Raw genomic sequence first — 1,131,418 nt, 5'->3', positions numbered from 1 at the left:
ACTGTTCTTAGCTGTTTTTGCTTTTATCTCCCCTTACAGATTATAAGGTCCTTGAAGGAGGGTAGGAACTGGATCTTTGTAAAACAGAGACTACACCAATGCACAATATTTATGTACTGAATTGAATTGTGCTTTCATCATTTAAAATCAGCATTTTCAAGAAACGCATATTGAGCATTAGGTTGAAGAATTGTGCAAAGTTGTGAATTATAGCTTTTGTCTGCTGCAAGTTTAGAATCTACCTAAAGAAACAGAATATTAACATAATAATAATGTCTACCATTTGTTGCCTACTGCTCTAGGCTGGGAAAAGATGTGGTTATCTCTGATTCTCAGAACATCTAGGGGAGGAAGCAGTGGTATTATTCCCATTTTGCAGTTGAGAAGACGGAGGCTGACAGTGAATGTGAAATGCCCCAGGCCTGGCATGGGGTGGGACTGGTGAGTCTGTTCTCTTTGCCACGTGGGAAAACTAAAACCCAAATTTATGAACACCTTTCATACAGAGACACACACGCTTTCGTGGTGGAGCTCAGCTTGGTGGCAGATGCATTCCTGATAGTCAGCCCTGTGCTCCTGCCATGATCCCTGTTTCCTAAGGTATCAACTTTTTCTCCCACACTCTTGCACAAACTCATCACTGGAGTCCAGTGGCTCAACGCTCCTGGTATGAAGGTTAGGTTCATATGTCAACTTGGCCAGGTGGTGGTGTCCAGGTGTCTGGTCAAGCAAGCACTGGCCTAACTGTTACTGCAAGGACATTTGTGGCTGGTTAATAAACAGAAAGCTGGTTTATTAAATCATCAGTCAATTGACTGCATCTGTGGCTGATTACATCAACAAAGAGCGTGTCTTCTGCAATGAGAAAATTCAATCAGCTGGACTTAATCCAATCGGTTGAAGACTTCTGAGGGAGAAGAGAGAGAACTTTCACTTCTTCAGCCAGCCGGCCTCTCCTGGGGAGTTCATTGAAGACCTTTATTGGAGTTGCCAGCTTGCATTCTGCCCTACAGAATTTGGACTTATGCATCCTCACAGTTGCATGAGACACTTTTGTAAAATCTCATATTTACAGATGCCTCCTGTTGGTTCTGTTTCCCTAGAGAACCCTGACTAATACACCTGGGAATGCCCTTTGCTTTCATCTGACCATCTTCGTGAAGTCCCCTGAGTCAAATGGCTCTTCTACATTTCTTTGGCTTGAGAACCAGGGCAAAGGATGGATTAGACAAGCCAACCTACCTTCATTAAATGACCCAGTGTACACTAAGCATTTATCACACATTGGCACAAACCAACCACGCGGTAGGCATGAGTGGCTCATGGCTACTATTGCTCAGCCACTCCCTTTGCCCTTCCCAGGACCAGGAAGTCACTGGAAGGAAGGAAGGATCTGCTCAGTCCCTGGACGGTCATAGCATGGCCTCCTCGGTAACTGCTTCCCACTTCCGTTCTTGTCCCACTCACCCCTTCTGTTCACATTGGGCTCACAGTCATCGCCAAGACCCAGCTCAGGGGTCTTCCCTTCTGGGAAGCTCACTCTGACGCCCCCCAGCCTGGGTGAGGCATCCCTCCCTGACAGTCCCATGACAGCCTCCACAGGCCACCCTCCTGGTCACTTCACAGCACGTTGTGACCATCCATTTATTTCCCTGCCTCTCCCACCAGCTTGCAATGCTTGTGAGCTCAGGAACTATATTCTTCTTCCTCCTGATATCCCCAGGATGAGGAGCATAGTAGGTACACAGAAAATACGTAATGGCTGAATAAATAAGGGAAGTCACATCTCTGCTTAAAATCCTATACTGATCGAAGTCAGCTCTACTAGCCCCAAACACAGGCAAGAGCCGGGAGGTAAACCAGGCTGGCAGTGGGTGGCTGAAATAAAACAGCAGTGAGGGTAACTAAACTTTGGAGGGTCCACCTCTCCTGGGAAGACTTCCCCAGCCTCTTTTTCCCCACCTCTGGGTGGGGAGTCACCCTGTATGCTTGGGGAGTCCACCTTGACCATAGCTCTTAGAGCACCCTATCATAAAGCATCTGGAGGGGAGGGGCCATGTGCTTTTCCTCTTTATATTCCAAGCATCTGGGAGGTATTGGGGGCTTAACAAAAGTGTTTTGAATGAATCAGAGTGGCCTCCTCCAACTGCTTTCAGGGAGAGAAGGGACACGATGTAGAGAAGTAGAGCAGTGGGTTGTAGGCGGTCATTATCGGAATAACTTGAGGAACTTTTAAAAATACTGATGCTGGCAAAAGATGAAAGAAACCAAATGTCCACCAGCAAATGAATGGATAAACAAAATGTGGTATATACACACACAAGGGAATGTTACTCAGCCTCAAAAAGAAATGAAGTTCGGATCCATGCCCCTACATGGATGAACCTTGAAGACATCATGTGGAGTGAAATAATTCAGACACAAAACACTGCTCCCCTGATACTGCCTCTACCTGTGGGTCCTTGGAGGAAACTCAGGATTTGAGCCGTTCCACCCACCTGTACCCCTGTCCCTCCCAAGCCAATAATGGGGATGATTTGTCCTTGTTGGGGATTGTGGGAACAAAGGAGCAATCCCGAAATCGCCTGCCACTTAGATAGAGATCGATTTGTTCTTGTCGCCAGAGGGGTACCCCGGTGGAGATGGACTCCAGCTTGGGGTGCTCTAAGCAGATGTCCTGTGTGCCCATGGCCCTGGCTGGACCATTGTCACTTGTCTGGAGCACAGCCTGCTGGAGGGCAGCCAGCACCAGAACCCGCTCTGGAGGGCTTGGGCGAGCTGACGCAGCACAAGGATCGTTGTTTTCACTTCAGTTTCATGGTTTCTGAACAATGGGAAAGATGCCATTCAAAGTGGCAAATGGCCACATCTTAATTGGCTAAACCAAGCACCAGATCCAGTATTTTCTCCAGGAGTTATCAAGCAAAAGGGGGATGGTCAAGTCAGCCACTGGGGACCTCACACAGCAGGGCTAGTCTGGGATTGGTGCTTGTCCCCAGCAGGTGTGGGAACTGGGAGCAGAGATTCCCAAGGGAAAACTGGGGGGCAAGCAGCATCCCAAGTCCTTACCATTTTCTGAAATGGCCCTTCTGCGTTTCTTTGGCTTGAGAACCAGGGTCATTTCCCTGGTTACAAAAGCCCATTTTTCTAGGGCAAAGGATGGATTAGACAAGCCAACTTAGAAGTTTATGGAGGTCAGTGCCAAACCTGTGCATGTGAAGCCTTAGAAACACCTTTCGAGCTGCTACACTCCCTTATAAATACCATGAAAACTTCCTCTCCCCACTTCTCATCTAAAGTTTTCAAAACCACAGTTCACACTTGTCTCTCCACTTTTTTTTTTTTTAAATACTTATTTATTCTGCAACTTACTCTAATGGGCTCCGGAAGCTCCTCTCATTTGAGTCACCAATAGCATCACATTTTCCAATCCAATGGGTATTGTTCTGTCCCCAGCTTTCTAGACCTTTCTACTATGCTTGAACTAATGAATGCTCTCTTCTTGAAACACCCCCCTTGGTTTCAAGTACACTCTGTTTTTCTGGTTCTTTTGGTGCCCATGTAACATTCCTTCTCTGTCTCCTTGGCAGAGCCCTCTCTGTTCTCTGTTCTTGGCTGTTCTCATTCTACACCCTCTCCCCGAGTGAGCTCATTAAGTTCCACAGTGGCCACTGATTCCCAAACCTTCAAACCCAAGGTTTCTATCCCAAGCTTCAAACTCACATATCCACCTACCTGGGAAACATTCCCCAGGTACCTCCCTCAAGCTCACCTTGTCCCGATCATCCTCCTCCATAAGCAAATATCTATTCCAGGATTCACTGGCCAAGCAGCTGATAGCACCCCAGCACCCCAGGCTAGAGACCAGGGACTGCTCACCAAGTCCTTTGGAATTTCTCTCTTCCTGGTGGTTTTAATCCATCCCCTGTCCTTTGTTCCTTCAGAGGCAACAAAGTTTAATAGTTGAAGGCATGGGTTTGAAAACAAACAAAACTGTGTTCCAGGCCTGGCCTCCCTTTTGCAAGTTCCTTAACGTGTAAACTTCAGTATCATCATTTATAGATGGGGGTAGTGGTCAGACCGACCCTACAGGCCTTGTGAGAATTAAATGAGGACACGAGTCAAGTCCTTTCTACAATGACTGATAGACAGGAGACAATAAATGTTAGGGGTCATCATTGCTAGCATTGGAATCCCTGCCCCTGCTAACTGCTGACCTGGTCCGGCCCCTCATCATCTGTCCTCAGGCTCACCCAACAGGGCCCTGGAAGAATCATCTCGGTCCAAAACCCCGCCAGGAAGCTTGACCGGATGCCCCCTTTGGGTGCGCCTCACTCCTCCTCCAGCCCCTGGAATTTCCCCGGCGTTACACTCAGCACATTGTTTTATAATTACTCTGCTTGTTTATGTTTCTGTCCCTCCCACTGTGTTTGTGTTCATTTAAAAGGCAGATTTATGGGCTCTACTCCTTTGCCTTTTACGTTGGCATCTTTGGTGAGCCCCAGGAAATGGGCACTTCTAATGGGCACACTAGGTAATCATAATGCTTCCTGAAGTTTGGAAAGCAGTACTGCGCTAGACTTGCTGAGCTCCTGGAGGGGAGGGGCAAGCCTCATCATCTTTGTGGACCCAGGGTTTGTCCTAGACCCTGGCAAATAGTAGGCACTTAATGTTTGCTTGTTCAGTGAGTCAAGGATTACTCCCAGGAAGTCCTAACTCTGGGAGTGGCTCGGGCCAAGGTGGATGGGACTCCCTGCAGGACACCTGCTGACAGTGTTGTCCAGCCCACGGCCTCCCACAGTGTGTCCTGGGGAGCCTGTTGCCTTTGGGGACACCAGTGCGGTAAATGTAGAAATGCAATCAGCAGTCCAAATTTTTTTTTTTTTAATCTATTCAGAGTCCGTGTCAAAATCTCATTTTTACCAGAGTCTGCTGCTAAAAACAAGTAAACAAGTTTGAAAACTGCTGTACCAGAAGAGTTTTTGCTTTTTTTTTTTTTTAATGCAGAGAGTAAATCCAATCTCCCAGTTTTGAAGAACTGTTTTTGAGCTGCTCATTTCTCATTTGCCACCAATATCACCTCATTATCCCTGAGACTCTCTCAAAAATTAGGCTCCGATGTTGAATTGATCTTCAAATACAGTGGAAAGAAAGACCTGTCATTATTGAAATCCTAGGACACTTCTCACTAAATTCAGAACTACCCTGAGCCTCAAAACACCTGAGATGTATTAGCATGTAATTCAGAGTATGTCAGTGTGAGCTTCTACTTTTCATGGTAATTATAATTACCATAATTATAATTAATTATAATTAATTTATAATTAATTCCTCTTCCCAACCCTTATATTCAATTCCTGAAGTAAGTCTTACCAATACATAACCTAAATTTTGCTCCTTATTTCTTCTTCTAGCTACTTTCATTCTATCGAATAGAGCTTTCATGGCTTTTCATTAGAACTCTAATGAACCATTCCCTTCCTGGCTTGCAGATCCCCTTCTTAGAAACCCGTTTTCCTCCAAAATACAGATTCAGGTTCCTGCCATATTTCAGATCCTCTGTAGCCCAGACCCTCCCCCTCCTCTGACTGTCCCCAGAACCTCAAAGACCTTTACCATCTAAAGCCATCCGTCATCCATCCACCCACCTTCTCTCTCTCTTTTTTTTCTTTTTTTGTCTCTCCTGCCTCATAGAATTCTGCCAACAGCTTAAAAAACTTTCCCCCCAAGACCACACTACATGAATAATAGCAGGGAAAAGTCTAAATGTCTAGTTATCAAGGATTGGTTAAAAAAATTATGGTATGTTGATACAATCCAGAAATACACAGCCATTACAAACTATTCCATACTTATTGGAATATAAAAAAGTTTATAACTTATTAAGTGAGATAAGGAGTTTATAAAGCACTACATCAACTTCATTTTATATAAAACAGGGCATTGGGCTCTTAGGGATGACCTATGAGCAATAATATAATCATAACAATAAATTTTTTTTCAAGACCAGCCTTATGATCACATTTAAGTTTTGAAGCGCAGGATGCGTGCTTGACTTCTAGACCTCTGCTGACACCTAGTGGTAAACATTTGCAGTGCAGCCACAGTAAGTGAGGTAAGATACTATGTATTTGAAATTGTTTTTAAAAAGCAATTTGACAGGCTACAACAAGGATGAACCTTGATGACATCATGTTGAGTGACATAAGCCAGACACAAAAGCACAAATATTGTATGATTCTACTTACAAACTGACTAGATCTGCAAATTCATGGAGACAGAAAGTAGAGTAGAGGTGACCAGGCGTGGGGGACAGGGGAATGAGGAATTAACGCATAAGGTGATGGGAAAGTTGTGGCAGTGGATGGTGGTGAAGGTAGCACAATATGCTGTGATTAACTCCAGTGAAAGGTATGCTTGGGAGTAGTGGAAACGGGAATTTTGTATTGACTTTTCCACAGTTTAAAAAGAGAGAGAAAAACTAAAGAGATAAGAACGATTAAATACAATTCATGATCCTGGGCTGGATCTAATAATGGCAGAGAAAATGCCCAAAAGGATATTATTGAGCTAAGAGGTACCTCCAGAGAACCTCTTTTGCTGCTCAGATGTGGCCTTTCTCTCTCTAAGCCCAACTTGGCCAATAAATTCATTAATTTCCCCCTTCCCGCCATCCCTATACCCCCTGCTACAAGGGACATGATTCCCAGGGGAATGAATCTCCCTGGTGATGTGGGACATGACTCCCGGGAATGAGCCTGGCCCTGGCAGCAAGAAATTGAAAATGCTACTTGACCGAAAGGGAGAAAAAGAAAGGTAACAAGCTGAGGTCACAGTGGCTGAGAGATCCCAAGTAGAGTTAAGAGGCTATCCTAGAGGTTTGTCTTATGCAAGCTCCAACTAGACATTCCAAAAGTAGTCCCCAAATACCTAGGTCCCTACCTGAGATTCTATAAAAGATGCACTATTTTATCTCCCAGAAACTTAATCCACCAGAGTTTACCTATGCCAGACAAGTCCTGAAACCCCAAGGCTATAGCCTCTTTAAGAACAACAACCAGATGCAGCCCCCTTCCCCATAATGTCAACACCCCCTTTCAATTTTCTCACTGTCCAGACACCCCTGAAGATGGAGAAAGAGATTAAGTGAGAGGAAGGGGTAGCAACAAACAAGATAAGATTTAACAAAGGTCTATGAATACTGAAACTTTATACAAATATATACGTTTTTTAGATGCTGGGATATTGGAATAGCTTGAAGAAGGTAAATGAGATGGTGGAACTGTAGTCTATGGCATCCTTTGAAATTTACTCTATAGCTACTCGTTGAATTGTGCTTTGAAAGTTTTCACCTTTCTGTATATACCCTATATTTCATAATAAGGAAAGAACTGAAACTGAGGAACTATAACCCATAACAATTTTTGAAATTACCTATATAACTGCTCGTTGAGCTGTACAGTGAAAGTTAGCATCTTTCCATATGTATGTTATATTTTACAATAATGGAAATAACTGACGTTGTGGAACTGAGACCCATGACATTCTTTGAAATTTGTTCTCTAAGTACTTGTTAAATCATACTTTGAAAGTTATCACTGTTATGTATATACGTTAAAATTTACAATAAAATAATGCATTAAAAAGGGACATTATTGGGACACAATAAAATTGGAATGCAGATTGTGGGCTTTATATCAGTATTAAAGTTCTTGAAGTTGATAACTTAAGGTGGTTACCAAATTGGATTATCCTTGTTCTCATGAAAGGCACATGGAAGTACTGAGTGTTCATGGAGCATGAAGTCTACAACCTACCCTCAAGGGTTTAGAAAATAGGGAGACAAACAGACCGATGGATAGATGGATGGATGGATGGGTGGATGGATGGATGGATGGGTATATAGATAGAATGATGCAGCAGAGATGGCAAATGTTGAAAGTTGGTGGACCTGGGTATCTGGGTAGGGGGTATATTGGAGTTCTTTATGGGTTCTGTATTATTTTTACAACTGTCCTGTAAGTTTGAAATTATTTCAAACTAAAATTAAAAGGATTTGAACTCTCCAGCGCACAGCCATCCTGCACACCTTCCATTCCCACTGCTCCCGCCTTGTTCTTCTTGCATGACCCCGGACCCGGGCCCCCCAGCTCTCGCCCTGCGGGTCTCTGTTCAGACCCAGCCTCTCCCGGCCGGGCTTGGCGGTCCCGGGTGCCCTTGGCCGCACCCCCACGCTGCCTCGCACCCCCACCGTCCTCCCGCGAGCGCGCTTCCTTCTTGTCTTCTCAGGCCTTTTCCGCGTGGACGTCTGTGATCCTGTGGTTAACTAAGCAAAGCGATGCTCAGCAACGCACCAGCTGGTTTGATTTCTCTCCGAGGCTTTCAACCGTGTATTTTTTAAGTTTCTAGAATTCCTCATGGCTTTAATTTTTTTTTTCACCTTTTTTTGGTGGTAAACTCTACATAGAATAATCATTACAAGCGTTTAAAATTTTGTCGCAATGATCTATAGTCCTCTCCTGACACCTAGTGGGTAAATCTATTCAACACAGCCGCTTGTAAATTAAATATTTTTTTAAAATTTACAAACCTTGGGTTGTATGTTTATTTATTTATTATTTTTTAAATGCAATTTTATTGAGATATATTCACATACCATACAATCATCCGAAGTGTACAACCAATTGTTCACAGTATCATTATATAGTTGTGCATTCATCACCACAACTGTTGGACATTTTCATTAGTCCAAGAAATAAAAATGAAAATAAGAATAAAAATAAAAGTATGAAAGAGCACACAAAACATCTCATACTCCTACCCACCCATTATTCATTTACTTTTTGTCCCCCTTTTTTCTACTCATCTGTCCATACACTGGATAAAGGGAGTGTGAGCCACAAGGTTTTTGCAATCACACAGGCACACCATATAAGCTACATAGTTATGCAATCGTCTTCAAGAATCAAGGATCCTGAATTACAGTTCAACAGTTTCAGGTATTTCCTTCTAGCTATTCCAATATACTAATAACTGAAAAGGAATATCTATAAAATGTATAAGAATAATCTCCAGCATGACCTCTCAACTCCATTTGAAATCTCTCAGCCACTGAAACTTGATTTTGTTTCATTTCTCTTCCCCCTTTTGGTCAAGAAGGATTTCTCAATCCCACAATGCCGGGTCCAGTTTCATCCCTGGGAGTCATGTCCCACGTAGGGGGGAGGGCAGTGAGTTTACCTGCAGTGTTGGCTTAGAGAGGCCACATCTGAGCAATGAAAGAGGTTCTCTGGGGGTGACCCTTAGGCACAATTATAAATAGGCTTAGCCTCTCCTTTGCAGTAAAAGGCTTCATAAGGGCAAGCCTCAAGATCAAGAGCTTGACCTAATGTGGTAGTAATCCCCAAAATTTGTGAGAATATCAGGAATTTCCAGGTGGAGAAGTTTAATATTTCCAGTTTTCCCCCAGTCCCTCAAGGGGGCTTTGCAAATACATTTTTATTCTCTGCCCAAATTACTCTGGAATGCATTGGGACTTCATGCTAACCTGTACAAACCGACCAGATCTCACCCTCTATTCAAGTTTCCGTGTAATTATGGTGCTTAAATAAACTGACTGAATATACAAGTTAAATTATGTAGCATGCTACAGAAAATATAGATTTTCCACCAAATAAACATCAATTCCTTTGGTCTCACATACAAGTTGAAGTTTTAAAACACAGTCAGTATCATCCTTTTCCTTTTAGTCTGGTTTACCTTAGTCCTAATCAAGTCCATTTCGTTCATATTTCTAATTGAAGTCTGAACTCTTTTTCAGCTTCTGTAACATTTTCTACATGGGGTAATTCTGACATTCAAAGTGCCGAACTCTGGCTCTGAGTCTCAGGTGTCACACAGATACCTGAAGTTCCAGGGACTGACCAGGTTATACATAAACAGCTCATCCTCTCAGAATTTACAAATAACCATTACAACTTATGAATAGATGTGACTTCTGTAAGAGCTTACAATCTAGGAACCCTTATCGTGAGCCTTCCCCTGATAACCTATGTTCTCAGATTCAATTCTCAGGCTTTGCACAATACAGTTAGTCCATATTAGTGAGGCATTACAATGTTTATCTTTTTGCTTCTGGCTTATTTCACTCAACATATTGTCCTCAAGGTCCATTCACCTAGTTGCATACCTCACAACTTCATTTCTTCTTGCCACTGCTCAATATTCCATTGAGTGTATACACCACAGTTCACCATTCTGTTTATCAGTCGATGTACCCTTAGCTTACCTCCACCCATTGCGAATTGTGAATACTGCCACCATAAACACGAGTGTGCAATGTCCATTCATGTCCCTGCTCTCAGTTCTTCCAAGTACATACCCAATAATGGGGTTGCAGGATGTAATGGTTAGGTTTATGTGTCAACTTGGCAAGGTGATGATGTCCAGGTGACTGGTCAAGGAAGCACTGGCCTAACTGTTACTGCAAGGACATTTGTAGCTGGTTAATAAACCAAAGGCTGGTTTATTAAATCATCAGTCAATTGACGGCACCTGTGACTGATTACATCAACAAAGGGTGTGTCTTCCACAATGAGATGATTCAATTAGCTGGATTTAAAGTTGAAGACTTTTAAGGGGGAAGAGAGAGGATCTTCACTAGCCAGCAAAGCATCTCCTGAGGAGTTCATCAAACACCTTCATCGCAGTTGCCAGTTTGCTACCTGCCCTATGGAATTTGGACTCATGCATCCCTGCAGTTGCATGAGATACTTGTATAAAATCTTATATTTACAGCTATCTCTTATTGGTTTTGTTTCCCTAGAGAACTGTAACTAATGTGCAGGACCATATAGCAACACCGTAGTTAGCTTCCTGCGGAACCACCACACAGCCCTCTGGATGGGCTGCACCATTCTACTTCCCCACTAACAGTGAATAGGTACATCCCTCTCTCCACATTTTCTCCAGCACTTGTATCTCTCTGTTTATTTTTTAAACACTTTTATTCACATACCATACAATTCATCCAAAGTAAACAATCAGTGATTCTGGGTATAGTCACATAGTTATGCATTCACCTCCACAACCTATATGAGGACATTTCCATTTCTTCCACAAAGAAAGAGGGAAAGGAAGAAAATAATGAAGAATAAAAATATAAAAGATGGAATAAAAATAAAAATAAAGTAAAATACAATGGAAAGTTCAAACACCACCACCACCACCACCACCAAGAATCCCATATCACTTCCTTATAACCCCTTCTTATAGACATTTAGCTCTGTTATATTGCCTTTGTTACAATTAATGGAAGCATATTACAATGTTACTATTAACCATAGACTCTAGTTTGCATTGACTGTATTTTTCCCTTGTACCATCCAATTTCAACACCTTGCAATGTTGGCGTTCATTTGTTCTCTGTCTTTTAAAAGCAGTCTTATATTTGTTCTTTTAATCAACATCACTGACCACTCTAGGTTTCACTAAGTTACACAATCCCAGTCTTTATCTTTATATTTCCTTCTGGTGTCACACATGCCCCTAGCCTTCCTCTTTCAACCATATTCACACTTATCTTTGTTCAGAGTACTTACAATATTGTGCTACCATCACACAGCATTATGCTATCCATTTATGGATTTGTACAATCAATCCTGTTTATACTTATGTACTCCTTCTGCATCAGATGTCTAATTTCTAACCTCTTTTTATCTCCTAATAACCTGTGTTCTTCCCATTAACTCTCAATTTTCACTCATCAATGTTGGTTCATATTAGTGAGTCCATAGAGTCTCTATCCTTTTGTTTCTGGCTAATTTCACTCAACATAATGTCTACTGTCTACCATTTTGACTTTTGGAATTTGTATATCTTATTTTATTTCATTTTTTTAATTTTCCCTCCCTCTTTTTACTTTCACTGATAGACTTCATTTCTACTCTCTTCTGCAAACCTCTCTCTCCTGCCTTTTCCTATCTGCCTGTAGTGCTCTCTTTGCTATTTCTGGTAGAGCAGGTCTCTTGTTCACAAACTCTCTCAGTGTCTGTTTGAAAATATTTTAAACTCTCCCTCATTTTTTGAAGGACAGTTTTGCTGGATATAGAATTCTTGGTTGGCAGTTTTTCTTTCAGTATCTTAAATAGATCATGCCACTGCCTTCTTGCTTCCATGGTTTCTGCTGAGAGATCTGCACATAATCTTATAGAGCTTCCTTTGTATGTGATTGATCATTTTTCTCCTGCTTCTTTTAGAATTTTCTCTGTCTTTGACATTTGATAATCTGATTATTAAGTGTCTTGGCATGGGTCTATTCAGATCTATTCTGTTTGGGGTGCACTGTGCTTTTTGGATCTGTAAGTTCTGTCTTTCATAAGCAATGGGAAATTTTCATTGATTGTTTCCCCCATTATTGTTTCTGCCCCTTTTCCCTTCTCTTCTCCTTCTGGGAAACCCAAGACACATATAGTCCTGTGCTTCATGTTGTCATTCAATTCCTTGTGACCCGGCTCATATTTTTCCATTCTTTTCCCTATCTGTTCTTTTTTGTGTCAAATTTCAGATGTCTTATCCTCTAGCTCCTGAATCCTTTCTTCTGCCTCTTCAAATCTGCTGTTGTATGTCTCTATCGTGTTTTTCATCTCATCTATTGTGTCTTTCATTCCCATAAGTTCTGCCAATTGTTTTTGCAAACTTTTGAGTTCTTCCTTACGTGTGCCCAACGTATTCTTTACATCCTTCATCTCTTTTGTCATATCTTCCCTCAACTAATTAATTTGATTTTTGTATTGATTTAGCATATTTGAATATCTTTAATTAGTTGTTTCAACTCCTGTATCTTACATGAAGTGTAAGTTTGTTCCTTTGACTGGCCATATCTTCATTTTTCTAGTGTGATTTGTAATTTTTTGCCGTCTAGGCATCTCTTTCCTTGATTACCCCAATCAGATTTTCCCAGACCAGACAGGCCCCAGTCTCAGGAAGAGGGTGTAACCAGTATCAACTTTCCCTGAGGATGAGACCCAGAAGGTTGTCAGACTTTTCTGTGAGGCATATAGATGCTGTACTTTTCCTATCCTGCCCAGCAGGTGGCACTTGTCAGCCTGCAGCTCCCCACTGGCATAAAGAAGTGTGTTTAATTCTCAGTAGACCCTGTCCCTGCCAGGGGCTAAGAGTGTCAGAAGCCAAGATAAAGCTGTTTCTGGTTGTTTTTTTCCCCCAGGCCCTAGGGTCTGTGTTCTCTGAGGGATGGCAGCCACCTGAGCTGGGCCCCATCTCCCCCTTTTCTTAGGGAAGATAAGCCCTTTAGGGATTTACCTCCTGCATTTGGCTTTTTCCTTTGTCTCTCTAACTATCTTAACTCCATCCTTCCCTGGGTCAGTGCTGACAATTGAAAATGCCTGAGACTTTCTCTAATGAGCTACTTATAATGAAAGGGAAAAAAAGGAAAAAGATAGAAATCTCCTTTTCAGAGCCAGTTCCCAGCTCCCTAGTTACCAGTTAAGAACAGAGTTGGTGTCTGGTTCTATGTGCCCCTTTTCTTGGCACGTGGCCCTTTTTCAGTATTCTGAGCTCAGCCAACTCCAAAAGATTCTGTTTTTATTTATGTATCTTTTCCCCATCAGGCCTACCTCCACTCTGCCGGGAGAAAACTCGGGTTCTTTTCTGCTTGCTCCAGGCTTGTATTCTGTAGTCCAAATTTGTTAACTAAAACCACAGTTGGAGCTTGGTTGAGCTACCTTCCCTTCTTCCTGGTAGATTGTTTCTTTTTCTCATAGGGAAGTGTTTCAGCTCAGCTTGCCATGCCGGGGAGGGCGGGCACCAGTTCCACAGTTTTGGGTACTTTACTTACAGTTCTTATGCTGCAATCTCAGCCATTCCACTGATTCCAGACTCATATACAATGTGTGTCCAGTCACAGATGTCCACCAAGGGTTGCTCCAGCCTATTTACTAGTTGTTCCTGGCTATGTGCTAGTTGTTCCAGAGGACTAAGTAAATTCCACACCTCCCTATGCCACCATCTTGCCTCATCTCTCCCATAAGTTAATTTTTAAAAATGCTTATCAAGCAATCTCTCTGAATTGATAATGGCAAACATATATAAATATGCATCAAAATGAATGTTCATTTCAGCATTTGAAATAGAAATAAACAGGAAAATACCTCAAGAACCCTTGGTTGGAAATATGATGTTATATCTATATGATAAATGGAACTGATTAAAGAACGAGGTGGAATTATGGAATATGTTAAGCAAAAAAGCAAGGCTCATAACAGTACACTATCATTTATGTAAAAACAAGTTGTAAATGCATGCAAGTATATATAAAATTCATGGACAAATTCACCCAAAAGTACTATTTAGAAGGTTATCTTGAGGGAGTGAGGATGAGAGTTTGAGAGTCTTTTGTATTCCATTTCATAACTTTATACCTTTCTATACAGATGAAAAAACTTATCTCAAACTTTTTATATTTGTATTTTTTCTTGATTATAAAATTAACATGTATTCAATGTAGAATATTTGGAAAACATAAATAGGCTAAAAATTACTTTAAAGAATTACTTGTAATTTCAGCACCAAGAGAAATAACCACCCTTCTTAAATTTTATTATATTTTGTATGAATTGATAACATATCTACATGGTTCAAACAATTTATACAATAAGAAAAGGAAGTTCATGCTGAGAAGTCTCAGTTGATCTGGGTCACCCTGCCTCTCTTATTGGTCTCCTATACATTCTTCCAAGAGTTCCCCCAGCCTGGGGCAACCACTGCTCTGCTTTTTGTCTGTATAGATCTGCCTTTTCTGGACATTCCATCTAATTGGATGCATACAATATGTGGTCTTTGGTGCCTGACTTCTTTCACTTGCATAATGTTGTCAGGGTTCAGCCACATGGTAGGAAGTATCAGAATGTCATACCATTTATTGCTGAATAGTAATCCACTGTGTCAATAGACCACATTTTACTTATGCATTCATCAGTAGATGGACATCTGTGTTGCTTCCACCTTTTGGCTATTATGAATAGTGCTGCTAAAAACATTTGTGTCTAAGTTCCTGTGTGAATGTATGTTTTCATTTCTCTTAGGTATTTAACTGTCATGGGTTGGAGTGCATCCCCCCAAATAAGAGATGTTGAAGATCTGACCACCATGGCCTCAGAATGTGACCTTATTTGGAAATGGGTCATGCAGAATGTAATTAGTTAGGTCAAGGTCATACTGGAGAGGAGTGTGTCTTTAATTCAATACGACAGGTGTCCTTATGAGAAGAGAAGAAACTCAGGCCCAGGGACACAAAGAGAATGGCAGTCATGTGGAGACAGAGGCAGAATTGGAAGTGTGCTGCCACAAGCGAAGGAAGGCCTGGGGTAGCCAGAAGCTGGAAGAGCAAGGAAGGCTCCTCCCCTACAGTCTTCAGAGGGAGCAGGCCCCGCCAACTTCCAGCCTCCAGAACTGTGGGAGAATCAATATTGCTGTTTTAAGGCACCCAGTTTGAGGTAATTTGTTATGTAAGCTCTTTAAGAAAATACCTAAGAGTGAAAGTGCTGGGTCATATGATTTTTTGTGTTTGATATTTTGAGGAACTGCCAGACAGTTGTCCAAGCAACTGCACCATTTTAAAATAGCAGCATCAGTGTATGAGGGTTTCAAATTCTCCACATCCTCTCCAACACTTGCTATTATTTGTCTTTTTCATTATAGCGATCCCAGTGGGTATGAAGTGGTATCTCAGCGTGTGTGTGTGTGTGTGTGTGTGTGTGTGTGTGTGTGTGTGTGTGTGTTAGCTGTTTTAGTTGAACTCATGGCTATGATTTATTACAGTAACAGGATAATCAGCAAAGGAAAAAGGTGCATCGGGCAAAGTCTGGGGACAACAGGTGCAAGCTTCCAGAGTCCTCTCCCAGGAGGTCATACAGGACATGCTTAACTCCCTCAGCAGCCAGTTGTAATAGCATGTGAAAAATGTGGCAAACCAGGGAAGCTCATGAGAAACTAAGTGTCCAGGGTTTTAAAAAATGTTTTATTATGGTCACATATATGTAACATCAAATTTGCCATTTTAACCATTTTGAAGTGTGCAATTCAGTGGTATTAATTACATTTACATGGTTGGGCTACTGTTCTAGTTTGCTAATCCTGCAGAATGCAAAACACCAGAGATGGATAGGCTTTTGTAAAAGGGGGGTTTATTTGGCTACACAGTTACAGTCTTAAGGCCATAAAGTGTCCAAGGTAACACATCAGTAGTCGGGTACCTTCACTGGAGGATGGCCAATGGCGTCCGGAAAACCTCTGATAGCTGGGAAGGCAAGTGGCTGGCGTCTGCTCCAAAGTTCTGGTTTCAAAACGGCTTTCTCCCAGGACGTTCCTCTCTAGCAAACGTGCTCCTCTTCAAAACGTCACTCACAGCTGCACTCTGTTTCCTCTCCTTGAGCCAGCTCATTTATATGGCTCCACTGATCAAGGCCCACCCCGAATGGGTGGGGCCACACCTCCATGGGAGTATCCCACCAGAGTCACCTCCCACAGCTGGGTGGGGCACATCTCCATGCAAACAACCTAATCTAAACATTCCAACTTAATCCCCACTATTCTGTCTGCCCCACAAGATAGCACCAAAGAATATGGCTTTTTCTGGGGGACATAATACATTCAAACCGGCACATTCCACCCCCTGGACCCCAGAAAAACATATTTTGGTACCAGAGAAGTGGGGTGCTTTTGCTGCTGAGTTTGCAAATACCAAACATGTTGGAATGGCTTTTTAAATGGATAATGGGGAGTTTCTGGAAGAGTTGTGAGGAGCTTGATAGAAAAGGCCAAAACTGCTTTAAAGAGACTGTTTATGGAAATATGGACTCTAAAGATACTTTTGATGAGGCCCTGAGCAGAAATGATGAATGTGTTGTTGTAAACTGGAAGAAAGGCGATCCTTGTTTTAAAGTGGCAGAGAATTTGGCAAAATTGAGTCCTGGTGTCAGATGAAAGGAAGAATCTGGAAGCAACAACCTGGAATACTTGGCTGAGGAGATCTCCAGAATACATGTGGAGGATGTATCCTGGCTTCTCCTTGCAGCTTATAGTAAAATGCGAGTGGAGAGAGATAAACTTAGAACTGAACTCTTGGGTTCAAAGAAATTAGAAGCTGATGGCTTGGAAAACTATGAGCTTCCAGGGGGTGGAATCCAAGAAGCTACAGCCCAACGTGAGGACATAACCAAACATGGAACCCAGCCGCCATTTCAGTACAAGCCAAGATTGGAGATGGAATTATCCAGAAAGGATTTGTGGAAAGTCCTATTGTCTGATGGCTTTGACCCCTGCGTGCTTCATGCAAAGCCAACAGAATTTTTGCAAGATCTTTATAGACAGAGCCATTGCCGGTCTGGACTGGAGGAGACAGACAAGGAAAAAATTAAAGGAAAAATCTCTTCAAAGACACAGCCATGGAGGTTGAGGTCTGGAGTCAGGAGGTCTTGGGCTGGGAGAGTGGAGAAGCCCACATGCATGGAAAGGGTGAGTTTGCCCTGGAGGTCGAGGGCGGGCTTTCCGCCTCGATGTTCTGGAAGAGTTTTGCCATCTGAGGTCCCAAAGAGGGCGGAGCACATTCCCAGGGAATTGGGGAGAGCCTGGCTGCCACCACACTGTTCTGAAGGGGTTGAGCTTGTGCCCCGGAGATGGAAGGGAATCCGGGAGCTGCCCCGATATTTGAGGAGGGTGGGGCCGAGAAGGTGGTCTCCCCAATGTGTGGATATGTTGGAGCACTCACCTAAGCGTTTGGAGAGGAAAGGGCTGCTGAAAAGGCCCTTAGGAAGGGTAAGACTCCCGCTCTCTCAAGCCCCAAGGATGCAACATTGTTCTGTAAATGACTCTCGGACTTTGAAATCTAATGGAGTTTGTCCTGTGGGTTTTAGGAACTGTTTTGGTCCTGTTAACCCTGTTTTCCTTACTGTTTCTCCTTATGGCAATGGAAATGTTTATCCTATGAATGTCCCTCCTTTGTATATTGGAAGCATATAACTTGTTCTAAGTCCACAGATCCAAAGCTAAAGGAGAATTATGCCTTAGGACCCACCACGCCTGTAATTGATTTTGATAGGATCTTGTACTTAACTATTGTTACTGAAATGATTTAAGTTTCTGTGGTATTGTGGGATGAATGTATTTTGTATTTGGAAAGAATATGTTTTTCTGGTGTCCAGGGGGTGGAATGTGCCAGTTCGAATGTATTATGTCCCCCAGAAAAAGCCATATTCTTTGATGCAATCTTGTGGGGCAGACATAATAGTGGGGATTAAGTTGGAACGTTTGAATTAGGTTGTTTGCATGGAGATGCGCCCCACCCAACTGTGGACGATAACTGATGGGATATTTCTGTGGAGGCATGGCCCCACCCATTCAGGGTGGCCTTTGATCAGTGGAGCCTTATGAATGAGCTGGCTCAAGGAGAGGAAACTCAGTGCAGCTGTGAGTGATGTTTTGAATAGGAGCAAGCTTGCTAGAGAGGAACGTCCTGGGAGAAAGCCATTTTGAAACCAGAACTTTGGAGCAGACGCCAGCCACATGCTTTCCCAGCTAACAGAGGTTTTCCGGACGCCATTGGCCATCCTCCAGTGAAGGTACCTGATTACTGATGTGTTACCTTGGACACTTTATGGCCTTAAGACTGTAACTGTGTAGCAAAATAAACCCCAGTTTTATAAAAGCCTATCCATCTCTGGTGTTTTGCATTCTGCAGCATTAGCAAACTAGAACAGCTACCATTACCACCATCCATCACCAAAGCTTTTTCACTGCAAAAACTCTGTAGCTATTAAGCAATAACCCCATTCCTCCCTTCCTCCAGCCTCTGGATACCCGTACCCTATTTTGTCTCTCTATGAACTTGCTTATTCTAGATATTCATGTAAGAACATACATTTATCTTTTTGTGTCTGGCTTATTTCACTTAGCATAATGTTTTCTAGGTTCATCCATTGTAGCATATATCAGAATTTCATTCTTTTTTACAGTTGAATAATATTCTGTTGTATGTACATATTACATTAAATTTATCTGTTCATCATTTGATAGACATTTGGATTGTTTCAACCTTTCAGCTATTGTGAAAAATGCAGCTATGAACGTTTCTGTATGAAGTATCTGATTGGGTTCCTATTTTCAATTCTTTTGGGTATATACCTTGGAATGGAGGTGCCATGTCATATGGAAATTCTTTATTTCACTATGTGAGGAATGGCCAGACTTTTCCATAGTGGCAAGACCATTTTACATTCCCACAAGCAGTATATGAGGATTCCTATTTGTCTGCATACTAGTCAACATTTTTTTAAGTCATTCTAGTGGGTGTGAAATTGTATTTTGTTTTGCTTTGATTTGCACTTCTCTAATGGCTAATGATATTGAGAATCTTAATTGTGCTTATTGGCCATTTGTATGTCTTCTTTGAAGAAATGTCTATTCAAGCCCTTTATCCATTAAAATTTTTTTTTGTCTCTTTGTTATTTTGTTGAAGGATTTCTTTATGTATTCTGGACATTAAACCCTATTGAACATATGGATTCCAAATATTTCCTCCCATTCTGTAGTTTGTCTTTTTGCTTACTCAATAATGTCCTTAGATACACAAAAGTTTTTAATTTTGATGTCCTGCAGACATTTCTCTATATTTTCCTCTAAGAGTTTTATAGTTTTAATTCTTGTGTTAAGAATGTGATCCATTTTAAGTTAATTTTTGTAAGTGGTATATTATTTTTCTTGCCTAATTGCTCAGGCTAGAACTTCTATTACAATAATGAACAGCAGTGGGGAAAGCAGATATGTTTCTACCCTTTTCTTTCTTCTCCTTCTGGGACTCCTATTATCCATACATTGGTATCCTCGTCACGTTTTTTATCTTAGGGGGAAAGTGTTCAGTTTTTCACTGTTGAGTTATGTTTTGTTGTTGGCTATGCCTTTTTCATATATGAACTTCATCATGTTCAAGAAGTTCCCTTCTTTTCCTAGTTTTCTGAGTGTCTTTATGAAGAAATGATGTTGGATTTTGTCAAATGCCTTTTCTGTGCCAATTGAGATGATCATGTGAGTTTTTACCTTCATTCTATTAATGTGCTATATTATATTGATTGATTCTCTTGTGTTGAGACACTCTTGCATTCCTGGAATAAATCCTACTTCATTATGGCGTATAATTCTCTTTATGTGCTGTTGAGTTCAATTTGATAGAACTACATTGAGCATTTTTTCATCTACTTTCATAATGGTTATTGGTCTATAATTTTCTTTTCTTGTGATATCTTTATCCATGCTTGTTATTAGGGTGATGCTGGCTACATAGACTGAATTAGGAAGTGCTCCCCTCTCTTCAATTTTTTTGGAAGCGTTTGAGAAGAATGTTAATTCTTCTCTGAATGTTTGGTAAAAATTCACCAGCAAAGCCATCTGATCTTGGATTTTTCTCTGTTGAGAGGTTTTTGATTACTGATTCTGTCTCTTTACTTGTTATGGTCCCTTGAAATCTTCTATTTCTTCCTGAGTCCGCTTAGGTAGTTTGGGTGTTTCCAGGAATTTTGTCAATTTCATCTAAGTTGCATTCTCATTTGATTTGATATCAACTTACCTTCAAGAGCATACAGAAACTATGTTTCTATACCCCTCTCTCCCCCAACCTTTATGTTGTTCTTGTCACAAATTACATCTTTCTACATTTTGTGTCCAAAACTGTAGATTTATCATCGCTTTTTATGAATCTGCATTTTAGATCCTGTAAAAAGTAAAAAGTGGAGTTTCAAACTAAAAATACAATAGCACTGGCATTTATATTTAGCCATGTAGTTAAATATACCAGATATCTTTATTTCTTCATATGCCTTTGATCTATTGTCTACTGTCCTTTCCTTTCAACGTGCAGTGCTCCCTTTAGTATTTCATGTTGGGTCAGTCTAGTGGTGATAAACTCCCTCAGCTTTTGTTTATCTGGGAATGTCTTAATCACTCCTGGATCTATAATTCTTCATTGGCAGTTTTTTCTTTCAGCATTTTAAATGTTATCCCACTGCCTTCTTGTCTCCATGGTTTCCAATAAGAATTCCTCACTTAATCTTATTGATGTTCCCTTGTACGTGATGCATTGCTTCTTTCTTGAAGTTTTCAGGATTCTTTCTTTGTGCTTGGCATTCAACAGTTTTTTTAATCATTGTCTCAGTGTGGCTCTCTTTGAGTTTATCCTGTTTGGAGTTTTTTGAGTGTCTTGAATGTGTACATTCATGTCTTTCATTAAATTTAGGAAGTTTTCACTCATTATTTCTTCAAACATTCTTTCAACCCCTTTCTTCTCTGGGCCTCTCATAACTTATATACTGGTAGGCTTGTTGGTGTCCCACAGGTACTTTAGGCTATGTTCATTTTTCTTCAGGCTCTCTTCTTTCTGCTCCTCAGACTGAATAATTTCAGTTGTCTTATCTTCATATTCACTGCTTCTTTTTTCTTCCAAGTCCAATATGCTGTTGAACTCCTCTAGAGAATTTGGTATTTCAGATTTTGGGGTATTTTAGCACTCATATTTCTGTTTGGTTCCCCCCCCCACATTCTTTATTGTGAAATATAACATATTCAGAACAGTGATAACATTCAAAGTATGATTTAACAAGTAGTTATAGAACAAATTTCAAAGAATGTTATGGGTTACAGTTCCACAATTTCATTTATTTCCTTATTGTGAAATATGACATATACACAGAAAGGTGATCACTTTCAAAGTACAATTTAATGAGTAGCTATAGAGCAAACTTCAAGGAATATTATGGGTTACAGTTCCACAATTTCTATTATTTCCTTCTAGCTATTCTAATATCTTAGCCTCTAACAAATATATTTATATACAGATTTGGTATTTGTAATCCTCTGTTATATCGTATCTTATCAGTTGCTACCCCTTCCTCTCATTTAATCACTTCCTCAATCTTTATGGATGTCCAGGCAGTGATCAGTATAACTTGTTAGTATTTAAAATGGCTGTCAACATTTTGGGGAAGGGGGCTGTAAGCTGGAGCTTGCAAATGAGTAACCTCCAGGATAGTTTCTTGATTGTACTTGAAATCTCTTAGCCACTGTAACCTTATTTTGTTAGCTTTCTTTTACCCTTTTTTTTCAGGAAGGCATTTTCAATCCCTAAATGCCAGGGCCAGGCTTATTCCTGGGAGTCATGACCCAAAAATGGGGGAGGTTAATAAATTTATTTGCTGAGTTGGGCTTAGAGAGAGAAAGGCTACATCTGAGCAACAAAAGAAGTTCTCTGAAGGTGCTGCTTAGGCATAATATAGGTAGACTTACAATCACTTTTACATTCACAAGTTTCACAAGAGCAAGTCTTAAGACTGAGGGCTTGACATATTAAGTAGAAAGTTCCTAACTTCACATAGCATATATTCTGCCCAAGATTAAAAAATATCAATCTTACATTATCTTCCCTTAGTTATACAATCAGCATCACTCTCAATTTTAAATATTTATCATAACCAAAATCACCACAAATCTCTTATCAGCCTCCAGTTATTCTATCCTAATATTAGTGTAGTTCTGGTAAGGTATTCCTAATAAATACAGCCTATAATATGCAATGGTAGTTTTTCCAATATACCACTCCACTCTGTTAACTCTTTGTACTAATGTCTTACCTTAGAAGTGTATCATACAAACACGTATTTATATTTGTAGTGTTAATTTGTGGGATAAATTCCTTTAAAGAACCACTTTTGATCATGTTCACCTTCAATGCAGCACTGATACTTATAATCCCATTAACAAACATCACCCTTATCCATTCCCATACCTTTAAGTTCACCCTCATTAATATGTCTGCACATATTAGGTTATCATTCCCCCTTGACTACTATCTGTCCCTCTCTAGGTCCCCTATATTCTACATTATAAGACATTGATTTTACATTGTTCATAGTAGTGATAACACACAATATCTCTCCTTTTGTGTCAGACTTATTTCACTCAACATTATGTCTTCAAGGTTCACCCATGTTGTCATATGTTTTAGGGCTGCTTTCTTTCTTATGGCTGCATAGTATTCTGTCATATGTATATACCACATTTTGTTAATTTACTTGTCTGTTGGAGGAACTTGGATTGTTTCTGTCTCTTGGCAACTGTGAATAATGCCACTATGAACATTGGTGTGCAAATATCTGTTTGTGTCACTGTTTTCAGACCTGCTGGGTATATACTGCAGTGTGAAATTGCCAGTTCGTAGGGTAACTCAATATCTAGTTTTCTGAAGAACCACCAAACTGTCTTCCACAGTAGCTGTACCATTAAACATTCTCACCAGCAATGAATAAGAGCTTCAATTTCTCCACATCCTCTCCAGCATTTGTAATTTCCTGTTTGTTTAATGGCAGCCATACTTACTGGTGAGATGATATCTCATTTTGGTTTTGATTTAGATTCCCCTAATATCTAGTGAAGATAAACATTTTTTTTTTCATAGTTTTTAGCCATTTGTATTTCCTCTTCAGAAAAATGTCTTTTCATATCTTTTGCCCATTTTATAATTTGGCTGTTTGTATGATTGCTATTGAGTTGTAGAATTTCTTTGCATATGTAGTGTATTAGTCTCTTATCAGATACATGGTTTCCAAATATTCTCCCATTGAGTTGGCTGCCTCTTCAACTTTTTGAGAAGTCCAAGCTTTTTCTTTTGTTGCTTTTGCTTTGGGTGTATGGTCTAAGAATCTAACTTACAATACTAGGTTTTAAGATGTTTCCCTACATTATCTTCTAGGAGGTTTATGGTACTGCCCCTTATATTGAGGTCTTTCACCCAAATTGAGTTAATTTTTGTAAAGGGAGGTGAGATAAGGGTTCTCTTTCATTCGTTTAGATACCTTATAAAAAATCAGTTAGCCATAGATCTGGGGGTCTGTTTCTGAATTCTTGATTTGATTCCATTTATCAACATGTCTATCTTTGTGCCAGTACCATGCTCTTTGGACTATTGTGGTTTTATAGTAGGCTTTAAAGTCAGGAAGTGTAAGTCCTACTCCTTCAGTCTTCTTTTTTTAAGAATGTTTTGGCAATTTGCCACCCCTTTCCCTTCCAAATAAATTTGATAAATAGCTTTTCCAAGTCTGTAAACTAGGTGTTGGAATTCTGATTGGAATTGCATTGAACCTGTAGATCAATTTGGGTTGATTTGAAATCATAATGATGTTTAGCCTTCCTATTAATGAACATGGAATATCTTTCCACATAGTTACATTCTCTTTGATTTCTTTTAGTAAAGTTTTGTGATTTTCTGTGTAGAGGTCTTTTACACCTTTGGTTAAGTTTATTCCTAGGTACTTGATTTTTTTAGTTGCTATTGTGTATGGAATTTTTTCCTGAGTGTCTCTTCAGTTAAGTCATTTCTAGTGTATAGGACCATTACTGACTTTTGTATATTAATCTTGTATCCCACCAATTTGCTGAATTTATTAGCTCAAATAACTTTGTCATCAATTTTTCAGGATTTTCCAAATATACATCCATATCTTTGCAAATAATGACAGCTTTGCTTTTTCCTTTCCAATTTGGATGCCTTTTATTTCTTTGTCTTGCAAGATTGCTCTGGCTAGAGCTTTGAATAATAGTGTTGAATAATAGTGGAGAACATGGGCATCCTTGTCTCATGCCCAATTTAGGGGGAAGGCTTTCAGTCTCTCACCACTGAGTATTATGCTGGCTGTGTGTTTTACATGTATGCCCTTTATCATATTGAGGAAGTTTCCTTCAATTACTACTTTTGAATTCACTTTATCAAAAACAGATGCTGAGTTTTGTTTGTTTTATTTAATTTTTTTTATTAAATTCAGTTTTATTGAAATACATTCACACACCATACAATCATCCATGGTATACAATCCACTGTCCACAGTATGATAACATAGTTATACGTTCATCACCACAATCTATCTCTGAACATTTTCCTTACATCAGAAAGAACCAGAACAAGAATAAAAAATAAAAGTGAAAAAAGAACACCCAAATCATTCCCCCATCCCACCCCATTTGTCCTTTAGTTTTTATCCCCATTTTTCTACTCATCCATACACTAGATAAAGGGGGTGTGATCCACAAGGTCTTCACAATCACACTGTCACCCCTTGTAATCTACATTATTATATAATCATCTTCAGGAGTCCAGACTACTGGGTTGGAGTTTGGTAGTTTCAGATATTTACTTCTAGCTATTCCAACACATTAAAACCTAAGACGTGTTATCTATACAGTGCATAAGAATGTCCACCAGAGTGACCTCTCGACTCCATTTGAAATCTCTCAGCCACTGTAACTATTTCATCTCATTTTGCATCCCCCTTTTGGTCAAGAAGATACTCTCAGTCCCACGATGCCAGGTCCACATTCATCCCCGGGAGTCATATTCTGCATTGCCAGGGAGATTTACACCCCTGGGAGTCAGGTCCCACGTAGGGGGGAGGGCAGTGAGTTCACCTGCCGAGGTGGCTCATTTAGAGAGAGAGAGAGAGGGCCACATCTGAGCAACAAAGAGGTACTCAGGGGGAGACTCTTAGGCACAATTATATGCAAATTTAGCTTCTCCTTTGCAGTAACGAGCTTCATAAGGGGAAGTCCCATGATCGAGGGCTCAGCACATCAAATCGCCAGTCCCAATGTTTGTGACAAGGATGCTGAGTTTTGTAAAATGCCTTTTCACCATCTATTGAGATGATCATTTGATTTTCCCCTTTCAATTTGTTAATGCAGTTTATTACATTGATTTTCTTATGTGGAAAGGGTGGTTCCACACACCCTTGCATGCCTGGAGTGAACCCCACTTGGTCATTGTGTATGATTCTTTTAATGTGTCTTTGGATTCTATTTTCAAGTATTTTGTTGAAAATTTTTGCCTCTATATTCATTAGGGAGATTGACCTGTAGTTTTCCATTCTTGTAGCATTTTTATCTGGTTTTGATATTAGAGTGATGTTAGCTTCATAAAACAAGTTAGGTAGTATTTCTTTTTCTTCAATTTTTTGAAAGAATTTGTCAGCCTAAGGGTTCATCAATCTTGTTGATCTTCTCAAAGAACCTACTTTTGGTTTTATTTATTCTCTGACCATTATGGTCAGGGAATGTGCTGTGAATAATTTCAATCTTTCTCAGTTTCTCAAGGCTTGTCTTATGCCCCAGCATATGATGAATCCTGGAGAACATTCCATGACCACTAGAGAAAAATGTATATCCCAGTAATTTGGGATGTAACACACTACAGAAGTTTTCTAAGTCTAATTCGTTTATGACATTGTTTAAGTTCTCAGTTTCCTTATTGGTCCTGTGGTTGTTCTATCTATGGAATAGAGTGGTGTATTGAGATCTCCCACTATAATTGTAAAAATGTCTATTGCTCCTTTCAATTTTGCCAATGTTTTTCTCATGTACTTTGGAATTCTTTGATTGGATGCATAAAGATTTATGATTGTTATTTCCTCTTTGTGAATTGTCCCTTTTATTAACATATAGTGTTCTTTTTTGTCTCTTATGACATCTTTGTATTTAAAGTCTCTTTTGACTCATATTAGTATAGCTATCCCTGCTTTCTTTTGGCTGCAGCTTTTGTGGAATACTTTTTCCATCTCTTTGTGTCTACCGCTTTGTGACTCTGGGTCTAAGATGAGTCTCTGTTAAACAGCATGTTGATGGATCATACTCTTTAATCCAGTCTGCCAATCAGTATCTTTTAATTGAGGGGTTTATTCCATTCATGTTCAATGTTATTAACATGAAGGGAGCTCTTGAATCAATGACCTCATCCTTTGTTTTTTATTTGTCAGAAGCATTACCCCTCTCTTTTTTTTTCCTTTAAGTTACCCTTACTAATAGTCTTCAGTTCTGTACCCTCCTCTAGACCTCTCTCTCCTCTTTCTTTTTCAGCCTGTACAGCTCCCTTTCATATTTCTGACAGGGCAGTCTCTCAATAACAAAGCCTCTCAGCATTTGTTTGTGAAAATTTTAAACTCTCCCTCAATTTTGAAGGAGAGCTTTGCTGGATAAAGAATTCCTGCCTGGCAATTTTTCTCTTTCAGAATCTTAAATATATCATTCCACTGCCTTCTCAACTCCATGTTGCCTGCCGAGTAGTCAGGACATAGTCTTATGTTGTTTCCCTTGTATGTGGTGAATCACTTCTCTCTTACTGCTTTCAGAACTTTCTCCTTCTCTTCAGAATTTGACAATCTGATCAATATATGTCTCAGAGTGGGTTTGTTTGGGTTTATTTTATTTGGAGTTCATTGGGCAACTCTGACTGGCATATTTATGTCATTTAGCAAGGTTGGGAAATTTTCCCTATGTCTTGAAGCACTCTTCCTACCCCTTAAGTCTTCTCTTCTCCTTCAGGAACACCAGTGATTCTTATATTTGTCAACTTCATGCTGTCCATCATAACCCTGAGATCCATATCAAATTTTTCAATTTTTGTAACTATTTGGTCTTTTGTGTGTTTGCTTTCAATTGCGCTGTCCTCTAGTTCACCTATTCTTTCTTCTACTTCTTCAAATTTGCTGATGTGCACCTCTACTATATTTTTAATTTGATCAGCTGTATCTTTTATTTCTGTAAGATTGTCTAACTTTTTATTTATTCTCTTAAATGCTTCTTTATGCTCTTCTAGAGTCTTCTTGATGTCCTTTATGTCTTTAGCCATCTCGCTGACATTTCTGTGTAATTCTTTAATTAACTGCACCAAATTTTGTGTCTCCTCTGGCTTTTTAATTTGTTCATTTGACTTCCTCATATCTTCTAGATTTTTCAGGTGCTTCATGATTTTCTGTTGGCTTCAGTGGATTTGTTTGTCTTGATAAGAATATTTTGGGAAATGCAGGATTATTTGAGCATCTGTATATAATCTGGCAAAGCTATAGACAAGACTGGCAAGGGGGTAAACCCAATGTCACTGCTGCTTCCAGCACAGGAGATGGTGACTGTCCAGGAGCCCTGGACACTGAGGGAGGCTGAGTCAGTTTTGATTGAGCCCAGGATCCTCAGGTGTTCACTGAAACTTCTAAAGCACTTGAGATATTTTAGGCATAAGGTGACATCCCAACAGTCCTGGAGCTCGCACAAGGCCCTAGGTACTCCCCAGGTGAAGCCCACAGCAAGGACACCTCCTCAGGCCACAGTCCCACAGAAGCCCCTGAGGCCTTCACACAGGTGCCCACTGCAACCTCCAATTGACTGCCTGTCCCAGTGCATGGGGGCTGTTTGGTTCCTTTTTATGATCCCCATGACTTTATTAAAATTATTATTTTGTTCATCTATCATTTTCCTGACTTCCTTTAGTTCTTTAGTTCTTTGACCATGTTTTCTTTTAGCTCTTTGGGCATATTTAAGACAATTTTTAAAAAGCCGTTGTCTGGTATATCCAAAGTCTTGTCTTCCTCATTGACAGTTTCTTTGTTTTAGCCTGCTCCTTTGCATGGGTCATGGTTTCCTATTTCTCTGCATGCCTTGTAATCCTTCATTGCACACTGGGCATTTTAATATTTTAATGTGTTATCTCTGGAAATCAGTCAGTGAGATATCTGTTTCTTAAGCTTGTATCTAGCTAGTGATATGATTGAGATTTCCTTGAATTCCAAGAACTAACAGAAGGAAAAGAAAACAACTTTCCCAGTCTTTGTAGATCAGTTTATGCATGTGCTCTCCTTCACACTTAGCCACCTGTGATGGTTAGGTTCATGTGTCAACTTGGCCAGGTGATAGTACCCAGCTGTATGGTCATGCAAACATTGGCCTAACAATTGCTGTGAGGACGTTTGAGGCTGGTTAATAAACCAACAGGATGGTTTATTAAATCATCAGTCAATTGTCTGCAGCTGTGACTGATGACTCACCAAAGGGTGTGCCTTCCACAATGAGAGAATGCAATTGGTTGGATTTAATCCAATTAATCAGTTGAAGACTTACAAGCAAAACAGATAGAGGACCTTCACTTCTTCTTCGGCTGCCCAGTGAAGCGTTTCCTGAGGAGTTCGTTGAAGTTGCTGGTTCGTTTCCTGAGGAGTTCGTTGAACACATTTGTCGAAGATCCCAGTTCATTTCCTGAGGAGTTCGTCAAAGTTGCCAGTTTGTTTCCTGAGAAGTTCATCAGACATCTTCCTTGGAGTTGACAGTTTGCTGACTGCTCTACATAATTTGGACTCGTGCATACCTACAGTTGTGTGAGTCACTTTTACAAATCTGATAGTTAGAGACACCTCTCATTGATTCTGTTTCCCTAGAGAACCCTAATACACCACTCTAACAATGGGTTTAAAGAACAGCACAAGGCAAAAGCATAAGGTCCTCCTAGTGTTTTTAAACATTCACTTTTGACCTGGGAGTGAACACCTGACCTTAAGAATTCTCCCATTTTCACAGATCTGAAAGTCCCCATTTCCCCTAGGAAAGAGTCTTTCCTCCCAGTCTGTGTGCTATATTCTAAGTCTTTTAGCCAGTTATCCTTTGCCCTGGGCAGCTGTGATTTGATTGATTTTTACAGGTTATTAGTTGTTCCAAGGGCATGCTGGGCAAGTTCTGGCAGGAAGAGCCTGCAACAAATGTCCTGGTTCAGGCCTTTATGCTGCCACCAGATAGATTAGCAAATACATGTACCTTAATATGTGTGTAAGGGGTACTCTGCTCCCTCCAGAACATGGACTCACACTGGGAGCACAGACTGGCTTCACACTAAGCCAGAGACAGGGTGGGGGAAGGGCCAGCAAAGATATCATGATGTTTTCCTACTATTTTTAAGTTGCTTTTTTCTTTATTCATTGCCTGCCTAGTTACTAGAACCATTTAACTGTTTTCCAGAGCTCTGAGAAAGATGTTTCTGCCAACTCTTGCTTGTTGTTTAAAACTTCTGTGGGTGGACAGAAACCTGGAGCATCTTGCTCTGGCATTTTGGTGATGTCAGTCCCCATCCATGTTTTCTTCATATTTAGCTTGAGAGTTCTTTATATATTCTGGATACAAATCCTTTATCATATATGTGATTTGCTAATGTTTTCTCCTAATCTCTGGCTTGTCTTTTCACTCTCTTAAGAGTGTCTTTCAAAGATACTTTGATGAAGTTGAAATTATCATCTTTTCTTTTATGGATCAAACTTTTGGTGTTGTATCCAAGAAATCCTTGCCTAACCCAATATTAAAAAGAATTTCAAAAAATATATTTTCTTCTAGAAATTTTATAGTTTTGGATTTTACATTTAGGTTTCTGACGCATTTTGAGTTAGGTTTTGAATATGTTGGAGGTATTTTTCAAAATCCATTTGTTTCGCATAAAGAAATCTAATTGTTCTGTACCATTTGTTGAAGTCTATCCATTCTATACTGAAATACATTTATGTCTTTCTTAAAAAGCAACTGACCATGTATCTGTGGGTCTACTTCTCAACTCTACATTCCATTCTATTGATCCATTTGTCCATCTTGATGCCAATACTGCAATTTCTTGATTAACGAGGTTTTAATATCAGTAATACCAGTCTTGAAGTTAGGAAGTATAAGTCCTTAAACTTTGTTCTTCTCTTTCAAAGTTGTTTTGGCTATTCTAAGCCCTTCTCACTTCCAGATTAACTTTAGAATCAGCATGTAAATTTCTTTGAAAAATTCTACTGGGATTTTGATTGGGTTTCCATTAAATAGATATACTAAACTGTTGTGGCAGTTACATATTAACAATATTGATTTTCCCAATTCATGAGCCTAGCATATTTATTTAGGTCTTTCATTTCTTTGGCAGTGTTTTTTAGTCATCAGTGTTCAGGTTTTCCACCTTTTTTTTGCCAGATTTATGCATAGGTATTGTGCCGGTTTGAATGTATTGTGTCCCCCAAATGCCATTATCATTGTGGTCTTGTGGGACAGACGTTTTGGTGCTGGTTAGATTTGCTTGGAATGTGCCCCACTCAGCTGTGGGTGGTGACTTGGGTGGGATACTCCTATGGAGGTGTGACCCCACCCATTCAGGGTGGGCCTTGATCAGTGGAGCCATATAAAACATGCTGACTCAAAGAGACTGAACGCAGTGCAGCTGTGAGTGATGTTATTTGAAGAGGAGCAAGCTTGCTAGAGAGGAATGTCCTGGGAGAAGCCATTTTGAAACCAGAACTTTGGAGCAGACACCAGCCATGTGCCTCCCCAGCTAGCAGAGGTTTTCCGGACGCTATTTGCCATCCTCCAGTGAAGGTACCCGATTACTGATGTGTTACCTTGGACACTTTATGGCCTTAAGACTGTAACTGTATAGCCAAATAAACCCCCTTTTTATAAAAGCCAATCCATCTCTGGTGTTTTGCATTCTGCAGCATTAGCAAACTAAAACAGATTTTGGTACCGGAGAAGTGGGGTGCTTTTGCTGCTGAGTTTGCAAATACCAAACATGTTGGAACAGCTTTTTAAATGGATAATGGGGAGTTTCTGGAAGAATTGTGAGGAGCTTGATAGAAAAGGCCAAAACTGCTTTAAAGAGACTGTTTGTGGAAATATGGACTCTAAAGATACTTCTGATGAGGACTTGAGCAGAAATGATGAATATGTTGTAAACTGGAAGAAAGGCGATCCTTGTTTTAAAGTGGCAGAGAATTTGGCAAAATTGAGTCCTGGTGTCAGATGGAAGGAAGAATTTAAAAGTGACAACCTGGAGTACTTAGCTGAGGAGATCTCCAGACTACGTGTGGAGGACGTAACCTGGCTTCTCCTTGCAGCTTATAGTAAAATGCGAGCAGAAAGAGATAAACTTAGAACTAAACTCTTGGGTTCAAAGAGACCAGAAGCTGAAAATTACGAGCTCCCAGGGGGTGGAATCCCAGAAGCTACAGCCCAACGTGAGGATGTAACTGAACATGGAACCCAGCCGCCATTTCAGTACAAGCCAAGATTGGAGATGGAATTATCCAGAAAGGATTTGTGGAAACTCCTATTGTCTGATGGCTTTGACCCCTGTGTGCTTCATGCAAAGCCAACAGAATTTTTGCGAGAACTTTATAGACAGAGCAGCTGCCAGTCTGGACTGGAGGAGACAGACAAGGAACAAATTGCAGGAAAAATTTCTTCAAACACGGAGCCATGGAGGTTGAGGTCTGGAGTCAAGAGGCCTCGGGCTGGGAGAGCGGAGCAGCCCACACGCATGGAAAGGGTGAGTTTGCCCCGGAGGTCGAGGGTGGGCATTCCACCTCGATGCTCTGGAAGAGTTTTGCCACCCGAGGTCCCAAAGAGGGTGGAGCACATTCCCAGGGAATTGGGGAGAGCCTGGCTGCCACCACACTGTTCTGAAGGGGTTGAGCGTGTGCCCCAGAGATGGAAGGGAATCCGGGAGCAGCCCCAATGTTTGAGGAGGGTGGGGCCGAGAAGGTGGTCTCCCCAATGTGTGGGTATGTTGGAGCACTCACCTAAGCATTTGGAGAGGAAAGGGCTGCCGAAAAGGCCCTTAGGAAGGGTTAGGCTCCCGCTCTCTCAAGCCCCAAGGATGCAACGTTGTTCTGTAAATGACTCTCAGACTTTGAAATCTAATGGAGTTTGTCCTGCAGGTTTTAGGAACTGTTTTGGTCCTGTTAACCCTGTTTTCCTTACTCTTTCTCCTTATGGCAATGGGAATGTTTATCCTATGAATGTCCCTCCTTTGTATACTGGAAGCATATAACTTGTTCTAAGTCCACAGATCCAAGCTAAAGGAAAAGTATGCCTTAGGACTGACCACGCCTATATTTGATTTTGATGGGATTTTGTACTTAACTTTTGTTACTGAAATGGTTTAAGTTTTTATGATATTGTGATGAAATGAATGTATTTTGTATTTGGAAAGATAATGTCATTTTGGGGTCCAGGGGGTGGAATGTGCCGGTTTGAATGTATTGTGTCCCCCAAATGCCATTATCATTGTGGTCTTGTGGGACAGACGTTTTGGTGCTGGTTAGATTTGCTTGGAATGTGCCCCACCCAGCTGTGGGTGGTGACTTGGGTGGGATACTCCTATGGAGGTGTGACCCCACCCATTCAGGGTGGGCCTTGATCAGTGGAGCCATATAAAACATGCTGACTCAAAGAGACTGAACGCAGTGCAGCTGTGAGTGATGTTATTTGAAGAGGAGCAAGCTTGCTAGAGAGGAATGTCCTGGGAGAAGCCATTTTGAAACCAGAACTTTGGAGCAGACACCAGCCATGTGCCTCCCCAGCTAGCAGAGGTTTTCCGGACGCTATTTGCCATCCTCCAGTGAAGGTACCCGATTACTGATGTGTTACCTTGGACACTTTATGGCCTTAAGACTGTAACTGTATAGCCAAATAAACCCCCTTTTTATAAAAGCCAATCCATCTCTGGTGTTTTGCATTCTGCAGCATTAGCAAACTAGGACAGGTATTTTGTATTTTTTAATGAAATTGTTAATGGAATTGTTTTAAAATCTCAATGTTCAGTTGTTTTTTTTTTTTTTTTTGGTAGCTATAGAAATACAGTGATTTTTCATATTTATCTTCTATCTTGCAACCCTGCTAAACTCATGTATTAGTTCTAGTAAGCTTTGTGGAGATTTTATTGGATTTCCTATTTAGTTCATCATGTCATCAGCATATAAAGACAGTTTTACATCTTCCTTTTCAATCTGGATGCCTTTTATTTCTTTTTCTTGCCTAACACACTGGCTATATCCTATGGTACAATGTTGAATGAAGTGGTAAGGATGTACTCCATGCTTCATCCCTCATCTTAATGGGAAAACATGTAGTCTTTCACTGTTAAGTATGGTGATAGATGTACATTTTTTCATTGGTGATTTTATTAGTTTGAAAAAGTTTCCCTCTTAGTTTGTAGAGAGTGGTTTTTAATTCAAAATAGATGTTGATTTCATCAAATGTTTTTTTTTCTGCATCTATTCAGATGATGGTATGATTTTTAATATTATAGTCTATTACAATGTTGAATTACACTGATAATTTTTTAATGTTAAACCAACCTTTCATTCCTAGGATAGACCTATTTGGTTATGAGGTATTATGCTTTTAATATATATTGGACTCAATTTGTTAAAATTTAGTTAGGAATTTTTGCATCTATGTTCATAAGGGATATTGGTCTCTAGTTTTTTGTTTGTTTGTTTGTTTGTTTTCTTTCTAGTAGTGCTTTTGTCTGGTTTTGCTATCAGAGTACTATTGGCCTCAAAGAAATATTGAGATATATTTCCTCCCTTAAATTTTCTGGAAGACTCTCTGTAGAATCAGTATTATTTCTTTGTTAATATTTACTAGAATCTCCCAATTTTAGGCCACCTAGCCTTGTATATTCTTTGTGAAAAGGTTTACATCAAGTTGGTTGATAGTGTTCAAGTCTTCCATACACAGACTGATTTTCTGTCCAATTGTTCTATCAGTTATTGAAGAGGGATTTGAAATCTCAACTGTAAATGGAAGTTGTCTATTTATCCTTGCAGTTCTATCAGTCTTTGCCCCTTGTATTTTAAAGCTCTGTAAACAGGGTGCAGAGATGTTTAGGATTATCATGTCCTCTTGCTGAATTGACTTATCATATGAAATGATCCTCTTCATTATTGGGAACATTCTTGGCTCTGAAGTTGACTTTTTCTGTTACTCCTTTGTTCTTAAATCAACTTTGTCTACTCAGTTTTCTTTTGGTTAGTGATAGCATGACATATCTTTTTCCATTATTTTACTTTTAACCTATTTGTCTTTTTTATTTAAAGTTGGTTTCTTGCATGCAGCATATAGTTAAATCTTGCTTTCTTAGCAAATCTAAAAATTTCCACCTTTAAACTGGGGTATAGAGATGACTTAAATTTAATGTTATTATTGACATGGTTGGTTTTAAATCTACCATCTTGCTATTTGTTTTCTATTTGTCCCACCCATTCTTTATTCTCTCATTTATCCTTCCTTTGCCTTCTTATGGTTGAATATTCTTTTCTTATTCCATTCTACCTCCTCCATTGAGTTTTTAGCTATAACTGTTGTGCTATTTTAGTGGTTACTTTAGGTTTTACGGTATACATCTTTGATCAGAGCATACCATTGGGACATTATGCCTTTCCACATGTAGCATAAGAACCTTAAATCAGTGTCCTCCCACTTCTCCCCTGCTGGCCTTTCTTTACTAAAATGTCATGCATTTTACCTCTATGTATTATACAACTGACAATACATTGCTGTTATTTTTGCTTTTAACAGTAGAATATCTTTTAAAGAGACCTAACTAATAAGAAGAAAAGTCTTTATATTTATCCAGGCCGTCACCATTTCTGGTGCTCTTGGTTCCTTTGTGTAGATCCAGACTTCCATCTTGGGATCATTTTACCTTCTGCCTGAAGCACTTCTTTTATCATTTCTTATAGCAGATCTGCAAATGATGAATTCTTTCAGCTTCTGTATGTCAGAAAAAGTCTTTAATTTGCCTTTGTTATCTAAAGATATTTTTCACTGGGTAAAGAAGTCTAGGTTGGCTTTTTAAGCTAAATACTTTAGAGCTGTTGCTCCAGTCTTCTGACTTTAATTGTTTCCCATGAGCTATCAGCCTTATCTTTGTTCCTTTGAACATAGATCTTTTTTCGTCTGGCTGCTTTTAAGATTTCTTTCATCACTGGTATGAAGCAATTTGATTATGCTGTGCCTGGCTGTAGTTTCTTCATGTTCCTTGTGCTTGTGGTTTGTTGAGATTCTTAGATCTGTGGGATTATAGTTTTCATCAAGCTTGGAAAATTTTCTGGCCCTTATTTCTTCAAATTTTTTTTTTTTTTTTGGCTTGTGCCCTCTCTCTTCTCTCCTTTGAGAACTGCAATTATACATATATTAGGTCAGAAGTCTTACAGCTCACTGATGATGTGTTTTCTTTTCCTGTCTATGTTTTATATTGGATAGTTTCTATCATATGTCTTCAAGTTCACTAATCTTTTCTTCTGCAATAGAATCTTCCTTTAATCCCATTTCATGTCTTTCATCTCAGACATTGTAGTTTTCATCTGTAGAAGTTCAATTTAGTTGTTTTTTAAATGCTATATTCTGTATCTTTACTCAATATGTTCAATCTTTCTTCTTGTTTCTTGCAACATGGAAATTAGTCATAATAAGTGTCTTATTGTCTGTTTCAGTTTGCTAAAGCTGCCAGAATGCAATATACCAGAAACGGGTTGGCTTTTACAATGGGGATTTGTTAGCTTAAAAATTTACAGTTCTAACGCCATGAAAATGTCCCAATTAAGGCATCAAGAGGACAGTACCTTCTCTGAAGAAAGACTGTTGGCAGCCGAGGTTCCTTTCTCAGACAGCAAGGCACATGGCGACATCTGCTGGTCCTTCCCTCCCACATTTCACTGCTTCAACTTCTAGCTTCTCCATCTGTGGCTTTTTCTCTAAACTTCTCTGGGGCTTTTTTTTGTGGGCTTCTCTTGAATTTCATCTCTTTGCTTCTCTGTGTCTTCTATCTTCTTATAATGGACTCCAGCAGGAGGATTAAGACCCACCTTGAATGGGGGCAGGTGTCACATCTCAGCTGAAATAACTAACCATAGGCCTACACCCACAGGAATGGATTAAAAGAACATGGCCTTTTCTTGGATATATAACAGCTTCAAACTAACACAGTGTCCTTGTCTGTGAATTTTATCACCTGTGTCATTTCTGTTTCTGTTTCCATTGCTTAATTTTTCTCCTCTTATGGCTCTACCCAGATTTCCAGCTCATCTCTTTAACGCTGGATTATTCCTGGGTCCCCCCTCCCCATACCACACACAGCCTGGAGATGGTCTCCTATGGGAAGCTGGGGTTACCATAGGGCTCACCTCCTTGCTTCCTATCTTTCAGGGCCGCTATCCTTTGTTGCCCAGTGTCCAGTGTCTTCAGAATTGTATTTTATATACCTTTTTTGAAGTTGTTTTAGGCCCTGCTACTCCATCTTGTTGGGAGCAGAAGTTTCTTCCATTAAAAAAAAAAGCGTTGCATAGTTTTGCATGGTGTGGATTTTCAATAGTTTTCGCCAGTCCTCTATAGATGTTATTTGGGATATTTCCAATAATTGCTGCTACAAACAATGCTCCAATTATTAATCTTGCCCTCACTTCAGTTTTCATGTGTGCAGGTTTGTCATTGGGATACACTTTTAGAAATGGGGCGGCTGAGTTAAAGAATGTGTGCATCTGTAATTTAGGTAGGCATTGCCATAAGCTTGCAACATTTTGTATGCCCGCCAGTTATTTCTGAGAATGCCTTTTTCCCTCAGCCTGGCCAGCAGAGAGTTGTCCATATTTTGGATTTTTGCCATTCTGACAGGTGAGAAATTCAGCTAGCATTTTAATGTCTGTTCTTCCAGTTTTGTCCTATGTGTACACACACTGACTCACCCGTCCTGCAGCCTCATCTCCGGACTTTTTCATTCCTCCCCTCATCCATACTATCAGCTACCACTTACTTTATACATAACAGAGTTTTCATTGCCCAGAAGTCAATTTATAGTCTCCACTGCCTGCAGAACTCGGTTTACTCTCATTTCTCCTTGAAGCCGTTCCTGCTGGGTCCGCGCTGGCTGTCACAGTCCCAACACTTTCCTATGGCACTTAGTTCAGTGGTTTGTAATTATTTGCCTTACTCTCTTGGGGGTAGGGATGTGCGTTTTGCATTCTCAGAGTCTGGCACAATGCATAGATGCTAAAAACGCCAAAGATGCCCTCACGCCCTAAGAGGGAAAAGCACATTTCGGAGTCCCGACTCCACTCTCCTGACCACGCCCCGTGCTAGCCCCGCCCACCCCGCGCCCCATGCTCCTCCCCTTCGGTCCTGCCACCAGCCTAAGCAGTGGTGGGAGCCGCCGAGAAGCGCGAGCCGGGAAAGCAAAGGGGCGGTACTCCTGCTGAGTGTGCGCGCCCGCCTCAAGGATTGGCCGCTCCAGGACCCCAGCAGCACCATTGGTCTGGGACTCAGCCTTACGGCTGACGTCAGCACGCCGGGGCGGGGCTGGGGCCTGAGTCTGGCGCGCCTTGGTAGGTGGGCACCGGCGGAAGTGTGGCCTACGGCCGGAAGTGAGCCCGGCGTTCTGGGATCCGCGTCTTCCCGGGTCTTTGAGGCGCGGGGCCTGCGTTTGCGGCCGCCATGGCGCACCGCTGTCTGCTGTTGTCCGGCCGGGGCGGCGGCTGGCCCCGCGGCCTGCCCCCGCTCCTCCTGCCTGGAGGCGGTGCGGGCCCTAGCGGGCGAGCCTGCCTCCGCACGGTGAGTCCTCGGTTCCTGCCGGTCCTCAGTGCGTCAAGGTCAGCGGCCCCGCCGCGCCCCTGGGCTACGGGACCCCGGCGCCTCTGCAGGCCTGCGAGTCCCGCACACCCCGCGTCCCTGGTGTTTTATCCCGCTTCCCTGTGAGCATGCTCGTGCTCGTCAGTCCCTGGAAAACCCGCTTTTTGGTAGAATTACATCTCGGCCGCGAGGAGCTTCAGGAGACCACTCCTATTGCGACTTCATTCGGGGCGAATCGTTTCACGGAGATCCGACACGTTTAAGGCGCTGCCCTGTCGTATCTCAGGCACTTGCCTTCACGATGTCGGGAGACAGCATTGACGTGTTGTGTCTGCGTTTGCAGAGGCCGCAGCCTGAGCACAGTGTGGAGTCGAGCTCCTCAACCTCTCCAGCCTCGGTTTTCCTATCTGTACAGTGGGCTGTTGCTGGCATTCTGGGTCTGGCACATATTAACTGCTGTTATTGATAACCTCACCTCTTCAGAGTAGGGACTAAGGTTTCTGTTGTCCCAGGGGCCTGTTCTCAGTAAGAGGCCATTTCTCTTGGCTGCACAGAGCATAGGGGAATACATTTTTCAGAAGTGATGATAGGATATTCTGACAAGCACAGCAGTAATCCGTCTCCAGTCGAGGTTCGTGTATTGATGAGTCCATGTCAGCTATTTCTTTAGAGCGCAGCCTTGCAGCACTCCAGGTGCATACCTAACAGGCAGGATAGCCACGATGGTTTACACCCTGGGGTCGCTGCCTAGTTGGGTGCCCTTAAGGAAGTTAGCTCAGCCTCTTCACTTGAAAGGGGGGCAGTAATAGTACCTGCATTCTACTCTTTGACGCTCCTTCGCCAGTGTTGGACGAATTCCTTAACTGTGTTTTCATCTTTTATGCTCCAAACTGCCTTGCACTAGGTCCTTCTTCAGTTTCTTGTATTGTATCCATTTTCCCATCTTACTTTGCTCTAATTCTTTTCCTTTTGCCCCTACTGAATATTGGACTTCAGCATATATTGGGCAGATAGGAATCTGCCTTCTGAGTTTGCAGATTTTCTGTCAGGAATCTCATCCAAAAGGGCTTCCTGTTAAATGGTACAGATATCACTGTGAAGCACCGAAGAGAGATGCAAAGAAGTCCTCTGGACTGACAGCTGTAGCTGATTGGTTTGGTGACAGATAATCTCTGATACTGTTCTCAAGGTCTAGGTGGGGACCCTGGGGCAACACCTGTGAAGGGAGTCTGTGGGGAACAGGTTTTCCTTTAGGTTCCTGTTCCTGTTAAAGGTCAGACAGAAGCAGTGCTTCTCAGAGTGAGGTTCCTGGGGAAAAGGTTGTGAGGTGTTGAGATGTCAGTTCTCAGATATTGTGCTCAGAGGTATGAAACTGATTATAAAAGCAACTAAAAAGCACTCGTGTAGTCAAACAGGAAAGCTAATCCTCTTAAATGAGGTACTCTAAACTTAACTTTTGTGACTGGGTATCTTTTTGATTATTCTTTGAATGATAGACACCCAGGACTTGGATTAGATAAGCAAAGGAGAAAAGTTTCATTGATGATTCCTTTAGAGGAAATAAACTCAGCATTAAATGCAGTCACAGGGATTATTCTTAGTAGTATTCCAGGTAAACACAGTTTGAAAGTAGAACCTAAAGGGGGCAAATGTTTCGGAGTTCATTGATCTGCAGATGTGGATGGATTACAAACCATGTGCCTAGTTCTGTACTTAGTTATATGGTGATATAAAGCCTCGTTCTTGCCCTCAAAGAACTTTCAAAATTAATGGAAATGTTCATTAAAATTTAGGTAATGCTGTAGAATTTTAAAAGCACGTTTGCTTATCTTATTACATTTGATCCTCACATTAGTACCCTGGAAATGAGACAGGCAGAGCTCTATTCGCAAATTGTGGATGTGTCACTAGACATATTGTGGGTGTTGTTGAAGACTATCATACAGAAAAGTTCATATTGCCAGCTTCAAGGAAATTAGAAGTTCTGAATATACTTGTCCTGGATTTCACATGCAAATGTTAGCTGTAATTGGTTATCAACTTACCCCATTAGAAGGACATGCACATCCCTACCTCTCCATGTTATCTTCTCAAAACTGAATGATCTGCCTCTTCAAACGTAGCCTTCCTCTTAAATGGATGATAGCACTCACCTGCTGTCAACTGGTAGCCTGTCGGAAACATGGCATTTGTCCTCCCTACTCCCCACCCTCACATCCAGTTAAGTCCTTAGAATTTAACCTAAATATTTCTTACATCCATCTCCTCTGTAACCCTATTACTACTCTCTTTAAAAAGAAACTGGACATCTTCATCTCTTGCTTGTTTTATTAGGTAGCCTCTAAACTGATCTCCCTGGTTTAAATATTTCCCGTTGTACACTGTCTTGAATTCCAGGAAAACCAAATATGGTTTTCCTCTTAAAACAAAGACAAAGAAAAGAGCAAGCAAGCAAGCAAAGGAAACACTACTGGCTCCTGGTCACCTGTGGTAGCATTTTCCAAAGTGTGCTCATTTAAACATGAGTTCAAACATGTTTGCATAAAAAGAGGGCCTGTGATCAAATAAGCTTTGGGAAACTTTTGGTTTAACCAAAGTAAAAAGGCAGATTTCTCAGAACCTTTGATATGTTAATCCTTAAGAGGAGAATGTGGTATGATGCTTCCCAGACTTACCTGACTGTGGAACCCTAACCCTTTTTTCTTGTGATTATCTCACACCTTGGGAATTGTTGGCCCATTCTAAAGGAAGAAATCAGGCTTCTCTTTGGCATTGGATATGAATGTTTGTATGGACTCAGGTGCCTGACTTGCTCTCCGTGACACTACTGGGTTGGTTTCTTCATCTATAAAATAGGGAAAATATCTACCATAAACAAATGGAGGGTGCCTTCTGGTGAACCCTACATCCTTTAAGTCCCGGGCTATATGTCACTGTCTTGTGAATTTTTCCCTCGGAACTTAAGCATGTAATTTCTTCCTCCTCTTTGCTGCCTCTGTTCCTTACACTTACAAGTTTTATTTGGTTGCGCTTACCATACTACATTATCATTGATTTCTTCCATGACTTTCTTCCTTGCGTGTCTGAGTTTCTTAAGGGTAGGGGCTGGTTCTGATTCCCATTTTGACCTCCCCACTGCTTGGCAGCAGCTGGCCTGCACTGTATGCTCAATGGATAGTGTTTGCCTTGTCTAGGCTTGAATAATGTCATTTTAGTCTACACTTGTAATGGATTTGGCATTGGAAAAACTTTATTTGATCATAATAAATTCTCATCTATGGTTGGTGGGTATTTCATAGGCCAGTGTTCTGGGAGAGGGTGGGGGAAGGACTTCACCCAACATTAGCTCTAGATTCTCTCAGGCCAGTATTGCTGAAACTATGAACACGGTCAGTGTTTCCATCCTTTTATATTGTATAGAATTTTATATTTATTTGAAGTTAAGTAACCTTATCCTTTTTTATTTATTTTTTGAGTCATGATTCCCATACCATAAAATTCACTTTCTTAAAGTATACAGCTCTTTTATTTTTAGTGTATTCACAAGGCTGTGAAATCATCAACACTATCAAGCCCTAGAACATTTTATCACCCCAAAAGAAATCCTGTACACATTAGCAGTCACCCCGATTTCTCCCCAGCCCTAGTTTACCACTAATCTACTTTTTTTATCTCCAAGGGTTTGCCTGCTCTGGACATTTCATTTATATGGAATCATACAGTTCATGTGTTTAGCTTCTTTCATTAGGCATAATATTTTCAAGGTTCATCCATGTTGTAGCATGTATCAGCTCTTCATTCCTTCTTTTGACTGAATGATATCCCATTGTATGGGTATACCGCATTCTTTTTATGCATTCATTATCTGTTGAAGGACAGTTTGGTTATTTCCCCTTTTTGGCTATTATTTTTGCTGTGAACATTTATGTACAAGTTTTTGCTTGGACATAAGTTTTCATTTCTCTTGGATATATACTGGAGTGGAATTGCTGAATCATATGGTAACTGTTTGACTTTCTGAGGAGCTGCCAAATTGTTTTCCACGGTGGCTGCACCCTTTTACATTCCCACCAGTAACGTATGAGGGTTTTGGTTTCTCCGTCTCCTCCCCAGCGCTTGTCATTGCTATCTTTTTTATTATAGCTGTCCTAGTGGGTATGAAGTGGTTTTATTTGTTTTGCTTTATTTTACTCATGAAATCATAAAGGAGGCAAATGATGAGGGATGCTAATACAGATGAACTTTACTGTAAACATTCCTATCTGTTTAAAAACTTGCTCCCCAAAAAACGGTGAATTTTTTTCTTTGCAAAAGAATAGGATTACTTGAACTTTATCATTGCCAAATTTGGGTATATCCTCTCAGTGTGCCTTGGCATTGATTGCTTTTAATTGTACAGTTAAAAATTTAATAGGAAGCTTCTTTTGTTTATTTACAATACATTTCCAATTAAATAGACACCATTGCAGACAACTTTTTAGCAACATAAGTCATGTAAAGCAGAGATATATCTATAGTGGGACTTTTGTAACCAGGGTTCTCACCAGAATGGCAATGTATTAGATATCTTTAGCAAACATTCCTAATACAAGGGTTATCTGTGATGTTGGACCATAACTTTCCTATCTTTGAACAAAGATAAATTTAGTATTGTATTAACCAGCAGCGTTATCAATGTCAGCATGAAGCAGCAGTTTTTCTGTATCAGTTTCTTTTGAATGCTGCAAATTAAGTAAACAATACCGAAGTGAATGTGTCATCAGAGACTTGTAATTGGGCTGCAATTATAAGTTCTGAATGATGCTGAAGTATTCTTGTCTTCTGGATAATTATGTCATCTGGTGTTATTGCTAGAATAGTGTAGTGCTGAATGCAAACCAGTTCTTTAAAAACTGCTAATCATTCTGTGCTAATCTGTAACCACTTATGGAAAGGAGAAATGTTTCATCCACTTTATGATATTAGGAAATGAAACTTTTTAAAAACTTTTTATCTTACTGTAACCTTCATGCTTTTATTATTTGTCATGTTTCAGCTTTATCGATACGCTACAACTCAAGTAACAACCAGTAGAAATGCTCTTTTCTCAAATGTTATTGCTGTTTATCGAAGACTATGTTCTCGACCTCCGAAAGGTAAACATTTAGGCGTGACCATAATGCTCTACCTTCTTGTTAAAGAGGCGCATCATCTGCAGGCATTTGCCAAGCAGGAGCATAGCTCGTTTCTCAGGTTGCCTTGCCTCTTAACTCATCTTCTCCTGGGAGCACTCTCCCCTACCTCCTTCTCTCTGGTTGAATGATGAAAACAGGTCACTGTCCAATCTAATACTTTTATAGGTAATGAAGTTGGCATGCAAATGAGGCTTCTTCTTTAACACCTGTGTTGTGAATGATATTATTTAGATTGATTTATTCTTGCACAAGAAATGTACATTTAGCTCTACTTTTTAATGATGTATCAGCTGTTTTAAAAATAATTGAAACACACAAAAACTGGTGAATATTAATTTGAAGATATGTTTTTTTTTTCCTTTTCTAACAGGTTTTGAAAAATACTTTCCTAATGGAAAGAATGGAAAAGCTAATGAACCTAAAGAACTCATGGGAGAAAAAAAAGGTACCTTTTGAAAAGATCATGTTTGAATTTAGTGTTTTCCCCTATTATGATGTTGTTGATACTTTTCACTGAAAAAGAAACTATTATCTTAAGTCAGTTCTGAAACTGTAGGTTACAGTATATATAAAATTTTAAAGACCCTGTGTTTTTTTGCACCTTAATATTCTGTTCACATTTTTCAAGTCAAAGTAATTTAGGGTCATCTTAGAGATATTGATCAATCAAAGTAAAGCATGTTTGGTAGATATTTGGCATATCATTTAACCAATGAGAATGCTCTTAGAAGCCAGTACATGTGGTTTATTGACCATCTGTAGTGTGGCATGGCATGATGTAGTTTATTGACACGCACTGGTACAATGTGATGTCCTTGGAGCCTACTTGTAGGAGCTCTTAGAGTTGGTGGCTGCAGGGTGATAGCATTTAGCGTAACACTTGGCACATGTGAGCATTCACTTGGCATCCTTTCTTTTTAGGGAAATGTAAGGAAAATTACAATACAACCCTTGATTTTTTTTTTTTTTTACTTTGATTTTATTGAGATTGTTCACATACCATACAATAATCCAAAGATCCAAAGTACACAGTCAGTTGCCCACAGTACCATCATACAACTGTGCATCCATCACCACAATTAACTTTTTTTTCAATTTTTAGAACATTTTCATTACTCCAGAAAATAAAGACAAAAAAGGAAAACTCAAATCCTCCCATACCCCTAACCATCCCCCCTCCATTATTGACTCATAATATTGGTATAGTACATTTATTACTGTTGATGAAAGAATGTTGAAATACTACTAACTGTAGTACATAGTTTGCAATAGGTATATTTTTTTCCCTATATATACCTCTATTATTAACTTCTAGTTATAGTGTCATAAATTTGTTCCATTTCATGAAAGAGATTGCTAATATTTGTACAGTTAATCACAGACATTGTCCACCACAAGATTCACTGTTTTATACATTCCCTTCTTTTATTTTTTTATTTTTTTATTTTTTATTTTTTTTATTTTTTATTTTTTTTATTTTTTAACTTTCCCTTCTTTTTTAAATCAACTGTATGAAAAAAAAGTTAAAAAGAAAACAAACATACAATAAAAGAACATTTCAAAGAGACCATAACAAGGGAGTAAGAAAAAGACAACTAACCTAAGATAACTGCTTAACTTCCAACCTGTTCCTACTTTACCCCAAGAAAGTTACCTAATATAGCAACATTTCTGTGAACTTGCTCCTACTATATCCATCAGAAATTAACAGACCATAGTCATTCCTGGGCATCTCCAGAACGTTAAATAGCTTATCTGTTCTTCTTGGATTATTGTTCCCCCTTCCTTAATTGCTCTCTATTGCTAGTTCCCCTACATTCTACATTATAAGCCATTTGTTTTACATTTTTCAAAGTTCACATTAGTGGTAGCATATAATATTTCTCTTTTTGTGCCTGGCTTATTTCGCTTAGCATTATGTCGTCAAGGTTCATCCATGTTGTCATATGTTTCACGAGATCGTTCCTTCTTACTGCAGCGTAGTATTCCATCGTGTGTATATACCACATTTTATTTATCCTCTCATCTGTTGAAGGACATTTGGGTTGTTTCCATCTCTTGGCAATTGTGAATAATGCTGCTATGAACATTGGGGTGCAGATATCTGTTCGTGTCACTGCTTTCCGATCTTCTGGGTATATACCGAGAAGTGCAATCGCTGGATCGAATGGTAACTCTATATCTAGTTTTCTAAGGAACTGCCAGACTGACTTCCAGAGTGGCTGAACCATTATACAGTCCCACCAACAGTGAATAAGAGTCCCAATTTCTCCACATCCCCTCCAGCATTTGTAGTTTCCTGTTTGTTTAATGGCAGCCATTCTAACCGGTGTTAGATGGTATCTCATTGTGGTCTTAATTTGCATCTCTCTAATAGCTAGTGAAGCTGAACATTTTTTCGTGTGTTTCTTGGCCATTTGTATTTCCTCTTCAGAGAACTGTCTTTTCATATCTTTTGCCCATTTTATAATTGGGCTGTCTGTACTATTGTCATTGAGTTGTAGGATTTCTTTATATATGCAAGATATCAGTCTTTTGTCAGATACATGGTTTCCCAAAATTTTTTCCCATTGAGTTGGCTGCCTCTTTACCTTTTTGAGAAATTCCTTTGAGGTGCAGAAACTTCTAAGCTTGAGGAGTTCCCATTTATCTATTTTCTCTTTTGTTGCTTGTGCTTTGGGTGTGAAGTCTAGGAAGTGGCCGCCTAATACAAGGTCTTGAAGATGTTTTCCTACATTATCTTCTAGGAGTTTTATGGTACTTTCTTTTATATTGAGATCTTTGGTCCATTTTGAGTTAATTTTTGTGTAGGGGGTGAGGTAGGGGTCCTGTTTCATTCTTTTGGATATGGATATCCAACTCTCCCAGCCCCATTTGTTGAAAAGACCATTATGGCTCAGTTCAGTGACTTTGGGGGCCTTATCAAAGATCAGTCGGCCATAGATCTGAGGGTCTATCTCTGAATTCTCAATTCGATTCCATTGATCTATATGTCTATCTTTGTGCCAGTACCATGCTGTTTTGGCAACTGTGGCTTTATAATAAGCTTCAAAGTCAGGGAGTGTAAGTCCTCCCACTTCGTTTTTCTTTTTTAGAGTGTCTTTAGCAATTTGAGGCGTCTTCCCTTTCCAAATAAATTTGATAACTAGCTTTTCCAAGTCTGCAAAGTAGGTTGTTGGAATTTTGATTGGGATTGCATTGAATCTGTAGATGAGTTTGGGTAGAATTGACATCTTAATGACATATAGTCTTCCTATCCATGAACATGGAATATTTTTCCATCTTTTAAGGTCCCCTTCTATTTCTTTTAGTAGAGTTATGTAGTTTTCTTTGTATAGGTCTTTTACATCTTTGGTTAAGTTGATTCCTAGGTACTTGATTTTTTTAGTTGCTATTGAAAATGGTATCTTTTTCTTGAGTGTCTCTTCAGTTTGTTCATTTCTAGCATATAGAAACATTACTGACTTATGTGCATTAATCTTGTATCCCGCTACTTTGCTAAATTTGTTTATTAGCTCTAGTAGCTGTATCGTCGATTTCTCAGGGTTTTCTAGATATAAGATCATATCATCTGCAAACAATGACAGTTTTACTTCTTCTTTTCCAATTTGGATGCCTTTTATTTCTTTGTCTTGCCGGATTGCCCTGGCTAGCACTTCCAGCACAATGTTGAATAACAGTGGTGATAGCGGGCATCCTTGTCTTGTTCCTGATCTTAGAGGGAAGGCTTTCAGTCTCTCACCATTGAGTACTATGCTGGCTGTGGGTTTTTTCACATATGCCCTTTATCATGTTGAGGATGTTTCCCTCAATTCTTACCTTTGAAGTGTTTTTTATCAAAAAGGGATGTTGAGTTTTGTCAAATGCTTTTCCAGCATCTATTGAGATGATCATTTGATTTTTCTCTTTTGTTTTGTTAATGTGTTGTAATACATTGATTGATTTTCTTATGTTGAACCACCCTTGCATGCCAGAAATGAACCCCACTTGGTCATGGTGTATGATTTTTTTACTGTGTCTTTGGATTCGATTTGCAAGTATTTTGTTGAGGATTTTTGCATCTATATTCATTAGGGAGATTGGCCGGTAGTTTTCCTTTTTTGTAGCATCTTTGCCTGGTTTTGGTATTAGATTGATGTTAGCTTCATAAAATGAGTTAGGTAGTGTTCCATTTTCTTCAATGTTTTGAAAGAGTTTGAGTAAGATTGGTGTCATTTCTTTCTGGAAAGTTTGGTAGAATTCCCCTGTGAAGCCATCTGGCCCTGGGCATTTATTTGTGGGAAGATTTTTGATGACTGATTGGATCTCTTTGCTTGTGATGGGTTGGTTGAGGTCTTCTGTTTCTTCTCTGGTCAGTCTAGGTTGTTCATATGTTTCCAGGAAATTGTCCATTTCCTCTACATTATCCAGTTTGTTGCCATACAGTTGTTCATAGTATCCTCTTATAATTTTTTTAATTTCTTCAGGATCTGCAGTTATGTCACCTTTTTCATTCATTATTTTGTTTGTATGGGTCTTCTCTCTTTTTGATTTTGTCAGTCTAGTTAGGGGCTTGTCAATCTTGTTGATCTTCTCAAAGAACCAACTTTTGGTGATATTTATCCTCTCTATTGTTTTTTTGTTCTCTGTGTCATTTATTTCTGCTTTAATCCTTGTTATTTCTTTTCTTGTACTTGGTTTAGGATTGGTTTGCTGTTCATTTTCTAGCTTCTTCAGTTGATCCATTAGTTCTTTGATTTTGGCTCTTTCTTCCTTTTTAATATATGCGTTTAGTGCTATAAATTTCCCCCTTAGCACTGCTTTTGCTGCATCCCATAGGTTTTGGTATGTTGTGTTCTCATTTTCATTCGTCTCTATATATTTAGCAATTTCTCTTGCTATTTCTTCTTTAACCCACTGATTGTTTAGGAGTGTGTTGTTTAACCTCCAGGGATTTGTGAATTTTCTAAGTCTCTGATGGTTATTGACTTCTAATTGTATTCCATTGTGGTCAGAGAATGTGCTTTGAATAATTTCAATCTTTTTAAATTTATTGAGGCTTGTTTTATGTCCCAGCATATGATCTATTCTGGAGAAAGTTCCATGGGCACTAGAAAAGTATGTGTATCCTGGTGATTTGGGATGTAATGTCCTGTATATGTCTGTTAAATCTAATTCATTTATCGGATTGTTTAGGTTTTCAGTTTCCTTATTGGTCTTCTGTCTAGTTGATCTATCTATAGGAGAGAGTGATGTGTTGAAGTCTCCCACAATTATTGTGGAAACATCAATTGCTTCCTTTAGTTTTGCCAGTGTTTCTCTCATGTATTTTGTGGCACCTTGGTTGGGTGCATAGACATTTACGATTGTTATTTCTTCTTGCTGAATTGCCCCTTTTATTAGTACTTAGTGGCCTTCTTTGTCTCTCAAAACATCCCTGCATTTGAAGTCTATTTTATCTGAGATTAATATTGCTACACCTGCTTTCTTTTGGCTGTAGCTTGCATGAAATATTTTTTTTCCATCCTTTCACTTTCAGTTTCTTTGTGTCCCTGTGTCTAAGATGAGTCTCTTGTATGCAACATATTGATGGTTCATTTTTTTTGATCCATTCTGCGAATCTATATCTTTTAATTGGGGAGTTTAATCCATTTACATTCAACGTTATAACCGTGAAGGCATTTCTTGAATCAGCCATCTTATCCTTTGGTTTATGTTTGTCATATTTTTCCCCTCTGTCTATTAATATCCTTTATTGTACCCATACCGAATCTCTTTAGTACTGAACCTTTCTCCAAGTCTCTCTGTCCTTTCTTTGTTTCTCTGTCTGTAGGGCTCCCTTGAGTATCTCCGGTAGGGCAGGTCTCTTGTTAGCAAATTCTCTCAGCATTTGTTTGTCTGTGAAAAATTTAAGCTCTCCCTCAAATTTGAAGGAGAGCTTTGTTGGATAAAGTATTCTTGGCTGGAAATTTTTCTCACTCAGAATTTTAAATATATCGTGCCACTGCCTTCTCGCCTCCATGGTGGCTGCTGAGTAGTCACTACTTAGTCTTATGCTGTTTCCTTTGTATGTGGTGAATTGCTTTTCTCTTGCTGCTTTCAGAACTTGCTCCTTCTCTTCTGTGTTTGATAGTGTGATCAGTATATGTCTCGGAGTGGGTTTATTTGGATTTATTCTCTTTGGAGTTCGCTGAGCATTTATGATTTGTGTATTTATGTTGTTTAGAAGATTTGGGAAGTTTTCCCCAACAATTTCTTTGAATACTCTTCCTAGACCTTTACCCTTTTATTCCCCTTCTGGGACACCAATGAGTCTTATATTTGGATGTTTCATATTATCTATCATATCCCTGAGGTCCATTTCGATTTTTTCAATTTTTTTCCCCATTCTTTCTTTTATGCTTTCATTTTCCATTCTGTCATCTTTGAGGTCACTGATTCGTTGTTCAACTTCCTCTAGTCTTGTACTATGAGTGTCCAGAATCTTTTTAATTTGGTCAACAGTTTCTTTAATTTCCATAAGATCATCCATTTTTTTATTTAGTCTTGCAATGTCTTCTTTATGCTCTTCTAGGGTCTTCTTGATTTCCTTTATCTCCCGTACTATGGTCTCATTGTTCATCTTTAGTTCTTTGAGTAGCTGCTCTAGGTGCTGTGTCTCTTCTGGTCTTTTGATTTGGGTGCTTGGGCTTGGGTTATCCATATCGTCTGGTTTTTTCATATGCTTTATAATTTTCTGTTGTTTTTGGCCTCGTGGCATTTGCTGAACTTGATAGGGTTCTTTTAGGATTTGTAGACCAATTGAAGTCCTTATCTCTATAATTTATCAGATCTACAGCTTCGTGGAGTACACTTTCTCTAACTAACCAGCAGGTGGCGTCCACGAGCCACCTGTTCTCCACAAGCCAGTTCTCCCCTGCTTAGCCTTTTTGGTGAGTGGGGGAGTGAGTCTTGTGGGGTCCAATTGGTGTACCAAGCTTGCGTGTGTAGTTGGTGTTGCCTGCCCTGTATGTGGGGCATGTTACTGGGCAGTCGGGGAGGGGGGGGTGGCTCTAACAATCAAATCTCCCTGGTGATCCTAGAGTTTTAAAGCTGCTGCAATAGTCTAATCCTTCAGTTCAGTCCTGCCACAGTTTGTCTCTGCCACTGACCCACAAGTCCTTGGTATTGGTATATGGCTCCTGAGACTTGCAAGTGGGCCCCTCTTCCAGGCCGTGCACCCCGGGTCCTCTGTTGAGGGATGACTGTGCTATGTCACAGGTGAGTGCCGTCCCCCCAGGGCAGTTCTGGGCTGCTGGGCTGTGTAGGGAGGCTCCCAGTCTGCTGAAATGATGGCTGAGTGGGGCTTTGTTAATTCACACTGCTCTACCTTCCCAACTCTCACATTCCCTTCTTTTAACCTCCAACTTTCCTTCTGGTGACATACATGACTCTAAGCTTCCCCTTTCCACCACATTCACACACCACTCAGCACTGTCTCCTCTGTCCATTTCCAAACACTTAAGTTTAACCTAGTTGAACATTCTGCTCATAATAAGCAACTGCTCCCCATTCTTTAGCCTCATTCGATATCCTGGTACTTAAATTTCATGTCTGTGCATTTACATGTTATAGTTAGTTCGTATTAGTGAGACCCTGCAATATCTGTCCTTACATGTCTGACTTACTTTACTCAATAGAGTGCCCTCAAGGTTTCTTCATCAACCCTTTTTTTTTAATTAAGACAGTTTTGTTCACCCACCATACAGGCCATCCTAAGTAAGCAGTCGATGGTTCCCTGTATAGTCATGTATTTATGTGTTCATCACCACCACCACTATCTATATAAGGACATCTCCATTTCTTCTACAAAGAAGGAGGAAGAGTCAAAGAAGGTAGAGAGACAAAAGAAAAAGAAAAAGAAAGGAAAAAAACATGACAGCTAAAAAGCCACAAAAGGAAAGCTAGAATTAAACTAAAGTAGAATAAAAGAGTCAGACGACATCACCAATGCCAAGAGTCCCATACTCCTCCCTTATGTCCCCCTCTTATATGCATTTAGCTTTGTAATATTGCCTTCGTTACATTAAAGGAAGCATAATACAATGTTTCTGTTAACTTTAGTTTGCATTGGTTTCTCCCCCAATACCACCCTATTTGTAACACCTTGAAAGGCTGACATACATTTGTTCTCCACTATGTAAAAACATATTTATATTTTATCACAATTTTTGAGCACTCTAGGTTTCACTGAGTTATACAGTCCCGGTCTTTATCTTTCGTCTTTCCTTCTGGTGCCCCACATTCTCCTAACCTTCCTCTTTCAACCATGCTCACAGTCTTCTTTGTTCAGTGTACTTACGTTGCTGTGCTACCATCACCCAGAATTGTGTTCCAAACCTCTCACTCCTGTCTTTTCCTGTCTGTCTGTAGCGCTCCCTTTTGTATTTCCTGTAGCACAGGTATCTTGTTCACAAACTCTCTCATTGTTTGTCAGAGAATATTTTAAACTCTCCCTCATATTTGAAGGACAGTTTTGTCAGATATAGGATTCTTGGTTGGCGGTTTTTCTCTTTCAGTATCTTAACTATATCACACCACTTCCTTCTTGCCTCCATGGTTTCTACCGAGAAACCCACACACAGTCTTACCAAGCTTCCTTTGTATGTGATGGATCGCTTTTCTCTTGCTGCTTTCAGGATTCTCTCTTTATCTTTGATGTTTGATAATCTGATTATTAAGTGTCTTGGTGTAGGTCTATTCAGATCTATTCTGTTTGGGTTCACTGTGCTTCTTGGATCTGTAATTTTATATGTTTCATAAGAGATGGGAAATTTTCATTGATTATTTCCTCTATTATTGCTTCTTCCCCTTTTCTCCTGGGACACCCATGACACATACATTCGTGCGCTTCATGTTGTCGTTCAGTTCTATGAGATGTTGCTCGTATTTTTGCATTCTCTTCCCTGTCTGTTCTTTTGTATGTAGGATTTCAGTTGTCTTGTTCTCCAGTTCCTGAGTGTTTTCTTCTGCCTTTTGATATCTGCTGTTGTATGTCTCCATTGTGTTTTTCATCTCTTGTGTTGTGCCTTTCGTTTCCATAGATCTACCAGTTTTTTCAAACTTTCAGTTTCTACCTTATGTTCACCCAGTGTTTTCTTTCTAGCCTTCATCTCTTTTGCCATATCTTTCCTGAACTCGTTGATTTGGTTTTTTATTTGATTTAGCATATTTCTTTGAAAATTTTTAATAGATTATTTCATTAAAGTGAAACAATATCTCAACTGTATCTTGATTGAGATGTAAGTTTGTTCCTGTGACTGGGCCATATCTTCATTTTTTTCTAGTGTAGATTGTAGTTTTTTGCTGTCTAGGAATCTGGTTTCCTTGGTTACTCCAGATTTTCCCAGACCAGAACAGTTTCAGGTCTCAGAATGGGGTTATATTCAGTTTCAAGTCTCTCTGTGGGTGTGTCTTAGAGATTGACAGACGTCCCTGTGAGGTCTCTAGCCTCTGTGCTTTTCCTAACCTGCCCAGCCTGTGGCACCTGTCAGCATGTTGCTCCTGACTGGTATAGGGAGGTGTGGCCCCTTTAGTTTCTGTTTTGGCTGTTTTCCCCAGGCTCTGGGGTCTAGTTCTGAAGGGAAGACTGGTGGTAGAGCTGGGCTCCACCTCTTTCCTCTCAGGGAAGATATACCCCCTTGGGAGTTATCATCTGCATTTGAATAGCTCCTCTGTCTCTCTGACTCTGTTATCTCCTCCCCTGTCTGGGTCAGAGCACTGCAAGGTGAAAATGGCCAAGACTCTCTCCACTGAGCCCCTCAGGTTGAGAGAGAGAAAAAGGGACAGAAAGCCTCCTCTCAGGCACAGCCCCCCAGTTTCACCCCTTGGCCAGAGGTAACACTTGGTCTTCTGGGCTCCTCCTGCCAGGACAGAGTTCTCCAGCTCTTTAAGGTCAGTCATCACTAAAAGCCTCTGTCTGCTTGTTGGGGGTTTGTAGCTTGTATTCAGCAGTCTACATTTATTAATTAAAACTCTAGTTGGAGCTGGGCTGAGCTATATTTGCTTACTCAGAGAGTGCTGCTTTCTGCCACAGCGAGGTTTTGCAGCTTAGCCTGTCATGGGGGGAAGGGGCTCCCGGTGTGATTCTGCAGTTTTTACTTACAGATTTTATGCTGCGCTCTCAGGCATTCCTCCCAATCCAGGTTGTTGTACAATATGTGAACAGTCTCTGTTGTCCCCCAGCAATTATTCCACATTATTTAGTAGTTGTTCCTGGTTATTTGTTAGTTGCTCCAGGGGACTTAACTAAATTGCATTCCTCAATGCCACCATCTTGCCCCCTCTCCCAGCCCTTGAGGTTTTTTTTTTTTTTTAATTTTTTTTTTTAAATTTTATTTTGAAATAAATTCAAAGTTATAGGAACAGTTGCAAAAACAATACAAACCCCATACACAGAACTCCAGCATACCCTGACCCCCCTGCCCCGATACCCTGATCCACCAACTTTAACATCCTGTCACACCGCCATTTCTTTCTTTCCCTCTCTCCCTCCCTCCCTATCATCCATCATCTATTGCTTTGTCTTCTGAACCTATGAGAGCAAGCTGCACACATTCTTGAAGAAACACTATAATTCACGTATACAATTCCCATGAACAAGAACATTCTTTTATGCAATCCCATTAAGCGCAGCTAAGAAGTTCAAGAAATTTAACATTGGTATAAAGTTTACATTCTATATTTCCTTTTTTTTTCTTATGTCCCAACTGTGTCCCTTTGAGCCTCCTGTCCTGCCTCCTCAGATCCCATCCAGGACCATCCTTGGCATTCATTTGTCATCTATTTAGACTGTCTTTTTTTTTTTCAATTGTGGAAACATATATACAGCCTAAATCTTCCCATTCCACTGCCTCCCTAGCATTCCATTAGTGGGATTAATTACATTTAGAATGTTGTAATGCTTTCATCTTCCCACCATCCATTACTAGAAATTTCCCTTCACCTCAGACAGCAACCCTACACTCATTTCTTAATGCCCCATTGCCCCTTCCCCCACTTCTTGTAACCTATACTCTCCTTTTCATCTCTATGGTCATATTCTCTGATAATTTCTTTGTGTTTACTGTGGGGCTTAAATTTAACCTCTTAAATCCATAGCAATCTTGTTTTTCTTTGATACCAACTTAACTTCAATAGGACCCATAAACTATGTTCCTATACTCCTCCATTCCCCCACCTTTATATGGTTCTTGTCAAAAATTACAGATTTTACATTGAGTCCATAACCACTGATTGGTCATTAGAATTTATGTATTTTATAGCCTGTAGGAAATAAATAGTAGAGTTACAAATAAAAAATTATTAACTGCTATTTGTTTTCCATTGTGGTCAGAGAATGTGCTTTGAATATATTCAATTGTTTTTTTTTTTTTAATTTCTTGAGGCTTGTTTATGTCCCAGCCTATGGTCAGTTCTGGAGAAAGACCCAAGATCACTAGAGAAAAATGTGTGTCCTGGTGATTTGGGATGTAAGGTTCTATATATGTGTGTTAAAATTCTCTGTATCTCTCTCTCCTTTCTTTGTTTCTCTGTTGGTAGGGCTCTCTTTAGTATCTGAAGTAGGGCAGGTCTTTTATTGGCAAAATCTCTCAGCATCTGTTTGTGAAAAATTTACGCTCTCCCTCAGATTTGAAGGAGAGTTTTGCTGGATAAAGTATTCTTGGTTGGGAATTTTTCTCTCTCAGAATTTTAAATATGTCATGCCACTGCCTTCTCACCTCCATGGTGGCTGCTGAGTAGTCACTGCTTCGTGTTATGTTGTTTCCTTTGTATGTGGTGAATTGCTTTTCTCTTGCTGCTTTCAGAACTTGCTCCTTCTCTTCAGTATTTGAGAGTCTGATCAGAATATGTCTTGGAGTGGGTTTATTTGGATTTATTCTACTTGGAGTTCGCTGGGCAGGTATGCTTTGTGTATTTATATTGTGTAGAAGGTTTGGGAAGTTTTCCCCAACAATTTCTTTGAATACTCTTTCTAGACCTTTACCCTTCTCTTCCCCTTCTGGGATACCAATGAGTCTTAAATTTGGACGTTTTATTTTATCTGTCCTATCCCTGAGATGCATTCCGATTTTTTTGATTTTTTTCTCCATTCTTTCTTTTGTTCTTTCATTTTCTGTTCTGTGGTCCTCTAGGACACTGAGTCATTGTTCAACTTTCTATAATCTTGTATTATGAATATCTAGAGTCTTTTTAATTTGGCCAACCGTTTCTTTTATTTCCCTAAGATCTATTTTTTTTATTTGCTCTTGCAGTTTCTTCTTTATGCTCTTCTAAGGTCTTCTTTGCGTCCTTTATATCCTGTGCCATGTTCTTCTTCATGTCCTTTATATCCTGTGCCATGCTCTTGTTCTTTGATTGTAGTTCTTTGATTAATTGTGCCAAGTACTTTGTGTCTTCTGATGTTTTGATTTGGGTGTTTGGGATTGGGTTCTCCATATCGTCTGGTTTTATCAAATGCTCTAAGATTTTCTGTTGTTTTTGGCCTCTTGGGATTTGCTTTGCTTGATAGGGTTCTTTCAAGTTATAAAATATACCAATCTATGTGGTGATGAATGCATAACTATGTTATCATACTGTGGACAGTGGATTGTATACCATGGATGATTGTATGTTGTGTGAATGTATTTCAATAAAACTGCATTTAATAAAAAAAAAAAATACCAATCTCATTTTTCAGATCTACAACTTGGTGGTGTACACTTTCTCTAACTAACCAGCAGATGGCGTCTACGAGTCATATGTTCCCCTCGAGTCAGTTCTCCTCAACTTTGTCTTTGTGGTGTGTGGGGGTCTGATTCTTGGGGTCCAATTGGTGCACCCAGTTTGGATGTATTGTTGGTCTGTCCGCCCTGAATGTAGGGCGTGTGGGTGATTAGGGAGGCAGGGCAGCTTTAATAATCAAACCTCCCAGGTGTTCCCGGAGATTCAAGGCTGTTGCAAGAGTCTAAGCCTTCATTTCAGTTTTGCTCCAGATTGTCTCTGCTGCTGACCCACAAGGCCCCAGCATTGACATTGGGTCCCTGGGATTTCCATGCGGGCCCCCCTTCTCAGCTGAGATCTTCCAGGACCTCTGCTGATGGAAGGCTATGCTATGTCACAAGTGCACACTGTCCCTCAAGGGAAGCCCTGGGCCGCTGGGCCGTGCAGGGGCGCTCCCAGTCTGATGCAAAGATGGCTGAATGGGGCGTCTCAACCGCCCCCTCTTTTCACACAGCTCCGCGTTCCCAGCTCCGGGACAACTAGCTATGTGTGCACCCAAGGCCACTGTCCATGGCTGATATTGTGGCGTGTGCGCGGTGCCGTGGGATACGCTCCCCGTCACACTGGGTTTCCTGGCATGGCTCTGGGCTGTGGGTCCGACCCCAGGGAGTGTCTCCAGCCCACCGGGGAGCTGGCTGCAAGTGGTGTGGTTTCTTTCTCCTTTTGGCTCTCCCCTCTGCCCTCCTGGCCCCGAGGGAATCAGCCGCGGTTTATCCTCCATGCCAGATACTGAGAGGTTGGCAGAACCCGCTCCTGCCGTGCTTCACTGCGTGGTTCTCACCGTCGTAACTGTAGCCGCTTCTGGGTTTGTTTTTGTTTTTGTTTTTGTTTTTTTTTAAAAGAACTAGTCCGTCTCCAAACGCCAGCCCACGGTTTCCCCACACCACGGCGCAGCTGTGGGACTTTCAGCTGGCTTACTCACTTGTTTCAGAATGCAGACTCCCAGTTTCACCAAGTGCACGGTCCCTGTGGTTTTAGCAGACCTTGTCTCGCTGGTGCATTGCTGGGACTGGTGTTCTGGGTCACTTTCTGGTTTTTATCTCGTATTTTTCACGGAGGTGTTTTTTTGCCCTGTCTCACCTAGCCGCCATCTTAGGTTCTCCCCGCAACCTTTGAGTTTTAATGAACTTGTGATCTAGTTGGAGAGAGAAATAATAAGCTCAAAGAATGAAAGGAAAGTCAGGGGACAAGGGAATGGAGAAGCACTAACTGTGGACACATGATGGCCCCAAGATTCTAGATGGAAAACATTGGTGAAAGAGGCAGCTTCTGAAGATTTTTCCCAGGGGCCTGGTAGATAGATTTTAATCTTGGTTTAGGGGCAGATTAATAATAACAAGCTCGCTTTTTAAACACAACTGTATTATTACCTGTTCAATACCTTTTGCAGAAGTGTTACTTTGTTCCAAAGTAGTGTGGAATATTTATTGTCAGACAGCTTTAAGAATGTGCTTACTATATATTTCCAGTCCCGTCGTTGTTTGGGACTGGGGTTGAGGCATGTATACCTCATGTGTATCTCACATTCTCTGCTCCGCTTAAGGCAGAGGTGCAGAAGCTCCCGGTATGTGTTGCAGTGTGGTTGGTGAAACATGTCACAGAGCTGTAGGATCACGTAGCCATGGGGATGGCTGAGGGCTATAGCATCTCAGCCTCCTGCATTGTGGGAGTCTTGCATGGTGGTTGAAGTAGTTAGAATGGTGTTTGTGGGTCTTTGAGAGGAAAAGAAAGGAAGATGTTAGCAGCTTATTTCAGATTCTTGCAAACTAATTTTATGAGTGGGTTTTTTTTTTTAAACTAGTTATCAAAATCGTATTTTTTTCTGTGTGTTTCCAGGGTTTAATTTGTGTGCGTGGGAAAGGGACGTACTTCCTTCTTCACCATGAGTGGGGACCCAGGAATTCAGTTGCCTGGGTGCACATCCCAACTCGGGTCCCTTAACACCGTACCATGTTGCTTACCCCCTCCCTAAGCTACCATTTCTTTATTGTAAAATGGATATAATAGTATGCTTATTGTTATTGGGTTGTTGTGCAGATTTAATGAGATAATGTCTGTAAAACACTTGCAAGCCCTCCTCGAATGTTAACCATTCTTATTAGTGTCATCCTTCCTCATAGTATTTTATTTAGTAACTGATCAACTGTCATACTGTATTTTGCAATAAGTCTTTTATTAAACTGTATTAATAAAAACATTTTAGATAAAATCCTGCTACGCTTTTATATATGCTTTTTGTTTATGAACAGAATCAAAGCAAGCTAATGCACCACGTTCTTCTGGAGGAGGAGTTGGTGGTGGTGGAAAACGAGGTGGCAGGAAAGATGATTCTCACTGGTGGTCCAGGTTCCAGAAGGTTTGATTCCAAACTGTGTGTTAATTTTGAGGTTATGGGGTAACCACGGGAAAGGTTGGAGTGCATTAGTAGTATTGGGAGGGATTTGTATCTTCATATCTCAGAGGTCATATTTTGAAATTTCACTCTTCATGGAAACTTTCTCCTTTGTGCCCAGGGTGACTTTCCATGGGATGACAAGGAATTCAGAATGTACTTTATTTGGACTGCTTTATTTTGGGGTGGTGTCATGTTTTACTTCCTGTTCAAGAGCTCTGGGAGAGAAATTACCTGGAAGGACTTTGTCAATAACTATCTTTCCAAAGGAGTAGTAAGTATCTTTATGAAATTGGTGGTTGTAGTGGTTCAAGAGGTGGGATTTAGTAGATTAGATAATAGAGTAAAAACAGCAACCTAGCCAAATTTGTCCTTTTTGAAGTTACTGTGTTTTATGTTGGATTTTTTTTTTTTATATCTTCATTTTATTGAGATATATTCACATACCACTCAGTCATACAAAACAAATCGTACTTTCGATTGTTCACAGTACCATTACATAGTTGTACATTCATCACCTAAATCAATCCCTGACACCTTCATTAGCACACACACAAAAATAACAAGAATAATAATTAGAGTGAAAAAGAGCAATTGAAGTAAAAAAGAACACTGGGTGCCTTTGTCTGTTTGTTTCCTTCCCCTATTTTTCTACTTATCCATCCATAAACTAGACAAAGTGGAGTGTGGTCCTTATGGCTTTCCCAATCCCATTGTCACCCCTCATAAGCTACATTTTTATACAACTGTCTTCGAGATTCATGGGTTCTGGGTTGTAGTTTGATAGTTTCAGGTATCTACCACCAGCTACCCCAATTCTTTAGAACCTAAAAAGGGTTGTCTAAAGTGTGCGTAAGAGTGCCCACCAGAGTGACCTCTCGGCTCCTTTTGGAATCTCTCTGCTACTGAAGCTTATTTCATTTCCTTTCACATCCCCCTTTTGGTCAAGAAGATGTTCTCCGTCCCACGATGCCTGGTCTACATTCCTCCCCGGGAGTCATATTCCTGTTGGATGTTTTTTAATGCTGAAAAGTACTGCAACCAAGAAACCTGTTTGTTTTGACCCAACAGTCTGCAAATTTACAACAGAGTCCTTTTTTTCACTTCATACTATAACCCTGTTTAGGAAACACTGCTTCAGACCAGTTCTCGGTGGTCTCGGCCTACTTACCCTTTTTCTCATGTCCCTCCATGGCCTCTTCTCCCTGCTGTGTGTGCTCTTTTCATGTCTTTGCTGCTTTAAATCACCTTTGTACTTGGAAATCGGATTAGTAAGCCTACTAGGGTTGTTAAGTAAGACTAAATAGGCTCTAGGGAGGCCTGAGGAAGGCATGTGGACTTTGACAATCTGTTTTGTCTGCTCAGAAACCTTTTCTATTTATTTCTTAGGTCTTTCCCCCCATATAATACCATATTTAATGATATTTAAGATGTTGATTGTAAGACACACATTATTTTATGTCTCACTGAGAAAAGTTTTAAAAGCCGCCACTGAAACTATGACATGCTATCAATTGTTAAAATGTATCCCAATTTCTGACGTGTTAAAATGTTACATTCTGACATGTTAAAATGTGAAAAATGCATGTTAGAACTGATGAAATGTAGTTATACTAAGAGAACCAGGACTTGGCCTGCTGTATAATCTTGGGTAAATTACCTCTCGATACTTTGAGTTTTCATCAGTGAAATGGATAAATTAAGAGAAGACATTAATACTTACTGAGGTAGTATAAAGAATCCAAAATTCTTCTCAAAGGTTGTACAATAAGGTGAGGATGGAAAAAATGGAAATGATTATCTACTCAGTGTTTTGAAGAAAGTGTTTGTCTCATGAAAGCTAGTATACTCTATGTGTAATTCCCAGGTATAGTGGGGAACCTGCTTTCTAAGAAGTCACTTCTGTCCATGTATGGTTGGGGCTGCTGCAGTCCTTTCCAACTGTGATGGTTGGGACTGCGAGAGACCCACTGGCTTTTTTGGAATCGGTTTACTATTGTCCCAACCATTTTGTGGGCTTAGAGCTTTTCTAGTCACTCCTTTCCAGACAGATGACTTTTAAGAATAACCATTCCCCTGTTCAGCTCCTGGAAATATGCTGGGGCTCTCTCACTTTCCATTTTTGAATGAAACCTTCCAGACCCACTGATAGGCAGACTCTGTGTTAGCAGCTGTCTGTTGCTGAGGAAATCTGCACATTCCAGAGGGCTCATGCTCCAGAACTAGTCAAGGGCCTTGGATGTTGCTTTTAAGAGTGTTATTGAGGATCCTAGGTAGTTGGGACGTTTACAGGGAAAAGAAAAGAGTTTAAACGATTTTATACCCATGGAAGAGCAAAAATTAAAAAGTCTTGGAATACCAAGCATTGGTGAGGATATAGAGCAACGGGAATATTTTGCCATTGAATGTGAACTGGCACAGCCACTCTGGAGAGTAATTTGGCAATATCTAGTAAAGTTGAAGGTAAGTATGCCCTACAACCCAGCCTTACGAGACCTGGCTGCAGGTATATATCCTAGAGAAATTCTTGAAGATGTGCCCCAAAACGTGTGCACACAGATGTTCATAGCAGCATTGTTTGCAATAGTGGAAAATTAGTGACAACTTAAATGTCTGTTAACAGGAGGCTGGATAAATAACTTGGGTTAGTTCTTAAACAGATGATGTCAGCATGGACAAACCTCACAAATGCAACATCGAGAGAAAAAAAATTGTAAGAGAAAATATACAGAACCACACCATTTTTAAAGTGTAAAATTAAGCAAAAGAGGATGTATATGTTGTTTAGAGTTGCATGCATGTGTAGTAAAAGCCTAAGGATGTGCTTTGGGGTGTTTAGCACCAAACTCCGAGAGCGGCCTCTTGCTTTATTTCTTAAGCCAGATGGGGGAACATGGGGCATCCTCAAATTAGTCTTTATTCTTGGTCATATGTCTGAAATATATGTATTTTTATGAGCTTAAAAGAATATTTCAAGTATTTCTGTAAGTTTATATTTGAATATTTAACTTTTAAAATTCTAGGTAGATAGACTGGAAGTCGTCAACAAGCGTTTTGTTCGAGTGACTTTTACGCCAGGAAAGACACCTGTTGATGGGGTAAATTATTTTATTAGTTCAAAATTTGCTTTAAGTTAACTCATCCAATTTAAAGCTGAAAAGCAAACCTTTCCTTGCTTTGCAGTTGATATATGCCCCAGGTACCAGAATCGGGCAGGGCAGCTGTTGTGATATTCACCAAAGTTGGTGGAAATGTGAATGTTGTGGCATGTGTCAGTGATGCCTGGGTGGGTGGTTTTTTGTTTTGCTTTTGGTAATCATTTGGCTGTACATTTAGGAAACAGGGAGTGAAATCCCAGTTTTCAATGCTCCAGTCTGTGATTTAATATTGAGAAAATAATGTTTGCCTAGGGAAAAAAAAATCTAAATTGCTTATGTCTTTGATACTGCTTTATTTAAATCAGAATATGACGTGTTTTGATCTTATCTCTCCCAAGCCTTTTGTGATATATTATTTTAATCTCCATTTATTTTTTTTAAATAACTTGAATTTCTTGTCCAACCTGTTTAGACTCTTACCTACTTCCAGAGATCCCTGATCAATTTGAATGGGTTGAGGGGATTCTGGAGGAGAGGTGAGAGAGGTTCCCAGGAGGTTCCCTGTCCTTCCCCTGGGTCTGCTCCTCCCATCCCTCAGTGACCTATTGTCTTTTACTGCCCTCTGCCAGGACTGGATCTCTGCCAGGCAGGATCCCTTCTTCCTTAGGATAATTTTTTGTAACCATTTTCTAGTTGTCTTACCTGGGGCAACATTTGAGAACAAAGTAGACTGATGGTAACGCTGTCTCTCTTTTATTTTTTGAAATTTATTTAATTTTTATTTTAAAGCAGTCTTATTTAGATAAATTCACATAGCATACAATCCATCCAAGGTGTAACTTCACTGTCTTCTAGTATATTCACAGAGTTGGACATTCATTACCACTGTCAGTTCTAGAACATTTTCACCCTGAAGAGGGTTCACTATGTCTTACATTCCCATGTTTCATCCTCTGGGTTTCCTTCTAGTGCATGTCTCTCTTTTAATAACATATCAGTAAATAGAAGAATATCAGTAAAGTTGTATGGTTCTGGTATTCCAACCACTTTTAGGAATTTTAATTGTCTTGGGTCTCCTCTCCCAATTCTCTTTACTTTATGGTGTGTTGATTAATAACCATTTTACTTTCTTTCTGTCAGAACTATTTCTCAAATTTTTAGTGCTGGGAATTAAATTGGCACTCCCCTTTAAGAGGACAGTTTGGCAGTGTGTATATCAGCAGTTTTAAAAGTGTGCACACACCCAGTAATTCTTCCAGGAATATGTCCTAGGGAAGTAATTAAGGATGCATGGAAAAATGCCTATAGAAGGATGCTCTCCAAAAATTTTTCTAGCAAAAAATTAGTAATAAATACGTGTCCCAAATTAGAAACCTGGCTAGCATTGAGGGGAATCCTCATTTCCCTTGCTTGAAGTTTCCATGCTGGTCCAGTGGAGCTCTGTGAGGCAGTATTCCCAGGAGGGCGATTTTTAAATTTGGGGCAATGTTGTCTTCAAGTATTGGCGTGTATAAGCATTTACATATTGAAATTCATATTATTTTATTATAAGTTACTCTTTTTATTTTTCCTTTATATTGCAGTTCAGTTTTATATTGACTTTTTGAAATTATGCATACATTTCAAGATCATAAAGGGGGTATTACAAAATCTAGAACACTAGGCATCAAAATGCTGATAATGTTTATCTCTTAGTGTTGAGGTTATTTTCTTAATGTTTTTAAATTTCCTTAGTTTTCTACAGAGACTGTGTATTGCCTGTTTAAGACTTTTCATTTTGAGCTTTCAGAAATGGAGCTAAGATTTTCAGTGTCCTGCTTCTGGAGTAGCAATATTAGTTACTGTGCTGTGTTTCTGTCCAAGCCCAGGCCTGGACTGGCTGTAAGGCTCACCTTCCCTGAACCTTAGTCTCTTCATCTTTAAGTGGGAACAGCAGTAGTTCTGGGGCTTAGTGCAAAATTGAGCAAGTCAGCAGTGACTTTCAAACCTCAGCAGGCGTGGCTTATTATAACAGAGGCTGGGACCCTCTTCCAGCGATTTTGATTTAGTAGATCTTTTCCCGATAATCTTCATTTCTGACAAGCTTCTGGGTGGGACTGCTGGTGAATTATCTCATGCACACTGATTCTCACGGGTAAGGGATGTGCTTCCATGTTGCTTAAAGAGAAGTATGCAGAAGAGATGTGAGTTTTATTTAGTAAATTTACTGTTGATGAATGAAATTATTTTAAAAACTTCTTGTACTGTAAAATGGGGCCTGATACTTGCAAAGTGCTTAGAGCAGGGTCTAGTATGTGGTAAAACTCCATAAGTGTGAGGTGTCATTACTGGTGTCCTGGTTGTCTGAGAGGCAGTGTGGCATGGTGGTTGGGGGCATGGGCTCGAGCCTGCCTTCCTGGGGGCAGGTTCAGTCACCTCTGTAATTCTGTCATCCATGAAATGGGGTCAGTAAGGATCAGGAACACTGATCCATTATGGACTACTTCTGTACTGGTTGTAAAATAGCCCCCACCCCAAGCCCCTCAAGTGGCCAGGGCCTCAGAAATTCTTCTCCCTCTAGTGAGGAAAACGGTGATACCTTTTGTCTGACTGGACAGGGTGGTGCCTTCCTGAGTGGCCAGATTTCAAGGATCATCCCTGGAAATAGTACTTACCATTTAAGGTGGTTCTGAAAATTGAGTGAGTTAACATACCTAGAGCTTAGAACAATGCTTGGTATTTAGTAAGCATTCAATAAATTTTAGCAGTTATTGTTGTATCACATTTTTTTTTAATTTAGGAAAGGCATCTGAAAATACCTAGGAAATAGAGAGTAGAAAAAAGTGCATATTTAGTTGTAAAAGGATCATCTTTCCAAATAGAATTTTCATTCTGCTTATTGCTAATTTTAGAACCACTGGGAAAATACTTCTGATTCTAAGGAAATGCTCATTTGCCAGGGATTACTTGAGTGTTCTCACTCAGTGAAACTTCACCACCACCTCTTTAAAAACAATCTTTAGTTATTGTCATTGTTTTTTTAATTTTTAATTTGAAATTTTGCATTTCTGAAGTATTCTTAAAAAATTGAGCCCTTTATTGAATCAAATACTTTGTGCTCCTTGCATCCTTAGGATATTGTGTTTTTCTGTTTTTATAGCAGTACGTCTGGTTTAATATTGGCAGTGTGGACACCTTTGAGCGGAATCTAGAAACTTTCCAGCAAGAGTTGGGCATCGAAGGGGAAAATCGGGTACCTGTTGTCTACATTGCTGAAAGTGATGGGTAAGAATGAGTTAAAATAAAAAGTCAGCCTTTTGAAGCCTGTTGACTGTGCAGTTCATGGCTCACAGCGCAGTCTTGTCGCTAGGTGGCAGCCTTGTAAATTAAATTCTCAACAATTTGGCCGGAATTTTTTTTTCAGAAAACCATTAGTAACTGACCAGTCTTTACACGTGATTAGATTATTTCCAACACATTTGTATTTATCTTGATTAAGCAGTGCTTTTGGGGTATTAACGTCTAACGCACTGTCCTTTAGTAATAAGAGTTTAATATAAGGAGTCTCTCTGTATTAAAAAGTGATATTCTCATCTTTCACCTGTCATTTTCATATATTTCACATAGTTTCCCAGGAATTATATTTCACACAGTTTTCCAGGAATTGTAAGTAATTTTTTTCCTTCTCTTGTCAGAGCTGCTTCTTCGTCACTTAGGGCTTAGCTGTCTTTAACAAAGCCACTTGGATATCTGGGCAGATCCTCTATTCTGGTCTTTCAAGATGAGCCCATTTATTTCTAGAGTCAGTTGTCTTTGAGCTTGTATGGGAACTATATTGTGTTTGAGTGCTTCTAAATGTAAACGCAAGTAGAACCATGACAGTTTCCCCTTTTGCATTAAATGTGGATGCTTTGCTGTAGAGTTACTGGTTCTGGAGTGAAACTAGAGATAAAACTTATATTTTCTCCATATGTAAAAAGAACAGAAAAACTGATAGTGTGTTAATTGAGCTGACTGTGTTACTCAGATTTAGGGAATTTCTTGACTCTACAATCTACCTGCAGTATTTGAATCCAGATAGCTGTTATGCTTGTTTCATATGTGATATGTCCCCCGACTCCTGAGGCCATAACATAATGATTGAACTTTGTAAAGAGAAGGTACTGAAACATTAGAATGTCTTATCGTACCATTTTTCAAATGTTTATAGTCAGTGCATGTTCTGTTTTTGTTTTCAGAGATAAAACAGAAGTAAGTTTTTCAAGGTTCTTGCTGCCTGCTCTAGCAGCATTTAAAAATGTGTAGTAGCTAAAAAAATTAGAAAGCAAATCCTAGTTTTTGTTTTTGACCTAATCCATGTACAAGGTTTTGATCCAAATTTCTTGTGGTTAAGTAAACTAAATTGCATTATATTAAGCTATGTATGTACATATCTGTACCCATCATTACGTTGAAATAAACTTTATTAAGACACACAAGTAAACAAGGCAAAAGCCATCGCCAATCTTAAAGTTCTCCTGAGAGGCCCCCTCCAAAGCAGGCATGTTGTAAGAGGGCAAGCCGATCCCTTGCATCTCTCTTGAACCTGCAATGTAGCAGAGAATTGCTGTGCTAAATATCAAACTGAATGTTTTTTTTCTTAAGAGAAGGATTTAAATATCGAATGCATTACTTTTGAGAATGAAATGCTGTTAAATTAACAAGGATTTGGTTTTGGAAAACACTTCTTCAGAATAAGTTAATGCACCCCAGTAAGACAGCTGAAGTTTCTATTCAAACTAACATGTGTCATGTTGAAAATTTTTAAGTGAGTAATTTGAAAGACATTTCTTGGAAACACAGGTATAAGGTTAGCATATAAGAGTTAGGTCTGTACTGTGCATAAATGGTGATTATTGGGACAGGAGTAAAAAGACAGTAGCCAGCATATGTGTTGGGAACAGATTTTCTTTGGTCTTTTGTGATTCTCCCTTGGTGGTATTAATACACTAAAATTGTCTTTGTGCCTCAGATGAAATATTAGAATATGCAGATTTTTAAATAGAAAATGTGTGCATTTATAGTCCAAGCAATTACGAGAAATGCATATTTTGCAAAGCATTAAAAAGGCCTCAGATCACTAGTCAATCTTATCAACATTATTTTGTGTTGCTCCCTTTAGTTCGTTCCTCCTGAGCATGTTGCCTACAGTCCTCATAATTGCTTTTTTGCTGTACACTATAAGAAGAGGGCCTGCTGGCATTGGCCGGACAGGCCGGGGAATGGGCGGACTCTTCAGCGTGGGAGAGACCACTGCCAAGGTCCTAAAGGACGAGATAGATGTGAAGTTCAAAGATGTGGCCGGCTGTGAGGAGGCCAAATTAGAGATAATGGAATTTGTGAATTTCTTGAAAAACCCAAAGCAGTATCAAGATCTAGGAGCAAAAATCCCAAAGGTAAAAAGAACTTCGAGAAGATGATTTTCAACTTGTTAACTCAGAGTTTTTTGTGTATTTCTTGATCTACAAAGTTATAATTTTATGATGTTTGATTCCTTATAATACAGCTGTTTGCCTATTCTTCCTGTATTGTAACCTACTAATCGCTGTTTAACCCCAGAGTCATTTTGGGTCAGTTTTCTTCGCGTGTCTTCTGGCCTATAGTGTGTGTATTCCTGGAAGGGTTTGTGCTTTCTGCTCTTGGAAGCCTTCCCTGGTCTTCCTCCTCCTTCCTCCGGTCTGTTTCGATGCCCCGCCCAGCCTGGAGCACCTTGAGTTCATTGCCCTCTCATCCCATGGATGTGGTAGAAGGTCTGGCCTCTGGTGGGCACTGGTCACGGCCCCAGGATACAGTGGGGAGGAGAGCGGGCCACTCTGCTCCCACCTGCCCTCCTGCCAGCGTATCTGCCCATGCTGCTGCACCTGCAAACTCCCAGGCTCGGCACGGAAGAGTGCCTTAATGTTTGTGGCGTGGTTTTGTCTTTAAATAAATGAAATTCTTCCATTTTTCTTCTAACTGCATTCATCGTTGGCCATTAGTTTTTTACTTCGTTTGTGAAATTTTTAAAGGTAAGAAAATAAGCAACATTTTAAAAAGTTGAGCTTTGTCTTACAACATTGACCAAAATAGATTTTAGATGGAAGAAACAGTTAAAATGTGTAAAAACAAAACTATCAGAAAATATGAGTGACTAATAAACTTATTTCTTGAAAACACAGAAATTCAAAATATAAAAGTAATAGAGAAAAATCACTAAAGAAAAGACCCAATTTATCAACCAAAACCTTTAAAATTTCTGTGTATCGGTACACAGTAAGCATTAAAGACAAACCTTAAGCTGGGAATATTTTGTAACATATATGACAAAGAATTATTATCTGGTGTGTGTGTGTGTATATCCATATAAAAATGTTTCATGTGATGTAATTTTAAAATATAAGAAATAAAAATTGTAAGAAAATTTAAAAATGGTTAAATGTATCTTTAAGTTTTATAACAAAGTCTGGAAAAAATATCTTTTGACCGTGTTATCTATCTTCCCAGACCCCAGTATTAAAAAAGTACAGTAGTGTGTTATTATCTCTATTTCTGAAAAAGAGAGGACACTAATTATAACTGGTTACTTAATGAAAAATAAATATAAAAGCAAAATTCATAAGAGTTAGGTTTTAAGTTCCATGTCCATCCATGCTTAAAATGTACTAACCTGGCTTAATTATTTGGGTTCAGGAAACAATTTTGCTTGGAAAGAGTCTTAAAAGTATTAGGTAAATGTGGAATGTGTTGTTTATGTCTCCTTCAGTTATTTGAGTAAACCTCAACTGGTTTATTAGTACTTTCCTTACCTTAAGTCACCCTTTACATACTATTCAAGTAAAGTTCAGAAGCATCGTTAAAAATCCTATATAATAAGGGAATTATTTAAATTTTTGGTCTTACCTAATTCTTTGAAACAAAATTGTCTCTAATTCTCTAAGAATCCTTTTCTTATTCTTCTTACTAATAATATAAAAATGTTCTACCATAATGCAATATTTAGTGTATATCAATAAGATTTATAGGTCAACGTACACATTGGTATTTTATGGATTTGCAATTTACTTTTCTGAAATTCTAATTAAATATAATTTCTCTCTTTTACTTTTGAAGGGTGCCATTCTCACTGGTCCTCCAGGCACTGGGAAAACACTGCTGGCTAAAGCAACAGCTGGAGAAGCCAATGTCCCTTTCATTACAGTCAGTGGATCTGAGTTTTTGGAGATGTTTGTTGGTGTGGGTCCAGCCAGAGTAAGTCTTTTGTTCTATTCAGAGGGTGCAGCTTTTCCCCCTGCCACCCACTGGGGGCTTGGTAAAGATTGCCCTGTCTCTAGGAGTCCCTTGGAGGGACCTCTCACCACTCACTGCCTTGGGCCCTCTTTTCAGTACTAAGCCTACGGCAAGGGCTGTGATATCCACCCCTGCAACCAGGATCACAGGCCGTTGTTGTATAGTGTAATTTTACATTATTGAGGTGAGATTCACATAACATACAGTTAGCTATTTTAATGTATACAACTCAGTCATAATATTTCAAGAAGTGACTTTAATTTGTGGAATTTTTTTGTAACACATAATTCACATATGCCATGCAATTCACCCATTTAAAAGAGTACAGTTCAATGGTTTTTAGTATATTTGCACATTTGTACAGCCATCACAATTTATTTTTGAATATTTTCTTCACCTTAGAGAGAAATACCGTACCCTGAGTATCACCCCCTACTCCGTATATCCCACAGCCTTAAGCAATCACTAATCTACTTTCTGTCTCTGTAGATTGACTGTTCTGGACGTTTCCTATAAGTCATCCTCTATCCCTGTATCCCACAGCCTTAAACAAACGCTAATCTACTTTCTATCTCTATAGATTTGCTTTTTATGGACATTTCATATAAATAGAATCATAATAGGTGGCCTTTCGTGCTTGACTTCTTTCATTTATCGTAATATTTTCAAGGTTCATCTATGTTGTAGCTTTTATCAGTATTTCGTTCCTCTTTATGGTCAAATATTCTGTTTTCTACTTTGTCCATCCATTCATCAATTGATAACATTTGGGTTCCATCTTTGGCTATTATGAATAATGCCATTATAAACATTCATGTACAAGTTTCTGGGTGTACATATGTTTTCATTTTTCTTGGGTGTATAACTAGGAGTGGAGTGGTGGGTCAAATGATAACTGTGTGTTTAACTTTTTGAGGAACTGCCAAACTCTTTTCCAAAAATGGGCCATTTGACATCTCTGCCAACAATGTATGAGGGTTCTGATTTCTCCACATCCTCACCAACACTTGTTTTCTGACTTTTTGATTATAGCCACCCTAGAGTGTATGAAGTGGTATCTTATCGTGGTTTTAATTTGCATTTCCCTTATGACTGCTGATATTGAGCATCTTTTCATTGCTTATTGCAAATTCAAGTTCTTTGCCCATGTTTTAATTGAGTTGTTTATCTTTTTGTTGTTGAGTGGTAGGAGTTCTTTTTGTCGTAGACCCTATTTGGATTTGCAAATGTTTTCTCCCTTTCTGTGGGTTGTCTTTTCACTTTCTTTATAATGTCCTTTGATACACAAAAGTTTTTAATTTTGATGAACTCTAATTGTTTTCTCCTGTTTTTTATGCTTAGGGTGCCATATCTAAGAGTCAGTTGCTAAATCCAAGGTCATGAAGACTTATCCCTATGTTTTCTTGAGTTTTATAGTTTTTTTTAACTTTTACATTTAGTTTTTTTTTTCACTTTATTTATCGAAAAATTAAAAAACAAAAAAGAACATTTCAAACAAAACAAAGCAAAGGAATAAGAAAAACAAATAACCTAAAATCACCACTTTGCTTCCAACATGTTCCTGCCCTACCCAAGAAAATTTACAAACCATAATCATTCCTGAGCATTCCCATCACATTGACATTACCCTCAATAGCTTATCTGTTCTTATTAGATTATTGTTCCCCCTTCGCTAGTTGCTGTCTATCTCTAGGTTCCCTACATTCTGCAATATAAAATATTTATTTTACATTTTTCACAGAGTTCACGTTAGTGGTAACATACAATATCTCTCTTTTTGTGTCTGTCTTATTTCTCTCAGCATTATGTCTTCAGGGTTCAAACATGTCATACATTTCACGACCTCGTTCCTTCTTACTGCTGCATAGTATTCCATCGTATGTATGTACCACATTTTGTTTATCCACTCGTCTGTTGAAGGACATTTGGATTGTTTCCATTTCTTGGCAATTGTGAATAATGCTGCTATGAACTTTGGTGTGCATATATCTATTCATGTCACTGCTTTCAGATCTTCTGGGTATATACATTTATGTCTTTTATCCATTTTGAATTACTTTTTATATATGGATCTTCTGGGTATATACATTTATGTCTTATCCTTTTATCCATTTTGAATTAGTTTTTATATATGGTGTGAGATAAGGGTCTAGCTTCATTGTTTTGTATGTGGCTCTTCTTTTGCATGTAGTTATCTTTTGCATGTGTCCTGGCACCATTTGTTGAAAAGATCATTCTCTCCCCATTGAATGGTCTTGATTCTCTTATCAAAATCAATTGACCATATATAGATACATGAGTTTATTTATGGATTCTCAGTTCTATTCCATTCATCTTACATGCCTATCTCTTTTATGCCAGTATCTTACTGTCTTGATTTCTGTTGCTTTGCATTAGGTTTTGAAATCAGGAAGTTTGTGTGTGAATTAATTTTAAAAGAAACTCTGAATTGTTTTTATTCTTGTCCATTTTACTAACATGTAAACTGTTGACTTTTTCTGAATTGCTATGGAAATGCAAAGTGCCATCGCAGTTACTTTTCCAAACATCAGGATGCGAGGTACAGTCAATAAGAAAGCATTGTGTCATACATTGACAGCAGTTTTTCTGTAATGGTGGGTCTTCCAAATGATGGTGTCTTAGACCAGATGATATAAAGTAAGTGGGTTCATGTGGGTTTTGCCAGGCAAGTAAGTCTTAGAAGAAAAGGAGAGGATGGGGGAGCTGAATGTTTGTAATAATGGACCGTGGCATCTAATATGGGTGGAGAGGGAATTGGAACTGGGAGAGGAGCCGTGGTCGGTGGGAAACGCAGTGTGACTAATGGAGTGGAGAACTGAGAAATAGGTAAAGAATTGTTAGTGTGTGAAGCTCGAGTGTGGGGCTGGCCAGATTGATAGGAGATGGTCAGAGTGTGGAATGCTTGAAGCTGGTTTCTTAGAGGGAACTTAGTGGTGGCCAAGTTAGCGTAGAACAAAAGGTTGCTGAAGAGGTGGGTCCAGGAACTAAGACCAAGAACCATGCAGATGTGGAAATCACTAAGAAGATAGTTACTGGAGAGAAGGGTGGGGAGCCAGTGCCAGTGCTCAGGATGGGGAGAGCAGTAGGGAGTTTGGCCAAGGGTAACCATGGCGAGGAGGTGTTGAGGCCTGTTGGATGGCCTGGACCTCGAGGAGCTGGGGGTTTTTTCCAGCAGAATTATTTTGGCAGTAGTACAGGGGGTGTAAAAGGACCTCCATCCCACCTGGCTTTGAGGAAGAGACAAAAAGCCCTTCTGCTTGGGAGGGTGCAGGGACAGCCAAGATTGAGTCTAGGCAGGGAGGTGAAGGAGATACTCAGAGATGAGCTTGAGGCTCTAGGGAGTCTGGTGGTCACAGATCTAGAGTTCAGAGGTGGAGGCCAGAGAGGGACGTGAGTTGTATTCAGAGGTATGCTCAGATAGAGTGGTACAGGAATGGAACTCCAGAAACCTGGGTGGTAGAGGGTGATGGGAGAGACATGGCTTGCTAGGACTGAATTGAAAGAGACACGAGACCTTGTGGAGTTTGATACCCTGAGCTCGCAGCTGATGAGGAGGTGTGGGGATGGCTACTCCTTCCTAACCCACCTTAATAGTGGCCCAAGGGGAGGCACGCTTGGCAGGACCATATGCGGACCATGTGCTCCATGTTGCAGTAGGGTTGAGGGTAGGGATGCAACTGCTCACTTTAGGGTGGGTAGGGTGGTTCTTCTGTAGAACTGGAATATCATCAGGGTGCTTTGTGTGTATGCATTGCACACATCTGTTAGTAAGTTCCTACTTGTTAATGACCACATAAAATGTGAGCCCAGCGTATTTAAAACTTTCAAACCTAACGTCAAGTTGAGGGGGTCTACAGTGGTGTCTTTTAGTGGAGCAAAAAACATATATATGAATTTTTTGATGTTACAATTATAACATATTGTTTGTAATGATTGCATATACAATAATTTATGAGATGATGGAAGTAATCATTGCTTGCCATGAGTTAATTACCCAGCAAGTTACTCATCATTTGTCACTTCTTTGCCACTTGTAGAAGGCAATTGAACTAATATTTCATTCTTTTTAAATTTGTTCTGTATGGTGCATAGCACGGAACAAGGATTTTCTTCATGTGGGACAGCAAACTTGACAGTTTGTTTTTAGAAGGATAAATAGCATTCACCTGTCAAGCCTGATTCTAGGGTTCCTATTTTTTATTAAGGTCCGAGACTTATTTGCCCTTGCTCGGAAGAATGCCCCTTGCATTCTCTTCATTGATGAAATAGATGCAGTGGGAAGGAAGAGAGGAAGAGGCAACTTTGGAGGGCAGAGTGAACAGGAAAATACACTCAATCAACTGCTTGTGGAAATGGATGGTGAATATTCAAGTTGTTTGTATTTTAAACTACATTTTCTAAGTGTTTCTGTATCTCTAAAATGACAACCCATATGCTGATGGTTAATACCAAAAAAATACATATACAAAATAAATAAAGCATTCTTTGAAACAATCAGCTGTTTTAAAAGTGCTATATCTGTTACAGTATTACAGATAATAAATTATTCTTGCCTGGCAGCCTGCCGTAACTCAATATTTGTGTTAGATGATGTTTTTACCTGGTGTACAATAACGGGAAAATTTGTGAAATGATTCACAAAATAATTTTGGTTTCATTGTCAAAATCATTGATGATTCTGAAGCATCAGGAAAATCCACGTGTGTAACCAAGTCTGGATTTGGCAAATTTCAGGTACTCTTCTACTAGGAAAGCAGCAATCGATCCACGTTAGTCAGCTCTTTTCTTTTATTTCACAAAGTCATTTCTTCTGATGTGCCCCATCATCCTGTTGTAAGATATACAGGTTCCTATGCAGAAAGGAGAAGTGCAGTGCAGAGTGCTGGCCAGAAACAGATTCCCAAACAAGAAGGCAGAGCCCTTGCGCTCCAGATAGCCAGGCCACACTGAAGGGGTATGTTCAGACTGCACTGCACATTTAAGGGAAGGCAGCAGATGCGCTGTCTTAATGGGCAGTGCCTGAGGGTGCAGGGTCTGGAGCCCTGAGATTGACTTTTGAAAAATGGCCAATAAATTGAAGACCTGGAATGTGGAAGAGAGATGACCTAGGTGGAGGTTACCTGGCGTCAGACATGCAGTGGGTTATCCAGCGGCCCAGGGAGTTTAGATACATCATTTACTAATTAAATGGTACTGATTTTTACAAAGTATGTTTAATTGACATCTTCTGAATTTCTAGTTGAATAAATTAAATTCTTTGTTCATATATCTTTAGAAAATTGATTATTCAAGTTTCAAATCTAATAATGACTTATTAAGAACAAGATAATAGTAAAAAAAATGCAAGTTTGTGACTTAAAAAATCACTAGATAATAAATAGAAAAAAATTTATTATGGTAATATGTTTGCAGTGCTCAGAAATTCTTGACAGGCACGCTGCTTTCTGCCGTGTGTCATTTAATAACGATTGCATCTTTGTTACTAACTTTCCAGGTTTTAACACAACAACAAATGTGGTCATATTGGCAGGCACCAATCGACCAGACATCCTGGATCCTGCATTGCTGAGGCCAGGGCGCTTCGATCGGCAAATCTTTATTGGTGAGAGTATTTTCGTTGGGTCCAGTCCAGTTCTTATGGGGTATAGATACAACTAGTTCGCTGATTTTTTTTTTCCCTCAAAAATAATTTTTAAAGGACCACCAGATATAAAAGGAAGAGCTTCTATTTTCAAAGTTCACCTCAGACCACTAAAACTGGACAGTGCCCTGGAAAAGGAAAAACTGGCAAGAAAACTTGCATCCTTAACTCCAGGGTTTTCAGGTGAGTGGAAAACAACCTGCTGGACTGTTCATAAGTATTGTTAAATCAATGACAATTACCAGATACCAATTCACTTTATCACCTCTCCCCTGGGGGCTCCCTAAGTAAATATTTTCAACTTTTGTTATGGGAAATATCAAGGATATATAAAAGCTGAAAAACTAGTGTAAAAATCCCTCTGTTCACACCACCTATCTTCTGGAATAATTATTAATTCATATCCAAAATTCATCTGTATTCCCACCTATTGAGATAAAATTAATATACCATAAACTTCACCTATTTAAAGAGTACAGTCCAGTGGGGTTTTTTTTCCATTTTTTTTATTGTGAACTTTAACATATATACATAACAGTGATAACTTTCAATGTACAATTTCACATGTAGTTAGAGAGCAAATCTCCAAGTATGTCATGAGTCACAGTTCCACAACTTCAGCAATTTCCATTATTATAAAATATAACATACCTACAGAAAGGTGTCATCTCTTGATGTACAGCTCAACAAGCAGTCATATAGGTAATTTCAAAAATTGTTATGGGTTACAGTTCTACAATTTCAGTTCTTTCCTTATTGTGCAATACACAGTATATACAGAAAGGTAAAGACCTTCAAGACACAATTGAACAAGCAGCTATAGAGCAAATCCCAAGGGATGCTATAGGCTGCAGTTCTACCATGTCATTTACCTCCTTCCAGCCATTCCAACACCCAAGCAGCCAAAAATACATGTATAATTATATAAAGTTTCAGTATTTATAGACCTTTGTTCAATCTTATCTTATTTGTTGCTATTCCTTCCTCTCACTTAATCTCTTTCTCCATCTTCAGGGGTGTCTAGGCAATGAGCACCCTAACTTGTTTGTATTGAAAGGGGGTGTCGACAGTATGGGGAAGGGGGCCACATCTGATAGTTCTTAAAGAGGCTGTTGCCTCAGTTGTTTTTAATATATTCACAGAGTTGTGTGACCATCACTAAAATATAATTTTAGAACATTTTTATCATCCCAAAAGAAACCTGTTTCCATTAGCAGTCACTCCACATCCACTTCTCCCTCCCAGCCCCCGCACTCATCTACTTCTGTCTCCATGTATCTTCCTGTTCTGGGCATTTCATATGAGTGGAGTCATACAACATGTGGTCTTTTGTGCCTGGCTTCTTTAGTATAATGTTTTCACGTTTTATCCATGTTGTAGCATGTATCAGTTCTTCATTTCTTTTTTTTTTTCTTTTTCTTTTGAAATAAATTCAAACTTACAGTAACAGTTGCAAAAATAATACAAACCCCATACACAGAACTCCAGCATACCTCAACCCCCCTCCACCGATACCCCGATCTACCAACTTGAATATTTTGTCACTTTACCATTTCTTTCTTTCCCTCCCTGTCTATCATCCATCATCTATTGCTGTCTTCTGAACATATGAGAGCAAGTTGCACACATCCTTGAACAAATAGTATAATTCACATATACATTTCCTATGAACAAGAGTATTCATTTATGTAATCACATTAAGTGTAGTTAAGAAGTTCAAGAAATTTAACATTGATATAGAGCTTACATTCTATATTTCATTTTTTTCTTATGTCCCAATTATGTCCTTTTGAGCTTTTTCTCCTCTATTCTTAGATCTCATCCAGGATCATCTATGGCATTTAATTGTCATTGTCTATTTAGACTGTCTTTTTTTTCAATTGTGGAAACATACATACAGCATAAATCTCCCCATTCCAATCCCTCCCAAGCATTCCATTTAGGGGGATTAATCACATTCACAATGTTGCAATGCCATCACCTTCCCACCTTCCATTACTAGAAATTTCCCTTCACCGCAAACAGAAACCCTACACTCATTTCTTATTAACTCCCCATTGCCCCTTCCCCCACTTCTCGTAACCCATACTCTACTTTTCTTCTCTTATGATCATATTTTCTGATACTTTCTTTGTGTTTACTGTGGGGCTTAAATTTAACATCTTAAGTCTATAACAATCTTGCTTTCTTTGATACCAACTTAACTTCAATAGGACACATAAACTATGTTCCTATACTACTCCATTCCCCCACTTTTATATAGTTCTTTTCAAAAATTACATATTTTACATTGAGTCAAAAAGCACTGATTTATCATTACAGTTTATGTATTTTAGATCCTGTAGGAAGTAAATAGTGGAGTTACAAATGAAAAATACAGTAGTATTGGTATTTATATTTACCATGTGATCGTTACTGGAAATCTTTATTTCTTCATGTGGTTTCAGCCAATTGTTTAGTGTCCCTTCCTTTCAGCCTGCACAGTTCCCTTTAGCATTTCTTATAGGACTGATCTACTGGTGATGAAGTCCCTCAACTTTTGATTATCCGGGAATGTTTTCATCTCCCCCTCATTTTTAACCTCCAGGTGTTTGTGAATTTTCTAAGTCTCTGATGGTTATTGACTTCTGTTTGTATTCCATTATGGTCATAGAATGTGCTTTGAATAAATTCAGTTTTTTAAAATTTATTGAGGCTTGTTTTATGTCCCAGCCTATCGTCTGTTCTGGAGAAAGTTCCGTGATCACAAGAGAAGAATGTGTACCCTGGTGATAGGGAATGTAATGTTCTATATATGTGTGTTAAATTTCTCTGTATCTCTCTCTTCTTTCTTTGTTTCTCTGTCAGTAGGGCTCCCTTTAGTATCTGAAGTAGGGCAGGTCTTTTATTAGCAAAATCTCTCAGCATTTGTTTGTCTGTGAAAAATTTAAGTCCTCCCTCAAATTTGAAGGAGAGTTTTGCTGGATAAAGTATTCTTGGTTGGAAATTTTTCTCTTTTAGAATTTTAAATATGTCATGCCACTGCCTTCTTGCCTCCATGGTGGCGGCGGCTGAGTAGTCACTACTTAGTCTTATGTTGTTTCCTTTGTATGTGGTGAATTGCTTTTCTCTTGCTGCTTTCAGAACTCTTCGGTATTTGACAGTCTGATCAGAGTATGTCTTGGAGTGGGTTTATTTGGATTTATTCTGTTTGGAGTTCACTGGGTGTGTATGCTTTGTGTATTTATATTGTGTAGAAGATTTGGGAAGTTTTCCCCAACAATTTCTTTGAATATTCTTTCTAGACCTTTACCCTTCTCTTCCTCTTCTGGGACACCAGTGAGTCTAATATTTGGACGTTTTGTTTTATCTGTCATATCCCTGAGATCCATTTCAATTTTTTTTAATTTTTTTCCCCATTCTTTCTTTTGTTCTTTCATTTTCTGTTCTGTGGTTTTTGAGGTCTCTGAGTCGTCGTTCAGCTTCCTTTCCATAAGATCAGCTATTTTTTTATTTACTCTTGCAGTTTCTTCTTTATGCTCTAGGGTCTTCTTCATGTCGTTTATGTCCTGTGCCATGCTCTTCTTCATGTTGTTTATATCCTGTGCCATGCTCTCGTTGTTTGTCTTTAGTTCTTTGATTAATTGCTCCAAGTACTCTGTCTCCTCTGATCTTTTGATTTGGGTGTTTGGGTTTGGGTTATCCATATCATCTGGTTTTTTCATATGCTTTAAAATTTTCTGTTGTTTTTGGCCTCTTGGCATTTGCTTTACTTGATAGGGTTCTTTTAGGATATGAAGGATTATTCAGACACCAATCTCTAATTTGTCAGATCTACAGTTTGGTGGTGTACACTTTCTCTAACTAACCAGCAGATGGTGTCCGCGAGTCACCTATTCCCCTCAAGTCAGTTCTCCCCAACTTTGTCTTTGTGGTGTGTGGGTGTCTGGTTCTTGTGGAGTCCAATTGGTGCACCAAGTTTGGGTGTGTTTTTGGTGCTGTCTGCCCTGAATGTGGGGCGTGTGTCTGAGCGGTTAGGGAGGCAGGGCAGCTTTAATAATCAAACCTCCCAGGTGTTCCTGGAGATTTAAGGCTGTTGCAAGAGTCTAAACCTTCATTTCAGTCTTGCCACAGATTGTGTCTTCCGCTGACCCACAAGTCCTTGGTATTGGCGTAGGGTCCCTGGGATTTTCGGGTGGGTTCCTCTTCCAAGCCATGCCCTTCTAGGGCCTCTGCCAAGGGAAGGCTGTGCTACATCACAAGTGCGCACTATCCCTCAAGGGAAGCCCTGGGCCGCCGGGCCATGCAGGGGCATTCCCAGCCTGCTGCAAAGATGGATGAATGGGGCGTGTTAATTTCCCGCTTTTCACACAGCTCCGCCTTCCCAGCTCTGGAACAATTAGCGTGGGTGCGCTAAAGGCTATTGCCCATGCTCGATATTTTGGCGTGTGCGCGGTGTTGCCGGAAACACTTCCCGTCACACTGGGTCCCTTGGCACAGCTCTGGGCTGTAGCTCAGGCGCCGGGCAGGAGTGTTCCCAGCCCACCAGGAAAATGGCTGCAAGGGGTGTGGTTTTTTTCTCCTTTTGGCTGACCTCTGCCCTCCTCGCTCTGAGACAATTAGCAGTGGGTGCGTGAAAGGCTATCTTCCATGCCAGATATTGAGGGGCTCGCACAGCCCTTTCCTGCCGCACTTCACTGCGTGGTTCTCGCTGCCGTATCTGCAGCCGCTTTTGGTTTTTTTTTTAAAAAAGAACCGGTCCGCCTCCAAATGCCAACCCTCGGTTTCTCCACACTGCAGCATGGCTGCCGGACATTCAGCAGGCTCACTCACTCGTTTCAGAACACAGACTCCCAGTTTCACTAAGTGCACGTTCCCTGTGGATTTAGCAGACCTTGTCCAGCTGGGGTATCACTGGAACTGGTGTTCTGGGTCACTTTCTAGCCTCTATCTAGTATTTTTCACAGAGGTGTTGTTTTGCCCTGTCTTTCCTAGCCGCCATCTTAGGTTCTCCCTTCATTCTTTTTATTGCCAAATATTCCACATTTTTTCATTCATTAGTTGATGGACATTTGAGTTGGTTCTATATTCCATGAATAATGCTTCTATAAAAATTCAAGTGCAAGTTTCAGTGTGTACATGTTCTTGGGGATATAACTAGGAGTAGAATAGCTGGATCAAATAGTAACTCAAACTTTATGAGGAACCAGTTTGTTTTCCCACATGGCTGCACCATTTTATATTCCTGCCAGCAGTGTATGAGAGTTCAGTTTCTCCACATTTTCCAACACTTGTCATTTTCTTTTTGATGCTAACCATCCTTGTGGGTGTAAAGTGGTATCTCATTATGGTATTGATGTGCATTTCGTTGGCTAATGATGTTGAGCATCTTTTCATGGGCTTATTAAAAACATTTTAAATAAAAAATATGTTCTTTTCTTTCTCATGACCTGTCTCCCTCCTCCCTAAATCAAACTGACATAAAAACACTTGAAAAGTATGAGAAGATTATATAGAAGTGTTTTGTCAGAAAGAGATGGTTATTTTAAATTTCCCAGGTGTCCGAACTCCATATTTCTTTTTTGGGAGTCTGGTATTTTATAACATTTTAACATTTGTTTATTAAACACACACATTGTATGGTAGCTTATTTGCAGTACCATATACTTAATCTGGAAAGTAAATTTAAAGAGACTTATGGATCCAGAAAACATGTCAGGCTTCACATGTTTAAATTTAGTTGTTTACCAGAAGGCACCAGGTTATTGTAATGCTTATATTTTTCATTATATGTCCACCTTTTCCTCTAATAGCCACAAAAGCTATTTTCCCAACAGAGATAGGATAAATTAGTCAATGTGCATTTTTACATACTGTCTTATTTTGCTTTTACATGGGTCATGTTGACCATTAAGGTGAACAGTTGCCTATAATTCTCTATTACTAAAACTCTCAGTTCAGAGGATTGTACTAGGTTAGTAGCCAAATAGTGTAGGGTTGTCATGAATCAAGCCAAGTCACATTGACATAAAACCCTTATCCAACCTACTGCTGTTGGAGAAATTGGCTATTGATTTGGCCACCTACAGTGTGTACCTACAGTGTGTGACCAATTGGTTTGCATGTATTTTAGTGTGAAACTGTTCTGTGTGTTTGTTTTGCAGGTGCTGATGTAGCCAATGTCTGTAATGAAGCTGCTTTGATTGCTGCGAGACACCTTTCAGATTCCATCAACCAGAAGCACTTTGAACAAGCAATTGAACGAGTGATTGGTGGTAAGGCAGCTGACTGTAACTTAAGTGAAAGCCTGATAACATGAGTATAGGCAGGGGATTTCTCTGTTTTGGCAAGACCTCGAAGCAAAGGAAAGTATGCTCAGGCCACCCTGGGGCTCCCTGTGCCTGGTGGTGCGAGCACCTTCCCTTTGTCCTGCTCTGAGAACAGAGGTGAGTGGTGTTGGGTTGAGTCCAATAAGCAACCATGGGCCTCGAGGTGGTGGCACACATCCTGCTTTCTTGATGGCAGCAGCAAGCATTGAGTGTCCACCCCTGGACTGTAGCGATCTAGTTTAAAGAAAAGCTCCCAATCCTGTTGTTTCTCAGTGTCACAGTGTGAGTTAAATGTGCTCTATGCTAGATGCCAGTGGTGGGTATAAAAGAGCCATAACAATCAGTTAATTGATAAATGCTCACTCTCTGCCAGCATGGCAGGGGTGCACAGAGCACATTTTCCTTGCTTTCTGAGGAACTTAGAGTCTAATACCCATAAGAAGATAACTGACACTCCAGGCACTTGGTTGTTCAAAGGAGGGTGAAGCATTGGGGTTGCATTGCAAAGACAGCTCCACTGGGGTGAGTAGAGAAATGGACTAGGCACTATTGTGGCAAGAACAGAGGAGATACCTGTGGGAGGTGGGAATGTAAACCTGTCAGACTCAAATTCCTATGGGGAAGGTAGGGTAAAGCTGAACAAGTTATTTAAGTCTAGATTTTGGAAAGCCTTTAATGCTAACTTGGGGGCTTTTAAAATTTGACCTGTGGCCAGTATTGTAAATAATGAGGATTTTTTCCTGAGCCCACTGAGTAACATAGTAATCAGATATTTAGGAAAATGAACTTGGCTTTGAAGCAGGTGAAGCACCTGGAGGCAGAGACCCTTGCAGTCCTTAATGTTAAAAAAAAAACAAACAACATGCTGTAGTGTAGATACTGTCAGTGATAGCACGCAGGAAAAGACAGATGTAACGGCCAAAGGACAAATGGTTGCTCCAGGAGCAGCTGTTTGGGCAGAAAAGGAAATCAATTTAGTTTCAGACATGCCAGGTTTGAAGTGAGCAGGACAAGCTTTGGTCACCCTCCAGTGTACCACTGAAGCAGGCAAGGTAGATGACATCCCGGGGGCAGGCTCACAGTGAGGGGAAGGGGGGGGCCTGCAGAGTCCACGCTGCTGGGCGCCTCATTTGGTGTGGGGGTTAGGGGTGAGCGAATCGGCACAGTCCCTGAAGTGGGTGGTTTAGGCACTGCGGGTGGTCCGTGAGCAAGGCAAGGAAGAGGTGCCATCAAAGGAGACGGGCCACAAGGGCAAAGACAGGTCGTAAAGGAGAGTCGTCAGCAAGATCAAGTGCTGTGGGTTGCTAAGGAGAATGGATGTGACAGGAGGCTGTCTTTGGTGGCCTTTGACATGATAGTTTCAGTTGAGTGTAGAGAATGAAACCAGGTTAAGAGACTTCCCAGTGAGGATCCAGTATAGCCATGTGCTTAGGTGCTACTTAAACTTTAATTACTGAATTAATTAGTTTATAGACCACTTATTCTAGAAATTTGAATCGAAAAGAGAAAAATCTAAAATGATAGAATTGATGGAATTAAAATAATTCACTTGAGAGACAGATGAAATTTGCATAGTTGCACCCTTTTAGGTCAAGGGGAAACTGAGCTATCAGTGCTTGGTATACAAGTGAGACCGTGAAAGAGAATGGGAGTGGCCAGTAGAGTAGTGGCCCTTGCTCTGAGGTGGTGGAAGTCGGCACAAGCAATTGTTCTGGTAATAAGGGAGCATACTGAGAAACAAACAATTCCTGTGGTAAACCAGGAGGGAGAGTTCTTTGTTTTTTCAGATAAGCAAGAAAGGCCTATCTGTGGAAAACAGAGGATTTGTGAACTCATCTTCTAACTTCCAACCCATGCAGCTCTGTGGTATATGCTTGTCTCGGGTTCATGTCTTTGGGAACAGAGCTTTTTTTTTTTTTTCCTTTCCTCAAATCTTCCAGACTCCTTAATATGCTGTTAGTTGTGAAATTCTCTCAGATGAGTTATCTTGAACATAACAAAACTATTTTTGTCATGGCTGTGATGATTTGCATTAGGACAAACTGTGTAAAAGTCAGTTACAGGTACAAACTGGAGTCGGAGTATACCTTTAGTCAGGCCAGAGAAGAACCCTCAGTCCTCTCGGCAGCCGTTTAGCCCCCAGCGTGAGCTCCTCTGGACACTGCGTCTCCGAGGAGTTAGGTCTGCCCTGCTGCCTTCCTGGCTGGCTCTTTTGACCCCTTGGCTCATTGGCAGTTTGCTGGGAACTCCAGCATTGGCCTACCTGACGCTTCGCAGGTATTTCCACATCTTTAAATAGCTCACTACTTTCTCTAACTATCATCTGCCTCCATCAAGGACAAAGACCCGTTCGTCTTTTGTTGTGGCAGGCATCTTCATTTACCCAGGACTTGATAATTCTGAATTCCCAGGCTAAGCAGTGAGGACCTTTTCAGAGCTCTTTGTTTTTATGAATTTTATGTTTATTTTTTTTTATTTGAGCCATGTGCTGAATTTTATTTTGCATTTCTATTTGTTTTTCAAAATGGAATATGTGATTCAAGAGACTAGGAGAGTTAAGAGAAGAGTGGGTATGGGGCATAGGGTAGAGAATGTAGTTTTGCCTGTAGTTGTATGTATTTTGAAGTTGATCTTTTGCTTTTACTTTGACCTTGTATGGGAATTTTTGGATTGTCCTAGGAAGCTAGGTCTGTAAATCACATTTTAGATAAAGCAGTGTCAGTGTCACTAAAACACTGGTTTTGTTTTTGCTATTATTTTTTTAGGCTTAGAGAAGAAAACCCAGGTTCTGCAGCCAGAGGAGAAGAAAACAGTGGCATACCATGAGGCGGGCCACGCAGTTGCCGGCTGGTATCTGGAACATGCAGACCCACTTTTAAAGGTAAAGCAGTTTGTGTTAAACATCAGGAAAGCCACCAGACTGCGTGAACAGTTACTTGATTGTAATTGCTTGAGAAGAAAACTACCCCCACAAAGGATAAATACAAATTTAAAGGATAAGTTCAAAGGAATTTGGCAAAAACTTCTGATAATGGTGATGGAATGAAGTGGTTGTGTGACCCCCTCCCACAGATAAGTTACAAAATTTGGACAGAAAACTATTATTTAGAGGACCAAAAAGTGTCCAGAAGCAGACCAAAGCCGGAGGAATGATTACTCTTAAAAAGTGGCACCTGCAGTGGGTGAGAATTGGGAGGTTGTAGCTTTCTTGCATGAGGGTTTCCCTTACCCTCCATGACTACAGTGGTGGAAAACGTTGGCCTTACCATCTTGAGGTGGCAGAGGAGAGAGTTCAGGATTTGAAAAGTACACAAAGTTAAAAATCCTGGAAGTGAGTAAACTGCAGAAGGAGAGAGACCCAAATCTGCATAGAAAGTGCCCAAATTCCTGGCTGTATGCTAAGCTACATGTGCACAGGGGAGGCCCCAGGGACCCTGGCAGAAAAGTGAGCAGTCTGTCCTTGAAAGACAGAGATGTACCAAGTGACATGTTTAAGTTTTCTGCTTTGTCAGCTGGGTTCATTACCCAAAACTGTGCATCTTGGACAACAGAAATGTCATAGGACAGCTGAAAATTGAGGGGTTCCCCTGAAGCAAGGGGACCACAGAGAAGGCAACATTAAAAGTGTATGTAAAACATCCTAAGGAGTCTTCAAAGAAGTCTCTGGAATTAGTAAGTGAATTCAGCAAGGTTACAAGTTCCAAAGGTCAAGTGTATTTCTGTATATAAGCAAGGGACAATAGGAATTTTATAAATGTCATTTCATTTATGATAGCATCCAAAAATATGAAATATTTAGGGATAAATTTAACAAAATATAAGACCCGTACATTGAATTTAAAAAGACCTGAAAGAAATAGAGATATACCATGTTCACAGAATGTTAAATTGTCAGTTCTCCCCAAATTGATCTATAGTTTTCACTGCAATTTCTATCATAAATGCAGCAGGTTGTTTTTTTTTGTTTTTTTTTTAATAGAAACTGACGAGCTGAATCTAAAATTTATATGGAATTTTATATGGAAATTTATATGGAATGTATAGATGACCTAGTACAGCCAAAACAATTAAGTTGACGGGTTACCCTACCTGTCATTAGACTTTGTACAGAGCTAATGTAATTGAGACTGTTGTATAGGTGAAAGTGCTAGCATGTGGATCAGCGGAAAGAATCAAGTGCAGAAATAGACCCACACAGATACTTGATTAATTGATTTTCAACAGATGTGCCAGGGTAATTCAAGGGGAAAGGACTGTCATATTAATAAGTGGTTCTGAAGCATTTGACTATCCATATGAAAAAAAGTGAACACTGACCCTTACCTAACACCATACACAGAAAATTAATTTGAAATCAATCATAAAGCTAAAACTACAAAACTTTTAGAAAAAAAAATACAAAAAAAAAACCTTGTGATCTTGAAAGGCAAAAATTTCTCAGAATGCAAGAAAGCATGAACCATAAAAGAAAAAGTCAATAAATGGGATCCTGTCAAAATTAAAAAGCTTTTGCTCTTTGACAGATACCATTGAAAAAAATGAAAAGGCAAACCACACATGCTGAGAAGATACTTTCAATACATGTAGAAGTCTGGTATCTAGAATACATAACGCACTCTTGCAACTCAGTAAGAAAACAAGCAGCCTAGTAAAAGGATGGGCAGAAGATTTGAGCAGATACTTAACAAATGAAGATGTATGAATTGGCAGTAAGCATGTGAGGATACTCAACCTTATTAGTCAACAAGGAAATGCAAATTAGAACCCTAATGATATACCCCACACATCCATTGGCATTGTTAAAATCGAAAAAAACAGGACCACGTGTTGGTTAAAATTGAAAAGACAGGACTATGTGTTGGTTAAAATAAAAAAGACAGGACAACGTGTTGGTTAAAGTCGGAAAGATAGGACCACACGATGGTGAGATTGTGTTGTGGTTGGTACTTTCACATTGCTGATGGGAGTGTAAAGTAGATCAGCTGTTTTGGAAAACAGTTTGGCAATTTCTTGTAAACAAGCACCAAGCAATTCCACTTCTTGATATTTACTCAAGAGAAAGGAAAACATATGTCCCCAGATAGATTTTTGCAGCTTTATTCATAATAGCAAAAAATTGAGAACAACCCTGATGTCCATCAAAGATGAAATGAATAAATAAATTTTGGTAGATTCATACAGTGGAATACTTCACAGCAATAAAAATGAACTATCAGTACGCACAAAGTACAGATGAATCGCAGAAACATAGTGAAAGAAACCAGACACAACAAAGTACAACAAAATATGAATTCATTTATATGCAGTTATAGAAATTATGAACTAATCTGTAGGGGCAGAAAGCTTATCTCGGGTTGAGAAAGCTTATCTGGGGTTGCAGTGGAGGGAAAGGTAGACTACAGAGGAGTTTGAGGGAACTTTTGGGGAATGAAGACAATGTTTTATACCTTCATTGCAGTAGAGGGTTACCTACCTACACTGTACACTTAAAAGTCATTCCTCAGTAAAGTTGTTTTCTAAAAGAGGAGCAGATGAAGGTAGGTAAAAGCTATGAGGGCATGTTGGTCTGATTTATCCCTTCTTCCTCTACACGAGAGCGCAGCCATGTCAACAGCTGAGTTGAATCAAGCCTGCACGGGATTTGGGCTGTCAGAGGGGTTACCGTGTGGGTCAGGCATTGCTCACCAGTGGTCCTTTTGTCAAGACTGAATAATTAAAATTGAGTTTTATAAAAAGACAAGAAAATACTTGATAGGCCCCAAAGGAAAAGTTCTCCTAAGAGAAACTATTCCTCCAGAACAGTCACTCCTGCTAGATGTCATGTGGCCAGGTCCAAGGGGTTGCCCAGCTGGTGAGCTGCTTTTATTTTTCATCAATGAGTATCTTCCTGTAGACAAAGAAGATTTTGATAAAGTCTGCATTTGGTAGAGGAGTCTTCATTATCTCGTGTGTGTATTACCAGGTATCCATCATCCCACGGGGCAAAGGATTAGGATATGCTCAGTATTTACCAAAAGAGCAATACTTGTATACCAAAGAGCAGCTCCTGGACAGGATGTGTATGACTTTAGGTGGTCGAGTGTCAGAAGAAATCTTCTTTGGGAGAATTACAACTGGTGCCCAAGATGACTTGAGAAAAGTAACTCAGAGTGCATATGCCCAAGTAAGTGTGTGTAAATAGTGTTTATTCCTCATGTTCTCACATTTACATGGAAAGTTGACACTCGCGAAATGGTTCTGAAACAATGGCATTGTGTTTGGTTTATAGGTTTTTTGAGGCAGAGATTATTTCATAAAAGAAATCAATTTTAAAGCAATCAAAACCTTTAAAAACTGGGTTTTTTGTTTTTTGTTTTTTTTTGGTAGTGCTGCAGAGTTATTACCTAAAGCATATATGTAGAGTTTAAAGGTTAGTTATAAGCCTGCGTAATCCCACATGAGAACACTGCCTGTACCTCGGAATCCCCTGTCTTCCTTTCCTTTATCCTATGTGTTTTCCCTTCCTGCCTGAAGTAACTACTGATCTGACTTTTGTTGCAGTCGGCCCCGTTTTCTTTAGCACTGATGCACACATCCCTAAGCACTATCATTTCACTGTCTTTAGACTTGATATAATTGACTTTCTTTGGGAATGCCTCTTCTTGACATGTTAGCTCTTCTTTGTCTGTCTTGTATATCATATTATCACTTTTTCGATTCCTTTTTAATGCCTCATTTAAAAAAAAATGTTTTAATTGTCCGTCCTTTTCTTCTTCTCTTAAAGCATTATTTGCTGTGACTGTGTGCTCTTGTGTTCTTTCCAGTTTAATCTTCATTTCTAAATTCGGTTTTTCTTTAATATCTAATTTTTTTCCTGAGTTCTAATACTTCATCTATATTTTTTTCTAATTCTGGTTTCTGTTGTTCTTTCATATTGTCTATAATTTTCCTAATTTCTTTTAGCCTTTTTTGAAATAGTGGGCTACAGCTTTATGGACATGTCTTTCCATCTTGATTTCATTATCTATAGAGATATTCTGTGTCTTGGTGTGCCTGTTTGAATGTATTATGTCCCCCAGAAAAAGCCATATTCTTTGATGCAATCTTGTGGGGCAGACATAATAGTGGGGATTAAGTTGGAACGTTTGGATTAGGTTGTTTGCATGGAGATGCGCCCCACCCAACTGTAGATGATAACTGATGGGATATTTCCATGGAGGCGTGGCCCCACCCATTCAGGGTGGGCCTTGATCAGTGGAGCCATATAAACGTGCTGACTCAGGGAGATGGAACTCAGTGCAGCTGTGAGTGATGTTTTGAAGAGGAGCAAGCTTGCTAGAGAGGTTATGTCCTGGGAGAAAGCCATTTTGAAACCAGAACTTTGGAGCAGATGCCAGCCACGTGCCTTCCCAGCTAACAGAGGTTTTCCGGACGCCATCGGCCATCCTCCAGTGAAGGTACCCGATTACTGATGTGTTACCTTGGACACTTTATGGCTTTAAGACTGTAACTGTGTAGCCAAATAAACCCCCTTTTTATAAAAGCCAATCCATCTCTGGTGTTTTGCATTCCGCAGCATTAGCAGACTAGAACACTTGGTTTTTTTTGTTTGTTTGTTTTTTCCATAATAACTTCATGAGGGATTTTTCTGCTGCCCATTTTTACCTGAAGTTTGTTTTCCTGATCAGGATCTTAGGAGGGAAGAATGATTGGGACAGCATTCTCAGACTCGTGGCTCCACAGTTCCCTTTTCTGTTGTTTTCGTGATATGTTGGAAAACATGCTTTCCACTTTCTGAGATGTCCTGGCTGTGTTCCTGTTATTTTATCTAGACCTTCTCTTTTCTAGTCAGTTCTGATTTTACTTCCAGCAGCTTCTTCTTATGTGGCTTTATTTAGAAGGGAACTTTGGTTCATTTTTGAGAGTTCAAAGAGTGGCGACTGGGCCAGTCTCTTCAGTCCCATTACACTCACTTGTTCTCAGACTGTCATACCACACTGCCGGGAAGAGCCTATCAGTAGCTTAGGTCCTTCAGGTACCCCCTGCTCCTCTGCTTCCCCTTATACAGAGAGTGTTGTCACGCAGGTCTTCTGGCTGTTGGTGATTTGTCCCCACCTGTTTGTCACCTAATTTTGTCATAGATGTTGTCTGTATGTTCCTGGTTTTGCTTTCCTAGTGGAGGAGTTTTAAACATGCAGGTGCTGCCACTGTCTACACAGAATATCCTTATCCACTGAGCTGACCCAAGGCTACCCCTGTAGATTTTGCCACGTTAAAGAGTAGTATTACAGTGAGGTGTGTGAATTTGATGTCACTGTAAAAGACATATTGCCACTTTATATAAATATGTTAGCCTGTCAGCCTAAATGGATGCCCACCAATAATCATACATTCCTTTTCAGATTGTTCAGTTTGGCATGAATGAAAAGGTTGGGCAGATCTCCTTTGACCTTCCACGTCAGGGGGACATGGTATTGGAGAAACCTTATAGTGAAGCCACCGCAAGACTGATAGATGATGAAGTACGGATACTTATTAATGAGGCTTATAAAAGAACAGTAGCTCTTCTCACAGAAAAGAAAGCTGATGTGGAGAAGGTAGGTGCCAGTTGCATGAATAATTCTCTACAAAGTTTTGCAAACAAGATTATATGATGGATTGATTATTTTGGTTGGATTATAGACCTCAGAATTTTCTCTGGCTAACTCTTGGATTCATGTATTCTGGTGTCTCCGAGTGTACTCTGTCCATGAGATGGCTGGAAGACGGTGGTGAGCAGAAGCAGCCATGTCCCAGCTCTCATGGCTCCCTGTGTCTAATAGGACTGGGTGAGGGACTAATGAAGTCTGTTCATTTCTGCGAAATAAACAATTCGAACTTTTCCCCACCAAACAGTTTGCCACTGCTAGTAAATAAGGAGTATAGTGTATTGATTGGAACTTACCATTGTTTTCACCTCCAGAATAAACAGGTAGTAAAAGGTGAACTGGCAAATAAAAGAATTAACCACTAACTAGGTAATAGGGAAATCGGCACATGGGAATTAAATGGTCTGATTATGTACTTCCATGAATAAATGTGTGTTGTGGTCTTCATTGTTGGACTTCATTTGATAGCACCTACTAAGAGGGAAGGATCAGTTCTGAATTCAGTGGATTTCTTGTGTCCAGTAAACTCTGTTCAGAATCCATGCAACTAAAATTGGAAGTTTCTTTTCTTTGAACATTCCACACTCTAATGAGAAAAAAAAAAAGAAAAAGAAAATCCCTTTTATAAGGGACTGACTCAACTAAAAGCATATTCTAAGATATGTTATTCCATCAGCCAGTCTCCAGAGAAGCCCGTGAGCCTGCTTGTGCTAGGCAAGCTAAAAATTAAAGATGGCCCAAGAAGGAATCCAACAACTTGCTTCTCTAGCTCTTATATCTGCAAACAATACTTAAAAACCTGGAGCATTTTAGTATTCTGTTATGCTTTTTAACAGTCTTCCTCTCTTAGAGATATATACAAAATATTTATGGATAAATGATAGGATAATCTGGGATTTTCCTCAAAATAATCCAGGGAGTAGATCAAACACAAATGGTTCTGATAATTGTTGAAGCTAGGTGATGGTTACATGGGGGTTGGTTAGCCCTTCTTTCCACTTTGGAACATATTTTTAATATTCATTAATAAAAAGTTTTTAAAAATTGAAAAGACATAAAAATTATTTATATCTTTTAAAACATTTAATGTAAACTACAGGTATATTAAATTTCTAAGTAGGAAGCTTTCAGGAACTAAATCCATTTAATGAGAGCAATTCATAATTTAAACAGCTTCGTTTTCCTTATAATGGTCAGATAACCTGACATAAGCAGTATTACTTCCTCTCGATATACCCTTCACCTCCGTACACATGGTGGGGTCAGTTGTCCCTCTGGCTGCGGCCCGTGGAAATGAGCAGTCTCAGATTTGTAGTTCAACTGTGACAAATGAAGAATTTCAAGGTACATTTTCATATGAACCTTCTGGGCTTCATTTTGTATCAGGTATGTACATTTGGTGTATATGTTACAAAGAGAGATAGCTCTTTATTCTAGGGGACTAATCATTCAGTGTTAAACCAACATTTATTTAACCAGCGATTTGTTGTGTCCAGTATTTTGTACATCTTACTTTGAAATTGTGACCTTATTTATAAGGCATCTTTTTAAGTGTTCTTAAATCCCTTTTTGTACTTAAGTATGCTATAGATAAAGACATTATCTTTGAATGGATATGTATTTAATGGAAATTATTTATATTTCAGGTTGCTCTTCTCTTGTTAGAAAAAGAAGTATTAGATAAGAATGACATGGTTGAGCTTTTGGGCCCCAGACCATTTGCAGAGAAGTCTACCTATGAAGAATTTGTGGAAGGCACTGGCAGCTTGGATGAGGACACATCACTTCCCGAGGGGCTGAAGGACTGGAACAGAGAGCGGGAGAAGGAGAAGGAGAAGGAGAAGGAGGAGCCCACTGAGGAGAAGGTGGCCAGCCAGGTCACCGAGGGGGCGCCGCTCTGACACCCTGCGGTACTGCCACGGCTCTGTTGCCCAGCTGGTCATCACCCAGTGGGGGAAGGGTCCTCATCCCAGCCCCGGCAGCTGCCGGGGGGTGGCAGTGTGACTTTCTGAAAGTCCCAACGGAGAGCTGCAGGCCGCCCGCCCAGCACCAGGCTCTGCCCACAACCACACCACCCATAAGCTGCCCGTTGGCCCTGCCTGGGCTTATGCCACCTGCGGGGCCCAGGGTACGGTGTTTCAACAGTGTTGGAGAGGCCCTTTCTTTTTTCATCGCTCATTCTTCATTCCTGTTTTCCTCAGTTTCTCTCTGCAGAAGCAGGGGACAGATGGGCTGTGAAATTACATGGGAGTCCTGATAAGAATACTTTAATTTGACTTAATATTTTGAAGATTGAATCCAGATCACTTGTTGCTGTTTTAATGGAATGGTTTTCTACAGAGCTGTAATATATTTAAAAATGAATGTATTGTGTAAATACAGCTTCTTTGCATCAAAAATAAAAAGTAAGCTGTCTTTTTTTCTGAGCACATAAAGGGTCCCTGTTTAGGCTTGGGACACTTTATTTTAGAAAAATAATGGCAAGGATCAATGTTCTTACTTTTTAGAGGGGCTCCTTCATATAAAATCTCATTCTTCATGGTTCTCATCAACTCCTACAGGAGGGTTAGTGACCTCTACGTTTCTACTTCCTGGAACACTATGCTGGACTCTGGATGTAAATAAAGCACGTGGATAGCTAGAGTCGGACAGTTTGCGTCCCTGATGATGGAGCAGTAGCTGTTCCAGAGCTGACCTCAGTCTAGGAAGGAACATGGAACTAAGCTGCTGAGGCTCCTCGGCACTGGGTTTCCCAGGACTTCTCAGCAAAGACATCTGAGCCGTTAACTACCACTGTTCTCCATTTGAAGGAAGTTAGGTAGTTCTAGAAGAGCTGAAGTCTGCAATGCTGTAAACCTAGATCAGAATTACAAAAAGGTGCTACAAGGAAGAAGTACCAAATGTCTTTTGGACCACAGGTACTAAGAATTTTTGCATTGTTTAATATTTACTCTTCTTAGCTACCACCTCTACTGTGATTCCAGCTGCCTTCCATGTTCTTAAACTAATTCAACATCTTGTGGAAACACTGATTTTCCAGATTAAGGCATGAAATCCTGTGGTGTCCAGGGAGGGGTGGCTGGACTGATGGAGGTGGCCTGGGGATGCTCCGTCTCGCCCAGGATTAGAAGGATCGGAGCCCTCCTCGGCTTGCCATCCATCCTCCCCCAGCCCCTGGTCTGCAGACTGACTGACTGACTTCTCATACAATGTGCTGGAAAGTGGTTCAATGAACTGTTTTAAAGCTGTGAGATTCACTTAGAGGGCATTTAGTGTGCTTTTCTCCACATAAGCATTCTAAAATTCAGAATCGAAATGCCCTCTCCACCAGCTCTGAAGGAAGAAGAGGCCTGTGTGCACCAGGCCCTGGCAAGGAAGGGAGATGGGCCTGGCTGAGCCTTGTCTGCTCCACAAGAAAGTGACAGCTGCATGCGAGGCCTGGAGTCTTGGACTTAGTGTGGCCTGGGACAGCTGTTGAGGCACCCCGCAAGCCCCTTGTCCTGAGGAGCACCTGGCCCACACAAAATAAATTATTTTTACTGTAGTCTTAGAAAACAGTTCAGATTTGTACAAAATGAGATCTGTTCTCCCACAGTTTCCAGTCATGCTGCCATGTTGAGTGGTTCACTTTCAGTCCGCCCTAAGGCTGGGCCTGACATGATGATGCTCAACACGAAAAACGGCACAGGACCGAACAGGAGCTCTGTACAGAGACGCCACAGTGACGGGACTCCTAACCTCAGCGGCTGCCAGCTACACAAGTTCATCTCTCTCATTCCACAGCCAACAAAGGCCAGGGGGCTCTGCTCAGTGGAGACTGCTGCCATCTTTCAGGAGTCAGCAGTAGAGGGAATCTGCTCAACAGCAGTGTCTGATCAGTGAGAAAATGTGGTCCTGTACTGTGGAGTTTGACTTTGCATGGCCTTTTAAAGACGTTGTGGCTATTTATAGAAACTAGCCCAAACTAGCCCGAGATTAGTTGCAATAGAAAGAAACCCTCTGCCTCCTACCCTCTTGCGGGCTGGACTCCCGGCTCCCTCCCCTGTGGCTCCTCTGAGCTGTGGCTGGTCAGGTACTGACATGCAAAACAGGGGCACCTGTTGGGGGAAGTGACAGAAGATTGCAGCTGTTACCCGTAAGGCCTACAACCTGAGAAAAACCCTTTCCTGTTCTTTTAACCATCACACAGAATTGTACCCCAGGAAGAGACAAGTGACCCAGACAACAACAAAGTAACTCATCCACCAAACAAGCGTGGGCCCAAGAAACAGAGGAACAATGTTTAGTATTTTATTACCACAGATTGTTTCAGAGTCCAAGCCAGCACATTCAAATAAGGTAACACTGCACAGCTTCAGGTTCCACCACAAGGGATGAAATGTATTTATTTCTCTAACTCCCTCCCTGCTAATTCTCAGACATGGTAAACATTTCCTGGGAGCCAAGGTGTGTGTTGGGCCCGTTATGGCCCAAGGTCTTTCGAGTCCTCTGGGAGCAAATCTCCGTGGTCTGATGTTCGGGGTGGGAGCATGTCCTGTATTCCAGATGCCTGATGTTTGTGTGGGGCCCACGCTGACTCATTCAGACCTGCAGCGAGCCTTTCCAGCAGCAGGCAGGCCTAAGGAAAGAGCATCTGGGCTTTAGCATTTGAAACAGGGAGGCTCCTCTACTCATCCATCTCTTCCTCATCATCGTCAAAAGTTTCCTCTCCGTCGTTGGCGGTGGCTTCCTGGTACTGCTGGTACTCGGACACCAGGTCATTCATGTTGCTTTCTGCCTCAGTGAACTCCATCTCATCCATCCCCTCTCCTGTGAACCAGTGCAGGAAGGCCTTCCGGCGGAACATGGCAGAAAACTGCTCCGAGATGCGCTTGAAGAGCTCCTGGATGGCCGTGCTGTTGCCGATGAAGGTGGATGACATCTTGAGGCCCCTCGGCGGGATGTCACATACGGCCACCTTGACGTTGTTGGGGATCCACTCCACGAAGTAGCTGCTGTTCTTGTTCTGGATGGCCAGCATCTGCTCGTCCACCTCCTTCATGGACATGGGGCCCCGGAAGACGGTGGCCACGGTCAGGTAGCGGCCATGGCGTGGGTCACAGGCTGCCATCATGTTCTTGGCATCGAACATCTGCTGGGTGAGCTCAGGCACAGTCAGCGCCCGGTACTGCTGGCTGCCCCGGGCTGTGAGCGGGGCGAAGCCGGGCATGAAGAAGTGCAGGCGGGGGAAGGGCACCATGTTGACGGCCAGCTTGCGCAGGTCCGCGTTGAGCTGACCCGGGAAGCGCAGCGAGGTGGTGACGCCGCTCATGGTGGCCGACACCAGGTGGTTGAGGTCCCCGTAGGTGGGGGTAGTCAGCTTGAGGGTGCGGAAGCAGATGTCGTAGAGGGCCTCGTTGTCGATGCAGTAGGTCTCATCTGTGTTCTCCACCAGCTGGTGGACGGAGAGGGTGGCGTTGTAGGGCTCCACCACCGTGTCCGACACCTTGGGGGAGGGCATGACGCTGAAGGTGTTCATGATGCGGTCGGGGAACTCCTCGCGGATCTTGCTGATGAGCAGCGTGCCCATGCCGGAGCCCGTGCCGCCCCCCAGCGAGTGGGTCAGCTGGAAGCCCTGCAGGCAATCGCAGTGCTCGCACTCCTTCCGCACCACGTCCAGCACCGAGTCCACCAGCTCGGCCCCTTCCGTGTAGTGCCCCTTTGCCCAGTTGTTTCCCGCACCAGTTTGTCCTGGAATAAAGCAAGACAGGGCAGCTTTTACCTTAAACAGACACGCGAAGGAATGGCTCACTAGTAAAGACCTGAAATGGGAATGGAAATACCCTGTTGGCCAGAGTGAGGAGGGGCAGGCTCTTGCCAGCGTTGCTGGTGGACAAGTGAATTCATACATCTCTAGACAAGTAAAAGCATTTTTTAACAGGTAATTCTCACACCTGGTCAAATTGAAAGGGGACAAGTGATATACATTAAAAAATAAGTCACTCTCCCCTTTTTGCATTTTCTGAAGTGTATACTATGTACAAATATTTTCTATTCTAAACTAATTCTTTCATATTGATGGAGCCCTCATTCATCATCCAGAATTATTGCTGCAAAAGTTTCTGAGACTACTACCTCTTACTAAAGACTCAACACAAGAAGTGATTCCTGCCCTCAAATTATCTATATTCCAGATGTGGAAAGGACCTTAATATAGCCAGAAGGCTTTTACATTTTTATCCAATGAGTTTAAGAAACTAGAAAGAGACCATCTAGCTATCTGTTTTCTTCATGCTGCTGCATTTTCACAAGCATGCTTATTATACCATACTGTGAATCTGAAAGTTTGGCTCTTAAATATAAAATCCTATTTTTCAGTTTGTTTCATTATAAAATTGAAGGTATATCACTAAAGAAAGTTTTTTTCCAAACTGTAAAAATATAGGCCTCTGTGTATGAACAAAAGGTTGCATTAAAAAACAACTGGTAAAGAAGACTGGGAAGAATTTACTTTACTTTTGCTTCTCTGGATCTTGCAGAGTTCCTAATGCAGTGGGCTCAAACATTATCACTCTTGGACTCCTGAAAGCATTTTTAAACTACAAACCCCTCATGAATTTTTACGTTGACATCTTAATTTTTCTTCATAAGTTCAAATAGCTGCAAATGATGTAATTTTAATTTCTGGAGTACTATAAATGTTCTCTTTTAAAAACAAAACAGCATTCTGGGGTGACGAAAAAGTTTTGAAATGAGAGGTGGTGGGTGCACGACACTGTGAATATACTAAATACCACTGGTTCATTGTATGTTAGGTGAATTTCACCTCGATTTTTAAAAAAGTTATATCATTCTGTTAAATGTATCCAGTGGAGCCTAAATAGAAATCAGAAATTGAAGTTGAAATAGTTTTGACATTCCTGTGATCCCAAGATATTAAAACAACCGAAGTTTAGTGACTCTTCGGTACATTTTAAGTGTACTAAACTATTAGTAACTCACATCACATACAAAGGGATACCCTCCTTAAATATCTAGTCCTACAAATCAATAAGGAAAACAGCAGTAGCCACTGGGAAAATGGGCAAAGGATATAAACCGTTCATGATACAGGGAATTCAAATGACCCAAACATTTGAAATCATGCTCAATCTTCCTCAGAAGAGAAATGGAAATTAAGAAGATTTGGTTTTTCCCCTATGAAATTCTCAGAGACCAAAGTGTTTGACAATACTGTGTTGGGGAGCATTTGGGGAAAGAGACCCTTCCACTCACTGTTGCTAGAGATCTGAACAGGGGCAGCCTCTGTGGAGAACAACCTGGCAATATCTATCAAAATTAGTCCCCATAGACTCAGCAACTCTGCTTCCATAAGCTTTCCTAAAAATAGACACCTGCACAGGTACAAAATGACATACACAAATATTCAGTGAGGAACAGTCTGTAATAGGAAAGAAAAAAGGAAATAACCTAAGTACACATGAACAAAGGACTGGTTAAAGCAGTGATGATATCAAATCAGTAAGAATGAGGCAACACTAGTACTGAGAGAGACAGATTTTCAAAATTTTATTCCTAAGAGGAAACAAAAATGGTCCTAAGCAGTACATACAGCATGCTATCATTTTATGTGTAATATTTACATAACTTGCTTATATGTGCATAGACTGTATCAGAAAGGCACAATGTGCTGATTTGGATGTATTATGTTATTATGTCCCCCAATACACCATATTCTTTAAATGCAGTCTTGTTGGGGCAGATGTATTAGTGTTGATTAGGTTGGAACTTATTGACTGACTGTTTCCATGGAGATGTGACTCAATCAACGGTGCGCGAGACCTTTGATTGGGTAATTTCCATGGAGGTGTTACCGCACCTATTCAGGCTGGGTCTTAATTAAATCACTGGAGCCATATAAAAAAAGCTGACAAACAGAAGAAACTCAGTGCTGCAGCTGAGAGACATTTTGAAGATGGCCATTGAAAGCTGACACTGACATTTTGGAGAAAGCCATTTTGAAGCACAACCTGAGAGCAAGCAGACGCCAGCCATGTTGCCTTCCCAGCTAACAGAGGTTTTCCGGATGCCAATGGCCTTTCTCCAGTGAAGGTACCCTGTTGTTGATGCCTTACCTTGGACACTTTATGGCATTAAGACTGTAACTTTGTGACCAAATAAACCCCCTTTATAAAAGGCAATCCATTTCTGGTGTTCTGCATAACAGCAGCATTAGCAAACCAGAACGCACAAAAACGTTATAGAGGTTGCCTGGCGCAGGAAGTGATAGAACTCTGCAGTGAATACCATTTTGTTCCTTTTGAATCCTGTACCATGGCAAGTTTTACCTGGCTTCCTAGCAAAATGAAAATTGTCTAACCTAATGAAAACATTTTAAAATGAATTTCAGAAAGCAATTGGAGAAACAGACACCAAATTAATAACAAGGTTTGTCTTGGGAGGATGATTATGGAGAACTTAAGTTTCAAGGTTATATATGGCTTTTAAATTTTTAATTGTAACCAAACGTATTTTATGATAATTAAAAAGAGACAATAATAAAAAAAACATGGCCCCATTCAAAATGACAGAGTGAGACCCTTTAGGGGTCCACCCTCCACCCCCATAGGAGCTTTGAACCACCAGTAATAATTGGCAGAAACATCTTTCTAAAAGCTCCAGAAAACAGTTAAAGGACTGCAGTAACATGACAAATTAATAAAAAGGTCACTTAAAAGTGGTAGGATCTCCAAAGACCTAAATATAAGAACCAGGACCATAAAACTCCGAGAAGTATATATCTTGAAGATCTTGTGGTAAGCAGTGGTTTCTTAGACCAACAGCACAGCAACAAAACAAAAAACAGATAAACAGGACTTCCTCAACATTAAAAACTTTTGTGCTTCAAAGGACTTTGACAAGAAAGTGAAAAGGCAGCCTATTCAATGGGAGAAAATATTTGGAAACCACATATCTGATAAGAGTTTAATATCCATAATATATAAAGAAATCCTATAACTCAACAATAAAAAGACAAAATAACCAATTTAAAAATGGGCAAAAGACTTGAATAGGCATTTTTCAAAAAGAGGAATACAAATGGCCGAAAATCATGTGAAAAGATACTCAACTTCACTACTTCACTAGCTATTAGGGAACTGCAAAACAAAACCACAATGAGATATCATTTCAAGCCTACTAGAATGGCCCCTATTAAACAAATAGTGCCATATGGCCCAGCAAACCTGCTACTAGGTATATACTCAGAACCGAAAGCAGGGATGTGAACAGACATTTGCACACTGATGTTCATAGCAGCATTACTCACAATTGCCGAAAGACAGAAGCAACCCAAGTGTCCATCAACTGATGAATGGATAAGCTAATGTGGTATATACATACAATGGAATATTATTCAGCAGTAAGAAGAAATGAAATCCTGGTGCATGCAACAACATGGATGTGCTGGTTTGAGTGCATTGTGTCCCCCAGAAAAAGCCATGTTCTTTGATGCAGTCTTGTGGGGCAGACGTTTTGGTGCTGATTAAATTTGCATGGAAATGCGCCCCATCCAACTGTAGGTAATAACTCTGATGAGATATTTCCATGGAAGTGTGGCCCCACCCATTCAGGGTGGGCATTGATCAGTGGCGCCATATAAATGAGCTGATGGGCAGAGGGAATTCAATGCAGCTGTGAGTGACATTGTGAAGAGGAGCTACAGCCAAGAGGGACACTTTGAAGAAAGCACAGGAGCTGCAGATGAGAGACATTTTGAAGACGGCCGTTGAAAGCAGACTCTTGCTCCAGAGAAGCTGAGAGAGGACAAATATCCCAAGTGCAACTAAAAGTGACATTTTTGAGGAACTGCAGTCTAGAGAGGAACATCCTCGGAGAAAGCCATTTTGAAACCAGAACTTGGAGCAGATGCCAGCCACGTGCTTTCCCAGATAACAGAGTTTTTCCGGATGCCATTGGCCATCCTCCAGTGAAGGTACCCAATTGCTGATGTGTTACCTTGGATACTTTATGGCCTTCAGGCTGTAACTTTATAACCAAATAAATCCCCTTTTTATAAAAGCCCATCCATTTCTGGTGTTTTGCAGTACAGCAGCATTAGCAAACTAGAACAATGGATGAACCTGGAAGACACATTGAGTGAAATAAGCCAGGCACAAAAGGACAAATTGTATGATCTCACAAATATGAATTAAGTATAATAAGTAAACTCATCAAGTTAGAATCTAGAATACAGGTTACCAGGAGATAGAATGGGGGTAGAGAACAGGGGAGCTGATGCATACTTTGTGCAGAATTTCTATTTAGATTGATCATAAATGTTTGGAAATGGATAGTGGCGATGGCAGCACATTATTGTGAGTGTAGTTGACAGCGCTGAATTATGGGTGTGATTTTGATTGAAGGACTAAGTTCAGGGTCATGGTCATTAGAAGGAAAGTTAGAAGATGAAATATGGAACTGTGTGACACAGTGAACCCTGTGGTGGACGATGTCTGTGGTGACTGCTCAGTGTATGGGACTTTTCTTTATGGAGTAATGAAAATATTCTAAAATTGAGGTGATGAATGCACACCTCTGATTATACTAAAAGTCACCTTTTGTACACCTTGGATAGACTGTATGGTATGTGAATATATCTTCAGTAAAACTGCTTAAAAAAAAAAGGTAGCATGATCTCTTGGTGCCCTGGCTGGCCCCTCCCAGATCTCCTCACCTGCTTGGCTGCCAGCCCAGGCTCCCAGTGCGATCCCTTGTCCTGATTCTGGAGGGAGCAGTGTAACCCTCATGAGAGCATGTACGTCTGGCCCAACCTGTCTGGCGCTGGCCTGAGGGACTCGCCGTCCCAGAACTTGACCTGCCTGTCACAGTCTGTCACTGAGCTCTCCTACAGAATGACATGGGAGAGCAGTCAAGTCATGCTGCCTGGGGCAAGGGATTGCTGGCTACAGGATACACAGTGCAGTGCCTGGGACCTGTGAAAACAGGAAATCCTAGGGCCAAACATGCATACCCAAGAGAGAAAAAACAGGGAAGCCCCTACACTTTGGCCTGGAACTATTCTCTAAACTCACTGTATGGATAAGCCATGAAGGAGAGCACTTGCATAGGTCAATCTGCAAAGACTGGGAAAGGTATTTTTCTCTTCTCTCTCTCTTTTTTTCTTTTGGTTAGCTCGAGGAAGGCCCTGTCATAACACTAGCCATATACAAGGTTAAGGAAAAGATGCTTCAGAATCTAAATTCCAGTGATAAATTAAAATATAAAAATGTCCATATTTTCATATTTTAACAACAAAAGGTCACAAAACATACAAAGAAACAGGAAGCAGTGGTTCAGGAAAAAGAAGACTAAAGCAATTAGAAACAATCAACGAGGAGGACTAGAACTGGGACATACCAAAGATTTTTTTAAAATGGTCCTAAACATACTCAAAGAGCTGAAGGAAACATGGACAAAGAATTAAAGGAAATCAGGAAAATGATAGAGGAACAAAAGAGAGTATCAATAGAGAGATGGAAATTATGAAAAGGAACCAAACAGACTGAAGACCACAGTAATAGTAATTAAAAGTTCCCAAGAGGGGTTCAACAGCAGATTGGAGCTGGCAGAAGAACGAATCAGAGAGTTTGAAGATAAGACAATTGAAATCATCCAGTCTGAAGAGCAGAAGGAAAAAATAATGAAGAAAAGCGAACAGAGCCCAAGGAATGTATGAGTCAGCAACATATGTACCAGTAAGTATTGTGGGAGTACTAGAAGTAGAAGAAGGAAAGGGGCAGAGAGAATATTCAGAGAAACAGTGGTTGAAAACTTCCCAAATTTAACGAAAGACATGAATATACACATCCAAGATGCTCAACAAACTCCAAACAGGATAAATCCAAATAGAGCTACGGCACAGTATATTATAATTAGTCGAATGCCAAAGGTAAGGTGAGAATTCTGAAAACTGCAGAGAGAACAGGTCATATACAAGGGGATGGCCAAAAAAATTGTATCAATTTCTCATTGGAAACCATAGAGGAAAGAAGGCAGTGCGAAGACATATTTAAAGTGCTGAAGACACAAAAAGTACGAACCAACATTTGTTTTCTTACTTGTAGTATAGCAATAATCATACCTAGTTCACAGGATTATTGTGAGAGGCTCAATGAGTTAATACTTAGAACTGTGCCTGGTATTTAGTAAGCATTAAATAAACCTCAGCTGCTATTATTTCCCCATGTAAACCCCTCCATGTCAATGGGTATAGCACACATTCATTGTTTTTAAAGGCAGTATATTTCACAATTTATTTAGTTTCTCTAGCTTTAATTGATATTCACTTTATTTTCAGTTTTCCCCCCAGACAAACAGCATTGGAATAAACATCTGTGCATGTAAAAAAAAGAAAAAAAAAAGTACCAAGAATTCTACATCTGGCAAAACTGCCTTTAAAAAATGGAGAAATTAAGACATTCCCAGATAAACACCACTAGACCAGTCCTACATGAGATGCTAAAGGGATGTCTGCAAGTTGAAAGGAAAGGACAACAGACCATAGATTGAAGTCACATGAAGAAATAAAGATCTCTGGTAAGGGTAATGACATGGGTAAATAGAAAACTATTGTATTTTGGTTTGTAACTCCTCTTCTTACTTCCTACAGGATCTAAAATGCAAATGCATAAAATGTAATGAGACAATCAGTGGTTTTGAACTCATAATGCTTATAACCATGTAATTTGTGACAAGAACTACATAAAAGTAGGGGGATAGGAACATAGTTTATGTATGCTACTGAAGTTAAGTTGGTATCAAAGCAAACCTGTTCATTAAAAATTTAGGATGTTAAATTTAAGACCCCATGGTAACAACAAAGAAAATACCAGAGAATATGCAAGCTCACAGAGACAAAAATTAAGAATACAGGTTGCAAGGGGCAGGGCTAGATAAAATGGGGAGTTAATGCATAATGGGTGCAGGGTTTCTGTTTGGGGAGATGAGACAGTTTTAGTAATGGAAGGTGGTAAGGGTACTGCAATATTGTGAATGTGATTAATCCCACTGAATGGTACACTTGGGAGTGGTTGAGATAGGAAAGTATACGTTGTATGTTTCCACAATTAGAGAGAGAGAGAGAGAGAGCGCAACTAGAGACAATGACAATTAATGTGATACATGATCCTGGATGGGAAGAGAAAAGGCTCAAAAGGACATGAAAAAATTGGAATATAGACTGTAAGCTTTATATCCATGTTAAATTTCTTGAACTTGGTAACTGCACTTAAGGTCGTTACATAAGTGAATATCCCTGTTCTTAGGAAATGTACATGGCAGTATGAAGTGTTCAAGGAGCATGATATATGCAACCTACACTCAAGTGTTTAGAAAATAGATTGAAAAATAGGATGATACGGCAAATGTGGCAAAATGTTAAAATTGGTGGATCTGGGTGTCTAGGGAGGTAGGGGTATAATGGAGTTCTCTGTATGGGGCTTGTATTATTTTTCTAACTATCCTATCAGTTTGAAAAAATTTCAAAATAAAAATTTTTTAAAGTGAAAACATGCCTTTAAGGAAATTTAAAAAATATCTACCAAAAAGTGAGGAATCAAATTATGATTCATACATATTATAGCAAGGTACTCTGCCTGTCATGGAAAGATGTCCCATGTCTGTAAATGAACTTTAAAAAAGTTGCAATCAGTATGTGGATCCCATTTTCTAAAAACAAATTCAAGTGTGTGTGTGTGCATAACTGTGTGTACATGTGTGCACATACCTGTGTGCATATGTGTGCATTCCTGTGTTTGCATATGTATGCTTATACCTGTGTGTGCACATACCTATGTGTGTGCGCACACACAAAGCAAAAAGCCTGGCAGGGCACCCCTCTAAATTTGTACAGCAGTTAGCTGTCCCAGGGGAATAACATTCTAGGGACATCAGTAGACGGTAAGGGGGGGTCTCCATTTCTGTACTCTATACCTGTGGATTGTTGAAACAACAGGCTGAAGTGGTTTGCGTCAGTAATGACCACACTAACATCATTCCAGTATTAAATAGTAAAGTCTCCAGAGAGCGGAAGTGCCTGTCTGGAGCACCCTGCAGCTGGCCCTGCCTCCTTTCCCCTGGGCTCTGCTCACCTCTCCTCTCCATGAAGCCTCTGGCCAGGGCACAGCACCTGTGGCTGCAGAGGGGGCCCTGGGCTGGTCAGACCCCTGCCTCCCATGCTTCCGCCCAACCCCCCATGGTGCCAAGTGTCATTTCCTTGTTTTGTTTTCCAAGAGCCCTGGCCATTGTCTAGGATGGGTCAGTGTTCCCTGTAGAAGAGACGTCCCCTTCCCCTGCCAGCTGGGTGCATAGGAGCTTGGCTGCATTCTGCTCTCAGCGGGCTCCGGGTGGTCAGCCTCCCCTTGGCTCAGCAGGTGGCAGACTGGCCAGACTTCGAGCTCAGAGTGAACACCACCAAGGCTTTACAGAGGGGACAACCTGTGTGCAAGTGCAAGAAGGGGCCAGGAATTACTTCATTAAAACAGCAGGAACAACTGAGAACAAGCACTGGGCTTTCAGCAGACATGAAACCACAATAAATCAAACTAGCTTTAGCCCTAAGTGTACAGAGATTCTGAATGCAACGTCTGCCTTTCTCTGTCATACCAGTTACTCTGCTTCCTAAATATTTATAGCCACAGAGTTTTCTCTGTGCTCGGTGAAAGAAGGAAGCTGGTGACTTCTGAAAATATTTTGCCACTGTCTCATAGCAACAGACGTTCCCAGTTAAATATTTGGGGGTCATGAAGTGAACACTTCTGTAAGGATAGATAGGGTGTGATATTCATCAGCGACTCCAGACCGTAAACCATGAGCCTGTAATTTCCAAGCTTTGCCAGCCAGGCTGCAGCAGACCCCCAGGGGTTCCTCATGGCACCCGCCCTCTGGCTTGCCTCAGCTCACCCTAGACCATGGAGGAAATCTTAGCTCTGCCTGAGCTCCTGCCTCCTCGCTTACCCCTGATTCTGGAAGGAAAAGTTGCAAGTACAGAAAGAAGCTTCAGGGAACTTTTATTTATCTGGCTGTATGTTTCCACACAAAATTCTCTCCCCTAATCTTACAGGTACGACTGCCAAAATGCCCCCATTTGTTCAAAAATTCAAATGCGCGCAAGCTGCATTTTTAAAGTTACACATTATTCAAAGCAGTGTGTTTTAAACCATTTCAAACTATTATCTGAAAACAGGATGGCGACTCATTTACTCTAATTTCATCTCACTTTAAAACCAGTGGGGGAAGAACCATCTCCAGTCCATGGACATCTCTGCCTCTTATTAATCAGAAAAGGACTTAAAAACAATGGTTTAGCCAAACAACTAAGTATGTTTGTACCTTCTTGCTACCTCACCATTCCTCATAACAAACATGCTATTTCAACAAAACAAGCATATTCATTTAAATGATTTCCAATTCTTAACTAAAAATAGTGTCAATTTTTAAAATCACAATTAATTGAAGCTATTTCACATCTGTACAACTTATTAAAAACAAAATATTTTGAATCAAAAATAGGGATGCATATTCTGATGAAGCAAAGATGCAAGAAGCAATCTTACAGATGGTTTAAATATGTCATTTCTAACATGTTGACTGTTTATTGGGACAGTGAATAAATAAATGGTCACCATGGGTCTGTCTTAACTTGTTCTTAATCTTGTTGATCCCAGTTGTTCGCAGCTTAAAAACAAGACCAGAGCTTTCTTACACTCTCCCAATTTTCAGGTCAATAAAAATGTGTACAATTGAAGCTGCTACTGTGGGAAACCCACTGATCACCACTTAATAGCCCGCGATGGACCCAATTTCACAGTAATCAGTGCACGGATAGGACCATCTTCAAACCTCAACAGGAAGCTGCCCTGGGTTGGCACGTGGAGGAAGAGATGAAGATGGGGCACCCAGGTTGGCAGCAGCCAGCTCTTCTCCAGGGGCAAGGGCTAAACAAATGCAGAGCAGACACAGCCTCTGCGAGGAAACGAAGTGAGCCGAGGGCAGGTCTCCAGTGTCCTGCTAGAACCATTTCCAGGAGCTCCCAACAGCCACCTCTTCCCTGATGACACTTAAGATAGTTGGTGTTTTTCCTGTGATGGATTTAAGGCATGCAAAAGGATACAAAGAATATTATAGTATCTACATACCTACCACTCATTTAAAGCAAGAAAACACTACCATGTGCCCAGTGTTACAAATTTGAGTTTGAACATCTTGAACAATATAGAACCAAATTGTTTTTCATCTTTTCTCAAAATGCATTTTAAAAAAATGGCACATGTGCTCATCTGCGTGCGCTTCAGCTAATCACCCCTTCCCTGATAAAACAGTGTTCACTGAGTGGCATTTTAATATTGTCCTCAGATCTCCACATGGCTGTGCATGTGTGTGTATGGAAGTCTGTGCAACTTTTTCCTTTTTTGACAATTTCACACAGAGCGGCCAAATGAAGAATTGTTTTTACTTCTCCCCTAAAGCAGTTCTTAGAAGAGTGTCAATTTTATTGCTCAGAGTCCCTCATAGACTTAAGCATTCAGTTGATACTTTTCTTTAAAAATTTAATTCCCAGCAAAAGCACAGCAAAACCTGTAATCAGACTCTGCTGGTGGTACGTAAATTATACAATCCAACCGGAAGGAATATGGCAAACTGCATAGAGGATTTAAATAGGTTTACACCTTTTTTTTTTTTGCTTTTTTTACTTTTGAGAATCTATTCTGAGATCAGACTCATAAACACAGCCAAATTTATGTGAACCATATTTCTTTATATGAGTAAAAATTAGGAAAAACCTACTTCCTTGTTACTGGCCATTATCAGGTTAACTAAAAAATTAAGTATACATGTGGCTATTAAAAATTATCAATTTTAGAAACTATAGATTAACATGGAATCTGGTTCATAATAATGTTCAGTGGGGAAAAAAGATGCAGAATGATATAGTGTCATTACAACTAATGAAAATCAGCAAAAAGAAAAACATTATGGATGGAATCATCCCAAAACGCTACAAGTGGTTATATTAAAATGTGAGCATATGAAAAAATAACTTTTATTCTAGTTTTTAATTGTTTAGTAATGTGGGTATATTATTGGTTTTGTTGAAAAATAAGTAAAAATTAAAAATAAATAAATACAATTAATTTAGAAGGGGGGTGTGTGGTATCTTCCTTTTCAAAAGAGTTACAAATTCCCTTTTAAGAGATGACAACAACCGATTCGCCTATTGTGCCTGCTTTCTTGGATTTAGGTGCCAGAGACTCAAGAGCTAAAATGAATTCTCAGCCACAACTGAATTAACCCGCATGGCTGACTTTGTGTTTTAAAACTGCCAGCCACATAGTGTGCCTCTTTCTTTTACCATATGTTTTTTCATATCCTTCTTGGAAGCAGGGAAGGTAAGTATTTCAAATAAATAAAACTGTAGAAGAATCTTATATATACAAACACACACATTTGCTTATAAAAGCCTAAATATCTCTTGCAGGACACTCACAAAACTGGCACCACAGCTGCCTCCTGGAGAGAAAGTAGGTGGAGAGGGGAGACAAGGAGATTCACTCTCTCATGGTGTAACTGTAAGCACTTTTTGCATTTTATACTATGCACAAGTATTACCAATCAAAGAAGAAGTATAATTTTTAAAATGATGAAATATGTTAATTTTGTTTGGAAAAAGTTTACTGAGATTGAAGCAGACTCAGCTGACTGTAATTCAGATTCAAGAAACCTTAGCGAGCCTCTTAGATTCTGACCAGAAACCCACTGCACCTTCAAGGGAAGACACTGTGGGCAGAATTCTTCCTGCATGTGTATTTTGATGGAGGTGGGGAAACAGGGTTCTGTGACCTCAAGATGTCTGAGAGCCACTGAAATCTAAGCATTCATTTCAGACTGTAAACTGGAAGCCCCCCAGGTCACAGAGCTTAAGTTGGCTGCCAGCTGGGCCTAGTTCGGGGCTTTTTCTCCTTGGCTCCCTGTTCTAGTTTGCTAATGCTGCCGGGATGCAAAACACCAGAAATGGATTGGCTTTTATAAAGGGGGTTTATCTGGTTACACAGTTACAGTCTTAACGCCATAAAGAGTTCACGGTAACACATCAACAATTGGGTACCTTCACTGGAGGATGGCCAATGGCGTCCGGAAAAACTCTCTTATCTGGGAAAGCACGTGGCTGGCATCTGCTCCAAGTTCTGGTTTCAAAATGGCTTTCTCCCAGGACGTTCTTCTCTAGGCTGTCGCTCCTCTTCAAAATGTCACTCTCAGTTGCTCTTGGGGCGTTTGTCCTTTCTTAGTTTCTCCAGAGTAAGAGTCTGCTTTCAACAGCCGTCTTCAAACTGTCTCTCATCTGCAGCTCCTGTGCTTTCTTCCAAGTGTCCCTCTTGGCTGTAGCAAGCTCGCTCCTTCTGTCTGAGCTTATATAGTGCTCTAATCAAGGCCCACGCTGAATGGGTGGAGCAACACCTCCATGGAAGCTATCTAATTAGAGTCATCACCCACAGTTGGGTGGGTCACATCTCCATGGAAACACTCAAAGAATTAAAATCTAACCAACACTGATAAATCTGCCCACACAAGGTTACATCAAAGACAATGGCATTTTGGGGGCCATAATACACTACTCTAATACTATAATCCAGCAAAGTGGGCCAGAATCTGCTACTGCTCAAGGTTTTAAAATACTGGCCAATGTGATGGGAGGAAAATATTATCTTGTTTTAATTGCCTCCCTCTCCCCAATCCATTTACTGTTGAATTTTGTCCCTATGTATTTACAGCTTTTATTACTAGTGTGAATAGGGTATTTCCTCATATTTTATAATTGATTATTGCTCTTAAGGTGATCAATTTGTCCCAGTTTGCCTGGGACTTTTCCAGTTTGAGCACTGACAGTCCAGCCTCCTGGGAAAGCCCTCAGTCCTGGCCAAATCAGGATGACTGGTCACCTGAACTTTAAAATGGCAAAACTGTTGATTTCTGACTGTTTTCATCTTGTATCCAACTTGCTTACTGAACTCTTACATATGCTAGTCATTTTTCAGCTGATAGCCTATTTGGAAAATCCAGGAGAAATTTTCCATCTATGAATAACCATTTTGTCTTTTCCTTTCCATGACTTATCTCTCTTCTTTCTTTAGTCTTTCTGCCCTGACTAGAGTCTCCAAAACATGGAATGGTAGTAGAGTCAAAGGACATCTTTTTCTTAGAGCTGTCTTTGTTGGATATACTTGCAATGTTTCACCAGTGAGTGTGATGTTGGCTATGGGTTTCTGGTAGGTAATTCTCAGATAAAGGAGGTTTCTTGCTATTTCCAGTTTACATAGAAGTTTTTTGTCCTCTACAAATCAGGAACACATATTAAATTTTATCAAATAGTTTTGGGCATCTATTAAGATTTTAATCCATTAGCAGACTTATAGTTGAACCATCCTTGCCTTCCTGGCATGCTGCAAATGATAGAGCTACTATTTATCAAGCACGTACTGTGTATTAGGTATTCTAAATATTCTTTTAATCCTCACACCTCACTAAAAGGTAGATAGTTTCACTTATAGATGAGGAAATTAAATTACAAAGACATTAAATAGCATGTCCAAGGTTACACAGTAAGTGGAAAAGCCAAGATTTGAAACCAGGGGTAACCCCACAGCCAGAATCTTAACCGTTACACGATCTGCCTCTCAGTCTTACTTGGTCACATGTTGCTCTTCAAAGCACAACTGCATTGGATGTTCTAAATAGTTTCTCTTGGACTTTTTGCCTGTGTATTTTTAAGTGAGCTTTATCTATAGCTTTCACTTGTATATTCTAGTAGAAGCTGTGCTACCACAGGAGGAAATATTGGGGAGTGTTCCTTCATTTTCTATCTGGAATGGTTTAAGTAATGTAAGGATTATCTGTTACCTTTAAGTCAAACCATCTCTACTTGGTGCCTTTTGAGGAGGGGGTGGAATGTAGACCTTTGATGATAAATTCAATTTTTATACCACAGTTCCTTTAAGCCAGGGATCAGCTTTAAAATTCTTCTATTTTGTTTTAAGAGACTTTGCCTCCCCAGGTAATGAAAATACATTTGTTGATTGGTTGAGATATTTTTGTTGATAAGTAACATTTTTTTTTCCTCTAGGCTATTTCTTACCCTGTAGTTAAAGTAATTTCTGAGAAAGAAGGTAGATTGATGTTTGATATCTAACATTAAAACAATCAGATGGGAAACTTTCAAATGTGCCGGGCTTCTCAGAAATTGCTCCATGTTTGCATACTGGCTTTTCATTTTCTCATCTTTCCCCTAATTTGATAAACTGTTGAAGATTTGATATTATAATGTAGTCTGGTTGAACTTTATGCAATGATGGAAATATTCTATATCTGCCCAGTACAGTATGGTATCCACCAGCCACATTTAGCTATTGAGTGCTTGAAATGTAGGTAGTGCAACCAAGGAAATGAATTGTTAATTCCGTTTAATTTTACTGAATTTAAATGTAAACAGTCACATGTGGCTAATGACATTAGATCATACCGGGCAGCAGGGTCTAGAGTGTATCTGCTTGCAACCAATTATGGTCTCCAGTAAGGCAGGTCTAGTTCAATTAAAGGTAAAAAAGGTAAATGCCCCCATTTGTGGAATATAGAAATATTGGTGATTTAGGATTCTGATGCACAAAAAAGGGGGAACTGGGTCATGTGGGTTGCCAAAGTGATAGGGAGGAGGATGATACTCCTAGGATTTACAAAGTCTTTGTGAAAGTATAACTTGCTGGATCACCTTTACAACAGCTCATCGCCTAATCCCTCTACAAGACGATTCATCTTCCAATAAAATCTCTAAGATTCTCCCTCCTTGTGCATGCTTTGAAGCAACATTTGACCCTAGAAATGGATGGATGGAGAAATGGGTGATGGAGGCTGGTAACTGTACCAGGACCACTTCATTTCATTTTATAGTTTTCTTTAGGAGTCTGCAGGAGGGACAGGTGCAATCATCATTTTTTTTAGGTGGAAAAAGGGAGGGAAAAGGATTTGCCTGATTCTGATGAAACAAAATTTAGCAGATTACTGGTGCCACAGCCTTTAGAAAGTAAAGTAAAACTGTCCATAAATGATGGAAAAAGAAATATAACAGTCAAATACACACCAGTTAACAGATGATGAACATTTGACTCTTTAACCAAAAACAAACAGTGAAAGAACTTCATTATGAGGAGAAAGAAGTTAGTGTTTAAAATCGTTTCTTTTTTCAATTAAGAATCATCAGTATACCTTGAAGACAACATGTTTAATGAAATAAGTCAGATGCAAAAAGACAAATATTGTATGATCTCGCTTATATGAAATACCTAGAAAAAGCAAATTTCATAGGGACAGGTAGTAGGTTAAAGGTTACCAGGAGCAGGTGGAGAGGGGGATTTATTGTTTAATGGGTGTCAAGTTGGTTTGAGGGGATGTAAAAGTTGGGGTAATGGATGTTGATGACGGTAGCACAATACTGAGGATGTGATTAATACCACCATCTTATTTACTTGAAAGTGAATAAAATGGGAAATTTTGAGAGATATAAAGTTACTTGCTTTGAAGAAAAAGTCAAGACTATAGAAGCAACCAGTGAGAAGCCCAGGGGTATGGGAAGGGTGGGGCTGGAGCTGTCAGTTTCCATTCTAAGCTTTTTGAGGCCATGGGATGTTTTAAACTTGCACATACATTAGTTGTTGGAATGTTTCAGAAAAAAATAAAAGAGGAAGAAGCAAGCAGTTTAAAATGCAACCTACCAAAAATGAAGCTGTCAGGCCGGAAGAGCTGACCAAAAGGCCCGGAGCGTACACTGTCCATGGTTCCCGGCTCCAGGTCCACCAGGACAGCCCGGGGCACGTACTTCTGAGCTGGAGGAGGACAAAGCCCACCAACATGGGTTACTTCCGGTTTCTAGAGCTTCTCCGAGCAGTAAAACTTCCCATCAGCAAGTCCCACCAGCTACAGCTGCCTACAGCCTCTAAGCCGGGGAGGTACCAGGGCTCTCTTCGAGTCCCAGGATTTTAATCCCATCCCACTCCTGAGTTGTTCCAATGAGGAAAACTCATGAGAGGGCACAGAGGAGGTTCCCGGAAGAAGCAGGATGAAAAGGCAGGTCACCTGACTTCCTGCCCACTGTATTTTCCAGTTCACCCTGACACCTCTTTCCTATCAGGAAGCTTTACTTTTCCAGTTCCATGGAAATAAACCGAATTTGTTGCCCCAGTTGCCATGACTTTCTTTTGGCTTTTTGACACCTCCCCCCATGCACATACACATACCTGCACCCAAGTCAGGTCTACACACCTAATTACAGTTGCCATTTCACTGAGTGGTTCCCCCAGACACTCATTCAGCAATAGGAGTGCCCTGGGCAGCATTTTCACATCTGAGTCCACTTTCAAGCCAAATGGGCAAGAAATTATTCCCACTCATCCAGCAAATGTGGGGTTAAACAGGATTGCAAACAGAAACTGCCCTGAGACCCCTGTCCCACTGCACCAGCCCAGACTAGAGCTAGGGTGTATCCCTTGGCTGGAGTTAGGGCCAACGGAAGTGCAATGCATACTGCAATTTTCTTCAGTGGCATCTAAACTTTCCTCTCCGGTGCCCTGCTGCTTCCTTATGTCCCAGCTGCTCAATGAAGAATGAACCCTTCCCAGTTCTTGTGTGGACTCACAAACTCGGAGAAACGTGTGTATCTCCAGGAATACAGCTCATATGTGCGGAAGGCAGGAGCCCTCACTTTGTGTTTCCAATATTTTCAGTTTTGTTGTTTTGTGATAAGTATATATCACGTCTATAACAAAAACTATCACGGAAATAATGTGTGTATATAGATCTCCACTCGTGGCTAGGCAGAACAGGAGAGCTATTATTCTCAAACCCGGATAAACCAGAGCCTGGAATTCTTACAACACTCCCCTGGTTATGCGCAAATGCCTCTAGTTTCAGCTTCCAGGAGCATATATTTTGAGTTCTGCGAAGGACCAAAAAGATCATTTAACAGAACGTTTTTCAAATTCTTAACCAAGAATCCCCAATACGAGATACACCTTTAACTGAAACAAAAAAGTATGTTGCAATCTGCACTGTTCTCGCTAAGGGTCCCCCGGGGGCACGCTCATCTGTTCCACTCAGTTCTGTGTCACCCCAGGCTGGAGGGACCCCCTGAACTGCCCCGGGTTCGGTTCCCGAGCGCGGGCCGTGGGAGGAACTGAAGGGAAGGGGCGGGAGGCGCCAGCGCGCGCGCCGGGGCCCGGGGACTTTCTGGGGCGGGGCAGGGGCCGCGCGACTCACAGGACGACTCATTGTAGTAGACGCTGATTCTCTCCAGCTGCAGCGCCGCGTCGCCCGCGTAGCCTCCGGCGGGGTCGATGCCGTGCTCATCGCTGATCACTTCCCAAAACTGGGAAGAGCGCGGGGCCAACGTCAGAGCGCGGAGCCCGGCGCCCTTCCCGCCGCCAGCCCAGATCCCGGGGTGGGGGTGGGGGTGGGAGATCTTGGACCCGGCTGCCCCCAGCGGGTGGGGGGGAGGTGGGGCCCGAGACCCCAGGGGGCGGGGGATCCCGGGCTGCGGACCCGGGGGCGGGGTGAGGGTGGGGGTCCCGGGACCCGCCTGGGTTCCGAGGACCCCGGCTCCGCGCGGCGCGGGGCCGCAGGGCAGGGTGTGCCCACCCCGAGGCGGGGCGTCGGGCCCCCGCCTCGCGGTGCTCCCCAGCCCGCGCCCCGGTGGAGGACCCCGGCCCAGCCCACCTTGGTGCCGATCTGGTTCCCGCACTGGCCCGCCTGGATGTGCACGATCTCCCTCATCGCGGCCGCTCGTGCTGCGGGCACTGGCTGCGTCCCGACGGCGTCTGGCGCCCCGGCGCGCCCCTCCACCCCTTTCTACCCCCACCCGCCACCCGCCCGACCAATGGCCGCGGGCCTCGCCCTCCCGGGCGCGCTCCTCCCCCCGCGGCCCTCCGCTGGCCCCTCCCGCCCCCGCGTCCTCCCCCTGCGTCCCCAGCCTGCGCCACTCCCACTGGGATCACGGGCGGCCGGGATCGCTGAGCGCCCTGCACTGAGAGCCCGGAGGGGAAAGGCGCCGTCCAGGGGGACCTACCGGCCAGGACTTGGCAGGGACGTCCACGGGGGCCGGAAGAGAGGAAGGAAAAGCGGTTCCTGGTACCCCAACCCCAGAGGGACTCCCCGCCACAGAAGGAAAGCGGACTAGCTAGGGACTCCCCGGGGGCCCCAGGGCGTGGGGAGGGAGCGGCGCGGGGCGCGAGCTCTGGGGCTGCGGCTGCGCCCCCACCCATCCCCGTTCCCCGGCCCCACTGAAGCTCCTCTTTCCTCTCTTGTCGGGAAGTGCAGGTGCCCTTGCCCTCCGACGACTTGGGGTGGGTTTTGGTGGGATCTAGTTAAAATAAACACAAGGCTGCATCTGAGAATGGACATTCCGTCGCAGGTGACGTTAGCGATGCAGAGCGCAGAGGGCTGGGTCTAGCCGGCCGAAGTTCTCCCCTCTCTTACCCCCCACTCTTGGGCCGCTGGCTCCGCTGGTTGGGTTGGAGGGAGATGAGGATGTGTGGGTTCCTCCGTTTCGGGTGAGTGCAGCGCTTGGAGGTGAGGAAGGGGGAGGCGAGAGGGGAAAGTTAGCCGCACAGAGCTTCTCTCCCCTCAGAGTCAGGGCCACCCAAAGCACGGTGAACTCACCCTCCTCGATTCTGTTATGCAAGGCAGGCTTCCTGGTGCTGCTTTAAAATGGTTCCCAAATCTCTCAACCGAGCCCCGACCTTTCTTTGAACTCCAGCTTTCCCATTTCTGGATGTCTGATGGACTCACTCCTGGGAACCTGCCCCGGGCCAGCCCCTCCAACCAGGTAAACCAAGTCCTGTCTCATTACTGTGCGTGCAGGAGCCCTCGAGGTTCTGTCCCCCACTTCACCCTGGGGACCGTTTGCCCCCATAGCCTGGGGCTTTGCAGCTGCCAGCCCCCTTCACCCCAGCCTGCACAAGTCCTCTTCCAGGCCTTTCCGGGGGACAGAAAAGAATGGCCGCTGGCTGGTGAGTCAGGGTGACTCAAATTGTAATTCTGGTTCTGCTTCCACTTAGCTTTGCCTTAACTCACTTAAGTTCTCCGTGTTTTGTTTTCTCAACTGTAAAAGGAAAGGGTTACCCAAGTGACCACCAAGGGCCTTTCACACTCCAGAGTTCGAGGATTCTATGGCACCTTCGACGCTGAACAGGCATCCACCAAGATTTCCGGAGGAGTTCCCTTCTGGAACACCTCAGCCCCAGAGAATCTGGTACCAGGAATTGCAGTGCAGCTCTTGCCAGCCAAGCCTGCTCGCCACACGCTGAGGAAGCAACTAAGTTCTGTAACTTGCAACAGCAGTTTCTTTTTAGATATGTGAAAACTTGGGGAAAATCCTAAAATATGTGTGTGTGGTTGGTTGGAAGGGAGTGGAAGATTTTTAATTTTTTTTCTTGGGTTTTTCACATTTTTGTAATTTTAGAGATTAATTTTTTCACCACTGACCCCCTGCTTCTCCCTCCACCCCAGTGCTGCTTCTCTCATTTCTTGCAGGTCCTCACATCACAATTTCCTTTGTATCTAAGAATGCCGCATGCCATGTGTCTAAACGTGTGGAAGCTGTAGTCAGGCTTACAAACAGTCACAGGGAATACATTGTCTCTTCCTACCTTAAAAATGTACCATCGTCTCTGGAAGGCCAGGTTGCAAGTTAGAGTTCTCAGAACCTATGGTGATTATCACAGAATGGCTATGGGGACAGCTGGCCCTGAGCCCCCAGCCCCTTTTGTTCACCCCGTTCTCTTTCTTCCCTCCCGCCAACTCTGCCTTGCCCTGGAAATGGTGTCCCTCACACACAGGCCTGGGCAGCTGGGACCTCCCATTCTGACTGGTCCTCACTCTCCCCCAGCCTCACCCCTGGGTGCACATTGGCATTGCTGTCAACCATGTGGGGAGAGCCTGGAAGCTTCTGAGGTCCTGGTACCAAAACCTGGTCCAGAGGTGGTGCCGTGGGTGCCCCGGGTGAGGGCTGCAGCCTTTTATTTACACACAGCCAAGCTAACAGGACAACCTAAGGATTAATAATTGTGGGAGTAACTACTTCAGTACTTTCTTGCTATTGGAGCTTCTGAGGAATTAAGGAAGGAGTTGCTTCACCTCTCTTCAAATTCCTTAGAAGCAGTATTTTGTCTGGCATTGCTTAAGGCTGTTATCTTCATTCTCCTCCATGTGGCTTCTCCAGAAGGCTAGCTTAAGGATCTTTCACATGGTGACTGGATTTCAAGAGGTCAAGTGCAGTAGCTTTAAAGATCTCTTGATGGTTGGGCTCAGATGTTGCACACTGTTACTTCAGTCACATTCCTTATGTCAAAGCAAGTCGCAAGGTCAGCCCAGATTCAAGGTGTGGATAAATAAGCTGCACTGCTTGAGGGAAGGATCTGCAAATCAAATTTCAAAAAAAGGCCATAATAAAAAGGCCACCATTTTTTTCAATTTCAGCAGTTTCCATCAGAAGCTCAATTGCCTTTTTGTTCCAATTATCCTTACTACTCGGGCTATCAAATCTTTCTTTGGTTCCTATAATGATTATAGCCTTATTATAGTAAAAGGATCCAAATCAGAAGCCAAAAGGATGCACAGGGTGGGATCTGGGAGGGTCTCAAATGCAGGTTTCCATGTGCTCTCCGCATGAGTCAGAACTCACCCTCCTGGCATAGCAGCCATGTATCTTCTCAATCATGGAAGCTCAGTGGGGCTTCAAGTGTCCTGGGTTTATGTGGGGTCTTATTAGGTAGGCATGATTGATAGAATCAATGTCCCCAACCCCCTAATAACCTGTGTGATCTTTCAGAGTGCCCAGCTTCCACCCAAAGATCGGCTGCAGCATTTTGAGTGTTAAGCCGGGTCAGGCCCCTGCAGCGGCCTCATGCAAGGCCTTGGAGCTTTGCATAAGCCCAAGACCCAGGGCTGCCATCTCCACCTCCCCCAGTCCCCTGTCTGGCTTATTTCTTCCGTGCCTTTTATCAGTCTTTCTTCTCAGAATGCCCTCTTCTGTTGCGTCCATTTTTATCCTGGTCTCTGCCTAAGCACTGGTATTTAAGATACCCAGAACCCAGGAGAGGGCTACTGAAAGTCAACTCCATCCTGCCTGTTTCTGGATTGCCCGGGGGCAGGGAGCAGCAGCGGCTGACCCTCCCCAGGTGCCAGAGTTGCCGCTGGGGAAGGGACCACAGAGCTGGGGCTGCCATCGGCCACACAGGGCTTCATTTTCAGCTGAAACCCCAGATTCTGCAAAATGTGATGACATGGGCACATCACATCGTGCTTCTTTGAGATTTCACCCTTGCTGGGTAGAGGATGGGATTTCTTCAGAAGGGAGTGGACACCCACATGCCAGATGAGCAGGGAAGAGGTGGATCTGGGGGCAGGAGAAGGGGGTTTGAGGTGGCCAGAAAGGGCATTTCCTTCCCTTGGCCCTGGGGCCATTGCCACCTGCCATTGAGGTCTGCAGCAGGTGGAGGGCTCCCCTGTGGGGGGTCAGAAGGTGCCTCGGCTCCACAGCATGGTGGTGGGTCTTGGGTGTGGCCTCTGCATGGGCTCCTGAGAAATCCTGGTGTGTATCCGTGTCTGGGAACCATTGATTCATGTATTCCGTTTTAGGCAGCTCATGTTGATTAAGTGTCTACTGTATGCCGCCACTGCTCTAGGAATGCAAATTGGCTGAGCCTGGTCCCTGCTGTGAGTGGTGAGTGCTCCAGGGTCACAGGTGACGAGGCAGAGCAGGGACATGGCATAGCGGGATGGCCCCGGAGCTCAGCTGGGATACACTCAGAATTGGAAGGGAGAGAGAAAATTGTAAGGAAACAGCCTATGGGCTTGGGGATCTGAAAGTAATTCGGGGTGACCCAAGCCCTAATTGGAGGCCTCAAGTGCTGAAGGTGGGCTGCATCTTTGGGGGGCTCCACCAAGCAAAGGGTTCTGCATCCACTGAGGATGTGGAAAACAGTGAGAAGGCAGCACTCCAACCCCAACAACGAGAAAGAGCCAGAACATCTACACAGTCCTAACTTCTCCTGAGTCCATCAGAGCTGAAGTGGCTAGAGCCAGGCAAGCTGGGTTCCAGAGAGGGCCAGGCCTCTGAGGAGAGGGGGCTATGTACGCTGACCCACTTTGGGCCAAGCACAGGGGATGAGGCAGCTGCTGTGGAGGTGTATGAGTAAAGTTGCTGCAATTTTAACAAACCAGTTGACAAACCCCATCAGCTGCCATGGGAGGGGCAGGGATGCTGGGAAAGCCCAGCACTGAGTGACAAGCAAGAATGTGGAGGGTGGCCCCTCTGTGGCACAGCCCCCCAGGGTCAGGGAAAGCTGAGGATGGAGCAGAGGCACTGATGTAAACCCACTGGCATGTAGCCACATGATGGAATATTACTCAGCCATAAAAAAAAAATGAAGTACTGATACAGGACATGATGTGGATGAACCCCGAAAATGTTATGCTCAGTGAAAAAAGCCAGACACAAAAGACCACATATTGTGCAACCACAGTTTTGTGAAAAGTGCAGAATAGACAAATCCAGAGGACAGAAAGTTTATCAGGAGGTCTGGGGGATTGGGAGGGATTGGGATGATGAAAGGGAATAGGGCTTCTTTTGGAGATGACAAAAATGTTATAAAATTGATGGTGGTGATGGTTGCACAATTCTGTGACTATGCTGAAAGACAGTGAACTTGTACACATTAAATGGGTGAGTTATATGTTATGTGAATTATATCTCAGTGAAGCTCCTAACACATCCTCCGGCAGACCCCTCATCAGCCATCTATACCAGTAACCCCCCTGCTGGGGGAACTGGAAGTCTGGGGGGCCCTACAGGGCAACCTCTCCCAGATGTCCTGACTAAAGAAAGGGGTACCCAATTCCACATCAGTTACTCAGTCTCCACTGTTCTTCTAAACAAAAGTTATGCAGAAAGCAAGGAAAGCAACTCTTGTCAAGAGATAAAACAATCCAGGGCACCAGGCATAGGGATGACTTAACCATGGAAACTGTCAGATGTGGACCTACGATGACTGTGTCTAACACACCAAAGTTCACAGCAGCATGAGTCACGCTTGCCAAAAGGTGGGAACAACACAAGTGTCTGTCAGCAGACAGACAGATAAAGGAATTGTGGTCTACAGATGCTGTAAAAAGGAATGAAGTTCTGATACACACGACAACATGGACAACGTGGACGGACCCTGAAGGCATCATGTTGAGTGAAATAAGCCAGACACAGAAGGACAAGTGTTGTATGATCTGAGTCATATGGAATAATTAGAATATGCAGATCCGTAGAGTCAGAAATGAGAATGCAGTTTACCTGGGACAGGGCTAGGGGTGGGGAATAGAGTTTGTGGGTTATCAAAAACTCCTGCAACTTCCAATAACACCTCCTGACACCAACTGCACGTTTGATGATTTGCTGGAATGACTCACAGAACTCACTGAAAGGGTTATACTTAGGATTGTCATTTTATTATAGTAAAAGGATACAACATGAAGAAGCCAAAGGAGGAGATGCCTAGTGCGAAGAGGAGCATGGGGAGACTCTCAAATACAAGCTTTCGAGTCCTCTCCACATGGAGTCAGGACACATCACCCTCCCACGTGGAATCAGGAAGTATCACCCTCCCGTCATAGCAGTCATGTATTTTCTCGATCAGGGAATGCTCCATGACTTTGAGTCTCCTCAGTTTTTATGGGGTCTCATTATGTAGGCAGGATTGATAGAATCACACAGCAGAGTTCAATCTGCAGCCCCCCTGTCCTCCCAGACTTCGGGGTGATAGTGGGGGAAGCCGATATTACTTAACTGAAGCCCTAACCTCAATCTCTGGTTGGTCTTTCTGATGGGGCCAGCCCCACCCAAGGCTGCAGGTGTAGTTGGCCCCACCCACTTGCCTCATTAACATAGGAACTACCAGGTGGGGTCCTGGGCCCACCCTGAAGAACAAAAGACACTCCTATCACTGGAAATTCCAAAGATTCCCCAGGAACTGCGGACAAAGACCAGCTGAGTTTTTCGTTATACCACAGGGAGGTAATGCTTCATAGGTACAGAATTACTGTTTCGGATGATTGGAAAAGTCTTGGTCATGGAGAGTGGTGGTGGTAGCACATTGTGAAGGTAAATGACACCGTTGAATTGTGTACTCGAAAGTGATTAAAATGGGAAATTCTATGTTGCATATGTTACCATAATAATAATAAACCATAGCACTGTACGACAAGAAGAGTGGACCTTAATGTAAACTAAGGATTATAGTTAATAAGTAAACATAATAATTGTTTCACCAATTGTAACACAGTTACCATACTAATGCAAAATGTTAATAATAGGGAAAACTGTGTGTGTGGGGGGGTGTACATAGGAACTCTGTACTTTCTGCATGTTTTTTCTGTAAACCTACAACTGCTCTAATAAAAGATGATAACTAAATAAAAATAACTAGAATTAACTTTTAAAGATCTAGTGAAATGATAGAGGATATTCACGAACAGATGGGGAATTGCAGAGGAGATAGGAACTATAAAAAGCGTGAAGAAGAAATATGATCCCTGTTATATTTTAGAAAGGTGCCTGGTGGCAGTGGGTGGATAGGGAGGTGAGCAGGTGGTTAGGAAGTCACTGCAAGAGGTGAGAGGTGATGGTCTGGCCCATGGCTGGGGCATTCTCGTTTAGGGAGGGTCTTGACAATTACTTAGAGTTATGATCATCATGATAATAACTGTTAGTATTGAGCAGTAAGGCAGGCTCAAACTACAGAAATATGTTTTTAATTGTCTTTAACCCTTTATAATTAAGCACTCATTCTGGCAGCTCCAAAATCAGTCTGTGATGTTCTTGAGGTGCCTAAGCCCTTCCATTAAAACTGGCTGTGCCCAAGTGTGGGGGACTGAACTGTGCACCCCAGTTTAGACATTGGTCTTGATCCCCATTTATATGGGCGTGAACCCCTTATAAATAAGATCCCTGGAAGATATTATTTTAGTTAAGGTGGGCCCCAACTGAATAAAGTTTGACCTTATCAGAATCACTGGAGTCCTTTATAAACAGAAGAAATTCAGATAGATAGAAAGCCACAGGCAGGAGCCCGAAGAACCTGAAAGAGAAAGGAGAGGCATTGCCATGTGATGGGAAGGCCAAGGAGCTCAAGGATTGCCTGCCAGCCAGAAGGCTGCTGACCCTGGGAGGAAACAGTGAGCTGATAAACTCCTGCTGGTCAGCCAAGTCATGTGTTTGTCAGAGAAGCCAGGAAACAAAGACACTGAGCGTCCGGGCAGGTCCAGCCTTATCTGTGGCAGAGTGGGCTGGCTACTGGCTCTAATTTGAAGGGCACTATTCTAGTTTACTAATGCTGCTGGAATGCAAAACACCAGAGATGGATTGGCTTTTATAAAAGGGGGTTTATTTGGCTACACAGTTACAGTCTTAAGGCCATAAAGCGTCCAAAGTAATACATCAGCAATAGGGTACCTCCACTGGAGTGTGGCCAGTGGTGCCTGGAAAACCTCTGTTAGCTGGGAAGGCACGTGGCTGGCATCTGCTCCCAAGTTCTGGTTTCAAAATGGCTTTCTTCCAGGACGTTCCTCTCTAGGCTGCAGTTCCTCAAAATTGTCACTCTTAGTTGCACTCGGGGTATTTGTCCTCTCTTAGCTTCTCCAGAGCAAGAGTCTGCTTTCAATGGCCATCTTCAAACTGTCTCTCATCTGCAGCTCCTGTGCTTTCTTCAGTGTCCCGCTTGGCTGTAGCAGCTTGCTACTTCTGTCTGATTTTTTATAGTGCTCTAGTAATTCAACTCAGACCCACCCTGAATGGGTGGGCCAACTCCCCCATGGAAACTATCCAACCAGAGTCATCACCCACAGCTGGGTGGGGCACATCTCCATGGAAACACTCAAAGAATTACAATCCAACCAACACTGATAGGTCTGCCCACACAAGATTACATCAAAGATGATGGCGTTTGGGGGACATAATACATTCAAACTGGCACAAGCTCCAAGAGGGTCCCTGCTTCCAAACTCTTCCTGCCCCGAGTGTCACGGAGTCTTGACTTCTGCCATTAAAGCCAAGTTCCTCTGGTAAGGGAACCAAGGGAGAAAGGGGTTCTTCTCTCTGAAAAACTACTCATGCCAGTTTGTTCCGAGAATCAGTGGAAAAGAAATTCTAATGAGATGGGGCTGGGGTTGGAAGTCCCAGGGAGGCTGGAGAGTTAGGGGTGACTTGGAAGATTTGGGAAAAGAGGAGAAGAAAGAGAAAAATAGAAAGCAAACGATTGGGCTTTTCTAAGAAAATCAGCCTAAATCAGAGCCTTTCAAGCATATTTGTGCTGTGGGTTGAGGAGGTGCAGCACAGCTTCCCTGGGGCAGCTCCATTGTGTGAGTAGCTCAGCCAGAGGCTGGAAGGGCTGGTTAGAGGCTGAGCAAGCAGGGAGGAAGCAGGCAGGACTCTTCTGGGGTCTCTTCCCAGCAGCACTCATTGTGGTCTTTCTAGTGTAGATCTACTCACAGAAGATCTGGGAATGGAGGAGAGTCCAGAGTAAAGCCACAAAGATGGTTCAAGAACCGAATGCGATGCGCCAGCCCTGTCCCTATCCAGCTCAGGAAAAGAGCTCTACCGGGCATTTTAAGGACAATTTGAGAAATCAGGTGATAGCTAACTGAGTCATTTTTTAAAGTGTGATACCTAAGAAACTCAGAATCAGGTATTTTAGAATGAGTTCTCATAATGCATGCTACTTGCTGTCAAATACTTCCTGAAGGAGAGAAGAGAGAAATGTGGCAAAAAACGTCCGCAGTAGGTGAACGGAGATGAAAGGTTACCGGTGCACATTTTGTTCTAGTCTTAAGTTCTCCTACTTCCCTGTAGAGACGGAGGGACCTGTCGGTATCTTAGCCCAAGAACTAAATCTATGCCAGCCTGCAGTTTCCGTGGGGACCAAGCTGCCCCCAGAGGGAAGGTGCCGGGCTTGCCCCCTCCAGTGGGACCAGAGAAGCGCGCCTGGGTGCCGGGCGCCCTGTGTTTGGGGACCGAGTCTCCGCAGGAGGAGCGGGACTCCCTGAAGGCGTCCGAAAGGGGCCGAGGTGCTGCCCGGGGCTCGCCAATCCCTTCCGGAGCTCTGGAAGTTCTGGGCGCGGAGTCTCCGTCCTATTATGATTTAAGCGCAAAGAGGGAGGGACGTGGCGAGACCCTCTTGGTTCTAGATTGCACGGCGCCCCGAGAATTGTCCTCTGAAGCAGCTGGGGCGCACGGCTCCAGTGGGTGTAATACAACCTCACCTACAGCAGTGAGCATCTATTGTGTGCCTGGCACCCGGGGGGTTGGGAAACAGGCAGTAAACACCTGATACCGCCGAGAGGACGGTCAACTGCGGCCTCAGGGGACAGAGCGCACCTTCCAGAGAGCGCCGCGTGGCCAGAGCGCACAGACCCGGGCAAAAAAGCGCGCAGTCGCCGCCCAGGTTCCATTCCATTAGTGACCAAGGTCGGGGACGGGGACGCCTACCCCGCCCCCTCTGGACGCTCTGGGTAGGGTTGGAGACAAAAATAAAGATCCAGTTTTATTTTATTTTATTTTTTTTTGTAGATAAAAAATCAATTTTTAATTGAAGACGATTATTAATACATTTAAATTACAAAAAATAATCTTAAAAAATTATAATTAATAAAAGTTTTTAATTCAATGATATAAGATAAAATATACACAACCAAAGGCTTTTCTTTATTCTATCAGTAACATATAAAAATTAGAATTAAAAAAAACTCATTCACAATAACAATCAAACGATAAAATGTCTTGGAAAATTTTAACAAAAATGCACAGGAACCATATGAAGGAAATCACAAGACATTATATTGAAGAACATAAAATATAGCTTGCAGAAATTAGGTAAAACCACCCTGCTTCCTGGACAAGAAAATATAACATTATCAAAATATGTAAAAGATCCAGTTTTATATACCTGTCCTAGACAAGAGAGCCAGGCAGCAGAGTTGGGATGTTTGGTTAGAGGATACTTTTGTTTCCATGGAATTTCTAAATCCCCAGAGCTATGGAGGAAGTCCCATGTGAAGTCTGGCTGGCTGCAGCCCTTTGCCTCTGCATAGGAAATGAATCATAAATTGAACCGCAGCTCTTACTCTGCATCCAGGAAGTTCTAGGTTTGTCCCAAATCTGTTTCCTCATCAGTGCCTGAGTGAGAACAGAGGCTTTTAAATTCCCTCCCAGCTCCGCATCCTGTGAGTAACCAAGAGCTGCCCTAACAAATCAAATAAAAACTGGTCCACACAGGTCCCCTGTAAAATGCTACAAGTTCATGGTCCCATTTCATCCATCTCTAAGTAATGAGCCATGAAGTACACATGAAGTACTCATGAAGTACTCATGAAGTACCCATGAAGTACACAATGAAGAATAAATATTCGCAAATAGAGTGAAGAACTATAAATCACAATTATGACAAATTTGACCTGGCTCCTATTTGATGACAGACAGAATTGTTATTGTGTGTAAAGCAATTAAGCATAAATGGTTAGCATCAATAATTGTAATGAAAATGGAAAACAGGGACTTGGATAGATATTTGCACCCTGGTGTTAATAGCAGCTCTATCACAACAGCCAAAAGGCAAAAGCAACCCAAGTGTCCATCAGCAGAAGAATGTATAAACAAAATGTAGTGTATACACACAATGGAATATTAGTCAGCCATAAAAGGAATGAAGTTCTGATACATGCGACACCATGGATGAACCTGAAGGACATGAGGTTGAATGAAATAAGTCAGATACAAAGGGGAAGATTCTGTCTGATTCCACTTATATGAAATAACTCGAATATGCAAATGCATAGAGACAGTAATAGAGTGCAGGTTACCAGAGGCCAGGTGGGGGTGGGGAATGGAGAGTTAATGCACAATGGGTGTAGGGTTTCTGTTTGGGGTGATGGGAAAGTTCTGGAAATGGATGGCAGTGAGGGTAGCACAACATTGCAAGTGTGGTTAATTCCACTGAATGGTATGCTTGGGAGTGGCTGAGATGGGAAAGTTTATGTTGTACATGTTTGCACAATTAAAAAAAAAAAAAGAACAACTGAAGAGACAATGACAATTAAATGAAATTCATGATCCTGGACTGGACCTAATAATGGAGGAAAAAAGGCCCCAAAGGGCATTGTTGGGACATATAAAAAAATTGGAATGTAGACTGAAACTTTATGTGAATGCGAAACTTCTTGACCTTGATAACAACTTAGTTGGTCATGTAAGTGGTATCTTTGTTCTTAAGGAAGGTACATGGGAGTATCGTGTGTTCAAGAATCATGATGTGTACAACCTACTCTCAAACGTTTAGATAATCGATGGATAATTAGGTAAGTAGAATGATAGCGTAAATGTGACAAAATGTTAAAGCTGGTGGCTCAGTGTATCTGGGGGAGTGGCATGTTGGCATTCTCTGTATGGGTTTTGTATTATTTTTGCAATTGTCCTGTAATTTTGAAGTTATTTCAAAACAAAATGTTTAAGGAAAAAAAAAAAACTCTAATTGAATGACCTACCTAGCCAAGCCTAACTCTTAATTAATTTTCCTACAGTCATAGGATCACCTCCAGCACTGACCATTTTCTCTGAGACCACACACAACAGAACTGTCTTCGACATATTTTGGAGGAAGGGCTCTGAATGAGACAGGGAACCCTGGTTGTAGCCCCTGATGATGCCCTAACAAGACTTTGATGTCTCTGAGCCTGTCCCAGTCTCTCTCTCTTTTTTTTCTTTTTGATTTTTTTTTGTTATTAAATTCAGTTTTGTTGAGATATATTCACATATCATACAGTCATCTGTGGTGTACAATCAACTGTTAACAGTATCATCATATAGTTGTGCATTCATCACCCCAATCCATTTTTTGAACATTTTCCTTATTCCAGAAAGAGTAAAAATAAGAATAAAAAATAAAAGAAAAAAAGAGCACCCAAATCATCTCCCCCTCCACCGCCCTGCTCTATTTTTCATTTAGTCTTTGTCCCCATTTTTCCACTCATCCATCCATACACTGGATAAGGGGAGTGATATCCACAAGGTTTTCACAATCACACTGTCACCTCTTGTAAGCTACATTGTTATACAATTGTCCTCAAGAGTCAAAGCTACTGGGTTGCTGTTTGATAGTTTGAAGTATTTACTTCTAGCTATTCCAATACATTAAAACCTAAAAAGTGTTAGCTGTATAGTGCGTAAGAATGCCCACCAGAGTGACCTCTCAACTCCATTTGGAAACTCTCAGCCACTGAAACATTTTGTTTCATTTCTCTTTCCCCTTTTAGTCAAGATGTTCTCAATCCCATGATGTAGGGTCCAGATTCATCCTTGGGAGTCATATCCTGCGTTGCCAGGGGATTTACACCCCTGGAAGTCAGGTCCCACGTAGGGGAGAGGGCACACCCCAGGATTTTGAAGACCAGCTGAAGTAGGGTTACTTTCAGAGCTAGAAGTTGGTTGTGCCATTTGTAATTTTTAAAATAAACTTTATGTTTGTATTATTTTTCCATTAAAAAGTAATGGCTGAGCTACACAAAAATTGGAAAAGACTCAAAAGGAGAAAAAAAATCCAACCCCAAAACACCATTAATTAGTTAGTCAACATTCTGGTACATTTCTTGCCAGTCTTTCATTCTACAACTAGTTTTTTAAAACATAGTTGGGTTCACGTCACAGCAGTGCTTTTAAAAAATTAACTCTGCCAGGCTAACTTCCTCACGCTAGTATGCTATTTCATTGAAAACCATTTTTAGTGGCTCCGCATTTTGTCATGCATTTTAACTAGTCCCTTACAATTGGACATTTGGGCCATATCCAATTTTTTACTATAATCAGTAATGCTTCAACCAACCTCTCTGTGCATGATACATATTTTGAATTTGGAATTGAGGATTGGTTCCTAGAAATGGAAGCATCAGGTCAACTGGTATTGTAGGGTTTAGGTACATGTTGTCTAAACACGTCTCTCCAGAAAAGGCAGCACCAGTTCGGCGTAGGAGAGAGCTCTGGGTAATCTTTTTTTTTTTTTTTTAAATACAGTTTTATTGAGATATGGCCATATACCATACAGTCATCCATGGTGTACAATCAACTGTTCATGGTACCATCACATAGTTCTGTATTTATCACCCCAACGAATTTTTGAACATTTTCCTTAAACCTGAAAGAATAAAACTAAGAATAAAAAACAAAAGTAAAAAACACCCAAATCATTCCCCTATCCCACACTATTTTTCATTTAGTTTTTGTCCCCATTTTTCTACTCATCCATCTGTACCCTGGATAAAGGGAGTGTGATCCACAAGGTTTTCACAATCACGCTGTCACCCCATTGTAAGCTACATTGTTATACAACCATCTTCAAGAATCAAGGCTACTGAGTTGCAGTTTGATTTTTCAGGTATTTACTTCTAGCTATTCCAGTACACTAAAACGCAAAAAGGGATATCTATATTGCTCATAAGAATGCCCGCCAGAATGACCTCTCAACTCCATTTGAAATCTCTCAGCCACTGAAACTTTATTTTGTTTCATTTAGCTTCCCCCTTTTGGTCAAGAAGATGTTCTCAGTCCCACAATGCTGGGTCCAGGCTCATCCAAGCTCCAGGCACTCTTGAGGACAGGTTTTATTTAATGAGGAAGAAGACTGTCCAATTTCCCCAAATCTGCTTTCCTGACCTCCGATGTGTGAAATCCTTTGAAACAGAAAAAGCTCTTAGAGGCCTGAGTAGCAAGGGGAGCCTGAGTTCTGGCTGGTGTCATGATGGTGGCCGCTCTGCCCTGTTTGGAAGGGATGGGATTAGGAAGGAGTGCAGGTGTCTGGGTGATGGAGAGAGAAGGAAATGTGGATGCACCATGACCCTGATGGATGCTGGGCACACCCCCCACTCTTTTCCTTCTGGTAAGGCCCATCCCTGTCAGCTCCTTTCGCCAAGCGCTTTCTGTCCCTTCCGTGAGGCTTCCAGCATCTTCTCCCTGGGGGGCTGGGGTTCATGCCTCGTGGAGCTGTGGGGAAGACAGATCCAGTGTTTAATTTCAGTTCTGCCACCAGGGGAAATGGGGGAATCATTCCAACCCCCCAGCACCATCTTGAAGATCACAGGCTGTGTATGAAGAGTGCCTTTGCTTGTGGTGTCTGGCATACAGCAGGCACTCAGCACATTTGCTCTGTATAGGCGCCACCTGAATGCACCCTGATGTTGTACCTCAGCAGTAGCAGACAAGCTCATTTTGTTGAGAGCCATTGGCTATAAACAACTAAGTTATATTAAGTAAAATATAAATTGATCAAAGTGATCAAGCGAGGGCAGGGGAGGGAGAAAGGAGACAGAGAGATGCAGAGAGGGGCGGAGACTACCTCGCTCAAAGAGGATGGAGACTATGAGAAAATTGGCTTCTGTCTCCAGGAGCCTCCCTCGGGGACGCCCCTCTGGTCTGCCCCCAACTCTGCCCTCTGCCCTGCTGCCTGCTCAGCCCTCCGGCCAGCCAACCCGGTGCCTTCTGCCAGAGAGAAAGGCATTTTGGCCACAGCGCCCAAGCCCAGGATCTCATTAGCTTTGTTCCCTCCGGTTCTGTCCTGCGATGCTATTTGGAGTAATTGGTGATGATTCATCAATTTATTCACTCTTTTCTTCAACCAATATTGAGTGCTCACTATATCCCAGATGCAGTGCTAGGTGCTGATTGAAGCCTCTGGAATTCTATACCATCTGCAGCAGAAAAAATATTAGAATAATGTGCTATGTCAGGAGCAAATAGTGGTTCCCTTCATTTTTATTATTAAATGTTTTGCAAAGAATTTTCATGTTAATATTAAGGAGAAAAGTGGTGGAAATGAATGTGGATGCTGCCCACGCTTAAAATGTGTGAGGGGCAGTGTGGTGGTTTGAAGCTGTGTACACCCCAGGAAAACATGATCTTAAACTTAAACCCATTCCTGTGGTGTGAACCCATCCTAAGTAGGACCTTTTGAAGAGGCCACTTCAGTGAAGGTGTGGCCCATTTCAATCAGGATGGGTCTTAATCCTATTACTGGAGTCCTTTATAAGAGAATGAAATTCAGACAGAGAAAGAAAGCCACAGAGAGCAGCCAGAAGCTGAATTCAGCGGAACCCAGAAGAGAATGGAGAGGCCAGGAGAGGCCGCCATGTGCATTGCCGTGTGACAGAGGTGTCCAGGACCAAGGATCACAGGCAGCCAGCCCAGTACACCACAGTCTTCTGGAAGAAAGCATCGCCTTGATGACACCTTGACTTGAACATTTTCCAGGCTTCAAAACCATGAGCTAATAAATTCCCATTTGTTTAACCCAACCCATTTCATGGCATTTGCTTGGGCAGCCCAGGAAACTAAAGGCAGGTGGCTAGAAAAGAAGCTGAAGGAGAATTTCAATAGAAATCTGTAATGGTGGAGCCAGCTTCCCAGGAAAGCAAGAACATGACAGTCTGGATGCCTGGGACACAAAGGGCTCTTATGATAAGATGGGAAATCATTCATGGAGCCGGGAGGCCTGACAGGGAGGCCCAGAGGGGAGACCCAGAATGGGAGGCTCAGATGGGGAGGCCCAGAATGGGAGGCCCAGATGGGGAGGCTCAGATGGGGAGGCCCAGAGGGGGAGGCCCAGAAGGGAAGGCCCAGAGGGGAGGCTCAGACGGGGAGGCCCAGATGGGGAGGCTCAAAAGGGGAGGCCCAGAAGGGGAGGCTCAGATGGGGAGGCTCAGACGGGGAGGCCCAGAAGGGGAGGCCCAGAGGGGAGGCTCAGACAGGGAGGCCCAGGTGGGGAGGCTCAAAAGGGGAGGCCCAGAAGGGGAGGCTCAGATGGGGAGGCCCAGAAGGGAGGTTCAGACGGGGAGGCCCAAATGAGAGGTCCAGTCAGGGAAGCCCAGAAGGGGAAGCCTAGACAGAGAGGCCCAGAAGGGGCAGCTTAGAACAGGAGGCCCAGAAGGGGAGGCTAGACAGAGAGACCCAGAAGGGAAGGCCTGGACAGAGAGGCTCAGAAGAGGAGGCCCAGAAAGGGAGGCCCAGATGGGGAGTCCAATGCACTGCTGCTAAGCTGGTGAACAGAGAAGCCGTATGCAACCCAGCCCCACCGCACATGGGGGGGTCTGGGACTGCCAGCTGAACGGCACAGGAAGGTCCCAGGGCAAAGGGACTCCTCTGGGTTCACAACCCACCCACTGAGCGTTTGTGCGCGTGCCATGACAGACCTGTGGTCCATCTCTCCCAAGCCAGAACCTTGTCCATCGATGAGGTACCTCTGTCTTTTTCTGCTGATTTCACTTAGTGTGACACTGCCCGGCGCCTTGACCCCTGGTCCCAGTCCCTGGACTCATGCTTTCTTTCCCCGAGCTAAGAATCGTGTTGACCAGGTTTCAGGGATTGGGTCTCCCGGCCTGTCCTTGTGAAGTCCCCCATCCTCATTGACCCTTCTCAGGAATTAGACTTCTGACCCTGTAGCCAGTCCCCCACCCCTACCCTGCTTCTTTCCTGCTTTCTCCTCTGCCTTCTGCCCAGATGCTGACAGTACGTCCATCTGTCCTGGGGGCTCCCACCCGGGGCCTTGCCAGGTGCCCTCCTGCCACTTCCCTCAGCCTCCTGGGGCACCTGTGCTTGGCCTCCCACACCTGAAGGCCCCCTCTTGCAGTGCTTGCTCAGCCTCTAACCAGCCCTTCCTGCCTCCAGCTGAGCTATTCACACAACGGAGCTGCCCCAGGGAAGCCCTGCTGTACCTCCTCAACCCACAGCACAAAGGGGAATGCTGAATTTCTCCCCAAGTACCTCGTGGATGGGATAGATGTAAGTTTATCAGCATCTTCCCCAGCTCCAAGCTACAATGATTTGATAAGATCCTTTTCTGGTCCCAGACACCAGGCCACATGCCCTCCCCAATCAGGTAGGGTCAGGACAGAACACAGAATAACTCCTGTGAGTCTGCTCCCACCAATCACTAACTTGCTAAGTGGGGCCACGAGCAGATGACCCGGGTATTTTACCTCCCTGACTAGATAGACTCCTTGAGTTTAGAGACCTCTGTGCTCCATAACACTCAGCATAGAACTTAATATGAAAATACACTTAGTAAATGATGAATGACTGCGAAAGGAGAGAACAGAGCAGCATAAAATTGACCTGCTTTCCAGAACACAGAATGGGAAACAGAGAAAAATCTCATAATGCTTACCTAAGCAGAGGGTTCCACCAGGATTGTCTCTGATCTAGCCATAAATTCAGGCAATTTAATTTTTGTTGTTGTTCATTTGTTTTGTTTTTATTCTGGTAAGATACAAATAACACAAATTTACCATTTTAACTATTTTTAAGTGTGTGAATCAGTGGCATTAGTTACTTTTATAATGTTTACATTTTCAGAACCCAAAGCAGAAACCCTGTACCCATTAGACAATAACTCCCCATTCCCCTTTCCCCCAGTCCCTTGTAACCTCTGTCTGTATGGACTGTGAATTTACTTAGTCTAGATATTCCATATAAGTGAACTCATACAATGTTTGTCCTTTTGTGTCTGGCTTATTTCACTTAGTACAATGTTTCAAGGTCCGTCTGTGCTGTAGCATGTCTCAGAACTTTGTTTCTTTCTATGACTGAATGATATTCCATTGTATGAATGTACCACATTTTGTTTATCCATCATCTGTTGATGGAAGTTGTTTTTTTCCCCATCTTTTGGTTAATGTGAGTAATGCTGCTATGAACATTGGTTTACATCTGTTTGAGTCTCTGCTTTCAGTTTTTTGGGTGAACAAATACCAAGGAGTGAAATTGCTGGGTCATTGGGTCACTCTGTGTTCAGACAGCGTTTTTTTAAATAGTGGGAATGGTTCGACAACTCACTGTGACAGTTATTTGCCTGAATCCCATTCCTGATCAGCTTCCCATAGGAAGAGAGTTTTGTATCCAGGTGTCATCATCGGGTCCTGAATGTCCATTAGCAGGGTATCATAGTGCATGGGACATAGGGGTTGGGGGTCATGGGGGTTGTGGGGTGTGGGGGTCAGTGGGGCATGGGGGCATGAGGGTTGAGGGGTGTGGGGGTCATGGGGTGTTGGAGATGTGGGACATGGGGGTCGAGAGGTGTGGGGATTGGTGGGGCTTGGGGGTCATGGGGCATGGGGGTCGAGGGGCATGGGGGTCATCGGGTGTGGGGTCCACCCACCTTGTGGGGGTCAGCCCGCCCTCCCCTTTGCTTAGCCTGTGATCTGGCTTCTCCCCCATCAGGGACCTGTCTTTACCTTTCAAGCTTGCTGGGAGACCACCTGTGACAATGTGTATAAAAATGCCTCATAAGCCGTAAAGTGCTAGGCAAAAGTAGTGCTAAATTCTTATTACTTCTTCTCTCCGGTAGCAAGGTGGCTATTAGGAGAGTTTAACTCAGTTCAAGCTGAGACCCACCCCTTCCCCCCAGCTGTCTCAGGAATTCAGGGCAGCCCTCCCTCAGGCCCAGCTGGCCTGTGATTCAGAAAGCAGCCGTCTCCACCCGCCCAGACCACGCTTACCCCCTTCCTTAACCCTTTCCCACCAAGTCACAATGATGAGGAGCTCCCAAACATGTGCTCTGGGGCTCACTCGCTTATCACAGGAGACATAGAACAACCTGGCATTGAGCAGTCAGATGCTTCGTCATCCATAGGATTATCGTAACAGTCAGGCAGATATATTCACATTTCCACAAATGAGGAAACTGAGTCTTAGAGAGGGTGAGTTGTCTAGAACAACAAATAGATCCCTGGCACTGTGTGGGACGTTTACGCCTGGTAATGTTTCCACAGAACTGCTTCAGTGGCAGTGGAGTGGATTAGAAACTGATGGAACCAGAAGCTCTGTTTTGTCCAGTATTCATTCCAGAGAGGGGGACTTCTAGCAGGAAGGGTGTTTCTTCTGGTCCCTGCCCCTCCCAGACACCCCCTGGCAGCGGGGGCCTCCCTTCCACGTCCCTGACAGGTGATTCTGCCCAGGATCCCTCCCAGAGGCCACTCCTGCTTCCGCCCCTGCAGCAGCTGAGCAAGCAGCAGCTCAAGAGCTCCCAGACTATTTTGAGGGTGCCACCTGCCATGCCGACCAGGCCCGGTGGGCCCCAGGAGCGGCATACCGGGTGGGCGATGCCTCGACAGCTGGGGTGCTGCCTGGCTTTGGCCATCGTTCTATTTAGCAACCCTGGCTTCTTGGAGGGAGGACACCGGAAGCAGAGAGAATGCCTTCTAAAAGCATGACTAGGGGCTGAAGGGTGGCCTTCCTTCGTTTTCCACTTTTTGGAAAAGTGTGGAGGCAGGCTCTGCCCTACGCCTGCTGAGGCCTGGGTTTCTGGCCTGTGGAGATCAGTGCGGCCATCCTCATGACTGTCTGTCCATCTGTCTGAGTTCCAGGCTCTGGCGCTGAGCACAGCCTGCGGGTCAAATCCTGTGGTCCACTCATTGAAAGCTGACCCTGTAGCTGCCAACAAAGGCAAGGGCACAGGAAAAAGTCCCCTGCAGTGGAAATGCCTGCAAAGCCTGAGGTTCGGCTCGTGAGGTCCTGGAAGCAAGCTTGGCGGTTGGTTCTTCTGTCCAGAATCCCCAGTGGCCCCAGGTCTCTTGAGGGGTCCCCAGATAGCCCGTGGACAGGCAAAGCTCCCTTCCCTCACAGCCCACAGAGAGGGCACAAACACTAAAGACATAACAAAACAATGATAAAAACTTTTCCTGGTAGAAATTTTTCAACACACATAAAATGGAGACTAAAATAATGAAACCTCGTATACCCACTGCTCAGCTTACCTGCAGAAGCATTTTTTGGAATAAATCTCAGCCATATACCTGTTTCCCAATTTTTAAAGGAAAAGATTGTGTGAGATTTCTGGTAGATGTTTTAACTCGCCCCTTTCAGGAGGAAATGGGAAAATAAATGGGTCAGGTATTTTGAAGATGGTACATAAATTTCTATTACGCTTTTCTTCTTGGTGTAACCAGCATTTATTGAAGGAGAGGTCTAGCCATGAAAGCTCTGCTCTGACGTCTTGAGATACTGAGAGCAAGGCCCCCCCCAGTGGGAGCTGAGCCCCTGGTGTTTGTGTCAGCTCTACCACTGTGCGCTAGTGTGACTTTGGGTGAGTACCTTAAATTCTAGGTTCCTTGTTTGTAAAATAATAATGATAATTAAAATGTTTATCTTAACTGTGTTATTATGAAAATCAAATGCAATTATCGTCAAAATATAGAAATATTTTGTAAGGTTAAAAATATTAAAAAACTTAAAGGACTTACTCTGAACATGACTGGAACTCTCTTTGGGACCCTTAAAATTGCCCTCCTCCTAGATGGAGAGGCTGGGAAAATTAGACCACATTTCCCACACGTCCCTGCAGCCACGGATCTGGCTGCAAATCCCCACTTGCCAAATGTATGCTCTTGGGCGTGGCTTGGAAGTGGGATTCTGGAAGACTGTACTTTGTTCAGAGGCAGCCGTGTCACTGGGCAGCTTCTCGAAGGAGTTTGTGAGATGTGTGTTGAGAAGCAGTCGTGGGGGCAGGAGCTGCAGCCTCCTGACCTGCCCACCATCATCCATTCGCAGTCTGTGACTGCCACTCCTCCAGCCCGCCCAATGATTTCTTTAACTTTTTATTGTGAAACAATTTCTAACTCATAGGACAGTTACAAAAATGGTACAAACTCCATACCATACAGAGAATTCCAATATATCCTGCCCACCCCCAGAAACCTAGATTCATCAATTTTAACATTTTGCCATTTTGTCGTATTCTTTGATCCCTCCATCCATCTATCGATCTATCAATCTGCATGTCAGTCTATTTATCAATCCATTTTCTGAACACTGGAGTGTACGTTGGCTACATCATGCTCCTTGAACACATAATACTTCCAAGTACATTTCCTAAGAATGGGGATATTCACTTAGGTAACCACCTTAAGTGCAGTTATCAAGTTCAAGAAATTTAATGTGGATATAAGTTTTATAGTCTATATTCGAGTTTGTTCGTATGTCGCAATAATGTCCTTTGAGCCTCTTCCTCTCCCTTGATAGATCCCATCCTGGATCATGTGTTGCACTTAATTGTCATTGTCTCTTTTGTTGCTCTTTTTTTTTTAAATTGAGGGAACATATATGCAACATAAACTTTCCCATCTCAACCACTCCCAAGCGTTCTATTCAACGGAATTAGTCGCATTCATAATATTCTGGTACCCCCACCACCTTCCATTGCTAAAACTTTCCAATCTCCCCAAACAGAGTCACTACATCCATTATGCATTAATTCCCCATTCCCCCTGCCCCCCACGCCTTGCAATCTGTACTTTAATTTCTATCTCTATGAGCTTGCATATTCTCTGGTATTTTCTTTGTCATTACGAAGGGGCCTAAATTTAACATCCTAAATCTGTAACAATCTCATTTTTTTTGATACCAACTTAACTTCAATAGTCTACACAAACTATGTTCCTCTACCCCTCCACCCCTCACCTTTATGTAATCTTAACACAAATTACATATTTATACATTATGAATCCCAAACCACCAGCTTATCATTATATTTTATGTATTTGCCTTTTAGATCCTGTAGGAAGCAAAAAAAAAAAAGTAGAGTTACAAACCAAAAGACAATAATAAATGGCATTTCTATTTACCCGTGTCATTACCCTGACCAGAGAGCTTTATTTCTTCATGAAGCTTCTATCTATTGTCTGTTATCCTTTCCTTTCAACCTGCAGAACTCCCTTTAGCATCTCTTATAGGGCTGGTCTGATGGTGACAATTCCCTCAGCTTTTCTTTATCTGCGACTGTCTTAATCTCCCTCATTTTTGAATGGCAGTTTTGCCAGATATAGAGTTCTTGGTCAGTACTTTTTTTGCCTTCAGCATTTAAAGTATGTTATCCACTGCCTTCTTGCCCCTATGGTTTCTGAAGAGACAGTGACACAATCTTTTTTGAGTCTCCCTTGTATGTGACATGTTGCTTTTCTCTGTGGCCTGCAGGATCCTCTCTTCATCTTTGGCATTTGACAATTTGATTATGATACGTACTAGTGTGGGTCTATTTGGGTTTATCCTGTTTGGAGTACGTTGAGTATCTTGGATGTGTATATTCATGTGTTTTGTTAAGTTTAGGGAGTTTTTGGCCATTATGTCTTTGCATATTCTTAGTGCCCCTTTCTTTCTTCTCTTCTGGGTCTCTGATAATACTTATTGGAGCATTTGATGGTGTACCAAAATGTTCCTCAGACTGTTTACTTTTCTTTATTCTTTCTTCCTTCTATTCTTCAAACTGGATATTTCTTATCTTCAAGTTCACTGATTTTTTCTTCTGCATCTTCAGTCTGCTGTTGAGCCCTCTAGAGAACTTTTTTTTATTCATTTTATTGAGATATATTCACATACCATGCAGTCATACAAAACAAAGCATACATTCAATTGTTCACAGTACCACCACATAGTTGTGCATTCATCACCAAAATCAATCCCTGACACCTTCATTACCACACACACAAAAATAACAAGAATAAAAATTAAAGTGAAAAAGAGCAATTAAAGTAAAAAAGAAAACTGGGTGCCTTTTTTTGTTTGTTTGTTCGTCTGTTTGTTTGTTTGTTTCCTTCCCCCATTTTTCTACTCATCCATCCATAAATGAGACAAAGGGGAGTGTGGTCCATATGGCTTTCCAAATCACATTGTCACCCCTCATAAGCTACATTTTTATACAATCGTCTTCAAGATTCATGGGTTCTGGGTTGTAGTTTGATAGTTTCAGGTATTTACTGCTAACTACTCCAATTCACCAGAACCTAAAAAGGGTTGTCTATATTGTGTGTAAGAGTGCCCACCAGGGTGACCTCTCATCTCATTTTGGAATCTCTCTGCCACTGAAGCTTACTTCATTTCCTTTCACATCCCCCTTTTGGTCAAGAAGATGTTCTCCGTCCCACAATGCCAGGTCTAGATTCCTCCCTGGGAGTCATATTCCATGTTACCAGGTAGGTTCACTCCCCTGGGTGTCTGATCCCACGTAGGGGGGAGGGCAGTGATTTCACCTTTCAAGTTGGCTTAGCCAGAGAGAGAGGGCCACATCTGAGCAACAAAGAGGCATTCGGGAGGAGGCTCTTAGGCACAATTATAGGGAGGCCTAGCCTCTCCTTTGCAGTGACAGTCCTCCCAAGGGCAAGTCCTGTGGTAGAGAGCTCAGCCTATCAAACCACCAGTCCCCTCTAGGGAACTTTTAATTTCTTTTACTGTGGTCTTCATCTCTGTTTGGTTCCTTTTCATAATTTCCTTCTCTCTATTGATACTCCCTTTCTGTTCATCTATCACTTTCCTGATTTCCTTTAGGGTTTTTTCATGTTTTCCTTTAGCCCTTTGAGCATATTTAGGACCATTTTTAAAAAGTCTTTGCCTGGTATGTCACAGGTCTGGTCCTCCTCACTGATTGTTTCTAATGCTTTAAACTTCTCCTTTCGCTGGGGCATAGTTTCCTGTTTCTTTGTATGTTTTGTGATCTTTTGTTGAAATCTGGACATTTTGATATTTTAATTTGTTATCACTGAACTTTAGATTAAGTTCCTTAATCTTGTATCAAGCTAGTGTATGACAGAGCTTTCCTTGAATGCCAGGAGTGAACAGAAAGAAAAGGAAAAAAAAAAAAAAAAAAAAAAAAAAGGAAAGAAAAACAAAAAAAAAAGAAGAAGAGAAAAAAGAAAATATTTTTCTAGTCTTTGTAGATTGACCTGTGCAAGTGTTCTCCTTCAGAGCTCATCCATATAATGTGTCTAAAGAATAGCTCCAAGCCAAACCTAGGGGCTCCCCTGGTCCTTTCTGTGCATGCTTCTTGTCTTGGACATATGATTTGGCACTAGGAATTTCCCTGTTTACACAGACATGAATGTCTTATCTTTCCTCGGAATGGTTTTTTCACAGTCCCAGGTGCTGCCCTGCACAGCCCACAACCAGCAATCCCTCACCCCAGGCAGCTGTGATTTGACTGTTCCCCAAGAGCGTGCTGTAGGAGAGCTGGATGAGCCGCCTTCTGCATGCAGGGTACGTTCTAAAATGTTGATCCTATTATGGGAGCAGGTCATTACCAGACAGATTGGCATAGATATGCATGCACCTGTATGTGCATGGGAGTTCTCTGCTCCTTTCAAAACTGGGACCAGGGACCCTCAATGGGGGCATGGGTCAGCTCCATGCTGGGCCAGTGAGGGGTAGGGGAGGGGCCAGCCAGGGTGCCATGAGATTCTGCCACTTTTAAATTGTCTTTTATTTGATTTGGCAGTCACCCTGTTCCTGCAATCCTTTAATGGTTTTCTGGAGCTCTGAGAAAGATGATTCTGCTGGTTTTTGCTGGTTATTCCAAGTTTCTGTGGGGGGCTGACGGGGTGACCTGGAGGAGTACAAATGGGGACCCAGCACCACCAGGGCTCTCTCTCCTTCTCTGGGTTCCTAACTGGCTCTGATCTGTGTGTGGGTCTCACTCTCCTGGGCTTTTTTATGGCAGGGGACAAGGATGCTGACTGGATCACTCAGTTCTGGGGCCAGTGGGCAGTTCCCCTTTGGCAGACAGCCCAAAGACTGTTGTCTTGCCTGAGGAGGGGATGTGATGCAGAAACAGCATGCGGCACTGCGTGCAATTCCCAATACTATTATCCAAGAAAATTGAAACAAGTACTGACTCTGGTATATGGCTGTGTTTGCTATTGCTTAATAATATTGCACAAAAAAGCCCCCCCCCCACCCCCACCAATGCTTAGGATGACAAGCATCTATTTTCTAGCCCACAGGTTGCTGCTGGCTGGCAGCTCTGCCTGGTGCCGTCTGTCATCTGGGCTCAACTCGAGGCTGTGGGTCAGTTTCTGTCTGCTCCACGTTTCTCAATTTGGGGCTTACTACCTGGGCACAGAGAACCCACAAGCACATGTGAAGACTTGGTGGCCTCTTATTTGCTCATGTGCCAGGGCCGCATCTGGGTGGGGATTGTGCCAGTAAGACCCGATGCAAAGAGGGGAGTTGTAGCCCATCCACGTCAGGAAGGAAACTTTCTCATGTTGGATGAATGGAGTTAACCTGCATGTTTCTTTTAATAAAGATTTCCTCGACTAGTATAATCACGTGACCTGCTCTAGACCAAGCTTTTGTTGTTTACACAACTCTCGGGAACTGTACATACATCATCCAGTGATTTAATAAAACCCTCCTTTTTGTGTTTGTATTAAAAAGTTCAACTACCTTTAACATCCACTTACTCAACCCTTATAACACTGTGGGTGGAAAGGAAAACGAACTTTATACCCATTTTACAGATGTAGAGATACAATCTCAGAGATATTAAATTATTCCCCCAAGGTCACCCAGCTTGCAAAATAGCAGAACCAGGATTAGAATCTACATAATATATGAGCCTTGAAGAAACATCTACATGCAGCAAACACAGGGGGATATTTTAAGAAATCTCAAAAACTAATTCAGTAAGTAAGTTAAAATATCAATCAATAAAAATACAAAATAATTTCTTTTTATTCCCAGGTAAATGAAACTGTAAGTTATAAAGCTGTGAATCAAGTGGTATGTTGTAGCATGATTTTTCAAATTATTTTGATAATTCCCAATCATTTATTGATTTTTTACAAAATGTTGATGTGATCTCTTGATGACACATTGGCTTCTAGCTCAATGATGCTATGGTTCAAGTGCTCTGAGCTCTCCTAATGACTTCCCTACTAACCTGGAGGGCAGGAGAGGACTTTTATGGGGGAATTTAGTTCCACAAAACCACCAGCAATTCCACTCAAAAGACCTCTAGACTTCACAGCACTGTCTGAGGTTCTATTTTATTCAACATTTTTGCTATTAGCCTAGTCACAAAAACACCTTATTGAAAAGTCATATTTAATTATTTGGCTTCATCTCCCTAATTTTTATTCATTTCCAAGTCATTGGAGCTTCATATACACCATTTGGAAAAGTTTCAGGATTCAATCTTGACATGCTTTAAAATTTTATTATACTTTTCACTTTTGTCATCAAACCATGAAGATGCTCGTGTAATTAATTGGAAAATCTAGCAGTTTTTCTTTCGGAATTGAAATTTTATTTTGTTTATCTCCAAATGATATGCATTTCATATTCCTTGATGTCTACAATATCTTCTGCTTCTAGCTCATGGTTTGCTTTATTCTATTTTATGTGCTCAATCCCTTTTATCATTTGTGGAATTAATCTGAAATCTCTAATATCTGAAAAATTAATTTCTTATGAATCTGAAGGAAATAGCAGCACCTCTATTAGATTGTCATTTATAATTTCCCGATCTCTGAAATAAATTTTATTTCCAAGGTTTAACAACTCCTAATCCATAATTTGCTAGAGTGCACACCCAAGCATCATTTGGTTTTCATGCTGCCTTGTCACAACAAAGCCCAACTTTTCCTCTTATCCCAGTTCCTAACTCGACAGGTGGAGTATTTAATTCTCCATAATACTTATATGGTATTTGAAGGAAATAAAATGTTTAGAGCTGAAAGCTGTGGAGGGAGGGTAGGGGGAGGATGCGCATGGCAGGATGGTTTGCATGAGGCCAGCCTGGCCCGGAGGTAACAGCTTCTAAAACACCCCACTCCGGTGTCCTCGGTTCATGCCGCTCCCATATTTTGTCCCCCGTCCCCTGGCAGAGGTAGCCGCGGACTGCAGCCCCCTGAGGAGGTGGCAGAGAGCAGAGGTGGGCGTGAGGCCTGCAGGGAGCACCTTGTGGGGAGCGCAACAGGAATGGGGGCCTCAGGCACCTGCTGCTCCTAGAAATGCTTTCCCTGTTTCTGGAAGGACACAAAGAAAGCCCTGAGCCCTTTGGGAGGGATGGCAGCATCCCTGAGGGCTCAGCCAGGCCTTCGCTCCTTCAGTCCTTGCTGGCCCACCTGGAACACACCGTGCCTGAAGTCCACCAACTATCTCTGCTCAAAACTGTCATGCTCTTGCCTCTGAGTTGCTAGAGGCCAGATGTGGGCTGAAGAAAAGCTGAGATTAGGACAAGGAAGTATCATGTTTGGGATGCTTGTCACCTCCTCAGGACCAGAGCCAAGGGCCACCTGCCGAGACACTTCCCGTGCTTGGGGAGGCCTTACCTCAGTCCTGTTTCTCTGAGGTGCCCTGGGTTCTTTGAGGACCTCAAAACCAGACTTGGTCACCTTCTCTCCACAGGCCTCTCACATGGGGTCTCTCCTGAGTTTTCAAAGAGGGTGGCTGAGCAGCCCCATCAAACCATGGATATGCGAGATAAAAAAAAATACTAGTGTGGGGGGAAGGTCGCACGATTGTTCCAGAGATTCCCAAACCCCAAGTCACTCTTTTTTAAACTTCCATCCCTCTTCCAATGATGAGATGGTGGGGGCCTCCTCCTCCCACATTCTCCCTGTGCTTCACTGTTCCCCCAAAATGGAAGGGGGCTGGTCTCCAGGTCTGCCCAGGAAGAGGAAGCCACGGAGCCAGACGCCAGCGGCCCCAGCTGCTCGCTCTGCCCTCGCCCAGGCCGGCCCAGCCCACCCCACTTCGCCTGCAGAATGAGGCAGCGCTGAGTCAACAGGATCAGGCACTTCAGGGAAAATTCCTTTTTTGGAAACCGGGCATTGACTCTCCAGGGCTGCTGAATCCTTGGCAAGTGACGCAACCTGCAGTCTGCAAGGGGCCCTGGAAGGGCCTGGAAGGAAAGGGGGTGGAGCTGCCCTGGGTCCTGGGACAGAGGTGCCACTGTGGTTTCAGCGACATCCCTGGCCTTGCCCCTCAGACAGGCCTTGGGGGGAGCTCTCAGCAGAGCCTCTTACCTGGGACACTTTCTACAAAGGAGGCTCTTAAGGACAGCATGGGAATTACATTCTCAGTCCTGGTGCATCTTTGCAAAACTCCCTCCACCAGCAGCAGCAGCTCATTCTAGAAGAAGAGTAAACACAGAAAGGAGGAGGAATGCAGCCAAAAATCCTTTTATTTTTTCACTGTTAGAGAAGGCTGTGCTTTCAGGAACGCTGCTGATGTGGTGTCATTTCCTGGCCCAGTGCCCCACATCGGTTCTCACAAGCTCCAGACGTGGTGGGAACCCAGGATTAGGGGGATGTGAGGCTGGGAGTGAGCAAGGGGACTTTTGGTTGTGTCTGTAACAGACATTAAATTGGGAGCCCCATGGGGAGGGTTGGGCAGTGAGGAAGCAGGTGGGGTGGGGTGAGGGTTGTTCTCATGTCCAGGACAAGCTGTGTGTCCTCTTTTCACTGTGCCTTAATTGTCAGCTAGGAAGGGAGGCCCGTTTCTCAAGAGGAAAACCACAAGCAGCTCCCACCTTGGCATCACCTGCCAACACTGAGTCCCCCTTTTCTGGATCACAGGCCTCTGTGGGAGATTGAATTATGCACCCCAATTTAGACATGTTTATGGCATTAACCATCATTAATAGGACATCTTGAAGATGTCATTTTAGTTAGGGTGTAGCCCATCTGCATGAAGGTGGGTCTTAATTCAGATTACTGGATTAAGCAGAGAAATTCAGACATCGCCATGTGATGGGAAAGCCAAGGAGCCCAAGGATCGCTGGCTGGTCAAGAGGAAGCGAGCCTTCCAGCCTCTGAAACCCTGACACAATAAATGCCTGTTGCTTAAGCCAACTTGTTTTATGTTATTTGTCACAGCAGCATGGCAAACAAAGACATGTCCCTATTCCCCTTTGGGGAGTCACGTCGCCCCCACTCAACCCTGCTTCTATGTGCAAGAATGGGTGCATGGACCTGCCTGCCTGGAACATGTCATTCTGCATGATTGCAAGAGGGCCACGTGAGCCAAAGCACCTAGTGAGAGTGGCCCAGAACTTCCAGCTGTAGTGGGTGGGCATTCCTGAAAATGAAGCCTACCTAGAGGAAAGCAGAGCCAAAAGGAGGAGGGATGGATTCTCAACAGCTGGAGCCCCTGCAGCTTCCTTGACCATGTGAGGTGGTGGGGCTTCTTTCACCTAAGTGGACCTGAGCTGGGGGTTCTGTCACCTGCACATGCAACATCAGGACTTGGAATGCAGTTCCCCAGGGCCGTGTGCCAAGTTAGGGCTTCAGTGTATTTTGTTTTGTTTTAAGAAAGAGGCTGACAGTGCTTCTTGGAGAGCTCCAAAATGCAGGCTTTTAGGGCTTCTGGCCCCACTTTGCTCTTTATTTCTGGGACACCAAGTATTAACAAAGACCTAAAAGTGATTGTCAGCCAAACATTTCTGGCTGAGCTTTGCTTCCATATGAAGGTTTTGTCTACTTTTGGGGGAGAGGAAAGAGACACAGAGAAGCATAACACGTATGAGAAGTCGTTCTCGTGATTCCTTTATTGCCGTGAAGCGTAGGTGTGCCGCGCTGCGCACTGCGCCCAGCACGGCGACTGGTCCCTGCGACGGCCCACCGGGCCTGAGCGTCAGGACACCCTGACACGCAGCCCCATTCAGATGGCATGCACCGCACCCCCCCCCCTCCCTGGGCGCCACTGAGCAGAAGCGCCCGGGAGCTGAGGACACAGCAGCGTGCGCGTGGGGGACCAGGCAGCCCGCGCTCCCCCGGCGCGCCTCATCTGCAGGTGGGCTGCGCCTTGGCGTGACATCTGGGCGCAGGCAGCTCTTCGGCGTCGCCAAGCATCCGGAGCATGTACGCGCCCGCGTAGACGAGGAAGTGCCCGGCCACCTGGGCAGTGTAGGAGAGGAATCGCAGCAGGCTCCTGAGAGGGAGGAAACAGGTGCGTCAGACCCGGGGTTCGAGGCCAGCAAGGGACACACGGCGCAGTCGGCGAGTTCTGCTGCCTCTTGGGTCATCTGATCTGTCAGGTGACGAATTTGTATTTCAAGAAAGATTTTGCTGAGGTGGGATGTGGAGTGAGGTTTGCTTTTCTCATTGTACTTCTCTAAATTGTCATCCCCATGTCTGGCTTTTAAAAAAATCGAATCAAACAATAAAACTATTTCCTTCCATTTCAGCAAAAAGAGAAAGCTGTCCCTCTGCTGGCCTGGAGGCTGTGGTAGTGCAAACTCATTTCCCACAGCATTTTCCCTCCTGCTGCCTCGCTCCGGGAAGACTGCAACCCTCTTTAGAGGGGCAGCAGAGAGAAGGACCCAAAGAGGATTAATAGACAGCACTGGACTGTTAGCAGCTGCAAACTTCTTATGCTTTCTTCAAAGACCTTCCTGCCACTGCCAGCCGCTCCTTCCACCCACTGGTAAGTTTACTGGAGGACTGGAAGTAGATGCATTGAGAGTCTGTGCTACCCTGAAAGATTTGGAAGCAAGCTTCTCGTGATGGTGAATTTCATGGGTCAACTTGGCTAAGTTATGGTGTCCAGTTGTTTGGTCAAGCAAACTCTGGCCTGATTGTTACCCTGAGGGAGTTTCATAGATAGATTTTGGTTGTTAGTTGGTTGCATTTACAGCTGACTGCATCTACTATCAACAAAGGAGATTGTCCTTGGCAATGAGGGGAGTCTCCTCATCCCATCAGTTGGTGCTCTTAAAGCCAGAACTGAGGAGTTCAGAAATCAGAAGGGAGAATTTCTGTCTCTACTTTAGCTAGCTGACTTCTCCTGGGAAATTCAACATCACCTGCATCAGAGTTTCCAGCTTGAGGCCTGCCCTACAGAATTTGGACTTGCTAATTCCCATGGTCATGTGAACCAATTCCTTTATTAAATCTCTTAATATTTACACAGACACACACACATATATATTGTTGATTCTATTTCTCTGGGGAATCCTAACTAACACACATTTGTCATTTTAAAGATGATGAAACCAAAGCTCAGAGAAGTTAAGTAACCCATGAGGGTCACACAGCTGGTTGCTCGGAGGGGAGGCTAGGAAAAACTGTGGGTTCCGCTCAGCCCAGGGCTGGTAATGGAGCAGGAACACCCAGGGAGACTTTCATCCAAGCAACTAGGCCGGGGGTGTGGATTGGGAACCCGTTTTTCTTGAGACTCTCTGGTGAACTAGCCATGAAGTGATGGGCTATGGCCTCACACGAGAAGGAGCAGGTGGGCTACATCACCAGTGAGGTTAGAGTGAAGAGAAACATAGAAAAGATACAGCAAAAGGAGCATCTTCAAGGCCTGCGGGGGTGAGTTGGGGTGGGCAGTGGGGTTCCCCTATACATACCAGGTCAGACTCTCCTTGGTCCATTTTAGCTATCATTGCTTGGAAATAATGTTTTAAAATGTGTGGCCCTCAATTTTAAAAGAAATTTTGTTCTTAACATTTACTATTTTGTTTCTATTTCATATTTAATGGTCTTTGGAGAAATGAAAGATTATTTTTTGGCTCAAGATAGATTTGCTTGTTTTTGAAATAAGCCTGTGGCATAAAGGTTAAACAAGTTTAAGACAACGTAAAATAGAGTACAGTTAAACAACGATAACAGCACACTTGGTGGGGGCCTCCGCGTGATAAGCTGCCAGCCCCGTGAGGACACGCTCTTTCGGGGTGCCCTTTCAAGGTGCCTGTGGTTGACCCCGAGAAGCTCTTACCTCAGCAGGGCCTTGGCCCCCGAGCAGTGGATGTCGTAGGACACCGTGTACATCTCGTACATGGTGGCCTTCACGTTGAGGCTGCCGATGAAGTCCTTGGGGCTCAGCTTGTATAAATCGAAGGTGACTCTCGCTATTCCTGATTTCTTTGACTGCTGGTGCACTGGGACATACTTATTTCCCTATTGTAACGAATGGATATATAGGCTTTAGGAGCACTTCCTGTGACATTTAAATCTTATCCTTCTGGCTTTGGGCTAGTTTCAGACCCTTCTAAAAATCAGGCTAAACTTGGTTAGCAAATTATTTGCGGAATGTTTTTAGCAGAGCAATGTGCTTATCCCACCACTATGCGCAAATAAATAATGAAGGAGACCCTGGGTGAGTTTTATTGCATCTCATGGACCTTTGGGAACTTTGGGGTTGGGAGTGCTTGAAACTGCCTGTCAATGCTAAATTCATTGATGACCACTATGGAATATATTTAAAGTTAGAACATTAAGTTCCCGTAATGCTAAGGTTTTTTTCTCTTACTGTAGCCTCTCTTCTGTAGGCCACAGAACACCCAGCGCCTCCGGTCCTGCCCTACGATCCACACGCCTGATGCCCCATGGCCTCTGGATCCTATAATGACAACCAGGATTGCAGGAGTGCATGTCACCTTCACCTGCAGTCCTGCACCTTCTCATCGCCTCACGCCCCTTTCTGACTTGGGAAAGTTGCCCTCCTTCCCCTCGATGTCTTCATTAAGCATGACTGCTTAAATAAAAAAACCAACATGCCTGCACCAGGCTCACACCCTCATGAGCCCGCATCAGGGCACATGGGTTGCTGTGGCCCGTGGAGGCTGAGCAAGTGGGACCGGTTCCCTCCCGTCCGCCCCCTGGTGCTTCCAGGAACGGCTTCCCCTGGGCTCTTAAGTTGTTTGGACTGGAGAAGGGAGACACCTGGTGGCTGTTTCTTGGTGGGAAGTTCCCTTCCAAGGCACAGAAAATTGGCCTCACTGATAAAAAGGCCCATTTCAATCCTCAAAGGAAGATGGCTGAGAACAAATCAAGAGAAGACTCACGAGTCTGCTGCTGGTTAGGATGTTTGCAGCTTGAAGATTATAAACCCAAGCTCATAGTTCAACCAGGACGTTACCGGGCCCCCCTTTCAGCACGTCCCGGCACAATGTCACTCATATCAGGGGCGTCTTCTCACCCTGACTCTGTGGCAGCTTGTAATGACCCCTAACCCCAGGCCTGTCTTCAGTATGTCTCATTTAGGGAAACAGACAGATGTGGAATTTGTCTCCTATTGCTACTGTAAAAAATTACCATTACACTTGGTGGCTGAAAACAGCACAAACGTATTCTCTTACAGCTCCAGAGGTTATTTATGTTGACCTGCACTGGGTTATAATTTTTGGTGAATTAATATATAATTTGTAAATGTCTCCATTTTCATTTCTAATATGGTAAATATCTCTATATAGCAGGGTTTCTCAATTTGCAGCCCAATTGACATTTTGAGGCTGGATAATTCTTGGCTGTAGGGTGTTGTCCTGCCCTCCCCCAGTTGTAACAACCAAAAATGTCTTCAGGGAGCAAAATCACCCCTTGTTGAGAACATCTATAGATTCTATTGATATACATCAGCAAACGCTATTTGGAGTCCTCAATTTTTAATAGTCTAAACGGGTCCTGAGATCATCAAGTTTGAGGACTATTGTTTAAGGTATTCTTCTGCCAGAGATGCGGCTAAATATCCTACAATGCACAGGACAATGCAGGGTGACAAGATGCCATTGCATGAGTGACAGTCCATTGCCTTCATTTCAGCTGCTATATTTTTCATTTCTAGAAATTCTATTTGATTCTCTCAGATCTGCCTAGTTCTTGTTGATTACCTCTTGCTCCTTCTGATCTTTGATTACCTTTTATCTGTCTGCACATTTTAATGATCTTATTTCAGATTCTGTTTCTGATCCTTCCAATAGCTGATGTTTCTGCAAGTCTGACAGTTATTCTGTTTACTCTCACATACAGTGCCTTGTGTTCTTGGGCTTTGTTTCGATTGGGAGCTCCCATCTGTTGGCACTTTAGTAGTGGCTATTCTTTGAAGCCCAGCTCAACAGATCACTCAGAGCCAATCTGCATTTGCTTCTGCTAGTTACGTGGATGCTGTGAGCCCTGGACCATTGGGGCTGGGAGGAAAGGGCAAAGTAAGTAAAGAAAATTCAGTGTTTCTTCCCTGGATCTCTTCAAACGAAATTCTCAGCTTGGGTATTTTTACACTGAGGGCAGCATGTGGCCATGAATTCTCAGGAGGGGCTTTAGCACTCCTGCCCTTGTGTCTCTAACCTGACTACTCACTGTGTGTCACACACACTTTGTCCCCTGCCCTCCAAGCACTGTCGAGCCTGAGGCCCTGGGTCAGTGAGGGGACAACCACAGGGGAGAGACGCTGGCTTCAAGGCTTGCTTTCTTCTCTGCATTCTGCTCCCTTAAAAATCTTGGCTTCTGACAACTTCCCTATATTGAAGGCTCAGCTAGGCACATAAAAAGACATTTGAATATTTTGCTTTACGTTTTTAGGTGAATTTTAGTGGAAAGTTTTAAAAGATATATCATCTCTAGTTTTCCTAGAAATAGAAGACTTCATTCTACCTATTTGCTTTTCTAAATCAGAATTTTCTCTACCTCTCTCCCCCCTCCCTTTCTCTCTCTTTTTCACACACACACGCATGCTTACACACACAAACGCACAAATGCACACACCCCTACCTACCTTTGCTGGCTTGTCTGGCTTCCAAAGGACAGACATGGTGACTAGTCACTTTAACAGGCTCTGTAGCTACTCGTTGGCCAAAGTGTGTTCCTCGAAATTATTTGCTTCAAACCATGCCCACCAAGTTCATAGAGATATTAAGTTTCCAAGAAATACTTACAAGAATCCCTTTAAGGGCAGTAGATCAGGTATTAGGCAAATACAAAGTACATATCTGGAAAGTGGGCAGGTCTCCGTCCAAGGAGGGAACGCACTTTCGTAGGTAAAAGTTGACTGAGAACCTTGTTTGGATAACAGCCCTTTTGCTTACCGGTGTCCACTTCTGTCCTTCCTCCAGGATCATGAAGTGTGTGTTGTCCTCCAGGGTCTGAAAGAACTCCTCTGTGTCCACCACAGTGCCATCTTCCTCCAGCACCAAAGTGACCAGGCTGGTGGCGAGGATCAGGGCATCCAGCGTCTAAGGTTGCATCAGACACATGGAAGGAAGCGGGATCTTACAACTTGACTGTTAACGTTGTTAATTCTATTCGGGTGTTGGCCGATTCTGATCAAGTTTAAATGGTAAAGATAGACCTTAATGGATACCTGTTGTTCAGTCTTAAGTTTGGAAAAAGAGAAGCTAAGATTTTTAACAGACCTATCTTTTTACAGGATTTCAGCGATGGGAGATAAGTGATTAAATTGAATGCTATTTACAGTTTCTGAAAATACTAACTTATTTTGACAAATGAATGTATGTATTCATTTGAAGGAGACTTTGTCTCATTGGGCATAATCCAGATGCCTCTCTTGCTTCAGACGCTATGTGTCGGATGCTCGCTTCTTGTTTACTTATGTGTCTTTGTCTGATTTCTGCTTCTGTGAGAGCCAATGGCTCTTCCTTATTTGGTGATCTGGAAACTGTTTTAGATCAAGGACTATTCTTCCCTGGGCTTTATAACCAAAACCAGACTTCCAGAATCTGCTGGTTCCTGATCTTCTCCTTGTCGAAGAAAAGAAATGAAATGACATTACCAACTGATGCTATCCTTAAGGTTTTGTCTCTGTACCTAAATATTTTATAGTGCAGAGATGCAATAGTTTTTCATTTGATTCAACTCACTGTTGAACCACTAAAAATGGCCCCCCTCAGACTCAGAGGTCAAGAGAGGGTCTAACAGTTCAACATGCTCTTTATATTGACATTTCCATGTTTGTATGGGCTGACTCAAGACCCTGGTGTCTTGTGAGCTCAGGGAGTCTGTGTGGGTGGTCTCCGGGGACCTGTGTGGGTCGTCTCAGGGGAACCGAGTGGGTGGTTTCAGGGGACCCGAGTGGATGGTCTGAGTCAGTGTGGGTGGTCTCAGGGGACCTGCATGGGTGGTCTCAAGGGACCTGTAGGGGGGGCTTAGGGGACCCATATGGGTGGTCTTAGGGGACACAAGTGGGTCATCTCAGGGGACCCAAGTGGGTGGTCACAGGAGAGTCTGTGTGGGTAGTCTCAGGGGAGTCTGTGTGGGTGCTCTCAGGGGACCCGAGTGGGTGGTCTCAGGGGACCTGCATGGGTAGTCTCAGGGGAGTCTGCATGGGTGGTCTCAGGAGACCTGCATGGGTGGTCTCAGGGGACCTGTGTGGGTGGTCTCAGGGGAGTCTGCATGGGTGGTCTCAGGAGACCTGCATGGGTGGTCTCAGGGGACCTGCGTGGGTGGTCTCAGGGGACCTGCGTGGGTGGTCTCAGGGGACCTGCGTGGGTGGTCTCAGGGGAGTCTGCATGGGTGGTCTCAGGGGACCCGAGTGGGTGGTCTCGGGACTGCGTGGATGGTGGGAGGCGCGCCGCGGCCTGTGGTACCTTGCTGACGAGCTCCTTCAGGCTGCTGGCCGTCACCCCTCGCCGGCTGCTCCTGTCATGGTTGGAGACACGGAAAGGTCGGGGCAACTGCATGAGGGGAGTCAGCAGGGCTCTCTTAGTGTGTGATCCCATAAACGTCAAGGACCTGAAAACAGAGGAGAAAAGTGAAAAACATCTTTGACATTATTTTTAGAAAATCATCTTTGAAGAGAGAGTAGAGCAAGTTGCTATATGGTGTGTTGTAGGAACACAGGGTCAGGCACAGCAGGGACTTCCATAAATGACCATTTTATTGCTTACACAGCACAGAGGGTCCAAAATATCAGGGGACAATGATGCTATCCTTTGTCTCTGTACCTAAATCTTTTATACTGCAGAGATGCAATAATGTTTCATTTGATTATTTATACCCACTCTTTAACCACTAAAAATAGCTCCCCTCAGACTCAGAGGTCAAGAGCGGGTCTAACAGTTCAACACGCTCTTTATTTTGACATTTCCATGTTTGTATTGGCCAGTCCCCCAGGTGAGGGTTCGTGGATGGTGCCACTCACTCCCTCCGCATCAGAGATGAGGGACACCTGCTGACTGAGTGCTGAGCTTTTATACTCCAGGGGAGGGGATCTACTGGTGAGCAACCTTTGTGCCTTGGCAAGCAGCTGGGGCTGGTTAAGATTTAATGTCTCCCATGGCTTCCTGCAGCCACTTGTGAAATAGACACATACCAAACACCTGCACACAAACAATGGAAATATAACAAATACCTGCATGCAACCAAAAAAAAAAAGTAGGAACATAACAAGCACCTGCACATGAAGAAGCAAGAGGGTAAAAGAAGGGAGATGGGCAAGGTCTGGGAGATGGCCACCGTGTCCTTGACTTCCCCAACAGAGAGCTTTGAGGTACACAGAAATATGCAATTTTAATATTTGTGTCTAAAAAAAACGAAGAATTTGATGGATGGGGCTCTTAAAAATTGTATTTGTGAGCAAACAATTGTTACTGCTTTTTTACCTCAGCAGTGTCCCTGTGATACTAATTGAGAAGGCATGGTTAATGGTTAAGGGCAAAACTCAAAGAAGAAATAAGAATTATATTCTGCAGACATGGGTTTTATACCTAAAAAATCCACGGAAAGCATTTCTAGAGGCCATGAAGTAGCGAAGCAGAGTTAGAGAATTAGGTACACACACATACACAGACACATGCATTTACACAGAGTTACATATTTGTACAATAAGACTAACACAGATATTAACTTTAAAGTCACGTCTTTGTCACTAGAACAAACAAATTATTTAAAAGCAACCTCAGATAAACCAGGAACAATAGGACCACCGTGATAACTGTTGTTGGAATAACGAGATGGAAAAAGCACTTGAGGTAATATATCATATGACATTTTGGAGTGAGTTTTATATTTATAAAAGAATTAATTTTAAAATCCACCATAAAAAGGCACTAACATAGAAAAATAAACTACAGCAAAACCAAAACAAGACTTAAGGAGGGAAAAAAAATCCTCAACTCCTGATTATTAAATTTTGCTTACTTAGCAAGTACAAAAGAGCAAGAAAAATGGAGGATAAGTAAGAAATCACTGATAAGAAGCTTAATACGTTAGTATTAACAATTTCAATTTATACAACAAACAATACTAGTTATTCAACAGACAAATATTTTGCTTTATAGAGATTAACTCACTAAATCCTTGAAAAGCCCTGCTCAATGGTCCTACTTTTCTCAATTCACAGACAAGGGCTCAGAGGGTTTCCCACAGTTGCTAAGAACCAGCCTGGGATTCAACCCAGGCCCTTGTCACCATTTACCTCATTAAGGTCATCTGGATGTCATGAGCTGAACAACTAAAGAGGAAGACAAATTTGCATATCAGTAAATACATTAGCAGTGATTAAAGAAATGGGGAATCACCTTCCACACACTACCATGCCCTTTTGAAGTCAACCAGTAGGCAGATACTTAAAAAACCCCAAAGAGGGAAGCAGACAGACCTCGCTGGTGATCTATCAAGTGGTTGATCCTTTGGAGACTTGTCTAGCATTGCGTAAAAAAGTTTTACCCAGGATTGTGAGCTTTTCCACAATTAGGTTTGGATCCATAAAGAAATCACTCCAAATAATATAAATAGAGGAGAGAAGCATTTGTTTACTTGTTTTGTGCCCGTGCAGATGGCAACCTCATTCACTCCCAACAGCCCTCTTTGGAGCAATCCCTGGTGCACGGCCGCCTTCCCGATACCTAGAATTGTGCCAGCAAGAACAAGGATGGGGAGAGGGTCTTCTGGATGTGGGACTACTAGAACACTCAGAGAGGGCATGACTCTCCAGGGGGCAGAATTAAATAGACTAAAGGATGGCATTCCGTGAGGTGGTTGAATAATATGAACAAAAGTCTACAGAAAGGACACAGCAAGAAAACCAATAAGTCTAGATACTCAAATAGCAGAACTATAGCTAGAAAGATACAGCTTGGGAGGACCCTCCACTAGGTGATGAATCATTTATTGGTAAATTGGATAGGTTCATCATCCATTATCAAAGACCAAGGAGATCATTATATTACTAGGGTTTAAGTACTAGGCTTTACTCTAACATCAAGTTTTGCAGTGCCAGTTGAATATTTCCAAATGAAAACAGTTTTCAAGTAGATTCTAGTCCAATATATACCAGCAAGAAACCAGGAACTTTCGCCTATACATTGAAGTGATCTTAAGTAATTTATAACTGTCCAAGTGTGTCTCCAACAGAGGAAGGGGCAGCAGGGGGATCAGGACTGAGGGGGTACTGCCCAGGCACCCAGCCCCTCACCCAAAGCCTGAATAAAAGGTCTAGCTCTGCTAAAGGCTACAACTTGGACCTTGGAAATGTACCCAGTTCAGTAAAAATCTTACAGAGGATTTTCTTTTCAGTGAAAAAAAAAAAAAAGACAGCATCTAACACAGCAGGTACTCAGGAAAAATTAGTCTTTCCTTTCCTGGAAGCCTGCCTAGAAATAACACATTCATGCCCCAGAACTGCTCCTATTGAGCACTTGACCGTGGCTGGTGCTGTGCTAGCTCTTTAAATACACAGCTAATTATCACCATGCCTGACGAAGGAAGGGTCAGCCCATTCTGCAGACGAGAAAAGAGTGGCTTCACAAGGTTGCCCCGTTAATAAGAGAAAGAGGTGGGATCTGGGTCCAGTTCTGTCCAAATCAGGATTTTTCCTTTTTTTCTGATTTTTGGTGGGGGTGGGGGTTGTTTCAGCCTCACATTCTCTGGACTCCAAACTTCCAGCAATAATGATTGTTAGTCTTCTTCTGAGGGAGAGTGGCTTTAGGGATGAAGGGACAGCAATGTCTTGAGTTCACACTCTCAATTCCTGTTCCCTTCCAGGTGGACAAAGTCTCTACCCAGTTTGTTTCAATGCAGACACCAGAGCAGCAGTCCCTGACCCCAGCTACCCCTCAGAATGGCTGGGAAGCCTCCACAAGGGACCCACCAGGTAAATCAGAGCCTTGAACCTGCACAGCAATGCAGCAGCCAGACCGGCCCTGAGCTTCTGAACTTTGCCTTGGTTAAAAGGAGTTCCCCCAGGTTTCTCAGTTACACAAAGAGATGAACGAGATGTTCACATCTGTTGAGCTAACACAACAAAGAATTCACTCCTACCCGTCCCTGGTGGCCTGGGGACCGGGCGGCAAGGGTCACTTGCCTTGAACTTTATACTTAGAACCCTGGCTTGTTCTCAGCCCAGTCACAGCACCCAAACTTCAATCAGCAGATGAAGTCCCTCCAAGAAGGAGAGAAAGAAAGGTTCGAGTCTACTCTATGCCAAATATATGTGCACACTAGCATGAGGCCAATCAACTCGACAAGATAAGTATTACTGGTGACAGAAACAGGTTCGGGGAAGTTTGGAAATGAATACGGCTAGAGTTAGCAAATGATACCACAGGGCTTGAATCCAGCTCCAGCTTTCACACCAGAGTGACTGCCCTGCCGGATGAAAACCCTGCCGTAGAACAGGGGAGCCCCAGGCCCCCAAAGCAAAGTCCAGGTAGGAAACCTCATCACTGTTCACCAGGCTCTGTAGGATCTAAGCCCACGAGGCCAGGGACTTAACAACCCTGCCCACCCTCCACCACTGTTACACCCACTCTGCTTACCGAGTAAATGATATGCTGGGGCAAAGTCAGAGAAATGAGCTCAGGTCTCTGACTCTCGGGTGCAGCTCCTCCTGGCCAGCGGCACACCTCTTGGGAGTGAACAGCTGTGACTGAAGGAGCCGTGCCACCTCATCTCCACACTGGCAGCAAATGCTTGTGACTTGGTCAACCTTCTTCCAGTGACCTGGCCCAGGGATTAGCCCAAAGCCCTTATTGTCTTTTCACCTGTGACAGGTAAGCATTGGCAGTAATTTCTGGTCCTCCCTGTCTGCACACTGCCTCAGGGTGCTGTCCTTGATTATTAAAAAAGAACACACCATCTATTTTCTTTTTATCTACTGCATATTCAGTGATTGTATATTTTTTAATTCATTTTTATTGAGATATATCCACATACCATGCAGTCATACAAAGCATACATTCAATTGCTCACAGTACCATTATATAGTTGTGCATTCATCACCAAAATCAATTTTTGAACATTTTCATTACCACACACACACAAATTATAAGAATAAAAATTAAAGTGAAAAAGAGCAGTTAAAGTAAAAAAGAACACTGGGTGCCTTTTTTTTTTCTTCCCCCATTTTTCTACTCATCCATCCATACACTGGACAAAGGGGAGTGTGGTCCATATGGCTTTCCCAATCACATTGTCACCCCTCATAAGCTACATTTTTATACAATCATCTTCAAGATTCATGGGTTCTGGGTTATAGTTTGATAGTTTCAGGTATTTACTGCTAGCTATTCCAATTCATTAGAACCTAAAAAAGGGTTAGCTATATTGTGTATATGAGTGCCCCCCAGGGTGACCTCTCAGCTCTTTTTGGAACCTCTCAGCCACTGAAGCTTATTTCATTTCCTTTCACATCCCCCTTTTGGTCAAGAAGATGTTCTCCATCCCACGATGCCGGGTCTAGATTCCTCCCCAGGAGTCATATTCCACGTTGCCAGGGAGGTTCACTCCCCTGGGTGTCAGATCCCACGTAGGGAGAGTGATTGTATTTCTTAACCAGGAACAGTGGGACAATGATTTATAGGGTACACATAAAAAACCTTTTGAAGATGAACATTAAATTCCACCATTCTTTTCAATGAATAGGAAGAGTGTTTTGATGTGCCAAGTTATATAAAATCAAGAGTATCTTATACATATACAAAAAGGTGTTGAATGAATTTAATGTACAGAAAAGCCACTTAACAAATACTCTGTGAGCACTTGGTCCACTCCAGCTAAACAGCAGGTGACTGAAGAGTGGGGTTAAACAGCCAGCAAAAAGAGCAAATCGACAGAGAAATCCAACCCAGTTCTGGTCCACTGAATAGACGGAAGAATTATATCTCTGGCCATTAGCACAGTGCCTAAAATGTGTTGCTATTTCCCACTCCATATTTTAATAAATCAAAGTTTAAGCAGGACCGCTGAGAAGACTTAGGACTCTGCCTTTAACTCCACTGCACATGAGAAGAGTCACTGCCCAAGGATGTGGGAAAGTGGCTCAGACAATCATATGAAGCAGGAAGAGAAATACCCACTAACAGGAAAAATAAAAAAAAAAAATAAGGAAGCAGGTTGCTTAAGGAAATAGGTAGTTTCAGGGAAATGAGACCATAGAAGTTAGACTTCGTAGAATCCTTTTGAAAACTGCCAAGTGGCACATCTCCTGGAAGTGCGTGGAAACAGTCAAGTCTTTGTATTTTTCTCAGGGGGGAAGCAAGGAGTTACACACTTGCAAAAGTATATGAAATAAAGCAAGGAGCCATACCAGCAGTAGCCATGAACTTGTCTCCAAGGAAACTCATTTGCCCCTCTCCCACATCATAAAAAAGCAGGATATGCATCCAAGGGACTGATGTTTATTGTGAAGGTGCTGGAGGGAAAAGGCAGGCCCAGAAATAAGGTATTGGTTGGAGATAACTATTCTGGTGTCATTGGCGAGGAGGTAGCGGTACAAAACTTCCTAAGCCGTGGCCCAGGGGCTAAGCCGAGTGAAACGCTGGCTGTGGGAACACCACATTTCATTCTGAGGTGGAAAAAGAGGAGCCCACGAGAGAACAATGAAGAGCAGAGAGGAGCGGGATAAAAGCCAACAGCACTCTCATTGGAACCAGGGTGGGAGAAGGCAGGGTGAGGAAGGGAAGGGGCTGAGGTCAAATGTGGTCAGGCTTGGAGAGCATCACTGGATTTGGAAGGATGTTCAAGACATGCAGGGATGTGCCTGGCTCACGTTTATGTCTTTATCAACCCCTCCAAATGCTTGGTGTAAAAAGAGTATTCAATAGATGAACACTTTGAAATGTTATTAGAATAAGCATTTAGACCGACCACTGAAGGAATAAGCATACTAATCTGGGAGGCTTACATATAGAAAACTTAATTGCCTACTTACATCACTCATGAGACTGTGGTCAGATCTGTACCGAAATAGCAGTGATACAAAAAAGAGAGTTCCTTGTTCAACGGGAAAAAATGATGCACTAAATAGCTGTACAAGCCACCATTTTGCACAAAGTGTAACATATGTCAGCTTTATAACAACTTCAGAGTTTGACATGAACATTCTCATGGACAAAAAGTGAGACAAAGCAGGTCCTCTCTAGGCTACTACCCTTGATTTCCAGAGCTTGGCTAAGAGACCTTAGGTTGCTAAATCTCTAGGGATTACAGACTGTTGACAAACTAATGACTGGTTTAAGATTTTATAAATGCTCACAGGTGTCTATGTTTTTTTTTTGTTTTTTTCTGTTTGTTTTAAAGATGTGTGTACTAAGTTAGCTCCCTGACAAAATGCAGTTATTTCCTAACAAAAGCAAAGTTTTGACAGACTCTACCTGGTAGTTTAAGTTAAGGTGCGATGAGGTGGCAGAAATGCAGCAAGGCCACGATCAACTAATGTGCCAGCCACCTCACCGTCAGCTCACGCTGCGTCTTTAGCCTGGACACAGCTCTAAAGAAGGGCGGAAAAGCGTTTTCCTATCAGGAATTATTATGGGTTGCTTTCTTCCAGCTTAGTTTGTAAGCAGGTGGGTTTCAAAGAACTACAAGAACAATTTTGTCCATAACCCATATTAATTTACAGCAAGTCCAAAAGGAACGTCTTAGGAGATGAGGCATTTCGTTACATTTTGATTTGCCAACATTTCATAAGCAAGTCAATTCCACAGCCCTCTTGACCCAGATATAACTTAGGTTTTGGTATACTGTCGTCAGTGGTCAGACGCAAGCAGAGGTTCCAGTCACGGGCTAGTCCAGCTCTTACCCATCTTTAAAACCCAGCCTGCCAATAATGGGGGAGTTTGTCTATTCATAGGAAAGAAGTTTGGAAGGACCGCACTCCAAACTGTCAACAGCAGTTATGTCCTTGGAAGGGGATGGTAGGGTGGGTGGAGGTAGAGGGAAGAAGAAAAGAAAAAGAAAGAAAGAAACCAAGGACCTTAACTATATGCTTAAAAATGCTAGTGAAGAAACAGTAACATTCTGCTCCTGTTCTTCCTCCTGTCCCATTGCCACGATTTCCGGGTTTTTATTTTTATTTTTTGTTTGTGCACCATCCCAAGATCACCTGTACATTTTGGCAGCTAATTTTCTAACCTTGAGAACTGACACACAGCTCCCCTTTCAAGCCCCAGTTTAGAAGCTTAGAGATCCCGCTAGTTCTCCGAGGTGGATTCTCCCGCTCCCTTTGGCTTAATGCGCCCCGGTGCCTGCCGCCACCCGGATCCCCCATACAGAAGGGACCCTGTCACCTCTGCGACTTGCGTGCTAAAGTGCTCAAAGGCTTCTCCATTCTTTTTGAAGCACTTCTCAAAGATCTGACAGACACGCACGATCTCTCACTTCCATCTATACTTTAAAGTTTGCACCAGGCTCTTTAGGATTTTACCAAGAAGGACTGGGTTGGGTATGTCCGGATATGTAAGTGAACGCAAGTAGGAAAAGGGTGATGCCTGTCCTCTAACGTCGCCGCGGGCGGTCAGGCCACCGCGCGGGGGCAGGCGGCTCCTTCCTGGGACACCTGGCAGGCGCTTCCAGGCCTGGGTGGCATCAGAGAGGTGGGCGTCCGGGGATGGGATGGGGGTGGGTGCAGGGGCCCGATGCGCACAGCCGGGCGCAGGCCACCCTCTCCCCGGAGGTCCGCGCCAGCCGCCGGCCCTCGCCCCATCGCCGTCGCGCTCCCGAGGACGCCAGAAGCCCTTTCCCCGCGCACTGCGGAGCCGTTGCCCAGGGGTCCCGGGACGCGGCCTCAGTCTGGACGCGGCCGCAATAGAGCCTAGAAACGCGACTCCTCCCGCGCTCACCGCTGTCCCCTGTCCCGGACGCCCGCGCAGGTTCGGCGCGCCACACCTGGGGCCCCCCGACCCCCTGATGGCGGGGAGGGGATCGGGCGGGCGGACGCGGCGCGCGGGGGCACTCACCTGATGAGGGCTCCGGCGGAGTCGCGGGCGGTCTGCATGGCGCGCTCGCCTGTCGCGGGCAGCAGCTCCAGCGCCGCACTCCCGCCCCCGCGCGCCTCTTTAGAGCCCGACGCCCCGCCCCGCCCCGGGCCGGGTGAGGACTTGGGCGGACGTGGTCGCTCGCCCAGACTCCACCCGGGATTCCCCGCTCGGTGGAGCCTGCGCTCCTCCAGGGTCCGGTTGCCCCGGGGCTCCCTCCGCAGAGCATCGCATCAAGGACCAAGCGAAACCCAGGTTCCCGCGGCTCCCCTGCTGGTCTCTGGACGGCCTAAGTGGACACTCTGGACCTTCCCACGTGGCGGTTCAGGGTCATCGGCGACATCTCCAAACCAGCCGCATCCTTCAGGCCGGGGACAGGCGGAGGTCGTGCTTTAAAAGCCACGCCATAGCGGGGGAGAGTGAGCTGCCTCGGGTACCCTAGGGCCGCGGCTCAGTCCTAACTGGGGTGGGAACCCCCGAGCCTCCTGCTCTGAGCACAGGGCTGTCGGCTCTCTGTGAGATGAAGAGGTCCACTCGGACCGCGGCCCCGGCCCCCGGCGTGAACCCTGGTTTGGAGGTGCTTTGGCTCCCCTCCGGTTAATTTGCCTTCACGGCGACATCACGGATATTTGGGGGCAGTAAGAAGAGGTTTCAGAATAGAGGAGGTAAAGGAACCCGTTGTTAACTCATTAACAATCTTACTTCAGGGGCCTTCCCAGCTTAAGGAGGAAAGGAGAAAAATGGATCCAGAGCTGATGAAGGTTTTGTTTGTTTGTTTGTAAGTCCAGAGCCTGTTTGCATAGACATTCATATGGAGAAGATTCAATTGGCATGTTTCATTCTCTAAAGATGCAGCGGGAAGTTATAAGGGGTTCATTAGAGCTCTTCATTAAAACATGGACTAGAAATCTCTTGAGCACGTTAAAGAGTGGAACAGTAACAAATTCCAACCCTTTAAAAACGTGTAAATGCCCGGGGATAAAGATTTGCTAGTACATGCTCTGCTGTCTGTAGTCAAGTGACCCAATTCATAAATTACTAGTAACTGCTGACTGCTACATTGTGAACTGTGTTTCCAAAGAGCTGTGACTGGACCTGTACTTTGCTTCTCCAGACTCAGCTTGGTTTGAGCACGTTTCTGTGGTTATTTAAAATGTGGCCACTTTTGCCTGCCGTCTTCCTGAATTTAGCACACAGAAACAAACACTTCTTGGCTTTTGTGGTTGCTGGCATAAACAAGTCTCATCTGGCTTGAAGAATTGCTGGAAGCCAAAAGCATTTTCCTTCCAGAGTCACCAACCCTACACTGGGCCCAGCAGCCCCAGCGCACACTGAGGGAGGATTTCCTGGGTGTAGCGTAATGAAACCTTGTCTGATTCCCAACCCGTCAGACCAGTGACCTGCAGGTGGGGCCATGGGGTCTGCCTCTCCCCCATGCTTACCTGGCGTCAGCCACCACTTCCTTGTGGATCCTGGCTCCCACCGACTGACCTCCTCATGGTGGCCTGACACATGGCCGATGGCTCCGTCCCACCTCCACTTCCTTGAAGCTCAGGGCCAGCAGGAGTGGACTCCAGCAGCCTCCTGCACGGGCTGGGCCAGGTGTGAGTGTCCAAGCTCCACACGCTCCCACTCCCTGCCTAAGTCTGTGCTTGCTCCAAAGTCACCAGGTGGGCGGTGTAAACAGGCTTGAGGTTTGAGTTGCTATTACATGCTGGGTATGCTGAAATATTTAAAATACTTTCAGTAAAAAAAAAAAAAAAAAAAAAAAATTCTGGGGAGGTAAACTGCAAATCTTTGGACTGTCCTTTTAAAGGAGTATTTTTAAAAGTTCACATTGGCTCTTTTTGACCAAAAGGGGGATGTGAAATAATGAGTAGAAAAATGGGGACAAAACCCCAATGAAAAATAGGGTGGGATGGGTAGGGGATGATTTGGGTGTTCTTTTTTTATTTTCTATTTTGTATTCTGATTCTGATTCTTTCTGGTATAAAGAAAATGTTCAAAAATAGATTGGGGTGATGAATGCACAATTATAAGATGGCACTGTGAACAGTTGATTGTACACCATAGATGATTATATGGTATATGAATTTATCTCTATAAACTGAATTAAAAAAATAAATAAAGGGTACAGTTCAGTTAAAAAAAAATTCATGTTGGGCCTAGGAACATACCTGATAGTTCAGGTGACAAGGTAGGGCCAGGTACACCTGCAGCCCTTAGGGTGGTGCCTAGCCACAGCAGAAAGACCAACCAGGTGATTGGGGGGTGGGGCTTTGGGCCACTGTCATATCAGCCCACCTTCCCGACCTCTGGGAGGGGAGGGGTCTGCAGATTGAGTTCAACCACATGGACGCTGATTCTATCAATCACACCTACTTAACGAGACCCCATAGAAACTCAGAGCTCTCGAAGCCCAGGGAGCTCCCATGATGTGCCAGGAGGATGGTGCATTCCCAGTCCATGTGGAGAGGGCACGGAAGCTTGCATGTGAGATGCCCCCAGACCTTGCCATGTGTGTCGTTTCTTTTGGCTTCTTCTGATTTTTGACCTTTCATTATAATAAAACTATAGTCATATGTGGAGTGCTTTCAGGGAGTTCTGTGAGTCGTTCTAGTGAATTATCAGAACCCCCGAGTTTGTAGCCATTGGCTAGAAATGTGATGACCTGGGTCCCTAAGCTTGTGGCTGCTGCCTGCATGAGGGTGGTCCTGGTGGTTAGGGTCAGAATTGAATTGCATTGCAGTAGCTGATAGAAGTTTTTGTAACCCACATGGTTCATGTCAGAGGTGGGTTCCACTGGAAAGAACCTGACTCGTAGAAACAGGTGGTTTGGGAAGAGCAAGAATGAAAGGTTGGGGAGCGAAGAACCTTTGACCCCTCAAGGTCACCCACAGTGGTAACCAGCAGCAGCACTGCTGTCAGTGGTAACAGTGAAAGTTACCAATGGAGCTTAGCCGTGGCAGCAGATCTAACTCCCAAGTAGCAGACTCACTGGCCATGTAAGGAAGTGCAAAGTAATAAAAAAGGGAAATATGCAAAATCCTTGGTTATTGCTGTCTGTAACAGCTAACATGAGAGTAAGAGGGAGTGCCAGGGCAGGTCCAGAAGCTGGGCCAGGCTCAGCTTTCCATAGGTCTGAGCCATGACCGCCAGCACCGGGGCCAATCCTGAAGGGAAAAATTAGGCAAATGCAACAGGTAGCACCTCTGGGATGTCTGGAAGTCCAGGTGGGAGAAGGTGACCCCAGGAAACTGATGAAACAAGGGTGCATGGTGAGGAGTTGTCTCATTCTGTGGACTGTGTCATCAGCTTCCTGAGGAAGCTTTCCTAAAATGGATTGTGAGGGTGACTAACTGAGGAATGGCCTCCCTGGACTTGAGTGCTGCAGAGTGGAAGGGCAGGTTGGGGTGGGTGCGGGACCCACAGCTCACTAGGAACCAGTCATGGGGCAGCTGTGCAAGGTAGAGGCCCATGGCAGATCGCACCTGAGGGAACAGCTAGCCTGGTGGACTCAACAAAAGCCACCCAGGGGGTGATGGAAGAAGATGATGGCATAGAGAGGAGTGGAAGCTAGTTTGTCACCTGGAACAACTAACAAACAACCAGGAACAACTAGTAAATAATCTGGAATAACTGCGGGGCGACAAATGTGACTGTCCACTCATCAGACACCAGCCTGAATTGGGAGGAATACCTGAGATCGCAGCATAAAATCTGTAAGTAAAAACTGTGGATCCAAGCTGGGGGTCCCCTCCCCTCATGGCCTGAACTGCAAAGCCTCGCAGTGCTAGAGAGCAGCACTCTCTGAGCAAGCGAATATGGCTCAGTTGAGCTCCAGCTAGGGTTTTAATCAACAAATGTGAACTGCTCAATGCAAGCTACAAAGCCCCAACAAGCAGACAGAGGCTTTTGGTAACAACTGACCTTGGAGAGCTGTAGGGTGGTCGTGGACTGACCCTGAAGGGGGCTTTCTGTCCCTTTTTCAGATCAGTGGAGAAAGCCTAAACAATTTTCAGTTCTCAGTGCTCTGATCCAGACAATGGTGGAGATAGCACAGGCAGAGATACTATTCAAATGCTAATGACCTCTCCCTAGGGTGGGTATGCCAAACCTCTAAGAACACCCTCAGGGAAACCAGAGACTATTGCATCCTTCTAAGACCTGAGCCTGTTCTGGTCCGGGAAAACCTGATTGGAGTAACCAAGGAAACCAGATGCCTAGACAACAGAAAAATACAACCTACACTAAGATAAACAAAGTTATGGCCCAGTCAAAGGAACAAACTTATACTTCAACTGAGATGCAAGAATTTAAACAACTAATCAATTCAAAAAGTTTAGGGAAGATATGGTAAAAGAGGTGAAGTATATAATGAAAACTACTGGGCGTACAGAAGGTAGAAATCAAAAGTTCAAAGAAACAGCTGGCAGAATCTATGGAAATGAAAGGCACAACACAAAAGATGAAAGACACAATAGTAACATGCAACTGCAGGTCTCAAGAGGCAGAGGAAGACACTCAGGAACTGTAGAACAAGGCATCTGAAAGTCTACACACAAAAGAACAGATAGAGAAAAGAATGGAAAAATGTGAGCAACATCTCTGGGAACTTAAGAACAAAATGAAATGCAGGAATGTATGTGTCATTGGTTTCCCAGAAGGAGAAGAGAAGGGAAAAGGGGCAGAAGCAATAATAGAGGAAATAATCAATGAAAATTTCCCATCTCTTATGAAAGACATAAAATTATGGATCCAAGAAGCACAGCATACCCCAAACAGAATAGATCTGAATAGGTCTATGCCAAGACACTTAATAATCAGATTATCAAACATCAAAGATAAAGAGAGAATCCTGAAAGCAGCAAGAGAAAAGCAATCCATCACATACAAAGGAAGCTTGATAAGACTGTGTGCAGATTTCTCAATAGAAACCATGGAGGCAAGAAGGAAGTGAGGTGATATATTTAAGATACTGAAAGAGAAAAACCACCAACCATGAATCCTATATCCGGCAAACAGACAATGACAGAGTTTGAGAACAAGATACCTGCTCTAAAGGAAACACTAAAGGAAGCACTGCAGGCATAAAGGAAAAGACAGGAGTGAGAGGTTTGGAAAACAATTTTGGGAGATAGTAGCACAGCAATGTAAGTACACTGAACAAAGATGACTATGAGCATGGTTGAAAGGAAGGTTAGGAGCATGTGGGACACCAGAAGGAAAGACAGAAGATAAAGACTGGAACTGTATAACTCAGTGACACCTAGGATGTTCAACGATTGTGATAAATGGTGCAAATATGTTTTCATATGAGGGAGAACAAATGAATGTCAACATTGCAAAGTGTTAAAAGTAGGGTGGGATTGGGGGAAAATACAATCAATGCAAACTAGAGACTATAATTAATGGAAACATTGTATTATGCTTCCTTTAATATAACAAAGGCAATATACCAAAGCTAAATGCATATGGGCATGGGACATAGGGGAAAGGTATGGGACTCCTGGCTTGAGTGATGTTGTCTAACTCTTTATTCTACTTTAAGCTGTCATATTTTTTTTCTCTTTCTCTTTTTTTTTTTTTTTTTTTTTTTTTTTTTTTTTTTGTCTCTCTGCCTTCTTTGACTCTTCCTCCTTCCTTGTGGAAGAAATAGAGATGCCCTTATATAGGTATTGGCGATGGTGCTGAATACATAAGTAGGTTACTATATAGGGAACCAATGATTGTTTACTTAGGACAGAATGTATGGTGTGTGAACAAAACCGCCTTTAAAAAAAATGGGTTGATGGAGAAACCTTGAGAACACTCTATTGTGTCTTATTGAAATAAGACAGACACATAAGGACAAATATTGCAGGGTCTCACTGATATGAACTAATTATAATATGTAAACTCATAGACATGAAATAGAAGTTACCACGATATAGAATGAGGCTAAAGAATAGGGAGCAGTTGCTTATTATGAGCGGAATGTTCAACTAGAGTGAACTTAAACATTTGGAAATGGACAGAGGTGATGGTAGCATATTATGAGAATAACAGGGCTGAATGGTGTGTGAATGTGGTGGAAAGGGGAAGCTCTGAGTCATGTATGTCACCAGAAGGAAAGTTGGAGGTTAAAAGATGGGAATGTATTGTGCCTGTGTCTCCTCCCAAATGTCTCTGTGTTGCTCAGATGTGGCCCTCTCTCTCTAGCTAAGCCAACTTGGCAGATGAAACAACTGCCCTCCCTCCTACATGGGATCTGACACCCAGGGGTGTAAATACCCTTGGCTATGTGGAATGTGACTCCTGGGGAGGAATCTGGACCCGGCATCATGGGATGGAGAACATCTTCTTGACCAAAAGGGGGATGTGAAAGGAAATGAAATAAGCATCAGTGGCAGAGAGATTCCAAAAGGAGCCGAGAGGTCACTCTGGTGGGCACTCTTACACATAATATAGATAACCCTTCTTAGGTTCTAATGAATTGGAATAGGTAGCAGTAAATACCTGAAACTATCAAACTACAACCCAGAACCCTTGAATCTTGAAGACAATTGTATAACAATGTAGCTTATGAGGGGTGACAATGTGATTGGAAAAGCCATATGGACCACACTCCCCTTTGTCCAGTGTATGGATGGATGAGTAGAAAAACGAGGGCAAAAAAAAAAAAAAACACCCAGTGATCTTTTTTACTTTAATTGTTCTTTTTCACTTTAATTTTTGTTCTTATTACTTCTGTGTGTGTGGTAATGAAGGTGTTCAAAAATTGATTTTGGTGATGGACGCACAGCTGTATGGTGGTGCTGTGAACAATTGTGTGCTTTGTATGACTGTATGGTGTGTGAATATGTCTCAATAAAATTGAATTATAAAAAAGAAGATGGGAATGTATAAAACAGTGAATCTTGTGGCAGACAATGTCCATGATCAACTGTACAAATATTAGAAATCTTTCTCATGAACTAGAACAAATGTATGACAATATAACTAGAAGTTAATAATACAGGGGCATATAGGAAAAAAATATATAGCTAGTGAAACTATATACTGCAGTTAGTAGTATTTTAAATTCTTTCATCAAAAGTAACAAATTTACTATACCAAAACTATGACTCAATAATGGAGGGGGGGTGATTAGGGGTATGGGAGGATTTGAGTTTCCTTTTTCTCTGTCTTTATTTCTTTTCCGGAGTAATGAAAATGTTCTAAAAATTGAAAAAAATTAATTGTGGTGATGATGCACAGCTGCATGATAGTACCATGGGCAATTGATTGTATACTTTGGATCTTTGGATAATTGTATGGTGTGTGAACAATCTCAATAAAAAATAATAAATAAAATAGAAGCAAAAAAAAAAAAACAAAAAAAAAAACAGCCACCCAGAAGGAGATTGTTCTGGTCCTCCTGTAAATAGCATGGACCACTCCAGACAAAGTAGCCGATGTGCTTCATATGCGTCTGATGATCTGGAGAGTCACCCGCGGAATATGCCCCTCATGCTGTGATGCCTTTGGCATGGGCACCCTGTATTACCTTCCTGTTGCAAAATTGAACCACAGTCTTATCAGATTTGTGGTCTCAGCTTCCCCTTATAGGTCCTACAGATGCTAAGGAAAAATCAGAGTAATTCACAAGAAAATGTGGACAGAGAGAAGGGAGTGTCAAAGGACTTGCCCCAAAATGGTTGAAATCTTTAGGTGGTTATTAAGAAATGGGATGAATAAAGTGGACATTGTTGAGGTTGGAACAAAAGTCTTTGTGTAGCACTATCGTAGTGGGTGGACCAATGGGGGGCATTAAACAGCCCCGAGTAAGTCCTCTCTATTTACCCCAGTTTGGAGGAATTTGACAAGCATGAAGGCAAAGATGACAATGAGAAACTGGACCTGGAGTTGTCCGTGCAGTAGTCAGGCATGTTAATCGAGATAAAGATGGAAGGAGGGGCCAGGGGTCCTTGGCTCAACTCCCACTTGACCCAAAGCTGTAGGCATGTGAGAGGGTAAACTATTCATAAGTGGAGATAAAAGTTTCCGGGACTCTATGTCAAGGAAGCCCCATGTGCTGTGATTCCAAAACCTGCTGGTGAAGTTAGCAGGTTAGATCGGAAGATATGAGAGTGACAGTTGGAGTTATGAAAACTGGTATGTTTGAACAGGCTCTGTGTGGAGAGATTGTGTCTCCTTTACTTGAATGTTTCTTGGAATTGGATATTATGTCTGACTGGAGAACATGTCCCCTACCTAATATGGTAAAAACAAAATATGTTGGTGAAGCCCTGTATCAGTTTGCTAAAGCTGCAGGAATGCAACATACCAGGAATCGGTTGGCTTTTACAATGGGATTCATTTGCTTACAAATTTACAGTTCTGAGGCCATGAAAATGTCCCAGTTAAGGCATTAACAGGATGATACTTTCTCTGAGGACCACTTACTCCAAGACTGGGCTCCTCTGTCAGATAGCAAGGTACAAGGTGATGTCTGTTCTCCCTTCTCTGCTGGGTTTCTTTGCTTCAGCTTCTGGCTTCCTCATCTGTGGCTTTCTCTCTAAACTTCTGTGGATGTTTCTCTGAATTTCACCTCTTAGCTTCTGTGTGTGTTTTATCCTCTTATAAAGGACTCTGGCAAAAGGATCAAGACCCACCCTGATTGAGGTGGGTCACATCTCAATTGAAATAACCTAAGCAAAAGGTCCCATCCACAATAGGTCTGCCCCCACAGGAATGGATTAAAAGAACATGGCCCTTTCTGGGGTACATAACAGCTTCAAATCATCACACGCCCTAATAGGGGCTGGAACTAATTTGGGAAAGTATAGGAATGCCGTGGTTCTTGGGATGAAGGTGTTAATAGGCGTGTGAAATGACTGTGGCTTCCCCATCTGAATGCACTGGGAGGATGGAGGTTGTGTCTGACTGGGGAATGTTTTCCTTCACTAGTGTTGTGAAACAGAAGGCATGTAAACCCACCCTTCAGCCAGTATTAACTGCAAACACTAAGTGGGAACCAATAAGCTTCTCCGAGTTCACGCAGTTCATTAACCTTCAAACAGATAGGATGGAAGCTCGAGTGCTGTTCTGGACAAATTCTCTGTGTGGAGCATCGATGGCCGCCTATGGCAAGAGCTTGTGAGCGCCTCCCAGTGGCGATGGCTGGGACTTTGGACCACAAATTTCCCATTTGAGAGACAGTTAGTAGCTTTTGATTGAAGCTGTCTTTATCACTCAAGTTCATAAGATAATCTTGAAACCTGTATTGTGTATTGAAATGATATTCATGATTGTGAATCAAAAAAAAAAAAAAACAACACTGTAAACATGTTGACTGCAATTAGATTGTGAGCAAGTTGAAACAAAAACCCCATGTTGACACAAATGGAATGTAAGCAAATTGGGAAAAGCATGCTTTTGTAATGAGTGATAACCAGACATTTGTGTGAAGAACTGACTTCCTATAAGGGGCACTTCCTATAAGCCCCAGTGCAGATGCTTCAGTGGGTGGGGTATTGGGTTGGGGCAGACTGACTCCTGCTGGATCTGTCCCTGGCTCCAGTGCCCACTGTGCAGCAAAGAAGCTCTTTGTCACTCTCGCTGCTGCACTGCAGCATCTCCTGCTGTCGCTTTGGAATTTCTTCTGACGCTGTTTCAGTCACAGCTCCCAAGACCTCTCGTTAATGCTATAGAGACTCTGTATCCTCTGCCTTTAAATGTGTCATATGCTCTTCACCTAGTTATTGCAAATAAATTACACTGAGCATTCAAACTATAGCCATGTCAAATCTGCTTTCAAGTGCTGAATTTACTTTGATTTCAATCTGCTTTTGGTTTTTTAGAACAACTACATTTGTGTGATGACCTGCAGCACCCATATATCTTGGGTGATGTTGGGGTGGGCAATGCCCATGAGAGTCCACAGTAAGATGGAGATGGTTTCTACAGGGACTGGCCACTGGGAGAATATGGGAAGCCCCTGAGAAGGGAGCCTCTCTTCCCCGGGACCAGCTTTGGAAGCCCCTGAGGACCTGCCGGGTGCCATTGCTACTTGAGCAGCGCCCTGTAAACAGCTCTTGACTGACCAGCAAAGAGCCTCTTGGTTTATGGATGGATTCCAAGGTAAATGGAAAGTATTCTGTTTGGAAGTTGTGGCAATGAGGCTGGCAGATGGAAAGACTCTGATCGAAGAAGGTGAAATCCAAGCAGCTCAGTGGATTGAATTGCATGCCATGTGCCTATATGTTTGGGTTTTTACCAAGGCATAGTCCGTGGCCAGTGGCCTGCCCATATGGTCAAGGAGAAGGACGATGGGAAACTGGTCTATTAAAGGGATATCCATAGTGGGCATGGCCGTATGGAAACCACCATGGGGACTGGAGAGGGGCATTAAAATAGGACATGCCAATGCCCATCAGAAGAACCTCCTCCCAGGATTAGAAGGTGATCAGGAGCTGCAAGCAGGTATCCTGGTGTCCTCAATTTAGATGCCACCTGGGGCCATATAATGAGTGGACGCTGGGGGGGCCCAGCACTACAGAGATGGGTTGAGTCTACACCTATTCCTTTTGCCCCCTCTAAGGCACAAAATGCAGTAAGAAGTGTTCTGTTGCCAACCACAGGGACTGCAGAGGGCTGTGAGGCAGACCCCTGGGGGAAGGCCCTGCACACAGCTGGCAAATTGGCAGCAACTGGAGGCTATGAATGGATCCTGGCAGGAACAGACACTCAGGACTTTTCTGAATTGATACCACCTGCAAATGCTCAGTGTACTGTAAAAGAGCTGGAACAGCAGGTCCTGCCTCAATTTGGACTGCCAAGTCACTTTTCTCCAGACCAAGGAACATTCATCCTCCAAGTAGTGGTTTAGCAGAGAATTGGAACGGGCGTGGGGACTGGCTTCCACAGTTCATGAGTGTATGCTTGTGCTCAACAAGAGGGGAGCTGAGGGAGGGTCCCAATGGGTAGATTCTCCCACTTGTCTGGCTGATCCGGGGAAGAGGAGGGGAAGATGCTGATATGACTGTACATTTGTTGCCTGCATCACCTCAACTTTTTTCTTCTTTACTTTTTTTAAATTAAATTCAGTTTTACTGAGATATATTCACATACCATACAATCATCCATGGTGTACAATCAGCTGTTCCCACTACCATCATATAGTTATGCATACATCACCCCAATCTATATTTTTTCATTATTCATAAAAGCTTCATTTTTTAGAGGGCATTTTTAAAATTTGAGATTGTTCACATACCATACAATTATCCAAAGACCCAAAGTGTAAAATCAATTGCCCATGGTACTATTATATAGCTGTGCATCCATCACCACAATTAATTTTTTTCAATTTTTAGAACATTTTCATTACTACATAAAAGAAATAAAGGCTCACAAAAAAGGAAATTCAAATCCTTCCATAACCCTAACCACCCCCCCTCCATTATTAATTCATAATATTGGTATAGAACATTTGTTATTGTTGATGAAAGAATGTTAAACTACTAACTGTAGTATATAGCTTGCAATAGGTATATATTTTTTTCCTATATGCCCCTCTATTATTAACTTCTAGTTATAGTATCATACATTTGTTCTAGTTCATTAGAGAGATTTCTAATATATGTACAGTTAATCACATTCATTGTCCACCACAAGATTCACTGTTTTATACATTCCCATCTTTTAACCTCCAACTTTCCTTCTGGTGATATACGTGACCCTGAGCTTCCTTTTTCTACCACATTCACACACCATTCAGCACTGTTAGTTATTCTCACAATGTGTTACCATCGCTTTTGTCCATTTCCAAATGTTTAAGTTCACCCTAGCTGAACATTCTGCTCATAATAAGCAGAATGCTCCCCATTCTTTAGCCTCGTTCTATATCCTGATAACTTACATTTCATGTCTATGAGTTTACATATTATAATTAGTTCATATCAGTGAGACCCTGCAATATTTGTCCTTATGTGTCTGTCTTATTTCAGTCAATATAGTGCCCTCAAGGTTTCTTCATCAACCCATTTGTTTTAAAGATGATTTTGTTCTCACACCATACATTCCATCCTAAGTAAATAATCGATGGATTGCTGTATAGTCACATATTTATGTATTCACCACCATCGCCACTATCTATATAAGGATGTCTCCATTTCTTCCACAGAGGAGGAGGAAGAGTCAAAGAAGGTAGAGAGACAAGAGAAAAAGAAAAAAAAAAAAGAACAAAACAAAACAAAACACGACAGCTAGGAAGCAACAAAAGGAAAGATAGCATTAAACTAAAGTAGAATAAAGAGTCAGACAACATCACCAATGCCAAGAGCCCCATACCCTTCCCTTATGCACCCCCACATATGCATTTAGCTTTGGTATATTGCTTTTGTTATATTAAAGGAAGCATAATATAATGTTTCCATTAATTATAGTCTCTAGTTTGCATTGATTGTATTCCCCCCCAATCCCATCCTATTTTTAACACCTTACAATGTTGACATTCATTTGTTCTACCTAATGTAAAAACATATTTGTACCTTTTATCACAGTCATTGAGCACCCTAGGTTTCACTGAGTTATACAGTCCCAGTCTTTATTTTTCGTCTTTCCTTCTGGTGTCCCACATGCTCCTAACCTTCCTCTTTCAAACATGCTCACAGCCATCTTTGTTCAGCGTACTTACATTGTTGTGCTACTATCTCCCAAAATTGTTTTCCAAACCTCTCACTCCTGTCTTTTCCTTTCTGTTTGCAGTGCTTCCTTTAGTGTTTCCTGTAGAGCAGGTATCTTGTTCACAAACTCTGTCATTATCTATTTGTCAGAGATTATTTTAGGCTCTCCCTCATATTGGAAGGACAGTTTTGCTGGATATAGGATTCTTGGTCAGTGGTTTTTCTCTTTCAGTATCTTAAATATATCACCACACTTCCTTCTTGCCTCCATGGTTTCTATTGAGAAATCTGCACACAGTCTTATCAAGCTTCCTTTGTATGAGATGGATTGCTTTTCTCTTGCTGCTTTCAGGATTCTCTCTTTATCTTTGATGTTTGATAATCTGATTATTAAGTATCTTGGCATAGGCCTATTCAGATCTATTCTGTTTTTTTTTTTTTTTTAAATTTTTTTTTAATCATCATTTTATTGAGATAATTCACATACCACGCAGTCATACAAAACAAATTGTACTTTCGATTGTTTACAGTACCATTACATAGTTGTACATTCATCACCTAAATCAATCCCTGACACCTTCATTAGCACACACACAAAAATAACAAGAATAATAATTAGAGTGAAAAAGAGCAATTGAAGTAAAAAAGAACACTGGGTACCTTTGTCTGTTTGTTTCCTTCCCCTACTTTTCTACACATCCATCCATAAACTAGACACAGTGGAGTTTGGTCCTTATGGCATTCCCAGTCCCATTGTCACCCCTCATAAGCTACATTTTTATACAACTGTCTTCGAGATTCATGGGTTCTGGGTTGTAGTTTAATAGTTTCAGGTATCCACCACCAGCTACCCCAATTCTTTAGAACCTAAAAAAGGTTGTCTAAAGTGTGTGTAAGAGTGCCCACCAGAGTGATCTCTCGGCTCGTTTTGGAATCTCTCTGCCACTGAAGCTTATTTCATTTCCTTTCACATCCCCCTTTTGGTCAAGAAGATGTTCTCCATCCCATGATGCCGGGTCTACATTCCTCCCCGGGAGATCTATTCTGTTTTGAGTTCACTGAGCTTGGATTCATAATTTTATGTCTTTCATAAGAGATGGGAAATTTTCATTGATTATTTCCTCTATTATTGCTTCTACCCCTTTTCCCTTCTCTTCTCCTTCTGGAACACAAACAACATGTACATTCATGCATTTCATTTTGTCCTTAAGTTCCCAGAGATGTTGCTCATATTTTTCCATTCTTTTCTCTATCTGTCTTTTTTTGTGTGTGTAGGCTTTCAGGTGTTTTGTTCTCCAGTTCCTGAGTGTTTTCCTTTGCCTCTTGAGATCTGCTGTTGTATGTTTCCGTTATGTCTTTCATTTCTTGTGTTGTGCCTTTCATTTCCATAGATTCTGCCAGTTGTTTTTCAAACTTTTGATTTCTATCTTATATATGCCTAGTGTTTTCATTATACACTTCATCTCTTTTGCCATATCTTTCCTAAACTTTTTGAATTGATTTAGTATTAGTTGTTTAAATTTCTGTATCTCAGTTGAAGTGTAAGTTTGTTTCCTTGACTGGGCCATATCTTTGTTTTTCTTAGTGTAGGTTGTATTTTTCTGTTGTCTAGGCATCTGGTTTCTTTGGTTACCCCAATCAGGTTTTCCCAGACCAGAACGAGCTCAGGTCTTGGAAGGAGGGTATAGTATCCAGTTTCCTTGAGGGTGCCTTAGAAGATTGGTGCACCCTGTGAGGCCTCAAGCCACTGTGCTTTTCTGTCCAGTAGGTGGTGCCTGTCAGCCTGTCACTCCCAGTTGGTGTAAGGAAGTGTGGTCCATGGCTGTTTTCCCACAGGCTCTGGGGTAAAGTTCTGAATGGAAGGAGAGTAGTAGAGCTGGGCCCCACCTCTTTCTTCTTAGGGAAGATAAGCCCCCTAGGGGGAGGTCATTAGCATTTGAATAATCTCTCTGCCTGTGCTCTCTACACCCTTGTCTGGGTCAGAGTTCTAGGAACTGAAAATTGCTGAGGCTTTCTCCACTGAACCAAAAAAGGGACAGAAAGCCCACTTCAGGGCCAGTCTGCAGCCACCAACCAGCTCTCCAAGGTCAGTCATCACCAAAAGCTTCTGTTTGCTTCTTGGGGATTCATAGCTTGTATTGAGCAGTCCATGCTTGTTAATTAAAACCCCAGTTGGAGCTCAGCTGACCTATATTCACTTGCTGGGAGAGTGCTGCTCTCTAGCACCATGAGGCTTTGCACTTCAGGCCTTGGGGGGAGGGGGCTTCTGGCTTGGATCCGCAGTTTTTACTTACAGATTTTATGCTGCAATCTCAGGTATTCCTCTCAATTCAGCTTGATGTATGATGAGTGGACAGTCACTTTTTTTCCTTTTGAGGAGAAAAGAATTTATTCATGATCTTGCAAGAATGGATGCACAACCAGAAACATGGCAGGTGCACCAAAAAAAAGAACATCCCAATAGTTACATCTTACACATAATACATATGTCCCTCCCCTGTTTCCCCATTGGCTGGGTACTTCAGAGGTTACAGCCTATCCAAGAGAGCTAACTAGCCCATCTTTGAGATTTTGAATTGTACAGCCTATCTGAGAGAGCTCATCCAGTTTAAATTTCCCATCAAGAGTTCCCACCTTTGATTATAGCTAGCACCAACTCTGGACTTATATCAGGGGCTCTCTCCTTCCCTTTAACCATGGAGACTGTTTGAGGCAGTCTTGTTTAGTTTCCATTTTCCCTACTCCATGTTGCCTTTATGTGAAAGTTAAACTTAACCCTTTCTTACAGATTCCCTCCTCTTTCTTTTCAAACTCTTTTTAGTTTTTACGTCCTAGTTTCTCAAATTTGCTAAGAGCTTTTTCACATTCCTCATTATAGGGATCTTTTTCCTTAAAGGGGGTATAGATTGTTCTGCTGATATTCTTGGTTAGGGCGGTTTTGATGAGTCTCTGAATTTAATACCCAACCACTGTGAACACTCTGGCGGAAATGATAAGGGAAATTAAAGCAGACATTGCAGTTCCTTTCCATTTCCTGAACCAATTTTCCAACCACTCCTTGAGTGGGTTATTAATGACATATTTTTTTGCTAGTTCCTGAGATAAGGCTGTTAAGCCTTGTAAAGCCCTGATGATAGTTCCATTGGGTGCCATGTTATTGGGGATGAACCTGCAACAACTTCCCCCAATCATAACATAGACACTTCCCTTTTCAGCTAACATCATGTCCAGGGTCATTCGGTTTTCCCATGCCATTCGGCTAGTGGCATCTAATTGTTCTGCTATTCCCTTAATAGCATCCCTGGTATAGTTGGTAAATCATTGCTGACTATCCAATCCACATTTTTATTGATGGTAACCTACCAGAATAAGAATGATTCAAATCCTGCAGCCACTTGACTTCTAGTTTTAAAACTCATTTGAAACTTCTTGGGGAACCCTAAATAAATTCTTTCATCAAAGGAACCAGATATATTTCATACATTTCTTTTATCTCTTTTGCCTTAGGTTGGTACTTCTTCTTTACTTTCAAATGCCAGGGTGAATGGGATAGCCAATTGAACCAGAGTGCAAGTTCCTCACTACTTTTCAGGTAGTGTTGGCCAGAGAACGCCCTTCCCTCAGTACCATCAGGGGTCTGCTTGGGGTATAGCTAAGCTGGAGAAGTGCCAGTACTATTGTTACTCATGTTCCACACTCGTGTACACAAGACCATGGTTCCAAGATTCTGGAGCCCTTCTTCCCATCTGGAGAGACAGGAGGAGTGTTTTCTGGGACTAAGGCAAGAAGCTGGTATGGCCTTGACACTTTCCTTCCAGACTGGAGGGAAAAAGGAGGACAATGTACTACAACTTTCATAAGGAGAAGCATCTTGAAAGAGGAGTATTATACACTTAAACTCATTTTCATGTTTTCCCATACCCAAGGGGAAGGGCACAATTTGAGCAGCGGATTGGTCTGTTGCACGAGTGTAACAGTTGCTTTTGTTTAGACTTTGGATGGTATATTTGACCCATTTTACCCAGGCATTTGTATCTCCATAACCTGTCTCTATTTCTATGGTCTGCTTTAAGTTTCTGGCCTCTAGTACTCTATGACCTTGGGGTCATTTTGAACTGGAGAGTTGGACTACAGCCAAGTTTCCCCTCATGGTTCTTCCCTCTGATGTGGGTGAGACCCATCCCTTATACTACGCTGTTCACCAAACGGTGTTCCAAGAGTAACAGGTGACTCATAAGTTATACTCCCAAATGTTCGCTCCTCAACAGTCTTGCTTTCTGGACAGTCTGCACACATAAATACTTATGTTCCTTCCTCAGTTGTTGCTGATGTTCTAGAGTTCCACAGTTAATTACTTGACAAGCATCAAACTGTACCGTTTGGGACTCTAAGCCTTTGACTATGCTTATAACCAATTTAGCGGAACCTGTTACATCTTGAATATGGAACATTATGATCAGTACAAGCAATTTCATTATTAAGCTATACACAGAGCACAATGCAAACACAGGATTCAATCCAGCCCCTCTTCCCTTCCTAGTTTGCTCTTTCAACTATTGCCTTTTTAGAGTGATCTTTAGGGGATCAAAGGTGGGAGTCACTCTCCAGGATGGTTCGGGTTGAGTTGCTGGGTCTTATCATTAGGCTCAGGCACTGGTCCCTTTACTCATGTGTAATGAGTCCAGCCTCTTTCTGCTGTTCAGACTGCTGTCTCAGTTATCAGCAAGACTTTATAGGGTCCTCCCAGATTGGTTGAATTTTGGATTCTCTCCATGACTTGATTAGAACACAGCTGCCGGGCTGATGTTGATGGACAGCAAATTCAAGAGGCAGGGTTTAGGCCAGCAATCCACGGTGCCTTGGTCTATGCATAGAGTTACCTGGTTGCTGTGAGGCACATTTTTCCTTCCCCTTTTCTTGCCCACAATTGGCAGACCTCAGCTCCTGATCGTGGGTCTCACCAGCAGTCAGTGGTGGGCCCCCAGTGATGGAGTCTGAGACTGCTCAAACAGCAGGGTGTGCCTTCCCTTATTCTGTCCCGGAGGTCCCCTCGATGCTTCGGATCCCAGATAAGCCCCCAAGTTGTTAGAAACAAGCATTATACCTTAAAAATGCTTACCCAGTTGTGGAGGAGAAAATAATTTATTCATGATCTTGCAAGAATGGATGCACAGCCAGAAACATGGCAGGTGTTGACAGTCACTTTTGTCCCCCCGCAGTTATTCCAGATTATTTACTAGTTGTTTCTGGTTGTTTATTAGTTGTTCCTGTGGGACAAACTAGCTTCCACTCCTCTCTGTGCTGCCATCTTCTTCCATCTGTCCTCTTCTCCTTTTAAAACCTTCAACTGATTAGATGATACTTCCCTCATTGCTAAAGGCAATCTCTTCAGCTGATTGTAGAAGTAATCAGCCATAGATGGAATCAACTGACTGATGATTTAAGCTCAAGAAACACGCTCACAGTGACCAGCAGGCCAGTGCTTGCTTGACAAGACAACTGGACACCATCACCTGGCCACGTCAACATGTGAACTTCACCATAACAGTAATTAAAGCCATTTGTAATAGCAGAGTCACAGGGATCAGAGGTGTGGAAGACTGAATTATGTACCCCAATTTAGACATGTTCTTAATTTTAATCCATGTTCCTGTGGGTGTGAACCCATTATAAATAGGACCTCTTGAAGATGCTACTTTTAGTTCAAGTGTAGCCCACACCAATCAAATGAGTTTGCGTGTCAATCCAGAGTACTGGAGGCCTTTATACACAGAAGAAATTCAGACACAATCAAAGAAAGCCACAGGTAGAACCTGGAAATAAATGGAACTCAGAAGAGAAAGGAGATGGCATTGTCACATGACTACTGGGAAAGCCAAGGAACCCCGAGGACTGCTGGGTTCCAGCACTGACTCTTACAGACTCGGGGAAGAAAGCATGGCCTTGCTGAAGCCTCAGGGTTGGACTTCTCCTGGCCTCAAAACCTGAGCTGGTAAATCCCCATTGTTTAAGCCAACCCATTGGGTGGTATTTGTCATAGTAGCCTGGAAAATGAAGATAAGGGGAATAGATGATTTGCTTAACAGAGAGAAAAAAGTTCAGAAGCTCATTAATGAAAGTTGTCTAGAGAGAGCATTCATCACATTACATGTAATATTTTTTTGCTTTAGAAATGTATGCTAGTCACTCTCACCTTCCTGAGCCCCTCCACTTTTTCTCTATTAAATTTGCAATTTCTGAAACTCATTTAGTATATGGAATCCAATGGTTGGTCAAGAAAATATTGCCAAAAAAGAAAAAAAAATTAAGTGTCTCCTTCTATGTGCACTTTAAAATGATTGTAGAATAGTTCTCTTTATCTATGTAAGTTAGAAGGAGAGAACTAAAGTAAGGCAGTGTAAAAGGTTCTCAGGCACTACTTATAATGTCTCAGGTGAGTCCCTTTGAATGAGCTGGGAATTGTTTGCAATACCAGGCTCATACTTTGCACCTGTAATGCATACACACACACACACACACACACACACACACACACACAGAGCCAGGCACACACTCACACATGCACTCACAGGCCTCCATCAAAAAATATTTGCAAATCACATATCTGATAAAGAACTTGTATCCAGAATTTATAAATAACCCTCAAAACTCAATAATAAGATAAATAACCCAATAACAAATTGGCAAGAAATTTGAACATAAGATAATTGGATGGCAAATAGACACATGAAAAGATTATCTCAATGTTATTCATATTAGAGAAATACAAATTAAAACTGTAATAAGACATCAGCTATTGGAATGTGTAAAATTAAAAATGAAACACTGTTGTATTAATGATGGGAATGCAAATTGGACAAGAGTTTGGCTGTTTCTTATAAATTAACTTTACAATCCAGCAATCCCACTTCTGTGTATTTACCAAGTGAAATAAAACCTAAGTTCACACAAAACCACTATATGAATGTTTATAGCAGCTTTATTTCACACTGGCTCCAAATTGGAAACAACCCAAACATGGCTCAACTAGTGGATGGATAAACAAACTGTGGTACATCCATATGGATGAAATACTACCAGGCAGTAAAAGGAACAAATTACTGATACATGCAACAACATGGATGAACCTCAAATGCATTAAGCTAAGTGAAAGAAGCCAGAATCAAAGGACTAGCTACTGTAAAATTCCATTTATTTGGCATTCCAGAAAAGGCAAAAATATAGGAACAGAGGGAGGAGCTAAGATGTTGGCACAGAGAAGAGTGGAAGCCAGTTAGTCCCCCTGGAACAATTCATAAACTACAAAAAAACTAGTAAATAACCTGGAATAACTGTGGGGAGACAAACGTGACTGTTCGCTCATCATACACCAACCTGAATTGGGAGGAATGCCCGAGATCGCAGCATAAAATCTGTAAGTAAAAACTGCAGACCCACACCAAGAGCCGAGAGCCCCTCCCTCACAGAAGCCTCAGGTTGCTAGAGAGCAGCACTCTCTGAATAAGCTAGTGTACCTCAGCCCAGCTCCAACTGGGGTTTTAATGTTAACTGCTCAATACAGACTGCAAATCCCCAACAAGCAGACAGAGGCTTTTGGTGATGACTGACTTGGGAGAGTCAGGGAACATATCTGTCTCAGGGCAGGGAGCCCAGAGGATCAGGTGCTATCTCTGGCTGACGGGTGAATCTGGGAGCTTTCTGTCCCTTTCTCTCTCTCTCTCAATCTGGGCAGCTCAGAGGAAGAAGCCTCAGCCATTTTCAGCTTGCAGCTCTTAACAGTAGAGAAAGCCTCAGCTATTTTAAAATCTCAGCAGTCTGAGTCAGAGAAACAAAGAATCTATTTATATGCAAATGACCCCTCTGGAGGGGCATAGCTTCCCAAGAGGAAAGGGAGGGGCCCAGCTCTACTGCCTGCCTTACCAGAACCAGACCCCAAAGCCTGGGGGAGGAGAGCCATGGGCCACACCCCCTTACACTAGCCCTGACAGGCTGACAGGCGCACCTGCCAGGCAGAAAAGCACAGGTGTGTCAATCCTCTAAGAAAAACCATCACGGAAACTGGACACTGAATATTTCCTCCTTCTGTGATGTCAGCCTGTTCTCCTCTGGGAAAACCTGATTGGGGTGGCCTAGGAGGTCAGATGCCTAGACAACAAAAAAGTACAACCTACACTAGGAAAAATGAAGTTATGGCCCAGTCAAAGGAACAAACTTACACTTCAACTGAGATACAGGAATTTAAACAACTAATGCTAAATCAATTTAAAAAGTTTAGAGAAGATATGGCAAAAGAGATAAAGGCTATAATGAAAACACTAGGCATACATAAGGCAGAAATAGAAAGCTCAAAAAACAACCAGCAGAATCTGTGGAAATGAAAGGCACAACAGAAGAGATGAAAGACACCGTGGAAGCATACAGCAGCAGATCTCAAGAGGCAGAAGAAAACACTCAGGAACTGGAGAACAAAACACCTGAAAACTTACAAGCAAGGGAGCAGATGAAGAAAAGAATGAAAAATATAAGCAATGTCTCCAGGAACTTAAGGATGAAATGAGATACAAGAATGTAAGTATCATTGGTGTCCCAGAAGGAGAAGAGAAGGGAAAAGGAGCAGAAGCAATAATAGAGGAAATAATCAATGAAAATTTCCCATCTCTTATGAAAGACATAAAATTACAGATCCAAGAAGTGCAGTGTACTCCATACAGGATAGATCTGAATAGGCCTATGCCAAGACACTTAATAATCAGATTATCAAATGTCAAAGACAAAGAGAGAATCCTGAAAGCAGCAAGAGAAAAGCGATCCATCACATACAAAGGAAGCTTAATAAGACTATGTGTGGATCTCTTGGAAGAAACCATGGAGGCAAGAAGGAAGTGGTGTGATATATTTAAGATACTGAAAGAGAAAAACCACCAACCAAGAATCCTGTATCCAGCAAAGCCGTCCTTCAAATACGAGGGAGAGCTCAAAATATTTTCTGACAAAGAGACAATGAGAGACTTTGTGAACAAGACACCCGCCCTATGGAAAATACTAAAGGGAGCACTACAGGGTGACAGAAGACAGGATTGAGAGATTTGGAACACAATTTTTTTGGGAGATGGTAGCACAGCAAAGAGGACCCTAAGAATGACTCCCTGGCCGTGCTTCTGAGCATCATCTTTGTCTGCAATGGTGTGAGCACCATCAACCACCAGACCCTGGAGAGGCTGCAGGATCCTTCCTGGAAACACACAACCATTTTTGATTGAGTTTACAAGAATGACAATTTCCCATTACTCATGCACATGCTGCAGTCCACTGGCACAGGTGTATCTGTCCTAAGGAGTTAAGAACGTCCCAGAATACTTTTACTTTTAATTTTAGTAACTTCTTTGGGTACTTGGATTTGTTGATTGTAATGTCCAGCTTTAGTCATGTTTCAAGAAATGCTTTCTGCCTATGTTGACTTTGTCAAGCAGAGCCTAATACCCATTCTGAATTGTATACCTCTGGACTTATATGGAAGAGTTAAATAATTAAAAATAAATCTTTCATTTTCAAAATATATATATATATATATATATATAGGATCAGAAAACAGATCAGTGGTAATCAGAAGCTGGGCTTGGAGGCAAGGGCTGACTATAGAGGTGAATTCTGGGTGGCGATGGACTTGAGTTCCATCTTGATTGTGGTGGTGGCGGCTACACAACCGTAAACATTTGTCAAAATGTGCAGAAATGTATGTCAAAAAGAGTGAACTTTACCATATGTAAGTCCTACTTTAATCTAAAAAAAAAAGACTGGCAAGAGTGCAAAATAATGTAATCACTTTGGAGAACTCTTCAGCACCTCTTTTTTTTTTTTTAAATAGAGTTTATTTACCCCATTACCCAGAGATTCCACCCCTAGGGTTTTTGTTTGTTTGTTTTGTTTTTTTAAATGAAACCTTACAAACATTGATTTTGCATTTGATTTCACTGGTTCAAACGTCTACATGCAGGAGTAAATCCACTCGCCTCTCTTCGGGGTTTTGACTCTGAAGTGCACCAGCCCAACCAGGTGTGGCTCTACCTGCTGCCAGGTCCCGGTTCTCCAGGGCCCGGGAGGCTCAGCCCTCGACAGTGCCGGAACCACAGCAAACACAGAGGAAGGCCACAGGTATGGTTTCAGACTGCTCCAGACACGGTGGGGCTGATTCTCAGGGGTCTCTCGCACCCCCAGGACAGTGAGGCAGCAAGGGTGCGGCTAGTGGGTGAACAGCACCCCAGGCACAGCCCACTGGTCTGTAGCCCCTCCAGCAGCAGGGCCACCATGCTCCCCCACTGGCCTGGGACACCGGCCGGCTTCCTCTGGGCAGCATGCAAGAAAGGGCTCCCCGTGTTTTACCATTCAGGCTCCAAACCTTTCTTGCCACATCTGGACCTGAAAGTAAGAAAGAGCTCTGATTTTTAGAAGCCAGATTCTTGTTACATTTGGACAGAATGGATAATTTGTCTTTCATATTTTCAATAGTTTCTTGGCCCAACATCTTTCTGTCTGCTCTACACAATGAAAACACGAACGAAATGAGAGTAGAAAAAAATTATTAAACCAGTAAATTGTACAAATTACAAGTCTGTTCCAAAATATACTTACATTAAATAAAATACGCATTTCAGTGAGTGGGATACAGTAAATGATTCTAAGCATTCTGAAAAGCTTTGGGACATCTAAGTAGGGCCAACATTTCGGGAGGAAACTAAGAGAATTTGCAGCCGACCCCCATGTGTAGCGAGTTTCTTATGGCCAATCTGCAGTTACACTGAACACATCATAAGCATCACTTGCGTGGGAAACTGGCTTGCTTGGGAAAGGGTAAGTAAGCTCTAGCCTCAATTCTGAGTTCGCTGAAACTTTTTAAGAATGTCATCAACAGCCTATACAGTTTTGAAGAAGTAAACATGTTAAGGTAAGCAGACAATGCTCTAGAACCCAAAACCCATTATCCAGCTGTGTTTAAGTTGAATTCCCCATCACACATGGGTAGTTAGGTAGCGTTTCTTCCTCAGGACAACGTATACAATCCAGGGGGACTGAGGGGGGACGTCGGGTCCGGCAGAGGAGGGTCAACCTTGTTGTTTTAAGTTCGAGAGACACATCTATAGCACACAACCCATGGTCCTGTGGTCTTTTCCTCGTATCATCTGGCTTAACATTTAATGTAGTCTTCAACTTCATTCCGGAAGTCCTTCTTGTCCTGCAAATGATGCTCTGAAGCTTTAATATTCAGTGGATCATCGAAATTCAAGGGGTCAGTAAATAAAGAGTTTAATTGCCAAAACACATCCTTCAATGTCCTAGTGGGAGCTCAGCCAGTGCCTTCCATAGAGTGTTCAAACAGCAACCTTAGACATATCTCCCCTGTCTCTGTGATGTTGGGGTGCCAGACTCTGGTCAAGCACTTTACTCTGGGAGGCACCATGTTGTATGCATCAGGAGCTTCAGTTTCAAACTGAAATATTCCACCCTCATCTGGGGCTACCGTTACCTGAAAGCAATGAAGCTTGTTTGGATCAGGAAAATGCACTTTACATATACAAGGTAGATTAGCTTCAAGTTCTGCAACCTCTTGCATCAGGAGCTTGTCTCTCACAGAAACCCTCTGCGCGGAGTCTGAAGCTCTCACTGCCATTCGTGATCCTTTGAGACCATCATCTCGCTTTAATTTGCTTGCCAGAGTTAGCCTTACTGCTCCTTTACCTTGGGCCCCCAAGACGGGCGAGGCGGCTGGCGCACAACAGCACGCCCGGCGCACAACAGCATGCCCGGCTCACGGCGCTGCGCGAGACCCCGCCCCTGACACAGCCCCGGCTCCCGGGAAGTGGGACCAGAAGTCTCCTAGGTATTTTTACCCAAGAGAAATGAAACATTTGTTCACCAAAAGACTTGTACAAGAATGTTCACAGCACCTTCTTCATCAAAAGCCCCCAACTGGAAATAGCCCTATCATCCATTAACACAACGGAAAAACAAATTTTGGGATATTTATGCAATGGAATACTGTTCTGCAATAAGAAGCAGACTATTGAACATGAATGAATGAACCTTAAAAACGTCATGCCAAGCTAACGAAGCCAGGCATGAGCACACACACGGCATGCTTCCATTTACATGATGTTCAAGAACAGACAAAATCATCTATGGGAGAGAAGTCAGAGCAGTGGCTGCCTCTGGCTACGGGAGGCTACAGACTGGAAGGGAACAGAAGGTAACTTCCTACAGATAAGGTGCTGGTTACCTGAGCGCAGACATTTTGTTCTAACTCACAAACCGTCCACCTAAAAAGTGTGCATTTTAATGTATGTGATTATAACCTCAATTGTAAATAACATAGAGTGGTCGGAGACAGACTGGAAAAGGCCCGAGGGCGCGTTCAGGGGCAATTGGAACGGTTACTGCATGTAAATTATACCTCAATAAAAAGGAATGCAAAAACATAAAGTCAATACATAATGCTGTGTAAAAGAGACAAACAGTAAGACCAATAGGCATGGTACTAAAAAAAAATCGAAAAAGCCTGGGAGGCTTGGACTGACTGCCTCTTTGTCACCTTTTCCTTCCTATGGGCATTGACCTTGCTGCTGACTGGAAACCAGACAGGGGCCGGCGACTGTGACGCTCCCCTCCCCCCACCAGGCCTTGAACCATGGGTGCCCCTGTCATGCCCGTGCTTTTCACAAGGGCTGAAGTATGTCTTTGGGGGCAACATAGGTAATTCGAGCCGAAAGGCAGCGAAGCTCATCTTTTGTGCGTGCCCAGGGCAGGACCCCTGAGCTGAGGGCGGTGGAGGCTCTGATGCCCTGCGGCTTTCTGACTCTGCACACTCCGCTGTGCTCCCCTCGGGCTCCTGGGCACCCTCCACTCCCCTCGCCCGCAGGAGAGGAGGACGATCCGCGGCTCACCGCCAGGGGGCGGTCGAGACAAAGCTCCCCTGGGCCCTGGGGGGCGGGGCGCTGGCACCAGATGCACCTGCCTGGGTGGTTGCCGCCCTCCCTCGGGTCCATCAGCCATCTCCTCACACTCCGCGTTCTGCCGAGATTCCCAGCCGTACCTGTCAACAGGTGACTGGCGAAGCCCTGAGGTTTGTAAACACACGTGCTGCTCTGCAAGCGAGCCTCGTCTCCAAAGCTCTGGGGAAGGCGGCGCTGCGGCCGATGCAGTCAGTAGCTTGGCTCTCCGGGGCCTGCAGCAGCGGTTATTCCCGCGTGCCCTGTGCTCCCGCCGCAGACACGCACAGCCTCAGGGGAGCTCAGCAAACGGCTCACAAGTCAGCGTCGAGCCCGCCCCAGGCTGCGGGGCTGCACGCTGGGCGCCACGTGGAAACGCTCGCGGTCCCCCCAATCTTCACGCGGGAACGCAGCACGCCCTATTCTCCACCCTATCCTTCAGAGCCCAGTTATTAACCCACCGAGCCAATGGGAAACTATAGCCGGATGCTTTCTAATCGTTGGGATATCTGCAAGCTTTGTAGATTGGTGGGTCTGACAGAAACTCTTTCCCTACTTTTGCTTTACATTTTTCATTGATTCCAAAACAAGCCACCTGTCTTGAATGTTGTACCCTCCTCAGTTACTTCTAGTCATCAACTATGTGTGGACTACTCATTTCTAGAATGTCTATTTCACATTTTCTTATATTTATATGGGACCTGTCACCAGATACTCTTTTTAGCACAGTTTAACTCAATTTGCTGTGTGTTACTGTGCATTCCATCCATCTACAAATCGGGGTCTGCTCAGATATCCGTGATGGCCTCCTGCCATTAACAGGATACATCACAATGTCTCTAGCATGGCTTTTAAGTCTAAGAGAGGACAAAAAAGCCCCAAGAGCAATAATTTGAAGAATGTACAGGAGCTGAGAGAGGAGCTGGAACACAACCCAGTATCAGCAGATGCCAGCCACGTACCTTCCCAGACGCCATTGGCCTTCCTTCAGTGAAGGTATACTTTTGTTGATGTTTTAATCTGGACATTTTCATAGCCTGCAGACTGTAAATTTGTAACCAAATAAACCCCCTTTATAAAAGCCAATCCATTTCTGGTATTTTGCATAATGGCAGCATTAGCAAACCAGAACAGTGCATGAGGCCCTCTGAGTTGGCCCCGGTGTCTTTAACCACAACCCCCCTTCTCCTGAGCACCCATCCTTCCACCTTGCAGGGCATGCAGAACCCCACACATTTCCTCCCCGGTACCCCTGTGTCACCCCCTCTGCCTCCACCTGGAAGGCCCTCTCTGGACTCTACCTAACCCTACCTGCTCTCAAAACTCAGGTTCCTCACTGTGGCCCCGGGAAGCCTGGCCTGGCCCTTCTAGGTGTTTATGCCCCTCCTGGGGGTGCAGGGGCTCCCAGGGTCCTGGGCTAGCCTCAGCTCTTAGCCCTCCCCTGTTAACCCACGACATGCCAGGGACTATGTGAAGGGCTGGGGACCCTCAGTCCAGTGGGTTCCTTGAGGTCAGAGCCTGTGCTTTGATGCACGTTTGTGCTAAGATGAGATAGAGGAATAGTCATGAACACATCGCTGGATTCCGAGATGTGACTAAAAGGACCTATTCAAGGAAGCTGTTTTGCCTCCTACATAGGAACAAGTAAATTCTGAGTCATACCTAAAAATCCTCCCATTCCCAGCAGCCAAAACCATCTCCCTCCAATTTCACCCTCCTCCCCACCCACTGGATTCCTCAGTCCAGTGAACGGCAAGCCCAGGTTTTTGGCCTCCTGCAGCCCAGTTTATCAGGGGGACCCAGCCTCCCAGTGCTCCATGGGTTCTGTGGATGTTTACAACTAGCACTCCTGGTTGTGAAACTGCCATTTTGGATTGCTTACAATAGCCTTTCTCCTTTTGTCCACTAGGTCCAAACTTTCCTTTTCTGCCATCCTTCCCTCTTCCTCTCAGCTTTTGTTTTGGATCAATTGTGGGGCTGTTGCTGGTGTGTGTGCATGTAGGGGTATGGGATGTGTGTGTGTGGGGTCCATGGTGTGTGTGTGGGGGGTACAGGGTATGAGTGGGTATGGGCTGTGTGTGGAGGTGCAGGTGTGTGAGTGACTGCGTTTGCACATACATCGAGTAGTGCTTGGGGGAAAGGTCCACTCCAGAAACAGGGAGCTGTGTGGCTCACTGAGGTGTTTGGTGAACCTGGTTCAGGCACTCGGATGACATCGTACCTAAATACACAGACATGTAGGGTTTGGTCTTCCGATGTTCCGTCACAAGGGTCCTTTCCAAGATGATTTGGTTTTGCTCCACCCTGAATCCTTCTCCAAAAGAAGGTGCAGAGCTGGAACTGGTAAGCCCAAGGTCACTGGGCAGTCAGGGGTCAGCAGTAGCTGGGCGGGCAGCTCTGGTATCTCACCTTTGTCCCGCTGCTGCCCTGTCCGCCTCCCCTGGTGAGTGGCCCTGATGTAAACATGTCCACACATGCTGTTTCACTTCTTCTCCGTGATCCTGGGAGGAGCAGTTCAACCCCCTTCACAGAGAGGCCCAGGAAGGTTCTGGAAGTGGTTCATGTTCCCCAGCTGATGGGAGGCCCCCTGACCACAGCCCCTGCCCCCACCCTCTCCTGGGCACCAAAGCTGTGAATGGCCTCCTGATTCTGAAAACATCTGAGCTTTGAAGTCCTTGATTTAGTTCTCTGCTCATGCTTTTAAAAGCCTGCTCTATTTATGCCTCAGCTCCATGGAAAAAAGCAAGAAGGGTAAAGTGCATTTGCTTTGATGTCGTTATATCGAGAAAAGCTCTGGAAGGTATTTCCTGAGCCTGTGCCTAAATTCTTGGGTGCAGAGTAATTAAAGAACAAACTGTAAATAACTATTCTTTGTTAAAGCCAGGCTAAGCTGTGGTACAAACTGATTATTTCTCCAACAGCTGAATCATCTCACTTGGAAGACAACATGATCTTTTTCCTCTTGGATAATATTTAATTGTAAAAAAAGATACCACCCGATATTGCATAGCACTTGATACTGTCACGTAATTTTGCCCCGTGACATCCTCAAAACAGCTCCGGGAAGTAAGAAGGGCAGTTTCCAGCTGACACATCACCAAAGACCAAGAGACAGAAGTTATGTGATTTCTTGGGTGCCCGGCTGCTGTGAGGTGAGCAGAACCCATGCTTCCTGATGTCAAGTCTCTTTCGATAGTGCCATTCAGTGATGGACAAGGATGAATGCTTTATCTTTTATTTGGGGGTAGATTATGGGGGCACCAAAACATTTTGACAATCTTCATCCACAAGATACTTGAGGTAAAACTGTTTCCCTCTCTCTAGGTTCTCTCTGGCGGCTCCATTTTTCCAGGGCCTGGAGGGATGATGATTATGCTCACACCAAAAGCAAACCAAAGACAGCTTCAGAAAAGGAAGGAGAAAAACCCAAACCTACATGAAGGGGTGAGTCAGCTGGGCAGAAGTTACTGTATTTATGTTGTGTTCTCCTTGGTCTGCTTTCCTAGGACACTCTCAGAGGCTTTTCCTAGGGAGTTGCTATTTCTTTGAAGAGAACTTCCAGAAAACACTTGAGAACAAAAAAAAAAAAACATTGCCTAATTACTGAGCATGACACCTAAAAACACATGTTAATGTCCTGGGTGACTGGGTGATGTGGAGATATCCCAACTGACTATCCTCACCTTGCCTAAGTGAAAGGAAGCAAAACCCCTCAACTGAAGAGCCCTGTGGGCTTTGTTCTGTTCCTCCCTGAGTACTGAGTGGACATGGGGGTAACCTCAGCCCTGTGAAGCCACTGGCTGGCCATCCCTCCAGGGGGAGGTGAGAGGCTAGGAGAGAGGAGGATTTCACAAGCCATGAATGGGGGATTTCAGAGGCAATGTGGTGGTTCCAGGTGCTTTGCAGGCAGAGATAGGGTAAGGGTCAGGGCTTGTTTGCTTTTTGCCTACAGCCCTGGGGAACATTCAGCTTTTCCAATGGGTGGGGCCTGGAGGGTAGGAGAATTAAACCTTCTGTCCACCCTGGTACTGCGAGGGCCCCACCCACCTGAACAACCCCTGACAAAGCTGAGACACCCATAAGGGGCAGAGGAGAAATTTGATAGCACATTTTCTCAACTGGAAACCAGCACTCACTTCTTGTCCACTCCTTGTCCTCCCCTCTTCCCTTCCTAGTCCATAACATTGCACAGGGTTTTGTCCAGTGATCTGTCAGCAGTGACAGGACTCCGGTCCCTTGCACTGATCCATCTGAGTGACACCTGAGAAGCTCTTTAAATGGGGAAACAGGAAACTGGATAGGAACCTGGAATTTGTCCTTTTAGCCTCTGTCTTACATCACAGACATAAAGATTTGACCTTCTCTTGTCTTAATCAAGTACTTGGACACTTAGCTCCGTTCTACTGGCTCAACTTTGCATCCATCACTGAGATGACAAAAGAGCCTGGGATTGGATTTCAGGGCCCAAAACAGAATAGGTAAAGGATGTTGGGATGAATGGGGCAGATTCCAAGCTGGGACAGCTCAGCCCCTGCCCCTAGAGGATCAGGTTGGAAGTTTGCATAAGCACAGGTGTCAATCACACCAGGGCAGGTCAATGTTTTGTTTTCTCTGAAGCTTTAGTCATTAGGGAGGTATCAGCTTTTTGAAAATAATACAAAGTTATCATAAAAGGTTTTGCAACACCCCTTGCAGTGGGCTGCCTATTTATTAATCTTCATATCATTTCTTTATGTTCAATTGTCTCCCTCCCCTCTTTTGCATTCTGACATCATTACATGCCCTGTAAGACCTGCTGCAGGATATATTTGCTCATGTTGCCCACTTGTCTGGAATTCTATTCCTCCATGTCTGTCTCCTCACCTGGATAATTCCCAGGACTCCCTCCTATAATCATCTCCAGGAAGGCTGCTTGGATTTTTACACACTCCTGAGAAGAGGCCTTTCCCTGTCCTCAGAAGAGCTCTTCCTCACCCCCATGTCAGCATTTACCATGTTGATATGCCATCACTACTCCCACCCAGCTGTAAGCCCCAAGAAGTCATGGACGATGCCCCAGGTCCTCTCCATGTTGCTGGACATGAAGAAAGTGTTCTGAAAATTGTAGCTGAATGATTGCATGAATGTGAGCTGCTAAAAGGAAGGAGGCTTATATATGATTCCCAGAATCACCTCTGAGCTATTGGATATCAGACAGTTAACTCCATTCATCTTAACTCAGATGGGAGGATTCTGTGAAATTAGGGATGTGAGACCCATCAGGTTATTGTGTATTCTGAACAACTGCATTGACAAGTCATCAGCTCTGGTCCTCTGAGCCAGCATTCCCACCCTGGGAGGAGGCAGAGGGCCACCATAGTACACAGTGCATAGGGGGACACTGAGGCATGCCTCCTCACCCAGGGCTGATACTCAGGGATCCGGGCTTGGGTGGGGTTGGCCCTGTGCTCATTAGACTTCCTGCACCTCTGGGATGCTAAGGCTGTTATGAGACAGCCTGGACCATATCCCCTGGATCACCCTCTTTACACCCAGCCTGCAGTGTCCCAACTCCTCCAAATGGGATTCTTTTGTGTTCTTCTCATGAGAGGCTCACCCATATGCTGCCTCCACCCTGGGTTCCAGCATCAATGGAATATTCTACACTCTGGAAACAGGTCAAGACTTGGCCCATCTCAAAGCCACCCCATTCCCAGCCTGCCTTGCTCTTACCCTTCCTGTCCACATCCACACTGGATTCATCTTTGAGGCTGTGCCAAGAGAGCACCCACTAGGGGTTTCTATGAAGCCTCTACATTGGGGTCGGCATGACCTAGGCTGTCCAAAGCATGGGCCTATGTGAGCAATGTGGGCCTGATTCTCATTATAATGGGAAGCCATTGGAAGGTTTCGTGCCAGAGAGAAATCATATCTGAATTCCATTGAATTTTACCGTCTTCATGGTGCAGGCCTAGAAATGAGATCAAGGAGGAGTCTGACATTCCCATGATTACACAGTCAGCATCTCAACCTTCTGTGTGTGGTATTCCATGTTATGACAACCCCTAGCATACTTTCATCTTTGTTTTATTGCTAGCTACCGTGACAGCAGCACATGGTTTCTATACTGATTATTTCACATAGACTTGATGATCCAGGCTGTAGATGGGAGAATGACCCCCTTTGTATATATGTGGGGAGACTGCGGAGATGCTGAGATGAAGGTAACAATGACTATGCTCTGGTCATAAAACTGATAAGCAGGATTAGCTTGGTCTGAATCTAGATCTGCCTGCATCCAGGCCTGCGGTCGCGTGTATTACTTCGGGGGGGGGGGGGGGGGGGCGGCCGGTTGCTGAACCCTCGGCTCTCGGCGTTGCTCGGAGGGTACCGGCGGCGGGGGCTCTTTCCCAGAGGCGAGGGCGAGGTGGGGGACTTGGCCAGGTCCCCTGCGGTGGCGTGCAAGGTGTGGAGGGCGGCGAGAAGGGAAAGACAAGACACTCTTCCTCCAGTAGGGGTAGAACAAAAGGGCAAAAGGGAACTTTATTCAGGGGGGTAAAACCAAGAGCGTTTATTAGGGGTGAGCACAGGTTATATAGGCTGGCATAGAGGGCGGGGGTTGTTACAAGCCAATGCTGAGGGGATAAAGGCTAGGATTGGTTCTGAGAGGGTGCGGAGGTTAGGATTGGTTCTGAGAGGGTGCGGAGGTAGTTTGAAAAGGGGTGGGAGTTGCTCTGGCAACGGTGTCTGGCAACAGTGTATGCGCACTGGTGGTGGCGGGAGTTGCTCTGGCAACGGGGGGTGTGCGGGCAAGATAACGGGGTGGGGAAAAGGCGGTTCCCTCCGGCAAGCCTCCCCTAACGGTGGTATTTTGGGTGAGGAAATGGGGCCTGCCTCCGGCCTCACTTTCCCAGGCCTGGGGGGCTGTGGAGGGCGCTGTCGCCCGTGCCCACCACCCTCCCCAGGGGCGGATCCGGTCCCCTGGCCCAGGCCCGCCAAGTTGAAGCACGTAATCAGTATCCCGCATTTCCCCCTTCTGTTCAAATTAAAGGAAGAAGCTTACCGGAGAGGTCCACTAAGGGATGAGGGAAGGGGGAGGCCAGGGAGGGGAAAAGGGTTGACGGTGGCTCAGCGAGGTTGGAGCTTGACGTTGGTGTGGCGCCCGGGCTCTCGACAAGGGCCTCGCTGCTTGCGGGATAGACGAGGGTGGCGACGCTGCGGAGGGTTAGCTTCTTCAGTGGAGGCAAGTTGTTGATACTGGACTTGCACAAATGATGAGAGGACAGCATTGGTATTGGCCTGGCTTTTAGCAAGTTGGCGAAGTCTGCGGATAACCCAGGGTCCTAGGGTGAGAGCTAGAATAATTATTAGTAGGGGGCCTATGAGGGGGAGGAGGTAAGGGAGGAGGGAGGTAAAGATGTGGGACCAATAGTTGGCAGCTTCACGGTCCCTTTTGCGCTGTTCTAGTCCCTCTCGGACTTTCTTTAGGCTGTCTTCGGCGAGAGACCTGTGGGAATTGGCATAAACACAGCATTCTTCTCCTAGGGCGGCGCAAAGGCCTCCTTCTTTGAGGAGAAGAAGGTCGAGACCTCGGCGGTTTTGGAGCACTACCTCAGAGAGGGAGTTAACAGAATTTTTAAGATGGGAAATAGCGTTCTGTAGGTGACGAATGTCCTCGTCAACAGCCGCCCGGAGGTGAGTTAGGGCGGAACCTTGACTGGCTAACGCAGCGATTCCAGTGCCAGCGCCTGCAAGACCTAAGAGGGAGGCAATCGTGAGGGCGGTGATGGGCTCTCGCTTTTGCAGAGGGGCAGGAGCTGCAGTTCTTTCCAGGCGGAGGAAGAAGTCTTCCTCGCTGTGGTATAGGACCCTAGGGATAAGGACAATTAGGAGGCAAGTTTCATTAGTTGTATTGAGGTTTTGCACATTAAGGCAGGGGGTAAGTCCTGTAGAGGAGCAGAGCCATTGGGAGGAGTTGTGGGGAATAAGAAACTTGGCAGAGCTGCTGGGAGATGAATAGTTGGCACAAGCTGTGAGGTTGGGAGAGTTACTTGAGCGAGGGCAGATACACTTTCCTGTAGAGGAGACTGAATGAAAGGTTAGGGGGACGGCAGAGGTATTCTAATTGCATTCCGAGGGGCTGTCCTCTGTGTTTTCTGAAAAGGAGAGGTTGGAGGCAACTGGCTCATACAGGGGGGAGGAAGTGGAGAGGCAAAGCCAACAAGAGGAGGTAAGATTGGGGTTGGAGGAATTCACTGAGGCGAAGGCCACTTGGATAAGGCCGAGGAGGGGAGAGGAGTAACGAGAGGGGGGTAGGAAAGGTTGGGGTGGTGGGGTTGGCGATGCGTTGTTTGCAGCTGAGGTGCGGCTGGTTGGAGCTGAGGTGCGGCTGGAGGGCTGTGGAAAAAGGGGGTTCACTCGGACTGGGGTCCAGGCCCAGGTGTACTGTTGTCATCTGGTGCACCAGCTTGCGGAGACGACGGCGTTCTCGTCTCGTTAGACGCGTGGTTGCTGGTGGCGGGCCGGATTGCCCTTCCTGGGATCCAGATTGGTTGTGCTGCATCATCTGGGAAAACACAAGCAAACCCGTGCCCCTGGGCGAGGAGTGGGGAGGGACCCTTCCAGGCATTATTCTCTGGGTCCGTCCAGTAAACCATTGGGGCCTGGGTGGGCCTATACGAGGGCCCCCAATGTTTATGTAGGGGCGAAAGCCCATCCTTATTGAATGTGAGTAGATTAAGGTGAATAAGGGCTGCTATGATAAGGTCCCCTGGAGTTGCCTGGGGGAGCATTGCCCTTTCTTTTTCAATTTGTGTTTTTAAGCGGCGATGGACGGCTTCCACAACGGCTTGCCCCTGAGGATTATAGGGGATGCCGAAATGATGGGTGATGGTATATAACTGAAGGAAGGCCGCAAAGGAGGCACTGCGATAGGTAGGCCCAGTGTCTGTTTTTAGGTCCCAGGGGACTCCCATGAAGAGAATTCCTTGTCTTAGGGCCTTGATACAGTGTTTGGCCGTTTCCCCGGCGAGGGGGACTGCATAACACATGGCCGAGAAGGTGTCAATTATTACATGCACATATTTGAGGCGTCCAAAGGACGGAACGTGAGTTACATCCATTTGCCATCTAGAATTGGGTTTTAGGCCTCGTGGGTTGACTCCCTGAGGTTGCAGGGGGCCAAGCGGCGCAAAGGGCGCACAAGTTGCGCAATTGCGGACAAGATGTTTACAGGTGTCTAGGGGGAGGCCACATAAATGATGTAACGACATAGCCGAAAAGTGAAACCTGGAATGCAATAACTTGGCTTGGTTAACAGCATCCCCCGGAGGGGCTGCCGTGTGGGTTAGCATAGCTTGGGTATTCTGAGCTGAGACCGCTTGGTCTACTATACTATTGCCATTAGCCAAGGGCCCCGGAAGGCCTGAGTGACTACGAATGTGGCTAATGAACCAAGGATCCTGTCGATGCTCCAGGATGCTTCTGAGGTCAGAAAGTGCTTTATCAATGGCCGAGTCTCCCGGGAAAAAGGTGGAAAACGCGAGGACTCGGCAGACCTGATACGTGTAGAGGCTGTCTGTGAAAATGTTTACTGGGTGGTTACAGTGGGTGTTTAGCGCGTATGACACTGCCAAGATTTCCCCCACTTGGACTGAATGAAGGTTGACATAACTGAATAGGCGGGGTTCCGGGTGGTCCTGGGAATAAGAGAGGAAGGTGAAACGGGTTTTGGAGGCTTCAGTGAAGACGGTAGTGGCACCCGGGATGGGTGCAGAGGAGGGGAAAGGATGGAAGGGGCTGTGGAAGGGAAGCTTGGCGAGCCCCTGTAGCAGTCGATGGCTAGGATAGTGGCAGCTGAATTCTCCCTGAAATCCTTCTAAGAGGATTTGCATGTCCGGGTTATCACGTATAAGCAGGCGGGTTTGGCTTGCGTCCAGGGGCCAAACAATTTTTTCCGGCGGCTCTCCAAATACATGAACAGCCAGGGTGACTAGATCTGAAGCTAGGCTGATCCAGAGCCGCACTGCAGGGCAAATTTTCCTAAGCCGGCTTTTAGCAGGGTGCACCCAAAGTAGAGGGCCAGTTGCGGTCGTTGTTGACTCTTCTGGGGGGGGGGGGTCGTCTACTGAGCAAGGAGAATGAGGTAAACCGTGGCCGCGAGGCCGGAGGAGACGGCGAGAGCAGAAAGCAGGACCCTCTGGTAGCGGGAGCAGTCTAGGGGGGGCGGTCGCAAAGAGGCACACCGCGCCGAACAAAGAAACAAAGACACAGAGGACTACAGCAAAGTAATGGAGGGGAAGAGGGAGAGTGTCAGGAGGAATGGGGGACATAGGAAGAGAAGATGAAAGGTAGTCGGGGGCAATAGCCGGGTTAATTCGGGAAGGGAGGAGCGGCCCGGGTGCGGAGCGGCGAGGGAGAGGCGGCTCCGGACGTGGAGCGGCGAGGGAGAGGCGGCTCCGCGGGGCGGCGAGGGAGAGGCGGCCCTTACCTTGCAGGCGAGGAGAAGGGGAGTTGGAGAGGCGTCCGGGCGAGCGGGTGGTTTTACTGGACCGCTGTGTGGAGAGGACCAGCCTCACACGGGGCACCAGTTGCGGTCGCGTGTATTACTTCGGGGGGGGGGGGCGGCCGGTTGCTGAACCCTCGGCTCTCGGCGTTGCTCGGAGGGTACCGGCGGTGGGGGCTCTTTCCCGGAGGCGAGGGCGAGGCGGGGGACTTGGCCAGGTCCCCGGCGGTGGCGTGCAAGGTGTGGAGGGCGGCGAGAAGGGAAAGACAAGACACTCTTCCTCCAGTAGGGGTAGAACAAAAGGGCAAAAGGGAACTTTATTCAGGGGGGTAAAACCAAGAGCGTTTATTAGGGGTGAGCACAGGTTATATAGGCTGGCATAGAGGGCGGGGGTTGTTACAAGCCAATGCTGAGGGGATAAAGGCTAGGATTGGTTCTGAGAGGGTGCGGAGGTTAGGATTGGTTCTGAGAGGGTGCGGAGGTAGTTTGAAAAGGGGTGGGAGTTGCTCTGGCAACGGTGTCTGGCAACAGTGTATGCGCACTGGTGGTGGCGGGAGTTGCTCTGGCAACGGGGGGTGTGCGGGCAAGATAAGGGGGTGGGGAAAAGGCGGTTCCCTCCGGCAAGCCTCCCCTAACGGTGGTATTTTGGGTGAGGAAATGGGGCCTGCCTCCGGCCTCACTTTCCCAGGCCTGGGGGGCTGTGGAGGGCGCTGTCGCCCATGCCCACCACCCTCCCCAGGGGCGGATCCGGTCCCCTGGCCCAGGCCCGCCAAGTTGAAGCACGTAATCAGTATCCCGCACAGGCCTTGTCAGGGAACTGTGGGGAGGGATGTGCTTTGGAAGACTGGATGCAGTGAACAGATGACATGGTTGAAGTGGTTGGGACATCAGGAGTCCTAAGGGGCCTTCATGGAGGTCTTCTCTGTCGAGGAGTGACAGTTAGGGGACCCAAGTTGATGAGCTCACTTCCTTGGAGGGACAGTCATCGGAATTCGGAACCCTGGTAACCAGGCAGCCAGATTCTACCAACTGCCCCTTACCCAGCTCACTTAACCCGAGTCGCTTAAGAGAGCAAAATGTTTTCATGTTGCTTTGGTAGGCCCAGAGGTCCAGACCTCAGGGCATGTGATAATGAGAACCGTTTCAATCGATGTAGACATTGGCTGAGCCCTCCTCCACGACGCCGCTGTCCATTGGCCAGGAGGTTGTCAGGGGTAAGTCACAGTGGCTCAAGTACAGACAGTGTCAGCACTCGCATCCTCCATGGGCAGTCTGATATCACTCTTCCTGTCACTGTGCAGGAGGGAAGAGGAGCAGGACACTCTGGGTAAGGGCTGGGAAACCTGGTGGTCCCTTCATGTTCACACCTCAGGTCATGGGTGACTGGTGGGAAGTCAAGTGGAGATTGTGGGGCAACTGTCATTCAATCCTGGCTCCAAAAGTTGTTGTTTCCATTCCAAGTGGGCTGCAGTTGTGAGCAGACACCCATCTGTGTCTGGTCTGGGTCACAGGGGTAGCAGTGGGTTCCCCCATTCCAGCAATGACCAGGCAGCCTCCTGACCCTTCCTGCACGATGCTGGGTGCTGTATTTGCAGAGCTCCTTGCAGGGGATCAGTGAGGAGCTGCTCGAAGAAGTCAGCTAACCCATACCTCTGTGCAAGGTACACAGCCCTCCTGACCTCAACCCAGGCAGTGTTCTGTGTAGGTGAGAGTAGGCAGATTTGGCTTCTCCATCCCAGGGTCTGAGGCATCTGGGACATGCTGGAAGGTGCAGATTCAACTGTAGCGCCCTCCCCAGGCATCTTCCAATGGCTTTGCATCTTATTACACAAAATGCCACTTCCAAAGACATCTGGGCTCCAGTCCTCATGTCCATTCTGCACAGCCTTGTTCTTGGCCAGTTGGAAAGTCATTTTCCACACATATGTGTTAGCATCTGAGAAGGGATAACAATATTGTTTTCACTTCCTGATTAGACATGAACTCCTTTGACTTTGCTGCTTTTTTAGTGACACTTCTTGATCCTAGCTACACCTGGAGCAGTTGGCTGCACTGTCCTTCCACACTGTCTCCAAGCCTTACATATGTTCAGATTCTCAAGGGTGGTTTGACTCAAAAGGAAATAGACTGACCCAACCACATCATTTGGGGTGCAAATTGTGCACTTGTATAACATCCCCTTGAACCTCCAAGCCAGGACCTGTGGCCTGATCACCTGCATCATATTCCAGAAGGGAGGCTGCATGGAGCAGTGGTTCAGCCTCTCGCTGCTCTCCGGTCTGGAAGGGATTCTTTCCTGGGGCCATTTCAGCAGTGCTACAGGGAACATCCTTTGTGTCCTAATGGGCTGAAGGACATTGTGTCACTCGTTGAAGATCCCCCATCTCAAGGATAAGGGTGGTTTCTGAGGACTCATGGGATAAAGCCCTTTCCAGGTAGTGCTGCTGGGAGGTTCTACTGCGACTCAGCTCCCAGAATGATGGGAAGGGTCTCATCACTTCATAATTCCCTCACCTCAGTTCTCCATTGGCTGCCAGGCCCTTTTTCTGCTGGAAGCACTTGCACCCCCCTTATTGACCCACATCTCAGAGGGCCTCAGGGACACAGAGCTGCACCTCCCACCACCTACCCCTCCTGGTTCCCAGTGCAGCCACTGACCATCCACTCCTGCTCTGTCCTGTCCTGGCGTGCAAACACGTGGGCACTGAAGAGGACGCAGAAGAGACCGGAGGACACTGGCAAGGAGTGTGCATTTGAGGAGCTCATGGGGCTCCTGGTGCCGGCAGTCTGGAAGGGTGACGAAGGCTACGTGAACATCCTGCTAGAGATTTACCGGGCCTTCCTCTCGATCGAAGAGTTCCTGGAGCAGGTGAGCACCTGCCCCTCCGCCACCCCCGATTGCTCTGCCACCCATGAGCTGCTTGTCTGGGGAGGGTCACTGCAGCATCAGGCCTCAGTTTCCTCCACTAGAAACTGGGGTGGTAGAAGGACCAACCTCCTGAGGTCACCAACAGGACTCAACGGGAAAGTGCTTCCCCATGCTATGCCCACAGAAAGGGCTGTCAGTGTCAAAAGGTTATCAATATTTAGAATTTCCTCTCCATGTGAAGAATCTGTGCCTCACAGTCACTTTTGGACTCCTGTATTCCCATTCAGAGGAGGTTTGAGATCCCATCTACGTGGATCCCCTCCTTGATGGGCTGGGAATGCTGGGGGCTGGCAGAGAAGCCCCAGACGCACCAGTTATCTGGGAATGTGCAGCTCAGGCCTTACTCATTCCTCAAATATATATGAAGAGTCTACTGTGTGCAGGCAATTTTTAAGGCACATAATGTACTTCACCGAACAAAGTTGCAGATGTCCCTGTTTTCCTGGGCTTTGCTTCTATTAGAGGGTCAGACAGCAGCATGAAATGTCATCAGAAGGAGGTTCATCCAGAAAATTACATGTGACACCCTCATATCCCATCTAGATATGGTGATAACGGCAGATTTGATGCTGGTGATGGAGGAGGCCAGGAATGCTTGAAAAAGTGAGTGAGCTCTGGGTGAGGAGAGGGGGGCTCCTTCCTCACCACCCAGGATGGGGAGTGGGGGGCTGGTGGTAGGAGCAACTGGGCAGAAGCCTGGGTCTCTCTCATGATTCCCACTGGAGAGCAGAGTCAGGGCTCCATCCCTGGCAGGAGATCTGGACTCACAGAGACCCATGGGAGGGTTCCTGGGGCTGTGGGTGGAGAGGTCGCCTGAGGCTCAGTGTCCACCCAAGCCCCAGCCCCAGTCTGTTTGTCCCTCCAGCCCCCACCAGCCACAGTCCCAGATCAGGAGGTGTGGTGAGAATGCAACTCACAAATCTGCCTGGATGCTGAGGCCTGTGAGCTCAGCTGGTCAGGGTGGGGGTCTTGGCTGTGCTGTCCCTTGATTTTGGGGGACAGGGACAGTGCCTGAGAGTCCCTCACGTGGCTCACAAAGAAAGAGGCCTAACCTCAGTGCATGAACCCCAGATTAAGGTGCCACAAAGGCACAGGGAAGGCTGAGGAGGTAGGATAGGTTCTGTTAACTCATCAAGGAGAGATTTCTGAATTTCCCACTCTGTGCCAGGGTGTGCCATCAGCTGAGCAGACACAGCCCTGCCCTGTCCTCATGAAGTTTCCATTCCAGGGGGAGGCGGACCAGGGGAGACAGATGGAGAAGTCTGTCTGCTTCTCTGACCCAGGAGCCCCGGCCAGGGAGGGTGGTCATCGGAGGGCAGTGCGGACAGAGTGCCCATTCCCCTCACCCTGCTGCCCACCCTCCACCCCCAGCTCCATCTCCTGCTTCCTGCTGGCCTGGCTGGAAGAGCACCGGGCTGATGTGTGCCGGCACCCAGACTTTTCCAGCCTCAAGCACCTGCTGGCCTTTGCGCAGGTCGCCCTGCCCGGGTCTCCCCTGGAGAGACGTGCACATGTCCTCCTTTCTCAGTTGCAGAACTCGGAGCCCCATGAGACCGAGACAGAGGGTGAGGAGCACTGGGGGTGAGGGTATGTGAGTGGGTGGGAAGGGGGCTGGGTCCAGGCCTCACAATGGAAACACCAGGGGTTGCCTTTGTGTGCAGAATAAAGGGGAGCTTCAGACCATTCTTATGGGGGACTGCAGTCTGGGAAGGCTTCTTGTGGGTGGCGTTCTTGGGTGGGGCTGCATGTACAAGCAGTGCAGTCATTTGTGCCTCTGGAAAGGCCCATAGAAAGCCAGGCCTGTTGTTGCATCTTCCTCCTTGTCCAGCTCCCATGTCAGACCCAGAGTTGCAAAGAGCTGCAGTGCCCATCCCAGAGCCAGTTCCATCGACGGCAGGAGACATCATGCCAGCTCCAGAGCAGGAGGCACCTCTGGTACCACCTCCAGGGCCACATGCAGAAGTGGAGCCACTGTGCGATCCAGAGCTCCAGCCACCTACCCCAGCAACCTTCGTTCCACCTGTGGAGATGGAGGCAACTCTGATGTCACCAGTTGTGCCACCTCCTAAGGTTGCATCATCACCGGCTCAGGAGCCCAACCTGGATACATCACCTGCTGGAGTAGCCCTCACAGAGCTGGCAGTAAGTCTGATGCCACCTCTGCTGCCAGAGGCCAAATCATTTATGGTCCCTGATCTGGAGCCATCAACATCACCAGCAGCCACATCATCTCTGGAGGTGGCTTCATTACCACATACACATGTGGTGTCATTGCCAACTGTGGCATTGGAGGCTGTTAATTCACCACCAGAAGCATCAGAGCCACAGCAGGAAATGGCTCCCATGGCCAGGAGAAGCAGGTCCCTGGCAACCCCTGCTCCCTGAAGGCCCTTCCCCTGCCCTCCCCCACTTCAAGGTGCCCATGTTCCCCTCTCCACACACACATAAGGGGTCAAGGGATCCCAAATCTGAAACAGAGCTTCTAGAAGCCCCCTTGAACCCGCCGTTGAATGGAGGTATCCTGAAGGCTCGCGGGTTGCTTCTGACCTCACTGTCCCCCCCACAGTTTGGGGAGTCGACCTCCCCATCATCCCTGGAGCCGTCCACTGGCACCTCAACCTCCAGCACCACCAACCCCTCCTCGGCCTGTGCCCTGCCCAGGGCCCCTCTGAACATCCACAGACGCTCGGGCTCGCTGCCAATTTATAACGAGCTGATGGACAGTCAGTGCAAGGTCTTTATCAGACTGGAAGTGGATAACGGAAATGCATACAGCTGCCTCATGCTGGTGAGCTGGGTGGGCGGCCATCCCTAGGGACCCCTCACTCATTCAGGCAGTGAATGTGGAATAACTGACATGTTCCCTCCCTGCCCACCTGGAGGCGACAGATCTACTGAGTTGGGAGAGAGACAGACATGCAAACAGATCCAGAAGAAGCAAAGGCAGGGGTTCAGTGGCAGTCAGGGCTGAGGACAGTGGAAAGAGGTGTGAGGCTTCTGCTTGGAGGTTGGGCAGCCTGCGAGGACCTCACTGAGGCAGCCCCTGAGAAGGGGGAGGGAGGGGATGGACTGGAAAGGCCCAAGCTTGAAGTGTGCCTGACCCCCCTTTGGAGCAGTTGGGAGGCCAGAGGTGAAAGATCAGGGGTCAGGGGGCAGCAGTAAGGTTAGGAGGACTCAGGGGCTGGGACACATTGGGCCCTTGGTGGGGCAGACCCAGGGAAGCCAGTTAGGGGCTGCTGCTGCCACCCAGGCAGGGAGAGTCGGGCTGCCCCAGGGCAGTGGCCGTGAGGGGACCAGATCCTGGATAGATCTACTGATTGAGCCACCCCAGCCCCCAGCACACAGGCCTGATGAGGTGCCATGTTACACTCCTGCTCTGCTCTGCCCTTCTCCTGTTGCCTGGACCTCGGATGGTTGTAATTAAGTTGTCACTTGTGTGACCCTTCATGTGAGCCCAGCCTGTGCCCAGGCACTCGGGGTGAGGCAGCAGGGGTGTGTCCCCTGGACCAGCACAGGCTTGGTGCCTGGTAGGCCTCTGGGTGTCTGGATCCCCCTCCTCTCAGACACCCAGGCCTGGACTAGATGTCTTTCTTGGAGTTCACTCACATTGTTATCCTGGAAGGGCCTGTTCAGGAGGGCAGGTCCCGGGTCAAAGAGATGCCCGAGCGGTGGTAGAAGGAGCTGGTGGGGACAGTCCACATCCACGTCCAGCACCCTGCGGTGTGGAGGCCTCGGTCCCTAGAGACTTTGAGGCTGCAGGAGCTATGCAGGCTGAGGACCCAGAGGGAAGGGGCTCTGTCCTGGGGGAGGAGCTGTAAGACAGACGTGCAGTTCTTGTAGGTGTTGGGGAATAAATGATTGGAAAACCCCACCCTCATTTCATGGAGATCTCCCAGGGATGCAGAAGAAAGCAGTGGGGCCCCTGCACATCCAGACCTGACTAGAGGCTCAGAACCCTGTTCTCCCTGGTGACACAGCTCCAGGGAGATCCCAGCCATGGCCCATGGGGGAGCTGGCACCAGAGCCTATGCCCTGATGGCCTGTACCCCTGACATGCCCCAGCTCACCTATCAAGATGGGGCACCGGCCTTTATCCAGAAAGCCTTGGAGAAGTATAACCTGAAGGATGAGAAGCCTGAGGACTACAATCTTGTGCAAATTGTTTCATCAAATTCAAGTAAGTCAGGGGTCTTGTTACAGAAGTCTTCTGTGAGGGGTCCGGCCTCAGCACCCCACTCAAAGCCCCTGGGACTGATGCCATCTGCCCAGAAAACCTGATAAATGTGTGGTGGTCCACATCGCAGTGCCCTCGATGCTTGCAGAGACTGGTCCCTGCCAGCTCCTTCTCCTGGTCATCTGTCCTCCCTGGGAGTGCCCAGGCAGTGGTGGTCCTGGTGGAAGGCTGGCATCAGTGAGGTCCGAGAGAAAGGCCTCTCTCCTTCACCCAGTGTGCATGGAGCCTAGCTCACGGTCTCCATTTTGAGGGCACCACGTACCCAGCATGGGATCAGTTGTGCAACCCACGCAAACACGAGGCTGTGGACACCAGTATCAAATAGTATGATCCATGCTTTATGATGAGAAAACAGAACAAAATACCCTTGATCCCTTCAGAGGCTCCTGGAATCCCAGTCAGTCCTCACAGCAGTGATGCAGAGCCAGGCAGCCTGGGGTCTGGGTCTATGGAGCCGTTCCTCACACCCTCGCTGCCTGTTTCTCATCCCCAGTGGGACAGGAAACCACTCTGTGTGAGAGCACATAGCTGATCAATGCACCATAAAGGGTAACTGCATTTTCTTTTTGGTGAGCCAGTTACACCTTCTCAACCATTAGCCCAGGGAAAGAGTTCTGACACACTGGGTATTGTTTTCTAAATCCTCTCTCATCTTCCAGCACCATTTTGGTGAGATGGGCAGGTTGGGTGAGTCCCCATGTTTCAGAAAAGGGGGACTGAGGCCTAGAGAGGATGAGGACCTAGAGAAGGAGCCACACAGTCACACAAGAGCAGGGAGTCTGGCCCAGCCTTGGGTTCCAGCAGGATCTAGACCAGAGCAGACAGGTGGGAAAGAGGTTCAGAGAGGAAGTCAGAGCCGTGCTCAGGAGGCCTGGGCTTGGCCTCCCCTTCCTTGGTCCTTGCTCACCTTGTCCCGAGGACTGTGGGATTCAGGAGAGATGTCTGCATTCTGGAAGGCTTCTTCCAGCTCCAAGATTCCCATCAGGGAAGGCGTCTAGGATTGGTGACTGTGGTGTCCAGGTGGGGCAATTTTGACCACTCACACCTGGGGTTAACACTGCTGAAGTCAGAGTCCCCTTTTAACAAGATTTGTTGGTTTCAGTGTTTCTTGACTTTTGCCCTTGGGCAGGTGTCATTCAGGGGGGTCCTTGGTGGTCTTAGCCCTGGATTAGGATACTCATGTATCTTGCAAAGCCCTGTGCTTGTGGGGAACACAAGGGTGGGTTGTTTGGAGTCATCGAGACCACAGCTGACCCCCCTGTTTTCCTCCCCACCGGGGCTGAAGATTCCAGACAAAGCCAATGTCTTTTATGCCATGGACCATTCAGGCCATCATGCTTTCCTCCTAACTAAGAAAACCTCCCCCATCGGGACCAAGAGCAAGAAGAGAGGCCTGTTCTTCCTGAAAAGGAGGAAGTGATGCAGCTTCTAACTGTCCCTGATGCCAGCTGGCCTCAGGGTCACCCTTCTGGGACCTGGGTTGTTGGGTGACTCAGCCATGCCAGGTGGGCACTTTCCTCCCCAAAACCCAGCTGAGGCCTCCCCATCCCAACTTCCATTTGAGCCCTGAACCTCTCCTCCTGCCTGGCATCCTCCTGCCCCTTGACAGCCTAACCTGGATTCCTATGTAACACTCACTGCCTTAGGGGGCCCTGCACTCCCCTCCAGCCAGGGTTCACCACCCTTGAACGTCCCAGTGGTTCCAGCCCTGCCTCACCCCACTGCAGTGTTCCTCAGGCTGCACCAAAACTTCTACCTTCAGGACCTCCCGGGAGTGAAGGCTTCTCTACCAGCTCTCCCCTGGTCTTCTTCCCTGGGGGACAGAGAGGCCTTTTCACTCCACAAGGATTCACCCATTGAGGGAGGAAGGACCCAGCTGGGTGCCACAGACCTCAAGTGTCAACCTATGCAAGGGCCACACGCCACTGCTTCCTGGGTTTTCTGAGACCCCTGGGCTTAGACGCTGTGGGAGTGTATATTTTGGTTGATCAGGGGATTATTGAAATTTTCCTTAAGGGCAAAGAAAATGTACCACTGGAGAGGGGTAGTATTTATTTTTTGTATATAGCAAATGGTAGGCCTTAATATTATACTAAATCCTGTTTTCTTCAGCTTGGGAGTTTAGGATTGTTTCTTTCAGTACTGTGTTGAGATGAATGAGATCCTGGCTCTCACCTGGTCATCAAGTAAGAAGTCATGCAGAGTTGTCTATTTATTGTCTGAGAGGGAACCAAGAAGGGCCAGTGAACCTTCTGTAGCTTCCTGAAGGAAACACACAAGTCCCCTCTTCCCAGAGCAAATGCCAGAGCAGATGTGCCTTTCAGTGTCAGTCACCTGCCTGGGAGCTGAGTGTGACCATCTGAATTCCCTGGCAGTAGAGGTCAAAGGACCTTCCAGGGGTCACAGCTACTGCCTCAGAAACGTGGGGATCTTCCAAAATACCATTTGCAAGGACCTCATTTCCCACCAGGGTCCTTGCTAGGATTGCAACTATGTGAATCTTGTGAGAAAACCAAAACTACAGACTGTAACAAGATCTGAGTTTGTCAGAGGTCTGGGGATCAGGCAGGATGAAAAGGTGGAGCCCAGGGCATTTTCAGGGGAGTGAAAGTGTTCTGGAGTCTTCTGTCCTCCTGAGCCTGATATCAGGCATCTGTCAGACCATAGACCTGTGTATGCAAAGTGTGAACCCTAAGTTGCACCTTGGATTTGGGTTACTGAATCTGTATCGCCACTGGTTTGCTAATAAAAGATGTCAATGCCAGGAGAAACCGGGGATGGGGAAACAGTATATGAGAACTCTGAACTTTCTATGCTGTTCTTTTCTTGCAAAGTTAGAAGAGTTGTGTAAAGAAGTTTATTATTTAAAACACACCCAGAGAATTTCCTAGAAATTGATTTCCAGTCCTTCCATTTGATGGGAACTTGAGACTCATAGGGGCTAGGTGCTACTGCAGCTGGAAGGTGAATATTTTCTCTTGTGCAAACCTTGCTTCCACCCCTTCTTTCTGCCCTCCCCTTGTTTCCTGGGAACATTACAGAAGGTGTTCCGAGGGCCCTGGCCATGCCTCAAGGAAGGAGGGAATATTTACTCAATCAGAAGGCCCTGCACTGTGGGGCATATAACATTGGTAGGAACTCTGCCCCGGGTCCCTGAGGGAGGGATTGGTTTTAGAAAAAGCCCCAGTACACATGCACCAAAGGATCCTATTCACATTCCTGAGCACTGTAAATGAGTTTTGTCGTCTTGCATGGTTTGGCCCCATGTCTTCTTGGTTCTCCTCCTGTATGAAACACATGTAAGCTGTTGCACACTGCAGTGTGCTACTGGGAGTCTAGCTACTGCCCAGGGCCATGTCTCCTGTACATAAGCTTCCCTACATCACCGTTTGTAGGGTCCATGTCTTCCACAGACATTCTTTTGCCTCTGGAGCAAGGGTGGTAAGACCCTGTGAGCTGAGACTGTGCTCCTGTAGCAGCAAAATAGCATATAAAGAGAAAGAATAAATGACAGAATGTGTGTATGAATGGATGAGTGAATGAATTTTTGAAGAAAATGATTTTCATCTTTGCTTCCATAGAAATGGCTTTGATTATGCAGTACTCTGCTTAAAGAGTCCATGGTTTTAAACCAAGTGTTAACTAATAACATTTATAATTCTGAGATCTGTTTGCTCCCCAAAATTTCAAGCATTGTATTTATACAGTAACTTCTAACTATGTGACTAGCATTTGACTACCTCTTACTGCCCCCACTTGTACCTGAAGTTCTGTCAATGTGCAGGAACTTCCTGCACAGTAGCCTTGAACTCCCACTAGTACATTGGGCTACCCCTGTCATTACTACTGATCTTTCTAGGCTCTCTCTGGAGATGAGCCCTGAGCATCAGTGGAGGATGAGAAATCTGGCCCTCTGCTGCTGGTCCTCCTATGCAGTTCCACAAAAGGGGCAGGACCAGTGGTGCCAAGAGGGCAGGGCTCATTGGGGCTGGTGTCCTCCCCCTTTCTGCTGGCCCATTCTCTAGGATGGTCTTCCCGATGTGTGCAATCAGCCCTGAGCCCAGGATGCAACTGATGAACATCACAGAGAGGCTCACCCCAGACCCAGCAACACCTTTTAGAAAACAGAATGTGGTAGACCTTCAAGAACATTTTCCTGCAAGTGGAAGCCCACCAAGGGCAATACCTTTTCATCAGGACCTGGAGGCTCAGCAGGGAGCTCTGAAGTCTCCCAGATGCAGGGCCACAGCCTCCCCATCATATCTCCCAGCCTTGGGAGCTTGTGGGCACCAGGTACTGACTTCACCCTCTGCACAGCTTTGCATGACCATCAGCTCCACATTGTGCAGAGGACTCTGAGCACAGGGAAAGACCAGTGTTGGTGGTGATGGACCTTGTTGCATGGGATCATCGGGATCAGGTGTTTTCTATGTGATGAGAAACCTAGGGAAGCTGGAGGTCATGTTGTGGTTGCCACACTGGCTGTGTCTCTCCCACTGTCTGCAGCTGCAGTGGCTTGCATATAAGACTCTGAGGCTCCCAGAGGAGGTGATATTCTCCAGGCCACATGTTCAGGTAATATAATATACCACAGTAACAGAATGAAGGGCAAACACCACATGATCTTCTCAACTGATTCAGAGAATGCATCTGAGAAAATGCACCGTCCTTCTTGATTAAAACAGTAAGAACTCTAAGAATAAAAGAAACTTACTCAAAATAATAAATGGCATATATGAAAAGCCATAGCTAACATCCTACTTATTGGTGAAAGACTGAAAGCTTTACCTCTGAGATCAGGAACTGTCACCACTGTTATTCAACATTGTACTGGAAGTTCTTTCCAGAGCAGTTAGGCAAGATAAAGAAACAAAAGTCACTCAAATTAGAAAGGAACAGGGAAAATTCCCTAAATACAGATTATATGATCTTGTATGCAGAAAATCTTGAAAACTCCACGAGAGTGCTAGAGATAATAAATCAATTCAGCCAAGTGGTGGGGCACAAGAACCTCCCCCCAATCAGTAGAGTTGATATACACTAGCAATGAACAATCAGAGTAAGTAATCAAGAAAACAAATCTATTCACAATAGCAACTAAGAGAATAAATCTAGGAATAAATCTAACCAAGGATATAAAGGACTTATTTACAGAAAACTACAAAATATTGCCAAAAGAAATCAAAGAACACCTAAATAAATGGAAGGACATCCCATGTTCATGTATTGGAAGACTAAATATCATGAAGATGGCTTACTGTATTTGATCAAATCCATCAGAGCTGGACCAGGCCTTATCCCATAGCTGTCATCATGACATGATATCTATACAGAACTTAAAAATCATGATTTCACCAACTAAATTTTGATTTGATTTTTATCATCACCATGCACAGACCATTCTAAGCAATGTCGGTGATTTAAAATAAATATTTTAAAATATTCCTCCCTGGATTGCTTATGTCTTCTCCATTTTTGCAAAGGACAGCACTGGCTAAGCTGTCAATAACAAAACTAGTATATAATATGTGGGGGCAGAAGCAAAGAGCCCCAAGAGAACAAATAACAATTTAAACATTTCACTGGTTTCTAAGGTTCCTTTAGGTAACCATATAATTTATATCCAATCTGGGTTCCTCTTGAGAGTGAAGGGAGGGCTGTTAACAATTACATTTTGGGACTCTGTAGGACAAGGACTGTCCCCTGCAGACTGTCCCAAGCAAACCAGATTTGGGTCACCCTGTGTCACCTACAAACTATGCAAATATTATCACGGTCCCACCCCCATCCCATTATAACCATAAATTAGACCCACAGAGTTAAGGCAAACTAAGGCCTCCTTAGGCCGATGGTCTTGTAGACAATGGAAGTTGCTATCCTAGAGCTGATGTTTCAGATATGAAGGCAGGAAGACAGGAAGTCAGGCAGGCCAGCAGACAAGCACAAGAATTATGCTAAATATCTATACAAAATCCATTTGGTAATGACAATGGGTAAGGCACAAATTTTAGAGTATCTCAAGCCTATAAGGGGAGGGGTGGGTATGAGTACTTGGTCTTGATGTCAAGGCAAAATCCATGACATTAGTCTAGAATTAAATCTGACAGACACCCAGGAGATTCAGGACACCTTCCACTCCCTTACCTCACGTACACAACTGATCATGAAGTTCCCTTAATTCTCTCCCTTCTAGCCCAGTTTGTGTGCCCTCCCACATCTCCCCTACCCCTACCCCTTCATCTTCCCATGCCTTCAGTATCTCTTGCCTGATTATGACAATAACTTTCTAACAGGTCTTCCTGCACTGTCTCACCTCAAAACTGCTTAAAACATCTCAAAAGACTGTTTTAACCTACAGATTCTAATCTGAAGCCCTTAGCACAGCGTATAAAGCTCTGTATCTTCTGGCCCCTGCCTATCTACAGACTCAACTTTCTCCCATCCTCGATTGACCCTTAAGACTCAGCCAGGCCAAGTCCTGAGGCCTGCCAGCCTCTCCCCTCTCATTCACCCCATTTTCTCCCCATCCACTGCTGCTTCCTGCCCCTGCAAAAGCCTGTGAAACTCCTGTTTATCTTTCAGTACTCACTTCAGCAGCACCTCCTGCAGGGGGACAACCCTCACTATCCCATCTCAGCCTCCAGGCTCACCAGGTGTGCTCCTCCCCCTCCACCTGCACAGTGCTCAGGGTCACCTAGACAGTAGCACTAACTGCCTGCCTCTCTCCCTCAGTATCTGACTGTGTCGGAGATTCTCAGTCTTAGCTGTGAATCAGCATCACCCATGGAATTCCGTGAGCATATAGATCGTGTCCCACCCTAAGCCCACCAACTCAGAATTTCCCAGAGGGAACAGGTTTTCCTGATAAGTGAGGGTGGTAAGTGATGGCTTTCCTGCCCAGGAAAGCCTGATGCATATACACTATATAGTGAGGGGCTTAAATAGGTCTTAGATGGAAAGAATGAAGGAATGAGTGATAGAAACTTTCTAATTGATATTTTTTCATTTAACCACAAGACACCAAATAGAGAAATAGAGGCAAGAAATGTAATATTCAAGGATAATAAAAAATTACATTCTTCATTGATAATTTTACTCTCTCTTTCAGCTTATAAACTACCATCTGAAGTTTCCAGCAGCCATTAGATTGAAGAGCATGACTCTGACTGACTTCATTATGTGAAGGAAATTAGGGATTTGGAAGCTTTATTACTTCAAGTGCTTTACTTTGGTGGCCTGAATGCCTAAGTCATGCTTTGTAAATAAAGGAAGGAAAATGTATGCTCTTTCCAAAGGCAGGCTGTGTGCACCAGGATCCAGGAGGAGAGGCATCCTGCTGGGCTGGCTACTGGCTGAGAAAACCCCCAGCCAAGCCCCCCTCTCTTGTTCATTCTCATGTTGCCCCCAGCCCTGGTGCCTGGAGTGGATTATAGCGGGGGAGAAGTTAAAAGATGAAAACTGGATCAGAGTTGCAGAAAGCCATGCAATTCTTCCCCTTCTGTAAATAACCTGTATCACTACCAAGGAGAAAAACTAATATTTTATACTTTGGGGCCTGAGAATGTAAATTACAGGCTGATCTCTGTTCTGTGCTTTGTTCTGAACTGACGCAGAGAATTGACTGTAGACTCAGAAAAAGAATTTATGTTGTCTGCTCTTCCCCCCTTTTTTGGCAAAATGAAGCTTTGCTAGAAAGCCCGAGACATTAGTATAATTTTCTGGGATCTTAACAGTGGTGTGAAAAAGAAGCCAAAAGTATTGTGGTCGACCTGACTCGATAGATCAGTGCAGCTTATACTTATGACTTGGCTTGAGCATGACAGTCTTTCCCCCACTGGCCTTCTTGTTCGGAATAAAATATGCAAAAGGAAAGCCCACGATGGCTGTGTGGTGTGGTGGAGGCAGACAACAGGCACTGCTGACCCCAGAGAGACGGGGCAAGGTCTCAGACAGTGGGGTCTCTGCCCATCACCTGCCCCTGCTATTGCTCCTAAATGCCTTAGTTCACGAAGGGGTCACAGCAGTCACCTGTCAAGTGCATTGACGTACAGGTGCTCACATAAATATGCACGGTCCCTGAAATACTGGTTTGGAATCCAACGGGCCTCTCTCCTGAGGCCTCGCAGCAGCCGTGTGGCCCCTTGGGGTCAGTGAGAGCTCATGAAGAGGTTCTAGAGTCATTTAGCCCTGGTCACCCTTCTTGCCTCTGAGTAAAGTTCGATTAGGGCTGAGCGGGGTAAAGGGACCAGGAGCTGATGACCTTGCAGGCCCCTAGGACAGAGGTGACAATCCAGGGGCAGCAGAACACTTTCCGAGACAGAGGCCAGCAGCTAACAGAAGCGTAGCTAAGAGCTGGGTGGATTTTAGTGGGGAGGGGAATGGTTCTAGTGCCTGGCAGGGGAAACGTGCTTATCCTGGAATGGGGCAGAGGAGAGCATCATTGACAGGGATGCAAGCTCAGGAACTGGTGCTCCACAAACAGGGTGGGTAAGGCTGGAGCCCAGAGGGGCAGGCCCCCGGGTCAGAGCCAAGGCTGTGTCCCCACCAGGGCAGAGGTGACAGACCCTGTTTCTTCAGGTGTTTATTCAGGAATACTTACTGACTGCCTGTTAAGATATCAACCATGGTTCTTTGGCACTGGGGGTACAACAGTGAACAGACAGACAAGAAGTTCTTTTTTCATGCCATTTATATTCTAGAGACTGAAACAGGCAACAAATAAGGGAAACCAAAGTTCTGTACTCTGGACAGTGATAACTGCTAATGAGAGAAAACTGAAGCAGGTGATAAAATTGTAGAGTGGTGAGAAGATCAGGGGGGATGCACCTGAGAAAGTGACAACTGAGGAGGGGAGGGTGTGAGCCCCCGGAAGCCATCCAGGCGGAGACCCTGAGAGTGGGATGAGCTGGGCAGGGTCAGCTGCAGCAGGCGCTCAGTGACGGGGCAGAGCGAGAAGGGGGCTGTGCCCAGAGGGAAGGCGGGTGCTGGGCGACAGGTTTTGTTGGACCTCCCAGGCAATGCTTTGAAATTTGGCTTTTATAATGAGAGACAGAAAGGAAACGGAGGTTTCATTTTTTTTCCTCTTAATTTTACTGAGGTGTTCTTTACATTTTAAAACTGCACCCAATTTAATTATATAGTTCATGATATACTTTAAAATTAATATTTATTAACACCTTTATTGAGGTTTCATTGTAAATGCACAATTAGATGACTTAGTAATTTTATAGAGTTGTGTAATCATTACCACAATTTAATTTTTTTCACGTTAAATATGTTCAGTTTATTGTAATTCAAATATACTCAATGAAGATATTTCTTAAAAAAACACATGGCTGGGCTCTACCAACAGAGCCTCTGTCTATAACAATATTTACTCATTTTGTTAAAACAAAACCAATCATTTCAATAGTTTCCTACTGAAATCTAAAAATCCATTCACTTTAACAGCAAGTATTACATCTCTGGAATGAAGTTATATTTTCTAAAGAATTTCAATCAATCTAAAAACATTCTGTACTACATTGTTTTTTCACATTAGCTGTCATAGAACAAAACACAAGAGAACAGCAAAAAGATGTAGGATCCATGAAATTTAGATTTCTAATGGTTAAAGAGAAGTGGCAAACAATGAAAAAGAGAATGGGGAGGAAACCAAAATAAAATAATCCCAGCCTGGTAATGGAAAAAGAGAGATGGGATAAAAACCATTACCATTAGACAATAATCTTAATTTGGGGAAGCACCTCGTGTAGTATTCAAGCAATGAATGTCAGAAAAAAGTTGGTGTATAGTAGTCCAAAAGTAACACTGGAAAATAGGATGTAACTACCATCATTTTTCTCTCAATATCTGGGCATGAGGAGATAAGCAATGTTAGAATTGCAAAATAACCATCACAAACCTGTTTCACTAACCAACTACTGGCTTAAAACTTGTTTTTCCAAAAATTAATTAGATGTAGGATAAATTTTAGGAGCCATGACTCTGAATGTTGTATCAAATTGTTTCATCTATTTCAAACAAGCTGGGAGGTATAATTAGAAATCATTCTAGAGGCTCTATTTTATGAACAACTTCTAATTTCTAATGACATAATAGGAAAAGACACAAGTCAAAGAAGTTATAGATGGCAAATAATTAAAATCCATTTTATTGGATATCTGACGGAAAACTAAGTTATTTATGAAAATTCAGTCATTATTATGAGCTAATGTATTTTGTTATTTAAAAGATATTTATTCATAATTAAAGAGGCTTTTCAACTTCTCCAACTGTTTTTAGGGAAGTAATATATCACAGTTGGTACTTAATAAATAAAAATCACTTTTTCCCCAAGGTAAAAAAATAAGTAAAATCAAGGTTAATAAAAACAAATGAATTATGTTAAAACGCAGCAAATTTTAATGCCATTTCTTTTAAATCACTGGAAATATTTTGTAGAATGCTTAGAGAATATTTCCCAGTAACTTCTAAAAGGAGTAATGCAGAATATATTTTCTTATTAACAAACAATTTAGAATAGAAAGAATAATATTAAAATTTTTCTACTTTTAAAAAGAAGACAAAGTAATAAAAATAATTTGAGATTTAAAGTAAAAAGACAAAAAAGATTGAAAAGAAGGAGAATCTAACAAGAAGACCTAGGTTATTAAACTAAAATGATTTAATCAGATTAGTTCATATAATCAGTGATATTTTTTGTTTTGTTTTGTTTTTTTGCTTTTTTTGTTTGTTTGTTTTACCCCTGCTTTTCTACTCATCCATCCATACACTGGACAAAGGGCAGTGTGATCCACATGGCTTTCCCAATCACACTGAGTGATATCAAGGATAGAAAATCACTTAATTGATATGCATGTTACTAAACTGGACTATTTGCATATTCAAAGTGAAGTACACAGAAGGTTTTCATTTGAATTAAAAAATAAAAAACATTCAAGAAGTAAAAGGAGCCCAGAAATGCATAACCTTCATTTACAATGCAGTTTTTTAAAGAATTCCCACCCTACTAAAAAAATAACATTCCAGGAAAAAAGATAAAGACTATTTGGGGTAATTATTAGCATTTTACAAAGAGGATATCCTCTCTGATCTATAAACTGTTGGAAATACTGTTCTGTATCATGAATATTCTTCATAAGGAGTGATTCCTTTCTGATGAAATAAATGAATATGTTACTATTTAAACTTTGTGTTAGGTTCGGAGCCATTCAAGAACCCACACAATGCAGCGAGTCAAAGTTTAAGTATAAAGTTTAAGATTTATTAGAGGAAGAAAGCAAGTGGGAGCCAGCAGAAAAGAAGAAAAAGATAATGGCTCCCACTCTCTGAGAGCAGCATTTTTTAACGAGAAAAGGAACCCACGCTGGGTAGGGTGTCTGCTGTGATGTTCTGTGCCTCGATTGGGTAAGTTCTTATCTAGTTCTGGGCTAATTGGTTGCCAGAATTCTGAGACAATATTCTTTTTAGGAAAGCAGCTGCGTTATCTAGCTAGGGAGAGCAGGCCTTTTTGGTTGTTTGTCTTATGGGCATCTCTGACCTTGCCTTACCCGCCTTTGAGAGGTCACTGGGACAGGCTTGAGCAGCTTTGAACAGCCTTCATTCTTTAGTCTATGGGGCACCTGTTTTTTGTGAGGTAAGCTGCGGGGCCCCTGGGTTCGAAACTCCTTCTACATGTTAGTTTCTTCTTCTGGGATCTAACACTTTGTGTTTCCAAGTAATTTAAAAATTTGGATTTAGACTTGATATGAGTTTAGCTTGTTACATAAAATGCAGGGTGGGTTTCATTTAAATTAAAGTTTCTTAAAATAAAGGAAGTATATATAGCCCAGAACACTTGTGCTAAACATTATAATTGGCAGATTCTTTATAGTAGATGGCAATGAGAAGAAAATTTTTTGTTAAGCATCAGATAAACTTTTACCAGTTATTGGAAGAATGAAAGGCATTTTCTATGAGGATGTAACTTGGGGGGATTTGTAATTTATATGGAAAAGAAAGCAGCTATAAGATTTACATATAAAGTTGTGAAAATATATCTATTCCATTTTCCAATGAAAATTTAAAATAAGTAGTGTAATTTAGAACAAAACTGGCACCAATCTCAGAAGGAAGCAAGACTTCTAGCCTCTAAACCATGAGCCAATAAATTCCTGCCTTTTAAAGCCAAACCACCGTGTGGTATTTGTCATTGGAACCAGGAAACTCAGGCGCCTCCCATGTCCAATTCAGCATCAGGTTCTATCAATTTCCCCTTAGCTTTGCAAACACTTCTTTCACTGCCAACCTACTCCTTTGTACTCCCACTTGTGCTCCAAACACCTGACTTTTCTTGGGCTCTCTGTCCATGGCAGGGTTCATCAGAGTGAGGACACTGCGCACGCAGGTCTGTCTGCACACAGTGCTGGTCCTTGCTCTCTTTAGGGAGCTCCTGCTGCTTCCCCTCCAGCTCCCCTGCTGCCTTCTAGGGAGCAGCTTCCCTCCCTCTCTATTACGGTCTTCCTGGGAGGAATATTACATAGATCTCATTTGTAGCATTACAAGAGTGGCAATTTTACTCTTGTGTCTATTATTATTTGAAATTGTGCCTTTCCCTCACTATACATTAAACTCTAAATGGGCAGAGGCATTTCAATTTTTCCTACTTTCTATTGTTTTTGCAGCCCCAATGCCAAATAAATGCTGTTGAATGAATAAATAAATAAAATGAGATTAATAAGAACACCAAATGGGTGTTTGAGATTCAGAGCTGTTAATATTTTCCTTTAATCCGATTATTTAACACCAATAATAAGGTATTATTGCCTGGTGGATGTCATGACATTATCACTTTTCTGAATGGATTATGAGATTCACATGTTATCTTAAATTTGAAACTTGCTCACAATGAATTACAAAGCCTTCATTTACGAAAAAAATATTTTAATCCATTTTTAATAAATAGTCTTTGTCTAGGCTTCTGGTTTTTCAGAACATAGTGTTACTTTAACTTAATAATTTAAAACTAGGTAAGTTAGGGGTGGGGCAAGTTCCAAGATCATGCAGTGCTCTTGTTTCCTGACTATACATTTACACCTCCATGCAGAAATCATACTCATATTTCTACTACTACCAACCAGGTCTTACTGTTAGAAGCTAGATGACTACCTGACAACCAATGGAGTTAGTTCTGGATAATGGAAAGGAACAGTTTAACTTCAGCTTGGACAAACTGTGATTTTTATTGTCATCTAGAATGGCCTGGATTGTATATAATTTGAATTGCTGGTAACTAAAAGTTGAAAAATAAAAATGCCTTGGAACAAATACTATCTTTAATGTCTGTAACTTAATAGGATTTTTTTTTTTTTTTTAATTACTCTGGTTCAGCAGTAACTCTGATTGGCTGTTTTTGTGATTTCTGGCCAGAATCATGTCTGGCCAATGAGCTAAACTAAATTCACTTTAGTATGTGTGAAGACAGTTAAGCCAGAGGATAGGAACACAAGTGAGCTCTTACAGATATGCCCCAAACCAGAAAGTTGAAATAATTATGGGTGGAAACACATCGTCCTAAAGAGAAATAAGGAATTCTTTCATTCTGGGTGGAAGGGAACACCAAATCCCTTTCCCTGTCCCCCCACTTGGGGGTGGCCCTTTACCCTGCGCCTGAGGATGGGACCACCGCGGTCTCAAAGCCCAGGAGGAGCTCGGTGGCACAAGAGCATGCTGTGTACACAGGGTGTGGATTAGCTTAAGTGACTAGGAACTCGGGCATGGCCCGGCACATAACGGTTGCGCAGGAGGTAAAACCGAACATTCCCTAACCCCTGGAAGGAAGGCCACGTGCCATAGTCCACCAGACCCTTCCCAGGCTGCCCCGCGAGAAGCTGAATTCCCGCGAGAATCCTTCTTCCCACCTACTCACGGTGGCTGCTTCCGGCCATGGTGGACTCTTGGCGTTAGAGCGTGCTGTGCAAATCATGACGGGAAAACCAGTGATTTTTTAAAAGTGAAATCAATAAAGCTGTTTTATGCCCTTGGTACATTAACATGGTGTCCGCAGCTCGGCCTGTCCGACCCTCGCGGAGATGCCTGGAAGCATCTTCCCTCCTTGGGCGGGTGTGGGCTCTCCTTCTTCCACTCCTCATCTTGTCCAGAGGCTTATGTTATCCGCTCTGCGGCCTGGGTAGATGTGGAGAACTGGATTCCCCTTTATGTCCCGGCGTCCTGGGCGCTCCTGGTGCGCAGTGAGTGCTGAGACCTGTGGGCTGCCTGGTGCAGACGCCCGTGGGCGCGGGAGGGGGAGTTGTCCCCAGCAGCCGCCTCTGCTCCCCCAGAACCGTCACTGCAGGGTTTTAACGGTCGTTTTAGTCAGAGCTAAGCACAAGTGCAATGTATGGCTTAATACATTTGAACTAGTTTTGATCCAAATCACATTCATTTAAAAATAATTAAAATTTTTAAACCTCGCCAAGACGTAGAGATTAGTCATTTAAAATTGTCTAGCCTTTATGGTCTTACTATTTGGGATTCAAGACTTGACTAAATGACTCTACAAACAAATCAGGTTTGTATTTAAAAGAGCAAGAACATTAGACACCTTCATTATCTGCTGAAAGGTTTATAGACATATAAAATTGGTCGAGTATTTTAGGTTGTTTTTCCTTTCTTTTGTTAGGGTTTGTTACTTTTCTTGGGGTGTGTAGGGACATGTTGGAAGCAATACAGTTATTTTAGGTTATGTTTTTCTTAATTTGTTTGAATTTTTTTAATTTTTGATAAAGTAAAAAATGGTATTGCATTAAAAAAATAGCTTCGGTGTTAAAAAAATTGATCGAGTAATAAATACAGAAAATCTCTCTGCCACAGAAAAAGGAGCCAAGTAGTTAAGGGGATGTCTGGCTCCTTGATACCTGATGGAGAAAGAGAAGTAAAAACAAAATTTTCCCCAACCCAGAAGTCTCTCCACAAAGGTAGAAGAAAAAGAAAACAATGTTATTATTTAGTAAGCATTAAAGCAGAATGTGATGCATCACAGGCAATCTGTTACTGAGACTGCAAGGAGAAAGAAAACTCAATCTTTTTATGTAGCTAAGTGGATATGATCCATTACATAAATGTTCCCAAGGTATTTCTCATAGCTTTAGATTAGCTGGTCTCCTGCCAGAAAATTGGGAGATAGAGGCAATATCTTCCTTGATTATCAAAGAAATGGCCTCCTTACTTGGGAAACATTCTTGAGTGCTGAAGTTTGCAAGAGGCTAATTTAACTTCTATGTATATGCATTGCAAAATGACAGAGAAAGAATTATAATTAATTGCAAGTTTCTAAAGTAAATACTAAAAGAATTGGGAAGTAGGAGGAGTCTCTTCCTTTATTTTCAACAGGGAGAAGTAAGCCTTTTTCTTGAAATTTGCATTTGCCCTTACATACCACAGGGCAATGTATTTGTGAAAATTGAAGAGAAATGTTACATATTTTGTTTACTGATAACTTTAGGTTCATGTACATCAGAAGATGAAGATGCAGTGGTATCTTTAAGAAATAATAGTATTTCCTTTGATGATCTAACCTGGGAAAGTTATTAAAAACCTGACTTAAAATGTAGCAACTTTTTGGGTTTTTCATGATTGGTCTTGTTTCTAAAAGCTGAAAAACACCTTAAGGAAAATGGCAGTGGCTCCAAGCTGTTCTCGAAAAGACAAATGTCTCTTTGAACAGTCAACAAACAATGCAGCTATGCCTCCAGCAGAGGTGAAACTGTAGTTAATTAACTCTTTTAAAGCAAGTTTATCAGGAAGGCTCTTAATAGCTTGCTTGCTTTCTTGTATTCCTCAGAAAATACTAGGGAACATTTAGTGCTCTTCTCACACAGAGACTAAAATAGTAACAGGACTAGTAGAATCAATACTTTTGCTTATATAGTATCATTCCTGAAGAATACAATGTTGGTAAACTCTTGTTTAGCCTCACCCTAGCGTGGATTAGAATCAGGTTGTTGGAGGAAGCCTGATAGGCTTAAGCTGCCTTCCCTGCGCTAGATCACAGATAATAGTGCAAAGGCTTCATTCTGGAAGTAGGAAGCACATGACCTCCCATCATTGGGAGAGAGGATTTAATTCCCTGCTTCTGTAACAGAAAAGATGTGTTGGCTGAGACGCCTCTTATTTCCACAGCATTTACACCACAGAGTTGTCAGATTTCCTTCCTCTGTTGGGTCCCTTTATTGCCACTGGTCCAAGGGTACCACCTCAGTGGAGGGCTGGCTCCCAAATTGTGCTGCTTACCACTTAACAGCAAAGGTGATTTGTTTTATAGTAATATATGCTCATTTAGTCTCCTAGTATGAGAAGGCAGAAGGCAGACTTTCTTATTCCCAAAGAGAAGACATAATCAGGCCAAAAAGGAAAAATGTGAAAAACAAACAAACAAACAATGAAACCAATCCTGGAAAAGTTTTACTCCCCCCTTAGATGAAATGATGTTATATTTTCTAGACTTTCCTAGTGATAATAACATGAATTGATGACTCTGATTGTACAGCTAGGTTTTCAGAAGCGCAATTCCCAGAATGTAGATTGCCACCAATTTTAGTTCCCTAGACTGTAAGAAGAACTTTTCTCTGAAGGCATAATTAGCCATTGATGTGGTTTCCCTAGTTTTGACATCATATTTTTTTTACGTAAGAAAGATGGAAATGCTGTTTTTAGAAAATCCAGGAGCGTCTGTTTATTTCTCTGTTATTTAAAAATGCTGTTAAAAGAAGTTGGTTGCTGAGATTTATTTCCTGACCCACATATGACAAGAGAGGATAGAAAGAAACAAAAATTATTGAGTGGTCTAAATCACACAGCCTAAATTCATTATACCCATCACATCTCTGCCTATTCTCCTGTCTTAAGCACACATTAAGACTTAGGTTCCAGAAGCAAATTTTCTACTTAAGATTCAGAAGCAGCACAAGCAAGGATCTTATATTTACCAGGATAAAATTTTATTTTATTCCTGAATAAGCAATTTGCTGAAAATAAAGTCGTCTTTTCCTTGAAACTCTTTCCTAGTAAAGATATTAAGACAAGTGCTGTGGTCTGGAAAACAGCAATACAGCTTATCTACAAACAGATTTGTAAAAGACTTTTTCTCTCTTTTCAATGCAAATAACAAGGAAACAAATAACAGTTTTCTGAACACATTATTTTAGGTCTTTTCCCCTTAGATACAATTGGAAATTTCTATTATTTCCTTGTAGAGCCATGTATTTAACCACAATGACCATGGGACTATTCCGTGAGAAAATCTGCCTGTGGAAACCACAGTCTTCTTGTTGCTGAGTCTTAAAAAGCGAGTTATGAATCAATTTAGAGCCTCTTCAGGAAATGTGTGTTTGCGTGTGTGTGTATGTGTGTGTACATGTATTTCTTACTGTGGTAGTGTATATATACATAAAATTTTTCATTTTAACCATTTTTAAGTGTACAATCAGTGGTATCAATTGCATTCATATTGTTGTACTAACATGACCACCATCCTTTAGAAAACTTTTCATCACCCCAAACAGAAACTCTGTACACATTAATCAATATTCCCCAACCCCCTTACTCCAGCTCCTAGTAACCTCTAATCTATTTTCTGTCTCTATGATTTGCTTGTTCTAGATATTTAATTTAAGTGGAATGATACAATATTTGTCCCTTTGTGTCGGCCTTATTAAGGAACCACCATATTGCTTTCCGCAGTCATTGCATCGTTTTACATTCCCACCAGAATTACACGAGGAATCAGATTTCTCCACATCCTCCCCAATACATAATATTTTGATTTTTGAAAATAACAGCCATCCTAGTAGGTGTGAAATGTTTTTTCCTCGTTATTTTGATTTACATTAAGGAATGACTTTCTTATACAAATGAACTGGTAACAGAATTTTATCCTTTTATTTTAGCCAGTTTAGTTTAATTCTTTCTAATTATATTTCACATTATTTTAATAAAGACTCGGGATTGTCATTGTGGACAAACATCAGTGTACTCTGTTTTAACTTTGAATTTATCCATTCTCCCTCTTCACGTCACACTCTCTTTTGTACTCTTATTCTTCTCGGCCTTGAACCCCTTTTGGTTTAGTGATTTACTAATACGTGATGCCTCATTAACTGAGGAGGATGTAATATAGCTGGAATTCTTGGATGGCTATTTTTGGGTGTTGCTTGCTTGCTTGTTTGTTTGTGTTCTATTAAGTTTGATTTCTGGAGTATTAAACTTGTTAGAAATTCCTCCCAGGGTGAAAATAGGGTTCCTCTGTTATGAAGATTCCCTTCAGAGGATTGTGCTGATAGTCCAGTGCTTTAAATTATTCTGAAAAGGACTCTGTGATCAATAGAATTTTAATGCTAAGATACCACCTGGAGCATTTCTATCTGTGGTAGGATGCCCTGTGGTGGGTTGCTGGTGGGATGGCTGCCTGCTTGCAAGCCCCATTGCTATTTGGCTTTGCGGTTCTCCCCTCTAGCAATGGAGTCGACCCTCCCACTATGAGAACCTGGGCAAACCTTGTGACTTTCTTTGACTAACAGAACGCAGGGAAAGTGAAGGCAACCAGCTATGGCCTGGGCTTCAAGAGGCTTTGTGTGCTTATTCTTCCTCTCTGGGAACCCTGCTCAGCCACCATGAGAATAAACACAGGCTCCGCAGCAGACAATGGGAAATACATGGCCCAGTTTCCCTTCTTCTCTAGGTGACAATTCCCTGAAGCAGAGATACTTGCCGACCGACAGATGATCACTTTACATGAAGGAGTCTAGTTGAGGCCAGGATAACTGACCCCCAAAGCCCAGCCTAAATGCCAGCTCACAGAACCATAAAGTACACATGATTGTTGCTTTAATCCAGCTCTTTTGAGATTATCTATTTAAACCTTCTGTCCACCCTGGTACTGGCATGGCCCCACCCACCTGAACACCCCCTGGCAAAGCTGAGACCTCCCTATGGGGCACAGGAGAAGCTTGATAGCACATTTTCTCAACTGGAAACCAGCACTCACTTCTTGTCCACCCCTTGTCCTTCCCCTCTTCCCTCCCTAGTCCAGTGATCGCTCAGCAGTGACAGGACTCCCCTTCCTTGCACTGATCCATCTGACTGACACCTACCAAGCCTTTATATGGAGAAAAAGAAAGCAGGATGGGAACCCAGAGTTTTTCCATCCATCCTGGGGCTTACACCACAGGCATAAAAGTTTGACTGTTAGATTCACCTTGTCTTCTCTTAATCAAGTACTTCGACACTTAGCTCCATTCCACCAGCTCAACCTTGCATCCATCACTGGAAAGACAAAAGAGCTTGGGATTGGGTTTCAGGGCCCAAAAAGGGATAGGTAAGCAGTGTTGGGAGTGAATGGGGCAGATTCCAAGCTGGGAGAGCTCAACCCCTGCCCCTAGAGGAGCAGGTCGGAAGTTTGCATAAACACAGGTGTCAATCTTTTTCTTTTTTAAATTCAATTTTATTGAGATATATTCACATACCATACAATCATCCAAATTGTACAATCAATTATTCACATTACCATCACATAGTTGTGCATTCATCAGCTCAATCTATTTTTTGAACATTTTCCCTGTACCAGAAAAAGTGAAAATAAGAATGAAAAATTAAAGAATCACACCAAAAAAAAACACCCCCCACCCAATTTTTTATTTAGTTTTTTGTCCCCATTTTCCTCCTCATCCCTCCATACACTGGGTAAAGGGAGTGTGATCCACAAGGCTTTCACAATCACACTGCCATCTCTTGTATGCTACATTGTTATACAACTGACATCAAGAGTCAAGTCTACTGGGTTGCAGATTGAAAGTTTCAGTTATTTACTTCTAGCTATTCCAATGCATTAAAACCTAAAAAGGGTCATCTATATAGTGTGTACATATGCCCACCAGAGTGACCTCTCAGCTCCATTCGGAATCTTTCAGCTACTGAAATTTTAGTTTCATTTTGCATCCCCCTTTTGGTCAAGAAGATGTTCTCATTCCCATGATGTCAGCTCCAGGTTCATCCGCGGGAGACATATCCTGCGTTCTGCACATTTTTTTTTAAATAATGAAAGAAAAGTTGATGAATTACACTGGGTCATAATTCAGTGAGGGCAAAACTAACAAAACCGGCAAAATTTTGAGAAATGCTCCCTGACGGCAGAGACTGATTCACCTGCTGAAATGTGCAAGTTTCATGCTGGGGCCTGGGGAGGGTGCCAGTGTGGTTGAAGGGTTCTCACCGGTTTGAGCCCCTGACAGATCGGGTGGGGTAGAGCAGAACCTCGGAAGCAGCCCTGGCAGTCCCTACACCACAGCCTTCAGCCTGGGGTTTCCGTGGAGGCAAGTCTGCCATCACAGTGCTGGGCTCCGGAGCCATAGTGCAAACACAGAGCTGAAGCTATTTCGCTCTTTTATTTGCCTGATTTCTCACCGGAGCACGTCTCACAAGTGCTCTACCTCCAGAGACTCATGGGCAACAGCAGATGGGCAGGGCAGAGCCCGGCAGCCCCAAGAGCCAGGCCTGTCTAGCCCCACATGGCCAGTGATGGGGGCTGACCCCTCCTGAAGCAGCCTGATGCCAGAACTGACAGCTCCATTGCCTGGGCTTGGGGTGCAGAGAGCAACCTGAACCTGGGGAGTGGGCTTGACCCACGGTTCCCACAACTGGTCTGCAAATTCCAACTGGCCACTTGTGAATATTGTGCCCAGCCTCGGACACCTCTTTCCTCACCCCTTGTCCTGTCCACCCTGAACACATTTGTCTCCTGTTCCACAACACACCCAACTCACCCTCCCTGTATTAACCATGGTTCCAGTTTAAAGGTAAAGCAGTGACGCCAGTGAAATACATGGGATCACCTGTGAGTGTCGAGTCACCCCCTTTTCTCCCTTGGGAAGGAATAGCTTTCAGAGCTCATGTCCTTCCTACAACTGGTGTAAAATTGTCCATCTTCTGGTAAAATACCAGCCATAGGAGACAGAGGGTTTTTTTAAGTGTCCTCCCCTGGCAAAATTCATTGGTAGCTGTGGGTCTGCAGGATATTCTGGGAAAGCCTGTATGGTCTAAAATTTCAGCCTCTGGGACACTAGGTGACCCAACCCCAGCTGCTCAAGACCTTGTTCTCCCTGTCTCCATCACAGGTGACCCGTCCTATCTTTGTATTTTTTTCTGGAGCATTAAAACCCAGGCTGCCCTTCCAAGAAGGCTGAGGGGGGTACAGGAATTGATTATAAGCCCCTGATGCACACCAGGTGCTAGCAAGCCCAGGCCTAGGGGTGGAGAGATGGGGCGCCCCTCCAGAGGAAACGGCAACCTGAATAAGTTTTTCCCTGTTACATGTATTCTGACCTTTTATAAGAAGTAAAAAAAATTCCCCCACAGTACCCTGTATGGTTGGGAATGTTTGTTATTTTCCCTGAAGTTTCTGGTTATCAAAAGTTTGGTCTGGGTTTGGGGATTTTTTTTTTTTTTCTTTTTCTTTTTTTACCCCATTGGTCTGGTTGTTGTTCTATCTTTAAGCTGGAAGCATGATTCATACAGAAAGCTTGGGTCAAATGTGTCATGAGACAGGAGCTAAACGAGCCCAGTGTGCATGCCATGAGAGGTGAGAGAAGGGGCTGTGGAGAAAAGGGTGGGGAGGGCAGGAGGGCAAGGCTGAGTGGCCCTCCTGACCCCAAGAGGAGTTGGCATCAGCAATATGCCTGACAGAGGAGAGCGAAGTCATCAATGTCTCTTATGCCTAAGGTCATGGATTCTGGTCCAGTTTCTCTCTCCCCATCTTGGTGGACTCCTATTCATCCCTCAGAACCCAGAAAAATGGGGACTTGGGATCGGACCTGCCCTGAGAAGGTTGTGGTGAATGAGGATGTGCTCATACAGCTCTGAGCACATCATGTGCCCGCGGATGACAACAAACAAGTGGTTGAGGCAGCCATTGCTCAGCCATGGCTCACATAGCAGGAATTCTCCATCCATATGTGCACCTCCTTCCAGAACACGAGTTGTGCAAGGACAGGGGCTGAGTTGCAACTGTCCTTGTCCCTGACTGTGGATGGACCAGCTTGGGGCAGGCGGTGGAGGGACAAATGCCCACTCAGGCCCAGGTGGTCAGGAGAGGTCCACGGGGCCAGGATCCCCCACCCCACCTGCCCTTCCTCCCCTATTGTCAGCCCCACGGCTCCATCTCCCTCCTTGCTGTGCTGCATCTTGCTTCATCATTATGCAGATATTTTAATTATGCAGGTATGTTTTTAGACAGTTTTAAATATGTACATTATTTACTCATTAGACCATAACAGCTCTGGAAGCTGGAAATCTGAATTTGGTACCTATCAGTGCACAACGCAGAGTTAATACAGGGCCTTCGGGCCGGGAGGGAAGGAGGCTGCAATGAGCAGCACTGAGTTAGGCAGGGGCCTCTGGGCACCCTGGTGCTTGTCTCCTCCTAGGGCCTGGGCAGGTTGGGAGATGGGCTCGGAGCAGCCTCTGGGAGCCAGTCCCTGATCCCCCTCCTGGGGGTGGGGGGCTGTGTCTGGGAAGCCTGAGTCTAACCTGGCCAGACCTCTCTCCTTCCCTGGGACTTTCACCGTCCATCATCGCACTAAGTGGACAAGCAGACCCAGGCTTGATGCTCCCTCTGTCCCTTCCTTACCGGGACCTGAGACAGTGGCACAAATGTTCTGAGCTTCAGTCTCCTCACCTGTGAAAGGAGGGGGAGAACAGCACCCACCTCTAGGCACCTTGCTCAGGGGAAGGGGTGTCCTTACCTGGTCTGGGATTCACTGCACCAGTTGGTCCCTGGCCCAGGGGAGGTGCCAGGGGCAGTGCTTGGTGTCATCCTGTCACTGCTGCTTCCCTTGCAACCTGCCTGCAGAGCTCTCAAGGCATCTGCTTCATGCTGGTCCTGGCACTTTGCTCTGGGCTTGCTGCCCCCAGCCTCTGCCTCAGAAACCCCCACCCCCACCCCATCACAGCTTCTGCCCTGCTTGGCTCAGTGTCCAGATCTCAACATCCTGTGCCCCCATCGGTTCAGAGCATCATTATCCTAAGCCTCTCACAGCATCTTGGAAGCAGGGGTAGCTATAACTAAGACCCCAATCTCATATTCCTTCCCTCCAGGCTGAAGAGAACAAGTCCTGTTTGATGAGCAGTCACTCCCTGGGGCCCCTTCCATCCAGGCCAGTACTGGAGAGAGTCTCCCAGCTGAGGGGGAATGAGGGGAGTGGGAGCACCCAGCCTGGGGAGAGTTGCAGACCCTCCCAAGGCATAGGGAGGCCTCAGGGTGCAGCCCACCAGCACCTGGGCCCCTCCCCGCTCAGCAGGCAGTGGCACCTTACCTGCCCGTGCTGGCCTGTGGGGAGCCCACCTTGGCCCAGGCCCCTCCTCTCAGGCCACTGTCTGTCTCAGCTCCCCTGCAGTTGAATGATGTTGAACTTAGTGGAATTTGGAGGTGTCTGTGGACGTGGCAGCTCCTGAGCTTTGACCAAGCCTTTGCCCCCAGCCCTGCCCCATCGCACTCCTCTTTCTTGCCTTGGCCTGTGAGAACGGTTCCTGGAGCTGAGGGTAACGGGCAGTGAAGGGAAACTCTCTGATAATTGTTTCTGAAATGCCTGCTGTTATCATGATGGACTTGGCCATGAGCAGAGCAGCTTGGCTCAGTGATCCTGTGCAGATCCCTCCCACTCTGTGACAATGACAGGGACGTTGTGGGCAAGGCGCCATCAGTGGCTGTGTGGGCAGCACCAGCCTCCTAGGCAGCCTTCATCCCCGATGGGACGGTGGGGAAACAAACAGCCCAGAGAGGGTAAATAACATGCCTGGGTCACTCAGCCACCCTGGCAGGATCGTACTCGAGCCCAGACCTTGATCCAGGCCCAGAGATGCCCTGACGTTGTTGTAGCAGAAATTCATTGTGCACTTACTGTGTGTGAGGTGCCAGGATACTGTGAACACAACAGAGCTCAGACAGGGACAGGCGGGGGCTTAGCAGAGGGACCTTGGCAGGTGTCAGGGAGAGGTTGGGAGGAACCTGAGGCCTAAGCTAAGGTCTCCAGGGTGAGGGAGTGAACCGGGCAGAGGAGTCCTGGAGAGAGTGCACCGGGAAGGGAGCAGGCCGTGCAGGGTCTGGTGTCAAAGGAGAACGGGACCCAGGGAGCTCAGGGCCCCAGCAGGGAGCTGGTGCTAGAGGCAGAGACACTCAAGGCTGGGGACAGGGTCACAGCTCCCAGGGCAGGCAGATGCCCTGGAAACGGGACGAGCCCCGGCCCCAGCTCTGACCCTCTCCTGCATGGGGTCCTGGGTAGGTTCTCCCCTCACCTCTGGGCCTCAGCTTCCTTCCCCATCCTGCCTACCCCTGGTCAAGAAGACCCAGGAGAGGTGGGAGGGAAGCTTCAGAAGATGAAACTTGGGGCAGGATGGGGGACTGTGATCTGGGGCTCTGAGTCAGCCCTGAGCAGGCCTGACCCTTGTGTGCTCTCTGGGGACAGAAACCTGTGGCCAAGTAGGGGGCACCCAGCTTGGAGGTCACTGCCCTCAGCGCTGGTCCTGCCCAGCAGATGGGGGTCCTGGAGAGAGTGCACAGGGGCTGGGCAAGGGCAGAAGGGGGCTTTCAGAGGAGGTGGCATGGGCTGAGATGATGGAGAGGAAAGGGATGACAGAGGAAGGTCCAGAGGTGGAGGAAAGCCAGGCGTGCTAGGAGCCAGCAAGAGACACTCCAAGGATCTGGCCTCCTCTGGGCAGCTGCCAGGGTTGGGAGGTGCCCCGAACCTCCCTGCCCTTGGAGGGGGTTCAGTTCCTATTTCTGATTGACAGACGGGAAACTGAGGGCCAGAGGGGTGAAGCCACATTACCGAGGAAGCAAGTGACAGAGCTGGGGTTTGAACCCAGGCCAGGGCTCCAGGGTCCAGGCTCTGCTTCCCAATTGGAGCCCCTCGTGGACCATGCTGGGGGTGGTCCCGGACCTCTCGCCCTCTGCCATTCTTAGGCCTGATGGGACAGCCCGTGGCCCCAGCCCGCCCACTCCACGCTTTGTGCAGCTGCCTCGGCCATTCCTCCCGCCGCACCAGGTCTGTGTGGTTAGCAGTTTCCACACGTCCACTGCCCGAGATGGACTGATTGATCTGTAACAGTGAAAAATAATAATGGCTTGATCGTTACTGAGGATTCAAAGCAATCCTTTCACTGTGGCCATTGCTACTCCATTATTCTGCAAGCCCACGGGACCCCACAAGCTCAAGGAGGCTCAGGGTTGGAGGTGGTGGTGGGGTCTCCCTCACCTTGGGAGCTCAGTTAGGGAACCAGAGGGCCCTGCACCCTCATGAATCCCAGGGTCAGAGCTGACACCCTCTAACCAGGAGGGAAGTGGGAAGGGGCGGCTCCTCGAGGCCATGGTCTAGTTTGGATCCCACTAGTGTCAGCTTGGTGCCTTCAGCTCATCAGTCCCATGGCTTCTCCATGGTGAGGGACCTGATCTGGTTGTCCCTGCACCCTGCCCTTGAAGGGCAGTGGCCTCAGCAGGAGCCCTGTTGGGCTCCAAGCCTGCTCTGAAGAAGGTATGGGGTCCCGGAGAAGGTAGTGGGCCACTGGCTGAGGAAAGGAGGTGGGTGGTGGTGACTGCCCAAGCCCATGGCTGAAAGAGCTGAGCCAGGCCCTATCCCCATCCCTAGGTGGCCCCTTGTCCTTGCAGGGCTGCCTCCAGGGGCTGCTTCTCTAGGTTTCAGAGACCCTCCAGGCCAGGTGCTGAGCCTAGCTCCTGGTGCACAGCAGGTGCCCAGTTAATGCTAGTGACAAGTGTTGTTAACTGTGCATGTCACACAGTAATTTGTCCACACTAGAAGGCTGCGGTGGGCCTGTGACTCGAGGCCTCACCCGTCCAGGCAGTCAGAGTGGGCTATTTGTGGTTTAGGCCAAGAGGAGGCCCCAGGGTGGGGAGGGAGGCTCAGGAGTCAGGTACGGGTGAGCCCCTCGGGGCCTGGAGAGGGCCTTGCCTTGTGCACCCCAATCAACAGGAAGCTATTGAAGGGGTGGGGGTGGGGTGACATGGTCGGATCCCACCGGTCCCCTCCTGCCCTGCTGCTCGGTGCTGGGAAGGAAGAAGAGCTGTTCTCTCAGGTTCTCACCCCCGTAGCCCCCCATGGGGCAGTGGCCAGGCTTCATTAAACCCCCCTCTTGGGACCCATGTGCCACATAAGCAGTGGGCTGGTGAGTGGGGGCGCAGTGTCCTGAATACCGGTGCTCAGGATTCCGTAGTAGGGGCTGGAAGCCTGGAGGCTGGACCCCAGCTGACCCACCCTCAGAACAGGCTCCCAGGACCATTAGGGCATCTTGGGGAGCAGACAGGGAACTGGGGAACCAGAGACCCCTCCCCCACAAAGAGCCTCTCTATCTCTCTCCAGCACAGTGGACCTCACAGAGGGTGGTCTGTGGGCCTTGGTCGTGGCTGGGCAAGGTGCATTCAGGACCCCAGCCCACCCCCAGACTCACATGTGGCCTTGGGCAGCCACTGGCTGAATCTGTGCCTGGATGACCTCACTGGTGGCGGGGCCGGAAGAGCCCCACGTCAGACACATTGTAAATGGTAACACATGTGTCGCTGGTCTTGGGGAGGGCTTGGTAGGTGACCATTTCATGGTGACGGGTGTCATTATGATTGACAGGACTTCAGAGCACTCAGCTCTGCTGGAGGCCCAGGAGAGCCAGACTCAGCCCCAGCCTTGGGAGCCTCAAGACTTGCTGGAGGGATGGAATTCATAGGAGGCGCCAAACAAGACCCAGGTGGTGGTGGCTGGGTCTAAGTGCCTCCTCCAGGAAGCCTTCCCTGATGTCCTGAGTTCCCACATCCCTGAGCTTCCCATACCCTGGCTACCCCTGCCCTATGTCTTTCTGCCCACTTATGTCCATTTCCTCTCTGGACTGTAAAGTCTGCCCTGTGTCCACATACCAGCAAGGTGTGGCACTGGGTGCACCTGGGGACAATGACGAAAACATGCTGTGCTCTAAGGGTGAGGCGCTCTGTTCATAAGCACAGGGGCCTCACTGAGGCTGGAATAAACCCCAAAGATAGGCCAGGCTCCTGTGGATAGACAAGTTGAGGAGCCCTGCTGGGAAGGGGCTCAGGATGCTTGGGAAGGGGGTGGTGGGTATGGGCCCGGGTGGGTGAAGGTGGGATATGGGCACCTCCTGCTGGGCCCTGAGCAGACTGGGGGCCAAACGGGCATCTCTGAGGCTCTCTGTAACTTGTGGTGGATCATCCTTGGCTGGAGAGGGTTTTCCTCTTGGCCCTGGGGTAACATGGGTTTGTGGGAGTAGACAGCTCTGGCAGTGGGGCTTGACTCCAGAGCCTGGGACCTGCCCTGCCCTGGGAGTCCCCTGCCATCCGCTGGCAGTTGCCATTGCTGGACTAAAGTACAGGGAGTCCCCTGGCTATGCCACTTGGGTCATCTTGTCAGGCTTCCCCGTTTCTGTGTGAACCCAGCTGTTGGGGTGGGGGGCAGTCAGCGAGCAGGAGATGTCTGGGGCTGAGAAGCAGGGGTGGGGTGGGGGTTGGAGCCATCTAGCCCCGGGGAGTCAGGGAGAGCTTGAGGGGCAGGCTGTGGAGTGGGCATGGAGGAGATGGCCCTTCCTCAACCTCTGACCTCCATGCTTCGTCCTTCAGAGACTGGCCAGTGCTGCAGAGAACTTCCCATAGCTGGCAGGATAACATCAAAGTAAGAAACATAGTTCCCCTCCTAGCTCCTGGGATCTGTCCATCCCCAGCAAGGGTGGATGTGGGTGGGGGTGGGTGCCCACCCTCCCTGGAGGGGCTCTGGGGGGTCTCTGGAGTTGAGCCAGGAAACTTGATCCATCATTTCACAAGCATTTGAGGCTCCCCCTTAATGCTGGGACCTGGGGTGCAGACACACGCCTCCCATCCACCCCAGAGGAGCCGTGGTGTCACCTGTAAGTGGACTGGCTGCTCTGAAGTGGCATTGCCCAAAGCTGGTGTCACCTCAGTGGTTGAGGAGGTGGCGAGATTCCTTGGCGAGTTCCTGGATCAAAAAGGCCTCTTCACTGCAGGGCTTTTAAGAGCCTTTAATACACTAACCTGGGAGAGATGCTGCAAGATGTATCCTCCTCCCTGGGCCTCCATGAGCAGCAGCTGGACTTCCCAGGAGCCCCTCAGGCTGGGATCAGGGAAGAAGGCTGCCCCAGTCACAAAATGTCTCACCCTTCTCTCCTCAAGAGGGGACAGCTTTGGCCCATCCTCTTTTGTGGTTTCCATGAGTCCAAAATGAGAGGACAGGGATAGTCGTGTCCATGTTACAGTCAGGGAAGCTGAGGCCAGAGAGAGATGGGCTCCCCAAGGTCTCACCGCAAGCCAGGGTTATGGAGGGGGTCTCCCAGGAAGGAGGGCCCAGGTCTGAAGGACACTGGGGGGTGATGCTTAAAGACCTGCCCCCTGGGCACTGGGTCACAGTCCCTGGAGGACCCAGGCATGGGCCGGCCTCTCTCTGGGCTTCAGTGTCTCCGTTAGCAAAGGATTGCCTAGTGTAGATGCTTCTGTGGCAAGGTGTGTGAAAGGCTCAGTCCACACGTCAGGCCGTATGAGTGCCGTGCCGTGTCGGTGATGATGTGGGCACCCTTGGGTCCTGGGTGCTCCTGCCTGACATGCATCAGGTCTGGGCTCTAGCTGCACCCTCAGCTTCACCTGAGACATCCCCAGCCCTGGGTGGGGGACCCAGCAGTGACCGTGGGTCCAGCTGGGGCCAGCCTTGTTTGCCTGATGATCACTGCCTTTCTCCCCACAGTCCCTCAGTCTGCCCACCTGCCTGTCTGTCCAGCTGGTGTCTCAGGCAGTGTGGGCTGTAGTCGTCCCCTCCTTCCCTGGCAGCAGGGTCACTGCTCTTCCCAGGAAGCCCTGCAGCCACCACAGCTGCCAGGCTGAAAGGCATTAGCACTAATGGAGGGCCCATCAGCCGGCACCCCCAGCCCGCTCGCCCTGGGCTGCCAGGGAGAGGTGGCAGCAGGAGCAGGTGGGGGCTCTCTGTGCGGGGGGGATGTGGGCCCTGAGACTGGGGAAGGAATGGTGTTTTTCCTTGTAAGCATGTCACCCAGCTCTGAAACCAGGTCCTTCCCCACGATCTTTAGGAGCCATGTTCTTCCCCAGAACACAGGAAAGGCCCCTGGCCTGAACCATAACCAATTCACAGCTTTTGTCCCAGCCAGGCCTCCTCTCAGGAATGCCCTTACCCCTCCTTCAAAAGGGCAAAGACTCTCTCTCCAAATATCCACCCAGGGTTCCTCTTTCAGGCACCTACCCTAGGATTGGCCCTTGCTGCCCACAGTGTCTGCCTTTTGTGCCTTCATCACAGATGGCTCCTAGCTCAGGCCACCATAGGCCAGTGTCCCAGGGGCTCATCCATCTGCCGCACTCTCAGCTCCTCCAGCCCAGAAGCACCTGGTCCTGGCTCAGTGCTGACCACCACCTGTCCATGGGCCCAGCCGGGAGCAGCCAGGACTCAGTCTCCTTACCTGTGAGATGGGGAGGTGGCACCCAGCAGTGCTGGACACAGAGTTGACTCTTGGTCCCTGGGCCAGACTGGAGTCCACATCACACTCAGCAGGGCATGGCCCTCCCTGTGTTGACCGCACATGGTAGGTCTGCAGGCAAACCTCTGAGGAAACAGACTGCAAGGGGACAGCCACGGCTGCCGGTTGTCCCCATGAATTACGGGCAGAGTGGCATCAGACTGTCCATTTCTGAAACTTGGGAGCCAAGTCCTACTGCTCGCCCTCCATTGGCTCCTCCATCTGACCCCTTGAGCCTACAGCACCTACTGTCTGGGTCTCCAAGAAGCCTGCATCTTCTCCATCTGACCTAGGGTGCATTCGCTCCTGCTGGGGACCTTGTATTGTTCCCCCCCACCCCTGCATGCAAAGTTACCTCTTTCTCTTTCTCCCTTCAAGCTGGATTATCTGATTAAAGGGGAATTGTCCTGATTTAGCAACCCAGAGACACAGGTTTCAGATGGAAATACGCTCCTCCCCAACAGAGAGACAGGGACTTGGTTACATACAAAATATCAGACAGTGGGACCTTGGGAGCAGGGAAGACATTCCTCAATAAAATACTATAGGAGTTGGTGTTAGATTATATACTGCCCCAGCATCACATACGGACGGGCTTTCTAAAATGTTCCAACAAATTACCTTGACTTATGAGCTATAAGCAGAGACACAGAGAAAGAAGTTGAAAGGAGAGAGAGAGTGAGTGAGTGAGGCTTGCTTTAAGTAAGGTGAACACACCTGAAGGAAATAGAAGCCCTAAGAAGCATGCTGGTGACCAACCCCACACTTTTTTCATCTCAGCTCTGCTTGCCAGCATGTAGCATTTCTCAGGATGTGCCACAGATCATTATTCTCAGGAGATGCTCCTTGAAAACTCAGCTCCATTCTCAGAAATGTTTAAGAAACTCTATGTAATATATTCTGGAACTTCACAATGCGCAATAGCAAACTAAAGATACTGGGAAGTTCTATAGATAAGAGCTATAGACAGTGTTTTGTGGCTCAGTGATCCCCTAATGATTTTGACTGCAACTACATCTCTCATCTAACTCTCGTTTGCATACTGCACACTAGGTCCCTATAGACACACATTTATCCACCAGTCTCCTAGAGATCTGGTCCCAGCTTGGCCCCAGACTATGAATGCAATTATGTGATGTATTTCTGAGCTCAAACTGCCCCTTCAGGATGCCACCGTGCAGAGAAGTCAAGAAGAGCAATTTTTACTGGGGTGAGAAACATCTATTTAATAATCCTTGGAGTCCTAGTAAGAGAAGGTGTCTTACCATCATTGACACCCAAACAGCAAGGACAATAGCATAGCACTTTCCACTTGACAGAGGGCTTTATTGTTTTCAACATCTTACAATCCTGAGAGGGAGGAAGGACTTTTTCATGCACTTTATAGTTAGGGAGGAAGAGGAGGTCCAAGAGGTTAAATCATTGAACAGGTAAACCAGAAATTCAAATCTTCTAAGTCCTTGGCTCTTTCCTCTCTATGAAACTGTATTACGTATTTGCTTTCATGTTTCTTCTATTCATATGTCTCAGTTCCACTCTCTAGATTTATAGGATAAAAGTCTATTTCTATTCTTGTGATTAAAAGCAGAGATTTTGGAATCAGATACACCAGAATTTAAATTCCAAATCTGTCATTTACAGCTGTGGGTTCTTGGAAAAGTCACTAAACCCGCAGGAGCCTCAATGTACTCATCTGTGATAATTCCTGCTTTGGATAGTAGTTGCAGGACGTGTTCAAAGTGAAAGAGGCCATGGCATGTCTGTATGTCATGAAGCCTAAAAGTCCCTAAGGGAGTGAAATTGAACCCCACTCAACAGGCAGTAGAATGTTGTGGTTACTGGGGAGGGCTCCGAGCCAGATGCCAGGGGGCACATCCCTGATCCCCTCGCTGGTGGCCTTCACCAAGGACCTCTCCTCCCAGAGTTGTTGGGGTACTGAAGGAGTTAATATGTGGAAACCACCTACAACCAGGCGTGGCACAATTCGGTGAGTTGAAGTGGTGGGTGAGGGGCAATTTGAGGAAGGAGGGAGGAACTGAACCCATCAGCAAGGCAGGTGAAGGTGCAGTTTGGCAGGAACCAGCAGATTTATGGTGAGGCTAAAGCAGCTCTTTGAGTTTCAGGCTTCAAGTTCCTAATTTCTGAAGAAAAACATCTGGTCTCTCAAAGGAATGGATGATGAAGAAACAGCTGGTGTCTGCTCCAAATGGCAGTGGCAGGGGTGGCCCTCTGAAGCTACCCCTTGGCTGACTCTGCCTTTGCAAAGAAACCTTCATTTCCAGTGGAGTCATGGCAGCACCACGCGGAGCTCTGCCAGCACTGATCTCCGGTCACAGAGCGTGATTGCTTGTCCACTGTGAAGAAGAGAGGACCATGCATCCCTCAGGGGGGTTGGGCCCCAAGTGCTCAGGGGTCAACTGCTGGAAGCAGGTGTCAGATCCTTTTTGGTGGAGGTCATAGGGGACAATGCCAGCCCCTCTGGGCATTTCCACTTGGCCTCACTCCCACACTTAGCATTTTGCTCCTTTTGAGTAATATTCCATTGCACGGATACACCACACTTTCTTTATCCATTCATCTGCTGATGAAGACTTGGGCTGTGTCCACCTATTGACTGACTATGGTGAATAAGGCTTCTGTGAACACTGGTGTACAAATGTGATAGAGACCCCACTTTCAATTCTTTGGGGTATTTTTAAAATCTTTGTCTTCAACATGACTCTTCTCCAAAATGGCAGTCCTAATGGTATGCGGATGTGTCACCCCTCTGACCTGTTGCTCTGTAGCCCAAACTTCTTCCTATTTCCTCTTGAGCCCACTTGATTTCCTTCATTGCATGTTTGAATCTTCTCACCTCTCCTCGTCCCGCTGATCAAATTTCATCATTGTCAGCAGCACTGCTGTCACCACCAAGACCACCCTTTCAGCATGGCCACCATCATTCAGCTCATTTTATTGAGCCAAAATCCAGCTTCCCTGGCCAGGGAGACATGGCTTTCCATACTGCGACCCTGATTTGGTTTTCTTGTTCTAGTTCCCATTTAATTCTTCACACCATGTTCTTTGATCACATTCCCCACAGTCCCCCCCTTTGCCACACCTTCTATCTCATGGCTTTCCAGTCCCCTCAATTACTACCGATTCAACACCACCTGACCCTGAAGGTCTGCTTCTCATGCCACTTTTTCTGAATGCATTCCTGCTCTTCCTATTTGGAGGGAGCTCTTCCCGAGGTGTTCTCCTGGGGTACGCCACCTGGGCATGTGCTAATCCCACCCCAACCGATGGGAGCAGGAAGTGCTGTGCAGGGACCCATCTGTCCGTGACTTCTTTCTGGACTGTGTTTGTTGATGCTTGCATTATCTCCCCTACTATCTCATAAAGCCCCTCATGACCTTGCAAGCTCTTTGGAAAAGTGAGTTCAAGCACCCAGTTTTACACAAGCAGAGGAAAATGCCGAGGCCTTGGCATTTTTAGGTGAACCGTGCATAGCTCAAAAAGAAAATGCTGGCAGTGAGCCCCGCTCAACACAACTTCTGTGCTTCCTAATAATGGTATGAACACCAAATATTTGTGAATCAGAAGTTCCGTAAATGGAGGAACCTCAGCCTTTGAAGACGTCTTTCATGAGGAAAAGAAATAATCTTTATCTCAGGCTTAAGATAAATATAAACACTAAAATGAGGTTCAAATATATTTCTCAAATCCTCTTCACTTCTGTAAACATTTCCCTCATGTTTGGATGTGTGTGTGTGTGTGTGTGTGTGTGTGTGTGTGTGTGTGTATGCATATATATCTGTTTCTGACAAAAGTTAGCCAATACAGTTACCCTTTATTTATTTTACAAAAACCTATACAGGCTTTCCTCTGTGCTGACCACCATATGAAGAGCTTAATAAAGAATAATTCATTTGACCTGCGTAGCCATCTTGTAAAGTAGATACTGTTACCATTTCTGATTTGGCGATGAAGAAACTGAGGCACAGTTACCTTTCTGTTACCCAAGGCATTACTTATCGATCAATTATTAATTTAGAGAAATCTTCAGCTCACCTTCCTTTATATTCTGTTTTCCAACAAAGCATAAAAAGGAACATTTTGCAAGTTTAAGAAGTGTAAGCGAACAGTGTACCCAGGATTTTATTTTCCTGGCTGAAGATTCAGTAAGTCTGTGGCAGAGTTTCTTTACTATTATAATTTCCATTACTGAGCAAATTGTACTGTGATTCATCAGATGAAGACTCTTCTCATTGCATCTCACTGGATTTATACATTTAATCTTCTGTATCACTGGGAGAGAGTTTAATAATCAACTCGTACTGTTCATTGACAACGGAAAATAAAGCTAGGGGATGGCAACAAATAATGTCAAAATTACCCACCATCCTCGTTTGCCTGGAACTGAGGAGTTTCCTGGGACCTGGGATTTTCAGTTCTAAAACCAAGACAGTCCCAGACAAATGAAGGAATTGATCTCCCTCATTTTGGCATAAGGCTAATTACTGACAGTGGCAGATGCATCCTCAGTGGGGGTTTGTAACCTGGAAAAGAGGCCACTCAAGTTAAATAGGACCCTGCCTGTCACTAAAGAATGGTGCTGTGTTAAAGATGGAGTTGCTACCTTATACAAGACATTCCTGGCTTTTGCTTTTCCTTTATGTTTGCATTAATATAGCTACATTGCATTTCAGGTGGAACAGATTTTTTTCAGCTCTTCTCAATCTTTAAATCTCTTAGTATGCTTGCCTTACAATATATGATTCTTCTTAAAATTTCTGTTCACCCAGACCTCCCTCTTCATGAGGACTAAATAGATGGGCAGTGTGCTAGCTTGAGTCTTTTAAGTACCCCAGAAAAGCCATGTCCTTTTAATCCAATCTTGTGGGGACAGATCTATTGTTGGGTGGGACTTTTTGATTAGGTTGTTTCCATGGAGATGTGACCAGCCCATTCAAGGTGGGTCTTAATTCCATTGCTGGAGTCCTCTGTGAGAGGATAAAAGGCAGAGACATTTTGGAGAGAGCTCAGAGATGCTTAGAAGCTCAGAGACACTTCGGAGAAAGCCATTTTGAAACCAGAACCCAGGAGAGAAGGTCCAGAAGATGTCAGCATGTGCCTTCCCATGTGACAGAGGAACCTCAGATGCCATCAGCCTTTCCTCAGAGAAGGTATCTACCTCTTAATGCCATAATTTGGATATTGTCATGGCTTTAGATCTGTGAATTTGCACCTTAATAAATCCCCATTGAAAAAGCCAACCCATTCCTGGTATATTGCAATCCAGCAGCTTTAGCAAACTGGAACAGGCAGAACCAACTTGGGAGAATTTCTTTCAACTCTTTGGCTTGAAGCTTTTAATTTATTTATCCCAGGAACAACTGCGATTTTCATCTTTATGATAAGTTTTCATAGTAACTTCTTCGAATTTAGGTCTGCTCATCTCCATGAAACATATATGAACACAGTTTAATTAGTTTTTTCCCCTAGAAATAGAGCTTTTAGCTGCTCAAAGGGAGCCAGGAAAGTGAGCTGCAAAAACCCAGATGAAGGAATTTTCTCTGCCCCATGGATCCTGTCCCTTTTCACCAGTGTGTCCCTCTCTCCTCAACATTCATCTTTCTCCTCAACATCACCTGCTTAGGAAAAAGGCCAATACAATTCACTAGCAGTCCATGAGGTCAGAGCAGCCAATCTAGTAAGATAAAAAGTAGAGTTAAGAGACCTACTGTTGGCGGTGCCCTTGGCAGAGGGCCGATTTTGGTGTCTGATCTTCTACATCTCTACCAGTTGTTTTGGAAACTACTCCCATTCCCACCTCAGTTCCCCTGTCCTGGCCCCAATAGTGAAATTGAGCATTCCTGTTGTGAAAATACTTACATTATAGCCCAACCAGTGATATGAACAGAGAATTCAAGCTCTGTTTTCAGTGGGCCAGAGTAATTATTTTAAATGAGGACAGTTCAAATACGCCGATCGGAAAGAACTGATAGATTTTCTACCTTAGCTTTAAAAAAACTCCCTTGTGTGGTTATACCTTCCATGTTGCTTGACCGATCGATCTGTAAAGCTATTTCATTTAGGGGTAAATTAAGCTCAAAACTTATTATTTCTCCTCTGGAAAATCTGTATCAGTCAAAGCAATTATGTAATATTCCAGGACATGTGGAATCACATTTGCAGGCTACAGCAGTTTATCTGGGAACCAACATTTTGCCACAGCAAAGGAAGAATGCAGAATGGAAGTTGCTTTGGGGTTCTAGGGATGGCAAAGGGTTTCTATAGAAGTAGAAAGGAAGTTAACTCAACTCCTACAGATTGGAGGAGCGTTTGTCCATCCTACAGGGGCAGATTTAGGGCAGATAGGCAGGATTTATGTTGCATTGGGTCAAAAGTAATGAACTAGGGGCTTGATTGGCTGGCTGTGTCAGCTGCCTTGGTGGGGATTTCAAATTTCAAAAGATAACGAGGAAACTCAGAGGGCATGGGTTTTGTGTTTTTGTTTGTTTGTTTGTTTGTTTGCTTCTCTGGACTGTCCACTCCATCAGAACAGGGACTACATTTCACATTTGGATTTTTCTTTCCTTGATTCACTGATTCATCCATTCATTCACTCTAAGTATCTGTGCTTGTAGAGGAATACTTTGAAAAATGGCCTGGTAAGTTCTAATGGCCCAAATGCCTGACCCAGGGTCTGAGCTTTCCGTGGGTTGTGGCTGCAGGGCTCCCTGGCCTGCACCTGTCTCTTCTAGGACTATCCACACAGCTCTACATTTTTGTCAAACTTTCAAAGGTAAGACACTTTAAATGTAATGGGGTAGAGCTGTTTCTTTCCATTCAACCTCTTCTCTGTCACAAACCCCCTTGCGGGAATTGAGCATCTAGGCAAGTTTGGGATCCAGCTAAAGGGGGTGTCTGGGGTGGGTTCTCTGGGAGCTGACACTGAGGCGGAGCTTTCTGCACAGGAGGTTTTGGGGGAGGGCATAAGGAAGGAGGATGGAGCTGACTGAGATGAAAACCAAGTAAAGAGGAGTGAAGCACAGTAACGCACTGGAAAAAGATTTGGGTTTTTTTGATGATTTCTGGAAAGACTGACCCAAATGATGATAGCATAAAGTTCATAATACACCGTTACAGTGAGAACATCAGTAGCAAACTGATTACGGGTGTTGTCAGTTCAAAATGCACTTATGAGTAGTCACTTTGTAAGAAAACTTGAAATGTCCTGAAATCTTACAATTCATGTAGGAAAGAAACATGATAGAGCTGTCCCAAATGTGACAAAAAAAATTCAATGCCTGAAATTACCAATAATAAGCTGTTAAGCCAGAAGAAACTTTGCTAACATATTGATAATAGAAAACAACTTTTGATCTTACAAAACAACTTTTGATCTATCATGCCACAGAAAAGACTGAGCTACCTATTTTCTTTATAGAAAAATCATATAAAATCATTATCATATAAAGAGAGGAGCAAAGAGTATGAAACCAGAAAATGTAAGGGAAATAAAGTACTAAAGAATGGCAACAGGCAGTAAATTAGCAAAAAACATTTTTTTTTCTGGATGTCAAAATGTTAATGATTTGTCAGCTTTTTACAATTTTAGCATGTGATCTCTTTTCTCTTTCTAAATGAGTATGCACCTTATATCTAATTTTCATTGCTATTTTTGTATTTTTCTTAAAGAGGACCCCTCTACAAATTGTATAACCTTCAGGACCACCCACATCTGGGTCCACCCAGGTCCCTGGGTCCGTTTAGCCTAGATGGAGGGCAGGGAAGGCCCTTGGATCTGATCAACAGGCTGCCCAGTGGTGACAAGGGGGCAGAGCCCAGTCCTGGAAGTGTGGACAAGAGCAGAACTGCACATGGAATTTCCCTGGGATCATGCAAAGGATTCTCTTCTCCAGAAACCTCCCCAGCCTCATCAGACTCCCTCAACCAGAACCACCCAGCCAAGCTGCTCCCCAATTTCTGAGAAGCCATGAGATATAACAAATAATACCTTGGTTTAAGCCATTACTTTTGGGGGGGCTGATTTGTTACACAGCATTAGATAACTGATATATATTTTGTGGAGCAAATCTCCTGTTCCAAATTGTGTCTCATTTTGTGTTTGGGGTCCCAGAATAGTATCACTTGGGACTCAGCTTCCCTCAAAAAAAGTTTCTTCTGTCTGTTGCTCTACCCAACAGCTACATAAAATCATAAACACCCAACAGGTCAGAAGCTAGGCCATTCTCCTGGCCATTGCCAAGACTATGGGCACTTCCTTTCCTCCCTGCTGTGGTAGTTTGAAGCTGTTATGTACCCCAGAAAAGGCCATGTTCTTTTAATCCATTCCTGCAGGTGCAGACCTATTGTAGGTGGGACTTTTGCTTAGGTTATTTCTATTGAGATATGACCAAGCCATTGCAGGTGGGTCTTAATCTTTTTACTGGAGTCCATTATAAGAGGATAAAACACATACAGAAGCTAAGAGATGAAATTAAGAGAAGCTCACAGAGAAGAGCACCAGAGAAGCTGAGAGAGGACGCCACCGAAGCCAGAAGCTGAAAGCAATGAAACTCGGGAGAGAAGGACCAGCAGATGCTGCCCATTTACCCTCCATGTGACAGAGGTGTCCTGGAGGCTGGCAGCTTGTCTTCAGAGAAGGTATCATCCTACTGATGCCTCGATTTGGACATTTTCACAGCCTTAGAACTGTAAATTGTAAGTTAATAAATCCTCATTGTAAAATCCAACCCATTTCTGGTATATTGAATTCCAGCAGCTTTAGCAAACTAAAACAGCTGCTAATAAGGGCCCAAGTTGGTCCAGCTAGCAGCAGATATCACCTGATCTCAAGGAAAGCAGATCCTGCCTTAACCCTAGGGAATGGGTCAGGATTGGTTTAAACAAAACTTCGTCATCTTACTTCTTTTTGTCTAAGGGAGGATTGTTACCTAATTTAGCCAATCCTACATGAGGGAAGTCGGCTGGATAAAGCTTCCTTTCCCAAATAAAAATTAAAAGGAAGGCTTCCTAGAAGAAAGCTCGTTGCTCCCTCCCCTTTCAACTTCTTCCAGGCTTGAATGTGGAAGTGTTGTCTGAAGGCCCAGCAGGTGTCTTGTAGTCATGAGGCAACAAGGCAACACCTAAAGGATATCAGAGCAGAAAGGCAGAAGGGGCCCAAATCCTTTGAGTCGTCTTTAAACTACTGCAACGATTCAGTTCCCAACTATGCTCAGACAAAACCCATTTGTCTAAGACATTGTGCAACTTGTATTGCCTCATCTTTCCATTAATTCTGCTTCCCCTTCTCCCTTAGGCCCCAGACTACAATGCATGCTCATAGACCTGCTGAGCGATCACCTGCTTGCTAACTCTTTAAAGACCCTGGCATTGAATTCTGGTCCCAGCTCATCTGGGAAGTCCTGCTATAGAGTATGATAACCACCATATGTGAGGCAGGACAGAGCCTATGACAAGACCATCTTTTTCCTAGGGCATTGGGGAAGATTCTATGGGGGAGGGAAAATCTCACCTGATCTCAGGAGTAATTACCTTCAGAAGGAAAAGATAAATGTTCTTTCAAACTGGCACTCTTGAACAGGGTCTCTGTATGTTGGCATTTTCATAATTCATCCACTTTGTGTTCAATTTTTTTTTTAAGGTTTTATTTCTTTTTTTTTTTAATTAAATTCAGTTTTATTGAAATACATTCACACACAATACAATCATCCACGATATACAATCCACTGTCCACAGTATGATAACATAGTTATGCGTTCATCACCACAATCTATCTCTGAACATTTTCCTTACATCAGAAAGAACCAGAACAAGAATAAAAAATGAAAGTGAAAAAAGAACACCCAAATCATCCCCCCATCCCACCCCATTTGTCCTTTAGTTTTTATCCCCATTCCTCCACTCATCCATACATTAGATAAAGGGGGTGTGATCCACAAGGTCTTCACAATCACACTGTCACCCCCTATAATCTACATTATTATATAATTGTCTTCAGGAGTCCAGACTGCTGGGTTGGAGTTTGGTAGTTTCAGGTATTTACTTCTAGCTATTCCAATACATTAAAGCCTAAGAGGTGTTATCTATATAGTGCATAAGAATGTCCACCAGAGTGACCTCTCGACTCCATTTGGAATCTCTCAGTCACTGAAACTATTTCGTCTCATTTTGCATCCCCCTTTTGGTCAAGAAGATACTCTCAGTCCCACGATGCCGGGTCCACATTCATCCCTGGGAGTCATACTCTGCGTTGCCAGGGAGATTTACACCCCTGGGAGTCAGGTCCCACGTAGGGGGGAGGGCAGCGAGTTCACCTGTCAAGATGGCTCAGTTAGAGAGAGAGAGGGCCACATCTGAGCAACAATGAGGTACTCAGGGGGAGACTCTTAGGCACCATTACATGCAACTTTAGACTCTCCTTTGTGGTAATGAGCTTCATAAGGGCAAGTCCCTTGCTCGAGGGCTCAGCACATCAAACCGCCATCCCAATGTTTGTGACAACATCAACACCAGTCCAGGTGAGGATGTCCGACACATCCGCACCTTCCCCCGGATCCTCGGGGCTGGGGAGGGGGAGGCTGTAAATATGTTTTTTATTATCTGCCCAAATTACTCTAGGATGTGTCACTATTTCACTCCAGCCTATACTACCCTACCGTATCTCACTTCCTATTCAAAGTTCCATGCAATTGTGGTGTTTGAACAAATCGACTGTAGAGTTGTACCATTTAGAAAATTTAGATCCTGTACCAAATAGATATCGATTCCCTTGGTCTCATATGAAAGTTGAAGTTTTAAAACACAATCAGTTTCAACCTTTATCCTTTGGCCTGGCTTGCCCTGGTCTTAACCAGACCTGCTTCATTCATATCACTAATTGAAGTCTGGGCTCTTTTTCAGCTTTTTTTTTTTTTTTTTTTTTTTTACAGTGGCTGCATGCACTAATACTGACATTCATATCTGCCGAGCTCTAGCTCTGAGTTTCAGGTGTCTCAGAGATATGCATTGTTCCAGAGACCAATCAGATTACACGCTAGGGGATCAGCATCTCAAAGTTTAGAGACAGGACTTACAGTTCAGGGATAGAGTTAACTGCTGTAGGAGCTTACAATCTAGGGACTATTACAATTATTGTGTCCACATTAGGCTATGTTCTAAGATTCAATTCTGAGTTTACACATTGTAGTTAGTCCATATTGGTGAGGCATCATCCCTCTCACCATGTTTTCTCCAACACTTTTACTCCTATATATATATTTTCCTAAAATTTTATAGAGTTATATTCACATACCATACATTTATCCACAGTGTACAATCAGTTGTTCACGGTATCATCATAAAGTTGTACATTTGTCACCACAATCAGCACTTGAACATACTGATTACTACAAGAAAAATTGTTTTTTTTTTTTTTTTTTTTAGCAATAAGAAAAAATGATAACAAGAAAAATAACATGTCATACAATACAATATACTACTAAGGACAGCAAATAACACCACTATCAAGAATCCCATATTACTCCCCTATATCCCCCTCTCATATACATTTAGCATTGGCATATTGCCTTTATTACATTTAATGGAGGTGTATTACAGTGTTACTGTTGACCATAGACTCCAGTTTGCTTTGATTATGTTTTTTCCTGAATACCATCCCTTTTTCAAATTTCTACATGGTTGACATTCATTTGCTTTCCCACATGCAAAAACCTTTTTATATTTGTATATTTAGTAACAGTCATTGGCCACTCCAGTTTTTGCCACGTTATACAGTCCCAGTCTTTATCATCTATCTTTACCTCTGGTGTCATACATTCTCCTATCCCACCTCTTTCAGCTTTACTCACAGACATCTTTGTTCAGTGTACTTACAATACCGTGCTACCATCACACAGTATTATGCTATCTATTTCTGGATCTGTGCAATCAATCCTAAATATTCTGTAGTCCTTCAGCATCAAATGGCTGATCTCTGCCCTCTTTCTGTCTCCTGGTCGCCTGTGTTGTCAGCTTTTAACTCCCAAAGTTTGTTCATTAATGTCTGTTCATATTAGTGAGACCATACAGAATCTGTCCTTTTGTTTCTGGCTAACTTCACTCAACATAATGTCCTCAAGGTTCATCCACATTATTACATGATCCATGTCTTTGTTCTGTCTTACAGATGCATAATATTCCATCATGTGTATATACCACAGTTTGTTTATCCACTCGTCCTTTGATGGACATTTGGGCTGTTTCCATCTCTTGGCAATTGTGAATAATGCTGCAATAAACATTGGTTTACAAATGTCTGTTTGTGTCTTAAGTTTCAGTTCCTCTGAGTATATACCCAGCAATGGAATAGCTGGGTCATATGGCAAATCTATATTTAGCTTCCTGAGGAACCTCCATACTGTCTTCCAGAGTGGTTGCACCATTCTACATTTCCACCAACAATGAATAAGTGTGCCTCTTTCTCCACATCCTCTCCAGCACTTATCATTTTCTGTTTTTTGGATCATGGCCATTCTAGCAGGTGTGAGATGATATCTCATTGTGGTTTTGATTTTCATTTCCTTAATAGCCAGTGAAGTTGAGCATTTTTTCATATGCTTTTGAGCCATTTGTATTTCCTCTTCAGAAAAATGTCTGTTCATGTCTTTTGCCCATTTTTTAATTGGATTGTTTGTCTTTCTGTTATTGAGATGCAGGATTCCTTTATATATTCGGGATATTAAACCCTTATCTGATATGTGGTTTTCAAATATCATCTCCCATTGTGTAGGTTGCCTTTTGACTTTTCTGACAAAGTCCTTTGATGTACAAAAGTGTTTAATTTTGAGGAGATCCCATTTGTCTATTTGTTCTTTGGTTGCTCGTGCCTTGAGTGTGAGGTCTAAGAAACCACCTCCTTCCACAAGATCTTTAAGATATTGCCCTACATTTTCTTCTAAGAGTTTTATGGTCTTGGTGCTAATGTTTAGGTCTTTGATCCACTTTGAGTTAATTTTGGTATAAGGTGTGAGATGGGCATCCTCTTTCATTCTTTTGGAAATGGATATCCAGTTCTCCAAACATCATTTATTGAACAGGCTGCTCTTTCCCAGTTGCTTCGGCTTCACTGCCTTATCAAAGATCTTTGCATTCAATTTTGACCGACCATGTGGCATTCACTGCTCTGGATCTAGATGGAAAGCACCTTGTGTTCATCAAGTGAGAAAGCCTGAGACATGGCCAACGTGCAGAAGGCTTTAATTTCACACTCCCTAGGAAAATATTTTTTTTATGATGTGGTCATTTTCTTCCTTATTCTGATTAGAGAAGCACATATGTGAACCCAGGAGGAAGGGCAAGTTTCAGTTCTTTATTGCCCAAAGTTTTCTCTTTAGGACAGAATGATGGGTTCAAGCTCCAGGACAGGGAGAGAGAATCTCTTCTCCCCTCCCCTGAGGGAAAACTCTTCATTTTGAGCAACGGTCAAAATTCAAGGGATAAAGACAGACAGAGAGGAGGTGAGATATTTAAAAAAAAAAAAAAAAAAAGCTGATTTCATTTCTTTGACCTCCTGAGCACGTCCAGAGCTGAGAGGACATGAGTGAGCAGCTGGGCATGTGCTTGGGACTTGAAGAGTGCAGATTTCTTCAGCACCCTGCAGGGAGCTCTTTCTCCCTGCTACCAATTTCTAGTCACCAGGTGAGTGGGTGGTGCTGGCAGTGTCCCCTTGGTCTGAGCACCCCAAGTTTCCTTTATGCCTTAGTAACCCAGCTAAACAGAACACTGGCCATTACCCCTTCAATTTGTAGCTACTACAATTTTCTAAAAATTCCTCTTCATAAAATCAATCCAGTATAACCAAGTCGAATATCAGCATAACATTTTATTCAGATTGCTATGTTATAATTAATGAATTAGATAAATATTTTAATAAATAATACCACATTTTGGGCTATTTCGTCTCTTCCTGAGTTAGGTAATTTAGAACTTCCAGGAAATCTTCCTGCTTTTATTTTCTTTACTGAATGTGCTGGTTTGAATGTATTATGTCCCCCAGAAAAAGCCATATTCTTTGATGCAATCTTGTGGGGCAGACATATTAGTGGGGATTAAGTTGGAATGTTTGGATTAGGTTGTTTGCATGGAAATTTGCCCCACCCAACTGTAGGTGATAACTCAGATGAGATATTTCCATGGAGGCATGGCCCCACCCATTCAGGGTGGGCCTTCATCAGTGGAGCTATATAAATGAGCTGATGTGCAGAGGGAACTCAGTGCAGCTGTGAGTGACATTTGGAAGAGGAGCTACAGCCAAGAGGGACACTTTGAAGAAAGCACAGGAGCTGCAGATGAGAGGCAGTTTGAAGATGGCCGTTGAAAGCAGACTCTTGCTCCAGAGAAGCTAAGAGTGGACAAAGGCCCCAAGAGCAACATTTTTGAGGAACTGCAGCCTAGAGAGGAGTGTCCTGGGAGAAAGCCATTTGAAACCAAAGCTTTGGAGCAGGTGCCAGCCACATGCCTTCCCAGCTAACAGAGGTTTTCTGGACACCATTGGCCATCCTCCAGTGAAGGTACCCGATTGCTGATGTGTTATGCTGGACATTTTATGGCCTTAAGACTGTAACTGTGTAACTAAATAAACCCCCTTTTATAAAAGTCAATCCATCTCTGGTGTTTTGCATTCCGGTAGCATTAGCAAAGTAGAACACTGAACAAATCCGTGATATACCCAGAAACAAATGCAAGGTGTTCTGGTTATGAATTGCTGTAACTACCTGGCTGACTGTCTATTTTTTTGTCCATCATCTGTGTTGTTTATCCTCTATTTATCCCTATGCAGTAATTTCATCATTGTCATCATCATCGTCATCACCATCACCATCACCATCATCCCACCACATCAAGTTTCTTTCCAAATACAATGCAGAGGAGGCCATGTATAGTTGACTTTTGTAACTTTTTTCTCAGTGTCTTACAAAAAATTCCTATTCAGTAATATTTGTTTCTTTTTGTTATATAGAAATTATACAAATATAATTTTTGGCTTATTTAAAAAACAAAGCAGCCCTTTCCATTCAGAACCAGACCCCAGAGCCTGGGGGAACACGGCCGTACCTCCTCATACCAGTCAAGAATTACAGGCTAACAGGTGCCACCTGCTGGGCAGAAAAGCACAGTGACCTGAGGAATCACAGTTACCAATTTTTTAAGACACACCCTCAGGGAAACCAGATACTGAATATTTCTTCCCTCTGGGACCTGAGCCTGCTCCAGTCTTGGAAAACCTGATTGGGGTAACCAAGGAAACCATGCCTAGGCAACAGAAAATTACAACCTACACTAAGAAAAACGAAGTTACGGCTCAGTCAAAGGAACAAACGTACACTTCAACTGAGATACAAGAATTTAAACAACTAATGCTAAATCAATTCAAAAAGCTTAGAGAAGACATTGCAAAAGAGATAGAGGCTGTAAAGAAAACACTGGGCATACATAAGGCAGAAATCGAAAGTTCAAAAACAGCTAGTAGAATCTATGGAAATGAAAGGCACAGCACAAAAGACAAAAAAGACACAATGGAAACATACAACAGCAGATCTCAAGAGCAGAAGAAAACACTTAAGAACTGGAGAACAAAACACCTGAAAGCCTACATGCAAAGGAGCAGATAGAGAAAAGAATGAAAAAATATGAGCAACGTGTCCGGGAACTTAAGGATGAAACAAAGTACAAGAATGTACGTATCATTGGTGTCCCAGAAGGAGAAGAGAAGGAAAAAGGGGGCAGAAGCAATAACAGAGGAAATAATTAATGCAAATTTCCCATCTCTTATGAAAGACATAAAATTACAGATCCAAGAAGCACAGTGTACTCCAAACAGAATAGATCTGAATAGGCCTACGCCAAGACGCTTAATAATCAGATTATCAAATGTCAAAGACAAAGAGAGAATCCTGAAAGCAGCAAGAGAAAAGCAATCCATCACATACAAAGGAAGCTTAATAAGACTATGTGCAGATCTCTCAGCAGAAACTGTGGAGGCAAGAAGGAAGTGGTGTGATATATTTAAGATACTGAAAGAGAAAAACCACCACCAAAAATCCTATATCCAGCAAAGCTGTCCTTCAAATATGAGGGAGAGCTCAAAATATTTTCCAAAACTCAGACAATGAGAGACTTTGTGAACAAGACACCTGCCCTACAGGAAATACTAAAGGGAGCACTACAGAGTGATAGGAGAAGACAGGAGTGCATGGTTTGGAACACAATTTTGGGAGATTGTAGCACAGCAATGTAAGTACACTGAACAAAGATAACTATGAATATGGTGGAGAGAGGAAGGTTGGGAGCATGTGAGACACCAGAAGAAAGGAGGAAAGATAAAGACTGGGACTGTGTAACTTGGTGAAATCTAGAGTGTTCAACAATTGTGATAAAATGTACAAATGTGTTATTTTACGAGGGAGAACAAGCAAATGTCAACCTTGCAAAGTGTTAAAAATGGGGAGGCATTGGGGGAGGGATGCAATCAACGTAAACTTGAGACTGTAACTAACAGAATCATTGTATTATGCTTCCTTTAATATAACAAAGGCGATATACCAAGGTGAATGCAGATAAGAGGGGGGGACAGGGGAGGCATGTTAGACACTTGACATTGGTGGTATTGTCTGATTCTTTACTCTACTTTGATTTAAGGTTATTTTTCCTTTTGCTGCTTCCTAGCTGTCCTTTTTTTTTTCCTCTTTCTTTTGCCTCTCTACCTTCTTTGACTCTCCTTCCTGCCTTGTGGAAGAAATGTAGATGCCCTTATATAGATAGTGGTGAAGGTGGTGAATACATAAGTATGTGACCATACAGAGAACCATCGATTGTTTACTTAGGATGGAATGTATGGTGTGTGAACAAAACCATCTTAAAAAAAAAAAATGGGTTGATGACAAAACCTCAAGGGCAATATACTGAGTGAAATAAACCAGACACATAAGGACAAATATTGCAGGGTCTCACTGATAGGAACTAATTATAATATGTAAACTCACAGACATGAAATATAAGGTACCAAGATATAGGATGAGGCTTAAGAATGGGGAGTGGTTGCTTAGTATGAGCAGAATGTTCAACTAGGATGAGCTTAAATGTCTGGAAATGAACAGAGGTGTCAGTAGCAAGATGTGAGAATAACTAACAGCGCTGAATGGTGCATGAATGAGGTGGAAAGGGGAAGCTCAGAGTCATAGATGTCACCAGAAGGAAAGTTGGAGATCAAAAGATGGGAATGTATAAAACTGAATCCTATGGTGGGCAATGTCCATGATTAACTGTACGAATATTAGAAATCTTCCACGAACCAGAACAAATGTATGACAATACAATTAGAAGTTAATAATGGAGCATGTAGGGAAGAAATATATACCTATTGCAAACTATATATATACTACAGTTAGTAGTATTTCAACACTTTTTCATAAACAGTAACAAATGTACTATACCAACACTATGAGTCAACAATTGAGGGGCGTTGGTTCGGGATATGGGAGGATTCGAGTTTCCTTTTCTTTTTTTCTTTTTTCATCTTTCACTTTATTTCTTGTCTGGAGTAATGAAAAGTTTCTAAAAATTGAACAAAAATTAAGTGTGGTGATGGATGCACAGCTGTATGAGGGTACCAGGGGCAACTGATTGTACACTTTGGATCTTTGGATAATTGTATGTTATGTGAACAATCCCAATAAAAACTAAAAAGGAAAAAAAAAAAAAAAAGAATATGTTGGACCTTTACCCCCCAAAAAACAAAAACAAAAACAAAGCACATCAAACAGCCCAAAAGGCACAGAAGAAAACAAACAAAAAAATTGTTTAAATCTCATCAGTCAGAAATACACATTGCCTTTGTGAAAATCAGCCCAGTCTTCTCTCTGTACATATGCTGCTAAAAGAATTGATAGAGATACAATTTATTTTGCCAAATAGGAGCCTATTTACTATTTTAAAATAAAGTCATAACATTTAATCTTACTTGAATTTAACCAAAAAGAAGAAAAACTAAAAGAATTGTTGAAATTCAGGTAAGTGCTTTTCCACAAGAAGCAATCATTTCTAAAAGATTCTTCTCAAGTTTAAAATAGATTGCATCATTTATACTTTTAAACCTCACTATTTCAACTTTTGACATTTTCTGTTGATTTCCTGCTCTGAAATATGGGAAGACTGGCCTAATATTGGGTCTTTGCAACATTTTTTTTTTCCAATAAGTCCTGAGTTTCTAAAAATTATATTATTACTTTTCCATTTTCAAGATTTATGACATTTACTTTCTGTTCTTTGACCAAAATTTCCATAGTTTTTAGTCTTCATTTTATATCTAAGTGGATTTAGAGTTCACCACCCGTCATTCATCATTGTTTTTCCAATTTTTTGAGTTATTTATTTTGATTAATCCCTTTATTGGCTAAATTTCATCATTAGGTTTTTTTTTTTTCCAAGATTGGCTCATGGATTTCTTGAACTAATGCCTGTTTGACAGCAACTGCCTTTTGTCTTTTTACTTTATGTACATTTTGGCCAAGTGTAAGACTCTTGGGTGACAGTTTCCCCACTCAGATCCTTGTAGATATTGCTGCACTGACTTCTGGCACTAAACAGTGCATTGGAGAAATCTGAGCCCAAATCAATATTTTTTCCTTGCATGGAACTTGGATTTCCCCTCTGGATGAACATGTGAATCTTTTTGTACACTTGGAATTCAATAACTTCCTTGGAATAAGCTTGGGGTTGACATTTTTTTTTTTTTTATGGGGCAGGTTGTATTCTTTTAGGCTGTAGAATAAAGGATGTCATTATTTTGGTAATATTTAATTCTAAATGAATTTATTATTTTTATCAAAGTAATAAATGCACATAATTTAAGAGTCAACTAACTCTAAAAAGCTTATAATTAAACATTGAAATACTCTGTCCCACACTTCCCCAAGTCCTGATTCTATTTTGTAGGGGCAACCAAACTCAAACTTTCTGTTTCTTTTTATTCTTATTTCAGTATTTCTATGCAGCATGCTTATGATGCCTTTCTTGATTTTTAGATTTTAGACTTGATTTAATAACTTCCTCAGGTGAAAATTGAGATTTTTTTCTCTTATTCTTTGCATCCACCTTCAGCTAACTAATACAGGTAACACAATTTTGGTACAATGAATAGTATTGCTTATTGCTTACCAAATATTTCGATTCTTAACAGAGGTTGTTCCTGAGTATTCTAAGGCTCTCCCCATCTTCACCTTGCTTTATTTTCCCCCTAACCTTCCATTGTCTGTGCTTCCTTCAAGAAAGCAATTCAAGAACTTCATTTCTTTGTTCCTGCTTCATCCTGAGTTTAGAATAATGCCTAACTTGAAATCGTTCCTCATTAAATACTTACATACTTGTGAAGTGAACAAATGCTGACAGAATAAAGTGCTATGATTATACATTTTTTCTTGTGCAAATTTTTGTTTTTCCCCAAATTGTAATTGCCTGGAATTCCTAATTGCCTTGCTTTTTTATTTGTGTATGTTTCTTTGTAATTATAATCGGCTCTCTCCACAATCTCCAAAAGCATGGTGGGTGTCTTTTAGTACCCTGCCTCTCTTTTTGGAAGGCACATCGGGCCATGTCTCCTTCTAGCCCATGTGGATTCCCTGTCCCTGGGCCGGGTGTGGGGCTGGGTGCTGGGTGTTGTCACCACTGGAGAATTTTCTGCTCCCCTCCTTGGCTCCCTGTTTCCTGTACCCTGGTTTTTCTCTTTTTGGTTCCTCCCTCACTTTAGTGGAGCACATGTTTCAGTAATTTCCTGAAAAATGAGGGGAGATGTACTATTTTGAGCCCTTGTGTGTCTGAAATGTTTTTATTCTAATATATGTGATTTGGCTGAAGCTGGAATTCTAGGTTGGAAGTCCTGCTACCTCAGAGATTTGAACGGAACAATCTTCTGGCTTCCCACATTGCTGTTGAGAAGTCCACTGCCATTGTGATAATTTTTTTCCCTCTCTACCTCTACCCTACTCTCTCTCTCTCTCTCTGGAATTTTTAAGGGCGTTCTCTTGAATGCTGGTTATTCTGAAATTTCATGATGATGTGCCTCAGAGTAGTTCTTTACATTGATTATGCTGGGAAAACCAAGCTCTTCATTCTGTGACATTTTCCTGTATTTTAAAAAATCCTTTTATAGTAGCAACATATATACAACTCAAACATTTTCTTGTATTTAAAAAGAATAACACTTTCCCCCAAATAATTTCCTTTCTTCTGTTTTCTCTTTTTTGGATTTCATGTTAGTTGGATACTGTACCTCTTGATTGAATCATCTAATTTTTTTTTCTCTCCTATTTTTCATCTCTAAACTTTTTTGCTCTGCTTTTTTGAAGATTTTCTCAATTTTAACTTTCAAATATTTCATGCATTTTTACTTTCAGCAGTCATATTTTTAATTTCTACTTAGTCTTTCCTCTTACCTTCTTTTCTAGTTGTTCCTTTCCCCCTGGCATTAAACTGCTCCTATTTCTTGAACACAATATCATATATTGTCTTTGGAAGATGTTAATTATTGTGCCCTACAAATTCCACCCCTAATTTTCATTTTTGTGTGTTCTTCTAGCCTCTGTGTTGAAAGCACTCCTCAAATGCTGGTGAAAACTTTTGACTCCATATTTGAGAGGGAGGCACTAAAAAGCTAATGGAGGAGCTGTTTGCAGGCAGAGCTCTACTGAAGCATGGGCTTGGCCATAGGGTGATTTGGACAGGTATCCAGAAGTTTCTCCTGGGTCGCCCAAGATGCTCAGGATCTCCAGTCCCCTCAGTTTTTCCAGAGAAGACGTCTCCATTCTCTTGCAGCTACCAATGTTCTGGGAGCCGGCAGAAGGTGCCGGAAGGGGCACTCTCAGAACATCGACTTCCACTTAATCCTCCACTTTAGCTTCTCTCCTGCCTTCCTCTGCATCCCGAGCTCCAGTGGTGGAGAGTGAGTCACCCAACTGAGCACAGCAGGGTAGAGAATATGAGGTCTCTCTGTTCCTTAGCTAGAATTTTGACCATTTCTCCATTTTCTACCTCTTACCCCACTTCCCATGATTCCTAGCGCATCTACTTCTCAAGACTTTCTGGGGTTCTGTTGGGGATGAATTGGCTTCTTTCTTGCTTGTATTCCTTTCTGCAGCAGTTGAGGTTCCACTTTCTCTACGCTTCTTCTCCCTTTACTTTCCAACTTGCAAAATTTATCATTTCTCATCTGACATTGTCTCCTCATTATTCTCCTTTCCTTGGAGGTTTAACCCTGCTTTAACCTTCTACTCAGTTTTTAGTACAGTTTGGAAAGGGAGTAGTTCTAGAAGCACATATTATACCCACCAAATTTGATTGTTAACTTTTTCATAATTCTGAACATGTTTTTATTCCATTTGCATTGTTCTTTGAGAATACTGTATTTCCTTTTTTTCTGTATATCCTTTTATTTCCACCCATAATGTCTTCCATATGATAATCTTGATAACTATTTTTTTTACACTTTTTCAGTCCTGTCTACCTTGTCCCTGACTGTGGTTTGAATCATGTTTATGGTTTGTGTGTTTGTTACTTCCAATGCCATTTTTATCTTTTTGAATTTTAATTTTGCCTCTACTTCTTCTTTGAGAAGATTGCTTTGAACCTTAATATCTTTTTATTTTTGTGTCATAGTGCCTGTGTGTGTGCGTGTGTGTATGTGATTCCTTTAAGCCTGTGGAGAACTATTTGTCTAAGTTCTGCCTCCTTTTCTTAGACAGCACCTCCTATGATACACATTTATCATCTGCCTTTTGCTTATGTTAATTTTGTACTTAAAAATATTCCAGCAAAGGCAGAAATGAAATATCAGAGAAAAATGTGTGTGATCTTTTCTCACAGGATCACATAGGAAGAAATGTGTGAGCCTTTCTGACTATTTCTTACTCAAGAATTTGTGGGGAGGCCATTATCTCCTTCCAAGACCTCTTCTTTACTCCTGAGCATGATGTCTGTGTGTGCAAAGGAGAGGAGCTCGAGTTTCTATGTGCTCTGAAGTGTGCAAGCACTCAGCTCCTGCTTTCTCTGAATTCTGCTGCCAGCCACATCCATGGAATCTTGGGGCTGATTTATTCCATCAGCTCTGTATACTTGGCTGCCAATATTTCCAGAGATGTCTCAGGGATTTGGCTCATCCTCCTTGAACTCTGGTGAGAAAATCCTACAGGTTTCCAAGTGAGAGCAGACAGTGTGACAGTGGACTGGCTGACCAGCTAGCAACCCCGGAGCCTGGGAACTCACCCTCTGCCTCTCCATGTGGGCTTTATCCAAAGAAGAAGAATGTAGAAAGAGTCCTGCCTCACTGGAGAGAGAGAACATTCTTGCATTCTGTGGAAGGCTGCCTCAGGCACCCCAGATTACCGTGGGGGAAATTTGCTCCTGTTCGGTTGAAACCTGCATGGGCTTAAACTGAAGGGCAGTGCAAAGCTCGCTGGGAATTTCCAATACAGAATGGAGATGAGAAAGAAGCAAGGCTCCTCTCTAGGAGGCCAGCAAAAAGGGGGCATTGAGACAAGAAGAGCTCTTTGGTGGATGGGAATGTGCTCCCTCTGATCCAGCCAGCCCCAGAGAAGTTGTGGAGTTGGGGTTATGGAGGCCTATGTTTTGGTTACCTACAGCTGTGTATCAAGTCACCCCAACACCCAGGGGCTTAAACCATTGATTTCTTATTTTTGCTTATTCTCTGTGGTTTGACTGGATTCAACGAGTTGTTCTCCCTTGGGGTCTCCCTCATTGCAATTTGATGGAGTTGGGGAAACGTTGACTATCTGATGATGTCCCACTTGGCTAGTGGTTGGTGCTGGCTGTTGTCATGGTGCTCAGCCGGACTTGTCAATTGAGCAACTATGCACGGCCTCCCCCCATGGCTTGGGCTTCCTGCAAAGCAGCAGCTGGGTTCCAAGAGGGAGTGTCCCCCAAAACAGACCTTCCAAGGGACACAGGTGGAAACTGCAAGGTTTGTTAGGACCTAAGCTCAGAAGTCCCCAAATGTCATTTCCTCCTCATTCTGTTGACCAAGCAAATGACTGAGGCCAGCCCACATGGAAGGAGAGGGGACTTCCATTCCACTTTTAAATGGAGGAATGGTAAGGTCAGCTTGCAGAATAACATGTGGCTGCCACAGGGTGAGAGCAGGGGCCAGTGAGGGAAACCCAGGTAAGGTTGGCCTCCCAGCTCTTGTCCAAGAGGCAGCGAGGACAGCCAGACCGTGCCTACAGCTTCCATCCCACTGCCTTCCTTGCTGACAATGGCTTTTGGCCAAGAGGGTAGGCTTGCAGATGGACTGTGACACCTCAGCTCCCAAGATCAGTGTGTGCTTTGTTCCATGTCCCCAGCCCTGTGGATGCAGAGAGGAGGTGTGCTGGGGATGCCCCATCCTGGAACAGTGCAAGGCTGGGTCTCTGCTCTCTGGTCTGCTCTGGGTACACCAGAAGGACGCTCTTTGCCAGGTCCCAGGGAGGGGACCCGTTCTGCTTGGAGTTCACACAGAAGCCCTTCACGTGCTTCTCTGCCCTCGCTCCGCTCCAATATTTGTTTTGCCTCTTTCCCACCTCTCCAGTTTCACTGTCCAGGGAGAGCATTGGCCCAGTGAGGCTGCAGCAATGCTGCACTAGAAAGGGGCCTTTCTTCAACAAAATCAGTCAGTGTGAGAATCCAGAAGCAGCCCAGAGAGGCCCCTTCCCACAGAGTGGGCTGGTGGCAAATGTCTTGGGCTTATCTTCCCACCCTTGTTTTCAGGCTGTGCCTGAGACACCTGGATGTAGAGGTTTTATACTGGTTCTGCTGATCAATACTGGGATGAATTATGCCTTTGTCTTAGAGGTGGGCAGAGCAGGGTGCTGCATTCATAAACCAAGACCAACTGCCATCCTGGGGGTCATCCACGGGAGCAGGATAACTCCGTGGGCAGGGGCTGGCAAACCCAGGTCTGATGAGGGGAAATGGAGCTAAACGTCTTTCTGGAACAGGACTTTGGGCAGATGGGCACCGCATCTTGGGAGCTGAGCACACTCAGCGTTCAGGAGTCAGCACACAGGAGCCCCACTGGCCCATCAGGACTGGGGTGCTGGGTGTGGGGGTCCACAGGTGTGCTGGGGAGCAAGTGGCAGCCTTCAGGGGTGACTGAGGCACAGTGCAGAGCTCGGTGACCAACTCTGGGTCCTCCATTCCTGGGCCAGACTAACAAAGAGGATAAGCAATATCCAATGCCTATGGGGTGCCAGGGACATTCCCAAATGCTCTGCTAGTTAGCCAAGTTCCCTACTCTTCAGGGCGTTTTAATCTCAGTTGACCTTAAATCCAAAGGGGACAGAGAGGGAAAACAAAAAGTGTTCAGGACTTTACATTCATTGCCTCAATGAACACAATTACTTTTCCAAATCAAAAGTATTACTTCTATGTTTATAGAAGAGGAAACTGAGGCTCAGAGAGGCTGGGCTATTTGCTTATGATCACTCAGCTGAGAAGTGACAATGTTACAATTAAGAGCCAGGAGTCTATGGGTCCAGAGCGTCTGGCGTCTGTCCCCCTTCTCTGCTCCATCAACACCATCAATACTCAGCCTACCCTGACAGCAGACCAGAGCAGATTCATCCTTCTGGTCTACCTTCAGGACTGATTGGCCAACACCGGTGGCAAGGAGGTCTGTGAGCCTGGCTGTGGCTCCCTGGAAATGCAGACAAGGGAAGGGTGAGCAGGGTGGGCACATGGTGCCTAGCACCTGAAGAGGCCTCTGTGGGGTCCAGAATGTTCGTGGACTAGTTGTGTGTTGAGTCTCCTCACTGATCATAAAGTTGCCCTGAAGTTCTCTCCTTCTTTCTCACTCTCTCCCTTCCTGGCCTCAGGTAATAGGTAGGTAGGAGCCCAGATATCTGTGATGAGGCCAGAGTTACTGGGTGAGGCTAAGCCACTCCAGTTCCTTATTCTTTTTCACACATCAGGACCCATGGACAACACTGAGCACTGATTTAGTTCACTGTGGAGGGATGTTGGAAATCTATTAACCTTCCTATAGAAGCTCATAGGGTTCATCTTTGGCCATCACTTTGGGACTTACCTAAACATCTTGGGAAAATGAACCCATAACCAAGATGTAACCCCCCTGCCACTGTACTATGGAGCATTTCCTTTGGTTAATTTGGGAAAATATGAATCCTTTGTTCTCAAACTCAAAGCTAAATAACTCGAGCTGTGCTGTCCAGAAAATACAGTTTGGACTAAAATGAAAGCAAGTTAATGGGCTTTACTTTCATATCCCCAAAGTTTTTTGATGGCAGATCTTGAGTTGGGCTTAAGAAAACATGATTGATAGATGGAACAGGGCTGTGAATTATGTATGAATCCAGAGACACTGGGTTCACATATGGGAAAGTCGTAAGAAGGTGAAAAGAAATGACACCAATGAACAAATTGCAAGTTACTCTACAGAGCTTTTCATCTCCCAAGTGGGGACTGGCTGGAGATAACTTAGATGCCTGTTGGAGACGTCAGTGAGAATCTAGGACCACAGGTTGATTCATGGCCTTGGGACTGTAAAGATTAATCAAGCTTGCTTCTCTCCCTCCATCCCTTCCTCCCTCCTTCCCTTCCACCCTCCCTTCCCTCTCCTTCTGTTGCTCCCCTACTCCTACCTTCCTTCTTCTTTCCTTCCTTCCTTCCTTCCTTCCTGCTTTCCTTCCTTCCTTCCACCTTCCCTTTTCTTTTCTTTCCCTTCCCTTCCTCTCCTTTTCCCCTCCTTTCTTGCCTTCCTTCCTTTCCTTCTTTTTTTCTCTTTCTTCTCCCCATTGTTCCCCTTCTTCTCATTTCTGAGCCCCTTCTCTCCCTCCCTCTTTTTCTATTTCTCTCCTTTGTCGTGGCAACCAATGTTCTGGTTGGTGGGGAAAATCTGCCAAACTAATGCAAACAACTCAACCAACTGAGGCAGAAATACGTAACTCTGTATAGTCTCTCACTAAAGGGCAAAGCATTGACCCCATGTGTGTTTTATCAGAGGTAGACATGTGGTTCTAAACACGGGGAACACAGCTTCACCCTTTAGGATAAAAAGCCTTTGATGACATTAAGCCAGGTTTCCAGGCCATTGGCTTTCCTTGGGAAAGTGGAGAGTCATGCACATGCTTGGCAGCCCCAAGGCTGCAGATCCAGGTGCCTTGGGCTCAGCCCCTTTGCAGAACCTCTGCCCAGAGTAAGGGCGCAGAGCATTGCGGGAATCCAGAAATGCAAGGTTTTCCACGACTGCCAAAGTTGGATAAAGGGTGGAGTAATGAAAGAGAGGTTTGCTCCCCACGCCTCCCTTTCCTTTGGGCTGCTCTACTGCCACAACCTACAAAGTGAGGTGGATTACAAAGAGGGGGCAAAGAAGAGACCCAGAGAGAGTTCAGTGTGATTTGACAGGAGGATCTACTGAATTCTGCAGCTTGCACTGAGGTGAGGGAAGTAGGTTCCACTGAGCAACAGCTCAGCCATCATATATAAATATTTATTAACTACCTTCAGTTAAAGAAGAAAAAGCCCAAAGTTCAAAAGAAAATAAAACAGCATGATCAGGGAAGGCTTCACGGCTCAAGAATCATTGGAATGACACCTTTAGAGGCTGTGAAAGAAAGGGTTCCGGAGGTGTCCAAGGAGGAGGATTGACCCCACAGCCTCCCCCAGAGCCAGCCATGCCTTCTCCGACACGCCCCGACTGCCCCATGGCACCACACACCTTTTCCTGGTCTACCCTCCACCCACGCCCACACTAGACCTTCCTGTGGGCAGCAGTGCCTGTTTCTGTGTTTCTGACATGTAACGGTGTGTCTGCCGTGTCATGTTTGCAAAATGAATGGATGCAGAGAGAGGGAGAGAGAGAGAAGGGCAGTTGTGGGGGGAATCCAGGACACAGGAAATTTGATGACAAACACTCACTGAGGACCAGAAAAGTCTCGGGCCATGTGGAGGGGCCAAGGTCCACACAAAGCCTTAGGGTCCCCAGGTTATTTTCTCAGATGAAAAGAAAACATTCCTAGTCTCTGCACTCCCAGTACTGATTTATATTCTTCCACTAGGAGAACCTGTAAGAGTATTCGTGCAGACTATTGTCCTTACGTAGAATATTATACCAGAAGCTTCTTGGGACTTACCTTGAATGAGACAACCTACCAAGCACCCCTGTCATTTTATTTAATCCTCCCAGCAGCCCAGGGAGATCAGAGGGACATGTTTCAGTATCCACATTTTTTACATGACAAAATAGAAGCTCAGGGTTTGCATGCTCACCCCATACACCTATTGCAAATGAGCTCACCCAGCTTTGTCCTCAAAAAAGATATGGTCCCAATTAATGGTGGAACCAAACATCATTGGAGAGGCAGAAAAATGAAGGATAGAAAATGAGAAGGGAGCTGTCTGGGAGCTAGAAGATTCCACATGTTGCTGTGAGCTCCAGGGGAGTTTGGCGGGAAGCCCGGAGGAGGGAGTGGAATCACGGCTTAGACACTTAGGCTGTGTCTGCTCCAGCCTGAGTCCGCATGGTCAGACTATGACTTAGCCATGCACTTCAAGTTCCCTGGCCAACGAAGGCACACGGGATGCCCCTGCTTCATTCCCAATTTGCTCTGAAAGGACTCGGTTATATCGTTGGCTCTGATTGGAGCCCCACTGTCCCTCCCATTTGTATTCCATGTTGTAATCACTTTATCCCAGATTGGCTTTTATCTCTCCAGCCTAAAGCGTGCTTTGGTTTTTCTTGAATTGCATATTTCAACTTCCTTGCATCAGGAGCCTTGTAAAACTCTGTAAGAAGTGCTTTTGGGGAGAGGAAAACTTGACCTTGTCAATCATCGTTTAATCGCAGAATAATAAAGTTGCACGATATCCACTGTGGGTTGGAAATGTGTATGTACATCATGTATTGGTAATATATTTCCCCCTTGTATCAAAGGGGATCTGCCAACATTTGCTTTGTAATTAATTTAAAAATCTTAATTTGTGAAATTTCACCATGTCAGTAGAAACATTTAGGAAACATAAAATGTAGTGCCTGCAGAGTAATTCATCATTTGGATACTCCATACCTTGGTTTTTAAAATCACCCTATTGTTTATATTAAGGTTATTTTCAGCTGGCTGTGATTGTCTGTCTTCTCCGTGAATTTTCTTCCTAAAGGCAGGGATCGTGGTTGTCTTATTTATTCTTACATTCCCAACACTTATCACAGTGGATGCTGGAAAGTTTTTTAAAATGAATGAATATTGGGAAAGAGGGAAAGAGGACAAAGCTTGTCTCAATAATAAAACTTCAGTTTTTAGAAGGGAGAAACAATTCTTTAATTTTCCAATAATTAATTATGAAAATTTTTAAACATATAGCAAAGTTGAAAGAATTTTGCATAGAACACCACATCCCCACCATTTAGATCCAACATCTACTCCACGTTTTGTCACATATCTATCCATCATTCCATCCCTCTACCCTTCTGTCAACCCATATTACTTTTTGATGCATTTCTATGTAAATTGCAGACATTAGTAACTTAAGTTCAGTATTGGTTCAGAGTTTTTTTTTTTTAATTTTGAATGTAACGTGTACATTCACGTAGTTTTTACCAATGCATACACCAATGTCATCCAAAGTGTATAAAAATATAGAACATTGCCATCACCCAGGAAAATTCTTTTGGGTCCCTTCTTATCAATCCCCTCTCCCAACCACCCAGAGACAGTCTTCTTTGCTTTTGTTTAGTCCAGGTTGGCCAGATATATGGTCAGAGTTTATATACAGAACCTGTGACTCACTTTCTCTGGTCCTCTCCTCTCCAGGGTCCCTTTCTAGTTGCTTTAGTTACTATGAAACTTGTCCTCTGTTTCTGCAGAGCAGAAAGACAGTGGTTTTCTATCAGTTTTATCTGCTCTGACTTTGGCCTGACTTCAGGCTAAAAGCCATTAAAACAGGAAGCTTACTCATAACCTTTCCATTCTTCTGAATGACAATGCTTGCCCAGAATTTTCCTGTTTCTATTCATTTTTTAGTACCTTCAGGTTTCCTTCCTTCCTTCCTTCCTCCCTTCCTTCCTTCCTTCATTTCCTCCCTCTCTCCCTTTGTCCCTCTCTCTATCTCCTCCTCCTCTCCCCCTCCCTCCCTTCCTTTCTTTTCTTATTTCATTCATTCATTTGCTCATTCTTTTTCTTCCTTCTCTTCCTTCTTCTCCTCTTTCTTTTCCTTCTTGTATTGTGTCAGGTAGTTTATAATTGCTATCTGCAGATGGCTTTCCTGGAGGAAGCTTACTTGGACATATTAAAAGACAAAAGGGGCAATTCCAGTAAGGCATAGTCATTTCACCAATTTACTCATGGCCTTGCCTTTTCTGGATTTATATCTCAGTCTTAGAGAGAGGATGAACTCACACAAACCAACACACAAAACAAAACAAGAAGTTTGAACTGCATCTGTTCATGTTACACATTGGGTCACAAGGTAGAACTACATGTGACAATGTGTAATTGCACAAGGCCAAAGAGGCGTCTCTGCGTATCTCCCCAGAATGATGGGGCTTTGGGATATCAAGGAATCCAAATAATTCAGGGCTGCTTTGGTGCCTTGTAGATTTCTATCGGGGAAAGAGAGGACACTGGTAGATACCAAGAGGAAGTACAAATGCACCTTTATTCAAGAGAGCACAAATCCCCTTCTTGTGAGTCCTATAACTACATGGGCAAGACTTTGTGGTGGAACAGGGAGTTAAGACTGGAACAGCAAGGAATAAAAGAGACTGTTAATTGCTCTCAAGGTGACCACATTTTTTTTTAGTGTGGGTATAAAGAAATTGAAATTACATGCCATGATTGTGAACAAAGTCTCCAGTCCAGTCTGTGTTAAATAAAGGGATGCAATGTCCACTCTGCCCAGCCTTCCAACCAAGACAGGGTCTGTGAATGCAGAAATACTGGCAACATGTCTGAAAATGGAACCAGGTCTTTTTAAGTGGAAGCATAAAAATGCCAACCAAGGCTTTTGGATGGCTAAGGGAACAGCCCATAAGAGGTCAATGGCTCATTTTATTCCTTACAGGTAAGAGGGAGCACAATCTGAAAAGTGAGTGGCAGTGGGCAGGGATGAAGGAAAGAACAACACTAGAATGCATATCAATACCTACTCCCCTGGGGGCTGGGATGACCCTATAAATAATGAGGCAATCAAAATCATGGCTCTTTTTTTCTGAGATTAGCCTGAGAATTAACGTTTGTCTTTAAGGAGTGTGCATGTGTGTTTGGTTTCCTTAAGGGTGGGTGGAGCTACAAATACTGGATAGTTGAAGAAAGAAGATATTATTGAAGAGAAGGGAAAATCTGGAGACATGAAAGAAGGTCAAGTACCATATTGTCCCTTGGACTTTGTAAGTATAAGGTTGTATTCCCCCTTTCTCATGCCATAATTCTCTTGATTTGTCCTGACCTTTCAATAAAGACTTCTATGTGTGGTCCTAAGGAGAGAAGCGAGGAAGGTTGGTGTATCTATCAGTCAGGGGGCAACCAGAGAGGCAGAACCAATGTTGAGGAGATTTATTGCAGGGAATTGGCTTATGCAAATGGCGGGGACTGGCTAGCCAAGTCCAAACTCCACAGGGCAGGTGAGGAAGGGTAGGCTGGAACTCTGGGGAATACGCAGAAGCTACCGTCCACAGGCAGAATTTCTTCTTCTTCAAGGAAGTTTTGGATGTGCTTTTAAGGTCTTTTAACTGATCAAACCAGGCCAATCCAGATTATGTCTACTTTACTTAAAATCAGTTTATTGTGGACTTTAGTAACACCCACAAAATAGCTTCACTGCAACACCTAGATTAGTGTTTGAACAACTGGGCACTGTAGCCAAGTGAAGTGGACACGTCTAAGAGACCATCGTGGAAGGCAAGACCCGTTCCACATTTAAGGCTCTCCTTGACACCTCCTGCCCCCATCCCTTACCTCAGAAGCCTCTGCAGATGGAGAAACACCCCACAGAGGGTGACTCTTCCTGGGTTCCTGGCCTTGGCGAGGATGGGCGTGAGAGGTGACCCAACTCAGGTGGATGTGGGGTGAGCCTCCTCCCATTCCCACAGGGATGTGAGCTCTATAATGGGGAGGTCAGGGAGGGAGGAACAGATGCCGATTATCCTGGGGAGACTGAAGGATTCACTTTATCAATAGGATCTTGGCCACTGAGCAGTAAATGAAGTCCAAGTTCTGCTTTACACTTGGAGGTGAGCCATGGAACACGCAGCAAACCTGTGACCTTCAGAAATCCTCATCAAGTCACCATGACCTTTTCCCAATTGCTCCCGGAACCCTGACTCATCCCCACAGAAAGTCCTTTACCTCATGGTCCACAAGCCTCTCAAGGTGTGTGCAAAGACCATTTCTCAGAAACCACAGAGATCCGATCTCATTTGTGATGTGTTCTCTGCCAAAGTCAGGTTTACATTTGTAAACTAAATCATGATAAATCTCTTACCACAGTTCTCTGATGGCTGAAGGGGTAGTAAAATGTCTCATGAAATTTCATTTTGGAAATAATGATGTAAAAAATGAAATCATTTCCCTCTTGTCTGACGGCCCAGCTTCCATGTCTCTGAGTAGTTATTTTTACTACTTCCTGTACAGAGGGAAGGTTCTAGTGGTTACTTCTCTTGCCACACTGTGTCAAATTGACTGATCAGGCATCTAGATGGATGTAAATAGCGGAGGCCTGCAAGTTAGTAAAAAAAAAAGAAAACAAAGAGCCTGCCTTTAGCTTTCCTCCTTGACAGACTGTAAACTGACTTCAGCCAAGTTTCATCTTTCCACGGGAAAAGCATGAATAAAATTGTTTGTCCCATTAGCCCCTCACACGTCTGCTGGGGTCACAGCTCCCTGTATCAGTTACTCTCTCTTCTAGCTTCTCTGCCCTCTCTACAGCAGCCGGGTAGCTCTTCAGGAGCTCTGTCAGTGTCTGGCACAAAGGCCCAAAGGGGATGCAAAGAACAGTGCCACCTCTTTCTTCTAAAGACACCATCCTACTGCTGCCTGTGGGCCAAACCTGGCCTGCTGCTTATTTTTTTTCTTTACGCTTTTACATTTGAAACAATTTCAAATTTACAAGACAGTTGGGAATAAAAGTGCTAAACCCATACAGAGAACTCCAGAAAACTCCAACATACCAACCCCTCTTCTAGATACCCAGATTAACCAATTTTAACATTTTACCACATTTGCCGCATTCTATCTATCCATTTATATATCAGTCCATCATTTATCTATATCTATCATCTATCATCTATATTTCTATCCATCTATTAATGGTAGGTTGAATCATGTACCCCAGTAAAAAACACATGTTCTTAACCTTTTACCCATTCCTATAGGAGTGAACCCATTGTAAACAGGACCTTTCAAAGATGTTATTTTAGTCAAGGTGAGCCCCAACTGACTGAGGTTGGGCCTTAATCCTGTGACTGGAGGCTTTTTGAAGAGAAAGCCACATAGATGAGAAGAAGCCAGAAATCAGCAGAAACCCAGAAGAGAAAGGAGAGGGCATCACCATGCGACAGGAAAGCCAAGGAACCCCAAGGATTGCTGGCAGCCAGAAAATACTACCAATACTGGGAGGAAGCAAGGCTTCCAACCTCTGAAACCGTGAGCAAATACATTCCTTTTGTAGAAACCAAACCATTGTGCAGTATTTTTCACAGTGGCCAGGAAATCAAGACACTATCTATTATCTGTCGGTCTTTCTGTCTGTCTATCTATCTATCTATCCATCTATCATCTTCTAAACATTTGAAAGTAGATTGTTTACATCATGCTCCTTGAACACCTCATACTTCCATGTACATTTTCTAAGAAAGGGGGTAACATTTATGTAACCACCTTAAGTGCAGTTATCAAGTTCAAGAAATTTAATGTTGCTATAAAGCTCATAGTCTATTTTCCAAGTTTTTCACATGTCCCAATAATGTTCTTTTGAGCCTTTTCCCTTCTATTATTAGATCTCGTCCAGGGTCATGTATTGCATTTAATTGTCATTGTTTCTTTAGTTGTTCTTTTCCTTTTAATTGTTGAACATATGTACAACATAAACTTTCCTATCTCAGCCACTCCCAAGCATACTATTCGGTGGAATTGATCACATTCACAATGTTGTGCTACTTTCACCACCATCCATTACCAGAACTTTCCCATCACTCCAAACAGAAACCCTACGTCCATTATGTATTAACTCCCATTTCCCCGTATACAGCCCCCCACTCACCCAGCCCCTGGTAACCTGCCCTGTACTCTCTGTCTCCATGAGTTTGAAAATTCTAGCCACTTCATACAAGTGAAATAATACAATATCTGCCCCTTTGTGTTTGATTATTTTACTTAACATAAGGTCTTCAAGCTTCATCTGCGTAGTGGCATGTATCAGCTCATTTCTGTATTTAGTTGATCATTTTAGTGAACCCTTTAGAATCCCTTCTTAATTCCTTCTGTGCACACATTTCCAATATTTTCTTTGTGGTTACCATGTGACTTAAATTTAACATCCTAAATTTATAACAATCTTGTTTGGTTTGATAACTGCTTAACCTCAACAGCATATACACACTCTGTTTCTATACGCCCCTGTCCTCATCTTCATGTAGTTATTGTCAAAGATTGCATATTTATACATTACGAGTCCAAATAACTGATTTATAATTACTTTTTATGCATTTGCATTTTAGATCCTACAGGAAGCAAAAAGAGGAGTTACAAACCCCAAATCCAATGACACTGGCATATATATTCACCCATACGGCTACCTTTAACAGAGATCTTTATTTCTTCACATGGCTTTGATCTGTTTTCTAGTGTCCTTTCCTTTCAACCTGCAGAACTCCCTTTAGTATTTCTTGTAGGGATGGTCTAGTGGTGATGAACTCCTTCAGCTTTTATCTAGGAATGTCTTAAACTCTCCCTCATTTTGAAAGACAGTTTATAGAATTTTTGACTGGCAATTTTTCCCTTTCAGCACTTTAATTATGTCTTCCCACTGCCTTCTTGCTTCCATGGTTTCTGATGAGAAATTGGCACTTAACCTTATTGAGGCTCCTTTGTGTGTGACTCATTGCTGCTCTCTTGTTTTCAGAATTCTTTTTTTATCTTTGGCATTCAACAGTTTGGTTATAATATTTCTTGGAGTGTGTCTATTTGGGCTTATTCTATTTGGAGCTTGTTGAACTTCTTGGATGTGTATATTCATTTTTTTTTCTTTTGTAAAATTTAGGAAGCTCCCAATCATTATTCCTTCAAATATTCTTTCTGCCTCTTTCTCTCTTTCTTCTCTTTCCTGGATGCCCCAAAGGCACATATTGGTACTCTTGATAAGTATCTTACAGGTCTCTCAGTCTCTGTTCACTTTTCTTCATTCTTTTTTCTTTCTTCTCCTCAGACTTAGTGATTTCAACTGTCTTATTTTCAAGTTCACTGATTCTTCTACCAGTTCTATTCTGCAGTTGAACTCTTCTAGGGAATTTTTTATTTCTGTAACTGTGGTTTTCAGCTGTTTGGTTCCTTTTCATAATTTCTATTTGTTTATTAATATTACCATACAACATACTCCATATGCTTTCAATCCTTCTAAATCCATTCAGTCTTCTTTTATGGCCTGGCATATGGTCTGTTTTGGTGAAAGTTACACTTGATAGTAAATGTAGTTTCATTTTTGATCAGTTTTTTTTAAATTTGCATTTCATTTTTTTTAACTCATTATTTTTGCTGAAACATTTGTAATTTAATTTAATATTGGTTTAAGACATGTTAATTAAGATAGATTAGATCATGGTGACTTAATAAATAACCCCAAAATCCATATGGCTTAAAACAGCACAAGCTTATATCTTACCACACTATAACTGTCAAAGTTTGGTACGAGGTCTGCTCATTGTACTTATTCAAAGCCCAAGGTTTCTGGAGTAGTCTCCATTTCCAATGTGGCCCCTTGCCATGGCAGTGGTTAATAGATACAGGGAGAAAGAAAGCTCTGAAAGGTTTCCCACATGTAGTTAAGTGCTTCAGGTTAGAAGTGACATGCACGACACTTCTCCTCACAGCCCATCGGCCAGAAACCACCACAGAGCCCTCCCTCAGCCCTTCACAAGTGGGGTGGGGTTAGGAAATGCAGTCCTACCATGTGTCTGAAATGGGGGAGACCAGCCTTTGGCAAACAGCAGAGGATGACATCAAGTGCTAGCAATTTGCTGATACTTTCTTTCCTACCTGGTCAATTTTTGTAAATGTTCCAGGTATCCTTGAGAGCTTATCTATTCTCTATTTGGGTTTGATAAATAACTGACCTATCAAACTTCTGAGCTGAGTTGTTCAAATGTAACTTAAATTGTACCGAACTTGAGTTTCTGAGAAAGCTGTATTATAATTTCCTGCTATAACTGTCGCTCTGCTTCTGACAATCTCTCCTTGAAATTATGTTTATAAATCTTGGAAGGTTATACAGTTAGGTCCAATTATTTATTACATACTTTTGCTCTGAATCCCCACCTCTATCAAAAATGATGAAAACTATTGATCAAGAGCGTACATAGCTTTCCGAGAGTTGACCACGTTTACTAATTGATGAGAATTGACTCCAGGAGCTATTCGTAGCCAGATATACACGATTTCATTTCATTTCATTATTCTAGGTATGTTCAGATGTTGTTATTTATGATATCCTGTTGAGCACGTTGAGAACAGAAAAGCTGTGTAGCTGTGTCACAGGCCAAGATCCCAACCCCAGAATGTCCAAGTCTGGTCTCTTTTTTGTTGCCCAGGCTGCCCTCAGGGAAGGTGGGCCAACATTTTGAGAGCAAAAACATTTACAGAAGAAACAGTCTCCCCAGAAACCATTTTGATGGATTTCTATGGTGCAAATATTTGTAGCAGAAATCAGCTGCCCCAGTTCTACGTCCTGCTCTCTACTGAGTCGCAAGCGCCCAGAGGGTGGGTGATGAGGCTCACATTATTTGTCTGTTGCAGTAGCTAAGCAACACTTAACAGGCAGCTGAGGAAGAAAGGAACACCAGCTGTTTTTGCAGAAAAGTTTTCCTGGTTTGTAAAACTTTGCCCTCTGATTACGTCCCCAGAATGTGTGCTCTCTGTAGCTCGTTTCCCAGGCCCTTCTCAGGAGAAGCCACGTAAAGCAGTCCCTGAGTCTCATAATTCATGGCTATACGTTGTCTTGAAGCTTTTGGCCCAGTTTCTCTTTGGTATTTCTATGGCTCCTTCATCATTCCTGCGATCTCTCTGAACCCAGATCCAGAGCCTGGGGATGGGGGGTTGGGGTGGGGGGCAATGAGGCCCTCAGACGATTGCCCTCTGCAAGGGACATTCGGGGACCAGCCCCTGCTCCACTCATCATGCAGAGAGGCTTTGTCAAAGTATATTAACTGACACCAGAAGTTCAACTTTTTTTCTGTTTTTTTGACTTTATGTTTTCTGTTTTTTTGTTTTGTTTTAATGTTTTCTGAGTTTATTATTCAGCGCACAACACAAGACAAAGGCTGCTTGTTATTTGCACGCCATGGCGCTTCAGGCAGTGCTGAGCTGCAAGACAGAACCATCTGCAGCGCTCGTTAATATGTCATGGTTCGAGCCACGAAGCAGCATAATTCATACTTTAATATCACTAGTGTGCAGGTCCCCTATGGCCCATCAGTGTTTAGGAGGGCCTGGCCCATGAAATGCTCTGCACGTGTGCTCACCACCTCAGAGCCCAGGCTCTTGGCTGCCCCTTGGGGAGAGTAGTCGGGAGCCACAGGTACTGAGGAGTGAGGGAGTGCCCATAGCTCAACCCATCTCTGATGGCGGCGTGCTTTCCTATGTGGGAGCAACTTCCGTGGAAGTAAAACTTTCCCAGAAAGAACTGTGCTGTGATTGAGATTGTCCCCAAAGTACAAAAAAACAAGAACAAAAACAAAAGCAAAAAACAAAAACATGAATTATGACAAACAGCTAGTGGATGAAAACCAATTTTACCTAGTAAGATTTTACATGTCTGAATCTACACACTTGGAAGTGTGTGTGCATTTCTGGTTTGGCTCTGCTTTAGACTCGGTAAAAAGCTTTCGAGATCTCTAACTTTTGTGTCTTTAGTGGAATACTCCACCCTCTAGACAAATCAGGCCAGCCACCGGGCATAGAAGCAATCTGCTTTGGTCCAGCCCCTTGAGGCATCAGTGGCAGGAAAGGCATTTCCTGGGGTGACCCCAGTCTCCCTCACTCTCCACCATTCACAGTTCTCACCCGTCTGCCCTCCATACATCAAGCCAGCTCTGACAATTCCAGGGCACTCTGCTGCCAGTCTCAGGAATGCTGAATTAGGGATTCGCTCTAGCTAAAGGAGACAAAGCTTTCTTTTCAAAATCATTTCTGGAATATTCCAGTGGAAGTGGAACGATTCTATGTGAAGGCTCTAGGGTGAGCAGAGATCCCAAGCTTGGGGCCACAGTTTCTGCCTCGTTTATTATCATTTATTAACGAGGTTGACCAGTTACCGTCCTTATGGCTCTGAGCCCAGAGATTTCCCTTTCTCAGCTGTCAGTTTTATAAGGCTGCAGCAATTCTTTGCTTTTCTCAGTAAGCCTCGGCCTGGCTTCCCCATCAGGCATCTGACCAACACATGAGAAAGAGTTAATGATTAGGAGGTGAAGGCAGGGGAAGCGGGCAAGTATCTTCCATCTCTGGAGCATTCATCTCTCATTGTGTCAGACCTCCCTCTGGCCCTAGTTGGAGACACAGCTGGCTTGGCAGAGGAAGGAAGGAAAACCGTGACTATTGAACATCTTCCATGTGCTAAGCATGATGCCTTCTTACATACAGAGATAACCAGCAGGATCTTCTAGAGAGCAGTAGGTGAAGGGTCAATCACCCAGAGGGGTTTAAGTACACAGAGATCTGTGAGCCCTGACCCCCTAAATCAGAATCTTGGTGGTAAAGTGAAGCCCCCAAGTCTGTATTTTTTTTGATGATTCTGATGTTTAGCCCCTGGGCTAGAAATGCTGGTGTACTCAAACCCAGGCTGATGACAGGTTATTTCAGAATCAGCTGGGACATTGGTAAAGATACCTGGGACCTAGCTCCCTATGGTCTGATCAGTGCATGCTTGGGATTCTGGAATCTGTATTTTCTAAAACCTCTTCTAGTGTTTCTGATAACAAGGCTGGTGCAGGAAAGCCTGAAGTAGAAAGGCTGGAGAACAGAACCCGAGAGGCCCATTAGGGGCTGTTGCAAGAGGAAGTAAGTAAGAACAGCCTGCGTTGGTATGGCCAGGGGATGGGACAAGAGCAGAACCAGGGTCTGCTTGACTTCGTGGTCCAGGAGGGTCTCTGAGGACTCTGAGGTCCTCGGCCTGGGGGTGAAGGATTCCCATTAGCAAATGCAGGGCAAGAGGAGACAGGGGCCTTTGGAGGTGGTACTCCCAGTTTTGGACATTTTGGCTTTGAGGCACAATGGGCTAATGGTCTCAGATTCCAAGAGCAGTTGAAAAGAGCCGGGCTGAGAGAGTGATGAAGAAGGTCAGAGTGGACACCTGATACAGGATGCCCAGCAAGGCACTGGACCTGTGGCATGGATGGCACCCACTGTTAATGGTGCCACTCGTCCATGATGAAGCCAGGGGGTAAGAAGACAGAAGGGTCAGAGGAAAGAAGGATCCTCAGCAAAGCCTCTCGGGGCTTGTGTAAGTACCCCCAGAAGGGTGACATTCAGGGGTCTGGGGGAGCAGTTCTTGTCCTCTTTGATGATGACTCATCTCATCTAGACCCTGGGTCTTGTACTAAGAACATTTAACAACCATAGGTGGGCCTGAGACCTGGGGGCTCCTCCCTGAGTTAGGCTTGGGGACTGGTTATCAACTCTTTGCACAAAAGTCAGCAATGTCATTGATAAACCTAGGGCCTGAACCCTTCTGTATTAAAATATAACTCAACTGGGAAAGAGACAAAAACTCTCTTTAGTATGAGAGGACATGGGAGAAGTGCCAATCAGATGCAAATCCGACTGGGAACAGTTCTGTTATCCTTTAGAGTTTCTAACTGGAGGCTGATCACCTTGAGGTCTTCTTTCTAATGAGTCTTTTCTGATCCTGCACCCCCACTGCCATCCCTACTAGCCACTAAAACTGGACCTAGTGGAGGACAATGACAAGACATGCCAAAGCAAAAGCTGGGAGAAAATGAGGCAGTTCCCTGGTAAAGAGTAAAGGAACCAAAGGGCTGAGAGGCTATGGGGGCTGGTGGTGCTGGGGATGCCCCCCCCGCAGGAGGCTTCCTATGGGTGGGGAAGGGCTGCCTGGCATGCTCCAGGGCCCTGAGGCTGCACCCCTGGAGCAAGAGACAGCAACCCCTTCAAACAGACCTCTGGGTCCCCGTGGGCTGCATCTCTCACTGCTCAGACCTCATGCAACTGATGCGTCAAATGCCCTTCTGAGCCCACGTGTTTGCTGCCATTAGGCTCTGTCTGCAGAGGTCAAGCCAGAACTGTGTGGTGTGCCAGTCCACAGACAGAGCCCTTCAGCAAGTGGGAAGGTGAGCACGATGAGTGTTCAGGCTCTCTTGTGGACATGACCTTGGACATGTAGCTCTGCTTTTCTGGGCCTTAGTAGTTGTTATCTATGAAAAGGGGAATACTGGTCTAGAAAACTTCTCAACTCCCTTCCAGTTCTCAGTCTATGAGTCTATCCCCCATTTCTCATATAAAAAGGACACGCTAAGAAAAAAGAAAGGTAAACTGAAAACACGCACCAGGCCGTACTGTGGGCAAACATCGGATTCCTCAATCTCCTGGAATGAAGATTGAATGAGGAATTAATGGGAAGCAGGAGCTGCAAATGATCTCCACACTTCCTGGCAAACAAAATGGGACCCAAAGGGCACCTGGAGTTTGGTTATGACATGAGGGAATCTTCATCTTGCATCTGAGAGCCATGTCTCGGTTTCCTGACACCTGCCTGCCAGTTCCACGTTGCCTCCCTCAGGGAGTCCCCATAAGGATGGCCACCAGCTCGCAGGTTCATGGAGACGAGTGACTGAACCAACCCTCGGGTTCTTCCCACATTCTGCTCCCAGGTTTCAGCCACATGGGGACCCAGACGCATCTTCAGTGTCTCCTTCTTGACCACTGCCCCCTTTCCAGGTTTCTCACAGCCCTGTTAGCATAGACAGCAGGCGATAGAAATTCCTGGTTATTTCAAGCTTCTGGGGGATTTCAGAAGGCCCTTCCCAGACACCGGGGTGGGGGTGGGGCTTACCAGACAGTGTGCCCATCAGGGCTCAGAATGTTTAAATACCCTCTGCAACTTCCTTTCCATCTGGCCTGTCTTTATCTGGGATGGGTTAGCTTCAGTTCCTTCCTTTGGGCAAAGGATTAGAAGTTCATGTTTAGCTTTAGCTCCAAATCTTGGCTTCTTTCCCCCCTTGACTTCCTACATGTTGTACAAGATGATGGTGCTGCAGATCTGAAGATGTTTGGGAGACGGTGGAGATGGGCCCACAGCATAAAACCCCTGGGACGCTGTGTACAGCAACATGTACTGCTTTAAAACTGTGAGACAGCTGATTCTGTGGGCACCACTGGTATGCTAGTGAGGTTCACACCAGGCCCACATAGGGCAGCACTAGATCAGCTGCCCCCAAATTCCCTTCTGTGTTTATCACCAAGGAGCTGCCATGGGAAGGTGAAACTTGCCATCAGGTAGCTTGCCCACAAATTCAAGGGGCACCCCCTTCCCATGGTCTGGTTCATTAATTGCATGTGAGGAGGGAAACTTCCAAGTAACTCCATGACTAGGAACAGTGAGAACCTTTACCTCGGCTCACGACTAAAAATGCCACCATGCAATTCAGTAGAAACTACACTTGATCACGTTCTTATTCTCACATGCAGGGAACAAAGGGGGAATGGGAATTGGGAAGTTATTAATATATTGGGTGGGAAAGAAGAGCCTCACCACCCAGACCTTGTGATTGTGGATTTCTATCCTCTGTAGGAAGGCAGCTGGGGCTCCTGGTGGCAACACTTCTTAGAAGAGGGTGGGATGCAAATGTGGATGCCCCCCTATATGGTGAGTGCTTGATGCCAGAGTTAACCTCCTGCAGGGACAGTTGTGTCCACTGAGTTTAAGCTTGCAGCCACGGGCTATGTTTAACCAGTCTAGATGACCGGCTTCCTAGCAAGTCCAGGACCAGTGACATAGTCTCCATCCATCTTCACTCAAGCACCATGAGTTTCTGCTCTGGGATTCAGCAACACTCTTAATGCTTCCGAGAACCTGGGTTTGTCAGGTTGAGGAAAAGACTTTTCATGCCTTTAGTGTTCTGTGATATGGGCAGGTTACGTGGGTTCTATTAGCTTTTGGGATCTAAAAAATGAGGTACATTCAGACACTTGGTGTTGAGTTAGATTAGCATTTGAAGCACTGAAAGAACTACCCCTAACCCATGAAGACAACACAAGCCACATTCCAGAAGGAACCTCAAATTCCTCCAAGGTTTTGGGAATTCCTCTGGCTGAGGTGGACCCAGATAAGAAATTGAGTGAGGACCTGAATGCTTTTAGACTTTTCGCTCATGAAGGTAAGATAATTTAATGAATGTTCTTTGATTGCTGGACATTAACTTGATAAGGATTTAATATTTTAACTCTGATTTCTCCCTGAAACATTATGAGAGGAAGTTTATATTTCCAAGAGAAATGAGGTCCAGAGCTGGTTCCCCATCTCCCTGATGGGGCTGTCTGATGGTATGATGTTCAGATACACCATACTATCATTTTCTCTCATCCCTACAATTTAGATGAGCCATATTTATTTATTTCACCCACTGGCTTTTGTTCAGTAAAACACACCCATAGAAATCATGGCATCTTATTGTTCAGATATCAACATTTCTCAAATAGATTAATATTCCCATCTTGACCAATTCCTTTGATGAAAATATTAGATTCACATCAAATGCAATAGAAAAGTAGGCATGGCATGTAGGAATAAATGAGGAATGAGATAAGCATTTTATACTTTATCATGATATTAGTACCAGTACTTTATTTCACACTCAAAGAAATTACTTGGGAAAGATCTGCTTCCAGGTTTTCAGATGTTTTCCCTTGACTAGCTTCATAATGATTTTTTTGGAAATTGAAGATTGGACTTGGGGATCTGGTTACATAGTATGGTGACTACAAGTATGGTGGGAAGCAAGGATGGTTAGGAGGCCTGACTATGCTGTACTGGGGGAAATATCCAAGCTCTGTCTGACTCACTTTCCTCACCTATAAAATGAGAAAATAATACCTACCTTTGGGTGACTTGTGGTCATCAAAAGAGATGATCCATGTAAAGAACTTAGCAAGGGATCTGCCCCACAAACGAGTCCATACATGGCTGTAATTTTCTATAGCAAACATAGTCAAGGTGCATCCAAGTCAGAAAGGTCCTCAACCTCACTTCCAAATAGAAATGCTTTTCAGGCAACTCCATTATGGTCAGGAACAGAGAGATGACCTCTGTTTTAGAAAGTAATTTATCCCTTTTTTCCTTGTCCCTTGACTGATTCAAAATGTAGAATTTCCCAAGGGGTGGCTGGTGATCTTGGTGGCTTAGGAAAGCACTTCCGCTATCCTTGACTGATAACCAAAGGTACACCCCATGGGGGACACTGGGTGTCCTTTAAGCAGGGAACAGAGCACGGGAGCTCCCCCATGGCAGGGGGAGAGGAGGGCTGTCATTCCCTTTGAGGTTGTCCCCTCGGACAGGAATGGTTTGAAGCACATATGGTCATTGTGCCGGTTTGGATGTATTATGTTTCCTGAAATGCCATGTTCTTTAATGCAATCTTGTGGGAGCAGACATATTCGTGTTGATTAGGTTGGAATCTTTGGATTAGGTTGTTTCCAATGGAGATGTGACACACCCAACAGTGGGTGATAACTTTGAGTAGATTATTTCCATGGAGATGTGACTCTACCCATTCAGCCTGGGTCTTGTCTTAATCATTGGAGCCCTATGAAAGAGCTTACAAACAGAAGTAGCTAAGAGCAGCTGAGAGAGGCATTTTGGAGATGGCTGTTGAAAGCAGACTTTTGCTGATGCTTTGGAGATAGTAGACCAGAGTTTGCCTCGAGAAACTAAGCCCAGAATGCTGCCACGTAAGCCTTTGGAAAGGACCTGGGAGAAAGAACCAAGAATGCACAGGAGTTGGGAGGGGAGCTGGAACACAATCCAGGATCAGCAGATGCCAGACATGTGCCTTCCCAACTAACAGAGGTTTTCCGGATGCCACTGGCCATCCTTCAGCGAAGGTACCCTATTGTTGATGCCTTAGCTTGGACACTATTAAGGCCTTAAGACTGTAACTTTGTAACCAAATAAACTCCCTTTATAAAAGCCAATCCATTTCTGGTATTTTGCATAATGGCAGCATTAGCAAACTGTAACAGTAATGGTTAGTGCAAACAAAATGGGTTAGCTGGCGACCGGAAATAGAAGATGTAGCCACCTGTAAACACCAACTGGTGTTCCTCAAGTCTTATTTAGATGGAGATAAAAAAGTTTTAACATTAAAATTTAACCTATTAACTCTCTGAATTTACCAGCAATATTTTTCTGTATCACCCATATTCATTCATTCATTATTGTATTCCCCTGAGCTAATTTATGAGAATATCAAAGAATAAGGAAAGACCAGGTCATCAAACAAAAAGATCAGATTCTTAGGTTAAGAAAGGAAGTGGAGAGGACTTACGACTCCTAGGAGGGTGGTTCCATTACCCAGGTGTGATCCAGGCAGCACTTCAGATCAGAATGTTCTCTGGCTCTCTATGCCTATAAGAATAACCAGAGGCTTTGTGGCCACCCGGTCTTCATAAGTGGCTTGAGAAAAAACCGGGGTAGATGCAGAGCACAGCCAGCTCCACAGACCCCCTCTCCCTGTAATCAAGAAATGTAGAGATACCTCCAAGTGGAAAGGAGGCACCTCATTACCCATTTCCTCAGGAACTGGGGGCCTGAGAAAGATACATGTGGGAGCAGAGACATAGAAAGCAGAGATACATAGGGAGCAGAGATTAGAAATTACCTAATACTACCTGTTCAGAATTGAATCATCTCCTCCACAAAAGACATGTTCTTAATCTTAATCCACATTCCTGTGGGTGTGAACCCATTTATAAATAGGAAGTTTTGATGGTGCTTTTATTAGTTAAGGCGTGGCTAAGTTGAAGTGGAGTGGTTCTTAATTTGTATTACCGGAGGCTTTATAAAGAAAGGAAGCTGGGATGAATCAGAGAAGCCAGAAGTCAGAGAATGTCACAGGAGGCAACCATGTGATGGAGGCAGAGAAACAAGCCAAGAAACCCCAAGGATTGTGGCAAGCCAGCACCAGAATGCTCCAGATCCTGGGGAAGAAGTATGTATGGTCTGCTGAGAACTTGATGTTGTATTTCTAGCCTTCAGAGTGTGAGATAATAAATGTTGTTGAAGCCAATCCACTGCATGTGGTTTTTGTCATAGCAGCTCGGGCAAACTAAGACCCAACCTCACCTCACATCAAATATACCAAAAAGGCATTTGGGGATTTGGGGACTGCACAGGGGCAGGTCAGTGAGTTCTTGCCTTGGGGGAGCCATGGGAGGGCTGCCCAGGCTTGTCAGGCAGCGCAGAGGCTGAGGCAAGGATGATCTTACATGGAGAAGCTGGGTCGGCAGGGAGAAGCTGGGCCATGATCAACAGGAAGGCTGGAGGTACCAGGCTAAATTCTGGCTCCACTTCAGCTTTGGGTAAGTGTCTTAACTTTTTCATGTCTCCAGTTCTGCATGCTTCTGGTTCAGGATTTGGTACATAATAGTAAGAGCAGACACTAATTGAGCATTGCCCATTATTACTTTAGTTGTTATTGTTGTTATTATTCTAGCAGCTCCCCAAATCTATCTCTGGCAATCTTTCTCTGTCTCACCTGGATGGAGTAAGGGGTTAGAGGTGGGTGGGAAATGGTGACTGGGCCAGTTTGAATGTATTATATCTCCCAAAATGCCATTATCTTTGATACAAACTTGGGTGGGTAGACATATTAGTGTTGATTAGATTGTAATTTTTTGAGTGTTTCCATGGAGATGTGACCCACCCAACTGTGGCTGATGACTCTGGATGGTTTCTACCGAGGTGTGGCACTGTGCATTCAGCATGGGCCTTGATTAGTTTACTGGAGCACTATATAGGCTCAGACAGAAGGAGCAAGCTTGCTACAGCCAAGACGGACACTTTGAAGAATGCACAGGAGCTGAGAGAGGAGCTGCAGATGAGAGACACTTGGAAGATGCCCACTGAAAGCAGATTCTTGTTCCACAGAAGCTAAGAGAGGACAAATGCCCTGAGAACAACTAAGAGTGATATTTTTGAGGAACTGAAGCCTAGAGAGGAATGTCCTGGGAGAAAGCCATTCTGAAACCAGAACTCTGGAGCAGATGCCAGCCACGTGCCTTCCCAGCTAACAGAGGTTTTCCGGACACCATTGGCCATCCTCCAGTGAAGGTACCCGATTGCTGATGTGTTACCTTGGACACTTTATGGCCTTAAGACTGTAACTGTGTAACCAAATAAACCCCCTTTTATAAAAAGCCAATCCATTTCTGGTGTTTGGCTTAATGGCAGCATTAGCAAACTGAAACAGGGACCAGTTCATCTGGCTTTCTCTGCACACTTTTAATAAACTAAATCAGGGCCAGTTGAGGGATCCAAGTATGGTTCCAGAAGTTCCTGTCTCTTTCTAAATCTTCCCACCCAGAAGCCCCAAGGGCTTCCCTCCTCTGTCTTCACCATCTCTGACCACACTTTTGATGTGTGCCTATCTTCTGGATTACTACGAAAACACTACATGCTGCACTTCTGGTCTATAACCTAGTCTTATGCAGAAGAAAACATGGGATCCCCAAAGTCTCAATGCATATTTAAATGTTAATGATTTTGGAAGTATAAATCCTACACATTTACAGAAGGCAACATTGTAAAGGATAATAAATTAAAAAATTACAGTGCTAATATCTTTCTTCCTGGCATTCAAAATGACCACTGTCTTGTGCTAGTGGTTCTAGTCAATTTGCAACGTTTGCAAAAGCTGAGCCTCAGCAACTGAGAGAATGGCATTTGAAGATCACCCAAAGAACAGAGTTTTGATGGCTTCAGGACACTTTTTCCCTGATCCCTCAATCAAAAGTCTACTGGAGACAGAGCAGGCAAGTGAAGTGGACAAGCAGAGGACCTTCTCTACCAAGCCAGCCAGAAACCTCCACACACAAATACATATTAGCATGTAATATTCAAAATTCACAAAACCAAGGGAGTCAAGAGGATACTGAAGCAATTAAACTTTCAAATGCTGATTTCTGCAAGTTTGGAGCATGTACGCTTCTGATTTAGGATGCCCTCCCTGCATATATCCTTAAATGCTTATATTAGAAAAGAAAAATAATGAGCTATTTATCCAACTCAAGAAGTCAGAAAAAGTATACACAGTAACACAAAGACATAAAAAAGAAATAAGAACGATAGTAGCAAAAATTTATAAACTAGAAAGCAATGAACCATAAAGACGATCACCAAACCTTCTTTGAAAATATCCATAAAATAGACAAAAATATGAAAATTTGACCAATAAAAATATGTGAGAATACAACCAGATGCCTAGAACTTAAAAAAAAATACTTTGATTAAAAAGATTGCTTCATTAAAATAAATATCTCTCACTCAAAACAACGTAGACCCAGAGTATCAATCATTTGGGCCTACTAATTGTACAAAACCACTTTCACTCCAAATAATTGGTTAATGTGATTTAAAACTGTTATCTCTAAGTGTGAAATCAGTGTGTTTTTCCCTTGCGAAATGCTGCACCGAGATTGTGCCTGGAGGATTTCCGGCTGTTTAAGGTGGTGGAGCCTGGTGGCTGATGCTTCCTCAGTCACCTCCTATCCTTTCCCCATCCCCTCAAGAAATCAGCAGATGAGAGCTAGGGCACCCAGGGCCACCCGGAATCTGTGACAGCTGAGAGACGTGTGTGGTGGCAGCACCTGTGCAGGGGGAAGAAGAGCGAAGCAAAGGAACCAGGAGACAGCTCCACCTGGGAAGCTGGCAGGAGGTTTGCACATTCCCATCAGCAGTGGGGCCAGGAATACCTGGAGGGTCTGCAAGTGTGGGGCCAGGGTGGGCCCTGGGGACTCTACACTCCCCCACTGGAATCCCCTCCCAGGATAAGGCCCTGGAAGGAGGGGAGCCTCTGGGAATGGAGGGGAAAGAAGGCTGCGTTTCTCAACACATCAAAACAAGAAAGGCAGCTCCAGAGCCCCACCCCATCTGTCTCTGCAAAGTCCAGGAGAGCCCAAGTCACAATCAGGAGCCACAGAAAAAGGCTGTGTTTAAGCTCAGTGCAAATTTCTTATTAGTAATAAAATAAGAATAAAGAGCATGATCAAGTATGTGGAGATAATATAAGTATGCCAGAATGATATGTCCCCAAATGGATGAAAGTCAGAATCCAATTGTGCTGGTTTGGATGTATTATGTCCTCCAAGACATCATGTTCTTTAATGCAATCTTGTGGGGGCAGACGTATTAATGCTGATTAAATTGGAATCTTTGGATTAGGTTGTTTCCATGGAAATGTGACCCATCCAACTGTTTCATAACACTTTTGATTAGATTATCTCCATGGAGGTGTGGCCCCAACCATTCAGCATGGTCTTGATTTAGTTTACCAGGGCCCTAAAAAAAAGCTTACAGACAGAACCTCAGAGCTGCTGCAGCTTAGAGAGACCTTTTGGAGAACGCCATTTTGAAATGCAAGCTAGGAGCAAGCAGACACCAGCCACCTGCCTTCCCAGCTAAAAGAGTTTTTCCAGACACCATTGTGCTCTTCAGTGAAGGTACCCTGCTTTTGATGCCTGTGTTTGGATATGCATGGATGTAGAACCCTAACTTTGTAACCAAATAAACCTCCTTATTAAAAGTCAATCCATTTCTGGTGTTTTGCATGACGGCAGCATTAGCAAATGGGAACACCAATATTCCAAAGTGAGCTAAAATAAGTTAAGAAAATAATAGAAGACACAAAAGAGCAATATGAATTGGAATCAGAGAACTCTGAGATAAAGTGCTGGAATTCAGGAAGAAATCAGCATAAAAAACAAAATATTCCAGAAGGGACAGGAAAAGAGAAGGACAAGAAGAGTGAATAAATATGACACATTGGGCAGGGAAAGGAGATGTCACCACACTGACAGAGTACATTGGCCCAGGTGTCCAGAAAGAGGAGACCGCTGGTATTTGGAGGGGCAGGGGTCACGGGGGTGCTTCAGGGTGCTCCCCTGCCTGGTTTTAATGAGGAGCCATGAGTGGGTAGGACTTGGTCACCAGGGTATCAGATCCTTGGGTTGCCTTGGTGCCTGTTAAGAGAACAGGTCATGGAGGGAATGGCTATTGAGTGTTGTGCTTGGCCTGGAAGCCAGCTGCAGCAGCGGGGGATGTGGGTCATTTCATTTTACTCCTCTCTCATGAGGGAAAGGACCCCTCACAATCTAGTTATAAGGCCTGAGTGGCTCTGAGTGGCTGGATACGGCCACCCACTTGGCTACCTCCTCAGGACCAAGCTTGTACCCCACACAGCTCCAGCCTCCATGGGAATTACCATCAGCACAGGAACCTGTCTCACCCAAAGTGACGCTCCTCTCGGGGTGGCCCATGGCACTGACTCACTGAGACTAAGATGGGGGCCACAGGCTCAAGGCCTGCCTCAGCTTGGGACAGCAATTGGGCACGCCCAGCTCCCAAGCTGCCCTGACTGGAAGCTCGGCTGTGGTGGTGCTTCAGGGTAGCCTCTCCCTGCTCCTGCTGCCTTCCTCACTGACCAGGTAACCCCTGAGAGCACACCCCGAAACAGCCTCCTGCAACCCTCCACTTCAGAGTCCATTTCCAGAGAACCCAATCCAAGACGGCAGCAGTCGTTGTCCAAGGGGCAGCTACATGGTCAGGGGACACTCTCCTTGGAGGCCCAGGATGTTGCTGGTGAAAGTTGGACACTTGTTTCATGTTGTCAGAGAGGTGAGGCCTGGAGAGGGGCAGTGACCTTCTTGGCTGGGGGATCTCCTTCCCCACAGTGGCCCAGCCAGGCCCAGAGAGCAGGTTGTCCCATTCCCTCTGCCATTGTCACACTAGCATAGCCTCTAAAACGAGTGCTCTCTCGGGCCAGTAAGCTTTCTATCTACATTTTCCCCTCAGACACACTTGGAGGCTTTTTTAAGAATCCTGGAAATTAATTTCTTGAGGAATATTCCTATCCTGGTGTCCTTCCACTTTCACACTTGCATTTCATGAGCATTTTTTCTACTCTTTTCTAAAACTGTTATTTATGATGTGCCGCTTGGAAATTTCTTGTGTGGACTTTTTTTTTTTTTTAAAGAAAGAACTTGCAGCCAGAAATATGCACGATTCTCCCTGTTGCTGGGAAATCAGAATGTCATCCAAAGAGTTCCATTAAGTGGTTCGAGTTTGTTGTTACTATGATTGAAGCCGTTTATTTCGGCAGGGACTGAGGTATGTTGGCTTTCACAGTATATGAACAAATGTGCAATAATTCTTGGGCAGCACTTAACATTATGTGAGCTCAGCTATTTTCCAAAGCTCTGTATTCACTCTAATAGCTTCCTCTTTGGAAATTAATTTATCTGTTGTTTCCTGCTTACATTATTCATATAGAGTACCCGAAGGAGAGAAAAAAAAGAACAATAAAACCAACAAGAAGTGGACTCTTCATCTCTGTTAATTTTTAAAACTGCTTGTGCATGCTATTAAAAAGTCACTTCTCTCATTTCATGCAATAAAGCAGAATGAACACTATTCTTAAAATGACTTTGCAACATGTGTTTTATTTTAAGTCACCCCTGAACCCAAACTACACAGGGTCACTTTTTTTTTTTGCAACATATTCTAGCCCATTCAATGATTCTTCTCAGAAACTGTACTTTAATATGGAATGAAAACTACATTTCAATCATAAATTTGTCATGCTACATTGTTATTTAATGAAGAGCTTGTATTACCAATACTAATAATTTAAGAAAAGGCCATTTTTTTTTATTTCCCCGAGCTCAATATACATATTTCTTTCATAATTATGAACTTAAAAAACCCGTCTCAGATGTAAAAATGTGAATTGGAATATGTAAACTCTTTGGTATACCTGAAAAACAGGAAGGAAAATGTCACATACTGGAAAAAGCCTCGCCTTAAATCATCGAAATGGGAGAGTGAGTGTTGAAGGTTGGGGAAAGGTGGAACAGCAACCATGGCCTCGGTTATTAAAGAGTCAAAGTACTCCAAATATGACTGCATTGGCCCTTTGTTTTCTCTCCTGTCTCAAGTCTCTATTTCCTGGGGAGAAATAACTCGAAAGTGGAACAGTCACCATCACTGTGGTGAGCCCTCCAGCGGACCTCGACAAAGCAGGTGTCCACAGATTTATTTTGCTGCTTTTGGTTTTTTTTTTTCCTGAGAAGTCACTGGTGTTTAATGGAAAGATTTCTTATCAGTCTTCATTTAAGATAAGGCAGTAAGAGTATCACTAATATATTTTTGCTTAGAATGAGGCTTATTCCCCTACTGGTTCCTTGATGGATCTTTACGCTGCCTGTTCTCTCCCCCAGGGACATGTGGTAGGAGTTTTCAGCCTCCTATTGCTGATTCATATTTTAGGGTGTGCAGAAGGCTCATTTAGTTCCCATCACAGCCTTGTCACCACCAGTGACAGGCAGCTGTGTATTGCATCACGGTGTCTCTTCAGGAAAGGGGTTGGGGGTTCCCGGCAGAGTCAGACGTAACCGGGGTGGTCTTTCCTTCTTCCCCCTCTTCTGAGGGAGGGGGCCCACAAATGATTCCTTCACTCAAGTCAGTCATTGCGAGACGCCCTTGACTAAAACACAAAGCAAGCGACCCTGACGTCAGAGCAACGGGATTACAAGTAACTTCCTCAGCAGAGCTGAAACGCGCGAGGTGGCTTTTATTTCCAAAAGGCCACTTGTCAGAAGAGAAACCGTTTCCATCGAACTACAGGAGAATGTTGTGCTTTTTTTGCTTTTGTTTTTTTTTTTTCTTTTTGAAAATTCAATTCCTCTCTTTACGTGCAGTCCATGCCCTAAATCAGTTTGTCTTCTCTCTAGTCCACTTGATCATTGTTTCTGGAGAGCGGTACAGGAATATCAACTTGGCATAGAGGTCCTCCTCGAGTTCTAGCTCCCCGGTCTCTCGAACTAAAAAAATATCTGTGCAGAGCTTCAAGATTCGATCCACGTTTGGAAGCTCCTCGAACATGATGGAGTGAGAAATCCCACTGAAGAATTCACGGACAAATTTCCCAATTACGAGGACAACGGAAGCATATAATCCCATGATCCTGAAAAAAAGTTTAAGTAGAGAGTGTATCTAGCAGTTAAATATGGTTGATAAAACCTGTCCCCTCAAACTCCACAGAAGACATAATATTAGCTTATCAAAGCTTAAACTGCTTTCCCTTGGGTGAAAAATTTTACTTTTTTCTGATTAAAAAGGTAATTTATATTCTTTGAAAAAATTTACACTTTATAGAACTGTATGACTTGAAAAATGAAAGTCTTTTTAAATTTCACATTCTGGAAATAACCAATAACAGCTTCATGTATGAATGCAAGCTGATATTACTGCATATATTTTATGTATAACCTGCGTAGTATATTTGGTAGAAATGCAATTGTACTAAATCTGCCTTTCTGCAACTAGCTCTTTTCACTTTAGCAATATCATATGTCTTGGACATCTTTCAATGTAATAAATATCTTTCATAGATGCTCATTTTTATAATAAAATTCAGGGTGGAAAATACTTTCTTATGAGGTTAGTTCTAGGAAAACTGTATTTTTGGGTCCTGTAGGGGATGTGTATGTCTCCAGATTTAAGCATCAGAATGTGGTGATATGATAACACTGGAACTTCCAAAACTATGAGGTATCATTGATTTTGTCTGCTAAGTTTCCGAAGGCAATGTAAACACTGAATTATAAACAAATAATTATAATACCATAATTATATATAATTATAAATAAAATTTATATAATTATAACTACAATTATATAGAACTATAGCATTCATATAATTATAACTATAATTATATAGAAGCATAAATAAAATTTATATAATGTAATTATATAATTTATAAATAAATTATAAATTTAAATACTGAATTTTATGAAAAGGCATATGGTAGAGAAGTCAATAACTGGCCCTGCCATTAACAGAGTGCCTCAAACAAGGCATTCGAGCTCTTTGGGACTCTGGTTCCCACTTTTTAACATGAAGGGCATAATATTGCAGCTATAAAATCATAGCGTACTGAGAATATAACAGGCTTCCTATCTTCCCATCCTCCCCTTTATGGAATATAGGGTATGCCCTTGGAACCATTGATTGTAGAATGAGCCCTTACCCATAGCCGGCGAGGAACCCAAGACTGGGAGGGCTGACTTTGTCATTGAAAACCACCAATTCCAAGGCCTGGGCATGCTGGTTGTATATTCTATTTCCAATCAGGTTGAGAACCCACCACTCACTGTCAGATTGAGTTGTATTGTCTCTGGACAAAATGATGGTAATATTCATGAAATTATTTTCTGGAAGGGAAGAAAAATGAAATCAAGTTAGCATGAGAATTTTAGAATGTGACACATGCCAACAGTTCTCAGATGGCAGAACCTGGTTAGTATTTAGTGCATATGGTTCCAGGATGCAAAGGACCTATGGGCATGTCACCAACAAGAATGGAACAGGAAGGACGGGCCATAGGTTTGCAAGACCATGGACACAGGGACATCACAGGCCTGTGGCTACCACCCCAGGATGGGCATGGGCAGGTCTCTTAGCTTGGGGAGACCACTTCTGGTTGGGATGACCCATGACGGCTTCACAGAGGAGATGGCTTTTGAGCGGAGTTTGGCTAAGTGAGAACTTTGACAGGTGGAGACGGGGTGGGGAGAGGAGGTCTTTTCAGGAAAGACGGATGATATCAGGCTCTGCAAAATTCTGAAAACCCATACTGCACAGTCAATGATTCCTTTAGTCGGCGCATAAGGTGGACCTAAGAGAATAGTGAAAGATAGGGCAAACAAACAAGGTTACATTGCATAGGCCTTTCTAAATCAGGTTGAAGTGGTGGATGCTGAAACAACCCCAAGTGTGTCTAAAGAGGGAAGCAGTGCTGGGGGTGGTGTGGCTCCAGCATTCCCGACATCCTGCTGGGGACTTGGGGCTGAGAAGCCCCCAAAAGGTGGGTGGAACCAGGAGTTACACTGTAGGATAGGGATTCCTAACAGGGATGTTGGGGTATTGGTATATGCTTTTCAGATACCAGGAATTAATTTATACTCTGCTCCCACCACTTGGCTTGGCTTAGTGATTTTTAGGGCCAGGTTTAAACTCACTTCCACAAGGATGTTCTCCTGACCCCTCACGTTAGGGTGAGTGAGCCTCTGCCTCTTGGTCACCTGCTCTTAAGGCCTTCCTTCATAGCTCCACTGGAAGTTCACCACAAGCTCTCCTGGCACTTGGTTCATGGGCGACGAGGAGGTTAAATGTCCTGCAATGGGTATGACACTCCCTCTCAAAGATGATTCTGTAAACTCCACGAGGGTAGGGACTGTGTCAGCATTACTGCATGCTAAATTTCTAGGTAGGAGTCCAGGAAAGTGCCTGGCAATCGGTTGTCTGTTGGGTGGATGGACTGATGAGTGAAGAAGAGGGACGAACCTAAAGTCAGGATACCGGTAAAGCTCAAGACCCTGCCAAGGATCCAAGGGCCCACTGGAACACTCAAGAAGAGGAGGAACTTTGGTTCTCAAGTCCAGAGAGAGCTGTAAAGGAAAAACTAGCCCTGGGCCGAGAGAGACCCAGGTTCAGATCTAGTTCTACCGTATACTAGTCATATGACCTTGGCTGAGTATTTAATGCTGAACCTCAGTTTCCTCACCTGTAAAGTGGTGACAGTTTAGGCTAAATACACCTTGTGCTGAAGATTGGAAAGAACTCAGTGGAGCTCACCATATAAGCTGTTATTGTGGGAGGATCTCAGAGCCTCAGAGCAGTGAGGGCCAGCTGGCGTGGGGAGCAAGAGCTCATAGGCTTGGCCTTGCATCACTCACAGGTGGAGAAGCCATTGTGGTGAGACTAGAGAGGGAGAAGAGAGGGATAATGGGAGGCTACAAGACTGAGTGCGGTAGGGTCTGAGACTGAGGCCCAAGGAGCGGCTGACCTTGGAAAGGAGAGACCTGCCGTTTCTTGGAACCTGAGGGGAGGTGGAAGGGAGAGGTAAGACAGAGACATCTGCAAAGTAGAGGAAGGATGCTCAGGATGCCCCCGGATGGCACTGCTGCTCTCCAGAAGTCAAGGAGAAGAGTGTTTTCTGAGCCAAAGCAGCCAGGCCGAGTGTGCAGATCCCAGGACAGTTTCCTGGGAATGACTGACTTGCAGACAAAACCCTTTCTAGAACTATTTCTTAATGAGAAAGAAATACCAATTTCTCATGCATCTTGCAATGACCTTGCAAGATGTACTTATTTATTGTTGGGGAAGAAAAGGAGGTGGGTTATGGAGCCCAGCTTTGGGCTCATCTTCGAAGCCCCCCGATCAGTCCTCTGCTCTGGCAGTCTCCATGTGGTATTAGAACTGTTTATTTACACCTCCATCTTTCTGTCTCACCTGCGAGCAGCACAGAGCCTAGTCTCCAGCATCTAGCCTACTGCCCGGCACGCAGCAGATGACCAGGTTGGGGAATGTTTGTAATGAACATGCATTGGACAGCTGCCTTGTAATCTGCCCTTTATCAAATGGCTACGCCCACTGCTGGCCCAGCAACTGATTAAGTCAAACAGTTGTTGAACATCGAAGAGAATCCAAAAGGGTTCATTTACTACCATCTACTGTTGCACTGGAAAAATAAAGTCATCAGAGCACTTCTGTTGGTCATGAATAACCCCTGGGCTGATTCAGTCATTTCATGCCTCTGCTTCTTGTTCTTATTGGGAGGGCTTGTCATGTTTCACGCTGCAAAAAGTACGGTTGACAATAGAAACAAGTAAACAGTAGTAATGTAAGTCTCTAAATGTGGATTTATGTCAATCAGGTTCTACATCAATAAAAGAAAGAAAGTGAAGATTCGGGCTGCTGAGGGAGCAAATGGTTCCTTCTGACTCATGAAGGCCAAGGGGACTTTATCTTCCTTCAAGACATGCCAAACAGGGAAGGGCAACCAGAAAGCAGCTTGATAAAGGCTGGGGACACAAGCTGTGGGAATCGAATAAAAGTATGATTAAACAAGTACTGGAACAATGCCTTTTCGTCCTTACCAGACAGTAGTTGCTTTATAGGTTTTGAGTTAGAATCACTAGGTGCTTTCACATAATATGGGTAGATCCTTTCAATAGTCCTGTGCATGGAGAAAAAGAGAGATATAATTAAGGTTTAGTTGTTTTACCCACCCAAAATTTGAATTCCTTTTTTTGCTGATTTTGACCTTGTATCAAACAAATAATGAGGAAAGTCTTCATATAGCTAAACAATGTGTGTAGACATCATAATTTATGGTTTGTCATCATAATCAGAATTATCTGATTATGAACAAATTCACCAGGCAATCGGCCTCCCCAGATATGCGTGCAAACCTGGCAGACCAGCTAACTAAAGGCTAACATACGTCTGGAATTATGTCCCCATGTCTGTGACCTTTTGTGAAGCCAAGGGTTGTCATTCTTGCTGGGGTCCTATAGTGCTTATCTACAGCACTGAGCACTATTCTAATTTAACTTTTAGCATTTAAAATGTATAATATGTATATATAAAATCAAATGTTCTTCATGATCTGGTGAAAGGAATGAGGGATGAGCAGAGAACTGCTGACCTGACCTCATCTTCCTTCTGGCGCTAACGGCCATGACCTTGACCTTGACCTTGAGATAGGGATTTCACCTTTCTAGGTCTGTTTTCTTATCTGAGAAATGATGGGAGAGGATTTGACGATCTTTAAGGGTCCTCCCAACTTTAGTGATGAATAAAAGTGATGAATTTAATGACTAATAAAGGACATCTTAACCGTGGAACATTTCTAAGGACAGATATCCAACACATTAAAATGGGGCCTGGGAAGACTGGATGACAAAACTGGGGGAAAGGCTGGTGGGTGGCTGGAATAGTCCACTTAGACCAATATCATTTTTTTTTATCTTGCTTGTTCTTTTGGAACCTAAACAACCCAGCTTGGATTGTTTGAAGTGGAGTAGTTATAGGGCAGGATAATATTTTGAGATGGAGTTTTCCCCCCAAATTTCCTTTTACTCTTTCCTACCCCGGTCTCCATTCAGTCAGCCAGGCATCCAGTGACCCAAGGGCAGGAGTATTATAGAAAAAGGGCCTCCTTGGGTCTTTTTCGCCTTTTGGTGATGACGATCCAATAAGAGCATGGTTTGCTACCTGGAGACAAGATCATATTCTTGGGCATGGCAGACAGACTGAGGAGTAGAGAAGCAGCTGAGACACAGGTGGGCACCTAGGAAGATATCGTGAGCCTGCCTCCTCTGTCTAAGGGTGGATGGTGAAGTAGGCATCCAAGATGAGGGGGCTGACACGAATAACAAAAGCTGAGACTGCTTCAGAGCAGTATTGGGTCTGGTTGTCAAGGAGAACCCTGAGATTCTGGGTGCAGGAGGGATGGAGTCCTATGGGTCACATACTCTGCTTGGAAAGAGACCATGAGAGCCTCCCAGGGCCCCCATACCTGCAAATGGCATTGGCTTCACTATGCTCACTTCCAGTGAGCCCGGGAATGGGACCTAGATGGCTGAGAGTGGAAGCTAGACCTGGAAGCATTGTGGCGTGGACCGATGTCCAAGTCCCTGGGGGACTGACGTATGTCTTGATGGAGGCCCACCAGGATAGACTTACCCAGGACAGGCTGTCTCCCTGAAGCCTTGGCACCATGTAAGCACCCCCAGCCACCCTCAACCAAAGCTGGGACATAACCTCAGGGAAAGTGGAGAGAAGCAAAATGGGGCCTCCAAATTGAAATCCAGTTGGGTTATAGAAGAATGAAAAAAGTTGCATTTCTTGCACATATGGATTTGTCGATGGAGATTTTGTACCAATGGCATGTACCTATCAAAACGTTATTAATAGGAAAAGTAAACTTACACTGGTGTTTTAGAGCTTTCAGTGTTGTTGCCAGCTATCATTCTGGCTATACTCTCTCGCGTATTATTTTTAAGAGGAAAAGAAAGCTTATCTGTTGCTATTTCGGCTTTTGCACCCAGACTCATGTTTCTGTGAAGGAAAAAACACACACAAACAAGATCAATGTAGGTGCTTATTCAGAAGTCTGGAAGAGACATTTAAAAACTCACTTCACTCTTAATTTTTTAAATCTCACCAAGTTTGATTGGGCCCACAATTGTCTACCCCAGACCTTTCTGTCCACCTCAACTTTATGTCCTCTTTCTTAAACAACCAATTTGATAAAACCTGGGGAGACCACAAACACCTTTAAAGCAGAGTTGGAAGTCAAGAGGCAGTCTGCTGGCCCAGAGGGAAAGCAGTCTTAATGCTCTAATATCAATTTCAGAAACAGTCTTTTAAATCTACCCAAGGATGTTAATCTCTATGGAGCCTGACAGGCTTTTAAAAAGAATGTTCAATCGAAGGTTTGTTAATTTTGTTGTTGTTGTTTTGTTTTGTTCATTGGTAGTTTTTCAAAGAAAAGGGCAGATGCTTTTATTTTCTACATTATGCCCCTCCTCCTTTTCTCTATACCTCTCTCTCTTGCTCTGCAAACACTCTGCCAGCTTCCTTTAAAAACTGAAATTAGTAGAAGAAAGGAAAACTAAGATGTTCTTAGCTCCTTTTAGCTTTGTCAAGGATTACCGGGCCACTCATTTTTTAATGAACAAAAATGTCAGCTGTAACACTGAATGGACGTTCCCAAGGGTGAAATGATCAAGAAGGTCCCTATTAATCTAATTTCTCTATGCATTCATCCCTTCCACCCTCCACCCTGAGTCTGCATTAGGGAAAGGGGGAAATTATGCACGGAAATATAGTAACTACCTCTGAATACTCCAGGAAAAAACAACAGAGAAGCTACTATTGGGGTCCGTGAGTTCGTGTATCATTTTCTGCTTACTGGGAGGGCTGATGGTCCACAAAGAATTTGAGTTCCCTTCCAGTTCTGCTACTGTTATGTCTTCTTTTTCATAATTTTCCAGAAATTGCATAGCACCCTGGATACACACAAATACACGTGCAGAAATAGATCATAGACACGGTGATGCTTATAAGGAAAGCAATTACTCTTCCTTTCAACTGACTGTATGGAGAGGATTTCTTCCTATGAAAGGAAAAATTGCATTGTTGATTGTCTTGAGTATTCCACTGCGCTAACTGCTTCTTTACCCAAAGGTACGTGTGAATCCCAGTCACACTGCCCCGTTATGGAAGCATTCTCATCAAACAATGAAGAAAAAGAAGAGACTTCAGTGTCACTTTTCCTTCCCACTAAGAAGGACATTTATTAACTATCAGGGAAACTCCTTTTCATGAGAAAGACAAAATTGAATCTACCCAGGACACCCAGCCCCATCCTCATCACGCCGCATCCTTCAAGATTACTTTTGACAGTGTGCATTTTAGGCTGATCATTTTACAAAAGAGAAAAATGTCCATTTGCCTAATTGCTTTCTTTAAATGGAAAAGCATCACTTGTTAAAACAAATTTTAATTTTGAAAATCATGTATTCATATTATTAAGAGTTTGAAGCAGAGTGAAAAGGGTAACATCACACACAACTTACACCTCCAAAAAAATAAAAATATTTCTTCTTTTAGATCATTTAAAATGATGTATAAACATATTCTATATCACTTTTCATTTATGTTTTATCTTTAATTGTTATGTTATTTACAGGCTATGTAATGATTATCTTTTATTACAAATGAGGCTGTTTGGAAAAATATTCAGACAACATAGAGTATCAATAAAAAAGTGGAAGTCCCTTTCTCCTACCATATGACCACTCTAGGTAGCCAGTGATAATGAGCCTCATTTACTACAACTGTCATCATTTACTCAACCACTCCTTATTTATTGAGCCCCAAGTGGCTTCCAGTTTTCATTAATAGAGAGTATGCTTTAATAAACAAGTACCTACATATAGTTTTTCCCATTTGTTTGATTACTTCTGTAAGGTAGATCCTCAGTGTATACCTGCTAGTGGTCAAAGGGATCAATATTGGTTGAGTTTGCACTAAAATATTCTGAATTAAAATTACGCTGATTCACACTTAAGTCCAGTAGTACAGAAATAACTTCTTAGATTATCAAACAGGCCAGTGGCCAAGAATCTGCTGTATATAACTGAGACTCCCTGAAAAGTCTTCCTTCCCACCACCACTAGGCCATGGCAAAGTATCAAGTGATATGACATCCAGACAGCTCACCTAGATGAGAGGTCTTCAAGAGAGATCTACTACATGCATTTACTTACAGTGTCCTTAGAAAAAGAATGCAGAAAAGCTTGAAACTTTGACTGGTTCATGACTTTCAACTGGCTTTGTTGGGCACTCATTGTGAAAATGGGCTGAAAAAACAAAGGCACATAGTATTGTCAACATTGCCAAAGTCTTCTTGGCATCCTGCGTCAAGAGAAAAGTGTTAACATGGTGTATTGTCCACTGATTACCCTAAAATTAGGCAATTAGGCAATTGGCCTAAAAGATCTCTACTGGAAGTGGTTATCCCTGTGCTCAAAACCAGAACAGAATTATTCTTTTACTGTCTTCTGAGCTTTATTTAATAGGTCACATCTCTGTCGAAAAGTCAAAACTTAGAACAATAGGATGCGCAAAACACAACTGCTTATCCTGTAGGTGGTTATCATCAAAGAGAAGTGAGTTAGTTAGGGTGCCTGTAGGTCGGTGAAACCTAGAGGAAGGACACAGTGAAACCGAGGATGCCTTACCTGATACCCTCCCAGGGTGACGGTGACAGAGACGTCCAGGGGCTGGTTGATAACCCCCGCGACGGATTTGATCAAAGACATGAAGAGAAGAGGAAACCAGACTATGCAGATCAGCAGGACAATAATCATGCCTCCCATGCCATACTTGACTACTTTCTTCTTCTTCTGTCCCCGGGGCTGAGGATATCTCTGCAAGAGAAGCATTCAAATGAGGCTCACTGCTGAGCAGCAGGTGTCCCAGAGAGAAGCAGGCTGTGGAGAAGGGGCAAGAGCTCTTCACGAGGTGTCTGGAAATTGGATCTAGTCCCAATTTGACTTGGCTTGCTCTGAAATGGGGCTAGCAGGTGTGTCCCAACCTTGGAATGAAGTGAGGCAGTGAACCTGAAAGTGAAAGTGCTTTGTAAACTGTTGGGGACTCATAACCCATTGAAGGTGATTGCCATGGTGGGACCAATGCTCCCTGACCGGCTTTTCCTCAAAATTTTCTTGTGGGTGTCATGGACTGAATCGTGTCCCCCAAAAAGATACGTTAAAGCTCTAACCCCTAGTATCTCTGAATGTGACCTTATTTGAAAACAGGGCTGTTACAGATGGAATTAGTTAAGATGGGTCATGGTGGAGTATGGTGAGCCCCTAATCCAATATGACTGAGGTCCTACAAGAAAAGGAGAGGAGACAGACAGAGAAGATGCCATGTGACAATGGAGGCAGAGACTGAGTTATGCCACAACCCAAGTAACCCCAAGGATTGCCAGCTACCAACAGGAGAGTGGCATAAAAATAGACTCTCTCCTGGAGTCTTTGGAGGGGGCATGGCCCAGCTGACACCTTGGTTTCAGACCTCTGACTTCCCGGACTGTGAGACAACAAATTTCTGCTGGTTTAAGCCACCCTGTTTGTGGTATTATGTAACTAAGGAAACTAAGTCTGGGGTTTTGTTGGTAATGAGCTCATGCACCAATGGATCAACCGTCTGGTTTGAAGGGGTCATGTAGGAAAAAGAGATATTACTTCATATTTCTAAGTTCTCAAAATCTGTGCAGTTCAACTGACCCTTCTCCCCTTTGGATGGTGGGAAACATTATTTTTAATTTCATTTATGATACAGGTTGTCAAAGATAATGGCGTTCAAGAACTAAAATAAGATTCTTATGATCTGGAAGAACCAGCTCTAGGCTCCAGTGGGTCATTGTGGTCTCTGGCTTGGGTGCTGTGTCTGAGTGGGTTGGTGGTTGTCAGGGGTTGGGTCTGTGGGTCTCAGGGAGAGACCTGCCCTGTCCCCAGAACCAACGGGCAGTGAGGCTTGAGTCACTTCCGGTTACTTTCATGAATATTTTTGAAGGATCCACGAAGCACTGTACTCAGTGGTTATAGGAAGATATGCTCTCTGGTATTAAAAATCTTTGATTAAATGTTGCTCTTCTGCATATTTTTATTTTCTTTCAGGATTACCCTTCAGTTTGTGCTACATTTATAACACAGGGGATGCCCCCAAACTCTCCAACCCAATGTTACCATTTCTCTTCCGTTTCACACTCCCTCAGGAGGGTCAGTTCATTGAGATAAAGCAGGATAAGAACAACTGATGTAACTTCTACCTGTAGACACCAAGCCACATGAGCCACATGGTACAAACCAGGACAGAGGCCTGGGAGTCAGTGTGGACACCCTTGAGAACCTTTAAGGACACTGCCAAGATGGCTTCAAAGGCCTTGACAGTTGGTAACAGCCTGGGTTGGTCGTGGAAATGGGAGAATATGAGCTTGACCAGAGGATGGCTCTGAGCCAGCATGGAGAGTCCCATCCATCAGCACATACCAGAGAAGTACTTCCAAATGTTTCAGCACTGTGCAAACTGCATGGCGTTCAGGAAGCAGAGGTGGATTTTGACATCTCTGCATGGAATTTGATACTGTTGAGCATAATTTTATATTTTGAAAGGAAAAACTAAAGCCTAGTGGTTGAAATATATATCCACATGTATACTACATGTACATACACCAAAACATAGTTTTGCGTTTTTTTTTTTTTTTTTTTACTATTTTCTCAACAAGGCATGTTTAGACCATTTGCCACTCATCCTGCTCCCTAGAGCACTCTGGCATTAAACAATGAAGAAGTTGTGAGTTAAAGGAGATTTAGCCTCTCTCTGCCAAGAGCATTTTGGTCTCTTCTGCCTGAAATGGGACCCTAACAGTTCCTTTCCTGAAAGCCAGGTCTCTGAGGCTCTCATCTTGGAGGACCCAGAACCTTCTCCTTCTGTTCTTTTCACTCACCCCACTCACTTGTCATGCATGTCACAGGGGACAACAGAGAAAATACTCTTTTGTCCTCCCCTTAATTTTGAGATGACATTCCCACCTGCTTTTCAAGGAGATTGTCAAATTTCTTGTCCTGAGCAACTCTACCACCCCTTTCCTAAGTAACCCAAGTGTGCCAGTTTGAATCTATTATGTCTCCCACAAAAGCCATATTTTTTAATGCAATCTTGTGGGGGCAGATTGATTAGTCTGTTGATTAGGGTGGAACCTTTAATTGGATTATTTCCATGGAGGTGTGGACCCCACCCACTCAGGGTGGATCTTGACTAGTTCACTGGTGTCTGTAAGAGAGAAGCTAAGAGCTGACACAGACCCTAGATGCTTGCTGATGCTTAAAGATGCTTGCAGATACGGACAGAAGGATGTTTGGAGATGCTAAGCTAAGAGATGAAGCCTAGCGTTTTCCCCAGAGAAGTTAAGAGAGGACTCCCAGATGCTTAGAAAGAAAGCCACTGGAATCAGAAGTTGAAAGCAACACAACCCAGGAGCAATGGACCAGAAGATGCCAGCCCCGTGCCTTTCCCAGCTGACAGAAGTGTTGCAGATGCCATCGGCCATTCTTCACTGAGGGTATTCTCTTGTCTTAGTTTGGATACTTTTATGGCCTTTGGACTACAAATTTGTAACCAAATAATCCCCCTTTATAAAAGCCAATCCATTTCTGGTATTTTGCATAATGGCAGCATTAGCAAACTGGAACACCAAGTCTTCACCCGCTTTTTCATTTGACCCTCAAAGACACCTCCAATCAGGTCCCTAAAGTTCTGGGAGAAGTGGCTGCACAGAAATCATTGTCAAATATTTTTGGGAGTGCATACTCATACCTTTCAGGAAATTGTTCCACCAAATTCCAAAGCCCCCAGGAGCATAAGCTTGATATGAACTTAGTCCCCAAGAAAAGTTACTTTGAATGGAGCTTCATACTAGCCAAGGGATGGTCATTTGTAAGGTTTCAGTCTCTGATGAGATGCAGTAATAACTCGTGCCAGTAACTTCGACATTCACCTCATACACATCTATGCTTCTCAGGAAGGCTCAGCTCACCATGAATATTTCAAATATTTTGAAATAACCAGCAACTTAGAATAAAATACAAATATGTATTGAAGGACAGGTGAGACATTAGAATGAGGCTTTTCATTTTTTGAAAATAAAATAGGAAGGTAATTTCAAATCTTATGTCTGGCAGGAGTGCCTAATATTCTCAGTCAGAACTACCCTGTCCTTCATGGGGAAGAAAGCTGCCTCAGAGAGAGTGAGTGGTAGGAATGCTGTCACCTGTTGATTCAAAGGCACTGGAAGGCATGCTGTGAGCTGATGAAGGGGGTAGCTGTGGCTTTTCTCATGAATGTGGTCCTGGGTCCACGAGGGGCAGAGCCATGGCAGTGTTAGTGGGTGCTGATTCAGAAAATGGCTCTCCAGAGCCACCCTCTCTTTCAACCAGGTGATCTGGTAGCAGCCAGGCCCCTGGGGTGCTTTGGCTAGGCTCTGAACACCACAGCACCACCTCTCAGCCATGCTCTTGGCAGACAACCTCACCCACATTATGGAAAGACAGGTCATCAGGCATGAATATGTTCACTGTCTGTCTTTCTCCATTGTTCTGCAGGATGAACCCTCCTCTTTGCTGCTGTGAACTTGTTCATCTGTGCGTCTCATCCTACTCTCCCTAGACTCCTACCCAGATCTTCTTCTGTGGCTCTGCTACCAGAATTTTCACTATCCTCTTTTCTACTCGGTCTTTCCTTACCATCTACAGAGCGGTTCAGATCTTCTCCATTCTGGAGTTATCCTCCTGACTTGCCTCTCTCTGAATGGATTCTCTCTCTCTTCTTTCCCTTGCCTGTGCTTGGTCCCTCCAAGATGTTGCCTCCCCACCTGCTCCTAAACACCCTGCAGTCTGCAGGGTGGCCTCCTTTGTGCTTTGGAAGCTGGTATTTCCAAGATCACCAGTGACCTCATGAATATAAGATACAGCATCTATGCTTGGTGTTCATAGATCTCAAACTCTGTGTACTGGTCATGTAGAGAATGCCCTGAATTTAATTTCTCTCTCTAGGCCTAAAAATGTGGAAAGAATGAATAAATGGGGATAGAAGGGTAGTATAGAGGGTAAATTAGGAAAAACAGTAGCTTAAGTCCCAGACAGATAGGCCAGGAATGATGGTGTAGATTGGATTATGTACTACAATTTAGACATGTTTTAATCTTAATCCACAGTCTTGTGGGTGTGAACTAGTTGTGGGTGTGAACTAGTTGAATGAGGTGGATCTTAATCCCTATTGCTGGAGGCCTTATAAAGAGAAAAAACCAAAGCCAGAAATTAGAGAAGACCCACAGGAAGAAGCAGAAAGTCAGTGGAAACTGGAAGAGCAGACACAAGGAGAAAGACCTCACCACGTGACTGGAGGCAGAGATGTGAGCCAAGGAACCCCAAGAACTGCAGCAAGCCAGCACCAGAAATCCACAGGTTTTGTGGAAAAAGCAAGCCCCGCTGATACCTTCATTTTGGACTTCCCAAACATGACATGATAAATTCCTGTTGTTAAGTCAACCCATTGTGTGGTATTTGTCAAAGCAGCCTGGAAAACTAAAACAATAGGTTTATCTGTTGAAGATAGCCACGGATGGGACAAAGGGGCATGGCGATGCATGTTTGATGAAACCATCCCTTCTGTATTTTTTTTTTTAAATCATTGATCTCATCAACACATATGGTGAGGTACCTAGACTATAGTGTTCAGGCAAGCCTTGGGCACACATGGTGAACAATTCAGACAGCGGTCAAGCCATATGGAGTGGGTGCCTGGACTCATGGTATTCAGACAAGCCTTAGGCACACATGGTGAGCAACCCAGACAATGGCCGATCATGCCATCATGGAGCTTAGAATAGAGAAAAATAAAGAGACAGTGGATTTTCCATAGGTTAGGTAATAGATGGGCTAAGAGCAGAGGGTCATGGGGCTCATAGAGACAGACGTGCTCCAAACTTGGAGAGTCAGGGCAGGCCCACTGAGAAAGAGGTGCCTGAGTTGAGGCCTGGGGGTTGGGAAGGAGTTAGACAAATGAGAAGTCAGGGCAGGGTGCCTCAGACAGTGGGAAGAGTCTGCGTAAAGGCCTCATCTGGGTAATAAAATGGGTAAAACTAGCTTCAAATAAGACCCTGTGATAATGGAGGATGGGGGACAAGGATTAGGGTGAAGGGTCCAGGGGTAAACACAGAAACATAGATGCTCCCCTCTTCCTCTACCAACTTAGGAGCTTCCTTTAACACTCAGCTCCTCGTATACACCTCCCCTCCCTCCCTGACTGGGTCAGGTTCCCCTGCGATATGTCTCAGCATGTCATGGATCTCTCTGTCAAAGCATTTTTCATCTATTGCACTTATTTGTGTGATCATTTCATGATTAACATCTCTTTCCCCCAGCCAGCCCATCGGTTCCATGAAATAGGGGACCACTATCTCTTTGGCTCACTATTCTTAAGTTTCATACTTAGCAGAGTTCCTAGCACATAAGAGGTGCTTATTAAATGTTTGTGGTAGATTGCAAAAAATAAAAAGCTTCAAATTCTTCTTGTTCCTGTATAGAAGACCCTTTGCAACACGACTTTGCCACTTATCCCGCTGATTTCTCCATCTCCTTGAATCTAGGCTGGCCTCTGAACTCGCTTTGACCAGTAGAATGTGCTGGAATTAATGGGGTGGGAACTTTGAGCCGAGGCCCAGCAGGTTTTGCAGCTTCCCCCTGGCCACTTGGGAATGTGTTGACACCATGTGAAGGAGCCCAGGATGGCCTTCCTGGGGATGAAAAAGCCCATGGGACAGAGCCCCAGTCAAGAGCCACCAGACATTTGAGTGACACCCTCCAACAACATCCAGCCCCCACTGGGCTGCCAGACGACCCCAGCCACAGGAGTAACCCAGGCAAGATCAGCAGAAGGATGGCACAGGGGAGCCCAGGCCAAATTTCCGACCCACAGAATTGTGAGCAAATAGAATGGTTGTTATTTTTAAACCACTAAGTTTTTTTTTCTTCCTTTATTAGAGAAGTTGTAGGTTTACAGAACAATCATGCATAAAACACAGGGTTCCCATGTACTACCCAACCACCAACAACTTGCATTGGTGTGGAGCATTTGTTACAATGGATGCTAATACATTTTACAACTGTACTATTAATTAAAGTTCATGGTCTAACTTAGAGTTCAATGTGTAGTGTAGTTCCACGGATTTTTTAAATAATTTTTATTATGCAATCTAAAATTTCCCTTTTTAATCATATTCAGATATATATTTGAGTGCCATTAATTGCATTCACAATGTTGTGCTACCATCACCACCATGCATTACCAAAACATTTTTTCATTGTTCCAAATAGGAACCTTGTACATTTTAAGCCATGACTTCCCATTCCCTAACCCCATCTCATCCTCTGGTGACCTATATTCTAGATTCTGACTCTATAAATTTGCTTATTCTAATTGTTCCAAACCAGTAAGATCATATAATATTTTTCCTTCTGTGTCTGGCTCATTTCACTTGACATGATGTCTTCAGAGTTCATCCACATTGTTGCATGTATCAGGACTTTATTCCTTTCTACAGGTGAATAAAATTCTGTCATATTATATATACCACATTTTATTGGACACTTGGATTCCTTCTATCTTTTGACAATGGTGAATAATGTTGCTATGAAGATTGGTGTGCAAGTATCTGTTTGAGCATCTGCTTTCAATGCTTTTGGGCACATACCCAGAAGTGGGATTGCCAGCTGTGCTGGTTTGTATATATTACGTCCCCCAGAAAAAGCCATGTACTTCGATGCAATCTTGTGGGGGCAGACATATTAGTGTTGTTTAAGTTGGAACGTTTGGATTAGGTTGTTTCCATGGGGATGCGACCCACCTAACTGTGAGTGATAACTCTGATTGGATGATTTCCATGGGGGTGTGGCCCCACCCATTCAGCGTGGGCCTTGATTAGTTTACTAGAGCACTATATAAGCTCAGACAGAAGGAGCAAGCTTGCTACAGCCAAGAGGGACACTTTGAAGAATGCACAGGAGCTGAGAGAGGAACTGCAGATGACAGACAGTTTGAAGATGGCCACTGAAAGCAGACTCTTGCTCCAGAGAAGCTAAGAGAGGACAAATGTCCCAAGAGCAACTGAGACTCATTTTGAAGAGGAGCTGCACCTAGAGAGTAACGTCCTGGGAGAAAGCCATTTTGAAACCAGAACTTGGAGCAGATGCCAGCCACGTGCCTTCCCAGCTAACAGAGGTTTTCCGGACGCCATTGGCCATCCTCCAGTGAAGGTACCCGATTGTTGATGTATTACCTTGGACACTTTATGGCCTTAAGACTGTAACTGTGTAACCAAATAAACCCCCTTTATAAAAGCCAATCCATCTCTGGTGTTTTGCATTCCTGCAGCATTAGCAAACCAGAACACCAATCACATGGCAGTTCAAGTTTACTGATTCTTTATTCTGCCATCTCCAATCTACTCCTGAAACCCTCCTGGGCAGTTTTCATTTCAGTTGTTGTGATCTTCAACTCCAGTAGTTCTGTTTGGTTCCTTTTTAAAATGTCTATCTCTTTACACAGACATGCATTATTCATTCGTTGTTTTCCCATCCTGTAATTCTTTCCCTGTACTTTCTTTCATCTCCTTAAGCATTTTTAAGATCATTTTTTTAAAAGACTAGGTACATCCACATTCTAATCTTCATTGGTGTTTTGTGCATTTTTATCCTCTTCCTTTGGATGGACCATCATTTCCTTTTTCTTTCTTTATCTTGTATTTTTTTGTTGCACACTGTCCATTTGAATATTTTAAAGTGTTAACACTGAGATTTACTGTTTCCTGGTTTTGTAAGCAGCTGGTGATAAGACAGAGATTTTCCAGAGCTTCAGCCCTCCTTCTGGGACGGTCTGCCCAAGGTGAATGCAGTGTGCATGGTTTTCCCTGTCTTTCTGGGTCTCTGTTTTGTCCTGGGCTTTTGCTTGTCAGTTGTTTTACAGGTGTTTGGTTGTCCCTGCTGTTTCCCAGGGGACAACCCGCCCACTCCCAGGTATGTGAAGCTGGCAGGCCTTTGTCCAAGGCTGTCTGCCTCTAGAGATTTTTTACATTCCTTTCACTGTCTCACACTGCTTTTGCCTGGAGGGCAAATTCAGAGATGAGGGTCACCCAGGAGGACTTCCCAACTTGGTCTTTCCCAGTCAAAACCGGGTCAGGAACCCATGAAGGGGGCACAGATTGGCTCCAAAGTGCCCTGTGAGGCAGTCAGGAAGGGCACCAAAAACTTCTCCAACTGATTCCCAAAGCTGAGCTTTCCTGGCCCGCCCAGCAAATGCAGCCCTTCAGCTAACTTTCCCCCGCAGCCTTGAGGAAGCGCTGTGTCTTTAAACCTCCACCGCTTCCACCCCTGTCCAGGGAGGGCTGAACACAATGGCTGCCACCACCTTTCTCTGCAGTAGGTTGAAACAATAGCTGCCCTCAGAGCCAGGACCCAGCGATCCAAATTCACTAATCAAAAGCTGTGATCAGTAATCAGCCGTGCACACCCCTGTTCTTGGGGAAGAGGATTTTTACGTCCCTTTCTGTCAACATACACTAGTCAGAGACTGGACTGTGGCCTGCTGCAAGAGTGGGGATGGTAGCCACCATGCAGAGAAAACAATTTACAGTTCTCTACCATAATTTATCAGCCTCTTCCTCCTGCTCTCCTATTGAAGCTGTGCAGTGTTCTGGCCTCTGGAGCTTCAAAACAATTGTTCAGACAGTTCTTGTCAGCTTAATAGATATTTTGGTGGAGGGACTGATTCCTGGAGCACCCTACTCCACTATCTTTCCCAGAAGTCTTGATTAAGTCACTAAGTTTTGAGGTGTCTCTACACAGCAGTAGATATCTGGTATGTTATCTGTTGAATGAATGACCCAGGAGCTGGAGATTGACCTAGCTCAGGTGTTTCATGATGCAAATTCCCCTCTGTGAGCTCTTTTGTATGTGCACTTGGACACCTCTTGGCCATCACCTCCCGAGGCAGCCAATTCTGTGATGGTATAGCTTTGTTAGAAAGTTCTTTATATTCCATTGAAACTACTGGAGCTTTCCCCTACTTGTCTTAATTCTGTTTTCTTGAGTTTCACAAATCTAATTTCTCCTCCATCTGCCAACATTTCAAATGCTTGAAAACACTTCTGATTTCTGCCTCCCCCCATTCTTTCCTACTTCAGACCCCAGCATTCTTTGTCTTTCTTACTGTCCTCATATGCCATGATTTCCAGACCCTCTGATTCTGATCGTTATCCTCAGTGTCCCTTTGGTAGTGGGGCTCCCATATTCTGTCTTATCAACTCTCATGCTCCGAATCCACTAGCTTGTGGATTCTTTAAGATTCAGGACAAGCCAAGATGATTTCCAGTGTCCTGCTGACCTCCATCTCCTTCATTCCCACAAACTTCATAGACCCAGAGGCCACAGTACAAGGAGCTCCAAGACCAAAAAGCTGAGATTCCCAGGAGAAGCTGCAGACCTCAGCAGGGACCATATGGATGAGAGAATACTTTTCCAAAGAGGCTAATGTTAGATGAGAATAAAATACATTCCATCTCACCTTGGCTCTTGTTTTTTGGGTATCTCTACTGCTATTAGGCATGAGGCTCCTCTTTCATACATTAAACTTTTGGAAAATCCAATAAATGATAGTAATTCTGTTCATATTTAAACCTTGACATTCAACCTAGTGGAATAAATGAATATTTGGCACTTCATTTCCTTTGCAGAAAGGGGTCAAATTGTCCCTCATCAAAGAGCGAATAGGAGGGTGATCATGAAACCAAGCCATCTGGCCCCACTTTCCCCTACCATACCACATTCCCTCTTGCTCCCAGATGGGCCATTTAGGAGCTGTTGGGTCATAAAGCAATATATCATTTTGTCCTTTTAAAATAACTACTATATATAGTTGCCAAAAGAAGACAACATCTGGATGCTATTGCCGACAAAGACAACAGCAAGCCTAAAATCTCCAACTCCACTGACTGGAAATTCATAGCACGTTTATAGGTCCTGCTTGTTTTTGTTCGCTGCCTCCATTTGTTTGTCCACAGAACTTGCAGAACTTTGCATTAATCTTCTAACAAGCCTGTATCTAAGAGAAACTAACAGGAGTGTAGACAGTTTTATTGGTTTCTTACTTTCTCTGATTCCCGCCAACACTTCAGGATGAATATGTGAGCATAGATGTCCTCCACGCAAATCCAGCTGGAGAGGCTCAGGGTCGTGTCTGTCCACACCCAATCCATCACGGCCCTCAGTTCCGTCAAGAAGGGGACGAGGCGGAACCTGAGGGGAATCACAGTGTTGTAGAGACAATTGGGGTGTAGCCCTCGCCATCCGTCTGACCCCAGAAGGTCAAGCAATTCCTTAGTGTTTTATCCCTCATGACAAATAACAAATCCCTGACATGTTCCTTACAGTAAAATCAAACTGGGGAAACAACTGTTGATCACTGTAAGTCCAGTATATGGAGTGGTATTTTCCATTCCTTTTTCCCCCCAGTGGCTTTAACAAACTGGGATTTCCCCTTCAAATAAGGACTAAAATGAATCAGTTTCTTTCATATTTATTTGTTGCCATTATGAGAATGGATTTGATCATAGACTATTGAAAATGATTTTACTTAGGGAGGGCTGGGGCTTTGACATTATGAGAATGGATTTGATCATAGATTACTGAAAATGATTTCACTTAGGGAGGGCTGGGGCTTTGCTAAAGTACCCAGACCGTGCACCTTGTGGGTAAAAGATCAGGGCAGGTAAGTGAAGTTGACTGGAGCAGGAAATGGCCTTGGGTGCTGGGGCAGAAGATCCAAAGGCTGATGGTCTCACTAGAACGGAACATGGCTCTGGCTGAGCCACTGGCATTTCAGTTGGGTTGGTTTGGCCTGGGCTCCTGTAGGGGCTAAGGGACTGTCTCTTGTTCTTTGACTGCCACAGAGCTTCTCCCCAGGCTAGAGATCCTGGACTAGTCTCCTGGCTCTCACAGTCATTTGGGTTTACTTAGAAACTACCCCCTGGGCTACCTCAGATCTGCTGAATGAAAACTCATCCAACCCCTGGAAACAGTATCACACCTAGTCTCAGGTAGCACTGAGCAAAACATTGCTCTACACATGAGAGCTCATGGCCTCTGCTATCTCTTCCACAACCTGGATCCAGGACTGGTGCCATGAAGGACCAGTAGAGCTAAGGGCAGTCTTGCCTTCCAGACTGTGGGAACCAAGAGGAGATGCTACCACCAAAATCATGAGTGGAAGAGCAAATCAGCTTCTTTTGAGTAGCTCACTACAGGGAACAAGCAAGTCCCCTGTTAGTTTGGAACGATGTGGAACAGAGGCTCCTCTTCAGTGGATGAACTTCTTGTATGCAGGATGACCAGGTGTTTTAGAATAGCGGGAACTCCAAATATTCTGCTCCATTGTGCCCAGAAGTATATTGATATTTAGGTATCATGCATCTCTATGTTTTGTTCTAAAATATTATGGTGATAATTTTTGATGACACTAAAATTGAAAAGAAACCCACGAGAGTGGTTCTAGAACAACATCCTGGCCAGGCATGTGGCAACTCTGCACAGAGAGATGCTCAAAGAAGCATATTTATTCATTCGCCAGGCATTCTAAGAGTTACACAATGATTTAAATTGCTATATTTCAGCATGCTTCCTCTTCCCATTCCTTTATCTTTTGACAGCCATCCTCTCCTCTATCAGTCACAGTACAGAGTGTACTCACCCTTGAAACAAGAAGAGGTTGACATAGTTGTAGCTCTTTGTAAGGAAGTTTCCAAGCACTCGTGTTGGGTAGCCACACCGGATTTGGTAGGCAGATAATCCGAAGTAAACGCATTTCACAAAGTACCAGAGCTGAGCAACCAGATTCTGGCTGAATTTTCTAAATGTGAAAATACAAAAAATTGAAAGAATGGAACACTCTTCCTGGTTCAAAATGACATCAGGGGAGAACCTAAGATGGTGGCTAGGAGACACAGGGCAAAAACATCCCTGTGAAAAATACTAGATAAAAGCCAGAAAGGGACCCAGAACACCAGTTCCAGTGATGCACCATCTGGACAAGGTCTGCTAAAACCACAGGGACCATGAACTTGGTGAAACCGGGAGTCTGTGTTCTGAAATAAGTGAGTAAACCACTGAATATCTAGCAGCCACACTGCAGTGTGGGGAAACCAAGGGTTGGCATTTGGAGGCAGACTAGTTCTTTTTTTAAAAAAAACAAAAGTGGCTGCAGATATGGCAGTGAGAACTGCACAGGGAAGTGCGGCAGGAACAGGCTGTGTGAACGCCTCAATATCTGGCGTGGAAGATAGCCTTTTGTGCGCCCGCTGCTAATTGTCTCAGAGCAAGGCAAGCAGAGGTGAGCCAAAAGGGGGAAAAAAACCATGCTCCTTGCAGCCATCTTCCCAGTGGGCTGGGAATGCTCCTGCCCAGCGCTGGAGCCACAGCCCAGAGCTGCGCCAAAAAAACCCAGTGTGACAGGAAGTGTTTCCAGCAACACTGCACATACCACAATATCAGGCATGGACAATAGCCTTTCGTGCACCCACAGCTAATTGTCCTGGAGCTGGGAAGGTGGAGCTGTGAGAAAAGGGGGAAATTTAACACATCCCATTTGGCCATCCTTACAGCAGACTGGGAATGCACCTACATGGCCCGGCGGCCCAGAACTTCCCTTGGGGGATGGCATGCAATTGTAACGTAGCACAGCCTTCCCTCAGCGGAGGCCCTAGAAGGGCACGGCTTGGAAGAGGAACCCACTCGGAAATCCCAGGGACCCTACACCAATACCAAAGACTTGTGGGTCAGTGGCAGAGACAATCTGTGGTGAGACTGAAATGAAGGTTGAGACTCTTGCAATAGCATTAAATCTCCAGGAACACCTGGGAAGTTTAATTATTAAAGCTGCCCTGCCTCCCTAACCACTCAGACACATGCCCACATTCAGGGCGGATAGCACCAACAACACACCCAAACTTGGTGCACCAATTGGACCCCACAAGAATCAGACACCCACACACCACAAAGACAAAGTTGGGGAGAACTGACTTGAGGGGAATAGGTGACTCACGGACACCATTTGCAGGATAGTTAGAGAAAGTGTACGCCACCAAGCTGTGGATCTGACAAATTAGAGATTCATGCTTGAATAATCCTACATATCCTAAAAGAATCCTATCAAGTAAAGCAAATGCCAAGAGGCCAAAAACAACAGAAAATTGTAAAGCATATGAAAAAAAAACAGACAATATGGATAACCCAAACCCAAATACCCAAATCAAAAGATCAGAGGAGACAGTACTTGGAGCAATTAATCAAACAACTAAAGACAAACAATGAGAGCATGGCACAGGATATAAAGGACATGAAGAAGACCCTAGAAGAGCATAAGGAGGAAATTGCAAGAGTAAATAAAAAAATAGATGATCTTATGGAAATAAAAGAAACTGTTGACCAAATTAAAAAGATTCTGGATACTCATAGTACAAGACTAGAGGAAGCTGAACAACAAGTCAGTGACCTCGAGGACCACAGAATGGAAAATGAAAGAACAAAAGAAAGAACAAAAGAATGGGGAAAAAATAAAAAAAATTGAAATGGACCTCAGGGATACGATAGATAAAATAAAACATCTAAATATAAGACTCATTGGTGTCCCAGAAAGAGAAGAGAAGGGTAAAGGTCTAGAAAGAGTATTCAGAGAAATTGTTTGGGAAAACTTCCCAAACATTCTACACAATATAAATACACAAAGCATAAATGCCCAGTGAACTCCAAATAGAATAAATCCAAATAAACCCACTCCAAGACATATTCTGATCAGACTCTCAAATACTGAAGAGAAGGAGCAAGTTCTGAAAGCAGCAAGAGAAAAGCAATTCACCACATACAAAGGAAACAACATAAGACTAAGTAGTGACTACTCAGCAGCCACCATGGAGGCGAGAAGGCAGTGGCATGACATATTTAAAATTCTGAGAGAGAAAAATTTCCAACCAAGATTACTTTATCCAGCAAAGCTCTCCTTCAAATTTGAGGGAGAGCTTAAATTTTTTCACAGACAAACAAATGCTGAGAGACTGTGCTAATAAAAGACCTGTCGTACTTGAGAGACACAGTACTTGGAGTACAGGGAGCCCTACCGACAGAGAAACAAAGAAAGGAGAGAGAGATGTGGAGAAAGGTTAAGTACTAAAGAGATTCAATACTGGTTCATTAAAGGACATTAAAAGAGAGAGGAGAAAAAATATACCTGACAAACATAAACCAAAGGATAGTATGGCTGATTCAAGAAATGCCTTCACAGTAATAACATTGAATGTAAATAGATTAAACTCACCAATTAAAAGATACAGATTGGCAGAATGGATCAAAAAATATGAACCATCAATATGTTGCATACAAGAGACTCATCTTAGACACAGGGACACAAAGAAATTGAAAGCGAAAGGATGGAAAATAGTATTTCATGCAAGCTACAGCCAAAATAAAGCAGGAATAGCAATACTAATCTCAGATAAAATAGACTCTAAATGCAAGGATGTTAGGAGAGAGAAAGAAGGCCACTATATACTAATAAAAGGGACAATTCAACAAGAAGAAATATCATAAATGTTTAGGCACCCAACCACGGTGCCACAAAATACATGAGACAAACACTGCCAAAACTAAAGGATGCAATGGATGTTTCCACAATAATTGTGGGAGACTTCCACACATCACTCTCTCCTATAGATAGATCAACCAGATAGAAGACCAATAAGGAAACTGAAAACCTAAACAATCTGATAAATGAATCTGATTTAACAGATACATATAGAACACTACATCCCAAATCACCAGGATACACATTCTTTTCTAGTAATCACGGAACTTTCTCCAGAATAGATCATATGCTGGTACATACAACAAGCCTCAATAAATTAAAAAAAAAAAATTGAAATTATTCAAAGCACATTCTCTGACCAGAATGGAATACAGTTAGAAGTCAATAACCATGAGAACTTAGAAAATTCAAAAACACCTGGAGGTTAAACAACACACTCCTAAAATAAATGGTTTATAATGTAGAATGTAGGGGAACTAGCAATACAGAGCAATCAATGAAGGAAGAATGATAACCCGGTAAAACAGATAAGCTATCATGGGTAAATTTAACGTTCTGGGAATGCCCAGGAATGACTATGGTTTGTTAATTTCTGATGGGTATGGTAGGAACAAGTTCACAGAAATTCTGCTATATTAGGTTATTTTCTTGGGGTAGAGTAGGAACATGCTAGAAGTAAAGTAGTTATTTTAGGTTAGTTGTCTTTTTCTTACTCCCTTGTTATTGTTTGTTTGAAATTTTTTTTATTGTGTATCTTTAAAAAAAATTTTTTTTATATAGTTAATTAAAAAAAGTTAATTAAGAGTTAATGGCAGTCAATGCAATATATGATACTGGAGTGGATCTAAGAATGGAGGAGAAAAGCTCAAAGGGGGCATAAGAAAAAACTGGAATACAGAATTTAAGCTTTATATCCATATTAATTTTCTTGAATTAACTGCAATTAAGTTAATGACATAAGTTAATATCCTTGTTCATAGGAAAGGTACAAGGAGTTCAAGGAGTATGATACATGCAACCTGCTCTCAAATGTTCAGAAGATGAGAAATGGGCAGATAGATAATTTATAGGAAGATAACAGATATAGTTGAAGGAAAGAGAGGGGGAGAGGGCGAGAGGAAGGAAAGAAGGAAGGAGAAAGAAAGGTACTGCAAAGGTAGCAAAACGTAAAATTGGTAGATACAGATATCTGGGGGTGGGGGGGTTGGAGTTCTCTGTATGGGGTTTGTATTGTATTTGCAACTGTCCTGTATGTTTGAAATTATTTCAAAATAAAAGTTTAAAAAGATGCAATATACCAGAAATGGAAAAAAAAAATGACATCAGGTTAGGATTTAAAAAATATATATTTAATTGCCCCTCTGGTACTTGAAAGTCAATTCTTAGGTGCACTTGGAAGCCTGGGACTCCCATGTAATCGAGTATGAACTAGCTTGCTAAAGGATGAGAGGCTGTATCAGAATCCCAGCAGATGGACAGCCACTGGTCAACAGATATGAGAAAGAGCCCATTCTGGGTCATATGGACACCAGACAACTAGCCAAGTGACCAAGGATGCCAAAAAGGTACTAGCAGAAATTAGCTGAGCCAGTCCAGACCAGAAAAACTGTCCTACTAACCCAGACTCGTGAGCCAAATAAAATTATTGTTTCAAGTAAAAAAAAGAAAAAGAAGTCAATTCTAAGGAATTCTCTATATGTACTTGATCACTTCCAAGGCAAAGGTGGAGTAAGAAAATCCACTAATTGAAAAAGAAATTCCCATGAATGATGACTTTGATGCACTAGTGTATTATTTAGGTGTGTAGGCTTAATTAAAACAAATCATTTTTAAGTGAATTTCCTAATAACCACTTTCTCACAACATGAATAGTGCAGCTACCATAGAATGTCTGAATTAAAGCTTATAAAAGAAAAAAAAAAACAAAGTGACTTTTTGTTACTTAAAAGAACTCATAATTTGGAATATGCAGGATACACAGGAGAAAGAAACCTGAGGAGTGAGCTTCATTTTTTTTTTTTTTTTTTTTTTGGCTATACATCTATAAAAATAGGTAATAGATTAACACAATTTCAAAAAACCTGGATTTTGGTTCCCATTTTTTTGCAAGCTTTGGAACTTTGAAAAAGTCACTATTTCTCAAGAAATCGGTGTCTTTATTTGAAACTTCTCCCTATTTCTGAAAACCCTAACCTTCCTTTTTTTTTTTTTTTATGATATCCTGAACAATAGAGATGGGAGTCCCTTTTATCACAGCTGAATAGAACCATATTGATATACAGTTCATGAATGCTAGAGTAACTTTGAGTAAGAGTTAATGGAACTGAATTCCACACTAGAAAAAATGTAGAATACATTTCCAAAGAATGCAGAGCTCTGGGGCCATTTTTAACTTTGGATAAATGCAGAATTCTGCAACTGTTTTAAATCTGGTCAGTATAAATAATTAAAAAAAAAGAAGAAATAAAAAGTAAGACATTTGAGTTGGCGAGAGTTTAGGATAATCTTTCCTCTGCTTAAAATTAAGAGCAATACTTAAGAGGTTTTATGCAAGCAGTATCATTACTCTTTGTGCTGTATTTTAGATTTAATGCCTTATTAAACTTTAATTTTGTTATTAGAAGCCATGTTTAATTTATTTTAACTGAAGATTGGCATTCTTTAATTGACAGGCTCCAGAAGGAAGCCGGGAACATGTGAGCTGCTCATCTGGAGGGTCTGGTGGGAGGGGAGGGTGAGGAAATTCTTTCTGTGTCAAGCAAGGCTGGGCACGTCTTCTTCAGGCCTTTCCTAGGAAACAGAATCAACAACTAGACATCTCAAAAATATCCTTTAGAAAAGTCTCCTCTGCAGAGAAACCCAGCTTTGTCTCCTTTTGTTTCTTTGTGTGTGTGTGTGTGTGTGAGAGAGAGAGAGAGAGAGAGAGTAGAAAAGTCCTTAATTGTCAAAGGTAATCCTAAATTCATAATATCTCAGCTGGAACTCCATAGGACATCTAGTTGTTGACAAACTCCTTGACCCTTTTGTCCACTCTACCATCTGGTTATCTTGTTCATTTACACACAAAAAATGTGCCTTTATCTTCAGTGGGGAGTTGCACTAATGATATGTTGATTATTTTTCCTTTCTGGCTTCCTGACCTGAAATGGACATTTCGGAGCACTGAAGATGATCGCATCTTGCTAAAACTCAATAACTTCCCTCAATATTGCTAACCTTTCACCTGAACATGAACATGGCCGAATGATGATTTTAGGGGGATGACAGACTAATAGGAAATAAGTATCTATTCCCCAGTCACCTGGAGGATTATTTTATTCCACTCTAATTGTCAACAGGAGAGAGTTTTAAAAGACAAGCTAAACCTATCTTTGATGTCCCCAGGCTGGGCAATTAGAAGGAATTGATTTAATAAACATTCATGGGGCACTAAAAAGGAAAAAAAAATGGCAAACTAATCCTCTGCACATACTAGTGAATATATCCTTGGTGAGTTTACTTATTCCTGAGTTTAGTTTCCTCAGGCTAAACGGAGAGAAATGCACCCAACTTTCTTCTTCACAGAGAAAGTTATTGTGGGAGCTACACTTGATCTTAGCCAAAACGCTGAGAAGCGATATTATTAGGGGAATTAAATGCCATCTATAAGCTGCCTTGTGTGGTTCCTGCCACAGTCTGGATGCCATTAATCGTCTTCTTTCTCTTTTCAAATTGTTGTATGAAACTCAGAAGCAAAAATCGCATGCAAACTCAGGTTTTGAAAATGAGGAATTCCTTTTTTCAAATAAAAGGTCTATGGAGGTAAAATTGGTTTCTGGTAAAATGCACAAAATTAAAAACTTGTCACATTTTTACAAGTTTTGACCTATGTATAGACCCACAAAACTATCAAGACAATCAAGACATGAACATATCCATCACCCCCAAAAGTTGCCCCCCCCAGAGGTTTCTCATGCCCCTTTGGGACCCTTCCCCCCTCCCTTCCCTGTTCCACATCCCCAGGCAATCAATGATCTGTGCTGCCACTTCAGATTAATTGGTATGTTCTAGAATTTTGCATAAATGGAACAATGCAGTATGTACTCTTTTTCTGTCTGCTTCTTTACTCAGCATAATTATTCTGAGATTTATCCATCTTGTTGCATGCATCAGCAGTTCTTTCCTTTTTATGCTGAGTAGTCTTCCGTTGCATGGATATACCAAGATTTGTTTACCTTTCACCTGTTGAGGGACATTTGGCTTGTTTCCAGTTACAGACCTTGAAATATAAAGTGGCTATGAACATTCATGTGCAAGTCTTTGAATGGACATATGTTTACACTTCTTTTACAAAAGAATGGAATTGCCAGATCATATGTTAGGTGACTATTTCACCTTTCATGAAACTTTTAAACTGTTTCCCAAAGTGGTTGTACCATTGCAGATTCTCTCCATTGATGTGTGATTTCCAGTTGCTCTACACCCTTGCTAACATTTGGAATGATCAGTCTTTTAAATTTTAACCAGTTTAATGGTGCGCAGTGGTATCTCACTGTAATTGAATGGGTACTGGGTTTTGTCAAATGCTTTATCTGTATCCATTGAGATGATCAAAGTAGGTGGCAGCCAATAAATATTGTTGAATAAGTGAATGAATGAATAAAACACTAATTATAAGTGATCTTAAATAAAGGGCTGCTCTTCATGGCTAATTACTACTGGAAAAAAAGAGCTTAAAACCTGCTATGCTTAAGTTTTACTTGGGGGATTTCATCAGTGTGTGAATATACTAACTTAAATAAGCCTAATCAATCATATCAACTCATTCAATGACTTCAGGCTTGTTTTATGGTTTACTTATCCTTGTGAACCCATAGGAAGATGTAAAACAGAAGATTTCCTATTTAATGAGTTTAAGACCCCACTAGGAAGCATGTTAAAAATGCAGATTCTGGGATACTTCTCTTACTCTGGTCTCAGTTTCAGCAAGGTAAAGTAAACCAGGGTTTCTAATTTTGCCAGATCATTCAGGAATACAGAAACATATTGAATATCATTCATAATTGAGGTAATTTTTAAAGATTAAAATACTTTTTTTCATGTGCTATGGCCCCAAACATAAAAGTCTCATATAAATACTTGCAAAGTATCAACACCTTCAAGGCATTTTTTTGAAGATCATTTTCTTAATCTTGAAAATTACTGATGCATAGCCCCTTACAAGACAATTCCAAATTAATTATCTACATTTTTATAATAAGCTCACCTTCTGTGAACATGCTTGACATGTAAGTTTATGGGGAATCAATTTGTATTATCGCTACCCATATGTCTTTGCTCAACAGAAAAGAATGTTGGTATTTCAGGACCTGATGAGTTAATTTAACCATAATTGATCATGATCCAGCCTTTGACAAATTATCAATAAAAGTATCAGATACTTTCCAGCCAGCCCACATTAACTATCCACACCCTCACCTTTTCTAGGAACACCATTGGTAGAGCATGGGGAAAGCACCTTCTTTTAGCACTCCTTAGAAATGCTCTTGGGTTTTATGGATAATTAATATGAAAACTGGATTTGGAGGAATTCTATATGCCAAAATTAGAGCCAAGGACATTGTTAGGTATGTTGCCTGATTTCCCTTATATAAGGATCTAACTCATGCTTTGCCCATAAAAACAAACATTTTTACTCCTTACAATTTTTATATTAATCAGCTTGGAGTAAATAATAGTCCATCGATGGTGCTTTAAGCGATCATGTTGGATCTAATTGGGGACATAAAGGCTGTCTTATGCTGAAAAAATTCCTGGGTGGTCTCTATAGTTTATTGTTCCTAAAAGCTGGAATCTTGCCTTGCTTATCTCTGTGTCTCCCATGGTGCCTACAGCCACAATGCTTTTATACTGTTGGCAACCCCTGAATAAATAATTGAACTGAATAAATAATGTGCATGTACACAGAACAATTCCATTTATCAGATTAATTATTCAAGATATTGGAGCTCCTTGATGTTCAATATTATGACTAGTAGCTATAATTTCCCTCTGGATAGCTTAAAAGACTCCTAACTTATTGCTTCCTTTATTCTTTTCTTGATTTGAAAAGGATTTGTCCAACTCTGCCTGTGAGTAAACGTTTGCTCTTTGCACAATAATGAATTAGATACCCAGTAACAATATTTGAAGGAGGAAAAATCGGTTCTGAATGTTAACAAGTAAAGGCAGTATGGCTTGAAAAGACAAGAAATGTACTTTATGGATCTCTGATGTGCTGGCAATGAAGACAGGAGACTCATCTATACATCCTGAATTAAATACTCAAAAATAAAGACAGAATACACCCTGTTGTACTAGGAATGACCAGTAGGTGAGGCTCGAAGGGGAGAGGCAAAGAGATAGAAATGATCTCTGTGCCACTATTTTTACTGCTTTATCTAGTTGGCCTTGGACCCTGGGGAGCTCATTGTGTGGCCTTCCCACATGGGACAGGGGCCATGCTTTACTCATTTTGGTTTCGCACCCGTTTTTCCTAGCATTCCACTCTGGACATAGAAGGTGTTCTTTAAAGATGAACTTGAACTGAATATGCATGATTTCACAGCACAACAGAAGCTTTCATTCATTCAACCATCAACAAACACTTCCTGAGTATTTACTATGGATTACACCTGGGCTTCCCAAACTCTCTGATGAAGGACCAAGTTGTTCCATTGTTCGATTTATTTATTTTTAAAATTTCTTATCTGGAGCAAACCAACCAATACTTTTGTAAAATATAATAAACACAAATTACTAAAAAATAAAATAAAGACAAAGACATAAAAAATTCAATCTCATTTTTAAATTATTAGACTCAATAGTCTCATTAGATTACTTTGTTAAATTGCTATGAGTTTCTAAGCACTCACTCTCAATATCTGAATTTGTTTCATCACAGACCAGTAACAAACATTCTGTGGGTTGGTACGATCTACAGATCATACTTAGAAGGGCAGTCTGCAAGATCACCAGCCAGAGGCTGGGATGCAGAGACGGATGATGATCAGAGGGTGTTCAGAATTTATCAGAAGAGATGCATAAAAAAATTGGCAATTATAAAATAGTGAGAGAAGTGCTAAGACAGAATTACATAAAGAGCACCACAGGAACCCCAGAAAGGAACTCTAACTTGGACTGTGATGCCAGAGAAGGCCTCCTGGAGGAGGTGTTTCTTGAATCGGGTACTGAAGGACCTGCAAGGGTTAACCACATAAAGAAGCCAGGGATGCAAATCCCAGGATGTGGAAGAAAATCGTTTAAGTGGAAAACACAAGTAGCTCAAGGGAACAAGCTCAGCTTTTAAGAGGATAAAGGCTCACTTTTTAGAGCAAGCTATGAATTTAGATAACATAGGAGTAACTATTTTATGGGTTATGTAATATGGACACTCAGTGAACTAAAATGGTGGAATGAGTACAGTCTACAAGAAGGACCTGTGCTGGTTTGGATGTATTATGCCCCCCAAAACTCCATGTTCTTCAATGAAATCTTGTGGGGGCAGACATATTAATGTTGATTAGGTTGGAATATTGGATTAAGTTGTTTCCATGGAGACATGACCCACCCAACTGTTGGTGATAACTGTGATTAGATAATTTCCATGGAGATGTGGCCCTGCCCATTCAGGGTGGGTCATGATTGGATCACTGGAGTACTTTAAAAACAGCCACACAGGCCCAGATGCAGCGCAACTAAGAATAACATTTTGGAGGAGTTACAGCCAAAAGAGACATTTTGAAGACGGCCACTAAAAGTAGACTTTTGCTCATGCTTTGCTCTGGAGAAGCTAAAAGAGGGCAAACACCCCAAGAGCAACATTTTGAAGAATGCACAGGAGCTGAGAGAGGAGCTGGAACACAACCCGGGATCAGCAGATGCCAACCACGTGCCTTCCCAGCTAACAGAGGTTTTCCAGATGCCATCGGCCATCCTTCAGTGAAGGTACCCTATTGTCGACACTTTACCTTGGACACTTTATGGCCTTAAGACTGTAACTTTGTAACCAAATAAACCCCCTTTATAAAAGCCAACACATTTCTGGTGTTTTGCATAATGGCAGCACTAGCAAACTGGAACAGGACCCATTTTAAAATATCACCGTTATAACAAACGTTCTGGCTGTATTTGGTTAGGAAGGCATTGTGACTATGCTGATAATCTCCCCAAAAGCCTGGTAAAACAGTATGGGGGGGCAGAATAATGCCCCCCAAAGATGTCCACAGGGTCCTTGGCCCTGGAACCTGTAAATATATGTTACTTTACATGGCAAAGAAGATTTTTTAGGTGTGATTAGGGTTAAAGACTCTGCTAATGGGGAGATTATCCTGGATTATCTGTGATGTAATCCCAGGGTCCTTAAAAGGGGAGACTCTTCCCTGGTTGTGGTCAGGAGATGTGGGGCTGGAAAGGGGAGCAGAGGGGTGCAACCTGACAGGGCCCAGACCCACCACTGCTGGCTCTGAGGATGCAGGGAGGGGCCATAAGCCAAGGAAGGCAGGTAGGCTCTAGAAACCAGAAAAGGCAAGGGAACGGGTTCTCTTCTGGAGTCTCCAGAAGGAACACAGCCCTGCTGATAAACCTTGATTTTAGCCCAGTGAGACCGAATCGGGCTTCCAACCTAGAGGATGGGAAGATAATGAATTTGCATGTTTTAAACCACTGTATTTGTGGTAATTTGTTACAGCAGCCATGGAAAAATAACATAAGCAGGAATAATTGAATTATTTCATAATTTAGACCTGCTAGAGTGACACTACTTGGCCTTACCAATTCTTGGCCACATTTCTATAAATGCTAGTCTCTGGTGGTGGGTCCCATGGCTTGACACAGTAGAGACAATGCACTGGGGCTCTGGAGTTCTCTTCTGGGATTGGAATAAGCACCCTTTTGAATGCTGCACAATGAAATATGAGCGACTTTCATTTTTAAAAATCTGCTTGGAAGCAAGTATGGGAGACTTCCCATATTGGAGGTGGAATGCAATGGACAATACACTAGCCAAAGGGTCAAGAGGCCTGCAACTGTGGTTGATGTTCCCAATACCCAGGCTTGGGATTGTAGTTGGGCAACCTCAGTACCCAGGCCTGGGACAGGGATCTTGGATCCCCAATAACTAGCAGAATGACTCTGGGGAGATAACTTTTCTTTATGGAATTCAACTTAATTGTAAAGTTAGATGAGATGGTAGGCCTAGAAAATCTTTTTAAGGTCTTTTTCTTCTCTGAAATTGAGAATTTCTCTGAGGGCTGTGGAGAATGCCTTTGGATGCTTTTCAATTTCAAAGAAATTATCTAAATTCACCATCTACCTTTGAGTATTGAATTTGGTTTACTTCTCTGATTTGAAAGAGAGCTATAATTACATATTTGTAGGAAAATTATATTCATTCATTTTTAAAGTCCAACAAGTAAGATTCACAATGTTCTCATTAACAAATTCTAATACTTTACAGAGATTTCCTTTATCTGAACTATATTTTGCAATCTGAGTTATATTTTATTCTTCCAATATGCTCTATGGAATGGCAGGACTTTCTGGGTTATTAGGAGTTTTCTGCATAACAATGCTTTGTTTAGTTCCTTATTTCAGGAAAAATGATCCTAATTCCACTTTTCTTTTAAAAATACTTACAATGTCACCATTTATTATTATAAAGCAATAATCCTTATATTAAGATGAAAAAGTCAGAGCCTAAGTCTACAAGTAATAGCTTCCACTTAGCTTCAGTCATTGGAGGTAATTTCTATTTCCTCTTTAAGAATTATATTCTGAGTCGGTTCAGGAGCCACACAGGGAAAATCAGGCTTCACTATTTTATATTCACACCTCCAAAGGTGAATTAGCCAGCCTGACTGAATGTGCTATTTATTCATCAAGCTTGGCTACAAGGTGTGATAAAAATATCAAATTTACTGTTAAAACATGAAGACTTCCAATGATGACTGAGGATTTTAAAATAATATGTCACAGACTGGGAAAGTCTCTCTTAGAGCAACTCTCAAGGAAGGCTTTCCCACAGCTCACTAATCAGCACCATATCATTGGCCAGGCATATGGCCACCCAAGGCAATTACCGTGAGAGCTATAACTGTTTGTATCTACAAATTCATATATATTTATCAAAAATATCACTCTTATTACATTATGTGAACCCTTACATGTTCTCCTTCTCGGAACCCTTTACTTTCATACCCTAAGAAAGTGTTATTTCCCATTTACAGCAATATATTTTGCTTTTATTTTATTGACTGATTCTTGTTCATGCATTAAGCACTAACTAGGTTGCAAGTATGTTTTTAGGTGGAGTTGAGTGGTGGGGGGATTTCCTAGAAGAAGTGACATCTGCTTGGAGACATAAGAAGGAGGAAGGTTAGACTGTGGGTTGGAGGTGGGAGAGAAGGAGGGGAGGGGCAAGTATGAGCCAGAGAGCAGGGTGGGATCTGGGGGGTGGAAGGACATGGCTTCACGGAGGAGCTCACGGCTCTCGGTGACCGGGGGAAAGACAGTAATGACCTTTAGGGATCTTACCAGCCCTTTTCCTATCAACCTTCAGGCTGCTTTTTTTTTTTAAAATCCCTCCCCTCCAACTTGTAAGCCAAGGCAGAAGCTGCATTAGCTCCTCCTGGGTGGGATATCTGTCGGACATGCTCACCTTGCCAGGTGCTTTTCACATATCCTCACAGCCCTCCTGTGTGGCAGAAACTATTATCTCCATATTCTCTTTACCATTTAGGCAGCCCAAGCTTTTTCACCCACCTCCCCTGTGACATGGCTTTTCAGCTTCCTGATAGCACTCTTAGGACCCCATTCCAATGACCCTGTTGAAGGTGTCGTGACAAATACAGCTCAGAGGATGCTGGGTCTGCTTTGATCTCGGAGGCTATCATCTCCCTTATCCTAAAAACTCTATTGCTTCTAAGGCAAATCAAGACCCGATTCATTTTTTTGTTGAGGAATCAATTTGCCCTTGGCATTCACATTGAGGATAATATTGATTAAAATCCTTGACCTTCGCTATGAAGCCTGGGCCTGTGCCTGGCCGTCTGTTGTGCCAGGGCTGACCCAGCGATAACCTCACCAAATGGCCACTTTAGGGTGCCCCTGGGACTCCAGCTCCAAAGCCCTTACCTCTCCGTCACGCCAGGCAAGATGAAGAACATCCAGAAATGGATCCCAAAGACGAGAATGACCTGGAATACAACCTTCCCCAGCACGGTCTTCCTGAGGTACAGGGCTCGGTCCACCACCATGGTCCCGAACTGAATGAGCACCATGACCAGGAAGGGGCCTGGGACCTGGTCCTCCGAGAGTGACGAGGTGATGTCAGCCGCTGCCGAGTGTTTCTGGGGAGACACCACATGTTCAGTTTCCCCGGGGGCCCTCCCAGGAGTGGCATTCCTTTCAGCAAGCAGGTGTGTTGAGGCCATGGCCCCCAACCTACCCCAAAGGCCCAAAAGCCAAAGACGATGATGATGAAGTCCACAGTGTCAGCCAGGAACATGAGCACGTACACATCGGTCACCGCGCTGTAGTCGGGGTGGATGAGGTTGTAGAAGAACTGCCTGATGGGCACGTAGATTTGCAAGGTCCTGCAAGACAGAGCCCCCACCCACATTTTTCAGGCAGGGTGGTATGGGAGGAGTGGGATGCTGGGACTACTTGGAGCCATGTTCTCCCAACCCAGGCCCTGGGTTGGCTCAGCACTACATTTCACTGTACAGGCAGCTGCCTGGGCCCATTTGGGGGTCGTGCCACCAACCTCTTCTCTTGCTAGAAGCACAGTGTTGGAGAGCCCTGGAAATCAGATGCCTGGGTTTTGCAACCTGGCCCAATTACCTGTGGGACCTCCATCAAGCTACTCCACTTGCGGTGTTTTAGTTTCCTGTTTGTAAAATTGGGGTGGTTGTAATTCCTGACTCGTAGACGTGAGAATCCATGGGAAGTGCTCAGACTTGAGATAATGTGGCATGGCCACTTGGTAAATGTCAGGGATGCCCTCTCCTTTCAGAGTTGCAGGTCCACCCTGGTTCCTTGCTTGTCTCAGGCACTTGAACTCTGCCTCGCTCTGTTATGACCATGTCCTCCCGTCTGTCCCTGCCTTGCTCTCACTGTGTCCCAGGCTCACTGACTTCATTTGAGGCCATGCTCAATGTGGACCGCTGTCCAGTTGCAGGGCCTGGTGCTTCTGTGGCTGCACCCTGGACCCCTTAGGCTGCAGCCCAGTCCCAGCTCTGGGATCTGCTGTCCTTCCATGTCCTGACTCTTGGTGGGACCTGTGCTTGGTGCTGGCCACTGGTCCACGGGATGCTGGATGGACTCCTTCCCCATAGGCACCCTAGTCTCCCCTCTCCAGGATGAGCATGCATCCTGAAGGCCCTTCCCTCCTTCTGCCATATTGCTCTCTGCCTGGAAATAAACCCAGTAATACCTGGAAATGTATGCTGAGAGCACTTGCAATTACTTATTTATTCTGTTTAAACAGGAAAGGTGTTTTTGCAAATGCAATGGGTGTAAAACAAATTGCAATTATTGAATATTTTTTTTTACAAATACAATATGATCATGGGTCATTTTATCCTGCAATACATAGATGGCATCTTTCACATGAGAAGTCACCTCCCTTGCTCTTTACCTTGGGTTTACACGAACAAACAGGTATCAGTTCCCCGGCTCTGAAACAAAACCCACTACCCAAATACTTTCATGTGCTCACTTTTTTATGGTGAATGCTTTGGCTTTGATTAAATGTTCTTGAAGCTTTTCCATATACAGTTCCCTTTTGCTTTTGTGCTTAATGCTCAAAACGCTGCTTCCTTTTTGACTGCTGTTTCGGGTACTTGTGCTGCCTGGAAATAAAAAGAAACCAAGGTGTAGAGTAAGGAACAGGGTTTGTAAACCTAACTATGGCAGAAGCAGCCTGAATCCCCGTGGAATGAGGAATGTATATGCACAGATGCAGTTGAGAATGGTTCCTGAGCAATTTGGTATCGCTCACCAATTTGGAATCCATGGTCTCAACCCTGCTTCCACTGCAAGACGGATCTGTGGGTTTTTACACCCCTCAGTGGTTCCAACAGGGTTTTCTCAGATTGTTACCCAATCTTTGCCCCAGGAAGAGACGCAGTGGAAGAACTATTTTTATAGTGTTAAACTCGGTCCTGGGTGGTGGGTTCTCCAGATTGGGTCTGTGACTCCTGCCTGTTTTTATGTCTTGATTTCTCTAACTGCAAAGTATATATAACCTGACCTGGCTGTGGTTCTAGAGATGAAAGCACATCCAGTATTTGAGAGGCTTCAAACACGAGGAGCTAGGTACAAAAGCCCAATTACTCAAATAGTGGCCTGCTAGCAGAGCATATCTGCCTTCTAATTGTACTCACTGGCTACTAAGAAATTAACTGGTTTAGGAAACAGGTAGATATTTTGGCCCAAAGTTTCCACTGATTACATCTAAATGCATTTTCAAATATGTTGTGATTTGCAGCCCTCTGAACATACTGACTGGGATCTCTGGATATGGTTTAAAAGTGATTGTGGACCCAGCACTTACTAGGTGAGGAATCACTCATTTTGAGCAATGAGATGACTGCCCAGGTCACATGGCTAGGGTAGGATTTGAACTCAGATCTGCCAGATTTCAAAGCACCTCTTTTTAATACCAAAATACCAGTCTCCCCAAGAACACCACAGCATCCCCTTGCCCAAACCCATTGGCGCCAGAACAAAAAGACAATTTGGGGGTCCCCAGCCCAGGTATACGATGGCGGTGGTAGATACCTCTCCTGGACTTATTGGATGAGAAGCTGGACCTATGGGAGATCTGCGAGCTGCTGTTGGAGCCCTTTCGTCGGACGGCCGTCTGCTGCTCCGGGAAGTGCACGTGGACAGACTCCACTGAGGCTGCCAAGTTGATCGACTTCAGGGAATCCGAGGAATCTCTTCTGCCGTGACTCATGGAGAGCTCATCGTCTGACTCGTCCTTGTCTGTGCCACGCTCAACAATGTCATCTTCGTCCCACAGGCCATGGCACTAAGAGAGGACGGAAGGGGAAGCTCAGGCTCAGCTCCTGGGGAGGAGTCAGCATCCCTGACCTGGCATCTAATCAAAGTCTCCTTTGAGATTAAAGAAGCTGTGGAAGGCATTCTAGGAACACTCATGATCTAGAACTTTACAAGGGCCCTGTAGAGTGGAGAGCGGTGGGTGTAGATGATACGAGTTTGGCTAACCGTTTGGGATGGGGACAGATAATGCTTGGCTGATGGAGTAATGATGACAGGAAAATCACTTGACTTGCTCATTGAGCAAAGTGCTTTTATAACACTTTACACATCTATCTGCTCACAGCCAGCATTCCAAGCCTCAAGTGGGGGAGTTCAGCCCCAGCAGCCCAAATTCATTCAAATATCTTTAGGTGCATAACCTTGTTGTCCCTCCCTCAGGCTGCAGAGAAAGATGTGAATACTCAAATCACCCGCTGCTGAATCAGACCCAAAGCTGAATCAAACCACTTTGGCCCACACGAGACCAACTTTGGGATGCATTCTGCAGAGCCTGTTCTCTTCTCCAGGAAACTGATGAAGAGGTAGGAACACCTGGTAAGGGGGAGAATGAGAAGCCAGAGAGCCTACTGGAGCAACAGGCTGCCCAGGCCACAAGCCACCCTGTTGTTGTTGGATGAGGCTCTCCAATGAGCTCCTTGTCTCCAGAGCACTTGGGTGCCATGATGCCGATGCATTTGTCCCCCAAGACTTTACCCAGTTCTCCCTCTGACCAAGCTTTAGAGGTAAGAATCCCAAAATTAGGTGCTCAAAAGCCAACTCAGAGAATGATCAATTCATCGAGAGACAAAGTCGCCCAATTTACTGATTATTCTTAATTATTTATTTACAAATATATTATTTTTAAACATATTCAATGAATATATCCTTCTTATAAGCATCATAAACATTTAAGCTTTTCATAATGGGATTTTTCTGTTCATACTGATTTCTTTTAAATCATTTTAAACATTGTTTTTTATTTTGCCCCCATTTTAACATATCTCACCACTTCTCAGTAACCTTTTTCCCATTATTTATAAAATTTACAGCAAATCATACTAACTAGGATAGTTTTCATCACTTTTGAAATTTCTACATAGTTTTGGTTTGGTTTTCATAGCAGAATTTTTAAAAAAAGGTTGAATTTTTTTAAACCTGTAGGTTAGTTTTGTCTTCTTATGAAAAGACTAATTGTTCTGAAAAATAGTTTTCATATCATTAGCCAAAGTTTCAGCATGCTATTAGTATTGTAAATCTTATATAAGTCACCACACATATGAAATTTCTAGAGAAGAACCCAGAGTAAGTACCTCAATATGGAACACCAAAATTTTGCTTACTGTAAGCCATAAATAAAAAACTGTAGCTATTAAATCATTTGAGTAGTGGTGAGAAGTAGTAAAAATGCTGAAAGCTTTACACAATTTTTAAAAACAACATGTAAAAGGATGCAAAAGTTTGCAAAAGACCTCAGAATTGGCCCAAACAGTGCTATCACGTATTAAATGCTGAAATTTAAAACTCTTAATTTCTAGAACTAAAAAAAGTCAATATATTTAATACTATTTTCATAACAATTATCAGTAAATTTGATAAATTCTGATAATTAACTTAATTATTAGAAGAGTTGGAAAATTCAGGCAAATTTAATTTTGGCTAATTGGTTTCCTTGGATAACATGTCTTTGCAAACCCATCACACCCTACCCTAGTGGTCCAGATGAAGTTCCTGCAGAATGGAGAGGCAGGAGTTTTGGCACTTTGCAAGGTGATGGAAGATAAATGAAGACCTTGAGATGGCAAACACAGATGAAACCCAGTTACAAATAGCCCACTGAGCTGGGGCAGGGGCAGAACTTACTATTATATATATATGTATGCATGTTTATATATGTGCATGTGTGTTAACTCATGCCAAGCCTTGCTCTAAAAAGGATCCTGGGTTCTAATAAAGATGCCACATGATAAAATGAGCTTAACACATTTTATAAAAGGAGACCAGGCTAGAATAAGAGGGGGAAAGTAAGGTTGTGCCAATAGGGATAGTCATATATAAATTGTATGCTATGCAATAACTTTTGTGTTTTAGAGTTGAGTTGCAGATTTATAGGCACAGATTATAATTCAGAGTGTACAATAAGAAAAAGAGAACAACATATGATTGCTCAGAAGGACAGCAGTTATTGCACCTGAGACAAGGTTCGTCCTGTATAAAGGTCATCATGGTGCAGGGCAATGAAGGGCTTCCTCAATAATAAGCTGACAGAAAGCACAGAAGGCATAGCCCTGGGCTCTGCAGGACATTTGAATATACACTACCTCCTTAAAAATATGGTACATACATATGATGGAATATTATTCATCTGTAAGAAGGAATGAAGTCCTGATGCATGCGACAACATGGATGAACGCTGAAGACTTTATATTGAGTGAAACAAGCCAGCACAAGAGGACAAATATTGTATGATTTCACTGTTATGAACTAATTATAACTTGCAAACTCAAGGAGTTAGGGCCTAGAATGCAGATTACCAGGAGATAGACTGAAGTTAGGTTGTATAGATTTTCTATATAGGCTGATGGTAAAGGTTTAGAAATGGATGGTGGTGATGGAAGCACATTATAGCGAGTGTAATCAACAGCACTTAACTGTATGGTGAATGCGGTTAAAACGGGAAACTTGAAGATGTATATGTTACTAGAATAAATTAAAAGATAAAACTTAGGACTATACAACACAGTAAACCCTACTGTAGATGATGGACTATAGTTAATAGTATAGGAACGTTTGTTCATGAATTATAACAAATGTATGACACTAATGCAAGGTATATGGGAAAAATGGAAAGCTGGGAAAAAATATATAAACTTAATGTAAACTCTGGACAATTGTTTATAATACCATTTTAATAATCTTTTGTCAATTATAATAAATGTAACTGCTGCTAAAAAAAGCATAATTATAAAAACTTGCTATTAACATTTGTAACAAATATTCCACACTGGTGCAAGGTGTTGGTAGCGGGATGGTGTATGGGAATCCTGTATTTTATGCAGGATTGTTCTGTAAACCCACAACTTCTCTAATAAATTTTTTTAAAAAGTTGATGATTTCATGACAAGAAACTACCCAATAAAATAAATTGCAAGGGAATTTAGGAATTATCTTAAGAATAATGAAAACAAAAACACAACATACCAAAACATATGAGGTGCAGCCAAAGCAGTACTCAGAGGGAAATTTATAGCTATGAATGCCTATATTAAAAAAAGACAAAAAAGCTCAAATCCGCAACCTAACGTCACATCTTGACAAACTAGGAAAAATGAACAAATTAAACCTAAAGTAAGTAGAAGGAAAGAAATAAAATTTAAGAGTGGAGATAAATGAAATAGAGAATAGAAAAATCAGTAGAATCAATGAAACCAAAAGTTGGTTCTTTGAAAAAATCAAATTAACAAACCTTAGCTAGAAAGATAAAAAAAAAAAAAAAGAAGACACGAGTAACTAAAATCTAAAATGAAAAGGTAGATATTATCACTGATCTTACAGAAAATAAAATGATTAGAAAAGAATACTAATAATTGTATGCTAACAAATTAGACTATCTAGAGCAAATGAAACAATTCCTAGAAACTCCCAATTTAGTTCCAGCAGAATTTACTGTATCAGGACAAGAAGCCACTGCACACCATTCAAGCAATCCTTGGCATGTGTGGATTAGCTACAATATGTGTTCAGCCCAGGGTGAAACATGGGGACATTTTCCCTTGGATCTATTACACGTTCCACATTGGCACAGGTGCTGGAGACAATGTCCACCTAAATGAGCACGGCTGTCTGTTAAAAGAAAAAAAAAAAAAAAAGCAACATGCTGAAGGCATCCATGGTCCCATCTCTGGCCCTAAGTGAAGCTCTCCAGGAATAGTAAAGGAATGTGCTGGTTAATTGTTAACATGCAGTACCTTCAAAATGGATCGGTGGAAGAAGAGGGCCAGGAGCTGAATGAGATCGTAAAGAACGTAACCTTCCTTCTTTTCCACTCCGATGATATTTGGTGGGTGGTAAGGTTTATCCTTGTAAAATTCCAAGTTCTTGTTCCAGGGAAAGAACCCAAATTGGAAGAAATACTTGACCACAATCGCCACCTAAACACAAAGGACGGAAATCTCACAATCACTCCTTGTAGGTGCAGCAATATATGGGAAACACTGATATGACAATTAAGAAAAATGTCCCTTTTGCAGTTTTGGTGGCAGGAAGGTCCATGGTTATGTGGTGTATGAAAGTTACCATTCTCACAATCATTTTCTTTATAACAAGAGCAATATATCACTTTCGGGAGTGTTTTCAAATTGCCAGGCAGGTGACTCATGTCATTTTAAATGATCGCTCATTTCCTCTATTTTGGAGGAGATGACTAAGTTATACTGATTTCATTAGATAGTTGTATGATTTCATTAGATAGTGATATAAATACTCAGCTACTAAAACATGGTAGTTAGGAAAAACTTGAAACATGTATATTTACATCTTTGTGCTTCATGTACTGTTTTCATTTATCATCTTTATCAGCAGATCACACTGTTTTGATGTAGACGGTTTTCAGTTTCCACCAGTCTCCATTTTCTCACTATTTTATTGCTCACTGGAAGTTCCCCTCAAGAATAAATAAAAGCAAATGAAACAACAACTTGCCCATTGTGCTGGCAATTAGTTTGGGGTCTAAACATTGTACACAAGTGGTGTGCTGGACTGGAAGGGTTTCATTCAAGCAAACCTCTAACAACTGTATGATAATCACAATATACATAATCCAGCAGTAAAAATATTTTTTACACCTCCTCTCTTGAACTAGAATCTCCCTTTAGCTCTTCTCCTCTCTCCCATCTTTTTGTAGTCAAGCTTCCTCAAAGAATAGTCTAGACTTACTGATGCTTGCACTTCCTTACTCCCACAGCTGCCCTTTCCCTGTGTTCTTATCTTGGAGAAGAGCCTCCTCACCTACCTCACGTCAAAGCAGAAACCAAAAGACACTCTACCTCTCCTCTTCTCCTTCACACCCCAACTAGTTCTGGTCAATTACCAAAACTCTTGCCATCTACCTACTCATTTTCAGCCCCATCTCCACTGACTGCTCTGGGTCAGATCCTATTTCCTAACCAGACAATTAAAACAGTTTGCTCACTGGCCTCCGTGCCTCTACATGCAAAGCCTACCAGTTCCTTCTGCCTGTTCAAATCCTTTGCCAGCAGGACCGGGTCCTGTCAATGTGTCCAAGACAACATTTCTAAGTTCTCGTTCTGCTGGGTTCTCCATTCACAGCCTGCCTTCCTGCCACAACAAACCACCTGCAACTCCTGGCACGGGCCAGGCTGTCTTCTGCCTCAGTTTCCTTGTATTGACCATTCCCAGCACCTGGAGCACTGGGCAGGACAGAAAAGCAGCTCCCTATGACTATAGGGTGGAAACCATTTCCCTCATTCAGATTTTGAAATGCAAGCTTATATTACTTTGTGGAAATTGGCTTATTGGTTTAAAAATGGAAAAGATGTATACCGTACCAAACTGCATTCAAAGTGCTTTCCTGCACTGGCAGGCCCTGTGCGCAGCTATGAATTAGATAGATTTTTACTGTCTTAGTGGTTATCGTCATAGGTTAGCCCACTACTCTGCCAGTCACCAGTTGGGCAACTTCGGGCCAATTACTTAATCTCATTTATGCTGTTTCCTTTTTGGTTAAGATGGAATGGCAGAAGCACCCACCTTAAGGAGGATTAAATGCAAAATGATGGGTCAAACTGCCAGCACCAAGTGACTGCTAGCTATCATCACCTGCGCCTCTCAGCGTATCCCTCTAACTCTGTGTTCTGGGTGATGCTTCTGGGAGTCGAGGGAGCCCATGGGGACAGAGGGGGCGTGGGAGGCCCCGTCAGGAGCCTACCTCTGTGTAGACGATGGCCATCATCCAGAACCGCCGGCTGGGCCTGGGGACAGACAGCATGGCCCACAGGAAGATCAGGATGGGGAGCACGAGGGTGATCATGGAGGCGGAGACCATGTGGTTGAGGATGATGACGAAGTAGCACACCATCTCGGAGCGCGCCACGAGGGTGTTGTACATGGCGTAGAACAGCAGCAGGAAGCGAGGCTGGCCAACGTAGAACTTCTCTGATGCTTCAAGCTCATCATCACGGAACATCCTGTTCAAACAGACAGCCCGATCATGCATTCACCTTTAATGTCTCCGAATTACTCAGTCTGCATGAGCTTTTCTGCTGTCCCCCCACCCTCCTCTGCTTCCTAAGGCCCCATTTCTTTTGGAGACAACCTGTGGCTCTCATCCTTCCTAATATCAGACAAGCATGGAAAGATGCCTCAACACAGTGTCTATTGATGCTTTTTGCTAGTTCTATATAACTCGAGCTCTCTTATGGGAATTTTTCTTTATAGAAAGTGATGGTATACACTGAGAAACTCTTTCTAGATATGGCGCGGGCTCTGCTGACCGGCTCTTACTTGTTCAGAAGCAGCTCGCTGGCCGTCAGCTCGTGCGTCAGAGGAGGTAAGATGCTAGACTCCAGCTTGTCTGTGCGGCTGTCATCCGGGCTGACGGCCATGAGGTTCTTTCCTGTGGAGTCGTCCTGTGAGCCGAAGGACAGGCGCTCAAAGCTGACTGCTTTGCTGTAGGAAGGGGGAGCCTCCACGTCCCCGTCCATGGTGGAGTAGCGTGGCAGCTCATCCTCAGGCGTCAGGCTGATCGTCTCAGCCCCCACGTCGCCCCCAGCTTCCTCCTTGTCATCCGTGTCCTCGAGCTCGGGTCTCGGGGCCACGGTCTCCTCTTCTTGCTCAGCCTCCACCTCCTCGATGGTCTCAGTGGTGCCCTGGCGGGAGTATAGCAGGGTGCACTGCGTGGGCTCGCTGTCCGGAGAGAGGGGCAGAACCCGGGTCTTAGCATCCAGTCCGCGTTGAACATTTCCCAGTTCTGGAGAGACCTTATCTGTACCCCCACATCAAAACATCAAGGCATGTCAAAAAATGAAGCCCCCCACTTCCTTCTGCATCCCCACTGCTCTGTTCCTTCAGCATATCCATTACCCACTGGTCTGCAGAAACTACAGATGGCAGGTTCTCAAATGCAAGGGCTGATGGTGCTCGCACGCGGTTTAAACCATAGCCAGTCGTGTGGTTCATAAGGAGCAAAACCCACCTTTTGCACAGAGCCTTTTTTTTTAATAGTATCAAGATTCACAGCCAGGCATTCCAGATTTATTTTCAGATCAAGACATAGTTATCGTAGCATAGCTACCATTTTATGTATTTTAAAGAAGAGTGTGTATGGAAATGAGAAACCTTGCCTCTCTCATTTTGAAGGTTTTGACCAAGATGCATTCTACTTTTGACCCTACACAAAAGACCTACCGAGAGCCGTAGGGGCTGGCTGTCACATAGGAATGACAAAATATTGGCTGTATAACTGCGTGCCTTATTAAAAATGTCATACTTCAATGTTCGTTTCTTTTCCCATTTTTTCCCCATCCTCTCCCTTTTTCTCATAGGTTTTCTCCAACTATCCAACCATTTCCCACTGATTTCCTTTGCTCAAACACGGACACTCCAGTCAGGACTCTGCTGCCCAGTGTGCGTCTGTATGTGTGACCCATCCCCTTCGGCTGCTTGCCCCCATCCCTCCCAGGGAGCACTCCTGTTCTCTCTTTCCTCAACTGCTTCAACTTAGTTTTTTTTACCAGTCCCCCTTCTACCATTCATTTTTCATAAGCTTCTTTACTCTTCTCCAGTCCCTATTTTTGGCCTCTCATTCTTTCCTCTTGTATCTTTCCTCTGCTTCTAGTTCTTTCTCTTCTAATTTTTCCTATCAGGTCCATGCAGGGGAGGTTAGAAATGAAAATAGAGGGGCTGTACTGAGAGAAATTTGTGGCATGCTTTCAATTACTGTCTATCCTAGATACACCCCATTTCCACAGGGCAGAGGTGACAAAAATGATCTTGGGATTTGGAAAGCGGTAAATGCAGAAGTGAAATTTGCTGGACCCTAAACATATACTATTATTGAATAACACATGTGAACAGTGAGGCTCCACGATCTCTGAGATTTGTAAATGCACAGAGTATACCAATTTTTCTTGTTATAGGCATGTCAATGAAGGAATGAATGATTGAATGAATGAATGAGTCTATGACAGAACTCTCTGTGGTGTCCTGTGCCTGTGCAACCAGATCTACATGAGCCCAAGGTGCCCTCTCAGGAGTTCAGTGAGCCCAGTGCTCAAGCCCCAAGTATGTACATCAGGTAGAAGGGTCTTGGAACTCTAGGACAATTGGGATTTTTATGGAGACTTACCTCAGTTAGACATCATCTCCTAGGAAGGCAAGAAATTGACCCATTAGCCCAGGACACATTCAAACCACTGGAGCCAACACATACCAGGTCTAACTCCCAGTATGACTGGAACCAAGTAGAAGTACCTCCCCTATGGTTTGGGATCACATCTGGTCCTGGGAGCTGAAGGAACCTCCAAGGACTCAACCAAGTGGAGTGACATAGCATGTCTTGTCAGAGGCCATCTCACAGTGCCCAGCATTCCCAGCAAGGCACTCTCAGCAAGGATCAACAGCTGCCGGCAAAAAGAAGGTAACGCCCCCTCTGATTTGCCTCTATGAGTACTCAAAATTAACTGTGCTTTGGATTGGGTCATTTTGGTGTCAGGAAAAGCAGAATGGAGCTGATGCTTTTATGCTCCTGCTGACCATTCTAAGGTAATTCAAAAGAAGAGATTTTGGATTGTACGAAAATAATTTTATCTCTAGATGAATATTGTCATACAATAGGATTTAATGAGAAATAGTAAGCCCCAAAGTAATTCTTTTCCAAAATGAAGAATTTATGGTCTACAAAGGTGGTATATTCTACTGTATTCTACTGTATCATAATATTCTTTTTCAAAAGCAAATGGTAAAATATATTATGACTTTTATGTTCATTATGCACATAAAATATGGAGGGGGTTATTCCATATAAACTAAAAAGTGACCACATGTGGCAGAATTTCAGGGTTTTTTTTTTTTCTTTTTTTTTTTTTCCTGTTGCATTGACCTTTTGCTGAAATTGTAAAAAAAAAAAGTTTTCCACCTTTTCTGACAGATTTCCCCCTTTGGGGACTGCCTACATAAACTCCCAATCAAGGAGAGAATATGCTTATTTCTTTGAAAATGGAAAGTGTGAAACATTTTAAAAATGGAGGGCAATATTTATAACAAGGATTTTTAGGAAACTCCTAACAGACAAAATCTAATGAGCAGTTAAGCTTAATGTAATACTGTCAAGGAAACTACTAATTATGTCTCAGAAAGGGCGGTGGTTATGCTTTTGTTACTCATGCAAATCCTTAAAATAAAAATTAAAAAAAAACCACATACATCACAAGAACATATGTTTGCAATGACATAAAAGGGGAAAAGCAATAAAATTAAGGAACAAAGCATGCATGAGTTAAGCACCTTGATGCTAAACTGCCACTGTCAGCTGATGAAGAGGACACATCCATGCTGAACATTTTACGAAGCCTAGGTCGAGCACGCTCACTTGTTTTAGGAACAGTTTCTGGTCCATCTAAATCATCAAGGGTAGACTGCCTTGAGAGCAGCATGGTTGCTTCAGTGTAGCAGCTAGCAGCGCAAACAGTTACAGAGACACAGTGTTAAACTCCAGTGGTATACCAGTTTACACATGGATCATGTGATCGACATACTGGCCATGCAGCAAACCATATACAACACCAACACCAGTAACGATGACAACCACCACGACAAAGATTCCAAGACAGGAAAAGGACCTGTTTGGCAGGATAATGAAACACAAGATTACTGGAGTTTAAAAAAATGTATTGGCTGATGAGAAATGATAAAATGTCACTCTCCAATTGGGACAAGGAAATAGAATAATTCCAAGTCCCCAAATTTCTCATACAAATCAAAATTTACATCCTTATAACTTTGAAACAGAGTTTTTTTTTTTTCAATTGAAAAAAATATACTTTATTTGGAGCTCCTAATCCTGAGCTCATTGAGAACATTCTGTAACAAAATTCCTTAAGCAGAAATATCTGCTCATGTAAAACTTTATATACAATATTTCAATCTTTTTTGTTTTAAACACAATCTCCAGAATGAGAGGGAAGCTCAGGAATGATCACAACAAAATGAAATTTCTACCCCATTTTCTGGGTTATACTCAGGTAAGCCAAACTAGATGCCTTGTATGTAAAAGAGATGCTGGTTTGATATGCAACTGGATATAAACCAACATCAAAATGAAATAAAAGAAAATGCTACAAAGAAAATAACAAAGGAACCCTAGCAATGGCAGGGGTCATTTTGTCTGTTAACTTTTCATTTTGCCTAATTTTTCTTCTGAGTTATGTTTTAGTTCTTGAGCAGATGCCATTTGGGAGAGAACCTTCTGGCTAAAACCCACATCTCCTGTGACTCAGTGGAACAACAACTGGGGAGGAGGTAATGGCAGACTCAGGGACGAGATGCTACTGGGTGACACCACTAAATGAGAAGCAGCAAATCAGAGTTGAGAGAGACTGATTCAGTTCGGACATACAGTTTAACTATGAAGAGGGACAAATGAACCCAAACAGCTGATGTGGGAGGCTAGGAGATTATCTGTCTTCCGGCCTGAACACTCATGAGCTGTCTGAAACAGGTGAGCAGACCCTTGGTGACATAGGGTGGCTGATTTCCCAGCTGACACTGTTAGGCTGAGCATAACCATAAAGGACATACACTAGGAGGCCTCCTGCTTCCCAGCCAGCACAGCCACGCATGGTAGATCAGGTAGCCATATCCTACCATCCTGGATGTAACAGCTTTGGGCGTCTGAGAGCAGGGAATTCAAGTCATTCACTCCTGTGACTATGGAAAGCCCCACAAGTTCTTGTGCAGTTCACAATTAAGCAGACAAGATCAGGACAGGCAATAGGGAGGTGAGGATGCTCTCTAAGGAGTTAAGAGACTGGTGTGAAAGCAGGATGTAATGCCTTCAGCTGTCACTGTATGTGTGGATGGGATTCTCAGGACAAAATGGAGAGAAGACACCAGGATAAACTAGAAAAAGCCTGGAAAGGATCAGGCTTTAGTCCCAACTCTGGCATTAACTGGCTGTGGGGTTTTAGATAAATTATTTCCCTTTCTGGGGTCCCCAGTTGTATCATTTATGAGATGGGGGACTCATTCTTCCAGCTTCTGTATTTTAGTTCTTACTTTTACAGTTGCGATTTCATGGCCTTCTAAGAATTTGCAGACAGAAAGGTATAGTGCACGGCCCCTGCCGCACTTCTGGAACCTTCCCCATGGGAATTGGTGGGTCACATCCAAAGGCACATTTGTCCTGGGAATTCTTGGATGGAATTCTAGCATTACATCACCCCCTTTCAAAACCCACACAGTTCCAGAGGTTTCGGATTATTTATATGGTGACTAACTTTTCATCCAAACCAGGACACTTTTAAAGGTTCAAGGGAAGGGGAGGAGACTTCCAGGAATGTGACAAGAGGCCTAAATGGGGTTGTCTGTCATCACCTTAGTGACCTGCCTTGTCCACAGAGCTATGTCCCTTAGGGGACATTTCAAATGATGACCACCCCCTCCATAGCAGGGAATTCCCAGAGAATGTAGCTGTAGTGTTGGTTGCAGCACTTTAAGTCAATTTGTTGTTTGGGAAAATAGATACTATCTGATTTCATAAAACAACCATTTAAAAAAACATTTGCCATTCAACATCTGGATTTGACAAGCCAAAGGGAACACAGTTCCAATTTGTCAGGTTTCCTTCCCAGACTCCTAAGGTAAAAACGGAGCTGTGGGATAGTGGGGCTGCTCCCCAGAAGCTGTGTCCTCTGTGCCGGGAGGGGGGTGGGCACCCTGAGCATGCTGGGGGATGGCTCCTTCATTAATTCATGTCCTCCCTCACCAATGACACAGGTCTCCTGGAGAAGGCTCCTGCACCAGGAGTCTCATCTAGAGAAGATGCATTTCCAGAAATCAGCCTGGCTTCCCATAGACTCTGGTTTAGACAAATTATTGTTTGGAGATTTGAGTTTTCTAGAAGCAGAGCATCTAGGCACGTGGCTCCACTGTTTAGCAAAGGGTGAACTCATTAACTCACTCACGGACAGCATAACCCATCTTACTGTGTCTCCTCTTTATTTAGGTTGAGGGGAAAAAAAGTAAAAATACATTAAAAATAAATTTTATAAGTGTTAGTTTTCTACTAGTAAATTTTTTTTATTGATTGATCACTTTGTGATTTTTGGGATATTTGGATATTTTTGTTAGGAAGCAATCAATGAATTTAAATATTTTCTCCTTCACAATTTCTGATCATAGGTATAGTTTTATATTTGTAATCATGGGTCAAATTTAAAATCACTATCAAAAGAATCATACATGTTTATTCTGTGGAAAACTTTCAATTCACTTTCTAATAGTCTTTTTGATTTGTCTGATTTAGAGTTTAGTTCTAGAGCAGAATTTCTCAAGCCAGGGTCATGTATGATATTCAGGAGACCAATAAACTCTTGGAATTTTATGAGAAAAAATTGTAATTGTGTACATTTTTCATCTTTGGGAGATAGCATATAGCTTCATGGAATTTCAAGAGAGGTTCATGAAAAACATGTTAACAACCACTGATAGAAGCAACTGCAAATTAATGAACAAAGGTTTTTCTCTCTATTCCGCTTTCTACTTGCCAAGCTTGGAGATCCAGCGAAACAAACAAACAAAAAAAACTTCTGCGTTATGAAACAAGGCAAGAAGGAGGTCCAAATAAAAATAAAATACCATTTGTAAACAGATTTTATATCACATTATGTACAAAGATACAATAACCAAATTATATGACATCCTATGAGGGAGGAAACAATTCTAGTTGAATGTGGACATGATTATCAGTAAAGTTAATCTGATTTTATTTTGGATTTCAGGAAAATGAAAACACAGTTTGGATCAGACCAGTCCATATTCCATCTATGTAGACCAGCCTTATCCAAAGCTTAGTGCAATGGGACATTTGTAAATGTTAGGACAAAAATAAGTGAATAAAAGACACACATTTTGGAAAATGTCAATCTAGACTATTTCAGCACTTCTCTCTTCTTGCCATTCTCCTACCCTTAAAAAAAAAGTTTTTTTTTGTCATGACTAAGTTATAAAGTGGGTGGATCTGGAAACTTTTCAATTTCCCAATTCTCACCTTCATTAAACCTTTAACTAATGAGCAGCATTAGTCAGCAAATTTTGCCCCCTCAAGCACCACCTTGCCCCCTACACGTGTTTGTGAGGTCTTCACTTATCATTAAAGGAATAAAATAAATGGGAGTAATATCCTGGAAAGAATGGGGATAAAAATGGATTTTCAGTGTGAGTATTAAAATGAGTGAATGAGAAAATAATTGTTTAAATATATTGGCTTGTACAGAGAATTGTTGCAACAAGAAAAACTGAAGAAGGTTGGCAGCTTCCAAATAGGACAGTCACCATGCTTTTAAAAAATAAAAATAAAATACAAAAAAAGAAAACCCAATAACTTATTGTCTCAATGAAGCCTGTCAAAGGAGAAGACAAGCTCCTGTTTCAAAAATGTTAATTGTAGGAGACTCTTAAGAAGACACATAAGGAGGTACTTTTACTACTTGCTAGTTGAAGGACACTATTAAATTTTCGATTTATAGCTTTTGATATTACTAATGGTTTCAGAAATGAACGACTGAGAAATGTGTGCGTGCTTTAGAATATTACCATGACACATTATTAGAACAATTATTTTATTCCAGGAATGAAAAACATTGTAAACAGGATGTCAACTAGGCAATAAATGTTTAGTTTTGAAACTCTAAAGGGTTTCTATCCTAAATATTCTGCTCACAAAAATATGTAATGGCTGAAATATATGTTTCTTTGAAACTTAAAAATAAGCAAAGATTGCTCCAAAATTAAAGGAAAAATATCTCTTTCAATATCCCTCAAAGAACTTTAAAAGAATCAATACCTATATTTTAGAAGGCAAGGGAGGAGATATATCCATGCAGTTTTATCTGTATAAATATTACATTTAAACCAATATAGACGTAAAAACATATTTTTAATAAAAATGAGGTTTTAGGATGCATACTATTTTAGAACTTGAGTTTTTACTTTAAAATATATGCAATGAATATCTTTTCATACCAATAAATATAGATCTGAATAAACATAATTATTGGGTAGCCAAAGAAGATTAGAGAAGCTCCAATACAGCAATTCAGCAACTGTTTAAAACAGCACCTAAAAAATGTTTAAGGTACAAACATTTTTTTAACCAATCCTCCCTGTTCAGGTTGCAAATTCAATTCCCATTGACCTATTTTGTCAATACAATGGACTCAGTTCCTGCCCCTATTTTGCCTTGTAATTTAGCCAGTATTTGACAAGGACAAAGGCTTGTCCAAGCCAGTAGTTCTTGCTGAGTCTGTGAAGTGTGACTGTACAGATCTGGAAGCTGGTAGACCAGCAATCCCATCTCTATTCTCTTCACAAGAATCCTGGAGATTCTTCCAAGCCTCTGACCATTTCTAGGTCTACTCTTTGGGAATCATCTTTTTGTATCTATCCCAGAATCAAACCCAAGGCCTGGTGAGTAATTGCTGCTTTTTTTAGCATGTTTAATGGAAACAGTAACTGTGTGAATGTCCTCAGTGATACAATTCTTTATTATGAAGAGGGACAGTCTGCATAATTCATCTGGTCTAACTAATCAACCTAGGTAACAATTTCTCCTCCTAAGACAGGGACTTCTGCTTCAGAAGCTAGCTCTACAGTTGACAGTACATGTCCAGAACACCTGAGATGCAAGGTGTCAGGAGGTTTTCCTGGGAAGGGCAGTACCTCAGTCCTCAAAATCTGCCTGGAGTACAGGAGGAGGCTTTGAGGTGGCCATGCCGCAGAGATTAAGAGCTTAGGCTCTGACTGGGTCTACCTGACTTTGGATCCTGCGTCTGCTTTTATGCACCTCTTAGGCAGGTGACCTTGGGAGAGCTGCTCAACCTCTCTATAACTGAACCTTGTCTTCCGTAAAGCAGGGACAGTGACAGTATTTGCCTCATGCGGTCTTGAAAGGATAAAGGGCAGTAGCACCTGTCTTGGGGTTTGGGCTGGCTGTGGTGAATGATCAGTCGCGTTCCCTGTAGGACATCATAAAACTCAGAGAAGATGAAAGTTGGCACAATTGCTTCCCAAGTTTTATGACACACCTTCAAGAAGCAATTCTGAAAGGAAAAGATCAAGGAGGGAAAGAGATGGTGGAATGTACTTTCGTGTGGGGCAGCTATTTTAAAAAAGCACCAAAGGTGTAGCCCTGGACACAGAGAGTCATTCTGTGACGAGGAAAGATGACCCTTACTTGCCTCCAGCTTGGAAATCTCTACAGGGTGCCTGTGCATCATGCAAGCCTTTCTTATTACTACTGATTCCTGCTTTGTTCTGGTTCAGTCTAGAGGAGGACAGGGCTCCATTGACCTTGCTGTCCATCCAGAGAAAGCCCGAAGAGCGGGGGGACCCTGTGCCAGTTCTCAACAAACGATGACCTCATGCATTCATTTCTCATATTGGATGATGCTCTCCTCTTCCACCTTTGTAAAACGCAAACCCACTGTTTAGAGAAATGAAGTACCTGGAGATGCTGTCATGGGAATCGAGGCTGTCCATCCTGTGGGCCGCCTGTGGGTCCGAGGAGGTCCCGGGGTGCTCGTCGATGGTGTCCAGCCCCGACTCCCTGGAAAGTTTCATGATGTGGTTCTGATAGTACATGTGGATACTCTCCCGAGTGGGGACGTTGCCCTGAGGAGGAGGAGAAATGGCAGGGTTCTCAGTGACGCACGTGCATGAACAACCACCTGCCATGTTCCAGATTTCACCTCTCGCTACAGACAACTCTCAGCCATCATGTCTACCTTAGAGGAGGATTCAAACACAGCTGGTGAACTGGGGATCGATGTCAAATCATTTAATGAATGGTACCCAATATGAGTAGGTAATTCTAAACAGGAAGTTCTCTCTCTGTGTAGCTATCTTTGCTGAATCATAGTAACTTCTCCATAAAGGCACTACTATTATTTTTAAAATACAAAATACAAACTGTGTATGACTATACTTTTTTCTCCATATATATCCTAATTTTTCCTATGAGAAATTTCTCATCAAACTTCCCAGACCAAATATCACGGTCCTTTTTAGGACACTGGAGACTCTAGATCTGCAAGCTCTGGTAGGGAAAGGGACTAGAATAATAAACTAGTCATCATCTCAGGACCATGTGTGTGCACACAGGTGAGGGGTGGGTGTAGGGAGTTGGTTATTTTAATCCCAAGCACAGAAGAGATAAATCTCCTGAAAGGCAATGGGGCAATGCAAAACTGCCTCGAAAGAAGGAATCCTGTCTTATTCTACTTGGAGTTCTGGATATTGACTTTTAAAGTCTTTATAATGGGGGAAGAAGTAAAAAAAAAAAAAAAAAAAAAAAAAAAATATATATATATATATATATATATATATATACCAACAGTGTTACCTTTTTAATTTCTCTGGTCAGCATGCATCTTTCAATTCTCAGAACTGTAGATATATCAATATGTTCCCTTGAAATGGAATTAAGCCAAGTTGTGAAACTATCCACTGTTGCCAGAAACAGAACCCAGGTAAATTTCAAAATATTAAATATCCTCTTGATGATATTATCTGGGAGGAAGAAAAGCAATAAGACTTCAAAGGAACAAAAGAGCATCAACAATTTTGCTGCTGTGTAGCACCGGGCCATTTGACCAAGGTCAGATCTGGTTTTGACCCTCGTGTGGACTCAGCCGTGGGACCCTTGGTACTCACTGAGAGCACAGAGGAGCACTGGGTTTTAGGCAGCCGGCTCTGGCTCATTCTACACATGCAGTGGCAGAATTGAGCCAAGCTAGGATACAATTTTAACCTTTGGTTAAAAGATAGGTCAAAGTAGTTCCACATACAGATGCTAGGTTTGACTCAAAGCAGAAACTGCATTCAAAGATATTTTTGCCATTGACATAAGGACAGAAGAGTGTATCTATCCAGCTAACTGGGTCCTTTAATGCTTTTTGTACTGGTTTCTGCTTTTCTTAAGTGACAGTTATTATTGGAAACACATCTGTTGATTCAATAACACTTTGATGCTTCCCACTGTATTTGTGTTTCAGCTGAATCATCTTGAAATCTATTTTGTGAAGAGCTTAATACACATGCCACTTTTAGTTTAGTGTAGGTCTATATATTACACTGAATTCTATTCATCATACTTTCTATACTGCGCTCACAAGCACCAACGTTCCACACGTGGGATCAGTCTGCTCCAAATCAACAAAAAGCCCTGAGATTCAGGTGGATTTGGAAGGATCTGATTGTGGTCCTCCTCCTTAGTTGTGGCCATGACTGGGGAGTCTGGGAAAGCTGTCATGTGAGAAATTCTGCCCAGACTTCCATCACGCTCATCAGGTTGTCTTTACACAGTGCACATCCCTCCCCAGAACCCTTGAAGGACAAAACACAAGCTGTTTGACCATGGACAAAGGCTCGAGGAGGTTCCATAGCTGGGACCTCACTTTTTCTAGGTCAGAGCTAAAACAAGAGTGGGAAGACACCACACTCATGTCTGTCCGACTCATTAGGTAAGCTAATGGTTTTTCAACTGATCTGCAATGAACCCTTCAGGGCATACCATCAAATTTTGATCAGTGTGTTACTTTTTTATTTGGCATTTTAAAAATTTAGGATTATTAACTATTTCAAATACTGCCTGCAATAAAGGGAATGCTCAGTGAACATGACAATGCAATCAGAATTGCCTTTCTGTTCATTTAAGAAAAACACCAACCAACACCACCAAGAAAACTACTTGAGTATCTCACCTTCTCCCCACAATAAATAAATAAATAAATAAATAAATAAATAATAAATAAACAAAATAAAAGAGAAAAGCAGATTAAAGTGTCATAGTAAAAACTTAATGAATTTATGATTAACAATTACAGTTTGAAATTATTATAGTTTAAAATCATAATATAGCAAAAAAGGGCAAAATTCCCTGGCATAAGGCTTTGTGATCTTATGATCGTAAGAGTTCAACAAACTTTTTCTGTACAGGGTCCAAGAGGAAATACTTTTGACTTTACAGGATATTATTTTTGCAACTATTCAACTCTGCTGTTGTAGTCTGAAAGCAACCATAGACCACGAATGAACTGTCAGTTGATGAGCCAAGCTGAGTTGCCAATAAACTTTATCTATGAACATTGAAATCTGAATTTCATAATTTTCATACTCGATGACATAATATTCTTCTTTTCATTTTTTGCAACCATTTAAAAGTATAAAAATGATCCTTAGCTAATAGGCCATATAAAAACAGGTGTCAAGCTGAATTAGCCCCTGGCTGTAGAGTTTGTTAACCCTTAAACTAGTGCAATCAGATGTGGAATGACTCTCTAAAGTCACGAATGAGAGTTTGGATTTGTAATGGAAAAAAAAAAAATTTTTGAACCAACTGGCCTAGGAAGAAGGTGGAGTTTTTCTAGGGTAAAGGTTTGTTCTTTTTAAAAGGAAAACTGTCCAATCGACTTATTAGCCATGAATGGTATGACCTTCTGGTCCAAGTCTAGATAGAAAAGGCATAGATGAAGAAGAGTCAAACAGTTCAGGAATAAACTAACAGGAATTTGGGGGTTGCCAGCTGGAACCTGGGAAGAAAGCTGGTAATCTGGAAAAGGAGACTGGGGTTAGTCTACCGAGAAGCTTCCAGTTAGAAAGGCTCCAGGTTGCTTCGAGGTCAGCCAGGCCCTGGAGGAACCAGCTGTTAAGAAGCCCTGTTGGGACTGGGGATTACCATCAAGAACAGTGATGGCAGCCATCCTGTCTGAACTTGCACCCTGTTGATGCTGTAACTGCCCCCCAAGTGCTCAGTACAATTGGGTCACACCTAACAGTCTTACAAGAGCATGCTTTTAGGAAGGAAGGTTGCAAAAGAGTATCCATCACGGGCAAAGAAGTACAGGAAGAGAAGCTGCTTCAAGAAGCTGAATCAAGTACCATAAGAGTCGACAGAAGGACAAATACGAGCCAGAGATGAAAGTGAACATCTACAGTTCTCTTTCCATGCCAGCCCCCTATGTGGGTTTTGAAATTAAGTAAGTTATATGTTTCCCACAGCAGTTTAATTTGAACCTTGAGCTATTTATTTAGGCATGAAAAGGAAGGTTGACCTTAGAAGGCTACAGGTCTTGCGGTCACATCCATTAATACATTTTAGCAGCACCTTATTTTTTTGACAACATATTTTTTTTTCACACTTACAAATGTTGTCTTAGAGGTGGTGAAGATAAACATAAATATTTCATGTTTTGCTGATAGCGGTCCTGATTGGAAAAGTAAAATTTCTGCGTTGGAGACATGCATGCCATGCGCTTTATTACTTTGGGTTATCACGAACTAACCATGCAAAATCAGGATTTTTATTTCTATTTTTCTTAACCACAGAGGCAGCGGCACTTAATGGTTAAGAGCACAGACTCTGGTTTCAAACTCTTTGGTTTAAAAGCCCAACTCTACCCTGTGGCAACTGTAGAGACTCAGAAAAGCTAGTTAATCTCTACCCAATGCAGTTTCCTTATCTATTAAAGGGGAAAAGTTAACATGTCTAAAGCTCTTGGGCCAGTGGCTGGTGAACAACATGTGCAATCTAAAGTGTTAGCTGCTATGCCTGATCAAGCTTTGCAACAATAATATAATATTTAGCACCATATATATGTGAGTTAAACATTCTGGAAATGGTAGGCTTCGTTTCAGTAATCGTACTGCAGAGTGGGCTAAATAGCCTTCAATAAGTCTTATTTTGTGTCAGCTGATGTCATCCTTGGAAGTAACTGTGTCCAGGGTAAAAGAGCCTGACTACCTTGTCCACTCATAAACAATGTGCAAAGGAATTTACAGGGCCGTGAGGTAGAAGAAACTAAGGAGACACTGGATTTCATTTGATTGGGAGGTTTTTGTTTTTGCCTTTTTTCTTTTTTCTGCATGGAGACATCACCCCTCAATTATTATACATGAGTTCTAAATGGCACTGTGTGCTGGACCCGGAGTCCAGAGACGGGGTTCCTTCCCTGGCTCTGTAACATGGTAGCTGTGGAATCCTTGCAAGTTGCAAACTCACTGGGACTTGGTTTTCCCCTCTAAAATGAGGAGGTGGGCCCAAGCTTCTGGAGCACCCCCTCATTTCCCCAGCTCTGCCTGCTTCTCAATTCCTTCTCTCTACGTTCTTCAAAATAAGTTGTCGATACTTTTTTGCACCTTTATTCCTATGACTTCCCTGGGACTTGACGAATTTGCTCCCTAGGAGCCTGGATAGAGATATTTACAAATTGACTCTAATCTGACATTTCCTCCAATACGGAAAGGTCAGCTCTACACCCAGGAGACACTCCGCAGTCTCAGTAGAGATGAGATTCCAAGGGAACTGTGTTTTTTGGTTATGTTTCAGAAACAGTATTTGATTAATGATTTTTAGATAGCATTCCATTTTCTACCATCAGGGCAAGTATACAGTTTGAATTTCCTGAAGCTTCTACGTGTCCTTAATTTTCTTTTACCTGGTCCATCAGATTTCTTTTTGACCGGTTCCTGTTCTCGGTATTCCCATTCCACTGCACCTGCCAAGTTGTATTCAAGAAAGATGAGTTAAGTTTCTTTAAGGTTAAATTAAGCACCAACACATCTTCTGGATTAAAAGGAATTTTATAATTAAATTCAGGACATTGTGCCTATTGCAAGAGTCCCTGGGAAAAAGTTGTAAGAATTCATGGCTTTCAGCTTCTCCTTTCCTCCATGGGCCAGGGGTTGAGAAATGACAGCTACCGGGCCAAATCTGTTTTAGACAGCCTATGGGCTCAGAATGACTTTGGCATTTTAAATAAAAAAGAATAATATTTCATGCACATTAAAATTACATGAAATTCAAAGTTTAATGCCTATAAATGAAGTTTTATTGAAACACAGAATTTGTTTATGTATTTCTAAGGCTGCATTCACCATACAATGATAGCATTGGGTAGCCACCACAGAAACTTCAAAGCCTGCAAAGCTTAGGCTTTCTACTGTCTGGCACTTTACAGAAAGTTTGCTAACCCCTGATACATTCTATGAAATTTCAATTTTGAATATCTTGGGATAATGCTATAAATTTTAGTTAGTCACGCTAAACTGATATCATAGGATTTCATTTTATTTCTCATCCAGTTATTTAAGACTAAGTTTGCTGGATTTAGCAAATAAAAACACAGGACATCCAGTTTAATTTTAGTATTTGAGTATAAGTATGCAGTATGTCAAATAACATATCCATGCAACATGTCTGAATAATATTTTAGCATAAGTATGTACCATGCAATATGTCCAACTTATACTTGAGCTAAAAACTGCTTGTTTTTTTTTTTAATCTTAAAAGTCAAATTTAACTGGGTGTCTTGTATTTTATAGGTAACCCTACCTAGAACCATGCATGAGATGATCTTTTGAAACTTATTTCCACCACCCTTGTTTTTACCACTATTCACATATTCTACTCATCAGCTAAGCCAACAGACCTTTTATCTTATTAAGTTTTTAACTGAACATTTAATTTTGAGCTAAAATAAGAAAGAATACAAAGTACCCCCAGTGGTAACCTGACAACTAAGATACTGACACTGATACAAAGTACAAAGCACTTCTCTCACCCTTTTATAGCTACATGCCCTGGCTTTCTTCTGCTGGAATGTCAGTATCTATTCAAACAGAATGCTTTTTTTTTTTTTTTTTTTTTTTTTTACACAAAGCATTCCCTGATACTCTTTGCTGCAAGTAATTTTTCCTTCCTCTGATCCCACTGATTCTTTAAATGGAAGCTTGCAGTTCCTTTGCTATTAAGAGGACTGCTTTCTAAGCCTGCCTTCCTGCTCGGTGAAAAGGTGGCTCTGGGTGAACTTCTGGCCCCCCTGAAGGGTAATATAACCTTGGTTTCCTAACTCTCTGGGCTGCATATCCTCCTCTGGGGTGGCTGTGAGGATGAAATGGGTTAGCGTAGAGAAAGCACTCACAGCAGCACCTAGTTCTTCAGGAGAGCAGATTCCATGTGTGTCCTCTGTTTGTAAGAGAGCAAGAAGGGACGGCGCCTTGTTCCAAGAAGGTGCTGAATAAAGACTCAGTAAAGGAATGAAAAGAAATTTATTTCTATGCCCAATACCTTTAAATTAATGTTGGCCCTGTCCCTGGTTTGTAGGTAAACTGCGGTGTCACATGCAATAACCTGCATGATACAGGGGGTGAAATGTTTTCAAGACGATGAACGGACATACTTTTAGAACTGGTCACGTAATTCTGGAAGAACAAATGTCTGAGAATGCAAAGTCAATTTTGGGGGAAAGAAAGAGTAGTGAGGGGAGTTTGCTATATCAAATATTAAAACTAACTCCACAGCTACTGGACTCAAAAGTATACGGCACATCGTGAACGTAATCACCACCACTGACTTGTATACTTGAGGGTCGTTAAAATGGGAAATGCTATGTTGTGTAAATAAAAAATAATAATATATGGCATTGGACCAGAACTAGATAATAGCACAGCGGATTAGAATACTGAGTCCAGAAACATACCTAAGAATAAATGGGAGCTTAATATTGACAAAAGTAGCATTTAAATTCAATGGAAAAAGAAGAATCATTTAATATGTAGGGATAACATAATTGCCTATTCATCTAAAAGTAAACAAAATTATTTCTCTTTCACAGCCCAATAAAAAATTCAAGATGTAAATAAAATTAGCAGGAATGTAGGCAAATATTTGCATAGTATATGGGATAGACAATTTCTTAAGAAAGATGGAAATCTAGAAACTGCAAAGAGAAGTGTAGACCTATTTGACATTGGAAAAATTTAGAGATCATTTAGATAACATATACCATAGACTCATTCCAAAGATAAGCACTGGATTGAAATATTTGTCACACATGGAAAAAAGGATAATCCTAATAAAAAAAATAGGCCCTAAATTAATAAGAAAAAGACAACTCATAGAGTAATATTATGGAAAAAATGATATAAATGTTTAAATCTTAGAGTTGGAAATACAAATTACCAAAAATATGTGAAATAAAAAATGCTCACTCTCATTATTTGGAAATTCAAATGAAAATAAAAGCCCATGTTCTTCCTGACCCTCCTTATGCAATTAAACACAGGCACATGTCACCCTATACCTGACTATTTGTACAGGGTCATCTATTATAGAAATTTCACTGTGGCAAAAATCTGGAAGCAAACTTCATGTCCATTAGTGACTGAATAGTTAAATAAATTATGCATACCCACACTACAGAATGCTTTGTAGCTCTTTAAGAAGAATGTTATAGTCCTATAAATACTTAATTGGTGAAAAGTCCATGATATATCATTAATGAAAAAAAAAAAAACAGGAGTAATTCATATTGCATGAACTCATTTTTGAAAAACAAATGAAAAACAAAGGGAACTGGGTTCACCCACATACAAATGCACATGACTATATATATGAAAATATATATGAAAGCTAACATAGCACATGGTTGGGATTCTTTCCCTTAGGGATAGATTTTGAAGAGACGGGCCAGGGACAGATTGTGCATCTACCTTCTTTTTCCCTTGACTTGTTACAGTGAGTGTGTATTAATTTTGTCCTTTGAAATTAATAAAGTGAAAATAAAGTTGCCAGGAAGTGTCAGGGGGCACAATGGTCAAAAAGGAGAGAGGCTTTGCAATGAGCACTCTTTGAGCAATTATGTTTTCCTTTTCTTTTGTAGATAAAGTTTTAATTTCACAAGGAATTGATGCATACATTTTCTTTGTAAAGAACCAAAATATAACAGATACGCCTAAAATCTGCTTTGATTATACCACTTAACCTCCATCTCTCCACTCCCCAAAGCAATAATTTGCTAAGTATTCTTCCTCATGTTCTCTTGCATTTACTGAACTAGTAGAGGCACCCATCAAAAATGCAAAATACTGTCTTGAGGTGCTTTTGTTTCCTTTATTTCATAAGTGGTTTCATAACATGTGCACCATTTTGCAACTCCATGTTTTTCACTCAACAATATTTCAGGAATTGTTCTGAGTGTCAGTTCAAAGAAATTTATCTCACTTCTAAAGCTTAACGAAGAGGATTTCAGCTCGTGCTGGTAACATGGCTTATTTAACTCTACCTCTTTATATGAACATTTAGGATGTTTCTAAACTTTTGTTATTTACAAATAATATTTGATGATTATTCTGAGTCACGTGTCCTTGTACACATGTGCAAATGTTGCTTCAGGCTAAGCCACCCCTAGAAGTGGAACTGATCAGTTGTAGGATATGCACATTTGAATCTTTAATAGATATTGACATACCAATCCCAATGTAGATTTGCTAATTTACACCACCACCTGTAGAGCATGCAAGCACTTATTTTCTCATGAGCTCCTAAACAGCTGATGTTATCAAATATGTAAGATTTTGCTACTCTGATATGTTAAAAAACAGTATGTCAAATTATTTAATATTTGTTTCCCATATTACTTACTTGTGGGGCTGAGTCCCTCTTTGCCATTTCTATCTTCTGGTCTCTGAATTTCCTTTTCATTAGCCTTTCATCTATTGGGTGGAATATTTCTTTGCCTGATTTTTTGATGTTCTTTAACCACAATACTAATCCTTAACCTAATAAATATGATGAACAAATTTTTCCGGATTTCCACTTGCACGTTAACTCTGCTTTTGGTGCATTTTGATATAATTAGGATTTTTTCCCTTAGAAAATTTTCATATTATATGTTTTTCAAATATATTGGTATAATGATGAATATGGCATTCTCTTATAATTTATAAATTCCATCTGTTTCTGTAGGTATGTTCCAATTTCTGGTTTCTGATTATTGTTTAATTGCACTTTCCCTTTTCTCCTTGCTCAAAACTGCCAAAGGTTTGTCTTTCTTATGGCTTTCTCCAAGAACAGCTTTTAATTTAGTGATCAGATCTTGTCTTTTGTCTTTTATTTCTTCTCTACTGCTTAATTTCCAACTAAAAATGATTTTTTTTCTGTGAACACTTTATTGTGACTCTCTCTTTGCACCCCATTCTATAATATATGTCTTATCTTAAATTCATGCTTTATTGTATTTCAAACGTAAGATGAACAATGAAGGGCAAGTAAATTCTTTTTGCTCTTCAGAATTTAAGAATTATATCCCTATCAAGCTTCTGTCCTCTCCAATTTTTCCTTTAGATGATGGCACTGGCTATAAACTGCTATACCCAAGCAATACTCACCCTCTCTGGATCCCTTTCTCCTTCGTTTCTGTTCTTCTCTCGCAGACCTCTTTTTCTCTTTGCGTCTCTGTCGGAGTGCTGTTTTAGGATCAGTAATCCAGGCTTGATAAACAAACTGAAGAGAGTGAGTTCAATTATTTTCTGGCTTTGTAATACTTTGAAATTACAAGAAAAGGAACCTATAACTGAAAAGACACAAGGACAAACTTCCTGATTTGGGGAAAACTTTTCTTCCTTCCAACACAAATTAAACACCGCTCTCCCTCCTGGTTACGTTGCGCTGAACTGTGCCATTTTCATTATCATGAATAAAATATGCAAACAGATGCTGTAGGATTATACCTCGCTCTGGGTAGTACCAAACTACCATTGGTCCCAAATATCCAAATACTGCCCACCATTTGTGACACTTAGTTACAGATTCTTTTGCATTTCCCCTAATAAGAATAAGCCAGAAGTCTCACAACGTATTATTAGAGCAATTTCATCCTAACAAAAAATAAACTTTGAGTCAAAAAAACAAAACATCTGTAATAGCTTTATTTACTTTTGGAAATGGTTTTGCACATTGGATACTCTCCCCTTTGAATTATAGCTGAGTACCATCAGCAACTGGAGAGAGGGCTTTGTAGATGGATTACTACTTTGGGAGGAAAAAACTAGCATGATATTTTTATGTTTTCTTCCAATAAGTCAAGAAGAGTGAGCACTGGTGGTGAATGAATGGGTTAAGGAGTTAGTCCAGGATAGCATGGAAGGAAAAGTGTGGTGCTTTTTGTTGCCTTTTGTCATTTTCATTCAAGAGCTGAAAACAGTTGCAGTTAATAGCACATTATAACAGATGACCACAATGGAGCAACTCGGAACAGGCTGCCCATGCACAGTCCCCCTGGTCATGCAGAGGGGTAGAAAGGAAACCTGGAGCCACCAAGTCAGCCATCTCCACCCACAAAGCCAAGCTGGCATGCCCTCATGCACACACAGACACGCCTGGTCTCAGAGAAGCTGCAAGCTGGCTTTCCATTGTGAGGATAATGTTATATGAATGTGCTGTGGGGCTCTTACAAACCCAGGTGCTTTATTTTATTGCATATTATTTTCAGATTTCTGAAGTCTTTGCAAAACATAGTTTAGCAAACCATTGGCATGGTGATGTCAATAGATGAGGAATTTGACTTCTCCAATGTGGAAAGGTAAGGGTCAGAGGTTACAAAGGAAGAACATTTCTTTCTCGGCTTGTAGAAATCTGAATCTTAGGGGCACTTAACACAAATACAGTATTTTCTATTTCCAAATAACAAATCCAGGTGACAAAAAACATCTTGTTTTATATCAAAAATGTATTTTTAAAACTGAGAGATGAACACAGATTTGTAGGAGAAGGACCAACTAAAGGAATTTACAGTAGATGTTTACGGAGCATGTTAACTAGGAATTCTATTAAGAACATTTCTGAGGATTAGTATTAAGATAAGCAAATTTGCTTCAGCACAATATTGTTTCCTTGAAAAGAACCCAAGCTATTAAACTTAAGACATTTTCAGGCTTAAGAGCAACATATGGTGACTGTTCTTTCAAAAAAGGGTTGTTACAATATTGCTTTTAGATAATGCAAAAATTCTAAAGGTAGAAAATAAAAACATCATTCAGGATTTGTGAATAAGCAAAAGTAGAAGGAATTCTTTTGCTCTGAAGAAAAATGAAACTAGGAGGGGAAGAGCGAAGGAGAGAGGGAATGGGATGTTAAGGGTGGGATTGTAGAAGTCTTGTCGAAAGCAGGTACTATTAAAATTGTGAAGTATTAAAGGTGAATCCCTGCTTCTATCCATGATAACTAAAAGACTGAGCCTATGATTACTTTCTCATTGAGATGAGAATTTAGATAATGCAAATAAGAGGGAAAGGAGGAAGCAGGAGGGAACCACTTGAGAATTCCTTATTTGTAGGTAAATTACCCTAATGTTGATGTCTGAAATAAAAACACTTTTCAGTTCCAGGAACCTCTGATGGTGGGCCAGTTTGGGCTCAGTCTGACTCCTACAGGAAAATGTTGATAAAGGTGGAGGAGAAGGAAACTTCCCAATTCTTACTGAGTCACGAAACTGAGGTTTCTTACTGAAACTTCCCAATTCTTACTTTTGTAGCTGTATAATCTGTCTTGGTGGACACACACCCCTAATCATAAATAGAAAAATGCATGGCAGTGTATACAAATGACCTTTGGATTATCCAAACTGTCAGTGACACTAGTATGGGTTCTCAAGAGTAGATTTCACCTTAAATTTCATCCAATTGATTAGGGGAAAAAATGGGATTCATTTAACTGAAAATTTAGTGTCCAAAAATGCATTCTTTTTTAAATAGGGAGAATTGCATTTAAGTGGATATCCTTATCTTAATTGGTTACATTTCATAATCTGTCCTCTGATTCAGATGTGATCCAGGAGCTTCTTTCCGCTGTATGTAAGAAGATGATTTTTTACTGTTTAGAGTAAGATGGGGAATAGTTACTTTGTAACATTTATTTAAATAAATTCTTAAATAGGAATTGAGAGACTCCTATGGTAGTTACAGAAGAAAAAAAAGAAAAGAACCTTAGGGAAGCAGCAGCAGTGAATCGTAACTAAAAATCTGCATCCTTGTATTTTTAAAACTGGAAGGAACCTAGATGTCTTGAAGCTGCTTGCTACATACGTGGTCCAGCAGTTGTGCTTTACTTGGGAGCTTAAGAGAAATGCAGAACTTAAAGCCCCATGCCAGACCTGCTGAATCAGAATCTGCATTTAAATAAGATCTGCAGGTAAAATTTGAGAAGTATTGGTTGATCACTACTATCCAACCCATCTGTTTGAGGAGCTTAAAGACCAAAGGATTAAGTGCTTTGCCCCAGATAGAGTTCAAGAGAAAAAACTTTTATAAAACATAAGAATAGCTATTCATTATTTATGATTTTCAATAATGGGTTGACTATAGCACAGATAGCTGAATAATTTTTCTTTTGCCCTAAATTAATCAACAAATCATTTTTCAACTGTTTATTCCAAAGCACAGTCACTGATGACGTGGGAGTTAGGAGCTAAGCAGACTGTATAAGGCAGGAAAACAGCCTAGAGGGAGCTTTACTGAATTCACAGTATTAAATGGAAGGTGGGAGCCAATTTAGGAAAAAGGAGACTAAAAGGAATTTGGAAAAGAGATGGAGAAAATTGAGACTTTTATTAGCTTTTCCAGAATTGTACCTGCTTTCTGAGAAAAGTTATTATACTTTTTATTCATCATAACTGATGCATGCAATCGGATGTATCCAATTAAACGAGATGTGACTGGCAAAACTATGAGAAGGACAGAAAGTATACGTGTATCTGCATTTTCTCTTTCTATTTTTTGATAGTCTCAGGTATCAACTTAAAAACAAGAGTCAAATAATAAGAAATTTGGCTTCTAAGAACTCCTTTTGGAAAAGTTTGCCCAATCTTCTAAATTCTTCTAATTCCTCCAGTGTACAATCTATTGAGCAGAGAAAATGCAAATGCAGGACAATGCAGGCATGTTTCTATAACATTCTACAGAGTGATAGTGACACACTACACATCAGCAAAACATCAAATACCTTTGCAGCTCTGATTAAATACTGAAGAATAGTTTTGGGAAGTTTAATGACAGACTTTGGCAAGGCTAAAATGGCTGATGCAAACTTCCCAATAGCTCTCTACAAAGAAGGACAAAGCAAGAGTAATTAGTAGGAAAAATAACCAAAAACTAAAAATTTAATAGATGATGTCAGTATGAGGTTATCTCTATAATCACATGGATTAAAATGTACCAATCAGGGAAGCTAGAATAAAATGTGCTCTGCTTGTAAGTTAGGGATAAAAAAAATATCCAATCATTGCATGCAATCCATTAAAAAAAAAAACGGTGAGGATGGTCACGTGCTCTCCTTTGCTGCAAGATGAGTGATGGTTAGAAACATACCTCGTTAGAATAAAAATAAACAAGTTGAGTCATTAGCATTTTTGACAAGGCAGTCAGCTGCACACATGCACTCAGACATGTTAGTCAAGAAACATATAGGTAGCAATGGAGCTGATAAGGAAGTATAAGAGTAAGGTATCACCACGAATAATTTCATTCTTCATTCTCAACGGGAACCAGCGATGAATGTGACCAGGCAGCTTGAGACAATGGTTGACCATGAGCACAAACTACTACTAGTCCCACATCATGTGGCTTGATGGGTGCCACCCCATGTGGCCTGTGGTCTGACAAATGAGTTTATGGGAAACAATGACCCTAGTGTGTGGCTTATTCTTGAGAGAAATATATACTAAGTTCCCATCCCATGTGTAACTCTATTGACAAAGTCTCATCTTATTCAGCACTGAATATGCTGTATTAGGCTGGTGAGCTGTCAAGCTGAGAATGAAATAGCAGGTTCTGAACAAGAAAGGCAGTTATGCTGAAAAAAATTCAGGACTCTGCTAGATATTTTTACTATTAAATGCATTCTCAGTTCTTTACAAGTACAAAGGAAGCTGATTTTCAAATTTCAACATTTTCTTTTATCCCAAAGCAAGTATCTTATTTTCACAATCAACTAATTCACCTACTGCAACAGAAATGAACCCATTCAAGCAATATGAAGCAATGCCAGAGAAAAGAAGGCTGCTTCACCTCCTACTTGCAGCAAGAAAAGAAAATAAAGTCCACTGGACGAAGCTTTATTTTTTGCTTATAGCATCAGAAATCATCTTGATGGAAGTTAATGAAGACCTGCTCTCAACACTGTTTCTGCATTGTAAAGCTGAGAGCAAGCAGCGTTAAATGTTAATTAGAAGTAGACAAGTTCAGACATAGAGTGTAAGCTTTTCGGAGCTATATCACATATGAACAGAGTGGACGAAGTCTAGACCTACAGTGAACATCTGTCGAAAGGAAGGCTCTTCTGACTTGCGAAGGACATCATTTCCCCCACCCGTCATTACCTGGAAAGCTGACCTTCTTGGAGGCTCTTCATCTTCCTTTTTTAGCTCTTCCTCTTCCTCCTCTTCACTGTCCGTTTCAAACAAATAATAATCTCCACTCCTGACCACTAAGCAAAACGAAATACTTATTTATTTCTTGGAAGAGATGTGAGGTAATCAGGGGCTTATTAAGGAAACGGCCCCTAAAGATACACAGATTGTCCATAAAAGGACTGCAGCAAGAGATATTGGTAGAGACAGCTAGAACTCATCATAGGCTAAGGCCCCCGTTGGTGAGCCTTGTCCCCAGAGTATGAGGTCTTGTCTGTGCCATCAGCGTGAATTGGCCACCACAGCGTTCACCTGGCATTCTCTGCCTTCTTCACTGTAGGTTTTACACAGATGCATCAGATCAACTGTGTGGCAGCCGGCTGCTTTACCAAGATGGCCAAGAGAACCGAAATTGATGGTTTCACAATTTAGCAATCTGGTCCTTTAGACAAGACCAAAGTGAAGTGGAGGGCTTGCCATTGTCTGATTGGCTCCAATGAGGATGGTGTGCCAGTCAGGAAGATTCAAGACCAAGAATTGGGTCATCAACCTTCTACTTCACTTTATACTCTGCAGACTTGGCTTCTCCCCATCTAACATGAGGGATGCAGCACATATGGCAATATGTTTAGAAGAGTGTTAAAAAAATAACACATTGCCTTGAGGAGGAAATGGGCAGGTATCATTTAAACACACACACAAAATACAACAACTAAACACCACCACCACCACTCTGCCTATTGCTACATGTAGCCATTGGAGCAGGCAAATGTGGTCCATGGGGTTTAGCACTGCTAGTTTTGTGGCCAACAAGGAGCAACCCTACTTGCTCATTTAAATTTGGGGGGAATGATACCACAAGACACACAGCACAAAGAGTCTTGTCTCTGCCTTGTCTGATATTTTCCCTGCAAGAACGGGTTGCCTGCATTAAAAGAGTTTGGAGCAGAGAAGGCTGAAACGTCCAGCCATTTGAAGAAACTGGCAAAATTAAATTTATCAGTTTGATCATTATTTTATCAGAGAAAAGAGACCCCAGCATATGCATTTCTGATGCTACATGGCTTGTACTGTCATTTCAGGAAAACACGGTGATATTTTCGAATTGTATGCAGGCTGTCAAATGCTGAGGCATCTTTTGGATGATATAACATGATGTCGTGAGTTGTCTTTTGGACTTATACATTGGAAGGTAATGGAAAACCTTGGCTTTGTTTAAAATTAGTTGCTTGAATCATACTAAGCATGGTCAAAAGTAAAGCAATTTTGCCCATGATCTCAGACGATTCAGAAGCCTCCATTCATGAAGACGCAGAGTGAATGAATTGGGCCTTATATCCTTGAACAGAAGCATTGTAATTTGTTACTTCAATTTTGAAGAAAGAACCAGGCCTAGAGTAATGGGTCCAGGCCTGAGGAAATAAATGCGATACAGCATAAGGTAAGAATAAGCAAGAACAAACCAAAGTTACAGCATTACATTTGACAGTGGGAAAAACCATTAAAGTAATGCCTTCATGTAAGCTGTGAGATTGCAGGAAAATCACACAAGACTCTATGTCACACAATCATTTGGGAGAAACACAGAGTATCATAAGATTGAGCATTTTACCCTCATTATATGTTCTTAAATCAACAATAGCTTAAACTGTATTCAATCATACCTTCTACAATTTCTAATCATATGGACACAGAAAGCCCAAATGGTTTTAATCTCTAATAGTCAAAAAATTGATTTCATCATTGAAAGCTTCACCAGTTTGAATGTGAGCAAGGGGAACAAACACATTATAAAAGAAGGAAATATATATATATTTTAAGTCTCTTCTTCCCTTACTAAATATTCCTGTAATAAAACTGGGAAAATAACAATGAATACTTTCTTTGATGATATCTGCTAATACTGATAAGAAAAGTGATTGAACATATGTTTGCTACTATAGTTAAACTTCCTCCCTCCACTGGGTCTATGTATATATTATGGATCTAGGAGCTATGGCTGAATTACTGAGCATGAAATTAGCTCTTCCAATCCTACCATTTGTATCTCCCAAAACTTGGACCTTGATTTTAGGTATTTAACCATAAAGCAAGGCTTGGCATTGATTCAAGGAGTATTGAATTGATACAGAGATAGACAACACTGGAACAAATGGAAGGTATAATTGAACAGCAATAATGCAATGTATGTGTATACATAGGCATGGAAGTGGGAAGTTTGTTGCCTACACAGCATGCCAACATCTTCAATGTTTACCAATGATATTAACAGCATAACAATATCATATTGTCAATAGATTTCCACATGGATATTCCAACCACACTTATTCTTAGACTTGGCATCTCTAAGAAATATCTATTTGAAAGCCAGTCACTCAGCAGATCAGAATGAGGGCTTCCATAATGGGTTCCCGGATGTAAAGAGAAATTTAGGTACTCATCACAGTCTAAAAAGTAAACCACATATTCTTTCCCTTTCTTTCCTCACAAACTTGTGAAAGGAAATACACTTTGTAGAGAGAATTTAATACCACAATTGGAATCTGATTCCAAACTATGAGTTACACACATCTCTGCATTATTGCACCAGAAGGTATTGTAACCAGGCACATTTATTTTAATGCCAGTCTTCAAGAACTTGATATAATGAGGGTGAAATGAATCAGAATATCTAAAGTCAATAACCTTCATAAGAAATTCTTAAAATTATTACCGACTTGTAGGATGATTATCAAAGACCATATCCAATTCCTTCTCAAACTCATATTTAGATGAGAAAAAAACAATCAAAATAATTGCAGTGGGAATTTACCCCAGGTGAAATGATAAAACACTCAAAATGACAAAATGTTGAAATGGATAGGTCTCTCTAAACTGGCAGAGGGCCCTTTAAATACAAAAGGATTGGCACAGTTTACTTGTGACGTGATAGAAACAGGTATTCAATGTACTAAATCATCTCAGATGAATGCATGACTAAGATGCCAATGGGCAATAAATGACATAGTCACACAGAATTTCAACTTGAATCTTTGTCTTTTGACTTGGGCAGAAAACTAAATGAAACTCTTACTAACACATTTTTTTTATGTCATAAAGCTGAAATTCAATATTTGGGATTAAATTTAATTGCATCCAGATATACTGAGCACATTTCAATTATTGCCTCATTAAATTAGCCTGCTGATGTTAGAAAATAATTTGTTGGGTGAGAGGGATCTAGGTGACCCTAAGAATTAAGCATGGGGTCAGGGCTGACATTTTGGATTTTCTAGTGGGTCTCAATATTTATTAGCAGAGCCTTTTACAACACTGTGTGGCTTGGCTTACATTATGGGCTTTGGTGATATTCCTGATCTAATTAGATCAGCTACAGTTTTAAGACTGAAGACATTATAAGTCATTCACAAAATAATTAATAATTATTCCAAATTCTAACAAATCTAAGGAGGACTAGCTTGAGATGGGTCATTCCATTACAATGCCACTGACCAATAGGGAGTGCTATTTCCTTGGCTAAGAAAAGCAGTATCCATAATTCCTCATTCATTTTTGTGATCTGAAGAGATAAGCACCTACCATTCCATGTGGCTATCCAGCTCTGCCTTTCAGAAAGGTTTTCCGGTTTTTGCTTTTAATTGGTAAACATTGAGCATCAGATGGCTCAGAAACTTGACACATGCTCAGCTTTGGAAGTTTGAGTGCAACTTTAGAGCTTTTTTTTGGCAATGGGGTGGAGGCAAAGTGAGAAAGTAAATGAGTCTTATATCATCCCCATTTCTGTATTTCATAAATTGCCAAAAACCTTAAATGCAAATAAAATCTAAGTTCTGGGCAAGAGAGGAAAGGAAAGGAGGTCATTGGCTTCAATGCCAAGTACCTTACAAACAGGGTAATGAACACTTTTGAACATAACAATTACCCTTAAATTGGAGGCAAAGGAGCAGCCAAAGGTCATTGGTAATGACGGTTTTTAGCCGTAAAACAAAGAAAAACCAGCAGAGCTCTAGAACTCAGAACTGGATAATGTAATAATCTTCTTCCCTTTCCAAGCCCATAAATTGCCAGCATAGTCATCTGCAGATTTTTCCAGGAGAATCTGCCCATGGAGTTCAGAGAACCATTGTCACTGCAATTTTCCTACACTCAGATCCCCTATCAGGTCACAAGGATCAAACCATGCATGGGACACACAGGTCATGGGTTCGCCTGAATTCTGGTCAAGGATATAAGGGTTAAAATTGATGAAATTGTAAGAGGATCGAGAAACCTACTGGAAGCATGATCAACCCAAGGCCGCCACCACTGCTTTTTTTTGCCCTTGGCTTTCTGTTTGTCTGCTTCTCCTAAAATAAAATATGTCCACACATTAATTCTGACAAAGTGAGAAAACAAATTTCGAAAACCACGCTTTAACAACTCAATTGTCAAATCTAGATAAATCGCAAAAGTACATCAGAGGTCAGGAAAAGGAACTGTACTGAATCTGAAAGATATGCATGTATTAACAGTCGATTTCACAAAATAAACACTAATTGATTTATTAAATACTATGCCAAATTTTCACTTTCTTCTTAGCAACTGAGGGCATATAAAGAATTACAAAAAAGAAGGGATTATATGTCAAAATGCCTCTCCTATTGAATTTTCCACTGAATCATCAGAAAAGAAACATCCCCTAAATTTTATAAAACAATATAGGGGTAACTAATTCCAACAATCAGAAAACTCCCTTGGGGTAATTTTAATGCATGCTTGGAAACTATAAATTTACTGGTGATTAATAGATACTACGTATCTACTGAAGAAATATCATGCATTATTTCTCCACTCCCTACAAATAGAAAATCGTGCAAACATCTAAAAAAGACCTTTAATCTCAATAGATATCATATTTATATAATTTAATATACTAAATATATATTGCATGTTAAGTTTCATTAGAACAGGCAATGATTGATATTTTAACCACTAACATTCAGATGCACCATAAAATATGCACATGTACTTCATTCTGAAATAAAATTTATAGAAATAAAAAAACAACAGTAGACTGAGTATCTGAAATATATATTCCATAAAGGAACAAATTAAGCAAACTCATGTCCATTTCCTTCAGACACAGATGTCTTTGTGTTTGTTACAGCCTTTGCTGAAGAGTAGGTACCCTTAAAGGTAATGATTCATTGAAGTGTTTTATTTTATTAAACAAATAAATCTATCCCACTCACCATGGGAAGGTAAAAATTACTGAATTAAAAATGTATATATACACTAATAATATTGGCAGAATGAAGAGCATTGCCTATCAGCCCTATGAAATATCATGTTTCTATTCAATAGTGTCAAAATACTCAAATACGAAGAAATGTCTAGACGTACTTTCATCGTCGTCTTCCGAGAGTTTTTGTATGTCCTGGCCTTCCCCTGCCTCCTGGGTCAAGCTCAGCATCCTCTCTTTACCCTTTTTGTATTTCTGCTGTCTGGCCTTGATACGATCCATCCTATAAAAGGAAACAGCATCAGGAAAGGCAACAACACCATCCGTTGTTACCTTGAGGTTGGTATTTTGGACTGACTGGCACCATTGTGTCTAAAAGTAGAATCATGGGCAAAGTGGTCAATTACTTGGGAACTGTGGAAGGGCTGTTGATGAGCAACGAGAATCTCCTTGCTTTCTTTCCCCTATGCTCATCACAGTTAATACTATGTAGATGCTATTCTTAATAAATGATTAGTAATAATTATCATGCTAGAAATTAGGAACATGTTCTAGATGTGGGGCCAAATATTCCTCTAAATCTGATTTACATATCTAGAAACAATAGCAGTAACAGCTATGCCATATTGCATTTGCATTGTATTTCTTCATCTAACTTATCTCTTTGTGAAAATAACCATGCCATGGTTTATACAATAATTTATACTACCAATTATTTCTGCATGGGGAACAAAAGCTGGGAAATGAGGTCAGAATGGAATGAAGCTGCCCTAGCAAACTTGGGGAATTTTTTGGATGGGTGGACAGAGCATCCCTCTTTTCTCAGGGAAAGTGGCTAGGTTCTGAATTCTTTGGCCACCAGTTCTTAAACCTGGTCTTCAGACATTTTAGGTGTTACTAATTCACACAAATCCCCTTCACTGCTGAAAATTTTACTCTAAAAAATTATTTTCAATAGGCTAAAACAAAAAAATTCTAATTCTTTTGGGTGGAGTCAGTCCATCAGTTAGTTGGCTTACCCAGAATTGTATGGTAAGAAAAGCCTTGAATTGAATAAGCTGAATATAGGGAAATATGGGCTGAATTTCTAGTGCTGACTCTAGTTATTTATGGACATGAAGTCATCTAATATCATGGGCCATTGGTTTCTTCCCTAAAGGCAGGACTGGATTCTCTCAAATGGTCCCTCAAAAATTGGGACTTCTCATGTATTCCTTTAACCCATGGCTGGAATGAATGCTACTCCAAGACTGTCTCTCATTCATTAACTCCTTTAATCCACACAAATACCTGTGAGGGAAGCACTGTGGTGCTCATTTAAGAGCAGGCTTCCAAGGCAATGAGCTGGTCTCACTCTAGCACACTACAGCCATCTTCCTTTAAATTACGTTCGTTTTCAGTCCTGTGAGCATCTACAATTGCCTGGATAGCCAAGAGACTATACCTGGATAACCAAGAAAGTTGACATGGAAAGAATAGATTTCTCAAGGAGTTGGGGTCCCCATGATCTGAAAGCCAGTGGAACGTGGTCATTCGGACCAGAAAATAAAAGCAAAGGAGAACAGGAGTGAAATAAGGCATCCTCACTGTCTCTTCAGCTGATCCATCGACTTTTTCTCCTCCTCAATTCGTGCCTTCACAGCCTTTACAATCGTGGCCTGGAAAAGTTCCGCCCCTCTAAAGGAAAACCAGAAGCAGAGAACAAATTAGGATTTTTGTTGTGGCTGTTCACAGTTACTAAAACTTCCAAAACAAAACATCTCTGTTCCGGTAGTTTATAGAAGTTTCTCAGCTGGGACTGCGGGGGTCTCCAAGGCCAGTCTGTATGCCCTTTCCCAGTGGATGAACAAGGCAGGCCCTTCCGCCTGGAAGTTACTGGGCTACTCACCACCCCGTGTGGTCAGTGAAAAGAAAACTGTCCATGTTTTCCCAGACATTAAACCTGTCCACAACACGTCATTCTTCAGCCAAGTGTCACCTGGCCTGACTGCACTCGTACTATGAGGGGGGTTGACAAGGAGGAGAACGTTTAGCTTAGTTTTCTACACATCGAGCAGAAAGGGTATGGGATGAAGCCGGGGCTTCCTTAAGGAACTGTGGGGAGTTGGAATTCCTGCACTGCTGATGGGATTCCAGCTCCTCACCGCCTTAATTCTCTTCATCCCATCCTTCATATCCCTCTGTTCCTTCTGAGTTTTCAAGTCAATCTAAGGGTCCTCGTAAACCTCCTCTCCCTCTCTGAATAGACTCCACTCTGCCCCACTATCATTCCATCACATCTGCTGGCAAATTCCAAATTTGTGGGACCCCAGTGGGGCACCTGCGCTGCGCGTGAATGGAGCTGCTGTCAGCCATGGAAGAAACACACATCCGGGCCGACTGCTATCAGCTGAGCCCTCTGCCTTACCCTGCCTCTCTATGGCAGTTACTTTGAATGCTTTGTAGTTTTCTCAGATCTCAAATTCTGTCAAGTGACTTTTCACTCCTAGGAAATGAGCAAGCATCTCGCTTCCCAGAGATAATATAAGAGGCAACAATTCCCTTACTTCCTGCTACCCAGCCTGCAAACATTCTTTCCCCTGGGGACAGTGGGACAGGGTCATTCTCCCACCCAAGGGGATCGCTCCTCTCCCACAGCCAGAGGGATGTCCTCCTTCCAGTTATCCCACTTCCTGCAATGTCAACCTTTCCATCACATTCAGCTTCTCCTTAACAGGCAAACACACTTGAATCTTGCTCATCTTAAAAAAGTCAAAACTCTCTCCCACCACCCACAATTCTTCTGTGTGGCCCACATCCATGCTACCTTCCCAGGCCCATGTCCTCCTGTCACCTCATCTTCACCTTCCACCTGCTGCTCAGCTCACTGCTATTCAGCCTTGATTCCCACCTTCCGAGGTTCCTCATTCCACTGCTCAATTTTCAGTCTTTTCCTTATATTGGCCCTGGAAGTTACTGCTATTTTTGTTTTTCTAATACCTAGGACGTCATTTAGAGAGCAGAGTACAATGCCTCATCCCAAGAGTCACCCTGTTCTCTTGTACATAGCGGCTGGTATTTTTGTAAATACCCTGAACCATCTGGTCCTCAGAGGGCCAGAACACAATAGTAAGGCTGAATCTTTTTTCTAAAAATCGAGTCATTGTTCATCTACAAAATGAGGGCCGAGGGCTCCTTGTAGCAAATGTAGGTCTCATACTTGGTCTTCTTTCTGTTTGGCTCTAATTAGATAACAAGGGCCTGGAACTGACTTCGTGAAAGGGTTTTTGAAATAAACATTTTGGTTATCTTGGTAGGAGAGGAGAAGAGGTTGCAGGGAAACTGAGAGCAGAGACACAGATTCATGAGGTTAAACCATAAGTGAAAATGGTGGGATAATGGCAACGGCATATGATGCAACCTACTGTGTATCTGATCACTTAGCTCGTGACTCGGACGGGTTTAGGCATGGTGAGCAACTCCGAGCTGAGCACAGCAGGACAGAAGGCCACACACCTGTTCAGTGCCTCTCATGTCCCAACAGACAGGGAGGTCGCAACCCCCTCCCTGCACCTCATGTCCAACCAAAAGGAGGCCACACCCCTGCTCACTGCTCCCCACATCCAAAAAGACAGAAGTCCACACATCTGCTCACACACCCATGTGTTCAACAGACGAGGCCACACCTTGCTCACTGTTCCCCATGTCCCAGTTGGACAGGAGGCTGCACAACCCTCATTTCACCACCCATCTCAATGGCCCTCTGTTTACTACCTGTTCCTGTTTCCAGGCTTTTTCCTAAACCTGCCAGATCAGGCACAAAAGTGGAAGAGGGTGGAGTCTTAGGGAGAAGAAGGGATAATGCAAATAGAGCCAGAGGCCCAGAGAAGAACAAAATAAGTGGGTAGAGAGAAAGAGCTTAAGAGGAAGGAAAGGGAAAGGAAAGACAAATACGCATTTAGAATGAGGCTGGAGTAACACACTTCTCTATTTGACTTAAGATCTGAAAATAATAGGTAATTATGTTTTTCCCCATTCTGGGGGGTTTCTTCTTAAAATATTAGTGGAGAGTGGGGGAGAAAACAAACTAAACTCTAGATCACCCTGGCCCATGCTATTGTTTTGAAGGAGGCGGGAATGAGCCACTTTGAATGAGGTCACCTGACAGACAGGGGTCTAGAGCTGACCTTTGACCTGGAAAAGCACACCTGGCATAGCATCCCTAATCCTCGACAAGCGTGGTGTGGCCCCGTAGATCCTCTTGCCATGTTCTATTTTAGATCTTAAAAGCCTCATGCTAAAGACTTCTTGGATTAGTTTTCCCAGAAGGAATTCCTCAATCAGTATAAAAGAACGGTTCTACGGGCAAACTCAGATAGAAAGCACAGTGCAGTAAATGATACTTCCAGGCAGGCTTCCTAAGAGTGATCCCTGGATTCAACGGCCTTGACCCACCTCGATGCCAGGATCTGTGAAGCCTTTATATCAGCCACAACGTGTAGGAAATAGTAACTCATGAAAACTCTTCTTTGCAGCAGGAGGAAGGCAAAACATATGCTGTCCCAAATAATCCCTGCTTCACCACTGGGCAATTTACATGAGGCGTTACTATCAGCTAAGACAACAATGTAGGAGAAAAAAGCAAATTAAAATTGATAACCATTTCAATAGTTATGTTATAAAACCTTTGGTGCAGTCAGGTTTGGGATATCACACAAGCATAAGAGCAAAATTCTGATGCATAAATTATTTATGAGCTGATTTATTTACCAAAAAGGCCACGTACTTCAAATCTAATACCAACATTAACCCACAAGGTTGATAACTAGGTCTTATAGTGAAGTCTTGGCAATGGAAGGTACATGGGGACTTTTTTTCTTTTTTTTTATTTGCAAGGGAGGATTCCTAAGTATTTCTCTCCCTTGGGGAGGGGGTTCTCCTTCTCCCCAAACAAGAGCCATGGAGAAATGAAGTCTGTATGTCTCAATATGTGAGGAAATTCTATGATGCAAAAGAAAATATCCGTTCAAGTAGTGACCTCTACCCAGTGGTAACCAGTCTCACAGTTAACAGGGTAGCCTATTTGAACAAGGGTAGTAGCGGCACATTTTATCTTAAGTCAAAACAGTTCCTGGTGACTTTTCATCTTCAGCAAACTGTAGACTGGATTGGAAGCAGCAGTGGGGAGGAACATGGGGTTCAAGCAGCCCCGTTCTAGGCACACATGGAAGACACAGTGTGCTGTTGCCCTGCATTCTGAAGTGAGGGGTGAGAACAGTGGAAATGTGACGTCTGCCTCTGACCAATGGGGTATAACTCCAGAGACCTGGGGTTCCTCTCAAGTGCTCTCAGATTGAAGGTCCCTGAGCCTCCTGAGGAGAGAAGGCCCTGGATGTCAGAGTTGCCTTGATGACACAGGATTCTAAATGTGGTAGCCAGAAGGTTTAAGTGGCCTTAAACCCTTACTAAGGGACTTCTGAAACCCTTACTAAGCATAACTCAAAAAAGTTCAGGGAGTTACTAAAGCACCACACCCAATACCCACACCTGCTGGGGGTTGGGAAGTTTCTAGAAGATGATCAAAGATACCTAGATTACAGGCACTTAATGCTATGGGCAATAAATCCAAATGTACTATGGTTCTACAGTCACCATCTAGAAATGGGGTTGACCTTTACTTTGTCTCTTTTCTTTAGATACATTGGTCCAATTTTAAAATTAGAACAATACAACTGTCCTTCCTTTCCTCTCCTTCCACTCCCAAATTTGTTTTTTATACTCACGCATTTTATAGCCTTTGACTGTGCAGGCCAGGCTGAAAGCTTGGATCAACCAGCAACTGTTGTGCACCAAGTTCTCAATGTATCCACATGCTCCTATCTGAAAACAGAGTGGGGAGCCAAACTGTGAAACTCTGCACCCAGAAAAAAAAGGTTGGTGTTTTGTAATCCCAACTTGTGCAAGAGTTTACCAAGTCTCAGTGCCAAGGATTACAGGAGGTAGTGAATCAGATGCTTCAGGAGCACCATAATTTCTTGGAGAAAGTTAAACCCAATGAATAAAGAAAGGGTCCTTAGTTTAAGACTTTCTGCATTTGGAACTGACTCTCTTTTCAAAGAGGGAATCTTGGACTATTACAGTAACAAGCTGAATTTGTGATACTAAATGGGGGTGTGCTAAACTCCAGAACTTTGATTTTGGTAGTTATTTTCTTACAAGTCAGACAAATTAAACACACGCTCTTCCCCTGGAGAAAATCACAAACATAAGCTTCAGAGTATAGTTCTTAGAATGGAAACTAAGTATGTGCTTTGAGCCTAATTTGGCAATTCTCCATGTAAAGGAATCATCTCTGCTGAAAACATGTGGGTGTCTCAAAACAATGAGTTTTACATTATTGTTATGTTAAATTCAAATCCTGAGGTGGAAAAGTTTAAATCAAACATTAATCATTACAGACCAATGCACCAAGGTGATGGGTGAGTTGTATATGTTTCCTGCGAACCAGTGAGGTCAAAGAATACAATTAGAATTTCCTGTCAAATCAGTGGTTACCCAGCATGCTTCCCAAATGAAGATTGCAATCCTACACTGTCATGTCTTTGTTTCTATATTGGGAATTCCCTTCCCCAACTGTCTCTCTGAAGACCCTAACATCTATTTTTCAAGTTTTTCCAAGAAGTTCAAATGGCATTTTCTTTAGAAAGTCTGTTCCCAACTAATTTAGGCAAGATATTAGGCACTCTTTTTTTAATTTCCTAAAAGTGTTGTGATAATTAGCATTAACAGATCATAGTTTGATTGTATTCCCTTTGAGAATGTGAATTCCTTGCAGGTAAACCTAAGTACTATTTATCTTGAGTTCTTCAAGATTTAAAGAATATGTACACAGAATAGGTCTGCAATATGAGTTTGTGGAATGACTGAAGGAGTGAATGAATGAATGGACTGTCTCCATCCATTTCCCAGGAATGTCTGTAGGGATGGCATCAAGACTGTCATCCCCAGACTATCTTTAGAGTGAAATGATCTTCTGCTAACCTGTCTCATACCCACTCCAACAACTCTTAATATTACCCCCCAAAGTAAATTAATATTGGTGGGGTAAAAATGTTTAATAGAAGTTACATTTACCATTCACTGAAAAAATCAACATTACAATGGACTGTAAACAAAATAAATTATTCAAATACATATTCATAGTTACATGGACTTGGCTTCCCATGCCTCTAAACACAGTAATGCATGTGCAAAAAAAAAAAAAATATATATATGTATCAAATAGCTCTCCGAGTTAAATTGCCCAGTGAGCTCATCCTGAGTAGCTCGGAAGGGAGAGGCAGGAAATCATTACATCACTGCTCTTCCAAGGCACTGTCAGCTAGAGCCTGTGAGTAGCAGCCACAGGGGTTAACTGTAAGTTGGGCCAGGCAGAGAAGGATTAATTCCTTTAGCTCATGAAAGGAGGGTGTTTAATCTCCTGAAGCGATAAATAACTTAAATGGCATCCTTGTGATCTAGATTTTATGCAACTCTGGAATGGCTAGCAGGCAGTTGGAGACATCTGCTATGTCAGGGGAAAGGTTGTCCCCCTGGAACATGGCCATTTAGGAGTGGAGCAGCCAGACTCTGAAGGGGAAGGAGGTGCGTTTCTTCCCCCACCCTGATATTGTCTATGCTGTACCCTAATCTGGAAGCCTGGGCTGCGAGGCAACTGTAAAGCTGCATTTCCCCCCCATGTGTACGAACATCTTAGGGGTACATGTGCAGCGGAGAATTAAATTAACTTAACTTGGGGTCTGCCCTGCCCCACTCCTTGCTGGTAACCTTTAAACCTTTGGAATTTCCCCAGTGATTTCTGTTACTCATGGTGGGTCCCAGACCACACCTGATGGTCGACCTTAGGATGCAGGGTGGTCTGGACTCACTGGTGGTCTTAGAGTCAGGGCTGGACAGGCCAGAAAGGCCAACCGCATGACCACAGGGCTGGGGCTTCGAGCCAGGTTCTATCCGCTCAACCTCCAGGGAGGGGAAGGGGCTGGAGATGACGTTTGAAGAGCTGGGAGATGATTCAACCAACCATGCCTGTGAAACAGGGCCTGACAGAAGCTCCGGACACTGGAGCCTGGCAAGCTTCCTTGCTTGGCAATATTCTTTTGAGTTCTGTCACACTTTGGCATGATGGGACGGAGATGCTTCCTGACTTCCTGGAGAGTGAACAACGGGACTTCCTGTCTGAGATCCTCCCAGGCCTGCCTTATGCATCTCTTTTTCTGGTTGGTTCTTATTTGCATCCTTTTTGCTATAACAAAACTGTGATAATGACTAGCACTTTCCTGAGTTCTATTCTAGCTAATTATTGAATCTGAGGGGATGGTGGGAACCCCCAAATACATAGCCAGTTGGTGGGAAAGGAGTGTGGCCCTGGAAACCCCGGAATTTGCAGATGGTAAGTCCTTTATGGGATCACTCTTAACCTGTGGAGTTGGGCCTAACTCAGGATGGTCAGTGTCAGCTAAAACAACCTCTGCATTCAATAGCCCATTTCCCAGCCCCAACAGAGCTATAGAAAACTATGATCACTTTGTCAAGCGTAGAACTACATTTCTATTACTCTTTCTAAGTAAGAGAGTTGCTTTTAGCCAACATAACATGGCTTTCAGAGAAATTCAATGACTCTGACTCTGATTCAGCTCATATAGGGCTACTTCATAGCATATAGTATAAGTGATGACAAAATATTCTTCAGAAGAGATGAGATTTTAGAACTTATTCCTTTGAAAGTACATCCCCTTATCATGTGACCTGGAGATGGTGAAAATGAGCCAAACAGATTCTGCTTAATGTGGCAAAACAAAGAATAAGTGGTCATTTGAATTCTGAATTTGCAGCATGTCATGTGGGGCTTTTAAGAGCACTGTGACAGGCAATTTGGGATTTTCATAACCACTGAATGGACTGTTTGCTTTTACACGGAAACCACAAATGTGTTATATGGTGGGAGCCACTTACTGACAGTATGTTTTTCATCGTAATCACAAACACGTTGTATGCAATCAGCCAGTCCCAATAGCGCAGGATGCTCTTGATGGGTTTCAATAGCAAATCCCCTCCAAAGAGCAGGAAATAGAAGCAGGCCACTAAGTAACCCATGCAAAATATGCTGATCCTGGTGGTTCCAGTAATGAAGATGACAGTGAGGACGAACCAGAAGAGGTAGCTGAAGATGATTACTTTGGACATATCTAAGTAAGATCTGGAAGACAAAAGCAAACAATACAAGGACTACAGCAAACACAGGACCAGAGCAATTAACACTTCTGCTTTCCTAAGGGAAAACAGTATGCTCTACATTTGGCTACACGGGAAAGCACTTTGCAAGTCCTACTCAAGCTCCGTTTTCATCTCCCTTAAGAGTGCCTGGTCTGTGGGAAACACTCAAATAATTCATGATAGGTGCACAGATACACTGTGAAAACACTGGGTGTGTTTATCCTGTGTATGTTTGGGCCAAAGTTTTCACAAGCAGCAACTTTTTCTGCCTACCAGTTAAATATTCAAAATTCTTCTTTGTCTTTCTGTAGGAAGCATGAATAATTATGTAGCAAAAGAAATTCTAAGATACAGATGCCTCCTGGCTAGCAAGAGAACGGATTCTTTCCAGATGAAATAGAAACTAATAGATGGAAACAAATCCATATTCCAAATAGTGGTTTGGTCGGAGATGAAAATCTCTCCTTGTAGATGGAAAGTAATTCTGACAAAATGTCAGAACCTTAGTGGGGCTTTTAGCTCTTTTCAATGCTCTCTTTTTGGACATCCTTGGACCAAAGTCAGGTTTCCTTTTTTGGAGGGCATCCTTCCCCTAAGAAGTTCCTGGAAAAAGGTGAGACAGGCATTTGGGTCTCAGCAGCCATGCAACTGATAGTGGGTGGCTTGGAGTCTACACAGCAAAACACGACATCTCACTGAAGTTACACCCATAGATCCAAGTCCTCCCTGTTTTCCTAATTAGAGCTTTGTTTTTTTTGTTTTGATTGCTTCTCTACCCAGGTTTGGGGAGAAGGACAGAAGAACCAATTCTGGGTTAGTTCTTTGATTAATGGATTGTTATTTTGGAGATGTCAGTAATATCTTAATAAAATATACACTGCACTTTACATTGTTAGGGAATGACCTGTGCCCTATAAGCACATTTTTCAGATAAGTGAAACTTTGCTAGCTATTAATATTATTATGATTAATATTATTATCTGCACTGTAGGCCAAATACTATTTATGAAGTTGAGAGGAAGGGACAAGTACAAAAACAAGTTAAAAGTGGAACTTGCCCTAAGGTTCTTCACAATTTTAAATGTTTTCTACAATTTTTTTTTCTCAACTATATCACACCATTCTTCGACTTCACAAATGAAGGACAGTGAATACAATGTCAATATTCCTCAATATTCTAGGGCCCCACAGGTAACATGCATGGCTCAATTGCACTGTAATACAGGAGTGTCCACAGGGCCTTCTGAAGGGTGTGTGGTTTGAATTAAGTGGAATCGGGCTGCTGGTGTATTTGAGAGTGTGTAAGTGTGTGTGTGTGTGTGTGTGTGTGGACGTGCCAGTGCAGTGAGTACTGTTCGTAGATTTCCCTTCGGCTTCTGCAGTTCTTAATTCCCGTTCTAGGAGCCCTAGCATCTACCCCCACATAGCACTTAACCTGCTTTGGGTTTGGAAATCATAAAACCAGGCTTGTGAGGATGACATGGAAAACACGAGTAAACTTGCTCTGGGAGGAACCTGGGGGTCCCTGATGAGATGTTTGTGGTTATTAAGAACCACTTAACAGTAGGATCTCGGGCTGCTTTCTGGAGACCTGAGGTTGCTGAGGAGCCAGTTCCAGGAGAAGTGGGGACAGGGGACCAGGAGCTTGTCTGATGAGAGAACACGGTCCTCAGCCCCTTGTTCACTATCTTGGTATTGCACAGGTCACTCTTCTGGCAGTCCTAATGGAGAAACAGATCTCAAAATTTGAAATCATTCAATTAAAAAAAAAAAAGAAGATAGCGCTTTTAAAATCACTGACACGCACAGCTTTAATTTGAGTGGATAATTCAGTTTTTCCTTAGCACATTGTAGTTCAAGTACTTTTTTTTTTTCCTTTCGTGATAGAGAAAAGAATGAGCTGCAATGATTTTTCTCTTAGCATCACGAAGAGGTAAAAATGGGAGCTCTGCCTTATATTAGTGTTTACTTTGTATTCTATTCATAAAAGGAATCTTCAAACTTATAAAATGTGTTGTTTCAAAGCAAGCCCATTTATTGATTTATTTAGGACCTACTTAGTCTCTTCTGCTCCTGAGAGGCTGCAGGGCAAAGGGCTTTAGCACTCCGGTTTTGGAGATAGGTGGACTGGGTTCAAATCTTGCTCTTCTATTGCCTATGCTACAATTTTCTGCCTCAGTTTCTTCATCTATAAAATGGGGATGATAATGTTACCTATCCATAGGGCTGTTATTAGGGTAAATGGCTTAACATATGTAAAGCCCTTGGAGCAGAGGCTACCCCAGAGGGAGCCCTCAGTGACTGCTGCCCATCAGTGGCAGTATCCACCTTGTAGGTCAAATACTATTGATGAGGCCAGGGGGAGGGGACAAGTACAAAAACACGTTAGAAGGGGGCCTTGCCCTACACCTCAGAAGGGGGGATTTGATAGGTTCTGAAGATAACACCAGCTAGAAAGTGATTAATTCTAAGACAATAAGATACTATTATGATATTAAGATATTGAGCATTGATGGGAGGGACTCTTTTTCCAAGAAGGGATTTTCCAGAGGACAAAAAGTATTGATCTGCAGGAGATTTCTGAGAAAATGGATAAGCAACACCTGGTGGTAAGCCAGTTTTGGCCCAGTGGAGAGAGTTTGTCAGAATGGTCAAAAAGACCATGTCAACCAATGTATGTCTGCTCCCAATCTGTAAGACACCCCCCATGTGAAATGGAAAGTCAACATCAGCCAATAAGAACACTTCTTCGCTGGCTTGTGCATTTGCTCTCCACAAGCTCCTCCTTTCACCCCCCTCGGTGGAGCTCCCTTCTGCTTCCTTGAATGGGATGCTGCCCAGTTCATGAGTTGCTCAATAAAGCTGTAAGACCCTACAGTGCAGGAAAAGTTTCTCTTCTCACAATAGTATGGGATGTCAGAGGTTAGGGAGCTAATTTTAGGTGTGGGGAGTCAGCGCTGGCATGTGGATGACAGCCCGAGCCATGGCTGACTGGACACCAGGGTCCAAGGCTGCTCGTTGGCACCTCATTTGGTCTTCACCCTAACACCACAGGTAGATGCTAATTAGCCAGGCTCAGGAAAGTGAAGCAGTGAGGTCAGAGTGACACAGTTGCTCAGGAGCTGCAGAGAAACAAACTGGCTTTGCCAGACTCCTGCAGCTGGGGGTTGTATTGAGTCCCCAAGGCTTCAAAGGATGGATAAGATCTGGCTGGAATGGCAGAGGGGCAGCACCCTCCAAGAAGGGGGCATCAGGATGATGATGACTAGGGGGCATGAAAACGCAGAGAATGAGAAGGAACATGCAGCGGGAAGTTTAGTTTCACTTCACCACAAATTCTTGAAGAAAATGGTCAGGCTGCCATCTGACTGTGGAGGGGAGAGGGGGACAGAAAAGCTGCTACAGATGGAGCCTGGAAACTTCCATGACGGAAACGCTGTTGAGCATGGGAACTGGCCCAGGACACCCTGTGAATGCCAGGTGCTAGGGGAGGGGATCCCACCAGAGAACCATGGACAGGGGCTGCTAGGATCACAACAAGCCAGTTTTCTTCATGAAGAACACGAGGCAACAAAGCATGGGTTAACGCTGACAAAAGCAGAAGCAGAAATATAATGCCAGGCTACTGAGCCCCCGCTGTCCACTTCAGCTGGTCGATTTCCAAGTAAAGCAGAGAGAGAATCGTAAACAGAAGTGTAATGGAAGTGGAAATGTCTGTACCACAGCTGCTTTAGAAAAATATAAAGCGACTGTTACCTGCAGTGAATGAAATCTGGCACAGGGTTGTGTTGGCTAAACGAGGCTGCGTCGAGGTTCATGCAAATCTCCACGTTGTCCCCTGCCATGATGCGCACGGCGGCCTTGTTTTCATCCTCGAAGATCTGCCGTTGTAGGGAGGCACAGAGGAGCAGCATGAAGTCATCTGGCGAGACAGTTATAGGAGAATCGAACCACCTTCTCCTCTGATGAGACACAGTCATCAAACACTTTGAGCAGCTCCCCAACTCCTATGTGAGCGGCGTTCCCAGTGTTCATGGGAAAATTTATCCCGGATTCCAATGTCGGGGTCAGGCCACAGCTTGCCCCACCATGGGGGATATTCCAGGAACTCACATGGGGGAATCTCTGCATTTTGGTTTGCACTTTGGTGAGTGAAAGTATTAGGTGCTAATTACCAGCCTTCCTAGCTCTCTTATATGATGAGGTCTTGAGGAGGCTGTTTCCCTCATCTTTTCTGTTTTTCTTTATTCTCTCCATGCCCCCTGTGCATCTGCAATCTAAGGCTGTTCCCAGAAGGGAAGGGGTAATATGCCAGGGAAGGATGGGGGCCAGGCAGGGCAAGGAGGGGCCTGACGGCTGCAGACCGGCCTGCCTGAAGCAGCAAGCTTTAAGCCCCACCCTCACAGTGCCATGGCTTTGTAATTTATAAATCGGAATGCCACTGGGCGGGGTGTTCTCTTTCATTGTCCTGGGCACCCCGTGATCCCGGGGTCTCAGGTGGGGCTGCTTCAAGGCCCAGGGAAGGGTGGGGAGTTGCGGCCCGATGCTAGAGGTTCTGAAATTTGGGAAGCATCTCGCTAGTGTTCACAGTCATGTCTTTAATGGTTTGAACTGTCTGTAGCAGCAGCTAGAAACGACGACTTACAAAATACGAGACTTCCCTTTTTAATCTATCTTCCGAAAGGGATGGGTTGGGTTGTGGGCATTGGGAGGTGAAATTATATGGCAGTCAAGATGGTATCTCCTATGTTTACTTTTTAATTTTGCAAATGTAACAGGGGAAGTAGAAGCCATTAATGCAGCGATACAAGCACGAAAGGATATGCCCCGACACTATAAAGCTGCCACGGGAGAAGCAAGCACTAATGCACAACACGTGAAGAGTTATTAGCAAATATAAAACAAATACCCGGGTTCTGTGGCCCTGGGGGCTGAAACACTTACAGACGAGAAAGACAGGGTTTGGCCGCACGATGAAGTCCGGGAAGTACAGCCACTTGATGATGTTGTTGTTGAAACTGGCACCCTTGAATCGCCAGGGATAATCTGCAGGGAGGCGAGCGGAGAACAAGAGATCAGTACGGTCTCCGCGGCTCTGCTCCCCGTTGCCTACCCTCGGGAGAGCAGTGTCACCTCTGCAGGGAGCAGGCGGGATCCCAATGCAGATGAAGTACTGGAAGGTGATGATGCACGCCAGGAAGCAGCAGTACTTGGGCCAGACCTCGGCGATGGCTTTCCTCCTGCGTCGATACAACACGGCGATCAGCCAGCAGGCGTGGATCATGGCGTAGAAGTCCATTCGCTGACCGATCACGTTAACTGACATTAGGAAACAGGTCTGTGTAAGGATGGAAAGAGGCAAAAAGACAATCGGGTTTACAGGGAAGGGGAGTGGCGTCAGGGTCAGCCCCAGGCAGGTGCCAGGACGTCTGCATTTCTGAAGGTAGCTCTGCACGTTCTCACGTCTTTATAGACGTGAAATATTTACATGAAAATACCACACAAGTTGCTTACAAAGGGAAAGCCAACTATGTCGCTGTTAATAATGACCACTTCAAATAGAGAAGAGAAAAACAGCTACGAGCTCATTGTGAAACGTAACTGTTCCAAATTTCTTCTATTGAGGGACAGGCATGGCCACCAACAGTTCAGGTCAAAACAGTTCATTTGGGTAGAGGTGACACATTCAGAATGCCCAAAACAGGAAGATCAACACATTTATTCTTAATAAGAAATGAGTCAAAATGACAACTTATGGCCTTGAATTTATACAGCTCTAGAGATCCAGAGAAGCCAAATCAGTGACAAAGAGGAGGAGGAAGTTGGCACCTGCTCTTGGAAAACTTTTTGGCCACGCCAAAGTGACCCACCAGAAGTGCCTTCTTCAGTCCCCAAGAGAGGGTGAAAGCAGCCTGTGCAGCGACAGTGGGCAGTTGGCCCAAGGCAGGGATTTGAATTTTCACAGCAAAGAGGAAGGAAGCACATCACCAATGAACCTCACCTCCAAACCAAACTTGTAGAAGAAGTAATTTATGAAATATTTGGCACAATTAATAAGTCCATTATCTAGATGCAGCCTTGTGATGTCGTGAAAGATGGTTTTAGACACAGGGGCTGTCAGGCTGTTTCGACCTCGGTAGTATTCCTGGTGTCGGTAAATTGTAACTTCGAAGGCCAGAATGGCGAGCATCAGGAGGTTGTTCTACAGAGCAAGGAAACACAATGCTGAGAAGCCAAATGCTTGATGATTTGGTTATTTTAAGCTAAACCACTGTCGTGATCCTTGGTATCCAAAAGGACAATGTTTTCTAAAATTCCACCTCTATAAAATAAATACAGGATTGGGCTCAATGTTCATTTTCCCTGTTTTGTGGCAACAAGGGTGGATTTTTCTCCATTATTCAAATAAGACTAATTTCCACGATAGTAGGATCTAGAAACTCGAGTTAGAGACTCCTACTGCTCCTTCCTACAGCTGAAAAAGTGCACACCACCTACAAGGAAGCGGGGTCAGTTACCTGGTAAGGGTGACCTTACCTTGTTGGCCAGTAGAAGTGCAAAATAATACTGGGAAACAGACTAAAACTGGAGGAGTGGGAGGCTATTTACAAAGGAAATTTTTGAGCACCTCCAAAATTTTGCTAAAAAAGGCAGGAAATTGAGAAATAATGATAAAATAATGATAATAAGTATTGTTATAGTAATGAAAATAGTTAACATTTATTAAACCCTCATTATTTGCCACACACTATTCTAATCATCACTCATTTCAAATTCAATCCTTCTAACAATTCTTTATGGTAGATACCTGCCAAATGAGTAAAACCTAGACAGCGACACAAATAAAATGGATAAATATTTCACACAAAAATTCCAGACGCTGAGTATGAAGGTTTTGTTTTAAAGCGCAGACTGTTCAGAAAATCCATTAAGCAAAAAGTGAAGAATCTGAAGAATATGGCTTTTATTAAGTTTGTCATAACTATTTGCAATCAAAGTTCCTTTTTCAAAGATAATGGTTTTAATTTTATTGCTCCTGTGATATATACTCTATTTTAAAAATTATAGAGCTGCCCAAATTAGACAGCAAAAGTTTCTGGTAATGCTACACCTATAAGTCAGAAATAATCACTGTTGGCCATTGGTATATTTTATTCAACATTTTTCTTTGTGCCTAGAAGAGATCATACTGTACCCAGTGTTCTGAAATGGCTATTTCTCATTTAGCGTACTGATATCTTCCAGAGATCTTTCAATGTCTGACTTCTCAATCTGCCTCAATCTTTCAATGGTCACCTAGTATTTTAGTGAATGCATTTCTTATGCTTTACCCAGCCAATCTCCAACCAATTAATTTCTTTTCGGCACAGAGCAATCCTGGTTTGTTTGAAGGTAATGGTTTAGGCACTTCATGGTTTGTTTGAAGGTAATCCCAAATGCCACACACGAAGAGAAGATTACATATCAAATGCAACATCGTGAGACACAAGGGAAGGGATTCCAAACAGTAACTCAGCACAGGAAGCCGTTACCCTCAGGTAGACAAGCAGAGGGGAGGACTTCCTCAGGCCGACCCATTCTGTCGGATCGATAGGGGCACTGTAGAGAATAGATGCGTTCAACTGGTCAGCGTCAATGTTCGTTTGATTTTCATTTGGCTGAAAAGAAGAGAAAATGGGGTAAATGATGGCCACCCAGATTAGGGGAGTTCAGATTATTCTCCTCCAGCTATGAGCAAAGGGGCACTGGTGGGAGAGGGAGGGAAAAGCCCATTTCAAAGGGGGGAGGATCTCATCACAGGGAAGAAACTTAATTCCAGTGCCCAGGGCCAGGATATATCTAACCTGGGTGAGGTGGCTCAAGAGCCAGACTGATATGCTTGGGGATACCATTTCCCCAGATGCGTGCCTAACTTCCCAAAGGGCCATCAAGAAGGTTCCCCTGTCTTTGAAGCTCACCAAGGAACAGTTAACAGAAAAGTTCTCAGGCTTAATGGTTTGGAGCTGGTACAACATTTTGCAGACGATAATCACACACGTCCAGACGGTGCAGACACTTGAAGCCAGACGGCGTAGCTTGGCATATGGTAGGGCAAACGCCCAAGAAATCAAGAACACATAGTTGAGCAAAGACACCTGAAAACATAAAGTCAGAGAATGGGGACAACAATACATCACATGGCACAACGTCCAGAAAACATGGTGAATTGATTTATTCAGTTTACTGAGTTGCTAGTGTATGCAAGGCATTGCCCTCAGTGCTGGGGGTACTAAGATAAATGGGGTATGATCTCATTCCCCAAGGACATTATGCCTTATATGGTAGGCAGGTGCATAACCACATAATGTCAATATGATATAGTAATGGCTTAAGCTATTGCTGTGAACAGGCTCCTGTAAGAACCCCCAGAAGGGGTCTTTGGCCCAATCTGGAGGTTCAGGAAGCATTTCCTGGAAGAGATGGTGCCTGAGCTGAGCTGTGAGGGACTAATAAAAGTTACTCAGGTCAAGAAAAGTGAGACGGCATCCCAGGTAGGAAAGCATGACACAGTATGGTAGGAACAGGCCACGTGGGCTACTGGGAATTTTAGAGCATAAAGTAGGAAAGCACAGGAGGTAAGGTGAGAGACGCAGCTGGGAGCCAAGTCCAGACGGACCTTCATTCAAACCCTGCTATGGCACATGGATCCATTCTGCAGAGAACAGAGAGCTCTTGAAGGGTTTCGAGATGGGAAATCTGAAGGTCTGCATTTGATTCAGATAAAGGTAGCTGAAGAGTGGAAAGTGCAGTAAGGGAGTTGGACCAACTTGTCAGCTGCTGCAATAGCCCAGGAAAGCAAAGATGAGGATTTGGCCAGGCCACAGAGGTAGAGGTGGAAAGGAGTCATGGATTTGAAACAGGTGCTGAATTCAGCTTGGTTTGACGATTCATCGGCTTGGTGGGGTAAGGGAGAAAGTGGAAGGAGTGACTCCCAGGTTTCTGGCAGGGGACCCTGAGTGGATGACAGTGCCATTAACTGAGACAGGGATTGCTGGCAGGGCATGGGGCACAGGTTTGAGGAGGGAAGGTGATGAGTTCAATGTGAACACGTTGATCATAAGCTATATGCGAGCTTATCAATCAGGTGAGATGTCTGCCTATTTCTAGCCATACTCCTCATGCTAATAGCTCAATGAAGAGGACACCACCACCTTATCCAGCCATGCAAGATCTTCAGTTACACTGAATAGTGTTAGGAAGCCATCCTAGGAACATCTGGTATTATCAGGTGAAAATAACATCACGCCCTAATTTAAGAAAAATTTATTGAACATGTACCAAAAGTTAAGCACTGTGGGCAGTAAGAGGTGTGGTTATCTGTTTGGCTTCCAAATTAATAAAATAAAAAAATGCAGAGACTCCACGGTGGTACACAGTCTTGCAACTGGGTGCCTGCCACTCTTCTGACTACTTAACTATTGACTGTCCAAGGCAAGGAGCCTCTTTGAGACTAAGTGCTGAGATATTAGGGGTAGTAAAAGCTGTCTTAGAATTAGTTGAGGGTGAAAGAAAGATTGTATGTGGAAGTGTTCCGTAAACTACCTAGCGCCACATAAACATAATAAATGTTACACTTAACTGAGTATTTTGTTTTCCAGTCGACGCCTCCTCCCCCTTACTCCTTAGCAAGTGTCCTCTTAAGGTAGATGTTGAAAAAAGCAAATCCTATTAAAAATTCTTTGAAATTATCTTTGTTATTTCTTTTATTATGTAGTTACAACACAAAAACCAGACAATGAACTTAACGTAGAACTTTCCATTTTCTGGGTGATATGGGAAGAGACGAAAATAATGTTTATTAAGTTTTTACTAGGTTCAAGGTAACCAATATCATGTGGATTTCCAGCCGTCAAGAAACATATGAGGTGGTGGCAAGAGAGAAATCATCAATCAATTACAATATAATGAAATAAATGCTCTGCCTGGGGTAGCTGAGGCATCATGGGAGCACACGGCTGAGCTGCAAACCCAGGGTGAGGGAACGTGGTCGGAGGACGTTAGACCTATCCTGAGACCTGAGAACAAATAGGAGTCAGACTTGCAGGCAGGGGAGAACATAGGCTGAGATTCTTGGAAGAGCAAGGGGTTGAGCAGGAGAGAAGTGTGGCCATGAGGTCTAGTGTGCCTAGGGATGGCACCAGTGGGTGGCTGGGACCAGGTCATGAGGGTCTTCTACCACGCTCTCCAGAGGAATGTAGAGGATTAACATGATCATATTACATTTCTGGAAGATAATTCTGGCCCCAATATGAAATGTATCTTTGGAAGGAGAAAAGGTGGGAGGCAGAGAGGTGCATGGGAATCATTATGGCAATCTAAAGGGAAACTAATGCAGAGGCAGTGAGTTCTTTGAAGGTGCTTTGGGGGCATGTAAGAAGTGAGGTCATGTCCAGTTGCCCCTTGGGTGGGCTGGGTTATATAGAGAGGACTGGGTTGAAGATATGGATCTGTGACTCCTGGCATAGAGATGGGAACTGAAATCATAGGAGTTCATGAGGTGGCCCACGGAGAGGCTAGAATAAGAAAAGCGGCCTTGAGGAACCTGGAGAGAGAAGGTGGTTGCTGTACCGGTTTGTATGTATTGTGTCCCCTAGAAAAAGCCATATTCTTTGATGCAATCTTGTGAGGCAGACGTTTTAGTGCTGATTAGATTGGAATCCTTTGAGTGTTTCCATGGAGATGTGACCTACCCAATGGTAGGTAATAACTCTGATGAGATAATTTCCATGGAAGCATGGCCCCGCCCATTCAGGGTGGGCCTTGATTACTGGAGCACTATATAAGCTCAGACAGAAGGAGCGAGCTTGCTACAGCCAACAGGGACACTTTGAAGAATGCACAGGAGCTGAGAGAGGGACTGCAGTTTACAGAGACATTTTGGAGACAGCCTTTGAAAGCAGACTTTTGCTCCAGAGAACCTAAGAGAGGACAAACGCCCCAAGAGCAACTGAGAGTGACATTTTGGAGAGAAGCTGAAGCCTTGAGAGGAAAGTCCTGGGAGAAAGCCATTTTGAAACCAGAACTCTGGAGCAGATGCCAGCCATGTGCCTTCCCAGCTAACAGAGGTTTCCCGGACACCACTGGCCATTCTCCAGTGAAGGTACCCGATTGCTGATGCTACCTTGGACACGTTATGGCCTTAAGACTGTAACTGTGTAACCAAATAAACCTCCCTTTATAAAAGCCAATCTATTTCTGGTGTTTTGCATTCTGGTAGCATCAGCAAACTAGAGCAGTTGGGAAGAGAAAAACAAGGCCATGAATAGGACAGAAAAGGAATGGCCAAGCAGTAGACAAGTTTAGAAAACAAGAGAAGGCAGAGTTTCAAGATGTGCAAATGATCATCAACACCAAACATTGTGACAACAAGTCAAGTAAAATAAAGAGTGAAAAGCAACTGTGAGATGGGTATTTTCATTGTTCTCATTTTACAAATAGGAAAACTGAGGCTCAGAGGGGTGAGATACTTTGTTCAAAGGGACAAACCACAGTGTCTGGTTCTAAAACCTAGGCTCTCTCCCACTGCCATGATCTAAAGTCTCTCATCTCTTTACTCTGATAAATACTATGATCTCATAACTTCCCTGATGTTAAGTCTCCTGGAATGTTCATGAACAACAAAGAATGAGGAATCAGTATTTCTAGAGAAACAGCAGGTAATCCATGAGTCCAGGTGATTTTTTTATCAAGGACTTTTGGGGAATCATTTAATGCCATGATGTCTTCCCAACAAAACACTTTTACACACATTGTCCTCTTATGGTAGAAGAATACACCTGTGAGTCTGGGGCCTGGTGGGAACAGCTTTGAGGGAACTGTGGCTTTTCTGTTCTTGCATATTACTCACCTCCCTGCCCAGGGAGCCTCTGGCTTCAATCATCACCTTTCCGGCATGACTCCTGGAATGACAGCTCCTTCCCTTGAGCTCATTGTGGCCACCTCTAACACAGCACATAATGTCATGTTGGTTTTCTTTACCAGTCACAGCCATCAGATTGAGAACTGAGACAAGAAGTGGGTCTCATGCTCTTACACCAGCAAAGAGCACAGTGTTAAGTACTCACTTAATTGTAAGTACACAATGAAGTGCTAAGCGAATGCTTAGAGAGAGAAAACCATAATCATAATGAAACGCCAACTAACATCTAGGAGCAATTTCAAGTTGGCAAATTCTTTCATGCACTTCATTTGTTCAGTTAGTATATTTATATACTATATTTCCTGAGCATCTACAATTGGCCAGGCCTTCTTGAAGGAGCTGAGGGCACTAAAAGACAAAATGTATCTTTCTCACCCCTGCCTCCTCCTTCCGTTAGCTAACTTCTGGTATCACCTCCTGGACGGGACCGTAGAATCGAATGGGAGCCGTAGGGCGAGAGGATTTTCTGATTTGCCTGCTCCTATCATGAAATAGCTTCACATTAAATCTACCCATTCCTTCATGGAATAACCAGATCTCACAGAGCTCTTTTAGGAAGCTTTCAAAATTAGAAGTGTAGTTGCATATATAAAAAAAGGAGATGACAATATTATATATTTCAAAATCTAGATCCTTCCAAAGTGGCGTCATGCCTGAGTAAGAGAGGCTGGTGTAAGAGAAAAGCTTCTGTAACAAATTCTCTCCCAGTGGTCTCTTCTTCCTAGATGTCATATGATGATAACCTGGAAAGGGTTAATATTTGTGGAGAGACGACTCCAAACGTTTGTAAACATAGCGCCCTTGCTGGAGGCCCCAGACAAGCACATTGTCACACCTCCTGAAGATTTAAATGCGATTATTTTGCCTTTTTGCCATTGAGTGATCAGTGATTTCAGAGGAAGGGTATTTTCTGTATTGATCAAAATTAGCAAGCCGTGAGTGATAAATATGTATAGCAAATGCTGCTGCTGACAGGCATTTCCTGTTACAGATGAGTGAAGCCTTGAACAGAGAAGAACCCACTGCAGGTGTGAATTAGCACTTTGCAACTGCAAACTCCAGGACTGCTATTCAAAAAGAACACAACTTGACACACACACCCCATGCCCTGGAACTGGGGAGCAGTAATTAGATGGAATTCAGACCCAGGGGACACTGGATTGGTAGATCAGAACCTTACAGGAAATACAAAGAGTCACAAGTTGCTTCTCTTTTCCAACCGAACTTGTATAAAAAGATGTTAGGATCAAAGTGTGGTAGGGCACCAAGGAAGAATACTCCAAAACGAGGTGCTTGCCAGGCAGAAAGTTCAAAACAGTTTATCGGAAGCCACTTAGAGGACATTAAAACCCACCAGAAGGACAGGATGGAGTCAAGATGATTGTGACAGTGACATGTGGATGGGTGCAGACAGCTGCGGCTGTTTTGTCTGCCTGCCCCTGTCCCCAAGAAGATGAGGTGGGGGCATAAGGAATGCCACGTTCTTACCTAAATTCTGAGAGAGGGGTCTCAAGCAGGACCCCTCGGGGATCTTGACATGGGTACCTTGGAGTTTGGGCACAGTGAGCCGATGTCCAACCCCACCCAGGAAATCCAGCTGCTTGGGTGGTGCACCCCAGGGAGTTGCTGCATTGGGATTACTGTGCACCCATGGGCTTGATGTGGGAGGGACAGAGCATCCAGACCTGTTCTGATTCTGCTCCAGAGGGCAGACTGTCCAAAAGACTGAAAGACTCCAGCAAAAAGAGTCCGAGAGGAGCAGCCTGCTGGAAGCCCCAGGCTGGGGATGGGCAGCAGCTGGAGAAAGAGATTTCATCAAGCATACCCCCAGAATTGTAGCTGGAAGGCCCTACCGAGGAGCCTCCAAGAGGGAATGGGTAGATTTAATGTGAAGCTATTTCACGATAAGAGCAGGCAAATCAGAATATCCTCCTGCTCTACGGTTCCCACTCGATTCTACGGTCCAGTCCAGGAGGTAGTACCAGAAGTTAGTTAGCAGGAAGAAGAGGCAGGGGTGAGAAGGAAAGGAGCAGCCAGCCCAGGGTACCACCTAGCAGACAGCCTGCCTGTTCTCTGCCCTGGCTAGAAGGGGAGCAGCTTCTCTTGGATCAGACCTCCAAGTTCTGATTATTTTCTGTGGCTGGGCAATTTTTTTACTGAAGTGAGATTTTGCTTGCTTTTTAAAGTGATCATAGGATCAGACAGGTCAAGGGACATCCTGGATTTTGCATTCAGGGGAACAGAAAAACTTCCAACATAGAGCATATTTTATAAGGACAGTGGGGTTTGGCAATGAAGTTGTTTGCATTATCACACGGCCACATGCCCTGTTCCACGTGCCCCTTACAGTAAGAATCAGTGGTAAATCCACTGACTGGACCAAAGGCAGTGCAGAGAGTGAGAGCTCTGAGCAGGGGGCAACCAAGGATGGTTCAATAAACTAAGCCTTCAGGCTGGGGCCTCATCCAGGTGGGATGTCATCATGCCCAATGCAGATGCAACACTTGGGGTTAAAAAAAACTTTTTATCAATGGGATCTGGCACCTGCTAGTGGGCGTAAGAGCAGAATTCTTCTGCTTCATGAGCCTCTGATGTATTTTAAAATTATAGGTGAGAGAGATGGTATTAAGAACAAAAATTCTGCTCTCTAGAAGTCTGCTTCAGGTGCACAGAGAAGGAATTGGTCACGGTCTATCTGAAGGCCTTTTTCTAGCAGTGTAACAAGGTGAAGGGAACATGACTTGATTTCCTTGATGGTTTTATTAAGACTACATTCTCCAGGATCATTAAAGATGATCCAAAGAAAAATGAGGACTCTGTCTTTTGTTTATAATTTGTAGGAAAGCGGTATCATTTAACCCTTTCTTTCTCTTTCTGAACGACGGATTTCAGGTAGTGGATATTCTGTGTCCTACCCCCACTAATTTCTCTCTCATATAGCATCCCCCTCCCATGATGAAATGGCCTTGATATACCCCCACAACTCAATTTGGTACCATCAGAAGTCATGCATCAGTCAGGTTTGGTTAATCCAAAAATGGTCTTTGCTCATTTTTCATCAAATGCCTTCTCTTTTTCTTTTTCCTTTCTCTTTAACATTCTGACCTTACAATTCTGTCTGGATTGGTCCATTCAACTGTGGAGTCAAAATGCTTCAACTCTTTTGGTCTCAATTGATGGGCATATTAAGCTAGATTCTTGGTTCCTATTAAAACCTAGACTTGGTTATTTAACAACAGAGCACAGGTCATTTTCTGCCACAAATCTCACAGGGGAAACCACTTCTGTTCCGCCCTAGCAGTGCTCATCTGTCCATTAAAGATGATTGTGTGAAATGGGGGAACATTCTAGTTTAGACTGGAGAACTCCAGTTAACGGTTGTCCTTTGGTTATCCTGCAAGAACTTTTAGGTTGTATAGGTTGCAGACATATATTATTACTCAAATTTTTAAAATAATAGGAAATCGTTTCTTGACTTAATTATAAGTTTCTATACAGGAAACACTCTTTGTCAGCAAAAATAGTCTGGGGAAATTCAAAGTATGTGAACATCAGTTGTTGAGTTAATTGAAAGAAAGCTAAATCTCTATGGAGTAAACATTAAAAATTGTTGGCTAAATGATGACTCTCCTCTTTATAGATGAGAAGTGCGATTACAGTGTTCAAATGTTTTGTATCTTGTTTCATAAAATCCCAGTGATAAACAAGGTGAGCTATACTAAAGTTTTGATTAGATTTTGGAACCTGAGTTTACTCCTTGGTTACACAAACTAGAAGGTTATTATTTCCCTTATAGAAGCAGCTCTTGTACACTTGACTAAGGACTAGGTAAGAATTGTAATATAGCCAAACCAACTGGCAACAAAGCCATGAGCCTCTTTCTCCTCTGCTATCTTTCCCACCTATTCTCAGGACATTTGTCCTCTGGTTTTCTCTCTGTCAAAGCAAATATGCTTGCCTTAGAGCCTCTTTAGAAACATGGAAATGACATTACAAAACACCAGTGACCGTTGGAAAAGTGAAATGATGACGCACTGTGCCTCTATGCAACCTGGTGATACAACAAACGTTCACTTGCCTCTTTCACAGAAACCCAGATAATGTAGGACGAAACAATTTTGATGATGTGCAGTTCCAAAATCCACCACATGAACACCTGCAGCTTGTGGAAATACTCCAGGAATTTTAAGAAGAGCACAGTGAGACGGTCAATCACCAGATGCCATTTGTTCCTCAAATCTGCAAAAGAGTAAATCATCCAAGAGCAGAGAAGTTTTTTTTTTTTTTTGGCATTATTATTTAAAGCATATCTTGTAACTTTTAAATTGGACCAAGAAGCTGAAAAATAATAGTAGTGGATATACTCTTAAGAATATTAAAGAATATGGAGAACCATATTGTTTTACCAAAATTAGAGTAAGGGTGGTCTAAAAACTCTATGACATGATGATGATTCAGAAATGATATATCGTGACTTGGAGAGACAGTGTTACTTTTATTCAGCCTTAAAGTAAATTAGTGTAAAGAGGAATTTTGACCTTATTCACTCTTTAGGCTGAGTGGTAATTCCCTTATTTCCTGGGACTATTAAGTAACCCGAGCTCCCTCTGAATGACATCTTTCTTGCCAAACCAGTACTTCCTACGGTGGCCAGACTCCTTTGGTGGATAACGAGGCAGCAGATGAAGCTCTCCAGTCTTCCTGGAGGGGAGAACCATCGAGACACCTGTCACAGGTAGTCCCAACCTGCTCCTTCCTTGTAAGAACTAAACCCAACACCAAGAGTCAGTACGATCCAGACTAGAGTTTCACGAAAAGAGGTGAGAATCGTTGGAATCGTAATTGTCAATCAAATGAGTCATTATATTCTCTACCTGTGCTAAGGGGTAACATTTTGGAGACTCTGGGATCACGCTTCTGTCTAGAAGGACTGGGGACCTTGTGGGTTAATCTGGATGGTTGTGTGTCACCATTTTTGTAGATAAAAGCTCATAAGTACCTACAGAAGATAAGACCTACACATCTCATAAGGAGCTTCTTTACATGGCTTGGGTAGTTATAATAGTTACCACACTTGGTTCTGAAAGTTTGAGTAAGATTTTAGTTATTGTGAAAAATGCTCATTTCCTGAGTAACCCAGATGATAGTCAATCCAAATGTTTAGGTAATAAGTGAGGCCATCTGAAGGGGGAAAGGGGAGGATAGGCATGGATCACAGGGTACATGGGAGAATGCTGTAACAAGGTACAGGCCTAGTTTTGGTGAGATATTATTAGTAAAGCTCAAACCCTGTCTTATAGTAGCTTAATAAAACCCTAGTCTTAACTCATTGGTCCACAGAACTTGTTTCTCCCCTTCACACTGAGGAACACACGTTGCTCAAATATGGACAGAACCATTTCTGGGCTTCTCCTAGCATCTTCTGAGATCAGTGGGAGAAGGGGGCCAGGTCTTGAGGGAGCTTGCCTTTGGGTATGAACACCCATCTTGTGCTGCTTCTTTATTCCCTACTTTTGTAAAACAAGAGGACCAGCAAAGACAAATGCAGCATCTGTGCTGGTTAATTTCATGTGTCACATTGATTAGGTTATGGTGTCTAGTTGTTTGGTCAAGCAAGCACTGGCCTGATTGTTACTGTGAGAATATTTCGTGGAAGGATTAGCATCTATAGTCTATTGATTACATCTATGGCTAACTGCATCTATCATCATCAAAGGAGATTGCTCTCCGGAATGAGGGGAGTCTCCTCATCCAATTAGTTGGAAGTCTCAAAGCAGACCTGAGGAATTTAGAAGTCAGAAAGAAGAATTTCTGCTTCTTCAGACAGCCAGCTTCTCCTGGGGAATTCAACTTCACCTGCATCAGAGTTTACCGCTTGCGTCCTGCCCTGTGGAATTAGGACTTGCCAATTACCATGGTCATATGAGCCAATTCCTATAATAAATCTCTTTATGCATTTTATATATATAGTTTTGTTTCTCTGGAGAACTGCAAATACCATAGACTCTTCACATCGTAGCCCAGAAATATCACCCCAAAGGCTATGTTCTCTGGTTTCTCCCACAGTTTCTGGGAACTACTAAGAAGACTAAGATCTCTACCTTTTAATACCATCTATCATGTAACATTTCCTGATCAGCAAGGCTATGAATTCTCACCCTGCCATAGTAAAAGATCATTTCAAGTCTAGGATGAAAAATAGAAAAGAGAAGACTGAAGAACAAAGAGGGAAAACCCTAAAATAACAATCACCACCAAACATCTCTAGGTGTTTACTTGAAATAATTCTCCCATGGCCTCATTTTTTCCTCCAGTTCCAATGTCCTTAATCATTAGAATAGAACCAGAAACACTCGCTTCATTATCAATGTGCTGAGAAGGCCTCAGAATAATTTATAGAGCATGTGCTTGTAAAGGATGTGTCTAGAACATTCAGAAAGTCTACAGGGGGGCCTGTTTCTGATTCCAAGCGGGGAGGTTTTCGATTCAGTGAATGCTAAGTGCTATACCCAGATAAACAATTGATGACCCATGACCAACCATGGGCCCTCTTCTCCTCAGTCAGAATTAGAAGAAACTGGTTGGAGCAATTGGAACAGGCGTGCTGTAAATATAGCAGTTAAAAAAAAATGGATTTTTTTTAAGTGACTGGGTCAAAGACCCATCCTTCTGCAAGGGTACTTCAGTCACCCAGTCCTTCCCGTGGGCCGGCAGCATTTCCCGAGCGCACTCTGGCCCTGGGCCGATTACCGGAAGTTTCTTCTTCTCCTTCCGACTCCCCCTCGTCCTCGTCCTCGTCTTCCTCTGCGGACCCCTCGCTGTCTTTCCCGGCCTCGGCCTTCTCGGCGCCGTCGTAGGCCCCCTCTGGCGTCTCCTCCTGGGGCTCCTCCAGCATCCTGGACTCCTGCTTCTCCAAGGTGGCTGTCAGGTTCATCAAGGCGAGGTCGGGCAGGCTTCCTTCCGGGTGGGCCAACCTGCGGGCGGAGAGGGGCAGGTCAGGGGGCGGAGGGGCTCCAGGCGACAGGTGAGGAGGGGCAAGTGAGCGGAAGGACAAACGGAAATGAACCTCAGTGCCCGTACCAGGGCCTTTCAATGTGGGGTGTTAGCACCTAGCCACTTTATTTGTTTGCTTGTTTTTTTTTTTTAAAGCTCTTTCTAAAAACCGACTGTGAACTGGTTAGGTTCGGTTAGCGTTTCTAATTCAGGTTCTAGTGAGGAGTCAGCAGTGAGAGCTCTCAACACCTAAACTTGACATTTCTCCCGGAGGAGCAAATGGTCAGAGTTTAGGATGCAGAAGCATGAAATGGCATCGTGTGGAGCAAACATTTCATGGCTTCACGGGGGACTTACTCATTTTGGTGGATTGGTAATTTTTTCTTGATGCTGCTCAAAGTAATTGAAATAGAAAGAGGGGAAAAAAAGGAGGTGAGAACAGAAGAATTATAAGGAGTGTCAGATCATAGTCATGCAAGAGAACATCCACTGTGCATTCCTGCTTGCATTCCAGCGGCATCCACGCGTGCTCTGGAGCTTGGGCCTGGCGACTGATCTGGGAGTGGGCAGGACTGCGGAATTGTAATGGAGAAAACCCAGAGACCGCCAGGCTAATTACATCATGCTTTTTCAGTAAGGCCATAGACCATCTCACAAGAATCAAATTATTCACGTTTTAAGGAAGTGGTTTTGATTAGTAAATTGTGTGTGCTTCCCCTCAACCATTTCACGCCTATGCAACCCACTCTACCGTCTTTTAAAGCATATGCAGTAAAGCTAAATGCTTTCAGGAGGATGGAGTCTACAGCCTGTCCCCTTCTGAGGTTTTACTGGTGTGAGATGTTTGAATTAGTTGTGCGAGGACCACGTGTGAGAGCCGAGCCAGAGTGAAGTGACAGTGAGATGGTTTTCACTGCGACCAGGGGTGGGGGGGTAGTATTAATTTGCTTCACAGTGGAAAATAACAAGATGATCCCTCCTGTAAATTAAAAATATATATATACCTTTTTATTCAGAGTCAAATGAATGTTTAAGGAATATCTGTGCAGTAAAATATACATTAGGAAAAAGTCTACTGGAGATCCTGACAATTCTCTACATTTGTAATAATTCATCTGCAGATTTCAACTTGGTTGTAACAGTCAGGGCAATTAATATTATTCTGTATAATTCTTTATAATTCTGTATAATTGTGGGCTCAGAGCAAATTATTTACCCTTTCTGAAAGTTAATTTATTTCCTGAAAGATAAGTTTGACTAGATAAAATCTAAGGTTACTTTCAATTTACTGATTCTGTATTTGTATATATGTCTATTATTTTGGATAACTGTTGTAATGATTCTGCATGCCCTTAGACTTTTAAAAAGGTTATCACTCCAAAACAATTTCTTTTAATGGAGTGGGAAGCAGTTAAATTATAATATGCCAGAAGCTGATTATTTATTTAACATCCCAAGGCTCGTTCAATGTTGGTAGGAGAAACTATGTTGACATACAATCCTTCTGTTGTCTTCAGCTGCCAAGTCACCCTCTTGCCTTCAGGAAAGGTAACTGCTCTTGGAATTGCAAAAGCACATCTCATGTACCAGCACTGCATGCCCAATTGATGGTACACATTTGTTATTCCTGCTTCATTAGGACTCTACTTATTAACAGTTATTAAATGTAAAACCGGTTGGGGCTACACCACTGCCAGTGTTTATTTGTTCTCTCCAGCATTGCCAGAGAATTGCATGTCATAAGTGAGAATAGACTTTTTTTTTTAATTAAATTCAGTTGTATTGAAATATATTCACATACCATACAATCATCCATGGTGTACAGTCAGCTGTTCATAGTACGATCATATAGTTATGCATTCATCACCACAATCTATTTCTGAACATTTTCCTTACATCAGAAAGAATGAGAATAAGAATAAAAAATAAAAGTAAAAAAGAACACCCAAATCATCCCCTCCCATGCCACCCTATTTTTCATTTAGTTTTTGTCCCCATTTTTCTACTCATCCATCCATACACTAGATAAAGGGAGTGTGATCCACAAGGTTTTCACAATCACACTGGAAGAGACTTTTCATTATGAGAAGGAATTCAGTAGTTCTTAGTGTAGGAGTTTGGTGATTTCAGAGCGAATTTCAAATGTCTTCAGGAACTCTGCTACAACTTCATATTGGTAAGAAAATACCTAGCAATTACTACTATTAATAGAGATGAGATTATTTGCTATTCTGGAGACATAGCAGAGGTGCTTAGGCAGTGATGTTCCAAACCATTGTGCTGTAGACAAGGCATGGTGAGGACAAATTATCAAAGGAAGTAATCAAAGGAAAACAGTGGTGTGAGCAAGCTCAATTTTTAAAACACTAAAGAAAAAATTACTAAATACAAATACTAAAGGAAAAACAAACTCTAGTAAAAACCTGCCCCAAGGAGGAGGTGGGGCAAGATGGTGCATAAGAAAGTGTGGAATTTAGTTAGTCCTCTAGAGCAACTAGTAAATAGCCAGGAACAACTAGTAAACAGTCTGAAACAACTGTTGGGGGACATCCATAACTGGACATTGGGTGGAATGGCTGAGATTGCAGCATAGAACCATAAATAAAGCTCCCCAAACTGGGGAGCTGACGTCCCTCACCCACTGGCATGGCAGGCTGAGTTGGAACACTTCCCTTTGGAAAAAGAAGCAGGCTACTAGGAGCAGGGGGAAGTAACTCAACCAAGCTCCAATTGAGGTTTTAATTAACAAATTTGGACTACTGGATACAAGCTGTGAGTACAGATAAACCCAGAGCAAGGAGGAAAGGAATCCTGAAGTCTCCTCTAGTGAAGAGGAGGTTGGGTGGGGCTGACAGAAAAATAAATAAATAAATAAAAACAGAGGCTTTTGGAGAGGGTTAAGTGCAGAATACTGGAAAATGGCTGTGTCCCAAGAAACAGGCACATAGAACCAAGTACCAACACTGGTCGACTGGCGAAACTGGGGGGCTGAGGACTGGCTCTGAAACGGGGATATTTTTTCTTTTTTTTCTCTCATTGTAAGTAGCTCATTAGAGAAAGCCTTGGGCATTTTCAATTGTCAGCGCTGACCCAGGCAAGGGTGGAGTTAAGATAGTTAGAAAGACAAAGGAAGAAGTTATGAGAGGGAAATAATCCCCTAAAAGGCATATCTTCCCTAAGAAAAAGGGGGGCGGGGCCCAGCTCAAGTGGTTGCTCTCCTTCAGAGAATTTAGACCCCAGGGCCTGGCAGGGGAAAAAAAAACGAAACAGAAACAACTTAAGCTAGGCTTCTGATACCCTTGGCCCCTGGCTGGAACAGGGTCTGCTGAGAATTAAAAGCACCGCACCTCTTTACAGCAGTGGGGAGCTGCGGGCTGACAAGTGCCACCTGCTGGACGGGATAGGAAAAGCACCAAGTGTAGAGGCCTCACAGGAAAGTCTGACAACCTGCTGGGTCTCTTCCTCAGGGAAAGATGATACTGATCACACCCTCCTCCTGAAACCTGGGCCCGTCTGGTCTGGGAAAATCTGATTCTTCTATCTTTTTTTTATTCATTTTTTTTCCCTCCTCTTCCTCTCTCATTGTGGAAGAATTGGAAATGTCCTCATATAGACTCTGGTAGTAAATGCATAACTATGTGATTATACCAGGAATCACTGATTGTTTACTTAGGATGGATTGTATGGTGTGTGAATAAAACTGTTTACAGAATAAACAGAGGGATACAAGTGCTGGAGAAAATGTGGAGAGAGGGATGTACCTATTCACTGTTGGTGGGAAAGTGGAATGGTGTAGCCCATCTGGAGGGCAGTGTGTTGGTTCTACAGGGAGCTAAGTTTAGGGCTGCCATAGGGTACTGCAACCATGTTACTTGTTGTATACTTGGAAGAACTGAAAGTGGGGACATGAGTAGACATTTGCACACTGGTGTTTGTGGCGGCAATATTCACAATCTGCAATGGATGGAGGTGGCCTAGGGGTACATCGACTGGTAAACTGAAAGGTGAACTGTGGTGTATACATACAACGGAATACTGAGCAAGAAGGAATGAAGTTGTGAGGTATGCAACTAGGTGAATGGACCTTGAGGACAGTAGGTTGAGTGAAATAGGCCAGAGATGAAAAGACAAACATAATGCCTCACTAATATGGACTAACAGTAATGTGCAAACTCTGAAAGTTGAATCTGGGAGCATGAGTTACCAGGGGAAAGCTTATGATAAAGGTTCCTAGATTGTAAGGTCTTACAGCAGTCACATCTATTCATGAGTTATAATTATTATTTATAAATTCTGTGAGTGTCAGCTGCCATGCAGCAACTGTTAAAGAGGCTAAAAGATCTGACATCGATTGGAGATATAAACGAAATGGACTTGGTTGAGACTGGGTTAGATCAGAGTAAAGGGTAGAGGATGATATTAACTGTGTTTTATAACTTCGGCTTCTGTGTAGGACCAAGGGAGGAGATCTTTATTTGGTGCAAAATCAATATTTTCTGTAGCACACTATATAATTTAACTTGTATGGTCAGTTTACTCAAACACTGGGATTACAAAGAACCCCAAACAGGGAGAGATATGGTTGGTTTGTAAATGTTAGCGTGGAGCCCCAGTACACCCCAGAGTAATTTGGGCAGAGAATAAAAAGTATTTGCAAAGCCCCCTTGAGGGACTGGGGGAAAATGTGGAAATATTAAACTTCCCCAGCTTTGGAATTCCTGATATTCTGCAAGCACTGGGGACTACCAGTTTAGTAGGCCAAGCCCTCGATCTTGGGGCCTGCCCTTATGAAACTTGTCACTGCAAAGGAGACCGTAAACCTACCTTTAATTGTGCCTGAGAGTCACCCCCAGAGAACCTCTTTTGTTACTCATATTTGGCCTCTCTCTCTAAGCCAGCCCTGCAGGTAAACTCACTGCTCTCTCCTCTATGTGGGACATGACTCCCAGGGATGTAAATCTCCCTGGCAATGTGGGATGTAACTCCCAGGGATGAATGTGAGCCTGGCTTCATAGGATTGAGAAAGCCTTCTTGACCAAAAGGGGGAAGAGAAATGAAACTAAATAAAGCTTCAGTGGCTAAGAGATTTCAAATGGAGTAACTCTTATGCATTACATAGATATCCCTTTTTAGTTTTTAGTTTATGAAAATAGCTAGAAGGAAATATCTGAAACTGTTGAATTGCAATCCAGTAGCCTTGATTCTTGAAGACAATTATGTGACTATCGCTTATATGGTGTGACCATGTGACCGTGAAAACCTTGTGGCTCACACTCCCTTTACCCAGTATGGACAGATGAGTGGAAAAATGGGGACAAAAAGTAAGTGAATAATAGGTGGGGTGGAGGGGTATGGGATGTTTTGGGTGTTTCTTACTTTTATTTTTATTGTTATTTTTACTTTTTGAAGTAATGAAAACGTTCAAAAATTTATTGTGGCAGTGGGTGCACAACTATGAGATGGTACTGTGAACAATTGTTGTACACTTTGGATGATTGTATGGTGTGTGAATATATTTCAATTAAACTGCATTTTTAAAAAAAAAAACTGCCCCCAAACTGTAGGCTCATGAACTTACGATTCTCTACTAATCATCATATGCTAATCATCTAATCATCATAGGAAGCATTTTTTACTTTGGGCCCCCAAAGCAACCTCCTGATGACCTGGATTCTTGAAGCATACCATTTTGCATGCCTTTCCCCTTGCAAGTTCATTTTCTTCTCTTTGCATTTTCTTTACCCTTACCTATAACTTTGTTGCCTTGCTTCTAATATGATTCAGGCTTTGAGCTGTAACCTTCTCACTGACTGTTTCTTGAATAAAATTGTTCTCTCCTTTCACATTCTACTCCAAAGCAAATAATTTTTGTCTGTTTGTTTATTCATTCATTCTTTCTTTGTGCTTCTGCAGCTTTGAGCAGGCCTTAATTTGTGCATTTCTCTATTTGTTCCAACATCATTTCAGTCTATTTATTTGTATTCTCAGGAATCTTCCCATAAAGAGAGCAATCCAGTCTTATTCTACTCATCTGCCTTGCAAAATATAGCATAGTGCTTGATGTACACTATGATGCATTGAACATTTGGTAAATAGATTCTTTTCACTGGAAAGACATTCTTATTTGAAACAAGAAATAAATTATGCTACATGGAGAGCTGAAGAGGCTTAGTTCTGCACCAGGACTTGACTTTGAAAGGCCACATAGTAAGCTAGTTTCCATTTAAGAACATGGAAATTCTGTCATTATAAAATCTTATTAGTCTAAATTCCATTTATTTATAACTATTCTAATTTGGAATATGTGATCATTTAAACGGCACGCATCCCATTCTTTATATTAGAAAAAAGGAGATGCCTTGCAAATTTGTAGCATTCTTAAGTAATGTTTAAAGTAGAATACTAGCACACCTTGTTTTATTGAACTTCACTTTATTGTGCTTTGCAGATACTGTGTTTTTTACAAATTGAAGGTTTGTGGCAAACCTGGTTGACCAAATCTATCGGCGCCATTTTTTCCAACTGCATGTGCTCACTTCGTGCCTCAGTGTCACGTTGTTTTAGATGTAATGCTATTGCACTTAGTAGACTACAGTGGAGTATAGATATAAGCTTTTTATGCATTGGGAAACCAAAAACTCCATGTGATTGCTTTACTGCAATATTTGTTTTATTGCAGAAGTATCTCTGAGGTATGCTTATATTTATGTCATTTAAGACGAATTATTTTCTGGAACTTGTAAGCACCTTTAGGTAATTATATTCACATCTAAACAATTTATTTGCAAGTTTAATATCACATATTAAATGTGTATGATCGTAATTTCTCTAAAAAATTATCTACTGGGCACAGTTGTATATAATGACTCCGGTTTTCGTATACTTGGAAGCAATAAGGATGACTTCTGTTAAAATATTCTAACATTTCTTGAAAATATTTTTAAAGTATTTAATATATTTCAATTATTTTTAAAATATATGCTTAACTAATTCAGTTGAGACTTACCCACAATTATTCACATTATTAAAATTTTATCAAAGTTACCACCCTCCTCAATGTATTCTGCTTCATACAATGTAGGGTAATGTCTAAGTTTTAATCGACACAGAAGAAATATAATTGTGTGCACCCTTTCAGCTCAGAACTAATATTTATAAATACATTATTCTCCTTATAAAACATTATTCTCCTTATAACATTATTCTCCTTATAAAACAACACTGAACACAGAGAAATAAGTTATGGAAGAAAGAATTTTATTTATGTTCTAAAAGGCTTACTTCACCTTATTATTCCAGTAAAGAGTGGCCCCATTTAAAACTGGACACAACTCACAGACAGTACTTGAGAAGCAGAAGTTGTAAAGTGAGAGGGGGGTTTGTTTAGTGATGTTTCCCCTGGCATAGCTCTGGTCTTTCTTACCACCTCAACCTTCGCAGAAACACAAGCGATTTCACCAGAAAGAAAATGGTGCTAAGCTGGAATTCTTCGAGATTTTAATTATTTGGGGCAACCTCATGTTTTGATACACCTCTTTTCAGGTGAATTCACTGGCCCTGTGGTTTGGGGTAGTGGGCCGTAGGCTCCCTCTTATGAAGTAAATCTGGGACTATCAGGGAGGACTGGGATGGAAATATCGAACCTAACTCCTGCCTGATTTGATGTCCTACCCTCCCCTCATAAAGCAACTGGTAAATACTTTGTGAGAAACACACATACACGTGGAGCCTGAGATGAGGGATAAGATTAAATAGCTGCTCAAAATTTCTAGCAAGAGTCTCCATCTTACTTCTCTATCAGCTAAACACCTGAGGCGGACTTTTCTCCCTCAGAATTTGTCAATAAAAAGGCCCCCAAAGGAATCAGCCCTTGTTTCAACCTCCTTCAGCAAAATATGTTGTGGTACATTTTTCACATTTCCTTCTCCAAGTTCTGCCTCCCAGAGACTGCTATTTGGTTGTAAGTCTTACACCTTGACCCATGAGGAAAGCAAATGGACTAGAAAACCAACACATCTTTCTAAGATTATTTTGCAAATTTATTTGTTGCGAAATACATGTTTCCAACAACCAAATTATTGGCTGTATTACTAATGACAAGAAGTTGTGGGAGTGAGTATTTTAGTGTTGCCTATTTAATAAAGTAGGAGTCATTTTACTAAGTTAGATGTGAAAGGATCATTTTCTCTGTGCTTGAAGAGTACTTTGAAAATACATCTATACACTCCTCTTATCAAACGTTACTTTTCTTCCTGTGTTTTATCTTCCCAGCCTGGATGGGGGGCATTTTGAGGGTAAGGCCGTGTCTCAGTGCCAATCTTTGCATCTTTTGTGGCATGCAAGCATACTGTAAAATCTGGTGAGGTAAATAATTGATTATTCAATAATATGCTGATCTTTCAAGCAGAGACATATTTGAAGAAATTGATGTTTTAATGTTCTCTCAACCACATATTGTTGTGACTTTTCACTTCGGCCAATATCTACTGAATATTAGCAAGTTGGTAAGGCCTGTAGCAGGTGTTGTGGGGATATCCTGTGAATTACTCAGGGAGTGCAGCCCCGAGGAGCTTACGCCCAGCAAGGAGAGAAGACAAGCAGAGAGAAGACTGGGGCCACGCGTCCCGAGAGCAGCAGTGCTTAGTGCTATGGGGTGTCAGGAAGGGTGGGTGACTTCAGCAGGGGGTGTTAGCATTTTTGGGAAGGTTTGTGGAGGAGGTGGTTCTTGAGCTGAGCTCTGGATGATATGGTCAAGGAGGAGATTTCTCCGGCAAACCTCAGAATGAATTTTGCCAAAGAATGAAATTGATGGGCATCAGTTTGAACCCAAACCAAAAGCTGAGCACCAGCTGAAGACCCTTGAAAACCTCCAAGTCCACTGGACAGCACCATTTGGTGTCATCACCAAATGGCTCGGTGTGCAGATACATCCACGAGCATACCTGGAGACCACCATCCACTAGACAACGTGGTTTACAAAGCAGCAAAGAGTTTAACATGCTATGGCATAGTTTTTAACAGAAAGAAAAGCGAAAACATTGGAGTACCCACCTATTTATGATTAGATATACACGACCATTGACTTTAGCGTGGCTACAAGGCGAGAGATGGAAGCACGAGGACGCATGCGATAGCATGAGAGAGACAAGTTGGAGAGAAAGAGGAGACTGTTAGAGAAGAAGTTGATTAAAGGTTTATATCATCATTGACATGTATTTCATGCACAGAAGAGTTTAGGCAGTAAGATTCAGGAGCAACATGAAATTAAACATATGCAGGAAAATGCTTGAAGGGATCAAGTCTCCACTGTTGTCAGCCCTCCCCATCTCACACACTTTATTAAAAATGTATACTGTTTAAATTTTCAAAGTACATTTTATCAAATAAACTGCATTCTAAAAGATGAAAGCTTGCTCCTTTCCAAGAATAAAAAAAAAAACTACTACTACGTAACTATATTTACCACGTTCTTTAAGGTTGTCTAACACTGATGTTGGAAAAAATAAGTAGTTGTTTTATTTCTACATGCATATTCAATAATTTCTAAAACAAATCATTGACAAATTACAGGGGTATAAAAGAAATAGACATTCAAGTTTTTCTTAGTAAATTATTGCAAATTGTATATTATAATTGTCATAAGTGAAACATTTCTAAGAAGACCTACTTAGAAATAATAGATTCTCCTCCCACATACTATAAAGCTTTTTCATAATGCTAACTTTGAAAATTCTCTAAAGTGTGGAAACAGTTCTGACTCAAATACTAGTGGCATTTGCCTATACTACATATGGATACACATACTCATAAACATACACACACACAAAAAACAAACTGGGGACCAAACAGGGAAAGGAAGTTGGATATTTACAGAAACAATAGTGCATGAAATCAATTTAAGGAGTACAATGAATTGATTAATCCAATTTGTATGTCATTTTTTATAAAGCATCTACTTAGGAGGTGGGGGCAGAAAAAGGAAAGCATGACAGTCAACCGAACTCTGAAAGCATTTTTTTTTTCATTGTTTGATTTTAACATTGAGATGGATTAGGACGCCAAGGACAAAAAAAAAAAAAAGGTACCGTGAGGTAAAAATTGCTAATAAGGAACACACTACAATAGGAACAACATGCTAAAATGTTGAGATGTAAACCATATACTCAAAGTTAAAATTTTTGGCACTTTTCTATTAAACTCTTATACAAAATCCCATAATACCAAACTGGAGTTACTCTATCAAATTCTCATTCTCTTAGGTTCTAGAAAACTTTTTTTAATCACAGTTCAAAAAATGAAATCCCATTTACCACAACACTTTAGACTAGACAATGTGATATATTCTCATCACCCTTTAAATTTTTCTTGGTAAATTAACTGCTAAGGGGATGTTAGCTCTAGGTTACTGCTGAGAGGAGGAGCAAGTGGTGACCTTATATTGCTACAGATCATCAAGCTCTTTCTTCTCTAGCCATGGTCTGCAGGATAAAGGCTGCGACTGTAGCTGCCAGAGAAGCAGAGTACACAACTTAACATTAGAGGGACTTTCTGAGGCTGCAGCCCTTCCCCGGAGCCTGCCTAATTGCACACCGTTACATAAATTTAAGGGAAACTCTGTGGAACACATTCAGTTTTCATGTACCCTCGATCTCAAAGATTGTAATTCTTTAGGCTGGTAAAATATTTGCTGAGCCAGATTACCTTCTACATAGCAGTGGTTCTGAATATCTCTATTTTTCTGGACAAGTTCTGTCCTGTATCTCTATTTGATCGCATAACAGAAGACCCGGACACAAGACAATAAGAATGGTGGCAAGGAAAAGCTTCTATGCATTGGAGGAACTTTCAGTGAGAAGAAAATGAATATGGAAAGAAGAAAAAAATATATAAAAAGCTATTGGTTTAGCAATGATCAACAATTACATCTCTTTCAGAAACACACATGTACTCTGCTGACTAGACTTTTCTTGAATCATGAAAAAGACCTTTCTTATTTAATGAATATGAATTTTGGAAAAAAATGGTGAGGGTCTATAATTAAATAAAGTGTGTTACATGGTTGGTGTTAAATACCAAATCCAGTTTTGATTATAGATATGTTATACTTTTACCCACAAGTATCACAAGCAATGTAAAAGAATCATCAAATCTTCATTTCTCTAATTATTGACAATTCCCACTTTTCTATGCAGGCGTTACCTTTGTAAATTTAATCTTAGGATGATTCCCTTGAGAACAAGCTGGCCTATGAACAGGGTGTCCTAGGGATCCCCAGATTTCTAAATAGAAACAACTTTATTTTTCCCAATGTTTTATTATCACTGAAGGAAGAAGGAATAAGTATATGGATAAGATAAACCACTGACCCAGCCACGCTCTCCTCCCTGCTAAGGGGTGGGGACGAGATGCGTTTTAGCTGAGCTTCATTATTTATGGTAGCAAGATAGCATTAGAAATTATGAGATTATGTATTACCCATTAGTTCTACAGGTTAGGCAGCAGTGACTTATTGATCATCATTTGTAGTATACTCAGAGGTAAAACTAAATGTAATCTTATGCTAAACAAAACAGAATAAGGGAAATAAATCTGCTGATGGAAGAAAGAGAAAGAGAGAAAAAGGGAGGGAGGAGGAAGGAAGGAAATAAGGAAGGAAGGAAGAAAAGGAAAAGAGGAAAGGAGGAAAGGAAGGAAGGAAGGAGGGAAAGGAAGGAAGGGAGGAAGGGTGACTACAAAATGTGCATCATAAAATAAAAGTACTTTGGCAGTATCCATATTCCCAATCTCTATTACAACAGACAACTAAGTTTACAATTTTATAAAATGTGTATGATTATAAACTACTTTATCTTTTTATGAACGTACTCATTTTTTTCCCCTTGAAGTCATATAGTTAAGGGAAATTTTCAACTCTGGCATCTCTACCCCTCTTTATATAGCCCTTTGCTCCCTAGTTGCTTAATGCACTTCCTTTATTACAAGCAGCATCACCATTTTTACTCTCTTCAGTTGTACCATTTATTGCATCCCGGTCTTCCATACACTCCCTAATTGGCTTTTGTTTTTAAGAACTGAATCAGAGAAGACAGTGTTAGCATCCTTTTGAAGAATGCTTGTAATCTCCCTATGGAATAGACTGAGGGATGTGAGATAAACCACCCTGGTTTCTACAAACACAGGCAGGAAAAGCAATATGCCATCAGTTACTTGTAACCAATTTATATTTATAGATGAGAAGACGACGAAAGGAAATGAATAAAGGAAGACATTGTCTTCACTTTCTCTTCTTAAAAATTATTCTAGTTACTAGTAAATTTCGGACTGTCCCTTTAGCCAGGGTTCTTCCTTTGCAAAAGGGAAGGGAAAATTCGGCCTGTCATCTTTTGGTAAGCTCTCACTGTGACTTCATTCCTAGAGATTGTGCAATAGAAAACTCTTTCTCTGTCTTAAATATAACACCAGCCTAGACAGAAAATATACATCACCAACTCTAAAGTACTTTAGTCTGTACAGCTAGTACAAATCTGCTCATCTGACTGTCAGCATTTATATCAACCAATTGTTTCAGAAAGCATCATCAAACATTATACATTTTCTCCACTCTCAGATTGATACTCATGGAAAGTTCAAGTTTGAACCTCTACGTTCGATTACCAGCTTCCTGCAAAGTGGGCAACCAAAGGCCAGGTATCAAGCAATGTGTGCTTCTTTCATTCGCTCACCTGTAGACGGTGTTGTCTTCTTTGCTGGGAATGGACTTGAGGTCTGTGAGTTCCAGGAAGCGGTCGTGGAAATAGTGAAGATGTAAAATGCACACCAGAAGAAAGGAGGTTGGGATGAATATGCGAGTGAATAGCTCAGCCACAGTAAACTGTTTTAAGCCAAGATCCTCAAGCCTATAAGCCAAAACAAAATGAAAAGCAAGGACCTTTCTTGGGCAATGAAGATGTACTCTCTTTATTACAAGCTATATCACCATTTTTACTCTCTTCAGTTGTACGATTCATTGCATCCCGGGCTTCCACACACACTCATTTGGCTTTTGTTTCTACCTATCCAATTAACCTGCATTTACAATGGCCAATAACAACCTTAATATTGCTAAATTTAGTGACTATTTCTCTTTGCTTAATTCAACTACAAGCCCTTCTTGAAAGACTCTTGGCCTTGACGCCACCTTACTTTCCTGGCTTTCCTCTTCCCTCTCTAACTCTGCCTCTTCTTTTGGACCTCTAAGTGCTGAAATATCCCGAAGACTTGTTTTGAGTCCACTCTCTAGCAATACTTTCTCTAGCAGTAATTTCCCCTAGTTCCATGGATTTAGACACCATTTTAGGCAGATGATGCTAAAATGTGTACCAGCGGCACAGTCTTCTCCTGCGACTCTGAGGTCCAAATTTCTACCTGAAATGAGTTGTTCCAGTTATTTCATACTTAATGTTTTTAAAACAGTATTCTCGATTTCACCATTTTTCTTGGCAAAGTTGGGCTCCACCTCCCTCTCCACATCTAGGCTTCTTCCCTAGACCAATAAATGGTGCAACCATCTATCTTGTGCAAAATTCAGAAACCAGGAGGTCATCCTCGATTCTCTGGTTTCCACCACATCTAGCTCATCTACACTTCCTTTTACCCCCTATGCATCTTTTGACTTTCTCTAATCCCATCCATCTCCACGGCCCTCATTCCAGGCCCACTGCTACTGCTGCTCACTGGGCTTACTGTTTCTGCTCTGTTCCTCCACAAATTGCTTTTTAGCTGGTAGTCTTCAAAGACTCTTCAAAATGTCACCAAGACTAAAATGCCAACTTGTGCTGCCTGTGAGGGCAGGAGGCCACATATGCCTCAGTGCCTGGCTGGGTGCCCCCTCGTCCTCCCTTCCTTCTGCCCCCAGCTCCTGGCAGGGTCATTCCCTTCAGTTCCCCAGACACTCCAAATTCTGCTCTGCCTCCTAACCTTGGCATTTGCCTGGGGTGCCTTCTGCACCCCACCCCCCACTCCCACCCTTTTCCTAAGACAAGCTCCTTTAGCTCCCAGTTTGAGGGACCAGTCCTCAGTGAAGCCTGCCCGACCTCTCTATTCAGAGTTGATCTCTGTTATCGCTACCAAAGTGGCTGCTTGTTTCCTTCGCAGACCTGCCACAGTTTGTAATTTATTTATTGGTACATTAAGTAGTTTTTCGTTTGTTTCCTCTGCTAGAACAAGAGCCCCAGGCACAGAGGAGAGGTACATGGGAGGCACTCAACAAGCACTTGCTGAATAAACCCTGATCCTTTCCTTTTAAACTTTTTTCTTAGCCACTTCACTGCCTGCAGTTCTGCACCCAGTTCTGGTTGGCTTTTCAACTGAAGCAAATTAGAAAAGGTAGAACCCCACCTATTGCATGCACAGCAGAATGATCTCACCATCACTAGCCTATTAGCACTTACAGAAAGTTCTTTCTTTATGGAACTAACCACTCTTTGGAATATCAGTACCAGCTATAAATGAGGAAAGACTGCTGACTTCATAAATGAGTCCATGAGCCTACGGGTTCAATTGAAAAACAGAGCTCCGACTTGGAGAGCAGAAAAAGTGACTGGAAAAGAGCTAAGCAGGACTGCTTCACATGGAAATCACATTATAGATGGTCATTTCACTAAAATGGGGCAGAGAACTCTTTTTCTCTTTTTTAGTCAATATTCATTGAGGGCCTACTATGTGCCAACCCCAGGTGAGGTAAAGAGAAAACAAAGAGGATTAAGGATGTGAATCCTGCTTCTGAGAAGCTTTTAGACATCATCACCTCTTGACCATTTTTGCCAATAACCTCTTTAAAGATGTTTTGACCAATATGTATTCACTCTGCTTGCCATTTTCACGTCTCATCATAAACCAAAATTGCTTACTTTTCTTTCTTCAGTCCAGTCATATTTTGCCACAGGCCTGGGAAGTTTTCAAACTGATATGTGTATATAAAGATAAGCACCAGCATAGTGTAAATAACCACTGACATCCAAAAATATTTTAGAATTCGCCTCCACCATTCATAGTGCACCTGGGTATAAGGCGTTGAAAAACAAACAGGAAAAAAAAATCAGTTATCGGAAAATTCACGAAAATATTGGGTTATTCAACCAATACAGGTGATCATATTACAGATTTTTTTTTCGGGGGCAGGGAGGGGAGTTTCATTTTCAGTGTTTTCCACTCTGTTCCTAATGTATTTGGATGGCTCGGGGCTAGAAACTCTGTTCTACTACTCATTGCTAACTGTGTCCTTGGGTAAATTGCTAGACTTCACAAGCTTCAGTTTCCTCCCACATAAATGTCTACCTTGTGTAGTCATGAGGATGAAATGGATAATATCTACAAGGATCCCAGTATGGCACCTGGTATATGGGAGGATTCAAGGAATAGTAACAGTAACTGTTATAATGGCTGAGAGACAGAACCACATCAGTTTGAAATTCAAAGTGGCAGCATATAAATAAAAATGTGAAACAGCCACTTTAGAGAGGACACATCTCTCTTTTCACCATAAGTTTGTGGATAATCATCAGAGAGCACCTATCCTGAATTTTTATAAAGTATTCAAAAGTTTAATGGCTTCAGTTGAGACATATTTATTTCCATGTGCAATATACTATTGTTTATTATAGCCGTTTTATTTATTTTGTGTATTAACTGCACAAATATTTTATTGCTACACTTGTTTCTATTGTTGGGTTTCCTTACATCATCGGTAAAAACTGAGTTTGTGGAGAGGCTAATTCATTTTAATATAATATTTTACAAATTTTAGTTAATGAAATACTAAGCCACTGCTGCATTATAAATAAATGTGTGTATACATACAACCTATATTTAAATATATAGTTTTCCAATTCCAAAGCCCCAAGTGCGAGTTCAATATTTTAGATTATGCAGCCACAGCTTCTAAATTTACTCTTCAAAAATAGAATCCAATTATACAGGTTTCTTTTTTCAGTGGATCTTTTATTAAGAATTTTTGGAAAGTTTCTGAACCTTTTTTCTGACATCTTTAAGAACTGAAAGTTTTAAAATAGTGAACAAGCTGAAGATAGCCATCTCACCTTGGGACATACTGTTTGAATCCCATTTATCGCTTTATATGCTCATGGGATTACAGTAATTTAGATTCTCTTCAAACGAAGCTCTTGTACACTCCTGGGGCAGATGCAAGAATCAAGAAAATGTGGAGGACAGCTGTTTGACCCACCTGATACAAGGCCACGCAGAACAGAAACAGCACCATGTAGATGATTTTGTACATTACAATTTTACCCTCAAAGCTCACGAAGAAGAACATTCCTCCACAGACGTAAATCCAGTACTTGATGAACATGGCCATCACCAAGTTCCCCAGCACTTTCATGATGTCCTGCTCATCGTCGTCATCTTCTTCTTCAATTTCTTCCTCTTCTTTCTTTTTCTCTTTCTTCTCTTCCTTGGCCTCCTCTTCTTCCTCCTTCTCCTTGGGCTCACCTTCCGCTTGAGTATCTTGAAGTTCGTCATCTTCAAAATACCAAACTGCTGTTATACTTAACTAGTGACCTGAGCAAAACTACACTTTGACCAGGTGTGATCCTTGTGGGACATAGATGCATATCTTTTATGGATTCCTATAGGATTTGAGGGATTTTAAGATTGTCCCATACAAGGCAACATTCATAACTAATTTGTGGTCAATTTTCATAACCTTCTAGAAATACAGCTTAGAAGAAAATAAATGTGGTAATGTTTTTAAACGAATCGATTTATACCATCATTTTCATTTCCATTCTCCAAAGACAGCTGAAAGTACTTCAGGATTTAGAAAAATAAATAGGCAACAACAACAAAAAATCAAAACTATTAAATACATTTCAAATTCTAATTGTTTCCTGGCTATAAACAATCCAAGTAGTGCTTTACTGGTTGTGGTTAATGCTGACAATTTTAACCAAAAAGTATGCTTTTAAATGACTAAAAAAGGTAAGAGTTACAGCCAAATATAATTTCGTTTAAATTAGATTTAAATAATAAATGTGATTTAACTAAGTTTAAACAGGTTTATCCATTGTAATTAGAACCTTATTTAGTCTTTAAAAGAAGTTAATATATAGGGTCCTTGTTATGTTAAGCATGGCTTTTACCTAAAATTTGAATAATTTATTCAAACAACTGGTAGAGTCCCAGGATGAAGGGAATGAAAGGGAATTAATTGTTGATCTCAAATTAACCATTCTTTAAATTAGCTGGTTAATTAAATCATTCTGTTGATTGGAGATATCCAAAGGCATATAGGAGAGATTTAAATAGTATAGATTTTTTTGTTGTTGTTTGAAAATCAACTCATAGGTTAGGCCTAAATGAGAAAATGAGAAAGTAGAAAATAGAAATATTTCAGTTGCTCCTTGTAGTTTTCTTACGGTTGCCTAATGAAAGGGTTACTGGCCCAGCTTTTGTAAACAAAGAATGTGGCTTCATTAGAGCTCCTTCCAGTCCATTCTATGGATATTAAACTTATATTTATTTGTATCTCCAGGGAGACAGAGAGCAAGGTCATTCTCATTTTACTTCTACAGCGGGTCTAAAACTGTAGAGACAAAAATATCACCCTCTTTTCTTTGACTTAATGGTAAGTTATTTTTTAGAGAAGAAAAGGATTTGAATTTAAAAGATTTGAGTCCATTTCTTTGGTTCCGTCACTTACTAAAAAGTGATACCTTGGAGAAATTATTTAATTTCTATAATGCTGCTGCTTCTGAGGTTAAATGGGAATCCTTTAGTGAGGATCAAGTCACATACTATTTTTTAAGAGCTCACAAGTGCACTGGAAAAGTTCTGCAGTACCAATCTTGGGATGCATCTTTGCAATTACCACATGGCTTCCGTGTAGCTTAAGCAAGGGGGAATGGCTGCCACACACTTTGCATAGACACTAATTTACCTTTTTCTTCATTTTCCTGACCTCCGATTTTGACTTCAGATAGAAGAGCCTCCTTCTGTTGAAGAGCTTTTTGCTCCGTGAGGTGCTGCCTCAGCAGTAGCCAAAAAGTAATTGTGAAAAGAATCTGAAAGTAGAGAATTAGCAAAACAAGAATTAAGCTACTGTTGGAAATGGAAACACATATCCACAAATATAATGTTTTTCTTGACATTTCTGCAGGGTCGGGGGGGGAGACACAATAACTAAACCTTCTTATTTGAGATGGACTCACGTCATCCACGAGGTGTCAACAGGAAGTGTCTGGCCTTAACCCCTTTCCTAAGGTGACAGGATGCCTCTACTGGGTGCCAGAAGGACACTCAGCACCGGCAAAGACCCGGAGAAAGAGTTACTGGGAGTCCAGACGACTTCCATCTGGGCAGGAAATCAATTTGGTCTCACTCAAGGCACTTGTCCTAGATTGATTTCCTCTTCTGACCCCAACATCATTACAATTTTAGAAAGAAGAATATACTTCTTGGATACTACTCATTTGACTCTGCAATGTTACTGATTTTAAAGAATTATACAGATGGAAAAAGAAAATTTCATCGCAGAAAATAGAGTCCCTTATTATTCCCATCAGTCTTCCAAAATGGAATAAAGAATAGTTCCACCCTTTTGAACCGAACGTTTTCTTGAAGGCTAGGAAGAAAATTTACAATTTCAGGGGGTTCCATTCTTTAGAGAATGCAGTACCTGACATTAGCAGCTTTGTATTTGTGTGTGTGTGTGTGTGTGTGTGTGTGAGAGAGAGAGAGAGAGAGAGAGAGAGAGACAGTTTTATTGAGATATAATTCACCCACCATACAATTCATCCATTTAAAAAGCACAATTCAATGAGTCCCAGTATATTCACAGAGTTGTACAACCACCACCACAATCAATTTTAGAACATTTTTGTCTCCCTAGAAAGGAACCCCAAGCCAAAGTCATCCTCAAGTCATCTTCCCCCTTTAAACCCCTACCCCCAGCCCTACACAAGCACTAATTTTCTTTTTGTCAGTGCAGATTTGTCTATGGTGGACATTTCATATAAATGTAATCATACAATATGTAGTCCTTTCAACTGGCTTCTTCCACTTCACATAATGCTTTCAACAATAACCCATGTTCTAACATATATGAAATTCTTTCCTTTTTACAATTGAAGATATTTCATCATATGGACGTACCACATTTTATTTATCTATTAATCAGCTGATGGACACTGGATCATTTCTACTTTTTGGCTATTATGAACAAAGCTGCTACAAACATTCAGTACAAGTTTCTGCATGCACATATATTTTCAGCTCTCTTAGGTAATTCTATGATAAACATTTTGAAGAACTGCCAAACCCTTTTCCAAAGCAGCTGCACCATTTGACATTCGCACCGGCAATCTGTGAGGATTCCAGTTCCCCCAGATCCTCTCCAACACTTGCTGTTACCACTCTTTTGTATTACAGCCATCTTAGTGGGTGTGAAGTGTTAGTTCATTATGGTTCATAGTGGGCTTTAAGTAGATATTTGCCAAAGAAATGAAAAAAAAAATAGACGAATGGATAATTTTTCACTTTGAGTAACTTCCACTTAAATATCCATAAATATCCATGAACACAAACCAGTCATGCAAATAAGTCTTGGTAAAGAAGCCCAGGATCTAAGGAAATCAGGCCTGTAAGATGACAGTGCCTACACTTCTGAAAACCTGGCATTAAACTTCTGGAAACCGCAATGAGTTGGACTGTAGCTGCAAAGTGGAAGGAAATCCATGTTTCCTTCATGCATATGCAGTTAGGGGAGATTAGGGGCAGAAATTTTTCCTGGGAAAGGTGAGTTAAAAGCCAAGTTTTGGCGAAGACGGTTGAGAAGGTGACGGAGTCAGGGACGGAGAACTCCAGGAGCTTCAGGACACTCCAGGGCGAGGCCTGGCTGCAGGAGGTGTCCAGATCTTAGAGGTCTTGGGTCATATCCTTTCTCTCATTTTCTATCCCAGCAGCTCATACGTTACTCTGCAAGCACTGTGTGTGTTTAACTAACATGTTTTGAATAATGTCATTGCTATAGAGATTTTATGAGCCTGGAGTTGTGTCAGTGTTAATTATTATGACAAGGTCTTGTACTTTTTTTTTTTTCCCCCTTTTATTTATTTATTTATTTATTCATTTATTTTTTTGTGCTACTGGGTGCATTAAAAATAAATGCAGACCCCAGTTTCCCGAGAATCATGGTGTGTGTGTGTGTATAAATGAGTAGCACATTTATTTCCCAAATAATATTTTCCCCCAGACAAACAAAAGTTTAAAATTAGTCAGGAGGTAATTCAATTAGTTGGTTGGCATGCAGTGGTTGGCATCACTGATATTTCAAGTCAGGTGGTAACAGATTTCCACCGTCAAAGGATAAGGTTTTGAATTTCTCTTAAAGAAAAAGACTAACTCACCAATTTTTGTGTGTGCACCGAGCATGTATGTGTGAGTGTGTTTAAGAGGTAAGAGAAGGAGGGAGAGAATGAAAGAAAAGAAAGTCAGATGAAGTGACTCATGAATGACAGAGCTCTAACTTCAGCACGGAGTAAGGTTTGGGAGAGAAAGTGGGGGAGTGGGGGTGGGTAATGGAGTTTTGGATGAAAGAATAAATAAACGAATGAATGAAGTTGGCTTGGCCCATAAACACAGGCAATTATGGTCTAATCCCTAAATGCCATTAGCATTCGTCTGTTATGATTTTTTCCTCTACCCCAACAGCCTCCTACATGAGGACCAACTCTCCATCTGGACTCCCAGTTCCCCATTTATGCCTGGTGGCCTTGGGTGTGGGCGTCTGGTAACCTGTAAAGAAGGTGGCTGCTCCCAGGAAAAGTGGATTTCAGTGTTGTGGGTGGGGGTCTCCTTTGGAGATATGAATGACCCTCTGTGCCTAGAGAAGAAAAATGTCAAGACTCATCCAATGTGTACAGATAACTGCTTTCACTGTCTTAAAGTCATTGACACAAAGGACTCTGCACCTTGTCACAAAATAGGGAGTAGAGTCAGGGCACCTAATCTGAAATCAAAACTCTATTAAAATAGCCCTTGAAAATATAAGAGTAATGGAAGATTATAAAACAACTATGGATGAAAGCATATCATGTAATCAATAGAAGAACAAAAGCATGCAACTGTTATCCTCTATTTTTGTTGTAAAAATGTTTTTTAGGACATCATTGGAGAAAAAATTTTTTATTCAATATAATGATTATCTATAACAGCAACATACTAAGAATGCTTTACAGATTGATACCTATCAATGAAAGTCCTTTAACACCTTGATATGTTTTTACATTGTATTTTCTGATTTCCCCATCTAATTTATACTGGCTAATACCTTTTGTTCTTTGAGTGTAAAGCACTGTCATTTTAAAATAAAATCTAAAAGTATGGTATAATATCTGTTCCCATTTAAATTATTGAGACCTGTATGCAATGTAAATGACTTATTACAGTTTCATATCTGTTCATTTTTGAAAAACAGTTAATATTGAGAATATAGAGTTTTTTAAGTTTTTGCTTGGAGATTGTGATTATGATTATCGTGGTTTTGTACCATTGTTTTGTTTTCTTGTTTTCCTAGTGACTTACCTTTGAGGCAAGTTCTCCGGGGTCTTTCTTTTCTAAAAATCCTGGGACCTTTTTAATTTCAGGAAGTTCAAAACTCCATATATACTGTAATATCAGCAAGAGGTTTCCATAAACAACCATGAACGGAGAACTGATCATGGCATATTTTCTTCTGTTGCGGATCATCCAAAGGGTACAGGACCAAATCAATAACACAAAAGTCAACCAGCTATGGTAGGTTATGCTCCAGGCCTTGAAGAGAGAAGGGAAGAGAAAAGGACCACGGTCAAGGACATCTGAACAGGAAAGGTCAATGACATTCAGAGGACGGCAAGGAGGGACTCGTGGTGGATCTCTGGAGAAGGACCCCAACCCATGTCACGGAGAGGAAGACGAGGGAAACACTGATTCTACTGGGAGTTACCTTGCTTTTTGATTTTCTTTAGAGAATGCAGTCAAAGGTACAGGAGTTTTCATTCCAAGTCCTTTCCCCCCAGCCCCTCATCTCTTCAGCTTTTACCTGACTTTATAGTATTAAAACCAACTCCAATTTCATTCTCCCCCTCTTTTTCCAAAATGGCTTGGGGTCAGCTCTTATGTATGAGTGATAAGTGAGAGTGTGTCAACACTAGAGTTGAGAAATGGAAAATCTCAGAATCTCTAGGTGTGGCATAATAAAAACTTGGGACTTCTTCATATTTGTATACTTCTAGCAGTATAAACCTGTATTTGAAAGTAGAGCACTTCAAGTGAGTCATTCTAGTGAATTATCAAATCCAAGGGGGTGGTGGGAACCCCTGAATTTGTAGACAGTTGGCCAAAAACGCAAGTGGCCCGGAGCCCCCAAATTTGTGACTGGTGCCTGCCGGGCAATCTTGTAGAAGCCTGCCCTGAACCTGCAGAGTGTGGTCTAACTCCAGTTTAGTTAAGAGTCAGAAGTGAACTGATAAACAGCAGTATTTGCAGTTGGTTGCAGAAGCTATTGTGGAAGTTGCTGATAGAAAGAAGTTCCCGATTCTTACACTAGGTTAGGCATACAAGTTGGGATTCGGAGATTGTGCACAGTAGACTATCAAAGAAGATATAAGTTAGGAAATTTACACAAGAAAGTGGTGTGCTAGGCTTCTGCACACCCAAAATAATAACACTGAGTTAATGTAATATAAAGCCTCGCTTCAGCTTCTGCTATGTGAAAGAAATACTAGAGAGCCTGCACACCTTTGGTCAAAACAATAAATCTTCCATTCACACTAAACTTCCAAAGAATCACAAATGCATCTCAAATTGCAGCTACTAGAACAATCTGTAAATCAGGCTCATAAATTTTTAACTTCAGAAAACTTCTTACCCTAGTTCTGCTAGTATAATTTAGAAAAAAGACCTTTAAAAATATTTTCTAGATATATTTGGGGCTAGTTGAAATCAACCATATTCCTGATATCCCAAATGCTCAAGAAATAGTTGTGAAATGTTTCATGTGTCTGTTTACTTCTGGAAAGTAGACAGGTATTAAGATAAATCGAGCCAGCTTACAACAAATAAATATTTCCTCTTAGCAGTTTATTAATTTGCTCTAAAACAGAGCTCTCTTTTAAATAGCTTTTTAATGAGTTATTTAAAATTGTCAGTTAAAATTCATGATATTTATAAACTGAAAATTAAAATTGTTTTTATTAAAAATGTTAGTAACTGACAACCATTATCAAGTCTGAATTATTTTCATGAGAAATATTATGTCTTAGAGTATTTAAGGAAAGTTAGGTAACATTTAATGTGTTTGCATTAAATAATGCATTTAATGCAGGTACACCAATGTGAAATGCAGATATAACTTTGCTATTTTTTGTGATTCAGGCAATAATCTTTCCAGATATTAAGCTTCCAGCAGATTTTTTTCCCCATTCGCTATTCTTGTTTGAAAGGGTGAGAGTGGACGATGGAGGAAACCAAGTTTTGAAGATGTATTTTCCTTTCTTTTTCTTCTGTAAGTTACTTGTGCTTTTCAATTGTATTTGGGAAGTAGAATCTGCATTATTTTGTTTACTATGCTCCATTTCAGGATGTGTGACAGGTTGGAATACTCATACTTGGTATTTTTGAACACATACATCATCCTGACAAATTTGGCTCCTCAGGACTTGTGTTCCTGTCTGTGACAAAATGTTTGCTACAGAGTGGGGAGCTTTCGGGGAAAGCAGGAACTCTTAAAACACTAATCCCGTGGCTCAGTTAAAACAACCAATGGCACCAGAAAAGGGACATATTTTTATAATGAAGGATTTGCTCTATTATGTTGTTTATACAATAGATTTTTTTCTATTAAGAGAAAAATGTGTGCTAAATTTTTTTTAAGCTGTATTTCTTTACAAAGAAAGGTCAAAACTTATCTGACTTAAAGAGAAAAAAAAGTGTATGCTCTTTAGAGTTCAGAAGCAGAATTTTAAATTGTATTTATAAAAGTTCAATACTTAAAAATCAAAGATTGGCTAGAATTTAAGTAGAGTTTGGTATGCAGACTATGTCAAGAAGTAAACAAAAATATGCAGAATTAATTTTATTTAAAGAATAGAGTTGGCAATCCCCAAATGAACCAGCTTTAATTTAGAGGCGTTTTCTTATTTTAAACTCCTTGCAGATGGAGTTGTGATAGTTACAGAGACTGAAGTTGAGCTACACAAAGGTTAATTTGGGAAACATTTTGAATGTGTTGGGGAATGTGTTTATGTATTTGTCCTCCCCTCCCCCGCCCTGCGAGTTCTAGAACTTTTTGTTTCTTATCATCAAAGGTGCCCAAAAGTTCTCAACATGAGCCATGGAATTTGGAATTTTTTTTTTTTTAAAAGGAGTGTTAGGTTTCTCAAAATCAAATCGGGCTCCTCAATAGAGTTTGTTTCCTAAAGGGGAGAATTTAGACCTTCTTTTATGTACCATCTATAGACCATGCAACTATTATTGAAGCTGAGTCACTGAAGATGGAAGATAGATCTAGAAGCGAGGAGGCACTTGCACAAATCAAGGGCTCACAATTGGCAGAAGCTCTGGGTGACCCTGGCTGCCTGATGGCCATATTGGCGAACATTTATTGCTGCTACAATTGAACAAAATCTCACCCAAATTCAAGGTAAGATGTTCATGCAACTCTCATTATCTGAAAGCAATAAAAACAGCCTATGCTAATCTCAGAGATGCTTGATACTTCTGAGAAAAAGTCCAATATGCCCTCTTAAGTTGGCAAAATAGGGATGGTCTGACATGAGAAGTTAATTTGAGAGAAATGTATTACTCTTTAAAAGGAGCTGAAGTAGAATTGAAGAGGACATGGTTGCACAGTCTATAACATAGAAATCTTGTGAACAATTACCATGACCAACCATCCTCTGCCAAGGCACTGGGAGCTTAAGGCACTCATGCCAGCCAGGAGAGGACACCCCTGTGGCAGTGGGGTGGTGGCGTTGGTCTCCAGCAAGCTTGCCGTCACCCCCCACACCTACCATCATCGCGATAAGGGCACAGATGTAACTCTGTTTCATAATAAACTGGAACACAGAGGCCATGGCATGAACTTTAATGCTTCTTTTATCCTCGGGGCTCCGTTCATCTCCACAATCTTCTTTCTCGTCCTCTTCTTCTTTCTTTTCTAGATGGACAAATACCTTCCTTAAATGTGTGCATTTTGCATACATGTCTCAAGCAGGGCAGCGCATGTAAGCTTTTAACACTGCCTTTTATTTCAGACTTCAGGAATGTTTTCCAATTAATGTAACCCTTTAGAATTTAGTCCATTAAGTTCTGCCTGGTAAGTGCTGTGGGACTGAGCACTTAGCAATCACAGGCAGAAGACTTCTGTTTGAGACGGTGTGGAAGGCATTGGGGCTGTGGCACCCGTGGTCCCCGTTTCCAGGGGCTCTTGCCCTTGTGTGACCCTCTCCCACCCCCCAAGTGTGGATGGGACCAGTGACCAGCTTCTAACCAATCGAATATTTCAGAGCTGAAGGGCTGTCATTGCCAAGATAAGGTTAAAGAGTGTGGCTTTTCCCTTGGGTGCCTATTCTCATCCTGCCCCTCGCTCACTCTGAGGGAAGCCAGCTGTGGTGGTGTGAACTGCCCTGTGGAGAAGCCCAGGTGAAAGGAGCCAAGGCCTCTTCCCGAGCAGCCAGCAATAAACTGCCAGTGGCCACCTGAGTGTGCTGGGAGCACAGCCCTCCCCAGGCAGGCCTTTGGATGAGACTGCAGCCCCCGCTGACAGCTTGGCAGCAGCCTCATGGGAGCCCCTGGGCTGGGGAAACCCAGCTGAGTCACAGCCACTTCCCTGACCTGCTGAAAATGCGAGATAATAAACATTGTTTTAAGACATTAAGTTTGGGAGTAATTGTTGCTTGGTAATAGACAATGAATACAAAGAGTATATGGAGAATGGATAGAGCAAAAGTGCAGGAAACCAGAAAGCCAATCAACCAACCCCTCTGGCAGAGTGAGCTCTGCAGGCCACAATTTCCTCTTATGTCCTGGAAAGAGGGAGAGAAGTCATACTGAGGATGGAAAAATCAGGGGAAGGGGTTGCACCACTCCTGGGTCAGAGCCTCTGACCTCCACTCCTCCAACATTGTGGCTGGGCTTATGTGAGAAAGGTGAGTCAGGAAGAGATGGAATCTGGTGGGACTTACAGTGGTGTTGCGGATCGTGACACTTCTTGGGTATATACAGCCAATAAAAATAACATTCCTGCTTTTGTTTTACTTTTGAAAGTTCAATCTATAATTTGAGTGTATTTCAGTTTGCCTTGTCAACAGTCAAAATTCCACTTATCTCTTCTCCAGAAAATAATGTGTAAATAGAAAGATGTCTAGGTTGTGGCTGAAAAGTCTCAAACTTTAGAGGGCGTAAGAGTCACAAATGCTAATTCTCGGGCCCTGCCCTGTGCGATTCTGATTCAGAGGACTTAAAGGCTCCACTTTGAATGACATCATAGGAGTTCCTGGAGAGGGTCAGTAAGGGAAAACCTTCTTTTGAGCCTGGGTTGCAAACTAAAACGCATGTACGTAGGAAGCAGAACTGGGCAAGTACTAGTGGAGTCCTGCTCCCTGAAGATCCCTGGTGCCTTCTCAGGTGGGGCGGGTGTGTGTGGGAAACTGAGCTTCCTCTAAGCTTGCTGAGGAATGCTGGCAAGTGTATCTGACTAGATGCATTGTGAAGTAGTTGTGCCATCAAGGGCAGGAGTGGGAGGTGCTGATAAAAGATGAGGAAGAAGAGAGTCAGAATATGCCTGATGAAGAGTAATGAAAAAAGGACACTGGAGAAAGCTTAATGATGCAAACTGGATGGCTGCTGGCTGTTTACTAAAGGCAGGAAAATGAGAGACAACTGTCACTTTAGTGTCATCCATGTTCAAAGAGACAAAAATCCATTGCAGTTTTGTGTAGTCACTGTGCACGTATTCTGCTCTGTTTTTTTTCCCTTATCAACAATAAACTACCTAGTTCTGTTTTATGAATTGGCATGTTCCTTTGGGTCTCAATTTCTTATTTCCCCAGTGGGGCAGTGACAACAGAGGTTGAGCTAACTGCTGCCTTATAGAAACAAGGGACTAGTGTTGATAGATATTCACAATCTTCCAGGGATCCCAGAAATTTCCATTTCTAGGTCAGATCTGCAGCTTTTCAAATGCTGGCTACATTTAAATTCCTAAAAAAATGCTGTGCAGGCTGAAAAATAAGTTCAAAGGTAAGATCTTAGCTGCAGGCCACTAATTTGTCATCTCTAGTAATATAGTCTGTGTTCCTTCAACAAAAAAAACCAAAGGAAAGGACTAGAACAAGTTCTGACTCTCCTTTTTCCTAATAGGCAAAAACAAAACAAAACAAAAAACCAAAAAAACACACCTCTTTCTTAAAACACTTCTGCAATAACCAGCAAAACTGTTAACAATAATTACACTCCCTAGTTGTAGAAAGACTAAAGTACATGCAAGCACACAGATGTAACACTAAAAATAAGCTGGCATTTAAAATCATTGTTTACCTTTTATTTTCAAACTTTGCCCCGATTATGCCACTTATTTTGGCTACAAGGATAGAAGACAAATAGCACCATGTTGCAGCAAAATACATGCAGAAATTAAGGAAATTGGTTTTAATCAGAGTGATGATGGAAGATAACACCTGGGTTTACAAAAAAGAACAAAATCAAACAAACAAAAATACAGGATAAAAGAGGGATAGGCCAAGCTTCCGAAGGGGAGGGAGGGCCTGCATGGAGAGGCATGCACCTGCCCGGTGGGCTTATTACCTGTGGATCCCTCGGAGGGCTCCCAGCGGTACTGGGGGGTGGAGTACCTGTCGGCCTTGGGGCCATTCTCCAGGGGGAGGCTGGGGTGGAGGGTGTGGTAGTCCACGGGGGTGCAGTTCCCGGTCACCAGCAGGCTCTGTAGGGGGCAGGGGGAGTCTCTCAGGTGAGGCTGCAGGGGGTCTGAACCCCAGCTGCACCTACCTTCCCAGTTCCCCAAACATCTCAGCAACATGACCGGCGTGCACTGCTCTCCAAATCTATTCTCCACCGAGTGATGGCACCAAAATGTAAATCTGAGCTCGTGACATTCTGCTAAATACCACGCAACGCGCCCTCTGTCTGGAGCCCACCTCCCGGCCCCACACCTCAGCCTGCTCCACCCAGGTACTCAGGTAAACCTCTTCAGGTCTCAGGTGGGACTTCAGAGCCATGGAGAGTCTTGGCCTGGCCCCGCGAGGTAAGCGCCGAGTGTGCTAAGGAATGGTTGCCTGTTTTTTTTTTTTTTCCCTCTGTCTCTTTGACTTTACACTTTTTGAGATATACACACACACACACAATATATATATAGACATATACACACATATATATACATATATACTTATATATAAAGACTTAACACATATACATGTGTGTGTCCCTGGACATGCAAGACTTCCTATTCAAATTATGCAACAGGCATATCTGCTGAGCAAAATGCCTAAAAGAAACCCGCCAAGGTGGTTTTTTATTTAAGTTTAAATTAATTTTTGTGTGATTACACATGATCTTGTATTATATGTTAGTGTTTTACCAGCAACAAATAAGAGGAAATTTCTGCAAAAAAAATTATTCAAAACTTATGAAAGCTTTATAGATCACTAAAATATACTCAAAGGAGCTAATTCCACTTGTGTCACTTTTATGTCACTTCCACCACATGTACACATGGTAATTCTAATGATATACTAACATCAGATGCTTTGTAGTCGTCTTGGGTCATGGACAAAAGCTGCAAAAAGCAATGCAGGAGAGCATGTTAATATGTAAGCTGAAAGCATGGTGTTTATTTATATCTATAAAGTTTTACTAAACAGTTACCCATTCTCTTAAACAAGTCAGATGCTCATTTGTTAAAGATTGCCATGCAAAATACAGAGGAGAAAATGATTGAATTGGATATAATATGTTGCTATTATAATTTTCCAGCTTCTGCTGTTAACTCTTAATTATAACAACAAAGCAGCAGCCATAACCTCCTGACTACAAAATTTGTTTTGTTCTAAAAGAATAAGCTGGTTTTATACTCCTAGAAACTTTTAACCATCTGCAAAATTCTTTTCAAGAAATGAAATTTTCACACTAAAGAAAACAGATTTGTAGTGAGGTTCAAGATTATTTTTAAGATTTCCAAAATGTCTCCAACAAAATAATTATTATATGACTGTGCTATTTAACTATGTTAGTGCCACATGTCTTCCCCAAATAATAAGCATTTGCTGTGCTTAGGTAGCCAATGGTTCTCAAATTTTTCATCTAAGGGCTCCTTTACATTCTTAAAAATCATCGAGGATCCCACAGAGTTTTTGTTTATGTGGGTTTTATCAACAGCTACCATCCTAGAAATTAAAACCAAAGCATTTAAAAATATTTTAGTTCATTTAAAATAACAATAACCCATTATGTGTTAACATAAATAAATTTATTCAAACAGCCCATATTTGTCAAAAAATAGTGAAAAGAGAGGCATTATTTTAAATTTTTGCAAACGTCTCTAATGTCTGGCTTAACGGAAGACAGATGGATTCTCCTATCTGTTTCTGCATTCAATCTGTTGTGATATGTTTTTTTGGTTGATGTCTACAAAAAAAATCTGGCACAGAGATATATGGTTGGAAAAGGAAGTAATAGTTTAACAGCCTATGCAGAAATTGTGGGCAGTCTTTTCTGATACCACACAAAACTCGACCAGTGATTGTGTCTTGGAGACTAGTTGCAATGTGGAATCTGAAACCATGTTCCTATGGCTGTTACATTAAAACCCACTCACACAGCACATAGCATGTGCCTTGTGTGGATCTTTTGACCACATTTTGCAATATGATCCATTGCTGATTTTGAAACTGTTGGTTTACTGAGTTGGGCAGCTCCATCAAAAACTGATACCCCTCATTACACAATGCACATTTGTTAAAATCACCACCAATCCCATCAAATTCATCCTTAAATATTGGGAAGTTTTCAAGTTTACAGTGGTGGATACAATCTTCCAAAATTCTAATCTTTACTCCAAAGCTTGAATTTTATCATTGGCAATAAATGCTGTCAGGTGTTTTCCTTGAAATGACAGTTGTGCTTCATTTCTTTTCAAGTAAATGTCTGCCAAATACCCAAATGCTGAATAACCATCATTTGTCGCAACAGCATGCTGTGGGAGACACAGCTTGTTGAGCTTAAGGGACCATCCTCACCGAGGCAGGCATCTTACCTGCTCAGGTAGCACTTCATGTAAACTTCCCATTTGTCACTCAGGGTATTAAAATGGCATGTACTCAAGGTTGAGACCTAATAAAAGTAATAACTATTTCTGGTTCATCAAGGATATTCTAAACTTACATTTTTTTTTTTTCCAAGGGTGTGTCAGTGTCACCACTGAACACTTTGGTGCCACTGCCTTAATTCTTGCCAAAGCACTAGCAATCTTCTCTCACCACTGCATTATACCATCAAGGCAAATGTAAACACAGCAATAAAAGGCAAATAATATCTTACTATTATTATGGAAGTAGTTTTGAGCTTATAGATTTTCCTGCAAGGGTCTCTGGAAACTCCAGAGGTTCACTGACCATACCTTGAGCACTGCTGGGCTATCCTCTCTCTGTGTCTTTCCTTTAGTGAAATAGGCAAGATAATCAGAAATGTGGAGTCTCAGTTTGCCAGGGCTGCTATGACAAATACCACAGAATGGGCTGGCTTAAACTATGGGAATTTATTGTCTCATGGTTTTGAAGGCTAAAACTCCAAAATCAAGGTCTCGACAGGCTGGGCTTTCTTCTGAGTCTGTAAGTCTGTAGCCTTCTGGTGCTGGCTTGCTGGTGATCCTTGGGGGACGGGGTGGGGGGGGGTGTTGCCTTGCCCCTCTGCCTCTGTCTCATGGTGGTCTGCTTCATTCTATGGCTTCTTCTGACTTCTGGCTTCTTCCATGTTCAATTTCCTTTGCGTATAAGAACTTCAGCCATGTTGGGTTAAGGTTTGCCCTCATTCAGTTTGTCCACATCTTAACTGATAACAACATATTCAAAGATCCTATTTACAAATGAGCTCACACCCACAGGATGGGGGGGTAGACCCTGAACATGTCTTTGTGGAGGACATGATTTAATCCCTAACACATGGTGAGATAAGGGTCCCCGAAACTCCTCAGAGAGCTTGGAGCACCCTATCTCTTCATCACTGCTGTCAGCTCACCACCTCAGCTTATTCATCAACCCTCTGTCAGCACAGGATAGACGTGCTTAGAATGAGCATGTGTCACCTGTCACCAAATAATTCAGAAAATCTACTGAATTCTCCAAAACACGGGGAAGCAAAATGCTGGCTCCATACAATAATTATGAAAGTATTTCTCTTAAAGACATTATAAATAGAGAAGGATTTTAGTCAGTCACTGTATCACTGACTGAGCTGAGTTCAAAATGGTGAATAAACGAGCATGAGGTTATATGAATAATTACCCAAGTATGACTCACTTTTCCTTTTCAATACGCACCATTGCCTCAAAGTATCATGGGAGATAACTTTGTCATGTTCATGGAGATTGCTTGGTCTTCTTTTAGTAGTTCCATGGCTTATTATCATGGCTGCCTACCCAATAGAGTGCATTGTATTTCAACACTGTGCTAACAGATGAATGTGCTTTCTCCTTTTTTGTTTATTTGTTTCAAATACTAATCTTTTTTTTAATCAAAAAATTATTTTTAGGTTTAAGAGAATTCAGTAGAAAGCTTTGAAATAGAGAATTGTGTTTTCATAGTGTATGATGGAACTGTGGTGTTTCCTTTAGACAGAGTTGTCTACTACTAAGACTGCCAAATCAGGCTCTTTATAGAAACTGTGAGCTACCAGAATTTGTTATATGGGATTATATGGCTCAGAGTCAACAATAAAATACCTTGGAAATGGAAAACGAATTTAGGAAGTGTAGATTCCCTTCTTTGTGCCTTACTTTTCTCTCGTCGGTTGGGTAATGGGCTGCATACCACAGGCTGCGCCTCCTCTCGGCCGTTATTTGGATGGGGCTACAAGCCAAGGCTCTGTCTTCTTCCTTGGCCCCCTCCTCCTGTACCTGAAACACAGAATTACCCAGAGGACCAGCTCTGCTTCCCAGAGCAGCTCCCTTAGCAGCCTGGGGGCACCAGGATTCAGTGTTTCACTTTTGCCTGGCTGTGATTATGCTTTCAAGTTAATGTATAAATTTATGGGGCTTTCTCAAGACACTTTAGAAGTGATGCAAATGCTGCCCTGTACTTGGTAAGCAGATCAATTTTAAATGTTCCATTTCCCATTTAACCCCACAAATTGCAGAAATATGCTCTACTGTTAAAAATCAACAGTTTCTCAGCATGTATGCTACACTGCATTAGAAAGCAGCTATGCAAATAATTTTGGAGGAAGGCTTTCAAAAAAAGTGTATTTACACTTGTAACCTAGCCGATGGCAATCTTAACTTATGAAGAAATGGATTAAAGGCAGGATCATTTAGAGCTCACCTATAATATGAAGCAAGAGCATACGTACTCTACAAAACTTCTCTTGCCGAATGAGACATTAGCCAATTGGATTTGATCTGTGGTCTAGGAGAGATGCTGAAGATGGAGCATAAAGAACAGAATGGTCTCAGGTGCTTTAGATGGCTTCCCAATCTGGGTGTCCCAGAGAAAAGGGCAGTGAATGATCCTTGACATTGGCGTGGAGGGAGCGGAATTGTTTTTGCTTCCCAATTCTCAGTAAGCCAAGGTAAGGCAGGAAGAACTCACTTCCTTGGGTGGGAAGTCACACTGGCTGGGTGAAGGCCCATGGAGTATATTTCACTCTTAGTGGCTCCTTCTCTCTCTCTGATGGACCTGTGTCTCAGTGCTTATATTCGGTGGCTGACATTTTTTCATTAAACGTGCCTGGTCATCTGGACTGGGATGTCTTCACCTATCTGTCTCCCAGCATTGCCTCCATGAGATCACACTTCTGCCCCAGCCCACTTGAATAAAGACCATCAGCAATGTTGGCCCTCCCTGAATTAAGCTCTATTCTCCACTATCCCCTCCAGATGTTGGGATTTGTCATATTGCTGTTAACCATATGGCTGGTAGCCTGGTCTGTCTTCCTGGCTTTCTCTTTCCTCCTCTGCTTCCTGGACAGCCCACTGCTGAGGATGCCGAATGTCTCATGGGCCTAAGAGGTCATGGCTTAGCCTTCACCCTATATTCAAGCCCCACGTTATTTGAGAAATGACATGAGATTTCATGGAAAAACTAAAAGCACTGGGAACTTTTATTAACTTGAGCACTTCAAAGTCATTCCCATTATTTGTGAGACACTATTCAGGAACAGTTCCCACCATATATTTTAATTCCTTATGTATGTATTTGTGTGTCTATGTGTGTGTTGTGTGCATGCACGTATATGTATTTATACGTGTGCTGGTAGAGAAAGAGCATAACGAACACTTCAAAGGATTTTGCTGGTACACTCAAATTTTGGGAGAGAAATGGAGAAGAATGCAACACAAGAGGATTGGGACTCCTACTGATTGTATAAAGCATCTCATTACTAGGCACTTCCTTTCTGTGGGCCAAAGGGAAAGCTGGTATATGAGAACACAATCGGCAGGGATGGGCTCTGCTTATTGGGGTAGGGGCACCCCATCAGGGAGACAGCTCAGACCCCGTTTCTTCAGCTAAGGATGGAGGCAGGTGGGACATCTCACCCAGCTTTGCTGCTTCTGTCTGAATTTGTTCTTTCTGCTTTCTCTCCTGTCGAATGCACTATGCTTTTGAGCAGGGGCCTTGCCTGTTGTGGTCACTGGCTCTCTCCCTAAGATAGAGTACCACACACAGCTGGCCTTCAAGAAACATTTGTTGACTGACTGAATGAGTGAATGAATGAATGAGTGGATGAATGAGTGAATGTTTGCCACATCCCATTGGATGTGGGTGTGAAGACAGAAAAGGAGGAAACAAGAAACTACTCCAGGGTTTCGAGCTGAAGGTATTCCATGGAGATGGAACTGGAGGGGCAGAGATCCCACCCAGGGAGCAGAGACACAGCTCTCCTGCTGCTTGGGGTGGGCTCCTTCCCCTGCAGGTGGTGGTAAAAGGTGGGAAACCCTCCTCTCCAATACCTGCCTGGTCCCAGCCCAATAACATACCTTACAACTGAGTGTATTAAAGTCAGCTAGGGCAGGCAGTAAGAGCTGACCGGAGTTTTCTGCCACTGAGAGTAGAAAGAGAGAAGCCATCTGAAGGGACATGTACTTGTTAACCCTCCCATGGAATGATGAGCCCCAAATCATGTAGGAAGATGGAATGGGGGTGGTTTCCACCCTGTCCTGATCCCATCTCGCTCAAAGAAATGCTCAGGAGGCCACAGGAACGGCCATTGGCGTGGCTGCCCAGAGGATGGCAGAAGAATGGGCAAGCTCCAACCCCTGGGATCACGGGATTGTGTCGTCCTCAAGACCCTCGCTTTGCTGTCAAACAAACACGGATTTGAATCTGAAATCTACCCTTTGGGAAATGTGCAATTTCAGACTGATGACTTTATCTGTCCAGCCTGTTTCCTCATCTATAAGGTGATTAGCGAAATACCTGTTCTTCAGAGTTATGTGTATTAAATGAGATAGTGTGTGCAAATATCCCTGCAGAAAACCAACAAAACTGACAAAACCGACAAAACACAAGCTTTTCATTCTCCTCCCACCTACCCCTTTTGGCAGCCTATAGTGACATTAGCAGAGATGATCGCCTTAATTTTGCTAGGGTTTGTGTCCACTTAATACTCGTGGCTGAATTAAAACACTCTAAAGAGAACACTACAGTTATATTTGAATACAGAACTGATGACTCTGGCAATTGATCGAAATGAGTCATTTCACCTGGAGTTTCCAGGTTACTTTAAAGACAAGAGCATGAAAACCTTTGGATCCTTACAAGGGGCTCCTGAAGCCAGATGCGGATCAGCGTGGCCAGCGTGTAGTACATCACCAGCAGAAGGATGGGGTTGGCGTGATGGTACCAGGACAGCTCTGGATTGACTACTATCTTCCAAGTACTGGAGCAATCAGTCTGAATTACCGATTTGATGCCAAACAACCTGTTTAAAAATAAAGAAAAAACAGTAAAAAGATGCAATAAATTATTTGCTCCCAACACAGAATAAAAGCACCTTGTTTTAATATATTCATTCAACATATATTATATAGATATATACGTATATGCTTGAGGCCAACATTAGCTGGTTGATCTTTATGTTGGTTCAAAATATGGCTAACATTAAATATTTGCATATCTATTAGAAATTTACGTCTTAGTGTTCAATCAGTCCTATTAAAACTCTGCATCATTGAAATGCCAAGTGAATGGAAGACATGTTGCTAAGTCCAGGTAAATGAGCAAATATTTTGTTTTCGGCAAGACTAAGCATTAGCTCATCAGCTAGTGTTGATATTATTGGGCAAATATGGAAATTGGACACCGTTCTATAATATAGCCATAACTGCCAGACATTATAAACTGGAGTTTCTGTAAGATATATTTCTATCAGTAATTTTGTTTGTGGGCAATTTGATTTTTTCAGTGCTTTATAACTGATGACCATTTACTTAGAAATATGACTTTATGAGGCTTGTTAAATCTTGTAATGGTTTATTTTTCATGTTAATTTCTACTATATAGTCAGAATATAACTGATTATATCATAGAAATAGTGTAAAAATATGATCCATTTAAAATTCGTTTCATACCAAGTTTTTCTAAGAAAGGACTCTACTAAGTGAATAAACCTGTATATGCTGAGTTGCATATATTTCTGTTTTTGTGTCCATTATTTGGGAATTTCCTTTAGCCTTTGTGTTATAGTCTTCCTTCAGTCGAAAGATCCTCAAAAACTCCATCTTCTTCACTCCTAACACTTCTTAGTATGATTAGTTTATTTTCATGAAACAAGTGCAGCACTAATTGCTGAACACAGATTTTTAAAGTAGGCTAAACTGAAATCAAATTAACTTTGTTTTTTTTTTTTTTTTTTCAGGAAAAAAGTTATACTAGAACTTCCTCTTATTATAAATCTTTTCATCGAAGACCAGGCAGATTTTTGTTGTTAGCATTTAAAAGGAAAAATTTCTGAGTGCAAACAGAGTTATGTTCCATTTAGAATGGTGGAATGTTCTGGAAAACCTTATGAAGTCCTCATTAAAATGTCAATTTCTTGTGGCAATTACACAGAACTGAAAGCTTTTAGATTTAAAATCAGAAGAGTTTAATCATCTTTTGGATTAAGCTAAGCCATGGGTTTTCAGCTACCAAGTACTTCCTCTTCTGGCCTCACACTGTGCACATGTGCTAGAAATGACCTCATCCAAGGTCAATTTACAACCCCTCTTTTACCTCATCAAAAATTTAGTAGTTATTTCTCTACAGTTGACCCATGTGCCTCCTGAAAGACTTAATAGTGCATCAACACTCCATGCTTTTTTTCCCTTTAATCATTTTTTTATTGTAGAATATATAACATGTATACATAGAAGTAAAAAACTTTCCAACTGCAATTTCACAAGTAGTTAGAGAGCAAATTTCAAAGAATATGATGCGTTACAGTTTCACATATTTCCTTATTGTGAAATGTAATGCATATAGAGATAATATCTTTCAAAGTATGATTTAACAAGTAGTTATACAGGAAATTTCCAAAGTTGTTATGAGTTACAGTACCATAGTTTCAGTTATTTCCTTATTGTCTAATATAACATATATACAAAAAGGTGATAGCTTTCAAATTACAATTTAACAAGTAGCTATAGAACAAATTTCAAAGGATTCTATGGGTTAGAGTTCCACCATTTCAATTCTTTCCTTTTAGCTATTCTAATACCCTAGCAACTAAGAAAAAGAAAATTATATGGAGATTCAGTATTCATAATCCATTGTCAAATTCCATCTTGTCTGTTACTACACCTTCCTCTAGTTTAATCACTTTCCTGAGCTTCACGGATGTCTAGGCAATGACCACCCTAACTTGCTCATGTTGAAAAGGGGTGCCGGCATTATGGGATAACGGGACACATCTGGTTGATGTTCTTGAAGAGGCCATTGCCTCTGGATTTGGGGACTTAACTGGCATAGGAGCTCCCAGAAGGATTTATGTTTTTGAAGAATAAACTTGGTGAGTGGAACTTTTATAGTCTCAGATAGGGATCTGGGTATTCTTTAGGGTTTTGGGGACTACTGTTGACTTGGGCTTATCATACTGTGGTCATTTGACATATTTAGGTGAAGCTTACATAGGAGTAACCTCCAGGACAGCCTCTTGACTCCATTTGAATTCTCCCAGCCACTGAAACCTTAATTTGTTGCTTTTCTTTTCCCCCTTTTGGTCAAAAAGGCATTCTCAAACCCTCAATGCCAGGGTTAGGCTCATTCCTGGAATCCATGTCCCACGTTGCCAGGAAGACTCATTCATCTGGGGGATCCTTTCCCAAGTCGGGGAGAGGGAGGGCATGCTTTACCTTTTATAGAATAACTTATTCCAAACCAATTTTGCACATTTCCACACGAATACTGAAGAATTGGATGTCTATTTTGTTTTGCCAGTGCACAGAACTAACAAATATGGCTAGAAATTGTAGGATGGCAGATTACTGTCCCTTATAACGATGTTTCTTTCTAAAAGAGTATTGTGAATATTGCAAGATCTAAGATTCTCTCTCTTTTTTTAAGAGGCTAGATTCTGTAGAAAGAATTGCCAGATCAAATGGGAAATTTGTACTTTGAAGTTTCATATTCCTTCTGGCACTGCAGTCTTAGGATTTTATGCAATATTCACCTTTATTTAAAATACTTCATCTTTATTTTAGACCTCCTAGAGTCCAGGATTGCTTCTTGATGTTTGACATAACAAAAAGTGATGTAATAGTGCCAGCCTTCCAGAAACTCACTCTCTAACTGGGCTGATGTGATACACTAGTTTGGTGAGCACAGGTGTTCCGGAAACCCTTTCTGCCTGTGGGCATTTGGGACGGGCACTAGGAGAAGTAGGTGGTTAGAACAACCCTGGGTATTGAAGAAGTTAGTCCAAAAAGCCTCAGATGAGCAGATAGAAGAAAACCCTGGAGAACTGGTGAGATGTTGTCAGGTTGTGGGGGTGCCAGGTTAAAGAGATTCAGAGATTGGACATAGTGAGAGCAAAACTCTATTTAGTTATTGAGGCATCACTGGATATTTACAAATTTCATTCTATTTTGATGATTCCCAAATGACTGCTCATGTCTTTACGGTGGCCCTGAACTTAGATTTTCGAGCATTCAATCCAATTACATAAAAATATGTATATATTTTGAAATTTACTAGTCACTAAAAACATTTGAAATGACTATCTGAATTCTCTCCATAGAACTTTCTCTCTGCCTGAGAAGTATACAATGGTACAGCTATGGAGCAGTGCACTCCCATTGACTGCTGGTTTCAAAGCTGAAAAGTAAAGCTTTCTTCTACTATGCATTTTGGCATACCCCTTGTTTATCTCTGATCCAGGCCCAGATCTATCAATAAGATACACTGGCTTATTGGGTAAGTGACTTACCATTTCTGAACTGGGCTTCTTCATGACATTTAATAGAATTGGGGGTTGGTGTGGGCATGTAAGCATGTGGACCAAGAAAGGACATTTTCAAGAAGATCTTACGCTAAATGGCTTAAGACCTAACAACCTCTTTCCTATCCTAGCAGAGATTCCTGGAGGCAGGTTCCCGAGGGGTGGCTGGCTCCCAGAGGACACACCAAGCCTTTGGTACACTTGTCTGTAGCACAGGTTCTCCTCTTGGACAACAGTGATGCAAAGGAAGGTCCCAGGTCTCTGGTTTCTAGTTGTCTACTTCATTGTGCCCATTCCCTCAGTTACCTTCATAAAACTCAGGTAAGCATGCTGCTTTCCTACTCAAACACCACTTTAGGAGAATAATCCAAAGCCCCAAGCAAAGTATTCCCACAAGGCCTTTCTCCACCACCTGACCTCATCTTCACTCTCCTAGACACTGAGAATTTTGGTTACATGGAACTATTTGGTGTTTAACCTGACAGCTCTGTGACCTCAGTCTTGCTATTCCTTGTTTTACTAGGGTTGTTTCCAGGTAGTCGTGACTTTTCTGGGGTCACCTGATGAAGAAGTAAGGGCATATGTCCCAGGTGAGATTTTCCCACTCCTTGACAATCAAATCCAAGGCAGCAGACCACACAGGGCTTCCCAGACCCTCTGATTTCTCTCAGGACAACTCCAGCCCCACTCCCAACTGCATCATACAACATACCCATCTCAGTGCTCTCCTTCTAGGTGTGCACAACCATCCCAAAGTATAGTCGGGGTCACTGAGGAGGACATCAGCTTTATAGGAACAACTTCTGTGAGCAATCACTCAACCCTATGCTAATTCATAACTAGTTTTAGCTGCAAGCATCAATTCCTCTTCATTCTTATTTTTTGTCCAGATATTTTTTATAGTTACTATAAACCAAAAATCTAAAACCAATTCCCAACACTTCTTGGTTAGATTTCTTCTTCCTCTTCCTTGTTTTGTTGGACACCCTTGACACCCACAAGGCCTAGTTCCAATGCCACCGTCTCCGGGAAAGCATCTAAGGTTTTCCCAAATTGCAATCAATTTGTCTTCCACAACTGTGTTTTAAATTATAGTTTGTAATTCTATCATTGTTAGTTTACATGCTTCTCTCTTTGCCCAGTTTGATCTTAATTCTTTCAAAACAAGGTATGTGTCTTGACACTGGTATTTCTGGTGGTTCCCAATACACAGCAGGCTTTATAAGTAAGCTTATTTAACTGAATTAAATAATATCAGAATATACCACGCCATTAAGTTACAGTAGTTGATTGTGGTTAGATAGGAGTAGAAGCTAAACAATGGCAAATGTCCTACTTTTGAGAAAGAAGGAAAGAAAGGGCGAGGAGGAACTTCAGGTACACAAGAACATTCTGGAATATTTAGAGACACACTGCTGCAGGCTGGACTCCGACACTGATGATTTTAATCTCTTGGTTTGGGAAAGAAGAACACAGAATAAGAGCGCAACAAAGGCACTGCAAAGCCACTTTAATTTACCTAAAGTCTATTTTGGGTCACAAAAAGAAGGTACTCATTTTTGCTTTCTCCAAGGCTTCAAACAAGAATTTTGAACTTCACTTACTGGATGGACCAACAAATAAATGCATACAGTTAGGAAATAAGACAATTTCTTTTCAAACTGAAAATCCAAGTTTATATGTAGGAAATGATTAGGAATCAAATATCCAACAGGAAAAAAATGTGGAGCAGCCTGGGCGATTCCTTCAAGAACTTATGAATGCAATTCAGGAACTATATGCAACACCCCATCACGGGAACCAGAACGTTCTCTCATCACATTTGATTACCCTCCTTCTGTAGGCTCCAGAGAGCAGTTGATTCTCCAGGCTCTGCACTCGCTGTAGAAGCCTCTCCACCTTCCACAGAGAGCTTGATTTCCACTTTGTCCTCCCTCCCTGAAGCACTCACAACATCTGACAACATAGATGGTGATGATGATTTGGCAGGACATTTGTTTCTTCTTGCACATGTTGGCAGATTTACAAAATCTCCACCTGTTTCCAAGTCCTCTGCAGACCACATCTGCTCTGCCTCTTGTCATACAGGAACCCAGACATTTGCAAGAAATACGTAGCATGGCGAATGACACCACGCTTTTAATTTAGCCTTTCTTCTCAAGAGCTCAGAGTTCTTTACGATCCAGCCTTTTCATAGTAATACAGGGAGGCCTGGTTTTCAATTAAATAAGCACTAGCTGACTGGAATGCATGAATAAACGATTAGGTTGATGAGAGTCTAAGGCAGGTTTTAAATCCTCTTATGAAGCCAGGAAATATATTCTTTCCAACTGGGGTAAAATAATTATTTTGGAACAGATAATTCTCGAGAGGAAACATCTTTTAGCAATCTTCTCATTTTTAACCTCAGACCCTTTAACTAATTGAAAGAAATGGGAGATGAAATGGAAGGGAGAAATGAAGAGGAAGCAGTGCAGGAGAGCAGCTATTTCTCAAGGAAGTTTGAGAGCAAAACACCGGCTCTAGACCAGAAACCAGGCTCAAAAGAGATGAGGCCTGACAACACTCAGCTCAGGTAAATTGAGAGGGATATTCTTGAGCTGCCAGAGCTCTGTGATTTTTACTCTCATACCATTTTCCTGGAAAGTGGGTTGGCAACAGACTCCAAAAGACCCAAGACTCTTTGCAGGGAATTTCCGTGTTGCATCTTTCAGAAGTTCATAAAACAGAAGCTAATGGAATCAGCCACCCTTATCACTGACCAGTTAGAAGGACTTGTGACTCAGTTGAGTGTCCAGTAACAAACCATTTCACAGCTCCCTGAATCTCGCAAGCAGCCTCCAAAGAGTGTAGAGTGAGGCCCCATTTCTGGAGGCAAGCCGTGGTTCAGAGGAATGTGTATGGGCTTTAGGATTAATTGTGTTTGAAGGTGTAAACTAGCAGCAAGTGCAGCTGCCCATAGAAGGCCCTTGGTGATTTAACTTTTAAAGCAAATATGAGTACCACCAAGAAGCTTGTGGAACTGATTGTGGAAAAAAAAATCACCACCTAGCCTTTGACAACAAATCTAATGGTAAAAAATCATGGGTTTTATTTTTAAAGGTTAAAAGAATGATGAATAAACAAATGGCATAGATTCTATTTAATATTTTGATTTCCAAACATGTCTCTTGAATTAAATTGCCTGGGATGAAATCACAAGAAACTTGTGAAAATCAGAGTCTGTTGGGTTAAATGGAAAGAACAGAAATCCAAATACAGATTAAATTGTTGCCTATATTATTAGTTTTGTGGCATTGAATGTGGTATTTAATCTTCCTAAGCCTCAATCTCCCCATTTGGTAAATGAGGCTAGAAAATATGTACCACAAGGAGATATTGTGAGGATTAGAAATGATAGGCATAAAACTTTTGAAATTCTTCTCATGTCCATTCAACTGGAGTTTGGAACTGTCCTACGTAAAATACAGTTTGGGGTTGCAAGCTAGATGGTCCCCAAGTTTATTTTCTAACAAAATAGCTGCTAATTTCTCTTTCACCTAAAAACATAGATATAGCTACTTCAGACTGGAATGTTGTATTTTTTGTTTGGGCAGCTATGTACCTTGTTAATATTTGGAAATTCTGTTAATGAGGAACAAATGGAGAGCAGTCTCTTAGTGGTACACTCAGTGGATAATCTAAATACTTCTGTACTTTCTTCCCACATAGAACACAGTCTTTCCTCCCTGAGGAAAATAAGTCCATAATTCCACCTGGTTATACAACTTCCTGAAAAATCAGGGACTCGAGGAGATGCTTGGTTGTTTCTAACAGTTCAGAATGCAGCTCCTTTTGGTCCACAAAGTTTCACCCCATATTTTTCAGTGTAATAGTAACATTTAATAACTGCAGCAACAGTTCTCATTTAGAAACAGGGAGTGTGGGAAACACCACAGCAATTGGAGTGGGGGCGTGGGGGGGGGCACTTATTTCAAATTCTGCTAGATACGAATTTGGAAGACTTCTCTGGCAGATGAGAAAGCCTCATGCTTTGACTTGTCTGGTTCTCTCTGAGAGGAACTTTCTTGTCCATTGTCTCAAATGACCCTTTGCTTTGATCTCTGCCAAGTTGATTCCTTTCCTTTCTCCAGACCCATCTTCATCCACTGTGGCTGGTTGATATTTTGGTGTTATTAATATCTATATTTTTCTTTTAACCCCAAATCATAATGTCTTACATTATTAGTATTCTCTTTATATGCCTATGTCCTGTGTCTCAAATAGGATGTAAACTCTTTAAGAGCCCAAATTGTATTTTTTTGGCAGCTTTTTAGTACCTACAACAGTTTTCTGAAGATGACCCAGGCTCAGAATTATTATGGCCCTAGGCATATGCTTAATAATAATTTCTACAATGAGTAATTTGAGCTATTGATCAAGAATTGAAGATTTTAGAGCAGTCCTGTAGATCCAAAGAAATAGACTGAGGTCATAGGTGTAACAAATGCATTTCAAAAACCATGAGATGAATTGAAATCATCTGTTTCTTTGGTCATATTTTGACTTCAACTGCTCCATCACTATTTAACATTCATAGAACGTTTTCCCTTCTATTGTTATCAGTGCATTTTGGATTTCATTTTAGTTTTTTCTCTCAAGGTCACAAGATAACTGCTGCAGATTCAGACTTAACATATTCAAAAAACTTCATTTAGAGGTAGAGAAGAGGCAAATCTCATTTCAGGGACTTTTATTTGTACATCCAAGTTTTTACCTGGAATCACTTTGCTTTAATGTTTAGTGTGGTGCAGATCTGCTAGTGCCAAATTCTCTCTGTTTTCCTTTGACTAAAAATATCTTTATTTCATCTTCATTTTTAAAAAATATTTTTGGTTTTGGTTAGGTAAAGCTGCCAAAAAATGCAATATACCAGAAATGGGCTGGCTTTTAATAATGGGGATTTATTAGCTTATAAGCTTACAGTTTTGAGGCTGTGAAAACACCCAAATCACAGGTGACAGACAACGCTGGCCTCCTCTGTCACATGGCAAGGCACATGGTGGTGTCAGCTGTTTCTTCTCTCCTGAGTTTCGTTGCTTTCAGCTTCTGGCTGCACCATCTGTGGCTTTCTTTCTGGGCTTCTGTGTCTTTCTCTCTGTATTTCAGCCTCTTATAACGAATTCCAGTAAGAGGATTAAGATCCACCTGGGGCAGGCCTCAACCGAAATAACCTAATCTAAAGGTCCCACCCACAATAGGTCTACACCCACAGGAATGGATTAGATTTTAAGAACCTCATCTTCTGGGGTCTATAAAGCTTCAAACCATTACAGGATGGTTTCATAAAATATAGAATTATAGGTTGAGAAGTTTTGTTTTTTCTCCTTTAAAGGTATTGTCCCATTTTCTTTTGACTTGTATTGTTTCCAGTGAGAAGTCTGTGATAATTCTTTTTATTGTTTCCTTGTACTCAATGTGTCTTTTTATTCAGCTGCTTTTAATAATTTCTCTGTCACTGGTATTCAAAAATTGAATTATTTTATGCCTAGGTGGGATTCTTTAAGTTTGTTGAGATAACAGTTCATTAAGCTTCTTGATTCTATGTTTTAATATTCTTCATCAAATTCAGAAAATGTTTTGACATTATTTCTTAAATAGTTTTCCTGTGCACACCTTTGTAAGCCCCTGCTTAGGCTTATGTTAAACCTCTTTATGTTGTCTTACAGGTCATTACAGTTCTGTTTTTATCCCCCCAGTCCCTTGCCTCTCTGTTCTTCAATTTGGATAACAACTATCACCCTAGCTTCAAGTTCACTGATTGTTTCTTCTGTGGTGTCTAATCTGCTCTTAAGCCCACTCAAGCAGTTTTTCATTTCAGGTATGGTAATTTTTAGCTCTATTAGTTCCATTTGATTATTTTTTATAGTTTCAATTTCTGTCTTTATTATGTTCCTGTTTTCATGTAAACTTGAAAATATTCAAAAGAGCTGTGCTAGAATGTCTCTGTTATTTCTGAATCACTTTTTATTGATTGATTTCTCTCTTGCTTCATCATATGCCTAGTAATTTTTGATTGGATACTGGACATAGTGATTTTTTTTGTATTACTGAGTGTCTGGATTTTGTTGTTGAGTTTTGTTTTGGCATGCAGACTTATGGGTCAGCTTTATCTTATTAGGCTTGGTTTTAAGTTTTCTTAAGGTAGGTCTGGAGTAGCCTTTACATTATGACTAGTTTAGTCCAACTGCTAAAGAATTACCTTTCTGGGTTTTCTCCTGAAGCCCGAGGGTCCCTCCACTCTGGCCAGAATTAAAATATTTGCCAGCCCTATGTGAGATCCAGGAGTTGTTCAGCTACAGTTCCTCAATATTTATTCTTTCCCCAGTAGTTTCTCTTTACCTGGCCTCACTGAGTTTCACTGTAAGCATGCACAGCTTAGGATATGGGTTAGGTCTCTGGGAGGCCTCATGTAGATTTCTGGAGCTCTTTCTCTGCCTAATCTCTTCCTCTTTTTATTCTGTGCCAAAAATTTCAGCCCTGTCAGCCTCCCCAAATTCAGAAAGGCAACCATGCTCTGCTGAGTTTCCTTTCCTGTAACAGGTGCGGTAAATGCTACCAGATAATAAAAAGATGAAGTCGTAATGAAGCTCATCTAGCTTGTTTCTCTTCTTTCAGATATCATAATCCTGTACTGCAGGTTGGCTACTGTCTGAAAAAGTTGTTTCATATATGTTATCCAGTTCTCTGCTTGATTATGGAAAGAAGGCAGGTCCATTATACTTTATATTTAACACCTGACTTACTAATATACATGCATTTTTTGTACATTGCTGTCTACTTATCTACTCAACAAGACAGCCAGCTTCAGCTTATCCAGAATGTGAGAAATAGAGTGTTCTAATTAGAAGAGAAAAAAAAATGATCATAGATTTACCAAATATAAATACCTCCTGATTTGTGAATGGCCCATAAATAATAATACATGCCTGTTATCTTTCCTCATCTTCTCTCTTCTTATATCATTTCACTTCAGATGTAAACCAGAAATTTTCCAGATTGCTGGTACCAGGAAATATTATGTCTATATCACCACCACCTTGTTCATTGGAGACTGTAACATAGCATATTACTTATTCCTCTTTTGTCTTTCAAGATTCACAAGTGGACCCCATGCAAACACTCATCCTCTTTTATCTCAATTTTCCACATTTTCATCTTCCTGCAATTCTTACCAAAGAACCTCAGAGAAATTTCAAATTTTCTTTTGCCACTCTCTTCATATTATTTGTAAATTCAAAAGTGCTTTACTTTATAGATTATTAATGCCACCCATGGTGCTAGTGATAAGTATGTGCAGAGGAAATGAAAGTTATGAATTTTGTAATGAAGATAGATTTAAGAACAAGTCAGTCCCATCATCTTCTAAAATATCCTTCTGAAGGTAGCTGGAGGGCTATTTTTTTTTTTTTTAAGATTTTCCTATTCATTCGTACTGATATATTTTGAAAACACAATAAGAAGTAAGTGGTAGAAAAATGATCATATGCTTTGCTGCTACAGCAATTCCAAATTGCTATGTAAGTTTTAAATGCTTTCTCTCCATGTCTGTATTTAACTTATTGAGACCCTGCTTCAAACAGTTTGTGCATCACCAATGATCTACTCCTTTGAACAGCACTGACTCAGAATATCCAGGGGTCCCTTTCATAACATTGTCAACAGTGTCTTGCTAATGGCCTGCCTATCTCTAATAAATCTTTATCTCCAACTGCATCATTCAAAATAAACATTTAAAAACTTTTCTTCCCAACATAATTGATGGTCTTAAAATTACTGTATAACAAGTGATGGTGATTAAAATTCCCTTTTTGGGGGTGAGATGCTTAAAATATCTTTGATGAAATATTAAAATATATTTCCTACTGTATTTTGTGCCTTAAGAGTATTGTGAAACAAGCCTCCTGATTGAGCAGTTCAGAAGGAATGCTGCACACCAAAGAACTGATTTCTTCTTGTGGTGGTCTGAAGCTGTGTGCACCCCAGAAAAACATGTTCTTAAACCAAATCCATTCCTGTGGGTCTGACCTTATTGTAAGTAGGACCTTTTTAAGAGGCTACTCTGGTTGAGGTGTGGCCCATCTCAATCAGGATGAGTCTTAATCCTACTACAGGAATCCTTTATAAGAGAATGAAATTCAGACAGATAGAGAAAAAGCCAAGAGAAGCAAGAAGCAGAACATCAACAGAACCTGGAAGAGATAGGAGAGTCTGCGAGAGGCCACCATGTGCATTGTCATGTGACAGAGGAGCCCAGGACCAAGGATCACCGGCAGCCAGACCCAGAACGCCAGTCTTTGAAGAGAAAGCATCACTTTAATGATGCATTGATTTGGACTTGTTCCTGGCCTCAAAAACGTGAGCCATCAAATTCCCATTGTGACGTGGATGAACCTTGAGGACTTTACGTCGAGCGAAGTTAGCCAGAAACAAAAGGACAGATACTGTATGGTCTCACTAATATTAACTAACATTAATGAGCGAACTTTGAGAGTTAAAAGATGATAATACAGGCTACCAGGATATAGAAAGAGGGTAAAGATTGGGCATTTGATGCTGAAGGACTACAGAATGTTCAGCAGGATTGATTGTGTAGATCCAGAAATAGATAGCATAATACTGTGTGATGGTAGCACAATATTGTAAGTACATGGAACAAAGACATCTGTGAGTAAAGCTGAAAGAGGTGGGACAGGGGAATGTATGACACCAGAGGTAAAGATAGATGACGAAGACTGGGACTGTGTAACTTAGCAAAGCTGGAGTGGCCAGTGACTGTTACTAAATACACAAATATAAAAATTTTCTCACATGTGGGAGAACAAACGACTGTTAACCATGTAGAGTGTTGAAAAAGGGATGGGAAGAAAACATAATCAAAGCAAACTGGAGTCTGTGGTCAACAGTAACACTGTAATATGCTTCCATTAAATGTAACAAAGGCAATACACCAAAGCTAAATGTGTACGAGAGGGGGATATAAGGGAGGGATATGGGATTCTTGGTAGTGGTGGTGTCGTCTGATCTTACTATTATATTGTATTGTAAGATATTTTATTTTTCTTTTTATTATCTTTTTTATAATTTGTTTAAAAAGCACCTTTTTTTAGTAATCAATATGCTCAAGTGCTGTGGTGATAAATGCACAACTATATGATGATATTGTGAATAACTGATTGTACACTGTGGATAATTGTCTGTTATGTGAATATAGCTCTATAAAATTGCAGGAAAAAATATAAATAGGGATAAAAGTGCTGGAGAAAACATGGAGAGAGGGATGTACTGATTTACTGTTGTAGCCTTTCTGGAGGACAGTGTGATGGTTCCACAAGAAGCTAAGTATGTGGGTGCCATAAGGTCCTACAACCTCATTATGGGGTATATGCTTGGAGGATCTGAGAGCAGGGACATGGGTGGACATTTGCACACTGGTGTTTATGGAGGCAGTATTCATGCTTTGCAGTGGGTGGAGGTGGCCTAAGGGTACATTGACCGAGGAACAGAATGGTGAACTGTTGAGTGTGCATACAATGGAATATTGAGCAACTGCAAAAAGGAATGAAGCTGTGAGACACGCAATGAGGTGAATGGATCCTATAGACAGCATTTCGAGTGAAGTACATCAGAAAGAAAGGCAAACACTGTAATGCCGCACCAGTATGGACTAACTACAATGTGTAAACTCAGAATTGAACCTTAGGAGCACAGTTTATCAGGGGAACGCTTATTGTAACGGTCCCTAGATTATAAGCTCTTAAAGCAGTCACATCTATTCCTGATTGTAACGGCTATCTCCAGATTCTGAGATGCTGATCCCTTTGTGTATAACCTGATCAATCCCTGGAACTTGTGTATAACCTGATTGATCCCTGCGTATCTGTGTGACATCTGAAACTCAGAGTTAGAACTCAGCAGATATGAATGTCAGTATTAGCACATATAGCAACTGTTAAAAAAAGCTGAAAAAGAGTTGTGATGGTTAGGTGCATGTGTCAACTTGGCCAGGTGATAGTACGCAGCTGTCTGGTCAAGCAAACACTGGCCTAACAATTGCTCTGAGGATGTTTGTGGCTGGTTAATAAACCAACAGGCTGGTTTATTAGATCATCCGTCAATTGGCTGCAGCTGTGACTGATGACTCACCAAAGGGCATGCCTTCCACAATGAGAGAATGCAATTGGCTGGATTTAATCCAAGTAATCAGTTGAAGACTTATAAGCGAGACAGATAGAGGACCTTCACTTCCTCTTCGGCTGCCCAGTGAAGCGTTTCCTGAGGAGTTCGTCGAAGTTGCCAGTTCGTTTCCTGAGGAGTTCATTGGATATCTTCCTTGGACTTGACAGTCTGCTGACTGCTCTACAGAATTTGGACTCGTGCATACCCCCAGTTGCTTGAGTCACTTTTATAAAATTTATAGTCATAGACACCTCTCATTGATTCTGTTTCCCTAGAGAACCCTGACTAATACAAGAGTCCAGACTTCAATTAGAGATATGAATAAAGCAGATATGGTTAGGACTCAGGCAAATCAGGCCAAAGGGTACAGGATGATACTGACTCTGTTTTAAAACTTCAAATTCCAGGTGAGACCAAGGGAAGAGATGTTTAGTTGGTGCAGGATCTATATTTCCTAAACAATTTAACTCATACAGTTTGTTCAAATACCATAATTACATGGAACTTTGAATAGGAAGTGAGACTTGGTAGGTTTGCATAGGTTAGTGTGAAATAATGACACATCCCAAAGTAATCTGGGCAGAGAATAAAAATATATATGCAGGCCCCCCCTTGAGGAGCTGGGGGAGAATGCAGAAGTGTTGGACTTCCTCACCTGGATGGTTGCTGATGTTCTCACAAACATTGAGGACTGGCGGTTTGGTGTGCCAAGCCGGCTACCACAGGACATAAGAGGCTTGTTACTGCAAAGCAGAGGCTAAATCTGCTTGTAATTGTGCCTGAGAGTCTCCCCCTGAGTGCCTCTTTGTTGCTCAGATGTGGCCCTCTCTCTCTCTCTCTCTCTCTAGCTAAGTCAACTCGGCAGTTGAGCTCACTGCTTTCCCCCTTACGTGGGATCTGATTCCCAGGGGTGTAAATCTCCCTGGCAACACGGGATATGACCCCCGGGGATGAATCTGGACCTGACATCGTGGGATTGAGAACATCTTCTTGACCAAAAGGAGGATGTGAAATGAAATGAAATAAAGTGTCAGTGGCTGAGAGATTCCAAAAGGAGTTGAGAGGTCACTCTGGTGGACATTCTTATGCACTATATAGATAACCCTTTTTTAGGTTTTAATGCATTGGAATTGTTAGAAGTAAATACCTGAAACTATCAATCTCCAACCCAGTAGCCTTGACTTTTGAAGATGAGTGTATAACAATGTAGCTTACAAGGAGTGACAGTGTGATTGTGAAAGCCTTGCAGATCACACTCCCTTAATCCAGTGTATGGATGGATGAGTAGAAAACTGGAGACAAAAAACAAAATAAAAAATAGAGTGGAGGGGGACGATTTGAGTGTTCTTCTTTACTTTTATTTTTTATTCTTATTTCTCTGGTACAAGGAAAATGTTCAAAAATAGACTGGAGTGATGAATGCACAACTATTCGATGGTACTGTGAACAACTGATTGTACACTTTGGATGACTGTATGGTATGTGAATATAACTCAATGAAACTGAATAAAAAAAAATTCCCATGGTGTAGCCAACCCACTGCATTGGTATTTGCTTAACCAGCCAAGGAAACTAAAACACTTCCTGTTAAGACCCAGTCTCTGGTAAGTGTGGAAAGAACTAGGCTGGGATCTGCTGGTCTCTCATCGACCTAGTGGAATCAGCTCTCATGGGTGAAGGGGGAGTGAACCTAGTGGTCAAAGAGCATGCCAGCAGAAGCCAAGCTCACCACACCTCCTGCTGGATACATCAGCATTTCTCTTTGCAATTTTGTATTTAGTGTGTATCTTGGTTACGGGGCATTAGGCTGCTCATTAATGTCTACTTTCCAGGTTTGCAGGAGTGTATGCAAGCCAGAAGACTGCCCCCAAATAGAAACTTGATACTTTGCATTGAACCAGCTTTCATAAATTAAACCGGAAGTTAACATTTATGTCCCCCCAAAAAACAAATGGCTCAACTAATGAACTTTTGGAACTCAGCTAGATTGAGATCTGTGGGCTTCTTAGATGTTACATAGTGTAATATTTTTAAATAAATGGAATATATCTTATTAGTAATCTGTTTTTGAATATAACTTCTTTTTCAAGATACAGAATGTTGCAGTAGTTCCAAAAAGGACCAGCACACAGACATCTACCCCTCTCTCCTTTCTGGTCTCTAAAAACTCCACTCCTGTTTCAGCTCAGGGAGGCACCTTATGGTTAAACAAAGCTTTTAACCACTAGTTGAGTATTTTAACAATTTTTTTCCTTTATAATGTCAAAAGGAAAATTAATTTCTGGTAAAAAAAAATCTACCCTATGCAGATAAAAGTAAACAATTAAAACTCATGGGCAGAACTCACTCTCAGGGTACTAAGTAAACAGAGATTTTATAAGCAAAAGACAGAATAAAAGTATATAAAAAAAATTGCTACCCCAAGGCAAGCACAGCAAATGAAAAAAAAAGAAAAAAACTTGGGCAAACTAAATAATACCACAGCTCTTGATTAAAGTAAAACCAATCTTGTAAATGTTCATAAATGTCACTTAGCTTCAAATTAGAATAGACAGGATGTTGAAGTAGTACTTGATTCAAAACTGTTTCCCACCCTCTTATAAACTTGCAGATAAGGGGAAATTTCCTCACAACTTTACAATTTAAAGTTGTTAGAGTCTGGATGCCTACTGATTAAATTGGGTTTTGGATATAAAAAAATTAACCAAATTAAGAAATTGAACTGCTTCCCTGTAGAAATTCATATCTTAACATAAAGATCAGGGGTCTGGATGTATTTTAACTGCTCTCTACAGTTAAGGAGTTCATGTTTTCCTTCCCTTGTTTCCTAAATGACCCTGGAAGAGGTGGCCGACAGAAGGAAAACATACACAGAACTAGTTCCTGGTGGATCACAGAATAATTGCACAATGTGTGGGATACTGCTGCCCAGAAAGGATCCTGGAGCTCACGGTGATAAGCTGCAAACACTGATTCTCCCACCACCAAATACTTCCCCAGCATTGCCACCGTGCAGGTGACAGTACTGGATCAGATGTTCAGAGAAACTCCTCGTCTGTAAAATCATCAGAGCCTTCCAATCAATTTCCCTTCCTTAATAACTACGGCTTTCATCCCAACAAATCCTTCTCTGTGCAGAAGTGAGCACCTGATAGATGCTTCCTGATGCTTCTGTGAGTTTAATGTATGCTGAAATAAATGGAAGGGAAGCACATTGGCACAGGGGAGATCATTTTTTCAGGAACACACCACTCATGAGAGCTCCTTCTCTGCCTGGGTTGGGGGGTTCAGCCCCACCCTTTTCCTTCCTGCTGCTCCACACATACATGCTCTGTTCAGGAAGCTTCTTTACTACTCCCAAGAGCTCTCGCTCGGAGCCTTCTCGCGGCCCCTGCTCATGCCCTTTCCTCTCGCCTGAAATTCCTCCTCTCCCCAATAACCATCCTCGTGGTTCAACCTCCTCCACATCCACACTGGCCTCTCCGCCCCCAGGCTCCTCACCCCTAATTCACATCAGGGCTTGGGGCATGCCCTTGAACTTTTATGGCCCGTTATAATTTGCCAACTGAATTGTTTCATGTGCCTTTACTCATCTCATTATTAATTTAATACCTCCATGTGTACAGAACTCATCTTCTCAGTGATCAAGGAACAGCTTTATAACTTAAGAACAGCATTTGTAATTTACACTTCTTTATATCACTCCGAGGATGTAAATCAATGTGTGTTTTTTTTAAGATCATTTTGTGCTCGTTTAGGTTCATGTGTCAACTTGGCCACGTAACGGTGCCCAGATGTTTGGTCAAGCAAGCACTGGTCCATTTGTTACCAAGAGGACATTTCATGGACCTAAATCATCAGTAAGTTGATTGTGTCTATGGCTGATTACATCTACAATCAACTGAGAAGATTGCCGTCAGCAATGAGAGACGTTTAATCCAAACAGCTGAAGGCTTTAAAAGAAGAAGCAATGACTTCAGCAGTCAGAAGAGAGAATTTTCATCTCTACCTCAGCTAGCCAGCTTCTCCTGGGGTATTCATCAAAAATCTTTATCAGAGTTCCAAGTTTGCAGCCTGCCCTACGGACTTGGATTCATGCATTCTCATGGTTGCATGAGTCACGTTTATAAAATCTTGTAATATTTACAGCTATCTCCTGTTGTTTCTGTTTCCCTAGAGAACCCTGACTAATACATACCTGCAGAACTTTAAATGCAGTTCCCAGATCCCAGCTCTGGAAATTCCATATTCCTAAATCTGGGTGGGGTCCTGGGTAAGCATTTTATAAACACATCCCGTTATCCTCAATGCCAGTAATTCTTATGCCACCAAAGTTTGAAAAGCACTCGCTAGCTCAACACTGGTCGTACAACAATGCAGAACAGAAGCAAAATAAACTGAATTGGAAACCTTCTCATTGGACCTAATTTCTAACTAGAATTGAAGGGCAGGGAAAATGCATGTGAAGAGAAGGGTTATCCTAAGCAAGACATTTTATTAGGAGAAGCAATTTAGATATTTTATTTACCTTATTGCAGCTCACACGGGGCTACTCTCTGAGATCCACCTATTTTGGTGAATCCTATTGTTACACGGGACTGCTGGGGACTGAACCCTGTCCCTCCACAAAGCCAGGCTCAAGTCTTAGCCTGCATTCCTGCGGGCATGAACCCACTGGTAAAAAGGATCTTTGAGGATGTTATTATCCGTTAAGGTGTGCACTCATTTGTGAACAGCATCTTCAAAGACCCTACTTAGATGAGGCCAAAGCAAATCAGGGTGAGCCTTACTCCATGTGACTGGAGGTCTTATAAAGAGAGAAAAGCTGGATTCAGTGGGTCAGCAAGAAACAGCAGAAGCCAGAAGTTGGCAGAAACTAGAAGAGCAGACATAAGGAGAGAATGCTGAATGACACAGCTCTGCTGGAAAGCTGTCACCAGAATGTGACAGCCCTGCCAAGACTGTGATGTTGGACTTTCAGCCCTCAAACCACAAAAACAGAACTTGTGGTTTCAGCCCACCTGCTGTGTGCCACTTGTCATAGCAGCTCCAGCAAACTCAGACCAATGCACAGAGGAGTTAAGTAATTTACCCAATGCATACAGCTAATAGGAAGTAGTTGAGTCAAGATTTTAAAGACAGACCAAATTAGCTCTAGGAAGATGGAGGGGCCTTTGTTTTCTTCAGCAAGACTAGAGATAGTAGAGGCTTAATAATAGCATCTGTTTAGTTACTGAACAAAAGCAGGAAGGAATGATCTGGGGGATTTAGAGCTCTGTAACTCTATCAACACCGTCAACTTGGAGAACTTGTTAAAATGTCACCTCCCAGGCCCTAGCTCTGGAAATTCTGGATTCCCAAGTCTAGGTGGGGCCTAGGGGTAAGCATGATACTCCTGGGTACATCAAAAGATTGGGTAGATCCCTGGGCTGGAGGACCTGTTCTTCATCCCAGCAGCCTCCCTCCATGCCGTGTGTGTGTGTGTGCATGTGTGTGCATCCACAGGGAGCTGCACACTCCCATGAGTACACTTCTTAAGCTATATAACCCCAGCTTTGTTCTGGAAGAGGTGGGAGGATGGAGAAGAATGTTCCTTACAACTGGCTTACCAGCAGTTGTTGCCAGATTTGCCTCCTGTGAGATAACTTTCAGCCCAGATGGGACAGCTGTGGCTCTTCTTTGGCAGAGACGTGGCAACACCCAGGGTGTGCGATGGCAGGAGGATATGCAGTAGTCATGTGGCATGTGGTGAATGACCAAGGAATGAGAAAGCCCTGCTCCAGAAAAACAGCCCTGACATGCTTAAATATGGCACACAGTATGAAAGACACACTTCTGGAGCTCTGCAACCCACTTCTTCTGGCGTCTTTTCCTTCAGTACTTCCTGCCCACTGGGACAGCTGCACCTCTCCCCGGTCTCCTTTGGAATCACCTGGGAACTTTTAATGTAACAGCCCCTGGTGCATTAGAGCAACTGGGATTTCCTGGTTAGGGGGGAAGTTGCCAGAACACTTACAGTCCTCCCCAGGGGGTTCTTACTTGCAATCAGAGCTGAGAATCATGCAAGGATGAGAGGCTCTACAGCTAACCATTCACAAATGGAGCAAGTTGTAAAGGCATTGCATCACAGAACTTGGCTTCAAGTCCATTCTCATGGTTTCGATGTATTTCTACCCTCAGGCTTATCACATCTCCAGGTGACACCTCCTTCTTTTCCCACAGCTTCTGGTCAACTATGCTTTTGCTTCTCAGCCTGAAGCTTCAGGACTCTGCTGACAAAATGTATCTGCCAGTCCTTTCATTTGGAGAGTGCCTTGTTTTACTCTGCACATGAAGGTTCCCTTTGTAAACATATCCAGGGGGCTGGCCAATGTGCCTCTCCACTCCTTGGTTTTACTGCTTTTCTAGAAAGCTCATCACCTTTCTGGGCATTAGGAGAGTAGTACGGTGGAGTGAGGCAGAGTCTGGCTGCAGAGCTAGATTTGAGTTCCACCTCTGGCTCTGTGGTTCCTATCATAGGGTGTTGGGCACATCTCTTCACTTATCGACATTTCTGTTTCCTTTTCTTTAAAGTGAGGATGATAACAGAACCTACCTAGTAGGGTTTGGTGGAGGACTAAATGAATTAAGCAGCACCTGGCCCCAGTATGTACTCAACAAACCTGAACCGTCATAGTTACTCATCCAGCACACACCCAGTATACAAACCAGATGACTGGTTTTCCTTTCATATTTCTTCACAGTCATGGAGCCTTCCAAGGTGAATGCAACAAATAGTGATTGACTCCCTGTTTGATGCCAGGCACTTTAACTACACAGCTGCTTCAACGCTTCGTTGATTTCATGGTTCCATAAGGCGGGTATTATTCAACCAATCACAGGATGAAGAAACCCAAACTCCAAGAGCTTAAGTAACTGACAGTGTCAAAGTGAATAAGCCAAGGCTAAAGATGAGCCCATTCCTGAGAGAAAGCCAAAGTCCTTCCCTTGCCATGAAGCCAAGCTGCCTAAAAAATGCAGATCTTCTCTGGAACGGCAGCACATGGAGGCTCTTCCTTCGAGTTACTTTCCTTCTTGCATTAGCAGAAACATCAGCTTCGTTTTCTCCTCCTCCCCACCCCACTTCCACCGCTTTCGCCTTCTTGGATGCATCACCGGAAGCTCTTCCAGGCTCAAGGCCACCACTCAAATGACCTCAGTCCTTTCCACACGGAGGTGGAAGACAAAGGATAAGAAATAGGCATTCCAAATTTAGAATACTGAGCAACAAACCACTGAAGAGTGTTTGTTGTCAAATATATAACAGATCTTTCTATAAAGACAGAGAAACATTCCAGACATCCGTTCTATATTTTTCTAGCATTCTTTACGCCATTTCATTTACAAATGTACATAACGTTTTACTGGCATTACGCCTATGAGCAAAACTTAACTACACAGTAAAACTCCAGACCAAGTACTTGTGTTGATAATTTGCATTCCTAGTAATTCTCACTAACATCTAGTTCTGATTAGCAGTATCTTAGCGATGCTTCATTACTAAGATCCAGTCGGGGCATTTATTTTAATTTCCTTTGTGGGAAATGCTTACCTATTCTGTTGGTGTAATGTCACTGTCAGAAACTGACTTAACTGAGTCAAAATAAACCAACAAAATAAACCATCATCACTCATGTTTCAATTTTCTTCATATTAGGATATAAAAGCAAACTTCTGATTTTTTTTTAAATAGTCTGTGATGTTTCTCCCAGTTACTGGATTGCATGAACAAAGTCCAACAAAACAGAATAAAAGAACTCAGCCAGACTTAATTACTCTCTGGAATCACTCCCTTATATCAAAATTTAGGAACCCAGAGTTATACTAACCATTTTCCCCACTGACTGATTATTACTAGAATTGATAATGCTAAATCTTCATCTTGAGTGACAAAGCTGCTCCTCTTTATTCAAACAGTCCGAAGCTTATTTGCTCACTTATTTTATGGCTTAGGGACCTATTTCAAATCATAAATATATTTGAACTAAAAAAGATCTTAGCAGTCATTGACTTCTACTCCTCCATGCCTGTCTCTACCCTAATACCACCCCTCCCCTATTTTTGAGACCTAGACATGACTTGTGGAAGGTCACTTATTACATTTTAAAAAAGAGCTAGACTTAAAAGCCAGATCTCTTACAACTTGTTAATTGTCAATCTATTGTCAATTCCTACTTTATTCCTAAGGACCAGATTGAGATAATGTGGTTTATGATGCAATGCATCTAAAGCAAAATTATGTACCCCAGAAAAGACCATGTTCTTTTAATCCATTCCCATGGGTGCTGACCTGTTGTAGGTGGGACCTTTTGATTAGGTTGTTTCAGTTGAGATGTGACCCACCCAATTCAATGTGGGTCTTAATCCTTTACTGGAATCCTTTATGAGAGAATAACAGGCAAAAAGCCCAGGTTGCTTAGAGAGAAACACCCAGAGAAGTTTGGAGAGAGTTTATAGGAAGAAATCCTGGAGGAGCTGAGAGAGATAAGCCCTGGAGATGTAAACACAGCACCCACAGAAGCTCAGAGAGGAGGTCACTGGAAACAGAAGCCGAAAACAATGAAACCCTGGAGCAAACGACCAGCAGACGCTGACCATGTGCCTTGCTATCTGATGGAGGAAACCTGGATGCCAGCAGCCTTTCTTCAGAGGAGGTATCTCCTGTTGATGCCTTAACTGGGTCATTTTCACAGCTTTAGAACTGTAAATTTGTAAACTAGTAAACCCCCACTATGAAAGCCAACACATTTCTGGTATATGGCACTCTGGCAGCTTATATTTAGCAAACCAAAACACCAAACCTCACTGCTCAAGAAATTCTGCCTGCTGCTATAACAACCACCACTGTTGTTACTATTTAAAAGAACAACATGAACTTAGTTTATGCCAAGGCTGCAGGTTTTTAACAATTCCATATTGATGGCACTGGTAAACAAGAGTGTTATGTGTCCTCTTTAAGATAGAGTGGAAAGAACCACACCCCCTTAGGTTATATTTAGCATTGGTTGTGAGGTTTAGGTGAGGGGGAGGCAGGGAATGCAGAATTTGCAACATGTTATGTTTCTCTGTCAATAACAGGTTGTTCTTCAGGAAAACACATTCCTCTCATCTTGGTAATAAGATCCAGGAAAGGAGAAGGGAGCCCCTAAGCAAGCTGGCAATGGTGAATTGGTTTCTGCAAAGCACACACTCTTCTATCGTCACCACACACACACACACACACACACTCTTACACATCCATGGTCCACTGGTGGTTTCTTATATTAGACAAAGAAGTGCTCATTGCCCAGGAGTGACTGACAACTACTTTCCATGCCAAGAAGAAGGTTGTGCCAGTTTTTATATATTATGCCCCCCAGAAAAAGCCATATTCTTTAATTCATTCTTGTAGGGGCAGACATATTAGTGTTGGTTAGGTTGGAACCTTTGAATTGGGTTGTGTCCATGGAGATGTGACCCACCCAACTGTAGGTGATAATTCTGATTGGATACTTTCCTTGGAGGCATGGCCCTGCCATTCAGCTTTGGGCCTTGCTTGGTTCACTGGCACTCTATAACAGCTCAGACAGAAGGAGTTCACAGCTAGCTGTAGCTGAGACAGTTTTGAAGGTGGCCATTGGAAGCTGCTGCAGACATTTTGGAGAATGCCATTTTGAAACACAACCTGGGAGCAAGCAGACACCAGCCACATGCCCTCCCAGCTAACAGAGGTTTTCTGGATGCCAATGGCCTTTCTCCAGTGAAGGTACCCTTTATTGACGGACACTTTATGGCATTAAGACTGTAACTGTGTAACCAAATAAGCCCCCTTTATAAAAGCCAGTCCATTTCTGGTGTTTTGCATTGCAGCAGCATTAGCAAACCGGAACAAAGGTGAATGAGGGAGGGTGATGTGCAGTCTTGTTCTGGAAGGTAACAGAACATAGGAATTGATGCTATAGGTTGGCTTGATTTCAACAGCCATCACTAACTTTCTTTTTATAATTTTCCAAGTCTAGAATGGGGAAATTCTGTGAATTCATTGATTCTTAAAGATTAGAAGAGAAGTACTCTCTAGGAGGCAAAACATTATTATCTCCTGGGTTACTTTTTCAAACCGCATTCTTCTACCCCCTTCACTCTGATCGTTACCTGCAGACTGTGTGTTCCCTGCTCAATCACCCCAGAATCACTGGGGGTGGCAAGTGGATAGAGAAGGAGGACTCTGTCCATCACTGCTACCAGATGTGTTGCTTACCCATTAGATTGTTGGGGGAAGCAAGGAGGTTGAGAACCAGTGGGAGATGTCAAAATCCTTTCCTAATCCAAAATTCTATGGTTCAATTGATTTAAGCAAAGGGTTAAAATCTAACTGTTGGCAGGGGAACAGAATTAGTGTATATGTAAGAAGTAAAGCAATGACACACTTTCAAAAGACAAAGTAAGTCAGATAACCACAGAAAGCAATATTTGTGCTTCCAGCCATTTTTGTGAAATGTTCTAATGTTAGGCAAATGTCTCTGCTGGAACAATACTGAAACTCCCTTTGAATGAGCTTTCCAGCAGGATCATCTCTTTTTCTTGCAGCATTCTATCCATATGAATATAATACTGCCTTTTAACATTAATTTTTGCTACATTGGCCTCCAGTTCCCTTTTCCTCCCACATTGCATCATATGAAAAACACAGCCAATGTTTAACCGTCTTTTTTTCATTAGTTTCTTACTTATGCTTTAAACAAGTTTCCATGCCAAACCCATAGGCATTTTTGCGTGTGAGAAAACAGAAATCTGACAGGTTTCACACTACATTGTTTTTCTATGCATGGAAAAACTTTGCATTACATCCCCTGGGATCTGCATCATGGCTTTGAAGTCTTTTTTTTTTTTTTTTTTTTTTGGCATTTAACTGCTTGCCAATAGACTGAAATTGGGCTTTATACTATATGGGCAGAATAGCATCTTATAATGAAAGCATTCTGTCCAAAGGACAATTTTGTACCATATAGAAGGTATACTGTATTCAGAACCATGATTGTTGGTAGGATACACTGAGGTCATTTGGAAATTCCTTTCAACTGAACTATTATTAAAGGCACCCTAACCTTCTCTGATGTCCCATCTAGGGCTCATAAGAAAATGTTTATATTCTAAGAGTGTTTTAAATTTAAGGTCTATTTACCTTGCCTGAGCACATTTTCATCTTGGAGAAAAATGTAAGAAGTGAGTCAGAATTTACCTCCTAAGACTAATTGGTTTTCTGAGCTCCTGTCCTATTTTTATAACAATAAAATCTAGCTCAACATATAAGCCTTGCAATCTTTCATATTTGGGAGCACACAATAAGAGGTAGTTGATGTGGGTACTTCTATTAGACAGAAATATAATTTTTCCTAAATATAAATATGGGTTTAAATACCCTATCTTAATGTCCTAGATAATTAATAACCAATAAAGATACAAAGTGAGGGAGAAGAAACCAACATTAAGTGTCTCTCCCAATGAATTGGATACCTTGTTTAATCTTTACAAGAACACTACCAGGTTTTAGCTATTATTTCTATTATTAATGAAGAGCTGAGACTCAAGTGACTGGAAAAGCAGTAACGCCTCAGTGCCTAATTTCTAGTGCTAACACATTAAAATACCAAAACGTCTAGATTTCAACAAAAGATTATAAAACATACAAAGAGATAGGAAGTGATAGCCCAGGCAAAGCAGAAGATTAAAGACAAAGACTTTTTAAAAATGCTCCTAAATAAGTTCAAAGAGCTAAAGGAAAACGTGGACAAAGAATTAAAGGAAATCAGGAAAACACTAGATGAGCACAATGAGAATACCAGTAGAGAAATGGAAACTATGAAAAGGAACCAAACAGAATTGAAGACCACAGAAACAGAAACAAAATATTACCTAGAGGGTTCAACAGCAGATTGGAGCTGCAGAGGAAAGAATCGGTGAACTTGAAGGTAAGACAACTGAAATCACCTAGTCTGAGTAGCAGAAGGAAGAAAGAAAGAAGAAAAGCAAACAGAGCCTAAGGAACCATCAAGTGTAACAATAAAAATCACTGTCAGAGTTCCAGAAGGAGAAAAAAGAGCAAAAGGAGCTTAGAGAATATCCAAAGGAAAAAAATGGGTGAAAACTTCCCAAATTTAATGAAATACCTGAACATACACATCCAAGATTCTCAACCAACTCCAAAGCAGGATAAACCCAGAGACCCAAACCACAGCATGTATTGTAATCAGTTTGCAATCAAACGGTTTGTAATCAAGCTGTCAAATGCCAAAGATAAAGAGAGAATTCCGAAAGCCACAAGAGAGAAGTGATGAGTCACATACAAGGAAGGCTAAAAAAAGATTAAATGCTGATTTCTCATCAGAAGTCATGGAGGCAAGAAGGCAGTGGGAAGACATATTTTAAGTGCTGAAAGCAAAAAATTGCCAACTAAGGGATTCTATATTTGGAAAAACTGTCTTTAAAAAAAGAGGAGGGATTAAGAAATTCCAGATAAACAAAAGCTGAAGGAGTTCATCACCACTACACTGGCCCTTCAAGAAATGCTAAAGGGAATTCTGCAGGTTGAAAGGAAAGCACATTAGATAATTGACTGAAACCACAAGAAGAAAGTAAGATCTATGGTGGGGGCAATGACATGGGGGTAAATATAAATACAAGTACTATAGTATTTTTTTATTTGCAACTCCACCTTTTACAACCTACTGGATCTAAAAGGCAAATGGCATAAAATGTACCGATAAGTAAATGGTTCTGGACTCATAATGTATAGATATGTAACTTCTGATAAGAACTATATAAAAATGGGGGGGCAGAGGGGTACAGGAATAGTTTATGTATGTTATTGAAGTTAAGTTGGTATCGAAGCAAACAGAATTGTTTTAGATTTAGGATGTTAAAGTTTAATCCCCATGTAAACCAAAAGGAATAACAAAGACTACGCAAACTCACAGAAAGTAGAGTACAGGTTACCAGGGGTGAGATAATGCAAAATAAGTGTAGGGTTTCAGTTTAGGGTAAAGAGAAAGTTCTAGTAATGGATGGTGGTGAAGGTATCACAACACTGCGAATGTGAGTAATTCCACTAAATGGTATGCTTGGGAGGATCTGGGATGGGAAGATATATGTTGTATATACATTTCTACAATTCAAAAAATAAAAGAAAGAAATAGAAACTAAAGATATAATGACAATTAAATTCAATAAATCTTACTGGATGGGATCCAAGAATGGAGGAGAAAAGGGTTAAAATGGTTTTATTGGGACATAAGAAAAACTGGAATATAGAATGTAAGCTTTATATCAATGCCAAATTTCTTGGATTTGATAACTGCATTTAAGATGATTACATAAGTAAAATAAACTTTCATAGGAAATGTACATGGAAATATGTGTTTAAGGAGTATGATGTGTGAAACCCCCTCTCAAATGTTCAGAAAACAGACAGAAAGTGGACAGAATTTTATGGCAAAATGGGAAAATGTCAAAATGGTGGTGTCTGGCTATTGGGGTGGCTGTGTCGAAGTTATCTGTATGGGATCTGTATTATTTTTGAAACTGTCCTGTAAGTTTGAAGTTATTTCAAAATAAAAAGTTAAAATTAAAAAAAAAATTACCAGGCATATAGGATGCAACATTGAGAAGAAAAATCAATAACTGAAACTGACCCAGAGTTGACTGAGATGCTAAATTAGCAGCCAGAGTCAATCTAATTATTAGCTTTATTCTATATATACAAAATGTTAAGTAGAGACATAGAAGACTTAAAAATAAAACACCCAAACTAAATGTCTAGTGATAAAAACTATATTGTGTAGGAAGAAAAATACATTGGATGGGATTAACAGCAGATTAGATACTCAGAAAAATATAAACATCAAGCATAGAAATAGAAAATATACAGAATGTAACACAGAAAGAATAAATAATTACAAAAAGGTGCACAGAGCATCAGTGAGGTTTGGGACAATTTCAATTGGCCTAATATATGTGCTATCAGAGTCCTTAATTCAAATAGTCCTCTATTTGAATAAATAAAGGTGGAAGTTTTCCAAATTTGCTGAAAGCTAAACACAAACAGATTCAAGAAACTCGATCTCCAAGAACAAGGAAAATGATGAAAAATATATCAAGCTCAAAACCAGTGTTATATATGAACCTTAAAACCAATGTTAAAGAGAAAATGTTAAAAGTAGCCAGATGAGGGGAAACGTTACTTACAGAGGAGCAAAGACAAGGACAACTTGCATAAATGAGAAGACAATGAGACAACATCTTTCAAGTACCGAAAGAAAAAAAAAAATCACTATAAATTCTATACCTAGCAAAGGTATCATTCAAAAACAAAGTTGAAATGTAGACTTTCTCAAACATAGAAAACCTGATAGATTTTATCACTAGCAGACTTTCATTACAATAAATGTGAAAGAAATTTTTTCATGCAGAAAGAAAATAACAGGAATATGGATATCCACAAAGGAATGAAGAACATGAGAAACTGCAATATATGAATAAATATATAATTTCATTAATTAAAAATCCTGAAAAGATATTGACCCATTTAAACAAATATAATAACAGTGTAGTATGTGGTTTAAAACATGTAAAAGTAAAATGTATGACAACAATAGCACAAATGTCAGGAAGGGAAAAATTGCAGTTTACTATTGAATACTTCTTAAACTGTATATGAAATGGTGTAATATAACTTAAAGGTGAATTAAAGATGCCCTAAAGAAAGCAATAATTTAACAAAACAAAGAATTAAAGCTAAGGTGCTAAAAAGGAAAAAAAATAGAGTCATAAGACATTTTCATTTAATCCAGAAAAAGCAGAAAAGGAGAACAAATAACAGGCAAAGAAAATAGAAAAAATATAAAGATGGTAGATAGCATCTTTCTCTAAAAATAATCAAATTAAATGTAAATGGTCTATAAGCCCAAATGAAAAGATAGAGATTCAATAAAAAAAAAAAAATAAGACCCAACAATTTGTTGTGTACAAAAAACACAGTTTAAATATGAAGGCACAAATAGGTTAAAAGTAAAATCATGGAAAAATATAGATCACTCTAACCCTATGAAAAGAAAGCCAGAGGGGTTATATTTATATCAGACAAAGTAGATATGAGAGCAAAGAATATGACCAGAGATAAAAACAGGTTATTTCTTTATGATAAAAGGGTCAGTCCATCAAGAGGATATAACAAACTTAAAAATGTTTTTTGAACCTAATAACAGAGTTTCAAAATAATGAAGCAAACCTGGGCAGAACTGTAAGGAGAAGTAGACAAATCCACAATGATGGTTAGAAATTTCAACGATACTCTCTCAATAATCGCAGGAACAAATAGACAGAAATTCATCAAGTATATAGAAGATATGAAGAACTCGATCTAACAACCCGACCTAATATTCACACATTGAATATTCCATCCAATAACAGTAGACTATATATTTTTTCAAATAGGCCATATCCTGAACTATAAAACAAATTAGTTCTCTGACAATAGAATTAAATTAGAAAAAAAAAATAGATATATCTCTGGAAAACACCCAAATACTTGGAAACATTTCTAAATAACCAGCGAATTAAAGAAGAAAACAGAATGGAAATTATTAAGTATTTTAAACTGAATGAAAAATAAACATAACATATAAAAATTTGTGGAATCCTGCTAAAGCAGTACTTAGGGGAAAATCTGTAGTACTCAATACCTATATTAGAAAAGAACAAAACATGCAATTCAATGACTTCAGTTTCCACTTTTGGAAGAGCAAAAGAGAAAAGAAATTAAAAGAAGAGCAAATTAAACCCAAAGTTTAAATTAATTAGGTCAACCAAACACAAAGGAAGTAGAAGAAAGGAAATTAAAGACATGTGAGTGGAAATCAATGCATAGAAAACAAAATCAATAGAGAAAATCAGTGAATCAGAGGGTACTTCCTTGGGAGGATGCATAAAATTGATGAACTTTTAGTCACACTGATCAGGAAAAGAAGAGAAAAGAAACAACAAATTACCAATCTCTAAAATAAATAAGTGAGATAACATCACTATAGATTCTACATGTATTAAAAGAAAAATAAGTAAATATTATTAAAACTCTGTGCCAATAAATTCGGCACCTCACATGCAAAGGGAAAATTTCTTGAAAGACACAAACTACCAAAATTCACTCAGTAAAGAAATACATAACCTGAATAGGCTTATATTTATTAAAGAAACTGAATTTGTGGTTTAAACCTTCCTATTAAGTAAATTTTAGGTCTGTATGGTTTCACTGGTGAATTCCACAAAACATTTAAAGAAGAAATAATATCCACTGTAAAAATATTTTTCCAGAACACTGAAGAAGAGAAAATACTTCCCAAGTCACTTTACAAGGCCAGCATTACCCTGATAAAGCAAGCAAAGACATCCCAATGAAAGAAAAGTGTACACCATTATCTGTTATGAACATGGATGCAAATTTCTAAACCAAATTTTATCAATTCAAACTCAAAAATATATAAAGAGGATAATACCTCTTGACCAATTGAGAGTTATCCTTTAGGAATACAAGAATGGTTTAATATTTTAAAAAAATCAATTCACCATATTAACAGGCTAGAAAAGAAAAAAAAATGCTATTCTCAATAGATGCAAAACAGGTATTTGACAAAATTCAACATCCATTCTAGATAAAACTCTTAGCAAATTAAAAATAGATGGAGATTTTAAAACCTGATAAAGACCTTGTTTGAAAAACCTACAGCTAACTTCATACTTAATGATGAAAGACTATGCTTTCCCCTAAAAGGGAGAAAAAGACAAGGATGCCCTTTCTCACCACTTCAATTCAACATTGAACTGAGGTTTCTAGATGGTGCAGTAAGAAAACAATGAAAGAACAAACATATGAAATAAATAAAGAAAGAAAGGAAAGAAGGAAAGAAAGGAGAGAGGGAGGGAAAAAGGGAGGGAAGAAAGAATGAAGAACGAAAAGTATCCAGATTGGAAAGGATCAAGGAAAACTACCTTTATTTGTAGATAACATGGCCTCTATGTAGAAAATCTGACGGAATCTACAAACAAATGTTGTAGAACAAAACATGTTCTTGGTATGGTGGTAGAATATGAGATCAATATATAAAAAACACTGCATTTTTTCTGAACTAGCATTGAATAATCAGAAATTGAAATAAAATCACCGTTTACAATGGCATCAAAATTATGTCATATTTCAGTAATAACTTGGCAATAAAGTGGAAATTAAAAAAAAACACTGACGAGAGAAATTGGAAAAGACACAAATAAATGGAGAGCTATATTATGCTCATTGCATTAGAAGACCTAATTTTACTCAAATTAGTATAGACTCAATGCAATCCAAATCAAAATCACACTAGGCTTTGTTGCAGAAATTGACAAACAGGTTTTAAAATTCATATGAAAATTTATAGGACTTAGAATAGCCTAAACAACTTTGAATTTAAAAAATAGAGGACTGGTGCCCAATTTCAAGATATAGTCAGAAAAGGAAAAAATGAGAAATTAGGTGTCATCAAAAATTTAAAACTGTGTTCTAACAAAGACACTGTTAAAAGAATGATAAAAAAAAAAATCCACAGACTACAGAAATATTTCTGATAAATGACTTGAATCCAGACTCTCTCAACAACTCTTTAAACTCAATAAGGAGAAACGAACGGCTCCAATTTATTATTAAATGGGTAAAATATTTGAACAGACATTTCATCAAAGAAGATAAACAGAAGTAACATAAGCCCATGAAAACATTCTCAGCCTCATTAGTTATTAGGGAAATGTAAATTAAAGCCACAAGGAACCAACAGCACATGCCTATCAAAATTCCTAAAATTAAAAGACTGATGGTACCAGGTGTTAGTGAGGATGTAAAGAAACCAGAACTCTCACACACTGCGGGTGGGAATGTAACACGGTACAACCACTTTGGAAAACTGCCTGGCAGTTTTTTAAAAGTTAAACCTACACGTACCATATGATTCTGTTACTCCACTCATAAGTATTTACCCTAGAGGAATGAAAGCATACGTCCATACAAAGATTTCTCCATGGACGTTCATAGAAGTTTTATCCATAACATTCAAAACTGGAATCATACCAAATGTTCATCAACAGGAGAATGAATAAAAATATGGCTGAGTTTGCATACAATTAAATATTACTCGAAAAGAATGAAGTATTGATACGTGTAAAACATGGGTATATCTCAAAATAATTAGGCTGACTGAAAGAAGTCAGACTTGCTCCACTTCCCCCCAAAAGAGTATATAACGTGATTCCATTTAAATAAAACTCTAGAACATCCACACAAATCTGGTCACAAAAAGCAGATCAGTGGTTCCCTGGGGATGGGGTGGGGTGGGCGGGAAGGCAGAGAAAGAATTTTTACAAAGAGGCAAAGGATATTTTGGGGGGTGATGGATATGCTCATTGTCTTAATTGTGGAGATAGCATCACGGTCCATCATATGTTCATAAGTCAAAACTCATCAAACTGTACACTGTAAATATGTGCAGTTTAGGGCACATCCAGTATATCCCAATAACAGCGTTACAAGAAACAATTACACTAATTGCACCAATAATGAGTAACTAGTATGATTATAAAAACATTTGTCAAAATTTCTCAGCAGAATACTTTGCTAGAGAAGCTCTGAAGAAAAATCAAAGCATCTTGATTCTTATTTTCTGGGCTATTCTCTTATCCTGGATTCATGGATACTCAAGACTAAAAAAGGAGATACAACAGACAAAGACACTGCATAAGAATATTCTCAACTGGAACAACCCACATACTTATTAGGCAATAGCTTTCATTATATTTATTCTCAAAATACTTCACGAGTCAGCCAAATTGGCTTATCTACAGTCAAACTGAGAAATGAATGAAGTGTTGCTGCAATCGTTTAAAACCCAGAGGCTGGATGAAGCTCTCAGCTTTAGCAAACAAGCTGATCACGCGTTCCGATAAGTTTGATAGCTAAATAATAGTTTTGTTCCAAAATGCCTTTTCTCAAAAAGAGGTCTTCAGATGTAACTTTTTGTAAACAGTGATCTTAACTTGTCAGAACACCCAATCTTTCTACCATGAGAAATTCCACCATCATTAATTTGCTATTTATTTTCAAATTGGAAAGGACTTAAATGTACCATCCGGGCAGAGTTTGTGATGGGTTCATTAATTCCAATCATTGGTAGCAGGTTTAGAAAAAAAAACCATAATGGTGAGCTCTGCCTACTCTGTATTCCCTTCATAGTTAGAAGGATTTAATGTCAAAAAGAGTCATTTGTTTAGTGAGCGTTCGCTGGCGCCTGTGGCAAGATTGGTATTGGATACTGAGGCGACAGGAAGCTGAAGTAGCTTCCCGAGCTACCAGGCAAATCCTATAACTGCTCCTTGCTGGATCCAAATGTTATGCATCCAAAAGGACCAGCTCAGTCCACCCCCATAGGTCCAGAGGAATGGGCTGCTTCCTCTGGATAATAATGGCAATATTCCTATGGGAAAAGTACTATTATAATTCCCACTGCACTTTTATTTATATACATGTATGTCTGCATATATATACACACATCTATATGCACACATATATATTTATATATATGCATAAAACTTTAATATAGTTTCATTTTATACGGAGAATAGCAATAAATAGAATTGAATAGTACTAGATTTCCCAAGACAGATGACTGATTTTTTTTTTTGTATCAGTAATACAGTGATGGTGGTGAGACTTTTAAGAGAACATGAAAGAAGAGATCCATTGTTGGATTTAAGACATTGATTTTACTAAACTACTAAGATGTCACATAAATTGGAAATCAGCATAGACAGGAAAACATTATTACTTAACCCTCAAAATAACAATTTATTTTAAAAAACCACAGTGTATGCTTTCCGCCCACACAAAAACAACAGAAGGAAAAACGGAGCAGGCATTTCTTGATGGCCTTCAGTTTACATATTTTTGTGTATTATCTCATTAATACTCATCACAGGTAAACCATCTCCATTTCAAAGACAAGGCCTAAGAAATGAAAAAAATATTGCCCATGGTAATTCAATAGTAAGAGGTAAACAGGATCCCTGAGGAACCTACTGAATATGAAATGAAATCTTGAATTTCTTCAAAAATGAAAGCTACTTACTACTTCAACCATGTTTATTTTAACCAGCAGGGCTAAAGCTATTCTTGAGTTCTCTAAATAAATAACTTGAAAACCATCATTTTTCTAAAGCAGAAACCAAACATTTGCTAGCACCACACTTACAGACCCACGGCTACTTACACCACAGTCTCGCTCAGCTTCTGGGCTAATCTTGACAGCCCATTCCGGGTAAATATACCATGGAGCGTAGCAGGCGATTGCAGTGTGTACATTAAAATTGACAGTGACCTTTTGGAAAAGTAATTTTCCAATACATTCCAGTGGCCACATTTGGGGCTTGGAGTTGAGAAAAAACAGAAACAAATTTCACATTATTTTGAAACACTGGAGATAAAATGCAAGGGTTTAGAAGGAAAGAGAAGGAAAACAAGTTCATTCATTGAATGGAGACTTCCTGAGAGCCCAGGCCCTGATCAGCAGTTTTGGAGCCTGACAATCCTGAGGCCAGCAATGCACCATCGCAGCCCTTGGGAACCCTCAACTCATCTCCCTTGCTCTTACCCTTCCCACAAGAATAGTTTCTAATGGGGGAAACATATATATATAGACATAGCATTATGCCAACTCCTACCCTACCTTCAAGACCCAGCTCCGGGGCACCTCTTTCTGGGGCCACACAGAATAAGGCAGCTCCCTGATGAAAATGGAGGTGGTGACCCTTCCTGCGAGATGCCCTCACTAGACGAAGGGCAAAAAATCGGGTCCATAGCATGCAATGGAGGCTGAGACTGTAAGGTGAGGTAGTGAAGTGTTAGGTAGTAGGGGTTAAACAGACATCGTGGGAAGGTGTGTTGGCCTCGTGGGAAGCAGACATGCTTTTGTACACAGCAGGTATGGTGTCCTGTTTCCCAGGTGTTGGGGGGCCCACAGCACATCTATTTATGTATGCCCCACTGTGACTGCAGGAGCTGAGCATCACCCAAAGAGACTCAGGGGTTCAAGTATTTAAGTTCTATTGATTTTCCCTTTTAACTGTGGAAAGTCAATTAATTTCTCTCCGGGCTTCTATTTTTCCCCTTTCAGAAGGGCACCACTGTAAACTAAGACACATAGAATAAGAAGCCACTTAGTCATTGAAAATGCTTCCCTTTTTTAGTTTCTTGAGTACTAGAATAGCTAGAAGGAAATAACTGACATGATGGAACTGTGACATATAACATGCTTTGAAATTTGCTATATATACTTTGAAAGCTATCACATTTCTGTATATATGTTATATTTCACAGTAAGGAAATAACTGCAATTGTGGAACTGTCACCCATAATATTCTTTGAAATTTGCTCTCTACCTGTTTAAATTGTACTTTCAAAGTTACCACTTTTCTGTATATATGTTATATTTCACAATAAAAATGCAAAAAGTTTGGTCATAATTTTATCACCTACCAACTTTAAAAATTAAACAACTCTGTAAATTAACCACTGTCAGCGCCATCTTTTAATGAAAGGTAAAATGAAAGTGTTAATTTGGTTGGGTTCAGTTGCATTCCTTAGCATTAGAATGATGAGCATTACATGTATTTCTTACACACACACTGGACTGCTTTCAGATGAAGTCCTAGCCAACCAGTCTCCATTAAAAACTATTTAGTCTTTCTGTGCTGTTTCTATTTACTAAACCTCAGATCACGCTAATGCAAGAAAAACATGTAACAGCACCCATGGGCTAGGCTGCGAAAGTGTAGTGGTTTAAGTAGCCTGGATTACCAACAGCTTGCAAAGCAAACTGTGGCAAACAACAGAACTAATTGCATTCTTTCATTTCCTAAAGTGTCTACTGACTTCTCCAAACCAAAGAAAAGGGCAGATACCACTGAGGTTTTTATTGCTCCTTACATATGATTGATATCATTATGACTATTATAAAACCAGTACAAATATAACCAATGATCTGGTTCTTTAAATGTTTATTTTTGAACATTTTGCTCATTTGTCAGAGAATATTTAAACTCATAATGCTGGAGTTTTAGGCTTTTTTTTTTTTTTTTTATGTTGTCTTAACATTGAAATAAGTGGAAGCTCTTCCCTCACTAAACAATGTATTTTCTAATCATTGTGATTTATTGAAACAGGAGACAAAAAGTATAAGGAAAGGACAAATCACTGTATATTTATTTAAAAGAGAATGCTACTTTTGTAGAGATTAGCTAGAGGATCTTTCTCATTCCTTCCCACCCTTTCATTTTCAAACTTCACAATTTAAAGCTGAAAAAGCAGCAAAGTAACAAATTGAATTTGAGCAAACAGGTCTAACCCTGGCAGTGACATCTATGAATGTTCTAAAAGAAGTTCAGCGGTTGGAATAAAAGTAAGTCAAAGATTACAAGACACAACTGAGAGAATTGTTCAAAGTCACATTCATCTCCACGCTTAATATGAGTATTACCAGGGTTGAGAAATGAATTCATGGATTCCAACGGTCTACATCATGGTTAATAAAGTAATATGCATTTTGCTTTCCCACCGTGCTTACCACCCTCACCTACTTCACAAAATTTACTGGAATTATCTAGATAACACAAGAAAAAATAAAACAATAAACAGACAGAATCCCACTTTAAGTAGAGGATTGTTTTTAGGTGAATTAGCGTCAGGCTTATTTTAGGTATCTTCACAAGGGTATGTGGTCAAAGGTGTGCTGCCAAATTATTAAAATTGTCTTTTAATAGAAGTCACCAATGAGTAGAGACTGACAGAGTTTATAACATCCAAGTGCATGTTAGGATCTCTCGGGACATCGTATATTTTTGGTAGGCCAGCACAAATCAGGCTCATGTCTCCTTGACCCCATCCTGTTCTCCACACACCTGCTGCACTTGCAATACAGAAAGCCCACAAGACAGAAGCTGCTAAGACTCCCAACTCATTGGCTCGGCCAGCCTCCCAGGGAGGAACACTAGCGAGGACAAACACATGTATAATTGGAGGAGTCTGAATGCCAACCCTCATCTTTAAGGCTTGTTTCATTTCTTTCTAAATTTAAGGTGCTTGCTGTCTACAGAAGTTCCCTATGGAAATACAAAACCTTTGGAAGGCACTACATGTTGCATTAGCTAAGACAAATTGTGTTCAGTTCATTATTTTTCTTAGGGAAAAAGAGTTAGTTGTAATAGGGCTCTAGTTTGTTAAACAAACTATTTTTAAATCATGGGTCTTACATTTAATCACGTAGATTTGTTTTGAAGCTTTTTTTTTGCTGGAGCACTCCCAAAGTGTGGTCACTAACTTTTCAAATGGTCATAATGTACTACGACATTTCAGATTTGGGGAGAATATTCCTACTTCCAGACATTCTGTCTCAATCTTTCCACAAGCACCCTCACACCTGTGCAATGGTGGGTGCTGAACTTTGTTTCAGGAAATATGGTCACTCAGCTCCTGTGTGCACAAGCCGTGGGTGTCACAAATTCTCCCCCTCACACACCATCACTTCCCTGCTCCACTTAAAACTTCCAAGCAAACCTTGGTATCCCATCAGTCACATGTCCTTGCTGTCTCCTCACCTCCTCCACACCTCTCTTGGGCTACAAATCAGGGAGAAATTCCACCCACTGGCCTAAGTGAAGCTAGAAGGAAGCCTATAATCTTTTGGGGCTTTGGGTGGAAAGATCATTCTAGAGAAAAATGAAGTCCCAGCTCTAGCTCTGTGCCAACCCTAAGAATGGGATTCAATTAAAAACACGTGCATGGTGAGTCATCACAAACTGATCATTAACATAATATTGGCCAGGACCACTGATACCTTGGGGTCTTCAACAGAAGTACAGCCAAGTAGGAGCTCTTTCACTGCCTGGGGCACAAGAGGCTGTATTTCACTCATGTTGAGTTTCACTTAAACTCAGAAGAGACATGTATGCTTCCAAGAGCATTATTCACCAGACCAAAGGGGGTAAAATCCACATGGGCAAATTGGAGAGTAACTAAATTATAGTGTGCCTACACAATTGAACATGTTGAAGCCTATGAAAATCACCTTTTGGGAGAGCATTTAATGACATAGGACAATGCACAACTTGAGTGAGCAAACCCAGTTTTGAACAGTATTGCATTATGAGTCAATGTTTATTGAAATAAGCACATACATGCATGGGAAAAAGAGTGGAAGACAGAGACCACTTAATTAACAGTATTTATTTCTGGGTGCTGGGATTACATTTTAAAAACTGTTTTTCTTTATTCTTTTCTATGTTTTTCCAAATTTTCATCCAAAACTATGTATTGCACTAATGATTTAAAATAAATCATTTCAATGTTACTAAAAATAAAGACAATTCTCATGTATTTTCATGTTTAGGAAAAGATAAAAACTGGTTGGATTGTTTAAGTGCAGCCAGATCCAAAGGCTTGTATGTTATTAAATTTGTGACAAATGTCTCATACACGATGATTTTTTTTTCTTTTTTTGCTAATTTCTAGTTTGTTTTCTTCCAACTCAGACTTTGATGTTAATAACAAGACATTGAAATTATTGCCTTAGTAAAAAACAACGGATTTTAAAATTTCCAAGCCTTAACTGACGAAAATGGAATGTTCTATTGTCATCAATAGAACAGGGGGAAGGGAGATTTATAAGGAAGTTGATATATTCCATTCTTTAGCTCAAACTTTGTATACCCTGATAAGCAACTTAACTTCTAAGGACTTACTCTATGAGATGATACAACAGACTTTCAAAACTGTTAAAGGGCCTATCTCTAAGTGTATACCAAATTATACTTTTAATTCAAATTAAAAATAATGATGATAAGTCATTACACTACTAGAATGTTTTAATCCTGATCACAGGCAAACTATGGCCTGAGAATCAAATCTACTTGTTTTGGTACAGCTTACGAGAAAATGATGGTTTTTATGTTTTTAAATGGTTGGAAAAAATCAAAAGAAAAAGAATATCTCATGACATGAAAATCATATGAAATTTCAAATTTCAGTGTCCATAAATAAAATGTTACTGGAACACAATCACTCTCTCTTTGCATATTGACTTTGGCTGCTTTCACATTACAAGGCTTCTTGAAAGAATTGTGGCAGAGACCATATTGACCCGCAAAGTCTAAAATATTTACTAATTGATCCTATAAAGAAAAAGTTTGCCAGATCCATAGAAGTGTTTTCAAGGTAATATTCTTTGTATTTTCTCTCATCAGCCTCTAGATGGCACAAAAGATCCTTAAACAAGTAAAAACCCAAACCTGCCCTGAGGATATTTACATTTTCAATTTTCATTCCATAAATTAGCCCTTTCAACAGTACAAAACATTTTTTTTCTATATATGTTCAATAAACCAAAATTTAAATGTCTGAAAGAAAGTAAAGGACTCATGTAGTCTAGAGCTAATGTTTGTACTGAAATCTGGCATCTATTCATCCCTGCTTAAATCCAATAGTGTGCGATTATGCACTATTTAAGGGGCTCTTCAGATTTAAAAATGTGTCTATATAATGCTCTTCTATCTTTAGACTGAATTACATTTTTAGCCTTCAGGTTAATTCAATTGGTTGAGGCAACAGAATTTGGGATTCGTGTAGGTTTTGCAAATGTGTGCATTTTGTGTGCACACCTTTGTGTGTGTAGGCTGTTAACTTTTATTTTAATTAACTTCAGGAAGTTTTAAGACTTGATAGAGTAGCATTTTTTTTTTTAGCATAGTGTAGACCTAGCTACAAACCAGCGTTTATTGTGGCCAAATTTTACATGTGAATCAACAAAAGCAGGGGGAGTTGGTCTGTGCACTGACTCTTTCTTCATGTCTCCTATCTTATAAAAACCACATTAGAATATTCTAAAAGAAGGATGCAAACTCATATTATCCACACGATAATACTATCCCCTCCCTTTTATTTTTATTTTTTCATTTTTATTAACTTTATCAAAAAATTAAAAAAAAATAAAAAAACATTTCAAAAACCAAAACAAAGGAATAAAAAAAAACAAATAACCTAAAATAACTACATTGCTTCCAACATGTTCCTACCCTACCCCAAGAAAATAAACAGACCATAACTTAACAAAGGAATAAGAAAAACAACCTAAAATAACTACATTTCTGCAAACTCATTCCTACCATACTCCCCAGAAATTAACAAACCATAGTTGTTCCTCTGCATTCCCAGAACAGTAAGTTTACCTTCCATAACTTATCTGTTCTTATTATATTATCATTCCCTCCTCACTATTTGCTGTCTATCGCTAGGTCCCCTACATTCTACAATATAAACCGTTTATTTTACATTTTTCACAGTGTTTACATTAGTGGTAACATACAATATTTGTCTTTTTGTGCCTGGCTTATTTCACTCAGCATTATGTCGTCAAGGTTCATCCATGTTGTCATATGTTTCACGACCTCGTTCCTTCTTACTGCTGCCTAGTATTCCATCGTGTGTATATACCACATTTTGTTTATCCACTCATCTGTTGAAGGACATTTGGGTTGTTTCCATCTCTTGGCAATTGTGAATATTGCTGCTGTGAACATTGGCGTGCAGATATCTGTTCGTGTCACTGCTTTCAGATCTTCTGGGTATATACCAAGAAGTGCAATTGCTGGATTGAAGGGTAACTCTATATCTAGTTTTCTATGGAACTGCCAGATTGTCTTCCAGACTGGATGTACCCTTATACAGTCCCACCAACAATGAATAAGAGTTCCAATTTCTCCACATCCTCTCCAGAATTTGTAATTTCCTGTTTGTTTAATGGCAGCCATTCTAATTTGTTTGAGATGGTATCTCATAGTGGTCTTAATTTGCATCTCCCTAACAGCTAGTGAAGCTGAACATTTTTTCATGTGTTTTTTGGTCATTTGTATTTCTTCTTCAGAGAACTGTCTTTTCATATCTTTTGCCCATTTTATAATTGGGCTGTCTGTATTATTGTCATTGAGTTGTAGGGTTTCTTTATACATGCAAGATATCAGTCTTTTGTCAGATACATGGTTTCCAAATATTTTTTCCCATTGAGTTGGCTGCCCCTCCACCTTTTTGACAAATTCCTTTGAGGTACAGAAGCTTTTAAGTTTGAGGAGTTTCCATTTATCTATTTTTTTCTTTTGTTGTTTATGCTTTGGGTGTAAGGTCTAGGAAGTGACCTCCTAATACCAGGCTCTGAGGATGTTTCCCTACATTATCTTCTAGGAGTTTTACAGTACTATCTCTTATACTGAGGTCTTTAATCCATTTTGAGTTATTTTTTGTGTAGGGTATGAGGTAGGGGTCCTTTTTCACTCTTTTGGATATGGATATCCATCTCTCCCAGCTTCATTTGTTGAAAAGACTGTTCTGTCCCAGTTCAGTGGTTTTGGGGGCCTTATCAAAGATCAGTCGACATAGATCTGGGGGTCTGTTTCTGAATTCTTGGTTCTATTCCACTGATCAGTATGTCTATATTTGTGTCAGTACCATGCTGTTTTGACTACTGTGGCTTTATAATAGGCTTCAAAGTCAGGGAGTGGGAGTCCTCCACTTCATTCTTCTTTTTTAGAATGTTTGTAGCAATTCGAATTATCTTCTACCCTCCCTTTTAAAATACAGATTCCTTATTCTTCATCAAGAAAATAAAAGCACCTATATCACTTCCCAGATTGAATAAGCTCATCAAAAGTTCCCACCCACAATGGGTCCACACCCAGAGGAATGGTTTAGCTTCAAGAACATGATCTTTTGGGGTACAAAATCAGACAGGAGAATTCTGGATGAGCCTTCACCTCACACTCAACTCCTCTACTACCATTTCTGTTCCCCTTTCTTTTTTCTGCAACTTTCAATTATGAATTTTTCCAAAGACAAAGAAAAGTTTAAATAGAACAGTGGACAATCCCATATCATTTGTGATTGTTTGGAGCTGTATGTATCCAAGAAAAACATTCTTAATTCTAATCCATTTCTGGGGGTGTGAACCCACTGTAGGTAGGAATTTTGATGAGATTCCTTCAGTTAAGAAGGTATGGCCCACCTCAATCAGGATGGGTCTTAATTGTGCTAATGGAGTCCTTTATAAGCAGGGTGAAATTCAGACACAGAGAGAGAAAGCCACAGAGGGAACAAGAGGCTGGACATTAATGAAACTGAGAAGAGAATGGAGAGGCCGGGAGAGGCTGCCATGTCACAGGAGCCGAAGATCACCAGCAGCCAGACCCAGAACGCACCATTCCTTGGGAAGAAAGCATCACTTTGACGAAGCCTTGATTTGGACTTTCTTTTATTCTCAAAACTGTAAGGAAATTCTTAATACTTAAGCCAACCTAATTCATGGTATGTGCTGAGCAGCCTAGGAAATTAAAACACTGTTCACCCAGTTTAAATGACCATTAACATTTTGCCATATTTTCTTTATCTCTCCTCTATCATCTACCTATCTATCTATCTGTCTACCTACCTATCGTCTTCTGTGTTTTTCTACCATGCTTGTCGCTAAATCATTTGCAAGCTGCAGACTAAAGAGGCTCCATCCCTAAATAATTCACCACGTATTGCCTAAAAATGATAACATTTTCCTGTATAGCCACAATGCCACCATGTTCCTAAGAAATTAGCAATCACTCTATGCTGTTAATATCCAATCCATATTCAGCTTTCCCCATTCAATCCCCAAATGCCTGTTTTAGATTTGTTGTTGACCCAGGATCTGATCTAGAGTCATGCTTTACATTTTTTAGGCTTCTTTAGTCTCTAAACTAGAACAATTCTTATCTACCCCCTCCCCCTCTTTTACATGACACTGATTTCTGAAGAGAGCAGATCAATTTCCTTGTAGACTGCACAGTCTGGATTTTTCTGATTGTTTCCATGTGGAGCCATTTAAATTGTCTTTTCCTGTCCTTTACATTGCCTTTTGATTGGTGGTTAGGTCTAAAGACTTGAAAATGCAATGCTGTAGACCCCTTATTGCATCACGTGAAGATAGACAAGCTATCCCACTTTTGGTGATGTTAATTTCCATCGGTTGATGAGGGTAGTGACCACCTTTGTAAAGGTATGATGTTTTTTCTTTGCAATTAGCAAATACTCGGTGATGTTATGTTTTGTCATTGTGCAAACATCCTACATTCCAACAACCTTTTTAGGTAACAGCTCTAGGCTGTGGTCAGAATCCAATACTGACTTCTTCAATCAAGCATTGAATAATGGTAATTTTCTAATTCTACTATTCCTTTCCCATTCATTAGCTGGCATTCTCTAGTAAAGAAGAGTTTTCCCTCCTCAAATTAGAATGACCTAGAGTTCCTTCTAAAAAGTCAGAGCAAATGCTGAGTTCTTTCCTTTTGATTCCCATTTTCACAGCAAGGAGTCAACTCTGATAGACACCTCTAATGTAGACAAATTGTTAGATCTCTCTCCACCACCCACCCCCATCTGTCTCACCATGGCTCGTAGCTTTATTTCTAAATTTTACAATCAAGTAGTTATTATTATTTCCAATGCTCAAATTGTCCTATATTTAGCCTGTGAGGCTTCTTTCTAGCTGGATCCTTCTGACATGTCTTTATTCTTCTTTGATGTAATTTTCTTTCTGGATCTCTTTCTGTATCCTAAACCATGTGTCTGTTCCTTGTGCTGCAATCAGCAGGATCCCCATCTGTGGTATGTTGAATTATATCCCCCAACAAACACACACTCTTAATCTTAATCCACATCCCTGTAGGTGTGAACCCATTGCAAACAGGACCTTTCAAAGACGTTATTTTTAGTTAACCTTTGGCCCAACAGAAGCAGGGTGGGAACTAATCCAATACCTTGATTCTGGACTTCTCCAAGCTTCAAAACTATAAGCCAATAAGTTCATATCATTTAAGCCAACCCTTTGTATGGTATTTGTCATAGCAGCTCAGGTCAACTAAGACACCTCGTTTTCCATGTCCCAGCTGGACCTCCATCCGAGGAGACCCTCTACTTTCTTCTAGACTGTCTCATTCAGTAGATTCAAGCCCTGGACTGCTTCTTCCACTACCACCAAATACATGCTTAACACATCAATTACCATCCACAATCCTAAAAGAAGACCATAAAAGGAGGGGAAAGAACTCTGCTTGAAATGCCGCAGCATTTCTCTTACCTTGCATAGTAGTCATTGGGTGGAACTGCCTCTTGAAAGAACTGGAACTGGTATAAATAGAGTCCAATCAGGTGCCCGGCAGTGAAAATAGCCAGCAGGACACACAGACAGCTGAAGAGCAGAGGGTCAAATGTCCGGCACCAGGACCACCAGGTACACAGACCCAAAAACACAAAGAAATACACCGATGAGGTCAAAGACGGCAGCATCATACCTGTGGAGAAAGAAATGCAACCATCAAAAACTGCACAGAACCTGGAAATCACCTGACAGCTGATGAATGTAACTAATAGAAATTGCGTGAATTTCTTTTATATGTTTTTGGATATTGATTAGGGCTTTAAGATTTTAGTCACATGTTATTTATATAACAGAATTAATGCTATGTTTAATATGAAAAAGTCATGAAGAAAGTGTTAATTTTGTAAATACAGGGAAATACCAGAAGAAGAAAAAATTCTAGTTGTCTGTTTGAGTAGAGCCCACATCTACTTTTCACACCAGTAGAATTTAGCACATTTACTTGCCCGCTTCCAACTTTCTACTTCTTCGCCCAGACATGTTTTGGGAATTCAGTATGTCTTCCAGCTTTCCCTGACACCATTTTCTGTATGATCATGTGATTTATTTTTGGTTAACCAAGATGCATAATACTATTACATCCCATGGCAGTTAAGCTCACTAAAACTTGGTCCGATCTGATAAAACTTGGTTTTCACTCTCACCAAGAGAAGCAATGCAAAATGAGTTAACGCCTTGACAAGTATTTGAAAACAATTTTATTGGGCATTTTGAAGCAACTTCTCATTAAAATACTGGGTTATGTTTCTTGAAAAATTCAATTTTCTTTTCCCCTTTTCTTTATCCCTTTTAAAACTAGTCAATTTGTTTCCTCTTGTGTGTTTTCAATGACGAAGCCTAATAAACTCTACTCTAATAAACTTCATAGTCTGGAACACTGGTGAAAAGTTCAATGCAGAAGGAGGTAGATGATCAAGATAACATTTTTATGGAATAAGCAGTTGTTGGCCAAAATTTAAAGGAAGTGAGTGCCTCTGCTGGAAGATTACAATCTAACTTAGGAAGAAATATATCCTGTAGAGTTAAATTACGATGGACTAATGACTCAATGTAAACATGCATGCCTTCAGAATGACATGTGTGGGTCAGGATGGCTACACCCAAATTGTTAAATGGTAGTAGGTTACAGTTCAAAATCTCTACAGAAGAAGAATAGCTGTTATTCTAACCTAAAAATGGAAAATGAAGTCACTTAACAGATATGGGAAGACGCTGTTTTACTGAGGTTAACAGAAACCATCTAAAAACACCCAAACTAGAACTTAGAAAAAAATTATGTTTTTTTTTTTTTTTAAATTTTTTGTGGTTTGAACAAGAGGTCAGTTTTACAAGAGCTGCAGTTATTATTGTGGTTTCATGGACTAGAATTGTTTCCTTTTTTCGTTTTCTCTTGGACCATTTCCTTCATTATTTGCCTAAGTGCTACTTACGGCTTCTCACTACGCTCAGTCAAATATCATCAACACTCACCTGATGAACCAAGTAAAATCGTCACAACAACCTTCCCAGCGGTGGTGATCATGTTGCCAATGAACTCCTTAAGCTTGGAAGCCACTGAGGCAAGCCTGCGGAACATTTTTAATTTTGTGCTTTCTTCCAACTCGCCTTCTTCACCGTCTCCTCCCTCTAAATCCTCTTCATATATGAGTGCTTCCTCTGGGTCTATTTTTTCTCCTCCAGTCTAAATAAATGGAAAACAGAAAACACTGCAGTCCAGAACTCTGCCTACCCACCTGGCAGAGTCTACACTTTGTTATTTATGGCTCAAATTGGTGCATTCCGCAAACAAAGACAAAGAACAGCAAACAACCCACCAGGTCTCAGATCTACATCCCTGTAGAAGCCCAAGTAACTTAGATCTTTCCCAAAGAAGTAAACTGGGAAAACATCCCTAATCACAGGGTCCCTAATGATGTCATCATACCCTCAGGTTCACGTCTTCAAATTTGCACCATATGTCACCAAGGTTATAGGAGGTTTTGATAAAAACTGTCCATGACTTTACCCAAAAGGGTGGGCCCCCATCTGCGCTTAGGAAATCCCCTTTTTTTCTGAAGTTTATGTTTGTTCACTATTTCAGTATTTCCTGAGCATGGGAGGAGATGAGTTCTCGGGCTATTTAGCTAAATATACTGTCACTTCCTATTATCCCTTTAAAGACTGATATAGTGGGAACCACTCCCCAGTAATCCAACCTCTCAGTACTTCCATTAGAAATTTAGGTAAGAAACCACAGGTACCAACATATACACATATTTTTCCATGTGCTTTTTAAAACTAGGGTCTGCTAAGTTGGTTTTTGCTTACTTGTTTTGTTTTTAAAGAATAGATAGGAAAGTTCATTGGTTCTTAAGCATCTTTCCCTGAAATCATAACTATAAATCCTCACCTTAAGACAAAAAGAGTCGGTATTAGATGCAGACTTTGTTTGCATTTGTACCCAGGCTGACAGATTTCCCGTCTTCAGTCTGATTGAAAAGCCGGCAGCTGGCTGCCTGGCCATCTATTCAGCCTTAAAGAGTAGAACCTGGATGCTCCATTTTCCCTTTTGCAAGGTTCTTTCTCAATATACTTAGTTTAGATATTTACATGATATTCACTGGTAGTGTCTGAGCCCTTTACAGCCCCCAGTTTCTCTGGAGGGAGGTAGGTGCAACGGGGCTGTACAAAGCTTCAAATCTGCAGCTGACTGTCCTTGAGGACACAGAGTCCTGTTTGCCAAGGACAACAGAGACCAGTGGTGACTCGAGCTGGCCACTGATGAAGTCAAGACCACAGAAGTCCTCCTCCCCCACTCCCAGTCCCCAGCACACAAGTGGATTATAAATGAATTTAATCCCGGGTCTATCCAAGTTGACCGACCAAGACTGGGTTCTACTGTATTCCATCATAACATACTTGTATTTCTTCCTGACACAGAAGGAATGTCTAGTTCTTGTTCATTACGATTTTTTTAGTGAGAGACACAACAAAAAATATGTTGAAAAGAGCTTGCAAGCAAATTAAATCACATTTATAAGTGCTATATGAACAATTAAGACAGGGCAGAGTGACTGAGTGACTGGGTGTCAGATTCTGCGAAGGCAGACCCTGTCTGAGGAGGTGGTGTGCAAGCCAAGATCTGAGTGTTCCAGGGGGTGGTGGCTGGGAGGCCCCGTGGTGCGTCCAGGTGGACAGCTCGTGAGGGGCAGTGCTGCCCGCTGTCCTGCCACGCCGCTCCCTTCTCGTCCTCAGCTGAGGACCTGTACCCCATGGATACAGGCCAACTCCCACCAGCGCATCAGACCCATCTGCATCCACAGGTTGACCTGTCGCCCGCCAGCACTGGACAGTGCTGCCCACGCTCCCATCCGAGGCCAACCCCACAGGGGCTCGAGACTGTCTTCCGTTCTGGACACAAGGGAGGACGGCCCCAGCCTTGCTCTACCCCATCTCCTGTATCCCAGAAGCCTCCCTTTCTCCCGGGTCATCCCCACAACACACAAATGAGCCACCTCAGAATAGACTAATAAACCCCCACATCAGGACAAAGGAGCCAAACCCCTCACCTTAGAAATACACACCTTTTCCAACCCCACATTTACCTTTCAAACAAAAACTTTCCAGAAGAGTTGGCTAGACTCCCTGTTCCACCTGCTCTATTCCGAATTCTTCTTGAACCCTTTCCCTTCAGACCTCCATCCCCAACCACTCTGCCTCCTTAAGGTTACAGTTTTCAACGATAATCCCAGTTGCTGATGGGGAGGAGCAGAGAGTGGCCACAGCAGGAGGTCATGGCTGAGGCAGTGGAGCTGAGAAGAGGTTCCTGACCTTGGGCCTGTCTGGGTGGCAGACTCCACAGGACTGGCTGGTAAACTTGATGTGGGAGGAAGGCAAGAAGACACTCAAAGCAGTGTCTGCATTTTTGCCTTTATTGAGGATATGAGAACCAGTGGTGGAGCAGGCTGGGGGTTCACTCCCAAGATGGAAATTCCCTTCTGAGGGGGCTTTCGGACACTCCTGTCACAGGTGTTGACCAGGATCCAGCAGAGGAGTCTAGGTGCTGGAGAGAGCCAGGAGCTGCAGGTGACTATTTGGGACTCCCTGATAGACGGACGGTACTTCAGGCCAGGGGTCAGATGTGGTTGTGGGGGGCAGGCAGCCATCACCCACCTTTCAGGCCCCACCACACTTGACTCCCCTTGGCCTTCCCTCACCCTGTCTGGCCGCTCTGTTCGAGCCTCCCACACGGAGAGCCCTTGGAGCACCAGAGATGGACACACTCTCCCTGCCCGTGAACACGCTCCTCCCATGGGTGGGGTGCCTGCCGCGGTACCCGAGACACCCTCGCCACAGTGCCCACACCACCACATGCCCACAGAGTCACTCCTCAAGTGTCTGCTGCTCCCAGCTCCTTCCAAATGGGAGCAGCACATCAAACTGCTTCCTCTAGGCAGGAAGTTTGGCCAAAACCTCCAGTTACTGTACTTGAGAATGAAGACAGAGAGAGAACGCAGCTAGGCCCGGGACCTCGTGAGAGACACACTTGTACCTTTCTTTCATCAGGAAGGACTTGCTGTTCAGTTATAGAATCACACGGATGTAGATTACATCAAACAGAACTCTTCGGTCAAGAAGCCTCTGTGAGGTTACAAAAATGCTTTCCTTGGCTGCTCTTAGGCAAGACAGGGGCCCCTGTGATTTTTTTATAAACACGCCACTGTGCTTTAGGTGTTCCAGGATGTTTGCACCAGAATCTCTCGGGCCCTCAGTGGGAAGTGCTTTTCACAACCACCAAGCCGAGCAGGAGTGGGGAGGAGGCAGGCTAGACTGTGAGGTCTTTCCATCCAGGCCGGGCCAGAACCCTCATTTTTCATATCTGGGCTGTGTCCCTGATATGCAAGGCTTGTCCCCAAGGGTTCCTCTCGCGAAGCATAAACACTGTCTTTCTGGGATAGTATCAACTCACTGACATGTTTACTAACAAGCAGCCTTGCTCCCTAGAGTTGTGACCCACCCCTGCATCCAAACGTAACCTGGTTCTGGCCTAGAAGCCGAGACAGAAGAGCTGTCAAGAAAGATTTTGCTCCCCTGGATCCTGAGCTATCCTAGAACTAAAAGAGAAAGGGAATCCTTTACAGTTTAAAAAGCCAAATAAAATATCACATCTAATAATTGTCGGGGTCCAAAGTTGAAAATTTATTTGAAGACACTGAAATCCTTTACCTCGCTGTCTTCAAAAGTTCCTGATTTCAAAATTCAACAAGCATTAGAGCATCACCTCTCAGTTCACGTGGTGAAGCTCTAAGCACTGTGGAGTCACCTTTTACAAGGTCATACCAGCCTCTGTGTCTGGATAAAGCCTGAGCGCAAACAACCTCCCTGCCCACCATCTGCAACTGAGTCTTAGCCATGTGAAGTCACTTAGAAACCTTGGGCATTCAGTCTTATACCAAGAAGACACAGTCACTTTTGATCAGACCGGAGCATCCATTTTTCTTCACCTCCAAGCACTTTAAGAGTCAACCTGGGTTGGAATAAATCATGAGGATCACCTGGGAAATTTCAAGAGTACAGGTTGCCAGGTGCTACCTCAGCTGTACTAAGTTGGAACTTTGGGGAGTGAACCCCGGGAATTTGTATTAATGAAGAGCTCCTCTGAGCAATTCTGAAGTAGCCGGTGGCTTAGTGCCAGGAAGGCACTGACCTTTACAAACCACTGATAAAATCTTTCTACAATAGGGTTCACCGGAATAGGCAAAATTTGATATTACTTTGTTGGGATCCTATCCTGGAAAATACATTGAAATAACTTATCTCTGGAACCTCCTTTAGGTCTCAATCAAGCTTCAGATACAAGACCAGGGCTACTTAAGCATCTGAATCCCTTTTCCTCTCCTTCGTGGTTAAAACCCAGCTTTTACAAACATTTCTCTGGGAGTGTATCAAAGTCACATACAATGAGCCAAAAGGTCTGGGAAGCAGAGGCGGCATTTTTCTAGAGTGTCAGGCATTGTTTATCCACTGTTTATTATGAAAAGTTAACAATTTATCTTAACAGAATGGGTTCATCTCAGCAGAAGAGCTCGAGGAAGGAACAGGCAAGAGCTGTGACTCACGGTGGAAGATAAATATCATCCACATTTGTCCCCACTGAGAGCAAAAAGCAAGACAAAGAAGAGAGGCTGGTTTGTGCAGTGCCATGTATGTTGGGGAAACCAAACATGGTGGCATTTTACAGATAAAGCAAATATTTTATTCTGCTGCTGGACTTGTTTAAAGAAGATTATTTTTGCAGATTATGAGAGCAGTTTAAATAGTCCCCTACTTCATTTGGGAAAGTGAGTAGGCAAATGTAGGTTTCCAGCCACTGTTTAGTAAAGGACAGGTAAAAGGCTGATTCAGCTGATGGAACCCAAACAAGGACAGTTAAGGTAGTAGTTTTCATACAGAGCCACAGAATTTGTGGAGCTTTATTAAAAAAAAAAAAAAAGTTCATTTCCCCTCTCCCCACCCAAAAAAGACTGTGATTTCATGGATCTGGAAGGTTCTCTGAATTAGTATATTAACCGCCCCCCCCCCCAGGTTAATTCACTCAGTTAGAGATTGTGGCAGTTTTTAAAAATCATTTGAACCATTATTTGAAAGGTAAATGAACAATGGAGATTAGGCAACATGGATTAGCTGCTCATTTTAAAGGTTTTTCCCTAAAAATTTTTCAAAAAATCACTTAATGTACAACATAAAATCAAATCAGCATAAACACACACACACATCCACAGATGCACATACGTATACACACACAGAGATGCACACATTTACATATATGCAAATATGCACACAACATACACATATATACATACACACATGCAATACAACACAACACAGATGTGCACATACAAATATATGCATGTACGCATACACATATGTAAATGCACATACATGCACACATGCACACACAACACACATACACACGCACAGACATACAACATATACACAGATGTACACATATACACACACATACACAAATGCACACATAAGCAAATACACACACATACACATATATACATATACACACACAACACACATATACACATGCACAGACAGAACACACAGATGCACACACAACATACACATATGTACATGCACAATGCACACACAACATGCATACACATGCACAGACATAGAACACACAGATGCACACAACATACACATATGTACATGCAGACATACACATACAACATGCATACACACATGCACAGACATAAACCACACACATGCACATGCACATATACGTACTAACACACATACATACACATACACCTATGCACATTTACACACATACTCACACAGCACACACACACACCCCTATCTCATCCACTCAGTCTGTCTTTGGTTTCCAAGATTGTTAGTGACCCTGAACCATCCCTTTTCTTTTCTAGGAACCAGCTAAGTTCAGCTCTTGTAACTGCACATGCTGGTGCTTGATGACAAAGCAGCATTTGGAGTTCACACAACCCTTCTTGGTGCCCCCAAGTTGCCTAAAAGGTTCGGGACCTGCAAAACGACTTGTGAGGGACTGACGTGCAAACAAAAACACATGGTGGCTATGAAAATGTCAAAAGGTGGAGCAGCATTGTGGTTGCTTGGGAATGGGTGGCACTGAGCATGGGATCTGCCCCAAGCACCATGCCAGGTCTGGGCAGGACACAGGCAGGAACCCATCAAGGTCTCCCCAGAGACTTTGCAGCCCCTCTCGAGGAACCAGTTACATATAATGGGAACATAACACCCATTATGTCTTATGTGGCATCTGACCATAGGGATTTGGAATGCCCCATTCCAGTCTTCCCCAAGGCAAATATGATGGGGAAAGAGAGAAAATGGCAAAGGTAATCAGTGCAATCAGTGCAGGAAAATGGGTAATCAATGATAGATAGTTTTTGGCCATCCTGGCACGTCATAGGCCCTCAGTAAAGGGGGATTGTATAAACATAAGTGCCCACAGACAAATCAGCATCCCCCTCTGCAGCAGCAGCAAGGAGGGTGCAATCGAGACAGAGTCAACTCCAGGCCAATCCTGGCTCGAGGCTCCTACATTTGTCTTTAGCTCTGTAATTTGGGTGGTGGTATGGAACCATCCACATTAGTCAGGTAGTGCCTAATTAATTAATCCAAAGAATACATGAGTGTTACTAGGTGAACAATATTAAGTCATTTGCTTTATTCCCAGAGACCACAGAGAACAAGACCCAAGGGATCCTTGCCCTCTTGGAGGTTACATTCAGGGGTGCAGGGGTGCGGTGACAGAGAATAGCCTCAAAGCCCCCTTTGGGTGGCCAGGGAGGTGTCCCAGGAGTGGGAAGCAAACAGCCATGCAAAGAGCAGGGGGTGAGGGTTGGAGCCAGAGGGGTGCAGAGCTGGGCAGTGTGAGTTACACAGGACACAGCAGAGAGGGCTGGGCCCAGGACCCAGGGGAGGATGGAGAGGGCCTGAGCGGCTGAAGCCATGGATGTCATGGTCCCATCCTGAATCTCATCCTAGTTTGATGGGAATCTGGTGAAGTGTTTCACCTGGGTAAGTGACATAATTAGATTTCCAAGTTTTACAAGAACTGCCGGGCCTGGAGAGGGTGAGCATGGGAACAGGAGGTGGGAGGTTCATTGGGAGGTTATTTCGGTATCTCATGGAGAGGTGGGGGCTGGGAGGGATGAGAATCCCAGTGCTGGAGGTGGAGACAAGTGAACCGATTTCCAACAAAATGTAAGAGTAGAACCCGTGGGACCCCTTGCCGGTAATGGGTAAGGGGCCGGGGAATTCAGCATATGCCCAAGGCCTCTGGTGTTTCTGTTGACCTCGAGGGGGAACCAGCAGGAAGAATGGCCAGAGGCAGGGGTGGCGGCTCCATCTCCTGCCCCCAAACACATCGCCAACATTTTGAAAGCAATTTGGGGAACATACTTATATTAAGTTGGTGATGATTCCATTTGGGGGAGATTTTCAGGTTAAGGATGGACAGATGGTGTGGTCAAAGGAGTGAAGGCTGCCTGTGGGAGAATTGGGCAAGGGACGTGAGTGGGGTGGGCACGCAGGGACCCCTTGGCACAAGAGGACCTGCTTACCCTGTCCCCAACCAATGACCCAAGGCTGTGCCACTGCCAGTTACAAGTTTCCTGTTTAGGTGCTTTTTCTTTTTTTTTTAAAAATAAAGTTGCATTGAGATATATTCACATACCATACAATCATCTGTGGTGTACAATCATCTGTTCACAGAACCATTATATAGCTGTACATTCATCACCCTAATCTATGTTTTGAACATTTTCCTTATACCAGAAAAAGCAAGAATAGGAATAAAAAATAAAAGTAAAAAAGAACACCCAAATCATCCTCCCCTCCCACCCTATTTTTCACCCAGTTTTCATCCCCATTTTTCTACTCATCCATCCATACACTGGATAAAGGGAGTGCGATCCACAAGGTTTTCACAATCACACTGTCACCCCTTGTAAGCTACATTGTTATACAATTGTCTTCAAGAGTGAAGGCTACTGGGTTGCAGTTTGATAGTTTCAAGTATTTACTTCTAGCAATTCCAGTGCATCAAACCTAAAAAGGCTTATCTATATAGTGCATAAGAATGTCCACTAGAGTGACCTCTTGACTCCATTTGGAATCTCTCAGTCACTGACACCTTATTTTGTTTCATTTCACATCCCCCTTTTGTCAATAAGATGTTCTCAATCCCATGATGTTGGGTCCAGATTCATCACCGGGAGTCATATCCTGCATTGCCAGGGAGATTTGCACCCCTGGGAGTCAGGTCCCACCTAGGGGGGAGGGCAGTGAGTTCACCTGCCAAGTTGGCTTAGCTAGAGAGAGAGGGGGCCACATCTGAGCAACAAAGAGGTACCCAGGGGAAGACTCTTAGGCACAATTATAGGCAGGTTTAGCCTTTTCTTTGCAGTAACGAGTTTCATAAGGGCAAGTTCTGAGCTACAGGGCTTGGCACACCAAACAACCAGTCCTCAATGTTTGTGAGAACATCAGCAACAATCCAGGTGAGGAAGCCCAACACCTCCGCATCTTCCACCAGCTCCTCAGGGTGGAGGCCTGCATACATATTTTTATTCTCTGCCCAAATTACTTTGGAATGTTCACTATTTCACACTAATCTATACATACCTATGTTTGGGTGTTTTTTATTCTTAACTTGCATCTTGCATGTTAGAAATCACCTATCAAAAGAAAATATCGAAAGACTTTCTGAAAATACCCATCTAGGGGTATCATTAAAGGTAAAAGTTTCCTTTAGAACTTGGGTTCCTTGCTACTAAATGTTGCTAAGTGGAGTAATCTGTGGGTAAAACAAATATTCAGTTAATTTTAAGAGTTTCATTTTTAAGAGTTTCAAGGTATTTTAGCCAATTCCCTAATCGCTAGTTCTTTAAATTAATTAAACCATCAGTCACATTTTCAAGTCCACTCTAGGCAAAGTTCATGCAATTAATGTATCGTCAATAACCCTGGCACTACATTTTTGTGTGGTGCTGCTCCAACCGCCTGGGCCAAGGGTGCCCCCAGGGGGTTTCCATCAGAGGAAAGAAGGTGCAGCCATCCATTGCTCCCCACCTGTCTGGTAAAGGTAGCTGGGAGATCCCTGGTGGCACAATGGGACCCAAAGGTCCAAAACTTGCTAGTGTGGTAGTAAACACCCTATATCTGAATTTCTCCTGAGAAGACAGTCCCATTGTTCCTTCCAATGGCAAACGATTCTTTCTCTTTCATTTAAACCAATGACATCTAAAACCTCTAGCATGAAGAGCTTCACCCAAACTCTGAGTGTGGTTGAGCCCAGAGAAAGAAGACCAGGGGTGCTGCATTTGGAGGTACACGATAGAGGGGTCCTTGCCCCATTCTAAGAGTGACCACAAGGGTGTCACCCCACTGCACGGGGATGGCGTGGCTGGGGCAGCCACGTGGAGGGGCCTTAACGTGCTCTGAGTCATGCAGTGCCGGGTTTGCAGGGTAATTGGGCAGCCATCCAGCTCATTACTAACCCAAGTGGTGACACCTTTCAAAGGATCATGTCTACATACTTAAAAAAAAACAGGATTTAGAAAATTTAAAGCAGGAGAATCTGGACGAAGTCTGAGGTTAGAATACACCAAATGCTGCATGCTCAACTAGAAGGTGGAAATAAAAAGCTTTCTTTCTCCCATTCTTTCTTTCTTCCTCTTTAAAAAGGACTAACTTGAACCTCACGGCTGGAACTGGGAAGCCAGATGTTCCAGAACACAGATGGCATAACTAACTGCCGAATGGGCATGAGGTATCAGAAAGGAGAGCAGATTTTCAGGCTCAAAATGAATTTCCAAATAACCTTAGCAGCCTAAATGTTGCATCCCTGAATTTTTAGCAGATGGGAGATGAGTTTTATTGAAATACTCATTTTATCCTTGACATTTGATTTATCACATTTTTAAGATTTCTCCTTAAGCTGACAAAATCATGATTGCAATTCCTGTTTAATAGATATTTAACTGATCAGAAATGTAGCTCAATACTCCATTAAAATATTATTTACTTAAAAAAAAGAGGCCTCAAATCCCATGAAATGGCCAGAAAGAGTCAAAAGTAAGGAATTATACATGATAATATTAGTTTTGTGAAATAATATATTGCTTTATTGCATAGATACCTCTTTTCTCCACAATATAATTACCCTAAAAAACGTAGACATTTAAAAGTATTTCAGAATAGGAGTCTTTCTCCCAGTTATGCTTTTTGATCTGCTTCTGAGTTAAAATGAGCAAATAAACAAGACCACAGACGTGTCAGTGGAGAAAGCAGCTTTTATGGCATTCAAGGGAGTGGGTTTTCCTACGTGAGATCTGGTCTCTGCAAAATATGAAAGCAATGCGAAGGCTTACACGGTGGGAATCCTCTCTGTGTCCCGTGGGAAGCTTAAAAGGGAACCCCGGAATTGTGATCACCTTTCAAAGAGCAAACCTCAAGGCCATAAAGGTCAGGGAAGCCTCCTGGCTTTCTCCAGGGATTAGTTGTTCCTTTCCTAAACCAATGTGAATTTGTAGAAGAGCTCCCCCAGGCACCAGTGGATAAACCTTGCCATTTCCCCATGGAGATAAATGACTGAAGAAACAATGCCAGCAGACACTGCTCTTTCAGAGTGTTCTCGAAACCCAAACATTCTAGATTGCAAAACTCAAGATTCAGAAGCAGCAGGACATAGGTCAGAACCTTCAAAAATAAAAGAAATGGAAGCAAATTCCCCAGCTTATTTTGGGCACACACTGACGTTCTTTTCAGACTCGAGCCCAGATTGTTCCCTCGTAAGAAATATTTCCTCATGGGTTAATCTCAGAGGATTCACCCCCCACCCTGCTCCTCCTGGGCCTCCTGGTGGACTGGAGCATGTAAAGAGAATGGAAACTGAAATCTAAGTTAACCTAAAGCAAATTTAACTGAGAAGACAATCAACCCCATAATTACGACATTTAGTTGTTTTAAAGTCTCAAAAATAATACTTAGTGTATCTAACCATCTTTTTATCCTTAAATAATTTGGGCAATAATATATAGGTCTTAGGTATATAAACGGATTTCACTTGGGAGAGAGGTAGCATAGTTTATCTCCGAAAACTGAGCAAAGGAAGGAAATGAATGACTTTGGAAGGCACACAGGTAACTCGACTGTGCTCTCTTCCTCACCAGAAGCATGAACCATGATGATGCTTTTACAAGGTGACTTTTGGTAGAGCAAGGCTGGCTCTGCCACAGCAAATGTCTTAGGGCCCACTTAGTCATGCTTTGCAAGAGGCTTTGCCATTCATTCACGATTGCCTGTTACGAATATTGTGCAACGGATTCCTTTCCCGAGTGGGCTGGCCTCAAATGCACTGGCTAACTTAAGTTTCTATAATTCTAATATGACCCTGAGTTTCAAATGGCTCCACTACCTCTCAAATTGGAGGAGAGCAGGAGGAGGGCAGCAAGCAGCGTTTTAATAAGCAACCAAAATGAGCAGATACTGTGCCAGGAATTTTTCACCTGATATTTCATTAGGTGCTCACAGCGACTCTGTGATGTAGAGTTATTATTATTATAATCTCCATTTTGTAGAAGAAGCAACAGAATAAATAATTTTTGCAACATCATACAGCCACTACATGGCAGCTGCCAAGTATGACTTCAAAGTCCACTCACTTTACCCTCGATCTATACTATGAGGAGAATTTAAAAGCAATGTTGCCTTGATAAAGAATAATCATGGAAAAAACAAAAAATAAAAAATAAAAAAGAATAAAAGAAAAGAATAATCATGGAAAAATCCTAAGCCTGGAAAGCTTGAGTAAATTGAGTTTACTTTCACCCAACTTGGACAGTTTTTGTAATGATTATTTAAGCCAAATGATTTTTTAAAACTGAAAATAGTATCAAGTAAAATTCAAAAGTAAAAACAGATATTTGAAATGTAAATTCCCTGCCTTAAGGTTGTGAAGTCAACCAGAAGAAAAAGAACTTTCATTGTCTTATCCATTTTTAGGATGCTGACAAGTCTTGTACAGTTTTGTGACTTCACTACATTATTTTTTATTCCGAGTACCTTTTTCATGTTTGCCTTAAAAATAATAGACTATTGATATGCCACATGATTGTGTATCTTGTATGCATAAGAACTAAAGCAATAATATAATTTCTACTTTGCATAGGTATATTGTATAATATCCTTTCTATATTGGTTTGTTTCTAATAAGAATCCATGGCAACACGCTGCCCATTTGTGAGACATGATAGAGTCATTTGTCCTAACTAAGAATTTTCTTCCCTTGATATCTTTGTGGTGAACATTCTCATTTAATTAATTTCCATTACCTTCAGTTTTACAGGTCTAATTTTCGCCACAGCTTATGACTGAAAACACTTGGTCGTTGTGAGCATCTTGTGTGCAATGTCTTAGCTGAGTTTTTTCGTTGTGAATTTCAGTGGTCAATTGTTAATCCAGTTACTTTTGGAATTAATGTCACCTAAATTCACAACACAGGGTGCAGAGACTGAATGTAGGAATGTCCCCTGGCAGTTCAGGAGAAGTGTATGGAGTTTTTGGACATACTCCCATCCACTAAGGAATGAAATGTGACAAATCCCCTCATCCAATGCTTATCCTGAAACCCTTTCCACTAGATAAAAAATGCAGAATTTACTCCATTTTTATCTTTTTCAACTCATATACTTTTCCAAATATAGCTTTTCTCCAGCCTGCTTTAAATGCCCATGAACAAAGCATGCAGAGTTAGTGCAACTGCCTTTTGAAGAGAAGGTACACACATCTAAAGGCTTCTCCTCAAGGAGGAAGCAATTTTTTTTCTCTTGAAACTTCCAGGTGTTACTTCTTCTCTAAGTATTTTGCAATAAATAAGGCATCTGGACCAATTAAAGCGCAATACCCTGACTTCCAAAGTTTCACCATTTAAGACACTCGTAGGTGACAGTTTGGATGGTGATGAGAACACTGGGCTCAAGTCCAGGCCTGGTCCCTTACCTGATGGAGGACAATCAAGTTCCGTGAACCTGTTTCCTCATCACTCAGAAACATCAGGAGCACTGGGCAAGCCCCCGTGCATTGTAGCTGTTCACACTCTTGCCAAGCACTGTGAACCTAAGTGCCACGCATATCTAGTTACCACTGTTAGAGTTCCACCATCTAGTGAGGGTCAAGGGCCCCGGAAATCAAAGAAGGAAAATGCAGGTAGTCAGATTTACCAGTTCTTCATTTTCAAACTCCGGGTTATACTGTGCAGCTTCTTCTGTCACTGGTTTCTGAACAATGTTTCTACAGATGAGCCAGATGGCCAGACTGGCAACGAACATCCCGATGTCAGGCACAAACACTCGGATCCCATTGCCAGCATCAGCTCCTTTCAAGCTATGGGGAAAATAAAGAGGAGGAGGGGGAGAGAAATTTAGTTGTTCTTGTATTGCTAGGGTTAAACCATCTTAAAATATGTTTGTGTCTTCTTAACGATTTAAAATAAAGGATGTCCAGTTTCTCCTGAAAAGGTACCAGAAAGCTTTTCATTAACCTCCCAGAGGAATCAGGAAGACATCAGTGTTTCACACGAGTTTGAGAAATATTGTAGAGCCCTAAACTAATCCTCATTCCCAAAAGAGGTTCACAAATTCTATTGTTATTAAATAAACCAAAAGCCCAGTATAAACACAATGGCTTGCAATCTAGCTAAAGCACTTACAAACCAGACATATATAAGCATCTAGAATATATTTTACTTGAGATGTAAATCAAAGCCGGAGGGGAAAAACAGAACATTTCAAAAGCAATCCTTGAATCCAGGACTTCTTCATTATTTACTATACTTAGTTGATCTGTGTTCTGTGCTGCTCCAAGAATGGCAGATTGAATATGTTTCTTCTTTTAATCATAGTAACATTGAACTTAAGAGTCAGAAGATGTGGATTCCAATTTCTGTCTGACATTTACTAGCTCATTTGCTGGATGGCTTCCCACAGCCATAATTTGCTCTGTGCCAAAGAGATGACATCTGCCTTCCCTATCTCATGTGAGTCAAATGGGATAATAGGTCATGATTTTGGGGAAAAAAATGAATAAATACGTATGAAATAATATATGTGAAAGTCTTTGTACATTATGGAGACATTCTGGCTCATGTTCCCACTCAAGCTTACTTTTTGAGATAGCAGCATCAACTGATGTTCAGATAATTTTCACACTTAGATGGCATTTTGCTGTTACAACTGAGATCTTGAAACAGATACGGCACAGCAGGCAGCAAAGGCTGGAGGGTGAGTGGGGAGAACGGGCTTCAACGGGACGTGGGGGAGGTATGTCTGCAAAAGTAATACAGACACCATCTGTGAACTTGGGAGACGTCCAAGGGTAACGAACATGGGAACAAGAGGCAGGGCCCTGAATTGGCAGCAGGGCTGCCAGCGCCTCTCACCTGCACTGACACGTGTGCTGGCTAAGCTCACTGCACCCCGAGTGTGAGACAGCAGAGGTCTAACAGCCACTGTCAGAGCAAGCATCACCCCATTTGGCATCTGACTTGCGCAAGTCACATCCTTGTTGCAACAACAAAACAACAACAACAAAAATCCAAGAAACAACCACTGTCAACATTTTGGTAAATAACAAAGCTATTAATAACATCTACCATTAACCGATCACTTACTTGGTGTTCAGCAGTATGTTACAAGCTTTACACATATTACTTAATCTCTCCAACAACCATGTAAAACCAGGCATTAGCATTATATGCCATTAGCGTTATATGGAAAGACTGAAGTTTCTAAGGCCAACCAACTTCCCTAAAGTCACACAGCAAGAAAACAGAATTGCACTCAAGTCTCTTTAAGTCCAGATTTTACGCCCTTGACCACCACGTTCTCACGTATGTATCCACGTGGCCTTCCACTCATTGTTCTCGGCGTTGACGTGCATACTTACATTTAACAAAACTGATTTGCTCATTTAATACATTGCTAACATTTTCATGACCCACAGAGATTTGTTATACATCATCATGGTCATGGTTGCATAGGATTTATTTAATTAGTCCACACTATTGTACAATTAGAATGTTTCCATTTATTTGTTAGCATAATATACATAAAAGGTACACCTTAAGGAAATAAAGGGTCTTTTAACCTATGATCTTCTAGGAATCAACCCTCAGATCAGTCTAATTTGCTTTTGAAAAATGAACTGGAAGAGGAAATGCTCCATGAAATCTTCATTTTTACAAGTGGCTCTGAACTCTTCTAAACAGCGAAATAGGAAATCGATGTCACTCCCTTGCCCCCATTAACAAAAAACAAAGCATTATCGTGCCAAAGGTTAAAAAACGGCAATCATTTAATTTGAGTAAGAATAAGAAAATTCAATGACGAAAACTTCATCCAGACTAAATGTATAATACTGAATTCTGATGATTGATTTTGTCATAGAAAAGCAATACAGACGTTCACTGTATACTTTAAAAGATGCCTAATGTGATTAAACAGAACAAACTAAGATTAATCATCATTACAATGAGAAAGAAAGGAGATCAAGGAAAGAGATCAGAAAACAAAAGCCAGGCCAGGGAGGTTGTTTCCTGTGGGGCCTGGGTCAGGAGAGCTTGCTGGTATACTCTGGTGGGTTTTGGCAATAAAGATTATTATAGCTCTTTCATGGGAAGCAAATTGGCTGTGGTTTTATGAAAAGCACCAACCCAGTGGAGTTCAGGGGAAAAGAGTTCTTAAAGGAAATGTAACAAGAGCTCTAGCTGTGGCCTCAGCGGCTCCTTGCACCACAACAGAGAGACTCAGAAAACCTTAGCTACAAGCATTTCCCACCTGAGAACTGTACTCAGGTCTCAGTTTGCAAACAGCGGCTTTGAGGCAACAGCCTCAGCTTTGTGCTTCTTGGTCCCAAAGGAGACATTTCATAGCATACATATATTAAGGCACAAACGAATGCAGTTTGCAACAGCAATCGCTCCATCTGCTGTAACAGAATTCAATTACTAGATCTGGGACTGGGCTGTGATCCCTATTTAGAATGGGGCCGTTCAGCTGTGGAGGCGCTAAAGTATTAACTACTACTCTTGGCTTTCTGAGTTAACAAAGCAGTGCATTCATAAAAGTGCACACAGTAGCAATGAGACTTTTTTTTTAAATTTTTATTGGGGTTGTTCAGATACCATACAATTATCCAAAGATCTACAATCAGTTGCCCCTGGTACTGTACTCTCAAACAGCTGTGCATCCATCACTGCACTTAATTTTCGTTCAATTTTTAGAATCTTTTCATTACTCCAGACAAGAAATAAAGTGAAAGATGTAAAAAGAAAAAAAAAAAAAAAGATAAGGAAATGCAAATCCTTCCATATCCCTAACCAACCCCCCTCAATTGTTGGCTCGTAGTGTTGGTATAGTACATTTGTTACTGTTTATGAAAGAATATTGACATACCACTAACTGTAGTATACAGTTTGCAATAGGTATATATTTCTTCCCTATATGCCCCTCTATTATTAACTTCTGGTTGTATTGTCATTCATTTGTTCTGGTTCATGGAAGAGTTTTCTAATATTTGTTCAGTTAATCACAGACATTGCCCACCATAGGATTCAGTTTTATACATTCCCATCTTTTGACCTCCAACTTTCCTTCTGGTGACATATATGACTCTGAGCTTCCCCTTTCCACCTCATTCACGCGCCATTCGGCACTGTTTGTTATTCTCACATTTTGCTACCGACACCTCTGTTCATTTCCAAACATTTAAGTTCATCCTAGTTGAACATTCTGCTCATACTAAGCAACCACTCCCCATTCTTAAGCCTTGTCCTATATCTTGGTACCTTATATTTCATGTCTATGAGTTTACATATTATAATTAGTTCCTATCAGTGAGACCCTGCAATAATTGTCCTTATGTGTCTGGCTTATTTCACTCAGTATATTGCCCTTGAGGTTTTGTCATCAACTCATTTTTTTTTTTTTTTAAGATGGTTTTGTTCACACACCATACATTCCTTCCTAAGTAAACAATCGATGGTTCTCTGTATGGTCACATATCGATGTGTTTACCACCTTCACCACTATCTATATAAGGGCATCTACATTTCTTCCACAAGGCAGGAGGGAGAGTCAAAGAAGGTAGAGAGGCAAAAGAAAGAGGAAAAAAAAATGACAGCTAGGAAGTAGCAAAAGGAAAAGTAACCTTAAATCAAAGTAAAGAGTCAGATAACACCACCAATGTCAAGTGTCTAACACGCCTCCCCTATCCCCCCCTCTTATCTGCATTTACCTTGGCATATCGCCTTTGTTACATTAAAGGAAGCATAATACAATGATTCTGTTAGTTACAGTCTCTAGTTTACATTGACTGCATCCCTCCCCCAATGCCTCCCCATTTTTAACACCTTGCAAGGTTGACATTTGCTTGTTCTCCCTCATAAAAGAACATATTTGTACATTTTATCACAATTGTTGAACACGCTCGATTTCACCAAGTTACACAGACCCGTTCTTTATCTTTCCTCCTTTCTTCTGGTGTGTCATATGCTCCCAACCTTCCTCTCTCAACCGTATGCATAGTTATCTTTGTTCAGTGTACTTACATTGCTGTGCTACCATCTCCCAAAATTGTGTTCCAAACCTCTCACTCCTGTCTTCTATCACTCTGCAGTGCTTCCTTTAGTATTTCCTGTAGGGCGGGTGTCTTGTTCACAAAGTCTCTCATTGTCTGTTAGAAAATATTTTGAGCTCTCCCTCATATTTGAAGGGCAGCTTTGCTGGATATAGGATTCTTGGTTGCCGGTTTTCCTCTTTCAGTATCTTAAATACATCACACCACTTCCTTCCTGCCTCCATGGTTTCTGCTGAGAGATCTGCACATAGTCTTATTAAGCTTCCTTTGTATGTGATGGATTGCTTTTCTCTTGCTGCTTTCAGGATTCTCTCTTTGTCTTTGACATTTCATAATCTGATTATTAAGGGTCTTGGCATAGGCCAATTCAGATCTATTCTGTTTGGAGTATGCTGCACTTCTTGGATCTGTAATTTTATGTCTTTCATTACAGATGGGAAATTTTCATTGATTATTTCCTCTATTATTGCCTCTGCCCCTTTTCCTTTCTCTTCTCCTTCTGGGACACCATTGATACATACATTCTTGTACTTTGTTTCATCTTTAAGTTCCCAGAGATGTTGCTCATATTTTTTCATTCTTTTCTCCATCTGCTCCTTTGCCTGTAGGCTTTCAGGTGTTTTGTTCTCCAGTACTTGAGTGTTTTCTTCTGCTTCTTGAGATCTGCTGTTGTATGTTTCCATTGTGTCTTTCGTCTCTTGTGTTGTGCCTTTCATTTCCATAGATTCTACTAGTTGTTTTTTTGAACTTTCGATTTCTGCCTTATGTATGCCCAGTGTTTCCTTTACAGCCTCTATCTCTTTTGTGAAATATTCTCTAAACTTTTTGAATTGATTTAGCATTAGTTGTTTAAATTCCTGTATCTCAGTTGAAGTGTACATTTGTTCCTCGACTGGGCCAGAGCTTTGTTTTTCTTAATGAAAGTTGTAGTTTTCTGTTGTCTAGGCATCTGATCTCCTAGGCCACCCCAATCAGGTTTTCCCAGACGAGAACAGGCTCAGGTCACAGAAGGAGGTAATATTCAGTATCTGGTTTCCCTGATGGTTTTTCTTAGAGGATTGATACACCTGTGCTTTTCTGCCTGGCAGGTGCACCTGTCAGCCTGTCACCACCTGTGTAAGAGGGTGTGGCCTGTGGCTCTCCTCCCCCAGGTTTTGGGGTCTGGTTCTGGAAAGGCAGGTGGTAGAGCTGGGTCCCTCCCTTTCCTCTTGGGAAGCTATGACCCTTCCAGAGAGGTCACTGCATATCAATAAGTTCTTTGTTTCTCTGACTCTGCTGATCAAAGTGTTTTGATTTTAAAATGGCTGAGGCTATCTTTACTGCAAAGCACTGCAGGCTGAAAATGGCTGAGGTTTTCCCCACAGAGAGAGAAAGGGACAGAAAAGCTCCCAGGTTCACCTGTCAGCCAGAGATAGCACCCGATCCTCTGGGCTCCCCGTCCTGAGACAGATATGTCCCCTGACGCTCCCAAGGTCAGTTGTCACCAAAAGCCTCTGTCTGCTTGTTGAGGATTCGCTGTCTGTTTTGAGCAGTTAACATTAAAACCCCAGTTGGAGCTGGGCTGAGACAGAGCTGCTCTCTAGCACCGTGAGGCTTCCGTGAGGGAGGGGCTCTCAGCTCTAGGCTTCAGCATGGGTCCGCAGTTTTATGCTGCAATCTCGGCATTCCTCCCAATTCAGATTGGTGGATGATGAGTCGACAGTCACGTTTGTCTCCCCACAGTTATTCCAGGTTATTTGCTAGTTTTTTGGTCATTTATGAATTGTTCCAGAGGGGGACTAACAGAATTCCACTCCTCTCTATGCCACCATCTTAGCTCCTCCCACAATGAGACTTTTGAAGGAACATAAGGAAGAGCACGAAACTTAGTCATTGCTGATAAGACTTTAATGATGTAAGTAAGATGAACAGGCTGTAGTCGGATTGATATGTCATCTACGGACCATCTCAACCACAAATGAAGTTTCCTTCTTCCCTATGTAGACCAGTGTTTCCTAAAGTATATTCATCAGAATGCTGGTGCCCAGAAATGCTATGAATTAAACTAAACTAAAGCAAAACAAAAAAAAACAGTCCCTGGCCAGATGTACAATGCATATTACTATACTAAAGAACTTGAGAAGTTCTGTAGTGAAATAGTTGTTTTGCACTGAAGCCTGTTTCCGAAATTTATTTGACCATAAAAGCATTTTTTAAAAATTGCATCTACTACTTATTAACAACTAATTCATGGAACAGATTTTGGGAAATGCTGGTTTAGAGTGTGCTCATTGGTTTAGGTTTCAGATTGAAAAGAATACATAATCTAGAAACTATACCGATTTGTAGCTCATCTCTAATAATTTTCAAAATGCAGAGACTTCTCATTCCATTCTCACAGCCATTTGACCAGCTATCCATCCATCTACTCCTTAAAGTAAATCATTGACTATTAGGAGCTGGAAGAGAATTTAAAATAACCTAGTCCATTTCCCTCATCCTACAGACTGTGGAAACCAGTGAGTGGAAAGATTAAACAGTTTGCTCCACTGCACAGTTGGTGGCAGAGGCTGAAGTTGAGCTCAGGCTTTCTGAAGTCTCGCTTCCCATCAGAGCCAGTCCTCCTGAGTACAGCCAACCTCATCGCCTGCTGGTCCTGCCTTCCATCCACTTTCCAACTACTGCAACAGGCTTTCTCACCCACCCATGCTCTGTCAGGGATTACCAGTAGTCTCCTGACAGAAATGTCCAAATCTCCCAATTTAATTCCCATTATATTCCACCTCTATGCTTCACTTGACAAGGAAAATCAACGCTTCTGGCTCTCAAATCTCTTCTCCTTGGTTTCCTTATATCTCTTCCAGTTTTCAACCAGTATATCCTTGAAAACTCATGCTGTTGGGAACTCCCACTAAGAAATGCTGAGTTGGGTTGTGCCCAGCAGACTCTTCTTCTCTACCTCCTTCTCAAATACTGATGAGATGACAAGGTTCTGTTCTTCCCTTATTATTTTTGCTAACTCTGCATGGTCAATATAGATAACTGATCCATCCCCAAGGCTCTAACTGGCATCTACATGATGACTTACAAATCTAACACTCTTTCGTAATTGAAAAACACTCAACAAACTAGGACTATAAGGGGACTTCCTCACCCTGTTGAAGGGTCTCTACAAAACACTCACAGCTAACATCATACTTAATGGTGAAAGATATATGCTTTCACCCTAAGATCAGGAATAAGATGAGAATGTCCACTCTTACCACTTCTACTCGACATTGTACTGGAGGTTCTAGCCATGGCAATTAAGCATGAAGAAGAAATACAAGATATCCAGACAGAAAGGAAGAAATAAAGCTATCTCCGTTTGCAGATAACATGACCTTACCTATAGAAAATCCTAAGGAATCCACTAAAGAAAGAATAGAACCAATAAATGAGTTCATCAAGGTTGCAGAGCACAAGATCAATATATAAAAATCAATTTTATTCTATATACTTGTAATGAACAACCCAAAATTGAAATTAAGAAAATGATTCCATTCATAGATTGCATCAGAAAGAATTAAATGATTAGCAATAAATTTTTTAAAGAAAGTGCAAAGTTCATATTCTGAAAACTACAGAACATTGTTGAAAGAAATTAAAGAAGATCTAAATAAATGTAAAAACATCGCATGTTCATGGTTCAGAAAACTTAACATGGTTAGGATGGTAATAATCCCCAAACTGATCCATGAATGCAACACAATCTTCATCAGAATCTCAGCCAATTTCTTTGTACAAATATACAAGCTGATTCTAAAATTCATATGGTGTTGAAAGGTTCTAAGAATAGCCAGAACAATCCTGAAAAAGAACATATACAGTAGGACGATTCACATGTTCCAATTTCAACACTCAACAAATTTCAACAAAGCTACAGTAATTAAGCCAGTGTGCTACTGGCACAAGAATAAGCACATAGATCAATGAAACAGAATTAAGAATTCAGAAATAATCCCACATATCTACGGTGAACTGATTTTTGACAAGGGTGCCAAGACCATTTGTATTAGGATTCTCTAGGAATACAGAACCAACAGGAGATATCTGTAAATATAAGATTATATAAGTGTCTCCCGAAACTGTGGGGATGCATGAGTCCAAATTCCATAGGGCAGGTAGCAAACTGGTAACTCTGATGAAGGTGTTCAATGAACTCTTCAGGAGACACTGTCTAGCTGAAGAAGTGAAGGTTCTCTCTCTTCTCCCTTAAAAGCCTTCAGCTGATTGGATTAACTCCAGCAGATTGAATTCTCTCATTGCAGGAGACACGCCCTTCATTGACGTAATCAGTCACAGGGCAGTCAATTGACTGATGATTTAATAAACCAGCCTTCTGGTTTATTAACCAGCCACAAATGTCCTTCCAGTAACGGTTAGGCCAGTGTTTATTTGATCAGACACCTGGGCATCATCACCTGGCCAGGTTGACACATGAAACTAACCATCACACATAAACCTAACCATCACACCATTCAATAGAGAAACAATAGTCTTTTCAACAAATGGTGCTGAAACAACTGGAGAATCCCATACAAAAGAATGAAGTTAGATCTTTACCTCATACCATGCACAAAAATTAATTCAAAATGGATCAAAGCACTAAATGTAAGAAAAAAAAAAAAAAACTCTTAAGGGAAAACATAGGGGTGAATCTTCCTGACCTTGGATTTGGCAAAGGATTCTTAGATTTGACACCAAAAGCACAAGCAAAAAAAGAAAATATAGATAAATTGGACTTCACCAAGATTAAAAACGTTTGTGCTTCCAAGAACACCATCAAGAAAGTGAAAAGCCCACCCACGGAATGGGAGAAAATATTTGCAAAGCATAAATCTAACCTAATTTTTTAAATGGACAAAGGATTTAAAAAGACATTTCTCCAAAGAATATTAAAAGGCCAATAAGCACATGAAAAGATGTTTGACAACATTCGTCATCAGGGCAATGCAAATGAAAACCACAATGAAACACCACCCACCAAGATGGCCAGTATCAAAAAGTCAGAAAATTACAAAGATTAGCAAAGATGTGGAGAAATTAGAGCTCTCATACACTGCTGGGCAGAATATAAACAGACGAGCAGTTTGTTTCTCAAATGATTGAACATAGAATTACCCTATGCCCCAGTAATTCCAATTATACCCAAGGGGAATAAAAATATATGTGCACCTAGCAACTTGTACATGAATATTTATTGCTGCATTATTCATAGTAGCCAACAGGTGGAAACAACTCAAATCTCCATCAATAGATGAACAGATAAAGAATATATGGTATTTCCATGCAACAGAATATTATTGGCCATAAAAAGAATGATGCACTGATACATGCTAAAGGATGAACCTTAAAAACATTACGCTAAGTGAAAGAAGCCAGTCACAATGACCACACGCTATACTCTTCATCTCAAATCAAAGTCCAGAATAAAGAAATCTCCAGAGACAGAAAGTGATTGCTTAGAGTTTGGGGCAGTTAGCATAGGGACAAGGCCAAGGAGATGACAGCTAAAGGATATGGGGTTTCTTCTTGAGGTGATGAAACTGTTCTAAAATTGACTGCAGTATGGTTGTGCGCATCTGTGAATATACCAAAAACCAAAGAATTGTACACTTTATGTGGACAAATTTTATGGTATGTGAACTGTATCTCAAGCTATTTTTTAAAAAAGAAAGACATACCATCACACATGAGGCCCTCCATGTCCTGGGTCCTGTTTGCCTCATCTCTTATTATGATTTCCTTGTACCCCAAATTGCAGCCATATGAGTGCTGGCCGTAACAGAAAATGCAAGTGTCCCCCTTTTCCCACAATGCTTTAATCCCTGCCGGGGTCGAGCAAGGATGTGGTACAGTGTGCACTATTACAAAAGGTTGCCTCAATGAAAGCTCTCTCCAGAACACGCCTCTTCTTTTCTCTTTAAGACAATACTTTGTGCAAAGTACTGTTGAAGAATTGGACTGCACCCTTACCACATAATTAAGTTCAGGGGCGAGAAAACACCAAGAAAGAGGAGGAAAAATTACCACGGTCTTGGGAGTGGCATGGAGATTGGGGGTGTTCGTGGATAAAGTCTTGCTTATTTGGATGTGCAGATTAAATAGTCAAAATGTGTAAATTATAAATTCTTAAAAATATATTCAGATGTATTTGAATAACTATGGTGGTGAAAACAGTTCAAAGACAGGAGATATGAAGTATATCTAAAGAGCATTTGACAGTTCATTTTGGCAGAACTGTTCACTCATTCATTCGAAAATATCTATGAAGCACCCACTGTGTACCAGGTGCCAGTTCTAAGCAATGAGTTTCAGTTGTATGAAGATATAGAAGGGAAATAAAGTATGAAAGACTGGAGCAGAAAGCTGAGGAGTTTGAGCTTTTATTTTATAGGGGAGCCACTGGCAGTTTTTTGGCTATGAATTACCATAACCAGAACCACCGAAGGACTGGGAGTAAAGGATGAATATAGTCTCAGGGGAAGCTGAGCCTCGAGGAGAGTTAGCGATTTGGGCGCAGGAAATGGGGACTGGGGGTGGCGTCTGCTCAGTGTAAGGACACAGAGAACCTTCTGAAGCAGATGCAACAATTCCGGCTGGAGGGCACATGGGATTTGAGCCTGGGAGAGAAGTCAGGGCTGGAGAAGTAGACTGGAGAGCTTTCTTCTTACACATGTTGGCAAAAATCAAAAGAGAAATCTAGATTCTCCAGGGACTGTGGACAACATGGAAAAAATATATATGTACGTCTCTCTAAACTAATCTAAGTATAAATTCACAAGATGTTCAAAAAAATTAAATTTTATTTCAAGTAAATCTTGCACTTGGAATCAGGATAGCCAGGTTTTCTCTAGAAGAAGACCTGTTTTAATAGAACAATGCCAACCTAAACAGTGCTGTTTTCCAGTCACATGGAAACTATATTTTTTGTATATAAAAACATATATTAAACTGCTCAAAGCATCATGTTCTCTCAAACAGGCAAACACTGCCTTTAATCTCGCTACATTCATATTGGTCTTATTTGTTCAGAGTGATTATACACTCTGAAAGCAGGTTGAGGAAGTTGGAAATTGGGAATAGCCTAAATATCTGTGTTCTAGTTTGCTAATGCTGCTGGAATGCAAAATACAAGAAATGGATTGACTTTTATAAAAGGGGTTTATTTGATCACACAGTTACAGTCTTAAGGCCATAAAGTGTCCAAGGTAATGCATCAACAATCAGGTACCTTCACTGGAGGCTGGCCAATGGTGTCCGGAAAACCTCTGTTAGCTGGAAAGGCATGTGGCTGGCGTTTGCTCCGGAGTTCTGGTTTCAAAATGGCTTTCTCCCAGGACATTCCTCTCTAGGCTTCAGCTTCTCTCCAAAATGTCACTCTCAGTTACTCTTGGGGCATTTGCCCTCTCTTAGCTTCTCCAGAGCAAAAGTCTGCTTTCAAAGGCTGTCTCCAAAATGTCTCTCATCTGCAGCTCCTCTCTCAGCTCCTGTGCATTCTTCAAAGTGTCCTTCTTGGCTGTAGCAAGCTTGCTCTTCTGTCTGAGCTTATATAGTGCTCTAGTAAACTAATCAAGGCCCACACTGAATGGGTAGGGCCACAACTCCATGGAAATTATGCAGAGTTATCACCCACGGTTGGGTAGGGCGCATCTCCATGGAAACTACCTAATCCAAACGTTCCAACTTAATCAACAATAATATGTCTGCCCCCACAAGATTGCATGAAAGAACATAGCTTTTTCTGGGGGACATAATATATACAAACTGGTACAATCTGTAAAGAGGAGAATGGATAGACTAAATTACCGTCTATCCATAAAACAAAATACTATAAAGCAATCCATGAGTGCAAATGAATGTCTGATCTAGGTCTACATCTATAAACATGAGTGAATGTCACAAACACAATGTTGAACAGAAAAAAGGGAAGTAGCAAAGGTTCAAAATATCTACATATTGCTTAGGAATGCATGTGGAAGGAACTACATGAAAATGACACACACCCGATGCAGGGGAGAGGAGGGGGTGCAATCAACTCTTGGTTGTGTTTAATTTCTTAGGCTGGTTGAAAGCTGGTTGGTAGGTTCAAAAGTGTATCTTTAAAGTTTCACATTTATTTTAAAAGCCTGATCAGCCAGGTCAGCCTGATCAGAATGCTCAGAATTCCCTGTGTAGAAAATATCTGAAGGACATTAAGTCAATTACCTTGCCTGGGAAAGATGCACTAATGGCCATGATTATGTTTAGTCTGATTGACTTATTAATCAAACCCAATTCCATCATCCGGTCAAAGTCCAAGGAAGACGACGGGTGGATATTCTTGGACAAACCACTTTATGTTTCTAAGCTTCCATTTTCTCATTTAAAACATGGCTTTGCAAGGTCTTCCCAACTCTAAGAATTGATTTTCACTATGAAACTCCAAAATAAGGAGACAGTGAAATGTAGACAGGACTGGAAAAGAAGAAAAATATCTAGTTTCAGATATTGCTGAGAAGAAATACCCAGGTAAGCACATGATCATAAGAATCTTCAGAATTTCAGTACGAACAACTCCATTTATGCAACTTATTTTGGGGGACAGGTCCTTTGGTCAAGAGTTGGCAGAAAGGTCAACGTCAATCAGACTAAAATAAAATGATTTAACAGATCAAATGAGCAGTTTAAGCAAATAAGAACTATTGAAATGGTTGTACATAATTCTCGGTGGCCTCTGAAGTTTACACTTCTGTTTCTCTACAACTTAGGCATGGCTCTGTCCAATTCATTTTCTGTCTGTCACTCATTTTAAAAAACTAACTTTAAGAGGAAACAAATTAAGTGAACATATATCTAATAGTAAAACCTTAATGAAAGAGATGGGACCACGGATTTCAACTACTTCCCCCATATGTCTTAAAAATATAGATGGAGGCTTTTTATTTGATATCTGATTTATATGTAGCAAGTCACTTAGGGCTAATGCATTTGATGTAAATGCAGAAGAGTTCAGATGAGAAACTTTGGATAGAAATGTAACATTTATTGAAAACACTTTTGAGACTCAAATCAAGGGATTCCATGACGAATGACACATAAGAGAATGTAAAGGATTAGCTCATTTCTGTGAATTTAGAAACCTTTGTTACCATTAAAACAGCAAGTAAATGCCAATTTCTAATCACCTAAAGGTATGATTTCGTGCTGGATGGTCACAATTTTTTTTTTTTTTTAAACATTAGTGGCTGGATTTGTGTGAGCATGTGAAAGCTAAAAACATTACTTGCATATTTAAATCCACTTACCTCATTGTGATAAGGGTGAGTGCTATTTCCATTTGGAATACACAGCACTTTACACTCATACCCAGTATGGCTGGGTTTTCACTTTTGTTATTTGTGAGGCAGAGTGTAGCGTCAGTTACAAGAATCCTACCACCCGGGCTTTGCTGGAGGGTGTCTGCAGAAGTGAAGGGGAGACCCAAGAGCTCTGAGGGACTGGTAAATATCTGTCCTGATGTATATTTTGGCAGCCTCAGATTTAAACTCTTTACATTCTTTAAACTCCTCTGAGTTTAAGTGAGCCTTTTCTGCTCACTCCTGGCATGGTCCTTGACTCTTGCGAGAGCCTCAAGCTCGGCTGCCCATGCAGAGTTATCCCGACCCTGGAATGCTGTGGGTGGGTTCTGAGGGGTGCACAGATGAAGGACAAGGCAGGAAAATCCAGATGATGACTGCACAGATCCTCTTCTGTCAGACGAAGAGAGCATTTCCTTACAGCCAGGAAAGAGAAATAGCTCCTTACGGTGATGCAGCCCAGTGATCGCCAACTTACTCACCGTTGCTCTGAGAGACGCCCTTGATCTTGATCCCAAATGCTAAGCAGCTAACTGGGGAGTGGGCAGCCCAAGATCTCGCCTGAGTGTGGTTTGCACCAGACCAGGTCTGGGAACCCCGGCCCCAGCCCTCATCCTCTCTCTGAAATACAATGAAAGCCACCAGCTTTTTTGGCATTCTCACTTGGTCACAGGTACTGATAAAATGATTTTTCATAGGCTACTTCCTGTGAAACAGGAATGACTAGCACTATTTTATGGATGAAAAAAAACTGAGGCTCAGGGGTGTTTATATAAACGGCCAAGTCTTTGAAGCTGGTAGTTGCTGAGCGGGAATTCTAGCTCAGCTCCGGTCCAAAGCCTGTGCCTTTGAGTATATGACCAGGTGTGATGCCAAATTCCACAAGAGTCAAGTTCCAGCTCCACCGCTTGCCAGTTGTGTAATCTTGGGCTAGTTATTTAACTTTGAAATGGGGTTTTCAAGAGGGTGGTGCCGTTTTGAATGTATTAGGTCCCCCTAAATGCCATTATCTTTGATGCAGTCTTGTGTGGGCACACCTATTAGTGTTGATTAGATTGTCATTCTTTGACTGAGTGTTTCCATGGAGATGTGACCCACCCAACTGTAGGTGATAATTCTGACCGCATAATTTCCTTGCAGGTGTGGCCCCGCACAATCAGCGTGGGCCTTGTTTGGTTCACTAGAGCCCTATAAAGGCTCAGACAGAAGAAGCGAGCTTGCTACAGCCAAGAGGGACACTTTGAAGAATGCACAGGACCTGAGAGAGAAGCTGCAGATGAGAGACAGTTTGAAGACGGCCATTGAAAGCAGGCTTTTGCTCTGGAGAAGCTAAGAGAGGACAAATGCCCCAAGAGCAACTAAGAGTGACATTTTGGAGAGAAGCTGAAGCCTTGGGAGGATGTCCTGGGAGAAAGCCATTTTGAAACCAGAACTCCAGAGCAGACACCAGCCACATGCCTTCCCAGCTAACAGAGGTTTTCTGGACACCATTGGCCATCCTCCAGAGAAGGTACCCTCTTACCTTTGACACTTTATGGGCTTAAGACTGTAACTTTGTAACCAAATAAACCCCTTTATAAATCCTTTTCTAGTATTTTGCAAAATGGCAGCATTAGCAAACCAGAACAAGGGCTGAATATACTTAATGCACTTAGAATGACTAAGAAATAATAAAATAACTGTAATTAAGGTGACCTTATAATTTACCTTCCAATCTGGGACACTTGTGAGGGGGAAAGAGGCCACCATAAATAGTTATATTGGTTCAAAAGATATAAGCTCAGGCTGTCCAGCCAAGCTATGACACACTGCCCCCAGCAATATCATTTTATTAGTTATTATAAGCCATTTATCAATATGCCTCTCAATATAGTGCCAATAATTAGTTGTATGATGTAGTTATTTTAGGTTATTTGTTTTTCTTATTCCTTTGTTTTGTTAAGGTTTGTTAATTTTCTTGGGCTATGGTAGGGACATGTTGGAAGCAATACAGTTATTTTAGGCTACCTGTTTTTCTTAGTCCTTTGTTCTGTTTGAATTGGGTTTTTTTTAATATAAAGTTAAAAAAAGCTATTGCATTAAAAAATTAGCTTCAATATAGTTATTTTAGGTTATTTGGTTTTTCTCATACTTTTGATTATGGTTTGTTAATTTTCTTGGGGTGTGGTAGGAACATGCTGGAAGCAATGTAGTTATTTTAGATTATTTGTTTTTCTTATTCCTTTGTTTGGATATGGTTTTTTAATTTTCTTGGGGTATGGTATGAACAAGTTGGAAGCAAAGTAGTTACTTTAGGCTATTTGTTTTTCTTAATCTTTTTGCTTTGTTTTGTTTGAAATGTTTTTTGTTGTTTGTTTTAATTTTTCAATAAATAAAGTTTAAAAAAGATAAATGAAAGAATAATTAGTTGTATGATGTGCAAATCAGTTTCCTTACATTTAAAAGTTAGGGACTGGGTGATCTCTAAGGCATCATCCAGCATTTTCTACCTCCACTATCATCTCTTCTACTCCTCCAGATAAGGACGAAAATCAAGGTTCAGCTCAGCAATTATGCAAATGACCAGAAACATAAATGTTACCCAAACCTAAGGATATTTCAGCAGCAAACAATTATGAAAGTTTTCCTTTGACTTGTCTCTAGTCAGCAATATAGACCTCTAAGGAAAGCTGGAATGAGTTAGTTTGTTATCAAATCTATTAAAAAATGCCCATTTGTTTTCTTCTCCCTACATGGAGACTCATTCTCACCCGAGGGTCCATGTTTCACTTCCGGCACCATCACTGGCATGCTATGAAGCCTTGGGCAAGTGCCTGACAACTGACATTTTTACACTTGAGAATCGTTAGTCCGAAAGCTCCATGGAGACAGTAACCATGTCCATCTTTTATTCTAGGATATCCCCGATGCCCCTGCTACATAATAAATACCACAAATATTTGTTGAGTAAGTGAATGAATCAAGCTAAGAGTGCAAAACATACTTTTCAATTGCTCTGCAAAAATAATTTTCTGGCAGAATTGAGGGATGTGCATTAATCAAAAGACTAAAGAAAGCTCTTTGTCTCAAACATTGTTTGCTGATCTTCCTTTGTCTCTCAAAAAACACAAAGAAATTCTCAAAAGCTCAGGTAAGGGTCTCCTGATTAACTGAAAGTGAAATTCCATATCCCACATGGCAGCCGTTCATGTATTTTCAATTATGTGGATACCTCACCAAGGCATAGACATTAATGCTTATATGCAATCTAACTATTACTCAACCATGGCTTCTTCACCTACAAACCAGGGATAAAAAAATGAGCATTACTTAATTGGTCCAATTAATTTTTTTTTTAGCAATTATTATTGGAATGAAAGAATGTGCCAGAATAGGAAATAATTTTGCAAAATATAAAGTACTATACGTAAGTGTAAGGCAATATTATTAGCACCCTTATCATTCATATATTCCATAATACTTTATATTTTATTTTGTAAGCTTATTCTTGATAATAATTGAAATGAATTAGAATTTTAGCCAAATTTATTTGATATTCTATATAGTACAAAAAATGTGCTTTTTTATTGATGATTGTGTGTAAATATGTGACTCTCTTGCCCAAGAATCCTAATATCACCCTAATGCATCAAATCTGAAGTCTCCTTAGTTTTCAGGCCCGCTTCTTCATTCCTCAGTCTTCCTTCTTTGCTTCATGATTGCACCCCCTCTTCTAGACCTCTCACCATCCTATGATGGTGACATATCCGTTTCTCCTTCTGGGTCTTTACCTTTGTAGTCCTGTCACTTTGAATTTTCACCCTTATCCGAACCAAAACCAGCATGTGTGCTTTTCCTAACTTGGTGGACAGTAACATTTGTGTAAAAGGACATGCCCACATGTTCATCCATTGTTCTCCCCTCTTGTGAACTTCTCTAGATATTCGAGAACTCCTCATTTGCTTCATTTGTGTTAATTTTGTGAGCACAAGACTATCACCAAGGGAAGTCTATGATGGCCTCTCTCTATTTTGAAATCCCCTTGGAAATACTTTCTTATTACTTATGAAAAATAATAATAAAAATGCAGTGACCCCAAGAATTCCTCTAGTTGCCCTCCAACCCATTCTGGGGAACTGCATTTGCCTGCTTTGCATCTGTCTGATTCTTACTTACTTACTCTGAGTTTGCAAAGGATCTCCCGTCTTCCCCCCACAATGCTAATTCCTATAGATTTGAAGTCTCCAAATCATTTATTGATAAAAAGGAGAAAATTCCAGTATAACATGCATAAAAGCAAAGCCACACAATTAGGGGTGCATCCAAGATGGATAGCTGTTCCAGTTTGCTAATACTGCCCTTTTGCAAAACGCTAGAAATGAATTGGCTTTTATAAAAGGGGTTTATTTGGTTACAAAGTTACCATCCTAAGGCCATAAAGTGTCCAAGGTAACGCATCAGCAATCGGGTACCTTCACTGAAGGATGGCCAATGGCATCCGGAAAACCTCTGTTAGCTGGGAAGGCATGTGGCTGGCATCTGCTGAACCCAGGTTGTGTTCTAGCTCCACTCTCAGCTCCTATGAATTCTTCACAGTGTCTCTCTTGGCTGCAGCACCTCCTTCTGTCTGTGAACACTCTCAGAGGACTCCAGTGATTCAATCCCAAGACATACCCTGAATGTGGGGTAACACCTCCATGGAAATTATCCAATCAAAGTATCACCCACAGTTCATTGAGTCACATCTCCATGGAAACAATCAAAGGATTCCAACCTAATCAACACTAATACATCTGTCCCAAGATTGCATCAAAGAACATGGTGTTTTGGGGTACACAATACATCCAAACTGGCACAACGGCCTTCCCAGTTACAAAATGTTGATCACACTCTCCAGCTGCAGAACTACTGGGCTTCCCTGGAGGGAAGTTACAAGGCCAACATTGAAAACCTTCAGAAACCTCCATCATCCATAAACCACACTGGCAATGAAGCACAATGCATCACGTCAAATGCTCCCTACTGCTTGAATTACTGCATTGAACAGCTTGAGGAAAATGAACTGAAATTAATTTTCCTAAAAAGAAAATATGATACATAGTTCATATGGCAACTGGAAGAGAGCAGCACATTGTTCCTCTTCATAAACACTGGTTCTGTGAGCAGCTCTGGGCAGAAAGAGGCCAGAGCTTTGTATGTCACTATTGGAAGGAGCATGGGGTAAAGCAGGGGACATGAACTTTGGACTTGGAGACCTCAAACTGAACTCCAAGTCTCCTAATGAATTCAACAGTAGACATGAGTGTCCCCCACCTCATAGGCACTTTGCCAGGGCCTAGGCAGAGAGTGCTGAGAAAGACACTGTCCTTCACAAGATCACTGTCTGGTGGGAGAGGCTGATGTGCAAGCAAATGGATCCCTGGATGACATAAAGATGATGCTACTCATGGGTGGAAAGCTCAGCTCACAAGACGGAATGACTAGCTCCATTTGCCCAGGACAGGATGGCGAGCAGTTCCATGAGTTGGCGAATGATGTTGAAAACAGCCTGGTGTGGCCAAGGAATTATATGGCAATGGATTTTGCTATTATATGAGAAAGAGAACAAGTGGCAGAGGGTGGCTGAGGAATTTTCTGAGTATTAGTGAACAGTTATAAGCCACTCACTTAATATGCGAGAATAGGGTGAGTAGTTGGACTTCTCAGTTTCCTAAAATGTAAAAGCAAGAAAGTAATATATCCCTCGTAACATTGTGACAATAAACCGAGATGTGTACTGTGCTCCTACCTGCCCTGCCAGGGAAATTCTGGGTGAGCGGCAGGAACTAGGTTTGAGAACGGGCAGGGCTGTGGCTTAGGATGAGAAATGTCTGCCGGTGTTTGCTCTTATTTGAGTCAGGTGCTCGAGTTTTGGAGCAGGGAGAAAACAAAACATCAAGTCCAAGAAAGCCTTTGGGGAATAAATCCAGGATCTGAAGAAACTTCTAAGCAGGTGAGATCGTGTGAGTACAGAATCAGTTTGAGAGACTGGTTCTCCCAGAAAGGGAGAGGGCCTGGTGGAGCAGGACATTTCAGAGCAAGGGTAGCAGAGCAACGGGGAGCTATGAGGGGTCCAGGCCTTCTGCAGTTGTGCCCGAGGGATGGGAGGAAGCCACGGAAGCCCTTCCCATAGAAAATGCAACCCTTGGATGGCTGCAATTTATGAAAGCAATGATAAAATTATACACATATGTGTGTTGTATGTACACACATACACTATAAGTGTGTTAAGTCAAACAAGCAGCAGCTCAGTCTATGCACGGGGCTGGATGCCAATGGCCTTTTGGGCACTTTTGTAAGATAAGTCAATGCAGGAAAGCTCCATTTGTTTCTTCCTCCCCCTCTCTGTACCAGTGTGTCCCCCTTAAACATAAGGACGCTCTCCTGGATTCCACCACGCATCTTCCCAATCAGGAAGTCAACACCCATATGGCACTAGCATCCAATGTGCTGACTCGGCGCATATTTCACCAAACATCCCCCTGTATCTCTTACGCCTTGGTGGCCCAGGGACACACTTTGCACTTAGTTGTCACACCTCCTCAATCTCCTTCCTTCATACAATGCCTCAGTCTCTCCCTGTCTTTCACATTCTTAACAGTTTTAAGGAGCATGGTCTTTCACGTAGGATGCCCCTTGCACTCTGGGCCAAGCGTTCCTGGTGGGAATATCACAGAAATGATGCTGTGTTTTTCTTGGTGCCTCCTACCCCAGCCCATGTGGGTGGTGATAACCTTTGGCACTTGCTCAAGTTGGTTCCACCACCTTTTGCCATGATGGGCAGCATTGGTTCCTTTTAATTTGACCAGCATTTGTGGGATGATAGTCCAGAAGTACCTCACTGGCCTACTCAGCGCCAAGCCTCCATCCACTAACCTTAACAGGTCCTGATGACCCCCAACTGTATCAATCATCAACTGCATCATGACAGATGCCAGTGGTGAGGACCACATCCATCATTCTCCTCTACTGGATTCCTTTTTTATTGGATTGGTTGCATTTTAAAACAATGATTAAGCTGATGCTCTGATTGCCGCTGATAGGTGAGAGGCCCTTCAAGCTGGCTTCTGTGACATGTTCCCACCATTCAAGAAGCATTTTCCCACCATCTGACTTAATAGAATACTTTTGGCCTGTCTTCTATTATTCCTCTTCCCCCTTCCACTTTTTGTGTCCCATTACTCCAAGGATCCCTGCTTTCTTTTAGTGGAGGGTGGTATTTAGAACAGGGCACTTGGAGAGTGGGATGTAGAGCATGGGGTCCTCATTATTACTGGGATATCATTGCCCCTTGGCTCTCCTGCTGGACAGATGAAGGGAACAGATATTTGTATATGTTTTCATACACATGCAGTTACATATATATATATATATATATATATATATATATATATATATTTCTATCTCCTTCTGTGTATCTGTATTTATGTGTCTTTTAGAAACCCAAGAGTTCATTTTGATACTTTCAATTTCAATTTAACACATCAGGATTCTTTCTAGCTTCCCCCTCCATGTTTATACATCTTTCTCAGGTAGTGAGAAACCTGCTGTGGTGGTTTGGGACTGTATGTTCCCCAGAAAAACATGTTCTTAAACTTAATCCATTTTTGTGGGTGTGAACCCATTGTAAGTAGGACCTTTTGATGAGGCTCCTTCAGTTAAGGTGTGGCCCATCTTAATCAGGATGGGTATTAATGCTGTTACCAGAGTCCTTTATAAGAGAATGAAATTCAGACAAAGAGAGAGAAAGCCACAGAGGGAGCAGCCAGAATCTGAAAATCAATGGAACCTGGAAGAGAAGGGAGAGGTCAGGAGAAGCCACCATGTGCATTGCCATGTGACAAAACAAAGAGCCAAGGATCGCCAACAGCCAGCTCCGGCACACCCGTCTTCAGGAAGAAAGCATCGTCATGATGATGCCTTGATTTGGACATTTTCCAGGCCTCCAAACCATGAGCAAATAAATTCCCATTTTTAAGCTGAATCATTTTATGGCCTATGTTTGAGCAGCCTAAGTAACTAAAACATCTGGCTTTCATTATCCTTTATATATTTAGTTACATGCCCAATCAATAAACTTACTTGTTTAATGCTACTAATTTCCAAACCACTCCAGCTGCCTGGTCCACTGGACACTTCTGCAATGTCTGCTCCTGAGCCACTTTCTCATACCATGTACCCTTCCACCACTACCTCCATGACACCATCCCTGCCAACCATAACATGCTTCCCTCGAAGCCCGGACATGCCGCTGCAAATATTCAAGCTGGAACTTCATCCCTTCTAATTACAGCACCCTTTGGGCACCAATATCTAAATGCTTGATGCAAAAAGGGAAGGAAAGAAGAAATGGGAAGATAAGAACAGATGGGAAGGGACTCCACAGGTTCCTGATAACAGGAAGGAGTACAAAGAGGAGACGTAGAGAAGAGACAAGAACTCAACGGGGAATCCTTATGGACACAGGTGCTTCTGTCACCTGCAAAGTTCCAGGCTCCAAATTCAGCTTTTCACTCCTCCCTAGTAGTACTGGTTTTTCTAAATCTGTGACTTGTCTTTTGAATGAAGACAAATATTCAAAGATCAGCAAAACAGCAGCAGATTTGTCTGAACCACTCCCCATTTAATAGAAGTAAAAGTGTGTTGATGTGATTAGATTGGGAAACTTTTGATTTAGATTATGAATTATTATGAGGCCTTCATCCACATTTGACCCTTCTAAACTAGGGCATGACTCTAATATCTTTGGAGATCTGAGAAGTGAATCACAAGTGCTGACAATGTGTTTTTTAAGAGAATGGTTAAAAGTATATAGAAGAATAATCTGTGCATTTTAGCGTCACCTCCTGCATGCTGGGTTTGCTGTATCAACTTGGTTAAACTAGGGATCATTTCCCAGAATCTCTGCCCCATGTGCTGCTGAATTAGGAATAGCCAAAAGAGACACTTGGGCATGATTGTGGAAGGTGGCAGAGAAGTAGAGATGGTGGTTTTCTGAAGGTTTTTTCACCATTTGAAATAGTGACAGACTCACATAGCGTCCTCTTGAGCCTCACCAGCTTGCTTCCTTGTTCCTACCTCAAGTCTAGATCTTCTTCCTTCACCTTCCTTGGCTGACCAACAGCAGACCCCGGCCCACCGCCAGAGGCTTGGCCTTGGGCCCGCAGAAGTGTCAACCACGCTGAGGAAACAGCTTCCCAAAGACCTCTCCATGAGCTCGCAGTCCCAGGTCCCACTTCAACCTTGGATGTGTGTGACGCCTGCAATCAAGTGGCTACCCTGGAACTTTCCTCTCCGAGCCACACGTCCCCAGTGTCTACATAATTGTGTGTGGTCCAATTCCTATAAAAAATGCTGCATCTCATCCCTCAGCGACTCTGCTCCCCAACTGCACCCCAACTGATGTGCTCCTATTATCACTCATACACTCTTCAAAAAGTAGCTTGCAGAGCTCTTGTGAATTGTTGCAAAATGAGAAGCAAGAAGAATCTGCTCTGTCTGAACTACAGCCTCCCACAGAAGCCTGTGCTTTACTGTGGTTTATGGGAGGGCTGCACAATCTCTGAGTATCCATTTGCTTGATCTGAAGGGTGAGGTCTAAGCATCTAATCCACAGGACATATATTGGAGGGACAGCATCCTGCATCTGTCAGTGAAGCTCAGTCTGCAAATGCTACAAAATATAAGGGCTGATCACCAGTGCCGGGAATGGCCCACGGTAAGCAATGCTGATAGGAATATACTCCTAATTTGCTTTCTTGTTGACTGGGCATCATGCCCCAGACCATTGGTTACCCCAACTGCCGGTCATAACTAATTAGTTTACTAAAAATTAAATGTAGCAGGCATCAACCAGCATTTTCTTTTTCACGAAACTCAGCAGAAAAAACATGGAACAAAAAAATATCAGAAAGCATCACCTGTGATAAAGAGTAGCTATTGTTTCTAAAACCTTATATATTTGCATTATTTTGGATCTTGACATAAGGCGTATTTCTTAGTGTGGTCACAGTAAAAAAGTAAAAAAATAAAAAAGTTTGAAAGCTGTTCTCTAGCAGTATTCTGTTCTATCAAAAAAGGTAGAGCAGTTACGTTAAAATAGCAAAGATCAATAAAGATCCCCAGTCTTTTATCCAGAACTCTTGGCCAAAGAAAAGTATTACAAAATTCATAATTTTTTAGACTTTAGAAAGGTACAAAGGTACATATTCCAAATAGTATGTGATTCTCCCAGCAGGCACAAGGGCAGTGTTCCCATTCAAACACACAAACTTACGAATATTCACATTAACTGGAAGAGACACTATAAATAGTCCCTGTCAGCTCAGGATGCAGCAACGCGTTTGCTGCCAAATGAGTTCAAGTCTGGTCAGGCTTGGCAATCAAAAAGATGTTACATTTCCAGAGCAGTTTTGATTTTGGAATGTAGGTGAGGGATGCAGGTCTGTATTCAAGTAATTTATAATAGACTAGCAGTAATTTATAATAGACTAGAAGTGCTAAGCTGTAAAATGTTTTTAAAAGTTGTTCTAGAAATAAAATGAGTGAACTACAACTAATTAAATGAGTGAAAGGCCATCTCTGAATTCTTAACTGTCAACAGGTAAACTCTATGAACAAATCCAAGAAATGAAAATATAAATTTGTAAAGCACAAATTATAGTGCTTTACACTACATGTAAAGCCTACACTGTGAATAGATTCACCAAAGAATAGCTCTAAATATACAGAGCTATAGAGAGGTGAATATACAGAGCTATAGCTCTAAATACAGGTGCAGTAAAAATGCGAATTGGTTTTCAAAAGCTAATCCAATAGGCACTTAGGGGAAAGCAGATTGACTCACAGACAGACTGAAGGCAGGAAAGGCAATTTAGAGCTTCTTAGAGTAAGAAAAATAAAAATATATACACACCAGGTCCTGTAGGCAAATGTTCACAGTAGCTTTTTTCATAATCACCAAAAATTGAAAATAACCCAACCATCTGCTAACTGGTCAACAGATAATTGTGGCTCATATGTACCGTGGAATACTATTGGCTAATGATGGAAAGAAGTACCTACATTTGCCAATGCATGGATAAATCTAGAAAGCATTTTCCTAAGTGAAAGAAGCTGGAACAAAAGGTCACAGACTGTATGTTACATTTACAGGACAATGTGGTAAAGGTAAAACCATAAAAACAAAAATCAGATCCATGCTTGTCTGAGCCTGAAGGAAGGGGAGGGGATTGACTACAGGACAGGAAGAAATCTGGGAGAATGATGAAAATATATATTTTGTTGTGGTGCTGGTCACATGAGTGTATATGGTTGCCAAACTCATAGAGCTACACATCTAAAGAAGAATTTTACCAGATGTAAATTACACCTCAGTAAACCCAACATAAACACCAGAGGGAGGGAGACAGCTGGGATAATCAGCATGAAATGAAAAAGGCAGTCTTGGGTGATGGAGCAAGATTAGAAAGGAATGAGAAAATCTGAGACAATGTAAATGAAGAGAAAACAGCAACCTAAAACTAACAAGCACTCGATACCGTGCAATGTTTTAAACAAGAAACATCTGTAAATTAATATGCAACTGTTAAAAATAACACAAGAATGTACTAAATGGTAGAAATTGTTCTAAGACATCTCAACATTCAAATAGAAATACAGTCATAAAGCTCCTTTTTTCTCTGTGATATTTCAGCAGAAGCTACTTTAGTGGCGTCTTCTGCCTGGGGATTTCCCTAATAGTAACATTTATGGCAAGGATAAAATTAACAAAGCAGGATCCAGAGGAAACTGTTTCTTTGGTAAATCCCTCTGCTTGAAATTCTGGGAAATTATGTTTTAATAGTTTAAGACCTACTACAACATCGCTGATTTATGGGATTACAGCTAGGTTATTGAGAGCCTTTCTCCTAAACAAGGATTTGTTATTTTCATAAATAAAATAAAACAAACACTCCCACAGAGAGCTGTGGCCACTGGGATATGTGTGCCTGCAAAACTGCACAGTGCATACTTCTAATCCTGTTTTTGAGATCCAAACTTTCTGCTCTGGACAGGCCAGGTTTCTCAGTGATGCTGAGGAAGGCCATGCCCATCCGTTCTCCTTCCTGTCACCATCCCCCACAAACTCTTCCTTCTTGCTACAGCAAACACTCCCCACTTTTGGTTCCTCGTGGGAAATCTGGCTTCCACACTGGTGTTTTCCTGCTAATCCAGCCCCTGGGTCACTACTTGGAGCTCCTCAAAAGTTAGAGCAAACCCTGTCCACATGGACAGGGGTTGCTGGTGTCTAACCGAGATGGGTAAGCATTTCAGGAGGGAGCTACTTCATTTGCTTCCTCCCTGCCCTTTCCAAGCCTCCAAAGTTGTTATTTTAAAAATGCCTGATAATTGAGAATAAAAATATATATGCAGGGACTCCCTGAGGAGCTGGGGGAAAATACAGAGATGTTGGGCTTCCTCACCTGGATTGTTGCTGATGTTCTCGCAAACACTGAGGACTGGCGGTTTCATGTGCTGAGCCCTCTATCACGGGACTTGCCCTTACGAAGCTCGTTACTCCAAAGGAGAGGCTAAACCTGCTAATAATTGTATCTAAGAGTCTCCCCCTGAGTACCTCTTTGCTGCCCTAATGTGGCCCTCTCTCTCTAGCTAAGCCAACTCGGCAGGTGAACTCACTGCCCTCCCCACTACGTGGAACCTGACTCCCAGGGGTGTAAATCTCCCTGGCAACACAGGATATGACTCCAGGGGATGAATCTGGATCCGACATCGTGGGATTGAGAACATCTTCTTAACCAAAGGGGTTGCGAAATGAAATGAAATGAAGTTTCCAAATGGAGTTGAGAGTTCACTCTGGTGGGCATCTTATACACTATATCAATAACCCTTTTTAGGTTTTAATGCATTGGAATAGCTAGAAGTAAATACCTGAAACTATCAAACTGCAACCCAGTAGCCTTGACTCTTGAAGACGACTGTATAGCAATGTAGCTTACAAGAGGTGACAGTGTGATTGTGAAAACTTGTGGATCGCACTCCCTTTATCCAGTGTATGGATGGATGAGTAGAATAATGGGGACAAAAAACTAAGTGAAAAATAGGGTGGGGGTGTTTTGGGTGTTCTTTACTTTTATTTTTTGTTCTTATTTTCACTCTTTCTGGTACAAGGAAAACGTTCAAAAAATAGATTGGGGTGATCAATGCACAACTATATGATGGTACTGTGAACAGTTGATTGTACACTTTGGATGACTGTATGGTATGTCAATATATCTCAATAAAATTGAATAAAAAAATAAAGCCATAAAAGTACTAAAATTTTTTTTTAAAATGCCTGTTAATTGAATTGTAGAAGTCATAATTTATCCCAGCTTATGAATCTGGTGGGACCATGACAGGTGAATGGAAGGGCAAATTGTGGTGTAGACATACAATGGAATATTGAACAACTGCAAGAAGGAATGAAGTCATGAGGCATGCAACTAGGTGAATGAACCTTGAGGACAGCATGTTGAATGAAATAACCCAGAAACAAAAGGACAAATATTGTAAGCCCTCACTAATATAAACTAACTGTAATGAGCAAATGCTGAGAATTGAATTTGAGAGCACAGGTCATCCAGGGATAGAGTGGAGGCAGAGATTGGGCAATCGATGATACAGGAGTACAGAATGTTCAATAAGGCTTATTGTAAAGGTTCCTAGATTGTAAGTTCTTACAGCTGTCACATCTATTCCTGAGTTTTAACTGTTATCTCTAAATTCTGAGACACTGAGCTCTTTGTGTATAATCTGGTAGTTCCCTGGAACTTTGGTTATCGGTTTGACACCTGAGACTCAGAGATAGAGTTCTGCAGCTCTGCAAGTCGGCATTATTCCATACAACTGCTAAAGAAGCTGAAAAAGAGATCAGACTTCAATTAGAGATATAAATGAAATGGACTTGGTTAGGAATAAGGTAAATCAGAACACAGGGTAAAGGATGATATATTTTAAAACTTCAGCTTCTGTGTGAGGACAAAGGATGAGAGGTTTATTTGGTACCAAATTCAAATGTTTTGTAGCACATTATCTAATTTAACCTGTATGGTCAGTTTATTTAAACAACCTAATTACATGGAACTTAGAATAGGGAATGAGAGCTTGTTATTCTGTACAGGTTAATGTAATTCCCTGATACATCCCAGAGTATTCAGGGCAACAAATAAAAAAAAAAAAAAGTATTTTGCTAAGTACCCTTGAGGCACTGGGGGAAAATAGGGAAATAATAAACTTTTCCACCTGTGGAATTTCTAATATTGTCTCAAGCATTAGAGACTCCCAATTTAATAAGCCAAGCCCTCAATCTTGGGGCTTCCCCTTAAGAAACTTATTCCTGCAAAGGAGAAGCTAAACTTACTTATAATTATGCCTAAGTGTCTCCCACAGAGAACCCCTTTTGTTGTTCAGATGTGGCCTGTATCTCTAAGCCAACTCTTCAAATAAATTCACTACTCTCCCCTCTACGTGGGACATGACTCCCAGAGGTGTATATCTCCCTACAACATGGAACATGACTCCTGGGGATGAGCCTTGCCCTGGCATTATGGGATTGAGAGAGTCTTCTTGACCAAAAAGGGGAAGAGAAAAGAAACAAAAATAAAGTTTTGGTGGCTGAGAGATTTCAAATGGAGTCAAGAGGTCATTGGAGGTTATTCTTACGCATTATATAAATATTTCTTTTACATTTCCAGTGTGTTAGAATAGCTAGGAGGAAATACCTGAAACTGTTGAATTGTAATCCAGTAGCCTTGATTCTTGACGATGATTGCATAACTATATAGCTTTTATCGTGTGACCATGTGATTGTGAAACTCTTGTGACTAACACTGCATTTATCCAGAGTATGGGCAGATGAGTAATAAAATAAAGACTAAAAAAAAAAATATATAAAAATAATGGGGTGGGGGATAAGGGGTATGTGGTGTTTTGGGTGTTCTTTTTTAATTTTTTTGGAGTAATGAAAATGCTCAAAAATTGATTGTGGCAGTAAATGCACAACTATATGATGATACTGTGAGCCACTGATTGTATACTTTAGATGGATTATATGGTGTGTGAGTGTATCTCAATAAAATTGCATTACAATTATTTGGTGGGACTGAATGTTCTGAAATGGCTATCTCATTTTACCATGCCATTTATCAAGCATTTCACCTAAATATTCTTTGAGTGTCTACTGAGCTCCAGGTGATGGAATGGCCCAATGGTTTCCTACCGATACACAGGTGTTTTAATGTAATGTCTGTAGATGTCCAATCCCTCTGATTCCTTACTAAGGAGAATTTCTCTAACAAAGAAAAAGGTTTGGTCCATGTTTCTTCATGGTTATTCTTGCCCCTGCAATCCCAATCATCTGTTGGCTTTCCCAGAGAGAAGGCATGTCCTCTCAGGCACTTTGCACACTGTTCCCCTCACTCTCATCCCAGCTGGTTCAGGAGAAAAGGGACAGTGATGCCCCAAGGCTGCTCAGCTCAAACCCCAGAGCCCCTGACAGGGCATCGTGCTTAGCCGGTTGCTCTCTTGGCTCGGCTTCAGTGCCTTTGGAGGCTTTGGTGGTAGCTAACTCTCAGGTTTGCTCATGGGGAAGGCGTATGTTCTCCTTGCCCACTGGTTGTATTTCTACCCCAAGCCTCTCACCAACAAGGGCAATTGTTTGGCTTCATCCCCGTAAAGGGAATTTGAACATTGTGTGGAAGGTTCAGAAAGCACACCAGCATTCCTGGGAAAAAAGGAAACAGACACTAATCACTCAGACCATGTATTCTGTTGCCAATAAATAGGTCAAAAGGAGCAACATTATTATCTCCCGCCATCTTTCTTCAAGAAGCTAAACACCTGTTGTCTAGAAAATGCCAGTGACCACTCAACTATCTGGGTCAGAGCCTGGGCAGCCAGCTCCCAGTTTCTGTGGATCAGGGTCCCCTTACACTCCTGCAAGGCAGCCCATATCCATTAGTGCACACATACAAAAATACTGGCAAAACACCGAAATCAAATTCAATCCAATACAGAATTAGACTATCTTTGTGGATTTCCAAATAAATATATAACTGGCCAGAACAAAAGCCAGAGAACTTTTTCAAACCCCAAAATCTCTCCTGATGACTAAGTGAAAACAATTTTCCCTCTGTGTATGGCAAACGGGTCAATGAACAGCATCTAGTATGAGCACTACTTCTCTATGCTATTGACCTGTTAATTGATTGTTGTTTTCCATTTGCTATGCAAACAACATCCTCTCAGATGCTTCATTGCTCACAAATTACCAGATCATGGTAGAAAGACATCGTGTTGGCTAACTACTTTTTTCTGTGTTTGTGCTTTTCATCACCAGCCTTCATCTCACATTTGAGGAGCAGGTTAATGATGGTTTGTTTCTGCTTACAGGCAGCTACGCCAAAAAGGGCAAGGGGAAAGTGTCCAGAATTGTTTGCTTCTCTGGTATGACCCTCAACATAATTTTGGTGGAAAAAAACCACAGAACTTCCTTTCAGGAGAAGGCAAGACACTCCTAATTCATTGGAGCAAGAGAATGATACAGTTTTGATTTTCAAATTCCAAGATCCTCAGATGGAACAATAAAAATAGTAAATATTACCTGGAATCAGTTCAGTCACTGCTTACTCTTTTAGCAATGATCACTGGTATGTTTGCTACTAGAATAATAGTAGTAAACTAAATGGTTTGTTTAGTTTCCAATAATTTTAAATGTATGTTTAAATATGTATGGATGACTTTTGAATTGCACCCTTAGGGTTAAAGGAAAAGATAATCCATGTTATCAACGAATTGTAGTTATTTTATACAATCCTTCTGGAAGAGGAATGACAACTCTTTGATACAATAAAATGCTTTGAACATTTTCTAAATTACTCTTGTCATAGGAAGTGATCCCTCCATTTCAAGGAAACACTTGGCCTCCATAAGCTTTCTCTGCTGTAGCATGCTATCCAGGTAGGCTGATACAAACTCTGCAAGCTCTCCTTAGCTATACAGCCAAAACACTTTTGAGATAAAATCCCAGCTTACAAATTGCCAATGAAATTCAATGCAATAAAACTCTTTATTTTGTACCTACTTTGTATAAGGAACTGTATTAAGCACAGTCACTGAACATAATAGAATGCTCTCTGCCCTTCCATGGGTGTTATCCGAAAGGTAAACCGTTGCTGGAGAGAAAGAATATATTAAACTATATACATAGAATGAAGGCAGGAAGGGGTCCAAAGACGCTTCAGGGCTTGGTGATAAAAGGGAGCGAGCCATAAGAAGGCACGGTTTGAGAAGCAAAGGGTATTCTAACAGAAATAGAGGTGGAGGATTGTAGGCTGAGTTCAGACTCCAATTACCAGGAACTTAAAGTTTGTGTAGAAAGAGCTAGTGAGAGAAGATGTGACCAGAAAGGTGGGTGGGGACTGCAGGAGGGAGGATTTGGATATTGGGTCGGGGACTTGAAAATTAATTCAGCAGTGGGTGAATTACTTCATTATAGCTGTGTGTAGATAAACATAATTTAGTTTTCTTGGAGAGGGGTATTGGAATAACAGTGGGTGGAGAAAATAAGGGGGTCACCACTCTACATTTCCTGGGAAAAGTAAGATGGGTTTAAACTTAAGGAATGAGAGCAGCAAGTGGGGAGAAAGGAGGAAGTGTGCATGGGAGCCATTTCAGAAGTAGAGAACAGTTTCTCTCAGAGATGCAAACCAGAGAGGCATAGGAGTGATGCCAAGAGTGAGGCCAAGAGGGAAAGAAAAGGATTCCACAGATGTATGAAGTCTGGGAGTCCACCTTCACCAAAGCTTCTCTGAGTCCTTCACCTCAAGGATGTGTTAAACTGAGGCCAAGAAAGGGAGTCACAGAGAACACAACAAAAGATATTTGGGCAGAATCACTGTTCTGTTACCTTTGAAGGTCCTCCTGACGTCTGCAGAAATTATCACAGGGGAGGATCCCTGGCTTTACACCCATAGAGACCTAATCTTGCCACTTGCTCTCTCTATAAAGATGTCACTTAAGCTCTTTGAATCTCTGTTCACACAACACCTATGTGAATGAAAGGACTAGGCTGTGGAAATGGCATAATCCTGAAATTGTGTGCTACTTTGGATATTTTGTGTAAATTTAGAAAGCTTGTGCTCAATTGTATGTGTGCAGGCATTTGCAGAAGTAGATCAGAAAAAAAGAGCTAGGATTGAATTGCTTTCACTTTGTTCAACTAGGATGATGCATTTCCCAGGATCTTTATGGAAAACTCAGAAAGTTCCTATGGAATCTGCCAAACGTAATCTACCCTTTTACCCAAGTGATGATGTCTTTGTTCCCAGCAAAGGTGTTTAACTGGCTGAGGTATGGAAAAGACATTTCAGAGTAGCTGGAGCTGGGACAGAGCCAATTTCAGGCTGGTCAGTAAGATACAGAACAACTAAGAAATATGAACCTTATTCTTGTGTCTATTAGCACAATTCTCCAAAACATTCCATTTTATAGACTCAACACCCAAATCATGCCTCCATATCAAGCAGCATGAATTTCCTGTCTGCTATTCATCATACTGTCTACACCAAGGCTTGAAATCTTTACATGATATATTACACGGATTATTTGTTTATGTCGCTAATGAAATCTAAATGGTCTGTGCCTATACCTCTAATTTTGGATAGAATAAGATGCCAAGCTAACCACAAGGGAAATCAAGTTTGCAGGTCAAGAATTCAGCATCCCCTGCAGACCTGACCTCTGTCATTCCTTAGCACAGAGACTGTTTATAATATTCATAATGATCTGAGCTAAGTAGAGAAGATGGAGATTACATGGGAGAGGAGCTTTTCTTTCAGCCATGTTTAGAAAGAAAGGGAAGAAGTTTTCATGATTACATCTGTTTTTTTTTTCCTAGAAGAAAAATAGATCTGTTCACCAAACACTTAATTAAGTGATGTCACTAGGCTTGAATAAAGGAAGGGTAAGTTAATTACTTAGTCTGTAGTTGGAAATCTGGAAAGTCAGTCTTAAGTGTAGCTCTCAGCAGCCTAAGAAGTGTAAATCATCCACTTTTATTAACACACTCACACACACACATGCTTGGACATTAATCTGTGGCCTTCAGTCTGTGTTTACAGTATACACAAGGTATTTTGACTGAACAAAGCAATCGGTGCATTCAATTAATTGCATGAGAAAAGTTTAATGCAAGTGATGATATAGTATCACCTCGACCTAAAAATCTGACGTAAGGTCTTCTTACTTTCCCTTGGAGTGTGTGGACGCTACAGGCACTTACTAAGTGCCTATCTCAAGAAGTAACGAGAGCTCTATATCTTACGGTGACAAGTTGCACTCATGACAATGAGAACCTAGGTTGGAATTACAGTCATATTACAGGTGTGTTTTGGCAGCCTGCACTTCATCTGGGCTAAAGATAAAACCATCAGTTGATCCTTGTCAAAGCATGGCAGTGTTCTCTAACAGTGCCTGATGACCACGATGCTGATCAATTCATTTTGACCCCAAATGTTGGTTACTCCCTTGGCCAGGCAGGGGATATCAGGATGTGGACCTGGACAAGTTCCCAGACTCATCAGGAATGGCAACTGGGGGGTGCAAGTGCTTCCACTCCTGCCTCCACACCCAGGGCAGGCAGCACTCCAGCCAGACTGCAGCATTTTTTGTTTTTTCGTTTTTACTTATTTATTTTTGCCTAGAACCCTTTTCAGTTGAGGGCTCCAGCCAGTCACAACCAACGTATGAGTTCTGTGGACACGTGCTTATGGAAAACCATCTTAGTGCTTACTCAGTCCTGTGCTTGGTAATTGGTTTAAAATAAAATTTTGAAAGGAAAGAAGAAAGGGAGAAGGGGGAAGGAAACATTTATTTGAAAACAAAACAAAACAAAACAAATTCCATCAGTGCCAAGGAAGATGTTAGTGTGTGCACATCACCCTCATCTAAGACAACTGAATTCTGTGACTTTAATAAAAAAGCTCAGCAAATGTCAAAGAATGACGGTGGGACACGGGAAGACTTCAACCGATCTGATTCTCTGGTGTTTTTCCAAACTTGCCTCATTGTATCAAGACAAAAGTGGTCTAGACCTTTGCTTTACTTTCTAAGGGGAGTATAGCAATGGGATTACTGCCCAAATCCCCACAATGAAGTGCTCCTCTTTGAGCCACTATGTTCTCTATTTAGCTTTTCTAGGAGGTGACATTAAGAGTGAAGGAAAACAGAGTCCAAGCTGGTAATTGCCACTGTGGCCTCAGCCAAGAGAGCAGGTTGGATGGGGGTGTACTCCAGTGCACACCCTCTGGGGTGATTGCGGCGAGAGGCCCCTGCCCTGAGCCTCAGTTCAAGGTCTGTGAACTGGTCTGATGACAGCCACTTCAGAGTGGTGTGAAGTTTAATGAGAACATGCAGGCGTGACACTTCCGACAGTGCTTGCTTGAATATTATTATTGTCTTACTGCTAACATCCTCTGTATTAAATGGTGGCTAAGCAAATTCACCATCTCATTAAACATATTAAAGGCAAACTCAGCTCTGGATTTCGACCAGATCCTGATAAAAATCACATTTTTGGCTCCTTGGCTTAATCTCTTGGTGTCTCAGTGTAGCCATGTAGCCAGATGTGAAAAGTCCTCAGAGCTTCTTGAATGGCATAAATGTAATGACCCATTTGCTTCTAGATAATTGAAGGGGAAAAAGGGAACATTTGTAGAGTTTATCACTTGAGAAAGAAATATGAGGTCTGCCTGAAAAAAACAGAGATTTTTCAATGAGGTTCATGGACCATGGTGTGAATCCCATGAAATTACATGTAGAATTTTCTATTTATGTGAGTGCATACCTTTTTTCTAGAAAGCACATCTATTATTTTCACTAGATTCCCTAGGGATCTGTGATAACTCCCCCACCTCTGTCCCCAAGATAAGTTATGAACCAACAACTTCTAAAGGTCCATAATATTATAAATGATATTATTTTGTATTTTTATAGACTAAATCCATACTAAAGATAAAATCAGAATCTGAGCTTTTCAGTTTAGTATTCATTAATACAGTTTAGCCTTGATATCTTAATTCAGGTCCTCCAAACATCAGACCCTGAGAAGAGAGCTTGAGAAGTCCTCCTGGAGGCACAAGTGAGAAAATGGGAAGGTTAGTGATAGGAATCAGAGAGAAGGCAATAGTGTGTTGTAAAGCAGGTTTCTGCTGTAAAGGAGCTCCTGGGAAGCTTCTGCAGAACCCTATGGTGTGTGCCTTGCATTGTCCATGGGGTGACTGGGGAAGCTGGAGCTATTATCCACTTACTTCTCTTGCTCATCGATGCTACTGGGGCTGCAATCCCAAACCCTCCAGGCTGTCCTGCTTGGGTGTAGAACCAGCTTCCCTAGTGCTGGACAAAGCCTTCCAGCAGAGAAGGAGAGATGCACGCATGCAACCAATTGACGGTGACCCATTCCAGAACATTCCAGAATCCTTCTTCTCCCTCACATCCCACATCTAATTATTCACCAAGTTGTGACTTCTAATTTCACTTCATAAAACATGTCTGGCGCACATCACCTCTTACCTCAGTTGAGATATTTACAACCAACCTCCTGACCTCCGTTCTCCTGTAACCCATCTCTAGTCTACACTGCTACCCAAGTGATATGTCTAGAAGCCTAAGTTCCATTTCTAACCAAGTCTTTCTTTAGCTTTATACCCTTAGCTCCCAGGGCTAGCAGATAAGATCCAAACTTTTTGCCACTGCCTATAAACTATTTCCTTTTGTGGTCTTCACCAGTTCTCATTTTCAATCTCTGACCATTTGTGGCCCTGCGCCTCATCTCTAGCTGGTCTGCCAGGAGAAGTCCAAGGCAATCGTGTCCCTGAAATCAGGGGATCCTGAAATCAGGTTTTCTCAGATTAACTCCCTCCCCAACTATGCAGCCAGGGCTCACCTCAACTCCCCACCCACAACATTGACTTTACTCACTTCTACTTCTCTACCACATATATAATTATAATGGTACCTGGCAAATGTAGCTGTTCACAACACATTTTTGGAATGATTGAACTAAACAGTAGCATGCAACTTGCTATATTATATTTTATGTTTATCTGTTTATATCCTTCCATAAGACCAAAACCATGTCTTTTTTTTTTTTTCCTCTCCTGAATAGTTATCACAGTGGGTGCTCATCAGGTGCTTATGTTCACCAAACATAATAAATACCAGCATGGAGGCTTGTGAATGAGAAGGGAGGGGCACATATAAATTCATTCACATCTTCCTTTTGAATGGCTCCATCTGTGTGATCTGGAGTTAAATATGCAACCTGTCTGATTCTACAGTGATTGATTATAAAAGTTAGCAGATGTGCCTGACCACTGCCCTGTGACTTAGGATCAGTCTATGAGGCAGTTTGCTCCTTGGTGCACAGACCACAGACTGGGCCACGTGACCTGTCTGAGCCAATGAAAGTGCACAGACCTCGAATGGGGCCATGTGACCTGCTGGAGCCAATGAAAGTGCACAGACGTCAGATGGGCCATGTGACCTGCCTGAGCCAATGAAAGTGAGCAGAAGGGGGTGTCATACGCTCCTCCTGGCAGCAGGAGAGGCAGAGCCATAAGAAAGGGTCTTTTCTTAACTTGAGTCCGAAAGGAAGAAGGGATTTGGTGAAGAGCAAGAAGTAGACTTTGGCTTTGGAGGTTACTGAGATTTGTGGTCATGAGTTACCCCAGCATAACCCAGCAGAATCCGACTCCAGAATGTTGTGAGGATTCAATAAATCATATAAGCAGTACACTTAACAGAGCAGTCAGCACACAATAGGTTTTAAACACATCTTACTTCCATTCCCCAGTCATGTTCACTTGAAACTCTTAAATCGGGCATAGTACGGGACACAAAGTAGATGTTTGAAAAAATCTTCCAACCAAAAATGCATTTTTTTTTCTGCTGCTTATTTCTTGAATATAAACTGCTTTGAAAAAACTTTATATCATAATTGCAAAACAGTCTGCAAAACTTTCCAGAAGTGGTTTATACACAGTCTGAAGTGATTAAAGAACTTAGAAGCCCCATCTTTCAAGAAGCCAACACAAGAACAAGGTAAATCCTTTAGTTAAGAACTGTGGATTGTGTACCTCTATATGCCAAGTACTGTTGGCTTATGAAGCTACCAGGTTAACAACCAGTTACTAAATCCCAACTAAGATGACCTGGTCTTCCCTCATAGACCACAAGATTATACTAATGATATGTGAGTTGAGTTTAATGTTTTTTTTTCCTTTCTGTATATTTCTCAGAGAAGCAATACAACAAAGGACCTGTCTTGGAGCTAAATGAATAGATATTCAAATTATATATTTTATTCTACAGAATTATAACCTTAACTTTAAAACTTCAGGAAACTACAGCAGTAATTTTAGAAATCAATATATTTGTTTCTATCACCATTGCTGGTTTTCATTGAGCCATCTCATTTCTTGAGTATAAGGTTTCCATAAACAAAAATATATCATAAAACCTTCCTTGGGGTCTGCTATTCCACTATTTCTCAACATTTTTCATAGTATTACATGAAACTTAATTTCTATGGGACAGTCCATGACTTATATGCTAAGTTATAGGATAAAAAAAAATTTTTAATTCAGCCTTAAATTTCCCAAGGAATCTATTCATTCTACAAAGAAAAACACCAATAGACTTATATTTAATGACAAAGGCAGATTCCATGAAAATAGGTCAAGAGAGCAAAGAAACACTAATATTTATTTAAAAGGCCTTCTGTTTGTTTCTCAAACATTAACAAAATGCCTAGCATTTGCCAGTCCCTTGGCCAGCACTAGGGGTTTCAAGATGGCAAGAATATTTCCTGCTGTCAGGCAGCACAGAGTCAAGGGTAAGACACAAAAATCATTGTTGGGGATTGAACAAAAGACAAGTTCAAGTCTTAATCTGCCTTTTTGTGGGTGGGAACCCATCTGTATGTAGGGTCTTTTGAAGATATTAGTTGAAGTGTGGCCACATTGAATCAGGGTGGGTCTTAATCAGTCTTTCTGGAGGCCTTTTAAAGAGAAGAAATGTGGACACAGTCAGTCAGAGAAAGCCATACAAAGAAGCCCAAAGTCAAGAAGAAGCCAGGGAGGAGAGAGAGAGATGGCCAGTGGACACTAGACCACCATCACCAGAGCACTACTGACCCTGGGAGAAAGCACGGCCTTGCCAACATCTTGGTTTTGGACCACAGCCTTCAAAACAGTGAGCCAAAAAACGCTGATTGTTTGAGCCAACCCATTGTGCGGTATTTGCCGAAGCAGCTCTTACGCATGTGTAAGCCTATAAGCATGGCTCGTTGCTCTATATTAAAAGAAATGATAGGATATGATGGAGAGAAAGGGGCTGCTCACACTGATGCTGGAGGTTTGTGGGGTAAAGGGAAGATTCTGGGAGGATCTGGGATCAGGCATGAACAACTGAAGTGTCCTGAGGGAACCCCAAGGTGGGATGAGGGAAGCCAGGGAAACCAGGTACAAAGACTGATGCTTGCTGAGCCCTTCCCTGATTATGCTGCAGCAGAAGCAGATGCTCACTCATTTTCTCATGTAACAGTTACCGCTACCTCTGTGAACACAACCGGCATGGTCCTCCCCCAATGGAACTCTGAATCTTTCTTAGCACCTAATGGTGCTCTGAATCTTTCTTAGCACCTAATGGTGCTCTGAACCTTTCTTAGCACCTAAATGGCACTCTGAATTTTATTCGGCAGGGGGAGTTACCAGAGCCAAGCTCAGACCAAGAGCATTAGACTTGGTAGCTTGAGAAGAGAGATTTGGGAATACTCCCTTGTGGATCTGATGGTCAGAGGAATTGAGCAATTTTTCACACCGTCAGGTCCTTCTCCTTGGCATCCTCAGAAGCCCACTGTTTGATAAGCAGTCTCCAACCAAATTCCCAGGGACTTCCCTATCAGAGGGCCATCATTTATTCAGCCTATGTCATTTATTCATCCTGGGGCTTTGATGCACCAGGGCACCAGGGTATTAAAACTGTCTCTTCCTGACACCTCAAGGACTCCACAGTCCAAAGGAGGAGGAGCCCAGGAAAAAGTTTTCAGTTCTGCCTGTCCAGTAATGAAAAAAGAATATAAACATGATCAAAGAAGGGCCTGGGAATAAGCCATAAGGAAAGGCTTCACAGAAGCAATGGCACCTCAGAGGTGAAGTTTCCCCATGGCATCGATGCAAGGGGAAGAGTGGTACAGGCAGCAAGCTGGGAAATGCCATGGGGCAACCCCCAAAAGAAAGCCATGCCCTTTGCATTACGTCTACATTGGAAAAAGAACTCTGAGAATAGTTGTGTTTCTGCAAAGTAGGCTATTTTCTCCATGATTTATGTTTTCAGATGTTCTTTGTAGGGCCCACATATTTCATTCCACAATCCAAGTAAAGCATTAAGTAAAATCATGCAGAATCATCTAAATAATAATGTAATCTGAAGGGCTGTGTCAATGATATAAATGTGTTCAGAATAACTTCTTTGCTTTTTTAGTGAAAGTGGGTGAGCGATCAGTAAAAGATAGTTATTTAAAAATAGACAGCAATAAATTCTCCCAGAAAGCAGAAACTTTCATTTCTGCTGGAAGATTACTATGCATGAGCATATTTACTTAATGAAATATATTTTTCCTATGGAAAGTGCAGTTTTGGAAGGAAAAGGCCCCATTTAGGCCTTTGTCAGACTTCACTGTAGCATGTAGTCCTGGTGCTTCCTAACATCCCCCTTGTCATTTCCTTCTTGGAATCATGGATTAGAATGCAGCCAAGTGGCTGGCTCTGGGCAGAGAACTGCAAGCTTCAATGACACATGCCACTTCCACGTGGAAACACTGAAGAGCCAGTGTGCAATTCTCAAGCTGTCTTTACATGCCTAAGCAAACCCGGGAGCATCATGTCAAGACAGAGCCAGAAGACTGAAGCAGACCAGAGTGCCACCCATGGAGGACAGCTGCCTTGTGGTGTTGTCTGATCTCCTCACCAGATTCTGCATGAGTGAGACTTGAGCCTTGGCTGTAAGAAGCCACTGAGAATTTGTGTGTTTTTTATTATGAAGCTACCCTCACTAAAACACTCATTTAGAACATGCAGAGCCTCAAGGAATCTCTTCTGTAGCTGTCACCCTTGCAGTTCCAGAAGTTGGGGGCAGAACAGAAGATACAGGAGTCCATGTCACAGCATTGTCCGCCTCTATCACAACACAGTCCTACAATGAAGTCCTAAAATAAAGACCTGATATTCCACGGGGTGGGGGAAAGAGGAGTGAATATTTGCAAGGTGAACAAGACCTATCATCATGAATTCAGCCACATAAACTGGGACAGTGTATATTTATTCTGAGACAAGGTACCTCACCACAATTTTCAGCAACAGAGAGGTTGACCGCCGTCTTGTACCTCCACGCTGCTCTGTTACCGCAAGGCGGGCATGTGGGGCCAAGCCCTGGCAGCTTCCCCATCAAGGATAATTTGCACAGCAGAGGACATCTTTGCTTTCTTACTCTTGAAGACAGCTTTGAAGCATTAGCTGACTCAGTAACTTCTTTACTCTTAGATGTGGCCACTTAAAAATAAAATCTGCCGGCAAGCAAAGCGATAGGCAAACTTCAAAGAAGGACACAGCAACGAAAGGATCAATATCTCTTACAATTACTCTAAAGAACCAGATAGGCTCATTTGAGATATAATTGGAATTTCTTTTAAGAGAAAAAGCAGGTTAAGCTTGAGAAAAAAAAGAAGCAAAGCCATAATTAACAGTTTAGCCTGACAAAACTAGTCCTTGCAACTCTAAATGCACAATCACTCCAAGGGATCCATATCCCTTCTATATTTTAAGACACTTTATATAATGTAGAAAATGCTGTCTGCCCTTAGATGAGAAAACATGGGGTGACGTGGGAAAGCATGGGATTGCATTTTAAGACACCATCTTAAGATGGGGTGATGTGGGAAAGCGTGGGATGGCATTTTAAGACAGCATCTTAAAATAAGAATGATCATCAGTTTTCTCAGTGGACCAGGATAAATACTGGAAAGCAATGAGTGGGACTACAGTTCAAAAATAAAGCATACCTCTTGATATATTCCTTAACAACATTTTTATTCACACATCTATTTAGAAGCATAACAATTATAGGAAGGCATCGTATTATGAAATTGATATGACCTGGCTTTATTCAAAATATTCATAACGTGAGAACAGCAAGCAAAGCTTGTGACTTAAGACTGTGTCTACAGGACTTACTGGGCAAGGAAAAATAAAACAACACAAAATGAAAGAAAATGGTAATTTGAGAATTAAGTGTAGTAAAGTGAAAAAGCGCTATCTCTGGAACCCAGCAGACCTGGATCCGAATGCAGGGCAATATGAATGGCTCTGACTTTATGAGTAGACAACTTAAATTTCTTTGAGTTTCTTTACCTGTGTAGTGGCAACCACAGTTTATGGTAGAGATTGGCAAATGATAGCTGTATGCCAAACCCTGCCAGCCTCCTATTTTGTAAATAAAGTTTTATTGGGATACAGCTGTACCCCTTGTCTATGGCTGCCTTCTGCTAGAAAGGCAGAGTCGAGTGGTTGCATCATAGATCATATGACCTGCAAAGTCAAAATGGTTACTAGCTGGTCCTTTACAGTGGAAGTTTACAACTCCTGGCCTCCGGGGTGGTTGTAAGAACTAGAAGTGATTTAATAAGGTGCTTGGCACATGGTAGCTGTTCTCATTAGATTATCATTCAAATAAGCCAAAGGTGAAGGCCCTGTAAGCTGGGAAGAAAATGCAGATTCAATTGCCTAGTCCTGTCAATCAGTGAATCCTTAACCATTCTAGAAGTTCTTGCTCAAAGTGCTTCACTTAAGAGAAAACAGATCTTAACCAGTTCTTCACTCTATGGAAAAATGACCCAAGATATATGCAAATTAAAAGGACACTGAGATGCCTTGCACCTATTAGATTGGCAGAACTCTCAAGTTTGATAGCATGCCCTTTTGACGAAGCTCTGGGGAAACAGTCACTCTCATGCATTGCTGGTGGAAGTGAAAATTGTTGGTACTCTATGGAGGGAACTTTGGTAATATTTAGCAAAATTCCACATGAATTCATCTTTTGACTGTGCTTGGGATTCTATCCCTATGATATCTGGCAAAAACACAAGTATTTACAAAGTAATTATGACAGCATCAAAAGACTATAAAGAGCCTAAAAGTCCATCCATAGGTTGAATGGATTATATTGTATCAACTGGAAACGAAGAAGTCAAAGCAGCTAATCTGCGACCCATGTTTCCCTGATTACTAAAGGGACACCAAGTGGGGGGCAGAAGGTAGGTGACCTGGTTTAATCTTTTTGTAAACACAGTAACTAGACCTCTGGACAAAGAGATGAATGATTTTGCTAGGGAGAGGGTCCTCATCTACGGACTGCTTCAAGCAGAACAACCCTGGTTTAGGATGGTTACCATAAACAAATCTTCCATCCATAGATTTACGAGGCAGGACTCCCTAGAGAAAGTCACACGAGCTATTGAAATCTCTTGGGTATAAAACTGGGGATATTGCCAAACTTAAATGTTCCTTGCTATGTGAGGTGACCTGCAAACCTCACTAGAAACCTCACTTTTCACTCTGGTCTGGAAAGCATGGATCTGATGTGGAAAAGGAGGACCTGGGTTAGGTCCTGGAATAGCCTGGATCTCTCCCTGGGTCACACGTGCCCCTTGATCACTTGCATCCTTGAAATCATTAGTAAAGCTTAATACTGATTTGAGAGTCTAACCTTTTGTGTTAGCTCATCCACATAAAGGAAGACCGTCTGCAGGTTAATGGAATAAATATCTATATACACTTAGGTAGAATGATCTCCAGGATATACTCTTCAGGAGAAGAAAAAAAAGTGCAGAATAGCATATAATATGCCACTCTTCGTGCAAGAATAGAGCAAGGATTATATATATAATGATCTTATATATTTATGCTTATATTTGCAAAATAAACATTGGGAGGTTAAATCAAAAACTAATGAAAATGATGACTATCAGTAGATGGGAGGGAACAGGGCACAAGGGAAAGGGATGGTAGTGAGATTTTTTGAAGAAACTTTGATATATAATTTGAACTTGGAAGCACATAAATGTTTATATATTCAAAAATTAAATTAAATCAAAAGGAAAAATATCTCTTGAAATTAAAAAGATTCTGAAACAAATGAACCAAGTTATATTTAAAATTTGAGCTATGACCACATAGAGAGAGAGAAAATACTTCAAGCTACTTTAGTTCTCAGTCTTTTATTTGTACCTCCTTAATGGAATATAAAACAAGGACAGAGCTGAAAAATTTTAAAACTTCACTAATCTCTTTGATTAGTGGTAATATTAGTATTAATAGCATTTTTAAACATGTTATATATATGTTAAGATGAAACAAATAAGTGTAATGTTGTTAAGAACCAAGATTTTCAGTGATAAAATAAATACAAATGTAAAATCAGAAAAGTTAAATAAAAAAGTCTGTAAGGCTACATTTGAATTAGATATACTGTATAACCCAGGATTTATTTTTCTTAAAAAAAAAATGGTGTTTCCTAGCTCCATCAATTGAAGAGGCCCAGAAGCAGTGACACCTCATAATTCATAAGCACCCCCAGTCTCTGGATTACAGTTTAAAATACCATTCCCCATATGGAAAAATGGCGGATTCCACGTCTAGAATACTAGAGAAGCTCGGTACAGCTAGATGTGCTAGAACATAGAAACCATAAGAGATAATGGGGCTGTGTCAAAGGGCGAGAATTCAGCATGAAGTTGTTCCCAGTTTGAGAACCCAAAAGAGCAACTACAAATTGAATATTTTAAGAATTGAATTCGTAATATACTTAAAACCAGAGAAAGGTAAACCAATAAAAGTCACTGATTGTCCCTGAAAATACTGAAGGTACCAACTCCTGAAATTGAAAATTGTTAATCAAGGAAAATAATTAGGCATTTTTTCCTGCCTTTTGGTACAAATTGTATTAAGGATAAGCAAAGAGCCCCCAAACTAAGGGAAAATTCATCTTGAAGAAGGCTTCCTGTTGATGAATGTGGTAGAAGGGATAGAAATTTAAAAATCACGATTTTGCAACCTCCTATCAAACACTTGATCCCGATGATGATCATGGATGGACGAAACCATTTCCTGGAGGGTTTGTGTGATGTCATGAACTCGGGGACAGTTTCAGCCCTACCGAAAGTGTACCTCCTGGTGTGACAAAATATGAAGTAAGAGGGCTCCCTTCCAGCCTTGCAGGCATCCTGTGGAAGTGCCTCACCACACCTTTAAAACTAGCTTGAGCATACATGAAGCAGAGGGAAAAAACAGCGAGATAAATAGCACCTCAGAGAAGCAAACGGACACATCCAGAATGAGAGATATTCTACAGGACAACTGACTTGGCTTCTTCAGCAGCCAAGGGGGTGAAAACAAATGAAATGAAGCAGGAAAAAGAGTTGCGAGGACAGATCTAAATAAGGAGGCTTGAGAGATGTAACAACACAATGGAATGCGGGGGCTTTGGTCACAGGCTGATTCAAACCAATATCTGTAAAATGACATTTAAGAGGCAATCAGGAAATTAAAATATAGATTATTAGAGGAAGCTAAGGACTTATTATTTGTATTAGGCATGAAAACAGCATTATGGTTATAGAAGAAAGTGTCCATTTTTTTACGGAGATGTATATTGACCTAAGTAGGGGCAAAATGACATGATGTCTGAGATTTTCTTTAAAATATTTCAGAAAAAAAAAATACAGGAAGCAAATGTGGCAAAATTTTGTTGAAGCTGGGTGATAGATACGTGATATTCATTTCACGATTCTTTCCACTTCTATATATGCCTGAAATTTTTGGTTATACAGAAGGAGAAATAAGAGAAAGAGGCCTTACAGGGGAGAAGACCATTTGAAGACAGAGGCAAGAGTGGAGTTCAGTTACCACAAGGCAAGGAGCACCAGGAATTGCCAGAAACTACCAGAAGCTAGGAGAGGTAAGAAGGATCCTCTCCAAGAGCCATCAGAGAGGACAAGCCCCAGCTGATACCTTGATTTCAGACTTCTAGCTTCCAGAACTATGGGAGAAGGAAGGAAGGAAGGAAGGAGAGAGGGAGGAAGGGAGGGAGGGAGAAGGAAAAGGAAGGGAGGGAGGGAGGAGGGAAAGAGAAAGAAAGAAAAGGAAAGATGCTTTGGGAAAAAAATTCACATTGAAATGAAGCTGTGCATGATTAAGCCAACCTCTCCCAATATCCTTAAGAACTATGAGAACTTACTGTGAGACCTAAAAGTGATTTTGCTGGTAGGAGAGAAACTGTATGCAGAAAAAGAAATAAATGTTTAAGTCAATTAAAAAATGATAAAGGAAGTTCTGTCACACTGAGCCTGGTAACAAACTATTGCTACTGGGGAAATAATGCATTTTAACGGATTTTATTTCTTCCATACGTTCTAAGTACTTTTTCAGTTTGGTCAATATACAGAAAAACAAAACAAACAAACAAACAAAAAAACACATTTTCAATATGATGAAAAGAACTAGTCAAAATCTAATTTAGAGTAAAAAAAAGTTTAAAATTGCTTTTCTCTCTTTGAATAACTATATTTATATTGAAAGTTCAATATAAGCCCCCAACGCTCCTGGGAGAGAACTACCCAAGATGCTGGCCATTAAATTACAGGGGAGAGTTGGTTACTGGCTTTTTTGACTCTGCCTTGACATCTTTTGATGTTATAATGATTCAGTTAATTTGTTTTCTTTGGGGGAGATGCTGGTATAGAAATGCTTTTAGCTAACAGTGACATGATCTCAGCTTTCATTTATGGCTAATAAGATCTAAGGATTTTAATAATTGGGAAAATATCAATATAAATATAACATTTCCATACTAAAACCACAGAACTAACATGACATAGGAGGTGAATGAAAATAAGGGATGGTTAACTCTAGTTATAAGCAGTCCTGGCTATTTCCTCTAATTAAACAACTTACCTTTTACACTGTTTTATAGTTTATAAAACATTTTCACATCAATTGCCCCATTTAATCTCTGTGTAAATCAGCTCTATTTTACAAAGAGGTTCAGAGGAACAAAATGGTTTGCTCGAGGTCACGCTATTACTGAAATGGTGGTGGCAAGACCATTGATTTAGAAAGCTCCATTAATTACATTGAATAAAATCAGATATTAGTAGCTAAAAGCGGAGATGTGCTAAACACTGCTTACCTTTCAAAGCCAATCTGCCGAAATGTCTTTTCCCACGTTGAGCCTAGAAGAGAAGACACAAAATTAGTGCACGTCAAGCATCCAGATGACTTCATTCTGCTTTTGCATATCCATCTAGATATTTAGTATTACACTTAGGTGGATTACTTGGTTTTTCCTCAAATGCATCACTCTCTACCTCTGGCTCCCAATGGGACTTTTTAGAGAATATTCCACATAAGGATGTTAGAGCATACAACCTGCAAGGAGATGTTTTCTCTGGTAAATCAGAAGGCCGTTACAATAATTTCCAAAAATCTAAATGTGTCTGGCACAGAATAATATGAATAAAATGCTCCTTTCAAAAATAAAAAATAATGAAAGAGCCTATTGTAAGTTGTACATTCTAAAATTCAACTTTTAATTTTGTGTAACCTATTGAAAGCTAGAATACACTCCAAGGTTCCAGCTCATATATAATGCCTTAATTTTTGTCAATACTGAAGCACAGCACTAACATTTCCTTTTTTTCTTGTTTGTTTTTTTTTTTTTTTGTAAGCCAAAAATATTTTCAATCAGAAGTCTCCTGAATGCAAAAATGCTGTTTCAAGTGACATGGTTTGAAGAGTAGATTACTAAAATTCACAAAAAAGAATAGCTTGGTATAAAAAATTTTTCTACAGTTTTTCCATTACTCACAAGTAATATCTTCCCTACAATTGTTGAACTGTAATAATTTTTTGAGTACTTGATATAAGGAAAAGTAATTTTTATTCAACAGTACATTAATAAAAATTCTGCATTCACCAAAGTTCTTTGTGCTAGCCAGCCCATTTCATTTTCATTTCCCTGATACTGCTAATGGCAAAAGTATTTTCATTTCAGTAACTGTCACAAGTAAATATCCACCCAGCCCTAAATTAATAATTTGTGTTGCACATCAGTAGCTTAATAATCACAGCAGATAATTACTATTTCTGTAAAAGTTAATTCTGCAAACAGGAAGGGGTGGATTCAGAATTGGGTCTTCAGAGGCAGGTAAAATATTACTTTGCTCCTTTTCCTAAAATCACAATAAACTGGGATGGTTTCTTTCTGGAGAACTCTGCCTCACATGTTTTATCTTCAGGTGATCTTCAGGGTCTCCCTCATAGTTAGATGGACTCCTGGAATTTTGGGAGATTAGAGAGTTGTCGGAGTTCAAGGCAGATCCCCTGGCCAGGTCCGAGGACTGAACTAGACCCAGGGAAGCTGGTGTTTCACCACCAGGTTTGGATTCACACTGGTTAATTATGATGAAACATTTAAAATGATTTCTATAAATAATAAAATACTGAATTTGGAGTATGAATGATCATATATATATATATACACACACACACACACGTAGATATACATGTATGTTTATATATATATGGATGACGTCACCCTTGTCCAATTAAATTCCAGTATGCTTTGCTGAATAGGAGAAAAAGACATGGAATTTTAGCTAACCAGCCCAGGAATTTCATCTGTCCTGTGAGTCACACACAAAATAACTAAGGAATCCTATTTCAGGAATTCTTGAAGGCGATTATTCTGCTCCTGGAGTACTAGCAAGTAAGACACTGGTATCAAGAAGAGAAGAGGAACGGGAGGGGCAGGGAGAGGTGGGGGAGGGAGAAAGGGCAGAAAAAAAAAAAAAACCCGAATACATTGAACTTCCCTGGGTTGAGCGCCATGGATTCAAGGATGGTTGACAACCACCTGACTCAAAGTAAGAGGGAGAGGCTGAGAGCCTTCTCTCTGCTGAAGTGAAAACCAGATGGTCTGAGCACCCACCAGGTGAGAAAGGGGGAGGATGGGAGAGAGGGGTGAGCGGTGAGGGCTTTAGATCTTCTTCTCGACTTCTCTTGCTTCCAGTGAGAAACAAAGCACATTTACAGTAGTCTATATTTTCATCATTTTCCCAGATCTTCACAGTATAGTCCTAATTTTTTTAATTGTTAAGAAAATCCTATTATTTTCAATAGACTCAATTTAATCCCAAGCTAAAATAAATGATTTTTGCCATACTGTACTATCAGGCTTCTTTCTCAAAATGGGAGCTTTAACTAAGACATAGACACAAGTTCTTATTTCTGAGAATTGTAAATGCTTATTCAAACAGGCAGGACAACTTATAAATTCTCAGTGCAAGATTTCCAACATGTCTTAGAACAAACATTCTTAAGCAACTCAACCAAGCACAATAGAGCACGACTTCCTTACATTCACTAGAAATCACCTGCTTAAAAAATTGAGCATCTCCCTGTAGGCATTTGTCATTGTTTGTTGTTCAGATAAAATAACCATTGTGATATGTTAGGGATGGGACTGAATATGTTAAAATATGGTTTCTGCCCTCAAATGCCATATACCCTAGAGGTTTGGGGTTTCATGCCTTTAGTGAGCTCTTAGTCACGATGAAACAAGAGACACACAATAAATGAAACAGACATACCCAGATCCTTTGGCACCAAAAATGCTTTTGGCAGCCCATTATTCAGTTGCTGGGGAATTCTTTTAAAGCCATTAACCATGTTTTACATGGTAAGGTAATAATATTCTCCTTTGCCAAAGCAATCCAATGTGGAGAGAGGAAAGTAGAGAAAACAAAAGTGGCTGGCAGATTTCCTTGATTCAACATTTTAAAACGAGAGTTATAATACAGAGAAGTCGCAAACATGTTTCAGGCTTCAGAAGAAAAAAAAAAAAAAAGAGCCAACAATAGCACTACCACCACAAAGGACATATATACATAGAGAAATGGATACAATTCATAAGGGAAGTTTTCCTTTCTGTACTTAGATGAAGTAGATAGAAACAATGAATGATGAGTCTTTGTTTTTGAAAATGGCACCTTATCTGATTGACAGAACTGCAGTCTAGAGGAAGGAGCACCGAGTACAGGGGCTGGAAACAAATCCTGGACAGAATGCCATTCAGTCTGCAGAGCAAGTGTCAATATCTGATTTTTCAAGGGTGGCAAGACATCCTCTAAAATTCATCAATGCTAACACTCAGAGGAAACCACTACACTGAGGTGAATGGCATGTTCTCCCTGAAAAAATGAAACACTTCCTCCTTTATCCATAGCTCCATCTATCCCTTCTCGTTCTCTCTCTCCTGCCCTCCTCCAGCCTCTCTGCCTACCTTCCCTGCCAGTGCTACTTTCCCTTCTCCTTTGGATTAAACAGCGATTTCCCTTCTTTGGGTGGTTATGCCCCAGGCCATCTGTTTCTTCCAGTGGGGTTCTCCTCACGTCCCTCTCCCTCCCTGGCCAGTGGATCAGGAATGGGCTGGAGATCAACTAGATCAAGCCACAAAGGGAACCATTCTCTGGTATGTGTGCTCATTTGCTCCTTCGCTTGCTTGCTTGACCTAACCTGTAAGAAGTTCTTTCTCCTCACTTGTCAGAGAAATGGGGTGATGGGAGTTAGCTCTGATGAGGCCATGTTGGCTGCACCCCCACCCCCAGAAAGCTGTCCACAAAAGGAAGGGAAGAGTCACCCTTCCCTTCCCATGTAGAGGGAAGCAGGGACAAGATTGCCAAGAGAGGGCCCCTGGTTCTAGCCGGTCCTGAAGCCCTCACCTTTCCTGCATTTGCTAGTTAGAGGAGGGAAAATCGCCTGTGTGGCTTACTCTCATTTCAGGTGTGGCTCTGGCACTTGTGTCTCAAAGAGCACCAAACATGAAAAAAGACAAATGAAATTTGACAAGTGCCTTCAGTATTCACATTTTGATGGAAGTGAAAACAGTTTTAATAAATGCTAACCACTTTAACCATATTTTAAATCCAGAGAGTGAACATCTATCTCAATATCAGGAATGGTGATAAATATAGCTTACACGTATTAATCACTTACCAGATGCGACCTTCATATGTACTGGCTAATTTCATCCTCCCAAATGCTCTCTGCTGTCAGAACTAGCACATCTCATTTTCAGGTGAGGAACAGGGCTAGAGAAATTAAGGCCTCAAGAAGCAACATTGTTCTTAACTACTCATTCTTTGTGATATAGGGGGTTCTGGATTTTTGTCTTCCCTTTCTTCTCCATTCTCCTTTCCTTTTTCTCCTTCCTATCATAGGTCTCCCAACCTAATCTGGCCATACTATGGAATTAAAAGATGTTTTGTTCATTCTACAAGGTTTCAGGTGCCTGATTATTAATTTTACAGCATATGAGTACCTAGAGCAGAAGCTACCTGACACCAAACACCTTTCCTAGGACCTATGAGTTTTCCTAAGTTAATTTTGTGTAACCATCAGCATGTATAGAGGGAGTTCAATATTTTAAAATATACATCGATACAAGATCATATATCAATACATTATCTGTAGATGGTGAAATGAAGGGTGATTTTTTTTTTATCTCTGCTAATTTTTTGTAGTAATGTTTTAAACCACAGAGCTTTGCCTGGTACTTGAAACCAGACATCTGAAATTTAATCACAGCTCTCCTTCTGTATTTTCTTAGACACGGAACTCTTGGGTCTTTTACTTTTTTTAATATAACATTAAGGGATTTTCGGAAGGCTCCTTTCAGTTTGTGATTTTGTTTTTGAAGAAATGCTATCATTGGAAAGGTAAAAACTTTTATGCTGTAATTTATGTTGTAAATCGCTTACTCTATTATCATGTTTTTGTGTTGATTGCTTTTATCAATCATTCCTTTAATGAATTGGTTGCCCAATTTCTAATACAATAAAAGAGTAAAATGATATTTAGTGGCGGTCAAATGAACATAGATTTTCAATGAATTTGGTTTTCTCCAAGTACATCTCAGCAGTTAAAAGCCCCTTGAACTTGGCCCTGCACTGCTACATCTTCAAAATAATTGGCAGAAAAGTACTAAAAATTCATGGAAATGGTGGGTGTCTGCCAGCATATTCCCATAAAAATGGAAGTATTCTCACTTATGGTAGGGGCTGACAGCCACTAAACATGAAGCCTGGCCTAGAACTCGGTGGCAAACCACTCAAATGTCAGGAAATTATACCTCTGGTACCGTTTCTCCAGAAGCTTCATTGACATGATTTTTAACTCTTGAAAATATTTCCGCACACAACGAAAGGAGCCAAGATTTTAACCACACATTGAACATAATGTGAACTCCTAATAGACTCTTCTTCTCAACTGACCAGTAACATTTTATTTTACAAATATTAAGATGCTCTTGTGCTGAATTTTAGCTGAAATATATTTAACCCCAGAGATGGATTAACAAGATCCTATTTTATATAATGGCTGACATGCACCCAAGTAATGTGGTTTCCTCAGCCAAGGAGCAATTACATTTGGGTGAAATGGTGAGTTCTGTAAAATTTTCCAAGCCCTACTTCCCAGATGAGACTTGTCATCAATGGATTCTTTTCCATCCCTTAATGAATCATTTTCATATTAAATGGCCTATATTATATTTTTGAAATGTCGTTCTTACTTCTAACCTAATACTCTTGTTTTGTAAGATCCATTTCCCTCTGGTATGGTCATGTATGGTCATTAATATCCAGAAGGCACCCTTTTATGTTTACAACGGTCAAGTACATAGACTTGGTTTTTATCTCACTTATCCTTTTCTGGTTCTTTCCATGATATGCCTTAATTTTCCATCTCAGCTTGATACCGTCATAAAAGATAAGGGTCAGGATACACCAGGGTCACTAACAATACGGTACAGTATATACAATGTAAGTTCAAACATCCATTTTTTCAAAATAAACAACTTTATCCTTTTCCTTATTTATAAAATAACATATCATTACAGAAGACAAAAATTCAGTCATATATTTTTGCATAGACACCCACACACAGTTTTGCTATTATATATAACCATATGATGAACATCTTTTACATATATCTTTGAGCATTTGTTCAATTATTGCTTTACAATAAATTCCTATAAATAGAATCACCAAGTCAAGATATAACGTATGTAAAATTTTGATTGATACTATCAAAATTCCATACCAAAACGTTATTCAAATTTACCTTTGCTTGATTGAATGGAGTTTGATAAATCATTTCACCTTCTACAAATTATTTTATATTTTCATAGCTAGTAATGAAATAAAACATTTTCATAGGTTTGTAAGCAGTTTCAAGTTTCTCTTGTGAATTGCCTATTCATGCTCATTGCTCTTTATTTTTAATTAGGTGCTTGTTTTTTGTTCTACTGATTTGTAGGAACACTTTATGGTCCTTCTGCAGCAAAAACTTTTGTCCATTAGATTCAAAACTTCAATACTCAATTATTTTATTTGCTGAATAAAAATGCTACATGTTTATATTACTAGCCAATTGATATCATTTTAGCACTTCAATTTTTTAATTTACATGTTTGTTGCTCCAGTAAATGGGAACAAATATTACATTTGTTTTGTTGATCCTCATGTATCCCTTAAAACCTCTCAATATCTCAACTCTAACAGCTACTGAATGGATGTGATATATGTTCTCTGCTATCACTCTAAGCTGACTAGTCAGGCTGAAAAAACCCTATGGCCACTGTTCACTCTTTGTAAAGACTAGGACAAGTTCATTCACAAATATGCATATTTCAACTCTCTCATCTAAAAATGGGAGATGCTACTAATTTCTTAAAGGATTATCTTTTTAAAAATTCTTTTCAAATTATTCTACCATGAAATGTAAATCCTAAGTGGTTAATTCCTTCATCAGATAATAGATTTTTAAAACTGATCCTTGATTATAAAATTTCTGGTCTAAAATTGGATACAGTTGGCCATCTGCAATGCTTCCTCTACTGACTTTCCACTAGAATAGCCATGGGCACATTGAAAGAGAGAAAACACACACACACACACACACACACACTGAGAACAAGTCTATTTTCAACAGTCTTAGAGGGATGTTCACTAGTAGGTCAATTTAACTGAAATGTGAAACTCAAATTGTAGTGTTCTATGCATAAGTCTAATGGACACCAAGCAAACCAGCAAGGCTTAAAGCTGATAAAAGTATGTTTCAGTTTTTCCCCTTGCATTACCCCAGCTCAGAAACACAAACTCCATACTTAGCAGAAAGTGGGCAATTATGCCTTCTCTGCAAAGGCACTCCTTTCTGAGGAAGTCAGACTTCCCATCTCCGTCTTCATCATCATCATCATTCTACCTTCCCATGCCCTCCCTGCCTTCAATATCTTTCTTCCACATTCAGTCCAACTCTTAGAAACAACGGGAAAGTAAGTGCATGTGTATGTATGTATGAGTAGGTGAAGAACAGTAGGGGACAGAGTTAGCTCCCAAAGGCACAATGTCTTTTAGAAGACACAGTACTTATCAGTAAAAAGTTATAGGAATAGTTAGGAACTGAAAATCCTGGCATTGGGCACATCCTGAGCATTGGAAACTGCCTAAATATGCAATAATTAGGACATGTTTAAATGCATTATTTAAATATAGTGGAAGAGTGTGTGACATTAAAATTGGGTTTTTGATGAAGAGTGATGAGATAACTGAGCCTCAGAGTCTTTATGTAAGTTATCTGAGATTATAGTTGGTGTGGTGTCATAACTCATTTAAATCCAGGTCACCCTGACCCCAAATTTTATATTCCTTTTTTTCTTGCTTCATTAGCAAGAGTGTTTAAAGAGATGAGATGGTCAAGAATAGAATCTGAGGAAAACAAACACTATCTAAAGTTCAGATCAAGAGAGAAGATCCAGTTAGGAGCAAAAGAAGGTCCAAGAATGTGAATGGAGGAGTTTTAAGAGAGTCCCAGCTTGCATGGAAGGTGATGCAGGCACTGTAGGCGATTAGCAGGAGATGGTGAGGTGAGATTATAGCAAAGGGAGTGAATGAGGAGTGAGTACAGAATGAAAGGGAAGGTCAGGAAATGCGGGCAGCAAGGCAAGCTTGTCAATCAGAAAGGCTGGCCCTGTTGGGATGGAGAGGGTGGGAAAGGAGGCGGAGATGAGAGTAAGAGCTGGAAGAAGACGAGCCTGGGGCCAAAGGAGGACACTGCCTCTTGGGGATGAGACACCTGCAAGTCTGTTCATAAAGCAAAGGGCAGAAGCAGGGAGGTGAGGCGAGAGAAAGGACATTTCAAGACAAGATTCCTTAAAAGAGGAGAAGGCACTGCATGGATGGAAGAGTCTGCTGGAGCAAGCAGGGGACTCTGGGTCCAGAGGCAACAGATGGGAAAAAGCAGCAACTGGCAGGGGTGGGCAGGGAGGTGGGGTTGTTGAAGAGGAATACTTCACTCTAAAGAGGGCAGGGGAGGTCCCCCGTAATAGAGGATTGCAAGCAATAGGTATGCGGAGTGATGTCCTGGTTCACTGTATAAACCGGACAGATACAGTTGTTATACCATCCATACATAAGTTAGGCTTTTCAAGGAATTGTAATATATGGTCCACCAAAATTATACAAGATCAAGCCATCTGTTTTAGGTAACTCAGAAGACACGTAAGGATTTTGCCATGTTCTTCATGGTGCAGAATTAATCTTCACTATATGAGTTTGGAATGCTGGGCTGCCCCTGACTTGGCCTCATGATATGCTCTGAAAGCTATTTTAAAAAATAAAACTCTGATATCCCTTTGTTTATTTGTTCTCTGTCTCCTTCTCATAAATGTTGACTATGGCAGAAATTTACAGTAACTATAGTTTCAGCTGTTTGGAAGCCAGATGAATGTGCGTTTCCTGCAGTCTCAGAAGCATAATACAGTCTCCCCAGAAACTGCTTAAACTCAAGACTTCAGATTTTACAATGAAAGTCTATAATTTACCAGTTCCTTAGTTTACTCGACATCCTACGACACTTGTATAAGATTCCATCCTGTTTGTTCTTACAGGAAGTTCACACTAGGACTTGAGATAAAAGCTTGAGACAAAAACCTAAGAATCTATGAGAAAATTGATTTGTGAAGTGGCTAAGCACTATGAAACGTTGATTTTTGAAGTTTATGGTCTGCAGTCAATCTCTGTTGGCCCTCAGCCTCCTGGCACACAGGTGGGACAAGGTGCCTGACTGCTCAGGCTCAAGGGGTACAGTGGCCCGGCCATGGGAGGCAAGAGGCTCAGTTAAAGAATCACCTTACTGAAGTCAGCAGGAGCCCGACAAAGCTGGCCATTATATCATATCTCCGTAAGCAAGTACGTAATTCATACGCCAAATGAATTTCCAGGCCTCAAATACAAATGTTTGCATTTCATTGGGCATCAACGATAGGCAGGTTTTATCCTTCCTTAAACTGTCTTGCTACTGCAAATGCTTGGAGTGACTGTCCTACAGATGCTAATTCCCTTTGATTTCAGGGCATCCTTTTTTCTCTCAAAACCCAAACTGGAGACCCCAATATTTCAACACGATGAACAGTCCTGACTCCAGTCTTGCAGGGAAGTAAGTGTGGCTTTGAATTGCCACTTCACTGTTTTCCATGGCTCAGATATCACGTTGGGATGTCACTTTATGTCTGTGAGTCAAGGCATCTCGAAAATGAGGATACAACAGCTGTTTCACATAAATACATCAAGAACATGTATTCGAAACATCTTGTGCAGGGTCTGGCTCAAAGTAGGAAGTAGCTAAATGGAGCTGCTACAAACATAAGGTTCTCAACTTGTGCTTTAAATGAACAGTGCTGCAGTTTATGTAACACACTGCAGTCTAAGTATATTACTTGAATGCAAGAACCACAGCCCAATTTCCTTCCATCTCCTGTTCACGCATGTGCACACACACTCACACAGGTCAGCAAAAGGCACGCACTAAAATGTATAGAAATAAGCTTTAGCATCTCTCCTCTTTTTGATTCGGCACATCTTTTTGTTTGTGGTTGTTTCAGTTAATCCATGTTGAATTATATAATTTTCCTTTCAGTGCATTTTGGCCAAAACTCTCCTAAAATTATGTTGGAGGAAAGGCAGAGCTTACATATCAAGCAAAAAGAAATACCTTTTCATTCCTATAACTTAAATCCTTCAAAAAGAGCTTCCAAGCAGATAGAAGTATCCGCTGGCATTTAGGATGTCCTCCCATAAAGATACAAGTGGGAACATGAATTGAGGGACCTGGTTGTTTCTGCAGATGCTGAGAGTAGAATCCTACTCTGCTGGCCCGGAAGACACGCAGCGAGGAGGAAGTGATCACGTGCAACATATTCTTTTGAGAGAAGGGAGAGCATAGTCATTTCATTTTTTTTTTTTTTTTTAATTTGCCAGTTTTTATGGAGTACTGGTAGCATTTCAGTGGAGAATTCTTAATGTGGCTAGGATGAGAATCTTCGCTTTCAGGTTCCCTTGGACATCTTGGAAGGTATTACAGCTCCTTTGCACAGTTTGAGGATATAGTTTTCTTTATACTAACTGTAAACTTCACATTTGCCAGAGTGTGTGCCAAACAGCAACGCTCACTCGTAAAAATTAAATACAAGCACTAGTGGACACTTTGAGGGCTGGAGATTTTATGAAAAGGAAAAAAATTATGAAATACATTTAGTGCTAACTTCCAATAGCACTTCTTCTTTTACTTGAACATGGGTCAAACATAAAGCTCAGATGAAAGCTCACAATACTTATTTATCATCTGAAGGTCAAGGTGGTTTGGATTTCTTCATTTTTAATATAATTGACAAAATATATAACCTGATACATAATAAAAAATTAAATGTATATAGAAAAATCTTCTCTCATATGTCACACATTTTAAAATGTGGACTTCAAGATTACCTTATTTCCGGGAATACTATGTATTTCTGAATGATTAATTCTGTAATTATTTTAATTAGCTTTACTCTTAAATGCTAGGTGTTATTTTTGTATTAATTTCTTGGAAACAAAATGGACTCATTATTTTAAAACATCCATAAAACAGGTTAAAGTAAGACACACGTTCAATTTATTCAATAAATAGTTACTGAGCCCTAGGCAATGGGAATCAAGCAGTGAACAAATACATGAAAATCCTGCTTTCTTGGATCTACAGTTTAGTAGGCAAAAGGCAAAGAAAAAAAAAAAAAACAGGTGAATATACATATACTATGGAGAAAATAAAGAAGAAAGGGGGCTAGAAGATAAAAGTTAGAGTGTGAGGATTTATATCAAAAGAGAAACTTCCAAATATTTTAAAGTTTTTTTTTTTTTTGTTTGTTTGTTTGTTTGAGCCACATTTCAGGTGGATGATGAACTGCAATCTGAGCGGTGGCTTTTATGGTGTCCTTCACCCATTCAAATGCCACCATTACTTAGAGAGTATTAATTCCTTCATTTCACACATGCAACCAGATGATAGGAAAAGACTCCCAGGCTTCCCTCTCTGGCTTGGTTTGTGTTCCACGGTAGACAGCTGAATGCTGGGAAGGCACAGAGCCTGCAACCCCAGAAGATGCAGCAGGACATACACATCCTTCCGGGTCTTAGCCTTGAACATTTTGGGTGGCTGCCTGGGAACATGGGGGTGCTGCAGGTGGTGACAGCTGCCAGGGCCTCCCCAGTTTCACACCTGCGGGTGTCAAGTTAGTACCCTGGAGTCAGTTGTAACTGTAGTTTCCACACCATGGAAATAGGTCAATGCCACAAACGAGGGCTTGCTCCCAGGGACACCTGGCTGCTCAGTGTTTGACAGAGCACCCTGGATGGGTGTCTTTGTGGTAGATACCTCGATAGCCAGGAGGGCCGAGCTCAATCAGGCACACATGAGAGCCTAAAATAGGAGACTAAGAAAATCTGGGCCCAGTACACCAACAACAGAGAAAAGTGGGTTAAAATGAACCAAACCAGGTAGATACCTCAATCAACCAGACTTCCATGTTATGCTGCTTTTAGGAAAAAGGAATAGTTGAAAATGAAATACACTGGCAGCAAGATTTAACAACAAAGATCACGTCCAGGTGATTTTCTGCACGTTCAGCAGATACTCTAACCATTTAAGTGTTCCATTCTGCAAAGATTAATGCCAATCAGGGAGCCCCTGAGACATTTCCTGTCGGAGGAGGAAGGTGAGGGCATAGTACAGAGATCTTCACCAGCTGGGATTTCAAAAGCAAGCTGTCAGTTCACTAAGAAAGGCAATTCAAATGATCACTCCATTGAACTAGTAATCATTTTCACTGAGGGTTTTCTGTAAATGATCAAGTCGTTGTGTAGTCCAACAGCCAAATGATTCATCCAATCTGCTTTTATGAAAGAAAAAATAAAGCAGCTTCATTTGTTGCCATTTTTCCCTAGGAGCATAAGGAGTTAGGAAGAGATGTTGCTGTGACTTGCCTCCTGGAGTCTCTCCTTTGCTTTCCTTGGGGCTCCCCGAGGATCAAGGTGTGGCTGCAGGAGGGCCTTTCAACTCTCACGGGTCACAGTTGCTCTTTACTGGATTGTTTATTTATGTTTTTTTAGGGAGACCTATGAGAAGTTTGAGTTCTTGGCTCCAAATGCATCCAAGGGAGAATCTGATTTATATACAGAAACTTGAAATTAGTTAGACTCAGGGACACAGAATATTGGCCCATAAAGGGAGGTGCCCAGGCTGCTGAACCCCCAACAGGCTGAGGGGAATAAGGGCATCCCGCTCCAGGCTGGCCAGTGCCTGGGAGCCCACAGGGCACCAATACCATGATGGCCAACCTTCTCCTTTACAATCATTCCTTTTACTGATAAATACTGCAAGCATTACATTCACACAGAAGAATGTCTGACTAATCTCTTGGCACAGAGCTGAAACTCCAAGTTTTAAATTTGAACCAGTTGAAAAGCAGTCAATATACATTTAAAAAGTACAGCAAGTAGGCTTTTTAAAAGCATGTGTATATGTATAAGTGTATGTGTGTGCTAAAATTTGGGAGACTTAGCAGTACCTAAAATGAAGGGTAAAGCTTTCTTGGACAAATGACAGAATTTTCCTCTTTCTTTGTGGTTTTCCAGCAGCCCAGCTCCAATCAAGCCAGGCAAGCACTGCACACATCTCACAAGCTTTCCTGGAGCTGGTAACCGTAGCAGGCCCCACGTAGGTTAAATTGGAGATATATAAGCTGTATTTTTAGGGGGCTAAAATGTTTATGAAGAAGGCAGGAGACCAAATCCCAGAGAACTTAGACTGGATTAGTGTATTTAGTCTAGGGAAGCTTCCAGATGTCCTCAGCACACACTTCCTTGATAATACCATACACGTGTGTGGCGACAAAACATTCATTCCCAAAGCCACCGTTCGTAAGTGATCTCACGTGGAAGCCATAATCGCTGGCACCTGCAAAGACGCAGAGTCCTCCAAAGTCCACAGCTGTGAAACAAGTACTAGTACTTCCATCTTCCAGAAAGGAGAAGAGGGGCTGTGGGGGAATACAGAAAGTCTTCCAATCAAAGGCAGATGCGCCAATTCTGATGTACAGAAGCTTTTCCCAAAGCTTGGAAGGCACAGCCCCTCCAAGCAGGGAGAAGCCACGTGGACCTTTACTCTAACCACATGCAAAGCTGACTTTCCACAAAATGCTACAATAAACTCATATGCATGATTTGTTATATTGCCATTTTCTTGCTTCACCAAGAATTCCGCACTTCCTTCCCTTTAGAGGGGAGGGAGCCACAGATTTATTTATATTTTTATTCCCTGGTCTTAAGCTGGGTCTGGCACATAAATTATATACATATAAAAATTATAAAGGTTCATTGTAAATGAATAAATGCAATAAATACGGGACAAACAATTCAGCTAATCAAGTCCCTGGCCACAAGTTTTCCACAAGAGCTTTTTCTGGATTCAGCAATTACAATAGCCACAGGTTCCCCTTATTTATTAGTGACCTCAAGAGATTTGTGTCCACTTTTCTTAGAGCATCCGTTTCACCCCCATTTTACAGGCTAAAACATCCCCATCTGTAATTCAAAGCAGAGGAAACAGCCTGTGAAGCCATTTGGGATGAAAGGTGCTGGGTGAGGCATAATGTCCCAAAGCTAAACATTCCCCTTTCCTATTTGAGCAAAACTTTTACACCACTTCATCTTCATCCCCATTTAATGGTTTAATTCAGCTGCATTAATGGGAAGGGAAAAAAAAAAGATCCTCCGTGTCTCCGTGCTGGCTCGAAAAGATCTACAAGGCTTTGCTGAGGTTTTGGCTGACTGCAGCCTCCCAGCTGCTGCTCCAAAGGTGTCCATGCAACAGCCTTTATGTAAACATTCACTGCATTAGGCACAGCTGCAAGGTAAATCAGAGCCCCAGAAAAATAGTCTCGTTTATGTTGAGCGGGACCATCTCAACCGCAATCCCCTGCCCTTCTGAAATCCAGAGCTCAATAAACAAAGCTGGAAAAAATAAAAAGAGTGAATGGATGGCAAATGTTCACAGATAACGCTGGGACATCTCCATGCTGTATGAATGCGGGCATCCCAAATCACACTGTCCTCACCAAAGTAATTCCGGACAGGCTCAAAGAAGCTGCTGAATTGTTTGGGCCAGACTCCAACACCCTTTCCTGTATCTTCAAGTAAAACTGAGATGATGGAACAAAAGAACAAAAGAAGAAAGTTTGCTAACTGCCAACCATAAGCGATAGTTTTGGATTTCAGAAGTTTCACAGGTCTGCGCTGTAGCAAGTGAGGCAGGAGATGGAATTGAATCTACAGTCTTGCGTCTTGCTTTTGGGGGGCTGGGAAGGAGATGGCCACTAGCCATTCCCTTGACCCCATTCTCTATCTACCCTGAGATCAGACACTGTGATTCCCTTTATCCCTTCCGCAGTATTTTATGGAGTTTGACACAACAGAGCCGATGGGTGAAATGTTAAGAGTGTACATCCTTGATCCAAGGGAGAACCTGAGTTCACAAAAGCACTCTGGGGGGGGGGGGGGAGGGGAGCAGGCGGTGGACAGGGTTCCTATTTATTGAGTCCTTAGTATGTTGCCAGAGATGAAGCCTCCATTATCTGATCACAGCTGCTCTATGACGTTCTCATTATACCTTAAAGAGAATGAAATGTTTCTAAAATATTTTTCCAAAACCAAATATGTAAAGAGCTACTAAAGAAACAATTTTAAAAATTCTATTATAAAGGGCCAATGTGCCTTAAACTCAGACAAAGAAGTACTGGATGTCCCTACATGTGACCTCCTATGACTTGTCTAAAAGCATCAAAGAATGAGAGCAGGGATATGTCACTTGGTTTTTCTCAGCCTTTTTAGTTTGAAATGAATAAGGAATAACTTACTTTAAACTGCATATCTTTACACTTAACTATACTAGCCTTCAATCACATACTGAGGGACTCTGATATGAAGCTATAGTAAATACAAGCTGTTCATGAGTTGGTAGGGTCTGAAGTATAGATCTCAATTGAATTATAATTGTATCTCCTCTTTTTTTCCTCCTATCTATTTATCTGTTGTCTAGGTATCAAAATTTGTATCTACCTCTCATTTTAATAGGCTCTAAATTTAATTTCTCAAAGGAATCTTTCTTATTACATAAGTAATATGCATTCATTTAAATCACGAGTGAGCCCATCATGCAGAAGATAACTCCTGTTAAGGTTGGTGTATATTCTTCCACACTTCTTTTCGTTTAGTGTGTGCATGTCTTTTTTACAAAGTGGAATCATACCTTAGTTACGCAATGGGCTTCTTCTCTTAATTTCACGTGAGGACATGTTTCCCGTCAACTCACATTCTTAAAAAGCCAGTTCTTGAGTGTCACAAAGCAGCCCAATGTGGGCTGTACCTTAATTTAACTGGCCAGTCCCTCTGTCTGGGCACTTAGGCTGGTTCCTTCTTTTTAAAAAGTGATCAGCAATGGTTTGGGTGTGGCAACTGCACCTTTGCTAAAGAAGTGCCAACAGCATGGCACGCTCGTGTCTTTCAATACTCGTAACTAAAAGTGTCCTCTGGAAAGCCTGTGTTAATTTATAAGTTGAGCCTTATGAAACTGGTGACATTTGACCAGTTTTGCCTAAGAAAACAATTTCATGTGATTCAGCATAATATCAGCAAGACACTTTTTGAGATTCTTAGTATTCCCACAGCATTATAGGGCCATTGATTCGTTCACTCATTTGGAACCTATTATAGAGCAGCTGTTACAGGAGTGCTATGTAAACATTGCTGAACAAACCATCCATGGTCCCTGCCCTTTTGTAGTTTATAGTCCATAGCAAAAGACATGCAATAAAGACAAGCAATTACATGACAAAAAAAAAAAAAAATAGAATATGTGTTAGGAAGTAAAATAAATGGATGGAGAGAACAATTTAGATTGGAGAGAACAATTTAGATTGGAAAGTGGTCTCAGGGAGGGAGGATTTAATCACAGCAGACAAAGGGTAAGGGGGAAGACATCCCAGGCAGAGGGAAATCATTTGTAAAGGCCCCGGAGGCAAAATGGCTTATAAGCACAGTTGAGAACTAACGGAAAACGAGGTTGAAATGGCCGGAAAATTGCAATCAGGGAACAAAGCTGCAGGAGAGAAGATTGGAGAGAAGAAAGGGGCCGTAACTTTTAAAATCTTTACCAACTTTATAGGTAAAAAAATGACATCTGATTTTTCATTTAACTACCATGTCTTTGATCCAAGTGATACTGAGTTTTTTTTTTCTTTTTACAGTTAAATTACATAAGTTATATTAATTGCCTATCTATGTCTTTTCTCCACTTTTCTATTAGTTTCATCTTTTTTTCCCATTAATTTCTAAGATTAAGTATTCAGAATAGTAACAATTTGTCATTTGTTTTGCCATTTTTTTTCTCCACCTGATATTGGTCTTTCAACAGGTATTTTATTAGTGTCGACTTTGTGAAAGTTACTGCGCTCCAAGGACCTCCACTGTCATGGGAACAAAATATGTCCATCGAGCACCCTTCTTGGAGGAAATTAAGAAACCCACGATACACACGGTTTGTCATGCAGACATGCGGCAAAGAATCCTCTAGAGGGCTCTAAGTAGGGAGTGGTAATTAAGGTGAACGGACGGCATGATGTAAACTATTTTTTAAAGTCTGAAACAACCTCAACCTGTTAAAGTCTTCATGACCTCATGAGCTGTTACACACCACTATCAAGGTTCCACGAAAGTGTTTGTATAAGAAAAATTATTGAGTGTTCATTTAAACATGTCACGTTGTGAGTCCTGCAGCAGTGCTCACTACCGTGACTTCCCAGGGACATGAACGGGGATTGGCAGGCTGACGGTGCCTCTGTCTCCAGAAGAGAGCCTGAGTCACGCTCGGAGCGTGCCCTCCAAGGGAGCCAGACCCGGTCTATAACTCGGCAGCAGGACTTCTGGCTCCCAGGTGTGCACTCAACCTCCACGTTCCTCTCCTGGTAAACACATTTCAGGGAAAAGGTATGAAAAGGGGCTTTTGTGGTCCCACTCCCACCCCAAATCAGGCAGAAAACCCATTTTAATTCCTTCTCTTAAATTACATGGCACATTTGCTGCCATGCTTAGGAACTCTGACCCACTTCCCTGGGTAACTTGATTCTTAATGCAAAAAAATTAGAAACCAGTGTTAGAAAGCAGTGTTGGGAACTGTTGGTGCTATCTATCTACCTATATTTTTTCCAGACCATATATTACTTTTGGAAAACATACACTGCCCTCACTGAGAATGCTCTTAAAAAGTCTATGTGTTAACGCCACTAGACGTACTAAAGGGCAACTAAATACCCAGCATAAATGGCCTCATTCAGTGTCCTATTTTGCACTCCTCTTGAGATCTGATCCAATAGGACAACTTTCCTCCATGGTTATGGGCCCATTGTGTAACTGTTCCTCTTTCTTCTTAAATTTATTCCTTTCCTTATTTATTTATTCTTATTTAATAAATAATTATATAGCACTTGCCATGTGTCAGTTGCTATTTTAAGCCTTTACAAATACTAATGCATTTTATTTAATCGTCATGTCTACCTTATGAGTTAGGGACTACTGTTATACACATTTTACAGATATGGGAAGTGGTGCAACAGAGAGGTTAAATAATTTTCCCAAAGCCACACAGCTCTGAAGTGGAAAAGCCAGGATTCCTAGGCAGGCAGTCTGTCTTTGCTAATGTCTGGACCCTAAAAATTATACCACCGTTGATGTCTTGCTCATTACCTAATCCAATAAGCTCTACGTAAACTGTTACTATGAACAAAATGTTTCTTACTTTCTGCATCTGAGAAGAAGATCACGGTAGAATTCCTGGTTTTCTTCTTGGGGACCCTACACTGTAGGGGGTCTCAGCAAATGCTTGCCATAATGCCACCAATACTTACAAATATGAGCATGTGCTTAGCTGGAAGTAAATTGGGTTCTTTAGCCTGCGGTGGACAGAGGAAGGAAAGCTTAGTGACTGCTTTCCAATATTCTAATGCTGTCCCATCCAGGAGAGGGTCAGGTTGTTTTGTGTAATTACTCCCAGCATGGAAATAGCAGTAGTGGATGCAAGTGACAGATGTTGACCCTGTTCACTCTAAAGAAGTGCTCCCGGGCAAACAGAATTGTACACAATCCTCAATTATTTGAGAAAAGACTCTGGGAATAGATCAAATTCCACATCAAGGTGAAAGAGATGATGCTCAAGTACTCTTTCAAGTCATCAGAATCTGAGACCTATGAAAAGCAATTTTAGAGCACACAGAAGAAACCTGCCCAATTAGCACTATGAACAAATCTTGGCTTCCATTAAGGAAGCCTTCAATTAATGTGGCTTCTCAAGAGCCAGGAATCCTAATTCTATTGCTGGTAAAGCAAACCTCATTGTTTACTGAGCTTTCTCTCAGCCCCAACACAACTATGGCCACTGTCTATCCCCCTTGACAGTTACAATGTCCCCACTGGCAGCAGTCTGAAATAACAGCCATCTGCCTAATGTTTAGCTCTTTTGAATCCATATTTACTTGGAAGGAGAGTCCAACTTGTCCAACTTTCATTACTTTCTTTTTTTTTTTTTTTTCCTATCACTTTTCAGGAAAGATCTGGCAGTGTGTCTTAATGGGAAGGCATGCATTTAAAACGGTAGCCTTAAGAACTTTATCTTTTGCACATCATCACCGGTTGTTATATTTGAAGACACCAAGGGTGCTCTTTGAATGGGAACTAAAATTCCAATCACTTTTTACAGCAAGAGAAGTGACTTTCTGTCGAGGTGGGCTCAGTTCCATAAGCTGGTGTTTGCCTGTCCAGCAGTTTTCTACAGCTAACATGATGCTTTCTTTCTTAGAGCATAAATGCCTCTCCCTGGGCTTGGCTTACTTTCTGTCTGACTAGTTTTGGGATCAGAGCTCTGAAATAGCAATGTCTCAATCCCCCCACCCACCCAAGCTTTTTTTTTTTTCTTTTCTTTTAATAGTATAAACTTTACAGCTCATAAACCTTCATTGGCTTTATAAAGGTGGAGCTTGCTTTGGAATGTCTCCTGGACTCTACTCATTGAATTGCTTTTTTAGCATACTCCTCGAACAAGAAAAAAAAAGAAAGTCAGGAAATCACAGAAGGCAGGCTTTATAAGCAACTAGACTGTAAGCTATGTGGGCAGTTCCGACTGATACAAAAATCTTTCCCACCGCTAGGGAAGTGGCCAATTAATTACTTGCAGATTGGCCTTTCCAACCTCATCCCTTCACTTCTGCTGATGTGCTGATCAGCTCTCCTGGTCAGCGGAAGTTAAAGGCTTGGAGCTAAGCGGTAGAAGTTTTGCCAAGACTAAAATGGCTTGGGGATGGAATTTCAGTCCTTGCATGGAGGAAGGAAACAGTCAGATGTCATCACTACCGGCCAAGCAGGCAAGTGCTTAACCAAGTGGAATATGTCTCAGCTAGAGATAAGAGCATCAGAATGTCACAAGCTACAGTTCACTGGGTTCTGCTTTGAAGACAAACGGCAGGACTGTGAAGACACATGCCAGCAAGCACTCTTATCATTGCTACTGCTGATCTGGCATGCATCCTGAAATGAACAAGGTCTCCTCTCTAGCTTTGCACTAGAAGCCGGGTGCCAATCCCCCATTCCTTCTCCCTTTACATTCTAGGGACCTGGGAAGATTCTAACCTTGTTTAGTATTTTTATTTTAATCCACTCTGGCTTCTCCACAATGACAACTCCTAAAACAGACAATCCAGCTTACTGTCATCAAGAGGAATGAATATTTAGTTTATGAAGAGTAAACTACTTGTTAAAAATTACATGTAATGACCAGGGGAAGGCACAAAATTAAACACCGCTCCTCGAAATAGCTAAAAAGAGGCGATAATACCCAGAGGACTATTTGAATGAATGAAAGGTCACGTCCCTTCCGTTTATACTTTACAGATCTCATCATTCTTCCATAACAAACAGAAGAAGATGTGACTCGTCCTTTCTTGATTTTGAGTTTGGCAACTTAACTAGAGTATCCTAGATCTTCGGAGATAACACTTTTTGGACTAGCTCATGCACGTGACCACATCGTCACATGTCCTCAGCCTGTCATGCTGGTGGGGAGTCTCATGGAGGGAGGAAGTAGTTGACGTTTTTCTACTCTGGCTGATACTAGGCAAAATTCAGGCAAGTTTGCCTCGATTTTTATATGCCGTTTCCCCCAAGTATGCACCTTCCTCATTAAAATGATGTCCGTAAGATAGGTGAAAGTGATTCAAAATAGTCCTGTAGTAAAGAGTGAAAACTGGGTTTTCATAAAATGGAATTCTGTCCTCTATTCCTCTCATTTTACTGGTGCCCCATCCCTCCAATTTGGGGAACTTCTCCCAAGTACCTAATCCTCTAGTTCCACTGCTGTCTCCCCTGAGCAACTCATGATGCATCTTTCTCTTCATCATTGTCATTGATATTTTCCTGATTTATAATCCATATGCTCAGAGCCTATGCCTGAGCTTGCATTTCTCTAGGAATGCTGGTTGTTGAATTAAGTCATCTGAAAGCAGTCCTTGAAGAAGCTGCTTTAGCTCAATCGGCTGTGACTCAAACAGTGAGTTTTCAGGAAACCAAATGGAGATGTGAGACAGAAGGTTTCCAGCAGGAAATCATGCAGGTAACAAATAAATCTTATCCATACAAGGCTTGTTTTGCTTTATTATGCAAATAACTTAGCCATCTTCAAGGGCGTGTTAGGGTCTTGTTTATAATCTGTCACAATGGGAAGCGAAGCATCAGAAAGAAACAGAAAGAACGTTGGATTTGGGTGTCTTAATTCTCCCCATTGACATCTGCTAATTGCCTGACCTTGGCTACTGGCCTTGGCTTTCTCATCTGTAAATAGGGTTAATAATACTTGCCTTGCATGGTTCTTAGTAGTAAACTGAGATATTAATGGAAGAGTGCTTTGCAAACAGCAAAGTGCTGCAGAAATATAAAATACCAAATAAAAGTGAATATACTGGGCATCTGATAGGTATTAATAGCAGTAAGTTCTAATCACAGGCAAATACCTATTTTAAGCTCTGACTTGTGCCAGAAATCCTGGGCTTAGATGGAGGAAGGAAAGGCCCATAAAACAGTCTCTGTAAGACGCCTCCTTATGAAGTCAGCAAAGAGCTCAACATTTCTAGCTTTCAGTTTTAATTAGTACTGAACAATTCAAGAAAGTTACTAAAAATGAATTATTTAGGTCTCAAGTGTCATGAGTAAACCATATCATTCTAACAGATAACAATAAACTTATTTTGAAAAATTCTTAAAGACCAAAAGAAAAGGGAACATTCAATGAATTTTAAAATTTAATTCATTCTGAGCAATGAAGATGATTTCCCAAAAGGCCAAAAACCAACACACAAAACAAACAGTTAGGTAGTGACTGTTCACATTTCAAAAGCGAGTTTGAATTCTTAATGACAATTCAAGAAAAGACCCTTTAAAAAGTGGGAACTTGAGTGAATCTCATATGATAGGTTTTACCAAAAACTTAATTATGAGCAACTTTTCAGCTCATGGATACATGGACATTTACACCAGTAGAAAATAGCTGGAGCTGACAGTATGGAGACAAAAAATAATGCATGTTGTTTACTACAAGACTGGTTGTTAGGAGGCCTGTAATTTACTTCAAAAACATTTCAGCATGGGCAGTGTGAGATATGCATGTATTAGCTGATTTTCATCTACAGCCCAGAGACAGTCAGTTGCCCTCACCAGACACACAAATTCCAGGAGTTAGCCAGTGTTTCCTATAAAAAACCTGACTCCAGAGGAGGCTGCTTATGTTTCAATGGTCTTTGTCTCTGATTTACACAAGGGATTTGTTATTTAGCAAAATAAGCAATAAAGGAGTATGCCCTGGTGAAATTGGTGGTGGAAAAGGTCATGAAAACCTAGTGTGCTCTTTGACCTTTGCCCTACAGATTGGCATCTGAGATCTGATCCTGAAACAAGGTTGAGTCTGGCTACCAGTTGCACAGGAATAGTTCAGCACTGACGCCATCTATAGGCAGGACCAACTCCTGAATCCCACCTGTAGAGTATCGCAGTTTGCCTCTGGTGAGTTTTCATGCAAGGGGTGCTCAAAGCCCCTTCCAGGATCAGGAACTGGGGCTTTGCAGAGAATGTAGAACAGGATGCATTACTAGCTCTTGTGCCTGGTTGAAAACAAATGTTTGCACATTTAGGAGGATTCAGCCTGCTGTGCATTCTCACTGTTACCCACTAGCAAGGATGTGAAGAGCAGATATCTGGCTGTAACCTGCTTCTAAATATCAAGGACTATTGATATTTATTAAAAACAACCTAACAGTCGTACATGCCTGTTCCTAGTTTGCTAATGCTGCCAGAATGCAAAACACCAGAGATGGATTGGCTTCTACAAAAGGGGGTTTATTTGGTTACACGGTTACAGTCTTAAGGTCGTAAAGTGTCCAAGGTAACACATCAGCAATTGGGTACCTTCACTGGAGGGTAGCCAATGGTGTCCGGAAAACCTCTGTTAGCTGGGAAGGCATGTGGCTGGCATCTGCTCCAAAGTTCTGGTTTCAAACTGGCTTTCTCCCAGGACATTTCTCTCTAGGCTGCAGTTCCTCAAAATGTCACCCTTAGTTGCTCTTAGGGTGTTTGTCCTCTCTTAGCTTCTCCGGAGCAAGAGTCTGCTTTCAACAGCTGTCTTCAAACTGTCTCTCATCTGCAGCTACTCTCTAAGCTTCTGTGCATTCTTCAAAGTGTCCCTCTTGGCTGTAGCAAGCTCACTTTTGTCTGAGCGTATGTAGTGCTCCAGTAAACTAATCAAGGCCCACGCTGAATGGGCGGGGCCACACCTCCATGGAAATTATCCAATCAGAGTTATCACCCACAGTTGGGTGGGGCACATTTCCATGGAAACAACCTAATCCAACTGTTCCAACTTAATCCCCACTAATATGTCTGCCCCACAAGATTGCATCAAAGAATATGGCTTTTTCTGGGGGATATAACACATTCCAACCAGCACAATGCCCCAATTTATTTGTACCCATTTACAACACTGTCACAATTGATTTCAAAATAGCAATTATCTCAAAATGTAAAAATCTAAACATGGGGACTTCCATCTTTGATAAAATGGCTGACTAGATATTCTAAAAAAAATTCTTCAAACTGAGACATAGAAGACAAAACATGTCAGCCAAAATATATTTTCAGACATTTACATGGATTTCAGACCTGAAAAGAAAGTAAGGAATCCCTAGGAGCCAAAAACTAAGTGAAAGCAAGAATCCAGGGAGGTAAGTGAAAAATCAAGCAGGCTTGCATGCTGGAAGTGGCTGCTTCATCCTTTCAATATTGAATCATCACAGAGAGCACCATGAAATGGTAATCAATCCTGCTCTCACCCAGAGTAGGGAGTCTGAATGCAGACATCTAGATAAAGTTGTGTCCTAACTATTTACAACTTTAGTGTCAATTTTAACCAGAAATAAACCCAGCACAGCAGGAAATGACAAGGTAATTTGATGGCCTCTACCAAGAGGGAGAAAAACACCTTTCCTGAGACTTCATACCCACCAGCGGGGCCACACACAGGTTTGCTGCCTAAATTCACATAAGTCAGGTCTGAAAAGCTTTCACCTGAGAATCTACTCTAACATGATATCAGGTTGGTATGGACCCTACCTGCCTGGTAAAAGCAACCAGAAATTCTCTTCGAAAGGGGCACACTTTCTTCCAAACCACAAAGTGGTCCTTTAAAACAAATATTCAAGGAATAGATGCTGAGAGTAAAATTAACAAAACACTCGAACACCCAAAGCATCATGAATGAAAAGCAAAAGCAACTACTACGAAGAACTGAAATATCAGAATTATCAGACACAGAATATAAAAATGAGTTAGTTTAACATGTTTAAACAAACAAAAGCAAAGACTGAAAATGTGAGAAGAGAGCAAAAGATGAAAATATCAAAGCAGAGGATTTTAAAAAGAACCACAAATTAGAAGAGAATGGAAACATAAAAACTAAATGAAACAAAACGAAACAAACAAACAACAACAACAAAAAACCCAGTCAGTAGATGGGTTATCAGCTTGGGCACATATAAAGAGGGGATTAGGAAAATGAAAGAGCAAAAGAAAATAATGAAAATACAACAAAGAGAGTCAAACTTATAAAAAAATATAAGACACAAAGGACAGAGTGAGAAGGTCTACCGTTAACCTGAGAGTTCCAGAAGGAACTAAAAAATTAAAAAGAACAGGAAAGAAGCAATGAGTAAGGGGATAATTCTAAAAGCCTTCCAGATCTGACTAGAGATATCAATGCTTGAATTGTATTATGAAAGTCCACTGAAACCCAAACCAGAATGAATAAGGTTTATACAGATGTACATCATGGTGAAAATACAGAACACCAAAGACAAAGAAGAGATCTTTAAATCAGCCATAGAGAAAAAAGAGCTTCCTCATAAAGGATCAACAATTGGCCAGAGCACAACATCAGAGGCAGAGAAGGTGGAATACATGAGTGAGTTTCCACTTCCTGCCAAAATGAGCTTACAAGAACCACCCGACTTTCACTTCTGAGGCAACCAAAAACAAAACAGACAAACAAAAACAAACCAAAGACAAATTTATGGAACAACAATTTCTCAGGCAACAAAGGACAGTGATCCCCGAGGCAGGGAAAAAAACTAAAGGAATCCAACAATTGCTCCCAGATTATTGCCATGAGAGTGTTCATGTGCAGTTCCAGATGGGAACCAGAAGCCAGGACAGCTCAGAGGACTCCCAGGGTAGAGGAGGCAGGGCTGAGAGTCCAGGAGAGTTATCAGGGCAGAGTCTCAGATAGAGCACCGGAAAAGGAACCTGCATATCTTCAGAGTGTTCTAGTTAGTGTATCCATCTAGCACATATGTGTGGGGACACTACCTGAGTTCAAGGAATAGCCATCTGAAAGGGCTGCAGGGAACAGTACCCACCTTTCCCATGGGGCCAGGAATAGTGTCCCTTCCCCCCCACCTAGTCTTGAGTAGAATAATCAAAAGAGCCTTGCCTCAGTTGTAGGGAAAAATTAGCCCTAGACTGAACACCACACTGGCCCTGCCTAACAAATCTTAAAAACAAGACCCACAGGGATCAAAATGTTTCCAAATAATTGCATCCCAGAAGAGAGCTTAAGAATATTTATAGGAGTATAAAAATACCCAGTACTCAGCAAGATAAAATTCACGAGATAAGTATCAAATAAAAAATTATCAGGTGTACAAAGAGGCATGACAATACGACCCATAATTAGGACAAAATCAAGCAAACCCCCCCCAGGACTGACACAGATCAGCAGAAAAGTAAAACATAATTGGATTTCATTTATGTGAAAAGTAGAGAAATAAGATATGTAAAAAAGACAAAAATCAAACTTCTTGAGACAAAAACTATTATGTCTGAGATGAAAAATACACTGAATGGGATTAATGGCAGATTAGACATTGCAGAAGAAAAGTTTAGTGAGCATGGGTATACAGCACTGGACACTAACCAAAATGAAGCACAGAGAGAAAAAAGCTATCAGTAAAAATGAAAAGAGCGTCAGTGAACTCGGGGCAATTTCAGGTAGCCTAATATGCATGTAATTGGACTCTAAACCAATGGCCACTTCCAAAATTGGATAAAAACCTTAAACTCACAGATCCAAGAATACCAATTCAATGAACAAGGAATATAAAGAATATTACCCTATGGAATATTATAACTATATTGCTCAAAATCAATGAAAAAGAGAAAACCTTAAAGACAACCAGAGAAAATAGTCATATTATATAAAGAGAAACAGAGGTAGGGATGATGGCAGATTTCTTATTGGAAACAATGAAGTGAGAAGAGGGCAGAGCAACATTTTTTTTAAGGGCTTGGGGGTTAAACCCATCACGTTGTAATTCTATACCCTGGAAAAATACCTTTCAAAACTGAAGGTGAAATCCATTGGGGATGCACGATTCTGCCCCATTCTACAGCAACAAAGCAGTGCAGTCAGCCTTCCACTTCTCCCCTCCCTAGGGTTAGCAGGGTTCAACAATGAGCTGTGCTTACACTCGTCTTGGAGGCAATGAAGAGGTTGAGTCAGTGCCCTGATTTCCCTAGGAAAGGGTCAGCAGGGCCGATGGGTAGTGAACTTCACCTCACCCATCACCAACAGAGCAACAGGAGTCAGTGCTCCACTTTTGCTAAGTTGGTGGCAGCCAGGCTCAGTGGGAGGCTGAGCATGTACAGTCAGCTGGCCTTTGCACTATAATGTAATAGGGGACTGCCTGATTAAAAAATAAGATAAAATAAGATCCAGAATTACATAATATAACATCCACAATGCCTAGGATACAACTGAAAATTTTATCATACCAAGAACCAGGAAAATCACAATTTGAAAGAAAAAGACCATAAACATATGAATCAGATGTTTGAATTACCTGAAAAGGAATTTTAAGCAGACATCATAATATACTTCAACAAACAATTAGGAATTATTGTGAAACAAATGAAAAAAAATAGCAAACTAGCAAAGAAATAGAAGTAATAAAAAAGATACAAATAGCAACTATAAAGGAAAAATAGATATATCCAAAATTTTAAAAATTTGCTAGATGGGCTCACTAATAGAATGAAGAAGATAGAGGATAGAATTCACAAGATAAACTTGAGGACAAATCTACAGAATGTACCTAATCTGAAAAACAGAAAAATAGACTGAAAACAAAAGAAAAACAGATCTCAAGGACCTTTGGGCAAAGAACAAGAGAATTAGCATTCCTATCATCAGAGTCCCAGAAGAAGAAGAGAGAGAGTTGGAATGAAAAAAAGCATTTGAGGAAATAATGACTGAAAACTTTACATTTGACAAAGGCAAACCCTAAATAAGACCAACCCAAAGAAAACTATAGCACAGCACATCATAAATAAGCATCTGAAAACTGAAGACAAAGAAAAAGCCCTCAAAGCAGCTAGAGAAAAATGACACACTATTTAGGGGGCAAACCAATTTGAATTAGAATGAATTATCTCATCTGAAACCAGGGAGGATGGAAGGAAATGGCACAACATTTTCAAATACTGCTGGAAAGGAACTGTAAACCATGAATTGTATGTACAACAAAAAACATGTTTCAGGAATAAAGGGGAAATCAAGACATTCTCAGGTGAAGGAACACTAAGAGAATTTATTGCTAGCAAACCTATCTTTTAAGAATGGCTAAACACATAACAGAAAGGAAATGGTAACAGAAGAAGGCTTGGAACTTCAGAAAGGAAGGAACATTGAATGGGTAAAAATGGGTAAATATAATAGACTATCCTTCTCATGAGTTTATTAAATCATATATGAGGATTGAGGCAAAAGTTATAACACTATTTGAACATGGTACTCAATATATGGAGGGGAAATAATTAAGATAATTATATTTTTAAAATGGGGAGGTTAAAGGGAAGTGGAAGTAATATTTCTACACTTCATCTAGGTATTAAAACATCAATGCCAGTAGGCTGTGAAAAGTTGCATAAGTATATTGTAATACCTAGGACAGCCACCAAGTATAAAAAGTGATAATGTTCAAAAACACTATAAATAAGTCAAGATGTTCAAGTGTCTCAAATGAAGGTAAGCAATAAAAAACAGAGGAAACAGAAAACACATAATAAGATGGCAGACTTAGGCCCAAACATAGCAATAAACACCCTAAATATAAATGGTCTAAATACACAAACTAAAGGATACAGATTGGCAGAATGGGTTAAAAAAATAAAACAGAAACAAGTGATCCAACAGTATGCTGTGTACAAGCGACTCATTTCAAATAAAACAGCATAGGGAGGCTGAGGGTAAAAGGATGGACAAAGACATATTGTGTAAACATTGACCAATAATAAACGCAAAATAATACTTGTTCAGACACATAAAAGCAAAATCATTCAACAGTGAAGCCTCACTACAAGAAACATGAAAGGGAGTCCTTCAAGTAGAAGGAAAATAGTAACAGATGAAAATACGATCTACAAAAAAGGAAGGCATTGGAAATGGTAACTACATGGGTAATATATAATATTCTATGAATTAAATAATCCTTGAAAGATGGCCAAATGTGAAACAAAAATAACAAGGTCCTGCGGGGTTTATAACATATATAAGTAAAATATTTGACAAGAATTAGCATAAAGGCTAGGAGAAAGTAAATGCTAGCACTCTATTGCTTGGCTTATAAGATGTGAAATGGTGCAGTGAAGGCAGACCCCATTCTACATTCACGCAGGTACACTGTGACAAAGTTAGGATGAATTGTAAGCCCTAAAACAAACATTAAAATAACAAAACAAAGACTTGTAGCTAGTAAGTAAAAAAAGTGGGATAAAATTGAATAAAAAATAATCAATCCAAAAGAAGGCATAAAATGAAGAAAAGGAGGAAAAGGACAGATAGTACTAATAGACCAAAAAAAAAAAGAAGTCAATTGACAGACATACCAATTATTGCATTAAATGTAAATGGTTGCAAGATCCTAGAGGGACACACTGGGATTTCCAAGATACTGTTATTTGAATAGTTAATCTTTGTACCTTAAACATGATTTCAATAGATAATAAAAATTAAAATATACATATGTGTTAATAGAATATCATATTAAAAGAATCACTATAACAATACTTGTGTGGGTACAATTGAGCTATTCTTATATTCTGACCAATAGTTTCTACTAAAGCTTCTTTATGAGATCTAATTAATTTTGTAAATTAGAAGACATTTCTGTAAGAAATGTGCTCTCAAAAACTCCCATGCACCTCTTGGATTAATGAAGCTAACTTTTCATAAGATAATATGTACTCTCAGTCTTTGAACTCCAGCAAATATCAAATAATGCTAATGAAATCTGAACTGGTTTTCAAATTGTATTGATTATGTTTTAAGACTTACACCTTTCATTTTTTTTTTTTAAATTGGAATGGGTGCTGAGAGGCTCTGAGTGTGTTCACCAGTGAGGGCAAAAATTATAGAAATTATAGAAATCAGTGTGGCACAGTCCAGATGTACATGTTAGAGTGCTGGGAGGTGCTGTGTGAAGGGTTAAAGCTCCCAATGGGAGAGATGTCTAGAAGCAGCTACAAAGCACAGTAAATTCTTTTCCCAAACTGCCATATCACTTTATAATAATAATTCACAAAGCTGTGGGCTCTCTGTCATATTTAACTGATGGAGAATTTGACCTTAAATTGATTTTAAATGCTGTGTGTATATTTGTGTGTGTCACAACAATTCAATGTATGCAAATAAATAGTGTGTTGTATAAAGATGCATACATTCTCACATGGAATTTATAGGTGAAGGTGTTATAGCCTCTTTGCAAAAGCCAACTTTTTTGTTACCAAGCTGATTTTATGGAAACACCAACTGACCCTTCCAGAATATAGATGAATTGTGTTCATCTCAATGATAGGTTAAAAGTCCTTAAAAAAAAAAGGCTCTATATTAGGAGTCCGGGAATTAACAGATAATCATTTATTGGTTAGTGGAAATGGTAGTTACATCTATTTTTGAGATAAAAATTTTCCAGGAAGTAATAGCATACATTTTTATGTTGTTAATTGCCCATTACTGAGGGAAAAAAAAAGATTTTTTTTTCTCATTTCCTGTCAGTTTTTAGCAGTCTAAATCAATACTAACGCAGGATATGAGTGGTGAGCCCACATATATTTGTCCTTCATATAAGCAACACAGCACACACTAAAAGAACAAGGAATATCAAACAAATTACCTTAATACCAATTTGAAATATGCCTGAATAAGATTTTGAAAAGGGCGGTTGAACAAGACCCTTAGGGGGCCAAAGGTATGACACTTCCTCTCAAACCCTCTTTCTAGGAATTGCCCAATGGCTTTATTCTCTAACCTGGGGATCAGAGAAGAACTCTCAGAACCCCAGTGCTCACCTTCCTTGAGTCCAAGAGTACAGGATGGATTCAGAGAGAACAGATCCAGCCCCTGGGTCCCACAGCTGCAGTCTTGCACCACCATTTACAGGAAAGTGTGGAATTTGGCAGCGACAATGGCTAAAATTAGCAGGAAAATGACCACATTTGCAGTGCTGAAGCAGAGTATCTGAGAAGAATGTCGAGAGGGTGCTTTTTCTTCCCAAGGAGACAAAGAAGGTCTGATCACAGACTTCAAACCAGGAAGGGGAAACTGTTCAGGGGATGGACAGCCTGGAGTGGTGAAAATCGTGGCCCTGATTGCTTCATCAGAAATCACCAAAGTTCCTTACCCCCTTCTCTGCTCCTCGACTTACATCCTCCCCACTGAGTGCAATAGATAAAGGAATTAATAAGCAGAAGGAGGCAGCGAACTCTGGGCCAGGAGCTTCCCACCAGCATCCTTGCAGGGCAGCACTAAATTTTGAAAGATTTCTTGAAAAATCAGATTGACACAGTAGCAATGGTTTTTATCAAATCGTACGAAGACAAAGTAAACCAAATATTACTTATTTACTTTTTAACATTGAGGACTCAAGGACTGAACTCAATTCACATTGTCAGGAGTTTCTAAAAATGTTGGCTTCTTGTTATATATTTTAATGAGGGTTAAAATTGAAAATAAAATGATAATTTATGGTTTTAACTGCAGCCAGGGGGTTAGCACAAATAAACCCATTTTGTTTCAGATGCAAATTAGCATGCTCTAAATAATGAGACTGAAGGAAGATGAATGGATAGTGTACCAGTTACGTCATCACTTAAAAAACTTGAATTTCTACTGTGTGCCAAACATCATGCTTAAAACTGAAGGTCAGAGAGAAGTAAGCATCTCTGAAGGAGTTCCCAACCTAGAGTAAGAAGCAGGCACAAAAACACATAAAAGATATGCCTGAAAGACAGAAAGGAAAATGAGGACTGATAGAATATACATTGAAGCAAACTAACTCATGATATTTTGTCATTTGGGCTGAGCTCTCTGATCACAAATGGAATATTGCTTATGTCCTTCAGATACTTTTTTTTTTTCCCAACTACAGGGCAGGAAATGTAAGTTACTGTAAATGTAGCTTTATTGACTCCTGGAACCCTGATAATAGCAACACTTGTGTCTCCAAGAACATGCCTTGTCTGAACCCTACATCCATTTACCCAGTGACCTATTGGGCATTTCCACTTACCTTCCCCACAGACACATCGATCTCAGGATTTCAAAAACTAAACTGGCATCCGTCTTCCCTGCTTCCTCCTTCTTTTCCCCTCCTCTCCAACAATCCTGAGCTTCCTCTTATGTTCCTTAGGCTGTTAAATGGTATCTCCAGCCACTGACTCACCCAGATCAGAAATCTAGTTATCTTTAACCTCTTCTCTTTCCCGTTCCTCCAAATGGAATTAGACAATAAATCTTGTCTATTTTATTCTCAAAATACTCTTGAAGTCTGTCTCCTCTTCTAAAGTTCCCCTGCAATTGCTGTAGTTCAGGTTCTCGCTATTTTTTACAAAAAAGTTCCCTGACTGGACTTTCTGCCTGCATTGCCACAATCTGTGAGTCCTGCACACACACACACACACACACACACACACACACACACACACACACACACACACACACACAAACACCCATGAGTGCATGTTTCCCACACACTGTTTCCAGAACAATCTTTCTAAAACATCATGTATTCATTTCTGCATCTGCTTAAAACCCTCAGTGGCTTCCTGTCACCACAGGCCAAGTCCTAAACTCCTATAAGGGATATATATCCAGACCTCCCAAGCAACTGGATTACTTTCCATGACCCACAGTGGTAGGAGTTTTTCAATCATTCTTTTGGGCACCACTTTACCTCATATTTATCTGTTACGGCTTCAGGCTTCATCATACATCACGGCAGGGATTTGTTTATGTGTCTATTGTCATCTCAGATATGAACTCCCCAAGGGTGGGGGACTGTAGCTTTCTTATCTGTGATTCCCTGAGGCTAGCATGCTTTTTGAGACTCGTTATGTCCAAATATTCAGTAACTATTTGTTAAGTAAATGAATAATGAAAATATAAAATACAAAACAGGAAGGCGCTATTAAGATTTATCATAGTTCTTGTATTATGATAAGATAAACATATAAATAATTATATTTCGCAGGGATGGGGCTTCTTAAATCTGTGAAATTGTTTCAAAAAACACTACCAAATTTGGCCTTCACAATAGCCCTGGGTAAAATTAAGCATGACCTTGAGGAAATTGCCTCATTATAGTGGTAGAGCCAGAACCAGATTCTACTGCTCAGATCTCTCCATTTTTCATTAAAGTCCCCCAAACAAATAAGAAGCTTCAACTTGTTTCAACTACGTTCACTGACTTTTTTTTTTCACATTTTTTCTTATTAAAGTACAATTTACTTGGAGTAAAATTCACTGTTTTTTATGTATAATTTTTCAAGTTTTGATAAATATATACAATCATGGGACCAGCACTGCACTTAAGACATAAAACATTTCCATCTGCCCCCAAAACCTTTGTAGTCAACCCCTTCCCAACTGCTCCCCTCAACCCAGTGGCAACCACTGAGCTGTTTTCTGTCCTTAGTTTGGACTTTTTCCAGAATATCATCTGAATAGTCATACAGTATGCAGCCTCATCTACATTGTTGCCTTTATCAGTAGTTTGTTATTTTTCATTGTTGACTGATAATCCATTGAGAGACCACATTTTGTTTATCCATTCCGCAGTTGAAAGATGTCTGGATTGCTTCCAGTTTGGGGCAATTACAAATAAAGCTGCTGTAGACATGTGGTTAGAGATTTTTTTGTGAACATAAACTTTCATTTCAAGAGCACAATTGATGAGTTGAATACTAAGTGAATGTTTAATTTTATAATATATTCTAGACTCTCTTTCAAAGTAGCTGTACAATTTTGCTTTCCCACCGGCAATGTATGTATCTGTGTCCCAGTTGTTCTACCTCCACATCAGCACTTGAAATTGTCTGTTTTTTGTTTCGTTTTGCCATTCTAATAAGTATATAGTGGTAATCTCATTGAGGTTTTAAACTGCATTTCCTTAATGACTTAATGATATTGTGCACCTTGTCATGTGATTTACTAATGATTTTGAACATCTCTTCATGTGTTTATCTGATGTCTGTGTGTCTTCTTTGGTGAAGTATCTTCACATTTTCTGACCATTTTTTAATATTGTGATGTAAGTTTTGTTACTATCGAGTTTTGAGAGTTCTTTACATATTCTGGAAACAAGTCCGTCATCAGATATGTAATTGGTAAATATTTTCTTCCAGTTTGTGACTTCCCTTTTTTTCTCTTAATGGTGGATTTCAAAGAGTGGAAATTCTTAATTTTGATAAAGTCCAACTGAGCATTTTGTTGTTTCATGGATCAGACTCCTGGCATTGCATATAAGAAAAGTTTGCATAAGACAATAACAAAATGATTTTTCCTGTTTTTTTTTTTTTTTCTTACCATTTTATGATTTTAACTTTTACACTTAGGTCCACAATCCCTTTTGAGTTAATTTTTGTATAGGGTGAAAGGTTAGACTGAAGTTCTTTTCCTTTCCTTCCTTCCTTCCTTCTTTCTTTCCTTCCTTCCTCCCTCCCTTCCTCATTCCCTCCCTCCCTCACTTCCCCCTCCCTCCCTTCCTTTCTTTTTTGGCATATGGATGTCAAATTTTTCCTCCACCATTTGTTGAAAAGTTTTGTCTTTCTCTATGAAATTGCCTTCACAGCTCTGTTGAAAATCAATTTGCCATACATATGTGGGTCTATTTCTGGACTCTCTTATTCTACTATGTAGATGGATATGTCTATCCTTTCATCAATAGCAAACTGACTTGATTCTGTCATTTTATAGTATATTGTAATCAAACAGTATAAATCTTCAATCTTGCCTTTGTCTTTCACAAAATTATTTTTGCTTGACTAGTTCTTTGGCTTTTCCACACATATTTTACTATCAGTTTGTTGATTTCTACAAAAATATCCTGCCATGATTCACACTGGAATTGTGTTGAATCTATAGATCAGTTCAGAAGAAATGAAATCTTAACAATATTGAGTCTTCCAATCCATTAACATGATTCATCTCCCCATTTAGTTAGATTTTGTTTGATTTGTTTCAGTAGCATACAGATCTTGTACATATTTTGTTAGATTTACATCAAAATATCTCATGTTTTTTGGTATTATTATGAGTGGCACTGTTATTTTTTTTAAATGCCATTTCCACTTATTGATTGATAGTATATAGAAATACAATTGATTTTTGTATGGTGACCTTGTATTCCATGGTCCTGACTCTTCTTTGGAATTTTCTACCTATATAGGATCCTTGACTTAGTTTGCCAGAGCTTCTATGACAAATACTACACAGTGGTTGGCTTAAACAACAAAAATTTATCATCTCACAGTTTTGAAGTCTAGAAGTCCAACATCAAGGTATTGACAAGGCTTGCTTTCTCCCACGTTTGTCATATCTGGATGATGGCTTTCCAATAACCCTGTCACATGATGATCTCCCACCCCCCATGTCTGCTCTATTGGTTTCTGCTGATTTCTGGCTTCTGGTCTCTTCTGACTGCATTTGAATGCCCTCTCTTTAGAAGGCCTCCAGACATACAGATTAAGGTCCAACCAGAGTCAGTGTGGCCTCATCTAAACAGGCACTTCGAAGATCCTACTTACAAATGAGTCCACACCTTAATTGATAACAACATCTTCAAAGGTCCTATTTATGAATGGGTTCACACCTGCAGGAGTGTGGATTAGAAATGGACTTGTCTTTTGTGGGGCATGATTTGATCCCCAACACTGCCTTTTTATGTATTTATATGGGCATTTGTATGGGCATGGGAATCACTCATCCATACACTGCATGACGATGGTGCTACTTAATGAGAAAACAAAAACAAACAATAGGAAAGCAATGACATACCAACCTCAATGAGTTGTCATCAGGTTTCTCTGAACTGCTGCTTGGAGATTGGTTTTTGTGTTGACTACTAACTAGCAATAGCAGGAATGCCAATCCCATCCATGGAAACACAACACAGCCACAGTGTATTCAGAGCATGGGGAGCAGTGACCATGGGGCACCAACTGCATGCAGAGCTGGTGGCTTACTAAGAGCACTATGAGACAGCTAGAGCAACCTGGAATCAAGTGGGTCTCTTTCTGACATCCTGGAAAGAAGCCCATCCTGCAATTTAGAAGCCATGCGTTAGATGCCACTGAGGCTGAACCAATTGCTCACATTTCCTATTCAACACCCTGTTCTGCAGGTAGCTACTTACTGGAAGGCATGGGGCCAGCCTCTTGCCATCTGTAGAGAGAATTCTCTCAAGAGAGTTAGGCCACTAAATAAAGAAGATGAAGGAGGAAGAAGAGAGGAGGAGGTAGAGGAGGAGGAGGAAGAGAGGCGAAGACTTTTTATCCCATTCTATATTTATTCAATTACTTTCAAGAAATAAAAGTAATGCATGGCTCTTTTCCAAATCTTCAAAAACTATCAAATATTCATGACATTAGTTTTGTGACAGACATTAAAGCTGGTTGGTGAGTCACAAGAGCAACTAAACAGTCTAACAGAAAGCCTACTCTATGAATTATTTGGCAAACCAGATCATGCAATATGAAACAAATTAACTCTCCTCTCCCACTCCATTCTCTGCAAGATAAACTGGCAGAAATACCCCTTTGTTTGGCTTAAGTGACCAAACATGGAAGCTGGGTTAAGAGTTTCTGGGGATGGCTTACATCCACAAATGAATATAAAGGAACAATTCTTGAAAAGAAGGTTTGGCTGTAAATATCTGAATCTGGTGACAAAGAAGAAAGAAGTAATCTTCAGAAGCACTAGGATCTGGAAGAGTGAACTTCAGTGTGTTTGTCTTAGCCTAGGTTCTCCAGAAAGTAGACCCCAAGGGATTCTACTAGAGAGCATAATCTCAAGGAGAAAGAATGAAAAAGAGGAAAGTGAAGCAGGGAAGTCAGGACAGGGGTGCTTTACAGAGCTAGCTGTCCATCACCTGGCGCAAGTAATTGCTTGATGTTACATGACTCTCTTCCAAGAGGTCATACAAGTAACAGCTTGTCAGGATAACCCATCTTGGGGAGAAAGAGAGAAGAATCTTATCTTCCCATTCCCTACTCCCACTGATCAAAAGTTTGCCTCAGGAGGTATCACTTCCCCTGACTTTTAGGTTTGGTGTTCCTGACCTCCAAAGCCTTCTCAGCATCTCATTCCTCAACACCAACAGAACAGCACCAAGGAGGAAGGCAGGAAGTGTGAGGTTCAGACCTGAGTGATGTTGCCTGCATAAAGCAAGTTGCTCTCTACCTAGAATCGGTTTCAATGGTGGTGGCTGTGGCTGAAACAAGTGACCAAAGACCCAGAGGCAGGAAAGCTGAGGAACTAAAGTAACACGTCAGGGGTGTCCAAGGGGACAGAAAGGACAGATCACAGAACACCACTGCCTTTCTCTCTGGCTGCTCTCTCCTTATGATTAGTTGCTGATAACATTTTCCTTTATCTCCCCTGAAAAGTACAACTTCATGAGATTAAATACATTTGCTCATTTATTTAAAATTATTCTAGTTCCTAATATAATGACTCTTCAATATATAGAAAAGAAGAGAAGTAGAAAGAGAAGAGAGAAGGAAAAAGGAGGAAAAATAGAAAGAGAAGGGAGTGGAGAAGAAGAAGAGATGCAAAACAAGGAGAAACTGGAAGTAAAGGAGAGCTGAAAAGCACCATAGAGCTTGTTTGGCTTTAAAAGCTGTAGGAGAGCAAATGTTTCCTTTCATCATACTTTGTAGTGGTATTGGAATATGCAGGCTTCAACAGAAAAGATGTTCTAGAAATTGAGTCTAAATTACATTCAGACTGAGACCTGCCTTAACCCCCACGAACAAAGGGGACTTGAAGAAAGGAGACAAGGGAAGTTGGCATCCAGCAGGAGAGAGGACGGTGGAGTAGAAGATGACCACGGAACATTCTGTCTCCTGACAGAGCATATGTCAGGGGTGCTAGATAGCATTTATTTGGTCTAAAGGTGTGAACACATGGTCCTTAGAACAGAATTGCTCACACTTGAGTGTTTTTCTTTGATTGACTTAACATTTCAGCTCTCTGCAAACAACTTTAGAAAATGTGTGCTTTGAAATTACCATTAGCCTATTAGAAAGTGTACTGATTTAACTGTTTTCCACTATAGAATATCTGCTCCCCAAGAACATGTCAAATCTCGTCCCTCAAAAAGTCATGTTCAACTTCTAACCCCTTGTTCTGTGTATGTGACCTGATTTGGAAACAGGGTCTTTAAAGATGCTATTGATTAAGATGAGGCCAAACAGGATGGGGGGGGGCAACATCCAACATGACCTGTGTCTTAAAAAGGGGGAACTGGACACAGACAGAGGTGAGAATGGCATGCAAGAGGCAAGAAAGGATTCTTCCCTACAAATTTCAGACATATCATGGCCCTTCTGACACCCGGATTGTGAACTTTCAGAATCCAGACCATAAGATGATAGATGTCCATTGTTTTAAGTTGCCTACTTTGTGGTACTTTGCTATGGCAGTTACAGGAAACCAAGGAAGTAGGGAGTTACACTTGGGGTTTGTTTTATGCCACTTAAACTTCAGCACCTAGTTGAGGGACCAACATGGGTGCATACACATGAATTGTGGTGTCCATGACTCCTCACTCTGCCTGCTTTTAAATCCAGTTCCCACATTATTCCACAGAGTCAGCCATGAGGCTGTGAGGGACTCAGCTCCCTGGGAATGGGTTTTCACCTGGAGAGTCTCACCAGACTCCAGTTCTGTGGTTCCCAGGCAATCCCAGCTATTGTCCTAATAATAGCATCCCTTAGGATTCCCTATACAGAAATAAAAAGCTCACTTTTCCCAAAGTGTGATCTTGTACCTCAGGCAGCCTACCATTTTAAATAAGTTAAAAACAAATTTTTTAATTTAATTTTTCCAAATACTCTCCCTTCTTCCATCCCCTGGTAACCCCTCATCTACCTTCTATCACTATGAATTTGCCATTTCTAGTCATCTCTTATAAGAGAAAGCACACTTTATTTGTCCTTAGGTGCCTTGATTTTTTCAGTGAACATAATATTTTCAAGATTCATCTATATTGTAGCATAGAACTTACTTCCTTCTTAAGGCCAAACAATATTCCATCGTGTGCATGCACCACCTTTTGTTCATCCATTCATTTGTTAATGGATACTTGGGTTGTTTCCTCCTTTTGGCTGTTTTGGATAATGCTGCTATAAACACATTTGTACAAGCATCTGTTTACCACCTTGTTTTCATTTTCTTTGGGTATATACCTAGAAGTGGAATTGCCGGGTCATATGCAATTCTATATTCAACTTTTTCAGGAACTTCCATATTGCTTTCCACAGTGGCTGCACCATTTTACATTTCTACCAACAATGCACTGGAGTTCAAATTTTCCCTCATTCTCTCCAACATGCTCCATTTTCCATTACATAGAGGCAGATTCTTAAATAATATTTTAAATTTTGTGTTACTTAATCATTAGGATTGATAGAAATATCACATGTCCAAGCTCATCATCACTATGTCAAAAGATGACAAATCAATAATCCATTGCAGAGAGGGCTGACATGAGATGTCTGGTAACACCCCCTAGCAGATAGAATTAGTTCTTAAAATTTATTATGAACACTCACCCTTTATTTCATGAAATCACAATGTCCAGCTAAGGAACAGTAACTTTTCCAAAGGCAGAGAGACAGAAGATTTTCAGACCTAGACAAGAGACTCCAATCTAAAGTATAACTCCAATATAACAAATGTCTACATTTCTTTTAAGTAAAATATTCATTTGGCATACCATTAATCAAGTCAAATACATGAAATAAACTTTAATCTTATCACAAAGTATTTATATATAATATAAATATTTATTTTATCCTAGATATTTAGAAATAATAAAGGGATAGAGATAACTCTCTTATCAGAAAAACCTAAGGTTTCCTGAATAACAGTTAAGGTATCCATATTTCTAGTTTCAGAGAATCTTATTTTATTGTTGGTACACATTTATTTATATATTTTTTGAGAGTCCAAAATTCAGCAAGCTGAAATCAATCCAGCTTTACATTAGTTTTGGACTTTCAGACAATAGACTCTGAGCTTGATCTCATAGTAATGCAGCTACTGCTTTTCATATTTCTGTTGAAATTGGGAAGTCCCCAAAATGCCAAGCCAATATGCCCATGTATTTTTAATAACAACATTGGTTTCATTCAACCAAATGAGCCAAAATTCACTTAAAATTAACCTAAAATTTCAAAATAAAGATTTTGAAAACAAGACAAGATGAAATATATTTTGAATGAAAATTTCATTTAAAACTCATTTTTAAATAGGTTGACAAGATTTAGCCATATGACAGCAAGGACCAAAACGTCTAATATTTTTCATTTCTAAGATTTTTTTCAAGAAGTGCTTATTGTCAGACTCTGAAACAGAGGTAGGAATTTTTGTCCTAAAAGCTATTGTTTATCTTCCTTTCAAGTCTAAGAATTAACTAAAAACGTGAAGGGTAGCATTTCCAACCCAAAAAACATCATATGCCTACACAGTATACTGTAATACATTCGATGACACCAAGAATAATAGAGTAGAAGCAAGACACTGCTATAGCCAAAAAATGAGTTTTCTAACCTTATGTTGAGCATCTATTTTTACTTGATTGATTTTTATGGATCAATTGGGTGTGTTTGTGTATGTGTGTGTGTGTGTTTATTTTCCTGAGTTGATGATTCAGATTAGAAAAAGCCTCCCAATCCTAATTTTAAAGTTATATTATAGATTTTCTCAAAAAGATGATTAAATGACTAGGTGTTCTGGCCCAATCTTTGCCATCAGCTCTCTTTGTGTCCTTGGGAAAGTCACAGAACTATTATGTCTCTGTTTCCTTATCCTTGGAATGAAAAGATTGGACTGGATAATCTGTAACATTCCAATTGGTGGGAGAGTCCATTATTCTGTGGATATGGAAATCACAAAATGAGTCCTCATATATAAATACTTAAATACTGATAAATATATTTATTTTTATATATTCATGTAAATATTAAGCATCCCATTTATAAAGCTACTTCCAAGTATCCTCTTAAGTTAACATGGAACAATGTCACTTTTGCATTCTTTACTCAAATAGCTAGAAATCCAACTCCTCAAAGGGAATCCAAGTTTAGTAGAAAAGGATTTTTTCGTAAGTGTTCCAAGGCCACACTTATCCAATTTTAAATGTGAAAGTCAATGTAGCCAGAAGGCTGTTATGTCTAAGAGGAAATAGATTTAAACAAACAGCACAAAGAAATAAGACATGAGACCTTCCCTAGAGATCCACTAATGAAAACATCTCACAACCAAACACCAGCATGGAAGAGTGTCAGCTTTCCTTGGAAGATGTGTATAAATTCTGGGGTTTTGCCTATGTGCAAAACCCCAGAAATGCACACATCATGCTCATAAGGTCCACAGTGGTTTCCTCTGAGAATCTGGGCCCAAAGACTACCTACCATCAACGACATCAGCAAGACAACAAGCTCTTTATATTATGGGACTATACTGACTACCCCCCCCCCCACACACACACCCCAAATTACCACTGAATTAAAATTATTTCCAGATGCTCTGTTCAATGAAAGAGTTGCAAAAAGAATGCAAACAAAACAAACAATACCCAAAGGCAATCCCAGGCTAAATATGCAACAGGTAAAATATTTAGTTGTTGCCCTCTGTCCATCCACTCTGCATCTCCTTTCTGCTGCCCTCAGCTTTTTCCTGGGACCCTCCCTTTGCTCCCATACCCCACCCCATAACCTCATGCTGACAGTTGTCATTTTCTTCCCAAGCATTCTCAATTTTCCCACAGCACTTGTGTGAGTGGGGAGTTTTAAAGACTGGGCGTCTGGGAGCTGTATGCAGGGCCCATTCTTTGCTCCTCTGTTTGGGTTTCATGGCTAATTTTCATCCCACTTCTGCAGTTGCAATGGTTTCTATTTCAATCTTTCCATCCATTCAGGAAGCAGACTTCTTTGCTTCATTCCACTGTGTACTATTTCCCCTCCTTCTCCTATTTTCCTTTTACCAAGTACAATTACTTTCTCTATAAATAAACTTTCAATAGTCATCCTAAGGTGCATGTATCATCTCAGTTTTTGGACTGTTATACTTGTAATTCCATCTCCAAGATAAACGGTCAGTCATTTAATGTCTTTAAATGGAAGGTCATGATTCCTAAGGTCCATTCCAGTGACAAAGTTCTAGAAATTCCTGCTGGGAACTCAAGGGATCACTGAGCTATAAACTGATAACTACCTGTCATAACAACCAGGAATTTTGATTCTACCATGAAATGCATAACCCCTATCAACTTAGGAACACAAAAAGTGTAGAGTTGTCTTGGGTGCCAATCAGGATTAAATAGAAATATCCTTAGAAAGAATCGGTTTACTGTGAGACACTGGGCAGCTTTTACACCACAGCGGCATTTATCTTCTGGATAGCAGTCACATTTCTCTAGTTCTGTCTGGGTCTAATTGAAAAGGTTTGTCAAATACCTATTGAATTTAACGTCCAGATATTAACCAGGTGTATGACACCTGTAAAAAAGTCAAAGATGGTTTTTCAAGTTCACTGATTACACTAGATAACAATACAGAAAAATTGCAATCTCTTTTCTGCATTTATCTTCTGTTTCCCCAAATAGATTGTAGTAGTTATCCTCACTGTGAGTCAATTCATGATGACAAAATGAAAGATAAGGAATGCCTATAAAATAAGGTTCAGCTATGTCTAAAAATATATGGTATCACATCACCTTTCACCAGAAGCTTCTCATCAGTTCTACATCATGGTTTGCTCTTGAGATATACATACATAGTTTATATCTTACCCTGAGATGAAGATGATTGAGCCTATCAACAGACACCAGTTAAGGCTGTTAATATCCACAAGTAAGTCCTCCAAGACCCACATTTTCTACTTGAATTTTCTTTTTTCAGATGTATTCAGAATCTTCTTTAAACAGAATCTCAAGCTTCACAGTGAAGAGAAATAGGGGACGGGGTTGGGAAAAAGCAGGAGAGAGTGGAGGGGGACAAGAAATTGATGCATCACAGAAGCTGGATCTGTGAAGTACCCAAGAAACAACTTCCTTCCAGACTTTAGAGAAGACTGCATCGTGGATGAGTGGAGGGCAACTACTGGTATCAAAGGAAGGATTATTTGATCAACAGTGATGGGAAAACTTGTTAGCCATTTGGGAAAAAAAAAATATTCTGTTAGACCCACTCTTCAAAGTTTCTATGCAGATGAATTAAAGAGTTAATAATAACAGTGGACTGTAGTAATGAAAATGAAAAACTCAGTGCAAAGAGAATGAACAAAAACAATTTTTAAAAAAATCAGCCCTGTCAAATATATATACAGAGGATAATATGAGCAATTATATGAGCAAATCTTCCACAAAAGAATAAATACAAACAGTAAACACATTGAAAAATGCTGCTTTTCACTAACAATTACTTTTAAAAGGAGCACTGAGAATTTTTAAAATCTACCAAAGTAGAAAAAATGTTTACTCCAATGCTGATGAGATTTCAGTGAATGTTGAACTCATTATAAAATATTGATTGATTGATTGTTGGTAGCATTCCAAGAAGTACACACATGCCAATGAGCAATATGGTACAATGGAAGAAGAGTGAAAATAATATTCGATTTTTGACCTAATAAATCCACTCTTAGAAATTTATCCCAAGGACATAAACAGTAGACTTGCATGCTATTCTAGTTTGCTAATGCTGCCAGAATGCAAAACACCAGAGATGAATTGGCTTTTATAAAAGGGGGTTTATTTGGTTACACAGTTACAGTCTTAAGGCCAAAAAGTGTCCAAGGTAACACATCAGCAATCAGGTACCTTCACTGGAGGATGGCCAATGGTGTCTGGAAAACCTCTGTTAGCTGGGAAGGCATGTGGCTGGCATCTGCTCCAAGTTCTGGTTTCAAAACGGCTTTCTTCAAGGATGTTCCTCTCTAGGCCACAGCTCCTCTTCAAAATGTCACTCTTGGTTACTCTTGGGGCATTTGTCCTCTCTTAGCTTTTCCAGAGCAAAAGTCTGCTTTCAAAGGCCATCTCCAAAATGTCTCTGTAAACCGCAGTTCCTCTCTCAACTCTTGTGCATTCTTCAAAGTGTCCCTCTTGGCTGTGGCTCCTCTTCAAAACATCACTCTCAGCTGCACTGAGTTCCTTCTGTTTGTCAGCTCATTTATATGACTCCACTGATCAAGGCCCACCCTGAATGGGTGGGGCCACGCCTCCATGGAAATTATCTCATCAGAGTTATCACCTACAGTTGGGTGGGGTGCATTTCCATGCAAACAACCTAATCCAAATGTTCCAACTTAATCCCCACTAATATGTCTGTCCCACAAGATTGCATCAAAGAATATGGCTTTTTCTGGGGGACATAATACATTCAAATTAGCACACATGCAAAACTGCTAAATACATTATTAAGCCACCTGAAGCAAGGTTTGAAACATTCTTATCTATAAGTGTGGGGGAAGATTATGCCAGAAATTAAGTATTTATGAAGACTATACAGAAATGTGGAAACATGAGGTGTAGCAATGAAGAGTTCTACTTTTCACCCTGTTAACCTAGGTTTGTCCCCCTCAGCCACAGGGACAGAGATTCAATGGAATACCTCGTCCAGGGGGCAAGGATCCTCGATTTGTTCACTGAAGTATTCCAAATCCCAACCATGTCCAGTACATGATAGATACTCAAGAAATGGATAAATTAATGGAAGAAACAACAAATACCAAATGCAAACCAAAGTGTATATGGCATTTGAGATGTAATATACAAATCTGGAAATATCTAACTTCGTCTCTCACCGACATCTCAGATTTGACCCAAAACCTGCTTCTTCACTCTGGATTACATTATTCCCTTCACCAGATTCTCAAGACAAAAACTTGAGTGTCACTTTAGACCCCTCTCTCTTCCTCATTAGCCCTGAACACCACTTCCAAGCCATGCATTCACCAAATCTTTGATTCTCCCTCCTAAATATCTTGCCATCACCTTTGCTTCTCTCCTCCATCACTACCTTAGCTAAAGAAACTACCATCTCTTGTCCCGAGGACCTCTACAGCCGACAAAATGGCTTCCTGCTTCCAGTCTTGTCCACTTTCAATCCTTCCTCCAAACACATGACCAGTATGAACTTTTCTAAAACACAAATCTTAACGTTTCCCTTCTCTGCTTAAAAGTATCCAAAGCATTCCTGTTGTTCAGAATATGAATCCGTATTTCTTAACGTCATTCACATTAAGAACCCTCAATTTTGACTGCACATTAAATCACATTAAATACTAATGCCCAGTGCCTGTCCCCAGGAATCAGCTTCGGTGGCTCGGGGTGAAGCCTAGGCAAGGGTGTTTTTCAGAAACACCCTCAGGTGCTTCTGCCAATCAACTAGGGTTAGAGGCCCCTGGTTCACGTGGCTTTTCTGCTCTGGCTCCTACTTAACTCTCTGTGCCACCATCTCTCTTGCTTCTGAATCACTGCACTTCATTGCCTTCTGTGGGGAATGTTCTCCCTACTTTTCAGCAAGACTACATACCCTCATCCTTCAGAACGACTTCCTCTCGGTAGGTACTGATAATCTCTATTACCATAGTTCATTGCACATCCTCCATGACAACACCGTGTCAAAATGTGTTGTGGCTGTTCACATATTTCCTTGCTTCTAACACACCAATAGATTGTATAGTTTGCAATGCCTGTTGGCTGATACTAAGCACCAAACACAGTGAATGCATGCACCAGGTGTTCAATAAATACTTGTTAAATAAATTAATATGGGACAAGACTATGGATGATAAAGAGCCTGAATTATTTAAAAATAATTTTCTGTAAGGTCATTGTAGCACCTATTTTGTAGAAAAACATTTTCAACATTAACAATGTAAGGTATCATAATTATCATTATTATAATTTGAATACAATATTCTCCCCAAATTCCCAATTAAGGAAATAAATACAGAATAATATTTTCTAAGGAATCTGTAAAGGAAAACATGGCACTGCAAATGAAAAGGTTATCTTCTAGATTCTGCAAAACTAAAAACAAGGAAATCTGTGTGTGTTCTATCCTGATTAGATGAATGTACTTGATATGTCATGGATGCCTTAATTTTTGTTTTAAGCCATTGGCAGTGGGGAAGATACAACTGACATGTAAGAATTTTTGAATTTCAGCCATCAACTCTTACTTCACTGAACTGCTTCATAACAATGGTTTGGGGCTCTTTGGAAATTTAAAATTACGGATTATATACTAAATAATAATGCAAGGTTATGGTAGAAAAGTATTTGAAACAATGATCATCAACAACATAAAACAAATGTTTGCAAAGCAGACACTTTATTTTTCCGAAAATAAATACTAAAGGAATATGCAAAATATTTGTCTATAATTATAACATGTTCTTAGTAATATCATTAATGTTAAAATATTCTTTGTACACCCATATTCTACAATGGGAATCTACAGGAAGCTTTTACATGTCTCTAAAACGAGTGTAAGAGATAAATTATATTTGCAACTTCTTTGCCAGTCTTCTACACCTTAAATATGTGTTCTTAAAATCTACATGATCAAGAGGAATTTTGTAAATTCAAACTTCTGTTTACAAAGAAAAATGGGTTTTCTTTAGGAATCCACACACCTTGAACCGAAATTATACACTGGTTTTGTATGTCTGAAGGTCAATAACCCTTGGGCCAGAGAGTTAGTATTTTCTGGAATGTCATGACTATACTTAGCCCGACATTGCTGCTTCCATCACACACTAGAAATATCCTCCCATTATCCATGAATTTGGAAGTAGAGAGTTATATCGTTTTATGTTGTCCATCTATAATTTTGAGGTCAAGTTCACTCCCATATCACACAGACTCGTCTTGGTGCTTTTGTTGTAAATAATTTACACTAGAAATGCTGCATCATGAGGTGGAGGCTGGGGAAATTGTTATTTAAGCAAACAAAATCGATGCAAAATCATTTCACATTTCCTGCTCTATGATTTGTCTTACAACAAGGATGGGGGGGGGGGTTGTGAGCAGATGAGTCTGAAGGGGACAACGTGAATATTAGTCACTGTAGACTTTTCTTCTACTCCCTAATCATTAACGAGGCCACCTTAAGTGTACCTCCCAAAATCCCTTTCCCTCCGTCCTTCCTTGCTACTTCTAACTCTAGCTCCCTCTTTTATATTTTCCCCTCCTAATTCCCCCCAATCGAAATGGAAACCCAAGTTTCTGTTTGCCAAGGAAATAAATACCAAGTAACTTTATTTGATGACAAATTTTAAAGGGCAATGAAAGCTCTCCAATGAACAGGTCGTTCTCATATTTCCTCCTGAACAAGGAGAGGAGAAATGGAAGCTTTAGAGTAAAGTTTTCAGTATACAGCAGGAATGCAGGAGTGAGTGGACAATGAAGAGTGACAAGCCAAGAGAGAACATGTGGCTGCTGTACTCATCCATGGCTCGGACACAGCCATAGCAGGAAGGACATCACTGAGAATGGTCACAAAACAAGAGGGCTGTCACTTTCATTTCCTTTTTGGATGCTATGAATTCAATTATTCATTCTTCACCCAATTATTGGGCAACATACATACGCCAATGATTCTGGTAGGTACTGGGGTTACAAAAATGAATGAGACATGGTAATCTCTGTCCTCAATTTGCTCATAGTCTAATGGGAGAATAAACATCTGAAATCAGTAATTATACTTGATATGCTAAGTGCAATGACTTAGAGTATTGCGGGAGTGAACTACTTTGAGAATACTTGCTTTTAGAATATCTTAGCTAAAAAGAAAATTAGACTATCATGTCTTAATCCTTGCACAGATGGCCAGAGTAAGAATGACCTCTTGACCCAGTCAGTCCGGGGGTTTAGCTCAAGGTCCCTGGTGGCAGTGGCCAGTTCTAAGCATGGACCTGCAGAAAGAGTGAGAGGGTGATGGTGTGGGTGAGGACATTCTTCCAGGGAGTAGCACAAGCAAAGGCATGCAGTGGAGAATGGAAGACTCATGGGGATTGTGGGTGGGATGTGGGAAAGGCTAACCATGGAGCAGAAGAAATAAGGCAGCAGGTGGAGCGGGAGAAATAAGGCAGCAGGCTTCATCCTCCTCTCTGTCCAGCTGATTTAGATCAAAACTTGGAACCAAAAAGATGTTAATAAAAGAGAAAGTTGGGTATGAAATACAGTGAGGCAGAAGAAAAGGAGAGAGCAACTAAGATTTGTGCAGTGCTTTCTTGGTTCCTGCCAGAATCTATAAAACTTTTATCTCATTTAGGGCTGAAATTTTAAGATGATGGTACATGGTATAGAAAGATGCTGTCCCTACAGGTAGACTCAAGATCACACATGCAGGATGGAGCATGATCTGCCTTAAGAGAAACAGAAATGGAATTTCATAAGAAATAGCTCTGGTGTTTTAGGGAAGAAGAGATCCACATAAATCCACCATCTGATATGCCTGTAATTTCAGCTGTGGCCAGAATGAGCGAAACTGCAGCTTGCCATGGTTTGCATGAATCCAGCCACAGCTATTCTACCTGATAAGACACCAAGACTAACCTACTTATCAACCACAAGAGACACCTGCCAAGCCAAGCAGGCCAGAGAGGGCTAGAGACTTGAGATGGACCTGAAGAAACATTTAGAGGTGATGTCGTGGTTGTCTTCAAATATCTGAAAGACCATTTGTGGTGTAGGGAAAGGATTAGACTAGAGATGCGTAGGTTTAGAAATAGGACCAGGGTCCCAGGGGAAGTAAGGTTCAGCCCACTGAAAGCATCCAATACGTTCTTGTTGGGTTTATCAACTTGACTTATACCTTTAGGAAAAAAGTGTCTAACTTTCTTGGGCTTCAGAAATAGAGATCAGAGTCACAGACCAGAGAGCTTCTGTTGGCAAGTCAACATGGGGCCTGTGGCAGGACCCACCGGGAGTGAGGTAGAGTGGGGTCAAGGAGGTGAGAAGACATGCATCCCTGAGAGTAACGCTGCCCCAACCTGCCACCCATGTCCACCCCACTCTCGCTATGGGATGAAGTTATCCTTAAAGGCCAGCATCAGAGCTATCCTATTAGATCAACTATCCTCTCACACAGCCTGTCCTCCCAAATTTACCTAATTAGTCTCACCTATTCCTCCAAATCCAATTAATTCTATCTAGAGCCTCCCCATAAAGCCTTCCCCAGCTGACTTATGCAGCTGCAAGGTGCAAGCCCCAGCTCAAATTCCAGCTTGGCCACTTGCTGCCTTGAGAATTCCTTTCCCTGCCAGTCACGTGGTGGCGAGAGGTGCTCCTCATAGGAGATAGAGTAAGAGGTAACTTGAGATGAAGCAGGTACAGTGTTGGTACAAGTTACAGGCAATGTTAGCTCCCTTTCTTCCTAACACTTCCACCCTTTGTATCTTTTCCTTTTAAAAAAGGGTGCAATGAATGGTGAAGACTATATTTACTACAAACTCCTCTGTGCTGGAGGACATGGGGTGGAGGTTAAGCTTCCAGGTAGATGAGGGGGCGAGGAAGGGACCACAAGTCCAGGCTGGTGACATGGCAGTGCCGGGACAGCTGGAGGAGGGTGCCCAGGAGGAGGTGCTGGTGACGAGAATGGAATGCCACAAGGGAGACACAAGACACAGACTTGCTTCACTGGCAATCCCCCTGTTCCAGTTTGCTAATGCTGCAAGAATGCAAAATACCAGAAATGGATTGGCTTTTATAAGGTGGGTTTATTTGGTTACAAATTTACAGTCGTAAGGCCATAAGAGTGTCCAAACAAAGGCATCAACAGTAGGATACCTTCACTGAAGAACGCTGATGGCATCTGGAAAACCTGTTAGCTTGAAAGGCACATGGCTGGTGTCTGCTTGCTCCCAGCTTGTGTTTCAAAATGGCTTTCTCCCAGGACATTTCTTTCTAGGTGTCTGGGGGTGTTCTCTTAGTTTCTCCCAGGCAAACTCTGGAGTAGCAAAAGTCTACTTTTAACAGCCATCTTCAAAATACCTCTCTTGGCTGCAGCACCATGGAGCTCCTTCTGTTTGAGCTTTTTTATAGGACTCCAGCCATTAAATCAAGACCACCCTGAATGGGCAGGATTCATACTCAATCAAGAGGATACACTCTAATCAAAGGTGTCACTCACGGTTGGGTAGGTCACATCTCCATGGAAACAGTCAATCAAAAGGTTCCAACCTCATCAACATTAATACATCTGCCCCCACAAGATTGCATCAAGGAACATGGTGTTTTGGGGGACATAGTACATCCAAAATGGCACACCTCCCACAGCCTGCTCCAGGTGAGCCCTGCTATCTGGAATTCCAAGCACAGCGGAGAAAAGGTGTGAACCCCGATGCAGCAGAAGGAATAAGAAACTTCGGTAAAGACTGCGATAGTTGGTACCACAGGAGCCTCATGATTTCCAAGTTTTATCCATGTGACTATGTATAATTTGAGGGGCAGGGATGGTGGTTCTGAGTTCTGTTTCTACTTTGTAATTGGGTGCGACCTTGGGCAAGAACTATGACTTCTCTAGTAATAATAATAATAACATCATCAAACACTTAGTATGGCCTGTATTAACTCACAGAACCCTCACAGCCCTAGAGATTGCTACTCTAATTATCAACTCTTATTATCTTTATTTTACAATTGAGGAAACTGAGGCACCGAGATGTGTGATTTGCCCGTGGTCATCCAAGATCCTGAATTTACTCATATACTAGATAATATAAACAATCCTCTCACAATAATATGTGACACTCTATTTGAGAAAACACTGTCTTGACTGAAAATCACAATGTGATTATAACATGCAGACATATTGAGACATTGGTAAGCACCGGGCTAAGAGTTTTCACCATGATGGTGTTTTCTGATCACCTGCTATTTTTCCCCACTAAAAGCCGCTTCCATGGCTCATTTTCCTGCTTGTGGCTGGCATATGGCAGTAAAACCTGACTGCAGTCATTGTTCCAAGAACATCAGCTCTATCTGACACCAGGTGACATGCGTCCTTCAGCTGTGCTTGCCAGGCAGGAATAAACCAGCTGGAATCACCTGGCCCAGGAGGCTCAGCCTTAGCCCATGACAGGTGGCAGGTGCTAAGTGAGCCAGCGAACAAGAAAAGCTATCTGCCTCAGCCATCAGGGCCGGTGGGAAATAACTCTCCAGGTGGACTTCTATTATATATGTGATTTGCAGATTTCAATATGACCCACACACTTTTAGAACACCTTCCTTAAGAGAAAATTAGACCATGGAGTCCTATCCTTGCACAGGTGGCCAAAAAAAGAATGACAACTTGGCCCAGGGTTTTCTTTGCCCGTTTGTCCTTAAATTGTTTTATTAGGCGACAGTTTACCTGCTTTCAGGAAGCTCTCTCCAGGAGCGAGGAGGGGGCTGTCAGGGTGCCCACGTGAGTCAGTTTGGGGGAAAAGCAGGGAAAGATGCACAGTCCTTCCAGATTCTTCCTCCGTGAGCCCCCAGATTATGGTCATAAGAAAGTGGGCAGTGGAGAATGATTTTAAAAATTACTCTTAAGGCAAGTAAGGCATTCGTTTCCTTTGATGTATTTCTGTCTCCCAGTTCCTAAATATTAACTCTTTCTTCCACGGGATGGTCTCAGATATGACACATAAAGATGAAGAATTTACTGAAGTGGTGAAATCATGGCTGTGAGTCTGGACCCCCAGGTGACGGTCAATCGAGGGTCCATCTCTGATTAACCCAGTTCATTAGCAGCAACTCCCTGGGATGAAGCTGACAGCTATGTGTGCAAAATGGCACCTGAGTACCAGGATCTCTGCAACTTGGGGAGACCATGTGGCCATCCTCAGGAAGGAAAGGTGGCTTCCAGGCCACCCTCTGCTCCCCTAGTCTTCTTGTCACATGCCGATGTTGTACGCATTGGATCTCACCATTGGGAGCGTCCTCTGTCTTCAGGATGGAAGGGCATCAGGGAAAAAAGTACTCTTACGGTCTGTACTAAATTCTTAGCCAGTGGGCTTCTGTGCTTCTTGGACCTCATGTGCTCTTTGAATTAAAAACAATAGAACCCTAGATGCCCCGCCTTCCACAGGAAGGGAAAGCAGGTGACCTGAAGATCTGATCTTTAGGAGAAATGAATCCATCTCTGAGTGCTGCAACTGAATTAAGCAAAGGAAATATCCAGTTGAATTATTAAGGACACATATGCAAACCAGAGAAGATCATGGACTAAACACAAGAAACTCTTATTCAAGTTCTTGGAAACTAGACTTATCTAAACTCCTAGGAAGGGCAATGGACAAAACAATCCTAAAAGTCTCACAAATAAGGAGTTACATGGAGAGGAAAAGCTGGTGGAGAGGCAGACCCCAGCACAGGACATCTGGAGGTTCTGAGAATTCCCACGACCGGTTCCTCCACCGGGGATACTGGCTCTCAGCTCATCTAGACACGCAAAAGGCACCATCCTGGAGAAGAGGAGCTACAAGTGGCCCAGCCCTACAGGGCTACAGTTCAGCCAGCAGACAGGGTTCTGTGTGTGGATGGAAAAACTGCCTGCACCACATGGTGCAGCTCCTTGTATCTCCCTGCCCTAGGCCTGTACACAAGCCACAGGCTAAAACTACACCTCTGTGCATGTCTACCCACCTGAAAGATCATTTTGAAAATGAAATGAGATAATGTCTATAATGTGCTCTATTTAAAGAAGATTGGAGCCATTAATTTGAAAAGGTACAGAAAGATCTCTGGTTCTCACAGCTAGGAGGTGCTCTGTAAGTATTATCAGGGATTTTTCCCAATATTATTCATAGTTTTGAGTTTCTCTGAATCAGTAGCATGCTTTGGCACAGCTCAAAACTCCAGGCTGATTTTGGAATTTCACTGGCATTGCCACACATCTACCGCCGAGTCAAACAAACTACCTCTATGTAATGTGTAATGACATAATTGAAACCGGGTTTACATTTGTTTAAATAGCGTACTTCTGATGGAGTGAAAATATTTTCATAGGAGGCACAAGACATGTTTGAGGAAAAGTTACAGAGGGGTCCCGCACCCCATCGGTTTCGTCTCTTACCTGTAAGAGCACCGTTTTGGAAATGGAGGGAAAAAAAATGGAAATAGGGAGAGACAGAGAAGGAGACAGGGAGGGTATAAAGTTTTAGGTCTACAAAATTGCACCATTAACAAACCTGCCAGCTCGTCAAAAACTAAATAATGTGGTTTGAAAATATCTTTACGACTGCCAATTAATATCCACAGGACTCTAGGGAAACAACTTTCAATGACTCAATATTTATAAATGCTACTGTTGTCCCCCAAACATGTATCCTAAATTCTTGGGGATGCTGGGAACTTTGGCTCTAATGAGGGTGAAGGTGTCTGATCTTTAAATGGGGAGAGATGTAGTTAGGGAAACAAACTGAAACACACACACATGCACACACATAAACAAGCACTTGATGGTCTTGATTTTGTATATCAGATACCATTGGGAACCTGGCCTATTGGGTTACTGCATTTTGATTGACAGACATTTTGAACATTGAGAAAAATTTCAAAATGCACAACACTGCCAACCAAGACAGTTTTGTGTTTTTTTATTTGAACACTGGGTACTTCATAAGTGTAGACACAAAAAGAGGCTACACTGCCGATTTGGGATACCAAAATAACTTGAGTTTGTGTTTACAGTTCTTATGGTATAACCGTTAGCTCCAAATGCTCAAGAAACAATAACATTAGTGAGATGAAGTCAACTCTAAATTAAATGTCAGTATTTCCATTACCCACCCTAACAGCATTTTTTCAGGAATTTATATAACTTGATCACTAAATACTGCTCCAGGCTGAAAACCTGCTCTGTGTCAATCTTGGACCAAGCTAGTTTGCAAAGCTCTGAGGTTTGTTTGTCCTTCTCTTTCATCCTTTTTCAAGAATGTATTGGTTGTAAATGCTCTGCATGAAACTGAACAACAACAAAAAATCTGTAGTACCTGACTGGCCGGTGCTGTGGCGTGCACCACTAGTTTTTCAGAAGGAAGCTATGATTTTTGGAAACACACATTCACGGTGCTCAGGGCTGGAAGTAAATAGCTTTTCCTATCTCAGTCATTTAGCACATCTCTGCTCTACTGGTTACTTCATCACAAATACTGGAACTACAAATTGGAACTTTAACTTGGTAGAAATTAAGTTGACTGTTATGACTTCCATGAAATTGGCTCTTTGTGGAACAGAGTAGAGCTTTCATTTGGGGAACCAGAAAAGGAAAAGAAGGACAATATATTAGGTTCTGCCATGTTTAATGTATACTGCAGTAAAGAATACCAGTACAGGGTATTTGAGAATGAATAAAAATCTCTCTGACAGGGACCTGGAAATATCATGCTATCTGGAAGCCTAAATTTTTAGGCTTGAGGATAGAAGAGGCAGCCCTAACTCCACAAGTTTGGGTTGTCAAGGAGAGCAGAGGATACGGCATGCCAACAGGTTAGCTTCTGATGACACATGAAACAGCCTCCTCCCTTCACTTTTTCATGATAGTCAAATGGGACTCAGCCCAAGTCACTAGGTGATTTGGATCCTTGCGCCTTGGAGGAGGAACCAAGCAAGAACAAACGTGTGCATGTGTGCGTGTGTGCATGAGTGTGTTAGGTCTGTATGTCTTTCTGTCTGTCTCTGTCCACATGCTATCATACACAGGGGAGATCATACACAGAGTAAAGACATTTATAAACGTGGACAAGGGAATGTGGTTTTAAACATTTCCTATTACGTTTTGATTTGGGCCTGTGTGGATTGTGGAAAACCATCATATTGAATAAAAATAGAAATCTCCAAACTCTTTGGGTCAGAAGAGATCACAAATTTCATTTCCTAATCTAGATACCCTTCCGCACAGCGCTTCTGGCAACATCACTCAGCAAACGAAATTATTTGCTGTAATGGGCAAGATATATATTTATAAAATCAACTTTTTAAAATTCAATTTTATTGAGATACATTCACATACCATACAGTCATCCAAAATGTATAATTAATTGTTCACAGTACCATCATCTAGTTCTGCATTCATCACCCCAATCTATTTTTTGAACATTTTCCTTGTACCAGAAAAAGTGAAAATAAGAAAAAACTAAAAGTAAAAAAGAACACCCAAATCATCCCCCCCACCCTATTTTTCATTTAGTTTTTTGTCCCCATTATACTACTCATCCATCCATACACTGGATAAAGGGAGTGTGATCCATAAGGTTTTCACAATCATACTATCACCCATTGTTAGCTACATTGTCATACAATCATCTTCAAGAGTCAAGGCTACTGGGTTGCAGCTTGATAGTTTCAGGTATTTACTTCTAGCTATTCCAATGCATAAAATCAACTTTTAAACATCTGATAAGTTGCAATGCATCCTGTGATGAAGAACTCATTATTCATGAAATAGACTTTTTATGAACAACACTTGTGGCTATAAAATCCTTCCTTAAGGTTCTAGAGGCCCCTATTAAGAAATAGCCAAATGAATTTTGGTTAAGAAACACTCTAAAATACTGCTGCTAACATTCCTACTAAGTCCAAAAAGATGGGAACCTGGCCAAATATAATAAATGCTCTTTTTCATTATAAGATATCCAAAACACTATTATTTAAACATAGCATTTTATCCTGCTTTTAATAACAGGATGACATTTGGCTTTTACTAAACATTCAAACCACATCTTAACAATGGAGCAATATTCAGCCCTAAAAAGGAATCAAGTTCTGATTCACGCCACCACATGGCTGAATGTTGAGAACATTAAGCTAAAGGAAAGAAGCCAGACACAAAAGACCAAATAGTGCATGATTCCATTTTTATGAAATGTCCAGAATAAGTACATCTAATAGAGACGAAAAGTGAATTAACGGTTGCCCAGGGGTGCATGGGTAGGGAATGGCTATACTAATGGAAATGGGCTTTCTGCTTTGGGGTAATGAAAATGTTGTCATTTTAGACAGTGGTGGTAATTACAAAACTTTGTGAATATACTAACAACCACTAATTGTACACTTTAAAAGGGTGAATTTTATGGTATGTGAATTATATCCCAATTTTATAAAAACATATCTTAAAATTTTATATAGGTATTATTATCAAAGGGACGCTGAACTCAATAAAATGGCCAAAATGAGTACTAACTTTAGCTCTGTGTACATCCAAAAGGTAGACAGTGAAGGATCATGGGCAATTCATGACTACAAACTCTACTAAAACATCCCTCACTACATTCGAGTTAAAACTTCTTGGCCCACGAAGAATTTTGTTCTCCTTTTTATTTTACAGGGAAAGGTCGGTTTACTTCAAATTACTTGAACTTGCACTTAGGGAAGTTCAGGAAATTTCAAAACCACAAATGTGTTCATGAAAGAAAAACTGACAAGTTAAAACTGTTATTATAGCCTATTCAAATGCCCTCAAGCTTGTTTAGTGTTAACGTAAAACATGGATTGTATTCCATCTACTTAAAGTATTTCTGTATACTCAAGTGACAATGGCAACATCCTACAAAAAGCTAAAGTAGGATTTATCTAATGGCAGGTAAAGTTTGGAAAGATGGCACTACCTGGAGGGCTAGGGTTAGGGTCATAGCACAAATATGTGTTGACTTTTTCAGATCATAAATTCAAAATATAATAAGCATGAGACATTATTTCCCTATGAGTACCAATAAAAAATCCCAATTTGAAAAAAAAAATTTATCTTTACATTTTTCTCATAAAGGCGTATGAAAGCTGACACTTTGCTTTATAACAGGAGGGACGCCAGTGCCATATAATGTTATTCAACTTTGTTGACTATTTACCATGTTAGATATTTTACACGTTCGATCTCACCAGCTGTGCTGTAAGCTCCACAGGCTGTATGTAAATCCTGGTTTCTTAGGTTGAGTCCATGATAATATCTTATACACTGATAGGGGCCTGATATCTAATATATGTTGAAGACTCATTAAATGGCTCTTGTTGTCAAATTTTCCATGGCAAAATTCCTATATATATACATATACTACATTAGATTGCCAAAGGACCACAAAATGACCATGCACAACACAATGCGATTATCCCACAGATTCTTTTAGTGCTTTGTTATGCATGGACACAATATAGAAATAAATACCATAATACTCACAGTTGTAACCAGGTGCGATACGGTGCTGAGCTTCAAGGCTAGCCAAGGCGATGTGAAAAATGATGTGCAGTAACAGGAAGGAAAGACTGGTGAAGCACAGTGACTTTAGTAGCCGTCCTGTGTGTCCTAGGGAATAGAAGGCACAGGGGCTGTGAGAGAACTGGAGATGCGACATGCCCAGCATGCCCTGCATGCAACGTGACATTCTTCTATGTAAACTTTCATGCAAACTGACCCAGAGGCATATGAAGTGTAACAATTACTCTTTTAATTACTAGTCTATGGCTAAAAGCTACCTCATTCCCTCTAAAATTGTTCAATTGGCTGCACATTGATTAAATTTTTTCCAAAAAAAGATGCTTTCCTGTTTATCATATAATATGTTACAGTGAAACCACGAAAAGCTCTTGGCCTGGAAAATTTTATAAGGGAGTTCAGCCAACTTTGAGGGAACAGATAATCCCTATCTTATACAAGTAGTTCCAGAGACTAAGAAGATAGGGAAAGTTACCCAAAACATTTTCTGAAGTTAGAATAACTTGATTTTCAAAATTAAATGAGAAAATTATAAGCTCATTTTACTTATGAACATAAATAGATGCAGAATTTTTTTAAAAAGATATTTGCTAACCAAATGAAATAGCTAAGTAAAATTATAATGTGTTATCATCAACTAGGTTTTATTGCAGAAATGCAAGTGTGGTTTAACATTTGTAAATCCATTAGGTTTAATTCACATGCCGATGAGCTGATGATAGATACCCAAGAAGAATTTCATGAAGTTCAAAACCTACTTATGATTTTAAAAATAATTCAGAAAACTCAGAATAGAAGGAAGCATCTGTAGCATGATACATGCTTTAGACCATAACTAAAGTAAACATCCATTAAAGGGAGAATTTAAGACCGGATCCCAGTGATGTCAGAGAAAGGCAAGGAGATTTGATATCATTGCCACCATTTAACATATCACTGAGTGTCACTGGCCAATGCTGTTAAATAAGAAATATAATTAATAGTTGTAATTACTGGAACTATTTGCAGGGAATGTGATAAAATGGAATTAACACCACTTAAATTAGCAACAAAACTATAAAGCATTATGGTTTTGTTAACATGTCAATTTGACTAGTCCACAGTCCCTAGTTATTTAATCAAAACTTAATCTAAGTGTTGCTGTAAGGGGAGTTTACTAATGTGATTAAAGTCCATAATCAGCTCACTTTAAGTAATGAAGATTATACTGGATAATCTGGGTAGGCCGGATTCCATCAGTGGGAAGATCTTGAAACCAGGCTGAGGATCCCCAGAGAGCAACAGAGAGAAAGAGCCAGGGAAGAAATTCTACCTGTGGACGGCAGCTTCAGCCTGTGCCTGTGGACTCCAGCTTGCCCATGACTCTCATTTCCTGAAAACTCACCCTGTGGGTTTTGAATTTGTTTAGCCAGCTCCCATAATCATTTACATATCCAATTTCTTGTAATGTCAATATTCCAAATTTAATATGTGAGTTCAATGCAATTTCAATTAAAATGCCAATAGAAACTTTCAACAAACATGGTTTAAAATATGTATGAAAGGATTTTTGGAAGACCTCAATAAATCTATGTTTAAAATATATTTGGGAGAATAAAAGGTCAAATTAGAAATTTGGAAAATTAAGATCATAGTGGGAGAAGTTTGTTTTTCTGAAAAGACATTAAGGCATACCATAAACTCATAAGCTAAACAAAAGCATCAGAAACTTAATATTATTTATGGAGAGAAAAAAAATTAAATAGAACCCCCTATAGAGCATGGCAACAAAATGGTTTATTTTTATGAACTTGATACATGTCAAAGTTGACCCCTTAAATCAAGAGGAAAGGAGAGGCTAGCTAGCAGATATAAATTGGCTCAATAAACAGAGAAAAAAGTTAATGCTAGATCTCTACCATATGTAAGGTCATCACCAGATGAATAAAGATCTAAATGTGAAAGATAAGCCTCTAAAGTTAATAAATGAGGGGGATCCAGGATGGTGGATTAGGAGAAACAGCAAAATTGTTCTCAGTGAAAAACATATAGGACAGAAAGCACTCCAGAACAGCAGTTCCAGGGTTCCACTGGCTGGGCATGAACTTCTACACCTGTAGTGAGTGTACACTTGGAGAAACCAAAAGACTGCATTCAAGATGGGTGAGTGTTTGGCCCGGAATGCCACCAGGGAACAGGTGGCTGGATCCAGTGGATGGCATGGTGGGGAGTAGCCTTCCACTCCCCGGGCACCCTCCTCAGTACCTAGCATGGGTGATAACCCTTCACAGACCTGCAGCCAAGAGCCCTGTGTCGGAGACTAGTGTTTGGAGCAGGCAGACAAATGCAGAAGGGACAGTTTTCCATGCCCTGTGCAGCCATCTTTGCAGCTGGTTGGGAGACAACCCTTCACAGCCCCATAGCAAAGAGCTTCCTTGAGGAAATTCGGGATTTGGCGGGCTTGTGACAGTGTCCACCCTTCCTCCACAGGAACCCATGGTGTGCACAGCCTAGAGGCAGGGGTGCTGCATGGAAGTGCCAGGAGCTCTCCCCCAATCCCAGGGATACATGGGCCCATGGCAGAGAGGGGCTGTGGGGCATTTGAGCTGAAAAGTGAGATGCACAGCTCTGAAGCCCCAGAGTCCCCCACCCACAGCCCCAGGAATGTCCAGGACCACTGTGAACTGGAGTGGACTCCCTGCCAAACTGCACAGGGCCCACAGGGCTGATGGTCCCGACACAGATATTTGGTGCACTGATTGGAACTCCATGTGGTGTGGTCCCCCAGTCAGTGCAGAGACAAAGTAGGGGAGAACTGGCTTGAGTGTAAGAGGATGCTCAGGAGCACCATCTGCTGGTAGGTCAGGTAACGTTCACTCCACCAAGCTGTAGCTCTGCCAAATTATAGATAAATGTTCAAATAATCCTGCATTTACTAAAAGAACCCTATCAAGACAAGCAAATGCCAAGAGGCCAAAAGCAACAGAAAATTATAAAGCATATGAAGAAACCAGAAAACATGGATAACCGAAATGTCCAAATTAAAAAGCCAGAGGAGACACAGAACTGGCTCAGGATATAGAGGACATGAAGAAGAACCTAGAAGAGTATAAAGAAGAATTTGCAAGAATAAATTAAAAAACAGAGGATCTTATGGAAATAAAAGATACTCTTGATCAAATAAAAAAGAGTTTTGAGACACAAAACATCAGATATGAAGAGGTAGAGGAAGGAATTAGTGAATTCGAAGATATGGTGATGCAAAGTGAAAGCACAAAAGAACGAATGGTGGAAAAAAATAAAAAAATTTGAAATGGATCTCAGGGAAATGATGGACAACATGAAGCACACAAATACAAGAATCACTGGTGTTCCAGAAGGGGAAGAGGAGAGTAAAGGGCCAGGAAGAGTATTTGAAGACATTGTTGGGGAAAACTTCCTAACCCTTCCAAACAATATTAATATGCAAATCAAAGATGGCAAATTAACTCCAAATGGAATAAATCCAAATAAAGTTAATAAATGAAAATATAGAATAAATATCTTTGTGACTGTGCAGTGGGGATTGCCATCTAAAACCAGACCCCAAAACATAAACTTATGAGACCAGAAAAAAAAGAAAGATGTATTTGACTACATTAAAATTAAAGATTCTACAAAGACCCTCATAAACAAAGTTAATAGCAGATGATTAGCTGCGTCACCTATATGAGATTAATGTCTGTGAAATTAATTTTTAGAATAAATAAAGAACTCCTGCATGTCAACTGATAGAGAAGCGGGCAAAATGTATAAATACACATCTTACAAGGGGAAACCTGAGAAGGCAATCTGTTTACACAGAGAAGCTAAAGGCCATTAGTAATCAAAGAAATGGTAATTAGAACAAGCATGAACTACCATTTATACACATCAGTTTGGCAAAAATTAGAAAAAATCCTAACAGTAAATTAGAAGTATTCATAGTGGGAAATTGGCACAGTCTTTTTGGAGGTCAGAACTTAATAATATAAATCTGCCTGAATTCTCTAACTCAGTAATAACACGCCTAGTCATAATACCCAAAGAAATGTTTTACAACAGGTCTACATGGGAACACAAATAAAGATATTCCTTACCCCACTAGTGTTGTAGCAGAGAATGGGAGGTGTTCTCCTTTCCCACCGCTGAAGGAATGGTTATGCAAAAATGGGGGGATATGAGCATCTTCAAACGCTTGCAACAATGAAAGTAGAACATTGAACAACAGAACTAGTATTAAAAGACAATGCACTAAAAAGAGTAAGAAACAAAAAAAGCGCAAAATCACTCACATTAGCTAAGAGCACATAGACAGAATATATTTTATTTTACAAATATGGTTGTGCATATTTTAAAAATATATCAAAGACACTAGAGTAGTTTCATATAGGGAGGCAGGAAATAGGAATGAGAATTGGGTATGAACAAAGAAATGAATTACAAAACAAAACAAAACAAGAGAAGGCCCTTGACTACCTCTATAAGAAAGCTACTCCACGAATTGAAGAATAAATTGTTTCAATGTCCTTCAAGCAAGGATGGAGAGGTGCAGATAATATTGGACTGGATTATCAACATTCTGGTCCTTGAAATGTCACTGGCCATGTGATTTTGGGGAATTGATTAGACTACCTCCCAGGCCTTTAGAATGCTAAAATACTATGAATAAATAAAATGTATTGCTCTGACAAATTTACAAATGATAAATATATGTGATATACTTAAACCACGGTAAATATACATGATAAATACATGTATATTGTATGGACACACACATTTATTCTGTGAGGCTAGGCTTTGCAGAAAAATTTAATCTGACATTTATAATCTTTACCTAAATTTCATTCTGAATTCAAGGTTGGAAATTAATCTTAAAACGTAGGCCTTGAAATTTCCACCTTCAAATTTGTTTGTATTTAGCCAAGGGAAAGCATTGGATAATATTTATATGGGATATTGTACAACAATGAGTCTAACCCCTAATTTCTCAGATACACTCCTCTCTATTTTATCTAGATATCTGCATGAGGCCAGATTTTCTTCAAACACTTCAACCAAAACAACAAATTGCAGATTAAATGAAAAAACCAGATACGAGAAACCAGCTGTATTCTATGAAGCCAGCAAGTAAAGAGATTTGATGGAAGGAAGGAAGGAAAGAAGGAAGAAAGGAAGAAAAGAAGGGAGGAAGAAAGGAAGGGAGGAAGGGAGGGAAGGAGGAGGGAAAGCACAATGATCGCTATATTTTTATTGGGAAAACAGTTATTTTTCAAAAAAGGTGGTATTATATTAACATGTGGTGTGTGCTATTGTTATTTTTTAATTGAATTCATAAATAAACATTTTAAATATTTCACAGTTTTAATTTCTAATGTGGTAAATATTGATCAAAATAATCCATGAAGACAAAGCTCTTTGGGGTTCTCAATTTTTAAGAGTGTAAAGAGTTCCTGTGAACAAAAACTTGAGAACTGCTGATCTAGCTAATACTTAAGACTGGACTGGGACAGAACTTAAGGTATAAGAGATATAGAAGTGGTGTACAAAAAACCACTTTTGAAATTAATATCTAGAATAAATAAAGCATTATGTGTTTACAGCATTATAGGTGCTGCTTTACTCATTCTACATGGTATTTCATTTAACACAAAGACTCAGCAGAAATTATTAAAGAGATAGGAAACATGAGAACATTATTTGTATTGCCTGATGCTCTTATTGAAATTGCTCCCCATATCAATGTGGATTTCTTTAAGATCTAACCAGAAGTTACGTTATCTCATTTCAACATAAAATCTCACTTTAATGGCAAGTAAACTGCTTTAGATATTTTAAACGACTTGATTATTCATGCTCTGCTCAGGAGAGAAAACTCTGGGAAGTTCACTTAAAATATTGACAGACCATAAATTCAGTATCTCACAGGCCTATTCAACAAACCCATTCTGGAGAAAGTTATTTCTCAGCAGCCTAAGTTTCCATTAAAACCTGTCCAATATTTATCTGTTAGGCAAAGCAATATCATGAGAAACCACATATTGCACAGTTACTTCTCAACAACCTCGTTAACTGCCCCTCTTCTTATGGGAATGGCTGCTTTAGTGCTCCCATATTCTGGGCTCATGCATTTATTTTTTATGTTTTCCAGAGCTAACTGCGAAGTATCAGTGTAAGTTGCTCACATGTGCTTACAGTAGAGGGAAAACATGTAATTGCCACAAAAATGAGGCTCAAATGTCCAAAATGTCATTAAAATATTAAAAAAAACAACTAAATTATGTATGTATTCTTGCATTTTAAAATGCACTTTCCTTACATTTTTCTAACTTGAAAAAAATGTGCTTTTGGCATGTAGTCAATTACATAAATGAAAACACAACTTAATGAAATTGAATTTTATTAGCTTTTAAGAGAATCAGAAGTTTAAAATAAATGGAAGCAGAAGGCAGGGGAGTTTTGTTGTTTCTTCTCAATCCCACAGTAGTTTTCATTGCTCTGATGGGGGAGAACTAAGGATTAACACACAGAGATCAATTTTTTCTCAAGATCAATCAAATAATGTATAATTACGTGCTATAATGAAGTAGGGTTCACTTATTTGTGTTTTTCATTATAGTAACATTTCCTGAGTGCAGAATTATTTCAATATCTATATCTATCCATAGATAGATTTATACTGAGAAGAATTTCATGTAACATAAAATTAACCATTTTAAAATGAACAATGGCATTTAGTATATTCACACTGGTGTGTAACCACCACTTCCGTTGAATTCCAAAATATTTTCATCACCCCAAAAGGAAATCCTGTACCCATTAAGCAGTCACTTCTCATTCTCTTCTCCCCGAGACCCTGGCAACCAATGTTCTATTTTCTGCCTGTATGTATTATTCTGGATATTTCACACAAATGGAATCCTACAATATGTGAACTTTTGTGTCTGGTTTCTTTTACTAAGCATAATGTTTTTGAGGTTCATCCACAGTGTAGCATATATCAGTACTTCATTCCTTCTTACAGCTAAATAATATCCCACTGTATGCACAGATGAAAAGTTGTACACCCAGTCATTCAAATCAGGAACATTTGGGCTGCTTCCACCTATTGGCTATTGTGAATACTGCTGCTATGAACATGTGTGAACATGTTTATTTGGACACCTGCTTTCAGTTCCTTTAGGTACATACTCAGGAGTATGCTGTCAGAGCCATATGGCAATTCTATGTTTTACTTTTTGAGGAATCCACAAACTTTTTCCCACAGCAACTCAACCATTGTACATAACCACCAGCAATGTAGAAGGGTTCCAATTTCTCAACATCCTTGCCTCTTTTTTTTTTATTACAGAAATCTGCCTTAGTTTCCTTAACTGCTGAATTGAATACCATGAAATTGGTTGGGTTACACAATGGAAGTTTATTGCTCATGGTTTTGAAGTTAGGAGAAAGGTCCACATCAAGTCATCACCAAGGTGATGCTTTCTCCCTGAAGACTGTGGCTTTCTGGGGCTGACTGCTGGTGATCCTTGGTCCTTGGTTTGTCACATGGCAAAACACCTGGTAGTGTCTCCTGCTCTCTCCCTTCTCTCCCAGGTTCAGTTGATGTTCAGCTTCTTGCTTCCCATGACTTTATATCTCTGTCTGAATTTCATTCTGCTTATGAAGGACTCCAGTAATAGAATTAAGACCCATCCTGATTGAGATGAGCCACACCTTAACTGAAGTAGCCTCATCAAAAGGTCCTACTTACAATGGGTTCAAACCCACGAGAATGGATTAAATGTAAGAACATGTTTTTCTAAAATTCAGCTTCAAACCACCATACCATCCTAATTGGTGAAAAGTCATATCTCGTTGTTTTGATTTGCTTTGTCGTATTGATGTTGAACTTCTTCACATGTGCTTTTGCCCACTTATGTATCTTCATTGGAGAAATGTCAATTCAAGACCTTTCCCCATATTTTAATTGCATTGTTTGTTTCTTGTTGCATTTTGGAAGTCCTTGATATATTCTAGATATTAAACTCTTGTCAGATAAAATGATTTCCAAATATTTTTTCCCATTCTGTAGGTGTCTTTTCACTTTATTGATAATGTTTTTATGGTACTATAATGTTTTTATAACATCTTTATGTTGTTATGGGTTTATGGTTTATAATGTTTTATGGTTTCAATTCTTATATTTTGTTTTCTATCCATTTTGAGTTTTTTTTATATATATAGTGTGAAGTAGGAGGTTGTACTGGTTTGGATGTATTATGTCCCCCAAAATGCCATGTTCTTTAATGAAATCTTGTGGGGGCAGACATATTAGTATTGATTAGGTTGGAATCCTTTGACTGACTGTTTCCATGGAGATGTGACTCAATCAACTGCGAGTGAAATGGTTGATTAAATTATTTCCATGGTGATATGGACCCCATCAATTCAGGACTGGGTCCTTGATTTAATCACTGAAGTTCTATAAAACAGCAGCTGTGTGTGGCGTTTGGAAGAGCAACTGAGAGAAACATTTTGGAAATGGCCACTGACAGCAGACTTATGCTAGCCCAACTACTTGGTTTATAGTTCTATTTGATCCTCTATTTCTTTATTGATCTTTGTACAAGATAATACATCCATTATTGAAAGTGGAGTATTGAAGTCTAATTGTATTGAGGACCCCTTGTACATGACCAGTCACCTTTCCCTTGCTACTTTCAGGATTCTCTTTTTGTCCTTGGTTTTTGACAATTTGATTGGTTTGATATTCTTTGAATTTATCTTCTTGAAGGTTGTTGAGCAACTTGAATATGTATATCTGTGTCATTTATCAAATTTGGGTAGTTTTCAGCCATTATTTCTTCAAATATTCTTTCCATTAGTTTCTCCCCCCTCTCCTTCTAAGATTCCCATTGTGGTGGTATGTTTGATGATTATTTCAATTGGCATATCTTCAAGTTCACTTTCTTCTGCCTGGTCACATTCCTATTAAAACCCTCTAGTGAAATTTTTATTTCATTTGTTGTACTTTTCACCTCCAGAAATTCTGGTTAGTTTCTTTTCACAATTGCTTATAATTGATATTCTCTATTTTCCTAGTTTCTTTTAGCTCTTTCAGCATTTTTAAGTCATTTGTGTTAGAGTTTCAACTAGTAAGTCCAATGCTTCCTCGGGGACAGTTTTTGTTAACTTCTTCTGTGACTATGTCATATCTTCTTGTTTCTTTCCATGATCCACAATTCTTGTTGAAAACTGGACATTTTGAATACTACAATATGGTAATTCTAGAATCAGATTCTTCATCCCTCTTCCAAGTTTGTTTTTGTTGCTGTAGTAACTTTTTAAAAACACTTTAGTAAAGCCTGTATTTTTTTCCTAGTACACTCTCTGAAGTCTCTGTTTTGTAGCTTATATTCAGCTACTTTTTAATCAAAAATTTCTTTGAATGGTAGTAGATGGAGGAGGAAATAAGTAGATAGGGAGAGAGGGAGGAGAGAGAAGCAGGGGAGAGAGAAAAGTAGAAGAAGGAGAAGAAGAAGAAAGAGGAAGAGGGAAGAGGAGGAAGAGAAATTGGAGGAAGAGGAGGAGAAGAGGAGGAAGAAGGAGAAGGGAAAAGGAAGGGAATGGAAGGGAAGGGAAGGAAAAGAAAGGGAAGGGAAGAGAAGGGAAGGGAGGAAGGAAGTGAGGGAGGAAGGAGGAATGAGGAAGGAGGAAAGATGAAGCAGAGACCTCTCTCTTCACATACTGGCTCTATACTGGAACACTTGTTCAATGCTTAACCAGACCATTTCCAACTCTGTCTTAGCCTTCACGTCCTGCTTGCAAATGAAACTAGAAATCATCCAGAGATGAAGCTTAGGGTCTTCTCAGCTTTTGTTCTGAGCACACATCCTGCCCTAGGCTTTCTAAATTTCCCAGTATCCATGACATTTTTGCATGCCCTAATTTCCCAAACTCTCTCCCCAGCTTTTCCTCCAAGGCTTTCTTCACTCTCTGTGTGCCTCCATCATAATCTTTTGTCTCAGATGGCTGAAAGTTGTCTGTTTGTTTTACAGGGTTTTCAAGGAATGCCTCCCACTTCATTTTCCTGTCCTGAGTTTTGAATTAAGCGAAACAAAGGCAAGTACTCCAATTCAGTCCTTCAGGTAGCCCCAGAGAGGCTACAACAGGTGAATATAATAATTTTCCAATTAGGCCTGTTCCGTTCCTTCAGAACCAGGGATCAGGGTCCCTCCCTGGAAGTACAGCTACTATCTTAAAGAGCACTACCAAGAGTGGGGTAAGGGAGAATAAAAACATCACAAAAATTTCTACCATTTTTAGTTGCCTTTTTATTGAGTCAGGGTTTTCTTGGTTGCCAATTGGCTGTTTTCTAGAGTTCTTACAAACTTTATTCTGACTGTTTTTGCTTGAATTTTCAATGTTTCTTTGAAAGGATAAGTCCTTATAGCTACCAACCTTTACATTTTCCCTGACAGCCTTTTTTATTTCAATACATTTTTAAATTCGATCATCTGTTTTTAATTCATTTTGTGTATAGACAGGTAAACTCACTTTTAAATCAATTTAGTAGGAGATACTTTTGCATTTGGGTGGATTAAAAGGAGTACAAAAACTAAATCTAACTTCAGTAATGACATCAAAGGCCATTAGTAATGTCTTACTCCATTCCCAGAACTTCCAGTTAACTAATTACAAGACTGGAACAAATGGTTACAAAACCATCAAATTACATACTCTCTCAACACTTTTTTGTACTTTTTCTCTCCTACCCCTGCCCCAAGGTGAACTCCACTTGTAAAGCTGCACTGCTCCTGCAGCCTTGCACTCATCTAAATCAAAGTAAAAAGTACTCTCTCTCTTATCAGAGGAACCAGGAAAAGGGATCTAAGAGCTAAAAAGTTAAAGGAAAATCCTAGAGAGAAGAGAGCCAGAGGGGGTGTCCTCCAGTTCTGTTATAAACCAGTACACATCCTGGTCATGCCCTTGAATAGTACCTGTGTGTAGCAGTCCCAAAGAGTATAACAGAAGCTTTATAATATAAAGAACCACCATGCCCCTTGTAAATCCCTGAGGAGTACATGGGTAGAGCAGCTGAACTGAACTGATATTGGATGACCACACACAGAAAGTGAAACAAAGCTTGTGACCTGCAACCAACCAATCTAACTTCCTCCTAAAACAAAGAAACAAACACATGAAAATCAACATTCTGCAGAAGATTTTCACATGACCCAAAGTATCTAAACATAAAATACAAAATGTCTAGGATACAATAGCAAGTTACTTGACGTACAAAGAACCAGGGAAACCTGACCACTTCTCAAGAGAAATCGCAATCAACAGATGCCACTACTGAAACTATCCAGATGTTGGAATTACCAGACAATGATTTTAAAACATCCATTACAACCATGGTCCATAAGGTAAAGTAAATAATCTTGAAAGGGATGGACAGAAAGAAGTTGTCAACAGAGAAATAGAAATTACAAAAAATTAAAAAATTAAAATTTTAGAATTGAAAATATACAACATCTGAAATTAAAAATTCACTTGACAGGCTCAAAACTAGAATGGAGACAACATAGAAATTAATCAATAAACTTGAATATAGGTCAACAGAAATGATCTATTCTCAAGAACAGAGAACCAAAGATTGAAAAAATATGAATGGAATCTTGAGAACATGAGGATAAATATCAAAAGGTCTAACACTTGTGTTCTTGGACTTACTGAAAAGGAGAGGAAAACGGTACAGAAAAATATTTGAACAATAGCTAAAATTTCACCAAATTTGCTTAAAGACATAATTATTCATTCAATAAGTTCAGCAAACTCCAAATGGGATGAACTCAAAGACACTACTCCCAGACATCCTAATGAAAGTGTAAGATAAAGAAAAATTCTTGAAATAGAAAAAGTCACATTATAGAGAGACAACTTTTGAATGGCCTCAGTTATACCATAAAAGCCAGAACACAGTGAAATAACATCTTTAAAGTTATGAGGGAAAAGAAGTATTGACCCAGAATTCTATATCCTGTGAAAAGGTGCTTCAGTAATGAGAGGAAAAATAAAGCATTCTTAGATGAAGGAAAACTAAGAGTCACCAGCAGAACTGCTCTAAAAGAAATGTTAAAAGAAGTTTTCAGGCTGAAGGGAAATGATCCCAGAAGAAAACTTGGAACTTCAGGAATGAAAAAGAGCAGCAGAAACAGATAAAAAGATATGCGTTTTCTCACACACACACACAACCATACACACCTAATTGTCACCATGCTCCAATTAATTCATGGCATTGCCCAGAAATTTTTTATGGTTTTGGAAATATTCTATGTGTACAGAAATAATTGATGGTATTATGTTGCCAGTGTGTGTATTAAGTAAACTCTTTTTATGCAAGAAAAAAATATATATTTAAAATCTGAATGCCACCTAATAAATGCTAATAATTAGAAACATAAGGAAATGGAGCATACTTTAAAAAGCATCAAAAATATATATACTAATTTCAAGATGATTTCCAAAAATAACCAAGATAAAACATTTACAAAACAAGTAATCCATGGCCAGAAGTACATCATGCCAAATTGTCCATTTATATACTGTACTTATACTTTCCTTTTTTATTAGAATTCCAAACAGAAGAAATTCAATATGAACAAAGGGACAAAACAAAAAGGAGAGTGTGCTGTGTTTTTTTCAATAAATCATAACTTGGATTTTATTTGTGGGTTTTATTTGTAGATTGCATTTATTTGTATTACATTCCCTGAAATGGAGCTAAAAAAGATTATTCTCACTTCATAGATTCCATCCAGGAACTGTGGTTTAATAATAGATATAAATCTAAGTCCTCATTTATCATGCTTTTGAAATTAATTCAAAGGGTATTGGCTTAGCCAAAATTTCCATCTTTTAGCTTTCAAGTGATTTAAATGTGACATGCAAATATGGAAGATTCACGGTTCTCATCATCGTGCCTTTTATTGTAAGTGAATTTTGAAATCTTCCAGTCCAAAATCCTAGCAGTTTTTGAAGGAGAGCTCTGAGCCTTGTGATAACTTTTTTCTTTGGTGAACATGAAACAGCAAAAATTTTTATTGATGTGGGTTTATAGATGAGTTAATGAATTGAACACAAATTCTACATAAAATCATTGTTTGATTTGAACACATATAAAGAATGTATTTCAAAGTCTTCCATGGCTTACTCCAAAGTGGATTATTATTTTATTATTAATTTACAATTTAATTACCAGGAAGGAGTAGAAGTAACATGTAGCCCATGTAAATGAGCTTTAGAAAGAATACCTCAGAAAGCAATCATTCATATTTAAAGGATTTCCCACAATTTTATGGTCCAGATAGAACAGATGAAAAATAAGTTAGATAAAATACAGGGTTTTGAAAAAATTCAAATTGAGGTTAAATACAGACCCTTATCAAGTGGAAAGAGTGTGCCGAGATTTCACATTAAACTGAGAGGTCAAACTTTCAGGCTGAATATATGAACTTGACTTAAAAGAATGGCAGTTTCATTAGCATCCAACTAATAAGAGTGGAGAGAAGAAGTACATGTCTAGTATATATTTTACTTGATATCTCCTTCAGGCCATCATTCCTGCACTCCTCAAACCACCCCCCATCCCTCACTTTTTATTGTAAAATGAGTAAATCACACACAGAGATGCATTCTGGGAAAATACAAATGCAAATGGAAGAATGAATGCCATGTCATTTTCCATAGAGCACTTCCCACCGTCACAAATTGTACTGAAAGTTTCCACTGCCCGCCTTCAAATGGGACGTGGAAATCCCTACTGCATCTCACCTCTCAATCCTCCCTTGCAAAAGCTAAATTTTGTATTTCCAATTTTTATTGGAATCTTATCCTAAACCAAAAATAAAAGTATATTTTTTCTCTCCCTGCCAATTTGGATTGAAAATTTATTGCCCTGGCTTTGCGTCCCATTATTTAACGACTTTCAAAGTGTCGTAAGCTTTTCTAAAAGGTGCCTCAAAATGAAGCTGATACAACCCATGAGAAAAAGAGTGCAAGAGAAAACAGTGGAAATTACAGCTAAGGGACAGTATAAGAGATCGTGATGCTGCCAGGATCACAAGTTTCCACTCCTACCCTCCTCCTAATTTTATCCTTTGGGGTCAGGTCTCACATCTTCTACAACCTCTCTCGTTACCACTTTTACCCAAAGGGGCTCTTTTGGACTCCTCTATGCATTCTGTCTGTATCTGATATTTAGGAACCTATGCTTTGTAATGGTAACTGCTGTCCTGGGTTTTGTTACCTGGAAACAGACATTGAGATGGAGTTTTGTGCACAAGAAATTTATTTGGGAGGAACTTCAGCAACAACAGCTATAGAAGAGTGAGAGAGGCAGACCTGAACAGCTGCTGTTGAAACAAAGCCTTCAGCTAATCCATTGATGAGCTGTGGGGCTGTCTAGAACTAAAGCAAGGGTACTGCGCCTTTGTTCATCATCCTCACCCCAGCATCATCCAGGAATTTCATGTGGTCTATAATCAGAGCTACCTCGGCAAGGCAGCTTCCTACAGTTAAGGACAATTATTAGAGAGGAACTCAGCTGTGAGGCATCCACCCTCTTGGCACCCAGGTAAATCTGAGTGTCACACCACAGTGTCCACTACAGTCTTCTCATTCTAGACATTTACTGTCCTCAGATAAAGCATAAGCATGCTGAAGGCAGTGTCCACATTGAGCACAGGGTCTCAAGCTTTGCAGGAGCTATTTAAATAACTGGCAATGTTTATACATGGGCTTCCAGGATTTCCTCAGCAGCTTACAGAGAAGGCCAGAAGTCAGGACTTCCTGCGAGCCATGCACTTGTAGACAGGGTTGTATCTACAGAGATCAAACTGAACCGATCACCCTGTGGCAACGTAAGAGTCTAAGTCTCCTCTGCCTTCTTCCTTCTTTGACCTTGATGGAGATGTCCTCATGGTTGGACAAAAGAGATCACTAAGTTATCTCCTTCCTCTCACCCATGAGACCTCATTTGGTTGTATGTTGCATTTGCACATTTTCCAGGGATCAGAAACAAGGTTGTTTTATTCTAAAATTCCTTTTCAGAATGTCTTAACAGCTACAAAAAAAGTATAACTACCATCCATAATTTCTCTTGGACTGAAACACAAAAATAAACACAAAGAGAAAGATTAAATTCTCAAAGAACTAGAGAGAAATGGTGAAGTTATAGGAGTTGTTTTAAATAAGCCTGAAAAGTGAAAACTTGTTCCAAGGAAACTATGTATTAAACTGTTCTTTACTTATCTGTGGGGTGAGAAGCAGGAATGAGGAAGCACAGCAGCATGGGCTTCCAATTCAAAAAAACACCAGGGTCCTGGGGACTCCAGGTGACATAGTATGTCTTCTTGTTTTGAGGCACCTCTTTTGCTTTAAACACATGGAAATCATAGGTAAAAGCAGATAACCAGAGGTACATAAATATCACCAGTATAAGCTAAATATCTCCAGCGGCCAGAAATAGAAGGGAAATGCAAAGCCAGAAGCAGGCTGGCCTTGAAGCAAGCAATGGAGATCAAAGTTGACTTCAGGATGAGCACTGAATTTCATGCTTTTTGCAAAGAAGGAGGCAATAGTCAACAACACCGATTAAAACAAGTGGCTGGCTTACAGCTCCCCAGATTTTTCAAGGAAGCTGAAAAAGACTTATGGCTTATAAGGAGCTTTGTGCTTGGGAAGAACATGGGAGCAAATAAATTGAGCAAGCCCAAATCCCCAACATCATCAAAGGACAAGGCTCTGAACTACCCGACTTTTCCAGTGGGATCATGGTCCAGGTGAGGGCAACAGAAAAACTGTCAGAGAAAGAGAGAGAGGAGAGCATAGGGATGGGGAGCAGAGAGAGGGAGAATAAGAACAAGAGTGAGAGAAGGAGAGACTGAGACAAAAAAATTCTTTTCCAATATGTGTATACAAACCACAAACACAAAGAAACAAAAGCTAGGTAAAACAATCAGAACATGAATTCATCAAAGGTAAAATGCAAAATTATAAAGCATACTGAAAAAGACTTTAAATGATGTTGCTCAGGATCCTCAAAAGATAGATTACATTCTGAAAAAAAGAAATTATTTAACAAAAATACGGAAAAGAGACATAAAGATGATGCATTTTTAAAAGCAACCATTAACATTGGAAATTAAAAACAAAGTTATTGGAATTGTTGAAAAAGAATAATGGAGAAACTAAACCCTGGATTGGGTAGAATCAAAGAGAAATTGAGTGAAATGGCTGAGAGCACTGAGTTCACCCAGAACTCAGTAGAAAGTAATAGAGAAAGAAAAATGTAAAACAGCAGTAAAGAGGCATGGGGGGAGAGGGATGAATGGACAGAATTCAACATATGTCATCAGAGGAGCATGGAGTGAACACTGGAAGAAATACTGGATGAATCCTCTAATATAAATTTATTTATTAATTTGTTCCTGAGATAAGCAATTATTTCTCATATACCCTGTGAAAGATACTTTTGTTGTGAAAGACTTCATAGCTTCTAGGATAAAACAAGAACACACTGTCCCCACCCTTGAGACCATATATGCCAAGGAGAAACATAGAGAGTGCTAGGTGCAGAGCACAGATAGCAAAAATTATAAAGAAATTGGAGGTGTTGTTTTTGTTAAAATTAATTAGAGCTAATGTGTAAAACATGGACATGCACATGAGCACACATACAGCGTCAGGTTGGGAGGAGCTGTGGTGGTTTGAAGCTGTATTTACCCCAGAAAAACATGTTCTTAAATTTAGGTCAATACTATGGGTGTGAACCCATTGGAAATAGGATCTTTTGATGAGATTACTTCAGATAGCATGTGAGCCACCTCAATTGGGATGGGTCTTAATCCTAGTACTGGAATTCTTTTTAAGAGAATAAAATTCAGACAAAGAGAAAAAGCCACAGGGAACAAAAAGCTGAAACAGAACACGGAAGAGACCTGGAGATGCCACCATGTGCCTTGCCATGTAACAGAGGAGCCAAGGATCACCTGCAGCCAGCCCCAGACACCAGTTTTTGGGGAGGAAAGCATCACCTTGATGATGCCTTGATTTGGACATCTTCTCAGTCTCAAAATCATGAGTGAATAAATCCCCATTGTTTAAGCTGAACCATTTCCTGATATTTGCTTGAGTAACCTAGAAAACTACCAAGAGTGGGGTCTTGCAAATATCAAAGATGTGGAAATGGCTTTGGAATTGGATAATGGGAAGAATTGGGAGGTGCTTTAAATATAAAAAAAGGCCTAGATTGCTTTGAAGAGACTGTTGGTAGAAATGTGGCCTTAGAAGGAAATGATGAATGTGTTATTGGAAACCAGAGGAAAGGTGATCCTTGTTTAAAATGGCAGAGACCTTGGCAGAATTGAGTTCTGATGTCAGAAGGAAGATAGAACTTGAAAGCAATGAACTTGGTTATTTAGCTGAGAAGATTTTGAAGCTAACTGTGGAAAGTGCAGCTGGGTTTCTCCTTCATCTTACAGTAAAATGTGAGAGGAAAGGGATAACTTTAAAACTAAATTCGTGGGAACAACAACAACAACAACAACAAACCACAGAATTGGTAGTTTGGAAACATCTGAGATTTCAGAAAGCAAGTCCCCAGAGAATAATGCTCCATGTGAGGGTTTAACTAAACATGGACGTAGTCTTCAATTTCCAGGGAAGTCAGGACTGGAAATACAGTTATCCAGGGAGGATCTGTGGAAAGTTCTTTTGTCTAGTAGTTTGGACCCCTGTGTACTAGGTGCAAAACCAACAATTTTTTTGCAAGGTCTTGTATCAACAGAACCACTGCCATCCTGAGCTGAAATGAATCAGAAAAGGACAGATTAAAGGAAAATCACTTCAAGGGCAAACAATGGAAGCTGAGATTGGACCAAAGACATCTTCTCGGGCCAAGAGGGCTAGTCCACCGATGTATATGGAAAAGGTGAACTTGCCCTAGTGCTTAGAGAAGGTGGGCCTTCCACCCCATCGTTCAGGAAGAGTACTGCCAACCCAATGCTCAAAGAGAGTGAAGCCTCCCCTCAGTGCTGATGAGAGCATGGCCCCTGGGCAAGCACTTGGAAGGGGTAGGGCTGCCACTCCCATCAGGCTCTCAGAACTTAACATCTAATGGAGTGTGCCCTGCAGGTTTTCAGAATTGTTTGTGACCTGTGATCCCTGCTTTCCTTCCCAATTTCTCCCTATGGGAATGTTTATCCTATGCCTGTTCCTCCATGTATATCGGAGGCAGATAACTTGTTCGCTAGGTTTCACAAGTGCACAGAGGGGACACACTACACCCATTACCATTTTGATGAGATTTTGCACTAAGCATTGCTTCCGAAATTACTTCAGGCATTTGGGATATTGTGATGGAATCAATGTATTTTGCATTTAGAAAGAACATGTCTTTTGGGGGTCCACAAAGTGGAGTGTGGTTGGTTGAAGCTGTATGTACCCCTTGACGTGGACATTTTCCTGGCCTTAAAACAATGAGTGAACAAATTCCCATTGTTTAAGCCGAACCAGTTCATGGTATTTGCTTGAGCAGACTAGTGAACTAAAACAGGAGCCAAAACTTTGGGCACAGCTGGAGATTCTAGGTCCTCCACCTGAAGGCTACAGAGTAAATATTTTAGTCTTCGAGAGACACATGGCCCCTATTGCAACTACTCAACTCTGCCATGGTAGGGCTGAAGGAGACATAGACTCCATAGACTACCATGGAATAAGGGGGAGTTCCTTGGCAAGGAGGACAGCTGGAAATGGGAGTGTGTGGATGGTGGATATGGGCAAAAGGGAAGAGGAATTGTTTCTTTTAGTAAATGATCATTGCTGAAAGCTAAAAAAAAAAAAAAAAAAAAAAAAAATCATCTTGAAGGTGTTTGGCTGTTTCTGGTGTGAAAACGGTGCATTTAATACCAGATAAGACTCATCATGATGTCAGTTACTCAAGATCAAAATCAGAGGACCTGGCTGCAGAGACCAATGCAAGAATTATTTTCATCTAGATTCTGCAAATGCATCTACTTGTTCTACATTGGATTAATAATTTCGATTTTGGGAATTGCAATGGTGGTTTTGCTCTCTGATGATCACATACCTTTCTCCCTTATGATGATACTGATTGTTTCTGGCATAGCTTTTCTCATCATTGCTGGAGTGATAATCTTGTATGGAGCATCTGGAACATCACTCTTACTATAAGAATTTTCCAGACATTGAATGGGTGAGGACCATTCAGAGGTTTCAGCAACCCAGACACCAAGAGCCAGCACCTAGCTATAATCTTATATGAAACCTGGATATCTTTGGGCCATGGGGCCTTTTTAAAGTCTCCTGAGCATTTTTAAATAGAAATAAACTCTGGCTTCTAAAAAAAAAGTTAGCATGGTTGTTTTCCAATAAAACTTTATTTGTGGACACTGAAACAGGAATTTCACGCAATTTTCACGTGTCATGGAATATTAGTTTCCTCTCAATTTCGTCCCAACAATTTAAAAGTGTAGAAGCCATGCTTAGTTCACAGGCCATACACAAATGGGGACAGGTCCTAGATTTGGCCTGTGGGCTTTAGTTTCCTGACCTCTGCTGTCTGTGAACAAAGCAGACCCAGAAGCAAATATTCGTAAGTATAAAGAAACAAACAGGACTGTGCCATAATAGTCAAGAAATTTCCCGGTAAGCATTCCACTAATACCATAATGTCCGAGGACACTCCCCATTTATGAGGAATAGACAAAGAATGGTGTTGACTTATCTGCTCCCAGGCTTTGCTGTTTGCATTCACAGGACTCAGCTCCCTGGAAAGACCCCACACGCACTTTCACTTTCTCAAATTTCACCATTTCCAAAAGGAAATCAGCCAAATAGCAGATGAAATTTGTAAAAAAAAATATATATGCCTAATTCTTGATACTGTAAAGCAGTCATTTTGTTGTAATGTTTTGTAGAGGGGGTTAAGGTAACAAAGGACCTTCAGGTATTAATAAAAACCTTGTACGAGCACACTTAAGATATCCTGCTAAAGTCTGAAAAGCTGAACTATGGAAAACAGGCCAAATTGGTTAATCCAATTTCAAATACCCAGATAAAATGGCTTTCCTGCACATTCTCGTGGCACTGTGTGGGCAGGTTGGGCAGGGAACGGGCCAAATCTAACATCCAAGGCAGACATGAAACACTTTCTTGGAGTCAATTGATTAACCAGCTTCTCTCAGCCAGAAGGTGGCATTTGCCCATGCACTGAGGCAAGCAAGACTCTTGGCTCCAATGGCCAATGCCCACTGCATGAAGTTGAAGGCAGGCTTACACCAGACAGTGACATGGCAATTCTCTGGGGAGCTTCCCAATGTTGTGACTTTGCTGTGTAGTTCCAGGTCTTTCCTTCTGCGTTTGGAGGCTGAGTCACCCAGTGAGGTTCAGGAATGTGTGTGTATTTACTAGAACACTGAGAAAAGTTTTCATGTAGAAGTGAAACCTCTGAATTGGGGCTTTTAGCCAATTCTGTAAACAAACCATAGGACTAAGGGAAGAGAATTAATAGTCACTATTTTTTGTTGCTTTTACTTTTTTTTTTTAATGAACCATGTTGTGACTTCTGCAACTTTGACCCTAAACAACCCATGGTTTCCATGTTTTATTGCAATGGCCTGAGAAGGGTAGGGTGCAGGAGTGGGCCTGTATGCAGCAAACTTCCGGACTGCAGAAATTCCCTGACTGCAGACCTTTTCTTACGGCAGAAATGTCCTGTCTGTTACTCCCTTTATTTAGTTCCCAGGAATTCACGTATGGCACATGGAAGGGGTTGTTAGTAAGGCACCCCTGAGGACTGGGAGCCAGGAGCCAGCCCCACTGTGCCCTGATTCCCTCTGTTGAGAAGGAGCCAACATTTTCCCTCTGTTGGAAATCCTGCAAAATTCTGAGGTAAACAAAAAGACTGACTTAGATACTTATCAGGCATAAAAGCTTGGAAATCCACTGACTAGAGACTCCGCTCTATTCCCCCAAAGATTCTGGGAGTTAGCAAATTTCTCAGACTATTATCCTTCAATGTTTTTCCTCAAAGGACTGTCTAACCACTCATTCTTGTTGGGGGGCAACCATTTGGGAATGAGAGCCTTAGTCATTTTCTAAGATGATTCAGTATACTAGAAGAATGGTTTAATGTCCCTACACTGACTTTCAACCTTAGGAAAGTTGGGTTAGAGAGTATATTGAAGAGAGAAATAAAAATAGTAAAACAGAATGCAAGAAGACTTCTTTGTTGATCAAGCTGTCCAAATCATAAGGAAGAAACTTTTTTTGAGGAAATTTTTAGGTTAATGGGTCTTGTTTCCCAGACCTTTGGTTATCTTAAATAATTCAACATCAAAGGGAAGAAAACAGAGCCTTTCTAAAATTTGCATTTCTTACAATTCTCGCTGCATTCAACAGGATGCAGCTTGATTGGAGAAGTACTTTGCAAAACCTTCTTTCAGGTAAGTGATTTGCCCATTTCCTGAATGTTGACCAGATTGTAAGCTTCTTGAAAATAGGAGCCAAGAATCAAACAGGGCACTTTTGAGTGCTGAGCAGAGCACTTTGCATATAATAGATCCCCTGAATGTTTTTTGAATGAACATAATAATAAATGGAAATTGCATCATGAGCAAGGTGGTCCCTGTGTGCTGATTTCAATACATGCTGGCAATAACATTTTACATCAAACCCACAAGAAGTCTTCATACTTCTTTTGATTTTATTAGGCCAATTTGCCAAATACTGTACCAAAGGGACCTACAAACGGTAATGACTTTGGGGAAAACAATTAGGTTATTGAATCCATTCACCTCCATGGCAGATTTATTCCCCAAAGAACATTCTTCCAGCAATTAGCTTTGGCTGTCTTCTGCACAGTTAGTTTTCAATTCCTTAATGAAATCAATAAACTTGACTGTGAATATATTTTCCACCCATCTACCACTTCATTCTCTTATGCTTAATTATTCCATTTCGCTAAATCTGCCAGAATGCAAATACCAGAAACGGATTGGCTTTTATAAAGGGGATTTATTAGGTTACAAATTTACAGTTCTAAGGCCATAAAGTGTTCAATCTAAGGCATCAACAAAAAGATACCTTCACTGAAGAAAGGCCAAAGCGTCCAGAGCACTTCTGTCAGCTGGGAAGGCATGTAGCTGGCATCTGCTGGTCCTTTGCTCCCTGGTTGTGTTTCAGAATGGCTTTCTCCAAACTGTCTCTGGGCTTCCAATTCTCCTAGCTTCTCTCGGCTCTCTGCTTGGTTTTCCTGGGGCACATCTCTGTAAGCATCTGGGAGTCCTCCCCTAACATCTCCGTGACAAACTCTGGGCTTCCTCTCTTAGCTTAGCATTTCCAAACATCCTTCTGTCTGCATCTCCCAATGTCTCCAAGTATCTGGGTCTGTGTTGGCTCTTAGCTTTTCCCAGGGGCAAACTCTGGATTACGTGTCTTAGCTTCTCTCCGAAATGTCTCTCTCAGCTTTTCTGAGCATCTTGTTTCTGTGAGCTCTCTTAAAGGACTCCAGTGATCTAATCAAGACCCACCCTGACTGGGCGGGGTCCCATCTCCATGGAAATATTCAAAGATCTTACCCACAGGTGGGTTGGTTACATCTCCATGTAATCAAAAGGTTCTACCCAATAAGATTGTATTAAAAAGTCATGGCTCTTCTTGGGTCTAAAACAGTTTCAAACCGGCATGCTAATATAACATTGTCTTTATCTTTTATTATTGTTGTTCTTTCTCTTCTCTTTGCAAGAAGTTTAGTTTGGTTCAACAAATACTTATTGAGTGCTGGACTTCTGAACATCTACATAAAGAAGGACTTACTGCTTTCAGCCTTACATTGATGGGGGTTCAGAACATGGACTGAGGGTGTATGTTGACAGGCATCATCATACACCCCAGGGGTGGAGGAGTGTAACCCAAAGTCAGCAGTAGATGAGTAACTGCTAATGTGTTTCCAACTGGTCTCAGCCTTCATCAAGCTTTTTTCACATGTACATTTTCATGGGCATGAAATGCCTAGCTTATTGGCCAGGAGAGTCCTGCTCTCCTGAGTCATGAGAAGGGACTTTTTGTACTGTTATCTTCTTGTTTTTTCCCACAAAGATGCACACACCATGTTACCATGACTAACTGCCTTGTGACCTGTTGTGTTTATTCTTTCTAACCCTGAATTTCCCTTTCATGCCACAGAAGCCAGGCTGGGGCAGCTGTTAACCAGTATTTGCTTCTATCTGTTGTTTGTACTCATAAGTAAGAGAAAAGTGACTCATCTGAAAGGGAGTCTCCACCAAAAATGCATGCTATCCTCAACTTCTCTCCCCAATACAGCTGGACACATTCTAGGAAACCAACCTTTTTTTTTTACTAATTTTTCCTCAGAGCTACAATGGCATTTTTTTTTCCATTTATCTGTGAAGCTGGCAGGAAGACAATACAATTTCTTTTTTTAGATTTTGCAAGCCTATCTCTTTTCTTTTGCTCAGGTCATCCAAGCTAAAATGGACACACTCTCCCCAATTTTCTCTCTATCACATGGCCCTGTTTTGTAAACTTCACAACATGCAATTATCTTGTTTTATTTATTTCTTTGTTTTATCACTTTTCTCATGGTTTAGAAAGTAAGCTGAACAGTGTAAACATCAGGTTTCTCTTGCTTGGTCACTACTGTATTCCCAATATTTGGAAAAGTGCTCAGTACATAGTTAGCACACAATAAGGATTTGTTGAGTGAATGAACAAATGAATGGAATGTAATAGGTGAAACTTATTCTAGTCATGTGGACTAGAATCTTAGGCACAATGTCAAATCTTTAGCCTTCATCAAGGTTAAAAGACTGAAGGAAGCAGAACTTTCCTCTATGGAAGGGAAGGGAATAGGCATTACTTTTTTCCCTAGAGTTAAATTCATCAAGTTGAAAATTTTACCAAGTACTAGCCTTGCACTCAGATCTGCTAAGGAACAGCCAGGCAAAATTCACAATTTCCTCCTTTCCACTGTATTCAAGCTCATTCTTTCTTTCTTTACTTTCTTTTTTTTGCACAAGAATCTTAAGATGCTTCCCTTTCAGCTTTATCTGTTATTTGACCGAGTATGTTCTTACTATGATGAGCCTTCCCTTGTGATCTAAAAGATGATCTTCAACTATCTTTAATTTTTTTGCATTATCTATGTTTGTCTTGTAAAAAAAAATACCATTTAGAAGATAAAAATATGTGCAGAGGTTTAAAAAGTATCCTGAGAAACAAGTAAGTTGAATTTCCAAATCTAGTCATAAAGGACTCATTTATTAACAAAAACTAATTAACACATATAGATAGCTTCCATAAGAATAAACTATTTTGCATAAAAAGCTCTCAGTCATTTCTGTGGGCTTAAATATAGTCTAAATAATATGAAATGCATGGATCTTAAGTGCACGATTTAATGAGTTTTGGCAAATGTATGCATCTGTGAAACCACAAGACAATCAAGAACTAGAACACTTGCATAACCAAGAGTAATCTTTATACACCTTGCCATTCAATTTCCATCTCTCCCACAGATCCAAGAACCTTAAAGAACCCCAAGCATGATAAAGACAAAGAAAAATTACTCTGGGATGTATCATACTCAAACTACGGAAACTGTGACATGAAGAGAAAATTTTAAAACAACTAGAGGAAAATGACTCCCCAGAAAGAACAACAAGAAAATTTATGATTCCTATCATTAAACTATGGAAGCTGAAGGACACTGGATGACCTATTCAAAGTGCTGAAGAAGGAAGGAAAAAGCTTTTCAATCAAACGCTATACATCTAGTGAAGTTTATCCTTCAATACTGAACACAAAGACAATGACATTTTCAGAAAAAAAATGGGGGAGGGCTTCTGATCAACAAAGCAGTGCATACAGCTAAAGTGGTGTAAGAAACAATTAATTCAAAGTACCTGGAGCAGATGATAGCTTGCTTTAAGTCATGTAATAGAGTACTCCATAAAGTGAGAAAGTCTATTTCACAGGAAGTAGAGGGGTCATTTAAATTTCTGTAAATGGAGGAAGGAGCAAGCAAAAGCCCAGAACAAGACATGGGCTCACAGAAACAGAGAGGGCCTTCCACTCACTTTCACCCTAGGCTTATCTTGACAGGAGGGCTAAACATTGAAGAAAAGAATCAGCCAACACAGACCCACTTTTTAAAGACTGTGAAGAGTTCTTTCTGCTTGGATTTGTTAGGTTTTGTTAGCTCCTAGCACTCAAGGACATCTTTGTCATATCACTGGTTAGATACAAAATTAAGAAATAGACAGCTCAGGGACTAAATCACAGAGTTAACACTTTAAAACACTAAAATGTACAGTGCACAAGAAAAGGGTACCAAATAATCAAAGAAACAGGAAGTGATGGTCCATCCAAAGAAACAAGATAAAAATCCAGAGGCAATCAATGAAGAAGACCATACTTTTGACATAACAGACAAAAAGTTTAAAAAGTGATCCTCAACATGCACAAGAAGAAATAAGAACACATGGAGAAAGAACTAAAGGATATCAGGAAAACTACATTAAACAATATGAGAATCTCAATAAAGAGATAAAAATTTTACAAAACAACCAAACAGAAATACTAGAATTGAAGGACAAAATGATTGAAATTAAAATTTCCTAGAAGGTTTCAACAGGAGATTAGTGTGGGTAGAAAAAAGAATCAGTGACTTAAAAAAAAAAAGACGTTTGAAATGATTGATGCTGAGAAGCAGAAAGAAAAAAATAATTTAAAAAGTGAATAGAAACAAAAAGACCTATAGGAAACTATGAACCATATCAATAAACTCATTATAGGAATCCCAGAATGAGAATAAAGAAGAAAGTGGCAGAAGACATACTCAAAAAAAATAATGGCAGAAAACTTTTCAAATTTAATGAAAGACATGAATATACACATTTAAGGAGTCCAATGAACCCCAAATAAGATAAACTTGAAAACAACTATATCCAAAACATAGTAGAAAAACTGTTGAATGCCAAAGACAAGTAGGGAGTTCCAAAAGCTGCAAGAGAAAAGCAAAATGTATGTATAAGGTAGCCCCATTGAAATTAAGTGCCAATTTCTCATCAGAAACCACGGAAGGAAGAAGGCAGTGGAACAAAATATTTAAGGTGCAGAAAGGGAACAACTGCTAACCAAGAATTTGATATCCAGAAAGACAGTCTTTCAAAAATGAGGGAGAGATTAAGACAAAACCAGGTGATTAAAATCTGAGGGATATCATTAACACTACACCTGCCTGAAGGTAGTTCTTTAGACTGAAAGCAAAGGACACTAGATAGTGGATCAAAGCAACATAATTACAAATCCCAGAACTACTATGTCGTATTTCTTGTATGTAATTCCACTTTTTTTTTTTTTTACTTCTTACAAGTTCTAAAATACAAATGCATAAAAAGTAATGAGAAATCTATAAGTCCGGACACACAATGTATAATGATCTAGTTTGTAACAAGTACAACAAATAGGTGGGAAGGAGTAATATAAGAATAGTGCTTGTGTACGCTATTGAATGCAAGTTGGTATCAAATATATGTGGCTATTACAAATTTGGGAGTTTAAATGTTAGCCCATGGTAATGACAAAGAAAATATCTGAAAAATATATACCAAATAAAATGAGAAGAACTCAAAATGATACGCTACAAAAAATCATACAAATATGAAAATAAGCATTAATGAAGAATAGAGAAACAAAATAGTATAAGACTTGCAAAGACCAAATAGCAAAATGGCAGAAGAAAATCCTGCATTATGAGCAGTGACTTTAAATGTAAATGGTTTAAACTCTCCAGTCAAAAGGCAGAGATCTGCAGAATGGATAAAAAAGCATGACCCAACTATATACTGTTTATAGGAGACTCACCCTAAATTTGAAGACACAGGTATATTGAAAGTTAAAAATAGAAAAAGTATCCCATGCAAGTAGTAACCAAAAGAGAGGTGGGATAGTTATACTAATATCAGATAAAACAGACTTTAAGTCAAGAACGGTAAAGGGACAAAGACAGTCACTATATACTGATTAGGGGGTCAATTCATCAAGAAGACATAACAGTTTCAAATATGTATGCACCTTACAGCAAAGCCCCAAAATATATGAAGCAAATATCAAAAGATGTTATGTGAGAAATAGATGGTTATACATGAATACTAGGAGAATTCAACACACCATTTTCAATAATAGAATATCTAGAAAAAATATCAGTTAGGACATACAATACATGATTAATACTAAAACCAACTAGACATAACAGAATTATATAGAATGCTTCACACAACAGCTGCAAAATATACCTTCTTCTTTGGTGGGTCACTGTCCAGGAGAGTCCATATGTTAGGTTACAAAAAAATTAAAAAATTTAACAAATATTGAAAACATAAAATGAAATCATCTCCAACCACAATGGAATGAAGCTAGAAATCGGTAATAGAGGGAGAAATGGAAAATTCACAAATATGTGAAAATTAAGCAACACACTAGTAAACAACCAGTGGGTCAAAGAAGAAATCACAAGGGAAATTAGGAAATATTTTGAAGCACATGAAAATGAAAACACAACATACCAAACTTTATGCAAAGGCAGTGGTGAGAGGAAAATCTGTAGCTCTAAGTACTTGTATTAATAAAGAAGAAAGATCTTAAATGAGAAACCTAACCTCATAACTGGAGCACCTAGGAAAAGAGAAGTAGTTTCATATCTCAGTTATGCAAAGGTGGTTCACCATAGGAAAATCAATTAATGTAATACACAACATTAATAGAACAAAGGCGGACAAACACATGATCATCTCAATTGACATCAAAAAGGCCTTGGGAATATCCAACACCACTTTTTGACAAAAACACTTAAAAAATTATGAACAGAAGGAAAGTTCCTCAACTTGACAAAAGGCATATATGGAAAAAAAAAGAAAAACACAGCTAACAGCATACTCAATGGTGAAAGACTGAAAGCTTTTCCTCTAAGATTGAGATCAAGTCAAGGATGTCCACTATCACCACTGTTATTCAACATTGTACTGGATGTTTCCAGTCAGAGAAATTAAACAAGAAAAAGAAATAAAAGTCATCCAAACTGGGAAGGAAGAAGTTAAACATTTCCTATTTGCAGACCACATGATCCTATATATAGATAAATCCTAAAAGGTCAGCAGCAAAGCTGCTAGAACTAATAAATGAATTCAGCAAAGTGGCAGGGTCAAGGTTAACAAACAAATATCATTAGTTTTTCTATACACTAGTAATGAACAATCTAAGGAGGAAAGCAAGTAAAAAATTCATTTACAATAGTAAATAAAAGAATCGAGTATATAGGAATAAATTTAACTAAGGATGTAAAAGACTTATACATAGAAAGCTACATAACATGGATAAAAGAAATCAAAGAAGACCTAAATAAATGGATGAATATGCATGCTCATGGATTGAAAACTAAATATTGCTAAGAAGTCAATTCTACCCAAACCAATTTACAGCCAACACAATCCCAAAGTCCCAAGAACATACTTTGCAGAAATGGAGAGTCCAATCATCGAATTTGTATGGACTGGTAAGGGACCCCAAAAAGCCAAAACCATCTTGAAAAATAAGAATGAAGTGGGGGAGCCTCGCTTCCCAATTTTAAAACTTACTACAAAGTTAAGGTTCAAAACATCTTGGTACTCGCACAAGGACTGACATAGAGACCGATGGAATTGAATTGAGAGTTCAGAAATAGACCCTCATATCTATGGTTGGTAGATTTTTGACAACACTGTCAAGTCCACTCAATGGGGAAGGAATACTCACTTCTATTCAGCATATGGATCCCTACCTCATACCATATACAAAAATGAACTTAAAATGGATGAAAGACCTACATATAAGAACTAAAACTATAAAACTCATAGAAGAAAACATGGAGAAAGATCTTCAGGACCTTGTGTTAGGCAATTTTCATAGACTTTACATCACAAGCACAAGCAATGAAAGAAAAAAGTAGATAAATAGATCTTCATAAAAAGTAAACCTTCAGTCCATCACAGGACTTCATCACAAATGTAAAAATACAGCTACTCAATGGGAGTAAATATTTGGAAACCACATATCCAATGAGGCTTAAATATCCAGAATATATAAAGAACTCCTACAACTCAACAATAAGAAGACAAACAACCCAGATAAAACATGGGCAAAATACTTGAATAGACATTTCTCCAAAAAAGATATACAAATGGCCCATAAGCACTTGAAAGGATGCTCAAAGTATTAGCCTTTAGGGAAATGCAAATCAAAACCACAGTGAGATACCATTTCACACCCACTAGAATGGCTACTATTTTAAAAAAAAAGTGAAAAACAACAAGTGTTGGAGAGTATGTAGAGAAATAGGAACACTTACTCATTGTTAGTTGGAGTGTAATATGGTACAGCGATGGTGGAAAACAATTTGGCAGTTTCTCAGAAAGTTAAAAGTAGACTTACCATATGACCCAGCAACCCCACTTCTAGGTGAGAATTAATTCTCAGTTGGTACAGAGTTTCTGTTTGGGGTAATGGAATAGTATTGGTAATGGATGGTGGCCATGGTAGCACATCATTGTGAATGTAATTAACAGCACTGAATTAAATATTTGAATGTGGTTTTTAAAAGGGGAAATGTTAGATTATATATTTATTAATAGAGTAAATATTTTTTAAAAACAGAACTATACAACAGTGTTCTAGTGTGCTAATGCTGCCAGAATGCAAAACACCAGAGATGGATTGGCTTTTATAAAAGGGGGTTTATTTGGTTACACAGTCAGAGTCTTAAGGCCATAAAGTGTCCAAGGTAACACATCAGCAATCGGGTACCTTCACTGGAGGATGGACAGTGGTGTCCGGGAAACCTCTGTTAGCTGGGAAGGCACATGGCTGGCGTCTGCTCCAAAGCTCTGGTTTCAAAATGGCTTTCTCCCAGGACATTCCTCTCTAGGCTGCAGTTCCTCAAAAATGTCACTCTTAGTTGCTCTTGGGGCATTTTTCCTCTCTTACCTTCTCCGGAGCAAAATTCTGCCGTCAACGGCTGTCTTCAAACTGTCCTGTCATCTGCAGCTCCTCTCTCAGTTCCTGTGCATACTTCAAAGTGTCCCTCTTGGCTGTAGCTCCTTTTCAAAATGTCACTCACAGCTGCACTGAGTTCCTTCTGTTATGTCAGCTCATTTATATGGCTCCACTGATCAACTTAGGCCCACCCGGAATGGGTGGAGCAACACCTCCATGGAAATTATCCTATCAGAGTCATCACCCACAGCTGGGTGGGGCACATTCCAAAGAAACACTCAAATAATTACAATCTAATCAACACTGATAACATCTGCCCACACAAGATTACATCAAAGATAATGGCGTTTGGGGGACACAATATATTCAAACTGGCACAAACTGTAACAGTGAAACCTAATATAAACTATGAACTAGTTTCATCAATTTTAACAAAGATACCACAGTCATGCAAATTGTTAATAATAGAGGAAGTTGTGTGTGTGAGGGGCATATATGGGAACTCGGTTTTCTGCATGATGTTTTTGTAATTCTACAACTTCTCTAATGAAAAAAAAAACACACAGAGGGAATTTGTAACCAATGGACTTTCACTAAAAGGAATGCCAAAAAAAGTTCTTCTGTGAAGGAAAATCATACCAAATGGCAACTCAGATGTACAGGAAAGAATGCAGAGTATAGAAATGAAAAATACCTGCATAAGCATAAAAATCAGTCTGTCTTTCTCTCCCTTCCCCCAGCTTAACCTAGACAGTTCCAGTGGTTTATGACTGCCTTCAGAAGGACGTCCTTTTTTACTTTTTAGGATGTGATGTGCATTTGACAAAGGGACTATATATGTATATATGTGGGGATTACACAAACCTAATGTGATGGTTAAGTTCATATGTCAACTTGGCTAAGTTATGGTGTTCAGTGGTTTGGTCAAGCAAGCACTGGCCTGATTGTTACTGTAAAGGCATTTCATGGACTTAAATCATTAGTGAGTTGATTGTATCTTTAGCAGACTGCATTTACAATCAACAATGGAGATTTCCTTTAGCAATGAGAAGAATTTCCTCATCCAATCAGTTGGAGGCTTTTAAGTCAGAACTGAGGATTTCAGCAGTCAGAAAGAAGAATTTCTATCTCTGCTTCTGTCAGACAGCTTCCCCTGGGGAACCCATCATCACCTTCCCTGCAGTTCCCAACTTACGGCTTCTCCCGGGATATCTGACATCTTCAACAAGTTCCCAACTTACGGCCTGCCCTATGGAATTCAGACTCACCAATCCCCACAGTTGTGTGAGCAAATTCCTCTATTAAATCTTGTCATATTTACATATCTCTGTCTCCTGTTGGTTCTCATTCTCTGGAGAATCCTGACTAATACACTGGGACTCCTTTTACCCACAGTTTTTCCCATCAGTCATTTAGTGGGCAAATTCCCCAAGAATTCAGAAATGTACCCTTACAAGGAGTCTTCTTTACCATATCAGCTTGATAATAACCATAGCAATCTCTGTCTTCTGCATTTGCAATACATGCTCCAGCCATTCCAGCCACTACCCATAGAGCCTGTCTCTGCCTTTACAACAGGCCAGTCCCAACAAAGCTCCAGTCTGTCCAACCACGAAATATCAAAGCAATCCCCAAGTGCATGGCCTTTGTCTTACTTATTCCACATTATCAGTTGCTAGTTGGCTCTTGTGCCTGGCTAATTCCCGACCAACTGTTCATTTCATGGCACAATGATAACGCCCCCAGTTCTGAATTACTTGCCTATGCACATCTGTTTTGGGTTATCCACTGGGTCCCACTCTTTAATTTGGTTTACTGGCTTCAGCAACATGTCCCTGTTTCTGACTCTTGGGAATTGCTGCCTCTGGACCTTTAGCCATGACCACCTAAATTCCAAATCACTTTGTGGCCCTATGTTCCATAGCTTGCACATTGCTTAATCATTTCCTCATTCACTCTGACATTTGCTGGCTGCAGGCTACATGTCAGTGCTATGCTGTGTACTGCCCTGGCCAAGGTAAATAACCCAGTTCCTGCCCTGGGCGATTTGCATTATAGTGGGGCTGATGGGCTAGCTAGTTGAGTAAGTGTAGTGGTGTGACAGTGACAGGGGTGTTCTAAATAGTTAAACCTCGAAAAACTATGAGTTGTTCTTCACCAGTAATTAAAGATTATGATATTGTGGCGTCCTCCTGCCACCAGTAATCAAAAATCTTTCAGCTGATTAATTCAACAGGAAAATGGGCATATTAACCCTGTATTACAGTAACAATTGTTTTTACTAACTTCTTATATTATCCCTTGTACCATATTGAAGATACTATTCTGCTACTTAACTACTTCAGTGATTTTGCTCAAGTCCCCGAGAATCTCTGTGACTTACTCTCTTACTACATAACAACAGGAGATTGCCTCAAAGTAAAAATTGTGGTAGGGTGTTCTGGAGATGTTGCTGTTATTTAACTGCAGAATAAGTGATTTTGCTCAAGTCCCTGAGAATCTCTGTGACTTACTTTCTTACTACATAACAACAGGAGATTACCTCAAAGTAAGAATTGTGGTAGGGTGTTCTGGAGATGTTGCTGTTATTTAACTACAGAATGTATCCCATGGATTCTAATTAAATAACTTTTGACTGATTACTGAGTGTCTGACAAATACAGCGGTTCACAAAACTTGCTGCATGTTAAAGCCACCTGGGGACCCTTCTAATAAAATATAATGTCCAGACTCCACTTCTAAAAATTCTGACTTAATTGCTCTGGGTTGGGTCAGAGAATTAGGTGTTGTGACAGCTCCCCAGGCAATTCTGGAATGAGCCAGGGCTGAGCACCGCTGTGTTAGAGGCTACAATCTGGAAAAGGTGAGGCACAGTTTAGCACGCAGATTGAGCAGGGCACAATGGTACAAACTTCTCTCTTAGTGAACAGTTAATGAGGTCCTAATTGTTTAAAATCTTTAAACTTCCCATATTCATACAGCCAAAATAAATGTGGGTCACCGCATGAAGAGAAAAGAAAAGAAACAAAGGAACTACTGAAATTTAAGACTTTCTGAATTGAGGTATCCCTAATCCAAGGACACATTTCAAAATATTGTATAGCTTTAGCTCAATAGAGATGCACTGAATGACTGTCAGGTGCCAGCCTTCTGCTGGATGCTGTGATAGCACCTGCCTTGGGTAACACGCAACCTATGGGAAATAAAATCCTGTATACAGCTAATCACCATAGGCTTCGGATTCCAAAGTTGTAAAATAGATCTATCCAAAATGCCAATTACATAGGATCCTTAAGGATACCATAATATAATACATGGAAAATGCTCTGAGAAGTATAACATGCTGTACAAAACTCAGGAAGGACAAACACCTAATCATACAATCCATGGAAAGTCAGATTTGACTCCACACACTTCATCTAACTTCATGATACCTCTGGGGATAGAAATAAAGCAACAAAAGACATCTTCTCTTCAAGTGCACCTGGATCAAGTCACTGATTCAAAGGGTGTATAGTTACTGAGCTCCTCACTCATTATCTTGCCCTGTTTTCTCTGAAAAACTCACTGTGCCGGTTTGTATATATTGTGTCCCCCAGAAAAAGCCATATTCTTTGATGCAATCTTGTGTGGGCAGACCTATTAGTGTTGATTAGATTGTAATTCTTTGATTGTTTCCATGGAGAAGCATCCCACCCAACTGTAGGTAATAGCTCTGATTAGATTATTTCCAAGGAGGCGTGGCCCCACCCATTCAGCGTGGGTCTTGATTAGTTTACTAGAGCACTATATAAGCTCAGACAGAAGGAGCAAGCTTGCTACAGACAAGAGGGACACTTTGAAGAACCACAGGAGCTGGGAGAGGAGCTTTAGTTTACAGAGACATTTTGGAGATGGCCTTTGAAAGCAGACTCTTGCTCTGGAGAAGCTAAGAGAGGACAAATGCCCCAAGAGCAACTAAGAGTGACATTTTTGAGGAGCTAAAGCCTAGGCAGGAACATTCTGGGAGAAAGCCATTTTGAAACCAAAACTCTGGAGCAGACACCAGCCATGTGCCTACCCAGATAACAGAGGCTTTCCAGACGTCATTGGCCATCCTCCAATGAAGGTACCCGATTGTTGATGTGCTATCTTGGACACTTCATGGCTTTAAGACTGTAACTGCATAACCAAATAAACCACCTTTTATAAAGCCAATCCATTTCTGGTGTTTTGCATTATAGCAGCATTAGCAAACCAGAATACTCACCAACTGGGAATTGGTGGCTCTGAGAAAATGGGGATCAAGAAAAATAGTTACGGACATCTGTGGGGCATTAAAGAATATTTACCATTATTTTGCCCTTAATGTAAATGCCATGAAGATGGATCTATCTTACAGATATTTATATAGTTAGGCCAAAGAGGAAGCCCAATCAATATTTGTTAAATTAATAGATACATTCCTGTATGAACATTTGTCTAATCAACAAAGAGCTCATCCTATGAAATTGCATATTTAAAATATACAAGACACTATGCTATGTAGTGTGAAAATACAAAGTCCTGGCTCCTAATTCCAAGTTATTTATAGTCTAGTCCTTTAACCTTAATAGGCAAGGAACCCCCTACTGAGTATTTAGGACCCTTAATATGCATTTTATCTTGCTTCCATATTTTAATTTTGAGATGGAATGTTTTATTTCTTTATTAAGTCATATGTTTGGCAGGGATGTATTTACATGTGACCTTTAGTTTCTATAACTGTACTTCCGAACAGTACCTAATTCAATTATATTGTCAACAATTTAAAAATGTAACGGCCCCAGATATCAGCAAGTTGGCAGAGTGAAAGGTTCTGAGGTTCTTCCCCTCATACAAATATAGATAACTAGCAGAACCAACTTTTTCTCAGAACTTTGGAAAATAGTTTGAAGGTTGCAGTAACTGGGCAAGCACCAAATCAAGAAAAAGACAAGTTGAAAATGGTAATATAACTGTGTGTTGTCTCATTTCTGGTAATCTGGTTCCAGAATTATGAATGTGGAAGTAGCTGGCAGGGCAGCTGAAACTCCATAAGGCATGCTCCAAAAAAGACTAGAAAGGATCTTATGTTTCTGCCTTAGGCTCACTGTAAGGGTAGCTAAGTACCGAAGGAGAGCACAAGCCGGGAGGCAATCTACAAAGACTGGGGAAAGGTGTTTTCTTTCTCTCATATTTTAAATTTTTCTTCACTCTTAGCATTCAAAGAAATCTCAGTTATAACATTGGCTGAATAAAAGCTTAAAGAAGAGAGTATTCAATAAACATATAGACTACTCTAGCTTCTCCAACATAAGAAGGAAAAAGAAAATCTGCAAACTCCAGGGAAAGGGAAGCATCTGATTTCTAGAGTCAAAACATTAAAAGATTCAAATATCCAACTTCCAACAAAACATGACAAGGCATACTGTTCTAGTTTGCTAATGCTGCAAAATGCAAAACACCAGAAATGGATTGGCTTTTATAAAAGGGGGTTTATTTGGTTACACAGTTACAGTCTTAAGGCCATAAAGTGTCCATCAACAAAGGGTACCTTCACTGGAGAAAAGATATTGGCATCTGGAAAACCTCTGTTAGCTGGGAAGGCACGTGGCTGGTATATGTTTGCTCCTAGGTTGTGTTTCAAAATGACATTCTCCAAAATGTCTGCATCAGCTTCCAACAGCCATCTTCAAAATGTCTGTCTCAGCTCCAGCTAGCTGTGAGCTCGTTCTGTCTGAGCTTATATAGTGCTCCAGTAAACTAAACAAGGCCCATGCTGAATGGGCGGGACCATGCCTCTGTGGAAATTATCCAATCAGAGTTATCATCTAAAGTTGGGTGGGTCACATCTCCATGGACACTAAACCAATAGGTTCCAACCCAATCTACACTAATATGTCTGCCACCACAAGAATGCATTAAAGAATATGACTTTTTCTGGGGGACATAAATATACAAACCGGCACACATACAAAGAAAGAGAAAACAATGGCCTATTGAAAGGAATAAAATAAAACAACATAAATCATGAATGAGGAAGACCAGGCATTACATATACCAGACAAAGACTTAAAATATGCTCAAAAGCTAAAGGAAAACACGGGCAAAGAAAATCACGAAATGATATACGAACAAAATGAGAATTTTAACAAAGAGACAGAAATTATAGAAATCAAACAAATACAGGAATATGAAAAATACAACAACTGAAATTAAAAATTCTGTAAAGGGCTTCAACAACACATTGGAGCTGACGGCAGGAAGAACAAGTTAAACTGCCCAGCCACAGGAAAAGAAAGAAAAAAAGAAAGAAGAAAAATGAATAGAGCCAAAAAACCTGTGAGGCACCATCAATCATACCAACACACACATTAGGGAGTCCTAGAAAGAGAAGAAAGAGATAAAAGGCAGGAAGAACATTTAAATAGACAATGGTTACACATGTCCAAAATTTGACAAAAGGTATGGATATACACATCCAACAACTCAACAAACTCCAAATAAGATAAACTTAAAGAGAGCTACAGCAAGAAACATTATAATCAAACTGACAAATGTCAAAGAAAGAAACCTGGAAGCAGCAAGAGAGAAGCAGCTCATTATGTATAAGGAAGCCTCAGTAAAATTAAGTACTCATCTCCCATGAGAAACGTTGGAGGTGAGAAAACACTGAGATGACATATTTAAAGTATGGAAAGAAAAAAATGCCAAACAAGAATTTTATAGCCTGCAAAACTGTCCTTCAAAGATGAGAGCTAGACTAGGATATTAAATGACTTTTTAAAAAACTGAGGATGTTTGTGACACTAGACCTGCCCTACAAGAAATTCTAAAGGGAGTATTTCCATATGGGAAGAAAGGGCTCTAGGCAGTAGTTCAAAGCCGTAAAAAGAAATTCAGATCTCCAGTAAGAGCAAATACATGGATACATATGACAGCATTGTTGTAGTTTTATATTGTAACTCCACCTTTCATTTCTTACATTATATAAATACAAAGTATAAAAAGTAATATAAAACTATATTGTTGGACACATAATGTGTAAAAATTTAATTTGTGGGTGAGACAAGATGGCAATATAGGGAGGTGTGGAATTTAGTCCTCTGGAACAACTACCATATAGCCAGGACCAACTAGTTAACAGTCTGGAATAACTGTTGGGGGACTGGAAACATGTTGTAACCTGCCTGGAGTGGGTGGAACTGCTGAGGTCACAGCATAAGAACTACACATACAACTCCCCAAACTGTGCAGCTGGTGCCCCTCCCCACTGACACAGCAGGCTGAGCCGAAACACTTCCCTATGGGAAAAAGAAGAAAGTCTACTAAGAGGAAGGGGAAGGTAGTTCAACCAAGCTCCAACTGCAGCTTTAGTTATCAAATTTGGACTACTGAATACAGGCTACAAGCAAAGATAAACCCAAGCAAGCAGGGAATGGACCCGAGGTTTCTCCCAGTAGAGAGGAGGCAGGGCTGATGGAAAAAAATACATAAATAAATAAAAACAGAGGATTTGGGAGTCAGCTGAGCTCAGAATACTGAAAAAGGGCTCTGTACCAAGAAAAGGGTCAGAAAGGACCAGGCACCAACTCTGGTCCTTGACTGGTAATTGGGGGCTTGGGACTGGTCCTAAAGAGGGGATTTGTTTCTTTTTTCATTTTTTCCCTCTCATTCAAAGTGGCATATTAGACAAAGCCTCAGGCATTTTCAATTGTCAGCCCTGATCCAGGGAAGGGTAGAATTAAGACAGAGAGACAAAGGAAGAAGTCAAATGTAGGAGATAAATCCCTAAAGGGCATATCTTCCCCAGGAAAAGGGGGAGGCAGAGCCTGGTTCAAGTGGCTGTCAGGGCCAGAGGAAGAAAAAAGAAACAAACAGAAACAGCTTAAGCTTTGCTTCTGAAACCCTCAGCCCCTGGCAGGGACAGGGTCCACTAAGAATTAAAGACACCACACCTCTTTATGCCAGTGGGACACTTCAGGCTGACAAGCATCACCTCCTGGGCAGGATAGGAAAAGACAGAGTCTAAAACCCTCATAGGAAAGTCTGACAACCTGCTGGGTCTTACCTCAGGGAAACTTGATACTGATTACCTGTACCCATCTGGTCTGGGAAAATCTGATTGGGGTAATCAAAGAAATCAGATGCCTAGACAACAAAAAATTACAAGTCACCCTATGTTCTAGTTTGTTAATGCTGCTAAAATGCAAAACACCAGAGATGGATTGGCTTTTATATAAGGGGGTTTATTTGGTTCAACAGTTACATTCTTAAGGCTGTAAAGTGTCCAAGGTAACACATCAGCAGTCAGGTATCTTCATTGAAGGATGGCCAATGGAGTCTGGAAAACCTCTGTTAGCTGGGAAGGCACGTGGCTGGCATCTGCTCCAAAGTTCTGGGTTCAAATGGCTTTCTCCCAGGATGTTCTTATCTAGGCTGCAGTTCCTCAAAAATGTCACTCTCAGTTGCTCTTGGGGAGTTTGTCCTCTCTTAGCTTCTCCAGAGCAAAGGTCTGCTTTCAACAGCCATCTTCAAACTGTCTCTCATCTGCAGCTACTCTCTCAGCTTCTGTGCATTCTTCAAAGTGTCCCTCTTAGCTGTAGCAAGCTTGCTTCTTCTGTCTGAGTGTACACAGTGGTCCAGTAATTTAATTCAGACCCACCCTGAATGGATGGGGCAACACCTGCACGGAAATTATTCAACCAAAGTTCTTGTCCACAGTTGATGGATCACATCTCCATGGAAACACCCAAAGGATTCCAAAATCTAATCAACACTAATATGTTTGCCCACACAAGACTGCATCAAAGATAATGGCATTTGGGGGGACATAATACATCGAACCGGCACACCCTAGAAAAAAACAGAGTTATGGACCAGTCAAAGGAACAAACTTACACTTCAAATGAGACAAAAGAGTTGAAACAACTAACTAAAGATCTTCAAACAAATATGTTAAGTCAATTCAAAAATTAAATTAACAAGTTGAGGGAAGATGTGGCAAAAGAGATGAAGGACATAAAGAAGATATTGGGTGAACATAAGGAAGAACTTGAAAGTGTGAAAATACAATTGGCAGAGCTTATGGGAATGAAAGGCACAACAGAAGAGATGAAAACACAATGGAGGCATACAACAGCAGATTTGAAGAGGCAGAAGAAGATTCACGAACTAGAGGACAGGACATCTGAAATCCTACACAAATAAGAACAGACAGGGAAAAGAATGGAAAAATATGAGCAGGGTCTCAGGGAATTGAATGACAACATGAAGCACATGAATATACATGCCATGGGTGTCCCAGAAGGAGAAGAGAAGTGAAAAGGGGCAGAAACAATAATGTAGGAAATAATCACTGAAAATTTCCCATCTCTTATGAAAGACATAAAATTACAGATCCAAGAAGCACAGCATACCCCAAACAGAATAGATCCAAATAGACCTACTCCAAGACACTTAATAATCAGATTATCAAACACCAAAGAATTATCAATTCTGAAACAGAGAATTCTGAAAGTAGCAAGAGAAAAGCAATCCATCACATACAAGGGAAGCTCAATAAGACTACGTGCAGATTTCTCACTAGAAGCCATGGAGGTAAGAAGCCAGTGGTATGATGTATTTAAGATACTGAAAGAGAAAAACTGCCAACCAAGAACTCTATATCCAGCAAAACTGTCCTTCAAAAATGAGGGAGAATTTAAAAATATTTTCAGACACACAGACACTGAGAGAGTTTGTGAACAAGATACCTGCTCTATAAGAAATAGTAAAGGGAGCACTACAGGCAGACAGGAAAAGACAGGAGAGAGAGGTTTGGAGGAGAGAGTAGAAATGAAGAGTATCAGGGAAAGTAAAGAGAGAGAGAGAGAGGGAAAATAAAATAAAATAATATATGACATATAAATTCCAAATATCCAAATGGTAGACAGCAGACATTTCATTGAGTGTAATTAGCCAGAAACCAAAGGAGAGGTACTCTATGGACTCACTATTATGAACTAACATTGATGAGCAAAATTTGAGGGTTAAAGTTGAGAACACAGGTTATCAGGAGATAGAAAGAGGTTAGAAATTGGGTATTTGATGCTGAAGGAGTACATAAGGGTAAACAGGATTGATTGTATACATCCAGAAATGGATAGCATAATACTGTGTGATGGGAGCACAACATTGTAAGTACTCTGAACAAAGATGAGTGTGAGTACTGTTGAAAGAGGAAGGCTCGGGACATGCATGACACCAGAAGGAAAAACAGAAGATAAAGATTGGGATTAAATAATTTAGTGAAATCTAGAGTGGCCAATGTGGTGATTAAATGTACAAATATAAGAATGCTTTTAAAAGAGGGAGAACAAATGAATGTCTACATTGCAAGGTGCTGAAAACTGGATGGTAGAAAGGAAAAAATACAATCAATGCAAACCTGAGTCTATAGTTAATGGTAACATTGTAAGATTCTTCCATTAATTTCAACAAAGGCAATATACCAAAGCTAAGTGTCTATAAGTGGGGATTATAGGGGAATTATATGGGATTCTTGGTAGTGGTGTTGTCTAACATTTTCATTGTATTTTACTTTATTTTTATTTTTCTTCTATCTTTCATATTTTTATTCTTCATTTTTTTTCTCCTTTTTCTCTTTCTTTGCAGAGGAAATGGAAACATCCTCATATAGGTTGTGGAGGTGAATGCACAACTATGTGACTATATTGAGGATCATTGATTATTTACTTAGAATGGATTCTATGGTGTGTGAATAAAACTGTTTAAAAAATAAAGAGAGGGATGGAAGTGCTGGAGAAAATGTGGAGAGAGGAAAATTTCTAGAAACATGCAAATTACCTCAACTGATTCTTGAAGAAAGAGAAAATTTCAACAGACCAACAAGTACACAGATTGAATTAATAATCAAAAACCTCCCAAAAAAGAATACAACAGAACCAGATTGCTTCACTGGTGTATTTTACCAAACATTCAATGAAGAATTAATACCACTTCCAAAAAATTGAAGAGGAGAGGACTTCTATCAGCAAACATTGCCCTAATACCAAAGTCAGATAAAGATATCACAAGAAAAGAAAACTACATACCAATATCCCTTATGAATATAGAGGCAAAGGCCTCAACAGAATACTAGCAAACCTTATGCAGTAGTGCATTTAAAGGATTATACACCATGATCAAGTGAGATTTATCCAAGGAATGTAAGGGTGGTTCAACATAAGAAAAATTGATCAACATGAAATACACCACATTAATATAAAGAAGGAAAAACATATAATCATCTCACGATCCTATATTTAGAACATCCCAAAGAATCCACAAGAACCCTATTAGAGCTAATAAACAAATCTGGCAAAGTTGCAGGGTGCAAGACAAATATGCAAAACTGAGTTGAGATCCTATACCAGAATTAACAATCTGAAAGGAAATCAAGAATACAGTTCCATTTACAATAGCATCTGAAATAATAAAATATCTAGGAATAAATTTAATCAAGGTTGTAAAAGGCCAGCACACCGAAAACTACCAAACATTGCTGAATGGAATTAAAGAAGACCAGAATAAATGGAAAGACATGCCATGTTTATAGATTGGAAATATTAATATTGTTAGGTTGTGAATACTACCCAAAGCAATTTGCAGATTCAATATAAGCTGTATCAATATTTCAGCAGCTTCTTCACACTGACATTCATAGTGATATTGTTTTAAATTGCTAAAATATGGAAGCAACTCAAGTGAAAATCAGCAGATAAATGGATAAAAAATCGTGGTTCTATCTATACAATGGAATATTATTCAGGTATAAAAAGGAATGAAGTTCAGATATATATGACAATATAGATGACTCTCAAAGACATCTTGTTGAATGAAATAAGCCAGACACAAAAGGACAGATATTATATAATATCAATTATATGAAATGCCTAAAATAAAATCATAGAGGCAGAAAGCAGATTACAGGTTACCAGGATCTTGGGTAGGGTGGAAATCAGGTGTTACCGCTTAATAGGTAAAGAGTTTTCCATTTGGGGTGATAAAAATGTTGGTAATGGATTGTTGTTACGATTGCTCAATATTTTGAATGTAATTGATTTCCTGAACTGAACACATATAAGTGGTTAAAATTGGAAATTTTGTCTTGTATGTATGTCACCACTATAAAAATTTAAAACAAAACACAATGGGGTTAAGGATATAAATATCAAAATCAAACTATTTTCTCCAGGCAACTGAAATTTTCCACAGTGGATTTTGACATTTTTTCTCTCATATAAATTGGAGCATGAATGCATGTTAATGCTTTCCTTTTGTAATACATTTAAATTTAAATTCATTTCCTTTCCATGGTGAATAACATCCTTATGGCAGCATATATTTGAGCAAATGTTGTATTTTAGGTATGTTAGATAATGTTCCTATAATATTATTCTGTATAATAGAATTTTATTTTAAATGGAATACAACACTTCGCAATGGGCACTCATATTCTTTTCCTATGCATTAATTTTCCATCACTCAACTGCTATAAGTTCCATTAGAAGGACAGACTCATAAACTGCATATCCCATTTCATTGCCTTAGGGATAATAGCCACAAAAAAAGCAGTTAGCAGCTCTTTGACTTGAAGTACCCAAGGTAAAATAAATGCACAGGAATGAGGCAAGATGGTGGTATAGAGAGGTGTGGAATTTAGTTAGACCTCTAGAGTAGCTAGTAAACAGCCAGGAAAAACTAGTAAATAGTCTGGAACAACTGTTGGGGGACATCCACGATGGTTCACACATCATATACCAGCCTGGAATGGGTGGAATGACCAAGATTGCAGCATATAAACTGTAAGTAAAGCTCCCCAAACTGTGGCACTGGTGCCCCTCCCCCACTGGCAATGGCAGGCTGAGTTGCAAAACTTCGCTATGGGAAAAGAAGCAGTCCCTGCCGGAAGCAAGGGAACATAGCTCAACCAAATTCCAATTGTGGTTTTAATTAACAAATTTGGACTACTGAATACCAACTACAAGCACAGATAAACCCAGAGCAACCAGGAATCTGAAGTTCCTCCCAGCAGAGAGTAGGCATGGGTGAAGGAAAAAATATACATAACTGAATAAAAACAGAGGCTTTTGGGAGTGGCTGAGCTCAGAATACTGGAAAATGGCTGTGTCCCATGAAAAGGGGCACAGAGAACCAGGTACCAACTCTGGTGGACTGGGGGGCTGGGACTGGCTCTGAAAAGGGGCTTTTGCTCTTTTTCCTTTTCTTTTCTCTAATTCCAAGTGGCTCATTAGAGAAAGTCTCAGGAATTTTCAATTGTCAGTGTTCACCCAGGCAACAGTGGACAGAATCAGAGAGATAAAGGAGGAATTCAAGTGTAAGAGATAATTCCCTAAGGGTGTATCTTCCCTAAGAAAGGGGTGTGGGGCCCAACTCAAGTTATGGCCCTCCCCAGAGATTTTGGACTTCAGGGCCTGGGGGGGAGGGGAACAAAAACAACTTAACCTTGGCTTCTGACATCATTGGCCTCTGAACATGACAGTGTCCACTGAGAACTAAAGGGACCACACCTTTTTGTACCAGTGGGGAGCTGCAGGATGACAAGCATCACCAGCTGGGCAAGACAGGAAAAGCACAGAGTCTAGAGGCCTCACAGGAAAGTCGGACAACCTGCTCCTAAGGGAAACTTGATACTGATTACACCTTCCTCCTGAGACCTGGGACAATCTGGTCTGGGAAAGTCTGATTGGGGTAATCAAGGAAACCAGATGCCCAGAAAACAAAAAATTTCAAGTTACCTTAGGAAAAACAAAGATATGGCCCAGTCAACGGAACAAACTTACACTTCAACTGACATACAGGAATTGAAACAACTAATTATTAATCAAACATATCTCCTAAATCAATCCAAAAATCAAATCAATGAGCTGAGGGAAGATATGGCAAAAGAGATGAAGGATATAAAGAAGACATTGGGCAAACATAAGAAAGAACTTGGAAGTGTGAAAATACAATTGGCAGAGCTTATGGAAATGAATGGCACAACACAAGAGATGAAAAACACATTGGAGACTACAACAGGCAGAAGAAAAGATTCATGAACTGGAGAACAGGACATCTGAAATCCTACACAAATAAGAACAGATAGGGAAAAGAATGGAAAAATACGAGCAGGGTCTCAGGGAATTGAATGACAACATGAAGTGCATGAATTTATGTGTCATGGGTGTCCCAGAAGGAGAAGAGAAGGGAAAAGGGGCAGAAACAATAATGGAGGAAATAATCACTGAAAATTTCCCATCTCTTATGAAAGACATAAAATTACAGATCCAAGAAGCACAGCATACCCCAAACAGAATAGATTCATGTAGATCTACTCCAAGACACTTAATAATCAGGTTATCAAGTGTCAAAGACAAAGAGAATTCTGAAAGCAGCAAGAGAAAAGGGATCCATCACATACAAGGGAAACTCGATAAGATTATGTGTGAATTTCTCAGTAGAAACCATGGAGGCAAGAAGGCAGTGGTGTGATATATTTAAGATACTGAAAGAGAAAAACTGCCAAGAAAGAATTCTATATCTGGCAAAACTGTCCTTCAAAAATGAGGGAGAGTTTAAAATATTCTCAGACAAAGAGATGCTGAGACAGCTTGTGAATAAGATAGCTGCTCTACAGGGAATACTAATGGGAGCACTACAGACAAATAGGAAAACACAGGAGAGACAGGTTTGGAGCACAATATTGGGTGATGGTAGCACAATAATTTAAGTACACTGAACAAAGATGACTGTGAGTATGGTTGAAAGAGGAAGGTTAGGGGCAAGCAGGACACCAGAAGGAAAGATAGAAGATAAAGACTGGGACTATATAACTTAGTGAAACCTTGAGTGGTCAATGATTTTGATTAAATGTACAAATATGTTTTTACATGAGGGAGAAAAAATGAATGTCAACTCTGCAAGGTGTTAAAAATGGGATGGTATTGGGGAAAAACTACAATCAATGCAAACTAGAGTTTATAGTTAACAGCATTGTAATATGCTTTGACTGATTGTAAAAGGCAATATGCGAAAGCTAAATGTCTGTAAGAGTGGGATATAAGTGAGGGGTATGGGATTCTTAGCATTGGTATTGTTGTCTGACTTTTTTATTGTATTTTATTTTAATTTTATATTTTCTTTTGCTGTTTATAAGTTTGTCACTTTTTTCTTTCTTTTTCTTTTTTCTTTTTACATTTTTTTGCCTCTTCCTCTTTCTTTGTGGAAGAAATGGAAATGTCTTTATATAGATAATGGTGGTGAATGCATAACTATCTGATTATATAGGGAACCATTGATTGTTTACTTAGGAAGGAATGTATGGTATTTGAATAAAACTATCTAAAAGATAAACAGAGGGATACAAGTGCTGAAGAAAATGTGGAGAAAGGGATGTACCTAATCACTGTTGGTGGGGAAGTAGAATGGTGCAGCCCATCTGGAGGGCAGTATGGTGGTTCCACAGGAAGCTAAGTATGGGGTTGCCATATGTCCTGCAACTTGGTTATTGGGTATATATTTGAAAAACTGAAAAGTTGGACAAGAATGGACATTTTTACCATGGAGTTTATGGTGTCCATGATTTGCAGCGGATGGAGGTGACTTAAGGGTACATCGACTGATGAACAGAATGGTGAACAGTAAATGGAATATTCTGCTGCTAGAAGGAGTGAAGCTGTGAGGCAAATGGACATTCAGGACAGGATGTTGAGTGAAATAGACCAGAAATCATTATAATGCCTCACTAACATGGACTAAATATAATGTGCAAACTCTGAGAATTGAGCCTGAGAGCATAGGTTATCAGGCGAAGGCTTATTGCAAAGGTTCCTAGATTGTAGGCTGTTAGAGCAGTTACATCTATTCCTGACTTGTAACAGTTATTTCTAAATTCTGAGAGGCTGAGCTCTTTGTGTATAACCTGGTTGGTCCCTGTAAATTTGGATATCTGTGTGACACCTGACTCACAGCCAGAGTCTGGCAGCTATGAATGTCAGCATTACTCCATACAGCAAATGTTAAAGAGTCTAAAATAAGAGATCAGACTTCAATGATAGATATGAATGAAATGGGCTTGGTTAGTGAAGTGGGGTCCCTTTCCCTTAATCCCAAAACATCTGCAAAGCAACAGTGTTGTGTAAATAGCATTAGGCCATGAGGAGGGAGGAGTGAGACTGGGCCTGTACCAGTTAAAGAAAGCAAAACTTTACCATTTAGGGGAGGCAAAGCTGCGGTTGCACGCATCAGCCAAGCGTAACCCTTTTAACAATAACTGCTCCAGGTCCAAGTGAAACTTTTTGTACCCCTTTAATAATCAATAGCTGCTCTAGTCCCAAGCGAAACTCTTTGTGAAATTGTTTTTTATGATCAATAACTGCTCCAGCTCTAAGTGAAACTCTTTGTGAAATTGTTTTTCTGTGATCAACAGCTAACTGCCAACTCTGCTTCTGTTAGAATAGCTTGCTTGCTTGCGTTTCTAGGATACGGTTTCTGTCTATATAAGGCACCAGCGCACACAGGTTGCTGCTGCTGCTTACTGAACTCCCTGTGTGGAGTGACGGGCAGCAGTCGCCGGCCGGCTAAATAAAAGGCTCTTTAAATTCTGTTTGGCTGTCTCGTACTTTAACTCGCGGGCACCGTAACAGTTAGGACTAAGGTAAATTAGACTGAAGGGTAAAAGAGGATATTGACAGTGTTTTTGAAGCTTTGGCTTCTGTTTGGGAACAAAGGAATTTTTATTAGGTGCAAGATCTATATTTTTTGTAAAACATTAATTAATTTGACTTGTATGGTCAGTTTATTCAAACAACATAATTACATGGAATGTTGAATAGGGAGTGAAATCTGGTTGGTTTGTGCAGATTAGTGTGAAGCCCCAATATATCCCACAGTAATTTTGGCAGAGGATAAAAATATATTTGCAAAGCCCCCTTGAGGGACTGGTGGAAAATGTGGAAATATTAAATTTCACCATTTGGGGAATTAATGATATTCTCACAAGCATTGGGGGTTACCAATTTAGAAGGCCATGTCCTCAATCTTGGGGCTTGCCCTTATGAAGCTTATTACTGCAAAGGAGAGGCTAAGCCTACTTAAAATTGTGCCTAAGACTCACCCCCAGAGAACCTCTTTTATTGCTCAGATGTGGCCTCTCTCTAAGTCAACTCTGCAGATAAACTCACTGCCCTCCCCTCTACATGGGACATGACTCACAGGGATCTCCCTAGCAAAGTGGGACATCACACAGGGATGAGGTTGGCCCTGTCATTGTGGGATTGAGAAAACTTTCTTGGATCAAAAGGGGGAAGTGAAAAGAAACAAATTAAAGTTTCAGTGGCTGAGAGATCTCAAATAGAGTCAAGAGGTCATTCTGGAGGTTATTCTTAAGCATTATATAGGTATCCCTTTTTAGTTTTGAGGGTATTGGAATAGCTAGAAGGAAATACCTGAAGCTGTTATACTGCACCCCAGTAGCCTTGATTCTTGAAGACAATTGTATAACTATACAGCTTACACTGTGTGAGTGTGTGATTGTGAAAACTCCGAGGCTCCCATTCCCTTTACACAGTGTATGGAGAGATAAATAGAAAAATGAGTACAGAAAGTAAATGAATAATAGCGAGGGATGGGGATGTGGGATGTTTTGAGTGTTCTTTTCAATTTAATTCATAATCTTATTATTTTTATGTGTGGTAATGAAAGTGTTCAAAAATTGATTGTGGGGATGAATGCACAACTATATAATGATACTGTGAACAACTGACTGTACACTGTGCATGACTGTATGGTATGTGAATATATCTCAAAAAAATTTAATTTAAAAAAGATTAAAAAATATGCACAATCCTGGATATTCCTATGTTTCACCAAAATATACCATGAAATGTAATTATCTATATATTTAAAAGCAGGGACATCACCAGGGAATTATATTGTTGTTATCCCCTTGTAAAATTAAAATAAATTAGGTATGATGTTAGCAGGTTGTGTCCTGCCCTTGAAGGCAAAATATTTTCAAGGGTATATAAATCTGAGTGATTATTACTTACAGATTTCAAAAATCATTTTTAGCATCCTCTTTAACTTCCTTAAGTGCTCCATTATGACTTCTAAATATTAGCTAATGCATTTTCCCACAATATTTAATGAGAAGTTTTTTTTTCCTCAAGTATAATATGTCGATAAATTAAAGGGATGAATTTAATGGAGGAAACGAAAAATCTAGATTTCAAGCATACAGAACACTTACGGGAGTTCAATCCTTGTTAATGTTTACCTAATCTCCACAACGATATTGTAAAGAGCCTTAGTATATTTTTCTGGACTCTATGAACTTTTCATTAAACTTAATTTAAGTTACATTTATACAAATTCTTAACTGGGCAATTTAAATGTACATTTCTGATTTTCTTGTATACTCTTGGATGCCCGTTCAGATGGTGGCGTACATTGATTTTTTATATGGGAATATACAAATGAAAACATCTATAAACCAGAAATTAGCAATCTTCCTTTTATATCCATTAGTCTATAATCCAATGTAATATCTGATTTAACCTTGCATGAGCACTGGTTAAAAATGTATTGTTTTAAAACACTAAGCTATTCATAAATGTCCAAAGTTTTCAGATTAAATCTTATATCTTTATTCATCCATTCAGCAAGTGTGGGAGGCAGAATAATGCCCAATTTCCTAAGAGGTCCTAGTTCCTGAAACCTCCAAATATGTTACCTTTCATGGCAAAAAGGACTTTGCAGATGTGAGTGGATTAAGGAATTTTTAGATGGGGAGTGTGCCAGTTTGGATGTATTATGTCCCCCAAAACACCATGTTCTTTAATGCAATTTTGGGGACAAGCGTATTAGTGTTGATTGGGTTGGAATCCTTTGAGTGTTTCCATGAAGATGTGACTCAATCAATTGTGAGTGAAACATTTAATTGGATTATTTCCAAGGAGGTATGGACCCTGCCCATTCAGGGTGGATCTTAATTAAATCACTGGAGTTCTATAAAAGAGCTCACAAACAGAAGGACCTCAGAGCAGCTCAGAGAGACATTTTGGAAATGGCTGCTGAAAACAGATTTTTGCTGACACTTTGGGGATACTAACCCAGTACTTTCTCTGGAGAAGCTAAGAGAGGACAAAATGCCCCAAGAGCAACGTTTTGAAGATGCACAGAAGCTGAGAAAGGAGCTGGAACACAACCCAGGATCAGCAGATGCCAACCATGTGCCTTCCCAGCTAACAGAGGTTTTCTGGACGCCACTGGCCTTCCTTCGGTGAAGTATAGAGCATGCTGATGCCTTAATTTGGACATTTTCATAGCCTTCAGACTGTAAATTTGTAACCAAATAAACTCCCTTTATAAAATCCAATCCATTTCTGATATTTTGCATAATGGCAGCATTAGCAAACTGGAACAGGGAGATTCTCCTGGATTAGCCACAAGGGCTCAATGTAATTACAAGGGTCCTTTTAATTGACAGAAGGAGGCAGAAGGGAGATGTCCTGTGAGAAGAAGCAATCGGCCACAGCTGGCTTTGCAGCTCAAAGGGGCCACAAGCTAAGGAAGGCTAGCACCCTCTACCAGCTGGAAGTGGCAAGGAAACAGATTCTCCCCAACACCTTCAGTAAGGCCTTTGGCCTTGGTGTTAGCCCATTGCAGACTTCTGACTTCCACAACTGGAAGATAGAAATGTGCATTGTTTGGAGCCATTAAGTTTGTGGTGATTTGTGACGATAGCTATGGGAAACTAATAGAGCAAGGGTTTGTGAAGATTTGATCTTGGTCTTACCATTTCAGTCACTAATTCAACGTCATCCACATGCCAGAAAAATCTGCATTTTTAAGCAATTTGAGAGGTTGTGAGTAGAACAGATGGACCAGCTGCCATCCCTACCAATTTTACAGTGATCACCATCTAACTGTGAGCAGCAGGAGGCAACATTCTCCTTCATCAGTAAAGATTACAGTCCTCATGGGTGGTCTGAAGAAAGACCTAATCAGAAAGGGAATGATCTTTTATACAGGTGATGTAAGAAACTCAGCACAGAAGAAACATGTCACAAGCTGGCGTGGTACCTGAAGGCTCTACTATTTCATTTCACAGATGTTTTTTTCTTAATAAAATAAAGATCACTCAAAAACACTAGCTCAAGAAAAAGCAAAGTTCCAAAATTCTCAGCCAAAGCATTACAGAAGTGATCCATGTGCACCGACTTTAGGAACCCTGTAAGTGGGCTAAGAAATCCAGAGGGATGGAAAGGTAAAATGATGGTTTGGGGTCCTGCGGGGCACTGTTGTATTCAGGGACCCCATCACCTGCAAGAGGTGCTATCCCAAGTTCAAGCAGCAGATGTTTGGGGCTCCCCACCACCCCCATCCCATCACCTCACAGGCCAGGCTGATCACCTGGGCTGGATATGTACACTCTCCGCCCCCTCTCTATGCACCACTAAACCTCCATGATTTCATCAAGAAATCAAAAGAGAACATTTTCCAGCAATAAAGGTTCTCCCTTTCCAATATATTCACCTGGTTGCTGGACCCTGAGGCCAAGGGGACCTAATACCTGTACCCTAAGATGCAGAACAGGAAAACATCGTATTGTTCTGGCATTTATACTTAACTTCTGCTTATTTGCTGGGCCTTAGGGTAGACTAAAATTTCCTGTGGAAAATAAAAATACAGGTAAACCCACAAACACAAAAAAATAAAGCAATAAATCTTTAAGACTAACAGTTTAAGACTGATCATATGTACCAAGTATGTTCAACTTCATAGTTGATATACTTCTAAGATATGATGCTAGCACAGAGAGTTGTCAACAGAAGGGAATATGGGAAAAATCTACATATTGCATCCTAGGGACTATAATTAATAGGAATACAATACTAGTACTACACAAATACTAGGGACAGATAATTAAGAGCTGACAAGAGCTATGAGATGTTTTGGATCATGAGAATTGTTTAAAATGGAGAGGGATAATGATTGTATAACTAAGTGAGGATAATGTGAGATGTGGATGGATTGTTGTCAACATAACATATGGAATGTGAACTTAGGAACCCCTTATTTTATAAGCCAAGCCCTCGATCTTGAGGCTTGCTCGGGTGAAACTTATGGTTGTAAAGGGAAGGCTAAGCCTGCCTGTAACTATGCCTAAGAGTCACCTCCAGAGAATCTCTTTTGTTGCTCAAATGTGGACTTTCTCTCTCTAAGCCTAAGTCTGCAAATGAATTCATCACCCTCCCCCTGATGTGGGGGGTGAATGAGTCTTCCTGGTGATGCTGGACACAGATTCTGGGAATGAGCCTGACCTTGGCATCAAGGGATTGAGAATGTCTTTTTGACCAAAAAGGGGAAAAGAAAGGCAACAAAATAAGGTTTCAGTGGCTAAGAGAATTCGAATAGAGTCAAGAGGTTGTCCTGGAGGTTACTCCTATGCAAGCTTCACCTAGATATGCCAAATGGCCACAGTATGATAAGCCCAAGTCAACAGTAGTCCCAAAAACCTTAAAGAATACCCAGATCCCTATCTGAGACTCTATAAAGGTTTCACTCACTAAATTTATTCTTTAGAAACTTAAATCCTTCATAGTGCTCCTATGCCAGTGAAGTCCCAAAACTCAGAGGCAATAACCTCTTCAAGAACATCAACCAGATGTGTCCCCTTTTCTCATAAAGTTGACACCCTTTTTGAAAATGAACAAGTTAGGGTGGTTACTGCCTAGACATCTCTGAAGATGGGGAAAGTGATTAAACTAGAAGAAGGGGCAGCAACAGACAAGATGGAATTTAACAAAGGATTATGAATACTGAATCTTTATATAATTTTCTTTTTCTTAGTTGCTAAGCTATTAGACTAGCTAGAAGGAAAGAACTGAAATGGTAGAACTGTAACACATTGCATCTTTGAAATTTGTTCCATAGCTACTTGTTAAATTGTAATTTGAAAGCTATCACTTTTTGAATATGTTATACTTCACAATAAGGAAATAACTGAAACTATGGTACTGTAACTCCTAACTTCAGAAATTTCCTATATAACTACTTGTTAAATCATACTTTGGAAGATTTACCTTTCTGTATATATGTTATATTTCACAATAAAGAAATAACTGAAACTGTGAAACTGTAACCTATAACATTCTTTGAAATTTGCTCTCTAACTACTTGTTAAATTGCACTTGGATAATAATCACTTCTGTGTATATATGTTATATCCTACAATAAAAAAAAGTATGATTAAAAAAACCCACTTTTTGCACATTAGGTTTTAGCCAGCAAGCTCAAGCTTTACATGTTGCGTCTCACAATCTCAGGAAAGATGGCCCCAAGGAGTAATTCAGACTCCACATTGATGGATTGCCTTAGGAACCTGACTTTCTCTTGGGCTTTGAATGAGCCGATCTTCCTCTAGTTTAGAAAACAGTCTCTTGTACCTACTATTGAAAACTCCAGATATTTATAAGAACTAGCAGGCAAATACTGACAATTTTTCCCCCTTCCTTTTAAGTAGAGGACAAACGAACAAGTTTTTTAAAGTACTTTTGCGGTGCATGAACAACAAATGAAGCAATATGAATTAACTGTGAGTCCTGAACTTATGAAACTTTTAAAGTTGTAAGTTAGTGGGAACAAGGAAGAGAAAGGAGAGGATGTTGCCATGTCATGGGAAAGCCAAGGAACCCAAGGATTCTCAGCCAGCCAGACGCTAACAAACCCAGTAGCAAGCAAGCTTCCAATCCTCTGAAAACATGAGGCAATAAATTCCTCTTGTTTAAACCCACCCATTGTATGGTTTTTGTCATAGCAGCTGGGAAACCAAGACGCTATCCTTACTTCCTTCAGCCTTTTCTTTATTCCCCTTTCCCTATCATTCCTGTCTACCAAAACCACATACCACAACACAGTCTTTTTATTAACTAGGTTTTTCCTCAATTAGCAAATGTAATCAGTGCTGTGGTTAGTGGGGAAGGAGACAAGCTCTTCATTACTCTTCAGGAAGTTGTAATTCTGCTGGGAGAGAAACAGATGTAGAGACGGGCTGAAATGGGTAAGAGAACACAGCAATAAATATGTTCATCACTGTGTAGACACAAAAAGTGAAGGCATGTGAAGTGAGAGATGAAAAGCAGGCACAGTCAGAATAAGGGAAAACACTAAAGACTAGTTAGGACAAAAGAAGAGATCCAGACACAAACCGTAGGCTGGTGGGCATTAAACAAACAAGGAAAACCAGGCCATTGAAAGAGACTCAAGAGAACATGAATGCTGAGAAACCTCTTTACTTACAGATGGAGCAAGGGTGGGTGGTTCAAAGTGCATAACAAAGAGGGGAGATGGAAAAATGTAAGGAGTTAACTAAAAATAGGTAACAAATAAATTATTTAAAATAAGTGATAACTCAAGATTAAAAGAAAGAGATCCATGAAATCTGGGCTTATGAATCAAGCCCTAAGAAATGGCAAAACCAAAAGCAACAAGTTGGAGAAAATCACATTTGAATTGTACAAACAACATCAGCGGGTATAACATATAACAGAGAATGCCACCCATATCTTCCCATCCTGACTCAATCATCTTCACGGGAGATGCATTCCCATCCAGTATATTTATTTAGTATTTCCTTCTTAATGGACAGTTGGAAGAAGTTCATCTAGCTTTGCATCCTCAACACCTTTCTTGTCATTTTCTTCTCCCCTCATTATTGCTTTCCAAAGTGGACAGTTTGTCCTGCTGATGTTTGAAAAGTGGAGTTGCGAGAGGCACTAGTAAATGAGTGATGCCAGGGAGCCCAGAAGAATGGGGAGAACAAGAAGCAATGTCAGATAGGAGAACCAGGGACACAAGGCAATGGCTAGCAGTAACCAAACACCTGTAGGCATTCGAGGTTCTAAGGGATGAAATTCAACTTTGATTTTTTTCCCAAGGGCATAACTCAGACAAGTTGATGGAGGTCACCAAGAGATATGGTTTTGCTCTCTCTGGTCAAAAAAACCAGTAAATTCCAAATGGATAGGCTGTCCTGGAAGTTCAATGAGTTCCCTGCTTGACTGGAAGTGTTTCCACAGAAGCTGAATGGTTTCTCGTTACTGACTCATAAGAAACTTAAGCATTAAGAAGTAAATAGTTCTAGAGATCACCTCTAACATCTGTAACAGTTCTGAAAACCTCTGATATTTTTAGTACTCTGAAGGAGTGCAAATGACTCATGCCATAATACATTTCAAGTAAACAGAGTCATTAATAAAGCATGTGTGCTTTTTATTTACATTGAGTGATGTATATAACACGACATAAAATAATCGTACGACATAACCGTATAATAGTACTCACTTCAGTCATTCCAGGAATAGAGAGTGTTCTATAAAATTTCATACCTATTAATTTTCCCAGAGTCCATGGTATTTATATTATAGAACAATCCTTAAGTATAAATAGGGAAGTGCCATGCCTCAAACTGGAGTGCTCATCCCTCTACTTGGAACACCTCTCTCAGCATCACTGCACTGCTGGGTTCTTTCCATCCTCAGGTTCCAGGCCTCCTTCTCTGAGCTTTGACTCTTATATTAAACCACCTGCCTAGGCATCTCAAGCATAACATGTCTAAAATGAATCTTAGTTTTATCCTCAAACACTTCCTCACCTAGTTTTCTCCATTTCAGAATTCATCACCACAATCCATCCAGTTGACCAACCCAATAACTAAAGGGTGATTTCTTTATTTTTCTGATTCCTTCCAAGCCCATATCAAATCCATCATCCACAGCTAATTCCACCTCCAAAATATGTCTTAAATCCACCTCTTCACCCGTCTCCACTGACATCCCCACTGGTAATGAGTTCAAGCCTCCGCCATCTCTATTCTGGACCAAAGAAGGAAATAGCCTTCTACAAATTTTTCCTGTTACCTCTTTTGATCCCTTACCATGTGTTTTCCAGTAGCCTTTAAACACATGATTTAAATACATGATTCTTGTCATGTAACCCACCTCCCCACTTAAAACCTTTTAAAGCTTTGCATAGCACTTAAAATGCAATTAAAACTCCTTACCAAGGTCTACAAGGCTGAAATGCCACCTCCCCCACCCCTCCATCATTCATAAAGGCATCCTTTGAGATTGCAGGCCCAGGTAAATCTTTTTATTACCTAAGAGCATTTGCACTTCCCATGTGGGAAACTCATCCATCACTCTTAGCACAGCTAGCTCTTTTTCCTCCCTCAAGTCTCAGTTTAAATATCTTGTCCTCACAGAGGCCATCCAAAACCACCAACATAAAACATGGTTCTTGCTTCTGTCCTGGTCTATTGAGTCACTGGTCTCATCTTGACTCCCTTGTAGTCATGTTTTACATCAACACCCTTGCCACACCTCATGCTGGACAGTGTCCTGACTTTCCTGCCCCTAGATATGAATGGGCAATAAATGCTGACTTTTGTATGCCACTGAGATGTCGTGAATGTTTGTTATGCAGCAGAAGATGACTGATAAGCTCTTTGTCGCATCATCCTGTTTATTTTTGTGATAGTACCGATCGCAATCTGCAGTGGAATTGTTAATTTGATTGTTTCCTCATTTATTATCTCTCTCTGGAGAGTACTTTCATGAAGATGGGGGGGCACGTGGCCTCAAATGCTGCTGTTTCTGCAGCGTTTAACCTGCCTCCACCAGGTACGGTAAGTACCCGTGAAGAGAACCATGAGCTCCCTTTGGGGCGGGCCTTATCAGTTCTTCATCTGGCCCCATACTTACTCTCTTTCCAAAAAACGCTTTCTATGGAACAAATTAGAAACTTCAAAATTCAATTGCCCAGTTTTGAAAGTTTAGGATTTGGGGGATAGTTATAAAAAACAGCAGAAACAAAGAACCCAATTCTTTCCTCAGCAAGAAAACACAACACAAAGGAGATCCCTCTGAAAAAGATTCAATTCTGACTTTTAATTATGCTTTATGCATTTCCATTGTTTGTGGTGCTTGCCCTCCACACTTCTCTGTCTCATCAGCTCCATTAAGCTGGCAGAATGACCATCCCAGCTCTGAGGCACCGAGGCGCCTGCTGACTCAACTGTCTCCACAAAATGACTTCTTGCAATCCCGTTCCTGCTTAGCTTAAACTGAATTGGCAACTGGGGAACAATTACTTCCCATCATTAGTCCCATTCAAAATGCAAAATTGGGTATTTCTGATTTGCACATTGCAGACTAGTTGTTTTGCTGTCCATACCTGGCACTGATGAGTTTTATTTCTAGAAAAATAAAACACCTCAGCCCTTGAAGTGTAAACAAGATCACTAGATACATAGATATAAATATATAGGCATATTTAAGATTTACTTAAAGATTTATTTAAAGATTAGACAGAGAGATAGACATAGACACAAACATGCATATATATACATAGATAAGACACTAGATACATAGATGGATATAAATAGATAGGCAGATATAAGATTTATTTAAAGATTTTTTAAAGGTAATGGTCACTATATGTGATTTTGCCTTTCAAGTTGATTATAGAACATGTCCACTACATAAGACGGAACTCCTTTTTATACCTAAAGCATTTCTACAGGTTCCACCTCTTCTGAGGGAGATTGTGCCTTGATTGAGAAGGCAGGTTTTAGAGCTAACTTTCTACATTTCTACACAGCTCCTTTACTCCACAGAAGTGAGACTTACACCCGCACTGCCTAGTGTCCTCTTCTGTAAAATGGAGATGAGAATTATAATATCCACTTAATTTTTGGGCTATAATTAAATATATATAGCACTTTGAAACAGGGTCTTTTAAGTAGTAAGCCATCGATACACCTTTCCTAATATTTTTGATCCTCACAAATCTCATGTGAGGTAAACATGACAGACATCATTTTTTTCTTTTTATGGAAAATATTTAGGGTTTAAGTGAATTGCCCAGAGACTCAAGGCAAGTCCCTGGTGGATCCAGGACCACAAGTCAGGCTTCCTAAATCCCCATGCAGGGCTCGCTTTTCAACAAGGGGATGAAACTCTAGTGAAGCTCATCCAAGCAAAGGGACACAGAACGGCTTTGTGCTTTTCTGGAATCAAACACACTCTGTTTTCCAGGCCAGCATTTCCGGAGTGCCCAGCACAAAGAGTAAGGCCGTGGGGGTACAGATAGAGGACTGGATCTGCACCCTTAAAGAGCCCAGAACCTATGATGACAATTCTCCAGAGAGTGACGACACCCCCATCCCTGTTTATTCTCACCCTGCGGTGGGGCAAGGGCTTACTGAGGTGGGTTTGCAGGGTTCTGGTCCAGACTGTGAGGGTGGGGAAGAAACCAGACTTGACTTGGTGGACAGTGGTTCTGAATCTGCTCTGAGGAGCTTCCCGTCCCTCCAACCCCCTTTTCTGGAGCTGCTCAGCACAGCCATCCCAATTCTCACCAAGTGGTAGCAGGACCAAGAGAATGTGGTGCCCCTGGCCAGGGCCTTCTGCTCTTCCTCCCTGGCAACTGGGGGTCACTCCTTTCTGAGCCTGCTTGCGCGGGACCCCAGAGGCCAACAAAGAAAGGAAGAAGTGATTGCTTTGGAGTGGTTCTGGGTGCTTGTTCTAATTTTTTGCACAGATTGTTGTTATTCATAGTTTGAAGCTGTGACTACATTTAGTCTGTCACACAACTACACAAATATAGTCAATGTATACTAGGACAGTTCTGGTTTGCTAAAGCTGCCGTTATGCAAAATACCAGAAATTGACTGGCTTTTATAAAGGGGATTTATTAGGTTACAATTTTACAGTCCTAAGGCCATAAAAGTGTCCAAACTAAGGCATCAGCAAGAGGATACCTGCACTGAAGAAAGGCCAGTGGCATCCAGAACCCCTTTGTCAGCTGGGAAGGCCCGTGGCTGGTGTCTGCTGTTCTTTGTTCCCAGGATGCGTTTCAAAATGGCTTTCTCTTCTTTCTCCCAGGGCATTTCTCTCTAAGGGCAGCAGTTCTCTTAGCTTCTCTGAGGCAAACTCTGGGCTTCTTCTCTTAGCTTAGCATTCCCAAACATTCTTCTGTCCACACTTCCAAGCATCTCCAAGCATCAGCCTCTGTGTCAGCTTTGAACCTCTCTTGTGAACTGATCAAGATTCACCTTGAATCGGTGGGGTCCACATCTCCAAGGAAATAATTCAATCAGAGGTTCCACCCTAATCAACAGACTAATCAGTCTGCCCCCACAAGATTGCATTAAAGAATATGGCTTTTCTGGGGGACATAATATATACAAACCGGCACAGACAGACACGCATTGCTTCTACCCATCTCCCAGCCTCCAAGTCCTGCCTCAAGTTCACTGATGAACAGAAAGTCAGCCATTCTGCTCCCCTGTGTAGAGCTCTTTGGTGGGTAGCTTCATAATGCCTCAAGGAGCTCCAGCTCCTCAGCCTGGTCCACCAACTGATGCCACCCACATCGTCCCTTCTAGGACTCCATGACATGCAAACAGTACAAGCACCCCAGGGCCCAGGCACCCATCCGGATGCGTGTTGCTCTCAGCACTACCTGCCTCCTCCTGGGCTGCACCACACCCACCCGTCCACAGCTCGGCTCTGCAGGGCTGCTCACAGTCCCTGCTGGGGTGCCCTCCCTCCTCCCCTCTCCCACCTGCCAGACTTCTGCAGCCTTCTGAATCCCAAACCCCAAAGGCTCAAATGCTCATCTTTAACTTCCCCAACACCCCTCTTCAGAATTCTATTGCTTTACTTCTCAGGATGTATTAAATTATCTGTTCATGCATCTGTCTCCCCAACTAAACTCAAAGTGGCTTGGAACAAAGACCACATCATATTCATCTCTGTGTTTCCAGCTCCAAGACAGGATGAGAGGAAAAGACGCTTTTAATATATGTGTGTGGAACGGAATTGCATTGAAGGACAAAAAAAAAAAAAAAAGGAAAAAAAGGAAAAAAGAAAAAGAAACAAAAAGACCATTGCTCTGGAAGCAACTAGCCAATAAGTGTCTATGGCAACACTTGAACTGATGGACGGGAGACCCCATCCAAGTTCTGGGTAAGATTTATCTTTATTAGGCCTGTCTCTGCCCTAGGGCATCTTGGGAGCTGTTTGGTGACCCAAGACCAGCACATTTGATATCACGGGGACTGATCCATTCTAAACTATGTGAGAATGATGGGGCTTAAATGACAGGGAGAGACTCAGATAAGCCAAAGTAGGTGTGAGAACTCATGGCGGGGTGAGATCTGCATAGACATCAGTGTGTGGGTAAAACTGGGGGAGATGAAAGCAAATGGCATTTGAGATGAGGGAACAGAATGAGCAAACTGTCCACCCTTGGCTGGAAACTTCTGCCTAGGTAGGACTCAGCTGAGTGTATGTACGAAAAAGTGAATGACAACCCCATCAGTCACAACAAAATGCAGGGACTCCCCCTCTCAGAACCAGGGGGATGTCTGGTGATAAGGCTCCATGGGTGGGGAAAAGAAGGAATCGAATGAACAATGAAACAGGAAATACAATCTTTCAAATTTTAATTTTGAAGATAATGAAGGCTTTGCATGATGCCTCTACCTTTTCCTTGACAAATGTCATCTGGAATATCATTCAACTTTGTGCTTTAATTTTATAGTTTTCCTCAGAAATTGTTGTTGGTGTCTTTCTTTTACAGGAGAAAATTTAATTTAAACATCTGTCATAGGTAATTGGTTGATGGATGAATGGGAGTTCAGTGGGGTTTCAGTTCCATTTGGGGTCTTCTTTCACAATTACGTGGTACAAATAAATGTAAAAATCATTAACATTAACTGAAAATAGCCATTGGCTGCAACTCTGGGACAAATAGTGAGCTTGATATGTCATTTAGAGTTTCAGTTCAATACTGAAATTTCAGTTTATGACTCGGTAAGTGGTTTTTCCATTTGAGAGGTTTAAAAAAAAACAGCAGAGTAAGTTTAAAAATAATTGTTAAATAAACTAAAAGAGTTTTACTAAAAGAACATTTTGGATAAATTCCTCAAAAACTGTATCTGGGAACCATATCAGAGAACAGGAAGATGTGATGTTCATGATTCATTCAGGGTATCTTCTGTTTGACCCTGTAGTTATTACAAGTGCTGTGTTAAGGACAAACAGTAGTTACTTATGTTTACAGATCTAGACATTCCTTTGTGGAGGTGGGGCAACACTACAGCAAATTCTAGAAACTCTAATTGGCATTCTGCTTCCAGTACTAAATGCAGTCAAGAAATCAAACCTTTCTGTATACAACTGTCTAATATGGGAAAAAGGACACTGTCCTTGAGGTTTACCTTAAAATGTCCTGTAACACACAACTGTGAGAATAATGAACAGTGCTGGATTGTGGGAGAATGTGGTGGAAAGGGGAAGCTTAGAGTCATGCATGTCACCACTAGGAAAGTGAGAGGTGAAAACATGGGAATGTGTATGTTCTAGTTGGCTAATGCTGCCGGGATGCAAAACACCAGAATTGGATCGGCTTTTATAAAGAGGGTTTATTTGCTTACATAGTTATAGTCTTAAGGCCATAAAGTGTCCAAGGTAATGCATCAACAATCAGGTATCTTCACTGGAGGATGGCCAATGGTGTCTGGAAAACCTCTGTTAGCTGGGAAGGCACGTGGCTGGCATCTGCTCAAGTTCTGGTTTCAAAATGGATTTCTCCCAGGATGTTCCTCTCTAGGCTTCAGCTCCTCAAAAATGTCACTCTTAGTTGCTCTTGGGGCATTTGTCCTCTCTTAGCTTCTCTGGAGCAAAAGTCTGCTTTCAAAGGTCATCTCCAAAATGTCTCTGTAAACTGCAGCTCCTCTCTCAGCTCCTGTGCATTCTTCAAGTGTCCCTCTTGGCTATAGTAAGCTCGCTCCTTCTGTCTGAGCTTATATAGTGCTCAGTAAACTCATAAGGCCCACACTGAATGGGCGGGGCCACACCTCCATGGAAATTATCCAATTAGAGTTATCACCCACAGTTGGGTGGGTCACATCTCCATGGAAACACTCAAAGAATTACAATCTAATCAACACTGATAGGTCTGCCCACACAAGATTACATCAAAGATAATGGCATTTTGGGGGACATAATATGTTCAAATCGACACAGTATAAGACACTATAACACGGTGATGATATTTTATACAAATATAAAAAAAGTTCTTTTATGAACTAAAACAAATGCACAACACTGTTACAAGGAGTTAATAAGAGATGGTATATGGGAAAAATGTACCCTTTGCAAACTATAGACTACAGTTAACAGCAATATCTTAATATTCTTTCATCAGCAGTAACAAATGTACCACACCGATGCTAGGGGTCAATGATGGGGGTATAAGGGGTACGTGATGCTTTGGGTTTTCTTTTTCTTTTTTTCTCTTTTTTTTTGGAGTAATGAAAATGTTCTAAAATTGACCGTGGTGAGGAATGTACAACTATGTGATGCTACTGTGAGCTTTTGATTGCATACTTTGGATAGATTGTATGGAGTGTGAATATGCATCAATAAAATTGCATTAAAAGGAAAAAAATGTCCTGCGACAATGTGTAGGTAAGTGAAAGATGGAGACACGAAAACTGAAGTTTTAAGGCTCTATGTTTCCTTTGGACAAATTCTCACATCTCTGGAGACATAGGGAGCTGGGCAATCTAATCAGATCTGAATAATATTTTGCCACAAAGAGTTGGCCACAGAACTAAGAGGTTAACTGGTTTGGATTTTTCTTTTGCTTGGTCCATTATCAGAAGACCTATTGATTCATTCCTTCAACAAATGTTCATCAAGTCCCCATACACCAAACACCATGTTTGGTGTCATGGGAAACACTGTTGAAAAAATTTTAGATGCTATGACATGTAATATTTTACTTCCAATCTTAAGCACCATCAATTGCAAGTTCCACCATTAATTAATTAAATAGCAATTATGAATTGCATCCAGTTGTAACAGCTTAAGATTAGCATGAAACAAACTAAATATTCACAATCACAGTTAAAATTTGGGCTAGGCCTTCCTTATATTGAATTTTAAAATTTATCAGAATTTGACTCACAAGACAGCACCATTTGGCCGATTCCCTGCCAACTCAAACACATTGTTTCCAAAAGTGAACTCTGGCTCTTTTCCCCATCAATCTTTCTCTACCCCCCTTATTCCCTTATTTCAGTCAAGGGGCAGCACCCTCCCACCAACTACTCAAAATTGAAACCAAGAACTTTCCATCATTCCTCCTTCTCCCTCATGACCCCATTTCATATCAAACTCAAGTCTTGATGAGTTTTCCTCCAAAGTTGAATTTGAGTGAGTGTACTTAATTTCCACTCCTGGTCCTGGCCCCATGATTCATCTCCACAGCCTCCCAACTCAACCTCCCACTTCCACTCTGGCCTTGGAGTGATCTTTCAAACAAGCCAATCAGGTCAAGCCAATCTTCTGCTCAGAACCCTTCAATGGTTCTCCACCATCCTTGAATGAAGTTGAATCTGTCCACCCTCTACAATCCCTGCTGCCCTCACTCCCACCCCTGTCTCCTCAGCTTTTCTGCTCTCCTTCAGTTCCCTGAAGAGGCCAGGGCTTTCCTGTCTCAGGGTCTCGGCTGCTCCTGTTCTCTCTGCCTGGAGGATCCACCCTCCCCACCTCTGTCCATTCTCCCCAGGTGGGCTCTTCTTCCTTCTTCAGAGAGCCTCACCTGACCTCAAGTAGATCCCTCTGTCCCCGTTAGTCTCCTTCATAGCACCCTCTTCCTTTTCTTCACAGCACTTAACCCAGTTTGCAATTACATAGTGTTCACTTTCTTTGCACATCATATGACACCCCTGCTAGATAAAACAAAAGCTCTATGAATTGGTCTGAACATAACCAGCTTGAAAATATTTTTATTTCATCTGAAAATATGGGCAATTTTTACTCCCTTTGGGTGATGTAACAAGACAGTGTTCTACATACACAGCTTCTCATCTTATGATCTTTCTAAACAATTTTAAATGACAAATTACTCCCCAAATAAGCAAAGAACCCAACCCCTTGTAGTAGTATTAATGTAAGTAAATTCAGCTGAGGTGTCAAGGGTTTGAATAGATACTTTCTACTCATGACCAAGTTTACAGCATTGACAGAAACACAGTTTGCTCCTCAATTATAAGAATTGTATAACTTCAGAAATGTCAAAATGAGGGTGAGAAGTATCCTAGTATTAAGAAGATACAGTATTGCTTTTTATTATTCTCTATAAAACCTTCTTTAGCTTTGGGACCATATTTCATAGATTATCTAGAAGGGATCCTAACAGTGTCCAACTCCCTCACTTTAGTGATGAGACAACTTAGGCCCAAGTAAGGGGCTTGGCCATGGTCAGACCACCTTTCAAGGCTTTTGGAGAACCCAATATCAGTTAGAAAGCTATGGAGTGTAGTCATCTGATGTCTCCATCAGGTTTTACTTTTGTCCTGGTTTCTAAAAGCCAAACATATGTCAACTGGGCTGAGTGGTCCAGTGAAGACCTAGAAAATACAGTTCTCCTTGATGAGATTCAAGCTTGCCAGGCTAGGGATGGTGCCATCCATTTGTTTATTTCTCCCAAGACCCAGTCTAGGGCTGCGCATACTCAAGATAACTCATTGAGTGAGATGCTAAACGGTGTCTATAAAGACAAGCATAAAAGCATTAATAATTATGTTTTCAGCTAATCTGGGTTTAACTCTCTCTAGTCACTCTGTAAAAATTATTTATATTTGTAGGAAGATTTGATAAGCAAATCCAAAACAGATCACTCTACGGCAATGAAACTTCTTTCATAAGTTTTTAAATGGGCTCATTAGAGCCTTAAGTAAGCTTGCTTTTCGTCTCCAAGAAAACAGATTTCATATATCATGACTGTAAAAATTATACTCCATTGTTAATTCTTAGATTTTACATCAGGAAAACAAATCAGTGAATACTACTAGAATTTTCTTTTAATTGGCCCAATAATCCCTTTAAAATGGCTGAATTTTACAACTCTGGAATTTATACTATCTTGATAGTTTGACAGTCTTCAGAGAGGTGATATTCAAATTTCACTATTTTTGTATTTTAATAGTTTTCCCAGGAGTAATATCCAAGATATTTAACCACCAGTCTGAAATGGATGCCAAAGTGTTGGAACTAAGGCTGGTTTTATCACTGGAACAGAGTCTGGAGGCCTCCGGGTGAGGTAGATGTTCTGTTGCTGTATCATAAGAGATTCCAGGTCATGGGGGAGGAAGTGGGAGCTGGGATGGTAGGGAAGTGGGCATAGGGGTCAGCAAGCTCAGAACAGTGGTTATTAACACGTATGAGCATATGTGTTGATACAATATATACCACTGTATACTCAATTTGGCTGTCCAGGTGCATGCCAGCTGAACATCAGACCAACCCTTTGGTTGCACCATCACATTTCCAAGATGTGAAACAAAACTCACACATGTATATTTACAGCTAATGATGATGATGATGATGATAACAACAATAGCAATTAATAATAATGTTAGCTAACGCTTGAATTCTACCATACTGGACACCAATTATCTCATTTAATCCGAACAACAAACCTATAAAGGGAAATGCTTCTGTGAACGACAGGAATTTAAAAACTGCATGAAGACAGCAGCAGAGAGCCTTGTGTCCCGACATCAATTCTTAGGTCGCCAGGATGGTCTAAAGTACAGAGGATACATTTGGCACAAATGAAGCTCAGTGGTCTCTTAACTAGGCCACAGAGGTTTCTCTAAAGGAATAAATGACATTTACACCACTACTTGCCATTCATTTCAGTGTCTGCAGACAGAAAGTAATAGCATCTCCCCATTAAATCCTCACTCACCTGGGAATAAAGACTTGCTGAATTTCCGCCTGAGCGCTGTCTCCCTCTCTTAGTATACAAAGCTATTCTTGGATTGCCCCGGGGCACCCGTAAAGATTCCAGCCACTCTGCCTGGCACACCATCAAGGAGTGGGAATTCCAGCTTTCCCAGTCTTAAGAGCACCAGGAGCAAATACAAATACCACTGGCATGCTTTTAAAATATAAAGAATGGGTTCAGGCTCATTCAAGAAGGGAGCGTGATCTAAACAATAAGGCACACATCTTAAAATTTTTAATTGTTACTGTATATGCAAGCAGAAGTATGCCTCTGTACGTTTGCATGTGTACGTGTGTGCAACTGTGTATACACACAAGCTGATCCCGAGTTATCTAAGAAGGACTATTCTTCCAACTTTCTCACCCTAAATGTTTTTTAAATCAGACACATAAGCTCTCTTTTGGTCCTTGCCTCTTTACGGAACCCACCCTAAAGTCAGAATGGCCACAGGAACAAATTATTTCCTTAGCACTATCCACACACTCCAAGGAAGGGAAGAAATGCATATATGTCCCCAGGCATAGAAGGGACAAGAGTATAAGTGCACGATGGAGGAAAAATAATCATAGCTAAAACATGCTGAGCATTTGCTCTGAGCCAGACACATCTACATGGCCCCTGAATCCTCTCTATAGCACTGAGGCGGTCAGTGTTCTCACTGCTGTTTGACAAGTGAGGAAACTGGGGTTTAAAGGCCTCAAGGAGCTCACCAGAACTCCTAAGTCTGGAAAGTGGAGGAGCAGGACTTGGTTCTAAGCTCATACAATTCCTGAGTCCAGGCACTGGACCCCTGGTGACATGAGGACAGGATTCTGGGCTAGAGGTGCAGTCGGGCTGTGGGCTGAGGTCCAGCCACCCATCCAAGACCCTGGGTCCTATTTGTTACGTATCTGTACTGAGTACGATCAATGTCAAAGTTAGCCTAATGTTAACTTAGGGAAAGTGACACTTTGCCATGATTTCTGACAAGCCCTGCCTGTGAGACGCTTGAAGAGCACATTCCACAAGTCCTGGAAGTGTCTCTATGTCTAAAGTCAAAATAACTGCATCCCACCGAAAAAAGTCTTTCAGCCTCAAAACATAAACCACCTAACAGGAGTCAGACACGCAGGGCCCGTGCCAGAAAAGAAATGCTTTCTGCCATGCAAACCAGCCATACCAGGAGCCGAAACTATGCTCTCAAAACAGCGGCTCTCAGAGAAAGTCAAAATTTGATTTAAAATTGGCACAGTATGAAGGGGCCCCCGATGCTCTGCAGAATGAGACGCATGATCACCGACTGCAATGAACGGGCAAAGCTGGCACAGTAATGTATTTCCCCAACTAGAACATTCCAGGGTCCAACCAAAACTATTATCTGCAGATTTCAGCACTTGAAATACTCAAAAACCCACCATCACGCTGACTTGAAACTGAAGGAGGGTGGGGGACTGGAAACCCTCCATGCTTTATTTTCACACTTTTTAAAAGCCCAAAAGATTTGATGGGGCTTTATGTTTCAGTGTCATCTCCCCACACCACCCCACCCCTGCTGGGTGTGCAAATTTCCAAAAGAACCTATTGCTGGTACTACCTTCTAGTTCTCCATAAATACAATTCCATAGCAAGTTCACACTGTGCTGCTGCTCTCCCTGAAATATTTGAGTCAAAATTTTACTTTTTTTCTATTCTGACTCAAACAGAAGCAACATTATTTCCTCTCTGGTTGGGGTGGGGGAAGTAAAGTCTATATAGTAATTAAATTTTCCCTCTTTTTAGGGTTGTCTCGAGTTAGCGCTACAGATCCTTTCACCACTACCCACTAGGGAACTAAAACAAACATGCAGGCTTTAGGGCTCTTAAACATATCTTCTAGTCTCAGGTATCCAGCACACTCAAAATCATTTTTAAATTACGTATACCATGTTCATCAAATGAAACTTTCTGATTGTTTCTGATTATTAAGCAGATCCTTTTCCATTACTAGAAATGAGTTGGGTTGGGAAGTAACTGGAGATCTTCTTTACCCGATCAGAGCAAAAGCAGAAGCAAACTCAGTTCTCAACTGTGGCAGGCCAATGCATTCTGAAGAAAAAGAATAATTTATGATATAGCGTGTTTTAGTTTGCTAAGCAGCTCAAAGCAGATACCATAAAATGTGTTGGCCTCTGACAATGGGAATTTATCAGCTTACAAGCTTACAGTTTTGAGGCTGAGAAAAAACATCTGAATCCAGGCATCATCCAGGCGATGCTTTCTTCCCAAAGATCAGCTGCCGGCGATCCTGACTCCTCTGCCACATGGCAAGGCACATGGCGATGTCTTCTGGTCTCTCCCTTCTCTTACAAGTTTCTTTGCTTTCAATTTCTTGCTTCTGTAGCTTTCTCCTTCTTTTTTGTTATGTTTTGTGTATTTTCATAAGCCGCTTAGCTTCCCATTTGGAATGAAATCCATCTGGTTTATAAAGGACTCCAGTAAGAAGATTAAGACCCATACTGGGTCATGCCTTAAGTGAAGCAGCCTCATCAAAAGGTCCCACTTACAATAGGTTCACACCAACAGGAATAGATTAGCTTTAAGAATATGATTTTTGGGGGTCTATACAGTTCCAAACCATGCCAGAGTGTATCAGTGGGGATGCAACTGAAGACTGGTTATAACCCGTCTTGGGAAACATGGACACATAGAGCAGGTACCAAAGAAAGGAGAGCTTACAGACTAATTATCAGGATATAAATGAAAGGTATCAAAGGCCTCTGATATGAATAGGAAGTCACTTTTATTCCAGAACAATATCCACAGAGGGTTGCAAAGTGAGATTACAATAAGGAAACCAATATTCCACAAAACTAATTTAATGTGGGAGTATGCACACAAGAGGTACCACACACAAGAGGCACCACACATATTTGCAAACAAGGTAATTGCCTGAAAAAAAAAAAAGCTAAAGCAAAATAGCCTGACTTGACTTTAACAGCACCATGGGCTTCTCCCCTAATGGCACAGCAAATAATGTCTATACTCCAGATACTTGTCAGAAGGCATGAACTCACACTCTCTGCCTCTAATGACTTATGCTTGAGAGTGTGATGTTAATTTATGGAGGGCTGCCTGAAGCAGAGGTTCTCAAACTGGCTGCCCACTGGGGTCCCTTGGGGCACGTTTAGAACTAACAAGCACCTGAGCCCCTGACCCAGAGGTTGGGATTCCACTGGCCTGGGGTAGAGGCCCAGGTAAGAGGTCACCAGGTCACTAATGAGCCAGCAGTATTGAGAATCTCTGGCCTAAAGCAAATGAAGCCACTCGTTCTGTTCCCTTTGACATCCTAAATTTTATCTTATAAGCAAGATAAGGAAGGAAACAGCCTTACAACATTTTTTATTTTATTTATGGAAGCGGTAACATGGAAACATGGTTCACATCCTCTTTCCGCTTCCTCTTCCTGAGGATAAATAAGCAGAAATGGACTGCAGCCATGCACTAAGGGTTGCCCTACTTCTGAGATACATGATGATTTTCATCTAGGGGACACTGGACTCTGTAGGTAACAAGTTGGGAGTTTTTATACAAACCTACCTCTGGCAAAGCCTCTGGGACTTCGGGTATTAATTTTATCCCTAGATTTATCTCTGTTCCCCCCCACCAAGTTATATATATATATATATATATATATATATATATATATATATATATATATATAATTTTGTTATGTTTTGTGTATTTTCATAAGCCACTTAGCTTCCCATTTGGAATGAAATCAGATAAAAATAAAGAAATCAAATCAATATTTCATATAAAACTCTTGACAGACTTGAAGTCTCCAAATTATTGAAGGCTGGTTTCACCAGTTTGGCCAGTATGGCCTTACTAAGTTTGCCCTGGGGGATAAAATGGGAGAAAGTATTAAAACTGTAATGATATGAATGACTCTAATATCTTCTTACAGCAAATGATGCTGATCAGAGAACTCCACTGATTGCAGCTACACTCCCCAGTGGAGAAGAAGGAAGAGTCAAAATCCTGGAATTGCACTGCAAGAGCTATGAACTCAAGTCAGGGAACCTCAAACCTGCAGCTGGAACTTTTAAAAGCATCCCTGGCCTCCCCCTAACTTATAAAACAGGTATGTCTAACACAGAATACATGCCATGATACTAATCACAGATAAATTACACAAAAACCACCAGAATCCATTATTTCAACTTGAAAGAACATACACTGGAAAACATATGACAAATGAGGGAGCATAGCAAGGTGAAAATTTTTATTGAAAATTTATCAGTTCAAACACAAGGTACACTCACAATCTCTGAGCTCTTGCCCTGTGCCCTGGTGGAAAACAGGTTAGAACAAAGGAAAAATTAGATCTGGTTGGAGAGACACAATCGGCATTTATAAAATAATTCTGAGCAATTAAAGACAGATTATGAATCCTAAATTATGAGGTCTAGACTCTAGATCCTGTGGGTGTTCGGGAGAGAGAGATTATTGTGGATTAGAATGAGGGGGAATTTCACAAAAAAAGGGAACCTCCTCCAGGTTTCAGCCTCCCATCCCATAAAACCTCCTCACTTTCGGAATGTGTTGGAAAAGACAAAACCATTACCCAGCAGGCCATTCAATGTGTGCCCACCTGGAGAAGAAAGAAAAGGAAAGACAGGGTGACCCCTGTGGGTCTTTTGCAGGATTACGATTCTGTGTCAAAGCACAAGAGGCTTTGGGACTAACAGGCAAGGTTTCTGCCTTTTCAATCAAGTCACCTTGCTAAACATTTAAATCATTTTTGCCAATTTTCCAAGTTCAACTTTCTCCAAATCAAAACACTTCCGGTCTGAGGCTCTGAATAAGAATCTGCACGTCCCTTTACCACCCACACACATCCATAAACACACACCCGGACTTCTAAGTTATACAGTTAGGTGACATGCAAGATGGAACGGACAACTAACATACCAATTTTTCATTGGCTAAAAACATTGTAAAAGCTGCTAGCACACCTTCAGAAGCCTTCAATAGTATTATGCTCCCTATATTTTTCATCCAGATTCCAGCCATCAGAACCACCAAAAAATAACATGGCCATAAAAAATTCATACCACCTAGGCACGTATAATTCATCATATTCTATTTGGATCATGCCAATTGCTTGCAAGAAAAAGCCGTGAGCCTTAAAACTGCTTAGCTGAGCAATATTCTTTCTAACTTGTATTTTCCTTCCTTAATTTTTAACCCAAACTTACTCAAAGACAGGAAATTAAAAAGTAACCATTCCCATGCCAAGTGTAAGTCGGGGACCGTTATTTAAGGATCGCCATCCATTCCAAAAGCTTTAGGTCCATTCCAATTTCTTCTCCTCGTCTGGCGTTTTTCAGCACCCATTGAGTTTGGGGATGTAGTGCTCCTTATAACTTCCTGCATGAAGGCTCAATGCCCCTATTTCATGCAGACATCCCCAGAGTGTACTCAGGAAACAGCCCAGCAGTTAGGAAACAGTGCTGAACCAGAACTCAGAAAGGTTGGTTGCTGTATTGTCTCTACCACTTGCTTAGATGTGACTTTGGATAATTTACATAACTTATCCCAACTTCGATCTCCTCATTGGTAAAAAGCAAAATAAATAAATAAATAAATAAATAAAAATGTATGAAAATACCTCTATTCAATCCATAAGTATAGTTGTGAGAGACAAATTAGATATCATATGAGACTATTTTGTAAATTATTAAAGACAATGGTTAGTTTTTCCAATTCCTTCAAGTATGCAGGAACAGTAAAATAATAGACAAGACAATGAGAAGCTTGGCTTTGAAATCACTGTAGCCTTACAGGAAGTGAGGGGTGGCCATTGTTCTTTCACAAAAAGGCTGATACTGTTTAAAACATCCTTGATTTACAAAATCAATCTTAATGACCTAACTAACACTGCACATAAGATTCCATGCTGAAAATGAAAAGAATGGGAAGGTAAGAGAAGAGGAAGGGGAGGGGAGAGAAGAAAGAAAAGTGAGTCTCTTATGTAGTTCGAGTAATGCCTAGAAATTAATCAGCATGGTCTACATGTTTAAAAACCCACCTAAAAAAAAAAAAACACACCAGCAGTGTTATACTCAATGAACGATTCGATGACAGTAGCACACTCTTTGCAGAAAGTAACACACAAGCTCTGACTTCTTTGCAGATGGATAGAACATTCTATCTACCAAAAGGCAGAAACAAAGCTGTGCCAAGCTGCAGGATATGGTAAAGACATCATTTTAACAGATTTCTTCTAAAGCAAGGCTGCTCTGGGGAAGGTTTTCATTATGCTCCACTTTCTGGCTTTAGGGTACAGCCCTGTGCTGCTCTCCTGTCACACAATCAGGCAAACGTTCCAAATTCTCCTAAATTTCTCATTCTCCCCAAACTTCCTTGTGCTTTTTCCCTAAAGAACTCCACTTATTAAGGTGGGTTTATTTTAAATAGACATGTACATGGACACACACATATGCATACACACATACAAACAAAATTTCTGTCCCTTTATGCCACCACCCTCATGGTTGGACATTAGCAAAAAATAAGTTTAAAACTTGATGTGTTAAGACACCTGAGGGTGTACCTTCCTGATGCATTATTATAAAATGGAAATAAACCCCACTGACCTCCCCAATCCTCCCTGCCCCTAAAGACACACAGATAGACACACACTTTTCAACCAAGAGCTGTTTAGACTGGAAGAGCCTTTATGGAAACTTCAGGCTTCAAAGTCAAGTATCTACACCTCTGCCCAGATGACAAGAGCCTGCTTTCATATTTGTCAGGAGAAGCTTCAAGAAACAGTGAACTTGTTGGCCAAACATTGCCTGCAAGAAGAACTAAATACTAATTATGTTGAACCATTTCAGTAGATGCACCTCACCATCCAGAACAATTCTGTTCTTTAGTTATATAACAGTAAACTATTTGTGCTGTTATTATTACTATTCACACAATGTTTCACTTATTCATTTAATTTTATTTCAAAATGTAAACTCTGAGAATTAGATTATGATAAACTTCTTGACTTTAGAGACATTGGTTTATTTATATTTCTTGTATCCTAAATTCTAACTTGGAAAATCTCCGATAATGATTTAGGAAGTAATGAGTGGATCGATGAGAACATAATTAGGACATAACGATCATCTTCATCATTGATAAATAAAGCATTTTTGAGGTATAACGAAAATTGGTTCCATCATTGGATGCTATGCTGCGCTTCTTGAATGACAGCATAGAAGGACTTGGCTTGGAATGCTATGTAATTTTCAGGATTATGTCGCTCCTACAGAAAACAGAAGAGCTGATAGTAATAAGATCTATGCACCCGCATAGAAGGGTTGCTTTCAAACTTTATACTTACAATGTGAACTCCTCTTTCTGAAATATTTTCTCCTGCCCTCTGGTGATCAGCCCACATCCTCAGTGTGGAAAGAAAGCACAATCGGGTGTTACCATTCAGTGAGTTCTTAAGGGAGTTGGTTTCTTTGAGTCTTCTTTCCAAAATCTTTCTTGATTTGTCACAATTCAAAACCCAGAAAATACCAACACTAAAAATAATATTTAAAATAGCTTTATTTTTCTACAAAAAAAAAAGTATAAATTAGGACAATTAAATGGAGTGAGTTATCTGAAAGTCCTTGAAATACTACATTTGAGACACTCTGGGACAAAACAGCTCCCCCTAGTGGCAGTGAGCCCCCTCTCTGTGTAGAAGATGCACAACCCAGGATGTTAGCATGTTTTCTGGAGCTCTAAAAGCAAGTAGGAAAAGTCTGCTTTCGGTATTTGGGTAGTACGTGGTAGGTGGGAAACCCGAAAAAAATCCCAAAACCTGAATCATTAAATGGTTTGCCTCCAAATTAAATTGCTCAAAGCACCACACATGATTTTGTGGAGTTACTTGCCCACGAACCCTAGAGAGAAATGGATAAGCAAAATATGCACAATTTGGAGTCTGGAGAAACTGCCCTGCAGCCAGTAACCAGATGTCACCACATGACTCACAAGTTCCCCAAACGTAGTCACAAAGCCCTAAGAAAAAGAGTCTTAAACTGTCAGCTCAGGAACTGCTCGAGGTCTGTGCAGATCAGGGAAGAGAATGAGCTCACCAGGCCTGACAGTGAGTTTATGAATGGGCAAAACCTCGCTGGGAAAGGAAAAGCAGCTCTATAGAATCCATCCTGAGTTCCACACAGCCACTTCCATTGTTTCCAAAGGTCAGCGGGCTTTTAAACGAAATAGTTGTAGCTGGAGGAAATCACAGTGTTAGTTATTGTTTATTTTACCGCATTATCTCCCCACATCTGCAGTCGTTTTGTGTTTGGACTAAATGTGTTCATCTTTTTCCTGATATGTCAATTGGATGGGTCTTCTTAATGTGAGAAAACATGACACACCATTGTTGCTTTCATACAACTTAGAAAAAAATGTGAATGCTACAATATTTGGAAAATTGAGTTTAAAAAAAGTCTATAAGCAACTTAAACTGTGTTATTTCTTCATCTAAGTCACCAATAGAATAACGTCTGTTCACTCAATATCCATATGGCCAATTAGTACAAGATTTAGCTACATCAAAAATCATATGTAAGACCAAGCACAAAGAGTGATCGTCTCTCTCTGCCCACTGTAGCAACATCCCAGCTGCTTTTGCCCAGGTGACCACTTTACCTGAGCTCCTCGTTTGCTAGCATTCTCTAACCATTACTTTTATTTAATGCTGCTGGTTCAAAGCCCACAGTCTTTCCTGGAAGGAGGCTGCCCCTCTGTAGTGTTTGCAGAGCTTACAGGAGGTGAGATGGGGCACCCTCTTGCCATCTCCCCTAGCAGCTGGAAATGTGTTTCTGTTCCGACAACCTGCTCCTGACAAAGGGAAATGCCGAGCAATCTGCACTGGAGATTTCCCAGAGGATCACTGTGTGTCAGTCCCAGCCACTGCCCCCTCAACTCTCAGAAGGAAGGTCCTCGGAGAAAGCCAGACAAGGGCTTTACAGCTCAGAATCTACAGCATCCTGCATACCCCACACATACGATTCCTGGCTGGGGACAGTGACGAGCACTTTGTACACACTCCCCTTTGACCCGGTGTGGCCACATTTCAAATGGCCAGTGTGGGAAGAGGAAGTTTTGCTGCTTCTCCAATGAAAGCATCCCCAGACTCACCAGTGAGAGAATAAACAACACCAATGATTAGTCAGTAGCTTGTCCACCGAAAAATGGCATCGTGGAAATGATGATGCCTGAGACAGATCTGCCGGGGTGATGGGAGAGGGTGGGCAGGGAGGGGAGGAATGGCCTTTGTCCAGCAGACAGGGACTTTCCTTCAACCTTAAGGGTTGCGGAGCCTGAGAGCCTGGGAGGAGGCTCCTGATTAGAAAGGCAACGATAATTGTTGCCAGGATGTGTGTGCTTGTTGGAGAAGTCACTCAGATGTCATAAAACCATGGAAGGCAATAAAAAAAGAAATGCTGGAAATAAAACCAATGGCATTTTGAGTACATTGTAAAATGGCAATATGTACCTCACACTAATAAAATAACTCATGGACTCTAACCTCCCTTCTAAGTTAAACTTAATTTATAGTTAAGAAAATACATGTTCAGAGAAGAATCTGCCGATAACTTAGTTTTAGATTTATCAGTAAGCTGGCTTTAAGCCCAAAAGATATTTGATCAAAAAATTGTTTTGGCATATAAAAGGGAGTACACTCCAGATACAAATTGAATGAGCTAACTATAATCCCAGCCTGATCGAATTTCCAATATATTTGTTGTTAGACTACTTCTGTATAAACGAACAGTCAGTAGAAGAGTTCAACATTTTGCATTAAACTGAAAAGCAGAGTTAAGAAATGCTTATCTTATGGAGCCCAGAGTCATAAATGATAACTTGAAAAGGGAGGAAATATCTCCTCGCTTTATACACAAAGACACACACACTCACACACAAAACACCACATACATAGATAGCATATATGTATGGTTATTAGGGTTGCCAGATTTAGCAAATAAAAATACAGGACATCCAGTTAAATTTAAATTTCAAATGAAAAACCAATCACATTATTAGAAAAAGCAGATCCCACACAATTAGGGACTCAATTATACTAAAAGAGTATTTGTTGTTTATCTGAATCAAACTTAGCTGGCCACCCTTTATTTTATCTGGCAATGATAATGATTATATATACATATATGTGTATAAACTATATATAATTTATATTATTTTTGGAGATCAAGTCTTGTTTGTGTGTGTGGAAAGAGGAGAGAAAAAGGGAGAGAGAGAGAGAGAATAAATCTATAGGTTAAGCAAGAACTGAGATTAAGAAAAATCCATGAATTCATGGAATAAAGAATCCATATTCTCTAAGTAAATATACGTCCTAAAATAGGCAAAGAGTTTACTGCCCTTTTATAAAATAATGCTATTGTAAGATGAAAACTGTCTTGTCGATATGCTAGTACTAACATTCTTCAAGATTTCTGCTAACATTTCTTTCATGCCTTTCCAGAATTAGGGCACACTTGGATCCATAATTGGGATACAAAAATTTATGGGTGATAGAACATCTACACAGAAGGCAATAAGGAAACAGAGAACTTGAGTAATATGCTAAATGAACTAAATCTAATAGACACACTCAGAATACTGCACCCCAAAAGAGTAGGATATACTTTCTTCTCAAGTGCACATGGATCATTCTCCAGGACAGATGGCAAGTTGGATCATAAAGAAAGTATCAATAAATTTAAAAAGATTGAAATTGTATGAAGCATCTTCTTTGATCATAATAAAATGAAGATGGAGATCAAAAACAGCCAGTGAACTGGAAAATCTACAAATATATGGAAGTTAAATAACATGCTTTAAACATAAGTGGGTCAAAGAAGAAAGTGAAAGGGAAATCAGTAAATATCTTGAGATGAATGAAAACAAGAGCACAACATACTAAAACTTATGGGATACAGTGAAGGTAGTTCAGAAAGGGACATTTATAGCCCTAAATGCTTATATTAAAAAAAGAAGGAAGAGCTAAAATGAAAGACCTAGCATACCTGGAGGAACCAGAAAAAGAACAGCAAAATAAACCCAAAGAAATGCAGAAGAAATAACAAAAAATTCGAGCATAATTAAACAAAATTTAGAGTAAAAAAGCAATAACATTACCAAAACCAAAAGTTGGTTCTTTGAAAAGATCAATGAAATTGGCAAACTCTCAGCTAGACTAACAAAGAAAAAAAAGAGAAGACACAAATAAACAAAATCAGAAATGAGAAGGGGAGCATTACCACTGGCCCCATGTAAATAAAAAGGATCGTAAGAGGATATTATGAACAACTCTATGCCAACAAATTAGAAAACCTAGAGGAAATGGACAGATTCCTAGCAACACAGGAACAACCTACACTGACTCTAAAAGAAATAGAAGACTTCACTAGACCAATTACAAGTAAAGAGATTGAATCAGTTATCAAAAACCTCCCAACAAAGAAAAGCCCAGAACTAGATGCCTTTACAGGTGAATTGTACCAATCATTCCAAGAAAAAATTAATATCAATCCTGCTCAAACTCTTTCCAAAAAATTGAAGAGAAGGGAGCACTACCTAAATCATTCTGTGAGGCCAACATCACCCTAATATCAAAGCCATATAAAGATACTACAAGTACAGAAAATTACAGACCAATTTCTCTAATGAATATAGAAGCAAAAATCCTCAACATAATACCTGCAAATTGAACCAAACAGCACTTTAAAGGAATTATAAACCACTGTCAAGTGGGTTTTATCCCAGGTATGCAAGGATGGTTCAACATAAGAAAAGCAATTCATGTAATACACCACATTAACAGAACAAAAGAAAAAATACACAATCATCTCAATTGATGCAGAAAAGGCATTTGACAACATTCAGCACTATTTCTTGATAAAAACTCTTAGAAAACTAGGACTAGAAGGAAACTTCCTCAACATGACAAAGGGCATATGTGAAAAACACATAGCTAACAACATACTCGATGAAAGACTGAAAGCTTTCCCTCTAAGATCTGGAACAAGACTAGGATGCCCACTGAAACCACTGTTATTCAACACCGTATTGAAGTTCTAGCTATAGCAGTTAGGCAAGCAAAAGACATAAAGAGCATCCAAACTGGAAATGAAAAAGTAAACCTTTCACTATTTTCAGATGACATGTTCTTGCATATAGAAAGCCCTGAAAAACCTACAAAAAAGCTACTAGAGCTAATAAACGATTTCAGCAAAGTAGGAGTGTATAAGGTCAACACGCAAAAAATCAGTCATGTTTCTATTTGCTAATAATGAGCAATCTGTGGAGGAAATCAAGAAAAGTATCCATTTACAATAGCAACCAAAAGAATCTAATATCTAGAAATAAACTTAGCCAAGGATGTAAACAACTTATACACAGAAATCTACAAAGCATTGCTAAAGATATCAAAGACCTAAATTAACGGAAGGATGTTCATGGATTGGCAGACTAAATATTGTTAAGATGTCAACTCTATCCAAAGTGATTTACAGATTCAACATAATCCCAATGAAAATTCTAACAGCCTGGTTTGCAAAAATGGAAAAGCCAATTATCAAATTTATTTGGAAGGGTAAGGGTCCATGAATAGACGAAAACATCTTCAAAAGAAGAATGAAGTTGGAGGACTCACACTTCATGATGTTAAAGCTTGTTGCAAAGATACAGTGGTGAAAAGACCATGGTACTGGCACAAGGATAGATATATCGACCAATGGAATTGTATTGAGAGTTCAGAATTAGATGCTCACATCTATGGCCAATCAGTTTTTGACAAGGCTGCCAAGTCCACTCAATGGGGAAAGAACGGTCTCTTCAAAAGATGGTGCTGGGAGAACTGGATATTCATATGCAAAGGAATGAAAGAGGACCCCTATCTCTCTACTATATAAAACAATTAACTCAACATGGATCAAAGAACCAAATATAAGAAACAGTACCATAAAACTCCTAGAAGAAAATGTAGGGAAGCATCTTCAGGATCTTGTGTTAGGCAATGGTTTTGTAGACTTTACATCCAAAGCACAAGCAACAAAAGAAAAAAATAGATAAATGGAACCTCATCAAAATTAAAAACATTTGTGCATCAAAGGACTTTATCACTGAAGTGAAAAGACAACATACTCAATGGGAGAAAATATTTGGAAACCACATATTCAATAAGGGTTTAATATCCAGAATACATAAAGAAATCCTACAACTCAGCAATAAAAAGGCAAACAAACCAGTTAAAAAATGGGCATTTTGCACCCACTAGAATGGCTACTATTAAAAAAATAGAAAATTATAAATGATTGGAGAGGATGTGGAGAAATAGGAACACATCCATTGCTGGTGTGAGCGTCAAATGGGGCAGCCGCTGTTGGAAGACAGTCTGGTGAGTCCTCAAAAGCTAAGAATGGAATTGCCATATGATCCAGCAATCCTGCTGCTAGGTATATAGCCCAAAGCATTGAAAGCAGGGACTCGAACAGATATTTGCACACCAATGTTCATAGCAGCATTATTCACAATTGCCAAAAGATGGAAGCAACCCAATATCTATCAGTCAATAAATGGATAACCAAATTGTAGTACATATATACAATGGAATACTACTCAAGTGCAAAAAGGAACGAAGTCCTGATACATGCAACAACATGGATGAAACCTGAAGACATAGTGTTGAGTGAAGTAAGTCAGACACAAAAGGACAAATGTTGTATGATCTCACTAATAGGAAATATTTGAACATGCAAACTCATAGAGATAGAATCTAGAATATTAGTTAACAGGGGCTGGCTCCGTTGGGGGTAGAGAATGGGAAGTTAATGCCTAATTTGTACAGAACTTCTATTTAGGTTGATTGTAAAGGTTTGGAAATGGATTGTGGTGATGGGAACACATTCTTGTGAGTCTAATTAACAGCACTGAATTACATACATGAATGTGGTTAAAAGAGGAAATTTTAGGTTGTACATATGTTACTAGAATAAAAATAAAAAGTTAAAACATAGGAGTGTTTAACAAGGTGAACCCTATTGTAAACTATGAAATATAGTTAATAGTACAAGAAGGTTCTTTCATGAATTATAACTAATGTACCACAATAGGACAAGATGTTAATAATAGGGTGGTACGTGGGGAGAAAATACCCCAAATGTAAACTACGGACTTACAATTTTAATATTCTTTCATCATTTGTAACAAAGATACCACACTAATGCAAAGGGTCAACAATAGGGGGTTATATAGGAATGCTGTAATTTTTACATGATTTTTCTGTAAACCGACAACCTCCCTAATTAAAAATACTAAATTAAGAAAAAAACTTAAGAGAAAAATTATATATGTATGTGGGTATGTATACATACACATACACATACATACCCACATACATATATACAAATATACATTACATATCCATATACATATATAGCCATATATATATACATTTGCTCACCGTGTAATATCTGATGAGTTAACCTGAGCCAACTCCTCATTTGTAAAATGGGAAAAATAATAATATTTATCTCTTAAGTTATTGTTGTGAATATTATATTTAATGTACAAAATCTCTGTGAAATGTGAAAACAAATGTTCATTATTATAAAAAAAAAAAACTCAAAAATTGAACCTGCGAAGGCAAAGCCCAGCTTTTCACACTGCTTCCCTGCACCATGCCACTAAGGACAGCAAACACTGGGCAGTGTGGCACTCCCAGAGGTAGAACATGTGTCCCAAATTTAAAATCCCAGGTCTCCAAGAAAAAATTCAGAAAAGACACTGTTAAATTGCAAATCAGATATAGAGGACACTTGACTAAAGAGAGAGCTGCAACAATTACATAGAAGCACTCCCTAGGCCATCGTATTTTCCAAACTGTAGCAGCATAACCCATCTTAAAGAAAATTCCACAATACTTAAGAAATTCCTTTCTAATAATATAATATACTCTCATCCTTAGAGCTTCTCTGCCACTATAACCCTAATCTTTAGACTTGATTTGGGATGGCATTCTATAAAATTAAACTTATAATTTAGGATCACTTACTAGACAGTAAATTTCTGGATTATAAGGCTATGTCTGTTCTATCTTACCTTTGTATTATCAGTTTAGAGCATAGTGTTTGGAAAGAGCAGCTGCCCCATAAATATTGGTAAATGAATGAGTGAATGAATGAATCAACATTTTATCCATTTCCACCACTCAGTGTACTCCATACCTTCCTACAGTAGAGTTATCCCATGAATAAATTATGGAACTTCCTCTTTCAGATTCTGTTAGGATGTAACATCCAAAGTCAAAAAGTCAGCATGAACTTCTGGACCACAAATATTTTTCAATTTCCTAGGTAACCACACTCCATCTCCTTTCCCCTTCCAACTAGCTGATTCCAGGTTTCCAAGCAGTTTTTAGAAGCCAACCTCCTATCCCCTGCTGCTGGTCCAAAGCCTATAAAAAGCCTTTGTAGAAGCTCTAGCTGCTGAATATTTGATGAGCAACATATGGTTGAAGGATAGAATCAGTTACTGCTCTTCAAAGACAAATGCAGCCCACAGAGTCAGAACCTCAGCAGCATTTTCAGCTCATTCATTTGGGTCAAGTGTTTGCTAGGTACTTGTTCTTGCGAAAAAGTAGACAGCCCTGTCTGCATCAATGCTTGGACCTTCCCAATAACCCAACAGTTGAATGGGCCTGGCAATAAACAATCAATGAATCCTCACCTCTTTCACAGTCCTCTGGCAAGTAGTTGTCAAGCAAAGAAAGAGTGTGAGATGTCAACACATCTACAAGGACAAGAAGTCCTTGTCCCTCAATAAAAGCACATTTGCTGGCATCTCCAAGTCAACTGTCCCCTTACCTCACCATCAGCCACTTCCTTTGCTCTCTCTGTCTCTAGTGCCCTTAAAGACCTGACCTCTTCCTCAATCTCAGTATATGATGAAGCACTTATGGGCCATTTAAACCATTTCATTGTGCAGGGAAAGGTTTGCACCCCCTTGCAAAGGGATCTGGAGCACTGAGGATGGCTCACCAGGTTGGGAGGAAAGCAAAGGGAAGAGGCCATCTTGATGACTTGGAACCACTCCAGAGTGCAGACACAAGCACAAACACACACAACACACACACATGCGAACAGCCTCACCGACCCTACTGCCAACTGTGAGGGAAGGTCCAACTCACCCTAACCAGCCGCTGGGGGGCAGACTTGGGCAGCGTGGGCACAATCAGAGGCCAAAGACACCAAAGTCATGAGCCACCTCTTAGCCCTTGACAACACCTGCTCCATTCTGCCTAAAGAAACTGCTGGTGAGTTACCCCAAAACTCTGTAAATGTACACCACAGTCACAAGTTGAAATGCCCAAGAATAAGTTTAGGCAAAATTAATTTTTAAAAAAAGTAAATGGAGGGAAGTAGAGTGGAAGGAAGGGAGGGAGGGAGGATGAACTAAGATTCAAAGGACCAGTCCTATCATTATTTGAAGATCTAATGCCAAGTTCATTGCCTGGCACTCTTCAGGCATTTAATAATGCTTATTCACCAGACACAAAAAAAAGAATGCATATTTTGTATCAATATCCTCAGTGTACTTAATTTCTTTTGCCTGCTTTATGCTGAAGAAGTACACTAAAAAGTGGCTTAAAGTATAGTAATTGTCCACTTCTATGTCTTAAGAGAAGTGACAGAGCATGTGTCATCTCTACATATATTTTTATTCTATATAAATTTTATAAAATACAGTAGAATAAGGAAGTCTATGCAAATAGCTGATTTCCCACATATATTTTTAATCTATATGAATTTTATAATAAAATACAGTAGAATGAGGGAAGAGTTTATGTAAATAACTGATTTCTATTAGAAGCTTTCAGGCACTAAATCAATATTAAGAATTGTTAGTTTCGGGAATCACTGATTAACCCTTGTACGTTTTCCAGTCTCCTGATAGCCTCTCTCTCTCTCAAAAGGTTGCTGTAAGGATTAAATGGGTGACTACTGCCTCGTATACAGCAAGCCCTACTATATGTTACCTATTTATTTTGCTTATAATTGATAATTACCAAAGTTTGAAAGGTAAAAGAAAGTTTTCATTTCAAAAGGTTCTTTTGCATGAATCTATACAAATACAAATGCGTGTGTTTAAGAGACAGTCACTCATGAAGAAAACCCTACACTCTCTAACAAATTAATCAGAAATTAGTCTTTTTCAGCAATGGCAGCAAGCCATCTTTAAACACTGAAATAAAGTGACTCCAAAAACATGCTGTACACAGATAAAATAAAATTGAACACTTTTAAAAGGGAAATAAATTTAAAGGGTAAGGAGGGAGCTATGAGGTCCATCTCTAGAGCTTTTGCTAAACCTATTCAACACACATCATGCCATTAGTTACCTACGAATGCACCTTCCACTCTGCAGATTTCTTAATATTTTGGCCAGGAAGAAAGCCACGATCTGGGCCTGTGAGAAAACCAGGACTCCAAGAATTTTAAGCAAAGTGCCCAAGACGACAAGCAGTTAATACTGGCAGAGCTGGAGTCATAACCCAAGGACAAAGGGCACGACCTAACAACCACCTTTGCATGTCCCATTGCCCAGTAAGGTGCCTGGCAAAGCAGGCACCAGTAAACGTTTGTCAAATGAATAACCAAAAGCATAGTAACTTGAAGAGTTGATCAACATATAAATAATAATTTGAGTGAACCCAGTGCTGCACTGTCATGACAGACAGTAATTAAATAAAGGGTCAAGTCACATTGTGTATTTCATTTATCATAGCCAAATAAAGCAAAAAATTGGGGACTTCTGAAATCCTTTCCTTAGTAATATAGCAATATGACCCAATAGTTGCCTCACTGAGAATTATATGTGTTGCTTGAAATTTCCTCTAACTGACTGAATAAAATATGTACCATCTCATAAAAGAACAGATACAATAACCTAAAATACCTACAACGAATTTATTCAAAAATTCAAGAAATGAGCATCTAATTATTTTTATTAGCAGTCCTTTTGGCAGTAAGCTGCTATTGATGATAAAACACATACCTAATAATTTACTCAAATATTTTCTTGCCTTTTACTTTATGACATAATAAAACATAGTTATAATAAACCTGATGGTATAAAGACCAACAGTGTTTTTAACAAAAACCAGACTCAAGCAGTTTCATATATCTGCTACTATTTCCTCCCTGACGTCTAAACACATCTTTACAAGTTACAGACCTCTTTGCCTCTTCATGGAGGCAAATGAACAGCATTACTCTTTTCTCAGAGTGTTTTCAGGGATTCTGGCCAAGTGTATCGTGGGTAAGAACCTCAGGATAAGTTGCCTACATCACACACAGACACACACAGACACACACACACTCTCTGATGGGCACAACTTCCTCTTGAACTAGGACACTTGTTCAGAGCTGGGTAGAAATAAAATACCTTTTTCTTTTCTGTCATCTCTGGGATAATTTGGGAACAGTTTGCAAAAGTTAACTCAGCCTGCCAAAGCTTTCCCTTTCTTAACACTGTCACCAAAGACACAATGACCCCTTTCTACCCCTTTCTAATTCTGACCCCACAAGTGTTGGAAGGAATCCCCTATAACCAGAAATAAATATTCTTAATAAAAACTTTTGGTTGTAAACACAAGCAAAGATATCAAGGCATAAAAATAGCTTTTATACTTTGCTCAAAGGAATAAAGCAAAGTTTATTAGGAAAAAAAAAACAACAGAAAAAGAAATTTTGGGGACCCCCTCCTGTCCTAACAGGGAGGAGAAACTTCTCCCCAAGAGCACATAGTGGAATATAGGTGGAGCCCAAACCTGAAGGTGCGGGCAGGTGCAGTTCTGTGGTTAGTCCTTCTGCAATCTCACTAGCCTGGGCCAAAACAGGGTCAACTGTCCGTGTTTCACCTACTCCAGGAGAAGCTGGCCATTGCGACCAAGCAGCGACAGCTAACAAAGCGCCGGGACAGGCGTCCAGAGTCCTTTCCCTTCACCCACCACTGAGAGCCGTGTTCTCAGGCAGCGCGGTATTGTCCAATCTCAGAGAACATTCCAGAAATAAGCCGGCCCCCCACCCACCTTGGGGGAAAAAAGACAACTTTTTCCTTGGAAATAATTGCACACCTTAGCCTGGTTCTTTCATTCTTTGCACAACGATCACCTCTGTAGCCCTTAACGTTTGTTTTTGTGTGGGTGTGAAACTCAACATCTCCCTGTGTGGGCTGATGAGAAGATAATACTTGTAAGACATTACTTTTGTGGGGTGAGGATGACAGTGGCCCGGGAAGTGCCGTGGGCTGTAATGTGGGCAATCCCTTTTCCACTAGCCCCCAGTAAGTAAACGATGGTGTGCAAAAAGAAGTGGATAAGACCCTCCTTCGCTCCAGCCTGTATGGAAACACACTTAAGTCGGCAGGACAAAGCAAGCCACAGAAGCCATTTCCAGCAAATAGCAAACACCACACTGTCGTTAGGCATGCGTCTCTCTCCCATCCCAGACCGGGGCACCTTAATGAATATATTAGAACATCATTACTGAGAGTGTATGGTTGGATACAAAATTCTCTGTTGAAATAAACTGTCAAAGACTCAGGACTTGGAGCATTTACAGAACCAAAACTTTTGAATCTTTGTATGGCCAGGTGGATGCAACAAGCAAGAGCTTATGCTGGCTTTGCAGAAGGAGCTCCCTAGACACAGGGGGATGGCCTGGTGAAGTGGAGCAGCGGATGGAAAACAGGCAACCAGATCGGCCAAAACGTGTCTTGCTAATTGAATTTCCCACCCGTTCTTTAATAGGAGGAAAAAACATTAATATTAGAACCTCATGATATAGTATTCTGAGTTAAGTGCATTTAGACTCTAGTTAACATTATAATAAACATTTCTTTTTTCAGTGCAGAATGGAGGCTCCATCTTTTCAATATATCATTTTTCATGAGTTCATGTATAGAGAGTGCTTGGCACATGGCAAATGTGACATAAAAGTTGGCTACTTTTATTATAACCCTCAACCTTAGTTAAAGTATCTCCCCAGAGTCTCCCATCTGACCAAGCGGGCACTGCCTGACTACTGTCGTCAGGATTTTAGCATAAATCTAGTTAATCAATTCTTCCTTCACATGCTGCCTTCTCATCTGGGAATCTTGTTTCATAACAGCCTGCCAGATCCCATAAATTCAGGAGTCTTGGTGGAAAGATTTGCCTCCATTCCATGTTGATCTGTCATGGCATTTGTCTCTACAACACTGTTCTCATTTAAGTAAACTATAACCTCCTCAATTATACAAGGAATGGCCTCCTGCCAATTTTTTAAATAATAAATACTCTAGTTTTTTTCCTAAAATTGATATGATTAATTTGATCACCTGTTTCCCCCCGCCGATTAAACTTGAATCCAAACACTATAAAAATCAGACCCTCTTTAAAAGGACAATGGTTTTCCAACACTGAGCCTATTCAAGGCAAACTCTTAAGGAAACTTCAAAAGGTAAGTTCAGATTATCACTTAAATAAGTATATGGTCTCCAAAGACAATGACTTTGAAAAATCTTCCACGCCATAAAATGTGTAAGATCTAATGTGTTTGTGAGGATACTTTAGCTTTCTTCACCTTTTTAGTGTCCACAAAACCAAGCAGAGTGTTTTGTGAAGGGTAGTCTTTCAATTAATATTTGTTGAAAGAAATAAGCAATCACACTTCATGTGAGGTATTTTCTAGATGACATACACATGTCATCAATCTGCACCAGTACATACTAAAATAGCTCCCTTAAATATATTCTCATCATCCCTTTCCCTCCAGACCCTCATGCCAAAAGCCTGCTCATCCATCAGCCAATACATGTTCATTAAGTGACCCTTTTGTTCTTTCCTTGCAAATCCCAGAGGATTTAGTCCCACACAGGGCACAAGTTGGAACAACACACAGGTTAAGTTCATAGTCTGAGAGCTGTGTGGCCTGAATTTGAATTTTGGCCCATCCCTGTGGCCCCTGTGTGTCCTAGAGTTTCAAGGCATGTACCTAGAACTCAGTCTTGATCAGTGATTTTTGATAATAGTTTTTAAATAATAACAATAGCTCCTTCAAAAAGTTGTTGTGAATGGGGATAAAAACTAAAGGACAAATGGGGTGGGATGGGGGGATGATTTGGGTGTTTTTTTCACTTTTATTTTTTATTCTTGTTCTGGTTCTTTCTGATGTAAGGAAAATGTACAGAGATAGACTGTGGTGATGAACGCATAACTATGTTATCATACTGTGGACAGTGGATTGTATATCATGGATGATTGTATGGTGTGTGAATGTATTTCAATAAAACTGAATTTAATAAAAAATATATATATACATATATTAAAGGAGAAAAAAAAAAGTTGTTGTGAGAATTCAATTAATTAATGCATGTATGTACTTAGGCTCTCTATCAATAGGTAACTGAGCCAAAATGTTACTTACAAGAAATCAGAAACAGTGGTATCAAGAAGCAGCACACTGGTTAAGACTAGGGCAAACTGGGCCAAAGGGTAAAGGTTGAAACTGACTGTGTTTTAAAACTTCAACTTTCATGTGAGACCAAGGGAAGAGATGTCTATTTGGTGCAGGATCTATATTTTCTAAACAGTATAACTCTACAGTCAGTTTGTTCAAACACCACAATTGCATGGAACTTTGAATAGGAAGTGAGATACGGTAGGTTAGTATAGGTTAGAGTGAAATAGTGACACATCCCAAAGTAATTTGGGCAGAGAATAAAAAATATATTTACAGCACCCCCAACCCCCACCCTGAGGAGCTGGGGGAAGGTGCAGAAGTGTTGGACTTCCTCACCTGGACTGGTGTTGATGTTGTCACAAACACTGGGACTGGCGGTTTGATGTGCCGAGCCCTCGATCGTGGGACCTGCCCTTATGAAGCTTGTTACTGCAAAGGAGAGGCTAAACTTGCATATAATTGTGCCTAAGAGTCTCCCCCTGAGTACCTGTTTGTTGCTCAGTTCACCTACCTCAGCAGGTGAACTCACTGCCCTCCCCCCTGTGTGGGACCCGACTCCCAGGGGTGTAAATCTCCCTGGCAACACAGAGTATGACTCTCGGGGATGAATCTGGACCTGGCATCGTGGGATTGAGACTATCTTCTTGACCAAAAGGGGGATGCAAAATGAGATGAAATAGTTTCAGTGGCTGAGAGATTTCAGATGGAGTCGAGAGGTCACTCTTGTGGACATTCTTATGCACTATATAGATAACACCTCTTAGGTTTTAATGTATTGGAACAGCTAGAAGTAAATACCTGAAACTACCAAACTCCAACCCAGTAGTCCGGACTCCTGAAACCGATTATATAATAATGTAGATTACAAGGGGTGACAGTGTGATTGTGAAAACCTTGTGGATCACACTCCCTTTATCTAGTGTATGGATGGATGAGTAGAAAAATGGGGATAAAAACTAAATGACAAATAGGGTGGGATGAGGGGGATAGTTGGGTGTTCTTTTTTTATTTTGAATTTTTTTACTCTTATTCTGATTCTTTCTGATGTAAGGAAAATGTTCAGAAATAGACTGTGGTGATGAATGCATAACTATATGATCGTACTGTGAACAGTTGATTGTATACCATGGATGATTATATGGTATGTGAATATATTTCAATAAAACTGAATTAAAAAAAAAAAAAGAAACAGCACACTAAAAACCTTGGAAATAAAGTTCTCATAGACTGTCTACACTCATACAAATGAGAATGATGCTGATGCTTAAAGTAATAAGAATTAATGTCATGTATTAATGATACTAATAAAATAATAGCAATATTAGCTGATTTTATTGAGCACTTGCTGTCGTCTTCCACATCTCATACATTTTAATACTCATGGTCCATACAAGAAAAATACACATCCTCCACCAGGTTGATCCATTTGCTGTACTCAATATACCATAAGGTATAAAAATCCTATTGTACAGAACTTAACATCTTATCAGTTTGGACTATGAGGGCCACCTGAAGTTAATTACATATTAGTCGATAAATTTAATGGAGTGTGGCTTCAATTCTGAATACAAAACACACTGGTGGCAAACAGCAAGGAAAGGTTAACTTCCTTTACTATGGTATTTTATGCTTTAATAAAATGTCCATCGTTGTAAGTGAAAGCAGAAAACATTTTTAACAGGCTTAATATCTTCAATTACTCTTGATCCTCTGATTCTAATCAAATCTAAAAACGGCAGACTCCCATAGCCTGTTATATCCAAAGCTTCTGTTTCCAGAAGCCTACTGCATGCAATAAACTATTCTCTGGTGTCTGTTATTATGCAGACTGAGGTAAGCAAAAGGCTATCACTGTGCTCATAAATTCTGCAGCTCCAGACTCTGGAACTAAATTCATTCATTTGGTCATTCATTCCTCCCATGAATATTACTGAATATGCCTATGATATGCCAGAGACTGGTCTGTGTCCTGGAAATGCAGCAGTGAGCAAGAAGGCAAAATCCTAGCCAGTCTTGACATTTGCATAGTAGAAGGAGAAGAGATGCAGTAAATGCATGTATTAAAATGGGACTCTGACTCAATTCAAGCAAGTCCCTGAAAGAATGAGGGTGAAGCTACTGATGGCAAACATGTCCATGTTCGCCACTGAATATTATGGCAAAGGGCATTAGTTTGCAACTGGTAGCTCCTTGCCCCCTGGAGGGGATAAAAGCTTTAATGCTGGAGAAGAGGGAGCATCGGATATTGTGGAGGGATTTCCAAGCCTAGTGAGATGGATTTCAATGAGACCACCCTGTGAGCCTGCGGCACATGATGGGCTGGTTGGTATGTGACTCTTGCCTGAGAAATCCAATGGGCAAGAGGAGAGGCTGGTTGCAGCAGCCTGTGCTTGCAGAGGCTAAAGTGCTGGCGAGGGAGGTAGCTGAGCGCTGGCTGCTGGCACATTACGGGGTGGCTGCTGCCCAGTCCTTGGGTGTGTGAGTCCATGTATGTGTGAGAGAGAGAGAGACAGAGAGGAAACAGACAGAAAGAGAATCAGCCCGCCTGGAGCCAACATAAAGTCACTTTGCCCAAGAGATCAATGGGAATTGTGATCAGAGACGGAGAGCAGAGATCAAAGGAGGTTTCAATCAACAGTGGGCAGGGAACCATCTGTCGGGAGCCTGCAGGGGAAGCCCACCCTGGTGGGATCCCTGGAGTCACCAGAAACTTCCTCATCTCAGCTCAGGAAGTAGTAGTCGAGTTGGAGCTGGAGGCAGGCCAAGGCAGCTGGGGTGACATCAAGACAAAGCCAGCTAGGACCCCTGCCCCACGTCGGCTTCCACAGGTAGCAGGCCCTGACTAGCAGAGGGGAGAAGTTTTCCTTCAAGTGACATGTGCAGGTTTAAGTTTTACACTGGACCTGGGATGCAACTCACTGAGGTGAGACTGTGTGGGGCACCAAAGAAATCACAGGGCATTTGCTGCAAGTGTCACTGAGAATCCAATCCCTGGCTGGGGAGAATCTACTGCACAGAGGAGTTTGCAGGGAAAATCATGGGGGAAATGAAACTGCTTTATGGTTGTGATCTTCAAGGTCAGCTTAGGCTATTCATTGGTTACACAAATAATTTCAGATAGTTATAAGTGTAAGAAAAATAAAATTGGTTCATAGTATAAAAAAATCATACTTTGAAAGTTTTCACCTTTCTGTATATATGTTATACATCACAATAAGGAAATAACTGAAATTGTGGAACTGCAACCCAGAGCATCCTTTGAAATTTGTTCTACAGCTAATTGTTAAATTGTAATTTGAAAGCTATATCTTTTTGTATGAATGTTAGATTTCACAACAAGGAAATGACTGAAACTATGGTGCTGTAGCTCATAATAACTTTGGAAATTTCCTATATAACTACTGGTTAAATCATACTTTGAAAAATAGTACCTTTTTGTATACGTATTTCACGATAAGGAAAGGACTGAAATTATAGAACTGCAACCCATAACATTCTTTGAAATTTGCTCTCTAACTACTTATTCAATCTTACTTTGAAAGCCATCACTGTTAAATTTCACAAAAAAAGTATTAAAAAATGAATAATAAAAAATTTTTAAAAATCGGAATGGGGGTTGGGCAGCTGTTATTAGGAGGATAATGGAAGACCTTTCTAAGGTGGTTAACATCTGAGATAAATCTGAATTAAGAGAAGAAGCCACCCATTTGAAATCTGGAGGAAGGACATTCCAGGCAGAGAGAACTGTGGAGATAGGTATATGCCATTCAAAACTATGTTAATTTTACAATGAATAACGACTACTATTTGTGCGATAACTTCATATTCTGTTTAAAATCCATACTTGCTCATTAGAGTCCCACAAAGCCTAATAGTCCCGGAGAATATGGACCTCCATTTACAAAGCAGAAAAGCTTGGTCCAAAGAAGTGACGTGAAGGTCAAGTTAGGTGCAGGCCGGGACTCCAAACCACAGCAAGCCTGTGCTGAAGCACGTGGCAGAATCTCAGTGCTGCTGTACGTGAGTTGAGATGCTGTCGGCCACTGAGCCTAACCCTCGCCATGCCTGTCTCCTTTGACCCCTGAACTCCCAGCCTCCCACCAACACAGGACCTCCCCTCTGATCCAAGGTCAGAAACGATGGTTCCTGCTGTGGGCTCCACCACTGTAGGTCTGACTCCCGAGAATCAGGTGCCAAAGTAGAGTCACAGGGCAGGAAGGGCTTCGGTTGCTACACCTGGGAGGGCTTGCAGAAAGAGGGTTGTTGCAGAGGGACAAGTTCAACTGTGATGCTCTTGCAGCAGGGCCTCAGTGGCTGGGGAGCTTTGGAGCTAGGATAGCCCTTGAGAGTTTTCCAGACTGAGGCGTTGGCACCCCTGGCTTGACTAATCACTGAGGCCAGCCTGCCTTTGGGCTGGGATGGTGATGGGGAACAAGCTTGTGTAAGGTAGTATATTAGTTTCCCAGCTGCCTAAACCTGTATCATGCAACAGGGTTGGCTTAGGCAACAGCAATTTATTGGCTCATGGTTTTGAGACTCAAAATCCAAAATCAAGCTATCATCAAGGTGATGCTTTCTTCCAGAAGACTGTGGACTTCTGGAGCTGACTGCTGGTGATCCTTGGTCCTTGGCTTTTCCATCACATAGCAATGCACATGGCAGCCTCTTCTGGCCTCTCCCTTCTCTTCCGCATTCCACTGACTTCCAGCTTCTGGCTGCTCCCTCAGGGTTCTCTCTCCATGACCTTCCATATAAGGCCTTCACGAATAGGACTAAGACCCATCCTGAGTCAGCTGGGCCACACCTTAACTGTGGGAACCTCATCAAAAGGTCCTATTTACAAGGGTTCACACACACAGGAATGGATTAAATTTAAGAGCATATTTTTCTGGGGTACATAGCTGTACACCACCACAGGGAGCTCCCTTTAGCCACAAGCAATTACCAGGGAAGGATTCATAGGTGAGCCTTTACCAGGCAGCACTGCATGGCTGGACCTGAAAGGGGAGGCTGACGAATGTGCACCAGCAACTGCCATACACAGCACCCACTATGCACAATACATCAAGTATCAAGTACACTGCAGCATTTTAGGGTAGATTTGACAAGGGGATTAGCATCCAGAGGAATTCAATCTGGTTGGTAAGCATCTAAAATCATAACCTTGAGTAACTAGGAATGTTGTGCCCAGTGAATAGAAGACTAAATGGAAAGATCACTACCACCACCACCTCCTGATTTGTGGATGATGGTGCCGATCTTTCCTTTTAGTCTTTCCATTTGATAAAACTGCATATCAAATGACTAGCATAGAACTGTCATATTTGAGACACACAACTAGCAGGGAAGTGTGCACCCAAATCCATTCCCTAACTTTCCCCAGAATACTGCAGTTCTTAGGCTCTCTGGACACTTGGGTTCTTGGCAAATTGCACCTACGGAAGGAATAGGCAGTAGGCTGGAGGGAGAAAGGAAAGGAGAAGCCAGGGCACTTCTCCCTCTTGCTCTGACTCTGGTATGTCCCTGGATCTCCATTGTGGTCTCACTTCCTAATGTATAGCCCTCACTGTGGTCTAGAAACTTCAAGATGGACCTTGTTTCCAAGTTCTGCCAATAACACCTCTTGAGTCCCCCTAGCTCAAGGGCAGAAATGGCTTCCTGCTTTGCAATACATAAGTTGCTCCAGCATTCCTTTTGACTTCTTAGCTCTTCCATCACTTTGAGCAATGATTCTCTCCACTAAATTTCCTCTTTTTTAAAATATCTACTGTGATTCCTGATTTCTGACAGGACCCTGACTGGGATAATCCTAGAGATAATTACACATTTTAAGATCTGCAATAGAAAAAAAAAATGAGAATTCTAAAATCTTAGATTTATAAAAGGATTACAAAGTCATTTAGTTGAACCCCCTATATATTGTTTTAATTTTATTGAGATTGTTCACTTACTGTACAATTATCCAAAGATCCAAAGTGCACAATCAATTGCCCATGGTACCATCATACAGCTGTGCATCCATCACCACAATTAATTTTTTTTAAACTAAAGTAGAATAAGAGTTGGACAATATCATCAATGCCAAAAGTCCCATACACCTCCCTTATGTCCCCCTCTTATAGGCATTTAGCATCAGTATATTGCCTTTGTTACCTTAAAGGAAGCATCATACAAAGTTTCTGTTAACTATAATCTCTAGTTTGCATTGATTGTATTTTTCCCCAATACCACCCTATTTTTAACACCTTGCAAGGCTAATATTCATTTGTTCTCCCTCATGCAAAAACATATTTGTACATTTTATCACAATTGTTGAGCACTCCAGGTTTCATTGAGTTATAAAGTCCTGGTCTTTATCTTCCCTCTTACCTTCTGGTGTTCCACATGCTCCTAACCTTCCTCTTTGAACCATACTCACAGTCATCTTTGTTCAGTGTACTTACATTGCTGTGCTACCATCATCCAAATTATGCTCCAAACCTCTCACTCCTGTCTTTTCCTATCTGTCTGCAGTGCTCCCTTTAATATTTCCTATAGAGCAGGTATCTTGTTCACAACTCTCTCACTGTCTGTTTGTCAGAGAATATTTTAAACTCTCCCTTATATGTGAAGGACAGTTTTGCTGGATATAGGATTCTTGGTTGACGGGTTTTCTCTTTCAGTATCTTAAATATATCACCCCACTTCCTTCTAGCCTCCATGATTTCTACTGAGAGATCTGCACATAGTCTTATCAAGCTTCCTTTGTTTGTGATGGATTGCTTTTCTCTTGCTGCTTTCAGGATTCTCTCATTGCCGTTGACATTGGATAATCTGATTATTAAGTGTCTTGGCGTAGGCCTATTCAGATTTATTTTGTTTGGGGTATGCTACGCTTCTTGGATCCATAATTTTATATCTTCCATAAGAGATGGGAAATTTTCATTGATTATTTCCTCTAATATTGCTTCTGCCCCCTTTCCCTTCTCTTCTCCTTCTGGGACACCCATGAGACATACATTCGGGTGTTTCACACTATCCTTCAATTCCCTGAGAACATTGCTCATATTTTTCCATCCTTTTGTCTATCTGTTCTTTTGTGTGTAGGATTTCAGGTGTCTTGTCCTGCAGTTCCTGAGTGTTTTCTTCTGCCTCTTGAGATCTGCTGTTATATGTCTCCATTGCGTTTTTCATCTCTTGTGTTGTGCCTTTCATTTCCATAGATTCTGTCCATTGGTTTTTCAACCTTTCAATTTCTACCTTATATTCACCTGGTGTTTTCTTTATCGCCTTCGTCTCTTTTGTTATATCTTCTTTGAACTCATTGATTTGGCTTTTGATTTCACTTAGCATGTTTCTTTGAAAATCTTTAATAGATTATTTCATTAAAGTGAAACCATATCTCAACTGTATCTTGATTAAAGTGTAAATTTGTTCCTTTGACTGGGCAATATCTTCAGTTTTCCTAGTATAGATTGTAGTTTTCTGTTGTCTAGGCATCTGGTTTCCTTGGTTACCCCAATCAGATTTTCCCAGACCAGAATGGGTTCAAGTCTCAGAATGGTGTTATATTCAGGGTATATCTTAGAGGAAGGACAGACTTTTCTATGAGGTTTCCAGTCACTGTGCTTTTCCTAGCCTGCTCAGGAGGTGGTTCCTGTCAGCCTGTCGCTCCAGACTGGTGTGAGCAGATGGGCCACTTCAGTGTCTGTTTTGGCTGTTTTCCCCCAGGCTCTGGGGGTCTGGTTCTGAAGGGAAAGCTGTGCCCCACCTCCTTACTCTTACAGAAGATAAACCCCTCAGGAGTTTTCATCTGCATTTGAATTGTTGTCCTTCTGACTCTGTTATCTCCACCCCTGTCTGGGTCAGAGCACTGGAAACTGAAAATGGCTGCAACTCTCTCTCTTCTGAGCCCCTCAGGTTGAGAAAGAGAAAAAGGGACAGAAATCCCCCTTTTGGAGTCAGTACACAGCCCCCCAGATTCACTGCCAGTAACAGGTAACATCTGGTCTTCTGGGCTCCACCTCCCAGGTCAGAGGAGTCTTGTGGTTTTTTTAAGGTCAGTCATCACTAAAAGCCTCTGCCTGCTTGTTGGGGGTTTGCAGCTTGTATTCAGCAGTCCACAAAATTCCAGTTGGAGCTCAGCTGGGCTATATTCGCTCACTCTGCTCAGAGAATGCTGCTAGTTTCTAGCACAGCGAGGTTCTGCAGCAAAGCCTGCTGTGAGGGGAGGGGGCTTCTGGCACAGTTATGCAGGCTTTTACTTACAGATTCTATGCTGCGATCTCAGGCATTTCTCCCAATCCAGATTGGTGTATGATGTGTGGATAGTCACAGTTGTCCCCCCACAGTTATTCCAACTTATTTACTAATTGTTCCTGGTTGTTTATTAGTGGATCCAGGTCCAGGGGACTAAATTCCACTTCTCTCTATGCCATCTTGCCCCTGTGAACCCCCTATATTTTGATTAATTTTTTCACAATATTATTGTAAAGTAGCATTGTAGAACCTAACCCTTTCTTTATTGCTCTAGATTGGTTGCAATGGCTAGAATTTATGGCAGGTGGCTTTTAGTTGAATATAAGAAAGAACAGTATAATAATACCACAGACTTCCCTGCATGACAGTGAGCTCCCTGGTTCCATGAGTATTTAAGAAGATACCACACAACCAGCCAACACAAATGTTATAGAAGGAATTCCACCACCAACAGTTGCCAGAATACGCTCATACTTTCTAAATTATCTTCCAACTCTGGAATTCCATGATTCTGTAAAGCTTCACCCTTCACCATTCAGGCAATGCCCACAAGTAAGATAAGTGGATCACGTGTCCAAGCAATTTCCATCATCCTGATGTTCAGAAACAAAATTTGAAAATGTTTCCACATATAACTAACTGCCAACCATCTTCCTTCCTCTACCACGTGATACTATAAAGCCGTACAACAAATCTCCTGTTTAGTCATAGCCTTGGGGAAGGCCTTGGTAATACTCAGATATTCTTTGCCCTGCTGAAAGCACTGAGCTTGCTATAAGCTGACATCTCTAGTCCGTGCAGTGATCGGGGAGGGACTGGAAATTTATATTTAAGATGACACCAAGAACTATGCCATGGAACAATGCCCTCTAAGTTTTGGCCCCCAAATTCTCCACATACGCAGCACCTCTAAGGGTACGCTTATAGGGAAAATAATCACACAAGGAAAAAATGCAATAGATCAAATGAGGCACACAGGCTTTCACCACACTTGCAGTTCAGGGGGTGTCCACGCTATCTTCTCATGGCCCCAGTAATGCCCACAGGGGCCCATTGGTCCCTTCGGCTAAATCTTTTGCCATTCAGATTGATTTGAATTCAGATGACTGCCTAAGAAGAGGTGCGGAGGTGCCTGGCAGTTCCTTCAGTTTACCAATCCACATTCCTATCGATTCATGAGAAATTTGTTTGGACATGAATTTGAAAAGCCAAGTATGTTTGACCTTGAGTCTCCCTGAAGAACTATACTTGCTCTCCTCTTTTGGATCTCTCTTGCAGATGTCTACTCTGTCGGCTTAGATGGCCCTGGGACCAACCCCCACTGGAAATGTCTAAAGTCAGATATTGCAAAATGTAGACTTAGAAACTCAATGGATTGTGAGACCCCCATGTTCAGTATAAATGTGTGATACCTTTCAACAGTCTCTACAATTATATAAACAAACAAGTACATGAGATGGTGTTGCATATCACCATGCTTCCTGGCACTGTACTGCAGGAAAGAGGAAATAAATAATAGCAATCCTATTTGGACACTCACTGAAAGGTGCGTGGGGATATCCCAGACATCTGTGCACTGGGGTTTTGTTTGTGCACTAACCTTGCAACACTTTCTCATAAAACGGCATCGCAGGTTGATTCAGGATATTGCTTTACATATAGAGGATTGGCTTTTTGCTTTTGATTTTATGTCTTCCTGATCACTCAGTCCCTGGAGCCCCTGGGCGGGAAGCAAGGGGCATTGTTTGCACTTGAGTTAAGCATCCTTCCCTTCCCTACAAAGACTGAGAGCCTGACAAGAGAGCAGGATTGGGGATTTGGGAAGATGGCAAAAGGGCAGGGGTTTTCCTACATAGGAAACTGGAAATCCCAATGACCTAAATTCCAAATAAAAACCATAAGGAGATACACCTTAATATAAAAGCAATAATTTCACTGAACAAGTAAAGGTACTCAATTTTAAGGCATTTTATTCTGAATGTGCATATAACCCTCTTTCTTGGAAAAATGAGCTCAAAAGCATGAAACTTGAGTTGCCTGTAGGTTACAATCTTGTTTCTGAGGCCAAACCCCAGTCTGTTTAAAGTTCTTTGTTTATGTTGAACTCTAGGCTTCAGGCAGTGGTGACTGTAATCCATAAACAACGGGTTTTGGGTTTGATGATGATTTGCCTAAACTCACATTTCTCCAGCCTTTCTTAAATTTGTGAGTAAAGGATTTAAAGTGATCTAGCTGAACTATTATTTAGATCCTTCCTGAGACGGGAAAATCCATGAAGCATCACTGTCATAACAACTAGACTACATCTGATAGCAAATGGGGGCAGTGGGAAAGGCAGAGTTCATTTTTTGTTGCTCTGCATAAACCAAGGTCAACTCCTGGAGAGTCCCTCATTAACGAGGAAATCCAACATGAGTTGGCAACGTCTACCAAGAGCCTTTCCCATACCACTCCAAGCTGGGTCAAACACAGCTTCTTTTCCCTTCCACGTAATCTTAGGTCCATGACATTTGGCATAGTTCTTATTTCTTGTAATTGCATTTGGAAAACAATTTATTGAATTAATTCAGTGTTGCTAAATTTTTAGACTTAGGGAAGACATTAAATAAACAAAGAAATAAATTCACAAACCAGATCATGCATCCTAATCAGAGCTTCAAAATCTATCATCATCATCATGCTTTGGTAATGCCTTGTGGTTTTGTAGCACAGGGAGAAGGGATCTACACTTTTGCAAACCCCAACTGATGTGAGATCATGTAATGACTGGAATCTGCTTTCTAGCCCAGTTCTCCTGATCAGTGGCTTATTAATGTAAACCAACTACCTGCTTCTTCTCCACTGGTCACCATATCCATCCCAGCTGTCCAATTTGTAAATGCACATACCAGTGCTGTCACATCATCTACCTTATTTGATTGATAATCCTTGGAATTAGTCTTAACTGGCCAAAATCACCCCAGATACACTATCAAGCCTGCTAGTAAATAAGGAATGTACAGGGGGAAAATCACTGTGAAAGTGACAAAACCAGGGATCACCAACAAGTTGCAGACGGCGGTTCTTAACCAACCATGCCACAGATCCCATCCCTTCCATTGGATAAAGACAAATCTAGGAAGCTCAACATATCCAGACTGCATAACCCTGTTGTATGGCATAGTAAATGTCTCTTACCTTGCATTGTTGCTTTTGTTGGTTCTGAGAACAGGGGAATGAGCAAGAGGTAGATAAGGTAGACAAATGAGAGCCCATTGTATCGGAAAGCACACGCTGTAATTGAAGAGAAGAGAAGGAGGATATCATTAATAACAGCTAACAGAACCAGGGGTGCATAACAACTTTAGGATGATATTGTCAAGTATCTATGGATCAAACACCATCGTTGCCTAAATAGGCATATCAACTGCAAAGTCATAATTGAGCATTTATTTTGTGTTTATCACTATGTTGAGCATGTTGAGAAATGGAGAATTAAATACATTGACCCTGCTCTTAAAATCTCACCAGACCTAGTAATCCCACTTCTTGGGGTATACCCCAAGAAATGAAAGCAGTGACTTGGACAGATTTGTAAACCAGCGTTCATAGTAGCATTATTCACAATAGTCAAAAAGTGGAAGCAACTCAAGGGTCCATCAACTGATGACTGGATCAACGAAACATGGTATGCACACAGTTGTAAATAGGGCCTTTGAGGATGTTATAATCAGTTAAGGCATGGCATTCTTGTAAACAGGGTCTTTGAGGCTCCTATTTAGATGAAGCCAAATTGAATCATCTTGGCTTTAATCTAGTGGCCGGAGTCCTCATCAGGAAAGGACATCTAGGCAGACACACGACTGAACAGAAGAAAGAGGAGCTGGCAGGAGAAGCCAAGTGACACAGGCAGAGGTGTGGTCCAAGGCAACCCCAAGGGTGGCAGCAAGCCAGCACCAGGATTCTACGGACACAGGAAGAAGACCTGGATGTGGGACTTACAGCCTCCAAAACCATGAGCCAATAAATCCCTGTCCTTCAAGCCAACCCGCTGGGTGGCACCTGCCAAAGCAGCCGTGGCAGACGAAAGCAGATGGGGAATGAATTCTGGCCATCTCCACTCCCTCCAGCATCTGGGACTGTGTCTGGTCCACAGTAGGTGCTCGTGTTAATGAAATGAATACACAAGTAAAGGAGAGAATGCAAATGGAGTGAAAAAGCCTTGAGGCCATCTAAAAAGAAAACAGGGTATGCTGGTTTGGATGTATGATGTCCCTTCAAAACACATTATCTTTGATGCAGTCTTGTGTAGGCAGATGTATTAGTGCTGATTAGATTGTAATTCCTTCAGTGTTTCCATGGAGATGCAACCCACCCAACTGTGGGTGATAACTCTGATTGGATAATTTCCATGGAGGTGTGGGCCCACCCATTCAGCGTGGGCCTTGATTAGTTTACTGGAGCACTATATAAGCTCAGACAGAAGGAGCGAGCTTGCTACAGCCAAGAGGGACACTTTGAAGAATGCACAGGAGCTGAGGGAGGAAATTTAGCTGACACAGACATTTTGAAGAAGCCATTTTGAAATGCAACCTGGGAGCAAGAAGATGCCAGCCACGTGCCTTCCCAGCTAACAGGTTTTCTGGACCTACTGGCCATCCTCCAGGGAAGGTACCCGATTGTTGATGTGTTACCTTGGACACTTTATGGCCTTAAGGCTGTAACTGTGTAGCCAAATAAACCCCTTTTTATAAAAGCCAATCCATTTCTGGTGTTTTGCATTCTGTCAGCATTAGCAAATCGGAACAATGTGCATCAAGGTGTACAGTATATCCATTGGTGCAAAAGGATCACAATGAACACTATCCGAAATAACCATGTAATCAATGGGAGTTTTTCTTTGTTTTTAGCCTGAGAGGTTTTTTTTTTTTTTGATGTTGGGAGTGTATTGGGCAGCAAAATCACCTAGATCTGTGAATTTCTGTGTAAAGAGCCAAATAAAAAACCACTTGCATGGTTCTATCATTTTGAAGTGCATCCCGACGGCTGTTGTGCACCACTAATTCATATTAATAACAGCTTACACCAACGGGCTTGCTCTGCCAGGCCCTGATCTATGAACTTCATGCAGATTGGTTCAGACTAGTACACCCTCACTTGTCATTGTTCTTTTTATAGACGTTGACACAGGCATACATGGGTGGCATTGCTGAGCAGCAGAGCTGCACTGAGACTGTCTGTCCCCACGATGCCACCACTCTTCCCCAATCCAATGTTGGGGGCCCTGCGAGGCCAGGGGCAATGCCTCAGACCCTGCACCCCTCTGCCCTCAGCACCCAGCCTTCCTCACACCTGACAGCAAACGCTCTGTCTGTATTTTGTGTCACAGTACTATAACCTCATTCTGTAAGGTTACATATTATCTATGGTCAAAATATGCAAACCAAGGAAATGTCCTAGGTTAACTGTGGAGGATGGAAAACGAACCCATTGTTGGTTTCCTGGATCACGACCTGTAGTTACCATAATTTACTGAAAAGTGCTCGGAGCTTTAGAGGAGGACAAGGATGATGAAGTGTGGTGGGCAGCCACGAAAACGTCCCAGCTGCTGACACCCACACCCTGTGTCACTCCCTCCCTTGAACCTGGTCCACACCCAGGGACTCACTTCCCTTGTGCAGGGTACAGTAAAGGTCATGGATGTCAATTCCAAAGTTAAGTTACAAAAGGGCTGTGGCTGACATCCTAGGTGCCCCCGACCCCCGCCGTGCTGCTAGCTGCCCTGTGGAAAGGCCCACATGGCCGGGAATGATGGCCTCCAGCCAATGGCGAGTGAAGACCCAGGGCTGCCCACTACCCCCGTGAGTTAGTTGGGAAGCAGATCATCCCCAGGCACACCTTGGTGGGACCCTGGAGGGACCCCAAGCCAGAGGCACCCAGCCAAGCCACCCCCAGAGTCCTGACTCCCAGAAACTGTGAGATAAAAAGTGTTTGCTGTTTTAAGCTGCAAAACATCTGGGTAATTTGTATGCAGCAGCAGATAACTAAACTAAAAACAAAAACAAAAAACAAAAACAAAAAATAAAACTTTAAAAACTTAAAAAAATTAAGTAAAATTTTCTGGTTTACTTTTTAGTGTAAAGTTGTTACCCAGGGGTTACTCAAGCTTCTGGGGGCTTCGAAGAGCACGTCTAAGTGAGGTATCCCCAACTAGGGCAAAACATGCCTTCGAACTTGGCAATAAGGTGCATTTGAGCTAGGAAGCCTTAGAAGACAAATGGCAACTCCTCCGTAACAAAGTGTGATGATGCCTTTTTTTAGGTCCTAGAGACACTAAAAAAAAGTACATTCGTTACGTTTCATAATGAGCCATCATATTTCCGGCTGTACAATTTCCCTGCAAACCTGCAGCTCTCTGTGGATTGCCAGGTCATCTGTAGAACTTACATGCAGAGAGCTGGTAGCCAGTACCTCTGTCCTCCGCCTCCAGAAGTCTAGCTTTGACAATGCAGTAAAAAAACAAAAATAATAAATAAATTAACAGCCAGAGAGCAAGGTGCTTAAAGGAAAAAAGATTCTTTGCTTTAACTACAAATGCCCTGTACTTTCCACTAATCCTACCTGGTTTAACCATCCAAAATTACATGAAAATTTCCCCAGAAAGATGACAATAGTTGACAGCAATTTCCCAAACAAAAGACCTTGCCCAGACTGAGAGATCTCACAATTACAAACTGTGAAATAACAAGTTGTCATGAGAAGTGCTTTATAAACATCAACACTGCCATTTGAACCGTGAGCACGTGACGGACCTCATGGGTGTATTTCATTTCCTAAAGATGAAAGGTGCTGTGCAGTTTTAGAAAAACACTTCAAGTTTAAAAAATGACAGATGTGACAACTAAACATTTATTGATATAGAAAAGGGGACCATCTCCTGCAAATATGAAATTTTTTAAGTGGCCACATAACATTTATTAAAAATACATGGGTATTGTAAAACATTTATAATAATTTCCCTATTACTACAATATGATCACAGAGAGGCATATGTACACTAATTTATCTTTCTGTAATGGTTCAAGGTAATGATATAGGATTATGTAGGTACTCTCAGGGCTGAATTTTTAGCAAGATTTATCCTCCTAGTTGCTTCACACCCTCTGTAAGACTAAACTTCTTATTATAAATGATATGGGAAACAATGTTTTAAGTGTTTAGAACCTCCATTTCAACTAAGTACATTCTAAATGTGCTTCACGGCCCCAAAGAGCCTTGTTTATTTTAACAGTTGCCAGAACAGCAGATATATATATAGATAGATAGATAGATAGAGAGAGAGACATATTACTGAGAATAAACAACTTCAATACCAAATGACAAAATAGCTCTGTAAACCCAGTGACTGTAGAATTCTTATGGCTTTACTTTTACTATTTGTCCTTCTGCACTCTGAAGCAATCACTTGCTTTTAAAAGGATATCCTTCCCAAACTCTGCTAATTTTATAACCAGCATTAACCAAGAGAAACAGTCTCAAAGTATCTACAACAGAGCAGAAAAAAAATTAAAGCAATAGTAGAAATTCCTTAAGTAACAAAACTATCAAATAAATGTGAGGCAGGAAAAAGGCTGCTGTGTCACCGAATTCATTGTTTGAGTAGAATTCGTTCCCCCACTATATCCGCTTGTGTTTGACACCCTATTAAAAATACAAATGTCTCAATGGCCATGCTATAGAATGGTGGACGGTCGAGACACTATCACTCTCTTCTAATTATTTCTGACCTCCACACTCACTATAGGTCCTGTCCCAAGTGATTCCTTCCAAAATTTACAAAAGTAATTTCAAGAACGATTATACCAGACTCTGCATGACAGTTCAGACAGGTAAGCCATATGTGTACACACGGTGTTGGATTGAATCCAGTCCTAACACCTGGCCCTGAGGGTGTGGACTCATGGACGAGTTCAGGACGTCAGGACACCTTTGATCCACTATGGCCAAAGTCCTTTTACTCAGAGGAGATACAGATGCTGTCAGTTAGTAGAAGCCAGAAGTAGAGGTACAGAAGAGGAGATCGCCAACTGAGGGAAGCAAAGATGCATCTACAAGCCAAGGAACCCCAAGGATTGCTGGCAACCCATCTCCAGAATACCACAGACTGGGAGAAAGTATGGCCTGTGGAGACCTGATGTTGGATCTGCAGCCTCCAAACTCTGAGCCAATAAACATCCCTGTTGCTTTAGCTAACCTGTGTGTGGTATTTGTCATAGCAGCTCTGGTAAACTAAGACACACACGTTACCTCATCATGTAGCACCTGGATTGCACTCTTCATGCATACCATAAGAATACTCATTTGTTTGTCATGTAAGAGGCTAGTGGGAATATTTTTCAGATAATAAAATATTGTCTTATCACAGTTAGAGATAGTCCCTATACTTTTACCCAGAGATGCATGAAAGCTGACATTATTTCAGTAGGTTTGTCAGTGTAAGAAAGGGTTAAGTTTAGCTTTCACATAAATGCAACATGGAGTAGGGAAAATGGAAACTAAACAAGACTGGCTCAAACAGGCTCTGGGGTTAAAGGGAAGGAGGGAGCCCCTGACGTGAGCCCAGAGTTGGCGCTAGCTATAATCAAAGGCGGGAACTCTCAGTGGGAAATTTAAACTGGATGAGCTTTCTCGGATAGGCTGTACCCTCTGGAGTACCCAGCCAATGGGGAAACAGGGGAGGGACATGCGTATTAGGCGTAGAGTATAACTATCGCCATGTTCTTTTTTTGGCGAGCCTGCCACTTTTCTGGCTGTGCATAGTTCTTGCAAGATAGTAAATAAATTTTTTTCTCCTCCACAACCGGCTGAACATTTTTAAGGTATAATGCTTGTTTCTAACATCAGCACAACACTGAATCTATCAGGCATGTGTTTCTCGCACTTCAAGAAATAAAAATATTATATTGTATGCAATTTTAGATTAAAGCCCCAAAGAAAAGAAGAATTTAACAAAGTAATAGTTGTAAGGGACTTAAAGTCAAATTGTATTTGCAGAAAATCTTAAATGCTACTAAATTTACTAACTAATTTTTAAACCAATCTAAGGAAAAAACAGGTTAAAGTATCTTGTCTGTGAAGGAAAAAAAGCCTTTGGTCTGAGTTTTCTACCTTTTCCAATGACATCATGTGCTATGTTTAAAAGATGGGTTGGACCAATGTTCACTAAGATCGTAGTTTTATTTTGGGGGTCATATGAATGTAAAACTTCATTGCCTTATCATAAAAAGGTAGGATTCATTGTTCTATTTTGACATATATATATATGATCAAATGTTAATAACAGTATCTAAAGTTTGAGTTTTCTAAACTCGTCCCAAATGATTTTACAGTTTGCACAAAATAAATTTTCAATGAAAGGATAACAGTACTAACTTTTTACTTCTTCAGAAATATCTTTAAGTATGGTATTCACCTTTTTTTCAAATTAATTTGCATAAAGCCATTGTATTTAAAGTGTAAATCTTATGCTCAGGCTTGACCGTGTTGACGCTCTAGAACTGTCCTCGGAGAGAAAAACACGGAGGATGACAATCCTCTCGTGACTGCAAATAAGGAAATCCTTAGCTTTTCGATTTCCTTATTAAAAAATGGTTTTCTGGCTGTTATATAATGTGCCGGTTTGAGTGTATTGTGTCCCCCAAATGCCATTATCTTTGTGGTCTTGTGTGGGGCAGACGTTTTTGGTGTTGGTTAGATTTGCTTGGAGTGTGCCCCACCCAGCTGTGGGAGATAATTTTGATGAGATGTTCCCATGGAGGCGTGGCCCCACCCATTCGGGGTGGGCCTTGATCGGTGGAGCTATATAAATGAGCTGACTCAAAGAGAGAAAAGAGAGTGCAGCTGGGAGTGATGTTTTGAAGAGAAGCATGCTTGCTAGAAAGGAACGTCCTGGGAGAAAGCCGTTTTAAGGCCAGAGCTTTGGAGCAGACGACCACTGGCCATCTTCCGGTGAAGGTACCCAATTGCTGAGGTGTTACCTTGGATGCTTTGTGGCCTTAAGACTGTAACTGTGTAGCGAAATAAATCCCCGTTTTATAAAAGCCAATCCATCTCTGGTGTTTTGCATTCTGCAGCATTAGCAAACTAGGACATATAATCTCTTAAACTATCTGAAATTAGATCTATTTCACTACAGGAAAAAGAACCCTGTTTAAACCCACAGTTCCTATACCTAACTGGAAAAAAACTTGCTCTCTTATGATGATCTGATGAATAATAAATTATTGTGGGTGAGTGAGAGCTGAGTAAAAATCAAACATCCAAATCGTTCACTCTTCACCCATCTAAGCAGCTTTTTTATCTAATGAAGAAAAGAGTTCGCATTTTGTAGGCCGGGAAACTGAACATTGATGTCTCATGAGCTTGCTTAGGATTGTGTTTTAGAAATCACATAATCATCCCTCCAGAGCACTTTATACTCCTGCAAGGGTTGTCCTTTTTAGCTTAGTCTTAATTAACTTTAATAAATTCAGTAATTTACAAAACTATGAATCACTAAAGCTCAGAGGGTAGCTCCATCATTAGCAGATTAGCAGAACATTTTTAGCTTTTTAAAGCCATTACCCACAATTAAGCTGGAATTGGTAAAGACTCTTTAAGAGTTTAAAACGGATTTTCCTCAGTAAAAACATTATTTTTAGAACAACAGAACTGAGTATCTCTCATGTTTAATTTTATATTAATTTGCTGATTCCAGTTTTTCAAGTTTTTGATTTTTAATTAACCCTATGTAGATCTCTTCTATAATTTTCTGAAAGGTTATCTTCTATCCTTCAGATAGATAAATTCACTATAACTTGATTTTTACATCATCAATCCTTTGAAAATCCTGAGAAATGTTTGTGACTCTAATAATAAGGAAAAGTCACCTTGCTGGGCTACTGATGGCTTAGCTTTGTTAATACCACAGTTTTTTCAGAACTTTATCTTTAGAGAGCCATAGATATTTCAAATCTGGAAAATCTCCCTCCATACCTGTGAAGTATATCTAAGTATTATTTATGTTCAATATATCTAAAATGTGAGGTTGAAACACTGTAATTGATGGTCTCCAATGTCCAAACTCGTTGAATATTAGCAAATGCATAGAGTCTAACCTAAAATAATTTGGGCCTGGCTTACCGGACTGGGTTACAAAGTTGGGAATAAATGTCATTTCCATTTTCAGAGAAAAGAGAAACCACTTGCAATGCTGACATTCAAATGCACCCCACTTGCTCACCCTAAGCAATCTGGGACAGCTATGGAAAAAGGGGAGCCAGCAAGAGCCAAAGAATTAATCCAGAATATATAGGGTTTTACACATATATAGGTTTTATGTCAACAGCAGCAGCTTTTTAATAAGGGAATAATTTCCTGCCTGCCACAGTTTCCTTCTTTCAAGAACTTAGTAAAAATAGATTTTTTTGTAGGCTTTTACTGTGGGCCTTCGAATGTTATATATTATTCTTGGCAGCATCTGCCTTGAACTGATGCGTGCATTAGCAAGCAAAGAAATCAATCCGGCTAACTACAATGAAGTCATATTTCTTCCATCTTCAACACATGACACTACCCAACACTATTTTGTTTAGCAACAAATACAGCTGAAAATGTATTAAAATCTACAGCTTTTATTTTGATAAATTTAGGTTGACATTTGGCCCACTTCTTCCAGGGAACACCCTCTTCCCGGACGTATATGGGGCCATCGCTATTGCTTTCAAATATTTCTGTTGCTAGAAAAACAGACACACCTTTTATGGCACAAATTCAGCCTTTGAATATGTCTGGGGCTTATACTTATACCATACTAATAAGAAACAGCCTCAGACCACAATGGGAAAGTCTTTCTCCCCAAACAACATCCAAAATAGCAAAGGAACTGGACAGATCCTCATACTACCATCTTCCACCAGATCTCTTTGCTCATTCTCTACCTTACATGAATTCTTTTTTTCATTACTTTGAATGGTAATCATACACAAAGTCTGTGTTATTGAGAACAGAGTGGGTCAAAAATCATTCTTGCAGTTAAGAAACTAAAGAGATGTTGAAAGCCTGTCCACTCTACCTCATCCCACCCCAGAAGCCACTTCAGCATTCTCCTCTCTCTCTCTCTCTCTCTCTCTCTCTCTCTCTCTCTCTCTCTCTCTCTCTCTGCCCCTCTTTTCAATATACACCACTTCTTCCTGCTTTACAAAGTTGAGGTAGTTAAAAAGTTGCTGGTGGGGTTGCTTTATTTGGAGAATCAGACAGTCACATTTTTGAGCTCACTCTCTGTGTTTTTATCAGCTCGTCGACTTGACCTGAGAGATCATTTGATTTCTGTTCAATGGATGAAAAAGTCTGGGGCCCCCCAAATTTCCAGGCAAAGGTGATGTTTCACTTTTCCTAACACATTATCATGCCCTGTATTTAATAAATGGTCAATAAAAAAAAATTCCAGAACTTTCCCCATCATTCCAAAAGTGAGGCGGCTTTGGTATCAGAGTCTACTTTCAAAAAGGAGGGACACTGCATTCTTCACAAGTGAATTTGAGGCTAAGCAGGATGATTTATAGCAAAAAAGCTACGTAGGCTCACTTACATCCAAAAATGTCTTTGTTAGGTCACTTGGCAAATTTTCGTCAGGGGACAAGGGCACTGCAGAGCCTTGCCACTCGTGGCCTGCCTCCAGACTAATTCAAGCAACAATGCACTTCCTTCAATATACCTCCAATTCTAGCAAACTCCCCTACTAAGCTTTCCCCAAACAAGCACTTTGCCAGGCCCTAGGCTCCTTTGGGGCAGGAACCTCTTCCTGTTCATTACTCTCTTCCCAGTGTCTATTTCCAATTCTGAACCTAATAGGCATTCTGTAAATATTTACTGAAAGAACAAATCAATCCTTGACTCTATCTTTGCCAACGTGTAATTCTCTCTGCCCAACGGCGTATCCCAAATTCTTAAGCATCCCTCAAACTAATCAAATGTTTGTCTCTTCCATGAGAATACCCTCATAATCCCAATCAAAAATAATCTTTTCTCAATAAAAAGCACGTATGTCTAGCAATAGCAGACCAGTTCAATAAGGATTACCGTGCAACGGAATTCCATGTCAACTGTTACAGAATTCAGAGAATGATTGTTGCACATGGGAAGGAGCATGAAAAGAGAGGTTCATGATATACTCGAGAGAAAAACAGGCTGCAAAACTCTACACCGGATGGGAGGTCCATGGTAGGTACTGCTGTTATCCCCCACCCACAGGAATCTCAGGCTCAAAAAGGGTATGCAAATTGTCCCAGCTCACACCGCTGGGTCACGGTGAATCAGGGCTTCAATCCCAGGCAGGCTGGCTCCAGAACCCATACTCGTGACCTCTCCTCTCTGCAACCTGTCTTACCTACACAGAAAATATCTATAAAGGTATATCGAGTGCATCGGTGGTGGTGAGGGTGGCACAGCAACGTGAAGTAATTAACTGCCCGGATATATACAACTGAATGTGACTGAAAGGGGAAAAGTTGGGTTGTAAAAAAAAGAGAGAGAATGTGGGACTATTCACAGCTGTTTCCTCTGGAAAGAGGGATTAAGTGACCTTTTTTTAAATCATATTTTTTTATTTTAGAATATAACATATATATATATATATAAGTGATAAGTTTCCAAGTGCAATTTAACAAGTAGTTAGAGAACAAATTTCAAAGAATATTATAGGTTACAATTCCACAGTTTCAGTTATTTCCTTATTATGAAACATAACATATATACAAAAAGGGAATATCTTTCAAAGTATGATTTAACAAGCAGATACATAGGAAATTTCCAAAGTTATTATGAGTTACAGTACCATAGTTTCAGTTATTTCCTTATTGTGAAATATAACATATATACAAAAAGGTGATGGCTTTCAAATTACGATTTAACAAGTAGTTATAGAACAAATTTCAAAGGATGCTATGGGTTACAGTTCCACCATTTCATTTCTTTCCTTCTGGCTATTCTAATACGCTAGCAACTAAGAAAAAGAAAATTCTATAAAGATTCAGTATTCATAATCCTGTGTTAAATTCCATCTTGTCTGTTGCTACCCTTTCCTATAGCTTAATCACTTTCCCGATCTTCAGGGATGTCTAAGCAGTGACCCCCCCTAACCTGTTCATGTTGATAAGGGGTGTGTGACTATTTTATTTATAATGTCAAAGTTTATTCTAATGTGCGTGGCATATTTTGGATTTAAAAAAGAAATTTAAGTGTGAGAAGAAATGGTCTCCTCCATCTCAGAATATCCAGAGCATTTAGGTTTGCTCACTGATGATGCTGTGGTTATTTTGCTGGGAACACACGTTGCTTTCCTGTAAGCCCCTTCAAGAGCTGGGCTGGATCACAGAACCTCTTACAGTTCCTTGCACATGCTAAGGATACGATGACTCTGCGGGATGAATCCCAAATGAAGGCTGAACGTCTACTGTCCTAAAAGACGGTCTACTGTCCTAAAAGACGGAGGAATCAGAGAAAAGCTATCATGACTGACCCAAACGGTGTAAATATTCAATCGCTTTCACTTAAATGGCCCCAAGTAGATTATTCTGCAATATTCAACCTGGCTAACACAATGACATCGCTTGCTCATTTGAAAGGAATGAGACAGAAGTCTCTGTTGGAAATAGAGTATTTGGGTAATAATTCCCACTTTGGCACCCAGGCAGAAGCAAAGAATAGGGGAGCCCCTGGAGCCAGGAACCTCTCTCAATCACAAAAAAGTTAAGCTACAGGGAGCGTCTCCTGGAAGAAAAAGGAGCTTGAAACTAAAACTCCAAGCCTTAAGCACAGTTTTCAAACAAATGGACTTCAGTGCCAATTCTACTTCACTCTGGTCAGCTTTCAGGGAGTGGGAAGACATTTATTAACCATAGACATCATACAAAGAAAGTGGGAGAATCTGCTTTCCAATGTTCCTCCTACACACAACTGAGTCCCATCCAAGACTCCTAATGGGCAGCAACTAGAAGAATCCAATGGATAAAGAAGATTCATTAATATCCCCAGCCCCAACTTCCCTTCTCACACACACACAGAATTAGACTATGTATAATTTTTTAGTGTTTTAGAGGCCAGTTGAATCCGAAATGCTTCAGTAACACCATGCATTGCAATGTCTTTGACCTCACCGAGCCCTTGGGTGCACTTCTCAGCCAACAGCACTGAGCTCCCACCTGGGACCCCCGGGGAAGATCCCAGATGGCCACCTTGGGGGTTTGAAAACAAACTGCTGTGCCCAGAGGAAGGAAGGAGCGCAGTGGACTAAGAAGGGCAAAAGGTTTCCAGTTCACCATTTTAAAGTGAACACACCCTTCTGGACCTCCGGCTTTTGTTTTCCTTCCTTTTCTTCTTCAGTTAAAAATGGGAAAGAAAGTATAAAAACTAAACTTAAACGATCTGGGGTAAACCACACCATGGCAAACAATCACGATCCTCTGATTGCTTAGAAAGAATTTGTAAGGCAAATTCAAATTAAGATTTCACATTAATCCCTTAATTAGGAGAGCAAGCGAGGGGAGGGATCAATCACAAGTTCTAATCACCTTCTAGTTGAATGTACATGGTGTTGAGGCTGTTTTGCATTTCTTAGTTGGTTAGCCCTTCCTTGGCACAAATGAGTTCTAAAGAGCCAATAATGCTAATCTTTCTCAGAAAGGATCTAAAGGGCCTTTTTAGGTTTTTTTTTTTTTCCCCCTCAACTATCATCTGGATCCTGTTAATTTTTGTAGCACATTGCCTAGAAATACAACCTGGAAACTAGAAGAAAGTCAACTCCAGTCTTCTTCTTGCATTTCTTTAGAAATACACTTTGGAGCACCAAAACTCCTTTCTCCAAAGTCTATTCCAGAGTCTAATAATGGGGGACATTTCGAAAGAAAAATATCCATGATCTGATCCCCGCATGTGCTGGGAGGTAGGCATGTCAAAACACACCGGAGTGAATAAATTCCACAGCCTCCTGGTAATCAGAGATGATATCTCTTTCCCAGAAGTCACCTCAGTGGCCATTACCTCTTTTACTGTGCACAACTCACCAACTCATTCTACCCGCTCACCCGCACAAAGCACTTATGGGGGGCCCAGGACACATCGCATCACCCCTTTGCCTTCTTTTTCCTCACCTAACCAGCCACTGGCCAGACTTACTCACGTAGGCAAAGGAGAACATGCCCATTTTACAGATGAAGACTTTCAGGCAGAATGAACTTTATTTCATGTCCAGTTACTTTAAAAGGCTGATTTATTACGTTTTATACAAGACAGAAATGTTTTACCCCTGTAGTAGCTAGCACCAGAATTTCTCTTAGAAAGAGAGCTATATTCATTTGGAAAAGGTCTCAGGGTAAGGAGAGATCCCAAGGAATGCAGGAAGGGCAGAAAAGCTGTGCTGGAGGAGGTTGTGCTCTCTGTGGTTTCTGAAATGCAGAGGAAATAGGAAGAAGAAAAGAGCATGAAGGGGAAGCCATTCAGATGGCAGAGAAGAAGCTGTTCAGATGGTGGAGGGGAAGCTGTTCAGATGAAGTGGACCACCCAGGGTGTGGCGTGACCTCTTCCTGGGCCCATGGAAAACTTCAAAGGTACAAAGGTACAAAGGTACAAAGCTCATGGAGAGTGCCTAAAAGGGATGGGGGTTTTGTTTTGTTTTGCTTTTGAGTAGACAGTCTGATTGACTGATCGATTTTAGGTAGAATTTGCTTCTTTTTTTAAAATCGTTATTTACAGACACCCTAAACAAATCAATCAAAAACTCCTTTTTCTCCTATGCCCATCCCCTGGTAACCTATAATCTACTATTCATCTCTGCAAATTTGCTATTTCTAGTCATCTTTTATAGGTGACATCCTACTTGTCCTTATGTGCCAAGCTTATTTCACTGACCATAACCCTTCCAAGGTTCATCCATGCTGCATCTTGTCTCAGAACTTCATTTCTTCTTAGGGCCAAATAATATTCCATTGTGTGTATATACCAGAGTTTGGTTTTTCCATTCATTTGTTGAAGGACACTTGGATTGTTTCCACTCTTTGGTTATTGTGAATAATGCTGCTATGAACACTAGTGTACCAGCGTACAAGTATCTGTTTGAGACCCTGTTTTCACTTTTTTCGGGTATATACCTAGGAGTGGAATTGCCAGGTCAAATGGTAATTTTATATTTTGCTTTTGGAGGAATCGCCATATTACCTTCCACAGCAGCTGCACCATGTTACATTTCCACCAACACTGAACCTTAATTCCAATTTCCCCGTATCCTCCTTCTACTTATTATTTTCCAGGTTTTTAATAATAGCTGAGAGGCTGAGCTTTGTGTTCAGTTTGATGTGAAGCAGAACTAAGGTAGAACATAGATGTCAGAAGCCTCAGGGCAAGAAGACTTCCGGACTTTGCAGAAATCATCTGCAAAGTCTTGGGCTCTCACAGGCCCTTCATGTGGGGTTAAGGGAACAGGACAGTTCCATGTGGCAGCTACTTTTATGCGTGCGATATCAAAATAATCAGTCAATTTAGTCCCTTGTGATTAAAAAGCCAATAAATTCAATTAGGAGAAAGGAGAGGTAGGAAAGGAGCCCCTAGTTATTTGATATTTTGCAGAATTAATTTTTCTCTTTATAATTCTTTGTGGAATCCATCAAATTGTATGGGCATACACCCCAGGTGCTAGGAAAATGACTTGCTAACACTGCTCAGGTTTCCAAGCTCTTATCTCATTCTATTTGCACAAAGTCTTGTGAAGTAGGAGCTGTCATCACTCTCATTTTGGACAATGAGGAAACTGAAGCTACAAGAGATCTGGTGATCTCACATGGAGGATGCAGAACCAGGACTCACCCTCAGATTTCTGAGTCTTTCCACCAACTCCTTCCACCCTCCATCAAGACCCAACCACACCCAACCTCTCCCCACACCCATCCTCCTTCCTCCCACTTGACCACATGTGGTTGTTTTGGGGTTTTTTGGGACCCCCTTACTTATCAGTTAGCAACATTCATCCTAATTTTGTTTGCTGTTTTTTCTAACAAGAATTCTATTCTAATAATTCAAGATGGTAGACACTACATCGCCCATCACACCATCCAAAAACTTGATCTTCTCAATCCTGAATTTCAATTGATCAGGTCTGAGACAGAATGGAAGGCAATGCTACTTCCAGAATCATCTTTCCAGAATACAAAAGTGTTCATGTCATTCCTTTAACTAGCTGTGGGAGAATGATGATCATAGCGATTATTAGTAGCATGACACATTGCATCATCTACTATTTGTCATTATGTTAGGTGCTCTGCATGGTTTGGCTTTTAGGTTTGAGTGCATCTAGAAGGTACCTGCCACATAGCAGACATTCAAAAAAGAGCTGCTAAGTAAGTGAGCAGATGATATTATGGATTAAAACATACATGGATTAATAAACACTAATATGGATGCATTTCTGCAAAGATGATTTCTGCAAAGTCTGGAAGTCTTCTTGCCCTGAGGCTTCTGACATCTATGTCCTACCTTAGTTCTGCTTCACATCAAACTGAACACAAAGCTCAGCCTCTCAGCTGAGTCTTTCCTCCAACTCCTTCCACCCTCCACTGAGACCCAATTGTATATGGTAACACAAGAATCACAACTGGATAGTTCAACTCTAAATTTCAGTCCCATGGTGCTTCTTCACAATGACTCCTTTTAAATTCTGGACCAACCCATCTAACCAGCCTCACGCACCACCAAGTCCTAACGGGGAAGTATGCGGGGATCCCATAATAGCCCCAAACTCTCCACTCCTCCGTTGCACTCACCTGGGATGCCCCTCCTCTTCTTCCCCCCTCAAATATATCTGGCAAAATCTAGTTCCAAGCCCCTTTGGTGATTCAGCTTCTCCACCCCACCCTGCAACATGCCCCACCCCAGTAGGGGCTCTCTTAGTCCACACAGGTGGTAGCTGCTGTTGTTGTTGAAGTGTTTATTGGGGATGAATAAATTAGGAGCCACTACTCCTATCTTGATAAATTATGAAACGATCCCCTCCCCTTCCTTCTTCCTGCATTCCCTCCACCCTTCTCTATTAAAGCGGCAATTTCCTAGACATTAACTGGAGGCTAAATATGGAACAGCAAATATTGCCATAAAATATAGGATTTTTTTTTTAAGTTTACCTGAATTGTAACGCTTACTGACACAACAAAAATGCCACTTTGTTTGGGAGGGAAGGCAGAAAGGATTGGCAGGAGGCAGACAGGGACAGGGCACCTGCCCTAATGAAAACTCTAATGATACAGGTGGTAATCTGAAGTCTTGCGAGTCACCTAGGACAGACCAGAACTAGTCCTCTTTGCATTCTCAGCACCAAGTACGATGTCCTGGCACAGAGCGAGTGATCAATAAATATACGTCATGCTGAACTGAACTGACATGACTTACAAGAAAATAGGGTTTATGGTGATATACACAGATTTTTTTGAGTGGATGTCAACAGTATACTATATAAAAAATTACTGATGCCATAAAAATTAAATTCATGTGAAACCGATTTTTTAAAACTTCATTTTGCTAATTCTCATGATATGAAAATTCCACATAGATGTCTTAATAACAGGTTAGTGAGACTGGCAAGTAAGCAGAAAACTTAAATAGGAAGAAAATTTGGTATTACTATGAAATACCCCTAAAACAAAAACAAATTTACAAATTTGCCGCTAACTCTGGTGAAGGAAGTGGTAAGTAGGAGAAGCACTATTATATTGTGATAATGGATCCCTGTGTCTCCAGCCAAACTTTCTTACCATACAAAAAAAAAGGAGGCAAATAAATAATTCAGCTTTTATTTTTAATGGGAAGAAGTGGAGGAGCCGAAAATGTTGTATTTAAGAGAAACAAGATTCTTAATTCAAAATTGGACCTCAATCTCCAAGGTTTTTTCAGGGAATAAAGTCATTTTAGTACGTTTCGGATAAATATTAGTGGTCAATCAGGTCTAAAGCATGACAGAAAGCTGGCAAGGCCTGTCCAGGGTGGTCTTTAACCCACGGTGCCATCACTTAGGGCTGCATCAACCTAGAAACAATCCACTTTCTCCCCAGGCAGACCCCTCAACACAAACATCTCTTTCTCCCAAGCAACACACTCTATCTTTCTTCAATTTCATCTAAATAATGTTCATTTGGTTCTAGATAATAAATGTCTCTTCCCTCTGCAAACTCACCACCCAGAAGTACAGTGGGAATATTAGCAGACACTCTGGTACTTTCTATGAGTGCTGATCATTTTATCCCCCAATTTGTTCATGTACCTCTTTCTCTCCCCTCACTGCCCTCTGCTCACCTTCTTTTCCACCTCCTTTTCTCATGTTACCTATATAATGGCTTCATCTTTTTCCCAGGGAAGCTACTCCAGTGCATGAACCAAGGTGTGCAGCATGTTCAAAGACTCCATGATCTGGTTCCTGTCCCCCTTTCAACCTACCACCTCCAAAAGACACCCAGAGTTCAGGCACACCAGTTTACTCGCAGTCTCCACTGCTTTTCCATCTTTTCTGTTTCTCTTCCCCTTTGTATTTAAACATCCTGCTTCCTGTGTTTCCTTTGGGACCCAGCTCAAACATCTCCTTCAGGAAGCCATCCCTGCAACTGTAGATGCTGAGTGAGGGACTTACTTTTCTGTGTCCCCATGGACCTCGTGCAGACCTCTTGGTACACTGACAACACTGGAAGTATCTGGTTTCAGGTCTTTTTCCCCCTCAAAACTGTAAGCCCCTGAAGAAGGACCATGTTCTGTTCATTCCTGTATCCCTGGGGATTAAAGTGCAGGTCCATAAATGAATACCTCAAAGTAGAATGCCCAGTCAACAAACACGATGAAGAGCTTGCATTTTGATACTCTTCTAATAACCGCACTATTGAGAAGAGATGAAATGAAGTGCTACAACACATTGTCTTAAATGGAAGTCTAGAAAATCCTGTAACTTTCTATGCCTTGGATAGCTTTATTAACCAACACGTCTTCACCTCCTCTGTGTAGAGGTAGAGGATGTTCATATGGGAAATCTTCAGGGTTCTGACATGCTCCAATTGAATTATACTGATTAGTCTTGTTATAGTCGAAGTTTTGTTTTTTTTTAGTCCTAGAATAACCAATTTATCAATTGCTTTCTTTCTCATATGCATAATTTCTTAGCTACAAAAAAGAAGACCGTGTCTGCAAGGTCCTAGCAGAAAACAAGGGGTTAGGCTCAAATCGGGTAACTGGCGAGAGTCTGATGAGGGGACCACATTCACTGGTGTAGTGTGGGTTTAGAAAATCTTCAGAGGAGAATAGAGGACCATAGAGCTTTCAAGAGTGGGGCCCCAGGGCCACCAACCCCATCCTTTCCTGCCCTCTGATCTCCTGTCAGTGTCTTCTCCTGGACAAACCCATCCAGAAGTGAGACAGCAGAAGAGACCTTAACACAGTCCACACAGGCCAGCCTCCCACCACACAGAAGACCAGACAGTGGTCCAGAGGGGCAGATGGAAAACATCCAACATGGTGACTAATCGCCACTGTGAGCAGGAAATGCAATGAAGCTGATCGCCCTGTGGGAACTGACCAGCTAACCGCCTGGAAAATATTCAGTCTACTTCATTATCTTAGACATTACTCTCCCACTGTACTGTTTATAAATCAATTACAGCAATTATTAGCCTGCCTATTGTTAATCTTATGTGTGTGTGGGTGTATCTTCTTCAGTGGTCCACGTTCCTTATAGCTGGCCACACATCAGAATCTTCAGGGCAGGCCCATCCACACCCAGTGAGTCAGAGCACCCAGGAGGAACACCTCAATGCTTAGAGTTTTACAAGATATCCCAGGCACTTTAGACTTGCATAATGGTTGATAACCACTCCTACAAGCTCTCAGACCTTAATTCATCTTAATTTGTCTTGATAGGAGAATGCTTAGCAAGATACAGTGAGATGAGAGCAGGGAGAAGGGGAATGGAATGTTTTGGATGTTCTTTTTTATTTTAATTTCAATTTTATTTTTCGGAGTAATGAAAATGTTCAAAGATTGATTCTGGTGATGAATGCACAGCTATGAACAACTGATTGTACACTTTGGAGAACTGTATGTTATGTGAATATATCTCAATAAAATTGCATTTAAAAAAAAAGATACAGTGAGAACCTGCCTAGCTGAAATAGGTGAACACAATACGCCATCAAGAATTGTCAACAGAAAGGGTTCAATGATCGACTATGAGAAATCATTTATTTCACCGAGAGAAGAATCAAAGCGGTGATGACTGATGACTCTGTACTGAATTACTAATGGCCTCAATAACCTCCCAGAACTCAGAATAATGAGAAAAGTCTGTATGCATTTGAGAGCCAAGACTTGAAATTTGCTTTAGGAGACCAGCTTGTATAACTGAATTTCAGGTTAAAAGTGGAATGGGGTGGGGGAGAGTTAGTCTTCTTCTAGGGACTAATAACCACCAACTACACTTCTGAACCAACTCGATGCTAGGTGCCATGTTAAGTCCTTACAAACCCCATCACAGAACTTTCTAAGTGAGCACAAGAATGGTGACAGATGGAAGGTACACTCCTCAAATATGCTAGCTGATCAATGAATGCATTATGGAAGTCCTCAAGTGGAGGACACCGTCTTTTCCAGGTCTACAGGATCTGAGCAATACGTAGTGTCTCAAACACGAATATCTCCCAGCTTTGTCCAAGGAGCATCCCCTGTCCTGGCCATGTCCCTGTAGGTGCTAGCTAAGCTCTGATAAAAGTTCCAGACCATTTCAAGTCCTACAGAGAGAATTTACTGATCTTGTGAGATAAGAGTCCCAAAAGGGATGGCAAAGTCATGGCAAACGATGTCAAAGAGTTTCCAAGTCCTCTGCACATTATATGGCAGAGACATGCACAAAAGAGTTTAATTAGAAGTTCTAAAATGGGCCTCAAGGTATTGAGCAGCCAGGAAAAACCCTTCTGCAAGGAGAAAGATGGAAGGGAAACCAGGACACCTGACAATCCCAGAGCTTAGATTCTGTTGGTGTCATGCCTCTTGTCTAGTCCAGCTCGCCAAGATTTTACCCTCCTGATTGTTTCCCCATTAAAGTGTAGCAGTGCACTTTTCCTGGAACAGACCGCAGAAGTCCCCTCTGACCTTTAATAAGCTGGCTGCCAAATTTAGTCTACCAGATTAAATGACAAGGAAGAAAGGAAATAGTGGGAGGAGAGAGAGGGAGGGACGGAGGAAGGGAGAAATGGTAGAAGGAGGAGAGAGGGATAGAGAGAGAAGCACAAACTGCTGTGTAAAAAAACAAAGTGAAAGTATTTATATTTGGCCTTGAACTTGAAAACGGAAGTGAATGAGAGATTGCTAAATGCAGGCACACCAAGATCAACGCAATGTAATGGCTTTATAGAACCCACTGCCTGGGCTCTCCAGATGCCATGGGAACCTATTTCTGACCCTGAAGAGGTAGGAGGTCTGGGGAGACAGAGATGACAAGGGAAGTTAATTACTTCCAGGCAAACTGCCCAATATGCTTCAAGTATAAGTACAAGGCAAAAAATAGATGGACAACAATTTTATCTTTCAGATCAAAGTTCCACAACCACATTTCCCCACTTCCTTTAAAAGCCTCTGTGTGGGACACACTCCTCTTTAAAAGACCATAAATCTGCATAGGGAAGACAAATTTGTAAAGTTAAGAAAGTCACAAATCTAGGGCCCCAGGGATCACTCTGTTGATGTACATGAAACGCCACCTCTCCGGCCTCCGTTTGAAGTTAAGAAACATCCTCTAATAAATTTGAGGTACACAGCGAAAATTTACAAGAATGGCAGATTTTGAAGTGCCGGCATCGATTAGAGGTTTCGATAATTGAAAAATGATTCCAAGACAAAATCATCTAACATGAAAAACTGCTTGTTCTTTTTTCATCCTGGCACTGAAGGTGTCTTCCAAGATAAAAGTTTGTTAATTGCTAATCCATGATTGTGAATTGAGAGCACACAGCTCTTTCAGAATCAGGGATCAGGAGCTGTGCATTTGTTACCAAAGCCAGCAGCCCCAACTCAGGGCTACAAAGCAAGTCTCCCTTTTTAGAGTCGCCATTGGACACGACAGAAGAGAGCCCCCTTCCTCTTCCTAAAGCTGCTAAAGCAGAGTGCTTCCTGCCACCCAGTCCAGTAAAGATTACAGTAGGGGTTTTCATGTGCTATGAGTACCCCAGGAAAGGATCGTGTGGAAGGCAGGAAAGGGGGCTCAATCCCACTTAGAGAGGAGGCTGAAAGTTGTCTGGTACCACTTCTCTAGAAAGACGTTTGAGGATGGAGATTATTGGAGCATATTGTGGTCCAAGATCAAGAATACATCAACTAAAGCTCTATTTACAAAAGCAAAGAATTGGAAATAACAAAAGGGAAATGGTTCAAAAGATCAAGCAAAGTCTGTATTACAGAATACTGTTCACCCATTTGAAATCAGGTTGATGATGAACATCCACCAAGAGTTATTAAATAAATACAGCCAATTACAAAAAAAAAAAAATATTTGGTCTGTGGTTCAATTTTATTAAAATGCTTAAATATTCATTTGATAAGAGGTAGGAAGAAGACAAAACTATTAAGAGTAATCATTAGTCAGTAGGATAACTACAATTGATTTGTGTTCTGCATTTACAAACTAGAGTCTGTTTTTATATTTTCCAGAATTAACATAAATTACTTTTGTATCCAGAAAAAGTTGATAATTTTAATTTTTTTCACCCCCATGAAAAAACCTAGCCACCTTACTACACATCTAAGAAAAAATTTAACCCGGCAGGGCCATCTTAACTGTACTTTGGACCTTGAAGAAATCTGAACAAAAAGGGTCTTGTAAAACTAGGAAAGAGGTTCACAAATGAGGTTGTCTTGGCCATTTGGTAGTTGAGCCTATGTTGTTAGGGTTGGAACTCAGAAAATTGTGGTACATGGAGCCTCTCCACTACCTTTCCCTCAAAATACCCACATCCCTAGCCTTTGAACAAGTTAACAAATCTCACATTTTTCTCTTGCCTGTCCCTATCAAAGCCTGTTCTCAGAAAACTGGCCTAATAGGTCTCTAAGGTGTTCCCTTAAATCACACCGTTCTCACTTACCCTGAAGGCCTAACAAGCCCAGGAGCTGACAATATCAAATATGTTTGAGGTGGAGGCCCTTTGGTTTCTAGAAGATTTTCAAACCTGAAGATGATTTCTGGAAACATATCCCAGTTTCCGTGGTTTTGTCTATCAGTGATACATTGAAAAAATAATACGGAGGAGTTGTTAGGTAGTCTCGAGGAAAACGGGGCGTTTTCTCCCTCAACTATAAAGTGAACTGTCATTTCCAGAGACATGTCCAGCCTGGATAAAGCAGGGCCAACCGTGTGTGGGAACGGCCCGAGCCTAGCACTCAGGCCGGACTTCAGTGGACACCCTCTGGGCAAACACTGTGAAGCCATATGAATATCCTGAACCAGTTCTAAAATCACTTCATTGTCATGGCCACCATTTAACAAACAAACAATAACTGGAAGATTTAATCTTTTCTTTTTTTTTTTTAGCCTTTCTAAAGACTTTGATTAAATTTACCAAGTAGAAAAGAGGCTTTGGATGAGATGGTTATAATCAACTTATAATCAACTTATGTTTGGGATTCCAAATATTCTCTTTTAAAAAGGTCTTCCTTTGCAGAATTGGGATAGATATAAAAGATGGATATCTCCTTGGTGTCCAATCTGTTCACTCAACCTCTTAAACTGTTTTAAAAAGAACTTAAAATGTTTGAAATCTTTAGTATCATTGGGCTATATAAAAGACTTCATCCTAGATTGTAAGTTCCATGAGGGTACATGATAAACTTTTTTTGTTCACCGCCTGGCACAAAGCATAGTGCCCCATAAGCACTCAAGAAGTAGGCATGAAGAGGATGAATTTCCAAGGTGTGGAAATGTAAGTCTGGTAGCTTGGATGGTGTGCTGTTTTGAACGTATTGTGTCCCCCAGAACGCCATTATCTTTGATGCAATCTTGTGTGGGCAGATGTGTTAGTGTTGATTAGATTGTAATTCTTTGGGTGTTTCCATGGAGGATAATTTCCATGGAGGCATGGCCCCACCCATTCATCATGGGCCTTAATTAGTTTACTGGAGCACTATATAAGCTCAGACAGAAGGCGTGAGCTTGAGACAGCCAAGAGGGACACTTTGAAGAATGCACAGGAGCTGAGAGAGGAGCTACAGCTTACAGAGCAACATTTTGGAGATGGCTTTGAAAGCAGACTTCTGCTCCAGAGAAGCTAAGAGAGGACAAATGCCCCAAGAGCAATTAAAAGTGACATTTTTGAGGAGCTTCAGCCTGGAGAGGAACGTTCTGGGAGAAAAACATTTTGAAACCAGAACTCTGGAGCAGTAGCCAGCCATTTGCTTTACCAGCTAACAGGTTTTCCAGACACCATTGGCCATCCTACACTGAAGGTACCCAATTGTTGATGACTTACCTTGGAAACTTTATGGCCTTGAGACTGTAACTGTGTAACCAAATAAACCCCCTTTATAAAAGCCAATCCGTTCCTGGTGTTTTGCAAAAAGGCAGCATTAGCTACCAGAACAGATGGCTAAAATAATCGAGGCTTTCCACTCTAATAATTTGATCAGCTCTTTTGTGTTCGACTCTCAAGCACATATAATAGTTAACCCTCCCAGGCCACCGGGGTAGGCGTTTGCCATTGAAATTTTACAACTGAGGAAGCTGAGGCAAAGTGATTTTCATAAAATAGCTTCGCTAGGACTCAAATCCAGACAGTTGATGCCAAATTAATGACTTTTTCACTATTTTACAGCTGCTTCAGTTGGTAAAGCAACTCCATTCTCTTAAAGACATGGTACCAAAATGCAAGGGACTCAGAGAGTTGTAGGAGCCTAGGGATAACAGGCAGCACTCCAGGAACTTTCCAAAAGCAGAAGCTGATTAATTTCCATAGGCATTCGGAAACCCAGCTACTTACCTTCTGGAAGTAGACACCAGCCACCACCAGCATCACCCCAACCTGGCTACCTAACTCCAGTTGTTTTGCTATTTCTAACAAGTTAAAGATATTCCTCCTGAGTAGTTTTCAGAGATTCTAAACAGTAAAGAAAAAAGCAGGAGCTGGATAAAAAGGTGGTTATTTTCCATAAATTATATCTTTCAACATTGCATGGGATCATTTCCAGTTCTCATAAAAATCTCTCTTCTTGGTAAACAATAGTCTGCAAATTTAGAAGCACTTAATGAAATGTCAAGTAACATACCACAGGGATGGTTTGACTGAAAGCTCTCTGAGAAGCTCTTCCTACAGAACTGAAAAACACTCATTGCAAAGGGGGACTCAAGGGCCATTTGTAGTGCGCCACCCCAACTTCGCCACCATGAGGGGAGCTCATTCTGGTCCTGCTCATGGACCATCTAAGGATGTCCCACTCATGCCAGCAAGACACTGGGTATGTTCATGGAGTGGAAGAGGGGCTCCAAGATTTGCTACACAAAGTAAGTTGAAGCAGCTGCTAATCACTGTGATGCATGGAAGAGTAAGCTATTTATCTTCCATCTGTGGATCACAAATATAAGAAGGACCTAATCAGCCCTTGGAGTAGAAGTCCAGACATTGGCCTCCTTCCCTCTTCTCTCCAGGTCCACTGAGAAACAGATAATAGTCTCTCTTTTCTTGCTCGACCAGAGTCACAATCTGCTTACAAAGGAAAATGCCAGAACCCTGCATTTTGGAACCTTGGCATGTTCGAACCAAGAGAGGCCTTTTGTGTTACCCTGCATGACGTTCATTTTTAAAGTGAGGAAATTACCATCTACCCAAGTAAGGTGAATCGGGCCGCCCCAGATCAGAGCTAAATTGCAACCAGGTCAATATCGAACTGCCCTACTGACTCCACTCCACCTTCCTCTTTTAGAATTAATAAAATATGGGGCCCAAGATGTTTCTGAAACAATACTTGAAGCACAGCACACTCACACAGTGCTAGGGAAAATTATTTCAAAAAGGAGTGGGGAAGAAATGGGCATACCTTGTTTTGTGGTTAACAAAAATTAACAACCTCAGTCTGAACCCCCCTTCATACAATGCCTGGATCCTAAATCAGGATGTCAAACCAAGTTGGACGTTTCATCCAAGCAGCCCTGAAATCTTCTACCACAGATTGGCGTAGGAACTGGTCTACCATTCCTTCTGTTGGTCCCCACGTCTTCCAAAAATAACTCTCTGACCCCGCTGTTCAGTTAGGCTTTTGGTTTATTTGTAGTTGGCTGAAGTAGAAGACTATAAATTAAGTTCAGATGCCATGAAGGAGAAATGTCACTTCTTCCAAATTCGACACTGAAAAACCTTTCTTGTTTTTGCACCGAAAGAAAGGCTATGGGAACAATGTACCTTTGACTCAAGACTCTATCGAAGTGAAGAATGCAAGGGTCAGAAAACAAGTTGCATTGCCCTAAAATGGTCCACTTTCTTTAGGCCAACAAGCCTATTGGGCCCCTTGTTTTATTTCTGATGGGCACCTGAGCAGAGGCAGATCTTCTGCAAGGAGCTCCTCCTTCCTTCTGCAGGGCCCAGAAATCTCTCAGAGCCCTGCAAGAAAGAAGGCACAGAAATGGCTCAGGGTTCTTTCAGGCCTCCCATTACAGAAAGAGTTCTGAAGATGGACAGACAGACCCACACACACACCATGCTGGCCTCAGACATTACGTTCCAAGTCCTACTACCTAATGCAGCTCCACTGGTGCTGTGATATTTGTTTGGCATATAATGCTAATTCCTGTTCAAAGGCAACTTGATTATCATGGAAAAGTCCCAGAACCAGAATCAGGAAACCTGAATTCTGGGTTCTAGGCCTGATCCTGCCACCAGAGAGCCGGGAGACCTTGGACAAGCTCCTCACTGTTTCTAGACTTCTATTTCCTCATCGGTATAACTAAGAAGCTTTACTAAATGATCCCTGTGGCCGTATCCAGTTCTTTTCTGCAAGGATTTCCATGAGAAACAGGAAGTAGACTACCTTTACAATGTAACTTCTCAAACTTATCCTGCCTTTCTCCCTCGTTCAAACGAAATAAATATGCCTGAAAACTTGGGAAGAAGATGACATTACAAGAAAAGGGAGAGTCAACTCCATAGCTCAGGAAGTCCAAAGCAATTATAAGAGGTATCCACTCTTCTATGCTTCCTGCTGTCCACTGCAGCAACATTGGACAAGCATGAACGGCAAGCAGTGGTGTCACGGCAGGTGAGAATCAGCAAAGGTAGAAACTTGCTTCTGCCCACCCTCCAATCCCCACCCAGGAGAGAACGGGCCAACTCTTTTTCAGGTGCCTCACCTAAGGAAAATTTAAATATCTAAGGCAAACAAGATTTTTCCTGTAGGATGCCATCAGATCAAAATAGGTAATGAGTTAAGCCTGTCCCCAGTGCAACACGTTTCTTTGGTACATGAGACAATTTCATCATTTACATGGAAATTGTTCCCACTTCCATTTTCTTTGACAGGGGTCAGCAAACTACACCCTGTGGGCCAAATCTAAGAAGGATTTCTACATATTTAAATGATTGGGGAAAAAATCCAAAGAAGACTAATATTCATAAAAGGTGACAATTACGTGAAATTCAAACTTCAGTATGATAAATAAAGTTTCCTCAGAAACTTTTAAATGTTGTCTATGGCTGTGTTTGCTCTACAATGGCAGAGGGGGGTAGTTTTCAACAGAGACTGTATGGCAAAAGCCAAAAATATTTACCATCCAGCCCTTTATGGAAAAGTTTGCCGAACTCTGACGTAGAGGGATCAAGAACAAAATTTAGTACAGAGTAAGTAGTGAACTAGGGAGCCCTCTCCCCAAAAAACAACAATGCACAGGGCTTGGCCACACTGGTTTACAGGTAAGGTGAGCAGAGCTATTTGAAAGGAATAAGGCCCGGCACCACCAAAATGAGTATCTTCACCTTACTTCTAGTCTCTGCTTACTAGTTTCATTTCCAAGCCACTTGAGTTCATTTTAATGCAAATATATTATCTATTTTTATAGTATGAACCCTTTTGTTTACCCATCAGAAAGATCATTTTGTTATTAAATGTGTGGAAATATCACTTTATAGTAGATTAAAATATTTCTATGTCAGAAATAGCTGATTCACTTGGTGTTTTCTGAATATTTATTGGACTTCTATGTTTTGCCTTTATTCAAAGCATTTACAAAGGAAAATTTTGAGTCATTTATCACCTCATACCCTTCTGTGCTATGGTTTTTAACATTAAAACACATTAATTATGTAATAAAAATGAATTATTAATAAAAACAAATGCTCATATACTTTAATCTAGTAAACCTCCTTCTAGGAATCTATTTTTAGGAAATAATCAGACAAGCAAACAAAGATTTATGTATCAGGTTGTTAATCTCAGCTTTATTTATAATACTTAAAAATTGGAAAGAAACTAAAAGCCAGCGATGTGGAATAGTTAAATTAATTATGGCATTGCCCTATGATAGAAGACATGGGAAAATTTGGAAACAAGTGATACATATACACACACACATATATACTTTATATGATATATGTACTGTGTGTGTGTGTGTATGTGTGTGTGTATGAAAACATATAAATGAAAGTTGTATCCCAAATGTTTATTTCTAGGTGGTGGACTTATGGGTGACCATTTTCTCTTCCTACAATTTCTTTATTTTCCAATTTCCTAATTGCTTTCCTACAAAGAAATAAATGCTCTTTATAAAATTTCCAACATTAAAAAGTTCATAAACTAAAAAGAAAGTTCCCCTACTCCTCTACCTTGAATTCCATTCCTCAGAAGTATTCATTATTAATTGTGGTGCATATTCTTCCAAACCACTCTCTTTTTCACAAAAATTAAATCATGTTGTGCTCCATACTTTGCAACTTGTCTTTTAATTAAGCAATCTACTGCTTCAGTATATATATATATATATATATATATATATATATACAGTATACACACACACACACACACACACACGCAGAATATATATACATTGCATTATGCTGCTTCAATATCTATATATTGAATATATATACATTGTATTGCTGTATTACTTTTTTAAAGACTGTACAGTTTCCATAGTTACCATAATTTATTTAACCAATACTCTAAGACCAGACTTTAGGTTAATCCCCACATGTCACTATTTTTTATGGTACTGGATTTGTGCCCATAATTCTGTAGGCTTTTCTTATTGGATCATAAAATGGACACCTTTTAAATTCTGATAGATAATACAAGACTTTCCACCAAAAAGAAGATGGAAAAACACACGCTCCATATAGAGGTTCCTTGTTAAGTGCACCCTCACCAATACTGAAAGAGTCCACTTATTTTTGCCAACTGTTTTCCAACAGGTAAAATCTGGAATCTTAATTTTAGTTTATATTTTTATTTTTGATGTTGATTTTTCTATTTTGTATGACTTTTTGTTAATTTTTTATTTCCTCTTTTATAAATTGTTGATAAATATCATTTTTTCCATTCTTCTTCTAGGTTCTTTCTCTTTTCTTCCAGTTGAATTGTTGTAACCTCTTAAATATTCCAGAGATTAAACCTTTGTTGGTTATATACATTGCAAATATTTTCTTCCAGTATATTATTTGCCTTTATGCTTTGTTTATGAAGTCTTTCACCACAAAAAATTTTTTTATTTTATTTGAAGAAACTTAAGGATATTTTTAAATGCATGAATATAAAGCCTTCAATACTTGTGAATAAAATAGGAAGTGACCGCATAAATGCATTGGCCATTCTTTCCTCATTGAACTGTACATTAAGTTGTGGAATACTTATGCAGGGCAGGTTTTAAAAGACAGACTGTGAAGAGATTTTCCATGATTATTCAAAGAATGAGGTTTTTAATTGAATACATCCACTGCCCTGAATCCACAATCATTTGATTTCTTGCTAAAATAATTGATGTTTCAAAGGATTGTTCCATTTGTTTTTCTCCTTCCATTTGAAGCCTTTTTAAAAAGCTATGGAATTAATTATCACAAAAAATTCATATAATAGAGTCAAAAGTTATTGAAAACTAAAGTGATGATTTAGATGATTTAGCTGGATGGCACTTAGCCAGCTTCCATATTAAAAGCCTGAGACAAGAGCATTTTAAAAAGCCTGCCTCTCCCATCAAGAATTTCAACTTGCATTGTGTCAAAAGGTATTTCCGTTTCATTTCACGATGCCCCCTTTGATTCTTTCCAGATCACCTAATATGCTCACCACATTTCCATTTTAGTAATGCTCCAAAAGGGGCACGATGGGTCTTGGGAAGGTACAGAGGACCAACTCGGGGCCACAGCTAACTCAAGGAGTTCCCTCCAGATGGGATGACTTACCCAGAGTTCCCATCCTAAATCAGGCTCCTTCCACCCAACCCACTTTGGGTTCCTCCTGATGAGCTAACCCAGGCACTTCATCCATCTTTCCTAATCCCCAAGAACATTCTTAGATATCTCCAAATCCTCTTTGGAGGCCAGGGACCCAATGGAGCCCAGGGCCCTGCCTGCTGTATGCAGCTGTCTGTGCCCAGCTTGCTGGGCCTGCAACAGGTGCTTCCAGAGGGCCACAGAGAAAATGGAAGGGGTTCCACTAAAGTTGTAAGATAATGCAAAGCTATATGTCTGTTTTCAGTAAATTCCCTCTTTCTCATACCATCAATTGTAGGTACACAATTATTTTTCATGTACCAATAAGAAAAATAAGGTTGCCAAAATTATATCATATTAATAATTTAAAAAATACATTCCAATTCAGAGTTGTTAATTTTAATAGATAGTTGATAGATGATAGATAGATAGATAGATAGATAGATAGATAAGATAGATAGACAGATGGCATTTTCTCACAAGATTCTATTTCTCACCTGTCAATTTGGCAAAATAAAAAAAAAAAAAAAGGATGATTAAGTTCAGTGTTTGATATCATCCCAAGAATTTCCTAAATTATTTAAGATAAGTTGGGTTGGTTATTTTTCTCTAAGGTCCTGTAAAAAAACTGCTAGCTATATATATATATATACACACACATACACACACACATATACATACATATTTATACATATAACCCTAAAGAAACCTCCATTTGGAAACCAACCTGTCAAAAGACCTCTGGTACGATATTGCTAATTTTCTAGAACAAACTACTAACTTTCCTATTTAGCATTCTAATTACAAACTATTCATTTTTCAACCCTACCTTAAGTTGTAATATCAGTATGTAAGCATTTCTGGAAACTTTTAGTTTTTATGGCTCTAACTCTGAGCATGTTGATGCAAACAAATGTGACAGGTAGTTGTAGCCCCAGGGTCTTAACATAAGCATTTGGAAATATGCCTCATCCTTAATCTTTTACTTTATCTCCCTTTTAACCTCTAAAATGCCAAAATGATAAAATACCTGAAGCACTTGATGGAAATTCTCTTTCTTCAATATACCAAAACCCTCTTAAAACTAAGAGACAAAGTGCCCAGCTAGAATCATAGCTCTGTAGCACAAATTGTGGGATGTAATCAAAATGTGACATCTGGTCTCATAGCACTCTTTCAAATCTGTGAATTAATCTCATCTGAGTGACGTTAATCTTCCCCTGTCCTGGGAGAAAAATTTGAGCAAATCCCATGACTCCTCTGTTTTCTCTTAGACAATGGAGTTTTAGGTCATAATAAGTTACAGACACAATCCCAATTCAGAAATGCAAATGTCCAATCCCTGACAACAATCAAGACTCTGACTTGACTTAAGATCATCTTAAGTGGCAGGGGACCCTCCTTTTCTCCCTTCCCCATCCCCTCCTCAAGGCTGGGGACCCCAGCTTTGGGCCCTTTGGGAATTATGGAAATCGGGGGGTCACCAAGTGCACTCTGTAGTTGGACTGTTGCGCTGGGTTTGTCTCTTTGGCTGGGATATTGTTTAAAACTCTTTTCCTGGATTTTTGGAGTGAACCCTTCCCCCTCTTTCCCAGGGGGGCCTCTACAGATTGCACTCCAGGGACAAAGGCATTGGCCCTCGTTTACCAGAGAAAGGCAGTGGGTTCTCTGCCCGATGAGCTCAGATGACCAATTCCTGAGACCCGGGGGTTTCAGAGAGAGAAAGAGTTTTATTGCTAGGCGCAAAGCAAGAGAACAGATGGCCTCTCAGCCCAAAAATCTGTCTCCCCGAACTGCAATAATTCTAATGGGGTTTTTTAGTATCAAACGATGGGCAGGTTTTAGGATAGTGAGCACAGAGGCCCCAGATGATGTAATTAGAAGTGATTCAATTATTGAGCATGCTTAGTCACAGAACGTATGTATGAAAATGGCGGCCTTTTGATGATGGGTGTGATTTTTGATATAAGGAGGTATAGGTGACCTGTAGGTTGAAGTCTAAGCTACTGTGCATGTCAGGTGGACCCATTTTGGTTAGATCCAGCTACAGTTATCAAGATAACTTTGGACTTGGGGTGGGTTAGTTCTGGGCTGACACAAGACCCTTCATTAAAAACATTAGGGGTTGTCCTTAGTGATCACGAGGCTCCAAAGTCGAAAAACCGGACAAAATGGGTACAAGTGATGGTCAGTCACAAGGTTTTTACAATTACAAGGGCACCAGATAAAGGCTCTACAATCATTATCAGAAATCAAGGCAGTTGGGTAACAGTTCAGAGATTTCAGGTATTTCCCTCTGTTGACTCCAATATACCGGAAAGCAAAAAGGAGTATCTATAAAATGATTCAGCAACCATAATCATCCCTTAAATCCTAACTTCTCGGTTGCACCTCCATTGCTGGCAACTTCCCCTCACCCCGTCTCCCTCGGAAGGCTGGATCCCACAGACTCTAGGTGGTGTCTCCCCAGACTCCCCAGTAGGTTCTTGGGCTGGACTTCAGAGGCCTCCAGCCATGTGCCCCATGAGGTCTTGACCGCTAGAAAGAAAAGCCCTTTCACCCTCTGCCACATCCCTGGAAGGGCAGTGATCACTTCCAGGGACAACTGCAAAGTGCCCTTCTCTCTGGGGAAGAAAACCAAGCCACTCTGTGTCCCCAACTCCAATGACATGCCTGGGGCTCTCCAAGTGCGCCAGGAGCCTCACTCTCTCTGATGGTGGCTGTCAGCAGCCCTCACCCCAGCACTCGGTGCAGCTTAGGGGGCAGGTGTTCATCATAGAAGAACTGTCTCCTCACAATTTCCCTCCCCACAACACTACCTCAACTCTCCAAGTAGACGAGGAGCCTCCAAATCCTGGGCCCAAAGAGTTACGAAACCCATTTCCTTTGTGAGTTATGGACACAGAGTAAATATTGTATTACCACCTCAGTCAAAGCTACAATAATAAGAATCCCATTTTAACACCTTTTATTGTCTTCAACTGGTAATGAAAACATAAACCAATCGACTAAAGTGTGACCAAAGTCTTTTGAAATTGAATCAAACATATGTCAAATCTCTGTGTTTTTTAATGAAAGCTGCATGAGTTTTAAATCCTTTGACACCCACTCAGCTTTCCTTATCTCTGCTAATAATTTTTCTACATCCACAGGTGCTGAATGATGAATGGATTAAGGTTGCCCTATGACCTTTCCCTGGTCAAGGTCATACTAGTAACTCTCAGTAAAAAAAATCTGAAAATGTCAATTATTATAAAGAGAATTATAAAAGAGACAAGCTTTTATTTTACAGGATATACTTGGTTAGGTCTAGCTCACATGGAACCATGATATTTATAAAAAGACTCAGAAAAAGTTCAAATTCTGTATGACTCAGCAGGGGAAGTACATATTGAATGAATTCTGAGTTTAATAGACCTCGAACCTCATGTCTCCATTTACTCTTGACAAATAAAAACCTTCATGATATTTAAAATAAAACTGTTTTGAAGGGCATGAATGATACTTAGAAGACCCTCACGAGCTACTGAATATTATGGGCTGTACGTTTAATTAATTTAAGAATCAATTACTAAATACGGAGTTTATTGAGCACAGAATCACTATATCCAAAATCTCAGTGAAATCAAAGTGTAACAATTCTCCCGAGACCGCATGTAGCAGAAATCTGTAGCTTGCTTCCACATCTCTCTTCTCATCTTCTGGAATCAGCCCTCTTCTTTTATTTGGGGGACCATCCTCTCAGATCCCACGCAAACGTATCTTCCTAGTGTTTGGTCTCGGGGTAAATACCTGATACACAAAAGACCAGTGAGTGACCTTCCCCAGGAATTTTTTAATCACATCTAGGAAAATACATTGTCTGTCACAAGTGGCAAAACTGGGAAATCTACTGTCCTCGGACTGGTCAGCCATGTCTCTAAACCAAACGTGAAAAAAATGAAACTATCTGAGACACTAGGGTTCACCCAGAGTGGGAAGTAGAGATAAGCAAAGTAAAAGGACAATCCATGCAGCATTTGAATTCCTGGTTCCAATTTCCCTGATGCCAGTTGTAATCCTGATCCTCTTGCAGTCACACAAATATTCTGGAACTTTCTTCCTTTTGTCTAAACTAGTCAGAGTTAGATTTCTGTGACTTGGAACAACGAGGGTCCTTGTGGACTTGTGCATGACAAACTTGAACCCTATGCTCTCCTTGTTCTAGACAGTAAAGGCAGTTTGGGTCCAAATTATGCATATAATTACCTCACCACTCTATAGACATCCTGAAAATTCCCTTTGAACTACAAATGGAGTTAAGGTTCATGAAAGAAAGTAGAAAGAAGAAGTCAAATTCAATGTGTTCATTTACAAATTAGAACCAGATCTAACATCTTTACCTGGTTACTTACTGCATGATGGAGGGGTCAGAATAAGCCCCAGACTAGATAAAAGTCAGTTGGCTGAGGTTCCTACTGGGGCAAAACCAGCTGGATAAGACCAGGTAAGCCTCTTGCCCTCTGGGAACATCTATGCCCTAATCTATGACATATACATTTTAATAGAAAAGTGTCAAGGTAATTTCCTGATCTTTTTAGCTCCCAAAATAACCATTTGGAGGTTTATACTTCCTCAAACATTTTTCTGGGAGCCACTGCTGACAACTTTTCTGGATATCAAAAAGAAAAATCTAAGGAAATCAAACATGCATGCTGGGTTTGTGACTTAGTGGGAGGTGGGTAACTGCTCTGAAATCCAGGTAGCCTATCATACATAAGAAGTCAGTTCTCTCTCCTCCACATTCTCTCATGTTTCCTTCTGCAACAGAGGGCTATGAGGGTCACCTCAGAAGAGCTCCATAAAGAAAAGTCTAGAGTAAAGGCAAACGAGCTCATTTGTGGAAAGACTTCACAGGACCTGGCATGCATTATAAAAATTCTTTATCAAATGATTCAAAGTACCAGATGTTGCTCATGAAGTTTAATCCACTGCTACGGATTTGAGTCACTGTTGCTCGATATGGAAGGGTCCCTAAAGGACATCTAGAGTTAATGTCCCAGCCTATTTTTGAATCCCTCCCACCCACCAAACTTCCCTAGAAAGAGGAAAATGAGGCTCTTCCAAGAGAGCATCCATCTCTGAATAGCTTTAAACAGTAAGAATTTACTGACTCCAAATCTCTTTGCCCCTCATTTGCAACCACCTCACCTAATTCTATCCCAAGGGTCTAATAAGAGAATTCTGCTCTCTCTCTCTCCATTATGAGGAGGCTTCTGTTACTTGGAGGTAGTGATCATGGTCTTACTCCCTGGTTAGATATGTCCAGCTCCTGTAGCTGTTTCTTCCCTGACAAGAATCCACATACTTTCCCTCTTCCTCACTCCCCACCCTCATGTTGTCTGTGTCCTCCTCACACATAGAGCTCAGAACTGCGGGTGGCAGGTGAACACGTCTCAGGAGAGCAGTTATGTGCCTGGTGAGGGTGGGAACCTATTCTCAGATATTTGAATGCTTTCATCTGCTGCTTTTTTGACCACCTTTCTAGTAGATTCCATTACTGTTCAAGATATTAACTGCGGCCCCCGAGAGCCCCTCACTGCAGGTCCTCACATGCTCAGTGCCATGTCATCAGGCTGGGCATGGGACTTGCTTGTCTGACCCCATGAGCAAGGAGAGCCACTTTTCAGCAGAAGCTTTAAGAGCTATCACATGGCCTTCTGCCTTCTCTTCTCCCTCTGGTCTGAGCCAGGCGCTGCCCAGTTATGGGCTGCTCCTTCAGCCTGTCCTATAGTGAGGAGGTTCAGAAAAGAGCCACAATGACCACAGAAGGCAAGCAAGAAATAAGCCTCTGCTATTGTAAACCACTGAGATCTTGGGGTTGTTTATTCCTGTGGCATAGCTACAGCTGTTCCTCTTGGGGAGCCACTCTCCTCCATCAAGTTTATACAATTAAAGAGGGTTGACCAGATCTTCCAGTTCTAGCTTTGACCTGCTTTGGTCAGTGAGAGTCTTTGCTCCCCACTGGCAAAAATGAAGGGTGCTGGAATCCTAGAAGTTCCAGTAAAAATGTTGTCTCTGGGACTTTTGCTAGAGCTAGTGGAAAAAGAGATACTCTTTTCACATGAATCCCTAGAGCCAAGTATATTAGCCTAGAATGGGTGGTTGTCATCATTTGGAGACAAAGAGATTGACGAAGAATGACATCAACAGAGAAGAAAGCAGAACCAAGAAATAAAGAAAGAGTGAGATTTAGACCCTGGGCCTCGCCAAGCTGAAGGAAGTGCTAATACATCATCCCCTTTCTTTAATTGAGGTTATCTTTTGTTTCTGAAATTTGCAACTGAAAGAATACAGTAACCAACCAAAAAGATGTAAACCAAAGTCAACTCTATCCCCTTTTGGACAATCAGTGAGATAATACAGAGTCTGGGCCAGAAGGGAACTTGAGACTCAAATTTCCTCCTCTAGCCTGTGGATGAGGCAGCAACCACACTCTTATAAATTGCTAAGAATAAGTCCCTTGTTTCATGGGCTTCTATGGAAATGAAACAGCTTGTCTGAGGAACTCATCCCAACCCTTAACATCACCATCACCAGAACTTCTCCACACTTAAAGCTTCCACTTGACCATCTCTAGCACAGTTCATCTTATCCACTTCTGCTTGTTGCAAGCTTAGAACAACCATGTTCTAAACTTCTAAAAACTATCATCTTCCACATGACCCTGCAAACATCTGAAAGCAGCTACAAAACAGACTGAGGGTATTGCTGAATTGGTTAATGCCTCAGCTCAGGGCTTCATGAGATTGGACTATAAAACTCTGTAACTGCATAAAAATTATGTTATAAAATATAAGCACATTTATGCTGGACAGCAAAGAGCAATGCATCTAAACTAATCCTCTCTGTGGGCAAGATTCCGCTGGAAGCATCTGTGAGCAGTATATTCCAGAACTATCTAACCCTTCTGCTATAGTTACCTGATCAATGTACATCATTCCAAGCATTTCTCAAAAGTGCCAAGAGCTTCTGTTTATTTGAAAAGGTCAAGCTTCACTTTCTGGCACATGGGAGAAAAAGTCTTTCATGAATAAATTTTAGAAATATCTCTTGGTCGTCTGGCCTGACACGTCTGAAAGGACTGCTTTAAGCCAATACTCGGGGGGGGCAGTCTTTTTTATCTGCAGGCCTTCTCCTCATGATCACCCGATGTTTGAATTCCTGTTTATAGCTACAGTATAGGAAGGAAATTTAGTCAAAAGCAACGACATAACAGTGAATGCCTGCCAAAATACACTGGAGATAATGCCAGTGCAACTTTCCCTGAGGCATCTGTGGGAAGCACTGACTGTCCACTGGTTTAGGAATGGCCTGTGGAGTGAACCACTTGTAAATATTCACACTACTGCTACAGGGCAGCCTGTGGTTCCCCAGCGACTGGAAAGAGTTAATTCATTCTGCTCAAAAACAAGCCATCCCAGGTGTGCTGGTTTGGATGCATTATGTCCCCCAAAACGCCATTATCTTTGATGCAGTCCTGTGTGGGCAGGAAATGTACTGGGGTTGATTGGTTTGGAGACTTTTGATTTGATGATTCCATGGAGATGCTCACGCAGCTCTGGGCAGGATCTTTCATTGGATGGTTTCCATGGAGGCGTGGCACCACCCACTCGGCATGGGCCTTGATTAGTTTACTGGAGCACTATATAAGCTCAGGCAGAGGGAGTGAGCTGGTTACAGCCAAGAGGGACACTTTGAAGAACGCACAGGAGCTGAGAAGACAGGTGCTGCAGATGAGAGACAGTTTGAAGATAGCTGTTGAAAGCAGACTTTTGCTCCAGAGAAACTAAGAGAGGAAAAACGCCCTGAGAGCAACTAAGAGTGACATTTTTGAGGAACAGCAGCCTAGAGAGGAATGTCCTGGGAGAAAGCCATTTTGAAACCAGAACTCTGGAGCAGACGCCAGCCACATGCCTTCCCAGCTAACAGAGGTTTTCCGGATGCCATTGGTCATCCTCCAGTGAAGGTACCCGATTGTTGATGTGTTACCTCGGACACTTTATGGCCTTAAGACAGTAACTTTGTAACCAAATAAACCCCCTTTATAAAAGCAATATCTCTGGTGTTTTGCTTTCTGGCAGCATTAGCAAACTAGAACACCAGGGAATGTTCCAACCCCTGAGAAGATGGCTAATTACCTTGGGCTCCTGACCATGAATCAAAGTTTCATTTCTACAAAAAACATTTTTGGTTGAACTCCCAATGTGATTTGTCCACTGAACTAGATTATTACAAATGTTGCACACTGTTTTATTTTGGAGGGGTGGATAAAACAACTTTACTGATTCTTCTAAAGATCACATTACTAGGGGAAAGTGGGGGTGTCCCTCAGTGGTATGCATTGTGTGGGATTGTTGGGAGGACTAAAAATGTTAAAATATGTAAAGGGCTTAGAAAAATGCCTAGCACATGAGAAACACAATTAAGTGTCTGCGATTATTATTATTAGACTTAAAAATATTGTTGTAAGCTTACTTTATTTTCAAAGGTCTGAGAAAATGTGCCAGAATATGTAACTAGATTATCAGCATTCAGGAATTCTGGGGAAAAAAAACCAATAAACTGAAAATAAACAGATACACTTTATGCATTTGAATAAAACAATATATAACAATCTAGTGGGAAAGTGTAGGTGTTTCTGCTTTTCCAAATTAAGTCACAAACTCAGTTGAGTCTGCTGTTTTTTATCAGAAGAAATCTCTCAAATTTTATGTACAATATTATGTAGTTGATTACTAGGAAACAGTCAGTAGATTGTTTTCATATATCTTTTGCAAAATGGCATTATCGAAAATTCATAACCACTGAAATGCATGATTTTTCTGAAAACCTAAAACTTCTCAAATAAAAAAGATGAAGTAAACAAACAAACAAACAAACAAAAGAAACTCAGTTTAATATTACTGAGCTTCAAACTCTGACCTTTTCCCTGCGTAAGCTCTTGATGCATTTTGGGAAGGTCATTAATAATCTCTGTGATTTCACCTTATATTTAGGTAAATCATAGATCATTTTATGTTTGGAAAAATCATTAAATTATGAAAGTTAATCCTGAAGCCAGCAGCAAAGGGAAACAAATCCTTTTCCTTTAGAGTTTCTGCAAACTGGTGTGACTCCAGAATACACATTTTTAGTCTGACAGTGGCTTCAACTATATAATATACATGACTAAACACTGGTTCATTAACTTGCTGTGATTTAACCTAAACATGGAATGCACCTGGGAAAAAGTCAAAAGGACTTCAGTCAAAGCGGTTCCACAAAATCCAAGAAGTAGCAAGTATTCGCACTTACTGTTATTAATTATATTGTCAATTTTAACTTAATAAAGGGCCATTCTCTGTGACTGAAATTCCTTATGGAAAGTTCTTGCTGAGCTATCCAGTGAATGGTATTGGTGTGCTCTGCATTTGTTCAAGGAAAAATACAGAACAGAATGCTACACTTTCCTCATATGCATTGACATCCGTAGCCTCGAATAAAATGCATGATATTTTAATTCTAAAAAACAGCCAGAATCCACCAGCAGACTTTCAGAAGGGAAAAACATCACAGTACAATCAACATGCTGCTGAGAAAACCGTGTGAAACAAAAGTATAACAGTAACAACTGACATTTATATAGCATTTTACAGTTAGTAACACATTTTCCTTTAGTAATCTAATTTTATCCTTAGTAGATGGGCATGTTTGTCCCATTTGTAGCTGCAGAGGCTCTGAGGGTTAACAGATTTGCCCAAACCCCAGAACTCGTAAGTGACAGAGTCCAGGTGTAGACGCTGAGGTTAATAAAACAGATTTGCAGAAACCCTGGAGCTGGTAACTGACAGAGTCCAGGTCTAACGGGCTCAAGACCAGAGCTCTTTCCACTGCTCCACACGGACCCCAAACACGTCAGTAAAAAATTAATACATAATACTGACGGAAGTGTAAAAGAGTCAGGTGGGTTTCATCCTGACCAGGAACTCTTCCAAGAGATTTTCAACAGCACAACACCCCCGTCCCCTTTCCTGGCACACAGGGGATGGCAGCAACCTGTGGAGTGACATCACACCCACCAGAGGTGGTCACCTCTCTCAATGGTCTGAGAAAACTGTCTGCAGAGCCTGCAAGCCATATATCTCAGCTGCGTCACTGGGCCTGTAAGGTCACAGAAGCACAGCTGGACACGTTATTGGGAGTTTACAGCACATGGATCATTCAACGACAGTAAAATACTTCTTTGGCCAAAGGTATTGCTGAATTAAACAATGGTAGCAAATCTCTGTAAGATGAAAATCACTATTCCTCAGCGGGAATTTTAATGGCCCACATTTTTGGCTATTTATTCAGCAGGTGTGTGTGGCGGGGACGCGATCTCTGTTTTGATACGGAACAATCGAAATGCCAAATTTAACGCCATAAAGTGAAAAACTGAACACCTTATCAATTCTTGATACTAGTGAGTTGCAGAGCACCATCTGAAATCTCAGCTCACAGACCCTTCCTCTCTTGCATTTCTTTTACTAAAATTTCGAGTGGGATTTGATCTGTAGGCACCTAAGGCTGAACAAAGGCAAGTTGTTTTATTTTTTAAAGGCAGAGAGGGAAAGGCAGGGGCTAGAATTGAGACAAAGTTATTTTTTGCAACTCAAGTCCTGAAAGAGACCCCTTCCCCTTCCATCTGTGTTGTGCTCAGGTGACACTGGGAAGGTCTTAAATTTTCCCAAGGCTACAGCTCCAGAAATCCCAGAGTGCCCTTCTCAGTTCTCTAACAAATATGTATATAAAATGTCATAAAAGGGAAATCTCAGTTCTATTTCTTCTTCTACGAAAATGTCCTTTAAATTTGGAAGAAAATGGAGAGAGCATCGTGTGGGCTAAGAGCTGACCCTCCTCCATGTCCTGGCTAACTGGGGTTTAGGACAGGCAAGGAGGCCTGAGACCCCCACATCCAATTTTTCCCCATGAAGCTCAGCCTGCTAAGTACCCCACGAATGAGCCTAGGGCTTTCTTCAAATAAAAGAGAAATCACGGAGACAGGGAAAACGAAATACTGGGAGCCAATTCCATCGGCCAGCCCCGGACAGAATCGGTGAGTTGACACGGTGTGATCATCCCGCTGCCCCACCCTTCCTGAACCCACCCTGCCTCCTGACGCCCTTTCTGCTTGGTCCTGCATCCCCCTGCCTTCCCTCTGGTCGAGCTGGCCACAAGCAGCTCTGGCCCACAGATGTGTTTTCCTTGAACCACAGGGTGTTGGCCAGCACAAGGTTTTACATTTGAATTTGTTGCCAAAACTCAAAAGTCCAGGAGTGGACTGGACTGTGTTCCATTTGGCATCATAGCCACCTCCTTCTTAGATCTTCTCTGTGTCCCCGAGATGGAGCCAGGGCTGATTTCCCGGAATCTTCTATGCCAGGCCCGTTTGCATCTGAGTCCACCAGAGAAGCACTTGCAGGAGGAGATCTGGAGGAGAGGGGCAGCTGAGACCCTTACAGAGCAGTTGCAAGCAGACACGAGGGCATCAGGGGAGAACACCTGGGGAAGTTTCAGTGGCACACTGAGAACAGGCAACTGGCATCTGCCACGTCAGGGCTGCAGACACTCAGAGAGCTGGCAGTGGCTTCTCGGCTCTTTGACGCTGCAACTAAAAGAGCTGGCCAGAGAGCCTCGGAGGCTTAGAGATCTGCAGAAAGTCCAGGCTGCATCTTACAACAACAGATAGAGATCCCTGGCCTCTGCTCCCCATGCCTTCCAAGAGTAGCGTAGACCTGTAATTCCCTATGTTAAAATCCTCAGTACTTGAAATATATAAAGGGCCTCCTATTTGTCTGATCAAATCCTGAACTGACATAGAAAAATTTCTTGTAAGAACCGTATGTCCAAGGTAACAAATGGCTGAAACAGCTGCCCCTCTGGAAGGAAAACGCATCCTCCAGTCACCAGGGCATCCCAAACCCGTGACACCATGGCCACTCTATGTACAACCTTCACCTGCCTGAGCACCTGTAGGCATTTGAACTTGACAGCCTTGCCCCAGCTTTTCGTCTCCAGCCTGCCCCTCCACACACACATACACGTCCTCTCTCTTGCTCTCAGATGGCATCGAATCCCTACTCGAACTTGAAAAACTTGATGTTCGAAAGGCTCCTTGAACTGAAATTGTCAGACCCTCAAGGAATGCACAGTCAATTAGGGTAGTGGGATGTGCTCCAAGCCACAGCTCGAGCCTGGCAAATATCCTGAGGCTTCCTGAGTGTTAAATTATACCCTAGGATAAGTCATTTAAAATAATATTTTTACATCAAAGCAACTATGGATAAATTATAAAGTAGAATAAAAAAATGTATCTACTTTAAGATGAAACACAAGATCTCAAAGAAATTTTTATCAGTAGGGCTGGCCATGTCATGGGTAGTTACGTATTTCCCTGCAAGTACCCCCCTGAAGTACTAATGCTAAAGGCATTACACTCCTGACAGCAGGCATATTAATAAAGACGTCTGCACAAACAGAAGGATTTTAAGATTAAAAGTAATTAAACTTTAATGATAACATTCCTAAGATGATGATGAATTCCTTCGAATACAGAATATCCAGATATTCATGTTTATCTATATTTTTATAATGTAAGTAATCTTCTAGATATTTAGTATCCACAGGATCAGATTTATGGATATTTGTAAAGATAAAGGTGACCTTTTAAACTCTGGATGAACTGACTGCTTTTAGTATCAGAAAGATAGTTTGAGTTTAAAATCAATTAAAACAGTTGTTTGGCTGAAGGGACTGCTTTGGTCAATTAGAGATTTCCTGGTCCATCAAGCCAGCTAAAGGCACAGGTACAACCTTTATTGACAGTAAACCTTAATACTTTAATCACCGTGAGGAACTCTAGAAGGCCTCTAACCACAGACTCTAAGTGTCATGGCTATTACATGTGACTCCAACTTCATCATTTATTTATATGGCTCTACTGAGATTTAAAGTCTCCAAATTGATGAGCCCACTCTACAGCAAAGTTATCACAGAATGACCTTGCGGTAGCCACTGGAACCATGCAGATGGTCCCACTAGGACTGTGACAAAGAAATTCTCCCTTAGTAGTAGTGCCACATTTTCCAAATCAGGTACAGAAAAAACCCAAGTAACTTTCTGAATATGATGCTGAGAACACATCATGTTCTACTGTCTACTTACACTGAAAGTACATAATGTCCCAGGATTATATCAGAAATTTGAGGTCCTCTCTCTTCTGTAGAAAGTCCAGATACAGAAAGGGGCATGATAGAGAAGGAACAAATCAGGCTGGCCAGATATCAAATATCATGATCCCTGGGCACTCTCAAACTCTTCCCCGCTGTCCAGTGCATCTACAACCATATCCTCAGTGCTTTCTCCAAATCAATCTCATCTCCAGGTTCAGACCTGGAGTGTAGATGAAAGTTTGTTGACTCATTTTTGCCCTCAGCCCAGTACCCAAGCCCACTGTAGGTATTCAATAAATGTTGACTGGAACTGGCTGTCTCATAAAATGCTAGAAATACTATTTTGATGTAAAGTGACAATGCTGAACCAGACCTGGGCTCCATGATCCCAGAAAACAGCAACAGTTAAGAAATCCCTCCACCCCCTGTATTCTGGGAAGAACCACCCTTTCCCGTACAACCAAGAGAAGACTCACAGATGGCCCTTTGATTACCTATGACAAGGCCAGACCCAGACCCTCCAAATCCCCATTCTTTGCCTCATAAATTATCACCTGAACTGCATCACCACTGACCAATCTGGACAAAATAATCAATACCTTGATTTGACCAAATGTTAGTTAGGATTCACCCCTCACACCAGACCCCCAGATTTCGACCCAATCTTGAGCAAACATTAGAAGGCACAACACCCCTCCCTTAAATGCCCCCTCCCAAGAATCACTTGACCACTGGGAAAGCCATTTCCTGATCAACTGATTAGCTGTCCCATCCATCATGCCACCTGCTCATCCCACTCTCCCACACCTGGTCCTTTCTAGCCTTGTTTACTCCTTCCTAGAAAAGCAAAACCTTTCTGCCTAACCTTTGAGATGCATTCAGAACTGCCATTTGGAGCACTCTCCCTATTGCAAGAGATTCCCTTCCCCCTACTGCAATAGTCTTTCAAATAGTCTCTCCTTACCTAAGTCTGAATTTATTTTCTGACAAAAAAAAAAAAAAAAAAACACCAAAAAACAAAAAACACAATTCTTCAAATATCAGCCAATAGTGCATCATCTATGACAATACAGGGTCCCCCAGCCATCGCCTCCCCAACCTGTTCCCAAGGTGTGATCTGAGGACAGGCCAGAAGGGAGCAGAGCTAGAAGGATGTTCAGGGGAGATCCAGATCTTCTTGGTGTATTCCCAACCACATAACCATTTCAAATGTAACTTTTCAGCAATGACTTTTCTTAATATTTCACACCACTTTGCCCTATTACGAAAAATTCATGTGGCTCCAAAGTCAAGTTTATGTACATCAACTTTGTTGATGTACGATGGAGTCATAAACTGTACTGATATGATGGATGCAAAGCTTATTCTATGGCACTGAGTATGCAAGTATCAATCCAGTTTGATAATCTTCTTCTGAAAGTATATGACTCTTTTGGTAAGTCATTACCCTAGTCTGCTTGCATTAGACAGTCTTAAAATAAACACATTAAAATATTTAGACTAAGAGAGGTTTAGGTTAGGTTAGCGCTATCCTTAATGCAACAGTTCCCTTCTGCATGGAGTCTAAACTCTTCGCCCAACATGCAAATCCCTATTCTTGAATTCCTTTTTTTGCATGTGATCTACCAGTCATTCTAGTTATATTACAACCAGGCTCTTTATGATGACAATGAAGCAGTATGTACAGACTATATTCAATAATAAGGGATTTTTCTAAAACCAAGGAGAAAATGAGATCGTATCTGGAAATTATCTTCTTAGCCACACAGATCCTCAAATCCAAGGCCAGTAGTTCCCAGGAGAAACCGGTTAAATAGTTTAATGTCATTCAGAATCCCATCTGTACTAAATTGACCTTCCCTCTCTCTGTGCTTTCAGAGAGAGGTTGCCACTACTCAATATTGAGCATTTCTAGTAGGCACAATTTTGCTCCAAGTCACTTCAGAGGCACCTCATGTTTTCGTTGCTCAGCTGTAACATATATGGTGGGTCTTTGACTTGGGAAGGAATCATGATCTGAATTGTCAGAAACAGTTGTGGGGTTGGTTTCACTCAAAATAAATGGCATGAGCCTCAGGTAACTTATGCAGAAAATCTTGGTGGTTCTTTCCGAGAACCAATTCATGGATTCATTTCCAGTTTAATGGCCTGCTCCTCCTTCCTTCCTTTCTGCTATTAAGTCCTGCTCACACTGCAAAGGAAGGCTGATTCACACCTTGCAGGGCCTGCTTCTCTGGTTTCTTGACCTCAGGTTCTCCCCTTGACTCCTGCTCAGCACTGCTGACACCACCTTGCCTTGTTCCATTTAACCTTCTTTGGTTCTGGGTAGCTCTTATCTTCCCAGTTATCTTTTTCTTGTTTATTTGTTTATATAAACATGCTTTCTTCCTGCAACGGGGCTTATAAATAAATACATAGCAGCACAGCACATCAGAAGTTCTTGAAGAGGATGAGGCAACCGGAAAACAAGATTCAGAAGAGAACACAAGTCAACTATTTAAAAGAAGCTTAATTATTCATGACGCTAAAACAAGGACAAAACTTCTCCCAACCAACGCCTTACCTCAACAAAAGCTGTTAGTGTAGTGGCAGCGTACTTCCCAGAAAATGAGACGATCAGCTATCTAAAAATGAGGCCCTATCTTAGGTTTCTTTGGGGTAGCTACAACATCCAGCATTATGCTTTGCATAAATGATACGAAGGAATCATATATCCAAGGACTCGTTGGTTCATAACATTCCATGCACTTTCAGATTTCACTTTTAGTTCCTTTGAATTAGTCCAGTATAATCTTCTCTTCTATTTGGAGCTCATTTGACAAATTTATGTTGGGATTTCTTTTCTTCTTGCATTTTACCAACTTATGGATAGGCATACTATTGGGTGTCCTGTGGATTTCATCATTTACACATAAACCCCCTGAGCTGAGTTCCATTCTTCTTATGTTCCGGATGTGGAAACAGAAACTCAGAAGTAAGTCAGAAGTGGCAGGTCACATCTGCAGACAATGACAGAATGGGATCTACCTGATGCTAAACCACATTCTTTCCTCTTGTTCTCTGCCTTTCTACTTAGAAAATGGGACCAGGCACTCATTCTACATCTAAAAAGGCTTCCTAAGAGAATATATCTGTGCCTCATAACTTCCCAACATTTATCATTTATGTAATCATAAAAATTGTAAGCATCAAAAGCATAAACGTTGTAAAGATAACTAATGTATAAAAATATTTGTATATTTTTAACCAGCATTTTTTTTAAGTTATAGGTCAGAATTCCCACGTGAGCTGTCAAGACCATTAGCATGTTTCAATTACTTATGAGAATGGGAAATGATTTTTGTCTGAAAATCGTGCATAACCCAAACATATCAGCTATGCCACTGCTCGTTCTACAAAACCTGGGGTCAATGTGTGTTGGAGCAGAAAACTTACTGAGAACTCCTGTTGGAAGGTGGAACATGGAGGCCCAATTCTGTCTCAGACAATACGTAAAGCTAGCACATGGATTCAATTGCATCCTCTTTGCCCACAGGCCCTGTATGTTTGTTTTCTTTTCAACATTGTAAACCAGGATGGCTGGAAATCAAAAAGAAAACACTGTAAGTGGCTGCATGTTTATTAATTGTTTTTGTGTAATTAGTGCAAAGTGAAGGTTGTTAGGAAAAAGACAGATTGGTAAGGAAGTATTTTGTACTACTGAAGTAATTTTAGAATAGAGGAAAATGTGCATTATGACAACACTCCGAAAAGAAAAAAGTATTTTAGCAAATCTGTACTTGCCTATCAATAAAAGATGAAGTGTTCTGAAGTTATGGTTTTGTATGTTGGATGAATGCTTGGTTTCAGATTAAAGCATTTGATTATTCTTAACACATTCCATGAAAACAAAATAAATAACTAAATGGCATAGTGATGCTGAAAGACCTAGTTAAATTAGGAATAAAATGGCTTTTTTCTAATATTCACTGTTAAAAATTAATTTTCATAAAAGCAAGGAAAATATTTAACATACGGTTGGAATATATTTCAGAGTATTTCATCATTCTAGATATATGTCACCAAAATATCTGAGAACACCACTTCAAATTACATAAGACAAATTTTACTGAATCAGAACGAGAGTTAAAACAACTCAAATCCTTCGCTTACAAACTTGGGGAAACAAATCAATAGCTTAATTCATGAGAACTCCATCTCTTCAGGTTTCCGATCAAATTGAAATCTAAGTCACATTTTACACCTAAAAATTTTATACTGTTGTAAAAAATCTTAACTGGTTTAAAGATGTTTTAAAAGTAAACATCTGTAGTTGTGGAGGGTAAGAAGTTACCCCATCATCTAACTTTTAGATGGTCTTAGAAGATTACATTTCTAAGCAGGTTTCACAAAAACTTAAGCGTTTTTACTTGGGACAAATGAATATGGTTTATCTAATTTATTTATACAATAAATATTATTTATACAATAACAGCAGTTATTCCAATAATCCATGTGTTATTCTTAATTTCTTAAAATTTGATGTGCTGTTATGAAAACTAGGTGTCTAAACAGATACAAACTCAACTTCTGGTCTCTTTGTGTGACCAAAGTCATAGAGTCCAAGATTCTATCAGAGAAAATCAGGCAAGGCCTGATTCTATCCTATCACAGCTACTTGAATTCCTCCCACAAATTCCTCCTTTAGTCTTGAAACTGAATTAATGTTTGAATGCCCTGATTCTGATTAAATTGTGTATGGCTGATGTATAATGATAAAATGAAAAGCACTTTTCTCCCAAAAGTTCAGAAATGAGCAAAGAAAAATTTGGCCATGCTTAAATTAATACAAAGTTCTCAAACCTTAACACAGCCTAATCACCTGGCATGCTTGGGAAGCCAAGTGGCTGAGCCCCACACCCCTGATTCAGCAGGTTCCTGATTCAGCAGGTCTGGGTTGGGGCCTGAGAATTTGCATATCTAACAAATTTGAGGTGATACAAAGCAGCTGGTACACAGGCTGAGAACCTCTGTCTTCAATAGTCTTGGGAAACTCTGGGAACTTTATTTTATACATGAAGGAGCAAAATTCTCAAGTATTGTGCTTGATATATATTTGAAAAGATCACATGATAGAAAATAAATTCTGATCACAATTTTGCATGGTATTTCCTGTTGGTTACAATGAGCAAAAAACCACTCTATTTAAGGTTTTTTGGTGTTTTTTTTTTTCCCTAAAGGGAAGGTGAGATTGCTGTTTTTCTTTCCCACTTAGTTGAAACGGCAGCTGGCACCCACCAGCTGTTAGCTAGTTATTCTAGTTGAACAACCAGAACTAGCTGTTCTAGTAGGTTGTTGTACTAGTACATTCTCTAATGAGCATAAAAATGTTCACAGATTATCACAAATTATTACCAATAGTCAGAACAGGTTTGTGGGCTTCAAAAACATAAAAGAAGCTCAAAGAAGCTCACAGACCATTTCCGAATCCATCAAAACTTTAACCAATTGAGCTATTTTATCACATAAATAGCAATGCAAAATAATAGTTTGACTTTGAACTAAATGGGCCACCGGTTTTGACATTACCTAAATCTAAGTATAGTTAAAGACCAACTTAAGGAAAATACATAACTACTGAGATATTTTCTTTTCCTTTTATTCTTCTGTTTCTCCCCCAAGGTAATGTTGCACAGGTTAACCAATTGTTTTCCACATAATATTTAAGAGTTTTAAAATTTGGGGTGCAGCCAGACCAGGCTATTTAGGATCAATGCTTTTGGTTGAGGATGGTTAATGGAGACTCAAGATGTGGAATTTAGAAATGTATGCTTATATTTTAAGTGTTTGAGATAAAAAATAAGTATGTTCATTTATTACACACTATGTAATTGAAAAATAAGTTTTATAAATGGTTATTAAGCTTAAAAGAGCCTGCAAAAAAACTAAGTTAAGGAAAGGAAATTTAACAAAAGAACAAGCATCCCCGTTTATGTTCACTTCTATCAACTGATGAATAAAATCTAGTAGGCCCAACATGGAGGAATGCAGGCTAAGCCCCACGTCAGCAAAACCAAAAACCTAAGCTAGTTTCTATTTCCTGCAAATGCTCAGCTGGCTGAGAAAACCAAATTGAAATACAGCCTATCAGTTATGGCCAGCTAACTTCCTCATTCCCAAGCAACGACCAGCTCCCCACTTTGTAAGACATCCCTAAGTAAAATGGAAACTCAATGTCAGCCAATCGGAACATCTCACTTGCTTCCTTGTTTGCCCTCTGTGAGCTTCTCCCAGTCGGCGGAGGTCCCTGCCTCCCAAATGGGATGCTACCTGGTTCATGAATCGCTCAAAAAAGCTGTGAGACATCAAAATGCATGAAAAGTTTTTCTCTTATCAGTTTTGGCAAAAATGAAGGTATCCAGAGGTAACTGCTGATGGCTTTGGAGACAGGTGAAGACAGGTTGAGACAGGTGAAGACAGGTGAAGGTGCCAATCAACCTTATGAGTTCTCTGTCCTCCTCACCATCTACAAGAGTCCTGGGTGAGTGCCCCTGGAATCCCAGTTCCATTCTGTGTTCTAGTGCTCCGGTATCACTAGCTTTTAGCCCAAAGGTTAGCAGGTCTATCTTAGTTGACGAGATGTCCCTGGCCTTTTGGTGCTATCCACAATTTCATTTTGCTGCTGCTGGTTTCTTTGTCCTGTGCTCAAGAAGTGAAATGATAAAGATGGGATCTTCAAACTTTAAAGACTTTGATTTTCCACCCCCTAGCACTTCAGCATATTACATGTTCCAATATTATGGAGCTGGAAGCTGTGCCTATCTAACCAAATAACAAAAAATCACCAAAAACAACCTCGAATTGCAATGGCCATTATGGAGAATGTTCCAATGAGGCACAAAAATTGACTTATCTCAGAGGTGAACTCAATAAAAAGGGCTCCCAAACTAGTCAAATGGGATACCACTTTTAGTTGGTACTCAGAGTCTACTAAGAAATGGCAAGACTCTAAAAATAACTTAAATAAACTAGTGAATTTTGTATTTCTGTGTTTCAATGTCTGACTCATGGCTGAAAAACTGTTTAATTAAAGCTATAAGCTTTTATTTGTCTCTATCTGTATGTTTGATGTATGATATTTTCCTACCTCTGGATATATTACCAAATCAACTTACAAAACTCCTTAAAAGAACTCTATTCAAATTGGTTTAAAGATAAATAAGCACTTACATATAAATTAATATTCCTAAAGTCCTAGAAATTCAGGAACCCAAACTTCTAATGTTTCCAATGAAAACAGAGTATTTGTAGAAGTAAAACCAAAATTTTTAAGGAATTCGAGTTCACATAATTCAGATAAAACTTTGATAAACAGAACTAGTTTCAAATTGTGTGTTAAATAAAAACATTTATGCCTTCTGAATTATTAATGTTAAATATAATACCATCAAAATTTTATTCTACTTGGGTATGTTCTTCCTAAATTTATACAGATTTACTGAAAAAATAAGCTAACATTATATCTACTAGATCTTTAGATCAATGAAAAATGTAAATTTGTGTTTAACCAAATTGAGCTATTATTTTGGCAAACTTTATTTTAAGAATAATTGTGTTTCGTCTGAAGACAGTTCCAAAGATCTTTTTGGTAACTTAAGGTATGCAGGAATGTAAAGTATGCAGGATGTGTTTTATTAAAGAAAAGGAGAGTAGCTCTGTCTTAAAGTAAAATGACTGGTTTTCATAGAATGAGAAGCACGACTGTGTAGGACAAAACCTGAATGGATATAGAAAGGTGTAAAAGGTTTATGGAAAAGAATTGATTTGTTGTAGTCAAGGTTGGCTAGAGTTTGATAGGCTTATGAGATTTTTAAGGGTCTTCTTATCAGATAGTATCCTTATGAAAACCAGAATTTGGTTTTCTTTCTGTTAAATGACAAAGTTTTCTTGGATCATGTGTCTGCTCTTAGTAAGAGGTTGTAAAAGTTCTCTTAACCATCTGAGTAACCTGCCTGGAAGGCAGAGATTCTGAGTCTAATCTGAATGCTGTCCTTATTGATATTTATATTGCCCTTATCATCCATTATTGTTTTAGAAAGTAAGTCTTCTCACATTTGAACTAAGTCTTTTTTACAGTCATATTAACTCCTGTTTACTCTTTCATTGTCACTTTGGTTAAGTAGGGAACCGAATATTGTTTCACAGTGACCCTTTTTCCTATGTAACAAAATGTTCAGACCTGGCAACTTTTTGACATTTTGCCTTCCCCAAATCAAACTCTAAATGATGGACTTACCGATCTCAAACTGTCTTTGGGATTTCCAGAGGGCCCCTAGAAAATCGAAAAGGATTTTTCTTCCACCTAGTAAAAAGGATTCTAGAAATAGGTTTATTTGATATGTTATGAGTTGCAAGGAAGTGTTGTCAAATTAAATACGATTTTCTAAGCTTCTGTTGGTTACATTTGCAGGTAAGTTGCTATTAATATAAACATTTCAGAAACTGTATAAAGTTCCTAGAGATCTGTCAATGTCTTCACTGTCCATCAGATGTCCTATTACTGATCTGCCTGATATTGGACAATCAGTCATAATTTCAGTTATTCTGTAAAAACGTTACATGTCACACAGACAACCAAATTTCCTTCTCACAGCTGCATTATTTTTGTAATGAACTTTCATCACAACTCTCACTTTTGTAATACAGTAATAAGTTAACCACAGCCGTTTTAAGTCTTTTGTCATCTACGGACAATTTTTATTCTGATGCTTCCCTGAAAATGCTTGCTGTCGGCTACAGGCCAGAGAGCTTCATCTTCAACAAGGACAGTCTCAGGATCGATGGAAAGGATTATGCCAGGGGCTGTGGAGTACAAGCATCTAGTGACATGACTTAACTAACTGAGCCCACAGCACTGACTGGGTCAAGATTCCAGAATCCTACTGAAGCAGCCAATGAGTCATGAGAATGCTAATAAAAGACCAAGTGGAACAAGGACTAATTACCTAGGACTGAATAAATGATAAGGAATAATTATAGTTTTGTTTGGATTATTGCTGATGTTTTAATGTTCTCTTCTCTAGGTACACAGAGTTCCTTATTCTTTTTCCCTGTGCAATCTATAATTCATAAAACATCCATCATTTTCTCCCTGCCCAGACCCTCCAGAATTTGGAAACTCTTATTGAATATTCTTATTTTTATGGCAAAATAGTTATTTGCATAGGTTCTATCAGTCTTCCTTGTTAATAGGATGTAATTGGCGATACTGAATATACAATCAAGACTTTGACTGGAATGTCTTATTTGAGAATGATGCTCATTTAATCAGATGTAGTGAATTGTTTAAGGATCCACGGCTGACACTATGGAGCCAATGCTTACAAAACCCTCTTGGAAAAACAGATCTGGTCCCTGTTCCCACGTTCTCAGCCTTACAGGCCCATAAAAAAGGTTACTCTCTCAACTGCAGATGAAATCTGGTGTCCAGTTCTTGGCTTGACTTCCTGGCCTCGAGAGGCTTTTAAAAGTCCAGTCGGAGGTTCCTTATGAAAACTATCAGCAAATCAAACTTATAAAAGGCCTATATGGTAAATTGCCATTCTTTCTGCACCTGTGTAAACAATCAGGCCAAATCTAATGAATCCAGCCTTGTTTTACGATAAAGAATAATCTTTTTGAGATTATCTTTGATTAAAGGGAGGGTGACTGTAAGGGAATTTTGTTTCAATGGAAAAATCAGAGCACAGTCCTGCAGATTCTCAGATTCTGCTCCTGTCTGTCATCTGAGCTATTTTGCACCCCCTTTGTGAATTGCAGGTAACTGCATGGTTCTGTTGCCATCTGTAAATTGGACTGGATCCTGTGATCCTGCATGTATTGTCTACCCTAAATGCCGGTCAGAAAACTAACTTAGGATTTCTGGTACAGTGGGCATCAAACTGACAGAAGAGGGATAATACCTCCATTCCATTGACGTATCCTAATATAGGGTTCCCCTCTGTGCCAGTAGGAATGTATTGTGTCCCCCAAACGCCATTATCTTTGATGTAGTCTTGTGGGGCAGATGTTTTGGTGCTGATTAGATTTGCTTGGAATGTGCCCTACCCAGCTGTGGGTGATGACTCTGATGAGATATTCCCGTGGAGGCATGGCCCCGCCCATTCAGGGTGGGCCTTCATCAGTGGAGCCATATAAATGAGCTGACTCAATGAGAAGGAACTGAGTGCAGCTGTGAGTGACGTTTTGAGGAGGAGCAAGCTTGCTAGAGAGGAACGTCCTGGGAGAAAGCCATTTTGAAACCAGAACTTTGAGCAGATGCCAGCCACGTGCCTTCCCAGCTAACAGAGGTTTCCTGGATGCCATTGGCCATCCTCCAGTGAAGCATTAGCAAACTAGAACACCCTCTTTCAGGTGCAACATCATACCTTCGTGGGAACATGATCCACGGTGAGCAGGTATAAATATACCTCAGTGCTCCTGAGGTCTCCAGCCTGAAGTTGACAGCTTGGCAATCAGTGCTCTTGCAAAACAGATGGGCTCCAGCTACCTTGACTGCCCGTGAACAATGTATTTATGTTAATATGCCTGGCACAAGGATACTTAGCCTGTGTATTTTAAAGACCAAGTTAAGGTGATTCATGATATCAGCCAGGTTCAAACACTTAGATGTACAGAGGGGAGGCGTGTGTGAGGACAACGCGCACTGTGCCTCTTGCTAGTTCCCTTTGAAGTTTGTAACAAATCCAAACCTGCATCCTGGACGCCTCACTTACTGTACACCGCCGAGCCAACCACGAATTCCCCAGATGTGTCACTGGCCCCAAACGGACCTGTTCTGTCAGACTCCTACTTCCTTGGTTAAGAGTTAACATAAATGAAAGTATGATCAGAAACTTATCTGTAACAGTAACAGAAATTGTTTAGTCCACTGCAAAAGCTATTGGTGCACAACAAAAATCCTAAGATTCTTTAGCCAGAACTGTTTTAGATGATAAGAGCTGCACTTGAATACTTCTGGCTGGACAAGGAGAAGTTTGTGCTGCCAGCAGTACCAACTGCTATACCTGAATAAACACTTCTGGGGAGGCTGAAACCCAGTTACACAAAAGAGCCAAACAAGCCACATGGCTCAAGCAAGGAAGTCCTTCCTTGGACCCTTCTCTGATCTCGTTGATTCCATGTGGTTTGAGTCCTGGGGTCCTTTGTCTCAGAAGCATACTCCAAACATTTGGCATTTTACTATTGAGAGTCATCAAGCAGTCTCCTGGCACGCTGTGTCCTCTCTAAAGTCTTAAATGGCTGCACCCAGCCGTCTCGCCAAATGGTGTCCATCCGTCTAGAATGACAGAGGCGCAAAAAAAACAAAACGACCAACCCCTCGACATCTGTAATCTAGAGTTAATCACCTGCAAGAGCCGTCTAGAGCCACTGGATGGTAACTGAGAGTGGTGCTAATGTAATGCCTTTGATTTTGATCTCAGCCCTGGGCCTGAGGGTCACATCAAAATCTGGTAGGCTGAAAAAGGAGTTGCACCTGCCGAGCCCCAAGTCAGCAAAGCCAAAAACCTAAGTTAGTTTCTACTTCCTGTAAATGCCCTACTTGCCCAGAAAACCATTAAATATAGCCGATGAGTTATGGCCAGCTAACTTCCTCATTCCTAAGCAACCACCTGCTCCTCATTTCATAAGATATCCCTCCACCCCACCCCGCCATCCAAGGGAAATGGAAACTTAACGTCAATCAGAACACTTCCTCACTTTTCCGTGTTCGCCCTCTATGAGCTCCCCCTTGTCACCCCCTTGGGGGAGCTCCTTTCTCCTTTCTCCTTTCTCAACACGATGTTACCTGGGTCATGAACCACTTAATAAAGCTGTAAAAGCTGTGAAATAAAGCTGTGAGACCCTAAATTGCATGAAAAGTCTTTGTTTCATCATTATACCTCACTTTCCACATCCTTTCAAGGTCAAGAAAGATTAAGTTTTAAGTTACTCGTCGAAGTGAACATTTTTTAAACTTCCTAAATGTCCAAAAAGGGGGAATATTAAATAAACATGATACATTAACTCATCATAATAGTATACAGCCATTCAAACAATAACTATGAAAACCATGTGGCAAAATAGGAAAATATTTATGATATAATACTAACAAAATGTAATTTTTTGCATATAAATGTCACAATTATGCACAAAACATATGAATATGGAGAAAGTCACATGTAAACATAAGTGTGTCCAAATCCTGCAAGGGAGATACTTATACTAAAAAAAAAAAAAAAGTAATTGTTTATCTGAAATGCAAATTTAACTGGGCATCCTATGTTTTATCTAGTAACTCTAATATTATTCAAACTGCTTTCATCAAAATACAAGCATTCAATGTTCTACATCAATGCAAGGTGTTAATAATAGGGTGGTATATGGGAATCCTGTAATTTATGTGTAACTGTTCTGTAAACCCACTTCTTTTATATACATATATATATTTTATATATATCTTATATACATTTTATATTTTTTTACATTATATAAATCTTTCATATATATTATATATCATATATATTTTATACGTCTTTTATATATATTATAAATATCTTATATGTATTAAATATATGTAATCAAAATATTTTAAGTGCTACCCTTAAATAAACAAGTTTATGTCCCAGGGGACAAGGTATGAAATAACATCAAAGCCCATAAACGGAAGTGTTATCCCTCAAATTGATAAAACCCAAATACACATGGACATTTTGAAAAGAAAACAAATGTCAATAGACATTTTCACTTGTTCTTTGGTTTTAGATAAACTTTTTGGACCACTTTTAGGAGGAAACATTATTATCTGAAAGGAAAACTATTTTCACAGTGTTTAGAGCTGAATAATAAATATTGTAATAGGCTGGAAAAAATGTCCTGTAAAATTCAGTAGTTGTAATAATTGCTATTTTCTAGCATTTGCCATAACTGATTTTAAAAGAATTATGGAAGCAAAAGCAGATCAGTGCTCAGGGTGCCTGGTGCTCTAGGGCCTTACAGACCCAGTTTGTATTGGATTTCAGGGACCTCCAGGGATATGCAGGCCCTGTGAATGGCAGAGGGACAATTTCTTTGGGCCTCAAAGACACGGCCAGAAAAAATAAACAGGATCTTTGCAAAGGTAGTGCCAAGATAGCCCTCATCTTACTGTTAAATAGTTTCTTAAGGATAAATCACAGATTCAAATTCTGGTTGGATCCTCTACTTCAACCTTTATAATGCAAGGTTGATTTGATTTGTTCCTTAGGTGTGACTGGATAAAATTTGCAAACTTTCTTTCCCCCAGGGGTACTGTGTTGAAAGTTATTTTCTGAGTGAAAGCAATAAGTTACAAAGAGTTGCAGCTAAATCCAGTTAACCCCCCAAAATTAAGTCTTCAAATTAACTTCAACTAAATCTTTAGTTAAATTTTTTTATTTTTAATCTTCAAAATTCAAAATGAAACTGACTCTGATCAGGTAAGGTGACTGAAAGATTCAACCTACTGTAGTTACATGTATCACGATTTTGTTGAACACTTAGGGATAAAAAAACTACATTATTATCCACTCAAATTTGAGCTCAGAAGTACTCAAATACAACTTCTCTAAAGCCAAAGGGTGAGCACACTTTCGTCTTTGGGAACCCTCAAGCTCACAGCTCCAAAAGCATTTACACAATACTCAAGGCATTCCTGAAAGCAAGATGCAAATAGTTGCCTTAATTGTGATTTTTCTCTGTGAATAAGGAAATGCAGATCCTGTACTGATTTATAAAATTCAATGTAACAATGAGCTCATTTAAAATGTGTTCCCTAAGTTTTACTCATTGTCTGCATCAGTGAGTCTTAAAACTTCCAAAGCCCAAGAATTTAAATGTTTCTAGCAGAGACAGAGAATTTGCTTTTGGATATTCGCCTCTGGGATCAAAATGTGGCAGCTACTTGAAAGGCCCCACTAACCTTTTAAAAAGGGAGTGGGGGGCTGAGGAATCAATGAGGTTCTTTTTTAGGTGTCCATCTTCACCAGAAGCTTCTGTGGAGTCTCAGAGTGGAGTATGAAGTCAGTGCTCTGTACTTCCAAAAGACTGAATTCCTCAAGGATATTCGCACTCAAATACAACTTCTCTAAAGCCAAAGGATACAGTGGTTGCATTTAAAGACGTTCCTAAGATCAAACTCTTGGCTTCTATTCCTTTGACTAAAAATTCTGAGCTTTCTGTTTATTCACTAGTTGGATGGCTAAAAGTTTATGTTGTCAGCACATGTCGCATTTTTATATTTCCTTCAACCCCCATAAACTTCTTGACACATTCCAAGGGGCTGACATTTATTTTACCTCTGCAAAGTCCATCAGCTGCTGGTTCCACGTGTATGAACTACCTTTCAGGGTACTGCCACCATGATGAATGGGCTGAGCAGACTGCTCACAATCCACAGCCAGAATCTGAACTCAAACAGCTTTGCTGTGGAGAGTATGCTCTCAGTGAACCCTGACATGATGCATCTCAGCCCGGTGGGGGATTTTGAGGGGGTAGTTCTGAGGCCGCAGGTGTCGTCCAAGGTCACAGTTTCCCATGCTCATTTTCCTTGAGCCTGTTTCAAGCAAAGCTCCTGACTCCAAGTCTGCACCTAGCTGGAGGTCTGTGCTCTCCAGGCTGATGGGTGCTCTCTGCCTACTGGCTGGATCTAAGGGGCTTGCAGATCCCCGAGTCAACCACAGGACAGGTACGAGGGCTGGACACAGAACCCATGTGGCCCCTCTAGGAACAGAAGGGCAGAAGGGGACTCCAAGAGATCCAGGCCCTCAGTGGCTGCAAAGCTCTTGTTCCCAAGCAGAATGCATGGCCACTGGACCTAAAGAGCTCACTTCCTGTTACATGAGATCAAAGGAACTCAGGTGACTGCTGGTCCCCCTTCCACACCTGTTTCCTTTCTATTTCCATCACACAATTGATTGAGAGGTCTGGAGAGAGAACTCCAAGCTGTGTTAGCATCCTTGTTTCCCAACTGGATGAAGATGAGTAGGACGAGCTTTTCCAAACAGTATCAGAACACTGGGCGAAATGCCAAGCACAATCGATTGCACCTAACCTTTGGATCACATTCAAATGCCAAAAGATGTCAGAATGCTTCACAACAGAAATAATGTAAACACAAAACAAAATAAAACAAAAAAACATCAAGAAGAGGAGTGAGAAGTCTGAAAAACCTCTCATGTGCCTTCATTTTACTCTAAAATAGTCTCCCAGGGATAAGTCATGCATACAAATTCTGGTTGAGGACATGGTTTTACAGTGAGATTTTAACCTCATAGATAAATTCATCAAGTAAAAACCACTCTTCCAGAAGATCAGGTTAATTATACCAAAAAGGCACTTAAGAACCTGATTCTGTAGGAAAAATATGCAGTTGAAATAAATATTTTAGGTGTGATCGCAGGCAACATAAGACTGGTGGTGAGAAATGCACACACTAATCTACAGAAAAATGTATCATTCTTCTCCTCCTTGAGAACAAGCAAAGCATATAAAATCCATCCCTAGGGAAACTGGTGTCTTGTTACGTAGTCACATAATTGCAGTTTGCAAACCTCTAAAGGGGTATGAACTAGGGAGGGAAGACGAAACTAGGGCAGGCAAATCTACATTCTCATTGATTTATAACAATATTTTAAAGGGTAAAAAGCAATAGAAACAAATATTTGCATTCGATTCCAAATAGAACCAAATTATTATGGCTCAATTAAAAAAGTCATCATCACCTGATAACTGCTTCAGTACGCTTTAAAAGGACTGGGTTTGTGACTTTCTCTGCTGAAAGCTAATTTGGCCTCTATGGGTTATATGAACGCAATGAAATATTATGAAGGAAGCAGGGCTTGCAGATCAGGCAGCAGGCAACAAAATTCGGTTCTCAAACACAAATACAGCATTTAAACCACCTGCATGTGGCTGAATCTAGTCCTGTATTTAAAACACATCGAAACACTGCCTCTTGTCAGCACCGCTGCCAGACCACCCTAGACCACCTTCTTTTCTGGGGTTTAAAATACACTAAACTGTTAGTCTCAAGAGTTTTTGACAGTAAATAAACAATTGCATGAATGAGAATGTAATGGAAAATCAGCCACAACCTGGAATTACTGACCAGCTGAAAATTCATAAAACTGCAATACTTTTTGTACCCAAAATGTAAGCTGTAGAGGTCACTTTTCCCTCATATTATAATCTGGAGTAGTTACAAAATAGTCTGGGTTAAAATAATCTTTTAAATTTCCTGCCTGTGAAAAAGATTGGAAGATCATCCCATGATGCCCCAAAGCACAGGCTCAGGGGCATTTTTTCAATAAAAGGTATTTACCACAAAACTGGTTTTCCCCTCAAAAAGACACCTTTTGTTGATTGACATTATTAAGCTAAATTTTCTTCCATGCATTCTTGGCACCCTGAGGGGAAGTTGGGCTTGTCAGCATTTAAACAGGATAAATGTACACCCTTCTTATTCAAAGAGCTGGTAGAAAGAAAACAACGCGACAGGTTTTAATGAGAACCCACCAGGTACAAAGCACCTGGCTAAGGGGAGATGGGAGGACAGGAGGGTTATACCAAATTGGAAAGCAGACAGAGAAGTCCACCCATCAACTGTTTAGAAGACAGCTGAGCAGCCAGTGACCTCAAAACTTTAAACAGAATAAAATATAAAAATGAAGCTTCACTTAATGGGACAGCACTTGGGACCAATAATAAAAATGTATTTGCAAAGACCCTTGAAAGACTGGAGAAAAAATACAGAATTATTAAACTTCCCCATCTAGGAAATTCCTGATATTCTCCCAAGTATTGGAGACTCCCAATTTAATAATCCAAGCCCATGATCTTGAGGCTGGCCCTTATGAAACTTATTTCTGTAATGGTGAAGCTAAGCCTACTTATAATTAACGCCTAAGAGTCACTGCCAGAGAACATTTTTTGTTGCTCAGATGTGGCCTCTTTGTCTCAGGCAACTCTGCAAATAAATTCATTTCCCTACCCCCTACAAGGGACATGACTCCCAGGGGTGTAAGTCTCCCCGGCAAAGTGGAACATGACTCCCAGGGATGAGCCTGGCTTGGCATCATGGGATTGAGAATGCCCTCTTGACCAAAAAGGGGAAAAGAAATGTAAAAAAATAAATAAATGAAGTTTCAGTGGCTAAGAGATTTCAAATAGAATCAAGAAGCTATTCTGGAGGCTGCTCTTATGAAAGCTTCAGCTAGATATTGCAAATTGCCACAATATGCCAAGCCCCAAGCAGCAGTATTCCTGAAAACCCTAAAGAATACCCTGGGCTCTATCTAAGACTATACAAAAGTTTAACTTATTAAGTTTATTTTGTTAGAAACATAAAATCTCCAGATTGTTCCTATGCCAAATAAGCCCTGAAACCCAGAGGTCCCAGTCTCTCCAAGAACATTAACCAGTTGCACTTCTCTACCCAATAATGTTGAAATCCCTTTTCAGCACAAAGAGGTTGCCCAAATATTGCTGAAGATTGAGAGAATGATCAAATGAGAGGAAGGAGGTGTTTAACAGAGAAGTTAGAATTTAACAAATGGTTATCACCACTCAGTAATTATAAAGATATTTCTTTTTAGTCTCTAGTGTATTAGAATGGCCAGAAGGAAATACCTGAAATTGTTGAACTGTAACCCATACTATAATTTGAAATTTGTTCTATAACTACTTGTTAAACTGTACTTTGAAATTTACCACTTTTCTGCATATACATGTTATAATTCACAATAAAAAAAAATTTTTTTTAAATGAAGCTTCAAAAACGATCAAGCACATCAATGAAAAATGACATCATCCTCAGCATTCAGTTTCCAAGACCATTTCTCATAATTTCTTTGTTTTATGCTTTAGCTGGTTAAAAAAAGATAATGATCAATTCAAACAATTGGGGGGAGATGAGTTTGGAGTTAAAATCTAACAAGAAGAATTAATGGCTGTGTTTCAAGGTTTTGTATACATTTATTCTTACTCTGCCACAAGGCTTGGTTTTACAGAATTATCTTACTTTTTAAGGGCCAAGACCACAATGAAACATCAAAAGCTGCAAAGGAAACTCAAGTTACTTTGACAGTATATTTGAAGTGACATCAAATTTCATATTCTAATAGCATTCATCTTATTGAGTATAGAATTTTACTAATAACATCGTCATGTTTTTTTTTTTAGACATGCGGTTTTGCCGAGCCCATTAAAAGTACAGCTTGTTTTCCAGCCCTTTTCAGTCAATTAATTAATTAATGGCAGATACCTTAAACAACTTCAAACCATGGCAAAGTGATTTAACTGTTATTAGCTGTTATTATACCAATGTCACCCTCTTTTTTTTTTTTTTTTTTTGCTAGGAGAACTGAGCAAGTTTTCATATGAATTCAGTATTCACAGACTTTACAACTAGAAAAGCAAGCCAGACATAAGTACTAAGAAAACTATTTTCTCTGTACTTAATACCAGCTGGTATATGTGAGCTTTCGTGAATGATTATCATGTTTGTTTCTTTCTTAACTATGTATTGTCCAAATTCTGGGACTCCTTAATTTTCTTACCATTTCAATACTCTTCTTGGGAAATAAAACAGAATATTGGAAATCTCGGTGGTCTTGGAAATGGGGGGCAATGGATCACCACACTCTTGCATAAAGCACAGTTTCCTCCACTTGACAGGGTTAATTTAACATGAGAAGCACATGAGTTACACAGTTTGGGTCCAGGGGATGCTGAATGCAGCCACACACTGGAATCACCTGGCAATGTTTAAGAAAAATCCTGAGACCTGGCTCCCACCCCCAGTCATCCTGATGTAATTTGCCTGGGTGAGACCTGGGCATCAGAATTTTTAAAACTCCCCAAGAAATTCTAATGTGCAGAAAAGGGTGGGTACCACTGTTTGGGTCACATTTCTTCTGTGAATTCGTATTTTCAATCATCTTAATCCTAGTACTTGGGTTGGCATTCAACAAATATCTTTCAGGTTGTATATGCATAATGATGATAAAAAATAACAGGAATGGGACACGGATTCCAGGAATGATCCTAACCCTGGCATCAAGGGACTGAGAATGCCTTTTTGACCAAAATGGGGAAAAGAAAGACAACAAAATAAAGTTTCAGTGACTGAGAGAATTCAAATAGAGTCAAGAGGCAGTCCTGGAGGTTACTCCTATGCAAGTTTCACCTACATATGCCAAATGACCACAGTATGATAAGCCCAAGCCAACAGTAGTCCCCAAAACTCTAAAGAATACTCAGATCTGAGACTCTATAAAAGTTTCACTCCTTAAGTTTATTCTTCAGAAATTTAAATCCTTCAGAGAACTTCTATGCCAGCTAAGTCCCAAAACCCAGAGGCAATAGCCTCTTTAAGAACATCAACTAGATATGTCCCTTTTTCTCATAAAGCTGACACCCCTTTTCAACATGGACAAGTTAGGGTGGTCACTGCCTACACATCCCTGAACATTTGAAAGCGATAAAACTAGAGGAAGGGGTAGCAATAGACAAGATGGAATTTAACAAAGGATTATGAATACTGAATCTTTATATAATTTTCTTTTTCTTAGTTGCTAGGGTATTAGAATAGCTAGAAGGAAAAAATTGAAATGGTGGAACTGTAATACATAGCATCCTTTGAAATCTGTTATATAGCTACTTGTTATATTTTAATTTAAAAGCTGTCCCCTTTTTGTATATATGTTATATTTAACAATAAGGAAGTAACTGAAACTGTGGTACTGTAACTCATAACAACTTTGGAAATTTCCTATATAACAACTTGTTAAATCATACTTTGAAAGATATTATCTTTTTGTATATACGTTATATTTCATAATAAGGAAATAACTGAAACTGTGGAACTGTAACAGATAATATTCTTTGAAATTTGCTAACCACTTGTTAAATTGCACATGGATCATTATCACTTTATGTATATATGTCATATCTGCAATAAAAGGGATATATGAAATATAATGAATATTAACAATAAAAATATACCATAAAAAAATAACAGGAAGACACAAATCATAGTTATATAGTTATTCAAAATCAGTTCCCATATGTGTCACACAATAATAGCATTCATTATTAACCAAGTTGGAAATATCACTTCAGATAGTATGTAGCTGTCTCTACGGTTTTCTTTTGCAAAAACTAATGCATACAATTATTTAACTATTGTCAGGGTCATGTAAAATCTCTACTGTTAATCGGTGGGGCTCAAACACTGAGCCAGGTGCAGCATGGAACACAAAGGCAATTGGATTATTTTCAGGTTGACCAGATGTATTATAAATATGACCTCAAGTCTTGTTGAAGGCCAGCAGTTGAAATGATCTAATTGTTAGAATTTTTTAAAAATGAGTTATGTTTTTGCCATCAAAGTTCTTGTTCCAGCAAATTCTGGGACTACTTATGTCACTAAAGAGAACACTTCGTTTAACTTTAGAATGGGAATCAGATCACTTCTGGGGGCTTAATTCAGCTAAATTACTTTCTATGATATTTGTCCTTACCCAAGAATTATCCAGGTGGAAGAAACTAAACGCGAACTACACTGGGAGCTCCTTTTTCACATTCTCAATACAGATATAGCCATAGATTTTTTTCAATATAAATTAAAGTGTCTTAAAGCCTGTAAGATGGAGTTTATTATTTAAAGGAAGTCAGCTGAAACTTTTAATGAAATAATACTTTCACAATGTAAATTATAATTCACTAAGATAATTCATTATAGTTCAAATAATTACTATTCTAAATTTTAAGGTTTATATATCATGCTTCTCTAAACTTGAAATATATCTGCACAGGTTCTCTTTCTTGACTATAATTTTGACCTAAAGATATACTGCCATTCTTTCTACTCACCTGTGAAATATTTGTTCCCTTCATTAAGCTATAAAATCCTCAGAGGAAGGTCTGAGTTAACTTTTAACCTCCCTTCAGGAATTCATAGTCAAATACACATTACAAACGTACAAACAAAAGAGTTAAACGTGATGCTGCAAGTGACTGTCAGACTTCATCCAGGAGAGCTCTAAATTTCGTGAACTCAGCTCTTCCATTTGTTCCCCCTGAGATTTCCAGGTCCTCTATCACTGGATGGACTGTTATTGTCAGAGAGGCAGAAAATGTCACTTCTGTAAAGGTACCATTAATTTCCTTTATCCCAGGATCAGCCAGACAGGTCATTCTAATAAGCCGATAGCTTAATTTTATGAAATTCTTAGATACTGGAGTTTTAAAGTAAGGCCAGATGATAAGCATCAATCACTTAATTCTCTGGGAATTAATGTTGATCAATGCACACAAAAATGTATTTAAGTTAAATATTTCCCTTTAGTGATCTGTTGGAAAAAAAATATGTCTGAATCTGCTAAAAACCTCTAAGAATTGCTTACCATAACATCTATAAATTGGCTCTGACTCCTAAAAAACTCAAAGTAGTGAAAAATATGTCACAACAAAGCACGTTGATTCTGGGTCCTGCATATGACTTCATATGGATTTGGACCAGAGTATTAGTCTTTCATTGAAATAGACATAATTACACTTCATTTTCCCAGCCAACACAGAGCTAACTTAAAACAGAGTAAACCAAGTGGATGCTTTGATTACCAACAATTTCCAATGAAATGGAGGCTTGTTGATTCCAGCAGAGAAAAAAAAATCCGCCATAAGCTATTACATTTCTAATCAGGTTACACGTCACTAAATTTTACTACTAATAGAAATCACTCTGTATTAGCTTCAAGTGTGATCACACAATTTTTATGAATGAATCCTTTAATTTTCAAGGGCATAAAGTGATTTAAGTTCATCTCTGCTTAATGCAGAGATCTAGAGAGTTTTTTTTTGCTATAAAGATAAACTAATCACAGCAGAGATAAGTACGTATAGAACTGTGCCTGGCATGTATTTGTTGAATTCCTTGACAGTCTGCTAAAAACTGAAAAAAACTGAGAAATATTACTGTGTCTATGAACAAATGAACATGAATACACACTGGTAAAAGCAATTGAATCAAGTCCCACCACCACACCTGCCCTTAAGTTTATTCATACCTCTCGCTTAGAGCTGCACATTTTTACTTCCTGAGGAAACTATTTTTCACAGGTAAAGAAGGGCCATTTCAGGCTAACCTCCCACTGAACATGTGAGTTACGGATCAGATCATTTGGCTACTTTCTCTTCTCCACGGATTAAGGCACCTACTACAGAAGGTTCTAATGAATGAAGGAGATGAATTCAGGAATTTAATCCCTCGTTCATCCCAGCATTTACTGTGTTCCTAAATAATCATTTACTGAGCCAGGCGCAGGAAGTATCCATGCCTCTTTTCCATAACAGCACTGTGCATGGAACAATAATCCAAAAATTCTATTTGAAAATACCCACAGCACTTGCAATAAGGAATGAATCTCCTTCGGAAGAAATGCAGAGAACAATGATCACCTTGAAGCATGGTGGTTAAAGCTAAAGCTTCCAAATGTGAATAGTTATCCAAGAGGAAGTGCTACTGCCCTAACTTTAACTTCCCCTCCAGGACACACATCCGTCAGCCAGCAGAAGCCAAGCTCCAGGGCAGAGTCAAGTCCTGGATGACACCCCCAGAGGAATGATGACGTGTCCGTCCTTCCTGTTGACGGAGGCATGGAAAAATGACAGGGACCCCTGGCCCCTTTCTTGGCCACTCAGAATAAGTGATGCACTATAGAATAAACCATAACTTAAAAAAGATCACTCTGGCAGAAATGGAGAAAAAAAGATTGAGAAGTCCAGATCAGGAGCATTTACAGAGAATTGGTACTTATTAAGAATAACTTTCCTGTAGCTGCAAGCAACTTAAAAAAAAAAACAAAAACTTGAGTTTCAGGTCCAGTTCCATCACCTCCTTGGTATTTGGCCACCCACAAGTTACTTAATTTTTCTGAATTGTATTCTCAGTTATAAACTTATTTGCTCTGTTTCCTTGCATGCAAATTAAAGATACTAACACATATTTCATAGAGCGTTCACAAGTATTAAATGAGAGCTAGAATGCAGGTATATGTATGCGTGTACATGTGTGTACACACATATATACTTATGTACATATGTATATATACATACATGCATATATGTGTATATATGAGTATATACATACACAGACATATGAATATGTATATGCATATATACATGCATGCATATATGTGCATGTATATATGTATATGCATGTCTATACATGCATGCATATATGTATATATAAACATGTGTTTGCATGTATATTAACATATATACATGTGTACACGCAGACATATACATGGGTACATATGTATATATATATAGGGGTATACATGTATAAAGAAAGAGATACATATATACACATACATAAGGATACTAGAGTGAACAAGAAAAGCACAGTCCCTGCCCTTCTTGAGCTTATAATGCAGAATAGATGAACATGTTTTATAAACTGCAATGTGTCCTATAAACAAAAGACCTCGCGATTAAGTCATCAGCATTGGTACAACACTTCTAATGATGAATGTGATGCTTCAACTATTTTAAAATCCAACTATTGCCATTATCTCAAGATACTTGAAGGAGGAAATAAGTCGTTCCAATCACATATACAACTAGACCACTCTGTTTAGCTGACAAAACTCATGTTTAGTACGAAAAGACCAGCACACTTCATTAAGTGGTTGAATTGTTTCCTCAATATATCTGAGGAAACCAAGAAAAGCTCTGCTCTGAATAAAGGATTATCCTTCAAGGAAGAGAATTCTGTCTTTATGAGGTCCTGTAGCAACCACAATGAAGGAAAGAAGGAAACTTCAAAGCCAGGATTAAGTAGCTCTATGCCAGAGAGAGATTGAAGCCCCAAGACATTCTAGCTCTGGCTAACAATAACTTCTGAGCCTCTTTTTGAGCAGCGCCAAGTTTTTTGAAGTGTTTAGATGTCTCTGCCAGCACTGGCTAGTCACCAACTTGACTGTATGAAGTGGCTAGGCATGTTGGAGATAAGATAGTTTGAGAGAAATGCAAATAGGGTAATTCATCTACCAATTCATCAACTTCCAGTGCAATTCTGGTTACAACTTAAGAGGAAAAATCTGACCAGAAGACAAACAAGAAGTGCACGATTATGGTTTTATCTGTAGGTAAATCAAATCAGAGTATGTACAACTCTAGTTATTCTGCAAAGCACAGAGCCTTTCATTCTGTTCCCACACCTGGACCTGCCTTCCAGGTAGAACAGCAAGGCAGCCGCGTCCCTAACAAGCCATCAGGAGCAGCTGGGAAGCCCGGCTGCATCTCACTACAGTACACCAGACTGTGAGCCTGCAGGTGTCAGGCACTGCAACTTTGTCGTCCTTGGGCCCCCGAGGTCTACTAGAGAGCTGTTGTTCACACTCCAGGGACTTTCACACTCCAGGGACTCAACGCGAGCCGGTCCTCTGCCTGCCTCTGGTTCCACCTTCTCCATCACCTCCGCCATTCAAAATACTCCTTGGCGTAACGTGACCTGATAAACACCGTGCCAATTTCCCATGCTGAGTACTAAGGAGAATCTGGGCTACCTAAACTTTTAAGAGCAGGGACCATGTCTCAGACATATTTTGTATTCCCAGAATGTAGCAGTATTCGCTGACAAAAAATGTTTCATTGATGAATCAATGAAAAGTCAAAATCATAATAGATATTTATATCTATTAAATGCTTACTGAATGCCAGATACTGTGTTAACCCCTCTCCCTCTGTATACAGATTTTAATTTCCCATTCACCCTGAGGTAGGAGCTATTATTATCTCTGTTTTAGAGATGAGGAAACAGACAAAAATGAATGAATGAATGAACATAACACCATTTCTATTTTCACAATGAAAACAATGAAGGTAAAGTATTTAATTGTTGTGTTTACTATAGGCCTAGCCTTATTCTACGTGCAGTGGACACAGAAGGGAAGGAGGGCCACAGTATACTCCTGTCTTCCTGGAACATATACACTAGGGGAAGGAAATTGAAGGGGGTGGGGAGTAGATAAAAATAAACAACTTCATCAACACAAAAGAATCAGAGGGTGTCATGGCTCAAGGGGCTTTTACAGCTGAAGGACTAAAGAAAGCACCAGACATGTTCTGAGACATGAGCTTTTATTTTGGGGCTTACCTACATGATGGGAAGTTGGTCATATTGCCCTGAATTCAGGAGCTGCTCTGAATGGCAGCGGGTTCAGAGCTCAACGTGAAGATACTCTGCAAAAGCAGGGGGTGCCATGGAGTGGTCTATAAGGGTTAGGGCAAAGACAGTCCAATGGGTATGAGAGCATAAGTACAGGAGCAGAGGTCTTGTAACCTAGGGGGTGATCAATTGTAGTCAACAAGGGAGAGGGGAGGATTACAGATTATCTTGTAGATAATAGTACTTCAGGGAATTTCAGGGAGGAAGTAGTTTTAGGAAGGAGGTAAGCTATAGATTACATTTAGGGCAGGAGACCAGACTTACAAGGAGGGTAGGTTAAACATTAACTGAACTAGATCACTCAAGCTGCTGTGTGCACAATCTTCACGGCCCCTGGGGAAGGCCCTGGGACTGGGGCTCCCACAGACGGTAAAATGTACCATGGAGGTCAAGCTAAGGATATAGTGTTGTTCGTCTTAAGTGCAATGAAAACCTACTGCAAGATTTAAAGCCCAAGAATGACATCTGACTTAAATATTAAAATAGATCAATCTGGTAAGCATATGGAAAATGATTGCAAAGAGGCAGGAAGAAGCAAGAAGCAGGAAGCATGGAGCAGGAAATAGGAAGCATGAAGTAGGACGTAAGAAGCACAAAGAAGGAAGTAGGAAGTGTGAAGCAGGAAGTAGGAAGAAGCTGATGAGGGACTGCAGTGGTCCAATACAAACACATTGAGCATGATGCAGGAAGTGTCTTGACTTATTTTAATTTCCTTGTTAATTTTTCACTGTGGCTGGGCTAGACCTGGGAATGGTAATTTGCAAGTATTCTACAACAGCTGGGGTATCTAGTTTCTAAAATTGTTTCTCTCCTCTTGACCACTTTGCTTTTAAGGTAAAGGAGGGGACTAAATTGAGTCAGCAAGCATGTCCAAGAAAAGTACAATCATGTTTATTCTTTCCTGCAATAGTTTTTTTAATGCAATTTTATTGAGATACCATACAATCATCCAAAGTGTACAATCTATTGTTCACAGTATCATCATATAGTTGTGCATTCATCTCCACAATTACATGCACTTTTGGGGGGGGGTTATTTTATAAATTCAGTTTTATTGACATATATTCACATACCCCATACAATCATCCACGGTGTACAATCAATGGTTCACAGTACCATCATATAGTTGTGGATTCATCACCACAATCTATTTTTGAACATTTTCCTTACACCAGAAAGAATAAAAATAGGAATAAAAAATCAAAGTAGAAAAGAACACCCAAATCCCCCCCCCCATCCCACCCTATTTTTCATTTATCCTGCAGTAGTTTTGACAATGACTACCAATCACGGTTCATGCTCACACCTCAAAAGAGAGATTCTGGGTCTTCTCAAAGTCTTCCTTATTGCAAAACAAACTCTCTCATTGAACCAACAACTGGTCTAAAATTCCTACAGAATTTTCCACAGGTGCCAGAGGAAAGGAAAAAAGGGTTCTGTGGTCAAATAAGTTTGGGAAAAACTGCCTGTCCTGCTTTGATTCTATTATGTACCCCAGAAAAAACATGTTCTTTAATCCAGTCTTTTTTTTTATTCATTTTATCGAGATATATTCACATACATGCAGTCATACAAAACAAAGCATACATTCAATTGTTTACAGTACCATTATATAGTTGTGCATTCATCACCAAAATTAATTTTTGACATTTTCATTACCACATACACAAAAATAATGAGAATAAAAATTAAAGTGAAAAAGAACAATTAAAGTAAAAAAGAACACTGGGTGCCTTTTTTTTTTCTTCCCCCATTTTTCTACTCATCCATCCATACACTGGACAAAGGGGAGTGTGGTCCATATGGCTTTTCCAATCCCATTGTCACCCCTCATAAGCTACATTTTTATATAATCGTCTTCAAGATTCATGGGTTCTGGGTTGTAGTTTGATAGTTTCAGGTATTTACTGCTAGCTATTCCAATTCATTTAATCCAATCTTATGGGGGCAGACTTATTATGTTGGGACCTTTTGATTAGGTTGTTTCCATGGAGATGTGACCCTGCCCATTCAAGATGGGTCTTAATCCTTTACTGGAGTCCTATATGGGAGCTCACGGGGAAGAGAGAGAGCTCAGAGAACCTGAGAGAAACATTTGGGAGAGAAACTAAGGTAGTAATCCAGAGTATGGCCCTGGAAGAAGCAAGCAAGGACTCACGGGAGCTGAGACAGAAGCCCGGAGACCTTTTGGAGCAAGACACTGAAACCAGAAGCTAAACCTGGAAGAGAAGGTTCAGCAGAGTCAGCCATATGACTTTCCATGTGACAGAGGAACCCCAGATGCCATAGGCCTTTCCTCAGAGAAGGTATCTACCGCTTGATGCCTTAGTTTGGACATTTTCATGGCCTCAGAACTGTAAATTTGCAACCTAATAAATTCCCAGTGAAAAAGCCAATTCATTTCCCGTATATTGCATTTTTGCAGCTTTAGCAAACCAAAACACTGTCTATTATACCAAACTCTCAGAGATTCAAATTTGCCTTAAACATAAAGCACTAAACAGTCCTACTATAAAGAACATTTAACCTTACTTGACGCAGCATTTGTCAAAAATATCTGATCATGGAAATATTTTGCAATATCTCACCACAGTGAGAGATTGGATTAAGATATTGAAAGTGTACGTAAAATGAATGTTTCCCGAAAGGAATGACTTCATGAAATTCAAAGACCCCCTTGGTGGAGAAAGAGCAGCAGATGATTTGACGAACATCATCTCTGAGCCACAGGGTCACCACTGAAATAGCTGGGCTGGCATTTTCCCTTCTCCTTGTGAAAGACTAACTCACGGATCATTAGAGTTTCGGATAGATAGCCTGACTCTAGGATTTTCTTAGCTAAGAGTGTGAGACAAGACTTGCCCAGGATCACAGAATTAGTGTGTAGAAAGCCTTCTTTATAAACAACTTCCTACATTGGCCTGACTCTGCAGTGCCTGGGCTGGGGGGCACAGCAAACCTGGATGTGGTGGTTTGAAATGGTGTGTGCCCCAGAAAAACATGTTCCTAAATCTAATCCATTCTTGTGGGTGTGAACCCATTCTTAAGTAGGACCTTTTGATGAGGCTACTTCAGTTAAGGTGTGACCCACCTCAATCAAGATGGGTCTTAATTCTATTACTGGAGTCCTTTATAAGTGAAATGAATTCAGACAGAGAGAAAGCCACAGGAAGCAAGAGGCTGGACATCGGTGAAACTCAGCCAGAAGCTGAAATCCATGAAACCTGGAACAGAAGGGAGAGACCAGGAGATGCCACCATGTGCCTTGCCATATGACAGAGGAGCCAAGGATCACAGGCAGCTGGTCTTCAGGAAGAAAGCATCACCTTGATGATGCCTTGATTTGGACATTTTCTTTGCCTCAAAACCATGAGCAAATAAATTCTCATAGTTTAATCTGATCCATTTCAAGGTATTTGCTTTGAGAAGCTAAAACACTGGGTTTCAATGCTTGCCCCACTATGCATGATATTAGCTCTGTGACTATGAGAAAATCATGGAACTATCAAAAATATCGCATTTTCATCTATAAAATTAAAGTCATTAGCATCTATTTTGTGGAGTTGTGGGAATAAGAGATAACATACATAAAATGCCTGGCTCCTGAGACTTTAATGTCATAGGGACCATTTTAATGTATGTGTTTCTGATGCATTCCTCACAGTCACTGGATTGGTCATATACACGAAACCTTCACTCATTAAATTGTGTCAAAAGACTGAACAAAATAATCGACTATGCAGAATAATTTTTCATATCTCATATAATTCAAATTTTCCAGAGAAAAGGCATAAAATAAATTCTAGATCTTTTATTTAACAAGCACATACACACATACAGGATTATATATAACCCTATATATATCTACATCTATGCCAAACATTGTTATGTTTTATCCTGCTTCCCAGGAGATGGATACACTTATCACCTCCATTTTAGAGATGAGAAAACTGAGGCACAGAGAGTAATGGCTGAAAGTCATACAGATTCTCTGGCAGAGCTGGGTTCACACCAAGGAAGGCTGGCTGCAGAGTCGGGGCTTCTAACCACGTGCTATGCTGTCTCTCCTACCACCGCCAGTGACCATTCAAATGGTGACAATTTTAACTCCGTGTAGTGGCTTTACATGACATCATATGAAATTGAAGCAAGGAGGAATAATTAGAGAAATGATGAACTGAGTACTGTCTGTGAAAACACACATGAACCATTTCACCTTCCTAAAGCAGGCTGTTCTGCCTTGATTAAGACCACTCTAGAACCACCCACAATAAAAGCTGAAAGTATATGAAAAGGTGCATGATTTTTTAAAAAGGATTTGAATCTCCTAGTTGTCTCTAGCTCAATTAATCACTGACATTAAAGCCTAAGGTCCAAATTAACAAATGGTTGCTTTCCACACTAATAAAATATACAAAAGCCTATTTCATTTTTTTGCACATTAAGTTTCAACATAGAGAAAGAGACTGACATTTGATGGATAACTTTCACATATGCAAACGTTAGTAAACTAATTAGGAACTCTGCACCCTGGGAGTCTTTCCACTGACTTTAGTTTATGAGGCTGGTAACGGGACCTGCAATCCTTTGATTTACCCTTCTTGAAAATTAATAGGATCCAACATTTGTAATATGCTTCCAGATTCAGCCAAAAAATTTCAGTCTCACCATTAAGTATGAGGTGCTCATCATTTTGAGAAACCTTCCTTCTATTCCTAGTTTTCTAAGTATTATTATTAAGAAGAGGTGCTGGATTTTGTCAAATGCCCTTTCTGTGTCAACTGAGACGACTGTGTGTGTCTGTGTTTTTTTTCCCCTTCTTTCTATCAATGTGGTACGTTACACTAATTTATTTTCTTATCTTGAATCACTCATGCATACCTGGGTTAAATTCTATTCATCATGGTGTATATTCATTTTAATGTGCTGTTAGATTCAGTATGTTAGTATATGGTTGAGTATTTTTGCTTTAATATTCATAAGAGATATTGATCTATAATTTTAAATGCTTCTGGAATCTTCATCTGGCTTTGGTAACAGTGTGATGCTGGCCTCATAGAATGAGTTATGAAGAGTTCCCGTCTCCAATATTTTGGACAAGTTTGAGCAGGACTGGTGTTAATTCTTTTTGGAATGTTTGGTAAAATTCACCATTGAAGCCATATGGTTATGGGCTTTTCTTCATTAGGAGGTTTTTGATTCCTGACTCAATCTCTTTACTTGTTATTGGTCTGTTGACATTTTCCATTTCTTGAGTCAGTCCACTTAGTCTGTGTGTTTCTAGGAATTTGTCCATTTCACCTAGTTTATCTGATTTGTTTTCATATGGTTCTTCACAGAATCCTCTTGTAATCCTTTTTATTTCTGTGGGTCAGTAGTAATGACCCTCCTTTCACTTCTGATTTTAGTTATTTATGCCTCTCTCTTTTTTGATTTGTTGATCTAGTAAAAGGTTTGTTGATTTTATTGTCTTTTCAAATAACCAACTTTTGGTTTCCTTTATTTTCTCAATTGTTGTTTTATTTAATACTCTGCTTCATTTATTTCCATTCTGGTCTTTGTTATTTCCTTCATTCTGCTCACTTGGGGTTTAGTTTACTCTTCTTTTTCTAGTTCCTCCAGTTGTGAAGTTAGATAGCTGATTTGAAATCTTTCTTCTTTTTTAACATAAGCACTTGAGCTATAAATTTCCCTCTCAACACTGCCTTTGCTGCATACCCTAAATTTTGGCACTCCCTTTTTTTTTTTTTTTTTTTTTTTTTTCATTTTCATTTGCCTCAAGGTATTTCCTAGTTTTCTTTGTGATTTTTATTTGACCCAATGGTTGTTTAAGAGTACACTGTTTAGTTCTCTGAAGAGGAAATACAAATGGCCAAGAAACACATGAAAAAATGTTCAGCTTCACTAGCTATTAGAGAGATGCAAATTAAGACCACAATGAGATACCATCTAACACCGGTTAGAATGGCTGCCATTAAACAAACAGGAAACTACAAATGCTGGAGGGGATGTGGAGAAATTGGAACTCTTATTCATTGTTGGTGGGACTGTATAATGGTTCAGCCACTCTGGAAGTCAGTCTGGCAGTTCCTTAGAAAACTAGAAATAAAGTTACTATTCGATCCAGCAATTGCACTTCTCGGTATATACCCGGAAGATCGGAAAGCAGTGACACGAACAGATATCTGCATGCCAATGTTCATAGCAGCATTATTCACAATTGCCAAGAGATGGAAACAACCCAATTGTCCTTCAACAGATGAGTGGATAAATAAAATGTGGTATATACACACGATGGAATACTACGCGGCAGTAAGAAGGAACGATCTCGTGAAACATATGACAACATGGATGAACCTTGAAGACATAATGCTGAGCGAAATAAGCCACGCACAGAAAAAGAAATATTATATGCTACCACTAATGTGAACTTTGAAAAATGTAAAATGAATGGTTTATAATGTAGAATGTAGGGGAACTAGCAATAGAGAGCAATTAAGGAATGGGGAACAGTAATCCAAGAAGAACAGATATGCTATTTAACGTTCAGGGGATGCCCAGGAATGATTATGGTCTGTTAATTTCTGATGGATATAGTAGGAACAAGTTCACAGAAATGTAGCTATATTATGTAACTTTCTTGGGGTAAAGTAGGAACAGGTTGGAAGTAAAGCAGTTACCTTAGGTTAGTTGTCTTTTTCTTACTCCCTTGTTATGGTCTCTTTGAAATGTTCTTTTATTGTATGTTTTTCTTTTTTGTTTTTTTGTTTTTTTTGTTTTAATTTTTTTTCCATACAGTTGATTTAAAAAGGAAGAAAAGGTTAAAAAAAAAAAAGAAAAGAAAAAAAGGAAAAAATATGTAGTGCCCCCTTGAGGAGCCTGTGGAGAATGCAGGGTTATTGGCCTACTCCACCTCGATGGTTGCTAACATGACCACAGACATAGGGAACTGGTGGTTTGATGGGTTGAGCCCTCTACCGTAGGTAAGATGGTTGCTGCAAAGGAGAGGCTAGGCCTCCCTACAATTGTGCCTAAGAGCCTCCTCCCGAATACCTCTTTGTTGCTCAGATGTGGCCCTCTCTATCTAGCTAAGCCAACTTGAAAGGTGAAATCACTGCCCTGCCCCCCTACGTGGGATCAGACACCCAGGGGAGTGAATCTCCCTGGCAACATGGAATATGACTCCCGGGGAGGAATGTAGACCAGGCATCGTGGGACGGAGAACATCTTCTTGACCAAAAGGGGGATGTGAAAGGAAATGAAATAAGCTTGAGTGGCAGAGAGATTCCAAAAGGAGCCGAGAGGTCACTCTGGTGGGCACTCTTACGCACACTTTAGACAACCCTTTTTAGGTTCTAAAGAATTGGGGTAGCTGGTGGTAGATACCTGAAACTATCAAACTACAACCCAGAACCCATGAATCTCGAAGACAATTGTATAAAAATGTAGCTTATGAGGGGTGACAATGGGATTGGGAAAGCCATAAGGACCACACTCCCCTTTGTCTAGTTTATGGATGGATGAGTAGAAAAATAGGGGAAGGAAACAAACAAACAAACAGACAAAGGTACCCAGTGTTCTTTTTTACTTCAATTGCTCTTTTTCACTTTAATTATTATTCTTGTTATTTTTGTGTGTGTGCTAATGAAGGTGTCAGGGATTGATTTAGGTGATGAATGTACAACTACGTAATGGTACTGTGAACAATCGAATGTATGATTTGTTTTGTATGACTGCATGGTATGTGAATATATCTCAATAAAATGAAGATTAAAAAAAAAAAGAGTACATTGTTTAATTTCTTCATATTTGTGATTTTTTAAGTTCTCCCTCCGTTATTGTTTTCTAGCTTCATTGCAGTGCGGTCAGAAAAAGGTACACTGTATGATTTGAAAATTTTTGAATTTTAAGGTTTGTTCTGTTGCTTACCATATGGTCTATCCTGTCTTTCACCACTGAATATGATGTGCTCTGGATTTTTGTCACATATGCCCTTTATCATTTTGAGAAACCTTCCTTCTATTCCTAGCTTTCTAATATCGTTATCAAGAAGGGGTGCTGGATTTTGTATTATATCCTGGAAAATGATACACTGCACTAGAAAAGAATGTGTATTCTGCTGCTGTTGAATGAAGCATTCTATATATGTTAGGTCTAGTCAGTTTATAGAATTGTACAAGTCGTCTATGTCCCTACTAATCTTCTATCTAAATGTTCTATCCATTATTGAAAGTGGTGAATTGAAGTCTCCTACAATTAATGCACAAGCATCTATTTCTCCTTTCAAATCTGTCAATATTTGGTAGATAGGTTTTGGGGCTCTGACACTAGATGCATATATATTTATAGCTTTTATATCTTCTTGTTGAACTTGCCCCTTTATCAGTATATAGTTGCCTTCTTTGTCCCTTGTAACACTTTTGGATTCAAAGTCTATTTCATCTGGTATTTGTATAGCTACCCCAGCTCTCTTTTGGTTACTATTTGCATAGCACGTTTTTCCTATACTTTCACTTTCAACCTACTTGTGTCTTTGAATTTAAGGTGAGATTCTTGTATACGACATACAGTTGGGTCATGCTTTTATATCCATTCTGCCAAAATCTATCTTTTCTCTGTAGTGTTTAATCCACTTACTTTTAAAGTAACTGCTGATAATACAGGACAATCCTCTGCCATTTTGCTACTTGTTCTTTGTAAGTTTTATACATTTTTGTCCTTCAATTCTTCCATTAATGCCTACTTCATATTTATTTGATTTTTTGTAGCGTACCATTTTAGTCCTTTCTCATTTCCTTTTAATATATTTTTCAGATATTTTCTTTGTGTTGTCATGGGGCTTAAGTTTAACATCCTCTATCTATAACAATCATATTTGATTTGATACTAATTTAATTTCAAGAGCAATTCCTATACCCCTTTGTCCACCCACTTGTTTTGTACTTGTTACAGCTTATATTTTTATACACTGTATTCACACCACCACAAATTTATCATTACTCTTTATGCATTTGCATTTTAGCACCTGTAAGAAGTAAAAAGTGGAGTTACAAACCTCAAAATACAATTGTACTGGCATTTATAATTACACATATGGGTACTTTCCATGAAGGTCTTTGTTTTTTATACCCCTTCAATCCACTCTGTAGTGTCCTTTCCTTTCGGTCTGAAGCACTCTCTTTAGCATTGTTTGTAGGGTAAGTCTAGCAGTGACAAACTCCCTCAGCTTTTATGTGGGAATGTTTTAATCTCTATCTCATTTTTGAAAGACACTCTCATCAGATATAAAATTATTGGTTGCCAGTTGCTTCCTCTCAGCATTTTAAATATTTTCTCCCATTGCCTTCTTGCCTCCATGGTTTCTGACAACAAATTATCACTTAATCTTATTGGACCTTCCTTTATATGCTGTTTTGCTCTTGCATGTTTTAGAACTCTCTCCTCATGGCATCTGACAGCTTGACTACTCTGTGTCTTCTCTTGGTTTTCTTTGTGTTTATCCTGTTTGTGGTTCATACAGTGTCTTGAATGTTCATATTCATGTTTTTCTTTAAATTTTGGAAGTCTTCTGCCATTGTTTCTTTGGGTAGTCCTTCTGTCTCTTTCTTTCTTATCCTTCTGTGACTCTCATAATGCATATATTGGCATGCTTTGATAGCGTCCCACAGGTCTCTTAGGCTCTGTTCTTTTTTTTAAATTCTTTTGCTTTATTTCTTCTCCTCTGCTTCAATCATTTCAATTGTTTCATTTTTGAGTTCACTGATTCTTCTGCCACCTCCAATATGCTAGGGAATATTTTTATTTCAGTCATTGTAGTCTTCAACTCCAGTATTTCTGTTTGGTTCTTTTTTAATATTTCTGTCAGTTTACTGAGATTCTCATATTGTTTACTCATCATTTGCCTGATATCCTTTACTTCTTTCTCCATGTTTTCCTTTATCTTTTTAAGCATATTGAGAATGATATTTTTAATCTATGTTTGATATGTCCAAAACCTTATATTCTTCATTGATGATTTCTGAAATTTTATCTTGTTCCTTTGGATGGATCATCATTTCCTGATTTTGTTTGTCTTGTAATCTTTTGTTGAATAAAGTACATTTTAATATTTTAGAGTGTTATCTCTGGAATTTTGTCCCTGAGCTGTAGGTTCCTTAAGTTTGTATCCAGATAGTGATAATGACAGATTTCCTTGAGTGCCAGGAGCTAACCAAACATACCAAGGCAAGAAATACCTTTCACAATTTGCAAATTGGCTCTGCATTGGCTAGTGTTCTCCTTCAGAATTCAGCCCTCCTATTAAGAATATCAGCCCAAGGCAAAAGTGAAGTACAGTGTCTTCTCTGTCTTTTCTGGGCATGCATTTTTTCTGGGCTTGTGCTTGCTCATGGCCTTAGGAATTCACCTATTTACAGAAATCCCTATGTCTCCTCTACTCCCTATGAAATAGACCCCAATCCCTTGTACTCTATTGTATATCCAAAAGCTGGTGACCCTTCAACCTAATTGTTTCTTACTCTGTTTTAACTGTATATAAGCTGAATGAGCCAGAGACAAGTTTTCTGGTTCAGTCTTTTGTGCTTCCACCTCAATGACTGGCACCCATATACAAGTACTGAAGTATGTGCACAGGGGTTACCCTGCTCCCTCCAAAACAGGGTCAGAGACCAACAATGGGTGCACAAGCTGGCTCCACACTGCACCAGGGAGGGGGCTGAAGAGGGACCAGCAAGGGCACCATTTTTACTGCTACCATTTTACTGCTACCATTTTTACTGCTACATTTTCTAGATTTGGCAATCACCCATTGTGCCAGTTTGAATGTACTGTGTCCCCACAAATGCCATTATCTTTGACACAGTCTTGTGTGGGCAGGAAACATATTGGTGTTGATTGGGTTGAAGACTTTTGATTGGATGTTTCCATGGAGATGTGATCACTCAACTGTGGGCAAGATCTTTCATTGGATAATTTCCATGGAAGTGTGGCCCCGCCCATTCAGCATGGGCCTTGGTTAGTTTACTGGAGCACTATATAAGCTCAGATAGAAGAAGCGAGCTTGCTACAGTCAAAAGGGACACTTTGAAGAATGTACAGAAGCTGAGAGAGTAGCTGCAGATGAGAGAGAGTTTGAAGACAGCCGTTGAAAGCAGACTTTTGCTATAGAGAAGCTAAGAGAGGACAAACACCCCAAGAGCAACTAAGAGTGACATTTTTTAGGAACTGCAGCCGAGAGAGGAAGGTCTAGGGAGAAAGCCATTTTGAACCCAGAACTTTGGAGCAGACACCAGCCACGTGCCTTCCCAGCTAAGAGAGGTTTTCTGGACACCATTGGCCATTCTCCGGGGAAGGTACCTGGACGCTTTGTGGCCTTAAGACTGTAACTTTGTAACCAAATAAATCCCCTTTATAAAAGCTGATCCATTTCTGGTATTTTGCATTCTGGCAGCATTAGCAAACTAGAACACCCAGTTACTACTTTCTGGAATTTTGAGGAAACAGCTCTGCTAGTTTTTGTTAGGTGTTCAAAGATTCTATGGAGGAACAGCACCCTGGAGTATCTTTCCCCACCATCTTGACTGACCCAAAGTCTTCTTTTTTATTAATTTTGCAAAATGTGACCATCTGTCCCAGCATTTTAGAATTCAGTATTTCGCTCACCTCACAAATATCATAAAATCATTCATTCTTAAATAATTTGTAAAAGCATGTTTAAGTCAGAAAACTATAATTATTACCTCTATCCAACTAAATAAGCCATCTTTAAAGCAATCCTAAAAAGGTGATCTTTAGAAATGATTTTGATACCTAACATACTCAATTTGAACCTGATTCTAGAGGCCAAGGAAATTACTCAACTCCAACAAGCCTTGTATGAAATTAACCGATTCTTATCACATAAATGTCAAATTAGAAATACGTGGACTAAATTCAAATATGATAAGAATTGCAATGAGGTAGAAAAATTAAGATTTCCAGAAAGCAAAAAATACAACATTATATGGTCATTACATTCAGTAATGAAATAATTAGAAAAGAAAATCAAACAAGAGAACACCTCAAGTATTAATTATGTATTAAATATACAGCTCTAATATTTATTAAGAGTCATGAAAATAAATTTCCATCTTTTTGGAATGGCTTTTTTCCTAGTTAACAAGAGCACCCCTGGGATAGAAAACCATTAAGGAGCCATTAACCAATTCCTCGGACTCCTTAGGAAACTTCAGAGGATGAATCCAGCAAAGCAAAGAGCTATATTCAGGGTAGGGTGTTTGGATATGGCGAGTAGAGTGGCTCCGGCACTTAGAAGGACAAAAGGAAGAGAAGCAAAACAGCACTTGTTTAGCCTTCTATTTTCTCAGCACTACACTGGTTGCTTGACTTAAATTATTTCATTTACTCTCTAGTAGTGAGATACATGTTATTTTTGCTATTTTTAGATGGAAAAACTGAAACTGAGAGAAGCTAACAGCTTCAGCTTGTCTTCAGTCTTCTAACGAGGAGCTAAGCAAAGGTCTGAAACCTGGCCTGATTAACCCTAAAGCCCACTGTCTTCCCCTCGCATCCCTCAAACTTCCTGGAAAAGTCACCGGAAGCCTGTGGAGAAAAGGAGAGGACAGGGAAGAGCATAAAGGAGCAGGTCATTCTTGTAAGGCAAAGAGGGGATGTGGGAAGATCCCAAACAATCTTCTGGCACTTTACATTTTTGCACAGTATTGACTCTGATGGAAACCCCAGAACTTACCATCTACACCCACTGAGAGGCACCATGCCTTTCACAACACAGCCAAAAGTCAAATAAATGCACATCTATCACTCTTTCTAGAGGAAAATGTTGAAAACAAACCAAAACATATGTTCATTATGGACTTATTAATTCAAGACACAATATCAACAAGACATAAAAATCATGGGGCAAAAGAATGGATGTGTTTAGACCAAAAATGCAATTTAATTATTTTTGCTATAATTACACACACATGAATAAGTGAACAATTCATGTGAACAACTAATAGTTTATTTTTAGAATGGGAATTCACTCAGCACCTTCATGCTGCAGTCCCCCCAAGTGGAATGAAAGGGGGTACATTATCTAGTGACGAACAGAGGCCACAAAATTCAGGTCCAATAGAATTGAGATGACATGAAGCATTTTTATTAAGAATTGAGAAGGAATGCACTTATTGGAAGGTATAAACGGTTATAGTTAGAAAATTTCAAAATAAGATTAAAATTTTTTTTTCAAATTCCCTTGGGCAATAGCCATAAAAGAAACCTAGAATGCAATAATGCAAAAAATGAAGAAGAGATATGAATCAACAAAAAAATCAGACACGAATTTACTTTGACATTGGAGTAACAAAAACCAGTTCTATTTTTAAGAGGGCAAAGTCTGGGCACATCAGGAAACAGAAAGTCTTGGATTACTGTTATTTTGGTGAATTCTGGGAAATATATATAGATCTCATGGGGAAGGTAGAAAAATCAGTCAAAATCAGAGAAGAGCAAAAAAGTGATTAAATGAAATGAAATCAACAGACTATTTAAAACCACACTTCAAACATGTTTTGTTTAAGAAAATTCATTATATGTACATTCAAATGTATAAAACATTAAAGTGTAGCATGTGCTGCCAAGATATTGGAAACAAGATGTATTTAAATGGCATTCCCCTCCCTACCTCCTTGGGAGAACAGCACTACATTTAAAAGGTAGTTCCCAGGTCTAGATCAAATATGCAATCTGAGTATGGAGATTTTGGAATAAATAACCTATTTAAGATAAGGTAAGATGATATCTGAGATTTGTTCCCTAGTTAGTAGCAGAATTAAGAAGACATACTTATTCTAAAAGTAATTGCTCAAAATATTCTGAAATCAATTTAGGAAATGCTTCTAGGTTCTGTGCCACTTCCCTTTAAATAACCTTGATGTTGGGAAACTGTTGTACTTTGGGGCGAAGGTGGTGGTTAATGGTTGAAAACGGCCAAAAGTCACCATCTGCTGAGTCTGGTGAATGGGGTTGTCAGGCAGTGCCACCACGGGTCAGAGAAGCAAAGTGACTGCAAGGTGACGAAACAGCAAACAGGATGATGCTTTGTAGCACAAATGATGATGCTTTGAAAATGATTGCTAAACAGGTTTGTGATTCTGAATTGAAAAAAAAAAGAAATCCTAGGCAGCTGAGGTATCTGGAAAATGGTGGCCCACAAGAAGGAAACCTCATTTACGGCAGTCTTCCTTCCCATGACCTTGTGATCTGACCTCCAGTCCTCTCTGCTGACTCAAGATGAGCGGCCACAGGCTGTGTGCTGTTGCAACTTCAGATATCATGGGCAAGGGGTTGCCAGCCTGGCTCTAGCTAAGAATGCTTCATTGCTCACCAGCTAGACCAACTTTAGGACACAAGGCCACCAGGAGGAGAAGGTGGGGAGAGGGAGAAGATGAAGGAGCCTGGAAATGCTGGAAGCCTGCAACCGCAGAGCTGGTGCTGGGATTGCTGAAAGCAAGGGAGGAGATGTGAGGACCATCCATTGTGACTCTACATGGACACACCTGAGGTTGACGCTGCAGCTCCCCATTTCTTTTTATGGATAATAGAATTGTCCAGCTAAGGTTTCATGGGGTGTACGATGGCATCAAATGGTTACACTTGGTAACAAAATGTAGTATTTTATTCAAACTCTTCTTTTCTGAGTTAAATTTTGTTTATATATAGTTCTACTTCCTTGCATGGTTGTATAGCTTCAATTAATAATGGTCATGGTTTGGTTTTCTTCACAGGCATGTGTGATCTTAAATTATGGGTTGTAGCGCTCCATATTTCTGCAAAGCTACACACAACCATGTCAAAGCTGAATCTGAGCATGCATTTCTTGTTCTTATTCATGCTATCACTGGTGACGGGACAGTGTGTGTGAATGTATATTGTATTATATTGTATTGTGCTGTATTGTGCTGTATTGTATTGTACTGCTCGGTACTGTACTGAATTGTCTTGTTTTGTACACAAGTGAGGGAAAATCACAGAAATGTTAGGATTACAAACCCAAAACTGGAATGTCTCTCTTGCAACACCAACTGTTCTGAAAAATCCACAATCATATATCTAGAATGATACTTTATTTTTATTTTAGACTAAGAAAAAGGTTCAAAAATTGATTCTGGTGATGAACGCACAAATGTATGATGGTGCTGTGAATAATTGATTGCACACTGTGGATGACTGTATTTTTAAAAAAAGTAAATGAACAATGGGGGAGGGGAATGGGATGTATTGAATGCTCTTTTTTATTTTAATCTTCATTGTACTTTTTGGATAATGAAAATGTTCAAAGTTTAACTGTGGAGATAAGTGCACAACTATGTGACAATACCGTGAACTGATTGTACACTTTGAATGATTGTATGTTATGTGATTATATCTCAATAAAATTGCATAAAACAATAACAAAAAAATCTAGCATGATAAAAATTGTCTTCCTTGCCAGTCCCTACACTTTCTTTGAGGGCATGTCTGAAACACTGTCAGTATGGTGGTTATTAAGAGGTCCAAACAATTTAGATGGATAAATTCTGGTGTGTTGGCTAAAAAGTAGTGCTGTTTAATCACACCTTCTAGAATTGAAATTAAAAAGTGTGCAGAAATATTACTCTGAGAAGCATGGAATCTTTACCATGAAGGTATCTGTTAGCCTCAAACACCACATTTTACAGACGATGTAATTGAGGAACAGAGAGTTCCCGTGATTGGCAAAGTCACACAGTTTGTTACTAACAGGATCGACACTTTGCTCATGGGACCTTCAGACCAGGGCTCTTTCGAAAACATTCTCTGCCTAGCATACACATCCATGTGGCAATGCCCAAACGCACAGGGAAGGCAGAAGGAGGGGAGAATGGTAACAGCTGGCATTACTTGATCAACATGAGTTAATTCTGCACATTAATTCTGTAATTAATTTCCCTGGAGCCTTGGTTCAAACTATCAGCTTGTTAAGGGACTGAATTCTTCTTCCTTTTCTGCCCTGTGGCCAAAAGTGCTGAACTGGTAGATCTGACCACAGGAAAAAAGAAACAGATCGATTTGTGTGGTTCCAGGAAAGATGAAAACATTTTAAAAAATAATATGCACTTCAAGGATGAGGCCCCAGTCAAGCTTTAGCACTGTCAAACGAGCTTTATTCTTGAGGCCGAGAAAATAAAAGGTATTAACTGACATACTGGTACAATTCACATTTACGAAATCTCAGAGGGTGCAATGAATGTTCTGAAGCTTATAGTCAAAGGGGTAAAAAGCCATAGCTGGAAGAAGCTAGGCCTACCTCGGTTTTCAGACTTCTGAGATATTCACTAGAAAAACTTTAATTGATGAATTATGCAATTAATCAACTCTCAAGTATTTCTCCAGCACTCCTGGAGTATGAAAGCCTCTTTCTGGGTAGCTGAAGCAGAACGAGCAGATGCAGTCTCTGCAGTTAGAGAAAACTACAATTCAAAAAAAAAAAAATCTTTAAAAATATCTACTATACATTCGACATTAAATTTCATGCTGGGGATGTCAAGAAGAATTATGCAGTGTCCGTCAACTTGCAGATTTTATAACATGGAAGGGAAGAGAAAAAGATCCTATCACTAAGTACAAAACAGTCCTCCACTTAAAAGCAGGTAGAGCCCCAAAGCTTCCTTGGCAATTGACTGGGACTCTAAATATTCTGCCCATGGAAATCAGGTTGTGCTTGACAAGCAGAGTCTCAAGCTGGTGGATACATTTTATTCCATTAACAATAATGCCTGAGTTCTGAGTCTGGAACTACTAACAGCTAATACTTAGTGAGTATCTACCAGCATCAGGTGCCACTCCAAGCCCTTTACAGCTTCTGTCATCTAAGCCTTGCAACTACCCTCTGAGCCAGATACTGTTATGATCAATTCATTTTACAGATGAGAAAAATAAGAACAGAGAGGTTAAACAATTTGATCAATGTCACACAGCTAGAATGATGTAGCCATGACCTGTGTCCAAACAATCCAGCTTTAGAGAAGGACTCTCAATCAAGATAGTGTATTTCCCCTTGGATGTCAGAAACATATAATGCAAATTAAAGGAAAAGGAGGAAGAGACAGAATTTTTGTTACCTGCTTATAGAGTTAGCCCTAGGAAAAATGTTCTATTTTAATCCTGGAAAGTACCAAAATGTCTTAAAAAAATAATCCCTGGGCATCTAGATTTACACTCACCAGTTAACAACTATCTCTCCCCATTTGATTAAAATGCCACTCCATCTCAACTAGGTGATAGGAAGAAAATCAGCTAACTGATTTATTTATTTATACTAATATACTGATTTATTTATTTATTTATTTATACTAATATACAGATGACAAATAGGTACTTCATCTTCCCACAGACATTTACACTTTAAATGAAGAGATATGTTAACTGGAAGAAACAGGGTGGGAAAAGTAAAATGAAAATCTTCAAGCATATGATGTAAGAGATTTTATCTATTTTAAAATTGGAGGCACTGCAAGGAAATTAAAATCTCATATCACAGGGGCTTTCTAATAATAATTGCTTGCTATGTGTAAGGCACCCGGCATTTTATCATTTCAGTCTCAACCTATGAAAGAGGTCCCATTCATATTCTAAATTACAGGAAACTGAGGCTTTGAGAAGCTACTTCTCCAGTATCACACAGCTACTAAGTGGTGCCACCAGGTTTTGAAGTAAGATTGACCTTGCAATCCATTTTCTTAACCATTGTTTATACCTCCTAAGACCTACGGCAAAATGAAGCATCCTTTGAAGGTGACTTCAAGATAAGAACAGCCTTGTCTAAAGAGAACACCCCAAAAACCGCATGGGATACGACATACAGTAAGGAAGTGAGTCAAGTCTTCATTGACAGTCCCAAATTCTTAGACCCTTATGAGATGTTCTTATTGAGAAAGACCCCAGTGCACTTCAAACCATGCTACCCACCTGGAAGAGGCTACTGTACAACAGATGACACATTTGGTTACCTTCCTCTATCTGCAGGAGGTGTAGACAGAGAGGTGTACGCCAACATCCATTCTTCTTTGTCACACAGCAACAGAACCACCCATTTTTAGCTGAGCACATTACCAGCAGAATAAAGATGTCATTCTCCAGCTTCCCTTGTGGGTAGAAACTATTATTAAATTCAGGCCAATGAGATGTGAGCAGAAGTGATTCATGCAATTGCCAGGCTATGCCCTTCAAGGGCTGGAAAAGGAAGGAACACACTGCTTGCATTTGCTTCCTCAATCCCCCAGCTTGGATGCAGACGTGGGAACAAGCTACCTTGAACCATGGGATGAAGGCAGCACCTCAGGGATAACAGAGCAACAGAAGAGGGGACCGCACACCTGGGGAATCTCACGGAGCAAAGTTACCACCCACTCCAGATCGCCTACATCTTGACCATTATATGTGAGAGAAATAATGTTCATTCTTAGCTAATCCTTGTATTGAAAAGATGACTCGGTAAGAACAGAACTATCTCTGCTTGGAACTGGCTGAAAGGGAGGAAACACTTTGGTCTATCGACTGGAGAAAAGATACCTGCTATGCGGGCAAACCGTGCATTTAAGGGGGGAACAACGAACAAACTGACAGCAACAAGCTGTTGTCGGGCAACAACGGTTTTCCTGATTTGACTGAGGTTAAGACTGGAATGAGACTCATCAATGAGAGACTCCCCCAGGAGCCTTTACCTGCAGAATAGATTATAGAGGGCTTTGTGCGGTAGAAGGCACATCTGGCTCAGCCCACGGAAAAGATGGGAGGAGACCAAGATGGGGGCTTGAGGTTCTCCATGCTGCAGAATAACAGGCTGTGAGCCCAAGGCAACATAGCTGTTGACGCAGATGAAACAGCAAGGGCAAACCTGGAGGATCATCTGTGACAGGGCATTCGATTTGGACAGTGACACCAACAGATCACTGAGCATGCGCCAGTTAAGGAGCAAGGGGGAGGCGTCTGCTGACCTCAGCAGGGAGGGCTCTAGGAGAAGACGAGATGCTTGATGTTCACCAAATCGAGCCCAAAGGTGGGTGGTGGTGGTGGTGGTGGTAGTGGTAGTGCAGTTGGGTTGGGAAAAATTCAAGAGGGAACCACTGGAGTTTGGAAGACAGAATAAATAACTCCCCAAGAGAGCAAAATCTTCACCCCCAGATACTGGTGAAATTGCAACAGAGAACGTCAAAGTAAGTAGTTATTAGCAGAAGGAACCATGTGGATACAACAAATCCATTCTGTTTTATAAGATGTATTTAAATTTTGTCAATTCATAAACAAGAAAAGTTTATAAAAATCCATCCTAAGTATCCTAGTTTAATGCAGAATTCTGCTTACCAGTGCACAAAAAAAGGATTCAAAAGCAGCAGGTAACATACTAATCAGAAGACTTCACCATTCTATACAACAAAACAAGGTAGACAGAAAATGTTGTGTATTCTGCCATGGACATTGAAAACATCTTTTTAAACAGCAATTATTATGTATAGTTTACAAAAAAAGAAGCTATCACAAAATAGGAAAAAATGCAAAATTGTATGTTATCTGTCTTAAATTTTAAAAATAATTTAGTTAAATGCACTTTACCATTTAGGTAATTATTTGAGAGTTCAAAAAATTATAAAATTTATGTATATACATTTATACATAATACATTTATATATTTATATATATTTTATATATATGTTTATATATATATACACACACACACACATATATGTGTGTGTCTAATGTGCTATCTGCACAGGTATTTAGTATGTGGATTCAAGTCTCCTCACCTTCTGGATCTTCTCATGCTCTAGAAGGATCTAAAAGGTCATATACAGACTCCTATGAATGTGATGTTACAACAAGTTTACACCCAAGTGCTTTCAAACTTTTTCCAATGCAGCTTTGTGTTTGGCCTGCATTCAATGAGACACTTGCTTTATTTTGTTTACCCGATTCCATGTCCTCAAAACAACTGTGTAAATCTACATTTATAGAATTGAATGTTTTACATTATACACATTGGACCATCATATTATTCTTAAGCAACTGTTCTTAAAAGTCCAGGTGCACTTATGCTGTTTTATGCTCTCCTGAATATCTGTGGAAGAAATTATAATGTAATACATAGTGTTATGATGAAGTCTCATGTACAATTAACTTAGTAACCTAAGACCCCAAAAGAAAAATGCCCACGTGAACAACAAAATACAAAAATGATAGCATAGTGTCAGAAAGACAAAAGCCAACACTGTCACTATAGTTCTAGGGAAAGCATACTAATCAGAAGAGTGTGTCTGCAGATATGTAGAATATTGGGTGAAACTGGTGAGAAAAAACCTGATGGCAAAAGGTTCTCCTCCCCGCTGCAGTGCAAGCAGACATGAGCGCACACATGCAGACTCATATATGTCAACTTTCAATTGCATAATTTGGCTCTAGAAAGTTACTAATTGAATCCACTGCTTTAAGTTCAGTTTCCTCATGATCCACTTACTACCTGTTAGTCTGTTAATTCTGCTGATCTCTATTAAGACATTATAGAATATTATAATGTCTGTTAATTCTGCTGATTTCTATTAAAATATTACAGAATATTAAGACATTCACCAAGCATTCTCACTCTTCTACCCATCTTTCTAAGCTTAGTAATAATGTCTCCCCATTTATAGTACCTATTGTGTGCATACTATCCCACAAGCACCCAAGGAAGGAGGTACCGATATCTCCATTTTACAGAAAGAAAAAAACACCTCAACAATATCACACATGAAGCGCAGAGCCAGGATTTTAATGGACATCTCTTTAATTGCAAAGTCACAACATCATCCTTCTCCCAAAGGCAAAGTCCAAAGTGTTCTACTTGTATCTGCCTATGGAAATGTGCATGCTGCCTGTATAGCAACATGCACATTTACAAACTACAGAACGCACACACAGCTCCAGCTTCTACAGCTTCAGGAACAAAATGATCATTGCCTATCTTAGCTTATGAAATATTTTACTTAAGAATTAAATCATAAATTTCTAAGCTTTTCCACTATTACTTTTTTTCCCTCTTTGCAAGTGATAAATAGTATCTACCTATATAAGGGTAAAAAGGTGTGACAGAGAAGAAAGTTTCTTGTAAGGCTTTAAATGAATCTTTGAACAGCTGAAACTTCTGCTGAAGCTAAAGCAGCAGCCATAGGGGAAGGCAGTAAATGCTGATTAAGTTAATAACTTTTGTTCGTAATTCTTGGGTATGAAATGTGATTGCAAAATGAGTTAGCTACATCGAGAAAAATCATATTATGCTGACTTCACTCATTACTCCTTTTTAAATTTCTTTCACAGGAAAAAAGGAAAAGAAATCTTAAGTAAGAGTCTAAAGTCAATGGCAGTTCATTTTTAACATCTATCATTGGGTGAAAAGGCCAGAGCGTTCCTGTGCAGAAAATTTCCAACATCCATGTTAAAGAAATGGGTGTAAAGGAGAACTGTGTAAGCTTCTGCAAAGGCTTGGCTTTGAAGGCTGCCTTGCCCAGATATAAAAATAGACGGCTAAAATGCAAAATCGATTCTAACAGCAAACAGATCATGGCACTCTACAGGCCCAAGATACCAGGGAAACCTGAATATTTGATTTAGCAGCACCATGGGAATATGCAGGACTGAAAACTCTCCAGTAACCTTGAAAATCACCACTTCTTGTAGAACGGATTCAAGTTTTCCAAACAGGGCCCGTCCACCCAGCCCCCATTGTCCCTATAAATAGATGAGAGAGGTGGTTAACCACAAGAACCTGGGGTGTCTTTCTTAAGCAGCAGCCAACGTGTGTTGGGGTTCAGTTGTCCATCTGATCTTCCCCGGAAGTCTTGCTCTCCTCCAGCCAAGGAAGAGGGGTCCAAGTCCCTGCTTTCCCCTAGGTCAGGCTGTTGTCAAGGGTCGGGGGGAAGCAACAGTTTCCAGATCCCAGATTGAGCTGGCGCCCACCAGCTCCCTGTGCAGAACCACTGGCTGAGATAAACCATCCCCACGCATTCCCGCCGGCATACACCCACAGCCGGCTTAACCTCTCTGCACCTTTTAGATGTGGGGGGATGCACATGGAAAGGGAAGGGGGCTGAAAATCCCCCGAGGCAGACTTGAGATGTCCCGGAGGCAGCAAGACTAGGGTTATCTCCGCACAGCTTGAACCTGCGCTCCTTCCAGTTAAGTTCCGGGCGCGGGGCCCCGTGCAGGGTCCCGGGGCGCCCAGCCTCCCCTCGGACCCCGCCTGCTGGCCGGCGAGAGCAGCCCAGGGTTCCTCGCCGCGCCGCGGGAGAGCAAGCGGGGCCGCCTCGGGCCCCCCTTCTGGGGACAGGAGGCCCCTCCTCTGCCCACGCGCCCCCTGGCAGCCCTGAGACCCCTCGGGGCTGCCGGGCTCAGCAGTTCCGCTAATGGGGTTTGCGGTAAAGACCCCACTGAAGTGTGGGCAAGATCTGGCTCCCCACCCACCGCTGCGGGCATCTTGGGCGCAGGCGGGCATGTCCGGAAAGAGCTAGAACTTGACGCGCGGCGGTGGGCCCTCGGGGTAGGGGCTAATTCCTACTGTCGTTTAATTTTACTGGTTGTGCCAGGCACAGAGATGACTAGGGAGCCGAATTCTCCCACCATCCCGCGGGAAGGGAGGGAAGAGGAGACCATGGGAAGGGGCCTGAACGGGGCTATCGGGAGGGGAAGAAAGGGGCTAAGGACACAGAGCTCCTCCCAGGACCCCTCGCCATTACCGCTGACAACAGCAAACCCAGACGCTCATACTAGAAGCCCCCTGGTAGGAAATGTGCCAACACACTGGGGAAGGGGGGGGGCACTTAAGCCACCGAAATGACCCCGGGCCACACTAGGGCCTGTGCAAAACGCTCAGAAGACGTACGCACTGCTTTCCAAAAACCTTTCTTGCCTTTCCAATTTAGACAAACTGGACAGCCAACAGGTTCCCATCAGCGTTATGGAAGCTGTGCTCCTCAGGTCCACGTGGGAGTAAGAAGGACAAAGCGCTGCCAAGTGGCCCTGTCTCGAACCTCAAGTGCCCAGGAAAGGTCTACACCCCCAGGTAAGGTCTACACCCCCAGGTGTGCCCCTCCCGGCCCGGGGGGCTGCCCGGACTGTGTTCATTCTGAGATCCTCCTGGTGCCCCACAGAGGTTGTATGCGATGATATGGCCCAGACACCTCACACACGAAACGCCTTAAAAACCCTAAGCTAAAAATGCTCCCGGGAGCCGAGATCTGCCTGCACGAAATACGCTAGAGCCCCCTTTCGATTCCCTGCACAGATATAAACAGCACGCGAGTAGTCCTGAGTCGCAGACCTCTGGTAAAACGCGTATTGATGGCCTTTTCGGCGACGGCCGGCCATCCTCCTTGTAAATGCAACTGCTACCTGGTAGAAAGCGCTCTGTTCTCCAGCTCGGTTGGGGAGGCGCTGTGGGTCAGTCTGATGATGGGGGTCAATGCCACATTCACTGTCTACGAGAGGAGTTCGGCTTCAGGCTCAGAAAGGCTCGCACTGCAAGAATACGGCTGTGGCCTTGGACCTGCCACCTCGTTCCTTTGCCGCCGTGCCGGCCTTGCGGAAATAATGAAGCGCCGACGCGGCTCCCGCTGGCCGTCCCTTAGGCCTCTCCGGCCCCGACCCAGGCCCCAGCCCCGCTCGCTAACCCGCTATCTGCAAAGGGTCTGACCAGGTCTTGGCCACAGCCGTAGCCTCAACATCTGGGACCTAGTAGGCGCTTTTGTCAGGTCAAAGAAAGTGAGAAACATCAAGGCACCCCTTCCCTGAGCTCACTCCCCCCTCCTTTTCCCATTGGAAGAGTGTGAGCCGTTCTGTTCCTCAGTCGCAGTGGGTGTGATCCAGGGTGCGGGGAGATAACCTCGGTGCTCAGTGAAGCACTGCGAGCTGTTTGTCCGGGGACACCGGGAGTGGGGGCCGGTCCGATTCTGTACCCTGTCTGGGGCGGGAGGGTGTCTACAGCCGTCTTCCAACAGCTTTGCATCCTTTGTGCACAAATCCGTATCCCACGAAAGAAGTTCCACGTGTTTAAATTCAATACCTGTGTTCTCCAGCACACAGCGAGCTAGCCGGCTGGGGACAGACTGTTCGCGACCACGCGCCCCGAGGGCTGCAGGAAAGCAGGCGAGGAGCCCGGGACGGCGCGCGTCGACGCCACCGGGACCGGGACAGCAGCGCGGCTTCCAAAGCTGGTCCCGGAACAGTAGCGCCCTGACCTGCCCGGAAGCCCCAAGGGCAGCCCACGTCCCCGGCCTCCCCAATAAGCCCGCCAGCCGAGCACACTCACCTACTGCCAGGCAGAGGGGCAGCAGCAGCCTGAAGACCAGCCCGCACACCACCTCCGAGGCCATCGCGTCGGTGCGGCGAGTTCGAGGTTCCTGGGGTCCGGGCGCCCGCCCGTGCCCGCCTAGGGCCTGCTGCGGGCGGGGACTCTGAGCCGCCCGGGCATCGTCCGCTCCCGGCCCGAGGGCGCGCGATCACACGCAGGTCCTGGCAATCCCGGCTGGTCAAGAATTGTACAATCCCCCGGCGCTTTCCTTCCGAGGTGGCGGGACCCGGAGGGCCGTGGGGAGGGTGGTGGGGCAGGCGGGCGGGGGCGGATGCCCGGCTGGTCCCGGGGACGTGGTGCCGCGGCGGCACTCTCAGAGGAGCAGGGCGCACTACCCCGCGCGCCCCGGCGGCCCCGGCAGCTCCCCGCACACCTCGCCCTCGTCGCGGCTCTCGGAGCTGCCGGCGCCTGGTAGCAAGGCCCGAACGGTGGCTGCGCTCAGCCTTGGCGCCCCCCGGCCTGGGGCCGCAGAGACGCAGCGGGGAGCAGCCGTGCGCGCCCCGCCATCCCCGAGCCCCAGGCTCGCGCTCCTGGCTCGCGGGCCCCGCGCCGAGAGGAGCCGTGAGTGTTGGGTGGGCAAGGATCCGAACTAAACTGCCCACCGAGCGATTCGAACTCCAACTCCCTTCTCCACCTCCGCAATAAAAACAGTAAAAGAAAATAAAAGAAAATAAAAGCAACACTAGCGGTCGGGGCGCAGCGCCGCCACCAGGCTCCCGGCCTCGCCCTGCGCCGCGCAGCCGGCTCGGGAGCACTTCTCCACCTTCAATGAAACTTTCTGCGCCCTCGCTCGTGACGGGCGTGCGCACCGGCCAATGGGGCCGCGGCTCCGAGAGCCGGCGCCACGCACGGGGGACGGGCGACGCCCCCAGCCCCAGGGCTCTGGAGCGCTGAGGGAGGCCGCGCCAGAAACTCGCGCGTCCGCACTCCCGCCGCGCTGCCAGGATCTGTATTTCTCACCCTTCGCGGGTCCCCGCCGTCTGTCACACAGCCGGCCCCAACGCAGGCCATGGGGTAACCGAACACCCGAGCAAAATTGCACGGGCGCGGCCCTGGAGGAGCCGAAGCCTTGACAGCCGCTTGGTGGGGCGGTCACCTCTTCTGGGTCCCATGCGGGTTCAGAAGAATGGAGCTGCAATTTATCCAGACCAGGGACCCTGTCCATATTTAAACTTGTGAGCCGTTTCAACTTGGGATGGGCTCTGGGGAGACCCCGGGTATTTCAATGTCATCTCCACTCCTTTGTACATTCACCTTGAACATTTTGGAACTGTCCTTTTCACCTCAAGCCTGTCCCTTGCTTGTCGTTGCTCTGAAAACGAGATTATATTGATGTTGACAACATTGCCCTTTTCTCGTAATAATCTCCCCTTTGCTTGTTATCTAGGCAAGATCTAGAGAACTGTGGTTTCTAGCTTGAAGACCCCAGTGCCTGGGTCTCCCCTTACAGGATCATGTGAATTATCCAAGAGTAGGGGGCGATGTATTCAAGCACTGCCTAGAGCCCTCAACAGCAGGTGGCAGGTATTTTACAGCATGTAGAGAGGACCATTCAGATCCGCCATTGCCATACTATTGAGAGAATTTGACTTCCATCCCACACAGTTATTCTGTGCTTGTATTGGTTGGAAACGATGGAGCTGTTTGCTGATGAAAACTGCCCAAACCTTAATTCTGTATTAGATCTGGATGATCCCTCAGTTCTCCATGTCTTTTTAGACATTTGAACCACAATTGTGGACATCCCGTTTTTTATCACAGAGTAAGTTTGTGGTTTGAGCTCAGATGCCTTCACAGTTTCTCTGAGAATTTCAGATAAACTGCAAACCATTACTTTTTATGAAAACTCAAGAACAGGGAAATCATATAAAGACCCTTTGAAATTTAGGCTCTCTACATGGTTTGCTGCTCTTAAGAACCCTATATATCATCTAAGCCCCAAATGTAGTCCTGAGCCAACATGGGGCTAGAGGGTGCTTAGAGATTTAATTAGCAGCTAACCATCATCGACTGCTACCAAAAAATGTTTCCCCTTTTCTAGAAGTCTGAAGTAAACATGTCATCCATTTTTGCTGTGAGAAATCTCACATTTTGCTCTTCATAGGTCATTCTCTCTTCCTCCTTCCCTCCTTCCCCTGTGTTTTCTCTGAGTTTTTGCATCATGCTTTTTGCAGTTTCTTATATGAATGGTCAAGTTTTCTTCAAAATGTTCAGAGATAGATTGTGGTGATGAACGCATAACTATGTTATCATACTGTGGACAATGGATTGTATACCATGGATGATTGCATGGTGTGTGAATGTATTTCAATAAAACTGAATTTAATAAAAAAAAAATGCCTACATCGGATGTCTAGGTTAGAAACACCAGAATCCCAGCAAACAGCCCATCTTACCAAATAAACATCTTCCTTTCTCTGCCACACTGTACACCAATTTGGCTGGCCAGGCTTTAGAGATTTTAACTTCTATATCCCAGTTCTGAGGCTTCCCAACATAGACGCAAGGGGGAGTGCAATTGTCAAAAAGGCATCTAAGAGAGGGTTCTCTATCCAGGCTGCATAATACAGTCATCTGGGGATTTTTTTTTTTTAATATAAATACTCAGAAACACCCTCCTCTTGCCCCCCACTGCCCACCCAGGATGGCCCCACATCTGTATTTTTGTTACAGTTCTTAGCTGATTCTCAGGTGTGCAGTTCCAAAACAAGCAGTGCTCCTTCCTTTACAAAACAGTGATGCTAAAACACAGTGACCCGCTCTGTACTTGGAATGATGCACAGGCTCCTGACAATATGTTTAAAAAGCAGTGCCATGACCAATAGTTGAGTGTCTGGATTTTAGCCGTGAGCAGTACATTGCTTTGTGCCTGGTGTGGATTTCGGCCCACCTGTTTAGCTTTTCTGCACTGGGTGTGATGCTAGACTGATTGACAAAATCATTCAGAAATGCCTTCTCTGTCCCAAGTGCTCATTTTCTCTACCATGCTCAACATGCAAAAACAGCATTAATGACCCATTTCTGCCCCATGTCATATTTAGCCCTTGGTCATTTATTAGACTCTCAAATATTTTGTTAGCTTCTTTAGAAAGATCTCAGGGGTTGGTAGTGTCCCAAATAGTAACCTTCAAAACAATAGCTCCCACAGAGAATATAATGATTGTCAACGTGCTGTTTTCTTCTTCCAATGAAATCTGCCAAAATCCATTGTTGCCACCAGCATGTGGAAGATATGGCCAACCTCAGTCTTGCATAGCAACATATGCTTTCCTTACACAGTGCACTAATATAATATCTTCAGATAGTTACATTTATATGTTTTCATTTATAATTATCACAAGTGTCAGAAGACACAAGATTTATTTGGAAGTTATTCTAGTTAAAATCCCCAGACTTTGGGCTCTTATACTTGAGAAAACTTGGAGAATGGAAGAATGGAAGGCTTCCTTTGTGCTAATACACTCTGTGGTTGGAAATTATATGTATTCACACACACACATACACAATGTGTGTAAGATGTGTAAGATGTGTCCATTTAATGTTTACAGTAGATGCATTTTCAAGGTCCCCAAGTTCCCAAGACCTAGACAATTTCTATTAATCTGTAGGAGACCTAGTCTTATTATACTTCTGCTAATGATGTTATCCCCCATACCAATTTTTACCACAGCAACCTACAGTGAAAATGCACAAAACTCTCTAAATATTCCCCCACTTCACTGTCTATGATAACTGACCTTTACATGTAATCTCCCTGTTGGGTTTACATAACATTTATAGCATAGCCTTAGTTAGAACACATGAGATGTAATTTCGGTCCAGAATCTGAAGGAGATTGCAGATTTTATGTCTTTTGTTCAACCTCGAATTATCAGCTAATTGACAATGTATGTGCCTTATCTGTCCAACTGCAGATAGACTTTGAGGCCATGGACAAAATTTCATCTATAAAGAAGACTGAATGGCAAAATATTATTTCCAAAAAATTGTATTTTACTCATTTGCTTCGATTACACACACACAAATATCTATCGCTGGATCAGAGCAATCTTGAAGGAAAATGAAGGAGAATGTACAATTTTATTTCTTCTCTGTATGGTAAAAATATAAAGAAACAGATCACAAATCCTTGAGGAGGGAACCCTGTTGAAATTGGTCACATGCCCTGAGCACCACAGGCACCCAGGTGGCTGACAGGAAAAACATGGGAACCACCATTCATTATTCACAGCCAACATCATAAGCAGATTTTTATCTCAGGGACTGTCTGTTTGCTCTCTGTAAATTTGCTCCTGGAGTCTTTGACAATGCTGCTGGTTTCAACATCATTTCATCCAAAAAAGTTTATCAAATTCTGGAAAGAGTTTTATAGAAGGGAACTGGAATTTGGGGAATAATTCAGCAGTGACATACAGTCATTCAAAGAAAGTTACTGAACAAAAAACTCACACGTGTGTACTTTACCTGTAACCGCTGCTATAAGAAAACCCTTCCTGTCTGTAGCCTAGTAAATATCTATTAGTTCATAAATACACATTTCAGAGCAATTTGGATTTCAGCTGCGTTTGTTGTGACTCAATCAGGATCTCTTCAGTGGTCATAGAAATGTCGATAGTAATCTTCGTAAGCCTACGTGGTTTTCATTCGTTGGTCTTCTTAAGAGATTCCGAAGGTGCATATGTATCGAATGTGTGCAAGTTTTGGAACTGGTTATTTCTTGTTATCGAGACTAGCCTGTGCAACTAGGACCTGTGGATTCAGTTTGGTGACTGTTGAGTCAGCCAGTTTGAGGATTCATTCACTTATTCTCCTGCAGCGCCACCTTTTGGCTAAAAGTATACTGAAGAAATACAACTGCTTTTAGCAGGAAGCATGCAGTTGTGCACAATCCACAAATGTCTCACAACCAAACACGGAGGCACGGGGGTATAGTGGTGAGCAGTAGAAACGCAGCTGCTGCCTTCACAATGCAAGATTAATCAAATAATTATAAATAATTAAGTAAAGAAGTATTAGGCATTATGAGAGAGCACTGACAGTGACCCTAACTCCCCCAGGGGAGCTAGAGGAGGAAAGACTCCTTGAAAAAGTTGTGTGCATGGCCTCTGGAAGGGAGCTGGACAATTCACCAGCATGTAAGCTCCACAAGGACAGGGACTTTGTCCATTGCTGTATTTCCAGTACATACAAGAGAATCTGGCCCAGAGTAGACACCACAAGTATATATTGAATAAATAAAGGATTTACCTAGTTGAGAAGAGAAGGAATGACATCATTGGGCAGAAATAACAGCCAATATCCCTTATGTGTTAAAAAGATGAAAAGCAGTCCTCAGGAAATTTCCATACCCTATTAACTGGGGATTCTTAGCATCTTAAACAATTTGCCATATCATAGTGGTTTCCATTCAACTCCTATCTGTTCTCTTTTATTAAATTATAAGGTAATAAATGTTTATTAAGCACAAGCAGAATAATTGACCTAGGCGGGCATATCCCAGTCTAAGATATAGCTCAGTACGGGGTGAGTTTCCACATTGTTTGGTCTTACACCACTGCTGTTCACCGCAGAGACAGGAGCCTCTGTCTGACACCCCTGGTGGGAGGTGGGAAACTTGGGGCATTTCAACTCTAGCCCTTTCCTGCTGATTGACCCTCAAGTAAGTCTCTGGGCCTCTCTGGATTTTGTCCTACTTTGGGTATTGTGTATATTTAATCTACTTTTTAAGTTGTTATACTGAGATCTCATATGTAAACTTTTTCTCTGGGTCTGTGGCAATACTGTAGCCAAAGCAATGCTATTCTTTAGACCTAAAACACGTCCATGTTGCCATTTACTTGTCAATAAGCAGAAGGCATTGGTGCTTATGAACAGATACTTAGCCGCACTCACCAAACAAGCAAAGCAAATCTTGTTGATGAAATTCCTGGCTTTGAAAAGTCCAGTGTGTTTTCTGCATGGATCAGTGTGAAACCTTCTCTGGCTTGTCCAATGGTGAAATAAACATCATCAGTTTTCCAAGGTTCTTCTAGTTCCTTCAAACAAGTGTTTTGGGAATTGAAGAAATAACCCCTCTTAGTAAAATAAACATATGACACTGTCTTCTTTTCCCCAATTCTGAACTGAAATTTCTGGAATCAGTCCATTATGAGAGGGCTATCTGTGTCCCCTCAGTGCAGCTTTGGCTGCATTTTCAGTGCCGCCACTGCTGAGTGCCCAGGGTTTGCTTTCCCACTCTTCTAATGGGGGAGAAGGCTGGTTCCTGTGTTCTGATAACCTAGCTGGGAAAAGCAGGCATTTTAAAGTTGAATGAAGCACAAAATCACAAAGGCATAAATAAAACGGCTTTTCCAAAACACAAGTTTCTGATTTTATGCATCTTAAAACAGTGAGAACTTTTGAGATACCCTAACAGTAGCTCTCCCATTTCTGATGAGTCTGGGGCCAGCTACATACTTTGTGAGGCCCAGGGCAAAATGAAACTATGGTCTTTTTGTTCAAAAAGCAAAAAAAAAAAAAATGCTTTTAAAAGTACTAAAATATACAGCTTTTCCCTCTCTTCCTCTGTCTCTCTGGAATTGACATAGTACTCTTGCTATTGACCTGCTATTCAGTGTCCTATGCAAAGAAAAATTAAAAATGTAAAGTGTAAGTATGACTGTTAACCAAGAATGTTTATATTGTGCAATGCCAGTTTTAAAAGCATTTGTCTCATAGGCAGGACCACTGAAATTACACAATTGGTATTTTGCATCTCGTACAGGCAAATGTATTTTGATCTTACCAAAACACTGGACAAAACTAACTCAAATGTTTTTATTTCACTTCTTGATGTGTGCCTGCACATTCTTCCAACACTTTTCACCTTCTGCTTACTGAGGAGTAAGGAAGGACTGAGAGGAAAAGGAAGGAGGGACCACCTTTTCTTTCACTTTCTTCCTATGATAATGTCATTTTCAGCATAAATGGTTGGCTATGTAGGGAAATAACCTGTATGAAAAGACATGATGGGGTTCCTTGGCCCATCATGGATGTTTGAAGGCAATTCCCTTCCTTCTGAGTTTGAAATAAGCTGTGGTTCTAGCGGGGGCTGTCAGGATCATCCCCGACCCTTCAATGGTTGGTAGCCACCGTAACTCCCACGCCCCGTGGGTGGCTGGAACGAGGTGCTCACCGGCTGCAGGGAGCTCAGTGTGCGTGGAGCGGAAAGAACGGGGGCGCGCACATTGGCCCTGTCTCCTCTGCTCACGTGTGTGCTTCCTGGCTCCGTGGACTCCGCATTCAAAGCGCACGTTCCAAGAAGAAATTATTAAGAATCTCAAGACCGGAAGAGAAGAGCGTTAAACCAAGCCTGGGCCCTTCTGCACTCAGTTCCCTGCTCAGACCCCAGGCATGGAAGTCGGCCCTGGGTGAGCAGGGATTTAAAGGGACCAAAGAATGAATTGGGAGTGACTTTTGAACCTATATAGTGAGGTAAATACTCTCTGGACCCAATCCCTTACCACCATATTAACATACCTGAAACAGCTGGAGTCATGATTCAATGTGATTCCACTTCATTGACTTCCTTACAGTTTCTCCTTACTATGAAATTAGTGGAATTAGGGAAAATACTTTTTTATCCTCTGCAGTGGAAAAATATGAGTTTGTGTCTGGGGATGGCCATTGGAAGTAGACTAGATCTACATTCAAATTCCAACTTGCGCGCTTGAAGTTAGATGACTTAGGACATAACATTTTCTATTTTTCTTTCTATTAAAATATTTAAAGTTAAGTGTGGCCAGAGAGAACAGTAAATTCACAATCTGCATAGAAAACAAGGATCGGGCCACTTGCGGAAAGAACTGCTGGAAAGGAAGAAGCAGTTTCATCATTTTCCCAGAAGTGTGAATGTTAAACGGAAATATAGGGGCAATAATGATAATACCTTACATGTATCTAGTTCCTTTCCCTTAAGAGCTCAGAGTGTTTCTCAGACATTATCTCATTAATTTGCAAATCATTCCTGGGAGTTAGGTAGGAATGAAGCCAGACAAAAGTTTCTAACTTTCCACTTCACTAAGAATCAACGATCGAACTGGTTTCTCAATGCAAGTATGTGCACCTTCTGTGAACACAAACTATACACAGGTCATACACAAAAAGATTGATATGCAGATTCTTGTTAACTTTAAAAATAATGCATACCTTTTAGAAGGTGGTTTATTGTAAGAAAAGTCTTCATCCTTGATTTCTTGAAAAATGAAAGTGCTTATGGAATCTGGCTCCCAGAGGTGAAATTCAAATCTATTAACATATTTAATATATGTAAATGTGTCCTTTCTTTCTTAGCACATGGCAATGATTGGAGTGTGATTCCTCTTTCAGAGCAAAACTAGAAAACTGACATAAAGCTGATGAGATCAGAGATGTGCAAAGTCACCTTAAATACACAAAAAATGTCACAAGCTAACATCATCTGACTACACTGATTGAATATATTGACAGATCTAAAGAAGGAATATGCCAATCAAAAGAAGAATAGAAATGTATGGAAAATCGGAAGCGATATTTGGCAGTGACTGAATAAACTCTGTGCAAGAGAAAAGAAGACTTGATCGATACACTGCAAATATTTAGTCCCATTAACAAGGCAATTCCAGAGGGAACGTTTCCCTCGACAAGTATCCCTAAGTACAGGATAGTAGGGTAAACTGCCTTACGTCAGCTCCCTGGAAGCAGAGCCTGAGATAGGGGTTCTTGTGCAAGGAAAGTGATTTATTGAGGGAGAGCTTTCCAGAGAAGGGGAGTGAAGAAAGCAGGGGGCGCAGGATAAAAAGACTAAGGTTGGGGATTCCGCAGTCTGAAATGCAAATTACATCACCCGGCTGTTCCCACTTTAAAAAAGGGACCTGTTGTCTGGGTTTTGGGTCCCTTGTCAGCCAGTCATTGCATTTTCATGAGAATCCTCATGCGGTATCTTTCCTTGCTGCACCCAAGGTTGTGCCATATTGGTCAAATGTGTTGCCGCCACTCCTGTCCCACAGTATTCCCAGCGTAGGCTGACACCACCACCAGCCCAGGGTACTCATGAATTCAGGCCAAAGACCACAGACATTTATTTCCAATATATTCTTTCTGTGTTAAGAAGGTCTTGAAAAGGGCATTGATATTGGCTGAATGCCTTGGACATGTAGTTAGGCAAATGGATTTGATTTCACTACGTTTCACTTGGCAAAAACACCAAGTTCTTTTTTCTTTCAAAAGCCTTTACACATCTGGTTTTCTCCCCCCAGAAAGTTCTTCCTCCCTTTCTTTTCATAACTGTCTTCTAGTTCTTTGATCCCAACTCAGATAACATCCTCAGAGAAGCCTTCTTTCCCTCCCCACCATCACATTGTTCTATTTCTCAGTGGCTGCTCTGTTTCTTCATAGCACTTACTACTTTTTTAAGTTTTATGTGTGTGGGTGCACATGCATTTCATTTGTGTCAGTCTGCCATGCTGGACACCTAACAACTACGCTGTGCAGAGACTCCTGCTAATCTGTAATGGACACAAAGCAAAAAATAGATGTGTCTTTGTCATTTGAATAAAGCCACAGAGACAAAGTGTTGTTACTACAGCATAGCCTGTCCTATATTGATTGAAATGAAAATTGGAACCTCTATACGAGATCCTTCCATACAAAACCCTCATAATTATGAAGCAAGTGTTTCCAAGATGGGCATTGAGAAAACTGTTATCAGAGATGGAATAATGGTGAGTTTTGTTATGTATTAGTGAAACATCAGTAAAATAATAATGAACCTAATCAGATTGTAACTCTAGAGACAGCTGGAAATACTTGGCAAGCAATAATAACAACTTCAACAGATTATGTAAAAAGAAATAGCTAGGCTTCTTTTTTCAGTCACAATGGAATAACTAACTGGGATCAGAATTACCCTCCCATTGTGAAGAATTAAAAAAAAAAAACTGAACAAAAGGCATGGACTAATTGTGCAGGACTGACATAAAGAAATACATTGAGGGAGCCCTGTGGTTACCCTGGATTTTTGTTCAGCGACACTGTCTAGGGAGCTATACAGGGAAGGGCTGATGGGGATTGAGTCACATCCCTCACAGAAGGCATGTTTGAGTTCCAACCCCTAGTCCTGTGAGTGTGAACCCATTTGGAAATAGAGGTTTTTCTAAATATAAATTTTTCATTAGAGAAGTTGTGGGTTGACAGAAAAATTATGAAGAAAATACAGATTTCCCATATGCCTCCCTACTGTTAACAGCTTGCATTGGTGTGGTATCTTTGTTACAATTGATGAAAGAATTAATCATGAAATTGTACCATTAACTATACTCCATAGTTTACATTAGGGTACACTGTTTGTGTTTTTCAGTCCTATGTTATTGTTTTTTAAAACTTTGTTCTGTTAATATATATATGACCTAAACTTTCCCCCCTTTTAACCACATTCAAATATGTAATTCAGGGCTGTTAATTACATTCATGATGTTGTGCTACCTTCACCATCATCCGTTACCAAAGCTTTTCCATCACCCAGACAGAAATTGTGTTAACAATTAAGCATTAACTTCCCATTCCTTACCCCCACCCTGGCCCCTGGTAACTTGTATTCTAGTTTCTGACTCTATGAGTTTGCTTATTCTAATTATTTCATATTAATGATGTCATATAATAATTGTTCTTTTGTGTCAGGCTTATTTACTCAACCTGATGTCTTCAAGGTTCATCCATGTTTTTGCATGTATCAGAACTTCATTCCTTTTTACCGCTGAATAATATTCAGTTTTGTGGCTAGACCATATTTTGTTATTTTGTTTATCCATTCATTTGTTGATGGAAGTTTGGGTTGCTTCTATCTTTTGGCAGTTCTGAATACTGGTGTGCAAATATCTGTGTGAATTCCTGCCTTCAGTTCTTTTGGATATATACTGAGAAGTGAGATTGCTGAGTCTTATGGTAATTCTCTGCTTAACTTCCTGAAGAATCCCCAGGCTGCCTTCCACAACAGCTGCACCATTTTACATTCCCAGCAACAATGAATGAGTGTTCCTATTTATTTCTCTATATCCTCTCTAACACTTGTCATTTTCCATTTTTTTTAAATCATGGCCATTTTAGTAGTTGTGAAATGGTATCTCATCGTGGTTTTGATTTGTATTTCCCTAATAGGTAATGAAGTTGACATATTTTCTTGTGATTTTTTTGCCTTTTGGATATCTTCTCTGGAGAAATGTCTACTCAAGTCTGTTGCCGATTTTTTAATAGGGTTTTCATCTTTTTATTGTTGAGTTGAGGATTTCTTTATATTGTTTGGATAGTAAACCCATATTGGATATGTGGATTCCAAATATTTTCTCCCACTCTGTAGGTTGTTCTTTGATTTTCATGATGAAGACTTTGATGTACAAATGTTTTTAATTTTAATACAGTCCCACTTAACTATTTTTTTCTTTTGGTGTAAAGTCTAAGAAACTGTTGCCTACCACAATTCCTGAAGATGCTTCCTCAAGGTTATTTCAGTAAAGGGGCTACCCAACTGAATCAGAATGTGTCTTACTCCTATTACTGGAGATCTTATAGAGAAGTCTGTGGAGAGGAACCACAGGGATAAGCCAGAAGATAGAAGTCAAAGGGACCCAGAAGAGGCAGAAGATACCACCATATGCATTTCCATATTACAGAATGCCAAGGGCCAAGGATTGCTAGCATTCAGCTCCAGAATGGAACAGACTGTTGGGAGAAAGAATCACCTTGTTGATGCCCTAATTTTGGACTTCTCCTAACCTCAAAACTGTGAGCCAATAAATTCCCATTGTGTAACCTAATCCATGTAATGGTATTTGTTTCAGCAGCCAGGAAATAAAACAGTTTTTTGGTACCAGGAATAGGGTGCAGCTTTTGCAAATACGAAAAATGTGGAAATGGCTTTGGAATTGGGTAATGGCTAGAGGCTGGAAGCATTGTGAGGCACTTGATAGAAAAAGCCTATATTGCTTTGAAGGGACTGCTGGTAGAAATATGGATGTTAAAGGTACTTCAAATGAAGCCTTAGAAGGAAAGGATAAATGTGTAGTTGGAAATTGGAAGAAATGTGATCCTTGTTATAAAGTGGCAAAGAACTTGCCAAAATTGCGTTCTGATGTTGGATTGAAAGTGGAACTTGTAAGCAAAGAACTTGAATACTTAGTTGAGGATATTTCCAAGCTAAGTCTAGAAAGTACAGCCTGGCTTCTCCTTGAAGTTTATAGTAAAATGCAAGAGGGAAAGGATAAGATGAGAATTAAACACTTAAACAGAAATTGGTAACTTTTGAAAATTCTGACCCTGTGCAGATAGTGTATTCTGGTTCTGAGATGAGGGCCAGAAGCTGAGCGTCCTGGAAGTGAGTCTCCAGATAACAGGCTTCCATGTGAGGGTTTAACTGAATAACCCTTTGCTAAAGAAGGTGAGGCTGAGCAGGGATCCAACCAGCCATTTGGATTGGAAAGGAGGTCTCCAGGAAGGATCTGTGGAAAGTTCTGCTGTCTTATGTTTGGACCCACTTGAACTACATACAAAGCCAACCAGGTTTTTGAAAGATTTGTGGAAGCAGAACTACTGCCAGCCTAGACTGAAAGAAACAGAGAAGGGATGAACTGAAGGATAAACTTCAAGGGAAGAACCATGGGGGAGCAAATGTCAGGACCAAAAATGTCTCCTCAGGCAAAGAGAGCAGGCCCACAGTGTGTGTGGAAAGGGTGAACCCATCCTTGCCCTCAAGAGAGCAAGCCATCTGCCCCAGTGCTTGTAAAAGTGGACATTGTACACCTTTGTGCTTTGCCACCTCAGTGCTCCAAGAGGGTGGCTCCTGTGCCTCAGTGTTTGGGGAGAGCATGGCCACTGTACAAATGCTTGGAGGTGGTGGGGCTGCCACTCCATCAGGCCTGGAGGGAAAAACATCGATCCACAGATGACTCTCAGCCCTTGAAATCGAATGGAGTTTGCCTTGCTAGTTGTCCAACTTGTTTGGGACCCATGCACCATTTTCCTTCAATTTCTGCCTTCTGGAATGTGAATGATTTTCTTATGCCTGCCCCACCCTTGTATATTGGAAACAGATAACCTGTTTTAAGAGCTCCATCAGACAGAGGTATTTTGCCCTGGAATGGGCCATGCCTATAAAAGTCTATTTTAACAGACTTTGCACTTACCATGTTCTAAAATGGCTTAAGGCTTTGGGGATGTTGTGATGGGATGCATACATTCTGCATGTGGGAAGAACAAGCCTCTTGGGGAACCACTGGGTGTACTGTTGGGGATTGAATCATGTTCCCCACAAAAGGTATGTTCAGGTCTCAGCACCTGACTTTGTGGGTGTGAACTCACTTGTAATAGGTCTTTTTATATTACATTACTTTAGTTAATGTGTGGCCCAGTTGAATCAGGATGGCTCTTAATCCTATTACTGGAGGCCCTATAGAGAAGGCATGGAGAGAAACCATGGGGGCAGCCAGAAGCTGGAAATCAACAGAACCCAGAAGATAAAGGAGAAGACACAACCAGGTGCTTTGCCATGTGACAGAAAAGCCAAGGACCAAGGATCACCAGTAGCCAATCCCAGAATATCACAGTCTTCAGGGAGAAAGCAGTGCCTTGCTGATGCCTGGATTTTAAACTTCTCCTAGTCTCAACACCATGAGCTAATAAATTCCTACCTTCTAAGCCAATCCAAGTTATGGTATTTGTTTTAGTCTCCAGGACACTAAAAGAGCGACATACTAAGAAGAATAAGAAATTCTAGTCGAATGAGATGACTCGTTTCACAAGGTGGAGAACTGAAGAGGAGGTAAGAGAGAAAACTCCAGAAATCTCTATGGGTGTTTTGAGTATCCTGCTAACTACTAGCCCTGCACATATGATGTTAAACTCTATGAGGTTAGGTAAAGAACCAGCAGGGAGCTGAGCTGCTGAACAGTTTCCAGAGCTGCTGGGAGATACTCAAGTTCTGATCAAACATTACGGGAAGTCCTTGTTGAACACTCAGGGTCTTCAGCAGAGAATCCAGAGGGGTTATACCTTAGTAATAAGGTTAACCTACACCAGGGTATAGGCTGCTACAAGCCTGTACAAACAAAGCTTAAGCATAAGGCTCAAAAAGAATGAGTTCTTTAACTATCTGACACATCAAAATTAACATTTTTGGAAGGAGGAAGAAAACAAAAGCTGGCACTCAACAAGGTAACATTCACAGTATCCAGTATGCAGCAAAAATTATTAGGTGTGCAAAGAACCAGAAAAATATGACATATTGCAAGGAAAAAATCTAGTCAATAGAAACAGACCCATAATGATAGTGATGATGGAGTAGCAGACACGGACTTTAAAACAGCTACTCTATGCTCAGTATTGTAAAAATGGTAAAGAAACATAGAAACATAATGATGAGAACTGTGAGATATTTTAAAACAACCAAATAGAAATTGCAGAGATGAAAACTACTACAATATCTTAAGTGGAAAATAAACTTGTGGGATTAAGAAAAGCTTAACATCTGTAAAAGATGAATGAACTTAAGTTATAGCTATAGAAGTTATTTAAGTTGAAATTCAGAGGGGAAAAAAAGGCTTAAAAAATAAACAGAGTTTCAGGGAACTGAGAACAAAAGTACCAAACATACTAGGATGTATTCAACTGAAATTCCAGAAAGAGGGTGTTAAAGAAAACATATCTGAAGGTATAATGCTCAAAATTTTTCCAAAGTTAATTAAAACCATAAATATACAGAGCCAAAAAGGTCAAGAGAACTCAAGCAGGATAAAAACAAAAAAAATCACGTGAAGGCACATGATTTTGTATCTGGAAAATCACAAGCAATACACTTAAAAACTGTGAAAACTAATAAGTACATCAAGGTGTCATGATACAAGATCAGTATACAAAAATCAGTTGCAATTCTACATACTAGCCACAAGCAATCAGAAAACAAAATACCATTTACAATAACATCCAAAATAATGAAATACATAGAAAACTTTAACAAGTTAAATGTAAAAGTTATACTTTGAAAACTGCACATCACTGAAAGAAATTAAAGCTCTAAATAAATGGAAAGATATTCCATATTCATGGAGCATAATATTTTTTAGATGGCAGTATTCCCCAAATTGATCTGACTCATCACAATCACTCTTACTATACCGGCTGCTTTTGTTGCAGAAATTAACCACCTCTTGCTAAAATTCTTATAGACCTGCAAGGGATCCAGAACAACCAAAACAATATTGAAAAAGGAGGACACACATTTTCCAATATGAAAACTTATTATGAATTTACAGTAATCAAGACTGTGCGGTACTGGCATTAGGACAGACATACAGATCAATGGAATAGATATCCATTCGTATCTCGGCTCTCAGTTCTTCCAAATATATACCCAATTATGGGGTTGCAGGACCGTTTGGCAACCCCAAACTTTACTTCCTGTGGAACCACCACACTGCCTCCAGATGAGCTGCACCATTCTACTTCCCCGCCAACAGTGAATAGCTACATCCCTCTCTCCACGTTTTCTCCAGCACTTGTATCCCTCTGTTTATTTTTTTAACAGTTTTATTCACACACCATACAATTCATCCTAAGTAAACTATCAATGATTCCTGGTGTAATCATATAGTTATGCATTCACCACCACAATCTGTATGAGAACATTTCAATTTCTTTCACAAAGAGGAAGAGGAGAAAAAAATGAAGAATAAAAAATAAAAGGTGGAATAAAAATAAAAATAAAATAAAATGAAGATGTCAAGAGAACACACCACCACCAAGAATCCTATGTCACTCCCTTATATACCCCCTTATAGACTTTTAGCATTAATTGCCTCTGTTACAATTAATGGAAGCATATTACAATGTTAATGCTAACTATAGACTCTAGTTTGCATTGATTGTTTTCCCCCATACCATCCAATTTTCAACACCTTGCGATGTTGACATTCATTTGTTCTCCCTCATGTAAAATCATTCTTATAATTGTACATTTAACCACCATCATTGATCACTCTAGGTTTCACTAAGTTCTACAACCCCAGTCGTTATCTTCTATCTTCCCTTCTGATGTCATACATACCCCTAGCCTTCCTCTTTCAACCATATTCACACTCACCTCTGTTCAGAGAACTTACAATATTGTGCTGCTGACACACAGTATTGTGATATCCATTTCTGATCTACACAATCAATCCTGTTAAACATTCTGTATTCCTTCAGCATCAAATGCCCAATCTCTAACCTCTTTCTATCTCCTGATAACCTGTGTTCTCAACTTTAACTCTCAAAATTCACTCATTAATGTTAGTTCATATTAGTGAGACCATATAGTATTTGTCCTTTTGTTTCTGGATAATTTCTCTCAATATAATGTCTACTGTCTACCATTTTGTCTTTTGGATTTTATATCTCATATTTTATTTAACTTTCTTTTCATTTTCTCTTTTTACCCTTACTGATGGTCTTCATTTCTACATTCTTCCCCAAACCTCTCTCTCCTATCTTTTCCTCTCTTCCTGTAGTGCTCCATTTAATATTTCTTGTGAACAGCAGGTGTCTTGTTCACAAGCTCTCCCATTGTTTATTTGTCAGAAAATATTTTAAACTCTCCATCATTTTTGAAGGACAATCAGAATTTCTCTTTCAGTATCTTAAATATATTATACCACTGTCTTCTTGCTTCTATGGTTTCTACTGAGAAATCTGCATATAGTCTTGTTGAGCTTGCCTTGTATGTGATGGCTCGCTTTTCTCTTGCTTTCAGAATTCTCTCTTTGCCTTTGATTTTTGATAATCTGATTTTTAAGTGTCTTGGAGTAGTCTATTTGGATTTCTTCTGTTTTGGGTATGCTGCGCTTCTTGGATCTGTAATTTTATGTCTTTCTTAAGAGATGGGAAATTTTCAGTGATTTTTCTTTCATTATTATTTCTGCCCCTTTCCCCTTCTGTTCTGCTTCTGGGACTCCCACGACATGTATGTTTATGTGCTTCATGTTGTCATGTTGTCATGTTGTCTGTTCTTTTGTGTGTAGGATTTCAGATGTCTTGTCCTCTAGTTCAAGAATCCTTTCTTCTGCCTCTTCAAATCTGCTGTTGTATGTTTCCATTGTGTTTTTTATATCTTCTATTGTGCCTTTCATTCCCATAAGTTCTGCCATTTGTTTCTCAAGCTTACAAATTCTTTGTTATTGTCACCCAGTGTTTTCCTTATATCTTTCTTCTCTTTTCCCACATTTTTATTCAGCTCTTTGATTTTATTTATCAGATTTGTTTGAACATCTTTAATTAGTTGTTTCAACTCCTGTGTCTCATTTGAACTGTAAGTTTGTTCCTTTGTTGGGGCCATATCTTCATTTTTTCTAGCAAGACTCATAATTTTTTGTTGTCTAGGCATCTGGTTTCCTTGACTACCCCAATCAGGTTTTCTCAGACCAGACAGGCCCAGGTCTCAGGAGGAGGCTGTATTTAGTATCAGGTTGCCCTGAGGATGAGACCCAGAAGGTTGTCAGACTTTCCTGTGAGGCCTCTAGACCCTGTGCTTTTCCTATCGTGCCTAGAAGGTGATACTTGTCAGTCTGCTGCCCCCCACTGGTGCAAAAAGATGTAGTGCCTTTAATTCTCAGGGGACCCTTTCCCAGCCAGGAGTTAAGGGTGTTAGAAGCCAAGTTTAAGGTGTTTTTGTTTTATCCCAACCCCCAGGCCCTGGGGTCTGAATTCTCTGAAGGAGGGCAGCCACTTAAGCTGGGTCCTGCCCCCCTTTTCTTAGGGAAGATATGCCCTTTAGGGAATTATCTTCTACACTTGAATTTTTCCTTTGTCTCTCTGACTCTCTTAACTCCACCCTTGCCTGGTTCAATGCTGACAGTTGAAAATGTCTGAGGCTTTCTCTAATGAGCTACTTAGAATGAGAGAAAAAAAAGAAGAAAGAAAGATATCCCTTTTCAGAACCAGTCTCCAGACCCCCAGTTTTGCCTGTCAGCCAGAGCTGATACCAGGTTCTCTGTGCCCCTTTTCTTGGGGCACAGCCATTTTCCAGTATTCTGAGCTCAACTGTCTCCAAAAGCCTCTGTTTGTTTGTTTATTTATTTACTTATTTATTTATTATTTTTGCCATCAGTCCTCCTTCCTCTCTACCAGGAGGGTCCTCAGGTTTCCTTTCCTGCATGCTCCAGGTTTAGTTGTGCTCATGGCTTGCATTCAGTACTCCAAATTTGTTAATTTTAACTGCAGTTGGAGCATGGTTGAGTTTCTTTCCATTGCTCTTAGTAGACTGCTTCTTTATTCCACAGAGATGAGTTCCAACTCAGTCTTACACTTCTACACTTTGATCTCAGCTGTTCACCCATTCCAAGTTGGTGTATCATGTGTGTATTATTATTTTTTCCATCAGCCCCACTTCCTCACTACTGGGAGAGGCCTCAGGGTTCCTTTCCTGCTTGCTCCAGGATTATCTGTGCTCATAGTCCAAATTTGTTGTATAAAACCACAATTAGGGCTTTGTTGAGCTACCTTCCATTGCTCCTAGAAGAGATTGCTTTTTTCCCCCATAGGAAAGTGTTCCAATGCACTCTGCCATGCCAGTGGGGGAGGGGCACCTGCCTCAGCAGGGGCTTTACCTACAGTTCTTATGAGGAGATCTTGACCATTCCACCCATTCCAGACAGGTGTACAAAGTGTGTTTGGTCATGGATGTCCCCCAAACAGTTGTTTCAGTCTATTTAGTAGTTGTTCCTTGCTATTTACTAGTTGCTCTAGAGGACTAAATTCCACACCTCCCTATGCATCCATCTTGTACCACCTCCCTAATAAAATCTTTAAAGCCAAAACAAAAACAAAAACAAAAACAAAAAACCACCACTTTATTTTGCAATATACAACATATGTAAAATTAAATGTGTGAGAATTATAGCACATAATGGGAGGGAAAATGAAATAAAGTGTGGTCATTTCTTACATGTGAATACCTTAATATTATTAGAAGACAAACTTGAAAGTTAAAGGAGCATATTGTAACCCCTAGAGTAACAAACATAAAACAAAACGTTAAATAAGTAAGTAAATAAATAAATAAATAAGCCTACAAGAGCTAACAGGCTAATAAAGGATATAAAAAAATATTAAAAATCAATCAAGTAATTAAAGAATAGTCAGGAAAAAAGAAAAGTGGAACAAAAACAAATGTTAACTTTTAAACCCAACCACACTGGTAATTGCATTAAATGTAAATTGTCTAAGAATTGTCATTAAAAGGAAGATACTGTTAGACTGGACAGAAACAAAGACCCAACTCTATGAAACTCAGTTTAAGAAAACTCATATAATTTAAAAGGATAATCAAGGCATACCATACAAGCATCAATCAAAAGAAAATATCAGAAAAAGCAGATTTCAGAATGAGGAATATTACCAAGAACAAACAGGTTCACTCACTAATGGTAAAAGTGTCAATATGTCAAGGAGGTATAAAAATTATGAATGTGTATGCTCCTATTATGGAACTCCAAATTGTATGAAGCAAAAGTGATTGATATGAAAGGAGAATTAGACAAATCCACAATTGTAATTTGAGATTTCAACATTCTGTCTCAGTAATCAATAGAACAAGATGTCCAAAATTTAGTCAATATGTAGAAGATTTATAAGGCTCTATTAACCAATTAGGCCTAATTGATATTTGTAGATGACTTTAACCAATGACTGCAGAATCCACATTTTTTTCAAGTGCACACTTAACAATCACTGACAGGCTTATATTTTGAGCCATAAAACACATCTAAACAAATGTAAACAGATCAAAAACATGTGGAGTATGTTTTCCAAACAGAAAGAATTAAATTTAAAAATAATAACATAAAAATATCTAAGAAATCCCCAAATATTTGGACATTAAACCACATGATACTAAATAGCCCAAGGATCACAATGAAAATTAGAAAATATTTGGAATTGAAAGCAAATGAAGATACAACATACCAAAATCCATGAGATGCAGCTAAATTAGAGCTCAGAAGAAAGTTTATAGCTTGAAATATATATTAGGAAAATACAAAATTCTAAAGTTGATGATCTAAGCTTCCACTTTAATAAGCTAGAATTAGAAGAGCAAATCACTCAAAGTTAGTAGAGGGCAAGAAATAATAAACATAAGAGCAGAAGTCAATGAAGTAGGAAGAAAAACAGACAATCATGAAACCAAAGCTGCTGCTTTGAAAATATACTTTAAAATTTGCTAAACCTCTAATTAGGATGAGAGAGAGAAAAAAGGGTTGGGAGAGAGAAAGAAAAAGAGAGAGGGAAGGAAGAAGGGAGGAGGAGAGAGGGAGAAATCACAAATTATCAACATTAGCAATGAAAGAGGGACTATCATGACAAGTAATACTAGAATTTAAAGAATAATAAGAGAATATGATGAACAATTTTATGCCAAAAATTTGACTACTTAGATAAAATGGACAAATTTTTTGAAAATTCTAGATTGTCAAAGCTGACTCAGGAAGAAACAGAAAACCTGAGTTGTTCTATATCTTTTAAGAAATTTGTGTTTGTAATGAAAAGCCTTCCAATCAAGAGAACCCCAGATCCAGACGGTACTATTGGTGAATTCCTTAAAACATTTAAGGAAGAAATAATACCAGTTCTACACAAACACTTTCAAAAAATAGAGGAGGAGGGGACACTTCCCATCATTTTAGAAGGCCAGCATTACACTGACCATCAAAACAAATCAAAGACTTTATGAGGAAAGATAACTACAGATCAATATTCTCAAGGAACTGAGATGAAAATTCCTTGACAAAATACTAAGTAATCAAATCCAGCAATATATAAAGAGAATAATATCTCATAAGCAATGTTACGGATTGAATTGTGTCCTCCAGAAAGATATGCTCAAGTCCTAATCCCTAGTCCTATGAATGTGATGATATTTGGAAATAGGATCTTTGAAGATGCGGTTAGTTAGGTTGAAGCCAAACTGGATTAGGGTTGCCTCTAATCCAATATGACTGGTGTTCTCAAGAAGAAGAAATTGGAAGCAGTCAGCACAGAGAGACAGAAGGGAGAATGCCATATGATAACTGAGAATGACATGGATTGCCAGCAAACCACTGGAAGCTAAAAGAGGCATGGAACAGATTCTTTCGTACAGACTTTGAAGGAAGCATGGCCCTGCTGACACCTTGGTTTCAGATGTCTAGCTTCCTGTACTGCAAGACAATAAATTTCTGTTGTAGTAAGGCACCCAGTTTGTCATACTTTGCTATGGTAGCCCTGGCAAACTAAGACAACCAACTAGTGTTTATTTCAGGAATGCAAGGATGGTTTCAGATTTGAAAATCTTTTAATGTAATTCACCATATTAGAATAAACAAGAAAAATACACATGGTAACCTCTATAGAAGCTGAAACATGTTTGACAAATTTCAACATAAAGGTGGTGATGGTGGGAAGCTATGGAATGCAAGTTGCATCAATGAGTTGTCCCCTCTTGAGGCAAGAGGACTCAACTTTTGTAACCTGAATTAGTCAGTTATTAGTTGTGGACCATGAGGTGGTTCATATCAGGAAAGGGCAAAAAGAAATGCTTGCCTCTAAGAAGGTAGAGGTGGTAAAGTGAAATGGAAGGAATAGGGACGGGAATAAGAATTCTCAATATATGAATTTTATATTTTTTGGATATTTAAGTCTTGTGAATTTATTATATATAGATTTTAATAAATAAGAAAGAAAGTTTGTAATTTAGTAAAAAATTCTAGAACAATAGAGTTCAGTTTAACAATGGATGAGAGCATACATAATGTTAAGTGAAAAAATAAGGTGCAGAACTATTAATTTTGCATGATCTCTTTTGTGGAAAAAAGAGGAAATATTTATGTCTATGTGTGTATATTTGCTAATTAATTCTTAAAAATGCACGATGTATAGCCAGAAATTAATGACAAGGGTTATTGATAAGTTTTGTAAGAAAATGAATGGAAAGCATAGGATGGGGGCAAGACTTCTCTGAGTGTACATTTTTATATATTTTTTATTTGTGAATGGAAAATGTAAATTATTTCTATATTAATAAAATTACATAAATAGTGACAAAAATGAAAATCCTAAAATTGAACACAAACAAATGAACTTAATTCTATTTGAAATTCATATCTTAATTACACAGAGAGAATAACTGCTTTAAGCAATCTTTGAACATATTACCCAAACTATAGCTCCTATTTGAGTTTCCTGGCTGTTAAAAGAAATACTATGCAGTGGGTTGGCTTAAACAACAGGAATTTATTGGCTCACAGTCTTGAAGCAAGCTTAAGTCCAAAATCAAGATGTCATCAAGGTTTTGCTTTCTCCCAGAAGACTGTGGCATTCTGGGACTGGATGACAGCCATCTTTGATCCTTGGTTTTTCCTTCACAGGGCAATGTATTTGGTGGCCTCTTCTGGCTCCTTTTTTTACTTCCTGGTTCCATTGACTTCTTCCTGCTGGCTACTTCCTCATGGCTTTCTGTGTGTCTGAATTCATTCTGCTTATAAAGGATTCCAGTAATAGGATTACAATCCATACTGATTCAGTTGGGCCACACCTTAACTGAAGTACCCTCGTCAAAAGTTTCTACTTCCATTGGGTTTATAGCCACAGGAATGGATTGAGTTTAAGAACATACTTTTCTGGCGTACATATATCCATGCCATCACACCTGCTGTATGAAAAAAAAAAAAAAGGGATGTCACACTTCTCTCAGTAGGTTATTGTTAATAACAATACTGATGGTGTGTTCTTGAAACTATTTTATGTGGATTATAGGATAGAACAATAAAGAATATTAATCAGATTAGGAATCAGGTGTTTTAGTGTATGAATTAAAGAAGCTCAATTACAAAATAAAAATGATTTAAGAAGAGTAATGTTAAATATGGATTGAAAACATCAATATTAGCTCATGATTTTTAAAAATGCATATTTATAACTCTGTTCCCTGAAAGGGTGCAGCAGCAATGATGTTCCATCAGCAATAAGCTCCTCTACAGCCATATTCAGCTTCTAAGAATCAGTTACCCATAAAAGGATGCTAGGCTCATAGAAGAAATGACTGAGTCCAGGTCTGAGACAAGGAAAGTACAAGGTGAGCTTGTGAAATATTTTGTCAGAAAACAAGGAAAGGCTCAAAGATGATGGGAACACACCAAAATGACCCAGGAGTCAGCTTGAAGGAACATTTATGATGAAACAACTTTGATAAAGCCTATGATAAAACTGTGGAATCATTCAAGCATACTGTAAAGATTGGTGACATTTCTGAGGCTTCAGATGAACCAAAAGTCACACCTATAAGAAAACCTACAAAGTATAAAAGTTAAAGAAAAAAAGAGAGAGAGAGAAAGAAAAGAAAAGAAAAAAAAAAGGAAAAAGAAGGAAAAAAAAGAACAACACAACATCTTTGAATGGTGGAAAGTTGATTGGTGACAAATATCTTCCATTTGAGCAGAAGATGGCTGTATTTACCCTGCTACCACTGCTTCAATCAATTTTGTGGTTGTGGTGTACACTGGATATGGAAATAGGAGAAAAATCTGTCTATCTGATTTACAGTTCTCAACCTGTGAAGGAGATAATAATATAGAAGAGAATGCAAAAGAAAAACCAAATGTCAGCAAATGAAAGTGAGAGGTCCTACAGATCTCCTAGAAATAAACCATGTAATATCAAGTCAAAAGCTGCTCCATGGAACTCTTATATACTTCCACCATCTCCCATGCCGGGGTTGAGACTTGGACTAGGAAAGTCAGGCATAAAATTCAATGTTCCACCACTTCCACCCACAATGCCCCCTTCCTATCATGCGAGCTGCCTGCATTTCCTTCTAGACCACCGATAACTCTCCCACCACCTTCCATATATCCAGTTCTTCTTGAATATGTTGTTGCTTTGGTGAGTGTGTTAATGTCTTGGTACATGAATGTCTATCATATTGTCTACTCTTTGGGTTATAAAAAAAATTAAAAATGGAAATGCTAACATTTTGATTGAGGAGTAAGTCACCATACAAGTGAATCTCACTTTTGTACACATTTTCCGGTTTGTGAAAAATAAAGGTTTAAAATTGAAAAGTTAAAAAGTTGAGAAGACAATGTAATAACAATATTAAAGATATTTTGATGTCCAAACTCTTAGACAAAAGGTTTTTCTCTATCCCTGCTAGAATTTGTATGGTGCCAAAGTTTCACCTCATCAAATACTTGCAGTTTGGTTATATGGAAAAGCATATCTTTACAATAAAGATATCCTTAGAATCAATGATGAAATTTTGCATCACTAGTAACCAGACAATCAGGCATGTTTTCTGATTTTTGATTCAGAATGAAGTACACTGTATTACCCATAAAGTGCTTTGGTGCAAAATGTTTAACCAGGGGATTTCTGATTGATCAAGATGGCAGAGTAGAATGCTCTGGGGTGTTGTTCCCCCACAGACTATTTGAAGAGCTAGTGAAAAAAAAAAAAAAAAAAGGCAGTGCTCCTTTTCTCAAAACTGCAGAAAACAGTTAAGTGTAGTGGTAACTGGCCAAGCCCAAGTCAAGAAAACACAATTTAAAACCCCATTGCTGATCCCTCCCCTACTTCCTCCCAGGCACAGTGTGAAACTGCCCTACACTCCAATTGTGAGCCCCTGGCCCTGTTCCAGAGGGAACAGAGTAATCCCTATGGACATAGTGGGGTGTCTGTGGGTGTCAGTCTATTGGGTGACAGTCTGAAGGAGTGAGCCAGGGCACTTCTCTCTGGTTCACCTTCCCAGAACTTACTCTGCAGGCAGGAGTAGTTTACAGACAGTTAAAGCAATGTAAGAAACAATTAAATCAAAGCAGTCTGAGGGAAATGATTACCAGTATTAAGACATACAAAAGAGTATCTAAGAGGGGAGAAAGTTGATTTAATAATAAGTAGAGGGGGCACTCAGATTGCTCTAAATATAGGAAATCCAAAGGCTATGAATGCAAGCCCTGGGCAAGATGAAGGCTCAGAAAAGATAAAAAGGACACCACACTTTGGCTCAGACTGATGTCCTTGAATGTGGCCAATTTTCAAAGACAGTGAAAAGGATTTTTTGTTGTTGTTGTTGTTGCTTTGTTTGCTTTTGCTAGCTCCTGGCACTCAAGGAAATCTCTGTCATATCACTAGCTGGAATCAAACTTAAGGAGCAGGCAGCTAAGGGACAAAATGCCAGACTTAACACATTAAAATATTAATATGTACAGTGGGCAAAAAAAAAAAAAAAAGATTACAAGGCAAACAATGAAACAGGAAATTATGGCCCCATTCAAAGAACAAAATAAAACTTTGGAAACCAACAATGAAGAAGATGAGACCAGACAAAAACTTTAAAAAATGATCCTTAATATGCTCAAAAAGATAAAGGAAAACATGGAGAAGGAATTAAAGGGTATCAGGAAAATGATGAATGAACAATATGAAAATCTCAATGAAGAGATATAAATTCTAAAAAGGAGCCTAATTGAAGTACCAGAGGTGCAGACCACATTAACTGAAATTGGAAACTCCTTAAAGGGTCTCAACAGGCAGAAGAAAGAATTAGTGAACTCAATGATAAGACAATTGAAATGATTCATGCAGAGGAGCAGAAATAAAAAGAATTTATAAAAGCAAATAGAGCCCAAGAGATCTGTCAGACATCATCAAGTGTGACAATGTATGTAATAGGAAAGACCCAGAAGGAGAAGAAAGAAAGGGGCGTAAAGAATATTCAAAGAAATAATGGCAGAAAACTTCTCAAATTTAATGAAAGACATGAAAACATACATTCAAGTAGTCCAATGAAACTCAAACAGGATAAACTTGAAGACAACCATGCCTAGACACACAGTCAAACTGTGAAATGCCAAGGACAAGGAGAGAGTTCTGAAACCTGAAAGAGTAGTGCAACATGTTATGTAAAAGGGACCTGTTTAGATTATATCCTGATTTCCCATCAGAAACCAGAGGCAAAAAGGCAGTGGTGCAAAATATTTAAAGTGCTAAGGGAAAATAACTGCCAACCAAGAATATTATATTGGGTGAGTTTGTCTTTCAAAAATAAGGGAGAGATTATGACATTCCTACATAAGCAACCATTCAACCAACCCTGTGAGAAATGCTAAAGGGGGTTTTTCAAACTGAAAGGAAAGGACTCTGGACATTGTATTGAAGGAGCATAATGATTTAAAGACACCTGGTAAATGCAACCATAGGGTAATTACAAATGCCAGTACTATTGTATTGTATTATTTGTATATAAGGCCACTTTTTACTTCTTAAAGTTCTAAAATGAAAATGTATGAAAAGTAATTTTTAATGTGTGGTTTGTACCCACAATGTTTGAAGATATAATCTGTAACAAGTACAACCAAAAGTAAAGGGTTTGAGGAATATAGGAACAGTGTTTGTGGGTGCTATTGAAGTTAAGGGGACATCAAATCAATGTGACTGTTTTAGATTTAGGATGTTAAATTTAAGCTCCATGGTAACCACAAAGAAAATATCTGAAAAATATACACAGAAGGGAAAGAGAAGGGACCCAAATGATACTCTACAAAAAGTGAATATGAAACTAGACAGATATGGAAGAGAACTGGGGTAGCTGTCCTAATATCAGAAACTGCTACAAGGAACAAATAAGGACACTATATACTGATAAAGGAGTCAATTCAACAAGAAGGCAACAATTATAAATATATATGCACCTAATAGTAGAGTCTCCAAATATATGAAGTATATGTTGACATATTTAAAGGGAGATATATATGGTTCTACACTGGTAGTAAGAGACTTCAGTACACTTTCAATAAAGGATAGAACATCTAGGAGAAGATCAATGAGGATACAGAGGATGTCAAGGATAGTTAAACCAACTAGACCTCCTAGACATATATAGAGCACTTTACCCAACAACACAGTCTTCTTCTCTAGGATACACACAACATTCTCCAGGATAGACCATATTTTAGGTCACAAAACAGGGCTCAATAAATTGAAAAGTACTGAAATCATACATACCAAATGGAATGAAGCTAGAAATAACAACAGAGGAAGAATGGAAAATTTACAGACATGTGGAAATTAAGCAACATACTCTTCTTTTTTTAAATTCAATTTTATTGAGATATAGTCACATACCATGCAGTCATACAAAGTGTACAATCATTCACAGTACCATTATATAGTTGTGCATTCATCACCAAAATTAATTTTTGAACATTTTCATTACCACACATACAAAAATAATAAGAATAAAAGTTAAAGTGAAAAAGAACAATTAAAGTAAAAAAGAACACTAGGTGACTTTTTTTTTTTTTGGCCCCATTTTTCTACTCATCCATCCATACACTGGACAAAGGGGAGTGTGGTCAATATGGCTTTCCCAATCACATTGTCACCCCTCATAAGCTACATTTTTCTATAATCGTCTACAAGATTCAAGGGTTTGGGGTTGTAGTTTGATAGTTTCAGGTATTTACTGCTAGCTATTCCAATTCATTAGAACCTAAAAAGGGTTGTCTATATTGTGCATGAGAGTGCCCACCAGAGTGACCTCTCGGCTCCTTTTGGCATCTCTCTGCCACTGAAGCTTATTTCATTTCCTTTCACATCCCCCTTTTGGTTAAGATGTGATGTTCTCCATCCCATGATGCTGGGTCTAGATTCCTCCTCAAAAGTCATATTCCATGTTGCTAGGGAGCTTTACACCCTTGGATGTCAGGTCCCACATAGGGGGGAGGGCAGTGATTTCACTTGCTAAGTTGGCTTAGCTAGAGAGAGAGGATCACATCTGAGCAACAACGAGGCATTCAGGAGGAGACACAGGCACAATTATAAGTAGGCCTAGCCTCTCCTTTAAGCAACATACTCTTAAACAACCAATGAATTAAATAAGAAAAATGAAAATGAAAACACAATACCCAAAATTTATGGGATGCAGCAAAGGCAGTGGTAAGAGTAAAATTTATAGCTCTAAATTCTTATGTTAAAGAAGAAAAAGATCTCAAATCAGAGAGCTAACTTCACAACTGAACACTATAGAAAAAGTAAAGGAAACTAAACCAATAAGCAGAAGGAAGAAAATGGCAAATATTAGAGTAGAATCAAATGAAATAGAGAATTTTTTTAAAAAACAGAGAATCAACAAAACTAAAAGTTGATTCTTGGAAAAGATCAATAAAATTGTCAAATTTTTAGCTAGAATGACAAAAATAAAAAGTGAGAGGAGGTAAATAATTAAAATCAGAAACTAAACAGAGAAATGGCACACAGAAATGAAAAACAGGGTTATGAACAACTGTACTCCAAAAAATTAGGTAACCTAGATAAAAAGGGCAAATTCCTATAAACACAGAGTGCCTATACTGACTCAAGGAGAAATAGAAGATCTCAACAGACTGATAACATGTAACACATTGAATCAGTAATCAAAAACCTTGTTACAAAGAAAAATCCAGGATCAAATGGTTCACTGGTGAAAGTCACCAACATTCCAAGGAGAATCATCACCAATCCTGCTCAAACACTTCCAAGAAATTGAAGAGGGAGAAACCCTTCCTGTCTCATCACCATAATACCAAAGCCAGATAGAGATGCCACAAGAAAAGAAAGTTATAGACCAACATCTCTTATAAATATAGATGCAAAAGTCTTCAACAAAATACAGAAAAACATATCCAACAGCACATTAAAAGTATTATATACCATGATCAAGTGAGATTGATCCCAGGGATGCAAAGCTGGTTTATGTTAAGAAAATTAACATAATACACAAAATTAATAGTAGAAATGAAAAGAAGAAAAACAAAAAAGTCATATTCATCTCAGTTGATGTAAAAAAGGCATTTGACAAAACCTAGGACTCCTTCTTGATAAAAACACTCAGAAAACTAGGAATAGAAGAAACTTTCCTCAACCTGATAAAGGGCATATATTAAAATCCCATAGCTAACATCATTCTCAATGGTGAAAAACTGAATGTTTTCCTCCTAAGATTTGGAACAAGACAAGGATACCCACTGTCACCACTATTCAACATTGCACTGGAAGTTCTAGCCAGAACAATTAGGCAAGAAAAAGAAATAAAAGGCATACAAATTGGAATGAAAGAGGAAAAACTTTCCCTATTTGAAAATGACATGATTCTGCATAGAGAAGATCCTGGAAAATACACAAAAAGTTATTAAAGCTAATAAGCAAATTGAGCAAAGTGACAGTACAAGATCAATCAGAAGTGTTTCTATACATTAGTAGCGAACAATACCAAGAGGAAATCAAGAAAAAAAATCCCATCTACAATTAAAAGAATAAAATATCTACAAATAAATCCAACCAAGGTCATAAAGAACTTGACTGCTGAAAGCAGCAAAATATTGTTGAAAGTACAGACATACCTCAAAAATATTGTGGGTTCAGTTCTAGATCACCACAGTAAACAGAATATCACAATAAATTAAGTCACAAGAATGTTATGGTTTCTCAGTGCATATAAAAGTTGCTTACACTATACTGCAGTTTATTAAGTGGGAAATAGTATCATGTCTAAAAAATGCATAGACTTTAATTAAAAATACTTCTTTGTTAAAAAATGCTAACCATCATCTGAACCTTCAGCAAGCCATAATCTTTTTGCTGGTGGAGGGTCCTGACTCAATGTTGGTGGCTGCTGACTGATCAGGGTGGTGGTTGTGGAAGGTTGGGGAGACTGTGACAATTTCTTAAAATAAGACAACAATGAGTCACATCAATTGACTCCTTCCTTTCACAGAAGATTTCTCTGTAGCATGTGATGCTATTTGATAGAATTTTACTCATGGTAGAACTTCTTTTGGAATTGAATTCAATCTTCTGAAACCCTGGATCTGCTTTATGAACTAATTTTGTGTGATATTCTCAATCCTTGTTGTCATTTCAACAATGTTCACAGCATCTTCACCAGGAGTAGATTCCATCTCAAGAAACAACTTTCTTTGCTCACCCAGAAGCAAATTCTCATCTGTTAAAGTTTAATCATGAGATTACAGCTATTCAGTCACATCATCAGGCTGCACTTCTAATTCTAGTTCTCTTGCTATTTCCACCACATCTGTAGTTACTTCCTCCACTGAAGTCTTGAACCCCTCAAAGTCACCCATGAGGATTGGAATCAACTTCTTTCAAACTCCTGTGAATGTTGATATTTTGCCCTCCTGTCATGAATCATGAATGTTCTTAATGGCATCTAAATTCATTTGTATTGAGATGTATTCACATACCATGCAGTCATACAAAGCGTACATTCAGTTGTTCACAGTACCATTATGTAGTTGTGTGTTCATCACCAAAATTAGCTTTTAAACATTTTCATTACCACACACACAAAAATAGTACGAATAAAAATTGAAGTGAAAAAGAACAATTAAAGTAAAAAAGAACACTGGGTGCCTTTTTTTTTTTGCCCCCATTTTTCTGCTCATCTATCCATACACTGGACAAAGGGGAGTGTGGTCCATATGGCTTTTCCAATCACATTGTCACCCCTCATAAGCGACACTCTCATACAATCATCTTCAAGATTCAAGGGTTCTGGGTTGTAGCTTGATAGTTTTAGGTATTTACTGCAAGCTATTCCAATTCATTAGAACCTAAAAAGGGTTGTCTATATTGTGCATAAGAGTGCCCACCAGAGTGACCTCTTGGCTCCTTTTGGAATCTCTCAGCCACTGAAACTTATTTCTCTTAATGGCATCTAGAATAGTGAATTCTTTCCAGAAAGTTTTCAATTGACTTTGCCCAGATCCATCAGAGGAATCACAATCTATGAGGAATCACAAAAATGTAATTCTTGAATAATAATACTTAAAAGTTTAAATGACTCCTTGATCAATGCAGAACAGATGTTGTGTTAACAGAAGAGAAAACAACAATCACCTCGTTGTCCATCTCCATCAGAGCTCTTGGGTGACCAGGTGCATTGTCAATGAGCAGTAATATTTTGAAAAGAATTTTTTTTTCTGAGTCGTAGTTCTCAATGGTGGGCTGAAAATATTCAGTCAACCATGTTGTAAACAGATGTACTGTCATCTATGCTTTCTGTTCCATTTATAAAGCACATGCAGATTAGATTTAGTATAATTCTTAAGTGCCCTAGGATTTTCAAAGTGGTAAATGGGCATTCGCTTCAACTTAAAGTCACCAGCTGCATTAGGCTCTAGCAAGAGAGTCTCCCTGTCTTTGGAGCTTTGAAGCCACGCATTGAGTTCTTTTCTCTAGTTATGAAAGTCCTAGATGGCACCTTCTTCCAATAGAAGTCTGTTTTGTCTACTTTGAAAATCTGTTTGCTCAACATAGCCACTTTCATCAATTATCTTAGCTAGGTCTTCTGTATAACTTGCTGCAGCTTCTATATCAACACTTGCAAATTCATGTTGCAATTTTATGTTATGGAAATGACTTCTTTCCTTAAACCTCATGAACCCATCTCTGCCAGCTTCAAACTTTTCTTCTGCAGCTTCCTCACCTCTCTCAGCCTTTGTAGAACTGAAGAGAGTTAGGGCCTTGCTCTGGATTAGGCTTTGGCTTAAGGGAATGGCTGGTTTGATCTTCTATCCTGACCACTAATACTTTCTCCATATTTGCAATAAGGCTGTTTCTCTTTCTTATCATTTGTGCGCTCACTGGAATAGCACTTTTCACTTCCTTCAAGAACTTTTTCTTTGCATTTACAAGTTGGCCAACTGTTTGGCACAAGAGGCCTAGCTTTTGGCTTATCTTGATTTTTGATATGCCTTCCTCACCAAGCTTAATCATTTCTAGCTTTTGATTTAAAATGAGAGATGTGTCTCTTCCTTTCACTTGAACACTTAGAGGCCACTTGTAGAGTTATTATTTGGCCTAACTTTAATATTGTTTTGTTTCAGGGAATAGGGAGGGCTGAGGAGAGGGAGAGAGATGGGGCACAGCTGGTCAGTGGAGCAGTCAAACACACACACACACAGCATTTTTCAATTAAGTTCATCATCTTTTATGGGTATGGTTTGCGGTGTCCCAAAACAATTACAATAGTAACATCAAAGATCGCAGATCACAATAACAGATATAATAATAATGAAAAAGTTTGAAGTAGTGTGAGAATTGCCAAAATGGGACATAGAGACATGAAGTGAGCTTATGCTGTTGGAACAATGGTGCTGATACACATGCTCAATGCAGGGTTGCCACAGACCTTCAATTTGTAAAAAATACAGTGTATGTGAAACACAATAAAGCAAAGCATAATAAAACTAGGTATGCCTGTAGTAAAAGAAGGCAAATAAATGGAGGACATTCCATGTTCATGGATTCATGGATGGAAGGCTTTAGATAGCCTTAAGGTGCCAATTCTATGCAAAGTGATTTACAGATTTAGCACAATCCCAATCAAAATTCCCACAGCTTTCTTTGCAGGACTGAAAAAGCCAATCACCAAATTTATATGGAAGGGTAAGGGACTCCATAAAGCCAAAACGTCCTGAAAAAGATGAATGAAATTGGAGTACAAACACTTCCAATTTTAAAACAGAACAATGGAAATGTTTTGGTAATGGATGGTGGTGACAATAGCACAACATTGTAAGTGCAATTAACAGTACTGAAATATATATCTGAATGTGATTAAAAGGGGAAATGTTAGATTGTATATATGGTAACAGAATAAAAATTTTAAAACTATCCATGGAACTATACTAAAAAAGCAGTGAACCCCAAGTTAAACCATGGACTATAGTTAATTGTACAATTGTAAAAATCTGCTATCATCAGTTGTAACAAATGTTCCACACTAATGCAAGGTGTTAATAAAAAGATGGTCTATGGGAATCCTGAATTTTATGCATGATTTTTCTGTAAGTCCACAACTTCTCTAATAAAGAAAAAAAGCTTAACACAAAGCCACAATAATCGAAACCGTATGAAACTGGCACAAGGCCAGGCATATAAACCAATGAAATCGAATTGAGAATTTGGAAATCAACCCCACATTTACGGTCAGTTGATTTTTGATGAGGTTGCCAAGTCCCCTCAATGGGGAAAGAATAGTCTCTTCAACAAGTGGTGCTGGAAAACTAGATATCCATATGGAAAAGAATGAAGATGGACCCCTACCACACTGTATACATAAATTAACTCAAAATGGATCAAAGACCTAAATATAAGAACCAAAAACTGTAAAATTCCTTGAAGAAAACATAGGGAAACATCTTCAGGATCTTGCACTAGGCAAAGCTTCACATTAAAAGTATAGGCAGCAAAAGAAAATATAGATAAATGAGAGTTCCTTAAAATTAAAGACTTTATGCATCAAAGGGCTTTATCATGAAACTAAAGAAATCTTTAGAATGGGATAAAATATTACATTAAGGTTTAATATCCAGAATATGTATTTTTAAAACCTACAACTCCATAAGAAAGACAACATCCCAATTAGTGAATGGGCAAAGGACTTGAATGGACATTTCTCCAAAAAAGATCTATAAATGGCCAAAAAGAACATGAGAAGATGTTCAACATCATTAGCCATTAGGGAAATGCAAACCAAAGTCATTGAAATACCATTTCAGTGATATTTCACACCAACTAGAAAGGGTATTATTAAAAAAAGCACACCCAGAAAATGACAAATATTGGAGAGAATGTGAAGAAATAGGAACACTTGATTATTGTTGATGGAAATGTAAAATGGTACAGACACTGTGGAAAACAGTGTGGTGGTTTCTTAGAAATTTGCGTAATACAGAACCACACTCTTAATTATAAGAATAGATCCAAAAGAATTGCAAACAGGGACTCAAACAGATATTTGCACACGGATGTTCCTAGCGGCATTATTCAAAATTGTCAAAAGGTGGAAGCAACCCAAGGGTCTATCAACAGATGAATGGATAAACAATATATGGTCTATCCTTACAAAGGAATATTACTCAGTCATAAAAGGAATGAAATTCTTATCTATACTACATTATGTTGAGTGAAATAAACCAGACACAAAAGGACAAATACTGTATGATCTCACTTATTTGAAATAACTAGAATATGCTAATTCTAGAACACGGGTTACCAGGGATCGTGGTGGAGATAGGGAAATGGGATTTAATGCTTAATTGCTTAGATGCTTAATTGCTACGGAGTTTCTTTTTGGGGTAATGGAAACTTTTGATAATGAATGGTGGTAATGGTAGCACAATGTTGTGAATGTAACTAACACCACCAAATTATTTATCTGAATGTGTCTAAAAGGAGAAATTTTCTAACTTGTATTGATATTGACAGAATAAAATATTAAAACACCTTAGAACTGTACAACACAGTGAACCCTAATGTAAGCTATGGACTACCAGTTAATGGTATAACTAGTTAATAGCATAATTATAATTCTTTCATCATTTGTAACAGAATCCTACACTAATGCTAAATGTTACTAATAGGGAAAACTGCCTGTGTAAGGGAGTTATATGGAAACTACTTTCTGCATAGTTTTTCTGTAAACCTACAACTTCTTAATAAAAAGATAAACATTTAACTGTAAGTTAATCAAGCATTCACATCTTATTTCCCATTCACAGGAAATTAAGGGGTAGAGCAACACAACTGACAGCACAAAATAAATTATCAGAGTCCAGAAAGTCTGATGTGTACAAGTTAACTGTACTCGTTTCTTCCAAAAATCCATGTCATGAAAGAAAAAAATGGGGTGGAGTGGGTAACTTCTCTAGATTAAAAGAGACACAGCTAACTCAATGTGACATTCTTGATTAGATGGTTCCAAAAACACATCTATAAAAGATGTGGTGAGATAGGGAAAACCATTGTGGAAGTTTGAATATGGACTGGATTTTAAATGAGAATAGATAATCATTGCTAATTTTATTAGCTGTGATAAGAGTATTATAATTTGTAGGCAAGCCCCTCTTTTTAATTTATTTGCATGCTGAAATATTTAGAAGTGAAGTGCTACCATGCTTTGAATATATTTTTAAATGATTTAACAAAATACACAGACATGATGAGAGAGAGAGAGGAAGAAAGGAGAGAAAGAAAGAAAGAGAGAGAGAAGAAATGAATATGACAAACATTAAGAACATTTGGGTCTAGGAGGAAGATGTATGGGTGTTTATTTTGTTCCTCTTTCAAGTTTTCTGCATGTGTGAACATTTTGAACTTTTAAGTCCTTCCTTTAAGTATTAAATAAATTCCAAGCCAATGTCAAAACATTTGTCTAATATATAGACGATACTCAGTAAAGATTTGTTGACTTTAGGATGTTTCCTGTTAATTAATTATGGACAAGAGACGCTGTTTATTGATTAGATTTTCTGAGAAAAATATGTCCCATATGTATTTTGGTCATAGAAAAAAATGTGAAAGTAAAATGCCTTTTCATTTTCATTCCTAGTTTGCTATGTTTTTCATGTGTGCTTATGTTTAAAAAATGTCTTTAATATTAAGGTTTTTCATATGTCTCATTTATATCTAAAAGAAAGCTTCTTCTGATTTTTAAAATATTTTAAACAGTTAAAAAGATTAAATTTATTTTAAAAGGTTTTACAAAGTTTATGAGAACTATGCAATAATTTTGTGACTACTATCATCCGGTATGCACCTCGTATTTTGGTTTGGTAATTACAGAGCTTGGTATTTAACATCATATTTTTACAGTTTGGTAACTGTATTGTGCTATTTTGCAGCCAAGAGGAAAAATAGCCAACTACTTTTCTTCTCCTTTTGGCCATGACTGTTAGACTTTTGTATTAAATTAACATGAAATTGCAAATTTAAATGAATATAAAAAGTAGGTCTTTCTGAGTTTGAAATTCCGTTGCTACAAAGTGTCTATATAATTCCCCATCATATTTTTTCTCTTTCCCTTTTCCTTTCTTTCCCCAATTCACAGCCCTATTGTGTTCAAATTCAGTCTCTCTATAGCAAATTAAAAAACAGGAATGGGTGCAGGCACAAGTGACTGAGATTGCCCTATGAAAAAAGATTAGAGAAAGGAATATTTCTGGGAGATCAAAGACAAACAAGGTTCAAAAGTCACAGGTTTCTGCAGGCACAGGCTTATTTTCCACTTTGTGGTCCCCCTCTAGAGAGCAATTCTTTGTTCCACCCATTTACATCCAGCCCCTTTCTGCTTTGCCCCTCCCGTCTTTTCTCTCCTTCCCTCCCCCATGTCACCCTCATCCAATGTGCAGCTTCATCAACCCTTCCATGTATCCCTGGCACTGACACCTCTGCCCATCCCTTCTTTGGAACCCATCCATCCCTGAGAGCCCTAGCTATACCCAGAGGTTACAGTGAGTGACCAGCCTAAAGAAGACGTGAAGAAATCATGAAAATGAAATGCACTGAAAAAATCCCCTCAGGATGCCTTATGGGCAATGTAACTACACTCAGCTTATTTAAAGTGTAGGAAGCAATCTTATGATATCCAACCCAATCTTCAAATTATATTTTTTATAAGAAAAGTCTTAACAGAAGTCAATCACTAGTTTTACGGAAAGACTTATAAAATTATTTGCAAAGTAAGGGAAGTCACATCAAATCTCCTTTGTTACTGCTTTCATCCTTAAAATCACACAGTATATCAAATGCAAAGCAAAACTGCAGTATAGCAACATACTGTTGCTATGTACATACAGTAACATAGAACATTGATACATATTAGCAACAAGGGAGAGAGCCAAGGCTCCAAGACATTGAGTAAGTTCCCACCATGCAGAACTTTAGAAATCTGTATAACTGCTGGAATACAGACTCCCTTTGCATAATGGTCCTCAGCAATTTATGATTTGTAACCTGGCCCCAGACATATCCTGGCAACAGCCCCCAATCCAGGCTAGTTAATATTAAGTGTCTCTCAGAATGTTTGTATTTCTCGGACAATGCCGCTTGGTAAATTCCATGATGATCTGGCAAAGTCTTTCCATGCCCTCCCTCCACACAGCAACCTGGATTGCCATCTGAAACAGCTCCATATGACTCAGAACATCCCTGATCCCACGTCTCCTGCAAAAGTCATCAGGAATTCACATCAAGTTGACTCAAGTTCAAGGGAATCATCAGGTGATAATACATTTTCCTCAGAACATCAGTCCTGAAATAACCTTTTGACTATCCCCCCTGGAAGAATAAAGCAGGCATTAGAGCTTAAAAAAATAGAAAAACTGGACTCCCCCCCAAGAAGGAATTACAAAAGGTACCAAGTTAGCAAATACCACAAAGCCACAGACAAAACTTCTGCTTCATCCTGATCTGCTCTTTTAATTATAAACGTCAGTAATATATGTAGTATTCTGAACACATTTACTGAGCACCTACTGTGGGCTACACAGCCTTCCTACCTCCCCTAACCTCACCTGCAATTAATTATATGTGCTTTCCTGATGAACTTCATTGTATAATTCATCTCTGTGATGGTTAGTTTCATGCGTCAACTTGGCCTAGGTGTCTGGTCCAGCAAGCACTGGCCTAACCATTATTACTGCAAGGACATTTGTGGCTGGTTAATGAAACAGAAGGCTGGTTTATTAAATCATCAGTCAATTGGCTGCAGCTGTGACTGATTACATCAACGAAGGTCATGTCTTCCGCAGTGAGAGAATTCAATCAGCTGGATTTAATGCAATCAGTTGAAGACTTTTAAGTGAGACAGATAGAGGACCTTCACCACTTCTTCGGCTGACCAGCGAAGTGTTTCCTGAGGAGTTCATTGAAGTTGCCAGTTAGTTTCCTGAGCAGTTCAATGATCATCTTCATTGGAGTTGCCGGTTTGCTGTCTGCCCTACAGAATTTGGACTCATGCATCCTGCCCTATGGAATTTGGACTTGTGCGTACCCACAGTTACGTGAGACACTTTAATAAAATCTTATGTTTATAGGTCTCTCTCACTCATTCTGTTTCCCTAGAGAACCCTAACTAATACAATCACGCACAAGGATGACCACCTCGTTACTTGCTGCCTGCCCACTACTCAATCCTAAGCTCCTTGATGGTAAAGGGCTATGTCTTTATCAACTTATTCAACACTGATACCCAGGGTGCCTGGCCTATTGTAGGCTCTCAATAAAAGGTTGTTGAATGAATGAATGAATGAATGTTAGGCAGCAGACTTGTCAGGCCCTCTACTGGAATGCAAATGAGAATCAATCTGTCAATCATTTGGCACACTTACTGTGTTGCAGGTGCTGAATTCAGAAATGTGTTTATATCACTTCAATAAATCCTTACATTAACTCTGTGGGGCAGGTGTCTTTGTCCCCAGTTTAGAGAGAGGAGGTCAGAAAACACGGCCAAGGAAGCAACAGAGACAGGATTTGAGCACATGTCTCTCTGGCACTAATGACATCCTTTGTCCTCAAGGAGCTCAGAGATTACCAGAGAGGAGGGTATGTGACTGAATGGTGAAGTGTCACGATAAATGCCGTCATAACTCATCATGGGAATTTCTTTAAGGCTGCATTGGAGCTAATGACTAATGGGTATGTGGAGGGGTAGCAAGAAGGGCAGGCAAGGTTTAAGCTGAGTTGTGAAGGATGCAGCAAGTGGGGGAATCTGGCAAAAATCATTGTCAGCAAAGACATGAAAGAGCATGCTTGGGGAAACAAAAGAGTTCTGTCTAACTGGAAGGCCCACTGCCTCTCCGAATGGCCAGAGTCCAAAGTCATTACAGCCACTAGGAAAGGATGATGGAGGGACCTTAAAGGGGGTTAAGAAGAGGTGCAACATCAACTGATATGTGATTTAGAAGACCCTTCCTTGCAACAACGTACAGTGGGATTGAGCCTGGAGGCCGAAGATGGAAACGATTATAGTTAGAATTCAGATGAATCAATGCAGCCGGCAGAGGGCAAGAAGAGTTCAGGATTGCCACATTTCAGAGGGTTGAGCGAGGAAGTCAATAGGTTCTTTCCAGATGACTCCAAAAGCTTGATGAATAAATAAAGTAACATCTGGGGTAGGATAAACTTTTTGGAGACCAAACTTAATGTGTTTTTACCCTGTGACTCTTCTCACTAATGGATGAGATGAAAGTCCCTGGGGCCCAAGGGGGTTGTCACAGACCCTCGTATTTGCTCCTGAAGAAAATCACAGATGCAAGAAGTGATCCAGGGGTCCCTGCTTTGTGACTTGAATTGCGTGACCCCAGTCATTTCATCACAGTTCCCTTTGGCTCTAAATGACCAGAAGAACTCATCAGAGAACACGAATAACTAACTCATACGTGATTTCTACCTGGCAGAGGTGGAGCTCAAGTCATGTTGCTTGGATTAGGTGAAGTGGGGGATGATGGTGTGGTGGTGAGCCAGCCTGGAAAGCAGTAGCCAGGAAGCTGGTTAGACAGGTCTCAGTGACTGAGGTTGTAAATTTAAGGGATGAGACAGATGTTTATTTTGGATATTGGAACATAAGAAAGAGAGACATTTTGGCTAAAATGACCCTTAGCATAGGGAAGAAAATATAAACTTCATTAAATGCAGCCTTCTCTGTGCTTCTAGAGCCTCCCCTTTCAGAACCAACTCTCGGTGCTCAGTAAGTGGGCTGAGATCAGGTCAGTGACGGGCACTTGGGAAAATCCAATCCGGCTCACTGGAGAAGCCATTGAGAGCTTGCCTTTGGGATCGGTGGCAGTTCTGACACCCACCGTTAGGCACCAGCTGGAGGGAGAGACGTGGCTGAGAGTACAGCCAACTTGCAAGTGGTGGGAATTGCCCCAGTATTGCTCACCTCCTGGGTATGCACAGAAGGTGGCACAGGGCAGATCCAACCTGTATCGTCATTTAGACAGATTGCCGTGGCCAGAGTATGGAGGGCAAGGACATTAGAGGAGTTGGCTAGAGGAAGGTCCAGATGAACCATTTGCTGCTGGCACAGCCTAACGGATAACAAGTACAGCTGGGTGAATTTAAAAAAAAAGGAAGGAAGGAACCAAATGTTCATTTTGTTCATTTTGTAGGAATTGGCCATTCCACATTTCTTTCCTCATTTGAAAACCTGACTTCTGTCCTTGTAATAAATCATTGCAATGCAAGAAGGACCACATTACCTGTGAAATAAAATCTTAATGTCACATCACCCATGCCCTTAAAGAACAAATAACCAAGAGTGAGCTGCTGCTCAGAAACCACTAGGTCATTAGGTGGCCCCAGCATTTGTGAACAAAAAGTCACAGCTAAATAAAAGTAGGGTTTTCTTGTTTAGCCCTGTAAAATGGAAACAAAATCCAGCACTTCAACCCCAGGCTGGTGACTCAACAGGTTGCACAACCAAGAGGGTGTGATGATTTATGGTCCTGTCAACATCTCAGCAGTTTTTGGGTTTATTTAGGGTACAGGATCTGTGAGTGCATGTCATTGTTACCAAATTCTAGGTGGGGGTGTAGGGGCTCGTAGACCCCACAGACCCTCTTTGTGGAGCCTGGCAGGGCTAATCACAGCAAAACCTTCAGCTCCCATTCCCCTTTGGGTTTACTTTAAATTTCAACTCAGAAAAGAAAGTAAATCCAATGAATTAAAGATTATTATTGACTCATTTTTCTTCCAGACTTACTCAATTTTGGAAAGACAAACTCATTTTCAAGGAACATGGTCTTTGTTGTTTTTGGTAAAGAATTCACATTTAAAATACAGGAGTAATTTAGCAGGGATATTGCTACATCTATCTATATTCATAATATATGCTTTGCTGTAGAAGAGGAATAAGCCAGCAAAGATCTTTAGTGATTCTAAAAGTGTCATCCTACAGATCAGAACAAGAAATCCATTCATTACCTAACACATAAATTCCATCAACAGTAATGTTTATTTCAAGAGGAAATAAACTATCCCAAGCATTTAAGAAGAGGCAATTTAGCAAAATGGCATGTGTTGCAAAAGTTTAATTATATTTCTATTTGTACTTTACAAAATTACATCAGTAAATAGGTCATTTCATTTCGGATAATTGAATCCATTTATACAACTAAACTGTAATTCTTTAGAATCTAATTTTCACTTAAAACAATATTTATATAGCAAAATGGCTTCAGCTTCCAACTTAGGATATTGAGAAAAATAAAATTTTTATCCCCACACCCCCTTAGCGCCTTGCCTAATAGTTGAGAGCTGAGCTGTCAAATTTGGGCTAAATGCCAAGCCAGCGCTCCCTCTGGTGGTGACTTCTAGTACCTTCTGGGGGCTTCAGCCAACTGCTAAGCAGCTTTATGGGGGAGGGAGGTGGGGAGGTGGGCTTAGAGCAGGGACAGGGCCTGGAAGCCACAGGAGCTGGGGACGGGTGGACGGGGGATAAGAAGCAGAAGCATGTCTATCTCCATTCCACTCAAATTCGTTCTCCTCTTGGCGTATAAGAAGAGCCTGGTAAATATTTACTTGAAAGAACGATTCATAAATGAGAAGCTTTTCCTTCACTGCACTGGGTAATTCATTATTTGTAATTATTTATATTTAATTTATATAAATATTTATAAATTATATAAATATTTATTTATATAAATATTTAATTGCAAAATCAATTTATATATTATACAATATTTATATAAATATAAAAAATTAATTAATATTAATTAATATAATATAAATATATAATTAAATTAAATAATTAAATTAAATAATTAAATTAAATAATTTATATAATAATTTCACATAATTTATATATTTATATATTTATATGTATATTTTACATACATATAAAATATAAAATTAAAATATATAAAAATATATATTTTATATATTTAAACAATTTATATATTTAAATATATAATTAAATTAAATAATTTAAAATATATAGATTAAATATTTAATATATAATTAAATACAAATATTTAATTACAAAATAATTATTTGTAATTATTTATCTAATGCCTTTTTTCCCCATTAGACTTTCAGCACCAGCATGCCTGGACCCCATCTGGTTGTTCTCTCCTGTATACCTGGCCATCAGCACAAGCCCTCACCCCACAAGATACCCAATAAATCCACATCAATAAAACAAAGGGAAAAGTGAGTGGATCAATGGGTGTAATTGATGACAATGGAGGTTCAGAAGGAATTTTGGATTGTTGTATGTTTTCTTCCACCATTTGAAAAATCACCTCCAGGGTGACAATATCATCTCATTATATATGAATAATAACCTAATTTCCAAAGGCCTCATAAATAATATTTCCATATATCTCAGTAGTTCTTGGCAGAACATGTGGTGGCACTTGGAAGGCTGGACACTCAAAGAATATACTAAAGGCCCCAAATACCAAGACTCCTTTTCAGTCCAGGAATATCCGCTCTGTAGCAGACTGCACTGATTGGCAGATAACTCCTCTCCTTGCACCCCCCTCAAAGACACCTTCCTTGTAAGTGACTGTGTGAGAAACATCACAGCTCTCCGAAGACAGTCTGACAGAAGAACTTGTGCTTACCAGTTACCAAACCTCCACTTTTACAGATGTTGCTAATTTCTATTAGGAAAAGTTTGGCTTTCATCCAACTTGTCACACTAAACACGTGAATGCATTCACACCACGGTGTTTTGAAATGAAGAGTCTGCTTTGGAGGCCTCTTGACTACTCTCCATCTTTAAGGGCTCAGAGAAGAACCCAGCCTGGAGAGTGAGCCCACAGAGAATGAGGTGGGCAGAACTGCTGGGGGAGGGTGGGGTGGGTACCTTCTACTTTCTTTTACCACAGCTGTCTGCCCCCAGGCCCCAACTGGCTACCATCCCATTCCTAAGCAATTCTGTAACATGGGAAAGTCTTGTTACTTTATATATTTTAGAGTAGAAAATTTTTGAAGTATAAAATTGGGGGAGCTTGGGTAAAATAAAAAACAAAGCTGTACAAGTCTAAGTGAGTTGGGGCATGTGTATTTTGAAAAAGATATCTGGCAATTTTGAGAAAGTTAGGAAGAGCCAGTCTAGAATAAACACTTTCAAACTTTTTAAACCATGGTCCACAGTTAGAAATAAATTTTACTTCTAAACTGTATATACATATACACATGTGTACAAACAAAACCAGAAACAGAATTTTGCAGAACAATATTTATCCTTACTATATGTGATGTTCTCTATTTTCTATTCTTTCCATTTCAGTAAAACTGTTTTTTTGTGGTTGTCGCTACCCATTAATGGGTTCAGGTTCCCAGCTCAATGAATACATTTAGAAGATATCAAAATCTGCTTCTAATGTCACCTTCAGAAAGTTTATTTTGGTGAGCAGACTTTTCTCTGTTTTTATTCCACAGTTCTGTAGTGTAACCACTACCAATCCTTTCCCTGTGTCACTTCCCCACAGAGTGTTACTGGAAATTATTCGGCCAGTTTCTCTGCTCAACCATCATGCCAGCCAATGCTGTGGTCTGTGAGTCATGGCCTTCTGCACCTGTAAGAGGCTCTGCTGTTAATGATTTTCTGATGTGTAGCCTTGCAGAAATGGAATTATTCGCAAGTTTCAGTTCATAGCACATGCCCTGCCACAGATCAAATGCATAAAACAGAAGATAATGGTGGGAGGGTATTTGGAAGAATGTCAGACATGGCATGTGCTTCAGTTACGTGTATTTTTAAGACCTCTGAGTCTCTGAATATTAAAAGGATAGATGTTTCAAGCTTTTAAAGAATGGCTATGAAATTTTTGTCAGAGTAAGGATGCTTAAAAATATTGTATACATGGTAGACCTTTTGGGGATCAGATAATGTAACACCAGGAATGAGCCAAATGTATCAAAACACTTTAAGATTTTGGTTTTAAAAACATCTACAAAGGAAATATGGACAATGACAAAAGAGTAACAGTGGAGATTGTTGGTGTGGTTTTTGCTAAAAAAAGAAAAAAAAAAAACTCAAATTAAACATTTTAGCAGTACAGGTTGTTCAATTCAATTACCATGCTGGAATTTCCCAGAATGCTGAATGGAACTTAGAGAGATAATCTTGATATTTCAAGAGATCCAATTGGAAAGTCTTTTGACAGTATATAGGCAAAAATGTACCATTGTTTTCAGATGGAAATACTTCTAGAAGTGTCATATAATCAGGATGTTAATTGCTGTATAATAGAATATAATGTATTTATTAATTCTGACCCACAATGCTATACTGTAAAAAGATCAACTTAATTAGTTATAAAAATAAGTTTCAGTAGGAAAAGTCTCACAATTTCCAAATAGATCTACCATAGGTAGAAGTGAAACCCATGAAAAATAAAGAAAATAATAGAACTAAACCCATAAAGCCTGTACTTGTTATTCCCAACATATTTCATGATTGAATATAGAGATAATATTGACTCAGAGGGCAATTTGAATAATACTTAATAGTCTGTTGAATATGTTAAAGGTTATGCAGTGCCAAAGAGGCAAAAAGATAAATAAAACACAAATACACTTTTAATGACTCATTCAGGCTTTTAAAGTGAAAATAACTACTTCTTATAGAAAATACTTATCCTTGACTTTATTTATACTGACAGAATTTGAAGTTAAACACTCATTACCTTCCTATGTAAGCAAAATACAATTTATCTTTTATCTAACTCAATTATTACAATTATAAATTAATTGATTCTGCCTTCTCAAACGTCTGTATCCAATTTTTGTGTTATGATTCTAAGCATTTGGAAAACTATTCATTTTCATTACTCTGCTAAAAGGTTCCTCCAAAGAAGCTAAGTCATCAGTTTGGAAGTCATACAGTAAAAGAAAAGTTAACCACAAAATGCAAACTTGCTTTTAAGTTCATAGGGCAGTTTATAAAGATTACTCTGATATTTACTGCAAATTGAATCACAAAAAAGTCAATACCTAAAAACATATTGCCTTTGTTCGATAAGGATGTTTTCTCAGCCCATGCCAATTTTTTACAACGAGCTCTGCAAAGTCAGCAAATCAACAAGGAATTCATATCTATGGAGCCTTCAATTCACTTTTGGGGATATAGGTAGAGAGAATTCAGGCAATAATGTGACAGCCTAAATGTACAGTAATCTAATAATTATTCTGTTTATTTAGCAGAAAGCATAGAGTAATCGCATTATATTATTTGTCCTTTGTTTTCATTTTTAATGGAAGAAATCTTACTTATACCATACTGTAGGAAATGTTAATAAAATATTTACAGTTGTTCTCTGTGTCAGAAATCTGTCAGGGGAGAGGATTGTGAGAAGATGGCAGAGTAGGGAAGCTCCAGGAATCAGTTCCTCCACCAGAGTAACTATTGAACAGGCAGGGACTGGCTGAGTCAAGTATTTCAGAACTCCAGAGGCCAGTAGAACACTTTTAGCATCCAGGGAAGAGTGAGGGGAAGAGCTGGTAAATTACGGTAAAGAACAGTAAATCACTCTCTCCCAAACCACCCCAGACAAAGGTGATGGAGGAGACTTAGAGATGGTACGTTTTCTCAGAGCTGTGGAGGACGGTTGAAGGACTGCCTCACCTGTCTTGGCTGGGCAGGTCAAGAATGTGCAGTGCTGGGGAGCTGTGGAAGAAGCCCCTGGCCCCTCTTCCTGAACCCTCCTTCATCCCCTCTCCAGGCAGTTTAGAGCTGGCTGCACTCCCTTTGTGAGTCTCTGGCCTTGTTCTGGCTGGGAAAGACTGACTTGGGAAGCTGCTTTCTGACATGCCCCCTCCCAGAATTTGCCCTCCAAGCAAAAGCAGCTTGAGACAATGAAAGCAGTGTAAGAAATAATTGAGGTGGCTCACGTAGGGCAAAGGCTTACCTTCTATTATTCCCACAGCAGAAAGCCTGGAGAGGGAGAAGGTCTGTCTCCTGGGAAACAGAGGGGCATTCCAACTCCTGCAAACAGGGGAACTCCTAAGGTCACTAGCAAGCACAAACCCAGGACAAGACACAAGTCCAGAAAAGACAGCAAGGGCCCTGCATTTTGCATTTGCCTTGGGCAGACCTTCCTGAAAGGAAAGAAAATCTCCATCATATCACCAGCTGGTTACACACTCAAAAACAGACATCTCAGGGAATAAATCCCAGAGTTAGCATTCTAAAATATTAAAATGTACAGTGCACAAGAAAAGATTACAAGACAAAGAAACAAGAAACAATGGCCCATCTAAAGGAAGAGGATAAAAATCCAGAAAACACCAGCAGGGATACCATACTTGGACACACTGGAAAAAGACTTTAAAAAAATTTATCTTCAATATGCTCAAGGAGATGAAGGAAAATACAGAGAAAGAACTAAAGGATAACAAGAAAACAACAAATAAACAATGTGAGCATCTCAATATAGTGATAGGAATTTTAAAAAGGGACAACACTGAATTACTGGATTTGAAGAACGCAATAACTGAAACGAAAAATTCCCAGAAGGATTTCAATCGCAGATTGGAGCTGGCAAAAGAAAGAATCAGCAAACTCAAAGACAAGACAATTGAAATGAGCCAGGCTGAGGGTCAGTGTGGTAGTTTGAAGCTGTTATGCATCCCGGAAAAGGTCATGTTCTTTTAATCCATTCCTGTGGGTGCAGACCTATTGTGGGTGGGACCTTTTGATTAGGTTATTTCAATTAAGATGTGACCCACTGCATTCAGGGTGGGTTTTGATCCTCTTGCTGGGGTCCTTTATAAGAAGATAAAACATGTACAGAAGACAGAGATGAAATTAAGAGAAGTTCATAGAGAAAAGCCCCAGAGAAGATATGAAAGGACCCACAGAAGCTCAGAGGGTAAACTGCTGGAGCCAGTAGCTGAAAGCAATGAAATCCAGGAGTGAAGGACCAGCAGACACTGGCCATGTGCCTTCCCACTTGACAGAGGAGTTCCAGATGCCAGCAGCCTGTCTTCAGAGTCCAGATATCATCCTACTGATGCCTTGAGTTGGGCATTTTCAGGCCCAAGAACTGTAAATCATAAGTTAATAAATCCCTGTTGTAAAAGCCAAAACATTTCTGGTCTAGCAGCTTTAGCAAATCAAAATAGACAGAAAGAAAAAAGAATTGTAAAAACTGAAAATAGCCTAAGAGACCCCTGGGATACCATCAAAAGCATATAAATCTATGCATTATGGGAGTCCCAGAAGGAGAAGAGAGAAAGTGGCAGAAAGAATATTAAAAAAATAACCACAGAGAACTTCCCAAACTTAGCAAAAGACATGAATGCTCACCAAACAAGATAAGCTTGTAGAAAAATATGCACAGTGCTCAAACTGTTGCATGTAAAGGGCAAGGAGAGCGTTCTGACAGCTGCAAGAGAAAAGTAATGTGGTATCTACAAGGAAGCCCCAATTAAATTAAGCACCCATTTCTCATAAGAAATCATGAAGGCAGGAGGCAATGAGTTGAAGTGCTTAGAAGTGATGAAAGAAAACAACTGCTAACAAAAATTTTATATCCAGAGAGGCTTTCTTTTAAAAAAAAGGGGGAGATTAAGACATTTCCAGATAAACAGAAGTTGAGCAGCCCAACAAGCAATGCTAAGGGGAATTCTTCAGACTGAAAGGGACGGGTAATAGACAGTGGTTCAAAGCAGCATAAAGGAATCAAGGCCTCTGGTAAAGGTAATCATTTGGGTAATTATAAATGCCAGTACTATTGTATTGTATTTTGGGTATGTAACTCCACTTCTTACTTCCTACTAGTGCTAAAATGCAAATGCATAAAACAGTATCAATAAATCTATGGTTTTTGACAAACAATGTACAAAGATATAATTTGTAGCAAACACAAAAAGGGACAGGGGAACAGAGTGGTATAGGAAAGTATGTGTACACTACTGAAGTCGAGTTGGTATCAAACCAAGTATAATTGTTATTTATTTAGGATGTTGAATTTTGACCCCATGGTAACCACAAAGAAAATACATGAGAAATTATATCCAGATAGAAATGAAAAGGCACTCAATATGGTACAACACACAAAAGTAATAAGTAGGCATTAACGAAGAACGGAGGGGAAAAAAGGTACAAGCTTTACAAAGACTACATAGCAAAATGACAGAAGAAAACTTCACCACATGGTGACGTAAGACATCCCCTGAAAAAGCCTCCCCAGAGATTTAGTAAATAAAAGGACAAATCCCATTTGCTGAGAACTCTGGAGGACAGTAGTGACTAGAGAAGGACTCCACAAATGCTGAATCAAATAAAAAGAAAAATATCAGGTAGGAAATTTCCATCCTGGACTGCTGGCCTTTTAGTCCCTCAGAGGCAGGGGCTCAGTCACTTCCACGGCAGCCAGAGACCACACAGCCACTCACTGCAGCGAGGTAGAACCCCGTGCATATCCAGCATAAGGATGCAAGTTCACAGGGACCCAGGGTGGTATTCCAGGCGCCGAGAGTGCTGCATACAGAAGGGAACCCCAGGGAAGGGAAAAGAGACTGCAGCAGACCTCCTGGCAAGAGCTGTTTTGCCTCCACCCAATCCAGGTTCAGCTGGCTGGACCACCTAAATGCAAAATGGACCTTCCTGAAGTGACCCACCCTTCTGGATTGTCCCCACCTGGATCCCCAGGACAGGATAGCTTACTGGGGAAGAAATGAGAGGCAGAAAAGCCTTGCAGAAAAAAATGGGGGGGGGGTGTTGGGGTGTTGGTGTTTAAACTGAACTGTAGTGAGGTAGGATGAATCCCAGAACTGAAAAGTGTAGGGACTAAAAAGGTAAAAGACCTCACTGCACACCTGGAGGAACTAGAAAAAGAACAGCAAACTAATCCCAAAGCAAGCAGAAGGAAAGAAATAACAAATATTAGAGCATAAATAAATGAAATTGAGAATAAAAAACCAATAGTGATAATTAACAAAACTAAAACTTGCTTCTTTGAAAAGATCAATACAATTGACAGACCCTTAGCTAGAATGAAAAAGAAAAAAAGAGAGAAATCACAAATAAATGAAATCAGAAATGAGAAGGGGGCATTACTACTGACCTCACAAAAATAAAAAGTATCATAAGAGGATACTAGAAAAATCTGTATTCTCACAAATTAGACAATATAGATACACTGGACAAATTCCTAGAAACATATGAACAACCTACTTTTACTATAGAAGAAATAGTAAGAAGACCTCAGCAGACCAACTACAAGTAAAAAGACTGAATCAGTTATCAAAAACCTTCCCTAAAAGAAAAGCCAGGACCAGAGAGCTTCACAGGTGAATTCTTCCCCAAAACTTGAAGAGCAGGGAACACTACCTAATTTATTCTTTGAGGTCAACATCACCCTAATACCAAAGCCAGATAAAGATACTTTATAAGAAAAGAAAACTACAGGCCAACTTCTCTTATGAATATAGATCCAAAAATCCTCAAACAAATACTTGCAAATCAAATGTAACAGCACATCAAAAGGATTATACAACACTATCGAGTGGGTTTTAGCCCAGATATGTAAGTGTGCTTCAGCATGAGAAAATCACTTAATGTAATACACCACATTAATAAAATGAAGGGAAAAAAACCCCACATTGATAATTCAATTGATGCAGAAAAGGCATTTGACAAAATCCAACATCTTTCTTGATAAAAACACTCAGAAAAGTAGGAATAGAAGGAAATTTCCTCAACATGATAAAGGGCATTTATGAAAATCCCAAAGCTAACATCCTACTCATTGGTGAAAGACTGAAAGTTTTCCTTCCAAGATCTGCAACAAGACAAGGATGCCCACTGTCATCACTGTTATTCAACATTGTACTGAACGTTCTAGCCAGGGCCATTAGGCAAACAAAAGAAATAAAAGGCTAGGTACTTAAGTTGGTAAAGAAGAACTAAAACTTTCACTATTTGGAGCAGATGATATGATGCTATATACAGAAAGTCTGGAAAAGTCTACTACAAAGGTACTAGAATTAATAAATGAATTCAGCAAAGTGGTGGGATACAAATGAACATGCAAAAATCTGTAGTGTTTCTACACACTAGTTATGAGCAATCTGAGAAGGAAATCAAGAGCAAAATTCATTTATAATACCAACTAAAATTATCAAATACATAGGAATAAAGTTAACTAAGAATGTAAAGGGCTTGTGCATAGAATACTGCAAAACAGCACTAAAAGAAATCAAAGAAGAGCTAAATAAATGGAAGGATATTTCATGTTCATGGACTGGCAGACTAAATATTGTTGAGATGTCAATTCTATGCAAAATGATTTATGGTTTCAAAATAATCTCAATCAAAATTCCAATATCCTAGCTTGCAAAAATGGAAAAGCCAACTATCAGATTTACTTGGAAGGGTATGGGGTTCTGAATAGATAGCCAAAATCATCTTGAAAAAGAAGAGCAAAGTCGGAGGACTCATACTTCCTGACTTTAAAGCTTATTACAAAGCTACAGTGGCCAAACAGCATGGTACTGGCCCAAGGATAGATAAATCAACCAGTGGAATAGAATTGATATTTCAGAAATAGACCCTTGCATCTATAGCCAATTGATTTCTTTTTTTTTTCCTTTTTAATTTTTATTGGGGTTGTTCAGATACCATACAGTCATCCAAAGATCCAAACTGCACAATCAGTTGCCCCTGGTACCCTCATACAGCTGTGCATCCATCACGCACTTAATTTTTGTTCAATTTTTAGAACCTTTTCGTTACTCCAGACAAGAAATAAAGTGAGACATGAAAAAAGAAAGAAAAAGGAAAAGGAGACTCGAATCCTCCCATATCTCTAACCAACCCCCCTCAATTGTTGACTCATAGTGTTGGTATAGTACATTTGTTACTGTTTATGAAAGAACGTTGAAATACTACTGTGCCAGGTTGAATATATTGTGTCCCTCAAATGCCATTATCTTTGATGTAATCTTGTGTGGGCAGACGTTATCAGTGTTGATTAGATTGTAATTCTTTGAGTGTTTCTTTGGAATGTGCCCCACCCAGCTGTGGGTGATGTCTCTGATTGGATACTTTCCATGGAGGTGTTGCTCCGCCCATTCAGGGTGGGTCTAAGTTGATCATTGGAGCCATATAAATGAGCTGACATAACACAAGAAACTCAGTGCAGCTGTGAGTGACATTTTGAAGAGGAGCTGCAGCCAAGAGGGACACTTTGAAGAGTACACAGGAACTGAGAGAGGGGCTGCAGATGATGGGACAGTTTGAAGACAGCCGTTGAAAGCAGACTTTTGCTCCAGAGAAGCTGTGAGAGGAGAAATGCCCCAAGAGCAACTAAGAGTGACATTTTTTGAGGAACTGCAGCCTGGAGAGGAGCATCCTGGGAAAAAGCCAATTTGAAACCAGAACTTTGGAGCAGACGCCAGCCACGTGCCTTCCCAGCTAACAGAGGTTTTACAGACACCATTGGCCATCCTCCAGTTAATGTACCTGATTGCTGATGTGTTACCTTGGACACTCTATGGCCTTAAGACTGTAACTTTGGAACCAAATAAATCTCCTTTATAAAAGCCAATCCATCTCTGGTGTTTTGCATCCCGGCAGCATTAGCAAACTAGAACAACTACTAACTGTAGTATATAGTTTGCAATATGTATATATTTCTTCCCTATATGCCCCTCTATTTTTAACTTCTAATTGTATTGTCATACATTTTTTCTGGTTCATGGAAGAGATTTCTAATATTTGTACAGTTAATCATGGACATTGCCCACTGTAGGATTCAGTTTTATACACTCCCATCTTTTGACCTCCAACTTTCCTTCTGGTGACATATATGACTCTGAGCTTCCCCTTTCCATCTCATTCATGCACCATTCGGCACTGTTAGTTATCCTCACATCTTGCTACCGACACCTCTGTTCATTTCCAAACATTTAAGTTCATCCTAGTTGAACATGCTGCTCATACTAAGCAACTGCTCCCCATTCTTAAGCCTCATCCTATATCTTGGTACCTTATATTTCATGTCTATGAGTTTACATATTATAATTAGTCCCTATCAGTGAGACCCTGCAATATTTGTCCTTATGTGTCTGGATTATTTCACTCAGTATATTGTCCTCGAGGTTTTGTTATCAACCCATTTTTTTTTAAGATGGTTTTGTTCACACATCGTACATTCTATCCTAAGTAAACAATCGATGGTTCTCTGTATGTTCACATATTTATGTGTTCACCACCTTCACCACTATCTATATAAGGGCATCTACATTTCTTCCACAAGGCAGGAGGGAGAGTTAAAGAAGGTAGAGAGGCAAAAGAAAGAGGAAAAAAAAAATGACAGCTAGGAAGCAGCAAAAGGAAAAATAACCTTAAATCAAAGTAAAGAGTCAGACAACACCACCAATGTCAAGTGTCTAACATGCCTCCCCTATCCCCCCCTCTTATATGCATTTACATTAATATATAGCCTTTGTTACATTAAAGGAAGCATAATACAATGATTCTGTTGGTTACAGTCTCTAGTTTATGTTGATTGCATCCCTCCCCCAATGCCTCCCCATTTTTAACACCTTGCAAGGTTGACATTTGCTTGTTCTCCCTTGTAAAAGAACATATTTGTACACTTTATCACAATTGTTGAACAAGCTAGATTTCACCAAGTCACACAGTCCCATTCTTTATCTTTCCTCCTTTCTTCTGGTGTCTCACATGCTCCCAACCTTCCTCTCTCAACCGTATTCGTAGTTACCTTTGTTAAGTGTACTTACATTGCTGTGCTACCATTTCCCAAAATTATGTTCCAAACCACACACTCCTGTCTTCTCCTATCACTCTGTAGTGCTCCCTTTGGTATTTCCTGTAGGGCAAATGTCTTGTTCACAAAGTCTCTCATTGTCTGTCAGAAAATATTTTGAGCTCTCCCTCATATTTGAAGGACAGCTTTGCTGGATATAGGATTTTTGGTTGGAGGTTTTTCTCTTTCAGTATCTTAAATATATCACACCACTTCTTTCTTGCCTCCATGGTTTCTGCTGAGAGATCCACACATAATCTTATTAAGCTTCCTTTGTATGTGATGGATTGCTTTTCTCTTGCTGCTTTCAGGATTCTCTCTGTCTTTGGCATTTGATAATCTGATTATTAAGTGTCTTGGTGTAGGCCTATTCAGATCTATTCTGTTTGGAGTATGCTGCACTTCTTGGATCTGTAATTTTGTGTCTTTCATAAGAGATGGGAAATTTCCACTGATTATTCCCTCTATTATTGCTTCTGCCCCTTTTACCTTCTCTTCTCCTTCTGGGACATAAATGATATGTACATTCTTGTACTTTGTTTCATCCTTAAGTTCCTGGATATGTTGCTCATTTTTTTCTTTCTTTTCTCCATCTGCTCCTTTGCATGTAGGCTTTCAGGTGTTTTGTTCTCCAGTTCCTGAGTGTTTTCTTCTGCCTCTTGAGATCTGCTGTTGCATGTTTCCATTGTGTCTTTCATCTCTTGTGTTGCCTTTCATTTCCATAGATTCTACTAGTTGTTTTTTGGAACTTTTGATTTCTGCCTTATATATGCCCAGTGTTTTCTTTACAGCCTCTCTCTCTTTTGTGAAATCCTCTCTAAACTTTTTGAATTGATTTGGCATTAGTTGTTTAAATTCATGTATCTCAGTTGAAGTGTTCTTTTGTCCCTTTGACTGGGCCATAACTTCATTTTTCTTAGTGTAGGTTGTAGTTTTCTGTTGTCTAGGCATCTGACCTCTTAGGCCAACCCAATTAGGTTTTCCCAGATGAGAACAGGCTCAGGTCACAGAAGGAGGTAATATTCAGTATCTGGTTTCCTTGATGGTTTTTCTTAGAGGATTGACACACCTGTGCTTTTCTGCCTGGCAGGTGCACCTGTCAACCTATCACTGGCTGGTGTAAGAGGGTGTGGCCTGTGGCTCTCCTCCCCCAGGCTTTGAGGTCTGGTTCCTGTAAGGCAGGCAGTAGAGCTGGGCCCCTCCCTTTCCTCTTGGGAAACTATGCCCCCTCCAGAGAGTTTATATGCATATCAATAAGTTTGTTTCTCTGACTCTGCTGATCAAAGTGTTTTGATTTTAAAAGGCTGAGGCTTTCTTTACTGCAAAGCGCTGTGGGCTGAAAATGGCTGAGGTTTTCTCCACAGAGAGAGAAAGAGACAGAAAGCTCCCAGATTCACCCATCAGCCAGAGATAGCACCTGATCCTCTGGGCTCCCCATCCTGAGACAGATATGTCCCCTGACTCTCCCAAAGTCAGTTGTCACCAAAAGCCTCTGTCTGTTTGTTGGGGATTTGCTGTCTGTATTGAGCAATTAACATTAAAACCCCAGATGGAGCTGGGCTGAGGTACACTAGCTTGTTTGGAGAGTTCTGCTCTCTAGCACTGCAAGGCTTTCATGAGGGAGGGGCTCTCGGCTCTCAGCTCTCGGCTCTCAGCATGGGTCCACAGTTTTTACTTACAGATTTTATGCTGCCATCTCGGAAATTTCTCCCAGTTCAGGTTGGTGGATGAGTGGACAGTCATGTTTGTCTCCCTGCAGTTATTCCAGTTTATTTACTAGTTTTTTGGTCATTTATGAATTGTTCCAGGGGGGACTAACAGTCTTCCACTCCTCTCTATGCTGCCATCTTAGCTACTATAGCCAATTGATTTTTCACAAGGTGCCAAGTCAACTCAATTAGTAAAGAATAGTCTCTTTAACAGATGGTACTGGGAGAATCAGGTACCCATATGCAAAATAATAAAAGAGGACCACTATCTCAAACCATATACCAAAAAAAAAAAAATCTAAAAATGGATCAAAGAGCTAACTATGAGAGCCAGAACTACAACATTTTACAAGAAAATGTAAGGAAGAATTTTCAGGATCTTGTGTTAGGCAATGGTTTCTACTTTATACCCAAAGCATAAGCAGTGAAAGAAACAATAGATAAATTGGACTTCCTCAAAATTAAAAACTTTTGTGAATCAAAGGACATTGCCACGAAAGTGAAAAGACAAGCTACTCAATGGGAGACAATATTTGGAAACCATATATCTGATAAGCATTTAATATCCAGAATATATAACTCAAAAATAAAAATACAGCTTAATTAAAAAATGGGCAAAAGACTTGAATAGTCATTTTTCCAAAAAGGAAATACAAATAGCTAAAAAGCACATGAAAAGATGCCCATCTTCACTAGCTATTAGGGAAATGCAAATTAAAGCTGCAGTGAGATACCATTTCACACCTACTAGAATGGTCACTATTAGACAAACAGAAAACTACAAGTGTTGAAGAGGATGTGGAGAAATAGGAACACTCACTCACTGCAGTTGGGAATGCAAAACAGTGCAGCCGCCATGGAAGACAGTTTTGTCTAAACAATGGGAAAATTATTTGGAAACCACATATCTGATAAGGGTTTAATATCCTGGAAATATAAAGAAATCCTTCAACTTAACAACAAAAAGGAAAACAACCCAATTTTTAAAATGAGCAAAAGACTTGAATAGACATCTCTCCAAAGAAGATATACAAATGGCTAAAAAGCATGTGAAAAGATGCTCAACATCATCAGCCATTAGGGAGATGCATGTCAAAACCATAATAAGATATCGTTTCATGCCCTCTAGTATAACTATTATTTAAAAAAATGTAAATTTACAAGTGTTGGAGAGGATGTGGAGAAATAAGAACACTTGTTCATTGCTGGTGGAAATGTAAAATGGTGCAGCCACTGTGGAAGACAATCTGGTGTTTCCTCAGGAAGCTAAGTAAAGGATTACCGTATGACTTGCAACCCCTCTACTAGGTATATATACAAAAGATCTGAAAGCAGGGACACGAACAGACATTTTGCACACTGATGTTCATAGCTGCATTATTCACAATCGCCAAAAGACGGAAGCAACCCAAGTGTCCATCAACCTATGAACGGATAAACAAAATGTGGTATTTATATACAATGGAATATTATTTAGCCATAAAAAGGAATGAAGTCCTGATACATGCAGCAAACTGGATGAACTCTGAGGACATCACGTTGAGCAAAATAAGACAGACACAAAATGACAAATATCATATGATCTCACTGGTATGAAATAATTAGAATAAGCAACATAGAATCTGAATCAAGAATTTAGGGTTAACAAGGTATGGGGTAGAGGTAGGTAATAGGGAGTTAAGGCTTAAAATGTAGAGTTTCTACTTGAGATGATGGATAGGTTTTGGGAAGGGATGGTGGTGATGGTAGTACAACACTGTGAACACAGCACAACACTGAATTACGTGTTTGAATGTGTTTAAAAGGGGAAATTTTAGGTTGTATATCTGTACTAGAATAAATTTAAAAAATCCATGGAACTGTACAAAGTAGTAAAACATAGAATATAGTCAATAGTGCAATTATAAAAATGTACTTTCATCAATTGTAACTAATGTTCTCACCATTGCAAGGTGTTAATAATAGGGTGGTATATGGGAACCCTGTATTTTATGCATAAATAAAAATAAAAATCTGTCAAGCAATATAAAACACTAACATAACCCTATAATTAATATATATAGGGTTATTTGAAATCTTAAGTTAAATAGTATAGGAGTGTGAGTTTTATGAAGGAGAAAATTTTCCAATTATAAATGTAAGACAGAGCACATTCATGTATGTCAAAATGATCTTTCTCCCACTCTCTTTTCATGCTCTCTCATCATTTCATGAAGCACCTGAACTGTTTCCTTTGGACCAAATGTGCTGGCCTCTACCAAAGCAGTGTTTTGGTGAGTACTGGTCTTTATAACTATAAAAACACAGGACAAGTTGAATTTCCTGGGCCTAATAGATTGTATACACAATGGCATCATACTGAATGGCTTTCTTTCCTAAAGAACAGATGATGGTGTAACCATGTTGCAGAGACAAACTAGAAGGTCATGGTTGGGTCTGCCATGGTCTTTCAAATTTCTCTACTATATTTTTGTCAAAAGCCAAAACTGGTGAGAAGCATCTTCCTTTTGTCTTTCTCTGGTGCTGGTTAGATTTGGAACTCCTGTTCCATCACTAATCCTCATGGGTGTGGTACAGAGATCATAGGTTACAACTGCACATAACTGGTTTAAAATTGATTTTATTAAACAAATATTTAATTTGAAATATTTCAATATTTAAGTTGAAAAGGCATTAAATTTAGAGTCAGAACACTTGGCCCCTAAATCCTGATTACAAGTGTGGTAGATAGAACAATGGATCCAAACAGATGTCTATGACCTAATTCTTAGAACCTCTGCATATGTTACAAAACATGGGAAAGGGGAACTAAGGTTGTAGATGAAATTAAGGTTGCTCATCAGCTGAAAAAATTTGGATATTATCTTGGATTATACTGGTAGGTCCAATTTAAACTCAAGGGTCTTTAAAGGCAAGTGATGAAGAAGCAGAGAGATAACAGTGAGAAGGGCTCAGACCACATGGCTGGGATGTGCAGATAGAGGAGCTATAAGCCAAGGAATGTGGGGAATCCTCTAGAAGCCAGAAGGGCAAGGAAATGGATTCTCTCTTAGAGTCTCCAGAAAGGAACACAAGCCCTGCCAACACCTTGATTTTAGCCCAGAGAGACTCATGTTGGATTTCAAGTTCTGAAAATAATAATATATTAAACCCATGATACATAGAGCCCCTTCAGTTGGTAGGAGAAATATATAACAAAGAGCCATACTCTACTGTTTCCAGTAGGCAAAGGGACAATGTGGTATTTCAAATCCCGTGAAGAGCACAAAGAATGATGAGGCAACTTCACCAACCTAGAGTGGTGCTCAATACATGCACATGCTCTTTTAGTAATATTAATCTTTATTGAGCTGCTACTATGTATAAGACACTGCAACACGTGTTTTACACTATATTTTACCAAACCTCACAAAAACTTATGATGTAGATATAAATATTACTCCCACTTTATCTGCGTGAAAACTTAAGCTCCAGGGCATACACCTGGTTAAGTGGCTGAGCTGTGATTCAAAACAAGAGATCTGCATATTTAGCCTAGTTTCTCAACCACTCCAAGGTTCTGCTTTTGCTGCAGTTCAGGTATTCATCAAATATTTCATTCAACTAACAAATATTTATCAGTCACCCACTGTGGTAGTTTGAAGCTGAATGGACCCCAGAAGATCATATTCTTAAAGCTAATCCATTCCTGTGGGGGTAAACTTATTGTGGGTGGAGACTATTGATTCAGTTGAGGCATGTCCCAGCTGGATCTTAATCCTCTTTCTGGAGTCCTTTATAAGAGGATGAAATTCAAAGATAGACTCAGAGAGAAAGCCACAGAAGCTGAGTGAGGAAGCCACGAAAGCCAGAAGTTGCAAGCACCGAAAACTGGTAAGGAAGGGAGAAACCAGCAGGTGCCGCCGTGTGCCTGGCTGTGTGACAGCGGCACACGTGCCATCACCAGCAGCTGGTCTTCCGAGAGAAAGTGTTGCCTTGATGGTGCCTTGATTTGGACGTTTTCACAACCTCAGAACTGTAAGCTCGTGAACTAATAAATTCCCATTGTAAAAGTCAATCCGTTTTATGGTATCTGCATTTTGGCAGCTTTAGCAAGCTAAAACGCCCACTCTGTACCAGAAATGATTTCATATGACAGGAACCTCCAAAAAGATAATGTTCCGGCTCTCAAAGAACATATAATCAATTTATACATTCAACAAATATTTAAAAGGGGCTGATTCCATGCCAGGCATTTTGCTTGGGTGCTTACTGCACACTAGAGCCTATAGTCTATAAATGCATCACAGGCTTGGGCCAGGATGGTCATCTCAGGATCATCTAATCCAAAGTGCTCATCGATGTTTGACGTTCTCCCCCACCCGGATGGAGGTGGTCACTGCTTACATATGAAACTTCTCTGCTTTTACAAACCAACAAATAGTAATCCGAGAAATGGTGAGTTTTGTCTAATCCTGAAAGACTTGATCTTTTTGCTACCTGGAATTGAAAAGGAAATTTAGGTTAGAAAAAGATTCCTCCTGTTTAGTGCAAGAAAATCCACATATATTATACCAATGTTAAATTGGTGAAATCACTAACTCTGCTCTTAGACGGCATTAGCAATGCCAGCAGAGAATTTTGGCTTATCAAGTTGCTGCCTTTCATCAGAATTTGCCTGGGTAAAATGGTTTTAAGCTTAAAATGGCTCACTAGATAGCAGTTTATGTATATCAACTTTTATTCCAAATGTAATTTATGGGAGCTAAATATCATAATTTTAGGGATTTTAGTAAGTAAATCCACTAAACACATAATTTTAGCAGATTCTCTGAATGGGCTTAATCTTTTTTTCCTAAAGCACTACAAATCATCACAAGGGATTATCTTTTTAAAATGCTTCTGGAATTCCTTTTCATTCTGCATACCCATTAATCACATCAGAATAGCACAGTGGAACTTTGTTTTCACTAGCATTTTATTTTTTAAAGAAGCCATATTTCAATAAATTACAACTAGAATAGAGAGGGAGGAGGAAGAAAGGATACATTTCTATTTAATAAAGTAATTTATAAATTAGTAATTAATAAATTATTAAGACAAAGCGTGTGTGTATGTGTGTGTGCACATAGCTATCCAAAGGTATGGATAGGATTCTTTTTCCCCTAAATGTTGATGTCCTGATCAAAGTTCAATATAGAATGCAAGAATAAGTAGTTTAAATGAGAAAAAAATATTGTGGTTTTACAGGGGTATTTTCTAACAGCAAATTCAGAGTCTCCCTCCCCCCCCAAAAAATAAATTAGAGAATGTTCTTTGAGTTTACACCGTATGTTTCCAGTAATATGTACTTTCTCTGCTGAGACAGCCAGGTAACATCTTTCAAAGGGTTTATTCCTCTAGACAAAGAAAAAATTTGTATTTTTATAGTCACCTCTCACTCCTAAGAAATAAATCTATAAAGTGTGCTATACTTGTAAACATACACACATGCACGCACACACATAATACCCCACAATTGCTGTAGTTGCCTAAAAAGTCAGACAGAACTGCATTAGAAAATGTAGCTGAGTACAGATGTGCTTTTGGATAAAACACCATATATTATAGAGAAAGGCTCAAGCTGTTGGTAGAATTAAGGAGAAAAAGGGAACTAAGCTTTGCTGAATGTCTGTTAGCAGATCGGTGGGTGGTGCGGGGATGGAAACCAGTCTGCGATTCCAACGAGCTTATTCCAGGCTGCCAGGCTGCAAGGCTGCCTAAGCCCCTCAGCTCAAGATACCTGTAGAGATTCAGGGAGAGACAATCTTCCTAGAGAATAAAAATGCAGGGTCTATAGAATGATATAAAATATTTAGAAAAAGGTCAGCAGATTGTTCCTGTGCAGCATCTACTTCTAAAATGTTTGTATTGAAAAGATAACTATAGAATAAAGCAACTGCTTACCTCATCTTTTTTGGATAGAAAGAATATTACATTATAAGATAATTAAAGAAAATTTAAAAAGAGGCTTTCAGTGTTGAAACTCTAAAGTTCAATTTCAGTAACTCTAGAAGGGCAGAAGAACACAAAGCCAAATAGGAGCTTTGTCAGCAATCACAAGTCCTTTTCATAGGGCTAATGCCAAAGCATGGCAGGGGCTCCCAATTGTTTAATGAAAGTTATATAGCAACTTTAGGAATCACAGGACTTTACAATAACTGGCTTATCTGAAATGTTTGTCCATAAATTCCTGTAGACTGTTAATCTAAGCGTTATGAAATAGGTCTATGCCCATTATGTTGGAATGTCATAGCTGAGGGAAACTTTATAGTTAGTTTAATTTTAAGGTAAATATGCCTGATCTGAAATTCCCGCATTTACTGTACCATGTGAATTTCACACGGTAAACACACTATATAGAAACTGCTCTCAAATATATTTCTAATAATGATGATTTTTGGTGAGGAAAAAGGATATTTGGATGTTTAAAACATCGTTTTGCCAAAGTTCATTCTATTCCCCAATTCAGTATAGTAACAACTCCCTGAAAACCATAAACACTTCTAATGGGGATAGGGTTAAAAATAAATAAACTATGTTAGAAAGATCCCATCTTGGTACTTGATGAAAAGTCATGGCAGTAGAACTTCTTATTGGGTTGTATTCATTTCCCAGCGGCTAAAAGAAATGCCATGCAATAGGTTGGCTTATCAAAGAGAATTTATTGGCTCACAGTTTTAAGACTAAGAAAAGTTCAAATTGAGGCATAAGCAAGGCGATGCTTTCTCCCCGAAGACTGATGGTCTGGAGCTGGCTGCTGGTGATCTTTGGTCCTTGACTTTTCAGTCACATGGTAGTCCAGACAGTGGCATCTTTTCCTTTCTCTTCCACATTTCATCATCTTCCAGCTTCTGGCTGCTCTCCATGGATTCTCTTTCTGTGTCCGATTTCCTTAGCTTATAAGGACTTCAGCTACATTAGGCAATATCTGTCCTTATTCAGTTTGAGCACACCTTAACTAATAACATATTTAAAGATCTTATTTACAAAAGGGCTCACACATACACAGTACCTGTGTTAAGATTGGGACATGAACATGCCTTTTGTGGGGGACATGATTTAGTCTTCAATAGGGGGATGTATGCGTGTTGGGGGGTGGATGCTTAAGAGGCAGCTATGCTGATGCTCTTTAAGCCCCTAAACCTTCAGAGTTGTTGCTCTTTGGCTGATCCAAACACCATGAAACAATCACTCCACTGGCCATGGAAACCCTCTCTAAGTTTTGTAGCCTCCCTCACCAACCCTTGACATCAGGTCAGAAACAGTCTGAGGTCTTGAGTTACTTCTGTCCCCAAAGAACCCTGTGCTTAAACTTAAGATATCTAATGTCAGACAACTCTTCCTGGGCTTCTGGTCTACCTTCCCTTCCTCTGATCCTTTTGTGGAGTCTCATTGCCTACCTACTGCACTTTCCTGGGATCCTTATTCTATTGAACTCACCCTCCTCCCTCACCTTCCTGGTGACCTTCTGGAACTCTTAGCTGCAAACCAACTCCCTTCAATGGTGTTGAGGAAACACCTTTCCATCCACCTGCCTTATCATGGTTCTTTCCCACAATGCAATGGATCTATGATGTCAATTAACATTTTACTGCCTCTCACTGCTGCTGTATCACCTTCAGGTAGAGCCTAACTCTCCTTGAAGCTTCAGGAGAGCTGGTTATATTAAGCTCTGTCCATCCTTGCCACTGTCATTTGCTAATCTCCCTCTTACATGTTGAAGACTTTGTGAAGTGACTCACATCACAACCTTGCTCCCTGCTCTCCTACTTCCCTATTAGAATAGTCAATATCCACTAAAATAACCCATCCAATGGTCTAACTTTACAATCGCTATAGCCTCCAGACCAGGGTTCTTCACCTCCATGTGATTTCATAGATCCACTTCTAGAATCATTCCCTTGGTCTTATTTTCATTGGGGATTCCTCATCCTCCAAAATCTTAAATTGAAATGTACAACCTTCTTTTGCTGTTTTAAAACCAGTTCTATTGAAGTGTAATTGCATGTAATAAATAGCACATATTTAAAAGTGTACAATTTGGTAAGTTTTGACGTATGTATACATGCACAAAACCATAACTGCAAGCAGGAGAATCACCAATTTCTTCCCCAAAAGTTTTCTCATGACCCCTTGAAAATCTCCCTTTTCAAATCTTCCATTCCCTTCCTCCACAGGCAAACACTGATCTTCTTTCTGTCACTATATATTAGTTTACATTTCCTAGAATTTTACATAAATGGAATCATAGAGTATTTGCTCTTTTTGTCTGGCTTCTTTCACTCGAGTGTAATTATTTTAAAATTCATGTGTGTTGTTCATGTAACAGTAGTTCATGCAATTTTATTGCTGGGAAGTATTCCATTGTATGAATATATCGTGATTTGTTTATCCATTCATTTGTTGTTTTTTTCCCACTTTTTGGCTATTACAAATGAAGCTGCTATGAACTTTCATGCACAAGTGTTTGTATGGACATGTGTTTTCCTTAATATTAAGAAAAGACCCAGGTGTGAAATGGCTTGGTCCTATAGTAGTTGTATGTGCAATTATTTAAGAAACTGCCAAACTTGTTTTCCAAAGTGGCTATACCATTTCAAATTCCCACCAGCAATATGCAAGACTTCCAGTTGTAGTATATTGTTAGCAACACAGAGTAAGGTCTGCTTTTAGTTTTTGACATTCAGTGGATGTGGAGAATATTTAATTGTGGTTTTTACTTGAATTTCCCTAATAAATAATAATGTTGAGCATCTCATCATGTCTGAATCTTCCATTTGTATATCACTTTTGGTGAAATGTCTGTTCAAATGTTTTGACCATTTTTAATTTGTATGTGTATGTGTGTGTTCTTACTATCAAGTTATGATAGAGATCCTTTATCAGATATATGATTTGCAAATATTTATTCCAAAGCTGTAGTTTGTCATACATTATCTTCATAGTGGCTTTCAAAGAGCAAAAGTTCTTAATTTTCATGAAGTACTTTTCATTACTTTTATTTATTTGGACAGTGACTTTGGAGTTGTATCTAAGAAAGTTTTGCCCATTCCAATGTCACAAAGCTATCTCCTATGTTTTTTTTCTATAAACTTTGTAGTTTTAGGTTTTACATTTAGGTCAATGATCCAATTAGAGTTATTTTTAGTTATGGTATGGGGTACAGACTGAAGTATATATATTGTTTCGTATATGGATACCCAATTGTTTCAGGAGCATTTGTTGGGGGGGGGGGGAAGACCTAACCTTTGTGTATTGCCTTTGCACCACACCACTGTCAAAAATCAATTGAACTTATCTGGTGAGTTCATTTCTGAACTCTCTATTCTGGTCTATTTTTTAAATTTTTCTGTCTTTATGCTAATACCACAAAGTTTTGATTATTGTAGCTTTATATTAAGAGTTAAAATCAGATAGTGTAAATTCTCCTTTTTCAAAGGTGTTTTGGCTATTCTAGGTCTTTTCCAATATCTATGAATTTTAGAATCAGTCTGTCAATTTCTACAAAAAAATATTTCTGGAATCTAGAATCAATTTGTGGAGAATTGATATCTTAACAATATTGAGCCTTTTGCTCCAAGAACATGGTATATTTAGGTCTTCTTTAATTTCTCTCAACAACATTTTGTAGGTTTTACAAAGTCTAACATATATTGTGCCAAATTTATCCTTAAATAGTTCATAAATTTTAATATTACTTTAAACGGTATTTTTTTATTTCAATGTCTGATTGTTGTTTGCTAGTATGTAGAAAGCGATTGACTTTTATATATTGATCTTGTAACTTCCATGCTTTCTAAACTCACTTATTCTTTATGTAAACTCACTTATTGGTTCCGACAATGTGATTCCATAAGATTTTCTAAATAAACATTGTGTTGTCTGAAAAATAGGCAGTTTTACTTCCTCCTTACTAAATGTCATGCCTTTTCTTAGTTTACTTGACTAATTTTACTGGCTGGAACATCCAGGCTAATGCTGAATAGAAGTGGTGATTGCTGGACGTATTTGCCTTGTTCCCGTTCTTAGGGAGAAACCATTCATACTTGCGTTCAGTTAAATATGATGTTATCTGTAGATTTATTGGTAGATTCTCTTCTTCAGACAGAGGAAATTCACTCTGATTCTAAATTTACTGAGAATTTTTATCAGGAATGGACACTGATTCATTCAAATAGCTTTTCTACATCTATTAAGATGATCATGATGTTTCTTGTTTTGTCTGTTAATATGGTGAACTGCACTGATTAATTTTCAAATAGTAAACCATCTTTGCCTTTCAGGGATAAACCTCATTTTGTTATTATGTATTACTGTTTTCATATATTTTGGGATTTAATTTACCAAAATTTTGTTGAGAAATTTTTGTATGTTCAAGAGGGCTGTTGATCTGTAGTTTTCCTATAATATTTTTGCCTAGTTTTGCTATCAATATAATTTCTGACTTTGTATAATGAATTGGGAAATATTTCCTCCTCTTCTTTTTTCCTGGAAGAGACAGGGTAGAATCTGTATTGTTTCATCATTAAATGTTGGTAACATTCATCAGTGAAGCCACATGAGAGGAGATTTCTTTGTGGGAAGCTTTTTAGCTACAAATCTAATTTATTTAATATGCAAAAGTATATTTAGGTTATCTATTGCTTCTTGAGTGAGTTTCAATAGTTTGTATCTTTCAAAAATGTCCCCCTTTTCATTTTAGTTGCAGAATTTATCAGCTCAAAGTTGTTCATAATATTCCCTTACCACCCTTTTAAAATCTGTAGAATCCATAGTGATGCCATCTCTCTCATTCCTGATATTGGTAGTCAGTGTCTTTTCATTTTTCCTGGATAGTCTGGCTGGAGGTTTTTCAATTTTATTGACCTTTTAAAAAAATCTGCTTTTGGCTTTGTTGGTTGTCGCTATTGCTTTTTTGTTTTGTTTTCAAGTTCATTGATTTCTGCTCTTTATTATGCCCATTCTTCTACTTATATTGAGTGTAATTTTCTCTTTTTTTTTCTGATTTCTTGTGGTGGAAGCTGGGACTCTTCTTTAATACCCTTTGTTTTCTTTTCTAATATAGGTATTCAGTGCTATAAATCCCCATCTAATTACTAGTTTAGCTGCATTCCACAATGTTTGTGTTGTGTTTTTATCTTCATTTATTTCAATTTCTGATTTCCCATTTGATTTCTTCTGTATCCCATGAAATTTTTAGAAATGTGTTATTTAATTTTCAATTTGGGGGATTTTCCAGATATCGTTCCATGGAGTCAGTGAACATATTTTGTATGACTGGAGTCACAAATTTTGCTGAGGCTCATTTTATGACTCAGTATATGGTCTACTTGGTAAATGTTCCATGTGCATTTGTAAGGAATGTGTATTCTGCTGTTTTGGGGTGGACTGTTCTGTAAATGGCAATTAGGGCAAACTATTTGATAACATCATTCAAGTCTTCTATGTTATTAATGATTTTATTCTCCTAGTTCTATTAATTATTGAGAAAGGGGTGTTAAAATCTATGACTACAATTGTGGATTTGCCCATTTCTACTTGCAATTCTATCGTTTTTTTTTTTTTGTGTGTGTGCATTTTGAAGCTCTGTTATTATTTGCATGAACTTTAGTACTACATATCCTCTTGATCAATTGAACCCCTTTCCCTTTATGGCATGCATGTCCAATTGTCCCAGAACCATTTACTGAGAAAGCTATCCTCCCTCTATTAAACTGTCTTTTGCATGTTTGCCACAAGTCAGTTGGGTACATCTGTGTGGGTCCATTTTTTGTGTTCTTAATTCTGTTCCATTGATCTATGTGTCTATCCCTCTGTAGATACCAATTTGTTTTGATTACTGTAGTAATCAAAATCTATATCAGATAGAGTGATTCCTTCCACTTTATTATTCTTTTTCAAAATTGTTTAGCTGTTCTAGGAGATTGAGGAGGATTGGTAATAATTCTTCTTGGAGTGCTTGGTAGAATTCATCTGTGAAGCCCATGGAAAAGAGAAAACAAAAGGGAAAATAGAAAGTATTCTGAATTTAATGAAAATTAAATCAACAGTCAATATACAGACTGACAGGTACAAAAAGAGAAAATACAAAAATTACATTGATAGGTGACATTGCATTGGGCACTTATAAACGCCGGTACTATTGTATTGTACTTTTTGATATGTAACACCACTTCTTATTTCCAATAGTGCTAAAATTCAAATGCATAAAATTAATGATAAATCTATGGCTTTGGACACACAATGTACAAAGATATAATTAGTAATAGGCACAGAAATAGGTGGGGGGTCAGAAGGGTATAAGAAATGTGCATGTACATGCTACTGAAGTCAGTGGTATCAAAGCAAATATGATTGTTATGTATATTTAGGATGTTAAATTTTAACCTCAGGGTAATGACAAGAAAATATATGAAAAATGTATCTAGATAGAAAAAATATGAAAAATTTATCCAGATAGCACCTTCCAGAAAAGGCACTAAATATGATACAACTCAAAAAATCAAATGCATATCAAAGTAGGCATTAATGGAAGCATTGAGGACTAAAAAGTTATAAGACTTACAAAGACTAAATAGCAAAATGGCAAAAGAAAGTCCTGCATTAAGAGTAGTTATTAAAAATGTAAGTAGATTAAACTCTCCAGTCAAAAGGCTAGGATTAGCAGAATGGGTTTTAAAAACTCAACCCAACTATATGCTGTCTGCAAGAGACTCACCTTAAATTCAAAGACATAAGGACTATATTACTTAGTTTCCAAATATTTGGGGATATTCAATATATTTTTCTTTTATTGATTTTTAAATTGTTTTCATTGTGGATGAAGAACACACTTTTTTATTTTTTTAATTTAAATCCTGATAAAATTTTGCAGATTTGTTCATGACTCAGAATGTGGTCAATTTTGTTAAGTGTTCCATGTGAATTTGAAAAAGAATGGGTTGTTGGGTGGAGAGTCCTACATATGTCAGAGCAAGTTGTTTGTATTTTTTTATTGTGGAATATAACAGGTTTGTGTATTTTTAAATTTTAATATAATCTTACTGATTTTCCGTCTCTTTGTTCTACAAACTATTGAGGGATGGGTATCAAAATCCCTGACTGTAAATTTTCTATTTCTCCATATATTTCTATTAGTTTTTACTTAATGCATTTTCAAGCAGTATTACAAGTGCCTACATGTTAAGAATTTTTGATGTTCTCTGAATGGATTAACCATTTTATCATTATTCTTTGCTCTCAAATCTGTTTTGTTTTATACAATTTTTAATTATTTCTATAATCATATATGTTTCTCCATCCTTTTAACATCTGAATCTATATGTTTAAAGTTGGTTTCTTATAGGCAGCATATAGTTGAGTTTTGCTTAGATATCCAAGCTATCAATCCCTGTCCTTCAACTGGAATGTTTAGACCATTTATATTTAACATGACTATTGCTATTTGTTTTCTGTTTGTACCATTTATTCTTTTCTCTTTTCTTCTTTCTCTTTTTTGATTACTTAATTATTTCTATCATTATATTTTATCTCCTTAATTGGCTAAGCTTTAAGACTTTGTTGTCATTTTAGTTGTTGTTTTACAGTTTTTAGAACAATTTGTTCAATTATCACAGTCTACCCTCAAGTGATTTTATATCCTTCACTTATCATATAATCTGAAACCCTTAAAATAGTATGCTTTTATTTATTCCCTCCTTACCTTTGTACTATTTCCATATATTTTAATTCTAAATTTGTTATAGATTCCAGGATAAATTGCTTTTATTCCACTTTAAATAGTCAGTTTTCTTTTAAAGAGATTTAAATAATAAGACAAAATATCATATTTCCCTAGTGTGGTGGCTTTTGAGTATGTACCCCAGAAAAATATGTCATTAATCTTATTCTATTCCTGTTGGTGTGAACCAACTGTATATAGGACATTTTGATGCGGTTACTTCAGTTAAGATGTGGCCCAATTGAATCAGGAAGGGTCTTAATCCTATTACTGGAGGCCTTTTAGTGGTCACAGAGAGAGAAGCCATGGAGAGCTGACAGAAGCTAAAAGTCAACAGAACCCAGAAGAGAAAGGAGAAGGCACCACCATGTGCATCACCATATGATGGAAAAACCAAGGAACCACATAGACTGCTGTCCATCTAGAAGATACCAACCCCAGGAGGAAGCAAGCCTTCTAGCCTCTGAAACTGTGAACCAATAAATTCACATTTTTAAGCCAACTCATTGTATGGTATCTGTTTTAATAACTAGGAAACTAAAACACCCAGAAAATTACCATTTCTGAAGCTTTTCCTACCTTTTCATGGATCCAGATTGCCATTGGGTATTATTTCTCCTCTGCTTAAAGGATTTCCTTTAGTATTTCTTGTAGGACTTGTCTGTTGGCAATGAATTCTTCTGGCTTTTGTATGTCTGAAAGAGTCTTTATCTCATCTTTGTTTTTGAAAGGTATTTTGGTTGGTGTTCTAAGTTAATGGGTTTTTTCCTATCAGTATTTTAAATGCTGCCTTCTGGCTTATTTCCACATCTCTATGATGTTTCTTTTTTTTCCCTAGCTGTTTTTAGTAATTATATATCACTGCTTTTATTTTAATTATGATAATCCTGGTTGTAGTTTACTGCATGATTCTTGTACTTGTGGTTTGTTGAGCTTATTGGATCTTTGGATTCATCATTTTTATTAATTTGAAATATTTGGGAGCATTATTTTTCAAATATTTTTTTCCAGTCTCCATTTCCCCTCTCCTTTCGGGCTCCAGTGAAATGTTTTAGGCATCTTGAAATTATGAAAGCTCACTGATGCTCTGTTCAGTCTTTTTCTCTCCCTGTTTCATTTTGGATAGTTTATATTTTTATGTCTTCAATTGCACAATGTTTTGCTTGGTGAATCTAACCTATTGTTAAACCTATTGAATATATGTTTCACAACAGATGTTATTTTCATCTCTACACATGTGACTTGGGTCATTTTTCACATCTGTCACATATTTTCTTTGCATGTTTAGTAATTGTTGCTTGGATGTCTGACATTGTGGATTTCAGTTTATTGGGTACTAGATGCTTTATGAAATCCTGTAGAAATTCATGAGTTTTGCTCTGAGATATAGTGATGTTGCTTTGAAACAATTTTACACTTTAAGATCTTGCTTTTTAAAGCCTTGTGAGGAAGAAACAGGATACCATTTAATCTAACGTTAATTTTTTCTCACTTCTGACGAAAAACATTTCTTGGTGTTCTACCTGATGCGCCATGAATTATGAGATTTTCCACTCTGACTACTGAACACAGTAAATATTCTCACCAAGTGGGAGCCCCAGTTATAGTTCCCTCTTTTTCCTTTTGGGTGGTTCTATCCCCAGCATTGAGTCATTTCCTTGCATTTACGTAATCAGTACTCAGCTGAAGACTCAGGGGCAAAGATCTCCAAAGTGCTGTCTGTCAGTCTGTCTCTCTCTCTCTCTGAAACTCTTTTTTTCTGTATTCTGACCTGTGAAGTCTAGCTTCCTTGTTCTCCCAAGGCTCTTAGCTTCACTTCTTCAACTCAGGAAGACCACCAGACCCAATCTCATTTCCCCTTCCTTTGTCAGCTATGTAGTTTAATAGTAAGTAGCTGAATTCTTTCATCTGCTTCCACATCCAATATGTTGCAATTTGTTTTATGGGATGAAATATATGAAGACAATCCAGCCTCACAGAGATGTATTTGAAAAATAGAAGTGTATTTGAATCACTTTTCTAGACTATTGTGTATACTTTTCATTGGTAGGACATCAAATTTGACAAATTGTAATTACTTAAAGGTTAATTGCAATAAGGAATCTGTGAGCATATCAATGAAATTCTTTTTGTACATCAAAATTCATTGTTCTAGCTTTTATTTGGAATGGGTTATTTAGCTATTATTATTTGTTGCTTCAAGCAGTCATCATCTGAAAACATATTAATTCACTGAGTTATGTAGATTTTATAAATGTTCTCCCAAGACTCTTAACTTCACTTCCTCGCATGACATCACACAATATTAAGAATGCAAACACAGTATTTTCATTACTAATGTCATCAGGGATTCTTTAGAAATTGGAAATCTGCCAGGCTCACAGTGGCTACTTTAAGTTTTCCAAAATTTTAATCTTCACTTGAATCTTTTAATTTTGTCATTGGAAACAAATGCTGTCCATTGTTTTCTTCCCAGTAACAGACTCATTTTCACTTTTGAGAAAATTTTCTGCTAAAACACAAGTCTCAATAACTGCCATTTTTCAGTCATTATTCCAGTAAAAAATGTGCTGATTGCAATGGCAGTCATCACAAATCACTTTTCCATAAGACATCCATTCTACTTGCATAAGCAGCAGATGTATTTCCCATTTCTCCACATTAAATATTAAAAAGATATATACTCAGATCAAAATTCAATACTATTTAAACTTGTACTGTTTATCATGGACATTCTTACATGAAATTGACATTTTTTTTTTAGAAACAGTGAGTGTATGGCTTCAAATAGTACAATAAACACCAAGAGTTCTTTTTTTCACTACCTTGATTCATACTAATTTGATTTCTGGTAATTTTTCTCACCCTTTTAAATACAGATGTCAACATAGTGAAAAAGGCAAATTACATTTTAATTTTATTGTGAAAATTATTTTAACCTCATGAATCCCTTGGAAAGTCACAGAAATCCCAAGAGTCCACACTCTGACCCCACTTCGAGAGCCATTGGCTTAAGGAAACTAAATAAGTATAATTATACCCCATATAAATTAATTGAATTAACTTTCTTTTGAGTAGAACTGATTCCCAGTTCTCTTCCCATCCAATCACGAAGGTCTCCTCAGCTTTATGTCTACCATTTGGCACAGTTATGGAGTGTGGTGACTTGAAAAGGGTAAATTCTCTTCTTCTTTGCAGCCAAGTCCTACCTCTACCACCTTTTTCTTATTAGCTTTCATTTCATTCTACATTCCATTAGGTCAAAGTTATAAAAGAACTGAAGACATTTTTTCAGGGTTATATACTCTATTGCCAAAAGCCAGTTGAGCAATGCCCAGGCAGAGTTTTCTTTCTTTTCTTCCTGAGGCAAAAGAAACAAAAAAAGTCTAAACAAAAGACATCTAGGCCAAGAAGTTTGATGTTACTGCTATAATTTTAGCATTCAGACTTACCACCTTGCCAGAAATTTGACTTCCAGCCACTGACTACTGCCAGGCTTCTAGTTCTTTTGTTTTATGTCACTCGTAAATCTGGTTGTGTGGAAAGGAGATGTCTTTTAATTGGGAAAGTATGTATCTTCTTTGAATTATTTTAAGTTACAGTTACTGACTCGTAATAAGTTCAAATGAGAAAACCTATTTGTGTGAATATATAATTTATTTAATGATTTCTAATGAGAAATCTTTGGAAGACTAACATCTTCATTGCATTTTTTTCTGTACCAATATCCTTTTATTTATGGCCTGCTGGAAAATCTTGGCCATCTCATTTCATTTCTCCTTGGGCTGAGCCACTGAGCCTCTAAGTTGTAGCCTATTCCAAGTGGTCTGTATCTTATTGAGAAAAATAATCTTGAGCCAAGTTAACAGGACTGCCTCACTACAAAGGCATCTTCTTTTTGAAAATATTTTGAAGTTTCCATAATCATCTGTGATTTTTTTGTAGTATTATTATTTCTTTAGGTTAAGATGCTGATGTTCCATGAAACAATATGATTGTGTTACTTGGGAGGGGCAACTTATTACTAGACTATCGTCTATTCTCATCCAAAATGGAATTTACACAAATTGCTAGCTAGGCACTAGGAAGACTCTGAAATGTGAGAGGTGGGACAAGTAAAGGTTGATAAATAGGAAGGAATATAGTACCGTGTTCTCAGAGTCATTCCAAAAACATCAAGAGTATTATTAAAAGTATTGCTTAATGTGAGCCAGTGACAAACTGAGAATATCTTTTATTAACATGATTTGAGTCAATATGTAAGCAACTGTAAGAAACCACTCTATGTTATATATCTCTATTTTAAAAACTGTCCATAACTGCCCATGATCATTTAACAGTGGCATAAAATAACCTTTTAGTAAAAAAAGTTCTGCTTTCCTTTAAAAATTATATGCAACTTTGTAGAGTTTGATGCTTATAGAAAATGAGTTTTGGTGGAAACTTCTATGAACTGTAACTGAAATATCAATCACCCGTTTCCAAGAAATGGGTACAGGAAGCAATTGGAAAAAAAACCATCATAATGTTTATACTTAATGTGACCATCCATTCTCTCTTCTCTCTGCCTGGGGAAAATACAGGCAAAGAGCTAATGGGAGGTGAGAGAGGCAGTGCAATGACCCTTGAACTTTATTAACAGTATAATATAAAATTATTTTTTTCTAAATCTGTTCGGATCAATAGCAGTGCACAAACATTCTGCCTAAAAGCCTGGGAAGATAAGACTTTACCAATAAGTGAAGGGGAACAGTTGAAAATTTATCTTGAAACAAGGACGAGAAATAAAGAGTAAGTGGGTGTTCACAGCAGCATTTTTCACAGTTGCCAAAAGGTGGAGGCAACTCAAGTGTCTATCAGGGAATGAATGAACAAAATGTGGTGCGTCTATTCAATGGAATATTACTCAGTCATGAAAAGGAATGCAGTCCTGATGCATGGATGAATCTCAAGGACATCATGCTGAGTGAAATAAGCCAGACTCCAAAGGAGAAATATTGCATTATTACACTTTGATTAAATTCCAAGAATAAGAACATTCATGGAGAGAGAAAGTAGATTACAGGTTACCAGGGGCACGGAGGAGGGTAGAATGGGCATTATTGCTTTATGGGTACCAGAGTTTCAGTTTGGCATGATGAATAGGTTTCAGTAATGAATGGTGGAAATTGTAGCACAATGTTATCAATGTAATCAACTATACACTTGAAAGTGATTAAAATCAGAAATTTAGATAGTATACATGTGTCCGGTTTGCTAGAGCTGCCGTTATGCAAAATACCAGAAATGGATTGGCTTTTATAAACAGGGTTTATTTATTTACAAATTTGCAGTCCTAAGGCCATAAAAGTGTCAAAATTAAGGCATCAAGCAGAGGACAACTTCACTGAGGAAAGGCCAATGGCATCTGGAACACCTCTATCAGCTGGGAAGATACGTGGCTGGCATCTGCTGGTCCTTTGCTCCCAGGTGCCGCTGCTTCCAGTTTCTGATTTCAGTGGCTTTCTCTCTAGGTATCTGAGATTCCTCTCTTAGCTTCTCCAGGGGAAACTCTGGGCTTCATTTCTTAGCTTAGCATCTCCAAACGTCCTTCTGTCCGCATCTTTAAGCATCAGCAAGCATCTGGGACTTTTTCGTTCCTCTGCTCTCTGTGTGAGCTCCCTTTAAAGGACTCCAGTAAACTAATCAAGCCCTACCCTGAATGGGCGGGGTCAAATCTCCATGGAAACATTTAATCAAGATGTCATACCCTAATCAAAAAGATTAATAACTCTGGCCTCACAAGACTGTATTAAGGAATATGACTTATGTATTAAGGATTATGTCAGGGGACATAATATATCCAAACCTGCACAGCATGCATCCACAATAAAAAGTTATTTAAAAATGAATAGGTGAAATAGAAAATATAGTTGAAAATATATGAGAAATGATTGCACATTAATTTTTGTTTAAATTACATCACTTTGTACTTAATAATTAGAGAGCTGCTTCTGAAGATGCAAGTTCTATTTGAAGTCTGATTGCCTGGACGATGAGAGGGTGACTGTTATCTCATTCTCCAAATGGTTCCAGTTGCCAGATTGTTCACCTATACCCAGGAAGAAATAAATAGCTTTGCATGTGCTGATAAGCATCGTGGCAATAGAGGAAAATCAGTTTTAATGCTGGGCCAGTCTCAGCATTTAACAAAGATCCCATTGTTCTTGATGAAATCCTCTCTGTTGGTCGCTTGCTTTCTCCTGGTGTAAAGGTTCGGAGCAAAGCTGCTGCTGTTCCCCACGGCATCGAATGCACCAAGGGGTGGTCATGTCATTGTAAAGAATCGTTGTCATCGTTTAAGGCTCCTCAGTGTTTTCTGAGCCACCATCTAACATTTGAGGAATTTCTCAGAAACTCTCCTCCCCAGCCTCCCTTGCAGATTTGGTTCAGCAAGGGGTCCCAGCTCCACCAGTCAAATGCACCCATGAGGAACGTCCATTCAGAAGCTTTGATGGGAGGAGGCCATGGGGTCCATGTCTGATGGAAGTGGTGGCAGAGGCAGCCGGAACCTGGGGCTGACGTGGTGGTGTCTACTCTCATTGACTGACACAGGTGGTGGGAGCTGAAGGGCCGGTGCCCATCACCGTTGTCTTCAGTGGAGCACTTTGGGCTTTGTCCCGGGGTATGAAGTTTCTGAGTCTCCATCTCTGGTCATCCCAGAGAGGCTCTGAATATCCTAACATCTTTTAATAAATTCCTTTCCATCTTTAACTGATAAGGGAGTTCTTAGCATGGAAATAAAAACACTAACGGATTTTTTTAAAAATTCATTTACCGGAAATCGCCAGTCCTTTAGTAAAAACTGCTGGTGATATTGAAAATATAAGTATGGGAAAGCGGTCACAACCTGGGCTCCAGAGTCAGAAGAAACTGGGCAGTTAGAAGGTTAGATGAGGTGATGGTACAAAGGGCATAACCCATTGCCTGGCCCCAATAGGCACTAAATACCCATTAGCTGTCAATAAGAGCTTCTTAAGACTTTTATTGTTATCTTTATATGCAGTTTATAGATTAGGAAACAGAGCCAAAAAGAGACAAGTAATTCTCAGAATTATGCAGACCCTAAGTGTCTGGGCTGATATCCAAAACCACCATCCACTTCTGTTTCTGAAGCCCCTGTCCTTTCTACTCTGTAATGCTACCCAGAAACTATACGTGCCCCCCAAGTTTAGAGACAGATCTTTTCTTAGAGTATTTACATTTAACTTTTTACTTTTTCAGTATTTGAGAATGGTATGTCCCTTCCAAGTCTACAACTGTGGTGACTGAGTTCAGCCCAGCATGTGAATGTGAAGAGGGGGCAGGCTTGTCAGATGGGGGGAGTCATGTTGACAACTGGGGAGTCTTGTCAGATGGAGGAGTCATGTGGGCAAGTGGGGAGGCTTGTCAGATGGGGGAGTCACATGGACAGGGGCAGACTTATCAGTAAGAAGGGTCTTCAGCTTTTTGCATTGGGAGATAAGAATGAAGAGCTTTTGTCCATCAGCCTATTTTTATACCATGCATCTAAGCACTTATTACTATAAAAAAAAAGTGACTTAAAACCAGAAACATTCAGAACAGAGTAACAGATTGTCTTCTGTCTCTTTATTATACTTGGATTCTTTCATCAGCTCACTTTTTCTTATACAAAGTTAGTATAATAAACTTCTTGCAGTCTGTTCTGAATAGTGACTGGCAAAAAAGACTCAGACTTTCTGGAAATTAGAGTTGTTGGTTGAAAGCATACCTTTATAATTCATACTGACATTTATTTAAATACTACACAATATGGTCTGAATTGAGTTTTCTAACATCTATCGGGCAGACAAAAAAATATGGTTTATTATTGATGCACTTGAATTAATTTTCCTACACTCTTATCTTATTGAGTTCCTGGGACAGCCTGGACTTTGGGGTTGGGCAGATATGGTATGCTGCTTTTCTCATGCCCGGGACAACACACATTTATTATCCCCCCAGCTCTGTGCATCTGAGGTTTGGAAATGGGATGGCTCAGCTGGTTCTCTGCTCTGGATCTCCCAAGGCTGCACTCCTTTCTGCAGCTCTGGGAAGGAATCACCTCCAGCCTCATTCGGGATGTGGGTGGAATTCAGCTCCTGTAGTTGTAGAACTAAGAATTCCATTCTCTGTCAGTCAGAAGCCATTCTTGGCTCCCAGCAGCCACTGCAGCCCCTGGATCAGCCCTTCCTTCATCATGACAACCAACAACACAGGTTGAGTTCTCCTCATGCATCCAACTTCTCCGACCTCCCCAACCCTCTCCTGCCACATCTTGCTGGTGGACCCTTCTGCCTTCATCCTCTGCTTTTGAGGGCCCATGCAACTCCTGGGACCTGCCTGAAGAGTCCAAGTTTCTCCTCCTGTCTAAGGTCAGCTATTGGTCACCTCAATTCCACTGGCCAAGTCTGTTCACAACAATGCTTAGATTAGTGTTTGTTTGAATAAACAGCTGTGGTTGACGAAATCACTTCCCCCACAAAGAGAAGTCCAAGCCCTCCTACCAGTCCTGTAGGTGTGATCTCTAAAGATCCTACTAAGATAGGCCACATGGAATTAGGGTGCACCTTAATCTGGAATGACCGGAGCCCTTGTAAGCAATGGGAATTTGGTTATGGGGGTACAAGCATGGGAGGAGACAGAAAGAGGCCGGTCACCATGTGGCAGAGCAGAGACCAATGGCCAGCAGGCCACCCAGAGGGCTGCAGACCTCGGAGAGGGCATGGCTTGCAACACCTCGATTCTGGATTTCAAGCCTCCAAACTCTGAGCCAATAAATTCCTGTTGTTTAAGCCAACCACTCTGTTGTCTTTTGTTACAGCAGCCCTGGCAAACTAAGACAACAATGGTCAGAAATCTTGAGGGGACATCTTTAGAATTCTGCCTCCCACACATGGGTTTGACCAACTTACAAACTAAGTGGTTCTTGACAAATCCATTTCATTCAATGAGCCTTGATTTGATTTTTTCTTTCTTTCTTTCTTTCTTTCTTTCTTTTTTTTTTTTTGGTAAATGGAATTAATTAACATGTAACTCACAGGACTGATGCAAAAATTAAATGAGATTACCTATGTAAAGTGCTTAACAAGTGCGTTAGCAAATAGTAAAGGAATCAATAAATCATAGATATTAGTATTAGTGATTGTAGAACTACTGTGCCTAGAACAAAGAAGGTGCTTAATAAATGCTGATTGTCTTTCTTCCTACATACAAAGGGATTTTAATACAAGCACTGAGGTTCCATAAATCAGGTGACCTTTCAGGCAAGAGCCTGTTTTGATAGCCCTGTGATTGAAGGGCTCTGCTCTTTGTAGCACTTGCCCTGCTTTCATGCAGAGGCAGCCCGTGGCCAGCTTGCCGGCAGCCATAATTTTATGTTACTGGCATGTGGTGGAACTTTGAAAGCTATGAGGAGGGAGGCAAAGGGGACTGTTTTATATCAAATATTGAGTTAAAACCAAAAGGCCAGTTCATTAGCAGGGCATAATAATCCCAAATGTTTATACACCTACTAGCAAAGTTTAAAAATACAAGAAGCAATAACTCAGATTTGCCAGGAGAAATAGACAAATCCATGATTATAGTTGGAGATTTCCAAACCCCACTCTCAATAACTGATGGAACAAGGAGATTGGAAATCAGTATAAATATAGAAAATTTAATAACACATTTAATCAATCTGACCTAATTGACATTTACAGAACACTTCATCCAACAACGCAAAATACACATTCTTTTCAAGTGCACATGAACGTTGAAACATTTACCAAGTTAAACAATATTCTGGGTCATAAAACAAGTTTCAATAAACTAAAATAAACAGATCCAAGTCATTCAAAGGGTATTCTATGACCATAATGGAATTGAATAAAAAATCAATAACAGAAGGGTCTCTGGAAAGTATCTAAATATTTGGAAACTAAATATCATACTTCTAAAAAACCCAGGAGTCAAAGAAGAAATCAAAAGGGTAATTATAAAGTATTTCAAAATGAATGAAAATGGAAATGCAGGATATCAAATTTGTGGGATGCTGTTAAAGCACTACATGGGGGGAATTTATAGCACTGTTTTGAAATGAATGAATGTCTCACATCAATGACCTAAGCCTTTATCTCAAGAAACTAGAAAAACCAAAAATTATACCCAAAATAAGATAAAAGGAAAGGCTAATACAATAGCTTATACCTGTGTCCCAGGTATACAAACCCCATATAAAACTCTTCTTGTGAGTAAGGGAAGGACCTGAGAATATGATAGGAGATCAACCCTAGGAATATGTTACATTACATGGTAAAAGGGATTTAGGCATGTTGGTAGGTTAGTAATTAGTTAATAGTGAGTTAATCAAAAGGAAGACTGTCCTGGGTGGGCCTGACCTAATCAGATGAGCTTTTAAAAGAGAGTGAAGCATCAGAGAGCCTCTCTTGCCAGAAACAAAGAAGAAAGTTATATTGTGACCTGCCTATGAAGAGGGGCAGTGTCCAGGAGCTGAGCCCATGGCTAACAAAAAAATTGGGATGTTAGCCATAAAACCAGCCAGAACCGGATTCTGTTAACAACCTAAGTAATCTTGGACCCTTTCCTTGGGTGAGATCTCAGCTTCAGCAGACAACTGGATTTCAGCCAAGTGAGGCCCTGAGCAGAGAATCCAGTTAATCCATGCCCAATATCTGGAATTAAAGAGATACATCACTACCGATTCCACAGGTACTAAAAGAAATGTAAGGTGAAATTGTGAACAAAATTATGCCAACACATTTGAAAAATTACATGAAATAGGCAAATTCCTTGAAATACATAATCATCCCAAAACTCACTCAAAAGGAAATATATAACCTGAATATCCCTGATTCTATTAAACAATAGAATTTGAAACATTCTCAGAAAGAAATTATAGGCACAGATGGATTTGCTATGAATTCTACCAACCATTTAAAAATTAAATGATCCAGGCTTACAGAAACACTTCATAAAATTGAAAAGAAGGGAATACTTCCTAGATCATTGTATGAAACCAGCATTATTCTGATACTCAAACCAAACAAAGATATTAACAAGAAAGAGAAATGTAGACCAATATCCCTTGGGAAAGTAGCTGCAAATATTCTAAGCAAAATGCCAGCACATCAAATACAATCTATATAAAATGACCAAATGGGGTTTATCCAAAGAATACAAGGTTGGTTTAACATCTGAAAATCAAGCAATGTCATTCCCCATTTATACAAAGTAAAAATGAAAAACCACATTACCAGTTCAATCTATGCAGAAAAAGCATTTGCCAGAATCTGGAATCTATGTATTCCAGAAAAAAAACTGAGCAAATTAGAAATAGAAAGGGACTTCCTCAACTTGATATAATGAATGTTTGGAACAGCAGAGCTAATGTCATACCTATTGGTAGAAGACTAGATGCTTTCTTGCCAAGAATGTCTACTATCACCATCTTTATTCAACACTGTATTGTATTGGAGGTTCTAGCCAGTGCAAGGGAAAGAAAAGAGATTGAAATGGAAGAAGAAAGACTGTTTTCATTCTCAGACAACATGAATGCCTGCAGAGAAACTCTGATGGAATCTACAAAAAATATACAGTAAATAACTTATGTGTTTACCAACATGGCAGGATATAAGATCATTATGCAAAAATCAATTGTATTTCTAAACATTATCAAATGAATTATCAGAAATTGAATTTGATAAATCAATTCAATTTACAGTAGTATCAAATATATAGAATACTTAGGGATAAATCTGATAAAAAATGTACAAGAACTGTGTAATCTAAAACATATGCAATTATGAAACATGCTGACAGAAATTAAAGAAGGCCTAAATAAATGGATAAATGGAGAGATTTACCATGTTCATGAATAAGAAAACTCAGTATTGCTAAGATGTCACTTCTCCTCAAATTGTTTCAATCATTCCCTATCAAAATCCCAACAAGCATTTTTGTAAAAATTGAGAAGTTGATTCCAAAATTCCTATAGAATTGCAATGTACCTAGAAGAGTTAAAACAGTGTTAAAGAAGAAAAAAGTTGGAGTACTTACACTACCTATTTCAAGACTTTAAAGCTACGTAGTCACAACAGCATGGTTTTGTCACTAAAGACAATTAGACAGACTGAACCGAATCAAAAGTCCAGAAACAGACCCACTTTTTACAGACAACTAATTTTTATAAAGGTGCAAAGACGATTCCATGGAGAGACAGTAGCCTTTTTAATAAATATTGGAACAACTGAATATCCATGGACCAAAATGCCATTTACCAAAATTAACTCAAAATGGATCAAAGACCTACATGAAAAACCTAAATCTATAAAACTTGTAGAAAACATAGGAGAAAATCATTGTGACCTCAGGTTAGGTAAAGATTTCTCAGATATGACGCTAAAGCCCAATCCATAAAAGAATAAATTGATAAATTTAACATTATCAGAATCAAAAGTGAAAAAAAAAAACATGTCACAGCCTAGGAGAAAATATTTTATATCCTATATCTGATACAAGAAGATGTACTGAATAGGTTTACAGAATAGGTCAACAACACTCAAAATTGAATAATAAGGAAACAAACCACTCAATAAAAATGGGCAAAATATTTGAACAAATGTCACCGAAGAAGATGGCAACTAAGAATATGAAAAAATCCTCCACATTCTTAGGCTTCAGGGAAATATCTAGAAATTAAAACTACAAAACACCATGACCCCTCTTATGATAGTCACCTTCATGCTGATGAGGGTGTGGGAGAACTGGAATTCTCATATACCCCTCGTGGAAATTTGAAATGGTATAAATACTTTTGAAAACAAATTGGCAGTTGCTTCAATAGTTAAAACTACAGCTGCGACATGATCCAGCCATTTCCATCTTAGGGATTTAGTCCATGGGAAGATTTGCACATGGGTGTTCATAGTAGTTTTTTTTGCAATGGTTGAAAACTGGAACCAACCCAAATAGCCATTACCAGGTGAAAGGATAAACAAATCATGGTATCTCCATATCATGAAATACTCAGCAAAAAAATAAATAAAAATAAAAAAATAGTAATAAATAATAAATGAGTTATTGATACACACAGCAACATGGATGAATCTTATGCTAAGTAAACACAGTCAGGCAAAAAATGAATCCTACCATATTGATTCCATGTATATGAAATTCTAAGAAATGCAAATGAATGTAGAGTGACAGAATGCAGATCAGTGTCTGCCCCTGGAAGGTGGGGTGGAGGGTGAAGTGGGAGAATTTTAAAGGAGTACAAGTAAACTTTTGGGGATGATGAATATGTTGACCTAACTCATGGTGGTTATAGGGTCATTTGATGATGCCAAGACCTCCTCTGAATGGTAGTAGAATCCTCTTCTGCTGATGATATGGGCTTACTGCAGAGCCCTCAGGGACAGTGCTGTGACCCTCCCCTTGGGGCTCGTCAGACACTCTCCAGGCATCTTCAAGTCCCATGGATGTCTCTGGGGTGTCCATGAGCTCTGCCAGGCCACACAGCCCAGGTAACAGGGCTTTTGTATCGCAGTGTGGATCTGTAGCAGAACCTTCTCAAAGAAGTCGCTTAAAGCTAGCAGTCTCTCATGTCACTTTGCAAATGGACTGGAGCAAATTTCCAAAGTGGGGTCTAGGCTAGCTCTAAAGCCCAAAGAGCCCTTCCAAGCACCATGCTTGCCTCTTAGTGGAAGGATTTGCAAGGTGCAATAACTCATCCTTTTCCTTGGAAAAAAAACTACTGGGCCTCACTTCTGAGTATTGCCTGAAACTTGGTAGGGTTTATCTCTGACTCTCTAGCCCACATATATTTAACCAGCGTATTCAGAGTATGGGGATTGCATGATGTTATCAACACAGTGAGCCAATGGAATGCTCTAGGAAACAACCAGATGAAATACTGTTGGAGAAGCTGTTGAAGCCCCTAAAACAGTTTCCACCTGCTGCCAGATAGAAAATTAAAAACAACCCTACATCCCATATAGAATGGAGGCATTATAAAGGATGCAGGGTAGTATAAATCATTTACAAGGTATCTACATTTACTTTACTAGTCTGGCACCAAGACAGAAACTTTATCTCATAGGCCATAATCCAATAATGTTCCAAGAAAAAAGTTCACATAACAGTTCACACCACTATAAGAAATACCTGCATATAATCGTACATTTCTAAAGCATTTTGTGGTGAAAATTACACCCATGAATTCAGATAGACACCAGAGGGAAAAGCAAAAATAGTCACTTGGGTTTTCTACTTAAATTCTTGTATAATGAAAGTATTAACAATCAAGTATCAAACCTACTTGTGTGATTTAGAAATGAGTTACATTTCTTACTGTAAGGGAAATAAGATTGCCCTTAGTGTTTGGAAAAAAAAAGAGAAATCTTAGTGTAAGGGAAATAAGATTGCCCATAGTGTTTGGAAAAAAAAGAGCAATCAGCTGAATTGAAGGCTCGTTTGGTCTCAGCTTTCCTTTCATGTTGTGCTAGTCAGAAAGCATTGTTTGTAAGGATCAGAATCTACCTAAAGCCAGTGTTTAAAGGTAAAGGAGGAGACTTCAGCAAAACCATAGGAACAGCAGAAGCGGTGCTGGCTCGAGGATGATTTCGCCGAGGGCTCTACCTTGGAGTCTTTCCGGTTCTTCACTGCTGCTTTCCTGTCTTCTTGCAGATAAGCCTCCCCACAGCAAGCAAGGGGCCCAGAAGCAGTTCTCGACTCACATTCTTCTAACTTATCCAGGCCTAGGAAGAGAGAACTCCTTCTCCCGCCTCCCCCAGCTCCAATTAGAAAATTCCAGAGAAGGTCACAGCTTGTCCTGGCTCAGGTTCCCTAACTGCCTCTCAAATGGACCCCTGTGGCTAGTGGGCTGGCTATTGCCCTTGGTCCCCTGTCTGTTTCCTGTACACATCTGTGGCTGGGAAGACAGGATAAATTACATTAAGATGGGAGAAGGCAGTGTACCTATAAATATATATTTGTGAGTGGACAAGAAACTTCAGTATTATACTAAACAGGAATATCTTATCCTTGTGCGTATATAATTTTTGCATCTACTATATGGAAGACACTGTAAAAGTTACAAAGATCGGCATCCTTGTATCTCATGATTACTACTCTCCAGTAGCTTAATGTGCAAGCAAGAAAATAACAACAACAAAACTAAGACTGAAGGAATAATAAGCCAAGTGCTCTAAGAGAGATAGAGGCATCTGTCGTGGTTCAATGCATTTGGTGAAGAATTATGTATTCATCCAGCCATCCAACCGCCTACCCATCCATCCATGCAGAATCACACATGGAGCTTCTGAAAAATATAATTTACTAGGTAAATCTTTAGAGATGCTGATTTGAGGGTCTGGGATCAGGCTTAGACATCTGTATTTTTAAGAACTTCCCCAAGATTTTGTGAAAAAACTTCACAGTCAGTTTTGAGAAGCAAACTGGAGTTGTCATGGGTCCAGAATGTACTCAGTATGATTCTGGTTCTCTAGGTAACACATTTTGGAGAAAATAGTTCAGGGTAAGGTACACATTTTTGGAGTTGAGTTTACTAAAATCTTAGGTTGTATATATGGTACTATAATAAAATTAAAAAAAAATCTGTGGAACTGTACAACACAAGCAGTGAACCCTAAGTTAAATCAAGGGCTATAATTAATAGTATACTTATGAAAATGTGCTATCATCAATGTGACAGACATATCACACCAATGCAGGGTGTTAATAATAGAGTGTTATCTTGGAATCCTATACTGGATGGATGCCTGATTGTTCTGTAAACCCACAGCATCTCTAATAAAGCAAGCAAGCAAACAAACAAACAAAAAGTAAGTATTTGAATTGCTTGATTCCATTGGTGACCATCTCAACAATGGAAAATTATCATCTGTGCACAGCTTATACATTTCCTACACTCCCCCCAAATAGCTCATAAAAAGAGATAACTGTTCCAAGCAAAATGTGGCAGTCAGCTTGAGCAGATCCTTACTGTTGCCTTTTTCTGGAATGGAATCGCAGTTGCTTCTCCCCATATCCTTGTAGAGCCCAATGACTGTCCAAACCTACAGTTCTAAAGGAATACAGCCATGTTTTTTTTTCAGATAGGATGTTTCACCAGAAAACCAGTTTAAACTGCTAAACATAAGAGATGTTTATTATTTGCACAATAAGAGGTCCAGAAGCAGGTTGGACTTCAAAGTTCAATGATGACATCTCAGACCCAGATGATTTCTGTCTCTGTATTCCATCAAGCACAGCTTCACAGTTATCCTAAATCGGTCCTCCTTCACGGTTTTATGATCATGAGATTGCAATGTGGTTCTTCATACTTGTTCACGGAAATCCCATTGGGGCACAGGGCTGGGGTTCTGGATTTTGTCTAAAAAGGCCTTTCCCAGAAGCCTCCATCAAACAATCCCTCATGACTCATTGATTAGAATTGGGTGATATGCTTTTTCCTGAACCAATCATTGAATGAAGAGCACAGGATTCCTTCAGGCCTACCCTTGGAGCTCAAGTCACTTATTCAAACCACATGACCACATTCAGTGGGGGAGGGGAGGGACAGACGTTGGGCAGTAGCCACCATGTCCACTTCAACCCTAGAAGGCAAGGGCTTACTTTTGCCTTTCCATGTCCCCTCTTCTGAGAGGCTAGAGATCTAGGGTTGATGATAATAAAGTCATGTAATTATTATTAAAATTGGCCTGGTAGGTTTCTATTTTCATTATGGTTGGTTTTGAAGAGAGTAAAAGAACCATGTGGCCAAGATAGAGGTATAAAAACCTCTTGTTCCATATTCTGAACATCCACCTACCTAAGTGGTAACCAAATCAGACACAGTTCCTGCTCTTGTGGATTTAGTCTGGCTTGGGAAATGATGGAAGTTTCATGTACGAGGTTGCATGCAAGATGGTCTTCAAGGTGGGTAAGGTATTGTCATGAGGTATTGGGGTTGAGGCCTTTACGAGGAGATAAGACCATGTATACAATTGTGGAGGTAGAAAGCACAGAGTGTGTTTGGGGACAGCAAGTTATCCAGCTTTGCTACAGCACAGAGCATTGATAAGAGAGTAGAGGAACATAAAGCCAGAGAGAGCACCTGAAAGATATCAAGGCAAACAGTGGCCATCAGACCAAAGAATTCTTACTTTTTGTACAAATGTATGTTATGTGAAACCAATAAAAGTTTTAGAGCAGGAAAGTTGAAAGATTAAATCTGAACTTTTAGAACTGATTTTGCAGTGAGTGTAACTGGGATCAGACAAATCTAGAGGCAAGATTCTAATGATCTAAATTATGACAGTCACAGTGAAAAAAGAGGCTTGCTTGTGATAGATGTTATTGACATTTTATCAGTAGGGCCCAGAAGTTGATTGGATTATGGAGGGGTAAGAGCAGGGTATGTACACAGGAATTAAAAATGATCCAAGAGTTCAAGTCTGGATGACTGGAAAAAGACAAGGCTCTGTTTGGAAATCATATGGCAATAGTCAGAAGATAGCTCATTAGATTGCTGGGGAAGAAACCTTGACCAGAGTCAGAGATTTTAATTTTTGCAAAGGCAGAAGTCTTTGTTCCAAACATGAGCTACTGAGAATTTTCAGGAAGGGGATGACAGAATCTGTGTGTTTTAAAGCATCCTGAGTGATTCAGAAACAGAGAAAGTGTTGATAATCACTGGACTAAGAGCTAGTCTTCATTGATGGAGTGCTTTTACAAGGGAACTTCCATATTACCAATTCTATTTGGAAAAAAATTCTATGTATTTTATGTCAAAAGTCCATTTAGAAAATTCCACTAAGCTCCTTTTATCAACACATTTAGCAAACAAGAGCACTTTAAAGGCCTATCACTTTTCTAAGACTCCAGTGCTTTTAAAAACCACATTACTGCAATTTATTTGTGTGCTGTAATTGTTGTCATAAACAATTCAAGTGGAACCATATTCTTTAAACCAGTTTGAACAGAGTACGTATTACAATTTCCTCTCCTAGATTTTAAGGAGCACAAATTTAAATGACCTACATTCTGCATACTCTTTTGTAAATGGTACCAGCACACCACAAATTTGAGGCTAAGATCAAAGTTAAATACTTTTGTTCTTCAAAGGATTTTGTCAAAAAAAGTGAAAAGGCAGCCTACCCAATGGGAGAAAGTTCGGATTCCACCTATCAGATAAGGGTTTAATATCCAGAATACATAAAGAAATCCTACAAATCAACAATAAAAAGACAAACAGCCCATCAAAAAAAAAAAAAAAAAAAAAATGAGCAAAAGACTTGAATAGACACTTTTCCAAAGAGGAATTACAAATAGCTAAAAAGCACATGCAAAGATGCTTAACATCAGCTATTAGGGAAATACAAATCAAAACCACAATGAGATATCATTTCACACTTACTAGAATGGCCACTATTTTTTAAAAAACCAGAAAAACTACAAGCGTTGGAGAGGATGTGAAGAAATAAGAACACTCATTTGCGGCTGGTAGGAATGTAGAATGGTGCAGCTGCGGTGGAAGACAGTTTGGTGATTCCTCAAGAAGCTAAGTATAGAATTGGCATTTGATTCAGCAATCCTGCTACTCGAGATATACCCAGAAGAGCTGAAAGCAGGGACACAAATTGACATTTGCACACTGATGCTCATAACGGCATTATTCACAGTTGGCAAAAGATGGAAGAAACCAAAGCGTCCATCAACCAATGAACGGATAAACAAAATGTGGAATATACATATGATGGAATATTATTCAGCTGAGAAGGAACGAGGTCCTGATGCCTGAGAAAACATGGATGAACCTTGAGGACATTATGTTGAGTTAAATAAGCCAGAAACAAAAGGGCAAATAGTGTATGGTCTCACTAGTATAATCTATTTATAATGAGCAAACTCATGGAGTGAAAATTTAGGATATAGGTTACCAGGAGACAGAATGAGGGTAGAGAATGGGGATCTGATGCTTAATTTGTGCAGAATTTTTAGTAAGGTTGATTGTAAAGGTTTAGAAATGGATAGAGGTGATGGTAGCACTTAATGTGAGTGTACTTATTCATGTGATCATGGTTGAAAGAGGAAGTTTAAAGTCATGTATGTCAAAAGCATGAAAGCTAGAGGATGAAACATAGGACTGTATAAAACTGTTGTGGATGATGAAGGTGGTTAATAGAACAAATATAAGAAGGTTCTTCCATAAACTAGAACAAATGTGTGTCACTACTACAGGGTGTTAGTAATAGGGTGGTATATGGGGAAAAATACAACTAATGCAAACTATAATTAACAGTAATATTTTAATAATCTTCCATAAATTGTAACAAAGATACCACACCAGTGCTAAGTGTCAATAACAGGGGATTAAAAGGGTATGGGATTTTTATTTTTGGAACAATGAAAATGTTCTCAAGTTGACTGTGGTGATGAATGTGCAACTCTGTGATTATACTGAGAGCCATTGATTGTATGGTGTGAGAATAACACTATTTTTGTTTGTTTTTTTTTAAGCACATAACGAGCAATGGGGATATGTATATATTTTAGGGTAAGCAGTAATTCAGTTATTTGCTTGTGAAACTAAACCCCAGGAGATTTCACTAGTAGCTGTTGCACGACTCAACCCTGATTAGCTTCTTTTTGAGAGAAAGGGAATTTATGTTGGATATTTGGCATATGATCTTCTATGGAATCATAAGGTTTAAGATATTCTAGAAGTGTCCATTTGCCCAAATGGCTTTTGAGGCCTAGAGTAATCTTTTATACTTGTTTGGTTTATAGAATTTTTAAAAAAGTTTGTCTTCTGCTAGAACTCAGTAGGGGTTTTGCTACATAAAGAAAATTACCACCTTTTTCCTAGAAACTGATTTATGATCACACCTAAACATTGAATCTGCAAAATTTAATTTTGAAGATCATATTTTTATTGAGAATTATTTCAAAGTCAAAACACCACTGCCTCATTTTCCTCTCATAGAAATAGTTCTTATATTTGTATTATTTAGCAATTCCTTCCCATTAAAAATTTCATAATTTTTCAAAAATATTACCATTTTTCCTATTAAAACTTGGAGCTTAGTAATAATTTGTATTAAAGTGATTATCTCCACTAAATATGGATACAAACAAAACAGCTTCTCAGTAGCTTTTGTCCACTATATAATCCTGATTAAGTCACTTATCTGTATTTCAGTTTTCTTAACTGGAAGATGACCATGCTTGGAGTATATATTCTTCTTGCATTTCAGAATAGTAATGTTAATAATAATTTTAAAATAAGAACAGTTCTCTTATATACAGGTTCTTATTAGTCATTAAAGCAGCCCCGTGGGATTGATGTCATTCTTTCCATTCTACAGATGAAGAAACAGGTGTCTCTATATTCAAAATTTAAGCTTTTTCCAGTAACATTTTAATCCCTTTTCCACAGTGCATAATTGCCCTGAAAATCAATGGGCATTCTTCAACCACCAGGTGTTATCATGTATATGATGCTTATTATTAGATTAAAAAAATAATTTAAAAAATATTCAAGTGGCGAGAAAACAGCAACTCCATTGTGTATAAAGAAGGGAGCAGTTCCCTAACCTCATAAGTGCTGGGGATGCCAGATCTGTAGAGCACAGGCTGTAATGGTTAAGTTCATGTGTCAACTGGCCCAGGTGATAGTACCCAGGTGTCTGGTCAAGAAAACACTGGCCTAACCATTACTGCAAGGACATTTGTGGCTGGTTAATAAACCAGAAGGCTGGTGTATTAAATCAACCGTCAATTGGCTGCAGCTGTGACTGATTACATCAACGAAGGGCGTTTCTTCCACAATGAGAGAATGCAGTCAGCTGGATTTAATCCAATCAGCTGAAGACTTTTAAGCGAGACAGATGGAGCACCTTCACTTCTTCGGCTGACCAGCGAAGCATTTCCTGAGTTTATCAAAGTTGCCAGTTCGTTGCCTGAGGAGTTCATCGAACACATTCATTGGAGTTGCCAGTCTGCTGTTTGGACTCGTGCATACCCACAGTTGCGTGAGACACTTTTATAAATATTATATTTATAAATATCTCTTGTTGATTCTGTTTCCCTGGAGAACCTTAACTAATACACAGGCAGAAGGAGCTCTGATGGGAAGATGATGATAAATGCATGTGCTGTGAAGAGGCTGGGAAGGTTGCTCCAAATGTTGGACCTCAGAAAGGGTTCCCAGGAGAGTGACAGCTGACTTAGAGCTGCTGTCCGAGACCAGGCCACAGGGCCAAAACTCATTTGCCTTCTCTCCTACCAGGAAATCCCAGGAAGTCATCACCTTTTCCTTCTCCTTGATGGCAGAAAACACCCACATTCCAAAGCAGATGACAAAGAGGGCTGCAAATACAACATAATCCCAAACTGCAAAGCTCTTCACCTGTGGACCATCCATGTTGGGAATCATAGCCCAGAGAGTTAGTTTCAACCTGGACTTAGGGAGAAGATGTTTCCAGAAGCAAAGCTCAGTATATAAATGCTTTATCAAGAGGAGACACTGAATCTCTGAAGAGATGATGACCAGAAGCACTTGTGTCCTCAGACGCCAAGCTATACTCTGGGAGGATCTCAAAAATTGACTGCAAAAGATAATATGGTAGTACCAACAGGTAAGAATTTGAAATCTGACATTGACTGAGAGCTGTCTGTCCCCCTACTGAAGCACATGCCACGGGGAAGGAATTTAGATGTATTCTGGAATTAATAAGTGTTGGCAGGTGGAATGAACTTGCAAGATAACATGCTCTATCTCCCAGATTTTTTTTTAAACTTCAGGTTAAACATTACTGAGAAACATGGATGTGATACAAGCAGACTGGCTCAGCATTTTTAATTAGTGAAACAAAATGTATGAAAAGCAAACACGACCTTCAGTGGTGTCTTTCTTCTGAGTAAGGGAAGGCAGAAGATGTGTACCTGCAATCACCTGAGGCAGTGGGTCTGGAGGGAAAGGAGTAGAGACCTAGGATTCAGGTGACCTTTAGTTAAGACCCAGCTCAACCATGAGTGAGCTGTGGCCTCTTTGACAATCATTTCACCTTTCTGAGTATCATGTGGAGCAATGGGATAATAAGAACTTATGGGATTTTATGAGTCTTCAACCTCCCTGTTCCTCTTTTCCCTGATCAGTAAAGCAAAATGCAATGATATCTGCCTCACTGGGTATTACTTGAACCCATGGTGGAGCACTTTTGAGCACGACAGTTGATTCTCTCTGAACCCTAAAGGCCTAAGGCAATTGATTTACAAAAATTAATAAATCATTTTTAGCCCTCAGCTTTATCTTATCCTTCCCTCCTCCATCTTGACCAGTTTACTACACTTGCATCCAGAGATTAAGTTAAATTGAGGACCAAATGAGAGAAGATGAAAGTAAAGTGTCCTCCTGGCAAGACTTTGGGGGACAATCAGTCAATTTTGTTCATGTTTTTCCTTCCCTTCCATTTTCTTCCACATCCCATCTCTGCACACCCTGCCTGCCCTACAAGGTCCAGGTGAAGTTTCCTCTACTCTCTGAGGCTTTCCTCTTGAATGCATGTAAGAAGAAGCTTCACTAGGTACTCCCTTTGCAATTTGCAATGATCCCCATATCTATTTTAAGGAATGTGTGTGTGTACCTGTAAGAGTGCCTCAGGTGTTGCAAAGGGGAAAGGGGTTTCTAAATCAAATGGCAACTTGCAGTAACCATTAAAGAAAATTGTAGGAAATAGCCAAAAAAGCAAAAACAGAAAACAAAAATTACCCATCATGCCCAAGCCAGAAACATTTCCTGTTGGAGGACCTTTTTGTTTTCACATCTGGATGACTGCATAAATCTTTGCTTATTTGTTTAGTCTGGATACTGATTCACTCCCTACTTTGCTCCATGGATTTGAATTAAGCCAGAAGAAACTCTGATGGATGAAATGTTTTCTGTCGTAAATGAAAATGCAAAGACTCTGTCAAAACATATTTGAGGCTAAGAGATATGAATCACAAAGTGCCATTTCTGGGGTTTTCCATAATTTGTACAGTGGGAAACATGTGCTTCTTTTTTATGCATTTCTTTCTATTAAAACAGAAAAGAGATTTTAAAAAGAAAGAGAGGTCCTCCTGAGTGTACCCCTTTCACAATTTTGCCAAGAGTTAATTTTGTGTCTATTTCACACAAAGAGAGAGTAGTACACAAAAAGATATAATAGCAAAAGTAATAAATATAACAGACAAAAGATTTGTATCAGAATATATAAAGAAAATCTACAAATCTATTTTAAAAGAAAGATAAATAACCTTTTAGTAATATCAGCTATGGATATGAACAGGAAGTTCACTTAAGAAGTCAATAGGAAAAATTGCATACATTAAACTTATCAGTTGGGAGAAATGCTTACTAAGGCAACAAGAAGATTCTACTTATTTTGACCGTCTGACTAGAAAAACTGAAAACTTTGATACTTTGATGCAAGTGAAGATGGGAAGAAACTGATTGCTCTGATTCATTGTTTGTGGGAGTGTAATTTAGTGCAGACACTTTGGAGTGAATATGTCAATCTGTGTTTAAATTTAAAATACCAACATCCTGTGACCCAGCAATTCCTGTTGTCCATTTCTAATCTGGAGAAATCCCCAGCCATGGGCAAAAGGGTGTGTGTGTGTGTGTGTGTGTGTGTGTGTGTGTGTGTGCATTTGTTTAAAGAAAAAAAATATATGTATATTTGGTTTTGGGTGTGTATGTGTGTATATATTACAACAGTGTTCATTAGAGTGACAATTAAAAACAACAGAATAGCCAACAAGAGACACCAGAAAAATAAACTGTGATATGCACATATTATGGAAAACCACAGAACAGATAAATATATAATAAGTCGATTATTATGACCTTTGTGGATAGCTATTTTATTCAATCAAAAAGAAAGTGGCATAATAAAATTTATAATTTGATGATAATAGTGTTAAAATACGAATTTTCTGTGGGTCCACATCTGTTTGTAGAAGCAGGAACCCACATCTGTTTGTGAAAGGATGAACGTAGGGTGACGGGATTCCGCTGTTGATGAGTAGGGCGAGGATGGGAATTTGAGGTGGGAATAAAAGGGAATTTTAGCCAGATCTGTGGTGTTGAAACTTTGTCTCAAGATGATTATGTTCACATATTACTTGGGTAAATAAATTATTATTAATTCAAAAAGAGAATATTGGTTATAAGCTTGATCCTATATATATGCACATAGCTGCAAAGATGGAATGATTTGTTGAATGCTACTGTGTAGAGGCTTCTCTTATTTTCTCTTTCATATCTTTTTCACTTTATACTTTTTAAGTAACTAGATACTTGCAAATGTATCATCTCATTTATTACTCCTAATATGTGAGGTGCAGGAAGAACTGATGCTCAGAGCAATTATATAACTTTGCTAATAGCCCATGGCTCATAATTGGCACAGTCTAAACTAGAATTGAGGTCTTCTGAGGTCAAGCCCATCATATTCCTTTTGCTTTTTGAGTCTGGGACTCCTAGGCTTAACATAACCCTATCACATCATCTGTCCTGCATTGGTTCCCCATGGATACATGCCAAAGACCAACTCACCTGGGCCAGGTACAACTCATTAAGCAAGCTTAGAGACACAGAATGCACAGTATCCTCACCAGCATATAAGCAAGTGTGAACTAACTTTTCATCCATCACTTTCAGCCTCTCCAGACTAACACAGCCAGATCCAAATACATTCCTAAGCTCTGTGCTGTGGAACTGGGACAACAGTCAATTACCTCGACATCTTGGAAGTCACATAATACATCCTCAGAATAGCTTATCCTGTGATAACCAAACTGGACCATGCCATCCAAGGGAAAACATATTCCACATTAAGATCTAAAATTAACAAGAGTTATTTTTTTTAATCTGTGAAATAAGTAGTGGATTTTCCAAACTTCCTGTCTTGTTCATAGTATTATACAAACAAATACATATCAATGCTGAAAACAGCACCAAAATCCTAGGTCTCTGGCTTTCATTCTTATAAATTTCTTTAGAATATATTAACTATTTTTCCCATCCCCTCTCAGATTATTGCTTCACATCATTGAGCAAACAGCAGAGTTTTTCCCAAGAAAAAAGGATAGGAGACAAGAAATATTATATTATATTAAATGCTAGGCAGGAAGCCAAAAACTCTTGGCATCCTAATGATGTTTTATGGTCTCTCCAAGGAACAGAGGCCAGACATCTTGGGGAAATTGGGCCTCTGGAGACTTAGTTGGGTGACCTCTTCTCTCAGCTGAATACGGTATTGGCAGAGGCTGAAAAGCACAGTAGAAGACAGCAATCTGTGTAGCCACGGTATATTTTTTAAAAACCATAGCACTCTCTTATAAAAGTTGATGCAAATAGTATATGAAAGAAAACCAGAAACATTCTAGAAATTTTCTTTCCCAGAAGTCTTTAGAGTTAAGGTAGGGGTGCATCATGGGGAGTGTAGAAAGCATTCTGTAACAAGAAAAATGGATCCAAGAACATTGTTCATTTACTATGCAAGTGATCTTGGAAAACAATTCTCCCTGTTTGTTTGTCTATAGGCTGAGAGAAAAAAATGACTGCATAACTTGTTGCCAGAATTAAAGAAGATATTTGCACATAGATTTGTTCTTATTGTTGAGGAAATCCCTTCGGAGAACCCCCAGTATCACATGCAAAGAAAGCTTTTCTTTTTTTAATTATTCATAATGTGTTGTCTTGTTTTCCATAAAGGTTAACAGTATTTGTGTATCATTTTACTGACTGTCATTTCCCAAGGAAAAGTTATTATATAGAATAGTGTACTAGCTCTCCTGTCAGACTTCAAATCACAACTCTGAAATGGTGTGATCTTGGGGAGATTGTTTAGCTTTTCTGGGCCTCAGTTTCTTCATGATAAAAATGGGGAGAATATAGGGTTTCTGTCGGGATTGAACAGAAGACATTTATAACTTAGCACAGTGCCTGGAATATAGTGAAACTTCAGTAAAGGAATGATGATATAATAATGAAGATCATCTGACAAAAGGTGAGAGGAGACCATAAAACTAACTTGAGCATATTTAGAATTGGCCTAAACATATCCAGATGGAAGGACATCCCCAGATATATCAAAGTTCTCACACAGGAGCAATGGATGGTGGTCACAAGTGGAGAATCAAAGCACCAGGTACCTCAGCCCACTATGAAGTCCTGGTATCAACTCATCGATTGATTTTTCAAGTATTTACCGGTTGCTTATAAGCAATCACTGTCCCTGCTTTATGAAGCTTTTGGTCTAGAGAAGGGAAAGAACATAATGACTTAGCTATTCAAACGAATGTAAAATTACAACTGTGCAGAGGACTAAAAGACAATGAGTCAGGGCTATGCAGAAACATGTTTGGGGATGAGGATGGGTCAGAGAGCAACATTAGAAGGGTGGGGAGGGGTTGACTCAGTGAAGGAGGCAGGTGGAAGTCATGCCTTGCAGAGCAAACTACACATGTGGAGAGCTGTGGCAAGAAGGGGCACAGTGTGTTTGAGGAACTGAAAGAAGACTGTGTGTACGGAACGTAGAGGAGCAGGGGAGAGGTAAGGCTGATGAGATGAGCAGGATCCCACTTGCAAAGACTAAAAGGTCAGAACACAATTTCAATTTTACTCTAGGAGGAATGAAAACTCTCTGATGTGTATAGAAGTGGGAGGCTGAAGGGAGTGCATGGCGGGGCTTGTGAAGGTGGAGAGAATGTTGACACTCTTATATGCATCGTGAAGATACTCTGGCTCCCCTCTGGAGAATGGAGTATTTAGAGACTTGCTCAAGGTTGGAATGGGGAGCAAGGGAATGGAGGAATTAAGAATGACTCTTAAATTTCTGTTTTGACCAGCTGGATGCACTGGAGGGGAAGTGGAGTGCGTGGTTATCTGTAACACTACTTGATCTGCTAGCCAGGAGAAAAGGTCACCAGCTGAGAGTGGGGGGAGGGGGGCGGGGATGAGATAGGGGATTTGAGAAGCATGAAGAAAACTTTTAGTAGAATTTTTAGAGAGTTAGAGACCAAGTTGATCAGGGTGAGATGGTGAAACTGACAAACAGTACTGAGGCTCCATTTGAGGTTGAGGATCAAGAACTGATAACACTAACAATTGTCTGTTGTGAGCCTTTAGGAAGAATTTACTGCTGAGGTTCAAGTACAGGGAAAGCATATCCAGGGTTAAGGTTTTCCCTCGTGGGAGCAAAGAAGAAACAGAGAGTTGAGATTATCAGCACTAGTTTACTGAACTGACGGACAAGAAAATCATGCTGGATAATGAAAATGTTCTAAAATTAGCAGTGGTGATAGTTGCATATGTCTGTGAACATACTACGAACCACTGAATTGTACACTTTGTTGGTCAATTGTATATTATGTGAATTATGTTTCAATAGAACTGTTTAAAAATTCACCATAAATATTTATATAATATTTTGGGTGAGGAAGGAAGTTTCTTAAATGACAGGAAATCCAGAGCCATAAATGTTAAAGGAGTTGTAGATTTGACTGCATAAGTCTTTAAAAAAAATTGGGCAAAACATTATGCGAAGTCAAAGGAAAAAGCCAGAAAATATTTAAAACATAGACAACCTATAAAAGTTTACTAACCTTAACAAATAAAAACTTTTTGCAAATATAGTAAGTTAAAGAATTAACAAGTCAGTGCAAATGTACAAGGAAAACGACTGACAAAAATAAAACTCAACTGGTCAATGAAAATGTTGAAAAGCCAATCCCACCTTTCCATGATCAAAGAAATATAAATCAAAATAATACTTCATTACCATATTTCTCTGTCATATTGGCAAAGATTAAAACTGTTTGATGATACACAATATTTGTAAATGTATGGAACTAAATAAAATGGTGTGATCTGTGCAGAGGGAAATTGGAGAATAAGTGTCAAATTTTCAAGTTACCAGAAATTTGGCTTGTAATTATTCTACATAAATAATTGAAAAAATGAAGTGTAGAAAGATGTATAGAGAAGAAAGTTTATTGTAGCCCTGTTTATAAAAGTGAAAACTCCATACAATATGGAAGTCTAAGAAAAGGGGCTCTTTAAAAATAATGTTCATTTATATAACAAAATGAAGTAGACCTGCATATAAGAATACTTAAGCTATATTTTGTTAAATGAGAGGGTGGCTCACGAAATACTATTACAGAATCATTCCATTTATGTAAAAACTATGTAGAATACAGAAAAAAAATTGAATCAACATATATCAAACTATGAACAGGAATTATCTGCAAATGTGAGATTATAGTTGATTTTTACTTTCTTTTTTATGCATTTCTAACTTATTTTAATTTTTTCAAATGGACCAATATTCGTTAAAAAATAAAAATATTATTTAAAAATCAGAAAGTAGAAAGAAACAGCAATGCCCGACTAGAGAAAACATTCACTTTCCAACAGAGAACCATGTGGTTTCTGACCTTAACACTAGTTGCTATTTGTATCCTCGTCATTAAAGTTCTGTGGTCCAGCACATGTATGTCCACAGAAGAATTTAGAACTGAGGGTAGTATGGGGTATGGATGGCAAGGCTTTAGCTGTACTGTAGCAGGGCTAGGAAGTCAAATATTTAGAATAAAATATTCTCTACTATCATGAAGCATGATAAGAGCAACATTTTCTATCATGTAGAAGAAAATATTATCACCTGGAATGTGAGCTACAGCTGCCCAGAGGTTGCTGCCTCATTCATGGAGAACTCCCAGGGTAATAGGATCACAAGGAAGAGAGGAAGAAATAATCTGAAATCCGTATCTGTCACATAAACAACAGAATTAAAGAGTGAAAATGTTTCAGGCTGAATGACGATGTTTTTTGTCAGAGACTGATTCTTTCAATGACAATTTATAATCAATTGTGTGATATAATTAGGAATGTGATGTAAGACTTAAAACATCAATTATACACATCAAGTTGAATTGTATCATGGGGTATAAGTGGGCCTGGGGTCGTTGAGTAAAAGGGGACGTGGTGGGTCTAAGTCCTCCAACTGGAGCTCAACCTGAGACGAGGAGGTTGTTGGGTGGAATTCTTCCCACTGCCGAGCTGAATGGAAATAAAACTAGTGTCTCTGGGATCTGGAAGCAATAAGTCCTAACCCAGTGCAAAAGGGTGTAGCGTAGGACTTCAGAACAGTCCTTCCAGATGAGGAGAGGACAAGACAGGAAACCTAGGGGTAAGCAAAGCTCATAAATGTAGGCAGACAGGCAGCTCATCTGGTATCCCAGAAGTTTGACCACAGGGAAGGGGGTGGGCCCTAGACTCCTCTGGGATGGGGCAGGGTGTCCAGGACATTGGAGAGCAACATAGACACCCTCTGCTAAAGGGCCTGGCTTGATAGATGGACAAAAGACAGATCAGCCACTACAAAAGCAAAAGGTGTGTCCCAGGACCACGGAAGGACTTGTATTCCAAGTGACCTGATTGTGCCTCGAGCTGCTTCAGTGCTTCCTACCTGAAATCCTGACTGGTCCTGATCCTTGAGTTGGGGGGTAAAGTGGGAAAGTGGGGAGCAGTGAAGCTGCAGTTGAAACCAAGGAGTTCCAGCTCTGGGGAGGAAGGAGATGACAGTTTGAGGGGCTTTTGAACTAAAGAAGAAAAAGTGTTCTTTATGATTTATGTACCACCAAAGTGGGGATGTAGAGATAATCAACTAAAGAAAGGATAAAAGGATAGACATGAAAGTCCTCAGATAAAATAGGGTCTGTGAGGCAAAAAGCCTCAGCAGGAAAATCATCTCAGGACTTTCTGCCCATCTCCTTTGGCTTTGCAGCCAGCTACAGGCCATGCATGTGGCAGTTGAACTGGAGCATTCCTGATTTCTGGATCTCTTTCAACTGAACTAGGTTGGAATGTATGTCGGATGAAAGGTTAGCCAAGTAACACTGCTGGAGCCACAACGAAATGAAGACTAACCTTCATTAGTCATGCTAAGCATGAAGACCGACCTTCAGTGCCAACGTTCCCATCTGGGGGCCATTTGCAAAAGTGCATTTTTTTCTTTCTTTCTTCCTTCCTTCCTTCCTTCCTTCCTTTCTTTCTTTCTTTCTTTCTTTCTCTCTCTCTCTCTCTCTCTCTCTCTCTCTCTCTCTCTCTCTCTCTCTCTCTCTCTCTCTCTCTCTCTCTCTCTTTCCCTTCTTTCCTTCCTTCCTTCCTTCCTTCCTTCCTTTTTTCCTTCCTTTCTTCCTTCCTTCCTAAAAAGATATCCAAGTTTAGTGTTTAGTGCATAACAGGATACACAGAATTGAGCATGTGTGCTTGCAAAACCAAGACTGCTATTTATTCTGGAATACTTTTTATTATTGCTTACTCTTCTTCTCAGCCCAAGCAAAAAATTGCATATCAGCATTTCTTAATAAGGCTGCTTCTCAACACAAGTGGAGGGGAGGCTTGACCCTCTGCTACAGATACTCATTAGAATCTCCACAGGGGTGGTGGTGTCTTTTGAAAATTTTGTTTCTGGAAAAATTATAAGGCTTATTGTCAGAATACCAATGGCTGAAAACAAAAGTTAAAGTCTTTTTTAATATATATATATTTTATTAAACAAGTTGTAGGTTTACAGAAAAATCATGCAGAAAATACAAAAATCCCATATACCTCCCCTATTATTAACACTTTGCATTAGTGTGGTAACTTTGTTACAATTGATGAAAGAATATTATTATTATTATTATTATTATTATTATTATTATTATTATTATTGTACTATTAACTATAGGCTGAAGTTTACATTAGGATTCACTCTCTGTGTTGTGCTTACTTGGTACAGAATTTCTGTTTGGGAGGATGGAAAGGTTTTGGTAATGGACGGTGGTGATGGTTGTACACAATTGTATACTTAACAGCACTGAATTATATATGTGAATGTGGTTAAAAGAGGACCTGTTAGGTTGTATATATGTTACTAGAATAAAATTAACAACACACAAAAAATCCATAGGACCATACAACAAAGTCTTTTTGACAGGAAGATTTTGGTAAGATGGGCCAAATTTGACTTTCCTATTTGGATTAAATGTTATTTGCTTGGTTTGCTGTGTTCCCATCCTGCCACCCCCATTAGATTGTGGGTCCCTGGAGGGCAAGGGTCACAGAAAAATAATACTTTCCGCATTTCTACAGGCCTTTACAAAGTGTTAACATTTTCATTGTTAAAGATAACATGATGAAGTGCGTAGCTGCACAAGTACTGGAGGCAGAGGGCCTGAGTTCGAATCCCGGCTCCAGTATCTACAGGCTCCGTGATGTCAGGCAAGTAGCCTTGTACAGAAAATGGGGACAATAACATTACAAACCTCACAGGGTTATTGTGAGGATTAAAGGGGTACATATAAAGCAGAACAGTCTGAGCTTTAGTGTGAGATGGATGTAGGCCATTCCTACTACGTCACATTTACTGATATGACCTCATGTTCTCATGGGATCAGATTGTTCTTACAACAATCCAGTGACAACCAGAGAAGTCAGCTTTGTTTCACATGGACAAGAAACTGAGTCTCAGGAGTTCTTGCTTAAAGCTGAGAAGCTACTGACAGGCGGAGTTAAAACTAGCTCCCATTCCAAAAACCATGAACCGTCACTCTTCACAGTACCTATGGGGCATGTTGCCTTAATCCATGTCAAAGGAATTGACTACAAAATCTCATTAGCAACTTTAGTCCATTCCAGGACTAAAACAGTATTTTCCAGCCCACCCTCACCCACAGTTTAGGAAAGACCAGTCCCATAACATTCATTTGAGCTGGCTGTGGGAGTCTGCAGAGTGAGAAGCCCTTGCACATAATTCCTCACCTGTCAAACACCTGTTTCCTCACTGGCTTCACCCACCGTGAGGGATGGTGGACCATGGGGCACCCAGGCTTCTGTCAAAGCTGCCAACCCTTGGTGCCTTTTGCAACCAGCTCTCATTTCTGTAATTTAAACAGAGATACGGTCAGCTGGTCAAGCATTCAGCCACCCTGTCACCAAACCCAGGCTCTCTCTCCGTGACCTGCTACTAATACAGAAAATAAGGAATTTAATTCCTTCCTCATCAGTATATGAATTCCTTGTTATTAATAAAATATGAATTAAAATTTTCAAAAGAGTAAACTCAGGACTCACAGGCAAATATGAAATGAACCCTCATCAAAGATTTTATTTAACTCATTAAGTAATGAGGGAACCACTAAGCTGTTATGACCAGTTCAAAAAGCATTTTAGAAACTAAGGTATTTAAAGGAGGGAAGATTGCTGGGTTAGAGACAAAACCCAATAGGATCATGAGCAAAGCAAAAATTATTCTGGTAAAATATGGAATTTGTCCTGGCAAGCTGATTATCAAAAATGTAAGAAATAACTTTTCCTTACCTCTTGTTAAGGGGTCTAAGATAGATTTATCATTTCAATAGAGAGAAAATCCAAGTTCAAATTTTAATTTCACATTATTTGGCAGTAAAAGTTTCACAAGATTCCCTCCCCCCCCTTTTATTATGAATAAGCCATTAAAAAATGAACCAAAAAAGACAGTCTAAATAGATGACAATTGAATGCCAAGGATGATCCTGGATGAGATCTGAGGATGGAGGACAGGAGGCCCAAAGGGACACAGTTGGGACATAAGGGAAAAAAAAAAGGAAATATAGAATGTAAGCTTTGTATCAATGTTGAATTTCTTGAACTCCTTAGCTGCGCTTAAAGGGATTGCATAAAAGAATGTTCTTGTTCATGGGAATTGTATATGTGAATTATAGTGTTTGTTCAAGGATGCATGCAGCTTGCTTTCATATGTTCAGAAGACAGAGCAATAATGATCGATGATAGATAGGGAGGGAGAGAAAGAAAGAAATGGCGGTGTGATAGCATGTTAAAGTTGATGGATCGGGGAATCGGGGGAGGGGGGTCAGGGTATGCTGTGTATGGGGTTTGTATTGTTTTTGCAACTGTACCTGTAACTTTGAATTTATTTCAAAATAAAATTAAAAAAAAACAACAAAAGAAACAACAAAAAAAGAAAAAATGAACCAGCTGTGGCAAAATTTTAATACATTTCATAACATCTTTCAGACTCAATATTACAAATAAAAGCAAATAAAAATTCCCTTTCTGCAATCCATCTACAAATTTCTATATCCATTTAAGTTTTGCTTTTCACTATCTTATTTGATGCTCTGGAATAACCAGACATTTTAAGACAGAGCTATTCTGCTCTCTTTCACCTGGATAAAGAAGAAAGTGTCAAACTAGAACATATTCCTTCTTCAGACAGTTGCATTTCTCTGCTCTCTGGAAACGTCTCAGCCACCAGTATTTATTATAACTTTTAATCCAAGTGGCTAACTTCTATTACACAGAAGAAACCGGGAGGTAGGAAATTGAGAACTGTCTGCCATATGTCAGTATTTCAGCAGAACAGCATAGCTAAAGAATACACACAACACAACATTCCACAGTCACATACAAACCTTTTATTCCTTTTCAAAGTGGCAAACAGAAGCAACATTATTAACATAAGTGCATATGAAGATGTAATTTTAACTTATGCTGACGTCTCAGTATTCAATTTTATGTAGATATTCTTTAGTCATTCACATATTATTTTTCAATTATATTGATTCAATATTAATTCAAGTTTTTAAGTAACCTAACAATCTTGGAAATTATTACAGATAACTTACAGCTGTTTTTTTTTTTTCTTGATTAAACTAGTCTGTTGTTCCCCAAATATTCATCTTAATTATATATATATGGATGTTCTAAAATCTTCCTGAACTGCAATTTTTGTCAGAAGTATATATGGTCCTAAATGTATATCACATTTAAGGTATTAATTGCTCAGTTTCTTTACTTTCTGTGACATTTGTGAATGTTAGATTTATATATGTGCTTATTCATCTCTATAAATCAGTCAGAAAACAGAGCTCCTTTAACTTAAGAGACTTTATAACCTCATGCATTAATTCCTTCTGATGGTGGGAAAATATTTCACACTTACACAATGAGAAATAAAGGCCTTTCTAAATTACAGACACGCAGACACTTAGAGAGCTTATAGGTTTAATTCTACAACTTTAGCCTTGGGCCAAAAGTAAATACAGAAACAAAAAAACTCACTAGCCCAGAGCCCAAATCTCAAATATTTTCTTCTTCTCAGTGGGCATGAAGTTCTTAATTGATTTGAGCTCATACATGGACAGATAAAGAAAAAAGACTAACAAACTGGATTCTTTATCATCTCTCACACACAGAGAGTAGATCCACACGATCCAGGCAATAGATTCATCAAATGGCCAAACCATCAGACCAAGTTCCCAAATATCACTGACTCCAATCAGCAGAACTTATAAGCCATATGTGAACCAGAAACTAAAGGAAGGAAAAATTAGTAGGAACAAGAAGAAAAAGACAAAACAGAACATGTAGTAAGTGAATCAGTGAAGTAAAAGCTCTACTGCACTTGGGATTCAACTCAGGAAGCCAGAAAACACATGTCTGGGCTTCAACAGCTTACAAGCATAGTCTCTGGAAACAAGTTTACCTCGCTCAGTCCCCACCTTGGGTCTTGGTGGGACTTCCAAAACTGTTCAAATATAAGTTTGAAAAACGTTAAATCATGACGTTCAGGTAAATGTAAAATGAATACAAATCAAAGATTTTATTTACCTCACCAAATAGTGTTGGAAACTGTATGATATCATGAACCATTTAAAGAACATTTAGAAGTTAAGTGTTTATAGGAGGATAAGAATGGTTGGTTATACACAAACAGGTTAAATTCCAACAGGACCTAAAACTTTGGGGTTATCTATTCCTCGGAACAGGAATTACTTGCATCTTTATAAAAAAATCTACGTTAAGTGGTAACTTTGTTAAGTCTGGGAGATTTATCAATAGCAAACAGTGATTTGTACTTAAGACGGTCCTTGTTTAGTGTTCACCCCGTTATGACATTGAAACTTCATGCCACTCACTCTTTTGCCTGTTATTTTCAAGTTTAGGATATCTCTTCTGATTCACATTGCAGAAAAGAAAGAACTGTGATATAGTAGAAAGTCAGTTTATGAAGGAAAATTGAGAACCTAGAATCTTGTAAAGTATCTACAAGACTTTACTAATCACAGGCCCAGCAACCGTGAAATATAATAGTTTCCTTTAGCATATCTCAGCTTTCCTTTCCTTTATTCTTTCTATATCCCTTTCTTGGCATAATGTCCCCTTTCCCCAATAAAAACACACCCTCTAGGAAACCAGAATTGATTTGATACACATGCAAAAACTTCCTTCTCTCCCTGCAACATGTACCATATTCGAATTGTCCCTTCTTTTAGTTCTCTTCTAATAAGCAAATGTGTTAATGGCTGGTAGAGGCAATTCATCACCAAAGCCAAATTATTAGTTAATAGAACTATAAATAGATATAGTAGTTAGTTGAATGGGGCTGCTTTCTCAATTGTTCACAGATGTATCAAAAGACTGAAAAGTAATTTACATTGCTAACCAATGAAATATTTGTCTACCTAGAAAATTCCAAAGAACTGACAAAACCTGGGACAAATAAGCAACTGCAGTGAGGTTGTAGGATATAAAGTTAATATACAAAAGACAATGACTTTCTTATATACCAGCATTGAACAATTGAAAAGTTTTTGAAGGTAGAATAAAAAATCTGGCTATACCATTCGTTGATCATGATTATGCAACGAAGATCAAAATTGATGAAGTCATGGACAAATTGCAGAAATTAAGTTTTGAAGAATGAAATTTGTATTATTCTCATTTATTTCAGCAACCAATAAATATGTAGGCTTAATTTTCCCCCTTTCAAAACATACTAACGTGATAGTCGTGTCTGCCTCCTTTCCTTCTTGCCTTCCTGCCTCCCTTTAGTCATTTATTTTTAAAAAACTTTTTATTTTGAAATACTTTCAAACTTACAGGACAGTTACAAAAATAGTACAAACCCTATGCAGAGAACTCCAACAGACCCCTAACCTCTGGATACCCAGGATCACCAATATTGACATTTTGCCATATTTGCTATAACATTCTATGCATCCATCTATCTACTTATCTATCCATCCATCTAATCTATGTATCTATCTTTCTATCCATCTATCTTTCTATCTCTATCAATCCATTTTCTGAGCACTTGATTGTAAGTTTTATACACCATGTTCCTTGAACACTTAATACTTCATGTACATTTCCTAGGAACAAGGGTACCTTAAGTACCATTATCAAGTTCAAGAAATTTGACATTGATATAAAGCTTACAGTCTTTATTCCAGTTTTTTATATGTCCTAACAACGTCCATTTGAGCTTTTTATTGTTCCTTATTACATCTCATCCATGATCACATATTGTGTTTAATTGTCATTGTCTCTTTAGTTTCTCTTTTTTTTTTTTCAATTGTGGGAAAATACATACAACAGAAACTTTCCCATCTCAACCATTCCAATGGATACCATTTGGTGGGATTAATCACAGTCATGATATTCTGGTACCCTCACCACCATCCATTACTAAAACTTTCCTATCTCCCCAAACAGAAGCCCTACAGCCATTATGCACTAACTACTTTTCCTCTTCCCCCTGCCCCTGGCAACCTGTACTCTACTTTCTGTCTCTGAAAGCTTGTATATTCTCTGATATTTTATTTGTAGTTACCATAGGGCTTAAATTTAACATCCTAAATCTGTAACATTGTCATTCACTTTGATACCAACTTAACTTCAACAGTATAAACAAACTATGCTATTAAATCCCTGTCCTGCATCTGTATGTAGTTCTTGTTACAAATTATGTGTTTATACACTATGGGTCCAAAACTACTGATTTATTATTACATTTTATGTTTTTGCCTTTTAGATCCTGTAGAAAGTAAAAAGTGGGGTTATAAACCAAAAATGCAACAGTACTAACATTTATATTTGCCCATGTTGCTATCCTTTCTGGAGATTTTTATTTCTTCATGTACCTTTGATCTATTATCGTCTATTGTCCTTTCCTTTCAACCTGCAAAACTGTCTTTAGCCTGCCTTTTGGGGCTGGGCTAGTGGTGACAAACTCCCTCTGCTTTTGTTTAATTGGGAATATCTTAATCCCTCCCTCATGTTTGAAAAATAGTTTTGCTGGATATAGAATTCTTGGTTGGCATTTTTTTTTTCCTTTAGCACTTTAAATATGTCATCCCACTGCTGTCTTGCCTCCATGGTTTCTGATGAGAAATTGGCAATCTTATTGAAGCTTCCTTGTATGTGACATGTTGCTTCTCTCTTGTGGCTTTCAGAATTCTCTCTTTATCTTTGGCATTACACAGTTTGATTATAACATAGCGTGGTATGGATCTATTTGGGTTTATCCTGTCTGGAGTTGTTGACCATCTTGGATGTATATATTCCTGTCTTTGTTAAATTTGGGAAGTTTTCAGCCACTATTTCTTTGAACATTCTCACTGCCCCTTTCTCTTTCTTCTCTTTCTAGGACTTTCACACTGAGTATAATGCTGCACTTGATGGTGCCCCTCAGTTCCTCTGACTCTTTTCTGTTTTTTTGTTTGTTTGTTTGTTTTGTCTTTGTTTTTGTTTTTGTCTCTTATTTCTGATCCTTGAACAGGATGATTTCAATAGTCTTATCTTCAAGTTCACTGATTCCTTCTTCTGTCAGCTCCCATCTGCTGTTGAACCCCTCTAGGGAATTTTTAATTTCTGTTACTTGGTCTTCAGCACTATTTAGTTCCTTTTCATAATTTCCATCCCTCTATTGATTTTCCCCTTAAGTTCATCTAGTATTTCAATGATTTCCTTTAGCTCTTTGTCCATATTTCCTTTAGCTCTTTGAGCATATTTAGAACCATTCTTTTTGAAGTCTTTTTCTAGTATGTTCTAGGTGGTTTCTGATATTTTAATCTTCCTCTCTGCCTGCCACAACTGTCTGTTTCTTTGTATGTTTTGTGTCTTTTGTTGAAACCTAAACATTTTGCTATTTTAATGTATCACTGGAATTTAGACTCCAAGACATCTGTTCCTTAATCTTACATCCAGCTAGTATATGATGGCACTTTCCTTGAATTCTAAGAACTGACAGGGCTTATTCAGACAATGAGTGTAGAGAGTAGCTCAAGCTCGAAGGGTGGAAGCCTCTCTAATCCTTTCTGCACATGTGTTTTGTCTTGGGCATGCACATCTTCCCTGGGAATTCCTCTGCTTACATGGATATGAATGTCCATTCTTCCCTTGGAAACAGTTTCTTCATAGTCCTGGACACTGCACTGAATGTCCTATAGCCAGCATCTCCATGTCCCAGGCTGCCCCTTGAATGCTCTCCTACAGCCTCTTATAGGAGAGCTCAGTGAGCTGCCATCGACACACATGACAGGTTCTGGGACAGTGAGCCTGTGACGATAGTCCCAGTTTGGGCTCTCAGGTCACTTCTAGTTTGATTGAGCCAGACACAAAGGTTCCCTGTACATAACCAAGGGTTATTCTGTTCCTTCTAAAACTGGGACTAGGGACCCACACTGGTTACATGGGCTGGTGGGCTGGTTCCCTGCTGAGCAGGTGAGGGGATGGGGGAGGGTCCAGCCAGGGCACCATAAGATCCCACTGCTTTTTAGTGGCCTTATTTTTATTTGATGCTTGCCCTGTTTACTGCAATCCTTAAGCTGTTTTCTGGAGCTTTAATAGAGGTTTCTGCCAGTTCTTGCAGATTGTTTAAGGCTTCTGTCGGGAGACAGAGCCCTGAAGCTTCTCACTCTACTATCTTGATCAAGATGGGGCCAAACAATTGGCATTTGAAATTGAAAAACAGCACCTTTTATATTCACACCAAGAAATGAGATACTTAGATATAAATATAATGAAATATGCATAAGGTCTATAAGGAAAACCACAAAACTGAGGAAATAAATCAAGGAATATCTTAATGAATGGGACGATATTGCATTTTCATGGACATGAAGGCTCAAAATTGATCAGATGTCAGTTCTTCTCACTTATATCTGTAGATTCAGTGCAATCTCAGTCAAATTCCCAGCTTGATATTTTGTGGATATTGATAAACTGATTCTAAAGTTTATATGAAAAGGCAAACTATCCAGAAGAGCCAATGCAATACTGAAGAACATCAAAATCAAGCTGACACTACCTGACTTCAAAACTTACTATGTTACAGTAATCAAGAGAGTATGCTATTGATAAAACAATACACCCATAGATCAAATGAACAGAACAGAAAGTCCATGAATATACACACAAATCTAGTAAGCAGATTTTTGACAAAGGAGCAAAGGTAATTCAATAGAGCAAAGATAGTCTTTTTAACATTTGGTGTTGGAAAAATTGGGTATCCATGTACAATCTCTGAATCTAGACACAGACTTATGCCTCTCACAAAAATCATCTGAGTAAGGTACATAGACCTAAATATAAAATACAAAACTACACAACTTCTAAAATAAAAGAAGAGAAGATCTAGATGATCTTGGGGTTGGTGATGATTTTTTATATATAATGCCAAAATCAGAAAATACTGATAAGTTGGACTTCATTAAGATTAAAAAGTACTGCTTTGCTAAAGACTGTTAAGCTAATAAAAAGACAAACAACAGACTGAGAAGCTGAGAGGCAAAACATTTATCTGATAAAAAGACTTTTGTCCAAAATATACAAAGAAGTCTTAAAACTTGGCAATATAAAACAATCAACCCAATTACAAAATTGGCAAAAATTTTTAAAAGATCTACACTAAAGAAATATACAGATTGCAGATAAGCATATGAGAGGATGCTCATCATATATCATTTGGGAATTGCAAATTAAAACAACAAAGAGAAACCACTACATATCTAGTAGAACGGCAAAAATCCCAAACAGAGATTACACTAAATGCTGACAAGGATGTGGCGTAATCAGGACCCATTCTTTGCTAGTTAGAATGCACAATGGCACAACCACTCTTGAAACAGAAGAATGAAGTTGGAGGACTCACACTTCTTGATCTTAAAACTTATTACAAAGCCACAGTAATGAAAACAACATGGTACCTGCACAAGGACAGACATTCAGACCAATGGACTAGAACTGAGAGAAAAGAAATCATATTTATGGCCAAATGATTTTTCACAAGGAGGCAAAGATTACTCAATTGGGAAAGGATAGTCTCTGCAACAAATGGTGTTGGGAAAACTGGGTCTCCATTTGCAAAACAAACAAACAAAAAAAACAAAAAAAAAAACAAAAAAAGAGGACCCCTAAATCATACCATATACAAAAAGTAACTCAAAATGGATCATAGATCCAAATACAAGAGTTAGAACTAGCAAACTCCTAGAAGAAAACGTAGGAAAGCATCTTCAGGACCTTGTGGTAGGAAATGGTTTATTAGAATTTACACGCAAAGCACAAGCCACAAAATTGAAAATAGACAAACGAAACTTCGTCTAAAGAAAAACAACTTTTGTTCCTCAAATGAATTTATCATGAAAGTAAAAAGACAACCTACATTATGGGATAAAATATTTGGAAACCACATATCCAATAAAGTATTAATATGCAGTATATATAAAGAAATCCTTCAACCTAACAACAAAAAGACAACCTAATTTAAAAATGAGTGAAAGACTTGAACAGACACCTCTGCAGAGAAGATACACAGATACCTAGAAAGCACATGAAAAGATGCTCAACATCATTAGCACTCAGGGAAATGTAAATCAAAACCACAGTGAGATACCATTTCACACTCATTAGAGTGGCTGCTATTAAAAAACATCTGAAATCTGCAAGTGTTGCAGGCTTCCTACTTGGAATGATGGAATTGTTTTGATAATGGATAGTGATGATGGTATCACATTATGAATGCAATTAATAGCATTGAAATATATATCTGAACATGATTAAAAGGGGAAACATTAGATTGTATATATGGTAACAGAATTTTTAAAAATCCATAGAAGTACACTACATAAGCAATGAACCCTAAGTTAAACCATGGACTATGGTTAATAATACAATTATAAAATGTACTTGCATCAATTGTAACATTGTTCCACATCAATGTAGGGTGTTAATAATAGGGTGGTATATGGGAATCCTGCATTTTATGCATGATTGTTCTGCAAACCCACAACTTCTTTAATAAAGGAAACAAAAATAGTACAGCCATTTTGGAGGAAAGTAATTACCATAGTATCTAGCAATCTCATCTCTTGGTATTTAGCCAATTGAGTTGAAAACTTATGTCCACATAAAAACTTGCACATGAATACTTATAGAAACATATTTCATAATCACCAAAAACTGGAAGCAACTAAGACACTTGTGATACCTATGGGATCAAATAGGGAGGAAGCGATAATTAAAATTAAGGAAAAATAATCCGATTGTATAAAGGCAATCTTGAATAGTGTAGAGTTCAGGAGAATTAGTGAAGGGAAGAGATGAACATATGGGGATATGCTAGTTCACATTTGGGGATAATTACCATATTTTCCTGTTTAAAAGATTTCACTGCACACAGGGACTAGATGTATAATTACACCAAACAAACTTAATCATAACCCCAAGAATTCTGAAATCTAAAAGACCAGAAAAAATAGGTTGCCTCAAATTCAAAAGAAAGGAGGAATGGATTTAGATGCACCTCCAAATATGCATAAAATCAAATAATTCAGAAGGTCACTCATCAGAGTTCTCATAGCCCTTGTGTGACATTCTGTTGTTGAACGTATCACCTTGTGCTATGGTTGATTTCTTTTTTAAGCCTCTATCTCTTATGGCCTCCTTGTTGACATATCGTGTTTTCTACAGGGCTTGGAAGCATGTTTTTAAACCCTTACAGGCATTTCCCCTTGTACAATACTTGATCCACCAAAGATAATTTACTTCTAAATTATTTTTTGCAACATATAAATATATAAATGGATAAATCAATGAACTGTCATTTTTTTTTTTGTTTTTTTGAAGTCAACATAATTAAAACACACCAGGAAAAATTAAATTGGAGCTTGCCATAGAAAGGAAAATACTATATAGATGCAAAAACAAAACATTAAATTCTAGGTTTCAAAATAACAGGAAAAAGAATAAAAACTGCAGATTATAGGCCAGTTTAGCATAACATAAAATTTACTGTTTAAAATATCAATCTTATTTCTCACTTGACAACTTGAATCTATGTCTTTTGCTTTCCAAGACATATGGAAATTAAATAAGTTGCCCAATAGCTGGATTTTACTGTGAAACCCAAAGAAAAAAGTTGGATGAGCCTTAAACCACAAAGGCATCTTGGTACCGTGTGTGTGGTTTTGTTTCATTTTGTTTCTATTTTTAAAAGAAAATTGGCAGCTACTGGGGACAAATGGCCATAAAAATTAAAGTGTTGAGATTCTGATGTAAAATATTTCACACAATTCATAAATATTAGTTTTTATTTTTAGAATGATAATAAAAATGTTCTACTCTTTAAATACAGTAGCTGTCTATGCTTTGAGATTAAATGTGAAAGAAGGCAGAAAGAAATCAGAAAGTAAAAGTCTAGCAAAAATTATGGGAAAACTTGAAGAAAACAGGCAACATCTGTGTGCCCAGTTATGAAGGAATACAGGAGGTTCATTTAACTATGATGTGTATATTATACACTTTTTAAAGGCAGGAAAACTGGTATTCAGTCTACTGGCTGTACCGTAAAACATTACATTATGTGAAACTAGTGAAATTTAACAGAAATTCAGTACCAAAGAGTCATTAGGCTGATGCAAATATGCTTTAAACTGATACTACTATCAGGAATAATTAATAAAACATATCTACCTCAGGAGTTTTACTTGAGCTTATGGCTTCTGAGCACAAACTGCATTCTTAAGTCTCTCACCAAGTGAAAACTAACTCTAATATGACTTATGCAACCTAATCTTCATGCAAAAATCTTCAATGCATAATTAAAAACAAACAATCCTGCCCTAAAGAAATGTTCCAGCAGGCCCAGATGTCTTCCATAACCACCTTAACAGAAGGAAAATAATAGAGAAGAAAAAATCTGATTTTTAAAACTAAAAAAGGCTCCCTCATTTTGAAAACAATGGAGACAAAAATGAAGCATCTATGACTGTTTTATCCATTTTATCATAACATTTAAATATGTTTTCAATTAGAAAATGTTGGCTTTTAATAAGCAATTCAAAAAATACAACAGCATAAAAGATTCCGGTCAATCTTACGTACTTTCAAAAACTTAGTTTTATTTTATTTTATTTTATTTTTTCAACACAAAGATCACATGTCCCTCATGAAATCTATCTTGACTACTCAGGCACAACAGTGCGTCTGCACTAGCACACATTTAACACTACTCCTTCTGAGATTTTTTCCATATGTGCTTATACTCTAAGTCTTACAAAAGAACATATGTTCAGATCATCAGTGGATAAACAAAATTGAGGTCCTAATGACAGATACTTGTAGATACTACTCACCTTTAAAATTATAATCACTCAGCAAATAACTATTGAATACCTACAAGCTAGGACGGGGATGAACAGATAACCAGATAAAGGCGATTCCTGATACCGTCCTGGCGTCTCGTCTGACTGGCTGAGCAGGTGCTTATTGGGGGTTAAATCAGACAAACCTTTAGAAGCAGCTCCACGGACGTGGGAAGGGCTCTGATGGGAGAGCAGAGTGTCAGGGGGCTGTTGGTGGGGGCTGAGGCTCGTCTGGGGAGGCAGCAGCCAAGGCTGAGTCTGCAGTGTACCCCTGTTTTCTAGGACGGGCCGGTCGTGCCCCTTAGAGCCCCCTCCCCTCCCTTGCACATCAATCTCAAGGTCAGCCCAGGGGTGCTCACTGGGTGTCTTTCTTCCTGCAGGAACGGACAAGCTTCCTAAGGGCCTAGATAATTTTATACTCTGTCTCCCCTGCTAACTACTAGTCCAGCTTTGGGGGTGTCAAAAGCCATAAAACGTACTGAACCGAATTACGTTGGCTGTTCACTGAGCTGCAATGTGGCACCTCTGGTGAGCCAGGACTTTCCGTTCAGTCACCCCCACATCTAGGTCCTGTGGCACCCGGTCCCCATCCTTAGAGATGAGGGATGGAGAAGTGGGGAGGCTGCTGGGGGCCGGCCAGTGGGTCCCACCGAGCTTGGGTCTTGCCTCAAGCCTGTCACACTCGCTGCTGCCCATGGCCACCAGGCAGGCACTGGACAGCCTCTGGGCGCTAGTCTTCCCTCTGCCCCATCTTCAGGCTCTCTCCGCAGAGACCCAGCTCCTCACCCTGTCTCCTCACTGACTGGCCACTTCCTCATACTAATTCAAGTTCAATGCCAAATGCTTGGGGAAAAGCCCAGGAAACCATGAGGGTCTCCCAAGGGTTCAGAAACTAGTCCACAAGTTTGCCGAGGTCCCTCTGCCTTTTGCTTTCCTACCCCACACCCCCAATGCTCCCTTAGCACCCAAGAAGTGGTTTCCATCTTGACTTTTCACAAAGTTGCTCTAACTCTTATGCTCTCATTATTGTTTATACGTCTTGTCGTGATATACAGTATACTTTTTTTTAAATGTGGTTAGTTTTCTGATGAATTTCACACATTATAAAATAATTTCCTACTTAAGGCTTTATGGCAATAAATAATCTTTTTGAAAAAGGAAAAAAAAAATCTATAGACTCTTTCGCACTATCAAGTAAAATACTATCTAAGTTTTACTTCAGTGCTGGCAATTCCACAACCTTGTAATGGAGAAAAAATACAATAAATTAAAATGCTCTTGTGAATATGTCCTCATTATTTGACACATGGACAATTTTATTGAAATATATATGCATAGTAATTGTATATTAAAGGACATTATAATATTAACTACCAGAATATTGCATAGATTGGTTTCTAAAAGAAAAAGTTGACCTCAACATAAACAAAGAAACAGTTTGATTCCCCATTCTTTCAAGTGTTGCTGGGAACAGATCTTCAGTTGTCAAAAAACAATTTATGGGAAAAAATGAAGTATGAATCAATGCCTTAAAGAATGCCATGACTTAGACAAAGGGAGTAGGATTAGGAAGACTGAAGACACAGAAATAAGAAAAAGGGAGGCAACAGTGAAGTTGTACACAAAGGAGACAATGATGGCTTCTTGAAGAGTTAGTTATTTTTTAATCACCATGCTCCAAATATTAGAAGGAAACCATTGTTTCTACCTCTCCTAAAGTCCATTTGTTTGGGATTATAACAAGGTTCTTTACAGTATAAACTTGCCATCTGCCTTGAACGGAATGGGTGGGAATGGGGCATCTTGTATCTCTTAAGATAGAGCAAATTTTTTTTTATTTGTCTACATAAACTGTGGCTACCTATATATTTACATTTACTTCATTTTGCTGCTTGCTAGGCAATTTTTATTAATATATTTTTCTTTGTATGTACTAGTTAGAAATTCATTCAAAATCATCTTCTATGGTAGGCTGCTTTGGCTTAATAGTATTCACTAAAACAGTCGAGTAGCAATGTTCATTTTCATAATACTGCATGTATGGTAAAGAAATTCATTATTAGTAAATTTATTAGGTTTTGATGCTTGCTACATACCTCAGTTTTCATGAATATCTATATATTTCTTTTTAGTTCTGTGACATGTTTTTAATTCTTAGTATGTTGTGTCTATCTTTCTAGAGCTTATTATATCTTCCTCCATGTAAATCATGCATAATATATCACCTTTATTTATTCATGAATTGTTATTATTACTATTATAACCACTTTATAGATGAGGAACCAGAAGCTCAAAGACATTAAAAAACTTTTTTTTTTCAAAAAACATTTTTTAAGAAACTCCCTTTCAGGTAGTCATTTTGACTTAGGCAAACCTGAAAAGGGTTTACCAAGTGGACTGGGTTATATATGAATTCTAGGAAATTTCATATAAATTGCACAAGCAAAATGAGACACGGAAGATTACAATGGCAAGAGTTTACTGTTTTCAAATGAACCCAAAGCATGCCTTTGTTAAAAGCGCTGTCTCTCTCAGTTTCTGTTAATGTACTGCTCAAAGCAAAGAGTCTGGCGAGGGAGTCAGGATACTTAGGTCCTATAACCTGGCATACTTTTTTTTTTAATTCATTTTTATTGAGATATATTCACATACCATGCAGTCATACAAGACAAAGCATACATTCAATTGTTTACAGAACCATTATATAGTTGTGCATTCATCACCAAAATTAATTTTTGACATTTTCATTACCACACACACAAAAATAAGAAGAATAAAAATTAAAGTGAAAAAGAACAATTAAAGTAAAAAAGAACACTGAGTGCCTTTTTTTTTTTCTTTCCCAATTTTTCTACTCATCCATCCATAAACTAGCCAAAGGGGAGTGTGGTCCATATGGCTTTCCCAATCACATTGTCACCCCTCATATGCTACATTTTTATACAATCATCTTCAAGATTCATGGGTTCTGGGTTGTAGTTTGATAGTTTCAGGTATTTACTGCTAGCTATTACAATTCATTAGAACCTAAAAAGAGTTGTCTATATTGTGCGTAAGAGTGCCCACCAGAGTGACCTCTCGGCTCCTTTTGGAATCTCTCTGCCAATGAAACTTATTTCATTTCCTTTCACCGCCCCCTTTTGGTCAAGAAGATGTTCTCCATCCCACGATGCCGGGTCTACATTCCTCCCCGGGAGTCATATTCCACGTTGCCAGGGAGATTCACTCCCCTGGGTGTCTGATCCCACATAGAGGGGAGGGCAGTGATTTCACCTGCCAAGTTGGCTTAGCTAGAGAGAGAGGGCCACATCTGAGCAACAAAGAGGCATTCGGGAGGAGGCTCTTAGGCACAATTATAGGGAGGCCTAGCCTCTCCTTTGCAGCAACAGTCTTCCCAAGGGCACGTCCCGTGATAGAGGGCTCAACCCATCAAACCACCAGTCCCCTGTGTCTGTGAGCACATCAGCAACCATCGAGGTTGGGGAGCCCAATACCCTTGAACTCTCCACCAGCTCCTCAACGGGGCTGACAGAGGAAATTTGAGGGGAGATTGGACTTGGTAAGATACTTGCTACTTTAACTTGGGCTCAACTAACTTGAGTGTACATTAGTTAGTTTCACTTTCCTCAGTTGGGCTTAATGTATCAAAATAAAATCTGTAAGGTTTATATGAGGCTTCGTCTTCCTAGTTTTTGTTCCTCTAAATAATGCTTAATTTTGCTCACAGATATACAATTGAAACACATGAAACATGATCTTCAAAAACTGTGTATAAAGTAGTTGTGTAACAAATAACATTTTAATTTAAAAGAGATGTTTCTAAAGACATAAATTCAGCCTGAGCATAAAATAAGAATGAAAATATCCAAATAAAAGAAATGCACAAAAGAATATTTAGCCTTGGTCAATATACAGGAAAGAGCATTTAATTTCCCCCACCAACAAATTCAAATAATAAAAATTAATTAAATGGGCAATCACATTGTATATGACTACTTTAGCCACCATGTTGGATATATCAGTACTGTAAAGAAGCAGTTAAAAAAAAATATGGTCCTTAAACTTTTATCCACAAAATGCTTCTCTTCAGAAAATAGACATGGATACATAGGTTTGAGGATCACCATTTATGTTATCCTCATCTTGAAATTTCATTGACATTAACAAATTAAAGGCTCTGTGAAGTACTGCCATAAATGCAGTGTTTATCACAGTTTCCCTAAAACTTTTGTAAACAGAACTCTTTGTTTCTTCCATTGGAATTAATGTCTCATATACCCATACATGCATTTGGAGAAATGCTTTCCTGTAGTATTGAGCAAAACTTCTGTGGTTAAAGAATTACCTAGGAATGATCTTCTGAATAGCACTCACCAAATCAATAGCAGAAAAGGGCAAAAAGAGCAAACAACTTCATTGAGAATCTACTATGTGCACTGAACTCTGCTCCAGGAATATCAACTAATACAATATGTGATTGTTATTCTCTGACATCTGAGGATTATGTCATTTCATTTGAAAATTTCATTTTGGTTTAATATACTAAAAGTTTTATTGAGGAACACTCATGAATGGTGGAAAAGACATTGGAAGAGAAGATGGAATTTTAATGAGTCCGAGAGAAGGGCAACCAAACATCAGTATATGGAAGAGCTAAGATGCAGCCATGGAAACAAGCAGCAAGCCTTTTCAGTTTACACCCTGTTGTGTTTGGAAAACCAAGAATAGAAAGGAACATTTTACCCAGAGCAGAGGCTTTTGTAGGAAAGAAAATGAAATAGTTTGTAAGTGGTAGAAATAGAACAATTTGGAAGGAATTAAATGACCAGTAAAGAAGGTAAACTTTATCCAGAAGACAATAGGAGGCACAAAGGTTTCTGAGTTCATGAATAATGTCCCAAAACATGAAAGGTTCTGGTTCCTAAATAACTGAATGCCTGATTCAGAAAGGAATTCAATGTAACTACTAAAACTCTGAACAAATAAGTGTACCTTCTTCCCACAGCATCTTTGTTCACAATTTCAGTAGTTATGTTACGTTTATATGAATTCCAACATAATGATAACTGGAACATCTCCAAATACCTGGAAATTAAACAATACTCTTCTAAAGAATCCCTGGGTAAGAGAGGAAATCTCAAGAGAAATTAGAATATATGTGAACTGAAAAAAATGAAAATACAACACACCAAAATCTGTGAGATACAGCTATGGCAGTGTATAGAGGGAAACTCATAGCTTCTAGTGCTTATATTAATAAAGAAGAAGGGCTTCAAATCAACAATCCAAGTTTCTACATCAAGTAACCAGAGAAAGAGTAGCAAAATAAACCCAAAGCAAGCAGAAGGAGGGAATAATATAAATAATATAAAGGTATAAGTAAGTCCAGAAGTCAATGAAATTGAAAACAAAAATAAAATAGAGGAAATCAATGAAACCAAAAGATGGTTCCTGAAAATATCAATAAACTTGATAAAACTCTAACCAGACTGACAAAGAAAAAGAGATGGCACGAATTACCAAAATCAGGAATGAAAGAGAACACATCACTACAAGCCACATGCATTACAAGAATTTTAAATATATAAATTAAAATCATATAAGATATCACTACCCACTAGCTAAATTTTTTTTTCTGAATGGCAATCCCAAGTGCTGTTGAGGATATGAAGCAGTTGGAACTCTCATACATTGATCATGGAAATCAAAATAGTATTGTCACTCTGGACAATAACTCACCACATGGCCCAGCAATCTCACTTCTGGGTATTAACCCCAGAGAAATGAAAACGTATGTTCTCACCAAAATCTGTACATGAATGTTTATAGCAGATTTATTCATAATTGTCAAAAACTGGAATCCACTCTGATGTCACTCGATGGATAAACGGGTGAATAACCATGTATAGCTATACAAAGGAATAAACTCAGCAATAAAAAAGAACTATCGATATGTACAATGAGGTGGATGAATTGCAAAGGTCTAATGCTGAATGAAAACAAAGCCAGTCTCAAAAGATTACATCTATATTATTCCATTTAAGTGAAATCCTGGAAAAGGCAAAACCTTAGGGAAGAAGAGTGGATCAAGATTTCCAGAGGTTGGGCAAGAATGGAAAGACTGACTACAAAGGAGCAGCATGATGAGAGAGGTTTTGGGGGGATGATAAAGAGGTTCTGTATCCTGATTTTGGTGCTTATTACAAGATTCTATATTTGTATGAAAATTCAGAATTCTACACCAAAAGAGTTAATTTTATTCTATGTATATTTTAAAAATAATAATAATCCTTAAATATGAGAAATTATATAATCTGTGCTTTGAATGGGTAAATAGATAGGAAGCAGATTGCTTGGAAGGAAAGGCATTATTGTCTGTTGGTAGAAAAGACAGGGAGATAAAAAGTAATATAAGGATGAAACAACTCTTGTTGAACCACACATTAAGAACACATCCTATGATTTGAGACAGGAGCTGGGGATCAAAGATAAGACCACCCCTCCACCCTCCCAAAGTGAATGGGCAGCAGTTAGTGGAGGGAATATTTAGGGGAGAAAGTATCAATGGTAAAGGCTTCTCTGATTATATTTCATGGCCCTAACTCTCTTGGATATAATTTTTGCTGTATATTTGTGTATTTCGCACATTGTAGTGAAATGAGTTGATGGTTGGGAAAAATCATTATAAAATATGAGCATGTGCATTTGGTTCTAAGACTATTGACTCATTTACTTGTTAGGGTGACCCTATTACTCAATTAATTCACTAAGTGTTATGGCCAGATTCCAGTCTTGATGCAGAGAATAGAGCAGTGAATACAATAAAGCCTCCAGTCTCAAGGGTTCATGTCACCTGACAGATGACAGGTAATGGAAAGTGCCAGGAAGAAGAATGAAGCAGAGCAAGACGAGATGAGAAGGAGAGGTTGCTTTGCCTTGTTCATTGGTTGGGGTGTGGGCATACCTGGAGTGGGAGATTTTCAGTATGAGGGAATCAACCCAAGGGCAAAGGCTGTGAGGAAAGTGTGGGCTCAGCAAGGTCCAGGAATGCTAAGGAGGCCAGTGAGGCTGGATCAGAGCGAGGAGAGGTGGAGAAGAACTTCTCTAAAGTGAGGGAGGTCCATGGGCATCATATCAAGTGCAGTCTCAGAGGCCATAGGGAAGACTTCAGCATTTTTTCTCAGTGATTTGGTAAACCAGGCAGGGTTTGAGCAGAAGGGCATGAGGTCTGAGTTCTGTTTTAAAAGAGCCACTTTGGATAAAATATGGAGAATCATCTCCAGGTGAGTAAGAGGGAAGAAGGGGCCAGCGAGGCAGTGGTTTCATTAGCCTGTTGAGAGACGCTTGGGGCTTGGCCCAGAGGGTAGCAGTGGAAGCATTGAGAAGATGTTACTTTGGATGTATTTCAAACATAGCTGTGTGAGAAGTGCTGAGAAATTGGATGTGGTGGGGGTGGTCAGTGGGTGGATGTCACAGTTTGGAGCTTGAGCAATAGGTTGCCAGAGGAAGCCATTTGATGAGATGGGAATTAATTTGAGAGGGGCAGGTTTGTTTGGGAGGGATCCAGAGTTCAATTCTGACCATGTCATATATCATGATCTGTGTGGAGATGTCAAGCAGACAGTGGGATTTGTGTGTCTGCAGTTTGGGGTTGAAATCGGAGTGCGAGTTACAAAGGAACAACTGCATCATTTCATATGGGAAACTTCATAATGATGAGCAGTGCATTAGAAGAATTAATTTTCTGTTTTGTGAAAATGTATTGGAGAGAGACTGAAGGCAGATCCCTAAGGAAACTATTGTAGATCCTGCATTGGAAGGGCTGCAACCTGGAAGCTTGAGCATCAACGAGCAAGCAAAGAGCCAGGCATGAGGAAGGAAGAAAGTATAGGATGCAGGAATTGATCAAAGGTGGGGAGACCCAAGGCAGGGAGTCAAGGAAAGCTGTAACATTGAGACTCTGAATACCTGGAAAAACCATGTGAAAGCTCACATTAATAGGGGAATAGAGAGGAATTTGTGCAAACAACAGCAGCAGCAACAAGAAAAGAAGATGGGTTAATTTTTAAATAACCTGAAGGGATAAGGGGATGTGTATGTTTCAGCAGCCAGTTGGAGATGTGAGCCTAACACTACATAGAGAGTGTGAAGATATGGGAAGTAGACACTCTTGGTCTATACTTGTAATTCAATTATGATTATAATTATAATACCAATAGTTAACATTACTGGATTCTTATGAATTCTTCTAGACTTTTCACATATATTATTTCATTTAGGTCTCACCACAGTTCCACAGGCTGAGTATTTATATTATCCATCTCAGTGAGGAAACTGAGATTAAATTTAACAGACAGGGTAAATGCCTGGCCCAGGGTGCTGGGATTCTAACTGAGGCAGCTGACTCTGAGCCCTCATTCTTTTTGTTTTTATTACACCTCCTCCCCTCAGGCCAGTCCCCTTTCCTTTACCTAGCCCTGCCTTTCCAGTAGCTACCCATAAATTAACCAGAGGAGACCTCCATATACCTTAACAACCCTACAGATTATGTCACTTAGTTATTTCACCCGTAATGCTGTTGGAAAATATTAAAACGTTTCAATGTGTAGAATACTTTGTGTTATGCCAAAGGATTCTAATGAGATGTTCCTTAAGGACACCAGCAGTCTGTTTAGGCCACACAAACTCATCCGGCAGGTGTTTATGGAGTCACCCTGTGTGCCCAGATGCTGTTGGCTGTTGGGAATTCAATGGTAGACAAAACAGACATGGTCTCTGCCCACTTATATAAATAAACGTCTGATTTCAAATTATGACAGATGCTCTGAAGGGCTTAATTCTTCTGCCACAACATCTTCTCCCTGCAGGAAATCTAGATTTGGAGCCAAATTATGGCTCACTGGCTGCTTAGTGACATGGAGATAAAGGGGGGTTATTGGAAGATCCTGATGAGTAAGTGAACAATGCTAGTCCTGAGCCTCTGCACAGATTTAGGAGCTTTTCTTCTTGGCAATCCTGACATATTGTACATAGATCTCTGTTATAACTGTTCTCTGCTATTCAGATTGCTTCATTTCTACCTTCTGCAGCTCATACAGCGAGTGCCTTCAATACAGAAATGAATCTTCTTCATGTTGAATTCTCAGTACTTGGCACATAATGGATCCTTTGTGTACATTATTTTAAGTAATAAATACATGAATCCATTCATTTATTTTTTTGACCATGAGGGTGTATTTTAGCCTTTGCCTAATAATTCTTCATTTTTTTTAAAGAAATGCCAAATAAATGACAACCTTTTTATGCTTAATTGTGTATAATAGCATATATCTCATTAGCTTATTATGCAACTAAATGAAATAATGTATATAATGTATTTTAACATTATCCCAGGTTCATGTGGAAGGTGTCAAGAAATCCTCTGTCCTGGGTTGTATTAGTTTTGCACACAAGCTTATATTCAACAGCAACAACACAAAAAGTGGTAGTGTTTTCTTTAAGCTAAGCCATTAACAAAAAGAAAAACTTTCTTAATAATCTGTGAAGTCACTCTTACACCTGCTCAGGGCAGGGTCTAGTACTAGAACCTTTGAATTTGAATTTGACTTAGAGGCTGCCTTCACCTGCCCACTCACCATGCTGGAGCCCTAACACAAAATCTCCCTGGTAAGGAACCAGGTCACTAAAGCATCTTCATTTGGTATTAAGCTTATTCTAAGATAGTTGAAAACATTACATCACTCCCATTGGATCTTAAAAAAAAGCAAACTTTTTTTTTTTTATCATGAAGGAGAACCCTTTTAAGAGGGCTGGGAACTGAAATGGAAAGAAAAAAATAGAATTTAAAGGAAAGGATATTGCCACTCAGAAGCAAGATAGTCCAGATGAGGTCAGAAAGGAAAGCAGCACTGCTCCCACACTAAGAAGAACATGATGTTCGCTTGCTAATTGGATTCAGTTGAATCCGTGTGCCTAAATAATAGTTCCATGTAACACAGAAGCTCGGTGAGCAGAGTCTACAGTCAGGATGTCATTAACTCAGCTTGTCAGAGCTTAGTGCTCGAGAGGCCAATATGGGGCATTTATTCCCCACGTGGGTGACATCACCCAGAGAAAACCAATCCAGCCCGCGGGACCCAGCCCATGTGCACACCCAGCCTGGGACTGGGAGGCATGAGAGTGTGGATGACGGTGGGAATTCATCCCTACTCCTGGAAAAACAACTTCCAGCCAGGGCATGGGTCAACCACACCTGGGTTTGGCAGATCAACCATTCGGGCATGTGTTACCTGAAACGGGATATCCTGGCTGAGGAAAAACACCCATGGAGTTGGTCATGGAACCACAGGGCACAAGCTTGAACACTTTGCAGCTGCAAATGAAGGAAAGCATTTTCTGAGCAAAAAAGTTGTCAACATTCAACAAGTGGAACTTTCAGAAGCCAATTCAAGGATTTGATAAGCATCCCAGCGTAGAGGGAGCTGGCTGACACTCTGCTTACTTTATGACATCTCTTCTGCCACAAAAGGGAGACCGAGTCAGGGTGTCATTTGCCCAGTGCCAGTTCCTTCATTCTTAAGGCTAAATAGCTGATGTAAATTATTAATGATGTAATTGATATCAAAGTCACAAAAATGTGCTTGAGGAAAGAAGACTGGAAATATTTTTCTTAGCATTCTTGGCACATAATTAAATAAAATTTCATGCCTTTTGAATGACTTTTTTTGAGAGGGACATACTAGAAAATAGACCAAAAAAATAATTAATTCCAAATATGTATCAAGGATATAGAATATCAATCTGAATTAACCAATCAATCATGCTTTCTTCCCTCTGCCTCCAATCCTCCTTTAAGAAAAACAGATAGAAACACACACGCAAGTATTTTTCACATGGTGATGTGGTAATTCTATCAAAAGTGTGAAATATTTAATAGAACAGAGCTATACAGCAAGAAATGAGTATCCACATACCTAAGGGAACTTTTTTTCTTTTCCTAAATGTTTGCATAAACACAACCTCAAAATAGAGGGCCCTGACCTTATTCCTAGATGAACTGAGGAGAAAATAGTAATTTGGAATAATATCCCTAACACTGATGTAAAAAAATTAATGGCAGAAAAGATTGTCAAAAAGAATTTCTAGTCATCCTTTACTACTTGTGGAAAGATGGAGCAAAGTTCTGATTATGTCCAAATAAAATCCCTCCAAATGATTGAAAATGATTTTTTTTCTATTTTTAGAAATATTTTACAGCAAAACCTTGATGATTAGCTTAATTCCTGGGGTACAGCTTACTGGTTTTACTACGGCAGTTATAACTGGAGATCCCAGTTCCCTTGAAATTCTCAAGTGTCACTTCTTCACAGGTAGGTTCTGGTCTCTGTTAAGTTAGCACACTATGAACCCATCACGGAAACTATTTCAACTAAGCCCAATTGCCTATAGTCCACAACAAATATATCTTTCAAAGTTCATGGAAATACCATTGACAAAGTGTCTCATCTCAAAGCTAGGCTGAAGACCATTTTTATTTGCAATTAATAATCTCCAGCTGTTGGAGATCAAAGAAAAAGCATTTGAACATCCCAGGGTTGGATGAGTATTCTCATGCTCCTTTGGTGCAGAGTCTGGAAGAGACATTAAAGAGCATTTAATCCAACACTCCCAGCTTCACAGGAGAAAAGGGAGGCTCAGAGAACGCGAGTGATACAACCAAGGTCAAGCTTCCAATTAGTGGATGATCAAGAACATACTCTGAGTCTGGACATTCTGTATGGTATGTTTTTTTAAAACTGTTTTCTACTTCCTTAGTCAGGAATCCCTGATAATTACAACCTACCCTCAACTGTACACTGAAAAGGTGTGTGTGTGTGTGTGTGAGAGAGAGAGAGACAGAGAGACAGAGACAGAGAGAGAGAGAGAGAGGAAGAGAGAGAGGGAGAGAAAGTTGTGGGCAGGTGTGTGGGTGAGCAAGTGCAGAGAAAGGGGATAGAAGAGTCTAGAAGGAGCAATACGAATATGGGCAAACATTAACATGCATTTTATCCAACAGGTGCATTTCCTAGAGTAACTAAAGGAGGAAACAAAATGGCTCCTCTGAGTTTTGCCTCTTCTGTCTGCTCTCACCACAAAGACTTACAGAAGTGATGCAATGAACTTGGCAAAGGTTGAGCCATTGGAGGGGAAAATAAAAGAGGGAAAGAGGCTACAAATCCACAAAATAAACACATAACCCCTCAATTATTGAGTCCTGGCTACAAAATTACATTTGGAAAGTATTGTGTGCCGGTTTGAATGTATTATGTCCCCCAGAAAAAGCCATATTCTTTGATGCAATCTTGTGGGGCAAGCATAATAGTGGGGATTAAGTTGGACCGTTTGGATTAGGTTGTTTGCATGGAGATGTGCCCCACCCAGCCGTGGGAGGTGACTCTGGTGGGATACTCCCATGGAGGCATGGCCCCACCCATTCAGGGTGGGCCTTGATCAGTGGAGCCATATAAATGAGCTGGCTCAAGGAGAGGAAACGGGGTGCAGCTGTGAGTGACGTTTTGAAGAGGAGCAAGCTTGCTAGAGAGGAACGTCCTGGGAGAAAGCCATTTTGAAACCAGAACTTTGGAGCAGACGCCAGCCACGTGCCTTCCAGCTAACAGAGGTTTTCCGGACGCCATGGGCCATCCTCCAGTGAAGGTACCCGATTACTGATGTGTTACCTTGGACACTTTATGGCCTTAAGACTGTAACTGTGTAGCCAAATAAACCCCCTTTTTACAAAAGCCAATCCATCTCTGGTGTTTTGCGTTCCGCAGCATTAGCAAACTAGAACATATTGTATTCTATCAAACCTCTAGTTAACAGAGGCAAGAATTAATAAAACAAGAATTTTGTCCAGTATTATAAACAACATACTAGGTAACAAACCTTGTCTCAAACAACCCTTCTAGGGAACTGAGACACACCCTCTCATTAGGGATTGCAAATCCTTGGAGACGGGCTGCAGCAGCCATCAGGTCACAATAGTTCACTTAGGAACCAATAAGAAGCCTTATGTTGTCCATTTATAGCATCATGTCTTTCTTCCAGCAACTTGGCGGCGGCACAGTGGAGAGATGAGATTCCTTGGCGGGGATCAAAGCAGGTTTACTTTCCACTCTCCCACACGGAACCACTGTGAAATTATGATAAATATTGTCAGCACCTCTCTGGTTTTTTCCAAGTTCTCAGCTGTAAAATGTTGATAGTGTGAAATGCACAACATGCAATTTCTTCTGTTCTCAGGAACCATGAAGTCATGACTACCCTGTTGTGGACCCCTGTCACTGTGGTACCACTGATGGGGACCCCTCCCCATCGCCACCCCACTGCTGTCGTCACTGATGAACGCTGCTTTGAGTCCCAGGGATCAGATCGACGATAACCTGATATCACACACACACACTCCTCACACTACCCAAACCGAGTGCAGTGCAAGAACAGAAAGGGGACATGCTTTTCTTACCTCAGAGGCTTTGCATATTCTGTTCCCTTTGCTTGCAAGGCCCTCCTCATTCTGCTCCTGGTCGACCCCCTTGGAATTTATGTGAGATGCTTCAGTTTCCATTAGACCAGTTTCCATTAGCCCCTCTGGGGCTGGTTCAGGCACTTTTCTTATGTCCTTCCATAGACAATTCTGCATATGTCTGCAAAGTGCTTAACTTACTGTGTGGAAATTGTGCATTTACTTTTCTGGTTTTTGTGTGTGTGTGTATGTGTTTTTGTTTTTTTACCATACTTCCTTTATGCCCAGAACCTTGGACATGGTTGGTACTCCATACATTAAATAAAAATGAATTGTGAATGACTGAGTGAGTGAATGGGTTTTGCACAAAGAAAATTACTTGGGGAGATGCATTATATAAATCTGGGATATTCTGCCTTTGATTCTGGGGCAAAGCTTTTCCTTTTATGCTTTTCATTTAATTGGAAAGCTACCAGAAGTGGTCGTTTGAACAATTTATCCATCATCTTGTGAAAAGAGCAAATTTCTGTGAATTCAGCACCTCCTATCACCATAGTGAACATAGACATACATACACACATGCACATACACACAGATGTGCACACACACACATTTTCCCTTGTGACCTTTGTGGTTGTCAGCCGAGTCTTTGCTTTAGGGCACACATCCACCACGAAACAACCCCTGCTAAGAGGAAGGTGATCCACAGACTGAAGCAGCAGAATAAATCGGCTCTCTCTGCTCACATACCCTGTAAGACACTGCTTTGTAACCGAAATCTCATTATGGCACCCTGTCTTTTCCATATTGTTGCTACTTTACTTCATTCCTACATCTCTTACCCTGCTTCCTTGCCAAGAATTTGCTTTTTGTTTGGGGGCTTCTCATCTAAGGTCTTAAATGAGGGTTTTTGAAATCCTCTTTTCCTGGCAAATATGCTCACTTTTGCAAAAGTCTTACTTATCAGGTCCAAGAAACCCTTTAGCCAAGAATCATAAATTTTCAGTGTTTCTTGGGCTCTGACTCTATTTTAGATACCAGAGCATTCACTCAATTAACTCTTTTCCTCCCTTGTCATACACCGTCCAGGAGGCCCTTCCCTCCTCTTGGCAATTTCAAACGATAAATTTTCTTGCATGTGAGAAAATGTAGGAAACCTGTATCTTCAGTGTGACCACTGAAGGCAAATGACAGGTTGAAAAGAAAAGGTGCAAACTGCAGTAATCACCCATCAATGCCCTAATTTCTCTCCCTTTTCAGGGGAGCAGGAACCCACCTGTGGCCTTCCTCAACAAAAAAAATAGCTGCAAATCAAAAAGATCATATTCTCTTAAAGTATGTGCATCTGTTAGGATTCTGATTTTCCAAGAACAAAACTCATCCTAAATTTCCTAAAGCAAAATGACAAACTTATGATGAAGATATCAGGATGTCAAGAGACCCACAGCAGGGCTGTGGTTGAGTCTCTGGTCAACTGGGACCAGATTCAACTCATGGCCACATGTTTCTCCTCTCCTCTCTCTACTTCTAGGTGCATCTATCCTAGTCATTTCTCCATGGTGAGCTCCCTCTGCTCCCTGGTTCTGCTTGGCCATCAACTATTTCCAAAGTGCATATCCCATGGTGAGGACACCCAGAAGACACCAACTCTCAGTTTTTCGCTTCTTTACAAAATTCCTGAAGCGGGGGTGGGGTGGGTGGTTATTAGCCTGCATTGGGTCTCATGCTCTCTCCTGTACAAATTAATGCCCACCTGCAAGTGGGGTCTCCATACCCATATAGTAGCTCACACAATGGGGGAGGACAATTTTTAGAATGGGATACTTGGTGGGAAATTCTGTTGGTGTGCACGAGAGTAGCTGTCTAAGACAAAATCACGTTTACTTCTGTGTGTCCCAGATATAACCAAGGTTTATTGTCGGTTATATTTTACCTTCTTTCTTTTTCTCTGGACCCCACTCATATCAAATCCTACTTTGCACACACACGCACACACACACACACACACACATGATGGGCACAGAATCCATTCCCATATACAGGCTAGAGAGCATGCCTTAGAAAATTACTGGTCTGTATCTCTAGAGAATGAAAAACTTTTTCTTAGAATTCTAAGTAAAGGGAGTTCATTGGGCAATGCTAACCTTTGCTCTCTAGACCAGTTGAAAGTGCTGTCTAAAACTTCATTAAACTCTTCTTATTTTACCCAGAAAGATGACTTGGTGATTTCTTTTGAAAAAATATTCCTAAAAATTAACAGAGATAACAGTGTTTGTGATTTCTCGAATAGTTGTTTCTTTTCTCTCATGTTTTTTTTTAAGTTGCTGAAACACTTACCAATTCTTCCATTAAATCTTTCCAGCAAATCTTCTACACAGTTTACCCACACAAAGTAAGAGGAAGGTGAGGCAGAGTTTTTGTCACTGTGGCTTGATGGTATATACTGTTAGTTTTAAAGAGATTGTAAATGTAGGAGTACAACTTTTATTTTACTTAGGTTCAACTCCTAAGATTAATGGTTCACAAAGTAAATCATGGAGGATAAACAGGGATTGGAGGTAGCTGTGATGGAAGCAAGGATCAAGGCAATGCACTTTTGCTCAGAAGGGGGAGGATGCAGGTCTACTAGAATGTTTAAAGTTATTTTTTCTCCTGCCGCAGTATTGGCTAAAGCCCCAAGGTCTGAGGTCATTATGATAGATGCCAAGTGTGACCACATAAGAGGGGACATGAGACTACCTATGAGTCTCTTGCTAAGAGTATATGATACGTTCTTACAGCATTAGCTCATCAACCACCTCCAGATGATGTAAGAGAAGGTAAATCTTTCACTGTGGAGCCTGCAGAGGACAGATTTAGGCTTGCTTTGAAGGTCAATGTGAATGTGTCTTGTGCCCTTCTCAACCCACCCACCCACCATTGGCAGAAGGGTATGCTCCGTGTGAAGGGAGCTCCAGAGGACTACTGGGACAGCTTGACACCTGGTCCCTGGAATTACGAGGACACTAGGACTTTTGCATGGCTTGTACCAGATATCCCCAAAGAGGAGAGGTTGGCTGATTGCCTTGAGATGACAGATGAGAAGACGTGGACACTCTCTGTAACAGCTGAGTTATGCACGCAAGGTTGTGCAAGTTTCATGGACTGGATCTGAATCCATCGTGGAGATCCAGCCTGAGTCATCTCTAGAAGGACTTTGCCTAAGGTGAGTGCTAGGAGGGTGAATTTAACCCAGACAGAGCTGAACCACAGGAAACGATGGTCTAAGGAAAGCAAGTGGCCAGTTAGAGAAGGACATTCACACCCAAGACAAAAAGATCCGTGATGGAGTTGGTCTTCAGGCAAAGTCCAGAAGATCCCCTAGGAAAGAAAGAATCAACTTTTGGAATCAACAAGATCCAGACTACAATTTTACCAGATAAGAAAGGCCTTGCCTATTTATTACCTCTCTTCCTAACTTTCAACTAGAATCTTGTCCAAAACAGCATCCAATCAATAGAAGAGGAAGTGAAGATAGAGAGAGAAAAGAAATCAACCACAGTCCTTTCCTCCTGCAGGTTTCCCTGGCTGAGTAGGGCCTAATGTGTGAATTAAATCAAGATTGGAGTGGGAACATTGCACTGAGCTGGAGTTTTAATAATTGCAAAAGAGAAACTATATATTATCTGATAATGATTGGAAAGTAAAAGAATTGTCTGAAAATGGATCCAAAAACTGGTGGTGAAGAGACACTGATTAAAAAAGAATAGAGCGTTTCTGCTTGCTCTTTCCAAAGTCCTGTCTATTCAATTAAGTGACTGCACCAGCAATGACTTATTACTCATTACTTGCCTTTATTTTGTATCCTCTCTTCTGGCCTCACACAGCATATAAGGATGTGGTAGGAGGTGTTATATTTGGATTCTTGGGGCTTCTTCCTGAAAGTGGAGGGAGGGATGGAAATGCCCTAACATTTGTTTAAATAGGAATAATATAAGCAATCTAAAAATACCTCCATCAGGAAATTCTCAAATTGGCTTCCAGTGGCACAATCTAATTGGTCTTTTCAAAGATGAATATAACGAGAAAAATATACTTCAAAAAAATTCTCGTTCTGGAGTTCACCAATGCTTCTGTTTGGACGAGCTCAAAGTTAAAGGGGTAATGTTAACCTCCCCCATTTGTGACTTCATAATCTAATCCATGTGGCCTGAATCTACATTATCTTTGTGGGCAGTAACATCACACTGCTGACATATGGCTGAAACTCCCAACCCTTTCCACATGTGCTTCTATTGAACAGAGTATCCTCTGCTTTGTACTTGGAAGGTTGTTGTTATTTGGGGGTACACATTGTTATCTTTGTACTTGGCTCTGTTACGTGTCATTGCTTTTTTCTGTCATTATAGTAACAGCTTTTGCCTCTTGATCTGATATGATTTAATGCCATGGAGGAGAAACAGTTGGTCTACCTTGTTTGTGTCTCTCTCTCTGAAGTCACTTCCAAAATAAAGAAGGAATTAGAGGAGTGTCAGGTTGGTGTACTGGTGAGCACACCAATTAGTTTAGGGTTAGGGTTAGGGTTTAGGGTTAGGGTTAGGGTTAGGGTTAGGGTTGTTGGTTTGGGTCCTAATCCCAGCTTCAACAGTAACGATCTGTGTGGACATGGGCAAGTTACTTAATCTCCATGGGCTTTGTTTCCTGCATCTGAAAAGCCGAAATAAGAGTGTCTGTCTCATGGTGTTCCGGTGGAGCCCAATGATGGAATGGATGTGGAGCACATGTCCAGTGATTAAACATTGACCTGTAGTAGGTGCCCAATTCATTGTAACTATTGTCTGTGTTGACTCTTGCAATGGAGCTATTTCTCTGTCTTGGGGGGTAGGTCCTGATTTTCGAATCAGAGAAACCATCATTTTAAAGTTTGGGCTCAGAGACTCAGAGACCGTGGAGTTTTTTAATGTTGGGATGATCCCCCCTATTTCCCATGGGCAGCAGTTTGCTTTGTCAGGACTGGCCTGAGTGTTAAAGTCCACCCATCCCCCAGCCGGTCCACTCACTTTATGGCTCAGGATATCGACACTGCCGAGACGTGAAAGTGGCGTGAGACAGGAAGAGAAGGGCCTTTATGATGTCCAAATTGCCACTGCTGGGAACTTTACCTTCTTATCTTCTTTTCTGATGCCCCATTAAGGGAGACCATTTTAGGTAAGGAGCACCATTAGATGCTTGGAACCATTCCTGAAACTGAGCTTTGATGACATGACGAGTTCTATTTCTTTTGTTTTTCTTAAAGAAAAAAGAGAGGAAGAAAATATGCAATTGGGTCTGCTGATGTCTACCAACATAGAACTGAGGAGCCCCACAAAAATTTCTATTTCCCTAGGCTGTTTCACATGAGCTCATAGAAAAATTCAGCAAGTTCTTGGCATTTTCCCCCTCTTTCCTGCTCCAGTCACCTCGTCCTTCCTTTCTACTCTGATACCTAGAGCCATTTCTAACTCAGCCACTTGAACCACACTTCAGTAAGCAGTTCGCACACCTTCAGACAGCATCTCTAACTTGACAGTTTCCCACTTTTGTATACTGCCCATCTCATCAAGCCCTCCTACTTTGTCGCTCCTCAGCACTGCATGGAGGCCCTAGGACCCTGTGCCAATTTGAATGTATTGTGTCCCCCAGATGCCATTATCTTTGATGCAGTCTTGTGGGGCAGACGTTTTGGTGCTGATTAGATTTGCTTGGAATGTGCCCCACCCAGCTGTGGGTGACGACTCTGATGAGATATTCCCATGGAGGCATAGCCTCACCCATTCAGGGTGGGACTTGATCAGTGGAGCCATATAAATGAGCTGACTCAAAGAGAAGGAACTCAGTGCAGCTGTGAGTGATGTTTTGAAGAGGAGCAAGCTTGCTAGAGAGGAACGTCCTGGGAGAAAGCTGTTTTGAAACCAGAACTTTGGAGCAGACGCCAGCCACGTGCCTTCCCAGCTAACAGAGGTTTTCCGGACGCCATTGGCCATCCTCCAGTGAAGATACCCGATTACTGATGTGTTACCTTGGACTCTTTATGGCCTTAAGACTGTAACTGTGTAACCAAATAAACCCCCTTTTTATAAAAGCCAATCCGTCTCTGGTGTTTTGCATTCTGCAGCATTAGCAAACTAGAACAGACCCTTATGGATCTCAAAGGAAAAGTTGGGGGCAATGCTCCTTTTCTTTTTGAGTTTACATTGTTAGAGGGACAGCTGAGTCATTTTTGCCTTACATTTAATGAAAATGGTTCTTCTGTTTTTAATCTCAGTATCTTTCTCCCTAAAACCAACAACAAGATCTTGAGAACAAGCCCAAGAAAATTCATGAGATGTCATGATATAATTAGAATAATCATTGCACTGTACATACACATGCATATGCTATACATGGTGTAGTATCATTGTATAGTAATAGGACCTACATCATCAGGTTCTAGGTAGCATCACATAACTTAACATTTAGCCCCTGGCACATAGTTCAAAAAGTGTTATTGTCATGATTATTGTTGTATTAAAATTATTGCTTACCTTAGGATTTATTTTCTACGAGATAGTTTCTCTTTTCCCTGACAAATAAGCTTTCTGTGGGCCTGCTTCACTGACTTGTCAGATATGTCCCTGAGTGAGCCTGGTAAATAGTCCTTCTCTTCTCTACCAGGCCCAAGACAAATGGAGACATATGACAAAGAGGAAGATGGATGGAAAGCCAAAATATTTCCTTTTTTACTGAAAAAAGCTAAATTGGAAGATGCAGCTAAATGTGAAAAGAGAATGGACCTACTCACTCCACACTGTGTGCACCTACTAAGATGAGGCCAAGATGGTGCTAAAGACTGATGATGATGATGGTGAAGATGATGATGATGATGATAATGATGTTGGCAATGGGATGGGTGGTAGTGGCAGCCATCCTTTGATAGTACTTTACAAAACATGTGGGCATCCATTTAAAAATGCTTTCAAATACATGTTCCTTGTAGAAGATAAAAATTTGTTTATAAGATGTACTTACTATCAGAAGTTTGGAGTCTAGTGGATAAGATTCACAGGTAAATAAGTAATAATACTGCAGGGTGAAAGATGGAAAGTTCTAAAGCAGCAGTGGAGTTGAAATGTTGAGAGAATCCAAAGGAAGGAGTAAGTCCTTCTTATCTACAGTTTTAGGAAGGGCTTCATTGAAGAGATAGAATCTTAGCTGAGCCTTAAAGTATGTGTAGGAATTGAAACATGCTCAAGTCCTAATCCCCAGTCCTGTGGATCATAAACAGGATCTTTGAAGATGTTATTAAGGTGAGGCCAAGCTGAATCAGGGTGGACCTTAATCCAACATGACAGAAGTCCTTAGAAGCAGAGGAAATGGACACAGGGACGAGGAGACAGATGAGGAGAGAGACGTCCAAGTGAAGGAGGCAGAGCTGGGTTATGGATGGCCCCCAAGCCATCACCAGAACAATACAGATTTTGGAGAAAGCATGGTCTTGCCAACAGCTTGATTTGGACTTCTAGCTTCCAGAACTCTGAGACAATAAATTCCTGTCCATTAAGCCAAACCATCTGTGATATTTGTTATAGCAGCCCTGGCAAACTAAGTCAGTATGGGTAAACTCTAGGTTCTTAAAGGAGTAAGGCACATTTCAGAGGAAGGAAACGCATGGCCAAATAATGGGGATGAGAAAACACTGTGCATGCAGCTGCTCTGATGGAAGCGACCCGTGAAGATGAGGCTGCTGCTGTGTGCTCCACCATCACTCCTGCTGAATTGAAACCAGACTGCAGTGAGCTTTCATTAAGGTCCTCACTGAAACCTTAATCAACCCTTCACAATTTGGTGAGAAAACAGCAAACTAGAACAAGTCCTGATATCTTCACCATCCCCACCTGAAATGTAACCAGAGCAACCCCACTATAAACTCAAGCCCAATGAGCAAAGCCCCAAGTTGGTGGGCTGCCCCAGGGGTCCTTCTGTGACACCGAGGGCTTTAAGAAATCTGATTTCTGACATTGTAGTAAATGAGCATGTGTTTTAGGGTCAATAGTGTTCATTATGTTGTATAAGTTTCATATAGTATATATATTTATGTTATGCTGATCATAAATATTAGATTTTACCAGACCAAAACTATAACTCATCTAAAATCCCTAGGATTTCTCAGAATGCTAAAAAAATTTCCAAAAATATCTACACATTTGTTTGAAGCCATTGAACAAATCTTTATCTATTTAATTGTTTTAAATTAATGTAACTATTCAAATATTTCTTCTATGGCAACATAATTCAGATGGTGACTTGGAATATACAGAATGTTTTCCCAAATCTAAAATGCTTCCTGATTTCAGGGGTATTAAAATGTGGAAAAGTGTTTTAGAATAAAAGAGATTTGATGTATCTTTTCCACGTGCAAGAGTAAAAATCAAATATTTTTCATGAGAAGAATGGGTCCTTTACTCTCATTTCTAATGAAAAAAGTACTGAGAAAAGTCAATTATTTTATTTAAAAATAATACTACAGTACTTGAAAAAGCCTTTAAGTGAACAAACTGAGTGAAAGAATTTTAAAAGTGGTAATAAAATAACTGCCATAAAGGTATAGTGGGCTCTGGAATAGTGGAATTAAATATTTGTATCTATCTATATACTTTCCACCATATGTATCTATTTATCTCTACCTGTTTATCCATCCATCCTTCTGTCCATCCATCATCTCTCTATCATCAGGTACCCATCCATCCAACTCTATCTCCATCCACCCATCCATCCATCCATCCATCCATCCATCCATTCGCCCATCCATCCATCTATCCATCTATCCATTAATCTATCTATCTATCTATCTATCTATCTATCTATCTATCTATCTATCTATCATCTATCCATATATCTTCCGGAAGTGTAACCACGAGTCATTTTAGAAGAGCTTTTCTTCATCAATGGGTAAATATCTCCCTCCCATATATAAAAATAAGACCAGTGGGCTTCTCTAGCTCTGGGGAAGTTATAAGTAGGATTTCATTTGTTCTCCACTACCATCCCTTATGCTGAACAACGTGTCCTTTGCTTGATATGTAGCCTCTGGAGAAGGTTAAAGTGTCTGTATAGGAAGAGCTTGAGGCTCTCCAATATCTTTTCTTTAAAACATTTGAAGTTAGGGCTGCCAGTTACATGAAAAATCAGAAAGTAAAGATCTAACTATACCATACACAATTTCCTGACCTGCATTCATGAATATCAAAAGTTCACACATCAATCTCCTTATCACTAGTGGAGATGCAAGAATGCACTTGTTCTAGGTATCATTTGTTTGACCTTATGCCCTTTAAAAGCAAAAGGACCACAGGCAGAAAAGTACTAGAGATGCTTCAAAGGGGAATTCACAATGTAGAATAAGAGCCATAAGAACTGACTGAAATCAGGAGACTGCTGAGGTGGGGTGAGCTGATTTTAACTCAAATGTGGGTGAGGTCAGAAGCTGGTCCAAACCAGCTGTCCCACAGAGCTATCCTTAAGAGTGATGGCTGAACTTCTAAACATGAACTAAAAAAAATTTTTTTTTTTTTAACTTAGAGTGATATGTAGAAAATCTTCCTTAGCTTTGTTTTGACCTTAGAGGAAAGAAAAATAAAGGATGAAATCACAGAAATATATCCTAGCTGTGATCCTTTCAGCAAAGGCACGTAGAATAGAATCCCTTTCAGCACTTGAACAGATTTGCCTCAACAAGGAGGGGAAGTGGGTGCTAGATTGGTTATGTCATGGAGTGTTGTGAAACAGGAAAAAAAAATACTACTATGACTTGAAAATTATGCTAGAAATCAGAATACAAATATTTTGACACTATCACCTATTAAAGGGCCAGTAATAAATAGCATCTGTATTCACAGCCCCTTGTTCAAAGACTAGTTCCTTGGCCACCCCAGGCCATCCAAAACTGTTTAAATGTGTTCCAAGCATTGAATCATTGCAAAATTTTATGAAATGATTGGTACCCAGGGAAATGACTGCGTTTTGATAACTTACTCTTCTACATTCTTGGGCCACCCAGGAACGGTTCAAAGAGTTACACTTTTCTTATTGGAAAGTGAGAAGTGTCCTCAACCCCAAACCAAGTGGCTGCCACCCATGGATTTCTAGTACATTATTAAAAGTTGGTAGAAAAAAATGGTTTTGATATTAACATAAGCATAAATTGATAGGTACACATATCCTGCACAAGCAAATTGAAAAACAAAGACACTTTCTAAAAGGCAAATTTTGAGGCATTTTTATCAGTAATATCTTCCTCCCAGCAGCCTGTTCGGATGAAAGGACCCTGGTTTTCCACTTACACTATCACTATTTCCTCACCGAGCCTTTGAGAATCCAAGACAAGAGAAAGAGGTGATAGGAATGGCTTAGGACAGACTGCAGCAAAGCATAAAGAAAATAAGATTCTCTTGAATTGTGAGACTTATCCTTGTGTATGAACCTCACTTTGTAAAATAGATACCAGCCATTTTAGTGGCATTTTAGATCTTGTAAATCAGACACAGTGAGCATCTGCCTCAGAAGAAAGTCTTTATGAATGATCTGAAGTACGGTCCATGTTAAGTTAGCTTTGCTTTGAAATCACTTGTGTTATATTTCATTATGATATAAGCCAAATTTATTGTAAGAATTTATTCTTGTGATTTAGAAGTCTGTTCATTTTGTTAAAAAAATCAATAAATAAACAATGACAAGGTTTGTGACGTCTTACCCAAAAAGATGATGGTGGATGATGAAATTGATAGCTGAGGAGCCGTCATGCTCTGTCTTCCCAGTTAATGTCATTGTCATCTATGGCATTCAATCTTTTCTCACTCACACCTAAAAGTTAAAATGTCAAGGATGAATTTTGATTCGGTACGGAATCAAAATGAATTTTGATTCCGTACCGAATCAAAATGAATTTTGATTCCGTACCGAATCAAAATGAATTTTGATTCCGTACCGAATCAAAATGAATTTTGATTCCTAGAATGAATTTAATTTGTGTGATCCATGAAATCAAAGAAAGGAAACAGGAAAACATTCACTAAGTACATTTTTTAAGCTTTTCCTTTGCTCTGAGCCTTCTTTCTTTATATCCTTGACTACTGAATGCCCAACTATGATGGAAAATGAGGAGAAATGGCTATCATCTTCCATCAGCAGGATTCATTTCATTGAGATACTCTTAAAATTTTTTTGAACAATCCTGATGTTTTGCAACTTCATAAATGGCTGCTCCCCCTGAATCCTGTTGAAATTATAAGCAGGAGCTCCATAACAATGCAGTGTCACCAACAAAGCATGGTCAGGTTAAAAAGGGGCGTGGAAAGCATTATACTCCATTCTCCAACCGATGGTCAATGGTCACTGGCTGTGGTTGGGGTGACAGTGAGTCCACTACCTGCCTCTTCAAAACACCTTCCATCCAATCTGCAAGGGTTGTTACCAAGATCAACTCAGGAAAGCTCTAGAGGCACTTCTGTGGATGGAAGGTTGACTACTACATGCTTGTGATTAAGATGAAGAGATTGTAGGGAAATTTTATTTCCCATGACCAATAAGGATGTATTTCAATGATTTAAATTTCTATTCCTTAATGACAATATTAAAAATACATTTTAAAATATTGAGATATTAAGAATTGATATTAAAGGAACAAAAAGTCCTTCTTGATCTATATGTATGGTTTCTCGATGTACATTTTGGTCACATCCTTGAACTTACAAATGCTGGCTCTGTACCCAGGGTGTGAATGGACAGTGGGAAATATTTCAACATCTCTGTCTTAGTTTGCCAGGCTGCTATGACAAATACCACATAAAGAGTTGGTTTAAACTGGAGCAATTTATTGATTCATGAGTTTTGAGGCTTACTTTCACCTGCAGTTTAAAATTTGGGGCTGGCTGCCCAGCAGTCCTTGGATTCCTTAGCTTGTATCTCTGCCTCGAGCCACATGGAGATGTCCACTCCATTCCCACTTCTGTATCTTCTGGGTCCTCCTTATTAGGCCTCCAGTAATCTGGATTAAGGCCCATCCTGCTTCAATTGGGCCACATCTGAAGTAAAAATAGCACCTTCAACAAATCCTATTCACAATGGGTTCCCATCCACAGGAACGTGGATTAAGATTAAGAACATGTGAATGTTGGGAGACAGAATTCAACCTACCACAATCTTCAAGCATTGTATCTCAGGCATGGAACCAAAAAGAGGCAGAATTGAGATTTAGAAGGTTGGTCTTTAGCACCTTCCATCTTTGCCATCAGTACCACTTCCCCTTCCCTCCCTGACGTGTGCTTGTCTGCTATCCTCATCTCTCCATTGTGGCAAGCTGAGGCCTTTCCTTCTGGAAGGACACCAGAATCATCTGTGTTCCAGCTGCTCAGAGACCTATAAAGAGAGTTTCTCCCCCTCTATCACAGAATCCCCCACTAATACCAGTGCCTAAACCCTTGGGTACCCAGCAGAGATGCCCAATAAGTGTCTGGGTAAGACTTAGAGGCCATTGTGATGTTGTCTTCTCTTACACCTGAACCAAACATTAAGCATATGCTTTTGGCTATTTTCAACACCCTTTCCTAAATGGCTCTTCTCGTTTATGCACTTCCAAGACAAGGCATGCCTTTCCCTGTTTTCTTTCAATGCACATGCACATACACACTCTTTAATATCCACACATATTGACTATTTTACCTGCCACAGCATTTCTAATCCTATGTATATAATTCTAAGTCCCCCTTCCCCTACAAACCTTCAAGAATGAAATAAAAGCAAATATATTTATCTACATTAAAGTAAAATAGTAAATATATGCCACCTGCTTTGGAACATAAAGATAAACTATTTAACATGTACTGAAATGATGCAAGTTTATAATTGTAGATAGAATCCAAAGAGTAAAGAAAGAAACCAAAACTGGCAGGCATTTCAATTGTTGTGAGATGGGAATTTGATTTCTGCAAAGTAGAAGAAAACAAGAAACAGAGCAGGACATCATTAGAGAGATAAAATCTCACAGAGAGGAAGGCTAGAACAGATGGATCATTTCCATTTAGGATTATCTGGCTAGTACTGTTAAGAAAGCATACCACTAAATAGAAGCAGAGTATTCACTGGAAGATTTTTCATTTTGTGACTTGAATTTGAGATGCACCAAAAATCCAATTTCCAAGTGGTTTCTTCCGTTAACATTTCTTCACTGCTGTGAGTTCCTCCAAGTTTACAACTGCCACCTCACCAACCATTCAGTTCCTCTCCACATTCATTTTAATATTTCATTATTCTCTTAAGAGAGGATCAGTCTCTGTGCATGTTCCTTTTTAATCAATTTGTCATGGCAATTATTTGTTTTTGCTCCAAAGGCTGCTAAAGAGACTGCTGCTTCCCTGAAAAGGAGTGTTTCAGAAGTGTGTGTATAATGCAAGCGTTCCTCCCCAGCACCATCCATGGGGTGTTTCCAAGAGATTGTCTTGCGTTTGTGAAAAACTTGTGGTTCTAACAGCCCTGGGGATTGAGTGCTAAGGCCCATTTTAAGACATGGCAGGTCTCCCTCTTTAGCGGGCTGGTCATCAGTCCCACTCACCAATAATTGAATGATAATTTAGAAAAGAACATATCAGGCCACAGGTTTCTCTCAAGAAAAAGTTCTGGGATAGACCTGGCATCTGTGAACTTGATGTTGCAACTTCCCACCATTCTCAACCAAGATTTTTAAGACCCACTAGCTCTCCATGTCTGTCTTTTGAAAGGCCAATGAGCCAATGGTCTGGAATAATGAAAAGGTGGAATGACCAAGGGATATGCACGCTTGAGTAGGAGGGCACCGAAAATATACTACAGAATTAACTCCTTTCATTGAGGTAAATAAATGATATTCTGGAATCATCAAAAGAAGAGGAGACACTCTCAGACAAAGGTATCAGGACACATGACACTCAGCCAGCATCACAGAGAAAGGAGGAAGAGGATGACACGACTCCCAGTTTTTCTTACAGTCCCCGTCATTTGTCATTTGTCACATTTGCTTCCATATGAGCCTGTGCAATTTTCCGTATGTTGTCTCCTACTATTTATCTCTCCTTTAATTCCTGCTTCCCAAGTACACTCACAAAATAACCTTCTGAAGGTTTTTAGACTGTAGGCCAAATCGTCTTGCAAACACAGGTTGATCTTTCCCAGAACTCCTGTTATTTTAATAATTTAACTCTCATCAGAGAGTTATCTGACATTGAAAGCATTTTAAGTGTTCTCGCTTTTTTCCCAATTGATTGAGTTGCTTCTTTGCTTTCTGTAATCACCCAGCAGGGACAGCTGCTGAGCCCTGGATTTAGAGGCTGGAATATCATTCCTAAGCTTACAAGCAGCTCTACCACCCACTAATACCATGGTCAATTTATCCCCTTAGCCTTTTAGAAGCAATGGGTGCAATTATATGAGCTGTGGCTTGGGCCGGTCATTAGATGGAAGTGAACATAAATATCTTGGTGACAAGCTATAAATGCATTTACACATTGTTCATTAATAAGCTAACTCCTCTAAATGTCAGGTGAGCTGGGTGTGCATCCATTGAAAAGGCACAAACGCCAAATACATTATTCATGGCACACTACTCCCAGGCATGGCTGATATATATATATACCATCCCCTGGACTCAAAAGAGTGAGGGCTTCTGCTGAGCAGTGCAGTTAACAGTCAATCAATCAGCCCCTATGCCCACTGTCCCAAATCTTGACCAGAATACTGAGAAGCAAATACTGATTGTACATAATCTTTGGCATTTTTTCTTACCAAACAGGGTTTTGGGGTTTTTAGCTAGAATGAAGGAATGGAAGATTTTTCCCTTTCTAGGCACCTAATGGAAGCACTTTATTGATTGACCCAGTCCCTGGCAAACATAGGAAGCAACTGACAATTAACATTATTCTCCAGCGATATTTCAGTTGTTCTATTAATGCCTTCATTTTTTCCTCTTGAACTTCCCTCATTCAACTTCTCAACCAGGTATATAGACCCCTATTTTAGGTCAAAGGTATGGGGAGAGAAATTCATAAGAATGGAATATATGAATAGTGGAGCATGATATTACTATTTACTGACATTATTCTATCTTTCGAACAGCACAGAAAAGAATTCTTTGAAGTTTCATGAGTTTTGTAGACTCTAAAATCACAGTCAAATTGGAATAGCTAGAAGTAAATACCTGAAACTATCAAACTCCAACCCAGTAACCTTGACTCTTAAAGATGACTGTATAACATTGTAGCTTACAAGGGGTGACAGTGTGATTGTGAAAGACTTATGGCTCACACTCCCTTTATCAGTGTATGGATGGATGAGTAGAAACATGGGGACAAAAACTAAATGAAAAATAGGGTGGGATGGAGGGGATGATTTGGGTGTTCTTTTTTACTTTTATTTTTTGTTCTTATTCTGATTCTTTCTGGTATAAGGAAAATGTTCAAAAATAGATTGAGATGATGGATGCATAACTATATGATGGTACTGTGAACAGTTGATTGTACACCATGGATGATTGTATGGTATGTGAATATATCTCAATAAAACTGAATTTAATTAAAAAATAACTACCAGTTGTCAATTTTTTGTGTGGTATCAAAGAATGATATCCACAGTGTTATCTGATGTCTATTAAAACACTCCTTTTTCCAACTACAACAAAAAAAAATCATGTTCAAGCTGTTAATCTTATTTATTGCCTATCTCCTCTCATTAGAATGTAGGTGGAAAAAAGGGCTAGGATTATTGTGTCTTTTATCTCTGCATTTCCCCCTGTGCCAGTTTGAATCTATTATGTCCTCCAGAAAAGCCATGTTCTTTAATGCAATCTTATGAGGACAGATTTATTAGTCTTTTGATTAGGGTGGAAACTTTTGGTTGAGTGTTTCCATGGACATGTGGCTCTCCCAACTGTGGGTGATACTTTTGATTAGATTATTTCTATGGAGGTGTGGGCCCTCCATTCAGGGTGGTCTTGACTAGTTCACTGGAGTATTTAAGAGAGAAGCTAAGAGCTCACACAGACCCAAATGCTTGCTGACACTTGGAGATGCTTGAAGATGCAGACAGAAGGACATTTGGAGATGCTAAGCTAAGAGATGAAGCCTAGAGTTTGCCCCAGAGAAGTTAAGAGAGGATCCCTAGATGCTAGAGAGAAATGTCCCCGGAGAAAGAAGCAAGGATGCACAGGAGCTGAGAGAGATGAGTGAAGACAGATGCCCAGAGACATTTTGGAGAAAGCCATTTTGAAACACAACCCAGGAGCAAAGGACCAGCAGACACCAGCCACATGCCTTCCCAGCTGAAAGAGGTGTCCTGGACACCATCGTCCATCCTTCAGTGAAGGTATCCTCTTGTTGATGCCTTAGTATGGACACTTTTACGGCCTTAGAAGTATAAATTTGTAACCTAATAAATCCCCTTTATAAAAGCCAATCCATTTCTGTTATCTTGCATAATGGCAGCTCTAGTAAACTGGAACACTCCCCAATCCTGAAAAGCCCCTTAGCACAGAGGAGGTGCTCAGCAAACATCTGCTGAGCAAATAAAAGCAATTCAGTCATGCTGGGCATTTCAAGTGGTGCACCCCAAATCGTGACTTTAACAAATTTTTCCGTCTCTGTGAACCCCATAAAATGTGGTGGTTTGGCATAAGAAATTCTTGGGTTCCCAAGCCTTCATTATTACCTGTGTGACCAAAAAGCTGATTGCTTAGGTTCTTCATCTTCCAAACAGGTATAATAACACTTACCCTATAAAATATAGAAGATCATTACTGGAAAAAATGAAAGTATTTTTTTAAAAAACAAAATGATTTTTGTGAAAATAATCTGAAAGGATACGGGACGACCCAAACACAAGGTATTGTCATTTTTGTTGCCATTATTATTAAATCTTCATTCACTCAAGGTGAGCTGTTACCTGGCCACACTAGACAAACTCATCTCCCTTAGTTATTCTTTGATTGCTGCTTGCCTTCTGCTTCCTTTCCTGTTGTTTTTTGCATTAATACATGCACTTTTGTATTTGAATCATAGGACATTCATTCATTTATTCAACCAATGTTTAGGGATAATGGGAAGAAGAAGGCACAGCCATCCAGGGGCACGGAGCTCTTCCCGTGTGGTCCCCCGAGAGCCATGTGGAAAGCACTTGCATGTGCTCAAGGACAGGAAAGATGCCCAATCTTTACTTACATTCTTCACTTTCCAGCAATCTAAATTAACCCTTGATGTGATTTTGAAAATAAAAGCAGCAGAATAAAAAATTCCCAAGGGCACATTTTTGACATCCATCCACCTTTCCTTCTGTTAACATTGCTTCTGGTGCCATGAAAAATATCACATTTGTTTCCAAAAGTGAAGGAGATTTTACCAAGTGCTGGTGAAACATAGCATTTCTGTGATCTGAAAGATTGATATGGTCAATTAAATCATTGGCCTGAGAGCAACCATAATATTTGCTACTGTTTATTCTACTTGGCAATTGATATACAATATATTGCTATATACATTACTTTGTTTAACAACAGAAAGGCAGTAAAATGTAGTGGCTAATAGAACAGGCTCCAAATTCAAATGTCTTTTCCTAGTTGTCTGACTTAATTTCACTGTATCCCATTTTCCTCATTTTAAAATCAGGGATGATAATAAAACACCTACCTCAAAGGATTTTTTTTCTGAAAATGAAATTAATGAACATATGGAAAGCATTTTTTTTTCAAAAATCCAGGAAAAGAGTAAGGATTGATTAAAGTTAGCTGCCATCATTAATAATCCCTACAAACAAAGAGGTACTGTTATCAGATTTTATAGATTAAGAAACTGAAACAAGAGATGTTACATTATATGGTTAGTAATAGATCAGGAATTCAACTCAAGACTGTCTGACTTCAAACCAGCTTGATTTAACTACTGCAGTCTATCTATACAAAACACATATCTTTGTACCATAAATTTTATTTGTGATATTCAAATCAATTCAGCAAACTTCATTGTATGTGTGTGCTGCCCAGGAGTGGGAAGGAAGGCTGGAGGGTGGCTGGGGGCCTCCGTTAGCATCAGACTGATGTTAAAAATATCTCAGACTCCTAGCTAAGCCAATTTGGCAGGTGAACTCACTGCCCTCCCCCCTGTATGGGATCTGACTCCCAGGGGTGTAAATCTCCCTGGTAATGCAGTATATTACTCCCAGAGATGTATCTGGACCCAACATCATGGGATTGAGAACATCTTCTTGACCAAAAAGGGTAACCAAAATGAAACGAAATAAAGTTTCAGTGGCTGAGAGATTCCAAATGGAGTAGAGAGTTCACTCTGGTGGACATTCTTACACACTATATAGGTAACACTTTTTAGGTTTTAATGCATTGGAATAGCTAGAAGTAAATACCTGAAACCATCAAACTGCAACCCAGTAGCCTTGACTCTTGAAAACGTAGGTACAGTAATGTAGCTTACAGGGGTGACAGTATGATTGTGAAAACCTTGTGGATCACACTCCCTTTATCCAGTGTCTGGATGGGTGAGTAGAAAAACGGGGACAAAAAACTAAATGAAAAATAGGGTGGGAGGGAGGAGTGATTTGGGTGTTCTTTTTTTTACTTTTATTTTTTATCCTTATTTTTACTTTTTCTGGTACAAGGAAAATGTTCAAAAAATAGTGGTGATGAATGCATAACTATATGATGGTACTGTGAACAATTGACTATACACTTTGGATGATTGTGTGGTATGTGAATATATCTCAATAAAATTGAATTTAAAAATATCTCAGACTCATTTTTAAAAAAACAAAGAAGGGAATATTCTGCTGTCATATCATGGCAGACTAAATAACTAGTTGTTTGCTTGGTGAATTTAAAAGGTTGATGAAGAAGTGGTTCTAATCCAAATCAGAATGTGATAAATAGAATGAAGATACAAACAGATAGCAATTGGATAAAGTCAGATGCAGAATAATTTCAACATTTCACTTGGAAGTGGGTGGAGGTGAGGATGCAAGAATGAATGAATCAGGGATGTCTGTGGTGAAGGTGACATTTTTGCTGATTCAAGAGGACTCAGTATGATTCCAAAGGATCCACAAAATGAGATAAGCAGTGCGTGACAAACAGAGGAAGCAGCTTGAGCAAAGGCTGAAGGTCGAAAAGCAAAGCATGTGTCCAGAAAAGTTGTGACGGAAGCTTGGGCACATAGATACAAGTGAGTGTAACAGGAAATAAGGCACACAAGTTAGTTCAGGACTATATTAAAACAGACCTTGGCTACCAGGCTGAGTTTATATTTATTTCCTATAGCTTGAAGGGTTTATGGAACATGGGAGTGATAAGAGAGAAGCCAGGAGACCAGCCGGGGGGACTACTGGAGGTCCTTGAAGCCTGCTTTAGAGCTATTCCAGTGAAGACTTTAAAGAGAAAAGATAGTATAAGTGACTTGGAGGTCATATCAAGGAATTTAGTGATTGGATAAAGGGCATGAAGGGCAGAGAGTAATAAAAAAGTCTTCTCCGAGATTTTTAACTTAAGCAACAGGGAGGAGGCTGGTGCCTCTTACTGAGAAAAGAGGTGCACGGAAGCAAGAATCTTTTTATTAGCCTTATGTTCCAGTTTGCTAATGCTGCCAGAATGCAAAACACCAGAGATGGATCGGCTTTTATAAAAAGGGGTTTATTTGGTTACACAGTTACAGTCTTAAGGCCATAAAGTATCCAAGGTAACACATCAACAATCAGGTACCTTCATGGAGGATGGCCAATAGTGTCCAGAAAACCTCTGTTAGCTGGGAAGGCACGTGGCTGGCATCTGCTCCAAAGTTCTGGTGTCAAAATGGCTTTTTCTCAGGACATTCCTCTCTAGGCTGCAGTTCCTCAAAAATGTCCCTCTTAATTGCTCTTGTGGTGTTTGTCCTCTCTTAGCATCTCTGGAGCAAGAGTCTGCTTTCAACGGCCATCTTCAAACTGTCTCTCATCTGCAGCTACTCTCTCAGCTGCTGTGCATTCTTCAAAGTGTCCCTCTTGGCTGTAGCTCCTCTTCAAAATGTCACACACAGCTGCACTGAGTTCCTTCTGTTTGCTAGCCCATTTATGTGGCTCCAGTGATTTAATCTAGACCACCGTGAATGGGTGGGGTAACAACTCCATGGAAATTATCCAATCAGAGTCATCACCCACAGTTGGGTGCGTCACATCTCCATGGAAACACTCAAAGGATTCCAATCTAATCAGCACTAAAACGTCTGCCCCACAAGATTGCATCAAAGAATATGGCTTTTTTCTGGGGGACATAATACATTCAAACTGGCACACCTTAGTACAGAGAGAAATGGAGCACAGAAGGGAATGGGTCCCCCTTTGGACTCCCTGAGCTGTGGGGCCACATGACATCCGTGTGGAGAAGCCTCTCAGGCATTGGAGATGGATGTCTGGAGTCACCCAGGTGGCCCTGAGGTCAGGGCTGGGGGACATTTGAGACAACGGTAGACGTGGTCGGAGAAGACAAGCCTTTCACGGGAGAGACGTAGAGCAAGAGAGCAGAAAATAGAAATTTGTATTAAATGTGGAACTGGGGAAGGAAAACCAGTGACAGTAACTGAGAAAGAATTATCAAGGAGATGATAGCAGGAAAAAGTATCATGGGAACCCAATGGATGAGAGTTGAGAACAAACAAAGGTGGAAAATGGGACTGAGGGGCAAGGAGAGAAAACAATGAGCTGAAAGGGTTGTTCTGAAGAGGAAAACAATGGCAAGACTGGTGAGAAGTCTCCAGGCTAAGTGAGTAGATCATTTTCAGGAAAGAAAGTTGAATTTAAAAAAAAATTCTAATGCATTAACTTAAGAGGAAAATAGCCAGTCAAAAAGAATTCCAGAACTATGCTTTAATTGCAAATGAATGCCTTTGGGGAGATTTAAATAGTTTTGAATGTCATACTATTAAACTCGAATAAGAGATTATATTATAGAGTATGTAAAATTTCAAATCAAATGAACTGGTCAGGATAGTCTCTTTTTTGACTATCTCTCTTTGCCTATAAAAGCAGATTAATATATGTGTTGGATGTCTATTTACACAGTAATTTAATAACAATGTATGTTTTCACCAATCACCTGGTATCCATTGTTAAAACAAGGAAAGAATATTCCTTCAATTTGCATTATTTTCTTAACCTTTGGAAAAGATTGTTTATCTCATTGAAATTTGTGTAAATTGAAAGAGTCAAGAAGCAGGCGATTTGAAGTAAGAATGTGCTTCAAAATGAAAAAGTTTCCCTGGAAAACATTTTAGTATTCTTTAGTATTTAGTAAGAAAAACATTCAGAAATAACCAACATCAGTGGAACTACGGCGACTTCAAATATGTCCCTAAATTCCAAAAGAGAAACAGGCTATATCGTCAGACAAGGCATTGCTTAATCTTGCTTCCTAATCAGCTTCAGCGTTTAAAAATGCAGACACATTATTATGAATTGCTTCTGATAGTCTGGTGCTCACAGCACAGGCTTTACTCTTAACTCTTTTTCTACTGCCAAGTAGTGCTGAAACGCAGCACTTTATGTGTTCCCATGATGAAACTGGATGCACTGCTTTTTAGGTTTTCATCCAGCTAAGATTATGTTTGGAGAGAAGCCAATTGTAGACGCAGTGAGTCAAAAACTCCCAGTTAACTAAAGTGCAGGAAGCTCAGACCCACGGATTCTAGAGAAAGCTGGGTTGGCCCGTTTGGCGCCCTGCAGTCACAGGACTCTTTCAAGTTGCACGAGCTGCTCCGATATCCAGAACACGCGAGAGCGATTGTGCACGACTTTCCATTCCCATCCACTGCAGGCTTCGATAAATAAGCATTCATTGGGTTTTGTCTTCTGAAGATAGTCCATGCTTTGGATAGAGAAGCCCTTATGTAGGAATTCAGTAAATGGAGCGTTTCAACACCGTGAAGGCAGCAGGGCAGGGACTGCAGTGTGGATTCCGGGGTCCCAGAGACCCTCCCCTTGCACCGCATACCGCCTCGACAGCAATTCTGCAGGACCCAGAAGTCAGACTTCAAAACCGAAAGAAACTTGAAACAAGACAATATATATAAGCCTAGAAACAGTGATGGAAAACTTCACACTATAGACTTGAAATAAAAAAAAAAGCAAAGACGTTAACTTCAAAAGTTGAGTTATAGATTGTGAAAGAACATTTTCCTGCATGTAAAGACCATGCCCGGGATGGATTGGTGAGCGTGAAACATGGTCTGCCAGCACTTCATGCTGTCAATTACTGCTCCCTAGCTGGTTAGTACAGGAGTTGTCACATTTCTTCTGTAAAGACGTTACATATTTTAGACATTGCAGACTATGTGGTGTGGAAAAGTAGCCATAGAAAATATGTTAGCAAATGAACGTGATTGTTTACAATAAAGCTTTATTTACAAAATTAGGCGACGGGCCCCTGATCCATTAAATGATTGATCTGTGCCTCTCTGATGATTCATTAGCATCTACATCAACAAGTACACCTTGAGTTGTTGAATGGAGTTTCTGAAGATTTAGAGTTGGAAGAGTTTGGAAGACCAAAAAAAGTTTGTGATTTTTAAAATTTTCCATTGAAATCTAACCACAGCCAGAAATCTTTCTACAGATGAATTTTTTTTTGGCAGAAAAAGAAGGAAGGAAACTCCTTCTTAATTAGCTAGCATTAAAGATTTGAAAGCAACATCACAAGTGTTTCTGGATTCAGGCATTGTTCTAGATCTATAATTTCTGCAATTAAATTACCTCATGGTTTTCCAAAATATATATTACTGATTTCATTATGGCATAATAAAAGCCTTAGCTTGTTTTCTGTAAATCACTAAACCACTAAGTTAGTGAAAACTTTTCCTGTAATAGCAAAAAAAAAGAGAAAAGATAGAGAGACAGCTGATGAGTCCTAAATAATCAGGGTTGGATCTAGAGTCAGACCTAGCTTTGTTATTTGTAATTATGCTTTTCTCTACTGCTTAGCTATGTTACAGATGTTTTTGCAGCTGACCTATTTCTATATTCTTTATATTTTGTTCGAAGAACAATTTATTTCTTCTCAGAGCCAAAATCAAGTAAAACAATCTGGAAATTAAGAATTTGACATTCTTAAGAATATTTCTTTTTCAGGTAGATGTAATTATTCTTTGGAGTTAATACATACAAAATGAAAAGTTGCAAAGGATGAAATAAAGTTCTCCCCATTTTAGTAACTGCCTAAAGTATCAACTCCCCTAGCTGCTTGTTTTATGAGAAGTTAAATTTATCAAGAAAAACACAAACTTGCATTCACATATTTAATCCTTATTTGAGAAGTTCCTCTTCACTTCATTTTATGAATCTACTTGAATTGCCTTCTGGCAAGTGTCGAATATGTCTTTGTGCTGTTTTGCAAGAAAGGTACTTTTTTTAAGAAGAGAAGTCTATGTTAAATACCATAATATCATAAATCAGGCAATTTATCTCCAAGTAACAGACTCTGAGATGATTAAAAACACCCTCGCTAAGGGCATTGGTCTTTACTTAAATTTTTTAAAAACATAGAAAGACATGTATTAGTGAGAATGTGCCAGTTTTAACAAAATCCCACTGTTTATGGCATAGCCGGTAATTGGATCTTTCTTATGTCTTAAATAATAGAACTTTTGAGCAATTTGAAATATAAGAATATGTTTTCAGAAGGTCCAATTTTTAAATAATTTTGGGAGGTAATTCTAAAATTTTTGAACCACTTCAAATACCTAACTGCAAGCCTCTGTATTTTTATTTTCTGGAGAATTTTACCTTTATCCTTTATCAATATGAAAGGACTAAAAACTACTCTGTTGTGTTGACTGATTTTTTTCATATAAGAACTTCTCTATTTTAAGGGAGATTTTCCTTTTGATCATGGTATGCATGCAAAAAGTTTCCACGTATAGGGATTGCCTTGAGATAGAGCCCTTTAGATGGGGGAACTACCTCCCCACCGGTGGTGAGAAGCCCAGGCCCCCAGGTCAGGCAGATCTGAGTTCTGATTCCAACCTGCAGCCTCTTCATATGCAGGTCAACTTTGATAACTATAATGCCTTTGCACTTCTGTTTATTTATCTGTAAAATAAGGATAAAAATATCCACTGTGCAGAATTAGAATTGTATTCACTCAACAAATGATGGATGCTTTTTCGCTTTAATCCAGGCACTGATGTGATAGGAATAGAATCCTGGCCCCAGCACTTCCTGGTTGTGACATCTTAAGCAAGTGACTTAATTTCCCTGTGCTTTGGTTTCCTCAACTGTAAAGTAAGAATGTTTCCCATATCTCTCTGTCAGTGAGAGAAAAGATTAATGAGAGATACATGCAAAGTGTTTAGAACCATAGCTGATACATAGTAAGGGCTCAATAAATATTAAATACTATTGCTGCTGCTATGATTGTTATTTTTAAAGTATATTAATGGTGGCCAATAGATAACTATATCCTAGCAGGGAAGACAGACAAAAGTCAAGAATGCTGTTGTATGGTTTGTGCAGTCATAAAGGAAGGACAGAGTAAAATGGAAGCGAATTGCAAGGGTTAGAGGTCTAGATCTGAAAGAAATGACCCTTGAACAGAACTTGACAGAAGAGGGGGAATTAGCTAAGCAACGGCATGGAGGCAGGGGCAGTGGAAGGGTGTTGAAGACAAAAATATGAAAGTGTCCAGTGGCGTGTCTGTGTTAGGGGACTGAAAAATTCCTTCAGTAAGCCTGAAGTGCAAAGTACGAGGGCCCGGTGTGGAGAAAGATGAAGCTGGAGGGGGAGGGAGAGGGATCCACTGAAAAACAGAAGGCTCTGCAAACCTTATTAAATTCTGACCTTATTCAGAACTTTGGTTTTTATGCCGATAGCAATGGGAAGCCAGCAAAGAGATTTGAGTAGGAAATGGAGAAGAGTTTCCTTTGAGGAGCATCATCTGGCCACTTTTGATAGACTCTACCAAAAAGGTAAGAAGCAGGCAGAGAGCTGGCAGGCTGCAGCAGTGATCCATGGAGAGCTGCTGGTGTTTGGATCCCAGTGACACCAATGGGGATGGAGAATAGTAGACTGATTTGTGAACCATTTAGAAGGTGGCTTCACACTGCAGCTAAGTGGATTACTGTTATTAAAATAGTCATTTACTCAGCCCACTAATTTAAACTGTAATAAAAATAGGCCAGTAAATGAGAAATGATTCACTAAATTGTTATTTGGCTGATAATAATAAAATGCCAAAATATTTCACTTGATACTCCAAAAGCCAGTGGAAAGGGACACTTCCAGGCCGTGATCCCTTGGCTGAAGTCCACGTTCACTGTGATGCAGACCAATCACCATGTAAGGTTCTGGGGCAGAAGCTATGTGTTCAAAACTCAGGGGGAGGGTGGTCCAGAACCCCAGAAACTGCCAAGGGAAGGAAGCCTAGGGGGTCCCCAAATCTTGTGATGTCTGGGTAGGCGGAGCATGGAAGAGGAGCCAAGAGGAGTGAGGACATCAGGGACTGCTGAATTAGCTATAAATTCAGGATAGGAGGGGAAAAGATTGTTAAGGAAGCCCCAGAAACCAGCATCACATCCTTCCCACCTTCATTGTCATGGTCCCTGTGTTAGCTGTAGATGCAGAGGGCAGGCATTTTACAAAGTTATATTCTGCCAATTTAGTTTGGTGCTTCCAAATCTAAGTTCCCTCTTCTTTCTACAGAAACTTCAACACCAACCCAAAAATTGGGCTTATCTTCTTTCTGCTGTTTTTTCTTTTTTTTTTTTATTAGATTGAAAAATATTTTAGTCTCTAGAAATAAGATCTCCATGGCTTGGCTCCAGCCTCCATCATTTTTGTTATCTTTTCTTGTTTCTCCTTTTTCATAGACAGTGCTTGATTAACTTACATCAATCTTATATTTTACACACACACCCCCAAAAAGCTTCCCATATCTTGAAATTACTTTTCCAGAGCCATTAAGCCTTTAAAGCCTCCCCACACCTATCTCCACGAATGATTCCCTTGTATAGATGAAGCCATTCATTTCAAAATAGAAGAAACAAAGCCAGCTGACTTCCTAAATGTGGTTTACCACTCACTTATTTTTTTTTACTCTTCCATGTTCTTTTGGTGACAAGTGTATCAGGTAGGATAATATTGGTCACAAATAACAGAATAATTACTTTGTAATGGCTTTTTTTTTAATGGGGAAATTGTTATTTTGCATAACAAAAAACTATCAGAAAGTTGTTTTAATGGAGTATCTCTACACCCCCTTCAACAACTTGGATTTGTTGCTTTCTTTCCATCTTCAGCTTTCCTCTTCAAGCTGCTCCCTCGTGGTTGGAAGATGGCTTCAGCAACTCCAAACATCATCTTCTCACACAGCAACATCCAAGGGTAGAACAGGATGCTGTCTTTTTACGAGAGGCTTGCTTTAGACATAAAGACACAAACAGGTTGAAAGTGAAAGGTTAGAAAAATATTTTCCACACAAGCTAACAAAAAATGAGCTGGAGTAGCTATATTAATATTGTACAAAATAGACTTTAATTGCAAAAGTGTTGTAAGAGACAACAAAGGACACTATATATTAAAGAAAGGAGCAATTCACCAAGAAAAATAACAATCATTAATATTTACGCACTAACCATGGTGCCCCAAAATACATGAAGCAAACACTGGCAAAACTGAAGGGAGAAATATAAGTCTTTTCAGTAACACTTGGAAACTTCAATACATTAATCTCATCAATATATAGAACATCTAAACAGATGATCAGTAAGGAAATAGAGAACTTGAATACTAGGATAAATGAACTAGATCTAACAGAAATATACAGAACATTGTACCCCAAAAGAGCAGGACATACATCCTTCTCGTGTGCTCATGGATCATTCTCCACGATAGACCCAAGTTGGGTCACAAGACTCAATAAATTTAAAAAGAATGAAATTATACAAAGCACTTTTAATATTATCTCAAAGTTGTGCATTTATCACCACAATCAATTTTCAAGCATTTTCATTACTCCAAAAAGGAAAACCCCGTAACTCTTAGCAATCACCTCTCAATCCCTCTATCTTTGCCCAGCCCTACATAACCACTAAACTAATTGTATCTCTATAGATTTACTTATATTTACAATTTATGTAAATGAATCTGTATTAAATGAAATCATACAATATGTAGTACTTTGTGTCTGGTTTCTTTCACTTAACATAATGGTTTTTTAATTATTGTTATTTTTTTTTAGTTAGAGAAGATGTAGGTTTACATTGTCATGTAAAAAAATGCAACATTCCTGTATACCCCTATCGTTGACACTTTGGATTAGTGTAGTACTTTAGTTACAATTGATGAAAGAATATGAAAATATTACTGTTGACTATACTCTTGTTTACATTAGGTGTATTTTTCCGGTATACCACCCTATTACTAACACCTTGTAATAGTGACATACGTTTGTTATAATCCGTGAAAGAACATTCTTATGTTCCTACTATTAACCACAGTCATCATCCACAACAGGATTCACTGTATTATACAGTCCCATGTTTTATCTTCTAACTTTCCTTCAAGTAACATACTTGAGAAGAAATAGATTGCAAGAGACCAATTACAAGTAACGAGACTAAATCAGCCTTTGTACACTTCGAATAGATTGTATGTGATGTAACTATATCTCAATAAAACTGTCTTTTTAAAAAAAGACATTGGCTGAGAAAAATTTTACTCTGACCCAGAGATTCCTGTTACTCCTAACCATGCAAGAGGTTTATCCATTAAGTTAACAATTCAAGTTAGACCCTTAAATTCCTCAAGGAAATACTGTTTTCCACCCCCATAGCTTGTTCTTAAAGCATTTTCATGCTCCTTCTGTCAACATTATGGATGTACTCTCTAGGAAAATGCCAAGTGCAGTTCAAATGACTGCAATCCAGCTCCTGACAAAATGCCACAGGAAAAAACTTATATATAGCAGGCAAGTAAAAGTATTTCTAAGCACCTTTCCTCCTGGTTTTCTAACCTCTATTGCCTCTATTGATGAATTGGACTATGTGTGCAAAAGTTATATTCACATTTAACTTTTCTTTTCTTTGTTTTGTTTTGTTTTCTTTGTTTTCACATTTAACTTTAACTTAGCTCTACAGTATATTTTAACACTTGAGTCTTTGATTTATACCCTTGGATTTTAGTGAAGCTCATCAATGACTGGCCGTCTGATAGCTCTTATGCTATCAGTGGGTTTCTTGAGTCTATATCTGTTGCAAACAGAAGCACTGACAGCCTTTTTTTCCTCAATTGTCTTTTCAAGGAAGCTTTGGAAGCCTTGTATGATAGAGACAGTCTTCCTCTGGGACAATATTCAGTAATGATTAGAGTCCAGCATGTAAGATTTGGGTTCCCTAAGCTCAGGGTTCCTTTCCTGTAAGCACCGCCAACCCCCTACCCCCCCCCCACCCCCCACCCCCCACACACACACTGTGTCTGTAGAGGTTACCTGGTCCTCTTTGTGTTGCTCTGGGGCAATTGAGGCTTGGGACACCAGTGCAAGAAAATGTTGATTCTCTGGAAACTGCTACTACTGTGAGTAACAAAGTCCTTTATCTCTGACCCAGCAGACTTGTGTCTTCTGTCAGCATCCATGAAACTGTGACAGCCCAACTTGTTATTTTGTAGTTAGGGTAAAATCTCAGACAGACCTTTCACAGTCCTTGGTATTATGCTCCTTACTTAGGGAGCCACAGATGGCAGAGAATGCATTGACTAGAAAATCTCAACATCTCCTGAAAAGATGGCCTCTCTTTTGCATTCAGTGATGAATTTTTTTTCTTTTTTTTTTTGTCTTGGCTACTAGGAAGCTCAATGGTAAATCAACATTCAGTTGAATTAACCATGCGAGCATAGACTTAGAAATAATTATCTTTCATTTGTTGTACATCTTCTTCATGTTAATATATCCATTTTCTTTGGATAAACTGTTACGTTGTAAATCTAATGACTAAATAACTTAGAATGTGGCTAATCGGGATTATTTTAGTATCTAACAATCATTTAAATGATTATGTCTATGGAAAGATATATTCAGAATGCCACAGACATGCTGCCTTGAGAACGGGGATGCAGTGCTGCTCGGGTACACTGATCTCCAGTGCATCCCTGAAGCAGGATGAAGCTGTGTCTGGAGCTTGACCACACTCTGGTGGAGGCTTCTGGGGGCTCCTAAAGCAGAGGGGTGACTGCTGGTCTTCCCTTGAAGGAAGTACTGGGTTGTTGGTGAGGCAAAAGTCACGAATCTTAGGCATGGGGGTGATGACGGCAGGAGCTCTGGGGCACCAGCACCCTGCTCCAGCAATGCCTGGGATGGTTTCCTAGAAGCAGAGCCTGTGACAGGGATCTGCGAGTGTCTGATTTACTGAGGAGTCCCATTCAGGAAAAACATATGAGGGAGTGAGGAAAGCAGGATAATGAGGGGATGGGCCAATCGAGGAGGTGGTCTGAGGTAGTCTATCCTTGGCTTGATCCATGTGCCAGTTTGAGTGTATTGTGTCCCCCAAATGCCATTATCTTTATAGTCTTGTGTGGGGCAGAAGTTTTGGTGTTGGTTAGATTTGCTTGGAGTGTGCCCCACCCAGCTGTGGGAGATAATTTTGATGAGATGTTCCCATGGAGGCGTGGCCCCGCCCATTCAGGGTGGGCCTTGATCAGTGGAGCTATATAAATGAGCTGACTTGGGGGGAGAAAAGGGAGTGCAGCTGGGAGTGATGTTTTGAAGAGGAGCAAGCTTGCTAGAGAGGAACGTCCTGGGAGAAAGCCATTTTGAGGCCGGAGCTTTGGAGCAGATGCCAGCTGCCTTCCTAGCTAACAGAGGTTTTCCGGAGGCCATTGGCCATCCTCCGGTGAGGGTACCCGATTGCTGATGTGTTGCCTTGGACGCTTTGTGGCCTTAAGACTGTAACTGTGTAGCGAAATAAATCCCCGTTTTATAAAAGCCAATCCATCTCTGGTGTTTTGCATTCTGCAGCATTAGCAAACTAGAACAATCCATTTGAGGATGGGATGGTGTTTGCCCCCAATGAGGCATGTGTGCTAGTCTGGGGGAGTTGGGGTGCATGTGGTCACACACCCCTCCTCTCACAGAATAATGTGGCTTCTGTTGGCTTGAGTGACAAGGGAGCTAGCTGTGAGCTGTTGAGGGATGCAGGCACCATTCAGGTGAAGAGGATCTTGTAGGACACTAAGAGCTTCTGCAGCCAGCAGGGATTGTGTCTGAGGGAGCCAGGTGAGAGGACAGGCAGGACAAGGACTGTGGGGTGCGCACGGGGTCTGCCATGGTGGCTGCATAACTGTTCTCCTGAGGGATCACTACTAAGCTTGGAATTGACAGACATTATCTTAAAGTAGTCCCTTCAAGGATTAAATTAAATTCTAATTAGCACCTTTTCCATTTTGCTATGCTCTAGAGTTCTAACTTACATGGAACTGTGGAGTTGGTGTCTCCCCATTTTCCTGAGCTCTATATTCCAGGAGTGCTAGCATTTGGATCATTTCATAAGACGTAGCAATGTGGTTTTCCTCTGAATAGGGAAGACTGAAAAGAGCCCATCAACTTTCCTGCTGGTGGAAAATACAGGTTAAGAAACAAAATTACCTGGAATACAAAATTAGTAAAAATGACACAAGCTCAGGCTAAGCTCCCTGACCACCCAGTTTATTTTTAAAATGCTGTACATGATGTAGCTGCCACGATGCCTCTAGGGAGGCCATCTCCTCTCAGTCAAAAGTTGTTTTTTCATAAATTCTCAAGTGAAACTTGGTCCTCAACTCACATGCACCAAGGCCTTTGGGAGTCAAAGGGAAGTAGTATCGTAGGGCGTGTCACAGGGCACAATTATAAAAATAAAAAATCTTCAAAAAAAGCTCCATGTGAAGGAGAGTTGAGGTTAAGCACCAAACCACACACACACAAAACTTGCTTCCTTAGATTCAGACATCTTTAAACCAGGGAATCTCAAATGAGTCCCTTGGTGATTGAGTTCTCTATGAGAAGTAACAATTCCCAGTGCAAACAAAAAGTCCCTAAACATCTAATAACCTATGAACAATAATTTTAAATATTAATAGCCCACTTGACATTTTATAACCAGATAAACAATGCTGCATAATAATCTCATGGAAGATTTCAGCCTTTCTAGAGCAGAAGGGCCAGTACTATCCATCCACCTACCACTCAATATAGAGCATTCAAGATTTGACCCAAATAATATCCCACCTACAGCTGATAATCTCCACAGTAGATATGGTACCCTTGTGTGGTCATCAGGAAAGTTTCATGGTGTCTGAAAGGCAGTGGGGGAAACCCCAGATGATTTGGAGGTGGAAGGGTTGTTCAGAGTGATTTTGAAATGTTTTGGAAGTCATGGGTTTGTATGATACCCGCCATGCCCTATGGGACACTCCTGTTCTCCCCTCGACTGTGTGACTCACTCTTCTCTGGGTAGATGAGGAGCTTAGTCATTAGGACAGAAAACGTTCATCTACTTACTTGAAAATAAAACACATGTTATGCCCTCAAAGGGCCTATCACAGGAATCAAATATTTTGCAAAGAAAATCCTTCTTTCCTACCCTATCCCTTACTTTATTTTCTTTTAAGAGACAAACATTAATTATATAATCCAAAGCTATAAAATTAAAATGGTGTTTAGTGCTATGAAGGAAAAATGTAGGGAGCTATGGCTGTATTTAACCACGATGTCAGATCTGGTCTAGGAGAACAGTGAAAGCTTCTGTTAGGAATGACCTCCAAATGGGGATGAGAAGTGGAGGTTCATCAACAGATGGGACAGAGAGGCTCAGCACAGGCCATGAGGCCAAGTGAAGCTGTGAAAGCAAGTCCATGGGGCTGTAAGAGAGTGGAGAAGAAAGGCCAAGATGAGACGGGATGCATAGTCAGGTCACACATATCCTTGTGGGGTCTTATCCTTTAAGAATGGAAAGAAAATAAGGCCTCATAAGCAAGAGGAATCCATGTTCAGGTTCTCATTCTCACAGTGGGAATTTGGAGACAGGAAAAAGGGGGAGAAAAAGCAAACACAGATGCTGGTAAGGAGGCTATTGCAGTGATGTAGAAAAAAGTGGTGAAGTTTAGTCTATGATGGTGGTGATGGAGAAGAAAAAAAAAGTGGGTGGATTTGAGAGCAGTATTAGTTGGAGAGACTCTCTCTGAAAGAACTGACTCCTCCCTAACTGTGTAGATATTTCTGTTTGAGTGCTGGTAAGTGTAAAGCTACTCAAGGTCAGGAGTAGTGTCCTTCCTTTCCATATCAGAGCACAGTCTGTCCCCAAGTAGTCCAAGTAGTAAAGTATGGGGAATGAACCAACAGTGGTGAACCAGATAATTAGGGAGTTCATGATACATGGTAAGAGTAACAGCAAAGGATTGACAAAGGAGGAAAGACTCAGGCAAAGATAAGAGTGAAAATAGTAGATGGGGATGATTTCATGATGAAGAGAGCTTTAAAACTTAGTAGTGTCCCTAAAAATTGTTCTTTATTGCATATCATGGCTACTACCTCCTAATAAATCTGACCATTGTGAGCAACATTTCTTTCTAGTAACTTAGAGGCTACAGTTACTTACCTGTGGTGGTATATATTTCAATTCTTGAATCTTGAGTAGAAATTTCAAAGTGGGTTGTCATGTCCTTTATTAACTATAAAATGCAAAGTTCTCCAAATGAGAGAGGCTCACTTCCTTCCTCAGTCCCTTTGGCATGCTGGGACTCCTTGGCAATATCTACACCCATAGTTCTTTCTGGATATTTTGACTGCCCTGCAGGGTCCTCCCAGGCCCAAAGCTTTTACCCTCTCTTTTCATTACTTGTGACCTTGGGTGGTTAGTAAGACCATCATACCAGTTCTCACACAGCCCAATTTATAAGCTGAACCAGGGAACGGAACATGTTGGCAACATCTGGAGTGTGAGGACCACAGAGTGTAGATATGATTGGTGTGACTAAGTGCTCAGGGGTCTGTAAGCAGCAGCTGTGGTGGTTTAAAACTGTGTGTACCCCAGAAAATCATGTTCTTAAAGCTAATCCAGTCCTGTGGGTATAAACCCATTGTAATTAGGACCTTTTGATGAGGTTACTTCACTTAAGTCCTGGGCCAGGGTGGGTCTTAATCTTATCACCAGAATCCTTGATAAACAGAATGAATACAGGGAAAGAGAGAAAGTCATGGAAGCAAGGAGCTTAAAGCAACAAAACTTGGAAGAGAAGGGAGAGAGCAGCAGACACCTCCATGACTTGCCATGTGGCAGAGGAGCCAAGGATCGCTGGCAGCTGGTCTTTGGAAATAGCATCACCTTGATGATGGCTTGATTTGGACATTTTCCTGGACTCTAACTGTAAGCAAATAAATTCCCATTGTTTAAGCCCAGCCTATTTCATGGTATCTGCTTTAAGCAGCCCAGGAAACTAAAACAGTAGTGCTGGTCTAGTTTCACTGGATTTACAACATTCACATCCCTGGACAGCTGAGAAGCCTTCATAAATGAGGACCCATCTCCTCATGGAATGTCCTATAGGCTGAAACCCAAAAGTGTTGTAAAGAAAGAAGAGGAGATGCTATCTTGGGAAAGCTGCCATCCAAATTCCTAAAATTTTCTAATTTCTAGGAAAAGCAAACTGGCCATGTCTTAAGAGAGATAAGGTGGAATTTGCTGTGTCTACCACCTTCCTTATCCACAGAACATTTTGAAGGAAGTTGTAAAGAAGGAACATAGGCAGACCCGGTGAGAAGAATTCCAGATTAGCCGTTCCGTTTCAACCATCCATGTCCCTCACTGGGTGGTCTGTCTAGAGACCCTGCTCTGGGGCAGTCCTGATGGGAGAAAGGTCTTTGCACCAATGAGCAGGGCCCAAGGAGCCCTTCTCCTCTCTTGGCCTCTTCCTCCATGGTTGTCTCTCTCACCCTTGTCCAACTACTTCTTGCCTCAGTTTCTTGCATATGGAAACTCTTGAAGCATGGGCTTTCTTGGTCCCTGGTTTCCCCCATTCCTTTAGCCTTTAGGTATTGGGACCTCTGGACATTCTCTTCACCCCTTATCTGTGGCTTCCCAGGGTACACAAAGTGCCAGTACACCAAGGCAGAGGTGGTAATGGTGGGCCATAGTTAAGGAAGGTTTCTGTTAGGATTCCCACACTTTGGTTGCAGCTCCCCTTGGGGTGTCCTCTGTCACACCAGGTTGAGCAGTGAGACATGCAAATCACCATTCTCCAAGATTTCCCCTCCCTGTCCCTATTCCCTCACCACCATCAAAACTCCATGTACAAGGAATAACTTTGTAGATATTTTCAGTTTTGCATTCATCACCGTGTGTTATACTCACTGATACTCTTGTCAATCTCTGTCTCAAGACTGAGCACCTCCCAGTAATTACTGACTCTTGTTAATTTCCCATCTCTCCAGAAACTGACATGGTGCTTAACACTTAGTAGATGTTTATTAAATTCGTTTGAATAACTATCAGTGATACTTCTTCTGGGTAATACAAATATATTCTATGAGGAAAATAGAGGGGCATTCTGATCACAAGGCAAAGAACCAAAGATTGAATACAGTTTAGGGACAGCCAAACCTTTAAACCATTATCTCTTAGAGAGTCACACATTTTATTGGTTGTTCTGCAGCCATAGCAAATCTCATTTTAAAATTTCCAGTGTTTGAAGACTTGCAGAGACTGTTTTAATTGCTATTTTGAATATTCTGTGGCAGAGACTTCTGGTCACTTACCCAGAATCCATTCTCTTTTCCTTTGTAAGAGAATCCCTCTATTATTGGTATGCCCAGCTAGAAACTCTATTTCCCCTTCTATACTGCATCTAGGGTCAATCACGTGATGTATTTTTGCCGATTGAGTTCTAAACCTAATACACACCTGGGGAATCCCCCTTGCCTTTTCAGTCCCACCGCTTTCTCCTAGGCAGGAACACCGACCTGCAGCCCCAGCGGCCACGCTGACCCCACAGGCTGCACCCTTGCCTGACAGGTGCATATTTTATTATGTGAAATCAAAAACTAACTCCTCTCTTGTTGCAAGCCACAATTTTTCACATCTCTTATTACTAGTGGCCAAATTCAATTACACCTGAGCAGCATTTAAAATGCAACGCTTTTTACAACAGAAGGCACCAAATAGGTATGGATATTTGTTTAAGAGTTCACTTTTCTTTTTATTTCACTTCAGTTTAACAAATATCCCTTGAGTCCATCATAATAGTAAATGTATCTGATTTAACTTTTGTGGGTAGAAACAAGAAGCTCTACGCCTGGCTAAGATATTGGGAGAGATTCTTCTGCCTTGGGGTGCCCCACACGGTCCTCTCATGAGGGTTACAGAAGAGGCCGGCGGTGTGCGCTGCCAGGAGCAGATATCTACTGTCCTGGGGCTCAGGAGTGGGCCCTGCACCCCTGGTTCTGCCCAGGAGGCCCCCAGCCCTGCCCTACCCTGCCGGGAATCAGCGTGGCCAGCTGGTCCACTCGCTGAGAGGCATGAGTGGCAGCTGCCCTTCCAGCCTCTGATCGAGGATGCTCAACCTCTGCCCCCTTCCCGACTCCATCAGCCTGCCCATGTCAGGAGCATCTCTTGGGCCTCCAGCCGCCTAGAGGGCGGAGTAGTGAGTGGAGGCAGGTCTTAAAACTGCACCTGCACAGATAGGGAGCCTGGGTCTTCCTTCCAGAACACATTTAGTGGGCAGTCCCAGTGACCTCGTGCTCTCCACAGATTCTCACAGCAGTCTGTTGCTCTTTCGCTCTGTGCCAGAACCCCATAGGTGCCTGGGGAGAGCGGGGGTTCTCTTGGGCTTGCACTCAAATGGGCTTCGTAATTGAATCCAGGATGGAAGCTCTAATTGCGAACTTGCACACTGAGAGCTAGCTCCCCGCTCCCCCTTCTCTGGGTCCCGGATCCAAGTGTAACCTGCCCAGTGGAGGCCCCATCAGAAATAGAAGGCTTCGTTCATGCACGCCCCCAGCTACAGTTCATTGAATCCTGCCTCACGTGAGATGCCAGAAATAGAACAATGAATAAGAAAAAGTCCCCACCTTTCCTCAAGGAACCAACAGTGTTGGAAGAGAGAGAGAGAGAGGCAAATGGGCAATTAGGTGGAGTGAGATAAGTCTCGGGATGCAAGGGTTGAGAGAGGAGGATGGCTGGACTCAGCTCCGGGCATTGGTGGAGGCATCCTGAAGGTGTCGGTGTTCTGGAAAAACTCTTGACAATTCCCGTCTTTTGGGAGTTGAATCATGTCCCCCACAAAAGACATGTTCAAGAGCTAACCGCCAGTCCTGTGAGTGTGCACCCATTTGTAAGTAGGACCTTTGAAGATGTTATTAGTTAAGGTGTGGTTTCATTTGTGAATAGGATCTTCCAAGATTCTATTTAGATGAGGCCAAGTTGAATCAGGGTGGCCCTTCAGCCAAATGTTGGAGACCTGATAAGGTCGAGGATGCATTAGAGAAACCAGAGAAGACCAAGCATGCAGAGATGCAAGCTAAGGAGCACCAGATGACCAGCAAGTCAACAATGGGCTTCAGAGAAAGCACAATCATCCTGCCAACACCTTGATTTTAGACTTCTAACCTCCAAAACTGTGAGACCATAGATTCCTGATGTTAAGCCAACCAGTTGGTAGTATTTGTCACAGCAGCCCTGGCAAACCAAGACACCATTCCAAAGTTGGGACCTGGCTTCTAGAGTCCCTCAGTGCCCTCCTTATTTATAAATCATTCACATTCTGGCAGGAAACATTACCTTGCTTGGGAACACAATTCTTGGGAAGGTCAGACTACAGTTCCCTGAGTCATCTTGCTGGAAATCTAGAAGAGAGGCATCAGAGGGATGTACCCTTATCCCATAGGGATAAAGCCTGAATGCTGGATGAAAATATTCCAGCCTTGACTCATATGCATTTTTAACTTTATCTAAAAACAGAAAAAGAATTAAGCTTTGTTCACAGTGAGCAGGACTAACATAGGGTCCTCGCCTGATGTGTGTGCCAGCCACTCCCACAAGGCCAGTGCCAGCAGGGCACAGCTTTACCAAAGCGTTCCTTTAGCTTCACACCATGAGGGCGGGCTGTGTGCATCCACAGTGTATGACTGCATTCTAGAGATAACTAATTACAGCACATTGAGTTGTATACCCCAACACATGTTCTTATCTTAATCTGCATCCCTGTGGGGATGAACCTGTTGTAAATAAAACCTCTTGAGGGTGTTATTTTTAGTTAAGATGTGGCCAACTGAAGCAGGGTGGGCTTTAATCTGGATTTCTGGAGTCCTTTAAAAGAGAACCCAGAAGTCACAGAAGCTAGAAAGGAGAGGACAGACACCACCATGTGACGGGAGGAAGAGATGCAGCCAAGGAACCCAAGGACTGCCGGCAGCCAGCACCAGAAAGCGACAGACCCTGGGAGAAAACATGGCCTCGCTAATTTCTTGATTTTGGACTTCTAGCCTCAAAACCATGAGACAATAAATGCTTGTTGTTTAAGCCAATCTGTTACGTGGTATTTGTCATAGCAGCTCTGGCAAACTCAGACAGTGATCCTCACAAAAGAAAGCACAGAGTGAGGAAAATTCTCATGGCATGAGCTGGAGAGAGCAAGAAAGTGGAGGACCTGAATCTCTTAAAAGGAGACACCTTTGCAGGTAAAATTAAGGATCATTTATTGATTTCATTTTTACATTATCCTTTAGCAATTTTTATTTCATTAAAATTGCATAATATGCAAAATATGCCAGAACAACAGTTTATATGCTCAAAAACATATCATTGGTAGTTGTTTTCTGATTAAAAAATATTTGTAGACCATTGTTTTGGATTACAGGTCCTGGCCTTGGAGTAGGAGAGTTGACTTAGCTCATTTCTCTTCTAGCTACCTTTGACTTTCCTCTCTTCCAAACCAGAAGCTCTCATATGAATCTCTTGCAACTGGTGCCACACCAGCAATGTCAAGAAAACAAAATCAGCATCTTTAGTCAATTGCATATAAAAGTCCAGAGGAATGCTTTCTGCTTTCTGGAAAAAACCCCACACAGGTATGAAAGCAGCAGGAACCCCCACACCTTCTGAGTGTGGGACAGACCTTCTACTCCCCTTCTCCTAGGCTGTGTTGCAAGGCTCCACGGTGGTTTTATGAAATCCCCTTTTTGAATTTGGCTCCTGGCAGTTCACAGTTTGAAGTTTTACCTTGTTCTGGATGGAAACCATGTAAAACGATCACATTCTATATTGTTTCAATCCCAGACTATGAACTCATTGGCCCCCATCCAAGCCAAACCTCAGCCCTAATTTCTTCAATATTTGGTCCACATTTATAAACCTCAGAAAACTTCCCAGCAAACCTGGCTTGAATCTAAAGTCTCTTTACCCACATTTTACACAGCCTTGCTTTTAAAACCAGCAAATCTGCAGTAAACAGCTCAGGTATCCCACAGCATCCTCTCCGTGTTATGTGGAACTTCTGTATTGTTTGTTTAGAAAATAAAGATTATCTGGAGATTCAAACTGAGTAGATTTAATAGAACCATAATGATTTGGCAATCATTTTTGGAAGTGGCAAAAGCTAATCACAGGAAATATGGCTATGTATCCTCACAGCCACTTGGGGAATCTTAACAGAAAACCTTCCAAAGTTTCTTTTAAGAGTACTACAGTTTGCTAAATGTTTTCCCTTACTTTCTGAAGAAAAGACCATGGCCCCTTTTTCATGCATACTCTAATGCTTTCTACACATTGCATTGGTAAAAAAAAAATGCATACCTATCTGCAAAATCTGAAAAAGGAGCAACATTTGTATGTTGGCAGCACATCACACAGTTTGCATCATGATGTTGCAGAATTAACACTGCTGGTGAAAAACCTGACTCTGTACTGAATGCTTATATTGTCTATATGGTAGAAGTACACCATGTGAATTACACCTTATAAACGTACTGTAGGAAATTAACATAAAGGCATTTGCAAAGTACAAGTTTATATATCTCTATTCCACGTAGGGTTGTGAGACTTGACTTCATCCTTTAATCCTGGGCAGGGCTGTTTTTTAAGTCCACATGTTGATTCTCCACCAGTCCTGGGAGGATGGTAGCTATATATGCCCCTAAATGCACACACAGAGAAAGACTCCATTTGTTTTCCTTTCCTAATATTTATTATAGCACCTGGTGCCCATAAGCCGGAGATGCTGGTGGTCGGAGCTCCTGCCAAGTTCGGAGCCTCTGGGGCAGGGAAGTGTGAGCGGCCTCTGCCTTCATCACGACAGTGGAGAGGAAAGAGCACAGACAGATTTCCTGTTCTGTGCTGGTAATTAAATTCTTGCTGTTGGACTTAGCCTGTAGTTTGGAACCTGTTCAGATGTTCATGGAAGGGATGAATGAAAGGAAACATGTGGTGGTGGTTTTAGGTCTCTCAGGGGCTGCCAGGGCACCAGGATAAAGGGGGTAGGCTCTAAACCATGGGCAGAAGGACCAGAAAGGGTAAGATACTCTTATGGTTTGTTGAGGCTGCCATTATGCAAAGTACAGGAAATGGATTGGCTTTTATAAAGGGGATTCATTATGTTACAAATTTACAGTTCCGTTCCGTGGCCATAAAAGTGTCCAAACTAAGGCATCAACAAGAGGATACCTTCACTGAAGAAAGGCTGATGGCATCTGGAACACCTCTGTCAGCTGGGAAGGCACGTGGCTGGAATCTGCTGGTCCTTTGCTCCCAGGTTCTGGTTTCAAAATGGTTTTCTCCAAAATGTCTCTGAGCTTCTGTCTTAGCTCCTCTCTCTCAGCTCCTGTGCATCCTGTTTCTTTCTCCTAGGGCATGTCTCTCTAGGCATCTGGGGTCCTCTCTTAGCTTCTTTGGGGCAAACTCTGCGCTTCATCTTAGCTTAGCATCTCCAAACATCCTTCTGTCCGCATCTCTAAGCATCAGCCAGCATCTGTGTCAGTTCTTGGGTTCTCTTAAGCACTCCAATGATCCAATCAAGACCCACCCTGAATGGGCAGGAGACACACCTCCATGGAAATAATTTAATCAAAGATTTCACCCACAGTTGGGTGCATCACATCTCCATGGAAACACTCAATCAAGAGTTTCCACCCTAAGATTGGGTTAAAAGATCATGACTTTTGTGGGGGATATAATATATCCAAACTAGCACGGATACCGACCACCATGTGAAAGGCTGAAAACTAGTCTCTAAACTGAGGATTAGAAACTGGGGTGGAAGGGGGGCAGGTCTCCAGTAACCCAGGTTGTTTATATAAATAGCATGTTTTTCACTGCGAATTGCTTAACTTCCCACTTGCTTTGTGGTGTACAAAAGAGACACCCATGTTCTTCTGGGTGAAATTCTCCTGAGATTCTTTGTCCTTAGTAGGGCTTTTGTCTACTCTGAGCCTGAATTTCTTATTCACAAATCAGGTAGCAAATTGAAATGGTGACCCCTAAATTTAAAGAGAGATCACTGAAGGGATACATCTCCTGGAAGGCAGATTCACATGTCTCTGGAAAAGTTAATCAATTTTGGCCTTACCTCACCATCTTCATTTATTTAACAATTTCCATAGTTCATCCAATCTAAGACATCATTGACTGCAATGTGGACCGTTATTTTATGTACTTCTAAGGAAAGGCATACACTGTCAATTGTCACTGTAAGAGCCAAATTACAGCTGCACTCCAATTTCAGAGATGTTAGAAGTGGACATAGATGTGACTTAGAATTGATGAGATAGTGTGTTTCTTGTATGCCTGTTAGGTGCCAGATATTGTAGAGATATTTACCTATATTCATTCATATCCAGTCATATACGGACTGACAGCATATCTGCGATATCCTCCTTTCTTCCAAAGTACTGACTGCAAGGAATTCAGATTTTCTCTCTTCAGTGTTTCACTTTCTAGATCGTCAGCAGTTAGTGATTTATGCTTGGTTTGTTTAAAAACAAACAAGCAAGCAAATAAAAGAAAATATGAAGATATAAATCTTCAAGATAGCAAGCCGTTGAATCCTCAGATGTTGTACACCTTAAAGAATCTAATCTCAATGACTCCCACTGATTCTGTGCTGTTTGCAAATAGGTTTCCTGTATTTATTCCTTGTGAATAAATAGCAACCGACTAGTTCAGTCCTAGAAAAATAAACACGTGCTGTTCTCTGCTTCACAGCTGGCAGTACCCTGTGGGAGGAGAAGAGAAGGGGGCACATGCTGAACAGAACCTAGATGCAATCTCACACTTTGAAAGATGATTTAAAAATAGACCATGAATCACCCCCCACTTCCTTTACTATCTAGCTTTTCTGACAGTGGCTGGAGGCAAGTTTTGTTTTGATTACATTTGGTTGTCATCTTTGCCCTGAGAGCCATTTCCTAAAGTAATCCGGACAGCTCTGGGTTGTGATGAAACCAGACTGGCCTCTGGGCAGAACAGAAGCTTGCATGGGTGCCCATGTCTCCAATCCAGGGGTCCCTGAAGGATTCCAGTTATGTAGGAAGGGTCTTCGAAACTCAAACCATTGACTACCCATCCAATAAGAAGGAAATTGATTTCTTTATCTCAGTTTCTCTCTGTCTAGAATATGTTCTGTTCACACATGCAGAGTTTAGCCCAATTTAATTCTTTGAAATTAATTTTTTCTTCATTTTCCCTCATATGTGCCTGAAGTTAAAGGTCTAAAATTTCCCTTGAAAATGATGCTGCAGATTGCAACCATATCCAGCATGAAGGAGAACAGTTCCTTGGAAAGGTAGTCTGTAGTGTTTTTAGTAAAATGATCTATAAACTGAAATGTAACAGAAACTCAAAAATGGCATGTGCCCTACTTTAGTCCAGGCAAGGCATTGGTCAGATAAGCTCTCTCTTTTGGTTCAGAATCCTAAATTACTTTATTTTCATTTAGATTTCTCAGTTTGCTTTTTATGAAAACATATTCATAGTACTCACGTTTGCAGAGTTGGGAGTGTCTTCCTACAAGAGTAGTTTGTTCAGTAGTATCTTAGTTTGCCAGAGCTGCTGTCAGAAACTAGTTTTGTCTTAACAATGGGAGTATGGTAGCATGAAGTTGAAATTTACAACAAATGTGAATGTGAGTTAAGATAACTCATCAGAGTTCCTCTAACAGCTGAATTTCTCTAGTAGCCAAAGGCTTCTCAAAATGTAGTATGTATAGGAATCACCCACAGATCTTGTTACAATGCAGACTTGGATGCAGGATGTCAGATGGAGTCTGGGACATTGGCTTTCCTGGGCCACATTTAAGTAGCAAAATGCCCCAAAACTAGTAAAGATGAAAATAAAACATTATTGGGAAGGTGAGGAGCAGGGAGTGTATAGCTTCAATTTGAAAATGTAGTAGTATAAAATCATGAAAAACATGTGGACAAAGTTTGAGCCAAGTGGCATCATAACACAGTGGTATCTGTGGAAAATTTCCTAAATAAAAGCCTTTGTTTACAAATCAGGTTGGACAGTAAACTTTCACTCTTAGTCAAACTATCAGTTCATGCTTTACACAGTCTTGTGATCACACTTCTTGAACCATGAGGGCACACAGTACGGATGAGGATAACAAGTCAGAATATTGGAAACAAGGACTTTCCTGAAAACGTTGAGACACACAACCCCAGAAATCTGCTTTCAGGGTTGATGCATGTATGCTGTTCTACAGTAGGATCGCTGTGATTTCTGAACATATACAAACACTTTAAAATTCATTTCATTTCTTGGAGATCATTTTTGCCTCTTCTTTCCAGGGGATCCTGACGTCTTTCTCCCTCCCTCTCTCCCTCTCTCTCTCTCTCTCTCACACACACACACACACACACACACACACACACACAAGACACTACCCTTCCCTCAGGACAGCCTATCCCCTTCTACCTCAGGATGCAAGACTAGAGGGGTCTAACCAGGCAGAAATGATAATTTACAGATTGTCATCATCAACACCAACACAGGCACAGGTCTTGGGAATGGCAACATTTTTGAAGCTGAACTAGAACCATGTGAAAATAAGGCAGCCCAGTCCACCGCCAAAAAGTGGCAGCGCAATTTGGAAATTATGTTGGGAAGCAGCTCAGGTTTACTTAAAAGAAAACAAGAGCTTTGACAATGAATGATCAGCTGAAGAGGCTGAACTTGCTAACGGGGTCCAATTGGTTCATCCCGCACTCTTACCATGCAGACGCTCCTCCAATGTCAACACCTTCTCCTGCTGTGTTAAGTTTGTCTGTTTTTGAAATATGCTTCTAATTGTTCACTCACAATTCCAGTAGAAGTGACTTTATTTTTCTTCTTACACAGAAATCAACAGGCAAGAGAAAGAAGTATTTCTTTGGCTAATGTTCTGCTGGTATGGGGTTTTCTGAACTTATTTTGACCTGGTAGGCTTTTCAGCTGGCTGATGTTTTGATGGTTCAGTACTATGGATACCAAATGGAAGATGGAGACATATCATAACAGAAGCATGGAACACTGGGGAGATAGCCAGGAAGGGCTGTTCAAGTGAGTTCAATTAAATTAATGTTTTAGTGTTCTCTAGTATTACTGTTGTTACCAAGGAAAGCTCAGAGAAGCGGTGGAATAAATAGTTACCTCCACCAAGGGATATGAGAAGAATTTTAAGCCCAACCCAAGCCAGTCCAGATATGCACATGGTACCTGACAGTGGTTCTTTGAAATAGGGCATGACTTCTGAAGGGCAAGGTTAAAATACACATATCAATACCTGCTAACATTCAAGCAACACATTCATCGCACTAGTGATTGTAGCTTATACACTGTTTGGGTTTCATAAAGTGCCAAATGCAATATACCAGGAATGGGTTGGCTTTTACAATGGGGATTTATTAGCTTACAAATTTACAGTTCTAAGGCTGTGAAAATGTCCCAGTTAAGGCATCAACAGGACAATACCTTCTCTGAAGACTGGCTACCAGTGAGCTTGGGTCCTCTGTCACATGAGAAAGCACATGACAATACCTGCTGGTCCTTCTCTCCCAGTGTGCCAGTTTGAAATTGTTATGGACCCCAGAAAAGCCATAATCTTTTAACTCAATCTTAGGGTGGAACTTCTTGACTGAGTGTTTCCGTGGAGGTGTGACTCACCCAACTGTGGGTGATATCTTTGATTATATTATTTCCATGGAGGTGTAGACCCTGCCCACTCAGGGTGGGTCTTGATTAGTTCACTGGAGTACTTAAGAGAGCTAAAAGGCTCACACAGACACTTGGAGATGCTTGGACATGCAGACAGAACGACATTTGGAGAGGCTAAACTAAGAGATGAAGCCCAGAGTTTGCCCTGGAGAAACTAAGATAGGAGCCCCAGTTGCTTAAAGAAATGCCCTGAGAAAAAGAAGCAAGGACACACAAGAGCTGAGAGAGAGAAGCGAAGACAGAAGTCCAGAGACATTTTGGAAAAAGTCATTTTGAAACACAACCCAGGAGTAAAGGACCAGCAGACACCTGCCACATGCCTTCCCAGCTGACAGAGGTGTTCTGAACACCACTGGCTATTCTTCATTGATGGAATCCTCTTGTTGATGCGTTAGTTTGGACACTTTTTATGGCTTTAGAGCCATAAAATTGTAGCCTAATAAATCTCCTTTTAAAAACCAGTCCATTTCTGGTATTTGCATGATGCAGCATCAGCAAACCAGAACACCTTGGTTTTGTTGCTTCTGGTTTCAGTGACTTCCTTTTTCAGCTTTTGTAGGTGTGTCTTTGTTTTTCAGCTTCTCTGGGGCTTTTTCCGTGAACTTCTCTTGATTTCATCTTTCAGCTTCTGTATGTGTTTTATCCTCTCATAAAAGACTCTAGTAAGAGGATCAAGACCCACCTTGAATTGGGTAGGTCACATCTCAATTGAAACAACCTAATCAAAAGGTCCCACCCACAATTGGTGTGCACCCACAAGAATGGATTAAAAGAACATGGCCTTTTCTGGGGCACGTAACAGCTTCAAACTAACACAACACAAAGGTGGTCTTTTCAGAGACTGGTGCACAAGACAACATGGTTTTACAGGTGGTGGGATGGGGCTGGGAGGATGCGAGGATGCTCTTGCAGGTCAGCATCAAAACAATGGCCTTCAGGGGAAAGTGCATATATGAGGTAAAGACATTCGTTCAATCATTAGAAAAGAGGCTTAATAAATCAATATCCCTGGAGTAGTGATATGGTGATTTAAATTTATCCATCATTATAAAAGATTGTACCTCTATTTTTCACACCCTACCCTTATAAAATTAAAGAAGAGTGGGTTTAGTTAGCTTTTATAAATACATGCATGTTGTAAGAAAATTACAATAGAGCTGGTGAGGAAATCACAAGAGAAGAAGCAATGAAGAGTTGGCGTGGGATGAAAGCAGCTTAAAAATAATACACAAAACTCACGCCTTGCAGTCCTTCAGAGCTGGAAGAAATATGCCAAAAAATTGCTTCTGAGCTTTTTGGCCAATGACTAAAAGAGTGAAAGAATAGTTATATGATTTGAAATGTCTGAAAGATAGCACCAATTAGTTGGTCTGTGACTGCCTGCTGATAAAGAGAGCACAAAGCAGTTTCTTCTTCATGGAGAAGACACTGAGATTAGAAAGCAGTACCAATCCCTGCAGTAAAGATGGAGCAAAGAGCTACATGACGTCCTTCCCATAAACTCTCTCAAAGCAGACAAAGCTGAGCAAAGTGAATGTAATTTCACAAGGTGGGGGGGGGGGGCAGCAAGGTGGTCAATATATGCAGATTTCAACTAGTCAACATAATCTAAGAATAGATTTTACAGTTTCTAAGAACATACATGGATTGAAAATTCTATAAACAACCATTTTCACAATGTGGTTTAGTTAGGTAGAGAAAGACAGAGGGTGATTCAGATTTATACCTGAAATTACTTGGCATGTGGTATGTTGTATACTATAAGGCTGTTAAAATGCAAAGCCACAGGCTTTCGCTGGGTTGAAAAAAGAGGCAGAAGTGGGTTTTCCTGTAAAAATGGAGGAGTCTGAGGAGAACAGACACCTGGGCACAGGTCATCACCAGATCTCCACAGATGAGGACCAGGGGACAACATGGAGACAAAGCCACAGTATCCTCAAGAGGTAATTTCATTTCACTCTGGTAGATGCTGGAGGGGTTGCCTAGTGGCCCAAATTCTGGGCTGTAAAGCAGGGCTTTTAAAGTGGCTACAGCAACTGAAACTTCTACCCACATAAAACCTTACAGGAATGTCCAATAGCCATCCCAGCACTTAAGGTGGCTGCTCCCCACCCAGCATGGGGTCTGCACCCTCAGCCACGCCCTGGTGTGTTCCGAGGGTTTCCATGGCACTCCCCGGGGCACCTGAGAGCAGGGCAGGTGTAAAGAACCCCACAGCACACTCCAAAGAGCTGTTTCTTTTTAGGTTAACAGTTAGAAAACTACCAGAAATCTTTACAATTAAGAATAGTCATATACCCAACTTGTAATCAGAAAAAAAAAATCAATAATGCACTCATGGATTATATAATACTATGCCATAAAATTCCTTATGCAGTCACCAAGACACATGGTTGCAAAGTGAATGTACAGACAAATGAAAGAGTTAAGTTACCATGTACGGTTGTTAACTCTGAGACAATAAAATGTTGATGTGTGTCTACTCAAAATGATGTAATCTGATAATATTGCCAAAAGACTCTCCAAGTCTGATTACTGACATAAAAACCCACCCCCTTTTATCTTGTCATCCTCTAAGAATGATGAAAGAGAATATGTACATCGAGGTCATCCAAAAGAACTACTTAATCCTTAAAAAAATAATTTTTAAAGTTAAAAAAGAAAAAGTATTTCTGAACCCATTACTGTTTGACCCCACCGGAAGTGGTTTCCTTAGCCTTCAAAAGAGGACACCTACCAAACTTGACCTTCAGGGCTAACTGAAGTATGGGTTCTGGGTAGGGTCACAGACAGTGAGTGTAAGGGGAGGTTCTGCAGCCACAGGCTCAAACAGTGGATAAAGTTGCCATCGTACATCAATTTCAGTATGTATCACCATAAAATTGAGTAACATCCAGAACTAGGCGGGCTTGAGTCCCAGCAGTTCCTTATTGACCTGAGAAAAACAGATTCAAATGTAATAAAGACAGAAACTGGCATCATTTGAGAATAAATGACTCCTATACTATCACCTCAAGAGAATAAAGAGAAGGCCTTTTTACAATAGGGCAGGGGATGTATTGGATCCACCAGGTATAAACATTCCCACATAATCATAAAGTGGGTAAAATAAAGAGAAATAGCCAAGAACAAAAACCACATTTCCAATTTGGCCTTAACTGTTTCAGAGTCAGGAACTCGTTCCCACTTGCTGTTTTATTTTTTTTTTTAACTTAATTTAACTATACAATGTGAGACAGGTATTCATAAAGTAGGTTGGGAACAAGTGGATGATTGAGGTCAGGTTATTTCTGGGAAGATTCTTTGGTGCATAGACAGCCTCTATTGATCTTACAAGATCACAGATCTTACACGCCTGCAGGCGTGTGCTGACAGATGCAGAAACCAGAGGCCGGGAAACTTGGAAGATGAATGTCTTCATTTGTGTCCGTCGCCCACTTGTCATTGAATTTCCCATCTGTCTTTGCACTGTCCAGCCCTGCATTTTCTTTCCCTCCATTTGACATAGGATCCTGAGGGGCTAGAGCCTGGGAGGTAAAAGGCGTTTGAACCATGACTCACAACCACTGGGGCTACTTTTGGGGTCAATCAACAAGAGAGAGTCCTGGGGCTGAGAAAGAAACGCTTTATTACAAATGGACAGTTCAAGTAAGGCCAGCCAGGAGGCAGGAGACAGGCCAGGAGCTTTGTGGGCAGAGGTTTGGAAGCCTGAGAAGCAGCAAAAACAAATACCACAAAAGAGAGGAATTTAAATTCTGCTTCCCAGGAGAACAAAATTCATTCGGAAGAGAGAAGACAATTTTAAAAAAGTATAGTTAAAATTTTCAGAGAAATATGAAAGGCTACAATTCCTATAAAATAATAACAGAAGGCTATAAATTATATATCTTTAAATTAAAAATTGTAGGTAGCAAGATCTGGGTAAATGTACTGGAATTTAATTAAGAACAACCTATAGAATAGCAAGGTAAGTTGTTGTACTCCTTCTCCCTTGTATAAGGAGCAACTGGATGTAATATTTGTTCTTGGGATAAATCTTAAAAAAAAAAAAAGAAAAAATTATTTAAACAAAGTTTTGGCTCTCTAGAGGAGGAGGGGTGTCTCAGTTTGCTGGGGCTGCTACGACAAATACCACGTGCTGATTGACTTAAGCAACAGGAATTATCGTCTCACAGTTTGGGAGGCTGGAAGTCCAAAATCAAGGTCTCGACCAGCCCCGCTTTCTCCCAGAGTCTGTAGCATTCTGGTGGTGGCTTGTCAGCAACCCTTGGGGCTCCTTGGCTGGCATCTCTGTCTCCATCACATGCCGATGTCCTTCATTTTCTGGCATCTTCTGGCTACTAGCTTCTTCTGACTGACCAAGCCTGAATGTCCTTTTCTTATAAGGAAAGGCCCACCCTGATTCAATTTGGTCTCATCTAACTCAGATCATCAAAGATCCTATTCACAAATGGGTCCCCACCTTAACCAATATTGTCTTCAAAGGTCCTGTTTACAAATGGGTTCACACCCACGGGAATGTGGACTAAGAGTTGCTCATACCTCTTACGGGGAACGTGATTCAGACCCTAAGAGGAGTCCGTGGAGCTTTAGGCAGGAGAAAGGAGCAGTGAGGAGCCAGGATGGCGTTGGGCCCCTGCTGTGGATGTGCTTAAGGATCAGGGCTCCTGTGCCCTGGTATGAAATGAGAGCAATGGACTGTCACCAGAACTCCAGCCTGGTGCCCATTTTCCCACTTAACTCCATAAGGTAGTGCAGCCTTCTTATTAGCACATTCATCTCATACTCTGATAACCGAATTTTGCTTTTTCTGTTTTAGGACATGCCCTTTGAGGAAAGGAACGTAGGTAATGGCTGCAGAAATTCATGCCTGTGACCGATCCCAAAAATCTTGTCCTTAAGTCAGTGAGATGATCAAGTTAATACCACTGCAATCAGACCAAATCAGTTAGAACCAGCTCAAATAATTTATCAGACATCATAGTAACTTAGTCACAATGTCAATGTTGGTTATAATTTTTAAAAGATATAATTAAGAAAATTTTAGTTTATTTCATATATCCTTTGTGAACTTTTTAATAATCTCTTTGAATTTTCCTGCTAGAATCTTAGTATACAGGACTGTAACTTTTATACGTATTCAAGTATCAGCTTGGATTGTGCATCTTTCTCATGACTTTGACTGACACCAACATCAAAATCATGCTAATGACATATTCACAACATGTCACAGAGGTGGACCCTTCCCTCTTAGAAGGAATGACAAATAAAGTCAGATTATGAGAGCGTGAGGACGCTACCACAGGTCTGGATGCAAATGGTAGTGCTCTGTCCTGTTCTTTGGCCAAATGTCCAAGCAGCATGACAAAATGCATGTGTGCTATCCGAAAAAAAAAATAAATTAAATCCAAGAAAATTGTCAGAAATAACCTAGAAGCACTACATGAAGACAGGGTCTGAGGGCGGTGACAGTGACACACACAGCATGAAGACCTTTGGTCTCCTCTCCTCTGGGTGCAGATTCTGGGCTCTGAGGCAGCCGCAGTGCATCTTTGTGTGTGCAGGAGGGTGGATGGGATGACAGCACTTTCCCATGTATCCTCTGCATGTGTCACCTTATGCTCACAGGGGGGAAGCAAATAAAAACATACCATGGCTAAGCCCAAAGGTGCTGGAGCAGGGCGCAATTTTTGTCGAATAATAAAATTAATTTTAGAACATGATGGAAAAATTGGAGTTAATATATAAATTTCTAGGGATTAAATTTTTTTCTCACTTGGATGTCTTGGAGTTATGCAGACAGCCTCCAAGGATCTGCTTGAATAAAATGCATGACGTCCCAGCTCTCGCGAGGCATCAGCTCTCAGGGACTAATTCCGGTGCCCTCACCCAGAGCACCTTCCTGCTTCCGGCTTGCAGGCCGCCGTTCCCTTGCCTACAGCATCCTTTCCCTCCCACATCTCAATCACTCTCCCTCATTTCCGCCATGTACAGGAAAGGCTTTTAACACCCGTTGTCTGAGAAAATATACATGTCAGCCCTCACAAATATACACCCCTCCATTCTTGCCATTTAATTAATTGCTTGCAAAAAGTTAATAAAATGAGACAAAGTAGACCATGACACAAAATCATTTTTCAGAATCTCAGGAAGAGTCTACGAGATTGGAAGTATCTTAAAACTAAGGAAGGTGATCGATAGGACAGCGGAGAGCTGCCCAGCCAGCCTGCCAAGGATGTGGGGAGCTGTACCAGAGGCTGGGCATGTAGAAATTTCTGCTCATGCCTAACGATTATTTCGAGTTTATTTGTTTCCCTCTCACCACCTGATGCTTCCCAACAATTAACATAGATTCTCTCCCCTGTCTCGTCCTTCTTTTGCATTTTCTGCCCTCTTCTCATTCCAAAGAGAGCCTGTTTCCCTCATATTTTGCTTCGTCTTCTATTGACCCTTTGGAGTATGCTTTGGGAAACCAACTAATAAATAGATTATAATGGCATAATGACTTTTAAGCCTCAATGCACTAGTGTCCCTGGGGTATAAGGAACCTTATGATAAAAGAATAAATCTCCGTGGCATTTCCGATATTATCAGGCAGGAAGAGGATATGTTTTAAAAGAAAAGCATGCATTCTGTGACCCCCCCCCCCAGCCACCTGGTCACCAGCTGCTCTGCTTTTTCCAATGCCTGCTCTGCCTGTGTCCCCCACTTGTGACTACCTGCCATGAGTCGTCCTTCCTAAAGTAAATCCAGGAATCAGCCACATTTCTGTCCTTTTCTGACATCTGGGGGATGGCCAGGTCTGAAAGGAATCTCTGTCCTCTACCTCCAAATTCCAAAATGTCTAAAAGCAAATTCTCAGAGCCCCTTGAAATCTGCCATAGCCATTTCTCTCTATTTATAAAAATATGTATAAAAAATAATTGCAGAGGTAAAATAAACTAAGACATTTTTCTGTGATGGTACCAATTGTGCTAATCAAATCTCATAAAAAATAATTTATCTGCAAGGCACAAGGAAGGAATTTGAAATCAGCAGTGATTCAGTACCAGACAATAAGCACAAACATTTGTCTTTGGCATAAAGAGAGAGCCTAGGGACAGGATGTGGTTGCAGAAGGAATATTTCCCCTTCATGTCCTTGGGTTTGTGAAGCCTTGGTAAGGAAAGGGTAAGAAGCCATTTTTATTTGAGGGCTTACATGAAAGAATTTATGAACCTAAGGAGCTACCAAATGTCAAGTAAAATAAAATTGCCATCTGCATTGGCCATTACTGGGAGGGACCCCTTTCTGAGGAAGGCTTTTCCAGAAGATAAAAACAATTGACCTGCAGGGGCTTTCTAAGAAAATAGAACACACTTATAGAACTGCAGATATGCAAGACCTGGTGATAAACTAGCTTTGGCCCAGGAGAGAGAGCGTGGAGAAACATACCATACTAATCAATGTATATCTGCTCCCCACTTTGTAAGACCCCCCCCCCCAGGTAAACGGAAACTAAACACCAGCCAATCAGATCATTTACTCACTTGCTTGGACATTCCCGCTACATGAGCTCCCCCTTTTCACTCCCTTGGGGGAGCTCCCTTCTACTTTCTGTATCATGAATCATTCAATAAAGCTATGAGATCCTAAATGCATGAAAAGTTGTTGGGTTTTTTGTTTGTTTGTTTGTTTTCAATCACAAAGGCACTACAAATTTAGGGGTGCTTAGTTTCGTTGTTAATGCAATTAGAAATCCACAATATAGAAAAGTAGGTTAATAATTGCCTTTTTTGTTAGAAAAGTTGTTACCATAGCTAGTAATAATTAAGAAAACATTTATCCCAAGAGGATTTGTTTTACTAAGTTTCTGGACAGTGAATAAAGGGAGTTCTGGAAAGAAAGTAACCATAAGGAATAAATACCTAGTTTTATAGTTTGAGCATTTGGGTAGATCATGGTGTAACTTACTGAAATCTAAAGTAGGGAAGATGAGAAGAGAATGGATTGGGAAGAAGGGTAGAGAGGGGAAAGGAAAATTCTGTTTTGGATGTGTTCAGCTCCATTGGCCTATAGGAAATTCACAAAGACACATCCAATGCACACCTTATTAGATAAATTTGTAGAAATTTGGGCAAGAGATATAAATGTATGAGTCAACAGGACTTAAATAGCATTACAGTCATGGGAGAAAGTGTAAGTAAAGAAGACACTGGCCAAGTGGTTCCTAGAGGCAAATATATCAGCACAGAGTGAGACATCAGCAAAACCTGTTTCGCTTGTCCAGAGTTTCCAGCCCCTTTGGAATCAACAGATTCATAGACGGGCCGCATCTCAGGAGCACTCTAAATGGATGAAAGGAAAGGGTGTAGTGAACGGGTTATTCACCAGTGTGCGATCGTGGTAGAGCACCCAAGATGGTGAACCCACCACCAGCCCTGGGCCACAGGGCAGCAACGGCCGGAAGTGCTTACCACTGTGCAGGGACAGTTGCTGCAGGAGGGAGGACACTGCCCCGGCCTGGCCTGGACCCCTCAAGGAGGGCACGGGGAGATGTGTGCATGGCCCTGGGACACCCCGCTCGCCATGTCTCCTATTGACCACACCCAATAGAAACATTGCAAAAGGGAGACTTGCTGAGGCAGCCCTCGAAACCAGCCTCCGGGTGTCAAAACAAAGTCACCAATATAACAGAAGCCACAGGTTTCTTGAAGGAGAAACTGCTGGAGCAGGGAGGTCTCAAACCGGGGAGGTCAGAGTGAGTGTCGCAATTGTCAACTGGCCATAGCACGTAGAGGATTTCCAAGAGGGAAGTTACAATGAGGGGTGGATGTTTACATTTTTATTACATGGGAGGGTCTCACAACAATGGGGAACAGCTGCATGTTGGTTAGTATGATATACTTACCCATGTCTGATATCCCATCTCAACTGCACTGAACCCCCTTTATTGCTAAGTGTCAAAGTATTGCTCAAACTGCATTTTTATCAGATCACCGAAGGCCCCATCCCTGTGATCAAATTGTTGTATCTTTTGAGCATCCCTGTCATTTCTAGGATGCAATGCCCCCAGTGCAGGCAACCATTCTATTTTATTTAACAAAGGGCCCAGGGCAGGTGGAGCAAGGTGGGGAGCTCAAGCCAGAAGAGACCGAGAATGCCCAGTGTGCATTATTAATATAAACATTTACAACTGGCCTGGGTAAGTGGTTACATTCTACTTTCGGACACCACTTCACCAGCTTGCATATACCATTCTAACTTTGCCCTTCAGATAACAAACTTTTCAAACTGGAGCAAGTCAGTCTGGTTCAGTGTTGCCTGTCATTATCGTTGTCTACAAGGCAGTGTTTGAACCATACCTTTAATGTTGTGTTAGTTTTCATTCTTTGTTTTGTAAAAATGATTGGAAAATGGAAATAGACTAATACTATTGGTATGAAGCATGAATCCTGTAATTTTATACTGTTGATGCAAATGTGGAAATCATTAGATGTGCCAGATTTTAAACAAATAGTCAATATGAAGGAAAAGAATAAAATTAAAGAACTATGAGATGCAGGAAAATAATGCCAGGGATATGTATCTAAAAGGAAAGGTGTAATTAGGGATTTTAGAATAATTTTGTGTTTTCAGCATTTGAAATTTGCTTTCCCATATCATTTGCTTTCCTATATCATTTAACTTTTATACATTTTTTGAGAAAACATTCTATATGATGTTCGATAGAGGTGTGTCCTTTCATTTTGAAGAAGTTTAATTATTATGGACTTGTCAAGGTTCTTTTTAGCTGGGCCTTACTCATGGAGGCAAATCTAGTTAGAACAGCCTGTCCATCAGACTTTCTGCAGGAATGGAAGCGTTCTATTTCTCTGCTAGCCAGTAGGGTAGCTCCTAGCTGCATGTAGCTATCCAGCACCTGAAATGTGACTAGGCATGCTTTTATCAATTTAAATATAAATAGCCCACATGGTTGGTGGCTACCATATTGTAGAGTGCAAGAATCTATGCATTTTGAGAACCTATCTTATACATTCTTCTATTACCTAGTCCACTCTACAACATATGAACACACATATTTAGATAGTCAGATGAGACATAAAATCACAGTCCTGATTACAGATACTTGTAGATACTGCTCACCTTTAAACTTATAATCATTCAGCAAATAACTATTGAACACCTACAAGCTAGGACGGGGATGAACAGATAACCAGATAAAGGCGATTCCTGATACCGTCCTGGCGTCTGGTCTGACGGGCTGAGCAGGTGCTTATTTGGGGTTAAATCAGATAAACCTTTAGAAGCAGCTCCACGGACATGGGAAGGGCTCTGATGGGAGAGCAGAGTGTCAGGGGGGCTGTTGGTGGGGGTTGAGACTCGTCTGGGGAGGCAGCAGCCAAGGCTGAGTCTGCAGTGTACCCCTGTTTTCTAGGACGGGCCAGTTGCGCCCCTTAGAGCCCCCTCCCCTCCCTTGCACATCAATTTCAAGGTCAGTCCAGGGGTTCTCACTGGGTGTCTTTCTTCCTGCAGGAAAGGACAGGCTTCCTAAGGGCCTAGAGAATTTTATGCTCTGTCTCCCTTGCTAACTACTAGTCCAGCTTTGGGGGTGTCAAAAGCCATAAAATGTACTGAACCGAATTACGTTCGCTGTTCACTGAGCTAGCGAGGTGGCGCCTCCGGTGAGCCAGGACTTTCCGTTCACTCACCCCCACATCTAGGTCCTGTGGCACCCGGTCCCCATCCTTAGAGATGAGGGACGGAGAAGTGGGGAGGCTGCTGGGGGCCGGCCAGTGGGTGGGGCCTGTCCCGCTTGGGGCCCGCCTTAAGCCTGTCACATTCCGTTCCCGTCCATTTCCACACTCAGCTGATCTCATTCAGAACCACCCCAGCTTGTGACTAAAGAAAGTGAAGTTCCAAAAAGTTAATTTTTTTTAAGGTCACATAGCTAATGAGTGATAGAGCTAGGATTTGAGCCCAGATATGACCCATTTTAAAAACTAGGCTCTATTGCCCTGTTTTCCAGGAGCTGTGGTGTTGTGTATTCATTATGATCAAGAGCTTTAGAGCCAGACAGATCATGGTTCAAGTTGTGCATTCTGTGATATACTTGCTTGTCACCTTGGAGTAATTATCTAACCTTTCCAAATCATACTTTTCTTCACTGGCAAAGTAGGGATAATAACAGCAGCTCAATTACATACAGTATATAATATCATGTGTGTCTTCTATAGTATAATATTATATGCACAGAACAGAAATCAATAACAATATTATTGTCACACGTGTAAACATTAATTTCAAATCATTCTTTCATTTAATCACTAAAGCTGCATGTGGCTGTGAGCCCCAAAGACCTCTACCCAGTCCTACTCTCTTGGATTCCTTGGAGACAATGGTTGAGATGGAGGCATAACTCTACATCTCCTTTTGAAAATCTCTGACTGGGGGCACAATAAAAGCCTCTTGTTTAGTCTGGTATTTTTCTCAGTTTCTTTTAAATCAGGGGTTTGGGGACTGTTTGGTTTTGCCTGTCATTGTAATGATTGAAGGGTGTAAGAAGATGCCGATATCTATCTGACATTCTTCAGTATGCCAGCCCCCTGGACAGGTGTTCAGTGACCTCAGGACACAGTGACCTTTTGAGTCTGCCAACACAAGTGGCCACGGGAGTGTCAGTGGCTGCTGGGGTCTACTTGAGCCATCTGGACTTGCAAAGCCCTAGGACTGCTCCCAGTTTTCAAGTCCTTTCCCGAGAGACAGCCATGGAAGGGAGGAAAATAAATCATGCTTTCAAGATTTGTCTTTTCAGTCCCTCTGCCCTGAGAGCCAAAGATGCAGGCACATAATTTTATTTGAAATATTTGGCCCTGTGTTACTGCTCTGTCAAATATCAGATGCTACCAATGTTTTGTATTGATTCTGTTATTTTTTCCACAGGAGTGCATCACAGTTAGCCAGGTACATGTGTGTAATGGTATAAATTAATCTTGTTGACTATTATATTAAATTCTGAGGAATTGCTGGCTGTTATTCAGAAAGCCAAGAATTTTTCTCATATGAGGGTTTTCTAAATTCAAGACAGATTTTTCATGGTTCACATATGAGGCAGCTATGTGGAAGGATCAGATAGCCAACAACGCCTTCAGACAAACCTGCAAATGTTTATGACTTGATGTAACTGAGGGGACAGTGGGATGTCAACAGGGGTGGCAAGGGAAGGACACACTTAAAAACTCAAATTTCTCTTTTTTTGGTTACAAAATGATTCACCGGCTTATGTGAGAGCCATAAAGATCTCAGATTACCTCGTTGATCCAGAACAAATTAATGGTCTACAACTTTCCTAGAGATATTGCTTAAATTTGTTTAAGTTAGGGTGGACCATGAATTTAGTTCAAGGTTAACATTAAAAGTAGATTTATGCAACTAGATGTGTCTCCTTTGCTTATAAAGTTGACACCACTTTTCAACATGAACAGGTTAGGGTGGTCACTGCCTAGACATCCCTGAAGATGGGGAAAGTGATTAAACTAGAGGAAGGGGTGGAAACAGATAAGATGGAATTTAACAAAGGATTATGAATACTGAATTTTTACATAATTTTCTTTTCCTTAGTTGCTAGGGTATTAGAATAGCCAGAAGGAAAGAATGGAAATGGTGGCACTGTAACTGATAGCATCCTTTGAAATTTGTTCTATAGCTACTTGTTAAATTGTCATTTGAAAGCTATATCTTTGTGTATATATGTTAGATTTCATAATAATGAAATTACTGAAACTATGGTACTATAACTCAGAGTCACTTTGGAAATTTCCTATGTATCTACTTGTTAAATCATACTTTTAAAGATATTACCTTTTTGCATATATGTTTTATTTCATAATAAGGAAATAACTGAAACTGTGGAACTTTATCTGATAATATTCTTTGAAATTTGCTCTCTGACTACTTGTTAAATTGCACTTGGAAAGTTATCATTTTATGTATATATGTTATATTCTACAATAAAAAATATGATTTAAAAAATATAGAATTATGAGTAGATACTGTGAAGAGGCAGCAAGCAGGAAAGAGTGGTAAGGTCGGGATCTCAGATGTTTGGGAACAGATGGAGCACCCCTTCTTCCCCACCCCTGGAGCTTCTATCAGTGAGAGCAGAGAGTCCCCTCTCTCCACCAGGTAATAGTGGTAGGGAAATCTAGGCTTTGGCCGGGTGCCAGGTTTGGGTGTATCCCAGATCCAATCCTTGCTGTGGAACTACAAGATACCATTTATTAATGGAAACATTGCTATTTTCTACACAACAAAGTCAGCTTCTTAATTTAAAACCAATGTTTGTGTGGTTCCCATTCAACTGCTCTGTTTCCTCATGAAGCTTGAGACATAGAGTACAGTGTCTTAAACCATGACAATATGACTAATAGTAAAGAGAAACTGTGGTCCAGGTAGGAGACTAGGTTTTGTAGATTGAACCAAATGTAAATACAATTCAATCTGGTAAGTTTTAAATTTACTGCTGAGTATGGCTCCAGTTATTTACAGGAAAAATCATAAAGAGAGGAGTAAAACACCAATGGTATTTTGCAAATGGATTATCAGCTCCAGAACTTCTGGTAGGACAGCTGGGGCTTCAGTTTCAATTGCAATGTGAGTCAGCTTCCTCCACTGCTCTTCTCCCTTCCTTACAGGTTTGCCTCCTGGGGTTCCTTGGCTTTTCAATCACATGGCGATGTCCTCTCCTTTCCCTTCCATGTTTCCTTGACTTCTGGCTCCTCCCAGTGGCTTTCTTTCTGTGCCTGAATTTCTTTTGCTTATAAAGGACTTCAGTAATCCAGATTAAGACACAACTAATTCAGTTGGCCCATACCTTAATTAAAAATAACATCTTCAAGAGGTCCTATTTAAAATGGGCTTACACCACCTACAGGAATGTGGATCAAGAACAAGAACATATCTAAGTTGGGGTACATAACTGGGGTACATAATTCTGTTTAGAATTTTTTTTTACTCTAGGAGTAAATAAATCAGCTGAAGTTGTATTACTTTTAGTGATTCCTGGACATTTTCTTCCTTTACGCTTGATAAAACGTGCTCATACTTCTTTAATCTTCGCAGTTAATATACTGATTTCCTGCTGTGTTCTAGGCATTTACCTTGCAGTGGATCACTAACTGGATGGTCCATTACTGCTGGAGACAAAGTAAGGATCTGATGGTTTCTTTATATAATGGAATTAGTTGATCTGCTGCAGTCAGTTTTATTAGCTTTAAGTTATCATTCCCTGTGGCTTATTGGAAATTGAGCTGGAGAAGTTGGAGACTAATAAATCCTACTAACTCTCCACAGGTGATCAAGGAGAAAAATTTATGGCTCCTTTCTGTAAATTTTAAAGAAGTAGTTTGCCTTTTGCCAGGTAATCTTTGGTTTACTCTGATTCAGTTAAATGATCTTCACTTTTATTAAAGGAAATTGTTTTGAACTAGAATGAAGAGTATCTGTGCTGCTTCTCATAGAATAAACGATAATCTGACATTAGTATAGGTACAAACTCAATTTTTGGAATTAATTAAATAAGAAAGAATATAGATTTCTTTTGCAAATTACATTGAATCTTTTGTCAAAGTAAGTGTAGCTTCAAGGAACTAATATAACCAACCTTAATTTGAACTTAAAAATAATTTTTCAAAATACAATAAAGAACATGTTTTTGTCAGACCTCCACACAGTAGAAGAGTAAATCTTCAAAACTAATTAAAAATTTTACATGTAAAGAGTTTCGTCTCTGACTGATGAAGGATTATAAAAACAAATCTCCAATCATTTCAGTTTTTATCCCTCATTTCCTTCTTATAGTACATACAAATACTTTCACATATGTCCATTTATGTCTGGAATGAAAAAATAGAATCAACAGATATTATGTGCCAATTTTATTCATGTGGTTCTTTATTTATTCCAGAATGTCTTTAATGCAAATGACAGAAACTCATAACAAGCTAACCATAACCCAAAGGATAATGAATTTGTTTGAATACCTGGGTTTTCCAAGATTTTATTCAGCTCTAAGTGTGCTGAATAAAGGCAAGATGTCAAATGAAAAAAAAAAAGAAAGAAAGAAAAATACTGGATGTTTACAATGAATAATTTTGAACCTTTGCAACAAATAATTTTGAATCCACATATATAGCAGAAATGTACTTTATTGTTGTTTAACTTGTAATATAATGTTAAGGGAAACAGAGCTCTAGGTTAGCTTTTCTTGCCCCATGGATGCGTTATACTCAAAAGTAAACTAAAAATGAGAGGACTGAATGAGCTTTTAATGGTTTTAACCTCATCCACCTCCATGCCAACTGAGGACAAATTCACCAGTCCTTCCTAAGCCAACCTAAAAATGTTCTGCTGAGCATAACATAAACTCAAATTTACCTGCATCTATTAATTACTGTGAAAGAGTTCTTGGATAATAACCCTTCAAATATAGAATACCTTTGAGTGTTCATTAATAACAACATTGAACTACTTTTGATTACTGATTTGTTAAATGATAATGTGTTTTGTTTTGTTTTTTTTTTCAGAAAAACAGTCAAAAACAGAAGATAACCTGAGCTGCATTCATGGGAATAAGATGGTGTGAGAAATCTGTGTGTGTGTTTAAAAGAGTTAATGTGCAAAAATAAAAAAAAAATTAAAAAGCATTGCAAGCTGCATTTTTATGTGTTTACCAACCACTTTATTCTAGTGCATTACATATTCCAAAGTGCATTCATATACACTATATTGTATAAAATATATAATTATAATTAATTATAAAATTCTGGTAATATGATATATAAAATATATATTATTTAGTCCTCACAACATTACCTGTGAAACAGGTGGAATAGATATTCTTGTATCTATTTTATGGGGAAGGAAACTGAAACTCCTCAGAGAAGTTAACACTTTTAAGATTGTATAGCTACAAAGTAGTGACAAAATCCAGGTTTCATAGGCCAGTCCTCTTTCCATGCCACATTTCTGTCTCCTCCAAGAGACCGCCAGTACGTAACTAATTAACACTGAGGAATCCAACTCTAGGGAACAGATTTTTCTAAAGTAGAATAGAGTGTAGCTGCACATCTTTTAGACATCAGACAGGGAAACCTCCATTTAATATATCTTGATGGTTTCATATGGCCAACTCTAAATTATTCATTGTCCATAAGACCAAGGAAAACACAGACAAATGAAAACATGAGAATAAAGAACAATGCCATATTTTAGAACATGAAGTCCGACCATCGTTCCCAATTCTAGTCATTACCCATATATGACAATAACTATGATGACTAATTTGAGTTTTATCTCCTTTCTCTTTTGCTACTCAATCTTGGTTAGAGCAATGACATGTCTAAAAGGCAGGTGATAGGAAAGAGGAGAAAAGGGGACATGGAAAAAGCAGTCAAACCCCAGATCCATGGAACTATGCATATTCTCTCTCACATTATGCTTTTGCCTTATCTAGAATTTCATATAAATAGCATGATATGAAATGTAGTCTTTTGTGAATGACTTCTTTTTGCTTAGCATTGTTTTTGAAATTTATCCATATTTTTGAGTGTAACATCTTGCTCCTTTTTTATTGCCCTATTAATTTATTTCAGAGTGTGTATTACTGCAATTTGTTTATCAAAACACTAGTTGATAGACATTTGCATTGTTTATAATCTTTTTGTGTATTATTGCATTTCCCTAATGAAAAGTGATGTTATCCATCTTTTCATATGCTTATCAAGGATTTGTGTATCTTCTTTTGGGAAATGTTTATTCATTTTTCTTAAGTTGTTTGTCTTCTTATTACTTAGTTTTAAGAAATTAAAAAACTTTCTGGTTATATGCTCCTTTTCAGATATATTTTGCAAATATATTGTTCAAATTTATGGTTTACACTTTTTTTTCTCAACTGTGTCTTTGAAGACCTTATACTTTTGTTTTTATGTAAGGCTTTATTTTGATGAAGAACACTTCATTTTTTCTTTTATGATGCATGCTTCTTTGTTCTGTTTAAGAAATCTTTGCTTAACCAAAGTCACCAAAATATTCTCCTGTTTTCTTCCAGAAATGTAAGAGACGTTGGCACTTTAATTTAGGCCAATGATCCATTTCAACTTAATTTTTATGTATGGTGGGAGGCCAAGGCCAAGATTTTCCAGCACTATTCATGGACAAAACTAATTTCCCCCATTTAATTACCTTGAACCTTTGTAAGATCAGTTGTTGATCTGCTTTTCTAGGTCTCTAGTTTGTTCCATTGATGTGGAGATCTAGTTTTATGCTGATATCATAGTATTTTGATCACTGTAGTTCTAGAGTAAGACTTATAATCAGGTAATTCATGCCCTCTAACCTTGTGACACCCCCCTCAGATTAATTGGATATTTAAAACCTTTCCTTTTCCAAATAACTTATCAATGTCTCAAAAACACACACTTTTTTTAAGGTTTTGAGTGGTATTGCACTGAATCTATGAATCAATTTGGAGAGAATTGCATCTTAGCAGAATTGAGTCTTCCAATCCATGGACATGCACTATTTCTCCACTAATGTAGGCATTTTTAAGATCCTTTTGCATTGCTTTCCAGTTTTCATTATATAGGAGGTGCACATCTATTATTAAATTCATTTCTAATCTATTTTATCTTTAATTCTATTATAAATGGAGTTTTTCAATATTTTCATCTAAATAGTTGGTTTTTATATATTGAAATGGTATCCTGCTACCTTCCTAAATTTTCTTCTTAATTTTTGCCATAATCACTGAAAATACTATTACAAAATGACTTATCTTTTAAATATTAATATAGATTGTGCTCTACGCTCTTCCAGAATAACTTTTATAAACTGAAATCTGATTATGCCACTCCTCTGATTCAAATCCTCTAAATGGCTTAGACATTACCTGCTTTGGCATGTACAATGAACGCTTGATGTTTTTGCACTCCCCCGCACCCTTCCCCCCAAACTCCAGCAGTGTCTTCACTGGTCTTCAAAAGCAGGATATTTGGCTATTAAAATCAAAGATTCTTTTACCACACAGCTCTCGTTGTTAGAGACTCCTTACTCTTCAACCTTTGACATGCATTGCTTCATAGAGGCAGGGAGTACCAAACCAGCGAGGTTCAAAGTGTTTGTTTTTTAAGGCTATGGCACAGACACTCTACAGTACAAAGTCTGTAGCTAAGTATCAAAGCAAAAGTGTTTTTGCCTTGCAGGAGCTAGAGTTTATTAAGAGTGAACATTATTTTCGTGGAATTCTAAAACCAGAGACTTCAAAAGAGAAAAAAGGAAAAGGTGGAAAAGTGAGCACAGCATTTCTGTTAGAAAGCACAGAGCAGCAGGTGTTTGTGACAGCAAAGAGCAGTCCTCCCACCAAGAAGGAAAGAGAGCTTGGCCAGCAGGAGAGGGCCTGGGACACGCCCCCAGCTTACCTGCCTACCAGGTCTCTCCTCCAGCTGATCTCTGGGGCTGGGGACACATTTAAATGGGCTTATCTGAACAGACTAGCAGGGCTGCAGGAGTGGTCTAGGGAGCTGTGCCTGAGGGAAAACAGAGTCTCACGCATCCCCCAGCACCACACGGAAGAGGAAATACAAGACCCAGAGCAAAGCCAGGCTAGAAGGGCTGGTGGAGCAGGAAAGGCCCAGGCAGCTGCTCTAGGAGCAAGACAAGTGCACGCATTTGGAATCTGAGGCAGTGGCTGAACCAGAGATGTCAGCATCAGACACATTAGCACACAGTGCAATCCAATGTTGGGTGGGCTCTGAAAGGGCCAAATCAATAACAACTCAATTCATATTGAGAAATAAGCCCAAAGAGTCATATCATCACTAAGTTGAAGGTTGTCAGCCACTTGAGGCCATGTGGGCCTGACACTCCTGAACTGCACAGATATTCCCAACCTCATAGCATCAGACTGGGGCAGGGCTCTCTTGGGGACCTGCCCAGGCAAGATGGACAACATGGAGGGCAAATCCCTGCTCCCTGGAGAAAAGTGAAGCACTTAGCTAAGTAAGCCTGTTTCCTTGCTGGTAGGTCACTCCACCACGCCTGCATTGGGGAGGGTAAGGGGCTGGACTGAGGCTGGAGGGTTACACTGGCTGAGATGCCTCAGTGGAAAAGAAACACCAGATGTGTGAGAAGAGTAGTCATGACCAAGTTAGACCAGCAAATTGTAGCAGGGCCAGAGAGTGCAAAGCCTAGCAAGCAAACCAGGTAGCCCTAACTTTTTGCTAAGCTAATAGCCCCAACTCCCTTCCCACTCCCAAGACAAAGGAATTGCACCCTGAATTGGACTGAGATTTGGCGCAAGGTCAGTTTTAAAACCAGATGACACTGCAAACTGGCAAGGAATTAGTTTATTATCCATATAAATACAACTAAAGTTAATTTCAATTATATAGAAAGAAGGAAAGCATGTATTTTGCACATCTGATTGGTGAGTTACATTGGAACCCACAATTTTGCAAATATCTGTACAAGCATTCTTTGATTTCAGAGAAAGATTCTCTGAAATGGGAAGCAAAGCAAAACCCTTCCTTTCAGTGTCCTGTACTTAACCCCTTTCATTTAATGAAGCTAGTTTTATGTGGGTAAACTCTTCTAGCCCACATAAACCACATAAACCAATCATTCACCACCAAATACCCCTGTCAAAAGAAATACAGACTTAATCATTAAGTGCCAGACTCAAAGTGGAGAACTGATGAGTTAAGGTAGATTGTTAAAGGAGTATATTTCTGTGGAGAACTGATGAGTTAAGGTAGATTGTTAAAGGAGTATATTTCTGTGAACTATATATATATTATTTAAAACACTATGGTAATGTAGGCTGCAGACAGATCCCCTCTTTAAGAGTGAGGCCTCCATTGCCCTGCTACTCGGAATCTTGCCCACTGACCACTCGTAATTGCATTGCTCCCTGGGAATCACCCCCAACCCACCCACCAAAGGAAGATCCTGCATCAGTGACTGGCCCATGTAGGCATGCAAAGGCCTGACATTGTCCCCAGTTTGGGACAACTCTCAAAGGCCGTTCCAGCTCCAGAACTTCCTTTAGGGCAGCTGGAGCATCAGGTGCAACTGCACTGTGAGTCAGTTTCTTCCTCTTTGCTTTTCTCCCTTCCCTAAAGGGATGGTTTCCCTAAAGGGATCACTCCTCAGAAAAACTTGGGGGCACCTCACTGTTCTGAGTCTCTGCTCAGGATGCCTGGTCTTAGAGAGCTGGAACCAGGTGTGGACCTAGAAAGATGGGATTCTGGAGCTGGCTCACTCGTAGGCAGGGCAGCAAAGAGGACACCTGTCCTCATGGTTGGTGGAACCTGCATAGCCCTTGGCATGCTCAAGGGGTCAATCATTAAGATGTTCACTGGTGTTGAAGTAGAAGGAACACCAGTGAAAGGGGATCTCTGCCCTTGAGAGGAGAGAGGGAAGTGGCAACTGAAGGACTATGGAATTGGATGGATGTGCAAGTGCCATTGATTCATGGGGAGAGATAATCATAGGACAAGAGAATTAAGAAGCCATTTAAGGTACACTGTGAAGGTCAGAGGCCCCTCAGTAGTATTTAATCAAGCCCTGATCTCTTGAAGCCAAAGAACATAGCATGATGAGCCAAGATGCATCCTAAGGCAGCGGGGCTTTGGAGAAGGTGGAATACTGAGCCTGGCAGGCACCATCCTTCCCAGTAAGGAATGGAAGGGGTGGTGGAACCAGAATGGGAATATCCATTGGATGCAGGTAAGAATTCTGAATTCCCAGATTCCCTTGAATTCCCCGGACCCACTGCTGCCCAGCTTAAGGACCACGCAGAAGCTTCCAATGGGGCAGGTTCCTTGGGAGTCACACTTGCCCCTTGCAGGGTCACCTCCACCTTTTCTCTTGGCAACCAGACACATAACAGGGTCAAGTCCCAGAAGGGCAGTTGGGGATGTGACGTCCTGCAAAGGGAGGGGAAGGATGGAATGTCAAGGGAGCTGTGTGGCCTGCCTACTAGAGATAATGAACGGTCCTGGGGAGAGCATCTAGGGGAGGTCTTACAGGGGAAGATGGTGATAGCAGGACAAACACCTGGGAGGGTCGTTGGACAGAAGGCCTGAATTGACACTGACACCCTGAGACCCTGAGCACACCATGGTCCCCTCTCTAGAGTAGAGGTATGTGGCAGTCCCAGGTCCAGCTCACAGTGGGTTCACTGGAGCCACAGACCTACCCCTGGCCATGGATCCAGCCACAAACATGTAGTTGGACCTGCACTTGGACCTGCCTTTCCTCTCCACAGTGCTCTAGCCAGCACCACTGAGAATTTACGCTCCCTGGCTCTCTTCTGATGGCCCCATGCTGAGAAGGAGAGCCTTACTTATTTCCACATGAGGTACAGGCTGCTTATGAAAACTTTCTTGCCATTTTCATTCTGAAAATGGAAAGTAGATCATATCTTATATCTAACCTGCCCACCCTCCACCCCCCGAACACACACAAAAGAAAAAACAGAAATAAGTGTTGTACGAGAGTATGACAGATTGGAACAGACAAAGAAATTTCTTTACTATTACTCTGTTTAGTAGCCAGGGAATAAAATTTATTGAAAGGAGTTTTCGAACACATTGAAATGAATTTCTACAAAATAAAAGTAGAAAGATGTTCTTTTATTTTAAAATCCCTAGGGATACATTCTATCTCTATGTAGTAAATTAAACAATCACTTGGTTCATTCTAAAGCAGAAGCTAATAGCTAAATCTTAGTTTAATTACGCACATTTAAAACTCTTCAAAATATTTCAAGCTGAGAGAATACTGATAATAAATAGCACTGAAACATGGGTCCCAGATTGCCTGAGATTGTCTCAAATATCACAAATTGTTTAAACCATTTACAATAGAAGAGCTGTATGAAGTAACCAAAGAGTTTTAAATATTGATTGCACAACATTACTTCTGTTCACTCAAAATAAATATGTAAATCATAACAAAATACATATTATTTTGGCTAAACATTAAATTTTTGCTTATATATTAAATGCTTTGAAATCTAGGGGGAGGTCAGGATTAAAAATTATTCTCCTCCTAACTATAAGACAGAAAATGGAAGCAACTTACCATTGTGCCTGACAGATTTCATCTATTCAAGAAATAATAATTTTCTCTAATAAACTTGTTTCTTTCCTTTTAGAAGGTTACTCATTTCACCATCTCAACCAAAATCTTTATTTTCAAGAGTCATTCTAGGCATATATGTCAATTTTCCTTAGGTAATCTCTAAACAACATCAAGGAAAATTAACTCATTGCACAGAAATTAAAAAATTAAAGGATTTCCAATTAAAAACAACTAATTGGCTATAGGCAATTTAGGATATCTTTTACTTTTAAAGTTTTTTTTTTAATCTCAACAAACCACTATGATAACTTGAAAATGCCTGTATTTAGTCTTAAGAGGAGTTTCATTTCCTTTTACTAAAAATCCATACTCAATAAATTACTGACTTTTCCCCCCTGTTAAGAGCTTATCACATGAAATGTTACATATAATACATTGTTAATGTAGGATATCAGGAAGGTGGATGATTATGCAACTCACATCTTTCTCTGCACTTAAATTAATGCATACAATTGTCCTTAGAAACTTCTTTTTTGAGAGGACTTCAACTTTCAGCCAAGGGCCAGAAACAACTGAAACATCTGAAAAACTGGACAAACAATATGAAACAATGGCTTTTATACACTAGACATTGGGCAACACTGGACTGTAAGCTCTGAGAGAAAGGAGACAAATGAGGGGAGTCTATAATTGCCCCACCTTACTGCCCAGAAAGAAACCTCTTTCTTCCTTTTGGTCAACTGGGATGCTGTTAGATTTATTGTACGATGAGGATGATGAACCATTCCAGGCATGGCAGAAAAAAAAACAAGCCACAGAAGGGGATAGATTCATAGGCAACCTCATGAACCTCATAGCATAGAGCTGCCTTAACAGCCTCAACTTCCTATCTCTTGGCTAAAACTAGTGAGAGAAATAATCCTCCATCTTGTGGAATCCACTGCTAATTAAATATGGTCCCTATTTAAAGAGCCAACCCTACATTCTAATGAATATACCAGCCCAGAGAAAGTTCTTGGCACTTACTACCACTACCTTGCATCATTGGGAAAACTGAAATGCCAAGATTCCATAGTATAACAGGGTAAAACAGCATTCAAAGAGAGCTTTAAAACAAACCCAGGGCCCTCTTGCTTAAAACCTTTTGTTGCATGTAGAGTAAATCTAACGTTCCTACCTTGGCTTAAAGAGAATGCACAAGATCTTGCCCCTGTTTGCCTCTTAACCGCATCTCCTGCTCCTCCACTGGAGACACAATGGTCTTCCTTCAGCTCCTCAAGCACAAGAAACTTGCTCTAGTCTTCAAGTTCTTGTACAGAGGGATTCCTCCAGCCAGAATACACCCTTTAGCACTCTTCAAGTCCGGCTCATTTCCATCCTTCGGGTCTCATTCTTGAAAGTCCTCTGAGAGTCTTCCTACAATCCTATATTTGTTGGTTCCTTCCCACCAAACAGAGAATTTGTTATAATAGTTCCCTATAATTTGCACTTATTTGCGTATATGTTTATATGCTTAATGTCTCGTTAGATGCAAGCTCCATGAAGGAAGAGATGGTGTTTTCTTCATTTATCACTCACCATTGAATATTCAGTACAAACAACAACTTATATAGTACTCTATTTAGCACTTCTGAATTTACATAGCACAGAAGGATCAAGTACAGTCAAGACTTTCCATTTTTGTCACTTCGTGAAAACAACAATAAAATGAGAAAGTCAAAATATATTTTTTCTGATAAGAAAAACAAGACATTTTAATTAAAAACAATTTGAATTGCCATTCAAGCCTGCTGCTATTTAGCAGGCTTTCCATTAGATATAGCCTTTGTCAATTGGCTAAGCAATGTGGTGTGTGACAGATAGAACTACGTAAACCTCCTCTTCATTTTTTTAAGAAATGTAGTGTCTTGAACGTAATTAAAAGTCTTGTGGCTTTTGGGTACTTGAAATCATCAAGCCAGGAATCTCTTTATCCTTGTTTTCCTAATTCTCCTATCCAAATATTCATTTTGGTCCTGTGCTGGTTTGGATGTATTATGTCCCCCAAAACACCATTTTCTTTGATCCAGTGTTGTGGTGGGCAGGAAATGTATTGGTGTTGATTGGGTTGGAGACTTTTGATTGGATGTTTCCATGGAGATGTGATCACTCAACTGTGGGCAAAATCTTTTATTGGATAATATCCATGGAGATATGGCCCCGCCCATTCAGCATGGGCCTTGATTAGTTTACTAGAGCACTGTATAAGCTCAGACAGAAGGAGTGAGCTTGCTATACCCAAGAGGGACACTTTGAAGAATGCACAGAAGCTGAGAGAGTAGCTGCAGATGAGAGACAGTTTGAAGATGGCCATTGAAAGTAGACTCTTGCTCTGGAGAAGCTAAGAGAGGATGAACACCCCAAGAGCAACTAAGAGTGACATTTTTGAGGAACTGCAGCCTAGAGAGGAACATCCTGGGAGAAAGCCATTTTGAAACCAGAACTCTGGAACAGACGCCAGCCACGTGACTTCCCAGCTTACAGAGATTTTCCGGATGCCGTTGGCCATCCTCCAGTGAAGGTACCCAATTGTTGATGCATTACCTTGGGCACTTTATGGCCTAAAGACTGTAACTGTGTAAACCAAATAAACCCCCCTTTATGAAAGCCAGTCCATTTCTGGTGTTTTGCATTCCAGCAGCATTAGCAAACTAAAACAGTCACTGATTGGCTTTTTGTTTCAGTTTGATGAAGTGCATGGCACTTTTTTTCTTTCCGAAACCCAATATGTTAGGAGTATTAAGGCTAGTAACAAAGATGGAAAACATTTAGTAAATTCCTTTTGCAATTCTACCAAAGCCCATTACTGCTTCTCTACCTTAAGTTATAGCCCCTTAGCCAAAATGAATTGTATTCCTTAACATCAAATTTACCATAAGATGAAATAGAATAGCGATGGGGGGAGGGGAAGGGTGGGGATGGGGGGGTGGTGATTTTCATCCCACAGCCCTGTTTTTTAATATTTGCTGTCTTGAAAACTTTAGGCTTTTTTATGGCAATTAAGTGAGATAAAGGACCATTAGGGATTTCTGGAATCCTATCAATATGCATTACTCATTATTGCCTGGTTCACTCCAATATATTTCTGGCTAGCTACCCTTTTACTGCTTGTCCTACTCAGCTTCAGGATAGCAGGCTATCTGTGATTATAGCCTTCCCTGATTGTTTGCCACCAAGATTACCTTGTTTTAAACTGTGCAACCAATAATGGGCTTGATCCTTCCTCTTCACCAATTCAAGTTAACCTAGCTGGCATAGAAGCCACCCATCTCCAACTTTGGCCCTTCCTTGCCCTGGAAGAAGCTCCATTACAATGGATCTGGAGGGAGAAGTTGGAAAGGAAATGGAGCAACCCCAAACTAAACACCTCACTGTCCCATTGCTCCTACCACAGTTTTGTAGTTTTCCTTTGAATAAATACTTCTTAATTTATTGTATGCTTTTAATCATTGTCCAGTGTCCTTAAATGGTTGTTTTTGACAATTTCTTCTAGTTTTATCGTTATTTATTGGGGAGAAGATTTGCTGAGTGCTTCACTTCACCATACTGTCTACCTTTCTAATTTTATGTCACTGAATTTTATGGATCATTTGTTACCCAGCCTGTCCTGACTGATTATTCATATGTATAACTATTATCTCTATCTCTTTCTCATTTTATCTGTCACCTATCTATCTATTTATTATATATAAGCCAGGGTAGTCATAACATGTAAAGAGCTTGGAAGAAAGCTCTTCACAAGAAGAAAAAGCTGAATACACTAAAACTCAATGGTTTTTATTAAAACCATCAGAAAATTGAGATCACAAGGCAAACTACTACTGTGGAATCTGTAAAGACAAGCGAATACAAAGAATCAGAGCCAAGATCAGCTTACCTGAAGCAGAAGCCTCTCAACCAAATACTGACTAGAAACATTAAATGACAATTTTGGTGAACTTCTGGGGGCTGTAGGTGGAATAGCTTGAGAGTAAAAATCTCCTAGAGGACCAGTCTTAGGTGTTCCCTAGTTTTCACAGGACTTACCTTCCAGAACCTCACAAGATTATCACAGTAAACGTAAAAATATCCCTTCCTGTTTGGGGCAGGAACATACCGCTAGAGGTAACAATTTTGAAATATCCCAGAACTTTCTTCATGACAAATGGCTTCCCTCCAATGAAAGCATTTTACTAGAGTCTTTTCTGACTGCAGGAATGGCAACTAACCAACTCAATCTCCCTCTAGCCTTCTTGTCTCACTTAAGGGGGAAAAAAGGGCTACGGACTATTTCTGAAGGTCACAACTAAGGGAAACAAGACCACACACACACACAAGAAAAAAAACAAAAACAAACAAACAAACAAACAAACAAAAAACCCCAATAAGTTTTAATCATAAACTTAGGAGATATCTTGAAGTGAATGGAAATGAAAATACAACATACCTAAACTTATGGGATGTGACAAAAGTAGTACTGAGAGGGAAATTTAAAGCTCTATGTGCTTACATTAAAAAAAAAAGAAATATTTCAAATCAGACTTAATATCAAAACTGGAGCAACTAGAAAAAAAGAGCACACTAAACCCAAAGAGAACAAAAGGAAGGAAATAAAGATTAGAGTGGACATAAATGAAAATGTGAAAAAAAAACAATTGACACAATTAACAAAGCCAAAATTTGGTTCTTTGAAAAGATCAATAAATCTGACAAACCTTTATCTAGACTAATGAAGAAAAAAGTAAAAAGGACAAAAATAAATCAGAAACAGAAAAGGGGACATTACTACCAACCCCATGGAGATAAAATAGACTCTAAGAAGATACTATGAACAATTGCACATCAATAAATTAGATAAACTGGAAGAAATGGACAAATTCCTAGAAACACAAAAACTGCACACATTTACTCAAGAATAAATAGATCCCAATGCAACAATAAACAGTAAGAGATTGAATAATTAATCAAAGCCTCCCAACAAAGAAAATCCAGGACCAGGTGGCTTTACAGGGGAATTTTATCAAACATTCCAAAAAGAATTAATACCAATCCTGCTCAAACTCGACCAAAAAAAAAAAAAAAAAAACAAAAACAAAAACAAAATTGAAGAGGAGGGGGCACTCCAAAATTCATTCTATGAGGCCAAACTCACACTCATACCAAAGCCAGATAAAGATACCATGAGAAAAGAAAACTACAGACCAACATCACTTATAAATATAGATGCATAAATCCTCAACAAAACCCTAGCAAACCAAAATCGAATAGCACCTAAAAAGAATTACATAACATAAACACATAGGATTAGTTCCAAGTATGCAAAGTTGGTTCAACATAAGAAAATCAATCAATATAATACACCACATTAATGGAATGAAGGAAAAAATTATATGACCATTTCAGCTGATGTAGAAAGGGCATTTGGCAAAATGACAAAATTTAGCACCATTTCTTGATAAAAACTCTTAGGAAATTAGGAATAGAAGGAAATTTCCTCAACATGATAAAGGGCATATATGAGAAATCTATAGCTAATATCATACTTAACGGTGAAAGACTGAAAGCTTTCCCTCTAAGATCAGGATCAAGACAAGGATGCCCACTGTCAACACTATTATTCAACAATGTACTAGATATTCTAGCCAGAGAAATTATGCAAGATAAAGAAATAAATGGCATTCAAATTGGAAGTGAAGAAGTAAAACTTTCCTTATTTACAGATGACATGATCCTATATACAGGAAATTCTGAAAAATCCACAATAAAGCTCCTAGAACTAATAAATGAATTCAGCAAAGTGGCAGGGGCAAGATCAACATGCAGAAATCAGTAGTGTTTCTATACACTACTACTGAGCAAACAGATAAGAAATCAAGAAAAATTACATTTAAGATAGCAACTAAAAGAATGAAATATCTAGGAATAATTCTAACCAAGGATATAAAGGACTTGTACACAGAAAACTACAAAACATTGCTAAAAGATAAAAGAAAATCTAACTGGAAGGACATTCCTGTTCATGGAATGGAAGACTAAATGTTCTAAAGGTATCAGTTTTACCCAAAGCGATATACAGATTTAATGAAATTCCAACAACCTTCTTTGGAAAAGTCAACTGTCAAGTTTATATGAAAGAGAAAGGGATCCTGAATTGCCAAAGCCATGTTGAAAAAGAAGAATGAAGTTGGAGGATTCACATTTCCAAGTCTTAAAATTTATTACAAAGCCACAGTAATCAAAACAGCATGGTATAGGTACAAGGGCAGACATATATAGAACAATGAAATCAAATTGAGAGCTCAGATATCAACACTCATATTTATGGCCAACTGATTTTTGACAAGGGGGCAAAGGTCACTCAATTAGAAAAAATAGTCTCTTCAGCAAATGGTGCTGGGAAAACTGGATCTCCTGATGGGAAAGAATGAAGGAGGACCCCTACCTTATACCATATACAAAAATCAACTCAAAATGAAATATAGACCTAAATATAAGAGCGAACACTGTAAAACTCTTAGAAGGGAATGTAGGGAAGCATCTTCAAGGCCCTGTATTAGGCAATGGTTCTTAGACTTTATACCCAAAGCACACACAACAAAAGAAAAAATAAATAAAAGGGACTTCATCAAAATTAAAACCTTTGTTCCAAAAAGGACTTTACCATGAAAGTAAAACAACAGCCTACACAATGGGAGAAATATTTGGAAACCACATATCTGATAAGGATTTAATATCAAGAATATGTAAAGTATACTTCAATTCAACAACACAAAGAAAACCCAATTAAAAAAAAAAATGGACAAAGTATTTGAATAGACATTTCCCCAGAGAAGATATACAAATGACCAGAAAGCACATGAAGAGATGCTCAACATTACTACTCATTAGGGAAATGCAAATCAAAACCATCTTGAGATACCACTACACAACCACTAGAAGGCTAATATTTAAAAAATGGAAAATTGCAAGTGTTGGAGAAGATGTGGAGAAATAAGAGCACTCATTCATTGCTTGTTGGAATGGTGCAGCTGCTACGGAAGATAGTTTTGCAGTTTCTCAGAAAGTTAAGTATAGATTTACCATATGACCTGACAATCCAACTTGTTGATATATACCCCAAAGAACTGAAAGCAGGGGCGAGTTGAAAGAATCCTTGCAGAGTTTTTATTTTCTCCTTTTACTCTCACTGCCTTGCTCTGAGAATAGCCCCAGTCACAGAACTATATTGTTATGGTCCGGCAGTGGCACAAGCACTTACAACTAGAGAAAGCCTATTTTTTGGCTAAAGAAACATGGAAAAGTTGCTCTTTCTCTGTGAAGAGTTGGGGGAGCAGTAATGGTTACTTTTTCCTCCTCTTTTCTCTCACCATTTCACCCAAAAAGCAGGCTCCATCACATGGAACTGCATGGGAGTCGAGCAAGCTAAAATTGAGAAAATAACATCTTATAGGCCAGAGGAGCTAAGCAAAGGGGCCTCTGAGAACCAAAATGTGAAGGAAATTGCCAAAAGGGGAAAGCTGGAGAACGGAATCTCTAATTCTCTGTATAAACAGACTGAAGTTTACACATGCATGGAATATACCCAAAGAAGTATGACAAAGCTTTGGAAAACGACATGTATAATGTAAACTTCCCAAGTCCCAGATTAACCTCCAAATCCCAATGCTTAAGTCTTAGACTAGCAGCTCTGTGTGCATGAAAGGGGAAAATAAAAAAAATTAAAATAAAATAGCAAAGTTAAAAAAAAATAATAAAACCTGGCATTGCAAAATGCCAGAAGGTGAGACAAAACCAGTAGTCTATACCTAATTGGATTGATTGCCTGGTTAAACACACACACAAAACACACACACTTTCCAGAGGATTTTAACAGGATTTAGAGTCCCAAAACATAGCATTCAAAATGTTCATATATAATCAAAAATTAATCAACACCAAAGAACAAAAAAAGTCTGAACATATCTGAAAGGAAAAAGCAATCAACAGATGCTACCCCTGAAATGACTCAAATGTTGAAATGATCAAATAAACATGTTAGACCAGCTATTATAAAAATGCTCTTGAAATAAATGAAAGATTGAAAAATCAGAGAAATAGAAACTATATAAAAGAACCCAATGTAAATATCAGGACTGAAAAATACAGTATAGTAAATTTTAGAAATTAACTGGATGGGTTCAAAACAGAATAGAAATAACAGAGGTTGATGCAGGCAAAAACATTTGAAGAAAGAATAATTGAAAACTTCTCAAATTTGATGAAAGTTGCAAAAGCCAAACTGGATGAATTTGCACATAATAATAAAACTGCTGAAAATCAACCATAAACAATCTTGAATCAGAGAAAAATGGCACATTTGTTTATATCAGAACACCACCATAAACTAACTTGAAATAATTTACTTTTCATCTCAGAACATCAGAACATACATTCTTTTCATTTGCACGTGGATCATTCACCTAAAATCTTTCAAAGAATGGAAATCACTCAATGTATGCCCTCTGGTTATAAAAGAATTAAATAAGAAGTCAGTAACAAAAATATAATTTGAAAATTCACAAATATTTGGAAATCAACAAAAAAAAATCTAAAATCTAAATAACCATGTGTCAGAGAGGAAGTCTCAAGGAAAGATAAAAAAATAGTTTAAACTAAATAAAAGTGAAAATACAAGATTACAAGATATGAAAATTTGTGAATGCCACTAAATCAGTGCAAATGCAGTACAGACACTATGGAAAGCAATTTAATTTCTTATAAATTTAAATATACAGTTACCATATGACTGAGCAATCCCACTCCTAGGTATTTATGCTAGAGAAATAAAAATTTATGTTCACACAAAAATCTGTATATGAATGTTTATAGCAGCTTTATTCATAATTGCCAATAACTGCAAGCAATCCAAATGTCTCTTAACTGGGGAATGAATAAACAACCATGATAAATCTAAACAATGGAATACTATCTATCATTAACAAGGAACAAATCATTGAAACATGCAACCACATAAGAAATCTAAAATGCATTTTGCTAAGTAAAAGAAGCCATATTAAATGCTATGCAATTCCATTCATATGATAGTCAGTAAAAAAGGAAAGTATAAGTACGATCACTGGGTTCCAGGAGTTTAGAAGATGGGGAAGTTTTGATGAGAAAGAAGATTTTGAGGGTAGGATGATAGAAATGTTCTGTGTGTTGATTATGGTGGTAACTACACTGAATGCATTTGTTAAAATTCATATAACTATACACTAAAAAGGTGAATTCCACTATATGAAAATTTTTAAAATTAAAGTAATAAGAAAGTGAATATACTGTCTAAAACATCAATAATGCAATGTATTTTGGATTTATAAAACACAAAGTAAAATTCATGATAACAATAGCATAACATATAGGGAGAAGAAATTAGAAATCTACTGCTGTAAAGTTTTTCCATTATACATGAGGTGGCACAATATTACTGTTATTTGAAGACAGATTGTGTTAGTTAAAATACATTAAAAGGAGGCATAGTAAATAAGCTAATAGTGGAGATATAGAATCATAAAAGTACTTAATCCAACGAAAGCAGAAAAGGACGAGGAAAAGGAAGAAAGAACAGATGGGACAAGTGGAAAATAACTAGCAATATGGGAATTAAATGTAAATATTCTAAGCACCTCAATCAAAAGGTAGTGTTTATCAGGTTGGGTAGAACAGCAAAACCCAATGAAATGTTATCTACAAGAAGAGCACTTTAAAAGGTGTAACTAGGTGGAAAGTAAAAAAATTTTCTGCTCATTAAAGGATATCATTATGAAAATTAGCAGGCAAGACACAGTCTGGGAGAAATTATTCACTGTATATATTGTGAATACATCTGACAAAGAATTTGTATCCAGAATCTATAAAGAATGCCTAAAATAAGTATCAAGAAAAGATAAATAGCCCAATACAAAATGGGCAAACTACTTGACTAGACACAACTCAAGGATATATGAACGATCAATGAACAAAGGTAAAGATCCTTAATATCGTTAGTCTTCAGGGGAATGAAAATTAAAAATGCATTGAGATAACAATACATTCCCATGACAATGACTATAATAGAAAAGGTTGACAAGCGTCAATAAGTGTAGAAAAAGTGATATTGTCATACATACGTGGTGGGAATGTAAAATTGCACAACCTTTTTGGAGAGTTGTTTGGCAATTTTTTATAAAGTTTCATATACACCAACTCTATGACTCAGCAGTTCCACTTCTAGGTATTTACTCAAGAGATTTAGAAACATATGTTCACAAAAAGACTTAAATGTGAATGCTATAGCATCTTTATTTATAATAACCTAATCTGGAAGCAACACAAATGCTAATCAACAAGATGCATCAGCAAATTGTGGTACTCATAAAATGAAACACTACTTAGCAATATAAAGGAATGAATTACTGATGCATGCAAGAGCATGCATGAATCTCAAAAATATTATACTGAGTGAAAGAAATCAGAGCCAAAGGGTATATACTACGTGTTTCTATTTATATGAAGTTCAAGAACAGGCAAAACTATCAATAGATGATATAGATGTCTATTAAAACTATTAAAACTAATAGACCAGTAGACGGTGATAGATATCAGACATAGATATTTGGAGATGGAAAGAGGATGCGAGGACTGACTTGGAAAGGGGCCTCTGGGAGGAACTTGTGGTTATAGAAAACTTTTGTGTCTTGTTTTGGGTGGCGATTAAGTGTGTGTATACAATTGTCAAAATTAATTAAACTGAACTCTTATGATATATGCATTTTATTTTACATAAGCTATGTATCTCTACCTACCCAGCTATTTAATCAGCATTTTTGTTATTTTAGTCAAGCTAATTCCCCATACTGCTGAAAATAACAGCCCTTCCATGATTTTTTCTTTTTTGTTCCTAAGATTAATAATTTATGCATTCTATCTTTTGCATTTGCTTGGCCTTGCCAGAAGTTTGTCTATATTTTCATTTCATTATTTCTGATTTTATTATTTCCTTCCTCCCACTATTTTTGGAATTAGTCTCTTGTTCTATTTCTAACTTCCTGTGTTTGATCCTTAACAGTGATTTTGTTCTTTCTTTTCTTAAGCATATTGCTGAGTCAGAAATGAATGTCTGAGATGTGACCCTAGTTGCACAATTATATATTTATATAGACAGAGAGAAAGGGACAGAGATAGGGGTGGGGGGTACACACAAGGGGAGGGATGGGTAGAGATGAGGAGAGGTGGGGAGGGCGGGGAAGGGGATTGACTGGAGGGGAGGGAAGGGAGGAAGAGAGAGAAGCAGCAGCCAGAGAAGCATTGCAGCATGGTCCCCAGCCCTAGTGGTCAACAAAATCCCTCTCTAGGTAAGGGACCCCCAAATACAAATTTATCTACATATATGGAAGCAAAGTGTATCCACGTCTCCTGGTTTCTTACCTTCTGGAGTGTAAATGAATCTCTCCAGGGGGGAAGACAAGATGAGGAACTCTGGTTTATAATATAGAGTTACACACCTTTTGCAATGTAAACACCTAGGAAGGTGACGCTTTAAATTACCAGGTGACATCCGAGCTAGTCAGTCACCCTCTCCGGTTTCCCAGCTCCCTGGGCAGGAATGTAAGACTTTGGTTGTCTCCGGGAGATTAAGGAAAATATTCTTTGGATAGGAGTGAATTTGATCTACCTCTAAGGAGACAAATAGCTACAGATATAGTAACCAACGCATGTGAAAAGTACAATGTTTCTGGGGAAAATTAAGCAAGCGTTCTCTTGCTTCATTGTGGGTCAATATGAGTGGCTCAGGAGGCTGGGATTTTGCAGAACTAATAGAAATCCAGGGAAGATTTGCATTCCCACACATGCATTTTTAAGTCTATAAATTTCCCTCTATTGGCAGATTTAGATGGATTTCACAAATGTTACCTTTATATTTGTGTTCTGTTTCTAATCGTCATTATGATTTCTCTTTTTTGTACCTTGAGTTATTTTTAAGTGTGCCCTGTAGTTTCCAAATATTTTGAGAGTAGGGTGGATTTCTTTGGCTAACCGTTTCGTTATTGAATTCAAACCATTTTGTGTTGTGGTCAAATGACCTAATCAGAACTTTGTATCAGTTCCTTAGTATCTGCAGAATCCAGCTGAGCCTGTGGTGTTCTGGCCCACATGTCCTTTTAAAGGTTTTATATTCTCTAGATCTTTGTTTTAGTCTTGTTATGTGTCTACTATATCAACATTGTTAATTGTGTTGTTTGAATCTTCTATATCCTTGTTAACTTCCTTTTTTGTGTTTTCTACCCATTATTGAAAGAAGTACAGTTAATTCTCTCATTGTGATTCAGTAACACTTTTCTTGTAGTATTTAGTTTTTGCACCATATACAACACTAAGAGCCACAATTATTTTATCTTTTTCCCGGCACATTATTCATCTTATCAACATATGTTTTTTCCTAATAATAATCCCTTATAAGTTTTTGCCTCAAATTTTTTTTTTTTTTTTTTTTTTTTTTTCATTTTAAAAGAGGTTACTCTCAGGGTCAAGTTGAGGGACCTCATGAAAATGGCACATGTAGTAGATGGGACAAAGTCAGATTCACTTTCCTTTCAGTGTATGGCAATTTGAAAATAGCAATAAACCCCCTGGGGAAGAGGGAGTTCTATGAGATGAATAACAAAGTTTCTTATGATTTGATTCTCTGTGGGATTGTCCCTCTCGCCCCTGGCTGTGTCCAGTTTCCCCTGAAAGAAGCATGATGAGCTGCTTCCCCATGCTGTGAGCCAACCTGTAAAGTGATGGGGTGTTTGGCACTTCCAAGACCTAAGGATTTTTCTTTTCCCCTCTGTATCTCTGGTATTTTCAGCCTCAGGAACGTTTTATTCACAAATTGTTCTCTCTGTTATTTCTCCCCCATTATGGCCAGACTCCTTATTTTGTTTGTTGCGTGGCCAAGGAGGTTGGGAGTGGAAGCCATGCTCCTTTTGATGGCAATTTCTGTTTCTAAGGCAGTTAGCATTCTCTAAGATTCGCCTCCATGATGTTCCCAGGAGGCCTGGAAAGCCTGCTGTTCACATTTGTTTTGGATGAGTTAGAACAAAAACAAAATTGGATGGTCCATTTGCAAAAAATGGACCTTGAGCATGGCGGCCAGCAAATGAATAAAAACTGTGACGAAATACTACCTACCCACATCTCGACTTTCCCTTTAAAGTATATACTGTAAAACTGAACTTTTCCCAGCATTGTCCTGTTCCTGTTTTGTCAGGCATCCTTTGTCTATTTTTCATGTCAAAGGAAAAACAGTTATTTCAGTCAAATGATATGTTAGATGCCCTCCCCACAGCTGCTCTCTCACTTGAGATGGAGGTGCCTGCATACTTTCTCTGGGGCAGTTTGCAAATGACGTCTACCTCCTCATCCACTCTTACCCCTGCTATCCTTTCATGGGACATTTCTATGTAAAGAATGTTTACGCTCCTGAAAGCTCTCCGAGTCTGTAAATCATCTCCTCTTAACATCACCAACCATCACTCCATTTCACCTCTGTGGAATTGGTCAGACAAATGTCAAGGTCTGCCTCCCCAGCTGTTTCCTGGGTGTTTACTCTTTTGTAAGAGGTTTCCTATGGAACGTGGCATTCTAATTTTCCATGTGTAGACTATGGTGTCTCAAACAGATAAATTTTCTGCTAAATTTAATGGATTTTTTTGTTTCAAAATATTTCTTTTGGATTAACTGATCCTTGTTAAAAAAAAACTCAGGCAATATAGAAAGTAAAAAGAGGAAGACAATGTCATTCGAATTTCTTACAAAACAGAGCTAATTATTCTTATCATTTTGGTTTTCTTAGAGAAGTTGTAGGTTTACAGAAAAATTATGAATAAAATATAGACTTCCCCCATACCACCCTATTATTAACACCTTGCATTGGTGTGGTATATTTGTTACAATTGATGAAAGAACATTTTTATAAATGCATGACTAAATATAGTCCATGGTTTAATTCAGGGCTCACTGTGTTGTATAGTCCTATGACTTTTTAAAATATTTTTATTCTAGTAACGTAGATACAACCTAAAATTTCCCCTTTTAACCACTCTCAAATATATGATTCAGTACTGATAATTATGTTCACAATATTGTTCTACTATCACCACAATCCATTACCAAAACTTTTTCATCACCCCCAACAGAATCTTAGTACCCATAAAACAATAATTCTGCATTTTCCCCCATCTCCTATCTTCTGGTAATCTTGAATCTATTTTGTACGTCTATGAATCTGCTTTTCTGGATATTTCATGTAAGTGGAATCCTATGATACTTGCCCTTTTGTGTCTGGTTTATTTCACTTAACATAATGTTTTCAATCCACATGGTAGCAGGTATCAGAATTGTATTCATTTCCATGACAGACTAATACTCCATTGTATGGATATACCACATATTGTTGATCCATTCATCTGTTGATGGACAACTAGGTTGTTTCTACCTCTTTAATTATATTCGGCTATCGTGAATAACGCTACCGTGAATGTACATACAAGTATCTGTTTGTCTCCATTTTCAGTTATTTTGGGTATAAACCTAGGAGTGGAACTTTTGGGTCGGGTCATATAGTAATTCTGCGTGAAATTTTCTGAGGAGCCGCCAAACTGTTTCCATAGCCCCTGTACCATTCAACATTCCCATAAATGATGCAAAGAGTTCCAATTTCTCCACATCCTTATCAACACATGTTATTTTCCTTTTTTAAAAAATAGTATATTCATCCTAGTAGGTTTGAAGTAGTACCTCATTTTGGTTTTGACTTCCATTTCCCTAATGAATAATACTCTTAAGCATCTTTCCATGTGCTTGTCGGCCATTTGTGTGTTTTCCTTGGAGAAATGTCTATTCAAAACATTTGCCCATTCTTTAATCAGATTATTTGTCTTGCTGAGTTGTAGCAATTCTTCACATATTTTGGGTATTAAAATCTTATCAGATATATGATTTGCATTTTCTCCCACTCAGTATTCTTTTTATGATAATGTCCTTTGATGCACAAAAGTTTTACTTTTAATGAAATGCAATTTTTTTTTCATTTGTTGCTTGTGCTTTTGAAGTCAAATCTAAGAATCCATTGGCAAATCCAATTACAAAGATTTCACCCTATGTTTTCATCTAAGAGTTTTAGATGATATAACCTATGATCCTTTAATACGAGGGTTTACCTCTTATGTTAGGTCATAGATCCCTTTTGAGTTTATTTTTGTTTACAGTGTCAGGTAGAGATCCAATTTCATTCATTTACATGTAGATATCTAGTTTTCCCAGCAACATTTGTGGAAGAGACTATTCTCACCCATAGAGTGAACTTGGTAACTTGACCAAAATAAAGTGACCATAGATATGAGGGTTTATTCCTGGACTCTCAATTCTACTCCTTTTGTTTATATGGCTATCCTTATGCTAGCACTATATATATATTTTTTTTTGTTGCAGTAGCTTTGTAATACATTTTTAAATCAGAGAGTGTGAGTCCTCCAACTTTGCTCTTCTTTTGAAAGATGACTTTGACTATTTGAGGCCCCCATTCAATTCCATATGAATTTGATGATTGGCTTTTCCACTTTTGCAAGAAAGGATGCTACAATTTTGATAGGGATTGAGCTGTATCTGTAAAATGCTTTGGATAGTATTGACTTCTTACAATATTAAATTGTCCAGTTCATGAAAACACATGGGATGTCTTTGTATTCTTTCATGTCTTCTTCCATGTCTTTCAGCAATTTTTTGTAGTGTTTTTATTATAAGTATTTCACTTCCTTGGTTACATTTATTCTTAGATATTCTTTATTTGCTTTTTGTAAAAGTAATAGTTATCACAATTTTCTTCACACATTGTTCATTGTTGGTATACGGAAATACAACTGATTTTTGCATGTTAGTCTTGTACTCATCACGTTTGCTGAATTTGTTTATTAGCTCTGGTAGCTTTCTTATGGATTCTTTGGGATTACTTATATTTATGGTCATGTAGTATAATCTAATAGAGATGGTTTTTCTTCTTCCTTTTCAATGTGAATGCATTTATTTCTTTTTCTTTTCTAATTGTTCTGCCTAGATCCTCCAGAACAGTGTTGAAAAGCAGTGGTGAGAGTGAGCATCCTGGTTTTGCTTCTGATCTTGGAGGAAAGCTTTCAGACTTTCATCATTATTATGTTAGCTATGGGTTCTTCATAATGCCCTTTATAATGCTGAGGAATTTCCACATTTATTTTATGTGTGCTTTTGTCATGAAAGTGTACAGGATTTTGCAAAATGCCTTTTGTGCATCATTTGAGATGATGACCATGTGTTTTTTTTCCCTTTGTTCTATTAATGTGGTGTATAATACTGATTGATTTTCTTATGTTTATCCTCCCTTGCACTTGTGGAATAAATCCCACTTGGTCACATATGCAAACTTTTAATAAGCTTTTGGAGCTGCTTTAGTAGTATTTTGTTGAGTCCTTTTACATTTATATTCATATGGGATATTGGTCTATAATTTTCCTTTCTGTGTTGCCTTTATCTGGCTTTGGTGTAAGAGTAATGCTGACCTCAGAGAATGAATTGAGAAATGTTTCTGCCTCTTCACTTTTTGGAAGAATTTGGAGTGTTAATCCTTCTTTAAATGTTTGGTAGAATTTGCCATTGAAGCCATCTGATCCTGGACTTTTCTTTGTCAGGAGGTTTTTGATTACTGGTTCAATCTCTTTAATTGTTATAGACTTGTTGAGGTTTTCTATTTCTTCCTGGCTCAGTTTAGGTAACTTGTATGTTTCTAGGAATTTGTCCATTTCATCAATATTATATAAATTTTTTATGTACATTTGTTCATAGTATTCTTTTATAATACTTTTTATACTGTAAGGCCAGTATATCTCTACTATCATTTCAGTTTTAGTTATTTGAGTCTTCTCTCCTTTTTTCATTGTCAGGCTAGCTAAAAGTTTGTAAATTTTATGGATACTTTTAGGAACCAACTTTTAGTTTCATTGATTCTCTCTATTGTTTGTCTATCTCTGTTTTAAAAATCTCTATTCTAAGATTTATTATTTCCTTCTGTCTACTGAATTTGAGTTTAGTTTGCTCTTCTTTTTCTAGTTCTGGATTATTAAATTTCAGTATCAATTTGAGTTCTCCTTTTTTACGCTGCAGTTATAAATTTCCTTCTAAGCACTGCTTTCATTGCATAATAAATTTTGGTATGCTGTGTTTTCAATGTCATTTGTCTCTAAGGACTATCTAATGTCACTTATGTTTTCTCCTTTGATCCATTGGTTGTTTAAGAGCATATTATTTGATTTTCACATATATGTCACATTTACAGTTTATCTTCTATTATTGAGTTCTAACATCATTCCATTGTGGTTGGAAAAGATACTTGGATGATTTAAATCTTCCTAAAATCACTGAGATTTGTTTTGTGAACTAGCATATAGTCTACTCTGGAGAATGATCCATGTACATTTGAGAAGAATGTGTGTTCTGCTGTTGTTGTTGAGTGAAGTGTTCTATATATGTTTATTAGGTCCAGCTGATTTATAGTATTATGCAAGGACACCATATCCTTATTGCTCTTCTGTCTGGTTGTTTACCCGTTATTCAAAATCATGCATTTAAGTCTCAAACCATGCTTGTAAAACTGTCCATTTCTCCCTTCAGTTGTGGCAGTGTTTGCTTCATCTATTTGGAGCTCTGTTTTTAGGTTCAAAAGTGTTTAAAATCTTTATACCTTCTTGATGAATAGACTCTTTCATCAATATACACTGCCCTTCTTTGTACTTATATCCATTTTCACCTAAAATCTATTTTATCTTTAGTAGAGCCATCCCAGCTCTCTTTTGGCTACTATTTGCATGAAATATTCTTTTTTCTATCCTATCACTTTCAACCTATTTGTGTCTCTGGATGTCAAGCGAATCGTGCATATATTACATAGCTGGTTCATGCTTTTTTAGTTGTTCTGCCAATCTCTTTCTATTGAGGAGTTTCATTTATTTAAATATAAAATAATTAATGATTAGACAGGACTTATTTTTGCCAATTTCCTCTTTATTTTTGCATCTCTTAGACCATGTTTGTCCCTGATTTCCTCCATTTTTGCCTTCTTTTGTGTTTCGTTGACCTTTGTAGTGACCCATTTTGACTCTCTTCTTATTTCTTCACATGTATATATTTTAGACATTTTCTTTGTGATTACCATGGACATTACATTTAGCATCCTAAATCTGTAACAATCTTGTTTGAATTGAGATTTATGATTTTCATGGAGTAATTCTTTTGGTCTCTTCTCCCTCACTCTCCCTATCTCATGATTTTTGTGGTTATATTTTCATTTTTATCTTATATTTAATCTTGTTTAGTATAGACTTATACAGAGTACTCTTTTATAATTATTTTAATTTTCTCTATAACTCTGGTCATTTTCTCCTCGCATTTCTAATTTGGTGTTCTTACAGTCTTACCCTTACCCCATCCCCTGATGAGGGCAATCTATTGAGTTACCTGAATTAATGTGTTATTTTTTCTTGAAGGTTTAGTCCTTGGTATATGCATCAATCCTGCTATTTTTCCCTTTTTTCTGATTTATAAAATCTTTTCAACCTTTAAATCTCCTTCTGCTTTTCCTGGGTATGCTTTCTGTTACTTTTTAAACACCTAAGCTTTGTTCTTAATTCTTTTTCCTTTGAGCACAGGTTAGACAATTTGTCATAAATTTTTATTGGGAGCATTCCCATTATTGTTATTTTGTTATTATTCTGCAATTTCAGGTTTGATTTTGTCTTTGACCCTAAAGTTGTTTAAAGATATTTTATAATTTCAAAATGGTTGAGGTTTCGTTATTTTGTTTCTATTATTGATACTATTTATAATATTGAATTGTCATAGATACACAACTTTTACTCGTCTATTTCTTTGTAACCTAACATACAGATTGTTTTTATGAATATTCCATGAACACTTGAATTTAAAACTCAGTTTCTATTTATAAGGTATATATATATTTGACATCTTTTAGAACTATTTGATAAACCTTATTATTTCATTCATATATTCTACATATGTATTTTGTTATATATTTGATCATTAAAGATTGAGAAAAGGATGTTAAACTCTCCTACTTCTATTGTGTTTTAGTTGATTTCTTTCTTTATAATGGATAGCACTCCTTACCAATGTGAAACTAACATCCTTATACTTCAAAGTCAAATTTATATTACATCTCCTGCTTTATTTTTTATTAAGTTTGTCTGTTAGTTCTCTGTCTAGTTCATTCTGAGTAGACAAAATGTAACACATGAAATAAGGCCAGGTCCAGACAAAACTGGAGGCAAAATCAAGTGGGAAAAATGGCCTTTGTCTCAATATCCCCCTTCCTGGCTTGCCCCTCATCCCCACCCCTGCCCGTTTCCTGGCTTCTGGTACATCCTCTACTCTCTGTCCATTACAGGAAGTGATTCTGGGTAGGTGTCAATGGTCTATAAGAAGTTTTATGCTCCAAAGAAATATTTATTTTATGATTATAATAATGAATCTCAATGGATAAATTGCATACATTTTTGGTACAGCATCTGCCATGGAGTACGTCATATCACACTGCCCTTAATACTTACAAACTTTACTCTGTGGTATTACTAGTTCATAGAGTCCCAGCCCTAAGACCATGCCCCTTTTGTTAGAAAAGTCTTATCATATCTTCTGTTGAAGCTCTAAGAGAAAATGTTTTTTTTCTGCACACATTGAGGCCAACACTGACTGAGGCTACAGTTGCCAAGCACTCTCCTAGCACTTTTGTAGACCTTATCTTCAAGTAATGAGAGCTAACACCGTCTAATCCCAATGACAGGCCAGGCATTGCATTAGTCATTTTCACTACAGTTCACATCAACCCACAAAGTTGATATTAAGAAGCTTTCCTAAAACTACACAGACACCTGGCAATGGAATGAAGATTGGAAACCACTTCTGCCTAAGTTCGCCAATGTAGCTTCCCACACCACAACTGTTTCTCAAACTTTAGATTGCACATGCACATTCCCATGGCCAACAACCACAAGTTCAGACTCAGGAGATCTGTGGTGGGGTTCAGAAATCTTAAGCTTTATTAAGGTTCTCAGCTAAGTCTGAAGTAGATGGTTAATAGTCCACACTTTGAAAAACTGCACTAACTTTGTCAGTTAATGTTGGAATGGGTAAATGTCCTTCTGGCTTACAAGTGAGGACCTAATCACAAAAGGAGATTTTGATTTCTGTTATGAAAGTCTGGCAAAAATACCTCTTTATTCTTCTTTCTCTAATATCATTGGGTAACCATGTTAAAGAAAATGAGAGTTTTGTTCTGAGGCATTCCAGCTTTCAGTCATTATGTCTAAGAAAAGTGCCATTCAATTCACATATGTTATATTTTACTACTCATATTTATAGATATTTTAGAATCATTCACATTCAAAAATCAAAATTATTTAATATAGTTTGTCCCTCTTTGTACTTATAATGTCAAATATATGCTAAAATATGAGAGAGAGAGAGAGAGAGTAAAGAAAATGTTTCCTCTGCCAGATAAATGGTAAATACTATTGGATCCAGATCACCCTCCCCCAACCCAACTTTTCTTTAAAGATATTTTTATTGAATACAGAGAGCTCTTTATTCTCTTTTTGGTTGTAACAGGAAGAAAAACTTGGGTGACTGTTTGACCCTTACTAGTTGGGTAACTTTATTTAATATGAAAATACAAGCCATATATTTAAACGTAAGTAGCAACAAGTTACTGGTCAATAACGCTCTTCAAAGAAAAGACCACAAAACTCAGCATGGTTATTAGTCCAGGCCCAGCCCATTCATCAATCTGGAAGTCTCAACTTTCCTCAAAAAAGTTCACTCACCACGACCACCCTAGAAAACAAAGAGCCCAGGGTTTAGAGCGAGAAAAACATGGGAGGGGATCCTAAGTCTGTCTCTTAACTGGATGTTTGACTTTGGACAAGTTGTTAGGTTCTCCCAGCCTTAATTTACCCACATAAAATGGAAACGGTCTATTAACTGCAGGGGATTGCTGAGAAGATGCAAATGAGGTGATACATAAATGTTTCTCTCCTAGCCTTCCTGTCTGATTAAATTCTGGTGTATAACGAAGTAATAGCAATTTCACAGCCAGTCTCAGTTGATTGCCATTCTTAAAATACAACATAGCCCTTTAGTTTTACTTATTAATCCCCCATTAGCAATTTCCCATCCCCAAAAGGATGTGTTGCAGATTACATACAATTAAATATGATTTTGTCCATTAAACTGGATATATGTCTGATAGAGAACTTCAACAGGAAGTGAGGGGCATCTAGGAATTTGGGATCCAGAAGTCAGAGAATGCCACGCTGTGGCCCAGGGACCCTCAGATGATCAGAAGTGATGGCAGCAGATGTACTCCTGGTTCACAATCCTGTCAAACTCACAGTGGATCCAAATTCATCTATCGCACATCTGGTGATGCTGTAAGTGTTTCTTTGAAGAAAAGGTTTTCACTAAAGTTTTTTTTGAAAATCACTGATGTTGCATGGCCTTTTCATCCAAAAGGAGAAAGGAGAAATAGCTGTCCAGTTCACATGGCTATCTGGTATCACGAGGCAGGGTTAGAGCCTGGGTTTCCCACACCTCAAACAGTTTCCTTCAGTTCTAGCATTTGGAACGATATTACACACAAGCAAACATGAAATGTCTATAGGATGATTCAGTAGAGGATGAAGCCCCATGTGTTACATAACAAAGACAGGTTTCATGTCTGTCCTCTCCATACCCTAGTAATGTGAGAAACATGAAACAGAATATTTTTGGGAAATAATAAACCATAATTGCTATTTTGAATTGATCCTATGACTTCACTTATACTCAGTTGGAATATTTGCTTTTCAGTACAAAAGTGAGCATTTATTTAAGAAGTTACAAATCACTGCTTTTTTTTTCTTTTCCCAGTAATTCAGTGGAAGGAGATATAATTTCCCAAACTGAATGCATACCTGAGTCTTTTGAACCCTCTTGAAGGCGTCTAAAAAATGCATTCCAAAAATCACAACTCTTACGTAAACTTAAAATCCTGTGTGACATGAGAGATGGCCTTGAGCGTTTTGTCAGGGGTGATGGGGTATGGTGGGAAGAGGAAAAGAAGCAGGAAGTTACTAGCAGTCAAACAGCACTGTCTCATTAAGCAACTCACTGAAGTAAGAGTCCTGGGCTCTAACGTTTCTAGTCAAGTTTTGGTTTAAGCCATTAATCTCTGTGCAGTGTTTGTGGGGGTGGGAGGGTGGGGGGGGGTTGGGTTGTTTTACCTGATACTCATTACTAATTTAGTTGGTCTATTGGTCCTCCATTCCATCGTTGCAAAGCCCCAAAATCCCGAACAAGGAACAAGGATAGCAGGAAATTTTTTCTGACCATGACGATATCATCAATCCTTCTCATTCAAATAATCCCAGCTGAAGTAAGGGGGAAAATGTCTTCAATAAAAGGAATCACAGAGACAGAAAGTAGAGTTCAGGTTACCAAGGGTGGTAGGAGGCAGAATAAGGAGTTAATGCTTAGTGGGTGTTGAGTTTCTGTTTGTAGTGATGAAAAAATTTTGGTCATGGATGGTGGTGACGGTAGCACAATATTGTGAATGTAATTAATGCCACTAAATTAGACACTTGAAATTGCTTAATATGAAGAATTTAGAGTGGTATACATGAGACCACAAAAAAACTTTTGAAAAGGAAAAGATCAGCTCTGCAGAGTTATTCAAAGATAAAGAAACTCAACTCCATTCAAGTCTGTGATCCATTTAGTTATACCTTTTATGTCACTGTGGGTCTTAAAGAATATACATTCCTCATAAAAAAATGCTAGTGTCTATTTGCACAAGTCATGGGTTGGGTGGTGAGAAGAGAGATGAGAAAGAGAGCCCCAGGCTAATGGACTTGTCATCTAGTCAAGGAGGTTTCAGTATAGGAAGTGAAAAGAGTAGCTATCAGACTGGAAGAGGTAGCTCAGAATTACTGGGAGATGACTGAAAACGCAATGAATTTCTAATCATGTGTGACTAAGTTTCAGTACTGATATACTATTTTCTGAATCTGCATCGAAATGTTCCAGTTATTCAGGGAAACAAACAAAACATCCTTTTACCATATCATTGTACCAAGACTATTTGAATTAAACAGCAATTAAAAACAAACTGCCTTTAGTAGAGCACAGTCCTTTGTAGAAAGAGTGCTCTTCTTGATCAGTTTTCTAATGTTTATCACCACTCTGGCACAGGCTAATATCTAAGCCATCAACCTGTTTCTTTCATTTTGAAAAGTTAATTGAGATTAAAATATGTTGTGGCAAGGCAGTTAAAGGAAATTCTTCTCATGACTAGGCAATTAAGATTTTGTTTTACTGCTATTGCTATCATTACTGTTAATTGTGGCTCATTGGTGGCCTTGCAGAACAAATAGGAAATTGGATGCTGTGATCTAGGATATTTAATTTATTCATGAGGTAGGGATTGCCAAGCATTTTAAAGACCACAAAACTGGGCATGGGTGGGAGGAAGGATTTTCTTTCTTGTGCACCCAAAGAAGAAAGCACTGGCTCCCATTTGCTGTTGATAGATTAAAACTAGTGGGAGACAGAAAAAGCAGGATACCTGCTACTGTTGTAGGTATCAGTAATAATGACTAAGACAGGTAGAACCAACACCATAGGAGCGAAGGAAGCCAGTGATGAGAGGAATGTAAGAAAGGCCCTATAAGCCCCCCAGCTTTCCCAGGTTGGCTCAGCTTTACCTGGAGGGCTCTTTGAGAACTCGCAGGGACTGGAAAAGTAGAAAGTCCACTCACTTTTGGTAATAGGAAGAGAGTTTAGTAAAGGGAATATGCAAAGGTATAGAAATCCAAAAGAGAGAGGTGCAAAGCCTGGGCTAATCGTGTTGGGCACCCTTGCCACCCTAAGGTGGGCAAGGCACAGGACAGACAGACAGCCAGCCAGCCAATAGGAACTGAAACCTCCCAACTAGGGGCAGCCAGAGCAAGGCAACTGGGGAACTGAGAAGGAGCCAGAGGGAAGAGCCAGGGAATACAGATCTCACATCCCTCTGACCACCCCTGCCCCTATTCACCCATCTTACCCCTCAACTACTCCTTATATTCCTTCCCACTTCTTCTGCCAGCCACAGCTAATGCTCCACTCAGGTCAGCCCCAGGCACAGAGCTGGGCTGGAAGGGTGGAGAGCATTCTGCTGGAGCAGAGTAGGATTCCAGCACTCTCCTCAAGCTGCTGTTAGCTGTCATGTTTACTAAAGGGGGAGATGTAGGTCAGGAGGGGCTGCAGCCCAAATGTGGACCCTCTGGCCAGGAATGGGGCCTGCTGTCGAGACAGAGAGGCAGGGGTTCTGGAATGCAAACAGGGCCTGGAACCCAGCAGGTTTGACAACAGATGTTAGGTGGATGACCAAGGGGATCCAACCCCACTGAACATAACTGCAGTGGCTGTGGGGCAGCCAGGGGAGGACGAGGGTCTGGAGGTGAACCTTGCTAGCAGGGCTTGAACCTCAGGACCTGAGAAATGGGACCTGATTCTGGGTGACTGAAGGATGGACCTCGGACCTGGGCAGCTTCTAGGGCCTCTGCACACCCGAGAGATGCGAGTTCGACGAAGCCTGAGATCTTAACAATTTTTGGATGTGCGCAAGAAGAGCTGTTGGATGTATTTAAATCATACCACATTTCATCTGGTTTCAAAACAGCTATTAATATCTCACTAATTCAAAATGTTCATAATAGGGAAAACTGAGTGTGTAAAGGGTGGTTGCATATGAAAACTCTGTACTTTCTGCATGATGTTTCTGTAATCCCACAGGAAATTTAAATAAAGAGATAAGTAAAAACAGCTGTTGGCAAGAGAGGAAGAGAGACATGAGTCTCCTTAAAAATTAGGTTTAATCCTTCATTTAAAAATATACTTATCAAGCACCCCCTTTGGCTGGGCACCATTCTAGATGAACAACACTAAAAGTCTGTCATGGAGCTTACTTGGCAAAGTCCCTAAAACTACCTGGAAATACTTATTTTTATGCACAGCTGGAATGCTAATTCTTTAAGAACAGAGGTTCTGTATGTCTTGTTTGCAGCCAGATCCCCAGGACCTGGAACTAACTAACTTTGGATGAACACATCATGAGGGACATAGTCATTGAAAATATGTCTGGCTCAGGAAGACGGTTTCTCCTTGTCCTCCTAAACAGATTTAATGCACATCAAACAACTGCACAGTGAGGATACATGTGAAACTCAGTGGTATCTTGATGATAAATAATGCATTATGACCAATAGCTGTGAAAAGTGGGACATTTAGCACAACTCATCTGACCACAATAGAAAAATAATGTTCAAGGGCATGGTACTACTTGTCCCCTCCCATTTATTGGGGAGGGGGATAAACATGGCATAAAATCAGCCTCACTGATGTGCTTTCCTGTGTATTGAAAACCCTATATACGCTATGTCTGTCCTCAAAATGAAGACTTGATTGGAGGAAAACATTTGCAAAGGCAATCATATTTTATATGACTTTTATTCTATATACTCGATAAACACATTTATTCCCATTAATGTCAGGGTTTTTTTCTTCAAAATCATCACATTTAAAATTTATAACTGACAACTGCCAAATTCTTAGCACATTCATCCTCTCAGGCAATCATTTTAATAACACTGTTTAATTGTCTGTCCTTGACCTGTTGTTTCATACGTTGACAAGATTTAAGGCAGAGTTAATGACTCCATATGACAGCAAGTTTTTCTACATCTTGGTCTGTTAATAGCAAATGGGGAATGTTTTCTGGTGGCTGTTTTGAAAAATCCATCCAGCATAACAATTGGCAGTACTTGAGCAATCCAGTGCAGGAAAAGGGAAATTAGCAAAACATTTTTCACAAAGAGCAACTTTTTGAAGTTTTTCTACTTGTTTTTCTCCCAGAAAAGCAGCAGTTTTGTCCACTTGGGTACAAAAAGATAGGAAAGGCCCTGTATTTTATAGAAACACTACTTTTCAAGAACTAGGATTTTGTGTGTCTCCAGGGAACTTGGAGATGAATGCCAAAACGAAGGACATCTTCAAATTCAGGGAAAACCCTGGCAGTCAGCCCTGTTCAGAATGAGAAACCCTCATAGTTCAATGTGTTAAGGAATAAAATAGGAATTCAAGAGCTGCTACGATGACTTCTCTGAGAAGAACGTAAAGTTTCTTCAATTCAGCAGACACCATCCCCCCTGGTGGGAAAACAGGAAAGAAATAGTATAAAAAGTGCAGCTCCTGGAAAAGATTACCTATTACATCACAAAAAGAAAACAAAAACCCAACCAATTTTAAAATCAGTGTAGATGAATCAAAGTCTTGCTGAAAATTCATATCAAATGTGAGGGAATCCTGAACATTCTACGAGTTTAGTTTATTTTGGGAGAAGGGACTATTTCACTATGAAAATTGAACTAAATATCTTTCTTTTTATATCTTGGGAAATGCTAATAAGTGAGAATAGGAAAGATTAGAGCATTTTATCTTTGAAACAGAACAAAATAAATATTTGGATTCAAGGAAACGTCTTGAAAAATAGAATTTAACAAGCGTATCCTTTCTTAGCAATTTATGGATTGCTCTCTGGGAAATAGTGAGCGTATTTATTGTCCTACATTGGTATTGCTTTCCTCGTGGGATCTTGGTGAGTCAACTGAAAAGTTGGGGACGATGAAATAAACAGTGATTGAGTATAGACAATACGAAAATCCCCCAAAATATTTAATTCTATTTCATTGTTTTCTGTAGAGTCATGCCAAACTGTTGAGGGTTGAAATGTTTCTGACTAAAGCAAGGCTTTTTCAACTGTTTTCCCAGTTGGATGCCTAGTCCTTGCTTTTTTAAAAAAATTCTGATGGAAATTCTCTTGGTCTATCACAAACTGGGGAAATCCTCTAATGCTTCATTACAATTGGAGTAGATATTCTGAAAACTTCCACTTCAGGAGAAAAAATATGAACTAATTTACATTTAATGGAGTAGGAAAGAGGGAACTTATAAATGTAATATTTAGGAAACTCACTTGATCTGCTATTCTATCTGGATCTTTGATAAGAAATTTAAAATAGGGCTTATTCTCACCTTAAGCAAAAATCAAAAGCCTAGAACCCGTGGTTTATAATGGTATGTAGCTCTGGGTTAGAGCAAAAGGAAATCTTTCCTTCTATAGAAAAATCTTGATGTATTGCTTTGGGGATTGAATTGTGTCCACCAAATAATATGGTCAACTCTTAAGCCCTGGTCTTGTGGGTATGAACTCATTTGTAAACAGGTGCTTCAAAGATCCTTTTCAGATAACGTCAAATTGTATCTGGGTGAAACTTAATCTAATCTGACTGGTGTCCTTATAAGCAAAGGAAATTTGGACATGGAGTAGAAGCCACAGGAGGAGACAGAAAGAGATAAATCACCATGTGATGGGAGCAGAGATTGATGGCCAGCAAGGCACCACCAAAACACTATGGATTTCAGAGAAGGCATGGCTTGCGAATACCTTGATTTTGGACTTCTTCCCTCCAAACCATTAGCCAATTAATTCCTGTCATTTAAACCAACCAGTCTGTGGAATTTGTCATAGCAGCCCTTGCAAACTAAGACAGTTGCTAAGTGAATACGCAATACACAAAACTGTATGTACATTGTGATCTCATTTTGTTAAAAATGCAATATAAAATAGTACAGCAAATTTGAAACTTGTATAGAATTCGATAATGTTAGTATGTAAGCAACATGTTTTTATGTGTGATAAATGCAAGTGTGATATGCACATGTATGGACGATATATGGATATGTCATAGATCAGTGAATGCATATATCATATATGTGTATGCCTATATCAGTGAGAGGAAAGACTGGAGCTACATGCACCGAAAATATTATTTCTGGCAATGTGGGTCTTTTGTCTTTGGGCAATCCATAATTTTCTAAAATTTCTGCAAGGAGCATGATGAGTTTTTAGAAAGGAGTATGACTGATATCCTCTGTTTGCCTCCCAAAATTCACTCTCACACCCTGCTCTGTTGCATGGAGGGCTGAAATGTATCAACTGCATAAAAGGGCTCACATGGCTGGTTTGGCCACTTGCATTTTAGTTTGGTTTGGTCACTGTGGAGCACTTGCAGGAAATTCAGGAAGACATCAGAGCAGAGTTGGCTTTTATTTCCCTGGCTCTTTCCCAGTGGTGTCATCAAGACATGGCTATATCCCCTGACCAAGAGTCACAGCTCCCATCAGGGGGCTCTTTCCAAACATTCGTCCTCTCCTTGGTGTTTCAGTAGTAATCCCCTACCCTGAGATACTGTTACTAGCCTTGGGGTCCTTTACTGTACCTTATGGTTTCTCTATAGCAGACCCATGCCTTTTAAATAATTTCTTCAATACCTCTCTATAAATAACACAATTGTGTGTCTCATCTTGTGACTACAGAAAACCTAACTGAAGCACAGGGATAACTTCTACAGCTATGTAGCTTCACTATTTTTTTCCCAGTTTGTTTATTTTTAATAGCAGCTTCGTTAAGAATACACATACCATAGAATTCACCAACTTAGTGTACAATTCAATGGTTTTAGTGTGTTCACAGAGTTGTGCAACCATCACTACAATTAAATTTAGAACATTTTCATCAACCCCAAAAGAAACCAGTACCCATTAGCCGTCACTCCCCATTTATCCCACAATACCAAATCCCTCAGTCTCTGGCAACCAATATGTGGCCCTTTGTGACCAGTGTAGCTTCACTATTAATGCTGTCCTTGGAACATCATTGATCATGGAATGTCATTGCAGATAGAGTTCAAAATAAAATCACACAGCACTATATTCTGCCCTGGAACTACAATAAGGAAAGGCAATGCTTGAACTAGAGAAGTAGGGATGGAGCTTGTTTTAGTTTCCCAGGTGGTAAAACAAATACCATACAATGGGTTGGCTTAAGCAATAAAAATTTATTGGCTCAAAGTTTTGAGGCTAGGGGAAGTCCAAAATCCAGGCATCAGCAAGGGGATGCTTTCTCTCTGAAGACCGTGGCGTTCTGGCACTGGCAGCCAGCAATGTTTTGTCTTTGGCTTTTCTGTCACATGACGATGCACATGGCAGTGTCTTTTGTCTTCTCTTCTGGGTTCCATTAACTTTCAGCAGCTTCTGGCTGCACCCTGTGGCTTCTCTTTCTGTGTCCAATTTTCTTTTGCTTATAAAGACTTAAGCCACATTGGCTTAAGGCCCACCCTCATTAGTTAAGCTTGTGCACACCTTAATTAATAACATTTTCAAAGGTCTTGTTTACAAATGGGTTCACACCCTCAGGACCAGGGGTTGGGACCTGACTTTTGTGGGGACCTGATTCAATCCCCAACATTGTTATAAATCTTTCACTCCTTTATTGAGATATAAAGTCATTCTAGAAGTTTTTAGGATCCTGGTTTGTCTTTATAACCAACCTGAAATGAACTCATCTTCTCTCTTACTTCTCAGCTTTACTCCATTTTACCCCTGGATTTTTCTGATTTCCCCCAACCCCCTTCCCATCTAGATTTGCCACATGTGCCAGTTTGAAACCATTATGGACCCCAGAAAAGCCATGATCTTTTAATACAATCTTGTTGGGTGGAACCTTTGATTGAGTATTTTCATGGAGATATGACTCACCCAACTGTAGGAGAAACCTTTTGATTAAGATTATTTCCATGGAGGTGTTACCCCATTCATTCAGGGTAGGTCTTGATTAGATCACTAGAGTCCTTTAAGAAAAGCTGAGAGACATTTAGAGAAAAGCGAAGATATGTAGCTGAGAAACTGAGACCCAACACAAGCCAAGATAGTTGGAGATGCTTGGAGATGCAGACACAGGGATGTTTGGAGATGCTAAGGTAAGAGATGAAGCCCAGAGTTTGCCCCAGAGAAGCTAAGAGAGAAACACCCCAGGAGAACCAAGCAGAGAGCTGAGAGAAGATAAGAGAGACAGAAGCCCAGAGACTTTTGGAGAAAGCCATTTTGAAACCAGAACCCAGGAGCAAAGGACCAGCAGATGCCAGCCAGATGCCTTCCTAGCTGACAGAGGCGTTCTGGATGCCATTGGCCTTTCTTTAGTAACGGCATCGTCTTGTTGATGCCTGAGTTTGGATACCTTTATGGCCTTAGAACTATAAATTTGTAACCTAATAAATACCCTCTATAAAAGCCAATCCATCCAAACCATTTCTGGTATTTGGCATAATGGCAGGTCTAGCAAACTGGAACACCACATATGCTGGAAGCTGGGAAGAGTTCATATGTCCATTGAAATCAGCTGGCATGGGCAGCATAAAATTTAAAAAGAATCAAAAAAGACCTCTGTCTCTGACAATGATACAGTAACAGGAACTGGAATTAACCTCCTGCTTTAAGCAACTAGAAAACAGCAAAAATACATTAAGGAATGGCTTTCAGATATTGGACAAGAAGAGTCACAAAACAGTGATCCCACTGATGGAAGGAAAGTGACATGAGCACATCTTACCACTTAGGGAGAGTTCAGGCCCCAATACAGGGAGGAAAGCCCATGCTGAGCTCAGCATTCTCTCTGAGCTGAGAGAGATGAGAATTACAGGAGATCAGGCACTAAAATTCACAGGGAGGAATGAGAAGAGAGAGCAGCACAAAGAGAGTGCTCCAGAAACATACAAAGGGTTCCCCTAGACTCCTCAGCTGAGCACTGATTAGCTTACATATGTGAGGACACTACCATGGCTTATGAAAGAGCAAAGGAAATATTGCCTAGAGCTCACACATGCTCAGGAATACTTTTTGCTCCCACTAGCCAGACTGGGATAGGCCCCCCAATATATAGAAGGGTGGGAGCAAATTAGTCCTACACCACAGGCTGCATTGATATCTCCTAACAGTCTCATAAGAATCAAACTGTTTTCAAGGAATGTAGTTTTGTTTCAATATGTAACTCATAAACGTTTAAAGGAATAACAAAAATTCTGTCAATCAACCACATAAAATCACCATGTCAGACATTCAGTCAAAAATGACCAGGCATGCAAATAAGCAAGATAATATACCACATGATGAAGAAAATAATCACCAATAGAAATAGACCCAGTAACGATAAAGATAATAAAATTAGTAGACAAGGACATTTAAGCAGTTACTATGAGTATACTCCCTATGTTCAAGAAGGTATAAGAGATGATCAATGCACAACTATGAACAGCTGATTGTATACTTTAAAGGATTGTATGTTATGTGAATATATCTCAATAAAATTGCATTTAAAATAGAAGGTATAGGAAAGCATGAGCATGAGAGACATAAAAGCTATAAAAAAGACACAGGCTGAACATCTGGAGAAGAAAAATACAATGCCTGATATGAAAAATACATTGAATGGGATTATCAGCAGATTAGACACTATAGATGAAAAATAAAACAGTACATTAGAAAACAAAGCCATAGAAATTATTGAAAATGAATCAAAGAGGGGGGGGAGGACATTTTAAATGGAATAATATATCCTTAATTGGAGTCCCAGAAATAAGGTGCATAAAACACTTGAAGATACAGTGTTTGAAGAATTTCCATATTTAACGAAAACAATTAACTCCCAGAACCAATAAGCTTAATGAACTCCAAGCAAAGTAACTATGAAGAAAACTACATTAAGGCATGAATTATAAAAGGAAACAACTGATAAATTTCATCAAAATTTAAAACTTTTACAAAAGATGCTCAACATCGTTTGTTTGTGCTTCTGTGCTATTTGTATAACTAAGGTGCTCAACATCATTAGTTATCAAAGAACACATGGTAAAATCATAATGATGCACCACTACACACTCATTAGAATATCTACAATGTATTGTGCCAAATGGCAAGACATGGAGCAACTGGAACATTCATACAGAATTGATGGATGTGTAAAATGGAGCAACTCCTTTGGAAAACAGTTTTGTGGTTTCTTAAAAATTAAACATGAACTACCATAGGACAGCAATTTCATTCGTAGGTATTTACCCAACAGAAATGAAAGAATATGACCACACAGAGACTTGTACACAAATAACCATAACAGCTTTATTTGTAATAGTCAAGAACTGGAAACAACCTAAATGTCCATTAATAGGTATATGTACAAACAAATTGTTGTATATCTATACAATAATTGCATCCATGCCAAGCAATGAAACAGAAAATACAATTCATACCTTCTACAATATGAATGAATCTCAGTATACTTACACTGAGTAGAAGTCAAAAAAGAGTACATATTGTATAACCTATGTACATTCTGTATAAAATTCTAGAAAATGCAAGCTTATCTATGATGACAGAAAGCAGATTGTAGTTGCTGGGGGAGTAGGAGTGAGGAAGGGAAAGATGGCTTACAAAAGGGCAAGAGGAAATTGTGGTGAATGATGGATATATTCATTATTTGATTACAGTGATGGTTTCCTGGGTGCACACAATTCAAATCTCATTAAAGCATACACTTTAAATAAGTGCAGTTTATTATATGTCAAGTATAATCCAATAAAGCTGTAAGACACCTTTTACAAAAAAGAATCAGCTGACATTAATCACCTGATCTCTCCATCCACAAACCTACCACCCCACTCTCACTAGTACTATGTGAAAACCAAAAGGAAGGAGGAGAATGCAAAGTATGATTATAAAAACATCACTCCTTCCTTGGGGCTGTCTTTCCCATTTTATCAAATGGCTTTAATGACCTCAAAAGATGAAACTCCCAAAGTGATCATCCTAGAGATAGAAAGACCTGGAAAATGAGGGAAAAATCATGGGATGAAATTTTTATTTCCCTTCTTGGGATATTTTTCCCACCCATTTTAAAAATATAATTTCAATTTTACAATCACCATTTTTCCTTAAAGTTTCTCAACTCCAGGTCAGTAACCTGCACAGTGTGATTCAATGACTATCAGGATTCACCTCTTCTTTGCCTAACCCTCACTCATCTTTGAAATGTTATTATTCACCTTCTTCCTTCTTTGAATCTGAGACTCTAAAAGCCTAAAATGCAAAGGTCATTTCTGGAAAGCAGCTTATTAGGTCAGCTTCTGCCACTTACACTTCAGTTTGAATTTAGTCAAAGCCTATCTCAGAGAGGCCCTGTGATGGTTAGGTTTATGTGTCATCTTGGCCAGGTGATGGTACCCAGGTGTCTCGTCAAGCAAGCAGTGGCCTAACCATTGCTGTGAGGACATTTGTGGCTGGTTAATAAATCAACAGGCTGGTTTATTAAATCATCAGTTAGTTGGCTGCAGCTGTGACTGATGATGTCAACATAGGGCATGTCTTCCACAATAACAGAATGCAATCAGCTGGATTTAATCCAATCAGTTGAAGACTTTTAAGCAAGACAGATAGAGAACTTTCACTTCTTCAGCTAACCAGTGAAGCATTTCCTGAGGAGTTCGTAGAACTTGCCAGTTCGTTTCCTGAGGAGTTCATCGAACACATTTATCGAAGTTGCCAGTTCGCTGCCTAAGTTCATTGAACATCTTCATTGGAGTTGCCAGTTTGCTGCCTGGCCTACAGAATTTGGACTCATGCATACCCACAGTTGTGTGAGACAATTTATAAATCTTATATTTATAGATATCTCTTGTGATTCTGTTTCCCTAGAGAACCCCAACTAATACAGGCCCATAAAGAAGATACCAGGACTTGGGAGCTTTGATGAGGTAAAGAGAAAGAAGCTCCACAGCATCAGCTGGTTCTCAGCGAAGGTACTAAGTGGAGAGTCAGGGGCTGTTTGTGGCAGTGCACCGCTGGGGCTGCCTGGGATAGCATGGGCCCAGTGGGGCACCCAAGAAGAGGGTAAAAAGGGACTGTCAGCCCATCCTGGCTACCACACCACTTAGTCTAGGAATTATGGAGGCACTGACATGACTGTTTGCATGTGCACTGCACACAACTGTTGCATTTCAGCATCCTCACTGAGTTTCCAGAACTGTAAGACTCCATTTCATCTTGATGCTTCCCACACTGAGGCTCACAGAGGTGAGATGAGGTCCAAAGAAACCAGCTAGTTACTGGTGGGGCTGGAATAGGGGTCATGTTGCTCTTTCTGCAACACCAACATGTCTAGCTTGAATCCATCTTAAGCCCTTTGAGTAAAACCAAAGTTTTGCTAATTGTCATCAGTTAAGACTTGATCTAATTAGTAATTACAGCAGCCACAACTCTATGGCATATGGGTACTTCTGTAATGGCACTAATAGGAGTGAGTATTAATTAGCCTCATCTCAAAGCTGAGGAGCTAGAATACTCCTGTGACAGCACAGATTTCAAATTTATAAGGCTGCTAATGATTTCTCACACATGCTGAAAAAATATCTGTCTGACTTCATAATTGGAACCCAAATAAATAGAAGTTAGCAAAACGAATCCTCTGTGGCAAGTTATGATTTTTAAGTCCTAAATATTGCATCCCTCTCCCCATTTCTTCCCTTTTTTTCACCTTCTCACACAAAAACATGTACTTGTGGGCATGTCTGTGCTGATCACACAGTCAAAGGAGTTGGTAATAAGTATGAGGAGAAGTATCGAGACAGGAAAATCAATGGCTTACTCCTTTCCCTACCCATAGAAATTGCAAGTGCATTAACTCATTTGATTCCCACAAATTGCTTTTAATGCAGACAGCACAGACCATTATCCCAGTGTGACCAATCAGTGTAGAGCATCGAGGCACTGAATTCTTATAATGCAGAAGGCAACTCTGGGCCAGCCCAGGTGTGAGCATCCCTGTGTGGAACAAAGCAATCCTACTCTAATTTATTTATCTGTTTATCTGGACCGTGAGCCAGTGGGGCTGCTGCCCTTTCCTTTGAGGTCCAGGAGTGTCCCGTGAAGGAAACCTTTTCATTGTCAGTGACTGTCTTGGAGTTCAGTGCTGAATACTTAGCTGTTAAATGAGAAAATGAAAATTTAAAGAAACTATCAGTAGAAAGATAGGGACAAAGAATCAGAAATGAAGACATGCACGAACGAACCATCTGCCCACTCTTTATTTACTACGCATTAGCAGAAATCATCAGTATAGTCAGCATACTTTCAACTGAAAAGACCGAACCACATTAAATGGCTTCCGTGAACCATTTTGATGGGCATAAATAATATTGTCAGTTAACAACACAAGAAATGAGTCCTCCATTATTATGAGTTTTTTTTTTTTAAATCTTCAGCATTAGTCAAAGTACCTCCATGCTGCAAAGGACTGAAGACCTCTGCACGTACAATAAAAACATAAATAATTAAGATGACTTCGTTTGCCCCTTCCTTTAACATTTCCTACAAAAAAGGGCCATAAATCACTTTGATAACAGGGTCTTATTTTTGTAAATATTGGATGTGTGTTTAGGTTTATGTGCTTCTTATTGACTTATACATCTGACAGAGCAAGAATTAAATAGATTGTTCTACAATGTCGTAGATGCGTGGCCATCACCCAGTGCATCTCGCAGGGGAGGTAGAACAAAGCAGATTTCACAGGACATTCTGTGCAAGTGTCTTCTTCCTGACATATCACTGTCCGTGCCCTGACTCCAGTTATTCTAGTTAAGACGTCCCTTCAAGATTAGACTGTGTGGAAATAACAGCAGCAACAGTCATAGCCTATTAAGTGCCTGGTGCTCAAGACGTTTGCTTTATTAAATGCACAGTTTTTCTATTTTCTCTATTTTAAAGCCTTAAAACTGACTCAAACAAAAATGGACTTTCCCAAATTTCCATAAATAATTAGGAAACCCTGAATTTGGACCTAAGTATCTCATCACATAAAATCCTTGTATATCCCAAAAAGATGACTCTGGCCCAATTAGTTGAAAAGGATGCAAGATGCCAATCACTTCAACCATTATGTAGAAAGCAAGATTATGATGATCCATTAAAGGCAGATGGGAAGCATCCTGTTGTTAACTTCTTTAGGGAAAGCAATGCCACAGATTCTTTAGGTCCAACCTTGGGCAGTTCTATACATGTCAATTCAGTTCTAGAATGTTGCTTCCCCTCTGGACAAGCTCTTCTGGTTCTGCTCAATCTTGTCTGTACAGTATCTAGTGATAACAGCAAGTGGCAAATGCCAGGCATAAGAGTATGCCACAGTAAATGTTTCAGGCAACGTGAGAGCCCATGTGCACCACAACGAATCTGATTCTGAAGTCATAATTAATATGAACTACAGGCAGCAGGACATAGCAGAAAAGGAATAGGCTTTGGTTCAGACATGACTAGCTTCAAATTCCAGCTTCATCACCGAACAGCTGATTAACTCTAAGAAAATCATTTAACCTCTCTTGAGCATCTATTTCTTCATCTATGCAATGTTTTAATACCACACTTCTTGCACACATTGATAGGAGTTTTAAAATGCTTAGTGTTAGTTAATGGTTATAATTCTCATTGATGTAATTATTAATTTGGTTCTCCCTTTATGAATACATATAGACTTATGGAGAAAATGCCCAACAATACATTCCTCCATACAACTTCCATTTTTGAGAGAATATAATTATCTGAAGTAAACTGAAGAAATTGTGAAAACTTTTAATAACCCCAACTTTGGAAAGACAAGGATAAGAACCAGGAACCAAACATGCTGAAGATAAGAGATAAAATATGGGAGCAGCAGATTAATAAAATAAAATAAAAACTCTCCTTAAAGTCATTTTTATTGCAGCTGAATTTCAACTTGAGCAAATTAAGGTAGAAAAATACACATGCGAACACCACAAACTGAATCTCATGATCTGAAGTGAAAAGTGACTTCATTCTGAAGTAATTAATTCACCCCCAGAATGGGACAAACAAATCAAACTTGAGTGGAATATTCCAGTTGAATGGGGTAAACTCCCACCCTAGAAGCCCTGGCTGTTAGGGAATGGACTTTAATGAATACAAGGGAAAGTGCTGAGGGACAAAGCTCCATAACCAGGAGCCCAGTTGCAGCTCTTTCTCTACTTCCTCAAAGAGCTTGATGAAAGGAAATATTATTGATCAATCAGGCCTCTTCGTATTGCAGAAAACTCAATTTAGCCAGGATTAAATAATAATAGGGATTGATTGGCTCATATAGCTGAAAGCCAGGTTGTGGGGTGTGGTGCCTTACTGAAGCCCTTCTTCACTGCCTTCTGCAGTTCTAATAACCATAGCCATCCAGAGTCGGGTCACAGCCAGGTCATCAAGGGCAGTTATCGCTGATCAGGGCAATGGAATATGTTGATTGACGTGAGCCAGAAGAGAACACACTGGGCCTGGGGTCAGCCTTCTCCCATGTGCATGAGCTGCCTGGGGAAGAGTGGATTTATGAGTAAATATGGGTACTACCTGAAAGGGGTGAAGGAGGAGAGGGGATGGGGGAGGTGACAAAAAAGTACACTGAGGATACTATAAGCCATAGCTATCTAGGACTTCTCTTGTCTTAATAGAGAAATTCAAACCGGCCCCCATTAATCAAGAACGAACCCAAGATGAATAGAAAAGAATCCCACACTCATTGGAAACAGGCTAAGAGAAAATTGCCTCTTTTCTGCATTGAGTGAGCAGGAAAAAAACAAAAGAAACTAAACACACACACAGACACACGCCATAGAACCTGCATCAGTTAGAAATGGTTTTGACTGCATGCAATAAAACAACACAAATTACCAGTAAATTAAGCAAGATAGAAGTTTATTTTTCTCTCATGTAAAAGGATCCAGACAAGATTCTGGTATGGTGACTTCATAGACTAAAAAGAATTAAATCAAAAAACAATTGAAGAGTTTCCAACTAGTATTTTTTCTGGTCTTCAATGCTGACTTGATTTTCAAAATCATCTCATAGTTAAAAGTATCTTTTAGAACTCTAGTTAAAACTTCTATGCTGCAAAATGTAAAGAGGATAAAAAGGAAAGGAAAGCCAAAGGATTCTTGTTTCCCCCACACTTTCAGAAAGCTTTCTTCTAAGTCATGCACAATACTTACACGCCTGCATCAGATTTGCCAGAACTTCAATTCATGGCCATATTTGTCTACAAGGAAGGCTTCTGAGAAATGTGGGCAAATATATGCCCATGCAGATCTGTAAGTGAATATAATGGCATTATTTATAATAGTCAATTAGAAGCTTATGCTTTCCAGAAGATACAGTTAGGAAAATGAAAAGAAATATTTACAAAACACCTATTAGACAATGGGCTTGGATCCAGAATATACAGGAAAGTCTTACAACCTAATAATAAGAAAACCATCCAATAAAAAATAGACAAATATTTAGAAAAAAACACTTTGTAAGAGAAGATATATGAATAGCCAAACATAAAAAGTTGCTCAACACCTTTAGTAATCAGAACAATGCAAAAATGAGATATTGCTACTAGGTCTCTTGAATAACTAAAATTTAAGAACTGACAATATCAAAAGTTGGTAAGGATGTAGAGCAACTGGAATTCTAATGCACTGATGGTGGTAAAGCAAAATGATGCAGCCACTTTGGAAGAAATATTGGAAATGTCTTATAAAGTTAAAATACACTCGCCATAAAAACCAGTTACCTTGCTCTGACAATTTACTCAAAAGAAATGAAAACATACGTCCACACAGACCTGTAGGTGAATATTTATAATGGTATTATTCATAACAGTCAAAAACTGGAAACAATACATATGTTGATCAACTGATGAGTGAATTAACAGATTATGGAATGTCCCTACTATGGGATACACTACATACCACATGATTCCACTTAAATTATAGAAAAGGCAAAACTATAGAACAGAAAGTAGATTGGTAACTGCCCTGCACTGAAGTTCTGACTGCAAAAGAAAGAGCATAAAGGAACATTGTTTTTGATGATCAGAAGACTGCATACAACTGCTACAACCCATCAAACTTAAAATAGGTGCATTTAACTATATATAAATTACAGCTCAAGAGAACTGGAATAAATAACAACATTTCATGAATGAGTAAGAAAAGGTTTGAAAAGCAGGTGGTAAATGCTAAATCTATTTAAGTGTTCAGTGTTTTAATTAAATAAATAAAGCATTAAATAAATTTTGAGCATTTAAATAAATTTTAAATAACTGTTGACGACTTCAGTTGACAGAATTTAGATTTTATAATTCTTGAAAAAGATGCAATGCAAACTAAAATAATTATTATTTTAACATGAACAGAATGTCCATATCATTTGACCTTGACAGTTTAAGTAGAAATAAACAAGATAATTAACTGCTTAAATAAACATAATAATGTATTGTAGGATTTAATGTAAATGCATGATAGAGTTTTAATGTAAATATAAAACTAAAATGTATGACAACGATAATACAAAGGCTGGTAGGGGTAAAATGATCATATTATTATAAGGTCTTTATACTCTATGTAAAGTGGTATAAATATCACTTAAAAGTAGACTTTGATTAGTTAAAAATGTATATTATAAACCCTAAATTGACTACTAAAATAACAAAATAGAGTTGTAATAATAACAAAATAAAGATATAAAATAGAAATATTAAATATAACTACCAAATTAATCTAAAAGAGGGCAGAAAAAGAGGAACAAGGAGACAAATCAGATAAATAAAAATCAAATAAGTACATTATGGACATATACCTAGCAGAGATTATAAAGTATAAAGGCAGAGAATTTGGGATTGTCTAAAGAAGCAAGAACTTACTATATATTGCCTACTAAATTTATATAATTTAAATACAAACACACAGATATGTTAAAAGCAAAAGGATGGAGAAAGATATACCATGCTAACACAATACAAAAGAAACCTGGAATGTCTATATTAATATGAGACAATATAGATTTCAGAGCAAAGACTATTACCAGAGATAAAATAGATTTCCTAATGATAAAGTTATCAATTGAAGGACAGGACATGAAAATCCTAAATATGTATGACCCTAATAACAGAGCTTCAAAATGCATGAAGCAAAAAGTGACAGAACTGCAAAGAGGAAAAATACAATCCACAAATACAGTAAGAAATTTCAATGATAGTCTCACAATAATTGATAGAATAAGTAGAAAGAAAATCAGTAAAGATATAAAAGACTTGAACAACACTATCAGCCAACTTGACCTCATTGATATTTTTAAAATTCAACAGAAGATCAGAAATCATATTATTTTCAAATACATCTGGAACATTTAGCAAGATAGACTGTACTTTGAAATAAATATCAATATATCTTAAAGGCTTTTTATAAAGTAGGTTCTCTGATGACAATGGAATTAAATTAGAAGTAAATAAAGATTATCAGGAAAATCACCAAATATGTACTTTGAAAACTACATAACGTTTTTTTTAAGTAATCTCTGGGTCAAAGAAGAAATCAAAAGGGAAATTAGAAAGTATTTTGAAATAAATGAAAATGATAACACAACATCTAAAAATTTGTGAGATGCCACTAAATCAGTTCTTAGGGGAAATTTTATAGCACTAAATGTCTATATTAGAAAAAGAAAGATATCAAATCAATGACCTAAGCTTCCACTTTAAGAAATAGAAAAAAGTGTAAAATATAAGTCCAAAGAAAGCACAAGAATTAATAAATATTAAAGGCAAAAATCAATGAATTAAAAAATAGAAAAACAATAGAGAAAGCCAAAAAACCAATAGCTCCTTCTTTGAGATGAATAAAACTGAAAAACCTCTTGCCAATCTGATCAGTGATAAGAGAGACACAAAATATCAGAAATGAGAGAAGTGATATCTATAGAGACTCCATAATTATTAAAAGAATAAGGGAATATTATTAAGAACTTTATGCCAATATATTTGACAATTAGACCAATTAGAAAAATTCCTTGAAAGACACAAACCACCAAAGCTCACTCAAGAACTAGAATCTGTGAATAGTCTAATTTCTATTAAAGAAACTGAAATTGTATTTTTAAAGTTTCCCACAGATAAAACCCTAGGACAAGATGACTTCACTTGTGAATTCAAGCAAACGTGTTCATGAGCAGGCTCACATAGCCATAAGATAGTTGAATGGAAAAAGCAACTAATCAAAAGATGATCTGAATGATACTCATTTAAAAAACAATGTGCATGTGCATGTGTGTATGTGGAGCAAATTGCTACATAGTTTGTCATGGCAACACAGGCTCATGCACAACAGAGATTTTCAGCAAGTGACTTTATAACTTACATAGTACAAAGGGTCCAAAAGATCAGGGGAAGAGATGTCATCAGGGCCAGTGTGCTGGAGAGGCCAGGGGCGTGGGTCAGGGTCAGTGAACAGCAACTCCGCATACCCCACTTCGTGTTGGAGATGAGTGGCACTGGTGCTGCCCAAGTGTTGGATTTTTATAAACCCCTGGGGGAGGGGGCCCTACCACAAAGCAAAGAGCATGCATCAAGCAACCACTGTGCAGAGTTTTTCTGCCCTCACAAATAGCTGGGACCACTTGTTCCCAGTTTGGGATTTAAGATAAAGTTAAGCCAGTCCATTTCTGGGTAGCTTGTTTTTTCGCACGTGTGATCTAACGTCTTCCCAGGGCTGCTCGTGGTTTCTTATGAAATGCAAACATTCTGAACTCCAGCATGCAAACCAGAAAGAAGGAGAGCACAGGGTGTTAGGTGAGGGTTGGGAGATGGTCACTAAGCATATCTGTGACTTTCCTAGTAATGTGTGTGCATAGAAAAAAGTCTATAATCATATACTGCAGACTAGCCAGCAGTAATTCTCCCTGTATAATGAAGAGAACATGATTGCAAGGTTTGGGTGGTAACAAGGCATGGCATAGGGGCATGTGCTTTGTCATCAACCTTCATTCTCATCACATCTCTGGTTGTCATCTGAGAAGTTTGCTGCTGCACACCACTGGCTGCAGGCCTCTCCAGTTCTCTCTCTAACGTCCACCCCCTCTGAGAGGAATGAGATTAGCTGTGAGTATTACGCCAGGGTGGGGAAATCTGTGAGATTGTCAGGCCCAACTTCCCATCTGCCCATGCTGCCCTCTTTATAGCCCATGTACCATGCTGTGCAGAGGGAATCTTAAATTGGTAAATAAGAGATAAAATGAATTTTATAGGAATATTAAAAATTTTAAGCCCCCATATCTTTAAAAAAAGATTTAAAAGAGCATTTTTATATATACTCCAAGCTGCCTAGAGGAATTAGAGATTTTCTGAGACAGAATGACTTGAGCTAACTATTTTGTCCGTCAGTCCCTTTTGACATATTCTTTCCCCCTCCCTTCCCCTTATCTCGCTGAGCTCCCCATCTTACCCTGCCCTCCCAGTTTTCGTCCTGTCTGCCCTCCCTTCTTTCTCTCTCCTCTATTTCACCTCCATCCACCCCACCCTGCTTTCCATCAGTTTTCCCACCCCCTCCCCAATCACTCCTCCTTTTCTGGTTCCTCTCCCTCCTGCTCCCTCCCACACTTTCTCCCATTAGCCCCCCCATTATATATTAGCTTCCATTATATTTTTGTCTCCCTTCATCTACCTATCTCATACAATTTCTTCCAAATTTCTTATCAATCAGAAAATAAATTTTAATTTACAATAATGTTGATAGAAATAATCAATGGATATAAAATTAACACTGGCTGAAACTTCCCACACTAAAATTTTCTGCTGCCTAAAAATTGACAGATGACTCAGGATGTCTTGAAATAGTTCAGAACTGCATGCTTTGACCTAAGAATATCTGTACTCAACAGAACTACAAATGAAAAATCACAACTGGAGAAGTAGAGAGCAGGAGTATTTGATGGGAGGAAATATTTATTAAATGAATCATATCTGAGCCGTACAATTTAACAATTAAGTAATTCTAAAAAAAAAATTTTTAAATGAAATGGAAAAGGAAATGGTTTAACAGTGCTTAGAGGAAATCCATCCATGGCTTTGTTTGACATTATGGAATCTATTTCAGAAGATGTAATCCTGATGAAAATGTACTGATGTTGGCATAATTATTGTTTTTTAAAAGTTTGTATTGAGAAATCCACTATGTCAAAATGTCAGAGATTGAAATACCCTGACACCATGATTTTCCCATTATTCTATCAGTGTGATGCACCACTGGAGCCAATAGTTGCCTTCTTTGCAAGGAAAAGGAAGTATCAGTCTCCAGGTGCATTTGTTACAGTGCTACAGGAATAAATGCATCACGAAGAAAGCCAAAGAAAAAGTACACATAACTGGATCAGAAGAACTCTCCCAAACAACGTATCTCCTTAAACAGCCTACTTTCCCAAATGAATTGAAATGCAAATTGCAGAACCGAGCTTAGTGTGTTAATATTCTGGTTCCACTACTGCACTTTAGCTGTCAAGCACCAGGCACTTGCTGGGATTTGGACACTGAGAGAGAGAATAATTTCTGAAATCACTGAGACAAAATTCTAGAGGGAAAGGAAATTGTAGAAATGTTGCATTATTTATAAAGTTAAACCATTTCTTGGAATGTGTCCAAAATAGCCTTTATTGAGCCAGAGACCTTGACTGCTGGGAACAAGGCACTCAGTTCAGCCCTTGTACATACCCCAGCAGCGGGCCCTTGCCTTGCTTGTAATAATGAATTGAAAAAGGGACAATTATGTGCATGCTGGAATTCATAATTCTTTAATCAGTCTCTTTGAAACATATCAATTGTTACTTGCAAAAATTCAATAAAATGATTCTAATGGTAGTGTTATCTTAGTTTTATTATGCAATGTCTCAGTTTCCTGATTGTATACTGTATTAGTCAGAGTTCTCCAGGGAAACAGGACCAACAGGATATATGTATGCATGTATGTATGTATGTAAATATTATGAGATTTATAGATATTGGCTCACACAACAGTGGGGAGTAGCAAATCTGAATTCCATAGGGCAGGTTGCAAGTTGGGAACTCCAATGAAAGTTTCAATAAATTCCCCAGGAGAAGCTCGCTGGCTAAGGTAGAGATAGAAATTCTTTTTTCTGACTGCTCAAATCATCAGTTCTCCGCTAAACATTTTCACCTGATTGGATGAGATGTCTCTCTCCGCTGAAAGCAATCTCCTTTGTTGATTGTAGATGTAATCAGACATAGATGCTGTCAACAGAGTAATGATTTAAATCCACAAAGTACCATCACAGTGACAATCAGGCCAGTGCTTACTTGATTAACTACTGGAAACCATAACCTAGAAGCTGACACATGAACTTAGCCATCAAACAACTGTTGCTCAGTAATTAAGAAGGAGTCTAATGTGTATATCTCTACCTGATGTTTTTCTTTCATACTTGTCTCATAGGTAACTTTTCATCTAACCATTGCTAAAATAAAATAATTGTACATCCAACAGTCTCAAAGCAGAATAATCTAAGTGTTCTCTCTTTTCCTCACTATAAACTCTCCCTTCAAGAAACACAGTCAATTATTCTCTTCTTAGAATCCCCTCCAAACTTGACTTTCAAAAAAATTTTCATCTGTCAGTCTGAATCAACCTACTCAAATAGTGTTCACAAGTTTATTTCATAAGCATAGAATTCGACAAGTCAAACTATTTCCTTTGGATCTTCCTTATCACTCACCAGCTAGACCAAACTAGATTCCAAGAAAACTGCCTTTCAAAAAAGAGAAATGAATAAAGCAGTGACTCTTACACAATGAGAGGGAAAAAGAAGTCCTGGTCTTTAGAAATAATTAATGTATAGGGAACTATCTGTAATTATACCATCCATATATGAAACCAAGAAACACTAGTATGTCTTTTTATTTATTTATTTTTGCTCACTGACAATAGAGAGTGGTTGAGTCCAAAATGAATAAATCCACAAATACCAGTTATTATCAATACTGACAGAATAAAAAGCTTCCTGAAAGAGAAAGATTTGCCCCTTTGAATATTTGCTTAGCCAAGAGGTGATCAAAAAGAATCCACCACATTGAAAGAAGAAACAAATAACAACCTCTTAACGACCTTTGAGGCAAGGAGGATATTTTAAAATACAGTGATAGAATAATTAGAAATTAATGACAGTGTTCACAAAATGTGGTCTGTATAATTTCTGATTTGGGGAAATATCAATTTTTGTGTTCTAATATATGATTGATTTTTAAATTATTTTCAATGAACAATGGAAAAGAAGAGTCATTCACCGCAGGATAAAAATTTCTTTTATTAGAAAAGCTAAAATAATTTACTTAATAAACTAATAAATTTTTAGTAATTTAATAAAAATTTAGTAATATAGTAAATTTTCAAATCATGTTTTTACTGCTAGAAGTCTGAGATGCTGAGAGAAAGAGCTTAAAGTATCCCAGTGCTATTATTTTTCTTTCAAGTTCTCATTGAATTTGTTAAGATTTTTGCTTTAATGAAACTTGTGTTATCATGGTTTCATAGAACTCATATTGACAAAACAAAAATACTACCTGCCATTTTAGTCTTAATTTTATTTGTTATGCAATATTTAAGAAATAAATAGTTATAAAAATAAGGCAACAGGAAATGTGGAACTATGGTGGAGTAGAAAACTTCAGTACTCATTCTCTCCACCAGAACAACTATTGAATAGGCAGGGACTGTCTGAATCAACTAATTCAAAACTCCATTGTCCAGTAGAATGGTAGTGTTTCTATGCAATACTAATGAACAATTTGCAGAAGCCAAGAAAAAAAATTCCATTTATAATAGCAACAGAAAGAATGAAATATCTAGGAATAGATCTAACCAAGGATGTAGAGGACTTGTACACAGACAATTACAAAACATTGCTGAAAGAAATCAAAGAAGACCTAAATAATTGGAAGGACATTCCATTATCATAGATTGGAAGACTACATTGTTACAAAGCCATGATTATTAGAACAGTGTGGTACTGGCATAGGGACAGACACAGAGACCAATGGAATCAAATTGAGAGCTCAGAAATCAACCCTCACATTTACTGGCAACTGTTTTCAACAAGGGGGCAATTTTCATTGGGAAAGAATAGTCTCTTCAACAAATGGTACTGGGAAAACTTAATCTCCATTTGTAGAAGAATGAAGGTGGACTCCTACTTCATACCATATACAAAATGGATCAAAGACCTAAATATAAGAATCAGAACTATAAAACTCATAGGAGAAAACATATGGAAGCATCCTCAGGATTTTGTATTAGGTCATGGTTTCTTAGACTTTACATTCAAAGCGTGAGATACAAAAGAAAAAATAAATAAATGGAACCCTCATCAAGATTAAATCTTTTGTGCCTCAAAGCACTTTATTATGAAACTCAACTGGCAACATACAGGAATGGGAGAAAATATTTGGAAATCCCATATCCAATAAGGGTTTAATATCAGAATATAGAAAGAACCCTTCAACTCAACAACAAAGAGACAAACAATCCAATTAAAAAATTGTCAAAAGACTTGAATAGACATTTCTCCAAAGAAGATATACACTAATTCACTTCTAGTGTTCCTTCCGATAATAATATGTTTTGGAAAGCTGGAAACTATATTGCTCATTTTCTTTTGCAATTAGGGTTTTCTCTTAGACCAAGATCTGCCCAGCAGATGTACCCATCTAAGAATTCAAATGTAAAAGGGAGCAACAGAGGTGGAAGCCTTGAAGGGAGAGTAGGACTTCTGACATCATAGAGATACTTCTGCATCAGCAGCAGTAGAAATTCCTTCTAATACCTTTTGTCATGGATGCCAAACAGTGGGCAGCACCTTAGGATTAAGATTCTGCACCTTAGGATTCTGCTAGTACGGATCGGGTATTCATTCTGAATTATTGGATGATGGCTGTAAAACATCTAAGCTTAATTCTCTGATACATGATTATAATGTTTTCTTCTGTTGTTTGTAACTAGAAATATGGGAGGATACAGTGATTGGTAGTAGATGTGGTTTTAGGACATAGACCATCAAGAAAATTGAAATCAAAGATTGGTTATTTGAAATGGTTGGGGTGGAAGTCAGTGTTACAATGGGGCTACTATTATCTTCTGTGATATCCTGGAATGAAATGCCTATGGAAGGCAAGTCTTGGGGAAACCAATTCATTGGCTGCTATGATAAGAGAAAACCCTAATTGCAAAAGAAAACGAGCAATGTAGTTTCCAGCTTTACAAAACTTATTGTTATGGCAAGGCAAGCTACAAGTGAATTAGTGTTTATCTTCTTTGGAGAAATGACTATTTAAGTCTTTTGACAATTTTTAAATTGGGTTGTTTGCCTCTTTGTTGTTGAGTTGAAGGATTCTTTATTAGAATGAGCTATAGGATTAAAAGGACTGAGGTGGACTGGCTGCTTATAACTGTTTGGATGAGGTTGGAGAAATAAAATAAAAATTTCAGAATGTGAAGTGTTTGTTTCAAAGCACAGAGCTTCTAAAACTGCCTTAAAGAATTTCTTTCTTCTTGTAGGTGATTTTGTTGATGAATCCAAAAATCATTGTTGAAGTACCATGAGTTTTAATTTAGGACCTCATCCATACTTGTATATCACGTGAGGAAATTGAATAAGAAAGAATGAGGCACAAACATTTGAAAAAGATACATTTGGGAAGATTCAGATGACTTTGAAAACATCTGAATATTAAACTCCACTAAGATTCTCCTGTCAACAGAAGCAACTTTCCCTCACCTGATTGACAGAGCTGGTTTGAAGACCATAAGATGATTTCACCTAGGTTAGTTAACTTGCAAGTATAGCTACTTTGTATGCCAATTCCACTTCTCGTTATGTCCATCCAGAGGACCTCAGTGTTGGAAAGATTACAGAGAGCACAATTCTCACGTTAGTCTGTGAAAATGGCGGGTTTTAGAATTCAGGACATAGTGATACTGTCCATCTCTACTACCCTTAATTTCATAAAGACAATTAGTAGAGTCAGATTCCACCATGGGCTAACTACAAAATGGTACACACCAAAAAAAAAAAAAAAAAAAAAAAAACACACACACAGTGTTTCTTATTTAAATGTTTTCCACAAAAGTTTTCTGTTTTTAAAAATTTGCAAAATCCTGAATAGTAGAGTGGATTTTTACAAAACTGATTTGGTGTCAATTCCAATTTGCAGCTGCTATTCCACCTTTGATACTTCTCCTGGAATAAATCAATATATACCAGGCACTTAGTAAGCAGCTCTTGACATAGGAAAAAAAAATGTTTTTCTCCCCATCCCAATCATCAGAAAACACCAGAATCTGTATTTCTTTCACCTACCCGGGATATCAATACACCATCACGTTTGTACCTCGGGACTACATTAATTCAGTAGTGCTGTAGTGTAATGTTCTAACTCATTTATGACGCAACTTCTCAGGCTATAGGGAAAGATGCTCTGCCACTTAACTTTTGTGACTCAGTGAACCTAAAATGTCACCAAAGTGTCTATAGTCTATTGGGAGGTTGTATGGAGCCTGCGGCAAGTTCCAATAGGAAAATCACACAGAATGCCCTTGAGTTTTGCAAAAAGCTCTACTCTCTTCAGCAAGTAATTCTTCTTCTAAAAATCAGCTTTTATCTTACTGGTTGAGCAAGTTGTCTGAGCTGAAACTGAATTACTGACCGTGATACAACAAGTTATTAAGCAATCAGAGTTTCCATGAATGAAAAGGGTGTTTCGTGTTACGCTATCAGATGTGTCTTGCAGACAACATCATTAGGTGGAACTGGTATATACAGGATCAGGTCCTAGAGTGTCTGGAATTTGCAAATTGCATTAGCAGAGTAAAAGCCTACCATTAAAAAAACCTAAAGAAACTACACAGTTTTGACTTACAAAGGCCCTAAGGAATGACCAGGAGTAGACACACTGCAGTGGGGAGTATTGATGAGAGAGGACAGTTGCCTTTGGCATAGGGACAAGTGCAGATGACACAGTGCATTGACTCCAGATATCAACCCATAATACACTTCTGACTCTTCACTACCCAGAGTTGGGACAGATTTCATAGGTTAAGAACATAGTCCCTGCAAGACTGTTCCCACTTCACATACCAACCACAAGTTCAGGGGTTTCCAGGGCCACCTCACTTCTGACAAACTAGCTATAAGTTGGGGGGGGCGGGCATTCCCATCACTCCCTCAGGTTAATAACTTGCTAGAATAACTCACAGAACTAAGGAGATTTCTATACTTACAATTAGTTTTATTTTAGTACAGAGGATACAAATAAGAAGAGGGGCATAAGGTGAGATCTGGGAGAGTCCCCAAATGTGAAGCTCCCCTGTCCACAGCCTGTGGAGATGGGATGCGTCACCCTCTGGCACACAGAAGCGTATCATCAGTTGGGGAAACTTGCTTAAGCTTTGGAGTCCAGAGTTTTTATAGGGGTTTCATCATGTAGGCATGAATGCTTGAATTGATGGACACATAGTTGAACTCAATCTTCAGTCCCCGTCTGCTCTCCAGAAGTCAGGCTGATAAGATATGGCTCAAAGCTCAACCCCCTAATCATATAGTCTTTCTGGGGTGGGGTCCTATCCCCACTAATGCTGTGGTTGGCTCCGTCCTGGGTCATCTTGTTAGCATAAATTACTAGGTGTGATCTGGGAGGACCACCATAAATGACAAAGTCAGTCCTATCACACAGGAAATTCCAAAGATTTAGAGGTTAACTCCCAGGAGCCTGGACAAAACTCAGACCTCTTTTTGGATGTCTAATTCCTTACTATACACTCAACACACGAGTCAGTGGGGAGTCCAATGGAAAAACTGCAGTCTTTTTGACCTAGGGAATTAGAAAACCAAATTGGAAAAACTGTGACTGCTGACTAGAGTGGATGAAACTTTAGAACAGAAAGAATCAGATAGGAAGGCATGTGGCTGGTGTCTGCTCCAGAGTTCTGGTTTCAAAATGGCTTTCTCCCAGGGCATTCCTCTCTAGGCTGCAGTTCCTCAAAAATGTCACTCTTACTTGCTCTTGGGGCATTTTTGCCCTCTTGGCTTTTCCAGAGCAAAAGTCTGCTTTCAATGGCTGTCTTCAAACTGTCTCTCAGCTGCAGCTACTCTCTCAGCTCCTGTGCATTCTTCAAAGTGTCCCTTTTGGCTGTAGCAAGCTCACTCCTTCTGTCTGAGTTTATATAGTGCTCCAGCAAACTAACCAAGGCCCAGGTTGAATGGGTGGGGCCATGCCTCCATGGAAACTATCCAATCAGAGTTATCACCCACAGTTGGATGGGGCACATTTCCATGGAAACAACCTAATCCAAACATTCCACCCACTAACACATCTGCCCCCTCAAGATTGCATCAAAGAATATGGCTTTTTCTGGGGGACACAATACATACAAACTGGCATACCACATCTTTGACTGACTCATGAACCATGCATTCACAGAACAGATAAAGCACCCTAGCTAACAACAAACAACCAGAACAGAAAGTAAAGCCACTATCCAATAAACAAAGTTTTCAGTTCAAGCCCAAACCAGATAACTGCCTGCAAAAACAAAACAATCATTGGAGAAAATTTTATAAGGTCCAGAATACAATCCAAAATTACCCAAAATACTAAGAAACAGGAAAATGGAACATATTCTCAAGAGAAAAATATCAACTGTGACTCACCCCTAAGATAAGGCATTTTAAAGTGGCTATGATAATTATCCTCAATGAAGTACAACAAACCTGCTCTTAATAAATTAAATTATAGGAAATCTCACCATAAAAATAGAAACAACAAAAACAAACCAAATGGAAATTCTAAAACTGAGAAACCAACTATCTGAAATAAGAAATGCACTGGATGAATGGGGATAGCAGAGGAAAAAAGTGAATTGACAATAGATCAATAAGCGTTACCCATTGTGAAGAAAAGAAATGAATGTTTGTTTTTTTTTCATTAAATGAACAGAGTATCAGGGACCTGTTAAATAAATAGTGCAACATATGTGTAATTGGAGTACCAGAGGAGAAAAGTAATGAGGTAATTAATGTATTTGAAAAGTAAAATCCTTCATGATCATTTCAATCAACACAGAAAAGGCATTTGTCAAAATCTCTCTCATTCTTGATAAAAACACTCATAAAACAAGAAATAGAGGGGAAGCTCCTCAACATGATAAAGGACATATAAGAAAGATTCACAGCTAACATCATACTTAATGGTAAAAGACTGAAGACTTTCCCCCTTAGGCGAGGAACAAGACAAAGAGGCCCACTTTCACTGGTGCTATTCAACATTGTACTGAAAGTTCCAACCTGAGCAATTCGCTAAGAAAAAGAAATAAAAGGCATCCAAATTGGAGAGAAATAAGTAAAATGATCTCCATTTGAAGATGACATGATCCTCTACATTTACAAAAATTCAAAAGACTCCACAAGATACTAGAGATAATTAATTCAGCAAAATTGTGGGGTACAAGATCAATGCACAAAAATCATTTGTGTTTCTATATACCATTAGTGAGCGATATGAAAAAGAAACAAAATTATTCCATTTACAATAGCAGCTAAAAGAATAAAATATCTAGAAATAAATTTAACTAAAGAGGTGAAGGTCTTGGACATTGAAAACTTCAAAACATTGCTGAAAGTATTTAAAGAAGACCTAAACAAATGGAAAGACATCTATGTTCATGGATTGGAAAACATAATATTGTTAAGATGTAAATATTACCCAAAGTGATCTACAGATCTAATGCAATCCCGATCAAAATTCAAGCAGCCCTTTTGCAGAAATGGAAAAGGCAATCCTCAAATTCATACGGAACTACCAGGGGCCCCAAATATGCAAAACAATCTTGAAAAATAACAAAATTGGAGGACTCACACTTTCTGATTTGTTTTTCTGTTTTTGTTTTTGTCTTTACAATGGATTCATATCCACAGGAATGGATTAGTTTAAAAATATGTTTTTCTGGGATACATAGCTCCAAACCACCACACTGGCAAACAAGATATATTAGTTTTGCAAGCAAAATAGCTTTATTTTTATTTTGGGTAAAAAATGACATATTTGCCTTAAGAATTAAACCAATTCATAAAATACATTTAAAAAGAAAGAAAAACTATCACCACAAATTTCATTACTTAAAAATAAAATTGCTAACATTAAGTGAATATTATTCCAGACATGGTTTCTATGTATCTATTTAAAAATAAAAATAAATGGATTAAAGTGTAGTTATAAAATATAATTATAGTTTTTATACTTCTTTAAATTTTAAAAAGTTAATGAAATTTCATTTCACTTTAGTTTACCAGAAGAAAAAGAAACTACTGAATTTTTCTCAATAATCAGTTCACAAGCTCTTGGTACTATTGAAAGGAGATTACCCATGGGAGTTAGTCCCGTCTCCAATATTTCCTGGCATACAGTATAGTTTTCTGTGTGGATCAATCTCACTCCCAGTCACAATTTAGTGGAGCATAAAACCCTTTGAGAAAAAAAAATAATCTGTAAAGAAATTTAAGTCCATCCTCTTCTTTCCTTCTCTACCATACAACCCTAATTCAATCCTTTACCCTCTCTTTTTTGGAGCATCACAATTGCAATCTGCTTTATTGCTGCATGACCTTTCTCGTGTCTACACAATAAAGCCCAATATTCCCAGCATGGCATTCAAGGCCCTTTACAAATGGACCCCTACCTCCTCCCACCATCCAGTTTGCTCTCTCCTAGGTCTAGATCACCTTTTGCCTCCTAGAATTCCAAGCCGGAATGCCCCACGTAAACTTTCACACCTCTGTTCTCTCTTCTTCTCTGCACGGCCATCTCCCACCTATGCTTCCGATTTAGCTCAGGCATCACCTTTTTGACCTCCTTGGGCTGAGCTCAGTGCCCACAATTCTGTTCCCATAGCCCCTGTCTATAGCTATATTTGTTTACCACATTTTATTGAAATTTCACTTCCTTTTCATTTATCTCCCTAAGGAAATTTTATGTGCTACACTCCCTTATCCCCACCAAAGGATCTCTCAAAAACATTAGATAAATGTTAGATTTACCAAAAATTCACCTAATTTTTAGACAGGGAGAGTGAAAATTTTATGATTAAACTTCCCTAGTTTTCTTTGGCAGATGAAAGATGTCTTTTAGTTCCTAGCAATCCAGGAAGCATCAATGTGCAGAACCCAAGCGCTGCATACAGTGACCTCTGGGGCTATTGAGAATGACAATCTGGAGCAGACTCACATGACATTAGCCAATGAGTGTGGCCTCTTATTTCAACACTGGAGCCATGTGCTTAACAAGTGAGCCACTCAGGAAGGTAAGTGGAGACAGTATTCAGCCTTAACATGCACTGCTTGGCTGCTCTAACACTGAGTCAAACTGTAAGTGTTACTTTAACTGATATATGTTATGCACAGGGTTTTGACCTTCTCAAATGAAATGTAATGTGGACAAGGCAAAGACCCATTGTTTTCCTATTTTCAAAATATATTCTGAGCTTCCAAGTTTGTACATCTTAGGAGGTGTTGGGGATTGAATCAGGTACCCACTCACACACACACGCACAGATATTCAACAGTTAATCCACATTTGTAAATAGGACCTTTGAAAATGTGGGCTCACTTGTGAATAGGATCTTCAAAAATCCTATTTAGATGAGGTCAGATTGAATCAGGGTGGGCTTCATCCTTATGACTGAAGTCCTCATAAGCAAAGTAAGTTGGACACAGACGTCAAAGTCAGGAGTCAGCAAAGATGAGAGGAAGAGACACAAGGAGAGAGATTGATGGAACACAGCAAACTCTGACAATATATTGGTCTTGGCGTTTCAGCCTCCCAAACTGTGGGACATTAAATCCCTGTTGCCTGAGTCAGCTCCTTGTGTGGCATTTGTCATAGCAGCCCAAGCAAACTAAAAGACAAGGCTCACCCTGTACAGTACCAGAAGGCAATACATGTCAGACAACACTGGTGACTGAGAAGTAAAACTGTTTTCATGAATCATTTTTAAAATTCCTCTGGCTGTTGCAAATGGCTAAAACAGCACACTCATCAAATTGGGATAGACTAAATCTGTGAAGAAAAAAAATGTGCATTGTTGAAATTTCTGAGCTGAGAAGCATTTTGCACAATGTATGCATTTTTCAATCATGCTGAATTCTACTCATCCTGGAACTACTGAGCTCCAAACATTGATGACCGATGAGAATATCTAGGCTATTCCCAACCGGGATTGGGTGAGCCAGGGTATTTTTCCCAGGATAGCCTCATAGTGTACCTGCACATCTCAGGTTTGGCCAAAGCCAGACCTGCCTCTTTGGGAATGTTAAGTCAATTTCATCTGGGTTCTAGCTGTCTACAGATATGGGAAATGGTCTCCTCTCTTTTAGCCTCTCTCTTCCTTTCACCCCACTTCAGATGGTTTATTTAAACTCTGCACATAGCAAAGGTGTGACTATTTCTGATGCTGAATCAATTAAAAACACAACTGATTCTTTAAACAGGTTACAGATTGTGGATTGCCCCCTCACTCCCCCTCACCACCCACCCAGGGAATAAAAGGCCAAGTATGGGGGAAAGGAAGTAATTCAACAAGTGGTTAGACTTTCTAATACATAGTTGAATCCTTGTGTGCAGGATGCTATTTTTTATGCAATCTCCTTGACCTTGCTGCCAAAACTTCTCCAGCATTTACTCTATGAACTATTTACTTGTTCAGAGTTCCTGGGCATAAACAGGAAGGCAGGGATTTGCAGAGATTTTCTTTGTGCTTCATTTCCTTTGTGAGCAATTAATTAGAAGCTTTAGAGATTACCAGAAAGATTTTAGAAAGATGACACAGATGGCATTTGTTAGGATTTGTGCTTTATGTTTTGATCATTTAAAGCAAAAGAAGAGAGAACTGGACCATCACCCAGCCATCCACTGCATTCATAAGGAGGCAGACAAGTGAACAAGGCAAACACTGTATTTTCCTGGCAAATGCAAACAAGTACAGAAACCCCAAAAACATTAAATGCAGATCCCAGAAAAGGCAAGGAAATCCAGAAGAGAAAGTGGACCGAGCAAGGGAGTTAGTTTATGCATGTGGTGTTCATGGTTGAGCTGATCCTCAGCCAAACAAGGAGAATTTACTAACAGGGATTAAATATCAAACATTCAGTTAATTATAGCTGGGGTTTTTGAGTAAAAGAATTCTCAGACACCCGCCTCTCATGGTCTCTTGAGATCAACATGGACTTTGCAGAAAGCAAATGGCTTTGCTCTAAGTTGAGCTTTAGGACCATTATTAGGGAAAGGATAATTTTGACCCCATTTTTGCTCCAATTTCTTCTCAACCTTTTGGCAGCCACATAAAAGTGTTCATACTCTGGAAATATCATCCTGGGCATTCTTGATCATAAAACTAAAGCAGAGTAAAAATATTAAAATGAAAATTCACATATCTCTTCCCTAAAGAATGAAAGTTTGATTTGGTATCAGTGCCGATTTCCCTTTTTATATATCTTTTCTGAGCTGAGCCCTTGACACAGATGAAGGGCTGTCATTTAGGGTACATTCTATGGCAAGACCAAAAAAGGACTACCTCTGATCAGACGTGCTGTCCTTAAGTGTGTCCTCTGGGCCTAGGGGCACTCACCATCCATCAGCAGTACCCTGAGGTTTGAAACCTTCTCTCCGACCTTCTCTTGTTCCATGGGACAGCCACTTTGGAGGGAGCCAGAGGCCCAACCTTGAGGTCAGGGCCTTGCATCCAGCTGACAAACCCCATAGCCAGGAAGAGTGAGGAGCTGGGGAAAAGCGATTTCCTTGGGCTGTTGTAACAAGTCACCACAAACTGGGGGCCTTAAAGTAGCAGGTGCTTATTCCCTCACCATGCTGGAGGCCAGAGTCCAAAGTCAGTTTCTCTGGGCTGAAATCCATGTGTCAACAGGGTGAGGCTTCCTCCAGGGGATCCAGGTGAGAACCGGATGCTCGCTTCTTCTGGCTTCCAAAGGCCAACGGCGCCCCTTGGCTCATAGCCACATTGCTTCAGCCTGGCCTTTTTCTGTCCCTTACCCTATCTCTCATAAGGACACTCAGGATTGCATTTAGGCTCCACCCAAAAAATCCTGAATAATCTCTCCATGTCAGGATCCTTAATTTAATCACTTCTATGAAGACCCTTTTTCCTCATAAAGGAACATTTACAGGTTCCAGGAGAATCTGACATCTTTGGGTTGATGTTTCTCAGCTTATGACAGAGGGTAAGCAGAGAGTCTCCTTTACCTAATCCAGTCTCTCTTATTATACCTAACTGGTTACATCCGCAAACATGAGCTAAAAATGCATAGCTACAAACCTCAAGAAGGTAACTGATCCAGCCCCAGCATCACCCTGGAGTCTGGGTTCCATTACCATCGACAATGGGACAAGCTGAGTACAGAGCAGCTCTCCAGTCCATGGGGAACAGAAAGCTCTTCTCTTTTCAGAATCAGGAAGGTGTCCCCAGCTCCAGTGGGGAGAGGATCCACAGTTCAGAGGCAGAAGCCTATGTCACGAATGTTTTGCTCCCAAACCTGCCAGTATGTCATTCTCCTTCAGCGATGACACAACTGTAATAAAAAGGCAGAAATATCTCTAAGCAACCTTGTTTTATAACACCTAGATCATAATAGCGCTTCAGACCCAGAGGTTTCACAACTTTCATAGACATCCCAGACCATATGTTACATATTTCTCACTGTAATTCTGCATTCTGGATATACATGTGGGCCTAATCTGAAAACATCATGTAATCATTCTGCAGCACAATAAATTCTTTGACGAACTGAAGAATGCAAAACCATAATCTAACATTAAAGGATATATTTTTCACTTCTTAACAGTTTTGGCTGCTTATCCTCAGAGATCTGTAATGCAGTGGCTGTATCCAGCTTCTCTCCAGTTTACTGAACAAAGAAATTCATAAATATCAATCCTTCTTACACTTTCCCATGGTCTGTGAAAAGAAGAGGAAATCATCGCAAATGTTTACATTGGGCAGTGCTTATGAAGATTACTACGGACCACATATTAGAACATCCTAAATAAGCTTAGAGAGAGAGAGAGAGAGAGAGAGAGAGAGAGAGAGGACCGTGAACTGTGAATATGTTTGAAGAATTTGGAACAAATCAGAAACGGCCATCTCTAGAGCCAGCTGGCCCTGCAAGTGAACCTTTAAACTGTTTGCAAAATGTGTTTTATACTATTTATGGAGAAATTTTCCTGGCGATATTGCCCAATTCTTTGTGATCATTTAGACCATCTTCTGCTGTTAAGGACATAAAAGCAGTGCATAACAAAAATAAGAATTAAACAGCAGAGAGCAGAATCTCTAGAGCTCTTTGTTTTCCCTGAGAAGTAAAACCAGACTCTAAAGTATGCCACATTTTGCTTGAGATAAACACACCAACAACCAACCTCCTACCCTTTAATATACATGGGGTCTTTTTCCTCATTCTTAAGTTGGTTGCTGATTGCTGACTATAATGAAGATGGAATTTGCTTTTGGGATGTGTTTTTTTTTTTTTTCTTCCTGGAAAGAGTTTAGAAGAATATGTTGGTTATGAGGGAAAATGCTTTATAAGTCTGACATCCATAACACAGAAAGAATTGGTGGTTGTTTTTTAAAGAGAAGTGCACGGGAACTGCTGCTGGACTCTCTGTATCTTGAAGGTAATTGTGATTTCAAGGGTATCATTGAGGAAATGTTCTGATATGGTGTGTTTATAAGAAAATGTGTTTTTAAGGTATAAATGGCTTGTCTGGTGGAAATATATTTGCATTAAAGGCAGCTAGCTACCAACCCTACAAATGGACTGCATCCCAACACCCTTTTCCAGGTTGATTGTTTGCAATTAACTCTCTGTGCCCACACATAACCACATGTGGTGAGACTACCTGGCCAGCCTAGAAATCCATTTTATCCAAACTGTATATGACATGGTGCAAACTGTATTGTAATCTCTGTGACTCCCAGAGGATGGCAACAACTCTTGTAGCTGTGGCAGTGCAGGAAGGTCTGTCTGTGCTTCTGATGGTTCATAAATGAAGGATGTGTGAGGTGAGGCTGGCCAGCTCAAGATATTTCTTTCAGACTTTCCTATTCTTTAGTCGCTGAAAACCCCAAAGTTTTCGTAAACACCAAATTCTATCCAAACAATGAAATGGGTTAAAAAAAAACGTTGCTTCAATAAGGACCAGTATCTTTGTTATTAGACATACAAAACAAGAAAAAAATATGGTTTCAATTCATTATATTTTTAATTACTTTAAAAATGAGTTATCAAAATAATGACCGTTAAGTAACTTGATATACCAAATCATATCTGAAGAGTAAACTGGCCTTTCCGGCTCAGGGAAATTCAGGGTTGTTTACATGAACAGAGCTTTGTGAAGTGACAAGAGCATTTGCTAACACCTAAGTCAGAAAATGTTTTAAAGGCAAACATTTACCATTGAATTATCAGCAAATTGGCACCAGACTTCTGTTGTCAGCCTGCCTGAGCTGTGGTTTTGTGATTACTATTGCCTGGTCATCAATTTGTGTTTACTACACTCCACTCCAGTGAAAACGCAGCTCACTGCATAAACCACAAAAGCCTCTTGCTATTGTTCTCGGTCAGATATTAATAATGCATCCTGATATCCTGATCATAAAAGCAAGTGCATTTACAAACTTCACGTTAACCATGAGGCCTCCATGGAGCTGTTTCCCCCTTGCAACTCTGGAGGGTGAGAGGAAGGGAGCAGCCCCCAGGCCAGGGAACCACCGCTGAGCTCTGCTGGCTGCAAGAGATTCAGACTTAGAGTCCAGTCAGCTTCCCTTAATAATTAACAATTCCTTTAATAATTATTAATCATTATATTATTGATAATATAATGATTAATAATTATTTTCAGATTGATTGATTACATTACAACCATGGAAAGCCAAGGCTGGCATTAAAAACACTTGAAGCATTTATTAAAAGCCAAAATATCCATAGCAAATAAACTGAAAGCCTTCTTCCTATACCATCCTTTTTACTATTTCAAGGCAATCCTAATTATCCAACCCCTTTCCCCACAACAGCTGACTTTAACTAACAGTTTTTTGTTTGTTTAGTCTCAGTTTAGGAAATTTTAGGGAAAGAGAAGAAGTGGTCTTGATGGACCTCACTTGCTTATTCTGTTAGTAACATAGATCCACAAGCCCCCATTTCTCATTTTCTTGCCCTCGTAAGCCCCTATTTGTTTTATTCCTACCCTTTCTTTGCATCCTTCTTGTTCTTGTGGGCCTTTATCTGCTATTATCTAGCATCTGGTACATGGTGGTATTTTTGTTTTTTGTTTTTTGTTTTTTTTTTCTTGTTGAGATTTCAAGTTTTGCAGTCAGATGGGCCTGGATTTGATGCCAACTCTATCCTTTACACCTTGTGTGAACCAAATAGGTTGTTCTTCATTTTCAGCAACCTCATCAGGAGACCTAGAAATAACAGCTCCCTTGTAAAATGTTTGCAAAGATGAAAGGAAACTGCATATGCAGCATCACCTGGCACAGGCTGGAACATAAAATGCATTCCTTACTTTCCCACTTCTGCTTATCCTTCTCTCTTCCTCTGTGTCTGATATGGCCCCTACATTTGACTGTGTAATTTGACTTGATCTGAGAAACTCCATACCAGTTCTGATTAGTATTTAACAGCATCAAACTCGAATAATTTTCTGATTCGCATTCCTACAATTAATCCAGACACCAATGTGTGATAAAAACAGTACAGAAAAAAATACATAATAAAAATAATTTGCACTTTATATTCCTAACATCCACTTCAGGAATTACCCTGTCCTCACCTTTGCCCCACAGTTCCCTGTAAAAAGCCAGTTGAGTAAGAAATCCATGCAATCTTGCACACAGTTAAAAGTATTCATAAATTAAAGGTGCAATCGATCGTCCAGTTAGCTGTGAATTTTCACAGATTTCATGGGACTTGAATAGTTAAATGCTGCCCAGCAATGATATTAGGTTTTTAGTAGCATTGTCTAGATGCATTCATCATATGGAAATGTTTTTTTATGACCACTAAGATAACATAAGCAAAATGGGATGTGCACTTAGTAGCAAAGGAAGAAACTTCTCTCTCAGTGGTCACGCTCAGCTATCAATAAGCATGTGACTCAATTCCCCTACTAACTAATTTATAGACTCTTAACATTGGAAAGAAACCTAGAGGTCATTTACCCAGGTACCAATTCAGTCTAGAAATCTGTCTTGGCCTCTCCCCAGCATACTACAAGGAAAATCTCTAAGAAGGAAGATGATATGGAGTTATTTTATTATGTCACGTTTCTTGAGATAATTAAATGCCTAAATAATGAAAAGAAAATCCTAAATGATCTCAATAAACTGTGTGTAGATATAAAAGTGGCAAATAAATTTCATCATGAGCAAGTTTAAGTTTGAGGAGGAAAGTTATCTGAAATAACTATGTGAGAAAAAAAACACTTATTTGTCTCCTATATAATAAAGAGCACACATAGTTTAGACAGGGTGGAAGAAATAAAGCTAAATACTAAAGGATTTGTTCCTCAAGAAGTTTCTAATCTAGTAGAGGCTATTGACAGAAGATACTTACCAAAAGAAAGCACTGCAAGCTAAAAGGTAAGTGCCATCAGAAAGATGCAAATGAAGTACCTTGGGTGTTTAGAGGAGAGAAAATATATTTCCTACTGAAGATATGTCTTTTAATTGTTAATAAAATCTAAAAAGTGTTGGAGTTATGTCTCTTCCCCAAATACATGAATTACATGAATTGTAACATAAAAAAATTCCAAAAAGTGTAGTGGATCATTGGAGTCTATTAAATACTTATCATATAATAAGTGCATGACAAATATCTTTTCCAGAATCAGTGAGAAAAACATTAGCAATAAAATAGAAAGCTAAATGTGCATCTTTTCTTGAAATATAGTAAGATCCTGAGGTCATGGAAAGGGCAGCCTAATCAATTACGGAGATAGTCAAATTGTCATATGAGGATAGATATTACATGATCAGGATCCTTTAGAGCTGATCCTGTAACTCTTACTCTTCTAAGAACAACTTTAATTCATATAGAAGAAGAAACATCTCAACTTCATGTCATTGAAATGTCTTAACTATTGGAACAAAATATATGTAGAGAGTGAACGTAGATTAAGTCATCAAATTGGAGAGAAGACGCTTGTTTTCACTCTGATTTGTTAGTTCTTCTGTAACTACACTGATACATGACAGGCTGAAAACATTGATAGCGTCAATCAGTGAATATAACTGAATTTTCTGTAATTTCCACTCTATAGTTACATATTGCTTTTAATCGCTCAGCCCTTGTCAAGCTTTGCTCTAAAAGTTATTTGATATGCATAATGCCTGAGTTTGGTTTCTTGAGACAAGGGTTTGAGCACACATGGCTTCTTGTGGAAGTGAAGAGAGCATCACCATGGAAGTAGGGAAATGAGACAAGGCACCGATGGCAGCCAATAAATGGTGCATTATCAAACCCCTTAGCTGAGGGCACCTGGAGCTCAAGCCCAGTGGGCAATCCTGGGAGTCTGTGTAGGTTATATGCCCCAGGGATGAGGTGCTGCGGTATTTATCCTCCAACTCTAGTCATTGGTTGAGGACAATTCCCAGAGAGTGTTAATTCCACCAAATGGTTCTTTGCTGTTCTGCTGCAGGGGCTCAAGAAGCTCCCCCAATCCCGCCTTTGGTTATAACATGTTTTGTTACAAAGTGTGGGCAGTGTATCAACTCTTTCCCACTCTTCTGTTTTCTTTCTTTTCCTGTCTCTCTAGAAAAAAAGAAAACACAAACCAATCCCAGAATCAAAAACTAAAACCAACTCAAATCTCACTGGAAGCAGTCATAGATGTAATCTCCAACATGCAAGGATTCTGTGGTAGAAATCTCCCCTAACACGCTATCAAGAGAAAGAAAATTTTATGCTGCCTTTGCTACCCCCTGCTAAGATAATGCAGGCAGCCAAATCAGTCTGCATTTGATGTAAGTAACTTAAGAAAAATTTTTAAACGGTTATGCCAACAAAGCTGAAAACATTGCTTGCAGAATTGGAAAGTAGCTCTAAAATAAATTAATATAGCTAAAGTCCATAATAGGCTTTCTGTTGACTGTCTAGAGATTTACAGAGAAAACTTTCTAACCAATATTAAGCCGCTGTGGGCAGCCCCTGAATGACCATAATGCACCCAGCCCTCACTCAGAAGCAGTAAATCCATGACAAATACCTCTGTCAAACCTGCAACCGCATTACTCAAAAGTCAGCAGAAAAGGACCCTTCTATTTTCATCTCTTATGACTGCAGCCATAGTTACCCCACTTAAAAATTTACTCTTCGGCACTCATGCAAAAACAACGGAGCTTGGCTGACCCGATCTAAAGGAGTAGTCATTTCTATCTAGACTTGGGATTCCTGAAAAACATTTCCTTTTAAAAGCTGCAACTTTTTGAAATTCTGAAAGAAAATATATTCTCTATACGCTCCCCACCTCTACATGAGGACTGCTGTAAAGTCCTGTCTGGTTGTCAAGGACTCTGCTCAGCTTGTGATGACATGCCCAATTGGAAACTCAAGGAAGATGTAAATAAGTCAGATTGATTTATTCTCATTAAGTCTGAGTATGTTGTTAATGTATCTATTTTGATTTTTATTCATTAATTCATTTGACAAATATTTATTGACAACCTACTTCTGAGCACCAAACCCTGTGCTAAATATTAGGTGAGTGATGGTGAGAAACACAATCACAGTTCCTACCCTCTTTATTACTTATTGCACAAACAGCAACGGCATTACCCTTTCAGAAATAAAAGTTCAGACAATTGCATAGAATGCCACCATCCTTACAGTCTTAATTCTCACCCCACCCCTCAGTGGTTATCCATAAGTCCTTGGGTAGGTCCTTAAGTAGCCTGAAAAGCCAGGGATGGTTTTCCTTTGTAATAGCTGCTATTCGATTTTTTTTTTAATCCCAAGAAGCAGAGTTTACATAATTTTTAGAAGTTTTCACATAATTTTTAGAAGTTCAGTTTATACAATTTTAAAGAAAACATTCCATTGAAGAGGAGATTTATACACTGGGAACCTTTATACCTTTTTATCTGACAGTTCTTTTGCACGCCTGGTAAGGAGAGAACCAATGTGGTTTTGTAGAAGAATATGCATAGATTCTATTCAGATATGCAAATGGATTCCATTTAGACACTCCAAATGATGGTGCATTCATTCCTAGAAAAGCATGCGATATAACATAGAAATGAATTAAACCAGCTGAAAAGCTTCCTGATATTTAAATACAACTAATACAAATGCACAATTTGGGTTTTGGTTCAATAATATTTCAGGGAAAAGTCATATCCTCAGGCCAGGGGTGCAAGATGTCCCCCATTATCGTTAACTGATGTCTGACAATCACAGGTAGAATATAATGTTCTAGTTACAGGCAGAAATATTACTACTTAGATATTTTTTCTGTCATTGTGTTCCTCTAAGTTTTTTTTAGAGAGATTCTCTTTTTCCTTGAAGACACCTAAGCTTATTTTACTTGTAAGCCTAAACCAGACACCTGCAGATACAACAAAAATCCTCGGTTAATTTCAGCCAATGACAGATAACTTATTCACAGAGGACTCAGGAAAAACCATCCATTCATTCATCCATGCAACAAAGTGTTTGTCACATGTTTGCCATGTGCCCGGCGCTGTTTCAAGCACTGAGAATTGAACAGTGAGCAGAGTCCTGAGGTTCTGGAAGTACTTCTGGGGAGTCAGAAGCCCTCAATACCAGCTTTAGTCCCTCTGCAAACTGCCGAGGGAACCAGGGCAAGACACTCCACATATGTGGACCTCATATTCCTCATGTATAAATGAGAGAGCTTTCAGCTCAAAACTTCTATAAATCTAGTATAAACAGAAAATGCCCCATCTAAGTAAGGAAGGAGCATTTTCCAGTGTTAAGGGGATGAATTTTCACGGACCCGTTCACATTCTCCCCAAAGCTCTTTCCGAGCTCATGATCTTAAATAAGTAAATGATCTTACAGCCTCAGAGATCCAATGTGAATGGAGGCCAACCTGAGAACTTCATCAATTTTTCTACATTCAACAAAAACACTTTATTTCCTCAATTACCTCTTGTGTAACAAAGAGACTGAAGACTCTGGAAATAAACCGAATCTAAATCTCAGTGCAAAGCTTAAATCATAAATTTTTCTTTGTGTCCCTATAAACATCTGGAAAAAGCTATATTTAGGAAAAATTTGGAGGGACAATCAAATTTTACTGTTCGAGTCACCTTTTGCTTTCCACATATATTAACACTGTCTACTAAAATTAAATATAAACCTGGAGTTACCCAGTCCTACATCCTGTTATTTCTTTTAGATATTTACAAAGTAGTTCATATTTTAACCCTGCTTTTTGGCCATAAATTTTGTTATTTATGTTGCTACTTCAAAAAAATAGAGTATTACTACTTCCTCTTATTTTATCAGGCAGGATCTGAAGAAGAAAATATGTTGCATAACTTACTCAGTAGCTGCACAGAAAAATAGCAGAGTAAGGTTAAGGCAGTGCACCAGGCCTTATTATCCATAAAAATACAGATCCTTCTCTGAGTCACAGCACTGGAAACTGAAAATGGCTGGGGCTTTCTCCACTGAGCCAAAAAAGAAACAGATAGTCCTCTTCAGAACCAGTCCAAGGCGACCCTCCGGCTTTCCAAGATGCTGCAACATACAACAACTCTGGAGCTCTGCCCACCTCTCCCGTGGCACCCACAACCTATGATCCAATGCTTAAAGTTGATGACAGCAACACTCGGATCCTGATTGGCTGCTTGGTGGCATCATCTTCATCCTCTTGGCCATCATTGTCATCATCCTCTGGAGGCAGTTTTGGCAGAAAATGCTGGAGAAGGCTTCCCAGAAGATGCTGGATGATGAAATGACAGTCAGCCTTTCCCTGCCAAGCGAGTCCAGCACGTTCAACAATAACCGCTCTTCATCACCAAGTGAGCAAGAGTCCAACTCTACTTATGATCGCATCTTTCCTGTTCGCCCTGACTACCAGGAGCCCTCCAGGCTGATACAAAAACTCCCAGAATCTGCTCCGGGGGGAAGGAGTCAGGCTGCAGTGACACTGTGAAGCCAGTCCAGCCAATTGGGCCCGAAGGGGTGCCCCACTATGCAGAGGCTGACATTGTGAACCTCCAGGGAGTAACCGGACGCAACACATACTCAGTGCCTGCTGTCACCATGGATCTTCTCTCAGGAAAAGATGTGGCTGTGAAAGAATTCCCCAGGAAACTTTTAACTTTCCAGGAGAAGCTGGGAGGCGGCCAATTTGGGGAGGTTCATCTCTGTGAAGTGGAGGGAATGGAAAAATTCAAAGACAAAGATTTTGTCCTAGATGTCAGTGCCAACCAGTCTGTCCTGGTGGCCGTGAAAATGCTCCGAGCAGATGCCAACAAGAGTGCCAGGAATGATTTTCTTAAGGAGATAAAGATCATGTCCTGGCTCAAGGACCCAAACATCATCCGTCTCTTAGCCGTGTGTATCACTGATGATCCTCTCTGCATGATCACCAAGTACATGGAGAATGGGGACCTCAATCAGTTTCTCTCTTGCCATGAGCCCCCCAATTCTTCCTGCAGCAATGTACTCACTGTCGGTTACGCCAACTTAAAGTTTATGGCTACCCAGATTGCCTCTGGCATGAAATACCTTTTTTCCCTTAATTTTGCCCGTCGAGATCTGGCCACATGAAACTGTTTAGTGGGTAAGAACTACACTATCAAGATAGCTGACTTTGGAATGAGCAGGAACCTGTACAGTGGCGACTACTACCGGATTCGAGGCTGGGCAGTGCTCCCTATCTGCTGGATGTCTTGGGAGAGCATCTTGCTGGGCAAATTCACTACAGCAAGTGATGTGTGGGCCTTTGGGGTGAATCTGTGGGAGACTTTCACCTTTTGCCAGGAGCAACCCTATTCCCAGCTGTCAGATGAGCAGGTCATTGAGAATACTGGAGAGTTCTTCTGAGACCAAGGGACCTTGCAGACTTACCTCCCTCAGCCTGCTGTTTTCCCTGACTCTGTGTGTAAGTTGATGCTCAGCTGCTGGAGAAGAGACACCAAGCACTGCCCCCCGTTCCAGTAAATCCACCTTCTACTTCTTCAGCAAGGGAATGAGTGATGCCATCAGTGCCTGGCAACATTCTGACAACCCTGGTCCTCCCCTCGATCCTACTACTCACCCATGCCTAAGCCACTCCAGCTGGACGTTTAATGGACCTAGAGATGGAGGCTTGTTTGCTTTGTTCTCCTCTGTCCCTCGCCTCCCTTCACTTCCCCACTCCCTATTCCTGATTCACATATACTTTTTTTTTTACATTAAAGAACTAAAAAATAAAGAAACAAACAAACAAATGCTAGGGCAGAGAAAGTCTAGCAAAAGAAATTTTACTTGATAGACCAGAGTGTTGGTTAACAAATGCTAGAAAATTCAGATAATTTATAAAGGTTAAATATGCTTGTGTTTTTAAATGTGTACATTCTACAATATCTTTTCCATGTCACTCTTTAAAAAGTATTTTCAGAAAGAGAAACTTGAAGGATATTAATGTCTTGGGAAATGGGAGATTAGGTTTAGGGAAAACACTTGGTAGGCGTGGAGGATCTGAGGGTAGAGTATTCAGCAACCAATCACAGATGATTTCCTAATATGGCCTCTGGACAAGTCACAAAATCACTATTTGCATTTCCCTCTCTTGTCAGAATGGATGATACGTTCTTGAAAATCCCCATGTACTGTGAAATGGGTGCTTTGTTTATTCATGGGCAAGGGTCAGGGGTGGGGTCCATATATAAAACATAAGGATGTGGATAGGAAAGAGTGTCTGCTATAAGGCTGTAGGAAGGGGAACTGTTAATTTAATTTACAATAAAAGGAAATAGTACTGTATGCATCCAAGGAGTTTTGAATAGAGAATAGGCAAAGGAAAGAAGGTCTACAGAGGACAGGTAACAGGTATACTCTTAATCTGTGATTTCTGCAAAGAGTCTTCCTCTTGCTCTTGTTCAAAATATTTTTAGGTGTGGGTTTTAGTGGGAGACTGATGTTTGAATCAGTGAAGACTCATGTTTTTGACATCTTGATCCGAGGCCCTCTGGTTTGCCATCTCCAAAGCTTACAGCTCTTTTAACGGATGAAGCCTCTGTGGTCAGATGGACTGGGCACTGAATTTCTCAGGCATAAATACCTGAAAGCCATTGACTGCAGGGAATAGATCTGTTCTGAGTGTCCCCAGAGGACTGGTCTAGGACCATTGAGGAGAATTTATAGGGAGACCATTTCTACTACATATTTGGGAAAACATAACCAGTATCAGAGCATTACAGGATGAATGAGCTGCCTTCAGAGGAGGGGAGTTCTTTGCTCCTGAAGTTCAGATATAGGCTGGAAAAACTGTGCAAGAAAGGTGTAGGCTTCCAAAAACAAGGCAGGTGCTTCTATAAGATGATATTTACTGTTCTTCTAACTGAGAAGTCCTTGATTTCAGCGAGGCATAGTGTGAGCATGTTAAGAGAAGTCATCCACTGCTACTGCTTAGTGTACACACTCTCTTGCTGTAGAGATAGTGTGAGCAACAGAAAAGAAAGCATCAGACTGGTTTCTTTTCCTCTAGAATTCATGGAAACTGATACACTGTCAAGTAAGAGGTCCCTTAGAGTGGATTCTGAGCCTTTACGCTCTACAAATCCTCAGACTTGTAGGAAAGGAAGCAGGAAAAGGGAAACTTCAGTTCCTGCTGAGGAGAAACAAGAAAAGATTACAGAATAAACTTCTCAAGCTAAGAAGGAAGTCTTGACTTAGGTCCTCCTCGGTTGTTCTCACTCTCCCCCCTTCCACTTAGTCTCTCAGGAACTTGAGTGTTTCCCCCTGTTCAGCGTTCAGCACTGCTGCAGGCCACAACATAAGCATAAACCCCAAAGCCCCAAGATTCATTTGTCAGGTCATCTCCTGGCCCTAGCAAATGCTGTGTCACCCTATAACTCTGGGCTTCAGTCTCTTCCAGAATTAACTTTGGAGAGTCATTGGTTTGGGGATCAGGAGAGCACTGGTTTGGGAGTTTCAGTTCTACTTCTGCCTCAAGGCAAGCGTTTCTTCTTGGGCTAACCACTTTGCCTCTTTGAGCTTTGGGATTCTTGTCTCTAAAATGAAGACTAGATTAGATAGTCTTGAAGTCTTTTCCTGCTCTGATGTTGTTCAGTGCTCATTGGACAGTTGGATCTACAACTACAACTGATGTGTATTCAGTTATTCTGTCATCTCCTGCTCTAAAACTTGTGGTCATGGGTCAGCGAAAGAGATCATACAGGAAGCCATGGGAACAGTAACACCTGCCATTTGTAGAGTGTGTTCAAGTTAACCAGGTGTTTCCAATACATCATCACATTTGATGTGAGCAGGGCTATACATGTTCTCTTATACCCTGATAGTTACCATACTCTGCTTTCAAGATCAGTATTTTGACTTCGTTAAAATTAAAGGGACTTGAAATCAAGACCTGAAGACAATTCTCCCTTATCTACATGCCTCTAGTAGGGCTACATTCAAACCATGCCATGACTTCTTATGTGGTAAGAGAAAACAATATCATATTCCCTTCCTTTGACTAACATCTTCCTATTTCTTTCTTTTTATGCTTCTGCCTCAAATCATTGCATTCCACGACCCAATCCAAAAAAAGCTTGTTTGAAATGAACTTAGTATCTCTGAATTTCCCTGGACTTGAGTCACAGTAGTAGTCTGTTTCAGGTGGCTGCCAAATATATTCTATCATGTACAGTTACACTTTTCTGGGATGAGAAAGGCTTCATCTTCTGGAAGTAAGGCCTTGGTATTACAGGCACAGGTTTAACTTCTAATCTAGTTACACTTATATGTTGAGCAGTTTAAATCTAAGAGACACAACAGAGTATATAATGAGGGCTTAGTATGTAGAATTTAAAAGTAGCTCTAACCTTAATGAAGCTAGGACTTATATGGAAAGGCAGGTAGGAAAGGAGATGGGAAATTGTGGGGCCTTGCTATCTTTGTAGTAAGTTATCCTACTCATGATAATATGTGGAATAATTTTTGTCCAGATTATGTTTGTGGATTGTCAGATCTAAATTTATACTTCATTTTTTAGTGTGCTGATAGGTAGGTCCAACTCTTGATGAGCTATCAGGATGCATATGTGATCAGAAAAGATCTGGAGTGGAAAAAGGCACTCAAGGGGAAAACATAGTTTCAACACTATGGAAAGATCACTTGCAAGTGTACAAGATGTGTAATAAAGAGCATTGTATAAAAGTGGAGTAAAAACTGGATCAATGAGTGTGTATACAACTGAATGAGGAGGAAGATAGGGGCCAGAAAGGAAGTTGCATAAAAAGAGGTAATGGAGGTATGTGGGGAAACCATAGGGGAGGTTCAAGTCAAGACAGAAACAAGGGTAGTGGAGCTGTTAGGAATCCATTCTGAAGCAGGAAAGCTGAGAGAGGGTACAAAAAGTAAGTGTCTTGAAGATGAAGGATAAATATGGATGGAGAAAGAAATTCTGGATGATAGAGATTATAACAATATTAACTAAAAAATGCAAAGTTGATGCAGTCTGTAAAATGGAAAGGAGCTTTACAGAGAAAAGGGGGAAGTTCTTGTTGGATATTAAATGCATAAGCAACCATCAGTGAATAACCTTTTCATTTCAGAGAAAGTGGGTTAAGGAGACAATTCAAGCATCTAGTATTCTAGACCACTTCAGGTGCTGAGGCTAATGGTGGTAAAAAGATACCAACTCTGCTTGAACTGGGCTTGGTTTCCCAAGGGCAGCTTTGGAAATGAAGACCTAGAGATGGAGAATTTACAGTCGCTCATGAAGCTTAGTGTTTCCTTCTCTTCCTTTTGTTAATGAAATCCAATTTCAATAATACCCATCACTGATGTGCCCATAATGGCCTGTGGAAAACATTCAAACAATAGGCTAAATTAGGCAAGACTAAATTTTGTTGGGAGTACAAAGAAGTATGAGCTATGTTGGAAGCAAGTCTGAAGAAAGAAAGAGAGAAACATGTTCTAGGAACAGAACAGCATCTGTCTTGCCAAAATTAGAGAAAAGAAAAGGGAGGGGGAAGGAGAAAGAGAAGAAGAAAATTACAGTTAAGGCTCAGATTATCCTACCTTGAATTCAAAGGCTCATAATTTGCCATCTGAATCTGTTCTTTTCTCTAAGACCTTTGACATTTGGCAGTAAGTATGGTAGGTCCCTAAATGTTTCTGGAAGATGCAGCTCTTGATCTAAGTTGGGGAATCCTTCGGAACTGAAATTCAGATTTTTAAAGAAATAGATGGATGTCAATTCCACCTGGTAAATGTCTTGGAATGCTGAATTGAGAAGGAAAGAGACTGTGATAGCTAATGGTGATCAGATTTCTGTCATTTTGGGTTTTCTGCTACAATTAGCTGCACTGCTTATAGTGACAATCACTTGTTGGGTCATTGTTTAGTTGCTGGATACTTTTAAAAACTTGTTATTTAGAAACTCACTGATTATTTAAGATTAACAAGAAGTTACGAAAATAGTACAGAGTTGCATTACCCTTCAGCCATATTTCCTCACTGATAATATCTTATATAACCTGATAACACCGTCCATAAGCATGGTCCATTTTCAGAACCAGAAAACTGACATTGGTATACTACTACTAAGTAAACTACAGACGTTTGGATTTCATCAGTTTTTCATAGGTACTTATTTTGTTGCTGGATACTTTTAACCCTTGTTAATTTGCATCCTGGCCCTGCTTGGATGTAGCAGGAAGCACACTATCTGGAAACAATTCTATAAAATTTGGAAGAGATTATAGGACTTGTTCTGTTCCTTTATCAATGAGCAATATTCTGCCTATGCTGTTTCTAAATTTTCTGACTATTTTAGCTGTTTGTCGTCTGAAACCATCTGAGAAGGATCCTTGTGAAGGATTAGGCAGCACAAATACCAGTAAGATTTGTCCATAGCTTGCTAAGCAGAGAATCAGGTATGGAAGGACATTCTAGGTGGTTCCTATAGTTCTTACCAGTGAATATGATTTGTAGTGGTGATAAGGAGAGGACTTTAGAGTAAACCAATAGTTTGGTCAAGAGTTAGGTGGTATTTAGTGAATGGCACCAGGAATAGCTCAATGAAGGAAAATAGTACAGTGGCATAGACCCCTGATATGTGATAAATAACTTTTTTCAGAATGGTAGAGAAATTTCATTTGCCTAAATATCTATTGTTAAATGGAATAACAACCACGTGAGACAAGTTAAGTGCCAACACAGCAGCAATTTGGGGAGAAGTTGAAGCTCTGCTTTTGTGGATTATAGCTTTGAGGTTTGTGATGGTTGTTTTAAGCTGCCCTATTTGGGGGCCACAAGATTATAACTGTGTTCATCACCGCACACCCTGTGTCCTTTAAAGTTCCTGGCACATAGTGAGCACCTGATAAATATTTGCTGATGTTAGTTGAATGAATAAACAATGGAAATAGAAACTTGTCCTCCAGCATAACCAGGGTGAATTTAAGAAGTGCTTTGCTGCAATACAGAAATGGCTTACGGTGAAAGGAAAAGAAAGGAAAAAGTGGTCTAACTTGTGCCGAGTGGAGTACTTCCTACATTTGTGTATCTTCTGATGCTGAAATCAATCTATGGCAAGGTTTCTTTCTTTGAGGTATTTAGAAAGCAATGCAAGGTGGTTCTTAACAGGGCACCCCTTCAAAACCAGGCCCCAGATCCTGGCTCCAAACCCAACCTATTTGAAACAAGCTATCTAGCTTCTCCAGCAGACACCTTGTCAACCACTTCACAGGCCTCTCCAGGAGAAGAATCAGAGTCTCAATTAGTCTGTGATCACCCACATTTACAACTGCATGTTAAGGAAGATTTTATAGAGAGAGTCATGGGAAAGCACAATGGGATAAGGTAACAGCTTACAATAAAAAAAAACCGTTTTCCTGAACAGAAACTTGGAAACAAATGAGAGTTGAGAGGATTCCTGCCAACATACCAAGAGTTTGTAATCTAGCCTATCTATTTTATGTCCTTTACTCTTCATGATATTCTATTCTTCTGCCCTATTGTCTGGTAACTTTTTCTGAGGATTGAGTTTCTTAAGCAATGTGGTACGCCCTCATTATGATGAGGAAACAGCTGGGCCTTTCCTCAGGCTTAGGAAGATGATGTATCCTGTCAAAGGATAAATAGTAAACTGATTTAATTTCTGCTTAAAGCTGTAGTAGTCATTCCAAAATGGAATACATACAAATTCTCTGTATTAGAAGAAAAATGTGGTGCCAATTGTATATTCTCTTTTCTTTATTTATTCTCTGTAAGTCTGTCTGTCAGATGATAAATTGTAAATAACAATGATTAAAGAAAAAAAAATCCAGCTTTCCATTGGTTTCCCACGGTTTCCAATGGTGTATTCAGCATAAAACAAAGACTTACTTCTAAGACCTCCATTTGTTTAAAGAACACAAAAAATCTTCGAGGGTCAACTATTTTGACTCCTTTGGGAGTGTTCCCCACTTCTCTTTATAAATTTAGAAACAGGGAACCTGGGAGCTCTAAAGAGCACCTGGACTTGCCTGGGTAGTGGGATTAGACCCAAAGGAAAGGTTTAGAACCTTCCCCTTCAAGCCTTTTCCAGGCATTTATTAAACACATTAGGAGTAAGAACAGCACACATAGGTTCACAGACCCTTTCAACCTGTTGAGATGATATTTCTACTCTTTGAGCTTACATAATCTTTTTACACATCAACTGTTAAAATTTCATCCTAGAAAAAGGTGGGATTATTATGTTATCATTGACACAAAAATGTGGTAGCACCAGTGGAAAATTATTAGTTATAATCACAGTACATTAGAAAAATGAAGAAGAGTGAGACAGTTTAAACAGAAAAAGAATCATTTTTAAATCTGTCCTCATTTTCCACTGCGTATTTTGCTGAAAGCAATTGCAAGTTTGTGACATGTACTGATTTCAGCAGCCTGCCTGGGAGATGTGTGGTAAACCCAGCAATCAGTCAGCTCATAGCCGACCACATGTTTTACTTTATATTTGAAGCCAAGCTTTCCTAAAGGCAGTGGTATCAGAGCCTAGAAGTGCTCTTATCTTTCTAGGTAAACGTGTCTCCTTTTTTGTTCCACTCTGTAGGTAATGTGGCTCTGTGGGGCCAAGCTACAAGGCCACAGTGTATCTGTCCCCACTTAAACCCCTCAGTGCATTTAATTAACTGAACAGTTTGCTGCTCCATTTTTTATGCCACTCCCTAAAGACAAACCACATTGACAGAAGTGGTGTTTGCTCTGTAAGATGTTTGCAGGTGCACATACATCCTGGCACATTTCTCTCAGAGATACGACCAAGTGGATTTAAGCTGCTTCTTTGCTATTACTCACATTTTGATAATAGAATTTTTTAATTCAATTTTATTGGGATATATTTACATACCATATAATCATCCATGGTGTACAATCAATTGTTCCCAGTGCCATCATATAGTTGTGCATTCATCACCCCAATCTATGTTTTGAACATTTTCCTTGTACTTGAAAAAGTGAAAATAAGAATAAAAAATAGAAGTAAAGAAGAACACCCCCAAAATCCCCCCCCCATTATTCATTTAGTTTTTGTCCTCATTTTTCTACTCATCCATCCATACACTGGATAAAGGGAGTGTGATCCACAAGGCTTTCACAATCATGCTGTCACCCCTTGTAAGCTACATTGCTATACAATCGTCTTCAAGAGTCAAGGCTACTGGGTTGCAGTTTGATAGTTTCAGGTATTTACTTCTAGCTACTCCAATACACTAAAACCTGAAAGGGTTATCTATATAGTGCATAAGAATGTCCACCAGAGTGACCTCTCAGCTCCATTTGGAATCCCTCAGCCACTGAAACTTCATTTTGTTTCATTTCACATCCCCCTTTTGGTCAAGATGTTCTCAATCCCATGATGTTGGGTCCAGATTCTTGATGATAGAATTTTAACACTAGAAGGAATCTAAGGGACTATTGAACCCAAAACCATCAAGATGAGAAAACTTGAGGTGCAGAGGAGTGAAGTAACTTGTCCACTTCAGTACAAAAGTGACAGGCATCCCCACTTCCATGCTACTCCTTTGTCTGGGCAGAGCTCCAGCCTTCTCACTCTCTTCTGAATTTCCTCCTCCCTGCTGGCTCCTTCTCAGTTTCCTTTGTGGATTCATCTTCATTTCCAGCCACCACTTCTCTAAGTACCTCCACAGTTCCATCCTTCAATCTCTTCTCATACAGACATGCTCAAGGAATATTCATGTGGATGACGGTAGTTATCTGATCTCCATGGGTAAATCTCAAGCATTCCAGCTCAGCTTTGCTCACCTTCCCAGACCTATACTGCCAATGCCAATTGGAGGGCTTCCTCTGGGCCACCTCGTTATTCAATGTGCCCACTCAGACATGCTCCTCTCCCATATGTACTACCTCAGCCAGTTTACTCCACCATTCCAGCCTTTGTCCCAAAGCAAAAACTGGGAAATATTTCTTGAATCCTCTCCTACATATACCCACACCACACACAACCTTCCCCCCAACACACACATCAACTCAATGTTACCAGTTTTCCTCCTAAGCCCCACTGGAGTCCACCTTCTCTTCTCCACCACTGTTTCCTTGAGTCAAGCTTTTCTCCCCTCTAACTTCCTATTAAAAATCACTTCTTGATGATAGACTATTCCTAAGCCACACGGCCCTGGCAATGCTCTCCCTTCCCACTTTTGTTAAATATAATGATAAGCAGATTCACGAGATTTAGTTAGCAACTCAGAAGAACTCATCAAAAGAAGTGGAGAATTCTCCTAGTATCACCACTCTGGTAGGTTGACTTTTGTAGCCAAGAATCTTAATTGTAATCCATTCATGTGGGTGTAAATAGGACCTTTTGAAGATGTTATTGTTAGTTAAGGTGTAGCCAACTGAATCAGGATGGGTCTTAATCCTATCACTGGAGGAGAACACAGAGGAAGAAAGCCATGGAAGAAGCAAGTAGCTGGAAGTCAGCAGGGCCCTGAAGGAAAGCGGAAGATGCCGCCATGTGCATTGCCTTGTGATGGAAAATTCAAGGACCAAGGATCATCAGCCACAGGCCCCAGAACCCCCAGTCTTCAGGGAGAAAGTGTCTCCTTGCTGATGCCTCAATTTTGAAATTCTCTTAGCCTCAAAACTATGAGCCAATAAATTCCTTCTGTTGAGCCAACCCATTGTATGGTATTTGTTTTAGCAGCTGCGAAACTAAGACAATCACCTCCAGAGATTACAAGCTTCAGGAGGAGAAAATGTCCTAAGGTCACTGCACCACCAAGCCAAATTTTCAGAGCTACAGCGTGAACTGGTGACGATCTGTTTCCACAAAGATAGTCCCATCACACCTCACATTGCATGATTGTCATTTGTGATAATAGCACATAATTTACACTCATTCTTTTGTTAATAGTATAATAATTTTAATGTATTAAAAATCTGGAAATGACACTTTCATTGTAACTCACAAGTTTTAATACTTAGTATTTTCACTATCATAACTTTTTTAAGCTTCTCTTACTTCAAAATCCTGTTTGAGGTCTATTTTAAGTATATAGTTTGAGCAACCACTGATGTGTTTTCAGACACTATAGTTTTGCCTTTTATAGAATTTTATATACATGGGATCACACAATATGTAGTTAAGTATGATGATTTAAGAATGAGCCTTGTTGTGTGTATCTGTAGTTTATTAGTTTTTATTGCTTTTATTATTATCCATTATATGAATAGATCACAATTCATTCTTCCATTCACCAGTTGATAGATATTTGGGTTGTTTCCAGTTTAAATTAAAGTAATGCTGATGTGAATATTCACATGTAAGTAGATATGTGCACTGTCATGGGTAAAAACCTAGAATTGCTGAGTCATGTCATGGGTATATGTTTATCTTTATAAAAAACTCCCAAACTGCTTTCCAAAATGTCTGTACCATTTTCCCACAAGCAACATATGGGAGTTTCAGTTGCTCCACACCCTTGTCAACACTTGGTATTATCAGGTTTTTTTTTTTTAATTTTGGCTATTCTAGAGTGTAGCTAATGCTTTTCATATTCATGAAGCAATTTTTCTTGTGTTATTGGTCATTTATGTAACTTCTTACATTAAATGTCTGTTAAAATCCTTTGCTCATTTTAAAAATAAACGGGTTTTCTTATTTTTCAGTTGTAAAAGTTTTACATATATGTTTATGTATTCTGGATAAAAGTCATTCTTCAGATACATTTTTCATAAGTGTTTACTCCAGTCTAAAAGTTGCCATTTTATTTTCTTATTTTAAAGAAAAGCAGTTTTAAATTTCAATGAATTCCAACTCATCTCTTAATTGCTTCCATGGTTCATGTTTTCTTGGGTCCTAGTTACAAAATCATTGCCTACCTCAACATCACAAAGATTTTCTATGTTTCCTTTTGAATGTTTTATGGCTTTTGTGTTTAGGTCTATGATCCATTTAGTATTAAGAGCCGTGAATGATGTAAGGGAGGCATCTAGGTGAGTTGGATATTTTTCTTTTTTAATACACTTATCCAATTTCTTTAGCAGCATTTTTTGAAATGAATGTGCTTCTCCCTTGAACTTACTCAAAACCTTTGTCAAAAATCAACTGGACATTTAACTGTGGGTCAATTCCATGTTCTGTCATATGATCTTTACATTTACCCTTTAACCAATAGCACACTGCTTTGGTTACTGTGGTTTTATAAAAAGTCTTGAAATGAGGTGGTGTGAATTCTCCAAATTTGTTCTTTTTTAAAATGTTTTTGTCTATTCTAGCCTTTGTTTCTATATAAATTTTAGAATCATCCCTTTACAATTTCTACGCAAAGGCTGCCCTGGGTTTGATTAGAATTGCATTAAATATATTGACCCATTTGAGGACAACTTTCATCTCAACTGTCATGTGTTCTGTGTATAAACTGATATGATGGTTAGATTCATGTGTCAACTTGGCCAGGTGATGGTGTCCAGGTGTCTGGGCGAGCAAGCACTGGCCTAACCATTACTGCAAAGACATTTGTGACTGGTTAATAAACCAGAAGTCTGGTTTATTAAATCATCAATTGACTGCACCTGTGACTGACTACATCAATGAAGGGCGAGTCCTCCGCAATGAGGGAATTCAATTAGCTGAATTTAATCCAATCAGTTGAAGACTTTTAAGGAAGAGAGAGCGAGCACCTTCCTTTCTTCTTTGGCTAGCCAGTGAAGTGTTTCTTGGGGAGTCCATCGAACACCTTCATCAGAGTTGCCAGTTCGCAGCCTGCCCTACAGAATTTGGACTTGTGCATCCCCACAGCTGCGTGAGACCCTTTTATAAAATCTTATATTTACAGATATCTCTTGTTGATTCTGTTTCCCTAGAGAACCCTAACTAATACAACTGACATGTTTCTCCCTTTCTTTAGGCCATTAATTTCTCTCCACAACATTTTGTAGTCTTCAGTGAACAAGAAGTACAGTTTACGTGCATCTTTTATTCAGTTCATTCCAAGTAATTTTATTTGTGCATTTATAAATGAAGTTGTTTTGTAAGCTGAATTGTCCTTCATTTCAATGTCCAGAAGCTTTTCTTATTCATACTTAGAAGTGTTATCAAATTTTTACAAAGAAGTGCAACCTGGTATTCCGTGACCTTCCTAAAATCACTCCATTTCTGTAGTTTTTTGTAGATACCTTAGGATATTCTGCCTATCTGAACATGTTGAATACAAATAAAGTTAATTTATTCATTCCCAATCTGCATTCATTTTATTTGTTTTTTTCTTGCCTTATGGGACCTCCCATAAATGCTGAATGGACATCCTGGCTGGTTCCTGATCTTAGGTACAAAGTATAAGTCTTTCACTTGGTTGTAAGTTTTTCATAACTTTCTTTTATCATGTTGAGAAAGTTATCCTTTATTCCTAGTTTTCTGAGAGTTTTCATTATTAAAGTTGAATTAAAGAAAATGTTTTTTGGACTCTTTTGAGATAATCATCTGTTTTTCCTCCTTTATTCTATTTATGTGGTGAAATATATGATTGATTTTCAGATATGAAACCAACCTGCATTCCTGATATAAAAAATTGTTCATAATTTATTATTCTTTTTATATATTATAAAATTCAACTTAATTTGTTTTTTGAGGGTTTTTATATTTATGCTCATGCTGGATATTTGTCTCTACTTTCTTTTCTTGTTATTCTTTGTCTGGCTTTAGTATGACAGTTTATTAGCCATATAAATGAGTTGAGAAGGGTTTTTGCCTTGATTTTATTAAAGAGATTTTGTAGGATTAGTATTCGTTCTTCATTAAATTTTGATAGAATTCACTGATGAAGCCATCTGAATCTGGAGATTTCTATTTGGGAAGTTGTTAAATTATGAATTCAATTTCTTTCATTGATATAGGGCAGTTGAGGAGTCTACTTCTTTTTTCTTTAGTTTTGGTAAGTGTGATTTTCAAGAAATATGACAATTTCACTGAACTTGTTATAATAGTCCCTGATATTTCTTTTCACATCTATAGGAATTTAATTGATGCCCCCTCTTTTCTCTGGATATTGGCAATTTCCTTTAGTTTAACTTACTCTTCTTCTACTAACTTGTTAAGATGGAAGCTTAGATAGTATTTTATAGGCATTTCTTCTTTATTTAAGGCAATGAAATGAACTCTCTAGATACTGTTTTAGCTGCATCTCACAACTTTTGATATGTTGTAATTTCATTGTTATTAAGTTTGAATCATTTCTAGTTTCCCTTGTGATTTCTTTTTTGACCAGGGAATTATTTACATGTTGTTTAATTTCCAAATATTAGGATTTTACCAATCTTTCTGTTACTGAGTTGTAATTTAAATATTTGTGATCACAGAACATACTCTGTATGATTTCAATCCTTTAAAACTGATTGAAACTCGTTTTATGTGTCAGCTTATGGTTTATGTTGGTAAGTATTCATTGACACTGAAAAAGAATATGTGTTCTCCCTTTGTTGGGGAAAGTGTTCAACACATGTCATTTAAATCAAGTGGTTTGATAGTCTTGTTCAAGTTCTATGCCCTTACTGAGTTTCTGTCTACTTCTATCAATTACAGAAAAAGAAGTGTTGAAGTATTCAGCAATATTGGGTCTTTTTTACATTTATCCCTTCAGTTCTGACGATTTTGTTTAATATAATTTGGAGCTCTGGTATAAGACACATCTATGTTTATCAGTGTATTTCTTTCTGTTGCATTGACTATTGTAAAATATCCTTCTCTGTTTCTTTGTCTTAAAGTCTATTTTTTTCTGATATTAATATAGCCAATTCATTTTTATTACTCCTAATGTTTTAATAATATATTTTCCCCATTTTTCCCTTTTTCCTTGCAACTTATTTGTGTCTTTGTATTCTAAGTGCATTTCTTATAAACAGCATATAGTTGGGTATTGCTTTTTATCTAGGCTAGTAATTCTGCCTTTTTGATTGGACTTGATCTGAGAATATAACTGAGATAATATCATTTTCTTGTCTTAAAAACCTCATGGGCACTAAAGCAATGTTGTTTTACACATTTATCAATTCTCATTATCTCACCTTCTTTCCATTTAGCATTAATTTAAGCTATACCCTCCACAAAGTGGTAGAACTATTGGGTTCAGCAAAAGGATTGACCCATAAATCTGGTAGCGATAGAAGTCAAATTTATACTTCCCCGTTCATCCATTCCCAATCATTTCTGGTAAACTGGATGAGTCTGGATGTATAGGATCACCTCACCTGATGGGTAGGAAGGAGGATAAAGATGTGAACCTTAATTTATACAAGAAAAGAAAGTTGACAACCATCATGCCCTTATGAATTTAGAGAATTCTATTAAAAGGCATTGTTATTTTGTCTTGGTTAGCAAAAGAAATTGTAGGTGCAATCTGGGTCCCTTTTATAAGATCAAGCAAAGAAATAGAAAAATTTTGAGAAGTAGGGAAGACATTTATGTAAACTACAATATTCTTTTTCAACCCTCTTCTCTATCTTTTTCAATATACCGCAGCAATTAATCTGATAAGATCTACCTTGATGTCACATGTATGAATTTTAACACACATTTGTTTAGTCATGAAAGCCATCCCTTTAATCTACCCTCCCCAATTTAGTAAGCAAGCGTTTTATTTGACTATTCTGGTTTTCTAATAATCCACTGCCCTTTGGATGGTTTAAATATGATGTCTATTGTATATGAAAATTTTTAACCCATTATTTCGTTGCACCCTCAATAAAATGTATTACTTGACATGAAAACATTTAAGCAGAGGCTCTAAATTGAAATAATATTTTCCATTCCAATCTCTTGATGTTATTAGATGTTATTAAAAGTATGTCATTACCACATATGCTAATCCAAATCAAGAATAAGAGTCAATCATGTTCAAAACCCATCCATATCTTTCTAGGGCCATGGACAATGGGCCAATGCAGTCCACCTGCCTTCCTGGATCTCTCAGTATATAGCCTATATCAGCCTTTGTCTAAAGTTAATCTGTGGACACACAGAACAAATTTTAGTTCCATTTTGAACCTGACGGGCTGTCAGTGGGATTTGCCTTTCTTCTGCCCATTGTTGCATTGCTTAAAAGTGCTGTGATCTCCCCTTTGTCTAGTTTATGGATGGATGAGTAGAAAAACGGGGGAAGGAAACAAACAAACAGACAAAGGCACCCAGTATTCTTTTTTACTTTAATTGCTCTTTTTCACTTTAATTTTTATTCTTGTTTTTCTTGTGTGTGTGGTAATGAAGGTGTCAGGGATTGATTTTGGTGATGAATGTACAACTATGTAATGGTACTGTGAACAACTGAATGTACAATTTGCTTTGCATGACTGCGTGGTATGTGAATATATCTCAATAAAATGAATATATTAAGAAAAAGTGCTGTGATCACTCATCTCATGTACTCAGAGGTGTCCAGTGAGGACTACAATATTCATTTGTTGACTCCAGTGTCCTTCTGAAGGTTTTGTTGTTGGGCATCAACATGCCTGATTTTGATTTGTCCCTTTTCATATCTGTATTAATCTATAGTTGTACAACAAATTGCCACCAAACAGTTAAAAACAGATATTCACTATCTCACATAGTTTCTGAGAATAAGGAATTCAGGAGCAACTTACGTGGGTAGTTCTGGCTTAGGGCCTCTCATGAAGTTGCAGTCAAGCTATGGACCACAGCTGCAGTCACCTGAAAGCTTGAATGGGTTTGGTGGACCTGCTTCCAACCTCACTAGCACGGCTGTTGGCAAAAGCCTTCAGTTTCTCGCCACCTCAAAATAAAGCTGCCTACAACATTGAACTAGTTTTCCCCAGAGTGAGTTATCCAAGAGAGAGCAAGAGAGTGTGAGAGAAACCAAGGCAGAGTCAGTGTCTTGTATAATCTAATCTTGGGAGTGATACATCTTCACTTCTGCCATATTCTATTGTTCACAAAGACCATTTCTGAAATGACATGGAAGGGGACTACACAAGGTTGTAAATAACCAGGAGGTAGAGACTATTTGGCGCCATCTTGGTGGCTGGATACTACAGTGTTGGTCATGATTCTTTTCTGTAACATTGAACCCCTTACCCAGTCTTCTCAGTTTTTTTTTTTTTTTTAATTTTCCAATCTTTAAGGCCCATTTCCCTGGATCATATCACCAACTTATTGGCTGTGGCCCAAGAGTCAATGTAAATCTACAGCACATTGTTAATAACATTTCATTTCTCTGATGCCTTGAGAAACACTACTCTTAATTCTGTCCGTTGGATGGATTGATCTTTCCTTTCTCAGTAATTACCTGGCCATGAGAAGGTAATAATTCAGCTGCCTTCCTGATGAGTGTTGGCCCCACATCTGAGCTACTTTCTATAAACCATGCTGCCTTTTGGCGTCTTCCAATATTAACCATATGGGGATGCTCATTTAGCCATGGGGTTAGATAACTCACCAGAGAGGTTTATGTCGGACCCAAGGTCATAGTTGCCTCTCACTCGTGTATGCAATGGATTCCTTCAGTAGATTCCCCTGCTCATGTTCCTGGATATACCATTCCTTTTTTTATAAGAGAACTCCCCTGTGCAATTCCTTCTATAATAGAGTATTTCTCTTACATAATCCATTACGTGCAGGGCACCTCAGATCTCAAAATAGTTTTATGTCATTTAGTAACAATACACTTTCAATCAGTGCTCAATAACAAGCTAATAACTGTCTCTCAAAAAGAGTATCTCTGGCAGCCACCTCAGGCAATTTCCCAATCCAAAATATTGGATAACCATCACCGGTTGGCAGTCAAGGGCTTTTGTCAAAATCTAGTTAGCCTTTGTCTGCGTTTGTACTGCTGATGCCTTCAATATCATTTATTTGAATTACTTTTAGGGGCTGCTCTAGGAATTACAGCACATTGGAAAGTGTTCTTTCTTCCTCTGTTTTCTGAAACAGTTTGTATAAAAAGTTGGTATTACTTCTTCCTTAAATACTTCATAGAATTCATATGTGAAACTGTTTCCAAGGTTTTCCTTGTAGAATATTTCATATATATATACCTTTATTCTAATAGATATAAAACTACTCAGAGTTTTAAAAATCTTATTGAGTCAATGATGGTGTGTGGTCTACCAGGAATTTGTCCATTTCATCAAAGTTAAGTAATTTATTGGAACAAACTAGCTCACAATATCCACTTATATTCTTTTTAAATCTGTAGAATCTGTAGTGGTATTTTTTCCTTCATTCCTAACATCAGGAATTTGTGATTTGTATCTCTTTATTCTTAATTATTCTTTCCCACAGGTTTATCAAGTTTATTAATCTTTTCAAAGAACTGAGTTTGGGCTGTATTCTATTGTTTCCCTGTTTTCTATCTCATTGATTCCTCTTATCTTTATTATTTCCTTATTTTTAGTTACTTTAGTTTTGATTTGTTCATCTTTTTCAATCTTCTTAAAGAAGAAAATTAGGTCATTGATTTTAAATTTTCCTTTTTTTTAATACAAGCATTTAAAGCTATGTATTTCCCTCCAAGCTCTGCTTTAGCCTCACCCTACAAACTAATTAATATCTAATTAAATTCCATTGCCATCAGAGAATTATTCTATAAAATTTAAGTCTTTTGAAATTTATTGACACTTATTTTATGAGATAGCTCATGTTCAATCTTAGTATTTTTTTAATATTTGAAAAAAAGTATGTTCTATAGTTGTTGGGTATACCATTCTATGAAAATCAATTAGGCCCAATTGGATGATGGTGTGACTGATATTTTATATAGTTGTTTCAATTACTGAGAGAGTTGTTAAAATCTCTGACTGTTGTTTTGCGTTTGTACATTTCTCCTTTTAATTCTGTCAATATTTGCTAAATGTATTTATAAGCTTTATTATTAATCACATACACAGGATTGCTATGTATTCCTTATGTAGTTTCCCTTTTTATCATTATAAAATATCACTCTTTATCTTGGTAATAATCCTTAGTTTGAAATACACCTTGTATAATATAAATATACATACACCAGCTTTCTTATGCTTACAGCTTGCAAGGTATACATTTTCCATTCTTTTCTTTTCTCCCTGTGTCTTTAGAATTAAAGTTTCTTATAAACAACAGATAGCTGGACTTTGCTTTTTTTCCAGTATGATAATCTGTCTTTCAATTGAAGTGTTAATTCAGTAACCTATCAAATTAATATATTGATAACATTGATATAAAAGTAGGACTAATATTTTATTTGTTTTTTTATCTGTTTTTTGTTCCTTAGTCCTTCCTTCCATGAATTATTTTGATATAATTGAATATTTTAAATTATTCTGCTTTAGCTATACCTTTTTATTATTTTAATGGTACTTAAAGGATTACAATATGCATCTGTAACTTATCACAGCCTACTTAATATTGCATTTCTTTACATAAAATATAAAAATCTTACAAAAGTATAACTCCATTCACTAACCCTGTCCTTCCTGCCATTGTGGTCATTTATTTATATTTGCACCTGTTATATGAATCATATATGATGTTACATCTTTTCAATAAATTGTCAATTATCTACTAAAGATATTAAGAGGAAAAAAACAAGAATTCTTTTATTTTTACATATAGATTTACCATGCAGTTGCTCTTCATTCCTTCTTGTATATCCAGGTTTGTATCTGTTACAGTTTTTCTTTAGCCTATAGAGGTTTCTTTAGCATTTCTTGAAGTGCAGGTCTGAGGGTGGTCATTTCTCTCATCTTTCATTTTTCTGTAATTCCTTATTTCACCCTCTTATTGAAGGATATTTTGCTGGATTCTTGATTCTGTTATTTTTACCCTGAATGGTGTTATTTTTGTTCTGGCATGCAATTTAATTACTAGCTCGTCAATTTGTATATGTGGCGGCCACATTCTACACTTTATCAGTGCGCATAATTTTCAGATTTTTGTTTAATCTTAGAGCACATTCTTAGTGTTGGAGCATAATATTTATTCCCCAATTATGGCCCCTCTGGAATTTCAATGGAAATGCTAAAATATTAATCAAATCCTTGTAGCTTGATGTGATTCAAACTTCAAACTTGGCCTTCCTTTTGTTGAGAAGTATCTAAAAGTTCTGTTTAGATTTTTTAACCTTGCTGTTGTTGTTTTCTTTTAGGCTCCTGAGATTCTCCCCCTAAACAGTACAGCCAAGTATGAGGGGAATATATATGAGATTTGTGAGCTCCTCCCTGTGTGGCTTTCTCCTGTTAAGCATTTTCCTTCTCCATCTCCAGTCTCTTTAGCAGGCCTGAACTCCATATTTTGACACATCATGCTCATAAGACTCAGTGCATTTTCCTTCCCTCAAGGTTCAAACATCTTCCAATTTCATCTTGTTTTATTTATTCCTCAGTGGCTTTAGATATTTGTGTTCTTTTCAAAATTTCATCCAGAGTTTATAATTGTTATCTGCAGAACATTATTCTAATAAAAGTATTGTGCCATTTCTGGATCTGGAAATCCATGAACTATGTTTAAATTTTAATTTTTTGGTTTATGGGTTATCAGATCAAATAGGCAATATATATTCAAACCACAAACCTCATGAGGAAAGACCTGTGGTTACAAATTCTCAGGTGTAACTCTAATTGTAAACAGAACTCCAGCTCAGAGAGACAAATTCATTTATCATCTCAGCATGCAATTTTTATTCACTGTTTCACTAATAGTACAGTGTTCCTAGGGTCTGGGCTTCATATCAAAATCTTAAATCTAGAAATAAGCCTTATCTCACCAGCCATGTCTGAATTCTTGTCCCTGGGTGGCCATTAAAACCCAGTCCTTTTGGTTCTTAAAACCAAGAAGTCTTAATAAGATAGGCCAGCTTACAACGTTGATTTTCCAGTGCTTTCTTGGAACACTTTCAGGTCAAACTATCTACTTAATATAACATTTTGATGTCTTATAGGACCTTCAGACAGTATATACATAAAATAAAGTGCCTGTTTTTTTCCATCAACTCTTTCTTTCCTCCAGACTTCTACATCCCAGTAAACAACATCATTATCCATCCAGCTACTCAACTCCTTTCAATTCCACCTCCAAATATATCTAATATATCCACATTGGACTTCAAACACAGAAAGATCCTCTCAGTCTCTTCATTTACTCTTCCATCTCTCTGGAACTTTCTTTAACAGCTCTGCATCTGACTCATTCTATCCATGACATCTGAGCTGAAATGTCAACATTCCAAAGAGACCATCTCTGAAAAATCCTTTAACTCATGTGCTATCCTGCCAGCTAAACTTTATCATAAAATCCTACTTATTCCCTTCATAGCATGCATTAATATCTGAAATTATCTATTTAAAAACTGTTCACCTCTTTATTTTTTGTTCACTCACCAAAATATCAAATTTCTAAAGTCTTTACCACTAAATTCCCAGCTGTTAGCATGCTGCTTGCCACATAGAAGTTGTTCAATAAATGCATCTTGAGGGAAGGAACGCAGGAGAAGAAAAATAAGAATGTTGGGGACAAATCTTCCAATCAAGGCAGAGCCGTCTTGCATGTAAAGAAAAACAAATATGACCAGAGGGATATTAAAAGACGTGTTGACAGCTGAAAGAACAGGCTGTTTTTCTGCAAAATTTGAGAGTTATGGATTCTGCTTGGCTATGAGAAAGACTCCTCTACTTGTGTAGGTGCTTTGGAGCAGGCACTACTGCTGCTCTGAGAAGGTGCAGCAAAGCATAATAGCAAAGAATGAGCCTCATTACAGCCTCCTTAGGGGATGCAGGCAGGAAATCAAAATAGAGAGCTCTCTAACTAGACGGTGCAAGAATAATAGTGGCAACTAAAGCAGCTAAAATGACTAACCACATCTAATTTCTCATAAGAGAAAATAAGTATTTAACATAAGATAAACAAAGAATGACACATAAGCAAAAAACTTTGGTTAATGGTACCAATGGTTGTGTTAAATTAAATTACTAAGAAAAACTTACATAAAATTGGGAAAAGGCAGGAAGAAAAGTAAGGGAGTATATTCCAAATGTAGAAAAAGATCGTCAATGATAAACAATGGCCACTTGACTTTTACATAGGTTGGTTCTGCCAAGAGCCCAATAAATTATAACTCTTCCGATGCCATCCTTGACTCTCTGTGCTTATCCATGTGCTTATTGGGCACAAACACACACCACACTCATGCACAATGAGACCACATCCATTTTTACCTCTTTAATACTGTATTAGTTAGGGTTCTCTAGGGAAACAGAATCAATGAGAGATATCAATGAATCTAAGATTTATAAAAGTGCCTCATGCAACTGTGGGGATGCACAAGTCCAAATTCCATAGGGCAGGCAGCAAACTGGTAACTCCAATGAAGATGTTCGACGAACTCCTCAGGAAACAAACTGGCAACTTCAACGAACTCCTCAAGATACGCTTCGCTGGGCAGCTGAAGAAGTAGTGAAGGTCCTCTATCTGTCTCTCTTAAGTATTCAACTGATTGATTGGATTAAATCCAGCCAACTGCATTCTCTCATTGTGGAAGAAACGCCCTTTGTTGAGTCATCAGTCACAGCTGCAGCCAATTGTCTGATGATTTAATAAACCAGCCTGTTGGTTTATTAACCAGCCACAAATGTCCTTGCAGTAACGGTTAAGCCAGTGCTTGCTTGACCAGACACCTGGGTACCATCACCTGGCCAAGTTGACACATGAACCTAACCATCACAAATACCATGTATTCTTTTCCTCTCACTCTTCTCCCACTGTTACTGCGTTGTCAGATATTCATTACTTCTCACCTGGATTCTTGCAATATCTTCTTAACTTGTCTCCCCACCTACAGTCTAGCTCCCACTCTGCTTCATTGTGCCCTGTGCTGCCAGAGTAATCTTTCTATAGCACACACCTGATTATGTCACTTCTCTACTTGAAATCCTTTGTGGTTTTTCTCAGCCTACTTAAGTGTTCAAAAGTCATTTGGCATACAAAACCATTCTTGATCTGGTTCCAGTCTCAATCCCCTTAATTTCTCCATACGCCCTCTCCACTACAACCAATCAAAATCTTTTAAAGAACTATGAGTAAGTCATGTTTTCCAAGCCTCTCTGCTTTTGTGTACATTATTCTCTATGCCTAGACTGTCATTTCCCCAACCCCTTCTTTAGCTAAATTAGACCTTATTAATTCTTTGAAATTCAACTCAAGCACCATTTCCTCCTAAACTCCCCTAGTATGAATTAGATGTCTCCATTCTGTGCTCCAGTTACATCCATTATGTACCATCTTCATTGATTTAATTGTCTCTGTCTCCCATAAGATTATTGCTGGTAAAGACAATGTTTTATTTGCTTTTCTAGTCTCAGGCTCTGGGCATATAATTATTGCTTAATACATTTTTGTTGAATGGATGAATGAATAAATTAATGACTAAATGACAAGTGATGAATACAGCTCATGAAAAGACACCCATTGGTGTCTCTAGTCACAGGACTTTTGATAATGCCAGAGATGCTTGCTGTGGCCATGACAACAAATGATTAGAATTCTTAGATCATTTGTATAGGATAATTTGTAGCTAGGCATGAAGACATTGCTGAATAAAGGTAAGAGCAGTTGCCTCCAGATAAGAAAAACTGGAACCATGTCCTGATTCCCCAGAAACCCACAGCACATAAGTCATTGCATTATCACACTTCATCCCCCTATTGTGTCATCCACAATGGGGTGATGCTAGTAATGCCTGTTTCCAAGGCCAGTCACGTTGCGAGAGGGAATGTATCATTTTCAAGTTACCAATCACTCCACAAGTTCTAGATATCAAGTATAATGGTTGAAGTTTGCTCTTTTCCATGACTAGAACTTGTGCTGAAAATAGTACAGTTCCACCCTTTGACCACATTGTTTTCATAATCAGAACTATTACAAGTCACTGCCTTTCTTCCACAATTTGATGAAGGTGCAATTTGGTATGTTGGAGATACAGGGTGCAATCTATTTCAAAGCCCTGGCATGCAGGCAGCAATAGAAACATCATCTAACATGGAAACTGGGAACACGTGGTCAGAGACCACAAACGATGCTGGTCTTGAAGGCTGGAGGGCTGTGGAGGCTGTGGAGGGCTGTGGACGGCTGAATTTATGGTGCTGCTATTGTTGGAGGCAGTAAAAAGATTTCTAGATTGTTAACTTTCAACAATTGGATCTTTCTGGATTGAAAGACTGCTGGAAGAGGCAACCTTGCCATCTCCATAAATATATAAACTTCTTTATGATGCTCAACTAGAGCAGAGGTTGGCAAACTTTTTCCGTCCTGACACTAGACATTTTTGGCTTTGCAGGCCAGACAGTCTCTGCTGCAACTACTCAACCCTGGAGTTTCAGGCAAAATCAGCCAAAGTCAATATGTAAATAAATGGGCATGGTTGTGTTCCAATTAAACTGTATTCATGGACGGTGAAATTTGACTTTCTTATCCTTTCCATGTGTCCCGTAATATTCTTCTTTTGATTTTTCCCCCAGACATTGAAAAATGCAAAACCCATTGTCATCTCACAGACCACTCAATGCAGGAAGTGGGGCCACTGTGGCCTTCCAGGTCATGGTTTTCCAACCCCTGAGCTAGAGCTTTGTTTGGGCTATGTAGCAGATGCTTTGGTTAGGTCAGCTGCGTGTCCACAAGGCTCTAAGACAGGCTGCAGCAGGCTTGCTCTTCTCCTTGGACTCTGAAAGTTTAGCAAGTGCTGGGCTATTGGGAATGTCGGCAATTGGTGGTCCCAGTGCATACCAGGGCATGTCAAAGTGAGGCCTCAAACTCTTCATTCAGGCTGCAAAGCTGTCATCCCAGACTAGCACCAAGCAAACTTCCCTCAGTTTCTTAGTATTCCGGTTTGGACATACTATGTCTCCCAAAAAACCATGTTTTAATCCAGTCTTGCGGGATATTGCAATTAGGTTGTTTCGGTGGAGATGTGACTCACCCAACTGTAGGTGATACTTTTGTATAGATAATTTCCATGGAGGTGTGGCCACGCCCATTCAGTATGGGTCTTGATTAGTTCACCGGAGTCCTTTAAAAAGAGCCACCACAGACCCAGATTGCTGCTGACGCTTTGCGATGCCAGCCCAGAGTTTGCTCCAGAGAAGCCCAGAGACATTTTGGAGAAAGCCATTTGGAACCAGAACCCTGGAGCAAAGGACCAGCAGACACCAGCCACGTTACCTTCCCAGCTGACAGAGGTGTTCCAGATGTCATTGGCCATTCTTCAGTGAAGGTATCCTCTGGTTGATGCCTTAATTTGGACATTTTCATGGCCTTCAGACTAAATTTGTAACCAAATAAACCCTCTTTATAAAAGCCAATACATTTATGATATTTTGCATAAAGGCAGCATTAGCAAACCGGAGCACTTGGTTTCCCCCAACCCACCTCTTCTCCATCCCCAAAGTAGTGAGCCAGCCAGGGGAGGAGAGTGCTGCCTTCAGCCCAGCACATGAGGTTAGCTGAGCATGGGGCAAAGATGACTTCCCCTGGGAAGTCCTTGCAATGAGGCCTTAGGGGCAGGGGACAGCCAGGGTCCTCCTGCAGCCTGCCTGCCAAGACTGGCAGCATCGAGAGCTTGAGGAAATGTCAGAGGAAGCTTTCAGCAGTGGAAGTAGCATGGAATTTAGCAACAGGCAGACTCAACGGGCAGAGTTTGAAGCAACCACGACTTAACTCTTGCCGTAAACCGTGGTAAATCGTGTCTACCCTCAGAACCTCCATTTCTTCACGTATAAATTGAAGGTAATGATGTCCACCCAGGCTCCAAGGGAATCAGACAGAAAAATGGCCAGATGACCAGCATCCACTGAGCTCTTCCACATGATCAATCATGTATTTAATGCTTTATCGGGAAGGAAGCTCTCTGCATTCACAATGTCTACAATGTAGTACAGAAGTCAGTAAACTAAGCAACTATTGACAGTAAAGGGAGAGGAATGTTACAATAGCGGAAAAGCAGGCAGCTCTGAGGCTATATAACAGGAGGTCCTACTGGTCTAGGGTTGGCAGAAGCCTTCCTAAGAAAGTGGTGGGCACTTGCAGGGGACCACATGAATGCTTGAACACCTCCATGTCTCCCAGGATGCTCCCCAAGGCCAGGACCCAGCTCGTATTTTCTAGGGGAGGCGGGGAGTGTTGGCTGTAACACTAAAGCTAAGGCTATCATGGGCTCCTAGGAGGTTACCCCTTCTTTGTACCAAAGCAGCACAAAATTAAGTTGTAGGGGAGAAACAGCTTTGCTCTCCCACAGCAGGAGAGCGTTAACATTTAGCTTGACAGGGATCCATTTCCTTTAGGCTTCTAAAAAGTTTGCAATTCAGGAATATCGATTTCTGTAAAGTAGAATGTTGGCCTTTAGTAAGCAATAAAAGAAAAGCATAAACAATCTCTTCTCTGCCAAGGAATTTTGTTTTATTATCTAAGCATTCCATGCCCAGGCTGATAGACCAGGCCATTAATCAGTGCCTCCAGCAGGAAGACTGAAATAGGAAAAAACAAGAACAATTAAAGGGGCCCTACTAATGAGGCATCAGGTAATTTTTGTTTTTCATTTTATGATTTCTAATATTGATATTGATTCTAATTTTCCTGGTTACCTAAATCAGAAATGTTTGAGAATATAGTGTCTTTAAAAAGAATTCATGATAATCCACTCTAAAAAATTCACATTATTAGCTTATTTTGTTACTCCTCGGTTCCATCTCCATGCCCCAAAGAGAAATGTGTGTGCATGTGTGAGTGTGTGAGTGTACATATTTGTGTGTATGTGCATGTGTGTAGGTGTGTAAGTGGGTGCATGAAGCATGTGGATGTGTGTGTGTGTACTGCTTGTGCATATGTGCATTGTGTGTTGTGTGTATGTGAGTGTGAGCTCTAGTCATTCAGTTAAGGGTTTCCTTTCGTAAAAATCTGAATATATTAAAATAAGTTTCTGACACTTATAATCATATTCATCCTAAATTTGTAACCACCCAGTTTACATGACCTAATGAGTCATCAACCCTGGTTCATAGAATTTTAAGAAGTATTGATCCTGAACAATGACAAAATCATTTGAATGTTCATTTCACAGGATATAGAAACATTTTTGTAAAGCATACTAATGACATTAAGGCCATTTGGTAAAATGAATATAAAACCAATGGAACAGTCTAATGTGGTGCCAGATTTCTTGCTCTGATGTCCTATTACAAGCCCAGCTTTCATCGCTAAACTTGTGGAAATCACAAGTTGAGGGAAGATTAAGCAATGCAACAAAAAAGAATAAATTAGAGGAGAACAGCTTTAAAGCTATTCATTTCTATTTTAAAATACCAAAAGATTTATAAACCCAATTTTTAAAATCCCACCTTTTCCCTACACAAAAAGGAGCCTACTTGTAGTAAAGCAAGTTAAATTGGCACCATTACTTGGTCTAGGATTCAAAATCCATGCTCTATGACAAATGGGTAGTTTTAAGGTTATTTAGCAGGGTGATAGAAAGAGCATTGTGCAAAAAATGGGGCCATGGTTTTCTTAGTGCAAGTTATGACCTGAAGGGTTCTACCTCTAAAATTAACTACATGTAGATTTTAAATGCTTGAGCATCTGAATAACTGAAAATGTTAAAGCAAACAACATAATTTAACTGGCCAATGTGATGAGTGCTAAGTCAAAGGGCAGTGAAAAGACCCTCCCACACGAGCTCTTTCCTCACCCTGGCTCCTCCTCCTACGGCTAAAACTTCAATGTGATCTCAAGATAGGTTACAAATATACCCAAGAATACCGCCCAGTTCCTCTTACCACATCCAGCATCCTTTCTAACCCACCTGCGGCAGGCCTCTTTACAATCCATGACACCTTTTGACATGAAACATTCCTCCCAACATGATAAAATAAGTACTATAATCCCAATTATAGATTAAGAAATAGCCTCTGAGGAGTTAATTTATTTGCTCAGTTGGTAAATAAACAAGGACTCAATTCAAGTGAAATTTCTCTTGAATGATATCACCTTCCTTTGCTTGTCGTGACTTACTGCATCCTCCATGTTCATTTTGCTCTTTCATATCAGATGACTTTTCCTCCCAAATGAATATATGTAAAGTAAAACCATACTTATTATCTAAATTTATATATATATAAAGGTAAGAAATGTTAGGTCCTGAAATCCATACCATTTGGGGAAGAAAAACATAAAATTCTAAGCATAACCAATCTTCAGAGCCTTGTAGCTTGAATGTACATGTTGTTGATTAAGTTTTATAATTACTCTTTTACTAATTAATTTTTTTCTACCTAATTATTTAAAACAAACCACGAAGAGAAAATTTTTGAAGAAATGGATAAATTAATTAGCCATAAAATAAAATAAGCAACTTTCAAATGCAAATTCACAAATAGGAGTAAGGTGAGGAGGATATGAATAACTCCAAAGCGAATCACTTGTGTTCTTCACTAATAACAATTAAGTCTGTAAAATAAACTTTCCCTCAGTAGTAATTTCTTTCAAAACTACAGTACAATTTCAGTTTCACAACCAAGACACTGTCAAATGATACAGTCAAGCCACAGAACAATTTCATCACCACGAAGATCCCTCAAGTTGCCCTTTTGTAACCACACCCACCTCCCTCTGACCAACTCATCTTGAGCCCCGGCAACTGATAATCCGTTCCTCATTTCTATAATTTTGTCATTTCAATAATGCTATATAAATAGAATCATGCAGAATGTAACTTTTCAGAATTGGCACATTTTCACCTCTGGCGTATTTGTTCTTTTTATTGCTGAGTTATATCCCATGCAACAACCACAGTTAGTTTAGCCATTCACCCATTCACCCATTAAAGGACATCTGGGTGGTTTCTTGTTTGGGGAAATTATAAATAAAGCTGCTATGAACATTTGGCTACAGGATTTTGTGTGAACATAAGTCTGCATGTTTTTGGCATAAGCGCCCAGGAATTTAATTGCTGGGTTGAATGGGAGTTGTATGTTTAGTTGTTTTTTTTTTAAGAGAGGACTAAGCCATTTTCCAGTGTGTCTGTATGATGCTACATTAGTTCCAGCAATATCTGAGTGATCCAGTTTTCAATATCCTCACCAGCATTTGGTGTTGTCACTATTTTTCATTTTAGTCATTCTGGTAAGTGTGTAGTAACATCTCCTTGTGTTTTTAACATGCATTCCCCTAATGGCTAATGATGCTAAATATCATTTCATGTGTTTATTTTCCATCTGTATATCCTCCTTGGTGTGATTTCTATCCTTGTCTTTGCCCATTTTATAATTGAATTGTTCATAGTTTATAGTTGAGTTTTGAGAATTCTTTATGTAGTCTGGATACAAGTTCTTTGATGGGTATGTGGTTTATAAATAATTTTTCCCACTCTAGAGCTTGTACTTCCATTCTCTTAATAATTTTTTTCAGAGTGAAAGTTTTAAATTTTGATGAAGTCCAGTTTATCACTTTTTCCTTTCATGACTAATCCTTTTGATGCCATCTAAGAACTCTTTGCCTAGCACTGACACCAAGGTTTTATCTTACGTTTCTTCCCAAAGTTTTTTAGTGTTAAATTGTGGGAAACAGTTTGTCAGTGTCTTAAAATGTTAAACATAAAATTACCGTATGACCTGACAATTCCACTTCTGGATATATACACTAAAGAACTGAAAACAGAGACTCAACAGACACTTATACATTGTTCATAGTGGCATTATTCACAGTAGCCAAAAGGTGAAAATAGCATAAGTGTCCATCAACTGAGGAATGGATAAAAAAATGTGGTATATACATACAATGGAACATTATTTAGCTGTAAAAAGGAATGAAGTTCTGATACATGCAACAACATGGATGAATCTTGAAATCATTAGGTTGAGTGAAATAAGCCAGACACAAAGGGATAAATACTGTATGATTCCACTTATATGAAATATCTAGAATAAACAAATTCATAGATGCAGAAAGTACATTGTATGTTACTAAGGGTAATGATGAAAAGGTTTTGGTAATGGATGGTGATGATGATAGCACAACATTGTAAATGTGATTAATATCACTGAAGTTTATACTTAGCTACTGTAAAAATGGGAAATTTTATGATTATATAGATGTAGATATACTGTTTTAGTTTCCTAAGCTGCTTAAAGCAAATACCAGGAAATGGTTCAGCTGGAAAAATGGTAATTTATTAGCTTACAGTTAGAGTTCAGGAAAATGTCCAAATCAAAGCATCACAAAGACAATGCTTTCTTCCCAAAGACCAGTTGCCAGCAATTCTTGGCTCCTCTGCCACATGGCAAGGCACATGGCGGCATCTGCTGGTCTCTCCCTTCTCTTCTGGGCTTCACTGATTTAAGCACCTTGGTTCCATAGCTTTCTTTCTTTCTCTGTCTTCATTCCATTTGTAAAGTGCCCCCATAAGAGAATTAAGTCTCATCCTGAATGAGATGTGTTATACATAATTCAACTGAAATAGCCTCATCAAGAGATCCTACTTACCATGACAAGAATGGATAACATTTGAGAACATGTTTTATGGGGTACCTACAACTTCAAACCATCATGCTCCACTGTCTGGACCAAAAAACACATGTTCTTTCCATACACAAAATATATTCATTCCATTGCAACATCCCAAAATCCTTAAGCTATTTCATAACAATGCTAAGTTTAAAGTCTCATCAGAATTGGTTATGGGCATAGTCTGTCCTGGGGCACAATTCCCCTCCATCTGTGGACCTGGGAAACCCAGAGAACAAGTTATCTGCATCTGATATACAATGGAAGGACAGGCATAGAATAAAACATTTCCATTCCAGAAGAGAGAAATTGAAAGGAAAACAGGGGTCACTATTACCAAATAATTCCAAAACCCTGCAGGGCCTGTTCCATTAGATTTTAAGGTCTGAGAGTCATCTATAGAATGATGCTTTGTCCACTGAGCCTGAGGGAGCTGCAGCCCCAATCCTTCCAAGTGCTTGTGCAGTGGCCATGCTTTCCCCCAAACTGTGATGAATCCTCCAACCTCTTCAAGCATTGGGATGGTGGGCAGGCTTTCTGCAATCCTCAGGGCATCCGAGGAAACTGGGTTAGTAGAACTCTTCCTGCACAAGGGGATGGGAGGCCCACTCTCTCCAAGTGTCAGAGAATACTCACCCTTTCTACACAGGAGTGGACTCACACTCTTGGCCTGAGAAGATGTCTTCAGTCCTGACCTCAGCTTCCACAGTCCTGCCCTTGAAGTGATTTTTCCTTCAATCTGTCCCTTTTCTATCCCTTTTAGTCCAGGCTGTCAGTGGTTCTGTTCATAAGATCTTGCAAAGAACTTGTTGGTTTTGCTTGTAGTATGCAGGGGTCCAAACCATCAGGCAGTAGGACATTCCTCAGACCCTTCCTGGATAACTGCATTTCCAGTCCTAATTTGCACTAAAATGACCAACTGAGTCCATGTTGAATTAAACGCTCACATGAAGCACTATTCTCTGGGGTCTCACTTTCTGAAAGCTCAGAATTTTCCAAACCATCAATTTCTGGTTTCCCATCACATTTTACTACACCTGCAAGGAGAAACTAGGCTGCACTTTCCACATTTAGTTTGGAAACCTCTTCAGCTAAATATCCAGGTTCATCACTTTCAAATTCTGCCTTCCATCCAACATCAGAACTCAATTTTTCCAAGTTCTCTGCCACTTCAAAACAAGGATCATCTTTCTTCCAGTTTCCAAAAACGCATTCATCATTCTCTTCTATAGCCTCATCAGAAGTACCTTTAGCATCCATATATCTTCAAGCAGTCTCTTCAAAACAATATAGGCCTTTTCTATCAAGCAACTAACAATTCTTCCAGTCTCTACCCATTAACCAATCCCAAAGCCATTTCCACATTGTTAGTATTTGCAATAGCAGCACCCCATTCTCCTGGTACCAAAATTTGTTTTAGTTTCCTAGGCTGCTTAAAGCAAGTACCAGGAAATGGGTTGGCTTGAACAATAGGAATTTATTAGCTTACAGTTTTGAGGCTCAGAAACTGTCTGAATCAAGGCATTATCAAGGCAATGCATTCTTCCATAAGACTGGTCGCTGGTGATCCTTGTCTCCTCTGCCACATGGCAAGGCACATGGTGGTATCTGCTGGTTTCTTCCTTCTCTTCAGGATTTCATTGATTTCAGTTTCTTGCTTCCATGGTTTTCTCTCTCTGTGTCTTCTCTCTCTCTCTCTCTCTCTCTCTCTTTCTATCCCTCCTCCTCCCTCCCTCTGTATTCATTTTGTTTATAAAAGACTCCAGTAGAAGAATTAAGTCTCATTCTGAATGAAGTTGGTCACACCTTAACTGAAGTAGCCTCATCAAAAGGTCCTACTTACTATGGGTTTACACCCACAAGAATGGATTAAATTTAAGAACATGTTTTACTGGGGTACATACAGCTTCCAACCACCACATAAATATAGGTACAGATACAGATACAGATAAAGATATATTTATAGATATAGATATATAGATATAGACACAGATATAGATTACCACAAAAAATTTATTAAAAATCAGATGGTCATATTCATATTTCTGGGTTCTCAGCTTTGTTCCATCAATCTATGTGTCTATCTCTTCATAAATAATGTAATTATTTAATAAATCTTGAAATCAAATCAGCTGACTCTTCATATTTTATTCTTCTTTTTCACAATTATTTCAGCTATTCTACTTCCTTTGCATTCCCATATAAATGTTAAAGTAATCTTACATAAATCTACAAAAATGTCTTGCTGGAATTTTGATAGGAATTGCATTAAACCTATATATCAATTTGGAGAGATTTGACATCTTTAGTAAGTTGAGTCTTCATATCCATGAATATGGTATGTCTCTCCATTTATTTTTATCATTTAAAAATTTTCTTTCACCAGTGATTTCACTTTTCAGCATACAAATCTTGTTATATTTACACTTATATTTCCATTTTGCGTGAAGTTGTAAATGGCATTGTATTTTTAATTTTGGTGTCCACATGTTCTTTGCTAATACAGAGAAATGCAGTTAACTTTTGTTTGTTTATCTTGTATCCTGCAACCTTGCTTAACTCACTTATTAGTTCTAGGAGTTTTGTAGATTCCATGGGATTTCCTATATAGGTTATCACATGTTCTAGTTTGCTAATGCTGCAGAATGCAAAACACCAGAGATGGATAGGCTTTTATCGAAAGGGGGTTTATTTCGCTACACAGTTACAGTCTTAAGGCCACAAAGCGTCCAGGGTAACACATCAACAATCAGGTACCTTCACCGGAGGATGGCCAAAGCATCCAGAAAACCTCTGCTAGCTAGGAAGGCAGCTGGCATCCGCTCCAAAGCTCTGGCCTCAAAATGGCTTTCTCCCAGGACGTTCCTCTCCAGCAAGCTTGCTCCTCCTCAAAACATCACTCACAGCTGCACACACTGAGTTCCCTCTCTCTAAGTCAGCTCATTTATATGGCTCCACTGATCAAGGCCCACCCCGAATGGGCGGGGCCACACCTCCATGGGAACAGCTCATCAAAATCATCATCCACAGCTGGGTGGGGCACATTCCAAGCAAATCCAACCAGAATCAAAACGTCTGCCCCACAAGACCACAAAGATAATGGCATTTGGGGGACACAATACATTCAAACCGGCACATCACGTCATCTGCAAAAAGGGACAATGTTATTTCTTTCTTTATATTCTGTATGCTTTTATTTCCTTTTCTTGCCTATTGTACTGCCCAAAACTTCCAGTACTGTATTGAGTAAGAATGGATAAGTGGACATTCTTGCCTGTTCCTGATCTTAGGAGAAAACATTCAGTCTTTTACCATTAAGTATAATGTTAACTATAGGTTTCCTGCAGACGATGTTTATCAACTTGATGAAGTTCCCTTATATTCCCATTTTTCTGAAAGATTTTATCAAGAATAGGTGTTGAACTTTGTCAAATGCTTTTTCTTCATCAATTGATATCATCATGAGATTTTAGCCCTTTAATACAGTGGTTTACATTGACTGATTTTTCTAACATTGAGCCAGCCTTGCATCCTTGGGAAGAAAAACCCAGTTGGTCATGTTGTGTAATTCTTTTTATATAGTGCCAAATTCTATTTGTTAATTATGTGTTAAGGATGCTTGATTCTGTATTCATGAGCAATATTGGTCTATAGGGTTTTTTTCTTTTTTCTTTTCTTTTTTTCTTTTCTTCCCTTCCCTTCTATTTTCTGGAAAAGATGTGTCATGTTCATGTTAATTCTTCTTGAAACATTTAGTAGAATTATCCTATGAAACCATCTTGCCCTGGAGGTTATTTTGGGGGAGGTTTTAAATTATGAATTCAATTTACTTGATAGTTATAGGGCTCTGCAAATTATCTCTTTCATATTTGGTAAGTTTTTGTGGTTTATGCTTTTCAAGGAATTGGTGGCCCATTTAATCTAAGTTGTCAAATGTATATGTGTGGAGTTGTTTGTAGTATTACCCTTATTATCCTTTTGATGTCCACAAGATGTGTAGTGATAGCCCCTTTTTCATTGCTTATACTGGAAGTTGTGTGTTCTTCTTTTTCTTTGGTTTGCCCATTTTACTAATCTTTTCAAAGAACCACCTAATATTCTCTATTGTTTGCTGTTTACAAATTTCATTGGTTCTTATCTTTATAGTTTTTCTTTCTGCTTCTCATTTTGCTCTTCTTTGAAATGGGAGGTTTGATTATTGATTTGAGTCCTTTGGTTCTCTCGAGTGTAAATATTTAGTGGTATAAATTTCCCTCTCAGTTGCTTTGGCTGTGTTCCCACAAATTAAGATATGCTGTATTTTCATTTTCATTCAGTTCAATGACATTTCATTTCCCTTGAGAATTTCTCATTGAGTGGATTATTTAGAAGTGTACTGTTTAGTTTTCAAGTGTTTGGAGATTTTTCCAGTATCTTTCTATTGTTGATTTCTAGTTTGATTCCATTGTGGTCAGATAACATGCAATGTACAAATTCAATTCTTTTAAATTTGTTGAAGTTTGTTTAATGGCCCAGGTAGGGTCTATGTTGGCATATACTCCATGGATGTTTGTAAAGAGTATGTATTCTGCTGTTCTTGGGTGGAGTGTTCTATAAATGCCAATTATATCCTATTGGTTGGTGGGGTTTTTGAGTTCTATCATGTTTTTGGTTTTCCGTCTAGTTGTTCTACCAATTGTTGAAAGAGGGGTGTTGAAGTCTTCAGATGTAAATGTGGATTTCCTATTTCTCCTTCCTATTTCTCCTTTCAGCTCTCAGTTTTTGCCTCACAGATTTTGGTGCTCCATCATTTTGTGCATTTAGAATTGCTATGTGTTCTCAGTGGGTTGATCCTTTTACCATTATATAATGTCCCTCTAAGTCTCCGGTAATTTTCCTTGCTGTAAAGTCTACTTCATCTTATATTAAAATAGCTGTTCCTGTTTTTGTCTGTATAATGTTTGCATGCGTTTGTACACTTTTTCCATGCTTTTACTTTTAACCTATACCATTAAACTTGAAGTGAGTTTCTTGTAGGCACTATATGGTTTGGTCATGCTTTTGAATACTCTCTGCCAATTTCTGTCTTTTAATGGATATATTCAGATCGTTTGCATAAAAGGTAATTATTGATATGTTAGGACTTGAGCCTTCCATTTTATTTTTGGTCTTCCATTTGTTCTCTTCTTCTCACTTCTCAGTTTTCTATTTCATTGCTTCCTTTGGGGTACTTGAACATGTTTTAGAACTCCATTTTTGTTTAACGTGTTTTTTGTGTATCTGTTTATACAACTTTCTTAGTGGTTGCTTTAGGTATTACATTATCCATACATAACTTGCCATATTCTATGGCATCAACATTTTACCAGTTTGAATAAAGTATAGAGGATTTCCCTCCCTTTCCCACACCCCATTTATAATTATGTAAAATAGAAACACAACATAATTTTTGCTTCAACAATTATATATAACTTAGAAAACTCAAGAGAAGAAGAGATATGTGTTATTTTTATTCTTTGAATTATTCTTCCTTCTGATGTTCAAAATTTTCTTCTTATATCCTTTCTTCCTATTTAGAAAGCTTCCTCTAGCCATTTGCTCAAGGTAAGACTGCCAATGACAAATTTCCTTAGTTTCTTCTTCGTCTAAGAATTACCCATTCATCTTGATTGCTGCTTCATTCCCAAAGGATGAACAATTCTGTGCTGACAATTGTTTTCTTTTAGCACTTGCATATGTTGTGCTACGTCCCCCTGGCTTCCAAGGCTTCTGATGAGAGACCCACTGTCATTTGAATTGTTTTGCCTCTATAGGTAAGGTATCTTCTCTCTCACTGCTTTCAAGAGTTTTTCTTTGTCTTTACTTTGCAGAAGTTTGACTACAATGTGTCAGTGAGGATTTCTTTAGATTTTTCCTGTTTGGAGCTCACACAGCTTCAAGAATCTGGATGTTTATGTATTTTGTCAAATATGGGGAGTTTTCAGCCATTACTTCTGTGAGTACTTTTTCAGCCCTGTCCTCTTTCTTCTCTTCTTCTGGGACTACTATGAAACAAATATTAGATTTTTTTGTTATATTTCCACAGGTCCCTAAAGCTCTGTCAAATTTTTCTGTGACTATTTTCTCTCTGTCATTCATATTGGTTTGTTCAATTTTGCTGAGTCTTTCCTCCATCATGTCCATTCTGCTGTTAAGCTCAGCAACTGAGTTTTTGTTTTTGTTAGTGTAATTTTCAATTCTAATTTTCCATTTGGTTCATCTTTATATCATCTATTTCTTTGCTGAGACTTTCTATTTTTTCATTCGTTTCAACCATGTTTATTATTGCTCACTGAAACATTTTTATAATGGCTGCTTTAAGATAGTTCTAACATCTCTGTCACTTCAGTGTTGTCATCTATTTATTACCTTTTTAATTCAAGTTGAGATTTTCCTGGTTCTCGGTTTGATGAATGATTTGTCTTTGTCTATAAAAACCTGGACATTGTGGGTATTGTGTCATGAGAGTCTGGGTCTTTTTCAAACCCAGTTAATCTCCTCCAATGCCAATCCAACAGAGGAAGGGAGGGGCACTGCCTGGTCACTGCCAGATGGGGTAGAAGCCCAGGTTTCCCACTCAGCCTCTGTCGAAAACCAAGGGGGAGAGGGTCCTATTACTGTGAGGTAGAATGGGGGCTTTGGCTTTCCACCAGGCCTCTGCCTTGGCTGGTCAATAGCAGAAGGACCGCACTCCTACACCACACATAGCATCCAGTGACACTGTGGGAGACAGGGCATGGCCTTGTCTCTCCTGGGTAGTGGCCAAAGTCCTCTCTGCTAGGACTCCTCTGACACCACCCCACTGGGGAGAGTGAAGGGTGCAACTTTCCTTATTGCAGGGAGGAAATGCAGGCTCTCCATGTTCTCCACTGACACCGTGAGAGGAGGACATCCAAGCTCCCACCCCCACCTTCTCTGATGCCACCCCAAGGTAGGGGGGATGGCTGGGACCCCTCCTTACAATCTGGCAAGAGTGGAAGTCTAGAGTGCCATTGAACCTTTATTGGTGGAAGAACCACATTGTTTTTCACTTTGGTTTTTAGCTGAAACAGAGCAGTTAGAGCCTAAAAGTTTTTTGTCTTGCTGTCCCCTTCAGCTAGAAAGAGCAAGCTTTTGTTTGGCCTTTATTTTTTTCTACATCCATTGTTATATACAGGTTCCTGACTTCTTCAGCTCCAGTTCTGGCATAGATGAGGCAAATAAAAAGAAAAGAAAAAGAAAAAGAAAAACAAGGAACTCAGCTGCATGCCATCCCTCAGGCGCCAAGGTTCCCAGGCAGTCTTCATTCTTTTCTCCACATTCTAGTGCCTTCTTATATTTGGTTTATATATAATGTTCAGGGTTTAGGGTTTTTAGTGGTACTTAGTGGGAGGGGAGTAGGGAAAATGTATTTAATCCATATTCTCAGAAGCAGAAGTCCAAACAATAAACTATTTAGGAAATTATCTTCCATTTATTTTTCTGAAATATTTAAGAGCTTTTTAGATTTGTCAATTCTTCTAATTGAAGCAAATGCTTCAGTGAGGCAATCAGTAAAGAAAATGAAGCATCCATCCAACATCATCCCATTGGGAGGAAAAAATGAAGTCAAAAGAAGATAAACAAAACAAAGCAAAAATTCTGAAGGAGAAAACCAAGGTACAGTCAAAGAATAAGGGGGATATACCTGTTCCTACTATCTGAAAGTCAAACTAGAAGAAAAACAAGTCCCCAGGATAGGGGAAGGACATAAGAAGCAAACAACAACAGTAAGTAAACATGGGATGTTTCAGATACAGAATGCCAATTGTTATTGTCTGTAGTATTAGCCACTTTATATGGAAGTCATTAAGCCTGAAATCATTAGAAGGAAAGGAGGGAAGGTGGGAGGAAGGAAGGAAAGCTTTGCCCTCTGTTATCTGCAGTACCAAACCTAATCATAGACAGGGTGGTGGTGCTTGGCCAGGTAGAATGTCAAAAGTGATGTGCAAATGAATGGGATGGTGTTTCCAGCTGTTACACGCGTTCCTACTCAGTTCTTTCGATGTGCCTCTTTCTAGCATCTTTATCTCTTACTTCCTTGCTCACTGTAGGCAGAGCTGGTTTCAGCGACAAGGTGCTATCCTCTCACACCTTCCCAGGAACTTGGAAACTGGGTAATCTCTGAGAATTAAACCATAAACCATAAAACAGAACAGAATTATGACAATTCACTCTAAAGAGGCAGCATGGCTTCCAGGCAGCAATACCTGATTGGAACCAGAAAGACGCTAGACCATCTAAAGGAATATTGTGCCAAGAAGAAGGGGAATGACCAGTAAAGGAGGTAGAGGAAATGACAGGCAGACTTGCACCGCTGCACAATGGATGTCCCAAGCAAGCGGTCAACTTTGGGCCTGGACTGGCCAAGCTACCACATTTGGATAAACCTGATAATATGTTGTAGCAACACAGGTCATAGCCAAGTACTTTACAATAATCTATTGTTGAACACAGTAGAAATCTCCCTGGGACAGCTTCCTTTGAATTGTGGTATTGTTACAGATACAGAAGGAATTATTAGGAGTTGGGGTTATTCTTCTTGAAATGAGCCACAGGTCATCAAATTTTGCTAAGATTATTAACACTGCAGAGAATCTTGTGTGGGAATTGTTAGCCATTCCAGGCAGCTACAAGGTGATTTTTGTGCAAGGAGGTGAGTGTGGCCAGTTCAGTGCTGTCCCCTTAAACCTGATCAGCCTGAAAACAGGAAGGTGTGCGGGTTACATGGTGACAGAAGCTTGGTCAGCTAAGGCTGCAGAAGAACCCAAAAAGTTTGGGACTGTGAATACTGTTTACCCCAAACTTGGGAGTTATACAAAAATTCCAGATCCAAGCACCTAGACCCTCAATCTAGATGCCTCCTACATGTATTACTGTGCAAATGAGACTGTGCATGGAGTGGAGTTTGATTTTGTACCTGATGTCAAAGGAGCAGTGCTGGTTTGTGACATGTCCTCAAACTTCCTGTCCAAGCCAGTAGATGTTTCCAAGCTTGGTACCATTTTTGCTGATGCTCAGAAGAACATGGGCTCTGCGGGGGCCATGGTGATAATCACCCACGATGACCTGCTGGCTTCGCTCTCCAAGAATGCCCCCTCATCCTGAAATACAAAGTGCAAGCCAGGAACAACTCCTTGTACAACACACCTCTGAGATTCAGCATCTAGGTCATGGGCTTGGTCCTGGAAAGGATTAAGAACAACGGTGGTGCAGCGGCCATGGAGAAGCTCAGCTCCATCAAATCAAAAATGATTTACAATATTATTGATCATTCTCTAGGATTCTATGTACGTTCAATGGAGCCCCATAATAGAAGCACGATGAATGTTCCATTCCGCATTGGCAATGCCAAAGAAGAGGTTTTAGAAAAAAAGATTCCTTGATAAAGCTCTTGAACACAGCTCTTGAAAGGGCATAAGTCTGTGGAAGGCATCTGGCCTCGCTATATAATGCCATAACAGTCAATGATGTTCAGAAGCTGGTGGCCTTCATGAAAAACTTTTTGGAGATACAGCAGCTGTGAACACATCCTAACCTTTGTACAAGGAACAAAGTAACTTGGGAAGGGTTACACAAACGTAACCAACACCGTATTCTTCTCAGATGAACATACTTATTGTAGATTTTTTTTTTTTCAAAGAATAACAGCAAAACATCAACTGCTTTGTGAAACTGGTGGACTTAATTGCCGCTTTAACTCTGGCTTAAATTGGAAGCATTTTTTAAAATCTTCCTGTTGCTTTTCTAATGAATTCCAGCTTATTTTGTCTTTGCTGTTACTTTTTCTAGCTAGAGCTCCATATTAAAATTGCTTGTGGACTTAATATTATGCAAATTTAGGTTAATTATTTCTGCAGAAACAAATGCACAGCATGGAGAGGGGGGGACCTGTTAGGTGCTAAGCCTAGGTCTTTCCCAAGTGGCAGCAGTGGGATCTTCTGGACTCATAGCCATTGATTAAGGTCAACATTGACCATTTGGTGATTGTTTAGGAGGTCCAGGCAAAAGTGTTTTGTAGAACTTTCTTTTTACTGTTATTCTCATAAAGAGGTAAAAGTGATGTGTACTGTATGTTTATATAGCAAGGTCTGTTTTTAATACCATGTCGTTTATATCTCTATGCATTTATATTTTTAATAATATGGTTCTCAGTGATTCATGTAGACTTCTAGAATTTCTTAGAATCCTTGACCTTGAGCATTGTCACATTACATCCTCAACAGTTGTGCCTGTCCTTTACAAGCTGCTTCACAAGAATGAGATTTAGAATTTCCTCTCTTCTCTCTTACTCTCTTTTCAATAGTTAGAAGAGAAGGTTGGCTTGTTCGTTGTTTGTTTTCTAATTAAGCTTTCAAACTAAAATTCTCTGTTAAATTCCCTTATCCTTTGTTCATTGGCTGTTCCCTTCATTGTGTTTGACCAGAGTGATAATTTGACTTTCAAAAGATTTTTGCTGAAGGGTCTTTTCCCCTCTTGTGTATCCATTATCAGCGTTTTGTGTTGAATATGTGAAGGACGTTAAAGTACTCAAACATCTGAAAAAAAAAAAAACAGAAAGAAAGAAAAGGCAGGCAAGGAGCAAAATCTGGCAAACGTCTCCTGCCCCCTGCAAGGGAGAAGCTCTACTCCCAGACAGCAGAAGGCTGTAAATAAGGAAACTTCTAATGGGGTGAGTGCATGGGGCTGAGGCATCAGACAAGTCCTCTTGCTAAGCACTCAAGCTCCCCAAGCAGCCTGAGATTATCATTTGGTGCCCACAAAAAGAAAATAAGCTGGGCAGAGGTAACACCTCCTCATATTAAATTGGTATTAATCACCAGTGCCTGGAGAATTTGGTGTGAGTCAGTCCTCCAGCTCAGTTTCTTCTGAGAACACCCACAATCGTGTTCTGAGCCTGCAAAGCCAAGATCTAGGGTAAGGCTAAATGGTGTCCTGCAGTCCTGTGGGGACCTGCCTGGTGGGCAGCAGTTTTCCCCAGCAGATGCAGAGAAGGCATCACTGTCTCACTGCTGGCTTCCTTCAAACTGTAACATGCAATCTCCCCCTTCCTCCAGGGCAGAATCCAGATGCCTCCTTTGTATATCATGCACCATCCCTTTAAGGTACCAAGCCCGATGGCCATACTAGACACGTACCCGGTGTCATGGCTAGATCTGAGCCACACGTCTGCCCTGGTCAAGGCAGCAGCTTCAGTTCCAAGCACCAGCCCCTGACCATCTGCCCAACATGCTATGGTTAGCTGCACCATGCCTAGCCATGTCCCAAGACACAGTCCTGGCCAGGAAGCAGAAAAACACAATTATAATAGGTTTAATATTTTTAACCTACAGTATGAATTGTTATTCTTGCAGACTTTGGGCCTGAGACCCAGTGAGAAAAACTTGAAAGCATTCAATACTGTCTCAACATTTAAGTGCATAATTGAACTGCATATGCAGGGAAAGAGAGTTTATTTTATCAATATAATTGCAAACATGATCCATGAATCATGTAAAAGCAGCCATAAATCAAAACCTGCCAGTAAATCTTGTCAAGGCATCAAAACACAACTCAAGATAACGGGCTCTTTCTTCTAAACTTAAATCAATGCATGCTATTTCACTCATGAAGTCAACTTCTGAAACAGGGGACTACTTGAGCACACAAGAGACATAGGTAGCCTTGTTTAGTGAGTAGATAACTTTTTGTGGCCAGCAACCAAACCACATTTAAAAAAAAAGATTGTATGACTAAGGGCAGTGCTGCCTTCGTAGTTTCCCACAATCCCCCTCTATTCCTCCCGATTCAGCAACTCAGACCTCTCCAAAATCCACCTGGATCCATGCTGGGGTGCTCAGCAATGGCAAAGGGTTAAAAAAGAGCCTCAACTTCTTCAACAGCTATCACCAAGCTGTCCTGGGCTTTAGGAGGACTTGGATCCATTCAACCATCCATTTTTTTTTTTTTTTTTTTTGCTCTGTCCATTTCCAATGAGATTATAAGACAACCTGAAGCAAACACAGGTATAAGCATTGAAATTATTAGATTAAGTGGAAAATGTACTCCAGCGCTATATCTGTGAGTTTTTTCACACTTACAGATACAGTAACATGCTAAACCTGACAGATATCTCCAGTTCAATGGACAAAAACATTCTCTTCATCTTTGGCTAGCCAAAGTAGAAAAATCGAACAACTCTCAATGATTTTATCTTACACACCTGAATATAATTTACTTAAGCCAGCATTTCCCAGTCTCTGTTTCAGATTCCATGAGGTGCTAGAAAAAGGGTTTCATATTTCACTAAGTTTAGAAATGCTGCCTACTCTATTTAATGCTTTGGGATTCATAAGAAACATTAGTATGTTTAGAACTTTTGGAAGTTCTCAGAAGTCTTGCCATGAAGAACCGACTGAATATTATTCAACCCAGATTGTTTATTAACTTATTTGTTTGTGTGTATGTGTGTGTGTGAAATATGTCTTTCCAAAACAATTTCATTGGGATATAATTTACATATAATAAAATGTACTAGTTTTTATGTTATAGTTAGATTAATTTTGACAAATGTATGTATCCACTGCCACAATTATAAAATTGAGTATTTCCATACCCAAAACTTTGCTCATTATTTTTTTCCAAAAACCTATAATCTAAGAAGAACAATGAGAAAACTATCACACAAAACCAAATTGAGGACATTCTACAAAAGAGCTGACTGGCACCCCGCGAAACTACCAATCCATGAAAAGTGAGGGAAGACCGAGAAACTGACACAGACCACCGGAGAGTCAGGGGACAGAAAACAAAACATGGCATCCTGAATGGGACTCTGGAACAGAAAAAGAGCATTCATGGAAAAACTGGTGAAACATAAATAAAAGCCAGAGTTTAGTTAATAGTAAAACCTCAATGCTGGTTTCTTAGTCTTGAGACATGACACAGTACATAGGATGATAGCACAGGCGGGGAGTGAAGCTGGGTGAGGGGTGCACAGGACTCAATAGAATCATTGTGCTAAATGTTTATGATCCCATTGTCTCTGAAGGTTAGGAGTCAGGACACTGCTAAATGGGTGCTTCTCTCAGGGCTCTCGGAAAGCTGGAATCAAGGTGTCACTAAGGCTGTGTTCCATTCTGGAGCTTGGGGTTTTCTTCCAAGTTCATGTGAATGTTGGAAGAACTCAGTTCCTTGTGATCGTCTGACTGACAGCCCCATTTTCTTTCTGGCTGTCACCTGGAGGCCACTGTCAGCCCCAAGATGCTGCCCACAGTCCTTGCCACATGGGTCCCTCCCAGGCCCCTCACCATGTGACTGCCTGCTTCCCCCTGCCGCAGTAGGCTGAGACAGAGCCTTACAGAGCATAATGTAATCGTGGGAGTGACACCCCAATGCATTTGGAATGTAACCTGACCTAATCAAGAAATGACATCCCCTCAGCCACACTTTATTGATTAGAAGTAAGTCACGGGCCCTGCTCAGTGAGAGAGGGGGATTATACAGGGTGTGTGCAGGAAAGATCCAGAGGCTGTCTTGGAATTCTGCTTACTACATTTACCATCTCTATTTGGGTTCTTCCCTAGGTAACAAGTCCTTAAGTTCTTCGACTTGCCAAGCTCTTTCCCAAAGAGGAATTCCATTACCAATTGTTAAGATAATAATTTTCCTCTCTACTCCTACACTAGCACCATAAATATATCAAGCTGGCCAACTAAATTTTTTTTGCCTGTATTATACATGGATTCCACCATCCATTTTAAGATCAAATTTTAGAGGCAAAAGAGGCCAAAAAATAAATCTAGTCCCAAACCCTTGTTTTACAGAGAAAAAAATTGAAACTCAATGAAGTGAAGTAGCCATCTCAAGAACAGAGGGCATAGTGACAAAGCAAGGACTAGACTCCCAGGTCCTCTAAAAAGAAACTTTCCAAAACTTTGCAGTCTTTCTTATTTAGCTTTTTAAAAGCCACAGTCCATGTTAAAAGGAATTTCTTGTTTTTTTAGACTTGAAGCACATGTTTTCAGTTGATGAACTTTACTAAATGGCCAATATTAAGCTCCCCTTAGAGTGGGCACAAGTCAGAAAACTTAAGAAACAAGCACGTTATTCGCAATTGAACAAACACAATGAAACAACGTTTGGAATAAAACTCTAACAAGTGTGAAAAGGCTTAAAAGAGCTTTAGCAGGAATTCATCTTACATCCTATGATGAACATGTTCTCATCACTGCTCACCCAAATTCTGTATCCAAACACTTTCATCTTCTATTCTCTTGCTCAGATTATTTCACGACAAAAACGACATTTTTAAATCACAAGAGAAAAATTTCATCTGGATAATTTCATGTGCCACTAGCTCATATTTAGATCAGTGAATAGGGTTTGCTGCTTAGGATTTCTGTGAAGGTGAAGTTCACATGTCAGCTTGGCCAGGTTTGGTCAAGCAAGCACTGATTGTTGTGAGAACATGTCATGGATTTAAATCATCAGTAAGTTGGGTTCATCCACGGCTGCTTACATCTACAATCAACAGAGGAGGCTGGCTTCACAGTAAGAGAGGTCTCTTTACCCAACCAGTTGGGAGCCTTGAAGCTAGCACTGAGGATTTCTGCAGGCTGAAAGAATTTCTATCTCTACTTCAGCCAGCAGGCTTCTCTTGAGAAATTCCACATCACCTCCACCAAGTTTCCAACTCATGACCCGCCCTACCTTCACATGAGCCAATTCCTATAAAGCATCTCTTAATATTACACTATTGGTTCAGTCTCTGTGGAAGACTCTGAGTAATACAATTTGTATGTAACAGGAGAAAATCGTGATTGTGTCATTGCCTAACTTTGGAAAAAATAGTTGTTTTGCTTTAAAATGATTATCACAGATATTAGTGAGAAGCCATTCCCTAGGAATCCCATTCTTAAAGAAAAATAAGACTCCATCTAAATTAATTTTAAGAGCAGTAGTTTTATGCAATGTAAAACCCACATACTGCAGCATGGTATAACAGGGAAGAATTTCTAAATGAAAACTAAAATGAAAAATAACATTTTAATGCATCTTTACTGACCGGTCCAAAATAAGCATTACAGGATAATCCTGAGAATTAGCAAACTAGCAAATCGGGTTTTAAAAGTATTCTTCCTTGCTTCCATAGAATTGGAAAAACAAATCATATTGGGAGCATTTTTCTATGAGATCAATGTAGGAAAGAATAGCAAGTGTTGGATAAACTGTGCCCATTGCTCACATTAGTCCATTAAGCATGAACACAGCTGAATACTGGAAGCAGCTAAGCAGGGTTCACTGGGGTCCATGGTGGCCATGAAGATGGGTTGGCAGCTGGGGCTGACGTGGCTGAACAGGAACACTGAGAGAAGTTGTTTTGAGGCTTAACCCCACAGTATCACAGACTAAAAATCAGATGAACACCACACACAGAGAAAATGCACAAAGAAGAAACTCCAGGTTCCATCATTGCCCTAAATCATCCATACACTATGATCAGAACTCAAGAAGTCTCAGAATGTTTGAGCTATAAGGAATCTTAGAGATTATCAAATGAATGCCTTTACACTTTGTTGTGAACAGTAAACCATGTTTTAAAATGGCATATCCATTCAGAGATACAATTTAGGTTGCATTTTTTTCATGAATATATGTTTTACTCAAGAATAACTTTTAATTAAATTATATTCTAATGCTAATCTCATATTTCAAAGGCACGTACTGCATCAACATTTAAGATCATGCACTATTTCAGTGTCTTCCCATAGCCTTTACTTCTAAGAGATGATCTATGACTGCTTGTATGTCTGGAATCAGACAGACAGATCACCAACAAGGTAAAGAAATGCTGCTTTGAAAGCATAAATCTTTTCTGTATCAAATTATTTGTGAGTGCTTCTTGGCTCCCTCAGGAAAGGAAAAAAAATGCTGACATCATGGAGAAAATGCTAAGTACATCACCAAAGACTCAGGTAGTCTTACTGTTCTCCTTTGTGTATACATAATTTTAACAAAATCTAAAGTGAGTGGAGCACAGTCAAATTCCTTTTTTATCTCTTCCCAGAATTTATCAAAAGAAATAACAGAATTCCATGACAAACCACATGCCCATACACAAACACCTCCCTTAAACTCTCCACATCCAAAGGGATCTTTAAAATGAGCCCCACTTTAAGAAGCTGTCATTATAGATACAACTGATTCCACTTGGCTCACTGCCCTCTCAAATACATCACAAAGAGAGCAAAATTCCAGTGTCCTTAGTAAAAATGTGGCCATTCTTGGTCTTACCAGAAGGAAGTTTACCTACTGTGAATCCTGAGGTATGAAATGCCTTTTTCTTTTGCTAAAATCAGTGTTTAGACTACGTGGACATAAGCTGGTTTCTCAGAGTTTTGCCATCCTTTCAGTGAGTGGACAAACCAATGACCAGAGCCCAGAGCAGTTAGCATTAAGCCATCTACACTGCAGCGGGCAGCAAGATACTCTGACGGCGTGCTGTGACCTAACATATTTCCATTGTGATAAATCTAGAATGAAATGAATGGGATACTTAAGGACCCCAAGTTCAGATCTAACTGGTTATAACCTTTCCTTTCACTCTTAATTCTTCTTCTGGGCCCCTCCCCTGCCCCAGGGAACTCTAAACTGACAAGGGCCCTGAGACAGGATCCAGACACATCAGTGAGCTGGGGGTGTTTGTGTGCTGCATCAGCACTGGGTAAATTAGGAATGGAATGGCCACCCAGGACCCCTTCATGCCCATTGGACTATATGCATTGTATGCCTCAGCCCATTTAAAGCCCTTCAGAGGTTCTAAAAGTGCAGTCAGAGCCCGAGTTCTCCAAGACACTTGTAGTAGGTCCACGAGGTCAAAATTGTCTTTATAATAATGCTAAGATAGTATTTGCCTTCAGTTGACTGTGTTGACATTTGTACTGATGGCAAAAAAGCAATAATGGGTAAAACTGCTGGCATCTTAGCACAAATCAAGGCAGTGACACCAAATTACATTAGGAGTCATTGTATTCTCCAATGTCAAGCACTCAGAAGTTAAAAAACCCAATTTCACTTACAAATGTGCTTGATAAAGCAATAAAAAATGCTAATTTTATTAAATCCCAACCCTCGAACACATGTCTTTTTAATATTATGTATGGTGAATGGGAAGTACTCACAAAGTACTTCTGCTGTATATAGACAAAGAACAGCTGTCTCAAGGAAAGCACATGTACAACTGTTAGAGTTGTGAGCTAACCTAGCTTTTATTTTCGTGGAATACCATTTTTAAAAAATCTGAAAGAATGACTGACAGTTTAACTATTCAGATGGATATTTGTCAGGCATTTTCTTAAAAAGGACCAAAGTGAGCACGTAACTTCAAGGAAACCACTGAGAGGTGTTTGTTGCCAGTGAAAATATTATAGCTTTCAAACAAAACTTAGAAAACTAGAAAACTAGTATCTTTCAAGGTGAACTTAACATTTTCCCAATAATAAAGGTGTTTTGATAAGATCAGTGGTAATATTAACAAGCATGTTTTTTCCATGTTAACATATAATAAACATGTCAACATTTGGAAAATCTGCAAAACTCAGTGAACCCATGCAGGCTGTTACAAAATCATTCAAGGCAAAGGATCCATTCAAAGTGCAAAATAGAACCATGGATTTTAATGCAATAGCATATGAAAAGCTTGCTGGTATAGTTCCAGATTCCACACTGCAACTCACCTTTAATTACTTGTTGACTTTTGGTGTAGTATCAAAGAAGGATGCCCACTCATATCTGAAAAGACTGTTGAAATACTCCTCCATTTTCCAACTACATGACTGGGTGAGGCCAGATTCTATCCCTATATTTCAACCAAAACAACATAGCACCATATTGAGCAGATAGGAATCCAGCTGCCTCTTATTATTAAAAAGACATTGAAGATTCCCAAGAGATTTGAAAAGTGTAATACAGTGCCACATCTCTCATTAAATTTTTTCTTTGTTTAGGAAAGTACTTATTTTTCATAAAAAGTATGTTACTTATATTAATTTTAAATGCATTTATGTATAGATATTTTAAAGTTTCTTGTTTTTAATTTCTAACATGGAAAATTAATATGGACTTTTTGCAGTCCTCAATAATTTTCAAGGGTGTAAGTGGGTCCTGGCACCAAAAATGTTGAGAGCTGCTACCTTAGACAGATAGAAGCCCATCTGTCTGCTGAAATCCAAGCTGGTAGCAGAACTGTGAGATGCAAAGAGTTGAGTAAATCGGAAAGTCATAAAATGATGATGTAGTCATGCCTTAACCATTTTACTTTAAATTAAAACTCATAAAAATACTTCCTTGCCAATCTTTCACTCTAAGCAAAAGACATTTTCTTTGAGTATGGGTCTGCATTTTGGAGTTTTGCAATGTCTTTCTTGCATACATCACACCCATTATGCAGCATCTAAGATTTCTATTTATTTTTTAGTGGATAAAAATATTAACTCTTTCTAGGTTTTCACACTATTTATCCCAGTTTTTTAATTGCAATCTCATTGATGCCTAATTCAATGTGAAAAGTTTAGCCTATCATTTTTTTTACAGTCTTTCCCAAACATCTAGCTTAATTTCTAGAAAAATAGCAACTCTCTACATGCAGATATTTTATTGTGTTACATAATATGTAAATATTTTATTTACAACAATAATTTCAACTGGCATACATAGGTTTGGGAACAAATGCAATGATACTGGGAAGCATACACTCTTTGGGAGGAATTATTATGGTTGGCTTAAAACATATTGGTAAAGCATGAGACTTTTATGAATTTTTAAGAAAGGGACCTTTTTTTTCAGGGAAAAATCTGGCCATGTTTACAGTTTGGGGAAACCTGTAGAGTGTTACTCTAAAATTCTATATGATCCCTTTCAGGCATGTATGTTATTATTTATTTTAACCTTGCTTGAGCCCAGAACCGATCTAGAAGTGATTGGTTTCTAAGCAGGGTTGGGAAATATTGATTAGTTACTTAAGAGACAACTAGTTTTCTAAAAGTAGAGCCTGAACAATCAAAAAAGTCTAGTTCCTGGGAAATAAGAAATTTCTATTTAGCTCCACTCCTGCAAAGTAGAAAGCAAACATCCATTTCAGTTTAAGGTTAATATCTGTTATCTGCCTGTCTTAGCAAACAAATATCTAAAAGATTTACATAGGTTTGTGGTTCAGGAATGAACAAAAGATAATATGCTTCAAGTAATTTTCTTATAGCCAAATTGAAAAAATAATTATCTTGGGTGATTCAAATGATTAGCACTTGTGATTCTACTCACAGCATGGGATGGAAAGAATTCAAGGCTCACCATGGCGTAGCAGCCCCATTTCCTGAAATCATAACCCCGTGCCAGAAAAGGTAGAGGGAATTTTCTTCCAGAAGGCAGCATGGCTGCTTGTGGTCACCCACGGCCTCCTTCTCACCATCTAAGGAAAAGTAGCTGAACTACTGTGAGAAGTACCTGTTGACCAGGCTACTTCCAACATAAATAGAAAAACATGCATCCCTGTTAGAGAATTATTTTTCTAAAGTAGACCTTATGAGTAGATAGTAATATGAACACTTCAGAGAACAGGTTCAAAAGTTAAGCAAAATAAAAGACAAGCTCATAGCTTTACTAGCTTTCTTTCTTGTTACTTGAGTCTTCCATGATTGCAGTGATCCACCTCTTGATTAGCTACTCTAAGATTAAAATTTGTGATATGCTTAACTCAGGATTTTGTTACTTGAGGTGGGGAAAAGGCAGTGACCAAAGAATTCATTTTAAAATTAAATGGAGTATTTGAAGGTAATTTTTAGTTTAGTTCTTACTTCTCTGTTACTGGTTTTTATTGCTTTGGAATATCTTTGAGGCATCTGAGGAGTTAGAGAATTATTCGACATTTTGTAACTTCACAAACACTAGACATAGCACTTTAAATTTCTTTAATGTACCTCTGAGTATTCCCTCACTGATCATAAACTATCATCAAAATCCTAGAAACATGATATTTTTAATGAATAAGACATGCTACACATCATCCATCTGAGCTCCCAAAGAATTCAGGGCCCAATTTCTTCAGATAAAAAGAAAACTGATCAGCACTATAAGCAATTGTTCTAAAAAAAGCATAATAACTTTCCTTCCTAAAACAGCAAATTGTTTTAAAGTAAACAAATGGGGTGTTTTGCACTAAAGCTGGTAGAATATATTTGCTAGAATAGGAGTTTCACATATGTTGGAACCTAGAAACTCAGGTAGTCCAATCTTGGGTCTTAGAGCAAGATTAAAAGAAGTAACCTTCCCAAAGCTGCCAGCAGGAACTACCAGAATGACTTTCAGTCACCCTCAGATGGTTGCAGGGGCAGGTTTTGAGCTAGAGTCAGGACAGGTGGGAGGGAAACCAGCCAAAGAGAACCGAAGAGACAATTCTGTCAGACTTGCTACTCAGCAAATTCACCGAAAGAAGCATTTGCTAGTTCCTCTCCTTTCCTGATCCAACATTATCCACTCTTCTCATACTTACATTAGCTACTAAACACATGACCTTTTATGCCGTTTGTAATCCATTATTTAAGGAGCCCATGCATAATCCATTGCTAGCTTTAACTTCCTGCTTACATTACTACTGACTACACATGCGAGCAGCACTAAACAGGAAACTACATTAAAGGATGATGAGAAGAAAAAGTTATTCACCCTAAATAGTGAGAAAAGACTATGTGTAGCTGTTGACTGTCTGAGAGTGACCCTCAGTTGCAAAATAACAGCATTATTTGTAAGACAATGTTATGTAATCAAAAGTGTGTACTGGCAGACAGACTTGGGTTCACTTAGACTTTGAGCAAATTATTTAACCTCCATGAGCCTCAGTTTTCTCACTGATGAAACAGGTATTTTCTATACCCTCTTGGGCTGGGATGTTGTGAGCATAACATGGAAAACCTTGTTCCACCACCTGATAGACAGAAGGGACTCAATAAACTGCTACAGCAATAGCAGCAGGGGCTGGAGAAAATGTAGTGCTTCCTTAGAAGGCTTTAGAAGGCCTTCTAAGCACAATAATAGAGGCACAGGGCTCGTTTTTAAGGTAAAAAACCCACTGGTTAATGAAGGACAGGATTTTCCCAAAGGTGTTCTGAGCCAATCAGTTCCTCTGATATTAGTGGCTTCTTGGGAAGAAAGAGATATGGTTCGGCCATGCAAGTTTTGGATGTTGTAGGTTAATGAAGAGTAATATCTCCTGACTAAAAAAGACAGAGATACAGAAAAAAATAAAACAAACAAAAATCTCTGCCCCAAAGAGTTTGTATTCTATCATGATTATTAGCAACTAAAAAGCTTTTGATGTTACATTAGTCCATGCTAATTTTCAACTGGGTTGGAATAGGAGCTTGTTTGAGTGAGCCTTGAAGTTGATGAACATTACCCAAGTAGAGTAGGACAAGATAGAGTCTTTATGACCATTAGGGAACATGAAGTCTGAAGATCCTGGGCACTGAAGCCTATGGGGTGTGTGTACATGTGTGTGCGTGTGTGTATGATGTTTGCAATGGATATTGAAAGAAGTCATGCAAGAAAAGTCAAGGCAAGTTTGCTAACCCCAAGATTCATCCTAGGCCTGGCTCAAATAAAAATGGTATGAGAAACAAGAATAAATTGATATCCACAAAGTACTTTGCTAAAGTAACATTGCCATCTCTATAGTAGGTCTGATGAGTTTTTCATTAACTATTTACATAGGCTTTTGCTAATTGCAAAGGGCACTTGGGGAATTCTAAAAGGGTGCAGACTTTTAATGGGTGATTAGAAATTCTGAGTCAGCAATACAATTTTAAAATAAATCAGGGAAGGTAAAATCATGAAATATTTGTAGTAAGCCCCTTAGTGTGTCTGCCTGATTTAAAGGAGAGCCCCCTGGAACTCAGGTTTGTGCCTGTCACTTTGTCCCAACTACAGATGATTGAATCAGGGAGGGCAATGATCCACTTTTGGAAAATTTGATTATGATTCTTGGCAATTTATAATTGGAGCTATAACAATTGCAGTGCTAGTCTGTATTATTCTCTTTTATCTAGAATATCTCATTAATTCTCAGAAAAATATATGAGATTATCATCTCCATTTTAAGGATATAAGCTTGAGGACCATGGAGTGAATATCTTCTCCCCTGTCTCAGATGTAGACTGAAGAGCAGAGTCAGAATGCAAAAAGAAAGAAGGAAATTGATTTAAAGAAACAAACTGCTTGAGTACCTGGTGGTTTTGCAATTACTGATTTTAGTATCATGCAGTTCTTGCAGAAGATTGTGTTTTCCAAAGACATGTTTCCAAAGCAACATCTCCCATTCCACAGTTTCTTCTAGAAACTTGCAACCCAGATTCCCATCTAGAGTGTAGTCCTGGTCTCCATGAATCTGGTTGGATTGTGACTCGTTTGTAACCAACAAAATGCAAAAGAATTAGTGCCATGTGACTTCTGAGACTGGATCAGAAAAGACAATACAGCTTCTGCCTTTTAAGCTTGGACATTGAGCCTGGAGTCCTGAACCACGAGAAAGAAGTCTGACTAACCCAGAAGCACCATGCAGTGAGGAGGTTCAGACCACATGGAGGGGTCGTGTCAATAGAGGTTCCAGCTAGAGCCCTAAATGAGGCCCCACATGACAACCTCTGGAGTGAAGCACCTCCAGATGGCCCAGTCCCCAGAGGCCAAGTCATCCCCAGCCTTTGAATCTTCCCAGTGAAGCTCCAAACATGATGGAGTGAAGGAAAGCCACCCAGCTGTGTCCTGTCTGCACTCGCCACCCCCAGAATTCATAAGCATGAAAAATGGTCATTCCATACCATGGTGTTTCCCAGCAATAGTAAGTGGAACAGAGGCTTTGCTTCATTCCTACCCTAGAGTTTCAGGAGATCCTACTGATTCCATTTTAGCCTTCCCTAAGTTGCAAGGATTTCTATGACTTATTATCAACTATTGTAGTTAACAGGAAAATTGGTATTGAGAATGGGGTTGCAGAGAAAATGTGGAACTGGCTGAGCCGAGGTGGATTGGGTACAGCAGGAAGTCTAGCACCCTGGGATGGAGAGCTAGCCATTCATGTTTGAGGGAAGCAATATGTCTCATTTCTGGTATTCAGACCCTCCAGTTCATTGGACAGTGAGCCTTTAGAGGAAATCATTTTTTAAAATGTCATAATATCAGATTGCATTAGTGATTGATTATGGCCTTTAGTAAGGATGAGGGGAAAGAAATTCTAGTTGAGAGCTGCTCAGTGGAAGTCATTGGAGGATAGAGAATAGAGGGCACCCAAAGAGATTGCAGAGGTCCAGACAATAAAACTCATTGCAAACTTGACCAAATTGCAGTGGTCAGATTCTCTAATTTGTGTGTACATGTGTGCATGTGTTTATTTTTTATTTATGTGCATATGCATATGCATGTATATATGTATGTGTGTGCATATGCATATATATGTGTGTATGTGTGTATATATATATGATTATGTGATGATTGAGAAACTGAATATTACTAGCAAATGGATTGAAAATGCATAGAAGAGGTCAGATTTTAGAAAGCCCTCCGCAATGTACCTTCTCATTCGCCAAACAAAATGATGATGCCTCCCCTTGTAATAATACCCATTTGGCTGTAGTGCAACATTCTGGCAACATTCCAAGCAAACTTAAGAAAAAATGCTCCCTGCAGCCATGCTGGAACTCCAACCCATCATATCCCACTCATGCTCTGACATCATTAAGAGAAAACATGAAAATAGGTGGGGTCCCAGCATTTCCAGTACGAACCAAAGGCCCCACAGGCATGGCTTAGCCCTGGAAGCTTTTCAGGCCAGAAGATTCACAAAGCATGTTTCAACCATATTCCTGCCATTAGAAAATATGGTTCCCCAACCCGAAGCTGGCAGACAGCTGACTAAGGTTTTACAAGAATGGCACTGCAAGAGAAATCCCTCAAACTAACATCCTCCTAAAATCTTCAAGCACAAGTACAAATGTTGACTAAACTGGAAATGAACTGAGATGATATGGCATCCCATCTCCAAAGGGAAATCCTCTGGAAGGACATAGAACAAGCCACATTCTCCCAGAAGACAGAATCTATGGCAGTCATGTTGGTTGACCAAGAAATTTGCTTTGTTACCAAATAAATTACTCAACAAATTAGTGTTTATGAGAGTTGTCAGTCTTTTCATTTATTTTCTCTTTCTTCTACCAGTCTCTAGACTCATAACTTATGTACGGCATCATCTTGGTGATTTGCTCTCCTCTCCTCCTTTACGAAATGTGGAAAGTTGTCAGGGCAGGAATAGAGGGGGCGCAACTATCACCCAGAGACAACAGACCCTGAGATGGATGGGTGGGTCTTGGGTTTGGTCTATTGCTTATAGAAGGCATCCTGTTGTGTGGGTCGCTTTAGATGGAGTGGGTGATGAAGTGTGTGGGCATTCAAGGAACAGATTGTGGAGGTGTCTTACACCAAGTTCTTTAGAAGCCGAACCTGAGGCAGGAGGTTTTGTCTGTGTCCTTTATTAATGGAGTGCTCCCTAGAGAAACCCAGAAGGGAGCGTGGGGAGCCACGTAGGGAAGGAGGCAAAGCAAAATAAGGAAGAGCCTGGCTTCAGTCTCATCCTAAGGGGGCTCTCAGGAGTATGAATTGCACCACAGAGTCTGCTCAGCCTGGAGCAAGAAACCAAGGCTTTTTCACCCACATGTCGGTCAGTTGTTGGCTAAGGGCAACAGGGAAGGAAGGGTACAAATAATTCCCAGGCAGCAGCTCCAATCGCTCAAGGGTAGCCATCCAGAGAGGGTTGCAGGGATGAGCCCTTAGAAGCAGCTCTGTGCATCTGGAGAGTGAGCACATGGACCCAGGAAAGGGGGTTCCAGGAGATCTGGGCAGGAACCAACAGATGTTTCAGATGGGGACTGCTCTACTAACCATGGTTTTCCCTTTTGTGCTTGAGATGGATTGACTCGGTTTCTTTTCCTTGCAACTGATAAGTTCTTACTAACACAAAAGGGAAGTTATGGGAGAGTCAGTCTATGGAGAGTATTTCCTCATGATGTTCTTCTGGAATCACTGGGGTCCTTTGCTTGATTTCTAGAAATGGTCTCTTGGGCTGGTCTAATCCTGGTTATCTTGCTTGGCATCTGAGTTGCCAAATAACATTAACAAGCACCACAGCTAACAGGCAGGGAGTTCCCTGTAACTATCCAGGTAAGCCCCTGAACCCCTCCCAGTGATGTACTAATCTTCAGTTTTATATTCAGTATCATACAAATAAAACCCAGAAGACAATTAATAGGGTCACTGGTATTAACAAAGTCATCAAAGAGGAACTGTATTGACTTCCTTGCAAATATTTATGATGTTTTTCTCTCTTGTTTAAATTCTCATATCAGATTTTTGCAATCTCTTTTGAGTTTTTAGAGAGCATTTCCCAATTTCTACTGAAACTGCAGGTTTCCATGTCCATCTTGCCCTCCAATATGCCAGACACGTACAGAGAACTGGGAGAAGCAATGGGTCCAAGGCCCCTCCTCTGGGGGACCTCACAATCTGGCCTGGGGATAGGCCATCCTGAGCCCTTGCTGGGTCCATTTCTTGCACCATGTTCAATCCCATTCTTGACCTTCCCATTGCCCACATCACTGTCCCCATCTTCTCTCTGAAGCCTGGTATCTTCCGCTGGACACCAGCTCTTCCCCTCTGCAGCTACCCTGCCTCAGATGACTTTGTGTTGAGTTCTTGACCCAGGACAGGATCTGGAAAGATGACATGTTCAGGGAAGGTGTCACTAAGAGAACTAAGGAGCCAAGGAGGCTACCTGTTGTGAAAGAGGAAGCCTTTGGTTTTGAATATGATGTGGACACTCAGGCTGTGCAGGTCTTTCCCTCTTGGACTCTCTACTTCCCCCACTGACTGTCTTGACCACAGTGAATCTCATTGTCTAATTTTGGCAAAGGAAATACCAGAGTGTAGCTGAAGTTATTGAACATTATGTTTGATCATAAGTGGTTGAAATTAGGAAGGAAGTACAAGGAGTCCTAAAGAAGGAGAAATTAGCATTTCTGGATGCCCACTTTGGGCTAAGTACCAAACTAGGCACTTCCACTGCTTCATCTCACCTAACTCTCACAGGAGCATTTTAAGGTTAAATATTATTGTGCCCATTTTATGCTGAGCAATATGATGCTCAGGAAACTACAGTGACTTACCCACAACACTGTAACTGCCCTGGAATTCCAACAGGAGACAGCCTGATTCCCAAAGAGAGCTCTCTTCTTTACTCCAGCAGGCTGCATACACATTCAAGATGCAAGGGAGGGGGCCAGAAAAATGGGAGCATCTTTACATCCTGAAACAGCAATGGGCATGATGGTGATTACTGAAAATAAGAAAGAAACAAGTCCTTAAAGCTGAAAAATTCACCTGAGGACTCAGAGGAATAAAATCTTAGGATAAAAAAGAACTTTAGCAGACACATGGTCCAATCCCCACTGACTAGAGAAAAACCCTCTTCAGGGTGCCTAGCAGGCATTCACCCAGCCTCTGCTTGAGTAAGTCCAGTTGGAGGGTGTTCCAGTTTGCTAATGCTGCCTTTATGCAAAATACCAGAAATGGATTGGCTTTTATTAAGGGGTTTATTTGGTTACAAAGTTACAGTCTTAAGGCCATAAAGTGTCCAAGGTAAGGCATCAACAATAGGGCACCTTTGCTGGAGAAAGGCCATTGGCATCCGGAAAACCTCTGTTAGCTGGGAGGGCACATGGCTGGCGTCTGCTGATCCCAGGTGTGTTTCAGCTCCATTTGCAGCTCCTGTGCATTCTTCAAAGTGTCTGTCTTGGCTGCAGGACCTCCTTCTGTCTGTGAACACTTCTATAGGACTCCAGTGAATGGGTGGAGAATCCAAGTTCTCATCTACAGTAGACTGAGTCACATCTCCATGGAAACACTCAAAGGATTCCAACCTAATCAACACTAATACATCTGCTCTGACAAGATTGCATCAAAGAACATGGCATTTTGGGGGACATAATGCATCCAAACTGACACAGAGGGGGAGCCACTTCTCCCAAGGCTCCCTGACTCTGAGCTTCATGTCTGATACTTCTTCATTAGGTTTAATCAAAATCTGTCTCCCTGGGTCTGCTCACTGGTTTCTGTTCTTCTCTCTGGAGGAGCACCATATACATTTATTTCCTTTTCTACAGGCCAGAATTTCATGTCTGAGGGCCTCAAATTGGCTCTCCTGTTAGGAGTGTTCCAGTCTGAACAGTCTCCTGTCTTTTGATTATTCCATGAATGACCGTTCTCTAACTCTCAAAATCCTGGTGGCCCAAGGCAACTATTCAAGTACATTATAAATATCTGTAATCATACCTTATACTATGACCTTGGTAGAGAATAAACAATACTTCCTCCATAGAAATGGACCTGAGGTGTTTGATTTTTGTAATTTTCAGAGTTTACATTTTGAATTAGCTACTTCCCTAAATCTGAAAATACTGTCTTTAAAACTTACTTCTTTCTTAAATTCTCATCCTATTTCCAAATTGGCTCAGCATCCCCAAAGCATTTCTCACCAGACTCAGATACCAAAGTGCACAGGAAATGCTTAATTTTAAAGAAACAGTAGCTATCCTCCCTGACACAACTCATTTCCTTGGCCCTTTGATTTATGTCATTGTTTTTAAGCCTCATCTTCCAGGCATTTGGTAAGTCAGTAGAGAACTGGGCCAGTTTCCAAAATCCTGCCTGCAATGTTCATCATCAATAAGAAAGTTTTCAAGGCAGTGATTGATCTGCAGTCAATGCCTGGGCTGAGTTTCTCAACCACAACGGCAGACAATCAAAAGAAAGGAGAGATGTTTTATGCCAGTTACACCTCTCCCTTCTGGAGAAAGACTCCCAGATCACTTTGTGATGAAGCTGAAGAAAACAAAAAGACATACCAAGTTATAACTCATCTCTCCACCTTCAGCTTCATCTTTTAAATGTAACAACAAACAATAATTGTTCACCAATTGCCCAGCTCTCATCTCCTCAATGTGATTTGGGTCACTCATCTTCAAAGTTTATAAGCAACAGCAAATAGGCTCCAAACCAATCCATTCCTTTTAGCGGCTGCCCACAGCACCCATTAGGGCAGAAGCTTTCGATCTCCCAGCTCCTGGAAGAGTTGGCAGCTAAGCCCTTCTCTGAGACTTGCCCTTAGCTAACATGGGTTACCTCACCCAAAAGTCACGTCCCCTTCCCAGGGGCAATTTATATCCAAAGACTAGCCTGGAAAGATGGCCTCTTGTTTCAGAGCCGGACAACTCTGAGGAATCAACCAAGCTCCAGACCTCCCCAAAGGATGGGCTGCAGACTCGGCTGCATTATGGTTCACATTCTTGGCCAGTCCTGCTTCTTTCACCTCTGACAGGTGTTTATCCCCAAGAGCCCTCCTCTATAAACCAGCTACATGAAAATCTCAGCACCGCAAAATCTGTTTCCTAGGGAAACCAACTATGATAGACTAGATGATTGATTAGATATAGATAGATGATAAAATGATAAGCTAACTAGCTAGAAAGCTAAATAGAGACAGGGATAGAGGTTGATAGAGATTAGAGATAGATAGAAGATGTCAAACCTTGTTGGCCTTCAACTTGGGAGGTCTTTCCCTCTTTTATAGTCATAGAAACTGAATAATAGTTTCTTCAAGCAGCTTCAAATACACACAAAACCTTTATCTCAGTTGGAGCTATTTATTATCATTGTGAACATTTATAAGAATTAGAATAACCATCAATTATCCTACATTTCCATTGATGAAAAACACAAAGCAGATATTAGATGAGGCTATGCAGTTAGCTGGATTTGATACCTTAATGAGATATTTAGTTTACAATGAAGAATTCATGGAAAGGTTGTGGGCTTTGCAGGTGTTAATAGTTTGTCACAAATCTCCTTGAAGATGAAGACATAGGCCTTCAGCAGTGGTGTAGTGTAAGGTTAGGTGGAAATCAGGAGGCCTGGCTTCTGCTCCTGCCTCCTTCCTAACTAGATCTGCTATCTTCTCTAGGTCACTTAACCCCTGGATTCAGTTTCTTATCTGCAGAATAAAGAAGTTATCTGTGACGTACTTCACATCTAACATTCTGTACCTGTAAGATGACATCCTCAGGCCTTTGATGTGATTTTTTCAAGCTCTCAATCTTAGTAAGGAAAAATAGCAAAAAATGGGAAATGTCTAAAATCAGTAATCAGAGGCACTGTGGAAATGCCTCCTAAACAACATTTTTTAGAAACCTGACATGTACAGCCTAAGAGAATATTATTCTGTATTATCTGTAGTCACAGAAACCATAGCAAGTCCAGGGCATAGCAGGAGCTCAATAAATTCTTGATTGTAACATGAATGGGTCTTTCTATTCCTGGTCATTATCTCATAAGAACTCAGCTAATCTGAAGGAAATACAATAAATTTTATCCAAAGACTGAATGGTTGCAGCAGATATTTCACTGCTATCTATTTACTAATCTACTAAAAAAAATTATATCCTTTTGGAAAAATATTTCAATGACGAAACAACATCTGACTGTGATCCAAATAATTTAATTAAACTAGTGTATAATTAAAATTGCCAAGTTATTGTTCAGTGTATTCTTTTAAAGTTGTTTTGGGGATGAAGTGCTTCAAAAATATTTCCATTAAAATTGGAGGGTACAGCTGTATAGACTGTTTGCTGAAATCAGTTGTTGCATTTAGTCTTAAGCTCATGAAGAGATACTGACGCTTGATATTTCAATGGGGTTCAGCATAAATAGATGGTCAAGGTTCTTCCATCTTATGATGAAAGAGTATTACTTGAACACCTGTGAGAACCAAGTGTTCTCACCTGCTCTCCCTTATTTTGGGAGGAGGCATGTTTAGCAGTTGTGAGAATGGGCTCAGCAGTCACACGCTCTTAGTTTTGAGGCCCAGTTCCATAACTGATGAAATATGTTTTCTCATTGGCAAATTGTGGATAGTGAAAGATAATTCCTATAAAAGGTTGTACAAATAAAATGCTGAGCATATGCCAGCACATCTTTGTATAATCATGGTAAAGCATGTTTTCTTTAATCCCTGGAAATATTTTTTACCTATAAAATAAACTCAGATAATTATTAATATCTCTGGCTTTGAAGCTTTATAATCCTACTCCTCTATTTTATAAGCTGACATAACATCAAATGGCTTTTTGAGTCTAAGACTTATCATTTCCCCATATATTTTCAAACATCCAAGGGGAAGGACCATGCAAAAAACTCATCCAAGTTCAATACCCTAAATGATGCAAGACAGCAAATACCATGGAGACAAATATCTTGTAGGTAAACATTTACTAAAGATATGATGACATATCAGCATAATTAAATGCTCTAGAGAAGCTAAACGTATCTGTCCTCTATATAAATTACATTGCTATGTAGAAATGCTTCTATGAAACAGGACATCAACAAAGCAAATTGTCAAGGAGGATGAACTTGACACTGTACACAAGGGGCTACCAGGTCTGGTTCTATTTGTTCACCCCTCCATTTCTGCACCTTCAACTTCTGTGCTGCCTGGAGGTGGGTAGAGGCCCCTCAAAGTGCTCCCATGTGCTAGGACAGCTATAAATCACAATTTCTGCAAACACATTCCAATAAGAGCAAAGCAATTCAGAGTTTAGACCCCTCAGAGTTAAAGGCCTGACTTACCTACCTGCCTTCTCCCTCCCCGAAACAACCAGATCAGGTGAAGTGTTGGCTACTGGTGAGAAAAAATATTAATCATGATCCCAGGACCAGCTGTAGCAGTGGAGACTGAACCTTGGCTTCCAGAGCTCCTTAAATCTTTGCAAGAGATTGCAACTGACCATTTCCACTTTCTGGGAAAACGGGAGGTCCTCTTGTTCCTTGGCTATATGGTTTGTAAAGAAAAGAGATGTTTCAGGTTGCCTAAATCAATTCTTCAAGCACCGCACACAAATGGGGGTGTGTTTTCTTAATGGAACAGTTTTCTGGATGATAAGAGTCTTCCTATACTAAAACAAATACATTACACATTAAAATATGAAAATCAGGTACATTTTTGAGGCAATGAGAAAATACAAGAGAAACCCGTCACTTGGTGCTTGCACTTTGGCCAACAAAATGCATTTCTCCAGACCCCAGAGCTCACTGCTGTCACTGCTGTCAGACTCTCAGGGGAGTTTCAAGTGACAAAGTTGAGAAGCAATGCCTTAGGTGTTGGAGGTTTATGATCGTGATTAAAGGGAAGTCAGGAAACAGCTCAGAAGCTACAGAGCTGGGCCTCATGGGGCACAGAGGATGCTCCCACATAACACCGTCCCCTTGCTCCCCACTCAGAAGCAGATCTCCTGTCTTCCTGCAACCAACTCCAACATTCCCAGACACAGACTCCCTGTCTCTGCTCCTTTCTCCAGCCACATCTTTCGTTCCTGCCTCTTATTTGTGCAATTCTCTCTGTTCCACATGGAAAAGAATATGCGGTGGGTCCTTGGGCACCACCCATCTGGAGTGTCACCACGGGTGCCATTCTTGCATGGGAACACGATGACATCATCAACACCCAGCTGGCCATGTGCCTTTGTCTTGAGAGAAGACACTCAGCTTTCATCAGATACTTAACTTAATGCTACCCATGATATGAAAAAAAGTAACCAGCATTTCTCTAAATATTATATTTTTCCTGTGTGTATAACATATGTTGTATACATATTCCAATGGATCAAATTTTAGCAACAGCTATACTATCCTAAGATTTCACTATAATGGAAAAAAAATTTTTAATGCTTCATTCAAATAACATATTTCTTGCTTCATATCCACAGTCAGCCTTAATCCCCATATTTTCAATTGGTCCACTGGTGCTAAAGAATACAAAGTGACTAAACTGACTTTCTAATTACTTTCCCCCATTGAGGCATAATTCTCCAGAGTTCCTATTCTTCCAGAATTTAGTAAGATTTCAGTACTCAAGAGTATCTGCTCCTTTGCTCCTGCCAATACTTAAAGAGTATCTGCAACAACCAACACTTAAAAAAAAAAAAAAAAAACCAAATTGAATCCAAAATGCAACAATAGTAGGGTTAAGTGGTTTGGATAGACCCACCAAAGACATAAACGGACATTTAATGATTTTCTGTTGAAGACAATTCCATCAATGTATCGTTTCTAAACATCTTTGAAATACACAGTGATCCCTCCAGGAGAATCTCTTATGAGACAAGAAAACTACTGGCACAGAGGATAATTGAGTTTTACTCCTATCAGTGAACATTATCTAATGTTCCTTAGAGGTTTTATGAAACCAGGGACTCATCCATTCCCAGCCGTGTTTATTCCTGAAATTTTGGGCCTCGGTGTTAAAGAGAGAACATTATTGCACAGAGAACACCTCAAGGGGGTGAATGTGCTCTCACCCATTGCCCAGTGCTCCTGACAGCTCACTTGCGCATGCACAAATAATTAAAGGGCAAGCGGGAAGACAAAATACTACAATTTTAGAAAAATGTACAAAGAATTAGCTCATCCGGTGACAAAAAGATTAGGGTGAATGTCTAATTCGTTTAATTGAGCAGACAAAATTACATGTTCTCCTTGATGAATGTAATTATTGCAATTTCAAAACTGCAAATGGCCTTAGGGAAAACCCTAGAACAGCCTCAGTTTTAAAAGAAAAAGCTGAAACCTCCCAGAGAAGTTAAGTAAATTACCCCTGATGTAATTTAGAACACACTGGAGAGAATCCACAGTGCTGGTCCTTTAAGTGGGAATTACATCCTCACCTGCAGCCTGAGAGATGGAAGAGCTTTGAGTCACACACTAGGTGGGCTTGCTAGTTAAAGGAGAACCAAAGGTTAACATTCAAGTCTTCTGATTACTTTTCTTTCTCAACACCTTGACTTGCTACCTTTCTCCCCTACACCACTGTCTGTCCAGAAAGCTATCAACCTTTCCAAAAATATTCATATGTCATGTCTCCTAGTGAAATCAGCAGACCAGAGGTCAGTATTTCTTTATTTGTGATTTAAACTTACAGCTAATGCTCTAAAAATATTGACATGTACTGTACGGGGTAAAAAGTTCCCTGGGACTTGGATTGTGCTTTAATTTCTACAGTTAATTGTCCTCAGAGTTACCAAGAATCTCCACTGCTGCTAAATCCAGTAGAATTTTATCAGTCCTTGTCTCATTTGACCATCTGTAGCATTTGGCAACACTGACTGTTACACTCTTTCTTGAAATACCACACTCCTTTTCTTTCCAAGAAACTTTATTCTCTTGGTTTTCCAAATCCATTCCCTCCTCAATCTTCTTTGCTGACTCATACTCCTCCACCCAGTTCTTAAATGTTGTAATTTCTCAAAGTTCATTTACAGTTCAGTCATTTCACACTCTTTCAATACCAGTGTCTATAAATAATGACATGACTCCTGAATTCCTAAGTCCAACCTAATTTGCTCTTCTGAGCTCTGTAGCTAATATAGTCAACTGCCTTCTAGATGTCTCCATTAGGGTATCAGAAAGATATACTTCAAATTCAACATATCTAAAGTCATCATCTTTCCCCCCCCAAAACCCATTCCTCTTCCAGTGGCCCTTACCTGAAGGAACAAAACCCCAGCCAACTGATTGCAGAAGCCCCAAACCTGAAAGGCAATTGTGCTGGTTTGAATGTATTATGTTCCCCAAAACGCCATTATCTTTGATGTAATCTTGTGTGGGCAGACATATCAGTGTTGATTAGATTGTAATTCTTTGGGTGTTTCCATGGAGATGTGCCCCAACCTACTGTGGGTGATGACTCTGATTGGATAATTTCCATGGAGGTGTTGCCCTGCCCATTCAGGGTGGGTCTGAATTAAATTACCGGAGCACTATATAAGCTCAGACAGAAGGAGCAAGCTTGCTACAGCCAAGAGGGACACTTTGAAGAATGCACAGGACCTGAGAGAGTAGCTGTAGATAAGAGACAGTTTGAAGATGGCCGTTGAAAGCAGACTTTTGCTCCAGAGAAGCTAAGAGTAGAAAAACGCCCCAAAAGCAACTAAAAGTGTCATTTTGGAGAGAAGCTGAAGCTTAGAGAGGAACGCTCTGGGAGAAAGTCATTTTGAAACCAGCACTCTGGAGCAGATGCCAACCATGCAACTTCCCAGCTAACAGAGGTTTTCTGGATGCCATTGGCCATCCTCCAGTGAAAGTACCCGATTGTTGATGCGTTACCTTGGACACTTTATGGCCTTAAGACTGTAACTATGTGACCAAATAAACCCCCTTTTATAAAAGCCAGTCCATTTCTGGTGTTTTGCATTCTGGCAATATTAGCAAACTAGAACAACAACCTAAAGCCTTCCTCTCCCTCCTTGTCCATAAATGATCCTTCTCCAAGTCAAGGAGGGTTTTCCTTCCCAGTTTCTTTAAATCTCTATCCGCATCAACACCCTCATCCTAGAAACCACATTTGCCCTTTGCCACAGCCTCTTGACTTCACTCCAAACACCCACCTTGCCCCATTACATTTGTTCTTATATGATGGACAGAAAGTTCTTTACAAAATACAAATCTGACTATATCTATCACCCTCTTCCTAATTCTTCGGTGGCTCCCCACAGCTCCCTTTACAAATCCCACTCAGCTCTTTACCATCTGCCCTACCGAAATATTTAGGTCCATCTCACACCATGCTCCCCAGAATTGTCTGAGCACCAGCCACACTTGTGGACTTTCAACTACTCAAGCACACCAGTCTTCTCCCTAACTTCTAGCACCACCACAGAGCCCCTGGAAACATTTTCCCTCTCCCTAGAAGATTTCCCATCCTTTGACAATTAAACCCTACTTTCCCTTCAGATTTCAGCCGAAGCATTACTCCCCAAGAATCTTCTCTGAGTGCTCTGTTTGACTCCACCTACCATGAGCTGCCAAAGTTCCATTTATCTTTCCTTTGTGGCTCTCGTCATAGTTGTGCCCTTACACTCTTTTCTGTGATTATTTGAATGTATGTCCCTGATGCTAAGCTCCACAGGAGTAGGAACATCTGTTTCTGTCTGTTTCAGCATTGAATCCACAGTTACTAGCAAAGGACCTGACGCACAGTAGGTGCACCATAAACATTTATTGGAAAGCTATCCGTTAATATTTTCACCATTTTCATGCAAACCTCCACGATGTGAACTGGATCCTTCAGAAGTGGAAAGTTTGCTCTTGAGTGATCAGTCTCACAGGTTCTCTCCTCTGCCTTCTCTCCCTTCAACCAGCCTAACTTTTCCACCTTCACTCATTATTTCCATCTCTCCTGGAAGAGACAACTTGTCTTCTAGAGAAAGACCAGAGGGGCAGCTTACTCTGCCTATTTGCTGGTCATGCTAGAAACATTGTTCTAGGGCAGATATCAAAACCCCTAGCAAAAATCAGCTTCACATCATCCTGGTGCCTCATGAGAAGGGATTAGTGAAAGTATGCTACAAAGACAATGAACTAAAATAAAAGTCACAGCTGTGCCTGGGACAGTCAGACACAAATTCTACCCCAGTTTCAACCTCACATGAGTCACCCTGGGGTGCTGCAAAGAACAGTCTTGACATGGAATCAAATCCTTCGGCCAATACTTAATAAAAGGTCATGTTCAGCCTCACCAACAGGCAATAACTTTGTATGTGCCTTGTGAATTAAGTTCCTGCTCTTAAATTTAAAAGGATAGATTAGTCACTTCAAAAAGCTTTTCAATTCTAAAGACAAATGATTCTTTTTATGCTCTGAAAAGAGAAAAAACTCAGGACACCTAACTCCTGGTAAGTTATCTTTGCCAAGGTAACAAATAGAAGCCCCTCAGAGTTCATTATTTTCCAAAGAGTAGGTATTAGTCAAAAGTTCCTTGCTATAGACAAAAGAATAATTTAATTACTACTTATAGCATACATACTGTATACAGTTGCTTGTGTTGAAACTGGATGACCTTTAAACATTTGGCCCTAAGAAGAGAAAATTTCTTCTTTTTTAAGCTAATTCAAAAAAAAAAAAAAAAAAGGAGGGGGTGTAGGGGAAGAAATAAAGCCAGAAATTTTCAGATTGAAAGGGATCTTGATCTAGCCCCAGTGAGAACTCTCAACATAGGAGCCATCTCAGAAAACATGCTCTACAAAATCTAAAATAATACTACCTTATTATCATTGCCATCCCCATATTTGAAGTTTGTACATAAATGCAAACACTAAATATAGGATATTGCATGAATATAGATGCTGTTCATAGCCATGAGAAAGCAGGTCTGCTGGACTTATCATCATCAGGATATAATAGATGTCACACTTCAGATATGCAAGTACCCATTTTACAGATGAGGAAATTGACCCTCAGGGGGGTTAATTAGTTTGCTTAGTGGTTCGCAAAGTATCAAGGGCATAACCAGCTGAGCAGGGCGTCGCAGTGCTCAGGAGAATGGATTCTAAATCAGATTGCTTGTGCTCGCATCCCATGGGCAAGTTCAATGACCACTCTGAGCTCAGGCTTCCTCAGCCGGGTAATAAAAATACAGAACTTGAGAGGCGTTTTACGTTCTGAGTGAGCTATGGCATGTAAAGCACTCAGAACAGCATTTGGCCCAGAGTAAGCTTTCCAAAGATTTAGCTATGTTTAAAAATCATCCAGTGAGTGTGCCAAAAATTAAGTTACTCAGGTCTCTCTTTCAGAGATCCTTTTTCACCAAGTCTGGACTAGAACCTAGGAATCTGCATTTAGCAGGCACTGCAGACAAGTCACAATTAGTGCAGCAGGCATACTCCACTCCAATGTCTGTATAATTTCTACGGCACTTAAAGCAAATTCTTCGGTGCCTCCCCATCTTTGACTGTTGCCCCTCCAATTTTCCAAAGGTGCTGAGTGTTCAGTCTAAGCCCTTCATCTACATCAACTTTGAAAAGAAATTCACATTTTGGCTCTTAGAAGCTCTCCTAAGTCACCGTGTTTTCCATGATGCTGACCTTAATTTTCTGTGTCCTGTGGACTCGTTGTGGCTGAGCCACCGTGATCTCCACCACATGGGATCAGGAACCTGATCCTGTCTGCCCAAGACCACAACAGAGTCTGCAAACGAAGCTCAGGGGACCAGAGAGGGCTGGGCAGCTACGCTTCAAGGCAGAAGCCAGTTTGCTTTCCTTGTTTCTGCCCCCAAACCAGCAGGCCTATAAGCCACACATACCAAACAAATAGCTTGTGAGATGAGCTGATGTTATATTATTACAATGAGATAACCGCGCTGCCTCCTGAAACATGAGGATCTTTAACCAAGGTTAATATATAATATATACCCAGTGCTTTCTGGAAAAGTAAAGTGTGCAACGTTGGTTTCACCATGTTGTTTTTGGAAAAATGGACCTCAGAAACCCAAGGAAACGTTCAACATTCCAGTACAACATCACCTGCTATGATATGAGCAGTGAGATCACATATTTGGATGAGTATTACTTGCTCTCCAGGAAGGATAAATTTGGTGTAATATAGATACGCTAAGAAGCAAACAAAAGGTACCAAGCAGATAATTTTTTTTGCATTTGTACATTCAGTTTTTTAAAAGTGATCTGACAATATCAGAAAACAAGCATTATTACTATTATAAATCAAATATCCACTTTGAGTGAGGTTGAAGCCTTCAGCAGCTTGAAGACTAGACTGCTTTCAAATTTCTGATGGAATTAGGAAACAAAGAAACAGCATGGAAGAAAGAGGTCAGGTCAGCAAAACAGCTCTCTACTGTGCTTGCCCCATGATAACTGGGAAATCAAGTGTCATTACTCCTTTCTCCAATTTGTAGCAAATGCAGTTTTGCTTACATATTTGCAGATACGCACTTTTTTCTACCAATAAGACATACCCCAGCTTTCCACAATCTCATGCTCAAAGAAGCTCAAAGATGCATAAATGCTTCCTATTACCACAAGGCCATTGTAGGATTTTTTCTCCTCCATCAAGGGCAGGGACGTGTCTTAAAGTGAGGACAAAAGGGAGAAAAAAGAAACTTTGAGGAAGGGAGATTTGACCTTAGCTTGAAGCACAAGAAACGAGGAGAACAGAGCCTGCAGAGAGAAATTCAGGTCCTCAGAAGTAGATTTTTCTGGGAGGAGAAAAGTCGGATTAGCACACAGTCTCTGGAGGCGAGAACCAGCTTCCCTCCATCAACCTGCCGTATTCCTCATCTGAAGCCCTTTTCTCCCACAATGGACTTCTCCCCATTAGTGGAAGCGTGGCCAGTGGGCACTTGCAGGAGGTGAAGATCCCAAAGTGAGAAGCACTCCTGGCTGCAAGAAAAACCTAGAAAGGCAAGGAGGGCTATGCTCCTGGATCAGCCACCGAAGGACGACTAGCTGGAAGGATTGGTGGCAGTGGGGACTGGAAAGGCAGTGTGGGATCAGATACAGAGCCCTTAGAGTGCCAGGGCGTGAGCGAGCTTTCCAATAAACAAAGGGCGATTTACCAGTCACGCGGCTTACTATTGCTTAGCTATAGTTACTGATCCAACTCTAACTTGCTAATAAAAATGCTGGCCAACTAGTACAAAAATAGCTTCACGGTGCAGCTATTCTCTCACAGTCATGAGTAGCTCTGAATGCATTGCATCAGACAGGAGTAAAAGTTTCAACAAATGCTAACGTCGCCGCCCACCGTGGCTGGGGCATTGGCAGGAGCCAGGCTTTTGGGGTGCAGAGTTTTCAGCCCACTCCTGACTGCAGGTTTGCTCCCTGCCCAGAGTAGCCACCCCACTACCCACAGAGGGCCTAAACTCAGATCCTCTCTCTCTGCAGACGTGCTTTTAAAAGTTTCACTGGCATTATAGCTTCTTTTACTTCTGGTAATTGCTTTAAAAGAACAAAGCTCTTTGTTTAAGGGGAGCCCTGGGACCTCATAATTGCCAGGAGGCACGTGATAGGTTCCTAGACTTTCTAAACAGTTTCTCTTTTAACATTAAATATTAAATTCCTAATGTTTGGCCAAAATGTAGAGGCTCCCTAGGGAAGCGGTGATATCAGGAAAATCATGTCAACCTGGTAAATTGTACCTCTTGGGCCACTTACTAGAACAATCCACCCCTCGTACCCACGATGCTAAAAGCACCCCTCAGAGGGGCAGGGGCACCCTGTTGGAAACACAGCAGCACCTGCCTCCCAGCCCTGTCCCCGGCTCCAGGGCATCTGTCACTCATGAATCATCTCAAGTCAAGGCTCCAAGGATTATTTTCAGAATCTTCAGGACCATGTCCATTCCTTACAGGTGCTTACCTCCTTCACCTTTCTCTTCCCTTCAACGGGCAGTGTCATTTTTTTTTTCCAGAATTTCCAGGCAGTAAATAAGGGTAATTTCAGTGGGATCAGGTACTATAACTGAGACTTCAGAAATCCAGAGAAAGGAGCCCTTTAGCCCCAGCATGCTGGTGTCAGTTAGGAACGTCTAGTGAACCAGTCTGTTTGGACAGATGAACCAGGCATGCAAAACAGGAGACTCAGAAGAGCTTCAACATGCACTTGTGGCAAGACCAGTTTTTTTTAAGTAATAATGTCTTATTTTTGCAGAATGTTTATGCTGTGATAAAAGGTCATCTGCTTAAAATTGTTATAACAAAAACCTCAAATCTACAAACATTAGGAATTTTTGCCTCTAGGTTAAATGGTCACCCTGTTCCACGGGAAACACACAGACAAGGAATCCAAGCCTCTGTGATGTTCCAAAGAAACATAGATGTAAAATGACAAAACAAAAATAAAAACCTAGTTTCTCAACATGGCTCTAACTTTATACTATTAGTTTTGCCCTAGTTAAATAGTTGTATCTTATATTTGCAGAATGGTTTACAACAGAGTATTTAATCTTCACTTATGAATTAAGCATTATCAGCACCATTAGAAAGTTGTGAAAATTAAACTTTGGAGAGGTAAATTAACTTTCCTGTGCTCGCATGTGATGGTTAATTTCATGTGTCAACTTAGTTGGGTGACGGTGTCCAGTTGTTTGGTCAAGCAATCACTGGCCTGATTGTTACTATAAGGGTATTTCCTAGATGGATTTAAATCATTAGTTGGTTGCATTTATGCTGGATTGCATCTACAATCAACAAAGTGCCTTCAACACTAAGAAGAGTTTCCTTATCTAATCAATTGGAGGCCTTGAAGTCAGAACTGAGGATTTCAGCAGGCAGAAAGAAGAATCTCTATCTCTACTTCAGCCAGCCAGCTTCTCCTGGGGAATTCAACATCACCTTCATCAAGTTTCTAATTTGTGGCCTGCCCTATGAAATTTGAGCTTGCCAATCTCCATGGTTGCCTGAGTCAATTCCTGTAATATATCCCTTAATACTTACATATATATGTCCTTTCAGTTCTGTTTCTCTGGGGAACCCTGACTAACACACTGCAGACACAGTAGGTGTTGCAGCCAAGTTGGAAGCCCCAATCTTCTGAATCTAGGATTCCACACCCTTTCCATGACAGAGAAGTGGCTGCACTTCTCTCTGCCTTAGCTTCTTCTCACTTCTAAGTGGGCAGCCTGGACTAAACTTCCTTGAGGTCACTTTCATTGTAAACTATTATCTCAGGAATAGACCTTCTCTCCCCTTGGTGCCCTGTGACCCACTGGGGCTGCAGGTTGTGGGAACATATGTGAGCAGTGGTTCCTGAAGGAAGGAGCCAGCACCTCTCTTACTGGAGAAAAAAGCCCTTCTCAACAGCCTGTCTCAGCCCAGGGCTCACTGCTTTGTGAGAGGCAAGGCAATGCAAGCAAAATCCATGACTGAGAAAAAGGGAATGCACCAGATTGTGAAGTTAGTTATGTCAGGGAATCAGGCCATGTGCAGCAGGGAGCATGGCAGGGTGAAGGGACAGCTGATTGCCTCCAAATATCCACTCTCCCCTTCTCCTTAGTAAAGTAACCCAATTACCTTGTCCAGTGTGTTACTGCCCAGGATAAAAGACTGTATTCCAAGTCTCTTAAAGTCAGATGTACCCTTGAGACAAAGTTCTAGCCAATAAGATGTAAGAAGAAATGTTTTGTGGCGTTTCAGGGCAGTCTTTCTATGCCCACCATTCTGGGGCCTGGGATGCAAATGTGAGGGCTGGAATTCAAGCAGCCATCTTAGACCATTTACATAAGAGCCACAAAATCAGGATGGTGCAGTGGTGAAATAGGAAGATGCTAGCCCTCAGTAATCTGTCTCCGGACTTCTTTACACAAGAGAGAAACAAACTTCTATTTTGTTCAAGTTTTCTTCACTGGGCTTCTCTGTAATATGCAGCCAAACCCAATTCTAACTGTCCCATCAGAGAAAATCTACTTGATAATTAAAGAAAAGTTTGTTGTAGATATCTGCCTGATTTTTCTGATTCATTGGGTCCCTTTTTCCTGGGAACTTCTGAAAGCCAGTGTACTTGGGCATCAGCTATCAGGTAATAATCTGTGTCTGCAAGTACACACCAGGCTCTTTGAGAGCACACCTGAGCCAGAGAAACTCTTCCTGCTGAGATTGTCAACCACCGACCCAGGATTCATCTCTGCAGCTAAGTCTTCCTGCTGGTTCCCGAGCCTCCTGTGACACACATCTCTCCATTGACTCTTTGCAGCTTCTGTTCAGAATGCCCAAGCCCTTGGCACCAGCCCCTGCTGCCCACTGGCTCTGGCCCATGGCTTCCCGCATCTTGGTCCCCACACACCCTGTTTCCATTTTCAAATATCCCACCTCAGTCCAGTGAGGTCATTCTCCATCACCAAGCACTTAGAAGAGAAAGATTAGATCCTGACCCAAAGACCTTGCCTGCCCCATGTTCACTTTAACTTCTGGAGGTAGAAAGGCAGCGGATCTGCCCTTGGGAGCCTGTGTGGCCTGTGGGTGCAAGGAACAGCTTGGCCTGGGGCTGCCTGGGTTTGCACCCTGGACCTCCCACTTGTCAGCTGTGTGCCCATGAGCAAGTCACTGAGCCTTACTGGGCCTCAGTTTACCCTGCTGATAAGATCCCCATAGTGTCCTTGCAAGGATTAGGTGAGGTGATGACCGTGAAGCAACCAGAACAGCATAAGCATTCTTTCCAGTAAGCTATGAGTACTCTAGCCACATGCTAAGTCTACTTGAAACATCAGCTCGACCCTCAGATGTCAAGCCCAGCTGGTTAAAGCCATTCTTCCTATGTTAGCCTTTAGGGGCCTGGACTAAAATCTACATGGTGGAGACATGTTGCCTGGCATTAGATGCACTGGCTGCCTTCTTGTTCTCCTGAATTGGCTGCTGTGTCCTCATTTCCTTGCCGGGAACCCCTCACTTCCACCCTTATCCACCCCAGAGCCAGATCTCAGCCTCAGACTCCAAACCTCATTGGTGGAAATGCCTGGTTTCCCGGCTCTAAACCCGTCCATTCTCTGCAAACCCCGGATTTACAGACCCGCATATCCAAGGCCAACTCAGCCACTCCACTGGTTTTCAACTTTTTATTTTAATATAGTTTCAAACTTACAGAAAGTTGCAAGAATAGTACAAAAATCCCCATGTATCCTTCACCCAGATTCTCCAGATGTTAACATTTAACCAAATTACTTTGTACTTCTCTCAGTCTGTCTCTCTCCCTCTCTCTTTTGCTCTCTCTCCCTATTATCTGTCTGTCTATCCATCTGTGTGTCTGTGTCTGTCTGCTGTCTATCTACCTATCTATTTTCTGAAACTATCTATTTTCTGAACCTATCTATCTATCTGTCTGTCTGTGTCTATCGATCGATCTATTTTCTGAACCTATCATCTATTTTCTGAACCTATCTGTCTCTCTGTCTGTCTGTGTCAATCTATTTTCTGAACCTATCTATCATCTATTTTCTGAATCTGTCTGTGTCTAGCTATCTATTTTCTGAACCTATCTATCATCTAATTTCTGAATCTATCTATCTATCTATCTACCTACCTATCTATCTATCTATCTTCTAAACACAGTGCCCTTTTACCCTTTCATACTGCAGTGGATATTTCCTTAAAACAAGGACAACATGAATTTCTGCATGTATCCCTTACATCCCCATCCTTCCAAGTGCTCACACCCCAAACCAAGTCACGCTCAACTCCTCTCACTGCTTCTCACCTCCCTCCATCAGCAGATCTTTACCCTTCATCCTCCCAGCCTTCTCCACACACATCTGGCCCAGGCCCCTGTCTCCTCCCTGCTTCTCCCCTTCCTCCCTCATCTGCTCTCAACACAGCAGCTGGATGGGCCTTCTACGGCGTGTTCAAAACATCTCACATCCCGTTCGGAGCGAAATGCCTACCATGATTAACAAAGCCCTGGAGATCTCGCCCTCCAACGTCTTAGTCCTCTTCTTTGGCACTCTGTCCAGCCTCACCAGCCTTCTTGCCATTCCTTGAGATGCCCAAACTGCCCCCACCATGAGCTTTTGCCCTGACCTTTCCTTTTCTTGGAACACTCTTTCCCCAGGTATCCGTATGGATCACTCCTCACTTCCTTGTGGTGTCTGCTCAGATGACACTAGCCTTGACCACTCTCCTTATCACTCAGCGCTCTCTCTCTCTCTCTCTTTCACCTTACTTAATTTTTCTCTATAATATTTACCATTTACATACCATATAGTTACTTCTCTGTTTTTTATCTGTCTCCGCCTGTTAAAATGTGAATTCTGTGAGGTCAGAGCTTGTCTTCTTCCCTACTGTACACCTAGCACCTAGAACAGTGCCCGATACATGACTAGACACTTGATAACTATTTGTTGAATGAATGGATAAATTAGTCAATTAGTTAATTTAACGAAATAATGTATATCAGTAATTGGCCTCGTGTCCAACCCTTAGAAAGAGCTAAATAAGTGGAGTTATTATTATTATTACAAATGACATCAGAAGGCACCATGGAATTAATTTCCCACTCTTGTTTGTTTTAAAGGAATGCTGCCTTGCATAATATATTTATGCAAGTTTATATATTTCTGTAAATATATTAGGTTTTGTTATTGCACCATTAGAAGGATGAGAAAATTAAACCTCAGAGAAGCAAATCAACTTTTCTGTGCTTATAGACCCAGTAGTTGACCAGCCATTCACACTGTCAGGAATTAAATTTGTATCAGAATTAGTTTTGGCTCTATACAACAATAAATAATCATGATGATGATTAAGAAAGAAAGAGAAAAAGAGGTTTAAAAAGGCAGAAGTTGATTTTCTCGTGCATAACAAAGGAGTCCTGGGACAGTTTGGAAGCTCTGTGGTAATCAAGGACTCAAGGCTCTTTCTGTCTACTGCTCTATCATCCCTGGTAGCCACTGCATATGGTCTGAGATGGCTGCTTGAGCTCTGGCCATCACGTCTGTAGCCCAGAAAGTAATAAAGAGAAAGGGACAAAGAAAACTGCACCCCCTTTTTAAGAATACTCCTAGAATTTGCATGAGACATTTCCCTTTTTATTTCATTGGCCATAATTTAGTCACATGGTCATGTCTACCTTCATAGGAGGCAAGCAAATTGAATCTTTTAACTGTTATCATATACCCAGATGAAAATCGGTGTTCTGTTCCTAAAGGAAAGGGCAAGAATGGATAGAAAGAGGCCTGTCATTCCCTGACACAGAAAAAAAACATCTGTGGTAATCACTAAGAAGTTTTCTGACACTCTGATAGACGCATGAAAAGTTACAACCTTTAAGACAAAACCTCACCACCATTTTGGGGTATAACTTAGTACAAAGAGTTTTGAAAGAAAAATCCACTGGAGGTCCTAGAGTTGAGGTGCATTTCCTAAGTTAATTGTGCTCCAAATCTGCAAAGAGATCTAAAAAACAATGGTGGAATTTTTTTTTCTTAAATTCCATCTACATATCCTGTTAGAAAAGTTTTCTCTGGTAAATGAAGATGAACGTTAATTAGAAACAAATAGAGAACCTCTTCAAAGTGTTCTGGATTATCCCATCTGTCCCTGACACCAATCCTGATAGAAGTGCCTGGTTTATGTTCTTTTACTTACTATCTCCTGTGGACAGGCTGTCAGCTACCAATGGGCTCCCTGAAAAATATCGTCATCTTTTATTCATTCTGAAGACTCATATGGCATTATAAAAATAAATGATCTGATCCTAGCATAGGTCAAATTCACCAAGTCTTGGTGAACTGAAGACAGCTGAAAATGTTCAGTGAAAGAAAAGGCAAAACCTTTGTATGTGATTGTCTAAAAATGTCACCAATGAGAAACATACTGCAATAGGAAGACAAACGTGGGTAAAACTAACAGAGTCTTTGTGTAGGCAAACAGAACCCGACATCCTGTTTTTTAACTCGAAATGGATTTGATTGGATGCACATTTATTAACATACCTGATCAGTGCTTTGCTATTGCCATACAGGGGACCCTTGAAAGAAGGATTACATTTGGGGTGAATTTATGCTCTGCAGAGATGGAGCCACCCTGATGCTGCTGCTTTCACTGGAAGATTTCACTCCTGTGCCCCAGCTCTCACTCAGTAGGAGGAGAAGATAACTCCGCTAAGTCCCCATCGGGCTCTGCACAGTTGCCTGGCATCCATCTCTTTATTTAATCTGCACAACAGCCTTTATACAAGGAGCAGCATATCCCCAATAAAACTGAGAAAATGGCAGGCACCAGTGATGGAAAGACCTCTCTGTGGCCTCACGTACTGTGGCTTTGCGGTCATCTACACACATATATACAGCAACAGAAGCAGCACTGCTAGTGAAGAGCTATGGCCTGTGGGAACAAACAGTAGTGATATGAAAACCATTTATTTCTACTCCACCTTATGATGTAAATGAACTCTTGGCAGCTGATGTGTAGTTCCACTTCTGTCTTGCTAATGCTAATTTAAAATAATGCATTCCAGGGCCAACTTCATGAACACCTGCGTGAAACTCCAGTTTCCCCAACACCCTAAAGAAGCCATCTCTCTCTGACTTTTCATTCTCTGGGTAGCCCTCCCTGAGGTTCTCTTCGATACATTCCAGTGAGGCCAAATACATTTAGTATTTCACACCAAGGGTACAGTGTTTCTGAGAATTTTCCTCCTGAATGGGGGAAACTGGGTGTGCTGATTTGAAACTGTTATGGACCCCAGAAGAGCCATGACCTTTTAACCCAATCTTGCTGGGTGGAACCTCTTGGTTGAGTGTTTTCCATGGAGATGTGACTCACCCAACTGTGGGTGAGATCTTTGATTAAATTATTTCCATGGAAATGAGACCCCACCCATTCCAGGTGGGTCTTAATTAGATCACTGGAGAGCTCATGGAAACAAGGAGCTCAGAGAAGCTGACAGAGACATTTTGGAGAGAAGCTAAGAGCAGACACAGACCCACATACTTGACAATACTTGGAGATGCAGACAGAAGGACATTTGGAGATCTAAGCTAAGAGATGAAGCCCAGAGTTTGCTCTGGAGAAGCTAAGAGAGGACCCCCAGATGCTTAGAGAGAAACAACCTGGGAGAACAAGCAAAGATGCACAGGAACTGAGAGAGAGAGAAGCTAAGACAGACAGAAGCCCAAAGACATTTTGGAGAAAGCCATTTTGAAACCAGAACCCGGGAGAAAAGGACCAGCAGATGCCAGCCACACGTGTCTTCCCAGTTGACAGAGGTGTTTGGGATGCCATTAGCCTTTCTTCAGTGAAGGTGACCTCTTGTCGATGCCTTAGTTTGGACACTTTTATGGCCTTAGAACAGTACACTTGTAACCTAATAAATCCCCTTTATAAAAGCCAATCCAGTTCTGTTATTTTGCATAACAGCTGCTCTAGCAAACAGAACACTGGGTATCATGAGAAGAGTCAGAGCTACATGGGGTGGCCTCATCAGAGAATAGCAGGGTTGTGTGCGAAACCACTTCCCAAGCTTTCCTGGAACCGGCCGTACCACCATCAGCAAAGCTTGCAGGCAGGTCAGGTGAAGGAGAGGACTTTAAGATGAAGCCTCCATGGAGATTCCCGGGGATGAAAACACTGCACAAATCATGGAGAGTTGGTAAAATTAAACACCATAATAGAATTTGTTATTTATGCTGTGGGTTACTCTCCGGAAAGCTAAAGTGGTGAAGTGGGTGTTGTCCATTCTTGAGATTCATGAAAAACAGTAAGACATGTAAGACTCCGGACACGGAGGGGGGAGGTGGATGGTGTGGTGGACACCAGGTGGTGTGGGGTGGACACCGGGTGGTGTGGGGTGGACACAGGGTGGTGTGTACACACTGGGTGGTGGGGTGGACACCGGGTGGTGTGGAGTGGACACTGGGTGGTGTGGCGTGGACAACAGGTGGTGTGCAGTAGACTATGGGTAGTGTGTAGACACCGGGTGGTAGGAAAGACACAGGGTGGTGTAGGGTGGATACTGGTGGTATGGTGGACCCTGGGTGGTGTGTGATGGACAACAGGTGGTGGGGTGGACACCAGGTAGTGTGTAGACACCAGGTGGTGGGGTGGACACTGGGTGGTGTGTAGACACCAAGTGGTGGAATGGACACAGGGTGATGTGTAGTGGACCCTGGGTGGTGGCATGGACACTGGGTGGTATGGGATGCAGAAAGGGTGGTTTGTGGTGGACACCAGGTGGCATGGGGTAGACACCAGGTGGTGGGGTGGACACTGGGTGGTGGGTAGACACTGGGTGGTGGGAAGACACAGGGTGGTGGGGTGGACACCAGGTGGTGTGGGGTGGACACTGCATGGTGGGATGGACACCAGGTGGTGGGGAAGACACTGGTTGGTGGGGTGGACACCGGGTGGTGTGGGTGGACACTGTGTGGTGGGATGGACACTGAGTGGTGGGGTGGACACTGGGTGGTGTAGGGTGTTGGTAGGGAAGACACAGGATGGTGTAGGGTGGACACCAGGTGGTGGGGTGGCCATCGGGTGATGGTCCCAGCAGTCCTGTCCATGTCTGCATGGTGCTGGGCAAATGAATTAATCTGTCCAAATCTTAATGTCCTCCTCCATACAAGGGTGATAAGAAGAGGAGCCCAACCTCACTTTCAGAGTTATGATGAAAACTCTAAAGCCCTGTATCAATTACAGATATGAATTTCTCCACTGGAGACAGTCCCAGATACCAGTTGCAAAGCCACATCACCATCTGTGACTAACACAAAAACTGCTAGTTTACTCACCAAAAGAATGAGGATTCCCTCTGCCATGGCTTCTTCTTGCTTACATACTCTCAAACCGGCGCCTGCATTATCCTCTCTAGAAAGCCTTCTCAGGGCCCCAGTCTTCATTGCATGTCTTCCCTCATGCCTCCTTCACACAAAGAGGATAACACCAACATAAAGTTGACTGCACTGTGGAGGAATTGCTGTTTCCTCGACTAGATCGTAAGCTCCATGAGGCCAATGACTTCACTTTCTCCACCTCCTTCCTCTGGAACAACCCTGGTCCAAAGTGCCACTGACTCTCTTGACGTAGGCAGCATCTACTAAAGGAAACCTGCAGTGGAGATGTGCTGGTTTGAATGTATTATGCCCCGTGTTCTTTAATGAAATCTTGTGGGGGCAGAGGTATTAGTGTTTGCTCTGGTTTGCTAATGCTTCCATTATGCAAAATACCAGAAATGGATTCACTTTTATAAAGGAGGCTTATTTGGTTACAATGTTACAGTCTTAAGCCCATAAAATGTCCAAGGTAAGGCATCAACAATAGGGTACCTTCACTGGAGAAAGGCCATTGGCATCCAGAAAACCTCTGTTAACTGGGAAGGCACATGGCTGGTGTCTGCTTACTCCCTGGTTGTGTTTCAAAATGGTATTCTCCAAAATGACAGTGTCAGCTTTCAACTGCTGTCTTCAAGATGTCTGTCTCAGCTGCAGCTGCTTTCCAAAATGTCACTCTCAGTTGCTGAGGTCCTTCTGTTTGTGAGTGCCTTTATAGGACTCCAGTGATTAAATCAACATCCACCCTGAGTAGGTGGGGCCCATATCTCCATGGAAATAATCCAATCAAACATTTCGCTCGCAGTTGATTGAGTCACTTCTCCATGGAAACACTCAAAGGATTCCAACCTAATCAACATTAATAAATCTGCCCCCCCCAAGATTGCATCAAAGAACATGGTGTTTTGGGGGACATAATATATCCAAACTGGCACAGTATTGATTAGGTTAGAATCCCTTGATTGAGTGTTTCCATGGAGATTTGATTCAATCAACTGTGGGCAAGACCTTTGATTGGATAATTTCCATGGAGGTTTTACCCTGCCCACTCAGGGTGGGTCCCATTAAATCACTGGAATCCTATAAAAGATTTCACAGACAGAAAGAGCTCAGAGCAGCTGTTAGGGACATTTTAGAGAGCAACTGAGAGAGACATTTTGGAGACAGCCATTGAAAGCTGACTTATGCTAGTCCAGAGTTTGCTCTAGAGAAGCTGAGAGAGGACAAAATGCCCCAAGAGCAACATTTTGAAGAACACACAGTTGCAGAGAGAGGAGCTGGAACACAACCCTGGATCAGCAGATGCCAGCCGTGTGCCTTCCCAGAGGTTTTCCACATGCCATTGGCCTTCCTTTGGTAAAGAGACACTTGCGTTGATGCTTTAATTTGGACATTTTCATGGCCTTCAGACTGTAGCTTTGTAACCAAATAAACCCCCTTTATAAAAGCCAATCCATTTCTGCTATTTTGCATAATGTCAGCATTAGCAAACTGGAACAGGAGGCCAACATGTTGGAGACTCAGCAAGGGGCAGAGTGTGGAGTCTGGAGGCAGAATTTCTGCTTCCTCCTAGGATCCTCAGTTCTGTGCTCTTAAAGCCTCCAACTGATAGGACAAGGCCCATCCATATTATTGAGAGCAGTCTCCTTAATTTAAAGTCAACTAACTGTCATTGCTAATCTCATCTACAAAATACCTCCACAGCAACACCTAGGCCAGTGTTTGATCAAATGACTGGACAACAAAGTATAACCAAGTTGACACATAAAATTAACCATCACAGTTCACGCCTTGTCAACTTAGCATCCATACACACTACTTAAACCACATTCAATCTCCAAATAAAGACAATAACAAAGTCATAATTCCACATAACATGATACAACTATCCTTTGTACAACCCAAAAACACACTAAGCCTTTCCCCAGGAGAGAATACAAGCTCTTGGGTGATGTTCACTGTGCTCCTTGATATCCTGCAACTTAAACACTAAGATGTAAACTCCATAAACTTATATTATATAAGGGGGTAAGAGAGGGAAGAAAACAAACATATCTGTCTAATACATTATACACATAATCATAACAAAATTGCAGTCCACATTTCTGCAACTGGTTCCCTGGTTGTAGCTGTTTGAAACACTCTTTCCTGTCTCCTTCTTACAGGATATAACTCCAATTCATCCCTTAAACAGTGAGATTTCTCTCCCTCCAGGGAGCTTCCCTGACCCCACACCCCAGCCTTCCACCAGCTAGATCAAAACTCTCAGATTTTATGCTCTCAGAATTCAGAACACTTGTCATCTCCTCTGTGGCACTTTTCACAGCTATTGTCAAGTAACTAATTGTGAAACTGTTTGTTTATTATCTATATACCCATTAGAATGAAAATCCTAGGAGGCCAGATCTATATATGTCTTTTCACTGTTGGAATCCCAGCAGAGTAGGTGCTTAAGTGTTATTTAATTAATGGGTGTGCCGGTTTGTATATATTATGTCCCCCAGAAAAGCCATGTTCTTTGATGCAATCTTGTGGGGACAGACATATTAGTGGTGATTAAGTTGGAATGTTTGGATTAGGTTGTTTCCATGGAAATGTGACCCACCCAACTGTAGGTGATAACTCTGATGAGATAATTTCCATGGAGGTGTAGCTGTGCCTTGATTAGCTCACTGGAGCCCTATAAAAGCTCAGACAGAAAAAGCAAGCTTGCTACCACCAAGAAGGGGCACTTTGAAGAATGCACAGGAGCTGAGAGAGGAGCTTCAGCTTACAGAGACATTTTGGAGACTGCCTTTGAAAGCAGACTTTTGCTCCAGAGAAGAAAAGAGAGGACAAATGCCCCAAGAGCAACTAAGAGTGACATTTTTGAGGAGCTGAAACCTAGGGAGGAATGTCCTGGGAGAAAGCCATTTTGAAACCAGAACTCTGGAGCAGACACCAGCCATGTGCCTTCCCAGCTAACAGAGGTTTTCTGGATGCCATTGGCCATCCTCCAGTGAAGGTACCTGATTGTTGATGTGTTACCTTGGAAATTTTATGGCCTTAAGACTGTAACTGTGTAACCAAATAAACAAACTTTTATAAAAACCAATCCATCTCTGGTGTTTTGCACTCCAGCAGCATTAGCAAACTGGAACAATGGGTAAATAAATAACTTTTTAAATGTCTAGAAAATGGTGGTAATTGTGTAAAAATGGAATGGATGGAAGATTGAAATGACCTCGTTACTCATCAACTTGCTTCCACACTTTTCCGCACCCTGATGCAACACCTCACATAGCAGAACAATTATTTTCCATCATTGTGTCCGACAATGCGTCCCAATGTCACTCCTTTGCTCAAACCCCTTAAATCCTCTATTGCAGGTTGAATGGTGCCCCTCAAAAAGACACGTTCAAGTCCTGACCCCGGTACCTGTGGATGTGACCTTATTTGGAAATAGGGTCTTTGCAGATGTCACTAGTTACGATGAGGTCATACTGTATCAGGTGGACCCTTATAAGAAGAGGGAAACTTGGACACAGAGTGCACAGCACACACACATATGATGACAAAGGCAGAGGTTGGAGGGAGGCAGCTGGAAGCCCAGGTGCACCCAGGATCGCTGGCAACCACCAGAAGCTGGAAGAGGCAGGGAAGTTTCTCCCTGGAGTCTCCAGAGGAAGCACAGCCCCCTGACACCTGGATCTCAGACTTCTGGTCCCCAGAACTGTGAGAGAATAAATTTCTGCTGTTTTAAGCCACCCAGTTTGTGGTACTTTGTTATGGGCGCCCAAGGAAACTATTTTTTTAAATAATTCAATTTTATTGAGATATATTCACATCACATACAGTCATACGAAGCATACAATTATTCACAGTACCACCATATAGTTGTGCATCCACCACAAAAAAATTAATTTTTGAACATTTTCATTATCACACACACAAAAATAATAAGAATAAAAATTAAAGTGAAAAAGAACAATTAAAGTAAAAAAGATCACTGGGTGCTTTTTTTTTTTTGCCCCTGTTTTTCTACTTATCCTAAAAAACTCTTATACCCTTCATACAAAAACCCCCAAAGTCCTTTCAAAGGCATTCCAAGTTGTACCTCCTCTGAACTCATCTTTGGTTTTTCTCCCCTTGCTCACTCTACTTTAGCCACTCCAACCTCCTGAATGTTCATCAAATGTGCCAGACTCCTGCTTCAGAGAATTTTGCTAGCTGTTCTCTCTGCCTGGAACATGACTTTGCTCAGAAACAAGTTTACATGAGCCTCCAAACACTGGCAGCAATGAAGCAGAACCAGCATGGACCTCCCTGAAACACTGGAATATTGGAGATAAGATTTACTGTCCATCCCAAAACAACAACAAAGCAGATAAATGTACATGAAACAATGGTTTTTAAGACATTGGGCTTCAGATGACAAATATTGAAACAGTTTTTACGGTGATATTCCATATGTTCAAGAAGTTAGAGGAAAAATTTGACATGTTAAGGAGAGAAATGGAAAATAAAAGAAAGACCCAAATCAAAGAGACGTGAAGAAAACCACACCAATGCACGTAATAATGAAATTGCCTAAAACTAATGATAAAATAATATTAAAGCAGACAGAGAAAAGAAAAACACACAACAGAGGAACAAAGATAGAAATGGAAGCAGACTTCTTGTTGGAAGCAAGGCAACCAGAAGAGAGGGAAGTAACATCTGGAAAATACTGAAAGGAAAAACTTTTGATGTACAATTTTAAAAGCAGTGAAAATATCTTTCAGAAACAAAGGCAAAATAAAGACATTTTCAGACATATAAAGACTGAAAGAATTCATCACTAGCAGATTTGCCCTACATGAAATGCTTTTTAAAAAATTTCCTTCAGACAGATGGAAAATGAAACTACATGAAAATCAGGATCTAACAAAGGGATCAAGAGCACAGAAATGGTAACTATGTAGCTAACTTTTTATTTTTTAAATCTCCTGAAAACATAATTAACTGCTTAAAGGCAAAAATAACAAAATTTTATTGTGGGACTTATATATAAAGTAAAATGTATGAAAACAATAACACAAAAGCCAGATAGGAAAAACCAAAAGTTCACTATTTAAAGGTTCTTATAAAATACATGAAGTGCTGTATTCTTTTGGCAGATAGATAAGTTAAAGAGGCTGTGATGGTTAATTTCAGTGTCAACTTGGCTAGATTATAGTATCCAATTGGTCAAACACTTGCCTACTTGTTACTATGAAAGTATTTCATAAATGAGATTTCCATCTACAATCAGTTGATTGCATCTCCAATCAGCAATGTGGGTGATCTCATTCAATCAGTTGGATGTTTTAAAAGCCAGAACTGAGGATTTCAGAGATCAGAATAAGAATTTATGCCTCAACTTCAACATTGGCTCTTGCTGGAATTTCCAACCAACCAGCTTCTCCTGGGAAATTCAGACTAAGGACTTCAACATCACCTTTATCCTAATTTCCAGCCTGCAGCCTACCCTACAAAGTCAGTTTTGCCATCCCGCTGGCCACATGAGCCAATTTTTTATAATTTCTCCCTCTCTCCTTCCCTCTCTCTCTCTCTCTCTCTCTCTCTCTCTCTCTCTCTCTCTCTCTCTCTCTCTCTCCCTCTCTCTCTCCCTCTCTCTCCCTCTCTCCCTCTCTCTCCCTCTCTTTCTTCTTCTCCTTCTTCTTCTTCTCATTCTCATTCTGGTTCTGGTTCTCTCCAGAAGCCTGACTAATACAGAGGTAGAGAGTTCTTTAAAAATAAGAAAACAAATAGCAAAATGTTGGATTTTAAAATCAACACATTAAATAATCACATTAAATGTAGATGGCCTAAATACTCAATTTAAAGATAGAAAATCATCAGATTTGATAAATAGCTAATAAAAAGTAAAGCCCATATATATGATGGCTACAAGAGATCTGCTATAATATAAAGACAAAAAAGAAATAAATGTAAAAGGATGCAAAAAGATGTACCATGTTAGCACTAATCAAAAGAAAGCAGACTTTAGAAGAAATAATTTTACCAAGGATAAAGATGGTCATAACAATCTTCAGTGTTTATGCACAAAGTAACAGAGTTTTAAAATGCAAGAATGAAAAGTTGAGAAATTATAGCAGAAACTTAAAAGTCAAATTTAAAATTTAAATTTAAAATGCAAAAGTTAAATTTACTTTGATTTAAAAAGTAAGTCAAAGATCACTAGAAATATAGAAAACCTGAATGACACTGTCAAACAACTTATCCTGACTGACATTTATAGAACATTCTATTCAAGAATGGCAGAACACATTCTTTCCACATAAAAAGAATATTTACCACAATAATCCACATTCTGGGCCATAAAATAAAGCCTAAGTAAATGTGGAAAGTTTCAAGTTATAAAAAATGTATTATCTAAAATGATGGAATTAAACCAAAAATTCTTAACAGGAAGATTCTGGAAATACTTAGATTATAAGTAACACACTTCTAAATAACCCATAGGTCAAAAAGGAAAATAGAAAGTAATTTAAACTAAAAGAACATAAAAGCAAAACAAATAAAAATTTGTGGGATACAGCTAAAACAGTATGTAGAAGGAAATTTGCAGCACTAAACACATATTAGAAAAAGAAGAAAAGTCTAAAATTAATAAGCATACCTTGTACCATAAGAAATTTTAGAAGAGAAAACTGAACCCAAAATAATCTGTAATCAGGAAATAATAAAGATCAGGGTAACAATCAATGAAATAGTAAACAGTTAAATAATAGATACAATCAATGCAACCAAAAGCTGATTCTCTAAGATCAATAAAATTGCAGTACTGATCTGGGGGAAAAAAGAGAGATGAAACAAATTACCGATTTCAAGAACAAGGCATCACTTCAGATTCCATGGATATCAAAAGGATAAAAATGATAAATTATGAATAATTCCAGGCTGATGAACTTGATAACTTACATATAATGGATGAATTTGTTGGGAAACAAAAGCTATTAAAATTCCCTTTAGATAAAACAGATAACCTGAATGGCCCAGTATCTACTTGAAAAAATGAACTGTAGACCAAATCCTTCCCACAAGGGCTTCAGTGGGGAAGGCTACCAAACATGTAAGTAAGAAATATCAATTGTATACAAACTGTTCCAGAAAAGTGAATAGGAATGGATACTTCCCTGCTCATTCAATGAGATCAGCATTACTCTGATATCACAATCAAGCAAAGACATTATCAGAAAAGAAAAATTAACAACAAAATTTCAGCAAATGGAATCCAACAATATCTAAAAAGGATAGTAATCATGAACAAGCAGAGTTTATCACAGGAATGCAAGGTTGTTTTGACATTGAAAACTCAATCAATATAATTCACCAAACTAGGAGACTAGAAGAAAAAACCACATGATTACCTCAGTAGATTCAGAGAAAGCATTTGACAATCCCAAAATCTAATCCTGATAAAAACTCGCATTAAATTAGGAATAGAAGGGAAATTACTTAACCTGATAAAGGTTCTCTATAAAAAACCCACAGCTAACATTATCCTTCAACATGACATGTAATGGTGAGAGACTATGATTTCCTACAAAGATCAAGAATAAGGCATGAGTGTGCACTCTCACCATTCAGTGTTGTACTAGAATTTCTGATCGGGGCAATAAGGCAAGACAAAGAAGTAAAATGCATCCAAATTGGAAAGGAAAAAGTGGAAGGAAAGCACTGTATTTGCTGCCAACATGTCTGCTCATGTAGAAATCCTTTGGAATCTCCAGAGAGTGCGGAAATGAAGATTATCAGTAAGGGTAATTAAAAGGGTAAAAAGAGAGAAAAATAAAAGATGTCATATAAAATCCAAAGGATAAAATGGTTGAAGTAAGTATTACCTTTACAGTGATAGCATTGAATGTTAATGGAGTAAACTCCACAATCAGAAAAACATAGACTGGCAGATGGATAAAGACACAAGAACAACAAGAACAACAAAATAGGACTCATCTATGTGCTGCCTACAGGAGACTCATTTTAGACCCAAGGAGAAAAAATAGGTTGACAGTGAAATGTTGGAAAAAGATATTCCATGCAAACAATAACCAGAAAAGAGCAGGGTAGCTATACTAATATCAGACAAATTAGACTTTAAACATAAAACAGCTAAAAGAGACAAAGAAGGACACTATGTATTAATAAAAGGGACAATTCATCAAGAAGAAATAACAATCATAAATATTTATGTGCAAGCCAAAGTGCCCCAAAATACATGAGGCACACAATGATAACACTGAAGGGAAAAATAGACACCTCTACAATAATAGTTATAGACTTCAATACACAGCTCCCATCGATGGATAGAACAACCAGATGGAGGATTAATAAGGAAACAGATCTTGAATAACATGATAAATGAACTAGACTTAAGAGACATTTACAGAACATTGCACCCACAACAGCAGGGTATACATTCTTCTCAAGTGCTCATGGATCATTTTCCAGGACACACCACATGTTGGGTCACAAACAGTCCTCAATAAAGTTAAAAAGTTTGAAATTATACAAAACACATTCTTGGATCATAATGGAATAAGCTGGAAATCAATAACAGGCAGGGGGCTAGAAAATTCACAAATATATGGAGGCTAAACAACACAGTCTTAAACAACCAATGGGTCAAGGAAGAAATTGCAAGAAAAATCAGTAAATATCTTGAGACAAATGAAAATGAGAACACAACATATTAAAACTGATGGGATGCAGTGAAGGCAGTGCTGAGAGGGAAATTTATTGCCCTAAATGTCTATATTAAAAAAAGAAGAAAAAGGAAAAATCAAGGACTTAACTGCACACCTAGAGGAACTAGAAAAGGAACAGCAAACTAATGTCAAAGCAAATAGAAGGAAAGAAATTACAAAGATAGAGCAGAGATGAATGAAATCAGGAACATAAAAACAATAGAGAGAATCAACAAAACCAGAAGCTGATTCTTTGAAAAAAATCAGTAAAATCGATGGACCCTTAGCTAGACTGGCAAGGAAACAAAGAGAGAGGATGCAAATAAATAAAATCAGAAATGGGACGGGGGACATAACTACTGACCCCGCAGAAATAAAAGAGACAATGAGAAGACACAGGAACAACTGTATGCCAACACAATAGACAACTTAGAAGAAATGAACAACTTCCTAGAAACACACAATCTACACTAACTTGAGAAGAAACAGAAGGCCTCAACGACACAAGTGAAGAGATTAAATCAGTCATCAAAAACCTCCCAAGAGAGGATCTAAGATGGCAGCATAGAGAGGAGTGGAAGCTAGTTAGTCCCCCTGTAACAACAAATAAAAAACCAGGAACAACTAGTAAATAATCCAGAATAACTGTGGGAGGACAAATATGACAGTCCACTCATCATACACCAACCTGAATTGGGAGGAATGCCTGAGATTGCAGCATAAAATCTGTAAGTAAAACCTGCATATCCAAGCCAGGAGACCCCTCCCCCCATAGCCCAAGCTGCAAAGCCTCATGGTGCTAGAGAGAAGCTCTCCCCAGCAAGTGAATACAGCTCAGCTGAGCTCCAACTGGGGTTTTTTAATTAGCGAGTGCGAACTGCTCACTACGAGCTACAAATCCCCAAGAAGCAGACAGAGGCTTTGGGTGACAACTGGCCTTGGAGAGCCAGAAGGTCACTGCAGACTAGCTCTGAAGGGAACTTTCTCTTCCTTTTTTGGCTCAGTGGAGAAAACCTCAGCCATTTTCAGTTCCCAGTGCTCTGACTCAGACAAGGGTGAAGATAGCACAGGCAGAGAGAGACCATTGAAATGCTAATGACCTCTCCCTAGGAGGTCTATCTTCTCTAAGAGGAAAGGGGTGGGGCCCAGCTCTACTACCTGCCTTCCATTCAGAACAAGACCCCAGAGGATGGGGGAAAACAGCCACGGGCCACACCTCCTTACACCAGTCTGGAATTACAGGCTGACAGGCGCCACCTGCTAGGCAGAAAAGCACAGTGACCTGAAGCATCACAGGGTGTACCAATTTTCTAAGACACACCCTTAGGGAAACTGGATACTGAATCTTTCTTTCTTCCGGGACCTGACCCTGTTCTGGTCTGGGAAAACCTGATTGGGGTAACCAAGGAAAACATGCCTAGACAACAGACAACTACAACCTACACTAAGAAAAACAAAGATATAGCCCAGTCAAAGGAACAAACTTAAACTTCAACTGAGATACAGGAATTGAAACAGCTAATAATAAGTCAAGTCAAAAAGTTTAGGGAAGATATGGCAAAAGAGCTGAGCCATATAATGAAAACACTGGGCATACATAAGGTAGAAATTGAAAGTTCAAAAAAACAACTGGCAGAATCTATGGAAATGAAAGCTCAACACAAGAGATGAAAGACACAATGGGAATATACAACAGCAGATCTCAAGAGGCAGAAGAAAACACCAAGGAACTGGAGAACAAGGCACCTGAAAGCCTACACACAAAAGAACAGATAGAGAAAAGAATGGAAAAATATGAGCAACATCTCCGGGAACTTAAGAACAAAACAAAAAGCAAGAAAGTACATGCCATTGGTGTCCCAGAAGGAGAAGAGATGGGAAAAGAGACAGAAGCAATAATAGAGGAAATAATCAATGAAAATTTCCCATCTCTTATGAAAAACATAAAATTACGGATCCAAGAAGTGCCGCATACCCCAGACAGAATAGATCTGAATAGGCCTACATCAAGACACGTAATAATCAGATTATCAAACATCAAAGATAAAGAGAGAATCCTGAAAGCAGCAAGAGAAAAGCAATCCATCACATACAAAGGAAGTTTGATAAGACTATGTGCAGATTTCTCAATAGAAACCATGGAGGCAAGAAGGAAGTGGGGTAATATATTTAAGATACTGAAAGAGAAAAACCACTGACAAAGAATCCTACATTTGGCAAAACTATCCTTCAAATATGAGGGGGAGCTTAAAATATTCTCTGACAAACAGACAATGGCAGAGGTTGTAAATGAGATACCTGCTCTGCAAGAAACACTAAAGGAAGCACTGCAGATAGAAAGGAAAAGACAGGAGTGAGAGGTTTGGAAAACAATTTTGGGAGATAGTAGCACAGCAATGTAAGTACACTGAACAAAGATGACTGTGAGTATGATTGAAAGAGGAAGGCTGGAACCATGTGGGACACCAGAACGAAAGAGAAAAGATAAAGACTGGGACTGTGTAACTCAGGGAAATCTAGGGTGCTCAATGATTGTAATAAAAGGTACAAATGTTTCTACATGAGGTAGAACAAATGAATGTCAACATTGCAAGGTGTTAAAAATAGAGTGGGATTGGTGGGAAAATACAATCAATGCAAACTAGAGACTATAATTAACAGAAACATTTTATTATGCTTCCTTTAATATAACAAGGCAATATACCAAAGCTAGATGCATATGGGGGCAGGGCATAGGGGAAGTGTATGGGACTCCTGGCATTCGTGTTGTCTGACTCTTTATTCTACTTTAGGTTAATGCTATCTTTCCTTTTGTCGCTTTCTAGCTATCAAGTTTTGTGTTTTTTTATTTGTTTCTTTTTCCCTCTCTTTTCTTTTTCTTTTCCTCTCTGCCTTCTTTGACTCTTCCTCTGTCTTTGTGGAAGAAACAGAGATGTCCTTATATAGACAGTGGCAATGGTGCTGAATACATAAATACATGACTATACAGGGAACCAATGATTGTTTACTTAGGATGGAATGTATGGTGTGTGAACAAAACCATCTTAAAAGATGGCACTATACCAAAGCTAAATGTCAACAATAGGGAGATACAAGGGGTATGGAATTTTTTTTTTTCCTTTGGAAGAAATGAGAATGTTCTCATATTAACTGTAGAGATGAATGCATAACTATGTGATTACACCAAGAGTCATTGATTGTACACTTAGTTTGGATTGTATGGTATGTGCATAAAACTCTTTAAAATCATCATCATAATAATAATAGGAGGGATAAGTGGTATGGGATGTTTTGGGTTTTCTTTTTTCTTTTTATTTCTTTTTCTGGATAACATAGTGCCTTTGTTATAATTAAACCAAGAATATTACAATTATAGTTACTGTTAGCTATAGACCTTTGTTTACAGTAATTGGATATTTTCCTATATGCCACCATATTATTAACATCTTGTAATAGTGGTGTATGTTTGTTCTAGCTCATGTAAGAACTTCCTTATATTTATATAATTAACCATCACAATGTCCACTCTAGGTTTTGCTAAGTTATACAGTCACAGTTTTTATCTACTAGCTTACCTTCCAGTGATATAAATGACTCTTGCTTTCCTTTTTCAACCATTCTCATACTCAGCTTTGTTAATTACAAAGCTACCATCACACAATACTGTATTTCGCTACCATCACACAATACTGTATTGTGTGCTATCCATTTCCAAACCTTTACAATCAACCTTATTGAACATTCTGTACTCCTTAAGTATTGATTGCCAAATCTTTACTTTTATAGTAAAGATTTCCTACCATCACACAATACTGTATTGTGTGCTATCCATTTCCAAACCTTTACAATCAACCTTATTGAACATTCTGTACTCCTTAAGTATTGATTGCCAAATCTCTGTCCTCTATCTCCTGATAACCTGTGTTCTCTAATTTAACTCTCAGAGTTTGCTCTAGAAAATATTCTAAAACTGATCATGGTGATGAATGCACAACTATATGATGATACTGTGAGCCACTGGTTTTATGCTTTGGATGGATTATATGGTGTGTGAATATAGCTGAAAGAAAATGAATTAAAAAAAATAAATCCTATGGAATCTCAAAAAAAAAAAAAAAAAAAAAGCCATGGTAACTAACAGGTGTGTTCAGCAAGATTATTGAATATAATGCACACAAAATCATTTGCATTACTGTAGGTTATGAAAAAGCAATAGGAAGTTTACATTTAAAAAATTGCTACCATTTATAATAGCATCAAAACAAGTAAAAAACTAAATTAGTGGAGGCATATACCATGTTCATGGAGCAAAATACTCAATATTGTTAATGCATTAATTCTTGTAATCCTAATCAAAATTCCACCAGGCATTTTTGTAGAAATTGACAAGCCAATTCAAAAATTCATATGGCAATGCAAAGAACCTAGAATAATCAAGACAATTTGAAAAATAACAAATGTGGAGATTTATACTTTCTGATGTCAAGACTTATCATAAAGCTACAATAACCAAGGCAGTGTGGTATTAGGGCTTTGGTGGACATATAGACAAATGGAACATAATACAGACTACCAAAATAAGCCTATAGATGTATGATCAATTTATTTTCCACAAAGGTACAATGTCACATCAGTGGAGAAAGGATAACGTTTTCAACAAATGGTGCCAGAACAATTGACATTATTATGATTTTTTAAGAAAAGAGCTTTAATACCTCACACTATCTGCAAAAAATTAACCCCCCCCCAAAAAGATCATAAACTTAAACTTAGAAGTATAAACTGTATGAGAAAATCTGTGTGATTTGGGGTTTTAGGAAGATTTCTTAGATACAACACAAACAGCATAGGAGAAAAAAATTAATTGGACTTAAAATTAAGAATGCATGCTTTTCAAAAGACACTCTTATGAGGTTGAAAAACTAAGTCAAACTAGGAAAAAAATATATGCAAGTCACATATATGATACAGGAATTGCATTCAGAACATTTAAAGAGCTCTCAAAACTCTGTAAGAAAAAACAACCCAATTTTTTAAAATGGCAAAAGATTTTGACAGTTCACCAAGAATACACAGAAAGCAAATAAGAACATGAAAAGATGATCAACATCAATATTTATTAGGAAATTACAAACTAAAAACTCAGTGAGATATCACTACACACTTATTAGAATGTCCCAAATTAAGGTCTCGACATATAAAGCATTTATGAGGATTTAAAAAACTGGAACGCTCATGAACTTCTGGGCCAACTCTAAAATGTCACAGTCACTTTAGAAAAGGGTTTGGTCATTTCTTAAAAAGTTAAACCTGTGCTTACTGCATCACCTAGCCATTTAATTCCCAGGTCTTTATCTAAGAGACGTAAAGCAAATGTGCACACAAAGACTTGTACATGAATGTTCCTAGCAACCTTATTTATAATAACCCCAAAGTGGAAAAACCCATGTGTCCATCAAAAGGATAATGGATAAAAAATGGAATGCTACTCAAAAATAATAGGAATGAACTGTTGATTCCATCAGCAATATGGTTGAATCTCAAAATAATTATACTGAGTGAGAGAAGCCAGGCCAAAAAAAAAAAAAAAAATAGTACAAGTATGATTCCACTTATATCAATTTCTCAAAAATTTCAACTAACATGCAGTGGTCAGAAGTGGATCAATGGTTGCCAGGGGATGGGCGCAAAGAGGGGTGGGAGGGATGGATGACAAAGGGGCACAAGGGCTTTTTTGAGAGGGATATGTGCATGATCTGCATCATGGTGATTGATCCTTGGGTACACACATATGTCAGAACTTATCAAATTTTCCACTTTAAATACACATAGTTCATTGTATGCCAATTACACCTCAATAAAGCTGTTTAAACAAAAAGTCACTTTATCACGGAGGTCTTCTCTGATCATGACCCTCTTACTTAAAATTGAAATATGGCCCCCACACCCCATCTTTAACCTCATTCATTTTTCTCTGCATATTTTATCACTTTCCAATATAACATACAATCTACTGACTTACTTTTTTTATACTCCATATCCTTTCACCAATCCCGCTAAACCATGAGCTTCCTGGAGGCAGGCATTGTTTCTGTTTTCTTTACTAAAGTTCTCCAAGCAACCAGAAGAGAATTTGAATGAATGAGTGAATGAACAAATGCTTCTTTAGTTCCCTCCCCCCCATGAGCTCCCTCAGGTCCTCTTCTGTGGTACAGACTGAGACCCGATGCCTAAAACATGAGAAGGCAGAAAGAAACTGGGAGACAAATATTCTATTCACGGTTCTCTGTTAGTTATGCCAGTCCTTTAGCTTTTCTGGGTATCAATTTCTTCATTTATCAAAACAGAAATTTCAACTACATGATCTCTAAGATCTGTTTATTATTTGTAATAAACTCCTCTCAGAAACAGCCTACAGATCTATAATGAAGGTGTCTTAGTAAATTTTTGCACAACTATATACTATAGTCCAATGAGCAATTTTTTTAAATGAGGTATATTTCTATGAACTGATTTGAAAAATATCAGTGTCAAAAATTGTTAAACAAAAATAGATGCTGTCAAACAAGGTACATGGTGTGATCCAATATATTAAAAGTACCATGAAACTGTGTGTGTGCGTATATATTTATATATCTCCAGATATGGAGGCAGAGGGAGCAGTCTCTGTGGTGGTTGCTAAACTGTTAACTGGCTACTTTAGGGTTCAACGGGAGGTAAAAGGGAGGGTTTCACTTTTTACTTCATATAATTCAAGACAAGAAGAGTGAAGCCATTACAGAAAATGTATTTTGTCGTATTTTTGTTTTTCTAGATTTTCTATTCTCATAAAACCCTTTTTAAAATTATTTCTAAATGCAATCCTTTCTGCTGACTTCAAATCTCCACTTCTTTTAGAAAGACATCTCCACCTTAGACTGCAGAATGCAAGGCTTGCATCGTTATTTTTATGGGCCTGCGTATCATTTTGAAATTAATAGAGCAGTGGACGAGGTAATGGAATGTCCCAATGCCTGAGGCCAACCTATTTTTTTCCTTAGCTGCTTTATGGGAGCAGAGACTTTTCCAAACACATATTGTGGCAAGTCCATGGCAAAATATTTTCCCTTTATCGATTTTCCCTTACCAGGAAAGGAACCAAGCTCACAAAACTTAGTATATCACATAATCTTGCAGGGCTGGCATGGAAACACTTTCTCCCAATACGCTGTTAAAAGCAGAACACCCTCCTAATCTTTATCACATTCTAGACAGAAGTTTGGGCTGATTTCATTCCACAAAGGAAGAGCAGGTTTTAGAAACAACCAAGTCCAAGTGTTTTTCTCCGTTGCATTTGGTTTCACTTAGATAATTCTTGGCATAGCATATCCTCCCTTTCTCGCTGGCCATTTTGTCTAAAGGAAATGAGAAAGTCGTATATTCCACATCCATAACTCCAGTCAAATCCACCATGACAAATTTAGTGTAACAAAACCATCTTCCCTCACAATAGGACTGTGTGAGACTGATGTACATATCTATTTCATCAAGCTCCTCAATTCTGAAGTCACCTACCTCCTTTCCTGGTGACCAGTGCTCTGCTTTTACATGTTGCCACTGGGGCAGGTGTCTCCAGGTGGGAGCAGGCTGTGGAGGTATGAAAAGCACTGAACCCAAATGTTTGCATAATACAAATCTGTGCCAAGCTCACTGCAGAATGGTATTGACCATGCTCCTTAAAGTTTCCTTACTCTTTCGGAAAGATGTTTCCTCATACTGTAGAAAAGACACATTTTCTGCAGTGAAGTGGACAAGATAGGAAAGAAAGAGTCATGGGAGAAAAGAAGAATGATTTTGATGGAATTGTGATCTTGAGGGGAAGGATTCCCATGTTTTATGATTCAGTGGTGACAATCAATGTTCATCAGACGTCTACCAGGGATGGATCACAGTCACAGCATTAATAGCAAGCTAATCAAATTTGGGGGAGTTACATGTTCAATGGCAGCCCCAAAATAGAGCACTAATTCCAGCTGGGCTCATCCTCTGAAAGCAAGATGGCAGGGACATTTTGAATATTAGACCTTTGTTGTATGCACATGGCTTGTTAAGAAGTAAAATCAAGGGATGAAAGCAAATGGCTTTATTAGTTGAATCAGCATCTTCTTTAGTTATACAGATCCCAAAAAACTTGCTATCGCTAATGTTGATTTGAGGCACCCTAAATATCAATGTACAATTTGACACAAACTATCAACCACCTACATTTCTGAACAAAATTCTTTCTTCAGGCTCCTATAGGCTACACATACCTTGAGCTCTCAAGATGGCTCCATTTTCTAATCCATTAGAGACTTTAAGGGAAAATTAGAACAATTTTTCAATCTGTTAAAAACAACTAATGTCGCTATAGCTATTATCTGTGTCTGAATTTACACTTACATGTGTATTTTATGGTCCATAAGAGATCATATAAAATGTGATAGCTCTAGAAAAAGAGTAAAGGCACAGGAATTCTGATGATGAGAGACCTGATATTTTACATCTAGGGAAGGATTTTTGCACCACTTCCATAACGTGATCAGCAAATTGAGCTCCTGCTATGTTCTTAGAGGGTACAAATTAGTTGTTATTGTCCTCAAGAAACAGTTCTGAAGCCATTCAATGGCATTCATTATTTTACACTTCATTCCCTCTAAAAATTTTGAGCACAAACCCTGAAATGTTTATTACCTCTGCCTTTCCTGATAGATTTTTCATTTTCTTTCATCCTTTTTCCCTCATCTCATGGACCAGGCACTTTCTACCTGTTGTGATCACTTAATTTATATCCTTCATCTTTCCTTAATCCTAACACTCAAATTTCTACTTCAATGGGGCCTCATATGCTAAAGAATATTATATCACTGTTTTTTCCAAAGAGATTTTTTGTCTTCAGAAACTGAGTCTAAATTGGCATGGAGAAGAGTTGTTTCTTCACATGAGAATGATTGCAAACCCTCAGCACCATTGAGCACGCAGGAGGCAGACGGGACTTAACACCTTAGGTGGAGATAGCAAATCAATTTCTTTAAAAGGTACTCCAGTTTGCTAATGCTGCCATTAAGCAAAATACCAGAAATGGATTGGCTTTTATAAAGGGGGTTTATTTGGTTGCAAAATTACAGTATTAAGGTCATAAAGTGTCCAAGGTAAGGCATCAATAATAGAATACCTTCACTGGAGAATGGCCGATGGCATCTGACAACCTGCGTTAGCTGGGAAGGCATGTGGCTGGCATCTGCTTGCTCCCAGGTATCAAAATGGTATTCTCCAAAATGTTGCTCTTGGGGTGTTTTGTTCTCACTTAGCTGCAGCTCCTCTTCAAAATATCACTCTCAGTTGCTCTGAGGTCTTTCTATCTATGAACTCCTTTATACGATTCAGTAATCCAGTTAACACCCACCCTGAATGTGCAGGAGAACACCTCCATGGAAATTATCCAACCAAACATTTCACTCCCAGTTGATTGAGTCACATCTCCATGGAAACACTCAAAGGATTCCAATCTAATCAACACTAATACATCTGCCCCCACAAAATTGCACCAAAGATAATGTCATTTTGGGGGAAATAATACATCCAAACTGGCACAAAAGGTAACCAGCCTTTATCACTCAAACAACAGTCCCCTGGGAGTTATTTCCCAGGGACTAAAAGACAGTCTAAAGAAATATGACATCAAGAAAATTAACTCAAGAAACAGAACTCTCAACGTACAGCTAAAGGATTTCCAAATGATGCTTTGTGTCTTTGGTCTGAAGCAGTTTCCAAACACCATGGTTCCCTATTATTGAAGAAGCCCGACAGTCCTACCAATGAATTCAGTTAGGCAATTGTGCCAGGTCAAATTATGCACCCCAGAAATAAGAACATGTTTTTAATTTTAATCCCTGTGGGTATGATCCCATTATCAATGGGACCTTTTGAAGATGTTATTTTTAGTTCAGGTGTTGTCAACTGAATCAAGATGGGTCTTTGTCCTATTACTAGAGGGCTTAGAAAATAGAAAGCCATGGAGGAAGCTAGAAGTCAACAGAACCCAGAAGACAAAGAAGAGGACATTGCCATTTGATGGGAAAGTCAAGGAATCCAACAATTGCCAGACAGGCAGAAGGCTACCCACCCTGGAAGGAGGCAAGCCTTCTAACCTCCAAAACCATGAGTCAATAAATTCCTGTTGTTAATCCAGTCCATTGCATGGTATTTGTCATAGCAGTTGGAAAACTAGGACAATAAGCAAAGTATAGGCAATGGGTTATAGATGGATTTTTAAGTGCTTCTGCCTCCTGAGGAAGAAGAGATGAAAGAAGCTACAACTACATGATAAAAATTAAAGAATCTTCATACATGGTGATGGGAGGATAAAGAATAAGGACTGAGCAGGGAAGAGACAGTGCTTCCTGAATCAATCATTAGACAAATGTTAGAATTTTGTAAGCAGCCCAGGAAAATCCTAAACCAGAAAGTAAAATAAAATTATTGCTTCAGTCTTCAAATACTTAAAATACCTTAAAATAGCTATAAATAAAAGCTTAAATTAAGGAAGACAGGAATAAAACTGAGACCTGTCATTTGCCATCTGGGTTAAACATCAGGATTATTCACTGGGGGATCTGGAAAATCTCAAAAGCGGGCTACAGCCCCTGCCCCAAAGCAGTCCCAACCTAAAAGGGAGAAGTGATGGGCCTGGTCATTTCCTGGCATTGTGCTACACACTTTGAAGGAACAAGATGGTTGCAGTTTGTACCCATAATGGCTTTAAGCTCTGCTAAGGGGAAACAAGATTAAATAAGAGAAGCAATTATTAAGTGCCAACTCATCACAATCACAGAAAGCTTTAGACGGAGATGGAGCCCTGCCCCAGCTGGGACAGCTTGGGAAGACGTTCTGAATGGGGTGGTGTGAGCTGGGCCTGGAAGGATACATGAGTTGGTCAGCAGAGACATCAGAGTGACATCAGAGTGAGAAGAACACAAACCCTTGAAGGACGTGAGAAGGGCAGCCAACTGCACTCAAGGATATTGAGCAACAGTGAGGATAGTGCCTGTTAGCTCACCAGGTGAGAATGGAGCAGGATCATGCAGGTCTGGAAAGCCACCCATGAGCTATGGAAAAAGTTCAAAGTAGACATAAATGTACAGATACGGAACAGCCTTCCAGACATGGTGCAAAGTGCACTACCTTTGCATCTTTAAAAACAACCCAGGCCTAAGTGTGCTTGCACAGGATGGAACATCTCTGAAAGACACAGCAAACCATTAATCATAGTTGCCTTGGAAGAGGGAGTCTGCGATGGAGGAGGGAGAGCTACATTTTCCTGTCTACATTTTTTGAACTGCTTGAAGGAATAGATGGAGAGAGAAAGGGAAGAAGAAAGGAGAAAAGATGGAAGGAGAAGAGAACTGAGCCCAAAGTCTAGACCCAATGCAACAGTCTGCTGACTTTTCTCTCCTGCTTCTCTGGAAATGTTGGAGATTGGTAAATCAACAAGCAGCCTTGGTAAAAAAGCTCTAAAAACAGACTAAAGAAATGTGATGAAAAGGACAAAAGAAAGCACAATTTAAGTGAGAAGAGGGGTTGAAAAGAGACAAGTTCTATTGTTTTAATATAGGAGAAATGACCACAGCTTTATGGTATTGGTTACTCATGGAAACTGTAATCTATCAACAGCAGGGAGAAAAAAATCCTCAAGAAAAGGGAAACATTGATACTGAAATCATTATCAAAAGAAATTATTGTTTTGCTACTTTTTCAGTTTCATATGCTACATCATTTAAAATCCAAAAGAAGAAAAAAATGAGTACTATTGAAATAGCAGCTATAAGGCAGTTTTACATCTTAAAAGAAAAGCTATGTACATAACAAGTTATCATTATGCAGAATTTTAAGCAGCAAATCCCATTCCTAAATGCACCGCCCCAGCCATCTGAACAATCCTGGAAGGACTCATTTAATGACAAGATGTGGAGCAATTAACAGATCAGCAAAACAGGTCTGTCTTGTCAATTCTACAGCAAATGCTAAAATCCATCCAGCCTCGGCCCTGGGCGCTCAGGTTTCAGCCAACTTTGACTTCACCAGAATATTGCTGAACTCAGCAAAGACATTGCAAGGATCCCATCCCATGACCACAATGAACTTTCAAGAAGGCTAAGCCTAATTCATTTACAGTATTTGCCTGCTGTTTGAATCACGGTAACCTCCAGGTAAAGTGTCGCATCCTAATCGAGCGGTGTCATTAGTGCAGACAGCAGATGGTCACAAAGCCTGCCCACGCCTGAGCCCCGTGACTACCTGGCTGGAGGCCAGCAGAGAGGGAAAGCGTCCTGTTGGGCCACTTGATTAAGTGTTACTTGGAGAATTTTCCACTGAGCATACATTTTGCAGAGCAGTTAAGGAGAGGGAAAATGGCCATGACGCTTCTGCAAATATTCTACTGGGAAAATGACCCATCCCCACAAGCCAAGCACGACAGGCAAAACCTTAAAATCTACAAGTGTCCATGAGTAGTGGGGCTCCTAATCCATTCCAGACGGTGCTTTGTTCTTCTGCCCCTGGGGGCAGAGCAGTCTGAATAAGATGGGACTGGAGAGGCTTTTGAGGCAACAAGAGCCCAAATAAAGATTTGAGAGTTAAACAGATGTTCCTTCCCTTTTATTCCCAGTTCTGTTTTTTATTTTCAGAAGGTTGCTTTATTGGTCATCTGTCTGTGAGCTAATGAGGGTAGGGATGGTTTTGAGCAGGCATCAGCAGACTATGGTCCCCGAGGTCCACCACCTATTTTTATAAATAAAGTTTTATTGGAACACAGCCACTCTCCATCTTTTACGTTTTGTCTATGGCTGCCTTCATGCTACAGTGATGGGTTGAATAGTTGTGGCAGAGAACTTACAGTCTGCCAAGATTAAAATATTTACTATCTGGCACTTGACAGAAAAGGCTTGCTGGCCCCTAGTTTGGAGGCTGATAGCAAGAACAGCCGGTTTTTACTTCATCAAATCACACCCCACAGCAATTACAACTCCTCTCTCAAGTTTCACAGGATGGAGATGGTACCCCCTCTGGAAATCTGGGGGAATGAGTCCAAGTGGGGCACCACATCACTTAAAAGGAGGCTGGTTTCCTCTGGCCTGTTCCCAACGTGAGCAGGATTATGCTTTCCTGTCAGGGACCACTTTGATTGCCATGGTTTTGTATAAAAGGAGACTGCAGCAAAAGGTGCTCTAGCTTTTGGTGAATTAGGTGAACTATCTCTCCACTGCCTTGTGGAGACAAACAGGAAGAAATGAGAGCCTTCATAAATCAGCCCTTCAGAGACAGGTGGGGATAAATGCACCAGAGGCAGCAGGGGTTGTGCCTTGCGTTGGGGGGCAGAGGAAGCCAATAATTTTAAATGATTTTGGAGGCGAGAGAGCCACTGTTCTGGCTGTTGCAGAGAAGGCATTTCTGTGGCCTGGTACTCAGAAATTTCAATGGACATGAGCTGAGCTTTGGTCTTGGCTTGGGCTTGGTCTGAAAGACTGAGTTTATCTGGCCCAAAGAAGACTTTTCCCCAGAACTGAGGAGCCTGATCCCCTCAAATGCCAGGAGAGGTTCACCTGCATCTGTTCCACACTTTACCTATCGATGACTCTGCTTCTTCCAGTTTTTCAGAATTAAAGGTGCACCTGCATATATTCTAACTTTGGATAGAGAACTCATTCAGATCTGGTTACGTGACTTTGGTTTTACTTTTTCTGGAGCAAGATGCAAGTTCCCTATTTAATCACTGATCAAATCATCAGTGCTTAGAAAGGAAGTGGGTTTAACTCATACTCTCATAAAATGAGTTCAGCTTTTCCAAAATTAAGTGAATTTTCAGATCGGTATTAGGCATCTGACAGAATCTTTTTCTCGTGCATAATTGCTAAGGAATGAATACTACATTTCCTACCAAACTTATAATTTTCATTTGAGATGAAGAGTTACATGATGATTACAAAGCTTTTTTTTTCTTATTAACAATGTGTTTAATATTTAAAATTACCACAATTGATGAAGCTTTTTCTTGAAATAGTGACACTGATCCTAAACTATTCACTAACTCATATTTTGTACTGTTAGACGTTAAAAGACCCTTTGCAATCAATCACTGGCCTGAAAATCAAAGCTATAAACACCCCTATATTGTAAAAGATATTCTGTTTTCTGTCTTATATTTAATTTCATTGGAAATAGAAGGTTGGCTATGAACTTCTTGGTTATTGGTGAGCATAAAATAAGAAACCTTTAATTAGAAAAAGTGGAAGGAGATCTCCCAACAAAGAAAGTTCCAGGAACAGATGGCTTCACAGGGACTTTTACCACCAAGCATTCCAAGAATAATTAACACCAGTCCAGCTCAAACTCTTCCACTTCCAAAAAAAATAATAAAGGGGGGGGAGTGAACACACCTAATTCATTCTATGAGGCCAATATAATTCTCATACCAACGGCAGATAAAGATACCACAAGAGAAACTACAGATTGATATCTCTTATGAATATTGACGCAAAATTCCTCAACAAAATACTAGCAAACTGAACCCAGCAACACATTAAAAGAATTATATGCTGTGATCAAGTGGCATTTATCCCAGGTATGCAAGGGTGGTTCAACATAAAAAAATCATTTAATGTAATACAACACATTAACAGAATGAAGAGGGAAAATAACCACATGATCATATCAAATGATGCAGAAAGGACATTTGACAAAGTCCAGTACTGCTTCTTAGTAAAAAGAAACTTCCTCAACATGATAAAGGGCATCTATGAAAAGCCCACAGCTAACATCATACTTAATGGTGAAAGACTGAAAGCTTTTCCTCTTTCACGAAAAAGACAAAGATGCCCACTGCCACCACTGTTATTCAACATTGTACTGGAAGTTCTAACCAGAGCAATTGGGCAGGAAAAAGAAATAAAAGACATCCAAATTGTAAAGGAAGAAGTAAAGCTTTCCCTATTTGCAGATGTCATGACCTTATATAGAGAAAGTCCTGAAAAAGCCACAACAAAACTCTTAGAGTAAATAAATGAATTCAGGAAAGTGGCAGGCTACAAGATCAATATGTGAAAATCAGTAGTGTTTCTATACACTAGTAATGAACAACTGAAAGAAGAAATCAAGAAAAAAAAATCCACTTACAATAGCAACTAAAATAATAAAATTTCTAGAAATAAATCTAAATAAGGAGATAAAGGACTTGTACACAGAAAACTACAAAATATTGCTAAAAGAAATCCAAGGAGACCTAAAGAAATAGAAAGACATTCTGCATTCATGGGTTGAAAGCCTAAATACTGTTAAGATGTCAATTCTACCCAAAGCAATTTACAGCTTCAACACAATCCCAATCAAAATTCCAACAACCTTCTTTGCAGACATGGAAAAACCAATCATCAAATTTATATGGAAGGGTAAGGTGTCCTGAATAGCCAACACCATCTTGAAAAAGGAAGAATTAAGTTGGAGGACTCACACTTCCCAATCTTAAAATTTATTACAAAGCCTCAGTAATCACAACAGGATGGTAATGGCACAGGGATAGACATAGACCAATGGACCATAATCGAGACCTCAGAAATCATCCCTCACATTTATGGCCAATGGATTTCTGAAAAGAAGGTGAGATCTCTCAATTGGGAAAGAATAGTCTCTTCAATAAATGGTGCTGGGAAAACTGGATCTCCATATGCAAAAAAAAAAAAAAAAAAAAAGAAGGTGGACCCTACCTTCACACTTATGCAAAAATCAACCCAAAATGGATCATAGACCTAAATATAAGAGCCAGAACAATAAAACTCCTAGAAGAAAACATAGAGAAGCATCTTCAGGACATTGAGTTAGGTGATGGTTTGTTAGACACAAGCAACAAAACAAAAAATAGATAAATGAGACCTCATCAAAATTAAAAATTTTTATGCATCAAAGGACTTTATCACAAAAGTAAAATGACAAACTACATAATGAGAAAAAATATTTGGAAACCACGTATTAAAAGTATCCAAAATATATAAAGAAATCTAACAACTCAACAAGCAAAAGACAAACAACCCATTTTAAAAATGGGCAAAAGACTTTAATAGATATTTCTCCCAAGAAGATATACAAATGGCCAAAAGCACATGAATAAATATTCCCAT

At 40.4% G+C, this 1,131,418-nt stretch overlaps 4 protein-coding genes, 2 long non-coding RNA genes and 4 pseudogenes across 8 annotated transcripts; 5 read left to right on the top strand and 5 right to left on the bottom strand.

Moving 5' to 3' along the window:
• Positions 1–38,063: 38,063 nt before the first annotated feature.
• AFG3L2 (AFG3 like matrix AAA peptidase subunit 2) lies at positions 38,064–92,026 on the top strand. Of its 2 annotated transcripts, none has more exons than XM_037805715.1 (17): positions 38,064–38,271; positions 43,325–43,424; positions 43,834–43,908; positions 58,493–58,599; positions 58,757–58,909; positions 61,659–61,733; positions 64,873–64,997; positions 66,874–67,147; positions 68,841–68,978; positions 73,244–73,397; positions 74,569–74,640; positions 74,737–74,862; positions 80,823–80,933; positions 83,753–83,868; positions 86,950–87,150; positions 89,369–89,563; positions 91,261–92,026. In XM_037805715.1, the coding sequence occupies exons 1-17, from the start codon at positions 38,155–38,157 to the stop codon at positions 91,513–91,515; spliced, it is 2,394 nt and encodes a 797-aa protein (XP_037661643.1). In that variant the 5' UTR covers positions 38,064–38,154; the 3' UTR covers positions 91,516–92,026. The 2 variants fall into 2 exon arrangements, with proteins under 2 accessions (XP_037661643.1, XP_037661641.1); XM_037805713.1 differs by having other exon boundaries at positions 38,065–38,271; positions 74,533–74,640.
• A 1,941-nt stretch (positions 92,027–93,967) lies between these two features.
• TUBB6 (tubulin beta 6 class V) lies at positions 93,968–113,523 on the bottom strand. Its single transcript, XM_037805716.1, has 4 exons — positions 113,408–113,523; positions 112,952–113,060; positions 111,412–111,522; positions 93,968–95,344 (listed from the first exon to the last, which is right to left on the bottom strand). Exons 1-4 carry the CDS (start codon positions 113,462–113,464, stop codon positions 94,281–94,283), a joined length of 1,341 nt encoding a protein of 446 aa, XP_037661644.1. The 5' UTR covers positions 113,465–113,523; the 3' UTR covers positions 93,968–94,280.
• Positions 113,524–113,590: 67 nt separating this feature from the next.
• Positions 113,591–118,260, top strand: LOC119511571. The gene is made up of 3 exons (XR_005212207.1): positions 113,591–113,818; positions 114,447–114,699; positions 114,801–118,260. It is a non-coding gene; the product is annotated as an uncharacterized LOC119511571 (long non-coding RNA).
• A 24,946-nt stretch (positions 118,261–143,206) lies between these two features.
• CIDEA (cell death inducing DFFA like effector a) lies at positions 143,207–158,507 on the bottom strand. The gene is made up of 5 exons (XM_037806251.1): positions 158,449–158,507; positions 149,860–150,004; positions 148,342–148,488; positions 145,260–145,441; positions 143,207–143,468 (listed from the first exon to the last, which is right to left on the bottom strand). Exons 1-5 carry the CDS (start codon positions 158,484–158,486, stop codon positions 143,321–143,323), a joined length of 660 nt encoding a protein of 219 aa, XP_037662179.1. The 5' UTR covers positions 158,487–158,507; the 3' UTR covers positions 143,207–143,320.
• A 23,791-nt stretch (positions 158,508–182,298) lies between these two features.
• Positions 182,299–183,248, bottom strand: LOC119511314 (annotated as a pseudogene).
• A 98,048-nt stretch (positions 183,249–281,296) lies between these two features.
• On the bottom strand, positions 281,297–771,649 carry PIEZO2 (piezo type mechanosensitive ion channel component 2). Of its 2 annotated transcripts, XM_037806169.1 has the most exons (53): positions 771,445–771,649; positions 679,282–679,377; positions 581,264–581,389; positions 524,593–524,635; positions 478,462–478,624; positions 465,170–465,380; positions 463,619–463,832; positions 419,453–419,615; positions 416,473–416,592; positions 413,221–413,259; positions 412,272–412,407; positions 409,478–409,623; positions 406,008–406,238; positions 402,364–402,487; positions 400,651–400,946; positions 399,317–399,465; positions 397,151–397,324; positions 384,186–384,409; positions 381,514–381,674; positions 373,435–373,611; positions 373,009–373,134; positions 371,478–371,678; positions 370,610–370,814; positions 370,421–370,522; positions 369,233–369,398; positions 365,216–365,459; positions 361,987–362,083; positions 360,659–360,818; positions 357,812–357,901; positions 356,386–356,507; positions 355,278–355,349; positions 350,974–351,080; positions 345,989–346,103; positions 341,257–341,316; positions 337,164–337,330; positions 336,267–336,433; positions 330,050–330,217; positions 327,050–327,451; positions 326,475–326,733; positions 324,496–324,678; positions 320,267–320,519; positions 319,203–319,335; positions 317,931–318,078; positions 317,618–317,832; positions 303,581–303,739; positions 301,983–302,130; positions 291,454–291,642; positions 290,980–291,072; positions 289,544–289,716; positions 288,635–288,763; positions 286,798–286,877; positions 283,887–284,070; positions 281,297–282,821 (listed from the first exon to the last, which is right to left on the bottom strand). In XM_037806169.1, exons 1-53 carry the CDS (start codon positions 771,506–771,508, stop codon positions 282,569–282,571), a joined length of 8,427 nt encoding a protein of 2,808 aa, XP_037662097.1. In that variant the 5' UTR covers positions 771,509–771,649; the 3' UTR covers positions 281,297–282,568. The 2 variants fall into 2 exon arrangements, with proteins under 2 accessions (XP_037662097.1, XP_037662098.1); XM_037806170.1 differs by lacking the exon at positions 330,050–330,217.
• A 20,812-nt stretch (positions 771,650–792,461) lies between these two features.
• LOC119511313 lies at positions 792,462–795,510 on the top strand (annotated as a pseudogene).
• Positions 795,511–907,467: 111,957 nt separating this feature from the next.
• Positions 907,468–913,916, bottom strand: LOC119511652. Its single transcript, XR_005212223.1, has 3 exons — positions 913,890–913,916; positions 913,381–913,445; positions 907,468–907,512 (listed from the first exon to the last, which is right to left on the bottom strand). It is a non-coding gene; the product is annotated as an uncharacterized LOC119511652 (long non-coding RNA).
• Positions 913,917–1,019,417: 105,501 nt separating this feature from the next.
• Positions 1,019,418–1,029,266, top strand: LOC119511312 (annotated as a pseudogene).
• Positions 1,029,267–1,067,241: 37,975 nt separating this feature from the next.
• LOC119511792 lies at positions 1,067,242–1,067,815 on the top strand (annotated as a pseudogene).
• The last annotated feature ends 63,603 nt before the right edge of the window (positions 1,067,816–1,131,418 follow it).

The sequence above is a fragment of the Choloepus didactylus genome, chromosome 16 (genome assembly GCF_015220235.1).
Source record: "Choloepus didactylus isolate mChoDid1 chromosome 16, mChoDid1.pri, whole genome shotgun sequence".
Lineage (NCBI taxonomy): Eukaryota > Metazoa > Chordata > Mammalia > Pilosa > Megalonychidae > Choloepus > Choloepus didactylus.
The sequence above is the reverse complement of the archived record's forward strand: the minus strand, read 5'-3'. Positions and strand labels throughout refer to the sequence as shown.

Bases quoted from the DNA above. Each gene is read 5' to 3' on its own strand.
- AFG3L2 (XM_037805713.1), top strand. From the start codon at position 38,155: ATGGCGCACCGCTGTCTGCTGTTGTCCGGCCGGGGCGGCGGCTGGCCC. The intron at 74,863-80,822 runs GTGAGTGGAAAA...TTTGTTTTGCAG, and splicing joins CTTAACTCCAGGGTTTTCAG to GTGCTGATGTAGCCAATGTC. The intron at 80,934-83,752 runs GTAAGGCAGCTG...TTATTTTTTTAG, and splicing joins AATTGAACGAGTGATTGGTG to GCTTAGAGAAGAAAACCCAG.
- TUBB6 (XM_037805716.1), bottom strand. From the start codon at position 113,464: ATGAGGGAGATCGTGCACATCCAGGCGGGCCAGTGCGGGAACCAGATC. The intron at 113,061-113,407 runs GTGGGCTGGGCC...CGCTCTTCCCAG, and splicing joins GGAACCAGATCGGCACCAAG to TTTTGGGAAGTGATCAGCGA. The intron at 95,345-111,411 runs GTAGGTTGCATT...GCTTTATTCCAG, and splicing joins GCCTGACAGCTTCATTTTTG to GACAAACTGGTGCGGGAAAC.
- CIDEA (XM_037806251.1), bottom strand. From the start codon at position 158,486: ATGCAGACCGCCCGCGACTCCGCCGGAGCCCTCATCAG. The intron at 150,005-158,448 runs GTGAGTGCCCCC...CTCTGTTTTCAG, and splicing joins TCCGCCGGAGCCCTCATCAG to GTCCTTGACGTTTATGGGAT. The intron at 145,442-148,341 runs GTAAGCAAAAGG...TCGTTACAATAG, and splicing joins AAGGACAGAAGTGGACACCG to GGAAATAAGTATGTCCCAGT.
- PIEZO2 (XM_037806169.1), bottom strand. From the start codon at position 771,508: ATGGCCTCGGAGGTGGTGTGCGGGCTGGTCTTCAGGCTGCTGCTGCCC. The intron at 679,378-771,444 runs GTGAGTGTGCTC...CTTCAATTACAG, and splicing joins GCCCCTCTGCCTGGCAGTAG to CGTGTGCTTTCCGATACAAT. The intron at 419,616-463,618 runs GTAAGAGAAATG...ATTTTTAAACAG, and splicing joins CCCAATGACTACTATGCAAG to GTTGTTTGGCATCAAATCGG.